Here is a 930,444-nt window from a genome sequence, read left to right as displayed (position 1 = left end):
TAATCAAGGCTCCCACCATAAATAATGATGTGGTGAATGTTTTTAAATCCCTATTCCAAGAAGGGTTTGGGCTGTAACAGAAATTACTAAAGATGAGTTAATTTCAAAATTGAAACCAGAAGAATTCATGAATTTATTCAGTGTTCTTTTCCTGCTGGAAGATTAGCCCCACTCTTTGAGCACATATTTAAAGATTTCCTCACTTTTAAAGGCAGTGTATTTTAAACCCTGAAACCATGCAAGTAAGAAACACGTTGAAAGCCCTGTTCTTGACAAACTGATGCTGAATAAATCATCCATTGGCGCTGGCCCTGGAGCCTGCCTGCCGCCACCCAGGCAGTACGGCCCATCTTCCCCCATAGGGCATGCTCTTCAACACTGCCACACTGAAACTTGACTGCCCAAGAAAGGCCCATGCAGCCCACTTTTCTCTATGCCCAGTGAAGCAAAACCGATACTCAGTTTCATTGACAAATGCCAGCAAATGGTCTAAAAAAATTATTTTGGGGGGGGCAGTAGTGGGTGGACAGGTAATAGAATATAGTGTTCTTTTGGATTATAATCTCTCTTTCTCCTCCTCCAGCAAAGATCTGTCAACATTTGTGGGTAAAAACTCACAAATTGTGTCCCTTAGCAATCTTCCCGACAAAATACATATCTATTCCAAGCTGCTCGTCATTTACAGATAACAGCATAATTCCAATCCAGGAGAAGCTCATCTTCTCAGAAAAAGTTTTTGCAAAGTTTTAGAAGCTGCTTATCCATCCCTAAACAATGCATTCTGCATTGGGGTGGCCCTGCTCGGAACCAGAGATGATGTCATAATATCGGACATACTTGAAGTGCTTGAGGTGCCTTTAGTGCATATAATCAATATTTTCTAGATGCAGTTCCCAATGTCCATGTGTATAGGGCAAGTGCTGAAATCCTGGCACTCACACATCTATTTTATGTAGATGTAGAAATTACCTTCGAAACTAAAAAGGCTCACTGTTTCATTCCCCATACTGCTAACCAACACCCCACATTGTCATATTCAGTTTATGAAGAAGTTATAATTTATTTGTAAACTCAGGATGTTGTTTTGTGGCGCCTCGTGTTTTATAATTTATTTATACACCATGGTTGGAAGTGCTATGCATCAAAGTGTAAGTTTGGTGGATCTGCCTATGGCTGTTTTTTCTCTTCACTCTAGCAAGCTCTGTTAACAGAGACACAGGCAGCTAGGGGGAAAGAGAAAACAGGAGAACAGGGATTAGGATCCAATCCTCAAAGTACAGGGCTTAGTTCAAAATCTAATTTGTTTCTAAAGTAAGTAGCTGAAAAGGAAAAGATCATTTCCTTTTGAATTTGATGATAACGGTCTTGGAAATCAGCCTCCACAGGCCTGAGTGAAAGAGGATCCAGCCTTCTCCTGCTGGTTCAACACTAAATTTCTGAAAAGTGCAGACAGTATTAGGTTCCTACACTTCCCTAAGATGTCCCACCTCCCACCCCCACTGTTACTGAAGGGGTCTGGAAAAGGAAACTGAAGTTCCTTACCTTGGATATATATAGTACCTGTTTTTTCTGGACAAACCAAAGCACTTTAGTGAGTCTTACAACCCATAATACTTAAAGCATCTTGTCCCCTCACTGGATCCCTGAGAGGCCAGGAGGGCCTGGGGTCAGTAGTCTCATTTGAGAGGCAGCTAAACCTAGGAGAAAAAGCCTTGAGCTCAGAGTAAGGAAACCAGGCTCCAGGCCTGCTTTCCTCATGCGCTATGCAACCTTGGGCAAGTCGCTTCACTTTGCTGGGCCTCGGGCTCCCCAATGGAAGGTTGGGGGTCATAATAGCTGCCCTTCTGGGAGAGTGTAAAGAGAAAATGGTATAGTTGATGGGAAGTGCTTTGAAGAAATGAAAGCTCTGTTCAGGAGCTGGGGATAATCATTTTAGATGAAGAAATTGAAGTCAATAGCCAATGATCGGCCCAAGTTCACAGAGTAGTTTTATAGCAGAACTGGGATCTGAGTCCGACATCTTGGACTCTTCCCATGAGGTGCTGTTGCACCAGGTCTGTGTGGATATGTGGACACACACCACACTGATGTACTGACGTGTGTGTGCACGGGGGTGTATACGGATGCATGTGTACAGAAGGTATGTGACATGGTGGAAGAACATAGAACAGAAAACCTGCGTTCTAACTCCAGTTTTGACAATAGTCCTATGGCCTTGGATATATTACCCAAGTTTTCTGGAACACAGTTTCCTAATCTGTAAAAGGAGGACAGTGTGCTAAATGATCTTTGTGGTTCCTTCAGCTCTAGTCATGTATGTATGTGTATATAAATATGCTAATCTGTAGAAATGGGCCATCTTGAAAATTGGAGACAAGACCTGCCCAAGTGCATTTATTGTGTCAGAAACAGCGAATTCATAAACAAGTTCATAAAATCTTACTTTAAATTCAATGGTGGTATTTAATGTCATTGTTTTAAACTCACTATTTGGATAAAAGATTGGTGCCATTTTAAAAATTAAGTTCTTAGCTTACAAGTGTTTGCTCTTAAAAACTTTTAATAAAATTCATTTGTTAAAGTAAGAAATTCAGCTATTCTGTACTTGGGTAGGTCCCAACAGCCTATTTGCAAACAGGCTGGTTTTGTGTATGGGGCTTCGCATAGCGATATAAGTTAGCTGTTGGCTTGATCATGATATATGTGAGCAGGCTACCTGGAGAACAGTCTGGAAAAGAAAGTTATAGTTCTCAAAACCTGGTGACATGACTTCATTAAACTGTGTGCCATTTCCAGTGTGAAGACATTGTTTGCTGGCTATGATCTCTGACTTTTTGTGGCATATGAGGTGAAAAATGTTGTCAAAAAAGAATCTGGTGTCTAAAAAGAATCAAACTATGGTGGCATTAAATGTTCACTTTTCTCCTACTCAGAGTCATGAATTCTTCTATCCAGTGCATCCTTCTGAACCGAGGAGGAAACAATTCAAGGCCCGGGGCGGATCCCTCTCACTAGAGCAACACCTTGGCCGAGGACTTGCTCCCAGGCCCCAGGGCCTTCCTAGGATGAGGCCTGTCTCCTCCCACTGTGGGGCTGGCCCCCAACAAGTTCAGAAGCTTGGGCGGGGGTGGGTGGATGTTGGGCTCAGTCCCAGAGCCCTGGCATTGTCCTGCGTCTCTGAGAGTCACAGGGCTGGTGATCACACATGAAACGTGTCAAGAAGCTAGGTATTGAGGTGGTGATGGCTTTGTTGGACTGATGACTCTCCCTCAGTCCAGTGCCTCTGGGGCTGGCACAGAATAAAGGCCTTCACAGTCACTGCAGATTGCTTGGGCCTGGACACACAGCCCCTTGTTACAACTGTGCTTGTCTCACCTGTAACTGGATACACTCAGGTAAGCAGAAACAGGTCAGAAACTGGAAGAAGGCCTAGGGTTCCCCACCCTCAAGGACAGTCTTTCCCTCCCCTGAAGATACTCCCTTGGGCAGCATGAGGCACTTCCCGAGATGCTGGTGCGTCATCCGTCCAATCAACGAGTGCTCCACAGTCCGAGAGAGAGTGCAGCAGCCAGTCTTAGCAAATCATACTCTTTATTCCTGGCACAGCCCTGCTCTGAATCCGTATCTCCTACTCTGCTCATCTGGCCTGGACACGCACAGCTCCAGCTACCCCTTTCTGTTGTCCCCAAATGCTAGACCAGACCCTCGTGGGCTCCCTTTGGGCCACTGTAGCAGAAGCCATGAGTTCTTAAGAAGCCAGGAGCCATAGGGTTTTCTAGACATAATGCCTTCAACAGAAGAGCTGGTGGAGTGGCCACCTAACTCTGACCATCCCCTGGGAGAGGAGAGACCATAAAGGCAGCACCTAGAACTGCTTCTAACCCCTTGTCCTTCCCCCTTCCTCAGGGGAGGGCTACCAAATACATGACCTTACTTGCATTTGTCTCCTCAACCGTTAAACTCTCCAAATTGTTATTAACATAACTGTTATGCTTTTCATCCTTTCCATCCCTTCCATCCCTGCATCTGCATGGAGAAAATGCCGTCCTGTCTCACTTAGGGCCTGTTGCACTGTCTGACGCTTCTGCACTCTCTTCTAGTTGAAGGCTTTGTTTCCAGAAAACCTTTATAAACATACAGAGCGCTTGAGTGTAAACACATCGGCCTGGCAGCAGCCAATGCGCCCCAGCACCCATGGGTGTCTCTTGTTCTTCTATATCCCCAGCGTCTAGAACAGACTCTGGAACATGGTACTCAAACAATACTAGTTGAATGCATGCATGCATGAATGAATGAATGAAAGGATCACCTTTGGAAGAAGAAGAGGAAACAGAAAAAACCTGGGCAGGAGTCTGCAGAAATGTCAGACTTCTTTAACAAAAGAACCAAAGAACCATTAACAAAGAACCATTTGCATTGCAAATGCCCCATTTGGGATTAAGTCCCTAATTCACAATGGACACCAGGCCCACACCAGGCAAACCCGTGCACTTGCTTTACCATACACACAGACTTGACTTCTCTACTACTGAGCAGCTTTGGTCTTCAGGCCTCCTAGAGATGGAAGACTGGTGTTCCAGCACGCGCATGCCTACTCACCACTTACAAAGTAATCATGGAACAAATCTTTAGCGAGCGCTTGCTTTGTCTCACACACTGCTGGGGCTGATGAACAAAACAGACACCGGCCTCCAAGAGCTCAGTACCTTGACATCACCAGCTGGCAAACTGAAACCCTAGTACAAAGAGGCAAACACAGTCCTCCTCAAAGTAGGGTGCAAGCTTCTTTTGCCAACCTCTGACCCCACCACATGCCCCTTTTCCTCTATTTGGGGCCTTGGGCCAGACCTCACCTCCAGAAGAGTCTTCTTGGGTCCAAGGTTGGGAGGGCAAGGAGAAGGGGAGGAGGGAGAGAGAATAAGTATAGGTCTCCCTGCAAGTCACTTTTTTTCTGCGATGGAAATTCACTCCCCATGGAGCCTCCCACCTGTCTGCTGGGCCTGGCCATCCCTGGTGCCACTCAGCTGGGTCCTACAGCCCTTGCTCGTAAGCCTTCTCCCTGCATTTTCCAAGAGTTTGAGAAGAATCCAGGAGGCCGAGGGGTTTAGGAGTGAGGGGTAGACTGTCCCTCCCAAGCCACCTGACCTCTCCATCAGGGGAAGTGACCTGGAGGCACCCAAGGAAGTTGCTCTGGGTACCTCCCATGTGCTGGGTAAAGAGTGTGTCATCTGTTTATTTTTCATTTGTAATTGTTAAATTGCCCTTCTTCTGCCCGTCCTTTGGGCCCCTTCCCTCCATAGCGGTCCCAGGTCCAGATGTGTACATTGTGCTCAGAAGAAAAACTCAAAATAAAGGCTTTCCACCAGACCACGGAGCTCCACAAACCCCAAGTTCCCTGAAAAGCCAGCAAGAAAAAGGCCTTTATTTTTTTTAAACTGGGCTTTTGAAAAGCTGGAAGTTGAAAATAAAAATTAACTTTAATCTCACTCCAGAGAACCACTGTCATAATAGACACACAAAAACACCTTTACAACTTTTGGATAATCATTGACTTAACCCTTTTTTGGAATCTGCTTTCTTCCCCTTTAATAATTCTACCACACACATATATTTCCCCAGTCAAGAACATGTGCTCTTACAACTGATTTTAATGGCTGCAGAATATTCCATCAGGTGGACTGACCATCATTTCAGTACTATAATTCCCTGCTATTGGACCTTAACATTGTTTCCACTTTTTTGCTATGATAAATTACACTATAATAAACATGTTGAACATATATCTCTTTTTTGCCTCTCTGGCAAGTCTCTTAAGATAAATTCCTAGAAGTGAAATAGCTGTAACAAGAGGAATAAAACATTACAAGTCGTTTTATACACATGGAGAGTGGCCATTTTTATTTGTCCACCCAGAAGAGTACTTAGAGGCCTCCCCTGATGGCCCCATTTACAGTCATCTCTTCCTCTCTAAACTCCTATTTCATTGATTCACTTATTTGTTCACTCCACAAATATATATCAAGGAGTTCCAAAGTGGGACGTGCTCTTGCTGTAAAATACACCAAGTTCTTACTTATTCCTTTGTACCTAAGGTAGGACGGGTGTATCTGTCCCTAAATCTTAAGCTCTGGAGGTGGAGCAGAGGCAAAACTTTACCTCGACCCTCTTACGGTCTACTGCTGGGCCTTAGAATTAAATTGACATAAGACAGATGAACAGGAGAAAAGTAAACACATTTATTTAATATAAGCTTTAAGTGCCACGGGAGCCTTCATAAAAAAATGAAGGCCCAAAGAAGTGGCAAAACCTAAATGCTTTCAAACTCTGCTGAAGAAAGAGGCAGCTGTGGAAACGGAACTAAAACACGTCAGGAGGCTAAAGGAAGATGAGGTATTTTAACAAGTCTGTACAGATTTCTCTCAGCCTTGACTTCCTATCCCTGATGATAAGAACGTTTCTCTTCTCCTGGTACTGGGAGGGCATTGTTCATATGGGAGTTATATCTCCTGTTTTCAGGAAGAAAAGGGAAGATCAGAACATCCTTCTTGCATCTGCTGTTTTTCAAGCACCTTTAGCTCAAAATAATCCTCATGCTGAGCTGGCATGTTTTGGGTGGCAGGTTCTGCAACTCTTCCAAGAGTAGAAGATTTTTCTATGGCCCCGGGTAGTGCTGGGCACAAAATAAGTGTTAGGATACAGAGAGTTTGGGTCATCACTCTCAGAAAGGAACTTTTATATACATTATAAATATACATGTTTTGGGAACACTTCCCTGAGAATTCTGACCTATGTCTTCACTCTTAGCCAAGAAGTCATGAAGCCTGGGTGCTGGTTTGAGAACTGTGTCCCTCGGTCAACTTTGAGGGAGTCACAGAACATCTCTGGGCTCAGGTTCCTTGTCTGTGCAGAAGGGAAGCCTCATCTGTGTGGCCTGGGTCCTTCGGGCTTGTTCTGAGGATGAAAGGAGACACTGCATGTGGAAGGATGTCAGAATCTGCTAAGTGCTCACCAGATGTAAGGTAGTAGAGTGCTAGGCATTTGTTCTAATAATTAGAACAAAGACCCTTCCGACAGCCTTCACGTCTCCCATTGGCCTCATTGAGCACTTGTCCATTCGTTTATAAATGTCAGTGGCCTCCATCTGTTAGGCGCAGACGGGCTGGCTGAACCCCACTCCCTAAACTCTGCTCCCAGGTGGGATGATTGATGAAGGCCCAGGTGGTGGGATTCTGTTACACGTGTAACTTTCTTCCCGTGGCCGCGCCTGCTCTCCGCCCTTGGGCACTCGGAGGAGATCCCGATCGAGCGGTGCAGGCAGCTGGCTCCAAGAGCCGCCAGCCCTTCCCTGAGCGGAGGGCACACAGGACCAAGTGGAGCCCCAGACCCAGGGCCTCGCTCCAAACGGACAGGCCTGGGCTTGTTGGATGCAGATACCCACCTCAGACCATGATGGTCCAGCTTATGTTTTTCAAGTCGACCACATGTCTTCAATCTCTCTTATTTTACTGAGAGAAATAATTTCAAAATGCCTTAGTTATTAATTCACAAGCCTCCTGCTTTGATTCAGATCATGAGATTTAAAGTGCTTATTACGGGGGCTTCTTTGGTGCGCATCAGAGTCCTTCACGTGCTGACTAGCCCTGCTGGATGGTGCCTCCAGACTTTGCTGCAGAAGCGGACTAACTACCCTGGAGGTGTTCACTGAAGCTCCCGCGCACCGCTGTTCACACTGAATGCTTTAAAGTACTGGAGCAGCCCGGGAACAGCACGGTGCGCAGGCGCTGCGCCGGGGTGGCCGGGCCACTGCGCACGCGCCCGCTCTCCCAAGCAGAAAGGACAGGGCCCGGCGGGGCAGGGGGTGGGGGTCGCTTCTGGGTCTGCGCTCTTGACTCTCCTGCGGCCGCCGTGCCACGGCTGACCTGGGTGCAGGTGGTGATGGAGTCTGTCGAATACCAGTGCCCCGAGACTGCACTGTGTACTCTCACGTGCCTGTCAGAGGAGAGGCAACCTCACCCTCAAGGCCTGTGCGGCCGCCGAAGAATCCGACGTCTTGCACAAGTGACGGGCATGTAGCGCCCGGGTCCGGGCTCAGCCCGGCAGAGGGCGGGGCGTCCCAGTCCAGCCCGCCGCCCCGACGCAAGGTGAGGAGGACGGTGTGGGGGTGATGCCTGCCTTGGCGCAAGCGCCAGCGATTGGCAGCCCTCCGTGTCCATGAGGGCGCATAGCTCTTGGAGGCAGGGACTGCGCTGCCCCGAGCCCCGCGCTCTAGCGTCAGCCTCAGCCCACCCCACGTTACCCGGCAACCCACACCCACCCGGGCGGTCCGCTGCCCTTAGCCTGAGCAACTTCAGTGCTGGCTAATCAGACGACACCATCCTCGGGTTGCTGATCTTTCTAGAAAGTTTTAACTGTGGAGGAGAAAGGAAACGTCTTAGCTTTAGAAGCTAGGCCTGCCTTGAGGGAGTGGCAGACAGGTCGAGGGGCCTGGATTTCTAAGAAGTGGAGAGGAGGCCGGAGGTAAGAAAGTTTCCACGGCTGAGAGGAGACCCCGGTATTACCTTCTCCACAGCCTCTCTCAGCCCCCGAGCTCCTGCCCCTGGAGTTTCCTTTTTGGACACCCGAAAAGCTGAACTGACTTTATCTGCCCTCTCGCCCCCACCCCCACCCCGTCCCCCCCATTCCCCGGGAATATTTTCATCCATCCCGGTCCTTGTCCGTTTCACTCAGCATCACGTGCTTTTTAATAGGCAGGGGAAGCTGTGCTATAAAATGGCCGAGTAAGCGCCTTAGACAACGGGCACTGTACCAGCACGGAAAAGGGAGCGACTTGAACCCTCAGGCTTCTCACACCTTTCATGAGGCCACTTAGTTTGTCTGTGTCCCACAGCAGCTGCGATCCTAAGTCATGGCAAAGGATTGGGGACTTTTCCGTTTAGGGGTTCTTAGGACGGAAGTATCTCCTTGTCCCTGGTGGCACGTTTCAAGTCACTCAGGCACAGACAGGCCAAGGGGCTTGCTCCACGGTGCACCTCTCTGCAGCCTCCTGAGCCATCTCAGGCTCCAGGCCAGTGACAGTCCCTCTACCAGCCCCAACTCATGGTTTAAGCATGGTTCAGCCCTTCCATACTCCTGCAGGACCCACGTGGTGAGTCTACATCCTTTTTCCGTATGTACACACAGCCTACTGGTTTCGTTTATCTGGAGAACCCTAATACAGGCTACCTCCCACCATGACTGTGGAACTCATTTTTCTCTAATAAGAGGTCCCTTTGGGAGAGCTCAATAAGAAAAAAGAAAAATCCTCATTAGGGCCGTCCACAGGAGCAGTGACTGCGTGAACCCTAATTACTGCCCTTGAATTATTCTTTTCTAGTTGCAAAAGAAGAAATCTCTAAGGTCCTTATTAAAACGTAGGAAATTTCTAAAGAATGGTAAATTGAGAATGCTTGAGTCTGTTTTTTTTTTTTCCTGCATCGACATGAACATAACAGGTCCTGAGGGCTTCTGAACCCCAACCTGGTCAGCCCAGAACGGCTGCACCCAACACGTCCCTTGGAAGGGAAGAAGTGGTAAGTAGTAACTCATGTGTATAGAGCACTTTATACTATACTAAGTGGTTTCATATTTATTAGTGCCTTTAATCTTCAGCACCACCCTCTTTGAGGTAAGTATTAGCTTGCATCTCTGGACAAGGACAAGTCAGAAAGTGAGAGACAAGGTGGGAAAAGCGTGTGAAAAGAACAGAAAGGAGGACCTGGTTGTTAGTTCATTCATGCACTCATTGCACAAATATTTATTGGTTACCACAATGTGTCACAGCTGTAGAGACATCAGTGAATGAGGTAGTCATGATCCAAATTCTTATGGAGCTTAGAGTCTAGCACACATTTCTTCAACACCTGCCCCTGGCAAGGTACTGTTGGCAAAGTCCAAGTGTGAGGCAACCCAGCTTAATGGAAGGCTTTCCAAGTCTGAAAGGTGCCCTCCTGTGAGCTTCCTTATCAGCTCTAGCTCACCTCTGCCACAGTGTTGCTCACTTTCCCTTCCGTGGCAATTGCCTATTTAATCATCTTTCTCCCGCTATTGGCCTAGAACTCCCCAAGAGCAGGATCATTCTCCACCCAGCCCAGCACAGTATCTGGCCCACAGTTCTTAAGGCATATTTATTCACTGATGACCTATTATAAGCCAAGCACTGTGTCAGTAGCTGAGGCTGCAGAAAAAGAAACCCAGCCCCTTTCCTCTAGAGATTTGGAGTCTAGTGGGGAGAATGACAAATAAAGAAGCAATTACGGGGTTTCCCTGGTGGCGCAGTGGTTGGGATTCTGCCTGCCGATGCAGGGGACACGGGTTCGTGCCCCAGTCCGGGAAGATCCCACATGCCTCGGAGCGGCTGGGCCCGTGAGCCATGGCTGCTGGGCCTGTGCGTCCGGAGCCTGTGCTCAGCAACGGGAGAGGCCACAGCAGTGAGAAGCCTGCATACAGCAAAAAAAAGAAAAGAAAAGAAAAGAAAAAAAAAAGAAGCAATTACGTTGATGTGAAAAGATTTGAGGGGAATGAATAGATGCTCAAGCAGCACAGAGGAGGAAATGCTTGGAAAGATCAGGAAGAATGAGCAGAAAGTTTCCAAGGGCATTGGGGGGAAGGCAAAAGGGCATTTGGCATAAAGTAGCATGAGCACAGGGACATGAAGGAACAGACTGCCAGGTGCTTGGCTTAGCTGCAGGGTAGGAGGCTTCTGGTCAGCTGGAGGAAGATGAGGCTGGAAGCCCTGTCAAAGGCCACAGGCTGGCAAGCACAGGGGCAAATAGTGGGCAAGGGCACTTGGCACTGGTGGACAGGACTGAATCATTTTTGCCTTTTAACCTCATGGTAGGAAAAAAATGCCCCTCAGACATAAAAATCACAAAATGCTTGTGTTGGAAGTGAACTCAGAAATTATTCATTTAGTCCAGTTGTCCCTGGATGCAGAGGTGATTTACCCAAGGTCACAAAGCTTATGGTAGAGATAGGGCACAAGAAGTCTCCTGGTCTTTTTCCCAAACATCCTGTACCCTCAGGCAATGCCTGCACTTTCACATTCTCAGGAAGAGCTTTCAACAATCCCTTGTTTTTCTAAGATGCTAACCTCTCTAGCTCCATCAAAATCTTATCCTCATTTATAGAAAACTCTCAAAAACTGTCTAGTGTTTCAACAACGTATCTCAGATAATTCAGGAATAAAAACCTTTTTGTCCTGTGCTTGCAACTTTTCTGGAATTTTGAGATTGTTTTTTAAAAATCCCAATAGGAGGAGCTTCAAGATGGTGGAAGAGTAAGACACGGAGATCACCTTCCTCCCCACAAATACATCAGAAATACATCTACATGTGGAACAACTCCTACAGAACACCTACTGAACGCTGGCAGAAGACCTCAGAACTCCCAAAAGGCAAGAAACTCCCCATGTACCTGGGTAGGGCAAAAGAAAAAAGAATAAACAGAGACAAAAGAATAAGGATGGGACCTGCACCAGTGGGAGGGAGCTGTGAAGGAGGAAAGGTTTCCACACACTAAGAGTCCCTTCACGGGCGGAGACTGCGGGTGGCGGAGTGGGGGAGCTTCGGAGCCTCGGAGGAGAGCGCAGCCACAGGGGTGTGGAGGGCAGAGCGGAGAGATTCCCGCACAGAGGATCGGTGCTGACCAGCACTCACCAGCCCAAGAGGCTTGTCTGCTCACCTGCTGCGGCGGGCGGGCCTGGGAGCTGAGGCTTGGGCTTCAGAAGTTGGATCCCAGGGAGGGGACTGGGGTTGGCCGCGTGAACACAGCCTGAAGGGGTTAGTGCACCACAGCTAGCCGGGAGGGAGTCCAGGAAAAGGTCTGGAGCTGCCGAAGAGACAAGAGACTCTTTTTTTTTTTTTTTTTTTTTTTGTGGTACGCGGGCCTCTCACTGTTGTGGCTTCTCCCGTTGCAGAGCACAGGCTCTGGACTCAGAGGCTCAGTGGCCATGGCTCACGGGCCCAGCTGCTCCGTGGTATGTGGGATCTTCCCGGACCGGGGCACGAACCCGTGTCCCCTGCATTGGCAGGCGGACTCTCAACCACTGCGCCACCAGGGAAGCCCAAGAGACTCTTTCTTGCCTCTCTGTTTCCTGGTGCGAGAGGAGAGGGGATTAAGAGCACCGCTTAAAGGAGCTCCAGAGATGGGTGTGAGCCGCGGCTATCAGCGCGGACCCCAGAGATGGGCATGAGACGCTAAGGCTGCTGCTGCAGCCACCAAGAAGCCTGTGAACGAGCACAGGTCACTATCCACACCTTCCCTCCCGGAGCCTGTGCAGCCCGCCACTGCCAGAGTCCCGCGATCCAGGGACAGTTTCCCCGGGAGAACACACAGGGCACCTGAGGCTGTCGCAATGTCACACCGGCATCTGCCGCCACAGGCACTCGCCCTGCACTCCGTACCCCTCCCTCCCCCTGGCCTGAATGAGCCAGAGCCCTTGAATCAGCGGCTCCTTTAACCGCGTCCTGCCTGAGCAAAGAACAGAAGCCCTCAGGTGACCTACACTCAGAGGCGGGTCCAAATCCAAAGCTGAGCCCCGGGAGCTGTGCAAAAAAAGAAGAGAAAGGGAAATTTCTCCCAGCAGCCTTAGGAGCAGCAGATTAAATCTCCACAGTCAACTTGATGTAGCCTGCATCTGTGGAATACCTGAATAGACAACTAATCATCTTAACTTGAGGAGGTGGACTTTGGGAGCAATGATATATATATTTTTTTCCCTTTTTCTCTTTTTGTGAATGTGTATGTGTATGCCTCTGTGTGTGATTTTGTCTGTATAGCTTTGCTTTTACCATTTGTCCTAGGGTTCTATCTGTTTTTGTTTTTTTTAATTTTTTTAAATAATTTTTTTCCCTTTTATTTTAATAACTTTATTTTATCTTCTTTCTTTCTTTCTTTCTTTCTTTTTTCTCTCTTTTATTCTGAGTGGTGGGGATGACAGGCTCTTGATGCTCCAGCCAGGTGTCAGAGCTGTGCCTCTGAGGTGGGAGACCCAAGTTCAGAACACTGGTCCACAAGAGAGCTCCCAGCTCCACATAATATCAAATGCTGAAAATCTCCCAGAGATCTCCATCTCAACTCCAAGACCCAGCTCCACTCAATGACCAGCAAGCTACAGTGCTGGACAACCTGTGTCAAACAACTAGCAAGACAGTAACACAACCCCCTCCATTAGCGGACAGGCTGCCTAAAATCAAAGTAAGGCCATAGACACCCCAAAACACACCACCAGACTTTGACCTGCCCACCAGAAAGACAAGATCCAACCTCATCCACTGGAACACAGGCACTAGTCCCCTCCACCAGGAAGCCTACTCAACCCACTGAACCAACCTTAGCCACTGGAGACAGACACTAAAAACAATGGGAACAACGAACCTGCAGCCTGCGAAGAGGAGACCCCAAACACAGTAAGTTAGGCAAAATGAAAAGACAGAGAAACACACAGCAGATGAAGGAGCAAGGCAAAAACCCACCATACCTAACAAAAGAAGAGGAAATAGGCAGTCTACCTGAAAAAGAATTCAGAATAATGATAGTAAAGATGATCCAAAATCTTGGAAACAGAATGGAGAAAATACAAGAAATGTTTAAAAAGGACCTAGAAGAACTGAAGAGCAAACAGTGATGAAGAACACAATGAAATGAAAAATTCTCTAAAAGGAATCAATAGCAGAAAAACTGAGGCAGAAGAATGGATACGTGACCTGGAAGATAAAATAGTGGAAATAACTACTGCAGAGCAGAAAAAAGAAAAAAGAATGAAAAGAATTGAAGACAGTCTCAGAGACCTCTGGGACAACATTAAACACACCAACATTTGAATTATAGGGGTCCCAGAAGAAGAAGAGAAAAAGGGACTGAGAAAATATTTGAAGAGATTATAGTTGAAAACTTCCCTAATATGGGAAAAGAAATAGTTAATCAAGTCCAGAAAGTGCAGAGAGTCCCATAGAGGATAAATCCAAGGAGAAGCATGCCAAGACACAAATTAAACTATCAAAAATTAAATACAAAGAAAACATATTAAAACCAGCAAGGGAAAAACAACAAATAACACACAAAGGAATTCCCATAAGGTTAACAGCTGATCTTTCAGCAGAAACTCTGCAAGCCAGAAGGGACTGGCAGGACATATTTAAAGTGATGAAGGAGAAAAACCTACAACCAAGATTACTCTAACCAGCAAGGATCTCATTCAGATTTGATGGAGAAATTAAAACTTATACAAACAAGCAAACGCTAAGAGAATTCAGCACCACCAAACCAGCTTCACAAAAAATGCTAAAGGAACTTCTCTAGGCAAGAAACACAAGAGAAGAGAAAGACCTACAATAACAACCCCAAAACAATTAAGAAAATGGTAATAGGAACATACATATCAATACTTAACTTAAATGTAAATGGTTTAAATGCTCCCACCAAAAGAAATAGACTGAATGGATACAAAAAGAAGACCCATATATATGCTATCTACAAGAGACCCACTTCAGACCTAGGGACACATACAGACTGAAAGGGAGGGGATGGAAAACGATATTCCATGCAAATGGAAATCAAAAGAAAGCTGGAGTAGCAACTTTCACATCAGACAAAATAGACTTTTTTTTTTTTTTTTTTTTTTTTTTTTGCGGTACACAGGCCTCTCACTGTTGTGGCCTCTCCTGTTGCAGAGCACAGGCTCCGGAGGCGCAGGCTCAGCAGCCATGGCTCACGGGCCCAGCCGCTCCGCAGCATGTGGGATCTTCCCAGACCAGGGCATGAACCCATGTCCCCTGCATTGGCAGGCGGACTCTCAACCACTGTGCCACCAGGGAAGCTGCAAAATAGACTTTAAAACAAAGACTATTACAAAAGACAAAGAAGGACACTACATAATGATCAAGGGATCAATCCAAGAAGAAGATACAACAGTTGTAAATATTTATGCACCCAACATTCGAACACCTCAGTACGTAAGGCAAATACTAACAGCCATAAAAGGGGAAATCGACAGTAACACAATCATAGTAGCGGACTTTAACACCCCACTTTCACCAATGGACAGATCATACAAAATGAAAATAAAAAAGGAAACACAAGCTTTAAATGATAAACAAGATGGACTTAATTGATATTTATAGGACATTCCATTCAAAAACTATAGGACACACATTCTTCTCAAGTGCTCATGGAACATTCTCTAGGATGGATCATATATTGGGTCACAAATCAAGCCTTGGTAAATTTAAGAAAATTGAAATCGTGTCAAGTATCTTTTCTGACCATAATGCTATGAGACTAGATATCAATTACAGGAAAATATCTGTAAAAAATACAAACACATGGATGCTAAACAATACACTACTTAATAACCAAGAGATCACTGAAGAGATCAAAGAAGAAATCAAAAAATACCTAGAAACAAGTGACAATGAAAACATGACGACCCAAAACCTATGGGATGCAGCAAAAGCAGTTCTAAGAGGGAAGCTTATAGCAATACAAAGAAACAAGAAACATCTCAAATGAACAACCTAACCTTACACCTAAAGCAATCAGAGAAAGAAGAACCAAAAAACCCCAAAGTTAGCAGAAGGAAAGAAATCATAAAAATCAGATCAGAAATAAATGAAAAAGAAATGAAGGAAATGATAGCAAAGATGAATAAAACTAAAAGCAGCTTCTTTGATAAGACAAAATTGATAAACCATTAGCCAGACTCATCAAGAAAAAAAGGGAGGAGACTCAAATCAATATATATAGAAATGAAAAAGGAGAAGTAACAACTGACACTGCAGAAATACAAAGGATCGTGAGAGATTAGTACAAGCAACTCTATGCCAATAAAATGGACAACCTGGAAGAAATGGACAAATTCTTAGAAATGCACAACCTTCCGAGACTGAACCAGGAAGAACTTGAAAATATGAACAGACCAATCACAAGCAATGAAATTGAAACTGATTAAAAATCTTCAACAAACAAAAGCCCAGGGCCAGATGGTTTCACAGGCGAATTCTATCAAACATTTAGAGAAGAGCTAACACCTGTCCTTCTCAAACTCTTCCAAAATATAGCAGAGGGAGGAGCACTCCCAAACTCATTCTACGAGGCCACCATCACCCTGATACCAAAAACAGACAAAGATGTCACAAAGAAAGAAATCTACAGGCCAATGTCACTGATGAACAAAGATGCAAAAATCCTTAACAAAATACTAGCAAACAGAATCCAACAGCACATTAAAAGGCTCATACACCATGATCAAGTGGGGTTTATCCCAGGAATGCAAGTATTCTTCAGTATACACAAAGCAATCAATGTGATACACCATATTAACAAATTGAATGAGAAAAACCATATGACCATTTCAATAGCTGCAGAGAAAGCTTTCAACAAAATCCAACACCCATTTATGATAAAAACCCTCCAGAAAGTAGGCATAGAGGGAAGTTTCCTCAACATAATAAAGGCCATATATGACAAACCCACAGGCAACATTGTCCTCCATGGTGAAAAACTGAAACCATTTGCACTAAGATCAGGAAGAAGACAAGGATGCCCACTCTCACCACTATTATTCAACATAGTTTTGGAAGTTTAATGACAGCAATCAGAGAAGAAAAAGAAATAAAAGGAATCCAAATCAGTAAAGAAGAAGTAAAGCTGTCACTGTTTGCAGATGACATGATATAATATATAGAGAATCCTGAAGATGCTACAAGAAAACTGCTAGAGCTAATCAATGAATTTGGTAAAGTAGCAGGATACAAAATTAATGGACAGAAATCTCTTTCATTCCTATTCACTAATGATGAAAAATCTGAAAGTAAATTAAGAAAACACTCCAATTTACCATTGAAACAAAAATAGTAAAATATCTAGGAATAGACCTACCTAAGGAGACAAAAGACCTGTATGCAGAAAATTAGAAGACACTGATGAAAGAAATTAAAGATGATGCAAACAGATGGAGAGATACACTGTTCTTGGATTGGAACTATCAACATTGTGAAAATGACTATACTCCCCAAAGCAATCTACAGATTCAATGAAATCCCTGTCAAACTACCACTGGCATTTTTCACAAAACTAGAACAAAAAATTTCATAATCTGTATGGAAATACAAAAGACCCTGAATAGCTAAAGCAATCTTGAGAACGAAAAATGGAGCTGGAGGAATCAGGCTCCCTGACTTCAGACTATACTACAAAGCTACAGTCATCAAGACAGTATGGTACTGGCACAGAAACAGAAATATAGATCAATGGAACAGGATAGAAAGCCCAGAGATAAACCCACGCACATATGGTCACCTTATCTTTGATAAAGGAGGCAAGAATATACAGTGGAGAAAAGACAGCCTCTTCAATAGTGGTGCTGGGAAAACTGGACAGCTATATTTAAAAGAATGAAATTAGAACACTCCGTAACACCATATACAAAAATAAACTCCAAATGGATTAAAGACCTAAATGTAAGGCCAGACACTATAAAACTCTTAGAGGAAAACATAGGCAGAACACCCTGACATAAATCACAGCAAGATCCTTTTTGACCCACCTCCTAGAGAAATGGAAATAAAAACAAAAATAAACAAATGGGACCTAATGAAACTTAAAAGCTTTTGCACAGCAAAAGACGAAAAGACAACCCTTAGAATGGGAGAAAATTTTGCAAATGAAGGAACTGACAAAGGATTAATCTGAAAAAATTACAAGTAGCTTATGCAGCTCAGTATCAAAAAAACAAACAACCCAATCCAAAAATGGGCAGAACAACTAAATAGACATTTCTCCAAAGAAGACATACAGACTGCCAACAAACACATGAAAGAATGCTCAACATCATTAATCATTAGAAAAATGCAAATCAAAACTACAATGAGATATCATCTCACACCAGTCAGAATGGCCATCATCCAAAAATCTACAAACAATAAATGCTGGAGAGGGTGTGGAGAAAAGGGAACACTCTTGCACTGCTGGTGGGAATGTGAATTGGTACAGCCACTATGGAGAACAGTGTGGAGGTTCCTTAAAAAACTAAAACTAGGGGCTTCCCTGGTGGCACAGTGGTTGAGAGTCCACCTGCCTATGCAGCGGACACAGGTTCGTGTCCCGGCCTGGGAAGATCCCACATGCCACAGAGCGGCTAGGCCCGTGAGCCATGGCTGCTGATCCTGCATGTCCGGAGCCTGTGCTCCGCATCGGGAGAGGCCACAATAGTGAGAGGCCCGCGTACCACAAAAAAAAAAAAAAAAAACAAAAAACAAACAAACTAAAAATAGGACTTAACATACGACCCAGCAATCACACTACTGGGCATATACCGTGAGAAAGCCATAATTCAAAAAGAGTCATGTACCAAAATGTTCATTGCAGCTTTATTTACAATAGCCAGGACATGGAAGCAACCTAAGTGTCCATCAACAGATGAATGGATAAAGAAGGTATGGCACATATATACAATGGAATATTACTCAGCCATAAAAAGAAATGAAATTGAGTTATTTGTAGTGAGGTGGATGGGCCTAGAGTCTGTCATACAGAGTGAAGTAAGAGAAAAACAAATACCGTATGCTAACACATATATATGGAATGTAAAAAAAAAAAAAGGTCAAGAACCTAGGGGCAAGACGAGAATAAAGACAAAGACCTACTAGAGAATAGACTTGAGGATACGGGGAGGGGGAATGATAAGCTGGGACAATGTGAGAGAGTGGCATGGACATATATACATTACCAAACGTAAAATAGATAGCTAGTGGGAAGCAGCCGCATAGCACAGGGAGATCAGCTCGGTGCTTTGTGACCACCTAGAGGGGTGGGATAGGGAGTGTGGAAGGGAGCGAGGGAGACGCAAGAGGAAAGAGATATGGAGACATATGTATATGTATAACTGGTTCACTTTGTTGTAAAGCAGAAACTAACACACCATTGTAAAGCAATTATACTCCAATAAAGATGCTTAAAAATATCCCAATAGAAATAATGGTTAATATATTAGTTTACTAGGGCTGCAATAATAAAATACCACAGGCTTAAACAACAGAAATATATTTTCTTAGTGTTCTGGAGACTGAAGTCCAAGATGAAAGTGCTGGCATGGTTTGTTTCCTCCAAGGGCCTCTCCCCTTGGCTTGCAGATGCCCACCCTTTTGCTGTCTCTTCACATCATCTTTTCGTTGCACACATCCCTCTGGTATTTCCTTGTATGTCCAAATTTCCTCTTCTTTTAAGGACACCAGTCAGATTAGATTAGGGCCCATCCTAATAGCCTCATTTTAACTCAGCCACGTCTGTAAAGGCCCAGTGTCCAAATACAGTCATATTCTGAGGTACTGGGGGTTAGGACTTCAACATATGAATTTGAGGGGCAGACAGAATTCAGCCCATAATAGTTAACTTCTTCATTGTCCTGACTGCTCTCTCTTGAGAGTTAAATACCCTCTATTTTCTGGGGATTGGCAGTGAAGAGTCTCTAGAAGGCTCATTCCATTTCTTCAGCACCCAGGAGATGGGTACTTAGTGACTGAAAATCACACATTGTTTTGCCTGCTCTGTGTCTTCACTACTGGACAGTGAGCTCTGATGGGCTCTGCAGTGTCTGTTTCCCAGTACCCAGCACAGGGCCTTGCACAAAATAGATATATTTTCACTGGGTAAGTGGGTTTAGTAGTCACATAGCAGTTAATCTGAAGTTTTTAAGAAAACCAGAACAGCAAAGAACTAGATAATATTTAAGCTTTTATAGTAGTTAGAAATGCATAGTCTATACATAGGAAGTACAAACCCATAGAGTGAACTCCCAGAGCATGGTTTTCACATGTGCTTGAAATGTGGTGAGTCCGTGTTCCCCCAAAACTCATAAAAATCCAGTAATAACCCACTATTTAATGTATGAAAAAGCTACCTAAATCATAGGGGAATGTTGCACAATCAGTAGGGGCACAATCAATGTTCATATCTAATTCTTGTTTTTGTTTCACATTTGTGACTGTAAATGCATGTGTAGCCATATGAACATCAACATCAATATGTGGTTCCTGTAGGAGATTATCAAAAGGTAGGAAGCCTGTCTGTCTTGCTAGCATTTTGCAAAACTCAGCACATTGCTATGTGCAGGGGCATTCAAATCATGAAATATCTCAGAAATTAGTCTATGGGTGATGCTTGTTATTTTTACAGGTTTTGCTTAGTAATTACCCACTCAGACTTTCTCACATTCTGTTATTCTAGTGGCACTGGTTTATTAAATGTGAGGAGTAAAATGCCTGCAGTAGAACTAAAACAATCAGAGTGGTTGAGGCAACAGAGAGAGAAGAGAAGAAAAGAAAAAGAAGGGTGAGTAATTCCAATTCACTCATAGTGGGTCATGCTTCTTAACTCAGCTACAGGGAAATCCCAATTCATGCAAAAATAATTCTGTCTTTATTATTCCATAATCTAGGGGTGTCTATGGTGATTTGAGCCCTCCTTTTCTGAAAAGAGAAGATCAGCACACATGTCTTAACAGTACATTCCTCTTGTTCCTACTGAAATGTTATATTAGTGACCACATTTGATTGCAGTATAACCTGGCTGCGGCCCCCTGCTGGGATCTTACAGACCATTGTTAATGCGGACCCCTTCAGGGTCTGTAATTTGGGACTCGATTTGCTGTAAAATTGTCCTAAGTGTCACCTTAGTAATCGAAGATCATATGACCCGTGAAACACATTGAACTGAAAGATGGCACCTCTTGGAAATTAATGTGAAATTGTCTCCAACAGTAAAAAGGCCCTAGCCATTCATTGTATGTGAAGTGAATGTTGCTGTATCTGAGATGGTAAGGGATGAAGAGAGTGCTCCACCCACATGCCTTGAGCTGGGCCTGCAGGGTCTCAGAGAAGAGCCTTCCCCAATAAATATCTCAAGGCTCAGCACACAGACTGGTCAGACCAGCAAACCCTGTGGTTGATTTTGATGGCCCTTACATTCTTTTTAAACAAAAATACACATGTGGTTTAGCAAAGGATTTTTATTCTGATTGTACATATAAAGGCTGTTTAAATGTCAAATCTGGCCAAACAAAAGGCAGTTTGGCTAATCACTAGGGAAATGCAAATCAAAAGCACAATGAGATACCACTTCTCACCCATTAGAATGGCTAGTATTAGGAAGGAAGGGAGGAAAGGAAGGAAGAAGGAAGGAAATAACAAGTGTTAGCAAGAATATGAAGAAGTTGGAACCCTTATGCATTGCAGAGAGGAATGTAAAATGGTGCAGCTACTGTGAAAAACAGTAGAGCAGTTCCTCAAAAAATTAAACATAGGATTTTCATATGTAATTCCACGTCTGGGTATGTACACAAAAGAATTGAAAGGAAGTACTTGAAAAGACATCTGTATGCCAATGTTCATAGCAGCATTATTCACAATAGCCAAAAGGTTGAAACAACCCAAATGTCCATTGACTGAAAAACAAAATGTGATATATATGCAACACACACACACACACACACACACACACACGCACACTGGCATGTTTTGTTAGCCTTAAAAAGGAACTAAATTCTGATATATGCTACAACACGGATGAAACTTGAAGATGTGCTAAGTGAAATAAACCAGAAACAAAAGGACAGATATTGTATGATTCTATTTATACCTAGAATGGTCAAATTCATGGAGACAGAAAGTAAAATGGTGTTTTCAGGAGGCTGCAGGGAGAGAGGAATGAAGGGTTATTGTTTAATGGGTATAGAATTTCAGTTTTGCAGATGAAAAGAGTTCTTGAGATTGGTTGCACAATTGGAATGTACTCAGTGTCCTGGAACTTTACATTTAAAAATAGTTAAAATGGTGACTTGCTTGTTATATATATTTTACTATAATTTCTTTTTTAAAGTGGTAATTTGGTTGTCAAAATATTAGAGTTGTTTATGTGGACAAAAAAATAAACGTGTGGAATCTGCTCTGGAAAAACCTAGGCATTCAGATAGCCCCCTTGTAACTGTATTATAGGTAAGACAACTCAAGACCAGGAGACCCTGGGGAGAAGCAGGCAGAACCATAGAGATAGAGAGAAGGAGGGGTGTCTGTCTCTGTCCCTAGCATCGTGTGCAGTGTGACTTGCTCACCTCTACCTGATGGCTCTGGCTCCAGAGAAGGCCAGCCCTAGTGCCTTTGTCTATCCCAGAGGCTCTTTTGGAAACTTCAGCCAAATCAGTCCTTTGCAACCTTATTCTACTGCAGGTACTTTTGTTGTTCCTTCTTTTCATGGTGGCTCTGTTGATTCTGAATTTAGCCAAGCCGAGTGGAATGGCCTGCATAAGGGCCCTTGAATACATTGCCTTCATTCTCACATATGTCTTCACCCCAACTCTCACCCCAGTACAAGGCACAGGCAGCAACATTCCCCCATGTGTTCTACAGCAGAGATCAGAGCCAAACTTACCCTGACAGTATTAGAACTTATAAGCCATAGCATACAGGCACTCTTAAGTGATTCTACTATAAAAAAATTCCAATGAGTTATCTGATCACTTGGAGGGATCAGATACAGTATGATAATGATCTTTTTACAAATGCGAGAGTACTTTTTTTTTTTTTTTTTGCGGTACGCGGGCCTCTCACTGTTGTGGTCTTCCCCGCTGCGGAGCACAGGCTCCAGACGCACAGGCCCAGCGGCCATGGCTCACGGGTCCAACCACTCTGCGGCACGTGGGATCCTCCCGGATCGGGACACGAACCTCTGTCCCCTGCATCGACAGGCGGACTCCCAACCACTGCGCCACCAGGGAAGCCCGAGAGTACTTTTAATGAAGCAAAATTCCCTTGAGCGGAGATCAAGTCAGTATTTTTTAGCCCATTATTCAAGATATTTTATACTTAGGCTTCAACTCTTCCCACTACACTGATATCAGAAGAGACTGTGAGAAGCTGAAAAGCTGAGCAGCACATTGGACAGCTTCATGGGAATATGGGACAAAAACTGGGTCTAGGGCTCAAGAACAGGGACCTGATAATCCCCTCTACTTTGGGTTGTGACCCCAAAGGGCTATACCCTAGGAGTAAGGGTGAACTCGGGTAGACTGAAACTCAGCACAAATCATCTCAATTCTTGAAAATAGCTAAAGTATCTAAGATTGCTATTTGCATAGCCAAGATACCATTTTCCAATGTCTTATTTCTATAACTTTTTATAACAATGTTAACACTCAATTAAAATATAATCAGGCAGGGCTTCCCTGGTGGCGCAGTGGTTGAGAGTCCGCCTGCCGATGCAGGGGACACGGGTTCGTGCCCCGGTCCAGGAAGATCCCACATGACGTGGAGTGGCTAGGCCCATGAGCCATGGCCGCTGAGCCTGTGCGTCTGGAGCCTGTGCTCCGCAACGGGAGAGGCCACAACAGTGAGAGGCCCGCATACCACACACACACACACACACACACACACACACACACACACAAATATATATATATATATATAAAATCAGGCATACAAAGATAAAAACAACTTGAAGGAAAACCAAAAGAAACAACATATACTTCAAACAGACAGTTACCTGGAGGCCCAGACAGTTACTTGGAGGCATGATCAGATACAGACTTTAAAATAAATAAGCTTAATATATTCAAAAAGAAGAAAAACAAAATTAAGAATTTGTACAGAAACTGGCTATTCTAAAACAGAACTTCGGTAACTAAAAATTAAAGTAGCAGAAAGTAAGAACTAGGTAGTTAGGTTTAATAGCAGATTAGACTCAGAGAAAGAAAGAACTAATAAACTGGAAAAAAATTAAATGAAAATATTCAGGATGAAGTGACATAGTCAAAAGAACGGAAAACACAAGAGCAGGTAAGAGACAAGGGGGACACAGAAAGAAGGTCTAACATATATGGAATTGGAGTCTCTGAAGAAGCAGGATAATGAGTCAGAAGCAATAGTTGAACAGATATTTGCTGAGACTATTCTGTAACAGATGAAAGACATCAAACCACCACTGGTTCAAGGAGACCTACAAACTCCAATTAGGGTAAATGAAAAGAAATCCCAATTTGGACACGTCACAGTAACACTGCTAAAAAGGAAAAACAAAGAGCTGTATGGAGAAAGAAAACATTATCAGAGAAGCAACAACAGAACAATATATGACTTCTCAACAGAAGCTATGGAAATTGAAGACAATAGAATAAAATACTCAAGTGCTGAATGAAAGTATCTGCCACCTAGAATTCCAATGAAAATATACTTCAAAACTGAAGGTGAAATGAAGCCATTTTCAGACAAACAAGAACTGAGAGAATTCATTATCAGCAGATCCACCATTAAGAAAATACTAAAGGGAATATTTTGCAGGAAAGTGACCCCAGATGGAAGTTCAGAAATGCAGAGAGAAATGAGCAAGTAATAGGGTAAACATGTGGAAAATCTAAGTGAACATTGATGCTATAAAACAACAATCTCATGGGATTTAAAGTAAATACAAATACACAACATAGCATGCAAATCAGGAGAAATTAAATGAACATAAATTCTAAGATTATTGCATTGTTTGGGAGGCAAGTAAAAGTACTAGGAAATATTAGACATTGGTAAGTCAAGGAGACATTTTGTAATCTTTAAGTAATCACTAAAAAATAGTATGAGGGAGAGGGCAGGCAGCAGAAGCAAGAAAGGTGACAATTCTGCAGCCTGTGGAAAGAAAACCACATTCACAGAAAGACAGACAAAATGAAAAGGCAGAGGACATTGTACCAGATGAAGGAACAAGATAAAACCCCAGACAAACAACTAAATGAAGTGGAAATATGCAACCTTCCAGAAAAAGAATTCAGAATAATGAGAGTGAAGATGATCCAGGACCTCAGAAACAGAATGGAGGCAAAGATCGAGAAGATGCAAGAAATATATAACAAAGACCTAGAAGAATTAAAGAACAAACACCTAGAAGAATTAAAAAACACCTAGAAGAATTAAAGAACAAACACACAGAGATGAACAATACAATATCTGAAATGAAAAATACACTAGAAGGAATCAATAGCAGAATAACTGAGGCAGAAGAAAACATAAGTGACCTGGAAGACAGAATGGTGGAATTCACTGGTGCAGAACAGAATAAAGAAAAAAGAATGAAAAGAAATTAAGACAGCCTAAGGGACCTCTGGGACAACATTAAACACACCAACATTTGCATTATAGGGGTCCCAAAAGGAGAAGAGAGAGAGAAAGGACCAGAGAACATGTTTGAAGAGATTATAGTCGAAAACTTTCCTAACATGGGAAAAGAAATAACCACCCAAGTCCAGGAAACGCAGAGACTCCCAGGCAGGATAACCCCAAGGAGAAACATGCCAAGACACATAGATATCAAACTGACAAATATTAAAGACAAAGAAAAATTACTGAAAGCAACAAGGGAAAAACAACAAATAACATACAAAGGAACTCCCAAAAGGTTAACAGCTGACTTCTCAGCAGAAACTCTACAAGCCAGAAGGGAGTGGCACGGTATTTTTAAAGTGATGAAAGGGAGGAACCTACAACCAAGATTACTGTACCTGGCAAGGATCTCATTCAGATTCAACGGAGAAATCAAAAGCTTTACAGACAAGCAAAAGCTAAGAGAATTCAGCACCACCAAATCAGCTCTACAACAAATGCTAAAGGAACTTCTCTAAGTGGGAAACACAAGAGAAGAAAGGGACCTACAAAAACAAACCAAAAACAGTTAAGAAAATGGTAATAGGAACATATATATCGATAATTACCTTAAACGTGAATGGATTAAATGCTCCAACCAAAAGACACAGGCTTGCTGAATGGATACAAAGACAAGACCCATACATATGCTGTCTACAAGAGACTCACTTCAGACCTAGGGACACATACAGACTGAAAGTGAGGGGATGGAAAAAGATAATCCATGCAAATGGAAATCAAAAGAAAGCTGGAGTAGCAATACTCATATCAGATAAAATAGACTTTAAAATAAAGAATGTTACAAGAGATGAGGAATGACACTACATAGTGATCAAGGGATCAATCCAAGAAGAAGATATAACAATTATAAATATATATGCACCCAACATAGGAGCATCTCAATACATAAGACAACTGCTGACAGCTCTAAAAGAGGAAATCGACAGTAACACAATAATAGTGGGGGACTTTAACCCCTCACTTACACCAATGGACAGATCATCCAGACAGAAAATTAATAAGGAAACACAAGCTTTAAATGACACAATAGTCCAGATAGATTTAATTAATATTTATAGGATATTCCATCCGAAAACAGCAGATTACAGTTTCTTCTCAAGTACACGTGAACCATTCTCCAGGATAGATCACATCTTGGGTCACAAATCAAGCTTTGGTAAATTTAAGAAAACTGAAATCATATCAAGCATCTTTTCTGACCACAACGCTATGAGATTAGAAAGCAATTACAGGGAAAAAAACGTAAAAAACACAAACACATGAGGCTAAACAGTACATTACTAAATAACCAAGAGATCACTGAAGAAATCAAAGAGGAAATAAAAAAATACCTAGGGACGAATGACAATGAGAACATGATGATCCAAACCCTATGGGATGCAGCAAGAGCAGTTCTAAGAGGGAAGTTTATAGCAATACAATCCTACCTCAAGAAACAAGAAAAATCTCAAATAAGCAATCTAACCTTACATCGTAAGGAACTACAGAAAGAAGAACAAACAAAACCCAAAGTTAGTAGAAGGAAAGAAATCATAAAGATCAGAGCAGAAATAAATGAAAAAGAAATGAAACAAAGGCAAAGATCAATAAAACGAAAAGCTGGTTCTCTGAGAAGATAAACAAAATTGAGAAAACTTTAGCCAGACTCATCCAGAAAAAGAGGGAGAGGACTCAAATCAAAAAAATTAGAAATGAAAAGGAGAAGTTACAACGGACACTGCAGAAATACAAAGCATCATGAGAGACTACTACAAGCAACTCTATGCCAATAAAATGGACAACCTGGAAGAAATGGACAAATTCTTAGAAAGTTATAACCTTCCAAGACTGAACCAGGAAGAAATAGAAAATATGAACAGACCAATCACAAGTAATGAAATTGAAACTGTGATTAAAAATCTTCCAACAAACAAAAGTTTGTACTACATTGCTGTACTATTTACAATAGCCAGTTCATGGAAGCAACCTAAATGCCCATCAACAGATGAATGGATATAGAAGGTGTGGTCCATATATACAATGGAATATTACTCAGCCATAAAAAGGATCAAAATTGGGTTATTTGTATAGACGTGGATGGATCTAGAGACTGTCATACAGAGTGAAGTAAGTCAGAAAGAGAAAAAATATATCGTATGTTAACGCATATATGTGGAACCTAGAAAAATGGTACAGATGAGCCAGTTTGCAGGGCAGAAATAGAGACACGGATGTAGGTAACATATGGACACCAAGGGGGGAAAGTGGCGGGTGGGGGTGATGGTGGTGGGATGAATTGGGTGATTGGGATTGACATATGTACACTAATATATATAAGTAGATAACTAATAACAACCTGCTGTATAAAAATTAAAATTCAAAACAAAATAGTATGAGGGTGTTAACTTCTAGCTAATGGAGGGGATAAAAAATATAAAAAATTTAAGTGAAGACAAGAAAGGAATATAGATCAATTGATACAAATGAAAGCACATAGTAAAATGGTAGATTTCAACCCAAATAAATCAGTAGTTATATTAAACTAAATGCTCCAATGAAAAAATTTATGAGAAAGAATTTTTAAGAAAAAACAAAAACCATCTATGCTATGTTGTTTATGAGAGATCTGAATGATTCAAAAAAGTTTGAAATCAAAAGATTGGGAAGAGATAGCTTTAACATTACTGGTTAATTAGAAATTGCTTATCAAAATGCTTATATACATTTTATTCCCTAGTATAGTAGTTTTTGTCATCTATGGCCTGCTCAACACTTGTACTATCAGATTTTTTAAAAACCATCCAGTCTGTTGAATGCATAGTAATGTTTTATTGTGGGTTAAATTTGGATTTCTCTGATTACTAATGTTGTTGAGTGCAAGATCATATGCTTTTTTCAGCCCCTTGGATTTCCTCTTTTGCCTATTTAGATTTTCTGCCATTTGAATTATTTGCCTTTTTTTGTTGGTATATACTAATGAGTTTATTAAACATGCTAGTCTTTTGTAACTTCATGGCTTGAATTTACGTTTTTAATTGTGTTTTTTCATCCAGTCTTCCATAAGAGAATCACATACTGATGACTGATTCAAAGCACAAACCATGGCCTTAGGACAATACCCAACATGCTGGGCTTGTCTCTAAATTGGTGTTTTAACTGAAACTTCATTGGACCATCCACTATTCTGTCAGCTCAGTTACTTCTGGAAGATAAGGGTACATGATAAGACTGGTATATTTCATGGACTTGAGCATGTTACCATATTTCTTTTGCTGTAAAATGAGTTTCTCAGAAGCAGTGTTGTGTGGGATACTGGGAAAGTAAGACATTCTATGAGTTCATGGACAGTGGTTCTGGCAGAGACATTGTGGAGAAGGAAGGCTAATCATACAAGTACACACACATGTATATTTTACACATATGTATATAAATATATATTTACATAAATATAGATTATAGTATATATACTTGTGTGGAATATATACTATTCCAGTAAGAACAAATAATTTTACCTTCATAATGAAAAATATCCAATATAATTAATCTCAGTTTGTCTCCAGATGATGGCTGGTCTCTCTAGGAAATGGTGGACTTTTGGGGTCTCTGATATATTTATATATATGATACACTTATATTCATTTATATAAATATAAATGATATATCATTATAATGATATTTATTATATATTATTATATAATGCATAATATATAATATAATTATTACTATATAATTTTAATGGTTATAATGATATAGTGATTATAATGATTAATAATGATTCTTAAATCTTTTTTTTCTTTTTCTTGCCTTATGACACTGGTTAGGAGCTCCTGTACAATGCTGGGAAAATATGTCTTGATAGAATATTTCTTTTTTTTAACTGAAATATATTTGACATATAACATTGTGTAAGTTTAAGGTGTACAAAATATTGATTTGATATATTTATATATGAATGCCATTGTAGTGCTAGCACCTCTATCACATCAAATAATAATCATTTCTTTTTTTGTGATGGGAACAATTAAGATTTAGTCTCTTAGCAAGTTTGATGATTACAATACAATATTTTTGTCTATATTCACTATACTGTGCATTAGATCTCCAGAACTTATCTACTAATAAAGGCACACTTTCAATGTTCACTGTTAAGTATGATGCTTGTTATATGTTTTTGTAGATATCCTTCACCTTTTAAGAATTTTCCTTCTATTATTAAGTTGCTGAGATCTTAGTTAATCATGAAAAGATGTTGAATTTTATCAAATGCTTTTTCTGCACATCCTAAGATGTTCACATGATAACATCTCTCTAATGTGTTAATGTAGTGGATTTACTGGATGTGTTATCCCTTTTATTTGTGCTCACTTTGGCTTAGCAGTATATTAAGTATTGCTAACTTTGATTTGCTAACATTTGTTTGGGATTCTTACACCTATATTCTTGAGTGAAATTGGTTTGTGCTTTTCCCTTCTATACTGTCAGACTTTGGTACTAAGGCAAAAATGTGTAAATTAGTTGTAAATTAGTGTAAATTAGTTGGGAAGTATTCCTTACTACTCTCTTCCTTGGAACAAAATTGTGAATGGTTGAATTTTTTTCTTCCTTAAATGTTTTGGTGGAATGCACTAGTGAAACCAACTTAGCTTTTCATTATCTTTTTAGAAAGAGTATGAAAGAGTATAAAGTGTTCATTGTTATTCATTAGTGGATATATAATTTTTCAGATTTTTAAACATTTTTTTGAGTTAGCTTTGGTAAGTTGTAGTCTTCTAGGAATTTGTTCATTTTCATATCTTTTCAAGAATTTTGGTATAAAGTTGTTAAAAATTCTCTTATTCAATGCTGAGGCATCTGGATTGCTGTTCCCTTTTCATTTCAAATACTACATATTTGTAGCTCCTCTTTTTTCTTCATTAATTTTGTCAGAGGTTTGTCAGTTTATTAGTCTTTTCAAAAAATAGACTTTTTATTGTTATTGATCCAGTCTGTTTTGTGCTTACTTTGTGTTTTCTCAAATTCTGCTCTGATCTTTATCATTTCCTTCCTTGTACTTTTGTTCGGTATATTTTCTGAGCTTTTTCTAAGCTCTTGAGATAGGTTCTTAGCTCATTTATTATTGGCCTAATTTTCTCTTTGAACAATACAAGGACCTTAGAACATTTCTAATGTATATATTTATGACTATCTATATCTGATTAACTATGACTGATCATACAAGTTTTTGTTTGTTATCATTCACTTAGAATATGTTTGTATTTCGATTGTAATTTTTTCTTTGATCTTTGAGTTAATATATCATTATCATTGTTGATATGTCTATTTCCATTAATAATTCTGTTAATTTCTACTTTATATATACTAATGCTATATTATTATGTGTCTACAAATTTTAGAATTGTTGTATCTTCCTGGTAGATTGAATATTTTACCTTGATTAATATCTCTATGTTTAATAATACCTTTTGCCTTAAAGTCTATTATATTTATTAATTATTAATAGCCACACCAGATTTCTTTTGGTTAGTATGTGCATAACATACCTTTTTCTTTTACCTTAAAATTCTGTACCCCTATGTTTAGATGTCTCTCTTTAAGAGCATATAGTTGGACTTTTGAAATCCAATCTGATATTATTTTAGTGGAAACATTTACTATGTATTTACTCTGTTTACTAAATTACATTTAGTGTAAATACTGATGTATTTAGATTTAAATCTAATATCTTATTTTGTGCTTAAAATTTCCCTCTTATTTTAAAATTTCTGCCTCCCCGCTTCCCCCTCCCCTACTCTTTTGATAAGAGATGTCTGAGTATTTTTAAAAATAATTCCCTTTTCTCTTCTAAGAGTTTGTAAGTTATACGCTCTGACTCTGCCCTGTTGGTGCCTATCCTAGAAATTAAAACATGCATAATTAATTTATCAAGGTATAAAGTTAATCAGAATCTTTACCCTTGTATGGTTTGGACCATACAAGGGCCTTAGAACATTTCAGCATTGTTTACTGCCTCCTTGTATACTTTTATTGTTATTTAGTGTTTATGGCTCATTTTTTAACCCTAGTAGACATTATTATTACTCTTTTGTAAAGGTAAACTTCATTTGTATTTGTCCAAATAGTAGCCATTTTCCTTCTTTTCCGTTTTTTTTGGCAACTCTGACCTTCCATCTGTGATTACTTTCCTTCCACATCATGCACATCTTTTAGGATTTTTTTTCCAGTAAGGGACTTTTAATAAGCTCTCTTGGATTTTGGTTTTAAATGTCTTCATTTCACCTTAGTATTGAAAGATACTTTTGCAGGGTTTCATATTCTAGGGTGACCATTATTTTCTTTCATCAATTCCATTGATCAATTTCATCAATGGAAAACAGCATTCCATTCTTTCTGACTTCTAGTGGTGCTGATGAGAAATCACCTGTGACTCTAACTGGCATTCTTTTGAAGGTAATCTGCCTTTTTACTTTGGTTGCTTTAAGATTTTCTCTTTTTTCATTTTTCTTAAATTCACAATGATGTACCTGTTGTGAATTTCTTGTTATTTATCATGCTTGAAATTCATTGGATCTTTGAATCTGTGGATTAATGCTTTTATCAGTTTTGGAAAATTTTCAACCATTATGTGCTGCATATTCTTACTCTTCTATCCTTATGCGTCTTATTAGATCAAGTGTATGGTAGACCTGATTACTATTTCCTCCTCACCTTTTCACTTATTTACTATATTTCCATGTTTTTCTCTCACTGTGCTGCATTATGAATAATTTCTTCAGACTTATCTGCCAGTCCACAAATTTTTTCTTCTACTCTGACCAAATGGCTACCAAGGGTATCCACTGCAGTTTTCATTTCAGTTCATTTCAGTTATTGTATTTTTTATCTCTAGAATCTGTATGATTCTTTTTCAAATATACTGTTTCACTTCTTATTATTCCTTATTCTCTGTAGTTTAAAAATCTATCACTTATTAATTTAAATAGTGAATGTAATTGTTTCAAAATACGTCTATGATATTTCTGTATTTGGGATGTGAGCGTGTTCTTTGTTGTTTTCCTGGTACATACTCGTGTCACCTTTGTTCTTAAGTTCCTGATACCATTGACTGGTCAGTCACTGACCTTGAAAAATGACTTGAGGGCTTTCCCAGAGGCCAAGGATGAATGTACCCTTCTCCAGTGAGGTTTTTCATTTGTTCCTGCCAGAGATTAGGGGACATTATCAGCTGAGAATCATCGCAAGTCAGTTCACAACCTGAGGCTCCTTGGTCAGCCCAGACTTTGTCTGCTTGGATAGTAAACTCACATAAGGACTAATCTTTAGGCACTAGAGTTACAGAGTCTTCTTTTTGCCTCCCCTTTCCTTTCATTTTAAATTTATTATTCTTTTCAACATTAAGACATTCCTGAGCCTATCTCCCCTTACAATAGGTATTTAGCCTTTTGGGGTCCCAGTTCAGTATAAACAGAATCTCTCTTAAGTCTTACCACTTTAGGGATTTCATGAGACTTAACTTCTGTCCCCTTTTCCCCATACAGCCTCTGAAATCCAAGTATGTGGCACTAACAGATGCCTTTTATGGGCAAGCAGCTTTGGTTCTGATAGCTAATAGTTCACTAACCTCTCTGTTACAGGCTTTCATCCAAAAATTAGCCTCGAGGTTCCTCGGTGTTTCTAACATTATTCTTGTGTTTTCCCCCTGGCATTTTTCATTGTTCTTGATGAGAGAGTTGTGACACAAAACTCAGCATTCCATAATCAGAAGCCATAAAGTGTCCAATCAGTTTTTATGGAATCTTATTCTAAATTATGAATGGATAGCCAGTGGTCACCAGATATTTGAGAAAGAAATATTATATGAATGATAGAGAATAAAACAAACAAAAAGAAAAGGTAATTTGGTAGAAACAAATTATGCAGAGAAAAATAAATTAACCTTGTCCCCACTATCATTATCTTTTTATCCTTAAAGAGATAAGATACTGAATCCGTAAAACAAGAACAAGATGCTATTTTAAAAGAACACTGGAGAATAAAACAAGAGCTCTTGAAAGTTAAAAAAATAATGCTAGCAGAAGTGAAAAAATTGCTATAAAAATTTGAGACTTAAAATGGAGAGAATCTTTCATAAAGTAAAACAAAAATAGAATAGAAAATAGGAAAGAGAGAGAGACAAGATAAGAAAATTAGAGTATTAAAATCATTCAGTAGCTTCCTAAGAAAGTATTCATAGGAAATACAATTTGGGAGACTTACAGTCCTTATTCTACATTTACTTAAAAAAAAAATTAATTTATTTATTTATTTATTTTTGGCTGCGTTGGGTCTTTGTTGCTGCACATGGGCTTTCTCTCGTTGTGGCAAGCGGGGGTTACTCTTCGTTGCGGTGCATGGGCTTCTCATTGTGGTGGCTTCTCTTATTGCAGAGCAGGGCTCTAGGCATGCGGGCTTCAGTAGTCGTGGCACATGGGCTCAGTAGTCGTGGCTCGCAGGTTCTAGAGCGCAGGCTCAGTAGTTGTGGCGCATGGGCTTAGTTGCTCTGCAGCATGTGGGATCTTCCTGGACCAGGACTCGAACCCATGTCCCCTGCATTGGCAGGTGGATTCTTAACCACTGTGCCACCAGGGAAGCCCTGCATTTACTTTTAATATTCTAGGTTGGCATTTATCTTTCAAATTTGGGGTTGTAAATAATTTTCTCTCACAGTTACAGTTAATAATGCATTTGCAGATTTTTGCTTCCTATTCCTGTGACTTTTGGATCTGCTGGCTTAAATGTCTTTCTAAGGGAGGAATGATTCCTCAGGGAATGCAAAAGTGGCTCCATTATTATGGGAACTGAGACTGCCATGTAGTCATTTGGGGCTCTTCATGCCTCTGCGTCAACAGGGGAAGAGCAGATTACTGATCTGGTTGAACTAACTGATCTCAGTATCAAATTGCTGCTATACAATGGGGTGAAGGAGGACCATGTCTGAACCCAGGGGATTCTCTGAAGTGCATCTTAGCAGTTGTATAACTAGTTTAATGAAGATTGACACACCCACAAAGGCAAAACCATTAAGGACTGGGACAGTTCAGGAATGAAAATCTGAATCACTTCACCAGGTCAGTACCTTGACAAGGCAAGGTGCTGACTGAAGACAAGAAGATCATAGAATGGGTAGTAGAAAAATGAATTTTAAAATATCAACTCAACTCATGAATTTTTAAGAGTCAAGAATCATGCAAGGAAGGTGGGTAGTGCTTACTTTTATAACTGGAAGCTGGATTGTCATGGAATAGAGTTCTTATGGAATGTTTTTGAAAATCCTATCCAAAGGAACTCAGGGCAAAAAATTAAAGCAAAGTCAAAAAGCAAATGTCAAGCTGAGAGATTAAATATTATAAAGGGAAAATCTCCCTAATATATAAAGATCAAGAGGAAAAAAACCTTTAAAAATCTGGTAGAAAAATGGACAAAAGACATGTAAGGATAGTTCACAAAAGATAGGCAAAAGGCCTTTAAATATTTGAAGACATCCAACTTCACTAATAAGAAAAATGCATTGAGATACCATTTCTCACCTATCAGCTTAGAAGAATCCACTCTGTTGGCAAGGCTGAGGGGAAACAGGCATTATTATATAACCCCTCTCAAGGTAAATTTGACAGTACCTAATAAAATTACATATACATTTACCCTTTGACTCAGCAATTCCACTTTTAGGAAATTATCCTGAAGGTACATCTCTAGCAATATGAAAAATCATAGGTACAAGGTTTTTCATTATGGCATTATTTGTAATAGCAAAATATAATCTATATTAATATATATTATATTGATATTTATATACCAGCATAAGTTAATAATGGGGCAAACCCTAAAGTTGAATAAAAAAAGAAACAAACCTAATTGGATATCAAATTACATAATCACAGAGAAAATTTTAATTCAATTAATTTTTACACATAGTATTCTGAAAATACAACCTTTTTTTGCCTAAGAACAAAAAGCACTAGAAAAGAATCTTAAATTTCACTTAGTAGGTTTGCTGTTAGTAATGGTTGTAGTCATAATTTCAGAACTATTTTGTGTATATGAGAGAAGTACAAATATGGAAGGAGAAAGAGGAAGAATACCCAGGATGCTGGATTTTAATTGGTGGTATCAGTGTGAGCTCACAATTTTAAAAAGGCATAGAAAGCAGTGACTCCCTAGGAGCAATAAGCAAACACAGTGCCTGGATCAGGGCTTCTAAATACCATTCCTCAGTAAAAGAAACCAGAGCTCCTTAGAGAATGGTTAGTTCCAGGTCTAGAGTGCAAAAGTGTAAGGTGAGCCTGGAATATCTTGCTGCACCCCAAAGCAAAAAAGTGTTTCCCAAATCACAGCAACACAGGACACAGGATCCAGCTTGAAGACGATCCCAGTAGCCAAGGCTGATACAACTTGAGCATCAAAGAAGATGTGGCACATATATACAATGGAATATTACTCAGACATAAAAAGAAACGAAATTGAGATACTTGTAGTGAGCTGGATGGACCTAGAGTCGGTCATACAGAGTGAAGTAAGTCAGAAAGAGAAAAACAAATACCGTATGCTAACACATATATATGGAATCTAAGAAAAAAAAGGTCATGAAGAACCTAGGGGTAAGACGGGAATAAAGACACAGACCTACTAGAGAATGGACTTGAGGATATGGGGAGGGGGAAGGGTAAGCTGGGATGAAGTGAGAGAGTGGCATGGACATATAGACACTACCAAACGTAAAATAGATAGCTAGTGGGAAGCAGCCGCATAGCACAAGGAGATCTGCTCGGTGGTTTGTGAGCACCTAGAGGGGTGGGATAGGGAGGGTGGAGGGAGGGAGACGCAAGAGGGAGGAGATATGGGAGCATATGTATATGTATAACTGATTCACTTTGTTATAAAGCAGAACCTAACACACCATTGTAAAGCAATTATACTCCAATAAAGATGTTAAAAAAAAAAGAAGAATTCTGGTTATAGACTATAAGATATCTGAATGTTTTTTTTAAAAAGAAAAAGGAAGAGGCTTGGGCTAGACCTTTGAGAATGGATTCAATTTAAATAGATGGAGAAGAAAGGTGGTTTAGTCAGTATGAACAAAAGAAGGAAGTGAGGGCATAATTCAGGAGCTCGGAGTTGCGGGGGCAGTTGGTCCAGCTAGGTTGTCAGGGACACATAGGGATCAGTAAGTGTAAGATTTGGTAGTTTAGACCATCCATGCCAATCTGAAGATTAGACTTCGAGTGCGGTGGCAATGGGGAGCCGCTGTAAGTTTTTGAGCAGAGGAGTTGTATGAGGAAATGACGGAATAGGTGTTTTGGGGAGATGACTGGCAGCTAGATGGAGGCAGGGAACAGAGGGATGGCAAGCAAGGAGGTCAGCGAGGAAGTCTTTGCAGAGGTGCTGGGGGCCTGCAAAGAGCCTGGAAATGGATAAGGATAAAAATGGCTGAAATTTAAAAAAGCATTTCAGAGGATAAATAGACAGAACTTATTCCTCTGATAAGGGACAAGGGAAGAGTCAGTGGCTCTGAGTTTCTGTGCTGAAGGGTAGAAGGACGATGATGGAGCTGAGCTAAATATGAAGAGCAGAGAATTGAGTTTTGATATATGTTGCACTGGTTTTGAATATAGTGACTGTGAACCAATAGCATTTTGATGTTTACAAACCTCAAAAAGGTCGAGTGTCCCACTTTGGGGGTGGTATTGCTGGGCTTTCTCTGTCAGCTTGATCTCTTACAGAGCTCAGGTGAAAGCAGGGCTCTGGTGTTTTCCTGAAGCTGCTGCCAGTGATAGGATTTTGTACTGCTTCACAGACAATGCTCAGAACCATGTCCCTGTGGAATCCCAGTGGGCTACTCTGAGTGAGTATAACATCACCTCCTGGTTAGGCCAGAAAAGAATTTTCAAGACATAACTCGAGGCGGGGGGCTCCCACGTATGAAATTGCTCTATCATCCCTGCAGTGACGCTTGAATGAGGGGACTCTGCTTTGTGGCTGTCTGGCTTCATCAGAGGATGGCTGCCCTCTTCACCCACCCAGTGCTCTCGCTTGGCTAGAGGAAGCCTGTCCTGAGCTCTCATAGTGAACAGGCTTCCCAGGCAGCCTTCCTCCCCTGCACTCTTGGCATTCACATGGCATGGCCATAAATTATGCCCAGCGTGTTCATTTTCAGTTTAACTGTGTTCTCATCCCAGAGGAGTAACTAATGGCGTCAAGTTACTGATGTGAAAAAAGCCTGCCGCTACAGTGACTATGGATTAATGAAATAGCAGTCGTGGAGGCTGGGGCAGCAATAAATTGTCAGCCACCGGTGATGTGGATTTTAAATTATATTCTCCATCTCCTTTCCCCTTCTCCAAAATTATTTAGCTGTAGAGTTGTTTGGTAGATGTTTACCGTTGCTTAAATGTTTGCTTTCTATTAGAAGTTGGTGCAGGCTGGGCCCCTTCCTTTAAAGGGGCTTTTCTCAGAAAACTGGAGGTGGGCTGAGAGGGATTTAAAAGCCTATCATGCTTTCTCTAGGAGGCGTGAAGGCAAATCTCTTAATCTAGGATCATCACTGACTGATAACTTTCATTCAGAAAATTGGCAAACATGGGGCTCTATCAGTGAACTCTGCTCATTTGGCACGTAAGTTACTACCTCTACCTTCTGTTATGGCCTTTTTCTTTTCCTAATGAGTTAAAAATTAGGAACCAATACAATTCACAGGGTTTTTGAAAGGCAGCAAGTCTATTTTTCATTAGATGAAGGACCCCAGGGAATCCACTGATGGGCCGTAGGGAGTTCAAGAATCCCTGATCCTACAAGCAAATGTGAACAAGCAACTTGCTCATATGTATATGTTTTTCTAGAAGGAAGGTCTGTGGGTTTCATCAAATTCATTAAATGTTCCATAACACCAAGATAGCTTAAGGGCTGCCATGGGGGACTGCATAAATGTCTACAACGTCTTTCTCTCCCAAGATCTATGTCCTTGTAATAGACTTTGTGGCTCCTCTGACTGAGAGAAGTCTATCCACGCTTGATTCTGGGCTGGCACTGTGATTGGCTTTGGCCCATGGGAGATTAGTAAATGTGATCCAAGCAGATTGGAAAAGTGCTTGCACTTTGGGGCTTGCCTACTTACTGTTCCTGGAACCCTGCTGCAACGTCAACAAGACTGGGCTAGCCCAATGAGCTACATGGCCCCAGTCACCCTTGTTTCCCCAGCTGACCCACCAGCAACTGCAGACAGTGAGTGTGCCCAGCTGAGACCAGCCAAGCCAAGGTCTATGGATTTCATTAAAATCACTAAATGTTCCATAATGCCAAAAGAGTGTAAGGGCTGCTATGGTGGACTGCATACACGGCCACAACTTCTTCCTCTCCACACATCCATGCTCTTGCATTGGGACTTTGCAAGGGCAGGGGTATGTGGAGCCTGGGCCAAACCAGAAGCAATTGTCCAGCCAAATTGCTGACATACAGAATAGTGAACAAAATAAGTGTTATTTGGGGATAATTTATTATGCAGTAAAAACTGATACAAATACTATATCACACAGTGTGCATTTTGAGGATGAGGGGCACACCTTATTCAGTCTTTATATCTCTTTTTCCTAAAAACACAATAACCATTCAATATGTATTTGTTGAATTGGGTAGAACTGGTCTCTCAAAAAGACAGATTCAGCCACTTTCTCAAGGTCATAATAAATCAGGAGAGATCCCAGAGCATCTAACTAACTCCAGGCCTCAGTTTCCTTACTTATAAAATGGGCTTCAAAACACCTACCTTGTTGGGCTGCTGTGGCTATTAGAGGTACTGTGTGCTTTAGAGGTGCCTGATGCTTGATGGACAGTAGCCCGAGCCAAGCAAGCTGATGAAACGGCTGCAGAACTTAGCAGCATGCGGGAGATCAGGCACGTTTCAGTGATCACAGTGACCACCAGGTGCTCACGTGGATTCCAGTTTCTAGGCGTCAGCTTTCTCTGCTGCAAAATGAGGTTGGTTCCTTCTGGCTCGACCAGACGTCCATGTGTCATTTGGACATGGCTGCTGCCGCAGTGCGGCCACGTGGCCGGAGGACGTGCCACTCCTTCTGGGGTGGTGGGGGAAGCTCCTGAGTTGCTGCTCTGGATTCTGCCTTCACTCCCTGTATCTCATTTTCTTGCTTGTAAAAGAAGGTGTGGGTGACAGGAAGTTCTCTGAGAATCCTGTCAGCTGCAGGAATCCAAGGGCTTCAGTAATACTACTGGAGTCTTCTCTAAGCCTGAGGTACTAAACTGCTCACAGGATCCCAGAGCCATGAAAGGAGTTATTATTTGCTAGAGGAAAAGAAAAGGTTTCTGTATTTGTCTAAAGCAGAAAGTAGAAAAGCAGGCCGTAGAATTGGGGGATAATAGTAAGAAAAAAGAAAAGAAAGCAAACCTGATTTGAGCTGGGATGTTAGAACCCTGCTTCCTGCAGGATAATGGAGCCCCATGCTATTAGATCACAGGGTCGAACCTTAGACATAGAGATTTATAGAAGAAAATTCCCCTCCGAAAAGCATGACATACACAAAGCGTTATAAAATGCTCAGAATGAGTTACACAAAGAGCCATGAGACATATGAAAAACAGTTTTTTTTTCCCCATTAAGACCTCCTGTCCTTTTCTAATAAAACCTAACATGACGTCTTTCTAGGATTTAAGAGTAAAACTTCTTGTGTTGGAGATGTATTTGGAAGTGAATAATGGACACACATACCGTTTACCGCAAGCAGTGAAGACATCTGAAAATCGTGCTTCCTGCCAAAGTGGACATTAAGTTTTTGCTTGGAAGCAAATATGAAAACATTGATTTTTATCCAACTATCCCTCCGTTTATCTAAGGAGAAAGTTACAACTTATTCTGTTATGCTTTTAATAGGATTTTCTATCTTTAATGCTGAGATCTTAAACATTACCAACGAGTAAGCAAAGAAAACAATTACCAGATGGCATTTTCAACGAAATTTTTTATATTTATTATAATTGTGCTTGTCTACAACTAAAGATTCATGTGGTGTGCAAACCATATGTCTGACTTTATTTACCAAAGTAAATACAGAACAGCATTTCCAATAGGGGAGGTTCACACAACAAACAAAATATAGAGTGTGTGACCTCAATAAGGCATTCAATAAAGGTATCAATAAAGGTATACGCTGTCTCTCCCTCTATGGGGGTTCCCTTAGGGTGCTCTGATGTTGGCATCACATTCTTCTAAGAGCAGAATCAAATCTTCAATCAGGCTGTGCTCCCTGCCATGTGTCACTCTCATAATATCAAAAGCCTAAAGGGAAAAGAAAGAAGACAGATTAGAACCCCAAATTAGGCAGGTCCCTGCCTGCTCCTCGTCTTTTCCCATGACATCAGGAGCCCGAAGAAACCCAGAGTCTGCAGTGTGAGCAGCACAGTAGTTCTCCACACTAGCAATGAAGTGACAAGGGTGATTTTGTAATGTGGTGCTTGGAAAGCAGACTTAGTACTTGAGTCATGCTGGGCCTGGTGTCCAACAATAATCTTCAGGGATTATTATAGCTTAAGTTTGGTGTAGGTAAAGAGGTTTAAGACGAGTTACTAAAATGATTAAGTAATATTAAAGAACTACTAGGCTGCTATCATCTTAAAATATAATTTTCATTTTTGCATGCTGCATTTAATTCTCATCTATATGCACTGTGATACATATAATGTATACATATAATTTTTGTATTCATGTCATATGACATTATAACATTGGCATGTTGACAGTCCCTGCCTTCACTCCCCATGTTCAATCTTCACTAAATCTTGCCAATTCTACCTCCAAAATATTTCTGAAATCTGGATGGGTTTGTGACCACTTCAGTAATAGAGTGTGATGGAATTAATGCTACTGACTTCCAAAGTTAGGTCAGAAAGGCCATGCAACTTTGCCTTGTTCACTAGTATATCTGCTCCTGGAACCATGAGATTCCGTGCTGTGAGGAAGCCCAAGCCACATGGGGAAGCCAAGTGGAGATGCTCTGGTTGATAGTCCTAGCTGAGTCCATCTTTAAAGTCATCCTAGCCTAGACACCAGAAATGTGCATAAAGAAGTCTCCAGATGATTTCAGCCATCAGCCAGAAGATAGCCAGATTCCAGTCTTCCCAGCTGACACTGTGGAAAAGAGGCATTATGGAAAGGAAGCAAGCCATTCCTCTTGTGATCCGTTTGAATTCCTGACTCAAATCATCTGTGAGCATAATAAAAGGATGGTTATTTTACTCTGCTAAGTTTTGGGATGGTTTGTTATCGAGCAATAAATAGCCAGAATATCCTCAAAAATATTTTTGCAATAAATTAGAGATAAACAGTATCATCCTGCACTGCCCAAACTGAGGGCTCCCCAGCGGGGTGGGGGGGCACCAGACCCATTGTCTTCAATATGAATGTGCCTCGAGAGATAGATAGGTAAAGAGACTTTGGGGGCTGTTAAGCATCCAGAAAAGCACCTGCCTCTCAGTTCCACGCTCTCAGCCTTGGCTGCACAGTAGTATCAACTGGGGGCTTTCAAAGGTACCAGTGCCCAAACCCCACACATGGTCAACTGAAGCCTATTCTCTGAGGGTGAGGCCTGGGCTCAGGAGATTCTAACGTGCCCTCAGGGTTGAGAACAACTGATACAGTAAGCTCTCACCAAATAATAAAAACGATTTATTATTCAGTGGTGACATAGCCAACATAATTACCATTTTACTGGCTGTGTACAATTCTACTCTTAGAAATTTAGATCACTACCAATTTTTTGTTATGATGTAGCTCTTCTAGCATAGGACTTTTTTGCCTTTGCTGAATATTTGCTTAAGATAAATCTCTGGAGGTGGGATTCTTGGGTATGAATCTCTTTAAAGCCATAGAGACTTTAGAGCTGTGGAGCACCTCTTCATTCTACTGGGTGTTCAGGGCTAGGAGTGCTTTTGGGCTGTGTTCCTGGCCTTTTGGCCTCTTTAAAAAATGTTCCCGGGTTTCCCTGGTGGCGCAGTGGTTGAGAGTCCGCCTGCCGATGCAGGGGACACGGGTTCGTGCCCCAGTCCGGGAAGATCCCACATGCCGCGGAGCGGCTGGGCCCGTGAGCCATGGCCACTGAGCCTGTGCGTCTGGAGCCTGTGCTCCACAACGGGAGGGGCCACAACAGTGAGAGGCCCACGTACTGCAAAAAAAAAAAAAAAAAAAAAAAAAAAAAATGTTCCCTTTAGCTGGGATAAAGGAAAACAGGCAGACAGACGGGGTCTAGATTTAGCTGCTGAGAGGGAAAAAAAGGGAAAGGCCCACCACCTCAGGCTCTGGTGTCCCAGCCTGGAAAAGAGCTCTGCCCGTGGAGTTGGCTGTAATCCTGCACTGGCAGGCCCATCACCTGTGACATCCCATCTGGAAAACCAGAAGGGGGCTGTGATGAGTCAGGGCCGTGAGGATTTGGTTCTTAGTAACCTGAGTGGTTCTGCCCTGTGGGTGCAGAGCATCTGCAAGCAAATCCCGAGGTGCAGTGGGGCAGGGTGAGGGGTGTTCGAGACCGAGGGGAGGAGTTGGGAGTAGCCTCCACCTTGGAGGCAGCCAAGCTCGGTGAGATGTCTCTGGGCAGAAGATCAACAACAAATGTTTGATGCCATTCAGGGAACAAATGTCTCCTGTCTCCCTCCCGCCCCATTCCCCCAGGTCCTCTGTTGTTCTAGACATCTCAAGGTCCCAGGCAGGGGCCTGCATGAGAGCGCAATTGTAAAAAGAGACTGGAGAGATACTTCGAGCCCTTCATGGGAAATTCTCTCACTCGAAAGCTGCTTAGATGTTCTCTTCCCTTCCACTCGACAGAGGGCCAGCTGTACTTGTGATCTGACAGAGGAGGGTGAATGGGCCAGAGCATCACCTGAAAAGCTCTTTGCAGAAAGAGAAATAGTGCTCCTCCAAGCCCCACGGACAGGTCGGCTGGAGAAAGGCCTGCCTGACCTGTGAGGGCTCTCGCCCTTCCGGCCCCTCACAGCTCTCTGCTGGGTTAGGGCCTGGCCTCGTTTCTCAGGAGAACTCCCAGACCAGCTTCTCTGTGTCCTCCTGTTTTATTTCTCCAGGTTCCTCATCTGGAGAATGTTCTGTGCTTCTCAGGGACTTGACTCAGAGGCTACATGACAGTCATCTTCATACCACTCTGAAGGGTAAGGTCGATCTGCATGTTTCAGACGTATTATAGCTCCAGCTTCCTTCCTCGCTGCCTTTCTTCCAGTCATACGTTTCACTGTCTCCTCCCTTCCAGCTTTAAGAATAAGGCCTACTCCTCAAGAGACAAAGTTAATTGTGGCTGATCTGGAGTCTTCCTGTTCATTCCTGCTCATCCCACAGCACGGCAGGTGCCTGAGTATCAGAAGGAGGCTTCCGGCCCTGCAACCCTTCACGAACTGCAGAGCCACAGCCAGGAAAGGAAGCCACCTGGCCTTCCCCAGGCCTCACTTCCATACCTCCCAGCCTGCTTCCTTGCGGGAGGGCCATAAAGACCATCTGGTGCAATGTCCTCATACTTGGCCTGAGAGGGAGCCCAGGGTGAACCCAGTGTTCATTCCATGACTGCACTGTGCAGCCTCCACCTGCAAACAGTCTTCAGTGACCAAGGAGAGGGCCTGGAGGGTCTCTGAGGTCTCTGAGGTCTCTGGCTTCTGAGACACCCTGAGGAGCCATGAAGGTCTTCCTAGTCAAGATGCTGCTGGTTGTGACCTACGATCTCTTATTTGGTGGTGAATGCAGCACCGGTAGCAAACATGGGGCGGGGGCAACCCCTGGGTGTGCATGTGTAGGATTTGAGAGACTAAGATTAGAGGATCCTATCCACAGGGGTGGCTAGAAGCAGAGAGGAAATGGGCATAGCTGGGAGCAGAGGACCACACTGAAGAGACTGGAAAAATCCATCCCATTTGTCTAGAAGGGAAAACCAAGTATAAACAGGATTAACAAGTAAACACTGTAATGTTCTCTGAGTGATGGGTGGGGTAGAAGAGAAAAGGAGAGAAAGAAAGAAATAGGATTTAGTAATGTGCAAAATATGGTGATGACTATGTTCTGCATGTGTGTGCGTGCATGCGTGTATGTGAGAGTAATCTGGCAGGTTGAGTATACAGGACGGGAAGCCAAAACTCAGACTTGGTCCGGCGGGACGTCTGGTCCTTGTCTTGGACATCACCTGGGCCTACAGGTGAGCTGGGGCGGCAGTTCTCAGCAATGTAGGAAGGGAAGCCCTATGTAGCTGTCGGCACAGGCTGCCTCTGCCCCTCAGCCCAGCAAGAAGATGAGGAGGTCTTTTTTCCCCCCAAAACAAAGTTGCAGTAAATCTCTGACAAACCAGGACAATTGTTTCCTGTAGCTCTGTGTCTCCCTTCTCTCAGCCCCTCCCAACTGCCACACATGCACATGTCAGAGAGAACAATTTTGATTTAATTTCCTGCAGCAATATGTAAAACAGATTAAGGAAATAGAAAATCAGAGCCAGCCTGTGCTGGGAAACGCTTATCTCTTTCCATTAAATTTTATTTTTTTAATGGTAGCATTTAAAAAGAGCCTGCCTGTAATCTTCCACAGAGGACCTATTTGAAGCCTTCAAGGGGCCGTTGCTGCCCCCCCCACCCCCGCCGCCGTGTACTGACTCTAAATGTCACACGAGAAATGGAAGCACAGATTGTCTGCCACGTGACGGGCATGGCTCACTCAGGAGTAAAGATAGTGTCTTTGAAAGATCGGGTCCCCAGAACTTATTTCAATCTCATCACAGCTTTTTTTTTTTTTAAGTAATTGTAGAATTGTGGGTCATATATTAAATAAAATGAATGAAATTATGATTTAAAGTTGAAAACAATATAGCTTTCTTACTAAATTTTAAGAAAAATATATTAAGCTTATCAAGGATCTCATATACTCTCTACCAAAAGCCTGAGGGAATCCAATAATGACTTCTCCAAGCAGGATTTAAATATGGATATAAATCAGAGGGAAAAGAAATGTATGCATGAGCCAAACCTCTGGAATCAGATCACAAGAGGGGAAAATGCAGGCAAGTTTTCTTCCTCTGCCCACCTCAGGATGAAAGCAGAGCAGAGGGGTGGGAGGTTGTGGGCGTGAGCTGGGGCATCCAAAGCAGGACATGTAAGAAGACAGACCTACGACCCATCAAGCAGCTCCAGAGCCACGACAGCCCTTCACAAGGGGCAGCAGGAAATCCCAAAGGCTTGGATGACCTTCCTGAGCTCACAGCACCCCTGCTGACGCCACTGTGCTCTACACCTTGTACAGAATCCACTGGAAGGACCTGTCCTCCTGGGAGGCAAGATTCCTTAAAGAAAAGATCTATCCATTCATACACTAAATATCGGCTAAGCAGCTGTCATGAATAAGACTTGGTCCTTACCCTGGGAGGAGCTCTGGCACAGCCAGAAATCAGGGTTCTAGCAGGACAGTGTGTGATAAAGGGAGATGTAAGGTGCTGGGGTTCCAGAGGAGAGACCCCAGAAGGGGTTACAGACGTGGTGAGCTCAGGTCTGTGCCTTCCAGTGGGAGTAGCTATTCCAGAAAGAGTTGCTGTTGTGTTGTTATGTTTAACTAATCAATCGATCCAATGCATATTTATTGAGCACCTGAGAGACCCTGAAGACATCATGTCTCCTCCCTGAGCTCTGGTTTCCTCACTTGAATAACGAGAAGATTGGACTAGATAAATTCTATGGACAAACCAAGTCCCAGACACAGAGCTAGGAGGTGCAGGTTTGGTTTCATTTCAAAATGTGTTATTGATTTCTAATTTAACTCCACTGAGGTCAGAGAATTTACTTTGTATGACAGGAATCCTTTTACATTTATTGAGACTTGTTTTATGGCCCAGAATATGGTCCTTCTTGGTATACATTCTGCGGGTACTTGAAAAGAAGTGTATTTTGCTACTGCTGGGTGGAGTTTTATAAATGTCAATTTGATCCTGTTGTTGAATTCTTCTATATCCTTGCTGGTTTTCTGTCTAGTTGTCCTGTCAGTAGTTGACAGGGAGTGTTGATGTCCCCAGTTATACTCGTATCCATAAGTCTATTATCTACTTCTTCTTTTAGTTCTATCAGTTTTTGTTTCCCGCATTTTGCAACTGGGTTGTTTGGTGCATACACATTTAGAATTGCTATGTATTCATGGTAAATTGACCTTTTTTTCCCATTATATGATGTCCTTCTCTGTCTTTAGCAACATTTTCTTTGTTGTAAAATCTACTTTATCTGATATTAATATAGCCACTCCAGCTTTCTTTTGATGAATGGTGTTTTCATGATAACATCTTTTTCCATCGTTTTACTTTCAACGTGTCTATATCACTATATTTAAAGTGAGTTTCCTATAGACAGCATATAGTTGGGTCATTAGAAAAATCCATTCTAATAATCTCTGTTATTTAATTAGTATATTTTAGACATTTATTTTTTTACATAGATCACTTGCATAATTAATGTGGTTATTCATATATTAGGGTTTTAAGTTTGCCACTTAAATTTTTTTCTGTTCTGTTTTTTTCTTTTTTGCTTCTATTTTCTTTTTCTTGCATTTCTGGTGGATTACTACTTTTTTTAGAATTCTGTAATGTTTTTGAGTGTATTTGTTTGTGTGTGTATATATATATATATATATATATATATATATATATATATATATATAGACATAGACATATAATTGTTGAATATAATTGACCTAAATATTTCCACTATACATTTAGAACCACAGGAGACAGTGTTATAAATTTTGTTTCAACATGTCAAAGATTATCTTAAAAACTTAAGAGGAGAATGAAAGTCTACTTTACTTACCCTTACTTTTGCCTACCATGTTCTTTCTTCCTGATGTTCAAAGATTCCTGCCTTTATTATTTACTTTCTGTTTAGAGAATTCCTTTAGCTATCCTTTTAGAATAGGTCTGCTGGTGACAAATTCTCTTACTTTTCCTTCATCTGAGAATGTTTTGATTTTCCCTTAACTCTTGAAGGCTATTTTGCTGAGTATCGGTTTTTGGCTCAACAGTTCTTTTCTTTCAGTGCTTGAAAAATGTGCCACTTTCAACTGGCCTCCATGTTTGTTTGTTTGTTAATATTTATTTATTTGGCTGTACCAGGTCTTAGTTGTAGCATGCGGGATCTTCAATACTGTGTGCGGGATCTTCACTGCAGCACACAGGATCTGTTCTTAGTTGCCGCATGTGGGATCTTTGTTGTGGCATGCGGGATCTAATTCCCTAACCAGGGATCGAACCCAGGCCCCCTGCATTGGGAGCAGAGAGTCTTAACTGCTGGACCACCAGGGAAGTCCCTGGCCTTCATGGTTTTTAATGAAAAAGCCACTGTAACTCAAATTGTTTTTCTCCTATAAGCAAGATGTCATTTTTCTCTTGCTGCTTTTTAAAAAAATTTTTTTAATTTTAAAAATTTTTTGCTGTGTTGGGTCTTTGTTGCTGCGCACGGGCTTTTCTCTGGTTGTGGCGAGTGGGGGCTACTCTTGCAGTGTGCAGGCTTCTCATTGTGGTGGCTTCTCTTGTTGTGGAGCATGGGTTCTAGGCGTGTGGGCTTCAGTAGTTGTGGCACGCGGGCTCAGTAGTTGTGGTGCACAGGCTTAGTTGCTCTGCAGCATTTGGGATCTTCCTGGACCAGCGCTCGAACCCGTGTCCCGTGCATTGGCAGGCAGATTCTTAACCACTGTGCCACCAGGGAAGCCCCTCTCTTGCTGCTTTTAAGATATTTGTGTTGTCTTTAGTTTTCAGAAGTTTGTCTAGGATGAGTCTTGGTGGGCATTTCTTTGGATTTTTCTTATTTGGATTCACTTAGTTTTTTCTTTTTCCTTTAAGTTCTTGTAGGTTTTTAAAAATTTTTATTATTTTTTTATACAGCAGGTTCTTATTAGTCATCAATTTTATACACATCAGTGTATACATGTCAATCCCAATCTCCCAATTCATCCCATCACCACCCTCACTCCCCCGTGGCTTTCCCCCCTTGGTGTCCATACGTTTGTTCTCTACATCTGTGTCCCTATTTCTGCCTTGCAAACCGGTTCATCTGTACCATTTTTCTAGATTCCACATATATGCATTAATATACGATATTTGTTTTTCTGACTTACTTCGCTCTTTATGACAGTCTCTAGGTCCATCCACGTCTCTACAAATGAACCAATTTCGTTCCTTTTTATGGCTGAGTAATATTCCATTGTATATATGTACCACATCTTACTCCATTCATCTGTCGATGGGCATTTGGGTTGTTCCATGACCTGGCTATTGTAAATAGTGCTGCAATGAACACTGGGGTGCATGTGACTTTTTGAATTATGGTTTTCTCTGGGTATATGCCCAGTAGTGGGATTGCTGGGTCATATGGTAATTCTATTTTTAGTTTTTTAAGGAACCTCCATACTGTTCTCCATAGTGGCTGTATCAATTTACATTCCCACCAACAGTGCAAGAGGGTTCCCTTTTCTCCACACCCTCTCCAGCATTTGTTGTTTGTAGATTTTCTGATGATGCCCATTCTAACTGGTGTGAGGTGATACCTCATTGTAGTTTTGATTTGCATTTGTCTAATAATTAGTGATGTTGAGCAGCTTTTCATGTGCCTCTTGGCCATCTGTATATCTTCTTTGGAGAATTGTCTGTTTAGGTCTTCTGAGTATTTTTTGATTGGGTTGTTTGTTTTTTTAATATTGAGCTGCATGAGCTGTTTATATATTTTGGAGATTAATCCTTTGTTGATTCGTTTGCAAATATTTTCTCCCATTCTGAGGGTTGTCTTTTCGTCTTGTTTATAGTTTCCTTTTTGTGCAAAAGCTTTTAAATTTCATTAGTTCCCATTTGTTTATTTTTGTTTTTATTTCCAGTTCTCTAGAAGGTGAGTCAAAAAAGATCTTGCTGTGATTTATGTCAGTGTTCTTCCTATGTTTTCCTCTGAGAGTTTTATAGTGTCTGGTCATACATTTAGGTCTCTAATCCATTTTGAGTTTATTTTTGTGTATGGTGTTAAGGAGTGTTCTAATTTCATTCTTTTACATGCAGCTGTCCGGTTTTCACAGCAACAGTTATTGAAGAGACTGTCTTTTCTCCATTGTATATCCTTGCCTCCTCTGTCATAGATTAGTTGACCATAGGTGTGTGGGTTTATCTCTGGGCTTTGTATCCTGTTCCATTGATCTGTGTTTCTGTTTTTGTGCCAGTACCATAGTGTCTTGACTCCTCCAGCTCTGTTTTTTTCCCTCAAGACTGCTTTGGCTATTCAGGGTCTTTTGTGTCTCCATACAAATTTTAAGATTTTTTGTTCTAGTTCTGTAAAAAATGCCATTGGTAATTTGATAGGGATTGCATTGAATCTGTACATTGCCTTGGGCAGTACAGTCATTTTCACCATCAGTTACCTTCTTGAATCCCCAGGTAGATTTTTTTTATGTTCAGCGGCATTAATTACATTCAGATTGTTGTGCAACCACTACCACTATCCATTTCCAGAACTTCTGTGTTATCCCAAACTGAAACTGTGTACCCACTAAACAATAATTCTCCATTCCCTTCTCTTTCCAGCCCCTGGTTATCACTATTTTACTTTCTGTCTCTATGTTTTTGACTACTCTACATACCTGATATAAATGGAATCATACAATATTTGTCCATTTGTGACTGGCTTATTTCACATGTCTTCAGTTTCATCCATGTAGTTTCATTTTTAAGGCTGAATAATATTTCATTGTCTGTATATTCCACATTTTGTTTATCTATTCATCTGTCCATGGACATTTAGGTTGTTTCCACCTTTTAGCTATTGTTAATAATGCTTGCTATGAACATTGGTGTACAAATACCTGTTCAAATTCCTGCTTTCAATTCTTTTGTGTTTATACCCCGAAGTGGAATTGGTGGATCAACTAGTAATTCTATGTTTCATATTTTTGAGGAACTGCTATACTATTTTTCCACAGTGGCTTCCCCATTTTGCATTCCTGCCAGTAATACATAAGGGTTCCAGTTTCTCCACATCTATACCAATACATGTTGTTTTCTGTTTTTTTTTTTTTTCTTAATAATAGCCATCTTAGCAGGTGAGAAGTAGTATCTCATTGTGGTTGTGGTTTGCATTTCTCTAATGATTGGTGATGTTAAGCATCTTTTTATGTGATTTTTGGCTATTTGTATATCTTCTTTGGAGAAATGTCTATTCAGGTCCTTTGCCAATTTTTGAATTGGGCTGTTTTGGTATTGTTATTGAAGTTTAGGCATTCTCTCTATATTCTGGATATTATTCACTTATCAGATACGTGATTTGCAAATATTTTGTTCCATTCTGTGGGTTGCCTTTTTACTCTGTCGATAGCGTCCTTTGATGCACAAACATTTAAAATTTTGATGAAGTTCAATTTGTCTATTTTTTCTTGTTGCCTGTGCCTTTGGTGGCATATCCAAAAAAATCATTGCCAAATCCAGTCTCATGAAGCTTTTCTTCTGTTTTCTTCTAAGAGTTTTATAGTTTTAGCTCTTATATTAGGTCTTTAATCCATGCATTAATTTTTAAAAATATAATGTTAGGTAAGGGTCCAACTTTATTTTTTGCATATGGATATCCAGTTTTCTCAACACCGTTTATTGAATGGACTGTCCTTTCCGCACTGAGTAGTCTTGGCACCCTTGTCAAAAATTATTTGACATATATCTGAGAGTTTATTTATGGCTCTCTATTCAATTTCATTGGCTTATATGGCTGTCTTTATTCCAGTACCATGTTGTTTCGATTACTATAATTTTGTAGCAAAATTTGAAATCAGAAAGTGTGAGTCCTCCAACTTTTTTTTTTCTTTTTCAATATTGTTATGCTATTGGGGTCTTGAGGTTTCATATGGATTTTAGGATGATTTTTTCCAATTCAAAATAAAAATGTCTGTGGGATTTTGACAGAGATTGTATTGAATCTATAGATTGCTTTAGGTTGTATTGACATCTTAAAATGATATTAAATCTTTCAGTCATGAACATGGAATATTATTTTGTTTATGTCATCTTTAATTTTTTTCAGCAATGTTTTAGTCTTCAGTGTATAAGTCTTTTACCTCCTTGATTAAGTTAATAACTGATTATTTTATTCTGTAAGATGCTATTATAAGTGGAACTGTTTTCTCAATTTCCTTTTGGGATCATTCCCTTTTGGGATCATTCCCTGTCAGTGTATAGAAACACAACTGACTTTTGCATGTTAATTTTACATCCTCCCACTTTGCTGAATTTCTTAGTTGGAACAATTTCTTTTGTGATATCTTTAGGGTTTCCTACATATAAGATCATGTCATCTATGATGAGAGAGAATTTTACTTTTTTTCAATTTGAATGCTTTCAGTATTATTTCTTCAAGTACTTTTTCCACTCTGCCCTCTTTCTCTTCTCTTTCTGGGACTCCACTGTTAGATCTTTTGTTATAGGTACCATGGGTCCCTGAAGCTCTGTTCAATTTTACCTTTTTTAGTCATTTTATCTCTGTTTTTTAGATTGGACAGCTTATATTGTCCTATCTTCAAGTTCATTATTAACTCATTCCTCTATCCTTTCCATTCTGTTGTTAAGCTCCAGTCTGTATATTTTGGTAATTGTAGTTATCAGTTCTTAAATTTCTGTTTGCTTCTTTTTTTTTTTTTTTTGTGGTACGTGGGCCTCTCACTGTTGTGGCCTCTCCTGTTGCGGAGCACAGGCTCCGGATGCGCAGGCTCAGTGGCCATGGCTCACGGGCCCAGTCGCCCTGCGGCATGTGGGATCCTCCCGGACCGGGGCACGAACCTGTGTCCCCTGCATCGGCAGGCAGACTCTCAACCACCACCAGGGAAGCCCTGTTTGCTTCTTCTTTCTATCTTCTATTTCTTTGCTGAGGTGTTCTATTTTTTCATTTGTTTTGAGGATGTTTGTAATTGCTTGTTTGAGCGCATTTATGATTGGCTTTAAAATCTTTGTCAGATAATTCTAATATCTGTTATCTTGGAGTTGCAATCTGTTGATTGACTTTTTTCCATGAAGATTGAGATCTTCCTTGTTCTTGGTATGACGAGTGATTTTCAGTTGAAAGGTGGACATTTTGAGTATTATGTTGAGATTCTGAATTTTATGTAAACTTTCTGTTTTAGCTGGCTCTCTCCAATATTGCTCCAGCAGGAGTATGGCAGATGACACCATGTTATTGCCAGGTGGAAGTACAAGTCCAGGTTCCTCACTTGGTTCCTTGTCACTGCTGGGCTTACACTTTCTGGTAGGTAAAATTCTGCTTGTTTCCTGTAATGTAACTTAATCACTATGCTTTCATTTTATGATTATTCTCTTAGTTATCTTCTCATTTTTTGGTTCAGAAACATACTCTTGAAACTGATATTCTCTATTTTAAGTCAGTAGGGGACAGTCATAAATATCAGAGCCAGGGACTGCCAAACAACTCTTTGAAGGCACTGCTGATGATTATGGCACATCACCTCTGCATGCCCTCTTGTCCTCCCCCTCTCCCTCCCATCTGTCCACACGTTAAGGTGATGTTATGCATTTAGAGGAGAGCTTTTTAACGTTGAGACCGCGGGTCTATAGAAAGTCCATGGAGAGACTTCAGGTGGTCCCTAAACCCCCTTCCCCACCAAATATAAAAAAAAGTGTTGTGCAGTGTGGATACGGGGTGGGGGGCAGGGAGGTGGGATGAATTGGGAGATTGGGATTGACGTATGTGCACTGCCATGTGTAAAACAGATAGCTGGTGGGAACCTGCTGTATAGCACAGGGAGCTCAGCTCAGCGCTCTGTGATGACCTAGATGGGTGGGATGGGGGGCTGGGGTGGGAGGGAGGTCCAAGAGGGTGGGGATATATGTATACATATAGCTGATTCACTTCGTTGTACAGCAGAAACTAACACAACATTGTAAAGCAACTATACCCCAATTTAAAAAAAATGTATGTTCATTTTCTCTGGTGAGTCAGTGGTCCTCACACAATTCCTAAGTAAGAGCATGATCAAAGAGGTTAAAAATCATTGTAGCAGATTAAGAAATGGGAGCAATAGACTTGCAGGCTCTAAATCATCCATTTAGAGGGGCCTGAAATCAGGGGGCAGGCTGGAGTAGAGAGAGACCAGCATGTGCTTGGAGCTTTCCCTAGATGAGCTGGAATAGCTAGTAACCATGTGGGTATGAGAGGAGCTGTGCTGGGGACTGGGCCTGAGCTCCCTATTCAGGTCCAGAAAAAGCTAAAAAGATCCTCAAAGTGTACAATGCTTCAACGTAATGAAATGAGAAGAGAAAAAACATTACAGTGTAATATAAGAAATTTACACCTAAATAAAAAATGGTTATTGAGGGGGAAGAAGTTTGCCTTTTTCCAGCCTGCCTTCAGTTAACAAGGCACTACTAACAAAGCAGCTAGTCTAGCCCAGGGTGAGGGAGCTGGCAGCGTGCAGAGCTCACAGAAAAGAAGCAGGCTCCCTGACAAGACAGGCCAGATGAGAATGGCTGCCCCTGAGGTCCAAGAAGTCAAAGTAGTGGCTAACAAAATTCTTCTAAGAAATAAGTGGAAAGAAATGAAAATAGATTAGAGACAGGAGAAAGCAAGAGGGAGGTACTGTGAAGGGACCCCAGGACTGTCCTGTGGCAGCAATCACAAGAATTTCAGCTGAGCCCAGGGGAGATGGGAGCCTAAACCAAATCAGAGCTGGGCTAAGAGGATTCCTTTCCTGGAGGAGGCTGGGCCTAATTGAATCTGTAACTAATTTTTGTTTCTGAAGCTTTTCTCATTTTTGTTCCAAACTCAGCCTTTGAAACCCTTACTCAAACTCTTTCATCCTGTTATTTCCAGAGTTTCTAAGGAAGAATGTCTGGGGGTGCCAGTCTAAAGAGAACATCAGTTTAAAAAGGCGAGAATATATCTTCCCTTGCCCCTCTCTGTGTTACCTGAACCCCGAGAAAGCTCAGGAGGAGAGGCTGTCTGCAGAACGAAGCTGCCCTGCTTCTAGACTCACAGGTCCTATGAACTTGCAAAAAGATGGAGGTGTGCAGGCTGTCCCTCTGTGTGATACTGTGATATACAATAAGAAGTATATACTTGGTCTTCATCCCTATTTCTGGCACTGGGTTCCTAAAACCCTTGGAATTTCCTAAGTGATGAAAATGATCAAGGTGTCTTTATTATTTTAATAAGGTGACTTTTCGAAGCACCTAAGGATGGGGGCTGGTTGCTAGGATAACCAACCATATGATTAGACGGTTGGAACTTTCAGGGAAGAGGGACTGGAGGTTGAATCAATCACCAATGGCCAGTGATTTAATCAATCATGCCTCTGTAGTGAAGCCTTCCCACAAGCCTTCCCACATAAAAACCCACAAGGACAGAGTTTGAAAGCTTCTAGGTTGGTGAACACATGGAGATTCATGGAAAGTGGTGAACTCGGAGAGATGCCCTATATGCATCTCTTCCATCTGGCTGCTTCTGATTTATAGCCTTTTATAATAAACTGGTGATCTACTAAGTACAATGTTTCTTGGAATCCTGTGAGCTGCTTTAGCAAATTAATCAAAACCATGATGGCATCCTTGGAACCTCTAAGCTATAGCCAGTCAGTCTGAAGCGTATGTGACAACCTGGGCTTGTGACTGGCATCTGGAGTGTGGAAGGCGATCTCGTGGGGCAGTGGGATCTGATGCCATCTCCAGGTAAATGGTGTCAGAGTTGAGTTGAACTGTAGGACACCCAGCTGTGTCTGAGAATTGCTTGTTGAAGTGGGAAAACCCCTGCCACACATTGGAATTGGGTGAGCAGAACCCTACGGTCAGCATATGTCCTGAGATCTGGCCCACTAGCCACATACATAGTACATATACATATTAGCTAAAAGAACAGGGCTAGGGTGGTGCTTTTAAAGACCTCTCCTCTGGGCTTCCCTGGTGGCTCAGTGGTTGAGAGTCCACCTGCCGATGCAGGGGACATGGGTTCGTGCCCCGGTCCGGGAAGATCCCACATGCCGTGGAGCGGCTGGGCCCGTGAGCCATGGCCGCTGAGCCTGCGTGTCCGGAGCCTGTGCTCCGCAACGGGAGAGGCCACAACAGTGAGAGGCCCGTGTACCGCAAAAAAAGAAAAAGAAAAAGAAAAAAAGACCTCTCATTAAAAAATCCATTCATTCAAGTAGGTACTTGATAGAACTTGCTGTGTTCAGGGCATGTGTCTAGGTTTGGTAGCCCCAGGAGATACAAAAGGTATCTTGTGGAATTCCCACTCACCTCCAGGAAATGGAACACACCCATGTGAACTGCTGGGGAGCAGTTCTATAATATAATTGTTCAACAGGGGAAACACTGTATAACCCCAAACTCCAAACGCAAGTGCTAAAGGGACTGGGTAGTGAGGGAGTGATCAGAACAAGGGTTCCTACACAATAATAATCCTTTATACTCTCAAAACACTTGGGACTCAGCCAAACACACCCTTACACACTACCTTATCTACTTCTAAAATAACTCTATGGGGTAGGTATGATCCTCATTTTTAAAATAAGAAAATTATATTCAGGGGGATTGAGACTTGCTTCAAGTCATAAAAGTAGTAAATGACGGGACTGGAACCTGAACTCTGAATCCAAGTGTCTTCCTAATACGTGACACTGCTGGGGTGAACATCTGCTTTCTGGTCAATATCAGAACCCAGGAGATTCCGTGTCTTTTCCAGAGCCAAGCAGGAAGTTTGGGTAAGGCCATGACTGATGCCAGGCCTCATGACAGACATTTTGATGCTGCTCCGAGGTCTTTCATTTGGCAGCTGTCAGGGTCCATATGTGGGCTTATCTTTGGTACCAGGAGAAGAAGATGCTAAAACAATCACCAAGGGAGGCTTCCGGAGGAAACGAGGCAAGCTCACAAGAAGGACGTGAGGAAGACAGAATGGAACAGGGCATGAAGGGTATAAAAGGGCAATAAGAGTGTCAAAAGAAGGGCTGGTGATCCGCCTGGCCCACAAATATCCTGCAAATCTGTATCTAGACATCAGTGGGTTCATTCACGCTTGTCTTTGCAGCTGAGGGTATGAGATGTCTCCATCAAGAGTCCTGCATGCAATGGCAATGATAAAGCCTCACGTGAAGAGCAGAAAAGATCCGAATCCCCTCAGATTTCTCTTTCACATCCTCCTCTGAGTTGGCACCAGGAGCTCAGCGGGATCTGAAGGGATTTCTACACTGAGTCTTACTAGAGAGTCTCAGTTATTTGCTGGGCCAGTCTAGAGCCTTGGATTCCAGTCTGGATCTAATGATTTGTTCGCGTGTCTGTCTCCTCCACTAAACTGTGAGGACAACACTGGGCCTTATTCAGATTAATAGAAGCATTTAATCAACACATGTTAGATAAATCCAACAGACTGGTTCATTGTGACTCCAAGCCTTAGCTCCTTCAGTTTTCAAATGGACACGAAAATGCCTGGCCCACTGGTCTTAGATGGCTGTCATCTGTCATGAGGGCCAGATCATTCATGTACATGTGAGCAGTATTAATACTTTCTAGCCCCATAAAACATCAAGGACTAATTTGATCACTTATAAAATACCTACTTGGAGGTGACCCTGGGTTGGGTCCATCATATACTTGGGAAATTTCCTCCACGTTGTTTTCCTGTCAGAACATTCACATAGTAGACCCTCAGTGAGTCTTTTCTGCCCAACTGATTTGACTGGCTGACAACCACTAGCCAGACCAGAAAAGGAAAGTTCTCCTGAGACTGCAGGAGCCTTCCAGTGTTCTTCCATCAGTCTGGTAAAGATGTCAGACAAGGCAAAGAGAACAGGAAGCGCTGGACACCTTCAGGAATCCTAGTGTTCTCCCTGTTGACCACGGGCTGATTTCAGTTAGAGATCAGGAAAAGGCAACAGGGCTAGCATTCAACAAAAACCAGCATTAGGGCATCTCACTTTTAAGAATCCCTTAGGCATTTGTTATTTTTCTCATCTAAATGTGGATCAGCCAGCCCCTAGACACTCCCTGAGAGATCCTGATTCAGGGCCTGGGTCTCTCCACCCTTCTGCAGACAAGGGCATCGTGGCCCAGAGGACCCGGGAAAGTGCCAGGTGCTGCCCATGAAACCCCACACACCAGCTCTCCATAGCCGCCACCAGTGCCTGGACCAGACAAGCACATGAGCTCTGCCTTTGGAAGCCATGGTTTGGGTGAGGGGGAGCTCTGCCAGGGTGGAAAGGCCAAGACAGCAGACAGCCCCGGGCCCTAGTGGCAGAGGAGACTCATTGAGAGGGTGAGGACAGGCGTCACTTTTTTTTTTTTTTTTTGCGGTACGCGGGCCTCTCACCGCTGTGGCCTCTCCCGTTGCAGAGCACAGGCTCTGGACGCGCAGGCTCAGCGGCCAAGGCCCAGCCGCTCCGCAGCATGTGGGATCTTCCCGGACCGGGGCACGAACCCGTGTCCCCTGCATCGGCAGGCGGACTCCCACCCAACCACTGCGCCACCAGGGAGGCCCCAGGCGTCACTCTTTAACACTGCATTCCAACACAGACCCAGTTCTCCCCCTTGAGTTTCTCCCCACTTATTGCGAGCACTGTATTGACCTCTCGCCCTTGCTCCCTTCCTCCCTTCTTCCAACAGTGAATACTTCCTAAGTCCCAGACCTCACAGCCTCCTGGGGGACGGGGCAGCAGGTATTCCTGCTGCCCTGTGATGAGTGCTCAGCTGGCAGAGTGAGCGGAGTTGTAGGGGGGCAGGGAGGACACAACATTCCAGCTGGGCCTTAAAGGGTCAGTAGAGTTCTGCCAGGCCCAGGGGCTGGGGTCGGGGGAGGGCATAGAAGGCAAAGGAGACAGCTTGGAAAGGACCATGCCTGGGCAATGGTGAGCGGCTCAGTGTACGCCAGCTGTGTGTGTGTGTGTGTGTGTGTGTAGGTGGGTGGGGGGAGGCTGGAGGTGACGAGGCTGTAAAGGTAGTCTGCAGACAGGTGGTCAAGGGGCTGGGCATGTGGATTCTGTTCTGTGGGTGGGGAGGCATGGACAAGGGTGGCCTGTCCACGGTGGAGAAGGGCACAGGCGCAGTGGTGTCTGAGGCCAGTTTGCACCAGTTAGTAGGAGTTGACTGTTAAATTTTACTGATTCTTTTGAACTGGTTGATTTGACATTGGTAGTTTAAAATCAGCAACGGTGGGCATGTTTATACCAAAGAGATCGGCAAACATCACAAATCATTTTTTTTTTGAAGCTGGTTTTTAACATTTATGGGTACGTGTTTGTGTACAAATACGCGTGTGTGTACATATGTGTGCTTGCACCCGTGCATACACACACATGTGTAGAGTTGCTAGAAATCACAAGGAAGAGGCCTAGCAACAACCAGGAAAAGGTATTCCAGGCAGAACTACATGCGATCTTGGCACACTCACCAGCCTCAGATTCTTCATCGCTTGGGGAAACATGCCTTGATGTAACTGCAATTTGCCAACTTTCATTACCTGCACGCCTCTGACGGGATGGTTTCCTGGGAAAAAAATCCTGGAAGAAAACAAATGGCAAACAGTGTCAGTAGCTCTCACTGGTGCATTCAGCATAGTCAGGCAACTATGAAAGAGGGAGAAAATGCTGGCTGTGAATGTCAGTGAGCCACTCAGCTCTGCAGCCGGGAGAACATGATACTGAGGGAAGAAGCACTCTATTGGTCTGTTCCCCAGAATGCCTTTTGCATTGGGGAAAAAAATGACAGGACTGGAATACCTCTCTAATAAACACTAAAAGAAGAGAACCTGGACCTCTGCGTTTATATTTGGCAGGGGGTGTAGGGACCAGGTGCTAATCTTATCCTCCAGCCTCCCCCGTGAAGCTCCAACACCCAGGATAGCCCTGGATCAGAAGCTGGCCTCTCAGTATATAATTGTTAAGTAAATGAATTTTCATTTACTTTCAGGACCCCCCATCTAGAAACGTCCACACGCTCCTTTTAACCGCAAAGCCCCCTGAGTCTCAGTGCAGAGTCCATCATTCCTCACAGTCCACCTTTCTTACAGGCCCCGTGCACTTATTCTGTCATCACTGTACTCTGCTTTTTTGTTTGTTTTTGTTTTTAACATCTTTATTGGAGTATAATTGCTTTACGATGTTGTGTTAGTTTCTGCTGTATAACACATGGAATCGGCTATGCGTATACATATATCCCCACATCTCCTCCCTCTTGGGTCTCCCTCCCACCCTCCCTATCCCACCCCTCTAGGTGGTCACAGAGCACTGAGCTGATCTCCCTGTGCTATGCGGCTGCTTCCCACTAGCTACCTATTTTACGTTTGGTAGTGTATATATGTCAGTTCCACTCTCTCACTTTGTCCCAGCTTACCCTTCCCCCTCCCCATCGTCAAGTCCATTCTCTACGTCTGCGTCTTTATTCCTGTCCTGCCCCTAGGTTCATCAGAACCATTTTTTTTTAGATTCCATATATATATATATATATATATCACCGAACTCTTTGGATTCAGACACCCCATCTGTGTTTGCTATTGTGTTGCATGTAGGAACTCTGTACATACTTGACCTCTTTCATACACAACAGAATAGAACAGGGTGTTGCAGTGGACTGAAGAATGAAAACCCAGGGCTATGTTTCAGACCCAGTGTTATTTCAACTCGATTCAACAAGAATATATTATGTTAGATTCAACAAAATGTGTACAGTTTGGCATCTTCTGCCCCCCACATCCCCTAGCCTGATAGTCTCCTGACCTCCTGCTGTATGTGCAAGATCGATCCTGGGGCTGGGGGACATACTATACTGTATATATATGATCTTTTCCCTCAAGGCCCAATAATCCCATGAGACACAAAGCAGACATTCATACCACAGTTTAAAAATATCACAGAATAGAGCATGATTTAGTGTCCCGATGAAGTCTATGTTAATTAGTAGACGGCAATGCTCAGTTCAAGTGTGTGGAATGAACTGAGAAAATGATACAGGAATTATGAAAAGGAGAGTTATGATGATTGGTTGGACCAGGGAGGGTTTCCTGGAAGAGGGAAAGAGGACTTAACCTGGCTCCCCAGGATCTGAGAAGGTTTGTCTTGGTGGGGAGAACGGAAACGCATCCAAACCATTGGATGGCACGAGCAAGGGTGCATTCCAGATGCTTCCCGTCCAGAGAACATAGGTGATTGCCTGTAGGCCTCCAAAAGATAACCCTGAGTCATGACTTATACGGGGCTTACCATGTTCCAAGCACTGTTCTGCTTTTCATTTATGAACTAGTCATGGAACCCACATTTAGGCTCTACTGTGTAATAGAGATGAGGAAGCTTTATCAGGAGAGACATGTGTGTTCCCTGATTAGTATACTATCTTCAACCATTCCCTCTCCCAAAACCGCAACTCTTCCCCACATGAAATGTGATATAGAAACTTTTTTCATTCAGGCTCTTAAAGAAGTGGAAAGCAGTACCTCAGAGAGAGGTATTTAAATTAATAGAAGGTCGGCCATGCTTCTTTTAAAGAACTGAAAAGGGAGGGGAGGGGGGAGACAAAGGGGACACCTGGGTCCTGGATTTTCCGTCATCCTCTGAGCATGCCAAGAGATCAGTCACATCACCTCTCCCCCTTACAAAATGAACATCATTATCTACTTGTGTGAAAAAGATTTTAAGATCCCCAGACAAAAGGCTTAAATATAGGACACCACTACCCTGTACTTAATTGCCTTGGACACTTTCCTTGAAAAGCACACCTGCATTTGGAACTTTATTTTATTGCTGTGAATGTGGCATAATTAAATTTAAAGGCCAAAATGTAATTTCATACTAATAATCATTCCATTAAGTGAATGTCTGTCACATTAGTTAGCAGAAGGAAAGAAAATCTTTGGTTCTATGGTGGCAGAGAAAGTGGTGCATAATTACTCCATGAAAGGTACTTGCTCTGGTTGCTTAAAGATATTAAAAAATGAAGTGGAGTTTAACCAGGAGAGGATGAGGAAGTGTCTGGGAGGGGGACTTCCACATAAATATTTACGGAGCAGGCTAACAGCTCTGACAGGGGTGCTGAGTGTGTGCCTGGGTTGTTTCTGGAGGCCTCCCAGCTGACATATGGAATAAGCATCATGATTACTTGCTGGAATAGCACCCCAAGGAAAACTGGTGAAGCTCACTCCTGCTGGGAGAAGTTCTCTACCCAGAGCATGGGCTTTCATCAACTTTACCGTGTGTGACAGTGATGAGAGGAGGCCTGCAAGAGGTCTTCAATCACAGGATTGTCAGGAATCAAGGCCAGGCTGAGAGCCTGAACCAGAGAAGGAATCAGGGATGCCTGAGGACTGCGAGGACTAAAACAGAAGTTTGAGTGGGCAGGTGAGGGTAAGGTGTAGTAGCTAGGAGAGGCCAGGTACTGTGCCCAGTGCATAAAGGATGCAAGAAGCCCACGGTGAGTCCCTGCCCTTGCTTAGTATACAGTCTAATTGCAGATATGAAGCAAATTGAGTTATGATACAGAGAGGACTGTGAGAGCTGCCAGACCACGGCACAGACAATGGGTGCTCCAGAAGCAGTGGAGACCACAGTGATCAGGGAGATTCCTTGGAGCAGCAGAGCTTGAGCTGGTTCAGATTGGAAGAGGTGATGGGCTGCTAGGAGAGCATGTGGGGCATGGGAAGGGTGGGTAGCTCTGGCAATGGTGCAGGAGGCTGGAAACAAAGGGCCAGTGAATGCATGATCTGACCGGCAGCGAAGAAGAGCGGGAGAGGAGGTACACCTGAGGCCAGGCTGTGCAGAGGCATCCATGCCAAGCTAGGAGGTTTAGACTTTGCTTGCAGGCAGCTGGGCACTACAGAGGAGCTGAGGGTGCTTCATCAGAATAGGAAACAGGATAAATTGGAAAAGAGACTCTAGAGGCAGAGAGACCTGAGTCAGGATGTGGTAATGGGAACAGAAAAGAAGGATCTGATGCAAAAAATGTTCTACAGCTGATTCAACAGGACCTGGAGACTTGCTGGGGTCTGGCAGTCAGAGCTGACTCCAAGATTCAGAAATTAAAATGCCGCCACAAAAAACACAAGCAAACTATGTAATAACAAAATCATTCAGCAAGGCATTCTACTTGTTTGGGTGTTATAAATTTTCTTTTCATGGGTACAGTGCTAACAATCACGTGGTCCAGGATGCTGGGCCTAGAATGGAAAAAGTGCCCTTAGTGTTTCTGAGGTGAATAAGTGTATAGGAAGAAGGTGTTTAAATAAGCAGAGAAAAGCAGCAGCACACATGCTAGTTTAATTCAGACCCATAAGCACCAAGATCTTGCTGCCATATTCTACAAGGAGGCTGAGGGTCAGGGAACTGGAATGTCTCAAGTTAAAAGGGGGTAGAGAAAAACGTGGCAGGACCTATGTTGTTGGTCTTGCTGAGGTTTTTCCACATGATGCAATTACCAATCACATTGCTTCATTACAGGTAGCAGTTTTGACATTTATATGACAGGAAAAACCATTTATTGTTAGGATTATTTTTTAGAACTGATATAAAATACATCACTGAATTTAAAACAAGAGCTTAACTTGACTGTATAAACTGTACTTTAGAGTAACTGAATAGTTATAATGTATGAATTTTAGCTGATAAATGTGAATTTTAGCTGATTAATGTGAAATCCAATTCTAATGATGGAGTTAGAAAAACCAGCATTTTGCAACTCTTGAAGAATCCACGAAGAAAGTATCACTAGATGAAATCAGTAGATCAAAGAATGATGGAAAAATTTTAAATGGATAAATTAGGTTGTTACCATCTGAACCCACCGATCAGTCTTAGCATCACTAAAGCGGGACAGCCAGACATTACATGCTCTCTGATATGATGCAATAAGAAGGATTTTACACCACCTATAAAGGATCCTTGCCAAAAAACAAAAACAGAAACAAAGAAACTAAATTTAATCAAGCCCATAAAGTTAAATTCCATTTCATAGGAAAAACAAGTGATAGAGGAACAAATAAAAGCAACCAGCTAAATTCGAGGTATGGGAAATTCTACAGGACCTTCACCCAGGATCTTCAACAGGTCAATGGCGTGAAAAGAAAAAGATGGCAGGGGAGGAGAACACTCTAGATTAAAAGGGACTTAAGAGATACAACAGTCAAATGTAATTTGTAGACCTTTTGCATCTTAAAATAACTGTAAAAAGACATTTCTGATTCAATCTAGGAAATATGAACATGAAATGGCATTGTGGGTAAGAAAATGTCCATATTTTTCAGAGATACAAACTGAAGTATGCATGGATAAAATGATGTAATGACTGAGTTTTGATTTAAATTTCTTCAGCATAATTTCTCTTTCCAGCAATGGTGGGTTACCTTGTTTCAGACCAAACTCTGTGCTAAGAACAAGAAACATTAGACAAAATATTTATAAAAATCTGTTTGGGGCTTCTCTGGTGGTGCAGTGGTTGAGAATCTGCCTGCCAATGCAGGGGACATGGGTTCGAGCCCTGGTCTGGGAAGATCCCACATGCCGTGGAGCAACTGGGCCCGTGAGCCACAATTACTGAGCCTGCGCGTCTGGAGCCTGTGCTCCGCAACAAGAGAGGCCGCGATAGTGAGAGGCCCGTGCATCACGATGAAGAGTGGCCCCCGCTTGCCACAACTAGAGAAAGCCCTCGCACAGAAACGAAGACCCAACACAGCCATAAAAAAAAAAAAGAAAAAATCTGTTTGAAGGTGTCAAAGAACTACAGAGGGAAGAAAAAATCTGTTTGAAGGTGTCAAAGAACTACAGAGGGACAGGGGTCTGAATGTGGCAAAATGGCAGAAAGAGCAGAAGCTCAAGTAGGTGATCCTTACATTTGTTGCTGCTTTTCCCTTTGCTGATTTGAAAGTAGAGGCAGATAGGCTAAACAGCTGAGCAGAAGTTTTGGCAGTCTCAAGTATATGGAGACACAGAATTTGGAGTTCAGGGCTTAGCAAAGATGAGAAAGAGCTCTAGCAAACATCCCCGACTTTCATTTGTGAGCCCCACCAAAGGGCTACAATCCAGGAAGAGTGGTAAGCCAGAAACAGACTGGCCCTCCCAAAGACTGAATCATTTCGAACCCTGACTGGAGTAAGGTGATCTGTTTCTACCCTGACTGCCAAAAGCAAAAGTAAATTCTCTCTGAAGGAAGATAACATAATCCTGAATCTCAATTATCTCTCTAATTTTTCTATACAATGTCCTGCATTCAGTAAAATTATAACCAGGCATACAAAAAGACAAGAACTGTCTGAAAACCAAGAGAAAACCATAGACAATGAAACAAACCTACAGGTTTGCAGATATTGAGGCTCTAATAAATCAATTAAGAAACAATTATAAAAAGTATGTTTGCAAACTTAATAATAGAAAAGAACTTTAGCAGAAAATTGAAATTATGGAAAACATAACCAATGAAAATTCTAGAACTGAAAAATAGAAAACTGAAATTAAGATCTCAATAGTTTAACATCAGACTTGTCATAGCCAAGGAAAGAATTAGAGAACTGGAAGGCAGGTCAAAAGAATATATCAGTTGCAAAACAAAGAGAGATGAGGAAATGGAAAATAAAGAGGAACACAGGTCTCGTATAGGTAAACTGGAATCTCAAATGAGAGATGGGAGTGAATGGCAGAAGCAATATCTAAAGCCATAATGGCTGAGAATTTTCAAAAGTAATGAAAGCTAAGAACTGCAAAAAGAATAAAATAATTCAAATAAGGGGAAAAGAGGGGGAAGTAAGTTGAGAGATAAAATAAGTGTTGCAAGATCTTGATAATTATTGAAACGATAATAGATATATGAAGGTGCATTATATTATTCTATTTTTGTGTATGTTTGAAATTTTTCTTAATTAAAAAAGCAGGACACTGGGTTTTACTTTTTCACCTTCAGAAGTTATGGACTCTGGTAGATAACTGCCCCAAGTTTCAGAAGATTTTGGAATTTTACTTAATTCTAAGTCTTATATAGAAATGAAATGATACACACAATGAGTGGCATACAGTGGCCTTCCACACTGTTGAGACATCAGATCAACACTACTTGATAGCTAGAAGAACAGCAGATGTAACAGCAGCTCACACTCAGCATTAAGAAGCTTTGCTCTAGGTCTTAAATCAAGTGTAGAAACTCATTGTCAAACACCATGGGTAACTGAGACAAGGAAGCATTAAAAGGCAGATAGAGTCATAAGATGTTCCTTAGGGTCTGTTTGAGTTAAACCAGCTGCTGTATGGAAGTTATTTATGCCTTTGTGGTAGGGTAGCTTTATTTGTAATATGATACATTTTTGTTGTTGTTAGTTAAAAAAAAAAAAAGATCCTGACGTTGGGAAACAAAACCAAAGAAAAAAAGACAGACTATACTGGGAACTTCAGAACAAGGAGAACTATTTCTTACCATTTCTTAATTAATTCACACAGTTAGTCTGGAGAGGTGCTGCTCTTCAAGTGGGGTGATGAAGCCTTACTTCTCCATTACCTCTACAGCTTGGTTCTGTTGGTGACAGGAGGATCAGGGTCATGAATTCTCACTTGTTTCCAAAAGAAAAAGGTCTTGGCTTCCAGCCTAGATTGAACCCTCACCTCTTGCTCCATCTGTGACATGTGCTGTCAGCCCCACAGCATTGAGAAAGATGGCTCTGCCACACACACACCACCTCCTGCCACCTGAGTATAGGAAAATAAATTCATAGTGCTTCTTATAATCCCACCACACATTACAATGGTATTTTACAGTGTTACATTGAGACTTTGTCTCAATGCAATGAGATTTTTCTTGGGTTTATTTTATGCCATAAAATGAGTAAGAAGGATCATTTCCTTACACAAAGAATGCATTTCTGCTTCTCTTAATTTCCACCAAATAGGTCCTTCACTCACAAGGCAGAGCTTTCTTATGCTCAGAAGTTTGACAATTTATAATTATTTGTATATCATCCATTGTTCGAAAGAATCTCTACATCAGATAATAAGTACAAGAGAGCTTTTTGTTTATTTTAAATGCTCATGTAATTCAGCCTCTGGAGCAGAGGTTTTATGGTAGGTAAATTAGAATGAGGGAGTTAGAGGAGATTTGGATTTAAGACCTGGTTCTTCCAAGCAGTTAGCAGAGTGACCACTTCACATTACAATTAACCTGATGGTAAGAAAAGAGATGGGAGAACATTTGGGACTGTCAACCACATATAAACACAAACTAGTATTATTAAGTTTCCAGGGATAGTGGATGTAAGATAATTAGTTGTGATGCACTTTTACATCCATATTGAGATAAACAATGGGAAAAAAAATCACTCAATTTTGTTGCAAAGTGTAAAAAAGATAGCCTAATAGCACCAAAATAGTTACATTCCAACAGCCAAAAGACCCACCTGGATCACCTGTATGTTTGTCTGTTTCTTTTTAAATGCAAGTTGAATATGTAGCAACACAAAGAGAAGCCTGGTGGGGTCTAGAGAAATTGAGAAGATCCTGGCTGAGTAGCCAGGAGCTGCCTCCTTAAGGAAAGACTTATGATGCAGATAGGGTTGTGTCCAATTTTGAACCTAAAAGTTTGAGTTTTAACTTTCTTTTTAGAAAAATGAACAGAGAAGACATTGCCCATACTTATAACTTTCAACTTAGGTGTGCTTAGTTTCATTTAATGCTGATTTGTGCACAAATTTCCTCATGCTCTTTCCAGACCTGCTCACATGCTGCCTGGCCCACTGGCAGTTTGGCTAACAGCAGGGAGACATCATAGGCCTGTCCATGCAGTTGGCCTTGCATGCAACACAGTGGAAAGAACTGGTCAGAATCTTCCAGGCAGGCAGGATGGTACTCCACTGTATGCAAATAGTCCTTTTTAATACTCATAATGGTGAGAGTACTGTCCTTTGTCTGGCTTTTGCCTGTCTCATATCTTACAGCACTTTTTTTTTATAGGGTGAGGAATATTTAATATTATTTTTGAAACATTTCAAAAAGGCCAGCCAGTATGACTGAATTATACTATAACTATAATTTAGTTATTAAATCCCTGGGGGAAAAATGGCAGTGAGATTTTCATTAGAAAAGTTCCACTTGGGGATTTCCCTGGTGGCCCAGTGGGTAAGACTCTACACTCCCAATGCAGGGGGCCTGGGTTTGATCCCTGGTCAGGGAACTAGATCCCACATGCATGCTGCAACTAAGAGTCTGAATGCTGCAACTAAGAAGTCCGCCTGCCGCCAATAAAAGATCCTGCATGCTGCAACGACGATCCTGCACACAGCAACTAAGACCCGGCACAGACAAAATAAATAAAAATAAATAATAAATAATAAATTTTAAAAAAGTTTCTCCCTTTAAAAAAAGAAAGAAAAGTTCCACTTGTCCTATACAAGGTCTATTTGTCCACTTATATGGGCAATAAAAGACACCTCTGAAGTTCTGGATATATGTACTCTAAATCCCCTAAATATCTGAATACACAGATGGTCATATCACTCTGAGATCACTTCCCAAAAAGAAGCCCTTGAGTAGAAATTTTAAAATTTATTTTCATAAATTATTTATTCACTTGGGCCTGTTCAGATATATGAAAACTGCTTTAATACTGTTTCTGGTAATATGGCAAGCTTAATAGCCATATTGATTATCTCACTGAAAACAATGTAAAATGTTAGATAAAATATTTTTTAAAGTAATAACATGCTGGCAAGATAGTAAAGAACTGTCAGGCCAAAATCTAAATGAAGAGGTACCCTTGAGAAGTAAGTAGGATTGTGAAACCACTGCTATACTGGTGTGCTGAAACCTCTGGCTTCATCTGCTTTTTGGAGCTTGCAGGGCAGAAGAGCAAGCTCAGTGTCTACCCAATGGTGAAGGGTCTAATAGGGAAGCTTCCCCTCTTGCCAATCATGGGAGACAGATTATATTCAAAAGAGTCACAGTAAGGCTGACAGTGAAAGCCAGAAGCCAGTAGAATGATACCTTCAATGTGCCTAGGAAAAATTATTCCTAGTCTAGTATTCTGTATCCTCAAAAATATCTTTCAAGAATCAAGATGGAGAGGTAAAGGTTCAAGGTTACTTTTGGAGGTGATGAAAATGTTCTAGAATTGACTGTGGGGATGGTTGCACATATCTTTGAACATAATAAAAAACCAATGAATTGTACACTTTACATGGGTAAATTGTATGGTAAGTGAATTAATTACATCTCAACAAAACTTTAACAAAAAGAATGAGACATTAGCACCCACAAAATGAAATACTTAGGTATAAACTAGCAAAATATATAGGAGATCTATATAAGGAAAACTATAAAACTCTGATGAACAAAATCAGAATAAATGGAAAGATATTCCATGGTCACTGATAGGAAGGGTCAATATCATCAAATGTCAGTTCTTCCCATCTTGATCTATAGATTCAATGCAATCCCAATCAACATTCTAGCAAGTTATTTTGTGGATGTCAACAAACTGATTCTAAAGTTTTATGCAGAGGCAAAAGACCCAGAATAGCTAGCACAATACTGAAGGAGAAGATTAAAACTGGAGGACTGACACTACCCAACTTCAAGACTTAATGTAAAGCTACAGTAATCAAGACAGTGTGGTACTGTATTTGTGAAAGAAAAGACAAAATGGATCAATGGAACAGAATAGACCCACATAAATACAGTAAACTGATTTTTGACCAAGAAGCAAAGGCAGTACAATGGAACAAAGGCAGTTTTTTTTTTTTTTAAACAAATGTTTCCGGAACAACTGGACATACATATGCCAAAAAAAAAAAAAAAATCTAGACACAGATCTTGACACCCTTCACAAAAAAGAACTCAAAATTGATCTTGGGTATGGTGGTGCCTTTTTAGTTACAACAACAAAGACATGATCCATGAAAGAAATAATTGAGTAGCTGGACTTCATTAAATAAAAAACTTCTGCTCTGTAAAAGACAATGTCAAGAGAATGGGAAGATAAACCACAGACTGGGAGAAAATATTTGCAAAAGACACATCTGATAGAGGGTTGTTATCCTAAATATACAAAGAACTCTTAAAATGCAACAATAGGAAAAAAACCAAAAACCTGAACAGACACCTTACCAAAGAAGATACACAGAGGGCAATTAAGGATATGAAAAGATGCCCCATATTATATGTCATCAGGGAAATGCAAACTAAAATAACAATGACATATCAGTATACATCTATTAGAATAGCCAAAATCCAGAACACTGACAACACTAAATGCTGGCGAGGATGTGGAACAAGTTTTCATTCATTGCTAGTGGGAATGCAAAAGGGTACAGCCACTTTGGAAGAGTTCGGCGGTTTCTTGCAAAACTAAACATGCTAAACAGATTAAACCACAGTACCCAGGAATTGTGCGCCTTGGTATTTACCCAAAGGAGTTGAAAACTTAACATCCACACAAAAACCTACACATAGATATTTATAGCAGCTTTGTTCACAACTGCCCAAACTTGAAAGCAACAAAAATGTCCTTCAGTAGGTGAATGGATAAATAAACTATGGTACATCCAGACAATGGAATATTATCCAGTGCTAAGAAGAAATGACCTATCAAGTTATGAAAAGACATGGAGGAACCTTAAGTGTATAATACTAAGTGAAAGAAGCCAATCTGAAAGGGCTACATTCCAACTCTATGACATTCTGGAAAAGGCAAAACTATGGAGACAATAAAAAGATCAGTGGTTCCCAGGAGTTTAAAGGTGAAGGAGGGATGAAGAGGCAGAGCACAGAGGATTTTTCAGGGCAGTGAAATACTCTATATGATACCATAATGATAGATACATGTCACTATACATTTGTCCAAACCCATAAACACCAAGAGTGAACCCTAATGTAAACTATAGACTTTGGGTGACTGTGATGTGTCACTATAGGTTCATTGATTGTAACAAATGTCCCACTCTGATGGGGAATGTTGATGATGAGCGAGGCTATGCATGTATGGGGTAGGGAGTATATGGGAAATCTCAGTACATTCCACTCAATTTTGCTGTGAATATAAAACTTTTTTAAAAAAACTAAGCCGTAATTTATAAAAAGGAATGAGGTTGAAATAAAGACATTTTTGGACAAAGAAGAACTGTGAATTTGTCACCTCAGATCTTAAACAAAAGGAATTTCTAATCATGTACTTCTGGTAGAAGGAAAGTGAGCCAAGACGGGAAGTCTAAGGTGCAAGAAGGACTGAAGAATAAAGAGAATGCTTACATGGGTGAATCTACGAACACTGACAAACAAAACAATTTTAGGGGGTTAAAAATATGGTAAAAATAAAAAATACAATAAGCACATCATATATGTCAGTAGGGAAGAAAACAGGATTCAAGAATTCTAAAGTCCTTCTAAATCCAGGAAGAACCTACACTGGTTATTACATGCATATTTACTTTATAGATGAACTACTTAAAAAATATAATTTATATACCCTTTGGAAGGTAGGATATATTTAATAATAAAATAGTCTTAAATAACTGATTTAACATTCAGTTTTAATTTCTAGATACAAAGCCACTATGTAAAGAACAATTAAATTAATTATAACCTATGAACTTAATGATCTCAAAAGACTGAGTATTAAATCAATAAGGGAACACTGTGGTTTTTAAATTTTTTAAAAATTTATTTATTTTACTTATTTTTAACTTTGGCTGTGTTGGGTCTTCGTTGCTGTGCACGGGCTTTCTCTAGTTGCAGCGAGTGGGGGCTACTCTTCATTGCGGTGTGTGGGCTCCTCATTGTGGTGGCTTCTCTTGTTGCAGAGCACAGGCTCTAGACGCGCAGGCTTCAACATATGTGGCACGCGGGCTCGGTAGTTGTGGCTTGTGGGTTCTAGAGTGCAGGCTCAGTAGTTGTGGTGCACAACTGTTGTCCGCAGCATGTGGGATCCGCCCAGACCGGGGCTCGAAACTGCGTCCCCTGCATTGGCAGGTGGATTCTTAACCACTGAGCCACCAGGGAAGCCCGACACTGTGGTTTTTAAAATGTACATACTTTTCCTTTGTTTGGAAAGAAAAAATTAGATTTACAAAAAATTAACAACTAGTAAAAAGTTGCACAATCTTGTTTTAAATAGAAGATGAAATATAGTTTGCCATCAATACACTTAACCAAGTTGTATGTCTGTATCTATAATACAGTGTATCTCTAACAAAACCAAGAGTGTTGCTGTTGACATGTATTCCAGAAGTGACAGGTACTTTTATTGAAATTAGCTGATACAGATGCCAAGCACTCAAGAGCCCCTAGCTCTTGAAGAAGTCTTAGGCTCCCAGAGCACAGGTGTTGGGAGGAGCTGGACTGTGTGCTGAGAAGCAGAGATGTTTTCTTTTGCAGTGATTTCCAAAGGAAAATATAGTCTCTTGGGGCAGAGCAGATGGCACTGCTTAGATGTAGAATTGTGAGGCAGTGAGTCTGTGGCAAGGGTTGGCAAACTATGGCCTGGAGGCCAAATCCCACATGCAGCATATTTTCGTAAATAGTTTTATCAGCATACAGCAACACCTATTCATTTACATGTTGTCTATGGCTGCTTTCAGGCTACAGAGCAGAATTGAGTAGGTGAGTGTACAACTTGCAAAGCCTAAATATTTACTACCTACCCCTTTACAGAAAAAGGTTGCAGACAGCTGGTCTACATAGGAGTTTCTAGAAGTAAGAGGCTGGAGAGAAGATCTCATACAAAAAACACTCTACGCAGAGGGCAGACAGCAGAAGCAAAAAGAACTAAAATTCAGCAGGCTGTGGAATGAAAACCACATTCACAGAAGGATAGACAAAATGAAAAGGCAGAGGACTATGTACAAGATGAAGGAACAAGATAAAACTCCCAAAAAACAATTAAATGAAGTGGAGATAGGCAACCTTCCAGAAAAAGAATTCAGAATAATGAGAGTGAAGATGATCCAGGACCTTGGAAAAGGAGTGGAGGCAAAGATCAAGAAGAGGCAAGAAATGATTAACAAAGACCTAGAAGAATTAAAGAACAAACACCTAGAAGAATTAATGAACAATACAATAACTGAAATGAAAAATACTCTAGAAGGAATCAGTAGGAGAATAACTGAGGCAGAAGAATGGATAAGTGACCTGGAAGACAGAATGGTGGAATTCAAGGCCGTGGAACAGAATAAAGAAAAAAGAAAGAAAAGAAAAGAAGACAGTCTAAGAGACCTCTGGGACAAGATTAAACACATCAACATTCGCATTAGAGGGATCCCAGAAGGAGAAGAGAGAAAGGACCCGAGAAAATATTTGAAGAGAGTATAGTTGAAAACTTCCCTAACATGGGGAAGGAAATAGCCACCCATGTCCAGGAAGTGCAGAGAATTCTAGGCAGCATAAACCCAAGGAGAAACACACCGAGGCACATAGTAATCAAATTGACAAAAATTAAAGACAAAGAAAAATTATTAAAAGAAACAAGGGAAAAATGACAAATAACATACAAGGGAACTCCCATAAGGTTAATATCTGACTTCTCAGCAGACACTCTATAAGCCAGAAGGGAGTGGCATGATATATTTAAAGTGATGAAAGGGAAGAACCTACAACCAAGATTACTCTACCTGGCAAGGATCTCATTCAGATACAATGGAGAAATCAAAAGCTTTACAGACAAGCAAAAGCTAAGAGAATTCAGCACCACCACACCAGCTCTATGACAAATGCTAAAGGAACTTCTCTAAGTGGGAAACACAAGAGAAGAAAAGGACCTACAAAAACAAACCCATAACAATTAAGAAAATGGTAATAGGAACATACATATTGATAATTACCTTTAATGTGAATGGATTAAATGCTGCAACCAAAAGACACAGGCTCGCTGAATGGATACAAAAACAAGACCCATATATATGCTGTCTACAAGAGACCCACTTCAGACCAAGGGAAACATACAGACTGAAAGTGAGGGGATGGAAAAAGATATTCCATGCACATGGAAATCAAAACAAAGTTGAAGTAGCAATACTCATATCAGATAAAATAGACTTTAAAATAAAGAATGTTACAAGAGACATGGAAGGCACTATATAATGATAAAGTGATCAATCCAAGAAGAGGATATAACAATTATAAATATATATGCACCCAACATAGGAGCACCAATACATAAGGTAAATTCTAACAGCTATAAAAGAGGAAATCGACAGTAACACAATAATAGTGGGGGACTTTAACACCTCATTTACACCAATGGACAGATCATCCAGACAGAAAATTAATAAGGAAACACAAGCATTAAATGACACAACAGACCAGATTTAATTAATATTTATAGGACATTCCATCCGAAACAGCAGATTACACTTTCTTCTCAAGTACACGTGGACCATTCTCCAGGATAGATCATATCTTGGGTCACAAATCAAGCCTCGGTAACTTTAAGAAAACTGAAATCATATCAAGCATCTTTTCTGACCACAATGCTATGAGATTAGAAATCAATTACAGGGGAAAAAACGTAAAAAACACAAACACATGGAGCCTAAACAATACGTTAGGAAATAACCAAGAGATCACTGACAAAATCAAAGAGGAAATCAAAAAATACCTAGGGACAAATGACAATGAAAACATGATGATCCAAAACCTATGGGATGCAGCAAGAGCAGTTCTAAGAGGGAAGTTTATAGCAATACAATCCTACCTCAAGAAACAAGAAAAATCTCAAATAAGCAATCTAACCTTACATCTAAAGGAACTACAGAAAGAAGAACAAACAAAACCCAATGTTAGTAGAAGGAAAGAAATCATAAAAATCAGAGCAGAAGTAAATGAAATAGAAACAAAGAAAAGAATAGCAAAGGTCAATGAAACTAAAACCTGGTTCTTTGAGAAATAAACAAAATTGAGAAACCTTTAGCCAGACTCATCCAGAAAAAGAGGGAGAGGACTCAAATCAATAAAATTAGAAATGAAAAAGGAGAAGCTACAACAGACACCACAGAAATGCAAAGCATCCTAAGAGACTACTATAAGCAACTCTATGCCAATAAAATGGACAACCTGGAAGAAATGGACAAATTCTTAGAAAGGTATAACCTTCCAAGACTGAACCAGGAAGAAACAGAAAATATGAACAGACCAATCACAAGTAATGAAATTGAAACTGTGATTAAAAGTCTTCCAACAAACAAAAGTCCAGGACCAGAAGGCTTCACAGGTGAATTCTATCAAACATTTAGAGAAGAGCTAACACCCATCCTTCTCAAACTCTTCCAAAAAATTGCAGAGGAAGGAACACTCTCAAACTCATTTTATGAGGCCACCATCACCCTGATACCAAAACCAGAAAAAGATACTACAGGAGAAAAAAAATTACAGACCAATATCACTGATGAACATAGATGCAAAAATCCTCAACAAAATACTAGCAAACAGAATCCAACAACACATTAAAAGGATCATACATCATGATCAAGTGGGATTTATCCCAGGGATGCAAGGATTCTTCAATATATGCCAGTCAATCAATGTGATACACTATATTAACAAACTGAAGAAGAGAAACCATATGATCACCTCAACAGATGGAGAAAGAGCTTTTGACAAAATTCAACACCCATTTATGATGAAAACTCTCCAGGAGGTGGGCATAGAGGGAACCTACCTCAACATAATAAAGGCCATATATGACAAACCCACTGCCAGCATCATTCTCAACCGTGAAAAACTGAAGGCATTTTCTCTAAGATCAGGAAGAAAACAAGGATGCCCACTCTCGCCATTATTATTAAACATAGTTTTGGAAGTCCTAGCCACAGCAATCAGAGAAGAAAAAGAAATAAAAGGAATACAAATTGAAAAAGAAGAAGTAAAACTGTCACTGTTTACAGATGACATGATACTATACATAGAGAATCCTAAAGATGCCACCAGAAAACTACCAGAACTAATCAGTGAATTGGGTAAAGTTGCAGGATACAAAATTAATGCACAGAAATCTCTTGCATTCCGATACACTAGCAACAAAAGATCAGAAAGAGAAATTAAGGAAACAATCACATTCACCATTGCAACAAAAAGAATAAAATACCTGGGAATAAACCTGCCTAAGGAGGACCTGTACTCAGAAAATTACAAGACACGGATGAAAGAAATCAAAGAGGACACAAACAGATGGAGAGATATATCATGTTCTTGAATTGGAAGAATCAACATTGTGAAAATGACTATACTACCCAAAGCAATCTACAGATTCAATGCAATCCCTATCAAATTACCAGTGGCCGTTTTTTTAAATACAAATGCTCTAGTTTATTCATTTGAATTGCCATATAGCATTCCACAGACATTCTCTCCCTTGTGATCATTCAGGTTGTTTATAGGTTTTTCCTACTACATATCATGCTGCAGTGAACATTCTTGCACATGACTCTTCATACACGTGGAGGGTTCACTAGGGAATATATTTAGAAGTGGGATTTCTGGGTTGCAGAGTATACATATCCTCTACTTTACTTTGTGTGTGTGTGTGTGGTAACAACATTTGACATGAGATCTACCCTCTTGACAAATTTTGAAGTGTCCATTTTTGTTGACTATAAGCACAGTGTTGTATATTCACAGCTCTAGAGCTTATTTCTCTTGCTTGACTGAAACTTTTTGCCCATTGATTAATAACTCCCTGTTTACCCCACCCCACCAGCCCCTAGCAACCACTATTCCACTTTTTGATTCTATGAATTTGAGTATTTTAGATACTCATATGAGTAGAACTGTGCAGTATTTGTTTTTCTGTGACTGGCTTACTTCACTTAGAATAATGTTCTCAAAGTTCATACATGTTGTCACATATTTCAGATTTCCCAGTGGCAGTTTTTACAGAACTAGAACAAAAAATCTTAAAATTTGTATGGAGACACAAAAGACCCCAAATAGCCAAAGCAATCCTGAGGGAAAAAAAACAGAGCCGGAGGAATCAGACTCCCAGACTCCCTGACTCCCTGACTTACTACAGTAATCAAGACAATATGGTACTGGTACATAAACAGAAATATAGATCAATGGAACAAGATAGAAAGCCCAGAAAGAAATCCATGCACCTGTAGTCAACTAATCTATGAAAAAGGAGGCAAGGAAATACAATGGAGAAAAGACTGTCTCTTCAATAAGTGGTGTTGGGAAAACTGGACAGCTACATGTAAAAGAATGAAATTAGAACACTCCCTAACACCATACACAAAAATAAACTCAAAATGGATTAAAGACCTAAATGTAAGACTGGACACTATAAAACTCTTAGAGGATAACATAGGAAGAACACTCTTTGACATAAATCACAGCAAGATCTTTTTTGACCCACCTCCTAATGGAAATAAAAACAAAAATAAACAAATGGGACCTAATGAAACATAAAAGCTTTTGCACAGCAAAGGAAACTATAAACAAGATGAAAAGACAACCCTCAGAATGGGAGAAAATATTTGCAAACAAATCAACTGACAGGATTAATCTCCAAAATATATAAACAGCTCATGCAGCTCAATATTAACAAAACAAACAACACAATCAAAAAATGGGCAGAAGACCTAAATAGACATTTCTCCAAAGAAGACATACAGATGGCCAAGAGGCACATGAAAAGCTGCTCAACATCACTAATTATTAGGCAAATGCAAATCAAAACTACAATGAGGTATCACCTCACACCAGTTAGAATGGACATCATCAGAAAATCTACAAACAACAAACACTGGAGAGGGTGTGGAGAAAAGGGAACCCTGTTGCACTATTGGTGGGAATGTAAATTGATACAGCCACTATGGAGAACAGTATGGAGGTTCCTTAAAAAACTAAAAATAGAATTACCATGACTCAGCAATCCCACTACTGGGCATATAACCCAGAGAAAACCATAATTCAAAAAGACACATGCACCCCAGTGTTCATTGCAGCACTGTTTACAATAGCCAGGTCATGGAAGCAACCTTAATGCCCATAGACAGAGTAATGGATAAAGAAGATGTGGTACATATATACAATGGAACATTACTCAGCCATAAAAAGGAACAAAATTGGTTCATTTGTAGAGACGTGGATGGACCTAGAGACTGTCATAAAGAGTGAAGTAAGCCAGAAAGAGATAAACAAATATCGTGTATTAACGCATATATGTGGAATCTAGATAAATGCTGCAGATGAATCAGTTTGCAAGGCAGAAATAGAGACACAGATGTAGAGAACCAACGGATGGACATGAAAGGGGGAAAGTGGGGAGGGGTGGTGGTGGTGGGATGAATTGGGAGATTGGGATTGACATATATACACTAATATGTATAAAATAGATAACTAATAAGAACCTGCTGTATAAAAATAAATAAAATTAAATTTTAAAAGACCCTGTGTATATATGAAAATACATTTAGTTTGTAAAAAAAATACAATGGATAACTATGAATATGTATTAGATATGTGACTATATAGTTGTCTTTGTCAATAAGAAGAATAATGATAATTATACCAAACACTGTTAGAGTCCTTGCTACATACCAGGCACTGTTCTAACGACTTTGTTTGTTTCAGCTAAATTTATTCTAAAATAACCTATGCAAGTAAACTTTGGTAACGATGATGTGATCGGAAAGTCTCCTCTGCAAAAAACAAGTATAAAGCTGGACAAAATTGCCAAAAGCAACCACTTCAGGGATGAGAAATTGACCAAAGTTGAACAACAAATTAAGAAGCTTTTATTCTCCAGGAAACTGCTAGAGCTTAGAGTAAGAAAAGCAGAAGTCTATAGCCTGCTTGCCTGGGGCTGTTTGCATCCACCACCCCGACCTGAATGAGCCACAGAAGGACTGAGATAAGCTCTCCACATCACCTGGGTACCTGGGAAAGTGGATGTACATAAGGGAGACACAAGAAAGCCTGGCGAAAAGTAAAAGCCAAGGGAGACTTGAGAACTGGCTACAGCTTTGAATGCATACACCTTCCCACACACAGCAGCAGGTGGAAGGAAGCCTTACAGGTTCAAGACCTTTGAGCAACACCTCTGCCCACATCACTGGCTGACCATTAAGCTATCCAGTAAATGGAGAAGCTGAGTTCAGAACCCAGAAGTTTCCTTCCAGTCTACCTCACTGCCTCGCCAAACTTCCCCAATCTAAGTTTTGCCTTAGATTAGCTCTGTGCACTTTGTAACTTCTCACAGTGCACCTAAAACATCTCCAATCAATTTCAATAGCCCCTGATACACAACTCTGATTCCACTGAGTACAAACATGCCAGCAGCCTGACATTACATCTCGCCACCAGAAGCCTGCTGGTGAAACCAAATTCATCACTTAACTGAAAAAAAAAAAAAAAAGTGTTGAAAAAATGTGAAACCAATGAATCTGCCAACATGGTTGTTTCGTCTGGAGAACTGGGAATCCAGCATCCAAATAAACAGCAGAATACTGTTGCTACTAGCTGTGTTTCCATTTAAGATGCCATTTGTGGAAAATATTTATCACAGTCTTCCATTTTCTCTGTGCAAAATCAAAGAGAATTGAGAAATGCCAAATTACATTGTCATCACAAATCCTGCCATAGAGTATCTCAGCTCTTTCAAGCTATTCTCCAAAGACATTATTGATGTTCTACCAAGTTGATGGAATGATATAATTTGCTAGCAGGAAGAAAGGCTGGCAAACAGAACTGTGTTCATTAGAGCAATATCTTTACAATGCCTTATTCCATTTTCATTATTTTTCAAGATCACACATCATATCACAGGGCAGAACAGGCACCTTGCTATGCTCTAGATTTTTCAGTATTTTTATAGTTGGAAGTAGATTTTCTACACTTCTGCAAATTACAGCTATTCTTGCTATAAGGGGCTCTTTATGTTGCTAGGGAAAAGAACTCTCTCTAAAAGTCTATGTGGCCTTTGTTTACAGGCAGCTACCATCATTTTAGACTCATAAGTTCCTGTGGGGAGCAACCTCTTCCATAAGCAATTCATCAAGCCCAGTCCTGGTGCTGGACCAGGTCTAGAACTGACATTAAAGTTTTGCAGTAAGCACATTTGTCTTCACTCTTTTCATCTCTCCCACTTCCTAGAAACTTTTCATTTTTACCCATGCACAGAGGGGATGAGGGCCTTCTCAACCAAACGCAGGGCAGGAATGGCACTAGAACCCAATGCAATTTAGCATAGACCTGGTATTATTAGTAGTTTGCAACTTTGCAACCTATGGGCAAGCAAGGATTCCAATTAAAAAAAAAATCTTAGACCAGTGGAAAATCTGTAGTCAACATTCAGTTATTTAATTCAATGGACAGAGAATAAGTGCCTAGGATAACAGGGAATGACCCCAAATCTTTTATTGAAACCCCAAATCTTTTATCGGCTGTAGAATATTATTTTTATTTATATTTGGGTAGAATTGTGTGGTCTGTGTTTTGGAAATTTCCTTCAAACTAATTACTGGTGCCAGACAAGTGAGGTCTAATGTAAAGAGAATTTCATAAGCTTTCCATTGTACCTATTTCCACCATTTTCCAATTCCACTCAACACTAATAGCTGGCTTCTCTTAGCCTTTCTCAGAATGTTGCTGGCACAAAGACTATCAATTGGCTAATGGATTTCCCTGCTCAGGGGTTTGAACTTTCTAGCTGGAAAGCAAAGCTCCTCATATATTCTTAAAGTAAAATCCCCATCATTGATGTGGCATATACCCTGGGGAAGACACACCAGGAGAACCCACTTATCTATTTGTTCATTAGTTCATTCATTCATTCACCATTTACTGAGCACCCATTATATGCCAGGCATTAAACAGATAAAGTGGGAAATAAGGCAGACAATGGTTCCTGTCCTCATCGCTGTGGATGGGCCAGACACTGAGAAGTATTGACAGGTCTAGTGAGTACCAGGTAGGCTTCTATAGGGGTCTACAGCAGGGGATCTCATCTAAACTGGAGGGTCAGGAAAAATTTCTGAGAAGAGGAAACATTTTAGTTGGTGGATGATAGATGAGTCAAAATTAGACTGATGATGAATATTCTGGGCAGAAGGAACAGTAGGTGAGAAGATCTTTGGGCACAAAACAACACTACATATTTCAGGAACTGATAAAAAGTCTAGAGTGTTCTGAGTACAGAATGGAGGTGATATAGATAATATTGATTTGCAGTGAGGAAGAAAGGGTACATTACTCTACCAGCCAGATCAGCTCAGTCAACCCTGGTGGTGAGTGAGGCAGCATAAGACAGAGCCCATCCTCATCCAACTGCTCATGTGTCGGCTCCAAGCAAGGGAGCCTCGCCAGAGTCAGGGTCACAAAGCTCTTAGAGGGCAGGGCCTGGGGCTCAAGGGCGACTGTACCTTTCACACCTAGCTTCAAACCAGGCCGGCACCCAATAAATGTGAAGTCTTCAAAAAAGGGAGAGAGAGGCACAAGCACATAATTACAGGCAGAGCAGCAGCTAAATTTTTGAAGCAGGAATTGCCACAGACAAGCCACAGTGGGAGGTGAGTGTGCTCCGTGATTCTCTGGCACCGCTGCTTGAATCATTTGCATTGACATGGTTAACTTGAAGAAAGACATTTGAGCATCTTTATGGATCAACCAAAATTTGAAACTTAGCAAGAGGGCTAAATTTGAATCCAAGACTCTGGATGGCTCTCTGTTCCATCTTAACCATCTGGCCCCATTGTTTTCCACTATGGAATAATGAATTTTTTGCCTAATTCACTGTATATTCCTGAGTAAATTTTATTTTTCAATTGAAAAAGTACTACACCTACCTCAAAAGCCCAGGGAATATAAACACAGGTGGCACAAAAGAATCCATTCTGTAATTAGGGACATGAATTTGGTCTTTGTCATTAAGAAAAGATGCACGGGAGATGGCAAGAAAGGAGGCGGCTGCAGTGAGCTATTCAGCCAGCCTCTATGTCTTCAGTGAGCTGTGCCATTAAAAAGTGATGTCCCTGTCAGACAAGCAACTCCTCCCCAGCATCTAAGAACTCAGTCATTTCCTCAAACTGGCCTTTTTTTTTTTTTTTGCTCATCTACAAGGGATGTCTTTATGAAACTGTTCTGGGCATTTTGCAGGGAATGAAATCAGCTGGGAAAAAGACAATGTGTTATTTCACCTAGGCAAAGAGGTCTGGCAAGCACAGAAAGAACCTATCCAAATCCCTCTTGGGCACCAAAGTACTACTTGCAACACTTGTTAATGCAATGGATCAGTTTATCCTGCTAACTCCGTGACACGGCAAGACGGCATACGGAACCAGCAGCAGTCCCAGCTCGGGGCACTGTGACACGTGTCTCTGTCAGTAACCAATGTTTATGTGCTTACTGTCTATGTTTTCCTTGAGTAGTGCTGTGGAGCAGGGCTCAGCCAGATGGATTATCATTTTCTATAGTTAATGAGTTTGTCTCTTAGGGAAGAAATGGAGAGAGAGACAGAGACAGAGAGAGAGAGACAGAGAGAGAGAGAGAAAGGCGGGGAGAGGGAGGGAAACAGAGAGAATGTGTCCGTGCTCCCATGAGCATGCTGGTCTTTTTTAGCCTCCAGCCAGATTGCTTCTGATAGCCAGAGGGTCACATGTGTTTGGAAGCCACTGAAGAAGTGACACTGAGCGGCTTCTGCAGGACAGGCAGCCTCCTCCCCTCCCCTCGTTTTTTTCTCCAGAACCACTGCCTGACTCTCTTTTCTCCAAGCCGCTCCCTCCCCCCATCACCAGCTCTCCTCTCATTCTTTCTGATTAGTTCTCATTGTCAGGCCCAATGACAGCTGATTAGATTTTTTAAAACATTCTAATCTTAAACACGTATATGTGTGTGTGTGTGTTAGTGGCATATGAAATTTCTTCCCCAGAAGACTGCTCTAAGGAATTCTGTTTATGTAACTGTTCTTGGCTTTTTCTCAAAATATGGATAAAAGAGTGCTATGTGCCTAGAGGCTTTACATCCCTCCCTCCCCTCGATTCCTTGCCCCCGCTTCCTTCCTTCCTGGAATATTTATTGAGTACCAACCATTAGCCAAGCACTGTTCTAGGTGCTGGGTACTTTTCTAGAAAAGCGTTACCTCAGTTAATCCTTACAATAATGTGTGGTTAACATTATTATTTCCATTTTACATATAAGAAAACTGCAGCTCATAGAGGTTAAATAACTGTCCTAAATCACATAACTAGTACAGTGTAAAACTGGTCTGTCTCTAGCTGGTAATCGTTTTATGGTGCTATAAGGTATTAGCAGACAGGTCTCTCTCTTTGTAATTAGACCTGTTAAATTAACATGCCTAATTCTTCATGCCACAGTAGACTCCAAAAATTGATTTGTTAATGATGACAACCAATGGGCAAGATCCTGATCACTTTGGGAACAAGTCAAGAATGAGTTTCTAAACCTCTTCGCTTCTCAATAAGCATGGAATTTTGACGTTCCATTTGCTTTTCCTTTTGGGGGTACCAAGCTCATGGGGAGCACAGTGAACATGTCAAAATTACCTGCAGGCCACGACTTCAGAGATATCTGAAAATTGTCTATAGTTAACATACAGCTTCTTTACAAACAGTGGCCCTAATAAACAGTTAAGAGTGCAGGAGCAGTCTGCAGGGTAGGGTTAGAGTGGAGGTGGGGTGGGTAAGCGCCGGAAATCAAAGTTCAAAGACAATGAAGTCTTCGCAGGACTCCAGGCAGGCTCAGCTCGTTAATCTCAGCAGCTGCCCAGCGGCTACTGTCATCCAGTGCCATAATGATGACAAAATCGGCTTCCTTACGTTACAAATACTGTGTTAAAAGTAACAGCCTCTGATAAAGGCTTGAGTTTCAGAAGAGTCACCTCATGCCCTTTGCTGCATTTCTTGTCAGAAACCGTCTTCCACCTAGAGTCTCACTGTGCATCTTCTGGGGGTGACAGACACGGTGCAGCACTAATTTGGCCATGATTTCCAGACCAGACTGAGGTGGGAATGAAAAAGGTGGCAGCAATTTCCTTCCTACTGGCGAGGCTTCGGCTTCTTCCAAGCCCTCTCAAACCCCCATGCTGTCACACTGAGTGAATGCCACCCAGAGGTCCACACCTCTGCAGCATGCACTAGCTTACCAGCCCTCTTTCCTCCAAATAGGCTCTCCTGGGATCCATGAGACACACCTCTCAAGCCCTCAGCACTGCTCGACCCCCCACCCCCACCCCACACACCCCACTCTCTCAGCCTCTGCCCTGCCATCCACACAGCTCGTCTGCAGTGACTGCCCACGGAGGTCAGGCTGACATGCAAACTCCTAACCCTGGCCATGGGTCCCAGATGCCCTGGCTCACTCCTACCTCTCTTTTATAACTACACAGAATTTTATCCTTACTAATGCTTTTTTTTTTTTTCTTTTTTTTTTGCCTTAAACCTGCATTGCCTGATGATAGTTACCCTGCTTGTCTTCGGGTTAATGTTGTCATGGTATCTCTCTTTCCATCTTACTACTTTTAGGTGTTGCTTTCTCCTTAAGCAGCACGTAACTTTGTTTTTATTTTTAAACCCATCTGATAATCTCTATGTTTTAATATTTAAATTTAATCACAATCCATTTATATTTACGGTGATACATGTGGATTTATAACCTTCTTGTCATTGTTATCTAGAGTTTTGCTTTCACCTTTTGATAGAAACATGGGAAAAATAGTTACTTTGGTGGTCATTATTAATTATATTTACTGACATTTCAGTAATTTCTATACTCACTATTGTTCCATGCATCCTACAACTTCCCTCTGGGATTACTTTTCTTCTTGTAATATACACCATTTAACAATTCTTTTAGTGAGGTTCTTTGTACTTCCTAAAATATCTTTATTTCATTCTTGCTCTTGAACAATTATCTACAGAGAATTCTTTCTCAACAATTATTTTCTTTAGCATGTTTAAGATATTCTTCCATGTGTTCTGGCATCAATGGCTGTTGTTGAGAAATGGCTGTCAACCTAACTGATATCAGGCTTTAAGATCCTTTATCCTTGATGTTTTCAAGTTTCACTACGATATGTCCAAGTTTGGATTTCTTTTATTGATCCTACTCAGTACTGGGAAGTATGCTTTAACTTTGAGGACTCATGTCTTTTAAAACTTCTGGCAAAATAAAAATTTGCTGCCTCTTTGTTCTGTTCTTTTGTTTAGAACCTCATATTAGAAGTCTATTGGAGAGTCTCCAAAATATACAGACAGCTCATACAACTCAACAACAACAAAAACAAACAACCCATTCGAAAAATTGGCCGAAGACCTTAAGGGACATTTCTCCAAACAAGACATACAGATGGCCAGTAGGCACATGAAAAGATACTCAACATCACTAATTATTAGAGAAATGCAAATCAAACCTACAATGAGGTACTACCTGCCACTGCTGGAGAGGGTATAGAGAAAAGGGAATCCTCCTACACTGTTGGTGGGAATGTAAGGTGGTGCAGCCACTATGGAAAACAGTGGGGACGTTCCTAAAAAAACTAAAAATATAATTACCATATGATTCAGCAATCCCACTGCTGGGCATATACCTGGACAGAACCGTAATTCCACAAAATACATGCGGGCTCATAGTTAAGATGGTGGAGTAGGAGGACGTACAGTTTGCATCTCCTCACAGGGTACAGCAGGGAGGCATCAGATCAGTTCTCAAGGAGCGCCTGCTGGGTGCTGCTGGGGGACCTCAGACACCTGGGGGGACAGGAGGGGCCCCCGTGCAACCGGGTGGGGTGTGGTAGGGAAGGAGGAGGGGAAGAGGGTGGAGGCGGGATGGACCAGCACCCCTGGGGGTGGAGGCTGGGGGAGAGGAGCTGTTCCCACACTCGGGGGCACCCACTCATGGCAGGGGATCAGCAGGGATGGGGGGACCTTCGGGGGCTCAGGGGGATGGAGAGGAGTGCGGTGACTGGTCTGTGGGGACTGGGAAAAAGTGGGGCCTGTGCATGTGGTCCAGGCTGCGGACCTGTGCACTCTGGCCTGGGTTGTGTGCCTCCTGGTGGGGAGGGGAACTGGGTGCCAGACAGTAGGCTTTGGAGGGTGGACCCCGGGAGGGGACAGCTGTTGGCAGTGAGGAGACGGCCTGGAGTAGCAGGGGGAGGGGTTCCACAGCCGGAAGGTTGGCGGGGGCCTGGGCCACCAGGGAAGCGGGGTGCCTGGGTTGAGTGGCGTGCAGAGAGCAGGGTCACCGTTGTGGTGCCCCTTGCTGCCCACCCTCCTTGGGCAGTGGCAGAGGCACACACCTGAGCAGGCTTGCCCACCCCTCAAGCCCTGGCAAGCCTGCTAGGGTCCCTGGCCTGAGCTCCGCCCCCGCCAAGGCCGCCTCTGACCACAAAGTTCCCAGGCATGGGACCTGCCGCCACCAAAGCCTCTGTGGGCCACATGGGTCCCAGTCCTGAGCCCTGCCCCCACCAAGGCCTCCTCTGGCTGCACGGGTCCCTGTGGACCCGAGCAACACCCACCCAAAGGCTCTGTGGGCCATGTGGGTCCTGGTGACCCATTTGCCGCCCCTGACAAAACCTCCTCTGGCTTTGTGGGTCCAGGTGGACCAAGCGCCACCCCCCTCCAAAGCCTCCTCTGGCTGTGCCGGTCCCTGCAGATATGCCCATGGAAGCCTGCACTCCAGCTGGCCCATGTGGGCATGTGTGCTCCGGGCCAGCTTCAGGAACAGACACTGGTGAAAGGAACACATGCAGAGGTAGGGCTGGTACCGCGGGTTGAGAGACCTACCTAGAGGTCTTGGAGGCCCTCCTGGGGAGGCAGGGGTTGGATGTAGCTCATGGGCGGGGCAAGGACACTGATTGCAGAGGCACCAGGGAATTATTTTATTTATTTATTTTTAATTTTAAAATTTTATTTTTCCTGTTGTGTTTTGTGGTGGTTGTTTCAATTTTATTTTTTCTAGTATATTTTTTATTTTTCTAGTTTTATTTAATTTTCTATTTTTTATTATCATTATGCTCTTTTTTGTTTGTTGTTTGTTGTCTGTTTTTTCGTTTTGTTTTGTTTGTTTTTGTTTTTTTTGCCACAGAGTGCAGCTTGCAGGGTCTTGGTTCCCAGGCCAGCGATAGGGCTTGAGCCCTTCTGTGTGGGGCCACTGGGCTAACAGGGAACTTCGGGCTTCAAAGAATATTAATCGATGTGACTCTCCCAGGGGTCCTCATCTCGGCACCAAGACCTGGCTCCAACCAACTGCCTGCAAACTCCAGGGCTGGGTGCCTCAGGCCAAACAACCAGCAAGACAGGAACACAGCCCTACCCATCAAGAAAAATGAGATCACAGAGAACTATGTTATAGATGAAGGAGCAAGGTAAAAACCTACAAGACCAAATAAATGAAGAGGAAATAGGCAATCTACCTGAAAAAGAATTCAGAGTAATGATAGTAAAGATGATGCAAAATCTCAGAAATAGAATGGAGGCATGGATTGAGAAAATACAAGAAATGTTTAACAAGGACCTAGAAGAACTAAAGAACAAAAAACAGTGATGAACAACACAATAACTAAAATGAAAACTACACTAGAAAGAATCAATAGCAGAATAACTGAGGCAGAAGAATGATTAAGTTAGCTGGAAGATAGAATGGTGGAAATAACTGCTGAGGAGCAGAATAAAGAAAAAAGAATGAAAAGAAATGAGGACACTCTCAGAGACCTCTGAGACAACACTAAATGTACCAACAACTGAATGATAGCGGTCCCAGAAGAAGAAGAGAAAGAGAAAGGGTCTGATAAAATATTTGAAGAGATTATAGTCATAAACTTCCCTAACATGGGAAAGGAAATAGCTACCCAAGTCCAGGCGCAGAGTCCCATACAGGATAAACCCAAGGAGAAACACACCGAGACACATATTGATCAAATTAACAAAAATTTAATTCAAAGAAAAAATATTTAAAGCAGCAAGGGAAAAGCAACAAATAACATACAAGAGAATCCACATAAAATTATCAGCTGATTTTTCATCAGAAACTCTGCAGGCCAAAATAGAGTAGCAGGATATATTTAAAGTGAAGAAAGGGAAAAATCTACAACCAAGATTACTCTACTCAGCAAGGAACTTATTCAGATTTGACAGAGAAATCAAAAGCTTTAGAGACAAGCAAAAGCTAAGAGAATTCAGCACCACCAAACCAGCTTTACAGCAAACGCTAAAGGAACTTCTCTAGGTGGGAAACACAAGAGAAGAAAAAGACCTACAAAAACAAACCCAAAACAATTAAGAAAATGGTAATAGAAACATATGCATTGAATGTTGCGTATATACGTATATATGCTGTCTATAAGAGACCCACTTCAGACCTAGGCACACATACAGAATGAAAGTGAGGGGATGGAAAAAGATATTCGATGCAAATGAAAATCAAAACAAAGCTGGAGTAGCAATACTCATATCAGACAAAATAGACTTTAAAATAAAGAATATTACAAGAGACAAGGAAGGACACTACATAATGATCAAGGGATCAATCCAATAAAAAGATGTAACAATTATAAATATATAGGCACCCAATGTAGGAGCACCTCTATACATAAGGTAAATGCCAACAGCCATAAAAGGGGAAATTGACAGTAACACAATAACAGTAGGGGACTTTAACACCTCACTTACACCAATGGACAGATCATCCAGACAGAAAATTAATAAGGAAATACAACCTTTAAATGACACATTAGACCATATGGACTTAATTGATATTTATAGGACATTCCATCTGAGAGCAAATTGATATTTACAGGTCATTCCATCTGAGAGCAGCAGAATATACTTTCTTCTCAAGTGTGCATGGAACATTCTCCAGGATAGATCACATCTGGGCTCACAAATCAAGCCTCGGTAAATTTAAGAAAACTGAAATCATATCAAGCATCTTTTCCAACTACAACGCTATGAGATTACAAATCAATTACAGGAAAAAAAAAACCTGTTAAAAATACAAACACATGGAGGCTAAACAATATGCTACTAAATAACCAAGAGATCACTGAGGAAATCAAAGAGGAAATTAAAAAATACATAGAAACAAATGACAATGAAAACACAACAACCCCAAACCTATGGGAGGCAGCAAAAGCAATTCTAAGAGGGAATTTTATAGCAATAAAAAATCCTACCTCAAGAAACAAGAAAAATCTCAAATAAACAACCTAACCTTACACCTAAAGCAACTAGAGAAAAAAGAACAAAAAAACCCCCAAAGTTAGCGGAAGGAAAGAAATCATAAAGATCAGATCAGAAATAAATGAAAAAGAAATGAAGGAAATGATAGCAAAGATCAAGGAAACTAAAAGCTGGTTCTTTGAGAAGATAAACAAAATTGATAAACCATTAGCCAGACCCATCAAGAAAAAAAGGGAAAAGACTCAAGTCAACAGAATTAGAAATGAAAAAGGAAAAGTAACAACGGACACTGCAGAAATACAACAGATCATGAAAGACTACTACAAGCAACTATATGCCAATAAAATGGACAATCTGGAAGAAATGGACAAATTCGTAGAAAGGTACAACCTTCAAGACTGAACCAGAAAGAAACAGAAAGCACAAACATACCAAACACAACTAATGAAATTACTGTGATTAAAAATCTTCCAACAAACGAAAGTCCAGAACCACCTGGCTTCAGAGGTGAATTCTATCAAACATTTAGAAAAGAGCTAACACCCAACGTTCTCAAACTCTTCCAAAAAAATTGCAGAGGAAGGGAGACTCCCAAGCTATTCTACGAGGCCACAATCATCTTGACACCAAAACCAGACAGATATCACAAAAAAAGAAAATTACAGACCAATACCACTGATGAACACAGACCCAAAAATCCTTAGCAAAATACTAGCAAACGGAATCCAACAACACACTAAAAGGACCACACACCATGATGAAGTGGGATTTCTCCCAGGGATGCAAGGCTTTTTCAATATACTTTGAAATATATTGAAAAAATATATTTTTCAATTATTCAATGCAAATCAACCAGTATGATACATCATATTAACAAATTGAAGAATAAAAAACATAGGATCATCTCAATAGATGCAGAAAGCTTTTGACAAAATTCAACACCCCTTTATGATAACAACTCTCCAGAAAGTGGGCATAGAGGGAACCTACCTCAACATAATAAAGGCCATATATGACAAACCTATAGCAAACATCATTCTCAACAGCGAAAAACTGAAAGCTTTTCCTGTACAATTAGGAAAAAGACAAGGATGTCCACTTTCACCACTGTTATTCAACATAGTTTTGAAAGTCCTAGCCATGGCAATCAGAGAAGAAAAAGAAATAAAGGAATCCAAACTGGAAAAGAAGAAGTAAAACTGTCACTGTTTGCAGATGACATGATAATATACATAGAAAATCCTAAAGATGCTACCAGAAAACTATGGGTGCTAATCAATGAATTTTGCAGGATATAAAATTAATGCACAGAAATCTCTTGCATTCCTATACACTAGCAACAAAAGATCTGAAAGAGAAATTAAGGAAACAATCCCATTTACCACTGCAACAAAAAGAATAAAATACCTAGGAATAAACCTACCTAAGGAGGCAAAAGACCTGTATTCAGAAAACTATAAGAAACTGATGAAAGAAATCAAAGAGGACACAAACAGATGGAGAGATATACCATGTTCTTGGATTGGGAGTATCAATATTGTGAAAATGAATATACTACCCAAGGCAATCTACAGATTCAGTGCAATCCCTATCAAATTACCAATGGCATTTTTCACAGAACTACAACAAAAAATTTTACAATTTGTATGGAAACACAAAGACCCCGAATAGCCAAAGCAATCTTGAGAAAGAATAATGGAGCTGGAGGAACCAGGCTCCCTGACTTCACACTATACTACAAAGCTACAGTAATCTAGACAGTATGGTACTGGCACAAAAACAGAAATAAAGATCAATGGAATAGGATAGAAAGCCCAAAGATAAACCCACACACCTGGTCTCTGACAAAGGAGGCAAGAATAAAATGGAGAAGAGACAGTCTCTTCAATAAGTTGGGCTGGAAAAACTGGACACCTACATGTTAAAGAATGAAATTAGAATACTCCCTAACACCACACACAGAAATAAACTGAAAATGGATTAAAGACCTAAATGTAAGGCCAGACACTATAAAACTCTTAGAGAAAAACATAGGAAGAACACTCTGACAAATCACAGCAAGATCTTTTTTGACCCACCTCCTAGGGTAATGAAAATAAAAACAAAAATAAACAAATGGGACCTAATGAAACTTAAAAGCTTTTGCAAGGCAAAGGAAACCATAAACAAGACGAAAAGATATCCCTCAGAATGGGAGAAAATATTTGCGAATGAAGCAACTGACCAGGGATTAATTTCCAAAATATACAAACAGCTCATGCAGCTCAATATTAAAAAAACAAACAATCCAATCCAAAAATGGGCAGAAGACCTAAATAGACTTTTCTCCAAAGAAGACATACAGGTGGCCAAGAGGCACATGAAAAGCTGCTCAACATCACTAATTATTAGACAAATGCAAATCACAACTACAATGAGGTACCATCTTATAGTGTTCAGAATGGCCATCATCAAAAAATCTACAAACAATAAATGCTGGAGAGGGTGTGGAGGAAAGGGAACCCTCTTGCACTGTTGGTGGGAATGTAAATTGATACAGCCACTATGGAGAACACTATGGAGGTTCTTAAAAAACTAAAAATAGAACTACCATATGACCCAGCAATCCCATTCCTGGGCATGTAACCTGGAGAAAACCATAGTTCCAAAAGATACATGCACCCCAATATTGACTGCAGCACTATTTACAATAGCCAAGACATGGAAGCAACCTAAACGCCTATCACTGAGGAATGGATAAAAAAGATGTGGTACATATATACAATGGAATATTACTCAGCCCTAAAAAGGAACAAAATTGTGCCATTTGCAGAGACGTGGGTGGACCTAGAGACTGTCATTCTGAGTGAAGTAAGTCAGAAAGAGAAAAACAAATATCATATATTAACGCATATATGTGGAATTTAGCAAAATGATACAGAAAACCTATTTGCAAAGCTGAAATACAGACACAGACGTAGAGAACAAATGTATGGACACCAAGGGGGTTGGGGGTGGTGGGATGGATTGGGAGATTGGGATTGACATCTGTACACTACTACGTATGAAGTAGATGACTGATGAGTGCCTACTGTATAGCACAGGGGGGAAAAAACAGGAAGATACAATCTGTTTGCAAGACATATATGAAGTTAACCTTAAAAATGCATTCCAATATACATTAGGTGCAGACAAATACTATTTGATTCCACTTTACGAGGTACCTAGAATAGTAAAATTCATAGGGTCAGAAAGCACGTCGGTAGATGCCAGGGGCCAGGCGGTGGGGGTGGGGAAGGGGGAATGGGGAGTTAGTGTTAAAGCGGACAGAGTTTCAGTTTAGGAAGGTGAAAAATTCGAGAGATGGATGATGGTGAGAGTTGCAGGACAACATGAATGTACTTAGTGCCACTGAAATGTACAGTTAAATATGGTTAAAATAGTATGTTTTATATTATATGACTTTTACCCCCCCCAAAATTAAAAAAAATACATACCCCTATGTTCACAGCAGCACCATTCACAATAGCCAAAACACGGAAACAACCTAAATGTCCATTGACAGACGAATGGATAAAGACGATGTGGCACATATATACAATGGAATATTACTCAGCCATTAAAAAGAACAAAATAATGCCATCTGCAGCAACTTGGATGCAACTAGAGATTATCATACTAAGTGAAGTAAGTCAGAAAGAGAAAGACAAATACCATGTAATATCAGTTATATGTGGAATCTAAAATATGGCAAAAATGAACCTATCTACAAAACAGAAACAGACTCACAGATAGAGAATAGACTTGTGGTTGCCAAGGAGGAGGGGCTTGGGGGAGGGAAGGACTGGGAGTTTTGGATTAGCAGATGCAAACTATTATATACAGGATGGATAAACAACAATGTCCTACTGTATCACACTGGGAGCTATATTGAATATCCTGTGATAAACCATAATGGAAAAGAATATTAGAAAAAGAATGTCTCTATGTGTATAACTGAATCACTTTGCTGTACAACAGAGGTTGATACAACATTGTAAATCAACTCTACTTCAATAAAATAAGTAAATAAATGAATAAATAAGTTTATTGGAGAGTCTCAAAATATCTTTCATGCTCCTTAGCTGCTTTTTCATGTGTTTAAAAAAATTGTTTTTCTCTCTGAGCTGTATTCATTAAAGTTTTTTAAATTAATTAATTTTGAAATATAGTTGATGTATAATGTTATGCTAAGTTTCAGGTGTACAACATGGTGATTTGACATTTAAATACATTACGAAATGACCACTACAATAAGTCTAGTAATGATATGTCCCAATAAAAGTTATAACTGCATTATTGATGATATTCCTTATGCTGTATATTAAATCCCCATGACTTATTCATTCTATAACAGCACTTTGTACTCCTTAATTCCCTCCGATATTGCCCCACCCCACCCTTCCTCTCTGGCAACAAGCCATTTGTTCTCTGTATCTATGAGTCTTATCATTTTGTTTCACTTTGATTTTTTAGATTCCACATGTGAAAAAGATTACACAGTATTTCACTTTCTCTCTCTGATTTGTTCACTTAGGCTGCAGAACCAATACGCTCTAGAAGCATCCATGTCATCACAGGCTGAAAGATTTCCTTCTTTTTTATGGCTGAGAAATATTCCATTGTGTACATACACACACACACACACACACACACACACACACACACCCCTCCCACATCCTCTTTATCCACTGATTTACTGTTGAACACTTAGGGGTGCATATATCTTTTATAATTAGTGGTTTTGTTTTCTTTAAGTAAATACTCAGAAGTGAAATTGCTGGATTCTATAGTAGTTAAATTTTTAATTTTTTGAGGAGTCTCCATACTGTTTTCCACAGCGGCTGCACCAATTTACATTCCCACCAACAGTGTATGAAAGGTTCCTTTTTCTCCCCAACATCACCAAAATTTGTTATTTGTTACCTTTTTGATAATAGCCATTCTAACAGATGTGAGATGGTATCTCCTTGTTTTCACTTGCATTTCCCTGATGATTAGTAATATTGAGCATCTCTTCACATGCTTCACATGCTTGGTCATCTGTATGTGTTCTTTGGAAAAATGTCTATTCTGGTCCTCTGCCCATTTTAAAACTGGGTTTTATGGTTTTTTTGACATTGACTTGTATTAGTTCATTGTATATTTTGGATGTTAACCCTTATCAGATGTATACAGTTTGAAAATATCTTCTCCCACTTGGCATGCTACCCTTTCATTTTGTTGACAGTTTCCTTCACTTGTGCAAAGCTTTTTAATTTGATATAGTCTCATTTGTTTATTTTTGCTTTTGTTGCCCTTGCCTGAGGAGACATATCCAAAAAATATTGCTAAGACCAATGTCAAAGAATGTACTGCCTATGTTTTCTTCAAGAAGTTTTACAGTTCCAGGTCTTACATTTAAGGCTTTGACCCATTCTGAGTTTATTTTTGTATATGGTATGAGGAAATGTTGTAATTTCATTCTCTTACATGTGGCTTCCCAGCACCACTTCTTGAAGAGACTGTCTTTTCTCCATTTTATATTCTTGCCCCCTTTGTCATGGATTAATTTACTATATAAGTGTGAGTTTTATTTCTGGGCTCTCTATTCTGTTCCATTGATCTATGTATCTTTTGTTTTGGCCAGTGCCACACTGATTTGATTACTGTAGCTTTGTAGCATAGTTTGAAATCAGGATGCATGATACCTCCAGCTTTGTTGTTCTTTCAGAAGATTGCTTTGGCTATTTGAGGTATTTTGTCGTTCCATGAAAATTTTAGGGTTATTTGTTTTAGTTCTGTGGAAAATGCCATTGGTATTTTGATACGGATTGCAATGGATCTGTAGATTGCCTTGGGTAGTACAGGCATTTTAACAATATTAACTCTTCCAATCTATGAGCACAGTATATCTTTCCATTTGTTTGTGTTGCCCTCAATTTCTTTCTTCAGTGTCTTACACTTTTCAGTGTACAGGTGCTTTCACCTCTTGGTAGATCCATTCCTAGGTATTTTATTATTTTTGATGCAATTGTAAAGAGGATTTTGCCTTAATTTCTCTTTCATCAGAAAGAGAAATTATTAGTGTATAAAAAAGTTCATTATTAGTGTATAAAAAAGCAACAGATTTCTGTATATTAATCTTGTATCCTACAATTTTACTGAATTAATTAGTTCTAATAGTTTTTCGGTAGTGTCTTTAGAGTTTTCTATATATAGTACCATGTCATCTGCAAAGTGACAGCTTTCCTCCTTCCTTTTCAATTTGTATCCTTTTAATTTCTTTTTCATGTCTGATTGCTCTGGCTAGGACTTCCAAAACTATGTTGAATAAAAGTGGTGAGAGTGGGCATCCTTGTCTTGTTCCTGATCTTAGAGGAAATGCTTTCAGCTTTTCACCATTGAGTATTATGTTGGCTCTGGGTTTGTCATATACAGCCTTGATTATGTTGAGGTATGTTCCCTCTATACCCAGTTTGTTAAGAGTTGTTGTTATTTTTTTTTATCATATATGGATGTTGAATTATGTCCAAAGCTTTTTCAGCATCTATTGAGATAATCACATGATTTTTATCCTTCATTTTGTTAACGTGGCATATCACATTGATTGATTTGCTGATACTGAATCATCCTTGCATCCCTGGGATAAATCCCAGTTGATCATGGTATATGATCCTTTTAATGTACTGTCAGTTGCTAATATTTTGTTGAGAATTTTAACATCGTGTTCATCAATGATATTGGTTTATATTCTTCTTTCTTCTTTTTTTAGTGCCTTTGCGTGGCTTTGGTAACAGGGTGATCCTGGCCTTGTAGAGTGAGCTCAGAAGCATTCCTTCCCCTTCAATTTTTTGGAATGTTTGAGAAGGATAGGTGTTAACTCTTCTGTAAATGTTTGGTAGATGTCACCTGTGAAGCCACTCGGTCCTGGACTTTTGTTTGTTGGGACTTTTTTGATTACTGATTCTATTTCATTAAAGTTATTGGTCTCTTCAGATTTTCTATTTCTTCCTGATTTAATTTTGGAAGATTATATGTTTCTAAGAATTTATCCTTTTCTTCTAGGTTGTCCAATGTGTTGGCATATAATTGTTTGTATTACTCTCTTGTGATCCTTTGTATTACTGTGGTGTCAATTGTAACTTTTTTTCATATATGATTTTATTTATTTGGGCTCTCTTTTCTTGATGAATCTTGCTGGAGGTTTATTAATTTTGTTTATCTTTTCCAAGAACAGCTCTTAGTTTCATTGATCTTTTCTAATGTTTTTCATTTGTCTTGTCTCTATTTCATTTAGTCCTTCTCTAATATTCATTATTTCCTTCCTTCTACTAGCTTTGCATTTTGTTTGTTCTTTTTGAGTTCCTTTAGGTTTAATGTTAGATTCTTTATTTGAGATTTTTCTTATTCCTTGAGGTTGGCCTGTACTGCTATAAACTTCCCTCTTAGAACTGCTTTTGTTGCATCCCATAGATTTTGGAACATTGTGTTTCCATTTTTATTTGTTTCAAGGTATTTTTTGATTTCCTCTTTGATTTCTTCAATGACCTATTGGTTGTTTAGTAGCATATTGTTTAGACTCCATATATTTTATGTTTTTCCTAGTTTTTTTTTCTTGTAGTTAATTTCTAGTCTCAAACTGCTGTGGTTAGAAAAGATGCTTGATATGACTTCAATCTTAAATTTACTGAGATTTGTGTTGTGGATTAGCATACGATCTTTCCTGGAGAATATTTCATGTGCACTTGAAAAGAATGTGCAGTCTGCTGCTTTTGGATGAAATTTTATGTATATATCTATTAAGTCCGTTGGTATAATGTGTTAAGGTCAGTGTTTGTATACTGATTTTCTGTCTGAATGATTTGTCCATTGAGGTTGGGATGTTAAAGTCCTCTACTGTTACAGTATTACTGTCAATTTCTCCTTTTACATCTGTTAACATTTTCTTTATGTATTTAGGTGCTCCTATGTTGGGTGCATATATATTTACAATTGTTATGTCTTCTTCTTGGATTGATTCCTTAATTGTTATGTAATGCTCTTCTTCATCTAATGTTACAGTCTTTATTTTAAAGTCTAGTTTGCTCTATATAAGTATTGCTACCCCAGCTTTCTTTTGTTTCCATTTGCATGAAATATCTATTTCACGCAGTTTGTGTGCGTCTTTAGCTCTGAAGTGAGTCTCTTATAGGCAGCATATATATATGGGTCTTGTTTTTTTAATCCATCAGCCACTCTGTGTCTTTTAATTGGGCATTAAGTCCATTTACATTAAAGTAATTATTGATAGGTATGTAGTTACTGCCATTTTGTTAATTGTTTTCTGGTTGTTTTTGTAGTTCCTTTCTTCTCATGCTCTCTTCCTTTGTGATTTGATGACTGCCTTTAGTCTTATGTTTTGATTCCTTTCTCTTTATTTTTATTTATCTATTATCAATCTTTGGTTTGTGGCTGCCATGAGGCGTGTGTGTGTGTGTATATATAAAATTATTATATGTATGATTATTTTAAGTTGATGATCTCTTAAGCTTGAACACATTCTAACAGCCCTATATTTTTACTCCCTCAGCACATTTTGTTTCTGATATCATATTTCACATCATTTTTTGGTGTATCCCATAACTACTTATTGTAGCTATAGATTATTTTACTACTTTTGTCTTTTAACTTTCCCACTAGCTTTATAAATGGTTGATATACTACTTTTACTGTATGTTTGCCTTTTTTTTTTTTTTTTTTGTGGTACGCAGGCCTCTCACTGTTGTGGCCTCTCCCATTGTGGAGCACAGGCTCCAGACACGCAGGCTCAGCGGCCATGGCTCACGGGCGCAGCTGCTCCGCGGCATGTGGGATCTTCCCGGACCGGGGCATGAACCCGTGTCCCCTGCATCGGCAGGCGGACTCTCAACCACTGCGCCACCAGGGAAGCCCTGTATGTTTGCCTTTACCAGTGAGATTTTCCTTTTCATAATTTTTTTTTATATATAGTTGTGGCCTTTTTCTCCCCACATAGAAAAAATATTTAACATTTCTTTTAAGGCCAATTTACTGGTGATAAACTCTTTTAGTTTTTGCTTGTCTGTAAAACTCTTTTTTATTTCTCTTTCAGTTCTGAATGATAACTTTCTGAGTAGAGTATTCTTTTTTTTTTCCTACTATTTTTTTTAATTTTTTGCTTTATAACAAATTTAATCAGTTATACATATACATATGTTTCCCTATCCCCTCCCTTTTGCATCTCCCTCCCACCCTCCCTATCCCACCCCTCCAGGCGGTCACAAAGCACCGAGCTGATCTCCCTGTGCTATGCGGCTGCTTCCCACTATCTATCTACCTTACGTTTGGTAGTGTATATATGTCCATGCCTCTCTTTCGCTTTGTCACAGCTTACCCTTCCCCCTCCCCATATCCTAAAGTCCATTCTCTAGTAGGTCTGTGTCTTTATCCCTGTCTTACCCCTATGTTCTTCATGACATTTTTTTTTCTTAAATTCCATATATATGTGTTAGCATACAGTATTTGTCTTTCTCTTTCTGACTTACTTCACTCTGTACTGAGTAGAGTATTCTTAATTGTAGCTTTCTTTTTTTCTTTCAGCACTTTGAATATATTGTGCCATTGTCTTCTGGCCTGCAACATTTCTGCTGAAAAGTCAGGTAATCATCTTATGGGAGTTCCCTTGTACATAACTAGTTGCTTTCCTCTTGCTGCTTTTAAAATTCTCTCTTTAATTTTTGCAATTTTAATTATAGTGTGTCTTTGTGTAGGCCTCTTTTGCTTCATATTGTTTGGGACTCTCTTTGCTTCCTGGACCTGGATGTCCATTTCCTTCCCCAGGTTAAGGAAATTTTCAGCTATTATTTCTTCAAAAAAGTTCTCTGCCTCCTTTTCGCTCTCTTCTCCTTTTGGGACCTCTATAATGTGGATGTTTATACACTTTATGTTGTCCCAGAGGTCCCTTAAACTATCTTCTTTTTTCATATTCTTTTTTTCTTTTTTTGTTCAGCTTGATTTCCATTACCCTGCCTTCCAGATTGCTGATCTGTTCTTCTGTATCATCAAATCTATTATTGATTCTCTCTAGTGATTTTTAAATTTGAGTTATTGTACTCTTTAGCTCTGATTGGTTCTTTTTATATTTTATCTTTGTTGAAGTTCTCACTGTGTTCATCCATTCTCCTGAGATCAGTGAGCATCTTTATGATCACTACCCTGAACTCTTTATCAGGGAGATTGCTAATTTGTTTTGATTAATTCTTTTTCTAAAGTTTTGTCTTGTTCCTTTGTTTGGAACATATTCCTCTGTTTCCTCGTTTTGCTTAATTCTCTGTGTTTATTTCTGTGTATTAGGTAGGTCCATTATGTCTCCAAGTCTTGTCTTGGAGAAGTGGCTTTATGTTGGAGATGTCCTATTGGGCCCAGCAGCATGCTCCCCTGGCCACCCAAGCTAGTTGGTTCAGGGGTGTGTGCTACGTGGGTCACATGTACCCTTCTGTTGCAGCAGGGCTGATTACCGTGGGCATACTGGTAGGTGGGGTTGACCCCCAGCCCAGTTGGCTGCCAGGCCCTGCTTTGTGCGGTTGTTGCTAGTCTTCAGGTCATTGTCACAGATAGCAACTCTGTAAGTAGTTGTGATTTTGGCATATCTGTGGGAGAGGCGAGTTCGAGGTCTATCTATTCTGCCATCTTGGTACCCCCCCCCACCTCTGATCTGCATTCTAAACAAATTCCTAAGTACTATTTTTAAATTCAATATATTTCTATGGTTTTCTAATTTTAGGGACTATAGTTTTCATTTCTAGGGTCTAAAATTGGTTCTTTTCCTCTTCTCCTATCCTATTTCCCCAACCCTGGTAGGTATTTTTCTCTTTAAGGATTCAGAATATATTTAAAACTTTTATTCTAGGATTTTATTTCCATATGGATTGAATTTATCTTCTGACTGTGGATTGGTTCACTTTCTTCATGTTATGTTTCCTCACGTGTTTTGGAATTTTGGTGTGTAAATGCATTCTCAATGGGATGTTCCCTCTCATCTGTCTCTGTCCCTGTCTCTATTTGCACCATCTCCCCACAAGTGCCTGGGCCCCCATCTTGAACAGAATCTTAAATGATGGCTCAGGGATCCTACTCTCAGTGACAGAAATATTGCAAATCCAGTCACCAAGCCAGCAGGTAGTTTGGCTCAAGTCCTGGTCAGGATCCTGTGTCTGGGATTCTATATGTCTATAGAGATACAAGCTTCATTTAAGCCATCCTCTTAGGCATTGGTTAGCAGTCACTTTTGTCAGCCTCCTGTCATGTAAGTGAGGATGCCCTCTCTCACTTATAAACAGCCCTGGTTTCAAGCAGTGAGCCTGACTCTGCTTCCCACTTCATAGAGAACATATCTAGTCTTTGATACATTGCAGGAGTCAAATTTAGTCTTTCTGCCTGCTTTATCCCAGAGCTGGGCAGCCAGTGGCTTCAGCTCTGTACCTGCTTTGCATCTCCCTTCTTTTTCTGATCCACAGAACTTGCTTTGACCCTGGCAATAACATTTAAATTTCCCCTTGTTATATTTTGTCTCTTGTGGCTTAAAGCATGATCTAATAATGCCATCTTACCAAGAAATTCCCTGACTACCTTTATAACCTCATTTCATGCCCTTGGCCCATGTGTTCCAGTCACCTACTCCAGCATCTCCTCAGTTATCTGGTCAACCAAGACTTCTCCCACCTTAGGACCAGACACATGCCAGAGAGGAACAGCCAAGCACCAAAACCTCCATGTTCCTTTTCTCCCCAAATGCCATTCTCACCTTTCCCATTTCAGCTTGACTACATCTTCTCAAAGAGTCATTTTCTGACCACTGTATCTTAGACACTCCCCCTGCCCCACCAACATATTTATTATGGTATCCAGTTAATTTTCTTCACAGCAAAGTTGCAAACAGCCATAAGATCTCTAAAACAGTAGCCAAAGGCCACACTTCTGTCTTCTTGGCCAAACTTACCTATACAACTCACACTGACAGTAGTGCTATCTATGAATATGAAGGTCAAGATTATACATAGGAATGTCCTGATGTGAAAGGAAACATACTTCTTGGGTTGGGAAGCCTGATTTTCTTTTTGGGACTTAGATGATGGAATTATCTGGAAGTCAGTATTATGTTTAATAAGCAAAGATTCTGTTGTTTCAACATTTTACAGAAAGAAAATATAATAAAACTTTATTTGTTAGGACTAATTGGGCTGATGAAGCAACTTATTTATTAGAAATTTTAAATTCTGGATTCTTTCAGTAAAATAGAGACTGATTTTTTATAAATCTGTATAATAACAGAGTAGTGGCTAATAGAACACTTCCAAATATAGACTCTGCCAGGACTTACTTTAATAAATAGTGAGGGAGCTGCCTGTGATTAGTAATGTTTATTTGGGATAGCATGCTGTAAAGATAGCATGAATATTTCCCCTATAATTTCCTACATATTCATCACTTGCTTTTTAGGAAACATTTTTTTTCTTCTGTAGATACTGGAAATGTGAACATCAACCCAAGTCCTCTCTAAACAACCATAAATTCAAAACCAGTGAGGTCAGATCACTGGGATTTGATTTGCACAAAACTCTTGCATATTTTGATCTGAATTTGGAAGGGAATATAGTGTAGTCACTGCATGTACAGGGAGCTCTTTTACTACAGCTCAATCATTGCCCCATTCTGCCAATTTCAATCAGGCAGCAAATATCAGTGAAGTGAGGAGACTCAGTGTTTCTTTCTCCTTCTTTCTCTACAGAAGGCATCACTATTCTGATTAGTCAAAAATGAAAGGCCACGATTATAGTGCAAATCCCCTGAGAAATAATGATGAATTTGGAAGGACAGGAGAAGACATATCTACACCAGCTACTGCACTCAGGAGTCAGATGATGGAGGAAATTGCTTCTTTGTTAGTATGAGTGAAAGTTTTCAAAATAGTCACTACAAGGAACTTTCTATTCGAGTACCAAATTGCCGGACACAGAATATGAGGGGATTTGGTGTACTTTTCTTCTGAACAGGGGCTTCCTTCAAATGGCTGCTGATGCCAGTACAGGAAATGGCCAACTCTAAAGAGATTTCAGGTCTGCTGCAAATGTCCACTACTGATAGCTTTTCAAAACTGTGCCAAGATGTGTCTCCTCATTAGCTTCTAGGTTCCAAAAGAGAGCTGGACCAAGAGATTGCCAAGGCTCGCTACTAGTGGTCTGTTTCCTGTGCATTCTAGGGAATTCATTTTCAAAAGCTGTAAGACTTTTCACGATACGGGCTCAAGGATGCTCAGCATTTGAGATTAGTAGCTCGGGGCATAGAAAACAGATAAAGATTAGGCATAAATGTCCAATGTTTCCCTACGTAAATGAATCACATTTCAGAAAGTAGAAATAATCTTAAATTTTTTTTAAAAGAAATTATCTTACCTTTAAATATATATACAACTCTTGGCTGTTACTGGGTAATTCAAATTCCAGGAAACCACATGTGAGGATTCTCACATCAAGTGGTTGCAGGTGAGCATGGCAGCCCCAGCTGCCCCATCCCTGCCCCGCCACCCAGCCCAGGCTGTTACATCCCTGAGTAGAGTTGGTGCCGGGCTTGGCTTCAGTCCCTCAGCCCTGCACAGAGGAGGCAGTTTCCAGCGCAAGCCAGATGGGCCCCAGCCTGCAGGGAGCTGCAGTCTGAGAGCCTTTTGAGTGAGAAGCCTTGACTATTTAGTGTGCACACACATGCACGTGTGCACACCTTGAGCCTTCTCCATGCTGAAGTGTCACCAGCTTCTCAGCCTACCCGCTCCAGAGCAAGCAAGAGAGGGGCAAGTATCAAGGGTCTTGGGCTACCTGTTTTCTCCAGGCTGGGCTTGTCCCATGTGAGGGCTGAACAAGAGCAGGGCAGGCAGGCATCCTTACTCTGCCACTCCTGGACTTGTGGTCACCCCTGTGTTTCCACCTCTGGATTACCACTTCAAGCTTCACTCCTCACTCCTGTGGTTCGAGTCTCTTCAGATCACCATCCTGCCTTTGCTCCCTATTTTCTTACTTCTCCCGCTGCTTTCTTTCACCTCCCCCCAGGAACGCAGTCAGCCCCTGAGTCCCGTCGTTCTCTCCCTCTCGAAGCCTGTGCTGCAGGGTCCCCCTCCCATCACATCCTGCTCCCTCCACTTCCAACTTCTCTCCCTGACGATGTCCTTGTGACTTTCCCACAGCCCACGTGTCCATACATTGAACACCGTGCACCCCGGCCCTTCAGGGTCAGAGGCCCTTCCACTCCTCGAAGAAACAGCAGCATCCAGGAAGCAGGGCTGCGTGTGAAAGCACCCCCTTCAGGTCAGATGCAGAATGCGACGGGAGGGTGAGCATGCTCCGACACAGGTGTGCAAGGAGCACAGCAAGGGGGTCACAGCGCGGGGCCGAGGCAGCTACGGCTCAGCCGGAAGGTCCGTCACGTCCTGCCTCATCCAAAGACTCGGATCTACACATTCTGCTTCTTACACCCGGACCCAACCTCAGCTGTTCAGGACCCCAAAACTAGTTTCTGTGAATGGTCTGCAAGCAGCTCATGCACCAGAACCAGCAGGTAGTGTTGTCCTAGGCTGGAGGCACTATCTTCCACTCTAGAAGTCCCTCTCCTCTCCTTTCCAATGAAATGACAACTTTATGGGCTTGAGTGCACGGAGTCTGGGATAATTAAGACGAGAAGTAGATTTAGTGGCCCTGAAGCAGACTAAATGATGAGTGAGTTTATGCAAATGATTATTTTCATGCTTTGTCAGAACGCGTAAATCACGTTACTCATGGGAGTAAACTGTGCTCCGCACGTTGCTCTGCCTGCATCCTGGCGGCAGCACTGACACGAGGCATCCACCCTGCCCTGGAATAGGTTCTCTGTGATGTCTGCGCGTGGACCAGGGAGCCAGAGAGGATTCCTGTGGCACCTCCAGCCCCGGGCTGCACCTGCCCACCTCGGGCTGCAGCACAGGAATTCACACCAACCACATAAGCAGCTGGCATCAGCTCCAGACACCCCAAGGGGGCATCTGCACTTAATAACAAAAACCTGAGACACCTACCAGGCAGCAGCTGGCCTAAGGCACGTGCCCACTTTACCAGCCTCATTCGGGGCCATTCGTCCGTCCCCATCCTTCATCTCCCTGTTGCCCCCAAGCACACTAGCCTTTGTGCGAGTTCTTGAGTATCCCATATACCTCCTGCCTCAGGACCTGCGAGCTTCTCTCCAAGGCTGGCCCATTGCCTCGGCTAATTCACATCACTTTCTCAGAACAGTATACGTACCCTTCCTAACGCCAACTCTCTCCACCCCAGACCATGTCAGGTCCTTCCATCTTAAGCTCTCATAACAGTGTATCTTCCCTTCATAGCTCTTACACAGTGCCTGACTACATGCTGTATTTTTAGACTCATGTCATTAAGGTATGCCTCTCACACCAGGGTGTGATCTGCCTGGTGGCAGGATTCATATATGCTTTTAAAAAAAATACTATATCTAAGAGTGCTTGGTACATGGGAGATAGATAATAAATAGTTAAATATTTAAGAAGCTGATGAATGAATGGTAGTAAGAATGCACCTTAGGTGAGACAGAGAGCCCTATCATGCCTGTGTAAACAAGCAGTGGACTGTTGTAGGGCATACTGGCTGAGAAGAATTAAATCTATGGATAGCAATGGATGAAAACCTGGTTCTTAAAGACTATATTTTGTATAAAGCATAAGGAAAGACTAGGATTTTTTCTGTAATTAGTGATAAGGATCCTAAAACAAGCAGTAGACAACCCAGCACCACCCATGGGAGAATGAGAGATGCCCAGGGGCAGGTCCCCAGGACCTGGGAGAAGGGTTCAGTCTGGCTGATGAAAGAGGCTCTTTCCTTGGACACTGTGGCTAAACATTAGCACTACCTTCCCGATGGGGAAGAGACAGAAACTAAGAACAGGGCACATTTGTGGTTAGTTGTACATAATTGAATGAATTTTATGTAGTTCTCATTACACAGCATGGGACTTAGTGATTCTTCACAAATTCTTTGTTCATCACATAAAATCCTGTGTTGAAGAAGCCCTCTAGATATTATGATGTAGGGGTGCCAGAACTCACTAGGTCCAATTTGGCTTTTAAAGTCAAGTTTCTGGTGGACAAACCAAATAAACAGCCCCACTTAGAGAATTCGATCTTCAAGAAGTTTATTTTTGTCTGGGTGTGCTACATATTATACCAGAACCAATTACAAATGTTTAAAATAGCTAAACTTTAAAAAATGTGTTTGATGCTTTTATATGTAAAAGCATTTTCAAAAACAATAATAATGTCAATAAACAGAGTATCAGATTTGACAAGGTAGATCACTAAGTGGTTGAAAAACTTCTCCCAGAGGATGTTGATTAACATTTCCCTCCGTCCTGGAGGGCACTGGAAACAGGCCATCCTTGGCCTGGATTTATTCAACGTCTGTAGCCACGATCTGGATAAAGATATTTAAGACATGTTTATCAAACCTGCAGCTGCTACAAAATTCAGAAGTAGGGATAATAGCTCTATAATCTTGGCCATGTTACTTAATCCACTGGACTCTCCATTTCCTCATCTATAAAATGGGGATAATGATTCCTTTCTCAGAGAGTTATTGTGAAGAATTAACGAGCTAAAAGTATGTAAAGTGAGCCAGTAAAGTTAGTTATCCTCCTTCATATGCAGAGTGGTGGCATCAGGATTAAAAAAAAAGTCTCAAGTTGGAAAAATAGGCTGAAACTAACAATTATTATACCAAAATAAAAGGGGACTCCTACGTTTAGTTTTCCAAAAAAATGACTTTAGGGAAGGATCCACACAAAAACAATGGCACATGAAGAAAACAAATGAGTGGCAAACAAACAAAAACAGAATATCAAAAAACAAACTTGGAATAATATCAAATCATGTTCTTCTAAAATATAACAATGTCATTTAGTCTTGATCAAGGCTTTGCTACAGCAGCCAATCAGTCCTACCCGTTAAAGGAAGGTTGTGTGTTGTACAATTCAGTCCAATGATTCCTGGGGAACTGACTTCAGGAATGTATAAACATTGCTGTGAACATATTCCACTGTGTTTTATTTTATAATCATTTGATTTATTTAAAATATTTGAGTTACTTTCAGAGTACACCTGCATATAAGCAAAAACTTACTGAAAACTCACATAATGGGAGAGATCTGACCCAACAGTGTTCCTGGGATGGAGTTCTTCAAGTTTTCAGGGCCACCAGCACAGAAGGCTCCTACAAGGCCACCACAGGCCTCAGCTACATGAGTCCTAGAGTCAGGGTCAAATACTAACCTCCCCTTCTCCCCAAATCATGAGCTGACTCTTTCTTCTTCTTTACTATAAATTGTAAAAATAGCTACTTGATAGTAAGATCAAAACTAAATTTATTTATTTATTTAATTTCTTGCAAAATGATTAGTTGTTTTTAAGATGATTTTTTTTAAACTTCTTATGCCTCCCAAAGCAGAAGGATTGCTATATTAGAGATGGAATTTGATCATGCTTTGGATACCCCAGGTCAGTGGCTACAGACTGTAGTCTAGGGCCTGGCTCTGGGCTCTGCAGGTTTCTGGCTTCTAAGGCGGTTCCAGTTTCTAGTGTTCCCTCATGGGTCTGTCTGTGACCTAAAATTCCATAATTAAACAAAAAAAATAACAAAAGTCAAGCTGCGAAGAGGGCGAGGAATGGGCTTGACTCCCCACTCTGGAAGGCCAGCACTGCTCTCTGAAATGATAGAATAAGAGGAAAAAGACAGGACCAGAAAGCCAGAGCCATGGGCCTTGTCCTAGTTCTGACCCTGGGCAAATTTCTTAACTCACTGAGATATGATACTCTCATCTATAAAGCGAGTGGCTGCAGCTAGATTGTCTTTAGAATCCTCTCCAGCTCTGAAATTCTATGATCTGTTAACGGCCTTAGCACATAGGTAGATTGGCCTTTTGGGGATTTATGGATCCCCCCAAATTCCCACCAAGAGTGGCAGAAATGAGTTAAAAAGCATGAATGTTTAAGACTCACAGGGCTGGCAGTGAAGCTCTACAGTTTCTAAAAATGTCCCCTACCTTTCCTCATTATCTGATTCACAGAACCTAATTTAATGGTGAAATTCCGGAACGGCATGCCAGAACCTCCGACTGTGACATGAAAGATGGTCATCTTGGGCATGGGGCTCAGTTACGAATGACTTGCCATATGCTCAAGCACTCTGTCATTTGCCTCCAGCTGTTTATACATCACATCGAGGCCAGGAGAAGTGCCAGTAACAAACCATCAGCAACAACAAAAATAGCAATTTATGCAAGGTTTTTGAGACACAATTGCTGCTGCTGCTGTAAAACATTTACCACTCCAAACTGGTGTTTTAGCTTGAACTGTATGAATTTGCCAATTTCATAGATAAAAAATGATCAACTAGCAATAGTTTCATATGGTTAAATTTACACAAAGATCCCTGATAGCTGGGGAAAGTAGAGTTCTACAGGCCTCCCTCTGTGTGCAGTACAATAGAAGGAAGATAGATGACAGTCCAAACACAAAGCCAGGACACGTGGAGGCTAAATGGTTCTTATACAACAAAAAGACAATTATGGAGATGGCTTCTGGAAGTAGTGGAATTAGGTGAGGATTCAAGGAAAAGAACAAATTCACTATTTCTAGAGTTAACAAAAATTAATAGAAAAATGACAGAGTCACAAAGTTTCAAAAGTTTTTAAAAATTTGATGTACCTGATTATGAAAGCAACACAGGGGAAACAGAGAGCTGGAGAGAAACAATGTTGTATCCTTTGAGCCCTGGATCCAGCTATGCCTGAAGTTAGATATTCCTGAACTTTTCAGTTACATGAGTCTTCCCATTACAAAACATACTCACACATAACACACAAATAAGAATTATGATATACACAAAAGCTTATGCTAGACCAGACTGTCTTAAAATGGGGAAATGAATCACAGAGAGGCAGGACCCACTTCATATCAAAAATTCAAAAAAGCTTAGGCTTCTAGCCTGATTCACAAATCCACGGGGTCAAGCCCCAGGTAGCTGAAAACTACAGAGATGAATTGTTTATCTAAGATTCTGGGTAAAAAGAAAAAATAATATGTTTCCTGTCAAAACAGGAGAAATGAAAGAGAAGCTTCTCACATCCACAGATTCGGCCAGTGTGTTAGTGTCTAATGCAGAGCTGAGAAGGAAAGAGTCAGGCTATTTCACAGTTAGGTCTTCAGAATATAAGACAGAAGCAAGCTTGTTATGCCCCCATTCATAGGCAAGAAGTTGGAGGTGAGGTGAGCTGTGTAAAATTACACAAGCCAAGAGCTAAGATTTGATTAAAATTATCAAATTATTAGATTAAAACTATTAGAATATTCCCATATTATTCTAATAATAAAAATATTAGATAGTACTCAATGTTCCAAGTCAACTTTGTCTCTTTTCTGAGCTGGTTAAACATTTGCGGATGTGCAATGCAGAAAGTAACAGCCAGCTGCTCATTTGTGTCCTAAGTCCTTCCGCCTACATGCTGCTCTTATAATTTACTGTTTCAGGCAAATGAAGATTGATTTTAATTTACTGCCAAAATTTGTGGCATGGGCAAAGGATAAGTTGGAACCAAAAACATATTTTGCTTTTTACCCTCTATTAGTCACCATTTGAAAATCAGTACTCAGTGTTCACCCCATTCGTGGCTCTAGATCACCAAACGAAAATTGTGTACTCTTCCCAGTTCCGACTGACGATGCGTTGTGCCATTATCCTGTGAGCTAATATGAGACTCAGTAGCTGCTGTCTCACCTGACAAATAGGCCTTCAGAATCCAGGCTCGAGCACATTCCTTGAAGAATCTGCAGCTCGGAGTTTAACATAACTTATACTCCCAAGTCCCTCACTACAGCTTCTGTATGCAGCATATGACTTGAGATAGAAGAGTAAAGAAACCAGAGAGTTTTTTGTTTTTCTTTCTTATCCCATCATCGAATTGGTTTTGGACGTTCCTTCCATCCCTGTGGCCATCTATTACATATTGAGGGTCTCCTATGTGCCTTGGAACAACTTAGCTGCTGGGAAGACGGTGATGAGTAAGACAGTCTTTCCAGTGGTTCAGCTTCTTTGTTATTCATAGGGATGATCAAAGGAAGAGACAGAGAAGAGGAAGAATTCTAGTCTGGAGAGGTGTGAGAAAGTATTCTAAAAGTACTCCAAAGTGGGGATGCAGAATTAAAATGTACCCAAAAAAGAACGCCAATGCTCCACCCCATAGGTCGGTAATTAAAACATTAGCAGCTAATATTTGTTGAGTGCTTATTTTGTACTGTGCATTATGCTAACGTTTAACTCCTTTAATCCTTATTACAACACTGTGAGGCAGGTACTGTCAATATACTCACTTTAGAGACGGGAAGAATGAGGCTCAGGGAAGCTAAGAAACCCACGTCTAAAATAAGGGACCTCAAGGCAATGGAGTAGCAGCACAGCCCTATTTGACTCCTATCTAAACTCTTAGCTGCTACGCTATGATGCACTAATTTACTGGTAAACTTATATCCTGCCAATTTGGGACACGTGGTATTTCTCAAGATGAGTTTTCAAAATGAGTTAAAAAAAAAAAAGCCATGTCTTCTCAAAAGTTAGAAATGAATCTGATTGAGGACAGGGCCTGAAGGTGGGCCTCTGCTACAAATCACAAGTCGGGTGTGGTCCAGCCTCTGCAGCCCACATCAAATCCCCTCCCAGCCAGCACCTGAGCACGTCCTGCTGCCGCAGCCGGGCTGCGGACAGGTGGGAGCTCTGCTCTGGGTGCGCTCAGCTCGGCTTCTGGCCAGGGTCACTCTCCACAGCACAGACACCCGGGAGCTGACCAGGTCTCTGTGGGAATGCTGGCCTCAGATCAGAAGTCAAGAAATTACTTATGAGCACAGCCCTGCAATGCAAAGACATTTTTACCAACAAAGAGAAAAAAATTAGGAGAGCGATGAAGGGAAGGAGAGAGGGAAAAAACACTTGGCCAAGGCCAGACAGGGTCAACCAATTAAGCCTCCCAACTTCTGGCCAAATGTTGATTCCTTGTTCACTGGTGACAAGTCAGGAATGGACTCTAAATTGTGCAAATCTATTTGAGGGAAGCGAGGCTGGCAGTGGCGATATCAGTACTGGCACATGTTAACGAGAGCAGTAACAGCCAATTTGAAAATGGCCTTTCGTTCATGGACTGGTAGTATTTTCTGGTCTCTAAGAAACCAAATAAAATTAAAATGCACCATTAATAACAAAACAATACTATTCCCCTTCCCTTTCAGATGCGACTGCATCTGATCAAAGCTGAATTATTAAATGTCTATAGATTAATCCCATAACTCTCAAGGGCCTGGAGTTTGTAATTTCCCTGAAAAAACAGGCACAATCTATACCGTGAAAAATTTAATTGCACTTTAATTACCAGTTAGGCTGACTAGCATGAGATATGGGTGCCTTCAATTTCTAACAGTCATTATGATTCCAAGAGAATTCTGAAGGGAAATAATTCAATCTCTGGGGAGTATTATTCTCTTCTTCTGCCACTGCCAAAATCAAAATGAGAGAAGGAAAAGATGTAAAGGGTGATTCAGATTCTTCCAGACCATAACCCAGGACGGCCCCCAGCAACAATAAACTGGCCGTTCCCAGGCAGCTGCACTACACGTTTGGTAATAGGCTAAGACAGAAATCGGTTTCCTGCAGCTGAGTTCTGGTACGTTAAACAGATAAAGGCTCTGGGCTGGGGTGTTTCTTTTCGTTTTTAAAATCAGATCCAAGATAGCATACTCTTTTCTTGGTTTCTCGTCGCTGGGCACCCGTGGGGGCATGTGCCCTCCACCTCCACAGCACACGCGCACACACAGGCTCCTCTCCCACCTGTTTCCATGATGTTTCAAAAACATGATTTCTAAAGGAACAAGGGAAGAAAGTAACACTATCACGGAAGTCTCTAGCAAAAATGGAAAAGGGAAGAATTCAAGAGGATACAAGTTTAGCCTTCTTACGCTTTCACTTTATCAGAGAACCGACTGCCTGGGGAGAGGGCAGCCTCCTGAGAGCTGGCGCAGGAGGTGAAGGGAGGTGAAGCCAACCACTCCTCTCCTGTCCTCAAGCCCATGTTGGCCTCCTAGATGCCCCAAGGTTCTTGAGGTGTTTGCCGTGTGTGTGTGTGTGTGTGTTTCCACCTAGATTGCAGAATGCCTCGGCCTCTTCTGGGGGACATTGTCCCACGCCAGCACAGGACTTTTTATAATGGGAAGAAATGCGGCTGTGCTTTTTTAAAGTCAGGCTGGGGTCAAAATATGATTTTTCACAAGGTCTCCAAACAGCTTAGAGCTCTGTACTGACTGCAGCTGCTCTGTGCTGCCGGGTTCATCACCTCGGTGTTAGTGATCATTTGGTAGCTGGATTACAATTTCGTCTGCCAGGTAAATGTTCAGAATCACCTGCCACTTTTCTCTCTTCTCCAACCGTGTATCCGTTTTCCTTCTCCGAGCCTCTGTATCAAACCTGCACCGACATACAGTGCTGCACTGGGCCTGGGCGGGATTTGCATGTACCTCTCTCAGGGACCCAATAGCTGGGTTGAACAGCTCCCATCCCAGCCATGTGGGTCCCAATCTACAGAGGAAGCACAGGCCCTTTCTTACGGAGCCCCATGGTTCAAGAGGAGGAGGGAGCAGAGTGTAACTCTGCCATCAATACTTAGAGGTAGGTACCCCTTCTCGGAGCACCTGCCGTTGAGTTCCTTGGGGTGGCAGCTAGGCCCACAGACACAAGATACTCAGGTTAGGAACAAAGAGGAGGACAACGTCAGAACGCCATGCTACAGATCACCAAGTAAAGACTGCAAGCTTGTAGCATGAGGAAGCGAGACGCAACAGACCTCCTAGCTCGGGCAAAGTGGAGAGAAGGACAGCAGGGACGCCGAAGACCCCTGGGCAGAAGGAGGCTTTCCGCCCTCCATTCGTGCTCTGTGGGTGGAAGCCAGGATAGCACAGCTCCTGAGTTAGAACGTCTCTTTTGAGCCAACACTGCCTCCTTTGCTGGGTACCAAGTGGCCTCTCACCCAACAGGCTAGGAGAGGCTTGTGTTCACAGAACACAGAACCGAGAGTCTAGAACCCCTTCTGGAGCTCCTCAAGTGGGCCCAGCAACCTGGACTGATGACCTGTCCCGGGACAATGACCACCGCAACTGTGGGGCTCTGAGGGGGGGCATCCAGTCCGAGTCTCCCCCAAATGTTCCACACTCCATTTCCAGAACTGTAAAGGTCCTCGTACAGACAGGACTGGAACTGACAAATGAGTATGAGTGGCCAGGAGGTCATTCTGCAGCACCGCCTCCCTGTCACTCACCGACAGTTGTATCTCCACTGGAGCCACTCCTTCCAGGCCCGGTGGGCTGGTTTGAGAACTGATTGACGCTCTGAGCTGCACTCCTGCTTGGTCCACTCTCTTCGGAGCCTCGAGGGGCTGCACGTCCATGGACCTGATCGGCAGCATTAGGTTTGAAGAGGCTGGAAAGGGAAAGCCAGAAGGGCTTCTGTGTCTGGCCCGTATGAGCCCCGGGGTCTGCATCAGAATGCTGCAATTTGAATGACGGAACTGAACTGGGAGCTGTGGAGAGAGGACCAGTTTCCAAAGAAGTCCTCAATGGAAAACTGAAATATGATGGCAGCAGGATGCTACAAATGGATCCAGCTGCTAAAGCCACGTGGCCTGGGAGACTGAGGAAATGCTGTTGCCAGGTGGAGGCAGACTGAAAAAAAAAAATTACCAGGGAAGATTTTTTTAGTAGCTACTGAGATGATCAGATATTCTGGCCAAAGTCCCCAGTGCTCGTTGTCCTTCCGATATTATTTTCTCGCCTCCCTTCAGGCTCACTGGTGCATCTTCCAATTCAACAGGGCCTCCTGTCTCTGAACGGAGAACTAGTCCCTCTCGGAATATAAAAGTGTGAAGGCTGCATTCCAGCTGTCACATTTGGGCAGATCACTGATGCGGACTCCTCCGGCCTTCCCAATATCCTGGTGTGATGTGAATGAACACTGTGCAGGAGGTAAACAGAGCGCTAAAGTGCAAAGCACAACTCTCATTTATAGATCAAACACCTGCCATCAATTTAAACAGTAGTTATCTAACTTGAAAGTTGAGCAAGAGACTGAATGCCCCCTTGAAGCAAGCAATTTTGAAGCAGCAGTTCATGTATGCAGATGTGTTTAAAGCCTACTTCAGAATGCTGTAATTATCATCAAAAAGACAGATTCCATTAGATATCTGTTATGCTTTTAGTATCTGTACTCCCAGACAGATTTGAACAAATGGTGAAAGCCTTAGGTTTCTTAACACTATACTTTTAACATTATTTCTTTAAAGGACCGGGGCTTAGGATCTTCAGAGTTTGGAAAACCATCTGATCAGAGGTTTTTGGAACAGATGATGATACAATTTGGCTGTTCCTGTCATTTTGCCTTTTCAACCACAGTTCTATGTCCAGCCTCTCTCTCTACCAGATACATAACAAACTTAATATTTAGAGCAAGCTATCTTCCTAAACACAAATCAGTGAAGAGCGAAGGCATCTCTAATCACAGCAAATAGTGAGGGGGTGGGGGGTAGTGGTGGTGGGATGAATTGGGGGATTGGGATTGACATATATACACTAATATGTATAAAATAGATAACTAATAAGAACCTGCTGTATAAGAAATAAAAATAAATCACAAGCAAATAATAACCATCATTTCTTGAATGTTAAAAATTAGGCAATATGCGGTACAGGTGCACCATGGATATTATTCCATTAATACTTTTTTTTTTTTTTCTGTGGCATGCGGGCCTCTCACTGTTGTGGCCTCTCCCGTTGCGGAGTACAGGCTCCGGATGCGCAGGCTCAGCGGCCATGGCTCACGGGCCCAGCCGCTCCGTGGCATGTGGGATCTTCCCGGACCGGGGCACGAACCCGTGTCCCCTGCGTCGGCAGGCGGACTCTCAACCACTGCGCCACCAGGGAAGTCCCCATTAATACTTTTGATGAACTCTTGAAGGTTGGTATTATTACCTTCACTTCACAAATAATAAAAACTGAGGTTCTGAGAGGTTAAGTACACTGCCTGAGATCACCTAGCTAGTAAGTGGAAGAATTTGGATTTGACCATGGGTTGGCCTGCCTCCAAAGGCCTTGTTCTTTCCTCTACATCATACTAGCTTAGAAAGAGGCCCTTCTTTTTTGCATAGATTGTCTCAAAATTGATTTTCCATTTACAGGGATATGGAACGTCCTCTGGAAGTAGGTGATGGCTATGCTCAGGGGCTGGGAATTGGTTTGCCCTCTGGGACATGAGTCAGCCCAAGAACGGGATTCGGCTGCAGGCCTCATCAGTCAGGCAGCTCATTTCCCTCAGTGATATTTCTTCTCCCCCAGGAAATCATAAGAATGGATTGGAGACCTTTTACATTCTTTATAATTCTAAAGTTCTCTATGTTTCTGAGTCATGACTGCTTTACCCTCTGCACTGATGAGGACAGGCTTGTGCCCAGAAGGACCTGTACTATTTCAGTTCCCTGAATGTGCCAGCCCTCCTCAAGCAGGAGCTGTTCCCGTGGACCGTAACACCCTCCCCCCTCCACCAGGTACCTCGACAGCTGTGTGATGAATGGACAAGGCAAGGCGTGAATGCAGACAGGTCTTCGTTGTGCTCTGTGGATGGTGTGCCTCCCAGTTTCCTCCTTTATGACCAACATAACACCTACAGCCTGAGTCAACCCTGAGTGAGGGAGGTACATTGTCTGGGAAAACATGCTTGGGGTTAGGTCTAGGGAACCATCCCCTCATCAGGGTAACCTACAGAGAACATTCCCAGTCACCTGCCATGCATGAGAAACTCACCCAGTAGCAGGAATAAAAAAAGAGAGGTAGTCACTCAAAGGGGCGGGGTGATAGAGAAGCACTACCTGGTTTATCAGGATATAATAATTAGCACCTCTTTTTTGGTATAAGCTACTGTGAGTGAATCTGAAAAATAGGCAAGCCGGAGAGTTTGGTTTGAGCAAGGATGGAGAGGCAGCCTGGGTGTGGAGGAAGATGAAGATACAGGGGGGCAGTAATGGTGATGAGACTGCTTCTTTCATTTGCAAACGTCCCTGAGATAAAATTTACAAGGGTCAACACACAGCCTGAGAGGCAAACCTCCCTCCCCCAGGTGCAGGCTCAGCAGCTGCCCTCAGAATAAGATTAAATGAATCCAACCCTTGAAGGAGGGAGGCTGCCCAGGCAGAAGAATCACACCTTATAGATGGCAAGAAAGGAAGCTATTCCCTAGCCTAATGGCATGTGGGAGAAGTACATGAATAGTAATTATCTGAAAAGAGATAACCAAAAAAGATTTTGAAGGCCAAGCTCCAGTCAAACTAATCTACTCAACCTTTACAGCAAGGCTAAAGACGAGGTGGGTAATGGCCTACCCATCAAAGAGCTTATTATGATTTCTAGACGCTCCACAGAAGGGCTGCAAATAAGACCAGAGCTGGAGAAGGCTCTGGAAACCAGAAAGTAGAAGTGGAACTAGGAGTAGCTGTCCTCAGGAGAAAGGCAACATTTAGAGTTTAGATGTCACCAGAATATTAGCACCGAAACTGTTCTTTCATTTGGGTTACCTCATGGGGCCTCATCTAGGCGTAGATGAATCACTGGTATAAAATGAGCTAAAATATTAATTGTAGTTGCTTTTAGATGATGGGGATGTTTGGAGGAGTCCATTGTGGTACCTTTTTAAAAAAATAAGCATAGTATAACTTTTATAATCAGAAGGGAAAAAAGGGAAAATAAACGGAAGTCCAACTGCTGTCCTTAAATCCCGTGAAAGCTGCAAAAAGGAACCTAAGTCCAGGTCAGCACACTTACTGTCTAGCAAAGGCATAAAACATGACTATTACATGAACTATTAAATACAGTTTGAACTGCAGTTCCAAGGGAAAGCACTCAAATTTCTGGGATCCTCTTGCTTTGAACAGAAACAATTTAATCACGTCATTTATAGCCATGTCCGATTGTCCAAACCATTGTCTTCACAGAAATATTAGAAACTTAAGGTGGAAAAATCTGTGGGGCAGCAGCAAGTGTAAGGACAGATACAGCTCAGCAGTTTTTTTTTTTTTTTTTTTTGCCGTACGCGGGCCTCTCACTGCCGTGGCCTCTCCCTTTGTGGAGCACAGGCTCTGGACGCGCAGGCTCAGTGGCCATGGCTCACGGGCCCAGCCGCTCCGCAGCACGTGGGATCTTCCCGGACCGGGGCACGAACCCGTGTCCCCTGCGTTGGCAGGCGGGCTCTCAACCACTGCGCCACCAGGGAAGCCCCAGCTCAGCTTTTTTTTTTTTTTTTTCTTTTTGCGGTATGCGGGCCTCTCACTGTTGCGGCCTCTCCCGTTGCGGAGCACAGGCTCCGGATGCGCAGGCCCAGCGGCCATGGCTCACGGGCCCAGCCGCTCCGCGGCATATGGGATCCTCCCAGATCGGGGCACGAACCCGTATCCCCTGCATCGGCAGGCGGACTCTCAACCACTGCGCCACCAGGGAGGCCCCCAGCTCAGCTTTTTAAAAGAAGATTCCTTCTTTCTTGATCTTCTCATTTAACTGGGGGCAAAAAGAGAACTTCACTGTTACACCACACACTTGTTTCAAAGCCTTGTCCTTCTAGGACTGAACACGTGCAGCCCCAGGGACCTGTGAAATGGATGCTGCTGCAGGATTTTATTTAAACAACATGTTTGATCTCCTGTGCTGTGTAACTGGCATTGCTGAGGAGCTGCTCTTCCCAAAGGATTTGAGGTCACTTAGCTTGTACCGGCTCTGCCAGGAGCTCCAATGAGGAGGACTTCGGGACATTCCACCTGACAGAACTTTAGTATTCGCAGCAGGTATATTTTCCTCAGCTTCCGGATCCTTGGGAATGACCTTATACCATGGATTCCGTCACATGTACACTCTCTCTTCACTGAAGGCTCCCAGGACATCTTCATCACAAAAGGGCCTCGGTTAGTGCTTGAGATGGAGTGTAAACCAAGCTCACAGAGGACCAGCTTGGACAAGGCCAGAGCAGGACAATGGTCTTGATCACTTCTCCACATCTCCAGGTACAGCCTCCAAGGAAAACAACTTTAAGGCAAGCCAGGCAACTGCTGCTACCAAACTGTGGGATCTTCAGGGTAAGAAACAGGAGATAGTCTTATATCCGTGACCCCCCCACTATGCCCCAAGGCTCCTTCCCAGGGGTTGTGGCTCTAGTTTGGGATATGCTCCAGTCTTCCTTCTAAAGTTATAAACAGATTCAAAACTTAACTACGGAAATCTGGGACCCAGTGTTGCTCCTTCTCCACAACTACAAGAAGACAAATATCCCAACCAGAAGAAGACAGGAACACAGAGGAGGCCCTTGTTGACAAATGGAAGGAACATCATGGTGGCAGAACCAGAAGAGCTGCTGGTTAGCTCAGCATGAAGTGTCCCTTCCTCCCACCCAGGGGTGCACGTGGACATCACACCTGTGCTCCCCTTCTTCCCTCGGTCACCCAGTCCCAGCAGCGCACTCTAATTTTTCTTGAAGTGTAGCTTATGGATAACCTGCATCAGAAGAGTTGGGGCCAACCAAGGAGATATTAGAGAGTTGGGGCCTAGGGAATCTGTATGCTTAACCTCCAAGTCATGCTGATGCATACTAACATTTGAGCATCACACGCAAGGAAGTACTCAGATCCTGTTGCCAACAGCAACCTGATGGGTGGTGGCAGAAGCCACTGGGTCCCTGCCGCGCCTCCTCTGTGGGGTTGCTGTCCTGCTCGATGGCATTAGAATACCCTTCATGGATAAGGATGGTGACAAAAGGTAACATCTTTAGCACTTTGTAGCCTACAAAGTTTCTCCATAGCCACTGTCTCATCACATCAACCCCTCTGAGGTATGAATTAGAATCTCTATTTTCACAGACTCAGAAATTATGTGCCCTAAAAATACTGCAGAGCCTGCTGCTAAGTAGCTGAGTTGAGGCTGTGGACCTGGGTTTGGTGATTCTAAAGCCTGTGATCCAGCCATTCATTAGTGCTACCCTTCAAGTGTCCACAGTGGCTGCCCCGCATCGTCTACCTTCTCTGGGTGAATGGGTAAGATGCGGCTCACGGTTCTTTTAAAAGAGCAGTGCACCTCTGTGGAAGAAGATGGGCCAGGGTACCTCAAAGAGATTTGGGGCAAAGCCTTGAGGTGTGGGGAGGGGTCAGCATGTCCAGTGAAGCTTAAAGGGGACAAAACAACAGATCCAGGAGATCCTTCCTACAGTCAGCTACTACCAGATATCTATGCCAAGAAACCAAGATTTTCTCCAAATGGATTACAATTGAGCAGAAGAGAAAATCAAGTCTGTTTCCTCGCAGACCTCAGTGGTAAACGCCCCAGAGAGAGCGTTCCTTGGGGGCACAACACCCTCACTCTATCCAGACAGGCCAGGGGGAGTGGGGCTCACTCCGGCATTGGCTGTAATCACGCTCAGCTAAGCAGGATCCTCAGACACACTTCGGAATGGGAGACTGAAACAATGCGATATTCAGCTGAGCCAGTGCAAGGCCAGATATCACATAATCGAAGGCGACCTCCACTGTGAGAGGTCCCCTTTATCTGCATAGAAAAAGCCATAGCCAGATGCCGCCAGCTGCTGCCCAGGGGGCTCAGGTCTTTCACTGGGACACTATACGGGTGCGGCATCCTTTGCATGGTTCTCACTTCCCCAGCTGAGGTCGAGGACTCAGCAACCGTTCTCCGCGACCCCATTGACCTCCGGTCCACTGCTGCCACTGCTGCTCCACGTGGCTCCTCCACCGGCCCACGTGGCACTTGGTCTCAATACCTCCTCTACTTCTTTTTTTTTTTTTTTTTGCGGTACGCAGGCCTCTCACTGTTGTGGCCTCTCCTGTTGCGGAGCACAGGCTCCGGACGCACAGGCTCAGCGGCCATGGCTCACGGGCCCAGCCGCTCCACGGCATGTGGGATCTTCCCGGACCGGGGCACGAACCCATGTGCCCTGCATCGGCAGGCGGACTCTCAACCACTGCGCCACCAGGGAAGCCCCCTCCTCTACTTCTTCAATCAAAAGACATTTGTACACATGTGGCCCATTTTAAAAAAATCCTTCAGTGAGACTGTCCTCAAATGTACCAGAACAGGGCTGAGCCAAAGTCAGTGTTTAATAAACAGAACTGGAGGATGAGCAAGACATGCCCTGCTCCATCAGCCCAGGGTGGGTGCCTTGAAGCACCCAGATGCTGTGAGAGCAAAGGGGTTTTCATTCTCTGTCTCCCTAATTATTACAGTCTCTGTCTGCCACCCTCAGGCACTAGGCCCTGCAGAGGGAGAGTTCAGCCCTTTGGTGTGAAATACAGAGTGACAGAGGCCTTTGGCTTCAGAAGAAAGGGGCTGGATAAGCAAGTACAAAAGGGAACACAGGAGCTTCCCAGGTGGCACAGTGGCTAAGAATCCGCTTGCCAATGCAGAGGACACAGGTTCGAGCCCTGGTCCGGGAAAATCCCACATGCCACGGAGCAACTAAACCCGTGCACCACAACTACTGAGACTGCGCTCTAGAGCCCAGGTGCTGCAACTACTGAAGCTCGGGCACCTAGAGCCCATGCTCCACAACAAGAGAAGCCACTGCAATGAGAAGCCCGCGCACCGCAAGGAAGAGTAGCTCCCACTCGCCACAACTAGAGAAAGCCCGCATGCAGCAACAAAGACCCAACACGGCCAAAAAAAAAAGGGAACACAGGAATGGAATTTAGAGGACCTGATTCATATCTTCTTTCTTTTCCATCTTCTTTAGGACAATTTTTAAATCCATTTTTTCTCTCTCTTCCTCCCTCTCCACCTCTTCCCGAAGCTTTTCTGTGCTTGAGCTCTCCCTCCCCTCCCGCTTCCCCCAACACACAGAAGTGTGGGTGCGCTCCTGTTTCCAAGGCTGTAGCATCTGTGCTCAGAGAAGCATACATTAGAAAGGCAGGGAAGGAAGAGGGGAAATAAAAGCAAGTATCCTTTAAGCCTCAACCATCTAAATCCTACCACCAGTCTCGGTAGGATTTATCAAATTCAGCCACATGGCCAATTTTCATAGATGCTCATCCAAGAAGCTCTCACCGTGCCCACGTACGCTTTATTGACTCTCTCTCTCTCATCTATTCCCCCCCCCGCCCCGAGTCGTTCACTTAGGTGGTCGGGCGACCTTTCAGAGAAGCGTGGACGCGGGATTTCTGCTCTCCTTTTCCGCTGAAGAGAGGGCGGGCACAGTGGCAAGAATGCCAAACGAGAAAAGAAACTTGGAATGACTTCCCCGATTCAGTCCCAGTCTTGCCCCGGGAGGAAGCCGCACTGGCGCGGAAGCTCTGGCGGAGCCCCAGGCGCCGCGGGCCAGGCGAGGCTCCCTTCCGCTGACTGCGCCTCCGGGAATGGGGGGCGCGCGCCCGAATCAGGGCGAGATGCCAGCCCTTCACACGGAGGCACCCAGAGGCCCGGGGCCACGCTTTCCGTGACGTGGCGGCCTCCGCTCCCACTCATGTCTACAAAGGGGGCTCCTACCCCCCTTGCTTTCAGCGCAGCCAGATGATGAGCTGCGTCTGAAAGCGCCCAGGCCCAGGCCATTCAGCACTGCTCCCGACGTGGGCGAAGACCGGGGGCAGCCTGCACAGCTTTCGCCCTGGGGCGCTGCGCACAGCTGGCCACTGACCAAAGTATCTGTTACCATTTAGGCAAATGGCCTGAAAGAAGAGATGCTTCATAGCAGGGTATCGCCTCCATACTGGACACCACTAAAGGTTTCCTGTATAAATGAACGGGGAGATGAAGGGGTGACAGGGCCAACAAAACGAAGCCATGGTTCTCTCAAACCGCGGGCGGAGCTTCCACTGAGGAACCTCTGACAATGAAGACCCACCAAGTGCTCAGCAGGGATCTGGATAGGTCACCCTAGGGAGGACCCCCGAGAAGCTACCCCAGACATACGAGAGCACAGCTTTGCCATAAGGCAGACATTAAAGGAAGAAGTGCTACCATGACTCCTGGCAATTTGCGCCAGCACTTCCTAGCCGTCACCCTTGGGAAGCCTTTTCTATTTCCCCACCTTTTCCTAGACTTGGAGCTCTCAGGGCAGCTCCCAATGACCTCCTCTAGAAGGCTTTCCACCTGCCTTTCATCTAAGTCCTTCTCCAGTTGTTCCTGTCTGTCCCAGTCCCAGATCTAGAAGGAGATTCTACCACTGGTAGTCACTGGGATGAGATTTCTAAGTGGCTGTATTAGCCTGCTGTGACCGCTACACCAAAATACTATAAACTGGGTGGCTTAAATGACAGACAGTTATTTCTCACAGTTCTAGAAGCTGGGAATGACAAATTCAAGGTGCCAGCTGATTCAGTTCCTGGTGAGAATCCTCTTCCTGGCTTGCAGACAGCCCTCTTCTTACTGTGTCTTCACAGCAGAGAGAAAGAGAGAGCTAGCTTTCTGGTCTCTTCGTATAATCCCATCACGAGGACTCCACTCTCATGACCTCCTCTAAATCTAATACCTCCAAAGGCCCACCTTCCAACACCATCACACTGGGGGTTAGGGCTTCAACATATACAATCTGGGGGGACACAGACATTCAGTCTGTAACAGCTGCCGCTTCATCTAGTCTGCTTCCTGACCTCCAGGCCAGGAAGTGCTAATAACGTGGGATGAGGCCACCCTGGGTCTTCCCTGAACACGTCGCCCCTCCATCCACTTTTCTTACTGCCTTTGTGGCTTCTGTTGTGTGCTCACCTCTCCCATGAGAGTCGAAGCTCCTTTGAGAGAGGAATTGATGATAAAAGCACTTATTGAGCATGTGCCCACTGTTCTAAATACACTGTCACTTAATTTTTATGGCAATCTGTGAGAGAGACATGAATTGTTCCTATTTTACATCCAGAGAAAGCTCAAGTTTGGAAGAAGTAAGTAACTTGCCCAAGGTCATGCCCCAGCAAAGGCTTATCTCAGACGAGAATTGAAGTCTCTCTACAAAACTCTCGGTTACTTTCTCCCCTGAAAGCAGGAACCTCCTTTTAGTTATCTTTGTATCCCTGCTCCTACTTGTAGCACCTAGCACAGTGCTGTATATGTTGTATTTACTTATATACTCGTTAAATAAAAATTAAAGAATGTGCATCCTACATTCACTCCATCAGATTTTTAAAAAGTGTACAGTTGAGTAATCTTCAGTATATTCACATTGTTGTGGATGAGAGCTCCGGAACTTTTTTTCATCTTGCAAAACTGAAACTCTGTACCTATTGAACAACTCCCCATTTCCCCTTCCCCCAACCCCTGGCAGCCACTATTCTACTTTCTGTTTCTATGAGTTTGATTACTTTAGATGCCTCATCTGAGTGGAATCATGCAGTATTTGTCTTTTTGTGACTCTCTTATTTCACTTAGCATAATGTCCTCAAGGTTCATCCATGTGGTCACAAAAGCAAGATTTCCTTCTTTTTTATGGCTGAATATTATTCCGATATATATTCCACTAGGTTTTATAAATGCCTTATCTCATCAAGTTTCTTTCTTTCTTTTTATTTTTTTGCGGTACGCGGGCCTCTCACTGTTGTGGCCTCTCCCGTTGTGGAGCACAGGCTCCGGACGTGCAGGCTCAGCGGCCATGGCTCACGGGCCCAGCCGCTCCGTGGCATGTGGGATCTTCCCGGACCGGGGCACGAACCCGTGTCCCCTGCATCGGCAGGTGGACTCTCAACCACTGTGCCACCAGGGAAGCCCCCAAGTTGCTTTCTTAACACCCCTTCTTAACTTCACTTCACTCCCAGAGGAGCTTTAATAATACAACCACTACCCCCACCAGCTGTTGAGCTCTGGCACTGTGCTAATTGATCCTCTCACTTTGTGCTCACAGTAACCCTTGAAGGTCATTGTTGTGATCTGCAGATGAGGAAACAGAGGCCAAGGAGATGAAATAACATATTCAAGTCACAGGACTTCAAAGTGCAGCAATCTGGATCTCTGATGCTCTTCCAGGCTCCTCTGACTCTACAGTGTGCTGTCCTCCATTGATCTGTACTTCCTCTCAGTGAGTGACATAACAGAAAGAGACACTGAGGACCAGACGCATGAGGTGACACCAAGAATGCTCTGCCCATTAGCTGCAGAGGTGGGGTGGACCCCTCAATTCATGACTCCAGGCCCAGGGCTCTCTTCCCTACTCACCACCAGGCCATTACCAATCTAGGTGACCTGTGGGTGTGACTTCTCACTCAATCCAAATCCCATACCTTCCTCAAGGCCCAGATCAAGACTCACTTCTTCCTGACCAAATGCTCCCACTGACATTCCTCGTAGTTTGATTCCCTTTTGCTTTGCATGGACAAATCCAGTACATTCTCGCAGGTAGTATTATATACTGCTTTATGATCCTCCAGGAAGGCTGCACACTTCCCTTCCCACCATACCACCTAACAGCATCCTGGGGATGTGGCTGGCCCTTGATAGATGCTTTCTGACTGGATGCACCATAGAACTATGCAGTTTAAGAGCCTCATCAGGGAACATCTGGCTTAACACTCTCATTTTCCAGTTGAGAAACTGGGTCCCAGAGACGTGTAGTGACTTGTCTGGTTACAGAGCTAATTAGTGAAGACTCGGGCCCAGAACCCAGTCTTCTGTCTCCTGGTTGGTGCTCTCCTGCTATTCTGGGTGCTGGGCCCCATCTAACCAGGAGACTTCCGCATTTCTCTGCATCAGAATTGTGTCCTAAGGCCCTAAGTGGGCAAACACAAGGAAAGAGAGGTTAAATCCTACATTCAGTCATTTTAAGGGGATATGAAAGTACTACTTTTTAATTTCTAGAGGGGAAGAAAAAATGAAAAGGAATACTGAACAGAGAAAAATAAAGACTAGTGAAAAATTCCCAGTTCTTAGACAGATATTAAACAGCTGAAAGACAAGATAGTCTCTCACGGTCCTTCTTCCTCCGCCCCCTCCCACCCCAATACTGCTTGCTTTTAAGGAAGGCCAAGGAGAACGCAATTCTCTCCAGGGTAAAGTGTGAAAATCTAGAGGGGACATTAACATTTTACGGCCTCAAAATTTTTAATAAATTAACTTTATTAAAGGATCGCTGGTTTTTTAGTACCTTGAAAATGAAAGGTACTACACCTTCTAGAAAATATATATTCACCTCATTTGCAGGTTTGCTGCATTGTTACATCTACCCACATCTCTCTTTCCACTACAAGGAAAGGAAATCATACATTTCTGTAGCATTTTATAGTTTATAAAATAGCTGAATGCATTATTTTATTATTATTATTATTATTATTTGCGGTACACGGGCCTCTCACTGTTGTGGCCTCTCCCGTTGCGGAGCACAGGCTCTGGACGTGCAGGCCCAGCGGCCATGGCTCACGGGCCCAGCTGCTCCGCAGCATGTGGGATCTTCCCGGACCAGGGCACGAACCCGTTTGCCCTGCATCGGCAAGCGGACTCTCAACCACTGCGCCACTAGGGAAGCCCTGCATTATTTTTTTAAATGCTTATTCTTATAATAGACTTGGGGGATTATATAATGGAGGTATTATTTATGTAATCCTCAAATGATTTTTGAGAGCCTACTGTGTGCTGGGCACTATTCTAGGCCCTAGGGATACAGGATTACACAAAGCAGAGGAAGTTCCTGCTCTCCTGGAGACTATATTCCAATTAGCTCCCGTTTCATGGATGAGACAACTGAGTCTTAGCGGTTAAGTGATTTACCCATGGCTTCCTGGTTAATGAGCAAGAGGGCTGGGGCTTGGATCAAGGCTTAAGAGGCCAGCTCTAGCTCTCGCGGTTCCAGAATACTCCTGCTTTATGTGAGCAGGGGTTTGTTTTCTCTGAAGTCAAGAGTGTCTATGTTCTCTATGTTCTTTCCCTCAACTGTGGGATACAGCTGTGCACAGCACTTGGTCCTTAACACAACCAGAGTGACTGCCCAGAAAAGGCTTCTGTTTTTCTCTCTTAAAAGATGATATATAACAACTGGATATCTACATGAGGTAGGCTGGGTCCCTACACCTCATTCCATATAGAAAAATTAACTCAAAATGGATCAAAGACCTAAATATAACAGCTAAAACTATAAACCTACTAGAAGAAAACACAGGCATAAATCTTCATGGCTTTGTATCAGGCAATGGTTTCTTAGATATGACACCGAAAGCACAAGCAACAAAAGAATACATAAATAAATTGAACATCATTAAAATGAAAGCTTCTGTGCCTCAAAAAAAGAAAAGATAACCCATAGAATGGGAGAAGATACATGCAAATCATATATGTGGTAAGGAACTTATCTCTAGAATATATCAAGAACTATCATAATGTAATAATAATGTAATGACAATAATGTAAAGACAATAATGTAAAGACAAACAACCCAGTTAAAATACGGGCAAAGGATATGAATAGACATTTCTCTATAGAAGAAATAATAATAGGCAAATTGAAACCACAGTGACATACCAATGCACACCCACTAGGTTGGCTAGAATCAAAAGACAGATAATAGCAAGTGGTGGCGAGGATATGGAGAAAGTGGAACCCTCATATATTACTGGTGAGAATGTAAAGTTATGTACCCACTTTGGAAAACAGTTTGGCAATTCCTCAAAATGTTAAACACAGAGTTACCACATGATCTAGCAGTATCACTCTTAGGTATATACCTGAGAGAAATTTTAAAACGTCCATATAAAAATCTGTGCACATATGTTCACAGCAGTATTACTCTTGATAGCCAAAAAGTAGAAAGAGCCCAAATGTCCATCAACCAATGAATGGATAAATAAAATTTGGTATATTCATAAAATGGAATATTTCTCAATAAAAAGAAATAGAGTACTAATACATGCTACAATATGGGTGAACCTTGAAAATATGCTAAGCGAAAGAAGCCAGTCACAAAAGGCCACCTACTGTATGATTCCATTTACATAAAATGTCCAGAATAGGCAAATATAGAGAGACAGAAGGCAGATTGCTAGCTGCCTAGGAACTGGGGACTGAGGGGATTGTGGTGTGACTGCTAATGAAAATGTCCTAAAAGTGCATAAAAAAGATAGTTGCATTTTATAATCTGTAAATATACTGAAAGCCATTGAGCTGTACACTTTAAATGGGTGAATTGCATACGACGTGAATTACTCTCAATAAAACTATTTAAAAAAGAAAAGATGATGCATAACCTAGTACGAAGAAATACTGAGAGCTGGTGAAAGATGACCCCAATAGCTAGGTGTATAAGTGAGCAGGCAACTAGCCTGGGCACCACCTTACCTTTTATCTTCTGTAAACCTATAGAGAATGATCCTCTGGGTAACTTTCTGAACCAAAACATTTGTGACAGAGTGTAGTCGGCAAATATTGCCCAGACTACCACAGAAAGTAGAAAGCTTAGAGATGAGTGATTTTCCTGGCAAAACCCAGCCACTGATAAGGTTTACAGCTCACGATGGTGGCACAAGCTGTATGCAGATTCACAAATCTTTCATTTGAGATTGCCAATACCTGTTTTTAAACTAGAAGAGACAGATATTTCTTCTTCCTCTCCAAATGTCACCCCCCAGCCTCACAATGCCTGGACCGAGTTTCAGAATTGTCCCTTAGAGTGAGATGTAGATTCTTGGTGGGTGGCCTCTTAGCCCACTTCCCTGTCCTTCTTTCCCTCTTTACATCACAAGAGTTGGTCTGGTTTCTCTCATCACAAACAGCGGTATCAACAACCCCGTCCAAATTCCACAGCTTCTTAACCAAACTTGAGCCAATCCCAAGTAAACAGTACTTGAACTTCAGAAGTCTGGGTCCATAGGTTTGTGTGAATGACACACTTCTCAGTATTTTAGCCAGGGCCCACCCTCAATGACTGTTTTTCTGTAATGACAGTACTCTACCTTATTAAGGGTAATAAATGCTTGTCCTCAACAGAGCTACACACAGGACCTCAAATGATGAACTGGCTAAAATATAGCTGCTCTGTATAGAGTGACGGAACTCTAGCCATGACATATACAAAGAAACTAAGTGTCTTTCCTCATCTTCACCAGTGGGAAGGAGCTAGCATTGAGCTAAGACATCTATCTGATAAGTACCCTCCATCCATGGCTAGTTTGGGGCAAAGCATGTGCCTCAGCAACTTTCTCTCTCATTTGTTATTCTGCCACAGCAGGGGCCAATGCTGCCCTTACCACCTTGCCCCAGAAAAGCCATTAATTACTTGAGGTTTCCATCAGCTAGAAACATACCTGTCATGCAGCTGCTTTACTGCATCACTCACACAAAGGTTGCCAAGGTCTGGACTGAGTCCAACAGAGTATTTTTCATTTGGTTGAAGTTGTTTTCAATGTTTTCTTGTTTTCCAGTGATTGAAGGTCAAGTCTGGAGCAGGGGACTGGATTAATAAAGCCCTGTGAGGGGAACTGCGGCAGTGACATGTTAACCCTTCATTCACCAGAGAAGAGAAAACTGCCAAGCAAGGCTCTGAGGACAACAACCTTCAAATGGGCCCTCAATAACCTGGTGCTGATTCTGGAGAAGGCCAAGGTCTATGAATGTGTATGTGTCTGTGATGGAGGCTCACAAGTAGGATGTCTTGAATTGAAAACCTTGCCAGACATCACCCAAGCCAGCGTTACGTCAGCAGAGTTTGTTTCTTCCCTCAGTGATAGATGTGAGTTTCCTAGAGCTCACTGCTTTCCTTGAGGGAGGGAGGAAAGGCCTTGTCAACTCTGTGTACCTCCATGTTTTTTAGCCGTATTGTCTAATGAATGGGCAGGTCTGGGGCACCCTTACCACATCCAAAGAAGCTGAAGAGGATCTTTATGTCTCATCTGACTTAATGCTTGGCTCAGTAATCAGTCAAGAGGTTGGGTCTCACTTTTTAGGGGTCATTTACATGCAGAGCCCCTCTGGGTTCAGAAACTCTCAATAAATCAGTGTGTGTAGCACACTCATTCCCAAACTTAACAGCTATAGTTTTGGTAGCCTTCAGGCTGAGGATTCATCCTGTGTCCAATGGATAGGCAGTAAATAGGGTAGAGCACGTTTACCCAAGTACTCTCCATGGAACCCCAGGGTTCCATGGGCAGTTAAGTTTGAAAAAATGTACTCCACCTCTGCTTTATTCTGGGATCCTAAGGCATCACCAATTGTAAGCTCCCCGTTGATTTAACAGCAGTTTTTTGAAGGTATGGGGAGAAACACCTGATTACAAGAACGCAGTTTTGCTTTTAAATTATAAGAGCTTATATTTAGCTATACAGGTACTTATAGACTCCCTTCTTCAATATCTCAGTAACATTTTGTATCTAATCATTTTAGCCTTCAGATTCTAAAGGTTTTCTGAGTCACTTTTGACCTTTGGAAGTTATCTTAAATATCATGGTGATGAATCACTTTTTATAAACTTTTCATGATCTTGATTTCTTTTGTACCTTTAGGATAAACAACATAACTCTGAATCCTATAAAGGAATATTAGATTCACGTGCCTTTTCTTTTTGATAAGTTTATAGCTTCCTCTTTTCCTTAACTGAATAACATGTCACTAGAAGGTATCAACTTCCTTAAGTGTCAGCTGGAAGCTTTTGATAGATGCTTGGAGATGGAATTACGGTTCTTCATAATGAAGGAATCATTGGTTCAAGAATTGTCACAACGTCTTCTCATTTCGAAACTTCTATGACCCATTTCCTGAAATCTGCCAATTTCTATCACCTTTAACTACACTACCTGGGGTTGGGCAGAAAATTTGCCTTTGCAATGCTACTTTATAACAGTCTTTTCTTTCTTTCTTTTTTAAAATTTATTATTTTTGGCTGCGTTGGGTCTTTGTTGCTGCACGTGGGCTTTCTCCAGCTGTGGCGATCGGGGGCAGCTCTTCGTTGCGGTGCGTGGGCTTCTCATTGCGGTGGCTTCTCCTGCTGAGGAGCACTGGCTCTAGGCGCGCGGGCTTCAGTAGTTGTGGCTCGCGGGCTCCAGAGCACAGGCTCAGCAGCTGCGGTGCATGGGCTTAGTTGCTCCACGGCATGTGGGATCTTCCCGGACCAGGGCTCGAACCTGTGTCCCCTGCATTGGCAGGTGGATTCCTAACCATTGCGCCACCAGGGAAGCCCAGTCTTTTCTTTTTAAAAACACATTTTGTTTGGGGATAATTTTAGATTTATAGGAAAGTTGCAAAGATAGTACAGAGTTCCCATAAACCCTTCTCCAGTTTTGCCTGTTGTTAAGATTTTACATTACCAAGGAACATTTGTCATAACTAAGAAAGCTATGTTGGCACACTACTGTTAATTAAGTTCCAGACGTTATTTGGATTTTACTAGTGCTTCCGCCAATGTCCCCTCTCTGTTCTGGAATCCAATTCAGGGACAACACTGCAGTCAGTTGTCTCGTCTCCCCAGTCTCTTGTGGTCTGTAGCAGTTTCTCAATCTTTCTTAGACAGTCTTAAAGAGCATTGGCCAAGTATTCTGTACAATGTACCCGGATCTGGGTTTTTCTCATGACTACATGGGGCTTATGGGTTTTTGTAAACAGTATCAGAGAGGGCATGATAGGCACATGGCATCACTGATGATGCTAATCTACTTGGTTAAGGTGTTGTTTGCTTGGCTTTTTCCACTGCAAGTAATAGTCTTTCTTTCGTTCTTTCTTTTTTATATAACAATCTTTTAAAAGGCATTTTAAGAGTCAGTGAAAGGATCTAAGTTAAAATTTAACCTTGGTGGGCTATTTTAAGAACTCACTCGAGGGGCCATGAGATGAACAGGTCTCTGGGCAGAGTAAGTCTCGACATTTTGTGCAGGCGGGGCAGCCTCAGTACATCTGCACCCCCTGCTGGGTGCCGGTTGCTCTGACCTGGGCTGGGAGGAGGGTGAGGCGAGGGAGGCTCTGGGCACACTCACTCCTGGGTCTTACCTGCAGGACCCTGAGAATGAGCGCCTCCTTAAACCTTGCACCCTACACTGTTCACTTGCCTCACCCTGCTTCTGACACTGATTCTAAGATTTACTCCAAGTTTAGACACTAGAATGTAAAAAGATGTGCTCTTTATTTTATTTATTTTATTATTTTATTTTTTTGCAGTATGCGGACCTCTCACTGTTGTGGCCTCTCCCATTGCACAGCACAGGCTCCGGACGTGCAGGCTCAGCAGCCATGGCTCACGGGCCTAGCCGCTCCGCAGCATGTGGGATCTTCCCGGACCGGGGCATGAACCCGTGTGCCCTGCATTGGCAGGCGGACTCTCAACCACTGCACCACCAGGGAAGCCGGTGCTCTTTATTTTAGGATGAAGTGTACTGTACAGGCTCCGGGATGTCCTGCAGTACCTTGTTTAACCCACTGTTTCTCGAATTAATTTGATCATTGAGTCCTTTTTTTCACTTAAGAGGCATTTCTTCACCTAAACCTACGAATACTCTTGGGGAAATGAGAATAGACTGGAAGGCAGTGGACTGGGTCCAGCCACTTGGGTTCTGGACTGGAATCTGCCTCTAGTCCCACCTGCCTGATGTGACCAAGTTTCCTCATAAAGAAATGCTCTTCAGAGCCTCTGCCATGCTCAGCCACATTTCTGATGCATTTAAATGGATTTCTTTGACCTCTCACTCACCCCAGGAAGGCTGTGCTTGCATTTCTGTGAGCTGTGGATGGTCATGCTGACAGTCCTCTGGGAGTGGCTGACCCCTGTCACCATGTTGGGGAGTAAAAACCATCTAGATGGACAGCCAAGCACTCAAAGGCTGACCCCTGCGAGAATCGTTATCAGAACCACTCACTGCTCCACCGTGAAGGCCGGCGGGTTGCAGCTAAGCCCTGCCCTGCACCCCAGCCCCCCATGAACCTTCCTGTCCTTTAACTGCCAGGACTCATACACAACGTTAATAGAATGCACTCCTGTTCTCTGATACAGGATCTTTAGCATTTTCTGAAGAACACTGTACTGGCAGGCTACTAGGCTGAAAATTCAGGAAGCAAATTACAATAGCCAACCTCATTTCACAGTTTTGAGTAGCCCCCATGGAGCCATCTTCCCTTTCAGAAGATCACAGCAACGTCCTGAGTAATGATGGTTCAGCCCACAAGCGGGAGACCAAAGAGGGAGATCTAATGTCAGGCTCTGTCTCGGCTACCGACAAGGACGTTTAGGACACGGGGTTATATTTTTCCTACTAAATGACAGTAGTATTTAGCAGCATGTGTACATGCAGAAACAGGTGTAGACGGCCATCCATCAAATGAATAACTCATACAGGGAGTCTCTGGGGGAAAATCCCACATTATGGGAATGGGAACATTTTCAGCTATATGACAAGGTGAGCTTAGAGACCAACAAGGGCAGCTCTTCACTTTCTTTTTAAAAATCTGTCACCTTTTGTAAAAAGAAGAACGGTATGGTAGAAAAGGTACGAGACTTGGAGTTGGAGGGTCCATGATTTAAATCCTGTCTCCTGAGGCAAGTTTCTTCACTTCTCTGAGTTTCAGTTTTCTCATCAGTAAAATGGGGATAAGGATAGCCTATTGACGGTGATACTGTAAGGATCGAATGAGGTAACTTGTCTAAACGGTTTTAGCCAGTGCCTGGCACAGAGAAGGTGAGTAGTAAGCACGGAATTTCCTTGCACTGCAAGCTTCCTTTCCCCTGGGGATTAGCTCATGGTTGACATACACGGTATGGCCTCAATTCTGTACAAGCTTGATACTCCAATGCCCCAGCTTTGAGAAGGTCTCAGAGACAATCCAGAGAGGCAGGACGCCATTTAAAGCAGTCTCTGGACTGTGCAGCATGATCAGGACAGACACCAGTGCCCTGAAGCAAGTCCATCAGAACAACCCGGTATTACCCAGAGCTAAGGTGTCTCGCTCTCTCTCGACATTATTCCCTCCTTCTCCTGTTCTCTCTCTGCCCACATTTTGTTAGCATTTATACTGCTCACGGGCAGGGATCAAAAGGGCAGCTAAGACTTGTATTTCCATTGTAATCATATCCAGTCTGCTTTGAGCGAGGCGGATTTTAAGCACAAGTGGGTAGATTGACGTGCATAGATTTCAAGGTCCAAGATGGTCCAGGGATCGTTGCTCTGGATGGTGCCTGGTGACTAGACTGTGATCAACAATTAGCTTAAGGCTTTGATTTCTGCTAAATACAGGTGTCCTTGGGAAAGCCAGCTCACAGCTTGCCAGTCAAGAGACGCCGCTGGGGCTGGGGTAGAAAGATCTGAGAGTGGGTTTAGAAGGAAAGGGCTCTAGGGAGATAGCAGCGAGGCCTTGGCCCCTGAGGGGCTAGAGGAGCCACCAGTGGTGGGGAGAGGGGAAGGGGTACGAGAGGAATGGCATCACATACGAAGGCGGGGATGCCACAGACTAAGTTTGCTGCACAGACGCGCCCAGCGCCAGGATCAACGAAACTAATTCCTGCATTAACCTTCGGGGGAAGTGACAGACCTCGGTTCTTCATCCTTTCTGTTCTGCTCTCTCCAGGACTGCGGATGTAGGTGGCTTCTTGTTAGGCAGGGATGTCTCCCTATTTTCACTGGTTTGGTCCTCTACACGGCATCTAGGAGGTGCCTTTGTAGCACAACACCTGAGCCCATGTGGTCAGGCTGCTTTGGGCCAGACCAGAAGTCCCCGGCTCTTCCCAAAAATTGGCCACCCCACAGGGTGTGACCCTCACAAGTCTCTGAAGCTACTGGGAAAATACCTTTTGTCAAAATCCAATTCTGGCCCATTTGGTTAGTTTCAATACTGCTGTGGCCAGGGGACAAGGAGGATACCATTTGGGTTACATATAAACAGACGCCGGAGACCTAAGAGGTGAGACAGGATAAAGCCAAAGCCATGACTCAGTCCAGGATGGTCTGGCTTACGTGGAGCTGAGGAGTGAGGCTGGATCTGAATCCCTGCTGCTCCCTTACCTCGGCCCCTGGACCTTCCCCCTGTTGCCCGGCCTTGGACGCACACCCTGCAGTGTTCAGGGACCAGCCCCGAGGAGTGATCTTTTCTCGCAGGACATCTTGAGAGAGATGTTTACGTGTTTATGAAGGTTAATTCCAGGCTCATCCAAAGGCCACCTAAGGTGCTAATGCTCTGAGTCGGTGGGCTTTACACATACCATCTGCTGCTGAGCACCCCGCCGCGGTGCACACTTCCAGTCAGTGGACTGGCCTAAATATTTTCAGCTGCTGACAGATGAAAGCTGGCCTTGCTGGCGGCGTACATTCTTCGGTTCACACACATGCTCTTATAAGGAAGTGGAGCTCAGCATACACTCACTCATTCACAGCTGGGGGACCGCTACGGTGCTCGCAAGGAAGCTGCCACTTGGACCCACGGGTGACTCTAGTGCCTCATTTTGTGTTTTTACTGTCACCAGTGTTCATGAAACCTTGACAGAGCAAAGCCAAAAGAAAGGTGTGCCTTAAGAGAAGCCCTGAGAATCAATCTTTAAAGGGGCAACTTTGCTTCTGATTTGCCAGGGAACTGGGGCGTCAAACAGGAGCCTGTTACCCAATTCGACCCCCATCCCAAGGGATCAGACTTTGTCAGGAGCTGCGGTGATTTTTCAAAGTATTTAATAACCTGCAATATGGCGCAGTTCCTAACCAATCGGAGCGATGCCAGCCTTAGCGACGGAGCAGGTCCCAGAAGGAGTGGAGTGCACCCCCCTTTTTGGTTCCTGGATGATGGGAAAGTTTCAGGACAGGAGCCTGTGTAGCTGCACAGAGGGTCTGGGGCAGTGACTGCTTCCCAACTGGGAAGAAATTATTTTAATGCTATTACGAGCACTAGTCAGCACCAAGTCAAGGTGATTCTCAGGCCGATTAAGGGTTGGGGGTGAGGGTGTGGACACAAGGGAAGAAGCACCAAAGAAAGAAAGTCTCTATAACCTTCGCCTTTCTGATCACACCATGGTATTACCCACGGGAGTCTGGTCCCTGTAACTTGCTACTGGATCAATAACTTAAGAATAAGGAAGTTCTAGAGAGAATGAAACTCCCCCCCAGAGCCAAGTTTCACATTATTAGCCTGGGGGCTGGCAGGCCAATGGAGACTCAGACCTGAGACACTGGGAGAGTTCTTCTCTGTCTCCGGGGAATTCAGTTCAATCCTCCAACAGACTGAGAGGCACCGCCATCTTAGATTTCTACTCAGAACACATACACTGGTGTCTGGGGAAAGGCAAGCATGGAGTATATACTTCAGTGAAAAGTTGAAAAGCATGGAGGGTAAGTCAATTTTCAAAGAAGAAAGTCAGAGGCACAACCGATGGAATGCATGATTCATCTCTGCAGAGCAGACATTGATTTCCACCTGGGAGAATCACCGAATTGTTTGGGAGTTGAAAATATGATTTCTGACTTTTCATCAGATCTTACATTTTATTTTAAGACTGTGAAACAACACGGGATTAAAAGTCTTATTCAGGGCTTCCCTGGTGGCGCAGTGGTTGGGAGTCCACCTGCAGATGCAGGGGACGCGGGTTCGTGCCCCGGTCCGGGAGGATCCCACATGCCGCGGAGCGGCTGGGCCCACGAGCCACGGCTGCTGAGCCTGCACGTTGGAGCCTGTGCTCCGCAACGGGAGAGGTCACAGCAGTGAGAGGCCCTGTACCGCAAATAAATAAATAAATAAATAAATAAATAAATAAATAAAAGTCTTATTCAGAAACAGAAGTGAAAAGGAGAATTCGGCGTTTCTCTTTGTTCAGAGTAAATACTTTCAAAGGTACTTCATAACTAAAACTTAAACATGTAGGTGGTGGGGGGAGGATGCATGGCTTTCCTTGCTTGGTTCTTGTTGGATAGAGAGACAGCCTGTGAGCTTGGGGGTAACAGACACCTCCCATTTATAGTCCTCACCAGTTGCCTTGGGCCCAACCCTTGCTGACAGATATTTGCAGAACGCTCAGGTCTGTACGGCTCCCTATGACTGGTGTCTGGGGAACAGGCACCAATCAGAAGCCGTACCTCTTGTGGGGGTGGGATGGGGGGTGAGAAGTAGTGGGAGACATCATTCAAGTATGAAATGTTCTGCTGCTTACCAGATGTGGGACCTTGGGTGAGGTACCCAGCTCTCTCAGCCACAGCTTTTTTTTTTTTTTTTCATTTTTTTTTACAAAAGTTTATTCTTAAATGTACAATAGGTTCCAAGACAACATTTCATGCTAGCTATAGGTGGCAACAGATGTTATGGCAGGGAATCCAGATGTTTAATCCAGATGTTTAAACAGGAAAGGAACTAATGATCATCACTGCCTCAGGCACAAGGAACAGCTTACTTTTTGCCAGATTTCTTAATTCCACCTGTGGCCAGGGGGCCCTTCCCCGCTCCTCATTCTGTTTCTGCTTGAATGCCTTATCTTCCTTGTCCACCTCCTCGGCTTGCTTCTTGGGCTGCTTCGGGGGCTTCTTCTTGCCACCTTCGCGGCCTGACATGGTGCCTGCTGCCCCTTCCCCAGACCCTGCCACTGGATGCCTCAGCCACAGCTTTATAGCTATAAACTGGGGCTAATCACTTCTGCTGTTAGCTAGAGAGGCAGATCTAGGTTCAGGTTTTCTCATGCCTGACACTACAAAATATAATTTTGTAGGCCTACTTTAAGGAAAAGAATGCAAAGTTAACAAATACAGAATTGAGAACAGGGTTTTAGAAGGGGCTCATGCAAGTGGAGGATCCTACAATTTCAGCCTCATTAGCTCCATGGTAAATCCACTTTTGCATACCTGCCTATCTCAATTGAGATAAGAGATGAGGATACAAAAGTGCCTTGAAAATTGTAAGGCATTACATCAACAAATGACACTGAATTCTTCTACAAATAAATAATGTGTATTGTGTGCTAAATAGTATGCCAAGTGTAGGAGACAGAGCTACAAGCAAGACACACATGTTCCCCCCCTCCCCTTATGGAACCCAGAGTCCAGAGGCACTGCATCATCATCTGTGGTAGGATGTCCTCTGAATCCTGAATACAGAAGTGAAGCTCATGAATACAGAAGGTCTGACTGCTTCCCTGCAACACTAGCCCCTCTCAGGGCTCTCCAAGGTCCTGATTCCTACACCCAGCTTTCTGGGACTTGGGTTCTACTCAATCTCAACCTCTGCCTTCTCCTCCTTTCCAACCATTGTCTTCTTACTAACTGCCATTTTGAAACCCCCAGAGCAACAAGCCAACCTTTCTAACCCCATATTTTCAAACGTGAATGGACAGTGGTTGCCAAGGGCAGGGGGGCAGTGGGGGTGAGTGAGATTACGGGATAGAGAACAACTAAGGAGCGTAGGGTTTCCTTAGAGGGAGACACTGAAAATGTTCTAAAATTGATGGTAGTATTAGATGCACAACTCTGTGAATATACTAAAAGCCACTGAATTGTAAACTTTAAATGGGTAAGTTACATGGTATGTGAATTATATCTCAATAAAGTTGTAAAAAACTATGAATGGAGAACCATTCAAGAAAAGTTTAGAACACAGAAAAAGACCAGAAAAAATAAACTGAAGAAAAAAAACTTGAAGAAACTGAGATTATTCAGAAAATGGGAGATAATTTTTTAAAAGACCAATTACCCTTAGATTCAAGAAGATGTTGAGTTCAAAAAAATAAGAATCGGGAGCTGTGAAAAAGAAAATGTTCAAGAATGAGTTCTTATAAATTTATAAACAAAAATTTTGCTGAGATATAAAAAGTCCAATAAAGGTCTGGAAGATTAAGTCAAGGATAATTCTCAGAACATAAAGCAAAAGGCCCAGGACACTGGAAACAGAAGGTTAACATCTGGCTACCAGGACTTTCAGGACAAAAGAACAGAGAGAATAGAGGAAATGGAATCAAAAAGGAAAAAATAAAGAAAAAATTTCCCAGAGATAAAGGAAGACAGGAGTCTTTAAAATGAGAGGATCTAGCATAAATGAAAAAATACCCATGCCTAGATATATCAACGTGAACTTTCAGAACATCAAGGAGAAGAGCGGAGCCTAAAAACTTACAGGAAGATAAAATGGTGATCAACAAAGAAACCCAAATCCAAGTAGAATCAGAAATGATAGATCTTAGAAGACAGGGTAGCAGGCTTTTAAAATAGCCATTGAAAGTGATTTTGAACTGAGAATTTTATATTCTAATTCTCCATCAAGAACAAGAGTACTAAATCTCCATCTAACATAGTGGGAAATCAAGGGACATCGCCTAAAGTTGACAGAATGAGAAATAGAGATTTCAGTATGTTGTCTGAAGTTTCACAGTTAGCCATTAAATGAATTAAATAACGTTTATAATTTTTCAATGGAAAGGAAGAGGAAGGAGAGGGAAAAGAGGATAGTATAAGCTAGAGCTTTATTTTTTCATAGTTAGGAGTAGATAATTTATTTAGTTGATACACAAGAAACATAAATTGAAAAACTATTATTCAGGGGTATAAAAATAACTATCAGAAGCACTGAAAACAGAAATGTTTTTAAAAAGTTGCTCTTAAGCAGCAACCTTGAAAGTGGGGAGGGGTGAGGCAGAAGCCTGTTGCTTTTTATTTTAAAAATGAGATATAAGGGATCAAACCCATGCCCCCTGCAGTGGAAGCTCAGAGTCCTAACCACTGGACCGCTGTGGAATTCCCTAAACTGCTCTTCCTAATAGCCTGGCATGAAATGTGTCTTCCTCTAATTCCAAGTCATATGTCCTAGTTCCTCCCCCTCTGGTCATGAGGAAGAGTCTACCCCCGTCCTACACTACAGCCCTTTAAAGATTTGTAAACTTATAACAGGTCTCCTTTTCCTTCTCAAAGTCTTTGCATCTTGTGGTGAAACATCTCCATTTCTCATCGGCCATTTCTCATATGATGTCACTACAAGATTCTTCTCAATCTGGTCACTCTTAGCTAGGAACTCTCTAAACACAGTGCAATGGATGCGTGTATCCAGTCTCTTACAATTACTTACAATCATGCAGCATAAGGTTGCATTATCTTTCTTGGTGAATGCACTGCACTAGTCTCCTGCAACCCCCCATATATATCAGTTAGGAGTCTTTATGTTGTATGAACCAAGAAATCCAATTCACACAGGTTGATAAAAAATGAAATTTATCAGCCTAAGTGTTGTGTAACTCAATACTACAGGGCTGAATTTGGTTTCAGGCAATTCTTGAACAATGGGACCAGGATCTGTCTCCATTCCTTACCTCTGCTTTCTGAGTTTCATCTCCATTCTCACTCTTTGTGGTCCCAAGAGACCTAACAGACTGCATCTCCTGTGGCCATATGCTTCCTCTATCATGAGCCATAGGAATGGGCAGTTTACTTTCTTAATATTGCGAATAGAAGTCTAAGAATAGACCATCATTGGCTCTAACTGGTTTGGCTTGAGTCTGGTGACCAGGGAAATATGATTCTCTAGCTTAAGCTAATCATGCACTGCCCCTGTGGTCAATCAATCACATACAAACTACATGGCTAGGACATTTGAGGTTCTATTAAGAAAGAGAATGGAGGAATTAATGCTAGAGGGACATCCAAACATAATCCACTACAAAACACTAGACAAATTCTCCAGCCTATTACTGAATTTTTAATCACAAATGCAGACTTTTCCATGTATCCCTGTTTAAGTTCATCTTGTTGATATCGGCCAAATGTTCCTAATTAAGGAGATAATTTTGAAGTTTGGTTTATTCCCCCAAAGTATTAGTTATTCTTCTCAGCTTTGCATCCCTTGCAAATTTGATATACATAATGGCTATGTATTCATCTCATTAAGTCTTTAATAAAAATGTGGACTCAGAACCAAAAAAGTGGAGCTTTGAGGCACGTACCATTACATATTTCCCAAAAGGAGTCTATCAATCTGTAAATGGCTACAGTTCAGAAACAGCTATTTAAAAGGCATAAACAAACCTTACTAGCCCAATTTTTCCATCTATAGGAAATGTACCAGAAGACATTATCAAATACCTTGCTGAAATCAAGGTGCACTCTATCTGTAGCATTTCCAAAACAAATGCAGTCTTCTGGCTATGTTCCTTAGTGCCTACAGCCTGAACTAGGTACTGCACACTGGGACTGAAAAACCTTCACAAGATGTATCACACGCTGCCAACAGGCACACTTTCTTACACAACTTCTTTGCCTCAGGTAGGGCCTCACTGGCCTCCCGATCCATCCTTTCCTCTTACAGCGAACGGACTCCTTCTTAAGCAGCTTAGCTTGTGTCCTGGTCCAAGTGAATACTGCTGCTCCCTTTAAAATTCTAGGAATCTGCTCTTGCAGACCTCCATTCCTCATGCATAACTAATGGTACAATGCTGCTTTTTCTTTCTCTCCCATGTCATAGCTTTTTACTTATCAGCCTTTGGACTCTCTTTACCACCTGTGAATTTTTTTCTTTCCAGAATTTTTACTAGACTATCTGAGTAGACTAGAACAGTGGACAACATTCTTCTGCTTTGTCCATCATCCACCTACCCTCCATCTTTTGAATACCTTCTGTCCATTCCACACCTTGTTACTGGTAGGGCTGCCAGCATGTCATCTCCCTTGGTCCAGGCAGCGGTGGGCATGAGACCCAAAGAGGCCAAAGAAGTCCATCCAAGACACATAGTTTAAAATTTGGAGCTAGAGGAACTTCCCTGGTAGTCCAGTGGTTAAGACTCTACACTTGCACTGCAGGGGCACTCAGGTTTCATCCCTGGTCGGGGAACTAAGTTCGCACGTTTTGCATGGTGTGGTCAAAAAATTAAAAATTAAAAAAATTAAAACAAAAAATTGGAGCTAGAGGAAACAGAACCTTTTCTTTTGTCACAGAACTAGGAGAATGTGAACCGGAGGCTGCTGGAAGCCACCCTGTCTACCACATTGTGGGGAAACTACCTGTGTGGTAAAGAATGAAGACAAGATAGAGGAATGAGCAGAGCAGAGAGAAACAGATCCAGGGAGAGGAGGAGGGTAGGGCTGTGAGGAAGAGAGACTGTATCCCTGAATTCTGTCATAGCAATCTGTCCCTGGCTGTGCAGTTACGTGGGCAGCTGTGCAGTTACGTGGGCAGGGAACCCCCTTTCATGCTCAGGCAGTCTGAGTTGGGTTTCTGTCACCTGTAACAAAAAGAATCTTGATTCATTCATGTAGTAGGAAGGCAGGGGCTAGCTGGAAAGAACACTCAGCCCGCTACAGTGCAGTAACAATCCAGACCTTTATAACTGAGCAAACCTGGGTTCAAGCTGACTCAACTGCTCTTTTGGTAAATTATAACCAAAATAAAATAAACAAGCCTAAGGTTTGAACCCCAGCTCTGCCACATACTTCTCATCCTCAGTCCCCTCCCATGGAGGACAGGACAGGCTAACTTCCTCCTCACTGTGCTGGGAGGATTAGAAGGCCAAGCGAGCTGCCTGGTCCACAGGAGGCTCTTAATAAGTAATAGCAATTACTTTTCAGTTGAGGAAAGTTGAAAGGTAGAGGAGAGCTCTTACAGTCCTTTCACCCATTCTTCTCAAAAAGATGACGCTAACAAATAGCTGACAGATGCTTCTGTAGTGGCTGGACCCGATTTATCTTACTCCGGGAGGATATTACGGTGATCGTTCCCATACAAATGAGAGCAGATTTGTTCCTCTTAAATTCTGAAGGGCAGAGTGATAGTGTGATTGGTGTTCTTTGTGCGGGAAGAGCCATTTCCAGCAGCCTTGCATTCTTTGCAGAGTGAGCGCTGTCTCCGCTCCCCTCGCTGCTCCCAGGGCCCCGCCCTCTGCCCTGTTCAAGGCCACAGCCCACTGCCCTCTTGCACTCCAGTTTCCTAGTCCCTGATGGGGCCACTTCCCTTGAACATATTACCCATTTTTTCCAGCCAGTGTGCTCTCATGAGCTCAAGAGCCTTGTGCTATCTGGGCCGAAGGACATTTTTCGAACTCAAAATAACTTGGCTCTCTCAAAAACTGGGACCTATCATTTTGGGGGCCATTTATTCCACACCTTTCATTTCTTTGAAGGACCTCTTACTGTTCCTTACAAGTGCTATCACCATTCTCTATAAGTGATCAAAAGCATGAGGCTTGATAAATCAGCTTTACTTGTGCAATTTAATTAAAGGTCCATTCATCTATCCTTGGAGAAGTTCTGAAAACTCAGTATGGACTTCACTCAAAATACACAAATAACATGTGACCAAAATACATTTTTTAAATTACAAAACATGTATTTACGTGAAATTGAAGTTGGTTTTAATCAATTCTTTTTGAGCCTTTCAAAGTTATATCCATCATTTCCCATTTCTCGGGCCTGCCTGATTTTCTGTTGGCTCCCTACAGGGGAAAATGGGATATTTTTTTTCTCTACTTTCTCTTCTAAGAGCTGAGAAAAAGGAAAAGAGATAGCAGCTATGTAGCTTCAGGGGCAGCCAAGCAAGAGATTGATTCAACAGGAGAAATTTAATGCATCCCAAAAGATTCCCTAGGATTTGATATCCTGCTGCTTAGGGTACAATCTGTTGTAATAAGAAACTGAAGATGTTCTGTCAGGAAAGTCAAAGTACTCAGTGATGGCTTGTGAAAGTTTAAAAAAAAAAAAAGTGAAACGTAATAGGAAATGTTTTTATTCTGGAGATGCTTTCTTAAATAGGAGGACAGAAGACCATTTCTCAGAGAATATACATGGGTGAACACAGAAGATGAAATGCTTTCCTGTGCAGGTACCTAATCCCAGGGTGGAGCACGGATTTCATCTTGCTCCCCAGGGAGGTTGTTTACCGGGAATCAGGCAAATGCAACGGACAAGAAGTATGTCCTGTGCCCCAACCTAGCCTGGGGTGTCTAGAGTCAAGGTAAGTGTGGGGATGGATGACGCTGGCCCGTGGCTGTGGGATTTTCTTGTCTGAGAGGAGGAATGTGGCTCTGGGCAATGTGCTGATCTAACAATCCTAGCACGGGGGAGTGGGCGGAATAAAGTTCAGCAGAGGGTTTCAACACTAGATCCAGGGTCTCTGAACGATGGTCAGGTGGTGGCCCTCCGGTAGCCAGGAAAGACAAACATACAGAGCTGTGTGACCAGGAGTCAGCGGGAAGCATGGGTTTCACATGTGTCCTGCTGTGCACAGCATGTTGGGGGCAATGTGTGGGTCACCTTCCCCTCCCCAGCAGGGGCTGTACATATACCAGCAGCGCCCAGTCATTTGTGCCACCCTTAAGTCAGGTGGGAATACCCAGGTTGGATTAAGGCTTGGTCTGTGAAGCTGTCACCTAGGCCCGTCTGCTGTCACCGGGAGCTCTGTCACAATCTGCAGCTCTTGTTCAATGGCCAGAGGCCTGGGGTGGTGGCAACGGGCGGAGGAGCTGCAGCATCCAGGAGAATGGGTGGGCTCGTGCCCACCCCTCCCCTCTTCCAGAAGGGCTGGAGGGTCAGAGCCTCATGCCAGTTCCATGCACAGACTACCCTTTATTTCTCTTTCGGAACTAAAACCACAAAGCTGGGTCATTCTCATGCAACTAGTGGGGTCAGGGCTGGAACCACCCAGAACACTGGTCAATAAATATCTTTACCCAAACACACAGGTGGCATCTCCAGCAAGATGGTTAGAGTGAAAGGGAAGTTAGGGTGTTTTTAGAGTGGACCACTGAAGGCAAGATCGTTTCATTCCTCTGCTGCCCCAAGGAGAGTGCAGTCAGAGAAATTACTCATCCTGCTCTTCTTTATTCTCCTACCAAAAGCCTCACACTAGCTCCAGGTTATCTGGACCTGGAAACACGAGTAACTAGGGATGAGCTCAAGTCGGTAGTTTAAGTAAACACACGTGCACCTGAACTGCGGCATCTCGTCATCTGCGCTGTTTTCCCCTCCTTCCTCTTCCTCTTTTCTCTCCTTTGCCTTCTTTTTCCTTTTGTTGTATTTCTAGATTCTGAATTAAAAGAGCCCTTTGGAATTAAACTAAAGGGCTGATATTAAACAGGTTAAATTAAGAGTGCTTGGGCCTCGATGGGCCCCTACCCCAACTGCCAGGCAGGTGGTCACTGCCCCAGTGTCAAGACAAGGGGCCGTGACTAAGAAATCAATCTCACAGAACTGGCAGCAAAGAAAGAGAGGCCCCGATTGGAGGTATCAGGTAACTCAGTATTTTACACAAACATGCACACAGAGCTCAAACTCTCATATAGGGGTTTGGCCACCAAAGATACTTTAATTGAAAATTACAGTGTGGAAAAAAAATGATTAAGTGGCTAAGGGATTATTGTCCACATCAGTAAGCAGAGAATAAAACATTTGTTCATTCATTGGGTGAAATAATTCTGTAAACCTCACCATGGAAGACAGATTGCAAACAAGGTGCGTGAACAGAACGCTGGGTGAAGCTCCGATTCTCACGTCCCCTCCTGGCTGGAGACCCAGCTCTGCTTTACCTCTGGGTCCTCCTCTGTGAGTCTGGCTGAGGAGAAGTCCTACAGCTGATACCGCCAGCCAAGACCCTGCCCTCTAGGAATGAGATTCACTGACAGGTATATGGATACAAGCATCCTCCTGGAGCAGCCTAACAAGGTCTGTGACACGGAGAGATGAGGCAACAATAGAGCAGGCCCAGGTAAATGCCGAGTGAGTGAGTGACTGCGGCCCAGGTAACGTGCACCCACATGCTCTGCTGGCTCTTGGACGAGACAAAAACCCACAGAAGACCAATCGTAAACGTCTTCAGAAGAAAAGCCACCTTGAAAACAGTCGTAGAAGGTACTGCTGTGATGAAACCTTACATTTCATCAACTTATCTGCTAAAGCTTCTGAGGGAAAAGTCAAAAAATGACTGGCAAAATCAAAACAAATGGCTGCTATGTAATTACTGGCAATCTCTGAGTTACAAACACTTACTTGTAACTACATCATGTACACAAACCACCAGCTGCATTTTACTGCCATTCTTCCCACCATTTTTTTTTTTTTTCTGACAACAAAGCACAGAAAACGATGAGATAAAATCTCACTCTTTCACGATTTCTTCCCCTTGAGGAGGACTTCATACCCCTCGCGCACTCTCGTGTAAGACCCTTCGTCATTCCTGTTCTTCTGCCTCTTTCCAGGTAAGTTACAAAATGTCATTCCCAGCACTATTTTTGGATAAGTAGATCAATACAAGCAAACCTCACTCTATAAGAACAGACTTTGATCAGGAAAAGGCCCTTATGTATTATGAAATGAATTTAAATCAGATATAATCAATATCATGCTATCCATTCTTAATTCTTTTGAGAAAAGAGGAACATTTTGGTGGATGGGGGACACAATTTGATAATAGTTATGTACATTGAAAATGTACATAACTTTTTTTTTTTTTGCAGTACGCGGGCCTCTCACTGATGTGGCCTCTCCCATTGCGGAGCACAGGATCCGGATGCGCAGGCTCAGCAGCCATGGCCCACGGGCCCAGCCGCTCCGCGGCATGTGGGATCTTCCCGGACCGGGGCACGAACCCGTGTCCCCTGCATCGGCAGGCGGACTCTCAACCACTGCGCCACCAGGGAAGCCCTGTACATAACTTTTGATGCAGCAAATTAGCATTTAGGAATTTATCATATGGATTCACCCTATGGCTTCAGTCACATCAGAACACAAGGATGCAAGTATGTGGCTGTTAATCATAGTATTGTTTGACATGGTAAACATACACGGAGGCCAGAGGGACTGATGGACAAATTACGGTACATTCATGAGATGATATACTAGGTATCTGTTAAAAAGAATGAGGTAGACATGCAGGAGTCGATCTGCACAGATGTCCACACTTTGTCGTAAAGTGAAAAAAGCAAGTTATGGAACATGAGACAGAGAGCAACCCTAGTTTTTCCTTCTCTCTCCCACTAAGGAGAATTCTTGGCTTCTCCATCTCTTTTCTCCTGTCACCTTTCCTTCCCCACCCACCACACCAGTAGGCATATTTAATAGATCAGGATTGGGACTGAGTCTCTCCCCAAGAAAGACAAGAAGAAGACAGAAAGCGAGGAAAGGAGGGAAAAGTGGGGCTTTGGAATATATTCAGACGAGTGCCTCACACATAGAAAAGTTCAGAAAGAAACTTACCATGGCTATCTTTAGGGAGTGGGACAGGATGTGAAAGATGAGGATGATTTTTACCTTTCCGTCATTTTGAAAATGTCCTTTCCTAGGAGTATGTATTATTCTTACAACAAAAATTAACAGAACGTGTGAATATATTGAAATGGACTTGAGGTCACGGGGAGGGGGAAGGGTAAGCTGGGATGAAGTGAGAGAGTGGCATGGACATATATACACTACCAAACGTAAAATAGACAGCTAGTGGGAAGCAGCTGCATAGCACAGGGAGATCAGCTCAGTGTTTTGTGACCACCTAGAAGGGTGGGATAGGGAGGGTGGAAGGGAGACGCAAGAGGGAGGGGATATGGGGATACATGTCTACATATAGCTGATGCACTTTGTTGTACAGCAGAAACCAATACACCATTGTAAAGCAATTATGCTCCAATAAAGATGTTAAAAAAAATTAACAGAACGTGTGAATATATTGTAAGTCCTCCTCGAAGCCTTGAAGAAGCCTCTGTACCTCCGTATCAGCCTCTGGTTCCTAAAGAAAATCAACTTTAATTTGTATTCAACATAATTTAAATCTTGTTTTTAAAACTATGTTCAGTTTTGTTTTTGTATTTCTTTCTCCTTTTTTAAAAAAAATTTATGGTCTACATTGATGATGCTGAGCAGACTTTCACGGGCTAGTCCAGGGGACCTCAGCATGACCTGTAACACCTTCTTCAATAAGAAAATGCTTCCCAAGTTCTAAACTACCAACTGGCAAACTAACTTTTGAAACCCAATTCGTCTTACAGCTGAGATTTGACTGAATTGTATTTTTAAGTAAAATTTGGGAAATACCTTTAAATTACTTAATGTTGGTAGTGCTAACAGACAGATGACTGCATATATAATCACAGATACACACATAGATACTCTCAGGAGAAGTACTATGAGCTAATACTAAAGATTGCACATCTTGTTGTATGTGAATTAATTCCAAATTGTTTTATGAAACATAAAGAACTTAATATTTTATGTTGCACCATAAAAGGAACTTCTATTGAGTAAAAATAAATGATGGAGTGACAAGAAGGGAGCTGAGGGCAATGCGGTGATTTGGATAAAAATGGAATAATGGACACCTTCTCCTCTAAGGTCAGCAGTTAAGATTTAGCCAAGGTCAGCAGTGACAAAATCATCACAAGAGTCTTGACCTCAATCTAGTTGCTGAAAACAGTATATTAACATTGTAAAACTGTTACGGCAGATGGCAATCCAGTCACCTCTCAGTAACGCATGCCTAACTGCCGGTGTCCTTGGCTACAGGTGGACAAAAAGCCCACCTGGAGCATTTGCCGGGAGACTGTGTAGATGGGGGAGGCCCACAGCGTGAGTTCCCTCGTGCACACCTGCAGGGTGAAAACCACTGCCCACCTCGGGATTCCTACCTCACACTCTAAGATTGTTAAAGGGCTTGCAGGGCATCTGGCCCGTTAGTTCTTTATTTTCACTTTTGCCTGAGCTAAAGGGAAAAAGGGCCAAGTCTGTCGGCATCCACCCCTCTCATTTCTCTTAACTCTGTTGATCTGGATTACTGATAGCCCTTTCCTCTGCTACAACTTTGAAAGCAAATAGTTCAGATCTCACTCGTTTGAAGTGGATCATTGCAGATTCGATTTCTTGAAATACAGAACACCACAGAGCAACTCCTTAATAAGCTCCAGGGAGGAGAAACGGAGGGAAGCTTGGAAATGTGTCACCCAGCGTAAGAACAGAGGGTACATTTACAGAGAGATCGTGACCTGCCCAACACCAGGGAAACATAACCAAAAGTATTCCAAACAACATGGTGTACATTCCGTGGACTTGGCCTCACTTACAAGAAAGGCCTCTTTGTTTGATTCAAGTTTAAGTCAGTGAAACTGCCAGTTAATTAAGGAGGTAAGAAAGTCCTTCAGAGAAGCCTTGGGGGCTATGGAGAAAAGAGGATTCAAAAGTACGTGGAGAACGAGCTCCCTCAAAGGCGCGCGGCTTTCTTAATGAAGCCAGGGGACCAACATATATTCCTGTGCCTGGGCGGCGGGCTCAGCGCACTTCCAGCCCCAGACAGCAGTGGGGCGAGCAGCCGCTGAGGGGATCTGGAGGAAAGAGGATTTTCCGTCTTTGTCTCCTGGCCGGATTCCATCCGCTCACCAGGCAGCCTGTGGTTTGGTATCCTGAGCCCGAGCCCTGAGCCCAGAGGGGTAACGCCAACCGTCCCCAGCCTGCCTCTCATTGCAACACAGAGAACGAACGAAGCCTTATCTCTTTGTATTCAATTCATATTTTCTGAGAACCCACAAGATTCATCATACCTAACAGAAATTTCACGCTCATGGGAAAGTCTACAGTCCCAGCCCTCAAGGCAACCTCTTCTAAGTTTGATTAAAGATGACTCACAGTCTGGATTCCGAAGCTGTTCAACCACAAGGCACTGGGAGAAACCACCTAGAGAAGTTCTGAAAAACACCCTCAGGGTCACCCTGGTGCCGTGGCTGGCCTATGGACTTCTGCCACACACCTGGCTGGTGGGTCTATGCCATCTTTAGGCTCTTCTCTGTCTGCACCGTGCTCCTGGCTTCCTGACCAAATGTGTCATTTCTGGCTTCCTCCCTTTGCCTGGACTGATATCCCAGACTCTGGACTTGCTTCTGTTCTTATCGTGTTGATCCTGGTAACTTCCCAGCTCTGGTGTCTTCTGAGGCTCTTGCTCAAGTGGGGACAGGTGGCGCCCTGTCTGCTCTGCCTCCGTCCCCTCCTTCCCTGAGGACCACTCCCCTGCCTGTTGCCCATGTTGCATAGGTCTAGACCTGGATCTTCCCTCTGCTCAGCCCCTTAGGGCTGACATCATGTCTGCACGGTCTTCAGAGCTAGGAAACTCAGTATCTGCCTGGAATGGCGCCCCTCCTCCGCAGGGGCCTCCCCCAGCCTCCCCAGGTCCCAGATGCTTTCAGGGCACCTTCCCCACAGTGAGTGACCTTGTTCTGTGCTGGAGATGGCTATTCCAACCTGCGATGATGGTATATGCGTCTCTGTGCCCTTTCTTCTGGACTGATCTATCTCATCTTCCAAACTTATGTTCTTAGCCCACTGTAAACCAGGGTCCCACACCCACCAGCACCAAATTCTCAGCACTAGACTTCAACACTGCCCTCCCTCCGAAAGCTCCCCTGGGTAACCAGAACCTCTAGGGGCAAAACACGCACGGGTCTGGAGGAGCTGAGGCTGGTCAAGAAACAACTCATTACCAGTAGTTCCTTCCTCTGACTCAATGACATGTTTGAGCAGGGCTGTCTCCCTGCTCTCCTGCTTGGGTCATAAGGTGATTATGAGGTCAGAAGGTTCAAGTAAAGGCATCCTGGGAACCATAAAGCCCTGAGAAATGGAAGAAACCAGCACTGCTGTCAGCCAGGTGGAGGGTCCCACACTGGCGTCCTCACCTAGATCAGCAGGGCTAAGGCCACAGGCCGCAGCCCCCAGGCTACGTCTGTGCCGAGCCCCTCTCTGCTCCCCCAAACTGTGTCCTTGCCTCTGCCATCGCCAGCATTGCACCTTATTACAAGCACTAGCTCCACGTGCAGACAGCATCTCTTCAGTCCCTGCACACCCACAGTGCCTGACACACAGAAGGAACTTTACACATGAGGAATGAATGCATAAATGAACAAAGGTGTGGTTTTACACACTGACTGAGAAGCAGATGGAACACTCTTACAAAGCAGCAGTGATCAGGATGATGTCAGGCTCTCTCGAGCCTCTGCCCCAAGTAAAGACACTGTAGCCCTTACTTTAGCCCCTTCCTGGGACTCACCTGTACGGCTCCATGGTCCGAATGCCGTAGAACAACGCCTCCTCCAGCAGCCCGAGGTTGATGCAGGCGTCCATGGCACAGTCGAGCACCTTCAGCTGGTAGATGTTGATATCAGGAAGCCGCTCTGCGTTGCTGCTTAGGATCGTCTGGCACATGGCCAGAACCTGTTCCCACTCTGTTATTAACCTTAGTTAAGGATTCATTGTCTTCATCAAGAAAAAACAAAAGTAAAATGAGATTCTCGAAAAGGCTGAAGAGCTCCCAGGCACAGGAGGGAAGGAAGCGCCCATTATTTTGCACAGATGAGCTGCCTGAAAACACACTTGAGAAACAAAAACATGTAAGTGGTGTCTCAGAGAAGGAAATTCTGTTTACATCAACAAACCATCTTCCAACCAAGCCTGTGCTTTGAGGGATTAGATTTCCAGAGAACCATTCTTCCTTCCTATTCCTACATGTATTCTCTTTAAACCTAGCCATGAAATAAATGCAGCTGTTTATTAAATGAGCTGAAGACTAAGTAAGTTAGTTCAGTTTAAAATTATTTACTCTGTTAGTTTCTGTTTCAAAAATGATCTGAAATTAAAGAAGCTTCAGAGAGACTCCTTTTAAAAAAGGAGGAGCTCATTTTTGCTTCTGTGTCATTTGAACCTTGGGCATATAAGAAACCAAAAACACAACCCCAGGCACACACTAGGGGAAACAACTTAAAGAAATCCATTTCCACTGGATCTCAAATTTAATGTTTTTGATTATAAAACAAAAGTGATTCAAGTCTATACTTAACCAAATAAAGGTATTCTTATTTTAAACCCCCAAAGTAAAAGATAAATATTAAGAACATGTAGCTTATGTACATAAATTGCAGGCAGGGGGAAAGGGTGCTTTAAAAAGGGTGGGGAGAAGACCCAGTATTCAGTTCGGAGCCACAATGACTTTCCGATTAACCGTGAGTCCATAACTGACTCTCATGGAGCCCAGTGCGACCTCACTTTTTAAAACTGACAAGGCAGTCAGAGCACTGAGGAGGTGGTGCATGCAGCACGCCTCAAGTCCTTCAGGTGAACTCCCTCAGAAGCACAGCTGCAGGTGAGAGAGAAGGCAGGCCCCAGGGACCTGACAGTTTCTTCCCTTTGATGCTGTGTTAGGCAAGGCTGAGGCAGAGGAGGACGCTGGGCTGGTGCTGCCCGGCCCCCACTCCTCTCTCACCTTCCACCTGTGAAGCTCCGAATTCATCTGCTTCCATAGGCTGGAATTCCACAGGGCGCAAGGTTTGCAGTTTTACAGAAATGGCATAGCATTTGACCGCAGAAAAGGCTGGATTTAAATCTAAGCTAGTTCTGTCACTGGTCAGATTTGAGGTTCTGAGGACGTCACCTGTGCTTTGAAGTAGGCCAGAAATAAAAATGCCAAATGTCGCTGTAAGAATTAAATAAGATACCGTATGTAAAGTTTTTAAAAACGCTTCACGTGTTCTTTCCTGAGCCAGGCAGAATTGTGTACCTGGGACACAGCGGGAGAACATTTAGTGTCTTGCACAAGATCACACTGCACAAATATCTGTGCCTTCCTCCTCCTTTTACTGTCACGACCTACGAGCGTGACCAGCTTAAGGAAGATGGTTCAGTGGAGTAAGGTGGATGGCATTTGCCCGCCACACACCCACACCCTGCCTGACTCTCACACAGCCCAGGGCTCTCCACCGCGCCTCCAACTCAAAGCCTCTTCCTCAGGTCCTAATACAGCATCCCCCGTCCTGGACAGATGGTCCACCTGTCCTTTGCCCTCCCTCCAGCAAAATCTACCTTTTCCACAGTTCAGACTCTCAGGGCACTGCTTTCCAACACATCAGTGAACACTTTTGGTAAACCAATCAAGCCACTTACGTGAGTGGGAGCTCCTATTTTTATGAACCCTCACAGGAAATATATTTTTCTTTCAGTGGGGGCCTCTGGTGGCATAATACCTTACCCCACAGGCCTGACTTCCTGGTTAGTACTTCAGGCCCCCTAACACATGGCTGAGGGCCTTTCTATACATAACACTCTGTAACTTTAGGATGAGTCCTATCTCTGAGGAGTTGCCTCTGGTCTCGGAAGAGGCACATTTATTGAAGAAAAGTGACTTGATGACTTTCTGTTGTATTCACCTGACGCACATGTTTAAAGTTTGCGGCATGTGGCCCCCGGAGGCTGGGGGAAGCAGTATCTTAGGCAACGCACTGGTTTCGTAACAGACTGCCAGGCTAACCTCTGTGGCTTTTCATCCTAGGATTAGATATTTGATGGATTGTCAGGAGGAATGCCTGTCTCTTACACAATGCCAGACATTTCTGTGGCAAGACTTTGACTCTATTTTAACATCATGTTGCATGACCTCCATAATTATTTGCCTGTTCATTTACATATGCTCCAACTCATTTTAAAGAGGTTTGAGGTGACAAGCCTTAGGAGTAAAAACCAGATGCAGCCGCTGACAGGAATACATCTACTTTATCGCCCAGCAAGCTGGGAGGGAGGGACCACGTGACAACTTCCCTTCGAAACACTGGCAACAGTCACCTGGCAAACAAGGCAAACCTTTCCTGTAAAACACATCACTGAGCAAAAAAATGGAATAATTTTAACTAAGAGGCTTTTCTCCCAAGCTAATGCTGACCTGTAATTGCGTTTTCTGGGTGTTGACCACAAGTCACTCTGCTCCAGTGAGGGGAGCAGGGAAGACAGCCCACCCGAAGAGAACAGACTATCGATGACAGAACAGGCACCTTTCTGCAGACTTTTCCATGACCATAAGACGACTGGGGGAAAAGAGAAAGGGGAACACAGTGAATCCACCTGGGAGTTAATCAACTCCTTGAGACTCAAAGACTGACAGACCACGGGCTCTTACAGTCCTCCAGTGCTTACAGTCCTCCCGAGGTCCCCTCACTATTTACGCCAAGAAAGTGTATTGTGAAGCAACTCCCATTGCCATTGCAGTCATGGTTGACTACAGTCATTAAATTATAAGGATTCCAAGTTATGCTTTTTAGAGATGTAGGTTACGGGAGGAAGGGAATCCAGAAATTTGCTACCTTGTACATATAAAGAGAGTACTACTTACTGTCCCACTAATCCTGCCTATAAATTTGGATTATCATCTAATGGTGGAGAGGAATTTATGCTGACCTTACCATATCTTCCTTAGCCATTACTGAAATTGTTGGCTGGGGTCAGGGATGCAACCTGTGACCACGGAACAGAATGAAGCTCTTTGGCTCGTGGAGAGGTCAAACCCTGGACATGGATTCATTAATACTAGGCTCCAACCAGTAAGGAAGCAATCCTACAAAACAACTCAATCCACAGGTAAAAGGATACTCCAATGTGCCTTCAGTTCTTCGATTTTTTTCAGGGATTCTTGAACTTCCTTCCATACTTGTTCATCACCAGTTAGCATATCAGCATCCTGCTCAGGCCAAATTAAAAGAACAGAGGAAGACAAATTCTTCAATTAAAAAATGGGCAAAGGATCTGAATAGATATTTCTCCAGAGAAGATATACAGATGGCCAATAAACACATGAAAAGATGCTCAATATTATTAGCCATTGGGGAAATGCAAATCAAAACCACAAGGAGATACCATTTCTTAACTAGGATGGTTATAATCAAAAAGATAATAACAAATGTTGGGAAGGTTGTGGAAAAATTGGAAGCCTCATGCATTAGTGGTAGGAATGTAAAATGGTGCAGCCACTTTGGAAAACAGTTTGGCAGTTATTCTAAAAGTTAAACAGAGTTACTATACAACAATTCCACTCCATAGATGTATATGCAATAAAAATGAGAATATATGTTCACATAAAAACTTGTGCATAAATGTTCACAGCAGCACTATTCATAATAGCAAATAAAGTAGAAACAACCCAAATGTCCATCAACCAATGAATGGATAAACAAAATGTGGTATAGCCATACAATGGAATATTAGTTGACAATAAAAAGAAATGAAGTACTGGGCTTCCCTGGTGGCACAGTGGTTAAGAATCTGCCTGCCAATGCAGGGGACAAGGGCTCAAGCCCTGGTCCTGGAACTTCCCACATGCCGTGGAGCAACGAAGCCCGTGCACCACAACTACTGAGCCTGCGCTCTAGAGCCCGTGAGCCACAACTACGGAAGCCCACATGCCTAGAGCCCGTGCTATGCAACAAGAGAAGCCAACGCAATGAGAAGCCCACGCACCTCAATGAAGAGTAGCCCCTACTCGCCGCAACTAGAGAAAGCACACACACAGCAAGGAAGACCCAACGCAGCCAAAAATAAATAAATTTAAAAATTAAAAAAAAGAAATGAAGTACTAATACATGCTACAACATGGATGAACCTTAAAAAACATCATGCTTAGTGAAAGAAGCCAGTCACAAAGGACCATATATTGTATGATTCCACCCATATGAAATGCTCAGAATAGATAAATCCATAGAGACAGGAAAGTAGATTAGTAAATGGCTAGGGCAGGGGGTGGTGGGTAGGGAGAACGGGGGAGTGACTACTAATGAGTTTTTTGGGGGTGATGAAAATATTCTAAAATCAATCATGTTGATGGTTCCATAACTCTTTGAATACATGAAAAGCTATTGAATTGTACACTTTAACTGACTGAATCGTACCATATGTGAATTATATCTCAATAAAGCTTACATATATACATATATGTATGTATGTATTTATCAGGAAGGGGAACAGAGGTAAGAGAAAGAATCATTTGTCAGGAGACCCAAGGATAACACTTTAAAAAAAATAAATTTATTTATTTATTTATTTATTTATTTATTTTTGGCGGCATCAGGTCTTCGCTGCTGCATGCGGGCTTTCTCTAGTCGTGGCCAGCGGGGGCTACTCTTCGTTGCGGGGCGTGGGCTTCTCACTGCGGTGGCTTCTCCTGTTGCAGAGCACAGGCTCTAGGTGCACGGGCTTCAGTAGTTGTGGCACGCGGGCTCAGTAGTTGTGGCTCACGGGCTTAGTAACCCTGTGGCATGTGGGATCTTCCTGGACCAGGGCTTGATCCCATGTCCCCTGCATTGGCAGGCGGATTCTTAACCACTGCGCCCTCAGGGAAGTCCCGACACTTCAATCAAATATTGAGTTATCAATCAAAATGAAGTTAGGTAAAAGATGAGCATAACTACACCCATGTGAACCAATGTTGACTTCTGCAAAAACTAAAGAAAAAAAACTTAAAAAGAAAAATGAAGGTAGAAAAACCTTCAAAATGAAGGTAGGAGTTACCATTTATTCATTGTCTGTCTTCCTACTGAGTCCTCTATTTTTCCTGTATGTCCACATTTCAAGAGCTCAGTAGCCACGTGTGGCTGTGGCTACCATATTGGGCAGCACAGACAGAGAACAGTTCTGTCATCACAGAAAGTTCTACTGGATAGCACTGCTTTAAAGAGGCTAACCAAAGGGTAAGAAATTCTCATCAGACTCTACTCAAAACCAGGTGTTCCATATCCACTATATTCTCAGTGGATGTCAGGGAGAAGAGCCATTCTAGAAAGTGATATCAAATCACAGCCACTGTGGGGTGATGGTAAAGGTGAGGGAAGGAAGACTTTTTCAAACTATATGTATCTCCCTGGAGATTCTTACATGCCTACGAGGGGAGGTTTATAGAATGACCCCTGTGAGAACCACTGCCAGAGTAAGCCTATGTTACTGGTGGGAAGATACATGTCACTCAAAGTGTGCCAGGGCAGAAAAAAAGGAGGGCCACCAAGTACCACAGAAAAGAGATATCAAGAACGGGAGAGGCAGTGGGTGTGTGTAGGAGGAAATGTGTGCATTTGTGTGAGTGTGTCTGTGTGACAGGGCTTTATGAGTCTCTGTGTACGTGTGTTGTACATATGTGTAATATAATAGGGTGGTTTTTAAAAAGACACCATAAGTGGACCCTACTTCTTTTAGGAAATTCCAAGTAAGAACCTAGTGTTTTGTGTGTATAAGAGGGAAATAAAAATCAATTGCTTTTGAAAGGTTAAACATCAGTCTCCCTCCAAATACCTGCTATAAGTCCATCTCCATCTCCTGAAGCCACAGTTCCACCATATCACAAAAGCCTTTAATAACTTCCTAGTGCCTCCCAGTTGAGGCCCCCACATTAAAACTTGACAACCATTCGACAGAGAAATTAAAACCTTTACAGACAAGCAAAAGTTAAGAGAATTCAGCACCACCAAACCAGCTTTACAACAAATGCTAAAGGAACTTCTCCAGGCAGGAAAAACAAGAGAAGGAAAAGTCCTACATAAACAAACCCAAAACAATTAAGAAAATGGTAATAGGAACATACATATCGATAATTATCTTCAATGTAAATGGATTAAATGCTCCAACCAAAAGAGATAGACTGGCTGAATGGATACAAAAACAAGACGCATATATATGCTGTCTATAAGAGACTCACTTCAGACCTAGGGACACATACAGACTGAAAGTGAGGAGATGGAAAAAGATATTCCATGCAAATGGAAGCCAAAAGAAAATTGGAGCAGTAATTCTCATATCAAACAAAACAGACTTTAAAATAAAGACTATTACAAGAGACAAAGAAGGACACTACATAATGATCAAGGGATCAATCCAAGAAGAAGATATAACAATTGTAAATAGTTATACACCCAACAGAGGAGCACCTCAAAACATAAGGCAAATGCTAACAGCCATAAAAGGGGAAATCAACAGTAACACAATAACAGCAGGGGACTTTAACACCTCACTTTCACCAATGGAGAGATCATCCAAAATGAAAATAAATAAGGAAACATAAGCTTTAAATGACACATTACACAAGATGGACTTGATTGATATTTATAAGACATTCCATCCAAAAAACAACAGAATACACTTTCTTCTCAAGTGCTCATGGAACATTCTCCAGGATAGATCATATCTTGGGGCACAAACAAAGCCTTGGTAAATTTAAGAAAACTGAAATCATATCAAGTATCTTTTCCAACCACAACACTATGAGACAATGTCAATTACAGGAAAGAAACTGAAAAAAACACAAACACATGGAGGCTAAACAATACATTACTAAATAACCAAGAGATCACTGAAGAAATTAAAGAGGAAATCAAAAAATACCTAGAAACAAAAGACAATGAAAACACGATGACCCAAAACCTATGGGATGCAGCAAAGACAGTTCTAAGAGGGAAGTTTATACCAATACAATCCTACCTCAAGAAACAAGAAAAATCTCAAAAAAACAACCTAACCTTACACCTAAAGCAACTAGGGAAAGAAAAACAAATAACCCCAAAGTTAGCAGAAGGAAAGAAATCATAAAGATCAGATCAGAAATAAATGAAAAAGAAATGAAGGAAACAATAGCAAACATCAATAAAACTAAAAGCTGGTTCTTTGAGAAGATAAACAAAATTGATAAACCATTAGCCAGACCCATCAAGAAAAAAAGGGAAAAGCTCAAGTCAACAGAATTAGAAATGAAAAAGGAGAAGTAACCACTGACACGGCAGAAATACAAAGGACCATGAGAGATTACTACAAGCAACTCTATGCCAATAAAATGGACAACCTGGAAGAAATGGACAAATTCTTAGAAAAGCACAACCTTCCAAGACTGAACCAGGAAGAAATAGAAAATAAAGACAGACCAATCACAAGCAATGAAATTGAAACTGTGATTAAAAATCTTCCGACAAACAAAAGCCCAGGACCAGATGGCTTCACAGGCGAATTCGATCAAACATTTAGAAGAGTTAACACCTATCCTGCTCAAACTCTTCCAAAATATAGCAGAGGAAGGAACACTCCCAAACTCATTCTATGAGGCCACCATCACCCTGATACCAAAACCAGACAGAGATGTCACAAAAGAGAAAACTACAGGCCAATAACACTGATGAACACAGATGCAAAAATCCTCAACAAAATACTACCTAACAGAATCCAACAGCACATTAAAAGGATCATACACCATGATCAAGTGGGGTTTATCCCAGGAATGCAAGGATTCTTCAATATATGCAAATTGGGCTTCCCTGATGGTGCGGTGGTTGAGAGTCCACCTGCCGATGCAGGGGACACGGGTTCGTGCCCCGGTCCGGGAGGATCTCACATGCCGTGGAGTGGCTGGGCCCGTGAGCCATGGCCACTGGGCCTGCGCGTCCGGAGCCTGTGCTCCGCAACGGGAGAGACCACAACAGTGAGAGGCCCGCGTACCGCAAAAAAAAAAAAAAAAAAAAAAAATTTTATATGTATATATATATATGCAAATCAATCGATGTGATACACCATATTAACAAATTGAAGGAGAAAAACCATATGATCATCTCAACAGATGCAGAAAAAGCTTTTGACAAAATTCAACACCCATTTATGATAAAAACTCTCCAGAAGGTAGGCATAGAGGGAACGTACCTCAACATAATAAAGGCCATATATGACAAACCCACAGCCAACACTGTTCTCAATGGTGAAAAACTGAAACCATTTCCTCTAAGATCAGGAAGAAGACAAAGTTCCCCACTCTCGCCACTATTATTCAACATAGTTTTGGAAGTCCTAAGCATGGCAATCAAAGAAGAAAAGTAAATAAAATGAATCCAAATCGGAAAAGAAGAAGTAAAACTGTCACTGCTTGCAGATGACATGATACTATACTTAGAGAATCCTAAAGATGCTACCAGTAAACCACTAGAACTAGTCAATGAATTTGGTAAAGTAGCAGGATACAAAATTAATGCACAGAAATCTGTTGCATTCCTATACACTAACAATGAAAAATCTGAAGGAGAAATTAAGGAAACACTCCCATTTAACAGTGCAACAAAAAGAATAAAATACCTAGGAATAAACCTACCTAAGGAGACAAAAGACCTGTGCACAGAAAACTATAAGACACTGAATAAAGAAATTAAAGATGATACAAACAGATGGACAGATATACCATGTTCTTGGATTTCACAATCAACATTGTGTAAATGACTATACTACCCAAAGCTATCTACAGATTCAATGCAATCCCTGTCAAACTACCAATGGCATTTTTCACAGAACTAGAACAAAAAATTCCACAATTTGTATGGAAACACAAAAGTCCCCGAATAGCCAAAGCAATCTTGAGAAAGAAAAATGGAGTTGGAGGAATTAGGCTCCCTGACTTCGGACTAAACTACAAAGCTACAGTAATGAAAACAGTATGGCACTGGCACAAAAACAGAAATATAGATCAAGGGAACAAGACAGAAAGCCCAGAGATAAACTCACGCACATATGGTCACCTTATCTTTGATAAAGGAGGCAAGAATATACAATGGAGAAAAGACAACCTCTTCAATAAGTGGTGCTGGGAAAACTGGACAGCTACATGTAAAAGAATGAAATTAGAACACTTCCTAACCCCGTGCACAAAAATAAACTCCAAATGGATTAAAGACCTAAATGTAAGGCCAGACACTGTAAAACGCTTAGAGGAAGACATAGGTAGAACACTCTATGACATAAATCACAGCAAGATCCTTTTGGACCCACCTCCTAGAGAAACGAAAATAAAAACAAAAGTAAACAAATGGGACCTAATTAAACTTAAAAGCTTTTGCACAGCAAAGGAAACTATAAAGAAGAAGAAAAGACAATGGGAGAAAATATTTGCAAATGAATCAACGGACAAAGGATTAATCTCCAAAATATACAAGCAGCTCATGCAGCTCAATACCAAAAAAACAAACGACCCAATCCAAAAATGGGCAGAAGACCTAAACAGACATTTCTTCAAAGAAGATATACACAGATTGCTAGCAAACACATGAAAGGATGCTCAACATCACTAATCATCAGAGAAATGCAAATCAAAACTACAATGAGGTATCACCTCACACCAGTCAGAATGGCTCTCATCAAAAAATCTACAAAAATAAATGCTGGAGAGGGTGTGGAGAAAAGGGAACCCTCTTGCACTGTTGGTGGGAATGTAAATTGATACAGCCACCATGGAGAACAGTACGCAGGTTCCTTAAGAAACTAAAAATTGAATTACCATATGACCCAGCAATCCCACTACTGGGCATATACCCTGAGAAAACCATAATTCAAAAAGAGACATGTACCACAATGTTCATTGCAGCACTATTTACAATAGCCAGGACACAGAAGCAACCTAAGTGTCCATCGACAGATGAATGGATAAAGAAGATGTGGCACATATATACAATGGAATATTACTCAGCCGTAAAAAGAAACGAAACTGAGTTATTTGTAGTGAGGTGGATGGACCTAGAGTCTGTCCTACAGAGTGAAGTCAGAAAAAGAAAAACAAATACCGTATGCTAACACATATATGAAATGTAAAAAAAAAAAAAAGTTTCTGATGAACCTAGGGGCAGGACAGGAATAAAGATGCAGAGGTAGAGAATGGATTTGAGGTCACGGGGAGGGGGAAGGGTAAGCTGGGATGAAGTGAGAGAGTGGCACTGATATATACACACTACCAAACGTAAGGTAGATAGCTAGTGGCAAGCAGCCACATAGCACAGGGAGATCAGCTCGGTGCTTTGTGACCGCCTAGAGGGGTGGGATAGGGAGGGTGGGAGAGAGACGCAAGAGGGAGGGGATATGGGGATATATGTATATGTATAGCTGATTCACTTTGTTATAAAGCAGAAACTAACACAACATTGTAAAGCAATTATACTCCAATAAAGATGTAAAAAAAAAAACATCTTGACAACCATGGCAGTTCTTGATTAAATTTTTGTTTTATATTTCACTACCGGCAGCTCAAACCTTAGGCTCTAGGCAAAATATCTCACTTGTTACACTCTATGGTAGGCAGACACATGCATCCCCAAAGATGTCCACGTCCTGATCCCCAGAACCCGTGAATATGTTAGCATACATGGCGAAGGGGAATTAAGTTGCAAGTGGCATTCAGACTGTTGGTCAGCTGACCTTAAAATTAAGAGACTGTCCTGGACTACCTAAGTGGGCCCAGTGGAATCACAAGGTTCCTTAAAAGCGGAAGGAGGCAGAAGAGAAGGTCAGAGCAATGTGATGTGAAGAGGACTTAACCTGCCTTTGCTGGCCTTGAAGACAGAGAAAGGGACCCACAGAGGAAAGAGTACAGGCAGCCTGCAGAAGCTGGAAAAGGCAGGGAAACGGATTCTCTCCTGGAGCCTCCAGAAAGAATGTAGCCCTGGCAAGACTTTGATTTTAGCCCAGTGAGGCCAGTGTGAGGCTTCTGACCTCCAGCACTGTAGATAATAAGTTTGTGTTAAGTCACTAATTTCATGACAATTGTTACAGCTGCCATAGGAAACTGATACAGCCCCTAACATGCTCCTGTTCTTCTGGCCACTGGGACTTGGTACATGACCCTCCTGGTACCTGAAGTTAATTAATTCCATCACTCATCTATTCAATTAAAATTTACTGGGTGCCAACTGGGCTTTGTTCTAGGCACGGAGGATAGAGCAGTGAAGACATCAGACAGTCACAGCGTTCACGCTCAAGAGTGAGAAGGAGCATGGGATGACAGGAAACACACACACACACACACACAAATTATATTTGTCAGAGGGAAAAACAAATAAACAGGGAAGAGCGATGGGGAGTACTAGTCCCAGGGAGTGTAGCATGATCGGGGAAGCCATCGCTGAGAAGATGACTTAGAGGTGAAGAAGAGGTGAAGCAGCAGAGGTGAGAGTTCTAGGAAGAGGGGACGGCAAGTCTTGAGGTGCAGAGGCAGGAACAGGCCTGCATGTTCCAGGAACAGCAAGGAGGCTGGTGTGGATAGAGGTCCTGGGCTGTCGTTTGAGCGCATGTCAGATTGTCCCCATTTCAACAGTAATATAGGTCTTATTCTTCTTTGATCCTACCTCTCCCAAATACCTACCACAGAACCATGTATGTAACAAAAGCTCAGTTAAATGTCTGTAGAATGGATTTGGAAGAAGAAAACTACCATTTATTTGATCATGATCTGGATGACTCTTGTATGTATTTCAATTATTCCTCACAACATCCTTGTAGGGCATCAATGCCTACAATGAACAAATGAGGCACACTACAGTCTTAAAGCTTAAGTAACAGTTACAAATGTCCTTCTGCCCCTAACTGCCAGGGGTAAGATTCAAATTCAAGTCTGTCTGGCTCTGGAGCCCGTGCTCTTTCTACTGTCTTCGTGTTGAATTTGAATTTGTCTTTCTCCTAGGCTTGCTTAAAAGGTGAAACTCATGTTTGTGAGACAGTTAAGTTCAACACATACTCAACTCATGGCCCCTATGATCTTCCTAGTCATAGCACTTGGAAAAGGGCAATAAAATCCTCCAACGTGGAACCCACAGTGGAACTTGCATTCTTCCACCAAGCAGAGTGAGACCATGGCCCAAGGCAGAGCAATTTCATATGGGAATTATATTCACAACGAAATCCCCACCATTATCTAATTAGCTGTTTTTTGGGGTTGAGCCTAAGGCTTTATTTACTTAACAGAAGAGCAGGCAAGCTTTGAAATTGTTTCCAAACATTCAGAAACAATAGCTCTTGGGAGCACTTTATACTGGAGCTAGACAAAGCTACATTCACTCACAGCTAGCCATCCACGCCAGGAGGGTTTCACCAAGGTGATAGTCTCCACTCGCAGGTTCCCAGCGCACCTTACCTTGCTGCCATGTCCTGACCCTCCTGTCCCATTCTGTCACTTCTTCTGTAACTGTCCCTATAATGGGGTCTACCTCCCCTCTTTCCACAGCAACCAGGTAGGAGATCATTCACAGGGGTGTGTGTGTGTGTGTGTATGTGTGTGTGTATGTGTGTGTGTATGTGTGTGTGTGTATGTGTGTAATATATATACACAAACAGAGAAACTACTTAGGGAAGCATAAATTAAATCTTCTAATTTTTCAATTTACAAATATAAGAGTAAATGAGTGTGCTCTTTTTCACAGTCCCTGACGTATGAAATTAGTAAATTTATTTCATTATTTCTTATCCAAACATATCAAAGATGCTTGCTATCATTTAGGGAAAGAATTCCTTTTTGAACTTCAGCTTTACTATGTAAAAGGAGCTTGAATAGGTGAGTCCCGAAATTTGTTTTCAGTAGGGGGAGAACACTATATATATAAAATAAAATGTACTATTGCTGAGTTTTCTACAAACGATCAAAATAATTTGGACTCTAAGCAGAAGGGTTCCTGAGAAGCTCCACTCTGCCGGGAAATGAAGAGAATGAGGAACGTGTTGGTTGCAGCAACAACAGCACCTCTGTCCTGACCCCTGTGTGTCCCTGGCAAGGCCTCCTTTGTCTGCCCTCAGCTTCCTCACTGGTAAAATGAGAAGGTGGTCTCATGACCACTTGAGCCTGGAGCAGTGCACAGCTAGTTCAGCTCTACTTCTGGTGACGGCTCCCTCGCACAGCTCCAGTAACGTCCTTAAAAAGTGTGTCTTCATTTTAAACAACGAACACATGGAAATAGCTCATCTAAGGCAGGATTGTGCCAGCTGTTCTCAGAATCTTGGCAGGAGTAAGTCTCCTGAATTTCTCCCTTCTCCCTTCGACCACTCAAGCTCCTCTACCTGTCCCACCCCCGCCAGTGGCCAGGTACAAACTCCTCACAACTGCAGTCATTGCTCTTGATACTTGATTCCTTCTCATTCGCCCCCTTTCGTTCCTCTCACAGCCCCCCACCCTGCCCGAATCTGACCCATTCCCGGATCCATCTTAATGCCAATACACCTCTTCTTCCAAGTGGAATCCTTTCCCTTTGGATTCTGTCAGGACTAGGATTGCAGTTTCCTACTCTTTTCTTGGATCTCTATTTCCAATCATTTCTCCCGCTTTCTTCCCATTTGTCCCTTTTGGACACAGTGTCAAATGTTCTCGATCAGGAAATGTTGTCTATCCGCCCTCCTGAGCCACCACAGACACTCTGCAAACCTCTCTCTTAGCACCAAGCTGTCATTAATGATCTACTGTTTCCTCAACTAGCTCAGAACTCCCTGAGGGACCATGACCTCATCATAACTATTCCCAGTGCCATCATGGTAAGTTATTCAGTAAATGTTTGGGGACAAAGTAGATGAATGTAGAGAGAGGAGTGATCTTCTACAATCCATAGGTAACAGTACTGCAAGAATAAAATACCTTAATTCCACAACAACAAGGACAATCTCAGCCAAGGAAACAGAAGATTGTTCTCTTCACTCCATACTCCTATCTTGACTTGTTTCTAATATTACTGTATCATGATTATGTTGGAAAATGATGTGTTCTCAATGTAACTGTTGGTATTTACCAAATGCCCAGATACTGGTCTAGAACCTAAAGGTGACCGCTACCCACAGCATAAGAAATCCCACGCAAGCTCAGGACCCGTGCTGTGGGACAGCCACATCAAGGCTGCCTGGGAGGGAGCTCTGTTCACTCCCCTGGCTTCTATCTCCAACATCATCCTGAGCCTCCTGCCACTCACCTGGCAGAGAGGTCCCTGCCCCCAACTACCCGTGGATGGATCAGTGAGGCCATCTAAGTTCCCCCATACATGGCTGCTACATAAATACCCTAACTTTATTCCCTTAAGAGTAAAAAATAGGTACCAGATGATATGAGATACTCCACTACGTCAAAGGGTGTCCGTCCACACAATTACATTCAATTGGCCAAATGCTTCCTCTAGGTTTCAAAGTAGAAGCATCCCTGCCAGGTGTCAGTGGTTTTTGTTAGAATTAGAAATCTGAGTTTCTTCAATAGGGCAAGGTTGGAATCCAGCAAGACTGGTTGACCACATCCTTGGGAAAGTGACCAGTGGCTCTATCAGGCTCAAACATCAGATGCAGCCATCCAGATCTACTTTGCATCTGGAACACTTAAACAGATGTGTTCACTTGGCTCACAAGTGTTTGATGTTGAAACTCTTGCACTGGGTTAATTTCAGATGGTTCACATTAAGACGAAAAGGAGAAAGGCAATCTGCTTTCCAGTACTTCCTGTTACCCAATCCTCATGCAAACTCTAATTAGATTGGATTGGAGAGAGACGAGTACAGGCTAGGAAATAAAATTACTGAACACATAAACTTTTCCAGTAATTCAATAATTCTAGTGTCTTAAAAGAAGAGGAGGTTTTTTTGTGTTTTGTTTTGTTCTGTTTCTAAAGCAAAACGAGGTTCAAATATAGTGTCTGCACTTCAGAGAGAGATTGGGAAGTCCTGAAATTCAAAATTATGAGGGAAACAAAGTACAATTTGCAGTGCTTTTGACCGAGGTACTCTAGTTCATGGATGATATACTGGGAACTAATAGATTAATACACAGCATCATTGAAAAACCTTATGATTCACAGGAAACATCTCTGCTGGAACCAATTTCCACCTCCTCTGGAAAAAACTGAAAACATTTCAGATTTAACTTGAGGGGGAAAGTGGCTCTTTCATAAAGTGGAAAAAACAGTGGTTAAAAATAGAGCATTCACTATTATATCAACCACAAACCAGTCAATGGGCATTATGGACAGGGAAGAAGAATGTTCTCTCAAGGAAGCATGTACAACTTGCAGAATGTTCTACTTAGCAATTAAGCAACGGTACACAATAATTAGAACTTAGTGAAAGGAACACTGGATTTAGTCCTAAAATGAATCTCTGCTCCATAGTTGTGTGATCTTGGCCAGATATTTAACCTCCCTGAAGCTAAGATTTTCAGTAGTAATAATTCTGCATAGATGCACTTTCTAACCCATGACCTTTGCATCCTCTAGAAGCACTAATGTCATGAACGGCATACTGGCCCGAGTTTTCAATAACCATCCTAGAGGGCAAGGGTCTGACTGGAGTCTGCTTTGTTTGGTGGGAGGGAGAAAAACAGGCTCATCCTAATATTGATGAGCACCATTGAACTTTCTGTTCCCGCTGCAGCTGTCAGCATTTGTCAATGCCGATCGAACTTGATTCCTCAGGACTCTACTGCAACTACAGATTGCCACAAGGCCATACACTGGAACCAACTGCGGGGTCAAGGTTAAATATCCAGGAACACAGAATTGCCAGCAGGAAGGGGAATGCCCCTTCAGGGCTTCTAGGAAAGTGACCAAAGCCTTGAGTGTGACTGAGAACCATCAAAGGCCTTTCCCAGCTATGGCCTCAACACCTCCCCTCCCTCTGTGCTGGGTGTTCCCAAAGCAGTGACTAAAACTCCTTCTCAGAGAATTAAGCTCATTTGCTTATATGAAATCAGGTCCATTTAGAGGAAATAAAAAGCAGTTGGCATCCACACACTTGGGGGAGTTTGAAAGCCTACCCATGTCAGTGGTGTTTGCTGGAAATCTGCCTTTAGTGCAACAGTGTGTGGATCAGCATGACTGGCTGATAGGCAAAGGCAGGTGAAGATTAAACGAAGACGCTGAAGCAGCAGACACTTTCTACCACCCTCCTCCACGAGAAAGACATGTTCCTGAGAATATAGAATGGGCTTATACGCAGCAGAAGGCTACTGGCTCTGTTTGCAAAAGCACATTTAAGGAGAATTTGTCGCAACTCCCAGCAGAGTCCTACTGATCTTGTTGTGTAAACACCACAAGGTGGAAGGTCTGAGACTGGGAAAAATGCAAACATTTTACAGGAAAAAATGTTCTAATGGCAACCCTCATTAAGGCAAAGTGTACACCCAAATTTCAGGGCAGGTTTTGTTTTAATGGAGATGCAAACCACAGCCCTCATCTCCTAGTGCCTGTCACGCCTCCAGCTCATCTTTCCTTCTTTGGGAACAGCTGCTTTCACTTTCCTCTGCAAACACAGAAGAAAGCGCTTGGAATCGCAGCAGAACAGTTTCAAGTTAGGTATAAGGGGCAAGTGTTCTGAGTGCGACGGTTAGCATGACCTGGACGTGGGTCCTCCAGAGACATTTATAAATAGGATGAACAACAGCAGGATGTGGGTTCTCTGCTTGTGGCATATGGGAGTGTGTGACAGGCAGCACCGTGAAATGGAAATAAGGAGGCTGGAGCCCCAAGCCCAGCTCTGCTGCTGGCCTGCTGTGCGCCCTGTAGGCTAACAATGCCTCCTGGCTCAGCTACCCCAGGTGAGAACCTGATTAAGGTTACCATGGAGATGGAAACGGATCCTTCCACTCCATCAGTCACCTGTGTATATGGTGTCTGTTGTGCGCGAAGAGAGACCTGAAATTCTGATGGGAGAGACTTTGGAATCTGTGGTTGTGCAACAGACTGCGAACACCTTCATTCTATTTTAAGCTGATTTTTTTTCTCATGTATAAAATACACCAGTCAGAGCAGAGAGAGTATGCAGAGGACTGAACAAAGACTAGACCCAGCCCAGTACTGCACTCTGCCAACCAAAGAACTTGACAGTGATTATTTAATCCACACATCTCCTCGAACGCTTGCATGTATGATGATTAGAGTGGGCAACTTTCCAAACTCACACGAGAATATGGTATTTGCTTATCTGCTAAAGCAAGCACATCAGATTATTTAATCTGTGGTCTCAAATTGAGGGACTACTAGTTTAGTTGGGGTCCACACTAACGATTTCAGATAATAGTCCTGGACAGAAGTCTAGACGTGCTTTTTTAGGAGGTAATCATAAGCGTAACCAAAGGAAATTATTTAATGTGACATCAGAATCTTAACACCAGTGAAGGCCATTTCTGCTAGCTTCCCCTACCTTTTCATAGCTGGCTTGCACCAGCTCCTCACCAGTTCTTACCAATACCCTGTAAGGAAGCACTGAAATCCACAGACCATGTGCCAGACGGGCAAAAAGTTCAAAAGAAGTATGTCCCGGTTTGAGGGAAGAATTATCTTTAATATCTCAGTCATATTTTCAAAAAGAAAGCACTCAGGATTGCATTTGTCTCTCAGAGGAGAAACACCGGTGCTGCTCCAGTTATTCTAAAACAATTCTGTCATCTGTGAATTAATCCACACAGAGCTCTGTTCCTGGAAGCTGGCGGGAGTAGGGGGGAAGGGTCATTCCAGAGGGCATCACTCATAAGCTGAGGGTCTGGCAGGGAGACCACTCCTTCTAAGGTCTGGGAGAGGAGGTGACCAAATTCCATGGTTCAGCTCTTTTTTTGCCCCACCTCGTACCCATGAGAGACCCCACACAAAATCACCAGGACTCAGATGCTCTTCCTGGCAACTGTGCATGCCGTGGAAGTGAAGTACTGGCCGAGGGCTCGGTGAGCGTTCCCTGGCGCCCCACCAACAGAAAGCACACGTCTGCATTTTATATTCCAGGAAACTCCAATCTGGCCCTCAGCCAGGGGACCTTTTTATAACGTCAAAGATAAAAGCACTGGCCATGTTTGGTGCCCTGCCTCCACCTCCATTCTCTTGTAACCATGTCAGAAACCAAGCAGGCATTACTGTTAACAGAGCCTTCCAGACAAAAGTCTGATGGAGCTTCATAAACATTACCAGATGATGATCAGAGATGTCCCCACTTCACAGAAAGACAGAGAGGTACAGGAAGGGGCAAGTGATTTCACGGAGGGCATGTTGGAAATCCTGGAGAGAACTGGAAACACACACTCAAGTATGTACTCAGAATATTCCTGCTCCTAAAGAATACCCACTGAGTCACGGGCATCTTTCGTGAGGACCTGGCATGTTGTCAACATCAAATCTCAAATCTGCCCCCAAATAGTATAGGTATAATCTGTACACTGATGTCTCACACGGTCCCCATGAAATTTCAGGTGTCCAAAATGTCATTTTGGGTGTACAAGATGGCCTAATTCTCTCTTTTCATACCCCTTGCCCAGGGAATGAAATGATGCCAGCCACAGAGGATTTATAAAATCATTACCTCTTAATCAGTTTTTATTTTCTTTGTGAGTCATACTCTGTGGGTCAAAGTATATAGCTCCAGCTGTTTTCCTTTAACATTTCTGTTTTATTATTTGTTTAACTTCCCAGATTACTTGAAAGTAAGATTCTAATATTAGTCAATGCTCATCATCAATTAGAATATGCATGGAATTCTTTTCTGGAAGTAGACAAATATGAAAATCCCTTTTGCTCTGCACAAGCGTAGCCAGAACTTCATTCAGAGAGTTTAACACATGAGAGAACCTGATTTTCATCACCAACGGGAGCTGAACTCTTTGGGATATGCCTATTTGACATCTATCAGAGGCTTTAGCTCACTCTGGGAGGCTACAGAGTGCTGACTTCCTGACACATCCTACCAATAACGCACAAACAGCAGATGCACCAGGAATGTGTTTTAAGGGACACCAAGGTCTCTGACTTTGTTCCAAACTCAGACCTATTGTTCCTCCAGCTTTGGTTCTCTTCCCTGCTGTCCGGGTCTGATGTAGTGGGTATATTTTTAGAATCACCTGAAGAACTTTTTAAAATACAGAGGCCCAGGTCTCCTCTGGGCAAATGATAGCAGAATCCCTCAGGGATGGGCAGGTGTCTGTATTTTTTATAAGTTACCCAGGTTATTCCACCACACAGTCAGGACCAAGGACCACACCTGGTCTTTGCTCCCTCAGTCATTGGCTCTAATCTCTTCGATCCTACTTGTCACTTTTCTTGCAAGACTTGCTGCAAGCGTTTAATGGTTTAGGCTTATTTTCCTGGTCTACTCAATCAACAGTTACATCTCCCATGCTCGCTGCTTCTGCACAGATGAGTTTGTTTGGAATAGACACAGGAAGTGACCAAGTCCAGGGCACTATGATTGTCTTTTTAAAATAAATTTATTTATTTATTTGTTTATTTTTGGCTGCATTGGGTCTTCGTTGCTGCCCGCGGGGCTTTCTCTAGTTGTGGCGAGCGGGGGCTACTCTTTGTTGCAGTCCGCGGGCTTCTCATTGTGGTGGCTTCTCTTATTGCAGAGCACGGGCTCTAGGCACACAGGCTTCAGTAGCTGTGGCAGGCGGGCTTCAGTAGTTGTGGCACGTGGGCTCAGTAGTTGTGGCTTGCGGGCTCTAGAGCGCAGGCTCAGTAGTTGTGGCACATGGGCTTAGTTGCTCCGCAGCATGTGGGATCTTCCCGGACCAGGGCTCGAACCCGTGTCCCCTGCACTGGCAGGCGGACTCTGAACCACTGCACCACCAGGGAAGTCCCACTATGATTGTCTTAAGCTCAACACATGCCAACACTTCCAAATGTACACTAGGGCTAGGCATTGGAACTGCAAAGATGTAGATGAGACGTGGCCTTAGCCTTGACGGGCTTATAGTCTAATGGCTGAAAGAGCCACGTAAACATATTGTTCCTAAACACAGCAAGTGAGAAGAGAGAGAGAAGCCCTGGGGTTATGAGTGCAGAGGCAGGGCCCTGTGCCCAACCAGGGTTAGGGAATGTATCCTAGAGAAGACGAGGCCTGAGCTCGCTCTCGAGGGCTATGCAAGTGTTAGACTGGACCAGGCAAGTGGGAAGGGCAGCGCGAGCAAACAGGGGGCCCCAGGCCGCTCAGCGGGGAGGAGCCCGAGCCGCAGGGCAGGAGTGCTGACGTGGAGGGTGGAAGCACACATTGGGCCTCTCTGGCCCTACTGTGTCTTCGGGCACTTTCAGCTTGGGGGCTGCTTGTTCATAGCTCGAGGCTTTATTTCAGAGGGTGGGGGGTTGGTGAACCTGGGGCCCTACTTCCAGATACATCCACAGACCTGAAAACGTAAGGCTGGATTAAACAGTTAATGGAGGGAAAGGGGAGAAAGTAAAGGTTTAGGGACAAGGATGAAGAGCAGGGCAGGGGCCACACAGAGACGTGGAAGGACCTGAAGTATAACCGCTGTGTTGTTCAAACATTTATGTGGGAAATACACTGACTGAAGGTGGGAAGACCAGCTAGGCAGATATCTAGCAGTTGAGAAGGAGGTGGTGTGAACCCAAATAAGGCAATGGCCCCAGGGACAGAGACAGAGGAGGGGCCAAGCTAAGGGAGCTGAAGAAGGTGATGGCTCGGGGGGAAACGGTCTGTGGAGGAAGATGCCAGGACCGTTGTCAAGCCTCTGCCTTCATGACTGAGTGCAGGATGGGGCTTCAGGTGAGATCGGGGATAGATTACCAAGGCGTTTAGAAAGGCAAATTCCTTCTGGACACGCTGAATACGAAACGCCTGCAGGGAGCCCAGCTAGGGCTGCCCCACAGCGAGTTAGAAATACAAAACTAGACCCAGAAGTCAAGCACGGGTGAGAAGGACAGATCTGGAAGTCACTGCCACATAGGTGGAAGCTGCAGATACGGGAGTGGAGGAAACCAGCTCATCCAGAAGAACCCCAACGTGTAAGGAGGAAAGGAGGGGAAGTGGAGGAGGGTGCAGGAGCGATGGGGGGGAGTATTCCTAGAAGGAGGGAGGGAGGGCTCCACAGCTCGGAATGCAACACAGGGGCCAACGGGGAAGAGACCCGCAGGAGGCCACTCGACTTGGAATCAGGGGCTCACTGATGACACCAGAGAGACAGTTTCAGCGGGTGACGATGGTGAAAGCCTATTTGAGGGAGTTAAGAGAAAACGAAGAGACGGGGTCATTCCTTACGTGTGTAGATGACTCTTTCAAGGGGTTTCACAAACTGAAGAAAAGGAAACGGTGGCTAGAGGCAAAAGACAAGGTGGGGAGAGAGGTCGTTTTTTTAATATTGGCAGGAGGTGCCGGGGGGCAGTGGTGACTTGGCTTTGGCAAGGAGGCTGAAGAGGAAGACAGAGAAGGGTGATGCAGACATAGCTGCATATGGAGAGGGTGGGATGGGACGGGAAGTTGAGGGACATTATGCCTGATGGATTTTATTATGTAGTGAAATCAAGGGAGAGTAGGGACTGGGGGGTGAAGCAGCAGTGAAGGCTGGGGCGCTGTGGAGGAGAAGGAGGAAGGGGCCCGAGCGAGGACACACAGGACCACTCGGCAAGGTGGGAGCCCTGCTGAGGGAAGGCCTGGAGCAGACGCAGTGTCCAGCCGCAGGCTCCCGCACTCTGCGCCAGCAGGCTCTGTACCGCAGCCTCTGGAACTCAGCCGTGGGTGGGGACCACGGGGGCAGGGATGGCAGAAAGAGGGGAGCTGAAGCAGATGTGAAGGTGCACAAGGAGGAGGGGAAGCCAGACATGGTGAGCTTTTCAAATGAGCAGATACATGACCTTTCTTCCCTCCAGCTACAATTCAGCCAAGAAACCAACGCATATTTGTTTAATCTCCAGGAAGACTGGTGACATTTCTGCAATCTAGGTTTCATGATGCTAATAACAGATTTTAGAACTGCTTGCCCATGTGTCCACTCCCATTTTTTTTTTTTTTTTTTTTTTTTTTTTTTTTTTTGCAGTACGCGGGCCTCTCACCACTGTGGCCTCTCCTGTTGTGGAGCACAGGCTCCGGACACACAGGCTCAGCGGCCATGTCTTACGGGCCCAGCCGCTCCACGGCATGTGGGATCTTCCTGGACGGGGGCACGAACCCATGTCCCCTGCAATGGCAGGCGGACTCTCAACCACTGCGCCACCAGGGAAGCCCCACTCCCATTTTTAATGAATTTTTGTTTTGTTTTGTTTTGTAACAAAGCAGCCGTAGTCTTGATAATGCGTCGTCATTAAACTATTGGGAAACCACGAGCTTGTAAAATTCTTGACGGTCATTTAAGTTCACATTTGCTTTATCCAGCTCTACTCACACAATGGCACCAGTTCACCTTCCAGAACAAAATCTGAGAGCATGATGCTAAAATAGGTGTTAAGCATTTCCCAACAGGAAACAGGACTAGAGGACCAACCTCACAGAGTTGGTATCAGGACTAAATGAAATATAACGTGTGTAAAGTGCTCAGCACAGTAACTGCTACACACACACACACACACACACACACACACACACACACAAGCTGTATCATGACAGAAGGTCAGACAAGAGCACACAACCCCCAGACAGTTCCAGAGAGGAGCAGTCACCTATGAGAAGACAGCGAGGAAGGCAGTGCTGAATGACTGTGGCTTTGAGAAAAGGTTCCAGGCTCTGTGAGCAGGAAGCAAGCACGAAGGCGATTCGCTGCTTGGGGCAAGTGGTACAAAGTTAACAGATAACAGAAAGAACAGGGCTACATGATTCTGATTTTTCTCCCTTTCCTTTCTCCCCAGAGAAATTATTCTCAAACAGGACAGAGTAGAACAAGGTATTTTAGGAAAGTTCACATGTTTAATTCCAGACGAACTATATCCCAGGGTAATCAAATAACTTTGCAGAGATAGTCATCAAAGTATTATTATTCCTCTGAGGAATGAGAGAAAGGGAGTGGTAGCGGAAGCCCAAAGTGGTGGCAAATACGGTCCCAAGAAAACATAAAATTAAAAGTTTGCATAATGAAGCCTCCTCCAATCAGATAACTCAGTGTCATTCTCTGGCTAAGGTTTACTGCGACTTAAAAAGATAAAGTGGTCTCCACTAGAGGATACCAGCAGGGGAGCAGTGAGAACAAATCCAGCAGTCTGCACTCATCTCCTCATAGCGACTGTGCAAGTACACAGGGTGAATATTACTAACACCGTATATTTCTACCTCAACAAGTATTTAACAAAGCCTTTCATGATATTCTGTGGGCAAGATAATAAAAATCGGAGACCTACAGCATACTGACCATCACCAACAATACTGTATTGTATACTTAAAAATTTGCTAAGAGGGTAGATCTTACGTTAAGTGTTCTTATCACAAAAAACTAATATTAATAAAGACAGGAGAAGGAAACTTTTGGCGGTGATGGACATGTTTCTAGCATAGATTGTGGTGATAGTTTCATGGCTGTGTACTTATCTCCAAATTCATCAAGTTGTATACGTTAACTATGTACAGCCTTTTGGATGTCAGTCATATTTCAATAAAGTGATTTTTTAAAAAAGGTAATGAAACCTGGTTAGGATGAGAATGCATGTATATCTGCATGCAACCAGATTCCTGTCTCGGTGACCAACCAACCATGTCGTAGGATTAACTGAAGTCAACCTTGAACCACTCCTTGGTACGAATTATTTCCCTTATTTTACAGATCAGGCAGAATTTCAGAGAGCTGGCTAGCTACGGTTCAAAAAATAATAACATTTATTGAGGTTTATTGAACTAGTTACTTGAAGTGCTTTATCTCATTAAATCATTTTGACAAGGTGTAAGGTAAAAACCACTCAATCCCTAATTTATAGATAAGACTGCAGCTGAGAAAGATGAAGTAACATCCTTAAGTTCAAGTAGCTAGAAAAGTGGTGGACATGGAGTTGAGCTCCTGGTTGTATAACTGACGGCCTGAGTGCTCTCTGCTAAGCTACGCCGCCTCCGATACTCAGGCGGGTGATGTAAGGAAGCTATTTACTCTCCCCTGCTCCACGAGGCAGAACTAGGACCCTGATGTGAGTTTAAAGTGGCAGGTTAACGAACGATCATAGGTGCCAGAGAGTGGAAGGATCTACCCAAAGACACTGAATGTGCTGAGATCTCCACCAGAACTGTTCACATCGAGTCGGACACCCACCAGCAGGAATATCGCAGAGGAGGTGCCTGCCCTGCAGCTGCTGCAGGTTTGCAACCAAAGTCCCTCTTAGCTTCTGTATTCCCAACTCTCTTAGTCAACAAACCCTTATCTCATCTGAAAGAGAGCCAGCTCTATAGCTTGGAGTTATTACAATAAGCCAAAAGTGAATTGATGATCTTGGATGACTGCTCTAAACCTACTTTTAACTATAGGTGGAGGAGGGGGAAGGTAGTGATGCAAAAGAGAACAAAGTTTGGGAAATCTGCAACAAGGCCTCTCAGTCAACAATTTAATGACTTAAAGTAAGTAAATAAATAAATGTACTAGAGCACCCTGGGGCCCCAGTTCTTACTCAGATACGCATCTGTTCGGCAACAGAATGAGGAAGTTAATTACTTTTCTATGACATGTATGTATTTTGTGAGACATCGCACTGTACCAGTTAATGATGATCTACCTTGTGTTGACACAAAATGTTTAAATTAATAAAAATCTAAATGCTACATCTCATAGCAAAGCATACTTAAATGAAAGGCTGGATGGCAAGAGTAGTAATTTTCTTGGGTAAAAATTATTGGGATGAGCTTATGGTAGCATGAAAAGCTCCATCAATAGAGGGACTTAGGTAGGCAAACTGTTTTCAAGCAGCTGTACTTTATAGAAAGGGTAGGCTGGGCTTCTCTAATTGCTAACACAGTGGCACTGGGATTGTTACAGTAAGAAACTGAGGCTGATAGTCAGTCATTGCCCATAATGGACACTAGTAGTCATTTTACACTTAAACCTGTCTGTTCAATCTTTAAAGTATGAAATGACAAATGCAGAAAGGGCATAAACAATCCCTTAAAGCTCTGCTATGAATATTGAAAATCCTTCTGCTCTTCACTGAGTACACCCTTGATACTTAGATACTAAACCAACAGCATTAGGAAAACAGTTTATTTTTTCCAGACTATAGAATGGTATTAGGTTAGCTCAGAAAAATCCAGATAGCATCTAAAGCAGGCTCCCAGCGCTAAGACTGAGGGGCATACTCCAAATAAACTTGACAGGGATGTCTTGTTCAAACCCTGAAACCACCCAAAGAAAAGTCTGAAACCCAAGACACTGTAATAATCCTGTTATTTTCCACTTATTTTGGGGTAAGGAACAAAATGGTCTACCACCTTTCTTTCATTTTTAAACTCCCCTTCTCACTTCTCTCTTTGACACTCTATCGTGCTTAAAAAACAGAAAAAACAAACAAACAAACAAATAAAAATATTGGGACTGAAGTCCAGAAGTAAACTCTATTTCCTGTGTACCAATTTGTTTCCTTTTGAGTGCTGATGCTGAAGGACCAGGGAGGAGAATTGCTTCCTTCTGACCACCCAGAATCTCTATCTCCCTGGAAACCAACAGGATATCACGACACACAGATGGGCCCGACATGGTAAGAATATAGGCAAAAACCTAACAGGCTTCACCCTCTTCTCACTCTTGCCTATTTCTGGCCTGCCGCCCGGGAGCTTCAGTTAACAGGGTCTTCTCTTAGCCCTTCGAGTGCATGGCAGTTACTCAGCAAATGCTTGCTGATCACGTGTCATGCGAATCAGCAGATAAAGTTGAAATGGCCCAAACCCAGAGTGTGTGATTTTAAAAAACTCTAATGTTCAGGGTGAAATTCTTTTTTTAGTGGTAGTACGTGTGATTTTTAAAATCCTCCCCCCGCCTCCCCCTATCTAACTTATCCAGGAACCTATTGGAATCAAAGGATTCCGGAACTTGAGGACTGGGAAGCTTCTTGGGAATTCAAGCAACAGACAGATGGGAAAGACTTTGTTCTTAGAAGATGCCCCACAGAGGAAATGCCACCATGTTAAAAAAAAAAAAAAGTTCAGAAGGTCAGTACATCTATTCCAAATACCTGCAGTTTAAGTCTATTTCCCCAGGCTTAGTGGCAACTAAACACTGCAGGTCACCCTGCCTGGATGCAGTCCCCACCCCTTCCCTTGCAGGCCGGACAGTCCTAGACCCCCTCATCTTTCCTTAGAGTCTTAATTTTCTACAGCGCTTCTCTGAGCACATGGGAGGTTCTCCTTGTCCCTTTTTAAGTTACAGGGCTGCTGGACCTGGTGAACTGCAGCTTCAGAAAAAAGCTGCTCTGGGCCTTTTGTTGAGCTGAAAAGCAGTGCTATGGATTCACAGGTCAGTCTGCGCAATTCTTACAATGACATTAATTGACCTTATTTGTAGCAAGAAGCGGTTGTAAACAGTAGATGTTCACTGATACGATGTCAAACGCAGGGAATTTTTTTCATCTTCTGAGGCTGTGTGCTACTCCCACTGAGAAATTCTCCATGTTGAATGCGGCCTAATTGTTTAGAAATAATTAACATGCTTTTATTTCATTTGTAGAAAACATAATTTATTAACTGGCTGCTACTTTATGTGTTTCACTTTAAGAGGCACAATAAATAAAGAAATTAGCATAAGAAGGCACTGAAAAAAATGCCAAGATTGACTAAATTCTGAAAAAAGCAAGATGATTCTAAATTAAGGATACGCAAATTTATCGCATAAAGGGATTTAATGACAAATGTGGAGATGACTGTTTTTATGGGCCCTTAGCTGCAGCTTTCAAATCTTAATTTCACAGACAGGAAAGCATTATCAATGCTTTAATAACTCCAGGGTTCCAATTTACATATCAAAATGAGAGACAGAAAGCCCACATCTTTCTTTACTTTTTAGAGTGCTCAGGGTCTGAAAATGACTTGGCAATGAAGGTTGAAAGAAAACAGCAGACATGCCGATGTCTGCATCTGAAACAACACCATATCCGAATTACCAAGAAGTACAGTTAGTTCAGAGAACCATCACACCTCTCCTTAGCAATTAATACTCAGCACAATTGGTAAATATTCTAGTCTTTAACTGAAGCACCCAGACACAGCCTGTAAGCAGATGAGCATTTGAAACAGGCCAGTTGCTACATCCCCTGGTATTAACTGGACCCAGTAACATCTCATTCATTGGGGTGGTGAGGAGGGGGAACGGCTGCCATTACAAATATGCAAAAGCAGCTCTCAAAAAGCCCTTCTGGATGGAATAGTGTGAGAACCTCACTAATTGTCTCGCCTGTTTTTAGAGTGTATGATTCTCCTTCCTTGTGCAATACTCACTCTGTTTCTACACACACTGTTATATTTTTTTCTGGCTGCTGCTGGTCAAAAGCCAACCCTCACTTTCTTCAATGGCTTCCCACCCCTCCATGATGAAAATGCAAACTCTGCTTGGCATACCTCTCCCCTCGCCCCCAATCACTACCCTTACCAGCCTTTACCCTCCAGGAACACTGAATCATATGCAGCTCCCTGCTACACGATACTCTCCAAACCTCCAAGACATTTCCCAGGGTGTGTCCGCGGTCTGAACTGCCCCCTCGGAACCTACCTCACTGAAAACTCCTATATAATTTTTACATCTCAGGTCAGTGTCTCCTCCTCTGTGAAGTCTTCCCTGACTGTGCAGGGAGATTTTTTTTCTCTCCTCTGTTCCCACTGCACTTAAAACAGGCTTCCATTAAGATAACTGCTGCACTGAACTGAACTGTGTGTCTGGTGTCTGTCTCCACACTAGAATGTAGGCCACTTGTGGGAAGGGGAGATCTTGTCATCTTAGGATTCCCACAGTTGGTATATTACAGGCCTTACTTCATTAAATACTTGAGGAAGGAAGAAAGAAAGGGGAAAAAAAAGGAAGGAGGGAAGGAAGCATTCAAGCAGGTTTGCTGAAAGACTGGAGATAAATGGTGACTGTGGACGAGTGATAGGCAAAAAAGGAGACTTAGGTCCACTCTTAAGTCCTAAGCAATAGCAGAAGCCTGATTTCCTGAGGGTTAATGCTCAGGCTGGGAATAGAAAAGACCTGCTTGGGAATCACAGTCCTATCTGGGGGTGTGAGTCCAGGCTCCTCGGATGCCCCACAGTAGCTAGTGGTTTAATCTCTTCTTATAGGCTTGACCTAGTCTCATCCTCCTGGTTGGGCAGTGAAAGCATTCGTGAATGTTAGTCCACGGTCTTGGACACACATTCTAATTAAAATATGCTAAATTATCCAGACATTTATAATGAAAATATGCTACTATACACATTTTCTGTTTTTATTTCTATAGTTCTATTATCCAAAGGACTTGAGAAATTGGATAAAGACACTATTTTAAGAACTTTAAAATGAGGCGTGAACAAACAGAAACGATCTTTCAAGAAAAACAGTTGAAGGGGAATTTCTAGCCAATTTACTCTTTAATCTTTGCCCCCATGCCCAGGTGCAGTAACCACAGTGCCTCATCAAAAGAGCACTGCCTCAGAATCAGGATACCTGGAAGTTCTGGTCCCGACTCTCCAGTGTCACTCATTGTACAAGTCATTTTTCCTCTCTATACAAGGAAGGTATTGAACCAGATGCCTAATGTTTCTTCCAGCTATTCAAACTGAATTGACTCCTTCTGACATACCACTTAGCCTCTGTGATATTTATGGATCTAAGTAAAAAGTATGCACTCTTGTGTCCACCTTTTAGGCTCTGAAGGTATGCACTCAACAACACGTAGGAAGAGCCCAATGTGACCATCATTTCAGCAGGTTTTGGGGAGAGAGTGTGGAGAAATGCAGGTGCTCGATATAACGTATTTACCTGGAGCTCTACAGCTACTTTTCAGAGCAAGGAGCTAAGAAAGTGCAACGACAGTTGGTAGCCCCCCATCCCCAATTCACAGAACTGCACTATGTATTCTCTTGGAGCTCACCAATGGCACCAATTCCCCCAACTTCATCCCTTCAAGGAGGCAGTGTCACTGCAGGGGCCTGTCTATGACTACGCAAATAGTGAGGCCCAAATAGTTACCATGAAATTCACTATTTAGTTTACTTCTTACCACATTACAACAGTGAGATGTTAGTGGAAGTTTGTGTGACTGAGACCTGCAGGATTCCAAAATTTTGTGAAGTCGAGCATGTCATATTTTAAGGGCTTTGAGCAGGTACCATGGACCAAAAGTCTCAGCCTTCAAGTTTGCTGTTGAGCCCAGCAAATGTACTTTGCAAGTAGAACAAATAAAAGTTATTTTTGAATGGCATCATCTCCTCTTAATTTCTACACAGATTAAGATAATTGAAGGGATTGGAATAACCCGTCTTCCCACTCCTGACTTCTGGGACATCCTTCCTGTTGTCACTGCTAGGTCAGCTACAGGTTTTAGGCACAGCCCTCTGCTGCCCACTCCCACTGCAAAATGAGCTGGTCTCCACCCATCTCGGAGCCCTGAAGCTGTTGCGACCACTAAAGAGGACTGTTCTCAGGCTCAGGGCTGAGGAAGGGTGAGTCACACTCCCCTGCACTGTAGTGACAAATAAATGGCAAGGGAAGCCTTGTCTGATCTCTGCTCCCATGGAGTTACATTATTTCTGTTTCATTGTGGGCATAAGACTCCGTATGGTTACACTCAGAAAGGGAGAACAATTCCCATGTGGTAAACCCTAAAACGAGCATCATCTCCTTTGGGAGGGAACTTGACGAAAGAGAGTCCAGGATGACACCTACTTTGTCCAGGGATCTGGGGGGAAGGGGAGAAATGGCCTGCACATCACTCTGTGCAGTGCCACTCATGTGCTGTCTTCTTACTCATTCTGAAAGCCCCCGCCCTAGTACACTTCCCCCACACACACACATACCTGGACACCCCTACATACAGTCTGCCCACACACCTCTCAGTATGAGCCATGTCAGGAACTGTAGGCGTGAACAGGGCAGCACGTGATGGAGGGCAGTGAGATACCCCAGTCTGGACACAGGTCAGCTCCCCTCTCAGGACGGAGAGCCCAAGCTGGGGAGGTGGCTATGCCAGGGAGAATACAGGAGTGAAAAGCACCAACCTCTGCAACACAGTCATCACTGGAGCCGCAAAGAAGGGACAGAAAAGGGGAAGGAATCAGAGATTACAAAAGGTTAGAGCGGGAAGACTTTAAAAGTTATCAAGAAGATTATGTGAGCAATTTGGAGAACCTGATCAGCAAATGATGGGGACTGAGGATGCTATAATTCCTGGAACTTTCCATATAGACTATTTCCTCAGATCATTCAATAACAATAATGGCTACCATTACTGAGCAACTACCATCTCCCAAGCTAGACTTACGTTATCTAATTGAACCCTCCAAGCAGCTTTGCCAGATATGGATTATTCTCATCTTACAAAAGAAAAAACTAAGGCTAATGTAGGGAAACCTTCCAATATCAAATAGTTAGGAGGCAACAGACTCTACATGCCTCTAAAGCATGTAGAGTTAACTGCCCTGTTACCCACCATTCAGACTTGATCTCTCTGGCTAACGTCACCAGTGTTATTGCTCCAAGACTAGAACCCAACTACTCCTATTATCTAATTCTGCACTTTTTCTATACTATCCAACTGTCTTACATAAGATATTGATTCAACAAATGGTACTGGAATAATGGGACATCCGTGTGCATAAATAAATAAACCTTGTACCATATATAAAAATTAACTCAAAGATGGATCAAACCTAAAACCTAAGACTATAAAATTTCTAATAGAAGACATAGGAGAAAAATCTTTATCCTCTTGGAGTAGGCAAAGATTTCTTAGATGTGCCATCAAAAGACTGATCTGTTAAAAACAGATAATGAAAACTGGACTACAGCAAAATTTAAAACTTCCGTTCTTCAAAATACTCTTTCAAGAGAATGAAAAGCCAATCCACAGACAGGAATAAAAGATTTCTGAAACATGTATGTGATAAAAGACTTGTATACAGAATAAAGAGCTCTCAAAACTCAAGAAGAAGAAAACACCTTTTTAAAATAGGCAAAAGATTTGAACAAATATATCACCAAATAAGATATGCAGATGGTAAATAAGCACACGAAAAAAAAATACATCATTAGTCATTAAGGAAATGCAAATTAAAAGCAGAATGTGATATCACTATAAATCTATTAGGATGATTAAACACAAAAACAAAAGCAAAACTGACAAAATCAAGCGATGGAAAGGATGTGAAGTAACTGGCAGTTTCATTCGTTGCTGGTGGGAATTCAAAATGGTGCAGCTACTTTGGAAAACAGTTTAGCAATTTCTTACAGAGTTTAACATATATTTACCACACAACCCAGGAATCCTACTCCTAGGCATTTACCCAAGTGAAATAAAAATTTATATTCATACAAAAACCTGTATGTGAATGTTTAAAGTGGCTTCACTGATAACCACCAAAAACTGAAAAAGAACCCAAATGTCCTTCAGTTGGTGAACAGATAAACAAACCATGGGATAGCCACATAATAGAATACAACTGGGCAATAAAAGGGAATCAAATACTGAGATTATATATTTACACGCATGTAAAAATAACATGGCTGAATATCAAATGCATTATGCTAAATGTAGGAAGACAAAATCAAATGGTTGTTTAGATCAATTTATACAACATTCTGAAAAAGGTAAAGCTATAGTGACAGAAAGCAGATCGGGGTTAGCAGGGGCTGGAAGCGGTAGTGGAGGCTGAATGTAAAGCGGTATAATAGAATCTGGGGAAGGGTGATGGGGCTGGTCTGTATCTTGTTAGTGGTGGTGATGCAGACTGTATGCATTTGTCAAAACTCACAGAACTGTGCACTAAAAAGAGTGAATTTTGGGCTTCCCTGGTGGCGCAGTGGTTGAGAGTCTGCCTGCCGACGCAGGGGACACGGGTTCGTGCCTTGGTCCGGGGGGATCCCACATGCCACGGAGCGGCTGGGCCCGTGAGCCATGATCGCTGAGCCTGTGCGTCCGGAGCCTGTGCTCTGCAGCGGGAGAGGCCACAACAGTGAGATGCCCGTGTACCGCAAAAAAAAAAAAAAAAAAAAAAAGGAGTGAATTTTACTGAATGCAAATTATACTCCAATATTTAAAAACTAAGATAGGGAAAGTGTGTAAGTTATTCATGAAATTATAAAGACAGTTTAGTGGAGTGGTTAAGAATATAGCTCCTGAAGATACCTCGTTTGCAAAGTGGGAAGAAGAGCAACCACTCCCCTCATAAAATGACGGAGATTAAATGAGACGAGGTACATAATGCCCCAGTTCTCATGCCCAGCACACAGTAAGTGCCCCCGAAGCTCTGGCAGGCATCATGATGATAATATTCTCTGAGGAAGAGCACCTCATTCCACAGCACTCCTTGAACACCGTGTGCCATGTGCTGAGCAAGGTAATGTGCCTGTTACACAGGAATACATACTTCCATGTCACAGTAGCTGCCATCACTGAATCTGCTCCCCGAGCCAGAGCTGCTTCTACACCAAAAGCCAGGAGAAAAGAATTTTTATGCAACAATTGGAAAGGTTTTGAGTGGAATTCATGTCACCACCAATTACGGAGAGACCCTTTTCTTACCCCTGGCGTGGGCTTTTGGACAAACCAGAGTCACATGAAGCAGCCTGGGGGGCAAAGCTGTCTGCTCTCTGGGGAGAAGAGCGTGTTGAAGCGTTGTGTCCTGTGATGTGGGGAACAGCATATCCCAGGGCTAACACGGTAGCTACAGTGTTTATCTCCCAGCTGATTTTACAGCCCAATGTGTCCACTGTGTCATGCCCAGAAGCCTCGCCCAGTCATTCACAGTGACACTGCAGCTGGGATTATGTGGTTATGAAATCAATAAACCCCTCTCCTCACTTTAACGTTAATGACAGCCAGCATTGCACCCACTCCTGGGAAACCCATTCTTCTGGTTGTTTGGAGAAGCAAGATAGGTAACACACAGTAATGTTAGGTTTGACTACTTAAAAACTCACCCCCCCCCACACACACGCTCTCTTTCTCTCTCCTTCAATTCCCTGCCAAATCTTCCTAATCTTCCTGAAGAGAATGTAATTCAGTTATGATGAAAACTTTAGAAACAGGAAACACATTCTGCTTAGATTGTTAAAACTTGAAATATAAAACAATTCAGAGCTGGCTGGACTCATCATCGCACCACGAGGCATTCCTGCTTACCATTAATTTAGCAAAATAGAGGAAGGCAGCAGAAAAAAATCTTGGTTTTCTAATGACCTTTAAGTAATTGCTCATATTTCAAATAGACTCAAGTTACCATAAAAACGTTTCCTTGGGCAGTAAACTCTCATTTCCTTTGAATAGAGCTTTAACCCTATATTCCTTTACTCCTTCTTCAGACAATCGTTGTTCCTTCCTTTGGTTCAGCGCTGCCTCCTTTCCCCAGTCTTCCCGCTTTAACAGTGACAGCCTGGGGAAGGTGCAGCACATACAGGAACCGAGGCCACTCTCGCCAGTACTAGTCATGTCTCTGAGGGATGCTGGGCTACTCTGGGCTCCGTCACCCACAGATGTAGTGAAGGGCCTCATAGGGACCCAAGAAAGGTGACTCCATGTTACAAAAGAGAGTCTCTGAAAAGAAACTGAAATATTTACCAAAGACAATCATTAACATTGCTTTATTTCTACAAAAGAAAATGAGAGTGGGTGGACTTCGAACTGTAGCATCAAGGAATGAGAAGCTTCTTAGGGCGTTTCCTCCTATTAAACTGTTTTTGAAATGGATACATTTTCAGAATGATTCTACTCAACTCTCCCTCCAAAGAAGGCCCAGGGATACAAGACACAGATCTCTGCTCCACAGACAGGCAGGTACTGGGTAAAAGTACACACATGCTTGGAAGCCCTCAGGAGAATTAGATCATTGTTTATCCTCGTATTTTCCTCTGCCGCCAAAGACTTGAATTCTTAGCTATGAAAAGCGAACAGCAGGCTTCCAACAAGATGTTGTAAGTTCAGACTCGGAGGTGCTCTCTTCTACTCCAAACCCATAGTAACGATGAGTAAAATATAAAAAGAAAAACCCAAAGTGGCTTTACTAATTCAAAAACAAGATAAACTTCTCCCTGGACCAGTACCAGAACAGAAACGCGGAGCACTCAGCAAAGCCGAAGCCAGGGCCTCAGGTCTAGAAGCTGGCAGTCATAGGCACGAGTTCAGTTCCAATGGTAGAAAGAGATAAAAATGTTTCACAGAAGAAAGGTGAGTAGAGTCTGCTTTAAAGCTTAAAGGCAGGGGATGAGGTGCGGCTCCCCTGGTTACAAAAAGAGGCTGAAAATATAGGTTGATGACATGTTTCCTTGGGATAAACATTTATAGAAACTATTGGACCTGGAAAGGCTAGAAGGCACAGATAGAGTCTCTCCACATAAGGAGTCAGAGGCCCATTGCCTAAGTAACCAGGTCTGCAATAGCCTCAGCATCGCTGTGGTGCAACACTTCCAAATGCCATTAAGTCTGGATTCTGAACTGGGGCCTGAGGAGCCTGAGGGAGGCACGTGCAAAGCTACCAGACAGAGCAGATGCACAGAGAGGAGAAAAAGGAACAAAATAAAAAAACTTTCCACTAAAAATGGGCCTGCCATACAAAGTTCCAGAACACATAGTGAAATGCAAGGCTAAGGAAGATAACCGACAAAAATCAAAAATCAACAATCAGAACACAATTTCACTCCAGTAAAATAAACTATAGCACTGACTGACCAAGACTTGAAGTATGGTTAGGATGCTCAAATAGATAAATAACAGAGGAGTATGCATTGGAAGTGAATAAGAAATTATGAAACAGAAACAGGTAGAAATAAAACCTAAACTGGAAGATATGGGGAAAAAAAGCAAATTTGAAATCCTGGAAATAAAAAATAATCATTAAACCAACCCAAAAGCAAAAAAAAAAATCCCTAGGATGTGTCTTAAGGGAACTTTAGTTTTAGAAACATGGAATAAATGCCAGAAGCTGAAAGAGGGCACCCTCTGTGGGGGCAGGACTCAGGCAGCAGCAGGAGAGAATGTACTAAAGTTTTCAACTTGGGTCTAGTACTTTGACTTCTCAAACTGTATACATGTATAGCTTTAATAAAAATTTTTTTTTAAATTAAAAGACTACAAGAAATAAGGAAGGATTACCTGAAGGACATACAGTTCTTGCTTTCTTCTGTATAGTCTCAGTTTTATTCTTGGAATGAAGTAAACCATCAGAGAGATGAGAACATAGATTACATAAATTTTCACCTTCCTTACTTCTTTTATTAAGTTATAATGTGAAACTATGTCAATCAACCACACTGAAGAATATTATAAAAATCGGCTCTTCAAGTCATTGTGGACTCTGATAAGGATATTGCTCATTCAGTCTCAGTGGGACCCTTGGTGAGTGCCTGAGGCCTCAGTTCCAGGAGAAACTGCTTCAGCTGAGGAGCACGTATGTGTCCAGTCTTCCAGCTACTGTGCATTTTGAAATTAGTCTTTAGCTTTGGCTGCTGAGAAGTTTAAAGCAAATCTGTGATTTATTTCTTGTCACCGTATAGGATCATATGGCATGCATTCTGGGTTCTAACCTGCTTTTATCTTATTTTTTGTCACTCTTATTTCACAAGTCAATATAAAATTTATTGTTGTTGTATTGCATATACAGGTATATATTGATACATATATGTGTATATATGTGCATGGGTGCCTGTAAGCCACTTCAGAATCTTTTGGGTGGGGAAATGGTATAATTAGATAAAACAATTTAGGTAAAATGAGTTGCAAAAGAGAGGAAAAAGGAAAAGAGAAAAAAAGAAACAAATATAGGCTGGATCTTGGGGTCATGATTTTGCAGGACACTGAACGTCAAGCTAAGAGTCTGAAGTTTATCCTGAAGACTAGGGATAATGCCGAATATTTTAAAAATTCTGAGCAAAGAACAGCATGGAAATAGTGCTATTTCAGGAAACTTACTCAAAAACAGTGTGCAAAAGAGATGAAAGGAAAGAAATTGAGTGCCAGGTGACCAATTAGGGGCTATTTCAATAAACTAGGAATGAGGCAAGAGGGCTGTGAGTAAATTGACTGACATCGTGTTTTAAAAGAAGGATCATATGTAACAGGCTTAGGAGAGAAAGTAAATACAACTTTTTTTTTTTTTGCAATAAAGCATGTGACATTCAAGGAAGCACACTATGTATTATCCACAAACTTATGGAAACAATCAATTCTATTTGGTCTGTTCTGCTTCTATTGCCTTGGATTTTGACCTGCACAAGCCAAATCATCCCAAAACCTCCTCTAGAAGGTAAGTTTTATTTATTCCAGAAATTAAGTTGTTGCTGATTACAAACGACAACTAACTCCACAAATGCAAATTACACCTGTTATTAAAAGGCCTCTTGCCTTCCTGAAACATGATACCATGCAAGTCCACTAACATACAGATGTGGCACGTAATAAATATTGCTTGATGCAGAAACCTGTTGAGATGAATTTTCTAGGTTCCAAGAAAAGCAGAAAAATAAGCTTGAAAACTTAAAATCTAGGAACTGAAGTAAATTTAATTTTTGAACTAATTTTTAATTTATGCTCTTTTGGGGATGGGCTAAGTTGAATTTACCTCTGTAGTATTTTTGCAAATCAAAGCAACAGTATAGAGATTTCAGAAGGAATGTTTATATCACTAAATAGAACAAAATTCTCAGATAAATAGAAACTCAAAAATATAACTGATGAACTAACTGAAATCAAGTTTATATTTTCATCTAAATACATATCCTACTCATTTCCACTAGGAAACATTTCACAGAAATATGGGATAATAGAGCCGGAAGGGGCCTTAAGACCATCTTGTCTAACTCCCTTGTATTACAGATGATGGAGCAAATCAGAGAGGCTGAATGACTTGCCCAAGATCACTCAGTCTGTTAGATACAGAATGGACTGGAATCCAGCAGAGTAACTGAGCACTTTTTTTTTTCATAATTGAGATTTTATTGGTTGTTTTGAGGATCAGTACACAGACATTTCAATTTGTACGTAATTCTTAAAATCTGAAAAATCACATAGTTGTGATTCTTTTCTAAACAGTTATTCCAGTGACTTTCCAGTTTAAAATTTGAAGGCAAATTTTCCTTAATAGGATATCAAGTACCAATATCTTCAAATACTGTTAAGCTGTTACATCATAAATACCACTAATTCACAATTTAATATCGTATACATTACATACTCAAATTTTCAATCTTTTGCAATACATTACCAAAGTTATTAGGAAAACTGCACTACCAAGACCAAAGATGTTATGGAACGCACACAGTTCTGAAAGGGACAGCCAAGGTCAAGGGGTAGTTCTCTTTAGGAAACAATTCTACCAAAAACAACATGGGAATGGAAGTAATTTAAAATGTTCAAGACATAGTAAATGTACAATGTGACTCCAAATTGCCATCTAGTATGCTCTGTATTATAAGACATAAAAACTAATCCCCATGTATCGAATGTTAAGCTGACACCCAAGACAATCAAAGCCTCCTTATTCAATATCCCATTATTTTCTGGTTGTACTAAAAAATAAACAACCAGCAAATGATTTCACCTCTTTAAAAAAAAACCTTTACACATAAAAAATGTGAGGATGTGGGATTCCCTCCTTAAAAATGTTTCTAGAGCTTCTAAAAAATCTTGCATTTACAAAATAGTTGATAAAAATATTCATTTGGATCATGCAAGAAGGGAGACAGGGGCCACTGATAAGACATAGTAGATGATATTAATCAGACTTGGCTTTTTTTTCTCCTGCTTCGCCAGAGGCTAGACTCGCCTCATTTTTAGCTTCTCCATTTTCTCCAGGTAAATCTTCTTTAGTTTCTTGCTTAGCCACTTTGGCCTGTTTTCTCTTTGCTCCCCTTTTTCTCTTTTGTGTGCAATTTTTTGTCTGAAGATATATCCTTTCCTGCTGTCTTTTCTGGCTTCATTCCCACTTTTTCAGGAGCAGGCTTAGCTGACAACCTTGCTGATCTCCTCTTGGGCTCCACATTCACCACCCCCTCTGTGGAGTTGACCTTCCTCTTGAGCATCATGATGGTGGGGCAGGTGTGCACCAGGTGCCTGTGGGCTACTGCACATACCTTCCCAAAGCTGGATGCTGCCACTCCTCCCACCCTCAAGTACTTTTTTGATTATATAGCTTGGCCTACCTCTAACACAATATTTGTGATGGCTAACAGTATGTGTCAGCTTGGCTGGGCTGCAGGGTGCCCAGACATTTGGTCAGACATTATTCTGGGTATATCTGTAAGAGTGTTTTTAGATGAGATCAACATTTGGATAAATTGACTGAATAAAGCAGATTGCTCTCTCCAATGTGGGTGGGCCACACCCAATCAGTTGAAGCCCTGAAAAAACAGAAGGGCTGACTCTACCACTAGTAAGACAGAACTCCTCCTCCCTGACTAGGTGGGACATCAGTTTCTTCCTGCCTTTGGATTCAAACCAAAACACTGGCTTTCTTGGGTCTCCAACCTGCCAGCTTTCAGACTGGAACTTACAATATCAGCAATCCTGGGTCTCCTGCCTGCCAACTGCAGATTTTGGGACTTAGTCCCCACAATCACATGAGCTAAATCCTTACAATCAATCAGTCAATCAATCAATCTCTCTCTCTCTCTCTCCACACACACACACACACACACACACACACCCTGTTGGTTCTGTTTCTCTGGACAATCCTATCTCAAATAAACTTTGAACTCAAAGGAATAAAGAAAATGGTCTTAACGGATATGATAGACACTGTAGATCAGCTACCGAAAAGCTATCCACAGCTTTCTTCTCCCTTGTCTTCTTCTAGTGAAAAGCTAAAATTCTGTTTCCTTGCCTCTTTTACACCTACAGTAGTATGTGACATAGCTCTGACCCATAAGATATAGGTGGAAATCCCTAGGAGGATTTCCCTTTGTTCTTTGCATTTTATTATCCCTTCTTTTTTTTTTTCTGTCTAGAGCTTGGATGCACTGACTAGGGCTTGTGGGCAGCAGTCATCCTGGCACCCTGAAGACAAAAGCTAGGGCTAGCTAAGGAGGAACACAGGAGGACTCTGGGTCTGTGATGAGACCTATGAGTAGCTGCTCTCATGTTGGAATGCTTCTCTAGAATTCTTGAGAAAAACACATCACACCTACTAAAGCCAGTTTTAGTCAGGTTATCTGTTATTTGTAGCCAAACTCTTTCCTAATATACTATTTTAGCCCAGATTTCAACTGTAACAATAAGCCAAAAGTGAACATGACCCCAGCTTTAATAAAACAATCACTTACTCAAAGAAAAAAAAATTGAGGGTCTGCCATATAGATGACATGTAAGAGGCACTAAATACAAAAACCTTCCCATTCCCAACCAAGGATGCTGATGGGAAGTTAGCTTGCATTCCAGGTTGTAATCTGAGGAGGAATCCCAGGGGATCCCCTATGATGCCTGGAACGTTTGTGAACAGCAGAACGGGAACACTAAAGTGGACTGAATCTTGGGGGGCTATTAGCAATGGGTCCAACTTTTCCCGTTCAATTCACTTATTTCTAAAAGCTTTTTTTAATGAAAAACTAATCATGATCACTGACTCCTGCATCTTTAGAATGAGCTCATGGTCCTTTTGCATGCAACTAGTGAAAGTAGTAGTGAAAGCAACTACCTCTCTCCATCGATGTCAGTGCCAGAAGTCACAGGTAGTTGTGGTGCAGGGGAAGGAGCACTAGCTTTATCAAAAGATCTGTTTGAGACTTGGTGCTGCCACTTTTCCTTCATCCTCTCCCACAGGCATATTTCTGAACCTTTCTGAGTTCTGTGTCTTAATTTATGAGTATTAAGTTCAAACGAGATAATGATTACAAAAGAATTCCAACAAATGTAAAACACTCTACAAAAGTTAATCATTTGATAACCTGATCGTGTACAAACTAAGAGTAAATAGGGTCAATGTGAGGAAAGTATAAGATTCACATGAGAAAAGTTTACTCATTATCTTTATGGCATTTATTTTGGCTCTTCTTCATTTCTCAGAGAGTAAAAGTTGCTAGATAAGTGGTCACCCTCTGATAAAGTAGTGCAGCAGAAAGGCTTACAGAAGAAATTTGAAAGAAATAAAAAACTAGATAAAACTTGAGATGTTTACTACTGAGCAATAGCTGTTACCAATCATAACATAATTAACCCTCTTGCCGCAGGCTCTAATAGCACTCTGGCCTTCAGTGTCCTTTTAATTACATGTTTTACACCTACATTCCCTCTAGACTCTAAACTCCATGGATCCTTACCTGAGATTAAACCTCGTACTGCCTGGTGGGTGATAAGAGTTCCAGGAAATAAAACATATGCAGCACAATGTATTATTTTATTTACCTTTGTTTCCTACTATGCACCAAGGGTCATTTACTTCTGGATTAATGAAATAAAAGCAGAGTTCTCTGAAAAACCATGCAGACATTGCCCAGGAGGTGTTCCAAGCTGGTTCCATACAACATACCTTGTCCTGGGTTTGACATCGCAAACAGTCACAGTCAAAGCAGTATTGGTCCCTCAGCTGCTTCCGGCGCTCCTTGCTGGTCATCAGCATATCCAGGTAGCAGATGGTGAGCTGTGGAGGCCAGAGAGGGAGGGGTCACACGGCTGCTGTGATCGTTTTCTTTAACCAATGGCTATTATTGTGAATCATTAAAGTAAAACACGTTTTTACTGCACACCAAAAACTGTAAGTAAGAGAGAAGATACAACTTATGGTCTCTCCACCCAAATAATCACATGTAAAATTGTCAATGCATTACCTTCCAGTCTTCGTTATGTAGTGAGCACATGTGTATCATAGATTTATTTTAAAGAATTGGGCTCATTAACTCTATATACTTCTGCGCCTTATCTTTTATTCACTAAACAGTACAATATCAAGAGCTGTTATATGTTTGATATTACTAAGTTCTGGTAATAAATTTTGTAACCACTAGCAACCAGAGAAGCCAAATTTATCCTGGCAATCAAATGGGTGGCAGATTATGTAGCCAGATTGCTCTTAAATCCTAATCAATTCTATAGCTGCTTCATGGAATTTAGGGTCAACCAGGTTTGGAATCTTGGAACTTAGGAGACAGTTCCCTTACTTGTGAGGCTTTTATTTATTTATTTTTAAAATAAATTTATTTTTGTCTCTAGCTCACGTTAAGCAATAGTCTGTAACAACTGGGCTCCTGCAGCTGAGACCACAGCCATTTTTTTTTTTTTTTTTTTTTTTTTTTTGCGGTACCTGGGCCTCTCACTGTTGTGGCCTCTCCCGTGTGGAGCACAGGCTCCGGACACGCAGGCTCAGCGGCCATGGCTCATGGGCCCAGCCGCTCCACGGCATGTGGGATCTTCCCGGACCGGGACACGAACCCGTGTCCCCTGCATCGGCAGGCGGACTCTCAACCACTGCGCCACCAGGGAAGCCCCACAGCCACTTTTTAACTCCCTCAATCTTTCTTCTGCCTCATGATCTGAAGCCAGAGCTGCCTCTGAGGTACAAAGGGCCACCGTATCAGGCAAGTTCCTCTTAAATTCCAAATAACCGATTTCTAAGCACACTTTTTTAAACAGCCTGTTAGTAAGTTGGGGGCAGCATACACATTCATCTTGAATTATCAGGCTCTCAGGGGCCCAGTTTCCTTATATGAGGTGAGATGGTAAAATGCACTGATCTCTGTGTTCCCTTTTGGGTTATAACTCTAGGACCCTAATTCTCAATCCAGCCCAATGGCTCTTGGTCGTCAGCCCCAGCTATCAGGTCAGATTAATCGGTAGTACTTATCGGGTGATTACAATGGGCCCAGTGTGAAGCCAACAAATCCAGGGCCTGTCACAGCAGAGAAATATGCTTGACAAACCTAAGAGTTTATTACAAGGGCCAAAACTCATGAGTGATCATGCCGGGCAGTGAATGGGAAACAGGAGACAAGTTATTTCATTTAACCCCCAAAAGAGACTCCTATGGCCTCCCTCAGTATTCTGTAACTGCCTGGAACCATTACCTGGACTGTGCAGTGGCTTTCTAACTGGCCTCCCTGCTGCCGTCAGTCTACATTGCATCTTCTAGACTGCTTTAAGAGAGATCTTCCTAAAGCTCATACTTGATCATGTCATTTCTCTATGCAAAGAGTTCTGATGGTTTCCCCCTGCCTATAGGATAAGGATACACAAGGCTTCCCCAGAAGATTTTCTGTCTGCCTTTCTAGACTCCGCATCTCTCCCTACACCCTACCATCTGTCATCATTAGGTACAACGCTACACGCTGAAACAATGCACGCCATGCAACGTGTATGGTGTTAGCTTTCACCAGCCAACGCCCCTTCCTCCACTCTCAGCTTATTCAGAATTCTCTCCTCCTTCAGGCTTGGCTCAAATACGCCTCCTCCAATGAAGACTGTCCAGTTCCTCCCGTGCCTCTTTCATGCCATTGAAGTCTGCAAAAATACACTGTATCAAAGCTGAAGGTCTCAATGGCAAAAACATTTTTATTCATATTATTTTGGAAATAAAAAAGCCGGATTACTAACTAGTAATGACAGCTAAATCATTTTATCAACCAAAGATGAAAACCTTTATTAAAGACTTGTTGACTCACTAGTTTTAATGGAGAATCTGCTCACTAAATGTAGGGCTCATTTAGTGGGAACATATATATGAAACTTTGCCATTGATCAGTGGATGTTTTAATGGCAAAGAACAAAACTGCATTAAAATATTAATGCTACTGATCGTTGCTTTGCCATTTTAGTGCAGCTCTTATGGAAAATGCAGTAAATCAATTCCAACATTAGAGTAATATCATGAAAGGTATTTGCTGGATATCGAATTTGTTGCTTACTTGAAAATTTCAAGGCAAAGTGAACCCCTTTTCCCTGAAGCCCATCTTCTCATTATGTACTTTGGAGTGGATAATAAGATCAAATTAAAATTAGACTTGGTCTTCATTTCTCAAATTACACTGTCACAATTATAAATTTTTCTAATACTGGCTCTCAATTGAAAATAGACTTTGAAAAATCCTCCCTCTCTTTAAAGTCAAACCTGAGTGTTATTCATGTCTCTTCTCTTTGTCACACCTTTAGAGCCAGTCAGTTTTCAAATTCTGCTAACTCTAGCTTATAAATATATTCTTCAGATCCCCCAACACAAGCCACCACCTGAATCTCCCGTCTTCAGGCTGCCACTGTCACCTCTTGCCTGGATTATGCATCATTCTCCCAATTTTGCCTACACACGGAAAAACTCATCGTGCCGTCCCTTTGCTTAAACTCTTCAGTGATGCCCCATTTCCTGTCCCCCTCCCTTCCAACAAATATTTAATGAGTGCATCCTATATACCAGGCACTGTTACAGACCCTTCAAGTGAACTGAGATCCTCAATAAGGCCCCCATGGGTTGCTTGGTCTGGTCCCTACATATTCCCTCATCCACTGGTCACATCTGAATTTGTCAGTCTATTGATGTGAACAGCTTCCTGTTCCTTGAATTCACCATTCTGTCCCTGGCCCCTGTGTCTTTGTCTAGAATGCCTGCCCCTGTCTTAGCCAACTTTTACTCACTGGATCCTTTAAAAGTCTAGGAGTCACTTCTCTGGAAGCCTTCCTTATCCTCTCCCACCACCCCTGATCCTTACCACCACTTGAGTGTCCCTGCTCTGAACTTCTAGAAAGCCCTGTGCCCATTTACACTATTTTAGTTTTCAGATTCTATTATTGTGTTCTGTTCTGTGTCAGCTTCTTCAATTATACCTTGAATTCCTGAAGGCAAGGTAAGGTCTTACTCATCTTTGTATTCCCAACACCCACCCCAGTACATGATACCAGTAAGCATGCAGTGAATTTGTTAAATGACTTAGCAAATAGAGATGGCTAGGAGAAGACAAAGACCGTTATGATCCCAAAACATTTTAGATGAAAACTGATACTTGGGGATACTGATATGCTCAATCTGTGCAAATCACATTTCTGTCAATTGCTGTGGCTCTAGAGAACACTGGCAGCCAACGGCATTATTTGTAACAGCTACAATCTCTTCTAACCAGGAAATCCCATGAGGGTGGCCTGGACTGTCCAGCTTTCTTCCATGATCCACGTTCTTGAAGACTATCAGGTGATAACATGTGTTTCGTAGCTTAACAAAACCCAGAAGAGGCAGCCATCAGCAACCCAGCATGTGAGCCATGACTTAAACTATAATACACACATCTCTTGGTAGGAGGTGCTGGATGAGAGACAAAAACCCAAACAAACAAACAAACAAACAAAACAAAAAACAGCCCCCAACCCCTGCTAGACACAAAACAGTCCCAGAACTCAACATCACAGTGAAAATCCTTAAACAGCAAAGTGTTATAAGTGGTGCTGGTATGAAGGGAAATGGCCCAAAAAGTCCAAAGGATGACTTTATGTGGAGAGAAACAAAGGTAAGAAATTGCTGTTATGGTGGAACCCTGTGTAATTTTCCAGTTCTCCTTGTCTGAGGTTTGAAATGTTGTCATCTCAAACTGGCAATGCGTTGGCTTTCATGTTACTTTCTTTCCGGGGCCCATGGGACACACCTGAGGATTGGTGGTAGTTTCAAAATGGGTCTAAGGTTCTATTCTACCTCTGGTTTTGTGTCCAGCAAACCTCATTCATTCACTCAACAAATACAGACTGAGGAGTTTCTATATTACAGGCGCTATCCAGTCTTCTCTCGTGCAGCCTACATTCTGGTACTTCCATCCCAAATAGCACATTTTAAAACTGGGGGCACCCTATTGAGCAATAAAGCCAAAATGCAAAATTGATGCTATAATACAAAATTTCTACATTTCCTTCTTTATCCAATTTCACAAAAGCCAGTATTTGTACAGTAAAAAGGAATCATCCCTCTTAATTAACCTCAAAATGTCCTTTCTCCCTCTCCACTACCTCTACCACAGGGGGCCGGTTTTAAGTGTGCAGGATGTATTTTCAGTATTGGGGTGGCTACAAGCATGAAATGAGCAGGGACCAGACATGGAAGTTCCTCACTGATGCAACAGTCGTACACAGCGAACAGCTGTCCCATCCGGGATGCCAACAGTGCCCTCAGTGAGAAACACTGCTGGTCTTTACACCATGTATGCTCGAATTAACAGAAAGTCAACCCAATGAAGTGTTACTGAATGGCTCCTGGGGTGTAAGGCAAAGTGCTAGGTGCTAAAGGAGATACAGTAAGACACAACTGCCTGTCTTCATGAAGCTCACAGCTGAGTGGAGAAGTCACCAAAAGAGCCAGAATAAGTGCCAAAGAAATATTAATAACCGCCGTAAGAGAGAGCTCAGAAGAAAAGATCTTTTAATTTGAGAAATCAGGAAAAGCTTTATAGAAGACATGATGTTTGAGAGGGCCTTGAGGGGTGTATAATGTTAAGACAGGTAGAAATGGTGGGCAGACAGCAGGGGAGCAACTGAGCAGAGAAAACGTCATGCACCAAGACATGTATAATGGTAGGGAAAGAAATTTATTTTCTGAACAAGCTGGTATAAAAAGGACTTATGGGGAGAATCCTCTTTGCTGAGAAGCCGCTTTGATAAGTACCATAGGGAAAAATATCTGAGTCTGCAGGGCCTGATGCTGAGCAGAATATTCTGTGTCAGGCAAGAGGAAGGATTTGCTTGTTGCTCCAGAGATGGAAAGAGAAGGACATGAAATAAGCACCAAAAGACAGTGTTTTTTCAACTAAATGAAAAACAGCCAAGGAGAAGAACTGGCAGCCAAGCCTAGAAAACAAGATATAAAGAAATTTCTTTGTTGTTTCTGAAAAGTCCAACTGTTTCCAATAGTTTTTCTGTTTGCTTGTCAAGTTACCTTTTCTTTTTAAATTTAGTAAAACACCACCACCACCATCATTATCAAAAGGCAGCCATCCCTCAGCTCCCAAACTAATGTCAAAATTGGATAGTGGTCCCCCCTTCTTAACTGCCTTAAAGTCACATATGACCCAAGGAAAAAAATCTAAATTCTATATACTGTTGACAGATATCCCAGTGTACCAACTACACTGATCCTAAAAATTGGACATTCAGTAAGTGGCTGTATAAGAGACAGCTTATTCAGTTGAAAATCAGTTTGGACCGAGTCTTATCAAAGCCAAATCCCTGTCTGCATAAAATATGGTACCTCTGAGTTTAGGTTTTATTGGCTGAGTGCTGCATAAATGCAATAAAAGCTTATGAGGTCTGTTTTCCTTGCAATAAATATCCACTTTAGCAAATTGGAAGGTAGAAGGAAACTGGGTTCTAAAAAGCATAAATATCTATAACCCAGAATTCTGGGTAGTCATTGTGTAAACCCTGTCAGGAGCCGGTTCAGCAGTCCTGGAGCAGCCCACCTGCAGCTGCCTTGCGAGACCTCAGACTTCTGAGAAGGCTCCTCATCAAAAGAGGCTGGCTGGGCAGCCTGCAAAACTGGAAGGGTCAAGGCCAGCTGGAGGTCACACTTCCTGTCCCCTATTCCTTTCACATCTTTGCGTGCACAGTTACCCAGAGATGCTGACGTTTATAGGTTTGTAAAGGTTTGTAAAGGTCCAATGACAACCTGAAAGAGTAAAACTCGTTTGCTTTCTTAACATGAAGGTAAAAACGAGTCACCTCTGAAATGCAATTAGGGACCTTGGGAATAAGTAAGCCCTTGGGATCTCATTCACAAGCTGGGCTGCCCTCCTTGTCTACGGAAGGATGGCTACTTGCAGAGATGCGAGGGGCCGCTGAACTGTCATATGCACAAAACACACACTCTGTCACACACACGCCTCTCCCACACACACATACAACAGGAATTGTCATCATCCAGAAAAATGGTGATTAAAAATAAAAAAGTTAGCTCATCTATAACCTGGGAGAGGTGATGGGTAAATGAGTCGCTGGGTAGAGGTGTAATATACATCTTCTTGGCAGAAGGACAATGAAGAGCTACCCCTCAGGCACAACTGGCTTTAGGGCAGGGCCTTGCTGAGAGGGTCTTTGATGGAAAAGGAGGTCAGCCAGTGGGAAACACGGGTTCCTTACCTCCTCTCCGGCCTCAATGTCTCGGACTGCACGCAGTAAGAGGTGGGGTCCGTTGAACACAATTGAACAGTTGGGGTCACAGCTGTGATTGAGCAAAGACATACTGCAGGAAAGAAAAAAAAAAGGAGAGACCATCGTGGCCCAGTAGATGGAGTCAACTATCTAAACTTAACGACTATTGTGGGCAAAAGACACTTTAGCTTAGGGGTAGGGGGACAGGTAAGGTTGACAGTGTACCAGGGATTGAGTGCTCTGGAGCCACTAGCCCACTTCCTGTGAAGTGAAATGCTCCCCAAGACGGAGGCTCATTAGGGAAGTTTGTTAATAAAAGCATTTTCTGAGTCCTTCGGGGGGATGGGTGAGGGGAGGTAGTTGTCTCATTATACCAGCCAGTAAGGCAACCCAATATGAAGATGGGGAAAAAAACTGACTTGCAAAGGAATAATTTCTGAGATAATGGGATACGGCAGTTAAAACCGCAGCCAAGACACCACTGAGCTTCCCACACAGGACCGCATTCGTCAAGCTCCTTTGGAGGAACTGCCACCTTCACGAGAACATGCACAACTACACTGACGAATAATTAGGAGTACTTCCTCTTCAACAGAACGCTAGGTTATCTCGCTAACGAGACCCTCATGCATTCTGGGCCATGGCCAAGTCATTTTATTACCTTGGAGGCACATTTTTTTTTTCCATCTGGGGAGGGAATGGATTTAAGCTGCCACCACATTTACAGTTAGAAATAACTGTAAGTGAGCATCACTATGTAGAAAGCACTTTCTTAGCACTTGAGCATGTTTATCAAATTTAACCATCACCATTAATATTCTGAGGATCATTTACTGATGAGGAAACTGACACATGGAAGTTAAATGACTTCCCTAAGGATACATAACTAGTAAATGGTGACTGAATTTGAACCATTGGTGGTCTGAACTCAGAGCCCATGCTCTGAACTAGTCTATGTTACTGCTTTTTGAGGACCCATACCATAGACATGTAGTTGATAACATGTGAGAAATAAGAAGCTGAATTCTCAGATTCACAGTTAATTATAAGAAATACCCTATTTGTATTAGGACCCTAATAGCATGAAAACAAAATGAAACTAGGAGTGACCCTGGAGTGCTTGTGGAAGGACAGTCTAGTAGCTCAGTGATTCAGATCACCTCAGAGAGAGCTGGAGAGGATGCTTCAGAAGGCCAGAGCCTGAAAGTGTTCTCGCCTCCTGGAGCAGTGGGGCTCAGAGTATGCTAAGCCGAAAGACCAAATGAACCCAACTGGCGCAGTACAGCAAGTCTGGTGAAACAATCACATGCACCAGCCCAGAAGGGCGGGGGAATAACAAAATCTCAGCCTGATGGTTTATTAGCACCCACAATCCCCAACTTTTTACCCCAAAGTTCCTGAGAACAAGAATTTAGGTCTGAGGTATGCCTCTTTGTTAATACCATAGCATATAATGTGGGGATATAAAACTTTTTTTTTTTTTTAAACCTCACATTTTCCATTTTCTTGTAACTTATCATTAAGTTTCAAGCGTGGCTCTTGAAGCAGCTGCTTGTAACAGCCTTTCTAACTACTTTTAAAAGGCTGGGGAGGTGGGTGGGAATTAAAGTTGCTTCTTCCAGTAAATGAAATGCCATCCACCATACCTAGGATATAGGCCAACACCAACTTCCTGCATCTCTGCATTACAGATGGTGAAAGAGTTGCAGATCACCTGTAAAAACAAGGGGGAGACAGGATTACCAGTCACCTAAGAAACTTCATAGGTAAGAGAACAAAAATTTTCAAAATAAAATGTAGGATCCTTGGGACTTCCCTGGTGGCTCAGTGGTTAAGAATCCGCCTGCCAGTGCAGGTGACATGGGTCACCTGCACCACAACTACTGAGCCTGTGCTCTAGAGCCCACAAGCCACAACTACTGAGCCTGTGCTCTAGAGCCCACGAGCCACAACTACTGAAGCCACGCTCCACAACAAGAGAAGCCACCACAAGAGAAGCCAGTGCACTGCAATGAAGAGTAGCCCCCGCTCGCTGCAATTAGAGAAAGCCTGCACACAGCAATGAAGACCCAATGCAGCCAAAAATAAATAAATAAATTTATAAAAATAAATAAATAAAATAACGAAGAGAAGTAAATCTAACACATGGCACATATTCTTTAAAATTTCTCTTTCTCTTTCCTGCTCCATCCCTATTATTTACTTATTTATGGCTGTGTTGGGTCTTCATTGCTGCACGCAGGCTTCCTCTAATTGCAGTGAGTGAGGGCTACTCTTCATTGTGGTGCACGGGCTTCTCATTGCGGTGGCTTCTCTTATTGCGGAGCATGGGATCTAGGGCACGTGGGCTTCAGCAGTTGTGGCTCGTGGGCTCTGGAGCGCAGGCTCAGTAGTTGTGGCTCACAGGCTTATTAGTTGCTCCACGGCATGTGGGATCTTCCTGGACCAGGGCTCGGACCAGTGTCCCCTGCATTGGCAAGCGGTTTCTTAACGATTGCACCAGCAGGGAAGTCCCTGCATTGTGTTATTTGAAATGTGCTTGCACCCAGTCACCCAAAACCTTCTCTCTTACCTTGTCACTTAGAAACAGAACATGAAAATTATAAAATCTAATCTGTTTTTTAAAAAGTAAATGATAGTAATGTTTACATCAGGTCATGAAACCATGATGCTATCTAAGGCCAAACCAAAAACATTCATTTAAAAATCTATGTGTTGATAAATAATGCTTTTTTGGGGGGGGGGTACAAAACTAATTTAAAGCAAATAAGCTATGTATATCACTTGTTAAATGGACAAATTAAAATTCTGTCCTTATGTTATATGAATATTATTGATTTTGCAAATGTATTTTACTATACAAGCTAGGTAATAAATAAAATAATCTTACTCAGGTAAACTACTTTATCACATCCCATATCACAATATACTTGGACATGTGTCCTTCTAGACCCTGGTACATTCAAGTACTGTTTCCACAACTTTAAAAGTGTCTGTCACATTTCAAGCTGTGGTCACAAATAGTGTACACTAGACATATAGAATATTCAGCATTGACTTGCCAAGGCTAAAATCAACATCAAGGCCAATGTCATAACTGAGGGAACAGCAATCATAAAATTGTGCTTCCTATTTTACATGTTTTCCAAGGTCAAACTACCAAATGTGAGCAAATGAGGATTCACAGAATGAAGCCCCTTTAGATAAAATGTTTGCTTTCTAAAATCCACCCATATTTTCATTTTTCTAAGGGCTTTACTCACAGCAGAACTTATTATATCTTCAACAGTTGTCCTTGATAATCGAAAGCAAAACAGGAATGAAATTCACAGATTTGCCCATTGTTCTCTCACTGAGGATATTACCTAGCATTTCACCTCCTTATAAGTCATCTGATGAAACAAGCACTTACTATAGATGTCTGTCAAGTATGTATAAAAATATAAAGCCCTGGAACATGATTTCCATTGTTTAATTTCCCTCCCACATCCTAAGGCTCAGAACTACTATGATATTCTTAAATTATAGAATTTAACTTATTATAGAATATTGTTGTAGGTTTCCATAGCTCTGACATAAGAGTCTTTTCTGTTAAAAATTTCATTTAGTCATGCTCCTATCCAAAAAGTTTATTATCACAATGAATTCAACTTTTTTCCATAGAGCACACTTAAAGATTCTTTTGTTCAACTTGAATCTCTAAAAATGTTCTCTTACATCATAATCTAGTTTCACCATTCTCTTTCCATGTAATTGGAGCAAAAACCTACCTGTGGGCAGTGCCAGTATTCCTCACTGTAATTTTTCTGAGTTTCAGTACTAAATTCCTAAATGAAGTATGCTAGGTGGTGAGTATCACCTGACTGAGGCCGAATTGAATATAGCAGAGTGTGCCTCAAATCAAGTTAATTGATTTTCCATCAAGTTAATGGAGAAAAGAAAACTGCAGAAAAATATTCCATGTGAAAGATAATACTGAACATTAACCAACTGCTTAATGTAATCCCCAAACGAAAGATAAATTCAAGTGTGAGCTGAGGTTATGCTCACTATGTAGAAATTAAGGTGAATATTCTTTCCAGGAGAAAATTTGGCAGGCGAGGGTTTGTCATACTGATCATACTTGACATCTCAGGGACTGAAACCCCAGAAGCATATATTTCACATTAGAGCACGTGAAGTGTGCATGACTCATCTGCAAGCTGCATGGGTCTGCACCAGGGTGTTTTGGGGACTAGTGCCTGGAGCTGTTTCTGGCAAGCAGTGGCCACAGATGAGGGAGCATCTCAGTGGGTCAATCCTTCTGTGGCTTCCCAAGCCCACCCAATCCCTGGACACTGCCCAATGACCCACGTGAGCGGGAGCCAGGAAAGAAAGAACACCAGACTAGAGAGTCACAACTCTAGTTATGTAGTCCAGAGGATGCAAGAAATTAAACTCTGAGGTTAGACAGTCCCTCTTGTGATCTCTCAAGGTGTGCTCCTTTATTTTCAGAAATATAGAAGCAAGTAAAAGAGAAAATAAACCATGGCTTCATTCCCACCCACACCCCAACCCTTTCTCTAAGAGGTAATCAGCCCTTCCCCGCTTCCACCAGCCACTCTTACAGACAGACAGATACACAACAGATGGGTGGGACTTCAATGCAAGTACACGATGTGATTATTTGTCCTTTCTTCTGGTACCATATTAAATTAAACAGCATAATGAATACATAAATGGTACTCTTCCCAGCCTCTCTCCTGACCAGGCGCCTAGTTGGTGATGATAAAACACCGGTACGCACCCTGCACCACTTCAGTAGTGACCTACAGAGATTCGTAAGGGAAGACCCCTTGTCCCATTCAGAGTTCATCAGAATGTGAAGAGGAGGAGATTTGGAAAGGAAGATTAAATACATCTTTTCTTCTATAACGTGTATTGCTGAAAGTAAAGTCTGATAGACTCTTCTTGGCTAGTTAGTGGGACTCCTTAGTAGGAAAGCAATATAGAAGCATGAGCTTTAAAAAGATAGACAAGCCCCGGGCGAGGGAGAGAGGCTGACTGCTGGGCTTGGATCTGGTCCTGACCAAATCTTCCAGTCTCTTCCCGGCCTCTTCTGAAAAGTCTTCTCTCCTGGGAGGCCTCCGGTCTCACCCAGCTGGGGAGGGAGACCCCTCGGCCTTTCCTCCTGCATGCTGTCCACACACTCACTCCCTCACTCGGCACAGGATATTACAGCTATTTCTGTGTACTTGACTTCCAAGAAAGTAGAACTTCTACTTTATTCTTTTTTTCCTCCTGGCTCAGACATGTCTGACACATTGTGTTCAAAAAATGTTTGTTTCATATTAGTGACTTTGTTAGCCTTTGTGACTTCTATATAGAATTGTTAATAAACCAAGGCAGGACTTCCCAGGTGGCTTAGTGGTTAAGAATCTGCCTGCCAATGCAGGGGACATGGGTTTGATCCCCGGTCCGGGAAGATCCCACATGCCATGGAGCAACTACGCCCGTGCGCCACAACTACTGAGCCTGCGCTCTAGAGCCCGTGAGCCACAACTACTGAAGCCCATGTGCCTAAAGCCCGTGCTCGGCAACAAGAGAAGCCACCACAATGAGAAGCCCAGGCACCGCAATGAAGACCCAACGCAGCCAAAAATAAGTAAATAAATAAATTTATTGTGAAAATATAAAGTTATAAAAAAATGTATAAATAAACCAAAGCAATCATCACCATACAGCCAAAAAAAAAGTTCTCTTAATGTCCTCCTCTCCTTCCCACTTTTCTCTCTCTCCCCATCTCCATTCCTTCCTACAACAAAGTCATAGTTGTAAGAAGTCACAGTGACTTACACAGACTAGGTTCTGGAACTATAAGAAGATACAAGGTCAGAACCCTGCCCTCAAGGACTCTGAGACCAGCAAGGGAGACAGCTGTATTAGTCAGTTAACAACATTCGAACTGTACTAGTGCCCAGCAGAGGGGTCACTAGCTCAGCCGGGGCAGGTCAGCGAAGGCTCACTGAAAAGCAGATGCCAAAGGAGGTACCTGGAATCTGGAGTCATGAGTGTAACTCAAACTTCTTATTCCTTATGTGACACATAAGGAATGTGGGAAAATATCAACTTAATTATAAACTCTAAAAATCTGATTCCTTAGATTGAGGAAAACTGGCATAAACCTAATACCTACACAGACCCCTTTGACTTTCAAAAGTTAAAGGTGGGGCTTCCCTGGTGGCACAGTGGTTGAGGGTCCGCCTGCCGATGCAGGGGATGCGGGTTCGTGACCCGGTCTGGGAAGATCCCACATGCCGTGGAGCGGCTGGGCCCGTGAGCCATGGCCGCTGAGCCTGCGCGTCCGGAGCCTGTGCTCCGCAACGGGAGAGGCCACAACAGTGAGAGGCCCGCGTACGGCAAAAAAAAAAAAAAAAAAAAGTTAAAGGTGGTGACATCTGATAATAGTAGCTATTACAAAGTAAACACCAATAAGTAAAAGGAATAGGGGTCTAGGGTTTTGACACAGATTGTAGAAAATACCCACCACATTTCTTTCTTGGTTTAAAAAGACTCACAAACCTCTAAAATGTGTCTTCTTCTCACTCCGTGTTGTGGAGAGGAGAAAAAAAGGCACAGTAGTATTAAAGATAGTAGTACTAAAATGCCATGATTTAATTGTTTTCTCGGAAGAGCCAGGAAGGATATACTTCAATTTAAAAAAAAAAAAGAAAGAAAGAAAGCAAAGAAAAAGAACCAGAAAGGAGATGTAGGAAGGGCTGAACGCAGGCCAGGGTGACTCGGCAGGAGAGCCGCCTGGGTAGGGATGACCTCAACGCTTTCCTCCACCACTTGCTGAGGCTGTGTGAAAATCATACTACTGAACTCACAGTTTTCCAGCACAGAAAAGCCTTTACTAAAGCCAAATGTGTAGCCTGAGAGACATCTGACATTTCTGTGGTGCCCTTTGAAGGACTTCTCATCTTATCTTGTCTACTTCTCCAGCCTCTCACCAACAAGCTATTAGTACTTTAGTTTCATTTTAAGGACGAGGAAAAGCAAGCTAAGAGAAATACATGTGCTATTCTCTGGTACATATTCACCAGCTCTCACAAAGCAGCAGAATTTAGTTTGTCTTAGCAGAAAACTCAGGCCCGAAGGAATTATATACAGGACAGATTGGGAGACAGGGGTAAGTGAAAGGTGAGGTCTGGAACAGTGTTGTAGCCGGGGCCTTCAGAATTAGAGATTTATTCACTCATTTACTAAGGGCCTATTATGCACCAAGGCACCACCAGCAAGGAGCAAAAACTACCCCTTTCACCACTTTGCCTGGTGACCCAAGTGAAATAAGAATGTAAAAAATGTCACATTTCTCTCCAGTTCTGACAAAGTTTGGCCTTCCTCAGCCAAAGATTATTTTGCTGACTATTGGCCATATCTCTTTGCAAGTCACTCTGTCAAAATACAAGTTGCAATGACGCAGGGCAGCACTCTAATCTGTCAGCTCAATTTAGCAACACGTGAGACCGCTGGTCTTCCACGGCCCTGGGTGGCGCACTGGCCCCCCACCCTCTGATCATTCACACGAAGGATTGCTGGGGATTACTGAAGACCAGCTGGGAGACGTAAATTAAAATGGGTGGCCTTTGAAGTTTCCACTCTTCCACTGTCTGACTGCAGCCAGCCGCCCTTACCAAATTAGTGCCACAAAGAAAGGGATACTCGCTCCCCAATATAGGCTGGAAAGAGCAATCAGCTACAAAAGGGCAAGCAGCTAAAGGAAGAAGGAGAAAATGAGGCCTTGATACCTTGTCACGTGACTGTCACGGTATCTGTAGGCATTCACACAGGGAAGGATCTGAGACAGAATACGGAAAAAACTCTTCCTTCCCACATGGCCCTCCTGCCATCTTCCTCCCAAATAAGCATGATCGTGGTCTCTTGTTTCATGGATGCCTTCTGCCTTCCCACCTGATCACATTTAAAAACATAGGGAATCTGTATTTTTTATGTGGGGTGAAACGTGCTAAATTATGTGTCTGCATTTCTACACTACTGACCAATTAGTTTAGATTAGGAAAAGCCAGAAATAAAAGACCAGAATTTATGAGAAAGCTATAAACCTGGGGAATTGTGCAGATTAAGTGAGATGATACATGCAGGCCTCAGAATGGCTCCGGGAAGCTTGGTAAATAGTAGCAAAATCATTATTATTACCCAGTTCATCAACTATAAGACAAACTCAATAAGATGCACCATTCTATTATGCACCACTAAGAAAAACCACTAACAAACTATATTATGCTCTTAGTCGTAAAACAGATTCCAAGTTCAGAGAGGTAAGACTGTGAAAAATATGAACCTTGGGATTAATGAAATACAACATCACTATGTACAGCTCCAGGTTCCGGAAGAATGGAAGTAGAGGTCTATACGGCTGGTACTGGGGGCCATACAGGACGTCTGTGTCAGCACAGACACATCAGGCCCTGAGTTTCTGACCTCTCAGAAGCCCTCCCACTAACAGACTGGGTTGCTCTGGGTTGGGTGACTCTTAGCATCACCCAAAGGCATTCACCACTGTCGGTTCATTGTTTTCGCCATCCTCTGAATCAGTCATCATAAAACAGACTATCATAAGTCACTCAAAACCCAAAGTACAACCCTGGTATAAAGTTACATCGCTTGAGCCAAGTCAATGGTCTTGCCAAATTTGGCTAAGCTCTGGAGGTGACCTAATGCACATATGTTCCCAGTATCTTCTTTCAATACTCAGTTAAGCAGTGCAATTTTCCCTGGAATGGAATTTAAATTAGTTACTTTAAAACCCAAGTTCATATTTTTCCCCACCGACCACATAGCTCTCTCTAAATAACCAAGTGAAACCGTTTATGAGGATACATGGGGTAGAGACACTGCAGACGGATTTCAAAGTCACTCATCATTATCCTGACAAGTCATACAGATAGGTATTGTACACTCCAGAATCTTAGCTGGCTATTTTTCAAGGAGAGTACTGGTCTTCAAGACAACACGTAAGGAACTGAAGAAAGATATACAAAGACGTATACAGAAACTACACAGGACCTGAAGGAAAACAGGGCACGTTGTTTCTGCAACACCCTTGTTACCTAAATGCCAAGGAGTGGGTAATCTTCTATAGCACCAGCCAGAGTCTTTGGTGGCCAAGAGCCCACTGCATTCCTTGGTTATACAAATATCTGAGAGCAAATTGTCCACTCAATGTTCATTTTATCACAATTTTCATATACTCTTCAGATATCTTTTTAAGAATACCTTTTCATGACCATAGACAAATCCTAACTATTAAAAATCAGAATATGCTGCCTGTGGTCTGGCCATTAAAACTCCCCACTTCCTTTTCATTGTCCTTTATAATGATCACTCTCAGAGTTGCCTCCACAAAGAAGAAACATCCGAACTTCCTGATTTGTGAGATTCAACAGTCCACCTTCATGATCACAAAAGAGTCAAGTTTTCCTTTTCTTAAGTTATACAGATTTAATTAGATTTTTTTAAATAAAAAATAAAATTCCAAATGATTCTTTCTTTCCCTCCAGCCTTATTTTGCATATACTCTCTCCTCATTTTCCAGCAACATCTAAGTGCAAAACAGAACATATTCACTAAAGGAAACAGAGTTTGATAATTAAAGCAAATATAAATGAATTTGCATATGTGAGGCTTCCAACTTTGAATTCAGAGACAATGAATAGCATAACAGTCCAAATGAGAATTAATCTGAAGTTTGCAGAAAAAATTTAGTTAAGTTATCAATGGCAGGAAAAGAAATTTGGTTTCAAAGAAAATAACACACAAATATCCCTAAGTGAAGATTATTACTGTAAAGCATATCTGAAAGGGAAAAATAAACCAAAGCATTATCAATAAAAGAGAAGTCCAAAAAAACTGAAATGCAAGGATCATTTTAGGAAATGGAGCAAAAATGAAATAGAAAAGAAAAAGGCATGAAAAGAAGATTAAGGAAACAGTAAGTTGACAATAAACAAGTTACAAAGACTCACAGTAAAGAGAAGTATAAGAATTACTGATTGCCAGTATGTATTTGGCTTGTCATGAAAAAAATAAAAGATTGACAAGGATAGAAAAAAGATAATGATTTTACATGGCTGCCTGATAAAAATTCAGCCCAATAAGTCAGAGAGTTTATTTTCAGAAGCAAATCAATAAAGAGGCAGCTTATAGGTAAACAGGGAGAGTATTGGGTGGTGGGCACCACTGTTACCACTGTTCTACTGAGCAGATTGTGATACAGCCTCCCCAGATGCTCCTGCTAATGACTAAAGAAAGGTGTCTCTCCCTGCTTCCACCATGGTTAGCATTCTGTGCAAAAGAAACATTGAAAGTTGACATGCTCTAATGATATGTTTCGTAGTACAGTGTAGACAGAGCAAGTTTTTACTAAGCTAAAGGCAGATAGAGCATTGGCTACACACAACAGCAGAGGGTTGTAAAAACTCTTCCTAAATGAGCCTCAACTCCCCAAATGCCCTCAACCACATATAGCATGTCATGTCCCAACCAAAGCCTTCTTAATACATCCAACTACCTTTCCTTACGCAGGGGTCAGCACATACCTAGACGCTATATCAAGGTGAAGACTAAATATCTTTAGTTTTAGTAAGGCACTAGGATCAAAACAGAAAGGCAGTTATTAGATAGAGTAGGTAGCAATTAGAGGCTGAGCAGGAGGCTATAAGAATCTAAAACAAAGGAACTTGGTAGGCATGTAATCATGAAATCCCCAAAACATCCCAGAAAGTGATAAAAATAAATACCTTTGGGTAAAGTGTTGTTTCCCCAAAGAGGAATTCAAGATAGTTAGACCTCTTTGGTCATAATATAAACTATTATCAGTGTATTAGGAGAAAGAAACAAAGTAAGGTGAGTTTTTTTTTCTTCCATATTTAAATTTACTACATTGGGAAACTTGTCTACACATTGATATACTAGACTCCAACTATAAGAAATCTTTAAATAAACTAAAAATTTTTTTCAGGATATAAGTCTGAGCAGAGGAGGTAGGAATAGAAAATTTAAGAAAACTAGCTCACATGTAGGGTTCAGTTTTAAAGAACGAACAGCAAAAATAACAAAAACTCTGCTTATAGTTTCTGAATTATATTCTGTGATTAGTTTGTGGCCTGTTCTTCAACCATAGTACTACATATCACAAATGAAGCCTAGAAGCTCAACACCAAGTAAGGTTAAAATGTGTTTAGTAAATTGTACCTACTAAGGCCAATAGAACTTCAGAAACATTTTCAACAATGATTTTTGTTGAAATTTTAAAAAAAGATTTTCTGTTTAACGTTTTTGGAACACGATAATCCTCTTTACCTTGAATAATTAAAAATAAAAGAGCTAATGGATGTAATACTGATCTTGGGTGGCCTCGGCCTGCAGCGGCTTGAAGCAGGGTTTCAGTTCCTGGCCAGAGATTGAGGTCGGGTCGCGGCAGTGAGAGGACCAAATCCTGGTCACTAGACCAGTGGTCAGTGACAAGGCCCTGGCCCTTCGGCTTTGCAGAAAAGAATTCCCACAAAGGTGGAAAGTTGTGAAACAAGTAAAGTGTTTATTAGGAGAAAAAAAGAGTGTAGTACGTGTGGATAGACACACGGGCAGACTCAGAGAGAGAGTCGAGCCCTTGTGGTAGTTTAAATCACTTATATGGGGCATTTCTTCTGGGTTTCCTTTGTCCAATCATTCTGATTTGCCTGGTTCAGAGTCCGTATTTGGTAATATCTCAGGACCCTCCCATGTGTGCGCGTCCATCTCTCAGCCATGATGGATTCTATCAAAGAGGCCTATGGGTAGTTAACATCACTTACTATGGGGTGGCGCCCTCTCCCTTTTTGATCTCCAAGGACCTTTCTAGTTGGGAAGGTCTTCTTGACTTCAAGAATGATAAATATGTGGTCTCTTATCTTCTATCTGGGCAGGGCTCAGCCTCCTCTCTCAATTGTCTTGCTATTCTCATCTTGGAGTATCGGTCCACAGGGAACCAATCTCCAATTGCTTTCCCGGTACGGGGGGGACAATCTACCTTCTGCCTCAATACTTTTAAGTGAAAAGAAACTAACATGTAGCACATTAGGCATAATACCTTTACATGTTAATGCAGGGATGTGATTAAATCAGAGATAAGTAGTCAAATCCTGAAAGATCAACCCTGTAATTAGGAAAAGTATATTTCCCCTTAGTCTTTACACATTTGCCCTGGTATAAATATTTGTAGTGGTCACATACTGCTAATCTTTCCCAGTCAAGTGTTTTAAAGATGCTAGGTAAAATGCAGTTGGTAACTCTCTTCCTGAGTTGCTGTTCAGTGGCAATTAAATAAATCAAAGATGCAGATCAAATGAGACAGATACAGGAGTCAATGTAGAACCAAGGCAAAAAGGTAAGCTAAGGAAAGTGGTAGTTCATTCCAGATTCAATTACCAATCAGGTCATATCTCTGTATCACCTCTCACATTCATCCTTTTCTTTCCATTTCCACTGCTTCTTGGACTTTCAACGATCTTTTGCTTGCAACTTTCCAAGGTAGGTTCTCTGCATCCCCTTCCCCCCATCTTTTTCCAATCCATTCTTTAAACTGCCACCAGATAAAGAGAAATATGAGATCCACCTAGTGGCTGCAGAATAAAGACAAAATTCTTTAGCATGACATTAAAGGTCCTCAATCTATCCTCATCCTTCCTTTCCACCACACCCAGCCCTCACTGTCTGTTTCAGTTACACTGGTCTCTTTGTCATCCCTCAGCTGTGTCCTGTACTCAGGTGGTGTTAGGTTTTTGTTAACAGTGTTTCCTCTTTAAACAAATTCTTCCATCATGATCTAAGTTGCTCATAATTTTATTCATCCTGCAAGATCCAGCTTAAATGGCACCTCCTTCAAGAAGCTTTCTTATAACCTATTTCTATTTCTCTATACTCTCATAGCACTTTATTCATACAGCATTTATCAATTCTACTTTGAATTGAAGCTAATTATGTAAAATCAATGTCTATACTAGACTATAAGCAACTGAATACAACGAGTTACATCTCTTAAGCACTTTGTGGCATTTATTTGCTAATGTCTTTTCTATTTCAATAATCCATAAATTTCTTGAGGTCATGATCCACACCTCCCTTTAAAAATATTTTAAATAAAAAATTAAATACATATTTAAAATATAAATATAATACTTAATATAAATCTATGTCAAGGTTCCATTTACCCACTGAATAAACAGAAATTACCTAGAGCTTCCCATATTGGTAGAACAGTACAATAGCTTTTGTGCTCCCCCCATCTCACTCATTCCCTCTCCATCTTCCAGTGATAATCACAGTCTTTATTTCGTGTTTCTTATTCCCTTGTTTTTATGATAGTTCATCCCATATGCATGTATCCCTAAACAACATATTGTTTATTTTTGCACGCTTTTGGTTTCTTATGAACAGAATCATACTGTGTTTACTGTTGCAACTTGTATGTGTTTGTTTTTGTTTTTTTGGTTCAACATTATGCTCCTAAGATTCGCATACACTGATGCGTGTAGCTGTAGTTCATTCATTTTCACTGTCTAAGAGAACCTCCTGCAAAGGAGCTCTGGGAGGCACATATGTGAAAAATGTCCATAGTAACATCCTTTGTAAATGCAAAAACTGCAAATGACCCAAGTGTTCCTTACCAGGAGGCTATGCAAATAAATCATGATATTTTCTACACTTGCACTTACTAATGTGTCTGGCATACAGTAAGCCTCCATGAGTATTTTCTGAATAGATAATGGACTTGAGGAAAGAAATACAACTGATTCACCATGGCCTCCATCTCCGAGCCCAACACATGCTCAGATTTGAGATATTTATACACAAAACCATGTTAGCCCCTGAGGCTGGCACTGGAAAATACTCATAAACTGACAACTCAGATAATCTGCGCTGAGCAAGTGAGAGAACAAAATGGAAACTGTGACGTGGGAATGCCTACCACAAGCTAGGTGGACAGAGTGTTACCTTTGACAGTGTTAATTCTACCTGCTTACTTTTGAGTTCCTACAAACCACTGTGGTTCACAAGTTTCCCTCTCTCCCTCTGCAACCCTCCTTCTCCCCCACCTCCTCTATCTCCTTTGTTACTCCCTTCCTCTGGATGAATCTGCTCTGGTATACCTGGGAAGGATTTAGGGATGGTGGTAAGAATTGACTTTCGAATTTCCCTTCTCTGCCGACCCATCTCAAGCTCTGACTCAGTCCAATGATAATTACATTCTGTTGGGCAATGATTTGTCTCTCACTATGTCACCATTTGAACATTGTATACCCATTTTAAGGCAGTTGAGTTACCCTGCTTATTTCCTTTTTAACATATTTGATGTCAGCTCTTGAGCAAAACCAACCCCCTAGAAAAATGATCACCATCCCAGCATGCTGTTAGTCTATTTCTCATTTTACTGAAATAGAAACTAATCCTCAGGATAACACTGCTGGTAAAGATGCCAGGGAAAACAAATTACACCAAACCAAATGAGTATGTGTTTACCTGCAGCGCTTAGTCAATTACTTTCAAAGAATTGGTATAGAAAATAATGAAAAGGAATTAAAGCCAAGACTTTAAAGACAGTAAAGACTGTCAACTACAGACAAGTTTTTCCATGAATTTGAGTATTATTAACAGAAGTTCATCTCACTTGGAGTTGCCTTCATCATTTTACCATGGTCATAATTTAGACCTGACTACTTAGCCAAAAAAAAAAAAAAAAGGCAGGGGTGCCTGTGTTAAGAAAGGTCGGGAAAAAGTCATTATCCTGACACACTAGATATACAAATAAATGCTACACATCATCCTTTCCTTTACTTCTGCTTCGTCATTAAATCTCCCTCCTCCCTCTTTCCCATTGCTCCACTAGACTCACTTCCTCTTCCACAATTCCCTTGCCTCTCTCTATTTTTTTTTTTTGGCGGTACGCGGGCCTCTCACTGTGTGGCCTCTCCCGTTGCGGAGCACAGGCTCTGGACGCGCAGGCTCAGCGGCCATGGCTCACGGGCCCAGCCGCTCTGCGGCATGTGGGATCTTCCCGGACCGGGGCACGAACCCGTGTCCCCTGCATCGGCAGGCGGACTCTCAACCACTGCGCCACCAGGGAAGCCTCCTTTGCCTCTCTTGATAAAGATCCTTGGAAGGGGTTAAAGAGTGACCGGTCCTTACTCTTTAACTTCAACTTTCCTTTGGGCAAGGCTTTTCCTTTCTAATATGAGTTATGATTTCACTGCAAATAATTCAACTGTTTCTATTACACTCTGGATCTTTCCTAGGGTTGCTATATTTCTTACATGTGCTTTAGCCAATGCACACCCTCTGCTCCCGATATATTGCTACTATATTTGGGTAGGTTCAAAATCCTTCTTCAAACAAAATATATCTGTCATATAAACATTGTCTCCTTCACATACTTCAGTCAAATCTAGTAGCTTCCCTGACCTTTTTGTCTGACTCTCCCAGAAATCCTCCTCATCTAACTCCCTTAGTTAAGCCTGCTAAATGCACGATATCTGGAAATGTCATAACTTACCTTTCTAATTATTTTCTCTCTCAAAGCCTTAGGAAGTAATAAGGGAAATCTTTACTTTGGATTTAATTTCACTCCAAAATGTAGAATTGTGTCATTAGGTAAAAATGACAGGATTCCTGCCCCCCACCCCCCAAAAAAAAAAGGCCAGTCTAATGACAGAGTTCACAACAGCCAAGGTAGGGGCTTTGGATATAATTATTACAGAGACTTTAGGAAAAGAAGGGAAACTAATATTCTGAATAGCTACAGTGAGTCAGGCATTATGTGAGGTGCTTTCACTCATCCTTTTATCTATACGAAAGTTGGGGAAAGTTAATATCAACCTCACTTTACAGATGAGGAGACTAACGCTTAGAAAGGCCTAATACCGGTGTCAGGATTTGAATACAGAGTTTTCTGGTCCTCATGCTCTGAAGCAGGACAAGTTAAATTTGACGGCCTCTTAAGAGGGGTGAAGGCCTGACAACACAACGGCACACAATGCAGGCGGCTGCACAGTCTGCTCCCACATTCTTCCCCACCTTCCTTCCTAGCACTTGCCATAAATCTCCCTTCCCCCAGCCCTAGAGAACATTGTACTGTTCTCTAAAGTGATGTGCTGATGAATGATTCTGTGCCTTCCTGCAGGTTGTTTCCTCTGTCTGAAATGCCCCTGCTTCTTTCTTCATCTACTTATCTCCTATTCCCAGACCCCAGCTCAAGGGTCACCTCCTTCAGGAAGCTTTTCCTCACCTGGTTCCAGTCTGATTTAGATGTTCTTCCTGCATAGCAAGGTACACACCCCTCCAAAGCACTTATCCCACTGGACCATAATTGCTCATTTATTTGATGGTTTCCCCTAGGAAGCTATAAAGTTACTCCTGGAGGGAAGGAGCCACATCTTATTCCACTTTGTATCACTAGCATATAGTGAATGCCTGATGCATCAAGGAAGAAAACTGGGACAACTGGACAGAAATCAGAGAGTAGTCCAACTGGGATACGCATACAGAAAATCTGTAAGAGCTGGACTGTCCATCTCATGAACCAGCGTTCAAGCAGAAGCTAGATAATAACCCATCGTGGGTGGTAAAGAACTCCTCACACCACGTGCGGAGTGGTGCAGGTGAGCTAGCACAGCCATTCTAGCTCAGATGGTCTGTGGTTCCTGACGACTCCTGACCAAGTTGTCTGATGAAGACGAGCTGATGTCTCAGAAGCTACCGTGGCATAATACCAAGAAGACAGGCACAGGAGTCAGAAAACCTGGGTCCTAGCCCTGACTCCATTGTGTGACTTTAGGGAGATACGTCATTTCATCTCACTTTCCCCATTTATAAAATCAAAGGTGAAAAGAGAGTTGGGTAAAGGTGGCCAACTGGATGGCCTCTCAAATGCCTTCCTACACAAAGAAAGGCTTCCTGTTTGTTTTCCCATTATTTGCTGTGTTCTTATGCGACATATTGATACCAGTGCCCAAAGCCCTCTGCCCATCTATCTTGCACCAAAACTTTTTTCTCTGTCTGATGGCTCTTTTTCTAAACAATAAGGTATGATATGCATAGAAAAAATTGAGTAAAACCTACGTATTTTATTTGAGTGCACTGGACAGGATGACTTCTGGAAAAAAAGTTAGTAAAACAAATGAAGGCAGGTCAAATCCAAGTCCAAGGGGAAATTGGTACTGACTTACAAAATTTAATCAGCTGCACTACAGTAGACACTTAGTATTCATGAATTTTACACTTGCATATGTGATGCTGAAGGTACATGATACATGATCATTTGTAATTTTACTGAGAAAGATATTTGACTCCTTGCTCTAAGGCTGATGTCCACAGGAAAAGGTTCATTACCTAGTGACTGATTCATAGGCTCTGTTATTCTTGGCTTTTGTAATGAAAGCAGAAACTTGGGTAAAATGGAACAAACTTTTTTTCTGTCTGAAAATGATCCTGACATGAAAATTAACTGATAGTGTTGGTGAGAGAAGTGAATCAGTCTAAAGAATAGCCAGAAATTAGCTTTATAAATTACTTTAATCCTGAATTTATGGAATCATTACATATCTGGGTTACTTAACTTTTTCAATTATACTTTACATTTTTCAGGGAGAGAAAGGGAGAATTACATGTTATATGGCATTTTTACATTTGGAGATTTGTAACTGCCCTGGGACATATTCCATATGAATGCCAAAGGTCTCCTCTGTGGTATTTAGCCCCTTAAAATGGCAACAGTAAAAAAAAAAAAATTCCCCCCCCAACAATCAACTCAGTTTAGTAAAATGCTACCAGATGTCTTTGAAAATTATTGAGGGAAGGCAGAGTCAGATAAGGCTTAAGTGTTTGTAGGTATCTGAAAAGAACTGAAGATAATCACAAACTAGGGTTCATTATCTACTCAATTTTCTCTCAGGCACAACAACAAAGAAGTTTCAAATGCTTCTTTGCAGAGCTGCACAGGCTCATTCTAAACTGAGTCAACCCTGATTTCTAAGAATATAATTTTGAACCAAATGATTTTCTTGAGTTTTCCACTTTTCCCCCATCAGCTGGCTAAGAGAAGATATCTGGGTTATAACTTCATTTTTAAAGGGAATGAGTTTTTAGAGAACACTTCATCTTGTCAGCATTTTGGATCTAAATTTCCTTCTCATCCTTTCACCCTACAGTATCAGCTTGCATAAGACACAAAGTAAAACGCACAGCTGTGAACATACAAGATGGCTAAGGAGGGCAAAGCAGACCAGTTGCTAATTAGCTCTCCAGACTGGACACTCAAACATAGGAATCATCCTTCTCTCCTACCTGATATTTCTGGAAGAGTTTATGTCAGTAATGGAAAATTTAAATGCTGTCATATAATTCTACCTTTTTTCCCACTCTATCTCTGAACAATGTTCTGGCTGTTAAGATGCATGACCTATTGCAGTGGTTTTCACACTGTGCCCTCAGGAACCCCTGGAGCCAAGGAGAGAGAGGAGGTAGAAGCAGGAGAGGTCCCATGCCCCCTAAATGCATTTTACTACAATTAATCTTTATTATGAGAATGTAAGCTCCATGAAAGCAAGGATATCTACCTGTTTTGTTCACTGACATATTCAACAAAAACTTTTGAATATACAAGTGAAAGGATGGATGAATTGTATGCTTAAGACACCCGGGCACTGTTCTGGTTGGTCTTCACAGCCACCCTCTGAAGCAGGTACAGTGGTTTTCCTCCTTTTACAGATGAAGCACCCAGGCAATGTGGTTTCAGAGTCTCAATTCAATCAAATACTACACCACACTATACAGCCTCCCACGTGGCCCAGCAGCTTTTTCTCATCTACTTCACATAAGCTATTTCCCAGCACTAGACTAAAGAAAGGGTGGGTGGTAGAGAAAAAAATATGCCTCAAAACCATTGTCTTCGAAGTGAGATCCAAAGGCTGCAAGTAACAAATCTCACTCTTGCTCTGTTTTTACCACTACCTTTGGGACTTTAAGCAAGTGGCTGAATTTCTCACTGCTTCAGGTTCCCTCATCTCTCTTCATCATTTATCTTGCAAGGTTACCATACATGAAGTGATTAGAGAATCCTGATGTTGTCAGAAATACAATTTTGCTAACATTGGTTCCAGAACTGTGAAACAAGGGGAAGGACTAGGTGATCACTACACTCCTTCTAAAGTTCAATGCCTCCATGATGAAAAGACTTTGTGCAGGGCTGTCCACATGGTTATTTTATTCTTGAACATCCTTTCTGACTGCGCAAGCCATATGGCTTTTGGTTCAGTTGCCAGGCAGCCTGGCCAAGTTCCTATCAACATGTCAAGCAGATGAGGTGGAGGGGGGAGGAGAAACAGAACCCTGCATGTTGGCTGTGCTGAACACTAAAGAGAAAACAGAGACACAAAATCTTGGGCCAAGGTTTGACCTCAACAGCTGCAAATCCAATCAGCTCAGTGTTTCACTATGTTTCTAGAAACATCCATGGAGGAAAAATCACAGTAGCCTTTAATATATGATAATGCCTCCCATGGGCTTACTTCTGGTATGATGCTTTAAATACGTGACAAAACCCAAAAAGCTACAGTTTCAGATCTTGCCAGAAATTGGGATTTTACTTGAACTGTAAAAGAGTCATGGGGAGCTTACTGGGTAAGACACGAAGTCCTTCTTTATAAGCTCTTATAAAACTAGAAACTGCAGGATTGCTATACAGTTCCTGCTGCTGGCATTGTGTTCAAGAAAATAAAATGGTCCAAAGCCTGTTTTATTTATTTATTTATTCATTTCAATGCAGAGATACTTTTATTTTTAATTTTTAAAAATACATCTTTAATGGAGTATAGCTGCTTCACAATGCTGTGTTAATTTCTGTTGTACAACAAAGAGAATAAGCCATATACATACATATATCCCCATATCCCCTCCCTCTTGAGCCTCCCTCCTACCCTCCCTATCCCACCCCTCTAGGTGGTCACAAAGCACCAAGCTGATCTCCCTGTGCTATGCGGCTGCTTCCCACTAGCTATCTATTTTACATTCGGTAGTGTGTACACGTCAATGCTACTCCCACTTCATCCCAGCTTCCCCGCCCTCCCCACCCGTATCCTCAAGTCCCTTCTCTCTTTGTCTGCGTCTTTATAACTGCCCTGCCACTAGGTCCAGCAGTACCTTTTTTTTAGATTCCATATATATGCATTAGCATATGGTATTTGTTTTTCTCTTTCTGACTTCACTCTGTATGACAGACTCTAGGTCCATCCACCTCACTACAAATAACTCAATTTTGTTTCTTTTTATGGCTGAGTAATATTCCGTTGTATATACGTGCCTCATCTTCTTTATCCATTCATGTGTCGATGGACATTTAGGTTGCTTCCATGTCCTGGCTACTGCAAATAGTGCTGCAATGAACATTGTGGTACATGTCTCTTTCTAAATTACGGTTTTCTCAGGGTATATGCCCAGTAGTGGGATTGCTGGGTCATATGGTAGTTCTATTTTTAGTTTAAGGAACCTCCATACAGTTCTCCACAGTGGCTGTATCAATTTATATTCCCACCAACAGTGCAGGAGGGTTCCCTTTTCTCCACACCCTCTCCAACATTTATTGTTTCTAGATTTTTTGATAATGGCCATTCTGACTGGTGTGAGGTTATACCTCATTGTAGTTTTGATTTGCATTTCTCTAATAATTAGTGATGTTGAGCATCTTTTCCTGTGTCTCTTGGCCATCTGTATGTCTTCTTTGGTGAAATGTCTATTTAGGTCTCCCATTCATTTTATCATTGGGTTGTTTGTTTTTTGATGTTGAGCTCCATGAGCGGTTTGTATATTTTGGAGATAATCCTTTGTCCATTGTTTCATTTGCAAATATCTTCTCCCATTCTGAGGGCTGTGTTTTCATCTTGTTTATGGTTTCCTTTGCTGTGCAAAAGCTTTTAAGTTTAATTAGGTCCCATTTGTTTACTTTTGTTTTTATTTTCATTACTCTAGGAGGTGGGTCAAAAAAGATCTTGCTGTGGTTTATGTCAAAGAGTGTTTTTCCTATGTTTTCCTCTAAGAGTTTTATAGTGTCTGGTCTTACATTTAGATGTTTAAGCCATTTGGAGTTTATTTTTGTGTATGGTGTTAGGGAGTATTGTAATTTCATTCTTCTACATGTGGCTGTCCAGTTTTCCCAGTACCACTTACTGAAGAGGCTGTCTCTTTTCCATTGTATGCTCTTGCCTCCTTTGTCGTAACTTAGGTGACCATATATGCGCTGGTTTATCCCTGGGCTTTTTATCCTGTACCATTGATCTGTATTTCTCTTTTTGTGCCAGTACCATACTCTCTTGAGTACTGTAGTTTTGTAGTATACTTTGAAGTCAGGGAGCCTGATTCTTCCACCTCCATTTTTCTTTCTCAAGATTGTTTTGGTTATTCAGGGTCTTTTGTTCTTCCATACAAATTGCAAAATTTTTTGTTCTAATTCTGTGAAGAATGCCATTGGCAGTTCAATAGGAATTGCAATGAATCTGTAGATTGCTTTGGGTAGTATAGTCATTTTCACAATATTGATTCTTGCACTCCAAGAACACAGTATATTTCTCCACCTGTTTATGTCATCTTTGATTTCTTTCATCAGTGTTTTATAGTTTTCTGAGTACAAGCCTTTTGCCTCCTTGGGTAGGTTTACTCCTAGGTATTTTATTCTTTTTGCTGTTATGGGAAATGGGATCGTTTCCTTAATTTCTCTTTCTGAGTTTTCATTGTTAGTGTATAGGAATGCCAGAGATTTCTGTGCATTAACTTTGTATCCTGCAACTTTACCAAATTCACTGATTAGTTCTAGTCGTTTTCTGGTGGCATCTTCAGGATTTTCTATGTATAGTATCATGTCATCTGCAAACAGTGACAGTTTTACTTCTTCTTTTCCAATTTGTATTCCTTTTATTTCTTTTCTTCTCTGCTGTGGCTAGGTGTTTCAAAACTATGTTGAATAAGAGTGGCGAGAGTGGATATCCTCATCTTGTTCCTGACCTTAGTGGAAATGCTTTCAGTTTTTCACAAAGCTCTGTTTTAAAAACAGGATGGGATTTCCAGTTTCTGGCCCAGCATGTAAGGAGCTTACAGGTCGCCACTCCATCCTAACAACAAGTAAAATGTTGAACAAATGAAAAATCCATGATTCTTCTCAAAACTGTCAGAGAAGTGAGGTCACAGGGCAGACTGCTGCCCCAAAACTGGAGAGACAGTTGCAGAGAATCACAACCTACAGGAAGCAGAAACCTCCACGGGAACCAGTGCTGGCACAGGAAAACCTAAACGGTAATTGACAAATTGCTGGAGGCTCAGTGTGGACAAATCTGAAACTGAAAAACTCCAGGGGACCCAGTGACAGGGGACCCCATACCTTTGTGAGTTTTACCTCCAAGAGCTCTACCAGGTCCTCACAGTGAATACTGGAGAAAAATCCTTTCATGCTTCTGGCAGAGGAAGGGGAAAAGGAACCATTTTGAAAGACACCATGGAATTCTGTTCTTCACAAGGCCTGGCCTTGGGAGAAGCTATTTACCACAGCCTACCCCTGCTGGAGTTTTATCAGAGCCTAAATGCCCTGGGGAAGGGAAATACCCTACTCCATCTTGGCTGAACAATTTAGCCATATTGTCCTACCTGGGAGGGGGGATAAAACTGAGAAGCACTGTGAAGTCCACAGCCCAGGATACATGCTCACCCAAAGACTGAGACCTAACCACAGGGCTACAGAATGCTTCCCAGTCCCTCACACCTTATGAAAGGCCTATTTACAGCAGTTCCTTTTATCCTCTGCATCATGTCTGCCTTTTAACAAAAAATGACAAGGCATAATAGAAAGCAAAAAACACAGTTTGAACAGACTGAACAAGCATGAGAACCAGAATCAGGTATGGTAGCTATATTGGAATTATCAGACAAGGAATTTAAAAATATTGATTAATATGCTAAGGGCTTTAATGGAAAAAGTAGACAACATGTAAGAATAGATGGATAATGTAAGCAGAGAGATAGAAATTCTAAGAAAGAGTCAAAAAGTAATGCTAGAGATGAAACACAATGTAACAAAAATGAAGAATGCCTTTGATGGACACAGCTAAGGAAAAAAAAAATCTCTGAACTTGAGGATATGACAACAGAAACTTCCAAAATGGAAAAGCAAAGGAAAAAAAAAAAGAACAGAATATCCAAGAATTGTGGGGCAACCATAAAAGGTGTAACAAATGTGTAATGGGAACACCAGAAGGAGAAGAGAGAAAGAAACAGAAGCAATCAATACTTGAAGCAATAATGAATGAGAATTTTCCCCAAATTAATGTCAAACATCAAACCACACCTCCAGAAGCTCAAAGAGCCCCAAGCAGGATAAATGCCCAAAAAACTACTCCTAATCATACCATATCTAAGCTTGAGAAAATCAAAGAGAAAGAAAAAATCTTGAAAGAGCCAGAAGAAAAAAGAACCTTACTTATAGAGGAATAGGAAAAAAAAATCATCTGACTTCTCCTCAGAAACCATGCAAGCAAGACAGTGGAGTTGAAATATTTAAAATATTGAGAGAAAAAAAAAATCACCAACCTAGGCTTTCTCAGACAAAGAAAAATTTAGGGAGTGTGTTTCCAGTAGACCCATCTTGCAAAAAATGTTGAAAGAGTCTTCAGAGAAAAGGAAAATGATGTAGGTCAGAAAATTGGATCTACATAAAAAAAGGGAGAGCAACAAGTGAAGGTAAAACTTTTACACTTCTTATTTTTAATTGATTTAACAAACAAAAGTTTGTTCAAAATAATAACAACAATGTAGTCAATTATTTATGCTTATATATAAGTGATGTGAATGACAGCAATTACACAAAGAACAGGGAGGAGAAATCAGGATTATTTTGTTATTATAAGGTACTCATACTATCCATGAAGTGGTACAGAGTTATTTGAAAGTTGACTTGGATTAGTTGTTAAATATATATTGCAAACTCTAGGGCAACCACTAAAAAAAAAGTTTTAAAAGACATATAATTGATATGCTAAGAAAAGAGAGAAAACAGTATCATATAAAATACAGCTTTTTTTATAACTGCCAAAACCTGGAAGCAACCAAGATGCCTTTCAGTAGGTGAGTAGATAAACAAAACTGTGGTACCTCCAGACAATAAAATATTCAGTGCTCAAAAGAAATGAGCTACCAAGCCATGAAAGACATGGGGGAAAGTTAAATGCGTATTATTTACTAAGCGATGAAGCTGATTTGAAAAGGCAACATGATGATTCCAACTATATGACATTCTGGAAAAGGCAAAACTACGGAGACAGTAAAAAGATCAGTTTTGCCAAGGGTTAATGGGGAGGGAAGGATGAATAGGCAGAACACGTAGGGTTTTTAGGGCAGTGAATCTACTCTGTATGATACTATAAGGGTTGATACATGCCATTAAACATCTGTCCAAACCCATAGAATGCACAACACCAAGACTGAATGCTAAGGATGTGTCAGTACAGGTTCACTGACTGTAACAAATGTACCACTGCAGAGGGGGTGTCAGTAGTGAGGTTGTGCTTGTGTGGGGAACCTTCTGCACTTTCTGTACAATTCTGCCATGAACTGAAAACTGCTCTAAAAAATAGTTTGTTTAAAAAAGATGATTTTCAGGAGCATATTCACTAAGCCTTGACAACCATTTTCCTCCTTCTTTCTTCTTCTTCATCACAATGATTATTTTCCTGCATTATTTAGCTATTCTTAGCAAGAAAACAATATATACATACTAAAATGTGAAAAACAGAGGAAAAAAGAAAAATTACCAAGAGTTTTCCAACTACGACTATAATGATGGATTATTTTCTTCTAAGCTTTTTTCTAGGCATAGATTAAAAAACAATCTGCTTAGCTCTGGCTGCTAAAGATCTGGCCCTTGGGGAGATAGACTTTTAGATAAGCCAACACCCCTATAGCCTCCTCACCCTCAACCTCTGCTGCGCCTGAGGTCTGGGGCTCGCTCCGGAATCCGTAACTGCATATGACGGGGCTCTGCCCCTGGTTACAGGGAGGAGAGGTGGGGGGGGTTTATGCAGTCTCTCAAACACTCCTTCTCCTTCAAGCTCCCACGTCAACCCATCCTCCTCAGTACCTGGCTTCTTTAATTTCTGAGCCTTTCCAGAGTTCTGCAGGAAATCTGCTTGCTTCTCTTTGGCAGCCATTGCCGTAGGCACTTAGATCTCACCGAGCCCTACCCTGTGAGTGCAGCCATCTGCCTTCTGTCTTCATTGTTGGTGGACCAGTGTTGTAGATGACTGCTGGTCTCATCAATTCTACTCACTCTTCCCATCATTGTCGGGGGATGGATGATTTTTGAGAGAAGAAAGAGGCTGAAAGGTCTTTATCCCATCATAATTCTTTTTTTTTTTGCGGTACGTGGGCCTCTCACTGTTGTGGCCTCTCCCGTTGCGGAGCACAGGCTCCGGACGCGCAGGCTCAGCGGCCATGGCTCACGGGCCCAGCAGCTCCGCGGCATGTGGGATCTTCCCGGACCGGGGCACGAACCCGTGTCCCCTGCATCGGCAGGCAGACTCTCAACCACTGCACCACCAGGGAAGCCCCCATTATAATTCTTAATCTTATATGATATTCAAGTACTATATTCTCTATATTATTATAGCTTTTTATATATTTCATTGTCTGTTAGGAAGATACCCATTTCAAATATGACTAAATGTTTCTGAAAGTCTTTTTTTTTAAATTATGAATAAGTTGCCAAATAAATGAACTGGAAAAAAGTTCAAAATTCCAAATACCATTTTCATATGTGGAACTTCCTCCATCAGCTCCTAAGATAATGCCAGGCACATAGCTGGTGATCAATACCTGTTGAGTGATTATGAACAAGCTGTCTGGGAAAAGTCAATAGCATAGCAGCATTTATGGAAACCTGGGCTTGTCCCTGAAAATCTGTTGTACTGTGAATTGTTTCAGTCTGACAAGCAAAACAGGTTGGCCTGTGACCACATCTGGTATGTATATGTACCTACTACGATGGGTGTTGGGCCATAAAAAATGAAGCATCTGTAACACAGACTTAGTTCATCTGGAGGGCTCACCACTGGGCTGCTTACTGTGTGACACAGACTTCCTGGGGCCCTCAGATCAGGGGCAGGCATAATTCAAGAATTTCTTCTTAATTAAAACAACAGAGATCAAAGACCTAAACAGAGCGGTAATGACAGACCACTAAATGCAAAGTAAACGCATCATTCCTTGAATAATTCCATTTGTGACTGATTTACCCAAATAGCCATAAGGAGAAATCAAGTTTCAGTGAAATGGTTGGTGTAAGGCAACAGGCAGGAAGAGTGGCATGAATTAACGTCTTCGTATGTCCACTGCTTGTGCACCACTTTGAGGGAATGTTAAATTTTTAAGTATCTACCTTGTGGCTTAAGGGTGTTTCTTAACTTCCCCCAAACCTTGCATCCTGGACCAGTATAGTGCAGTATTTATTCATACCTCTGGGAAACATCTGTGACAAAGTTAATGTTCCCTGAACTCGATAAATGAAAACCCAGATTTCTCTAGCTCCCTAACAGCTTCTATGGATAATGTCACTTCTCCCTCAGTTTATTTCAACACTACTCCAATCTACACACTGCTGTCAGAACAATCTTAGAACACAGTTCTGAGCACGTTAATCCTCCCTTCAGAAATGGCCTCTTTCTGCTTCCCAGCTCCTGGCCTAAAACCTCACCTACTAATACACTCAGATCTCCTCAAAATGAACTACTCTTTATTCCCTGACTAAGCCTGCAACTTTCTCACCTCCGCGCCTTTGCCCATGCTGTGTCTTCTTCCTGAAATGCCCTTCATCAGACAACTGAAATGGCAATCATCCTTCAAGGCCCCCACTCCTTTTTTAAGAAGGAATGGTTAAAACTTTTCATTTTAACAAAACCATTCAGAATTTGCACTACGTTGAAAAAGGATACTATCTAAAACAGAGGGTGAAAGAAGCTCAAGGCCAAATACATTCTGTTACCGAGACATGTTACACAAACCACTCTGGGGCAAAGCAGAAGGTACTGGATTTTGAGGTCAGATACATGTGGGTTTACATCCTGGCTCTGACATCTTTTAATCTAGTGACCTTGTTTAAGTTATTCAACCTTTCTGAAACTGAGCCTTCTCCACTATAGAACAGACATAATGATATCTATGTCACAAGTGGAGATGGTAGACACAAAACACCCATTTCCCATAATTCCAGTGAGTAATTCTGTGCTGCCCGTGTCCCTCCTATGTTGTTACTTTGGGCCTTTTCAGGTCTCTTTCTCTTGCTAGTCACTAAGGGAGGCTTAGTTCCAAGGACTAGTGGAAGATGTCTCCCTAGACTGTTGAGGAAACATTCCCTCTCCGCATCCCTGATCACGAGGGAAGCTGGTAATATTCTACATTAGAAAACTCTGAGACTTCCAGACTTCAGGGATTGCTACTGTGTCCTGTGAAAGCAACCTCTAAAAGCATGCAATTCTGATTGTTTTCTCAGTTAATAATGTGTTACCCTGGTAGTACTATGAAAACTGATCTATTTCCCCCAAAATATAAGTACTTGTGAATTCTCTTCATTAAGTCAGAAGGGGAGGCAAGATAAAATAAAAATAAATCTGCAGAATTTATTTCAACTAATAAATTGAGAGCCTTGGCTGAATTAAAACTAACACAGGGTCACTGTGAAAATTAATCTCAATAATTAATTAATGACTTCAGTAGACAGAACATAAAACATAGCAACAATGTAACAACTGCAACCACTTCTTCCAACAGTAATGATGGGAATATTCTGCCAGAGCTTACAGTACACACGCTTTCAAGGCCTCAGCCAAGACCTCTCTCTACTATGGTCGGGGAAAAGCACAAGCAAAGCTCTCTCGTCTGAATCAGCTGAGCTTCTTAGCCAGGGTATCTGCCTGACCCTGTTCTCCCTGCTGAATTTACCATCCTGTTGTAAATCGGTCAGCACGAACCCAGAAGCATACTCCGTTCATTTACTTAATAGCATACACCTCTTCACAGGGCAAAGGGTTTTGAGGAAATCCAAGCTAACTGAGGAGGGAAAAAGGCCTGAAGTATGGATTCATCTCTGCTGGAGATAAATGGTACCTATCAAATGCATACACAAATCCCCGAATAAATACCAAGAGCATTCCTCTGTGTTGTTTTAAAATTCAGACTACATTAAGAGCAAGGTGACTTAGTTTTCATCACACCACTAAGTCTTCACTCCGTCAGAACGCTATTAGCATTAATGGGAGATTTTATTACCTCTCAAAGTGTGTGTAAAAACCAAGTGTCTCTGAAAAGTATTATTTTGTTGGCGTTTATCATAAGAACTATCAAAACAACATACAAAAATGTCAATGTTTCATTTGAATACCTAGTTGCACCCCAAACTGGCTATTGCACTATTTTAGTTTATACAATCTATTAACAGAACACACACTCTAGTCTGATTAGAATGCATTATCCTTCCTGAGGGAAAACCTGAAGCTACTTTGTGGTAGGCCCTTGGCGTACACAATCCGTGATACTTAAAACGATGCTGTGGAATAGGTTCCACTAACCTCACTTTTCAGAGGAGAAATCTCAAGCTTGGGAAGATTAAGAAACCTGTCCAAGGTGACGTAGCTGGTAAGTGACTACAAGAGATTCAGACTTCAAAGCCCAGCTGAAGTGAGCCATGCGCTGTCCTCTCTGTGTGGTCACCTCCGATCACTGAACCCCTTGCCCTGATGACTGCTGGTCTCACGGGGCCTCGGGGCACCACTGACCCCTCACTTCAACAGACCCGAGTGAGCAGGGGGCACTGATCTGAATGTATTCTGACCCCAGGCCATGTCCTCGAACATCTTAATAAGTCCTGATGTCAGATCGCTTTCTTGTCCTCACCTCTATCTCCTGAAAGCAGAGGTCAAGGAAATCAGATTTCGATTCATTAGCATTATGCTGTATTTTCATTCCACTACTAGGTCACGGGCACTTCAGCTGCTGGGTAAGTCTGGTTGGAGACATGCTTCTGAAGCCATAAGCGTGTTAATGTACATGAAGCTCTACTGTCAACTCCAAAGGGTTCGAGGACAAGGACGAAGTGTTTGATGGCGATGGGATGGTGAGAAGAGCATGGATTTTGGAATCTAACAGTTAGGATCTGCGCCTTCCACCTTACAACCTGGTGATCTCAGGCAAACAGGTTAGCTAACCTCTCAAAGTTCAGTTTCCTCATCTGCACAATGTACAGAATGATGCTTACACTGCAGGCTGTGTTGTTCACCAATATCTGTTGCCTCCTGTTCCCAGGTTCAGGACCCAACTAAGTTTCCAGGGCCAGGCTTGGTCGCGTGGCTAAGCTTCTCCCCAGTGGAATGTAAGTGAAAGCTTGGGGAGCTACTTCTGGGTCTAAGCCTCGAGACTGTGGGCTGGCCCCTCTGTGCTCTCTTTTCTCCTTCTTGGTGGATAGAACCTACGACAAGCCCCTAAGGGATGGTGGAGAAACACCATGGAAGGAACCCGGAGCAGAGCCCCAGCCATCTACTGGTGAGAAACAAACAAGTGTCTATCTCCTTCGAGCTGCTGAATTATTGTTGCGTCCCTTTGTTACAGGAGCCTGGCCTTATGTTAACCAACAGGGTATTACCACCTATCACAACACCTGGCACGAAGCAGGCACTCAATAGATAAGTGATGACACCACTACTACCTTGACTACCACGCAAAGCACCTCACTGCCCACACAGGTTGCGTGGCTCCACGGCTGCAGACCCCACTGCTGCCCTCAGCTACAGGAAGGAAGAGTTGTGAGATGAGGAAAAACAAAGACAAAACTTCCACCTGCAGAGGAAAGAGCTTTAAGTTGTTTTCAAAGTGCACAGCACTGTGATAAAATAGCTATATTCTTTGCTGCTTTTGCTGGGGTGATCATCATGTTTTGGAGGTTACAGCAGGAAAGTCTGCAGACACAGCACTAGAAGGAATTTCAGGAGGCCATATAACTAGGGGTGTCTGTGCTGTGCACAGAGTATTCACGCAATCTACAAATATCCATTAAACACCAAACGGGGCACCAAGTGTTTGCTAAATGATGGAGGAATAGACATTAGTTCCTCCCTCTACTTTCACAAGAGTTTTATCCAAATAAAACCAGGTGAGGGGCTTCCCTGGTGGCGTAGTGGTTGGGAGTCCGCCTGCCGATGCAGGGGGCATGGGTTCATGCCCCAGTCTGGGAAGATCCCACATGCCACGGAGCGGCTGGGCCTGTGAGCCATGGCCGCTGAGCCCACGTGTCCGGAGCCTGTGCTCCGCAGCGGGAGAGGCCACAACAGTGAGAGCCCCATGTACCGCAAAAAAAAAAAAGATATGGTGAAGCCTCAGCCACCAGGACCTCAGAATGTGGCTTTCTTTGGAAACAGGGTCTCTGTGGGTGGGATTAGTTAAGATGAGGTCACACTGGAGTCAGGGAGCCCCTAATGCAATACGAAAGGTGAGCGTTGTAAGAAGGATATATGAAGAGAGATGCAGGGAGAACTCCACATGCAGATGGGGGCAGAGGTTAGACAGATGCATCCACAAGCCAAGAAGCACTAAGGATGGCCCGCCGTCACCAAGAGAGAGGAGTGGGCCAGCCTCCCCCTCAGAACGCTTAGAAGGGGCGAACTCTGCTGACACCGTGATTTCAGACTTCTGTTCTCCAGAGCTGTGAGAAAATAAGCTTCTGTTGTTTTAAGCCACCCAGTTTGTGGTACTTTGTTTTTGTTTTTGTATTTTGCTTTGCAGCTGCAGGAAACTAATACAGTGTCCAAATTCAGATGTCTAAAAAACCTGTGTCAGCCAAACAACACAACTGTGGGCTAGATCCAAGCCCTAGCAGCCAGACTGCCTCTAATTCAGTGCTCACTATCCAAGGGGTAGTCACATTTCTGCTGAAAAACAAAAACACTATTATAAAACTTTTTTTTTTCCCCCGGCCAAAATATTCAGTCTCCGGATATTACAAATCAGCATATGTACTTGTAAAGAGCAGAATTATCTTTCAGGGTTTGGAGGTTAGAAGCATGGGTTCAGACTGCCTCGGTTCATATGCTAGCCCTGCCGCTCACCAGCTGTGGGGTTTGGGCTCTCTGCGCCTCAGTTTCCTCACCTGTACTAAATGGGGATGATACTATAACGTGCCTCACCAATGAGTACACAGGGCACACTGGGCAGCCTTCTGAATGACACAGAGGAAGGAAAACTCAGCGATCCAAGCAGTGCACTTTCTATCACAGGCGGGATCATTTGACTGCATTTTGCTGTGCATTATTTTCTGTTTGCTTTATTGTGAACTTGTCTAGGACAGGGCCTGTGTCTCAGGCATTTTCACCTTCCTTGCATGTATGTGATAGACAGTCAAACGCAGCTGGGGAAGGGCGGCAGGAATTTACTTCATCTCTTTGACCTCTGTGATTGTGAACTCCTTGAGGGCAAAACCTGAGCTTTGTATCATCCACAGTGTCCGGCATCAGCTAAAAGATTACGCACAGAGTAAATGGAAGTCCTTCTGCAGGAGGGATGTCGGTGGCTGGGTCGCTCCGCTCTCCCAAGCTGGAAAGGGAGCCAGAATTAAATGCTTCCTTCCAAGTTCAGTGCTTGGAGCTGAGTTTGCCTATTTCCTTTCTGCTCACCGCACACACGTAACATGTAGAACAAATCAGGGTGATACTTCCTAACTGAGGACTCTGGGAAAACCTATTAAATCCAAGGCAGAGAAAACAATTTCAAAAACATGACAAATGCAGCAGTCAGTAATTGTGCAATAACCAGCAAATGCTGAGAAATGCACTTACTCTATATGGCTGCCTGATGCTGACTGGAGAGATGCCTTACAGTCTGGAAAACAAAAGCCTAGTCCAGACTGTGTGATATGGATGTTGCCCCACCAGATCGCTGGCATTATCTGGACAAACAGCCCATGATACACCAGCCACCTGTTATAAAGTTTTATTGATACTCAGCCCTGCCCATTCGCTTACATGTTGTCTATGGCTGCTTGTTCTAGGACAGAGTAGAATACTTATAACAAAGACCAGAAAGCCTAGAAAGGCCCAGAAAGCCTAAAATATTTACTGCCTGGCTCTTTACAGAAAAGTCTGCCAACCTCTAATCTGAACCATCTTGCTGTGATTATACTAAAATTTAAGCTCTAATAGGACAGAAACCTTGCCTGTCTCACACAGACCTCTATCTCTGATGCTTTGAATACCTGGTTTATAGCAGGTACTCAATAAACCTTTGAGTACAGAGTGAACACTTAAGCCAAATAAATGTTAAGATTCTATGACAGGTAGTAGCAACAACACACCAAGTACTAGTGGGATGCCTACAGGGCCAGGCCAGTGCCCAGAGGCTCTGTCCCCTTGGAGGGGGCAAACCATGAGTATCTTGGTGCAGCAACTGGATGTCCCTTGGTTAACTAAGTACCTAGGAGCCCTCTAGGAGCCCAGGCTGGACAAACAACCAGGATGTAATGATTACAAGAATTTGATAATGCTGGCCTGTCAGGACAGATTAAACCTAACTATGAAGAACCTTTCAAAATCCTTTTTCTATATATATACATTTACATTAGAAATGTTTTAAGGGAATAAACACTTGCAAAGCAGTTCAAATTTAAGGGTTCCCTTACACAGTTGAACCCAAAACAGCTGTCAGAAGCCAAACATTTATAAACACAAACGCTCAAGGTACTGAGAAAAAAAAAAAAAAAAAGACTCTCAGATTTGAAAGAAAAAGCCCAATTTAACCTGCCATAACAAAAGCAAAGAAAGAAACAGAAAAATCAGACATTTCTGAGCAAGATCCTTTAGCGTTAATATTAAAAGCATGTGCAAGTTCTGGCTCCAATAAAATTGTTCATGGTTAGATTCAAAGTAAGAAAGGGTCCTTTAACTTGGAAAATGATCACATGGAACTTGTTCCATAAGGGAAGATTTTGATATTATTTTCCTCTTTCTATTTTTTTCCTCTCACTCAAAGAACTCTTGTTTCCATGCACATCTTCAAGGCAGGCTTGGGTGGAAGACTCTCTCAGTCCTGCCTCCAGGGATTTGGGGCAAAATTCATGGTCACTGGGACCCTAAGCACTGTGGTGTCTTCTTTTTGGGAGGCCTATAGAGCTGTGACTCTCTCCTAATCCAGGCATATTGTCCCTTAAAAATGTTTGGGTAATACTGAATTACTATCTTTGAAGGCATTGGAAGTTTTAATTACTGTTATGATAGGATCACATTTAGATTTAAATAAAAGTGGCATTTGTGGTCTCAGTTTCTGATGAAATATATAACAATCAAAATATCATTCCGAAGGCTGACCTGACATAACAATTAAAGTATAATTTTAAGTTAAATACTGTATCAAAGAAATCTCAATATAACAAATTTTTATAATTTAACTCCCTCCTAAGCCCACTTATTTCATATTTAATTCATACTCCCTATAACAAAAATCCAGGTACTATGGGAAAATGTGCATGGTCCATATAAGCTGTTCTTACAATGTTAAGAAAATTTACTTATTCCACAGGATGAACACAAAATCAGACAAGGATTGACTCACTGGAGTTGCTTTGGGGAGTGTTGTATTCCATTTAGAAGGAGTACAATTTCTTTTGTAGTCATACCATGAGGGATGTGGTCAAGCGTTTCTTCCAACAATCTCTAAAGCGCTGGCGCTCTGTGTGATGGTAGATGATGCCCCAATATGACCCTGCTCCCCTGCTACCAGCTGAGAACACCCGGTACCGAAGATCTAACAGACGTAACTTGTCCCCTCTTCCTTCCTTATCTTATTTTGCCATGACCTTCAGGACACTGTTTTCAGCGGTAGATTTTCAGACTCTCACCCTTAAGGGATTCTGTGCCTAGATTAGAATTAATATAAATGCATTTTCATCAAATGGAAAGAAAATAGCAAAAGAAAAGTAATGGCTAATTACAGCAGATCATTATTTTATCAGGCATGTCAAAATGGTGCTTCTTTGTCAAAGTCCTTCACAATACTGAAAATGGTAAAATGAAAGGACAACCAACCACCTTTTCATGGCCAGCTAAGAAACATATCTGAGATCAAAACTCCAGCATATATGGGTCACCTGGACCCTTGACCAGATACCCACAGTAGATTTTTAAATTGTTCCACTTCTCTTCTTAAAAGAAAGGTTTAAGGTTTGATCATTTCAAACCTTCTGGGTGGGAGTGTTAATAAAATCTAACATCTGTAAATCTCTCATATTGATATGATGGATCCTTGCTCAAGTTTTCTTCCTTATTCTGATTTTGAGTGATGTGACCTTAGCAATCTCCCAAAGTATCCAATGACTAAGACAATGATGTAAAAGCTCCATTGAAATCACAAACAAACAAAAAGCCCCAAACACCTAAAGACATAGTCTCCAAACATAATGGTGTGATGGGACAGTTTTGGTTAGAAGGAATCAGAAACCAGTAAGTAAAATAGCTTGCTCCTGGTGAGAAACGGCCAGGAGAAGGAATGGAATGACACAAAGAATAAAGAGATATTTTAGCTTCAACTTAATCATAAACTAGTTCAACTAGAAGGCAACACTTCCAAAACTTAAAGGTGTATTACATTAGGATGGACTCAATCAAGCTTACTCTCATCCCAGATTCTTTCAGTAGACAAAGCCACTGCCTATTTCTAGAAGGAAACTTATGCCATCAGAAGCAACTTCACAACCATCCAACATGAATCCATTTGCACCTGAACCCTACAGAGGTGCCTCCCCTCCTGTGCAAGGTGTGTGCACCCACCGGGCTCTGGATCCCACCCCTCCTCTCCCTCTAGGACAGGAGTTCTCAAACTTGAATGTGTATCAGAATCACCCGGAGGCTTGTTAAAACTGGCTGCTGGGGCCCAAACCCAGAGTTTCTGATTCAGTAGATGTGAGGTAGGGGCTGAAAATGTGCTTTTCTAACAAATTTCCAGGTGATGTTGACACCGCTGTTCCCAAACCAGACTTTGAACAACACTATTCCAGAACCTGTTACACTGATTATCCTCTCTTCCCAGATGCTTGAAACTCTCCCTCCATATTGCTTTTTTTCAAATATCAAATTTCTCTCATCTTAAAATACAAACAAAAATCCTCCTTGACCTCATCGGGAATGGGAGTAGTATATTTCTCTCTCCTTTCTTACACATCCAAATTCTTAAGAGAATGTTCTCCACATATGACTTTCTTCCTTCCCACTTCTCCTCACTGCTCTGCAACCTGACAGCTGCCCTCTCAAGTTCACTGGACCCGCACAGCCTATAGTCCTGCATGCACTAGAGTTTCCAGGTCGATGGGTGCTTCTTAGCCCCCATCTTACTCAATCTTTCCACGATGTCTGGCTTGCTCACCTGCTCAAATGGCATTCCCTTCTCCCTTGAATTCTGTAACACCTCTCTATTCTGGGTCTCTTACCACCTCTCTTGCTGTCCCTTTTTGGTCTCCTTTTTTAGGAATGTGTCCTTTTTTTTTTTTTTTTTTGCAGTACGCAGGCCTCTCACCGCTGCGGCCTCTCCCGTTGCGGAGCACAGGCTCCGGACGCGCAGGCCCAGAGGCCATGGCCCACAGGCCCAGCCACTCCGCGGCACGTGGGATCCTCCCGGACCAGGGCACGAACCCGTGTCCCCTGCATCGGCAGGCAGACTCTCAACCACTGCGCCACCAGGGAAGCCCCAGGAATGTGTCCTTTTTACCATCCCCTTAAGAGTTGGTAATCCTTTGGGTCCTCTCCTTGGCCCTCCTCTTCTCGCTCTATACATTTTGCCTGAGAATTCTCATCTATGCTTGTATTTCAACTATCATCTATATCCTGATGACTCTCGAATCTAGACCTCTCTCCTCAACTTCAAATACATCGAATAGTCACCAACTAGACAATTCTTTCTATTTGTCCAACAGGCACCTCAAAGACATCAATGCCTTAAAGTGAACCCATTACCTTCAACTTCATTCCTGCTCCCCTTCCTTTATTTTCTCATAACATCCTCCCGCTCCATTACCTAGTCATGCAAGCCAGTCCTTAAGGACAAGCAGGTCCTTATGTCTCATGACCAATCATATCCTAAGCCTGTCCAATCCACCTCCTATCTCAAAACTGGCCATTTGTTCCCATCCCATCACCTCTGCCCCAACTTAGGTCAACATTATCCAGTCTGGACCAATGTAATGTCTACCATTCAGGTCTCCTTATTTCTAAGCTCTCCCCCTCCAGTCTCTACATTGCAAATACAGTGATCTTTCAACCATATCTGATAATCCTCTATGCAAAATTATTCAATGGATTGCATTACCACTGAAATAAAGTGGTTTTTTTGTTTTTTGGGTTTTTTTTGCGGTTCACGGGTCTCTCACTGCTGCGGCCTCTCCCGTTGCAGAGCACAGGCTCCAGACGCACAGGCTCAGCAGCCATGGCTCACAGGCCCAGCCACTCCGCGGCATGTGGGATCTTCCCGGGCCGGGGCATGAACCTGTGTCCCCTGCATCGGCAGGCGGGCTCTCAACCACTGCACCATCAGGGAAGCCCCCCTTCCTCACATTTTAAGCTCTAGCAATACCAAACTATTTAATTACATCTTTGAACGTGTCACATTCTCGCACATCTAAAAACTTCTATATATCTTATTCCCCCTGCCTGGAAAACCACTTGTCCTTAAAATCCCTGCACCAGTACTCTCTCCTTTCCAAAACCTTCCCCAGGCCTCTTGGATTTAGGTCCCTTTCCTGCTCTCTTTCCACGTGGCACCTGCCCTCCACTAAAGCAATGATCTGTTCTTAAGGCTACCACTGCACCAGCCTGTAGGGTTCTCAGAAGTAAATCTTTCAAGCTCCACTGCTGAGGGTAATACCAGGCTCAAAGTATGATCTTTACTAAAAATAAATTTTAACTAACATATCAATGACCCTGAACAAGGGGACATGTTCCTCTGGCAGAGCCACTGAAATACTAAATTTTAGACCACCAATGTCTTGTATTTATTTCACCTCAATCTCAGTGTGTTGATTTCTTGTTCACTTCATTTCTTCAAGGAACTGGGGAAGGAGACACTGAAACTGGATTTGGGGATGGTTAGGAGTCTGTTGAAAGACTTTTTGAAGAGTTTCTCTCATTACAAGAGTTTTTCTCCTCTAGTCATTAGAAGAATGAGGGGAGCTAAGGGAAGCTGGTACTTGGGAATTTTCCATTTTCTGTAAGTACCTGAGTTTGTTTTCTGACATCTGAATCAAAGACAGCCACCTCAGATTACATTTGGGCTGTATGAAACTGGGCTGTTACTCCTGCAGCTGGGCCAAGTATGACAGACTACCTACACAGCCCCTCAGGAAGCCCAACTGCTTTCACACTATTATGAGACCAGAAATAAAATTACAAGAAATTTTAAGGCCAGTCGTAAATGTCCCAATTAACGGACTGAAACCGGTAGCCTCTGGGCACTTTCATGGTCTTCAGTGAAGGCTTTACTGCCCTGAGGAGCCCAACCGTGCACCATCAAAGAAGAATGGACACTCTGCACTCTCCACGCCCAGCTCTTCAGTGTGAGGCACCATACACACCCACAGCAAGGCTGCAGCAGAGCAGCCCGCAGAGAGGGTGAGCTGGGTGCTACCTCCATCCACTCTCAACAGCTACGGTCTTTTTTTTTTTTTTTTTTTTTTTTAATTTATTTTTGGCTGCCTTGGGTCTTCGTTGCTGTGCACGGGTTTTCTCTAGTTGCGGTGCATGGGCTTCTCATTGAGGTGGCCTCCTGCTGCAAAGCACGGGCTCCAGGTGCAGGCCTAAGCAGTTGCGGCACACGGGCTTCAGTAGTTGTGGCGCATGGGCTCAGTTGCTCCGTGGCATGTGGGATCTTCCCGGACCAGGGATTGAACCTGTGTCCCCTGCCTCGGCAGGTAGATTCTCAACCACTGCGCCACCAGGGAAACCCAACAGTTACGGTCTTGCCTTACGGACATTTTAAAGAAAATCCATTCAGATGGGCACAGCAAGCAAACATGGATTTGAGGATCAAGGAACAAACATAAATAGAACTAAATGAACACACTTGCGTTTTATGTAAATGTCAATGCACACGTTGTGGGGTAAGGTGACTCTGCTGACTCTGCTGGAGAGGACACCTCATTCTCATTTTGAGTTAGTCGTCACTGCAGCTGCAGAGGAAAATGCTGACAGGTCTACACTAGAGAAAGTGGATCACAGCAGCCTTGGAAACAACCTACTTTTATGATGAAACCAACTCTCATATTATGCCTCCAAACACAGCTGAGGCCTGAAAGTAAGCAGAAGAGTATCCAAAAAATCTTGAAGAATCCAGATGTTCCTGTAATCGTCCACTGATAAATTTCCAACAGAAGAGAACTTACACAAGGATGGGAAATTCCCAGATGTTTAAGATCCAGAGGATATTTGCACGGAGAGAAATTTCGCACTCAGACCACAGGAAGTCACAGTCCTACTGTTTGCTGATGTGGTCAGACATCTAGAATTTTGTGCTAGCTTCGACGCCCACGCTGCTACCCACGTTCTAAAGAAAGGGGAAGGGATCATATTTTAAGAGAAAAATTAAAATGCGCCAAAAATTAGGGGTGAAAGATAGGGATCTTGAAAATACATCGTTAAAAAGAGCTGAAGGAAGCAGGGGAGTTTAATAATTATTGATAACTAGTAATATCCGCTGAACCCTTTCTGTGTGCCAGCACTGTGCTAAGAAATGTCATGTGTTTTTTAAACTTATTCCTTGAAACAAATTTTTAAAATATCGGCTGCATTATTATTCCCACTTTACAAATAAGAAAACTAAGCCTTAGGGATAATAAGAAACTTGCCCAAAATATATGACTTAGAAACAATGGAGAGGGGATATGAACTCAGTCTTTCTGATTCCAAAGCCCCAGCTCTGAAGCACCACATGAGAACCTGAAGAAGCAAATGGCCATGGGAGACGGGACAGCAGTCTTAATATTTGAAGACATGTGATATGGAAGAGAGAAGAAATTGGTTGTGTTCCAAAGTAGGGGTTCCCAAACCTGTCTGTGCCAGAGAATCACCTCTGGAACTTAAAAAAAAAAAAAAAAAAATTCTAAGGTCTCACCACCAGACTCTAATTCAGTTGAGCTGGCATAGAGGCCAGGGAACTGTATTTTTATAACGCTGTCCCCAAAGGACTCCAACGCTCTGCTGGGCCTGAGAACTACTGCTCTGGACCTCAGAACTGGAATAAATGCAGAGGGGTTACCAAGAGGCAGGTTTGGCTTTACATTATTACATAGACCATCCAAACCAAATCTCACTCACACACCAGCCTTAAGAACCAGAGCCTCCCCAACATGGTAGCAGCTACCTCCTAGGGGATCATGACATATGGAAAAGAGTTCAATCCCTGCAAACACACACGGCTGGCTCCACTCCTGCTTCAGCTGTTTTCTAGGCGTGCAGTGGTCAAGTTATTTTCTCTCTCTGAGTCTGTTCTCTCAACTGGAAATTACAGAATATGACTTACCTCAAAAAAGTCTTGTTACAAATTAGAGACAATTAGGTACACTTCCAAGCACTGTGGTTGGCCTGAGGTAGGTGCTCAATAATGACACTCTTTATCTCTCATGAGCAAGTGACGCCTCGGCCCACCTGACACGTAGCCACCCCCGCTGGCTGCTGCAGGGGCCTCTGTCAGCATCCATTCCCCTTATCCCCACCACCACCCTTCCCGCGTGGGATGCAACGGAAGGGGCTCCAGCCTCAGTTTACTGTGGGCCCTGGTTGGCCCAATCCAATCAGTCGACACCTGGCCCCCTTGCCACAGCGATAGGCAATAAGAAGCCTAAACCAATCAGCAGATGGTGTTCCTCTGGCCACAGAGGCTGGTTTGGAAGGGAGGCTGCGTATATGCCCTAAATGAGGCCCATCAGAATGAACCCAAAGGCTTTTGTTTGAGAGAAGGAGGAGTACTTCCTCTCCCAGATTGTGGGGTATGCCAACACGAGACCTGACACTCAGCAGCTGTTTTGTTACCAAGAGCCTTTATCAAATGATATCTAAACCTGAGCTAACTTTGTATTTTTTGAGATCTGTGTACCAATAAATTCCCTTTTACAGTTTGAGCTGGTTTGAGGTTCTTTTTCTATTACTAAGACTGCAAACATTATTACTTATCCAGAATCACCTGCAGGGGAGTGGTGAGATAGAACCACTTGGATCATTTCTAACTTTATGATTCCATGACTACTTAGACTATTTACATAATTAGTGCCTGTCGTAAAATTCACAACACTTATGATGACTGGTTTCTGCAGCCTGGAGTGCCCTGCCCCCCTTCTCCTCCTAAAAATTCCTCCCCATCTTTTAGGGCCCAATTTAAGTGTGACCATTGCCCCAAGGCCTTTAAGAGAAACACTCTTCCTGTGTACGCCCACAAGCACTTTACTGTTCCTCTTTTATCCCTAATTTCGCTGTTAATTTTCCTCATGCTGATCTCCCCCTAAATGTAGGTGGCGAGCACCTTGGGGACGTCATCTCCAGGCATTATCTGCTTACAGGCAAACTGTGCAGCAAATAGCACAAATCTAGCTTACTGTGTGTGTTCGATGCCAGTACAGGGCTGGACCTGCAGAAGGCAGGCAATAAATTACTGCTGATTCATTAAATGCCAGATGACTGGTTAGCTGGATACAGGAGAGGGGAAAAAACGGTGAAGGTTTCTGCCCTAGCCTTCTAGACGCCTTGCCTTGTGCCTTGAAGGAATCAAAGAGAAACATTTTCTACCTTGCACTGCCAATTTCCAATTACAAGTGTCCCCCCAACCCAAGCTTACAGGTCAATTTAGGTGTGATAGGGTTGTGCTGATAGATGTGGTTCATAGTCTTTTCCAACCTTATTAAACTTAATCAGAGCTTAACATGTACAATAAAGGCAAAAAACTCAAATCTTACAGGTACCTTGCCTTAAGGTATGAAAATGCAGTTTTCAAAGATAAAATATTATAGATGCCAAATAAAAGACATCTATTCAGTGATGTCTGACAGACGTGACGAAACTATCACCTCTTCTGTAAACTGTAAACATCACAACTCTAAATTCTAATATCATCCTGTATTACCTATGTGGGGAGATGCTTCTCCTACATTCATTGTATTTAAATGAGAGAAGTGTTAAGAGAGAACTCTCTCGTAGTCATAGTCCTGATTCAGTGTGGTCCAGGTCACTGGACCTTACGTGAAATCTGGATCTGACATGGTTTCAAAGGGTTATAATCAGGAAGGAAACATGCAACAGAAAGCGGGAGTAGATCTGTTAATCCAACACTCCATCACATCCTCAGTGACTGGGAGATTTCCTGCAATTCAGATTCTTTATTGGCATGGATCATCTTGGTCTGGAGGAATGCGGCTATAATCTAAGGAACGAGAGTGGTCTTTAGGAGCTGGAAAAGGCAAGGAAGCAGATTCTTCCCTAGAGTCTCCAGAAAGGAACCCAGCCCTGCCTACACCTTGATTTTTAGCCCAGTGTAACTTGTATCAAACTTCTGACCTACAGAACCATAAAATTACAAATGTGTGGTGTTTAAAGCTACTGGGTCAGTGGTAACTTGTTATGACAGTATTAGAACACTAACACTTTGACTTTTCTATACAGGTGATTGCTACCTCTTTGGTATTTATAGCAGCTCCTTTCCAAATTGAGTGCTACTGTTTAAAATAAACTGTTAAGTTTCTCAAACATAGAGCATGGTAGTAAGTCATAATCAGAAGTTGAAGTTAGATTAGGAAAAAGAAAATATTGGTAAAATGTATCAAGGATCCAAACAAGAGGAAAATTCAGATAGGTGCCCAGATCTGAGTATCAAACATTCCTCTCATATTTACAAAACATACTTAAACAAGTAGATACTTTAACTTAAATGCCTTTTTCTCTTTATGTGGACAAAATGTATTAATTCATTAATTCAACACGTCATTTACAGAGTCCCTTGCATGTACCGGGTGCTGTGAATGTCAGAGTCCTGAGGATATTCTACCTTCAAGATTCTTGCAATATATGTGAGCAAGGGCAAGCACAGAAATAAATTCTTCACGTCTTAGCTCATCAACAGTAAAACAGGAAATAGGGGTAGAATCACACTTAAAAGTTATGTCATTACAGACAAGCAAATTGAGAGCACGGCCATGTGTATTTGTGACCTACTGCTACAGCTTAAAGCAACAAACGTTATTCCACAGTTTTGAGGCTCAGGAATCTGGATGTGGCTTAGTTAGCTGCGGCTCAGGGCGTCTCGTGAGGTTGTAGTCAGGCTGTCAGCAGGGACCACAGTCAATTCAAGGATGGACGAAGGCTGGAGGGTCCACTCGCAAGCTCACTCGCGTGGTGGCAGGCAGGCCTCAGGTGCTCCCTGGCTGTTTGCCAGAGGCTTAGTTACTGGTAATGCGGCCTCTCCGTATGGCTGCTACAAGAAGGCAGGAGGCTTCTCCCCAAGCGAGGGACCCAAGAAAGAGAAGGAGCAAAACAGAAGCCAAGGTCTTTAACAACCTAATCTCAGAAATGGCATACCATCTGTCATGCCATATTCTATTGGTCACACAGACCAACTCCAGTCCAAGGTGGGAGGGGATTCTACACAAAGATGTGAACATCTGGAGGCAGGAATCATCGGGGGCCTCGTTGGAGGCTGGTTGTCACACCGTGTTCTTCCAAAACATTTCAACAAAGGAAGCCAAAGAGCATAACAAGCATGGCTCTAGAATGTGGTCACGAGGTCTGGAGCAGTCATGGGTCTGCTACTCTTCAGTATGTGTGACCCACCAAGGCTCAGTCTCCATAACTGTAAAATGTGAATGGAGTCCCAAGTATTAATAACACTGGGTGGTAGTTGGACTGCTGTTCCTGCCACTTTACATTTATTGAGTGTCTATCACGTGCCAGACACAGTTGGAAGCATCACACCCTTATTAACTCATTTTCTCCTCACTACACCCCTATGAGGTGAGCACAGTTTTGACCCCCAAGTGACAGCTGAGGAGACTGAAGCCCAGACAGGTTCATCCACTTGCCCAAAGCTGTATCACTAGGAAGAGGCAGTCAGGATTTGAACCTAGGTGCTTTAGTACCTGAATCCATGTTCTAAGTCACTGTACTCTACTGGTTCTCTAACAGAGAGTATGGAAACAATGCAAGTAAATACACTACTTATAAAACATTAGCAGTGCTAAAACTGAAAAAAAGAAATCACACTTTAAAATTTGGTTCAGAAATAGGCAGTATGATTCCAGTTATATGAGGGACCTAGAGTAGTCAAATTCATAAAGGCAGGAAGTAGGAGAGTGGACGCCAGGGGCTGGGGGACGGAGGGATGGGCAGTTACTGTTTAATGGGTATAGAGTTTCAGTCTGAGAAGCTGAAAAAGTTCTGGAGCTTGATAGTGGTGATAGTTGCACAACACTGTGAATATACCTAATGACACAGAATTGTATACTTTAAAATGGTAAAGCCTACGTTATGTATATTTTACCACAATTAAAAAAACAGACATTAAACTCAGTATCTGATATTCCATTCAGAAACTCACACAAAATGAAGAATCCTACATATTTAAGCACTTTAGATGCTTAGAAAATAGTTTAGTTGTAAAGCATGGAAAAGAAGCCAGAGGATTTGTCTGTTCTGGTTGGTTCAGCATCTTTCTTCCACCCTCTTCTGGCTGCTCTTTCCCTCACACAAAATAAAATGTTAGAATAGTTTCCTTTACGCTTACATCTCCCAAGTTGTATAAGCAGCAACTTTAAAGTGAAAAGTGCAGCTCAATCCTAAACCCAGGAAAAATCTGCCCACACTATTAAGTGCTTCATAGCCTATACTTTAGGAACTACTCTGTGATTATCATTATTTACACTCTTCCCCAGATATCTCCTGTGTGTTTCAAGAGTCAGAGACTGGCCCAACAAACTGAAAGCACCGGAGTCAGGAGAGAGGGAGCTGGGAACTTGGGGGAAAAGATGCACAACAACAAACGGGCATGTGGCAGTCAGGGTTTCTTACTAAACTCCTGTTGCGGATGTGTTGGCTCATCAGAGGGGACACGGGAAGGTTACTTTCTTCCCGGGTTGGCCCCTTGGATTAATGTTCTTCCCTCATCCTCATCCTCTGGCAGAGACACTTTCTCCTGGTGCATCTGGGAGCCCGGGGCTCACAGCCCAGGGCTTTGGCTACTTCCTCACCACCATGGTTGTCCTCCACGTTTGGGCAGGAGTTATACTTCCATGAGGTATCTCAGGTCTCATTTCAGAAACAGGGAAGACCCTAGTCATAAATGAAGTTTTATGCCCTTAGTTAAGAACACAAATTTGTTATTCACCAATCACTTCCCCTTATTATCCATCCATAGGCAGATCACAATATTTGGTGGTATGGAGTGAGATAAAGTAAAAGATATAGAAAATTTAAAAAAAAGAAGAAGATACTGTAAAAAGGACACAGTTTGTGAAACCCAACCTCCAAAAAAAACTAAATTCTTAAAAAATACAAATAAACAAATAAGTAAAACAAAGTATATCATTTACCTGAATGTTTCTGATGCCCACTTACCACACTAACTTTTGTGCTTGTGAACGCTACACATTGAAGGTGGCTTCGTAACCCTCAGGACAGCCTGAGAAGCCCTGAGCTGCAGAAAGGTCACTGCCAACTCCTTTACTGTCCCTGTGATTTCCGCTCGCGTGACAGTGTGTTACCTAAGCCTGTTTACGCACCTGAACAGAGGCGAAAACAGTAACAAACTCAGAGCCACTCTGAGCATTAAATAGATGATTTATGCCAACAAGTTTGGTAAACCTTTACAGGTTAGGCAGATAGGAACTGTGGGGCTGGATGACATTTCGAGGCAGTAATCTATACTCTTTCTTTTTCTCCCAGGGAGCAGACTCTGCCCAGGGCCTCAGTGGAGGCGCTGGGGCTGAGGGGGGCCAGGAGGTCTAAATGAACAGGGGCCTGGGCCCCGATTCTTGGTAGCGCTGACACCCTGGCAGCACAACTTCCCCAGGAGTAGGAAATGGGTAAATAGAGCCACATGCAACTTCACGTGAGCTTCCTGAGTCCTCTGTGCGGCGAGGAAGCAGCAGAGAGCTGCCAGCCCTGCAGCAGAGACGGCCGCGGAAAGACCCAAGCCCCCAATGGCTTGGTCCTGGGGTCACCCCGGGACCTCGGGAGGGAGGCTGTTTTCCACCACACCAGTGGAAAGAGGAATCTGAGCCAGAAATTGGGCAGCTTTAGAGAAAAAGTTTTAAGTGTTATTTCTTGCACGCTGTAGTTTTTGGACTGAGACTATATTCATTACAATGTCTAATTTCCAACACCTAATATTTTTCTGTCAGTTAACAATGCTCAATGTAATGAACTGTTAATAAATTTTCTTGCTTTATATATATATATATATATATATATATATATAAAAGACATCTTGTCTGACTAAAAAGAACATACGCATTATACTGCTTTAATGAAAAGAGCACTAGCAGGGCATATTCTGAAATGATTTTCTACATGCTGCAAGGTACACAGAAGATGCTCAATGAAAACCTGCTGGCTGATTGGTGACGAACCATTCAGAGCCGCTCCTAACTTCTCCAGATACTTGAGATCAATAGCACAAACCTGCCAACCAGGTGGCTGGAATGAGGGATGTGGGGTGTTGTGATGAATGGAACTTTTCTCTATGTAATGCTTATGGGTTTGCATAGAATAGAACTCATGTTATGGACATTACTCTAAACACTGTGATCTAACCACTTGAGAATGGAACAAATAGATAAATCCATGTGGGCAAGACCTTGTCTATCTAGTTACCTAATGCATTCACAGGGTCCAGAAGAGTGCTAGGCACATAGTAGGAATTCAGTAAATACCTGACACATTTTGACAGACAGTCAGAAGACACAAGACCGCTACCTCCAAGTATGAAATATATATATATATATATATATATATATATATATATATATATATATATTTCTAAAATATAAATATATAAGGTAGGGGTAGCTTAAATATAGCCAAACCCAGGATTCAAGAGTCCAACAAAATCATGAATAGCACTCAGAACAAGAGCTGGGTGGTTTTCCAGTATCCCCATCCAAACTGGGGACACCTCCCGAGACACAGAAAGCTCAAAGCCTGTGGTTGGGGGGCAGAGAGGGTAGAGGGAAGAGCTATTTATCAGCCCCAGGTTTCAACTTCCTTCAGCTCTTTCCTATTGTTTAGCAAGATGCCTCTGTGCTTTGGCTGAAGCAGTCTGCCCCAGATACTGAAGCCCTAACATGACCTACATTCCAGAAGAGTTCTGATTTATGAATTGGCACTGAGACTACATCAGTTGGTGCAGACCGCCAGGGCGTCTGTTTTGGGAAGATGTATACACGGAGTGGTTTTTCACGGGTACAGTCAGCTCTGGCTCTCGGGGCTTCTGAACTCAGTTCAGGGCATGGAGTTTAATCAAAGAAATGACAAAACTGGCCCAACACAACGAGACATTTAGTGAATTTACTTAACGGTGCCAAATATGGGGAGCCCCCTTTAAATGGAATAGCACAAGGAACGGGAAGAGAAAGATTGATTTGTTACAAGACATCTCAGAGCAACTGAGTCACCTGAGTGCTAATCAAAGGCAACTGGAAATGTCACTGCTGGGGGGGTGGATCCCTGGAAAACTGACTTCCCTGTGAAATCAGAAGTGTGAGCATCTTTCTTTCGGCTGGAATTTACTGAGCTTATGCTTTGTGCTGTAAGACATAGAAGACTCCATCTCTCCTCAAGAACCTGTTGAGAGATATTAACAACTAACATTTTTGGTAAGCAATGCACTACCATCTCACATGATCTTATTCAATCTTAGCCGTGAATCAGTAGCGACAGGGATTATTTTCCCTGAGAAAAACTGAGACATGGGCTGGGGCAGGGCAGGCAGCGTGGCAAGGAACTCTCTCCAGGTCACTTAGCTATGCAAATGGTGCGTCATAAGCAAGGGCTGCAGGCCACACTCCTGATTCCCAGCCCCTTCCCAGAACCACAGAGCATCCAGCAGCACCAGGAAAACCATACCCAACTCAAGGCAGCTGGGGTATGTGAGGACACAGGAGGAAGCACAAAGGCAACAGGTGAGGATGAGGGCCTTGCAGTCAGGGAGTGAACAGAAGTGCTGCGAGTTGGACTAGCCACTGTGAGGTGCATCTCCAAGCCCTCAGCTGCCCTGAAGAGATAAGAGCTTTCTCTGGCAGGTGCTCAGACAAGAGGTCATGCGTAGGCACCATTCTGGCAACGCCCAGACAAACCAACCTCTCTCTGATCCCAGTGGAAAGGCTGGACAATAACATAGTCTGTAGGCAAGGAAATGCAAAGCGTGGCATTCCTCCAGGGAAAATGCTATGCTGGACCTAGGCCAGGGCTGCCAATACCTGTGAGCGAGTGAATTCCAAAACGTACAGTCACTGGCTGGCTCCTCTGAGGCTCGGCTCACAGTATTTCTTCAAAAGAGAAATGAAGAAGAGAAGGTATCTTTCTGCTAAGAGCCCCACTTAGGTAACATCCACCCTCTCCTAACTGCCTTTTGGGAGGGTATGGGGATCATTAACCCTCGATAAAAAGTACAATGAAACGTTCTTTTCTGAACTCTCACTGTTTTGAGACCTGATAGCTCTTATCAGGACATGATTCTTGTTGAATAAATAATTGTAAGTCAGGGACCTAACCATGGACTCATGTCTGAAATATAGTTTGATGTTTTCAATTTTTATGCTAAATTAGTTTCATTTTATTTAAGAGCTATAATTTTAGTAAGGGACTATATGACAACCACAATGAGATAGCACTTCATACTTATTAGGATGGCTGTAAGAAAGAAAGAGACACAGAGAGAGAGAGACAGAGGGGGGGAAGGAAGGGAGGGAGGAAGGAAGGAAGGAAGGAAGGGAGGAAGGGAGGGAGGGAGGGAGGAAGGAAGGGGAAAAAGAAAAGAAAAAGAAAGAAGAGGAAAGAAAAAGAAATATTGGTGAAAGGATGGCCTGGAGACACCATTTGCACATGTGTATTACTGAATAGTGAAGCCAGCAGCCCCAAGAAGGGCAGGAGAACTGGCTGCCTGGCAGCTGGGTGTGGGGACTAGGCATGCCTCGGAGAGGTTGTGGGTTTGGTTTCAGACCATGGCAACAAAGTGGATATTACAATAAAGAGAGTCACATGAATCTTTTGGTTTCCCAGTGCATGTAAAAGGGTCTTGGTGCTCCAGCAGGGTGTCAGGCCTGAGCCTCTGAGGTGGGAGAGCCGAGTCTAGGACATTGGTCCACCAGAGACCTCCCGGCTCCACGTAATATCAATTGGTGAGAGCTCTCCCATACAGCTCCATCTCAACACTAAGACCGAGCTCCACCCAATGGCCAGCAAGCTCCAGTGGTGGATGCCCCATGCCAAACAACTAGCAAGACAGGAACACAAACCGACCCATTAGTAGAGAGGCTGCCTAAAGTCATACTAAGTTCACAGACACACCAAAACACACCACCGGACGTGGCCCTGACCACCAGAAAGACAAGAACCAGCCCCACCCACCAGAACACAGGAATCAGTCCCCTCCACCAGGAAGCCTACACAAAACACCCAACTAACCTCACCCAAACTGGGGACAGACACCAAAAACAACAGGAACTACGAACCTGCAGCCTGTGAAAAGGAGACCCAAACACAGTAAGTTAAAATGAGAAGACAGAGAAGTATGCAGCAGATGAAGGAGCAAGGTAAAAACCCGCCAGACCAAACAAATGAAGAAGAAATAGGCAGTCTACCTGAAAAAGAATTCAGAGTAATGATAGTAAAGATGATCCAAAATCTTGGAAATAGAATGGAGAAAATAAAAGAAATGTTTAACAAGGACCTAGAAAACTAATGAGTAAACAAACAATAATGAACAACAAAATAAATGAAATTAAAAATTCTCTAGAAGGAATCAATAGCCGAATAACTGAAGCAGAAGAACAGATAAGTGACCTGGAAGGTAAAACAGTGGAAATAACTGCCACAGAGCAGAATAAAGAAAAAAGAATGAAAAGAATTGAAGACAGACTCAGAGATCTCTGGGACAACATTAAACACAATAACATTTGAATAATAGGCATCCCAAAAGAAGAAGAGAGAGAGAAAGGACCCAAGAAATTGTTTGAAGAGATTATAGTTGACAAATTCCCCAACATGGGAAAAGAAATAGTCAGTCAAGTACAGGAAGCACAGAGAGTCCCATACAGGATAAATCCGGGGAACATGACAAGATACATATGAATCAAACTATCAAAAATTAAATACAAAGAAAAAATACTAAAAGTAGCAAAAATATTAAAAACACAAGGGAATCCCCATAAGATTAACAGCTGATCTTTCAGCAGAAATTCTACAAGCCAGAAGAGAGTGGCAGGACATATTTAAAGAGATGAAAGGGAAAAACCTACAACTAAGATTGCCCTGCCCAGCAAGGATCTCATTCAGATTCGACGGAGAAATTAAAATCTTTACAGACAAGCAAAAGTTAAGAGAATTCAGCACCACCAAACCAGCTTTACAACAAATGCTAAAGGAACTTCTCTAGGCAGGAAACACAAGAGAAGGAAAAGACATAAAAGAAAAACCTAAAACAATTAAGAAAATGGTAATAGGAACATACATATAGATAATTACCTTAAATGTAAATGGATTAAATGCTACAACCAAAAGACACAGACAGGCTAAATGGATACAAAAATAAGACCTGTATATATGCTGTCTACAAGAGACGCACTTCAGACCTAGGGACACATTCAGACTGAAAGGGAGGGGATGGAAAAAGATATTCCATGCAAATGGAAATCAAAAGAAAGCTGGAGTAGCAATTCTCATATCAGACAAAATAGACTTTAAAATAAAGACTATTACAAGAGACAAAGAAGGACACTACATAATGATCAAGGGATCAATTCAAGAAGAAGATATAAAAATTGTAAATATTTATGCATCGAACATAGGAGTACCTCAATACATAAGGCAAATGCTAACAGCCATAAAAGGAGAAATCGACAATAACACACTAATAGTAGGGGACTTAAATACCCCACTTTCACCAATGAACAGATCATCCAAAATGAAAATACATACGGAAGGAAAGCTTTAAATGACACATTAGACCAGAAGGACTTAATTGATATTTATAAGACATTCCATCCAAAAACAAGAGAATACACTTTCTTCTCAAATGTTCATGGAACACTCCCCAGGATAGATCATATCTTGGGTCACAAATCAAGCCTCGGTAAAATTAAGAAAATTGAAATCGTATCAAGTATCTTTTCCGACCACAATGCTATGAGACTAGATATCAATTACAGGGAAAAAAACTGTAAAAAATACAAACACATGAGGCTAAACAGTACACTACTAAATAACCAAGAGATCACTGAAGAAATCAAAGAGGAAATCAAAAAATACCTAGAAACAAATAACAATGAAAACACGATGACCCAAAACCTATGGGATGCAACAAAAGCAGTTCTAAGAGGGAAGTTTATAGCAATACAATCCTATCTCAAGAAACAAGAAACATCTCAAATAAACAACCTAACCTTACACCTAAAGCAATTAGAGAAAGAAGAGCAAAAAAACCCCCAAGTTAGCAGAAGGAAAGAAATCATAAAGATCAGATCAGAAATAAATGAAAAAGAAATGAAAGAAACAATAGCAAAGATCAATAAAACTAAAAGCTGGTTCTTTGAGAAGATAAACATAATTGATAAACCATTAGCCAGACTCATCAAGAGAAAAAGGGAGAAGACTCACATCAACAGAATTAGAAATGAAAAAGGAGAAGTAACAACTGACACTGCAGAAGTACAAAGGATCATGAGAGATTACTACAAGCAACAATATGTCAATAAAATGGGACAACCATGAAGAAATGGACAAATTCTTAGAAAAGCACAACCTTCCAAGACTGAACCAGGAAGAAATAGAATATATAAACAGTCCAGTCACAAGAACTGAAATTGAAACCGTGATTAAAAATCTTCCAACAAACAAAAGCCCAGGGCCAGATGGCTTCACAGGCAAATTCAATCAAACACTTAGAGAAGAGCTAACACCCATCCTGCTCAAACTCTTCCAAAATACAGCAGAGGGAGGAACACTCCCAAACTCATTCTACGAGGCCACCATCACCCTGATACCAAAACCAGAGAAAGATGTCACAAAAAAAGAAAACTACAGGCCAATATCTCTGATGAACATAGATGCAAAAATCCTCAACAAAATACTAGCAAACCAAATCCAACAGCACATTAAAAGGATCATACACCATGATCAAGTGAGGTTTATCCCATGAATGCAAGGATTCTTCAATACATGCAAATCAATCAATGTGATACACCATATTAACAAATTGAAGAATAAAAACCATATGATCATCTCAATAGATGCAGAAAAAGCTTTTGACAAAATTCAACACCCATTTATGATAAAAACTCTCCAGAAAGTAGGCATAGAGCAAACCTACCTCAACATAATAAAGGCCATATATGACAAACCCACAGCAAACATCGTTCTCAATGGTGAAAAACTGAAACTATTTCCACTAAGATCAGGAACAAGACAAGGCTGCCAACTCTCACCACTATTATTCAACGTAGTTTTGGAAGTTTTAATGACATCAATTAGAGAAGAAAAAGAAATAAAAGTAATTCAAATCGGAAAAGAAGTAAAACTGTCATTGTTTGTAGATGACATGATACTATACATAGAGAATCCTAAAGATGCTACCAGGAAACTACTAGAGCTAATCAATGAATTTGGTAGAGTAGCAAGGTACAAAATTAATGCACAGAAATCTCTTGAATCCCTATACATTTATGCTGAAAGTCTGAAAGAAAAATTAAGGAAACACTCCCATTTACCACTGAACAAAAAGAATAAAATACCTAGGAATAAACTACCTAAGGAGACAAAAGACCTGTATGCAGAAAACTATAATACACTGATGAAAGAAATTAAAGATGATACAAACAGATGGAGAGATATACCATGTTCTTGGATGGTTAGAATCAACATTGTGAAAATGACTATACTACCCAAAGCAATCTACAGATTCAATGCAATCTCTATCAAACTACCAATGGCGTTTTTCACAGAACTAGAACAAAAAGTTTCACAATTTGTATGGAAACACAAAAGATCCCTAATAGCCAAAACACTCTTGAGAAAGAAAAATGTAGCTGGAGGAATCAGGCTTCCTGACTTCAAACTATACTACAAAGCTACAGTCATCAAGACAGTATGGTACTGGCACAAAAACAGAAATATAGGTCAATGCAACAGGATAGAAAGCCCAAAGATACACCACGCACATATGGTCATCTTATTTTTGAGAAAGGAGGCAAGAATATACAATGGAGAAAAGACAGCCTCTTCAATAAATGGTGCTGGGAAAACTGGACAGGTATATGTAAAAGAATGAAATTAGAACACTCTCTAACACCATACACAAAAATAAACTCAAATTGGATTAAAGACCTAAATGTAAGGCTAGACACTATAAAACTCTTAGGCAGAACACTCTATGACATAAATCACAGCAAGATCCTTTTTGACTCACCTCCTAGAGAAAGGGAAATAAAGACAAAAATAAACACATGGGACCTAATGAAACTTAAAAGCTTTTGCACAGCAAAGGAAACCATAAGTAAGACAAAAAGACAACACTCAAAATGGGAGAAAATATTTGCAAATGAAGCAACAGACAAAGGATTAATCTCCAAAATATACAAGCAGCTCATGCAGCTCAATATCAAAAAACAAACAACTCAATCCAAAAATGGGCAGAAGACCTAAATAGACATTTCTCCAAAGAAGATATACAGATTGCCAACAAACACATGAAAGGATGCTCAACATCACTAATCATTAGTGAAATGCAAATCAAAATTACAATGAGGTATCACCTCACACCAATCAGAATGGCCATCATCAAAAAATCTACAAAGAATAAGTGCTGGAGAGGGTGTGGAGAAAAGGGAACCCTCTTGCACTGTTGGTGGGAATGTAAATTGATACAGCCACCATGGAGAACAGTATGCAGGTTCCTTAAAAAACTAAAAATAGAACTACTATACGACCCAGCCATCCCACTACTGGGCATATACCCTGAGAAAACCATAATTCAAAATGAGTCATGTACCACAATGTTCATTGCAGCACTATTTACAGTAGCCAGGACATGGAAGCAACCTAAGTGTCTACTGACAGATGAATGGATAAAGAAGATGTGGCACATATATACAATGGAATATTACTCAGCCATAAAAGGAAACAAAATTGAGTTATTTGTAGTGAGGTGGATGGACTAGAGTGTGTCATACAGAGTGAAGTAAGTCAGAAAGAGAAAAGCAAATACTGTATGCTAACACATATATATGGAATCTAAAAAAAAATGGCTCTAATGCACCTAGGGGCAGGCCAGAATAAAGACACAGACTTAGAAAATGGACTTGAGGACACGGGGAGGGAGAAGGGTAAGCTGGGATGAAATAAGAGAGTAGCATTGACATATATATACTACCAAATGTAAAATAGATAGCTAGGGGGAAGCAGCTGCATAGCACAGGGAGATCAGCTCGGTGCTTTGTGCCCACCTAGAGGGGTAGGATAGGGAGGGTGGGAGGGAGGTGCAAGAGGGAGGGGATATGGGGATATATGTATATGTATAGCTGATTCATTTTGTTGTACAGCAGAAACTAACACAATATTGTAAAGCAATTATACTCCAATAAAGATGTTAAAAAAAAGAAATATTGGTGAGGATGTGGAGAAACTGGAACCCTTGTGCATTGCTGGTGGGAATGCAAAGCAGTATAGCTGCTGTGAAAATCCGTTTGGCAGCTCCTCAAAGAATTAACATAGAATTACCATATGATCCAGCAGTTCCACTTCTAGGTATATACCTAAAAGAATTAAAAGCAGGAACTCAAACAAATCTGCCAATGTTCACTGCAGCACTAGTTACAGTAGCCAAAGGTGGAAACAACACAAATGTCCATGGACAGATGAATGAATAAAGAAATTGTGGCATATGCATACAATGAACTATTATTCAGACATAAGGAATAAAGTTCTGATAGATGCTACAATAGGGATGAACCTTGATGACATCATGCTACGTGAAAGAAGCCAGCCAATAAAGGATAAATAGAATAGTCAAGTTTATAGAGATGAAAAGTAGATTAGAGGTTACCAAGAGCCAGGGAAAAGGCAATGGGGAATATTGATCAATGGGGTTCAGTTTCTGTTTCAGGTAATGAAAAAGTTTTGGAAATAAATAGTGGTGATGGTTGCACAATGTCGTGAATGTAATTAATGGCACTGAATTGTACATTTAAAGATGGTTAAAATGGCATATTCTACCAGAATGAAAACAACCAACCAAATATGAAACCAAAACATAAGGGAGAATACAATGTGGAGATTAAAAGAAATAACACAGAGAGCTTACTCAAAAAATATTTTTTTAAAAAAGAGAGACTGTGATAATGACACACTCTGTTGTCATGAAGTTTATTTCCAAAGGTAGAAAAAATATAGGATAATGGTAATATTCACAATAGGGTTATATTAACTAATTTACATTATACTTATTCTATACCAGGAACTGCTTTAAGTGCTATACATGTAACAACTCATATAATCCTCACAATAACCCCTTCTGTTATAATCCCTATTTTAAAGTTAGTGATTCTTCTGAGATACCTAATGGTTAAATAACTTGCCCAAGGTCACACAGCTAATAAGTGGCAGATTTAAACTCAGGAAGTCTGGACCCAGAATCTATATTTTTCACAACTGTACCTCTTGCCAGTATAAAAGACATAAGGATGAGGACGCCCCCCCAACCCACAAAAAAGGAGGTTAAGGATAAGGATGTATAAAAAAATTATAGGCTAACTAAAGTAAAAGAGACAGATAAAGGCTGATGAAACTGACATAGTCCTCTTCTTTCAAAATCAAACATTAACTCTTGAATAAATAGCACAGGATACTACTGATCTTTTAGGCTCATCCAAGTCCCTTCCAGGAAGAGGAATAATAACACAGAAAGAGCACTGGACTTGAAGTTATAAAATCTGGTTTTAAATCCTGGCTCTATCACTTTACTTATTCATTTAGCAAATGTTTATCAACTGTCCCCTGGGCATGGGGCACAGGGCTGGCCAGTTCACTCAATGTTTTGAATCCTAGCTTCTCAGCCATAAAATGGGAATAATTATACCTACCTCACAAATTGTTAGGAAAGGTAAATGAAATAAGCTGTGACTGCAATCCCACTACTGGGCATATATCCATAGAAAACCACAATTCAAAAAGACACATGCACCTCAGTGTTCATTGCAGCTCTATTTAGAATATCCAGGTCATGGAAGTTACCTAAATGCCCGTCAACAGACGAATGGATAAAGAAGATGTGGTACATATACACAATGGAATATTACTCAGCCATAAAAAGGAATGAAATTGGGTCATTTGTAGAGATGTGGATGGACCTAGAGACTGTCATACAGAGTGAAGTCAGAAAGAGAAAAGCAAATATCGTATATTAACGCATATATGTGGAATCTAGAAGAATGGTACAGATAAACCGGTTTGCAGGGCAGAAATAAAGACACAGATGTAGAGAACAAACGTATGGACACCAAGGGGGAAAAGCGGTTGGGGGGCGGATGAATTGGCAGATTGGGATTGACATATATACACTAATATGTATAAAATAGATAACTAATAAGAACCTGCTGTGTAAAAATAAATAAATAAAATTCCAAAAAATTTTAAAAAAAAGAAAGAAGCTGTGACTGTTCTTGACTCCCATTTACTCTCCATAATGGATGACTGAAAACATTTTCTCTCGCTTAACTCCTCAGAATAATGATTCTTGATAATGATCAGCTATATAAATCTTGGTGCTTGTTTTTGCAAGGAAGGAATTGTGTCTGCCAGGCTGCAGACAAATAAGCACAAACAGCTACCTTGTTTCTTTTGCCCCTCCCTGTTTCTTACCCTCAAACTAGCCAGATGGTGACACAAGGCAGGGCGCGAATAAAAGTGTCAGTATACACTTTTCTATTCTTCCCAGAAGACATGGGAAGAAAAGCGGACAGGAAGGAGTGGGGAGAAAAAAGAACACTGAAGATAAAAAGGAAACAGGATGTGAAGACAGACATGGGATGGGATATTACCCCCCCACACACCCCCAACCAGCAGGGGAGGAGAGGCTGTGGTCTGTAGGAAGCTCCCACTTCCATTTCTCCCTAGAGTGTCCCATAGCATCAATCATGCCCCAAAACTGAAGATGACAGGAAACTTATCTATACCCTCAAAACCAGGCCTGGGTCCAAAGGACTCCTCCCCATATCCCCCTCCCCCGTACACCACCACATGCACATTCACATTATGATTCTTTAGTTTGCAACAGGCCAAGCAGTCATTAATGAGTTTCATTTTCTAAGATTCACTAATCAAGATAACAGAGAACTCAAATACAAGGTTGATAGGCCTTATGTTGATCACTGGTTATTCACTGAGTTCCTACTCTCTAGTAAACTGTAGGATTCTGGAAGGCAAAGAACATGTCTTACTACAATGTAACAACAGTGAGTATTTCTTAAATTTATCTTTGGTTTGTCCAGTGTTGGAAAACAACAAGATCAAAGATTTCTTTGAAAACAATATTCTACACAGATTGAATGTCTAGATAACTTAAACCGAGACTGCCTTACTTCACCTAAGTAAGATTTTACTTAATTTTTAAAGTCCTGTGGTGGCAAAAGAAAAGCCTCCCAGTAAGCAACAAATTTATTTACACTACTTCAACCAAGCCTTATGAAATGGGGCCACTGTCCTGTTCCTCTGACGGAGAGGGGAGCAAGGTTCATGGAAATGATACTCCTCAGGCCACCAGACAGAACCACATTTGGGGTCATTATAGGCCAGTTGCAAACACTGCCTACCAACCTATTCACCTGAACTTCATTGTAATTTGTTAGTGTGAATTAAATTACATCTGGCAAAATGTACTTCTTTTTTTTTTTTTTTTTTTTTTTTTTTTTGCGGTACATGGGCCTCTCACTGTTGTGGCCTCTCCCATTGCGGAGCACAGGCTCCAGACGCGCAGGCTCAGCGGCCATGGCTCACGGGCCCAGCCGCTCTGCAGCATGTGGGATCTTCCCGGACCAGGGCACGAACCCGTGTCCCCTGCATCGGCAGGCGGACTCTCAACCACTGCGCCACCAGGGAAGCCCTGGCAAAATGTACTTCTGACTAGTGAGGAAGTTTTACTTCAACAGAAGATGAATTGCACCCAAGAGAAAACATGCCAGGCAAGCCCATCCATGTTTGCCCACCTACAAGTCTGATTCCCATAAGCACCTCCTCCTCTTACCAACCCATCTTCAACCTCATAGGCAGTATAGGTGTTTTGAAAGTTTCTCCTTGCTCTAAGTACTCTAAAGAGACAGGTCTAGCTTCATTCTAGAAACCAAAAGAAATGAGGAATTCATCACATTTTGAAGGTGAGGAGATTTTACATTAGCCACCCTTGCCAAAATCTAAATCTGAGAAGCATGCCTGTTTCCCACCAGGTGATCCGTGGCTTTGCAAAGCTGTGGTTTGAAGCAGGAAACAGTAATAATCCCATACAGCAAAGGCCAACACTTTATGGGGATGACTGCAAATAGTTTAAATGTTTTTCATGATCCTCTTTTGAACTACAAATGATAGTCAAACAGAGGTCACTTCTCTGAGTAATCTTCAGAAATGCAGACTCTACAATAAAAAACATTCACAGGTGGTTCCCTTCCTTGCATATCAAGGCTCTTCCTCTTTGGAGCTGGCAGCTACTCAGAATAGAGCACTAAACTGACTGGGAGGGGACAGGATCCTCTGGATTGCCCCTCACTTCAAAATGAGGGGTTTCTCCACACCCTCTCCAGCATTTATTGTTTCTAGATTTCTTGATGATGGCCATTCTGACTGGTGTGAGATGATATCTCATTGTAGTTCTTGCACTGCTGGTGGGAATGTGAATTGGTACAGCCACTATGGAGAACAGTATGGAGGTTCCTTAAAAAACTAAAGATAGAACTACCATATGACCCAGCAATCCCACTACTAGGCATATACCCTGAGAAAACCATAATTCAAAAAGAGACATGTACCAAAATGTTCATAGCAGCTCTATTCACAATAGCCCGGAGATGGAAACAACCTAAGTGTCCATCATCGGATGAATGGATAAAGAAGATGTGGCACATATATACAATGGAATATTACTCGGCCATAAAAAGAAACGAAACTGAGCTATTTGTAATGAGGTGGATAGACCTAGAGTCTGTCATACAGAGTGAAGTAAGTCAGAAAGAGAAAGACAAATACCGTATGCTAACACATATATATGGAATTTAAGGGGAAAAAATGTCATGAAGAACCTAGGGGTAAAACAGGAATAAAGACACAGACCTACTTGAGAATGGACTTGAGGATATGGGGAGGGGGAAGGGTAAGCTGTGACAAAGTGAAAGAGAGGCATGGACACATATACATACCAAACGTAAGGTAGATAGATAGCGGGAAGCAGCCGCATAGCACAAGGAGATCGTCTGGGTGCTTTGTGACCACCTGGAGGGGTGGGATGGGGAGGGTGGGAGGGAGGGAGACGCAGGAGGGAAGGGATGTGGGAACAGATGTATATGTATGACTGATTCACTTTGTTATAAAGCAGAAACTAATAAAAAAATTTTTTAGTTAAAAAAAAAAAATGAGGGGTTTCGACAGAGGCCCTGGCAGCTCCTTTTCAGTCCTGGTTCTGAATGATGCCCTAGAAGATCACGATACTTTGTACGCCTCCCATATTCTACATCCCATGCCAGAGCCTCTATCCTTCTGATTGTATTTGCTAGAACCAAACCCACCATTTCTGAGAAAGCACCAAATTCATTGTAGGGGAAAGCAGCAAGGTGAGCCCACTGAGGAGACCATGCAGATGTGAGGAAAGGCTCCAGTCTGAAGGGCAAGATGACCATCTCCTTGCAAAGTAGCCCCAGTAGTTGGTCCCATTACATGGCTCATAAAAGTCTCAGTCTATCACCACACAATGTAAGTGTGTTGTACACCCTCAAATAGAAAATGTGTATGCATAGCAAGGGAGAGAAGAGTGATGGTTCCAAGAGGATTGGTGGGCAGGACTTAGGAAGAAATGTTAAAGAGTTAGAGGGAAAGATGGTAAAAGGGCAAAGAAATACCAAGTGAAGACATGCAGACCCACAGAAGAACAACTGGAACCATAATAAGAAAAGTGGAAAAATTATATTATGCTATGGGGCTCTAATTCACACTCCATTAGGCTTTGAGGCGTCCCAGCAGAACAAAGTTCTTACTTGCTTTTCAAACCCATGGTGGGGCATTAGGCATATCTATGCTACCACAGCGCCATCTAGTGGAGTGGTGGAACCTGTAATGGACCTAATCAGAATTGTCTAGGACTAAGTCCATACTGAAAATATTCCAGGCAATAAATACAGGTGACTGAACCTATTACTAAGAAATATGTACAACTTAAGTTCAAAATTTTTTATGTCCTGTGGGTTACCTCCTCTCAGAACAAGTGGAACACAACTTGACATTCTACATTCTGAAAGACCCACCCCTCCTTTTAAAATCATCTCAGCTATCAATGAAATTTTTAATGGAAAAAACATTGCTATTTTTTCTAATGATATCTATTTTAAGCCTCTAATAAAATTAGATAAAGATATATGTCATAAAACATGTTTATTATATTTAATACAAATATTTCATATATAGTCATTGAGTATTAATATACAATTTTATTGCTTATCTTCCTCCATAGTTTTCCTATGAAATTTCCTTAAAATTACAACAGTGTAAATCTCAGCGATTGATCGTACAACTGATTACACTAGCGATATTAGGACCCAGGACATGGGGCTCCAGCAGTACTATTGACTTTTCTGTGGCATCAGGTATGAGTTCTGGGAAGCAACTTAGGGTGGTGGTAAAGAATATGCTTTGACTCCGCTCTCAGCCAGAGTTCAGGCACCACCACCTACTGAGTGACCTTGGGCTTATTATTTAATTTCTTGAGTTTGTATCATTCCTACCTGTAAAACAGGAATGCTAACATTTACTTCATTGGATTGTTGTAAGGATTCAATGGAAACAGGTATGTAAAATGGCCAGCACAGTGCTGACATTTAGAAAGTGCTAAGTAATTCTTTTTCAGCTGCCCTTTCCTGAAGAGAGCTAACAGAGAAAGAACAAGTCTCATCTTCAGTCTAGCAACCACAGTAAGTGTCCTCACCTCTGACTTGTCTTATAAAAATACAGAGATAAGAGAGAAGAAAAAGCCTTCCAAGATCCTGATACCCCTCATTCCAGTTTTCAGTTGAGAGTCAACCAATTAATGAGCACTAGAGTGAAGACGGAATTCTGCCAGGCATGGTACCTGGAAGAGTTCATAACACACTTGACTTTAATTCATGTGCACTATAATCCTGTGGGTTAAAGGGCCATAAAAGTTGTTCTGTTTTTTCTTACACTTCAAAGGAAGCAATTTAATGGCCATGAATTACAGTTTCCTGATTACAGTGTAACTATGAAACACAACTGTTCTGGTATGATTTCCAGCCTGGCTCCCTCACCAAAGGAACTTCAAGGAAAGAATTTAAACAAAATAACCTTTCCAGGCTTTCATCCAGCTTCCTCCTGCAGGAGACTCTATCCTTGGGAGCCCAAGAACACACATGCACACAAAGGGTTACGTGAGGTTTGGGACTAGAACAGGGTAGGCCATAAAGTGGAGTTGGGGACAACCCATGAAATCGGGAGCAAGTAAATACTGTTCCCTGGGAAAACCCATGTGATGACAGATGTTATCAGAAATAAACTAATGGGATAACAATGAAAACATTTAAAGGGAGGAGGGTCATATTAGGAATGGAAGGAAAGAAGGGCTTCACAAATGGGGGCTCTTCCTATCTTTCTAACCACTTATTAGCTAGGTTAAGGCAAGCCTAAGAGATTCCCATTGCCCTGAGACCCAGCAGACAAAGTATAAATCTTTTTCACAGCAGCAAAGCAAATGCTTACAGGAGGGAAGCAATCACACACGGTGGAGAGAAGACTACACTTGAAATTGGATTTAAACCCTGGTTTCTCAGCTGTCTGACCTTTGACAACTTCCCTGTACATTGGTTTGGTCATCTAAAATAGGAATAGTCATCTAGTTGTACGAGGGGCTGCCGTGAGGCTAAAATGAGAGGATGTGAGAAAGTCGGACAAACCGCCTGGGAGGGCTCCATTCCTCATCTCCAGTTTTCCACAACTATCAATATGGCCATGGTTTAAGGATGTAAAGAGGCAACCTTAGAATGATACTGCAAAAGTAAAACATACGTATCTGCTTAGTACAGAGTCCTATGAAAACTGCAAAAGGAGTAACGAAAAGGCCAAGTCCCTCAAAGCTCCAGTCAGCCATTCACTATCATTACCTGAGGTCCTCACTGAACCAGCCCTGGCGAGAGGTCAGCACACGTCTCTTGATATTTAAAGTTTATCTCCAGTCTGTCTCTATACAGTGCTGACCTCCATATCAGACGTGGCGTTTGAGAATCTAATTGTCCCCAAGCTCTGTGAGTGGGGTTTACGTACTCTAAAGACAACTGGGCAGCTAGAGGGTAAGGGAAAAGGAGAAACGGTGGGTCTTGACTGTACTTTTGGGAGTCAATTCTACTATAATGTTTTAAGATTAGTTTAAAAAATAAAGATTGTGCATTTGATGTTTGCATTAAAAGCACAAACATGCCCTGATTGTTAGAAGAAATCTAACTATATACAATGGTCCCCCCAAGGTAAATTTTAAAGTTGTTGGAGCACAAATATACTTTGTAGGGAAAGCAAGTCTTGCCATTCTGCGTTATAACTGACTAGAAAGGGAAGGGGAGGGGGAGTTGATGGAGAGGTGCGCGAGAGTGTTGGAGAGGCTGGGGTGGGAGAGAAGCTGGTTTCTATTGTTCTTGGGGGCTGTTCAAGTTTGGTCATTGCCAAAGACAGCAAGGTAAATCAAGGATATTTTAAGGTATCCTGAGGTTTGTTTTCAGGATACCTTAAAAAGGGTCAGAAGTAACCTGAATTCAGCAGTAGCCTTCCCGGTGTGTGGATCAACAGGTAAAGGCAACAGGTTTGGCACACTGACCTGTCTCACATAGCAAAACACCTGTCCTTCCCACCCACAGAACACAGGTGGAGCACAGACAGTGTAGCGAGCTGTCTCTGAAGAAGCCCTCCACGTGGATCCCACTACTACGTCAACTGTAATTAACATCATGAGCACAATGAACACACAGTGGCAGGGTTACTGGTGACCTGACAATGAACAAGACAAAGGATCTGAAACCTCTAGAATATAAGAGCAATTAACACCATGAAATTCAAGAACAGGAACAGCCAGAGATTGAGAAACGCAAGGGAGGGGAAGAGCTGGATTATTCTTTCCTGATCCAGAGCAAGAAAGTGCCACGTCTTTCCCTTCCCTGCTTCTTTCCTGCTATCCCAGTTACATACTTAGAGGGGCTTTCCTACTGGTCCAGAACTGAAGCTAAAGCCCAAAGCTGAGGACAAAATACTAAACTCCCCACAGTCTAAGGAGACTGCTGGAGAAGCTGCCAACAGTTGGTTCCAGACATCCTTCCCTCCAGGGCTTACTAAGCAGAACTCTGCTATCAACTCTCTGTGACCACGCTTGTCTTTCCCAGACTGTAGAATCTGAAAAATGTGAGTTTGTCTTTGGCCTTGTTTTCAAGATGAAAAGTGATTCCATGAGGGATGAGAGAGGGTGCTTTCCCTTCCAGAATGGAATGTTCTGGGGTACCTATAAGAAGTGAGTCTAACAGAGAACAGACTTATGGTTGCCAAGGGTTGGGGGTGGTGGGGAAGGACAGACTGGGAGTCTGGGGTTAATAGGTGCAAATTATTACATACAGAATGGATAAACAACAAGGTCCTATCGTATAGCACAGGGAGCTATATTCAATATCCTGGGATAAACCATAATGGAGAAGAATATAAAAAAGAATGTATATATGTATATTAACTGAGTCACTTTGCTGTACAGCAGAAATTAATACAACATTGTAAATCAACTATACTTCAATAAAAAAAAAAAAAAAAGAAGTGAGCCTAGTGTCACTTCCCTGGTTAGGTGTCTACTTGAGCAGCCAATTTCCTGATCTCACCCCTGCCTACCTGAGCAGGGAATATGAGAAGGGGAGAGCTGATAAGAAGGCAGTGGCATAGCCTGTATGCTATCAATTGTTTTGTCACAAATACATATGCGTCCCATGGGACAGGTGGACACCACAGAATATAGCTGAGTTTAAGCTCTCTTGCTACTGCCTAACCCCAGAAGTGGCCAACGAAGGCTGGACCAAAGCTTCCACATCCAGCACCTCCACCATGGTGGGAGGAAGACAGGGCGACAGGGCCCTCCAACTTACCCACATGCATGTTGCAACAGTCAATGCTTGGATTCTTGCAACAGAGGGTGTTCTAGAACAGCAGCACCTTCTCCATGAAAGAAAACAGCACTTGTCTTGAACCATCCCCTGACTGGCCCACCAGGGCACATGTGCCAAAGCGTATCATCAGAGGGAACATGAAGTAAGGAAAAGAGAGGCTCCATATCCCCTCTACTCTAAGCTCCCTGAGTTTTAAGTCTAATGTGTGATGGGGAGAAAGAGATTTGAATCAGATATAAAACTGGATTTAAACTGGACTGGACTATTTTTAATAACCAAGGGAAAACCAACATAGTTGCCCCAAATCTCACACAGGTTCAAAAAAAAGGGTGGGGGGGCGTTAATCACAGAACAACTGTTAGCAATAAACACCTAAAGAAATAAGTAAATACCGTTAAGATTTGGGGCTCCTTAATAGAACAGATTCGTGCATCTAGCACTTTGGATATTCATTCTACAGAGGGAGAGATGGAAGAGTTAGGGGAAGAAAATGTGATAAGGAAAGAATGGAAGATTCCCCTTCTGGGTATTATCCAACAGAACTGAAATCAGGATCTCTAAGAGATATTAGCCCTGTGTTCACTGTGGCATCATTTACAGTAGCCTAGGTGTGGAGACAATCTAAATGTCCACTGAAGGATAAATGGATTTTTAAAATGTGGTATGTACATACAATGGAATATAATTCAGCCTTTAAAAAGAAGGAAATCCTGCAGTATGCGACAACATAGATAAACCTTGAGGACATTATGCTAAGTAAAATAAGACATTCACAGAAGGCCAACTACTGCATGATTCCACTCATATGAGCTATCTAAAATAGTCAAACACATTGGACTTCCCTGGTGGCACAGTGGTTAAGAACCCCCCTGCCAATGCAGGGGACACAGGTTCAAGCCCTAGTCCGAGAAGATTCCACATGCCGCAGAGCAACTAAGCCCGTGTGCCACAACTACTGAGCCTGCGCTCTAGAGCCCGCGAGCCACAACTACTGAAGCCCGTGCACCTAGAGCCTGCTCACCGCAACTAGAGAAAAGCCCACGCGCAGCAACAAAGACCCAATGCAGCCAAAAATAAATAAATAAATTTATTTTAAAAATAATAGTCAAACACATAAAAGTAAAGAACAGAATGGTGGATGTCAGGGGCTAGGAGGAAGGGGGAATTCCTAATCAATGGATATAAAATTTCAGTTATGGAAGATGAATAAGTTCTAGAGATCTGCTGTGCAACACTGTGCCTCTATATAACAGTACTGTATTGTTCACTTAAAAATCTGTTCAGAGGGTAGATCTCATTGTTAACTGTTCTTACCACAATAAAATTCCTTTCTTTAAGAAAATAATGGAAGAAAAGGCAGAAGGGTAAGACAAGAAATACACTCCAGGGCAATCTGTACTCAGAAGTGAGAAACAGGATTAAATTCATTAGAAAAGAATGAAACTGAAATTTTGAAAAATTTCAGGATTTAGTCAATTAACAAGCTATTACCCTATTACCAATGTCAAGGGGGTGATTTCATACCAAAAAAAAAAAAAAAAAAAACTGTAAGTCATGGCCACTGTCCATACAACAAAGGTGCCAGGAAAAAAAAAGCCAAGCGATGCCACTAAATGAATGCTGTTCCCAGATGCTGGGTGTCTGGAGGGGGATCATTGGTGCTGTGCTTGTGTGACAATAATGAAGTCCCTTCCCTTCTCCTGCCTTTCCTTATCTGTAAATAGCGCAAGAGAGGAGGGTCAAAACACTCAGGGCCTTTAAACTCTGAGGGTAATGAAGAGCCACAGGCTACATTCAGTAGCTGGTCGAAATGACCTTAGAGAGACTGGCAATCAGGCCCTTACCCACACATGCTCAGAGCCCGTGTGGGGAAAACATCAGTCACCACTCCCCTCTGTGATGTCTGAGGGCTCTTTCTGTATTCTACAACTGCACATAAATAAGAAATAAGGGTGGGTCTCAGAGAGGCCAGCGCTCTTCTGAGCTGAGAACTGGCTTAGCCTGAATTTCCAGGAATGAGGCTGCTCTCTCGCCTCCCACTCCCTGGGCCCATGAACATTTCTGTGCTCGGAAGTCCGCTGGGATCCTGGAGGGAGTGAGGGCTGTATGAATGCCACCACTATTTTTCAAACTGTGAACAGCAAATACTAGAAGGTCTGGCAACAGCAGTGCTTTGGGAGTAGTGCACCTCTGAAGTTTAACTTTCCTTTCTCTCCAGCCAACACGGGGAGGGGGCCGTTTAATGAGGAGCGGCAACCCAGGGAAACAAAGCAGCAGTGTCGACACACAAAGCGAGGCACTGGCAATTTTCTAGGCTTCAGTTTTCCATGAATGCCGAAGTCATTTGTTTAGAAAATAAGAGCCCCTCCTTTGCCCTCAGTATCCCTGTGAAAACATTAAACCACAGGATTGACTGTGTTTAGGCCGGCAGATTGTGGGCAAATCCACTGAGACACCATAACACCTTTTCCAGGTGAGATGGCAGAGGACAGGGGCAAAGAGCTTATTAGACCCTGGAGTCAGAGACCCAGGTTCAAGGCCGAGCCAACCCACTTGCTGGCAGTGCGACCTTGGGCAAGTCATTTAGTCTGTTTCTTCTCTTTAGCTGAAAACTAAGGAAATTAGGGTTGCTGTGAAATGCCTGACCCCCACATAGTCCATACATAATAAATGTTAACTACATAAAACAGTGGCAAGGGCTTCCCTGGTGGTGCAGTGGTTGAGAGTCCGCCTGCTGATGCAGGGGACACGGGTTCATGCCCCGGTCCGGGAAGATCCCACATGCCGCGGAGCGGCTGGGCCCGTGAGCCATGGTTGCTGAGCCTGCGCGTCCGGAGCCTGTGCTCCGCAACGGGAGAGGCCACAACAGTGAGAGGCCCGTGTACTGCAAAAAAAAAAAAAAAAAAAAACACACAGTGGCAAGACGAACAAAATATCTACAGAAGTGTGTAACTTTGCATTGCAATGAGATATTATACTCAAAGCCCTTAACGCACATCCGTCACAATGCTCTGGTGCTCCAGACTGTGGTGGTCAAGTCATAAACATTCTATGGATCCTTGTAATGGGGGAAACACCATACCAACATATAGAAAGTTTAGGTGACAGGTCAAGGTTGTTTTTGGTGCAGAACAGCCTGAAGCTAGAGGACTTAATTAACTTCCTTTAGTGTCCTTTCCATTTGTGGGAAGATTCTACAATCCTAACTTCAATGCATTCTCATCGAAGCTAGGAGTTTTCACACTGAAGTCATGGAAATATTTATGGATACACATGTACATGTGTGTACACACACACACATACACACACATTTATACACACGTATACGTGAACAGGTATCAAAGGAGAAAATAACATGGGTTTGTATGTATAACATAGTGGAAAGAATATTAGATTCCAAGTTAGACCACCTACTTCCAATACTGAGGATGGCAGGAATCTTCAGGCAAGTCTCAACCTTTCTGATCAGGTCTCAGTATTCTCATTATTTAAAAAAGGAAAGAAACATCAAACATGTTTTCTTTTTCATTAAAAATGAAAAAAACCTTCAGAATATTGTTGTGGCCCCAAGAAGAATAACTAGAATGAAGAGGAAGAAGCTACTGAGCAGTGGTGTTGCTTCATATAAGACCGTGTGTATCACAACATTTATTATTATCCCCGAAAAGAATAAGAGCTTGAAATAATAATGATAACAATTTAAAAAATAACATTGGAAATGGTATTTGTGGGTGTTACAAGACTCTTCTCTCCTTTTTCTGGATTTCTGATGGGAACCAGAATTCAGAATCATATTGTCTATGTGGAGCAACAATTTGGTTGTAGTCAAAATCATGAAATGAATAAAAATGGACTTTCAAAAATTGACGTCTACTCTTGTATTTTCCTTCCCTTCACCAGTTTACTACCAGGCCTCACACCAGTGAGGAAGCTTCTCCATACAGAAAGTAAGGAGCATGAGGTACTCACCAATGACAGTCGTGCCCAGCTTTTATCCTTGGATAGAAACGTCCACTAAAACAAGCAGCCAGATCAACATGTATCCAGACTAAGCTTAATTTAAGAAACTCCCTCTATGTTTTCTTCCTTTCCTACTATTTTGCTTTGCTCAAAAATGAGTTCTTAGAGGGGAAATCTGAGTACATTTTCGGCAAGTAGTTAACTGAATTACCTTTGCTGACTTGTAGAATTAATAGGTATGACAGAGAAAATCCCAATAGGAAAAAGAACAGGAGGTGGAGAAAACTTAATATCCCCATTTTATATGGGGATATTAAATAGCCATCATAAAATATTTCTTAGATTAAAAAAAAATCTTATCCACGCTTAAGGTCTGGAGGTCTAAAATAACTTCCAAAAATAGCTGTTACAAGGCATCGGATATAAAATGTATGTCATCTATTTACTACGTATTAAAGGCCAAAAATATCAGGCTGAAGAGGGTTAAGGGAAGATGGTGTTTCCCCAAGGAAAGCTGTGTTTATCCTAGTTTATCTGTGAATCTTCTAGGAAAACTCTGGAGAATTTCTGTCCTGGAAAACACGTAACTTTCTCCCAGAATCATGAGGCTAGAAGAGGGCTGGAGAAGTTATCCTGTCACCACATGTAATCCAGGGAAAGTAAAGTCCAATATTGCAACTGGACTAGAAATCTGCATTTTAAATAGTATTATAAATTTATATATCTAATGGCATATTATAAGACAAATTCCAAATACAAACACATAGGTACAAGAAACCTCAGAATCTTCTTATCTTATTGGACTTGAATTTCCCATTTTATAGACAAGGAAATAAAGGCCCTAAGAGCTTAAGAACTTACCCAAGTTTAAGAAGTAGCCCTCAAATATCTACTATCTCCCATCTATTACTGTTTCTACATTTTCTTTTTTTACTACTCTGCCTGAGTTTTGGCTTTCTTGAGCTTAAAAAGCCAATATGAACACCACTGGTTGGTGTCAATCCTCAATAAGACAACTTTAAGTTTACCACTAGTGGTTTAGCAGGGTCAGAAACTGAGCACTACATGTCTGGCCCATATGTCTGAAAAATTTAGAAAAGGAGTATGAGGAAGGGGGAGAATTCAGAAAGCCACTTAGGCCACTGTCTATCCTGTGGGTGGGAATCCCCACTCCCCCAGGCTCCAGTACAAGCCCTCTACAATTTAGAATGTTAAGAAATGGTCTAAAAAACAGCAACAGTGGGCTTCCCTGGTGGCGCAGTGGTTGGGAGTCCGCCTGCCGATGCAGGGGACACGGGTTCGTGCCCCGGTCTGGGAGGATCCCACATGGCGTGGAGCAGCTGGGCCCATGAGCCATGGCTGCTGAGCCTTTGCATCCGGAGCCTGTGCTCCGTGACGGGAGAGGCCACAACAGTGGGAGGCCCGCATACCGCAAAAAAAAAAAAAAACCAACAAAAAACCCCACAAAAAACCAGCAACAGCCTCAGAGACTAGAATCCAATAAGGTTATGTCCTTCACCTGGCCTTGTGCTGCCTTCTGACCTAAGCTGCCTGTTTCTAAACATAGAGTTCTTTCACTCTGTGAAAGCCACTGAATTATATACCATGGTAAATTTGTACGGTGGGCATTGGTCTCTTGCAATTAAAGTGGTCTGAAACCTACATGATCACACACCATCTGCCAGAAACTCCTCCTGCTAAGTTCACTTTGCTCCACTACATACACTTAACACCAACTCTTAATGCCCTCAAGAGCTATATTGTTTTCCCCACAGAAGGATGAACACACAGTAATGGAGCAAGTCATCTGATACCCAAATGAATCCATGTATGGACAACAGTAAAAGCAACCAGTATTGGCCGTCACAAACTGTGGATGAGCTGCTTGCTGGATGACAGGACGCGACAGCAGTCTCAAGCACTTTTCTACTTTTTCATCCCATCCATCATTAGCAGCTGTAAGGAAGAGAAATTCCTCTTTTGTTTCTGTTTTCTTAAGGGAAAAAGCACCAAAAGGAAGAGGCTTAAGCTTCACCATGTGGAAGAAAGTGTTGAAAATTGCACAGTGTAAACCAGGGCCAATGTATGTTTTCAATTTAAATTATCTTCCCATACACTGTGAAAACCCATATTTGATAGCCTACTTTATAAGGAATGTATGAGATTGTAAATGAAGCACTGGAGTTTGCCCATGAGGAGACAAGAGAAAAGCTCCCCCGTGATCATTCCTAGCGTTTGCCCCCATATTTGTGCAACAGAACTTGAAGCTGTTCCCTGATTTAAACAACAGGTGGCACTGCCATTGCTACATCTTCCCTGGCAAGAAACCTTTGCAGTTTGCGATTTCACCTTCCAGGAGGCATCAACAGTTTTTGTAGTCACCTCTATCAACAGTGTGTACATATGTTCCTATGTGGTAAATGCAAACACAAGTAGGGAAACGTTGGAAGTTGTGTAACTGCAGTTTTACCAATTGCCACCCTCCCATACTCATGCCCCTCCCCACACAATCATCTACACACAGGTGTAATGTCCCTCAAGGACACACCACGGCAGGGAAGAAGCAGAAGGGAAATAGATTCCATCACGTTTGCTCTGATCTTCAATTACTATAGACATGTATATCTCCACCCACCCCTGATACGTGCACAAGAGAAGGGCAGTATCATAAGGTGCTGGGGCACATTCTAGGCAAATGACTGAGAAATCTAGGACCTGAGAAGTCTGTTAATTAATTCACATCAAGAAGAAACACTCTACTGTCCATTTTTCATAAGCACTTGTCTTCATTCTTCTGCACCAAAAGAGCATGCTTAATATTTAGAAGGAACAAATAGGTACACAAATTGTATTCCTACAAGGAAAACACAGAATTCAGGACTGTTCTCGAATGTGCCAAGAAGACAGATTACATTTCATAGGCTTTTTGTGTCTGCTTTAAATATGAGAAAATTGTTATGTCAAAGCATCTCAACACCTACGGCTCACTTTTTTATTCACATGCACAATTTTATTATGTAGCAGCAGTTACTATATGATTTCTAGACTATAATGTAACAGTTACTGGTTTGATATATTAAATTTATTTAATTTTGAGTTTGTGGGTTGCTTTTTTTTTTTTTTTTGCGGTACGCGGGCCTCTCACTGTTATGGCCTCTCCCGTCGCGGAGCACAGGCTCCGGACGTGCAGGCTCAGTGGCCATGGCTCACGGGCCCAGCCGCTCGGCAGCATGTGGGATCTTCCCGGACCAGGGCACGAACCCGTGTCCCTTGCATCGGCAGGCGGACTCTCAACCACTGCGCCACCAGGGAAGCCCTGGGTTGCTTTTTTTTATTAGGACAAGTTAACAATGGAAATCTTGCCAATGAAGCAAGGCTGAGATCAAAACAACGGATGGGCAAGTCACAAGCCTAAAGGGACATGCCAGGTATGAGACAGTTTGGCATGTTTAGCTGCAGAAGTACTAAAAAGTTTATTCTGGTAAAAATGGATGAGTGGGTAAGAGGAACTAGAAGGAAAATCGTAGGCTGTTCTGCAAAAACATAATGTGCTTTTGTTGTGCTGCCTCTGTCATATAGTATCAAATGTCCATACTCTTGCTTTCTGAGAACAGAGAACCTGAAAATTCTACCTGAGAAGCCTTCTGGTGTACAGTTTACACTATCTTATTAATATTATCTATAAATACAAAAAAAAAGAGAGAAGAATGCAGAAAAAAGTCCAAATATATCTCCTAGCATTCAAAAGCATTATAGAAATTTGGCTTTCATTAGCAACTTTGTCATAAAGAGAAAGTACATGTCCTAAGTAACAAACTGTAAAGTTTAGCCCATACGATTTCCTGGTGATCAGGTAACATTTCATTTGTGCTTTCTGGAGGAACTGGGGTTCCATGAAACAGCATGAACTTTGAACGAAGAGGTACGGGCTTACTCCTGACTCTACCACTTACTAGCTGGTTAACCAGTCATATATCATTAACCTCTCTACACCCTGCTTTTCCAGTGTTCAATGATAACATAACAAATCCTTTGTAAGGATATTGTGAATATTTTAAAAGGATTATTGTTTATAGCAGATGTTTAATAGAAGTTAATTTGAGGCCTTCTGGACTTCAGTAGGTATCTTCTTTTAATTTCCCATTAAAATACCCCTGAAAATGCATAGACTCTAGCCACAGTACATATCAACTAAAGATGAGAGAAGATTCTTTACTCAACAATCTGAGGGGAGCTCCCTTTGAGGGCAGCACCAGTGAATGAGTGTTCGAACTTCTAACTGGCTGGCATTTTGTAATCTAAGATCCAGAAGCCCAAGCAATTACCCCTGCTCACATGGAAAGCGGGCGTCTTGTGCTGCTCATGGCTGGGCCATCCTGTCTGTCTACTGGCAGATGCAGGTTAGAAAGAGAAAAGCATGAACACGGGTCTATACAGTACAAAGGAAAGAGAATGTAACACCACAGTCACAGAATAAGAGCACGCGTTTGAAAATGTTTCAACGCAGGAAACAGATGAAATGCTGTCCTCAGTGAGATGCAAGAGGGGGGCAGGGATAGGCTGAGATGAAGATGGAGTGGGGATGGGGGGGTGGACAGTAAGCTCGCTAAGGTAAAAGAAAAAAGAATACGAGGAAACGGAACTACCTTAATGGAAATAAAAATATATACTGAAAAAAAAAAAAGTAATGGGAAAACAGCTTAGCCAACGCGTGGCCATTCAGAGCTGCCGCGAGGGGCTAACACTAAGAATAATGGTGAGGGGTCGTTTCCAGTCTTTTAATGATATTTTTGTACACTGTAAAGAACCCACGGTATGTACTGCTTACTAATAGAACTTTTCCACTTAACACTATAATACAAGTATCTTTCCATTTTTTTCCCCTTTCTTTCCATAGTACAGAATACCGGATGTCAGTCAGGATATGAACATTTAAGGCTTTCGATACATATTGTTAATCTGCTATCCAAAGGGTTATATCAGCAAGGTACGAGACTACCAGCACTGCCATTTTTAATTTTGTTATTTAATTTTTTTTATTTCAAAAGAATATCAAACTTAAAGTTGCAAAAACAGGACAATTTATTTGTTCTGAACCCTTTGAGAGGTAGTTGCCTCATCCCCACCAAACTGGGTATTTCCTGTACATGACAACATTGTCCTATAACAGAGCCATGAAAATTAGGAAATTAACCCTGGCACATTACCGCCATCTAATCCTTAGACTCTATTTCAGGTTCGCCAATCATTCCGTAACGACTTCTATGGCAAAAGGATCCAGTTCAAAGCATACATTTCCTTAACTTTCATGACTTTGACCCTTTTGAAGATTAGAGGCCAGATATTTTGTAGAATGTCCCTCAATTTGGGTTTGCTTAATGTTTCCTCATGATTAGATTCAGGTTATGCATCTTTGACTAGACTATCACAGAAATGATGCTGTGTTCTTCTCATTATAGCCTATCAGGTGGTACATAATTTCAATCAGTCCTATTACCGATGCTATTAACTTTGATCACTTGGCTAAGGTGGTGTCTTGCCAGGCTTCTCCACTGTGAAGTCACTCATTTTCCCTTTGTAATTAATTAGTATTTGAGGGTAGGGGAGTTACTTTGAGACTATGCAAATAATCCCATTTCTCATCAAACTCAGACTTTAAGCACTGATTTATTTAGATCAGTAGGGGATCATGAATGCCCATTTTATTCAACGGGTTATAATCTATTACTGTCATTATTTTGATGTTCAAACTGCCCCAGATTTGGCTAGTGGGAGCCCCTTTAAGTTTGCTTCTATGTCCTTTTGATATATTCCCTACTTTTCTTTGAGCACTTCCTTACAAGATATTCCAGGCTCATCTACTTTCTCTGTCTCAGCCCTAGTATCAGCCATTTGTCCAAGGAACACTTTTAAGTGCAGACAGTGTTTAGAAACCAAGGTCTAGGACTAGGTGTGCACTAGGTAGCACTGCTCACATACACCATGATTTACATCCATGTCTATTTCTCCATCTCTCTCTTTCTACTTAATATCATGAGTTCACACCAATACCTTCAATGAACAGAGTTCATTCCAGTTTCCTCCCTCTCCACGCCTCTGCCATGCCTCTGTCGCTCTCCCCAAGTCCTGCTCCGACATGAACTTGTGAATGTTCTCCTCATTTCCCCTGAGTTCTGACACGTGGCTCTGGGCCACTGTAGCTCTCCTCTCTCCCAGGACCCTTTCCTAACCAAGGCCTCTAATTTGCTCTGCTTCATCTAATAACTTTTACACTGAACTACAGAGAAACACTGAGGACAAGAGACATTATGAGTTTTATATATGCGTTTGAACACTTCATGTTTGCCATTATATTTCGGTGTGAAAATCGTTTCATATGCTTTGCCCGTTTCTTGAAATGGATCTTTGTCAATTTCCTGTTGATTAGCTTAGGATCTTTGTATGGTGAAGGTAGTTAATTTTTTGGCTTAACTGTTGCAAATAATTTCCGGATGTCTTCTTTAGTTCTTAATTTCTTTTACTTTTTTTTTTTTTTTTTTTGCGGTACGTGGGCCTCTCACTGTTGTGGCCTCTCCTGTTGCGGAGCACAGGCTCTGGACACGCAGGCCCAGTGGCCATGGCTCACGGGCCCAGCCGCTCCGCGGCATGTGGGATCTTCCCGGACCGGGGCACGAACCCACGTCCCCTGCTTCGGCAGGCGGACTCTCAACCACTGCGCCACCAGGGAAGCCCTCTTTTACTTTTTAACAAGAACTTTTATTTTGTTGACTTAGAAAATCTGAACCCCTTGCTGCTTTTCTACTGCCTCTTGAGTCCCACTTTTTTTCTGAGTTTTTGGCATTTCTGTTATTCTCTATTCCAGTGGTTCTCAATCAGGGGTAATTTTGCCCCATAGAGGACATCTGGTAATGTATGGAGACATTTTTGATTGTTGTTATCTGGGGAGGGGGAGTGTGATTGGCATCTAGTAGGTTGAAGGCAGGGATGTTGCTAATCATCCTACAACGCACAGGACAGCCTACAACCAAGAATTAAACGTCAACAGTGCCAAGGTTGAAAAACCCTGCTCTATACTCTCTCCACTGCTTATAGGTAGTCTTCTGATTTCTTCCAAAACAAGATATTGGAGAAGAAAGACTAAAAAGGGAAGTATCTTTAATGTAGACAATGGCTTTCTCTAAATTTGATTTATAAATATTGGTCATAGAGCCTCCTATAATCCAAAGTCATTGTAAAAAAAAAAAAGCTGCTATTATTATTTCCACAAAGGATTCTCTTAGCTGAGGTCTTGAAATAGACATTCACCTGCTCCATTAAGTCTTGAATCTGTGTTTGCAATATTGTCAAGAATTCATATCGATTATCTGGGTACATTTGCTCTATCATAAATGGCCACAAAAAAGGAGGGAAATGAATAATTTAATTTTTTCAAATCCTATAATGCCAAGGACCTTAGCAAGTACTAAAAAAAATACTAATTAATATATATATTTTAAAATAAAGAGCAGTGTTAAAAATAAAATCCTTGCTTTCTTGGAACTCAGGTCCTTGAAAGAAAATATTTATATAGCAGAATAACAGGAAGAAATAAAACAAGAGTCAATTATACCTCAATAAAGCCAAGGGGGGAAAAAAGAAATTTAACAAGATATATAAGATATATTAGAAAGAAAGGAGATTTCAAAACATTTTTCTCTTCGCATACACAGCATGTATCTTCTTGCTTATAGAATCGTTACTGGCCTGCCAGAACAGTTTACTATCATTTTCACAAGTATGCAGTTCTTAGAAACAAGGGATTTCATGAGCTCCTCTATCCAATCAGAGCAATGTCTTTGTCCCAGATCGATCTGAACATAATCTTAACCTCCTGACAGATTTGACATCTACTTTCTGCCACCACTGCACAGGAATGGAGCAGAGTGCTGAGGCCAATAAGACTTACTGAGAGGCTAACAGCCAAACAAAAATCTATGCTGAATCTCTTTTCTTCAACACAATACCTTTAAAAAAGTACCACGGGTTAAACAGTATTTTCAGAAACTGTGATTTCCAGTGAGAAACTGCTAAACTCAATAGAGAGGCTTCTTGTGGTCTTGATTCCCTAAGGAGCTGTGGGAACTTATACAATGAAGAGAATTCTTCTTAGCCTACTACGTAGGTTAAAAGCCTAGAAATTCTGTAACTTCTGTTTCCTCTCCTACAATCACTACCCCTAGCTTTTGTTCAAATTTTTAACCACTCTATTTTAAATGGGTTGTCCCTTCCCTGACTTGTTACAAGAAAAAAGCCTGTGAAAATGACAAATAATTATTATTTAATAAAAATAATAATCATAATAGTAGCTAACATTTATTGAATTGAGCGTTTTCTATGGTGTGACATACTATTCTAAATGCTTTACATGTGTTAAATCAATCCCATGACAACCTATGAAGTAGATACTATTATTATAATTATTAGTCCCATTTTATAGATAAGGAAACTGAAGCCCAGGGGTTTAAATAACTTTTTGTAGGTCAGAACCAGGATTGAAATCAGAAAGCCTGATTAGAAACCACTATTACCAACCACCATTCTGCCTCTCTGATTTCCACCCTCCTCACAGCATTATGGTTTCTCTTTTAGGTTCATTAAGTTATATGCTAAAAGGAATGTTACTTTGTAATGGGGAAAAAAGAAAACTTTCTTCAACTTTTATTTTTGATTGAATCTGAAACTTCAACATTCATTATAGCATGAAACCCAGAGAGCCCCTTTTTTATAAGGCCTAACTGCATGAGCACGTTTACATAGTTGCCAGTACAGATCTTTATAGGTTTGTCTGAATCAATGGCAAGTTTGATTGCAAAACTAAAAGCTAAAGAGAACATCATTTGCTTTGTTAAGATGACAAGCAACTATTCTCAATGCCTATGGCAGAAACATGTGACTATCACAAAGTAGTCACCAAATTATCTGAGAAAAAGAAAAAACAGAGTGCATCTCTCCAAATGCAGATGAAAGGCCTCTCTATCACCTTCTCTCTCCATCTGGAGCAAAGATTGGGAAGACCCTTCTGCTGCCCTTTCTGCCATCAGCAGAGTTCAGTGAAGACAGAGGAGCTCTGAAGGCTCGTGACATGGGTACAGAATTCCACTATGTCTTTCTACCTCAGTGCAAAATATAACTCCACCATGATGGGAAGTGTCCAGAGTTAATCTTCCTGTGGTGGGATAGCATATTCTGATTTCGGATCTACCCACACTATCCCACAAGCCCTTGCTACAGGGCAGCCTGTGGTCAGACAACAGAGTGTGGACTAAAGCCTATGCTCGGAAGGACTGAGCCTATGGATCTGGAGTCCTACAACCACAAAGACACCTGCCTGGCCAACGAGCCACCCGATCTAGTATAAGGATCTGTTGGGTAGATGTGAGGGAAGAAAGGTACAGGAGATGCTTCTTGGGAGGCAGAAAATTCACTTATCAATCATTATATTATTGATCAGCCTCAACATTCTCTGATGTAGTAATGAATCACTGTATTGATGAAAAGGCATCTCAGCTTTACAATTCTGTTGCTTTCTCAGCCATACAGGCAAAAAATTCACAGGCCAAGTTTTGTTTATTTTTTATTCTTTTTAAGCAAATCTAAACCCATTCAAATGGAAAGTGGAAAAATGAAACTGCACTTTTCAGTGTGGTACTGAAAGACATAAGACATCAGTACCTCACTTTGTAAGTGTTGTATTACTTCAATATTCTGCAGGAGACCTCTTTGAAGATTTGACTCCTGACGGGTAAGTACCCCAAACAGTTAGATAATCAGAGTTTCCTCTCCTAGGCTTTAAATGACACTGATAGTTGAAAACATGGACTCCAGCAGCAACTGAGAGCCATTACCACTGAACACAGACAAAGACTGGTAGGCCTTGTATTAGATAAATAAAAATCTAATAAAGCAACAAAAGAATTGAAATTCATTGTCATTATCAAGACGATACATTGCTATGCTTAAGGCATCAGTCCCTCTGGAGATAGGCTGTAACCTCTTTGCACAAGTCAATATCATTAAAAAAAAAAAAAAAAGAGGTTGGCTCTCAAACATCCAAAGGTACATATCAAAGAGAAGTATCTCACACACATCTATATACAAAGATGTTCACTATAGAAATATTTGTCATAGTGAAAAACGAGAGACCAAAGTCCATTAGCAGGGGATTGGTAACATGAATCACAGTGCACACATGGATTCTGGGGCCACACAGCCTTGGTTTAAATCCTGGTTCCACCACACACTGACTGCGTGACCTTGGGCAAGTTACTAAACCTCTCTGAATCTTGATTTCCTCATCTGTATGTAAAGGGTTTAGTACAATACCGGACACAGAGTAAGAGCTCGACAAATGTTAGCAATCATTATTATACATTACTATTATGCTATGTATGTGACCATTAAAAAAAGGATAGGTCTGTATCTGTTAGCATATAAAGATGATCTTGAGTCATTGTTGCAAGCTGTAGATGCATGTAAGTCGCATACCTCTGTGTGTGTGTGCGCACGTCTCTGCGTGTGTGTGTGTGTGTGTGTGTGCATGCACGCAAGTGCACATGAAAGGTCTGCAGGGATACGTACCAAATTGTAACATGGATCCCCTTGGAAAATGAGGAGTGACAAGGCGATAGAAGGCTTTCACTTTTATACTTTTCATGGTGCCAGGGTGATCCCACATCACAGTAGTAAACAGCACTCATAACAACCACCTCTAGATTTTCTGATGTAAATTTTAGTTCTGTGAAGAATTTTCTGCTTCCTTTTCACATTAGGACAGTAGGATGTAATTTAGGAAGAGTGAGGCCACTTGTTAGCCCGGGAATTTTTACAGCAGCAATAAAGTATACCTCTCTACTTCTCTACCAACCCACTGTCTAAAATTCCCAGCCAGGGTTGCCTCTCCACCTAGGACACAGGCCGATTTTTGCTCCTCTCAAACTCACTGGGTAATTGTCTTAGACTCAGTATAGTGGTGAATGAAAACAGCTAGGACGCACAAGTAATGGGAATTAAAGACGCACCTACTTAAAAAGCAAACTCTTGTTAACCACTGATCAGAGTCTCAAGAAATGATATGCTGAGAGCTCTGATGGAAACCTTTGTTAGAATATGAGTCCAGGAAGAACTGTGGTCCTTTAAAATTAGCAATTAGAAAACAGAAGATCAGACAATATAGCAAGCTCTAACTGATAAATCAAATGTGTTACTAGATTACGGAATTCAGATACAATAAGAGAAAGCTGAATCTGTGAAAATGACCAAGTGAAGCTGCCTGAATCATTTTCCTCTTTTTCCCTGACGGTTTTCACTAGAAAAGGGTCATGCTTTGTCATTTTCCAAAGTCATTACTATTTTAGAATTGTCAAGAAAAAAGGCTACATGTTTTTTCTTTTCAGTGTATAGGATGGTGCTGAGAATGAGCTGCTTCACTTCAGGTCCTGGTCTTGTTTGGAAAATGAAGCTGTGGCTTTCACTTTGAGACAAAGAGAAGCAGATAACATAGAAGAAAAGAGACATGCTCAGGAGTTAAACTGCATGAGTGCAGACCCTGGCTCTCCACTTTTTAGTTATTCATGTTGGGCAAGTTATTTAACCTCTCTGGAGCTAAGTTTCTTCATCATGTAAGTGAGGAAACTACTAGAATCCCCTTCACAGGATTATTCTAAGGATCACATGAATTAATTAGTGTAAAGTGCTTTAAAACAGTGCCTGGTTCTTAGTACAAACCGAGTAGCTGTTAGCTATTATTTCAGAGAGAACTTTGTGGATGGTAAATACTGATCATTTAGCAAAAATAAATAGAGAATAATGACAGATTAACTCCTTCAAATTACTATATGTATGACTACCATTATACTAGGTGGGAGGAGATAAAATGAGAAACTACAGAGTTCATCAAATTGACAGACAGTCAAATGTCTTGGCCAGGTCATCTAGGAGTGAACTTGAGCTAAAATCAGGTCTCATATCACAGCTGAGTAGTTTTTCAACCACATCACACCATATTCTGCCTTCTGTGAAGTGATATGGAAGTGAGAAAATAGGAATCTCGGATACAGTAATAGATACACAATATAGCTTAGTCTTTTTCCAGAAAAAGGAGAACCTCAGTAATAATCTCTGTCTGAACAACCAAATGTTAAAGACTGTATTGATGGGCAGCATCTAGAAAGGAAATTATGACAGATCTGATCCAAGAGGAAAACAAATAAAGAAATAGAACAGATCACCTTGAATGTAAGAGCACCACCAGAAAGGATCTGTCCCCTCCATCCAAATGTTTGCTAAACAGATTCCTAACATACCTCTATAAACCAAAAAGCAGTGCCAGTGACTACACAGGTCAGGTCTCTGGAATTAACTCACTGAATCATGAAGAGAATAATGTTAGGTCTGAGCCTGTAGCTCAGAAAAGGCTGGCTAGGTATCCTGTACACTCTGCTGGCCTAACCCACAGAGAGGACACAGACTCTCAAGACTCAGAGCCTTTGGAGAGAGAGGGACCTGGGCCTGCCTGAAGCTTAGCAATATACCATCTTGATAAAGACAGTGAGTATAATTTCTCCTTTCTGTCACCTGAGTAGGTTTATGATTACATTATAGGTGGGTAGGTAGATGGGTGGATAGAGAGAGAATGAATGGACATGGTGATGTAACGAAGACGGAGCAACAGGAATTTCAATGAACGAAGGAGCTATAAACTTTAAGCCCCAAGTGTTCGAAAGGGAGCCCTGTTCCAGGAATAAGCCTGCCCTTTCCTCAAAAACAGAGTCCTTCTAACCTTCCCTAAGTTCTACAGAAGAGGTAGTAAGGAACTCTTAGATCATGTACTCTCAATTAAATCAGTGCTTTAAAATTAATTATCTGTTTATCTATAGGATATACATAGTTTAACCACAGAACCCCGAAACACACACTTGCCTAACAAAATTGTAGTTTTTCTGTTTATCTTTGGGAGAAGACAGTTTTTTTTTTTTAAGTACATCTAGATTAATCATATAGGTAAAAATCAGAATCTTACAGGACATGCAAAATCAAGCAGACACTTAGAGTACTCTACATCATACTCTAGATGGCCAATCCACTTAAGCAGTCTTTTAAAAAAGCTTATAAGCTTCTTCAAAGTTCCATTGTTGCCAAACTTGTCACACAGGAGATCATAAGGACGTACCCACACACAAATTATGTGTCATTTACTATGTATCATGGATGACAGAGCCCTAAGAAGCCTCATTAAGCACCTTGACTATAATTTTCAAACGTTTTTGCAGTGGAACCCTTACATCAACCAACACATTACATAAACCACCCAAAACACAGAATCTCAAAATAAAAGTGATCTGCTGTGACAGGAGGAAGACGTGTATATGTGTTTGGGATGCGGGGGTTGGTGCATGAACATGTTGGTGTTTGTGGGGGGAGGACAGGGCTGCTTCGCCAGAATGCTGTTTGAAAATCACGGATGCAGTATAAGTTTCTCATTCCCAGACAAAATTAAACAGGTGATCACACTCCAGGTAAGGAAATTCCTTATACATAAAAGTTTGTTTTCTCCTATAGGCTTCTAGCAATAGTATTTTATGACTCTATGATATAGGGTCCTCATAGGAAATCACATAAATAAAGAAACGATCATTGACACGATAATCACTACAATAGATCACAGTAAACAATCCTGGTGGCAAATTACCTATCTGCCAAGAAAAGAGCTCAGACCACCCTGGAATCTCATTTATGTATTTATTATATATTAAATATTGAGATATGAAACTGAGTGAAGAATAAGAAAATCTGTTATTATAATAGAAATAATGTTGACCTCTGGAAATAAACATTATTTCAGGTTACAAAGATGTTAAGTGTGGAAGAAGCTGATTTCAAAAGGCTTTACTGCTATGAACATAAAATCAGGTCATTTTCATTCCAGCTTCATCATAGTCTGCAGGGACTAAACTGAAATCAGCCATTTTAACTCAGAAACATTATTTAGGTGGCAGAAAGCAGTTATAACCATCCGGCCTTGGTTTAAAATCTCTGAAACAAAAGGGATATTTCCTGTAATAGTATAAATTACACAGGCTCTAAAATTATGTGGAAAAGACCCTTTCACTCTTGCAGCAATGTGCAATTTTGTGGCTGCAAGTTTTTGAAACTGCTTAATAAAACTTCCTCCTTTGTATCAGAAAGAAAGAAAGCAAAGTACCAATAGTTCCATAACAGACGCCCAGGTAACATCACTCTACTTATCCAGAGCATGAAGTATTAATAATTCACTGTTGGTCAGGCACACTGAGTAAGCACTCTTCTCCCAAAGGACAGCTTCCTGTCAAGATGTCACCCAGATCATGGACAAGAAAAAAAGACAGTGGAAAACAGGCAATATTCAAATAAAGTGATTAGTTCACAGTACTGTATTAATGCTAATTTTCTGGCTTCAATATATATGTAAGATGTTAACCTTAGGAGAAACAAGGTGAAGAGTATTTAGGAACTCTGTACTATGTCTGCAACTTTGCAAAATAAAAAGTTTTAAAAAAGGCAGTGCCTGACGCCGAAAAAAAAAAAAAAGAAAAAGAAAGATGTCATCCAGAAATAACCCTTTAGATTACAGGAAGGGGCTGCAGTTCCCCACAGTGCATCTAACAACCATAAACACTGTCAGAGTTTCAGTAACCACCACAATCAGATCACTCCGCACCTGGAACTGTCTCACTCCCCTCCCTCCTTCTTCCACTCACATCTTTCCCACAAACACAGCAATAATTGATGGCATCTGCGTTTCTGAGGATCACCAGTCACCAGCTGCCTGCCCCAGCACTGAAGGATGTATAAGCTGAAAGAGAGATGGCAACCAGACAGAAGAGGGATGGAGAGTTTATATCCATCTGAGCCCTGGCTCTGCCCTTAATTCACTGGACAAGTCCTTCAACCCTTCAGCAAAGCAGGGATTGTAAAAGTTGCTGCCTTTGCATTGAAATGCTAGGAGCTTTAATATAATAATGTCTATCATGGACTCTGGTATCTTCTGTACTGATACTTGCTGTCTGCTCTCATGTACAGTAGCATAACCATTAAATCACTTCCTCATATTTAGGGATCCAAGGTCAGGTGGAAACAGCATCCTCAGTCTTCCATTCTAAACACTGTTACATGTAAAGACTACATACTGTATTAGAGTCCTTGACTGGAAAAGGTAGGGATTTGGAGAGTCAGACAGACATGAGTTCAAGTCATAGCTCTGCTACTTACTAGCTATGTAAGCTTGGGCAAGTCAACTAACTACTCTGAGCTTCAGTTTCCTCATCTGTAAATAATTAATACTACTAGTAGTTGTAATAAACAAAGATAATGCATACTTTAGAGGATCACTGCAAGTTTCATACAAAATGTGCAACTACCATACAGCTTGGCAACTGTTCTCCTGAGCATTTATCCCAGAGAAATGAAAACTTATGTTTCCATAAAAACCTGTGCATAAATTTTTATAGCATCCTTGTTTGTAACAGTGAGAAACTGGAAGCAACCCAGATGTCCTTCATTGGGTGAAAGGTTAAACTACTTAGTAATAAATGGAATACTACTTAGTAATAAACAAGGAAGTTAACATACACAACAATCTGGATGAATCTTCAGAGAATTATGCTAAGTGAAAAAAAACAATCCAAAAGGTTACATAATATATGTTCCTATTTATACAATGTTCTTGAAATGATAAAATTATAGAATTGGAGTACAGGTTAGTCGTTGTTTGGGTTAAAGAGGGGCTGTTGTGGAAAGAAAACAGATGAAGCTATAAAAGGGCAACATTCAAGGGATACTTGTGGTGATGAAATGCTGTTTCTTTCTTTTTTTAAAAAATAAATAAATTTATTTATTATTTATTTTTGGCTGCATTGGGTCTTCGTTGCTGCCCGCAGGCTTTCTCTAGTTGTGGCGAGCGGGGGCTACTCTTCGTTGCGGTGTGCGTGCTTCTCATTGCAGTGGCTTCTCTTGTTGTGGAGCACGGGCTCTAGGCGCACGGGCTTCAGTAGCTGTGGAACAAGTGCTCAGTAGTTGTGGCTCACGGGCTCTAAAGCGCAGGCTCAGTAGATGTGGCACATGGGCTTAGTTGCTCCACGGCATGTGGGATCTTCCTGGACCAGGGCTCGAACCCGTGTCCCCTGCATTGACAGGCGGATTCTTAACTACTGCACCACCAGGGAAGTCCTGAAATGCTGTTTCTTGGCTGTAGTAATGCCAATGTTCTGGTTGTGATACTGTACTATAGTTTTGTAAGATGTTATCCCTGGAGGAAACTAGGTAAAAAACACAGAGATCTCTCGTATTATTTATGACTACATGTCAATCTACAGTTATCTCAAAATAAAAGTTTTAATTAAAAGAAAATTTTTAAATAATAATGCATATTTCAGAAGATCACTAAAAGGATTAAGAAATATATAGAATTAAACAATAATTAAATAATTATTAAATATTATTAAATCTCCTAGCATGGCCAGTTCTTGGCAAAAACAGAGACTCACTAAATGTTCATTTCTTTCCACTAGCAAGTTGTTCACAGTTAGAATGTGTTCTGGTGGATTTTTGTTTGCAGATCAAATGAAAATGTAACTCCATGAAAACGGTCTGATGATTATTGTATTATTGTATTATTAATTGTTTGTAACCTTTCTTGGCCTTTATTTCTATAAATCCAGACTTTCAGGAAAATTTGTATTATTTCATACCAAACAGAATCAGTCCAACTCCCATAGCAAAACTGTACAATTCAGAAACCACCAAGTTTTTTTAACAAAAATGTGAACAGTGGGGCAGGCGGCAGAGGATTTTGATTCAGTTGGCCAAGAGCCACTGTCAAAAGAGAAAAACCATGGCCGAAAATCAATGTGTATGTTCTGTTACAGACACTGAAGAAAGAAAATGGAAAGGATAAAACCTGGTTTCAGGGTCTTCCCTGGTGGCGCAGTGGTTGAGAGTCCGCCTGCCGATGCAGGGGACGCGGGTTCGTGCCCCGGTACGGGAAGATCCCACATGCCACGGAGCGGCTGGACCCGTGAGCCATGGCCGCTGAGCCTGCTCATCCGGAGCCTGTGCTCCGCAACGGGAGAGGCCACAACAGTGAGAGGCCCGCGTACCGCAAAAACAAAACAAAACAAAACCTGGTTTCACATGCTCAAGAGTTCACATCTACTTAAGGAAGGAAAAGTCTCACACACGAGGAGTCAGAGAACAAGTAAGTGGGGAAACAGACCATCAGTGCAACACACCTGCCAAGAAGGGAGAGGTGAGCATGGTCTGGGGATCTGGGCATGTGGCTGGGAGGGGGCGGGGCATGTCTAAGCAGGACGCTGCCGATTCCACATAGTGCCACTCCGGGTACTGCTGGCTGTACCAGGTACCATGTACCTGGTACGTGACCTTGGCCTCCTGAAGGACTACAGCCATCCTTAGTACTTTGCTGATGTTGCAAAGTAATCCCACCTTTCCCAGAGATCTCTAGCCCCTTTGCCTGATCCTTGCTATATAAATTAGCTTGTATGAAGCTCCTAATTACAACATAGGCAAAGGAAAACACACACAAACGCATATGCACAGAGGATGAAGCATCATAGTGTTCTAGCCTCAAAAATAAAATGAGGAGCAAAGTCTTTGGCCGTACAAACATTCCCACCTCTTTTCCTCCAGTTCACTGCCTCAGGATATATAATTACCAGGTGCCCTGTTTGAACTCTTCAATTCTAAATTAGGGCCTGAAATGGTCTACGCACTGTCCAAATCTTTTTCATGCCAAAATTAAGGTGGTAAACATACCTGTATTTCAGTGATCAAAACCTGGCAATTTGTTATGTTAAACCCCTACTCCATAGCCATGTATTTGAGGGACATGTTTTCAGAATAGCATTTATTGTATAAATGCCATCTTGTTACAAGCCTTCCAGCTAGGAGAGTTCGCTGTAAGCCGCTGGTCCTGAGTTGAAATAAATGGAAGGGAATGAGGGTCACAGCCTACAGCAAAGTTCCCGGCATGACTCCTGTGCCACTCACTAAATGAGCCTTTTGACTGACTCCGACTTCAGGACAGTACTGTCATTTCATGAGGTGAGCTATCGGACAGATGCCTCCGAATCACATTAATTGGAACCTCTTGTCTCAAGACAGCAGCATTTCAATTTCTCTGTGGATGCTTGTGTGCTACACGGTATCTGGCAGGTGTAAGAATCTCATCTCTGATTGCCTATATTCTCAATCTACTTTCTCTGCCTATTTTCGTACTGCAAAGCAATTACAGTTGAAAATTCGTTTGCAACATGCGCTCATCCATATTCAGTTCTTTCCACTTCAGGCAAATACTGCCCAGAAAAAAATAAATAAATAAAAGGAGACAGATTTGAGAAATCCAGATTTGTTCCTGTATTTTGATCCTCTGATTGTCCAAATGTTTACTTGTTGATAATCCACAATTTTCTCCATGTCAAAATAAATATTCAAAAGATGTAGCTCCAAATAACTAAAGCATACATCTATCTTAAAGAAAGACAACACATGCACAGAAAAATCTCAGTAAATCAGACCAATAGATGGGGGCAGGATGAATCAGTTGAGAGCCCAATGATAGAGAACATTTTTAAAAATAAATAGTGTTATTGATTTCAAGCATGCTGAGGAAAACAAAGATTTAAGAGGCAGTACCGGGGACCAAGCCCAACTGGCCAGCGAAACTGGGCTGAGGAGACAGAGCATCCTCACTGAAGCCTTAAGAGCCAGCACATCACACTGGATCTGCCAATCAGCTTCTCAGATCTTGTTTGTGAAATTATCAGAAGTCACAAGTCGGGGGCTAGAATCTTGAGATTCTCCTAAATTAAATTTTCAGATGAAAGCTATCTAAGACTGCAACTAACTGGTCCACAAGATTATTCTTATTTTATTTTTAAATAGGTAGGGGACACATAGTTTTCGAAGGCAGGAGCCCACTGCGCCCCCCTTTGCCTGGCAAAGCAATAAAGCCACTCTTAAAAAAAATTAGGTACATACACTGACATGAATCAAAATTGAAAAGGTTCAAAAACACATAAAAGGTCTCCCTGCCCCCAGCCCCCCTCTCCAGAGGCATCCAATTTTATCAGTTCATGGGTTTTTAAATTTTGTGCATATGTAACAAAATGTTTATGTATTCTTTTCTTTCCTAATTTTTACACAAATGGGCATATACTACACACCCTATTTTCATTTTCTCTTCATGCTTAACAATAAACTTAGATTTGATTTCATATGAGGACATAAAGAGCTACCTCATTCTTTTTTATGACTTCTTAGTATTCCATTGAACGGATATAGCTTAATTTATATAACCAGTCTATTGGTAGACATTCGGTTATTTCCATTCTTTTCATGTTACAAACAAGGCTGTAGTGAATAGCCTTATACATATATCACTTCATGTATTTGCTAAAGTATCTATTGGAAAAATTCATAGAAGTGTAATTGTTGGGTCAAAGGGTATATGCATTTGTAATCTGAGAGATAATGTGTACACACACACACACACACACACACACACACACACACACAGCTTGTTTCCCTGTACCCTTGCTAACTAACACAGGGTACTAGCAAACACCTTGCTCTTTGCCAACCTGATTGGTAAAAAAGGACATTTCAGGGTCGATTTCCCTTACACTGCTCCTATTATGAATGAGCTGAGGATCTTTTCATCTGTTCCCCAGGAAGCTGACTCCGGAGGACAGCATCACCTGGCCTCCCTTGCCTGGTGGGGTTCAGTAACCAGGAGGCACCAAGAGGGGCCCGGAAGGTGGGAGGACAGAGGAGTCAGCATGTTTCTTTCCCATTTCTGTCTCATTCCAATGCCATGTTTCTTATGGTGGCTATATGCCTCCATACTCCCTTTGGGCAATCCGTCATCCCCTGCTGTGGTCCTCACTGAGTTCCGGTAACACTGTTTTCTTTTTCTTTGTGCCTTCAATCCAAGGGATGGTAATGGCTTCCTGCCTTTGCTGGTCTGTGAGTGTCTCATCCTGCCTTGTGCATTCCCTTAATCTTGCCCCTTAATCTATGTCTCCTCATTTGAAAACTGTTTGCTGTTTTTGTGTTTTTTGGTGAGATATTAACATACAACCCCTTGCCTATTTTTCTATCTAGTCGTTGGTCTTTTTCATATTGAGTTGTAGCTGTAGGAACTCATTATTCATTAGAGGAAGGCGGGGGCAAACATTTTTTGTAAAGGGCCAGACAGTAAATATTTTTGGCTTTGTGTGCCATATGGTCTCTGTTGCAACTGCTCAACTCTGCCACCGTAAGGTCAAAGCAGCCCCAAACAATATGCAAACGGATGGGTGTGTAAATCAAGTCCTAATAAAACTTGATTTACAAAAGCAGGCTGGATTTGGCCTTGGGGCTGTAGTTACAGACCCAGCATTAGGGAAATTATCCCTTCTCTAGGATATGAGCTGCAAATATTTTTTCCCCAGTTTGGTTTTTAACTTTTCTCATAGGGGTTTTGCCCTGCAGAATTTTTTAAATTTTTATTTTAACATGGTGGAATTCATCTGCTATTTATGGCTTCAGATTTTTGTGTTACACTTAGAAAAAGAACAAAGAGTTAGTAAAACCACAAGAAACTCAAGGCCGAAAGCCTGTATCTTAAACTCAATCAGGTAGCTTGTGCTACCATCAATAGTCTTATTAATGAGACCACTCAGCTTTCTAAGACCAGAGTTGTAACATGTCTCAATTAGTGGAACCTAATAAAATCTTCCATGGAAGGAAGGCTGAATCATAAAATAGTGAGCGCCATGGCTGAGGCAAACTATCTACTCCCAAGCACCTGAGGGACCGCCCAGGCCACTAGATTCTAGACCTTAGAAGCCACTTCTCTACATGAATACTAAGGACCTTAGAAATTAGAAGAGTTTTCTACATCATATCCTTGTAACAAGTCCAAGAATTCTCCATTGCATCATGTACAGAGGCAGATGGCATGCCCACCACCTGCTGTGGGTCTCACCATGAAGGCATCTCTCAGTGTTTCCATCTCAGACCCACACAATCCTTCTTGTATAATTTTGCTCCAGGGTATAAGGGTTCTTAGCCTTAGTTTGTAGTGAATTTAGTGTAGTGAATTTCTGCCATCTACAAATTAAAAAACAAATACCTTTAGGGAAATTTTGTAAGAAGAAACAGGGCAATTAAAACATTGCCAATTTAAATACTGATTTGCATAAACTAAGATAGGTTTTTCTTGTAGGAAAAAATATTGGACATTCAAGTCTCTACTGGGATTTAATATTTTAAAGCCACAGTTAGATTTGCTTATTTTCTCCTACCATAAAGAAGCAAACACAGTTACAGGTAAAGGGACAAAACGCAAACTGGAAATTTGGAGGTTTCAACATGGATTTGCATTCTAAATAATAATGCTAGCAATGAGTAATGACAATCTGAAATTTCTCAGTTGAGTTATAAAAATAATCCTTGAAATTGCGATCGGTTGCTCTGTCCATGGCAGAACAAATTTATTCATATTTAGATGCCCCTCTCTCCATATATGTGCATATGCAGATATATATTACATGTTCATCCACATGTAAACATAGATATATGCAGATATATACCCACACCATCTCATTATCTTGCCTACAAAATATATATTAGAAAATATATATTTACAAAGGCCAACATATAAAACCAAAATGGCCAAGGTAGATATAGGCTTTGGGGGACAAGAAAGATACAGCTCAATAATAAGTACAATACCTAGGATAATCCGAGGCAGCCTTTGAAATGTGACCATAATATCACTATATTCCTCAAAGGAATAACTGATGCTTACAAACTGGTTAGAGACCTCATGTCTCCATTCACTAATTGACTCAATAAATTTTACTAAGCGCCTCATGTGCAAGAATACCACGTGGGATTAAAAGGGTAGGAGTAATTGGTGACAGCTGAGTTGAGTCACAAGCTAACAAACATCAGTTATATGGCAGTAAAGAGAGGAGAACCCTCATAAGAAAAGCTGTGGCCAGGAGTTTTCTCAATTGATTAGGTCATGCTGTAGTGGAAGCAAGGTCACAGGTTCAGTCCTCTCTCTTTGCCAATTACCTTTTATTGTGCTTCAAAGACACAGCCCAGGCCTGAGACTTCTCAACATCTTACCACAAGATCAAAAGAGATTTGGGAAGAAAAGAGAGTGGCTAAACCCAAATCCATCCCAAGTACTAGCAAAGTAACTTATACTAATTCAGGGTGAATCAGTACCATTGTCGTCATCTAAATTATAGTTAACGTCCAACATAATATGTGGCTATGTAAAATTAAGTAAAACGTTTCTCCTGGGTAGCGTAAAACTGAATTTATTCAATCACCTAACAAGACGCTATAATGAATCAGAAAAAGCATTCACTTTTCAAATGGATGTATTCTAATGCTTTGGTTTACAATTAATTTTGGGCTGTTCTGGATATTTACTGCATCACAATCTGAATGTTATTAACATGCAAAGATTAAAAAGGAGGAGGATTTATTTAGCTCCAACCTGAGGGGTTAAAGAAATAGGAAAACCACCAGGATTAAAAACTCTTGGCTTTTAATCCATCACAGCTTATTCAAAAATCAACTCCTTGTGTTTTGCCACCACAGAACTAAGAAATGCTGTTGCTTATCTTTTCTCTCACACAAACATGAACTTGGGCTTGGAACGACTCGGACACAATGCTTTGCTTCTCTCAGATGAACTATCCCAATAAAGCTGACAATGCCCTCTGAACACTGCTTTCTGATACGAATTTGCCAAATTAATTCAAAACGCAGCTCCCAAAGACAGAAACACTCAGAGTTTAGCCACATTGGGATAAAGATTTCTGGGTGTCAGGTTTCTCAGCTGGGGCTTATATTAAACCAGTAGTTACAAACTCTGCTTCCAAGAACCTCCCCAGAGTCTAGCAGGCTGGGTAGCGGGCAATCAAGGAAGAGGCGTCAGGCTCCTGGGGACCCCACTACCCTCAGTAAGCATCTATATACTCTTACCAAAATGGCTTGGTGGGCTCCTATATCCTCTTTCATTTGAAGAAAGGGTTTTATGCTAAAATATTTTGACAACTCCTATACCAAGCTGATTCTTAAATTCTTATAGGGCTTTAACATTTTGCGGGCTACATTTCATTGATTCTACTGCATCTTAGTGTCCTGCTGCTTAGAGTTTTATTTGAAAATTGTTAAATATTACACAAATGGCAAATAACTGAAAGACAGATGGTTGTGCCTTTTCCATTTCTGAAATAAAACTGTTGAAGAACTACACACTTGGAGCTATAATACTTCCTAATTAAGATATACCTATCATCCTGAGGGTGGGAATAAAATCTTTAAAGTCCCCACGCAGTGAAAAGATTTGGTGCTCCTTACTTTCTCCCCACAGTGTAGATTTCAAAATAAAAATACTATACATCAAAAGAAAAAATGCTGCCCATGCTGAAATTAACCTACATCTTTATAGAGCTTCTAATAGTATATTTCTGGTTAACTTGTTCACAGTTGACCTTTTTTATGAAAGCAAAGTACACACGTATGTGTGCCTATGCATGCATCTCAATGCTGCTGGGGCATTAAGCATGCACAAAATAGCCTGACTTCTGCTTAGTGGGCAATTCAACAATGGTTATATTCTACAAGAAAGTAATCCTAAAGAGAGAACGAGTAAAACATTCATAGCTAGAGCAATAAAATACACTGGGTACATTAGAAAAATCTGAATTTCTGGTTCTGAAAGCCAGTTAGAGAGGTCATAATCTCTTTTCCAGTAGATTCAGATGGAGTTATATCTAGCTCAATTTAGATGGTATGAAATCCTTATTTTTATAATAAAGATTTGACCAAATACATAGTTTGCATTCCTAGATGAAACTTCCAATAAGGATAGCTACTATTTCTTGGGCCCTTATGAGGTACTTTATAACACTGTCTCTAACAGCCTCTCCTACAAAGTTAGTTTTAGTGTGTTCATTTCATAGTCAAGGAAATTGAGAATCAAAAGATTGAGAAACTTCTCTTAGGTCATGACTGATAAGTGACATTTTGAGGATGTGACACTGGGCCCATCTGATTCCAATGCCCACTTTCTCCCAACTACAACAGGCTGCTGAGGTAGGTTATCTGTGTGATCTATGGAATGCATAGCTAGAAAGACAATGGACAGCCAATTATTTTCCTCTAAAGTCTATCCTTATGCAGAACTTCCTTTGGATTTTTTATATTCTTCAATGCTAATTAATATTTCTAAGATGTTCCTCTGGATTCCAAGATATAGATTACATATTGTAAGAATGGGAAAAATTAAGATGAGAAACAAATTAATATGATAAGAAAAAATTGGGGGGGAAATCTATAGGGAATTTTTGGAAAATAATCATAATTCAAGAACCATATGGTTGTCAGAGGAAGGAGGGTTGGGCAGGGGGCTAACTGGGTAAAAGGGAGCAAGAAGGACAAACTTCCAGTTATAAAATAAATAAGTCATGGGGATGTAATGGACAGCATGCGGAATATAGTCAGTAATATTGTATTAACTTTGTATGGTGACAGATGGTAACTAGACTTATTGTGGTGACCATCTCACAATGTATACAAATGTCAAATCACTATGTTATACACATGAAACTAATATAATAATGTACGTCAATTATACTTCAATTAAAAAAGAACCACATACTCAAACTGTCTATAAATTCCTAGTTGCAAGTTAAATAATAAGAACCACAGAACATTCAGTGGCAACAGTTTTGCTCTTTGTATTGTTAGATTATCTACCCATATGAAAGAATTTAACATTATTAATGAACCAATTCTAAAACAGGCACCTAGTGTGACATCTTAAGTTCAAAATGTTTCTCCCCATCCCCCAAGAAGAAATGAAAGCTGTATTCATCAACCAGTCACGTCTGCTGTTTCCTTTGCATAAAGCCCCGCTTCCTCCCTTCTCTGTCAAGTGACCTCCTTCTTAAACTTCAAGACTAAACCCAAGACTCACTTCTTGAAAGCCTTCTTGAATTCCACTCTAGTATGGAGGCCTTATTTTGTGCCTTGACCTGGGAACCCTGCCTTTACCAAAGCCTTGACCACATATTTCCCTGCTTTCTCTTCCACTAGACTAAGTTCTCTGAGGCTGTCTCCAGGGCTCTGTATAGTTCCTGCTATTAGTAGATGCTTAATAAATGTGTCTTGAGGGAGAAAGGAAAAATCAAATGCCTAAATGGCTTAAAACAATTTCCAGAACACAGTGGGAAATTTTTATCTATTTTTTCAGCAATTCTCACTACTTCTTTATCCTCACTCTTACCTACATACAGATAATACATGCCAACATATGCACATAAGTACACACACAGAGACACACACAAATACACACACACACACATCATCATCATCGTCATCCATTCTACCTTCTCCATGGACTAACACTGTCTCTGCTACCATTATTATCTCCATGGACTAACACTGTCTCTGCCAACATATGCACATAAGTACACACACAGAGACACACACAAATACACACACACACATCATCATCATCATCGTCATCCATTCTACCTTCTCCATGGACTAACACTGTCTCTGCTACCATTATTATCAAAAATAGGCAAAGAGGAATCAAGAAATCTAAGAATTTCTGATAACTCACACAAAATTGTATAATCCGTCAGTCTCACCATGCATTGCTGCCATTCAATCAAACAAATATTCATTGAGCTCATACTGCTATGTAAAGCACTAAAAGCAAGTCAATTAAGACACTCACATATTCTGAACATGAAATGCCTGAACATCACAGATATTCAGAAAAGTCCAGAAAAGCAAAATTAGCTACTGCACATAATTAAAACATATCTTGAGATAGAACCAACACTACCAAAATAAGATTATTTTATTATGGAGGATGGCCTGAAACACAGGGAATAACTCAGTGGGACATGGTGGTAGCTCTCAGCCTTTGGACAGATAGTGGGACAAAAAATAAACACACATTCCCCCGCAGAGCACAGGTTTATGGTGAAAAATCAGTGCTGACTTAGAGTGGATAGTGATTTGATAATTTGATAAACACTGTTTACCTTTAAAATGTGATTAAACAGCATTTATAATGAACATGCTTAGAAACTGATGAATGATGTATCACATGTACAGTAAAAGGATAATAAAGATAAAATAATTGTCTGAGGGGTTAGTTTTTCCCTGGCAACTTCCCAAAGCTATGACAGTCTGTTCTTTTCTCAGAAACACTGGGCTTAGAACTCTTTAAGAGGGAAAAATCCTGAACACAGAGAGTAAATTGAATAATGATTCCCACCAAGGACTTCTGAGAAAGTAAAAGTAAAGGAAAACCTGTCAGAACACTCAATTTAGGAAGATTCCGGGTTTACTATAACTGCTACAGTGTCCTCAGATGGTTCCCAGTGAGAAAGGGTAGACCCTCTAGGTATGTTTTATTTTTCTCCCAGATCTCAATGATGTCCTCTTGCAGCCTCTTTTATCTATGACTTGTATTTAAAAAATGAAATCATTCTGCAAAATAAGATATATTCAAATTTTCTTTTAATTAGAATGGTTTTGTAAATAATTAAACACAGATCTAATTTCAATTGATACACAGTATATTTTTCTAAATTAGGCAGAGTTCATTGTGCAATAAAAATGCATTACTTGGGTTCAGTTCTTAGTGCAAATTATAATGATTCATGGTTCAGTTTATAGGGAATAGCTTAAATAAGTCCACGTCCCTACACACCAAAATAACATGTTCTAGATGAATACACAGCAGGAAAATGAAGATATCACATGATGTTCATTTTACTTTCAGGGAAATGGTCATAAACCTGTTAATGCTTATGCCAGTATAAAGACTCTCATATGAATGGATGGTTTGGGGTAGAAATCATGTAGGTACATAAAGACTGAACTAATTTAAAGATGACACAGGCTGTCTCATATTTGGCAGAGAGGCCAGAGGTCAGGTCACTGAGAAAAAGCTTCATCAAGTAAACTGATTTCCAGCCCTCCTCACCAGGCAAAAAATTTTATGATGAAGAATTCTCTATTTGAATCAAGGCTGCAGAACAGGTAATGAGGCCCCTTATGGAGACCAGCATGTATACAACAAATTAGGTCGATAAATAAGTATATTTAAAATACTTAAATAGGGCTTCCCTGGTGGCGCAGTGGTTAAAAATCTGCCTGCCAATGCAGGGGTCACGGGTTCAAGGCGTGGTCTGGGAAGATCCCACATGCCGCGGAGCAACTAAGCCCATGCGCCACAACTACTGAGCCTGCGCTCTAGAGCCTGCGAGCCACAACTACTGAGCCTGCATGCCACAACTACTGAAGCCCGGGTGCCTAGAGCCCATGCTCCGCAACAAGAGAAGCCATCAAAATGAGAAGCCCACGTGCAGCAACAAAGACCCAATGCAGCCAAATATAAATAAATAAATAAATAAATAAATAAACTTAAATAGGAAAGATGAAAATGACTTAAACATGATAAAGACAATTTAGCAAAATTCAATAGCAAACAATGCTAAATGGTTAAATGTTAGTCATTTTTATTAAAATGAGAAACTCAACACTGCTAAATATTTTCCAATATAAAAATGTAAAAAACAACATGTTGTACACCTTAACTTACACAATGTTATATGTCAATTATAGCTCAGTAAAAATGCTTTAAATAATTATTTAATTAATTTATAAAATAAGTAAAATAAAATGAGAAACTCAACAAGCATTACTGTCATTATCTTTTACTATATTGTTTTGAAGGTGAGGTTGATGTAAGAAAAATTTATATATAAATTTACATTTATATATATATAAATTTTTCTATATGCATACAAATAGTCTCTACTTGCAGATAAGATTACATACTTTGAAAATCCAACTCTAATTGAAAAAATAATTAAACTAATAAGAGGATTTACTAAGATGCATAGACGCAAGATAAATATACCCCAAAATCATTAATTTTTCACTATAGTAGAAATAAACAGCTAGATATTTAATAAAAAATATTCAACAAAAAGTAGCAATACATATATGATATATAGGGTAAATTTAACAAGAAAAAATATAAGGTATATATGAAGAAATATCAATAAGTAATACAAGTTAATTAGGCAGAGGGCAAACAGTGAGTGTGTTAATACAACCAATGGGCAGCCTTTCACAAAATGCATGGAGGTTAGGGCCATAAACTATAAGCCAATGTTCTTTTCACTTCAAAATGAAAGATTAGAGGTTTGGTATAGGCCTTCACTAAACCCATAGTCATGTCTAGAATTTTTATATCGTTCTTCAGAGGATCACCGAAAAGCTCTAGCCCCACAATGGTCTCTAGACAGGTAAGCCTGGTCCACTACACAAAAAAAGTTTCATAGATATAATCTTAGCCAACTATGAATTCAAAGAGCATCAATGTACAATACAGCACTCCCTTGGTATCAGCCACGGATTGGTTCCAGGACCTCCCCAGCCCCCTGAAGATACCAAAATCTGTGGATGCTCAAGTCTTTTATATAAAATGGAATAGTATTTGTATATAATCTATGCACATCCTCCTGTATACTTTGAATCACCTCTAGATTACTGATAATACCTCATACAATATAAATGCTATATAAATAGTTGCCAGCGCACGGCAAACGAGTTTTGCTTTTTGGAACTTTCTGAAATTGATTATTTTTTTCCTGAATATTTTTGATCTGTCGTTGGTTGAATGTGAGGATGCAAAGAAAGCCCATGGATATGGAGGGCATACTGTATATTTGTTAAGAGATAGCTACCAGGAAAACTAAGAGGAGGGCATCCTATATGGGAGGCTGGGCAAAAGATAAGGGTCTCAAGAGCAGGCTAGATTGGGTGTTCTGTTCAAATAACCAAAGGTAGTCTACCTGAAGGAACAATATTAATCACTGTTGAGGAAGGAAACAAAAGCACATACAAGAGGTGGTTCTGAATGTCAGGTCCAATGTACATGATGAGATCATAAAAAGCAAAAGGATTCCAAGGCCAAACGTGAGGAAGATCAGGAGTTAAAGGGTACAGAGAAAGAAAACTGGATCTTTGTAACAGTTCAAAACTAAAATTATGGGGCTTCCCTGGTGGCGCAGTGGTTGAGAGTCCGCCTGCCGATGCAGGGGACACGGGTTCGTGCCCCAGTCCGGGAGGATCCCACATGCTGTGGAGCAGCTGGGCCCATGAGCCATGGCCACTGAGTCTGCGCGTCTGGAGCCTGTGCTCCGCAATGGGAGGAGGCCACAACAGTGAGAGGCCCGCGTACCGCAAAATAAAAAAAAACAAAAAAACCCACTAAAATTATGAATACTGAGAGATGGGTGGAGAGCTTGTTATATTGTGCCAGTTCCATAGTGTGTTTGTGTGATTATGCAAGCCACACATGGATACAAACCAACTGGGAGAAAGCAAGGGAAGTGCAGGTTTCGTGGCTTAAAGGAGGTGGGCAAGACCAAAGTTCCAACAGAACATTAACCATCAAATTATATTGTCTCTTATTGAATATTTTAATATTTAATATAATTTAATATTTAATATAATATTTAATATTTAATCTTACTGAATAACAATTCAGGATTGCTTGGGACCAACCACAGTTAAACTGATAGAATAAATTATCCACGTGGGGAAAAGCTATGCATGTCATTAGGATCCCATGATGAGAGCTAAAAGGATAAGGAAATTCAAGACCACAGACATACCTTGATTTAAAAATATAAAATTATGGAAAGGAACACATCCCAAGAACAATTCTTTAAAAACATGAGATTTCTGTTAAGCACAGCTTAATATTAATTTCCTTTTTAATGTGATAGAGTAGGGAGTCATGCAGAAGTTAGTATCATACCTAAAACAAATGGAGAGTAGAAGTACTCTCAAACCTTTATACAAATTATGTAACTAAGGCTAACATGAGTCACTTTCCCTTTTCAAATCAATTTCTAGCTTACATACTTCTCCCTGACACTGGAAAAATTCAGCAATTACACTGAAGACCAGAAAACTAACTTCTTCTCCAAAACAAAAAAACACAGCAAGCAAAATGTCATTTCTTCTCTTTTTGACTTAGATTATGCCAATTACTTTAGATGTTTTATTTCCCATATGTACCAGGATGTTCAAATGATACATAGCCTTCTAAGAAGACTGTGCATCATTCCCCAATGGTACTCTCTCTGAAACAACAAGCTTCATTTATTAATCATTCTGAAAACTGTATACTCACAAAAGCAAGAGCAAAATTGGAAGCAAGAACCTTTCAAAAATAAATAACCAACTAAATCAGATAGGCAGATTTGAAATTTTTTTCATCAGGCACTGCTGGCATGATCACAAAATTTAAAAGACCCAGATGATTCTGCATAAATCTAACTCATCATCTTTCTTTTCAAAAGTCCAGCTCTAATGAAGTCCATAATGATCTGGATAAAATACATTTAATTAGATTATTAACTGCAACATAAAACAGCTGCACCATGCCTTTCAACATTTTCTTCTCTGAAGATCAGAGGATTGAAAAAGGGTTATAAAACAGTCCATTCATTTTTCTTGTCTTTTAAAAGGAGGAAGAAAGAACCATTAGGAACAACCAAAGTTCCAGAAAACTTCTAACTTGAAATCCAAGTCTGCCATATTCTGAGACTTCACACATAGGGCATGATAATGGTGCCAGGTGACCAACACATCAATGGGGTGGCATGCGATTAGACAACTTTCTAAAATTCTAATGATTTCCTATGTGATACTGATAGTATAAGACTTATTTTCTGCTTCCTGGTGTCTAGATGAGATAGACAAGAGAGAAAAAAAATCCAGGCTAATTAATTAAAATGCATTTCAGAGATAAACCTGACATGACTTTCCGGTGGTATACAAGTCCACCATGAGTTTGAGATGGTAGACTAAAGACTTATCTATCCTTCCATAAATATATCTATCCACTCATATAGCTTATAGATTTACTTTAGGTTGGGAGAAATAGAAGGTGAGAAATAGGCATGCAAAAATTGCTAAGAATATCTTTAAATAAATATCTGTAGTTACCAAATATATTACCTTGACTAAGAGCATGGCCTCTGGAGCAAGCAGACCTCTCTTGAATCCCAGTTCCAATATTCAATAGCCCTGCGACTCTGGGCAAGTGACAACCCCTCTCAGTTGCAGTTGTCCCACTGAACACGGTGAGAACAATACATGCTTTAGGGTAATAACGGGGGATTAATTGTAATCTTTGTACTTTGCCTGGCCTAGTGTAGGTGTTCAATAAATTAAATCACAATCAAAAGAGATAGACACATTTGAGAGAAATTAAAGATGACTACTAGATGAATGAAGAGATTTACCATATTCATCAGGTTGGAAAATTCAATATTAATATGTCAAATCTCCCCCCAAATGATCTATATTCAATACCATTTCAATTAAAATATCAGCAGGCTTAAGTGAAAAAACCTAACAAAACTGATTCTAAAATTTATATGAAAAGGTAAACAACCCGGAACAGCCAAATCAACTTTTATTATTTATTTATTTATTTATTCATTCATTCATTTATTTGTTTGTTTCTGCTTTATAACAAAGTGAATCAGTTATACATATACATCTGTTCCCATATCCCTTTCCTCTTGCATCTCCCTCCCTCCCACCCTCCTTATCCCACCCCTCCAGCCAGTCACAAAGCACCGAGCTGATCTCCCTGTGCTATGCGGCTGCTTCCCACTAGCTATCTACCTTACGTTTGGTACTGTATATATGTCCATGCCTCTCTCTCGCTTTGTCACAGCTTACCCTTCCCCCTCCCCATATCCTCAAGTCCATTCTCAAGTAGGTCTGTGTCTTTATTCCTGTTTTACCGCTAGGTTCTTCATGACATTTTTTTTCCTTAAATTCCATATATATGTGTTAGCATACGGTATTTGTCTTTCTCTTTCTGACTTACTTCACTCTGTATGACAGACTCAAATCAACTTTTATAAAAGAAAGAAAAAGTTAGAGGGTGTAAACTACCTGACTTCAACCTGTACTAAGAAGCTATATGAATCAAGATGGTACAATATTGAAGAAAGGATAGACAGAACAGAGAATCTAGAAACAGAGCCAAATATATATATATGATCAATTATATATGTGATCATCTTCCAACAAAGATGAGAAGGTAATTCAATAGGAAAAGGAAAGTGTCTTCAACAAATGATGTTAGAACAACTAAATAACTGTATAGAAAATAAACATCAATCTTAACTTCACAACATGTGCATAAATTAATTAAAAATAGATTATAAATCTGAATGTAAAAGCTAAATTTTAAAACAGCTATAAGAAAATCTTTGTGAATTTATGTAGTTCAAGATTTTTTAATAAGATGTAAAAAAAAAATAAACTGTAAAAGAAAAAACTGTTACACTGAACTTTACCAAAATTAAAACTTTTGCTCTTCAAAAGATACCATTAAGAAAACAAAAAGGGGGCTTCCCTGGTGGCGCAGTGGTTGAGAGTCCGCCTGCCGATGCAGGGGATATGGGTTCGTGCCCTGGTCCGGGAAGATCCCACATGCCACGTAACGGCTGGGCCCGTGAGCCATGGCTGCTGAGCCTGTGCGTCTGGAGCCTGTGCTCCGCAACGGGAGAGGCTACAACAGTGAGAGGCCCGTGTACCGCAAAAAAAAAAAAAAAAAAAAAAAAAAGAAAACAAAAAGGAAGATCACAAATAGGGAGAAAATGTTTGCAATGCATATGTGACAAAGTATTTGTATCCATACTATATAAAGAACTCTTACAATTCAATAACATGAAGAAAAAAATATATAAAATGGGAAAAAGATATGAACAAATATTTCTCAAAAGAAAAATACAAACAGCAAAAAAGGTCATGAAAAGATAATCAACATCATTAGCTAATCAGAGAAATGCAAATCAAAACCATAATGAGACACCACTACACACCCATTAGAATGGTTACAATTAAAAGATTGGCTGCACCAAGTGTTGGCAATGACGTAGAGCAATTGGAACTCTCATATCATGCTAGCGAGAATATAAAATTGTATAACCACTTTGGAAAGTGGTTTGGAAGTTTTTTAATAAAGTTAATCATAAACACCATGCAACCAAGCCACTATGCCCTAGGTATTTACCTAAAAGAAATGAAAACATAGTCCATACAAAGATTTGTATATGAATGTTCATAGCAGATTTATTCAGAGTAAATGTCCACCAATAGGTGAATAGGAAAACAATATGTGGTATGTCTACACAATGGAACACTACTCATCAATAAGTACGAGTTAATTACTGATAGTGCCAACAAAATGGGTGTATCTCAAGACCATTATGTTAAGTGAAAGAAGTGGGATATAAGGGTATATACCGAATGATTTTGCTTATATAAAATGCAAACTAAAGTACGGAAACAAAAAGGAGATCAGTAGTTGCCTAGGGCTGGGGATGGAGGGAGGGAGGGATGGACTAGAAAAGGGTTCAGCTGCAAAGAAGATAAACAGATGGTCATTATTATGCACATAAAAAGATGTTCAATATCATTAATCATTAGCGAAATGCAAATCAAAACCACAATGAGATACCACTTCATACCCATTAGGATAACTATTATCAAAAACAAAACAAAACAAAACCCAGAAAATAACAAGTGCTGGTAGGACGTAGAGAAACTGGAACCCTTGTGAACTACTGATGAGAATGTAAAATGGTGCAGCTGCTGTGGAAAACATTATTGCAGTTCCTCAAAAAATTAAACACTATGTGAACCAGCAGTTCCACTTCTAGGTAAATTAACTAAAATGACTGAAAACTGAGACTCAAACAGATATTTGTACACCAATGTTCAATGAAGCATTAATGACCACAGCCAAAAGGTGGAAATAACCAAATATCAAACTTATGAGTAGATAAACAAATTGTGGTATATACATACAATGGAATATTACTCAGTAATAAAAAGGAATAAGGTTCTTATAGTTGCTTCAATGTGGAATAATCTTGAAAACATTACGGTACGTGTAAAAAAGCCAGACACAAAAGAAAAAATATTGTATGAATCCACTAACATGAAATATCTAGAATGGGCAAATTCATTGGGAAAGAAAGTAGGTTAGAGGTTATCAGAAGCTGGAGGGAAGGAGACAATGAGGAGTTACAGCTTTAAGGGTACAAAGTTTATATTTGGGGTGATGAAAATTGTTGGAAACAGTTAGTGGTGATAGCTGTACAACATGGTGAATATAACTAATGCCACTGAATTGTATACTTAAAATGGTTAAAACGGCAAATTTCATATTGTGTATATTTTACTGCAATAAAAAATAGTATAAAGAAAAAAGTGGCACAGGAAATCTTTTTAGAGTAATGGAAATGTTTTGTATCTTGAGTGTGATTATGGTTTCATGGGTGTATAAAACTGTCAAAACTCATCCAATTAAATAGATTCATTTAATTGTATAAAATTATTGCTCAGTAAAGTTGATAAGGGAAAAAAAGACACCCACAAATTAGCAAGAATATAATTTATCATGCCTCTCCTCCCTGCCTTCCCTCATTTCATCTTGCCATGCTACTAGCCCCCAACCCCTGCCACTGCCATGACAAGCAGGAGGAAAAGGGAGAAAAATTCACTCGTTCAAAAAATATTTGGGGAGCATCTCTTTCATCTGTTACTCCAGTAACAGGTTTATGGATGAGGAAACTAAGGTTTGGCATGGTAAAGAACTTATCCAGGTCCCACAGAGAGTAAACAGTAGAGCTCAATTTGCAACCACTGTCTGTGATTCAAAGTCTTTGCAGATGTGCACTGCAGAGATTTTCTCCCTATCTGTGATCTCACCAGGCCCACAGACATGAGGGGAAATGATGCACGAGCAGGATCCTACATAAAGGAGTGGAAGTGATAAGATGCAAAGCCATGCAATCTTGTGTTATCAATCAAAATAAAATGTGTGGAAAACAGGTACTTCTGTTCACATTTAAGAACTTCTTGTAAAGAGTTCAAAACTTCTGTCTTTGGCAATTTCTCCTTACTTAAGTCAACACTTGAACATAGAGGTTAGGAGCACAAGCCCCAGCATCACTCTTCCCAGGTCCCAATCCTGGTGCTGTGTATTGATATCATCTCTTCCTGCTTCAGCTTTCTCAAAGGCAAAATGCAGATTATAATAGTATCCACCTCAAAAGGCTTTTGTGATGATTAAATTAAATAATAGATGTGACACATTTAGCATAATGTTGGGGACATGATGGATTCTCAATAAATATTAGCCTTCTTCTTCTTCCATAAACTTCACCTGTAATTTCTAGTACAGAAAGAATAGAGTTACATGCAAAAATGAAGAAGAAAAAGGCAGCTTCTTAGATGGTGGTTTAAATTCACTGGCGTTTTCCTCCCTCCCTCCCTCTCTCCTAACGCACTACCATTCTTCAAATAAAGTTTTTGTATTAAAAATGTATGACGGAAACTATGAATGATAGAAGCAAACCCCAGTCAGTAACCTAAAGTAGGTTCTTATGAAAGAATAAATGATTCATTTCTCTTTGGCAGAACTGGGTCTTTTCCCTGCCTTTCTCTTTCTAGGGAAATAAAAATTTTACCCTCTTCTCAAAAACTTGGGAGATCGCTTTTGAAAAGCCAGTGTGAGTAACCTTGAGGAAGTCTTTTTATAGCCCAGTATAACAGCTGGCAGTCTGAAGGGCCATATAAAAACATTTTGCTGTTCTATAGAACTCAAATCCAAGCCCTCACAAAAGTAAAATCATTTTTATTGATGAAACAATAAAAAATTGTTGGAAAATTTCAAAGTCATGTAGTACAGAAAAGGACTTTTAGTGTAATAAAAATAACGTATAGATAATATTCCCTATAGTTAACAAAGGTAGCCACTTGCCTAGTCAAATCCTACATTTCTAATGGACTCCAAATTCACTAGTGGTAAAAGTAAATGAGAAAGGCAATAGATCCTTGGGGTATGATGTATAGCCAAGTCAGGTGGCATGCTGCTGCTAGGTTTTCCAAAATAGCAGAGTCTGGGATAATAAAAGACAGTCAGTTAGAAAAAGAAAGAAAAAATAAAGAATATTCAGATTAAAATGATTATAAATATTCAATAATAATAGGAAAGATTTTAAATTAGAATTAATTGTGCTTAAAACTAAACAGCTATTTGACCAACTGTAGGTGTTTCATCTGCTGTGACCCTGGAATTAGGATCCTTTTGCTCACATTTTATTAGCAGGTATGTCGAGCTGACCTTTGTCATATCAGAATGTTGCACAGTCTTGAGAACCAAAACTAAAAGCAATATCTCTCAGAAATTATAAGAAGTAATTTTAGACTTGAGGCTGAGGGATAGATGGATTTAAGAAAAACAACTGTTCCTTTCCTTTGAAGAGGTCTTAAACTTTTATAAGAAGCTTCAGGAAAAAGGCAAATAAGATAGTTATTCTGCATCATAGTAATATTTCATTTTCGGAAACTCAATTAGAAGAAGAAATGAAGAAGAAATGTGTTTCTTGCTTGTAGAAGCCAGCTAAAACTGGTAAAAAGCCTAATTACCAGCAATATTTGTTAAGCAAAATCCATTTATGTTGGAAAGGAGGCATATAAGTATTATCATGAAAGTTAAAATAGAGAAGACAGTGCAGAATACTTAAGTTATAATTTCAAATTTGGCAGTGCTAACAAACAGAGCTACTCCAGAGATCACTAAATTTACTGCTTTAAAAAAAAAGTTTCTTTAAACAACATATTTCTGACTTGTAAATTTTAATGAATTTTTAGTTGTTGCTCCCATTTGCAGAATGAGTCATAGATCTGAGCTCTGACATAATCACTTAGTTCTCACCAAGAAAGACACCCAGGACCCATTTTATCTTTTTGTTTCTTTGCTAAGCCAGGCAGTCAGAAGCCTGGGGAGGTGGTCACTTTTACCAGTACTAGGAATAACCATCGGCTTAGTGTACATTACTGGTCACCAACCCGACATCCATTCCTTCTTATTCATTTCTAACATAATCCTGATTTTATTCAGGTACCTACCCTCATTAGAAATAGATGTTTTGAACTTTTAAAAATGCTTACGGGTAAAATAACAGGGAAAGATAGTTGCAACAAGATATATAAGTGGGGAGTTGGGTACCACATGAGTGTTTCAGCAAATAGATAACAACTGGAAAAAATGTGCTGATTCATGCTCTTTTAGGATCAAACGTGCGGCAATCCATGTCAAAGCCACAAAAAGTGTTTTCAAATGTTAAATTTGATGTGTTCCACATCACCGACTTAGTGCTAACAGAAAGACCATCACCATACATTGCTCATAAGTGAAAGAAAACATCTGAAGACTATTTCCCTGAGACAATAAGCAGGTCAGTCACTGATTTAGGGGACCTTTTAGTCCACCATCTGAGTGTGACTTGATCTCTCTTCAAGAAAAAATACCCATCAGGAGTAGCCTGAAAATGTGCTGAATATATAGGGCACTTACCTAAAGTGACTACCACTATACACCTCCTAAACCAGTGAAAAAGGCTCTGAGTCTTAGTTTTAAATATATTGTGACATCAGAAGAGGAGAAATAGGGCTTCCCTGGTGGCGCAGTGGTTGAGAGTCCGCCTGCCAATGCAGGGGACATGGGTTCGTGCCCCGGTTCGGGAAGATCCCACATGCCACGGAGCGGCTGGGCCCGTGAGCCATGGCCACTGAGCCTGCGCGTCCAGAGCCTGTGCTCCGCAACGGGAGAGGCCACAACAGTGAGAGGCCGGTGTACCGCAAAAAAAAAAAAAAAAAGAAGAGGAGAAATATTGCTTGAGTGATGATGAACCTGATATGTGTGGCGTGTCCATTTTGAATCAAGTACAAGTTTCCTAATTTCATATACTAGTGCCTTGGACCACTAACAGAGGAACACTTAAGGTATTGTTTCTCTCAATGACAAAAATATTTACATATTGAGATATATCAGCAATTCATTTCTGAAATGAATGCCATTTTATTTTTCAAAGGCAAGTACCTTATTTTTCCCAGTGCAATAACTTCTTTGAACACTCGACCCATATTCCAAAGCATCAATATGGCCTATAAAACGTCAACCAGTTCCAAACATTCAATACGGCTTTCCACAGATACTTGCTGAATGAATTAATGAATGAAGATATGTTGAAAAAAATTAATTTTTCTAATAAATTAATTTTGAAATAGGCAACCCATAGTCAATAACTAAATGTTAGCTCAAAATAACTCTAATAAAGCAATACAAGAACTAAACTGGAAAACTTAGAGTAGAACTTATCACTGCTCCCACCCCCAAACCTGCTACTCCTTTCACATTCTTTATCTCTGTGAGAGGTACCACTACATCGAGAGATGACTGTGTCAGGAGGAAGCCAAGAACACCCCTGGTTTCGATGATTCACAGGAAGGACCCACAAGACTGCACAGTCATACTCAAAGCTATGACTTATTACAGTGAAAGGACACCAGGCAAAATCAGCAAAACGAAAAGGCACATGGGGTAAAACCAAGCAAGTGTAAGTTTTCAAGGGTCCTCTCCCAGTGGAGTCTAAATTCCTCCAGCAAAGAACTGTGATAACATGTGTGAAATGTTGTCAACCAGGGAAGCTTGCAGATACTCCGCGCCCAGGGTTTGCACTGGGAACTGGTCACATAGGCAGCTCTGTCTATTTCGGACTCCCAAAAAGACACTAGGTGCTCAGCATAAACCACAGTGTTTGTACAGACAGCTTAGCACAATTGATATAGGGAAAACCATCCTGAAATCTAAGTTCCTGGATGTCAGGACCAACCTTGCAAGCAGGCCTTTCCAAGGACAGCAGTTCAGGCCTGCTACGTTAACTCTCTTCTGTGCAGCGACCATGCCCAAAGCAAAAGAGTAATCTCAGTGCCTACTTCTTCCTTGCTGTCCCTCATCTGTTGAAAGCCAAACCCATCAATTCTGCCCCTTAATAACTCTCGCATCCAGCCCCTTCTCTCCATCCTATCACCACTTTGGTCCAGATCACTGTCACTTCTTACTTGAATCCCTACAGGAACTCCCATCTATTTCCTGCCTATGCTCCACTCCATTTGCCACAGGGCTTCCCGTGATGAAGAACCTGCTGTCTTCATCTCACTGCTCTCAATCTCCTGGGCACAGCATCGCAGATCCTTTTCTCTTGTGCCCAAGTTCTCTGTCTCATTTCTCAAGACTTTCTCCCTTTTGTACTCTCTGTTCCAGTCATACTGAATGATTATATACGATTCTCAGAAGGCATCACGCTTTCCTGCCTTTGGCACTTCGTACAGAATACTTGCCCTGTGTCCCTGGAACATTTTCTACTTTTGCCAGGGTTAAGAAGCACATATCCTTTAGCACTTAGCTGAGGCATTAACTCCTCCAGAAACCCTCCCCAGATATGCTTCCTCTCCCAGGCTGTGTCATGATACCTTATGCCTCCCCCCCTCCACAGAACTTATTACACTGTACTGCAATGTCCAAGTCTATTTCACTTATTTATCCCCTCACACTGTGTACTCCTTAAGGGTATGGTCTGTGCATCCTCGGTGGTTGGCATGGTAACCGACAAATTGTTCAGGTTCAAGAAATACTTGTTAATTGGTTGAATGTTACCCTTTTAGCAAGGTTCTCCTTAGGTCAGCTTTATCTCTGAGCCTTTGGGAGAGGACTCAACTTAGTCCTGGCACAGACACTGGGAGTGTTGCATTATTCATGTTATCCTCTTTGTATTGGCTTTGTTCAAAAGCCAGCAGCCAAATGTGTGGTCTACCTCTTGTAACTGTGTAGCTCTTCACAGCATGGAATTTGTATACTAATCCCCAATCTGCTTTCAACTTATCTTCCTTTCCTAACTTCTCAACCTGATTACTTTACTTATACTTCATCTGTTTTGTTTTGTTTTTTTAAACTTAAGTTCTTTCTAGAATAAGGCAGAATATAAATAAATATGCATAAGTCCCAGAGAGAGGAAACACTATCCCATTTTTCTCTCAAGAAAGTGAGCCCTTGATATTTCTCGGCGACCCGTTCCTAGCTGAATCCAAAGCACCTCTTACCAGAGGAAATATTTTCCTTCTGGTTCTCAGCTCAGCTTCATGCAATTATGTCAGTCTAACAAAAGGCGCGCACAGGTGTGCCCCTATTTTCCTCAGAGGATTTAGGAACAAAACTCAAAGAAGTGAGTCCAGATGTGCACCTTGTTTTATTCAGTCAACGCACTGCTGAAAAGCTATGTGTAAAATGAGTTGTGTAAACAGAATCAAAATTTAAATTTATTTGAGATGTTCACTTTCTAAAGGAATGCTATGGCAAATCAATGAAGTAACTCTGGGGTAAAGGGAGTAATTACCCCACAATTATACCTATTTTGTAATCCCAGATTTATATACTGAGGCTATTTAAAAATGTACTATGAGAAAATCCTCCTCAGATTCTACTGTGTATAAATATGCAATCCTTTTAATTTGTTTCATCACCTCTAAATGTAACTCAAGTTCAAAACCAGCCAGAAAAATCAAATTAATATTAAATACTGAAACACTGTTATCACTGAATTCACACCAGAAAATTATTAGCACCTTAAATGTGAGAATGTGCTCAAAGCCCTGTTAATTTCTGCCCCCTTGACAAACATCCTTTAACAAAATCCTAAGTAAAACACTGTGCTAAGTGTCGAATGGGATTCAACGCAATTACGGTACAGTTCTTGCCCTCAAGGAACTTTAATGCCTACTTAATGAGCAAACTCATTCTGTTCCTTCCCACCCTCCTTTTTCCATTATTACAAGAATATCTAACTATTACTGACATCAGACACTTTTTTCCAGGTTTTTTTTTCCCTCCTTTATATCTGCTTTTGTTTTATAAACACTCAGGCAGGAGATAATTTTCATTAATTTGCTTTACAAAATTCCTAACAAATAACTACAAAGAGAAGGGAAAACAGTACATGCAGAGCTGGAAAAAAAAACCCTGAAGAAGATTCAAGGCTTGTCACCATAAAAATATCTAAATTTCATACTAAATCTTACTAGTTTTAATTACTGGATGAAAACTCCTTCTGAATTAATTACAGATTTGAATTTTTAAAGCATTTCAGTTTAATTTGTCTCAAGTACAAAGACAGTAATTCAAACTGGGCTAATCAAAGTGGCTTAGTGGACATCCTAGGAGGTTTGATTTTAATGAATTAATAGATTTGTAATTCACTTCTCATCAACTTGCATATAAACAAGACATTTTAGAAAGCATCTGAAAACTGTTCTTTACTGTTGGTTACGAATCAGTCTTAGTATGGTGACAGATGGAAACTAAATTTTTGGTGGTGAGCACACTGTAGTGTATACAGAAGAACTAAAATGTATACATGAAACTTATATAATGTTATAAACCAATGTTATCTCAACTAAAAAAAAATTAATTAAAAAAAAGATTCAGGGCTTCCCTGGTGGCGCAGTGGTTGAGAGTCCGCCTGCCGATGCAGGGGACACGGGTTCGTGTCCCGGTCCAGGAAGATCCCACATGCCGCGGAGTGGCTGGGCCCGTGAGCCATGGCTGCTGAGCCTGCGCGTCCAGAGCCTGTGCTCCACAACGGGAGAGGCCACAACTCTGAGAGGCCCGCGTACCGCAAAAAAAAAAAAAAAAAAAAAAAAAAAAAAAGATTCAGTCTTTTAATATTTTTTACATTATTTTTTACTTTCTTTTTTTTTTTTTTGCGGTATATGGGCCTCTCACTGTTGTGGCCTCTCCCGTTGCGGAGCACAGGCTCCGGACGCACAGGCCCAACGGCCATGGCTCACGGGCCCAGCCGCTCCGCGGCATGTGGGATTTTCCCAGACCGGGGCACGAACCCGTGTCCCCTGCATCGGCAGGCGGACTCTCAACCACTGCGCCACCAGGGAAGCCCTACATTATTTTTTATAAAATTATTTTTTACAAACAGTGAAAAGGTAAGTTTTAGCCAGTTTGTGTCCAAAATAACAACTTCTAAAGTACAATCAGATGGAAACTATCTTATGAATGAATTTGACAATGAACCATGACTTAGAAAGAAAAAGAAGACACTGTTGTTTAAGCTGCTCAATAAAATCTGAGCTAAATTCTAAATTTATATGCAAACACTTTCTAGAACATCTGATAGATCAGTGTTTTTAAACCCTTGTTAATTGTTTAAAGGTCCCTTATTTTGTTATCTGTCACACTGCGTGTACTTAACCTACTCACAGGTATTTATGCTAATTCAGTAGCTCCCTCAGGGTGGGAAGGGCAGACTTTATCATCTTAAAGCACTGATGCATGGCTTCCCAGGTCAGAGACAAATAAATCTTTTAGTATAATTGCATGTTGCTTTATGTGCTGCTGTCTCCCTGCTGGGAAGAATGTTAAAATATTTAAAGTTTACTCTCTGGTGTGAGAGTGGTTTGATAATTAAAGTGTGGAATGCGAGGAGAGGATGGCAGAATTTACCACTTTATTTTTGTTGGAATAACCTTTCTTGGAATTAGTAAACGTTCAGAGAGAGAGAGTCAATAAAAGTAAAAGTTCTGGTGAATAAGAGCTGGTTAGAGTCATTTTGAGATCACTGTAACAGCCATCTGGAGACAGGACAGTTCAATTAGGGCAGAGTTAGAAGAACTGGGGGACTCTGTATGTCACAAAGATCATGATTATTGTCAATGATAAACTAAACGAAACCCTATCACCGGTGCTAAAACACACAAAGCTCTAATACCACAACTGTTTTTACATATCTCCTCCTCCATACTTGTCCACATACCAGACAGCGAGTGGCGGAGCACAGTTTTGTTCTTAATTCACACGATTTTGAGCTAAACTACCTGATTGCAGGGGTTCTTAAAATTCTTAACGCTGCTCTGCAGACTTGTATAAATAATAGATACTCCTTCACTCACTGATGCCCTCCCAGGGCCCACAGCCTTGGGGGTCTCCAAGGAAAGGAGAGCTCAATACCATAACTAACTGAGGACAACTTACTACTGGATGTGAATCTAACGAGCAAGATTATTTTCATTTGACACATTGATTCAATAAATAACTCGATTTAAATCCACTCTATTATTTTGCTTGAATAAAAAGCATATGCATAACAGCAGCCTGGAAGAGAAACTGGAGCTTTCAGATGCATGTTATTGTATGTGCACCATGCTCAGGAGAGGTGTGGCTCAATCAGCATCATGTGGCAGGAAAACCACAAATAGTTGTAAAGCCACACACTCCAGTGCCCACTAAGCTGGTGCTGCTGGCAGAGGAGCAAATGGTCTTTAGCAAGACCCTATTTGGGGGAACAAGAGACTGTGTGGAGGGTCCATGAGAATGAATTTGTGCTTTGCAACTGGCTAATCAATTCTCAATATAAGTGAATCCAACTTATGTGACTGTTGAGAAAAACAATTAAGGACAGGTCAGTAATTCTTGGTTAATTGATTTTCATCTGGAGGTGTGGTTGGAGGAGGGAGCCTCCTGGAAACTAGGATCAGAAAGAAGTGTTTAGTGTGAAAAAAATCACTTCCAGATGATTTTGCTTATATCCAGACTCTTAAGTCTAGACACTGGAAATTAAACTATAGGTCAGCAAAAAAAGAACACCCAAGAGGTGAAAAGTTGTCATGTCACTTTGCCTTTATTAAAGGGGTGCAGTTTGCTTCCTTCAAATCAATGTGGGTTTTTTTTTTGCGGTACACGGGCCTCTCACTGCTGTGGCCTCTCCCGTTGCGGAGCACAGGCTCCGGACGTGCAGGCTCAGCGGCCATGGCTCACGGGCCCAGCCGCTCCGCGGCATGTGGGATCTTCCCGGACCAGGGCATAAACCCACGTCTCCTACATCGGCAGGCGGACTCTCAACCACTGCGCCAACAGGGAAGCCCCCAAATCAATGTTTTATAATTCTCTTCTTCATAACAAAACTTGTATTCTGGTGATACAAAGAATTGAAAAAGAAAAATCAAAAGTAAATATAAAGCAAAACTAAACGCCTAAGCTTAATATGTCTGTGTTGATCAATGCAATGCTCAGGAGGAGGGTACAATTAGGAAGGAACATGAAAGGCTGCAGAAGAACAAGAGCAGAAGAGACAGTACCCTTCAGCCAGTCACACTTTCCTCATCTCTACCAAGAGTGTAATAATGCACATAAGTATATTGTCAGTAGTAATGAATTTCACAAGCATTTGTTACTTACACTAATAGGAACCACAATAATAAATACCACTCATTAGTAACAAATCAAAGAATCTCCTTCATGTGGAATCAGTGTGAATGGCTCTTGGCAGGGAATCAGTTTTACAGGCATAACAGCCATACAATCTGCAAAGTCATCCATCCAGAATCACCACACATAGCTCCACAGAGAAAGGGCCAACGTCTAACGTTCATGGTTAATGAAAAGGTGATCTCCTTATCAAAAATAAGATGCCAAAACCAACATGGGAAGAATCACTGACTAGGATATGTCTGAACTGGAAACAAAGTACCACCCATCTGAAAATAAAATGGAAATGATCAACTACATACAGTACTATTTTGATTGTTATCTCCATTTTTCAGATACTGCAACAGAGTCACAGAGATGATAACTTGCCCAATGGCAAATTGCTAAGCAAGTGGTCTGGCTCTGGGTCCCCTGTTCTTAATCTTGACATTGTAGCTGCCTCATCTTGTTCTGCCATGAAAAGAAAAATTTTGCAACAAAAATTTAAATCAAAATGTTTTAATATTTAATAAAAGAAAACAAACTAGGAGAATTGGCTAGAGACATGAAAATATTCTTTGGTGTAAGGAAAGCTTCATGTCAGATACCTTCAACTGAACATTAATATCCAACACATTTCACATAAACAAAAGAATACTGTCATGGTAATGATTATGCTCCGAAACTGGATAAAAATCTTGAAAACAAGTCTCTCTACAGAGTGAATCTGCTAACTTACAATAATGCACCGTATTTGTTTTTGCAAATAAACCATGCAAAACATTTAAGGACAAATATGTTGTCAGAAATTAAACATAAGACAAGTTCCTAAATGCATGTATTATTTTCCTAATTGTTTTAATGTTAGTAAGTCAAACAAACAATCTCAAATCAAGAAACAAAGCCAACATAAAGGAGAGGATGGCATTTGTAATCCCAAAAGATATCACCTCACACTTTTCATTGTTATTTCAAACTCATCTCTATCCAACCCCAAAAGTATGTAGAACAGGTTTGTTGCTTCGAAACAAGAATTCAACATTCTCTGCAGGCTCATTCCTGAATCAGATGCAGCAGCATTCTCTCCCTACTTCAGCCACCTGCTAAGGCCAAATTCCACCTGGAGTTAGCATGGGGCAGGCCCTGAACAGGGTACTGCCTCGGACCCCATCATTCTCCCCACATCCTCACGATGTGTAGCCTCAGTTGTGAGAAGTGAATTATAACACCCCTTTTCCATGTCATGCTCGTGGATGTGGTGGTCACTTCTTAGGCCTGAATCTGTGCTCTGAGAGATGTTCACCCTCCCTTTCTTAATCTACTGTAAGGCAATGGGGACTTAAGAGTCACAAAAACCAGAGACAAAGAAAACTAGCAAGGAGTGAACTAGCAATTCCTAAATACATGGCAATAGCATATGTCTCAGGTCCTCCTCCTTTCCTGTCCCCCTCCATCCCTGAGGGCTGCACTGATAGCATCCACCTTACCTCTTTGTGTAAGATGAGAAAACTTGCCACAAGTGAGTTAAATTCTCAAAGAAGGAGAAACAGAAAGCAGTATTTAAAATTGATCAGGTCCAATTATACTTTCTTGATGTTTAGCCAGAAATACAATTGGGTATTTCTGTAGCAATCTGTAAGAGACTTTACAAACGTATCCATTTGAAAACACCCTTTACTCATTCCCATTTTATCTTTTGAAAGTTATATCCAAAACGATTTTTAAAAAAAGTTTTAGGCTATTAGAGCACCAGAAGAGAAAGTCTCTGTCTGTATTCCCTTCCCCTAACTACCCCAGGGATCAGGCCCAAGGGGAGTACCCCTCACCCAGGGATCTGTCAGAACTCTAATCAGAAAGTAACAGAACCAAGCAAGGCAGTGGGATAAAATGGAAAGTTAATGATTGTGTCTAACTTTACAAAGGCAGAGTCCTAATTAGTGACAAATCTGATTGTGGAATTATTTTAATGGCATGTACATTTTATTGCTTTCAAATGCACAGAGTTAGCAGAACAAGCTACTACTTTGTTAGATAATGAAACATAAAAATTTATATGTAATTGGTACATTTTAAACTAGGGTTTAAAAGCAATTTATCTCTTAGTTAGAAAAAAATATTCTTTTAAAGTCATTAATTGGCAACCATAAATTTTAATTCTATTCTTGGCCTAATTATCACAAATTTCAAGTAAGTAGGCTCCAAAACAATGAAGCTTTACTGGTTCAATTAAGAATACTAGTTGAAGGGTTTCCTAAGGAGATTATAATAGGATAAATTAACTCTATCTTACAATAGGATAAATTAACTCTATCTACAGAAACACTGGAGAATAGAATATCAAATGTAGTAGATCTGTATGTAGTAAACATGGAAAGATATCTAAGGCCTGTTAGTGAGTAAAAGTAAGGATGTTACACACACACACACACACACACACACACACACATAATATAATCCTACCTATCAAAACAGCACAGAACAATTCTCTATTTTTCTTATGGGATGTGTGTTGTGTGTGTGTCTATGTGATCTTGAGGATCACATGCCGAAATGTTAGCACCTCTGGGAAGGTGTGCAGGACAGGTAGAAGGAGAGGAAATGGGGACTGAGGACAATGACTAAAGGGGGGTTTTAGCTTTGCATGGATTTTTAAAAATGAAATGATTGTGCTTATATTATTGTTTTTGCAACTAAAAATTAATTTTAAGATTTCAGATTATTTATACTTCACTGTAATTAATCACAAGTCATGACTGCTGGGTATTGTAGAAGCCTAGCACCTAAAGGTACTAGGAAAGCATTATGGTAGATGCTGTAGAAATTCCTAAAGCGTATGACTCCATTAATGTTCCACCTTTTGAGATCCATGTCTCAGACACAATTTCTGAAGAAGAAATCAAATGTAATGACTGGCAAATTGATTGTGGTCTAGGTCTTTAATACCAGAGAAATATCTAGACAGGATCATACTAAATTAAGTAGTCTGTACCTCCAAAGAATTTACTTTGATACTTCTGAGAATCAGAGTAACTCTGAGTAAAACATATTTTGCAAATAAGAACAGGAGAAGAAAAAATTATCTTCCTTCCTTATTGGCTTGCCAAAAAAGCTGTAAACATGTACTAGAAGTAACAGTTATTAAAAGTTATAATAAGGCTTCTGGTAATGATGAAGTAGCTTCTATCATACCAACCCTCCCAGATATAATGGCTATAAACTCTAGATAAGATATAAAAAAACAACTATCTGAAGGCACTGGAGAGTGATGAAAAGTAGGCAGAAACTGTAGGGGAGTTAACATTTGAAATAAATGAACAACACTTGGTGAGTTTCTTGTTTGTAATGCTTTTTTGACTGAAGGAAGATCTGTGCCAGCTAGGCAACGAAAACTTGAAGAAACAGAAGAAAATGAGAAGAAACGTCCCAATAAGCGCCACAGAGAGGAAACCCTAAATTGACTGCATCAACTCCACCTGAATCTCTGGTTAATCCTTGAAATCCACTTGCATCAAGCAGATGACAAGCAGCCCAGCTAAGGGCAAAGGAACTGAAAGGCTGCCCTTCACAGAGTTAACAAACTTCGGAGCATGAGTTGAGCCAAGTTAATAGCTTCCTGAAACAAACAAACAAACAAACAAATTCAGTATTCCTCAGAGGAATATAACAGAATCCAAAATCCTATAGGAGATTCAAGATGATGGAGGAGTAGGAGGACATGGAGTTCATCTCTTTCCATGGATGCACCAGGAATACATCTATAGATGCAACAATTCTCACAGAACACCAGCTGAAAACTAGCAGAAGACTTTGGACACCGGAAAGGACTATAAAGATCCCTGTATAACTGGGTAGGACAGAGAACAGACGGGAAAAGGAGGAGGAGAGGAAGTAGGATGGAACCTGCACCCCGGGGTGGGGGAGCTGAAGCAGAGGAGAGATTCCCGAGTTTGGGGAAACCCCCTCTCCGATGGGGAAATCGATTGGGACAGAAGAGAAGTACTTGAGGCTGTCGGAAGAAGGTGAAGCGGCCAACTGGCGGCAGATGGGAGAGAGTGAGAAATACACAGATGGTCCCAGCCCTACGCGCCCCGGACTGGGATGTGTGTTCACAGGTGTGCAAGGCGGCTGGGAGCTGGAGCGTGAGGACTGGAGAAAAGGCCCAGAACGAGAACTGCTGTTGGGGAGATGGACTGACGGGACGGGAGGGAGGAAATCCACAGCAGAGAATGCCTATGGAGGAGGACCGAACTGCCATGGAAGGGGGGGCGTGACTGCTGAGTCCCACTCAAGGGGAGGAGCCACTATTGTAGCCTCTCTCTCCCCACAAGCCAGCGCCTGCCGTTGACAATAAAAGTAGCCTGCTCGGGGCTGGCTCTCGTGGGCCGGCTGCCAGCAATAAAAAAAAAAAGCCCCCTCAGGGCTGGCCCTCACACGCCTGCTGCCGACTGCCAGAAAAAAGCCTGCCCAGGGCTGGCCCTCACATGCCTTATGACAGGCGCCAGAACAGGCCCTCAATAGGCCTGTTGCACCCATGGCTGACGGCTTGCGCCCATGGCCGACGGCTTGCACCCATGGCCGACAGCTTCCATGGGCATTTGGCGCCACTGAGGCTCCCGCAATCCAAGCAGTCAGACCACCTCTGCGCCCGTTCCACACAGGGGCAGACCCAAGAGCTCCAAGGCAGCCTCAGGACCAGACTCCTGTGGGTGGACCACATGCAGAGGTGGGGATAAAACCAAAGCTGAACCCCAGGGATGGGGCGACTAAGGAAGAAGATCGAAAATCTTTCCATCAGCTGTACAAGTTGCAGATTCAATCCCCGCAATCAGCTAGATAGACCCTGAGTCTATGGAATATCTGAGCAGACAGTGACTGGTCCCACAAATGGAAATGGTCTAGCTCTGGCAGCTGTGGCTTTCGGGGGCAGCACACGCGGGAACTGGGCCACATCAGAGTCAGGGGGGTCCCCACAGGGCCCACAGAAGGTCTAGAGAGCAGCCCAGAGGCACAGGAGAGCCTCTTGGGGAGGCGGAGGTGGAGATGGGCTGTGGCTCATGGCATGTGCAAGGACACTTACAGCGGAGACCCCAGGGAAACACAATTATTACTATTAATTTTATTATGTTTTGGTTCATTCTGTTGTTGGTTCTGGCTTTTTTTTTTTTTGTTTTTTCTTTCTTTCTTTTTGTTTGCTGTTGTTGTTTCAGTATTTTTTAATTTATTTAGTCTTCTGGGATCTTCGTGGTCTATAACATTTTTTAAAAATATATATTTCTGGGCCTCCCTGGTGGCGCAGTGGTTGAGAGTCCGCCTGCCGATGCAGGGGATGCGGGTTCGTGCCCCGGTCTGGGAGGATCCCATATGCCGCGGAGCGGCTGGGCCCGTGAGCCATGGCCGCTGGGCCTGCGCATCCGGAGCCTGTGCTCCGCAGCGGGAGAGGCCACAGCAGTGAGAGGCCCGCATACCGCCAAAAAAAATATATATATATATATATATATATATATATATATATTTCTAATTTTACTTTGTTTTTCTGTTGTTCTTTTCCCTAATTTTTTTCTTCTTCTTTTTCTTTAACATATATATTTTTTATATTTCCATTTCTACTTTGCTTTTCTGTTGTCCTGGGTTTTTTCCCTTTTTATTTTATTATTTTTTGTATCAGTTTTATCAGTTTATTCTGTTTCCTTGCTTTATTCTACAGTTGGCACACTGCTTCAGTTTTGCTTTTAGGTTTGTGTTTCTGTTAGTCTTGATCCTAATTGTTTGATTTCGTTTTTGAGTTCTTCTGTTTGTCTGGTTGTTCTCTTGTTTTTGTTTTATTTGGTTCTGTTTTTGTCTCTTTTGTGTATGTGCATGTTTCCTTGTTTCTGTTTTTGTTTCCTTGATTTTATTTTTTACCATTTGTCTGGGGGTTTGTTAGTCTTTTCTTTTCTTTTTTTTTGAATCCCCTTTATTGCCAGGACAAGTGACTTGCAGAGTGCTGGTTCCTCGACCAGAAGTCGGGCCTAAGGCTCTGGGGTGGGAGCACTGAGTCCAGGATGCTGGACCGCTAGAGAATTCCTGGTGCCAGGAGAGATTAACTGCTGAGAGCCCTCACGGAGGCCACATTCTAAATCCAAGACCTGACTCCATCCAACTGCCAGCAGCTCACAGCACTGGACGCCTCACACCAAAAAACAAGTAAGACAGGAACACAAACCCACCCATCAGCACACAGATGACCTAAAGTCATACTAAACTCACAGACACCCCAAAACACACCACCCAACACAGCCCTGCTCATCAAAGGGAAAAGACTCAGCTCCACCCACCCAGACTCAGTTCTCTACCCAGAACACAGGCACTACTCCCTGCCATCAGGAACCCTATGCAAGCCCCTGGACCAACGTCACCACTGGTGGCAGAGAACAGAAGCAACAGGAACTATGACCCTGCAGCCTAGGGAAAGGAGACCTCAATTACTGTAAATTGGACAAAATGAGAAGACAGATAAATATCTTGCAGGCAAAGGAGCAAGATAAAAACCCATAAGAACAAGTAAATGAAGAGGAAACAGGCAAACTACCTGAAAAAGAATTCAGAGTAATGATAGTAAAGATGATCCAAAATCTCAGAAATAGAATAAACACAAGAAACGTTTAACAAGGACCTAGAAGAACTAAAGAGCAAACAAACAGTAATAAACAACACAATGACTGAAATTAAAAATACTCTAGAAGGAATCAATAGCAGAATAACTGAGGCAGAAGAACGGATAAGTGAGCTGCAAGACACAATGGTGGAAATAACTGCCACAGAGAAGAATAAAGAAAAAAGAAAATAATGGAGAATAGTCTCAGACCTCTCGGAAAACAGTAAGCATACCAACATTACAATTAAATGTGTCCCAAAAGAAGAAGAAAAAAACAAAGGGTCTGAGAAAAGTATTTGAAGAGATTATAGTCAAAAACTTCCCCAACATGGGAAAGGAAATAGTCAATCAAGTCCAGGAAGCAGAGAGAGTCCATACAGGAAAAATCCAAGGAGAAACACGTCAAGGCACATATTAATCAAACTATCAAAAATTAAATACAAAGAAAAAATATTAAAAGCAGCAAGGGAAAAGCAACAACTAACATACAAGGGAATCCCCATAAGGTTAACAGCTGATCTTTCAGCAGAAACTCTATAAGGCAGAAGGGAGTGGCAAGATATATTTAAAGTGATGAAATGGAAAAACCTACAACCAAGATTACTCTGCCCAGCAAGGATCTCATTCAGATTCTATGGAGAAATCAAAACCTTTACAGACAAGCAAAAGCCAAGAGAATTCAGCACCACCAAACCAGCTTTACAACAAATGCTAAAGAAACTTCTCCAGGCAGGAAACACAAGAGAAGGAACAGACCTACAAAAACAAACCCAAAACAATTAAGAAAATGGTAATAGGAACATACATATCAATAATTACCTTAAATGGAAATGGATTAAATGCTCCAACCAAAAGACACAGAATGGCTGAATGGATACACAAATAAGACCCGTATATATGCTGTCTATAAGAAACCCACTTCAGACCTAGGGACACATATAGACTGAAAGTGAGGGGATGGAAAAAGACATTCCATGCAAACGGAAATCAAAAGAAACCTAGAGCAGCAAAACTCATAGCAGACAAAACAGACTTTAAAATAAGGACTATTACAAGAGACAAGGAAGGACACTACATAATGATCAAGGGATCAACCCAAGAAGAAGATATAACAATTGAAAATATATATGCACCCAACATAGGAGCACCTCACTACACAAGGCAAACGCTAGAGCACCTCACTACACAAGGCAAACGCTAACAGCCATAAAAGGGAAAATCGACAGTAACACAATAATAGTAGGGACTTTAATACCCCACTTTCACCAATGGACAGATCATCCAAACAGAAAATAAATGAGGAAACACAAGCTTTAAATGACACATTAGACCAAATGCACTTAATTAATATTTATATGACATTCCATCCCAAAACAACAGAATACATTTTCTTCTCAAGGAAACATGGAACATTTTCCAGGACAGATCACATCTTGTGTCACAAATCAAGCTTTGGTAAATTTAAGAAAATTGAAATCGTATCAAGCACCTTTTCTGACCACAACGCTATGAGACTAGATATCAATTACTGGGAAAAAAACCTGTAAAAATTAGAAACACATGGAGGCTAAACGATACGCTGCTAAACAACCAAGAGATCACTGAAGATATCAAAGAGGAAATAAAAAAATACATAGAAACAAATGACAGTGAAAACACGACAACACAAAACCTATGGGATGCAGCAAAAGCAGTTCTAAGAGGGAAGTTTATAGCATTACAATACTGCCTCAAGAAACAAGAAAAATCTCAAATAAACAACCTAACCTTACACCTAAAGCAATTAGAGAAAGTAGAACAAAAACCCCCCAAAATTAGCAGAAGGAAAAAAATCATAAAAATCAGAGCAGCAATAAAAAAAAAAAGAAATGAAGAAAACAATAGCAAAGATCAATGAAACTAGAAGCTGGTTCTTTGAGAAGATAAACAAAATTGATAAACCATTAGCCAGACTCATCAAGAAAACAAGGGAGAGGACTCAAGTCAATAAAATTGGAAATGAAACAGGAGAAATTACATCTGACACAGCAGAAATACAAAGGATCATGAGAGACTACTACAAATAACTATATGCCAACAAAATGGACGACCATGAAGAAATGAACAAGTTCTTAGAAAGGTATAACCTTCCAAGACTGAACCACGAAGAAACAGAAAATATGAACAGACCAATCACAAGCACAGAAATTGAAACTGTGATAAAAAATCTTCCAACAAACAAAAGCCCAGGGCCAGATGGCTTCACAGGCGAATTCTACCAAACATTTAGAGAAGAGCTAATACCTATCCTTCTCAAACTCTTCCAAAATATAGCAGAGGGAAGAACATTCCCAAATTAATTCTATGAGGTCACCATCACCCTAATACCAAAACCAAACAAAGATGTCAGGACAAAAGAAAATTACAAGCCAGTATCACTGATGAACACAGATGCAAAAATCCTCAACAAAATACTAGCAAACAGAATCCCACAGCACATTAAAAGGATCATATAACATGATCAAGTGAGGTTTATCCCAGGAATGCAAGGATTCTTCAATATACGTAAATCAATCAATGTGATACACCATATTAGCAAACTGAAGGATAAAAACCATATGATCGGCTCAAGAGATGCAGAAAAGGCTTTTGACAAAATTCAACGCTGATTTATGATAAAAACTCCCTAGAAAGCAGGCATAGAGGGAACCTAACTCAACATAATAAAAGCCGTATATGACAAACCCTCAGCCAACATCATTCTCAATGGTGAAAAAATGAAAGCATTTCCTCCAAGATCAGGAACAAGACAAAGATGCCCACTCTCACCACTATTATTCAACAGAGTTTTGGAAGTCCTAGGCATGGCAATCAGAGAAGAAAAAGAAATAAAAAGGATACAAATTGGAAAAGAAGTAAAACTGTCACTGTTTGCAGATGACATGATACTATACATAGAAAATCCTAAAGATGCCACCAGAAAACTACTAGAGCTAATCAATGAATTTGGTAAAGTAGCAGGATACAAAATTAATGCACAGAAATCTCTGGCATTCCTATACACTAACAATGAAAAATCAGAAAGAGAAATTAAGGAAACACTCCCATTTACCACTGCAACAAAAAGAATAAAATACCTAGGAATAAACCTACCTAAGGAGACAAAAGACCTGTATGCAGAAAACTATAAGACACTGATGAAAGAAATCAAAGATGATACAAACAGATGGAGAGATATACAATGTTCTTAGATTGGAAGAATCAATATTGTGAAAATGACTCTACTACCCAAAGTAATCTACAGATTCAATGCAATCCCTATCAAACTACCAATGGCATTTTTCACAGAACTAGAACAAAAATTTTACAATTTGTATGGAAACATAAAAGACCCTGAATAGCCAAAGCAATCTTGAGAAAGAAAAACAGAGCTGGAGGAATCAGGCTCCCTGACTTCAGACTATACTACAAAGCTACAGTAATCAAGACAGTATTGTACTGGCATAAAAACATAAATATAGATCAATGGAACAGGATAGAAAGCCCAGAGATAAACCCACGCACATACGGTCACCTAATCTTTGATAAAGGAGGCAAGAATATACAATGGAGAAAAGACAGCCTCTTCAATAAGTGCTGCTGGGAGAAATGGATAGCTATATGTAAAAGAATGAAATTAAAACACATGCTAACAACATACACAAAAATAAACTCAAAATGTATTAAAGACCTAAATGTAAGGCCAGACCCTATAAAACTCTTAGAGGAAAACACAGGCAGAACACTCTATGACATAAATCACAGCAAGATTTTTTTTGACCCTCCTCCTAGAGAAATGGAAATAATAACAAAAGTAAACAAATGGGACCTAATAAAACTTAAAAGCTTTTGCACAGCAAAGGAAACAATAAACCAGACGAAAACACAACCCTCCAAATGGGAGAAAATATTTGCAAACAAAGCAACAGATAAAGGATTAATCTCCAAAATATACAAACAGCTCATGCAGCTCAATATCAAAAAAACGAATGACCCAATACAAAAATCGGCATAAGACCTAAATAGACATTTCTCCAAAGAAGACATACAGATTGTCGACCAACACATGAAAAGCTGCTCAACATCACTAATTATTGGAGAAATGCAAATCAAAACCACAATGAGGTATCATCTCACACTAGTCAGAATGGCCATCATCAAAAAATCTACAAACAATAAATGCTGGAGAGGGTGTGGAGAAAAGTTAACCCTCCTGCACCGTTGGTGGGAATGTAAATTGATACAGCTACTATGGAGAACAGTATGGAGGTTCCTTAAAAAAACTAAAAATAGAACTACCATATGACCCAGCAATCCCACTACTGGGCATATACCCTGAGAAAACCGTAATTCAAAAAGAATCATGTACCACAATGTTCATTGAAGCACTATTTACAATAGCTGGGACATGGAAGCAACCTAAGTGTCCACTGACAGATGAATGGATAAAGAAGATGATGCACATATATACAATGGAATATTACTCAGCCATAAATAGAAACGAAATGGAGTTATTTGTAGCGAGGTGGATGGGCCTAGAGTCTGTCATACAGAGTGAAGTAAGTCAGGAACAGAGAAACAAATACTGTATGCTAACACATATATATGGAATTTTAAAAAGAAAAAAATGGTTCTGATGAACGCAGGGGCAGGAAAGGGATAAGGACATAGAGAATGGACTTGAGGATATGGGGAGGGGCAAGGGTAAGCTGGGACTAAGTGAGGGAACATTGACATATATACACTACCAAATGTAAAATAGATAGCTAGAGGGAAGCAGCTGCATCGTGCAGGGAGATCAGCTTGGTGTTTTGTGACCACCTAGAGGGGCGGGATAGGGAGGGTGGGAGGGAGACACAAGAGGGAGGGGATATGGGGATATATGTATGCATATGGCTGGTTCACTTTGTTGTACAGAAAAAACTAACACAACATTGTAAACCAATTATACTCCAATAAAGATGAAAAAAACAAAAAACAAAATCCTATAAAATATATAAAATAATCAGGATAAAATTCAAAATTACTCAACATATGAAGACAGAGGAATAGATGTTCCATTCTCCAGGGCAAAATGCAACCAGTGGAGACAAACCGAATATGATACATATGTTGCAATAACTAGATAGGAATATTTTTATAACTATGCCTAAGGAAAGAAAGGATAATATGCTTGTTATAAATGAACAAATAGGAAATATCATCAGAAAGTTAATTTTTTAAAAACCAGAAAGAATCAAATGGAAATTCTAAAACTAAAAACTTCAATATCTCTAATAAAAAATTTATTGGATAGCTTAATAGCGGGTGGCAAATAACAGAAAAAAGTCAGTAAAATCATCCAATCTAAAGAACAGAGAGACTAAGATTGAAAAAAACTTTAAAAAGCCTCAAAGACTTGTGAGGAAATATCAGAAGGCCTAACATGTATAATTGGAGTCCAGAGAAAGAGCAGAAAGAGAGAAAGGGTAATAGGGTGGAAAAAGTTACTTGAAAACGCAATGACCAAAACTTTAGTAAATTTGGCAAAAGAAAAAAAAAACATATTCAAGAAGTTCAGCAAACCACAAGTAGGATAAATACAACCCCCCCACCCCCGCACACACATTTAGGTATCATACTCCATCTGGTGGTAAAAAACAAACAGAACGAGAAAATCTTGAAGTAGCCAGAGAAAATCATATTACATACATATAGGGAAATGCTGATAAAATTATTCTGAGGGACTTCCCTGGTGGTCCAGTGGTAAAGAATCTGCTTTACAATGCAGGGGATGTGGATTCGATCCCTGGTCAGAGAACTAAGATCCCACACGCTGCAGGGCAACTAAGCCCGTGAGCCACAACTACTGAGCTCACACGCTTCAACTACAGAGCCTGTGTGCCACAAAATACAGAGACCACGCGCTCTGGAGCCTGCATGCCATAACTAGAGAAGAGAAAACCCACACGTTACCACTAGAAAGAAGCCCGCACGCCACAACGAAAGATCCCGCATGCCTCAATGAAGATTCCATGTGCCGCAACTAAGACCCGAAGTAGCCAAAAATAAATAAAATAAATATTTTTAAAAAATTATTTTGAGTTCTCTTTAGAAACTGTGGAGGGTAGAAGGCAGTGGAACAATATCTTTAAAGTGCTGTGATAGGCAAACAATTGTCCCCCAAAGATGTTAAAATCCTAATCCCCAGAGCCAGTGACTATGTTATGTGGCAAAGAGAATTAAGGCTGCAGATAGAATTAAGGGTGCTAATCAGCTGACCCTAAAATGGGGAGACTATCCTGGATTATCTAGCTCATCCCAATATTATCACAGGGGTCCTTATAAATGGAAGAAAGAGGCAGACAAGAAAGAAAAAGAAATGGCAATGATAAAGCGTCAGCCTGACATTGCTGGCTTGGATGGTGGGGCCATAAGTCTAGAAATGCAGGCAGTCTCTAGAAGCTGGAGAAGCAAGGAAGCAGAGCTTCCCTTAGAACCTCCGGAAGGAACACAGCCCCTGCTGGCACCTTGATTTTAGTCTGCTGAGATCAATTTTGGACTTTTGACTTCTAGAACTGTAAGATAAAAAAATCTGTGTTGTTCTGCGCCACTAAGTTTGTGGTAATTTGGTACAACAACAATAGAAAACTAAAACATGTGTTGAGAGGGGAAGAAAACCCTGTCACCCGTAATTCTATACCTAGCAAAAATATTATTCAAGAATAGAAATAAAATAAAGACATTTTCATATAAAAGAAAGCTAAGAGAGTTCATTGCCCGTAGACCTACAAACTATGAGAAATGCTAAAGAAAGTCCTTCAGGCTGAAGGAAAATGGTATCAGATGGAAACTTCAAATTTCATGAAAAGTACTAGAAATGGTAGTTATGTGGATAAACATAAAAGACTTTTTCCCCCTCTATATTTCTTCAGAATACATATAACTATTTAAACAAAAAAGTAAAACATCGTATTGTGAGGTTTTTTGAAATATGCAAATACCAACAATTGTGAACATTTAAGCATGTGTATTGTAATTCTTAAAAAATAATTCAGAGGTATAGCCAGAAGGCCAAAGGATAATATTCAATAACTTTTTTATTTTCAATTAACCCAAGGAGGGCAGGAAAGGAGGGACAGGAGAGCAAAAAACAATAGGACAAACAGAAAAATACTGTTGAGATGGTACACCTAAAAGGTATAATAACCACAGTAAAATAAGGCAGCATTTCCCGAAGTAAGTTGGTATGGACTAAATGTTTCCGTGTCTGCTAAGTTCCTATGGTGAAGCCCTAATCACCAATGTGATGGTACTTGGAAGTGGGGCTTTGAGAGGCAACTAGGTCATGAAGGTGGAACCTTCTTAAATGGGATTAGTGCTTTTATAAGAGACACAAGAGAGAGAATCTCTTTCTCTACCATGTCAGGGTATGGCAAGAAGGCAGCCATCTGCAAACCAGGAAGTGGGCCCTCACCAGACACTGAATCCACCAGCTCCTAGATTTTGGACTTCTCAGTCACCAGAACTGTGACAATCACCAGAACTGTGACAAATAAATATTTGTTGTTTTGGCTCCCCAGTGTAGGGTAATTTGTTATAGTAGCCCAAGCTGACTAAGACATAAGTGATAAGTGAAAAAAGTGTTCTACCATTGTACAAGTTTAAGAAACATAGGGATAAACAAAGTTAAACAAGTTTTTTTTTTTTGAGCAGAACTTCTCATCCTTTAATATGCAAATATACACTGGCACTCTCCAGGGGTTATACCACCCAAGCCCTTTACCTTGATACCATCACTTAGGATTAGTTTTTCATGGAAAATACTTTTGGCAATGCCATAATAAAGTCTCAGCCAGCTATGATCTCATTCATCCATTCCTTGCCAATATGGTCATTTGCATAAGAAGTGGTATGAGACACACTGGCAGATTTAAACATGTACACAAACACATACATCCACTAAAATGTCTTAGTTCTCTACTTTTCATTAAATTAAAGAAGAATGAAACCATAGAAAGAGACACCAAAAGGCAAAATAGCAAATCCATCTCTAGTTCCGCTGTGTCCATTCAAAATTCCCACTTTTTCTTTGAAAAGGTGAAGAAAAGAAACTGAGCTGAGACTTCATGTCCTACATATGCAGCCAAGCAGTGTTTGTTTCTTCAGTGTAATCCACCCACTTACCCACACTGAAAACACCCAGGGCAGAGAAACACGAGGTTAGGTTTCAGTGTCTTTCTAATAGATCCCCTTTTATTCAGGGCAGAATCAAATTTGATTCAGTGTAACTCTTCTGGGTTTAAAACAAACTTCAAAATCTTAGACTTTACTGTATGGTTGATTACTATATAAACTAATAATTTAAGACCATAAATGGTATTGACTAAAATACTAAAAAATAAGCCAAGAGTATGTCAGTCACTTGCCCTTTTTGGCTCCTTTATTTGAACTGCTTCCACTACCATCCTATAATTTTTGCCATGGTCAAGGCAGATAAGTGATTTGTCTTCCCTTCCATCAAGGTAAAAACAGAAAAAAAACACTATGCTTCATAGTGAGTCTGCATTTATTAAATGTATTTATTGTAACACTATTTTTTGGCAGGTAAGGACAGATCCACAGATGACTAAGACAGCCCTCATCCTCTAGGACTTAAGTGAAATACCTAAGCTATACACATAAACAGATAAAAAACAAGGCTGACAGTCATATGGAAGCAGATATGAGGAAACATTGTTTCCAGTCAGAGAATCAGGAGGAGCTGGTCCTTGATGAGTATTTCAGAGGTGAGATCAGAGTGGAGAACCTAAGGTAGAAATAAGAGAGCAGAGAAGTGTAGGGCATTTGAGCAAAAGGCAGGGGGGTAACCCAGTATGGCTGGAGTATACAGGGGACACAGGTGAACGCTGTGTGAAAGAGAAAATGCTGGATATGTAATTATGGGTCTTGACGCCGAGCTAAAAAGCTCAGACCTTATTCGACAGGCAGTGGGGTTCACTGAAGATTTTTTTTAAACTATGAATTAGCATGCTTCTTCATTGACAACAAATATTCTTTGAGAGTCTATTGAGTATCCAAAACTGTGCTAACAAGTAAGAGTACAAAACTGAATGCCACAAAGTCCCTCAGGAAGACTACGGTCTAGTGTGGGAGCTAACTGTGTAAAGATAAATAATTTCCAAAGCAGCAGTGTGGAGAACAGACTGTAATATGGCTCTGCCCAGCAACTAAGCCAAGACTGGGATTGCCTTACCCAACTGATGCCCTCTGGGGGACATGTAACACAACATGCAAAACTGAGTAATTTAAAATAATAAAAAATAAAGGAGAGACTAGAGGAATGAATTTTTGCTGTAATCAGAATACCCATCATCTAGTAAAAGGTCATAAAATAGTGCAAAATAACACCACTAGCCTGAGAGAAGAAAGAGTTTTTTTTGTGGCAAAAATTATTGCAGAAACCTCTTTTGCACATGCTCTGGTGTTCCCTTCTTGTTCTGGTGATATTCTCATTTAAAAAAAGGAAATAATGGTTTGTCAAATGAAAACAAAAACTAATGTTTTCCCTTCTTTAAAGTTTCAAAATTAGCTCAAATAAAAATCTATATTGCCAGTGCTCAATAAAAGTATATCTCGGCAGCTTTTTTTAAGTGTCCTCCATAAAACAAGCAGGAGATACACTCACAAACATACACACACACTTTTTTTTTTTACACTCACAAACATACACACACACTTTTTTTTTTACACTCACAAACATACACACACACTTTTTTTTTTTAATTTGAGATAATGTAAGGTGTTTTTTTTGTTTGTTTTTTTTTTTACTGTAAAGCATCTGGGCAACTTTTTTTTTTTTTTTTTTTTTTTTTTTTTTTTGCGGTACACGGGCCTCTCACTGTTGTGGCCTCTCCCGCTGAGGAGCATAGGCTCTGGACGCGCAGGCCCAGCGGCCATGGCTCACGGGCCCAGCTGCTCCGTGGCACGTGGGAGCCTCCCGGACTGGGGCACGGACCCGCGTCCCCTGCATCGGCAGGCAGACTCCCAACCACTGCACCATCAGGGAAGCCCTGGGCAACTTTTATGTGAGCCATTCAAATATTTTTTCCCCCAAACACTCCTTATTGGGCTATTGTTATCCCAATTTCACTCTTAGAAGACAAGGAGAAAAAAAAAAAAAAGGAATGAAATGAAATGACAATGACTCAAATACCACACAGACCCAGATGCCCTCAATTCCCAGTGTTCCCTAAGACAGTCATAGTTCATTTCTAACAACAACAATAAAATGAACTCTTTTTTAGCTGGTTCCTCTCTACCCTACAACTATGATATTCTCTCACCTCTAATACTATTCAGTTCACTTTAGTCTTGAGAGTATATGAAGTCCATCCATCTGTCAAGTGGGACACTCAAGTCCTACTGAATTAGCCTTTCACTCATTCATTTAATGTTTATTGCACACTCTATGTCAGACCTATGTTTGCTTCTAAAGTTATAAAAAATTCATAAGATAGGGTCCCTGGCCTCAGAAAAATAAAAGAATACCAGGGGAGGCAGATAAGTAAACAGGCAATTTCAATACCGTGGGATAAGCACTCTAATTAAAGAGAGAATCAGGACACTATGGGAGCATATAAGTGTAGAAGCTTATTACCCAGACTGGAGAGTACAAGGAAAGCTTCATAGAAAAGGAGCCAATGGGGGACTTCCTTGGTGGCGCAGTGGTTAAGAATCCGCCTGCCAATGCAGGGGACACGGGTTCAAGCCCTGGGCCGGGAAGATCCCACATGCCGCTTAGCAATTAAGCCCGTGCGCCACAACTACTGAGCCTGCGCTCTAGAGCCCACAGGCCACAACGACTAAGCCCACGTGCCACAACTACTGAAGCCCGTGTGCCTAGAGCCCGTGCTCTGCAACAAAGAGAAGCCACCACTGTGAGAAGCCCGCGCACCACAACGAAAAGTAGCCCCCGCACACCGCAACTAGAGAAAGCCCACATGCAGCAACAAAGACCCAACACGGTCAAAAATAAATAAATAAATAAATTAATTAATTAATTTTAAAAAAAGAAAGAAAGAAAAGGAGCCAGTGGCCATTGTGGGTGTGATTTCAGACATGCTCCTGCATCACTGAGAACATGAATTTTCTGAACTGTATCAAACTCAAGGACACCACCAGCTGTTCTCAAAACAGTATCTGCTAGCAGCTGCAACGTTATGGTCTCAAGGTCTCCCCTTCGAACTATGCAACCATTTCGGGCCCCAACCAATCCTTGCTTAACAAGCACCCGTACTTCTTGCCAGCTCCAATCCTAATTCTTGACAATTTATCTAACTTTGCGGTTTCTGCCTTTGTAATTCTCTCCCATTTTGTAATCCCATGGAACACAATTCAAGTGCTTCTTGAATCTGTGTTTTCCAGGGTATGGTCCTCAGTTTGGCTCAAATAAAACTCCTTTCTGTTCCTATTATAGATTGTTTATTGATTATTTCCACTGACAAATGTGATCTCTAATGACTCACCACAGAGCAGTTTAATGCCCAAATAATTACAAAAGAATGAGAGAGGTAGAGTAAGGAAAGAGATGATCAAGTAAGGAAATAGACAGTTTGGGAGAGGGACTTTTCAGACCTTTTGGGGCAATTTGGAATATTAGTGCTGCACAGGAAAACACAACTGCAATAATCCTTAAATTATCTTTTACTTTCTTCATCAACTCTTAAGTCAGTGTCCTAGCAGAACCTTTGTAGGAAAAGTCCTTTAAGAAAGCTGGGGGATCTAGAAGGAAAGAGAACTATTATAAAAAGAAAGATTATCAGGGACTCTTTTCTTCTTGCCACACAAAGGGGGAAATCCTTAAGATACCTTGAACTTAATGTCCAAGTTCAGTGTACTCTTTCGCTACATAGCACACACCTTTATTTTACCACGTTTCTTGTCTATCTCTCAACTAGAATGTGAACTCTGTAAGGACAGGGAGCTACAAAAGAGATAACATTTCTTACAAGCTTTAAGCACAGTTAAATATAGGACTTTTTTTTTTTTTCCCTAGCTTCTGTCTCTTAATTACTAGTCTGCCAGCTGAGAATTGAATACACCTTTCCCTTTGCTAGAAAAAATTTTAAATAGATGTACTTCTCTCAAGTTGGCCTAAGGGCCAAATTGAGCTCCTGGATTTTTGAAGAGCTCCCTTCATACAGAATAAAAGCTCCAAACCAGTAACACAGCTGGTCTTGCTTACATTTCAGATTAAGTCAAAACTATTAGCCCTTTCTTACTGGGCTCCAAGTTCCACTCCTTGATCCAAACAGATAAACAAACAAAAAAACAGACAAAACACAAAGGTCACAATTTGGTATCTGCTTAAGAATCATATAATTCAATATAAATCAAAGCCAAACTAAACAAAAACCTTTGTTAGGAAAAATTATGAAAAACTTGGAAATAAGGATTCCTTTGTGTCCTTTCAATGTCAGACTGGATCACTGTCTCACAGGCCCAATCAAGGATTATTTAGCAGTGTAGGATACTGCACCTTTGTTTGGCTTACTATTTATTATCTATCAGGGTCCAGACTGCTGTTACTTGTTAACTTGTAGATTTTTGTCCAAAGAGATGCAAATGATTGTTCTGTGGTAGAAAGATAACCTCAAAGATTACAGTTTCATTGCCCTATAAAATAATAACCCAATTTACTAATCTTACAAGCTTACTTTGGCATTCTGTAAGTGCTTATGTATACTTAGCCTCTGGATTTGGGGGAAATCAGCTTTACCATGCTGTTTGCCACACTCATTAGGCAAATGAATTTATGACGTGTTCACTTTGTATTTGTATGAGAATCTTATTTTCATGTATTTTTTGAAAAATACAGTTTGACATCTTAAAGTTTTGATATACTTTCTTCTCAGATGACTACAGAATATAGGAAAGGTAAATTGTTACCGCCCTATCAGTGGCAACAAAAGAATGTAAATCAATTGCATTATTCATTCTTCAGCAGGCTGATTATTGATCCTATAGTGCTACTGTTGAATTATTTACTTAAAAAGTCTAGTAAGTAATTACAAATTATCAGTGACTATCTGTATTCTTTAGTGTACACTATTTTACTCCTAATATTAATATTTATTAATATTTTATGATTAGAGTACCCAGAAGAATACATAAAAGAGAGTACATATTGTTGCTAAATGCTGTGTCTACCTGTGTTTTCCTCCCAATGCAGTCTTAAGCTATATTTACGCTGTACTTACTAAAGAATACTGCATTTTCTCTTTTAAAACCACCCAATTTTATCTTCCAGCAAAGGCACTGTTACACTTTCTGTAGTAACTCTTAAGTACTTCAATACAGAAGTATCACAGTGTGATTTATGTTTTAGTGAGTTTCAATTCACACCCAAAAGGAATGAGGAAATTACTCCAGAAGTGGTTAGTTACAATCTGACACGCTCACTATGCCTCAGAGCCAGAAGTAGCTACAAAAAGGTTTCAAATATCTTTGTCTCTGGTCAACCTTAAAAGGTATGTTAATTTGCATCAAAGATGATAGAAATAATTTTTCCTTGGTGGAAACAATGAGTGTTTAAGACATGCGTATGGATAAAAACAGTCTGTAAATAGGTATCTTTGCTTTGCATGAGCAGGGTATGAGAATCTAGCCTGTCCAATGCTAGGATAACCATAGGTTCCAATTTGTGTGGTATAGTCCCGGTTTACAACACTTATCCCAGAATAATTACTAATAGCTCCTCCTTTGGACAATAAATTATATGGACACTGTACAATATAGCATATGCTTCTTAAAGGCCCCCTCTATTTAAAAATACGTTGGGGGCTTCCCTGGTGGCGCAGTGGTTGAGAGTCCGCCTGCCGATGCAGGGGACACGGGTTCGTGCCCCGGTCCGGGAGGATCCCACATGCCACGGGGCGGCTGGGCCCATGGGCCACGGCCGCTGAGCCTGCGCATCCAGAGCCTGTGCTCCGCAACGGGAGAGGCCACAGCAGTGAGGGGCCTGTGTACCGCGAAGGAAAAAAATAAAAAATAAAAAGTAAATAAAAATACGTTGGAACCTGAATGGACTTTTGTCAACCAACTAGGTTGAACAGCTGAGTCTTGAAGCTAAAATACCACTGCATCTGCCTCTGGTGAATGGTCGTTGCAAGGTGCTTGTTACAGTACTAAAAGGACAAACTTCAAGAAGTTTACAGAACAGGCAGTGTGACAATTTTTGTGCCTGCTTGATAATAAATGTTCATATTTGTGCATGATCCCGTCTGAGACCTGTTTTCATTACAACACACTGCCTGGAACTGCCTGCAGGTGACAAGACCTTCAGTTCTCATTTACCTCTAACTGCTGGAGGCTACAGACATATTTCCAAATAATCAATAACAAATAAATTTGCTTAGGTCAGTTTGCAATAGATATATACCTTGAGGACGTCATGACGTTTGTCACTGCGCACATACCTCTGAAGACCCTGGAAAGAAAGCTGAATGGCAAAGGTAGTGACGTGAGAGGACTGTACATTTACAAAAAAGTACAGCGAGGAAGGCAGTAAAATGCTTCAGTCCCTGAAACAACAATACGACAAGGACAAACAAAGGGAATTAAATACTTTAAAAACTCCAGCTCTGGGAATCAAATCAACCTCCGAGTTGGAAACCTTGTGATGAGCTGGATAATAACAGACTCAAATACAGCACAAATGAAACACAGCGGAACTACCGAGAAGGTTTATAAAAGGTCATCTAAGGAAATGGGGTTTTCTTTCATGTAGAGGCTGAAGTGCTTCTCTCCTTCCCTCCTAGGGCTGCATAACACCTCAGAAGCAGTGCCAGCAGCATCATTCACTCACTTCTCTTTACTCTCCTCTTTGCTATTATTACCTATAAACATGACACAGTTTGCGCAGATGTGTTTTAAAGGCAAAGGTACTTCAGTACTTTTACAGCTTTGGAGCACGACACAGAGAACCAAAATGCATCCAAAAATTCCTCAGTTCCATCAACTTTTAATCACATTCTGTTATGGCAAGTGTATTAAAGCTGTGTGCTGACACAAGGCCTAATCTTACATAAATTAATATGAATATGTGTCTGTGTATAAAATCATTAAGGATATTGCCAAATACAAGAAGAGGAATAATATAAATGCAACTTACTTTTAAAAAGCAAAAAACATCAGAGATATAGCCTAAGAGGCGTTATCACTGATTTTCTTTTAAGTAGATTCCAACCTATGGGAACAACTAAACACAACCTAAAATTCCTCTCAATACACTGATCTCTAGAGCTGAACTTTGAGGTAAAAATCTTGTTTACGACTGGCTTAGGCAATAATGACAAGCTCTGACAAGCTTTTTCTGGTCAGGACCCCAAGCAAAGCCTACCAGAGCTGCTTGCCAACTCCCACCCATGAGGCTGGGATCAGCGTCCCCGGGACTGAGGCTGTGGGCACATCCAGACAAAAGTAACCAATCATGTGGAACTAAAACTAAAGGTAAATGGGGTTAGGGAATATATAAAATCCTCAATGGCAAAATATTTCCTATTAATATTTGAAAAGAAAAATTAAGCACTTTTGAGATCTCTCTTAGGAATACCTGCTCAGCACAGAATAGCACAATTTGATGTAATACACTGTATAAAACACCTTTTTTGTCTATTTATATGAAAGGGAAAGAGAGATCAAGAAAAACTAAGTAAGGAAAGAAGGAAAAGTTTATTGAGCATGTACACTTATTAGGCATCTTTAAAATATCTTCTTTAGTTTAATCTCATTTTAAATTAGCTACTTCTGTAACTTATTTCTCAGACAGGCAAATACCATTATCCTCAGCTCCCAAAGAAGGGATCATTAGCCAGAATACCTTAGAAAGATGTCTTTTTCTTAAGAGTTAGTGCTTTCTATAGTGCACACGATGTCAATTTTAACCACTTTGCCAACTTCAAGATCATATAAGCTCTTGAAAATTTCTTATGACTCAAATGTTTTTAAGAAAGGGATAAATCCTCCACATATGTGCTAGAATAAACATAATAACTGAATGAAAATGGAGAGATCCTCAACATCAATACCCTCATATGAATGAAGAGTACGAATTTCTAAGAATATCTGTCTCCCCCTGCCGCGATCCAGACCTTCAGTGGACCTAGGGAAAAGGAAAACCACGTGACTGAGAAGCTCACATCCCCATCCATTCATGGACACCACTCTCAACTAGCCCTAAATTTTGTCTTGCAATTCTAGCCTCTCCATTCTCTCATGACTGTTTCAGGTCTTTCTGACTCTACTCAAACCCAAACTCCCCATTTACCCTGCCTGCAATTCCCAGCAGATGAAAGCTCGTCCTGTATCTCAGAGCAAATAGAGCTTTTGGCCAGAAGCACCCTCAAATTCTTGCCACCAAATCCACAAGTCCATTTGCCTATTTCCAGATGCATTCTTGTTTTAAGGGAATTAGAATCTTTTGCTACTTTTTATCACTTGTCCAATATCTTTTTTCCAACACTAGACTAGAAGCTCCATAAAGTCAGTTGCGTTGCCTTTCTTAATCATCTCTATATCCCTGGATTCTAGCACATTTGGCAGGTACTGATTAGTCAATAAATATTTGTTGAATGAGTAAATAAAAGAAAGATTCCCTGGTTTCTCCTTTGGACTTCGATAGTTGCTTTTCTCCTTTTGAAACAATGGGAAAGCAATGGCAAGGGAAAAAAATCTGAGGATAGAGGGAGGCTCTTAGAAAGGTTGCAAGGGAAAAAAGTTGAGATAGTAGTTGTTTTCTGTGGTACCCATGACACTTTTCTCTAAACAAGCAAAGGGTTTCTGTACAAGCTACTTTTACCCACTGACACAGCAACTCTACCTACAAATATGACATGACTGTACCTGCTTGTGCATCTTGATTTTAATTTTTAACATGTAAAACAAACAAACAAAAACCCTCATTTGGCAAAGCCGAGTTCCAACATTGCTGTGACTGCAAGGTTAAAGTACCAATGATCAGGTCCACTCTGGATTCCACATGGTGATTTAAACTGGAGTCCCTCCAAATGTTAATCAAAACAGACTCCCAACTCTGACTAGACTTACAGCAAGTAAATGTTTAAATTTAAACTTAAAAAATAAAGTATCGTTTCTAATCTGTTTCATACACTGACTTTCTAACTAATGCCATACTCTTGTTCCTCTATGGATCCCTTTGGTATATGAGCTGCCAATTCCTGAAACCTCCAATGCAGACTGTCCCTATCTAAGGGAGGGGCCATGCACATTTTCAGCAGGAAATGCACATCTGACAAAGCCCAGAAATGCCACAGGAATGTAACCCATGTAAAAGCACATAAATATGCATGCACACACATGTATTCGTCAGGAGTTCTCAAAAGTTGAGAGGAATGAGAGAGAAATTTCACAAAGTAATCTAGTTAAAATTTTATTTTACCCAAGAGGTAAGTCTGAGGAGACTGCTCATCTCCCATTTCTGTTTTGAGTACAACATCACAAAATGTTTTTTTTTTTTTTTGTGGTACGCAGGCCTCTCACTGCTGTGGCCTCTCCCGTTGCAGAGCACAGGCTCCAGACGTGCAGGCTCAGCGGCCATGGCTCACGGGCCCAGCCGCTCTGCGGCATGTGGGATCTTCCCGGACTGGGGCATGAACCCGTGTCCCCTGCATCGGCAGGCGGACTCTCAACCACTGCGCCACCAGGGAAGCCCACAAAATGTTTTGAAAAATTAGCTTTGTATAGGCCATAACATACTTCCTACATTGCATCCCATTTTAAAAATTTCAAAAAAGCTTATGATTTCTACAGAAAGGAGTCACATGTTTATTTATTTTATGAATATGATGACAAATTGAAATTCTGAGGCAATCATAGTTCAGGCATACAAAAATGGAGTCGGGTGGCCACTGAGGATCTGTTCTCAGACATGTCCCTGGGCCACTGGGAACCTGAATTTTCTCTGAACTGTATCAAACCAACCATACCTGGAACAACATCCACCAACTGCAACTTTATGGTTTCAAGGTTGCCCCCTTGTAACTATGCAACCATTTCAGACCCCAACCAATCCTTGCTTAACAAGCACCCTTACTTCTTGCCAGCTCCAATTATAATTCTTGACAAACAACTTGTATAACTAACTGTGGCCTTGCAGGTTTTGCCTTTATAAGCTTCTTCCATTTTGTAGTCTGTATTCATGTGCTTCTTAAATCTGAGTCTCTTGGGCTATAGTCCTAGCAAACCCCAAACGTTCCTCTTTATTGCAGTCAGGTCTCTCTTTCTGAAGTTTTGGTTAACAAATCTATATGTCTATATGCATTCATACTACATACATATATGCTATGTCCAGAAGAGCTTTAACCACATTGTTAGTTTCAGAGTTTTTGAATCCTTGGACGACTGTGTGGGTAATTACCTGACCTTATTTGAAATTTCAGTGCATAAAGATTATATTTCCCTAGTACATTCCTTTCTCCTAGAACTAAACATGGGGCACTGGGAGTTACATTCTCCATGTCCATAAATAATATGATACTATATTTCCTGGTATGTATTTTAATTGTAAATATTTGATCCAGAGAATTATTATTTTAGAAAGGATGTATATCCAACTCATCCATATTTCTAGTTGGAATCACTTAAACTGCCCCAAATCACTTAAACTGTTCCTTTAAGGCCTCCAGAAAGGAATATTTCCAATCTTCATAAAACTTTCACAGAAGCTCATTGAAGTTATCAGCTTCCAAAAACATTCCCATTTCACCTGATCATGATGTTCACATCTTTTGTACACCCATGAAAACAGGCTTATGACTATTCAACCAAAGCCTCTGTAGAAAATGCCCCTTCATCTTCAGTAGTAGTAAAGGTGTTGAGGAGTCCAGGAGATGAGTAGACACGATGATAGACTTTTACTGACCACCTGTTCCCACTCCAAATGCCAGTCACTCATACATACATTGTCTCATCCTCCAAATCGCTCAGAGTTTCTATGGTGCTGCTATTGAATACCTAACTCTGGATTAGTAGACTTTTTTTGGGGGGGGGCGATGTTTGTATAGGGAGATTGGGAGAAATGTGGGTAGGGAAAATTTTTTATTTCCAATTCCCAGTGGCTGAGACTAGAAAAAATCTAGTCTGTTTTTTCCCCTTGGTCCTATAGGAGCTGCACTCAGAGAGTCCAGTGTTCCATCTATCACTGGATAAGGAATTATTTTCCCATCAAAGAAAAGGTAAAACTGTTTCAAATCAAGGCTTAAACTGCAGATTGATAAAATATTAAAGTTTAAAAATTTTAGAAAAATGCATACAAACTGCAAAACTGACCAACACACAAGCTTTTGCATGAGCACTGAATGTGTCCTAAAAGAAAGAGAAACCAGTTCTAGAAAAAAAAGTTAATCACATACAAGAGGCTCTTCTTTTCTAGTGCCTCAGCGACAGCTACAAGTTGGTCATTAAATGGGCACTGGGGAAACAAGAGAGGATGCGTGCTCTTTCTGAAGGAAACCCTGACATCAGCCAAGAACTAAAATCAGTTCTGGCTTCACACTGGGAAAATGTGCTTTTAATTTGGCTGTGGTTGTTTTCTCCAATGGTCAAGGAGAGTATGCTAGTGATTTGTGCTTTGGCATTTCCATTGCACACTGACAGGCAGCTCTTTTTGAACACATACTTGAGTGATTTAGACAAAGCTCTGTGTATGACTGTAGCTTCAGTAGAAATCCTAATAGTTCCTGGAAAATGTGCTCACCGAGTGAGATATAGTGGCAGCAGGCACGAGTAATTAGCTTGGTGCTAACTCTGCATCAGGAATATTAATTTTGTGCTTCAAATGCTACTTTCATCTATAATCTCAAGGGATATTTATATAAACATCGATGTTCATAATACCTGTAACCTTTCTATCGGGCATGGAAGACCAAACAGAGAAGAAAACAGGTGTTTTAACCAAGTTATCACTGTTCATCACCCACAAAGCTGGTAATAATCACAGAAACAGAGATACCTGGATACTTCCTCTAATCATTTAATACATTTTTTTCTTTAAAAGCATATACAGGGCTTCCCTGGTGGCGCAGTGGTTGAGAGTCCGCCTGCCGATGCGGGGGACACGGGTTCGTGCCCTGGTCCGGGAAGATCCCAAATGCCGCGGAGCGGCTGGGCCCGTGAGCCATGGCCGCTGAGCCTGCACGTCCGGAGACTGTGGTCCGCAATGGGAGAGGCCACAACGGTGAGAGGCCCGTGTACCACACACACACAAAAAAAGCATATACAGTCATTACTCATCTATGTTATACAAAATTCTGTCCTAATTATGCATGTCATTTATTCAAATCTTACTTTAAGCATAAAAGATCAATTTAGATGAAAGGCCATGTGTGTACTATTATACTTTACTTATGATAAAATGTGATTAATTAAACTGCATAACTGTGGAGTTCATCTTACTTTTTTGGGGTTGCAGTCATTTTAAATGTTTATTTTTTTCCAAAAGAGAAAATGTTGAAATAACTTCAAAATCCTTACATGGCCCAGTGCAAACTTAAGCTGCTGTTTAAAATTATCCAAGACCCATCAGATAAGAGGAAACCACTGGAGAACCAAGAATAAACACATTCCTACTTTTTTGGGAAAAACCCCTGTACATTAAAAATTTGAAGTTTCTAACACTAGAAAACAGTACCTTTGAGCAACAGTTTTCTAGTTTATTTTTAAAATTCCAACAGAAATTATATCAGCATGAGGATAAAGTTCTAAAATGTTATCGGAGGACCCTGTGCCTATTTGGATTCATTTAAAATGTAAATAAATCTCATTTACTGGCATTTTCTCCTCCTCCCCCACCCCAAAATTTTTAAAAAAGAAGAAACACACCATCTATACCAATGTCTGTTTTATGTAAAGTATGTGTGGTGTATGCCCTGTCACCCAACATACGTTCCCCATCAGGACAGGGGCAGGACCGTCAAAACACCAAAACCCACTTGACTACAAGGAAGGGAGCTTCCAACAGGTCGGTTCCCACTGGGGAGGAGCTGTATTCTCACAGCAGAGACTTCTCCAGCCCCCATCACAGGGGCAACTGCCTGGGAGAGAGAGACCCCTAGGAGTACACGGGGGTTTTAATAGTCACGCTCTTTCTGGCCACAGGAAAAATACTACCACGAAGGCTGGTGATAACCTTATAATGCAACCAAGAAAGAAAGAGAAAGGTACCCCGATGTCAGGCTCTGAGCTGGGACTTTCCATATGCCGCATCCTTTAATCCCCAATCTAATCCCCACGCTGACTCCATGCCGGGGTCACAGCCGTTGGTCCTAAGCAGCCTTCAATATGCTACGTAATGTTCCTAAGCTTACGTGGCAAGAAATGGCGCAGTGAAGGCGGGAACATAGGCGTTTCTGCTCACTGCACAACACTGCACCACTTACATCTGCGTTAACTGTGACTTAGAGTATATGTCTGGATACTTGGGCTTCCCCAGGTCGATCCTCTAGAGAGGGTTTGCCCTCCCACAGTCTGTAACTTTCCATACTTTCAGACCTCTGGTTTGTTTGAGTTCAAAGAATCACCCTTCATGGCTCAGGCAGGTACACAAAGGTCCAGAGTAATTGTTTTTTCTTTTCCAAAACAAAACTTACAGAGCTATTTCTGGCTGTCCCTTGGAGCTTTAAAGTCATACACCACATGAACCACACCACATTTCTTCAAGTCTAAGTATCCCCCCAGAAATACCAGAAATTTGTTAACATAGCTCACCGAACACATACCACGGTTCTCATTTTTCACATCTAATCAGCACCAAAATCGACTGAGTATATGTATCCCACCTCCACTCTGGTTCCTCCCTGCCGTACCCCACTCCTTGCCTTGGTTAGACCTTTCTCTTCTTTGGCCTCGGTGTATGCAGGAAGCACCTTATTGGTGAGACCCCTCCCCCATCAACGGCTTCTCCACACTACAGCCAATGATCCTCTTCTACTCAGGCACCACCCTCTCCAAACAGCCTTTTCTGGTCTCTCAGTCCTCCCCTGGCCTTCTAAAGCCCCCTGTACACATTATCCTATCACTGACGCACAGTATTGTAATTTGATTCCTTGTCTGTCTCTCTGTACACCATGGGCTTCCCGGTGGCTAGCACAAACACAGCTTGACATGCCTGTCCTTAACAGGAAGAAAAAAAACTAAAAACATAGGTATGAGAAGAAGGAAGTACCCCACAGTCACTTAGTATCTCTTAATCTTTCTTAGGCTTCAGCTCTTTAATAGTTCATTTAACAAATACTTATTGAACTTATATGTTATGCCAGACGCTCTGCCAGGCACTACAAGTACAGAGATGATTAAGACACAGTGCCCTACAATATGTAAAGGAGTCAGACTGCAAACATAATTGTAAGATGGTAAGGTAAGCACAAGGTTCTCTGAGAACACAGACTGAGAAGACAAATCATGCCTAAAGATTTGGAGAAGACTGCACAGAAACCTAGATGCCTGGGCTAACGACTGTCACACTGGTAGTTCACCAGCAAGAGACACAGGGAAGGGCATACCGTGAGACCAAAATCACTGGTCAAATCAATCAAGCCAATAACAGAGCCTTGGTGAACCAGCTCTGAAGGAGAAATGACCTGAAACATCAACCTCAATCCTATTGTTATTTTCATACATCCGGACCACCATTAAGACTCCTCTTAAATAAGCTAAACATTCAAAGATAGACACCTTCTATCAAACCATGATTATAGTAGTATTTCTCCAAACTTAGTGAAAATTATAAAATATTTTTCTATATGAATACTAGAAAGGCAATGCTGTGAGGATTGACTAAGCAAAACTTGTGGATATCAAACACCACCTTCTCTACAAATGAGAAGTAAGTGGAAGCATCTTCGGTATAAAAAAACACCCCAAAATGTTAAAAAATAATGTAGAATATATATATATATATATATGCACTCATGCTTATTTCTATTGGCTCAAATGTCTAGAGCTGCTTTGTGTCTAGAGCTTGCTTTCTTCAATCAGCAAACTCTGAGCAAACAGAATAGACAATCTGAAACACTAAACCCTTAACTGGCCTTGCCAGAGGACTTAGCAGAAGCTCGATGGAGATGGCCTCTTATTACCCCCGGTCAAGGCCTCTTTGCTGGCAAAATGTGTAACTGAATAAACAGAGAGACAAGGTCTGCTATGCCTCAGCACTCAGAAAATTATGACAGCAGGAAGAATGAAGATCTGAGGTCTCAATACTTTAAACAGGAATAATCTTTGAGGAAATCTGGCAACCTCAGTCACTGCATTTATGGGAGTGCTTTCTAGGTACTCTGATTGATATGAGTACTCTGAAGCAGGCCCACAAAGACCCAACTAGAATACGCTGTAAACCAGAGCCTCAGTCTCCAAATAAGTTAATAAGAGTCTACTGGCCTGAGAAAACAACGTATATGAAAAAGATACCAGAACCAGCTTTTGTTGAACAAAGGATTCATGGCTCTTGCAAGTGTTTATTGTCTAAACTGTACTTCCAATTACATGACAACAAACACAGTTTATGAGAAGAGACACTTATAATAACTGCCACATGACCTGCCCATCTTATCAAAGGCAAGAAAAAGATGGGCTCTCTGTTAGTGCATGAACACTTTTTATCCAAGTCTTTGATTTGTATGTGTTCAATCCATTTTCTCACGCATAATCCAGGAATCTAAGGAGTTTTATAAGTACCAAGCATAGATACACAATTTAAAGTCGCCCTACTGGGCCAGTTAAATGTTCTTGCATTACAAAGTATTCATTTCTTGAGTTCTTACATATGTGGGAAATTTATAAAACATACGAAAAGATAGTTTTTCAAACAAAGAAACATCATTCTGATCTTCTTCTGTTTTCTCCCCAGGAACAGAATTCATTTCAACCCATTTCCTTTAAACCCATTGTTTTCCTAATTTGTGCAAAGCACTGAGCAGAAGTTGGGAGGGGGTGTAAATTATGGTGATTCCCTGTAGTGGGCTGCACTCTGGGTGAGTCCAACCCTCTGAAGGGATAACAAAGGCAGGAAGTGCACAGCAAGCACCAGGCCTACCGAAATGGTTCCAAGCCAGCTCACACTGGGCCCCAGGGGAGCCTCTCCACTTTTCCCAGGCCACAGTTCTCTCCATATAAGAAAGGCCCCCCATGTTGCCAATGTGCCTGTGCAAACTCTACTGGCCTGATCAGAGTCGGCTGGAGAAGCAACAGGTCTTTATAACTCCAGGGTTCTCAAACAGACATGTCTAACTCCCCATCACTCCTTTCTTCCAACCTTCAAATCCAACTCCCCCTGCACCAGTTCCAACCACTACTTCCCACTGGGGGGGGCTGTGCCACTCCACGGGATGCAGTCACACATCCCTCCCACTTGACCATCCACCTCCTGACCTAGCATATTAATATGAAGTGAAGAAATATTTGGAGTCCGAGACCTAGCTCACCTTCTTAGGCACCTGCACTGACCTTCCTTGGAGACAAGCCTAAGTCTAGTTGGCTTTCCTTAAGAACTTATTTCTTTTTCAAGTATGCTTCTGTGATTGCAATTATATGGAATCAGAATTTTAGTTTCTATTACATTTTATAGACACCGATTGGCATTAAGTTATACCTACTTGCTTTTCCACCATCCTTATAATTTTGTTTCTTTTTGTTATAATCTTGTTTTTCCTTCCTGTATCTACTTATTTCTAAATAAGCAGTGTTTGTTTCTTTTTGTTAAAATCTTGTTTTTCCTTCCTGTATCTACTTATTTCTAAATAAGCAGTGTTTGTTTCTTTTTGTTATAATCTTGTTTTTCCTTCCTGTGTCTACTTATTTCTAAATTACCATTAGACTCATTTTAATATTTTATTTGTATCAAAAATATGAATGTTACAAATATATGCCCTCAAAAAATAATAAGCAATTGGGGGAAACTATATCTACACACACATCCAAACAGACAATATAATTCAGTGCCAAGTTGTAAATCAAGAACAAGAAAGAAGGGCTTCCCTGGTGGCGCAGTGGTTGAGAGTCCGCCTGCCGATGCAGGGGACACGGGTTCGTGCCCCGATCCCGGAAGATCCCACATGCCGCGGAGCGGCTGGGCCCGCGAGCCATGGCCGCGGAGCCTGTGTGTCCGGAGCCTGTGCTCCGCAACGGGAGAGGCCACAGCAGTGAGAGGCCCGCGTACAGCAAAAAAAAAAAAAAAAAAAAAAAAAAAAAAAAAAAAAAAAAAAAGAACAAGAAAGAAGACGGGATTAATTCTCAAACTACTGGTGTTCATATTCATTTGCTTGTTGCATGCCAATAAGCATATCTCAAATAATTCGCTCACTGCCAACCTAAGAAAGTCCTAAGTTAAAAGCATTGTATGCATGACTTGAGTTCTTCCAGGTATCCTGCACATTCGAGAACTTACCGTCTTAAGAGAGTTCATGAAGATCCAGAAACACCAACCATAGACTTTAGAAGAAAATACTTTCTATTTGTGAACTTAGAGCCCACTGTTTGAACATTCAAATCTTAAAAGCTAATAAATAAGGAGCTATTATTTTCTTTTTAAAATATCTCTTTTCAAATTGCCCTGGAATATTTTGTATGCCATTTACAAAATAATTATATGCTGAAAACAAAATATTAGAAAAATTTTCATGTTGAGTGACTTATTTTATCGATATTTTTCTGAATTTTACATTAAGAAACAAAAACTATGTTCATCACTTAGAATATAACACTGTATTTCTTTAAACAGGTTCCCTTGTCCTATTAAAATAGTTTTTAAAGTTATAAAAAATTTATTATACCCAACTTTTGAGAAACATTATTACATAAAGACAGGTATGTGTGTGTATACACACACATTTGAACTTGAACCCTCTGATTACAACGTAAACACATACGCATAAGTCTTATACATAAAAACGTTAAAATATTGAAAAAAGTTCCAAAAATAACTAAAATGCCATTTGCCAAACTATTTCCAGGCAGTCTCTGAGCAAAGAAAAGTGGAATTCCAGCCAAAGTTTTCCAACCAGTCTCAGTCTTCAAATAATACTAGAGATCAACAAAAATTTTCAACTAACAGATTTAGCCTGTCTGGTTTTGCGGGACTAGTGTGTTGAGAACAAAAGGCGGTAACCACACAGTTCGCGTGCTGTGATGCTCTGGAGACGGACACTGCCCTCGGACCCTCACTGGCCAACAGTCTCTAAACAAACGAGGTGGCACCAAGCCTTTGCTTATAAAAATGTCTGATAAACTACTTTTCAAGCTCTTCACTGATGTGAAAGAAAATCCATATTCATCATTCACTGCTTGGTAAAGTGTCTCAAAAAAGTATTGACAGGGCCTTAAACTGTGAATCTAGGTCCAAAACAAGTACTTGAAGACTTCAGCAAAAAGTAGTTCTTATTATTAATATCCTTGGATCGAATAGGCAAATTATTTCCTCAGAATAACATTCAATTTGATCTTTATTTTGACACAAACAATTATTCTGTCCCACGGCTGGCTGTGAAATAAACATCTTTCTCTGAGTTATTGGTAAAGGGCTAGCAAAATTCAACCACGTCATTTCCCCATCTGCCTCTCTGTGGCAACAAACTGATCTACGTGCAACACATGACTACAGCAAAGCTGTCTGTTCAAAAGAACAGAACATGCCTCTAAGAAACAATGGAGCAATTACTGAAAACGAGCACTAAAAACTGTCACCAGTATCCACAATAATAAAGCTTTAAACCCAAAAAGATGTAAAGAAAACCTAAAGTGATTCTGGTTTGGTCCCTGTGGGGCTATGAAAAACTATTGTGTATTAAACACTGATTCACCAACAACTGGAGGGAAAAAATATAAAAAATATAAATTCCAACAATTATGATGTTAATAATAATTTCATCTGCAGGAACATTCAGGAAGTTGATTAGATGATCCTAATGGGTGATTTAAAGTGAAAGGAAAAACACCCTTAGCATAATTTAATAAGTTCTTCAGACTTAAGCATCTTCAAGAGTTTCATGAAAGACCTTCTTTAATAGCTCTTTCCAGGTCCAATTAACTTGTTAAATGCCAATTCTCATTACCTCATCAGAAATCTAAAGCCAGCCCTTTCTGATTAAATCATTAAATAACCATTAACAGCACAATGTCTAGTACGTATTTATGGACAGTCCAACACAGATAACCAGCTTGTAATTTTTCATGACAATAGAATAGAAAAACTGGAGTTTTTCTCCAGTTAATTAAAAAAATCATAAATTTGTCTTCAATTTTGGGATGCACTAGGTTACATTTACCTAACATGTCATCCTTCCTAACTGTTTAGATTAGCATAACCTTTTTTGTAGACCCTCAATACACAGTGCAGAAATGTTGATTAACAGTTCATTTACATGAAAACCCAGGTTGGTACTGAAGAAATCAGAAGGCACTTGTCAAGTGTGAGCTGCCATACCTGCCAGTGTGATGAGTAAAGTCACCCCACTTATGAGTCACTCAAATGTCTGCAGACTTCTCTGCTGGGCAAGCACTACACTGACAAGGAATGCCAGCGCCAATCCTATATTAACAGTCACTGTCTCCACAAATCTGCCTGCAACCTTCGCTTCCCCACCTCCCAGGCTGCGTGCTGCCCCTGAGGACTGGACAAGCCTGGCTGAAGGGACCAACAAGCACACCCAGGAGTCTGGTTCAAAGTTCAAGGTTGTGGGACTTCCCTGGTGGTCCAGTGGGTAAGACTCTGTGCTCCCAATGCAGGGGGCCGGGGTTCGATCCCTGATCAGGGAACTAGATCCCACATGCATGCTGCAACTAAGAGTTCACGTGCTGCAATGAAGAGCCCAAACGCCGCAACTAAGACTCAGCACAGCCAAACAAACAAACAAACAAAAAAACTAGTAAAAAAAAAAAACAAAGTTCAAGGTTGTGCCCACCCTCCCAAGACAGAGGACACCTACCCACTGGACTGTGAACAGGTCAGCTCTGCTGCATCCTCTTTCCTTGGACTTTGATTTCTTGTGTTTGTGAGTAACCTCAGACACTGACCCTCTGTGAGGCTGACTCTGAATCCACAGAGGAGGATCCACAGGTACTCAAACCTCCTTTGCTTACAGTGTCATACACAGAACACTTCTAGTCTCTGTGTACCTTTTTTATCCCCATGAAGCCTTACAGATATTATCATTGAGAAAACAAAATAAAACAAGATCAATAAAAAGTACTATTTAACTTACACTGTAGGTCACTATGCTGAATGAAGCAAAGGAATTATTAAGTTTCAGTCTCTTCCAAAAACTAGATAAATTGATAAAACTTATTTCAATGAATATGTTACTAATAACATTTTGATTTTTTTAGTTGAAATAGAGTTGATTTACAATGTCAATTTCTACTGTACAACAAAGTGATTCAGATATACATATATTCTTTTTTTAATATTCTTTTCCATTATGATATGTCACAGAATACTGAATGTAGTTCCCTGTGCTATACAGTAGAAACTTGTTGTTATACATTCCATATACATTTTGATATTTTTTATGGATTAAGAAGCTTGTAACGTGACGTCCTGTCAACTACTTCTTGAGATGCTAGGGTTGGTTCTGCTTAGAATTATACTTCTATTCAGAAGCAGTCAAAGATAAGACTGACTGTGAAAAAAAAAATAATTGCAGGGACTTCTCTGGTGGCACAGTGGATAAGACTCCGTGCTCCCAATGCAGGAGGCCTGGGTTCAATCCCTGGTCAGGGAACTAGATCCTACATGCATGCCACACTAAGAGTTTGCATGCCACAACTAAGAAGCCCGTATGCCGCAACTAAGGAGCTGGTGAGCTGCAACTAAGGAGCCCATCTGCCACAGCTAAGGAGCCCACGTGTTACAACTAAGGAGCCCACGTGCTATAACTAAGGAGCCCATGTGCTGCAACTAAGGAGCTGGTGAGCCGCAACTAAAGAGCCCGCAAGCCACAACTAAGGAGCCTACGTGCTGCAACTAAGGAGCCAGAAAGCTGCAACTAAAGAGCCTGCAAGCCACAACTAAAGAGCCCACAAGCCACAACTTAGGAGCCCTCCTGCTGTGACTAATACCTGGTGCAATCAAATAAATAAATATTTAAAAAATTGCAATGCCAGTATATCTCTATATCTTCCAATTAAGGGCTAACATCAACAAAACAGGAACAAATATAACAGTATCACACTCATATCAATGGTTTAGTGAAGGCAGGGTATTATCCTTTAAAAATTGTTTTAAAAATATTACTGGACTCTGCCTATTTATCCCTACCTCTTCCAACATAGGACCTGAAACAAAGTGGGCTCCTTAAATCTCTGCCAATACCCATCTGCACGTTCTACAAACTAGCAGGGAATTTCCCTGATTAAATGCTACTTGCAGGGGCTTCCCTGGTGGTGCAGTGGTTAAGAGTCTGCCTGCTAATGCAGGGGACACGGGTTCGAGCCCTGGTCTGGGAGGATCCTGCATGCCGCGGAGCGACTGGGCCCGTGAGCCACAACTACTGAGCCTGCGCATCTGGAGCCTGTGCTCCACAACAGGAGAGGCCGCGATGGTGAGAGGCCCGCGCACCGTGATGAAGAGTGGCCCCCACTTGCCACAACTGGAGAAAGCCCTTGCACAGAGGCGAAGACCCAATACAGCAAAAATAATAAATAAATAATTTTTTTTAAAAAATGCTACTTGCAGTATTTTTAACTTACTCTACATCATCATAGTACTTAAATGCTCAGTTTATAGCTGTATCTTTTCATATTTTAAAAATATGGCTTATATAATTTTCATAACGATATTTTATGTGTAAATATGTTAATATATTGTTCCTGTTCTCAAATTATTTCACACTTACTTTTTTTTAAATAAATAAATTTATTTATTTATTTATTTGTTTGTTTGTTTGTTTTGGCTGCATTGGGTCTTCGCTGCTGCACGCGGGTTTCCTCTAGTTGCGGGAGCAGGGGTTACTCTTCATTGTGGTGCGTGGGCTTCTCATTGCGGTGGCTTCTCTTGTTGTGGAGCACGGACTCTAGGCACGCAGGCTTCAGTAGCTGTGGCACGCGAGCTCAGTAGTTGTGGCTCGCGAGCTCTAGAGTGCAGGCTCAGTAGTTGTGGCGCACGGGCATAGTTGTTCTGCAGCATGTGGGATCTTCCCAGACCAGGGATCGAATCCATGTCCCCTGCATTGGCAGGCGGATTCTTGACCACTGCGCCACTAGGGAAGTCCTCATGCTTACATTTAAAAAAATTTCTCTAACTGTACAGTCCAAGGGGGAACTGTACAGTTCCCCCTTTTCTCCTTTAGCAGCTTTGCACTCCTCCTAGTAGATAAGCAAAAGATCAACACCAGCAGTTGCACTTATATTGGCTTCTTTTGTCTTTTGAGGTCAATTCCCTATAAATTTTAATTAAAGGATGGAGCAGTATGATGTTGTTTGACATTCCCTTAGCTCCGCCTGTGAAAACTCCTCCGTTATCTACCTATTCCTACATGTTGGTGACTCCCCCCACTCCCCACCAAACCCTCGCTGACTTCAATTTCTCCACAGTCCTCTCTCTGCACATGTATATCTAGCTTCTTGCAGACAGCTCCAGGTGTCCCACACAGTGTCTAAAGCTGAACTCATTGTCTTTCTCCTCAATATGATTGCCCCAGGCTCTTAGTGGTGGTCCCACCACTTACATAGCTCAAGATCGAACTTGGGTCATCTCATACTCCTTCCCTCTCTCTCACTTTCTGACCTGAATCAACCTCTATGTCCTGTCAATTCTCCTTCTCTTTCTCATATTAACTCCTTATTCTATCCCCGATACTGCCTATCTAGTTCAGATCCTGATCATTTCTCACTTGAGATACTGTAGTGTCTTGCAGCTGGTCTCCCTGATTCGGCCCTTGGAGGGTATAACTTATACCCCGCTCTCCACAGTGGCCAGCATACTCTATCTAAGCCTTAATTTGTTCAGGTAACTCCTCCACGTAAACGTTTCAAAGGTTCTTCCTCACCCGAGCATAAATTCCCACATGTCATACTGGGTCTACAGGAATCTGGGCCCTGCTTACCTCTCCCTCTAACCTCTACATTCCCGTCTTCTTTTTTTTTTTTTTGGTACGTGGGCCTCTCACTGCTGTGGCCTCTCCCATTGTGGAGCACAGGCTCCGGACACGCAGGCTCAGCGGCCATGGCTCACGGGCCCAACCACTCCGCAGCATGTGAGATCCCCCCGGACCGGGGCACGAACCCGTGTCCCCTGCATCGGCAGGCGGACTCTCAACCACTGCGCCACCAGGGAAGCCCTACACTCCTGTCTTCTTGAAAAGTCCCTCTTACTTCTTTTCACCTAACATGAACTCATCTCTTAAGACTATTTTCAAAACTCATCTCTTCCAATGCCTTTCATGGTGCTCAGTCTTATTAGCAAGATTAGCCATCTCTCCTGTAAGCGTACTTGCCCAGACCATATTGCTGTGCCCACGATAATCCTGTGAGCTCCCTAAAGGCAGGGCTTACATCTTACATTTATATGCCCAGCTCATAATCCAATACTTCTCACAAGGTAGCCTTCAATAAATACTGAAGAATGAATGAACATGTGGAACTCAAACTCAAACTCAAACTTGCGGAATAAAAGAATGACTTGCTTTTGGGTCAAACACACAGAATAGGTAAATGAGCTAATGTGAAATATTTGGAAAACATAAATATTTCCAAAATGATTTAAACACTTGTATTATGAAATATTTCTGGCATACAAAGCCTAGAGTGTGCCATTGACTAGGAACACAGTTATGGGTCTACTGTGAGATAAGAACTGAAATAAAGAATAATTGTTTAGAAACTTTTATAGCAACTTCACAAGGTTGACACATCCACATACACCATCCATGGGCTTGTCTTAAGGCACTGGCTGGCTCTCGTTGAACTTATGTGGTAAGTGGCACATACAGCAAGAGCTGAAGGCTAGCCACGGCTCAACAGGTCTGCATATCGGTCCGTGATGGATTGGAAGTGAAAGGAAAAAATGGTCTTTCACTAGAGACAGTTTGAAAAACATCAGCAAAGACAATAATGTAACAATGTCCCGTGCACCACAACCAATTTATATTCACTTTCCATATTCGCTTGAAACCTTTTTCCCCGTGACATAAAATAACACAGACACAGTTGAAGCCTGCTCTATGACCTTCCCCAGTCCTTGCGTTCTCCTTTCCTCTCCAGAGACAGCCTCCAATATGACCTTTTAAATAGACTACTAAATCCTGTTTAGTCATGTGAAATTTTCCTGCTGAGGTTTACAGCAATGTTTCACTAAAAAAAAATACTAATATTTACCAGTGATCGATGTTATTTTGAAGACTTCTGCCTATTTAATATCACTGTATGTGAAAACCTGTGTTGTGTCTCCTTATCTGTGATCCTCCAGCCACTGACAGACCTGAACTCCAAGTAAAGGGACATCTGCCACCTCAACCTTTAGAGAGAGAAAGACCTTCTTAAAACGCCCACAACTTGAAAGATTAAAGAGCACCGGGTAAGAGTATAGAAAGAAAGAAATCAGTGGGAACACTGATTTCCACTAATAAAACAGGCTTTCTGAGAACACTGGGCTGGTGAGACTTAACTATAAAAGATGCATCTTTCAATGTTAGAGGTTAGCCTGGAGAAGACATAAGAGAGAGAAAAGATGCCTGACACGACAGGTGGAAAACACGCGCTTTCCACGGTTAATCAAATGGGCACCGCAAAGCCAATATGCCTCCTGAAATTCAAACCTTTGATTTTAACACGACTGCCAACTCATTTACAAAGCATCCACAGCTAATCAAACTTGTTTGGCTGCCTCCTTATCGAAACTTTACAAAACTTTAATTTTAGCCTCATGAGCCCTGCAGCTGTAAATTAATTGGATAAAATTTACAAACATTATGCAGTGAAATAAAACACTTTCAAAGTCTTTTCCCTGTTCAGGTGACTTAGCTGCCTAGCGCACCAGTTTTGCTTGATGTAAGTTCAGAGCCCCTGGAAACCTTCCCAATCCTGCTCTCTAGGCCTTGTGCCTATTCACGGAACCATGTTAACGCATATCTGGAAAATTAATAAACCTCAGATGGGTTTAAACACTCAGAAATATTCCGGATACTTCTTGCCATTCATTATATTTAGGCATCCTTTGCAATGGGAGAATCCTTCTCAAAAGACCACAGCAGCAGCAGATAAAATCCCTGAGGTTATTAGCATGCAACAAAATATCTCATTTAAGATTTCTGTGGTCTAAAGCCGAGGCCAGGAATTAAATTTACTGAAGGTGAAATCGCTTATGCTTTGCTTTAATACAGATATTCTCAAAACTGTTTTCTGAACTCATCCATCTCACAATGAGAGTGCAAAAATTATCACGAGTTTTCAAACAGCAAAGGGAGTAAAACTGCTCCCATGTCTGCCAACAAGCGAGCAGCTCACCAGTGCTTACATGACCCTACATCACACTGACAGAGAAGATAAAAGACTGTTGATTTCTTAAAATGTGCAGTCCTAATATACCAGGTACCATAATTAATTTATGATCTACACGGTTACCAAGAAAGAGTTGAAATGTCCCCCTCTGGTTGATTTTCACAGGACAACTGCCACCTCTTCCAAGGGAGGTCAAGTCTTTCAGCTTCTCAGAAGCTTCTGAGATAAGCTTCTCCCTCATGGACGAAGACTTGGGTTTGAAACAACCTCTGATAACTAACTGCTAAAGGAGTTTTGTAGATTTCGTAAGCTCTCTGAAACACTGTTCTGAACAGTAAAGTGAGGATAACAATAGTGCTCAAGCAGGGTTGGTGTGAATGTGAAATAAGAGAAAGTAATGCAAGAGCTGAGCACAGAACAGGCTCTCAAAGAGAAAACTTTTGAAATGTAAATATATCTATTTTTCCCTTCTTTAAACAACAAACCAAAAAAGAGCCAATTTATCCAACTGGTGATTGTACTTTAAAAATATGGCCCTTGCCAAGGGGTAGGGGGGTGAGGGGGATGGATCGGGAGTTTGGGATTAGCAGATACAAACTATTATATATAAGATGGATAAACAACAAGGTCGTACTGCATAACACAGGGAACTATATTCAATATCCTGTGATAAACCATAATGGAAAAGAATCTGAAGAAGAATGCCTATATATATAACTGAATCACTCTGCTATAGAGATTAACACATTGTAAATCAACTATAATTCAATAAAATAACTTAAAAAATGCATAGCCTTATACCAGAATCAAGCAAGTACACAAATTCTTAAAATTTAGTCACAGAAAAGATCAAAATATCAGGTGTTTGATCGCCATAAAAGTGATACCCCTGCCTCTGCCCTGCCAAGCAAGAATTGAATAGAGTAATTCCTTGCAATAAATGCTCAAGACTCCCCTCAGAATTCTGGACAGTGGGAAAATTAGCTAACTCAAACAAAGTTCGTTAAATAAATAAAATTCCAACACTTGTCTCTTTAGACAAAAAACAGATGGAAATAATACAAAAGACTGCTAATGCTTTGGCAAACTAATCATTCTTCCAAATGCCATTTACAAAAGCCCACCAGACCTCCAGCTGTGGCCATGCCATGGGAACCCCCTACAGCGATTATAAGTGTATTTAACTCAAGACCATAAACACAAGACTGTTTTTTAAAAAAAACTCCCAAATAAACAAATCTAGAAAAGAATTAGTTTATATCACAGAGTCATAGGTTCAAGTAGCCAACATTAATGATGAAAAAATATATATATGTATATATTCACACATGTATATTTCAGGGAGAAGGAAATCCACCCCCCCATTCCACCTTTCTTGAGCTCTTGTGGCTAGAATAATAAAATTGACACAATACAGATTAACAGAAGAGAAACAAATTTTAATTCATGTGCATGAGGTCTCATGGAAATAGAACCTAAGATGTCGCCAAAGCAGGCAGTTTTTATACTTTTCAGACAAAGAAACATAAATTTATGAGGAATCAACAGGACAAAGAAACCTAGGCTTTGGATGCTTACTTAGTGAAGAATCTAAACAGAGTTTGGGCTTGGGTAGTAAATTAAAGAAGTAATAGGTTTGTTTATACAGGACTCTTGGCCCCAAATTCCCTGTATCTGGCAATAAGGGGTATCCTTCTACCTTCAGATGTCCAGAGTGTACCTTTCACATGACAGATTTATTTCCTGCTTTCAGGGGGACAGAGAGGAGGGTCAGAGTGTCCCTCTTGCATTGGCTGCTTCTTAAGTAACTCTAATTCAAAATAATCAATATGCCATTGAGGCATATTTTGGGGCTGCCTGTCCTGGGCCCCTATATATATATCTCCACTTTATCATGCAATCTCTAAACAATAAGAACTTTAGTGAGTTGTCAACAAGGAAACAGTCAGATCTAAGAAGCCTGGGCAGTTTCTGGAAAATGCAAGTCCAGAGAAACTGGCTCATAAACTGAAAATTATAACTGACTTTCAGAACTAGCTAGCCTTGTTTCTGACAAGAAACAAAAATCTTGGGCAAAGGAAGAATTCAAGAGAGGAATTCCTTACGCAGGCGGCTGATGCATCCATCAAAACATCCAAGTACATACCAAGCACCTACTACACACCAAACACCGTACCAGGTGCTGCAGTAACAACAGCAACAACAAAGTGAAACCGGTCCCTGACCTCAAGCAGTTTATGGTCCAGGGGAACAACTGACGATGACAATACAAACAGCACGAGAGCTATGCCAAGGAGGGTCACAGGTTAGCTATGAATGCAGGAATCCCAGAAAACAACCTTAATTACAACCTCAACAATCACAGAGATTATGCCCTCCCATAATTAATGCCATCAACATTAACCTAGTCTCTAAAGTTCACCACTTCTAAGTTCCTTGCTTTACTGAGTTCCAGATCTCCCTCTAAAACATCATCCAAACTGGTTCTGACATCGCAGCCACTGCCTGCTTCTTAACATATACCCTACACCTTCTGTTATAAATGCTTCTCCACCTGTGCCCTGACTTCCAGCAGACACACCCTTCGTTATTTACTAGTCAGCTACTAAAATATTTTCCACAAACAAGAATCTGATTTCACTCCCTTTCTTAAAAGCCTCCAACAGTTCCTGATGGGTAAAGGCTGAAGTTCAAACTAACTAGTACAGCTCAGCCCAACCAGCAAAGCAAATACTGGCTTTATTTCCCCCAAGCAAGCTGCCACAGAAGCAATCAGACTGAACTCAGTATTGACAGACCACCCCACACCCTATCAAGCAGCCAGTGCTTTGTACATGCTGTTCCCTCTCCTTAGAAGGCCCTTTCCCCTCGGCCTTGCCCAGCTAGTTCTTTCTCTTTCTTCTAATGTGCTGTCTTCTGTGTAGTCTCTTCTGTGTAGTCTTCCTTGGCTCCGGGCAGATTTAACATCTGGCCCTGTGCAGCTATAATACTCTGCATATGCCACAAAACTGTATTCAGTATATTGGCGTAATTTTATTTGTCTTTTCTCTTCCTAGAAAAAGGCCATTTCTTAGTCATCTCCCAGAACCTAGCACGATATGCGATACAAAGAATATATTTGATTAAAATCTGATGAATAAACTAGAAGAATTACTAATCCATCCTAAATACAAGTCTAATAAAGGAAATTACTGTCTATTAGGATGGTACTGTACCATGTTAGAAAGATAAAATTATCCTGGGCCTGATAAATACTGTTATAGTCCTGGAAACAGCCAGAATGGGAGGCTGTTTATAAATGGATTCTTTATGATTCACTGCATCAGCCTCTAGGGCTGGCTCCACAGCAGTCACTTTGCAGTTCGCAATGCATTTGAGGTTTGAAGTTAGCTCAAGGGAAAACAGGACTGGTTTCTGACAAACTTATTTTTAAGCGTAAGGTCAGATTTTATTATAAAAAAATAAATATAATGTGTTCTAAGAAGCAGAATTTTTTTCAATCTCTCTCTTCAGCTGAAATCTCTGTATAGTCAAGAAAACATTGTTTGCTTGCCTCCAGGAAAGTCATTAACCTACACTAAAAAAAATTCAGGTTTCATTGACAGCCTCACACATCCAGCTCTCAACAAAACATGAATAGAGCTCTCTTACCAAGTTCTCACTTACAACCGAACCACTGATTATAGATGCCCTGGTCTCCAAGTTTGTTTTCTTCACTAAAATAAATGTCTCCTGACGCTACAGATGCATACCAGGCTGCTGATCAGGTGGAAAGAGGCCGAGCCTCATGATGAGGATGTCATTTTGCCACCTGGGAGCACGGAAGAGGAAGCAGAGCCTTGGGCGAGGGCACAGGAGTAAGTGCTTTCTTGCAAGGTCCCAGGACTCCCCATTAAATGCCACAGGAAGGCAGGACTCTTAGGATAAGAGTAGGAACAGGACACAAAACAAGGGGTGGTGATGCGTTCATACAGTCAGAGCTCCACCTGCAGCCACAATAGGACACACATCCAAGCTGTTTCTCATTCGGCAATGCACACCTACTCCAGGGTAGACAGACTCTCAGAGGTGGCAGACCTCAGCAACAAGTAAACAGAAACTGCGAATCACACTCCACTGAGGAAGGGTCATGGGTCTAGAAATCAGAAGTCAGGTTCTGTCTTGGCTTAGTCTCTAGACGTGTGGCCTTGGACAAGTCAGTTAACGTTTGGGGGACTCAATCTCTTATCTGTAAAATAAGAGTCCAATCAGAGAATCGCTTAGGTCCCTTCCAGTTCTAAACTACTACAATTCCATGTAAGGATTCTAAACTATGAAAATTAAGATGTTATAATTTTAGATATTTTTCCAATACAAATTTAAGAAAGAACCTTTCATTAGGATGTTTCCTCTTTCATTGCCCAAGAGATAAATCACCATATTCTCCCACAAAGAGAAACAAATATAAAATACAACAGAAATGACAATTAAGTCTCACCAAAGACCCTCACCCAGCATAGCATCTGAGCACAGCATCATATTCGAGCATGGTATTCATATGATAGAGACATGCCTGGAGCTTTCATACCCCCCTATTAGCTCATTAAGAAGTTTTAAACCCAAAAGAAGAGAATCTAGGTGTTTTCACCACTGATGCTCTCTCTAAGTGATCCCAGCCATAATAACGAGTGTTCTACCAGTGTTACACCATCTTAAGGTTTCCTAAGTTGAATGCCCTCCCTCCCTCTTATTTTGACTCAGGAGCAAATGACCTTGAAGGCAATCCACGTGGGCCAGTGCGGCTGGAAAAAGCCACACTGGGCAACCAGAGGTTCCTTCCACACCACACAAACAAGGAATGCCTACGGTGACAGAATTCAGTGCAGCCTGAAGAATCTTTTGCTTTTCCTTAACACTCTTCTGGATAGCTTTGCTCAAGAACAAGTTTACTTGAGCTCCATATCTATCATCCCTCTATATAAGCTCCTCTACATCAGGAGGACTGGTTTCCTTCATGTGGGTAATGTCTCTATACAGCTCATGTGTGACCCTTCTTTCTGGGCTCCTCTTTTCTTTTTTTTTTTTTTTGCGTTACGCGGGCCTCTCACTGTTGTGGCCTCTCCCGTTGCGGAGCACAGGCTCCGGACGCGCAGGCTCAGCGGCCATGGCTCACGGGCCCAGCCGCTCCGCGGCATGTGGGATCTTCCCAGACCGGGGCACGAACCCGTGTCCCCTGCATCGGCAGGCGGACTCTCAACCACTGTGCCACCAGGGAAGCCCTCTGGGCTCCTCTTGACAAGGAGGAGTGCCCAACAGTCACCAAAACAGTGGACTTTCTCTTTGCACCCCCACAGCATTCTGCTTGTTTATGTAATATCACAATCACAGCCATCTATCTGGAGGGGATCAATGACAGTACTTTTTCCCACATTATTTTACTATGTAGGGTGAACAGTATAGTTAGCAACAGGTCTGCTCAGCTTATACAAGATAGGCCAACAAGGGCTGCTTATTAACCAGCTCTTAATTTATACATAATGCACAGAAGTTAGTTTTGGAGGAATATTACTTGTACTATACTATGCTTAGGAAAGGATTCTGTAGTCTTCAATAAGGAATGCTTTACCCTGGATACAGTGGGTGCCTATTCCCTACACACTTAAAATTGCTAATTACTAAGTCATCCTAGGATTAAGGCTGTATTGCATTTATAAACACTGCCAAATTTACCCTTATGAGTTTATTTTTCAAAAGATAAGATAAATTACCAGGCAGAAAGAGGAGCCAACCCTCATTTCCTTGTTGTTGCCAAAATTTGAGCTGTTTTCTCTAGGATTTCCATTGACTATTGTGAAAAAATTCAAAATTGGTCAATTTTGGAAACAATTTAAAAGTGGCCAAATGTTCTAATAAATCTATGTTCAATTTTTGGTTCTACAATGACTGTACCATTGGATTACTTTATTTTGTTTCTCCCAAATCAATTCTTTACTAGAGTCTACGAAATTCGGTTAATAATTAGGTTTCTTTAAGAGACATGATGATATACATAGATTGCTACCAAGAAAAGGATCAGAGCTAAATAGGTCCAGTGTTTCTTCCTTCATGTGCAACGTAAGACAAGGCTACTGAAAAATTTATATTGTGGATTATGTGTGTTTTGAAAACCCAAGCTTTGAGAAGTACTATTTTGTTTGTTTGTTTTGGTATCAAAAGACAAAACAAAGAAAATTAAAAGCTAGGTATACTAATGTACTTTTTCAAATATATCTGGAAAAGAAACTATTTCATTTAATAATATCCTGGAGAATAGCAATGCTTCTGTAATATATTTTTACAGAAATAATTCTCCTTCTTAAAGCACAGGTTAAAATACCAATGAAAACCCAACATCTCACAGTTGTTTTATAGAAAATAGAAGAGATTTAATAAAAAGAGACAGTCCTATTTTTTCCACTAGAATTGCTGCCAAAGGTAATACATATTGAAAGATCAAGGCTTAGAAATGCTCCACATGGTAAACAGAATAAAACTTGTCACCAATCTGAAAAATTATATAAACAAACAGCAAATTCTACACAGATGACTACAAATTAGTAAATTGATAAAAAAGTGTCACCCGGAGACAGTCTTGGTGAGAAGAAATGTTTAAAATATTTTTTTGCTCTTTGATGGTGTGTTGATAAATGATAAAATAGAGAACTTTGTTTTCACCAAGAAATCCAAAGTACATAAAAGCACCAGGATGGTTGGCATTGTTCAGCTTATGTTAAAATAGTGCAAGGAACGACAGAGACTGTTGCCTAGGTCTTTAAATAGAAAAGCCACAGCTTATCACATTTTATTACAATTTCCTATCTGCATATTTGTTTCTCCGATAGACAGAGCTTCCCATGGACTAGGACATCTGCTTCTCACTCACCCTGTATCTTCAGCACCTGTATGGTCAAGACTGGCACACAGAGAGACTTTAAAAGTACGGCAACTTACAATCTCATTCTTGAATGTTTTAAAAAGAGTCTGTGGGGAAAAATAAACATATTTGCTTAGAAATGACCACCTTCTTCTGCTCTTTTTCAGAATGCCCACTCCATGCTGAGTCACCATCAATAGGCAGAGACTTGGCCATCCTCTTGGCACTCCCTGTAAACCTGTTTAGGAATCCACAAAAGGAAGAGAAGTCCACTAGGCAGCATGGGGTTGGGACTTCTTGGGGATCCCATGTAGTTTTCCATGGTGGGACCTATATCTTAAACTTATACCACTACTAACATAACTCCATTATCAAGAGGAGAGAAAAAACACTAAGTTCAGATGGGCTCTGAACAGGGGATGGCATTAAGAATTTAGATACAGAAACTCCACCTACCAGCCCAGATGGAGTAATAAGAATTGGATCTGGGCTTCCCTGGTGGCGCAGTGGTTGAGAGTCCGCCTGCCGATGCAGGGGACACAGGTTCATGCCCCGGTCCGGGAGGATTCCACGTGCCATGGAGCGGCTGGGCCCGTGAGCCACGGCCGCTGAACCTATACGTCCGGTGCTCCGCAACGGGAGAGGCCACAACAGTGAGAGGCCAGCGTACCGCCAAAAAAAAAAACAAAAGAATTGGATCTACCCTTCCACATGAAACAATAAAAAACCTGGACAAAGTATATGAAAAATATGAAAAAAAAAGTTTTCATGACACTGAACATTAGCAGACGAAGACCAGGATTACTGAGAGACGGGAAAAGAACAAAAAGATGGCCCCAGTTTACTGAAGAGAGTTATGGTGCAAGAAGAGGGAAGCCTGTTGGATTCCTTGAGATAAGATGATGAAGCTGAGTGTAGAAGGAGACCAAAAGGGCTAGACCTCCCAGGTCAGAACACCAGAGAGGAAAAAACTGCACAGTGGGAAATCTACAAATCTGCCAGTGCTCACCCTTCAGGACTCAACACGGTACTGATCAGCACAGGCCCATGAGGACACTACCCTAGCCTGGGGACACACCAACTGAAAGGATTGGAGGTAACAGTACCAGGCAGTCAAACAAGGCCAAAAATCTGCTCCCATCAGCCCAAGGAGAAAACCTCAAGATTCATAGGGTACTGGAAAAGAACTCAGAGAGTCTTGCTTCAGTAACTTAACCAAGACCAGACATTGCTCTGGCACCACCCTGTAAATCTTGAAAGCAAGACTCCTCAAAATCAGACTGTTTCTAGGTAACTTAACTATGTTCCAGAGAAACAGCTCAAGAATAATTTGAGGGAATACAAATATATCCAGCACTCCAAAAGGCAAAATAATGGATGTCTAGCCTGCATTCAAACATTATTAGGCATAGATAGAATCAGGAAGATACAATCCATGAGGAAGAAAAAAGCTATCAATTGAAATGGACCCATAACCAACACAGATGTTAGCATGAACAGACAAGGACACTAAGAGATATTATAATTGTATTCCATATGTTCAAGAAATTAGACACAAGGAAGATATTAAAAAAAGACCCAAATCAACCTCCTAGAGATGAAAACCACAACGTCTGAGGTGAAAAATGCACTGGATGAGGGGGCTTCCCTGGGGGCGCAGTGGTTAAGAATCCGCCTGCCAGTGCAGGGGACACGGGTTCGAGCCATGGTCCGGGAAGATCCCACATGCCATGGAGCAACTAAGCCCGTGAGCCACAACTACTGAGCCCACCTGCCACAACTACTGAAGCCTGCGTGCCTAGAGCCCCAGTTCCTCAACAAGAAAAGCCACCGCAATGAGAAGCCCATGCACCGCAACAAAGAGTAGCCCCAGCTCGCTGCAACTAGAGAAAGCTGCGTGCAGCAACGAAGACGCAATGCAGCCAAAAAAATAATAATAAATAAATTTATTTTAAAAAAATGCACTGGATGAGATTCATGGAGGGTAACTTGAAGACACAGCAATAGAAAATATCCAAAATGGAACACAGACAGAAAAAATAATTTTAAAAAAACTAAAAAGGGAAAGAGCTCAGTGAGCTGTGACTTCAAGAGAGCAAATACACCTGAGAGGAAAGAGCAGTCTGGTGTCAGCACATTTGCACTAGACAGCTGTCCCATAATGTGGTCAGGGATGTGGTCTGGGGTCATAGATGACCACAAAGGTAACAACTGTTCCTTGATGAAGTCAGACCCATGACTTCTGAACACTTAGCTCTTACCAAATAACACCTTCCACACAGGGAGAGAATGAGAAGAACTGGGATCAAGAGGAGATGGACTGGGCTTCCCTGATGGCTCAGTGGTTGAGAGTCTGCCTGCTGATGCAGGGTACACGGGTTCATGCCCTGGTCCGGGAGAATCCCACATGCTGCGGAGTGCCTGGGCCAGTGAGCCATGGCTGCTGAGCCTGCGCGTCTGGAGCCTGTGCTCCGCAACGGGAGAGGCCCGCGTACCGCGCAAAAAAAATAAATAAATAAATAAATAAATAAAGAGGAGATGGACCAGATGAGCCACTAAGCACCGTCAGTAAGAATGAACTGTAATCCTACGCCTAAAGCACCTTGAGATTCAGACACACACACACCACAAACACACACACACACACTTTCTGTTTGACACACACACACACTTTCTGTTTGACACTAGGCCATGGTATACATCATAACCTTTAGAGCACAACTAACACTTCTCAACTGAGGCCACTTCCTTCACAGTTTATCTTATAAAATAGGGCTGTAACAACGAAATCAATAGGTTAAATTTACCACAATATAAAAACAGCACACATAATAGATTTAGAACAGAACTGCAGCTTTATCTTCATTGGTTCCCTTGCAGAGGGAGATCCTGTAAAACTTTATGATTCCTCTTTTCACTTATAAACCAGAGAAAAGAAGTACTAGTTACTTGTTAGGCACTAGATGCTGTTCTTTATCTTAAACACAGAATGCATCAAAATACTATAGTGATGGTATTTTGATGGTATATCTCTTCTTTCAGAGAGAAGCCCTTAGCTCTGCTGTTTTACTGTCCTTCATCATAGGGAAAAAATATCAAATATTAATGAGAAACAAGAATAGATTTCATACACAGTAAATAAAACTAGTTAGCCAGGCCCATTGACAGGACTTAAGCCATCCTTTACAGAAAAATAGTATTGCTTCAATTAATTTGGTAACATATTTTCAAAGGTCAAGGGCATGAAAACAATCAGTCAGCTTAGACCTCATTCCTTGCAACAAATAGGAAAAAAAAATTTTATGCCAGCAATATTTTTTAAATAAAACAACAAAAAATTAGACCTCCAACTCTAAAAATCAAAATTTGGTCAAATGGCATTAAGTTCCCCTTTGTTTTAACAAGAAATGAAATGGTTTTCCACAGAAACTCTAACTCCAAAGGATAAACATATTAAAATAAACCACCAAAACCCACTGGAGCATCTGCTTTTCTATAAACACCCAGGATATCTTGTGGGAAACAAGCCTCATCGAAAGCAGGACTGCATTAAATAACACACTCCACATTTGCTTGTCAGATTTTAGAACAACAACAAAACCCACAAATATTATATCTACTTTGCAACATCTGTATAACTAAGCTAAAATTGACAAGTAGAAATCTAAATCATGTTCTTTTAATTTTTCTAATAATTTTTAGGTTTAAATAAATAAAAGGTATTAATTTCAACATTCATTTCCTTTCAGCATATTTATATGGTACAACCACTTCTATTAGAAGGAAGCAAACCAGGCTGTTGACTTTCCAACTGATTTCTCTGCTGCCCCCTTCTGCTTCAACAGGACACAGGAAGCAGGTTCCCCAGATGACAAAAATATCTCGAAGCCAGGTTAATAGAATGCAAAATCCAGACTGGCATTAAGACTTGATTAACTCATTTTTTTTTTAAAGGAGTTCTTCATTTTGCCACAGTCCTCATTTCATGTACATCCTGAAATCTGATCCACGTGTTAGGTTATGCAAACCCAGTGATGACAAGGCACTTATTCTGTTAAGTAGGAAGCAACTTAGGAATCCATTCTGTCATGCATGCAGCTGGCAACTTCACATTTATAGTAAAAAAAATTACTCTTTAAAAATTGGGTTCCTGGGCCTCCCTGGTGGCGCAGTGGTTGAGAGTCCGCCTGCCGATGCAGGGGATACGGGTTCGTGTCCCGGTCTGGGAGGATCCCATATGCCGCGGAGCGGCTGGGCCCGTGAGCCATGGCCGCTGAGCCTGTGCTCCACAACGGGAGAGGCCACAACAGTGAGAGGCCCGCATACCGCAAAAAGAAAAAAAAAAAAAAAAAAAAAAAAAAATTGGGTTCCTTTATTCCTAAAAAACAGTGCAATAATAGTATTTCTCACCACTGGTCAAATGTATGTATTCTATGACAGGGTGTCTTTCTGTTAGGAACTTAGAAGCTAATAATTACGATATCATGATTACTTCAAAGGCATGGGGCATGTGCCCTCGTTCGCTTCTCTGCCTTCTTCAGTGCAGAAACAATGGCTGATGCTCCAACAGCTGCCTTGAAACATGCAGGACCTTCAAGAAGAAAGCCAGGTGCAGCACGGCCAAAAACAGACTCAGCCAGGACCTCTGAGGACTTTTTAAAGCTGTTACTCCAGCCCTGCAATACTTGGCTGGTTGGTTTTTTTTTTTTTTTTTTTTTTTTTGCTGTACGCGGGCCTCTCACTGCTGTGGCCTCTCCCGTTGCGGAGCACAGGCTCCGGACACACAGGCTCCGCGGCCATGGCTCGCGGGCCCAGCCGCTCCGCGGCATGTGGGATCCTCCGGGATCGGGGCACGAACCCGTGTCCCCTGCATCGGCAGGCGGACTCTCAACCACTGCGCCACCAGGGAGGCCCTGGCTGGTTGCTTTTATGTGCCTATATCTATGTCACTGTAGTTGGGTCTCTGTTTCTTGCAGCTAAGTGTTTTAACGAATACACTCCCTCCTGAATGACTCTCCATTACCCATCAGATGTCCCAAATCCTGCTCCACCTTCTGTCACATGCTTTCCAACTTCACCTTCTGTCACATGCTACACCGTTTTTCCTAAGAATTCTATTCCCTATCATGCCCCAAATTTTCATAGATCAGATTCCTCTGCCTGAAACCAGACCCCTATCCACCCACTATTAGCTTACTAAATTCCTAGCCCCCATCCTAAGCTCAAGGGTCACTCCCATGTGGTCTTCGCTGGCCCTTTCTTCCCCAGCCCAAGTGAGGCTCTCCTTTTCTGTGTCTCTCTTCTCCCTCTGCCAGCATCCCACTCACAGCTCTCCTTGTTGAATTTTAATCATCTCTATATGTATCTGTCTTCTATAAATCCCTGTTTCTGAGAGCAGGGAGTATGTCATGTTCATCTCTATATCCTCAGCATCTGGCATAGTGTCTGGCTCATGACCCTGACTAGAGGACCAATATCTTGATTTATAAATAATGGGTGACAGGCCAGCCAAGCTTGAATGTGACTTGTTCTGTGAAATCATTATCCTCAACCCAACCTCTCCATCCTGCGTGCCTCCAGAACACTCTGTACACACTACTGAGTAATGAACTGTGGTTAGCTATTCACACATTTGCCTCTCCTGCCAGACTGGGAGAACCAGAAGGGCAGGGACCACGTATCACACAAGTTGGTACCAACACTGAGCACCGTGCCTGACTTACAACACTTCCTCAATAAATATTTACTCAGCATTGACACAGAATGACTAAAAAAAGAATGGCCTTCTTTAATCTCCAGTTCACAACACTACTACAGTAGGGATACAAAATAATCAGATAGAGTCCCTGCTTTGACTGAGCAGGGATCTCTGAACTGAGATTCCAACCTCACGTTTGTTTCTTTGACTTTACTTTCCAGCATTATCATAAATTTTGAAAGCCCTCCCATTTTGTCAAGGACAACTGCTCTCCTAATTATTGTTCATTTAAATTGTAATCTTTTAAAAATGAAAGAGCACATCTCACTCCCTCTAGCAAGAACACCAGAATAAAAACTAGCTGCTGGAAAATCATCGACAGGAAGACACTGGAACTCACCAAAAGAGATACCCCACATCCAAAGACAAAGGAGAAGCCACAGTGAGATGGTAGGAGGGGAGCAATCACAGTAAAATCAAATCCCATAACTGGTGGGTGTATGACTCACAGACTGGAGAACACTTATACCACAGAAGTACCCTGGAGTTAAGGTTTGGAGCCCCACGTCAGGCTTCCCAACCTGGGGGTCCAGCAATGGAAGGTGGAATTCCTAGAGAATCAGACTTTGAAGCCTAGTGGGAATTGATTGCAGGACTTCAACAGGACTGCGGGAAACAGAAACTCCACTCTGGGAGGGCACACACAAAGTAGTGTGTGCATCGGGACCCAGGGGAAGGAGCAGTGACCCCAGGGGAGACTGAACCAGACCTACCTGCTAGTGTTGGAGGGTCTCCTGCAGAGGCTGGGGGTGGCTGTGGCTCACTGTGGGGACAAGGACACGGGCAGCAGAAGTTCTGGGAAGGACTCCGTGGTGTAAGCCCTCCCACTCTGCCATTAGTCCCACCAAAGAGCCCAGGTAGGCTCCAGTGTTGGGTTGCCTCAGGCCAAACAACAAACAGGGAGGGAAACCAGCCTCACCCATCAGCAGTCAAGAGGATTAGTTTTACTGAGCTCTGCCCACCAGAGCAACAGTCAGCTCTACCCACCACCAGTCCCTCCCATCAAGCCTCTTAGATAGCCTCATCCACCAGAGGGCAGACAGCAGAAGCAAGAAGAACTATAATCCTGCAGCCTGTGGAACAAAAACCACATTCACAGAAAGACAGACAAGATGAAAAGGCAGAGGGCTATGTACCAGATGAAGGAACAAGAGAAAACCCCAGTAAAACAACTAAATGAAGTGGAGAAAGGCAACCTTCCAGAAAAAGAATTCAGAATAATGATAGTGAAGATGATCCAGAACTTTGGAAAAAGAATGGAGGCGAAGATCGAGAAGATACAAGAAATGTTTAACAAAGACCTAGAAGAATTAAAGAACAAACAGAGATGAACAATACAATAACTGAAATGAAAACTACACTAGAAGGAATCAAGAGCAGAATAACTGAGGCAGAAGAACGGATAAGTGACCTGTAAGAGAGAATGGTGGAATTCACTGCTGCAGAAGAGAATAAAGAAAAAAAAAGGAAAAGAAATGAAGACAGCCTAAGAGACCTCTGGGACAACATTAAACGCAACAACATTCACATTATAGGGATCCCAGAAGGAGAAGAGAGAGAGAAAGGACCAGAGAAAATATCTGAAGAGATTATAGTTGAAAACTTCCTTAACATGGGAAAGGAAATAGCCATCCAAGTCCAGGAAACGCAGCAAGTCCCATACAGGATAAACCCAAGGAGAAACACGCCGAGACACATAATAATCAAATTGACAAAATTTAAAGACAAAGAAAAATTACTGAAAGCAGCAAGGGAAAAATGAAAACTAACATACAAGGGAACTCCCATAAGGTTAACAGTTGATTTCTCAGCAGAAATTCTACAAGCCAGAAGGGAGTGACATGGTATACTTAAAGGGATGAAAGAGAAAAACCTACAACCAAGATTAGTCTGCCCAGCAAGGATCTCATTCAGATTTAATGGACAAATCAAAAGCTTTACAGACAAGCAAAGGCTAAGAGAATTCAGCACCACAAAACCAGCTTAACAACAAATGCTAAAGAAACTTCTCTAGGCAGGAAACACAAGAGAAGGAAAAGACCTACAATAACAAATTAAAACAATTAAGAAAATAGTCATAGGAACATACATATCAATAATTACCTTAAACGTGAATGGATTAAATGCTCCAACCAAAAGACACAGGCTTGCTGAATGCATACAAAAACAAGACCCACAAATATGCTGTCTACAAGAGGCCCACTTCAGACCTAGGGACACATACAGACTGAAAGTGAGGGGATGGAAAAAGATATTCCATGCAAATGGAAATCAAAAGAAAGCTGGAGTAGCTATATGCATAGCAGATAAAATAGACTTTAAAATAAAGAATGTTACAAGAGACAAGGAAGGACACTACATAATGATCAAGGGATCAATTAAAGAAGAAGATATAGCAATTATAAATATATATGCACCCAACATAGGAGTATATCAATACACAAGACAACTGCTAACAGCTGTAAAAGAGGAAATCGACAGTAACACAATAATAGTGGGGGACTTTAACAACTCACTTACACCAATGGACAGATCATCCAAAATGAAAATAAATAAGGAAACAGAAGCTTTAAATGACACAATAGACCAGATAGATTTAATTAATATTTATAGGACATTCCATCTGAGAACAGCAGATTACACTTTCTTCTCAAGTGTGCATGGAACATTCTCCAGGATAGACCAATCTTGGGTCATAAATTGAGCCTCAGTAAATTTAAGAAAATTGATATCATATCAAGCATCTTTTCTGACCACAACGCTATGAGATTAGAAATTAATTACAAGGAAAAAAGCATAAAACACACAAACACATGGAGGCTAAATAATACGTTACTAAATAACCAAGAGATCACTGAAGAAATCAAAGGGGAAATCAAAAAATACCTAGAGACGAATGACAATGAAAACACGATGATCCAAAACCTATGGGATGCAGCAAAAGCAGTTCTAAGAGGGAAGTTTATAGCTATACAAGCCTACCTCAAGAAACAAGAACAATCTCAAATAAACAATCGAACCTTACATGTAAAGGAACTAGAGAAAGAAGAACAAACAAAACCCAAAGTTAGTAGAAGGAAAGAAATCATAAAAATCAGAGGAGAAATAAATGAAATACAAACGAAAACAATAGCAAAGATCAATAAAACTAAAAGCTGGTTCTTTGAGAAGATAAACAAAATTAATAAACCATTAGCCAGACTCATCAAGAAAAAGAGGGAGAGGACTCAAATCAATAAAATTAGACATGAAAAAGGAGAAGTTACAACAGACACTGCAGAAATACAAAGCATCCTAAGAGACTACTACAAGCAACTCTATGCCAAAAAAATGGACAACCTGGAAGCAATGGACAAATTCTTAGAAAGGTATAAGCTTCCAAGACTGAACCAGGAAGAAATAGAAAATATGACCAGACCAATCACAAGTAATGAAATTGAAACTGATAAAAAATCTTCCAACAAACAAAAGCCCAGGACCAGATGGCTTCACAGGTGAATTCTATCAAACAATTAGAGAAGAGCTATCACCCATCCTTGTCAAACTCTTCCAAAAAATTGCAGAGGAAGGAACACTCCCAAACTCATTCTATGAGGCCACCATCACCCTGGTACCAAAACCAGACAAAGATACTACAAAAGAAGAATATTACAGACCAATATCACTGATGAATATAGATGCAAAAATCCTCAAAAAAATACTAGCAAACAGAATCCAACAACACATTAAAAGGATCATACACCATGATCAAGTGGGATTTATCCCCGGGATGCAAGGATTCTTCAATATATGCAAATCAGTCAATGGATACACCATATTAAGAAATTGAAGAAGAAAAACCATATGATCATCTCAATAGATGCAGAAGAAGCTTTTGACAAAATTCAACACCCATTTATGATAAAAACTCTCCAGAAAGTGGGCATAGAGGGAAATTACCTCAACATAATAAAGACCATATAAGACAAACCCACAGCAAACATCATTCTCAATGGTGAAAAACTGAAGGCATTTCCTCTAAGATCAGGAATGAGACAAGGATGTCCACTCTTACCACTATTATTCAACATAGTTTTGGAAGTCCTAGACACGGCAATCAGAGTAGAAAAAGAAATAAAATGAGTACAAATTGGAAAAGAAGAAGTAAAATTGTCACTGTCTGCAGATGACATGATACTATACATAGAGAATCCTATAGATGCCACCAGAAAACTACTAGAGCTAATCAATGAATCTGGTAAAGTTGCAGGATACAAAATTAATGCACAGAAATCTCTTGCATTCCTATACACTAATGATGAAAAATCTGAAAGAGAAATTATGGAAACACTCGCATTTACCACTGCAACAAAAAGAATAAAATACCTAGTAATAAACCTACCTAGGGAAACAAAAGACCTGTATGCAGAAAACTATAAGACACTGATGAAAGAAATTAAAGATGATACCAACAGATGGAGAGATATACCATGTTCTTGGATTGGAAGACAATATTGTGAAAATGACTATACTACCCAAAGCAATCTGAAGATTCAAAGCAATCCCTATCAAATTACCAATGGCATTTTTTATGGAACTAGAACAAATAATCTTAAAATTTGTATGGAGACACAAAAGACCCCACACAGCCAAGCAGTCTTGAGGGGAAAAAACGGAGCTGGAGGAATCAGATTCCCTGACTTCAGACTATATTACAAAGCTACAGTAATCAAGAGAATATGGTACTGGCACAAAAACAGAAACACAGATCAATGGAACAAGACAGAAAGCCCAGAGATAAACCCACACACCTATGGTCAACTAATCTATGACAAAGGAGGCAAAGATATACAATGGAGAGAAGACAGCCTCTTTAATAAGTGGTGCTGGGAAAACTGGACAGTTACATGTAAAAGAATGAACTTAGAACACTCCCTAACACCATACACAAAAATAAACTCAAAATGGATTCGAGACCTAAATGTAAGATCGGACACTATAAAACTCTTAGAGGAAAACATAGGAAGAACACTCTTTGACATAAATCACAGCAAGATCTTTTTTGATCCACCTCCTAGAGTAATGGAAATAAAAACAAAAATAAACAAATGGAACCTAATGAAACTTCAAAGCTTTTGTACAGCAAAGGAAACCATAAACAAGATGAAAAGAAAACCCTCAGAATGGGAGAAAATATTTGCAAACGAATCAACGGACAAAGGATTAATCTCCAAAATATATAAACAGCTCATGCAGCTCTATATTAAAGAAACAAACAACCCAATCCAAAAATTCTCAGAAGACCTAATATTTCTCCAAAGAAGACATACAGATGGCCAAAAAGCACATGAAAAGCTGCTCAATATCACTAATTATTAGACAAATGCAAATCAAAACTACAATGAGGTATCACCTCACACCAGTTAGAATGGGCATCATCAGAAAATCTACAAACAACAAATGCTGGAGAGGGTGTGGAGCAAAGGGAACCCTCTTGCACTGTTGGTGGGAATGTAAATTGATACAGCCACTATGGAGAACAGTATGGAGGTTCCTTAAAAAACTAAAAATAGAATTACCATATGATCCAGCAATCCCACTACTGGGCATTTACCCTGAAAAAAACACAATTCAAAAAGACACAGGCACCCCAATGTTCATTGCAGCATTATTTACAATAGCCAGGTCATGGAAGCAACCTAAATGCCCATCGACAGACGAATGGATAAAGAAGTTGTGGTACATATATACTATGGAATATTACTCAGCCATAAAAAGGAATGAAATTGAGTCATTTGTAGAGACGTGGATGGATCTAAAGACTGTCATACAGAGTGAAGTAAGTCTGAAAGAGAAAAACAAATATCGTATATTAATGCATGTATGTGGTACCTAGAAAAATGGTACAGATGAACCGGTTTGCAGGGCAGAAGTTGAGACACAGATGTAGAGAACAAATGTATGGACACCAAGGGCGGATATCCATGGTGGGGTGGGGGTGGTGGTGTGCTGAATTGGGCGATTGGGATTGACATGTATACACTGATGTGTATAAAACTGGTGACTAATAAGAAACTGCAGTATAAAAAAACAAACGAAGAAAACAACTAATACTAAACTTTCTTTGGGTTATTTGTATGGAAATATGTTAATATAAATGTTTCAGACATTACATGAAATTTCTAAAAATCTTGTATGTTCTGGTATAATTTTATAAGTCATAATTCTAGTTATTACTTTAAAGTGTATATCTCAGAAATAACTAAATTTCCTTGTCAATTGCATTATTATGAACTTTCATCAAATCTTTAACTGTAGTCATTTTTAAGTCTTTTGTTCTGGGTGTACTCTGATGCTTTTGCAAAAATGTTTCTATAAAAGGGTGTCATCTTCAAGGAATTCATGAAAAAGACTCCGACAAGTACAGGTTTCTGGTAACTGACTATACTGCTGAACTGAGTGAATAAGCATTTCCAGAACTCTAATGGAAAACTGATGAATTCATAAAAGTGCTAACAAAAGATCAAGATGAATAAAAGATTAATTACATGGGACTGAGTGAACTGATGAGGATGATTATAATTTTTGTGACTTTGTGTTTGAATAAAACAAACCCCCCCCCCGCCAAAAAATGAAAGAGCACAAAATTCATCTAATTATGTCTATTAAAAGAAACAGAGGTTGACTTGAGATACAATGTACTTTTTGGTCTAGATAGTTATTTTTCAGTTTATTCCAAGACAAGTAATATTGTTGATTGTTTTTCTTTCTATCTATCTATCTATTTATTTATTTATTTAGGGGTGTGTTGGGTCTTCGTTGCTGTACATGGTCTTTCTCTAGTTGTGGCGAGCGGGGGCTACTCTTCGTTGCAGTGCATGGGCTTCTCATTGCGGTGGCTCCTCTTTGTTGCTGAGCACAGGCTCTAGGCGTGCAGGCTTCAGTAGCTGTAGCACGAGGCCTCAGTAGTTGTGGCACATGGGCTTAGTTGCTCTGCAGCATGTGGGATCCTCCTGGACCAGGGATTGAACCCGTGTCCCCTGCATTGGCAGGCAGAATCTTAACCACTGTGCCACCAGGGAAGTCCCAATTATTTTTCTTTCACTTCCTAAAATTAACTGCAGCTAACACCAGACTCTTTTAATAGATGGATAAAGACTTGCCCTATAGGGCAGTAACTACAAAATGACTGCTGTGGAAAGGAGGAAGTATGCATTCTGGAACTGGCCCTTAAATGAGTATTCAGTGATGTCACTCTGGGATAAAGAAGATAGTGTTAATGGCATCTGGGAACATTACCCATGACAGGAGCATCACAGCATAACAAAGAGATTTACTAAAAGATTTCTAATCAAACAAAATATCATAAGCAAACTAAAAATGTCTATGCTCAGAATAAGATACCAGTTAATACAATACCTATATCCTCTTTTACAGTAACGTATATCACCTCCAGTGAGCTACCGTGATACTTGAAAATACTGAATATTTCCATTTCCAAGGGAAAATCCCCCTTTATCCTCTCAAATTTTAAAAAGAAACATATTTTTATAGAATGTTTGGGAAGGAAAAACTGATACCACAGAAAGGAAGAAAAGAAAAAAAGAATTTCCAGTATTTTATGGAGCCAAGGAGACACAATATAGAGAATGTACAAGTTCATCTCAATCACACACATCTACATCCTTGTGAAAATGTATTCATATAAGATGTTCCTAAGAATTCTGAAAACTACTCCTTACTGCCAAATGATAAACTGCTAAAGCCCCAAACATCTGTCATGTATTTCAAAAATGACTCACTAAATCCTATTACATGTTAATGAAATATCCCCAGTTGCCAAGTAATTTTCAAAAATGAACCAACTCATTACAGAAAAAAATCACATACTTGACTAAAGGGCATATTTCATTTAACTCTTACTGAACCTTGTCAATGAACTCTAGGTGGTCATTCTGATAAATCCAGCTTTATGACAGAGCTGGAACGCAACAACCAAATGCAAGATGGCAGCGTGTGCTGTGACAGACCAAACTCAGCTGATGTCCTAACCAAGGAAATCAAGCAAACATTCTTCCTGCTATCCAGGACTATTTTCATATCTGTACTAAAAAAACACAGTGTGGAATATAGCAACTACTAACTTCAGGCAAATCCTATGGTTCCCAAAGGAGGCATAATTTTAAATCTATGGTTCATGGAATTTATTCACAGGAAGTTTCTGTCAAGAGAAAACACACTTTGAGTTTTTTGGTTTTTACTGTGATTTCCAGGGAACATCATAATACTCAGTGAAATGAAGTTAAAGAGAAAGATTAAAGGGGAGATACGAGACTATCCTCCACAATGAATTCTCCTCCTTTTTTATACTGCTCTCCCACCAAAAACTGAATAACTTTAGTCAACTATGGAGTTCAGAACCACAGAAATCCAAAACTCTGAAGTACCAGAACACCCGCCAGATGATAACTGGAGCTGAATATGTTCAAAGCAATTCAAAACTAAGGAGAACTTCATGCTGCAGGCATTTGAGAGCCCAAACAGAAGAAGAGCCATAGATGCCAGTCTGGGCTGTAAAATAATACTTTTCCTAATGGTGGTAGTCCTTGGTTTGCATCTTTATATTTTGTTCTAATAAAACTAAAGCTATTAAAATTGTATTACATGCTTTTATTGTTTTACATAAGGTAGTATATATACTAAGTCCAAAAGACCTAATAAAACCATCACACAGAACTGTGTGCTGTCAAAGGTTCCAAGTTTTTTTTCTTCTGAGAAATGTGTGATTTCAGACAGGAACCATCAAGGTAATAGCAGCCCCAGCACCAAAGGGTGGGCCTAGTTCTCCATCTGCCTTCATCAGCCGTTCTTCCCATCAATGACTCATGCAGGTCATCTCAGCCACCCCTCTCACTACCCACTCTGTCACTGTCCATCTATAAATGCATTATGTTTTCTTTATTTTTAAATCTCTCCATTTAAGATCCTTCTTAGAATACAATTTTTGTCTCTGTATATACCTCACTGCTAAAGCCTAATACCATATTTTGTTCATAAAAATGGTCAATACATATTTGTTGAATTAATGATGAACTAGCCTACAACTGTCACTGTGAAAGCAGCAGTCAGTTTTAATAAGTGAAAAATAATGTCTTTCTGAAGAACTTTAACCTATATTCTTGACTTAGTCCTGTTACTAACTGGCTAATGATTTAGGGCAAGTCACTAACCTCCTTAGTTTTCTGTTTCCCCATCTGTTAAACATGAAGTTGGCCAAGGTAATTTCTTTAAGAAATTCTTTCCAGCAATAAAAGTCTACAATTCTGTAATTTTTTTAAAGGCTACATTAACTGAACCAATGTCTAAAAGTCTTTGAAAGTGATTAAAGAAACAGTGTAAAATTCAAAGATGCTGTGCTCTAATAAGAAGACGAAGTGGGAGCAGAGGCGATTTCCTAACGTGTACTGATCACTGATTAAGTGTAACACACTGTGCTAGACGATATGAGTGCACAACACTGCATAAGACGATCCCTAGGGCTTCCTATCTAAAGGGGGGATGAATAAGTAAAAGACTAACTGTAATATAAGGCAGATGTCCTAAGGCTAAAGAGACATACAAATAGCATAATTTTAAAAAGAAAACAACTGGCTATGATGTCTCAAGCTAGAACACATCTCATGGTCACACACAGAGACCTGGATAGGTCTCATCCCAGGCCACCCATGACACTGCAGTGGAGTGTGATCTTCTACTTAAAACAAAATCTGATCCTATTTCCTTTAATGGATTTCTGATGTGTCAACAATTATGAAAATTTACTCTAGTTGGTAAAGATGATGATAACAGCATATGTAAAACCTTGAATGATTTTCCTTAGTGTTCCATATATTGAAGTAGAATCAACATCCAATTTTTCTCAAAAAAAAAATCCACAAAAAACCCCCTGCAGAATGAATACAATTTAAGTCATTAGAATATACTTTCATCATTTCACTCATCTCAGGAACATGTACTGACTCTATTGTCTGTCATATCAAATGAAAGACAAGGTCCTGCTGTGCCCATGTGGTAAATGTGATAACTATTACATACTAGAGGTTTCTATGACAAAGAAACTAGGGCTTGCTAGATCAACTCTTTTAGGTATTTCTTATTCTGGTATAGATAGAATAAAAGGGGAGAAAACAAAAAACAAAATGAATTTTAAAAAACTAATATTAGGGTTTCCCTGGTGGCACAGTGGTTGAGAATCTGCCTGCCAATGCAGGGGACACGGGTTCGAGCCCTGGTCTGGGAAGATCCCACATGCTGCAGAGCAACTAGGCCCATGAGCCACAAGTACTGAGCCTGCACGTCTGGAGCCTGTGCTCCACAACAAGAGAGGCCGCAATAGTGAGAGGCCCGCGCATCGCGATGAAGAGTGGCCCCCACCTGCCGCAACTAGAGAAAGCCCTCACACAGAAATGAAGAGCCAACACAGCCAAAAATAAATAATAAATAAATTAAATAAAAATACTATGATCAGACAGAAAATATTTTAAAAAGTAACAAAAACTAATATTAAAGAAGCGACCCCCAAGTTTACAGCAATGTAAAGAGTACGGCTGAGGACCATGATATTGATGAGTTGTAAGAAAAGAAATACTCTGATGGAGTGGAAACATTATCATAAAAGATGCTTTAGTAAAGTTAAGAGGAACGAAAGAAAGAGAACAGCAACAGTGACGACAATCATGATCAGAAGTGGTGACAGGGATACTGAGCAACAGACAAATGTCAGTACATGGCTGTGAAACTGAGATGACAATGGAAAGAAAAACAGCCAATCGGTCAATAAATCCTCAACAACAACCACCACCAGTTCTGTAATCAGAAAGGTGGTGAAAAGGAGTGAAAATTGCCTTTCCGTTCTATTCCTTTTATACACAATAACTTTTGAAGAATCTGTAAAATGTATCTGAAGAAAGGGGCTGGGGAATCAGGAGAATTAGAAGCCACCTGAACAGATTTCAGCATGCCCAGAAGCTATCAGCCAGCCATCTGGAAAGTGCTTCAAGCAGAACAGTTCCAGAGCACGAAGGGGCACTCACACATGGTGCAGCAGGGTGCCAAGCTAAGTCATGAAGAAAAGAGCACTGTAGCTTGGGTAGGACCCCACGTAGCACAAGAAGTGCAGAACAGCTTTAGACCAGTAGTTCTCACTGGGAGTGGTACCACACCAGGGGCCATTTTGGGTGTTTTCAATTATCACAGTGGCATTTGGTCAACTGGAGCCAGGCACGCTAGACAGGACAGTCTTCAATAACAGAGAATTACCCTGAATCCTGCAAGTCTTTCAAATGTCCCACTGGACTTTCTCGTAGAAGAAAAAGTCCTGTTTATAATTATCTAAATTTAGAGCCCAACCCCAATTTACTTATAGACACAAAGTTTCTTGCACATTTTAATATCTACTAAATTTTCAAAGACTACAATTTCCTTGAATCTAAATTGAGGAAGGATGGTACTTTGTTTTGTTTGAGGGACGTGTGTCAAGTGACTCACTAGAGGTTACATGAAGGGGCTGCCAGGAGAGGACTCATCTGTTCACACAAGAGGAATAATTTCTCCATCAGGGTTGAGGAAGTTCTGAACACATTTCTTTCTCTCTTTTTTGGACTGAAAATAGAGATAATTCCACAGTACCTGTTAGCTGGTAAGGCAAAGACTGTACTAAACTCCTGACATATAAATATTCATGACCCCATAACAGTAAATTCTTCTTTGGTATGCCCTTCACTGAATTATCTCAAGTATTTCTAAAACTTAAAGTTCTGATGAACCACGTATGTGACTGTAGCTATGTCTACTCCTATTTAAAGGCACAGAGACTAGGAAACTAAGAACATTAAGTGATGCCACAATTCGAAGACAAGTTAAAAAAGCAAAAAAAAAAAAAAAAAAAAAAAAAAAAGAAAGAGTAGCCCCAAGAAGATAGGTTCTCCAGAAGCAGGTGACCACAGCAAGTTACCTGCAGAATGACTCATGTGTTATTCGGTTTTTCTAGTACCAGAGAATTCATCACATCACTTTGGGATCTTCAGCCACTGTGCCACCAGGGAAGTCTAATGCACTGATTCTCATAGAGTGGTTGCCCTTTCAAAATCAAAACTGCATCACTCAAAGAAAATTACAACCTATATTTATTATTTATAAAGCAGCTAGAAATTTTAAGTAAAAACGATGCATTTTTGTTTTCAAAAATCCAATTTTTACTCTCCTTATAGAACAGACAACTTGAATCTCCTCCTAATCACAAGGAGAAAATGTTGTTTGGATTAAACAGCAATTACGTGCCACTCACTGCACTTCAGATGGTTCTGAACTTTTTGAAAGAGACCAGTTTTGCATTTCCATTTCTCCTGCCTAAACCATTGCAAGGGCTTAATAGCTGGGCTCCTTCCCTCCAGCCCCTTGACTTTCTAATCTATCTTTGACACTACTACCAGAATTATCTTACTAAATCATCATAATCATGTTATTCTCCTGCTTAGAAACTTTAAATAGCTCCCTATTTACTAAAGAATAAAGTCCAAACTTCATAAAAGAGCATTCAAGAACCCCACAATCAAAGCTGGTTTCACCTTTCCAGTCCCCTGTATCACAACAAAGCTCAACAGCCCCAGGGCTCCAAGGGCTGGGTGCACACCGAGTCCTTTCATGGGTCCCTCCACTGGTCTGCCGCTGAAATTTAACATCAACCTTACTCCACACATATTCTACTTCTTTCATGAAGATGTTCCTGACCCTCATAGTCAAAATTACTTGTTTCTTCCTTTGCATTCCTACCACACACAGGGTTCATCTCTAGAATGATGCTTAGTTTATCATGATCAGCATTATAGGTGGCTGCCTGCATTGCCCTCTTTCTTGCTACTGTATGAGATCAAAGATCCTGTCTAGTTTAACTGCAGATCATCAGAGGTATCTAACAAAGAACCATGTACATGGTGGTTGCCGTGCAGTGAATGCTTACTGAATGAAAGAATGAATGAATCATGCAATCACCCAATCAATCAGTAAGAAGGGGAAAAGATGAAGCTTTGAGTCAAAGACAGGGCTTTGAACACCTGAACTTACACATGTCATTACCACAGGTTTTTCAGGATGCAAGGTAAACTTACCAAAATCAAGTAAGAGTGTGTGTGTGTGTGTGTGTGTGTGTGTTTGTGCGCATGCATGTACGCAAGAACACATGGACATACAAAATTTTAAAATCAATACCATTTATAATTGCTCAAAAATGAAATACTTAGTTATAAATCTAGCAAGACATATGTAGAAGTTGTAGGATGAAAACTACAAATTGATAAAGGACATCATAGAAAATCTAAATAAATGGAGGGACATATCATATATCATGTTCACGGATTGGAAAACTCAACACAGTAAAAAATATAAATTCTCCCCAAACTGCTACACAGGTGTAATGTAATTAGCATCAAAATCCCAGCAAGAAATTTTGTAGATATACACAAGATTATTCTAAAATGTATTTGGGGGATTTCCCTGGAGGTCCAGTGGTTAAGACTCTGCGCTTCTACTGCAGGGGGCGCGGGTTCAATCCCTGATCAGGGAACTAGGATCCTACATGCCGCGTGGCACGGCCAAAAAAAAAGAAAAAAATTTATTTGGAAAGGCAAATGAGCTAGAATAGCTAAAACAATAATGAAAAAGAATAAAGGGAGAAGTATCAGTCTACATGATTTCAAGACACTACACAGCTTACAGTGACCGAGACTGTGTGGTATTGGTAAAGGGATAGACACACAGATCAACGAAACAGAACTGAGAGTCCAGAAATAATGATAAAGTCTTTTGGATCTATGACTAGGCAAAGAGCTCTTAGACTCAACACCAAAAGCACTATTCAAAAAAATAAAATACTACCGATAAACTAGACTTCAACAAAATAAAAAGATGAGTTACATACTAGGAGAAACTACTTGCAAACCATGTATCTGATAAAGAACTAGAATCTAGAATATATAAAGAACACTCAAATCTCAACAGTTTGAAAAATTGAACATTTGATTTAATGCAGAAAAGGTAACTTTCCCAAAACATGTCAATTAAGTCAACTTATGTAACCTGACTGAGGGAAAAGCAGCATGAGCATTCTGCTCCCAGGCTCTGCAGTTACTGAAAATGTCAGTTGGTCCAATTCCTACAAAATCAGGAAAAGATGAGAGTGTTTTCCATAGCATATCTCCATACTTTACTAAATGGAGAAGCTAGAAAGCTTTAAAAAAATAAAGAAAAGAAAAGAAATACCTTCAAAAGGCCTGAATGTTATTAAACTTGCTATCTGATGATAACAGCTCATTGCCCTTCAATAGTTTTCAATTTTGTTTCCCTTAGTTCGGAATTTCTACAAAAAGAAGGGCCTAAGGGGCCCATCTGTTATAACCACTTACCTGGTCTAAAACCTGATACTTGACTCATGTCATCGTTATTGGCAGCTACCAATAGAGGAGTGTACTATACTGGAAGCAGCATGAGGAAACATCTGCTTAAAGAAATTAAAACTTTCTCTCTTTCATGAATATATTTTTTAAGAAAACAGCAGAGAGAGCGAGAGCGAGAGCGAAATAAACTCAACTGCTATCAAAATAATACTTGAAAACATTTCATTATTTTAAAAACAGCCAAAGCTAAGTTAGCAGTTGACACCGCTATGGCTATTGTTATTATAATTAAAATTATACCCTAAGTTTTCATTTTAAACTCCATAAACCATTGCCATCTATAGGCTAAAAGTACTTCAAAAGGAACATATTATTGTTATGATCAACTATTTAAAAATGCATGCTATTTGCACCAGAAGAACACATTTCCATACACATGCAAAGATAGCCCTGGGGAAATGACTAGTGAACCTTCAGATAGAATGACATTTTAATCTTCCTTTATAAACCACATTTCCTACCTGGCTTCATAAGCATGTCAGCTCACTTTGTCACCTGCTGTATTACATTAAGAAAAATGTTTTTATTTTCTCACCTTTCCTTCTAAAAGTGGCATATGACTGACATTTCAAGAGGAACAGCCTTTACTTGGAAATATTTTCCTTTAGAAATAGTACTCCAAAAGTACACTCCAACCTAAACTCCATTAAGACATAATTTAAATTGGGGCTTTTCATAAAAGCGTTTAATAAACATGTATATATTCAGCTCAGCTAGATCATTTATATAATTTATAAATAATCTAGATAATTTATAAATGTAGGCAAATTTTAAATTATATATTTATAACATAATTTTCATAAGATAAATTAATACATACTATTTATATGCTCCTAGCAGGTCCACTAACGTGCTTCAGGATCCATGAACTCCTTGAAATTATATGCAAATTTTGTATGTGTGCTTAGTTTTCAACAGTTTCTCAAAAGAATCTGTGAATCACTGGTTTATTCCCAAATGACCATTATATTATTTAACTATAAGTAGCATCTCTGAACAGGAGACATAACACCCTCTGACTTTTAGAGGACTTAAATCATGTAGCTTTCCATTTACTTCTACACTTACATGCAATTGAAATGAGTTTGGATTTACCAAACTTTCTTTTTTTTCACTCCTTTTTAATGACTCATTTTTAATTTCCACTCAAGCACTAAATAATAGCTACTTTTAAAAGATGCTTGTTTGTAAATTAAGCCGACCTAAAAATTGTGTCCCCTAGAAAACGTTCATAGTCAAATCACAAAGAAAACCGGGCACATATACTGGAGGGGTTATTTGGTCCCTGGGTAAGTGCTGAAGTAGGCAGTAAGAACTAGAAACGAGGAAGAGCTTCTCTGACTTAAAACTACATCAGTATTTGAGTGCAAAAACTTACTATCATTTAAAACTCTAATACGCTCATTAAAATCAAAAAGTACATCTTTCTTCTGCCGTGATATATTGAAGAGCTACAACAGTTCGGTAGTCTAACTGAAAGTTTCTCAATTCAAACCTTTTAAAATAGGTCTGTCGGGGCTTCCCTGGTGGTGCAGTGGTTGAGAGTCCGCCTGCCAATGCAGGACACACGGGTCTGAGCCCTGGTCTGGGAGGATCCCACATGCCACGGAGCAGCTGGCCCCGTGAGCCACAATTACTGAGCCTGCGCGTCTGAAGCCTGTGCTCCGCAACAAGAGAGGCCGCAATAGTGAGAGGCCCGCGAACCGCGATGAGGAGTGGCCCCCACTTGCCGCAACTGGAAAAAGCCCTCGCACAGAAACGAAGACCCAACACAGCCATAAATAAATAAAGAAAGTTAAAAAAAATAGGTCTGTCTACGCTACTCCTCTATGTGCTGCTTAGAGTAGGACCTTTGTCTCATTCATCTTTCTATATCTAGTGTCAGACATAGGGGCTGGCTAACACAGGCAATTAAAATAGTTTTGTTTGTTTGTTTGTTTTCTTGCGGTACGTGGGCCTCTCACTGTTGTGGCCTCTCCCATTGCGGAGCACAGGCTCCGGACGCGCAGGCTCAGCGGCCATGGCTCACGGGCCCACCGCTCCACGGCATGTGGGATCTTCCCGGACCGGGGCACGAACCCGTGTCCCCTGCATCGGCAGGCAGACCCTCAACCACTGCACCACCAGGTAAGCCCTGTTCAATAGACTTTTATTTTCACAAAGGGTGCTTCTTTGCCTGGCATATGATAAGAATGTTACAAGTGTTTGTCAATTAGCACATTAACAGACCATCAATTCATCAATTGTTTAATTAATAACTTAATGAAAGTTATTAATTTTTATTTATTTATTTTTTTGCGGTACACGGGCCTCTCACTGTTGTGGCCTCTCCCGTTGTGGAGCACAGGCTCCGGACGCGCAGGCTCAGCGGCCATGGCCCATGGGCCCAGCCGCTCCGCGGCATGTGGGATCTTCCCGGACCGGGGCACGAACCTGTGTCCCCTGCATCAGCAGGCCAACTCTCAACCACTGTGCCACCAGGGAAGCCTAAAATAGTTTTTGGTTAACTATAATACTGCATGACCTGATTAAATCTTATAATTTGAACTTTTGAAAGCTATCCAAATTTAGACAGCTTCAGTATGCTCTAAAATAATGGGAGGGTCATACATAAAATAAGTCATACTAGGGACATGTGTCAATTTCTTCCATAGAACTATCACTTCTGGTAGCATTCCTTGAGTCATTTCATAACAAGTCAGTGGTGGTAAACATAGAAGTAATTGGGCAAAGAACATAAACTTGCTTAAAATACAGAGACAATAAGTGATTCCAATATCAATCACCCTAAAGCTTCTTAGTTAAATGAATGTGGGAATTTTCACCAAAATAATATATGTAAAAACAGAGTAGAAATACACAGTTGAAATTCTTTTCATGTTCAAGCCAAAGTGAAATCCTAAATAAAAGAGACACATATGAGATCACACAAGTAGAAGGAATTGCTAGGAGTTATCTCACTCAAAAGGTGTAAAGCTTTCCAAAATCATCCTTTGTTCACTTATGCAACCAGGGAAGAAAACTGGATGAGAAAAGCAGAGGGTTCTCAAATCTGGCAGTGCCCACTGATAATAGTACTTGGGATTGTTAGATCAGTCACTGGTACTGGTTCCTCTATCATTCATATCCTTAAATCCTCTCAAATATGTCAGGAGTTACACATGTTCCCAAACTATCATTTCAACATAGTTCCGACAGATTTGAGTTAAGCATATACAGAACACTGCAGAGTTGAAAGCTTAGGCCAACTCTGATAAATATGCAGATCTTCCTTGATTTGTAGTTACTATCCAGCAATAGCAAAAAACCCAGGTGAAGAGTAGCTCTTCATTTTTTAGCTTGATGTCTGTTATCGATTCTAAAAGCATAGGTTCGTCATGCTCAGATCTGAAAGTTGAAAGAAAGGCAAATATTTGAGATCCCTCATGGAGGAGTCTAGAGACAGCTGTGAAGAATGAATCTCCTGCTGTCTTCATTCCTACTTTGAGATAGAATCTTCTTTTGTTATTTATTGGACACTTTACACAGAAGAAACACTGGCTCTACAGTGGTAAAGAAAAGTAGCAGAGAAGTGGTGGGATGTAAGGAGGGCCTTGAGAATGCCTAGGAGTGAAGAAAAAATTTGGGAAGAGGGCTGGGATGAAGAAAAGAATGGGCTCTGCATCTCAGGCAGAGTGAATATACCAACTAGCAGGCAATTTTAAGATAAGGAATATAGTTTATTGAATGAATGAGTGAGTGAATGAATGAATGAACCAACCAACAAAGCAACCAATGAACTAATAAAATAAATAAGTGAATAAGTGAACCCATAAGTGAATGAGGTTGATGAATGGTAGGCTGGAACTAAGATACAGCTAGTCCTAAAGCAATGAGTTTGAGTCTACCCTAAAAAGCAGGTAAGAAAGGCACTCCTTAGAGCTGTACAGTACACAGTCTGCCCAACTGTATGCAGACTTGCCAAAACCAAAGAGGGTTCACTGAAAGATTTTATCACTATGAAATAAGTGATTGAGGAAGATTAATTAGGAAGCAGTAGGTAAAATATAAGAAACAGAACACTTACTACAGGTATAATAACTACAAGCTAAGCCACTACTTTGACTACACAAAACCAACATATGACATGCACATGATAACTAGAAATTTAGCATTAATGATCTCTTTAAAAATTGAGATATAATTCATATAGTATATCTGCAAAGTTATGCAACCTTACCACTATCTAATTCGAGAAAATTTCATCACTGTACCTATTAGCAGTCACTCCCCATTCTCCCTCCCTCCAGCCCATGGAATTAACATGGTGTAATCTCGATATGAATTTCTATTTTTTTATATCTCCTCAAAGTGCATATATGGAGATTTGTACTTAAGAGTCTCAGTAGAAGATAAATGATTATTTACTAAAGAAATACTGTCACAACTGAGGAGGTATCAAAGAAGAAAATTTTCTTTTCTATCTACCTGATGTGGCATTTTTACTTTCACTTGGTAAATAACAATTTTCAAGGTTCATTAAGGTTTTTAAAGTATCATTTGGTTTCCCAATTGCAAAAATTTAAGGGTTTTTTCTCCCCTTTGGATATCATAACAATTTAAATATAGTGGCCAGATCAAAAGATGGTTAAAGTAGATGGTGTACAACTAATCACCCACTTCAGCAACCACAGCCTTAGATCATAATTGATTTTTCCTCCAAGCCCCAGAATGAAACTGAAGTTCATCCAAGAATGCACCCATATTTCTCTGCAAGTCCCTAGATGGAATCAGTGGGTTATAATGTAACCGAGCAGGACCCTATGGGGCCTTCCCGGGACAGGCCTTTCCCCATATCCTCTGCTTTAGCTCCTTTCTGAAGTACCTAGATAACAGTATTTGATGCATGTCTCCTGAGTTGTTTTACAGATGTGAAAAACCCCCACCAAATGGAAGATGTTAACTACTTGATGACCAGGAGCATGCAGCCCCCAGGCCTCCTGGAGCCTAAGGGCTGATAACATTAACCCCATTGATACCGCCCTGTTACCTCACCATCAGCCAATCAGAGAACTGTGCACGAGCTGATCACATACCCTGAGACCCGCCCCCTCCCCCCACCACCCCCGACCCCGCCCTTTTTAAAGGCGACCTGGCTTTTAAAAACCCTTGGCCGAAACCCTTCGGGGAGCTCGGGGCTTTTTAGGGCCTGAGCCACCCGTCTCCTTGCGTGGCCCTAAAATAAATCTTTCTCTGCTCCAAACTCCAGCGTTTTGGTGTTTATGGCCTCACTGTGCATCGGGCACACGAACTTGCGCTAACAGTAAGTTTAGCTGAATTCTTTTTTTCCATTTTAAGGTCAACTAAGAATGAACCTCCATTAAATTTTGTACTTATAATTCTACTATTGGGTTTTGGGATTGTTCTTTAGTAGCACATTTTAAAATAAGCAAATCTCCGAATTTCTCTCAGAGATTATTACCATAAATTTTAGAAGAAACCTCATTTGCCTTTATATGCCCCCGACACACATTCTTTTAAAAATGCAAAATATTTTCATTTAAAAAAATATTCCTGGGGCTTCCCTGGTGGCGCAGTGGTTGAGAGTCCGCCTGCCGATGCAGGGGACACGGGTTCGTGCCCCGGTCTGGGATGCCGCGGAGCGGCTGGGCCTGTGAGCCATGGCCGCTGGGCCTGTGCGTCCGGAGCCTGTGCTTCGCAACGGGAGAGGCCACAACAGTGAGAGGCCCACATAACGCAAAAATATATATATATATATATTCCTCAAGTTAATGAAATCAGGCTGAACAAAAATAATATGGGGTTTTACTTATTTTCCTCATTCTATGAATATGGCCCAAGAGACTGAATTTACAAACAAGACAGGAGTTGTACACAGTTCTCATCTGCCCCATTACCACCCTGCCTCCAGCTGCTGCCCTCTGAGGACCCACACCCCCTTTACACATGTGCACACACCAGTTGTAAAAGACATTAATATTAAAACAACGGTTTTAATGATATTTGCTTCTGGGACTGAAAAAATTAAACCCAAGCCAAAAAAATATAAAGAATGTGTTTTGGTCAGTTCACCTTTTCCTATCAACTATTAGAAAAAAACTGTTTTCTTTTTTCTAAAGTTTAGATACTTCCTACAATGCCTACATTTCTTTGAACAGCTCTCTATAAACGAGCATACGTGAAACATTTTTTCAAAAGTGGTCAGGTCCATTATGTTTGCTGGGCACAGTCTAACCCTTTATGTCTCTTCCTGGCAACTCCAGATTTTGTAGGCTGCAGGGTGGCTGAGAAAGCAGGGAGTCAGGGGAGGTGGCCTCCACAGGCACTGCGACCACCAAGCCCTCGTCTGAGCATTCAAGGCATGAGATTTTATTTTCTCCCTTCACAGTGCCTGAATACCCTGAGGGGATATTCCATCAATAATTCATGAGCAGCAAAAAGAACATGCTCTAATCAATAAGGAGTAATGGTGAAACTCACAGCAGGTTCCACAGGACTGATGGGGTGTTATATTAATATCTGATTAAACTTCCCAGGAAGTTTAATTTTTCATAAACCAAAGACCTAAAATTAACCTTTTGACCTTATGTTTATAAAGGATCTTCCCCAAGAGCACAAAAAAATGTTTTAAAAACATATCTTAATGAAAGCAGGAGGCTAAAAAGAGTATTTCAATACCTAGGAGATTTGCTCAGGATCACACAGAAGAAGAGAATTAGAACTTAGTTTACCTCATACTTACCTAAAACATGCTTAATTGGAGTATTTTTACACACCTTTAATGATTATTTTCAAATGCATGCTATAGGGGCTTTAAAATCCACTCGAATTTTTCAATCACCAATTCCCTACATGCAAGAAAAGGGCTTTGGAGCACTCTGCACCTTATTCCTCCTTTTCTAATAACTTCCCTGTCCGTTCATGGCAAAACAATCAAATCACATGCCTATGTGAACTGTCATGAAGTCAAATTAGTAAAAGTCTAACTATGTATAAAATGAATAAACTACAAGGATCTATTGTACAGCACAGCGAATATAGCTGGTATTTTATAATAACTATAAATGGAGTATAACCTTTAAAAACTGTAAATCACCATGTTGTACACCTGAAACTTATATAATATTTTAAATCAACTGTACTTCAAAAAAATTAGTTAAAGTCTAAATTCTCCAGATTTTGCTTATTTATGTTTGGGACCCCATAAGAAACCTCTCCCTGGGCACAATACTTCTCAAAGTTGCCCTGGATCCCCCCATGAGGTAAGTCAATATCATTTATCTGCTCATCTGGAGGAACACACCACTACATAACCCCACAGAAGGCACTGGATGAAGATAATGAAATTTGATTTATTGCAGAAAAGGTAACCTTCCCAAAGCTTTCGCAGTGGGCAGTCAGATGTTTTCATCCTCACAGAGCAGCAGCATGGTGAATAAATTGCTTCTAGAAGCTCCTGTAAAGATTTATAACTTTAGCTGGAAGAAAAGCTGGAGATTTCTTTTCCATTCCCTGACTGTACTTATAAACTACTTACTGCAGCCCAGCAAAGCTCTCCTTGTCCAGATCGACAGCATCCTTGTAGAGCTGACAAGTGGTGATGGATATACCCACCGGAGTATTACTGAGGATTTGAGAGGCTGTTACTGCCATGTGTAACAGAGGCTGTTACTCTTTGATGCAGTCCTGTGGACTACAATGTTTCCCCTCAGATACTCAAAATTCTGAGATGAAACCAGCCTTAAAATTCTAACCCAGCCCCATCTCAATTCAATTTCTTCTCTGGGTAACACTGAAGAAGCAATGTGTTTTTAGTATCTGAAGCTCATTTTTATGTTTGCAATAGTGTCAGTTTGGCTGACCCATTATTATTAAACTACAGTTTTTAATGAAACTCCATTTCACCATAGCATCTAAAATACTACAACTGAAATTAATTATACCCTAGAAGAGAGTAGTAACAGACTTCCCTATTTGAAATGCATAATGGAAAGCTGCTGTTTTATTTATTCTTCTAATTATATAAGAATGGACAAAGTAATACACCCTCCCTATCAACAAATTTCAAGAATCTGCTTTTAACTTTTTCTTTTTTGTCTCCAGTCAGAATTGCTGTTAATGACAGGAGCATATCATAATTTAATTAGCTGACACTGACTGGCAATCTATCCATTTCTTTTTAATTGGAACCATTTCACAGAACTATCCATAAAGGCAGATTCTGCATAACTAATAACCTTCATAAGTAAGACCTTTAGAAATCTCATAGAAAGATATAAAATATTTGGACATAGTCACTATGTTCCCACATCACTGAAGACTAGGGGCACAGAATTTCCCCACAGCATACCTACATGGCTAGTTGTGAAAGCAAGAAACAGGTGCCCTGGGTAGCACAAAACTGCCAAAAAGTCAACTTGGCCACCACCTTACATAAGCATCACTTAACAATATACAGTGACTCAGAGGTGTGGCTGTTTGTGAGTGCCATGGAACGCATTTCAGGAGACTGAGTCTCACTAACCTGTCAAATCGAATTAAAGGGGGAGTAGCTGCATCTTAAAAACATGATGGGAAATGTGGTTACAGCCAAATGTCATTTTCACGGCCTTAAGATAAAATATACACTTAATCTGCCTGAAAATAGTTTGGAGACAATCTCTAGAACACATTATTCTGGGTAACTGGTGTTAGGAAAGCATGGGTGTGTGGTGTGTGTGGATACGTGACTCCTGACAATTGTACAAGTATTTTCTTTTAGGAAACAAAGCCTGTGGAACTGAAAAATGATAAAATAATTTTTAGGTTTAGGCTCACTCCTTTTATAAAATGTCAGGCTCCTTGGAAGTAGATTTTTTTAAACACAAATATCAATAAAATAATTGTTTAAAACATGATTCCATTCTCAATTCACAACATTTTCATCCATCCACAACTTTGTAGGAATTGGACTAAGTCAAACTGGAGTCACCCTAGGCAATAGGGTTTTTCCCTTTATAGGATTCTGGTAGTTTCACTGAGAAAGCTCCACACGCGGTCAAATAGGCTGGCTCTCCAGTAACAGTCCTAATTAATTAGGTGTGTGTAGTGGAAAGACCATGAACTTGGGAATCAGATCTGTGTTTCAACCTGCGCTGTGCCACTGTAGCTACAATGTGACCTTGATCACTTTTGTTGACTTCTCTGAGCTTCAGGTTCTTATTTGTAAAATGAGTCATGCTATGAACACCTAACGCACCAGGTTGTCATGAAAATTAGTTAAGTATGGGGCCTCCCTGGTGGCGCAAGTGGTTGAGAGTCCGCCTGCCGATGCAGGGGATACGGGTTCGTGCCCCGGTCTGGGAGGATCCCATATGCCGCGGAGCGGCTGGGCCCGTGAGCCGTGGCCGCTGAGCCTGCGCGTCCGGAGCCTGCGCGTCCGGAGCCTGTGCTCCGCAACGGGGGAGGCCACAACAGTGAGAGGCCCGCATACCGCAAAAAATAAATAAATAAATAAATAAAAATAAAAAAATTAGTTAAGTATGTAAGTGCTCTGCAGTGAGTAGCTGCTCAATAAATAGCAACTTTTATTCTCACAATGATAATACATCAATTTTGGCTAATAATACTGAGTTGTTTAGGATCACAGTAAATAATTTTGTGTAAGTGCTTAGACAATTAAAGATACTGTAGGTATCTCAGCTTCACTGGATCAAGGACAATTTTTAAAGTGTAGTTCCTGCCCTTCATTTGTTTTGATTAGCAAAGTGTGGTTACTAAGTAACTGCTATATTCTTACCAAACATTCCTACCTCTAAGGAACCTGCAAGCTAAGGAGCACAGGCTCTGGAGTCAGATGACCGAGTATTAGCTTCAAGCTTGGCCACCTCCTAGCTGTGTAACCTTGAGTGAGTAACTTAAACTTCTTAAAGCCTTGTCTTTCTCGTCTAAAAATAGCAGGTAAAAGGAAAACAGTATGGAGGTTTCTCAAAAAACTAAACATAGAGCTACCATACGACCCAGCAAGTCCACTCCTGGGTATATATCCAAAAAATAAAAAACACTAATTAGAAAAGATATATGCACCCCAATGTTCATAGCCACACTATTTACAATTCTCAAGGTATGGAAGCAACCTAAATGTCCATCAACCTAAGATGAACGGGTAAAGAAGAAGTGTGTGTGTGTGTGTGTGTGTACACACACACAATAGAATAATACTCAGCCATAAAAAAGAACAAAATTTTGCTCTGAAGCAACATGGATGGACTTGGAGGACATTATGCTAAGTGAAATAAGTCAGATGGAGAAAGACAAATACTATATGATATCACTTATATGTGGAATCTAAAAAATACAACAAACTAGTGAATAAAACAAAAAAGAAACAGAGTCGCAGATATAGAGAACAAACTATTGCTTACCAGTGAGGGGAGGAAGGGGAGGGGCAATATAGAAGTGGGGGAGAAAAAAGGGTTATTATTGGATTATATGAAATCATGTGTATGAAACTTCTGAAAACTGTAAAGCACTATAGAATTTAAAGAATCATTCAGTTAAAAAAATAAAAAATAAAGTGCTGAACTTATGACTATACAGACGCATCTATTATAAAATGGGCATACTGCACATAGATAAATGCTAGCAATTCTCTTATTCTTTTCATCATTGTAATAAACATATCTTTCCCACAAGCAGACAAAAACAAAAACAAAAACAGCAGGTAATAATAACCGTACTCACCTCACAGACATTGTGAGGGTTGAATGAAACAATCCCTGTAGATTCCTAAGTACAAGGCCTGGCACGTAGTAAGTACCCCATATATGTCAGCCGTTACTATCCAATTAGTGACAATTTGGTATTATATCTGCTATAGAGGCTTAGAAAGGTCCAAGAGTCTTGCTGCTGCTAAGGAGTAGAGGTGGGAATTTTATCGCAGGTCTGTCTGACTTATTATGATAATGAACAAGATGAAGGGTATACCTGGCCTCAAGGAGCTTACGTATCCAGGAGAGACAGATAAGAGATTGGACGTTACAAGATAGGGTGCCCTGCGATCTGACAGGAAAAATACACAGGGGTCAGGGAGCACCACAGGGGAGAGACAGGGAAGTGAATAAACACAGGACTTTTTAGGAGACATGAATACAGGTAATAAAAATGCTTACATGAACTCACACTTGACCTTTTCTTTTCTTTTCTTTTTTTCCTTTTTTTTTTGCGGTCCGCGGGCCTCTCACTGCTGTGGCCTCTCCCGTTGCGGAGCACAGGCTCCGGACACGCAGGCTCAGCGGCCATGGCTCATGGGCCCATCTGCTTTGCGGCATGTGGGATCTTCCCGGACCGGGGCACGAACCCGTGTCCCCTGCATCGGCAGGCGGACTCTCAACCACTGCGCCACCAGGGAAGCCCTTGACCTTTTCTTAAAACCAAAATTTCCAGAGATGTCCAGCAGCTCAGGATGTTTGAGTATCAAGGATTCAAGCTGCAGGTGTGCAAAGGCACCAAAAAGAAGGAAAATGGTTACGGATTGAACTCAGTAGGGCAAATATATGCAGGGTAACATCAGGGTTTGAGAAAGAGTCCCCTGCCAACCTTTTCAAACAAGGGGCAAAACAACTTCTACAACTAAGGCAAGATGTAACAGCACACAGACCTGAGGCGTGGTGAGGCATGAATGACTGACAGGAGACCTTTCCGAAAGGTGAGTTTTGAGGACAGAATCAAAGGGCCTGGAAGGGAAGCCATGTAAAGAGGACTGGAGTGGGAAACAGGATTAACAGAAAGGAGGTAAACTAGCTGAGGAATCTAAACAATGCAGCCTCTACAGCAGAGCCCCAGACCTATAATTAACCTATAATTAACAAGACAGGAAAATGCATTCTGAGAGGAGGAGAAAGGATTGAGAACAGGAGAGGAAAGCGAAAGAGGCAGCTTAACATTTCAAGCTCCAAACTGTTCCTAATCTAGTGAAGATTCATGGTGTTGTCCATCTATTCACTGAGGTAAACACACAGAGAACCCACAGATGGCCCTGTGTGGTTTTCAAGTTAGATTCGGGCCACTTTCTTGTTAATCTGCACACAAGGATGACAGTGCTTGGCGTAGGACAATCTGTTCAAGAATAATTAGATTCCCCCTCACTTCTTGCCTTGGTGGCAGAAGCACCTGGTATATTTACAATATCCCATTTTGCTTCCATCTGAATCCATATGTTCACTGGTGAGGTTAAAGCTGGAGCTGCATGGCACATTTTTCACTGTAAACAAACTTTGCTTCAGCAAACCCTAAGGGAAAGTAGGGGATCCTGCTCTATTAATTTCCCAGGCCTAGGAAAGGCTCACCTCCAGGAATAGGGGCAGCTCTGCTGATTTATTGCTGGAAAAAGGCCATGCCTCAGAGGATTCATGTCATGAGCTGCAGGTACAGCCAGGGGAGCAGCCCTCATTTACGGTGAGACAGGAGAGAAAAGCAGGGAAACAGCCCCTATGAAGAATATGCCTTTATCGCATGTTGAAAGCAATGTGAATCAGCAATGTGCTCCGTGGTTATAATTCCACGCTATGATTTCGAGGCCAAGACTAAAGGGTGGAGAAAAGATGGAAGGAGGAAAAAAAGATGGAGAAAAGTCTTACAGGTATAGAGTGCCTGCTGTTCAACTGCACAGTTCTAGGCACGCTACACAGGTGATCTCAAAGAACAGGTTACTTCGTGACATCTAAAGTTAAAAGCACAGTTCCCATTCTGGTCTCCAACAACCTCCTGGGATCAGCCTTTTACTTGTGCAGTAAGTGAAAACTTATCTGTCACAACTCTGCCATCAGGATGACGCTATGGCAGAGACCCACACCACCTAAGCAGCCAAGGGCACTTGAAGGCTTAGTCTGCTGTTCTCAGGTGGGTGCGTAGCAAGGAAACCCTACATCCCATGGCCGGTCCTAGGACAAATGAGTTGGGTTTAGCAACGTGGTGAGCTTGACAGGAAGTCTCAGTAGAGTGGTAGGGACCAAAGCGTGATGAAGTGAGTTTAAGAAAAAATGGGAGGACAAGAAGTAGACCAAGGAGTAGAGACATCTCCGTTGAGACGTGTTTCTGTAAAGGAAACTAGGGGCAGTAGCTGGTCAAAGGTGTAGGGTCAGAAGAGTTATGAAAATTAAACAAGGTGGAATTGAACAAAATACCTCCTGTTGCATTTGGATTAAATTATAAAAACAATTAGCACTAAAAAGAACCTCAGAGATCTAAATCAAAGCCCTTCTTTCTATATGAAGAAACCAAGACTCAGAGAGTGTAAATGACTTTTTGCTCAGAACACAGCCCTGATGAACATTCAGAATTTGGGAGTCCATCAGCATCACTTAGTCTCTGCTCCATCCACCACTAGGCCATGCAATGCTAAGTCCCTCCCTCCGCTGTGATTTTAGTTTTGGTTTTGTTTTCACTAAGATGTTTCAAAAGAGCTTGAACACAAAGATGTCAGATTAACTAAAAGAAGTGAATGTTTTTCCTTTCAGAAGGGAAATTTTAACTCCCTTCACCAATAAAGGGATTAAGTCTGCTCTATGACAGAACTGCATTAAAAATAATGAGGCAGATAAAGAAAAGCTTTTATTATTTTAATGAATTCAAAAGCTGGAAGCATTATTGAGATGAGCAATGTGTTCATTGCCCTAATCCAATGTAATCATATTTTTAAAATTATTCTGCTTAGGAATTTTTCTGCTACATCAGACAAAATCCAAAATGTGCCAAGTAGACAGAATATCAGAATTAACTTTAGATCCTGAGTGCCTTCAAAACAGAGATCAGTATTTTAAGGGCCATCTTTGAAAGTACCACATAGAAGACATGAAGCTCCTTGATATTCCAAGATGGTCCTACTGTCCACAATTTAACCCAAAGATTTCCCTACCATTTAACTCATGTCCTGAGAAATGTATGATTCTATACATTTTTAAAATCTGAATCAACCATTTACTTGTGTATAAGGGAGCCCACGTAACCTCTCTGTTCTTTTGCATCCACAGCTATCGAAAAAGAAATTCAGTTTTCTGACTCACCTTATCACTGGGATTGATTCTAAAGGAGAAAACACCATAGTAACTTTTAGCATAAACATAAATTTGCTACACAAATGTTTTAATCTTTTAAGTCGCAGAAGAAAACATCAAAATCTTTTCTTTCCCAAACAACTTGAATGCCCAAAGAAATGTTACCCAAAGAAAGTATAACATATAGGATAACTATAATAACACTCCCTTCTTTCTCAAAATACATCACATTTCTTGGCTATTAGGTTCTGCTACAATCCTGACACACTGAGCTTAGATATTAGTACTCAGGTAACTGGGGCAAAAATGACTTTGATGAAGCAAAGTTAATTGCATTTCACTTATTTTGAGGTTTTGTATTTTTTACTATAGCTTACTCATGCTGAACGTATCATTTCAACAAAAAAAGTGAGTCACTAATCTCAGGTTCAGCTTTGATTTCAGCAAGAGCACAGCAGTAGTTATAATTAAACTTGGAAGAAGAGTTCAATTCATCTTCCTACAGATTTGTGATTAAAACCACTTATTGCAAGTTATTCTGTCCCAGCTATCATAAAAGGATTATGCCATGTTCAACAACCCCCAAAACCTCACTAGAAATCCAATCTAGAATACAGCACATCAATCAGGCAAAATTCTCTGTACCCAAAATTTGTAACAGAATATAATATAAACTTCAAAATTAATATAAATATTAAATGAATGCGTGAATTTGTAATTCAGATTTTGTAATTAGGGGTCAACTACCTGGTTTATCATTTCCTAGAATCTCCCATTAACATCTTAACTGCCTACAGTCTGCTAATGCTGTTGGTCTGAGTTTCCGCAGGAATAAGGGAAACAGACTATCCCCACCCTCTAAGTAGCCTAGTAGGGCTAGTAGGAAGGTCTGATGAAACATGTTTTACATCTATTGGTTAAAATAATGTAATACTATATTGCTAATTCTAGACATACTAATGTTTCTATCTGCATAAAGCATACGAATAACCTATGTGGATAGACTGGGACCCAAACCAAGGATTTCTCCTCTGCAGCCCTGGAGGGGACAGACTGAGACTGCTTGTCCAAGAAAGGAAAGGCCTGACCCAACCATGAAAGACAGCAGAGGTGGGGACACAGGGAAGAGGCCACAGGGAGACAGAACCAATAAAATCCTGTCCATGTTACCATGGTTATACCCCAATGGCTTATTTTCCTATCTAGAACCCTGCCAAAAAACCTAAAGAGTTGGAAAATAATGTCCCCAGTTTACCAACCTGAAGGATATTGGAGAAAAAAGGCTGGTTTAGAAGCTTGGCTCAGGCTGAAATGAAATTCCACAAAAGTTACAATTTAAAATATTCTTTAAGGGAAAATCATAGCCCTATAACTCCCTATTTTCCATGTCATTATGTCCTTCTCCATGCAGGATGGAGTTTCTATTTGCCGGTGAGTCTTTCTGAGACAGCAGGAAAAACACAGGGTTTGAGGCCAAACTGTTTAAAATCCTGGCTCTGCTACTTACTAAATACAGTGCAACGAACAAGTAACTTTAATCTCTGATCTTCAGTTTCCCAATTTGTGAAATGGAGATAATAAACCTGCTTTGAAAGACGACTGAAAGAATGAAAAAGTAAAATGAAAAGGACCTAGTCTAAGGCCTACATTCAACAGACACTCAATAAATAATTATTTATTCATCTTTTTTCCACAATCTCCATTCTACCAAGAGATAGGTTCAAACATCACTTGATTAGATAAGCAAATATATGGCTAGTTAAGAAAAATTATCTTTAAGGTCCATTTTAGCCCTGGGAGTATATTCAATACTATACAAAGATATTTTAAGAGCCTACACTGTGTATACCCAAGGATTGAGATACACCTAGGCAGGTTTCACATTCTAGTAGACTTCCTCTCCAACAATCTGCCAGTGAGAAGAACCTAGAATCTTCTGAAAAAAAGTAGTCATCCTAAGGGGAAAAGCAGATGCTTATAAATTTGGTCAGAGAAGAGTGGAGGAGTAAAGAGAGGAAGAAGAAGAAAATTCTCAGACTTCCAGGTCTGAGGTCAATGCCCTCAGATGTTGGGGGGAAACAACAATAAATGAAGAACTGTTTTACTGAAGTGGCTGTTTCTGGGTGCACAATACAGCATGACTTCCTTCTGAGCCTACAAAGCAGAATATAATCACCTGAGGTGAAGGGTTAAGCCTAATGGCTGCTGGAGCAGGACACGAAGATAAGAGAGCGTGGGTGATGGAGAGAAGAGGCTCCCAGCAGGTGGCCCACATCTTGACTAGAGAAAAGATAGCTGAGGATGCCTTGCACCTAGAAGCAAGGATGATGAAGCTAGAGAAGTGGAGGGAAGAGAGTGTCTATGAGCACATCCCGCAGGCACGGTGCACTTGACAGCCACAGGACTTGCAGAACTGATGTGGAGGGAGGAACCTGCAGTTGGGTATGTGGAGACAGAGCATCGCATTTTGTTGCTATTTTCATCCTTAACTAGTATAACCTGGTAAACCCAGAGTTACATGCCTTTAATGTCATCTCAAACTAGGTGCTTATTAAGAGGGGAGTGGGGAGCAGAGGAAGGGAACCAATATTTTCTACGCACTTACTGCGTTTAAGCAGAGTGAGGCTTTTTCTCATTTAATTCCATGTAATTTCATTCTAAAGAACTGAATGTCAATTTTATTTGCTTAGATATACTTCTACCATAAAGGGTTTTGAAAGAAAGCAGGTTTAATTTTGATGCTCAGGCTATATTCTTTGAATGCTATTACCAAAAAGATGACTTACCCTGGAACTCACATCAAGGATTTTTATTGATTTATTTGGAAAACATACCTACTATGTACACCAGTGGTTCTCAAAGCAGCTCTCAAAGACCCTTTCAGAGAATCCGAGAGGTCAAAACTATTTTCATAATAATACTAAGATACTATTTGCCTTCTTCACACTTATTATCTCGTGAGTGGACAGAGGAGTTTCCCAGAGGGCACATGTTATGGGAGATCACAGGGACTGAATGTGTAAGTAGATGTAAGAACTCAACTGTTGTCTATTCAGCCAGACATTAAAGAGATTTGCAAAACCATAAAACAATGTCAATTTTCTTACTCATTTTTTGTTTTTGAAAAGTTATTTTCCATAAAAATATTTTTATTAACATTTAATGGATTTATTATTTTAAATGAATTAATAAATGCTTTAAATTTCTCAGTTTTAAATTCTAACATGGTAAAAATTGATAGATACAACCCATATAAAAATGTATCTTGGGCCTCCCTGGTGGCGCAGTGGTTAAGAGTCCGCCTGCCGATGCAGGGGATACGGGTTCGTGCCCCGGTCTGGGAGGATCCCATATGCCGCGGAGCGGCTGGGCCCGTGAGCCATGGCCGCTGGGCCTGCGCATCCGGAGCCTGTGCTCCGCAACGGGAGAGGCCACAACAGTGAGAGGCCCACATACCGCAAAAAGAAAAAAAAAAAAAAAAAAAAAATGTATCTTAGGGCTCCTCAATAATTTTGAAGAGTATAAAGGGATCCTGAGATCGAAAGTTTGACAATCACTAGTGTATATCATAGTTCATCTTTTTTTTTTTTTGCCAATGGTAATGGATATGTAAGGATACTGACAACAACACTGGAATAGCAGAGGAATTGAAAATGCTATACATTGATCAATGGGGAACTAGCTAAATTAATTATATTGCATATACACAATAAAATACCATGAAGAAAGCAAACACATATATAGTCTTTGGTTGAACCATACACCATTCTAAGTGCTCTACATTACATATACTATCTCACATAATTTCCCAACAACACTACTACTATCCCATTTTACATATGAGACAAGAAGTTAAGTAACATGCCCAAGATGACACATATATATATATATATATATTTTTTTTTATGTCATAATATTGACATTCAGTCCAGTAATCCTCCACTGTAACAACTCCTTTACTTTGCAGTGAAAATTGATTTGTATATTTTTTGCCTCTGAGTCCTTGTGGGATTTTTTTCTTTTTAATTCAAACAGAAAGTCACAAAAATTATAATCATCCTCATCAGTTCACTCAGTCCCATGTAATTAATTTTTTTTCATCTTGATCTTTTGTTAGCACTTTTATGAATTCATCAGTTTTCCATAAGAGTTCTGAAAATGCTTATTCATTCAGTTCAGCAGTATAGTCAGTTACCAGAAACCTGCACTTGTCAGAGTCTCTTCCATGAATTCCTTGAAGATGAAACCCTTTTACAGGAACATTTTTGCAAAAGCATCAGAGTACACCCAGAACTGTCTGTAAATGACAAAAGACTTAAAAATGACCACGGTTAAAGATTTGATGAAAGTTCATAAAAATGCAATTGACAAGGAAATTTAGTTATTTCTGAGATATACATTTTAAATTAATAACTAGAATGATGACTTATAACATTATACCAGAACATATAAGATTTTTAGAAATTCATGTAATGTCTAAAACATTTATATTAACATATTTCCATACAAATAACCCAAAGAAAGTTTAGTATTAGTTATTTCTTGTTTGTCTTTTTTTATACTGCAGGTTCTTATTAGTCATCAAGTTTGACAATCACTAGTGTATATCATAGTTCATCTTTCTCCGCCCTATCCTAACTACAGGAAATCAAGAAATGGTATGATTCTACCTCAAATCATGCTGACCTTGCCTGGGATGATTTGAAATCCAATTGTCTACAAAGAACAAGGAACACATGTCCTTTCTTCTTCTGCTCTTCCCAACCAAGCTGTATTTCTTTCTGAGTTATGTAGAAAGCATTTTTTAAATGAACAAGCTGTTAGATTTTGAGGGGGCTATATTTTTGCTATGAACTTCTGGGGTTTTTGTGCTATAGTTATTGAGATTTTCTTTGGCCTAATGCATAATCAAATTTTGTAATTAGTTTTATGATCATGTAAAAGAACAAATGAACTCCTAAATGTTCCTTACTCGAAGCTGTTTTCTCTTTCTCTATAGATGCAATGTACTCTTGAATCTCACGGAGAAACAGTTTTAAAGTTTTCTCCTGTTTCTTCAGTTGCTTTGGAGTGAGTCTGAGGGCTGCCAAGTCTCTTCATATGTAAAAAGACTTTTAAAAAATGTTGGCCTGTATTGTTTGGTATCAATATGCCCTTACAACCCATGTAAGTCACCGTTCAGTGTTCATACACTGTCCCCAGTAGGGATTCCCTGTCTATAACGGGTGGGTGAAGAAGTCAGCCAGTGCATTTCACTCTGGGGGATCTAAAGGCCAAAAGTTTTAATAAACTCATCACACAGTCCATTGTGCAACAGACCACATGAAGCAATGTTATTGCTTACAGTTTGTATTTCCCAACAGAGTGGTATTAGTGCCAGTACATTTCCTCCCTGTAATGCTGATACTCAGTTCCAAGTCTTTCGGATGGAACTTGAAATATCTCAAGTACTAAGCGCTACTTTATGGTAGCAAATTGTGTAGTGACTGATTAGTCAAAAATAGTGCCCACAAGAACACCTAACATGGCCAAAACTTTTTAAAGAAAACAGAATACTTCAGGAAAAGTAAACTTCCAAATGTATTTTTTGGATGAAAACCTTACTCCACCCTCCAGACCCACTGTGACCCCCCTCCTATTATGTCACCACTCTCCTTGACTCTGGTCCCTTGGGTACTCTGTTCTCCAAAGACACTAAACTCCTAAACCCACTCCAGCTCTACCCTCTTTCCCACCCTCCCAGACCCCAAGGGGCATCATTTAATTCCACATAACTTCAACCCTTCTATCACCAGCATCATCAGCTCCTTTGCTTTTTGCATTTGTGTCTCATCTACCCAGCAGAATGCAACACGGAGTAGTCCACTGTGCACTTTTCTGCTCTAAGCCAGGAAAGCCCAAGCGAGTGCAGGCTCCGGAACAGCACTGCCTGCACTTGGACATCAGCCCTGATACTTATTAACTGTAGAACATTGAGCAATGTAGTTAACTTTCCAGTCCCATCTGCAAAATGCAGATGGTAAAAACAGGAGCTTATTTTATAGCATCATTGTGAGGACTGAGTGAGTTACTACAATAAGGTGCCTGGCACAAAGTAAGCACTCAATAAATGTTTGCTATTTTTATTTGCTATAACACCTGGTTACTAAGCTGTGATGGAGAGACTCGTGGAACTCTGTGGATTGGTGCTTCGACACATGGATGGTGCCTGGTTTACCCTCATAACTTGCATGTGACCCCGGAATCCTATCACAGGGTCCAGATGCATTCCCTCAGAAGTTCTCTCAAATCTTCAACCCTCTGCTCAAGCCCCAATCCTCCGTGTCTGCTCTTCCTCAAATGACAATCTTGCTCCCAATTTTACAACCTGCTATCAACGTCCTACCCAGCCCCCATGAACAGCATGTGTGCCCATCCTTTAAATTCTCCCCCTTTGAGTGAAACAGTCCTCCTCCTACTCAGACAACCCATTCTCCCGTGTTCTACACTTCATCCTTCCTGCCTCCTTCCTGCTCCAGCAGTTATAACTTCTACTTCCTACCCTTTAGTTTCTTTCTCTCTCCACTGACTACTTCTCCTAAGCCTAGAAACCTACTCAGAGCCTTCCATCTTAAAACAAAGTAAAATAAGGCCCTCCTCAACTCCATTCACCTCTAGTTACACTTTATTTCTCCCTTGATAGCCAATTTGCTAGAAAAAATCTCTACACTTGTTATCTCCATTACCCAAATTTTCAATATTTTATAATATGTACCGTGATATCATTAAGCCCTCACTCTAATCTTGGTTTGGTTTCCAATGACCTCTTATATGCAAAGTCAGAGGATTTTAAAATTTGTACTTTTTGCTTACTCTCCCACCCTTGAATCATTCTTGTATATTTTGGGGGCTTCGCTACACTGTAAGTTCACTTGGCAAAGTGAACAATGGCAAAACAACGGCATGGTTTTGTCTCTATATCCAAGCATATAATACAGTCCCCAGACAGTACTGAATGAATCAGTGAAAATAATCAGAGTCTTGGTGGCTCCAAAGCCTTCAGTGTGCTATCTCTGCTGATTCCATCTCCAGTTAAAACTTAAAAAGTGATTCAGTAAATGACTTTGTCAGCAAAGTGAGATATCAAGGAACCAAGGTTCTGCCTGATGCTACTCTGTTCAGCTCTTGGTTTTTTCCTGTTGGGAAATATGTTTACTGGTATAGTGAGTGAGCCAGGGCTTAAGTCTTCAAAGCCTTATGCTGGCTCACCGCACAGCAGGATGCCCAATACAAACTTCAAGGCCATATAGCTTTATCAGTAGTGTTACAATGATCTTGGAAGCTGAAGCCAGTACCCCTCCTAGTTAATCTTTCTTTTAATACAGTCTCAGACCTAATGTTTTCTCCTCTCCTGTCTTTTAAAAACAGTAGGATGGTACCTAACAAAATTTTGCAAGAAGCACTACAACACAGAAAGAGCTCTTCCTTTATTTTTTTTTTTAACGTTTTTAGACTTTATATTTTTAGAGCAGTTGTAGGTTAACAGCAAAATTGAGGAGAAGGTACAGAAATTTCCCATATATCCCCCCCCCCACACACACAGGCACAGCCTCCACCATTATCAACATCCCCCATCAGAGTGGTACATTTGTTACAATTGATGAACCCACATTGGCATCATAATCACCCAAAGTCTGTAGTTTCCATTACTCTTGGTGTGGTACATTCTATGGGTTTGGATAAATGTACAATGACATGTATCCATCATTACAGTATCATACAGAGTATTTTCACTGCCCTAAAAACCCTCTGTGCTTTCTCCATTCACCTCTCCTCAATCCCTCTAACCTCTGACATCCTACTTAATTTATGACAATGACAGTGTATTAAAGAAATGAAGTTACTACAAAATGAACATTACACTAGCCAATGAAATGAATGAATGAATTAGTATTCTTGATTCCCAAACTCCTTTACCCTAAACAAACCATGCATCTGATGAAGAGAGTGAAAAGAACTAAGAAATTTATTTTATTATTATTATTGCAAATAGTCTGGCATTACTTTAAAAAGGAAAAGATTATTGCTTGATATTCAGCTTTTTCTCCGTGGCAAATTCCAGTTCTTTGAAGATAATAAAAAACACAAAGCAGATAATCTCCATCCCTTTCATTCTATAATTTTCTTGATTCAAAACAGCAACCCAGTAGGAATAATCCACTGTTTCTATATGTTTTGATTAAATAAAAATATAAAGCTTTGAGCCCATCCATCAGCTCTTCTCTATAGTAATCAAAACCTACCTTCACTATAAAGAAAAAAGTTATCAAACCAAATAGCTTGATCAAATAATCTCTCATCAAAGCTGAGAAGGAAATATAATCATTCATTTACTGATTCATCTCTCACTAAACATTCATTATGCTAGATGCTGGCAATATAATGAATAAGATCCACTTCCTGCCCTCAAGATTGTCAAGAGTCAGCGGGAGAAGTAGAACCCAAACTACAACATGGCAAGAATCTTACCTATCCTCAGCTATGACAGTTCTGAGGACAGAATTTTTTTAAATTAATATTAAGTTCTGGGAGGTTTGCCTTGGCACTTAACTTCAAATACTTAATTTGACTATTTTGTGTTTACTATGTGCAAAAAGACTTCCTTAGGTGTGCTCATGATTTCAAGTAAATTTAGCTAAGACCCTTTCCTCAGACAGTCCTTACCCTTGGTCCCAGAAATCCAAGAACTGGTGACAAAAAAGTGAAAGGAAATAAAACAACAACATGAAAAGGACTGTGAAAATCCTGCCACTGGGATGTCGTTGATGAGGGCGACTGGCAATTCACCAGCACACAGAATCAAAATTTTTAAACAGTTTAGATGCTAAACTTAACAAAGGAACTTTTAGAATGCCATCTGCTAATACTGTAAAGCTTGTAACCCTAAGTTATTTTATTTTCCCATGAAGGTAAGCTCTACATCATGGTTGGGATCCTAGGTTAACTCACAAAGACCTATTTCTCTGATTCCTTCAATAAACATTAAATGCCTATGAGGTACTGTGTCAAGAATTAGGAATATAAAGTCAAATAAGGCCCAATCTCTGCCCCAACGAACTTAGAGTCCAGCAGAGGAAATAAATGCTTCCGGAAGAATGCTCAAAGTGTGTTCTAGAATATTCACAAGGCGTTTTGAAGAAAAGGGCCACCGAAATCAGACTGAAGAGGGAGAGTCCCAGAACACTTCCCTATCAGAGGTCACGTTTGAGCTGAATTTGAAGGTTGAAAAGGAATTAGCTAGTAGGTAAAGACAGAGAACACACCAGACTGGTGGCTGATTGCATGATGGAGGTGGGTGACACAAAGGAGCCTGGAATGACCCAGGTGTCTGGTATGGGTAACTGATTCATGGTGGGCACCCTTCATGGAGAAAGGAGTCACAGGAAAGATGAGGGCAAGGATGAAAAGTTCACATGCAGACCATGCAAAGTTTAAACCTCTACCTTACATCTGTTTGGAACAGCAGGGAGTTTCTATTTAGGGCTTATATCAGCAAAGCTGAGGAGTCACATGGTATGAAACAAAGGACAAGAGCTGCCCCAGGCACCCCTGCAGTGACAGTACACAGGTGTTACCTGCCCTCTCCCCCAACGTGGCATTACAGACTCCACTTTTTTTGCCTGTTTGCGGCTTGTATTTTGGCCTTGGCAGTAAAGCATGCCCTGGGAAGCTCTGGCTAGCCACAGTGCACAGATGAGAAAACTGAGGCACAGAGATAGTCAGTAACTTGCTCAAGAGCAGGCATGTGGCCCTCTAGCCTCAGGGCCCAAGGTCCTCCCTAGGACAATACTGCCTGGTTTAAGAAATAGCAGCAATTCCTTCTCTTACGAACTCATGTTTTCCGAAGATGGGCTCTCAGCCACTAAGACACCATGTGTCGTCATCAAGGAAAGAGATGCTCAGAGGCATTCCCTTTCAAATGGTTGCTTTTGATCTCGTTCTTTGCTGCATGCGAAAGGCCTGCGTGAAGACCAGGACTCCTCTTTAGCCTTACAGGGTCATCTGGGTCACCCATCCCAAAGGGCGGCGGTCTCTAGTGCCACAACAATAAGCTTGTCTTCTTTTCACAGGTCCTGCTTCCTTTTTTTGTGTTCCCCTACGATCTGCTGTCGTGCTTAATCACACAAGAGATCAGCAACTATATCAATCCCTACTGAAACTGCTTTGAGAATCTGCAAATCAGGCCATCTATTACAGGGCTTCTAACTTCTCGGTTGCCACAGAACCACATGCTTCCAATCACTGCGTTAAGGATCTGGACCCACGGTTCATATAAAAGATGAGCTTTTTAAAGAGACATGTTGCCAGTGAGATCCCAGTAGTTGAACACTGCAGGAAACTGAGATGCTTAAATTATCCTGGTTAATGGGCTTATTCTCCACTGGTTATGCACGGAAGATTGAACAGACAGTTGCAGGTGCCAACCAAGAGGTAAACAGACTTCTAAATAAGTAAAAAGCCAGGGAGTACTGGCCCAGGAAGCGCAGGTTTCAGAATGAATTATTAATACTTGCACTGATTGACAGTCAAGGGTACGACTGATTTCTAAGTGAGGACATCTTCCCCTGAATGCTGCGACTTTAAGGTAAAAATAGACTCATAATTCCCTTCGCTCCCTCTCTCTGTCATTGGTGAAAAATGAAATAGCTCCGTTGGTTTCTAATTGATGCGTCTGACACTAAAATTTCATTCTCTATACTGCCATCCTTTGAAACGCACAGTAAGGGGAGAAGAGTGTCTTGACGTGCAAAATAGCACGTTTGTGACACAAAGCCATTGAGATATATGTGAAAGAGCATTTTCTACTGGGACAGAAATGCAGTTCTATTTCAAAGTTCACCACACATCTCAAACTTCACTTTAAGCAAACACTTTAGAATAAACAAATATACAATGGTAAAAAGAGGAAACTGGCTTTACTTTTGCTTTTTAGAAATACCCAGGAAAGGCAGAGTAAGGTGTAAATTTTTATATTTTCTTTTTTTATACAAACTATTTATTGAAAAATATGAAAAGCTAGAAGGCACTTTAGATTCCCAACCACATAATAAATGCCCAATTTATTGATCTGAATTACATAAAGATACGCACAAGCACAGACCATATAAATATATAGATATATAATCAGTCCAATGCCATTCATTCTACCTCAATTTATTTTTCCTCTTCCCAACAAACTGACTAAATCAAAAAAGTTGCTCTTTAATCCACATAATACATTTTATATTCATTTAAGAAATATTTACTAGCATCTACTTTGTATCAGACACAGTTCTTCATGCAGACAGAGCAGTGAATAAGATACACTAGGTCTTTATTCTAATGCAGCTTAATTCTACACAAAATGAGGTATACAGTACCAAGAAGTAAAGAAACAAGATAATGCCACGTAATGTTAACAATGTGATGATAATAAAACAGTGATGTAACAGGAATGTGAAAGGAAGAGCTATTGATGGGAGGACCAGGGAAGGCCTCTTTGTGGAGGTCATTTTTAACTGAATCCCAAATGACGGGAAGGAGCTGGCCATACAAATTAAAAAAAAAAAAAAAAAGTGGTGGGGGAAGAACACATGTAACAGTCGATTAAATGCAGCTGCTTACAACAGTAAAACAAATAAAATAGTTTACCCAAAGAGGCAGTTCTTTTTCTCATAGCTTGGGCCTGCCATTGGAGACCCAAGCTCCCTTTAATGTTTCCTTTGCCACCCCCTGGTGTACATCTTTCCACCTTATGCTCACCCAGAGGGCCATTCTACCACTTCGCAGGAAATCAGCATCCTGCTAGGGAAGAAAGGAGAAGGGTGAAGGGTGAAAGGCCCAGCCAGCCTAGTCAGTCCCTTCATATGGGAAAATAATAGCTTTCTCAGAAGCCCTGCCCATAAGCCTCAACTTACATCTGCTCTGAACACTGTACCACAGCTACTGCAAAGCAGCTTGGAAAGCTGCATGCCTTTAACTGGCCTGGGCCTTTTGTAGCTCCCAAACCTAGAACTTTGTTAGTAAGAAGAAAGCATGAATGGGTACTGGCCTGCGAAGAGCTGTGTCTGCTGCGCCTTGCTAGACAGGGCAGTGGCAGGTGCAAAGCCCCTGATATGACAACAGGCTTGGATTGTGACATAGAAGACCAGTGTAGGGAACACCAGAGTGCAGCCCAGGAACACGGTTAGTGAGATGACAGCCACTGGTACTGAGGGCCCTTAGGTCTTAGATGTGGTGAACTAGAGAAATGTTTTTCATACACCATGTCATTTAAGTCTCCCCACAATCCCATGGGATGGGTATCACCTTTGTTTTACAAATAAGGAAGCAAACTCTAAGGTTAAGTGACTCACTTCAATTCACAAAGTTACGAAGGAGAGGAGACACAACTGTAACTCCTAAATTCACGCTCATAACCCCTGTCCTCTTCCTCCGCCTTCATTTCCCTGCTTTAACTATGCCTCTGAATACACTGAACTGACAGAATTCATTCTTCCAAATCCATTCTGGTTATTACCACTGTTCTATTCACTCACATTTATGAGAAGTGCTTCTTTATTTGTTCTAATATTTTCATTTATTTGGAATTCTAGATAGATTTCCATGTGATTCTTTACCTATCTAATATGTATGGGAAGAAAAAAAATTCTTAAAAATCAAAATTGATTGGATCTCTTTCTGACATTGAGGTTTACGGGTATGAAACTCATATTAGTGGGAAAGTAAATCTCTATACTGCTCCTTTTAACTCTGAGATACACGGGGAGGCAAAAAGAAAAGAGTGAAATTTCAAAGCTCTTGCCAGCTCTTCAGCGCTGTGAAACATTAATGAGCTTCTAGATTTGCAAAGGTGGGCCCAGAGCCTAAGGATGTTTGAGAGTTAAATTGCTCTGCATAATGAAATAAAGGTAATTGAGTTTCCCGAGGAAATGGAGAATGAAGAGTTCTAGGAAAATGGAGAGAGCAGGGAGCTAGGGAGGCACCTGTTGTCCAACCTCACATTACACCTTGCAGGATTCCAGCACGACCCGAGTTTCCACAGGAGGGAAGTGGCAGCAGAAAGTGAGGATTCTGCAGGTGAATCCTGTGGGCAGGCACTGGGCAAATGCACAGAGATCACATCACACCTAGGACAAGCCATTATTCAAAAATTTGGGAAGATTAAAAGGAGATGGTGAGTCTTAAAGAAGGGCACGAGGCTGGCAGAGCTCCTCTGGTTTCTCCAGGGCAGAGACACATGGAAGGGGGGCTGTTTGCTTACACCTCTCGCCCAGAATGTTACTGCCCTGAACCCTGAGACCAAAAGATAATAACATCAGACAAGCCCCGTGTTCGTGTTCTAGCAATCGCTTTAGGTGAACCTCATTCCTTCCCCACCCCCCACCCCCCGCCGCCGGCACCGTACCTCCATCCAGCGCCTCCAAGCACAGTCCTCTGCAAATGCAAATGCATCTGGCAGGGCACCTGGTGTAGTTGAACCCTGGCGGCCAAGCATGACAGACTGTTTTCACTGTAGTGCTTAAAAAGGTCTGTTTTCCTCCAGAGACTGCTTCTTCTCTGGGCCCAATGGCTTTCATTGTAAACCTCAAATTTATGTAACTGTGTATTAAAATGCTTCTGAGCGGCCCTGCCTATGCTCCGGCCTCACCTTTTGCTGCTCCCCACCCATCCCTGAGCATCAGGGAGACTGAGCTCCTTCTGTCTCCTCTGTGTCAGGTTACATGCTCTCCCACCCTCACACACACAGGCTGTTCCCGCTCTTCCACGCTGCACCTGCTTTCATAAAACTATCTTCTATGGGCACGTCAAAACCCAATTCAGGCATCACGGCCTCCAGCAAGCCTCCCCCAGCCTCCAGATCTGACTCAGGTGGCCTCCTTCACCTCCCCTCCCCAACGTCCCCCACCACCCTTAGGTTACTCTATCCCAGCACATCACGCTCTCCTAAAGTCATTAATTTACTTCCATGCCTCCCCAATAGCGGTATCCAGAGCCTAGTACTGTGCCTACAACATAGCAATTGTTCAATAAATTCTTGATGAAAAATGTATGACCTAAAAGCTTTCATTCCAAAGCCTAAAAAGATAATCAGATACAGATCTGCCCTAGAAGAGTACATTTCACATGGCTGTCAGGCAGGAATATGTCTTCCCAAATCCTGATTTTTCCTTCAACACATAGCTACGACTCTTTTGGCCTCTCTCCAGACCCTTGTATTACTGTTCCCTAGTTAAACCAATAGCAGTCTTCACACCAAAAGTATGAATGCTATTTATGAAATGGTAATATTCTTTCATTCAACAAGTGTGTATCATGTGCTTCACACAGGAAGCTCTGGGAATACATTAGCAAACAAAACCGACATTAATCCCACCTCAATGGAATTAAAGCAATGAATAAATGTCTACAATATTACAATTGTGATAAATGCTTTATGATGAAAACAACAAGGTTATTATGAAGAGTGTTAACAGCTTAGTAGGGGAAGCTAATCTAGTCTGCGTCAAGAGGTGAGAGGTTTGCCAGTTATATGGATTAGGGTAGGCTTCCTTTCGAAGTAGGAGTTTGCCATCAACAGTGTGTGTGTGTGTGTGTGTGTGTGTGTGTGTGCATCTGTGAAAAGATGGTTATTACAGAGGTAAAAGCCTGTGTGCAGCCTGGAGGAGCTTAGAAAGTTTCGGGAATGGAGAAGAGGACAATGTGGCTGGAGCCGTGAGCTCCTGGTATAAGTGAGTGAGGTTGAAACAAGCTGCAGCGTATCCAGCTGGCTAAGCTAAATTAGTTTTTCCTTGCTGAATCTGTCAGAGAAAGACTAACTGTTCAGGCTACATCTGTAGGAGCAATGTATCTAAAGCGAAAAACAAGCATAATAGTCAAGTAACGCCAGACTGAAAAGATCATCAATTGAAGAGGCAGAATCTCCAAATTGCCTAAATGAAGGGAGAGTCTTACCTCAATTACTCCAAGAGAACCCTCCAGAACTAGGTTAAGCTAATGAGAATAAGTATATGGGGTTGGGGGTGTTTCTGGGAAAAGGAGTCTGTCAGACCCTGGCACAAGTAACGCTCAAGTTGCCTCAGACACAGCGTGGGCTAAAGCCCTATACAGACAGAAGTATTTCTGAAGATTGTAGCCAACTGATCGGAATGCTACTGCCGCTCCAGGCACATGAATTCTTTTTAAACTAATAGAATGGTGTGAATGCTGTTGGATCATTTAAAATTCTTATCTTCTACTTATAAGGATCTGGAATTTTGTTTGTGTTACCTCTGTATTCAAATTATACAAGGCTGAGGAGTCCATGATTTTCAGGCATAATTACAAAATAAACAGCACTTCCTAACAGCTGGTGGCAGCAAAAATCTGAATCTTGAGATCAGATTTCTTAGTTATGATGCCTAGCTGTGAATCACTTCAAACGCTCAAGCACAATAACATGTGAGGATTATTGCAGATGTAGAGATTACTGGTATGTCAGGATTCCCTAAAAGGATATGAACTATACCATATACCTACATAACGAACGAGTTCAACTTCCTATTTAAGTGTTATAATTGCAACTCATGTTGAAGATCTTATGTTACTAGTATTTGCTTTATGCAAGGAAAATTATTTTCAGCTAAAGTGGTAGGGTGCCAGCAGCTTACTTAATATTATATATATCCTAAATGGCTTAGGGGCTAAGTACATAATCCTTTCAGCTGGATGCCTCAATTACATTTATCTTATTGTAGTGACCTATTGCACAGTTAATCACCTTCATCTGTATTGTTAACCTGATGCTTTAAATATTCATACTCTCAAAACACATCAATTATTTTTTTGCCATTCTTTCATTTGAAAAGATGCTTGGAACATTAATGGTTGGTGAGATAATAGATGCCATGTTCCTGATATTATAAATTATTGTGACTTTTATACTCAGTGACTGGTTGTAAGTTAGAAATTCAAAACCACAACTATATATGACTATAAAATGAAAATGGAAATGAAAATAGGAGTTCATTCTATACTTATAGGCTGCTTGACATTTTCCAGCTTGCCCTGATTTTATAAAAAGAAATGACCTTGAAAATAATTAAGCATATCAAGTGGTAAGGCTGCAGCTCACTGAAATATGACAATATGTTCATGTCTTTATAATGCTGCTAAGCATTCATGAAATAGAAAAAAATTTTATTGCTCTTTAACCAATTTATGCTTGTATTTTATAGGCTTATGCATATTCACCACAAGGCCATTCTAATCTTTGTTTACCTATATCCCTCTGAGCTTGGAAATAAAGGCAATCAGGTCTCAGCCTACTAGACTGGGAAAAAGATCAGAGTTTCCAAGAGGCATAAGGGTCTGGCTGATGTTTTATAAGCCTGTGTTTAATTAGAGTGCTCTCAGTAAAAACACAAAATCAGATTAGCTGCCTTTGCTCAATGTTTATTAATTTAGACACCCTTTAAAAGGGAACACGTAAGCATCTCGATAAATAAATTCAGCTGCTGTCACTTTATAAAAGGAACAAGTGCAACAATAACAACAAGAAAAAATGACAGTGAGATGGAAAGAAAAGACCTATGAGACCTGGATGTTATCAGGCCCGCTGTGTCCAACTGAGAGTGCCCCCTGCAGTGCCGGGACGGGCTCAGGGAAGTCACCTTCAGCCACATGTCAGGACCTCAGGGTAGAGGGTACTGACAGAAGGTCCTAGGAAAGTCAGAATCTCCAAGAATGGAAGACCAAATACTCAGAGATCTAAAGAAGAGATCCTCCAAATAAAAGGAAGACTCAGGAGAGAAGGTACTTTCCCTAATTTAGTTCAAGTTCTCTTCGGGGGCCTCCTCTTCTACTTCCACCTAGCAGAGTCAATTCAGAGCACAAAGTTTAAATGTGCACATAGTGTTGAGCTCGTTTTTCCCAACGGGTCCCTTTGAAAAGGGCTTGAAGGAGGATGGTGTAAAAATAAGGCTGTTCTCTTGAGGTGAGGGGCTATTTTAGAGATTTTGTGAACAGATATGGTAGGAGGTCCCCAGAGAAAGAGAATCAGGCATGGCTCTCTTGACAGAAGAGAAGCCATTTTTGGCCTAAGCCATTCTGTGATCTAAGCCTGGCCACCATGCTTGCCCTTGAACAGGTCTCAGTAATTAATGGTCTTAAGGGAAGTGAGGGAATGCAGGAACAAAGGAAAAGCAGCCAAGAAACAATAGTTCAGCAATAAAAGATAAAACAGAGTCCTAGTTCCTCCTCAAGGGGTATACATAACAATCTGCTACATATCTTGAGCTCTGCAGGATCTAAGGCCCCCATCCAGGTGGAGGATGGTAACTACATGCTGAGACCCCAGACTGGTCAGAACCCAAGGAATGATGATTGTTTCTAACCTTCAATGACTTTAATCAAGCAAAGCTTGGACTCTGGCAACCTTCGCCTCAATTCAATGCTGAATTCTCCTCTGCTCAGCCCCTTCATGACTATGCATACACCCTTAGCTTAAAGCTTCCCCAATCTTGCTGTTTCGGGAGACGTTGCTTTGGGAAAGATCTCTGGTGCTCTCCTTATTGCTGCAAGTAGTAAATCCTTCCTTCTCCTGATCTTTGGTTTGGTTCTGTCTTTTGGCTTGACACCCACCAAGAGGGGAACCCAGTTTTCAGGTAACAATCTGACATTTTCAAGTGCTATGATGTCCAGGCCCAGTAAGCCAAACCCTTTATGCTTAATCCTTTCCTCTTTCCATGTGAAAAAAGTCAGGAGGGTGGGGTGGGGAGGGGGCGGGAGAAAGAGAAGGAAAGTTTCTTAGAGAACATTCTGACTTTCTACTTAACATAGGCGGGAGCAGCACTAATGGGACTGGGATGAAAAAAAGAGTTCAGGGCTTCCCTGGTGGCGCAGTAGTTGAGAGTCCACCTGCCGATGCAGGGGACGCGGGTTCATGCCCCGGTCCGGGAAAATCCCACATGCCGCAGAGCGGCTGAGCCCGTGAGTCATGGCCGCTGAGCCTGCGCTCCGCAACGGGAGAGGCCACAACAGTGAGAGGCCCGCGTACCACAAAAACAAAAAAGAGTTCAGTAACCACAGTTCTCAGTGATGTCCATGAGGAATGCACATGGATGGAGAAAAAGTAACTGAGGAAGCCAGGCCCACAAAGGAGTTGTTCCCAGAACCACGATCTTCCTGGGGGACCCACTCATTCACTTGCTTATACTGAATGAGTATCTACCATGTGCCAAGCATACCATTCTTGCAGTGAACAAGACTGCCAATGTCTCTGCTCATATGAGGTTTATATTGTTATTAAATGGTGACTAGCAATAATAATAATAACAACAACAACAACAAATATCTTCGGGAGAGTAATCAGTGCGATTAGGAAAACATCTCTCCATAAGTCTATTCATTCACTCAGAAAAGACTGACTGCCTGCTGTGCTGCCTGCTGGGAGTATACAAAGGGAATTAAAACACAGGCGAACTTTGGGGATCAGTCACACTTAGACAGTAAATGCGAATTAATGAGGTCGCCCAGAAAGAGTGTGTAGAGAACAAGGGAAGAGTGGAAAGGAGCCCACAAACGTGGAAGGTGGTGATGTAGGAAGTAAACTGGGAGAGTATGGTGTCTCTTAAACCAGGAAAAAGCATTTCGAGAAGAAGCCATCCATAGTACACACACAGTCACAAAGTTAAATACAAAGAGGACCCAGTACTCACTGGATTGAGCAACATGAAGACTGTTGGTGACATCAACTAGAGCGGTTTCAATGGAGTTAACGGACCTGAACATCAGACTGCACTGGGCAGGTGGGCCAGTGAGAAGTGAAGGCTAAGAGTGCAGACAATTTCAGTTTTGATTGTGAAAGAAGAGACTGATTCAAAGATACGTAGAGAAAGAGGTGGGGCAGAGGAGTTTTTCTTTTTCCCTCCCTTCCTTCCTCTCTCTCTTCCTCCCTTCCTAAAATAACCACACGTAAAGGCTGAAAAGAGAAAATAATGGAGAATAACTTGGTGGAGTGAGGTCTTTGAAAGAATAAAAAAGAGTAGAATCTGGAAAGCAGGAGGAGACATCCTTTCCCCTGGGAATTGAGGGACAGGAGGAGGAAAGATGCTGATGGGAGCAACGGTGGGATGCGGAGCAGCAGTAGACAATTAAAAGTTGCAAGAATCTCCTACCTAATGCCTAAGGCCAGGTAAATCTCAGGCAAGATTCACTGCAAAGATAAGAGGCCTCCAGAGATAGGAACATGTACTTTAGGTTAGGTTACTTAACAATTGGTAACAGTGAATGGGAACTTCGAGAGAGGAGAAGGTGGGTTATAGTTTGATTAATAAATTTACTTAACAGAGGGACATATAAAATTTGTCCAACTAGGCAGAAATACTTGGGTAACACAATGATTGGCACATTTTTAAATAAACATTTCCATTTATAACTCCAAGTATGGGGTAAAAAACCTGGAAATGTAGATACTGCCAAATCAACAAGTTCAGTAACCAAAGAGGACATCCACACACGTACATCTGAACTGAAGAGGTGAGGAATTCAGCGAGACCAGGTTCCTGCACTGCAAGGCGCAGCCCAGTGACCTAACCTCAGGCAAGCGGTTTCCCCTTGCTGTGTCCCAAGTTGTCCTTCTTTTTTTTTTTTTTTTTTTTTAAGAAAAGTACTATCTATTTTCTTTCAACTCCTCAGGGATACTGTGGAGATGAATACAGCGTATATTTAAAGCTTCTGGGCAACTTAGCAAAGCACCTGAGAACATCAAAGGCCTGCACTGAACAGGAAGGATCTCTGGGCACAAGCTACCCCGGGCCACACACCGGTAGGCTCCCTTCACACTCAGGAAGATAAAGGTACAGATGTGCATAGGGTCATTTCAGGAGCATTTCTCTCACCTGAATCATTTGTCCCAGTATGCATGACTGAAACCTACCCTAATTAGAAGAAAGATAACATCACGCTGTCTGAACATGCTTGAAGCCCCGTGACTCCCTTCTTACTTCTCACTGTGCGAAAAGGCACATTAATTCTTTGCTTACCCAAAATGTAAGCCCTTTATTGACCGAGCGTCAGCTCAATAAACGCAGAGTCTTCCTATTTGTCTGCCCCTCTGTTAATTCTTGGAGATGGTAGGATCCTAGAGCCTGGGAACCATGTCAATCACTGTGCCCTGCACATGTTAAGTACTCAACACAATGTTTGCTGCTGACAGTGCTTGCCTGCCTTGCTCTGCCACAGAACATGTGAGCATGTGCTCCATAAAAGCAGCAATAACTGCAGGCCAGGAGATGCAGGACAGCTTAGTCATTTTCATTTAATTTCTTATTAAGGTGAAATCCACATTACAAAAAATTAACATTTTTAAATGAACAAATCAGTAGCATTTAGTGCATTCACAATGTTGTACAAGCACCACCTCTACCTAGTTCTAAAACATTTTCATCACCCCAGAAAGACACCCTGTACCCATTAAGCAGTTGCTCCTGATTCCTCCTTCCCACAACTCCTGGCAACCACTAATCTGAGTTCTATCTCTGTAGATTTATCTATTTTGAACATTTCATATAAATGGAATCATACAATATGTGGGCTTTTGTGTCTGGCTTCTTTTATTTAGCATAATGTTTTTGAGATTCATCCATGTTATAGCATGCATCAGCACTTCTTCCTTTTCATGGCTGAAAAATATTCCATTTTATGGATATAACACAACTGATTTACCCATTCATCCATTAATGAACACCTGGGATATTTCTATCTTTTGGGAATAGTGCTGCTACGAACATATGTGTAAATATATTTGTTAAGTATTGTTTTTCAGTTCTTTTGGGTATATACCTAGGAGTGGAATCACTTAGTCACATGATAATTCTATGTTTAATTTTTTTAGAGGAACTGTTTTCCACAGTGGCTTCACCAGTTTGCATTCCTACCAGGAAATGTACAAGGGTTCTAATTTCTCCATATCCTCACCAACACTTGTGATTTTCCATTGTTTTGATTATAGCCATCCTAGCGAATGTTAAGTGGTACCCCACCATGGTTTTGATTTGCATTTCCCTAATGACTAGTGATGTTGAGCATCTTTTCATGTGTTCATTGGCCATCTGTATAACTTCCCTGTAGAAATGTCTATTCAAGCCCTTGGCCCATTTTTTTTTTTTTTTTTTTTTTTTTTGCGGTACGCGGGCCTCTCACGCTGCGGCCTCTCCCGTTGCGGAGCACAGGCTTCGGACGCGCAGGCTCAGCGGCCATGGCTTATGGGCCCAGCCGCTCCGCCGCATGTGGGATCTTCCCAGACCGGGGCACGAACCCGCGTCCCCTGCATCGGCAGGTGGACTCTCAACCACTGCGCTACCAGGGAAGCCCTGCACATTTTTTAATTGGATTGTTTGTCTTTTAGTCATTTTTACGCAAGGCACTCCAATACTTGTCTCTAAACATACTGCTTTAAGCAGACAAGACGCAAAATGAGACATTAGCAGTGTAGTAGTTAAGAGGTTATGTTCTGAAATTGGATTGCTTGGGTTCACTCTGCAACTTCCTACCTATGTGACCTTGATAAAGCTACCTCTCTGAGCCACAGATTCTCATCTGTAAAATGGAGACAGTAATATTAAACATCATGGATGTGTGGTGAGCAGTAAATAATGGAATCAATGTAATATGCTTAACAATAGTGTCCAACACAAAGTAAGAACAAAATGTGTCAATAATCAATATAGTTTGTAGGGATAGCACCTCCATGTAATTACATATGTATTCCCATAGAGTTGGGGGAAATGCATGAACCTCTTCCACATTCAGCCATGCGAGGGGAAGATGAACTCCAGGGAGGAAGTCGCAGTATTTTCCCTCCATGTTAAGTATAAAATAGTCTCAAAATAATGAAAAGTGTTAGACAAAATATTGTTCTTTACACCTTTTTAACAACATAGGAAAAGCATTCTTACACTGTGGCACAGAAGGCAGAACCCACATCTGTGAAGACAGTTTAGTGACACAAACAGTAAACAAGGACCAAACCTTCTGTCCCATCATACATTCCTTAGAACAGAAAAAAGATGGAGAAAGTTTGCAGGCTGCTGTATTTTACAACTCTGATTTCTTTGAAATGTCTATCCATCACTGTGAGCGAGAACAATAAACCATCATATACGGTTGAGAAGCATCAAGACTCTCTCCTTTCCATACAAAGAAAAACGTCATCGCACCCAGAGGAATCATGTCAAGCAATGCACCTGCTCACATCCAAAAGTCGTATGCGTCTTTCTGCCAAGTCTATGTTACTGCTATTATGCTTTGCACATCTTTAGAAAGGAGCATTCAGTATAACATGTGACACCAATCCAAAGTCAATGTACAGGGCTTCCCTGGTGGCACAGTGGATAAGAATCTGCCTGCCAATGCGGGGGACATGGGTTCGAGCCCTGGTCGGGGAAGATCCCACATGCTGTGGAGCAACTAAGCCCGTGCGCCCCAACTACTGAGCCTGCGCTCTAGAGCCTGCAAACCATAACTACTGAAGCCCGCGTGCCTAAAGCCCGTGCTCCACAAGAGAAGCCACTGCAATGAGAAGCCCACACACCGCAACCAAGAGTAGCCTCCACTCGCCGCAATTAGAGAAAGCCCACGCACAGCAACGAAGACCCAACACAGCCAAAAAAAAAAAAAAAAAAATTCAAAGTCAATGTACAAAGGCCTCTATGCTCCAATTGTATCCTAGATTTGATAAATAACGGTTCTTCCAGGATAGGGGTTCAATATCACCTACTACATACTCTGGTCCAATTTCAACTTGTAATATACAATTTCTTTGTTTTTATTTTTGAAATTTATTTATTTATTTTTATATCTTTATTGGAGTATAATTGCTTTACAGTGGTGTGTTAGTTTCTGCTTTATAACAAAGTGAATCAGTTATACATATACATATGTTCCCATATCTCTTCCCTCTTGCGTCTCCCTCCCTCCCACCCTCCCTATCCCACCCCTCTAGGTGGTCACAAAGCACCGAGCTGATCTCCCTGTGCTATGCAATTTCATACCTGTAATTTTTCCTATCATTTTACATTGCTTTAGTACGGAATGGAGTCCTGACTTCACCTGAATTCTTTAGGGAGCCCAGGTTTTCTAAAAGCTTATGTATGTCCTTCCCCACATCCCCTGCACCAGCAAATTAAAACCTTGACCTACTAATTAACTTGGATTTCAATCCATGAACCCTGCAAAGGACAGATGCCAAGGAATTAGAGTCATGGGAAAGTTCATATTTATTCACAATACTAGACAAATGAATAGGAAGGAAAGAGTGGTCAGAAATTAGTAACTCAAGAGGAAAAATGCCAAAATTAATTTACCAAGTAGAGAGAAGAGAAATTAGTGAAAGTCTGCAAAAAACTTTCTTTCTTTGAAAAACCTCTAGCAATATGACATATGAAATGGGCAAGCTTAATAAGTGAAACTACTCTAAAAAATTATGTTCCAGGAAAAGCAAATAAATAACAATAAGTCCTGGATTAGACAACAAAATATTCTTGCCTGTCCCAGATCACAGTTTAAAAAAAACAGAATAGTACAATGCACAGTACTGGGAGTCCCAGGTTTGAGCTCCAGCTCTAAAGATATGACAGGTTACTTAAGGTCTAAAATGTACCTAGTAAGCTCATTTTTCACAGATTATTGAAATGATTTTGATTTTCAAGTTTGATGACAACCAGAATTTGTTGCAGCTTGATTCTGGGTACTGCATTTTGTTTGTTTTCTAACCATTATAGAAGATATAGAAATCACAGAATAATATAAAGAAGAAAAAAGAGAATCTATATATACTACATATTATAATATATAGTATATATACTTTATCTTTTCCCTCTAATGCTATTTTTAATTGAGTTATAATCCACAAACAGTAACATGTATAGATTTAGATATAATTTGACTAGATTTGAATACTGATAGGTATTCATGTAAGCTACACTCCCATCAGTACATAAAGTATTTTCATGACCACAGAAAGTGTTATAATATTTTAATTTATAATACTATAATATGCCTAATTTTAAAATTAGCGGAGAACCATGGTGTAGCAATCAGAGAAAACCACATTTCAGTTTATTAGGTATTTACAACTTAAGAAAAGGAATATTTTGGGTATATTTCCTAATTATCAAAGGCGATGATTAATTATTTTGTGCCATCCTAAATTAAGAATTTAGGGGGGCTTCCCTGGTGGCGCAGTGGTTGAGAGTCCACCTGCCGATGCAGGGGATACGGGTTCGTGCCCCGGGCCGGGAAGATCCCATATGCCGCGGAGCGGCTGGGCCTGTGAGCCATGGCCGCTGAGCCTGCACGTCCGGAGCCTGTGCTCCGCAACGGGAGAGGCCACAACAGTGAGAGGCCCGCGTACCGCAAAAAAAAATAAAAAATAAAAAAGAATTTAGGGCTTCCCTGGTGGCTCAGTGGTTGAGAGTCTGCCTGCTAATGCAGGGGACACGGGTTTGAGCCCTGGTATGGGAAGGTCCCACATGCTGCGGAGCAACCGGGCCCGTGAGCCACAACTACTGAGCCTGCGCGTCTGGAGCCTGTGCTCCGCAACAAGAGAGGCCGCGATAGTGAGAGGCCCGCGCACCGCGATGAAGAGTGGCCTCCGTTTGCCACAACTAGAGAAAGCCCTCACACAGAAATGAAGACCCAACACAGACAAGAATAAATAAATAAATTTAAAGGAAAATTTCAAAAAAAAAAAAAAAAGAATTTACATACTATGATTTCCTCCCTCTCAGAAATACCTCTGATAACAAAATATCAGAATGATGTTATATATATATATGTCATTCAACTAATATTGCACCATGGTTAGTTTCCCATGTTATTAACTAAGCTTAATGGTTTAAGTAACTTCTTTTTAGTTTTATTTATAATTCATTTAATCACTTCCACATTGCTGGACTTTTTCTTGTTTTGCCATTAAAAAAAAAAAGTACAATTACTAGTTGCATCAAATAGGATCATTATGAATTAATAATTTTAGACTCAATAAATATTTCTAAATTTGCTTTCTACCAATTATAAACCAATGTACAGAATAATAGTAGTAATATGGAAGCGACTGCCTTACTAAGCTCTTGCTAACATTTCAGCATTAACATTTCTTGTTAATTTCTGCCAAATGGTATCTCGCTGTTTGCCTTTCTTTGACTATTAATAAGATTAATTTTTTTCACATCTTCATAGGCTAATTTTTTTGTGGATTCTCTGTACAGTACAGTATCTTGTCTATTCATTCTTCCACGTGAACACTAAATAATCATCTGGAAAAATGTCTCAAAAACGTTTAGTTTGGAAAGACTACCAACTTTATAATGCTTCGGCCTTCATTTACGAACATGTTATGTTTCTCTAATTAATCTCCTTCTATCATTTCTTAAAGTTTGCAGATTTCTTTATATTTTCCTTGTGGTACTTGTGGCCTCTAACGAGCTTATTGAACGACTTCTCAGAGTTTTTTTGTAAGCAAAGTATATAGTATTTTCCATATCACCCTCCAATCTTGTTTCTTTAAACCAGAAAATTTTTATGGTTGTGACATGAGAATGACTATTTTTAAATTATGAATTTCTGAGTACAATTTTGCCTGTTTTCTATAAGGGTTATGATTCTCTATTCTTATTTTCCAAAAACTTTTGATTTCCACTTTGGTCCAATAGTTACATTTTCTTAGTTCCCAAGCAATGGGTGTGGTTGAACTAACGTTTAATGTTACCTTTGTTGAAAGAACAATCAATTTTAATAAATGTTTCAAGGATAACTGAATAAACAGTATATTTCCTTTTTTTGGGAATATAGTTGACAAACAATATTATGTTAGTTTCAGGTGTACTAAGTAATGATTTGACATTTGCATACCTTAATGTGACATTGCATAAATCTAGTAGCCATCTGTCCCCATACAAAGTTATTACCATATTACTGACCATATTCCTTATGCTGGATATTACAACCCCGTGGCTTATTTACTATATAACTGGGGGGGTGTGCCTCTTAAATCCTTTCAAGGATTTCACCCAACCCCCCAACTCCCTCCCTCCTGGCAGCCACCCAGATTTATTTCCTTTATGAAAGATATAAAGTTTATTTCATTTAATTCTTTTTATCTTGAATTCTATTTATATGACATTGATATTGTACTCCCTTTCTTTTAGTTTAATGTACCTGATTCACCTTGCCTATCATTTTACTTTAATCACAAATTTTGGGGGGGAGGGGGGGTGTAGGCACCTGTAAATATCTTAAACTTTAGAGTATTTTTTAATTAATAGCAGATCTATTCTAGGAGCTAAAAGAACACCTGCAAAGAACAGAGCCTCAACAACTATTAAGTTATTAATTTTAATACATCTATTTTTTCCCATCATGCTTTCCTCTGGTAAGTACCTAATAAACTGAAATGAGGTTTTCTCTGATCACTACTCCAGGGTTCTCTGCTAATTTTAAAATAGGAATACTATAATTTTACAAATTAAAATATTATAATACTTTCTATGCTCAAGGAAATGCTTTATGTACTGATGGGAGTGTGAGTTATATGAATACCTACACATCAATATTCAAATCTCATCAAATTATATCTAAATCTATATACCTTATTGTTTGTGAATTATAACTCAATTTAAAAAAAAGAGTATGGGAAAAAATATGAGTATGATTCAAGGAGTCATATAACCAGTGTAGAAGAGACACTGGTGATACAGACATAAACATCAATTTTATTTATAAAATCGTATTTGAGTAAAAAATACCATGTCATGGTATTTTGTGACAGGAAAACTATCCCTTTGTTGCACCAAAACTTGAAGTTAGGTTTCAAGATGAATTATGATAATAAAATTAGTATTTTTGACTGACACATGACAGTATCACAAACAAAATTAAAAGCATCCATTAGAGAAGTTTATGAATCAAGCAAAATAATTGCTTTGGTCTTTGAGATTTAGAAGAACAATTATTCATGTATTAAAAAAAAAAGGTTAGTTTTTTTTTAAGTAACCTTTACACTGTAGACTTACCCTAAACTCTAAAATTCCTTCACTACCTAAAGATTAATACGCTATAAATATTCACAACTACCTACTTAAGTTGAACCACACTTTCCATCACAGATCCAGAAGTACTTCATAAACCATCCAGGAAGACAGGGCATTACAGCATGAGCATTCATTCAATTTGTGGAAATAAAGTATCCTTCAGTCCCTTACAATTTTGCTGAATAACAATTGCTAAGGGAAGTTTCAAATATTTGTTGGAGATACTCCTGGAAAATAGAGGGCAATTTACTGGTGTGTGTGATTGTCAAGTGGGAGAATATGTCAATCACATAATTACCAACTATTCATTGAGGAAGGCTTTTAAATACATTGCAAATGAAACGTGTAAATTAGCCACAAATTCCAAATGTATTATACTGTATAAAACACAGAATAGAAACCTTTTTCAAATATGTAATTTATTCAAAGGAGTTTCCATCTTAAATACATTCTCCGTGAAAAGCAGTCTACATTGACCCAAGTTACTACATCTTCCATGATCCTTTTAGAATAGATATTTATTCAAAAGCAGCACGATAATGGGAAACAAGTCTTCCAGTCTAAGCTAATGTTAGGCAAAGACACTAAGGAGATCATTTTTTATTCCACTCCAGTACCCTTTCCTTTCAATTGCCTCCTCCAGGACCCTGCACAACCTCCATTACCAGTAACCACAAAATAATTCTTATCTTTTACATGACCCTTAGTCTCAGAAACAAAGTGCAGAGTTGCAAAATTGGAGATCAGTAAACAAAATGAGCCTCCCTCAACCACACTGATGAGTGCCAGTGTATAAAAGTCATTCCTAATTCCTCCCACTGCTATCCAGATCCAAAAAGGGAATCAAAATTTGGGGCCATATTTGGCTTTTCAGAGCCCTTGGCAGAAAGAGAAAACATTATTAAAAAAAAAGAAAAAGCAGCATTTAAAACTGAACTGGGGACTTCCCTGGTGGCGCAGTGGTTAAGAATCCGTCTGCCAATGCAGGGGACATGGGTTCGAGCCCTGGTCCAGGAAGATGCCACATGCTGCGGAGCAACTAAGCCCATGCACCACAACTACTGAGCCTGCACTCTGGAGCCCACACGTCACAACTACTGAGCCCGCACGCCTACAGCCTGTGCTCCGCAACAAGAGAACCACCGCAATGAGAAGCCTGCGCACCACAACAAAGAGTAGCCCCAGCTTGCCGCAACTAGAGAAAGCCCACACACAGCAATGAAGACCCAATGCAGCCAAAAAATAAATAAATTTATAAAAAAACAGAACAAACAAAAAAAACTGAACTGATACTGTAACCAAAAAGTAATTTTTTGTTATTTAAAGCAGAAATTACATACATGGTCCAAAATCAGCAACAGGAAAACATTTTCAAAGCAATGAGAATAACATTTATATTGGGCTTTTGTCAATGATGCTGGTAAATGCTGGCTCTTCCCCTTAAGTGGTGAGGTTAGCCACTCTTGAGCTAAAAGAACACACAACATGGACTTGCCATATCGCACAGGGAACAACTATATTCAGTATCTTGTAATAACCTATAATGGAAAAGAATCTGAAAAAAAATGTGTATGTGTGCATATACATGTGTGTGTGCATACATATATATAACTGAATCACTTTGCTGTACACCTGAAACTAACACAACATTATAAATTAACTATACTTCAAGCTAAAAACAGAAAAAAAAGAACACACACATAACAGACGAACATAAGGTATGAATCCCCAAATTACATATTTTAACCAAAATTGGTGGAAATACATAATATTTCTATTTAAATATAAAGTAAAAGGAAGAGAAGTTTTGAAATTTTTGTCAGGCTTATGCTTCGCATATTGTAGGAACCGCTGTGATTCATATTTGGCCTGAGGGTACAAAGATCTCTGCTTATATCCATGACTTAGTCAAATCTTTCATAACATCAGATATACCTATTTATGATATTAAGATATTAAGATCAGTGCTTTCTTAAATTAGATCCCATTGCTTACAATCCTTATATCATTTAAGAGTCTGTAAACTTCAAAAAGAACAAGAACAAAAATGATAACAATTCATTATTATCATTATTATCAAAGGCAGAGTTGTGCCCAGAGGCATGGTGTCAGTTTTCTAAATAAATTCTAGACTTATTAGTAGTCTATTGAATAAATAAAAGCAATTCATAATCCCAACTACTAACGACAGACTAAAATGATCTTCCCAAACCTTGCTGAGTTTTAACTGCCCACACACTACTCACCAAATGAGGTTAAAAGCAGCTAAAAAAGATAGCTAGTGGGAAGCAGCCACATAGCACAGGGAGATCAGCTGAGTGCTTTGTGACCACCTAGAAGGGTGGGATAGGAGGGTGGGAGGGAGATGCAAGAGGGAGGGGATATGGGGATATATGTATACGTATAGCTGATTCACTGTGTTATACAGCAGAAACTAACACACCATTGTAAAGCATTTATACTCCAATAAATATGTGAAAAAAAAAGCAGCTACAGACCATCTAGTACTAGCTCTGTTCGCCATTACTACTCTTTGAATTTACAACTTCAGTACTGCCATTAAGAATTTCTAAATACTAGACATGATAATGCCAGGCTAGACGCTATATTGAGCAAGAAAAGTATGTTCACTCTTTAGTGGAGCTCAAAGGCACAACGTAAAATCAAGAGACCACTCAGGAGAAGAATAAACATTTTCATGGCAGAAGCGCATTGAATAATAGGTAAGGAGTGCACATGGAATTGCCGAAAATTAGATTCTGAAAAGGCTGTGAGTTGCATTCCAAGCAAAGTCTAGCACACAAAATGTCTTGTGACCAGACTGGTGTCCAGTCCTACTTGAAATATGGGGGGACAAAAAAGAGATAAGAAAAATATGTAGGGCCATGAGGAGAAAGTAGATGATGATAAATGCGGAGGAAAGTTGCTATTTCTAAGGATTTAGATTAAAATGGGGCAATTCAGAAATCAATCTCTCCAATTACATCCATCTCATCCAGACAAATTTTCTACACTTTCAACCTAGCAAGTCTCCCAGACCTGACACCAGGCTTCAGGGAGGGAGCACCCTCTTGTTTCCTGCTTTCAAAAGGGGTGTTACCTCCACTTGGTGATGTTTATAAAAATGGCAGCAGTTTCCTATTTGAATGTTAATTACTGTTATGACACACAAGATAATTTAACTTGCTTCAGTAATTTATTCTTCCTTGTAATTAGATGTAGTAATTGGAAAATCTTCCAGAGTGTAACAACAGTTCCAAAGGTGAAATGGCAGGGGGAGGGAGCTTTCCCATAGGATCTCAACTATAAATCTGAAGCTGGCTGTTCAATGAGCAGTCACTGGATGAACCAGGCCAGGAATCAGAGAGGGTCCTTCTGCAATCAAGCAGGAGGCACCCACAACCTTTAGGAACTGGATGATGCAAGAGGAAGGCAAAGCCCCAGCAGATGGTTAGAGCTACCCTGTGAAGAATATTAACGACTAAACTTGAACGAGTCCAGGCATGATACCACGCAGTGCCTTTTTAAACCCTCTGGTCTGGGAGCTATTCACATTCAGCTCAGAGATTCTGTAGAATGAGTACAGGCCAAAAATACCACTGGGGTGTGATGGGCTCTATTCGTTTTACTTGATTTACAGAAGTATTTTAGCGCTTACCACATCATACATGCTCAATAAATATTTACTGAAATAAGCAACAGATTGGATAAATGAATGGGTACATGCATGGCTTAGAAATAATTATAGCCAATACTTATTCAATACATAGAACATACCAGGTAACATGTTAAGCACTTTATGTCTCTTTTCCTCCTCTCCCAATTTCCTTCTCATTGTACCCAAAGCTTTACTACATATCTTGACCTAAAATTCTTTTTTTTGTTTGTTTGGTTTTTGTCTTGTCTTGTTTTGTTTTGTTTGGCTGTGCTGCGCTGCGTGGGCATGCGGAATCTTAGTTCCCCGACCAGGGATTGAACCCGTACCCCCTGCAGTGGAAGCACGGAGTCTTAACCACTGGACCGCCAGGGAAGTCCCTGACCTCAAATTCTTTTTTAACAATATTCTATGACAGATTACTTCAAACATATACATAATTAGAGAGAATAACCCATGTACTCATCTTCCAGCTTTAATAATATTGACCAATCTTTCTTCATTTATACCCTGTATTATTAGCCTTCCTGTATTATTTTGAAGCAAATCCCAAATATCATATCATCTGTCAATAGTTATAGGGTTCATTTTTTTTTTTACTTTTTTTTATTAGTTTCTGCTTTATAACAAAGTGAATCAGTCATACATATACATCTGTTCCCACATCCCTTCCCTCATGCATCTCCCTCCCTCCCACCCTCCCCATCCCACCCCTCCAGGCGGTCACAAAGCACCGAGCTGATCTCCCTGTGCTATGCGGCTGCTTCCCATTATCTACCTACCTTACGTTTGGTACTGTATATATGTCCATGCCTCTCTTTTGCTTTGTCACAGCTTACCCTTCCCCCTCCCCATATCCTCAAGTCCATTCTCAAGTAGGTCTGTGTCTTTATTCCCGTTTTACCCCTAGGTTCTTCATGACATTTTTTTTTAATTCCATATATATGTGTTAGCATACAGTATTTGTCTTTCTCTTTCTGACTTACTTCACTCTGTATGACAGATTCTAGGTCTATCCACCTCATTACAAATAGCTCAGTTTCGTTTCTTTTTATGGCTGAGTAATATTCCATTGTATGCTTGCCACAACTAGAGAAAGCCTGCGTGCAGCAATGAAGACCCAATGCAGGGTTCATTTTTTAAAACTTTGATGTAATAATTCCTTAAGTATATTAACAAGAATTCCTTAATACCAGTTAGGCATTGTACCTTTTCCCCAACTGTATTATAATCTTTTACAGTTTGTATAAAATGACATCCAAGAAAGATCTAGACATTAGGATTAGTTGACATTCCCATAAATCCTTTTAATCTATAGATTTCCTCTCCATCTCTTTTTTAATTCTGTTGCATTTTTGCTGTTGTTGTTGTTAATGAAACAAAGTCATTTGTCCTGGAGAGCTGCCCAGTCTAGATTTTTTAAATCGTATTTCCATGTTATTTAATTCACTCTGTTCCCCTGCCCTCTGTATTTCCTGTTAATTGGTAGTCAGAGAAAGAGGTCAGATCCGATTACAGTTTGAAATTTTGGCAAGAACACTTTATAAGCTGTGTACTTCATTAGCTGAGATATAATCTTGGGTTGCCTTTCTTTGTGATGTCTATAGCAAGGGGTGCTCACCACTTGGATTCATCAACTCACTGGGGTTTGCAAAATAATGAATTCCAACTTTCTGAATCCTTCCTCTGTTGAGTGGGACTAAGCCTCTCTAAAGAGAGACTGTCTCATCAACTATTCGGTTAATACGAGGTACAATTTGTTAAGGAAAGCAAGTTACATACTTGATTCTTTCCGTTTATTTGTCAGTTTTCAAAATAAGGATCTGACTCCCTAATATCACTACAAAAAAAAAAAAAACCAATAAGGGTTTTATTTTTAACCCTGAAATTTCCTTGAGGGGAACATTCCCTGTAGCTGTGTCAGAAATCTAAAACTGTCCATTACCTAAGTATTTCTAGTGGTTGGAGTAGATAAAGATATAACCTGCTTTAGAACGGTCTGTTTCATTAGATCCTCTACAGCAAGCAGATCTTTTTTCTTAATTTGAACACCTCCAAGTAAGAAAGTTAAAAAATTCTGCGCCTTTATTTACGAATATTAAATATCTAACACCTTCCTCTCAAAGTCACGATGCAGACGCTTGCCACCTGATTATAGAACCCCAAAGGGCAGAAGAGAATAGGGAGCAATCGATATACAGTTGTCCCTGGTATCTGCGAGAGACTGCTTTCGGGACCCCCGTAGATACTAAAATCTGGGGATGCTTAAGAGTCCCTTATATAAAATGGTGTAGTATTTGCATAGAACTTACACACATCCTCCAGTATACTTTAAATCATCTCTAGATTACTTATAATACCTAAGACAATGTAAATGCTATGCAAATAGTTGCTGGCATGCGGAAAATTACACTTTTACTTTTTGGAACTTTCTGGAATTAAAAAAAAATTTTTTTTGATCCTCAGTTGAATTTGTGGACATGGAATCTGCAGATATGGAACCCATGGATAGGGAAGGCTGACTGCAGCTAGTTTCCAGCAAGAGATGCCTCCCTTTGCAAACATTCCTCAGAAGTGATATAAACAGAGTCTGTGATGTAAGGAGCCATAAAGAGACGTGATAAAAGCAACCAAATGCCACGCAAGGAACATATTCTACTATGGTATGTACATCACATGGGTTCTATTTTTTCCCTAGAGATAAAGTGATCACTTAAACTATGACAATTACTATCGTCTCTCTCCCCACAAGCATTTCCACACTTGAGAAGTGGTAGGAACTATGGGCCTACATGGTGTGCAAACAAATGCTCCTGTGAACAGAGGAGAACTCGTTCCTAGAGGTTCCATTCCACGCAGAGGAATAACTATGCAAAACAGAGCCTCAAGAGAGCAAGGCCGATGGAGGTTCACCGAGAGTACACTATAAACAATTAAAATACAGCTGACTGCAATGGAGGAAAATGTTTTTCCTGTATTCTTCTTACATCCCACCTTCAAACAGACAGCCTCCACTTCAGTGGAAAGGAGAGGTGTCCTTGAAATTATATGCCGATGTGATGTAAGCAGTCTCTCTACTTATAAAATTAATGAAAAGCATTTCAGACTATCAACTGACATTCTCTCCACCCCTCAAAGCTGATACTGCTCAGGAAAAGCAGTACATCTGACATCTTATTTGCCACACACAGGACTCAGTAAATTCAAGAAAATGTTCTGAATTATATCAATTCATGAATGGCACTATGGGCAACCAAAGATCCTCTCTACACACAAACACAGGAAATCTCAGTATTTCTGTTCCCAGGGGTTGAGATATTTTCTTAATTTGTATAATTTTATTTATAAGAGACAGAATTCAAGTTACAGTAAGTCCCCTACATACGAACAAGTTCCATTTTGAGAGTGCGTTTCGTAAGTCCAATTTGTTCATAAGTCCAACATAGTTAGCCTACGTACCCAACTAACATAATCAGCTATATAGTACTGTACTGTAACAGGTTTATAATACTTTTCACACAAATAATACATAAAAAACAAACGCAAAAAATAAAGAAAACATTTTAAATCTTACAGTACAATACCTTGAAAAGTACAGTAGTACAGTACAACAGCTGGTATACAGGGGCTGGCATCGAGTGAACAGGCAAGAAGAGTTACTGACTGGAGGAGGGAAGGGAGGTGAGAGATGGCAGAGATGAAGATCGTCAGCAATAGGAGACGGAGGGCAAGCTGCGATTTCACTCACACCTGACGTTGATGGCACAGGTTCTGGTTCCTTGCTGGATTCAATTCTATCTACGCTCTTGAAAAAATGATCCAGTGATGTCTGGGTAGGAGAGCGTTCACATCTTGGAAAGTTGGCAACTTGAAGGTTCGTATATAGGGGACTTACTGTACTGGATTATGAAACAAGGACATAGACTAAGGTGGTCTGGTTTGGGATCCATTCCCAACTATGAGTTTAAGAGGATGAAGGGCTATCTTTTTTTTTTTTTTTTTGCAGTACGCGGGCCTCTCACTGTTGTGGCCTCTCCCGTTGCGGAGCACAGGCTCCGGACGCGCAGGCTCAGCGGCCATGGCTCACGGGCCCAGCCGCTCCGCGGCATGTGGGATCCTCCCGTACTGGGGCATGAACCTGTGTCCCCTGCATCAGCAGGCGGACTCTCAATCACTGCGCCACCAGGGAAGCCCCAGGGCTCCTATCTTTGAGGTATAGTATTACTTCTGCTACCTGTGTGCCAAGCACCGGTTGTCTAAATAATATATCCTCCAGATACCCACACACAGCTGAAAGCAGAGAAGCCTCATAGAGAGAGCTGAAAAATTGGATTCTAGCACTAGCATATTATTTCCTAAATAAGTCACTTAGCCACCTTACACCTTCATTTCTCCACTTTACGGAGATAACTACTGATACGTTTGCTTATTTTGCAGGGGTATTTTTGAATAACAACAACAAAGAAAGGGCACAACTTTAACCTAATTATGAAGGAAACAGAAAGAAAACCTTGAACAAACAGTCTCAAATCCTGCCCTATTAATCCAATTAAAGAGAGAGAGAGATCAACTTCTAAGACTAGGAAGAACCCATTATCGGTGGCCATGGCCATAAACTGTCTTCTTATCAATTCCTTACTGAAATTAAAACCTCCTCACCATGGCTTTGCATCTCCTTCCTTCCTCCTTCTCCTACCACCACAGCCTTTCCCCAGGTACTCCTGCTATCTCTGGGACCCCATATCATTTCCATCTCCCCTATTTTAGCCCCTCAGCAATTATAACCTCCCTCCCACTGTCACCCATCAGAGTGAGCTGAAAAGAATCTGAACATTCTAATCAAGCTCACGCACAGTAAAAATGGAAAGGTAAAGCCTGAAGTGATGAAGGCACAGGCTCAGTGTCAGGTAGCTGATCATTTGCAAAGCTGGGTCCTCATCCAGAGATCTGCCTCCTGGTATAAGTGCTCTTTCCACTGCACCACACTACCTTCTACCTGGCACTATTGACTCTTACCCAAGAAAGGGATTTGAGGAATCAGTTGATGCATCCCATTGTTTTCTACCATAAGAAGGGCTTCAGTCACAATTAGAAAAGTAAGATAAAACTGATCACATCAATCAGATTAGAATCCTCTATCTAGAAGAATCCTCCAAAGTTCGGATTTCTTCACCCTTAATCCACCTCATCCAGGGAGTAAGATTTGAGGGCCGATTCCACAGTGACTCTCTCCCAATGGTTTTTTCCACTGTTCAACATGGCTGGAAGGATATCTACTACGGGTCAAACCTAAATCCTTCCTGAATGAAGAAACAGCCCTTCGAACTATATTCAATATCCTGTGATAAACAATAATGGAAAAGAATATTAAAAAAAGAATGTCTATATGTGTATAAGTGAGTCACTTTGCTGTACAGCAGAGATTGACACAACATTGTAAATCAACTATACTTCAATTAAAAAAGAAATTTTTTAAAAAAGAAGAAAGAAACAGCCCTTGATTCTTAAATGTGATATTGAAGCACAGTCACCATGAAAGGTTGAAAAGGCACTCAACGCAAGCCCCGAAGTGCAAGTGGGCATGATTAACAGAGAGAATACAAGGAACTTTTGTAACAACAATAGCTAAACTTCTCCACAGCCTTACCTTTAGCAGGTTAAATAATCTTAGTCCCTTTAACTTTATCAATCTTTTAGTGATATATTTGGCTTTCGTCTAAGGTCGCTTCAAATTGAATATGTTGCTTTTTGGAAGCTAGACTCTTGAACCAAGAACAGGTTAATATAAGGACCAAGGACATCCTTAATATCAGAGAAAAGCCATCAACAAAAGTATTAGAAAATTCGTATAAGTCCAGGGCAACTGATGGCACCTCCACGCAAAAGAGGCAGAATTCAAGACAACAGCACTTTTGGGATAGACTAACTTGTGAACTTAAGGAACAACCAGAAACTAAGGAGAAAACATTACATGAGCCTTAAAAATATTTCCAAGCACAAACTCAAATACAGTCATTCCATTCGATATTATTTAATCTGACAGCTCTAACCATGTAGCTAAATATGAGGTTAGCCTAAGAGATGAAAGCCAAAAATGTCCTAGCTAAATCCCTTAAATAGTTACAGAACAAAGTTAGGAAGCAGCAAGGTGAAGAAACTAGGGAAAATGCAAATAGAAATTCCATTTCCTACAAGGAAATAAACAAACAAACAAATAAATATATAAAATTCCTGATTGAGCTAGGGGAGTGTGTTCAGAAAAAAATAAAATAGTATGTATACTCCTGGTCTTGAGAATAATAAGTGTGCTAAATTGCAAGCATCAGGGAAGTGAAGTACTAGCTCAAAAGACTGTGAAAATTTAGCTTTCCAAACTGAATTTGAAAAGGAAACGGGTAAAAAAGGGTCAGTGCATCATAGGCAGGAAGGAATTTCTATTATTTAGCTGGCTGTTTCAAATTAATATCCTGGAACATTAGCAGGCTAAACAGCCCTATAAAAACAACAGAAAGAGAGAAGCAAATGGTGTAGAAACAACAGCATTTACACCTTAGTAATAGAAAGGTATTACTAGAAGGATTTACAAGATACGAACATGACATATATCAAAGTCCAAAAGGCGAGCTTTAATAAATGATGAGAAAAGGCATTAGGCATGGAAGTAAAGCCAGAGGACTTGAAATAACTCTATCTACACACATACTAGATTATTTTAAACCAAGTAAGCCACCCCCAGATCCATGAAAGATCATACTTTATTATTCTCTAAGAGGCAGTATTCCCACTGCATCAAACCAGTAAAGGCAGTTAGGTGGAAAAACTAAGAATGAGAAGAATATAAAACACTTGTCCTTGCCCAGATCCTGTTAAAAATGCTGAAAGAATCTGAAGAAATACCTTGACCCAAAGAGGTCCCAGCTTTTAAATTAAAAATGAAAGAAAAACAACTGCATTGCCGTTTTTTTTCTATTGGGAAATACTTGGAAGATAACAGTTGAAAAAACAGATGAGTAGTAATAGGTCAGAATGACTAACAGTTTTCAAGTCAGCACACACACTGGCAGCACCAAACTCATCAAGGCTTGGCTGATGTCCTCAACACTAACCTGGTCACCACTGAGGACAGTACTTCCTGTCATCTCCCAATCTGTACCTTAGATGTGTGATTTCTGCTTCTAAAAGTATCACACCTTGTGATGTTTGTTGCCTTGCAAAAGTCATATGTGGAAGCCTTGACTCCCAGTGTGGCTATATTTAGAGAAGGTGCCTCTAAGGAAGTAATTAAGGTTAAATGAGGTCATATGGATAGGGCCCTGATCCAATAAAATTAGTGTCCTTTTAAGAAGAGACAGCAGAGAGCCTGTCCTCTCTCACCACAAGTACACACAAAGGAAAGGCCATGTGAGGACACAGCAAGAAGGCAGCCATTTGCAAGCCACAAAGAGAGTCCTCAGCAAAAATCAAATCAGCCAGAACCTTGATCTTGGACATCTAGGCTCCAGAACATGAGAAAATTAATCTCTATTGTTTAAGCCACCCAGTCTGTGGTATTTTGTTGTAGCAACCTGAGTTAAGACACACCTATTCTATCGATGTTACTTAGTGACTTCCTAGAAAGCAGGAATGAAATCTTAAATTTATTTCTTATATTTCATTATGCAATGCTCTGTGAGGCTGAGTGCTTCAGAAATGCTTTTTTGAATATAATAATGGTTAAAAAATGCCACTGACTACAATAACACCCACAATTTTCCATAAGCACTGACAGTAATATAAGCCAAGATATCATTTTCACAAGCAAACAAATGTTTCTCCTACTAAAAACATTGTGGAACACTCACCCTTTATTCACTCACTACTGAAAACTGTCAATAGCAATTCAAGTACTATAATTCCTTGACAAGGAATATAAACAGCAAAATAAAGTATCTTCTGTAATGCTAATTTATATGCATGTGTGCTAAAAATAAAACAAAGAATTTCTGTTGCAGTTTTTACATAAGTAAGATACTTAAGTTCCTTGATTTTTATGCCAATTCACCTAGACATTATCAAACTTAGGACAGTGCACTTTGGGCTTACAGAACATGAAATCATAAAATCACAAAATCAGAGAATCATAGACTAGAGATCATATAGGTCAGCTTCATTTTTTTTTTAAATGAGAAAACCATACCTCAGTGACATGAGTGCCTTATTCAAGGTGACATAAATAGATCCTTTAATTCCCAGAATTGTGTTCTTCTACTATATTGTTAAGGAGTAATTTTTTAAAAGTTAAAATCATGAATCTTAAAAAAAAGTGTGAAAGATTTTATTTAATTCTTTAATTGGGGAACCAGTAAGATGTTATAACCTGTTCAAAAGAATCCAAAGAGCAAACAAATATATAAGCATCAGTAGTGCTAGAAAAAAAGGCAAGGAAAAACTGATCACTATACATAAGGGCAATAATCTATTGCATTTACTGATCACAATTAGCTTGTCATGGACAAGATCATTTGCTTTACTATCTGAATTCTACAATATGCAGAGTTATAAAACAGCCCAAAGACAATGAAAGGCAGAGAGAACTAGGTGAGCTAGACAGAACACACACTAAATTTTTTATAATTTCAAAGTCTTTCACAATTTTTCCTCACAGTCTCTTACCATCTATAAATATTATAAAACTAGAGAACAGCATGGTGGTTATGCCAAGAGACAGAATTCTTGTTCAGCTGTTTAGTCAAAAAAAGGTCCACGTTCATTTCACGTCAGCACAAAGACTTAGAGACAACAACATCTCTACCAGGTTGGCCCAGCATTGTCCACGCTCAGAACTCCTCCCCACAATGATCCCTGTTAATACAGGCAATAATTCCATGAGGGCAACAGATTCAGAACAGAAGTTCCTTACCCAAGTAATGGTAAGGCCTGTATGTAAACTCAGGTCTTCTGCTTCCGAGTCCCACTCTCTTTCCACAACATCACAGGTCTCCAAAGCCCCTTAAAGTCTATGAAAAGGAGGTCTAGGAGAACAAATTTTTATTGTTCTTCAGATAAAATATAAAATGAGAAAAGACATGAGAAGAAATAATCTGCTACACAAACATACAAAGAATGTATAATAGGATAAATAAACAAGTGACATGCTGATCAAGTTTAACTGTGACCCCAATTCCACAGCTCTGGTCAGAAAATCTACATTTAAGAAAGGGGAAATAAATGGGGATGAAGAGTAGAAAAAGTATAACATGAGGACTCAAAAGTGCAGTGAGGAACAATGAGAAACAATAGGTATTGTCCTTGTGTGTTGTATCTAGGCAAAGAATCACAGGACATGGACAGGAGAAGAATGGGAATCAAGGGATAATTTCTTTTTTTAATTTGGCACAATTTTTTTTTCAAAGTACTCAAGAGGATCACTGCAGAAAACATTCAGAAGACCAACAATAACATAAGTAACTGAAGAGATTTTTCAATAGCTCCACTGTGAAAAAATCAAACACATCTTAAAATTGCTAGCTTTGAAATCTTTAAATATCTTAATTAAAAGGTTTCTGGATTCAGTTCATTCTTAAGCAGTACTGATGCTCTAAAGGCACTACCAAATTTCTATCTATTTTTCTTGAAACAAACATGCTTACATTCATTGTTTGAATAGCAAACTATGAATTAAAAGAAAAAAAAGCAAGCAAGCAAACAAACAAAACACCATAATGGAACCCATTCCCTGGAGATAATAATAGTGCAAAGTCAAAGGGGAAAAAATGAAAGAATATTCAATTAAGTATTAATCTCACTGAAGACCTATTGATAGAAATATTGCTGGTAAGTCTTCTTAAAAAGTCTTTCGCACACATTCCTCACATGCACTAAGGATGGACATGGTAAAAATCATCTAGTAGACCTCAGAGTTCAGTCGTAAACCTTTAACTCATTTCAATATTTTTAAGAATGTTTAATAAATAATAATTTATTCATTTACAATGAAAAGATAATGAGTGAAAGGTTCAGATAGTCATCTTCTGACCAGCTTGTTCTCTCCCTGCGTTAGAAGCCAAATTACAATCGGAATATTGTTTTGTCTGACACTATAGCGAGAGCAGTAAGTTGCATACATAAAACGTTGAATAAGAGGCTATTCATTCATTCAGCAGGTGCCTGCCTAGCAGTGAACAAGAGAGCAGAGTCCTGGCCTTGTGGAGCTTACAATCTCTGGACTGAACTGCACAAAGAGGGTCTACTTTGCACTGGATCTGTGCAGCATGATACTAATTCCAGCTTTCCTTGGACTGGATTACACCCAAAGGAACACTGTGAATATTCACCTCACTGACTTTTTTAAATAACAAAATTTGTCATTTTAACCATTCCTAAGTGTTTAATTCAGTGGCATTACCACTATTTCCAAGACTTTTTTATCACCCCAGATGGAAACTCTGCAATAATTCTGCTTTTTTAAAGGGCCACAGGTTACTAACATTTCTGGTTGACATATTTCTTGTAAAGATATCTATCTTATTAGTTAGATTATAGGACTGCCTAAAATCTGTCCCTTTAGCCTATGTGATACTTCAGCCATTGTGCTTTGATTTTATAATCATTCTCCAGAAGCAAACATAAATTTCTGGGGAAGAGAGGCATCTCATTGCCATGCCGTTTCCCCACCCAGACACTGCAGAGATGCACTTTCTTGTGTGGTGTACACTATCTTACCCAAGTCTTACCAATATCTACAGAGACATTATTATCACATTTTCACGGATAAGGAAGCTGAGGCTCAAAGGAATGAAAAAATTTTCTCAAGGCTACTCAGCTAGTAAGGGAAAAATTCAAGAATCAATACCAGTTATTCTATATTGGAGCAATGATGAAAGAAAGCAAAGCGGAGCAGAAAGAGAAGGAAGAAGGGAGGAAGCGATGGAGAGACGAAAAAAGGAGGGAGGGAAGACATATGGTTGGTTTGGGTATAGAGTTACCATTAATAATAAATATTCGCTAAACCCTGATTCTAAATCTGAATGCTGTATTATATCTGTTATTAAAATACATATTCATACAAGAAGAGACACATAAGAAAAAACAGGAAAGATGAAAATGATTTTTCCAAAGATACAGGAGAGGCTAAGGAAGGATTTTAAATGGATATGCTTTGGGAGATATTCCCAACTACCTCCTTATAAATGGGTCACCTCAATCACTTAGGGTGGCTGTCTTTTTCTAACAGCTGCCAAATATTTCAAGGGCAAAATAAAGAAAAAGAGCCTGATGTACCCTCACAGTTTACTGTTGTTTGTATCATGGTAGCACTCTGGTTTTAAGACAAATTGCAAACTCCATCACACACTGCTTTAAAGACCAAATGACTAGAATAAAAACTCTCAGGAACAGCAAAGGCAAGATACTGCCAACTTTGTGTGCTTAAGGGAGAGGCAAATATCGCTGAAATAATTTAGAAAAAAAAAAAGAACTGAGAAATAAGAGGAAACATGGAGACAAATTTAAAGTCAGGATGTTGTTTTTTGTGGAGCCTAATTTATTTCAAGAAATCTAGATTATTAAATTCAACTATCTCATCTGAGTAATGGTCTCAAATGGGAAGTAACACAAATTAGTCCTTAAATGCATAAGCTCTGGAGTCCAAAAGACCTGATTTCAAGACTCAGCTCTACCACATACTAAGTGTGACATCTTGGCCAACTTACATAACCTCTATGACTCTATTTCCTCAAAATTATACCTCATAAGGTCGATGTGAGGATTAAGTATCAATAAAATGGTGCATATAAAGCACCACACAGAGCCTGCCACACGTTAAGGCTTAATATAAGTTTTAAGAAGAGTGGAAAGAGGGGAGGAGCAGCTGAAGAACAGAATGAGTTTCAGGTCTGAAAGCACAGTGATTTAAATTAATAGTCAATAAGACTAAGTAAAATATATCAAATCTTCCTCTGTCCTACAGGAAAAAAAAAAAGACAACAGCAAAATAATAATAATAGAAGACAGTCAGGGTCATGATTTTCAATTTGTTCTCCTTCCATTATTTTTCTCTACTCTTTTTTTTTTTTTTTTGGTTTACAAGGGTCCAAGGTCAAAGTAGAACAAAAGGAGGAAAGCAAGAGAACACAGAAGGTAGGAACTAGAAAAAACAGTATCAGAAAAGTGCACCAACATTTGCCTCATAATATTAGAAAAGATCACTAGGCAACATTCAAAAGGCAAGCTCCAAATACTGGGTGACACTAGGTTTGAGTCATCATTCTACAAACATATGCTGAATACCCTGAACCAGTTCAGACAGAAATTGTGAGGAAGGGGGAGAAAGCACATGCCATAGTTCATTCTGGATGCCACTGTTTTGCACACAAGAGTTGTGATTTTAAGATCTCTTGTTCTGGATCATTCATGATCCATCCTCATTTGCTACACCCACAAATAGTGGTTCTGCCTAGAACCATCACCGCAAATTAGAGTGAAAAAATGCCAGAGCACTAGGCTAGTGGATAAAAAATTCAACATCTTTCCTTATGATTAAGGGAAGGCCTTAACAAGTTATATCAGTTTGGGTGGCCTTAACAAGTTACATAAGCTTTTTGTTTCTACAGAAGGACTAGCATTTTTAGAACATCTTGAGGCACAAAAATCAGTTATATCTTTAAAGGGGAAGACTATTTTAAACACATATTTATTAAACGTGAATACCAGGGGAGGACATATCTACATAGAAAAATGGGTCTGTATAGAATGCAACAAAAATATCAAACATCTGAAATCAAGAGAGATTTTGGGGGGGAACTGAACTCTTGTCCTGAGCAGGAGGACAACTGAAAGGTCCTCATGGGTTCTCATCTTTAGTCAACCACTAATTCATTATGTGCCACTGGGAAAATCATGAATTTCTACAAGCCTCAGGTCCCTCATCTATATCTGCCCAACACCACACTGGGTTCTTGTAAGGATCAAATATACTAACATAGTCATTCTTGAATCGTGGTCCCTGTTACCAGCAGCATCAGGAACCTGGGAACTTCTTCAAATTGCAAAATCTCAAGCCCTACCCTAGACCTACTAGATCAGAAACTCCAATAATCTGCAATTCTAATGCACTAAAAAGTTTGAGAATCACCACAAAAATATATATGAAAACAATCATGAAATCTTAAAACATTAAAGTTACAGTGGAAAAATGAAGAATGTTACATTTGTTCAAAGTTTTAAGGACTTTCATTTACATGTAGTTGGATATAGATAAGGTGTGTGTGTGTTACACCCAGATTCACATTCCAACAGCTTCTTTAGTAAATGTCACTATAAAATGAAATCTGAAATTATGAAACACCTATCAATGTTAAAATGTATATTATTTAGTCCTAACATTAAAAGGACTGGGGGAAAAGAAATCAAATTAATAATCACGTTTTCTTTAAAAGAGTAACCATTAGGCTAAATTGACTTAAATCCAGTTATTAATAAATTAAAGAATGAATTTGAAATTAGATCTCTCTTGGGGAAGGAAAAAAAAATCTTACTGAGATCTTTACATTTTCTTGGTAACAGTAATGCATTCATTATTTTTTAAAAAGGTAAAATGTGAAGTCAAAATAAAAAGAATGTGGTTGCAAAGGATGCATTTCAAAGACAATGTAGTCTTTTCATGTAATAATTATAGGAAGTCTTTGAGGAATTCTAATAAGTAGAACCAAATTAAGAACAAAATATGCTAAGAAAACTGAGAGGTGGTATGAAGATTATTTTTTCATTCTACATTCTAGTTAAGCCCAATAAAACATGTTAAACAAAAATATTCCATATTAGAAATATTCTTAGCTTATTTTCATCTTCATATCCCATTTATTACTTCTAGTTAAGGGAATCCAGAACTGCAGGCCCTGACATATTGGAGACAACTTGACAGTCACATTGCTTACAATATACGTTTCTGAAGTAAATGAGATGGAAAAGTAAGGAAGGAGAGGGGTGAAGAATAAATTAACATTTAAAATACAATAAGAAATAGGACTAACTAATGAAAAGCTTTGTCTGAAAAGGTGAAATTACCAACTATTTGGAGCTTAGAACCGAACTATACTGATCTATGTACCTTTAGAACATGTTTATTTGTAAGACATTTTTTAATGTGCCCACAGATAAAAATCTAGGTTATGCAACGTACTGGGTGAGGTGCCTGGACAAGAAAAAAAGCACAGGCCCAGCAGTGGCCTTGTGGTTTGACCCACTATACAGAGACAGCAAAGCTCCCCAGGCACCCTGCCCACCACTATCACATTTGTCCTTTCCACACTTCTCGCCAGCCCTCTTTCGCACAGTATAGAGCAGATCCAAGTCAACTGCTAATCACGGTCCACCAAAAAAAGCAAGGAGGACCTCCATTTACACTAGATATATCCCTCGTCACCTCCAGAAGAGAGCCTCCACAATCAGGCTGTTGGTACCCTTAGCTCCGCAGATACTTCCCTTTCTTTTTCTCTTTAATTCTAGGCCTGTTTTCTTTCCTTCCTACCTCTGTACCCCCTTTCAAACTTCTCCTTTTATTCAAGGAGGGGAAATATATGGCAAAACTAGCAAAGCATCCTACATCATGCTCACCCAGTCCCAAGCTGGGGAACAAAATGGATACAAATTTATCATCTATGTTCTCTTTCATTCTGGGACACACATGATTAAGAGAGAATACACCTCTTCTTTTCAGGTATATTTCTCTATAGTTCCAAAGTTCTAAGGGTTCCTGATTCTGTCTTGAAATATATGAGATATATGTGCAATGGTGCTGTATTTGGAAAGTTAAAATAAGAGATTTATTCTCTTCTAGGATGTCATTTAAAAGAAGTATCATATGGGTCTACACACTTCCTAAAGGGAAATTTAACATTTTTTGTGTTCTCTACTGTGCCACAGTTTTTGGACATTATCTGATGAAAAGACGTGACAAACATAACCCTATAGAGCTGTGCTATTTAAATTAAAAATTAAATTAAATTAAAAATTCAGTTCCTCAGGCATGTTCGCCACATTTCAAGAGCACAAAAGATGCATGTGGCTAGTGACCACCATATTGTCCTGATACAGGTCATTTACATCATCGCAGAAAGTTTTATTGGACAGCATTGTTGTCCTTTCTCCTTACTGAAGATTTTCCACAAAAATATCTGTAGAATTACACTTGGTCCCTCCGGCACAATGAAGATGAATTCTCTCACTCCAAAGCTCTTACTAGAACCCTTCAGGCTTCTGCATGAGCTCTCTTAGAACTGCCTCGTTTTTCACCACTGCAATTTTCTACACTCTACCTGGCCCGTAGAGAGCGTGAGTCTTCCAATTCTGACTATATTCTAACCTCTCCTGAATGTCTAGCAAAGGTTTGGGCCAAAAAAGACATCAAACTGTTGCACATATTATTGCATATATGTTCCCAGGGTAGTGGCAGAAGTCAACTTTATGCTGCTGAAGTTTTGCTTCAGCCCAGGAGATCGAAAGGACTTGTGCTGCTGTGAAGTAAGTAACAGTAAATAACTTAATGGGCTTTTAAATGAACGTAAAAAAATTTTTAATGGGTATAATGTCACTTTCAAATAACAAAAGCTATATTTGAAATAGACCTCAATTTTAGTTAGATTTCCTTTAAAGTCTGAGAGCAACACTGTAGTGCAGGCCCACATAATGTAATGTGACATTGGGCCTCTGTGACAATACGTAAATTTTCACAAACACTTAAGCGCATCTGGACTCTATTCCAGTGACCTACAAAGTAATACATCATTCTGTCAGTTGTACAGTGTATTCATAAACCCAAAAGGATCCAGGAATTCTTAGACCATATCTCACACACACACACACACACACACACACACACACACACACACACACTGAAACAGCATTATAATAGTTCACCTTTCTTCTAAATTTTACCTTCTGTGATTCAGTCTTTCCCTATTCTGATAAAGAACACCTCTCACTAAGTTATTACTTTGCAGGTTACTAGAATATATATCATCACATGCTTGGATTATTAAAATGGGTGGATAGTTCTTCCATGTAGCTCTGCAGCAGGCTGGGAAACTCTATAAAAACTCGGATTTTGCTAAATTTTTAACCAAAGGATTCAGAGACTTTGTCGATATCAGTTGTTGCAGTGGTTGGCTGCCTGTGATAATAGGCTACTTTTTACCTTGAAAGAATGAAGATTTTCTCAGAATAATATATTACCATACAGAGGACAGCAATGTCTTAAAAGCTAGCAAAAATAACTTTTACTGTCATTTCTGGATCTAAAAACAAAAACAACATACTTTTAGAAATATCACTGAAATTTAAAAGATTGTTACTTCGTAACATTTAAAAGCCACAAGATCTCAGACCTTTGGCAGTTCTTTAGGCTTGGGCAGGGGTGAAATCTGCCCAGAATACACCTGACGTGATCTCCTTGTTTCTGGCTATCCTGTTCTCACCGATCAATCAGTGCTAGCTATTAAATACTCGGAAAATTACTCTGGGGCACAGATACTGAAGTTTGTCTTTTTTTTCCCATTATGTAACTAAGATAGTAAATCTCCAGCTTCCAAGTGCTAAATTCAATTGCTGACCTATTTGCATTTCTAATTCTAATCCAAATTAAATAAATGGAAATTCCACTGTAAAAGAAAAGCACAGATGGTACTCTTCACAGTCACTATCCAGGGAACCATTGTTTTAAAAAAATATCTTAAAAACTATAAAGGCAAATTTAAGGAGACAGTTACACAATTCTAAGACAAGAGTGCAAGTTCTTATAAAGTATGTTTTCTTTTTTAATTTTATTTTTGGCAATTTTTGACTGTAGCTATAATAGAACATTCTTTCTACAAGGAACAACAAATTAAAACATTTAACATTTTTGGTAACCAACGTTTAAAAGTACTGCTCAGTATAGAAGCTCAGGCAGCTTAAAAAGCTAGAGTTAAAAACTTTTTATAGGCCCTAGCAGCAAAGACATCCCAGTAGCAATAAACACGACTAGCATCCAGCTCTTGGTTTCTAACACCATTCCACGACAAAAGAAACCAGGGCTCATTGAAGAAATGGTGGATTCAGGGAGTAGAGTGGGAAATATACAAGATAAGCGTGGAGCATTTTGTGATGCCAGAAAGTAAGGAAATGCTAAAAAGAAACAAACAGAATTCCACAAAGGTGGGGATATGTCAAAGGGACACGGGAGGACTCAACTGAAAGAGCTCCCAATGACCAAAGATGGAACAATTTGAGCAACAGCATAAATGAAGCAGTACTGAATTATGACCCAAAGTGTAAAATAAATACCCATGAGTCCATGAATGAATAAATAAATAAATTAAATAAGGGAGAAGAGACAACATTCCTTTGCAGAAGAATCCCAAGCAATTTATGTAAATACTCCCCCTTCAAGGAGATGGCCCATAACTCTCCATTCAAGTGTGAACTGCACATAGTGACTTCCTTTCAAAGAGGACAAAGTGGAAGGGGGAAATGTAAATTTGCAGTGGAGAAACTTCACAAACACTACACTCAGCCAAGTGATCAAGGTCGACATCAACAGTAAGTCATTTCATTTTTCTAAAGAAGACATACAGATGGCCAACAGGCACATGAAAAGATGTTTAACATCACTCATTATCAGGGAAATGCAAATCAAAACCACAAGGAAATACCACCTCATACCCGCTGGAATGACTAATATCAAAAAAACAAGAAATAATAAGTGTTGGCTAGGATGCACTTGATGGGAATATAAATTGGTGCAGCCAATGTGGAGTAGGGAGAATCTTCAAAGAATTAAGAAATTGAACTACATATAATCCAGCTATTGCACTTCTGGGTATTTACCCAAAGAGTACAAAACACTAATTCAAAGAGATATATGCACCCTAAAGTTAACAGCAGCATTACTTACAATAGCCAAGATATGGAACAACCTAAGTGCCCATCAACAGGTGAAGGGATAAAGATGATGTTGTACATATATACAATGGAATACTCTTCAGCCACTTAAAAAAAAAAAAAAGATGAAATCTTGGTGTTTGCAACAACATGGATGGACCTTGAGGGTATCATGCTAAGTAAAATAAGTCAGATGGAGAATGGCAAATACTAGATGATTTCAATCATAGGTGGAAGATAGATAGATAGATAGATAGGCAAGCAAACCAAAACACACACACAGATACAGAGAAAAGAGTAGTGAGCACACTGTACTGTATATAGAAGTCAAAATATAATGTCATACACATGAAATTTATATAATGTTATAATCAAATGTTACCACAATAAATTAAAAAACAAAAACACAATGTCATGTTAAAAGTACATACCCCAATACAATGTGATGAAAGCACTTTACCTCTGTAGTCTTCCTCTCCAAAACCCAAAACTCCACGCTACTCATGAGAAAACTTCAGACAAATCTTACTTTCTTTCCATTTAAGCACCATTCTATAAAAACCTGACCGGTACTTCTCAAAACTGTCAAGATCATCAAAAACAAAGTCTGAGAAACCATCGCAGAGGAGCCTAAGGCAACATGACGATGAAGGGTAATGTGGTAATGCGTGTGGGATCCTGGTACAGAAAAGGGACATTAGGTACAAACAAAGGAAATCTGCATAAAGTATGGAAGATAGTTAATAACAGCGTATCAGTATTGGTCCACTGACTGTAACGAATGTACCATACTAATGTAAAGTGTTAACAACAGGGAAAACAGTGCAGGAGATAGTGGAATTGTGTACGATCTTCACAATTTTGCTGTAAATCCAAACTGCTCTAAAATTAAAAGTTTGGGACTTCCCTGGCAGTCTGGTGGTTAGGACTCCATGCTTCCACTGCAGAGGGCCTGGGTTCAATCCCTGGTAGGGGAATTAAGATACCACAAAAAATTTAAAAATTAAAATTTAAAAAGATTTTTAATAAAAAAATTTAAATTAAAAGTTTATTTTGAAATTTATACTATCTTTTCAACACTAAATCGTATTACATACCATTTTTGGTTTGTTTTTACAGTATTTATTTGACATTGTAATTGTGGTGAAGAGTATCAAACTGCTAGTATTTGAATATAGCTCAACTGTCTAGATTGATTTTTACTAGCTATGTGCTTGCCTTGAACACAGTAATATATAGCTAACTACAGGGCCCAGCCTGACTTCAGTTATATTCAGCACAATCTCTGCTTTCCCAATGAGAGAAAATAAGATAACTAAAGCCCAATCAGCCATGACCTTCTTACCACGGGGTAACCATGTCTAGCAATGACCCAGGCCAATGTGTTGCTCTGAATAACACTGGGAATAAGCAGATGGCAACCTCATCCCCATTCACAGTCAAGGCAGGTTCTCTTTCCCAAGAACAGATGTAACCAGCAAAGTGATTAATGCCTCTGAGCAAAGTGCAGAACTGATTTTAAGATCAGCAATTTCACATGATATGAACACTACCTGCGTATTACTTCTAATATTCAGATGAGGCTAATGAAATCCTATTTTCTTTCCACAAGCAAAGCTTATTCTAAGAAAAAGGAGCAAAATGAATTTGCTGAAAATATCTGAAAATACTTTGAATAAAAAATGGCCAGGGTTCATAGTGCTGTTTATAAAAAAGTTTACATGTTATTAAGATTTACAACTTTCCTACAAATGAATGCTTCTCAAATGAATATTCATGCAGCAATTATACTGGCTTTTGCCAGTTAAGACAGTCATTAAAGGCTTGTCTTCTTGGTCCAACAATGCCTCTGGTGCTTCCAAATTATTAGATCTTAGTCTACTGCTTTGAATGTTATAATAGCAACATAAAACAGAAATGAATTACCAGTGTGAATAATCAAAGGTCACAATTTTCAGCAAAAGCTCAGAATTTTCTAGTGTCACCTACTTTTTAATATAAAACTATTAAGACACTTTTTCTTCATCAGATTAAATAAGTAAAAAGATGAAATTAAGTGAAACTAATGAAAAGGCTGAGTAATAGCTATTCTGTAAAAAGACTATAATTAATGGGAATTAGAGGTTTTTTTTTTTTTTTTTTTTTTTTTTTTTTTTTTTTTTTTTTTGCGGTACGCGGGGCTCTCACTGTTGTGGCCTCTCCCGTTGCGGAGCACAGGCTCCGGACGCACAGGCTCATCGGCCATGGCTCACGGGCCCAGCCGCTCCGCGGCATGTGGGATCTTCCCGGACCGGGGCACGAACCCGTGTCCCCTGCATCGGCAGGCAGACTCTCAACCACTGCGCCACCAGGGAAGCCCCTAGAGGGTTTTTTTTAAACTTAAAACTTCTTAATTAACTTTATTAGACTTAGATTAACTGTCACTATTCCTAATACTAAATTTAATTTGGGGTTATGCCTCAGACTGTGCGCCACATGAGCTACTGTGCTAGAACCAAATGCCCTCTGTGAAACCACTGAATTAAGAGCACCGAGGGAGCAGAAACCCAATCTTTGAATACACTCCAGCACCTAGCACCAGACGGATAAAGAGGAAGGTAATCAGTACACAAATGAATGTACCTGCTTGGGAAATTATTCACAGTCAAATGTACCCGTCAGGGGACTTTGGGTATAAGCAATACAAACAAAACAACCCAGGTAATTTATGTTTAAAAAAAAAAAAAAAGTATTTACTCTAAGGGATCAGAGCAGTTGCGGGGCTCTAAACAGTAGAAACTACTGGTCAGTCACTCCCTTCAGGACACTATTCTACACATTTGCAGAATCATGCCACATAGCTCAAGAATCCCAAGAGCACAACTGATTGGCTGGCTTGGGTTGTATGTTCACCAGGGATTTTGACTGACAGCTGTATCAAGGCTTTATGCAAAGGTGGAGGAGAAGTTATCCAAAGCAAATGTAGGGGTGCTGTTCCCAGAAGAGGGAGATACGGATGCTAGGCAGGCATGAACTCGGACATCCCCTGTGATAGAGAAGGAGCAGGGTACGGGAATAACCAGCTAACCTCTAGGAACTGTAGGAGGCATTCTGCTTTCACACATCTAATTTAATTCTCCAAATAACCTTGTAAGGTGGGTATTATCAGCCTCATTTTACTAGAGTTGAAGTTCACAGAGTTTTAAGTTACTTAGCTGAATTTCCCAAGTTTTATATGCTGGTGACAAAAACAAACAAAAAAACTCTAGGTGGGCCAAATAAAGTAGGCCCCAAATCTTTTTTCCCTTATTTTTTCCTTTAATCTCTTACCTTCCCCATTTCCTACCTGTCATTCATTTCTTCCATTTCTGAAATCAGGTTTCTTTGCACCAAGTCCTTTCCACAAATTCCACTCTGAAGTCCCCACAGCTTTCCTGTCATCCTCCCCATCTCGAATGTGAGCTCCTTGAAGGCAGACTGTGTATATTTTATCTCCATATTTCAAATGCTTAACACTGAGTCCTCAGTAAATGATTACCGAGTAAAGGACTGGCTTATCCCTTTGGAACAACCAAAATGCATGGAGGAACTGTAAATCAAAGAATTCCACCTTGAATAATTTTGTAAAGGTTCGCCATTTATTTTATTTACCTATTCGCTTCATTGTTTTAGCAAGATTCCTGCTTATCATGTCATGTATCTACTCCTATATGGCACGAGAGCTTAAATGCCCACTTTTCTTCCAAATGGCAAATTTTAGCTTCTTGAGAGGAAAATTCTGATATAATTCTATCTCATTTATTCACAAGGTCGATAATCTATGTGCTTAACATTTTAGAACATAGTCAAGCATCAGGAGATAAGGAGAAATTCTATGAGTTGTCAGAATAGATGGTTAATGTTCATTAATTTCACTCATATGGGAACGATTCAGGCCTTCATTTGGAACCTACTGGCTTTTAGTTTTTAAACATAACTTTATTTGGAGGGGAAATATATCTGGCCAGAAGTATGTTCTATTACATTAGCCTGAAATTCAGACTTAATTCCTGAGGTACTGGTTTACTGTTCTGTAGAGGTGTCTTTCGAGCCCACTCAGGACTAGACTGAATTTACTCCCTCTCGTCTGCCTCTCTGACAAATGATCTAAGTGCTCCAGAAGGGTGGGCTCTATGAAGATTACAATAAAGAGGTTTTTTTATTTAAAAGAAGGTGGTGACTTTGGTGGACATCCAGTCCACTAATGCTCAACCTAACCATATCTCTCTGTAGGAAAAGGGGAATGTGAGTGAACCTACACACTCTCATACAGCTCTGCTTTTGTTCAATTCCTGCATAACAGGAATCAGACAAAAATGGATTAAAATACCAGCTCCAGTACTATGTTAAGCAAAGTCACTTAACTTTTCTACATCTTAGCCTCCTCCACTGCAAAACGGGGATCTTAATGTTAAAACCTAGAAAGGTTGAGAAAATATTCAATTTAAGTGATGTGATGAAATACATAACATCCTATCTTCACTTTAATTTCAAAAGGAGAACTAAGGCTCCACATATTAGAATTACCATTTCAGCTGAGGTTTTCATATCAGACTTGGAAAACTGCCTTCATTTATCCCTGATGTGGCTTCCAGGTTAAGAGTCAGATTTTCTATTGAAAATTTTGCATGAAATAATATTCTTTATTCTTAGGACAATTTCAATCACATATGGAAGTAATAGGAAAAAAATACAACACTCTGAAAATACATTTTGTTGAAAACTAGAAACCATTTAAACATAAAATGAATAAAAAGAAAAAGCTATAAAATGGCAAAAAAAAACCAATAGCAGGGCCTCCCTGGTGGCGCGGTGGTTGAGAGTCCGCCTGCCGATGCAGGGGATACGGGTTCGTGCCCCGATCTGGGAGGATCCCATATGCCGCGGAGCGGCTGGGCCCGTGAGCCATGGCCGCTGGGCCTGCGCGTCCGGAGCCTGTGCTCCGCAACGGGAGAGGCCACGACAGTGAGAGGCCCGCATACCGCAAAAAGAAAAAAAAAAAAAAAAAAAAAAAAAAAAAAAAAAAAACCAATAGCAAAAAACAAACAAAAAAACCAGCTAATTTTATTGGTATTTCTTTCTTTCTTTCTTTTTTTAAATGTTAGGCCTTCCTGGAAATCTGAATTATGTGTCCTGTAATGTTTACATACTCTCAAAAAAATCAGAAAACTATCTTGGACCCAACTTATCATAAAACAACTATCATAAATTAAAAACCAAAAAATTGGTCTAGATGATAGATGAATAAAGATCAAAATAGGGGGTGAAATCTATACTGAAGTCAATATTCCACCATAAAACAACATGAAATCTTCTTATAAGAAGATAAAAGGAATTTTGAACTTCTCTTGGGTAAAAGCAATATGAATTCTGTGGGTAAATGAAGCAGCTGAATATATTAAACAGGCATTTGAGCATGCTGAATGTCAAATACAAGAGAGAAACTGAGTTAGTATCACACAGAAAGTTTCAGTGATACCAAAAAACCCCACACAAAACCAACAGAGGAAAACTGTGCACAGAACTGGAATGCTTGAATGAAAGATTGCAAGTATTATTTTTCTCTTACTACAAATGCAAAACAAGCAAAATCAATAACCAATTTTATTTCTAGATTTGTATCCATTGTAGTGCATAAAGGCAATTTGGGCATGCCTAAACAGAACTCCTAACTCAGCATCTTCTCAGACAAGTAAATTTGTCACTCTGACCAATACATAACTAATCATATAGTGGCAAAGAGAGCACTTTGTATTGTATTTAATGTTTTAATAAAACTCAGAAAAGGTTGGGGGAACCTTAAAACAGTGGCTACTTTAGAATAAGTATATTACATTTTAATATAGTTTTAGAAACTATATAATTTCAGCTGATTTAACAACTCTAAAAAGCCAAATTCATAGTATATAATCTATATTAACTTTTTCAATTCAATCACAGAAATAGTGATTTGCCAAAAGTGCTGAAAGACTCAGAAGATTTCTAAAAAAAAAAAAAAAAAAAAAAAATTGATTTTCCCAAACATTTCATTGCTGGGCATTAGCAGGGAATGCCATTCTATGCCACAGCATATAAGGCAGAAATGAGGACTTCCGATTACCTAAAATGAACATCATAAGAGCTCATTTCTGTACAGATAATGGATATTGGACATAAAAATTAGATTGGAATCGTCATACCCAAGCTATATAAAATAAATACTTCACATGAAACATCACAAAATCTGAATTCCTGGGTATGAATCATTCCTACATCTACTCTTCCCTTTTAAATTATTCTTCATCACCATCATATTCTCATACCTATTACCTGGATGTATGTTTCTCTTACTTATTTACATTGCATCTTCTTCCATGTTTTCATGTTTACCCTTGGCCCATGCTATTATGTTAATCTTATTCTATAAGCCTTAAGATCTCCCAGAGCTCCAAGATGGAACATTGTGTCTTCTTGTTTCCATCTAAAATACAGAATAAGGAATAGAAAAGGACAATGGTGTGGGTGCTACTAAGCAAAGATCATGGGAAAACAAACCATGTCACAAGGAATGTAACCCACAGGAAAGTGCCATTTATGGTAATATTTATCAGGGACACTTGTATGAAGAGTAAAAAGCTGAAAAAGCAATCCAAAGAAAGGTTGAAGAATATAACAAGACAATAAGATAACCCTCAGAACCGGAGAAAATATTTGCAAATGAAACAACAGACAAAGGATTAATCTCCAAAATATACAAACAGCTCATTGAGCTCAATATCAAACAAACAAACAACCCAATTAAAAAATGGGAGGAAGACCTAAATAGACATGTCACCAAAGAAGACATACAGACAGCCAACAAACACATGAAACGATGCTCAACATCACTAATTATGAGAGAAATGTAAATCAAAACTACAATGAGGCATCACCTCATGACAGTCAGAATGGCCATTATCAAAAAATCTAGAAACAATAAATGTTGCAGAGAGTGTGGAGAAAAAGGAGCCCTCCTGCACTGTTGGTGGGAATGTAAATTGATACAGCCACCATGGAGAACAGTACGGAGGTTCCTTAAAAAACTGAAAATAGAATTACCATATGACCCAGCAATCCCACTACTGGGCAAATACCCTGAGAAAATCATAATTCAAAAAGAGACATGCACCACAATGTTCACTGCAGCTCTATTTACAATAGCCAGGACATGGAAGCAACCTAAGTATCCATCAACAGATGAATGGATAAAGAAGATGTGGCAATATATACAATGGAATATTACTCAGCCATAAAAAGAAACGAAATTGAGTTATTTGTAGTGAGGTGGATGGACCTAGAGTCTGTCATACAGAGTGAAGTAAGTCAGAAAGAGAAAAACAAATACCGTATGCTAACACATATATATGGAATCTAAAAAAAAAAATGGTACTGATGAACCTAGTGGCAGGGCAGGAATAAAGACGCAGACATAGAGAATGGACTTGAGGACACGGTGCAGGGGAGGGGAAAGCTGGGTGAAGTTAGAGTAGCATCGAAATATATACACTACCGAATGTAAAATAGATAGCTAGTGGGAAGCAGCTGTATAGCACAGGGAGATCAGCTCGGTGCTTCGTGACCACCTAGAGGGGTGGGATAGCAAGGGTGGGAGGGAGACGCAAGAGGGAGGGGGTATGGGGATATATGTATATGTATAACTGATTCACTTTGTTATACAGCAGAAACTAACAGCATTGTGAAGGAATTATACTCCAATAAAGATGTATAAAAAAATAAAAAGAAATAAGTAGCAGTTCAGCTGCTCCTGACTTACCATGTGAGTGTTAAGAAAAAAAAAAAGAAGAAGCTTTAAAGTCTACAAATTTATAACTATGGGCTATGAAGCACATTTTTCATTTCTAACTAGAAGAAAGAAAAATAAATGACATGTACCTGGTAGGGGAGGATTTGCTTAAGAAAGGTTTTAATTTTAAATTTGCTTTTTTTGGGTTGACAGGCACTTTTAACCATACCTATTATTGAATCTCAGTTTTTCACAGGAACCACATTAATACAACTGAGGCAAGGATAGGACACCGAAGAGCCTGGGAAGCAGCATACTTTGGGTTGTATAGTTAAATAAGATATGCAAATTACCTCTGATGATACAGATGTAAACTTGCATTCTCAAAATTGCGTCAAACGAAGAGTGATGGGAAAGAATATTCCTCATTCTAACAAAGTCACACTAGGAGAAAGAGTTGAGAAAATGAGTGTGAAGCTAGGTGAAACAACACACTCTTGGCTTAAAATATGAGAAGGATACATAAATAGTGAGAGAACAAAGGGCAAGCCACCTATCTGTTTGTTTAGATTTTGAGATAGACTGTGCTTAAATATTTCCTTATGAAAAAACAAATATAAAGTAGGAAGCATAGCATGGGCGTAAGAAAATTGCAAGCTTTAGGATAAGGTTCACATTCCTTTGGAGGTACATAGGAAATCATCTTGAAAATGAATTAGTGTGACTTCTGTTTTGTATTCCCAAGGAAACACAAAAACCATGGCTTCAAAAAGAACAACAAACAGAGATGAATATGATACGAAAGGGCCTCCCTGGTGGCGCAGTGGTTAAGAATCCGCCTGCCAGTGCAGGGGACACGAGTTCAAGCCCTGGTCCGGGAAGATCCCACATGCTGTGGAGCAACTAAGCCTGTGCACCACAGCTACTGAGCCTGTGCTCTAGAGCCCGTGAGCCACAACTACTGAAGCCTGCATACCTAGAGCCCGTGCTCCGCAACAAGAGAGGCCACGACAATGAGAAACACACGCACCACAACGAAGAGTAGCCCCCGCTCGCTGCAACTAGAGAAAGCCCAGGAGCAGCAACAAAGACCTACCACAGCCAAAAATAAAATAATAAATAAATAAATAAATAAATTTTAAAAATATGATATGAAAAGTCAACAGGTTGAGATGTAAAAGGGAAGGTAAGGAAATGGCTAAGATTTTAGAAGAACAAATGGAAACTTAAAATATGCATCCAAGGCAATAAAAAGCTAAACTAACAATACAGAAAATCAATTCTGAAGAACAGAAGACAAGTCTGAGAAATTCTCCAAGACATTAGAACAGAGGTCAGTAAACTACAGCCTGAAAGCTAAATCTGGCTTGCACTCTGTTTTTTTTAAGTCCTGTGAGCTAACAATTGTTTTGACATATGAACCTTTGCAATCAATTAATGATAAGAACTTTGAACCCCAATTAACCAAAAGGTTATCTATCCCAAAAAGAATGATATTCTTCTCATTAAATCTATATTATAAGAAAACAAAATGAAATAAACTCTACTCAATTATTATTATATTCATCAATAAAAAATTTATACAAATTTGTTTTCTCTCTTGTTATAGTAGCTACATAATATCCTCAATTTTGTCTCTTTGTCCACAAAGTGTAAAATATTTACTATCTGGCTCTTTACAGAAAAAGTTTTCCAACTTCTGCTTTAGGGGAAAGAGAGAAAGAGATCTACATGCTGGGAAAAAGATAATGCCTATGGGGTGAGGGACACGAAAGCCAACCAATGAATAACGTGTATCTCCAAAGAAGAACCAAAGCAAATGAAAGTAATAAACAACGATATAATTCAAGAACGTTTCCTGATCTAAAGAAATATCTCAACTTGACATCAAAATTCAGAATTTTAGGCAAAATTAACTCAAAGTGATTCAGCCCTGGACAAACCTTAGTAGAATTTTGGAATTTTAAAGTTAAAGAAAAGAATTCTAAGAACATACAGGCAGCTTTGGGGCAGGGAGGAGAGTACAGTTTGCCTATGAAGAAACAAAACTCAGGGTGGCCACACACTTTCCCTCTGCAACAGGAAAATGATGACATGATGGAGACAGTTGTACTTTTGTCTTGAAGAAAAAAGGTTGTGACTCAAGAATTTCATATTGAACTAAACTGATGTTTTATGTCTAAAGGTTGTAGACACACTCACATGCAAAGGTTCAGAAAATTTATCACCCACCCCAAAGATTCTTAAAAATGTATGTGTGTATATTTTTCTGGGCAACAGAGGTGAGGCAGCAGGAGTGCAATGTTTCAGAGCATGGACTCTGGAAAGAGACAGAGACAGAGAGAGGAATTTATCTGGAGTCCTGGCTCCAGAAGATTTGTGACCATGGACAAATTATTTCACCTTTCAGTGTCTCGACTTCTTCATGTGTACGGTGGAGATATTAATGGATCTACCTCAGAAAAATGTGCAGAAGATTAAATATGAGTTAGCTCACTGATACAAAGGGCTGAGCACAGTGCCTGTGGCACTTTGTAAACACTTAATAAACTTTGGCTGTTGTTGGCTGCTGTTATTATCCTGCTGACTACCAGATGAAAAGAAATTAAGAACCAGAAAAATTGGGAATTTAAAATATTATAGCACTGATGAACAACATGACAGTTAAACAGTCAAGTCTAGATAATGTAAATGTGTTAAAGTAAAAACCAATTATTGAAGGAGAAAATATATTAAAAAAATTAAAATCCACTAATGATAAGTTTTAGAAGACTAGTTTTAGAAACTGGGGGCAGAAAAGTCATAAGAAAATACATTGGTTTTGAAATATAAATTGAAAAAGTAAATTTAATTCTTAGATTTTGTAATTAGATTTAACTTCCAATCATAGTAGAACATAAAAGCAAACAAAACAAAGTTCAGGTTGCAAAATAAGCAAGGAAGCATGGAGTACAGAAAACATACAACACCTGTCAGTTGGCAAAAGATATGTAAATAATTTTAACTCTCCTTAACCAGGACAAAGAACTTAAAAAAGGGTCAAGAAACAAAATGAAACAAAGATTAAAACTTAGAGAGTAGGCAAAGATATGTCAATCATAATCGAATGCAGAGTTAACAAATTAAAATCAGATTACAATGGAAATGAATCTAAAAAAGCATATATATGTATAACTGAATCACTTTGCTATACACCTGAAATACTGTAAATCAACTATACATTAATGAAATAAAATAAGATAAAATAAAATAAATCAGATTACAAAAAATTCAGGGCAAAACCCAAGCCTGTAAGTCAATTTATACTGATATCAATCCTATAATGAAACAATTGTGAACCTTTTTTCACTCAGACATGTAATATCAAAATATGAAAATCAAAAGCCATTAAAAATGAATAAGAACAAAAGCAAAATTATAGGGGAAGACTGAAACACAATGACCAATCCACAAATACTGTTGTGGAAGATTTTACCTACAAGACTGGATTATTAACTACACCAACTCTGTATCTCCAAATAATATTGTACTTTTTGAAAAATGTCCATGAAAGAGTCTGAACAACTAATCATCTATAAAACAAAACAGTAATAAATACATTGAACAAATTCTGAAAACTAGAAATTACTGAATGTAAATACAAAATTCCATTCATCTGAAAACTCAAAAAGCAGATGTACAATAACATATTTCTTAGAAAGTAAAAAAAGAAAGTGTGGAGAAAAGAGAACCCTCTTGCACTGTTGATGGGAATGTAAATTGATACAGCCACTATGGAGAACAGCATGGAGGTTCCTTAAAGAACTAAAAATAGAATTACCATATGACCCAGCAATCCCACTACTGGCATATATCCAGAAAAAATGACAATTCAAAAAGACACATGCACCCCAATGTTCACTGCAGCACTATTTACAATAGCCAGGTCATGGAAGCAACCTAAATGCCCATCAACAGATGAATGGATAAAGAAGATGTGGTACATATATACAATGGAATATTACTCAGCCATAAAAAGGAACGAAATTGGGTCATTTGTAGAGACGTGGATGGATCTAGAGACTGTCATACAGAGTGAAGTAAGTCAGAAATAGAAAAACAAATATCGTATATTAACGCATATATGTGGAACCTAGAAAAATGGTACAGATGAACTTGGTTTGCAGGGCAGAAATTCAAACACAGATGTGGAGAACAAACGTATGGACACCAAGGGGGGAAAGTGGCAGGGGTGGTGGTGGTGGGATGAATTGGGAGATTGGTATTGACATATATACACTAATATGTATAAAATAGAAAACTAATAAGAGCCTGCTGTATAAAAAAAAATAATTAAATAAAATTCAGAAATAAAATAGAAAGTAACAATAAAGAACTCATGGTACAGGTTGCAGCCAACACTGTGCTTATAATTAAATTCATACCCTTAAAGACTTTCATTATTAATTTACAAAGAAAAGAGGGGCTTCCCTGGTGGCACAGTGGTTAAGAATCCTCCTGCCAATGCAGGAGACACGGGTTCGAGCCCTGGTCCGGGAAGATCCCACATGCTGCGGAGCAACAAAGCCCGTGCGCCACAACTACTGAGCCTGCACTCTAGAGACCGCAAACCACAACTACTGAAGCCCACTTGCCTGGAGCCTGTGCTCTGCAACAAGGGAAGCCACCATGATGAGAAGCCCACGCACCGCAATGAAGAGTAGCCCCTGCTCACCACAACTAGAGAAAAAGCCCACACACAGCAGGGAAGACCCAAAGCAGCCAAAAATAAGTAAATAAATAATAAAGGAAAAGAAAAGAAAAGCAAATATACCAAAAACATTGAAGTTAGCAAGAGGAGGGTGTCTTAAGGAAATCTTTTTGTTCTTTTGGCTGTGCAGCATGTGGGATCTTTGCTCCCTGACCAGGTCTCAAACTGGTGCCCCCTGCATTGGCAGCGTGGAGTCTTAGCCACTGGACTGCCAGGGAAGTCCCAAGGAAATCTTGAGTAAAGAGAAAAGAAAATGTACACTAAATAATGGAACAGGCAGCAAAAAAAAAAAAAAAAAAAATCATAACTTTATTGCAATGGTACTTCTCTTGGCAAAAATTTAGATATAACCTAAACAATAGAGAACTATATTAATTTTAGCATATCTTTTCTTTTTTTGTTTTACTTGGGGTATAACTGCTTTACAATGTTGTGTTAGTTTCTGCTGTACAACGAAGTGAATCAGCTATCTATATACACATACTCCCTCCCTCTTGGACCTCCCTCACCCCCATGGCACCTAGGTCACCACAGAGCACCAAGCTGAACTCCCTGTGGTATATACAACAGGTTCCCACTGGTGATCTGTTCTACACATGGTAGTGTATATATGTAAATCCCAATCTCCCAGTTCATCCCACCCCCTCCTTCCCCCTCACCCCGTGTCCACACATCCATTCTCTTACGTCTGCATCTCTGTTCCTGCCCCGCAAGTAGGTTCATCTGTACCATTTTTCTAGATTCCACACATTTGCATTAATATACAATATAGCATATCTTTTCACTAGGACTTCTTTTGCTTTCTAAAAACCATATCTACAAAGAATTTAATGAAATGCAACGTCTTTAATATAATAATAAACAAAAATGCAGCATATAAAATTTCATATACAATGTAATACCAACTGTGTAATAACAAAAAGAAAAAACACATAAACATAGAAAAACAACTGCAGTTACCTCTACAGGCTAAAACATGGGTAACATTTAAAAATAGGTTTTGGTATCCTTGGAAGGTCCTGGAACAAAATCCCCCGTGGATTTTCCATTGCACCAGGGTGGGCACCCCTAACCATCACATGGTTCAACCTTCAACTGCACCATGAAACGATTACCATGAGAAGTCTAGTTAACATCAATCATCGTACATAGTTAGCAACATTTTTTTTTCTTGTGATGAGGACTTTTAAGATCTATTCTGTTAGCAACTTTCAAATGTGCAATACAATATTAGTAACTATAATCAGCAAGCTGTACATAACATTCCCAGGACTTATTTTTTCAATAACTGGAAGTTTATACCTTTGACCCTTCACCCATTTCAGCCACCCCAACCCCTACCTGTGGCAGCCACCTTATATATCTGTTCTCTATGTCCATGCAGTTCACACCCTTCATATGAACTCTATTCAAGTTCAAATTTCTGTTTTGAGTACTATTAATTATACTTGTACATTTAGGAAAATTGTGAGATTTTTATAAGCACTGAATTAGACAGAAAATTGAACTTGAATAATTTACAGAGCAAGAAACATGTAACTTTCAAGTTTTCTGACTTGAGTGATCAATAATTGCCCTGTACCTATTTGTTAAGTCAATGCTACATTTTAAACCACTGTCTCATGTAAACCAGTTAAACCTGTACATTGCTGCATGACATGGGCTCTCAACTGTGTATGAGACTTCCCAGGTGCCTCTCCAAAACAGCTCACGGACTCATTTTTCCTTCAGGACACCAAATGTAAAAATAAGCACAGCTATTTGGGAGCTGTCATATTTTATTAGAAAAATTATTATTTCCCTATAAATCTGTAATTTCTAAAGTCTTAAGAGACTTGAAACCTTCTTAAATTGCCTATATCTTGATGCAATGTCTTTTTGCCTAGATGAATATCTATCTATATAAAGAAAATATAAAGGAATATTTATAGAAAAATATTTATACAAAATATTTATAGAAAATATTTATACAAAAATTCAGGTGACAGGGAACTTTTTAGATGCATCTATTCTATAAAGTAAGATTATATATTTTTGCTTCGTGCCTATATGACATAAAATAAACCTAGAATGATAGTCATCCTTACCTCATAGGTTAATTGAAAGCACAGCTAATTCTCTGTGTGCACCTTTTGTTTCTGCAACAGAGCTGCTGCAAGAGCCATTATAATGGCTGCAGATTCAACAAGGGGAGTTGAGAGACCACGGCTTTGTGAACAAGGCTGAGACTATTCCACTGACTTCGTGTGGTGAAGTGCATTACCAGGGAGCTGATATGACTGCAAAATGTACATATATACTATTAGGCCGAAATGAATCTAAAGATGTGGATAGTTCCCTTCTCCTAACACTTCATTGATAATAGAGTTAAATATTCTGAATAGTTCATTTCTAAGGGATTACCACACTTCCCCAGTACTCAAAGTCATTTATATCTTTCAACTTATTTGGAAGGTTAAGTAATAACTCCCCAAATATTCATTGCTTGTCATATTCTAAAAACTGAATTTCTGGAGGCAAACACACAGGTCCTATTAGTGATAATAGAAGTTATATAGTTGTACCTAGGAAAGAACATACATCTAGAAACCTGTTCTCTGCTGCTTAGAGGCAATTGCGCTACATTTTCTCTTGTGGACAAAATGAAAAGGCATCGCTATTTATGTGGAATCATTCAGGTGTTACAGGCACTTCTATAACATCCAAGAATGCATTAGCCAGGGCCTCCCTGGTGGCGCAAGTGGTTGAGAGTCCGCCTGCCGATGCAGGGGATACGGGTTCGTGCCCCGGTCTGGGAGGATCCCATATGCCGCGGAGCGGCTGGGCCCGTGAGCCATGGCCGCTGAGCCTGCGCGTCCGGAGCCTGCGCGTCCGGAGCCTGTGCTCCGCAACGGGGGAGGCCACAACAGTGAGAGGCCCGCATACCGCAAAAAAAAAAAAAAAAAAAAAAAAAGAATGCATTAGCCAAAAACAACTAGAGTCATTTTTTTGTCTCATCATCACTCAAGCTGAATTAATAATATTAAACAGCATGTGGGATGAGGAAAAATGCATTGCAGAGCAACATTAAAATCCCTTTCCACTCAAGCATAATTCATTTTGATCTTTACTACTTGATTCAGCTAAAGGTCAAACCATATACAATGGTTTAAATGCAGAAAATATATTATTTCACTGTTGAGTATGGTCCAAGATGAAGGCAACTAATTTTAAAATGGAAGCAATTTAGAAAATATAAGTGTAATGAAAAATGTCTCTATTACAAAGCATACAGTAATCTATTTGATTACTGCCAACATTTTAAACCTCCCCACACATATTGGTGATGCCTTTAGTGAAACTTAATTTTCTTCCTATTGTGTTGTATACATTCAATGAACATCATTTTGGTAAGGGATCAAGAATAAGGTCAGAAATGTTAGTGATGATAAATTACAGACCTTAATAACTTTTGAACAGATTTAAATGTCCAAGTCATCTGTAAATCATTTACCTTGATAGATGAATGGTTAACAAACTACATAAACTAATAAGAACCACGTGTTACTAGTCTATACTACTACATGGCATGAAGCCAAGATCGCAAACATGGTCTAATTAAGGCCCAAACTGTGTTTCGGAGCATACATAACTGAAGAAAGAAAAAAAAAAGAATTATTCTATTAAAAGACTGTATAAACAATAATTACTCATTAGTTTATGGAAATATAAGCACACAAGATTTTATTAAAAGACTGGCCAGATTCACAATTGACAGACCCTGTAATGTTATCAGCTTTGGGGTTAAAAAAAACAATAGGTGACCAGTCAGTTCAGGTGTTTGCTTGTTCATTTGTTTTTTGCTTTCAATGAAAGGCAGTTTGAAAATTTAGTCTTTGGGGTCTGTATTGCAGATTTATACAAAGCACTGCTTGTGCATGTTCTATATATATATATATATATACACACACACACACACACTCCCATTTCTTGCTCAGGTGTGAGTCATAAGCAGTCTAACTCTACTGAATCAAAAGCAGTTCTAATATGGAGAGACTTAAGAACCGAGTTGGAAGAGGCACAGACTGACCAAGTAAAACCACAACAGATAGTTTCCATTATTGAATTAAAACTGACAGATGACATCTTGCCCCGTAACAGTGATAAAATCTTCACTAATCCATCTACTTTGTTATTTCTTAAGAGTGGGACCCCTAGCACCAGTATCGGAATCACTCACAGAGCTTGTTTAAAATGCCTAGTGGAAGCAAGAAGAACTACAATCCTGCAGCCTGTGGAACAAAAACCACATTCACAGAAAGACGGACAAGATGAAAAGGCAGAGGGCTATGTACTAGATGAAGGAACAAGAGAAAACCCCAGAAAAACAACTAAATGAAGCGGAGATAGGCAAGCTTCCAGAAAAAGAACTCAGAATAATGAGAGTGAAGATGATCCAGGACCTCGGAAAAAGAATGGAGGCAAAGATCGAGAAGATGCAAGAAATGTTTAACAAAGATGTAGAAGAATTAAAGAACAAACACCTAGAAGAATTAAAGAACAAACAAACAGAGATGAACAGTACAATAACTGAAATGGAAAAAAAACTAGAAGGAATCAATAGCAGAATAACAGATAAGTGACCTGGAAGACAATGGTGGAACTCACTGCTGCAGAACAGAATAAAGAAAAAAAAAGAATGAAAAGAAATGAAGACAGCCTAAGAGACCTCTGGGACAACATTAAATGCAACAACATTTGCATTATAGGGGTCCCAGAAGGAGAAGACAGAGAGAAAGGACCCAAGAAAATATTTGAAGAGATTATAGTCGAAACTTCCCTAACATGGGAAAGGAAATAGCCACCCAAGTCCAGGAAGCGCAGACAGTCCCAGGCAGGATAAACCCAAGGAGTAACACGCTGAGACACATAGTAACCAAATCGACAAAAATTAAAGACAAAGAAAAATCATTGAAAGCAACAAGGGAAAAACGACAAATAACATACAAGGGAACTCCCATAAGGTTAACAGCTAATTTCTCAGCAGAAACTCTACAACCCAGAAGGGAGTGGCACATATATTTAAAGTGATGAAAGGGAAGAACCTACAACTAAGATTACTCTACCGGCAAGGACCTTATTCAGATTCGATGGAGAAGTCAAAAGCTTTACCAACAAACAAAAGCTAAGAGAATTCAGCACCACCAAACCAGCTCTACAACAAATGCTAAAGGAACTTCTCTAAGTGGGAAACACAAGAGAACAAAAGGACTTACAAAAACAAACCCATAACAATTAAGAAAATGGTAATAGGAACATACATGTCGATAATTACCTCAAACGTGAATGGATTAAATGCTCCAACCAAAAGACACAGGCTCCCTGAATGGATACAAAAACAAGACCCATATATATGCTGTCTACAAGACATAATTCAACCATAATTCAAAAAGAAACATGCGGGGGCTTCCCTGGTGGCGCAGTGGTTGAGAGTCCACCTGCCGATGCAGGGGACACGGGTTCATGCCCCAGTCTGGGAAGATCCCACATGCCGCGGAGCGGCTGGGCCCGTGAGCCATGGCCGCTGGGACTGCGTGTCCGGAGCCTGTGCTCTGCAACGGGAGAGGCCACAACAGTGAGAGGTCTGCGTACCGCAAAAAAAAAAAAAAAAAAGAAACATACACCCCAATAGTGCTCATTGCAGCCTTATTTACAATAGCCAGGACATGGTAGCAACCTAAATGCCCATCAACAGACAAATGGATAAAGAAGATGTGGTACATATATATGATGGAATATTACTCAGCCATAAAAAGGAATGAAACTGGGTCATTTGTCGAGATGTGGATGGATCAAGAGACTGTCATACGGAGTGAATTAAGTCAGAAAGAGAAAAACAAATGTATATTAACGCATATATATGGAACCTAGTTAAATGGTACAGATGAACCTGTTTGCAGGGCAGAAATAGAGACACAGATGTAGAGAACAAACGTATGGACACCAAGTGGAGAAAGTGATAGCGGGCAGGTGGTGGTGGTGTGATGAATTGGGAGATTGGGATTGACATATATACATTAATATGTATAAAATGGATAACTAATAAGAACTTGCTGTATAAAAAAATAAAATAAAATTCAAAAAAATAAAAATAAAATGCATATTCCTAAATTACCTTCCAGACCTCTGGTAATAGGATCACCAGGAACAGGGCTGAGAAATCTTTTAACAAGCTGCCCAGGAGATTTTCACGTGCCCTAAAGCTTGAGCGGTACAGTCCTATGAAGAAGGCCCAAGAGGCTCTTCATTATACCACATCTGCACTGCTGCAATGCCACCTCTAATTTCCTACCATCATAACTACTGTGTTATCTGTCAGCAATACAAGACATACCAGACTCTTAAGAGTAGGATAGTGCCTTGAATATCAAGCTAAATGAATGTGTGAACATATGCATGGATGAATGGATAAATGCATGAATGGGAAAACTGACAGTATTTCTGAAATAAAATAGGAATTCTGATTCCTTTGTAGTTGGCTCGAACAAATCTATTCACAGCTAGCTCTCTAAAAATTCCAAAAGTGTTCCAAATTTTTCAGTCTATGTATTTGACAATATGATCTTAATGTCTCAAATACTGATCACGGAAAATTGTGCAGAAAGAGGAAATGCAGGGCCCTGATTCTGATTCCTCAGAAACGTCACAGTGCTGCACTGCTTTCTAGCCTGCATAGTGTGCTGGCAGACACCACCACTGTCCCCAGCACATCTGCAGTGAAAGCTGTTGCTTAGCAACAGCAATCAATGCTGTATTTCCCCTTCACAAATTTTCTGAAGATTGAGACAGTGCTCCAAGGTATTATTTTCAAATACCTTCTGTTTCACTGACCAAACATGTTTGTTAATTTTTCTATTATGAAAAGAAAAAAAAAAAAAGAAAAAGCCATGAATCAAATCAACATAAGGATCCAAGAAAGAAGAGTGAAGGAAGGTCAGTATAACACACTGTGCTTTGGGGCTTGTTTGATGAAGAAAAATTCTTTGACAGCTCATTGATTTTATTTGCTATATCCTTTCATTCTGCCATTTTAGAATTGATTTCTGCTACCTCATGGGAGATGAAAGACATTAGCATGAATTATCATTCTAAAAGCAGATCGACAAGGTACTGCCATAAAATACAAAAAGCAGGGCCTCCCTGGTGGCGCAGTGGTTAAGAGTCCGCCTGCCGATGCAGGGGATACGGGTCCGTGCCCCGGTCTGGGAGGATCCCATATGCCGCAGAGCGGCTGGGCCCGTGAGCCATGGCCGCTGGGCCTGCGCATCCGGAGCCTGTGCTCCGCAACGGGAGAGGCCACAACAGTGAGAGGCCCGCATACCGCAAAAAGAAAAAAAAAAAAAAAAACAAAAAGCAAATGATTTCCAGAAACTGGTTTAATACACATCTCACATCTCTGTTAAAGCTCACATCTTGGTTACATTCTTACTAACCACTAGCTACACTTTCCAGTGTCTCTCCACTGACAGTACAACATAAGATTCTTTCAGATGGGCACTACTTACAAGCTAAATTACTTGGCGCTTATGATGCAATATACAAGTTAATTACAAATACTCAATACTAACACTGACTTTGGGAGGAGGCGATAAGAATTCTTATTTTAAATATATCATTATAGGCTACCAATGAATGGATTCTTCATACAAAAACAAGAATGACACCCAGAAACTTTATGTGATGTTTTCCAATAAAAAGAGTTGATATTTGCTGAAAGCGTATTCACAGATATGTTAGTAGGTGGTGGAATCCATCGAGGTGGGTATTATGTGATAATTATTTTCCATGTTTATTGAGCACCTAATATATGCTCACATCTTTATGGGCAGCATAAAGATAAGTAAAATCTGATCCCTGTACAATCTCATGGTAGAAAAAGTCACATCAGTAAGTAATGCAGGAGCTTCCCTGGTGGCGCAGTGGTTAAGAATCCGCCTGCCAATGCAGGCGACATGGGTTCGAGCCCTGGTCCGGGAAGATCCCACATGCCACAGAGCAACTAAGCCTGTGCACCACAACTACTGAGCCTGCGATCTACAGCCCGCGCTCTAGAGCCCACGAGCCATAACTACTGAAGCCCGTGAGCCTAGAGCCTGTGCTCCGCAACAAGAGAAACCACCACAATGAGAAGCCCGCGCACCACAACGAAGAGTAGCCTCAGCTCACCACAACTAGAGAAGGCCCGCATGCAGCAACGAAGACCGAATGCAGCCAAAAATAAATAAATAAAAAGTTTTTAAAAAAAGTAATGCAGAAGTAATACAGAAGAATAGAGGTATTACCTCTATTCTCTATTCTCGCTGAGCCTGCGCGTCTGGAGCCTGTGCTCCGCAATGGGAGAGGCCACAACTGTGAGAGGCCCGCATACCACACACACACAAAAAATTTAATTAATTAATTAAGAAACAGAACCTTCTGATTACTGAGGAATGCTAATTTAAAAACACAAACAAAGAAGGATGAAGAAAAGTCATTTTGCAGCTAAACTAACTGAATCCCCAAAATTATATGCTCATGTTTATGTTAGCAGTATTATAAAAGTATATATATTATCTAAGTCATTTTTCCACTATCTAGTAAGTTAAAATTCATGGATATACCTTATTTTCTTTTTCTCTCTCTTTTTTTAAAGATTTTTTTGACCTCTCTAATGAATGCTTCTGCTGAGCTTTCTATTTTTTATTCATTCAAATTAAAATGCAATGATTCATCAGTTATTACCAGAATAGCCATACACATGTTGAGGAGAAGCTCATGATTATAATCAGCACAATTACTGACTGCTAGACGGCATGCCTAAACAGTGTTTGAAAAAGCAGCTTCATTTCCGATTGAGATCAGGACAGTAATAAAACAGTTTCACAATCTCTTCACTAAATACATCTTTGTTTGCATGGTCTATGTATATTGTCATGGGGCAGGTGTTGGAAAATATAAAATATAAATATTTAAAATCCTACTGAGCTGCTGTGAAGTCAGTGGCAAAGAAAAATACAAACACGGGGGCTTCATGTATGTAGCTAAATACATAAATAACTATGAAATCATCAAAAAGAAGCAGCACAGCCATATTTCTTACTTGATGCTTATTATTATTCAACTGAGATACATATTTTTTAATCCTGAGCCATTTAAAAAATATGTCAGGCAACACTAAATTCATCAAGTCTTAAGCCCTAAAGAAAGCTACCAGTAATGAGCAGCAACATTAGGTTAGATTTATATTTAAGAAGAAATCTTTATCCATCTGTCTTCTCCCCATAAAGTAACTTGGATCACTCTTCATCTTCATCACTCTCTGGCCATCTTCATGCAGCTGGGTTGACCAGCAGCAGGACACAATAGGGTTCAGCAGAATTCAGTTGCCCAAAGAAAAGTCCAATGACAAACTGGTTTTGTTGTATAAAGCCAAATGTCTTTTTTTAAAGCACACCCAGGGATGAAATCCTGGGTGAGGTCAGTCCACTACCTGACAAAACTTAAACCTTATAACTATTTGCATGAAAAGTCAGTGAGCTAACCACCTCTGTATCTTCGACTTGAAAGGCGAAGCTCTTTAAAAAGGACATAAAAATATTTTTTTCAACTAAGTTATAGTTCTTTAACTGCATGTCCAAATAATCAGCAACTCAAAGGAAAGTGAATAGAGAGCAAAAGATGTAGCACTTCTGGCTACTTGAAAAACAAAAGTCAAGAGCAAACTTCAGAAGAGGGCAAACAATAAAACGTATTTCCACATCTGAAAACACAGTGAACCAAATAACCCAAACAGCCCTACTGAAAAATAAATGCATCACTACATTATTTGTATTCTCATTTTAGAGGAAAAAATATACTAAACATATTTAGGGACAACTGGGGAATTTGAACACGGACTAGGTATTAGATAAAATATTAGAGACTTCTTATTCATTTTCTAAGGTGTGATATGGTACTGGGACTATAAAGGAGAATGTCCTTATTTTCAGAAGATGCACAGCAAAACATCCAGGGTCAAGTGTCATGATATCTGCAACTGACTTCCAAATGGTTCATCATACACACACACACACACACACACACAGCAAATATGACAAAATACTAACAATTAATGAATCTAGGTAATACACTTCCTACTTTATCCCTTCATCTTTTCTGCATGATTGAAAGTTTTTATAATTAAAAAAATAAAGAAAAATTAAGGCATATAAGAAGTTCCATTAAAAAAGAGAAAATTGAAAAATAAAATTCATCACTCAGATGACAAGAAAGAAAAATATCATTAGATGACTGCAGTGAAGCCAAAGCAGCAAACCAGAGAGGTAAGTAAACTCTGAGGCTGGCTCTCTCACTGGGGACATTTGACTAACACAGGGACTCTGAACTTCCATTTTGACAGCAGCCAGGGTTACAAAGCACTAGGAACTGTGCCTGGGCCAAACTCCTGAATAGACCTGGGTTCCCAAGGGTCACACCCTTAGAGTGAATTCGAATAAGCCTATCCCAAAGAAGGGACAGCAAGGAAGTTGCCAATCTAGATGTTAGCACTGGATAGAGTGGGATAATTTTTTTCTGGAGAACTCATAGCCATAACTTGACAACTGGCCAAGTATGAAGCCTAAATTAACATTATAATTCTGGCCCAAGAAGCCTCAAACACAGAAATTAACCTTAGAGGGATCCAGGGCTGTTATTGCCCTAGTGAGCGACCAGAATAAAAGCAAATTCACTCTGGATAAAAACACCTTCAACACAGACCTCAAAGAATTTCAAAAGCACATGAGCTTACTGTTAAAAAAAAAAATCACAAAACAAAGAAACAAAAACTAGTGAGGAAGACTCGGCAGAAATATCATACAGCTGAATTAAACTCACAAAGATCTCATAATTGGGGTTGTCAGAATTTAAAGTAAATGTTTAACATGTTTTAAAAATAAAAGATTACAAAAAAAATTTAATTTAAATTTTAAAAAACATTACAAATATGAGGAAAGATAAAAGCATTCTTTAATGTCTAAACCAAAAAATGTCTAGAACTGCAAATTATAATTAAAATGATAATTAAAAATTGGCAGCAATCCTTAAATACTACAATGGTTAATGTTAGCAAAGATTTGAAACAACACGAACTCTGATACACAGATGGTTAAGTATAAATGTATACAGTCCCCTTGGAAAATAATTTGACAGTATCTAGTGAAGCTGAGATAAGCATACTCATGGCCCAACAATTCCATTACAAGTTATATACCCTAGAAAAACTCCTGTATACGTTCAACAAGAGATAAGTTTATAAATGTTCATGGCAATGGAGTGTGTAATTGTTAAAAACAGAAAGCAAATAAACTATGATAAACTCACATAATAGAAAACTATACAGTGAAATTGAATGAGCTACATCTACATTCATCATCATGGATAAATCTCAGAATACCGGGCCAAAAAAGAAAGTAGAAAAAAAATTAAATAAGGTTAAAAACATATAAAACTAAACTAAAATATCAATTGTAATACATATGCAAAAAACTATAAAGAGAAGCCAGTGAATGATACATAAGCTCTGAGGTAGTGGTTACATCATAGGACAGAGAGGGCGTTAAGATAAAGGAAGTACAGGGAACTTCAAAGGTAGTGGGAACATTCTATCTCTTAGGCTGATTGATTGCTATACAAGTTTTTGTTTACTATTATTTGTGCCTTATACTTATGTTATAAACATTTTTGCTATGTGTTTAGTAATAAAAATTACTTAACAAAACAAAAAAAGCAATAATATGCACGGGCATCCTGGCCAAAAGCACAAAGTTATACTAGTACTGCATGCGAGAAACATGCCTTAGAAAAGAGGAAAATAATAACGTTCTTCAAGATGATCATGGCAAACATCCGTGTGCTTCAAGAATATATTGGATACTGAGGTGAGTATATGACCAATCTACTCAAGTAGACCTCCATCCTATGGAGTACCAACAGCCTTCCTTGAGTGCCTAGGAGATGTCAAGTCTATCTGTAATAGAGGCTTGGCTTAAGCTAACTAATTTAGTCTTTTGTTTTCCCCTCTATTTCTGTTCATTCAGTTTCAACTCTAATGCTATCTGTAGGTGTAATTTTTGGCATTTGCTATGTTCTTCTAAACCTAGCCTTACCCTTATATGATGGGTATCCTAAAATACCATCTTTCATCTTATATGATGAAAATCTTAAAATTTCCTAGGTGGACACTACCTCTTTCCACATTTGTTGATGAGGATATGACTTATATTCTGTGTGACAATGTCTCATCATAATTCATGTTAGAGCTGAATCTGCTATTTTGACTGTGATGTTTTGGCTAGCAGCTGAACAGATGGATAGTTTTTCCCCAGTATGAATATTTGCCAACAATTGGAAGGGTGTAAAACTCATTCTCAAAGAAACCCAAACATAACCATGAGGAGTCTAACAAATAATTAAAATATCCACTGTTGCAGACAGAAGTCTTCAAAGAATCACGATGTGTACTCAGAAATGGTGGTATAAAATGAGTTAATTAAAAGACCACTTTGGTATTGTTAAATTAATGCTACTAATAGTCATAATAGACCTTGGAATTTGTATGGGTACTACATTCATATTCATCTGGTTCTCATGGTTTTACAAAATAGATATGGAGGTATTATTAGCCTGACTTTATGCAGACAAGGAATAAAGCATAGGGAGACACCCATGTTATCACAGAAAATGGGCTGACTTCAGAAATTAGACCTGGGATTTGAGCTCATCTGTGCCTCATTAGCTGCATAACTTTGAGCAAGAACTTAATTTCTCAGAGCCTCCATCTCCTTGTTTGTAAAATAGGTGCAATAATAGCTAATTCACAAGGTTCCTATGAGAATTACATAAAATTTATAAAAGTCCCAAACAAGAGTACCTGTCATTGAGTAGGTTCTTAATAAATATATCCTTCCATTTAATAATGAAGTCCCAGTTGACAAGAAAAAGGCCAAATTTTCATCTTTACTCCCTTCAAAAGAAGTCTGAGGTACCTGATATTTAGGACAAGACAAAGTTTACACCTAAAACATCAATATAAACTGAAGGTTGCAAGGAACTCTAAACTTTCTATAATCATACTTCAGTGGCTTCTCACAGACATCCTGAAGGAATAGACAGAATCTAATAAGTGGGTCATTAAGTAGTTTCCAAGGGACACAATTGCCCTATTAGTAATAATCATGATTCATCTGATACTAAATCATACATGCTCTAATATTGTTATTTGACATTAATATATGCATATCTTTTCTATACAGTTAAATAGTATACTCCATATCACATACAGACAGCCCTTGACATTCATTCATAGACTCCCTGTTTCTGATATTGGGGATTTGTAATTTGTAGAATCCTCCCTGAGCTTCGAGCAAACACCCCTCTGCCCAACTCCTCTGGTTCCCAGCAGAGGATGGCAGGCAGCAAGGGTTCAGAAAAGAGAGTCCCCTGTAGCCAGGGATGAGGAGAGAGGTAGGCACAGGGAAGCAAGAGTCTTCAGATGCATATCCACCCACAAATGTCTCACCAGGCAAAGAAGAAAGAAGTGTAGCCAGGGAGTGAGACTGGGGGTGTTCTCAGATCAACCATGCAGCCTGAGTTTCCTGTAAATAGCTCAGAAACCTTCCAATCTCCAAGATTTTAATTTCTTGTTCCTATATTTTCCTGCTTCAGGGTGACATACAACACTTATTTATTTGCTCATTCTGACATTTTGAAGAAATACTGAAAAGGGAGTCACAGTTATTAGAGAGGATGTCCAGCACCCTCTTGCTTCTCTTATTGACCTAAACCTATGCTGGAGCTACTGAAGGCACTCAAAGATCTCACCTAACCTTGATATCACTTTAGCAGGCCTGCCCCGTCTATGTCCCCCTTCTCCTCCGTGCAGCATACCATTTCCTCTTACCTGAGAGGCACACTTGATTGGAACTGTGCATTCTGATTGGTCCTTTTAGTATATGGAAAACTTCAGTAATTATAATATGCTGGAATTGCTAAATTCTATAATTTCATTAGATGAACTTAATCAAATCATAGCATTCAGTTTGACTTGTTTCCAAAATCACTTTTGATTATAACCTGAAAAGAACTGAAAAATTCTTTTAGTTGTAAAGACCTCTCATTTGTAAGAGGATTTTAATCCTTTTATTTCTAGAGCGTTTATTCAAGCATCTTTCACTGAATACACAGGGTTTCTTTTTGTACACTGCTACTAGAGTACTAGTAGCTAGAGTGAACCAGGCCAGCAAGGGCCCTGTCCTCATGCAGCAGAAAGACAATAAACAAATAAATAAGTGGACAACACTTTAGACAATGCTATTGCTCCAAAGAGAATAAGATACAGTAGATTTAATGGGGAGCTCCTTTAGATGGAGTGGTCAAGGAGGCTTTTCTGAGGGGGTGACATCTATACTGAGACCCATAGACTTAAAACCATCCCAACCAGAGAACTAGCAGTTACAAGGTCCTTGAGTCAAAAATAGCTTGGTATGTTAGAAGGACAGAAAGAAGGCCAGTGTGACTGAGGTCAGTGATTTAGGAAGGGTGTGGAGCAGTATGTCAGAGAGGTAAGCTGGGGTTATATATGTTAGTACTGACTGGCATGAGGAATTCAAGTTGTATTCTAAGTGTAATGAGGATTAATGAAAGGTTTGGGGAGGAAGGAGCAAGTACAGCCTAATTTACTTTTTAAAAGATCACTCTGGTTGCTGTGTGGAAAGGTTATAAAGGAGCAGGAAAGGAAGAAAGAAGAGCAGTGAAATCTGGAAAATAACAGATTTTAGTTGTATTCTGAAGGAAGTGCTAACAGGACTCACTGATGGATTAGACCGGGGGTGGATAGTGATAGAATTAATCAAAAGTGATGACGACATATTTGTCCTGAGCAACTGAATGGAGGGTAATATTAATTACTGAGGTGAGAAAGAGACAAAGAGAGGTAGGCGGGAGAGGAGGCGGGGGGAATAAAGAGTTCTGCTCTGGTTCTTTCAGATATCCAAGTGGAGCTTTCCAGTAAGAAGCTGGATACGCAAATCCGAAGTTCAGTGTAGAGGTCAGGGCTGGAGATACAAATTTTGGAGTATATTCACTAAAAGACGGCATTTAAAGCCATGGAACTAAATGAGAACCCTTAAAGGAGACAGTTTAGTTAGAAAGAAAGGGAGAAGAATGCCCAGAACCAAGCCTTTGGAAATTCCAATATTTAAAGGTTGATAACAGCAGAAAAACCATCGGAAGTTGTTGAAAAGAAATGGCTATCCAGTGACAGAAAACGAGGAGAGTGTGGGATGCTGGGAGCCAAGATGTGAGAGTCTATTAAAGAAAATGGAGTAGTCAGTTATGTGGAAGGCTGCTGAAAAGTCAAGAGGGCAGAGATAAGACACTAGATTTGGCAAGGTTAAAGTCTCTGGTAACCTTATTATTAGTAGAGTTTCAATGAAGTATGAGGAATGAAAGGTCCCCTTAGAATGAGCTGATAAGAGCATGGAAGGTGAGGAAAAATTTCACTACATTGGCCCAAACATTCATATTCCCTTTGAGTAAGTTGCTGAATTATCTGAATTTATTCACCCAAACTTTATCCAAAAGAGTTACCTAAAAACAAAAGGTTCTAGGGCTCCACGTATCTACACTTCATGCTTTTGACAAAGGAAGGTAGAGAGAGAAAGAAGAGAGGCAGATGCTCTGAAAGCCAGGAAAGAATCAGAAATGATAAAATAAAGGCATTTGTGTCTCTTTGCAAAAGCAAGATCTGTTGCAGCAAAACATATCTTTCTTTGGGATGGGAAGGCTGCTCTCATCTTCATATACACAGTTCTTTGTTACCTTATTAAGAGCAATAGGGATTAATGTGATGTTTAAGAATGGGGACACTCTCCACTGAAAACATTGGCCCAAAATAGGGCCAAAGCAGAGAATTCCAACCAGACACAATAAAATTTTAGTCCCCTTTCAAAAATTAAATAGTCTGAATTATTTATTTTTGCTTGGGATATGTTTCCTCACTGTGTCTAAAGCCACCCAGATATAAAGATGTGCCTGGAAAACCAAGAGAACCAGTAGCAGGTCCTAGAAAAGAGAGGCCAATGCAGACCACCCTGTAAATTGTAACCATATCAGGAAAAAAAGTTTCCCTGTGCTTAGAAACATAGCAGTAACTGCAAAGAATGTAAGTCAGAAGAAGTGTGTATATGTGAATGTGCACATGCACTCAAAATAGGTAACAACAAAAGTCATTGTAAAAAATGGAACATATTTAAAATCCCCTTCCTCTGCTTCCCATTTAAATCAACCTACTGAAGTCTAACTGTAAAAAACCTCTTACTGAATAAATGATGTAGACTCACAACACATATACCTCTTTTATTCAACCTCTCTATCCATAATTTTCTTCCAAATCTAATCAGGAGTTTTGAGGATGGGTTAGGATCAACTACAGTCTTCATTGTTATAAACATGTGCAAATTAGCAGCATTTTGTAAGTATTAAAAGATTGCAAGGGGGCTTCCCTGGTGGCGCAGTGGTTGAGAGTCCGCCTGCCGATGCAGGGGACACGGGTTCATGCCCCGATCCCGGAAGATCCCACATGCTGCGGAGCGGCTGGGCCCGCGAGCCATGGCCGCGGAGCCTGTGTGTCCGGAGCCTGTGCTCCGCAACGGGAGAGGCCACAGCAGTGAGAGGCCCGCGTACAGAAAAAAAAAAAAAAAAAAAAAAAAAGATTGCAAGGATCGACGTACCTCATAGGACACACAAAAAAAGTTTTAAGATTCTCTTCTACCTGGAAATGGGAAAACTCTCTAAAGAAAGTTTGAATCTGATTTTCTACTATTTCCAATAATGAAAGCCAATCTATGTTCCAGTCACCTTTCACAAGGTAAGTCTCCATAACGTATTTATTTGCTCTTTTTTACACTCTCTGGCCCCCATTTTGTTCTGGAGAGTTTCCCCTTACCTAATATAAACTTCTATCCATCTGCTCTACTAAACTGAACTGAAAGTGTAGCATTTTGATCTCCATAAACAGTTTGGACTCTGTCCTCACAGAGCAAGTACTAAGGGACTAATAACTATGAAAGCCCTGGTACTTGCCTTTTGTGGACAGTGGACTCCTAAGTGTATTGCAAATGCAATGTCATAGCCTTTCCATTAACTTGTAGGAGCATCTTTTCTACTAGGCACACTGTATAAGTTAAGAAAAAAATTTTAATTTACATAAAGACCAGTTAATGATGATGCCACCTACTGCAGATTTGTTTAGTCTACATGGGATGTACGGTATATTTTCGTCAATGACTATTGCAATGATAATGACAAATTGTATAAAAATTATATTAAAAGTATACAAAAATTATATAAAAATCAAACATTCCATAAGTAGTATAGTTTGCTTGGAGTCCATCTTTGAATGCTGATAATACATATCACTAACTGATAAAAGGTTTCCACTCAAGTCATGGAGTGACTTGTAGCACCATCACCATTTGTGCTACCATTCATACCTGCACAGTACAAATTTTGATGTGTCCAATTTCTGTCAACTTTCATTGGAACACATCACAATACATGATTAGATGCACTTTCCATTTTTTCTACTATTGGAGAACAATGTTTCTATTTTAGGAAATGTTGATTATATATTCTACCCTTCTATGCTTCCTTACCATCTAATGTACGCAAGAGCCCTCAGAAGGACTAAATAAAGCAACTCCATCCTAAGATGGAAAACTGGGCTGGAGAACTGTGTTCCTTTGTCACTTGATTAACATTTTGAACTTAAGCAGATGACCTCTCCGTCCCCTTTAGCTTTATACATAAAATGTAAATAATACTAGTTTATACATAATCATTCAAATAACTTTCCAAGGTCCCACCTACCTCCAAAAATCTATGACAAATGTATTTATAAACTAGATTTGACATCACATGCTGTTATTTACACTTACATAAAAATATTTCCCTTATTTCGAAGTTTACTTCAGAAGACCCTAAAGCAGGGCAATTCAATTGGCTTCCATGTTTAACAAGAATGAAATAGTTTCGCTTACAGGACTCTTTTAAGTTTATATCATTTTTAAAGGAAGGCAAAGTTCATAGAATATTGAACTGGGTGGTACTGTTTCTATCCTAACTTAGACTATTTTGAGGCAGAAGAAAATCAAATACGTGGTTCTGAGTCCCACACATCCTTTCTTTCATTTTCAGTATTAGCTGGTGATTCTCGACCTGCCTCCATTCCCATCTCAGGGCCTCCCTGTATTTCCAGCTGAATGGCAGTAAAAAATCCCAAAAGCTCATAAGTCTTAATATCTAGATCACATCTTTTACAGCAGCTGAAGTAGCAATTTAGGTTTCAATGGTTAAGAAGTTCAAAAACCTGTATTCTACTGATATTCCTTTATATATGAGTTTCTCAGAGAGAGAAAAACAAGATGTGTGTTGTCTGACAGCACTCACCTATCTGATTTTATGAAAACAATTAAAACTCTACCATCCAGATAAAATATTTCTTCAATAAGAAGTAAGGCCTCTTTTTAACTATGGATATTGTTTCAGATTCCTCCATTGCTTTTAGAAGTTCCCATTATCCTTGGAAATAACCATAATAAAACCAAAAATGAATGAATTAATGAAGTGGGATTTTTGAGCCAGATTTTAAATTTTCAGATAAATTTAGAAACTATATTAACATCATTTAGATTAAGAAGAACAATTTAGTGGCCTGAAATAATTTCCACAAGTAAAGCACCAATATTCTTTTTTATATTCATTAATAATGACAATTATTCTAAGTCTGCAATTAGTTCATTAATTTAAAAGTAAAAGTCATTATAGGAATAATGTTAGAACATTTCCTAATAAATTATCTTTGCTTATACCCCAAAATTCTACACTATTTTTTTACTGAGAAACTCTATACCTGGTTTTTGTTCATCTTATCATCCTGCCAAAATTCTTTTAAATACATTTCTCTCACTAATTAAAAATAAAAGGGATTAGTGTCAATTTAAATGAAATAACTAGCAATAACCTGCTGAGTAATTAGCTTAGGTTAATAATAGGTGTTACATTGCTTCAGTCTATCTGCCACAGAACAAAATAATACCAATAATGTATTTAATCCTAAAAATTTTTTAATGTTAAATCTATAGAAAAATGATTAAATTGCCCCTTATCCATTTCATAGAGATGGTGCAAAGTTACATAACACACCTTTCAATTATTGTGAGCTTCTGAGAAATTTCCATAATATTGAAACTATCTCAATGTCTATGAACACCTACAACAAACTTATATATATTTTTAGTCCTAAAAATCTGGGTCTGGGTTTTTCCAGGTGTTCAAACAGATGAACCCCCCAAAATGAGGCATTCACATCAAAGTCACTGTCTAGACACATAAAATAATTGCAATATCATAGAATTTAAACACTAATTTGAGAAATTGCTTAGGATTTTTAAATTTGAAAATGCACCAAGCCTTTAAGAACCATTGCTTTTCCTACACGGTGTTTTCCAAATATCCATGCCTCTCTGCGTATAATGTTTTGCATTTTTCCAATTGTTCCCAATGATCAATTCGTTAATTCTCACACTATTATGATCTGTGGGTTAGTAATATCAATTCTTTTTTAACAAGTAGAAAAACCAAGCTTGAAAGAGAAAGAAAGGGTCATTTATTTCTAATTCGTACCCCCCAGAAAGATTTAAAGTGCTTTGCATAAACACAATTAATACAATAAGTGAACAATTTTTTTAAAGGTACACAAAGAAATCATAACCTGGAGGGAGGTCCAGATCAACATGGTGAGTAAGAAGATTCTGAGCTCACCTCTTCCCACAGACATGTCAAAGCTACAACTACATATGGGACAACTATCTCTGAGAACAACCTGAAGACTAGCAGAAGATTCTCTACAACTAAGGACATAAAGAAAAGGCCACATTGAGACAGATGGGAGGAGTCTCCCGCCTACAATATGACACAGTCTAGTCAGAACCCACAACCCTGGTGTGGCAACACAAAAGCAGGAGGGGTACCACAACCACAGAGGTCCCCCCTGGGAAGTGAGGGGTCTAAGCCCCAGACTGGTCTCTTTGACATCAGTCTTGGCTATATTTTTTGGATCTGTCTCCTCAAGCAAGGGCAACAAAAGCAAAATTAAACAAATGGAACTACATCAAACTAAAAAGCTTTTGCTGAGAGAAGGAAATCATTAACAAAAAGAAAAGGCAACCTACTGAATTAGAAAAGATATTTTAAAATCCTATATGCAATAAGGGGTTAATATCAAAAAATATAAAGAATTCTTACAACTCATATAAAAAAATCTAATTAAAAAATGCGCAGAGAACCTGAATAGACATTTTTCCAAGGAAGACATACAGATGGCCAAGATAACATGAAAAGATATTCAACACCACAAATCATTAGGGAAATGCAAATAAAAATTTATTACCTCACACCTGTCAGAATGGCTATTCCCCCCCCAAAAAACAAGAAATAACAAGTGATGGAAAGGATGTGGAAAAAAAGGGGACCCTTCTGCACTGTTGGTGGGAATGTAAATTGGTGAAGCCACTATAGAAAACAATACGGAAGTTTTTAAAAATTAAAAATAGAACTACCATATGATCCAGTCATTCCACTTCCAGGTATTTATCCAAAGAAAACAAAACACTAATTTGGAAAGATATCTGCACCCTTATGTTCACTGCAGCATCATTCACAATAGTGAAGATATGGAAGCAACTTAAGTGTCCACTGATAGATGAATGGATAAAAATTATGCAAATTATATATATATATATATATATATATATATATATATATATATATATAATGGAATATTACTCAGCCATATAAAAGAATGAAATCTTGCCATTTGAGACAACATGATGCACCTAGAGGATATTATGCTAAGGGAAGTAAGTCAGAGAAAGACAAATATTGTATGATTTCACTTCTATGTGGAATCTAAAAAACAAAACACAAGAACAAACAAAATGAAACAGAAACACAGACTCATAGAAAGAACAAACTGGTGGTTGTCAGAAGATAGGCAAGTAAGGAGTTGGCTGAAATAGCCTGAAGGAATTATGAGGCATAGCTTCCAGTTATAAAATAAATAAGTCATGGGGATATAATGCCCAGCACAGGGAATACAGTCAATAATACTGCAATAACTTTGCATGGTCACAGATGGTTACTAGACTCACTGTGGTGATCAATTTGTAATGTATATAAATGTTGAATTACTACACGGTACACCTGAAACTAATACAACATTGCATGTCAACTATACTTCAACTTAAAAAAAGAAAGAGAAAAAAAAGAAATCATAAGCTAAAGAAAATGAGAGAGGGAACAGCAAACCAGGAGTTAGGCTGGAATACAAAACACATGAAAGGCAGGTCCAAGTTTGCAAAGATAAAATAATAGGTCCAAGATACCACAGAGAAGTTTTAGAGCAGAGCTGGGGATAGTTTCATTGTTTATGATTCTCAGGTTACCATTACGTCCCCAGGCAAAGTCAGCTGCAAAATATATCCTCACTCTTATACCGTTTGGCTTATTTTTATCATTAAAGAACAGTATCATGATCCTTGAACCTTTCTTGATTAAGAAGAAATTCTTCTAGAGCAGCATTATCCTAGATAACTTTCTGCAATAACAGCAATGTTCTATGCATGCGCCATTAAATATGGTAGCCGGTAGCCACATGTGGCTGTTTAACACTTGAAATATGGGTAGTGCAATGGAAAAACCTGATTTTAAATCTGATTTTATTTTAATTAATTTAAACTTACGTAGCCAAATGTAGCTAGTGGCTGTTGTATTTGACAGTTTAGTTCTAACGCTTATATGCATGGGTATAAATTTCTTTGTCATGGTAGTATCTTTCTCAGTTACTTAGCTTCCTAACTCAGAAGTATTTTTCATATGAGGTATATTTTCACCTAAATAATTTAATTACTTGTCTAACTAATGCATTTTATTCAAGAGAATTTTTCAAATTATGAACTCAGTATTCTCTTGCCTCATGAGTTCCCTGGGTTATTGCTAAGCACGATTTTGAAGCACTCAGATTCTGGTCCTCATTCATTCCTGAGCGCAGTCTTTCATTCTCTTAAACTATCAATCATTCGTACCCTTCTCTCACTCCAGCTGACATTCCACTTTCAAAGAGGTGTGCTTTCTCTCCTGTTTCTTGCTTTTTTGATATGGCTTGTGGACACTTGCAGAGTGTAATAAAGATGCTGTCCAGAAAGCAGCTTCTGTGGTCACTGGGCAGTTGACAGCAGCAGCAATACATGGACCTATTTTAAAAAGCAAACACATATCCCTACTACAGGGAACAATATAGTATACAAAATGCAGCTGTAGTATTTTTACAGTGCTCAGACAAGCATCAACATCATAATTCTAAACTCCACATTAAAATTTGATTTTGGGGGGTTTTACTAAAATGCACATCCACACACATTGATATACAGAAAAAAGAAAGCACGCTTTAAATGGCAAGGGAAAAAATCAAAATAAAATCTTAACATATTTCATAAATATCCTGGAGATAATATCCGCTACATTTCAAAACTGCCTTAGTCATCTAGGGCACCAGTTGTTCATCAGATACAGCACTTGACACATAAAGGCATGGCATGAATGACAATTACTGTTTCGGGTACAAATCTGTACAGATCACACACGTGATCCAACACCAGTCAACTTTCCATAGTAAATCAATGTTTTCAAAATAAAGGGTACATTCAATGTTTATTTTGTGTTAAGGATGGGAAATTAAATGAAAGGGGAACAAGTGACATTAAAATCCTTACGCCCTAGTTTAGATTTTCCATGGGAGCAATGAACAGATTTTATTAAATTTAACCTAATTTTGCTATGGCAACAGTTGTATCATATGAGATCATAGTCCAGGAGAAACACAGTATTTACTCTCTTATTCTAGCAATTTGATCTTTCATAGTTTGACTTAAAAGCCATAGTTTTTAATGTCAATGAGAAAAATATAGGAAGAGAGAGAGAGACATTTAGGACGATTAGAACATTTACATTTATAATAAATGTAATTTATGCATCTTCCTTTGGAAGCCCTTTTGTGACACAAAACTTACTCAGTGGTTAGGGGGTTAATGAACGAAATGGATCACTGGATTAAAAATAAAAATCACTATTAAAAAAATGCAACACCAAGAGAATTAGACACTACATAATACTGTAACCACTGAGAATTCTCAACAGTAAAATAAACCCTTGTAGTCCCAGCATTTTCATTAGTTTTCCAGTAGCGCTGGATGCAGTGTGAATTACAATGAGGAAGAAAGCAATGGCTGCTGCCTTTAAAGAACATACACTGTACAGAGGGAAAGCACTCCTTCAAGACACACTGCGATGGTTATTGGCCTCTCTTACCATATGTGTCTTAAGTTTTAACACCTTAAATTATCTTATGTGAGGGAATATTGCATTTATTCTGCAAGATGATAAATGCTAAATAGCTAACATAGTGAACCATGCTGCAATGTACATTTTAACTTAAGAATATCGAATTCTATATACCAGTTAAAACTTGTGCACAATTTGGAAACAGAATTATGTTTAAATTATGTGTCTACTTAAGCAGATGCAAAAGTAACATAAAGAGTGATTGAAACCCATATAAAGGAAAAAAAATCAGGTTATATTACCTATGAGACCATTTCAGTTCAAAAGGAGAAAGGTAGGGGGTGCAGGGATGCACCGACTACTGAAAAATGAAACGTGACATTAAATCAGATTTTACAGAACAGATTTATATTTTACCCTGCATAGGTTTCTATTCTCCCAGTACTAAAAATAGGACTACTTTTGAACTACTAACTTGGAAAAAAATTAAAGGTCAAATATCTCATTAACAGATCTGTTCTTAAGTATTAAGGCTCAGACAGGAAGATCACAGAAGAAAAAAAACAAGAGTTAACACTTTAATCCACTGTAATTAGAAAGTGTGGATCCCATAACCGCACTCCCAGTTTGTGAGTCACCCACAAAACCAGTTTGTGGGTGACTCACAAACTGGAGAACAATTATACCACAGAAGTCTACCCACTGGAGTGAAGGTTCTGAGCCCCATATCAGGCTTCCCAAGCTGGGGGTCCAGCAATGGGAGGAGGAATTCCCAAAGAGTCAGACTTTGAAGGCTAGCGGGATTTGATTGCAGTACTTCGACAGGACTGCGGGAAACAGAGACTCCACTCTTGGAGGGCACACACAAAGTAGTGTGCACATCAGGACCCAGGGGGAAGGAGCAGTGGCCGCAAAGGAAACTGAACCAGAACAACCTGCTAGTGCTGGAGGGTCTCCTGCAGAGACAGGGGGTGGCTGTGGCTCACTGCAGGGACAAGGACACTAGCAGCAGAAGTTCTGGGAAGGACTCCTTAGAATGAGCCCTCCCAGACTCTGCCATTAGCACCACCAAAGAGCCTGTAGCCTCCAGTACTGGGTCGCCTCAGGGCAAACAACCTACAGGGAAGGAACTCTGTCCCACCCAGCAGCAGACAAGTGGATTAAAGTTTTACTGAGCTCTACTTACCAGAGCAACATGCAGCTCTACCCACCACCAGTCCCTCCCTTAAGGAAGTTTGCATGAGCCTCTTAGATAGCCTCATCCACCAGAGGGCTGACAGCAGAAGCAAGAAAACTACAATGCTGCAGCCTGTACAATGAAAACCACATTCACAGAAAGACAGACAAATTGAAAAGGCAGAGGACTATGTACCAGATGAAGGAACAAGATAAAACCCCAGAAAAACAACTAAATGAAGTGGAGATAGGCAACCTTCCAGAAAAAGAATTCAGAATAATGAGAGTGAAGATGATCCAGGACCTTGGAAAAAGAGTGGAGGCAAAGATTGAGAAGATACAAGAAATGTTTAACACTGACCTAGAAGAATTAAAGAACAAACAACCAGAGATGAACAATACAATAACTGAAATGAAAAATACACTAGAAGGAATCAATAGAAGAAGAACTGAGGCAGAAGAACGGTTAAGTGGCCTGGAAGACAGAATGGTAGAAATCACTGCTACGGAACAGAATAAAGCAAAAAGAATGAAAAGAAATGAGGAAAACCTAAGAGACCTCTGGGACAACATTAAATGCATCAGAATTCACATTATGGGGATCCCAGAAGGAGAAGAGAAAGACAAAGGACTCGAGAAAATATTTGAAGAGATTATAGTCGACACCTTTCCTAACATGGGAAAGGAAACAGCCACCCAAGTCCAGGAAGTACAGAGAGTCCCAGGCAGGATAAACCCAAGGAGAAACACGCCACACACATACTAATCAAATTGACAAAAAATAAAGACAAAGAAAAATTATTAAAAGCAACAAGGGAAAAATGACAAATAACATACAAAGGAACTCCCATAAGGTTAACAGGTGATTTCTCAGCAGAAACTCTACAAGCCAGAAGGGATTGGCATGATATATTTAAAATAATGAAAGGGAAGAACCTACAACAAAGATTACTCTACCTGGCAAGGGTCTCATTCAGATTCGACGGAGATATCAAAAGCTTTACAGACAAGCAAAAGCAAGACAATTCAGTGCCACCAAACCAGCTCTACAACAAATGCTAAAGGAACTTCTCTAAGTGGGAAACAAAAGAGAAGAAAAGGACCTACAAAAAGATACCCCCCAAAATTAAGGAAATGGAACATACATATTGATAACTACCTTAAATGTGAATGGATTAAATGATCCAACCAAAAGACACAGGCTCGCTGAATGGATACAAAAACAAGACCCATATATATGCAGTCTATAAGAGACCCACTTCAGACCTAGGGACACATACAGACTGAAAGTGAGGGGATGGAAAAAGATATTCCATGCAAATGGAAGTCAGAAGAAAGGTGGAGCAGCAATACTCATATCAGATAAAATAGACTTTAAAATAAAGAATGTTACAAGAGACAAGGAAGGACACTACGTAACGATCAGGGGATCAATCCAAGAAGAAGATATAATAATTATATATATACACACCCAACATAGGAGCACCTCAGTACATAAGGGAAATGCTAAGAGCTATAAAAGAGGAAATTAACAGTTAACACAATAATGGTGGGGGAATTTAACAACTCACTTACACCAATGGACAGATTATCCAGACAGAAAATGAATAAGGAAACACAAGCTTTAAATGACACAACAGACCAGATAGACTTAATTGTTATTTATAGGACATTCTATCCAAAAACAGCAGATTACACTTTCTTCTCAAGTGCACAGAGAACATTTTCCAGGATAGATCACATCTTGGGTCACAAATCAAGCCTCAGTAAATTTAAGAAAACTGAAATCATATCAAGCATCTTTTCTGACCACAATGCAATGAGATTATAAATAAATTACAGGGGAAAAAACGTAAAAAAACACAAACACATGGAGGCTAAACAATACGTTACTAAATAACCAAGAGATCACTGAAGAAATCAAAGAGGAAATCAAAAAATACCTAGAGACAAATGACAACAAAAACACAACAATCCAAAACCTGTGGTATGCAGCAAAAGCAGTTCTAAGAGGGGAATTTATAGCAATACAATCTTACCTCAAGAAACAAGAAAATTCTTAAATACACAACCTAACCTTACACCTAAGGGAACTACAGAATGAAGAACAAACAAAACCCAAAGTTAGTAGAAGGAAAGAAATCATAAAGATCAGAGCAGAAATAAATGAAATAGAAACAAAGAAAACAAGAGCAAAGATCAATAAAACTAAAAGCTGGTTCTTCGAGAAGATAAACAAAATTGATAAACCATTAGCCAGACTCATTAAGAAAAAGAGGGAGAGTACTCAAATCAATAAAATCAGAAATGAAAACGGAGAAGTTGCAATGGACATGGCAAATACAAAGCATCATAAAAGACTACTACAAGCAACTCTATGCCAATAAAATGGACAACCTGGAAGAAATGGAGAAATGCTTAGAAAGGTATAACCTTCCAAGAATGAACCAGGAAGAAATAGAAAATATGAACAGACCAATCACAAGTACTGAAATTGAAACTGTGATTTAAAATCTTCCAACAAACAAAAGTCCAGGAACATATGGTTTCAGAGGTGAATTCTATCAAACATTTAGAGAACAGCTATCACCCATACTTCTCAAACTCTTCCAAAAAATAACAGAAGAAGGAACACTCCCAAACTCCTTCTATGAGGCCACCATCACACTGACAACGAAACCAGACAAAGACTACAAAAAGAAAATTATAGAACAATATCACTGATTAAGATAGATTCAAAAATCCTGAACAAAATACTAGCAAAGAGAATCCAACAACACATTAAAAGGATCATACACCATGATCAAGTAGGATTTATCCCAGGAATGCAAGGATTTTTCAATATATGCAAATCATTCAGTGTGATACACCATATTAGCAAACTGAAGAATAAAAGATATATGATCAGCTCCATAGATGCAGAAAAAGCTTTTGACAAAATTCAAAATCCATTTATGACAAAAACTCTCCAGAAAGTGGGCATAAAGTGAACCTACCTCAACATAATAAAGGCCATATACAACAAACTCACAGCCAACATCGTTCTCAATGGTGAAAAACTGAAAGCATTTCCTCTAAGATCAGGAACAAGATGAGGATGTCCACTTTCACCACCATTATTCAACATAGTTTTGGAAGTCACAGCCATGGCAATCAGAGAAGAAAAAGAAATAAAAGGAATACAAATTGGAAAAGAAGAAGTAAAACTGTCACTGTTTGCAGATGACATGATACTATACATGGAAAATCCTAAAGATGCCACCAGAAAACTACTAGAGCTAATCAATGAATTTGGTAAAGTTGCAGGATATAAAATTAGTGCACAGAAATCTCTTGCATTCCTATACACTAACAATGAAAGGTCAGAAAGAGAAACCAAGGAAACAATCCCATTCACCATTGCAACAAAAAGAATAAAATACCTAGAAATAAACCTACATAAGGAAGTAAAAGACCTGTACTCAGGAAACTATAAGACACTGTTGAAAGAAATTAAAGATGACACAAATGGATGGAGAGATATACCATGTTCTTGGATTGGAAGAATCAATATTGTGCAAATGACTATACTACTGAAAGCAATCTACAGATTCAGTGCAATCCCTATCAAACTACCAATGGTATTTTTTACAGAACTAGAACAAAAAATCTTAAAATTTGTATGGAGACACAAAAGACCCTGAATACCCAAAGCAATCTTGAGGGAAAAAAACGGAGCTGGAGGAATCAGACTTCTTGACTTAAGACTATACTACAAAGCTATAGTAATCAAGACAATATGGTACTGGCACAAAAACAGAAATATAGATCAATGGAACAGGATAGATAGCCCAGAGATAAACCCCCACACCTATGGTCAACTAATCTATGACAAAGGAGACAAGGATATACAATGGAGAAAAGACAGTCTCTTCAATAAGTGGTGCTGGGAAAACTGGACAACTACATGTAAAAGAATGAAATTAGAACACTCCCTAACACCATACACAAAAATAAACTCAAAATGGATGAAAGACCTAAATGTAAGACCAGACACTATAAAACTCTTAGAGGATAACATAGGAAGAACACTCTGACATAAATCACAGCAACATCTTTTTTGATCCAACTCCTAGAGTAATGGAAATAAAAACAAAAATAAGCAATTGGGACGTAATGAAACTTAAAAGCTTTTGCACAGCAAAGGAAACTATAAAAGGATGAAAAGACAACCCTCAGAACGGGAGAAAGTATTTGCAAATGAATCAACGGACAAAGGATTAATCTCCAAAATATATAAACAACCCATGCAGCTCAATATTAAAGAAACAAACAACCCAATCGAAAAATGGGCAGAAGTCCTAAATAGACATTTCACCAAAGAAGACATACAGATGGCCAACAAACACATGAAAAGATGTTCAACATCACTAATTATTAGAGAAATGCAAATCAAAACTACAATGAGGTATCACCTCACACTGGTTAGAATAGGCATCATCAGAAAATCTACAAACAACAAATGCTGAAGAGGGTGTGGAGAAAAGGGATCCCTCTTGCACTGTTGGTGGGAATGTAAATTGATACAGCCACTATGGAGAACAGTATGGAGGTTCCTTAAAAAGTAAAAATAGAATTACCATATGACCCATCAATCCCACTACTGGGCATATACCCAGAGGAAACCATAATTCAAGAAGAAAACATGCACCCTAATGTTCATTGCAGCACTATTTACAATAGCCAGGTCATGGAAGCAACCTAACTGCCCATCGACAGACGAATGGATAAAGAAGATGTGGTACATATTTGCAATGGAATATTACTCAGCCATAAAAAGAAACGAAATTGAGCTATTTGTAATGAGGTGGATGGACCTAGAGTCTGTCATACAGAGTGAAGTAAGTCAGAAAGAGAAAGACAAATACCATATGCTAACACATATATATGGAATTTAAGAAAAAAAAATGTCATGAAGAACCTAGGGGTAAGACAGGAATAAAGACACAGACCTACTAGAGAATGGACTTGGGGATATGGGGAGGGGGAAGGGTAAGCTGTGACAAAGCGAGAGAGTGGCATGGACATATATACACTACCAAGCATAAAACAGATAGCTAGTGGGAAGCAGACGCATAGCACAGGGAGATCAGCTTAGTGCTTTGTGACCACCTAGAGGGGTGGGATAGGAAGGGTGGGAGGGAGGGAGATGCAAGAGGGGAGAGATATGGGAACATATGTATATGTATAACTGATTCACTTTGTTATAAAGCAGAAACTAACACACCATTGTAAAGCAATTATCCTGCAATAAAGATGTGGTACATATTTGCAATGGAATATTACTCAGCCATAAAAAGGAACAAAACTAGGTCATTTGTAGAGACATGGATGGACCTAGGGTCTGTCATATAGACTGAACTAAGTCAGAAAGAGAAAAACAAATATCGTATATTAACGCATATATGTGGAATCTAGAAAAACAGTATAGATGAACCAGTTTGCAAGGCAGAAACAGAGACATAGATGTAGAGAAGAAACATATGGACACCAAGGTGGGAAAGCAAGGGGGGGGTGTGAATTGGGAGATTGGGATTGACATATATACACTAATATGTATAAAATAGATAACTAATAAGAAACTGCTGTATAAAAAAATGAAATAAGATAAACTGCTACAAAAAAATTTTTTTAGGAAAAAATAAAGTGTCATAAGCCCTACACTAGTTTCTGTCCTAATCATCCTATATTTAACACCTTCCAGTTCACTGAAATTGAAGAATCATTATCAATTTCTGCTGGAATATGAATACACATTGTCTTCAAGCCAGATTACAATGCCCTACCTATATACTTACTAATGTGTTATTCACTGAGGAAGATGCAGAATTATAAAATATAATCCCTGCTCTCAAGTTACTTATAGTCTGCTTAGGGATACATAACCATACATGTCTATGTAGGTAAATTAAATACAATTGTGGTCCTCAGATGGGCAACAGCAAGGCTCTGGGGGAAATATACATATAGAGGGAGCCATCTCCACCCATCAGGTTCATGGCAGTGCCACATCCTATCAGAGCTCCCCACCAAGGAAGGAAGTGAAATCACTGTTTGGTTGTAGTCAACATCGAAGTTTATCAGAAGAACAAAATATTTGCTTAACTTAAGGTCCTGAGTCTTTGTGTCTTGGGGTTTGTTCTGGTCTTGGTTTCCTATTTAAATTTTGTTTTCCTGTCCTGGATATTTTTAATGTACCATATGCACTTTTACTGTAGGCTTTCTCAAACCCTCTATGGAACAAACTGGAGCACAAATATGATTAAACAACCAAATGAAAAACAAATAAATGAGTACATTTAAAAAATTTTCTTATTACCATCACCAAAAACAAATGAATATCTGGGCAGGAAAACATGGTTAAATTAGTAATTGACTGAGACCTTGGCCTTCTATGTTATCTATGATTACATGGTTGAACTTGCACTTACAGAGTTGGAAAAACTGTAGCTGTAACTTTTCATACAGCATTCAGAGTAAAGTCTGACCATGAAAGAATCACCTTTGCAATACTGAGAAATAAGGTTCTCAGTGGGGATGAGTACCACCACTCAAGGGTGGTGTAGAAATGTCATAAGGCTTACTCAGAATCACATTTTTCAAACATTTTCTACTTTAAATCTCAAGTTTTTACCTCTTAGATACAAGTTGCTATTATTTTGATGAGATGTTTCATTTATAAAATGTTTCACTTCTCTCCCCCTTTGGGGGCTGGGGATTATCCCGAGGGTGTTGAGTGTCTGCTCTTTTCTTAATATAGTAGAAAGTATATACTTTAGCATGTTCCAAAGTATTTTTGTTCCCAATCTTTATTCTAATTTTTAAGTTTCACTTTATTTGGAGATGAAACCATAAGGAAAAAATAAAAGCTAGTAGCTGTTTAATTCCTTCAGCAACTTTATACATTCCAGGTTCTTGGTCTGTTTGGCCATAGCAGAATTTATGAAAATCTAAAACATTAATGATGCCTGAAAGGCAGGCTGCCACACAGAGATGAACACATTGCCTGGTCTGATAGCAGAATTATAGAACCCTGAAACCTCAGCATTTTGAAGATCATTAAGCTATCATTTTTGTATGCGTTCAGAATATTTCACGAATAATGTTTAGATGGAGTTCATATAAACCCAATTCATATTAGAACTGAAATATTTTTTCTGTACAGAAAACTGTTGTAACTAGACAGTAAAAATAGATGTTTAAATGTTTATAGTAGGCAACAGAAAACACTGTGGAAAAATTCAGTAAAAGCAGTGTTAGTAGTGCTTCCTGTCCCTTTTTATAGTACGGAAAAATATGAAACACAAAGAATGTGATTATATATGCAGAAGATCAGCTCTTATGGTGTATATTTTATATCTGCCTTTACGGACCAACATAGCATCTTTCACTGTCAAATTGAGTTAGCTGTGGAGCATATCACGGATGGCTTTCCATTAATAATAAGGCATTTAAAAATATGAAAATAAATTATTACCACTGGTGCTTTCAGTGTGCTGTTTAGCGTGAATTAAATCCTATTTATAAGGTAGCATTATTGAAAGTGAATGGAGGAAAATGATCCAGAAAATCAGGACTTCTTTCAGATTCACAAATTGGAAGTCTCATTCTCTCCAATGAAGTGAGTCAGCACTTCAGAATTAAAAATTCTACTCTGCAGCTAGTCTCAAGGTGCATTTTAAATGGGGTCACTCAAGAAAGTGAAAAGTGCAATGCAATTGCATTTAAGTTCCTTGCACTCTTTCAGGTGTGGGAGTTGAGTGATGAGTAGCTGATTCGTGAACTGTAGCTAACCCCTTTTATAGCGTATTTTAGAGTTCAATAAAATAAAGGAGGGAGGTGTTTTGTGTTAATGTTTCCTGTGTATAAGAGATGATAAGAAAATATTTTTTACATGGAAACTAATTTAGCAGAGATTCTCTTAATATATATTTTCCTTTTTATCTATTATTATCCTTCTCCTAAACCACAAGGCTAGACAAAATCTGTAACAGTGGTCGATTGAATCTGCGGTTGCCTGGACATACGTTTTAAATTTGACCCAAATTACGCATACGACCCAAAAGTATGCATGGACAGTATAAAGTTTTTATTGACGATAGGCTACATTTCAGGTTGTATTTCACATTAGATTGAGAGGTGAGTTGGCTTTTACCCTTAAAATAATCACCTTTTACCTCCAAATAAGAGGGAAAAAAATTTTTAAACCTTGAAAATGTTTCTTTCTGACTTAACACTCAATCTGTTGTGTTCTCTGTCCATGAATTAAGAATTCTTTCTGCACCAAATTTTCAAGGTAGGAATCAAAACAATATTGAAATAGTTAAACTTTTTCCTTGGAATTGCCCCATGATTTAAAAAAGAAAAAGTTCAATATATGGACAAACTAATAGAATAAATATAGCCAAAGACTGACTTTGAAAGTAAGGTTCAGAAAAACTCCCAGAATATGTATGAAAAAAGACTAAGTAATGGATAATTTTGGAAATAAGACTTTGAGGTTAACATCTAGGAAGATCAAGATCTTTTTATTAGGATTTTCAGAAGCAGATAATAGTCAAAACAAAGGGGAGAAGATAATAAATGAAATCATAGAAGAATCCTACACAAAGCTGATAAAAGCTATACCAGTCTTCAGATTGAAAAAAACTCACTATGTGTTGGGTCAGATTAAAAAAAAAATCTAATAGTCAGATATTACTATTCTCAGTTATAATTCCATGGATTAAAAAATGTGTGTGTGTGTGTGTGTGTGTATCCCTACATGCTCCCAGAGAGAAAAGAGTAAGTTGCAAAAGATACAAGAACTACACTAAAATTACATTTCTCACGAGCCACACTGGATTCTGGAAGATAATGGAGCAATATTTTCAAAGTTCTCAGGGAAAAAAACTTTAGCCCAAAATCTTTTGTCGTCAAAACTATCTATTAATTAAGGCAACAATAAAAAAATATTCAAATATGCATGGATATAAGCCATTTAATACTATCCACGATTCCTATATGAAAAATAAATATTTGGAGAGTTACTTAAATGACATGACAAAGAATCTAAGAAAAAAGATAACTTGAGATGCCAGAAACAACAGCAGCAGATTGAATCCACTTGACCTTGATTCTTGGAATATTTTCCTTTAAAGAAGACAGGATTAATGGCATTTCCTCTTCTGTGGGTCTGTTCACCTTGCCACCATACTTAGTTCTATGCTTAATAATATTTATATAATTAGAATATTGTAAATGATGTCTATTGGTTTTTTAGCCTCCTAAACTCAACTAATGAGAAAGTACAGAGGACTGAGTTCTAGTTATGGAAAAGAATTTAATAGTTTATGGCAATTTAAAATAATACTATAAGAAAAATCAAGAAATGTAGGAACGTATTATTTAAAACTATGATGGTAGCCATCAGAAGAACAAAAATAATACATTTTAGAAGTGTTTGTTTTTTTTTTTTTTCAGAGAGAGTGATGTTGGAAGAAGGAAATTTTTCATTTTATACTTTAAAAAAACTATGTGCATATATTACTTTCCTAGTTTTAAGAAAAGCTTAAAATTAAAGGGCACTTTCATCAATAGGGGATTGTTAGACTATAGTTCTTCTTTATAATGCAGCAGATAAAACAAATGATAGATACTAATGTATTTCTGAAATCAATATTTTTAAGGGAATAAAATAAATTAAGTTTCCATATGGTATGGACGGCATGACATAATCTAGGTTAAAATGCTTTGATGTTTACATATATTCATGTGAAAAAAAGTCTAGGAGGCTACAGAGCTGCTCTCACTTCTTCTTCTAGTTCTACAGATATTTAAAGGTTTACAGGGGCTTTTAATAATCACCTTTGCAGTTGTATCACTCAATAAAGACATTTTGAAAAATGAAATTATTTGAAGCCCAGAGAAGGGGAATTACTTGACCCTGACCAGATCAGCCAGGAAGCAAGTGGCAGAATCAAAACTAAAATCCAGTCAGTACTGGGGTTGCCAAGGCTTGGGAAATTTTAGCCCGCCTCTCCAAATTTCCATCAGCCTTCCTAAGCCACCCCTAATAAAAATGTTAACAAAAACACCAACAATAATAATGACAAATATATGTGTTAAGTTTTATGTAAAGTGTGAATAAAAGTATCGTCAGGGGAAAAATAAGTCTATATGTCTGCCATCTGGTGTGGGATCGGGATGATAAGGAAAGGCTTAATAAAGGAGGTGACAGCTGGGTAAAGCCTTGGACAATGGGCATAGTTTGTGACAGACCAAGGTGAGAGCAGAGCTGTGGTCAGAGTTATTCCAGGTACTGCGAGGGCGCCAAAAAAGAACTTGTGACAAATGCAGTCTTTTCTGTTACTATTCATGTTCCTTGTGAAATAAAACCGCAGGTACCATAAGATCAAGGATCCCACCACAAGGACAAAGACAAAAGCCAGGTGGTAAAGGGGAAGAGAAGAGAAAGATCATATTAAAAATTTTTTTTGACTAAAGAAAGCCATAGTAATTGTGTGTAAACCTTAGCCCTGGCTTTCCTAGCAGCTGGAAAGAAAGTGAAATCATTGTCTGGTAGCAGTCAACATCTCAGTTTATCAGAAGAACAAAATAATGGTGTGTGCTAAATCAAAGACATTAGTAATATGCTGTGGGAAAGCAGGAGAATGCTGTAATTCTGACTAGATGGTCAGAAAAGGCATCACAAAGGAGGCAGACCGTGAACTGCATTGAGAAGATTTTGCCTGGCAGAGGGGACAAGTAGAAAGAACATCATAAATACAGAGATGAAGACTGGACAGCAGCTGGATTATGGAGCAGTCATGTCATGGGATAACTTAGTTTAACAATCTCCCCTTTTCTAGAAACGTTTACCAAATGCTCATTTCTGAGCTATATGGCCCTGCTGACTGATGCCTAACCCAAACCAGTCCAAGGAGTTTCCCATTCTAGGGTACAAAGGTTTGAAACAGAGACACTCAGAGACAGGACACTGCTGGAGTGGTCGTTATCTAAGGGAGCATTCCAGAGGATGTGCAGGTCCACAAGTTCTGACTTGGCTACCAAGGAATTTGTTTGATCTCATGAAATAATCCAAGATTCTGTCAACTAATTCCCCTTTGACCTAAGCTAGCCAGAGTTGGTTTCTGTTACACTCAATACCAAGTCTCTTAATTAACATACTATCTTGGGGAAATGGTTGTGGCTGCACAGGAAGGAGAGTGAAGTCATGTGGTAGGAACTGCTCGAGGCCTTGAATGCTGGATCAAGGTGAGCCGTTAGTCCAAAGGGCAGAACTTAGGTCTGGTTTATGAGCCAAGTTTTAATGTAATATGGATCCAGGAACACAGGGTCTTTTGGTTCCACTAAGCCTACAGCATGTATCTTGACTGCAAAGAAAAATATCTTGCATCGCTTTTTTTTTTTTTATAGTGAAAACTTTTATATTTAGAATTAGTCAGCTGGACTCAGTTTAGATGATCCCAATTTTGTTGGCAGCATCCAAAGCATCATAGTCAGGAGCCAGTAGAACATATGCCTTCTTCTCTCCATCAGGCCTGATCAGGGTGTTGACCTTAGCCATGTCAATGTCATAGAGCTTCTTCACAGCCTGTTTAATTTGGTGCTTGTTGGCCTTGACATCCACAATGAACACCAGTGTGTTGCTGTCTTCTATTTTCTTTATGGCTGACTCAGTGGTGTGGGGGAACTTGATGATGGCATAGTGGTCAAGCTTGTTTCTCCTAGGGGCGCTCTTCCGAGGATATTTGGGCTGCCTCCTGAGCCGCAGTGTTTGGGGCCGTTGGAAGGTGGGTGACGTCCGGATCTTCTTCTTTTTTTTTTTTGTGGCTGTGTACGCCTTTCAACACTGCTTTCTTGGCCTTCAAAGCCTTTGCTTTGGCTTCGGCTTTGGGAGGCGGAGGGACTTCCTTCTTCGCCTTCGGCGCCATCTTCCTGCATCACTTCTTAACCAAAATTCAAGTGTGCCAGATTAGAGCTGTGCAGCTCTGGGATGATCCCAGTTATACCATACTGTACGGTAGATCTGCTCACACTTCCCTTTCCTTTACCCTTTCCTTTTCTCCCCCTCCTTTCCCTTCTCTTCATTGACTGAAACATCTAAGTTTCAGTAAGGTTTCTGATTTAAAGGAACACTGTGGTGCATCCTCCTGTATCACAAATAATTACACCTTAATTTATTTTGTAAGTCAAGGACATTTGTGAATGAGAATTTTCTCTAGCCAGACATACATATGGAAATTTATACATACTGAAGTCCTACATCTAATGAACTCATTACTGGGACTGTACTGTGAAGAAAAGAGAAATAATGGCCATCTCTCCCTCTGATTATGTGTGGTTATCACAAGATCTATAATTTGTAACAAAGGTTTACTCCAGGGAAGTCAGTGGCCATGAGCCTGGCTGACCCAGTTCACATGGGAACCAACCACTGATATGGCATGTAAAAAAGGACAAGCAATTCAAGAGATGACAAAGCCTGAGAGGTTACCAGAAAATGAAATTGGAGAGTGGGAGGTGACAGCCAAGTTACTATGCTGCCCTTATCAATTTAGTATACAAATGAGAAAAGAGTCAAACATACAGCTTCATCCATGACAAAACTGGGTAATGAGCTTTTCATCAAATGTAAGGGACCAGACTGAATTAAAGAGCAATCTTTTTCACTATGCAGGCAACAAATGGCTAAATAATTAGGGGATGGGAGGGTTTCTACTTAATAACCTAAGGGATTTAGGGCCTTCACCTTCTTAAGATCATGTCACCACCTGTGCAGAGTATGAATTACACACTAGTACAGCATTCTCATTTGAGTTGGAGCATTAATGTTGACGAGATGTTCTGACCCAAGAGAGAAATATGACATGAAATCAAAGGAATTTATTTTCCAACAGCTTAAAAAATAAAAATAAAAAAAGACAATAAATCAGGGTGTGATGCTCACTTGAGATGGAGTTTGGGTGGGGACTACAGAGGGTAAATAGGCACTTTTATTTCTTCCTGATAAAATTACCTTCTTGATGTTAGCACCCAGGGTAGTACCAGGCTGACAGCAGTATACCCAAAATGAACATGCCAAGAACCAGGCAGCTGCCAACAAAGGAGAAGAGGCCAAGACCAAGACTCCAGTTAGCTAGGAGATGTGGAACGTGAAGAAGTCCCATTGATTTAGTGAAAAAAAGGTGATTTCCTTGATAACAATGGCACTTCCAAAACGGTACATCTCCAATTCATAAGCTCCAGCCTACAATTATGATTACCAATGCTGTTTGTTCAAAAAAAACATTTAAATTATAAAGATATTCAAGTATACTTATTACATATAATGTACAAATAAAGGAAAATAGAGAATTTTAAGTATAGTCTATAAAATTTATTGTTCAAAGGTATTCTTTACATTGAATAAATATAAATGTGCTTATTATATTGAATTGGACATTGCTCTAGTTATTCAAATGAGATCCTACCTGGAATACAAATATACATTTTTCTACTGGACAGTCCAACTGAGTCTATTTGAGTAGCTACGGTTCCTGTCATAGTGGAAAGAGCACCAAGTAATGAGGTTTCCAAGTGGAGTCACTATCATAAGTGGAGAAATTCAATCCATGCTCCATATTACTTCAGAGCCAGTATAACTTATGAAGAGTGAATTATTCATGTTATATATTATATATTTGTTATGATCAAAAAAGCTTCATATTCATAAATGAATTCTATCAAATGAAATAAATGGCACTTACTAGGCACTTTATAACAGGCATTAATAGTATAACTATAATTTTTATTTAATCCCCACAAGAGCCCTATGAAGTTGCTATTTTTAGCATCCTCATTTTACAGATGTGGAAACTAAGGCATAGAGAAGCCATCCAAATGACACAGTGTTTCTGCCAAAATTCAAGCCCAACTTGCCTGATTCCAACATTTTTGAATATTCAACACTGTTGAATATGATTATAGTATCTGAAGTAGGGATGAAGACATCTGAATTCCAATTATTCAGATAAGTAAACGCTTTTATGGAGAAAATAACATTCAGCATATGTCTTGGTTAGTTACAGATGTCAAATACCCAGATTGCACATCCAACCACTAAATGTACTAATAGGCCAAATGCTAAAACAACTTCCTTATTAGGCTTGAAGGTTATAGAGCTGTAAATACACTTGGCTCCTGATCTGAATTCAGGCTGCTACTCCGCTATGTCAGTTGTGTTGTATGACTTTGCACTGAGCCCCCAGAGGAACCGCAATGAAAAATTAGCTGCTCAGTATAATAAATTGCCAGATGCTGGACTCCAGCAGGTTATGGCATTTCAAAGTACTTGTGCAACTTGGGAGAAAATATCTCGAGCCCCAGATCTCGAACTTCATGTGTTACAAGCACAATGCTAAAAACTCAAGTTTCATTTCTTGTGATTAAATACACGACCTTAAAAGGCTTTTTAAAGAAAACAAAAACTACTGTAACACTTTTTATTTTCTAGCTAAGTGTCACCTATTTTCTTCACAGGGATAAATTCAAGTGGGTTACAATGTCTGCTTTGAAAATTTTTAGTAGTCTTTTGTCTTTTCCTCCTAAAAGAATCCAGGGGGACTTCCCTGGCAGTCCAGTAGTTAAGACTCTGTGCTTCCAATGCAGGGAGTGCGGGTTCAATCCCTGGTCAGGGAACTAAGATCCCACATGCTGCGTGGCATGGCCAAAAAGTAAAATAAAAATAAGATGTTTAAAAAAAAACGAATCCAGGTATTCTAGAATCTGGATGATTATTACCTAGGTTAGGTAGCTGCTATGGATAAATGCTACCTCAGAACTATACTGTTTTCATGAGCAAAGGGAACACACCCTTTCCTGCTTTTACTCTGCCTAATCGCCAAAATCCCTCCTGCCAATTTGCTGAAACCCAAAATTGCAAGAAGATTCATTCTCTTGACATAAGGTTTGGGTCTCAATTTAAATAGTTATCAGGGAGTGAGGGTACCTCTTTTGATAACAAATTCTGAAGTAAAAGATTAGGACATTGAGTCACTGAGAAAGTGTTTGGGAGTAAACTGTTTCATAAAACTGAAAAATAACCACAAGAAAGCCACGCTGGGGCCAGTAAGACAAAGACTGATGATTTAACGATTCTGCCCAGACTGTTCCCTGACCACATAATCAAATCATGCCCTCTAACCAATGTAATATACACAGAAAAAGTCTGGTCACAAAACAGAAGCTGGGCTCTGACACATTGATTTTGGATTTTGAAAAGATTTCACAAGATTTAAAATCTTCCTGTCTCATCCAAAAGTTGCTCTTCTTTCCAACTCAAAACTTCTACAGAGACAATATTTTATTGGAAAGTAATTTTGACGAAATCAGGCCAATTAGTACACACAAACTAATTTCTCTAAGTCTGGAAACTTAACTTCAATTCAGATCTAAGTGCCTGCTTTCACTAGTTCACAAAGGCTGCTTCTTCTGCACGGTTTTCCTGATAAAGCTTAGTCTGAGTCATTTGTTCCACCATCAACTACTGATCAGTATTTAAATACTTCTTTTCCTAAACCAAAGCTGCTCCTGGGCTTCTGGTGCTTATGTTCTAATCCTCACGTGATAGCTCTGCATTCAAGCTCCGAAAGCCTGGATTGTAGACCCACATCTCTGGGCAAATCATGTAACCAATCTGGCCTCACCTTCCTCATCTAAAGAATGAGGAAACCATCTATCTGCTTCACAGTGTTCTTCTGAGGATCAACTGAGATCATGAACAAGATGTGAAAATTGTAAGGGCAACAAAACATAGGATGATATCACTATTATTGTTATGCAACATTCCACACAAGATGTAGAAAAGACATAAAATTTACATGAATTTTTCCCCAGGTTTTAATTCATGAAAAAGTGCCCAGAATGGACCCTTATGCAGTGTTGTTGTTGTTGTTGTTTTAATTTCCTCAATGCACTTGAAAAAAATGATAGGTTCTGTAAAAGTCTTCATTTAAAGTCATATTTGAGAATCATGGTGCAGCATGATTAAACAGTTTTTATCTAAAGCAACATCAAAATACAGCTTCTCTTTCCCCTTTAAAAAAAAGTCTGTCTGTGTGTGTGTGTGTGTGTTGTGTGTCATGTGCATGTGTGTTTATGTACTTTGAAAACTTGTTTTCCTTATCAGTTAATAATATAAGGTCACATTAAATCTATTGCCCTTACCTTTCACTGCAATATATATGCTTTGGCAACTGTTTCTTAAATAGGATATTCTATGAACTTGCAAGTTACTTCCCCCTCAGATCAGTGATTTTGTCCTTTTTATGTTAAACTTTGTCTCTTTTCTGCTGATAGTAGTTCCCCCAGGTAGTCAAATCTGGTCCATGTTAACTTGCCTCCAAACTGAGTTGCTTGTGGCAATGTGCCATTATGGAGTCCACTAGTAATTTTAAGTGCTTGCAGGGTAAATTCAAACGCATTCCTTTCCATCCTCCTTTTTTTCTTCATTCTCCCACCAACTCTACTTTCCCCTTTCTCTTTCTCTTGAAACACAGCTGCAAAATTGTCTCAAAAACTCTTGCTATGAAATCTACATTTAAAAAACGGACTTCTCTATATTCACATGGTATACTGAGTCTACTGATTCTCCAGTCTAACACTTCTCTACAAATTTGGCAATACTATCTAATCTATCCTCACCTTGTGTCTACTGTGACTCCTTTGAAATTTCATTTTCATAGTCCAATACTCACATCTTCAACTATTTCTTGAGAAATCTGGTTGTCATGGAATGTCTATTTAAAGAAAAGCAACTAAGTTCAGAACACTACTTTCAGTGACTGCAAAACTACAGCACGCAATGCAGATAATTTTTCTCATAAGCTAGGTGTAAAGACATATAATGTTCAAATTTCATAAGAGAATATTTTATTTTGAAAAATAAATCTTCACCAGACCAAACACATAAGTTTACAGAAAACCAGTAAGACATCATTACACTTATATAACACCTTGAATAATCCAAAAGGAGCCCGCTGGTAACATCAGAAATAGTCAATAGGGTTGTAACACTGACAAAATGGTAGCATGTGTCTAATGGAATCAGAAATTAAATTACAATTGAAGTTCCATTTCTTAAGGCTATTTTCATGCATTTATAATTTTACCAAGCAAAATAAGAAAAAAGTAACTTTGACAGATACTTTTAAAGATGACTATGAAACTTTAGACTGTAAATACAACTGTCCTAAATCAAACTTTAAAAAGGCAGCCAGCCATCTGGCACCAAAAGCAAAGGCAACAAAAGCAAAAATAAACAACTGGACCACATCAAGCTAAAAAGCTACTTCACAGCAAAGAAAATCATGAACAAAATGAAAAGGCAACCTACCATATGGGAGACAATATTTGCAAATCATGTATCAGATAAGGGGTTAATATTCAAAATATATAAAGACTCCAACAACTTAACAGTAAAACAACAAACAACCTAATTAAAAAATGGGCAGAGGATACAAATATACATTTTTCCAAAGAAGATGTAAACAGACAGAGATGGCCAACAGACACATGAAAAGGTACTCAACACCACAAATTATGAGAGAAATACAAATCAAAGCCACAGAAAGATATCTCACACCTGTCAGAATGACTATTATCAAAAAGACAAGGAATAGGGCTTCCCTGGTGGCGCAGTGGTTGAAAGTCTGCCTGCCGATGCAGGGGACACAGGTTCGTGCCCTGGTCCAGGAAGATCCCACATGCCATGGAGCGGCTGGGCCCGTGAGCCATGGCCGCTGAACCTGTGCGTCTGGAGTCTGTGCTCCGCAACGGGAGAGGCCACAACAGTGAGAGGTCCGTGTACCACAAAAAAAAAAAAAAGAAGAAGAAGAAATAACAAGTGTTGGTGAGAATAAATAATTACACATACATATATTGGAATGTTATTCAGCCATGAAAAAGAAAGAAATCTTACCATTTGAGACAACAGGGATGGACCTTGAGAGCATTATGCTAAGTGAAATAAATCAGACAGAAAAAGATAAATATTTTATGATCTCACTTATATGTGGAATCTTAAAAGAAAAAAACAACTGAGCTCATACATACGGAGAACACATTGGTGGTTGCCAGAGGTGGAGGGTTGGGGGACGACAAAATGGGTTAAGGGGGCCAAAAGGTACAAACTTCCAGTTATAATATAAATAAGTCAAGGGGATGTAATGAACAGCCTGGTGACTACAATTAGTAATGCTGTATTGTGTATTTGCAAGTTGCTAAGAGAGAAAATCTTGAAAGTTCTCATAAAGAAAAAGTCTGTAAGGATGTACAGTGACAGATGTTAACTAGACTTATTGTGGTGATAATCTGCAATACCCACAAATACTGAATCATTATGTTGTACACCTGAAGCGAATATAGTGTTGCATGTCATTTATACCTCAATAAAAACCAAAAAAGGTAGCCATCTTTGAATAATAGTTAATAGCTTTAAGAGATCAATAAACTAAAATGAAAACCTGAATGCCAACTACTTTAAGCTCTTCTAAAAATTAAAGACACCCTACATGTAGTTCTGGAAGTTTGTTTCAGATGTGATTTCTTAATTCAAAGAAAATCAATAGGTAGAACCAACACAGATTTGAGTTGGGAGTGGGTAGTCTATTTGAGTTGGGAGTGGGTAGTCTATTTGAGTTGGAGGTGAGGATTGTGTTGCTGGATTTGAGGTTTGGGGGTGAGGGAAAGGAACTTCACAGAGAAACAATTTTTTTCTCATAATAGAAAGTAACCTGAGCTGACTGCAAATAGTAGTGCCTTCCTTGAGATATTTATAGGTAGGTTGTAGATATAAGACACATCCATAGAATGTTATCACTTTGTGATTGGAGCTCATCTCAAGTGCAACAAGAGCCAGCCTGCATCCCTAAAAGGGCCCTTGACACTGTACTATTTCAGTTGACTTTGAAGGGTTTCATCCTTTATTCCCATTTCCTTACCCTACTCTACATATCACACAATAACAAAAGATAACACTTACACAGTGTTTGCTAAGTGCCAGGCACAATTCCAGGTATACTATATCAGGCAGGAACTATTATTATACCCATTTTTCATGTAAAGAAACTGAAGCACAGAGAAATCAGTAACTTGCCCAAGGTCATACATTCAGTGGTAGGAACAAATCATATGTATAATTACATTGACTCCAAAATATAATGAAATAAATTTGTTCTATGTTAAAGATTTCTGTTTAATTCTGCTCTAAGTAGTACATTCTATTGTTTTAGATTCATTTCCTTTACTGAAAGCAGATTTCTTTTCAGATTCATTTAGTCAGATTTTACTACCTACATTAAACCTATCACTGGGTACAAAGCAACTGGTTTTAATGAGGACTCGGTTACTGTAAGCAATGTAGTGTATAAGGCAGAGGCATCTTTTCATAAATACTCCTTTCACAGAAGAAACAAAGGCATATTTCAAAAAAGAGAATTTGTGGATTTCAGTTATAGAGTGTGTCTGAAATAAGTATATTCATACATGACTTATAAATCATATTTAAGTATGTACTAGCAGAACAAAGCCTATTAATCCATAGTAAATAAACACTCAGTTCTATTACAAGACATGGAAGTCATCAAGCAGACAATACTTTTTTCATTAAACCCTGAATCATTGTGTCCTGCCAGCAGCATGAAATAAATTAATGTTTAATATTTAATACTATATGATAGTAATAATGAACCAAATATGTATTTTAAATTTTATGTTATTTGACATTTCAATTTTAACTCAAAAGTATTTCTAAAAGGGTTGAAAATCTGTGCCTGAAAGTAACAGTTTAAATTTAATAAGTGTTTCTGGCTTCTTAATGCCACCTTACAGTCACAGCATTCTATCCTTTCATGATGATTCAAATCCAATTTCAGAAAACGTGAGGCATTTTTAGCATTAAAGATATGATAATCTTCAAACAAAGACATCCATAAAATCAAAAAACATCATCAAATGACCTATGGGATTTAAAAAATTATGTATAAAATGATCAGTTTAGCAATCAAAATTTTTAAATGGTTAAATCTAAAGATAGACAAAGCACAAAACACATTATTAAAATATGAATTGAACTTAAGTGAAAACACAGCTTTGCATTTAGTATATTTCACACTAGCAATTCTTCTTAAAAACAGCAATAGGGACCAAAACAAATCCGTTTACTGTTGTCTAAAAGGAAAAACAGATCATTTTCTCTTCCTATTAAGAAAGAGAGGAAAAAGTTCTTTAAAATATGTGGCATTCTGTGCAGATGGGCACAAACAGCAGCCTGTGTCACACATACATCACATCCCTTTGGCATCACTAGGCTTTACTTCTGTCGATTTTCAATCACGAGGAAAAAATGCAATAAATCTGTTCATAAGAACCATAAAATGTGTAGAAGTGAGGAAAAAATAAGCTGTTGAATTTTCAATGCCTACACATCTCTTTCTGTATCCAAATTTTAATCTAATAATGCAATTCTGCTGCTTCTGCTCATTTCCCATGTTTTTTTGTTATTATAGAGGACATCTAAATGTAAAAGTATTTCATGGGTTTAAGCAATAAATTTGTGAACAAGAGAAGGAGAATTAAGTATGAGGGAAGAAGTGGGGGAGCGTGTGGGTGTGTTTGCATGTGTTTTCTTCTTAGAGTCCAAAATCCCTTTGGATTATTAGTGAAGCTCAGACAGAACTTTAAAGCAAATACAGGGAAATGACAACTAAAGTCCAACTTCATAATGTATAAGAATCCCCTGTCCTAAACCTTGACACACCTCGAGAAGAGGGAAAGGTGTTCTTTATTTTTCACTATTTTACTAACAATTATTAACCATCTGATATGTGTCAGACACACTCCTGGACACAGTTCCATATCTTACCTCATTTAATCTTTTTAAAAAAATTTTTTTTAACATTTTATTTAATTGATTTATTTATTTAATTTTTAAAGTTTACTTTCCATTTACAGTTATTACAAAATATTGGCTATGTTCCCTGTGCTGTACAGTAAATCCTTGAGCAATTTTACACCCAATAGTTTGTATTAGGTTGGCCCAAAAGTTCGTTCGGGTTCTTCCAAAAGACTGTATGGAAAAACCTGAACGAGCTCTTTGGCCAAACCAATACCTCCCACTCCACCACCCCTACACTGAGCCCCCCAACACTGGTAACCACTAGTTTGTTCTTTATTTGTGAATCTGCTTCTTTTTTGTTACATTTACTAGTTTGTTATATTTTTTTAGATTCCAAATATAAGTGATATCATACAGTATTTGTCGTTCTCTGTCCGACTTAATACTTAGCATAATGTCTTCCAAAGTTCATCCATGCTGCTACAAATGGCAAAATTAGGGGTTTTTTTTATGGCTGAGTAGTATTCTATTGTGTACATTAACCACATCTTCTTTATCCATTCATCTGTGGATGGCCACTTAGGATTGCTTCTGTACCTTGGAAAATGTAAATAATTCTGCTATGAACTTTGGTATGCATATATCTTTTCGAATTAGTGTTTTTGTTTTGAATATATACTCAGAAGTAGAACTGCTGGGTCATATGGTAGTTTTATTTTTAGATTTTTGAGGAACCTCCATACTGTTTTCCACAGTGGCTGTACCAATTTACATTGCACCAAGAATGACAAGGGTTCCCTTTTCTCCACATCCTTGCCAGCATTTGTTATTTGGGTTCTTTTTAATTATAACCATTTTGACAAGTGTGAGGTGATTTCTCATTGTGGTTTTGACTTGCATTTCCCTCATGATTAGCGATGTTGAGCATCTTCTCACGTGCCTGTTGGCCATCTCCATTTCCTCTTTGGAAAAATGTCTATTCACTTCTCCTGCTCATTTTTTAATCAAGTTGTTTGTTTTTTTGATGTTGAGTTGTATGAGCTATTGTATATCTTGAATATTATTCCCTTATCGGTCATATAATTTGCAAATATTTTCTTCCATTCAGTAGGCTGTCTTTTCATTTTGTTGATTAACTCATTTAATCTTGACAACAATCCTTCTGATGTGGATTTTATTACCCTTTATTTCTGATGAAGAAACAAACTAAGAACACTAACTAATTTGCCCATTTTAGATAGACCACAATTTCAACTCTGGCCTTCCTTTCAGTTAATAAACATTTCTTAGTACTTTCTGTACGTACAAGGCCCTATGCTTAGCTCAGTAACTATCCTACAAATCCATCTCTCTTTTACTGCCCCACATAGCCAGTCCCTGACATCCAGCATGGTACCTAGCCCATATTAGGTTCTTAGTGAAGGTTCACTGAATTATTTGGTTAAGTAAGTTACTTGTCTCTACAACACAGCATTTAAATAGACATCTGGATCCAGGGTGATTTTACCTTAAAATAGCTTGTTATTCAACACTAAAATACATATTTTAAAAATAATTTTTAAGAAGAGGAATTATTTCACTGATTATGAGCATCCAGACAACCCACATCAGATGGCAAATACTTGTACTTCAAACTTAGACGGAGAAGGAAGTGTGGTGCAGTGTGATACGTACAGCATGATACACATGACCTCAAACTAGTGTATAAATAAACCATCACACAGTCATCATCTAATTATTTCAAGAGTGTGTGATTTGCATACTCAATTCAGTTACAAACATTACATGGGCATAGTCTTCTAATGCATTTTCATAGACTCAAGGCATAATGCATAGTGTTGGCCAGAAAAGCAACATCAGGAAACCACACAATGTGAAGATTACTTTGTAGTCGGACATCAAGGAGTTTGAATGCTACCTCTGCCATTTACAAACTACCTCATCTTGGGCAAGTTACTTTACTTCTAAGCCTCAGTTTCTACATTGTAAAATGCAGATGATTACAACCGCACCTAGCTTACCCTTCAGATATTATTGAGGACTAAATGACATGACATACATAAAATATTTAGCACATGCCCAGGTCACAGTTACAGTTCATTAAATGTTAGCTTTATATTAGAATAAGAATTAAGCTGGGATGAAGTGAGAGAGTGGCATGGACATATATACAATACCAAATGTAAAATGGATAGCTAGTGGGAAGCAGCTGCATAGCACAGGGAGATCAGCTTGGTGCTTTGTGACCACCTAGAGGGACGGGATAGGGAGGGTGGGAGGGAGGCACAAGAGGGAAGAGATATGGGGATATATGTATATGTATAGCTGATTCACTTTGTTATACAGCAGAAACTAACACACCATTGTAAAGCAATTATACTCCAAAAAGGATGTTTAAAAAAAAAAAAAAGAATTAAGGAAGCTGGGAAATAAATTTTCTGGTAGGTCTGGGGTTGAACAGACTAGACACCTTTCTACTCTCTGACCTTTAAAGCTTCGTAGTAGGTAGGAAAATGCCTGTTCCTGAATCAGCTGATCTCCATAATGTAGGATTCCAGAAAAATCACTTCATTTATTTTTCTTAACAGCATCCTGCTTAAAACACAAACACACACCTTTTCATACTACCATTCAAAATAACTGCTTATAACTTAATAGTAAAAATGGGAAAAATTACTGATTTCTTTCTAAATTATCTTATACTGTCTCAACAAATTTTACCTTTTAATTCTATAAAGAAAACACTAATTCCTTCCAAAGGCATGATCAAACCCAAAGATTAGTGATAAATCTGAACATTTAAAAAATATGTCTCAGAAAAAGAAATTATATTAGCCACTTATTCATGTATTAAATGAAAAATGTGTAAGATTGTAACTGGCTTAGATAATTATATTCCTCCTTATTAGGTGGTACACAATTAATCTTTTATCTCCAAATTACTAATTACTTTGATGTAAGATATCTATACAACCAAGAGAGAGATATATTAAGCTTTTAATTTCTAAGTCTTAGCCAAAAGACCATATTGCCCCAGTAGAATAAAAATAAATGTTTTGTTTTGTTTTTTTAATTTTATAACCTACATATAGGTATGAGGAAACTCAGGTTTAGAATACAGTCCTCTGAGGGAAGCCAGATAGATGGAAACTTTTCCTGCTAGAAGCAAAACCCATTGTACCTTAACTAATCACTCATTTTATTCTATCACTTGGGTATTCATCTCCTTTTGAATTAGTATATAATTATTCTGGATACAATAATTCAATACAATCATCTTCCAAGGGCCCATTTTAACTATGTTTTTGAACAAGCAGTAGAAGACAGGAACAAAGCACAAGCTATAGCAGGGCTAAAAACTAATATTATTGCCTACAAAAAAACACAAAAACCTTCCCAAACGTGGCACAGGTACACTAAATAAGCAGAAGTGATAGGTCTTGACAGCCTGGGAAAGATTTAGTTAGTAAAGTCAGACATCTAGGCATTCAGCTCAGTCACCAGTGTGAAGATTAGTAAAACCGAGACAACAGCTCTGCAAGAAGTTGAGAGAGCACACAGTAGGAAAACTGTTCAACAGGGTAATCCTTGAAGACTGGCAGTTATTCTGAGGTAGTACAGAAAGAAAATGAAGCAATTAAAAAGGAAATCAAACACCTCCTCTCCAATCTATCTTTCACATTGCTACCAGATGTGAAGCGTAATTCCCATCATGTCATTCTCCTGCACAAGAAGGTACCAACCTAATCTGTAAGACACTGATTTTCAAACCTTGCTTCATGAAACTCCAACTGTTCTGCTGAGGAGCAAACATGATGTTAATGGGGGAGAGGATTCGCAGGGAGGGTGGGAAGCCAGTGTCTCTATCAACCAAAGCAACTCCATTTTTCTCTTTCGTATACACTGGGGTTTTGTTGTAAAAATGTGAGAAGAAAATTCTGCTGGTAAATAACAATTGAAAATGGTTGTCTTGATACAGTTCCATCTTCTCTGGCTGGTGTTGGGGACATCCATAAACAGATGCTACTCTACCTTTCAAAACTTCTTTCTCACAACTTTCCCAAACACTCCAGCCATTCCAGTCAACACGACTGGGTTCTACAAGTTCCATGTACATTACCTCTTCAGCCATTAACCCCGTTGTCAAGAATGCCTTTGTGCTTGCCTTCATGTACCTTGTTCAATTCAACATATTCTACACAATTTCTGTTAAATTAGACATGTCCCTACCTTTCAGTAGCTTTCATTCTAGTGGACAAGAAAACAGACAAAACAATTAATACAATATAAATAAAAAGAGGGCTTCCCTGGTGGCGCAGGGGACACGGGTTCGAGCCCTGGTCCGGGAAGATCCCACATCCCGCGGAGCAACTAAGCCTGTGGCCACAACTACTAAGCCTGCACTCTAGAGCCCACGAGCCACAACTACGGAGCCCGTGTGCCACAGCTACTGAAGCCCATACACCTAGAGCCCGTGCTCCACAACAAGAGAAGCCACCGCAATGAGAAGCCCGTGCACTGCAACGAAGAGTAGCTCCTGCTCACTGCAACTAGAGAAGGCCTACGTGCAGCAACAAAGACCCAACACAGCCAAAAATAAATGAAAAAAAAATTTTTTTAATATATAAATCAGAATAAAATCAACATTAAAAAGAAGGCCAAACTCCTACAGCTTCTGAGGGAAAATGGGAAAAAGCAAATTTTTTTCTAGTAGAATCAGAAAAGGTAAGGATATTTGAACTGGACGTTACTGGATGTGGATACAGAATATAGTGAAGAGTAAAATTCCTATAGCATAAACATACAGAACAAAGTTTGTCAAAGTACCTGGCGTATTCTGGGGATGTACAGGAAGGTATGTGACTGGAATAGACTGGAGTACACTGAACTGGAAAGAAACCCTGGAATGAGTTCCTTAAAGGCCTAGAATGCTTTGGTAAAAATGATCCCTAATTTGACAATGCATTTTATAGTTTATAAAATAGTAATTTAAAGCTTAAAAATGTAATAATTTTAAGCATAAAAATAATTTATGCTTTCATGTAAATTATTTCCATCAATCATCAGAGCAATCCGACCAAGTTAGCAGGGAAAAAATTATCAACCCTAATTTGCAGATGAGGAAACTGAGTTAAGCAAGAACACTAATATTTACTAAACACCTACTATGTACCAAGCCCTTTGCAAGGTAAATAGCAAACATTATGATCTTCTGAGATAAAGAATTGTTATCACCCCAATCTTATAATTAGGAAAACCAGTTCAGAGAGGCTGACAACCTTGCCCAGGGACATGTGACTAGTATGTGACAGATTCAGGACTGCGACCAGGTCATGCTTCCAACTTGTGCTGTGCCATCACGGGAGGCCAATTTTTAGAGGCTGTTGAAGACAGTGGTATCAAGACCTGACTGTTTTTAAAAGGACTCTTAGAGCATTTCAAAGGGTAGGTTAGAGAAGAAGGACAGAGGGAGATTATCAAATTGATCCAGATGAGAAACCTGGACCTGAAATAACACAGAAGCAGTTAGGATGGCACAGCAGATGAATGTAAACATTAGCCGCAAAGTGGCAGTGAAGCCAGAGGGTTTGACTGACCCCAGTCAGATACACGGATTACACCCAAGTCCCACGACTGCCTCCTAAGGTCTGGTCTTGCCTGTTCTTTTTCTAGATTCTTACTACCCTTCTCGTGAGTACCACATGGTTAAGCATTTGTAAGATGTCATCAAATCTAAAATGCCAATGATTTTAAGATGCATTATTATCTATGTTAAAAGAAAAAATGCTGTCGAAGTATAACATGACATTGACTTTAAAATGCACACTGATTTCAGGCAAAACAAAATGCGAAAAAAGATCTGAATCTTAGAATTAATGAAACATGGTAACTTTTCTATATTTTTTCAGTATGACTTTATTCTCACACCTCAACAAGACCACACCTTTCAAGGAATAGTTTCTTAATGCCAAGGCCTTAAATGCAATGCAGTGTTTTGTAATCATTCTGTGGGGACTGCAGGCACTGTCTTCACAGACAAAGAGCATGCAGTCTAGACCAAATCCTTCTTGATCCACAACGTTTATGGGCTTCCTGAATTCCTGAGATCTGAGACCTAACTGGCTATTCCTCATTATCTGTCAGTGACTCTGCAGTTAACAGACAACATGAGAGTAAGCATTTACCAAGAATGATGAAGATGGTGGGGGTGGTGGAGGTCCTGGTAGTAGTGACCACAAGAATGATAACTGCTATTTATTCAGTGCTTGCTCTGTGCCAAACATTCTACATGGACTCTGTTGCTTAATTCTTGCAATTCTATGATGCATATAGTACCAGCAATCTTATTATAATTATAAGAAGAAAGTCAGTTTCCAACTGGTAATCTTGAAGAAATAAAAACCTAGCGGAGAGTGATTTTTAAATCAAAGGTACATATGAAGAGAAATATGCCTAAGAAAGAATCCTGCTAGCTTTTGTTTATCCTGATTTTGTGAAACATTAACTCAACTCTTTAATTGTTCTTGCATGGTACTTTATTGACGATGGATCAGACTGACATTACTGGTCAGCATATATTTCTTTCTTCTTTTTTTTTTAAAGAATAAACCCTCATTTCATGAATATGAGCCAGCAGAAAGAGACAAGGTAGACTCCAGAGAACCTGCAGTCCTCATTCTTAAAGAACACATATTTCAGGGATGATAGCTCTTAGGATATTCACATGTTCAGCAGACCTCAATATAAACATGAAACAACAATGAAAAGTCAGCAAATCAGCAGGAGGAATAAACATGTCAGAAACATGATGGCATTCAGTGACCATCACATATCTTAATAAATGAGCTCATCGTCCAGCTTGTGTAAGTCTTCTCCTGTGGGGCATCTTGATAAACCAAAGACTCAACAGAAAATACTCCCACAGTGCTTGCTTTTTTTTTTTTTTTTTTTTTTGTGGTATGTGGGCCTCTCACTGTTGTGGCCTCTCCCGTTGTGGAGCACAGGCTCCGGACACACAGGCTCAGCGGCCATGGCTCACAGGCCCAGCCGCTCCGCGGCATGTGGGACCTTCCCGGACCGGGGCACAAACCTGTGTCCCCTGCATTGGCAGGCGGACTCTCAACCACTGCACCACCAGGGAAGCCCAGTGCTTGCTTTTTAAAGTAGAATTATGTGAAAGTAACTGAGAATTACTGCCATCCCTTTACATTGACAATCTTCCAATTAATGAGAAAATGGATTTTTTCCTCAAAGTATTGGGTTTGAGAATCTTCTGTTCTCCATTAACTAATTTTTCGCAAATGTTTTTAATGCTTAAGGTACACGTATTTGCTATTTATAAAAACGCAGATGCAGTTGACTCACCTCCTTACAATTTTGAGTTTGTTCCTCAAGACACCACTAACTTTTCAGTTCTCCTGTGTGCTGAAAACCTGATTTCAAAAGGGAATCATGCAGATCCCCCCGAACAACTCTTCCATTTTAGTCATCCTTAACAGTCATCTCATAAACTTTTTTTGCTCACCATATATCAACGCTTAAGATTCCTAAAAAGTTCACATTTTTTTTAAAGGACAAGGAGACAATTCTACTGGGAATGCCATGCCTTTCCCTCCCCACCCCTTCTTCTTTTCAACATCAGGCAAGTTTATATTCATCCTATCAGGACGAGCTCAAATATCATTTCCAAACTGCTCTAACAGAATTAACAGTTCTTCCCTCTGTATTTCCCAACTATTTGTTCATACTACTATTAGAGTACTAATAAATTTATTATAGTAAGTTGTTTATATCCCAGATAATGAAGTCTATGAAGACACAAAACATCACTTATTCATCTCTGTATGTCCAAAACATACCTGAGCCAGGGATAGTTATTCAATAAATTTTTGTTGAATAATTTTATTAATGTGACTCAAAGTCCTCAGAAATAATTTTATTTTATTTAAGGAAAATATTGTATTATTAGTCTTTGAAACGGCAATGAGAAAGAGAAAATATCTTTTTAAGTAGTAGAAACACAAAATGGAGTATAATCCCAAGTAAAAAATATAAATTGCAGAAAATAGGATTTTTCTTTTCTCATTTATTTTCTATGGTTTCTTAATTCTCTTCCATTAAACATCACTTGGGGAGATTTTTATTTATGAATGCTTATATCTCCTTTTATGAACCTGACAACTGTCTTGTCCCAGAGATATGAAATATGTATTTAGTACTGAATAATGCAAAATTCACTTTGCAACTTTTTGTGAGAATATGTCTGCCTTTTAGAGATGAAATAAAGCAATATTAAAATGTATATGCATAGCATGAATATAAATCAGCATAGAGATAGTTGAATATATGCTTGGTCAAAGGGAAAAGATGGACCACAATTATAAATATAGCCTAGATCATCTAAAAAGCTAATAATCATATGTTGACATACGAACTGAAATTTTATCAATTGATAAAACACCTATGAATCTATATTCTGAGTTCCATTCTAAAAATAGAAAAAATATGGTTTGTGTTATTTGATTATTCCCAGTCCATAGCAAATCTCTAAAATCTGACATGAATAATGCTTTGGGGAAACATTTTCAAATTTTCATCTGAACATACCTGACATCATACTTCTCAAATCCCAGCAAACTGCTCTTGGCATATTACTCATTCTGCCACTATACTTAGTAGATACACTTAATGACGTAACTATAACCTACATTAATAACTCAATAAATACTGAATTGAATGACTTCTATGTTATCAGTATAAGAATTAGTTTAATATTGTGATGCTGATATTATATTCTTATTCTCTAGATCAGGAAACTGAGGCTCCTAAGTTAAATAACTGGTGGCAAGTGATGGAGCTAGAATTAGAATCCAGATCTAATTTATACATTCATATTCTTTCTCCCATACTACAGTATGATTCTTGCGTTTATTCTGCCAAGTATTATTCTTGAATGAGCCTAACAGTGTTGGCTTAACATTTCTAGTACCTTACTTGTAAAACTGAATTCCTACATAGCAGAGGGCAGGGGAACAAGGCTGAGATGGCAGCTACCGGCTCTCTGTACTGTCAGAGATGCTTCAGGCTGTGTTCCCATGGGATGTGATTGACTCTCAGGCTGCCTGTATCTGTGATGAGGCATTTTATTTCACAGGGTTTATGGGCGGGCTAGTCAATAAAATTTGGATGAATCTGGACTGGATGGAAGGACTCTCAACCTGAATCAGTGAAAATCCAGAGTTGTAGAAAAAAATTTTAAGTCATTATATTGCTTTCATTAATATGCAGTAATTTAGCTATTTAAAAAGAAAAAATAATCATGTGCATTTGGAAAACGGAGTATACGACATTGAGCAGTAGTGGCTTGAAGCAGGAGCCCCAGAATAAAACACTGGGTTGAATGTCAATGTGCTCACATCAGTGTTTTTGCTATACGACTATGTGCTTTCTAGAAAAGTCAGGCATTATAACACGCCCAGGCGTGAATCTTAGAATAGTAAAACTAAAGGAAGAATACATCAGAGGTTTGTGAAATTTAGATATTATAGAATTAATTAACTATTGGAATCACAGAAACTGTAAAAAACAAGTATGCAACGTTTTAAGCCACTAAGTTTGTGGCAATTTGTCACTCACAACAGAAAACTAATAAAGATAGAGAGGGAGATACTTAAATCGTTAAAAAGGAAAACCTTAATGCCTCCAATAAAGCAGGCTTTTTCAGAACACAACACAGAACACAGGGCTAGGCAGAGGTACCTGTCCAGACCACAGAGCCACTTCCTTATTCAATGAGTAATGCTGCCCTGTGTTCCTTCCTGACACCACACTAGTCCAGCATGTCCAGACCCTAAAGCATTACCATGTATGGAGCACAGACCTCACAACAGTCCCTATGAGCACCGCAGGGAGCCTGGTACCTATTGCGCTCTCAAACAGTACCCTATTCTCTTCTGGGAAGACCCATACTCTCGTGGATCTAAGGGGCCCCAGTGGACATGGTTCACAACAATCCTTTAGGAGCCATTAAAGCCAGGATGGGAGAGTGCTGGGACCAGTCCTTATGAGCGTGGGGTTCTAGTCTACAACTGAAAAAGAAGGGTATAAGACAGAGACAGGCTCTTAATTTCTGTAATATATTTAGCATTAAACTCAAAAATGCAGAATAGTGAACAAGCAAACACACAGTATGGAGAGAAAAAAGACAGTGTGGTATCATGGAAAAAGAACACTATAAGAAGTCTGAAGTGCCCTGACAGCAGCAGCCCTGCCCATGGGCTACAAAATGGGAGGCTTAGGACGCCTTCAGGTGTCTTCCAGGTCTAACAGTCCTACATTCTTCAGTCTTAACATAAGAATATTTAGTTCAACAATTATAGTAACAAGCAGCTACTACCTTAAAAAAAATAGTGTACTAAGACATCAAGAAAACAACTATTCTATCTGCTAAGAGTACTTATTCTCAGTAACTAAGATTAGCAGGCAGGGCTCTGAATTTTAGCACACATTGTATTCTTAGCATTTGAGAGTCTAGTTTTATAAATGTCAACCCATACATCTTGGCTGCAAAGAAAAGGCCATTCAAATCCTCTAAGATAACCTCCAGCTAATTTATATATGTATATATTCCTTTGTTATTCTACTTTAAGTTTAGTGTTCAGAAGTCATTATTTAACGTACAGTTTCTTACTATAAATATAACTGTGAAATACTGACATTTCATATGCAAGCTATGAGTAGTGCTGGTTTATTGTTATAGCCAGCTAGTAAAAAAATAGGCATAAATTAAAGTATTATGTTATAAAGCCTACCAAGTAACTAAGATCAAAAGAATGCACATGATATTTCCAGGCTTTTTCCGGCATATGTCAACAAAGAACAGTCAGCGAGGAAAATAGCTTTGGTTGAAAGTCCGATGTTGCCATGTCAGAAAAAAGAGAGCTAAACCATCTACTTTCCATCGTTCATCTTGTGTCACTAGTAGTCTTTATCATTCATTAAAAATGGTTAAGTAGGGCTTCCCTGGTGGCGCAGTGGTTGAGAGTCTGCCTGCCGATGCAGGGGACACGGGTTCGTGCCCCGGTCCAGGAAGATCCCACATGCTGCGGAGTGGCTGGGCCCGTGAGCCAGGGCCACTGAGCCTGCGCGTCCAGAGCCTGTGCTCCACAACGGGAGTGGCCACAACTCTGAGAGGCCCACATACCGCAAAAAAAAAAAAAAAAAAAAAAAAGGTTAAGTATTCCTACCTAATTTTTTAGCAATTCTCTACTATAGCTTGGTATTAAAAAGCTTACATTTGGACTCTACATTTCAGTTTCTATTCTCATTCCAGTTTACAGAGAAGTAAAAAAGTACTGTATTTGCAACTTAGGCTGGTATTAAACTGACCCCTGCTGGCCTCATCTTTTCTGCATTTGTCAGATACGACAACACCCAACTGCATCCTACTGTTGAAACTGCATTTGATCAGATTCCCATATCAAAAACATGACAAAGGAAAAGGATGGCTACTCCCACAACTGCAAGTGGAAAGATGCCTGCTTCATTCTGGCTATTTTATTTGCAAAGACCTAGCAATTAAAATCACCCTAGTGTTCCATAGAAGTGTTTCCTAGAACCTACTGATTTATTCTACAAATTCATTCAACAAACACTTACAGATTTCTGGAAGAACACAGAAAAGCAGAGATACTTAGAAGTACAGCACCTGCCCTCCAGGTACTCACAGGCACTTACCAGTCATTAAAAAGATACATTTGAGAATTAAATTCTAGCATATGATTGGATACTACAAAAGTAAGAAGGAAGTAGGGCTACCATAGAGCTGGTGGTATAGCCTGCCTCATGGGCTTGAGTTCACTTAAGATTCTTTACTGAACAAGCCCAGGAAAATTTTATCTCCTTCTTCTTTAGGAACCAATTGTACTTCATAAATAATAATGGCTGCCATTTACTAACGATCTCCTATGTGCCAGGGACTGAGGCTAGGTGTTTTCCAGACACAATCATACTCACCTCACTTGATAACTCTAAGAAACAGTTATTTTTATGCTTATGCTTAGTTCATAGATGAGGAAAGCTATATATTACACTACAATGTTTCTGTTTTAAACAGATGTTTCTCCTCTACAAGAAAATGAGCATCTTAAGCATAGGGGATTATGTCATTGTCATTTTTGTTTCCCCAGAATGTAGCACATCTCCAGTACCTGGTATATAGTATGTACTCAAAAAATGTCTGCATGATATATGAATGGAGATAATATTGAACAAATGTGGCTTCTAAATGCATACTATGAGCATGACCTGTGCTTAAGCTCACAGTATGAGAAAGTAGTGGAAGAAAAAAGAGGAGAAAAAAAGTTTTGATTCCTGAACATAGACACCCATACTCAACTGTGGCAAGAAAAGGAGAAAATCCCAAGACATGAGTTAAACAGAACATTATGGAAACAGAGCTTAACACTATCCAGTTAAAAACCAAATAGAAAAAGGACTCCAGCATCAGAAGATGATGACATACACAGGTGCTGGACTTTAACAGAACCTGAAACCTATTAAGAGGAGGGAAAAGAAGAAAAGAAAAAAGAAGAAAACCATGAAAAGAAGAGAATCATGAAAACAAACACAATGTAGAGATTCAAAAATTCTACTATGTTCCCAAGAAGTTAATGTATTTTTTCTTTTCCTACCTCCTCTTATTTTTCAACATCTCTTTTCTTGTCACTTAGAGACAGATGAAGATAAATGAAGTACAGTGGTTAAACTTCTTTGTTTGGATACAAATGATCTTGTGCATCAACATTATTGTTATGTAAGCACTTTTAATACTGCTTCTAGCAGATAAGACTTCTGTTTCAACATATGCTATGGGGAAAAATGGTAAAAATGTATTCATGACTAAAATAACTGAACAGTCAAAAACCACATAGAAAATATTATACATGAATCTGGTTTGTTGTGCTTGTTAACGATCTAAGGTAAAACCGAGGATGCAATCTCTCTCCCCAAACAGGAATGAATAACCCCAGATTCTCAGTATTGTCAATACTTTCTATGTTGTCCTACCTTACACCAAACCACTGCTGCAAAATCATTCCTTAAGAGGGACTGGAATTTAACCCCCTCTTCCTGCACCTTCCCTGGTACAGTAAAACATGAGACAGAGGAAGTAGGGTTCTTCTCAGCAACGGCCACTGTAAAAATCTAAAGTTTACTGTGGGAACATTAGCTCCCAGAGAATACAAAGCAATGGTCAAGCTAATGGGCCCGGGTTCAGATCGAAGTTCCACAACTGTAATTGTGGGCAAATCCCCTACTTTTCTAAATCAAATATAGTAAGATTACCTTTGTAAAACCAAGTTATCACATGCAAAGAGCTTAGCATACTACATGGTACATAAGTGTTCAACAAGCATAAGCTATAACCATTATTACAACCCCTATATGACTTCCCTCCTAAAGTCTTGCCTTCGACTCTCGATCTTAACAAAGAGATAGGACCTCTGAATCCTCACTCTGGCTAAGCTGGGCTCTGAATGTATTAAATGAGTCCATTTTACCCTTCTTCCGTCCTTTCCCTTTCTTGCCAATAATCAGCACCTCAGGAAATGTTCCTCTGCTCATACATAAATGAAGCTCCTGTTCATATATAATATTTATAATTATGTCTTATTTTGGTAACTAGAGGTCTCAAATTAAGCAATGTGGTCCAAATTGCAATATTCTGCCCCATTGGTCCCTAAATGACACCATCTTCTGTGACACCAGAAAAAAATATAATGGTCACACCTATAAGATCAAAAGCACAAGATCATTTGTACATAAAGCTTACAGCACTCACAGAAATCTACAAGGGTGTCTGCTTGCCGTATCTTTAGAATTTATATCTCCCACTCTTCACACTATCCAGTCATAAACAAAGACCAGAGCACATTCCAGATTTCAGACCCCATGACAACTGTAACTATACACAACCTTCAGATACACCATTCACAACAGTCCATTTTCCAATAAGTGATTAAAAAATAACAAAAGGAGGTGTTTATATCAGATTAATGTCAAGCATTTAAATTCAGCAATCAATATTTAAATAAAATAGCAAACCAACCAGTAGAAAAATTGTTTTAAACATAAATTACTCTTGAAGAAGACTACATGTACTTCTTAGAAATGAAATTTTGCTAGAGAGGTGCATTCTGTGTCATGTGCAGCCTTAAGCATTTCCTCAGAGCCAGTATCAAGAGTGTTGGTGAACATGCTGCACACAGGCATATAAGGCTGTCAGATGCTGCATATCAGCAATATTTCAGCTGTTAGATTAAGATTTCCCAATAAGGAAATGTTGCAGTACTTCTGCATCTAGCATCTGGTATTGTGTTGTAAATGCAGAACAAAGAGAGCAGCAGACTCAGAAGTCTTTCGGCTTCCTTTTGGCCATCTGCAGCATATTCCAAGAGTCACCTGGTCTACAAGGTGAATTCTCCCAATTTCATGAAATGCGAGCAAATCTTCCATCATCTGGGGTTTCTGACTCTAAAGTAAAGTCTCTCCCCCACAAAAAGCTTAATGAAGAATAGGAATAAAACCTTGCCTTCTAACACTTGAAAGCACTTTTTTTGTTGTTTAACCTGACCATCATAAATCACCAACAATGCCTCTTACAAGCAAGTATTTTCCACCATCTTGGGAAGTCCAAATTGATTGAAATTTTGCCATACAAATTAATTCCCCAAGTTTTCACTCAGTGTAAATTTGAGTATAACACAAGACCGATACAAGTTCTATACTCATATTCTGAGACTATTGGTGCTTGTTTTCTAACAACTCCTTATACAGAGAGTTGAATAGAAAAAATAGGAATTTGTATGTAGTAATAATGTACCAATATAACTATGAATATGGAGACACTGTTTCTGTTCATCTCAGTACATTCAGCACCTAGCAGATGGCCTGGCACATACCAGACACTCAATATTTGTTGACTAAAGAATTGATCTGTTGCCTCTCAAATGTTTGGTAGTCAGACTTTTTTTTTTTTTTTTTGCTGTATGCGGGCCCCTCACTGCTGTGGCCTCTCCCGTTGCGGAGCACAGGCTCCGGATGCGCAGTCTCAGCGGCCATGGCTCACGGGCCCAGCCTCTCCGCGGCATGTGGGATCTTCCCAGACCGGGGCACGAACCCGTGTCCTCTGCATCGGCAGGCAGACTCTCAACCACTGCGCCACCAGGGAAGCCCGGTAGTCAGACTTTTTGAATTACAAATTCAAATGGGAAAATTTGTTACCACTGGCCATCATTATAAAAGGGGAATGGTACATCTTTGGAAAATACTTGATCCCAAGATATAATATAATAAAATCACATTTTAAAAAGCAACAATCATTTTAGAGCTCCATGAATATTAATTAAAAAGAAAATATTAATAAAGACAAACCCCAAAAGTCTGATATTTACAGTCCAAAGCTATTCTAACTTAGAAATGTTTTTCTCAGATAAATGCTATTTTGAGTAATGATTAGGTCAGATGAGCTAAAGATTTCAATTTATAGTTTCATTACAAGCTTATGATCTAATCACTAATCTAATAGTTTATAATAGTTTATATTTTCCACAAATGTATTTGGCATCCTATCTGTTGAGTCAGGACACCGGAAGAACTTACTTCCCTGTCCAAACACGGCTGGAAGATGTGGTTCAAATTCCAGTTCCATCCCTTGCTAAGTGACTTCGAGCAAGTTATATTAAATCTATCTTTGCTTCAATTACCACTTTCTTTGCTTCACTTAGCTTTGCTTTTTTGTGTTTCCTTGGACCTGACCTTGCCTGCATTTTGGAATATTTAAGTTCATTGAATATTAAGGGCATATTAAGGGATATTCAAGTTTGTTGAAACCCAAATACAAAGAGAAAGCCTCAGTGATCAGTTCTGAAACCCAGAAACCATGATTTTAAATCAACCACAAGACAACGTTCCTGAAAGCCAAGTCTTGTCAGAAGAGACTGTGTTTTCTAAATTCTTTAAACTTCAGTTTTAACAATTAGGGATGAAGAAGGCACAAGAACCTCAGCACTGGTGGTGACCTGATTCCCTGAGCATTGCTGCACATTAGAACCACCTGGGTTGCCTTCGGAACTTTTTTTTTTAACATCTTTATTGGAGTACAATTGCTTTACAATGGTGTGTTGGTTTCTGCTGTATAACAAAGTGAATCAGCCACACGTATACACATGTCCCCATATCCCCTCCCTCCTGCATCTCCCTCCCGCCCTCCCTACCCCACCCCTCTAGGTGGGCACAAAGCACCTAGCTGATCTCCCTGTGCTCTGTGGCTGCTTCCCACTAGCTGGCTATTTTCCATTTGGTAGTGTGTACACGTCCGTGTCACGCTCTCACCTCGCCCCAGCTTCCCCTCCCCACCCCTCACCCCGTGACCTCATATGCCTGACCGCACCCCCACCCATGTTGATTGGTCTGGAGCGAGGCACTCAGGTATTGATAATATATTTAAAGCACTGTCAGGTGACTCTGGTATGTAGCCTGGCTTTGGAATGACAGCTCTAAGAGAAACCTCCCATTTGATTCAAAACTGTGACCAACACAGAACAGGAAGGAAAACCCGGCAGTGCCCTCCTGGCCCCCTAGCGCCATGTGTGTAGACTGTGCAGGGGATCTTGTGACCCTGTGGAGGAATGTGGAGACTGGGACAGGATAGCTGCAAGTAGGAGACTGGGGCCAGAGTGGAGAGATCATGAGAACAGGGGCCAAGGCCAGTCAGGGACCAGACTATGCAAAGCACCGGGAGCAGAAACAAATCAGTCCAAAGGACAGCCACGTTCCCACAGTCACGGAGAGCATACAAAGGAAAAGATGCCAAGGGTTGAGCAGTGACCTGAAAGAAGCTGGGCTACCCAAGAGAAATGAAACTAGAAGAAACAGAAGTACCATGACTTGCCAAGTTTGTCCTAGTTGTGTGCATGCCTCCACCCTACCCCTACCCCATCCAGGCTGAGGTAGAGGCAAGTGAGGAATTATAGAATATAAAGAAGCCATTGTTATTAAAATTACCCAAAAACTGAAAAAAAAGGAAAAGGTGAGAGAGCCACACGTTCTTTCAGTGTCATATTGGGGTACCATTTAATAGGCTGACTCAGGGTTTATTTAATTCTCTAGAAGAATGTCCCTGCATTTGACTTTGTCACGTACTCTTCCATTAGAGTGCAGACACTGTGGAACTGAAAGTTACTTGTAGGTTTGGGTCCAAGAGAAATAATAACCCTAAAAGTTATAGTTTTACTGACTGTAGAACATTACCAGTTTTGTCTCCAACCTAGAAATAGTATTATATATATATATATAAATATATATATAAATGTTTGTATATATGTAGATATAATAAGTATATGTAGATATAATAAGTATATGTAGATACAATATGTATATGTAGATACAATATGTATACATAGACATGATATGTGCGTGAGTGTGTGTGTATATATATATTTTAATGTTGGAACCAGCAGTAACCTTTACGGGTTCCCTTGTTAATAAGTTAATAAATCACTGACATATTTCTTTCTGTATTTCTATGAGTCAAGTTCTAACTTTGAAAACTGTACTTTGATACTACATTTTCTTTACATATCTAACAGTGTTTGTGAATCTACCACCCAATGACCCCGATCTCAAATGGATATTTTACAAGATAATTCAAGTAAAGTGCTTAGCACAGTGCATAGCACATAGTAAATGCTCAGTAAATGTGCTATTATTCATAGCTGCTAGTAGTTGGAAGGGATTTTATGTGGCCTCTAGCAGTGGCCACAGACTCACCAACAGGATTTCAAAGCAATAATCGAGGGTGACCCAGGTCAGTAGTTACATGGAAGCCTCCCTCAGTTGGGGCCACTTGCAAATATTATGAATATAGGGAGCCACTCTGCTCAAAATAATTCCCAAACTATCAATGCAGATGATGAGAATCACTTGTATATTTATCACAATAGGTGTGTGGGCCTATGGGGAGAAAACAATGATAACTTAGCAAAATCAAGTACACTGATCTAAAAGAAGCCAGCTCCTTGGTGACCAAAAGTGCGTTCTTCCATAATTTAAGGGGATGTTTGAATGATATTCAAAACTTATGTGATTGATCCAGTTACAGAAGAAAAAGCAGTACAGTAAAGTTAACTATATTGGTATGTGAGCAGAGAGGAAACTGGTTAAGGGAGGGAGCAAAAGCTCCCAGAATGAGAATATATGGTTAATTTCTTAAATTATAAACTCCAAAGGTATGATTTTTCTACAGGAATTTTCTTCACAAATGAAGTGCACCTGTAAAAACAAAAGCTTGTCTAATGTTAAAACCGGGCTTATAAGAAACCTCAGGACTTAACTTTGACTTTAACTTAGAGGGTGAGAGTTTCAGATACATCAATACACTGTCAAGGCCATGGCCATTTGGTGATTCTTCATTCCACTGCTTTTCTTTCAAGTGTCAGGAGTTCAGTTTTCCTAATATTAATAAGCAATACCACAACTACCAAGACAGAAGGAACAAAAGCACACACACCTCACAAAATAAGGAAAACTCTATAGTATTCTCTTTTTTTTCCCACTCCATCTTTTCCCTTGCCCAGATTGGGGGGGGGGGGGGGTAAACACACATAAGTAGACACAAAATCTTCATAATTTACCACCCTGATATCTTCATCCTCAACTACCCTATCACCAAATACAGAGCAGTTGAAAGAAAAGTAATAATAAATCTCTGAGGTTATATACTTCTTTTTAAACAGGCAATTTTCCACTTTATAAAATAACTAATTTCCCGTTTAAAAAATAAGACTATTTGTTGCCTTATGTTACAATTAAGCAAGCTTTTAAGCACAACAGAAAATACATAGGTTAATAAAGTGATTTTAATAAAAAGAAAAGAAAGATTTGAGAATTATTGGTGTTTCCATATACTATAGAATATTGACTGTATGGTCAAGATGAGCATCGGTTACAAATTATGTGTACAGCTTGCTAACAAATTAGGAAAATGTTCACCTTTGGTTTCTTTTCTGACTACTTGTAAAGTAATATTCACACACAAATTTATAATTCAAATTTGATGCCTTATGAGTACAATTTGCAGATCATGCTCTGAGAAGTGAGAGAGTGAACTTAGTTGCACAGAAAGTATAATTTGCTGCTGGCTTTTAGCCAGAAACACTAGACCAAATGTTTAGAGACTGTAAGGCATCTAACAAGCCCAGTGCACGTGTACTTCTCAGTACTAGTTGTTGCTGTTTACATGTGGACCTCCAAATAAAGGGCAAAATAAATTTGAAATTCATGCATTTTAAATTTTATTTATTTTATTTACAGGGGACAGAAAAGGAAGCAACTTGAAGGCCCTTTGGGAGCATTTGTAACAGTGTTGACAAGAAGTCCCAATGATTTAAGCAACACTAATAACCATATGTCTGTACCTATGTTCAGCTGTAATTTACACATTATGTTTAAGTTTTTATTTTCATACTTGAGAAAACATGCCAAGTATTCAGTATTTATTATCAGAGTTAACTTGCAGAAAGAGAAAGCTAATTACAATAGAAAGAAGAAAATATTGGTCTTGGGAAAAAAATGAATTTGATTATCATACAGGTAGGTAGTAAAGGAGTCATTACTACCTCCCACAACTAATCAATATGTCTGTACCTTAAACTTAACCATAACTGTCACGTACTAAAAAGATATGATCACTATATGGGTAAATACATTGCTAATAAAAATCTACTCCAACATACTAGTCACTCCATCACAGTACAATATAATTTTTGCAGGTATGTGCTATAATAAACCATGTGACACAGTAAAAGGTATGACGTATTACAAGTCTCCCTTACACAAAGTACTGCGAGCAGGTATGGTCAACCTATTACTTGAGATCGCTCAGGGGTAAGAAGGTCAGGCCCAAACAGCAGTCTGCAACCTTATAAGGGGCTGAGCAAAGACAGAGGGAGATCAGGCAGGGAGAGTGGGGGTGAGGGGAAATGAAAAAACAGAAGGAAAGAAGTCAATGGATAACCATTTTCAAGAAAATAATTTTAGTTGATGTTAGGTATTAAGATTGAAAACTGAAGCCTGAGTTGAGAAAACCTGAAGGCGAAATCGAGGAGGACTACAAAGAACAACATTCAGCTGCCACACTTGGTGAGTAACTGCCTTTCTTACCGCACCTGTACTAGGAAAGCACTGCAGACAAACTAGAACACGTTTGATACTATTCTACACGTGGTGGTAATCACGAGGCCAATTTGCAGCTCCTCACCAGGAAGGGATGGTGAACCCCTAAACTATATCCTATCACCCCCTGAAGACAGTCGTGGGCCCACGACCTCGTAGGCAACCTCATCAAGAGGCCCAGCACTGGCAGGCCCCTTCTGAGCTGTGCTGGTTGCCAGTTTGCACAACAAATCATTCACGCCTCTCTCCTCTACACTTACCATGTACTTTTAATGGTTCGCTGGCACCTTACAGCACCTGGTGCTTCTAGAAGGCTACTTTAATATAAGTGTGGTCAAGGTATACTTTTTATTAAACTGTGATTTATTTTAAGCTATTATCAGAAGATGAATTAAAAACTTAGGGGACTGTGACCTCAAAGTAGTATAACATAGCCATATGCACATGTGTTTCCACTTTTGAGGACATGGGGCATTTTAAGGCTCTCCAACTGGCGAGGTCACTCCAGTAAGTTTTCTAGCCTGCATAGTGACAACCCACAACAGTCTCAGAGGGAAAGTGCCTATCCCAAGACTCAAGGTTAATTCCTTTGTTCTCACCTTCTCAGAAATCTCACTTCATCACTAATAACCAACTCCTCAACTTACCTTAAAATATGCATCCTTACTAGCCCCCAAGTTCAAAACTCTTTAAAACAACCAACCAATCAAAAAACTATTATTACCTTTCTAACCCCCATCCTGTTCTTTATTTCTTATTCATAGCCCAATTTCTTAAGATCCAGCACTCATGACTCTGAGGTGCTCTAGCAAAGCTCACTAAAGGATTCTTTACTGTTGAAATCAATTAACACTTTTCAGTCTTCATCTTAATTGACTTCTCTACAGCATGAAACTGTTGACTTCAATCTTGAGATGTTTTTTCTCCCTTGGTTTCTATGACATCTTTCTCTCTAGGTTTTCCTCTGACTCTTCGTCTCAATCAATCACCTTTGCTGGCTTCTCTTTTTTTTCAATTAGCCTCTTAAATATTCCTGTTCCACATGGTTCCATCCATACTGTTACTGTCTTCATTGTTTTCACCCTCTTCCTGTATTATTTCTACCTCCACAGAATAAGCGATCATCTTTATATTTTTTGAGAATATATACTATATTCTCAAGTCTTAATTTCCTACCCAAATCACTCTTGAGATTCAGTCGCACATATCCAGATCCCTTAAGAATACATCCACCTGGATGTCCCACAAGCATCTCATACTGAACACATCCAAAATGAAATTCATGATCTACACATGCAACTCCGTCTCCTCTTTCTCTCTTCCCCTACTGTCAACTCCTCTGGCTGTATTCACTGTCTTTCTGAGGTACCACCACTCACGCCTCAAGTCTGCCGACTTAGAAACATGAGCATCCTCTCTGACTCCCTTCTTTCTTTCTAATACGTCCACAGCGGGCAGTCCCCAAGTGCTAGCAACTCTACCTTCTTCAAATGTTCTCATTACTTCCCTCTTCCCTTCGCACAGCCACGGCTACTACTGCCAGAGTACAGGACCACTTCATTTTTTTTTACCTTTTTTTATTTAAACAATTGTTTTTAATTTTTTAATTTTATTTTTTATATAGAAGGTTCTTATTAGTTATCCATTTTATACATATTAGTGTATACATGTCAATCTCAATCTCCCAATTCATCACACCACCACCAACCCCCCGACACCTTCCCCCCTTGGTGTCCATACGTTTGTTCTCTACATCTGTGTCTCTATTTCTTCCCTGCAAACGGGTTCATCTGTACCATTTTTCTAGGTTCCACATATATGCATTAATATAGGATATTTGTTTTTCTCTTTCTGACCAGAGTGACCCTTTTAAAGTGACCCTTTTAAAAGAGACATTAGATCAAATTATTTCTCTGCTCAAAATCCTGCTTTTTTTTTTTTTTTAACTTAGATAGCTTCATTAATTCAGAAGCTTGGACTGACTGATTTCCCCATTGTTTAGAACAGTGCTTCGCACAAAGTAGTGTGAAATAAATAGTTGTCAAATGAATGAATAGAAGTACAGCAAAAGAGGTATGTATATGACAGAGGGGGAGCCCAAAGGTAGAAACATGAGTTCCTCTTGGGTAAACTGGGAAAGGCTTCACAAAGCAGTGGATGCTTGAATAGATTTGTGGAATAAACAGAAATCGGTCAGGTTAAAGTTCTGAGAGGAAGGCACCGAAAACCAATAGCATAACACCTGTAAAGGCAGAGAGAAACAAAGAATCATGGTGTACTCTGGAACTGCATGGGATCCAGGAGAGCAGAGATGGAAAGTGTAAGTGAGCAGAGAAGACTGAGCTGAAGAGGGAGGCAGGTGCTCCACTGCTTGCTGGCTCTCCTTGCCTCTTGCAACTGTGCAGACCTTTAGGACCACATCATTTCTTGACCTGATGACTGCAGCAGTCTCCTGGTCTCAGTTTTACTCTCTTCCAAACATCCTCCAAACTGAGACAGAAAGAGCTTTCTGAAGTGCACATCTCACACACCAAATCCCATGTCCCTTGTCAAGAATGTGTAAATGGGTCTCCCTCAAGATAAGGCCCAACTCCTTGGTACCAGCCTATCATTAGCCTCATTTCTAACCAAGTTCCTGCCTCCTGTGCATACCAAATTGCTTGGCAGCTTCCCCAAAGCAACATCTTATATATCTGTGCCTTGGTATAGGCTGCTTCTCTGCCTGATAACTTTTGTCCCCAATTTATCTAGCTGCAAAGACTCTCCCAGAGCCTTCCCAGGTACCTACAGCCTGAGTGTAATGCCCTTCCCATGTGCTCTAAGGGCAAGAGCCCCCTATGAATAGTAGACAGTACTGTGACTTCATATTTGAAGAAATGAACCAATAGTTTATCGGCTAGCATAGGAGGCACTCAATAAACGGCTTTCAAAGAATGTACGATGATACCCAGTGATGAAGAAGAAGTTGCTTTTCCTTAGTATTTAATTCTTCATCTTGATTTTTAGGGCCTAGAGCTGATATTCACAACTGTTAAGTAGCAATAGTGGAATTAAAACATGGGCATCTTTTTTATACTTCTTGTAGATACAAGCTACGATGCTCACCTGTAAAATATGTCATCGCTTAATTCTTATAGTTCCTTTTAATACAGGAAGTTTAAAAAAAAAGAATGTAAGATGAATAAATAATAATTTGGCTTGAACTCCACAGCTGGCATAATGGCTGTAACACCTAAGAAGTCTATGTCAAACTGTATTTATTCAGAACTTCAGAGTCATATATTTCTTGTTATCTTTATACTAATACTAATAACAGGTCAAAGAAGGGACCAGTCTTTAGGACTTAATAACAAAGTTGTCTCGATGGAAGTATCATATACACTTGAAGGAGTTCATGTGCCCTCCAAAGGGTCTGACTACCCAAATTATCAACCAGACCAGTGGCTACAGAGGCTGTCTTACTCATCTCTGCATACCTAAGTCCCTGACACATAGTACCACTCACAAGGTCTGATGAAGGCCTAATGAATGAGAGATTATAAAGAAACACATAGAAGCAAATAGGGCCTGCCCTGTTGAAGAATTACTAATTTCTAATTTCCTTCAAGAAATTACCTACAAGTGGTCAGTCTTACTGAGTCTTACATTTCCAAGAAGTCTTCATCTCAGTATTCACTTATTCAACAAATATCCAGTGTCAACTATATGCCAGCTACCATGGTAGGCACATGAATTAGCAGGGAAAGCAATGCAACTAGAAAGAGTACTCTTTCTTTCTTCCAAATCCACCTAGATATTTAATAGTTGTGAGATCTATGTGCCAACCAATTAAGCTCTCTGCTTATAAATGTCTTCGTATATAAATTGAGAGTAATATATCTATTTCACAGGGTTATTGTGGGAGTTAAATGAGATAATACATAAACCCAATATGGTGTAAACATATTAGTTATCCCTATATTCACTATAAATCAGCGGTCCCCAACCTTTTTGGCACCAGGGACCAGTTTCGTGGAAGATAATTTTCCCACAGATGGCGGGTGGGTGTGTGTGTTGGGGGGAAGGGGATGGTTCAGGCGGTAATGTGAGCAATGGGGAGCGATGGGGAGTGATGGGGAGTGGCAGATGAAGCTTCACTCGCTCACCTGCTGCTCCCCTCCTGCTGTGCGGTCCAGTTCCTAACACGCCACAGACCAGTACCCCTCGGCAGCCTGGGGGTTGGGGACCCCTGCTATAAATAAAAGGCAGTAATATTTTATGTATTACTTCACATAAGACAAATAAGACAGGGATTAATATTCCCACGTATAATTTTTAAAACCAGCACCAGGAAATCTAAGCCATTTTCCCAAGACCACTCATGCAGTTGGTCAGTGGCAAAGTTCTTTGGTATCAAGTATGAAACTGTGATTCTCTTTACTTATTGTCTGTTACAAATCTCACTGGCACCTAATTATGAAAGACCCTACATCAAAGAGTGGGACTACAGCTGAGAAAGCATAGGTCTTCCTAACATAGTAGCTGAGGGGTTAATGAGCAAAGAAGTGTTTAAATTAACTGTTTTCTTGTTAAAGAATAACAGTTTTCTTAGCCGACACAGGGTAATGCCAACTATAAGAGAGACCGTAAAGTTTTTATAGTCAGGGAAAGGTCCCCAATGTCATAAGTTTTGCTTTAACAAGAAAATTCTAATATTAAAAACTGTTGGGTTGCCATGGTAACAATCTATTTGCAATCATGATGCTGGTATTATTCCGTTATATTTCTCTCAAGGAAAAGTAAACTAGATGTAGCAAAGGAATTTAATGAAACTATCTGCTGGACCAAAAGCCAAGATATGACCATTTTTAGGCAATACGACATGATTTAAATATACAGCAAGAGATCCTCAGTTTACAATAACAGTTCCATCAATAAAATTAAAAGATTTTGACCTTGACACCAATACAAGGTATAGCTATATTATCTGGAGAACTCAATTCTATGAGTAAGAAAAATAAATCATTAAACAACTGAGAGGACAGCCATGGAACAAGAAAGTCAGAATTCATCAAAAGGAGAACAAAATCAATCCTCAAATGAAGTATGAATTATCAAGACTAAATTTCTCACAGAAAGCTCGAAGGTTTCATTTTGGTGTTTTGTTTTGTGTGTATGTGTGCGTGTATATGTTGGGGGAAGGGGTATATTTTGAACTCTAGGACATCCTTGGATGATTTAACCTTCTAGTTTTATTTAGAAAATGTCAGAAGGACATATTCAAAATAAATTGATTCTAAATAAAAAAAAAGGAAGGAAGTTATCATTTTTGAATGGTCTTCAAAATTAGACCATTTTGAAGTCTGGACACACAGACTGTTTATGCAGACAGGACCATTTCCACACAATCAGCAAAGCCTCAGCCTTGACTATGAAAATCATATAGATTTTCTCTTCTGTAAAAGCTTTTCTAATACTTGTTTCTACAACAATCCAAGAAACGATAACATTTTCCCCACAACTTTAGCTGTGAACACATCATTTCTTGTCTATTTGTAACGATTTTACAGAACAGCATATGCATGCTCAATGTCCTCAAAGACAACCAGAATTAAAATTGCACTCCCTCTGCTTCAACAATAAACTGGTTTCGTAAGAAAATATCAGCACGCAGAATTAAAGAAATATTTTTCTTCATTGGCCAGCTCTTTCCTTAACTTCAATAGTCAGTGCAGATTTGGTAATATATATTTACATTATATATACTATTATAACATATATAATAGCATCTATTTTTACAAATATAAATATTCATATATAAAATAACTAGTTTGTTTTCTGAAATACAATCCTGAAAACTATGTGTAATCAAATTTTCTATATAAGCCATGTTTTCTCTCTACTTTCAATATAAAATTATAGAACGTGTCTCCAGCCTCCCTGAAAAGAACTGGCTAAAGACACCTTTTTAAAAATAACAGTTAGGGAATTCCCTGGCGGTCTAGTGGTTAAGAATCCGCCTTCCAATGAAGGGGATGTGAGTTCTATCCCTGGTCAGGGAACTAGGATCCCACATGCCACGGGGCAAATAAGCCCTCGTGCAGCAAAAAAAGATCCCACATGCCGCAACTAAGACCGAGGTGGTCAAATAAATAAGTAAATAAATAAATATTTTTAAAAATTAAAAAAATAAAATCAGTTAAGATTTCAGAAAACTTCATAAAATCTAATATCTTAAATTTTATTAAATTCATACAAAATATTAACAACTTAAATAACAACTATAGCTAGCACAGATTACATACTTTTGCTTATTGTTCTTAAAGATTATAGAGATTAAGGTTAAGACCAAAGGTTTCTAGGTTGAGGAACTTAGATGGAGGATAATAACATTAAATGGTAAAAGAAATATACGAGTGAGCACAAATTTGAGGGAAAGTGCTAGATAATCATCCATGCTCTAGAAAGACTGAATAATGAGGTGGGGATATGTGATAAACAGTTGGAAGTTGTTAACAGACGGCTGGAACTCAGGAGGGCTGTCTGCAATACTGAGGAAGATTCACTCACTGGTGAATGAGCAATAACTGGATGTACAAAAGAGGATGATACCCGTTAGGGAACCACTGTGAAAAAGAGACTAATAAAGAGAAACAAGGATAAACCTTGAGGTAGACTAAATATTTAAAGGTCAGTGTAATTTTTAAAAAACAAGGTGACAAAAGTGTCTTGAAAGTCATGAGAGGAGGGTTTCAAGAAGAGAGCAGTCAACAACATACGCCTCAAAGAGCTCAACAGAACACAGCAACAGAAAAGGCATATTGGGATCTGCATTTCAGATGTAACTAGGTGTATTAGTGAAGTCATTTTCAGTACAGTAGCTGAGGCAGAAACTAGCTAGCCTCAAAAGGGTAGAGTGAGAAAATGGGAACAATGCATCAAACATTGCTATGTTCTACATGCTTAATACTAAAATCAGAATCCTCAACAAGTAAAGCTTAGTGTTTCTGGATTATATAATAACCATTCTTATGTGAAAGAAACAATAGCAGATTTGTTTTTGTTTATGTAAATTTATTTATTTAATTTATTTTTTACTTTTGTCTGTGTTGGGTCTTCGTTGCTGCATGCGGGCTTTCTCTAGTTGCAGCGAGCAGGGGCTACTCTTCATTGCAGTATGTGGGCTTCTCATTACGGTGGCTTCTCTTGTTGCGGAGCGCGGGCTCTAGGCGCCACGGGCTGCAGTAGTTGTGGCGCACGGGCTCTAGAGCGCAGTGGCACACGGGCTTAGTTGCTCCGCGGCATGTGGGATCTTCCCCGACCAGGGCTCGAACCCATGTCCCCTGCATTGGCAGGTGGATTCTTAACCACTGCGCCACCAGGGAAGCCTGCAGATTTGTTTTTAAAGGCAAAAACTTGAAATTAGTGACTTGTACTAGGAGGCAGCAATCCATCCTTTTTTTTTTTTTTTTTAAATCCCGGCAGTATAAATAAATTTCTTGGCAAAAAAAAGAGAATATTTTCTCATGCATCAAATGTCAAAATTTAGTTTATTTTTTCTGATGTGTAAATGCCATAGATACACTGCAACTATTAAAGGATGCTCTGAATCTATCTAAGATTAGTAATGCTTTTAATTAAGAGATTTTTCCTTCCAAGACGTCCATTTCAGTCCTAAATATGTGTTTTCTCCATTCATCCTTGTCTCATAGGACAATGATCTTCATATTTTAGAGGGAGACAGATTTACTTTTTGGTTCCTGTTAACAGAACATCTTGGATTTAATTGCCAATATTATTTATGAATTACAAGTGTAGGAGTGTTTTTCAATATGATGAATATTCCGTCATCTGAAATTTTTAAGAGATGCCAAATATGAAGAGGAATAGGATAGTACAGTTGCTCTTTTCCTCTCTTGCTACACCCTCTTCTGGAAAGACAATAAACAACATAGGCTTTTTCCTTTGTCTACTTAAACCTGCAGGTTCAGAGACAGTTTTGTCAAAAGTCAAAGAGAAATAGGAAGGAACTTCTAAGAGAAGTATTCCTAAAAGACAAGAACATGCTTACAGAGGTAAAATATAATAATTAGCACCTATTACTGCAGGCAAAAAGTAGGGGGAGGGATAAAATATAACTGCATAGTAATATCAAGCACTACAAAAGGTAGTAAATTGAAAAAAATTTTAAATATTGAATATTAATTTTCTCCTATAACCAGAAAGCATAGTAAAGCTTACAAACTCAACTAATGCCTAATGGGCTGATTTAAATTCAAAGTACTTGAATGTAAAGAAGAAAGCTGAGCATACTATAGGGGTTCTCCTGTGTTTACAGTACAATTTCAGATATCACATAGGGGCGGCCACATTTAGTTCCAGGTATTCTTTCACAAAATATCAGAAATGAAATGGAAGTTTTGCTCTAAAAGTAAAAGATATACCCCACCAGGTTAAAACATTCTACACCTAATGGCTTTTAAAATAAGGCTGTTCAAAAAGCTATCATAATGTTGTGACAATGACTGGACCATCAAGAATATACAATATTACCTGTATATTAGACTCTACCATGTAAAGAAGGAAGAAACATTTCTACTTTTAAAAGCCAGAGAAAATGTCTAGGTCTGCTTAGAATTGTCATGGCCTCAATTTCACAGAGAAAAAGTCAGTCTCAAGGTTTTATCATGCAAAATTTCAAGATTTAAAATGCAACAGAACTAAATAACATAAGAAATTAAAATTACAAAGAGATATTATTTACAGCATTTATAAGATGGACAAGGATTAAAAAGAATGATAATATCTCATGCTAGCAAGGCTGTAAAAAAACAGTGCACTCATACAGTGTTGATGGGGTATAAGTTAATGAAATATATACTGGAATACAATTTGACAACATATATAAAAATGCAAAATATGCCTCAGGAAATTCATTGCTATTCACTTATCCTGTGCAAAAAAAAAAAACAAAAAAACTTTATTTTATAAAGATATATGCATACTGATGTTCCATGCAATGGAAAAAAATGGACGTAACTCTAAAGGGTACTGCTTAATTACATTTTGACATGTTTCATACCATAGAATAGTATATAACTGTTAAAGGAAAATTATATATGGTATGCATTCAGGAGTGTATATATTGGATATAGATACAGACGTAGACCCAACAGCAGTCTACTGAATGATGGAAGTGGTGGTCTCTAAGAAGCAGGGTTTCTGAGGCACTTGAATTTCTGATCTGCACTTTTATTATTTTAATTTTTTTATAATGCACATAAAATTTTTTTAAACATTTGAATAAATGGTTGAAATAAGTGACGAAATTTATTACCACAGTTGAAAAATACATATTTGCATATATTATAGACAATGGCTTTTGTTTGTGTCAAAGGATTAAAGATACTTAGAGATATGAAAGGTAATGTGTTGACTATATTCTACCACTGTTATTACACAAGAGATGAAAAGAAGTACACAAAATTGTCATCTTGGGAATACTGGTGAGAAAATTAGTCCAGCAAATATTTAATATATTACCAGCATGAAGATGCTATCAACCTTCAGGGTGGTGGGAGGGGGAAATGAGTGGCAAGGTATGAATTTGGGTTTTAAATGCCTCTGTGCTTTTCAGCTGTTAACACCATGGGCTCTGCAATGAGAGATACATGGTTTAGGGGCCCAATTCTGTCAGTGACCCTGGGCAGGTTCCTTCACCTTTCCAAGCCTCAGTTTATCTCCTACAATACAGGGATAATAATAGTATTACCCCCATAAAATTGTTGGGAAGATTTAAAAGATAATATATGCAAGGAACAGTGCCTGGCACATGGCCAATATTCGATCTGGGCTCTTATCCTTCTTAAATCACACCAAGTTTTTTTCATTAGCAATTACAAAGACCTCAGGAAATCGCAGCCTAAATTTTATTGCAGAAAAAATAGAAACAAGGGATGTTAACTTCAGATTGGATAACAGAAAACACCCAGCCAGTCAGTGGAATTCATTTTAACTCTATAATGCTACCCATCCTAAAGATAGTTGTAGCTTTCCAGAGATAAAAGTCCTCTCTGATTATTAATACCAACCCTGACTTCGTGACAGGTATTAAAATAATACCAGTTCAAAATGTACACATAAAAAACTGAATGAAGAACAAAACCCACTCTGCCTGTTAAACATAAATGAGAACTTGAGGGAAAATCTTGACAAAGTCTTATGAACAAATAACTATAAAGAGAGAGCGAAAAAAGAACTGCAACTGTTTCCCACGATCAAAGCACATACATTTCCATCACTCAACAGAATGAAATCAACAAACAGGTATTAAGCAATTCACTGCCCTCAGGAATATCCAGTTCTATTACAGGAGCCAAGATAAACCAACAAGTAACTGTGATACAAGAATTACCAATCTCCACAGGAGCCTGTCAAAGAGATGGCATGCTTCTTGCCAGGCCAAGGGAGAAGCATACAGGTACAGTGGGAATGCTTTTCAGGTATGAGTACAAACAAGATGGTCACAAATTAAGATTCATTCATCTAGCAAGTTTGAAGTAATGAAACTATGTTTTAATAAGCTGCATGCACAAATTTTATACTATCTATCGAGAGTCTACTTTGTGGAAAATATTGTAACATGCTGTAAGGGAACACAATAATATTTCTGATATACCCTGAGCTTTACAATCCAGTTGGGAAACAAATGATACATATTGTACTGTGAATTCCTCAAGGGCAACTGATGTGTCTTTTTTTTTTTTTTTTTTTTTTTTTTTTTTGCAGTACGCAGGCCTCTCACTGCTGTGGCCTCTTCTGCTGCGGAGCACAGGCTCCGGACGTGCAGGCTCAGTGGCCATGGCTCACGGGCCCAGCCGCTCCGCGGCACGTGGGATCTTCCCAGACCAGGGCACGAACCCGTGTCCCCTGCATTGGCAGGCGGACTCTCAACCACTGTGCCACCAGGGAAGCCCTGATGTGTCTTTTTTATCTTTGTATTCCCATCCCCTTGCACAATGCTTGCAAAATCACTGGCACTAAATAAATGTCTGGCAAATAACTGAATAAACAAATGACTATAATACGAAGCAGAATATTATACGTTCGGCTGATCATCAGTATCAGAGAAGTTTAGCAGAGGGACACAGAATTTGCAATAGGGCAAGCAAGGAAGGTGAAGGTAAGTACCATTTTTGTCATCCAGCATTCATCCCCATATTCCTCTGGTAATCATCTCTTCCCCTTTATCTGTCTCCCTGCTCCCTTGGAGCTAACTGCAGGTGTGGGCATGTGACCTAGGCTGAGCAAGTCGAAAATACTACATCCTCCTGGTTACAGAAAATGGTTCAAAAATGCATTCCTGGGCTTCCCTGGTGGCGCAGTGGTTGAGAGTCCGCCTGCCGATGCAGGGGACACGGGTTTGTGCCCCGGTCCGGGAAGACCCCACGGGCCGCGGAGCGGCTGGGCCCATGAGCCATGGCCTCTGAGCCTGCGCATCCGGAGCCTGTGCTCCGCAATGGGAGAGGCCACAACAGTGAGAGGCCCGCGTACCGCCAAAAACAAAAAAAAAGCATTCCTGACCCAAGCCATGCTAATTAGATACAATCATTACTAATCTTGGGAATTTTGCTTAAGCAACCAAAAACACAAGTTCTTTTTCATGCTGGATTTGCAGCTGAGAGGATGAAAACTTAGAGCTTACGACCACTGTCTTGCCACCACAAGGGGAGAGCCTATCTGAGAATGGAGGCATTGCATGGAAAGAGAGTCTAGCAATGGAGAGATACCAGATCCTAATGACAGCTCTTCAGCCTCTGGATTTAGTTTAGCAGTGCTTGAGGAGGCATTTTTCAGTTCATAGCAAACAAATCCCTTTTTTGCTCCATTCAATATCAAGCCAGATTTTCAATCATATGAAACTGTAAGAGTTTTCGTGCAAAGATGGAATTGGAATTGATCACTGAAGAATGTTTTCAATAGGGAAAGAGGTTCCAAATGGAAAGAACTACATACACAATAAGGAAGAGAAAAGAAACAAGAAGACTACTTCAGTTACAATGATTTAAAAAAATCTATAGCTCAAGTTTAAGTTTAGATTAAGTCTGAATGGGTCAGGGTTAGCTGAGTGGGCTGAGTATAGCAAACTGGAGTGCTCACACTTCGCTAAAAGTAGTAGCTGCTACCCGGCTCAAGCAAATCGTTGTCACGTGGGAAATGACCCAGTACAGCCACATCCATCTCCCTCCCTCTCTCTCTCTCCCCTCTGCCCCCTCTCCCCTTCAAATACACACACACACACACACACACGCATACATATAGTTGGTTGTTTCTCTGAAGAATTTCAAAGATGTAAGGAACTAGGGCAAACAATTTATAAAAATACTTTTATTAATATATGTATTGAGAGTGATTTTAAAGTGATTTTGTAGGAGGAAAGTAATTGTTTGGTTCATATACTGTAGACTGGAATCCAGTTGGAAATATCAAGTTCAGGATATGCAATGACAGTCTACTAACCTAAAAATAAAATATAGCACCACAAAGTTATTTTTTAAGTATTTTAGATCAACAGATACTTGGCATGGAAAAAAGCATAATAATCTTACTGGTAAATAAAATCCCATATCACACATACAATATTAAATAATGGTACTATATTTCAGATGAAACTAGCAACTAACAAAACAGGACCTAATATAAAATACATTTGAATGAATTCCTATAGGCCACATATACAAAAGAAATGCAGTAGTAACAATCTGTACAAAGCAAAATAAATTGAAAAAATTCCTATGGAAGTAACCATAGTACATGTAGAAATATATTTCAGTTAAAAAAAGAAAATAGCTCAAAGCATACAGAAAAATAAGGAATTTGAAAAAATACCCCTGTAATGTGCATACATGCCATAAAATCACACATTGCTCTGAATATTAGTAAATGACAAGCAACAGAAAACTGAAAATGTGATTTTAAAAAAAGACTTCAATGAACACATAAGCAGAAAAAAATAGTGAGGAAAAAAGTATCATGAAGATTTTTTCCTTCACCCTCAAAATGCAGTGAATCACAGCCCAAAGCCTAAAGGCCACCCACCCACCCACCCACTGATGCTGCTAGAAGTGGGAATATTCTCTTCATCTCCAGCATTCATAGTTAGTCACAGTCATAATTATCTTGAAAATACTACTATTTTACAGCAAGATCACTGTAGAGACCTGTGACATCAAGATGAAACTTAATGTTCTGTCAATGCCTCTGTTGCTTTTGAGCCCTTGGGTACAAATTAATAAATTTATATCTGAAATAATATAGGAAGAGTCCACTGATAAATCTCTGTGGGTTGTGACTTAATTGTTTACTTAATGAGACATAAACTTTCATCTTGGTTGAAAATTATTATGTTCCTGAGCTCCACCTCTGAGCACAGCCTTGCTGCAGCTCACCCCAGAACCACTGAATCTCTACAATACGCACATAAGATGTGGTGTGGAATAAACTCTGATACAATTATTTGGAGTAAGAAACAAGGATAACTTTACAAATGTATATCTATTCCTAACATTATAATTCACTTTTCCTGAGGTTGCTTCAGGCTTTTATGAGAAGTGTCCTAAATCACTCACAAAAATTGCTGAGTCCCAAAGGGTTCAGAGCTCACATTTTGAGGAGCACAGACTTCATTTACTGAAACAATGATTAAAGATTCCGTTCACATTCGTTTCTAAAATCTTATAAGATACAAAATTGCCTAAAGAAAAAAGTTAAACTCAAACAACAATTCCACAGAATTATAGAAAACCTCATTTCAGCACAAGCCTCAGCATAAGAACTTCCTTGTTATCTCCAATATAACATAAATCACCCTTTTAACATAAAATACTAAGGGTCATGGTAATTTCACAGCTTTATTACATTTGAAAAAAATTTTAATGGTTGAGTCAGACTGCCTCCATTTAATAATATGCATATAAAGGCTACTTTCTCATACAGACGTTAAGAAATGAATATTAAAGAAAGATGACAAAGGAAATAAAACCATTAAAAAATAGTTTGAAATTAACATATAAGCTTCCATAGTCATATGTATTGAAGAAAAATTCTAACTGAAGTTTGACTTTTATTAATTAACACAGAATTTTTAATTAGAAAATCTACAAACTTCCCTGGCAGTCCGGTGGTTAAGACTTCGACTCCCAATGCAGGGGTGCAGGTTATATCCCTGCTTGGGGAGCTAAGGTCCCATATGCCTTGCGGCCAAAAGACCAAAACATAAAACAGAAGCAATATTGTAACAAATTCAATAAAGACTTTAAAAATGGTCCACATCCAAAAAAAAAAAAAAAGAAGAAGAAGAAGAAGAAAGAAAATCTAATATGAAGGAACCAAAAATACTTTAAGGCCCCTTTCTTTAATAAGTATACAAGGTTAGTTTGTCCTATGATTTTTCAACTATTATCTTGTCTTAACAAGTGAGTACGATATTTAACAGCCCAACCCTCCTCTTTAATATGCTCCTGGTACCTAATGGCAGCATTCAACCATGACAAACCATGTTACTAAAGTTCTCATTCCCTTCAAGCTTGTAAAGAGCTAGACTTGGTAAGTAAGCCAGGTATTCACACCACTGATTTTGGGAACCCTCTTAATGGCACCACAAAATGTATTTCTGCGTTGCATTGAAAACATGCAAGAGGATATACCTTCAAGCTTTACTTTACCTATGCCATTATTTTCCTTCAAAATATTTTTTTCAAAAACTTTATTGTCTTAACGCTCATGAAAAAAAACTATATTTTCTATATACAAATATGAACATTTACGGCCATTCAAGCAGCTCCCTATTCAAAATAGAATAATTTGGTTTACATCTCCAACACACCTGCCAGTGAGTGACTACTTTAACAGCATGATGGAGCCGTTATCATCATGGCTTTTCAATGGACATGGCTTTTTAATGGATAATCCCTTTAGTTAGTGCCTTAGTACAATAAGAGATCACACATACACATAAATATAAACCTACACTTACAATTTAGTAAGGTATAAGTAATCTCCAAATTAAATTTGTGCACCACCTTTAGGGTTAATACTGTAAAACAATGCTTTACAAAGGACTGACTAAAGCAAATGACTGCTCAGATAAGACCATTCTGACTTCCTTCTTCATCCTGGATACTTTCATTATAGAACATAACACGGTCACCAAAGTTTGTAAAATCCTAAATCACCATGACTCTTGTAGCTCTTCATGAAATACTTTAAAACATACTGGCTGATTTTCAGGCCAATGAACTAACATACCAATTTAGCTAGAAGTAATTCTGAGTTCAAATATAGGGGAGGCGAGGGATTTTCTTCTAAGAATGAGAAAGAATAACTCAGTTTTTCATTAGGAGCAATATATCCTGAGAAACAACTTATCATTTTGGTAAAAATACCAAAAGCCTAGTCACTCAACTACTATTTCGAAGTAAAAAAAAAAAAAAAAGCCTTCACACTTTGAGTCCACATAAAATATAAAAATAGCACCACTGAATTTCTTTTTTTTTTAAAGATCCATTCAAATCTAAGACAGACCAATGGATTTTTTTTTTTTTACTCTTTTTTATTTTCTTATTTAATTTTTTTTGGCTGTGTTGGGTCTTTGTTGCTGCGTGTGGGCTTTCTCCAGTTGTGGCGAGCGGGGGCTACTCTTTGTTGCGATGGCTTCTCTTGTTGCAGAGCACGGGCTCTAGGCACGCAGGCTTCAGTAGCTGCAGCATGCAGGCTCAGTAATTGCGGCACACAGGCCCTAGGACACGCGGGCTTCAGTAGTTGCAGCGCGTGGGCTCAGTAGTCATGGCTCGTGGGCTCAGTAGTCATGGCTCGCGGGCGCTAGGGCACACAGGCTTCAGTAGTTGTGGCATGCGGGCTCTAGAGCGCAGGCTCAGTAGTTGTGGTGCAGGGGCTTAGGTGCTCCCCGGCATGTGGGATCTTCCTGGACCAGGGCTCGCACCCGTGTCCCCTGCATTGGCAGGCGGATTCTTAATCACTGCGCCACCAGGGAAATCCCACCAGTGAATTTCTAATTGCTAAACTGAATGCTGAATTTATCCCCCCTTGACATCTCTGCACTTCCATATACATTGGCCATCTCCTTTTGGAAACTGTTTTCTTTCATGGATACCAAACAACCTGAGATCACCAAGGCTCCTGAGACACCTAGGTTACTCTTTCTCTTCACGTCTTTTAAAAGATGCTTCTCAGTTTATTTTGAAAAACAAAAAGCAAAATAAACCAAAGTCTACAGCCAAATTTCCCACTTGAGAACATGCCTGTCATGAATTAGGGGATTCCATCAGGGCCAGGAAGAGCAAGTACACATGGAGGGCTCACATAGGGGAAGTGAGACTCACTGGAACAGCCTCAGGTATATGTTTCAAGGAAAATCTTAAAGCTCCTAACCAAAAATAGTCAGATTCGTTAAACTTAAACCACAAGCAAAAATCTCCTTGGATTGCTTCCTCCTCTGGCATCCAGAGCCACAGCAGTCTAGTTCACAGTTCTGGGGTCTGCACTGACCTATGCGGAACAGTGGCTGCTAAATTCTAGGAAGTCAGCACTGACTCTTCCACCTGCAACACCTTTCATTACAGGCCTGAATCAAATGATCCCCCCGCACCTGATCTCCATCTCAGGACCTACTACCGTTAGTTTAGTCTGCAGAATATTCTGAGCAACTGCAATGTATGGAGTCTGGCATGTAAAATGTTTTAAAAAGAAGATTAAGGCATAGTCCTGCTTTCAAGGAACTTTCAATATAATTATATTTAAGTTATTTATATATTTCTTTTATGTCTCATACCAGACAAGTCAGAAACGAAGTGTTAATTACCCTTCTTTTTCCACAGAGACAGTACACATTTGTGGAGCTGAAATTTACTAAGCTGGCTCTTTCTGACCCAAAATATCCAAGTCAGAATCCCACGGCTTTGTTTTGACCCTACTTCTCCTCTTCTCCAAGATTTTCTAGAAATAAAAGGAGCTTAGGAATGACAAGTCAAACCAATTGTTCCCCACTTTGTTACTGTCAGTACATAACACTAAATACCATAGTGACATACAAAGCTGGGGAAAGGGTTTAGTCTCAGAAGAAGGCCCTCCTAACCAACTACAATAGCAGTCTCTAGCAAAACAGCCTACCAAACTGACAAATCAAAACAACAATAGCATATGATACTTCAGAGGAAGAATGGTTCACATTTAAAATTTATGATTGCACAAAGGCACTCCAGAATTTTATGTTCAATGTACTGAATAAAAAGCAGCTGTTAGGCAAAGAACGATTAAATGACTTCAATGTGAAAGAATTAATCACATTTTCTTATACTTGGGATTCTGCTGACACTGAAATAAAGGTGGAAAGGACTGCAAAGTCAACATTCTAAAAACAACATCAAAAAAGCACCCAAACTGGTATTCATCTACAAAAATGTAAAATTACTTCCTTGCCTAACATTTTAAAAGCATAATTACACTAAAAAAATTTTAAGCATTCATTCTATATTAATATAATAGAACATCGAAGTTATTTCTAAAATCAATAAGTATTTTTAATTGTTTAAAATTATTTAAGGTTCGGAATTCCCTGGCAGTCCAGTGGTTAGGACTCAGTACTTTCACTGCCATGGCCTGGGTTTGATCCCTGGTGGGGGAACTAAGATCCCACAAGCTGCACAGCATGGCCAAAAAATATATATACCTATATATATTTTTTAATCCCTCCTGGCTGGAGGGATAAAATGATAGACATGACTACTCTTATTTTTTTAATCCACTTATATTTTATACTTCAACTTTCTCATACCTGTTATAATGGGCCATGTCCAAGGAAGTTGAGAAAGACTTCCTAGAAAAGGGGGCATTTGAAGTGAATCTTGAAGAATGAAAAGGAATTTGCCAGGAAGAATGGAAAGAGTTGTACATGCAAAGGTTGGAATTACGAAAGGAATCTTGACTGTTAGGGGAAATGATAAATGGCAAGAGTTTAGAGTACTCTGAATCCTACTCAACTAACGCTGATAACTATTGCTATATATGTGAATTATCACACTCTCTGAGCCACTATATTATTTTGTAATTGAAAACATGAAGTTGTTTTCAAAAGAACTTTTAAATACCAAGATCATCTAAGTCTAAACACTCCTTGCCATGTAGAAAATACCCTTCTACTCTAATAAGCTGAAAGAGCTCTAACTATAACCATAGAGCATAATGCCTTGCTTCCACAAAATGCAAAGGAATTTGCAAGCTTCTCTTTAGTGACTTTGAGGACGTAAGAAGTGACAAAGATCATCCAAACATCACTGATATGAGGAAAATATTTTCAGCATAGAAAACTTATGTTTAGCAATTGCTCTAAAGAAAAGCTAGAAGCCTGCCTCACAACCATTAGCAAACACATAGATATCTTCCAGGAATGGAATTCCAAAATCTGATCACATCCCTGCAATTCTCTAATTATCAAACCCAGCAGGGCCTCCCTGGTGGCGCAGTGGTTGAGAGTCCGCCTGCCGATGCAGGGGACGTGGGTTCGTGCCCCGATCCCGGAGGATCCCACGTGCCGCGGAGCGGCTGGGCCCGCGAGCCATGGCCGCGGAGCCTGTGTGTCCGGAGCCTGTGCTCCGCAACGGGAGAGGCCACAGCAGTGAGAGGCCCGCGTACAGCAAAAAAAAAAAAAAAAAACAGCAGTGTTGACAAAGCAGAAGCCCACTCAACTACTGCTGATAATTTGTATTCAAAGCTACATTTCCTCTATCAAATCAGAATGACTTTGAGATGGAAGCACACTACCTTAGGATCCAAAGGAACACAATGATTTCCACCTCCTTGCTTACACATTTACACACACACACACACACACACACACAGCACCAGCAGCCATAACCAGGCTTTGCTGATTTGTCACACTGGTTTTGACAACCTCTCCTTGTGTATTCTCATATACACGGGCAGCTTTACAAACTGGCTCAAAAATACCTTAGCCTGTCAAAACTAATTCCGTATCCAGAGGACTTACTTGTCCTGCCTACCTTTGTTTGCTACTGTCATAGCAACAATGCTTCAGATATCATCAAGCTTTGGAAGTGTGAAGAAACACACTAACGATGCAGTAATGTGAAGGCAGAAAAGCAAAATGCAGGTGACAATGCAACAATGTAAAAGAGCGAAAGCATGCATTGACTGAATCCCTGCAACTTGCTGGTTACTATGCAAGGTGCTAAGAAAATGGTTAAACCCCTCAAGTTACAGCCTATCCAAGCAGTCATCCAGTTCCAGGAAAGCAGCATGGGAAGAGGCCTGCAGAGTCCTCAAATGCTATATTTTAAAACCCCGATTTTATACAACAGGCAGTAGGAAATCAACATTTAAAGGGGATACAAATGATCAGATTGGTATTTTAAAAATATATTTCTACGGCTTCCCTGGTGGCGCAGTGGTTAAGAATCCACCTGCCAATACAGGGGACATGGGTTCGAGCCCTGGTCTGGGAAGATCCCACATGCCGTGGAGCAACTAAGCCCGAGCGCCACAACTACTGAGCCTGCGCTCTAGAGCCTGTGAGCGACAACTACTGAGCCCGCGTGCCTAGAGCCCATGCTCTGCAACAAGAGAAGCCACCACAATGAGAAGCCCGCTCACCACAATAAAGAGTAGCTCCCACTCACTGCAACTAGAGAAAGCCACGCACAGCAACGAAGAACCAAAGCAGCCAAAATAAATAATTAATTTTTTAAAAAATTATACATATATACATATATATATATATATATATATATATATATATATTTCTGAAGGCAGTATTAAAAATGGGTTGAGATCCAGGGAAAGAGAGGCAAAAAGATTAGTTAGAGCCAAGTAGGCAAGATAAAATGACTTAACTAGGCCAGAGGCAAAAAATATATAAAACGAAAAGAACAGAGTTAAGAGATATTTCAAAAGCAGCATAATCAGGGTATACAGAAGGCAAGAGAGAGGGAATATTCAAAGGCATCCCTGACGCTTCTGGTGTGGCTGACTCAGGAGACTGCCATGCTAAGAAAAAAGATGGAAAAGATGGAGAAGCAGCACATCCTAATGAGGATAAGACAAGAGTTTAAGTATTGGATGAATCTGAAGTTAAAACAGATCATGCAAATGAAGATTTTTATTAAGTAGAAAATATGGGATTCGATCTCAGAGGAAACGGCAAGGCTCAGCAAGTCAGGCCATGGCAGTGGAATGCCTGTCATTCAACAGGTAAAAAGAGAACTAGTGAAAGATAATTTTTTTTAAAAAATGGTATGAGACGTAGAAGGAGAATCAGTGGCAGGTCATGCCACAGAAGGCAATTAAAAGATTTCTAAAATTTGGACAATATCACACCTTAAGATCTGCATACTTGAGGTTTAAGTGAGTACTGTTCTATGGACTCTTGGACAAATGGAAAACAAGAAAACCCACAGTCATCTGCTATTACAAAAGACTTCTGAGACACCAAAACAACATACCTTACCAACTTTCGCTCTAAACTTGAAACACCAAGAGCCCATGAACGGCTGTGAAGGATGAAACAGGGGGACTTCCCTGGTGGTCCAGTGGCTAAAACTCCGTGCTCCCAACGCAGGGGGCCCGGGTTCGATCCATGGTCAGGGAACTAGACTCCACATGCTACAACTAAAAGACCACGCATGCCACAACTAAAAGATCACACATGCCGCAACAAAGACCCAGTGCAGCAAAATAAATATTAGGGGAAAAAAAAGGATGAAACAGGGCCCAGGACATCAACCAGCAAGTCACATGGGCCTCTTCAGATGCTGAGTTTGCCCTGTATTTCAATAAAACACTGCCATCCATGATGGGGGAGGACGGTAGGAAAGAAAGTGCTGTAAAGTGTATTTTTAATCCTGTTCCTAATTCAACTGATCCTGATGAAAGAGCTTTGCAAAAATAGTGCCTTGATAAATCTTTTCCTATAGCATCAAAACAAAAACAAGGGGCTTCCCTGGTGGCGCAGTGGTGGAGAGTCCACCTGCCGATGCAGGGGACGCGGGTTCATGCCCCAGTACGGGAAGATCCCACAAGCCGCGGAGCGGCTGGGCCCGTGAGCCATGGCCGCTGAGCCTGCGCGTCCAGAGCCTGTGCTCCGCAACGGGAGAGGCCACAACAGAGAGAGGCCTGCATAACGCAAAAAACAAAAAAAAAATGTTAATTAAAACTTGAAATAGCTCCCACAATTGCCAAATTTGGTCACACATAGTTTCAATGCTTTTACTTGATACGTATTTGTTCAAAAACAGTATTTCTAAATTATTTGTCTATGTTATTAATGTCAGGTATAAATCTTAAGGGCAAATAAATACCAGTCACAGAAAAAATAGGTGCCAAAGAAGCCAAAGAGGATTTTATTCTATACTGCATATATATTCTTTTGCATTATAAAATGGTTTCATCCATAAATGCAAACATTTATAGAATTACAGGGAAAAAAACACATCCAATAACGACTTGAAAACAAGATAGAACCAAGCTGAAGGCTCTTGAATAATTAATGTTTTAATATTCAGTACTTCAAGGTTGTGGAATCTAGATTGCAAAAGTTGGCTTAACTCCATGCAAATTCCATTTCAATCATCTTTATTTTCACATAGAGTTGTGGCAGCATCAGCTCACAAATATTTGATATGAAAAACCCACCCTCCCCCGACCCTCCCTGCCAGCCCTTTTTAGATTTGAATATATGAAGCAGAGACATGTAAGACATGATGCACCACCTGTATGAGAACAGAAGGAATCCTAATTAAATCACTTAAAGCTTTGCCTATAGTAGTGCTTTAGTATTAGTGATAGAAATCTTATCATACATATTCTCATTTCTTTCACTCTGGTTTTGCTCCTAAGGTTTACAATAGTTCATAATTAGAGCTTTAACATAAAACTAACATAACACAGAATGCAGTATGGTGGGATGGAGAAAATCTAAAATCATGATAGTCAAGTTAAAGCTCTGGTTCCTTTATTTAAAAATAATGTGACCTTAAGCATTCCATCATCTGCAAAAGGAATAATAACAATAACTCAGAAGGTTGTTGTAAGTAATAAATGTGATTATATTTGTTAAAGTACTTTGTAGAGTAAAAACAATAAAATAAAAAATAAAATTGGGTGAGTGCAGCACTAGGCAACTTGTGATAAATCCTCAATTATCCCTTGATCTGTTAATGTAAGACAAAGACCAGTGTCTAAATACCCACTGGCTTCCTGGTAAATATGGGACAAAAAAATGAGGAATACAAAACAAATCCACATACTGTCAAGTACGTAATAAAGCAGTTCCGTTTATAACAGAGTTATCTGAAGGGAATGTATCCAGATGGCTGGAAAGTCACCATCATTTAAACATAGCCATACAGAGTCCCTGAGACTGAAACTCATCATTATAAAGACAATCTAATCTAGTTTCCAATGCTGTTAAGAGTAATCCTATGGTGTAACTTAGTCTTAATTTTCTGGCTGTATACTGATAACCTTCAATATAAGGAATAGAGAGGGGTGGTGCCAGGAAATGGGGAGATGGACAAAGTGTACATACTTCCAGCTATAAGATGAATAAATTCTGGGAATCTACTGGATAGCACAGTGATTATAGCTGATAATACTGTATCATATTTAAAAACTGCTACATGAGTAGATCTTAAATGTTCTCACCACACACAAAAAAAAATTTGGTAATTATGTGACGTGATGGAGGTGTTACCTAACCCTACAGTCAGAATCATTCTGCAATATGTAAGTGTATCAAATCAACACACTGCACATATTAAACTTATACAATGTTATATGTCAATTACATCTCAATAAAGCTAGAAAAAATATATAAAGAATAGATATTGTTGATAAGTTGTTTATAACGTTAAGTTCTGTTTGCTCTATCACATTTTTACTTCAACTTAGAAAATAATTCTTAAGCACTTAGGCATCAACTAGGAGAAAGAGCATTTGAGCTCAAAAGACCTAAATTTTAGCATCCATCCTGTAATTGGGTGACTATTTTATTAACCTTCTCTGAGCCACAACTGATGCATCATGGAAAGAGGGAGAGGGAAGGCAGTGGGGAGACTACGGAACTGGATAGTTTCTGTGATCTTTTCAGGCCTAAAATTGTATGGTTGTACTATGCTTAAGGAAGGAATTGGGTAACATGACTCCTATTCTCACGAAGTTTACAATCTAACTGGGAATGTAGGAAATGAAGACATATAGCTAATTAAAAGAGAGAATATTCACCACTGCCAAATGATTGGCGTAGAAAATACCAGTGGCTACTGATTTTACAACAGGGAAGGATCAACCCTAGTCAGGTGGATTTCATCAAAGAAATAAGCTGGGGCTTCCCTGGTGGCACAGTGGTTGAGAGTCCGCCTGCCGATGCAGGGAATGCGGGTTCGTGCCCCAGTCCGGGAAGATCCCACATGCCGCGGAGCGGCTGGGCCCATGAGCCATGGCCGCTGAGCCTGTGCGTCCGGAGCCTGTGCTCTGCAATGGGAGAGGCCACAACAGTGAGAGGCCCGCGTACCGGTAAAAAAAAAAAAAAAAGAAAAAAAAAAAAAGAAATAAGCTGGACTTGGATAGAGAAGATGGGGAAAGGGGAAAGATATACTACATTCTTCCATTATGCACCATGAATACGACAAACACAGAGCACTTTACATATCATCAAGCCTTACCTTATTCATGGAGATAACTCATCCTGACATGTGCTTCTAATCTGGAATGAAACACTTCCAGGGACAGGAAGCTCCAAGCTATGCCAGGGCAGCCTGATACATCCTTGGACCACTCTAATGACAAAGCTCTTCCAGATACTGAGCTATAGTCAGCTTGCCCAATATGACAGGGCTTTCTGTCCTTCCTTCGTCATACTTTACGAAGAACATTTATCTAAATATGTCTCCTTAAATACGTAACACTAGGTACTAAAGCAAAATTTAATGAAAATTGACCCTTTCAGATAGTAGTTGGGCTATTTTCTCTCTTGATCAGGCCACATTGTTTTCATCTGACTTAGAGAAGCCATCCCGAAACTTACCTGCTTACCTTTATAATATACCACCTTGTTTTCTTCATTATATAGCAATGTCTGATTTCTGCCATCAAAACTATCACTCTGTTTCGAAAAATGTTAACAGAGCAGTTATCACAATTTTTCATTACTATTAGTGTTATACCCCCTAAAACCTTTTTTTTCCTCCCATGAGAGGTCCTTCTCATTCATAACAGAAATAGTCAAATCACAAAGTAAAATCTGAAGGCAATATCCATTATCTAAGAAAAAGATCTGAAGACTCAAACAAAAAATTTCTGAACCCGAGTTACACAGCCAAAATAATTCTACTAGGAAAATGTGTCTTGGGGCTTCCCTGGTGATGCAGGGGTTAAGAAACCACCTGTCAATGCAGGGGACACGGGTTCGATCCCTGGTCCAGGAAGATCCCACATGCTGTGGAGCAACTAAGCCTGTGCTCCATAGCTACTGAGCCGGCGCTCTAGAGCCCGCGAGCCACAACTACTGAGCCTGCGTGCCACAACTACTGAAGTCCACACGCCTAGAGCCCGTGCTCCACAACAAGAGAAGCCACCACAATGACAAGCCCACGCACCACAACGAAGAGTAGCCCTCGCTCGCCGCAACCAGAGAAAGCCTGCGCGCAGCAACAAAGACCCAACACAGCCAAAAATAAATAAACAAATAATTTTTTAAAAAAAAGAAAAATGTGTATTTACATTTCTCTTCAAGGCAAAGTAACAAACTATAACATCTGTAGTTAAAGAAAACAAAAACAAAAGACCAAGAATGATAGTTTAAGTATGTAAGACATTAGTAAAGTACACAATTTTTCTATTTAAGAATTTTATTTCTTCCTAATCCTTAGTGAAATACTACATCTCTTCTACTATATTACTGAATTGAAACATTTTAAATTCATTGAATCAAATGTTTTGAGGATAAAAAATAATAAATTCAAAAAACAATTATTGTATACGTACTATGCTTACAAATGTCATTGGAGAACCAGTGGCTTGTTAGAAGGTAACAAATAAAATATTTCCTATCTTTTTCTTTTAATTAGAGAAGTTCTTGATAACACGTGCTGTCTCCTACTGTGTACAAAAAAATCTTTTGGCTTACAAAAAATAATTTAAGGGTTGGCAAGCAATGGCCCATGGACCAAATCTGATCCACCACCTGTTTCTGCACAGCCTGCAAGCTCAGAATGTTTCCTTACATTTTTAAAAGGTGGGGGGAAAATAAAAAGAGGAATATTTGGGTACAAGTAAAAATTATATGAAAATCAATGTTCTGTGTCTGTAAACAAAGTTTTATTGGAAGACACCCATGCCCGTTCATTTATATATTATCCATGGATGCTTTCAACTATAACGGAAGAGTTAAGGAGTTGCCGTGGAGACCATAAGTAACCCTCTCAGCGTGCATTACAAATCGCCAGTAATAATTCATTTTTGCTTCTTGGCTTACAAAGTGTAAAATATGTGGGCTTTTACAGAAAAGGTTTGCTGAACTCTGGAATAATTAATATAATGATTCATTATTCCCTGAAGAATTTATGATAATAACAGCTTCTGTGATTCTGAGCTATCAACTGAACTTCTTGAATTTTACCATAATAAAGATTCCTTTTTACCTAGTGTTGTATATTTACAGTAATGTAATAATTTAAAAAAATATTTAACAAAGAATACGCCATAAAACAGAAAAGGTACAGTTTTCATACATTATTTAACTCAGTCAACAATTAAACACCTACTATATACAATGAAGATTTCTAGGGATTCAAAATAAATAAAATCTAATTCCTAGCTCTAAGAAAGTCATACTCTAGTAGGGAGACATAGTACTCTAATAAAGGTTTTTGTCACTAAAGGGAAGGCCAAAGCAATGAAAGTAACCTCTACCATTTCATAATGACATACTGTCATTTTTAAAATATTACCTCTATATGAATTAATGGCAAGTTATACACTCAAATAAATAAGGCAACAAGGCTTGGCCAACACGTTTATCCATTAATAGTTTTAATCAAAGCATTAGCCTTATGTACATAATCAACCTTGACCAACACACATGTAAGTAAAAATGCTGATTAAGAATTTACTAATTATCCTTCTGAACTTCAGATGTTAGTTGGCATCTGGTCCTTAACTATGATAAACAGACACCAATTCATCATAGGTTATTTGTACATAAAGGAACAGAAATAGTAACTGAATGCTTAATAATGAAGAACATAATAGATAAATATCATCATTAAAAATACATGAATTGTTTTGTTTTGAAATCTCAAGTGTCCTACAAATGTCACTTTACTTGGAAGAACATTTCTGAGAATAACTGTCTCTTGAATCTCCTCAGAGATTCAATCTATTGTAAAAAAAATAAATAAATAAATCATAAATGCATCAGCTTTTCATAATTAGAATGCCAGGATGTGCATGCAGCTAAGAATGCTGGCTGTTTGCCTGCTTTACTTAAAACCAGAAGAAAAGTATAATCCCAATAATGAAGCCTTCTAGCAACTGTTGTGAGCAGACGAGAGAGATGTCTCAACTAGCAACTACCTCCAAATGTAGAGATACATGCACCCTGGTGACTGGAGGTTAGCAATCCTGGTATGTCTCCTTGCTTTTAGTATTAAATATTTAATGGCATATTTTTCCTTAATGGAATCCAGACACATCTGATCAGTCACAGGGATCATTTAGTAATGCAGTCAAAGTTATCATACTGCCATTTCATATAAGCTTTGTAATTAGACAATTTGTCACTTTACTAATTCAGAAGATTGCTTTCTTTACTACTTTATAGCATGCTACGGTAGTGAAATTCAACTAAGCTGATCAACAAAAAGGCTCTAAAATTTGGTCCTATATGAACTTGAAACCTCCAAGTGGCAAACACACACACTCCCAACCTTTCAAAACAATAGTGGTAATATCTGTCCCACAAATTAGCCTAACAGCAACATTGAAGAAATAAAGCACCAGTACATCCAGAATGAGAGGGCTAACTAAATGAAAAATTAAAGATTAAAAAAATGAATATATCGTAAACAAATCTGTTCTTGCCTTTTACTGAGGTACACCATTCTTTGGCAAGTAAAAAGACCCAATAAGGGTTTATTTAGTAATTGTTTCCTCCATGATGACTTATATACTTACTAAAATTATGAAGCTATGGCAGAATATCACATAAGACTATTTATTAACACTCTAATGGCACATACCAGGCAAATGCAAGTACAATCTTAAATATACTATCATTTGTGTCTTATTTCTAACATATCTCAATCAAAAATATTAAATTACTATTTATTTTCATCCTATGAATTAGCAGATTCTCATTTTAACCCATTCTCCACTGTTTCTCCAATAAACAAAAATTCTCCCCCAGTGAAAAAGAATTTACTCAGAATGAAACTGAATGTAAACTTTAAGTATCATAGTACAAAAAGCACCTAAAATTCTCACTTTCAAATCTATACAACCACAGTGTATACTGCAAAACCAGCTCCCCCCTAATAGCATTAAAAATTAGAGTTCAGAAGGCAAGCTCTGGAGGTCACAGATGTGCCCTAAAGAGTAAAAATAACATTCTACCAGGAAAATTATTATTTTGTTTAAAAGAAAAAAAGAGGGAACATCTTCTCAAACAGATGTGAAATTTCTAATCAAAAAATTCTGTTGCAGTTATATCATATTATCGAGTTAAAAAGTACTTTGCAGAGGTCTGGCAGCACTAACAATGACATCTGTTTTGTGGTCAGGAAGTTCACTTTTATTCTTGTTGCTTCCGATTTAGTGTCTGGTTTTGAAACATTTTATGCAACTAGTCCATTTTCTATTATTTTGTTCAGAGCTTATCACATTCTAATCAGTCTACCAAATGCATTTTTAGAAAAGGAAGTTTTAAGTCCAGAAAAAAAATAAGTATATTGTTCTAGAACTCTGCACAGTGATCGCTAAAAAATATACTCTATGCATAGAAAATAAGCTCAGAACTAAATCTACTGACATTAGATTTAGAATAACCGTTACCAATAATTACCAGTGTATGTTTGGGGGGATGGAATAGAGACATTCCATGTCATTTCAGTGGACTATGACATGACAACAAAACCCTTATAATTTAATTTCATCCTTTTAAGCTTCATGTGTGAGAAACATTTCATTCATCATAGTAAGCTTGCTTTTATATTTCCTACATGAAATCCCAAGGAACTACTCCGAAATCACGGAGTTGCGATGAATGTAGGACATAGTAAACAATTTCTGTCCACAATAGCTATGGGCTGAAACCAAGCCACTTACTAGGGGAAAGGTACTGTTTTCTGCCTGCAAAATTTTTTTCTCAACAAGATAGGTAATTCTCGGCATGGGCATGGGATACCAGCACTGGGCACAAGTGTAAGCAACCATCTGAGACTCTGGTTTACAATCAGTTGCAGATTACACTCTTGGCTACATGACAACACAGGGAGACATACAACAATGAAGTTTTATACTAGAATACAAATAAATATGGGAAGTAGGCACAGCAGTAGTAGAAATTAATAACGTGTCAGACACTCTAAGTACTTTAGAGTTACTCCTCACTTTAATCTGTAAATATTATTATTATTATTCCCATTTACAGATGAGGAAATTGAGGTTGAGAGAATTTCACTTACTTGTCTGAAAAAGCAACTTAGCCATCATACTACTGTTCAACCTCCCATTTAAATTTGCCCTCTAACTGTAATTTTCTCACCTTTTAAAGTTTACAGTCATCATTATCTGTACATACATTCTCTATATTTGTAGCAAATGTTTCAAACTCTATCAACAGATTGAACCATAGGAGTTGTCTTGCCAAGATAAATCCATTTTGAAATCTAACCAGAAATCTTATTTCAAAATAGAAGTGGAAGGAAAAAAAGTTGGGGAGTGGGAAGGAGGAGGGGCCTGTGGAGATGGAAACATACATCTTCCCTTCTCGAAACAATCTGAATCCCTTCTCAAAACAATCTGAAAAAGAGCCAGCAGAGATGAGTCTGGCCTCTATTTTTGATGAATATACAAATAGTCACGGACCTCCACTGTGCTCACTAACAAGTATCCCCAGTACATCTCCCACCCTTTGGCCACCTTCATTACCGTCAGTGGCGAACCACCACTTTCCTCATACCTTACGCTTTTATTTCCATTCAGCCACACCCCCAAGTAAGATACAATCTAAGTTAAAAAAAAAAAAGTATGCAAATAAAGCTTCAAGCAAATCACTCCCACGTTTCCATCCAACCAGATCATCACTCTGAAGCTCCCCAGCTGTAGAAATTCTAGAGGTACTACTACCCTCGCTAATTTTCTCTTACTACCTAAAGCAAAACAAACATTCTAAGCATCACGCTTTCATTCAAACTCTTTTTGTAATCACTAAATATAACTGAAACATGTATTCCACTGGTAACAACTGCCTTTTCAAATCTTCTCCATAGGAAGTCAATATATTTTTCTTACCCAGGGGTTAGAGGAGTCAGTACCCGCCCTGCTCCCCACAAGTATTTCTAGACCATTCTCTATAATTGTTTCCCAATAGCATCTTCTCTTCTGAAATTCATGCCATTAATTTCTGCTTCCTATGTGAAGTCCTCCTTGATATCCTCCCCTAGAAAAATTTCTCCTTCCTACTTAATTTTTACAACCAGGCAATAAGTTCAGAAACCAACAGGATATTTCATACAGCAAAGTACTATCTCTAAATCCCAACTGCCAGTTGCTGTGTGTGTGTGTGTGAATGTGGGGATGGGGAGTGGGAGGCTAATACTGGTAACCAGGAAGTGGAGAAAAAAGGAACACTTGGAAATATAGCTGGAAAAAAGACTACACAATAATGTGTTCGGAGTAGTGAAGGGGGACGGGGGGACATTTTCCAAGCAAAACCAAGTCCTGAGCAACAGAAGCACAAGAGGCACTAAGAACCTAGTCCAACAGGAAATATACACTATTTTTCAACAGAAAACCCCAGAGTGTTCAAAATATAAATTGCTAACTTTTGAGGAATTCGTCACGGTCTTCTACGAGAAAAAGCTATCAGCTCAGCAGAGAAGAAATTTGCTCTCAGGATTAAGAACTTTCTCATCCTCCACCAACCCCTTTCCTTTCCAGGCAGTACAAGTTTGATAAATATATGCATATCCCCAAGTAAAACTTTTGATTTGCTGAGGTTCTTTGCCTTGGTAGATAATTTTCAGAGTTAGAATTAACCATATATTTTGATAACCCTGGACAAGAGTGCGGCAAACAAAAAGAAAAACAAAACAAAACAAAATTTGCATAATTTGATCAGGGAATTCACTAACAGACACCTCTCTCAGGAGGCCAAGAGGCCTGACAGCAAAAGAGCAATTGTAAGGAATGTTTGGAAATCCAAATAAAGGAAAAGAACATCTGTGCGACATCTATCAGATATAAAACAAGTCTGAAAATTATTGAAACCAAGTGATGGAAACATGAGGGTTCATTAGAATTGTCTCTCTACTTTTGTGTGTGTTTGGAGAAGTCCATAATCAAAGATTCAAAAAACTTAAGATAGAAACAAATCTGGAAAAGCTCTCAGAATTCCTCTTGTCTTAAATGACAATTAGAGGAGCCAAAACACAAGCTTCGCGTGTCTAATACCTGCACAGAACCTGCATGAACATAAGTGAGTGGGAGGAAAAGCAAAACATAAAACAGGCTTTTCTTTTGGAGGCCAGGTGAAGCCAGCTTTCTTTGAAGCGTAAATTAAAAAGTTAGTTCCTTAAGGTGAGAAAGGCAGGTCAGCATAGAACCACTCCTGACAGACTACACATGTAGGAGCAGCAAAAGAAAGCAGCACTCTCTGAAGTGCCCATTTCTTCTCTTTGATTAATTCCATGCCAGTAAGATGGGGTGGGGGCAGTAGGTAGGGATAAAATTCCCTGTCCAGCATTCTCCACCCACTTCCAATGCATTTGTCATGATTGGCGTCATCACACACTTGCAAAGTTATAAGCTCATCCCTAAGCTTTGCAGGACACTGATTAGCTTAATTTAAGACTATTCTAGTCTTTAAAAAAATGAAGGACAAGGAGGGGGAGGGGAGGAGGAGGGGAGAAGAAGGAGAGTTTTCTCTTTTAAGGACAAATGTATAAGCAGAAAAATAACTACAGTCTATAAAATATAAACAAAACTTTTACAAGGAAGTACAGGAGCCATAGGTTAATGCTGCTTTCCTCTGATTATTAACCTATATTTTAAGGCAGAAATCACAGCTCTGAGTCCAATTCCCCCATACACTACAAAAATGTATACATTTTACTTTTGTAGCAATAACAAATATAAGTATGTGGGGAGAAGGAAAGCACATTATGAAAACTTTGTCTGCTTAATCATAATGACAGAATTTCCCCCTACACAGCACAGAGAAAAGTTCATTGTAAGATACATGAGATTAAAATTATCTTAAAAGAAACAAGAGAAAGAAGATAGTAAGTTACAATTTACGTTAAGCAATGAAAGTATTTTTAAATAGTTATTATGAACACTAATAACTCCAGTAATTAGCACTTGAACATTTTTCAACAATAGGAAACACTAGAAATGAAGTTACAGTCATCATAAGGTATATTTTTTATCTTTCAGTAGGTGTTACGTTGTATAGCATGTAACATCAAAAGAGCTTGTGTGCACTGTATACGCAGCATTACTATAGGCTGTAATTTTCAGAAGCGTATGAAATAAACATGAGAAACTTCTCAGATCCATTATAAACAACACTTACATTTTGATATCAATTTTAATTAATAGACAAACCAGAATGTAATGCTAAGATGATATTATCAGAAAATCGTAAGAGCATACCCTAAAGAATAAAACTACATTTGGGAAAAACAAGAATAAATCTGTAGCAATCACACTAATCACATTTAAATTCTTAGAAAATAAGCAGATTATAAAACATACTTTAAAAATATTCACAAGATAAATATATCATTGGATGTGTGCATATAAATTGTAAAATTGACAAAATCACCCTCAAATGTAAAATTTTACTTATTATTAAAAATATGATCAATACTTAAACAACGCCAAACACACAATATGAGAAAGTAAGGACGGCAAACACATGATAATAACAAAGGATATACTGGTTCCTTTGTCCCTATCCCAGGGTAGATATTAAGAATCAATCAGGGACTTCCCTGGTGGCGCACTGGTTAAGAATCTGCCTGCCAGTGCAGGGGACACGGGTCCGAGCCCTGGTCCGGGAAGATCCCACATGCTGTGGAGCAACTAAGCCCGTGCGCCACAACTACTGAGCCAGCGATCTAGAGCCCGTAAGCCACAACTACTGAAGCCCACACACCTAGAGCCCGTGCTCCGCAACGAGAAGCCACTGCAGTGAGAAGCCCACATACCACAACAAAGAGTAGCCCCCGCTTGCTGCAACTAGAGAAAGCCGCGCACAGCAACGAAGACCCAACATAGCCAAAAATAAATAAATGAACATATAAATTAAAAAAGAAAAAGAATTAATCAGTGCATTCTTTCTCTCTGGACTCAAACAAACCCTCAGAATCACTTCCAAAAAGAGCACTCAGGTACCCATTACCAAGAGACCACAATGAAATATTAAATTATACCCATTTTCTATCCCTAATCTAAGATTTTCATGACTTAAAACATTTAAAACAAATGTTTTGGCAATTTGGGCAATTATTTTAAAATCAGAAATGATTATATTTTCATATTATTTAAAATTCACTCAATCAAGAAATGGATTCCAATGATCTCTTTCACTTCAAGGAAGGTTCCATTGCTGAAACAACCACCAAAAAAACTAAATGGACTCAATAGCAAACTTAAGTCCACTCATAAAAAATAATGGAATATGTTACTTTCTTTTGAGAAAAGAAAGCACACTCTTTTGAGGGTGTGCTTTGAGAGCTGACAATGAACATACTTGGGCCATTAGTAAGAATACTGATAAAGCAGAAAAAATAATACCTTTTCAATATAAGCAATACATTCTCCCATTCTCTACTCAGTAAAGCAGGGGACTGATAAAGGCATGAAGGGTCCTGGATTTTCACAGATCAACAACGAAATAAGGAGTAAAGGGTTGACTTATGGCATTAGCAAAGATACCAAAGTTAACACTTACTTTTGCAAAGGCTTCAAAAATGTCAAAGGAAGGTGGCAGCTGAGAAGCATCCTGTATTTCTTCTCTCATGAAATGTTGAAATGTCAATGCAAGTTGCCTGAGGCCCTCTTTCTTATCTTCAGTCAGTTTGTTAATATCTTTTTTAAAGATAAAATAAATAGTACAGTCACACAGTGAACTTGCAATGGATAATTTTCAGGTATTCAATGGTAGCTGTTAAGGCAGGTATTTCCTTCCCTAGATTCCATTCTGACAGAGATCAAACGCATCTTTTTATTTTTTGACAACTACAAATCACTATCATATATTATCAAATTCTTCCAAACATTATCTACAAAACAAGATCAAACACCTAGCAAAACAAAATAAATACACACACAGATGAAAAAACATTAAAACCAAAATCAGTAATGATGTGTGTTAGCAGATTTTCTACATCCTCCTGCACACATGTTCAAACCACCATAAATGCTTATTTAGTTAGTGAATTTAAGTAGACTTTTCCATGAAACAATTTACAACCAGGTCATAACTAGCTGATAAACAGTATCATCTCAAAGACAAAAAAAACAGAAAGCAAGAACTGAAAAGTTCAGTTAAATTAAGTTCAAATTGGTGAAATTGGTCAAGTAGAAAGTACATCGAGAAAAAAACATGAATCAACCAAAGAAATCTCATTTTCAAGTTCTTTTCAGGTTGAATAAACAAGATATGATACTGCTTCAACCCAAACAGAAGGAGGAAGTTCCAAAGCCAATATCACCCCTTTAAAAACTCAGTTCCATTTATACCACAAAGGGGTGTGAAGACTAGGAGTGCACAGTTCAATTAATAACGTTTGAGAGCACTTCACTTAAGGCAGCGTGTATGACACTGCTACTGAGCAGGGCTAATGTTCATAGTAAAACTCACTGCAAGAGATGTTATTTACCTACCAGTATTATAAGAAGAAAAAAATGGGGCTTCTCTGGTGGCGCAGTTGTAGAGAGTCCGCCTGCAGATGCAGGGGACGCGGGTTCGTGCCCCGGTCCGGGAAGATCCCACATGCCGCGGAGCGGCTGGACCCATGAGCCATGGCCACTGAGCCTGCGCATATGGAGCCTGTGCTCCGCAACAGGAGAGGCCAAAACAGTGAGAGGCCCGCGTACCGCAAAAAGAAGAAAAAAATGACTAGTTCTCTATTAAAACTTGAAAAAATAGATCAAGATGAAACTACAGCATAACTCTGTTGCTCATGTCCGGTCTACATATTTTATTTAAATTACTTGTTCAACAGAACAAATTAACCCAATGATTCCTTAAATAATAATTTATTATCATTGGCTCTTAGGATTCCATAACCATAAATCTGTACTAGATGATTTTATTTGCCTCCATCTAGAAATATTAAACTGTGTAGCACATTTACTCCATGAGCTCTTGCTACTTTTGACTTAAAAGTCATTTACAGCTTCAATGAAGAGGATCTGTGATCTGTGCCAATAGAAAGAAACATAAACCCTACGTTCACTTCACACTCAGATTTGCAAAGCCTCTCAGTGTTAAGGAGGTTGGCCACCACCATGGTAGTTCAGGAGAAGAACAACGCTCAGTGCCGTCAGAGAGCCTAAGTCATCGGTACTTTCTACTTTCCTTATTATCTAAATGTTCCCTGGAGGCCCCATTCACATTACTGTTTCCTAACATCAAAAAGAAACCAAGAGTGGGAAGAAGGGAAAGAGGAGGGAAAAACAGAAGTAAAATTTATTCTGTCAGCTGGACAAAGGGTTATACTCTCCTCACTGCCTAACTTGGACACCTCTATGGCACCTCACAAACTCCTCTAGGGCCAAAGCTACCCTAGAATAAATTAAGTAAGCTAATGTGTCTATATAAAAGCATGAAAAGGTTTGCTGCCTCACATAATAAAGAGACAGAAAAACAAAGTTTAAAAAAAAAAGGCAACTCATCAGTTCAGCAAATAAATGATAGAACTTTTAAGATGCTGATAGAGAATCACTTACTTGACTCCAGATCATAAAATGAGTAAAGTTTCTCCGATTCAGAGGGTGTTTCTTCCATCTATGAAGAAGGGGGGAAAACACCAAAAACAATTTCAAGTGTTCCAATATATAAATGAATATGTTTGCATATCTTTAAATATTCAAATGCAAGTCTGTTAAAAAGATAATTTTCTATATTATCCTTCTCATCATTCTTAGAGTTAAATTATTCAATCAGTCACAACTTTAAAATCTGTGTTGCAAATTGACCCACCAATTTAATTTCCAAACACAAAATTCTTTTACAAGAAGTTTCCATTCTTTTCTTTTTTTCCCCAATTCTACCACAGACTTGTATCACTGTAAGGATTTTACTACTAATTATTATAGAAAAGCAAAGATGGATGAATAAAAATAAGAGTTTATTACAAACTGTGCAACCTTGGGCACGTTACTTAAACTTGAGGTGTCAATTTCCTTATGTGAAACACAGGAGTAATATCAGCACTGAGTTGTTGTAGAATGAAATAAGGTATATCATGTAAAGCAATTAGCACAGGGCCTAGAAGTAGTAAGTGCTCAACAGAAAGTAGCTATCATTACAGTTACTTTCTATTAGATTCTGATTCTGTAGGTCGGGGTGAAGACTGAGAACTAGAGCCCTGGGTGATTCTGAAGCAACCCATTTCTGCTCTAACAGTGGTTCTCCATCTTTTCAATACTAATAAAGCAAAAAAAAAGTTCAGACTCAAATATAATATTATTATAATTTTAATATCCAGTGATTAAAGAAACGCATAATGACAAAGTTGCTCTGAATTTATTAAAGCTTTGAAATAAATTTGTGTATTTTAGTTCAACACAATATGTACATTTAAAAATAGTAGTACGTATATGTGACAGGTGTTGTATATTCAGTCCAAAGACAATGCCAATTTGGTATTCTAAATCCATTTTTTTTAGTAAAGGTGTAGTTGATATATAACATTGCATCAGTTTTAGGTATATACTTTTACATTCCTAAATTCCTCTATGAAATTTTATTGCCAAAAGAAGTTAACAGACAACAGGACACAAGAGAGCTGAAGCCTGCAATAAAGAGATATTCATTCTAAAGCCTGCCAAAAAAAAAAAAAACTGGAAGGTGTCACCGGAGGGGGATTTCAGGGAATCCACTAGCTGCTTTGGCAGAGTAGGGAAAGGGACTGGAGAAACAATTTCAGTGAATGTTGGCTTAAAAAAAAAAGAAAAGAAAAAAAGATAAGTACCCTTCCTTGTAAGATTAATTATCATCTAATTAAAATCTCACTTGAAGAGGCAACCAAAAAAATTATATACTTGCCCTGTGCATTAGTTCTCAGTAGAAAATAAAGGCAATGTAACAGGCATCACTAACATCTCATGCCCCAAACATAGGACTTTATGTTTCTATTCACAGGAGATCACACACAGGGTCTTCAAAGAGGAGCGGTGCACTTCATCACTGCTGTGATTAATAGGAAAACAACAAGTCTTGTCTTAAGACACTCCCTGGAATAATCCACCTTCTACCTTAACATGGATTTAAATTCTGTCTTAAATATGAATAATACATGCAATTGCAAGTGCTTATGTTAAATTAAAACCCAAGCATATTTCACAAGTTTTATACTCACAAGTTTGAAAACAACTCTGCCAAGAAGTCGGACAGAGTCGGGAGGATATCTGTGTTTGCAGCTTTTAAGGCATTTGCATTCTCGCTTGTGGTCCTGCCAAGCTTTTTTCTGTTAAGACAAGAGTGAGGAGGGCATATAAGACATAAAAATTTAACTTTCATTTACACTGGTTTTGAATGTTGTGAGTCATCAACACTAATTTCAACAGCCTAAATATACCTGCAAATAGAAAATGAAAGCAATATTCTAATACTATTAATGATCCAGGATTCAGTATGCAATTACCAGGCATGGACATCAAGAACTTCCATTTCACCTCTGTCCTTCAATTTGTCCCTTGGTTATTACCCAACTGGTAGAGTCCAAAGAAAGAATCATTATGTCTTTCTTAATAATTTATAAGATAGCCTTTTAGGTGATTAAATAGGATTCAATAATAGACAGTGATTTTGACTACAAAAAGAAAATATCATTCCAAATTAGAAAATAAAACACATGGTTCAAAAAAATCAAAACAGGGCTGATAGCTTTCTGAATTTCTGCACTATTATAGTAAGTATAAAAATTTCAGGAGGGCTAACATAAAAAACAGAAAACCTTTTTGTTTTTTTAAGACAAGATAGAAAGGGGTTATTAGCTAAAATGACCAAATGTCATTTTCACCCAGGACCATCTTGGTTTACTTATGTTGTACTGGCCTGATTATTAATAGTGTCCCTTTCCATTCTGAAAAGTGTGGTTTGGATGATAAATTATACAGTCACTTTTCCCAGGATCCTAGCTATGTGCTAGTGGGGCTGAAGAGACCACAGAGCCAGTCACCAATCTCGCAACACTAGGAATAAGAGGACTAAGTGGATGGACATTATCCTTGAGTCCAACGTCAGAAATGCCATGACTCCCTTTACATGGGATTACTTCTATATGGAAATAAAGTCCAGAGTATCCAATATTTAACCCTGGCAAGTGGAAGACAGCTAAACCAAATATCTAGTATGTTCTTTTCCAAATGAGAGTTGGAAGTTCAATCACTCCAAAATTCTGGGCCTATAAAATCCCCATAGAAGAGGTTTCTCTTTTCCACTTACAGCACAACATGCAGCACAACCAAAACAGTAGCAGCAGCTACTTTGAAACTGTGACTCAGATTCAAGTTCAAGACAGCATTTTGCGCAGAAAGACTGCCTGTGTCAGGTTGCTGGGTGAAGGTGTAGTCTGCCTGCTGCTATTTCCTTGTAAACCAAATCTTGGAGACATTGTTTACAAGGGGTACTTCTTTTATCAACTCTATTCACAGTTGCCGCATTTGATTCCTTCAAATCCACTATGGCAATGCTCTTAATGTGATTTTTTTCTTTTTAGTATTTATACTTTACTCATTTCTAAATAAAACTGAGTTGCTTTCAAAGTAAAGATGTGTATGAAATAAGGTTGTAAAATTAGAAACAGAAAATGTAAAAATTATGAAAAAAAAGTCCTCTAGCATTTACTTAGCATTCTACAGTTAGACACATGACTAAGCAATTAAAAAATATTTCATTTGATTTTCACAATAATCCAAATGGTAGATATTGTCATCCTTATATTAAAGATGAAAAAAGTAAGGCTCAAGAGCTGGGATCTAACTACCAAGCTACATAAATATAAAGGAGGGGAGTATAAATTCTTAGTAAGCTAAACAGGAGAGCTAAGTAATTATCATGCTTGTGTGCAACAATTATTTGAGCTGCCTCACAGGCAAGGCAAAAAGAAAGCATAATGGCTTAAGTAATTCTCATCTGACATAAGAGAAAAACACATAGCTTTACCAAGTATTAAATCACAGGAGGAATTTATTCCAAGAATGCTAATCAGCAAACTGGACAATGTCTTTGACAATAGTTCACAATGCAATGGCCTTTCATAGAGCTACTTTAATGTCAGTAGAATATAACTCAGTGAAAAGAAAAGGTTTCTATTTTTCAGGGGGCCAGTCTTGGATTAACAATCAGCAAGTACCAATGTGTTGTAAGATCCCTAAAATAAATACAGTTACATTGCCAAATAAGTTTGAAAAATACTTCATATTGTAGATCCTGCTTAGAGATTCGAAATATATTTAGCTTACTAGAAGTTCTAAAATGCTGTATTTAAGAAACTTGTAAAAATAAATTAACACAGTTTTCCATGACTGTTATTGCCATCCTTTGGGAAGTTAGGTTGGTATATACTGACTCAAATATACCTATACATTTTCTTTCCTTCAGCTCATCTTTGAATGAGGGTGAGTTAAACAGACAAATTCACGATCATTCTCACTGATAGGAAACTAGAGCGTGGATATTTTTGATTACTGATTAAAGGGCGAACCATAGTTATGGTGGAAGAATTTTCATTTGGTATTGAAAGTAAGTGTCTAGCTGAAAACGAATTGTACCTAGTAGAATAAGGCTGAGATAATGGATCAAATGATCTTAAGAGCAGATTTTAATTGATACTTAACTATACGGGATCATCTATAACTCTCTTGTTAAAACCTCTAGTTTTGAGCAGCTCAGCCTCCTGGAAGCTTACCAGGGAAAAGGAACTACAACATGTACCCAAGTTAATGAATCAATTGATCTGTTACATGACATTATTTAGAATGAAACTTCCAAATTTTAGAAAACTCTTGTCAAAAATGACTTTATTTCTTTAACATAATTAAAATTGAGCTCTTATTTCTCAACAGTAATTAGAAAGCAGAAGTATGTTTCTTTAGGCTATTCCTCGATCACTGCATGAAAACATCAGACATACTTACCTTCCCACTTGCTTCAGCAAAAAAAGATGTTCATTCTTCATCTAAAAGCCAAATCAGATCTATATAAATATGGAAAGTAATCATACCACTTGAAACTGGCCTGTAATAGTGTCAACTTTACAGCCTACTTCATTTCTTACCATGATATTAAAAACCATGTTTTTAAAACTTTAATTGTTAGGGTCACATCTTACCATAAGGCTTACTAATAGAAGCATACCACAGAAAAGGCTTACAAAGATATTTTTTAAGCAACTGCATTTGACTTTGAAGCAAAGCTTCACAATCATACAAAAACATTAGGCATTATCTTCACTCTACAAACTTTAACCTTGGTCAAGACCTCAAGGGACACATTATATATCTACCACTTTCTCAAAGGTAACCCCTTGACTTACTTTTTCCTATTTTCTTCTATTACTGCAAATACAGGATGTAATTAAGATTTTGTTCACAATACTGACTGTAATGTTTTCTGTTCTCACAGTTGAAAATTAACCATGATGTACAATAAGCACAAATTAGTGTGAAAGACAAAGGAAATTAAAATATTGCATTAAGAAACAAAGACAATGGGAGACAAGCGTTTTAGATGGGGAAATAAAAAGAAATTAAGATGTCTTTGATTCAATTCCATGTATAAGTACATGTATGACTCAAAAACAACTTCAGATTCTATACATTTTAGTATGTTTTACAGTATTTATAGTGATTTGGAACATAAACTGATTAACTAAACACAGTGGTTTCCAATGGGAGTAATCCTAATCTTGGGAGTTGTTTGGGAATTTTATGGGGGTATTTCTGTTTGTCACAATGTTTGGGGAGCACCATGTGCACTCACTGGCCAGGAATCAGAGATGCTAGACATCCTGTGTAGGACAGTTCCATAGAATAAAGAATTGCTCCAAATCCAGTAGGACATTTAAATGTCCAATCAGACGTTCTATAAAGGTGACAAACTTGTTTGTAATTACCTGAGCCTAGAACTAAACCTCCTTTCACATATAAAAACAAAGACTTTGTTTTTACATAGTCTTAATAGCACAGAATTCTCTATGTAAATCAAGGGAAAACTGCATTTTAAGGACTTTAGCTAAAATTACTCAGTATTTCATAAGGGAATATCACGGAAGCCAACACCAGTTGTAGTATTTCTGTTAACCAATAAAACACATATTCTGATCTGCATTTTGTACTTCCCTTTTCACAGTACTCTGTATAGGTACAAGTATGTGACTCCTTAATTATGTCTTCTGGTCTAGTCACGCCTGAGCATTTACACACTAAAGTACATATTATTTTAAGTTGCCTAATGATTTTTCTCCTTTATGTTCCAGTTATGGCATTTATATTGATATTGAATTTTGAAATATGTAACTAGGTAGATTGTATTACCTAAAAAATTTCATTTCAAGATAGTAGAGAGGACAATAAAAGTAACTGTCATAGAAAGATGGAGTTGGGTCTGAGAGAGCTGAAAACCCCAGATCTAGAATAATGCTACAGTTACACACCACACACATACATAACAAAAAATATTTTTAAATAGACAGCCTAGGACACAACCCAGAGAGTCTCACAGTACCGATGACATAGAATCAGGTGTCTAAATTGTTTTTAATCACTGCAGGGAATTCCATGTGTAGCTAAGGCTGAAAAACCACTAAGCTAGACAAAATTAAAAAAGGAGGTCACTATATGTATACTAAATAGATTAAACAACAAAATACTATTCTACACTTATGATTAAACTGTTGCCCTATAGGAATTAACATTTTATAATATTCAGGTGTGAAAAGAGTCTCTAAAGCAGGACATAAAACCCAGAAACCATAAATGAAAAGATGTACACATTAAACTACATAAAAATAAATAACTTGTATATCAGAAGGAAGAAAACCTAATACCACAAATATGGTTGAAAGATAAAGGACAAACTAGGAAAACAAATTTTAAATATGTATGTAGATAGTATTAACTGTCACCAAAATACAAAGAGGTCTTACAAAATAACTAAGAAAAGGGTGAATATTTCCATAAAAATAGTAAAAAAAAGTGAAGGACATGAAGAGAAAATTCATGCCTAAAAAAGAAATGCCAATAAACAAAAACTAAAAACCAAACAAGTGATCAAAGAAATGTTAATACAAACAAGATAACATAGGTGACCCATTAGTATAGCAAAGATAAATGAAAATATTAATTCAGAAGTCTCTAGGGTGTAGGGAAGTGGGGACTTTCTAACTTTGTCCTTGGAATTATAAGTTTCCCTAATCTTTCTGATGGGTGTTTGGTAGTAAATATCAGGATTTTCAATGTGCATTTTGCTGGCACAGAAATAATATTTATAATGCAATTAATCCTAATTTAAATGATGTACATAAATAAGCTTAAGAATGCTCATTGTAGATTTGCTAAAATACTGGAAATTGGCAATAATTTTCCAGCTTTTCCTATAAGAAAAACCTACTTTTGTTTTTCTCTTTATACTTTCCCAATACTGTTATCTTCGACTAATATCATGTATTATATTTATAAATAAAAGCAAAACATAATTATCTTTCTTATATCTAATAACTGTGATTCGGGGAGAAGCATTTTTATATGAAAAAGAAAGCAAAATCACGGTTAATAAACAACTTTTTTTTTTTTTTTTTTTTTTTTGCGGTACACAGGCCTCTCACCGCTGTGGCCTCTCCCATTGCGGAGCACAGGCTCCAGACGCGCAGGCCCAGCGGCCATGGCTCATGGGCCCAGCCGCTCCGCGGCATGTGGGATTCTCCTGGACCGGGGCACGAACCCGCATACCCTGCATCGGCAGGCGGACCCTCAACCACTGCGCCACCAGGGAAGCCCTAATAAACAACTTTTTAACGTTTGTTTAACAGTTAACCAGAAGTCTGTATACCACAGGGTCCCAAAACACCTTCTTACTATTGGCACGATTTTGAGTAAGCAGTGGAGTGTTAAAATGGAGACTCTAGTTGAATGTAACGCTAAGAATATCACTGATCTAGACCATTTCTTTAGCCTTCTGTTTGGTCTTCCTTCCCCAATGCTTACCATCTTATAATGGTTCCCTCAAACATCAGTCTCATTCTTTGAGTGGCTGAAAGGTTGTGATCACTTTATCACAGAGGAAGAAATAAGATCTATGCATACTTAATGGTTCTGCAGTGAGCAATATTTTTGAAAGAATGTATTGAGATATAAAGTACATTACAATAAAATGGACCCATTTTAAGAGTATAGTTTTATGTAACCAACACCAAAATTAAGATATAGATTGTCAGGGCTTCCCTGGTGGCGCAGTGGTTGAGAGTCCGCCTGTCAATGCAGGGGACACAGGTTCGAGCCCTAGTCTGGGAAGATCCCACATGCCGCAGAGCAACTGGGCCCGTGAGCCATGGCCGCTGGGCCTGTGCATCCAGAGCCTGTACTCCGCAATAAAAGAGGCCACGACAGTGAGAGGCCCACACACCACAATGAGGAGTGGCCCCCCGCTCGCTGCAACTAGAGAAAGCCCTCGCACAGATACGAAGACCCAACACAGCCAAAAATAAAAATAAATAAATTAAAAAAAAAAAAAGATATAGATTGTCATTACTCCCACAAGTTCCTTTGTGGGGCTTTACTTTCAACCCCTCAATCCCTGGCAACCAGTAATCTGGTCTCCATCATTACAGACTAGTTGTGCCTGTCCCAGAACAGTACTACTTCTTTCTATCTGGCTTTATTTCCTCCGTATAATGTTTCTGAGATTCACTCATGTTGCTGTATATATCAATAGTTCTCTTTTATGGCTGAGTAACAGTAAATTGTGGGTGTATCTATGTGTGTATACACACACACACACACACACACACACTACCTAGGAGTAGAATTGCTGGGTTAGTTGGTAAGTGCACATTTAACACTTTTAGAAACTACCAACCTTTTCCAAAGCAGTTGTAACATATCACATTCCCACCAGCACAGTATGAGGTTCCAGTTGTTCTTCCTTGCATGCACTTGGTATAGTCAGTCTTTCTCATTTTAGCCTTTCTAGTGGGTATGTAATGGTATCTCATTGTGGTTCATTTCTCTGATGACTAATGATGTTAAGCATCTTCTACTGTATATCTTACTGAGGGGTCTATTCAAATCTTTTGTCCATTTTACTGGGTAATCTTACTACTGAATTGTAAGCACTGTTTAAAAATTATGGATACAACTCTTTGGTTGGATATATATGCATTACAAATATTTTCCCCAGCCTGTGGCTTGTCTTTTCATTTTCTTAGTGATGTCTTCAAAGAGCAGAAGGGTTCACTTTGCTAAAGTTCACTTTATCGATATGTCTTGTATAGTGAGTGCTTTCTGTGTCCAGCCTGAGAAACTTGACCTACCCCAGGTCCAAAGATTTTCTCTTAAGTTTTCTTCTAAAAGTTTTAGAGCTTTAGCTTTTAAGTCTGTAATCTATTATGAGACTTTGGTGGGGAAAAACTGTATTTATATCATTTCTTTTCCATGTGCATATCTATCACAATTTGTTGAAAAGACGATCCTTTCAACATTGAATTACCTTGGCACCTCTGCAGAAAATCAACTGGCTATACATGTGTGGGGTTGCATTTATATTTTTAAATTTTTCTGTATATTATGATATTCTGACATCTTAAAAACCTTTCTGGCTGGAAAGAGAGACTGCCCATCCCAGAGCTAGGCAATTCTTAGAGACAGCAAAAGGCTCAGCAGGGAGCATGCCTTTGATATGCAAACTAACCAATCCAGAGCCCAATCCTCTGCTTTAAAATTCATAGAGCCAGGTACCAGGAATGGAGAGGCCACTCCTATAGCTCAAAGCCCTCTTGAATTATTCAAATTGGCCAATCCTAAACTGTTTACCTTACCGTGCCTTGCCTTTCCTGATGAAACCTTTTTTTTTTAAGTTTTATTGGAGTATAGTTGCTTTACAATGTTGTGTTAGTTTCTACTGTACAGCAAAGTGAATCAGCTATAGGTATACATATATCCCCTATTTTTTGGATTTCCTTCCCATTTAGGTCACCACAGAGCATTGCGTAGAGTTCCCTGTGCTATACAGTAGGTTCTCATTAGTTATCTATTTTATACATAGTATCACTAGTGTATATATGTCAATCCCAATCTCCCAATTCATCCCACCACCACCCCTTTGTTCTCTACGTCTGTGTCTCTATTTCTGTTTTGTAAATAAGATCGTCTATTCCAAGTTTTTCAGATTCCACATGTATGCGTTAATATACGATGTTGGTTTTTCTCTTTCTGACTTACTTCACTCTGTATGACAGTCTCTAGGTCCATCCACGTCTCTACAAATGACCCAATTTCGTTCCTTTTTATGGCTGAGTAATCCTGTGGAAACCTTAATAAAGGCTCTAGCCTCAGTTTTCCCCTTTCTTCTCCTTTCTGCCTCTGGACCACCCTGAGGCTTCCCGCACATGATGCTGTGCGGCAATCCATCCCTCCTGTTTCTAGGATCTATGAGTATAATAAACTTTTTCCTGAGTCTCTCTGAGTCCTCTCTTGTGGCCATAGCTAACTATCACACAAAAGAACACAGAACGGGGCCAATTTCTAGACTCTCTATTCCAGGGGTCCCCAGTCCCCGGGCCACAGACCGGTACCAGTCCACAGCCTGTTAAGAACCGAGACGCACAGCAGGAGGCAAGCGAGTGAAGCTTCATCTGCCGCTCCCCATCGCTCACATTACCGCCTGCACCATCCCCCAACCCCATCCATGGAAAAACTGTCTTCCAGGAAACCAGTCCCTGGTGCCAAAAAGGTTGGGGACCGTCGCTCTATTCTATTCATTGCTCTAGAAGTCTATCCTAACACCACTGTCTTCGTTACTGTAGCTTTAGAGTAAGTGTTTAAATCAAGTGGTCTAAGTCCTCCAACTTTGCTCTTCTTCTACATAAGGGACTCAGTTTAAGTCTTTTGCATTTCCACATAAATTTCAGTCAGCTTATCAATCTGTGGGACTTTGAATGGGACTGCATTGAATCTGAATCTAGAAAGTGATATTTTAAAAATCACTTATGACTTTTTACTGATTTTGACTTTTTAAAATCATTACGTGGGACTTAATTTTGTGTCCTAGAACAGCATGTAAATATCATTAACCTTGACAATATAAAAGTAAAGGTACAGCTGGCAAATTATGGAAAATAGAGTGATAAGAGAGGGAAGAGTGGGAATACTAATATCTTCACCTTAAAGGTAGGGAATCAAAAGATACGATCTACAATTGATAAACACAGATGGAGGCTTGCACATATTGTTTAAAGTTACAGACATGAGAAAAGGAAACTGAACCTAATAGACATATAATAACAGTTATTGCAAATCTAACACAGCCAAAGCAGATTTTTCCCACCTAAAACTGGGTCTATTACGCTATTACATGGGAGTCTTGTCTTCCCCATGTCAGTAAATGGAATCATCATCTACCCAATTGCTAAAGCCAAAAACCAAGGAGTCATTCTTTTTTTTTTTTCTTTTTTTGGCCATACTGCGCAGCTTGTGGGATCTTAGTTCCCCAACCAGGGATCAAACCCACGCCCCTTGCATTGGAAGCGCAGAGTCTTAACCACTGGACAGCCAGGAAAGTGCCCAAGGAGTCATTCTTGCTTCTTTTCTTTCCCTCTCCATCCCCATATTCATTCTTCTTACATTTTTTCATGAAGTCCCAGCCCCCATTCTGAGCAAGTATATCCAGTTGCCTATTCAACATCTCCATGTATATGTTTAATAGGCACAAACTAAAAATTTGTAAATTAGAATTCTCTTCTCAGAACCTACTCTTCAATAAGATTTCTTTAAGTCACTAAATAGCACCACCATTCACCCAAAGTTGCTGAGGGCAGAAACTTAAAAGTTCTATCTCTGGGACTTCCCTGGTAGTCCAGTGGGTAAGACTCCGCGCTCCCAATGCGGGGGCCCGGGTTCGATCGCTGGTCAGGGACCTAGATCCTGCATGAATGCTGCAACTAAAGAGCTCGCATGCTGTGACTAAGAGTCCGCATGCCGCAACTAAGTCCACATGCCGAAGCTAAAAAAAGAGCCCAGGGCCTCCCTGGTGGCGCAAGTGGTTAAGAGTCCGCCTGCCGATGCAGGGGATACGGGTTCGTGCCCCGGTCTGGGAGGATCCCATATGCCGCGGAGCGGCTGGGCCCGTGAGCCATGGCCGCTGGGCCTGCGCATCCGGAGCCTGTGCTCCGCAACGGGAGAGGCCACAACAGTGAGAGGCCCACATACCGCAAAAAGAAAAAAAAAAAAAAGAGCCCTCATGCCGCAGCTAAGACCCGGCGCAGCCTAAATAAATAAATAAATAAATAAATAAATAAATATTAAATGGAACTCCATTTAAAAAAAAAGTTCTATCTCTGACTGTTCTTGTCTCACCTCTTACATCTAATCTATTAGCAAACTCTTTCAGTTACACCTGCAAAATACATCTCAAATCCAATCATTTCTTACCACCTCTACTGCTACCGCTCTAATCCAAGCCATCAGAGCTCTTGACTAGATCAGTGCTTGCATATGTTGAGTTCTCAACTTGAATGGATGAATGCAACCATGAGCAAATTCAGTCAGTTCTTCCTTCAAAAGATACCCCAAATCTAACCAATTCTTTCTGCTGTTGCTACTCTAGTCCTAGCCACCATTATATGGCAACCAGACTAGTGTAACTGGTTTCTCAGCCTCTATCCTTGCCCTCCTATAACCTATCCCCACAGCACTCAGGAAAATTCCTTTAAAATCTCAGACCATAATACTGATCCCCACTCCCCTTCCCGGAACCCTACGGTAGCAGCCCATCACACATGGAACAAAATGTTTATTTTTAGCCATAGTACACAATGGCCTCATAACCTGGTCCCTCCTATCTCTCTAATCTATCTCCTACAACTCTCTTTGTTGCTTACTCTGGTCCACCATACTGGCCTTCTTGTCCTTCAGTGAGCACACCATATTCATTCCTGCTTTTACATGTGATGTACATCAAACCTGAAACTCCCTTCTCCAATCTTCACATGTCTTACTTCTTTCAGATCGCCACTCAAATGCCACCTCCTGAGAGGTCTTAGGTAGACAGATAGACAAATATAGAAATAGTTATCTCACTATAGATATAGATATGTATATGGATATACATACATATATCTCTTTCTCAATATCTATATATATTAGATATAAAGAAGTTAAATATATATGTATATGTACATACGTGTGTATATGTATTCACACACACACACACATATGTAAAAATAGCCTCCCAATCCCTATCATTTTCTCTTACTCCCTTTATTTTAGGCATAAAAATAAGACAATATTATATATCTGTCTCACAAGGAAAATGAAAGCTCCATAAAAGCAAGGGTTTTCTGTGTCTTGTTCAGTAATATTGTGCCAGAGCCAAGAAAAGTCCTGGCATCAGCACTAATACTTGCTGAGTAAATTAATGGATGGATGAATCCATTATCAAGTCCTTCAAGTCTTAACTCATTGGCCTCACCTCCAACTGCTTTTTTTCCCTATGATTTATTTTTTAAGACATTAATTTTTAGAGCAGTTTTAAGTTCACAGCATTGAGAGGAAAGTACATAAAGTTCCCAGATACCTACCCTCTGCCCCCCACACATGTACAGCCTCCTCTGTTATCAACATCCTCATGTATGTTACAACTGATGGACTTAGGAGGACACATCATTATCACCCAAGTCCATAGTGTACATTAGGGTTCACTCTTGGTGTCAAACATTCTATGGGTTTGAACAAATGACATGTATCCACCATTATCCAACTCCTTTTTTTCCTCAAAGAAGTATAATTTAAATTTATTAATAATTAGTTTTTTTAAATTCTGAGAACCAGGTGTGTAATGAACTAGAAAAAATGTTTTTGACAAAGTCTCAGTTTTGACCACTAAATTTCTCTATTTTCCAGCTAACCAGAAGCAACTATAACTCAAAAACATGCAGAACACATAATTTCACAATACTCTGTAAAAAGCAGGGCAAGAAAGTTATTTTAGCATTATTTAATTGTAAGTCATTCAGTCATTTTTGTTTGTGGTGATATTTGGTAAAATAATAAGGATACACACTCTGGTAAAAGATTTTTTTCATATGAATTTGTGAAGCTGTTTACCTCAAACTCCTCTTCATTCCTCTAACATGACAAGCTATTTTCCTCTTCAGTGCCTTTACATTCGCTGTTCCTTTTACATTAAAAAAAAAAAAAAAAAAAAAAAAACTGTTCTGAGATCTTTCCGTGGCTGGGTATTTTTAGACTCCAGCCAAATGTCACCTATATAGGAAGCCCTTCTGTAACCATCTGTGCAATGGCAAGCTCACACTCATCCAAATCACACTCACTCATATAATCATGGCATTTGTTACTGTCTGTCTCCTCACTACTATAAACTTTACGAAAGCCAGGACCTTGTTTACTTGTTCATTGCTAACTGCCCACCACCAACTTAGAACACTGACTAGCTACTAGGTACTCAATAAATATCTATTGGATAGACTTTGGATGAATGGAGAATCCTGATATAGCTATATAAAAAGACAGAGAGGAAGTAGATGCTGACATAAGTGAGCTAAATTCTGTTGTCTCTCAGAGCAGGAAGTTAATAGATAATGCCTACACTGATGAATTAAGACATATTAAAACCTTAAAAATGCATTCCAACATACATTAGGTACAGACAAATACTGTTTGATTCCACTTGTACGAGGTACCTAGAACAGTCAAATTCATAGTCAGAAAGTACGTCGGTAGATGCCCGGGGCCGGGGGGTGGTGGAGGGGAAGGGGGAATGGGGAGTTACGTGTTAAAGAGGACACCGTTTCAGTTTAGGAAGGTGAAAAATTCGGGAGATGGATGATGGTGAGAGTTGCACAACAACGTGAATGTACTTAGTGCCACTGAACTGTACAGTTAAATATGGTTAAAATAGTATGTTTTATATTATGTGACTTTTACCACAATAAAAAATTTTTTTAATTATCTCTCCCTATAGAATTTATATTATACACAGGCAAGGACATTTGTCTGCTTTTTTTTTCCCCTGGATGCATCCCTGAGTGCCAATAATAGTCACTGGCTCCATAATTTTTGAGTGAGAGAAGAGGATTAAGAAAGTGTCACAATCTAGAAATGCAGCAGACCCAGCTTGATGGCTGTAAATAAACATTTGTTGAATAAAAGAAAAAAAAGACATATTATTATATCTCACTTATATGCGGAATCTAAAAAAAAAACTATTGGGACTTTCCTGGTGGCGCAGTAGTTAAGAATCTGCGCTCCCAATGCAGGGGGCCTGGGTTCGATCCCTGGTCAGGGAACTAGATCCCACATGCATGCCGCAACTAAGAGTTCACATGCCACAACTAAGTAGCCCGTGAGCCGCAACTAAGGAGTCTGCCTGCCACAACTAAGACCTGGCGCAACCAAATAAATTAATAAAATAAATAAAAATAAATTTAAAAAAATTTTAGATACAGAGAACAGACAGGTGTTTGCCAGAAGCAGGAGATGGGGGTAAGTGGGGGAGGGGAGAAATGGGTGAAGATGATCAAATGGTTTATAAGAATTAAATAATTCCTGGGGAGGGCTTCCTTGGCGGTGCAGGGGTTAAGACTCCGTGCTTCCAATGCAGGGGGCGCAGGTTCAATTCCTCGTTAGGGAACTAAGATCCTACATGCCATGCAGCGTGGTCAAAACAAAAAACAAACAAACAAAAAATTCCTGGGGCTGTAACGTACAGGTTGGCGACTATAGTTAACAATACTGTATTGTATATTTGAAAGTCACTAAGAGAGTAGATCTTAAATGTTCTCATCACAAGAAAAAATATTATATAATTACATGTGGCAATGGATGTTAACTAAACTTATTGTCGTGATCATTTTGCCATATATACACCTATCAAATCATTATGTTGTATATCTAAAACTAATACAATGTTATATCCCACTTATATTTCCATCTAAAAAAGAAATATTACTACAGACAGGTTATTTAGAGATGATGTAATTTTAAAAATCAAATTCAACAATTATCACTGATGAATGTATTCATTCATTCATTCACTCAACAAATTATGCTACATCGGCAGCAGTGACCCATGCACAGAGCATACCTTCAAGGAGCCTGACATCTAACTACAGAAACAGGCAATTAACTCCAAAATTAACACAATTAAATTTCTGTATGATAAAGGAGGGATACAAACTAGTCTCAGGGGGTTAGGAAAAAGGGAGTGACATTTAATCTGAGTTCTAAAGGATAAACAGAAGTTCAGTAGCTAGGGGGAGAGGTCTGCTCCAGACCCAGGGAGTTACATAGCCAAAGGCCCAGAAGTAAAAACGTGGCAAAGTCTGCCAGTTTGAATTTCACCCTGAGGAAAGAGAGGGCCAGGGTTTCAAGCTGGTGAGTGACAGATCATGCTTACATTCTAGAATAAAATAATCACTCTGGTTCCTGTGTAGAGAAGAGAATAGAAGCTTGTAACAGTTTAAAGACTGCAGCTAACCTAGGAAAGAGATCATGGTAACATGCACAAGAGTAGTGGTAGAGAAGCTAGAGAGAAGTGAACCAATTCAGATCTTCAGGTGGTAGAATCAGCAGGAAGTGGTGATTAAGAGGATGTGGAGCCAAGAAAGAACGTAAATCAGAGCTGATGACACCCTGGCAGCTAGGACTGCTGAGTGGCTGGTGAGATTATTCACTGAGGTTGAAAAATGAGAAGGAAAGCAGGTCTGGGGTAAGATAATGCGCTCAGGTATAAATATATGGCATTTCAGATACCGGTGCAACACCCAAATAGAGGTGCCCCGTAAGATATGGGTCTGGTGCTCAGGAGAAAGGAGGAGGCTGGAGATGGAGAACTGAGAATAATTAATACACAGATGTCAACTGAAGCCATGGGAGTAGATGGGATCACTCTGCAGGCAAATATAAAGCGAGAAAAGAAAAGCTCAGGCCTGCAGACATTTGCAGAAGTCAAAAAGTTAAATATGATCAAATAATTTTAACCTTTATACAATATTCCCTTTTTGTTTACAGTTAGATACAAAGCCAACTTTTCTACAGAGCATCCAGTACATATTCTATCAGCCTGAAGCCTGGCACAGAGCTATTTATAAAAACCAAGGGCTTGGCTTTCTTCATTATCATCACTTTGGGTATGATACTACAGAAACCAACTTATTAAATCACGCTGTTAAGTGCTTACTAATGTGGAATTCATCAAAAATGAATCAAATCATTCTACAACTAAACATAAAATGCACACTCAAAAATATGATTCACATTTTTAAAGAGGCCTATAATTATCAACATAAAATAGAGCCTCTTTCTGCTAATATAGTACTTTTTAAAAGTATGTAAACTGCAATTTGATGTGGTACCCAGCTGCTTGTTTTGCTCCGCAATTAATTCAATTAGAAATGTACATATTATGAATCAAAGTAAATCCAGCAGAGATGAAATAGTAATTGGTGAATTTGCTTAAAACTGGTTTACTTGCTATCTATATTATAAATTTTGAGAATGTTTTTTCATAAGAAAACTTAGCCTGTTCCTCCTCTTTGATCTCATAATCATCTGTGATATGCTGATTATGCCAATATACAAATTAGACTGGATCCAATATATAACCCCTCTATTACATTATATGACACCTCATAACAAGGTATATACAGAGGAATACAAACAGTTCTGTACATAGCAGTAAATATATACATGTATGTGTATACTATGTATGACACATAGACTAACAGTTTGGTGTGTATCCTCCACTCACAAAACAAACACAGAGACACTACCTCTGGAAAACAGAAGTAGGAATGGGGGAAGAATGCTTGAGGAAGACTTTTACTTTTTACTCTGTATTAGTCTATACTGTGCTAATTTTTATAATGCAAATGTATCCTTGTATCACTTATGTTTAAAAATGAAGTGTGAAAACTGCTGCCACTGATACCTTCCTGATGAGCACAGGGGACATTATACCCTATAACACCTCAGCTTCTTGTGGACAGCTCATTGATGCTATGGCCCCATACATCAAACGCTAAGCTACTGACAAAAGTTATGTCCCCCTAGGGTAAACGTATTTTGGATTTTATGTTATGAATTCGCATCCTCTATATCAATTTCCATTCCAAGTGCTTCTGTTCATTACTGTTCATAGTTCAGTCTGTCAGTTTAATTTTGTGCTGCTTTGTAGGTATCCACAATAATTACAATGTTTAATGCTGTACCTTAAGGGTGAGCTTAACAGAGCAGTTTAAATGCATATGTTCTGGCCATTCTTTGACTCCCATCCCATCTCCTCTACACACACCCCCTATCCCCCGCACACATACAAGCATGTCCACTAGCTGTGTTATGTATGATATCTTTCATCTTACTAGCTATTTTCCCACTACCTTCTACAGTATATCTGACGATGACATTATTATTGATGCTACAGTAAACAGCTAATATATGTGGTAAAAATACATGCACTATAATGAATCAAAATGACATACCTACCCACCAGACTCCCTCTACTCATTCTAATCAGATAATGGGTTTTGTTGTTTTTTTTCCTTGAGTGTACTACAAAAGGAGGAAGTAGGCCTGGGGAAAAACAGTCATAAAAACAAGGGAAAATAAACGTAAATGTTTAGCTCATTGAGAACAGAAAGGAAGCTCAACTAGAAAATCTGTATCAAATAATATAATTCATTTGGTTCTATATGTAGTCTTCTTAACTTGAAGTTCCCTGAAACATGGGTGGCAAGTGACACAGACACCAACCCTCCAATTAGACTTTTTATTATGACCTAATTCATTAGAGCATAATTAAATTTCTTATTAAATGATTAACCATAAGGTTAGAAGAAAAGGTCATGTTGAATGTTAATTATACATCCTTTAAAGAATTTCAAAGATGTTAACAGCAGTACTCTCATAGACTGTCAGTTGTTGTTAATTAACTCAAACTCTTAGAAGGCAATTGAGCATTCTCTTTAAAAATTCAAAACGCATATATCCTTTTACTAATCAATACAACGGGGAAGAATTTATCCTACAATCAATTTGCACAAGTGTGCAAAAATGTGCACGAAAGGATGCCTGGTGCAGTACTGGCAATACCAAATATTGGGAAAAAATTATGCATTCATTAGTGGGGAAATTATGATTGTGGTGCATTCATATGATAGGATGAACATGAGGATACAAAAAGTTCTTCTAGATAGATTATTAAATGAAAAAGAAAATCAAGGTATAAAAGAATGTGTGCCAGAATAACCTGTATCTGTTTTTAAAAACAAAAGATAAAGATACATGAATGTGTTTGCACCAAAAAAATGCTGCAAAGATACATAAGAAACTTAACAGTGGTTAGCTCTGGGAAATGGGACTGAAGTCAAGAGGACAAGAAGATGGAGAGGTGTAAACATTTAACTTTTCTTCAGTGATACACACACACACACACACACACACATACACACACACTATATGGATAGAGTTTATGTATATATTATGTATATATAATTATTACCATCTACATATATGATTTTTAAGTTGAAGAAAAAAACAAGTTAAAATAAATAAAAGATTATGAAGAAACAGAAATAGTTCAACAGGCATAATGGAGAACAAATTTAAGAGTAGAGAATTTACATACAGCAGAACCTTCTTACCTGACACTTAGCACTACAGTATTTGGCAACTCGGCATTGAGAGCATCGCATCAGCTTTTCCTTCCTGTTAAAAAAAAAAGTTCACATTAGGAAATGAATGAGAATCATATATGGCTGAAGAAAGAAAACATAAGTCAAGGTACTGACACCAATATGTTCTGCTCACTCTATCTGTATGGTCCATGAGATTTAGATTTTCACAGTGATGAACATCTTCTTTCACCTTCAATGTGAGGCATATACATAATAACTAGTGTTCTTTTTTAAAAAATTGTGGTAAGATATATATAACATAAAATTTATCACTTTAACCATCTTTAAGTGTATAGCTTCAGTGGCCTTAAGTACATTCACATTGTTGTGCAACAGTCACCACCACTAATGTTCTTTTTAACATAAATTTAATGAAAACACAGAGATTCCCACTTAGGCAAAAAATTTCACTTCATAGAGTTCTTTTTTTCATAGAGTTTTTAATGTCTCCATATGAAATTAAGAATCTAGCCTATCAACTAACTGAAAGTACCCGACACCATTCAAATAGAAAAATTCTACAAGTTTAAATTTACCATGTAGTTTAATTGCAATATACTCCTTCTGGGAAATGATTTTCAATTTCCATTAAATTCAATTACTACTTTCAACTTGCTAAATTGAGATGCACCAAAGTTATGTCCTCCCCAAATCGCCTGAGGAAGAAAAAAGCCAAAACAAAGAAAAACTTGGATTATAAAATAAAAACAATAAATCTGATGATGAAATTCATAGTAACAAATATCAGACAGGACTGTAGATACTTTCAAGGCAGCCAAGAGCATTAAAAGTCAAACTATAATATTAACATCAGTGACAAAATGGGAACAAATCTTTCTAAGCACTTCTGATGTGCCAGGTACTGTTCAAAGTTCTTTACATCTATTGACTCACACTTAACTTCAGATAGTCCTATAACTAAGCAGTTTTATTATGCCCATTTTAGAGATACTTCAATACATTTTCAAGAGATAAGAAGCAGATGACTAAGGAAACACACCATAAAGTTCAAGTGGCAGGTGACATTGAAAGGGTAACAACTGAACCCTGTAGAGAATCAGAACTTGAATATACCAGGTACCTCACCCATAGGAGAGCAGCAGTGAGATATGGAGCATATAACATGGGGAGAGGTTAAAAGTCTAAATAAAGCAAAGTCCAAACACCTCCTACCCCCAAGTGTAGAATTACAGGTGTCAGATATCAACATCCCAGACAACAACCCAAACCCAAGCAACCTGGCCCTAAAGTTCTTGCTTTTAACCATCACATTATACTACCACTCTTAGACAAAACTGGATAAAAACAAAATCCACCCATAGACTATTTTTCTTTAATTAATTTATTTATATATTTTTTAATTTTTATAATTTCTTTTATTTTTGGCTGTGCTGGGTCTTCGTTGCTGCACGCGGGCTTTCTCTAGTTGCGGCGAGCGGGGGCTACTCTTCGTTGCAGTACGTGGGCTTCTCATTGTGGTGGCTTCTCTTGCTGCAGAGCACGGGCTCTAGGTGTGTGGGCTTCAGTAGTTGTGGCACGCGGGCTCAGCATGTGTGTCTTGGAGACTCTAGAGCGCAGGCTCAGTAGTTGTGGCGCACGGGCTTAGTTCCTCCGTGGCATGTGGGATCCTCCCGGACCAGGGAATGAATCGGTGTCCCTTGCATTGGCAGGTGGATTCCTAACCACTGTGCCACCAGAGAAGTCCTGTCATAGACTATTCATGAGACACACTCCAAATAAAAGGACATACAAAGGTGGAATGAGAAGGATATGCTAGGCAATATTAACATTAATATTAAAATTCATTAAACACTAATAGAAAAAAGCCTGTGTAACTATATCAATATCAGAAAAAGAGACATTAAGGTTAAAAATATTACTAGAGATGAATAAGGTCAATACACAAAGATAAAAGACTCCAATCACTAGGTATTAAGTACCTAGTAACAAATGTACGCAGTCTAAAAATACATAAAGTAAAAGTAACCTCTAAAAAAAAAATCAATACACAATAAATTAATACAAGTAAGGCCTTTAAAATAGTGCCTGGAATATATTAAGTACCATACAAGTATTAGTTATCAAGTCTTTTTCAGGAATTCATAGATCAAGAAGAAAAAGAATAAGGAGCTCTATAATTTACTTGATCTCATGCAATACACACACCCTTGTACCTTTTATATTAATGTGTATTCACATACTCTTTTCAAGCACCCACTGGCCATTTACAAAATACGCCCACACATTAGGCCACAGAGCAAATCTAAAAATCCCAAAGAATCAATATTATGCAGATAATTTTCTCCAACCATAAAAGAATTAGATTAGAAATCAGTAAAAAAAAAATAAACCCAGCAAAATCTCATATTTATAGAAATTTAAAAGCTTATATAATTCAAGGATCAAAGAATTGTCATGAAAATTAGAAAATGTATTAGATTAAATAATGAAAAAAAATGTGAGATACAACTAAAGTAATACTTGAAGGAACATTTATAGCTTTAAATTGTTTATGTTGACCGCAGTGGTATAATTTTTTAATCTTCTTAACTTTCCCCATAAAAAAATGACAGAGCAAGTAGGAAACAGGAAAACCTAACCATCACTCCCCACCCTGGAAAATATCTACAACAAACCCAAAAATATTAGCAGGAAAAAGAAAACACACACACACACACACACACTACTAGCTTCAAGACTTGAATTAAATCAGTATATTTGTGGGAGAAAACAAAGAAGGCAACTTCCAATAGACCTGAAAACAAAAGAAGCCCCAAACTGCTAAAAGATCCCTGGCAGGAAGTCTGTCAAGCCAAACTGAGAACTGCACCCAAGATTGGGATAGTATGCTTTCTGCAGGAACACTCCTGAGGATGAGGTCCCTGGGGCTCCCCTGAATCCTGCTCTCCTTAGACCTGGCTCCTCAGATTTCCCCTCATTTCCTTTTTTCTTGTCTAAGTTATTCAGAGGCTATTTCTATTGCTTGCAAATAAAGATCCCCAACTATACAAAGTGTTTCATCTCAACTTTTAAAAATAATAAGCATAATCAAAATACCCAGGAAAAACAGTGATGAACCTGGTAGCAAATATTAAAACTTCATCTTCTCCCTCCCATAGCTCTTAACCACAGGCTTTAATGAATTTTAACACAGAATTTCAGCAAAATAAATAGCAAGATGATTCAAAGTACTGGGATAATTCAGCTGCCATTTGATGTGTGGAAAAAAATTCCTTAACATGAGTTATTTAAATGTTTGGGGTTACTTTTACATATCAAATAACCAAACAAATAAATTTAAGTTCTCAAGTTTCAAAAAAAAAAGGTCAACTGAATCCAAGAGAAAAGTAGTGTGTCTGATTAGAGGAACCACTGAGGCATTGAAGAGTTACTGCTTTTCTCTGTTGAGTAAGGTTCAGAGTAATAGCCTCCTGGTAAGGTCTCCTTGCAGAGAAAAAAACTTGGGCAGCAGTGGGAGAGGAAAATAAGTATTAGAAACATAGCCACCCAGACAGTTCATGAAAACATTCTTTCTCTCTTAAAAAAAAAAAATCAACACATCATTTCCAACTGAAAGACAAACCCACATTTTTCTTTAAAAAAATCAGAAATGTACATGTCAAATAAAAAAACAGAATTAATTAGAAGCCCTAAATAAAAAGGATCACTTATTCTAGGTGGTAGCTCCAGAGGCTAAAACAAGAAATGCTGAATGGAAGTGAAAGAGGGACAGATTCTGTCTAAAGGTAAAGAAGATCGTTGTGGCAACAGCAACTGTTCAAAAATCAAAAGAAATGCCCTGAGAAAGTGGAGTTCCAGGTCATTTGACATGTTCAAGGAGAATCTGATAGGTACATTTACAGACATATGTACAGGAAATTCCAGCACTGCAAAGGAGCATGAATTAAATAAGTTTCCTTCTAATTCCAAAATTATTTGGTTCTGCTTCTCCTGTGTAACAAAAAATATAAACAAAATTTGAAGATAACAAAATTTGTGCCTATTATAAGGCCAAGCATGATAATCTCACAGGAGTAGAGAAGTGAGCAATATACAATTTTCACAGACTCCACAAACATCCTGTTTGCAAAGCAATTATTTCAAGAGTCCATCCAGAACTGGAATTTCTGAATAAAAAGGAATCTAAAGAAACAGGTTAGGGGGCTTCCCTGGTGGCGCAGTGGTTGAGAGTCCGCCTGCCGATGCAGGGGACACGGGTTCGTGCCCCGATCCCGGAAGATCCCACATGCCGCGGAGCGGCTGGGCCCGCGAGCCATGGCCGCGGAGCTTGTGTGTCCGGAGCCTGTGCTCCGCAACGGGAGAGGCCACAGCAGTGAGAGGCCCGCGTACAGCAAAAAAAAAAAAAAAAAAAAAAAAAAAAAAAAGAAACAGGTTAGGAATGTATCAGTAACAGAAAGGTGATTTAGTTTTACCTCTTTTTTCCCCTCCACTTAAGAAACAAATAGTAGTAGTCTACCTCTAAATTAAAGAATATATTAAAATTATTGTATACTAAAATAAATGGAAGTTTTAGGCCCTCGTCCCAAAAAAGCAAAAAGGGTTCCCTTATCACTTGTTCATATAAACTCAGATATGTTACTGATCACAATGTCAAATCAGAGAAAATTCTCAGCTTGCTCAGTGCTCCAGATACAGTGATTCACGGAGCATAAGTTAAGTCCTCTCTTCCAAGTAAAAGTTGGGTCGTAATTAGTTTCTCCAATAGCCTAAGCAACTGAAGTGTGGAAAGGAAATTAAAATAAACCTAAATTAATTGTTCTGCTGCTATACAAATTAAAAAGTCATACAGTTGACCCTTGAACAACATGGGGCTTAGGGGTGCCAACCCTCCGTGCAGTTGAAAATCTATGTATAACTTTACAGTTTGGCCCTACATATCTGAGGGTCTGCATCCACGGATTCAACCAAACTCGGATGGTGTTGTACTGTAGTGTGTATTTAGTGAAAAAAACTGCGTTTTTTTCACTAAAACATAGTGAAAACTAAAACATAGTGGACCCACGCAGTTCAGACCCGTGTTATTCAAGGGTCAATCGTATATGGATATAGGGGAAACCACTGTCTCTAAGAAATCAAAGAGGAAAGGGGATTAATTGGCTCCCTCAGATCCCAACAACTGGAGTACTGTTTAAGGGAACATCTCTCTGTCCTTTTTGGTTATCAGAGGGCAAAAGTATCCTACTGTTTAGAAACTCTGCCCTAAAATAACACGGCCAGTTGCCAGGTAAAGAGAAAGAAGTTTCCTGGAAAGGATATAGAAAATGAACAAATTCTATACCAAATTTCCCCCAGCCCTGGCACGTACAGAATCCATTTAAAACTTCCTACAGAGGAAAAAAAAATGCATCTACAACACATTCATAGATAATATACTTATCATATGGGGTTCTTTCCTAGTAACATGCCTCGATCTCCTAGAAGTCTCCCAGTGTGTCTAGTGGTTGAATCTCTCCTTCAACAGCCATCCTCACAATGGAAGGAAACTGGCTCACTGTCGACCAGTCAGACGCAGGCGAAGGCTCAGACAACACAGGGAAGCCAGTCGACCCTCCCGCTCGCTGAAGCACACTCATCTGGATGGAGCACAGCCCAGCACAATCAGAAGCAACCCCAGAGCCCAGGGTGTGCCTTTGCAGCCTCCTCATTCAAGGTGAAGATCCCTGCCCAGTGATCTTTTGCACCCTGAATATCTCAAGGACCAAATTTTAATTTGTGGCTGATCACTGAGGAAATTTATTTTGTGGCTGATTTCTTTGGGAAGAAATTTGAGCTGAGAAAAAGACCAGAGCACACTGAGTAAAGCCTGTACCACTTATAGGTGCTAAGGAAAGAGTGTTGACTTATGGGATGTCTGATTTAGTACCCCAGGACTTTATACAAGTTTTAAGAAAATTCCCTGAGTAGAATTCCTATGAAAGTATTTTTTCACATAATTAAGACCCAAGATGCTCTATGGAGTATGAGAAATACTGAATGTTATGATGGGCAAGCTCTTAAAAACAAAGAATAAAAACTCTCCATTTGTTTTTGAATGGAGAAAGCCAAAATACCTAAGTGAAAGAAGTCTAAATACAATTTTTTAAACAAAAATACCACAGAAATATTTATTTACAGAATTTTATGTTTGTTAATATCTTTGAAACCTCAGAATCCTGATTCATTAGAAATGTTAATGTCATGTAACCAAGTACTTGGCTATATTTCCCCCTGGAAATTTCTGAAGCAAAAGAAATTCTACATTATGAAAAAGAGATTATCCCATTAGCATTTAGAGAAAAGCACAGCAAAGTATTTGAGCCAAGTTAGTCAAGAGAGGCAGACCCTCTTACTCGGGGACTTCCTTTTTTCACTGTCCTTGGTCTCTTAAAGCTCCTGTACTGGCAGAGACTATGCTACCTGATGAACACAAACTCCAGTAGTTAAATCAACAAGTGTTCAGTGACTGGCCACCGTGTAAGGTGTAAGGTCCTGGGTGGGTAGGTGTGAGGAGGGTATTACAGTCGCTGTTTCTAGGAGCTCGTGGTAAAGGAGGACAGATCAACACATACCACTTTCAGAATGAGCTACAATACAAAACCGTGTTTTGAAAAGTGGCACAGTCTACAGGGCCCTAGTTCAGAAGAAGGAAAAGTCACTTTCTGACAGGTAAAGACTGAATTGGAGAGGATGTTATAAGGGAAAAAGAAGACACCATACCTAAGAGGGAAAATATTTTACCAGTTTAGAGTTCAAAATCTGTAGTCCAAGTGCTATAGTCTGAATGTTTGTGTCCCCCTGCCCTAAATTCATGAGTTGAAATCCTAAGCCCCAAAGATATTAGGAGGTGGGACCTTTGGGGGGTGCTCAGGTCTTGACAGTTGAACCTTCATTAATGAGATTAGTGTTTTTATAAGAGACCCCACAGAGATCGCTTACCCCTTCTACCATGTGAGGACAAAGTGAGAAGGTGCCAGCTATAAATTAGGAAGAGGGCCCTTATCAGAATGTGACCAGGCTAGCTGCTCAATCTTGGGCTTTCCAGCTTCCAGAAGTATGAGAAATAAACTTAGATTGTTTATAAGCTACACAGTCTGCGACATTTTATTACAGCAGCCTGAAAGGACTGAGACACCAAGTCCACTCCCTACTAGCAGTGTAACCTTGTTACCTCTCTTAGCCTCAATTTCCTCCTCTGTAAAGTGAGAATAAGTGACTACTCATAAAACTGTTGGGTAGACTATATGAGGTAATCTACATAAAGTGGCTGCTAATAGAGCGTCTAAGCATAGAGTTGAAACTGAGGATGCAAAGTATATTTTCAAAGTGCTCAAGATAATGTTGCCTATTTCTATGCCACAACTGAAAATCCCACACCTCTTCCATGGTTGCTAAAAAAGCAAAATCCACATGTGCCACAAATCTGGTCATCTCCTTGCAAGCACACAGAAAATTCACCTTTTTTTTTTTGAAATCCACATGTTCCCATAATACTTGGCTCTAATTTCAAAATTTGACTAGCATCGTGTTTCACTGCTCAATCACGTTCACTGAAGTTTGTATTACTACTATTTTTAATTTGATCAGAATGATTAACTTCAAAGTGGTCTGATTCAAGAAGCTAAAAATGTTTTATGAAAGTTTCATTTGTGGAAATTAAAATCAGAGAAGGCTGTTACATCTTCAGTAATATTAAAAGGTAATTAGAACTCCTAATATTCTGTTTGCTTTATGTAAAATAATGTCTATTACAAGTTGAGAAAATTAACATTTTTACAAGAGTACAGATTTAAACTCTCCTCATTATATGATATTTCTCTACAAAATTGGATATTGTGTGCTGTGGGTCACTCTAACAGTTAAGAATTGAAAACTGGTGACTTAAAGGTGTTTCTTAGGCAGAGCACGCATAAGTAGATTGAAGAAAGCTGTGACCAAAATGAATTGCTGAAGAGGGATTTTTTTTCTAGTGACAACATCTTTGTTTCTAAATAGGGAACCTCTTTAGCCTAGTCGAGTAATACAACTCTGATAAGTCTAAGAGATATATTCGATTTCCCTAAGTCTTCTTGATATCTAAAATTTTTTTAAGTGAGGAAGAAAAAAACCTGACTTTGCCTAAAGACTGAAATCAGATACCCTTTAAATACGTTAAGTATTGCTATTATAAATATCACACAGCATACACATAAAAATAAAAGTACCATGGGTAAAATATCAAAGAAGGTACAAGAAAATCTGGTCAACATTTTCATTAATATACTAAAACCTAAGCCTTCAAAATGGCAAAAGATGCTCACCTTGGTTTCAAATGCAGGGTATACTTTATCACTATGAATGAATTATCTATCCTGCTACCTCTAATTAGAAAATGAAGCTTATCAGCAGCATGTTTCCATTTTAACTTGAACAATGAGAAATCCAAAAGTCAAAATCACTATCTAACTATATTTATCTGTTCATTTCAGAGGCCTGGAAGCCATTTTCTCCTTCTGGCTGCTTAAAAATTTGCTCTTCTATTTTATAATTAAGTATATTACTTCATTTAACTTTTAACTATAAATTTCCTCAAGTCCTCCTGGAAGTAAACATTAATGAAATCTCAAATAACTCATTCTCAACTTTGGAGAATAAAATAGCACTTTAAGTTTATAAAGAAACACTGTGCTGACCTAATCCCAAAATAAAGAAACCTTAAAAGATGAGTCCTTAGGAGACACAGAATTAAGTGTTTCACCTGCCAATGCATTATAATTAATTATAAATTCTTAATGATTATTTTTAAGGAGAATGATCATCAGCTGATAGCCATTGAATGAGAGTTAACAGGGGTCGTGCAAGGGTTTTCATGCCTGTGTTGTCCTCCTACAGCGATCAGGTACTATGGCCGATATAAAGTTCTCCCACGGCCCCCCCAATGTTACCCTCACATACTCTACTTATCAAACACCCTTATGAGTTTGATAATATCTTGTGATGAAATGCAGACATCACCCCAAAAACCTTATGACTACAAGTCATTTGCAACTTAGTATGAATTACCTTAATCAGATAATCGTATTATTTTTCTCTAGACCCTTAGCTGTGATTTCTGGGAATAGACATTTTGCTTAGAGCAGATATAGAAAGGGAAGAGAACTACCAGAGTGTTCAACATCTAAAAGACCTAGGGAGAAAAGATATCAGAAACCGTGACAATGCACCAAAATGGAAATTAGAAATGTACAAGAAGACAATTTCATTTGCCCTGAAATTTGTACTCCAGCTCAGTATGCAGACAGGTATGGAATAGAGAAGGTAAGCTGAGCAGAAAAAGTTCTAGGAGAACCATACTTTAATCCTGGCTGCTTCATTTATTGCTCTGCAACTGATAGTAATAAATATACTTCTCTGTCCCTAAAGTTGTAAGTTATTCTAGTCTATAATAATAATAACAATAATAATAAAGGCTACACCTAGAATGTTGAATGGATTTTTCATATTACATATACTTTGTGAACTTAAGTTCTTGTAATGTGAGAAAAAAAAGAGTGAAAAGAAATAGACCAAATTGTTAAAACTTTTCTTTGAGTGATATGAATTGGGGTGATTTTCCCTCTTTTTTCTCTTTTCCAATTTTATATAATAATATTATGTTACTTCCATAATCAAATAAACATCAACTTTAATGAAAAGGCAATATGTACTATTTAATGGCTTTAAATTGCTCTTGGTCTAAGGCAGGACACAGAGAGACAGAAAGATCAACAATTTATTCCAATGTTTGGAATAGTAAGCGCAAATGTATGCTTTGTTTACACAAAATTAAATGAAATTATACTTTATTAATTGAATTTATCTATTTATTTTATTTATTTATTTATTTTGTGGCCTCTCCCGTGGCAGAGCACAGGCTCCGGACGCGCAGGCTCAGTGGCCATGGCTCACAGGCCCAGCCGCTCCACGGCATGTGGGATCTTCCCGGACCGGGGCACGAACCTGTGTCCCCTGCATCGGCAGGCAGACTCTCAACCACTGTGCCACCAGGGAAGCCCTGAATTTATTTTTAACTGGAATTTGCTACAAATGTAGTGTTAAAAAGTAAAATTTTTTTACTCTTTGATAATATATGAGAACCTGATAATTTAAAATAATGATATCTATCATCATACTATATTTAAAAACTAATATTTCTAGATTTAACATCTTCCAAAATATAAAAAGCAATCATTTCAGAAAAAGAACAATATGAAAAGAAAGAAAAAGTTTTACCACATGAAACTTGAGCTACTCAGCCTCTTTCTGAATACAAGTTTCAACTTCAACTGATGCTTCATTTTTTATTATTCTCTCTGACTTATTTAACTTGAAGTTAATCCATATAAAGTAAAATTTCTTTATTCTCTTACATTAACTTTCACTTTGATTTGGAGTTGGCCAGTCAAAACACCACGTTTTTTAAAAAATTCAGATGCAAGTGGAAAATCTTTGAGATACGAGAGAAATCAAAGGCTGTTTCCAAAAATGACCCCGTCATTCATTCACCAATTCATTCTTGAACAAAGAAGTGCCAAGTCCCTTCCAATTGCCCAGCACCTGATTAGGCACATGGCAGGCACTGTCCACTGCTTACCCAACAACCACTTCACTCTTCCCTGCCAAGGGTACTGTGATTTGTTGAAATAGCAGAGATGTCTGGATTTCAGCAAGTGTAGGTTGCCGACTCCAGGGGGATAAATCATCACTGGTCTAAACTAGTAAAAATCTCATGCCCCATGGCCACTGGTTGTTCTAATAACAGACCCTGTTACCCAGTTCTGGCAAATGACTTGTAAAGGGATACAGCTGACCCTCATTATTTATGGGTTATTTGAAAATCTGCCTACTCACTAAAATTTATTTGTAACTCCAAATCAATACTTGCACCATTTTTGCAGTCATTCATGGATATGTGTGGAGAGGCAAAAAATTTGAGTTACCCAATGCACATGTTCCCAGCTGAGGTCAAATGAAGTGACATTCTGCTTTCTTATTTCAGCTCTCATACTGTAAACGAGAACACTTTTCAAGGTCTATCTAGTGCCACACTTCACTCATTTTTGTGCTTTTCATTGGTGATTTCGCTATTTTAAATGGCCAGCTAGTACAGTGCTGCAGTGCTATCTAGTGCCCTAAGCACAAGAAAGCTGTGATATGCGTTACCCAGGAAATATGTGTTAGATAAGCTTCATTCAGGCGTGAGTTATAGTGCTGTTGGCCATGAGTTCAATGTTAATGAATCAACAATATGTATTAAATAAGGTGTCTATAAACAGAAACACACACAAAACAAGGTTATGTATTGACTGGTTGATTAAAATGTGCCCAGAGACTTATAGGAACCTAACTTTGTATATCCCCTAGGAGTGATGGTTCCGTTTTGGCTAATTCAGTGTTTGTGGTGAATAACAAGAATCAACTATATTTCTAATGAGAGACATTTTGTCCATTTCAACTTTCTTTGCACAAGAGGCAACAAGAGAACAAATACCATCAGACAGAAAGACCCCGACAACATCCAATAGCCAGCAGCTACCAACCTCCAGCTTTTGGATGGGAAAAATCAGTTCCTATTTGTTTAAGCCATTACAGTGGAAATGTATATATAAAGATACAATAAAATGATGCTTCCTTTTCAATAAACACACAGTATACTACTCCTGAAATAAAACAATAAACATGTTCTACATTCCGTAAAACCAAGTCCTATAAATGCTGCTTACTGTGCATTCTAGTCAAATGGAGAAGCTTATGTTTGGCACCACTTTTATTTCTACCTTTTGAGGTTAAGGTCAACAAACCTGCAATATTATGAACTAATATTTAATTCTTAATAAACTTTGCACTTATTTTTCTCATGTACTTATAAACAGAAAAATACATTCTCAAAAATCATTTTATTTGACATATAAGGTAAGGAACATCTGACAAATATATACTGTCTGATTAATATATAATTATGTATGAATGTGTGTATGTATGTGTATATATAAAGATATAAAGATATATCACAATTTATTTTGCCATTCCACATTGATAGAATTGGCATCATGTCCATATTGATGGACATTTGGTTGATTATTTTACTCTCATAAACAATGTTACCTGCATTGTACACATATACAATGATTTTCAAAACTATTTGGTCTCAATCTGGACTTAACGTATACATACTACTATATATAAAACAGATAATCAACAAGGACTTACTGTATAGCACAGGGAACTCTACTTGACAATCTGTAATAACCTACATGGGAAAAGAATCTAAAAAGAATGGATATATGCATATGTATAACTGAATCACTTTGCTGTACACCTGAAACTAACACAAAATTGTAAGTCAACTACACTCCAATAGAAAATAAAAATTAAATTTAAAAAAATTATTGATGGACTCCAAAGAGGTTTTATTTATGTGGGTTATATTTCTATTCATATTTACTATATTAAATACTAAAATTAAGAAAATTTTAATATATTTATTCATTCATTTAAAATAATTCCATTACATGTTGATATAAATAATACATTTTTATGAAAATAACTATATTTTCCAAAATAAAAATAAGTTAGTGAGCAGAGTGGCACTATTTTACTTTTATGCAAATCTCTTAAATATATGGCTTAATAGAATGCAGCTGGATTCTCATTTATGTTTCTAAATTCAATCCTTGAATAATCGGTTATCATGGAGCTTCTGGAAAACCCCACTGTACACTCATGAGGGAATGAGAGCGAAAAAGGCAAATACTGTCTTAATATTACTATAAAAATAGTTTTCAACTTAGAGGTCCTCTGAAAGTACCTTGGGGACCCCCCAGACATTTCAGGACCCCACTTTGACTTCTGCTGCTTCAGAGTACATATTCGTAGAAGTAGAATTGCTGAGTTGTAAGAATGCACATCTTGAAATATTTCACATATTGACAAATGGCTCTCCAAAGTGGTTGTAGGAATTTACACTCCTGCAGCAGCCTAGTGAGAGCTCTCTTAAATCCATATCTTGTCAGCCCTGTTGACAGTCATTTTACTTTCTGCTAGCCTGATGGGTGTGAAATATTATCTCACTGTGCTTTTACTGGGCATTTTCTTGATAAATAGTCACAGTTTGAGCATCTTTTCAAGTTCATTCACCATTCATGGTTTCTTTTGTGTGAACTGCCTATTCATATCATTTGCCCATTTTCTGCTGGGTTGTCTTTTAAAGAGATTAAACCTACTGAGTTTGATCTCTTGTTGGATGCATGATTTATAAATTAATTTCTCACAGACTATGTCTGTATTTATTCCTCAATTAGGCACTATAAGAGAATACAATATAGTAGTTAAATCATTGACAATTAAGCCATATGGCCTGGAACTGAATTCCAGTTTATCATTCAGTAGTTGTGTGATACTAAGCCATTTAATCTCTCTAAACCACTTAACAAAAGTGGGAATAATAACAATACCAAAATTACTTGGTTGTAATGAGAATTAAATAAAACACGTGGAAAACTTATTGTGCTTAGTTTATAGGAAATACTCCTTATTATCATCACATTATTATTATTACTTTAAGAGATTTTTTAATGGTAAACTCTCAAAAGATGTTTCTAGATATTATTTGAAATACCTCAAGTGCTGGGTAGAAATATATTAAAAAGTTTAACCTTCTAGACATTCAGAATTTTATAAACCCTTGAATGTCTATAAACACTTGGAATATTTTTCTCAGTTATTTTCAAGTCCTTCATATAACTATGAAAAATTATTGAAAAAGTATAATAGCAGTATAAGTAGAAGTCATTTACTGAAATATTCATGGATATAATGAAATGGTAGTTACTTCTTAGCTTAAAAGCAACCACACATGAATACAATAATAATGAAACTAGTGTTTTTAGAAAAACTGTTGGTCAACATGAGTTTTAAATGTTCTAGAAAGTCAACATCTGACCCAAATAAGTAGAAAACTTTTACATATTTTTCTCTTATCGCAAAAAAATCAGAAATAATACAGTGGCAACTTATACTTTTATTTTTCTAGAGATCATAAGAAAGGCTGAGAAAATCTTAACACATCAACTTCCCTCTCCTCTCTACTCATTAGGTTAGTAGTAAAAAGTCTTTCAACACAGAAGAGAAAAGATTAACTCTTTTCAGGTAAGCTGACTCATTTTACTAAAAAGCAATCTCCCTGTTTATAGCTCATTTACAATAATCCTTAGACAATGGAAATTTATAATTGATCAACCTTGACTATACCAAAAGAATCCCAATGGCAACAAATTGTAACATCTATTTTCCCCCAGAGGAAATGAGAAAGAAAACAATTTTTGAAATGTCATTACTCAAATGTTTTTTTAAAACTATGTGATATTTAAATGGTAAAATTTAATTATCTTTTTTTTCTGATATAAAGATCTTTTGAAAGCCAAATTCTTCCTGTTGTTACTGCTCTTTACTGGGCCCATAAATATCACTAAGGACCATTTTGTACAATGAACTATGGGAGGTTCTGGAGAAACAGGGGTCATAATAAGATACAGTTCTTGTTTTCAAGGACTGCTGATGCTACAAAAGAAGCAGAATAGCAGGAACGGCAATAATGCTTACTATACACCTATTATGTGGTGTCAGGGACTGTGCTAGACATCTGTAAGATAGTGGTTGGAGAGTGGGAACCCTGGAATTGAAGTGACAGAAGTAATAGTTATTGGTTACCACCGGTTCTAGGGTATGGCCACAGGAAGAGGTAGCTAAACTGTGATAAAGGCAAAGATAATTAGAAATGGGGATGAAGAGGCCAGGTGCTGGGTGGATATTCACTTCAGCAAAAATGACACTAAGAGTAATGATGAGGAAAGAAAAAGTGAGCCATGCATGGAAAGGAATAACCGGAAGGTGAGGTGATGGGGATATAATGGCAAATGCTTCAAAGGACCTGGCAATTTCGAGGGAGAAGAGAAATGGTCTAAGAGCAGCATGGTCTTAGTACCTCTCTAGATGCTGAGGTACTTAGGATATGAGAAAAAATAGCCACTACTTAGGAGGATAGGAAGCACTGTCCTTAAGAGGCAGTCAGATTTCAGTTAGAGCAACAAGAAGAGAATATTCAGAGAAGACCTTCAGGATACAGAGGTTTTGCTGATGATAAAGCACACTCCAGGTGATAGAGAAGAAAGGATGGGGCCCAGTGTTAAGAAAGGGTGAGGAATGGAGTGAGATTAAGGTAGACACGGAGCCATATGGAGTTAAAAGTCTGGTACTAACAGATAACGTTGGATGTCACCTGATTTCAAAGGTCATGCTCATTCTACCTACATTCTACTCTTAAAATATCCTTGATGCAAAATGACAAATGTGAGCTTCCCTGGTGGTGCAGTGGTTGAGAGTCCGCCTGCCGATGCAGCAGACACGGGTTCGTGCCCCGGTCCGAGAGGATCTCACATGCCGCTGAGCGGCTAGGCCCGTGAGCCATGGCCGCTGAGCCTGCTCGTCCGGAGCCTGCTCGTCCGGAGCCTGTGCTCCGCAACGGGAGAGGCCACAACAGTGAGAGGCCCGCGTATCACAAAAAAAGAAAAAAAAAGAAAAATGTTTTAGTCAAAATATATAACAAAAATCCAGGAAAACTCAAGATTAGAAACAAAGAGCTGTCAGAGGCAGCTCATTAAAAATGATCAACGAAATCAGAACTATAGAATCGATGAGAATTTCTGAGTGAATAAGGTTAAAAGGGGATGGTGGCACTCCAGACTATGGGAACAGCATTTAAGATGTACAGATGGACAAATCAGAGTTGATAGGAGACGCCACAACAGAATTTGGCTTATTGATAGCAATGGAGATGATGGGGCTCATGCAATTAAGGCCAAGTGAGAGTACTTAACCACCAGAAGCCAGGGTTGAAATCAACATAACAAACGGCAAGGCCAAATGGCTATATATGAACTTTTCAACAAATGGTGTTGAAACAATTCAGTAACCATATGCAAAATAAAGAATATCAACTCTTACACTATAAACAAAAGCTGAGGGGCAAGGCTTGCTCCCCAATTCCCATGGGGCTAGCGGAGACTCTGTCAGATATACCAAACATTCCGAGAGTTCCCATTGCCCAATCCTATTTTTGCTCCTCTTCTTTCACAGGTATAAACACATCTTTTGCTCTCCTAACTTCATCTCAGTATCCACTTCCAATTTTTTTGATTTTTTTTAAAAGCAAATGCCTATCTTTCAAAAAGTGCTACAAATGTTCCCAGCTCTGCATGTAAGGACTTTGGAAACCCTCCATCCTAACAACAAGTAAGAAGCTAAACAGACTGAAAAATCAACTCTTCTTGGATTCATAAAACAGAGGAAGACACAGAGCAAACCAACTGGCCCCAGTATTGGAGAGACAAGCAAATACGGGGAGTCACAACTTACCAGAGCAGAAATTCGTGAGCAGAAACTTCCACAGGAACAAAAATCCGACATGTAATTCACGAATTGCTGGAGGCTCCGTGTGGACAACCCTGAGAGTTAAGAACTTCAGGGAGACCCAGTCATAGGAAGGCAGCCATGATACTGTGAGAATCACCTCCAGACCGACCGCTTCCCCACCGAGAAAAATCCCCTTGTGCTTCCAGCAGAAGAGAGAAAGACACTTCTGAGATGCGTAAGAGCACTCTGTTCTTCTAAATAAGGCCTGCACACAGGGGAAACCAGTTAACCAGAGCCAGAATTAACCACAGCTGGGGTATATCAGAGCCTAAACGACCTAAGAGAAGGGAAACACCTGACTCCAGCTTCCACTAGCCTTCTAAGTGGGAGAAGAAAAACGCCCACCACCACCCATTCCGCCATCCTGTCTCACCCAAGGGAGGAGAAAAAAACTGAGAATGGCTTGTAAATTTCACATTTCAGAGACATAGGCTCACTAAAAGACTGAGACCTAATCATAGGGCTCTAGAACACTTGCCCTCCTCTCAAACTCACTATCACATTACTGAAGGCCTATTTACAGCAGTTCCTTTTACCTGACATATCCTGTCTGACTGTCAAGAAAAATCACAAAGCATAGCGAAAGGCAAAATCACAACCTGAAGAGAGAGAGCAAGCGTCAGAACCAGACATAGCAGGGATGTTGGAATTTTATATTGCAAACAAGGGCAACAATTAAAGTTTAAAAAAGAAAAAAAAAGGTATAACTGATATGTAAGAAAGGAGAGAAAATGGAATCATATGAAATGTTCAATTAAAACCACAAAAGACAAAAAGAATGCAAGGCAAAAATAGAACAAGGGGAACAAATAGAAAGTAATAACAAATCTGGTAAATATTAATCCAACTATATCAATAATCATCTTACAGATCAATGGTCTAAATGCACCTGCTGAAAGACAGAGATTGTCAGAGTGGATAAAAAAACATGATTCCAACTATATGACATTCTGAAAAAGGCAAAACCATGGAAACAGTAAAAAGATCAGTGGTTTCTAGGGGTTGTAGGGGACAGATGAATAGGTAGAGCATAGAGGATTTTTAGAGCAGTGAAAAGTACTCTATATGGTACCATAATGATGGATACATATCATTATACATTTTTCCAAACCCATACAGTATACAACCATATGTAAACCATAATGTAACCGTAATGTAAGCTATGGACTTTGGGTGTTTATAATGTGTCAGTGCAGGTTCATCAACTGTAACAAACATACCACTCTGGTGGGGGAGGTTGATAATGGGAAACTCTGTGTATTTTTTGGGAACAGGGAGTATATGAGAAATCTCTGTATCTTCCTCTCAATTTTGCTGTGAGCATAAAACTGGTCTTAAAAAAATTGCCTTAATAAAAACAAATGCTAGAAACTCTGCATTTTGCATCCTATTCTTAAAATTACAAGATAAATTAACATATAAAAGTTGCTAAGAATTCTTCCAAAAAGAAATCTGATCAAATTTGTTTACTCCAGAGTTTCCTAAAATAATCTGACCATAATTTTCCTCCTAACATATATAATATCTCACAGAAATAATATTCTATAGAACACACTTCGGGAAATACTAACCAAGTGGCAGCTTACCTAATTCCAGATATGGCCTTTAAGAAAAAAATAAACAATCTCTTAAAACTTGTCCTGAAGTTAAAAGCCTATAAAATAAAAGTATAACATGAAAATGAATTAGAAACTTATATAGTTAACTAATTCTAATTTATTGCATCCTTGAAAATGATGGGAAAAGTGTTGAGATCAAAATTTTCCAATTTTTTACAAGTATTTGCATCAGGAATTTTCAAAACTAGAACAGCTAACTATCTTAAACTCCTTCATGCTTTTGAATGAATTTACTTCTGGGTTATTCAAACAAATACCCTGAGGGGAGAAAGTTTGGTTTAAGTGAGAAAATGAAGATCTTCTTGCTTATAGTTTAGTGAAGAAAAGAATGAGTGTCTAGAGCAGACAGGGGAAGTCGGAAGTCCTGCATTCCTTCTCTAGAATTCTCAGATAAAAGAATAGCTGTCTGCCAATGCACACAGCTCAGCTGTGTAAGGAAGTGTTTACTCTTCTGCCCCTTCTTAGCATAAGCTCACCCAAAGAGGTAAATTAAGTCAAAGATATAAAAAGGATACTGAAATTTAGGGAAAAAACAACTAAGCTCATTTCCTCCTCTATCACCATGGCAAAATGAGGAAGGTGGAAAAGGAGTGGGCATACTCTTCACAGCAGCAGAACAGGTATAGAACCATCCTCACCACACCAGCTTCCTCAATGGGTGTCACAACACTTATCTCTGTAAAATGGGAGCCTGATGTCTCTTTACTCTGCATCTTCAAAAGTCTTTCTAGTTTGTGCCTTTTCCAAGTGACTACAGCATGGGTGAAAATTCTAAACAACTTACATAGTAATTTTAAGTTTGAATAAGATGTAAAATTAAGATTACACAATTATAAGACGTGGATGGACCTAGAGACTGTCATACAGAGTGAAGTCAGAAAAACATATATCATATATTAACACATATAGGTGGAACCTAGAAAAATGGTACAGATGAACCGGCTTGCAAGGCAGAAATAGACACACAGATGTAGAGAACAAATGTATGGACACCAAGGGGGAAAACGTTGGGGGTGGTGGGATGAATTGGAAGATTGGGATTGACATATATACACTAATATGCATAAAATAGATAAGAACCTGCTGTATAAAAAATAAAATAAAATTCATTAAAAAAAGGAGGGAGAGAGAGAAAGTATCTGTGGCAGCATACAACACTGTATTTACATAAATGATGTATGGATATTAATTGCACTGTTCGTTCAGCTTTTGTGTACGTTTGGAAATTTTTAAAATAAAAATATGGAAAAAAGTGAAGAGCCATAAAGTAATAATAATAAAAAAAAGATTACACAATTATTGACAGGAAAGCAAAATGCATTTTTTCTATGGAAAGTCTGATGACACATGAACATAAAGTTGGATGCATACTTAAGTGTCAGGGCTTTTATCAAGAACAAAAGAAAGCACAAATCCAGAGAAGTAATTAGAGGTCAAAGTAAAGCCATTTTCAATTTTTGAAAAATAAGCTGTATTAAGCCTAAACATGAATTAATTTTAAAAGAAAAGAGACTCCAGCATAATTTGGGGGTCCAGGAAAACACTGAGCTTTATCCTAGTGTTTTGGGTTCAGCAAAATACATTTTGCCAAACATTTCCCCCCTTAATTCGGAAAAGGCACGCATATTTCAAAGGAAATTTAATCCATATGTTTCTGATTCATTTACACTTAATTCATCAAAATGCTGTTTTGTAAGAGTTATTTGGCGTACAAGAAAAAAAAAAGACGTACAGATGTCAGCTAGAGGACATTCCTTGTGAGGATTTAGAGCCATAAAAAGAAATAAATATTGATACATGCTACAGCATGGATGAACCTTGAAAATATTATGCTAAGTGAAAGGAGTCAGTCACAAAAGATCACATATTATATGATTCCACTGATATGAAATACCCAGAATAGTCAAATCCATAGAGGAAGAAAAATTTGGTTGCCTGGGGCTGGGTCGGGGCAGCGGAGGATTGGGGAAGTGAGAAGTGCCTCTAATAGGCTCAGAATTTCTTTTGGAGTGATTAAATTAGAACATTTAAATTGATTATGGTGATGGTTTCACAACTTTATGGATATACTAAAAATCACTCAACTGTATACTTTAAATGAGTAAATGGTACAGTATGTGAATTATACCTCAGTAAAGCTGTTACAGAAAAAAAAGACAACCAAGAGTGATTCCTCTGATTAGTTCAGCTCTGTTCTGAAGTCTGAGAAGGAGAGAGATTGTTGGGGCAAAGAAAACTCTTTACTTCTAAAGTGAACGTAGCCCTTTGCTTCCTTTAGAAAGGGAAAGAAATAGAACGTCCACACAATGGCTAAATCCCACCTGGGCAGATTCTAACCTCCCCACACCCAGACCTCACCTCCTGCTGTAGAAATGGGTCAAGCCTGTTCTACCCTTCACCTGAAACATCTTTCTCACCTTCTCTCTCCCTCCACAGCTACTAGAGAACAGAGCAGACTTTTTACCTGACATAAAGAATACATGCAAGATAGATATGAGTTTAGGAAGTCCCAAGAAAGGCTCTCAAAATAAAGGGTCTAAATGCAATCTGAATAAGCAGATTTCTTAATTTTGTTAGAGATGAAAGCACTGAAAGAGTTAGTGAACCCAGGATATGCTTATATGCAAAAGAGGAGATTAAGTAATTCATTTAAATTATTTAAATATAACATAACAGATACAGGTAATAAAACAAACATAGGATAACACTGATGAGATTAAAGACACTGCCTGGTAAAAGAATGGGGAAGAGAGACAAAGTATATCAATGCCTTTCTGTAAAATACCATAGACAAACTGCAATCAAGTCAAAATCAGAAGACTTGAAGATATTCTTATACCAGGAAGGAAGACCAGTGAACACAGATTGATTGATAAATGCACTGAAGGCTGTGGATTTCCTTAAAAGATGAACTGCATCTGGTACCTCTTTATAATCCCATCAATGTCCCAATCCCATCAATGTCCCTCACAGTACCTTGCACATTTTACACAGTGAATAAATATTTGCTAAAAGAATAAGTGCACTTACATATAAAAGTACTTTCAACTAGACCACCAACACCAATAATGGTTGAAATCTTTAAAAGAAAATCGGCAAATTTTTCTAAAACGATTTTCCTGGAGGTCAAGAGGCAAGTTTCAGATAGAATAGTCTAATTTTAGCCCTTTGTGCTTCTCAAACCTTGTTCTGTTTCAAAGATAAAAGCAAAATGGTCTCTATTTCATTCAGATAAACATCCCAACAAACACAATACGGTTTTCAAAATTTTGTTAAATGCTTAGTTTAAGGGCAAACTCAAAATTCTCACCTGGTAATCATGCAAACTACTTACAGATAAAGTGTTCTAGGGGAAGAAGTACACACCACCATGTTTTTCCCATCTATTACTTATACAGCAAGTTTGAAATTTTATAAAATAAGTTCAAAAGTGAAAATATGTGCACATATAGAATAACACTTCTTTTTGAAAAGCCAATAACAGAAACACTAACAAAAATGAAAATTAGGGAATAATTATCATTTTTAAAAAGGAACTCCTTATATTCACTTTTCAAAAAGATTTACTGGAGTATTCTATTAAATGGGACTGTTTCTACTACACTTAACATTATTAGATTCATTTAATTTTATTTGCACTTGTCATGCCAAGACTATATGTCTCCAAGCTAAAATGTGTCTGCCTCTACATATATCATAAACACAAGTGCTGGCATTCTTAGGCCAGAGGTCAGCTAAATAAGCAACTCACAGAATGGGTCCAACCTCTCTCCAAGTGAGGTGCCCCTCCTCCCCTCGGGGGTGGGGTCAACAGAGGGAAGGCAAAATGACCTTACAGGCATGAAAGATGCTTAAGGAATCACTAACCTGGCCTCTGTCTTCACGGCAAGATCTACCAGCTGGGAAGACAACTGAATGAGATAGGTGATCTCAGCAATCACTGAAAGAAGACTTCCTGATAATAACCTCCCAAAATGACAGAAGGTGACAACTGCCGGTACCAGCAGCCTGGTTTCATTTGACAGCTTAACAAATTCCCCACAACTACCGAATCAGAATCTGCATCTATATGCAGATTCTATATCATATCTATATGATATCTATATGAATCAACTTGAGGTGATTCATATTGCATTAAAAGTAGAAAAACACTGGTCTTACCTACAAAGAATAGCCATATCTGAAATGCAATTGTAAGCAATTATTTTGGATATGAAGCCTCTTTGGTTTCAAAATATATTACCTTTGAAATGGTAGGCAGCAAAGTCTAACATATCACATGAAATAAAAGCTGTCATGATGCTTTTTAGAAGATGGTCAAAATATCAAGATGATTTATCCCTGGTCTATAAAATTTAGTACAGGATACACACACACACACACACACACACACACACACACTACATACAATATTATGTTATACCAAATTAAGTCAAAAAGAAACTGATCAGGAGAAATACAGAATTATAATCAATCCAATTACTTAACCAATTATCTAACCATTTGAAAATCTAAAATTGGTATCCATCATTTTACATAAATTTGTTTGAAAAAACACTGATAAAGGAAGGTCTAATTTACTTCACCAACATGAAGCTTCAAATTTAAAACATACACTGTTTCAGTGACACATGCAATGCAGGACAATTACTGGTAAAGGTGATAGTACAGCCTTTTAGTAGACCTAAAAAGTACCCAGACTAAAAGAAAAGAGGTACAAAAATGCTACCAGGGATAGAAGGAAAATTCATGATCAGGGGAAAGGCAAGGAGGAATAAAAGTAAAAGTGAGTTATAAAGTGCAATAGTGTTCCCAGGACTATAGACAGCATGTGAAACAATTACTATTTTCTTAATAACATGTTATTCTAAAAACTTTAAATTGATTTTCAAGGCCAATGGAGCAATTTTGAAATGAAAGTGATAAGTAAAAAGAGAAGATGCTTTTAAAATATGCCTCACAGTGAATTTCCAAAGTACATCTGTCTTTCCCAAGACACAGCTGCCATGAAGTCTGACATCTCTAAATATTAAACTTATAAACTAAAGTAAGTCACAATGGAGTCCTCCACTCACTGGGGGACTATTTCACTGAGTTATATTTAGTGGCTTACTCATGTGTTCTTTACCTCATCCCCCTCCATGTCTTTATTTCATTGGCATCTGGTACAGGGCCAAGCATATAGCAGGGGCTCATTAAATATTTAGTGAATGGGGCCTCCCTGGTGGCGCAAGTGGTTGAGAGTCCGCCTGCCGATGCAGGGGATACGGGTTCGTGCCCCGGTCTGGGAGGATCCCATATGCCGCGGAGCGGCTGGGCCCGTGAGCCATGGCCGCTGAGCCTGCGCGTCCGGAGCCTGCGCGTCCGGAGCATGTGCTCCGCAACGGGGGAGGCCACAACAGTGAGAGGCCCGCATACCGCAAAAAAAAAAAAAAAAAAAAAAAAAATTTAGTGAATGGATGAATGATTCAGATAGCTTAATCTAATGATAAAATTTATAAGAAATATATATAGGTTTGTATACACACACACACACACACACACACACATATATGGGTTTGTACATAGAAAAAAACTGCCAACCCAACAGTCAACCCTCATTCCACACTGAGTATACTGCAAACATATATCACAAGTTATGGGGAAATGACTATAAGAAAAAGTAGCAAAACTGGAAGCTTAGTATTATCATCTTAGTATACCAAACATCACTATCAAATGCATTCTGTCCTCCTCAAAGGACAAATCTTTCAAGTGAAAGTGTATGTGAAAGATCACCGTCAAGTTCAGTCCAAGAAGGACCCCCTAGACAGGCACGCCAGCTGCTGCTGGTTCATACCCATCAAGGATAAGCATCTCATTCCACTCATCTTTCTTCCCACTCCTCTGCCCAAGTGTCCCTATTTGGTTAATCTACCAGAATTAACAAATAACTCCTTTCAGTAAAACTCACTCCTCTTCTTAGACCACAATAAATCCCAACACCTTTGTTCCTACTGACCTGTCATACACATTCCAAAGTGTGCTAGCGTTTATTCTTTTCTTGTTATCTACAATACACAAAAAGAATGCGAAAGATATGGCAGGAAAAAAACTATGGTTAAGGAAAAGATAAAGACATTTTTAAAAAATTAAATGATCTGCAACAGTGGGTGTAATTAGTGTCTGAAAGTAAACATCTGGGGGTTCCTGCAGGTATTTAATAGACGAACCTGACATGGAGTCAAAAGGAGAGAAGGAGGGTGGAAAACATGTGGCTTGCTTTCACTATACATGTATCTCATATAAAATATTTTCTTCTGGGTAAATTGGAAAATAAAATGTGTCTATTTTAAAGCAATATCATGACATGGAAATATTCAAGAAAATTATCCTGAGAGATAAATCAACTTTCAGATATTTCTTCTCCCATGCTATATGTACTCTTTTTGATTTTCATGTTTTTTTTAAATAGCTTTAATTTTTGAGCACTTTTAGGATCACAGCAAAGTTGAGAGGAAGGTACAGAGATGGCCCATATACTCCCTGCCTCTCCCACATTCATAGCTACTCCCATTACCAACATGCCCTCAGCACTACATTTGTTACAAACTTTACATTTGTTACAAGATGCATTATAATCACCCAAAGTCCATAGTTTACATAAGGATTCACTTTTGGTGTTGTACATTCTCTGAGTTTTGACAAATATATAATAACATATGTCATTAAAGTGTCATACAGAATATTTTTACTGCCCTAAAAATCCTAGGCTCCACCTATTCACCCCTCCCCTCAACTCAACCCATGGTAACCACTGATCTTTTTCTGTCTCCATAGTTTTGCCTTTTCCAGAATGTGATATAGTTGGCATTGTACAGTACAGAGCCTTTTCAGATTGTCTTCTTTCACTTAGCAATACGCATTTAAGTACCTCCATGTCTTTCATGGCTTCACAGATCATTCCATTTTAGCAGTGAGTAATAGTCTATTGTCTGGAGGCACCACAGTTTATCCATTCACCTACTGAAGGACATCTTGGTTGCTTCCAAGTCTTGGAAATTATGAATAAAGCTGCTATAAACATCCACATGCACGTTTTTGTGTGGACATAAGTTTCCAGTTCCATTGGGTAAATACCAAGGGGCAGGAATGCTGGATGATGGTAAAAGTATGTTTAATTTTGTAAGAAATTGCCAAACTGCCTTCCAAAGTGATTGTACTATTTTGCATTCCCACTAGCAGTGAATAAGACTTCACATTGCTATACATCCTCACCACCATTTGGTGTTGTCAGTGTTCTGGATCTTGGCCATTTTATATGTGTGTAGTGGTATCTCATTGTTGTTTTAATTTGCATTTCCCTGACGACATATGATGTGGGATAGCTTTTAATATGCTTACTTGCCATCAGTGTATCTTCTGTGGTGAGATGCCTGTTAAGATCTTTAGACCATTTTTTTTTAGGTGTTACTTCCATTTATTTATTTATTTATTTATTGGCTGCACTGGGGCTTCGCTGCTGTGCATGGGCTTTCTCTAGTTGCGGCAAGCAGGGGCTACTCTTCGTTGTGGTGTGCGGGCTTCTCATTACGGTGGCTTCTCGTTGCAAAGCACGGGCTCTAGAAGCACAGGCTTCAGTAGTTGTGGCAAGCAGGCTTACGTGCTCCACAGCATGTGGGATCTTCCCGGACCAGGGCTCGAACCCGTGTGCCCTGCATTGGCAGGTGGATTCTTAACCACTGCACCACCAGGGAAGTCCCTAGACCATTTTTAAATCAGATTGTTTTCTTATTGTTGAGTTTTAAGAGTTCTTTGTATATTTTGGATAACAGTCCTTTATAATATATGTCTTTTGCAAATATTTTCTTCCAGTCCGTGGCTTATCTTGTCATTCTCTTAACATTGTCTTTTGCAGAGCAGAAGTTTTTAAATTTAATGAAGTCTAGCTTACCAAGTATTTCTTTCACGGATTGTGCCTTTGGTGTTACAAGTTTACTGCTATCCTATCTTCCAGGAGTTTTAAAATTTTCCATTTTACATCTAGATCTATTATCTATTTTGAGCTGATTTTTGTGAAGACTGTAAGTTCTGTGTGAGATTGATTTTTTTTTTTGCCTGCAGATGTTCAGTTTTTCCAGCACCATTTGTTGAAAAGATTATCTTTGCTCTATCATATTGCCTTTGCTCCTTTGTCAAAGATCAGTTGACTATATTTATGTGAGTCCATTTCTGTGCTGTCTACTCTGTTCCACTGATCCATTTGTCTTTTATTTTGCAATAGCATACTGACTTGATTACTGTGGCTTTATAGAAATTCTTGAAGTTGGGTAGTGTCATTTCTCCAACTTTGTTCTTCTTCAATATTGTGTTGGTTATTCTGAGCCTTTTGCCTCTCTATATAACTTTAGAATCAGTTTGTCCATATCCACAAAATATCTTGCTGGGATTATAACTGGAATTGCATAAAATCTACAGGTCAAGTTGGGAAGAACTGACATCTTGACAATATTGAGTCTTCCTATCTACAGACATGGAATGTCTTTCCATTTATTAAGTTCTTTTTTAGTTTTGCAGTTTTCCTATATCATTGAGGATTTTTGCATCTATCTTCATAAGAGATACCTGTCTGAAGTTTTCTTCTCTTATAAGGGCTTTACCTGGTTTTGGTATTAGGGTAATGCTGGCCTCACAAAATGAGTCAAGAAGTATTCTCTCTGCTTCTATCCTCTGAAAGAGATTGTAGAGAATGGATATAATTTATTTTTTAAAATTTAGTAGAATTCATCAGTGAACCAAAATGGGCCTGGTATTTTCTGTTTGGGAAGGTTATTAATTATTAATTCAATTTCTTTAACAGGTATAGGCCTATTCATTGTGTATTTCTTGTGTGCATTTTGGCAGACTGTGCCCTTCAAGGAACTGGTCCATTTCATCTAGGTTATCAAATATGTGGGCATAAAGTTGTTCATCGTATTCCTTTAACATCCTTTAATGTCCATGGGATCTGTAGTGATGTCCCCTTTTTCATTTCTGATATTAGTAACTTGTGTATTCTCTTATTTTTCTCTTAGTTGGCCTGGCTAGAGGCTTATTGATTTTATTGATCTTTTCAAAGAACTAGCTCTTGGTTTCATTTGTTTCCTCTATTGATTTCTTGTTTTCAATTTGATTGATTTCTTCTCTACATCTTATTATTGCTTTCCTTTTGGTTACTTAGGATTTAATTTGCTTTTCTTTCTCTAGTTCCCTAAGGTGAAAATTTATATGACGGATTGTAGATCTTTCTTCTTTTCTTATATATTCAATGCTATAAATTTCCCTCTAAGCAGTACCTTCTTTGTATCCCAAAAATTTTAATAAGTTGTCTTCTCATTTTTGTTTAGTTCAAAATATTTTTAAATTTCCCTTGAGATTTCTTCTTTGACCCATGTGTTATTTAGAAGTGTGTTGTTTAATCTCCACATATTTTAGGGTTTTCCAATTATCTTTCTGTTACTGATTTTTAGTTTAATTCTACTGTGGTCTCAGAGCAGACACTGCTATGACTTCTACTCTTAAATTCGTTAAGGAGTGTTTGATGGCCCAGAATATGACCTATCTTGGTGAATGTTCCATGTCAGCTTGAGATAAATGTGTATCCTACTATTGTTGGATGAAGTTGTCTATAAATGTCAATTATATTCAGTTGATTGATACTGTTCAATTATGATTGATGAGTTCAATTATGTCCTGATTTTCTGCCTCTTAGATCTGTCCATTTTTGATAGAGGGGTGTTGAAGTATCCAAATGTGATAGTGGATTCATCTGTTTCTCCTTGCAGTAGTATCAGTTTTTGCTTCACATAGTTTGAAGCTCTGTTGTACATACATGTTAAGAACTGCTATATCTTATTGGAGAAATGACTGCTTCATCATTATGTAATGCACTTCTTTACTCCTGTGGAATTTTCTTGCTTTGAAGTCTTCTTTGTCTGACATTAATATAACTATTCTTGCTTTCTTTTCATTAGTGTTACCATGGTATAGTTTTCTCCATCCATTTCCTTTTTTTTTTTTTTGTCTACATTGGGTCTTCATTGCTGCGTGCAGGCCTTCTCTAGTTGCAGCGAGCGGGGGCCACTCCTCCCTGCAGTGCACGGGCTTCTCACTGCTGTGGCCTCTCCTGTCGCGGAGCGCAAGCTCCAGGTGCACAGGTCTCAGTAGTTGTGGCATGCGGGCTTAGTTGCTCCACAGCACGTGGGTTCTTCCCAGATCAGGGCTCGAACCCATGACTCCTGCATTGGCAGGCAGATTCTTAACCACTGCGCAACCAGGGAAGTCCCATCCATTTACTTTTAATCTACATGTGTCTTTATATTTAAAGTGGGCTTCTTGTAGACAACATATACTTGGGCCTTGTTTTTTTGATCCACTCTGACAATCTCTGTCCTTTTAATTGATGCATATTAGATGATTAACATTCAAACTGATTGTTGACAGAGTTGGATTAATATCTACGGTAACTGTTACTATTTTCTATTTGGTGCCCTTGTTCTTTATGCCTTTTTTATCTCCTACTCTTTTTTTTTTTTAACTTTTTATAGTGGTTGCCATAGACTTTGCAATGTACATTTACAACTAATCCAAGTCCACTTTCAAATAATATTATACTGCTTCATGGGTACTGAGAGTACCTTATAATAAGAAAATAATTCTAATTCCTCCAATCCCTTGTATCACTGCTATGATTCATTTCACTTATGTGTAAATAAATACATATATATGATATATACGTAAGCATATATTTTGAACAATCAGTTATCTGTTAGATCAACGAAGGAGAAGAAAAACAGAACTTTTTATTTTACCTTCACTTATTCCTTCTTCAATGCTTTTTCTCTCTTTATTAGATGCAACAATACTATATTATTTACATATAATTTTTCTTCTCTCTGAAGAACTTCTTTTAACTTCTTCTAAAGAACTTCTTGCAAGGCAGGTCTACTGGCAAAAAATTCCTGCAATTTTTGTTTGTATGAGAAAGTCTATTTCTCCTTCACTTTTGTTTGTTTGTTTTTTCTTTTCTGGGGGCGCTGCATTGGGTTTTTGTTGCTGCACACGGGCTTTCTCTATTTGTGGCGAGCGGGGGCTACTCTTCATTGCGGTGCACGGGCTTCTCATTGTGGTGGCTTCTCTTGTTGCAGAGCATGGGCTCCAGGCATGCGGGCTTCAGTAGTTGCAGCACGCGGGATCTGCAGTTGTGGCATGCAGGCTCTAGGGCACACAGACTTCAGTAGTTGTAGCACGCAGGCTCAGTAGTTGTGGCTTGCAGACTCTAGAGCACAGGCTCAGTAGTTGTGGTGCATGGGCTTAGTTGCTCCGCAGCATGTGGGATCTTCCTGGACCAGGGATCAAATCTGTGTCCCCTGTGTTGGCAGGTGGATTCTTAACCACTGTGCCACCAGGGAAGTCTTCTCCTTCACTTCTGAATGATAATTTCACAGGGTATAGAATTCTAGGTTGATAGAGTTTTTTTCTCCCAACACTTTAAATATTTCACTACACTCTCTCCTTGCTTGCATAGTTTCTGAGAAGTTGGATATAAATTCTTATCTTTGTTCCTCTATACGTGTGTTTTTCCTCTGGCTTCTTTAGGATTTTTTTCCTTTGATTTTCTGTAGTTTAAAAATGATATGCCTAGGTATAGTGTTTTGGTATTTATCCTGTAGGGTGTTCTCCAAGATTACCGGATCTAAGGTTCACTGTGTAACATTACTTGGGGAAATGCTTATTTTTGTTTCAAGTATTTTTTCTGTTCCTTTCTCTCTTTCTTCTCCTTCTAGTATTCACATTTCAGTTATGTTACACTCTTTGTAGTCCTATAGTCTTTGTATTTCCTGTTCTATTTTTTCTCATGGCTTTTCAGTTTGGAAACTTTCTATTCAGATATCCTCAAGCTCAGAGATTCTTTCCTCAACCATGTCCAGTCTACTAATGTTAAAGAAATTCATCATTTCTGTTACAGCATTTTTTATTTCTAGCATTTCTTTTTGTTTCTTTCTTAGGAGTTCCATCTCTCTGCTTGCATTGTCCATCTGTTTTTATATGTTGTCTCCTTTATCCATTAGAGCCCTTAGCATATAGCTGTTTTAAATTCCCAGTCTGATAATTCCAACATCTCTGTTATATCTGGTTCTGAAGTTTTCTCTTTATCTTCAAATTGAGTTTGTCCCCTTTTGTTATGCCTTGTGATTTTTTTTCTTGATAGCTGGATATGACATACTGGGTAAAAGGAACTGCTGTAAATAGACCTTTAGCAATGAGGTGGTGAGTTGTGGGGAGAAAGGAAGTGTTCTACAGTCTTATGATTAGGCTTCAGCCTTCTAGTGAGCCAGTGCTTCTGGACTGTGAACATCACAAGTGTTAATCAGTTTTTTTTTTCTGTTTCTTTAGGTGAGACAATGGCTAGAGTGGACTGGAGTTGGGTATTTCCTTCTTCCCACATGGAAGGCAGAAAGGACTGGAGGTGAGCATTTCCCTTCTGTCAGGTGCAATGCTAGAGCTGACTGGAGTGGGTACTACCCTTTCTCCAGGTCAGTTAGGCTCCAGTAATACCCCAGCAGATTAAGATATGATAAACGAATTTCTCCTAAGGGCAGGCCTTGTTAGGAAGTACAAAGAGCTCTGGTGTTTTTCAAAATGGTTCCTCTTCTCCTTCCCCTACCAGAAGCATGAGGGAATTTTTCTCCAATATTTACTGTGAGAATCTGGTCAAGCTCCCTGAGATAAAACTCACAAAAGTATGGGCTCCCTCCCATGATTAGGTTCCCCTGGTGTTTTTAACCCTCAGATTTGTCTACACTGAGCCCCCATCAATTCATCTGTTACAGTTCGGGTTTTCCTACTCCAGGATTGGTTTCTGCTCACGAATTTCTGCTCTGGAAAGCTGTGACTCCGTGGATTAACTTGTCTGTCTCTTCGATTTTGGAGACAGTAGGTTGCCCTGTCTCCTTACCTCTCTTACAGATCTAAGAAGAGTAGCTGATTTTTCAGTGTCTTTAGCTTTTAACTTTTTGTTAAAATGGAGTGATAATTTCTATGCTCTTTACATGCAGAACTAGAAATGGGAAGTATAATGTGTTTTTTCACCTTCCTCTTAAGGTCAGACCTCATAGACCTTCCAGTTCCAGTTCTATTTATAGTTGAGACTAAATTTAGAAATGAATTCCCATAATGTTCTAAGCAGAGATGAATACAAAGGGAAGAAAATGTAACTGATGAACAAGATAAGACTATAGTTGATAGAAATTTTACATGTAACGTATGTGTGTGTGTCTACAAAAGTATCACCACTAGGGCCTCCCTGGTGGCGCAAGTGGTTGGGAGTCCGCCTGCCGATGCAGGGGATGCGGGTTCGTGCCCCGGTCTGGGAGGGTCCCATATGCCGCGGAGCGGCTGGGCCCGTGAGCCATGGCCGCTGAGCCTGCGCGTCCGGAGCCTGCGCGTCCGGAGCCTGTGCTCCGCGGCGGGGGAGGCCACAACGGTGAGAGGCCCGCATACCGCAAAAAAAAAAAAAAAAAAAAAAAAAGTATCACCACTAACTGTCCTTAAAAAGCCTTAGTTTAGAAAATAAATTATAATGAAAACCATACTTCAACAACTCAGTAATAAAAGACAAAGGTACTTAATTGATTCTTCTATTTATTAGCTGTTAAAAGACATTATTTGTAGTAGCTGAACTGGGCTGATTTTCTTTTCACCTTAGAAATATTTCACCCATGAGACATATATAATATTGCCCAAGACTTGCAGCGTGATAAAAACCTGACCAAATTTCTAATAAAGAAACTTTTCATTCACACATTTAAAAAATAATAAGAAGAAAATAAATTGTTTAAGATTCTGAAGGGCAAAGCATTGATATTTTCTGTCTGGACATTTTACTGAACAAAATCTTACAAGACTAGGTTTTCCTATGGGCTCGAATATTGAAAATTTATTGTTTGTTTCCGGAATGTCTTTTACACTGAATTTAATAGCTAAATTATTTAAACTCTATGTGCATAACACAATACCAAAGATTTGAAAATTGATCTGCGTAAATGATGAGCATAAAACATGTGAGACACAGAAACAAAATATGCAAATTTCCTAAATATTTCAATATCTCCTCAGTGCTTAAAACTCACATGGCTCTATAAACTTTAAAATTTTTATAAATATTAAGAGGAAGTGCCTTACTGCATTTCTGCTTCTACCTCAAATCCTCACATAATAAATTAAGTCATGTTCCTTGGAGAAGAAGGAGCTAGCCTCTGTTACTTAGAATAAACATTAGAAATGTTTCCCCTAAAAGAAAGAAAAGTTAAAGAATAACCTAAGTGAAGTGATTCAATGAAGAACACTGTACAAATAGCATTCCCCCACCAAATTGTGTATAATATTCTCCATGAACAAGAAAGAAAATAGACATGGACCAGCAGAAATAGGAATCCAGCAGAATAGTCTTTTTCAGAGAAACCACCTGGGAACCTTGTTTAAAATGCAGATTCTAATTCACTAGGTCTGGAGGGTGCTTCTCTGCGTTTCTGACAAGGTTCCAGATGATACTGATGCCGCCTGTCCATGGACCATACTGTGAGCAGCAAGAGAGTAATAACATCCACACCTTATTTGTGGGTGTAAAGTTGTGCCCAAAGACTGCCAGTTAGCTCTATCGGCTTCTCCACAAGGAAGGGTGCACGTCTTGGGAAACCAGGCATCTCTACACGGGAGTTAGAATGAGCTTAGGGGGGCTCACAGAATGGGCTCTGGGTTTGTGCTGGGTGATTTGGGACAACTGGCTAAGGAAGTGGAAGGCTGTTCTGGAGTTGAGGTTGTCAAGAACCAGAGATAATTTATTGTCTGGATAGCTTAATAATTTTTATCTAGGAAGCAGGAGGAACAAAGAGGGCTAGAGTAGATAAAGAAGCAATAGTAAGTCACTGGTGTTACAGAGGACATAGAATATGCTCAGCTAGAGAAATAACGGGAAGAACTGTCCACGTTATTACATAATTCCCGATCCCCTTATGGGAATCCTTGTACTGGTATCAGAAAGATCAACTCTTTCTGGGCAGAACATGGAAGCAGAACCACACAATAAGCAAGAGTCTTGGAGGTACTGACTAGCAAATTAATATCCTTTGGGGTTTGGTGAGCAGGGGACTACCCACATCACATGACTTTCAGGAAGGACCCATAAGGAAGGCAGGTGCAGAGTACAGCAAGCAGATTGGCTGGCACAATACCAAGGACAAGTGCTCAGAAATTACCATCAGCATTTAGAGGCTGCCTTTAAATAAAAAGAAACCACTGAATAAATACCTCTTGTAAACACTGTGTGAGGCAATGTATTGCAGCACTTAGTATATAGTAAGGGCATCAGACTCTTGATTAGAATCTGGCTCCACACTTAATACTTATAGGATTTAGGATAATTTAGCTTTTTCAACTTCCTACTCCTTGTCTATAACACGGAGACAATACTGTTAACTTTATTTTAAGAAGTAAAATTAATAATATATGCAAAACATTTAATGTAGTAAGTAGCCTCATACTTGGCCTCTCATAAAGGGCAGTTCTTACTACCTTCCAAGGTATCCTCAACAAAATTTAAGTTAACATATTAAGTTAACATAGGAAAACATAAATTCATTCAATAAATTCTGTTACTAAGTGCCAGACACTGTGTATTCAAGAGAAATACAATATTTAAAAAGGTACCTGCCTCCTGGAGTTTACAATCTAGCACAAAGCAACGATTAATCTGACAATAAAAAGAAGTACTGGATGTTACCAGAACACACAGCAGAGAGATCTAAAGCAGAGAAGTAGTATGAGACAGGGAAGTCTCCTCAGAAAAAGAAAAACCTGAAGGAAAAGTATCAATCCTGGAGAAACTCTAGTTATGGCTACATGAGGAAGTCAGTAATTCAACGCTACACAGAACAAGCATAAAATCGGACAAAATTATACTAAAAATTACAACATTTCTGAGTACTGAAAACAGACCAAAAGCAGATAACAAGTTGGAAAGCATTTATTTTTCAAAATCTGCTAGAGGCTTATTTATATAATCAATATAAAAATTATCAATGAGATATTTTACTTTCTGCATTTCATACTACGTTGCTGAAATCCAGTTTGTATTTCACCTTAACATATATCAATTCAGACTTGCCACATTTCCAGTGCACACCAGCCGCAGGTGGCTAGTGGCTATGGCATTGGACAAAGCAGCCCTAGAGCCATCACCAGAAGAAATAACTCAAAAAAGATGACTTTTAAAAATTAGCAAATTAAAATGGTACACTCAAAATACATTTACTTAAAAAAAAAGAAGACAGTAACAAAGGACAGAGGAATAAAAATGATATGAGACTCACAGAAAACAAAGACCATAATGACAGACATAAACTCAACTATATCAAAAATTACATTAATGTGAATGAACTAATAAACATTTAAATCTACAGGGAACTACTGTCAGACTGCATGAAAAAAAGCAAGATCAAACTGTATGCTATCTAGAGAAGATACACTATACATTCAGATACAAACAGGCTAAAAACAAAACAAATCAGTAACCACAAGAGTGCAGTGGCAACTATATTAAATAGTCTTTAAGACAGAACATTACTAGAGACAAAGAAAGATATTTCATAATGAAAAGAAAGACATTTCATAATGAAAAACTGGACATGTTAAGAAGGGGAAAAACAAGAATGTTCTGAGCATAAAAGGTTCAGAAGTAAGAAAGGTGTTTCACTTTACTGCTGATACTACACTTCCACTCCCTCTCAGCATTACATAGAGGAGCAGCCCTATAATTCTCATCTTACTATGCATTTAAACATACTCCTGCACCACCCAGAAGAGTGACCCCAACATTGTGCATGACCCAACTCATCCTTAAAATTTCAGGTTGGCTATAAAGCGTTCGCTGAATCCTAGGCTCTCACCACAGCTTGCACACCAATATTAAAGCACTCATTATTCTACAATTATCATTTTGGTATCTCTCTCTCCAGACTTTCTGAAAATAAGAACCATCATATATTTTCTTTGCATTTTCTAATTCTTTCAAATATTATGACCCATAATAGGTGTTCAATAAATGCTTGCTAAACAAATGAAAAACTGAACATATGTAGCAAAGACCAGTGTTGGTAGAATTAGGAGTTGAAGATCAAGGTTATTTTTCACAATTCCCTCAGATAAGTCAAAAAAGAGTCACTAGGAAGCATACAGCACATGAAGAAATTGTTATACGTAATAACAATAATAATAACCAACATGAAAGGAACATTTAGTATGTGTTAAGCACTGTCTAAGCAGTTAGCATATATTAATTATTTTACCTCAAAATAACTCCATTAGGAAGGTACTAGTTTTACCACCATTTTAGAGAAGGGTCAACAACAAAAAACTCAATTAAAATAAATGGACATTTCTCCAAAGAAGATATACAAATAGCCAATAAGCATATGAAGAGATGCTCAACATCATTAATCATCAGGGAGAGAAATATTAATCAAAACCACAATGCTATACCACTTCAAACACCAGGATGGATATAATCAAAAAGCAGACAATAAACAAGTGTTGTTGACCAGAGGGCAGACAGCAGAAGCAAGAAGAACTACAATCCTGCAGCCTGTGGAATGAAAACCACATTCACAGAAAGACAGACAAAATGAAAAGGCAGGGGACTATGTACCAGATGAAGGAACAAGATAAAACCCCAGAAAAATAACTAAACAATGTGGAGATAGGTAACCTTCCAGAAAAAGAATTCAGAATAATGACAGTGAAGATGATCCAGGACCTTGGAAAAAGAATGGAGGCAAAGATTGAGAAGATGCAAGAAATGTTTAACAAACATCTAGAAAAATTAAAGAACAAACACCTAGAAGAATTAAAGAACAAACAAACAGAGATGAACAATACAATAATGGAAATGAAAAACACACTAGAAGGAATCAGTAGCAGAATAACTGAGGCAGAAGAACAGATAAGTGACCTGGAAGACAGAATGGTGGAATTCACAGCCACGGAACAGATTGAGAAAAAAAAATGAAAAGAAATGAAGACAGCCTAAGAGACCTCTGGAACAACATTAAACGCACCAACAATCACATTACAGGGGTCCCAGAAAGAGAAGAGAGAGAGAAAGGATCCAAGAAAATATATGAAGAGATTGTGGTTGAAAACTTCCCTAACACGGGAAAAGAAATAACCACCCAAGTTAGAAAGTGCAGAGAAAGTGCAGAGAGTCCCATACAGGATAAACCCAAGGAGAAACATGCCAAGACACATACTAATCAAATTGACAAAAATTAAAGATGAAGAAATATCGTACATTAACGCATATATGTGGAACCTAGAAAAATAGTACAGATGAACCGGTTTGCAGGACAGAAGTTGAGACACAGATGTAGAGAACAAACGTATGGACACCAAGGGGGGAAAACTGCGGTGGGGTGGGGACGGTGGTGTGCTGAATTGGGTGATTGGGATTGACGTGTATACACTGATGTGTATAAAACTGATGACTAATAACAACCTTCACTATAAAAAACAAACAAAAAAACAACTAACACTAAACTTTCTTTGGGTTATTTGTATGGAAATATGTTAATATAAATGTTTCAGACATTACATGAAATTTCTAAAAATCTTGTATGTTCTGGTATAATGTTAGGTCATAATTCTAGTTATTACTTTAAAATGTATATCTCACATCACTAACTTTCCTTGTCAATTGTATTATTATGAACTTTCATCAAATCTTTAACCGTGGTCATTTTTAAGTCTTTTGTCATTTACAGACAGTTCTGGGTGTACTCTGATGCTTTTGCAAAAATGTTCCTATAAAAGGGTTTCATCTTCAAGGAATTCATGGAAAACACTCTGACAACTACAGGTTTCTGGTAACTGACTATACTGCTGAACAGAATGAATTAGTATTTTCAGAACTATAACAGAAAACTGATGAATTCATAAAAGTGCTAACAAAAGATCAAGATGAAAAAAAATTAATTACATGGGACTGAGTGAACTGATGAGAATGATTATAATTTTTGTGACTTTCTGTTTGAATAATAAAAAAAAATTTCCCACAAGAACTCAGAGGCAAAAAATATATAAATCAATTTTCACTGCAAAGTAAAGGAGCTGTTACAGTGGAGGATTACTGGACTAATGTCAATATTATGACATAGTATGAGTGTGTTTCATGTTTGGTAATTGCAATTATTGTTGCTTTTGTTGTGGTCATCCATTTACAATGCTTGGTGTCACTGTATTTATCTCTTGTAAAAATAAAATACAGTGAGTGTGTGAAAAAAAAAAAGACGAAAATTATTAAAAGCAACAAGGGAAAAACGACAAGTAACATACAAGGGAACTCCCATAAGGTTAATAGCTGATTTCTCAGCAGAAACTCTACAAGCCAGAAGGGAGTGGCACAATATATTAAAAGTGATGAAAGGGAAAAACCTACAATCAAGATTACTCTACCCAGCAAGGATCTCATTCAGATTTGATGTAAAGATCAAAAGCTAAGAGATTTCAGCACCACCAAACCAGCTCTACAACAAATGCTAAAGGAACTTCTCTAAGTGGGAAACAAAAGAGAAGAAAAGGACGTACAAACACATACCCCCCAAAATTAAGAAAATGGTAACAGGAACATACATGTCAATAACTACCTTAAATGTGAATGCATGAAATACTCCAACCAAAAGACACAGGCTTGCTGAATGGATACAAAAACAAGATCCATATATATGCTGTCTACAAAAGACCCACTTCAGACCTAGGGACACATACAGACTGAAAGTGAGGGGATGGAAAAAGATATTCCATGCAAATGGAAATCAAAACAAAGCTGGAGTAGCAATACTCATATCAGATAAAATAGACTTTAAAATAAAGAATGTTACAAGAGACAAGGAAGGACACTACATAACGATCAGGGGATCAATTCAAGAAGAAGATATAAAAATTATAAATATATATGCACCCAACATAGGAGCACCACAATACATAAGGCAAATGCTAACAGCTATAAAAGGGGAAATCGACAGGAACACAATAATAGTGGGGGACTTTTTAACACCTCACTTACACCAATGGACAGATCATCCAGACAGAAAATTAATAAGGAAACACAAGCTTTAAATGACACAACAGACCAGAAAGATTTAACTGATATTTATAGGCCATTCCATCAGAAAAAAGCAGTTCACACTTTCTTCTTTGTGGACACAAAACATTCTCAAGGATAGATCACACCTTGGGTCAAAAATCAAGCCTCAACCCTACAGAAAGTAAGCATAGAGGGAACTTTCCTCGACATAATAAAGGCCATATATGACAAACCCACAGCCAACATCATCCTCAATGGTGAAAAACTGAAAACATTTCCACTAAGATCAGGAACAAGACAAGGTTGCCCACTCTCACCATTCTTATTCAACATAGTTTTGGAAGTTTTAGCCACAGCAATCAGAGAAGAAAAGGAAATAAAAGGAATCCAAATGGGAAAAGAAGAAGTAAAGCTGTCACTGTTTGCAGATGACATGATACTATACATAGAGAATCCTAAAGATGCTACCAGAAAACTACTAGAGCTAATCAATGAATATGGTAGAGTAGCAGGATACAAAATTAATGCACAGAAATCTCTGGCATTCCTATATACTAATGATGAAAAATCTGAAAATGAAATCAAGAAAACACTCCCATTTACCACTGTAACAAAAAGAATAAATTATCTAGGAATAAAACTACCTAAGGAGACAAAAGACCTGTATGCAGAAAATTATAAGACACTGATGAAAGAAATTAAAGATGATACAAATAGATGGAGAGATATGCCATGTTCTTGGATTGGAAGAATCAACATTGTGAAAATGACTCTACTACTCAAAGCAATCTACAGATTCAATGCAATCCCTATCAAACTACCACTGGCATTTTTCACAGAACTAGAACAAAAAATTTCACAATTTGTATGGAAACACAAAAGACCCCGAGTAGCCATAGCAAACTTGAGAACGAAAAACAGAGCTGGAGGAATCAGGCTCCCTGACTTCAGACTATACTGCAAAGCTACAGTAATCAAGACAGTATGGTACTGGCACAAAAACAGAAAGATAGATCAATGGAACAGGATAGAAAGCCCAGAGATAAACCCACGCACATATGGTCACCTTATCTTTGATAAAGGAGGCAGGAATGTACAGTGGAGAAAGGGCAGCCTCTTCAATAAGTGGTGCTGGGAAAACTGGACAGGGACATGTAAAAGTATGAGATTAGATCACTCCCTAACACCATACACAAAAATAAGCTCAAAATGGATTAATGACCTAAATGTAAGGCCAGAAACTATCAAACTCTTAGAGGAAAACATAGGCAGAACACTCTATGACATAAATCACAGCAAGATCCTTTTGGACCCACCTCCTAGAGAAATGGAAATAAAAACAAAAATAAACAAATGGGACCTAATGCAACTTAAAAGCTTTTGCACAGCAAAGGAAACCATAAACAAGACCAAAAGACAACCCTCAGAATGGGAGAAAATATTTGCAAATGAAGCAACTGACAAAGGATTAATCTCCAAAATTTATAAGCAGCTCATGCAGCTCAATAACAAGAAAACAAACAACCCAATCCAAAAATGGGCAGAAGACCTAAATAGACATTTCTCCAAAAAAGATATACAGACTGCCAACAAACACATGAAAGAATGCTCAACATCATTAACCATTAGAGAAATGCAAATCAAAACTACAATGAGATATCATCTTACACCAGTCAGAATAGCCATCATCAAAAAATCTAGAAACAATAAATGCTGGAGAGGGTGTGGAGAAAAGGGAACACTCTTGCACTGCTGGTGGGAATGTGAATTGGTACAGCCACTATGGAGAACAGTATGGAGGTTCCTTAAAAAACTAAAAATAGAACTACCATATGACCCAGGAATCCCACTACTGGGCATATTCCCAGAGAAAACCATAATTCAAAAAGACACACACACCTCAATGTTCATTGCAGCACTATTTACAATAACCAGGACATGGAAGCAACCTAAATGCCCACGGACAGACGAATGGATAAAGAAGATGTGGTACATATATACAATGGAATATTACTCAGCCATAAAAAGGAACAACATTGGGTCATTTGTAGAGACATGGATGGACCTAGAGACTGTCATACAGAGTGCAGTAAGTCAGAAAGAGAAAAATAAGTATAATATATTAATGCATATATGTGGAATCTAGAAAAATGGTACAAATGAACCAGTTTGCAAGGCAGAAACAGAGACACAGATGTAAAGAACAAATGTATGGACACAAAGGGGGGAAAACCCCAGGGGTTGGGGTGGTTGTGTGATGAATTGGGAGATTGGGATTGACATGTATACACTAATAGTTATCAAATAGATAAATAAGAAAAATCTGCTGTAATGCGCTTCCCTGGTGGCGCAGTGGTTGAAAGTCAGCCTGCTGATGCAGAGGACACGGGTTCGTGCCCCAGTCCGGGAAGATCCCACATGCCGCGGAGCGGCTGGGCCCATGAGCCATGGCCGCTGAGCCTGCCCGTCCGGAGCCTGTGCTCCACAACGGGAGAGGCCACAACAGTGAGAGGCCCGCTTACAGCAAAAAAAAAAAAAAAAAAAAAAAAAAAAACTGCTGTATTAAAAAAAAAAGTGTTGTCAAGGATGGGGAAAAATTAGAACCGTCACACATTACAGGTGGGAATGTAAAATGGTGCATCGCTTTGGAAACAATTTGGTAATTCCTCAAAATATTAAACATAGAGTTACCGTATGATACACCAGATTATGGAGTGACAGCTAATGGTTACAGATTTTCTTTTGGGGGGACAAAACTGTTCTAAAATTGGTGATGGCTGCACAACTCTGAGAATATATTGAAAAAGACTGAATTGTACAATTTAAATGGGCAAATTGTATAGCATGTGAATTGCATATTTTAAAAGCACTAACTTAAAAAAAATTAACTCACCCATTATTATATAGTTATTAACTGGCAGAGCCAGAATTTGAACCCAGGCAGCCTGATTCTGTGCTCTGGATACCTGCATACTTCACAAAGTTAAAAACAGACGCATTATACTTAGCTCATCTTCAAAAAAGGACTGCATCTAAATATCTAAACCAAAGCAGTAAATTTTATTATAAGCACTTTTCTATTAATGTAATGTTTTTTTAAAAAGCTAAGTAGCATAAGAACAAAATGTATGATATAAAAAAATCTAAAGGAAAATTATTTCTAATTCCTTTCTGTACTTTGGTGACATCCTACGGTCAAAAATGAAAGCTAGCTTTAGCTGTTGAAAGAAGATGATTTTTCCATATGGATTCTGTTTTACTTAGTTTTAGTTATACTTATTTCATATAAACAGAAAACAAGGAAAATCTAAACAGTTATATTATTCCTTCCTAGTGTCATATCCTAAAAATGTTATCCTGTGTTCTTCAGGGAGGGGGTTAGACTAGTTGGCAAATGATGTTTGTATTTTGATTGCTCTTTTTAGCATTTACCTAAAATATTAGACAAACTAACTCATATAACACAAGTGTGTAAGTGATGAAACCAATGATCTCTAACACATCTGAAAACTGAGGAAGTACTGATTTCCTTGAAGAATGGAATCCAAACGGCTAGTACTGACCAATACACACTGTGAGATCCCTCCCGTGCACCTCCTCTCCATAATGAAAGGAAGTTTAAACCACTGTACACAAACCTGACCACACAGACAAGACCTGATGTGAGAACACCAAAGAGAGGGCCTTGCAGTATGAACATACAGCACCAGAATAACTGCTATTTGGCAGATGCAGAGCCTCAATCATTGCTACCAACCTTTAGAATCCTGCTTTGAACTTCACTGCATCACAGTCTTTTGATGTAGAGATTAGAATATTTCCAAACAAGAAACCACCAGTATCAAGTACTCAAGCCTAAATCCTATTTCTGTAAAGAGACTGAACAATAAACAGCAGTAATCAACTCATTAATTTAGCTATTCTTTATCATGTAAGAGTGACAATTTGGCCACCTGTTGGATAGAACCACCTGGGAAAAGAGCCTTAACATGAAGGAAAGGGTTCAAGCTCCCTCCATTTTAAAACAAAAGATTGAATTTCTACCATTATCCCCAAGCAAACAATCTATAACCAAATAACATGGATTTTAAAATATAAATGTTTGAGATGAAACCAACTAAATATATTACCATACAAATCCATACATATATGCAAGTACATGTATAGAAATAAGTCATTCTTCTCCATCCCTGAAATGTTCAACATTGGCCAGATAAGCAACCTCAATACCAACATCACTCATACATTCCTAAGGGGAAAGATTTTTTCTATTTCCTTTCAGCCTGAGACAAATTTACTCCTTTCAGAGTCATCTGAATTGCCCTGAGGGTTTCTCTAAAAGTAGACAGAGCCAAAGCACTGGCTGTCAGTGTACCTTTGAAAAGTTCCCCCATTTTCACAAATGGACCACGTGCATCACCCCTTCAATGAGGACCACCGCCGTGAGGCAGGGAAGGGGGCCGCAATCACTGGCTCTGTGTTCTGCCACTGCCTGAATAATATGAGCAAGGACATCACAGGCCCAGAGCCTGCAGATGTCAAGACACCTACGTCAAGTACATGAGAGGGTAGAGGAGCTTTTAAACCTGATTTTAAAAGTACAAAGTAAGTAAAATGTATGAGGTAGTCTATCACCACGGTCCCCAACCTTTTTGGCACTAGGGACCGGTTTCGTGGAAGACAATTTTTCCACTGGTTGCAGGGGGGATGGTGCAGGCAGTAATGTGAGCGATGGGGAGAGATGGGGAGCAGCAGATGAAGCTTTGCTCGCTCGCCCACCACTCACCTCCTGCTGTGGGGCCCGGTTCCTAACAGGCCGCGGATCAGTACTGGTCCATGGCCCGGGGGTTGGGGACCCCGATCTATCAGGAAAAAGGAAGATGTCTGGTGCAAATAAGAGCTTGGTGAAGAGTCTGGGTGGGAGTGAGGGTTACTGTATCTCACCATGGAGGAAACCTTAGGAACACACCCCAAAATACTGGGGAGCCTTAGGAAAATACCATTTACTTTAAGATTGAGATAAAAGTAGGAGTTGCTTTTAATGCATCTATTTCATAGAGACATACTGTCTTCTGCAAATCAGGCGTTATAGGCATTTTTCTATCTGTATCTCACTGATACAGAATGTCTCCATTTTTCTCAATCCTATACTCTTTACAAATTTTAGTTTTACCTTCTCAGCTAGTTAATTATTTATTATTCAAAAGTGATTGTTCGCACAGGCTCACTTACTAATTACGCCTCGAACTATAAAGCCCTCTGAGCTTCTGCTCCTCTTTATCACCCTACATGGAGCATCAGGAAGCTTCTGAATTAGAACTGGATTAATGTCATCATCATATATGAATATTTTGTGCATATTGGACTAATTCAGGATAGCTTTCATAAAACCAAAGAATAAACTATTATGCAATCTCAGTTTATTTTGCTATTTATAAGATAACCAAAGCTTTCATATAGTCAGCAAGTATAAAAACTGTACTTAGCCAAGTGAATAAATAGATAGTAATAATATTTCTTTGCAAAGTGTGGCTTAAGACAAAGTAAAAAGTGTGTCACTGTGACCTCAATTTTCCAGAGATTGCTGGGAATCCTTAGAATTTGTGCTGTCTTGGGAAAACTGTTCAATTTCTTAGCTGCCTGTTGCACCATGAATTTTTAGGACATAGTCTAATCATATACTAGCTCTGTCATCTTCCTGGCTACGTGAGACGGTTGATTCCTTTGCTGTCTGTGCTAGAAAACTGTCTCAGAAGATAGGAGCTATTCTAGCACAAGCCCTAAATCCCTCACTTACCCATTATCAAAAATAATAAATGTTTATTATTGCCAAGCCCCTAAGAAGCTCATGATCTAGGAGGGAAAAATATATATAAACAACTGTTAAAGGTAGGATAAAAGTTATAACAGAGGTATGTACAAGGTGCAGTGGCGATGAACTCTGCTTAAGAAAAGCTTTACAGGGCCTCCCTGGTGGCGCAGTGGTTAACAATCCACCTGCCAATGCAGGGGACGTAGGTTCGAGCCCTGGTCCGGGAAGATCCCACATGCCGTGGAGCAACTAAGCCTGTGTGCCACAACTACTGAGCCTGCACTCTAGAGCCTACGAGTCACAACTACTCAGCCCATGTGCCACAATTACTGAAGCCCATGTGCCTACAGCGCATGCTCTACAACAAGAGAAGCCACCGCAATGAGAAGCCTGCGCACCACAACAAAGAGTAGTCCCCACTCACCACAACTAGAGAAAGCCCGCACGCAGCAACGAAGACCCAACACAGCCAAAAATAAATAAAAATAAAAATAAATAAATGTATTTAAAAAAAGAAAAGAAAAGCTTTATAAATGAAATACTTGGCATGGTTCCTAAAGGATTGGTAAGGTTCTCCAGCAGGCTGACAAGAAAAAGGAGGATATTCCAGGCATCAGGAAAAGCACGTGCAAAAGTACAGTGGCATGAAAGAGCACAGTCCATTCAGAGAACCATAAGTAGCCTAGAATGACTGCCGCACAGAACATAAACAGGGGAACACTGGGGGCTGAGGTTAATTAGATAAGCAGAAGCCAAAAGGAGCAGGAGAACAGAAAACAAAAATTGAGAATGAGATATGCACAAGGGAGGAAGAAAAACAGGTGAGATCACTCTCAGAAGCCAAGGAAATGGAGAATTCAGTCTGGACACAGCTGTATAAAATAGATGGAATCAAACTAGATCTAATACCCAGCCCTCTTGCTACTATTCCTAAAAGACTGATTCACACATGGTCAACTGCCTAGCATACCCAGTCATACCATAAAGGAGTAATCTTGAGATGGCTGTAGATTTTCTCTTGTGATTTCAATTATACACATACACATATTTAAATAAACTACCATTGAAAATGGTACTGTGAAAGAGAAAAAAATATGAGAAAGACACATACCTACCCCTAAGATCTTATATCCTATCAGGCTATAAAGTCATTTATGCATTTATAGCAATATGTCATCCTGTAAACTTTATTACAGAGACTAGATATGAGACATTTCATGTCCATAAATAAGATGTATTAACATCAACTGTAAAATTATTTGTGTTTACGGATTAAAGACCTAAATGTAAGGCCGGATACTATAAAACTCTTAGAGAAAAACATAGGCAGAACACTCTCTAACATAAATCACAGCAAGATCTTTTTCGATCCATCTCCTAGAGTAATGAAAATAAAAACAAAAATAAACAAATGGGACCTAATTAGACTTAAAAGCTTTTGCACAGCAAAGAAAACCATAAACAAAACGAAACAATGACCCTCAACAGGAGAAAATATTTGCAAACGAAGCAACCGATAAGGGATTTATCTCTAAAATATACAAACAGCTCATGCAGCTCAATATCAAAAAAACTAACAACCCAATTAAGAAATGGGCAGAAGATCTAACTAGATATTTCTCCAAAGAAAACATACAGATGGTTAAAAAGCACATGAAGAGATGCTCAACATCACTAATTATTAGAGAAATGCAAACCAAAACTACAATGAGGTATCACCTCACACCAGTCAGAATGGCTGTCATCAAAAAATCTACAAACAATAAAATGCTGGAGAGGGTGTGGAGAAAAGGGAACCTTCCTACACTGTTGGTTGTAATGTAAACTGGTAGAGCCAGTATGGAGAACAGTATGGAGGTTCCTTAAAAAACTAAAAATAGAGCTACCACATCATCCAGCAATCCCACTCCTGGGCATATACCTGGAGAAAACCATAATTCAAAAAGATACATGCACCCCACTGTTCACTGCAGCACTATTTGCAATAGCCAGGATATGGAAGCAGCCTAAATGTCCATCAACAGAGGAAATGATAAAGAAGACACGGTACATATATACAACAGAATATTACTTAGCCATAAAAGGACAAAATAATGCCATTTGTAGCAACAGGGATAGACCTAGAGATTGTCATACTGAGTGAAGTAAGTCAGACAGAGAAAGACAAAAATCATATGATATTGCTTATATGTGGAATCTAAAAAAAGGCTACAAATGAACTTATATACAAAACCAAAATAGAGCCACAGATGTAGAAAATAAACTTATGGTTACCAGAGGGTAAGGGGGAGAGGGATAAATTGGAAGATTGGGGTTGACACATACACACTACTATATATCTATATAAAATATAGATATTTTATATCTATATAAAAATAGATATTTTATATCAATATAAAATATAGATATTTTATATCTATATAAAATATAGATAACTATTATCTATTTAGATAACTATTATCTATTTTATATAGATATATACAAATATTTATCTATATAAAATAGATAACTAATAAGGACCTACTGTATAGCACAGGGAACTCTACTCAATACTCTGTAATGGCCTATATGGGAAAAGAATCTAAAAAAGAGTAGATATATGTATATGTATAACATTCACTTTGCTGTACACCTAAAACTATCACAACATTGTAAATCAACTATACCCCAATAAAATTTTTTAAAAAGAGAAAAAATTATTTGTGTTTAGAAACACAAAATTCAAGGATAGAAATGAAACATTCTGATCTACAAATCAGTACATTTTAATTGTGAATTTATATAATGCTCTCATGGCATCCAAGTATTAAAAACTCTGACATTAATAAGCCATTCAACAAAACTAATATAGTATTGTTAAGTCAACTATACATCAATAAAAAATAATTTTTAAAAGCCATTCAACAAGATCACTGAAATTACAGTCATATTTTTAATTGACAATTTTCATCTTTGCCTTTTATCCCCTTAGATTGCTTTTTTAAAAGAAATAAAAGGCAAAGAAACTCCTCTAAGATCAAAAGTTATATATTTAAGATACATAATCCTAAAAAAAAATGTTCAATTGCTAAGTGACTAATTTTAAGATATGTCATAAGTTTAAGAAGTCATTCATTCATTCATTCATCTAACAATTATTTATTAAGCCATTTAGATACCATTTAGGCAGTGAGGAATAAGCACAGAACAAAGCAGAAATAGTACTTGCCTTCACAAAGCTTCATTTTAAGCTGGAAAATAATTTAACAAGGAACTAAAACACAGTATGTTGAGTGCTTTTTATAAATAAGTTTTGCAGCTACACTAGCAATGACCTGCACTTCAACTTTTCATTTCAAATCCATTTCCTAAAAGTCCTTGAAGTATTTAGGTAACTTTAAGAAACAATAACATGGTTGACATTAGTCATTTATTGTGCTATTTTATGACTTCTAATATTGATACAGTATAGATTCCTAGCCACTTCCAAATTCTTGCCCCATTCAAGCTACTGCAGGTGAGATGGAAAACTTAAGACTTTTTTTTTTTTAAAACAAAGCAAAACAAACGATACTAGCCATGTAGTAAAAGACCTAATACACTAACTTTATTCATTTAGTTATCCTGGGCAGGAAAAAAAAAAAAAAAAAGGACTACGAATTACATGGCATCTGTGCAGGTATTCTTTGGAAAGTACTGAAAAATAAAAACATTCACATGGAAAGAAATGACTTTATTCCCACCATTGTCCTTTTTCAGAAACACTTGAAATTCATAAATTTCACAAAATCTGAAATTTGTAAATTAAAAGAAACTGGAAACAGCGAATATGATACTATCTTTTTAAAAAGTGTTTGGGAAAGCTGAATGTCACAGTATCTTCAGACTTACATTTTCTTAGATTAATTCAATGATCACTTTCAAAGCTAAAAAAAACATTTCTAGGTAAACAAGAAGAGCCATTAAAATGGAAAACACTGATAATATTAAAATCTAAAAATAAGGTATGTAATAACCATATAAAGTTTTAAAACATCCCAGTAATACTATTTTTAAAGCCCAGAAATGTATTATATTATATTATTATTATAATGCATTCTAGTCTAGGATAAAATAACCTCTCTAAGCAGTACATACTACTTTCATCCATCCTTTCTTTTTCCGACAGAATGGCAAAAACAGAATTCCAATACTTTTATTGTAATCATAGGAACATTAATTCAATATATATGGAGTTAACATATCAAAATACAGATGTTTATTCATCCTATTGAGTAAATTTAAGATTACATTTGCTGATTACCCATTTTCCAAATTTATGAAATACCATAATGAAATGTGAAGCAAAACTGTTCAAAACCACTTAAACTGAGTCCTGATGTGCTAAAATGATTAACAATACCATCTTAAAGATGATCCCACATCTGAGCACGTGATACCTCTGTGATTTCAGGGCACAAATCCCTCTATTCATCAAACTAAATGGAAGGTTGGAAAGGTTAACAGAGACAGAGTATCTGTAATAGACTTCCACATTTCATTCTCTACTCAATATACTCCAACGATCATTGAGCTATTTGTAATGTTCTTATGAATCAATGCTCCCTTCACATTCTAGATAGAGACTAGAAGCCGCGGTGTGAAGCGATAAAGCTCACCTTTGCAAATCCTCATCAAGCTGTTCTGATGATTAAATCTATGTGAGGCTTCATAAACAATTGAAGTACAGGCACAACTTTAATTAAAAACTCAAAAGGCACTGCTAAATACCTAAATAAAACATGAACAAGAACAACAGTCACCTACAAAGAGCAATGCCAATTTCCAGCCTCTGTTTACCAAAAGAGATTTTTCTCTATTCACACAGTCACCCAGGCTGTATGATCCCTGGGCTAGCAGTAGCAGTCAATAACTTAAAATTATGGAAATAAATTTTGAATGTATACTTACATTTTATTATGAATTGCACAGCAGCCGTAGAAAATTGTTACAGACAGAAAAAAAAATGAAGTTCTCTCATTTGCTAAGCTGGCACCCAATTCTATCCTATTTTTTCATAAAGATTCGCCATTGAAAAAAACACCCCAAATCTTCACATGGCAGACTGCTGATAAATCAAGGTCAATTTACCCTACTTGTAGCTGATTAAGGGTAGTCCTGGGACTACACAACTTTTTTTTTACTTCATCCCTGACAGAAGGAAAATTTCTAGAAGAGTGAGACTACAGAGCTAGCTGGATAAGTCACAGTCCAAGTCAGAAGGTTGTAGGGTCAGAAAGATTTGTGCTGGAGAGCAATACACAGGGCCTGGAACATAAAGTTCCTTTTGTTTTCCTGTATTTGCCTACCTTGAATTCAAATTTCCCTGGTGCTATATTGACTTTGTTGGTTTAAGTGACAGAGCCAAATTGTAACCTTTTCCATTTATACTTTGTCTCCCCTCAGGGTCATATAATCCTGACTGTTCTAGTCAGCTCCATGTATAGAGAACATAAACGATTTGGGTCAGAGACACCAAGGTTGAACATTTAGCTCCATCTCTTACTAGCTGTGTGATCTTGGAAAAGTTAGTTTTTCTCTGTGTGGGTCCATTTCTTCACTTATTAAATGAAGATAATAAAATTTCTCACATGACTGCTATGAGAAAAAATAAGATGACATGTGTGACAGTTCCAGGTACCCAGAAAATAATATATGTTAGTTCCCATCTCTTCTCCCTATTTTAAATATAGCCTATATTCCAGGTCCCTCTTCCTACTGCTCTCTCCTTCTGAGAGGTGGATAATCTATGCCCTATCCTTGCTACCTTCAAACAATAATGCAACAGAAAGTGTAATCAACTGAAAGAACATTTAACTAGGAAACAACCCATAAGCCCACTGACAGGAGAATGAATAAAGTGTGATATATTCTATACAGTGGACTATCATATAGCATTGAAAATGAATGAACTATAGCTACATGCAATAACAGATGAATCTTGAAAATGTAGAGTACCAAAAAAATTCCATAAGACTACATTCAGCAATGATACCACTTTATAGAGCTCAAGAAATAAGAATATCTATGTTTAAGCATGCCTACATTTGTGATAAAACTAAGCATAGAAACATCTCAGATGCCCTGATTCAAAGTCAACGTTTTCACAGAAATTTATTCATGTTTGAATACACACTTAAATTGGAATGTATACTGCACTATTCATGGACGCACCAAACACAAACAACCTACTTCTGTTCTAATATTGTTGATTGTTTTTAAATAAAGCCAGCAACTTACGCTACCTTTCATTTACCTACCTTGAATTCAAATCACGATGATGGCTCTCTAAATGGAATTTTTTTGATTTTTGTTATAAAAGCTTTCCACATACTGTGGCAACCACAGCTGTTGATGTCAGCAGCATCATGGCAACTGTGAAGGGTCAGCAATTTAGTTCTTTCGTATTGAGGTCTCGGCTGTAGATCCAGTCTGTGCTGACTTCAGGCTGAAGGGAATAAATTTCCTCCAGCCTGAAAACTGAAACATAATGCTGCAATAATTAAAGGTTTCTGGAGCCAGTTCAGCAGTGCTAGGGATGCTGAAGCCGATGATCTGTGAGCACACCAGAGGACTTTACACGGGGCACTCACCTGCTAAACAAAGGACACCTTTGAAGGCATGGCACTAAGGCCTCCGTATCCAAAAAGGCAGAAAGAAGTCAGTCCCACTCCCTATTTTCTATACCTTATAGCAGACTCGCTCCTACTGAAACACAGCGTGGTGGTTTTGCAAGTCCAGCATTTTCTCTTTGAGTCCCCTTTACTTACCTAGACCTGCACTAATACTAGCCACATGTGGCTATTTATATTTAGACTAATTAAAATTCAATAAAATTTTTAAATTCCTCAGTCACACTAGCCACGTTTCAAGTGCTCAAGAGCAACATACGACTACTGGCTGGTTACCATACTGAACATTACAGAAAGTACTTGTGGACAGTCCTGATCTAGACACTAATGCATGTTTAAAACAAACCAAACCTCCACCAGATTGCTGAACATAAAAATCCTAGAGTCAACCAGAAAATGTCAAGGATTAGTGACCCCGCACAATTATCTGAGATTGTTCACAGGCTTGGACACTTGAGGCTTCTCTTGGGTACTGTCTGTAATCTGCCCATTTCATTGTTTAGTGTTGCCCAGTGATTAAAAGAACGGACCCTGGAGTTGGATGATTGAGTCTGACTCTAAACTGTGACTCTCAGAGTTAATTACTCAACCTGTCTCATTTTTCTATATGTACAAATGAAGATAACAACAGTAACAACTTCATAGGTTTGTTTAAATACTAAATGATACAATACTTATAAACCTATTAGTACCACGCCTGGTACATGTTAAGAGCTCTATAATTGTTAGCTATTAACCATTATTATCCCGCCGAAAGGGAGGAAAAGGAAAGAATATGATGAATTTTATCCATTAAAATCTATTTAGAACTCTGGTAAACATTCTCTATGAGAGAAAATCAAAATACATGATCTTTGTAATTTTCTGCACTGTATATTTACAATTTAATGATTTCCTTTCTCACCTTTTAAAGCCTGTTCACTATTCTCACAAGTCTCTTTCACACACTGTGTGCATGGTGCTATGTGCCAAGAACTACTCAAAGCACATATGTGTAGCAGCTCACAACAGTCCCACAAGGCAAGTAACTCAATGGACCTATCCCTTTTCAGATGAGAAAACAGAGACACTGAGAGGTTAAGTAACTCATGCAAGATCCTACAGCTAGTAAGTGGCAGTGACTGGATTGGAATGCAGGCAATCTGGATCCAGAGTTCCTGCTCGCAGCCATTATGCAATATTGTCTCTATATGCTGAAAGCTCCCTTCCCAAACAAACAAAGCATTTCCAAACTAGTTATAGGTAATATTGTCAGAAACAGACACCTTATGTAATGGGTTTGGCAATGAGAGGCAAGGGGAGAATCTCCTGAGATTTGGATGTGACCATAGCAGTAATCACTGTCCTGTCTTCTAAACCCCTTGGCAAATGTGAATGGAATCAACCTCTTCTCAGAAGGGCTGGCACTGATCCCTGGGAGGTGTGGTAGAAAGCTGTGAGGGTCGTTTGGTTTTCAGTATGACTGGGGGGCACCATAGGCATGCACTCTGCAGGAGACAAGGGTGCTTACATCCTGCAATATATATCACAATCCCACACAGCTTTCAAATGTCCAACTAGCAAATTTCGGTCTAGAACCAAATTCCTTTTTACATATGGGCAGAAGCAATTCTTGTATTGTTTAGTATACTTAACATGCAGAATTTTCCAGGATTGCTATTACTAGGTACACTGAAGAAAATTAGTACTTTTTTGTCCAAAACTTTACCAAGGGGTTTTCATCATTTCAGATGATAATGTCACGCTATTTGAATCATCAACTCAGTACATTTCTATCACTCTCAATTAGAGTTGCACATTTACAGTAATTCTTCTATGAATTCTATTAGTACCTAAACATTCATATATGGTAACATACACTATTTTATGATAACTTTCCATTTATTGCTCCTTTATATATCATTAGGGCATTATGCTGGCATTTTGAAATTCTGTGCAGAAGTAGCTATGTTAGCTAATATTTTTTTTCCTTCAGGATAGTAAGTGTGTGTGTGTGTTTCAAAACACATGTTTATAAAAAGGGGACATTGTTCTGTGAAACAAGCTGGTGGTACACAGAATGAAGTCATGTGATACCCACCTTGCTGTTTCCTATCAATATTTTACTATCCTCAGAGCTCCATAACCCCAACACCAGCTTTCTGACTGCCCAGGATAAACAAAGGAAAAACAAAACTTGTAAGTTCTCCAGAGTCCCGGCCCCTCCCTATGCTAATCCCTACCCTGAAGCAAGTCTGAAGAATAGAAACTACTATCCCTCCTTTCTTTTATCACTGCCCTCCTGGCTGAGTCAACTTGGTTTGAATTTACCATTCTCAGCACATCCCCAAGAAGCTAAAGAAAGGCCCATGATGATCTCAGATTGATCACCATCAGATCATCACAAACTATCAGCATCTTTAGCCACCCAGTGAATAAGAATGACTTTCACAATCCCTTGGGTAGTTCCTACAGCACTCTCCCAGCCTGAATATAGTTTACTAATGTTGCTGATATTTCCATCACCAAATCAAAGACAGAACACAGGGCTCCGATTTCACTTCCCTGACCTACCAGGAATCTCTTTAGTTTCTTACCTCACAGCTTCTAATGAAAACAAAACAACTGCATTGCCCATTCTTTTATTTTCTATTTATTCTTTAGATATAAAACCTTAAAGCTCTCTAATACTTGATCTCTTCTCAATGTCTTCTACTTGTTTCCTATAATTCAGCCAAAAAATAGGGCAGGCATTAAAAAAAGATCCCAATAAAACTAAATAAAACATACTGAATGACAACTACTTACCATGTATTATAAAAGAAAACTTGCTGGGTTTTTTGGAAAAGGGGTGGAGAATTAAAAGGTTTTCTGAATTTGCAGCATTCCTAAAGAGAACTAGAAAGGAAGAAGAGAATGACATAGTGTGCAGTTTTACAGTTTTGCTATGTACCAGACCTTCCCAATTATTTGATAAGGAAGGTTACTGAAAATTTTTTTTTTTTTGCGGTATGCGGGCCTCTCACTGTTGTGGCCTCTCCCGTTGCGGAGCACAGGCTCCGGACGCACAGGCTCAGCGGCCATGGCTCACGGGCCCAGCCACTCCGCGGCACGCGGGATCCTCCCAGACTGAGGCTCGAACCGGTGTCCCCTACATCGGCAGGCGGGCTCCCAACCACTGCGCCACCAGGGAAGCCCCCGAAAATTTTTAGGTTGAAGAAATTAACACAGAGAGGTTAAACAGTTTGCTCAAGGTCAAGGTCGTGTATAAAAACACCTCCACGCCGACCCCCACCTCAGTGCTATGATTATAAACCCTGTTTGTCTAATTCCATTATACCTTGCTGCCTCTTCACAATAATCTTTAAACTAGTGCTAACAACATACCAGGAACTGTGCTATATTTTTTGTTTAATCTTTATAATAATCCTAAGAGAGAGGTATCAAATTTAGCCCCATTTTGCAAATGAGAAAACTGAGGCTAGAGAAAATAAGTTACATTGCCCAAAATCACATAGTAAATAGTGCAGCTTATATTCAAACCCAGGCAGTCAGACTCCAGAACCCATGCCCTTAATCATTAGACTATACTCGCTGCCAAGACTAAAATTCACTAAGCAAAAACTGAGTAAAGAGCTAATTTTCACCAGTAAAGATTACTAATGGAATTACAACAATTCTATTCCCAACAGGTTGGTTTATTTAACAGGAGCTACATTTATGAGGATGGATTAGCAAATCAAAATTGGATTTTTTAAAGTGCACAAATGATGAAAACTCTTAAAAATCATAACTGTTAACCTTAAGGATGAAATATCCTCTTTTGATGTGCTAATGTAAATACTGAACATAAAGTGATTAAAGAATAATTCCCTATAATTGCTGTTTATGGGTGGAAAGGGTTTGATGTTTAATGGTGCAGCACAGAAATGTCTCCCTATATCTACCCCACTGGAAATCCATTTTTCTCCTTGGACTCTAGGCCCCTCCTATCCCTGGAGCAGTCAGAAAGAAGTGGCTACAAAAAGCAAAACAGAATAGGCAGTCTCTTGAGAGAGAACACAAGGGCTAAGGTATCACACACTGTTATTTATAAGTAAGACCAACAGTGAGAAATGTGAAGGATATACTAATATATTAGAGGAAAGCAAAAGATTCTAAATAAATCATTTTAGTGGCACTTAAAGATTGTTCTTAGAAAATATGTAAGGAAAAACTAAAAACATTATCTAATAAATTAACAAAGGCCTGAAGCAAGTATCAGATATCCCAAAGAGAACCATTCTCTTCTTCATACAGGTTAAGGTTCAGCACAAGTTTTCGAGAAGAACTGAGAGATTTATAATGTGTTGTATCATGTAAATAGTTCTCACTGTCATCATTCTGAAGGTTTTTATGTATATATTTTATCTGTATAATATACATGTAGACAGGATACATACATATATTTTTTCACATATATTCATACATATATGTTCACAGATATATACACATATGTAAATGGAAATATATGTCTGAATCAGGTAAGCCTAAATATTGGAGTCAGATTTCTGAATCTACATTGGGCAAATCCTGGTGAGCAGCACAGCATTCGCAACAAAATGCTGTCTTAATTTACGGCTGACTACTTAGGTTTAAGTATATTTCATATGACTAATGAGGATAATATCCAAAAGAGGATAATAAAACAAATAAACACTTGGAACTGTTAACACAGATATAGTCTCAGTAATTTTTAGCCAAAACCCCCCAGGCTAATTTGCGATCTTTTCTTCTCTAAACTCAGATAGGATTTATTGCCCCTAGGCTTAGGATTCCAAAGCTGGGAGAAGTGAGACCTGTCTTATAAAAATAGGGATATTTCAGAACCTGGAGAAAGAAAATCGGAAAGTTTATCAAATTCCCACCAAGTATGGCTGACTGTCTTCCCAATTAACCGTTTTTGCTCTTCTCCATGACTGCTTCTCCCCCCTAAACTATGCTAAAATTTTAGTGGGCACTACCTTTCCTGTTAATATTTTCATTTTAATATGCTTTCTGAAGACTTATTATCTTGAAAGCTTTCTGTTGGTGGGAATTTGATATATCAGAGCAAACCAATGTATCAGATATCTAGGGGCAGCTGAATCTTTTAGCTCCTTGGGAAATCATGCCAAGTATGTGAGTATCTTCTCTGCCCATTCATAAGACCAGGTCTGGACAGGATCACAGATTCTTGGAAATAAAACTATAGTTCTGGACTTCCCTGGTGGCGCAGTGGTTAAGAATCCGCCTGCCAATGCAGCGGACACGGGATGAAGCCCTGGTCCGGGAAGATCCTACGTGTTGCAGAGCAACTAAGCCCATGCGCCACAACTACTGAGCCCACGTGCCACAACTACTGAAGCCCGTGCACCTAGAGCCTGTGCTGCACAAGAGAAGCCACACCGTAATGAGAAGCCCGCACACGAAGAATAGCCCCCGCTCGCTGCAACTAGAGAAAGCCCGCACACAGTAAAGAAGACCAGTGCAGCCAAAAGTAATTAATTAAAAAAAAAGATTATTATTATAATAATTTTTTTAAAACTATAGTTCTTCATGCATCCTTTCCAACCTGTTAAAGTGAATTATTTATGAATGAACCTTAGATGATGGTGATTCCAAATTGACTACAGTCTGAATTATCACTGACTGCAGTGCACTGTAGGAAGTAGGTGCTCAATACATGTTTACTGCATGGCTATGAGGTCACTGTGCCTCTACTGGTTCTCTTTACTTCTAGCCCCAAACTGTAGGAGCAGTCTCATGCATTCTAGAATCAACTTATGTTTGTTGTACTCTCTGAGAAACTTCTTCAACTTTATCTTCTAACCTTTTTATTTAGCTGCTCATATTAGTTTCTTATTGCTCTTAAAACAAATACCATAACTGTATTCTTACAGCACTGTATATTTATTATTTTACAGTTTGGGAGGTCAGAAGTAGCTCTCATTGGGGTAAAATCAGTTGTCAGTAGGCAGCGTTCATTCTGGAAGCACTAGAGGAGAATCTACTTCCTTGCCCTTTAAGCTTTTTTGGCTTGTAGCCCCTTCCTCAATCTTGAAAGGTAACAGTGTAGTATTATCTTCAAATCTCTGACCTTGATCTTCTGCCTCCCTATTCTATCCTTAAAGGACTCTTGTCATAAAACTGGGCACACCAGGATGATAGAGGAATAATCTCCTTATTTTAAGGTCAGATGATTAGCAATCTTAATTCCCTCCACATTCTTCATTACCTTTTGCCATGTAAGGTAACATATTCATAGGTTCCAGAATTAGGACACAGACGTCTTTAGGAGGCTATTATTTTGCCCACTACAGTTCATTTCTGCACTTGTGATTTAATTTCCAGGAATATTTGTTTGCTGAGTTTTTTTAAAAAACAGGGTTATGGTAAATTTTCCCTAAGGATAACACAACAGGTTTTTGTTGCTTCATTTTGTTTTCTTCCTCTTGCATTGTTTCTTTTCCAGAAGGCTCCTTTTTTTTTTTTTAAGTTTGTTTTCTCTCTGTCTTTCATATTAACATGTTTCTCAAAAGCCTCATGATCTTTGACTATCTCCTCTATGGTAGAGTTTTTTTTTTTTTTTTTTCTTTTTCTTTTGGGCTCAGTTGGGCCTTCGTTGCTGGGCACGGGCTTTCTCTAGTTGTGGCGAGCAGGGGCTCTAGGTGCGAAGGCTTCAGTAGTTGTGGCGCATGGGCTCAGTAGTTGTGGCACACGGGCTTAGTTGCTCCACGGCATGTGGGATCTTCCCAGACCAGGGCTCAAACCCGTGTCCCCTGCATTGGCAGTCGGATTCTTGGCCACTGTGCCACCAGGGAAGTCCCTATGGTAGAGTATTAAAAGCTATTTTGAAGCTGAGTGAGCAAGAGCAGACTGTTGAGTAGAAGGCTCCATTACAGAGCAGTGCTGTCCAGTAGAAATTCATAATTTTAAGCTTTCTGGTAGCAACACATTAAAAAGAAATAGCTTAAATTAATTTTAATAGGATGTTTTATTTAACCTAGTATATCAAGAATATTATTTCAACATGTAATCAGTATAACAATTATTGAGATGTTTTACATTTTTTTCTTATTAAGCTTTTAAAATATAGAGTACATTTTACTATCTCAATTCAGACCATCTACATTTCAATGCTCTGTAGCCACATGTTGCCCAGTGGCTACCATATTGCATAACAGAGGCCTTGAATGATTTGGGGCAAAGCCTGATTATTGGATCTAGGGCTGGTCAAAATTCCCCAGAAAAATAGAAAAGTGTCCTCCCATATCCTGCTGTGGGAGTATAAGCCTACCTGCCATTGCTCTGGGATTCAAGTGTGCAAAGGATGGGAACCCAGTACCGACTTTCACTTACCCACCCTGTGTTCAGCATGGCACCTCACCCTCAGCTATGCCTGATGTACCCCCCACCAGAGGCAGTTCCCAGGCTACACAACATGAGGAAGAGCTTGGGGGGGTCCAATTTATTCTTTGTTATTCTTTCAACAGATCTTTAGCGTATTTCAAGATTATTTCATAGGTTCAGGATGCTAGCAAACACTCACTTTCTGTAGTCTGTTTACACTTCAACATTTGTTTTCCATCTAAGTGAGCCTCTGGCTTCTTAAGTCAGCTTCTAATATTGTTGGGGTTTTTTTCTCCTATTTTTTACATTGTAGTCTGTTTATGCCAATTCTCCACCCCTCCCCCTTAAATATCTTTTCTTTGTTATTTTAGTTGGATTTTAAGAGGAAGCTAAAGTAAATGCCGGTATTCACTTAGCCATTTTTAACTGTTCCACCCCCTTTTCACTGCAGTGTCCAATGTCTCTCTTGGTGGCCGTCTGGCCTGCTGATTCTGACTGTGGCCACCAGAACTCTGTGATTAACCTTCCCTCAGCCCGGGTACTCGACCCTTATTGACTCACTCACTGAGTCCCTTTCCTGTTCCGAGCACTGAGAATACAGGGATGGACATGCCCCCTGGCCTCTCAGTCCAGCAGAGGAAGATTTACAAAGGGATGAGCAGTTGTGTGTGCTTGCAGAGCACAGAGGAAACAGCTGTCCAGCTTCCCAAGGCAAGCTGCCTTTCTCCACTGCACATCTGGTCTTGTTTTCTTAGCACCACTCGTCTCATTTTCTTTGTATTCCCTCTTTTCATTCTTTGAAGACTTTAAATTTGCAAACTTTTATTTCAGTCTCCTACTCCAGGTCAGCCAGCTCCTTTCCAAACCCCCAGTGTCTCACAAGCTGATCACTTTTAGATTCCTCTGTCTGCCTGAGCCACTTCACAGGTCTCTGACATCATGCACAGCCTGGAGGCATGCCAGGCAAGGCTTACTCACAGGCAGAGAGTAAGCCCTGAGCCAGTGGTGTGACCTGCTTCACTGTGAAATCAGTTACTTTCTTCATTCAAAGACTGCAGAAAAGGTTTAAATGTCCATCCTAATAATTTATATGCTTTTTAAAATTTAAAGTATCTAACATAAAATTTTCCATTTCAACCATTTTAAGTACAATTCAATGGCCTTAATTACATTCACAATGTTGTGCAATCACCAACATTATTTCCAATTTTTTTAAATCAACCCCCCCACAAAAAAAATTCTGTAACCATTAAGCAATGAGTCTCATTTCCTCCTCCCAACCAGGCCCTGGTAACCTCTAATCTACTTTCTGTCTCATTGAATTTGCCTGTTCTACATGTTTCATATAACTGGAATCATACCATATTTGTCCTTTTGTGTCTGGCTTATTTCACTTAGTCTGATGTTTTCAAGGTTCATGCATGTAGTAAAATATAACAGAACTTCATCTATTGGTTTTTGATCTAGGCATACTAATATGGATAGTCATACTAATTTTCTCTTGAAACATTTTTATGGTTTTCAATGCAAAAATGAATTTTTTCTCCTTTTTCTTTCATAGTATATGACCTCACTAACAGCTTTTTTTTTTTTTTTTTTTTACTTTTCCCAGTGGATTCTGTTATACTTGTAAGCTTATTGATTCATGCTGATGAACAGTAATTTCTTGCAAGGTATCCTGGCATGTAGGGTTCATTTTTCATGTGATCTGCATAAAAATAGTGGTGGTGAATATTAATCAAGTAAGAATACAGATTTGAATGCTAAGCTTCAAAAAAAGCTTAATTAGAATGTACAAGACACATTAGCCATCCCTCTGCAGGAAAAGTATGTTCCATAGTTTTGTAGCTTGTTCCAACCTCCAAATTCATAGGTGTCACTGTACGAATAAGAAATTGGGGGTGGGCTTCCCTGGTGGCGCAGTGGTTGAGAGTCCGCCTGCCGATGCAGGGGACACGGGTTCGTGCCCCGGTCCGGGAAGATCCCACATGCCGCAGAGCGGCTGGGCCTGTGAGCCGTGGCCGCTGAGCCTGCGTGTCCGGAGCCTGTGCTCTGCCACGGGAGAGGCCACAGCAGTGAGAGGCCCGCGTACCGCCAAAAAAAAAAAAAAAAAAGAAATTGGGGGTGGGTGGGACAGAACTACTGTTCTCATGTGACATTCTCAAGATTGTTAACTATAACAGGTAGCATATTTTACACCAAATTAGAATTGTTTTCCCAAGGACAAAAATATGGGTTTATTCAACCAGTTAAACCAAGTTTACTTGTTGAAAACTGTATATGTCAAGGTACTGCGCTGGGTGCCACATAGGAGATATAAAGAGATCTAAGTTTTCCAGGAACATCCAGTCTAATGAACTTATCTGTGGGAAGTTTATACCCAAACACATGCAGTTCAAGACATAAATATATTTCTCACAAACATCAGAAAGTTAAACAGCAACACAGAATTAAAGAATGCATGAAGAGTGCAGTAAAAGTGACATCAAAGGATAAGTAATAATAACTAAATGAACTTTGTAGACTAGTGGTATTTAATATCTTTATTTTAAATAGTAAAACCCTTTTGTTCTCCAAATGAAATCTTAAACTTAAACCTGTTATGTTAAAAAAAAAAAGTGAGAAAAAGGCTTTTTTATTACTAGAAGCCAGACTTCCAGACCCAGCTCTGCCAACTAACTATATGACCTTAGACTATTTACCTAAATTCTAGGTCAATTCACTTATTAACAAACGGAATTAATAATGGGATTGTTGTAAGGATTAAAAATAATGGAGTATGTAAAGCATTTAAAAGCATCTGGAAGTACTAAATACATTTTTACTATTAATACAGGCATAACTCATTTTATTAAGTTTTGCTTTACTGCACTTCACAGATACTGCATTTTTTACAAGGTGAAGGTTTATGGCAACCCTGTGTTGAGCACCATTTTTCCACTCACTTCATGTTTCTTGCGTCACATTTTTGTAATTCTCACAATATTTCAAACGTTTTCATTATTATGATATTCGTTATATTGATCTGTGATCAGTGATCTTTGATGTCACTATTATAATTGGGGGTACCATGTACCTTGCCCAGATAAGAGAGTGAACTTGATAGACGCTGTACATGTTCTGACTGCTCTATCGACCAGCTGTTCCCTATCTCCCTCCCTTTCCTCAGGCCTCCCTATTCCCTGAAACACAACAATCTTGAAATTAGGCCAATTAATAACCCTACCGAGGCCTCTAAATGTTCAAGTGAAAGGAAGAGTTGAACATCTCTCACTTTAAATCAAAAGCAAGAAACGATTAAGCTTTGTGAGGAAGGCACATTGAAAGCTGACATAGGCCCAAAGCTAGGCCTCTTGTACCAAACGGTTAGCCAAGTTGTGAATGTAAAGGAAAAGTTCTGGAAGGAAATTAAAAGTGCTACTTCAGTGAACACATGAACGATAAGAAAGAGAAACAGCGTTATTCCTGATACGGAGAACGTTTTAGTGGTCTGGATAGAAGGTCAAACCACCACAACATTCCCTTAAACCTAAGTCTCATCCAGAGCAAGGCCTGAAATTTCTTCAATTCTATGAACACTAAGAAAAGTGAGAAAGCTGCAGAAGAAAAGTCTGAAGCTGGCAGAGGTTGGTTCCTGAGGTTTAAGGAAAGAAGCCGTCTCCATAACGTACAAGGTGAAGCCATAAGTGCTGTCGTAGAAGCTGCAGCAAGTTATCCAGAAAATGCAGCTAACATAATTAATGAAGTTGGCTACACTAAACAACAGATTTTCAATGTAGGTGAAACAACCCTCTATTGGAAGAAGATGCCATCTAGGTCTTTGTTAGCTAGAGAGGAGAAGTCAGTGCCTGTCTTCAAAGGACAGGATGACTCTCTTGTTAGGGGCTAATGCAGCTGGTGACTTGAAGTTGAAGCCAATGCTCATTTACCATCCCAGGGCCCTTAAGAATTATGCTAAGTCTACTCTGCCTGTGCTCTATAAATGGAACAATAAAGCCCGGATGACAGCACATCTGTTTACAACATGGTTTACTGAATATTTAAAGCACACTGTTGAGACCAACTGCTCAGAAAAAAAGATTCCTTTCAAAATATCACTGCTCACTGACAATGCATCTGGCTACCTAAGAGCTCTGATGGAGATGTACAAGGAGATTCATGCTGTTCTCATGCCTACCAACACAACATTATTTGTAGCCCATGGATCAAGGAGTAATTTCAATTTTCAAGTCTCATTATTGAAGAAATACATTTTGTTAAGGTTAGAGCTAGTGATTCCTCTGATGGATCCGGGTAAAGTAAACTGAAAACTTTCTGGAAAGGATTCACCATTCCAGATGCCATTAAGAACATTCGAAATTCATGGGAAGAGGTCAAAATATGAACACTAACAGGAGTTTGGAAGAAGTTAATTCTTCCAACACTCACAGATGACTTTGAGGGGTTCAAGACTTCAGTGGAGGATTGGTGGAAATAGCAAGAGAACTAAAATTTGTTCTGAACTGCTAACTGAATTGCTGCCATCTCATGATAAAACTTTAATGAATGAGGAGTTGTCTTACTGATGAGCAAAGAAAGTGCTTTTGTGAGATGCAATCCACTCCTGGAGAAGACTGCTGAAATAACAACAAATGATTTAGAATATTACATAAACTTAGATGATGAAGCAGCAGCAGGGTTTGAGAGGACTGACTCTAATTCGGGGAGAAGTTCTACTGTGAGTAAAATGCTATGAAGCAATACTGCATTCTATAGAGAAATCGCTCATGAAAGGAAGAGTCAATCGATGCCGCCAACTCCAATGTTGTCTCATTTTAAGAAACTGACCCAGCCACCCCAGCCTTCAGTGACCACCACCCTGATCCATCAGTAGCCATCAATATCCAGGCAAGACCCTCCACCAGCAAAGGACTCAGATGATAGTTGGCATTTTTTAGCAACAAAGTATTTTTTAATTAAGGTATGCACATTGTTTTTTTTAGATATAATGCTATTATTGCACACTTCATAGATTGCAGTATAGTGTAAACACAACTTTTACATGCACTGGGAAACCAAAAAAATTGTGACTCACTTTACTGTGATGTATTTATTTTACTGCAGTCACCTGGAATCTAACCCACAATATCTCTGAGGTATACCTGTACACGTCAAGACATGGTCTTGCAAAAGTATGATATTCCACTCTGAAATAAACTCTAAACTCCTCAAATATCCAATCTTCTTCCATTTTTACATTGTTATGTCTAATTGGCAAGGGTCAACTCTGCATCATTGACTGACAAGGAGTAATCTAAATTACTAACTATAGGAAGAAGTTTAATTTACATCAAGATTATATTCAGGGGCCTCCCTGGTGGCGCAAGTGGTTGAGAGTCCGCCTGCCGATGCAGGGGATACGGGTTCGTGCCCCGGTCTGGGAGGATCCCATATGCCGCGGAGCGGCTGGGCCCGTGAGCCATGGCCGCTGAGCCTGCGCGTCCGGAGCCTGCGCGTCCGGAGCCTGTGCTCCGCAACGGGGGAGGCCACAACAGTGAGAGGCCCGCATACCGCAAAAAAAAAAAAAAAAAAAAGATTATATTCAATATTTCACTGTGATCAAATAAACAAAACTACCAATAAGGCTAAAACAGATGTACATTTTGGTGTATCTTACGATAAAGAACAGTAAATGGCTTGACAAATCCCTTTCCTTTTTTAAAGATTCCTTTATGTATATGTGAAGACCAGTAAAAGTTATCAAAAGAATTTGAATCAAAGGATATCAAGAGATGCCCTTTATCTAAAAACACTAAACCAATAAAATGTAATAAAATGATAAAATCAAAAAGGCAACCTGCAAATCCATGAGAGAAATGGGGAAAACTACGACCTTAAAACTAAAGCTTAAAGTGATTTTATTTTACTGAAAGTCAGAGAGCCCCAGGGTCTGTATTAAAGGCAATCTTATAGGACTTAAAATACTAAATAAAAAGTACTAAAAACAACTCTAAAGAATTTAGACGTACCTGAAAATAACAGAGGATAAATAAAGGCAGTAATATAAAAAAGAGATTTTTAACTCTAAAACGGAGCTAGAGGAGGCTGCTGCTCAGGAGAGGAAAGCTGGCGCGCAAAGCCCCAATTATCAAGCGCAAAGTGAGAAAGACAACTTAACACTGCAAGAGAGGTCAATGCTCCTCCAAAGGAAAACCGGGGTGGGGTTAAAAAAAACTTCACTGGCTGCACGATTTTTCCTAGAGTCAATGTTATTGCACTACACCAATGTACTTACCTATATCAAGAAACAATGCGATTATTTAATGTTTTAAATTCAGTTAGAAGCTTTTGAGGCCCTATTATCTGTTAAGCATATTCAAATATAATATTTCATTTCAACAGAGTACAAAAGAAGTTCAGAGTAAGAAACAATCATTTAATTCTGAGCACTGGGAAAGATGTCACAAAGAAGATGGCATTTGATAGTAGATATGAAAGACAGAAAGGATTTTGACAAATAGGAATGGGTGGCAGGAAATCCTAACGGAAGGAACAAAAAGCAGCATCTAAAAAAGAAAATGGAGAATACGTATGGGATATAGAGTAGGAATGGTGATATGGAAAACTGGAGACAGGAATGAATGACATGGTGGAAGGCCTTTGATGATGGATCAAAGAATTTTAGGGCAATCAAAAACTAACAAGGGGCCTCCCTGGTGGCGCAGTGGTTGAGAGTCCGCCTGCCGATGCAGGGGACACGGGTTCGTGCCCCGATCCCGGAGGATCCCACATGCCGCGGAGCGGCTGGGCCCGCGAGCCATGGCCGCGGGGCCTGTGTGTCCGGAGCCTGTGCTCCGCAACGGGAGAGGCCACAGCAGTGAGAGGCCCGCGTACAGCAAAAAAAAAAAAAAAAAAAAAAAAAACTAACAAAAGGGATTTCCCTAGTGGTGCAGTGGTTAAGAATCTGCCTGCCAATGCAGGGGACACGGGTTCGATACCTTGTTGGGGAAGATCCCACATGCCGTGGAGCAACTAAGCCCATGCGCCACAACTACTGAGCCCGCATGCCACAACCACTGAAGCCTGTGAGCCTAGAGCCTGTGCTCCGCAACAAGAGAAGCCACTGCAATGAGAAGCCCCCGCACCACAACGAAGAGTAACCCCTGCTCGCCGCAACTCGAGAAAGCTCACGCACAGCAACGAAGACCCAATGCAGCCATAAATAAATAAATAAATAATAAATAAATTTTAAAAATAATAATAATAAAGAGGGAGTCTTATTTAAAAAAAACAAAGGTTTTCTGCAAAGGAAAATGATATAATTAATCTCCCTACTGTATATTTAACCTGATTACAATGGATTTTGGCAGGGAAAACTAGGAAGGAGACCTCATTATGAAGCTGTTTATAATGAATGAATAAATAGTCAGAAGGGACTTCAGACATTGCCTGTCCCCATTCCATCATTTATCAGGCTCTGAGAGTATAACATACTTGTGGTCAGCTACAGAATTATTAACAGAGGCTATAAGGTTTCCACACAGGAAATGATAAACACCCTCATATTTAATATTATTTTAAGGACAAAGATAGCTATTTTAATCCCCAAAATTTATATCATCACTTCCTTAATGAACTGAAGCCTGCTGTCTGTCTTTTCTTTCTTTCTTTCCACCTATATTTATTGAACCCCTATTAAGTGTCAGGTGCTATTCTAGAAGATAAAGAAAATATTTATTCCTTCCCCAGTTGGATTTAAAATTCGACAGAAGAAACAAGACAAAAAACAAATCAAGACAAAATATGTCACACAGTGATAAGCATTATGGATAAAAATAAAGTATGGTCAGAGGGAAAATAAGCGCAGAGTGGAAGGTATTACTATTATATAGAGAGTAACAAAAGAATGCTTTTCTCATAAGGTGACCTGCATGAGGTGAAAGTCTGAGTCATAAGAATATCTGAGAGAAGAGTGGACCACAAAAATGGAACAACAAATACAAAAACCCACAGCAGGTAAACACTTAGCCTGCTTGAATGAGGGAGGGAGGAAGGAGGAGGAAATGAAGTCAAAGAGTCAGAAAGTTTGAGATCATGTAGATTTTACAGGTCACTGAGAAGGTTTTACACTGAAATCACCTCAGAAACAAGGCAAACCAGAAGACAATGGAACAGCTATAAAGTAATGAAAGGCAAGAAAGGAAGGAAGGAAGGAAGGAAGGAAGGAAGGAAGGAAGCCAAGCCAGAATTCTATACCAAGCAAAAACATCATTTAAAATGAAGGCAAAATAAAAATTTCAGACAAACGCAAAGATAATTTGGTACCAGCAGACCTGAAACTTAAAAATTCTTAAGGGAGCTGAAGAAAAAGAATATCAGATGGAAATTCATATAAACACAAAGATATATTAGAAATGTTATATATGTGGCTAAAGAATAACAAACTTTTTTTCACATTTTAAAATTTTACTTGAAAGATTATTTACTGTTTAAAGCAAAAATGACAATATACTGTGGGGTTCATAATACATACAAGTAAAATTTATGATAAAATGGGAGGGGGAAATGGAAGCATACTATTGTAAGGTCCTTACATTATACGTGAAGGGTGTAATATTATTTAATAGTTGACTATGATAAGTTAGAGATAAATATTTTAAATCCCACAGCAACAACAACAAGAAGTAAAGTACAGCTAATAAACCAAAAGAAGAGATAAAATGGAATATTTAAAAATACTCAATTCAAAGGAAGGCAGAAAAAGAAAGGAAAGGAACAACAACAAAAATAGAAAATAAGTATACTTAATGAAACTTGGCAATAAAAATGACTACCAAGCAACATATTTAAGCTAGTCTGGCTTAGTGTATCTATTGGGAATAAAGGTGAAAACCAACATCTTGACTAATGGATATCAACGTCTACCGGTGGGTTTCAGAGACGATATACTGTAATATGCTCATTTTACATATTCCCTTTCAATCTGTCACATTGTGCATGGTTTTCAAAATCAAGAGATATTTTTAATTAGCCAACTAGTTTACTGATAAACATTCTCATTCAAACAAGCTTTTGGAAATACTAGGCATCATCTAATAAAATTAGCAGTTGAGGGGACTTCCCTGGTAGCGCAGTGGTTAAGAATCCGCCTGCCAATTCAGGGGACTCAGGTTCGATCCCTGGTCTGGAAGACCCCACATGCTGGGGAGCAACTAAGCCCGTGCGCCACAACTACTGAGCCTGCGCTCTAGAGCCCGTGAACCACAACTACTGAGCCCACGTGCCACAACTACTGAAGCCCATGTGCCTAGAGCCCGCACGCCTAGAACCTGTACTCCGCAACAAGAGAAGCCACCGCAATGAGAAGCCCGCACACCACAAGGAAGAGTAGCCCCCGCTCGCCCCAACTAGAGAAAGCCTGCGTGCAGCAACGGAGACCCAACGCAGCCATAAATAAATAAATAAACAAACAAACAAACAGCTAGCAGTTGAGGATTTATAAGAAGAAAAACAAGTAAAATACTGAATTAAAATAGTTATCTGCAAAATCCTGAATCTTTGATTCATAGAACCATTATGGATCTCATGCACCATATAGTTCCTTGATCAACATTCAAAGATCACATGAACATATCTTTTTGCAAAATTATGCTTTCTTTATTTCATACTGTGATAATAAGGATCAAGGAACAAATATATTACAATTCATATTGGCAGAGGCAAATTGAACCAAAAAAATTGCTTTTTAAAAATAAACAATTGTCTTGTCGATGTTAATTTATCCTATTTCATTAAATTTCATTAGCAAAAACCACAGGCACAGTGTAAAACTGGTCACAGCAAGAACAGCTCTTTCCAAGAGCCAGGCCAGACTCTCAGCAGGTCTGGACAGAGCACAGGGGAAGAGAGGCCCGGTGGTAGAGAAGCCCACCAACTCTTTGCAACAGAAAAAACGCATAACTGCTCCCTGACTCATTTATGGTCCCACTCAAGGAAGACTACAGCTCTCCAGGTACTGGAGGTATGACACTACATAGACAACAAAGCCCACAGAGTACCTCCACCTCCACAGTTTGGCTTGAAACTGTAATATCTTCTACATCTCAACAGCACAGATCTGGAATGCCACTGCAACATAAGCTGCTGGTCTACTCAGCACTCACCACTCGCTACATTCTTACAGCTTTCTACTGCTGCCACAGCTACTCTCTGCCTGAGAGTGTTCGAGGAAGATTGTCAAGGGCAGGCCAGAGTATCAGGGAGAAGCCAGCCACCAAAGCTGGGTAGGAGGTGGTGAATAAATACTCCAGCTTCTTTGCCCTCAGGTGAGAGAACTCTGAGATGAGTTTTATGCAGCTTCACAAAAGCCCCCAGTAGGACTGAGATCCAGCTGCTAACAGTGGGAGCCCATTCATATGAACACACCCTAACATTGGCTTCATTCCATTTCATCTCATTCCCCACTCCCACTCCCCCACAGGTGCTTCCTGGGATCATCTCTCAAATTAACTCCCTGCACTCAAGTCCTTGATTACAGCTGTACAGTGCTGTCATCCTGTCCTACAACAAGGCATGACCTTAGTTTTGTTCAGTTCTACCTTTAAGCCTTTCAGGAGTGCTTTGAAGTTTGCTTCATATCAGTTTTGCACCTTTTTAAAGTTTCATTCCTGAGTATTTTATCTTTTCTGTTGCTATTACAAATGGGTCTTCTCTTGCATTATATCTTCTAACTAGCTATTGTTTATGTATATGAAGGCTTTTGATTTTTTGTATGTTAATTTATATCCTACTATCCAATTGAAGTATTTTACCTTATGAGTTAGATTTTTAAAAACACTTATTAAGAAATAATTCACATATAAGTCACTCCTTTTAAATATATGATTCAATACATCTTTGTACACTTATAGAGTTGTACAGCCAAAACCACGAGCTAATTTTAGAAAGTTCCATCACCTCAAAAAGAAACCTTGTGCCCATATAGAGTCGCTCCCCATCCCCACCTCCCAGACCTAGGCAACCACTAACCTACTTTCTGTCTCTATAGATTTGCCTACTGTGAACAATTCATACAAATGGAATCATACAGTATGTGGTCTTTTGTGCCTGGTTTCTTTCACTTAACATAATGCTCTTTAGGTTCATTGTCTGAGTCAGTTTTACCATTGAGTCACTAGGGATTTCCAAATAAAATACAATATAAGGGCTAAGATGCCTCTAACTGTTTTCTCTTGTCAACTACATTGAGTTTGTTTCTGACCTTAGTGGGAATACTGCTAGTGTTTCCTGTTAAAGTAAAATGCTGATTATTTAATAGTTTAACTCTGACAGGACAAGTATATTCCTATATAGGTCACTGTCCACATGTGTGTTAACTAGAAGCCACTGTTTCTTTGCCTACAATAGGATAATATGTGTGCCCTATCTACGTCTCAGAAATCCTAAAAAGAAGATAGATACGAAATGTTTTGTAAACAACTGAACTTTCTATACATCTAAAAACCTGTGTTAGATTAGCCATTAAAAATAATTAGAGGGCTTCCCTGGTGGCGCAGTGGTTAAGAATCCATCTGCCAATGCAGGGGACATGGGTTCGAGCCCTGGTCCGGGAAGATCCCACATGCCGCAGAACAACTAAGCCCGTGCGCCCCAATTACTGAGGCTGCGTTTTAGAGCCCACGAGCCACAACTACTGAAGACCGTGCGCCTAGAGCCCAAGCTTGGCAACAACAGAAGCCACCACAATGAGAAGCCCGCGCACCACAACGAAGAGTAGCCCTCACTCTCCGCAACTAGAGAAAAACCCGGGCGCAGCAACAAAGACCCAATGCAGCCAAAAATAAATAAAATAAAATAAATAAATTTATTAAGAAAATAAAATAAATTTAGAAATTACTGAGCTCCTTTGAAAGCGTATGTTTTTAGCAACTGACCAAGGAGACGGAGAAAGAGGTTAGTAGAAAAGAAACAAGGAAACCAGATCCTTCAGCCTTGCAACTGTGTATAAGAAGGAGGGAAGCTAATGTCACATTGAGATACTTCGGGTTTTCTGTCTGCCTCACAATGGTACAGTCTCTTTTCCTTGTATTCTTCTGTAAACCAAAGAACAAAGTAATAGATAACTTGTAATCATGATAGGTATTTTCCCCAAAACACACCTTTAGGTCAAATTTTTCTAAAACGAATTTATTTTCCCCCCCGCTATGTGGGCCTCTCACTGTTCTGGCCTCTCCCGTTGCGGAGCACAGGCTCCGGACGCGCAGGCTCAGCGGCCATGGCTCACGGGCCCAGCCGCTCCGCGGCATGTGGGATCTTCCCGGACCGGGGCACACAAACCCATGTCCCCTGCATTGGCAGGCGGACTCTCAACCACTCCACCACCAGGGAAGCCCGAAATATTTTTTTTAAATAAATTTATTTATTTTATTTATTTTTGGCTGTGTTGGGTCTTTGTTGCTGCGCACAGGCTTTCTCTTGTTGTGGAGAGCGGGGGCTACTCTTCGTTGTGGTGCGTGGGCTTCTCATTGCAGTGGCTTCTCTTGTTGTGGAACATGGGCTCTAGGCGCGCGGGCTTCAGTAGTTGCAGCATGCAGGCTCAGTAGTTGTGGCTCACGGGCTCTAGAGCACAGGTTCAGCAGTTGTGACACACAGGCTCAGTAGCTGTGGCACACAGGCTTAGTTGCTCCGCGCCATGTGGGCTCCTCCTGGACCAGGGCTCGAACCCGTGTTCCCTGCACTGGCAGGCAGATTCTCAACCATTGCACCACCAGGGAAGCCCTAAAATGAATTTTTTTAATGCCATAGGGAAGCTTGCTTTTTAAAGGAATGTTTTCAAAAGTAAGTCAATCATGTTGTACAGCTAAAAGTAATATGTTATATGTCAATTATATCTCAATAACACTTGGGGGAAAAAGTCAGTCAATACCCATGTCATTAGACAGTGTGACATATGAGATGTAAGTGAATGTTTACCAAGGGTTACATTTAGTCCCTATGATGGGTTGGACATTATTACAACCAAATGTAGTTTTAAAAGGGGGAAAAAAAAAGTAAAGGAGTCTGCATTTTCAAGAAGTTAGACTTTAGAGATGTATCTGAAAGGTTAAAAGATTCTTAAATCTTTAACTTATTATATGGGGATTCCAAGAACAAACATGGAGATGGGTATATCAACATGACACAGGAAGTAACTGAAAATATTTGCTTTTCTCTTCAAGGGAACTTTCAAATAAATTTAAAAAATTTTATAAGTAGGTGCTAAAGGCCGATATCATTATTAATGCTTATTTGTTAGAGAGGGAGGGAGAGCCAGTTCAGTTAGCTCTCCTAAAAATGCTAGGACTGATTTTTTTTTAGTCCTAGACAAAAGCAGTCTATAAAATCATAATTCTCACATTTTTTAAGAATACCTTTAACCTATTATGTAAAGTATGTAGTGGTCAGGAAGTCAAACTACTTATTAAATATTTACCTTTAAGCTAAATTCAAATTACTCTCAGAATTCTGAACTTCACCAGTATACAGTAGGGTGTTTTTCAGTGGAAAATAACCAAAAGCATCAATCAAACTGCATGAACAAAAAAAGACAGCCCAGAGAGAGGGTAAGTTTCAGAGTTGATTAGCAATAATAACAATAATAGTAACAAAGCAAACACAATGTGCCAGGTACCCCCCTCTCCATTTTCCATGTATCATTAATCCTCTCCACAACTTTCTGAGAGTTATTATCCCCATTTTACAGATGAGGAAGTTGAGATGGAGTGAGATTGTGTTACTTTGCTTGCCCAGAGGGACACAGCTAGTAAGCGGCAGAGCTGGCCTTCAAGCCCACGCATTATAGTCCAGAGCTACACTCCTAACCGCTAATGCTCTACTGCTCTTCACACTTTCTCAGGCTGCAGCTCCTTTCTCTTCAATTCTCTTGGCTCTGCCCTTTTCCACAGATAGCCTGAAGCTCAGACTGGCTCCCCTGAGAGGTATTATGGCTGCCAGGAGCTCCTATCGCTACAGACTACCTTGTTCTCAGGCAAAAGGGGAGTCAGCAAGTATTTCTTCTCACCAAACAAAAGCTCGGAGTCTTACTTTAATTGGACACATCTAGTTGTTGTTCCCACCACAGAACCAACTACTGGAGATAAGGGGTGAGGTTGCCCTGAGTTATCTATACCAGTAGGAACCCACCATGGGCAGGAAGGTGAGGGGAGTCCCCCCTACCCAACCTGAACAACTACTGTGTAATGTGTCTGGGTTGGAAAGAAGGTTGAATAGAAACTACAATGTTCACTGCAATCAATAACACCCTTGGGTGACACAATCCCATGAATGGAAATCACTGTGTAACCACACACTATAATTTACTAAAATTCATCAAACCTAAGGGACTATGGATTGTGTGACATGCCATTATTAAATATACTACTAAAACTGGTATAACATTGCCAATTATTATTGCAAGAGGCTATAAAATTCATGAAGTGTAAAATCCATCCTAATTTCAGAGATAGTAAAATGTGGGAAAAAATGTTCATCTTAAGAGTCAAATAATATGATAAATGAAAACAGCCAGGGTTCAAAAAATCTACAGCTGCTTCCCCACATATATCTAACATGAGTCTAGTCTGACTCCACACACAGGCTGAGAAATGGAACAGGAATCACTCCTGCTGTGGCCAGAACTTATCGTGAATGGTAACTAAGAGCTGTCAAAAGTTATCACTCCTCAACCCCTCTATCAGACACCCCAACAGGCCAGGACATGCCCACCATATGCCAGGCCCAGTGTGTGGGTCCTGTGAGGGAACACGTCTTAACTCCAGCCTGATGGATATGATAGGCTGGTAGGGGAGATAAGGCAAGTACTAAATAATTATACAGAATAATTAGCAGAATGAGGTTATGTCATTAAATGGGTTTCAATAAAATACAGGAGTTCACAAAAAAGGAGAAAGAGTAACTGGATCAGGGAAAGTTTCAGGATCAAGCTGGCATCAGAACTGTCTGAGCACCTGTAAGAGACGAGGATCTGCTTAAGAGAGGGAGGTATGAAACAAGAGAAAATAACAAGGATATGGGCAGGTTCAGGACATACTGGTAGAAAAGCAAGTATTTTATTTCACTAAAGCAAAGGCACAATGGAAACTGAAGCTCGAAATATAGCTTGAAGCCAGAGCATGGTAGGCACTGAATGTTTTTAAGGATGACACGTAAGTAAGTAAGTAAGTAAGTAAGTAGGTAAGTAGGTAAGTAGGTAAGTAGGTAAGTAAGTAAGTAAGTAAGTAAGTAAGTAAGTAAGTAAATAAGTAAATAAGTAAGTAAATAAATAAATAAATAAATAAATAAATAAATAAATAAATAAATAAATAAATAAATAAAAGTGGAAAGAAAATCAGGAGAACAGGAAACCAGCACGTAAGAAAAAGAGATGTCAATACGGACAAATTTCACAGCAAGATGGAATAAGAAACACATCCCCAGGGATTTAGGCTGTTCATGACCTGGCTGAAAGCAGTTTAAGTGGAGTAGCAGGAATGGGGGTGGAGTGCACATTGGGATGTCAGAAAAGACTGCCCTTGAGCTGAGCTGAAGTTACCCAGATGAACAGGGAAAGTCATCAGGTGGAAGGAAAGGAAAATAGCATCTGCTAAGGATGAGGTGGATCCAATTCCAAGATGTTCATCCTAAACAAAAAAAAAGCTGTAAGCACACATAAAAATATTTTCAAATTTAGCAAGAATAACAACTTGTTATTTTGAGCAAAATAATCTTTTAATTACAACAGTAATTTTTTGAGAAAAAGAAACCAATCAAAAATCTGGAAAGGGAGGAACCAAGATGGCGGAGTAGAAGGACGTGCTCTCACTCCCTCTTGAGAGAACACCAGAATCACAACTAGCTGCTGGACAATCATTGACAGGAAGACACTGGAACTCACCAAAAAAGATACCCCACATCCAAAGACAAAGGAGAAGCGACAGTGAGACGGTAGGAGGGGCGCAATCACAGTAAAACCAAATTCCATAACTGGTGGGTGGGTGGGTGACTCACAGACTGGCGAACACTTACACCTTATAACACAGAAGTCCACCCACTGAAGTGAAGATTCTGAGCCCCACGTCAGGCTTCCCAACCTGGGGGTCTGGCAACGGGAGGAGGAATTCCTAGAGAATCAGCCTTTGAAGCCTAGTGGGAATTGATTGCAGGAACTGGACAGGAATGGGGAAAACAGAGACTCCACTCTGGGAGGGCACACACAAAGTAGTGTGTGCATCGGGACCCAGGGGAAGGAGCAGTGACCCCAGGGGAGACTGAACCAGACCTACCTGCTAGTGTTGGAGGGTCTTCTGCAGAGGCAGGGGGTGGCTCTGTTTCACCGTAGGGACAAGGACACGGGCAGCAGAAGTTCTGGGAAGGACTCCATGGTGTAAGCCCTCCCACTCTGCCATTAGTCCCACCAAAGAGCCCAGGTAGGCTCCAGTGTTGGGTTGCCTCAGGCCAAACAACAAACAGGGAGGGAAACCAGCCTCACCCATCAGCAGTCAAGAGGATTAGTTTTACTGAGCTCTGCCCACCAGAGCAACAGTCAGCTCTACCCACCACCAGTCCCTCCCATCAAGCCTCTTAGATAGCCTCATCCACCAGAGGGCAGACAGCAGAAGCAAGAAGAACTATAATCCTGCAGCCTGTGGAACAAAAACCACATTCACAGAAAGACAGACAAGATGAAAAGGCAGAGGGCTATGTACCAGATGAAGGAACAAGAGAAAACCCCAGTAAAACAACTAAATGAAGTGGAGATAGGCAACCTTCCAGAAAAAGAATTCAGAATAATGATAGTGAAGATGATCCAGAACCTTGGAAAAAGAATGGAGGCGAAGATCGAGAAGATACAAGAAATGTTTAACAAAGACCTAGAAGAATTAAAGAACAAACAGAGATGAACAATACAATAACTGAAATGAAAACTACACTAGAAGGAATCAAGAGCAGAATAACTGAGGCAGAAGAACGGATAAGTGACCTGTAAGAGAGAATGGTGGAATTCACTGCTGCAGAAGAGAATAAAGAAAAAAAAAATGAAAAGAAATGAAGACAGCCTAAGAGACCTCTGGGACAACATTAAACGCAACAACATTCACATTATAGGGATCCCAGAAGAAGAGAGAGAGAAAGGACCAGAGAAAATATCTGAAGAGATTATTGAAAACCTCCTTAACATGGGAAAGGAAATAGCCATCCAAGTCCAGGAAACGCAGCAAGTCCCATACAGGATAAACCCAAGGAGAAACACGCCGAGACACATAATAATCAAATTGACAAAATTTAAAGACAAAGAAAAATTACTGAAAGCAGCAAGGGAAAAATGAAAAATAACATACAAGGGAACTCCCATAAGGTTAACAGTTGATTTCTCAGCAGAAACTCTACAAGCCAGAAGGGAGTGACATGGTATACTTAAAGGGATGAAAGAGAAAAACCTACAACCAAGATTAGTCTGCCCAGCAAGGATCTCATTCAGATTTAATGGACAAATCAAAAGCTTTACAGACAAGCAAAGGCTAAGAGAATTCAGCACCACAAAACCAGCTTAACAACAAATGCTAAAGAAACTTCTCTAGGCAGGAAACACAAGAGAAGGAAAAGACCTACAATAACAAATTAAAACAATTAAGAAAATAGTCATAGGAACATACATATCAATAATTACCTTAAACGTGAATGGATTAAATGCTCCAACCAAAAGACACAGGCTTGCTGAATGCATACAAAAACAAGACCCACAAATATTCTGTCTACAAGAGGCCCACTTCAGACCTAGGGACACATACAGACTGAAAGTGAGGGGATGGAAAAAGATATTCCATGCAAATGGAAATCAAAAGAAAGCTGGAGTAGCTATATGCATAGCAGATAAAATAGACTTTAAAATAAAGAATGTTACAAGAGACAAGGAAGGACACTACATAATGATCAAGGGATCAATTAAAGAAGAAGATATAGCAATTATAAATATATATGCACCCAACATAGGAGCATATCAATACACAAGACAACTGCTAACAGCTGTAAAAGAGGAAATCGACAGTAACACAATAATAGTGGGGGATTTTAACAACTCACTTACACCAATGGACAGATCATCCAAAATTAAAATAAATAAGGAAACAGAAGCTTTAAATGACACAATAGACCAGATAGATTTAATTAATATTTATAGGACATTCCATCCGAAAACAGCAGATTACACTTTCTTCTCAAGTGTGCATGGAACATTCTCCAGGATAGACCAATCTTGGGTCATAAATTGAGCCTCAGTAAATTTAAGAAAATTGATATCATATCAAGCATCTTTTCTGACCACAACGCTATGAGATTAGAAATTAATTACAAGGAAAAAAGCATAAAACACACAAACACACGGAGGCTAAATAATACGTTACTAAATAACCAAGAGATCACTGAAGAAATCAAAGGGGAAATCAAAAAATACCTAGAGACAAGTGACAATGAAAACACAATGATCCAAAACCTATGGGATGCAGCAAGAGCAGTTCTAAGAGGGAAGTTTATAGCTATACAAGCCTACCTCAAGAAACAAGAACAATCTCAAATAAACAATCGAACCTTACATGTAAAGGAACTAGAGAAAGAAGAACAAACAAAACCCAAAGTTAGTAGAAGGAAAGAAATCATAAAAATCAGAGGAGAAATAAATGAAATACAAACGAAAACAATAGCAAAGATCAATAAAACTAAAAGCTGGTTCTTTGAGAAGATAAACAAAATTAATAAACCATTAGCCAGACTCATCAAGAAAAAGAGGGAGAGGACTCAAATCAATAAAATTAGAAATGAAAAAGGAGAAGTTACAACAGACACTGCAGAAATACAAAGCATCCTAAGAGACTACTACAAGCAACTCTATGCCAAAAAAATGGACAACCTGGAAGCAATGGACAAATTCTTAGAAAGGTATAAGCTTCCAAGACTGAACCAGGAAGAAATAGAAAATATGACCAGACCAATCACAAGTAATGAAATTGAAACTGATAAAAAATCTTCCAACAAACAAAAGCCCAGGACCAGATGGCTTCACAGGTGAATTCTATCAAATAATTAGAGAAGAGCTATCACCCATCCTTGTCAAACTCTTCCAAAAAATTGCAGAGGAAGGAACACTCCCAAACTCATTCTATGAGGCCACCATCACCCTGGTACCAAAACCAGACAAAGATACTACAAAAGAAGAATATTACAGACCAATATCACTGATGAATATAGATGCAAAAATCCTCAAAAAAATACTAGCAAACAGAATCCAACAACACATTAAAAGGATCATACACCATGATCAAGTGGGATTTATCCCCGGGATGCAAGGATTCTTCAATATATGCAAATCAATCAATGGATACACCATATTAAGAAATTGAAGAAGAAAAACCATATGATCATCTCCATAGATGCAGAAGAAGCTTTTGACAAAATTCAACACCCATTTATGATAAAAACTCTCCAGAAAGTGGGCATAGAGGGAAATTACCTCAACATAATAAAGACCATATAAGACAAACCCACAGCAAACATCATTCTCAATGGTGAAAAACTGAAGGCATTTCCTCTAAGATCGGGAACAGGACAAGGATGTCCACTCCTACCACTATTATTCAACATAGTTTTGGAAGTCCCAGCCACGGCAATCAGAGAAGAAAAAGAAATAAAAGGAATACAAATTGGAAAAGAAGAAGTAAAACTGTCACTGTTTGCAGATGACATGATACTATACATAGAGAATCCTAAAGATGCCACCAGAAAACTACTAGAGCTAATCAATGAATTTGGTAAAGTAGCAGGAAACAAAATTAATGCACAGAAATCTCTTGCATTCCTAAACACTAATGATGAAAAATCTGAACGAGAAATTATGGAAACACTCCCATTTACCATTGCAACAAAAAGAATAAAATACCTAAGAATAAACCTACCTAGGGAGACAAAAGACCTGTATGCAGAAAACTGTAAGACACTGATGAAAGAAATTAAAGATGATACCAACAGATGGAGAGATTTACCATGTCCTTGGATTGGAAGAATCAATATTGTGAAAATGACTATACTACCCAAAGCAATCTACCGATTCAATGCAATCCCTATCAAATTACCAATGGGCATTTTTTCAGAACTAGAACAAATCATCTTAAAATTTGTATGGAGACACAAAAGACCCCACATAACCAAAGCAGTCTTGAGGGGTAAAAACGGAGCTGGAGGAATCAGACTCCCTGACTTCAGACTATACTATAAAGCTACAGTAATCAAGACAATATGGCACTGGCACAAAAACAGAAACATAGATCAATGGAACAAGAGAGAAAGCCCAGAGGTAAACCCACGCACTTATGGTCAACTAATCTATGACAAAGGAGGCCAAGATATACTATGGAGAAAAGACAGTCTCTTCAATAAGTGGTGCTGGGAAAACTGGACAGCTACAAGTAAAAGAATGAAATTAGAACAACTCCCTAACACCATACACAAAAATAAACTCAAAATGGATTCAAGACCTAAAGGTAAGAACGAACACTATAAAACTCTTAGAGGAAAACACAGGAAGAACACTCTTTCACATAATTTACATCAAGATCTTTTTTGATCCACCTCCTAGAGTAATGGAAATAAAAACAAAAATAAACAAATGGGACCTAATGAAACTTAAAAGCTTTTGCACAGCAAAGTAAACCATAAACAAGACAAAAAGACAACCCTCAGAATGGGAGAAAATATTTGCAAACGAATCAACAGACAAAGGATTAATCTCCAAAATATATAAACAGCGCATGCAGCTCAATGTTAAAGAAACAAACAACCCAATCAAAAAATGGGCAGAAGACCTAAATAGACATTTCTGCAAAGAAGACATACAGATGACCAGAAAGCACATGAAAAGCTGCTCAACATCACTAATTATTAGAGAAATGCAAATCAAAACTACAATGAGCAGAACACTCTATGACATAAATCACAGCAAGATCCTTTTGGACCCACCTCCTAGAGAAATGGAAATAAAAACAAGAATAAACAAATGGAACCTAATGTAACTTCAGAGCTTTTGCACAGCAAAGGAAACCATAAACAAGAACAAAAGACAACCCTCAGAATGGGAGAAAATATTTGCAAATGAAGCAACTGACAAAGGATTAATCTCCAAAATGTATAAGCAGCTCATGCAGCTCAATAACAAAAAAAAACAAACAACCCAATCCAAAAATGGGCAGAAGACCTAAATAGACATTTCTGCAAAGAAGACATACAGATTGACAACAAACACATGAAAGAATGCTCAACATCATTAATCATTAGAGAAATGCAAATCAAAACTACAATGAGATATCATCTCACACCAGTCAGAATGGCCATCATCAAAAAATCTAGAAACAATAAATGCTGGAGAGGGTGTGGAGAAAAGGGAACACTCTTGCACTGTTCGTGAGAATGTGAATTGGTACAACCTCTATGGAGAACAGTATGAAGGTTCCTTAAAAAACTACAAATAGAACTACCATATGACCCAACAATCCCACTACTGGGCATATACCCTGAGAAAACCATAATTCAAAAAGAGACATGTACCAAAATGTTCATTGCAGCTCTATTCACAATAGCCCCGAGATGGAAACAACCTAAGTGTCCATCATCGGATGAATGGATAAAGAAGATGTGGCACATATATACAATGGAATATTACTCAGCCATAAAAAGAAACGAAACTGAGCTATTTGTAATGAGGTGGATAGACCTAGAGTCTGTCATACAGAGTGAAGTAAGTCAGAAAGAGAAAGAGAAATACTGTATGCTGACACATATACATGGAATTTAAGAAAAAAAATGTCATGAAGAACATAGGGGCAAGACAGGAATAAAGACACAGACCTACTAGAGAATGGACTTGAGGATATGGGGAGGGGGAAGGGTAAGCTGTGACAAAGTGAAAGAGAGGCATGGACATATATACAGTACCAAACGTAAAATAGATAGCTAGTGGGAAGCAGCCGCATAGCACAGGGAGATGAGCTCGGTGCTTTGTGACCACCTGGAGGGGTGGGATAGGGAGTGTGGGAGGGAGGGAGTCACAAGAGGGAAGGGATATGGGAACAGATGTATATGTATGACTGATTCACTTTGTTATAAAGCAGAAACTAATTTAAAAAAAAAAACTACAATGAGGTATCACCTCACACCAGTTAGCATACGCATCATCAGAAAATCTACAAACAACAAATGCTGGAGAGGGTGTGGAGAAAAGGGAACCCTCTTGCACTGTTGGTGGGAATGTAAATTGATACAGCCACTATGGAGAACAGTATGGAGGTTCCTTAAAAAACTAAAAATAGAACTACCATATAACCCAGCAATCCCACTATTGGGCATATACCCAGAGAAAACCATAATTCAAAAAGACACATGCATCCCAATGTTCACTGCAGCACTATTTACAATAGCAGGTCATGGAAACAACCTAAATGCCCATCAATAGACAATGGATAAAGAAGTTGTGGTACATATATACAATGGAATATTACTCAGCCATAAAAAGGAACAAAATTGAGTCATTTGTTGAGATATCGATGTATCCAGAGACTGTCATACAGTGTGAAGTCAGAAAGAGAAAAACAAATATCATATATTAACGCATGTATGTGGAACCTAGAAAAATGGTACAGATGAACCGGTTTGCAGGGCAGAAGTTGAGACACAGATGTAGAGAACAAACATATGGACACCAAGGGGGGAAAACCGTGGTGGGGTGGGGGGGGTGGTGTGCTGAATTGGGCGCTTGGGATTGACATGTATACACTGATGTGTATAAAATTGATGACTAATAAGAACCTGCAGTATAGAAAAACAAACAAACAAAACAAACAACTAATACTAAACTTTCTTTGGGTTATTTGTATGGAAATATGTTAATATAAATGTTTCAGGCATTACATGAAATTTCTAAAAATCTTATATGTTCTGGTATAATGTTATAAGTCATAACTCTAGTTATTACTTTAAAATGTATATCTCAGAAATAACTAAAAAAATAAAATAAAAAAATCTGGCAAATACACTGCTCAGCAAAATTTGATGAAAAGGTATGTAAATGAGGAAGTCACACTTTTTGTATGACCAATTTCTAAAAGTAGCAAATTTATGTATATCTGCTGTATAAAATACTTTCCAATTCTGCCACAATCTGTTCAAGCTCAATCTAGGCAACGAAACTTCAATCTTAATCTTCATTTTTACTCAATTCTTCTTTTCTTAAGAAGGAGCCATTAAAAAAAAACTCAATTTTACCTTTACCTTTTTGAAATTTAGAAAAATCAGTCAGTTCCTAAAACGCCATATTTCTGGCTACACTGCAGGAGAAGAAAATGTAGATAGCACAATATATATGTAGGTTTTTGACCTCACTGTGTGACTACAGATGCAATACAAGAGTAGTAATGAAAAATTTACGTCAAACTCAGACTGGACTGTAAGTGTGAAAGTACTATATCCACTAGCATTTGCTCCAAGGAAACTATCAGAGCCATTTATTATCAACTGCATGTACATAGCAGAACTATCAGTTATGTGATGTCCTATAAAAAGATAGACACAATTATTAATTACATCCATTCCTTCAATTACTCTGGAGAGTGACTACATATTTAACTTGGCTATCTTTAAAAAATAAGTTGCTTTAATGAAAGTATTTCAGATAGCTATGCCACCATACATCAATTAGAAAGTTAATCATTCTCCTTGTTCTCACAAAGAGATTTTAAAGGTGGGGAGGTGGTAGTATTCAGTGCTTTTTAAAAAGTTAATTAGAGGGCACCCAGTAAGAGAGAGATCATCCAGGAAATAAAGTTTATCAAAAACTCAAAATCTGCAATCTGCATAGCGTCAAGAAATAGCAAGAGATTCTCTTTAATGCATTTACTCATGTTCACTTCAGAAGAAAACTTTCACTTCACTGTGTCAGGTTTAGTTTTCAATATGCTGTGAGACTTCACTATGTAGTAAGTGACTACTCTAGCATTTTTCTTAGAACATTTCTAAGAGACAAAAGGTAAACAAAGTCATAATCTATGACTAACAAAGCTCAAAATTAGCTCAAATACATTACAAATTAAACTATAAATACGAACATTTTCATATAATAGAATCTAAGATATTACCAATCAGCAAGTAAATCATGTGGTACAACTGCAGCACACATTTCCCTCATCCTAGATTCATTAATAATAAAGTAACTTACTTCTATAGATGAGTACTCCATCTTAAAATGTAAACTCATTTTGATTTTTTGTAGGCAAATGTGTCATCACTAGCATTTAGTGTTAGAGATGACTTTCAAAACATACACACAACCTTATCTTCCACAGATGTATCGGCCTTCCTGTACATTACTTTATACATATTTTATGCCATTCCTCCACTACCTTCCATAATCCCGTTAGTAATCCCACACACTTCTCTCAGGACAATTCAGCCCACACAATAAAATGGTATTGTGCCCCAGCTATATTTCACAATCTCATTCAACTAAATAAGATCAAATAAATTAAGGCATATGAAAGTGGATTTTGCACAGTCTACGACATAGAAGACGTTTAATAAACACATGTAATCTGAATTCAGCACAATCCCTCTGACACCAAATCATTAAGAAATAGAAGGTTCACAATTAACATCAAATAGACTAACGTCACAGTGACAATATAAGGGCAAATGGAACACATCACGAATGGAAAGTGGAAAGAAGTAAAAGAATTTGACGTAACCGCAGATGAGACACAGGAATAATGTATAAGATTCCCAGATCTATCATCCTTCAGCTATATTCCGTGCTCATTCCACTGAAGGAAAAAGAAAAGAGCACTCATTTGCTTGGTCTTGGCTACTTAATTGACAGCAGACTATTTCCTAAATCATATTCCTACCCTGAAGGCAGCCTTCTATTTTACAATGATCCTGCTGTATGCCTTCACAGTCATCATTACAAAACATTCCACAGTCCTTTTTCTTTTTTGACAACTTTTCACCATTTGAGTTATCATAATCACTCCCCCCAATCATTTACTCATATGATAAGAAATAAATCAAGTATCAAGATAAATTGATACTTCATTTTTGACCCAAAACATGATTCTTTATCTGGGGTCAACAAATAAGCTTTGGTGAGATCAGCTTATCGGAAATTACTGCAAAACATGTATGCATACTTTTTTTTTTTTTTTTTTTTTTTGGCCCCGCCACGCAGCTCGCGGGATCTCAGTTCCCGGAGCAGGGACTGACCCTGAACCACAGCAGTGAAAGTTCAGAATGTTAACCACTAGGCCACTAGGGAATTCCCTATACATACCTTTTTCTACAAAGAGGTTTCATAAGTTATTTTCTTATTGCATGAATAACACCACAGAATAAACAAAACAAAGCAGCAGACTTTTAAGTGAAGGTATTTTATTTATACTCCGAAGTTTCTTTGGTAAGCGTAGTCTGTTAAGCAAAAGGCATTCTAAGAAACTGCAGTACTAGACAACGTACAACCAGCACAAGACCTACCACTCTTCTCTGAGTTAGGAAAGCCATTAGTGGGTGTAAGAAAAGTAACAGTGTTGAGGTGTTGCGATTCTAAACAGGAGAAGAATTCCAAACAGAAGGCATGAAGAGACTGGAGAAATAAAACCACATTGAATAGGATGTCCCACATGACAGTGCAATTTCCTCTACTACAGCGTTTCCTACATTCTCCAAATAACTGCAAGTTATCAAGGGGACAGACCTACCTTAAAAGTCTTTGTACCATGGGTACCAGCTCAGCACCTGTCACACAGCTGCTACTCAACATTTCACGAGTCAACAATGCAAATAAGAGTTGGAAGTAAATGCCAAGTTGTAAAAAATGTTTAGGCCTGAAGCTTTTAGTAATAGTTACACGTTCAAATTTCCTGCACACCAACTTAAGAAATAAAACGTACAGAACCTAAAATAATTGAGAGGGAAACTTACTTATGAAAACTTGTTTTAATAAAACTATATAAAAATAGTAGAGGATTGCAAAAGAATCTAATCTTCCTAAAGTGAATGGAAATTTACAAATTTAAATCTCTTAATTGGGGATGGGAGCTTTCTTTTTAGAATATCTCAGTCATCAGGCAGCATTTAAATAAAAACCTACATTTTTTCCCTTTAACTTTTTATTTTAAAATCATCTTAAACTTACAGAAAAGGTGAATAGTACAAAGAATTCCCAAATACTCTTCACCAAACTTCCCCTAATATTAACATCTTACTTAATCATACCATAACTACCAAAACTAAGAAACAAATATTGATGCAATACTATCAAGTGAACTACAAGCTTTACTCAGACTTCGCCCAAATACATTTTTCCACTAACATCCTTGTTCTGTCCAGGATTCTACAATGCATTTAGGATGTAACCTCTGTCTTTAGTCTCCTCCAATCTGTGGCAACCCCTAAATCTTTCCTTGTCTTTGACATTTGATAGCTTTGAAGAGTAATGATCAAGTATTTAGGGTCCATCTGATGTTTTCTCACAATTAAATTGAGGCTATGCATTTTGGCAAGAACACCACAAAGGTGAGGTGCGCTTCTCTTGGTTAAGGCGGTATTTGCCAGGTTTATCCACAGTAAAGTTACTCTCTTTCCCTTCTAATTAATATCTTGGAAGAGACACACTAAGATTCTCCAAATATCCTGTTTCTTATCAAACTCTGATCCACTAATTTTAGCGTCCATCACTGGATCCTGCCTGTGACAATTACTACTGTGGTATTCTAACAATGATTTTCTACTTACCTTATCCCTTCTACATTTAGAATTCAAATTCTTCTATATGCTACCTCCCCACTTATTTATTCATTTATTTTATTTTTTATATCAGTGTGGGTTCATAAATATTATTTTATTGTGAGTTATAGTCCAAAACTATTGTGACATTTTGTGGTTCAAATTGTTCCAGCTTTGGCCATTGAGAGCTCTTTCAGGTTGGCTCCTGTGCCTCTCAGCATGCCCGCATGCTTCTTTTAAGAACTTCCTTAGTTCTGGTACCACAAGATGCTCCAGGCTCATCTTGTATTTTCTCTAACCCACTCCTCCTAGGATCAACCACTTCTTGAAGGAACCCTAGTTTCTTTAATTGGAGAACGGTATTTAGAAAACAAGATATGGGAACCATGTGTACTCACTGCCACTGGGCTATCTCTGTTCTAGACCCTTTCGGTGGACAGTGATAAGAAATATTGTTGACCTTTGAACAACATGGAGGTTAATCCTCATATAGCTATAGTCAGCCCTCCGTAACCTCAGACCCTCTGCATCCTCAGATTCAACAACCCTGGACCATGTAGTACTGTAGCATTTACTATTGTTTTTTATAAATTTATTTATTTGTTTGTTTGTTTTATTTTTGGCTGAGTTGGGTCTTCGTTGCTGTGCATGGGCTTTCTCTAGTTGCGGTGAGCAGGGGTTACTCTTCCTTGCAGTGCACAGGTTTCTCATTGCGGTGGCTTCTCTTGTTTTGGAGCATAGGCTCTAAGCACGCAGGCTTCACTAGCTGTGGCACGTAGGCTCAGCAGTTGTGGCTTGCGGGCTCTAGACCACAGGCTCAGTAGTTGTGGTGCACGGGCTTAGCTGCTCTGCGGCATGTGGGATCTTCCCGGGCCAGGGCTCGAACCCGTGTCCCTTGCATTGGCAGGCAGATTCTTAACCACTGTGCCACCAGGGAAGCCCTGTTTACTATTGAAAAATATCTGCATGTAAATAGACCCATGCAGTTCAAACCCATGTTGTTCAAGGGTCAACCGTCTATGTATGTATAATACCCCCCCACACACATACATCTATATTTATTTCTATATCTATTTACATATATACCTAAAATATTCAGAATGAATTCTTAATATTTCTGATTATACTCCAACACCACAGGGTTCATTCTAATCTATCACTTTCCTTATCTGTAATTTCTCTGACAGTCAGAAAACTGAATCTCCTTACCTACTGTACCTATTTTTCAACCCTAGTAAACATATATAGTTTCAGAATTGCTAATCCATACTTCTGTGAGAAACAAATATGCTAACAACAGTACAGTGCTTGTGTGCAGCTCTTTTTTGTCTTTAGCCTTTCAATATCCAGTCAAAAGACTATTTTCCAACATTAATTAGGATAGTTCTTTTCCTTCCCTCTCTCTTTGGTGAAGTTATGTTATTCATTTGTTAGGTTCATTAGTAATAGTTTGTATTCCATTTTGGTTTCCCCTCACATCCTGGTTGTTTTTAATTTACATAGAGTAAAATATACTCATTGAGGTATACGGTTCTATTTTGGTAAATGGATAGAGTCATGTATCCAACACCACAGTCATAATACAGAATACCCCAAAATTCCCTCATATTGCCCCTTGGAATCAACCCCTTCCCCATCTCCAACCCTGACAACTCCTGATCTGTTTTCCCTCCCTATAGTTTTATCTTTTCCAGTTTAATTTTTTAGTGGTTTACAGTGTATCAATTGTGCTTACGTTTGATCTGTTGATACCATTCCACAGCTTTTAGAGGCTCTGTTCTGTGTTTTTTCTACTCTTTTTTCTCTTTTTTGATTTTCTTCTCTTTTTTAGTAATTTCTATTGGCCTATTCACAAGCTCACTGATTCTTCCCTTGGCTGTCAGAACTACTGATAAGCCCACCAAAGGATTTCTTCATTTCTGCCTTTTCTCACTTCTAGTGCTTCTAGTTAATGCTTTCTTGCAGTTTCTATCCTTCTGCTAAAACTACCCAACTAATTTATCATATTGCTTAATGTTTTTCATTAGAGCTTTCAATACAGTAATTATAGTTATTTTCAGTCAGATAGCCCCAAAATCATATCTAAATCTGATTTGGTTGATTGCTCTGTCTCTTGGCAGTATGTTGGGGTTTTTTGTTGCCTTTTTGTACACCACCTAATTTTTTTGTTGAAAGTTGAACTTATGAAGGAGATCAGGAACCAAGACAGTAGTTTTTATGCATAAAAAGCGGCATACCCTTTTCTTCTGCTATGCCTTTCGGGTGGCGGGTTAAGTTAATCGAGTCAGAAATCAGGCTAGGTTTGAGATGTATTATGGATATGGTTACCCTCAGGGCACCACAGTCTTCAAATTCCTCTCCCGGTAACTTGTTTTTAAAGTGTTCAGAGTGGGGACTCGTTCTCAATGTCTGCCGTACTCTCAGCTTTAGGTCTTCCCTCTGTGCTGCGCCTCAGAGAAGTCTGCATGGTCTGGCCACTCTCCCAGCAGTATTCCACTGTTACTTGTTACTTGATGCTTACCACTCTGGTGACAGGAGACAGAAATAGGGATTTCCTGTTGTTCCGATTATGCATAAATCTTAGACAGTCACTGTGTCCCTGGGTCTCAGGAATGTGGCCTTCTCAGTGCCCCTGCCCCTTACGCAACTGTGGTTCTCAACCCATCATGCCACCCAACGGTAGCTTTGATTCTATTTCCTACCCTCAAGGGCAATGGGTTTTTACCAGTACCCTAAAGGCAACAGTGATTTTTCTGCCCTTCCCCTGTTTTTATTCAGTAGAGGAGAAAGGAAAGGTAGGGAAGAAGGGTACTGGCGTAATTTCTTGCTTCATCTACAGCAGCTGCTCTTCTCCACAATCCCTGCACCACCAGAGGATGCTTTTTCAGGAATCTCACCTGTCTTTTGGGGGAACACCTGGTAGAGTTCATAGAGAAAAAAGGCTGAAAGTGGATATAAACTCTACCTATATGTGCAGCCTGCAGAGTCTCCACATTCAGCATCCATCAATTTCTTTACTCTAGCTAAATTCTTACCAGTGCCCTGCAGTGGCTGCCCCAGGTAAGCAAGTGCTACGTCTCTCTCTGTGGGCACCCGTTTCTCCTTAGACCTCAAGCCAGTTGGCGGCCCTGTAACCTAAGCTCTCTGATGTATTCCAAAAAAATCATAAGCTTGCAGCTGTCTGGCCTGTTTTGGGGGGGGTGGGGGTGGGTCATGATTTAAGGGTGGAAGAAATGCTCTTTCTGCACAATTTTGTTTTTATTAATGCATGAACTTATTTGCTAAAAGATAAGACTATGAAACCAAATTTAAAGCGCATTGAAACGTCAACTTAAAAGCAACATTCCAAATTCCAAATTAAAATACTCTAATATAATATTTAGTCTTAAAACCTAATTAGAGAGTTTTGGCTGTTCACTGATGTGATTTTTTTCCAGCTGTTTGCTGATATATCAAGAAAACTCTATTTCCCTAACAATAAAATAAATTCAAAACTAAATTACAATAATGCATTTAGACATAAACTATACTAAGGATTCAGCCTAATAAAAAACACATAACAGCTGATAATGATTTCTTAAAAGCATTTACTTTACATTTGACAGAATGCTTTGAGAACACCAATCATGTATTCATAGTCCCTATAATTTTGTTTTACAAAATATTTCCTCAAATCTCTTGGGAGATTACTACAGGGTTAAAAGCTGCCTTAAGATCAAAGATCAAATAGAGGAAAAAACCCTGTAATTCTCCATAGCAGCTCATTGATCTTTCCCATCTGCTATTCAAAAAGAAGGTGTACGTTAAGTTTGAAAAAAGAAAACCTTTTTAACTAGAAGTGACAGTAAACTGATTCTGGCAAACGTTCAGAGAGAATTTTTTCTTTATGAGCTCCAACTCCCTTTTGCCAAAATATAAACGATGTCAACAATAGGAAAATAAAGTCTAGTCAGTAAAGTACTGTCTCTTATTTATATCTTTCTTCCTGCAAATATATCACATGATCAGATTTCTATTATAAAACCACACATAGTAAATGAATTTTCAACCAAGAAGAGGACTTTATAAGCACAAGCTTATGGGTGAATGATGAGATACAGCTGGAGCAAGACAGTGAAAAATGTAGTTAACTCAGGCCCAGAGAAATTACTTTGCTGGTATAGGCCAACAATTCGTGAGCTTCCCTAGACTTTCCTTTATGTTAAAACCTAGAAGCTCTGTCCTATATCTTCATCTTGGAAACAATCAAGAAATTATCAGAAGACAAACGACATGGCACATTTTTTTAGAACAGAAGAAGCACTTTTTGTCTCATAGGCTGTATCTACAATTATAGCCTTTGGTACCCACCAAAGTATTCTAGAAGGGGGTCTGGTTCTTTCCTAATGTGCCTTTACCTTCTCTCTCCTCTCACAATCATTGAATTGTACATTTAAAGTGGGTGAACCTCATGGTATTTAAATGATACTTTAATAAAGTTATTTAAGAAAAAAAAAGAGAAATATTACTGGATCCATGTTACTGAACCAATGAGTGAATCTACAAACAATCCCCATTTTACCTCCTACATACAGAGGTGTAAATAAAAGACACCTCAAAAAAAGACAGAGGGAGAAAAAAAATAGTCTTTCAACAAATAATACTGGCACAACTGGATAGCCACATGCAAAACAATGAACCCTTACCTCAACCCATGTATGAAAATTAACTCAAAATAGATGAAAGAACTAAATGGAAGAGCTACAACTCTTACAAGGAAATGCAGATATAAATCTTAGTGACCAATGCATTAGACAACACTTTCTTAAATATGACACTAAATGCACAAATAACAAAAGAAAAAATAGGTAAGTTGGACTTCATCAAAATTAAAAAACTCTGTGCATCAAAGGCCACTATCAAGAAAATGAAAAGACAACTCACAAAATAGGAGAAAATATATGAAAAATCACATATCTGATAAAGGTCTTCTATGCAGAATAATGAACTCTTACAATTCAACGATAAAGAGACAAATAACCCAATTTAAAAATGGGCAAAGGATTTGAACATTTCTCCAAAGAAGATATAAAATGACTGATAAGCATACGAAAAAATGCTCACATCATTTATCATTAGGGAAATGCAAATCAAACCACAATGAGATACCACTTTATACCCACTAGGATGGCTATAATAACTTTTTTTAATGGAAGTAACAAGTGTTTTTGAGGATGTGGACAAATTGAGACCCTCATACATTGCTGGTGTAAAATGGTGCAGCCACTGTGGGGAAGTTTGGCAGCTTCTCAAAAAGACAGAGTTACTATATGACCCAGCAATTCCACTCCTAGGTATATACTCAAGAGAAATAAAAAGATATGGCCACACTAAACTTGTTCACAAATGTTCACAGCAACATTATTCATAATACAAAGTGGAAATAAAACCCCAAATGTCCATCAACTGATTAAAGTATAAACAAAATGTGGTGGTATATGCAGGCAATGAAATATTATTCAGCCATAATAAGGAATGAAATCACAATATATACAAATATCAAATCATTATGTTGTATACCTAAAACTAGTTTAATGTTATATGTCAATTATCCCTCAATTTTTAAAAAGGAATGAATGAACCTTGAAAGAAGTCAGTCACAAAAGACCACATATTGTGTGATTCCATTTAAATGAGTTGCCCAGAAGAGGCAAATTCATAAAGTCAGAAAATAGACTAGACCAGGGGGTAGGGAAGAGGAAAATTGGGAGCTATAGAGTTTCTCTTTGGAGTGATAGAAATTTTCTAGAATTAGATAGTGGTGATGTTTGCACAATGCTAAATATGCTAAAAACCCAATTGTACACTTTTAAAATGGTTAAAGTGGTGAATTTTACGTTGTGTGAGTTTTATCTTAATTAAAAAAAAAAAAAAATGGAGGAAGGGGTGATGGTAGCCAGACTGCAGACTCTCGGAGCAGAAATGCCTTCACCATGGCTCTTTCCTGGGACCAAAATGAACACCCAGTCCCAGGAGAGTGGGCACACCTTAAACCACTGTCAAAGCTTTAAGTAGACATGAGTTAATTAAGAATAGGAAGTGATAGCCACAGGATCTAACAGGTGGTAGGAGTTCACATTTACTAATAGAGGGAGACCTGAATTTGGATAACCAATAGTATCTATGAAGGGGAGCACCTATACCATCAGTCCCACAGGTAGAGGGAGGAAGGCAGGGTCCCTCAGTTAGCAACTGCTGAACTATTCTGTAGGAGATTAGAACAGAATTTTCACATAGCCAGCTGCAACCCATTAGTGGGTTGTAAAATTAATTTAGTAGGGCACTTTTTAAGTGAGCTAAACAAGAGCCTAAAGATGAATGGAATAAAATATATCCCAGATCACAGGTAGTAAGGTGTTATTTACTAGTTTCAGTTATAAATATATATGTTTGTACTAACTCAAGATATAAAATAAATTTTTGTGAATTCTAATTCCAAAAAATATCTGAAAAAAACTAGTCTACAATAGCTAGTGAAAGTCTTTGTTGCAGACCATTAACAATACGTAGGTATAAAACAATCAATATTTATAAACGTGCTTTGGTTTTCACCATCATCAGGGCCCCAAACTTTGCTTTACAACTGGAAAAAATACTAATAGTTTTATTGTCCCTTTTGGGAAGAGTTTAATCACTCCAACTTGTTATATTCATTTGTTAAATATTTATTGTAATGCTAAATCTGAAGATAATTCTGTAGGTTTTTCTTCTTCAGTATACATGAAATAGATGGTCTGATGATCTAGAGAACTGGTAATCTCCAGGTTTCTCAAACAGAAGTCTACTAGTGAACAGAGGTAGTAAATACTCAAGAAAGTTTCTCTCAAATATTCACAAATAGTGCTTTTTGTTGCTTCTTATAGTCGTGTCTAATAAAAGATAATTCAAAAACCTAAGAGGCTGTATTTTATTATTCTATTATGTGTACTTCAACTAAAATTTTTACTTTTTAAAAGTGTTTGTTTCACAAATTGAAGAGAGTATTCACTACAGAGGACTGGAGATGCAACCTCAATTCGATTTTATTTCAGAGTTCAATTTTTTTGCTTGTTTGTTTTGGTTTTTTTTTTGTTTTGCAGTATGCGGGCCTCTCACTGCTGTGGCCCCTCAGGCTCCCGACACGCAGGCTCAGCGGCCATGGCTCACAGGCCCAGCCACTCCACGGCACGTGGGATCCTCCCGGACCGGGGCACGAACCCACATCCCCTGCATGGGCAGGCGGACTCCCAACCACTGCGCCACCAGGGAAGCCCCAGAGTTCAATTTTTATTTCATAAATTGAAGAAGAATGTTCCTGTGATACGGTATCTCACATTCAGTTAATATTTGGAAGCAAAAATACATTAGTTAGTAAATAAACAAGCTCTGCAATTCTTACAACGCAAAAGGAAGAAGGCATATGGGGTGCTGGTGACACTATGGTGTTCAGTTTGTAAAAATTCATCAATCTGTATGCTGTGTGTGTGTGCGTGCATGTGTGTGTGTACATATATATAATTTATATATAATTTATATAAACATTGCTTTTATATATTGTGTATATATATTAAACATATTGTATATGTATAAAAATAGTTCAATAAAAATTTTTAAAGAATTGATGGGTTTATAAACAAATCCTTTCTGTGGGTGTTTGAGTTTTTTGAAGAGTATATTGTTGCTGTTGTTTTGTTTTTTGGATGGGTTTATTTTCTAATTCTAAATTTTTATCTTCAGATATAAAGAAAACGCTTCTGGCTCCACAGTTCTATTCAGTAAATCATCTCCATAAATGACACATGGCAGTTTTGACATACTTCATGTAGGTCAAACAATAAAACATAATCAGGTTTAAGACCCTCTAGATGGGCACTGCCTAATAGAACTTTCTGCAAAGGTGGAAATGCTCTATATCTACAGGAGCCACTAGCCATTACACTTTAAATGTAGGCATGTGGTTAAAGTACTAAATTTTTAAACTTAAATCAATTTAAATTTAAATAACCACAAGTGGTTAGTAGCTATTATACTAGACTCTGGGGCTCTAGATAACACCCAGCACTTTCTGCTTTGCAGACATCAAGCTGAGCTTCACTTTTATTAGCCATAGAACATACTGAAGTATCAGACTCACTCTGACTACTACAGGCACAAGAAGTAAGAAGCTCTAGACATTTCTCCCTCACATGTGAAAAACATCCTTCTCTTTCATTAGTATCAAAAGACTACAATGAATAAGTCTATAAATTTAAGACTAATATAATTAAAACCTAAGAAACCACTAAAAAATACCCAGCTCCCACTAATTATAAGCAGAAGGCTATGGTAGGCACATAGAAAACAAAGGACCTCTTTCACACAGGGAATTAATTGATAGTTATGGCTTGAATATGTTAAGTAAGGTTATAAATTACTAAGTCTAATAAGACCTTTGAGCTGTAAAATTTTCAGAATGGTAAAATTTTCCCAGGGAATGAGAGTTAAGAAACATTAGTCCAAATCAGTATTTACCAAAGTATGTTTTGAGGAATAATAGCCTAGAATAAGAAGCTAAATCTGCTGCCAAAAGACTGATCATGGTTAAGCTGGGAAATGCTGGACTGAACTAAGATAAAATAGCTTTTGGGGGACTTCCCGGGTGGCACAGGGGCTGGGAGTCCGCCTGTCAATGCAGAAGACACTGGTTTGATCCCTGGTCTGGGAAGATCCCACATGCCACAGAGCAACTAAGCCCGTGCACCACAACTACTGCGCCTGCACCCTAGAGCTCGCAAGCCACAGCTACTGAAGCCCATGTGCCACAACTACTGAAGCCCGCACGCCTAGAGCCCGTGCTCTGCAACAAGAGATGCCACTGCAATGAGAAGCCCAGGCTCCTAAAGGAAGAGTAGCCCCCGCTCACCACAACTAGAGAAAGCCTGCAGGCAGCAAGGAAGACCCAACACAGCCAAAAAAAAAAAGGCTTTTGGGAAGACATTTTTACATATCCTTTAATAAGATAATGTCTCCAAGAGGTAGATTATTGAAGATTTATGAACTTATCTGATCAATAATCATGGAAAATAAAGTTCTAGTCATTATTTCTCAAATTTGCCTGGTTATAAGAATCACCTGGGGTCAAATACATAGATTTCCAGGCCTGGAGATTCTGATTCAACAGGTCTGGAGCAAGGAATCTTACTCCAGGTAAATCTTGAGGTCCAGAAAGTTTGTGTATCCAAGAAAAATCTGAAACAACATATACACATACAAACTTGCACTGACTGTCACAAACACATGCAACCAGAGTGCATGCAAAAAAACAGAAAATAACAAGTGTTTGCAAGGGTGTGGGGAAACTGGAACCCTTATGCACTGATAGTTGGAATGTAAAATGGTACAGCCACTTTGGAAAACAGTATGGCAGTTCCTCAAAAAATTAAAAATAGAACTACCATATGATACAGCAATTACATTTTTGGATATTTACCAAAGAATTTAAAGAAGGTTCTTGAACACCCATGTTCAGAGCTGTACTACACACAATAGCCAAAATGCGGAAGTAATCCAGGTGTCCATCTACAGATGAATGAATAAACAAAATGGTGTGTGTATATATACGATGGAATATTATTCAGCCTTAAAAAGGAAGGAAGTTAGGACACCAGCTATAACAGGGATGAACCTTGAAGAAATTAAGCTAAGTGAAATAAGCCAGTCACAGAAGGACAAATTCCATATAATTTCACTTATATGAGGTACCTAGAGTAGTCAAATTCAGAGACAGAAGGGGAGAGGGGAAGTTACTGTTAATGGGTACAAAGTTTCGGATTTACAGAATGAAAAGAATTCTGGTAATGGATGGTGGTGATGCCTGCAAAACCATATGAATGGACTTAATGCCGCTGAAGCATATGCTTAAAAATTATTAAGATGGGGGGCTTCCTTGGTGGCGCAGTGGTTGAGAGTCCGCCTGCCGATGCAGGGGACACAGGTTCATACCCCGGTCCGGGAAGATCCCACATGCCGCGGAGCAGCTGGGCCCGTGAGCCATGGCCGCTGAGCCTGCGCGTCCGGAGCCTGTGCTCCACAACGGGAGAGGCCACAACAGTGAGAGGCCCATGTACTGCAAAAAAAAAAAAAAAAAAAAATTATTAAGATGATACATTTGATGTTATATATGCTTTACCACAAATTAAAGAGAAAAAAAAAGACAATCAGGATTGTTTGGTTACACAGCTAAAGGTTACTGCTAGAAGCAGCCTAGAGCCTCCTGACTGCCAGGCCACTGTTCTTATCATCACATCCCGTCAGTAAGAATAGATAGCCAGGTATGGGTCAGAATAGAAAGTCATAGGTCCAGCATATCCTGGGTCTGACAAGATTTCATTTTCTCCAGTTCTGCTAATTTAGAATTTGTAATAACTCAAGAAAAAACTTCAGTCCACCCAAATTATCTAACTATAAAATGTTTACTGACACAGAGAGGATACATGTAACCTACCTGAGAAATCAAACTTCAGTACTTCCGGTGCATCCGTTATGCTTCTAGTCTCAGAGTCTACAGCTACCATTTCTTGAATTATATTATGGGAGTAAAAACAAAAGGTTGACTGTTACCTAAAATTAAATCTCTCCACACGCTTTTTAAGTTATTCCAGCAATAATGCATAATTTCCCACTGTTACTGGTTTGCATTTTATTAAAGATACACTAACAACTGTTAAAAATGAAGCGGCTATATTATATATTCTAAAATTTTTAATATCTTCACATGAAGACAGTCATTACTACTTCGTGCTTTTTATGTGAAATTCTGATAGAAATTTTATTACCACAGGATCAGTCAGGATTTTATCTTCTTTTAACCCAAATGTAACACATGAGAAATAAAAATTTGATTGGCAGATCATCTAATTTTACCTCAGACAGATAAAAACCTACTTTAGAAATTTTTCAAAAAGTCAAAATAGAGTTTGGGAGAGGTTTATAATGATCAGCCACCCATAATTCTGCATTCTTTTCCACCAATACCCTTAGTGCCCCAAACACCAAATGTCATCCATATATCCTATGAAGTAAACATCCTATTCCAAACAGGGTGGAGGTATTCTCAATTTACCCTCTGGCTAAAAAAAAGTTAAACATTATTTCTGCAGGCTGTCACAGCAGTTTTCAACAGCATTCTGGAAGGAAGGGAGGAAGGGAGGAAGGGAAGAAAAAAGTTTTCACTCTGGCAAATAGTCATGTTTGTGGGGAGTTTTTTAAATTGTAAAAGAATGTGGGACTTTTCTGCAGTGGTTAAGAATCCGCCTGCTAATGGAGGGGACACGAGTTCGAGCCCTGGTACGGGAAGATCCCAAATGCCACGGAGCAACTAAGCCCGTGCACCACAACTATTGAGCCTGTGCTCTAGAGCACGCGAGCCACAACTACTGAGCCCACGCACCACAACTACTGAAGCCGGCGTACCTAGAGCTCATGCTCCGCAACAAGAGAAGCCACCGCCATGAGAAGCCGGCGCACTGCAATGAAAAGTAGCCCCCACTCACCGCAACTAGAGAAAGCCAGCGTGCAACAACGAAGACCCAACGCAGCCAAAAATAAATAAATAAATTTATTTTTTTAAAGGCAAAATAGATTTTTTTTAATTGTAAAATAATGAGAAAAACCAACATAAGATAATAATGCAATTACCCAGAAAGGCAACCACTGATAATCAATACACACACAAAATATATGTCCGGTTTTATTTTTTAAGACTCAGGATACAGTTTTGTAATTTACTTTTATAACTCAATATGGTTCTTTGCCCCATGTCATTAAATATCATTAAAAATGAATACTAATAAAAGGTACCTACCTAACACATATTAAGTCCTTATCATCTGCCAAGCACTAGACTTAGCACTCTCCATGACACCCTGGGCTCATTATACTGATGAACAAACTGGGTGTTAAATATTTAGTGATATTTAGGGTCACAGGACAAATAATCACAGTAGTACTTTTTTTTTTTTATTGCAAAGTCAAATCTATAGAAGTCTTTTCAGGCAGAACCTAGTGAGGTGGGAACTCTCCTCAAATCAACAAGTGCATGTCTATGAAAAAAAAGTTTAAAGTGCAAAAACTAAATTAAAATAAGAATGCAAACATATTTAAGATGAAGTTGAAAATCTTGACTTTGATGTGACTAAAATGGAAAGCCTCACATTTGACTACTATATACTATAAGTAGAGAGGGGTCATTCAAACAACCTGCAGCAGCATCATGAGCTTTCACAGAACAAGTTCACAAAATCCCTTTCATAATTACAGGGTTGGACCCTTCTCATCTGTGACCATCTTTCTGAATGCCCTGGTATACCCCTTCCTTTGTATTTTCCTAAGAGAGGAAGAAATCCTTTCATGAATGGAACAATACCCTTGGTGCCATGTGTTGTAAGGCTATCCATGCCTGCTGCTTGGTTTCAGGTCATTCGGAATTGTGCACACCTGTTAGTGGGAGAAACGTGGCCTTTCAATCTGGTCATATTATGCAGAAGCAAATTATAGGTAACCCTTGATCTCTGTTTTGTGCCTCTCCCCTTGGCCTGCCATTCATACGCATACACATATTACAGACCTATGAGGAAAAAACTTTTCCCCAAGACTTTGAAAGAGCTCACTAGGAAGCTCACAGAAAAATCTCTAAAAAGAATCATTGTAGGTAAAATTCATTCTAAGGTGGTTCTTTCTTAGCTCTCATTCATGGACGTTTACTAATTAAAGTACCAAAATACCTTTGCTTCAAGGTCACTTCACCTACAGGGCAAAGTCATGGTTTGTAACAACACTGCAGTTTGTGATCACAGCACTCCATGTCATTTCATTTCACCCTCACAAGAACCCTGTGAGTAAAAGTACCACCGGTCACTCCTTTTCTGACATCATTGAAACTTCAAAATCTTCAAGAAATTGGAAAGCAATCTAGTGGCTCAGTAGAAACACCGAAACAAGGACAAAGAACAGCTTCTTATTTTCCCTAAATAAACAAGACAAATCTTAGCATCTAAGTAACTTTTAAATCCTACGGAGAATATACTCCGTATTCTCTATTGCTGAGCCTTCTCCTCTGAAAAAGCCAAGAAGACAGCCACAAGTCTGACGTTCAAGACATTTAACTGTATAAGTAAAAGTGTCAATTAAGTGTCAAGACATTTAATTGTATAAGTGTCAATACATTTAATTCTATAAGTAAAAGTGTCATTTATGAAATAAAAATACTTAACATTTAGTGGCTGTTTCCTTTTAATAGGCACCGCCTAAGCGTGTTGCACACGTTAACTTATTCAGTACTCACAATAATCACATAAGGCACATTTTATTGTCATCCTCTTTTTGCAAATGAGCAAATCAAGGCACACTTGCCAAATAACCTGCACAGCTAATTAAAGTCAGAGCCAGGATTTGAACCCAAGTAGCCTGGCTCTAGAGCCCATAGTCTTAACCTCGAGGCTATAATGCCACCTAGAGTGGATCAAAATAGACTATAAAAGCTTACTTTGTATTTTCAATTAAGAATGAACCAAAGCTGAGTTTCCAAGCCACTCTCGCTTGTCTTTAATCTGTGAAATAAAATTTGAGAAGTAATTCATGGAGTAGTTGTTAGGATTCCATGAGTTAGTGCACACAAACATTTCTGAAGTGGGTATTAAACTAGACCAGAGGTTTACAGCTTCCAAATGAATGTATGCTTTAGCTCACTGGTGAAGCAGAATCATTAAAGCAAACACTGGTTTTGGTTTTGGGAGATGAAGCAGGGCAAAAAGGGAATGGATGGAAGATCATGGGAGATCAACTCAGGCAGGAATCTAACGCCTTGGGAAGGAAGGTTAGTTTTCCCACTGGGCACCTAACCACTGTGTCCACCTAACCTCAGGCTACCTTCTCTACCCTCTAGGATTCTTGCCTACCAGCTTCTGTGAGTTTGACTTTTTGAGATTTCACATATAAATGATATCATACAGTATTTGTCTTTCTGGGTCTGGCTTATTTGACTTAGCATAATGTTCTCCAGGCTCATCCATGCTGTCTCAAAAGGCAAGATTTCCTTCTTTTTTATGGCAGAATAATATACCCACAGCATATATGTATTTTAAATATATTTTTGTTGTAACCCTGAAACTGTAGATTTCACTCATTAACTTAATGAAATACGTCTACCAAACAATCTAATTGCTAAGCATGTCCTCATTGTCAAATCAATAAACCAAATCTAACTTACTGTCTGTCAGAAAAGCCTGACTTCATTTTTAAATTCAGGTAAATATGCTAATCTGCCTTCTCATTAAACCCTGCTACCCCCTGCCCCCCCCCCCCCACATGCAGCAATCAAGCCCAACTCTAAAAGAAATAAATAAGGCATGGAAACCTGTCATGAGTTTCTTACCAAAATAAAATAAGTCTCTGCCCCATCTATGATTCTGGCCAAAGCTATCTTTGCTTTGCTATTTACAAATTCTCACTCAGGAGCCAAGAACTGTTAAATGGTCCCTTCACTGGGAGAACCAGAGGTTTTTACTTCCTAAAGCAATCAACTACTGAAAGATTCATGCTAGGTGAGAAGCATGAGTGACTGTCTTTGTCAAGCGGGAGAAAAGCAATCTGTGAAGGGGAAGGTAGGAAAGGAGAATCAGCCAACCACAAGTGCTCTCCGGCAACCAATTTCAGGAAAGTAAATATGTGCATTGATCAACTAAACACCATCTAAGCTCTTTTTGCATGCAAAATCCCTGGAAAGTTCCCATGAAAGGCCAGGTGTATATATACTCCCATTTGAAGACCAGAAATCTAAGAACAGCTCCAGAGTGGAACTCAAAATTGAAAGCCAGACACACAAACTAAAATTCATCAGTCATGGAATTCCCTGGTGGCGTAGTGGTTAAGAATCCGCCTGCCAATGCAGAGGACACGGGTTCCAGCCCTGGTCCCGGAAGATCCCACATGCCACAGAGCAACTAAGCCCATGCACAACTACTGAGCCTGTGCTCTGGAGCCCGCGAGCCACAACTACTGAGTCTGCACGCCACAACTACTGAAGCCTGTGCACCTAGAGCCCATGCTCCACAACAAGAGAAGCCACTGCGATGAGAAGCCCGTGCACCGCAACGAAGAGTAGCCCCCACTCGTCACAACTAGAGAAAGCCCACATGCAACAATGAAGACCCAACACAGCCATAAATAAATAAATAAATAAATAAATAAATAAATAAATAAAATCTATTAAAAAGAAAACTATAAGTCATTATGTCCTAAGCAAAGAAGCAGAATCAAGATACAGGGCAGCATGGTGAAAGCACTAGGATATGTAGGTTCAACATAAGGGTACAGAGATAGGACTCTGGACTCACAATGCTCAGGGTTTGGATTCCAGCTCTACCACTTAAGAGCCCTGTGACTTTAATTTATTTATTTATTTTTGCTGTGTTGGGTCTTCGTTTCTGTGCGAGGGCTTTCTCTAGTTGTGGCAAGCAGGGGCCACTCTTCATCACGGTGCGCAGGCCTCTCACTATCGCGGCCTCTCTTGTTGCGGAGCACAGGCTCCAGACGCGCAGGCTCAGTAGTTGTGGCTCACGGGCCTAGTTGCTCCACGGCATGTGGGATCCTCCCAGACCAGGGCTCGAACCCGTGTCCCTTGCATTAGCAGGCAGATTCTCAACCACTGCACCACCAGGGAAGCCCAAGCCCTGTGACTTTAAATAAATTCCTTCACCTCCTTTTTTTGTTGACCTTTATTGGGATATAACTGACATATAACATTGTATAAGTTTAAGGTGTACAACATAATGATCGAATATATGTACATATTACAAAATGATCTCCACAATAAGGTGAGTTAACACATCCATCACCTCACACAGTTACAATTTTTTGTGTGTGTGATGAGAGCTTTTAAGATCTACTCTCTTAGCAACTTTCAAATATACAATACGGCATTGTTAACTATAGTCACCATGCTGTACATCAGATTAGATTTTGTATCCTGCAACTCTATTGAATTCGTTTATTAGTCCTAACAGTTTTTCAGTAGTGTCTTTAGGGTTTTCTATTTAGAAGATCATGCCATCAACAAACAGAGACAATTTTACTTCTTCCTTTCCAATTCAGATGGCTTTTATTTCTTTTCTTGCCTAATTGCTCTGGCTAGGACTTGCAGTACTATATTGTATAGGAATGATGAGAGTGGGCACCCTTGTCTTGTTGCTGATCTTAGAGGAATAGCTTTCAACCCTTCACCATTGAGTATGATGTTTTACATATGCCTATCAATAAATGTGGTACATCACATTCATAGAAGGAAAGATAAAAATGATCATCTCAATACATGAAAAAAAAAGCATCTGACAAAACTCAACATCCACTCATGATAAAAATTCTCAACAGGGACTTCCTTGGAGGTCCAGTGGTTAAGACTCCAGGCTTCCACTTCAGGGGGCACGGGTTCAACCCCTGGTCAGGGAACTAAGATCCCATATGCTTCTCAGCACCGGGGGGGGGGGGGGGGGGGGGGTAACTATCAACACACTGGATAAAAAAGGAATGTATTTCAATATAAATAGGCCATACATGACAAGCCCTTTATCTCCTTAAGGCTCAGTTTCCTTACCTATAAAACAGAAGTGATGGTCATCATGTCATGATGATGATGATGATATGATAACTACGTTACAAGTAACCATGCTTCACTGAATTGTTATCAAGGTTAGATAAGATAACATGAGGCACTTAGCACAAAACCTAGCATGTAGTAGACACTCTATAAATGCTAACATACAGTTATTTAGTTTATGAGTAAGAGGGCTATTAACAGCATCAAGTCAACTCAGATAAAATGGAGGCATTATTTTCAACTATAAGCCTGTCCTATGTCTCTAGAATTGACTTTCATGAATCTAAACCCAATCAGAGCACAGTTTAAGGAGAACCTAAGAATTTTCCCTTCTTTCTATTGACCTGAGGGATAAACAGCACTAATAAGATTCTGCTATTTTTTAAGCCATTCTCAAATGTTTATCTGAATTTCAAATTCTGTTTAAGGTGCCCAGAGTCCAACAGTATATGACACAGTTAACAAAGAAAATGAACTCAAGAGAGCTAAGTTAGAAAACCCCTACAGGTGTGAAGAGACAGTCTTTTGCAAACCAAGAGATTAGGAATTTAATTTGTGCAAGTATGGAGGAGACTTCCAGTCATCTGTCTGGGAGAGCTTAGTGCAGATAAGAACTTAATTTGACTGAATGACCTAGACTTAATTCCACAAACATTCTCACTTCTGAAATGAGCCTGGAGCTTTACCTTTAAGTGGACATCCAAAAAAAAAAATCCTAGAAATAAAAGAATTGACTCAGTGACTCATAAAAAGTAAGGCATTACTAGACATCTGTTAGGATTGAACATATGAACATATAACCAATGAAATGCCCCACAGAACAAGTTCATTCACAATCACAAGCAGTTAATCCATTTCATACTTTTAAAACCTTTCTAGAACTGGTTTGCTTTTTAATCTTTACCTCCCCATTTACTAAGGTAAATCAGAGACCCAGGATGTAATTATATCAATTGCCTCTAAAAACAAAGACCAATACTGAAAGAACAAAGAGGATACTGCATAGTCTCTCAACACTTTTGTGGAAGCAGAGCCCAAAATCATGGCTTATGTTATTAGCAGACAAACTATGAAACAGAGTATATCATTGCATGTAGCAAATAGCAAGTAGGCAGAGAATCAAGGCATAACAGTGCTACATGCATAAGATAATGTGTTACCTCATTTGTCCTAAAGACAACTCTAGAAATAATTCTGTTTATCTAATAAGAAAAGGCATGACAATTTATTATATATAAACAACATAATCCTTCAAAGAATGTCAAAAATTAAAAGGCTATATTATCCAATAAGCTCTGTGATCTGGGAGAGAAAATGTACTAATCTTTAGTAAATGATACTTTCACATTAGAGATATTATCAAGAGGTGCTGTTTATCTAAACCCATTCAAGCTAGCTCTTTGATCTCTGCCTATGAGAAGTTTCACTTCTAGAAATTCAATTAAAACTTATCTATGATGTAGATTGGTATCATATGGAGATAAGTTTTATGAACCTCTGTAAGCTGAGGCATCTGATGTCACTGCATTATTAAAAGGAATTTTCTATTACTGCAGTAACACATAAATTTAGAAATGGCATCCTAGGTAATTTTATCACACCATAACACAGAGAAAGTTCTATATTTTAAGATATACAGCTTTCAAAACCAAATCCTATAAATGAATATTCTATTGAAGTGTTAAATGCATTATTATCATTATAGGGTTTCCTTTGGAAACTAGATTTAATTGTAAGGTAATCTGTGATGTTTTGTCTTTTTCTGAGAAATTGGGCGGGTGATTAAATAAGTGAATTAGAGTGTGCAGTATACTTTTTTGGTTCCATAAACTTTATTAATGTTAAGTAACAAAATGCAGTATGAAAAAAAGAACACTTGTAAAATCAATACCGTGATACAAATTGCTTCAAGATAGAAAAATTGATTATTAGCTACAAAAGCCAGAGGGAAATTTCAGGCTTAAAACAAGATGAAAATAGTAAAAAAAAAAAAAAAAAATTATATTTGAAAACAAATCTAATCCCCATAGTTTCTCTCTCAAAAACATCAGAGAGAGAGACCGACTCACTCACTCACAGCCCACATACCTGAAGTTGTTGTACCTGTCTTTTAAGATTGATTCTCTCAATACAAGGATGACTGTCTTTCCAATATTTCTTTCTCAACCTTATAGTCTACAGAAATACCCACGTAAGGAGAAGGAGAAGGACATGCACACATCATAAGTCACAGGGGACAGGTCAGCTTCAGGCTTAGTCAATTCTTCATTCAACATCCTTTCCCAGTTCAAGGCAGCCTCATCTCCCATGGGGAATTAATTGTCACGTAATCATCACGTGGATTACTGAGCTCTACTCTTTTACACCCAGCTTTGTAAGAGAACTGTTTTCCTTGTTTTCTTCCCACTTTTTTCAAATAGAAAAGTTAAGGGGAAAAAATACAATGATTACTAATATATCCTTCCCCCAGATTCAACATTTGTTAACAATTTGCCATGTCTACTTCATCTCTCTACACATACATAAACGTGTACGTTCTTTTGCTCATCCATTTGAAAGTTGCAGAAATCATAACTCAACCCTAAAATCTCCAGCACGTGATTCTTAAGATTAACATCTCTTATATGATCACAAATTATTACCCCACACAAGAAAATAAACAATAATTACATAATATTATCTAGTATTCAGTCTGTGTTCAAATTCAACCAATTGGTGAAAAGAACATTTGTTTTAACTTCCCCCTTCAACCTAGACCCTGGATCCAATCTAAGTTCATACATCACAACTGGTAATTATGTCTCGTTAGCTTCCTTTAGGCTAGATAATTCTCTCTCTCTCTCTCTCTCTCTCTCTCTCGCTCTCTCTCGCTCTCTCTCTCTTTCTCTCTCTCTCTCTCTCTCTCACACACACACACACACACACACACACACACACACACACACAGAGTCTGCTTTTTATGACAATGGCATTTTGAAAAGTTCCAGAAAATTGTCTTATTAAATGTCATGCATTTTGAACGTATGTGACTGTTTTCGTCTTGGGGCATTTACCTTGTTTCTCTATCCCCTGTGTTTCCTAAAACCTTGAATTTGGTACAGGCTTGATTATAGTCAAGTTAAACACTTTTGCAAGAACACTTCACGGTGGTGATGTTCTATCATCCATCTATACCTGTTGGGGGAATTCTTCTGTTTCTAAGGTAGAGCTTTGCTTTTTATTTTTCTCTCTCCTCCCCCGTAACCCCACCACCTTTTTGGACTACCTCTATGGATTAATGGATTGTTATCTATTCAAAATGTTAAAATCAATTAGAGTTATTATTCTTTCTTAAATACTCAAATTGCCCCAAATTTGACAATTAGGAGCTTCTTTAAACTGATGTTTTTAAAAACCTGAGTCTTAATACAGTACGATTAAAGTCATGTCTTTCTTTTTTTTTTTTTTTGCGGTACGTGGGCCTCTCACTGTTGTGGCCTCTCCCGTTGCAGAGCACAGGCTCCGGACGCGCAGGCTCAGCGGCCATGGCTCACGGGCCCAGCTGCTCTGCGGCATGTGGGATCTTCCCAGACCGGGGCACGAACCCGCGTCCCCTGCATTGGCAGGCGGACTCTCAACCACTGCGCCACCAGGGAAGCCCTCATGTCTTTTTTTTTAAAGGCTTTTTCTCTACTGAAGAAAATCGTCTACTCATTTATTCAAATTAATTCAAAAATATCTCTTAAGTATTTACCATGTGCCAGATGCTTTTTTAGGTGTTGGGGATATATTAATGAACAACAGAGTCCCTACTACCATGAGGCTTACATTATTATTATTTACGAAGACAAACAATAGAAGGAAAAATAATTATGTAATACATCAGATGGGGGTAAGTGCTTAGGAGAAAAATAAAGCGGTGTAGGGGATGAAGAATGATAGAGAGTTGATATTTTAGAGTAGAGAGAGCCCCTCCAATGAGATAACATTAGGCACAGACCCATATGAAGTTGAGAAAGTAGCTTGTAAGCATCTGGAAGATGAGAAACCCAGGCCATGCGAACAGAGCAAAGGCCCTGCTTGGAGTGTTTGAGGATCAGCAAGAAGGCTGTGTTGGCTGGAGTCCAGTGAGCTGGGGGTAGTTGCAGGATATAAGATCAGAAAAGAATGGATCCTGACATCCGCCATATACTAAGCTTATAAACATGATTTGTTTTGTTTTGTATTTTACCTTAAAGTAACAATTTTTCAAGCAAGCGACTGAGCAAGGTTCTTGTAGTAGGTTGAAAGGTAGCCTTAAAAAAATATGAACATGGCCTAACTCCAGGAACTTATGAATGTGACCTTATTTGGAAAAAGGATATTTGCAGATATAATTAAGTTAAGGATCTTGAGATGAGCTCCATCCTGAATTATCTGGGTAGGCCCTAAATCTAATGACAACTGTCCTTACAAGACACAGAAGATGAGAAGACAGAGAGAAGAGAAAGCCATGTGAAGATGGAGACAGAGACTGAAGTTATGCAACCACAAGCCATGGAACACCTCCCAGCAAGCTCCGTTACAGAAACTGACAAACTGATTCTAAAATTTATATTGGAAAACAAAGGACCTGAATGATTTTTACAATGAACAAAGTTGGAGAACTCACACTATCTGATGCCAAGATTTACTGTAAAGTTAGAGTAATCAAGATAGTACATTACTGGGCTTCCCTGGTGGCGTAGTGGTTAAGAATCCGCCTGCCCATGCAGGGGACACGGGTTCGAGCCCTGGTCCAGGAAGATCCCACATGCTGCGGAGCAACTAAGCCAGTGCACCACAACTACTGAGCCTGCGCTCTAGAGCCCGTGAGCCACAACTACTGAGGCCCGCGCACCTAGAGCCCGTGTTCTGCAGCAAGAGAAGCCACCGCAATGAGAAGCCCATGCACCGCAACAAAGAGTAGCCCCTGCTCGCCACAACTAGAGAAAACCTGCGCGCAGCAACAAAGACCCAACGCAGCCAAAAAATTTTTAAAAAGACAGTACATTATTGACATAAAGACAGATATATACATCAAAGGAACAGAAATAGTATCCAGAAACAGACTCCCATATATTGTCAAGTGGTTTTCTACAAAGGTGTGGTAGTGGATTGAATAGCGTGCCCCCAAAATTCATGTCCACCCAGAACCTCAGAATGTGACCTTATTTGGAAATAGGGTCTTTGCAGATGTCATTAGTTAGGATGAAGTCATACTGGATTAGATGGGCCCTAAACCCAGTGATTGGTATCCTTATAAGAGCACACAAAGAGGACACACACAGACACAGAGGAAGAAAGCCATGTGACAACAGAGGCAGAGAGTGGAATCATGCAACTATCAATACAAACCAAAAATGCCATGAATTGCTGGGAAGCCACCAGAAGCTTGGAAGATTCAAGGAAGGATTCTCCCCTATAATGTTTGGAGAAAGCCCTGCCAACCCTTGATTTCAGACTTCTAGCCTCCAAAACTGTGAGAAAATGCATTTTTCTTTTAAGTCATCGAATTTGTGTTAATTTGTTAAGGCAGCCCTAGGAAACTAATACAGTTTTAGTTTGTTGTTGTTGTTTGGTTGGTTGGTTTTTATTGAGGTAAAATGAACAAAACATAAAGTTCACATGAGCATGAGATTTATAGTCAGACTGGCCTGGGTTCCACTGCCTCCTCTCTCACTTCCTATACCTTCCAGAGCAAACTGCCAATCTGAAACTCATTTTCTTCCCTGTGAAATGGGAATAGTCTAACTGGCCTCGTGGCTATTAGGATTCCTTGATATAAAGCAGTGGTTCTCTACTTTAGCATGCATCAGAGTCACGCTCGTAGAGCTTGTGAAAACATCAATTGCTGGGTCCCATTCACAGAGTTTCTGATTCAGTGGGTCTGGGGTGAGGCCTAACACATGACATTGCTAACAAGCTCTATACGATGCTGAAGCTGCTGCTCCTGAGACCCCACTTTGAGGACCAATGCACATAGCCTGGGATAAAACAGATGCTCAATAAATGCTCCTCTCTTCTTCCTCTACTCTTTCCTTCCCAGAAGTCAAACAGTCATTACCCTATGAAAAGAAAATATATTTGAATACATATTATACAATCAATCCTTTAGCAAGAAATGTCCATCCCTAACACACCTACTGTGAGAGACTAGATATACAAAAGAACAATAGGCAAACCATATATAAAAACAGAACTCTGACCTACAACCTGCAGCAACAAGCCCAGGAAGCCAACCCATTATCCACAGTAACCAGTGCAGGAACTCAGAATGCAATCTCTAACAACCAGTCCAAGGAAACCAAACAATAACTTCTGCAACAATCAGCCCCAAATGGCCAGGAGTTGATTAATAACTGACAGCTTCCCTCATTTTTGCCCCTACTTCAACTTAGGACCAACACAGAAAACCAAAAATGTACCCCTAACCAATCGCATAGGATGTCCTGCTTCTAATTAGCCTTCCTACAGCTTCCCCATACAAATAGTCTCCAATCCAGGCATACCTGAAGCCTCCCTTCTTTCCACTATCAACTCTATCAACTCTATCCCACTCTATTACCTGCCTTTGAATCTCTGACAATTCCAAGTGATGGTGGCTGATTCCCTTGCTACAGCAAGCTCTAAATGAATAGCCATTGGCTGTCCTAATTTGGATGGCCTCCATTTACTTCCACAACTAGGATAAAAGAAGTTAAGATCCTCATTGTATTTTTGCAGTGTTTTTGCTCTGTAACTTAGAACTGTATGGAGAAAATTATAAGACACTGATGAAAGAAATTAAAGATGATACAAATAGATGGAGAGATATACCATGTTCTTGGATTGGAAGAATCAACATTGTGAAAATGACTCTACTACCCAAAGCAATCTACAGATTCAATGCAATCCCTATCAAACTACCACTGGCATTTTTCACAGAACTAGAACAAAAAATTTCACAGTTTGTATGGAAACACAAAAGACCCCGAATAGCCAAAGCAATCTTGAGAACAAAAAATGGAGCTGGAGGAATCAGGGTCCCTGACTTCAGACTATACGACAAAGCTACAGTAATCAAGACAGTATGGTACTGACACTAAACAGAAAGACAGATCAATGGAACAAGATAGAAAGCCTAGAGATAAACCCATGCACATATGGTCACCTATCTTTGATAAAGGAGGCAGGAATGTACAGTGGAGAAAGGACAGCCTCTTCGATAAGTGGTGCTGGGAAAACTGGACAGGGACATGTAAAAGTATGAGATTAGATCATTCCCTAACACCATACACAAAAATAAGCTCAAAATGGATTAAAGACCTAAATATAAGGCCAGAAACTATCAAACTCTTAGAGGAAAACATAGGCAGAACACTCTATGACATAAATCATAGCAAGATCCTTTTTGACCCACCTCCTAGAGAAATGGAAATAAAGACAAATATAAACACATGGGACCTAATGAAACTTAAAAGCTTTTGCACAGCAAAGGAAACCATAAACAAGACCAAAAGACAACCCTCAGAATGGGAGAAAATATTTGCAAATGAAGCAACTGACAAAGGATTAATCTCCAAAATGTATAAGCAGCTCATGCAGCTCAATAACAAAAAAACAAACAACCCAATCCAAAAATGGGCAGAAGACCTAAAAAGACATTTCTCCACAGAAGATATACAGACAGCCAACAAACACATGAAAGGATGTTCAACATCTTTACTCATTAGAGAAATGCAAATCAAAACTACAATGAGATATCATCTCACACCAGTCAGAATGGCCATCATCAAAAAATCTAGAAACAATAAATGCTGGAGAGGGTGTGGAGAAAAGGGAACACTCTTGCACTGCTGGTGGGAATGTGAATTGGTACAGCCGCTATGGAGAACAGTATGAAGGTTCCTTAAAAAACTAAAAATAGAACTACCATATGATCCAGCAATCCCACTACTAGGCATATACCCTGAGAAAACCATAATTCAAAAAGAGTCATGTACCAAAATGTTCATTGCAGTCCTATTTACAATAGCTCGGAGATGGAAACAACCTAAGTGTCCATCATCGGATGAATGGATAAAGAAGATGTGGCACATACATACAATGGAATATTACTCAGCCATAAAAAGAAACGAAACTGAGCTATTTGTAATGAGGTGAATAGACCTAGAGTCTGTCATACAGAGTGAAGTAAGTCAGAAAGAGAAAGACAAATACCATATGCTAATACATATAATGGAATTTAAGAAGAAAAAAAAAATGTCATGAAGAACCTAGGGGTAAGACAGGAATAAAGACACAGACCTACTAGAGAATGGACTTGAGGATATGGGGAGGGGGAAGGGTAAGCTGGGACAAAGCAAAAGAGAGGCATGGACATATATACACTACCAAACGTAAGGTAGATAGCTAGTGGGAAGCAGCCGCATAGCACAGGGAGATCAGCTCGGTGCTTTGTGACCACCTGGAGGGGTGGGATAGGGAGGGTGGGAGGGAGACACAAGAGGGAGGGGATATGGGAACATATGTACATGTATAACTGATTCAATTTGTTTTAAAGCAGAAACTAACACACCATTGTTAAGCAATTATACTCCAATAAAGATGTTAAAAAAGTATATTATCACATAAATATAGAACTATCATAAAAGAAATGTTAAAAATAAACTTTTCCAATTTCTTTGTAAAAAAAAAATTCCTTCTTCTAAGACAGTATGATATAATGGGGGGGAGGGGTGCTGCTTTGGAACCAGAGAGACGTGGGTTTCAAGATCTGACTCCTCTAGCTATGATCTTATAGAAATTCTATAATTTCTCTGAACATCAGTTTCCTCACTGATGTTCCTAACCAAGGAAACAATAACCACCTGCTGCTTATCGCCCTAAAAAGAACACAAAGAGGAACAGTGCCTGGCACAGAATAAGTCTTCAATGAAGTCAGATGCTTTGATTAGGCTACAGTTTTCAGCACAGAAACATTTAATCCTGTGATTCAATAAAACTGCTGCTATTAGGGTTGTGAGTTATTTTTTGTTTTGTTTTTAAGCTATATCATTAGCAATACAGTGCCAAGTCCCTCATCTCAGAAAGTAAAGGACAGCATGGATGTGGTGTTCTGACTACAAATGACAGAAAACCACCAAAACCAGTTAATGTAAAATCTCACAGACAGATCCAAAGTACATCTAGGACTGAAAAGGACTGAATGTGAACTAATAAATAACAACTCAAGAAACCAGGTTACTCTCTCAGGAAATGCTTTGTTTGATCATCCCTGTTTTTGTTTGTTTGTTTGTTAATTTATTTATTTATTTTTGGCTGTGTTGGGTCTTCGTTGCTATGCGCAGGCTTTCTCTAGTTGTGGCGAGCGGGGGCTACTCTTCATTGTGGTACGTGGGCTTCTCATTGCGGTGGCTTCTCGTGTTGCAGAGCACGGGCTCTAGGCGTGCGGGCTTCAGTAGTTGTGGCACGTGGGCTCAGTAGCTGTGGCTCGCGAGCTCTAGAGCGCAGGCTCAGTAGTTGTGGCTCACAGGCTCTAGAGCACAGGCTCAGTAGTTGTGGCGCACAGGCTTAGCTGCTCCACAGCATGTGGGATCTTCCCGGACCAGGGATCGAACCCGTGTCCCCTGCACTGGCAGGCGGATTCTTAACGACGGCGCCACCAGGGAAGCCCCGTTTTTCTTCTAACTGGCTTCCTCTGCTAACTCAGCCCACACATGGCCCATAAAAATAGCCACCCCAAGATGGTAATGATCTATAACTTGATAGGGATTTGGTTTAAACACATGTATGCATTTGTTAAAACTCATCTAATGGTACACCTAAGACATACACATTTCACTGTATATTTTAATCTCTTTTCATATCTGTCTCTCTCTCATCAAAAAGAAAATCATATTCAATTCTGAATCCCCAACACTAGTACAATGCCTAGCATGTAGCCAAATCTCAATAAACGTTTCATTATTAAACAAAGGAAGACAAACTTAAGAAATTGAGAAATTTTACTTATTGGAATTCATTCTGATATATATTAAAAGTTCTCATTTTAATTAGTGATTACATCCTAATCAATTAATATAAACAGATTTAAATTTTACTTATTGTAAAGAGAATTATATTTATAAGCAAACAATTAGTGACAATTACGGTGCAAACTGTTCTGGGTACATGACACTACCACCACCTAGTGGAAATAAATGCACATTACCATGATTGGAAACTCCTTAAGGAAGAAACAGAATTTCCAAATGGGTTGAGGGGCCGTGAGCAAACACATTTCAACCACACTCACCATGCACCTGCTAGGTTCTGGAAATTATGCCAGGTTCCATGAGGACAGGCATAGCTCATGTCTGTTTTGATCAATGCTGTATTACCAGAGCCAAGAAGAGTGACAAAGTACTTTGTTACCTTTTGGTAAGTATTTGTACTAGATTCTAAGATTAAAAGGAGACTGAGATATGATCTTCAGGAAAGGCATCTGAAGTTAATGACAATCTCAGTCCATGCCAAAAATGCTTATGAAAAATTGTAAAGCCACTCCTGATTTTTAACCCATAGCAAAATAGCAGATGATTTTTTTCCTTAATATAATTGAAAAATACAAAATGCTCTACAGTCCATAACTTTCTGATGTTTCATTTGAAACATTATTGAAACGCTAAACCAATGAAACATTAGAAACATTTCTGTTGAAGTCTAGAAGGAAGAAAGCTCATCATATTGATCTAGAAGTACTAGCCAATGCAAGGAAAAAAATGGTAAGTTTTTAATTTATCAAACATTTTTATGGTGATTGTGTCAGACACTGTTCTAAGCACTTTATAAATATTAAATTATTTAATTCATATACTCCTCATAACAATCCTATGAGATAGTACTATTATTATCCCATTCTACAGATGGGGAGATCGAGGCACAGAGAACACAAGTAACTTGCCCAAAGCCACGCAGCTAGCAAGTTAGGGGAGATGAGATTACAATCCAAGCAGTAGTCGTTCCATGCTCTTCAACACTATGCTATATGAAATGATATTGCAAAGGAGAAAGCAAAAGCATCCATAAATACAGATGATACAACTGAAGCTAGAAAACCAAAAGGGAAAAAAGGTGAACTGCTGTTAGAAATGAGAATTTACTAGAGTAGTTGATTACAAAATCACATAAAATATCAATAGTATTTCTATATGTTAACAGTAAAAACTTAGAAAATACATTTTTTAACAAAGATGCCATTTACACTACAGACCAAAAAAACACTAACTGAAAATAGGAACTATACAGTACCTATTTGAATAAAAAGTTACAACTTTGCTAGCTTATCCATGAGTATGAACTCCACATTTATAGGAAGTGAGGTATTCAAACGGCATGGACTGGCTCAGAGGGCTCCTCCAGCACTAGTTGTCAGCGTAGGAAGCAAACCAACACCCCTCCCCCACCTACCTGGGTCAGGTGATCACATGTTCACACGGGAAAGCACATGAGCCTTGTCAAGTAATTTACTTGTGCCCAGTCTCTCAGACCAACCCGTAAGAAATTTAATCCTTTGCTTTACCAGTCAAAGAGCATGGATGGGATATGGAGTACTCTTTCCACAAAGTATCAGTAAACCTCAACTGTGTTCACACACAGTCCACATTTTTATTACCTAAATAAGCACCAAATCTCGGAACAAGGAGAGGGAGAGGGAATCTGATGGAACCAGTAGATCTTCCATTGGCTCCTATCCCATGAAAGACCTTGACTACAGTTGCGCAGTTAATGCCTAGAAGAAGGCAGTGGCTTCCGACCAGCTGACTCACATTAGGTTCTAAGTGAGGAAACTGTTCACGGGACAAAAATACAAATCCTGAATAAATATACAGAAACATGCTCCCCGAAAAGTAAGGATCATTCAAATATGAAATGAGTTGAGAGAAATTGGGGTTCTCTCTAGGAAATATTTTTTATAGGACAGATATGCAATCATAAAGAAACTGTCATGCACTGAGATGGGGAAAATGCTTTCTCTGTCAAGGATAGCCCCATAACTAATCAGTCAGCTAAGCAACCAATCAATAATTTATTGAATTCCAACTATGTGCACAACTCTGCAGCAGTTATAATATTAAGTAAAATGTAAGATACGGTTCCATCAAGAGAAGTATTTATTAAAGGGGTGGGGAGACAGAATAAACACATGAAGAGAACAAAAGCAATACATGAAATGGATACGGCAAACTAGTAATGGAAGAATTTCTCTCTCTGCTTTCCCACATATGTATTAGGAATAAAAATACAAGAAGCAGTCAATCAGAACAGAATTTTATCTCCTCCAACTTTTAGAAGCTGAAAGGATTTGAAGCTTTTTAAACACACACAGGTAAATAATCCATAGCAACGGTAATAACTGATCAGAGATTATTGAAAACACACTAAAACCTCAAAGAAATCTCAGCAATGTTTTTTCTCCTACCTCAACAAAGCATATTCACTATTTTAATTAATCACTACAATATACACAAGCCACTAGGCTAGGCTCCTACTGAATGAGCCAAAATGAAACAGATGAAAATACTCGAAGAGTTCTTATATAAAGCAACAGGACTGGAAGCAAGCTCGGAGGGCAGCTCTTTAACAATGAAAGAACTGGGACTGAAATTCTTGAGTCTGTAACTGAAAATAGCACATTTGGCTGTCTGGTCACCTCTATTTATACTGCTAGGATAAAAACTGATGATGAGATTAAATCAATGTCCTCCCACCCTTAAGATAACCTACTTTACAATACCACAAACTTATAATTGAGGAAGTGCAGGTGATAGTTCACATTAATTCAATTCAACAAATTATGTACTGAGTCCTAATACTATGCTCAGTGCCTGAAATGTGAAGTTGAATAAGACATGGACCCAGTTTACTGTGTTTTTAAATAAAGATACAGTCAAGTCCAAGTCCTTAATCTAAAAGAGCTCATGTTACACTAAGCAAAGGATTAACCTCCAAAATATACAAACAGCTCATGCAGCTCAATATCAAAAAGCCAAACAACCCAATCAAAAAATGGGCAGAAGACCTAAATAGACATTTCTCGAAAGAAGACATACAGATGGCCAACAAACACATGAAAAGATGCTCAACATCACTAATTATTAGAGAAATGCAAATCAAAACTATAATGAGGTATCACCTCACACCGGTCAGAATGGCCATCATCAAAAAATCTACAAACAATAAATGCTGGAGAGGGTGTGGAGAAAAGGGAACCCTTATGCATTGTTGGTGGGAATGTAAATTGATAGAGCCACTATGGAGAACAGAATGGAGGTTCCTTAAAAAACTAAAAATAGAACTACCATATGACCCAGCAAACCCACTACTGGGCATATACCCAGAGAAAACCATAATTCAAAAAGACACATGCATCCCAGTGTTCACTGCAGCACTATTTACAATAGCCAGGACATGGAAGCAACCTAAATGTCCATCAACAGAGGAATGGATAAAGAAGATGTGGTACATATATACAATGGAATTACTCAGCCATAAAAAGGAATGAAATTGGGTCATGTGGAGACATGGATGGACCCAGAGACTGTCATACTGAGTGAAGTAAGAAAGAGAAAAACAAATATTGTATATTAACACATATATGTGGAATCTGAAAAAATTAATATAGACGATCTTATTTACAAAGCAGAAACAGAGACACAGAGATAGAGAACAAACGTATGGATACCAGGGTGGGTGTGGTGGGATGAACTGGGAGATTGGGATTGACATGTATACTCTATTGATACTATGTATAAAATAGATAATTAATGAGAACCTACTCTAGCACAGGGAATTCTACGCAATGCTCTGTGGTGACCCAAATGAGAAGGAAATCCAAAAAAGAGGGGATATATGTATATGTATAGTTGATTCACTTTACTGTACAGTATAAACTAACACAACATTGTCAAGCAACTATACTCCAAATTTAAAAAAACGATTAAAAAAAACACAAAAAAACACAAATGACTTAGAAGATACAAAGCAATATGTAAGAATAAAAAAAAAAGAACTCATGTTACAGAGTTCTTTCTCTTCGCTGGGGAAAAAATGGCATGCCTTTAAAAAGTAAGGTTCCTTGAAACAGTCGTGTTTTTCCAATCATTAAGTGCCTAACCAAGAGGCTACAAAGCTGGAAAACCACTACACCTGACTTGTAATAAATGAATGGAATATGAATTGGAAATAAAATTAAATATCTCTAAAACCATAATTCTGTACTGGTTCAATGTAAAACCATGACATCCTACATCAAGAAATTTTATTTACACAAAATCTATTACACAAAGCAATATATAAACAGCTAATATTTCACTGCGCTATTTCCAAGTGTAAATTGGTTTCCAAGTAAGAAATGCACACTACTAAAAGCTTTGGGAACACTAAGCCTCCAAATCCTGTAGAAAAGGCAGATACAGCCTTGAGGCAAAAATGCTAGGAAGTGATAGAATACCTTCTTTACAATTTGCAGCTAGGTTATTACCCATGATAAATTGATAACCATTCATTAACTTTGAGAGCAATAGACAACTGGCAGGCTATTTCATGCCTCAAAGAATTTATGGCAAAAATGGCAGGTGACTTTGAATTCAGAAAATAAAATGGATTCTTGGAAATTGTTACTTCTTTAAAATAAACTTGGAGGCAGATACAGGTATTTGCTACTGATAAGAATTAAAGGTCATGATTTTCTACATCAATGACAAAAAGATTAATGTTTATCATTTGTATCAGTCTGTCAATCAACAATATATACATGAATCAGGTATTTTAGGTATCAGGAGATAGACAATTCACTCTGGGTCATAAAAGGGAAGAATTACGCAAAATACACATTAATAACAATTTAAAAAGGGTACAAAAAAGATTTAGGAATTATGTTTGCAGATTCTCCTTGGCTGGCACATCCTTGCCACCTACCACAATGTTGGTGTTCCCTAATTAGGGTTTTTGTCTGGTTCTATTTTCTTCTAATTCTCCCCGTTCCCAAACTGATCTATACCCAAGGCATCAGCTATCACTTATATGCCACTATCTCCAGGATTAAAGTGACTGTCAACCCTGGCTGCACATTAGCATCACCCTAGCAGCTTTTAAAACATACCTCCCACTACTGGGCATATACCCTGAGAAAACCATAATTCAAAAAGAGTCATGACATTGATGTATCCAGTCCTCTTCACCTTTTCCTCAGTCTTTTTCTATGAGAAATAATTTTGCCATGAAATCTTTTTGAAATTTTCTAAATGTGAGTTCCTAGAAGTAGAATCGTTTAGTCAATTGGCATATGTATTTGAAGTGCTGATGTTTATAGTTATTGCGAAAATGCCATTCATGACTTGACCAAACTTACTACTTCCCTCACTTTGGAAAATACCTTTTTGACTACATTCCAAAACAACAGTGCTTGGCAAACATTTATGTTATATGAAAATCTGATTAAAGAAACTGTTCTATTTGTATACTTTAATTACAAATAAATAAGTTGAATTTGGGCACCTAAAAACAACAACAACAACAACAAAAAAGAATCATGTGCCACAATGTTCACTGCAGCACTATTTACAGTAGGCAGGACATGGAAGCAACCTAAATGTCCATCGATAGATGAATGGATAAAGAAGATGTGGCACATATATACAATGGAATATTACTCAGCCATAAAAAGAAACGAAATTGAGTGATTTGTAGTGAGGTGGATGGACCTAGAGTCTGTCATTCAGAATGAAGTAAGTCAGAAGAGAAAAGCAAATACCGTATGCTAATACATATATGGAATCTAAAAAAAATAAATTGTTTCTGAAGAACCTAGGGGGAGGACAGGAATAAAGACGCAGACATAGAGAATGGACTTGAGGACACGGGGAGGGGGAAGGGTAAGCTGAGAAGAAGTGAGAGAGTGGCATGGACATATATACACTACCAAATGTAAAATAGATAGCTAGTGGGAAGCAGCCACATAGCACAGGGAGATCAGCTCGGTGCTCTGTGACCACCTAGAGGGGTGGGATAGGGAGGGTGGGAAGGAGACACAAGAGGGAGGGGATATGGGGATATATGTATATGCATAGCTGATTCAATTTGTTATACAGCAGAAACTAACACAACAATGTAAAGCAATTACACTACAATAAAGATGTTTTTTAAATAAATAAATAAATGAATAAATAAATAAGACATACCTAGCTGGGTCTCTATCCCACATTAATTAAATTGGAATCTCTGTGAGGAGCACCAGGTCATGGTTTTGTTGTTGTTTAGTTTCCCTAGCAGGCAGTCAAGGTCCAGACCTGCTGCTCTTCTAGATCTATCACACCACCCCTCCTGATGACCCTCACCTGAACATCCCACAGGCAACTCAAACTTGTCTCCTGTCTAACATATTCTTCCACCAGCACTAAGCTAGAGCATTTTCTTCTCTTCTTCCTTAACCGACCCCAGGAGCATTCAGCAGTCCTTCCTCCAAGCTTCCACAGAATTCTGTCCATGCCGCCATTAAAGCATTTATCACCACTTATTGTAACTGACTGTCTATCATCTCCGTAAGACTGGATTTTTTTTCATTTTAGTATCCAACGCATCCACAAATGGGTGGCACCAGAGGATGAGCGATAGCCAAAAAGACTAACCCAGTATTTATAGTCTAAGAAGTAACTGCAAGACTGGAAAACAAGAGAAATGGCTAAGGGATGATTAACCAGGTAAAACGCAGGGTGAGAGTCATGAAGGAGGACACAGAGGGAAGGGGATGGTACACCTGAGGCTCAGCTTTATTAGCCTCCACCCCATACACTGAATGGACCAGACTGATTAAATCTGACCCTGTGCTGGAGTAAACAGTCTGAAAAGTCTAGCTCCCCAAAGTAGATAAGTTCTTTTCACCCTCATTGCTATAGCCTTTAGGTGGAGCCTTCACTGTCTTTTGCCCAGACTTTTAAAACAGCATCTTAATCCATGCCCATACTGCCCATCCCTTGCCACCCCAGGCTAAGACTGACCACAGAGTTACCTTTTAAAAAAGAAATCTCCTCCCATTACTCCTTCATTGGAAATTCTCATGTAGCTCTCAGAGAATGAAGTCCAAATTCTCTACCATCACCTTTGTAAGGCCTTTCTCAACCTGGCTGTAACTAATCTCTTCAGCTATTCTCCAACCATAATCAATGCTACATTCACACTCGATCAGCTCACAACTTAGTTCCTATACACAAGCTGTTCTTACAGTAAAAAATGTCAACCCATTACCCACCCATCTTCCAAATTTTACAGATCCTGCAAAAGTCAGCTCAAATGCTACCTCTTCAGTGAGGCTATAGCAGATGAACACATTCATTCTGATTTTTTCCAAAAGTTCTTCTGGAGGCCCTACTATCTGACAGCCACTGGTATAAACCAGTGGTACCGTGTTCAAACTTGAGTTATGACAGTTATAATGATGTGTTAATAACACTAGTGATTTTATCTTCTCTGTCAGTCTATGCATCTCTTGAAGATAAGAACCATATTTTCTGGTCCAGCTCTTTTGTTTTCCTTACTTCGATCCAAGAGAAGCCGAGCATGCTAGGTTACGTATGCCTAGTAAAGACACCCTTGAGGTCAGTTCATAACTGTGAGGGGCCCTGGATCAGGCTACAAGGACTGACACTGGTCTGAGCCCACATGTAGAATACAAATAGTGAAAATGAAGAAGGGTTAAAGATCTTCATCCCAGATGAAAAGAATAGAGGTAAAAGTGACAAACCGGGCAGGCAAAGATGAAACTGAGGTATGGAAAAATCGAAGACTAATTTTGAACTAACATCATGAATACGGCTCATCAATGCATCACTTCGCTGGAACAGGGCCATAACCTTCAAGGGGCAAAACCATTCTAAATACATTATATTAATCTCTGTAATCATCCTACAGCCTAACCTAGTAACTAGGAATGGATGCTGCAAAAATATGCTGAATTAATTAATACTTTTGCAAGCAATAATTACATACACATGTATACAGTGTGTCTTCATATGACCCAGCAGGTAAAACCAAAGACATTAGAAACACTAATTTTAGAGCAGGATGCCAGAAGAGATCTAATCTAAAACCAGTGACTTGAGATTACTAACATTCATCATACAGTACATATCAGAAGACTAATTTATTCTACCATATACAAGTCATATGCAATACAAAGGCTGGACTGAAATATAAAATCAGGAGCTTTGAACATAAACTGTCATGTGGACGGAGCATCAGAGCAAACCATTTTGCAGTAAAACAAACAAAAACCAAAGCAGTCAAGCAGAGAGAAGCAGAGGTGAAAAAATGCAGGATAACATGCCTGGGATCTTGAAGCCTTTCCAGGCCCTAGTTTCAATCCCTCCCCAGTCCCTAATTTCATGCCTCCCTGAAGGCAGAGATGCACCCCTGCCCTTCAGTTCTGTGAGACACCCTGAAACCTTTTAATATATTTGTCTTTGCTTAAGCTAGCTCGAACTGGTTCGTGTTACCTGAAAACAAGAAATCTTACACCAAACATTAAAACCACAAGTGCTTTGCCACTGCTGCCCTGATTACATCCAAAAACTTCATTGCCAAAAACATCTACTCCTTTTATAACTCCTATTTCATTTCTTACTCATCTTTCCAACCACCAATGCATTCAAATAGCATCTAATGAGCACCTACTTCATGCCAGGCACTGCTAGGACCTGGCAACAGAAAGATGAGGACGCCATGGTCCCTGCACTCAAATTCATAATCTAGTGTAGTACTTCTGTCAAAATGTGAGTCCTGATCAATTTGTAAAATCAATTTAGTTGGTCCCAGGAAGCACTTTTTAAAATTTTGACATATATGAAGATAAAAATAGAGATAAGTGGTAAGGTTAAATATTGTTTTCTATAACTTTTCTTTCAGCTACATGTGTGTTTATAAGGGATAGCTATATAATATGTATTTCTTACTGAGTCATGAACAAAGAGTTTGAAAAATACCAGTGAATCTGTATTTCCTAATAACCTCAACAAATACCAGATAAAAGTTGTGCCCTAGAGAATCCACTAGTGCTTAAATTAATAAAAAATAATTTGAATTGGCATAGCCTTAGTTTGTGTTGATTTTACATGCTTGAAAACAGTTATTGGTTTGCCTGAAGTACATTAAACATTCCTCCTTGTTTAGTTTTAATTAGCTAAGCAAATCCTTTTCTCTTTCCCTTAAACAGTACAAAGAAAGTTCAAATCAGCATGTCAGAATATTATAAACTCTTAATTAGCTAAGTATAAATTTAGCAAGTTTCTGCCATACTTACAATGAATGCTGACTGGGCGAAACCCCAATCATCATCAGGGCAACTACTGAGCTACAAGAGATGACAAGTTAACCTGGAAAAAGAAGACCATGAGGCAGAAGATAACGGAGTTCAAATATTATTAAAGGCCTACGATGACTCTAAATTGTCTAAGGTAACTTCTGAAAAACATTAATTGAAGAGAATGTAAGAAGAATACATCAAATAAGACTTGGGCATATTCTGGTATTCCATGTATCTTCCAAGTGACTTGAGGCTAAGAATTTGATTTCAGTTCAAGGAAAATGAATTCAAACATTAGAATTAGTAGTCTTTAGTTTATTCTCTAATTTAAAGACTAACAATCTTTATCAGATAGCAGAAGTTATGATACCCTTGATAAGTTAACAAAAATCTTTCCTAAACACACAGTACATGCTGCTCCAGGAATTATAGAGAACACCATAAATATTGTGGGATGTCATGAAATATTGATATGTTAAAATTCATCACAGTCAGTCTCCCAAGGCAATAGAAATAAAAGCAAAAATAAACAAATGGGACCTAATCAAACTTATAAGCTTTTACACAGCAAAGGAAACTATAAACAAAATTAAAAGACAACCTACGAATGAGAGGAAATATATGCAAATGATACAACCAACAAGGGCTTAATTTCTAAAATATACAAACAACTCATACAATTCAATAACAAAAAAACAAACAGCCTAATCAAAAAATGGACAGAAGATCTAAATAGACAATTCTCCAAAGAAGACACACAGATGGCCAATAGGCACATAAAAAGATGCTCATCGGGCCTCCCTGGTGGCGCAAGTGGTTGAGAGTCCGCCTGCCGATGCAGGGGATACGGGTTCGTGCCCCGGTCTGGGAGGATCCCATATGCCACGGAGCGGCTGGGCCCGTGAGCCATGGCCGCTGAGCCTGCGCGTCCAGAGCCTGCGCGTCCGGAGCCTGTGCTCCACAATGGGGGAGGCCACAACAGTGAGAGGCCCGCATACCGCAAAAAAAAAAAAAAAAAAAAAAAAAGATGCTTATCATCACTAATTATTAGAGAAATGCAAATCAAAACTACAATAAGGTACCACCTCACACCAGTCAGAATGGCCATCATTGAAAAGTCTACAAATAACAAATGCTGGAGGGGGTGTGGAGAAAGGGAACATTCCTACACTGTTGGTGAGAATGTAAATTGGTGCAGCCACTATGGAGAACAGTATGGAGGTTCCTTAAAAAACTAAAAATAGAGTTGCCATATGATCCAGCAATCCCACTCCTGGGCATATACCCAGACAAAACAATAATTCGAAAATATACATATGTGTACATATATATATATATATATATATATATATATATATATATATACACACACACACAATGGAATATTACCCATTAAAAGAATGAAATAATGTCACTTGCAGCAACATGGATGGACCCAGAGATTATCATACTAAGCGAAGTCAGAAAGAGAAAGACAAATACCATACAATATCACGTAAATGTGGAATCTAAAATATGACACAAATGAACATATCTACAAAACAGAAACAGACTCACATAGAGAACAGACTTATGGTTGCCAAGGGGGAAGAGGGGTAGAGGAGGAAAGGACTGGGAGTTGGGGATTATCAGATGCAAAATATTTTATATATCTATATATAGGATGGATAAGTCACAAGGTCCTACTGTATACCACAGTGAACTATGTTCAATATCCTGTGATAAATCATAATGGAAAAGAATATGAAAAAATATACCTATATGTATAACTGAGTCACTTTCCTGTACAGCAGAAATTAACACAACATTGTAAATCAATTATACTTCAAAAAAATTTTTTTAATTCGTCATAAAAACTAAGGACAATTTTAATGGCAGAAAGTGATCATGTCACAAGCATGTATCTGTAGAAAAAAAAAACCTACCATACAAAGCAAAGCAGTCTATTTCCATGTTTTTTCAAAAACATACTTGCTATTTATTCATTCATTTTGTTAGGGAGAAATATGTAACTGAAAGTTACAAGGGACAAAGAAGGACACTACATAATGATCAAGGGATCGATACAAGAAGAAGATATAACAACTGTAAATATTTATGCACCCAATATAGGAGCACCTCAATACATAAGGTAAATACTAACAGCCATAAAAGGGGAAATCGACAGTAACACATCCATAGTAGGGGACTTTAACACCCCACTTTCACCAATGGACAGATCATCCAAAATGAAAATAAATAAGGAAACACAAGCTTTAAATGATACATTAAACAAGATGGACTTAATTGATATATATAGGACATTCCATCCAAAAACAACAGAATACGCATTTTTCTCAAGTGCTCATGGAACATTCTCCAGAATAGATCATATCTTGGGTCACAAATCAAGCCTTGGTAAATTTAAGAAAATTGAAATTGTATCAAGTATCTTTTCTGACCACAATGCTATGAGACGAGATATCAATTACAGGAAAAGATCTGTTAAAAATACAAACACATGGAGGCTAAACAATACACTACTTAATAATGAAGTGATCACTGAAGAAATCAAAGAGAAAATCAAAAAATACCTAGAAACAAATGAAAATGGAGACACAACGACCCAAAACCTAAGGGATGCAGCAAAAGCAGTTCTAAGAGGGAAGTTTATAGCAATACAATCCTACCTTAAGAAACAGGAAACATCTCGAATAAACAACCTAAACTTGCACCTAAAGCAGTCAGAGAAAGAAGAACAAAAAAAACCCCAAAGTTAGCAGAAGGAAAGAAATCATAAAGATCAGATCAGAAATAAATGAAAAAGAAATGAAGGAAATGATAGCAAACATCAGTAAAACTAAAAGGTGGTTCTTTGAGAAGATAAACAAAATTGAAAAAACCATTAGCCAGACTCATCAAGAAAAAAAGGGAGAAGACTCAAATCAATAGAATTAGAAATGAAAAAGCAGAAGTAACAAATGACACTGTAGAAATACAAAAAATCATGAGAGATTACTACAAGCAACTCTATGCCAATAAAATGGACAACCTGGAAGAAATGGACAAATTCTTAGAAATGCACAACCTGCCAAGACTGAATCAGGAAGAAATAGAAAATATGAACAGACCAATCACAAGCAATGAAATTGAAACTGTGATTAAAAATCTTCCAACAAACAAAAGCCCAGGACCAGATGGCTTCACAGGTGAATTCTATCAAACATTTAGAGAAGAGCTAACACCTAACCTTCTCAAACTCTTCCAAAATATAGCAGAGGGAGGAACACTCCAAAACTCATTCTACGAGGCCACCATCACCCTGATACCAAAACCAGACAAGGATGTCAAAAAGAAAGAAAACTACAGGCCAATATCACTGATGAACATAGATGCAAAAATCCTCAACAAGGGCTTCCCTGGTGGCGCAGTGGTTGAGAGTCCGCCTGCCGATGCAGGGGACACGGGTTCGTGCCCCGGTCCGGGAGGATCCCACATGCCGCGGAGTGGCTGGGCCCGTGAGCCATGGCCGCTGAGCCTGCGCGTCCGGAGCCTGTGCTCCGCAACGGGAGAGGCCACAGCAGTGAGAGGCCCACGTACTGCCAAAAAAAAAAAAAAAAATCCTCAACAAAATACTAGCAAACAGAATCCAACAGCACACTAAAAGGATCATACACCATGATCAAGTGCGGTTTATTCCAGGAATGCAAGGATTCTTCAATATACGCAAATCAATCAATGTGATACACCATATTAACAAACTGAAGGAGAAAAACCATATGATCATCTCAATAGATGCAGAGAAAGCTTTCGACAAAATTCAACACCCATTTATGATAAAAAACCCTGCAGAAAGCAGGCATAGAGGGAACTTACCTCAACATAATAAAGGCCATATATGAAAACCCACAGGCAACATCATCCTCAATGGTGAAAAACTGAAACCATTTCCACTAAGATCAGGAACAAGACAAGGTTGCCCATTCTCACCACTCTTATTCAACATAGTTTTGGAAGTTATAGCCACAGCAATCAGAGAAGAAAAGGAAATAAAAGGAATCCAAATTGGAAAAGAAGTAAAGCTGTCACTGTTTGCAGATGACATGATACTATACATAGAGAATCCTAAAGATGCTACCAGAAAACTATTAGAACTAATCAATTAATTTGGTAAAGTAGCAGGATACAAAATTAATGCACAGAAATCTCTGGCATTCCTATACACTAATGATGAAAAATCTGAGTGTGAAATTAAGAAAACACTCCCATTTACCATTGCAATAAAAAGAATAAAATATCTAGGAATAAACCTACCTAAGGAGACAAAAGGCCTGTATGTAGAAAATTATAAGACACTGATGAAAGAAATTAAAGATGATACAAATAGATGGAGAGATATACCATGTTCTTGGATTGGAAGAAACAACAATGTGAAAATGACTCTACTACCCAAAGCAATCTACAGATTCAATGCAATCCCTATCAAACTACCACTGGCATTTTTCACAGAACTAGACCAAAAAATTTCACAATTTATAAGGAAACACAAAAGACCCTGAATAGCCAAAGCAATCTTGAGAACGAAAAACGGAGCTGGAGGAATCAGGCTCCCTGACTTCAGACTATACTACAAAGCTACAGTAATCAAGACAGTATGGTACTGGCACAAAAACAGAAAGATAGATCAATGGAACAGGATAGAAAGCCCAGAGATAAACCCACACACATATGGTCATCTTATCTTTGATAAAGGAGGCAGGAATGTACAGTGGAGAAAGGACAGCCTCTTCAATAAGTGATGCTGGGAAAACTGGACAGCTACATGTAAAAGTATGAGATTAGATCACTCCCTAACACCACACACAAAAATAAACTCAAAATGGATTAAAGACCTAAATGTAAGGCCAGAAACTATCACACTCTTAGACTAAAACATAGGCAGAACACTCTATGACATGAATCACAGCAAGATCCTTTCTGAGCCACCTCCTAGAGAAATGGAAATAAAAACAAAAATAAACACATGGGACCTAATGAAATTTAAAAGCTTTTGCACAGCAAAGGAAACCATAAACAAGACCAAAAGACAACCCTCAGAATGGGAGAAAATATTTGCAAATGAACCAACTGACAAAGGATTAATCTCCAAAATGTATAAGCAGCTCATGCAGCTCAATAACCAAAAAACAAACAACCCAATCCAAAAATGGGCAGAAGACCTAAATAGACATCTCTCCAAAGAAGATATACAGACTGCCAACAAACACATGAAAGAATGCTCAACATACATCATTAATCATCAGAGAAATGCAAGTCAAAACTACAATGAGATATCATCTCACACCAGTCAGAATGGCCATCATCAAAAAATCTAGAAACAATAAATGCTGGAGAGGGTGTGGAGAAAAGGGAACACTCTTGCACTGCTGGTGGGAATGTGAATTGGTACAGCCACTATGGAGAACAGTATGGAGGTTCCTTAAAAAACTACAAATAGAACTACCATATGACCCAGCAATCCTACTATTGGGCATATACCCTGAGAAAACCATAATTCAACAAGAGTCATGTACCAAAATGTTCATTGCAGTTCTATTTACAGTAGCCAGGAGATGGAAGCAACCTAAGTGTCCAACATCGGATGAATGGATAAAGAAGATGTGGCACGTATATACAATGGAATATTACTCAGCCATAAAAAGGAACGAAATTGAGTTATTTGTAGTGATGTGGATGGACCTAGAATCTGTCATACAGAGTGAAGTAAGTCAGAAAGAGAAAGACAAGTACCATATGCTAACACATATATATGGAATCTAAGAAAAAAAATGTCATGAAGAACCTAGGGGCAAAACGGGAATAAAGACATAGACCTACTAGAGAATGGACTTGAGGATATGGGGAGGGGGAAGGGTAAGCTGTGACAAAGTGAGAGAGTGGCATGGACATATATACACTACCAAACGTAAGGTAGATAGCTAGTGGGAAGCAGCTGCATAGCACAGGGAGATCAGCTCGGTGCTTTGTGACCACCTAGAGGGGTGGGACAGGGAGGGTGGGAGGGAGGGAGACGCAAGAGGGAAGAGATATGGGAACATATGTATATGTATAACTGATTCACTTTGTTATAAAGCAGAAACTAACACACCACTGTAAAGCAATTATACTCCAATAAAGAGGTAAAAAAAAATTCGTCATAAAAACTTAGGACAATTTTAATGGCAGAAAGTGATCATGTCACAAGCATGTTTCTGTAGAAAAACAAAAACCTATCATACAAAGCATAGCAGTCTATTTCCATGTTTTTTCAAAGACATACTTGCTATTTATTCATTTTGTTAGCGAGAAGTATGTAACTGAAAGTTAAGAAAAATGAGTGTAAAATAACTACAATTGATAAAATGTCCACACAAACATATTTTTTTCTGACACGGAGAAAAGTACTTCCATTATTTGATTTTTGCTGTGGCACATACTTCTTAGCTCACAGAACACCCATGTTCATGCATTCATTTTTATTTATTCTAAAGTAATTGCATGTCTGCCTAATTCTAGGGACATAAAGATGAAGGTACTCACTGTTTAGAAAAGGAGCAAACACATAAACCTAACTGTAATTTAATTTGCAAAGTGCAACAGAGGAGGGTACCTAATGCAGTGTGAGGTGGCAGAGAGAGCAAGGAAGGCTTCCATGCAGGAGGTGAATCTAAAACAAAGGGTAGAAGGTACCCAGGTAAGGGGTGTGTGTGTGTGTGTGTGTGTGTGTGTGTGTGTGTGTGTGTGTGTGTGTGTGTGTGTGTGTGTGTGTGTGTGTGTGTGTGTGTGTGTGTGTGTGTGTGTGTGTGTGTGTGTGTGTGTGTGTGTGTGTGTGTGTGTGTGTGTGTGTGTGTGTGTGTGTGTGTGTGTGTGTACATGTGGGAAGCCTGGTATTTTGAGTACAGCCCTAGAGAGAAGGATCAGCCTGCTGGGTGTGGAGGCCCACAGGAGAATCACCTTCAGGCAACCCGGTCTAGCTGAAACAAGTTCAGGACGGAGAGAATCAGATGAGCCCAGAGTTGAGGGAAGGATCAGAACTGCAGGGCTATAGCAACACACTAAGGAGCTTGGACTTGATGTTACAAGAAATCAGGATCCAAAGAAACTTCAGATAGCTTATCCTGGTGGCTAACAGAGGATGGACTGGTGAATAAGAAATCAGGAGGCAGCAAAACCACCTTTAAGAGGCTGTGGCATGATGGTAGTCAAGTGAAATAAGGGAGGCGTGAAGTATGACAGTGGCAGTAGGCATGGAGAGGAGAATTCAAGAGCAACTCAGTAATATGGACAGTAAAAATAGCTGGACTTGATTGACTGGAATGAGAAGAAAGAAAAGGAAAAGGTTAAGAAGTGGTTCAAGATGAGGCAGGGAGGGGCATGCAGGCACATCAGGATTTTAAACCCTAAATTAAGAACAATAGCTAGAGGGGGAATAAGAATGGGTACAAGGTGACAAATTAGGAACGATCAGAGCAGTTTACGTGAGGGGTTATGGCATGATGGTATGATGGTTTTGACTAGGGTGAGGATAATGGAGATACTGAGATAAACATGTATTTAAGAAATATTTCCAAAAAATTTTAAAGTTAACAAAAGAAATATTTCATTGCTAAAAATCAATAGGATTCACTGGTTATCAGACTTATGGGGCAGAGAGAGGGAGAGAAAATGTCAGAGATGTCTCCCAAGGCATCACAAGGGCAAAATGGTGGTAACAATCACTGAAATAAAGAAAGTGGGAGAAGATTTAAGAAGGAACACTGAGAATACAGTATTTTAAACATGTTCAATTCCAAGCACCTCTGAGATAGCCAAGAAGAAGTATCAAGCAGACAGCTGAATATAAAGATCTCTCAAAAGAGAGGACTCTTTACACTGAAATTATAATTTGGGGATAACCACTAGTATATAATTAATTGCAACAATACTTGAGATTACCAGAGGAAATGGAAGAATGTGGACTGAAAAGATGGCCTAGGAACAGGCACTGAAAAGGTCTAAAATCTAAACTTTAGATGCTAGTGGAAGGGAGAACCTACATAGGAAACTGAAGTGGAGTCTTTGATTGTAAATAAAGTTTTGGAGACATTTGCTCGTAGAAAAGAGAAGATAATACAGTAAGTAGCCTTAAGAGACAAGAGGCTAAGGTAGAGGGGTGCCATTTTATTTTTTAATGGAAGACAATGTAACATGTTTAAGTGCTGATAGGAATGAGTCTGTACACAGAGAAAGGTTAACAACATGAGAGAGAAATGACACTCAATAGTATAAATTCCAAGAAGGCTGGAAAATGGGCTCTAGCACCCACATGGGGGGATTAGCCCCTCCTCTCCCAGATGATGTCTGGCTAAACAAAAGTTTGTGTGGCTTTAGGATGGTGGTTGAGGAAGTAGTCCAGCAGATTCTCAGTTTTTCCAGCCCATTGGTTATGGTTAATCTGGACTTACCACTAAATTGGTGACCACTGAGGTACAAATGGTCCTGTGTGGCCCTTTTTTTTTTTTTTCAGGGATCTGTGAATGTTTATTGTAAGTAAGGTCTTATTTGGTTCTGTATGTTACAGCAAAGAAAGATGATGGTTTTGTTATATAATCTTTTTTAGCTTGATTTGAGGGATTTGAGATTGTCATTTGGTATATCTTCTTCCTTTAGGAAACAAATTCTTCGAAAGTGAGAAGCACAAAATGCAGGAATAAATTAAATGAAATGACAGGCTCTCAGCTAAACCTCTTATTTTTGCTTTCCAGATGCTACCATCCTTCACGATGGTAATAAGGAGAAGATGGAAAACTACCTTCAACAACAACCAAAAAATGGTAATTATGTGAGGTGAAGGATATGTTAAGTAACCTTACTGTGGTATACATTTTGTAATATATACATGTGCCATAACATTGTACACCTTAAACTTTCACAATTTGTCAATTATATATCAAAACAGCTAGGGGAGGGGAAATGCCCAAACACCAACTGATGGATTTTTGTCAAAATCTGTCTCATCAAACCCAATGGATATGGCAGGAGATGGTATTCTACCAAATCGTTTGGATCCTCTATCTAACAATGTGAATTGTTTCAGGAAAAATGGACTAATTCACAAACCTGGTAAGTAATGCATTTGTAGGAACTCTACACTGCCCTCGCTCTGTAGATGGATGAAATACGATAGCATCTACTTCTGGAACTGTGCCAAATACACTACTAAAAACTCCTCCTATGGCACAGAGATTCAGTGCTGATAATAAAACATAAATTAATGGAAGAAGTTCAGGAGTTTGGACGAAATACTGAAAGGACATCTAGCACTAAAACACTGGGAAGTTGGTAGCATTCCATTATTTAGGCCAAGAAATACACAGCATTTGACAAACTAGAGCTTTCATATACTGTAGGATGGCTCCTCTTTACCTTAACAAAAAAACACCCAATATTCCTTTTTAAAAATTTTACATACTGTTAAATTCACTTTTTTGACATACAATTCTCTAATTTTTCGTAAATGCATAGATACAGAGAACAGTCCCATCATCCCCCAAATTACCTTGTGGTACTTCTTTGTACTTATTTAATCCCTCTCTCCATCCCTTATACCTGCCAGATGGCTTTTTTGGGACTATCACACATTACCAAGGTCCACAAGCACAGTCATCTGCCTTTGTTCCTTAAGTCACGACACATGGCAGCCTTCTCATCCTAAACCCAGGTCACTGCCTACCCAATAGCCCATTCAGTCCCTCCACAGTCCATCACTAGAGCAAAGGGGAACTTCTGGAATCCCAGCATGACAAGTCCATACCATGGAGAACCAGGAGTATTGCCATATTTAGCCAATCTCTTTGGCCACCCACTGGAGGGGCCTCTGATACTGGCCATCTGCTCTCCACCATCACCACCACCACCTATCAAACACACTTCCCCAACAGGTGCAGTCTTACCAACTACTTCTTTAATCCAGGTCTTTTTCCTCTTCCCATAATTTCCCTTGGTTGGAAAAAGCCCTAAAATATTGTTAAATTTCACTATCTCTAGTCTAAGCTTGGTTGTTAGTATATCAAAAGAAGCTAAAGGACAGATGCAAACTATTATATATAGAATGGATAAACAACAAAGTCCTACTGTATAGCACAGGGAACTATATTCAGTATCCTGTGATCAACCACAATGGAAAAGAATATGAAAAAGAATATATATATAAGTGTAACTGAATCACTTTGCTGTACAGCAGAAATTAACACATTGTAAATCAACTATACTTCAATAAAATTTAAATAATTTTTTTAAGAAAGAAGCTAAAGGAATTCATAAAAACAGCTGATTCCAGACTGGGGAGGGAAGATACTAGACAAACCTAAAACATTTTGTTGTTGCAGAGTAAGTGTTCCAAAAAATATGGAGGAAGATCAAAAATACAGGAGCCAGCTTGAAGGGGCCCCATAGTTAAATCTATGATAATTTCAGCATCAAAACAAACAGAACAGAGCTTCCCTGGTGGCGCAGTGGTTAAGAATCCGCCTGCCAATGAAGGGGACATGGGTTCGAGCCCTGGTCTGGGAAGATCCCACATGCTGGGGAGCAACTAAGCCCGTGCGCCACAACTACTGAGCTGGCGCTCTAGAGCCCGTGAGCCACAACTACTGAGCCCACGTGCCACAACTGCTGAAGCCCACACACCTAGAGCCCATGCTCTGCAACAAGAGAAGTCCCCGCTCGCCACAACTAGAGAAAGCCCGCGCACAGCAACGAAGACCCAACACAGCCAAAAATAATAAATAAATTTATTTAAAAAACAAACAGAACAATAATCAATCATACATAACCCATTGAATAAAATAGGTTTTTTACTTTTTTAAATGATCAGTAAGAGTCCACACTGATATAAACATATAAATAACTGAGAAGGGGGCACTCTTCTTTGAAGAGAATAAACACTTATAAATGTGGAGAGAGTGAAGGAATTAGAAAATCATTATTTTACAACCATCACTGTAAATTTTCGTTCAGGCAAGAACCAATCACAAAGAGATACTAAATATATGGAGAAAAGAAAGTGATGAGGAATAGATGTTTGCATGGTCTCAAAGTGTCTTCCCCACAGACTGGTTTACTAGTTACAAGATGAAAAACAGTAACTGCTCAACCCAGGCAGTACCTTGACCAGCTGATGTAAATTTCACCAATGAGCAGCAGCACATGCACATTGTGTGCCTCCTGATGTGACACCCTGAGAAGGACACACCGTACTTTATGTAGTGCTCTGGCTGGGCATGAAAAAGCCAAGTTTTATGAGGAAACACCAGATAAACCCTATTTTAGGAACACCCCTATAAAACAGCCATCTTGCATTATTCAAAAATATTAGCATCATAAAAATATTAATGTCATGGAAGACTCAGAAAGGCTGAGGAACTATTCCAGATTAAAGAAGACTAAAGAGTCATAACAACCACATGTAACATGTGATTCTAGACTGGATCTTGGATCGGAAGGAAAAAATGCAACGAAGAGATTATTGGAACAACTGACAAAACTGGAAATACGGACTACAGATACAAGTATTCTATGAATGTCCAATTTCCTTGATTTTACTAAGTGTATAGTGGTGATATAAGAGAATATCCTTGTTCTTAGGAAACACACACTAAAGTATTAAGTAAAGGGACATTATGTATGCAGTCTTCTCTCAAATGGTTTAGAAAAAATAAATTGTGTGTGTGTGTGTAGATAGAGTAAAAAAGAGACATGATAAAACTAATGTAGCAAAACGTTAAAATTTGCTGAATTTAGGTGGGTAAAGGACATGTGTGAGTTCTCTGTACTATTCTTTCACTTTTCTGTAATTTTAAAATTATTCCAAAATAAAGCTTTTTAAGTGGTTTAGCCAATTTAAAAACATACTTAAAAAATAAGAATGCATTTACTTTGTCTTTGATTTCACCATAATTAGCAAAATAATAAAATATACCTCCCAATGGAAAAGATCTAAAAATCAATGTGATATAAAGCATAGATAAATACTTTATGAGAGGATTAAAGCTTCAGCTAGCACAGCAATTATGCACTGGTGCTCAGCTTATTGTTTCACTTGGATTTCATTTGGGGCTCATCAGGGATCCCCTGAGTAAGATTAAAACACTTTATCTCTTATCTATAAATAGATCATCACATTTGGATAAAAAAGAAGTTCTATAAAAGTGTAGGAAGACAGCTCATAAAGTCAACTAGGTTAAGAACTGCACAGGCACCAAATCTGGCTCTTAATCTCATTAGCCTTTAAAAGCTAACTAGCAGGAAGCCCAATTCAAATATAGAAAGTGGAGGACATTCAGACCACTCTTGGGAAATAAAAACTTAAACAAGTTGTTACTTATGAAGTCTTATGTTACGGATGATTCTATAAAAACTATGTAAGCACTGAACCAAAATACCTGATTTTAGTTTTCCAATGATTCCTGATGCTCTTTAAGTAATAAAAATATGGGAAGAATATAAACTAAAGGTTAATTACCCAGCACAAGCCACAAGAGCGTCAGAAAAACACACACACCATGTTTCTACAAACCCACTCACGTAGCACTCATAGAGAAGTGCCATATGTAATTACAAGAATCAGAGGCCTTCAACTGTATGAAAAAGAACCCAGAACAGTGACAGGCAGCCCTTTCTGCAATTTAATGAGTGGATTTTTAATCACAGTAATATACAGCATATGGTTAAAAAATCAAAGAGTACAAAGGGCTCCCTTCTCCTGTTCCCAAAAAGCAATCATATTTAACCATTTCATTTTAGGGGTTTTCTTGCAGTTACTCTCACTTTTCTAAATAATTCACTTTTACCACTATTTCTTCCTTTCTCACCTATAGTTATCCATGAGATACATCTGTTAGGATATGACGCTTTAGTCAACTTACACTTCTCATAAACACCCCCTCTCTCTTCCTCTCAATGTATATCACTAATTTTAATTCTTTTGTTGGTTACTTTTAAGATATACTTCCAATCTCATTTTTTGTTCTATCAAATGCAAAATATTCTGACTCCTCCTTCAAAACAAGACTATCAGAACCTATATCCATGCTTCTACATTTCTTCCCACCTTCTCTCAGCTCTTTTTTTTTCACATTGTTAAGATTTAAAACTCACATTCCATTATATAGCCATAATTAAATGAGTCTTCCATGCATTGACTGTAGCAGTGGTTCTTAAACTGCCAAGTGAATCACAGTCACCTGGAGAACTTGTTAAAACACAAGGCTGATGGACTTCACCTGGTGAGTTTCTGATTCTACAGGTCTGGGGTATGGCCTGAGTCTTTGCATTTCTAACAAGTTCCCAGGGGGTGCTGATGCTGCTGGTCCAGGGACCCAACTTTGAAGACCACTGGTCTAAAGGATGATTCTAAAGGTGAAAACCAATAAAGAACGTTGCTCAACAAAGGGCCAAATAATACATTAAGATTACATTTTGTTCTCTATGGTTGTAATGTCATGACCCTATTGCTACTAGAAAAAGAATGTTCCTAGTGTCACAATTAAATACAATATCCTTTCTGCCTACTACCAGTTGCTCCAAAGCACACCAGGTTTTAATTTGACTCATATTTAGATCGCAATTTATTGCACTATTTCCCCCTTTGGAATTTGTTTTCCTTTATGTTTTGTGTGCATGTGTGTGCACTTTTTACTCATTCCATTTATAGCTTAGATTTAAAAACTAATGGCCTTCTCTTCTAATTTGAACCAAATGCATGCTATAAGCAGTCATTCTTGGATTTCATTGCACTGTAGGGTAGTCTCCTGGAGATCAGGGTAAAGGTTGGGACTGGAAAAATACATTTGAGAGTCACCAATTTACAGGCAATGTTTTAAGAGACAGTCAACGGTTATCACCAGGGTATAAACTTGGTAACAGATCTGTCTCAGATTCTTTACCTTTGGTATCACAGAATGACAAGGAACACTTGCAGATTAAATATACAATCTTACTTATTATTGACTCCCACCTGTCCTTGTCCCAAAAGGAGAAGAAAGTGAGGTCCCTGGTTAGAAAGAATGCTCCACAATCTCACTAACCAGTAAAGGCCACACAAAAGGGAGGAAAGTAGGTCACCATCTCTGCAACCTGTCAGTCACCTATGACACTGACTCCTTGAGCCTCTTTTGGTCAGATGAGAAACAGCTCTTCTGTACAGTGAGGAGGTCTTAGCAGGTGAGCAAATTCCCAGGTGCTCCAGAAAAATGCTCAGAATTTCCAGTGGCCAACAAATGTGTCCAAAAGCTTCCCTCTCTATCCCCCTACACCATATACACACTCATCTAAAGTTCAAACTAACCCTTAGAATACCATGAGCAAATTTTACCATGCTCACAATTTTAGAACCACAGATTCTAATCTGGTCAGTCACTTTGTGACCATCTTAAGGGAGTCTCATTATATCATACCTAAAAGCCAAGGAAAATGAAGGCCTAGAAGGATCGCCTCTGCTATAGAAGGTATTTAAATGCATGAAACTGGATGAAATTACTTAAGAGTGCAGAAAGACAAGAAGACCCAAGATTGTACCTGAGGTACGCCATATTTCATGGGCAGGCAGAAGAGGTAGAATCAACAAAAGAGACTAAGAAGTAGATAGTGAGATAAGAGGGAAACCAAGAAAGTGTGGTATTATGTGCAAGTCAAGAGAATTAGGTATTTCAAGAATAAGGGAAACATTAGCCATCAGGGAAGTGCAAAATCAAAACCACAAGGAAATACACTTCTAACCCACTATGATGGCTACAATCAAACACAGATTACAAATGCTGGCAAGGATGTGGAGAAATCAGAATCCTCACATATGCTGGTAAGAATGTAAAATGGCAAAGCCACTTTGGAATACAATCTGGCAATTCTTCAAATGATTAAACATACATGATTCAAAAATTCCAGTCCTACACATATACCCAAGAAAAATGAAAATGTCCACACAAAAACTTGTATTATGAATGTTCACAGCAGCATTATTTACAAGAGCCAACAGGTAGGAACAATGCAAGTGTCCATCAACAGATGAATGGATAACCAAAATGAAATCTATACATACAATAAATATTATTCAGCTATAAAAAGGAATGAAGTTGATATATGCTACCACATGGATGAAGCTTGAAAACATTATGCTAAGTGAAAGAAGCCAGTCATAAAAGACCACATATTATATGATTCCACTTACATGAAATATCTAGAAGAGGCAAATCCATAGAGACAGAAATTAGATTAGAGGTTTTCCAGGGGCTGGGGAAGGGGGAGTGGAGAGTTACTACTTAGTGGTTACAGAGCTTCAGTCCAATATGATTAAAACAGTATTGGAAATAAATAATGGTGATGGTTACACAATATTGTGAATGTAATTAATGCCACGGAATTATACACAAAAATGGTTAAAATGACAAATTTTATGTTATTTCAACATAAAAAAAAAAAGCTGGATAGCTACAGAAAAGTGGTCAAGAAAAGGCAAGAGGGCTTCCCTGGTGGCGCAGTGGTTGAGAGTCCGCCTGCCGATGCAGGGGACACGGGCTCGTGCCCTGGCCCGGGAGGATCCCACATGCCGTGGAGTGGCTGGGCCCGTGAGCCACGGCCACTGAGCCTGCGCATCCGGAGCCTGTGCTCCGCAACAGGAGAGGCCACAGCAGTGAGGGGCCCACGTACTGCAAAAACAAAACAAACAAACAAAAAAGAAAAAAAGAAAGAAAAGGCAAGAACGTAAGCAGAGAACCAGGAAGCTATTAGAGTTATTTGGCAAGACATACTGTGACTTGAATGAGGGTAACCAGTGAAGATAGAGAAAAGTATGTGGATTCAATATCTTTGAGAGGTAAAACCATCAGATTATGCTAGTGGACTGAATATAATGGAGCATGAGAAAGAGAAAGATGGATGGGGATTGTACACTAGGGGCTACTCCCAGTAGTACGGGCATAAGACCTGGGAGGCAGCTCCCTAGGGTAGCACTGGGTTTAGCCTTGGCAGATGCAAGATGGGGAGTGGTACAATTCTCCAAAAGTGATGCCTTTTCAACTACAAGGCAATATCAAGACTTATCAGATGTTCAGACTATAATGAAGATAACAGATGAAGCCCACTCTAAGATATCTATACAGAAAAGCCTGTCCAAAGTTTCCCCTTTTCACAGACATTATGTGGCGCCTGTCAGAACACAAAACCTCCTCTGAAATATTCTTGCAAAACAGTGATCAAGTCTTGATCCCACTATCACTTTATAATTTACAGGGAAAGAAGAACATATTAAATGACAGTTTGGGTATACAATCAGAAACAAAACAGATTTGGGGAAACCCTAGAGGCAAAAAAAAAAAAAAATTTCCTCGAAGAATAAACTGCAAGGAAAAGAAAAAGATACAGAATGAATCAATAGAATTAAGAACCAATATCAAGAGGGGATGGTTGCACAACACCGTTAATGTACTAAATGCCACTGAATCGTTCACTTTAAAATGGTTAATTTTATGTTCTGTAAATTTCACCTAAATTTTTTTAAACATCTTTATTGGAGTATAATTACTTTACAACGTTGTGTTAGTTTCTGCTGTATAACAAAGTGAATCAGCTATACATATACATATATCCCCATATCCCCTCCCTCTTGGGTCTCCCTCCCACCCTCCCAATCCCGCCCCTCTAGGTGGTCACAAAGCACCCAGCTGATCTCCCTGTGCTATGCGGCTGCTTCCCACTAGTCACCTAAATTTTAAAAGTTTTAAAAATCCATTATCAATCCATTACAATGTTTTCCTTATTTGGATCCTGATTTAAACAAACAAAAAATGAGACAATTGGAGAAGTTTAAACACTGAAAGAGTGTTTAGCAATATTAAAGAATTACTGTTAATTATTTATTATGACAAGATTTTGAGTACTCTTTAAAAGAGTCATATAGGGCTTCCCTGGTGGCGCAGTGGTTGAGAATCCGCCTGCTGATGCAGGGGACACGGGTTTGTGCCCCGGTCCGGGAAGATCCCACATGCCGCAGAGCAGCTAGGCTCGTGAGCCATGGCCGCTGAGCCTGTGCGTCCGGAGCCTGTGCTCCGCAACGGGAGAAGCCACAACAGTGAGAGGCCCGCGTACCGCAAAAAAAAAAAAAAAAAAAAAAAAAAAAAAAGAGTCATATAGCTTAGGGTTATATATTAAAATGTTTATAGGTCAAATGATTGACACTTGAGACTTACTTCCCAAACTGAAGGGAAGCAGGAAGAGAGTGATCCAATCACACGCTAAAACTACTCATGAATAACAGCCTAATGAATGGTGGCTTATTTGCACTGCAACCTCTCCAGTATCACTTCCACAGAAGCAAGGCACTCTTATTTGGTAAACTTTTCCACCCCTTAAATTGTGCGGCTCTAATCCTACCTGCTTGCCTCCTGACGCCAAGAAAGGAAGGCAGCACGAATTCCCAAAATATCTCCCCTCTGCCTCCAGACATCCCCTGTATCTGTACCAAACTTGACTCCCACCCAATCTAATGTGCCCCCAGAAATAAGTCTTTTATTCTCTTGTTACTTGACTTACCTCAAGGATTTACACACTGTGAACCATTCCCCCTCCTTGAAACTCTACCTTCTCCTGGCATCTATGACCATCTCCTTATTATCTTTCTGTCTCTTGCTGGCTCTCTTCTTCTGCTACTCTTTAACCATATAATGTTCCCTTAGGGTCAGTCACCACTCCTACCTAATCTCTTCTCACCCTGAGTCTCCCCAGAGTAATTCATCCATCCCTATAACCCCACAAGTATCCATATTGAGCACACGACTGTAACAATGCTCAGCAAAATTTGTTGAAATAAATACACCTACACAAGCAATGTAGAGTTGGCAAAAGAAGGCAGTGACCAAAACACAGAAGTAGTAGCAGAATGCAGACCTAGTTAACGTAAATGACCAACTCTAATAAAAATACATAAAGGAACATAATGGGGAAAGAGGCATCAAAATCTAAAGAACTTAGTTCTTTAAGTGCAGAGAACTTCGTTATATGCTCGTCTTCACAGGAAATGAATGTACACAAAGGATAATTTCAAGTAACAAGCATATCCTTTCATTATAGCATGTTTTTTTTCCCCATGAGATAAGTGAGTTCAGATGCTTTATTATGCACCAGGGACACTGCTCAGCTTAAAGACAACTGCATATCTGTCTTTGTTTCTCAATTCCTGTGCCCTGCATGCTTTAAACATCCCAGAACCTTTTTTAGCTGAAAATGATTTAAATATAAGGATCATTAAGTCCTTGCCAAAATCATAGGAGGGTTATTAAGTTGACTAAGTCATGTTTTTATTACAATCACCAACTCTAACCACTTCATTAAATAACACTTTAGCTTCCTGATAATCATGAGGACTTATCATAAAAAAAGATGAAATTAGTTAAATTTCATACATTTTCTACTTCAATCAACCTATAAGTATTTATCAAGGAACTACCTTGTGAAAAGCATTGTTTCTAGGGTTAATTAGTACTTCCATATAACTCCAATTGTAATGAAGGTATTAGGAGTCATTTTAAACTAATCAATGATTATTTCTCACTAATTTGGTTATTATTCTTCCCCAGTTGGATTAGGGCCTCCTTCTCTAACATACACATCTATGACTACTCCAATATCCAGTAATCACCCAGATTCCTGAACTGTACTTATCATCTATACCACAAAAATTAACATTAATTTGTTTTCTAGTCATTTCATTTGTTTTTACAACTGCAACATAAGCTCACTGATGAGGTCTGGCACTTGATTTTCCCTTTTCTTATATCCTGCCTAATATCTCACATAGTTCTTAGCATATAGGGGCATTTACTAAAAATTTATTGATTAAATTTAATTGATTAAATTAAATTATTGTAGATTATTATTGTAGATAATAATCTATACCCCTGTCAATATTTTACTCATTTCTTTATTCAAATATTTACTGAGTAGGTACTATGCCAGTCGCTGCACTAACAGCTAAGAACTCTTCTAGAGAGAGATCAAGATGGCAGAATAGAAGGACATGGAGCTCATGTCTTCCCACAAACACATCAAAAATACATCTAGGGACTTCCCTGGGGGCACAGTGGTTAAGAATCTGCCTGCCAGTGCAGGGGACACGGGTTCAAGCCCTGGTCTGGGAAGATCCCACATGCCACGGAGCAACTAAGCCCATGTGCCACAACTACTGAGCCTGTGCTCTAGAGCCCACGAGCCACAACTACTGAAGCCCACGCACCTAGAGTCCATGCTCCACAACAAGAGAAGCCACCGCAATGAGAAGCCTGCACACTGCAATGAAGAGTAGCTCCCGCTCGCCGCAACTAGAGAAAGCCCGCGCGCAGCAATGGAGACCCAACACAGCCAAAAATAAAGTAAAAAAAAAAAAAAAAACATCTAATGTGGAACAATTCTCACAGAATACCTACTGAATGCTGGCAGAAGATCTCATACAACCAAAGCAGCAAGAAAGATCACCACATAACCAGGTAGGACGAGAAAAAAAAAAAAAGGAATCAGGACAGGACCTATATCCCATGAGGGAGCCGTGAAAGAGGAAAGGCTACCTCACCTTGGGAACACCCTTCACCAGCTGGAAGATCAGCCAGGACAGACAGGGAGCTTTGGAGGCTCAGAGGAGAGTGCAGCAGCCAGTGTGCAGCAGGCAGAACACAGAGAGACCAGCACCGACAGTCCATGCCACCACCCTGCACTCTCCAGCCAGAGAAGCACAGCTGCTTGTGCACTCAGGGACTGGGTGCTGAAACTTGGGCTTCAGCAAACAGACCCAGGGAGAGGTCTGGGGTTGGCTTCATGGAGACAGCCTAAAAGGTCTGGAGTGAGGTCCAGGGCCGCAACTCCAGGTGTGCGAAGGACAGAGGTCAATTCTGCCAACAGACCCACAAAAGCCAAAAAGAAGAGAACTTAAGAATAATACAAAAGAAAACTATCAAACCTCAAAAGGAAAAAGAAAAAGAAAGGAACAAAGATGAAATACAAAGTCAACTGGAAAACAAGGTTTAAAATGGCAATAAATACATACCAATCAATAATTACCTTAAATGTCAATGGACTAAATGCTCCAATCAAAGGACAGAGAGTGACAGATTGGGTAATAAAAACAAGAGCCTACAATATGCTGCCTACAAGAAACTCACTTTAGGGCAAAGGACACACACAGATTGAAAGTAAGGGGGGACTTCCCTGTTGGCGCAGTGGATAAGACTCCGCACTCCCAATGCAGGGGGCCCAGGTTTGAACCCTGGTCAGGGAACTAGATACTACAAGCATGCCACAACAAAGTGTTCACATGCCACAACTAAGGAGACTGCATGCCACAACTAAGGAGGCCATGCACCGCAACTAAGGAGTTAGCGAGCCATAACTAAGGAGGCCACAAGCCGCAACTAAGGAGCTCAACTGCCACAACTAAGGACCCCGTGTGCCACAACTAAGGAGCCAATGAGCTGCAATTAAGGAGCCCTGGAGTCGCAACTAAGGAGCTGCCAGCCACAACTAAGACCGGTGCAACCAAATAAATAAATAAATATTTTTTTTTAAAAAGAAAAGGGGATGGAAAAAGATATTTCATGCAAATGGAAATAACAAGAAAGCCAGGGTAGCAATACTCATAGCATTCAAAATAGACTTTAAAACAAAGCCCATAAAGAAAGATAATAAAGGACACTATATAGTGAAAAAAGCATCAATACAAAGAAGGGGCTATTACACTCAGTAACGTATATGCACCCAATACAGGAGCACCTAAATACATAAAACAAATACTAACATACATAAAGGGAGAAACTGACAGGAATACAATAATTATGGGAGACTTTAACACTCCACTGACAACAATGGACAGATCTTCCAGAGAGAAAATCAACGAGGCAACAGAGATCCTAAATGACACAAAGAACATTTAGTTAATTGATATTTTCAGGACATTACATCCCCCCCCCAAAAAAACCAAAGAAACCCAGAATACACATTTCTTTTCAAGTGCACATGGAACATTCTCTAGGATAGACCACATACTAGGACACAAAACAAGACTCAATAAATTTAAGAGGATAAAAATTATTTCAAGCATCTTTTCTAACCACAACAGCACGAAACTAGAAATCAGCTGCAGAAAAAGAAACAAGAAAGAAACAATTACGTGGAGACTAAACAACATGCTGCTAAAAAACCAATATGTTAATGATGAACTCAAAGTGGAAATTAAAAAATACCTTGAAACAAATGACAATGAAAACACAACCATACAAAACCTATGGGATGCAGCAAAAGCAGTCCTAAGAGGGAAGATCATAGCAATACAGGCCTTCCTCAAAAAATAAGAAAAATCTCAAATAAACAACCTAACTTACCACCTAAAAGAATTTGAAAAAGAAGAACAAACAAAACCTAAATTCAGCAGAAGGAAGGAAATAATAAAGATCACAGAGGAAATAAATAAAAGATTTTTTAAAAAACAATAGAAAAAAAATCAATAAAACCAAGAGCTGGTTTTTTGAAAGCGTAAATAAAATCAACAAACCTCTGGCCAGGCTCACCAAGAAGACAAGAGGGGACCCAAATAAACAAAATAAGAAATGAAAGAGGAGAAATAAAAAACAATACCACAGAAATACAAAAAAACCATAAGAGAATACTAAGAACAATTATATGCCAAAACATTAGACAACCTAGAAGAAATGAACAAGTTTCTAAAAGCATACAGCCCACCAAAACTGAATCAAGAAATATATAATTTGAACAGATCAGTCACTAGAAATGACATAGAATTGTAATTAAAAACAAAAACAAAAAACTCCCTACAAACAAAAGTCCAGGACCAGATGGCTTCACTAGGGAATTCTACCAAAGACAGAAAGAAAAACTTACACCAATCCTTCTCAAATTCTTCCAAAAGACTGAAGAAGAGGAAACACTCCCAAAGTCATTCTATGAAGCCACCATCACCCTGATACCAAAACCAGACAAAGAAACTACCAAAAAAGAAATTACAGGCCAATAACTTTGATGAATACAGATACAAAAATTCTCAACAAAATATTAGCAAACCAAATCCAATAACAAAAAAGATCATACACCACGATCAAGTTGGATTCATCCCAGGGTCACAAGGATAATTCAACATATGCAAATCAATCAATGCGATACACCACATCACCAAAAGAGTGGTCAAAAACCACATGATCATCTCAATAGATGCAGAAAAAGCATTTGATAAAATTCAACATCCATTCATGATAAAAATTCTTACCGAAGTCAGTATAGAGGGAACATATCTCAATATAATAAAAGCTATTTATGACAAACCCACAGCCAAAATAATACTCAGAGGTGAAAAGCTGACAGCCTTCCCACTAAAATCTGGAACAAGACAAAGATGCCCACTCTCACCATTTCTATACAACACAGTATTGGAAGTCCTAGCCACAGCAAATGAACAAGAAAAAGAAATAAAATGTATCCAAATTGGAAGGGAAGAGATAAAATTGTCACTATAAGCAGATGACACGATACTATATATAGAAAACCCTAATGACTCCACAGAAAAACTACTAGAACTGATAAACGAATTCAGCAAGGTAGCAAGATACAAGATTAGCATACAGAAATCTGTTGCATTTCTCTACACTAATAATTAACTATCAGAAAGGGAAAGGTAAAAAAAAATCCCTTTTAAAATCACAACAAAAATAAAATAAAATACTTAGAAATAAACCTGACTAAGTAGGTGAAAGACATATGCTGAGAACTATAAAACACTGATAAAGGAAATTAAAGATGATTCAAAGAAATGGAAAGATATCCCATACTCTTGTATTGGAAGAATACAGTGAAAATGGCCATAATACCCAAAGCAATCTACAGATTTAAAGTGATCCCTATCAAATTACCCATGATACTTTTCACAGAACTAGAACAAATAATCCTAAAATTTATATGGAATCATAAAAGACCCAGAATTGCCAAAGCAATCCTGAGGAAAAAGAACAAAGCTGGAGGCATAACCCTCCCAGACTTCAGACAACACTACAAAGCACAGTAATCAAAACAGCATGGTATTGGCACAAAAACAGATATATGGATCAATGCAATAGAATATAGAGCCCAGAAATAAACCCACACCTATGGTCAATTAATCTTTGACAAAGAAGGTGGTGTTGGGAAAGCTGGACAGCCGCATGTAAATCAATGAAGTTAGAACACACCCTCGCAACATACACAAAAATAAACTCAAAATGGCTTAAAGACTTAAAATATATGACAGGATACCATAAAACTCCTAGAAGAGAACATAGGCAGAACATTCTCTGACATAAATCGTAGCAGTGTTTTCTTAGGTCAGTCTCCCAAGGCAATAAAAGCAAAAATAAACAAATGGGACCTAATCAAACTTATAAGCTTTTGCACAGCAAAGGAAACAGCAAACAAAAGAAAAAGACAATCTACGGACTGGGACAAAATATGTGCAAATGATGTGACCAACAAGGGCTTAACTTCCAAATCATACAAACAGCTCATACAACCCAATATCAAAAAAACACACAACTAAATCAAAAAATGGACAGAAGACCTAAACAGACATTACTCCAAAGAAGACACACAGATGACCAACACATGAAAAGATGCTCAACTTTGCTAACTATTAGAGAAATGCAAATCAAAACTACAAATGAGGTATCATCTCACACTGGTCAGAATGGCCATCATTAAAAAGTCTAAAATAATAAATGCAGGAGAGAGTGTGCGGAAAAGGCAACCCTCCTACACTGTTGGTGGGAATCTAAATTGGTGCAGCCAACTTACATTTACTATGGAAAACAGTGTGGAGGTTCCTTAGAAAACTAAAAATAGAGTTACCATACGATGTAGTAATCCCACTCCTGGGCATATATCAAGAGAAAACTCTAATTCAAAAAAGATACATGCACCCCAATGCTCAGAGCAGCACTATTTACAAGCACCAAGACATGGAAGCAACCTAAATATCTCTGGACAGATGAACGGATAAAGAAGCTGTGGCATGCATACACACACACACACACACACACACACACACACACACACACACACACATAATGGAATACTACTCAGCCATAAAAAAGAAAGAAACAATGCCATTTGCAGCAACATGGATGGACCTAGAGATTATCATACTAACTGAAGTAAGTCCGGGGCTTCCCTGGTGGCCCAGTGGTTAAGAATCCGCCTGCCAATGCAGGGGACATGGGTTCAAGCCCTGGTCCAGGAAGATCCCACATGCTGTAGAGCAACTAAGCCCGTGCACAACTACTGAGCCTGTGCTCTACAGCCCACAAGCCAGAACTACTGAGCCCACACTCTGCAACTACTGAAGCCCACGCACTTACGGCCCATGCTCTGCAACTGCAACAAAAGAAGCCACCGCAATGAGAAGCCTGCTCACCGCAATGAAGAGTAGCCCCGGCTTGCCTCAACTAGAGAAAGCCCGCACACAGCAACAAAGACCCTATGCAGCCAAAAGAATAAAATAAATTTAAAATATATATATATATTACGTGAAGTCAGACAGAGAAAGACAAATATATGATATCACTTAATGTGGATTCTAAAATATGATACAAATGAACTTATTTACAAAACAGAAACAGACTCACAGACATAGAAAAAAAACTTATGGTTACCAAAGGGGAAAGGGGGGAGGGACAGATAAGGATTTGGGGATTAGCAAATACAAACTACTATATATAAAATAGATAAACAACAAGGTGCTACTGTTTGGCACAGGGAACTATATTCAGTATCTTGTAATAACCTATATTGGAAAAGAATATGAAAAAGAAAAAAAAATATATATATATATATACACACATCTGAATCACTTTGCTTTACACCAGAAACTAATACAACACCGTAAATCAACTATACTTCAATTTTTAAAAAATGTTTTTTAACTAAAAAAAAAGAACTCCTCCAGTAGTAAAACATAGTTCCTCATAAAGTTCACAGTATGGTAGAAGACATGGATAAAGGAATGGAAAATACCAATATAATGCAAAGTGTGCTATGACAGGAAAAATACAGGAAGCACCTAAGAGGAACACTTAACCCATGTAAGGAGGTACAGGAAGGCTGCTGGAAGAAGAGACCTGTAAGGTGAAACAAGAAGGATATGTAAGATAGCAATTAGCCAGGCAGAGGGTATAAGGTAGGGGAGGAGATAGACCAAAAGAACAATACAGGCAAAAGCCAGAGGCAAGGAAAAGCATGGACCATTTATGGACCTGAAAGTAATTCAATTTGGCTGGATTACAAAGGTGGAGGGGAAAGAGGGTCAATAGATACAGCTGGAAAGGTAAAGAGAAGTCAGCTAATTTGCCTTACAAATTAACCCAAGGGCAATGGAAAACCATAGAAGAAGTTGAAAACAAGGGAGTGACATGATCAGACTTTTATTTTTAGAAATATCATTCTAGATGTAGGAAAAAGGAACTGTAGAGAGCAATATTGGAGGGAGGAAGACCAGTTGGCTGTGCACTGATAAAGGAAGAGATGATCATGAGAGCTGAACTAAGGAAGTAACAGCAGGGGTGGAGCAAAGTGGAGAATTTTAGAGTTATTTATGAAATGGAATAATGAGAATCTGGTAGTGACTGGATATTGTGGGTGAGAGAGAGAGGGAAGAATAAGAGATGATACACAGGGTTATAGCTTGATCAGTTGAGATAAGAATAGAGGAGGAGGTTACTGGTTTGAGTTAGAGATAAGGAGTTTGAATCCAAGAAGAGATGAACAATAGTTTACTTGAGATGCGGGTATGGAATTCAGGGAAGGCACATGGAATACAGATAAAGATTTAAAAGTCATGGGTTCCCAAGAGTTGAAACAATAAGTCCACACAAACGCTTGTACATGAATGTTCTTAGTAGCATTATTCGTAACAGGTGGAACAACCCAAATGCCCAACAACTGATGAATGGTTAAACAAAATGTAGTATATTTATGCAATAGAAATTATTCAAGTATAAAAAGGAATGAGGTAATAACACATGATACAACATGGAGACACCTTGAAAACATTACACTAAGTGAAAGAAGTGAGACACAAAAAGCTACATATTATAAAATTCCATTTATATGGAATGTCTTAGAATTGGCAAATCTGTAGAGATAGGCTCCTGGTGGCCAGGTACTGAGGAGGTTAGGGAGTAAATGCTAAAGGGTACAGGATTTCTTTTAGGGGTGATTAAAATATTCTGGAATTAGATAGTGGTGATGGTTGCACAATTTTGTAAATATACTAAAAACCACATAATTGTACTTTTAAAAGGGTGAATTTTATGGTATTTTAGTTGCATCTCAATTTTTAAAAAAAAGAAAGAACAAAAAATGTCATGGGTAACTGCTCCTTTATGGGGCAGTCCTCCTGCACATAACAACTATAAACTCTGGGCAAAATATAAAAAACAACTACCAAAGGCACTGGAGAGCAACCAAAAGCAGAGAGAAAATCACAGGAGAAGGCAGGAGTGTGGGGAGGTGGGGAATGGGGGTTATACTTGGAAGAAGGGAATGGTCGTGGGTGAATTTCCAGGTCGGCTGGTTGGTTGGTTGGTTTGAATGACTTACTCTGAAGGCAGGCCCCAGTTTGTGCTATGCAGGACAGCTGAAACTATGATAAAAATTCAGTCTTAACTTACTGGCTTGAAACACCAGAGTTTGGGGCAACTATAACAGCTTGAAGATGAAGGGGGGAAACCAAAAAAAGAGAGACTCAGAGAGAGAGTGTGTGCCCCAAATTCTAAGCATAAACTCTACCGAAGTTTTTGGCTGACCCTCAGACAACATAGGGATAGGGCAAGCTGCAAGCAGCCCAACTGAAGCTAACAGAACTGAACAGAGATTTCAGCTGCTGCCCACTGCAGAGGAAAGAGTCTAGAGCTTGAGTCCAGCTATTGTAACTATGATCAAAGATGTGAAGACTTCATAGTCACAAACATAGTGATGGTATGCAAAGCCTTAGGAGATGAGTCTGCCCAGGGGCCCCACTTATATAAATAAATAGTAAAGGGTTTCATATTATAATCTATAATCAGTTGATAATGGCCTGCTAGGAGGAGAAAAGTATTAAGAAAGATTGTGAGGCCAATTCCAAAATACCATAGGAGGTTAGTCACGTCTGCTCAGAGAAAAAGGAATGCTAGCATGCATGACATGTCTCTGACATTTCTGATCTAAGAGATCAAAATCATGATTACTGTACACCCGATAAAGCTAATACAGAGGCCTGTACACCGTGGTCTTGCTCTTCTTTGAAGACCTAACCACCCCTATGTGTGTTAATGCTTCCTGCTTTCTGCTCTTTGATAAATAGCAAAGTCTGGGACGGGACAGAAAACATTGTTTCAGGGTTACTTCTCCAAAACCCAAATGTAGTGCACGTAGTTTTGTCAGACCATTTCTTCTCTTAAAATACACACATACACACACATATGTGTTTGTGTGTGTGCAGTTAAGTAGATGTAGCTATATAGATATATGCATGCTTGTGTTTGTGTGTGTGCATGTGTGTCTGCTTAATGTTGGCTACAGTGAAAATAAAGAGAAACGTACAAATTCAAGTTACAGTTTGAAGGAACAGCTGACAACACAATGTTTAATTGAATGTAGAAAATGAGACAATTCTCTTTAAAGATTTTCCATACTTTCTACAGCTTGATTATTATTAAAGAGTCATACAAGAGTTTCTGATCAATCTGGTCTTCTCTGATGAATCTTTTCCATTCCCTTATTTAGTATGTATCTTAACATTTTAGTTAATCTTTTTACACTGCTTAGGTTCTGGTAATAAAGAAAACCAGTAAACAAGATTGTTTCACATCTTGGAGACTACTTTAACATTCTGAGTCCAGAATATATTTAGAGTAAATCTGATTCATTATGGTATTACTTATTTTATTATATACTTTTTTTTTTTTTTTTTTTTTTTGCAGTACACGGGCCTCTCACTGTTGTGGCCTCTCCCGTTGCGGAGCACAGGCTCCGGACGTGCAGGCTCAGCAGCCATGGCTCATGGGCCCAGCCGCTCCCCGGCACGTGGGATCCTCCCGTACCGGGGCACGAACCTATGTCCCCTGCATCGGCAGGCGGACTCTCAACCACTGCGCAACCAGGGAAGCCCTATATACATATTTTTTAAACTGGGAAAAGTACCCTGTCTCCTTATTATTTTTGTTGATGAGTATTCTGTTCATCTCAGAGAAGAAAACTCTCTTATGACTAGCTCTATAAATTACCACTCTAGGCTTATTTCAGAACCATTCTTCTAAAAACATTTGCTTTGGGCTCAGAATACTACCAACTTTCTAATAGGTCTTGTAAGGTTCAAAAAACATTTTTCTGTACTAAAATTGCCCCCCTTCCATAGCAGATAGACACTCTACACTGACTATCCAAAACCCATTTATGCCTTATATGATTGGTGAGTTTGGGAAGCTGGACACACAGGGCTCAGTCCCTTTAGAGTCCCTTTCTGGGACAACTCCTCCATGTCATAAGTTGCAGAGAGGCAGGTTCTGCCCCTCAGGAGAAAGCCTATGGTTGTTCATCGTTGCCAAGAGACTAAGTTTGCCTCTGTTGCCTAATCCTGTGGAGGCCAACTGTTGCCATATACCAAAGCCATGTCTTCCAAATGCTCTATCACTAATAAGGCTGAGATTTTGATCTTCAAAACAAAACAAATCTGTAGGGCCATCAAACTCACTATACCTTAAGCCTAACAAAAGCTCCCAAAACTTATTTTTAACCTAATCCTATATATAATCATAACTAATACCTAAATAAAAGGAATAGAATACAAAATATTCTAATTCTACATTAGGATGCTTTCAGCTTTTCCTTAAACTTTACAATCTGTATCTTTTCCCCATAGATAAGACAGACATTCGTTTTACACAGTTCTTATAGAAATTCAGGAGTAGTGAGGCTTGATTATTCTTTTTAAAAATTGATGCTAAACAATTATTAAGAGCAAAACTTAATTCTACATATAGAATTATAAAATGTAGGCACTGGGTTCTTCTTCTTTTAATCTCTAATATGTATAGAGGATTCCAACATTTAAAGCACAGGTCAACAACTCTTCGAGGTTAATGGAGAGAAAAGGGTAGACAGGGAGAGGTGGGGGGAGGGAGGGAGGATGCTGTCTGCAGGTCATTCTCCCCCTTCCTTTCCACTATCTCCCTTTTTCCTTTCCTCCACCCCCTTTTCCAAGAAAGTGCTGTTTTATGAGGCAATTCAGTCAAGTGTCGGGAAGAGGAAGGAGCTGAGCCTTGGACCTAGGATTAGTAAGAAAGAAGTAAGAAAACGGCCTTATCTGTGCTATCAGAATTTAAGGTGCTGCCTTTGGTACTTTTGGCAGAGATGGTCAAATCCTCAACTACAACATTATGGTGATTTATGGGGTGTGATTATGATTATTATTTATAGGATGATTTAAAAGTTTTTACTGTGAATTTGTACTTAAATTGATTTTATTCATGCTCAAAAGTCATAAGTTATCTAGATTTCACTTTGTTATTCTATGACAAGTAATACTGATACAGAAAGATAATACTAGTATATGATCCGAAAGCTATTTTTAATAACCTTACCAATAAATTAATAGTGGGGTTCATGGTAAAGAACCTGGGCATTTTATTCTGTAATTACTCATGTACCCTACATCTTAAAAATATCTTGCTAATTTTTTAAAAGATTTTTTTGATGTGAACAATTTTTAAAGTCTTTATTAAATATGTAACAGTACTGCTTCTGTTTTATGTTTTGGTTTTTTTGGCTGTGAGGTATGTGGGATCTTAGCTCCCCGATCATGGATCGAACCCACACCCCCTGCATTGGAAGGTAAAGTCTTAACCACTGGACCGCCAGGGAAGTCCCCTATCTTGCTAATTCTAATGAAGCACTCACTTCCTGTGAACTCCATTCCTCTAAGCATTGCACATATACCATTATTTTATCCCTGTTCTACAAACAAGGAAACTGAGATATGGGAGGCTAAATAACTTGCCCAATGTCACAACATTAGAAAGTGTCAGATTCAGGATTTAAACTCTGTCCATAGCTGATGTTCAACTGGTGCTTCTCAGACTCTAAAATGCACACAAATCACCTGGAAATCTTGTTAAAATGTATAATCTGATTAAGCTGGTCTAGGGCTGGGCCTGACATTTTACACTTCCAAAAAGCACCAATGCTGCTGGTCCACAGACCACACTTTTAGTAATAAGATTCTAAATCACTTCACTCTGCTGCCCAACTACACACTAGAATAGGATGATATTTAGCTTAGGATCTAGTGACCTAAGCAAAAAGGCATTTATATCCTAAATTCAAGTACTGAACCAAGGTGCTGTTTTCAATCTATGTGAAGAGTTTCAGTTTACAATGAAGTTCTAGAACCAACTAAAGTACACTTGATTTGCGCAATGTCTTTTTTTCTACTCTTAGGACAAAGACCTATTTCTCCATATTCCCATGCAAATATACAGAAGAAAAACAACTCTTTCTTTGTTGTGGGGAGTGAGGGGGGAGCAGACAAACTCTTTCAACTTGGCATTTGACTGAACATTACACGTGAAAGCAGACATAATTAAGACACAAAACTCTTGACTACTCAATTCTCAAATATGCCACAAAAAGCTGCAAAGACAGCTTGTCTCTGGATTCCTCAAGCTCAGCAACTTTTTAAAGGAAGGATTACAAAAAGATTTTGTTCCAACTAGTCATGCTTGTCTACTAAAAACAACATGCTTTAAGCCCTTACATTTAAAGACATCTCTGACATGAACTGAAATAGATTTGCTTGTCTGAATCTACACCAACATTAAAATATGGTTAATTACTAATATACTTAAACCTCATTTCTCTTTCTCAAAATCAGTTTCTAAAAATTATCTTGTACAGTCTTTTAAGGACTACTCAGAGTTTTCTTTGTTCATGCATTTTATTTTGCCTCCTTATGTGATATTTGAATAAATGTAATTAAGGAATTTATTCGATTTTGAAATTAAAATCTGGTCTTATTAACCAAGTTAACTATAATAACTTTCTCTAACAGGTCACCTTTTTTTAAAAAGGGTACTTAAAAAAAAATCCCTGCAGGGCTTCCCTGGTGGCACAGTGGTTGAGAGTCTGCCTGCCAATGCAGGGGACACGGGTTCGTGTCCCAGTCCGGGAAGAGCCCACATGCCGCGGAGCGGCTGGGCCCGTGGGCCATGGCTGCTGAGCCTGCGCGTCTGGAGCCTGTGCTCTGCAACGGGAGAGGCTGCAACAGTGGGAAGCCCACGTACCACAAAAAAAAAAAAAAAATCCCTGCATTCTAAAATCACCTTTCAACATGAATATATTCTCATGCTCTTTTTGAAACCTAGAGAAACTACTTGAAGAAAAGTGTAGAAGGGACTATCTTTTATGGCATTCCTACAAGCAAGTAGGCACAAGCTTGGCAATTAGGCAGACCCAGATCTATATTCTGGGTTTATACTCACTCTTAGTGACTGTGTGACCTATGGGCAGGTTTATCTAAACTTGCTATGTCATAATTCTTTATTTTATGTATAGTAAATACTCAATTACATAGTTATTTTTGCAACAGATATTAGAGAACCCTTTATAAAAGAGAAAGTTAAAGCTCATGGAATTTCTGCAACTTGTTGAAGGTCACATAATAACTGAAAAAGCTGGAATAAGTCCAGCTCTGACTCCAAAGCCCAGGATTTCTCCTGACCCAGATATTGCATTTCTAATGCAGAGTTATTGATTGCTTAACTGAGATAACAAGTATTTCTCATGCACTGAGTGGATCTTTAATTTTAAAAAGGCTACACCTATACTGTATCACAAAATCCACCTACATCTACAGTATTGGTACTAAGACAACCAATTATTAAATATCAACTAACTGGATGGAAAAAACATAAAAGTGAATCTCAAGTAAACTAATGCATACGTATGTTGCTGAGGACAAAGATGACTGAGAAAATTAGCTATTAGGCCCTCCCAGTTTTTTATTCTAACAAACATCTGTTGAAGACCTACTATGAGAACATAGTGCTAGGGAGTTTTATTTTACCAAACATTATGAGAGGAATTTAGACTAAAGATAAAGACAATTTAAAACAAGAAAAATAAACTAACCTAAACCACACTAAGAGTATATAATAACTAATGTTTTAAATGATAGGTGATTTAATTTAATTGCATCTCAGGACACTCACCTAAAAGTACAGCTAAATACTAAAGCTCTTCTGTATAAAAGTGTTAGTGGGTGAGAAAGTGTCTATGGACAGGCAAGTGCTCAGGTGTACACACTTGTCCTCTATCTTGGAGGCAGTACAGGGTCACAGTTCACAGCATGGACCTGCAGTGGTCACAAAGACCTGAGTTTAATACCCAGCTCTATCACTAACAGCTGTGTGACTTTGGTCAAGTAACCTCTTTAAGCCTCAGTGACCTCAACTGTCAAATGGGGATAAAAATTGCACTTACTCAAAAAAGTTATTCATTTAACACACTTTCACTGAAGGTATACCTTGCCATCATCTGGCACTGCACTAGGCACTGTGGATAAGGCGTGAAAATACATGTAATGTGCTTGGCATGTGTCAAGAACAAAATGGGGATTTTAATCTGTTTTGTTCCCTGCTGAATCCTCAGTACCTAGAATAATGACTGACAAGTAGAAGGCTTGAAATAAATACTGCAATAAATATTGAATAAACTGCTTAGTGTCAGGTGCGTCAGAAACTATTCCCACCGCCATGACCTTTGTTTAGATTCAGCCTTCTTGAGCATATATATTTGTAAGCATCGCTGAAAGTTCAGGTCTCTTCATTTGGGTTTAATAAGATTTAGAAGTCTAGCTCCTAAGACTCCATGTGAGATTTTCTATCACATGCTTAAAGTATTTTTAATTGCACATTTTGTACAATAAGACATTAAAACCATACAAAGAAGTATAAGGCACCTTCGTGTATTCATCAATCAGCTTCAACAATAAGCAACCCATTTTTCACTGTATTAAGATGTTTCTGAAATCTTAGCAAGGTAAGACTAATAAACTACTTATTCAGACATAACTATTAGTTCCTAGTCTAACAGAAAGCAGGAGGTGTGTGTTTATGTTCTCTCACAACTGTGGCTTTCACATCAGCTCTCTTATAAAATGGCACTGCACAGCAAAAAAAAATTTTACTAGCCAATGAGCACTCACAGAAAACACAGCGATCAATCCTCCCCTGCACCTCTCCATTCTGCTATTTTGGGCCTTTCTGATAAAATGAAAGCAAATCTCAATGTAATCCAATTAAGGTTTTTTTGGTTTTGTTTTTGAAAGATCCCTTTAAATCTCAATTTTAAAAATAGCCAACAGGGAAGCAGTGTTACACATAAGATTATGCATGTAATAAATCTGCTCCAAATACTTTCAGGTCAGTATGTCATTTTCTTTCTGAGGAGCTCAAAAAACTTCCATAACTTCTCTCATTAAAGTGATTCTCAGTTTGCCATGAGAGGTGACATAACTTCCTGGGTCCGGCCAGGACATATAATCTTTACACGGATGGTCTCACTCAAGGATGTTATATGTAAAGCCATGGCAGTCCTCCTCACCAACCCAATCCTCAATGTTACAGATGCACACTAGGCACTTTCTATCACTTTAGAAGTTGATTCATCATGTATCTAGATCCATCACATACACGAGCATCCATATGATAGAAGCTCCCTCAGATTTTTTTCACAGCTACAATCGCTGCTGGAACCTACCTCATCCCTGTTCCTGGCCTAGATCAGGGCCAAGTGTAAGCAGAAGCAACCAAGGTGGGCTCTCCACAGCCCTCCCTCAGAGGCACAAGCACCCACCCTCTCACATGTCCTGGGATAAATAGCTACTCAATCTCAGCACAGCACCTTCTTTTAAAGAAGTGGCCATCCCCTGAAGTAACAGACAGAGAACTTCAGCCAGTAAAATTAGAGTAACGAGCTACATATGTTTTATAAACACAGTAACCTAGGAGACAGTGAGAAACAGGTCTTACCCCAATTTCAAGTGCAGGGAAATGAAAGCCATATACTCTCAATAGCAGAAATGTCCAATAAAATCCTGGAAAAACACCAGCCAGGAACAAAGACAAGAAAACATTGCACCACAAGCAAGGGTGGACCAGGGAACCTCTAAGATTCCCAAGAGTCTATGATTATAAGAAGATTTTCCAAAGAGATAAAACTAGTTACCCCAAATTTTGGGTTACTGCTGACTTAGACCATACATTCTTATATAACCAGATTGATCTCACAGCCCCTCTCTTTTTTTTTTTTTCTTTTTTTTGCAGTACGCTGGCCTCTCACTGTTGTGGCCTCTCCTGTTGCGGAGCACAGGCTCTGGACGCGCAGGCTCAGTGGCCATGGCTCACGGGCCCAGCCGCTCCGCAGCACGTGGGATCTTCCCGGACCGGGGCACGAACCCATGTCCCCTGCATTGGCAGGTGGACTCTCAACCACTGCGCCACCAGGGAAACCCTCACTGCCCCTTTCTTGAACCTAAACAAAACCCAGTTGTACACCTAGAAAAGATTTACTGTTCACAGCAACAAAACTGATTTTCTACTGCACCCAGATGACTTCTTTTTTAACGTTCCTTTTTAAGGTAATGAAAGGAGGAGTTTCCCCTTGATGATATGTATACCTCAGTTGATGTGCTTTAACGTTAAACTAAGAATTAACCTGTTGATAAGTCCTTGAAATCTGGTATTCTCATAAAACATTCACATTAATTCAAGCAAAACATTAAAGAGCATTATATAATGAGTCATATTAAACTGGTGATGAAAAGAACAACCATTAAGACACCCAGAGCATCAGTTTAGCACAAGTTATCATTCACAGCACGAAAATGTTTTAAGACTAACATCAAAATACTTACTAAGCCCCCAAAGGTACCCTATTCTTCCCTTAAATACACAACATTTACCAAGGCATTGTTGTATGCAAACACAAAGGCTGCTTTCTCTAAAAATGAAACTAAAGAACTTCTTTGTTCTTTGGAAGAACAGTCACTAAGTTATCTCTATTGCTGACCTAAAGGCTTAAGGGACCATTTATGGGAAGGAGGGTTGTGTAATTATGTAATTATGTTCTCTCATACACCTGCGACTCTCACATCAGCTTTCTTACAAGAGCATGGAGCAAATAAGATGTCACAACACAGAAAAATATATATATATACCAGCAATGAGCATTCACAGAAAACCTAATAACCAGTACCTCTCTCTTCCTTTCTCTCTCTCTCTCTCCCCCTTTCATCTATTCTGCAATTTGGGGTCTTTCTAATAAAAACAAAGAAAATCTCAATGCAGTCTAAGTAGTTTTGTGGTTAACTGCAAATAATATTTCATATTTTAATAAGTGTACCATTGTTTTTTCACTATTTTAACAGACACCATTCACCAAAAAAAAGTTTAAGATAATGAAGAGCACAAAAATACATAACTTTCAACCTAAATTTCTAAACTATTAGACTAGCTACACATTACGAGAAAGGGTTTTATATATTCAACCTTGTCTGTACACTTTTTCCTAATCTCTAAGAGAGAGATTATTTTATTTTCAATTTTATTGAGTCACAGAATGTATAATTACTGTTGACATCTGACAAGTTTCAAACAGAAATGAAAAGCTTAATTAGTAATAAAGATCATGGGCTCTGACTTCAGGTAGAATTAGCTGCATGACTTGAGCAAGTTAAAACCCATCTAAACTTTAATTCCCTTATCTAAAAAATGGGAATAATAAGAATACCTACAGAGATTTCATGAGATTTTGCAAGATTATATAAGATAATGCACATTAAAACCCCTGGCATTGTTCCTAACACAGCAAGTGTTCCAGAAGTGTTAACTATCATCATCCTCTATACTTACTACCATCATTACTACTTAATTATCAGTCACAAACAATATCTGAGGCATTGCACTGGATGCTGGGCATTTTATAATATGTTTTCTCTTTTATCCCTTTCAGCAACCTTGTAAGGTAGTGGTGTTGCTGTTGTTGTTATACTATTATTATTGACCCCATTTCATCAATGAGGAAACTAGGTTTAGCTAGTAATTTTCCAGGTTCACACAATTAGTAAATAGCATAACCAGAACCTAAACCAGAATCTATCTAACAACAAAGCTACTTAACAGATATATGACATAAGTATTAAAACGTTCAAATTCCTCGAGAATGGGTAATAGCAGAGTCATTACCCACAAGACATTATAGGTGACATTCATCTACAAGTAACTACACTAACTTCTGAATGTTCCAGCCAAAAACAGAAAAACCCAATTCCAACTGTAGATTTATTCACTGACCTTTCATTTCTAAAAGCTATTTCAGAGATGAGAGTGATTATTATGATAATATATCACATTTATACAATTCTTTGGTATATTAACTAATTTGATCTCCACTACAATCCCATGGATATAGGTAGGAACTATTATCTCCATTTTGTAGATGATGAAAATGAAAGGTCACAAAGCTGACAAATAATGGAAGAAGGACTCAAACCTAAGTCTTCTTGCTCCAAGTACAGAGCTATTTTTTTTACTATACCATGTAGATAGAGAGATGAATAAATATTAATTAAAAACTATAGACAGATGAATAAATATTAATTAAAAACTGATCTCAAAAAAGAGTAACTGCTCCCCCCAAAAAAGGAGTCCACACATCATACTCATTCTTAGCAATGATCAAAGCCTTAAAGACAAAACAATGTTGCAGTTCTCCAAATGACAACATTTAAAGAAAGGGGAAGGAGCATAATACTCTTCAAAAATGACGACCTATAAGGAAGGCAGAGGAGCAGGAAGGCAGAGGATCAGTCTCCAGGAAAAGAAAATAAATAAAATTATCTATCTGTAGCTTAGAACTACACTGAGGAATTTCATTTACATAAGGAAGAACCGTCAGAATTGGTATATATTGGTAGTACTACAAGACATCGTTCTTGCATCAGAGCTTCCAGAGGAGACAGAAAATTATATAATAAATATTGGTTCAAATAATCAACTAAAATACAATGTAGTATGTGGGATAAAAAATATATGCTATGAGTACATGGACGAGACAGCGCCACTTTAAACAAACAGGGTACTTGAATAATCTGCTGATGTACAGAAAAAAAGGAAAAAAATAAGAGATGCCCCAAAATACAAGAAAAATAGTGTCAGGAGGTGTCAGTCTGCTGTAGAAAACCAGGCTCAGTTTCTAACTTAGCCTCCACTTAACAGTCTTTTACCATTTCCTATGCCTAACAGCTACATGAATCATTTGACCTGTCAATAAATCGATCTTCCACAAGTGCACTGCTCACTAAATCCTACTCATTAAGGGGTGGGCTCCAAATTATAATTAAATCAAGTTATTTGCTCTGTGACCGATAAATTAATAATTAAAGATAGTTATTACATGGGCATTTTAGGTTTTTTTTTTAATAAGTTTATTTGGTTTTTTGGGGCTGTGTTGGGTCTTCGTTGCTGCGCGCGGGCTTTCTCTAGTTGCGGTGAGCAGGGGCTACTCTATGTTGCAGTGTACGGGCTTCTCATTGTGGTGGCTTCTCTTGTTGTGGAGCACAGGCTGTAGGCGCATGGGCTTCAGTAGTTGTGGCACACGGGCTTAACTGGTCCGTGGCATGTGGGATCTTCCCGGACCAGGGTTCGAACCCGTGTCCCCTGCATTGGCAGGCAGATTCTTAACCACTGCACCATCAGGGAAACCCTACATGGCCATTTTAAAATAGACTTCTAGAATCATCTGCCAACTTGAGTTGTGTTTGTTTATTTACCTATTTATCTATTTATTTATTTATGGTTGTGCTGGGTCTTCGTTGCTGTGCACAGGCTTTCTCTAGTTGCAGCGAGAGGGGCTGCAACTATTCTTCGTTGCAGTGTGCAGTCTTCTCATTGCAGTGGCTTCTGTTGTTGCAGAGCACGGGCTCTAGGCGCATGGGCTTCAGTAGTTGTGGGTCGCGGGCTATAGAGCGCAGGCTCAGTAGTTGTGGCGCACGGGCTTAGTTGCTCCGTGGCATGTGGGATCTTCCCAGACCAGGGCTCGAACCCATGTCGCCTGCATTGGCAGGTGAATTCTTAACCACTGCGCCACCAGGGAAGTCCCCTGAGTTGTATATCTTGACTGAAGACAACAGAAGATCTGATATTACCATAGATCTCCAATATAAGAAGGTCAAATTCAGGAAATTCAATCAAAAAGCAAAGTTAAGACAGATGAAAGTGAAGTTTGCTAAGAAAAAAGTCTGAGTAAGCTCAGAACACACAGTAAAAATTTTAATCAGGCTGTTACTGAGATTTGCTGCAGAAATGCACATTCAAATAATATTTATTTGGCCCTAATATTCTCAAACTTCAGTGCCAATAAGACAAAGTACGCAAAGGACAGATTCCAAAAGGAATGTGTCCTTATCCTGCAGGTAAGCAGGGCTTAAAATTTGGTGGGTACCAACATCACCCAGGTAGTCTGAGAAGAATGTAGATTACTGTGCCTAAAATAGTAGGTATTTTGAGAAGCAAAGAAAAACGGATTTTAAGATAAGACCCATTTCCAGCTAACTCTGATGGTTGTGGGTCATGCTTTGAGAAACTGCAATATTTCAGGCACTGTACTAGGTACTCTTGAGTGTATTCTTTCATTTAACCCTCATAAAGATCACACGACATAGCTATTATCCTTACTTTATGAACGAGGAAACAAAAGTCCAGGGGTTAAGATTAAACAACTAAAGAGAAAGGAAAAGGACAAGAGAAATTTGTTTGATTAGACAGCAACTTGAGAGTAACCTAAAGAAGCTAAAAATCAAAAATTCTAAAAATCATTAAAAAGTAAAAATAATACTAGATCAGAGAGCTTCATTATCTTATGTCACTCAAAGATACAGAGAAGTGAAAGGTCAATATTAAAAATTATAAATAACCATTAAATAATTATTTAAAATTACCTCTGAAGTTGGCTGTGTGTAGGTTGAGGTGGAGAGTAAAAGTACACTGGTATGAAGTTATCTATGTTTAAAATCTACTTTCTTTGAGCTTTAAGTCATCTTTTATAGGTGAATTAAATACTCATCTATGAACATCTATTTTGATATAAACTTTTTGGAGACTACATACTAGCTGTCTTAACCAGTAATACCAACTGACAGAGTGGTAATTAATTAAGGGAAGAAGAAAGTTTCAAAGGATCACGAAAATGTCTCAGGTGTTACCTGTAGACACAGTGCTCTGATAACCCTGCAAATCTCAGAAACTGAGACGTTTATGGAGCATCCCTGTGTGCTCAGCACTGTGCTAGTCCCTGGAAATTCACAGAAACATAAGACTAGGTCCCTGTCCTCAAGGAGGCTAAAACCAAATGGAAAATGAAATCTAATAATAGCCAGATTAAGAACAAAATTATGTAATATTACCTAATGCCACAGATCAATGAAGGAAATCAATGAGAAGCACAGCAAGAACATTCATTAAGTATGAACGCCTATTATAGACTAAATACTTTTACAAGTGTTATCGCTTTTAATTCTAAGAATACCCCCTGAGAGGCAGGGTTCAGGATGAAGAAAACAAAGTTCAGAGCAGTTAAGGAGCTTCCCCCAACTCAGTAACTAGCAAAGACAACACAAGGGAAAGCACCTAAGGGAAGGTAAGTATGACTGGTTCACAAGGCAATGAGGAAACCAGTCCGATTACAACAGAAGGTACGATGGGTAATAAAGCTGGCCAGAGCTGGGCCAGATTAGAAAGGTCCACTATTTATGTTTGATGAGATAAGAACCAGTCATTCATTAAAGGGACATTTAAGGGAAACTGTTACGTTAGTACTTCAGAATAGAACAAACTTTATTAGGGAAGATCTATAAAAAGATATAATTAGCTAAGACAGGGGTCCCCAACCCCCGGGCTGCACAGCAAGAGGTGAACGGCAGGCAAGTGAGCGAAGCTTCATCTACCGCTCCCCACCGCTCACATTACCGCCTGAACCTTCATATCTCCACCACCACTCCGGTCCGTGGAAAAATGTCTTCCACGAAACCGGTCCCTGGTGCCAAAACGGTTGGGGACCACAGAGCTAAGACACGGCTCTAAAAAGGAGGTGCCCCTCACTGCCAGAGCAGGCTTGGCAGCATCAGCTATGCTATGGTGTTGCCAGGAGCTTGCTGACACAGCGAGGCAGTGGTGTTCTCCTGTTGAACATAAACAATTCCACAAGCATCAACGTCAGACAAAGCTACTCTGTGGCCAGGATGGATCAAGACAAAAAACAAGACCTCTCTGTAATCATGTCTGAACATGGACGAAACGTGAACAATGTCCAAGCCACAAAAATGATCAAACATTCCCTATCCTGGCTAACACAGGTGATTGCTGCTTCTTTACCAATCACAGCTTTAGCCTCATTTCATTCCTCCAGCACAATGTCCAAGCCACAAAAATGATCAAACATTCCCTATCCTGGCTAACACAGGTGATTGCTGCTTCTTTACCAATCACAGCTTTAGCCTCATTTCATTCCTCCAGCACAATGTCCAAGCCACAAAAATGATCAAACATTCCCTATCCTGGCTAACACAGGTGATTGTTGCTTCTTTACCAATCACAGCTTTAGCCTCATTTCATTCCTCCAGCACAATGTCCAAGCCACAAAAATGATCAAACATTCCCTATCCTGGCTAACACAGGTGATTGTTGCTTCTTTACCAATCACAGCTTTAGCCTCATTTCATTCCTCCAGCACAATGTCCAAGCCACAAAAATGATCAAACATTCCCTATCCTGGCTAACACAGGTGATTGTTGCTTCTTTACCAATCACAGCTTTAGCCTCATTTCATTCCTCCAGCCTTCTAGTAAGATTTCAATCATGGAACTGCCCCCACTTCTTCACAGCCTCCAACTCAAAGCAAAGCCCTACTTCCTTGAACCCTCTCCAAATCACCTAACACAAGCCAAATCCTATAATAAATCCTTTCTAACATCCTCTGAGACACCCCACAATTCCCCCATGACCTGTAAGTTTTCTCTTTGCAACAAGTTAATAAACCCCACTTTGTTCAACTACTATTGTGTTGGTGGCAGTGGGAATGGAGGAAAGAAAAAGACATTTCCAGGTAAGAATGAAAAGAACTAGTAACAGACAATTAAAGAAGAAAAAAAAAATCAAGACTCATACACCACTTGGAATACTGAAATATTATGAACTTAGAGTGGATCTAGTTAAATTAGCTCATTTTTTATGGACTGCATAAAAGATAAAGGAAGACAGAAAAATATTTAGTAAGCAATTTAGAGATTAAACAATAATGATGTCTGGGTCCCACCTCCAAAGACTCTGATTTAATAGATCTTGAGTGTAGCCTGAGCATCAGGATGTTTTAAAGCTCCCCAGGTGGTTCCAATGAGCAGACAAAGTCAAGAATCACTATCATGAGGATGCTCATGGCTGGGAGGAAAAAGGAAAAGCAATGGGAAGGTGAAAGAGACCCAAGGAATTACTGGGGCAAATAGCTAAAATGAAAAAACTGGCTTGAAGACTGAACAGAATTCCAAGGTACAGAGTAATGAAAATGATAAAGGAGACACTGCACTTAACAAATGATACACAGAAACCAGATAGGAATGTGAAGACAGGTTTAGATGACTGGGAAACATGGTCGACTAGTAAAGACAATTTTCCGCATTAGAAAAATCTTCGAGTGGGAGACTTTCAGTCCTCTGAGGCTGCCTGCACAACAACTACACCTACTACTACAAACAGATGTAACCAGGTACAGCCTGTTGTAGCTGTGCACAAATAAAGGTGGATTCCTCCAGCTATTTTTCCTACCTGGTGTTCCCACACTGCCATCTAGTGGGTCAGAATGGCAAGGAGCTGATTTGAGCTGGAAGTGATTTCTAGGTGGCTGTGAACTCATCCGGTTACAAGGCAGGTGGAAAAGAGCCTGAATTCAAGGGTTTAATCTTAATGTTTCCCTCTGTTTATTTAGAGTAGAAGACAGGCTTAAGGTACAGGGTTTCTTTTGGAGATGACGAAAATATTCTAAAATTGCCTGTGGTGATGACTGTGTAACATTTTGATGTACTTAATGCCACTGAATTATACAGTTAAAAATGGATAAGATGGTCTTTTATGTTATGGCACTTTAAATGGATATGGCATATGAATTATATCTCAATAAAATTGTTACAAAAAAAGGAGGAAGAGGCTGCAAATACAGAAATGATCTCAAGAACTGTAGAAAACTTTTTTTTTTTTTGCGGTATGTGGGCCTCCCACCGCTGCGGCCTCACCAGTTGCAGAGCACAGGCTCCGGACGCACAGGCCCAGCAGCCATGGCCCACGGGCCCAGCCGCTCCGCGGCACGCGGGATCCTCCCGGACTGGGGCACGAACCCGCGTCCCCTGCATCAGCAGGTGGACTCTCAACCACTGCGCCACCAGGGAAGCCCTGTAGAAAACTTTTAAAAGGATGTCAGAAATCATTCAATCTCTTCATTTCAAGCCCCCTTCATTTCAAAAAATATAAAATTGAGGCCCAGAGGATTAAATTACTTACCTTACATAGACAGTAAAACCTAAACCCAAAAAAAGGGGGATCTATTACCTTATTTAATAGCCCTCTCTTGTCTCCCAGCCCTGAGAACTGATTTCTCTGAAGCTTGGTCCTCAGCAGGGCTATCTTTTGCTGCATAACTTATTACCTGAAAGTCTTACCCACACCAAAGTCTTCAAATAGCAGTAGTATCACTACTACTAGTATTATTATTCCAACAATTGAAGCTCAAAACCCTGCACTCATCCTTCACTTCTCCCTCGCCTGACAATCAGAGAATTGGGTCAACTCTTCTCTCAAAAGGACTCATTTTATTGCCAGGCTCTCTACCACCCTCTTAACTCAGGCCTTCACTACTTCACACCCAAAGTAAAGCAAATTTTCTCTTGTCTAGAATCCCCATCTTCAGTCTTTCCACATCTCTCCCCAATCCCACTCACCAAATCAGTACTCCAGCACAAATCTAAAGTTTTGTACATTTCACATTGCTACTCAAAATCTTTATGAGCTCCTCAATACCTACAAAACAAAGTGCAGGACTTCCCTGGTGGCGCAGTGGTTGAGAGTCCACCTGCCGATGCAGGGGACACGGGTTGGTGCCCCGGTCCGGGAAGATCCCACATGCCTCAGAGCGGCTGGGCCCGTGAGCCATGGCCGCTGAGCCTGCGCGTCTGGAGCCTGTGCTCCGCAACAGGAGAGGCCACAACAGTGAGAGGCCCGCGTACCGCAATCAATCAATCAATCAATCAATCAATCAATCAATCAATCAATAAAGTGCAAATTCTTTAGCGTGACCATCAAGGCCTTCTGTATTCCAGAATCAATTCCAATCTCATCCCCTGTAACCTTCTACACAAACCACTCCAATGCAGTCAAATTGGTCTACTACAGAATCCATATGCATCCCTCCATTAGTTATACCCCCATAGTTACTATCTATGCCACTTATGTTAACTATTAACCTGTTTGTCTTTTTTTTCCCCTTTCCTAAAGGTTCTTAGTTCAGGCTATGCAACAGTCTTACCTGTAGGGCTTTAAAGATGTGGCCCAAACATCTGGATATTTTTCAAAATTCTCCAGGTAAATTTTTACAAGGAGTGAAAATCAATGATTCACAGACTATAAGAAGGTCTTCTGTAAAATGGTTAAGATTTCAGCACCTAAACTGAGTGCTAATATTATACAGTTATTACATTATTAGTTATAATATCTAATATAATACAGTTATTATTTAGGTAATAGTTTCTCTGAGCAATTTAACTTTTATTACCTAAATATCCAAGTATTCTTTTCTTGATCACCTGTACAACATAAATCTTTCTAATTAACATCTGTTTCCTAACAAGAGGTAAACACAGTAGCTGAAAGATGCTAACAAGAATTAAATTTTGATATACTCATCAAATTAATTTGTGAGAAACATCACAACCATTCAAATTAAAATGCAACTTAAAACATGCTCGTCCTACATATGACAATCATTTGAATGTGAACAGAACATGCTAATGTAAATATCCAGTTTGAAATTAAACAGCATAGTTATGGATATAGTAAGTAGCTTGACTGAACCCAGCTGTGCCAATTTCACCCTAGTCCTTGAATTTAAAGATGCAGGAAGGGAGTCAGTTAAGATGAAAAAGAAAGAGAGTAGTAGTCAACCCTGACTGCACATTACAGCAACCTGGAGAGTTTTATAAGTTTCTATGTTCAAGCCATACTCTCAACCAATTAAAACAGAATCTCTGGGTGGGACCCATGCATCAGTATTTTTAAAGTTCCTCAGCTGCTTCCAATGTGTAGCCAATGTTGAGAGCCTATGAATCTGAAAATCTCTCACAGAAAAATTTGAAGATCAGAACTGTTCAGAGATTGAGACAAAGGGGGGGAAAATCCCAGAAATCAAGTATTACTTTATAAGTAAGTTGCTTTGTCTTATTAATTTATGAATGATTTTTATATATTAAGAATATATGCCTTTTTATGTTGCAAATACTTTCCTGTTTCTTGGCTTTCCTATTATAAGACATACACGTGTTTTTAACTTTTATGAAGTCAAATCTGTTGATCTATCAATCTATCTTTACTCCTTGTGGGGTTTCTCTTATTTCTGCCTCAATGGTTATTAATAACAACAAAACAAACCAGAGAACTTCATAACATTATAATTCTCAACCAAAGTAACGAATAAAAAAAATCAATATTAACCTAGGACTATAAATGCCCTTAAATGTTTAAAACTGAGCATGAATAGGCCACGTGTAAAACAGTAAAACAGAAACAAGCTAACTTTATTATTATTATTATTTTGGCTGCATTGGGTCTTTGTTGTGGTGCGCAGGCTTCTCATTGTGGTGGTTTCTCTTGTTACGGAGCACAGGCTCTAGGCGCACGGGGCTCAGTAGCTGTGCCTCGCAGGCTCTAGAGTGCAGGCTCAGTAGTTGTGGCGCACGGGCTTAATTGCTCTGTGGCATGTGGGATCTTCCTGGACCAGGGCTTGAACCTGTGTCCCCTGCACTGGCAGGCGGATTCTTAACCACTGCACCACCAGGGAAGCCCAACAAGCTAACTTTAAAAAGGATACTTTCTTGATTTTTACCATATTCAAACAAGTAAAATAATGGCTTTATTTGACAATTTCTACTTTTAAAATAAAATGTCTAAGGCGTTTGTCACATCGGTTATCTGCCTTTTCAGGAACTATTCAGATATATACCTATGCTCCTGGGAAAGCAACCATTCGAGTTCTAAGATTAGAACGAGATATAAAAGACAAGGTTATTGCACACAGTCACATTTGTTATTTTCATCCTAACAAGTAATTATTATAGCAAAAACTGGGGGGAAATCATTTGCACAAAATATTTCATAGTAATAAATATAAGTAGATCAAGAGGCACAATTTTTCTCCCAGGTCATCACAAATTCAAGTTCAACTACCAGTTTCAGACATGATTTTTTGACTGTTAATGTGAATAACATGATCATTATTAATACAGCACTGTTGAGAATTCCCTGGAGTTCCAGTGGTTAGGACTCCGTGGTTTCACTGCCGAGGGCCCAGGTTCAATCCCTGGTCAGGGAACTAAGGTCTCACAAGCCACGCAGCACGGCCCCTGCCCCCCACCAAAAAAAAGGCACTGTTACTATATCAGTTTGTCCAATGCTCTTTCATCATGGTGAGTTTTATAGATATATTCATGACAAAATTTGATTTGAGTGGGTTTTTTTGGTTCAAATTCAAAACAAAAGTTATGGTAAATGTCATAGGTTGAGAACAGTTTGGAAAGGAGAGTCATGAAGGTGATCACTCAGGGATATTAAGTTTTAGTAGCAGAAAACCAAGTCCCTTACTATTCTGAAAAAATGTTTGTGTGCTTTTCATGCCATTGTCCACCAGAGGGAGCATCACATCTAATTAAGACTGCTTGCAGAACTCTCAGAGGGAAAGGGGAAATCATCTAAAACATTAACCTGCAAAAATTTTAGTAGTGTATATAGATTTAAAAGTAAAATACAGAACCCCTCAAAATAATCACAAATGTAATATTTATCCAACAACTGGGCTGCTGAGAAGTTAAAGTTTAAAAGTACTTACAGGACTTCCCTGGTGGTGCAGTGGTTAAGAATCTGCCTGCCAGTGCAGGGGACACAGGTTCAAGCCCTTGTCCAGGAAGATTCCACATGCCGCAGAGCAACTAAGCAGCACAACTACTGAGCCTGCGCTCTAGAGCCCGCGAGCCACAACTACTGAGCCCATATGCCACAGCTACTGAAGCCCGCACGCCTAGAGCCCGTGCTCTGCAACGAGAAGCCACTGCAATGAGAAGCCCGTGCACCACAACGAAGAGTAGCCCCCGCTCGACACAACTAGAGAAAAGCCCGCATGCAGCAACAAACCCCAATGCAGCCAAAAATTAAAAAATAAAAGTACTTACAGAAATCAGTTTGTCTCAGCTTAGTGTAAATACAAGTTACATAGATATCTTGAAATTATGTACAGAAAATGTATATTCTGATTCAGTAAGTCTGTGGTGCAGCATGAAACTGCACTGCTAACAAGCTCCCAGTTGGTAACTGTGCTGCTCATCCACAGACCACATCTGGAGTAGCAAGAACTGAAAGACAACATCAACTGAATTTCCAAACTCAAATGTTTAACTCTTACATAAAGTTAGGGAACTGATTGTAAGGAGTGGGGCCCCAAATATGAGATACAAACATTTGGGCAGATACTCATGAAACTTGGTACCCTGAACTCCCAAATTGTATTGAATTCCTTTTACCAGTAAAAGCACTCTGAAGGTGTTGGTTTCCCTTTGCCTGAAGAAACCTGCAAAGGCCTGCCCTATGCCTTATGAAGGACTACTGATCCTCCTCAGGAACTACTTTCACCACCTCTGAGAGTGTCTAGATCTACAGCCAGACTCGAGTCCTAGTAGGGCCCCAAGGATAAAGCTAAAAATTGCGATCCATTTGGAGGTGCAGAACATATCAAAAGAACTGCAAGATTTTGCCAATTTATATCAACAAAAACTTGGGGAACACATATGGGAAAGGATGCTAAGAGTGTTGGAGTGTTGGATTCAGGTGGAAAATAATGCTGGATGAAGATGAATTTATTGATATGAGTGGATTTATTGATATGGAGCAGAGACTGCAGATTCAACAGGTTGGCTCAAGCAGCTGGAAATGGTTCTAACAGTCTGCTTGGTTGGTTGACTGAAAGCTGAATCTAGAGGTGACCTACACTAAACGAAGTTGAAATGTCAGAACTTTGGTACACTGAGAAGGAAGTTACCTGATGGCTTAGGGAGATGAGAATGCTGAGTGGATTTAATATCCAAGACCTGCTTACCCACCCCTTAACCATGTCCCTGGGAGGACCCAGAAAACATTCCATTCACCAAGCTAAGAGAAATACCTTCATGAGAGGAGCCCTGGCCTCCCATAAGAGCTCCGTGGTGGCTGTTCTCCATAGGCCAGGAATAAAAGTGGTAACTCCTGCCATCAAACTGGGCTCCCTGAATTGAGGGGGGGATGGTGGGGGTCCCATGGCAGCAGAGATGACAGTACTTAGGCACCAAAGATAAGGTGGGAGTGGATACAATAAAGGCAGCCAAGACAGTAACCAGAAAGATCTGAACCGCAGAGATCTTTGACCTAGGCTAATTAATCACGGTGTCCCTAGAAATGAAACAGAACGGCAATCTACTGAAGTTTCACTTGATTAGTATAAGTGGAAAAGCTCTGGGTCTGGCAAACAGAAGTATGACTTCAGTAACCAAAAAAATAAAGTGCTGTAGTCCCTCCACCAATTCCCAGATTTGAGCCATTTCACAGACCCAGAGTCCCTTGAATGAAGGGAAGGGTCAGGTCCTTGAAGAACTCTACTACAGAGTCAAATATGGATAGTATATATTTTCCTCCTAGGCTTTCCAAAAGCAAGCTACAGCCATTTACAAGGATGATGTTGCACTATGAAGAGGACATAATCCAGACTTTGGTGGGGGGGTGGGGGCAGGGATTACTGGACATTGGCTCTGAACTAAAGTTAATTCCTGAAAATACTAAAATACTACTGTGGTCCTATCTCTCAGGAACAGGAGCTTATGGAAGTCAGAGGATCAATGGGATTTGGGCTCGGATTCATCTCACAGTGGGCTTTGTAAGCCCCCAAATCCATCTTGCGGTTATATTCTGCAGTTCCAGAATGCATAGTTGGAAAAGAAATCCTCAACAACTGTCATAGTCCCCTCTCTTGTTCCCTAACCCATAGAGTAATGGCTATTAAGGTATAAAAGTCCAATTGGAAGTCAAACTGCCTTTACCTACCTAAACAGTGAACCAAAACCAATACTGCATTTCTGGAGGGTGTAATGCTACCATCAATGATTTGTGAGATGCAAAGGTGGTGATTCCGCCCACATCCTCATTTGACTTGCCTACATGGCCAATGTAGAAGACAGATGGGTCTTGGAGAATGACACTGATTACAGGATATCAAAGTTATAGAATATCAAAGGGAGAATGGGATTCAGCTGTAAGAAGAACGAAATCACCCAAAGATGGGTAAAGGGATTTTGTATACTCTTTTTGGAAGAGGGCTAGTGTTTTTAGTTGTGCAAAGAATAGTTAGGTGGGAGAGTGAGCATGCATTTGTCTCTTAAGTACCTTAAGTACGGTTATATAAGGTATATATAGTTGACAAGGGACTGTGGTGGCTTCTGCAGTTTATCAACATAGCAAACTGAAACTACATTTCCCAAAATTCTCTCTCTGTATGATTCTAGGTGAAGCTTGGCCACAAAAGACATGGGTGAGATTTGGAAGACAGAAGTGCAGCCACCTTCATTATAGTCTGACAGTTTGTGTAGGGTACTGCTGCAGCTTGTGTGCACTGTCGCTGATCTAATGGCTCGCCTTGTTGGCCTGGGGCAGCAGCCAGGCCCTCTCTTCCAACAGCTCCCACTGTATCTCTTCCTGAACCTTCTCCAAGGCATGGGGCCCAGCACATGAACAGTTCTGTGGCAAAGGGCATTAGCAATTTCTGTAGGCCATCAGTGTCACTGAGGGGCAAGGCAGTGACAGACAGACACAGGTTCCAATTGTCCTATTAGTTCCAGTTGGATTCCAATTTGTTCTTGCTTTCTCCCACTTGATATCAGCTTACCTTCCTGCCAGCTCTGCTGACTTATAGTGTCTTCAGGCCTACCCCACAATGCAGAGGCAACAGCATCTCTATCAACTTATGTAAAGTCTAGTCTCTATTATCCTTATGCTTTGTCATTCAAGAGTTCTCCTTCCCTGATCAAACCCTAACTGATACAATCCCTTCCCACAAAAACTGACCAGCCCCAGAGAACAGCCTTAACAGTTGGGAGACACCAGATAACCATATATATAGTCACCTACTGGGAAAATGCCCAGAATTTTTTTAACCTAAGACTTTTTGGTGCCTTGCTTTTAAATATGATTGGCCAAGAACGAGCAGACACTTAAGGACAGCTCTTTTTCCTTTCCTTTTATTTTACTTTTTATCATAGAAAATTTCAAACATTCTCCAAAGTAGAGAGAATAGTATAATATACCCCCCCAACCACCTTCAGAAATTATCAACACATGACCAATCTTGTATAACTTAAACCCCACCAACACCTCCCAACTACATCATTTTAAAGCAAACACCAGGGAATTCCCTGGCGGTCCAGTAGTTAGGACTATGGGCTTTCACTGCCAAGGGCCCAGGTTCAACCCCTGGTTGGGGAACTAAGATCCCACAAGCCACATGGAACAGGCAAAAAAAAAAAAAAATAGCAAACACCAGACAACCTGTCACTTCATCCGTTATGCATCTCAAAAAGATAAAGCATTCATTGTTTTTATTTTTATCTTTTCATTTTGAAATAATTTCAGACTGATAAAAAAAAGTTGCAAGAAATAGTAAAGAATTTCCATATGTCCTTCATAAGGATTCCTCCAATGTTAATATCTTACATAACTAAAGAACAATTATCAAAATCAAAAAATTAACATTGATTCAATATTATTATCAAATCTATGGGGTTTATTCAAATTTCATCAGTTGTCCCACTAATGTCCAATTTTTGATCCAGGATCACACTTTGCACTCAGTTGCCACGCTTCCTTGATCTCCTTTAATCTTGGAGTTCTTCAGTCTCTCCTTGTCATTCACATCCTTGATACTTTTGCAGGGTACTGCCTAGTTATTTTGTAGACTGTTCCTCAATTTGGTTTTCCTTGAAGTTTCCTCATGATTAAATTCAGGTTACGCGTTCTGGCATCTATACATCACAGAAGTGATGCTGTGTCCTGTTCAATGTATATCAGGAAGCACATGATGTCAGTCTGTCCTGTTACTGGTGATACTAACTTTGATCACCTGTTTTACCTTGTAAAGTTACTGTATTTTTCCCTTGTACTTAATAAGTATCTAGTAAGAAGACTCTTTGAAATTGTGTAAATATCTATTTCTGATCATACCCTTGCCCACTTATTTTAGCATTCATTGATGATTTTTGCCCAAGGGACTGGATTAGATTCCTTCTGAGATCTCACCCAACTCAAACATTCTATCCCATGATTTTATTAACATCTTAAATTAAGAATTTCACGTTTATTTGGTGAAACTTGGGAACTTTAGACAGCAAGACTGCAGTGGGGGAGGTAATTTGCATAAACACCACACTGATTAAAATTTCACAACACTGAAACACAGATTTATTTTACTGATGCTCTTTACCTAAGCAAGCAAGCCGGAAATATAAAGAGACTTACATACAAATTGTTTCTATAGTCTCTCTTAAGTAAATGTATGGTGGGATATTCATAACTCTAGAGGAAAAAATCATATGAGTCTCCACAGATGAAGGAAATGCCTTTGGCAGAACTCAACACCTCTTCTTAATTAAAAACTCATGAGAGAGACTGGGAGTCAAGATGGCATACTAGGAAGATGCAGAATTCATGTCTCCTCACAACTAGGGCACCCACCAGCCACCAGTGGGGGACCACGTACACCTAAGGGGATGGGAGGAACCCCCAGGGACAGGCTTGCGGGATCTCGGTTCTCAGGCCAGAGGTTGGGCCTGAGCTCCTGTAGTGGGAGCTCCAAGTCCAAACCACTGGACTAACAGAGAACCTCAGACCCCAGGGCATATCAATCGGAGTGAGGTCTCCCGGAGGTCCTCATCTCAGCACCAAGACCCAGCTCTATCCAACTGCCTGCAAACTCCAGTGCTAGACATCTCAGGCCAAACGACCAGTAACAGGAATATAGCACCACCCATCAAAAAAAAAAAAAAAAATGAAATGACAAAAATTTGTTACAGACAAAGAAGCAAGGTAAAAACCTACAAGACCAAATAAATGAAGATGAAATAGGCAACTTACCTGAAAAAGAATTCCGAATAATGATAGTAAAGATGATCCAAAATCTTGGAAACAGAATGGAGAAAATACAAGAAACATTTAACAAGGTTCTAGAAGAACTAAAGAACAAACAAACAGTGATGAACACAATTACTTAAATTAAAAATACTCTAGAAGGAATCAATAACAGAATAACTGAGGCAGAAGAATGGATAAGTGACCTGGAAGATAAAATGGTGGAAATAACTGCCAGGGAGCAGAATAAAAAAAAAGAATGAAAAGAATTGAGGACAGTCTCAGAGATCTCTGGGACAACATTAAATGTACCAAAATTCAAATTCAAATAATAGGGGTCCCAGAATAAGAAGAGAAAAAGAAAGGGTCTGAAAAACATTTGAAGACATTATAGTCAAAAACTTCCCTAATATGGGAAAGGAAATAGTCAATCAAGTCAAGAAGCACAGAGAGTACCATACAGGATAAACCCAAGGAGAAACACGCCAAGAGACATATTAATCAAACTATCTAAAATTAAATACAAAGAAAAAATACTGAACGCAGCAAGGGAAAAGCAACAAATAACATACAAGGGAATCCCGATAAGATTAACAGCTGATTGTTCAGCAGAAACTCTGCAAGCCAGAAGGGAGTGGCAGGACATATTTAAAGTGATGAAAGGGAAAAACCTACAACCAAGATTACTCTACCCAGCAAGGACCTCATTCAGATTCAACAGAGAAGTTAAACCTTTACAGATAAGCAAAAGTTAAGAGAATTCACCACCACCAAACCGGCTTTACAACAAATGCTAAAGGAACTTCTCTAGGCAGGCAACAGAGAGAAGGAAAAGACCTACAATAACAAACCCAAAGCAATTAAGAAAATGGGAATAGGAACATATATATCAGTAATTACCTTAAATGTAAATGGATTAAATTTTCTGACCAAAAGGGTTAGACTGGCTGAATGGATTAAAAAAACAAGACCTTTACATATGCTGTCTACAAGAGACCCACTTCAGACCTAGGGACACACAGAGACTGAAAGTGAGGGGATGGTAAAATATATTCCATGCAAATGGAAATCAAAAGAAAGCTGGAGTAGCAGTTCTCATATAAAACAAAACAGACTTAAAAATGAAGACTATTACAAGAGACAAAGAAGGACACTACATAATGATCAAAGGATCGATCCAAAAAGAAGATATAACAATTGTAAATATTTATGCACCCAACATAGGAGCACCTCAATACATAAGGTGAATGCTAACAGCCATAAAAGGGGAAATCGGGCCTCCCTGGTGGCGCAGTGGTTGAGAGTCCGCCTGCCGATGCAGGGGATACGGGTTCGTGCCCCGGTCTGGGAGGATCCCATATGCCGCGGAGCAGCTGGGCCCGTGAGCCATGGCCGCTGAGCCTGCGCGTCCGGAGCCTGTGCTCCGCAACGGGAGAGGCCACAACAGTGAGAGGCCCGCATACCGAAAAAAAAAAAAAAAAAAAGGGGAAATTGACAGTAACACAATAATAGTAAGGGACTTTAACACCCCACTTTCACCAATGGACAGATCATCCAAAATGAAAATAAATAAGGAAACACAAGCTTTAAAAGACACATTAAACAAGATGGACTTAATTTATATTTTTAGGATATTCCACCCAAAAACAACAGAATACACTTTCTTCTCACGTCCTCAGGGAACATTCTACAGGATGGACCATATCTGGGGTCACAAATCAAGCCAGGGTAAATTTAAGAAAACTGAAATCATATTAAGTATCTTTTCCAACCACAGTGCTATGAGACTAGGTATCAATTACAGGAAAAAATCTGTAAAAAATACAACACATGGAGGTTAAACAATATGCTACTAAATAACCAAGACATCACTGAAGAAATCAAAGAGGAAATCAAAAAATACCTTGAAACAAATGACAATGAAAACACGACGGCCCAAAACCTATAGCATGCAGCAAAAGCAGTTCTAAGAGGGAAGTTTATAGCAATACAAGAAACAAGAAACATTTCAAATAAACAACCTAACCTTACACCTAAAGCAATTAGAGAAAGAAGAACAACAACAAAAAAAAAACCCAGTTAGCAGAAGGAAAGAAATCATAAAGACCAGATCAGACATAAATGAAAAAGCAAAGAAGGAAACAGTAGCAAAGATCAATAAAAATAAAAGCTTGTTCTTTGAGAAGATAAACAAAATTGACAAACCATTAGCCAGACTCATCAAGAAAAAAAGGGAGAAGACTCACATCAACAGAATTTGAAATGAAAAAGGAGAAGTAACAACTGAAACGGCATAGATACAAAGGATCATGAGAGATTACTACAAGCAACTATATGCCAAAAAAATGGACAACCTGGAAGAAACAGACAAATTCTTAGAAAAGCACAACCTTCTGAGACTGAACCAGGAAGAAACAGAAAATATAAACAGACCAATCACAAGCACTGAAATTGAAACTGTGATTAAAAATCTTCCAACAAACAAAATCCCAAAAGGACCAGATGGATTCAAAGGTGAATTCTATCAAACATTTACAGAAGAACTAACACCTATCCTTCTCAAACTCTTTCAAAATATAGCAGAGGGAGGAACACTCCCAAACTCATTCTACAAGGCCACCATCACCCCGATACCAAAACCAGACAAAGATGTCACAAAAAAAGAAAACTACAGGCCAACATCACTGATGAACATAGATGCAAAAATCCTCAGCAAAATACTAGCAAACAAAAAATCCAACCGCACATTAAAATCATCATACACCATGATCAAGTGGGGTTTATCCCAGGAATGCAAGGATTCTTCAATGTATGCAAATCAATCAATGTGATAAACCACATTAACAAATTGAAGGAGAAAAACCATATGATCATCTCAATAGATGCAGGAAAAGCTTTCGACAAAATTCAACACCGATTTATGATAAAAACCCTCCAGAAAGTAGGCATAGAGGGAACTTACCTCAACATAATAAAGGCCATATATGACAAACCCACAGCCAACATCGTTCTCAATGGTGAAAAACTGAAACCATTTCCACTGAGATCAGGAACAAGAAGACAAGGTTGCCCACTCTCACCACTATTATTTAACATAGTTTTGGAAGTTCCAGCCACAGCAATCAGAGAAGAAAAAGAAATAAAAGGAATCCAAATTGGAAAAGAAGAAGTAAAACTGTCACTGTTTGTAGATGACATGATACTGTACATAGAGAATCCTAAAGATGCTACCAGAAAACTACTAGAGCTAAAGACCTGTGTGCAGAAAACGGTAAGACAGTGATGAAAGAAATTAAAGATGATACAAACAGATGGAGAGATATACCATGTTCTTGGATTGGAAGAATCAACATTGTGAAAATGACTATACTACCTAAAGCAATCTGCAGATTCAATGCAATCCCTATCAAACTACCAATGGCGCTTTTCACAGAACTAGAACAAAAAATTTCCCAATTTGTATGGAAACACAAAAGACCCCAAATAGCCAAAGCAATCTTGAGAAAGAAAAACAGAGCTGGAGGAATCAAGCTCTCAGACTTCAAACTATACTACAATGCTACAGTAATCAAGACAGTATGGTACTGGCACAAAAACAGAAATATAGCTCAATGGAACTGGACAGAAAGCCCACAGATAAACACACACACCTATGGTCACCTTATCTCTAGGCAAGAGTATACAATGGAGAAAAGACAGCCTCTTCAATAAGTGGTGCTGGGAAAACTGGACAGCTACATGTAAAAGAATGAAATTAGAATGCTTCCTAACACCATACACAAAAATAAACTCAAAATGTATTAAAGACCTAAATTTAAGGCCAGACACTATAAAACTCTTAGAGGAAAACATAGGTAGAACACTCTATGACATAAATCACAGCAAGATCCTTTTTGACCCACCTCTTAGAGAAAGGGAAATAAAAACAAAAATAAACAAATGGGACCTAATAAAACTTAAAAGCTTTTTGCACAGTAAAGGAAACCATAAAAAAGATGAAAAGACAACCCTAAGAATGGGAGAAAATATTTGCAAACAAAGCAACTGACAAAGGATTAATCTCCAAAATCTACAAGCAGCTCATGCAGTTCAACATCAGAAAAAAAAACAAAACAACCCAATCCAAAAATGGGCAGAAGACCTAAATAGACATTTCTCCAAAGAAGATATACAGATTGCCTTCAAACACATGAAAGGATGCTCAACATCACTAATCATTAGAGAAATGCAAGTCAAAACTACAGTGAGGTATATCACCTCAAACCAGTCAGAATGGCCGTCATCAAAAAATCAACAAACAATTAATGCTGGAGAGGGTGTGGAGAAAAGGGAACCCTCTTGCACTGTTGGTGAGAATGTAAATTGATACAACCACTATGGAGAACAGTATGGAGGTTCCTTAAAAAACTAAAAATAGGGCTTCCCTGGTGGTGCAGTGGTTGAGAGTCCGCCTGCCAATGCAGGGGACACGGGTTCGTGCCCTGGTTCAAGAAGATCCCACATGCCGCGGAGCAGCTGGGCCCGTGAGCCATGGCTGCTGAGCCTGCACGTCCGGAGCCTGTGCTCCGCAACGGGAGAGGCCACAACAGTGAGAGGCCCGCGTACCGCAAAAAAAAAAAAAAAAAAAAAAAAAAAAACTAAAAATTGAACTACCATATGACGCAGCAATCCCACCACTGGGCATATACCCAGAGAAAACCATAATTCAAAAAGAGTCATGTACCACAATGTTCATTACAGCACTATTTACAATAGCCAGGACATGGAAGCAACCTAAGTGCCCATCAACAGATGAATGGATAAAGAAGATGTGGCACATATATACAATGGAATATTACTCAGCTATAAAAAGATGAAACTGAGTTATTTGTAGTGAGGTGGATGGACCTAGAGTCTGTCATACAGAGTGAAGTCAGAAAGAGTAAAACAAATACTATATGCTAACACATATATATGGAATCTAAAAAAAAAAAGCTTCTAATGAAGCTAGGGGAAAGATATGAATAAAGACACAGACATAGAGAATGGACTTGAGGACACGGGGAGGGGGAAGGGTAAGCTGGGAGGAAGTAAGAGAGTAGCATTGACATATATACTCTACCAGATGTAAAATAGATAGCTACTGGGAAGCAGCTGCATGGCACAGGGAGATGAGCTCAGTGCTTTGCAACCACCTAGAGGGGTGGGATAAGGAGGGTGGGAGGGAGACGGAAGAGGGAGGGGATATGGGTATATATGTATGCATTTGGCTGATTCACTCTGTTATACAGCAGAAACTAACACAGCAATGTAAAGCAATTATATTCCAATAAAGATGTTAATAAATAAACTCATGAGAAAATGTAAATGAATGAATGCCGCCTTAACATGATAAAATATATGTACCTGAGTCATAAACCAGCACCTTAATTAATAAGGAAGCCCTAATGGCCAGTAACAACACAAGAATGCCAACTATCCTCACGACTATTAAACATTGTTCTGGAAGCATTACTCAAAGTAATTAGCCTAGAAAGAACACTTAGAGGCATAAAAATTGAAAAAGAAGAAACTACACGTTTGAAGATGACATAAGAGTACTCCTAGAAATTAAATTATCTGTAATTAAAAACAGTGTGGTACCTATGCATAAATAGATAAACCAATGGAAAAGAGTAGAAAGTCAAGTGTTAGACCCAATTAGTATATGATCTAGAATATGATTACTGGAGCCAATCATTGGGACAAAAATAATCTTCCTAATAAATGGAACAACTGGATATCCATTTGGAAAAAGATAAAATTAGATCCATTCCTTACACCATACATAAGAATAAACTCAAATGAATCAGAGATCTAAATGTAAAGATTTAAAGTATACAAATTCTAGAAGAAAACATGTGAATTACTCTATCACAAGAAAAGTTAAAACACAAATGACAACCAGAAAGAAAATATTTGCAATATTTCTCAAACATAAGACTAATATCTCTAATATACAAAAAAGTTTTAAATTTGAAGGAAAGAACAAAAGTCTTACAGAAAAACAGGCAAAAGATATATAGACAATTCACAAAGAGATATTGATATAATCATGGCCTTTAAACATATGAAATGATGTTTAACTTTACTGATAATACAATTTAAATGCAAACCAAAAACTATACTGAGGTACCACTGCTCACCCATCAGACTGGTAAAAATTCAAAAGGTTGACAGTACACTGAGTCTGCAAAGCTGAGGAAAACCAGCACTCTCATACTGATATGTTGCTAGTGGAGATGTGAAATGGTGCTGCCCCACACATAGGCATTTACATGTTCACCTAACAATCCCACTCCTAGGAATTTACCCTGAGTGTATACCAGCAACAATATAAAAACACCTATGCGCAAGGTTATTGATTACAGCACTATTCACAATTGCAAAACACTGGAAATTACCTAAATGTCCAAGCATAGGGAATTAGAAACTATGGTACACACATAAAATGGAGTACTTTGGAGCTATAAAAAAGAATAAGAAAGATCTCTGTAAATACGATATGGAGTAGATTTTTTAAGTGAAGAAAGCAAATGCAAAAGAGCAAATACAGTATGCTACCTTTTGTGTAAGAATGGAAAATAATAAACACATATATTTGCTTCTCTTTACCAAAGAGAGAGAGACAGAGAGAAGATAAACCAGAAAACAATGAACTTGCTTACCTACAAGGGGTGGCAGGGAGGAACAGTATGAATATGGGAGGGGGGCTAACACTTCTCTTTTTCATAGTTTGAGTTTTAGAAGCATGTGGATGTTCCATATATTCAAAATACAAAATTAAATCAAAAAGGATGAGGGGGAAAAACTAAAACTGAAAGCAAACTGAAACAAATGAACTCAATTGTATTTCTTTTTTTTTTAATTATTTTTTTGGCAGTGTTGGGTCTTCGTTGGTGTGCACAGGCTTTCTCTAGTTGCAGCAAGCACAGGCTTCTCATTGCAGTGGCTTCTCTTGTTGCAGATCACGGGCTCTAGGTGCATGGGCTTCAGCAGCTGCAGCGCGTGGGCTCAGTAGTTGTGGCACGGGCTCTAGGGTGCGCAGGCTTCAGTAGTTGTGGCATGCAGGCTCAGTAGTTGTGGCACATGGGCTTAGCTGCTCCGCAGCATGTGGGATCTTCCCAGACTAGGGATCAAACCCGTGTCCCCTGCATTGGCAGGCGGATTCATAACCACTGGGCTACCAGGGAAGTCCCTCAATTGTATTTCTAATAAATACCAATAAATATAATGAAGGGGAAAAAAAGAAAGAATGTAAAATGAACACAGTATTTAACTGTATATTCTCAATCTTTGGCAGAGTAGAGGGGAAAGGGAAATTGTTAACAAATTCTGCACTGTTTCAAATAGGGTCTTTTTGGTAATGATGTGGGCAAAGCAATTCTGAAACAATTTTAGGTATTATATAGAGTTGAACAAATGAGTAAATACATTGAGGCTTTTGAGGGCCAGAGTTCTCACTGAGCCAGAAAGGATATACAATTACAGAACAGCGAAAGGCAAGAAAGAACCCTGAGGAGACAAGTCAGAATTGAAAGTACTGATGTGAACTCATGATTTCTAAAATATGTGTATGTATGTGTGTATGTATGCATATTTGCATGAACCTGCATACTTCCTCTGTCCTCTGAAAGAGTCAAAGAGCAAAAACATCCCAGGGCCAGTGAGCATATCTAGCACTCAGATCTTGGTCTCTAATATTATTCCTCACTAAAAGAAACCAGGAATCCTCAGAGAAATACTGATTCCAGAGTTTTGGCAGGATGGGTACAGGATGAGTCTAGAACATCTGTTATGCCAGAAAGCAAGGAAGTGTTAAAGAAAAAAAAAAGAGAGAGAGAAGAGAGGAAAGAAAAGGAAGGGTAGGTAGAAAGAGAGAGGGAGGGAGAAAGAAAGAAAAGAAAGAAGGAAGGAAGAAAGGAAGGGAGGGAGGGAGGAAGGAGGGAGGAAGAAAGAAAACTTGGGGGCGTATCACAAGGACACAGGATCTACCTTGAAAGGTTTCATACTAAAAAAAGATCTGGGACAATTTGAGTACCAAAACAATTAGGTACCTAATTAATTCTAAACCACTGAAAAAATGGAAATACGTGAGTCCATACTGATAATAACAAGATAACTAATAAGGAAGGAGGACAGGCTCTTATGGTAGAATGCTGAACTGAAGGTCAACTGGCAAGTGTGGAGGAGTGCTATAGGTGAAAAATTAGCATTTTTCAACTATTATACCAAAGATTCAATCAATAATCATCCACGGATGCATAAATCTCAGGGGAAATTTTAATGAACAGGATATTTCCATGATCTTACAACGTCTCCCCACAAACTGGCTGTGGGGAAAAATACTACACAGTGGCAAAAATAGGACAACAGCTTGACTGAGTGATCAGTTTCACACTATCAATGAAAGGACCTTGTTAACCTCCAGATGTGATACCTAAAATAAGGAATGTTCTGTTAAAAAGAAAAACATGTCTGCTGCAACTACTGAAGCTCGTGCCTAGAGCCTACACTCTGCAACAGGAGAAGCCACCGCCATGAGAAGCCCGCGCAACGCAACGAAGAGTAGCCCCAGCTCGCTGCAACTAGAGAAAGCCCGTGTGCAGCAATGAAGACCCAATGCAGCCAAAAATAAATAAATAAATAAATAAAAATTTAAAAATAAGTAAATGTTCAAAATGATCTTTAAGATAATTCCAGGTTCTCATTTCATATTTTCTGCACACATAATACTAAAACTAAATTCCAGTCCATGATACATAAAAGAGATATGCACTTAGGAATCATTTAAACATTTGATTATGTATGTATAGTGTCTAATTCCTTTTCATCTTATTCAGGAAGCTTAAATATCCACTGGATAAGTGTTTACTGAGTACTTACGGTAGGCTATAAGTCATTTCATTTACCCTTTTAAATCTCTGCTATGCGTGTGTGATCAGCAGACCAGCAGCTTTAGCATCACCTAGGAGTTTGTTAGAAACGCAGAATCTTACACGCAACCCAGACCTTATTGAATCAGAATCTGCCCTTTAACAAGATCTTCAGGTGATTCTTATGCACATTAAAGTTAAATAAGGGCTCCTCTACGTGACTTAACAGATTTATTTCTAGCTCCTACTAAATCTGGTGCATGCAGAGTGATTCCCCAGAGCAGCTCTCTTCCATGCCATGACTCATACTTCTTGTTTTCTCCATCTCAACTCACTGCCTCCACAGTCATCAAGACAAGGTAAGAGAGAGCAGAGAACATGGCACAGGATATTTTGTGGGAGACCTGGAAGTGGCTTGTGCAACCTCTAGCCCAAACTCCATTGGCCAAAACTGAGTCACAAGCCCCAGTCTAAATGCAAGGAGGCTCAGAAATGTAGTCATCTTAGGTATCCACCCAAGGAAAATGAATAAAGTTTACTAATGGATACTGTGATATCTCAGAAACACCATGGAAAGCTGCATAACCAGGCCTGAGCAAAGTCAGAGCAAGGAGAATTATGATGAGGACCATGAACAGAAGTTCTACTTCTCTCAGTTCAAATTCTAATGCCAATGGCCAGCCAGTAAACTGGCTCACCTGGCTCATGTTTTATCAAGAGGTTCACTCTTGATCTAATCAGCTGGCAACTCAAAGAAAAAAAAAAGCAGACATAAACTTGCAAAATTTTCAAAGTCATCTTCATCCCAAGCAGCACCACCCTTTTATACAATTCCAAATGAAACAAAGACTTTCTCAAAGTTTATTCAAATCTTTAATTACAAAAAGCGATACAAACTTTGAAAAATACAAAATATATAAAGTACAAAAGGATATCTTCCCCCCTCCAAGTCCCATCCTCCAAAAGTAACCATATTAGAATTCTGGGGTGTTCTTCCAGACTTCTACACACATACTGGATGTTTCCACATCCACTGTTTCCACATCTACTGTAGAAACAGATCCACTTCAATCTTAACAGCTACATGGATTCTACAATATGGCTGCACCATAACTTAACCAGTCCCTATTAATGCACATTAAAATTCTCTCTCCTTTTTTCTTAATTACCAAAATGCTATACTAAGTATCCTTGTGCAACCATTGTTATTTTCATTTGTCAGAATCCCAAAAATAGAGTCAAGAAAACATAATGCTCAATTTTGCTAGGTACTACCAAATTGCCCTCCAAAGGGGCATACCAATTTACACTCCTACAAATGTCTGAATGCTCTCTAGTTCATAGCTGTGCTTACAAGGAACATAATAGACACTTTATTTTAGAGTCATTATGAGAATTAAGTGAAGTACTATTTAAGGTAAAGCGCTTAAAATCATGCCTGTCGGGCTTCCCTGGTGGCGCAGTGGTTGAGAGTCCGCCTGCCGATGCAGGGGACACGGGTTCGTGCCCCGGTCTGGGAAGATCCCACATGCCGCGGAGTGGCTAGGCCCGTGAGCCATGGCTGCTGGGCCTGCATGTCCAGAGCCTGTGCTCCGCAACGGGAGAGGCCACAGCAGTGAGAAGCCCACTTAATGCAAAAAAAAAAAAAAAAAAAAAAAAAAAATCATGCCTGTCATTGCTTAGTAAGTGATAATCAATATTAGCTATTGAATAATAATTTTCAGTCATCACATACTGTGGTAACAAGTAAATGGAAAATGGCTCTCTTACTTTCCCTTAATAATCAAGGTTAATGACCATCACAAGTCCCTTGACTCTTAAACGACCAGAACCTGCCAGAGTTAGAAGATGGGAAGCAAACGTTGAACAAGTCATCCTAACAGAGAGGCACTAACTCCATACTTTGGTTCCTGATCCCAGTATATCCTGGCAGGTTACAAGAAAACCAGAACAAATATTGTTCATGGTTCACAACATACACTAGAGAACAAATCTGAGCCTCTCCAAATGTCACAAAAGACATGTATAGTGTTTTATAACGGTGGTTCTCAAAGTATGGTCCCGGGACTCCAAAGCCCTTTCAGGAGGCCCACGAGGTCAAAACTATTTTTATAATAATACTAAGACATTTTTTGTCTTTTTTATTCTCTTTCTCTCACAATGTACAGTGGAGTTTTCTAGAGGCTAAATGACTTGTTATTTTACAATACACTAAATGCAGGAGCAGTTGTGAGAATCTGAGGGTGTTTTATTAAGCCAGACATTAAAGAGACATACAAAAATGAAAGCAAGCGAATTTTCTCAGCAAATTTTCTTTTGTTTTGCAAATACAGTCTGTGTCATTAAAATCCTTGTCAAAATGCAATGATTCATTATGTTTAAATCCAATTGTCCCTTGGTATCTGCAGTGGATTGGTTCCAGGACCGTCACAATACTAAAATCCTCAGACGCTCAAGTCCCTTATGTAAAATGGCATACTATTTACATACAACCTACACACATCCTTTAATATACTTTAAATCATCTCTAGATTATTTATAATACCTAATGCAATGTAAATGTATGTAAATAGTTGTAAATAAAAGGTAAATGCTATGTAAATAGTTGCCTTTGCACTGCAAATTCAAGTTTTGCTTTTTGGAACTTTCTGGACTTCTTCTGTCCCCTGAATATCTTTGATCCATGGAGGGCCGACTGTATATAATTTCAAAACTTATCAGTTTTAATATTTTAAGCAGTAAAATCAATAAATATAACCACACTGCTTGCATGGTTATGTTTTGTTTAAACCCCTGCAGGGCCCTAAATAACTTTTTTTTTGAACCCTCCTATGAAATCTTTTTCTATAATTTTTAAGAGGGTAAAGTGGTCCTGAGACTGAAGTTTGAGAACCACTGGTGTATGAAATCAGCTGCCTCAAATGACAGCGTAAGTCAAGAGCAGTCAAACCATAGGTATTAGCCCGCTGCTTCAATTCTCTTTCTGTGAAGGTCAGAGCCAATCTTGTAAGGAATAGCACGGCTTCACAGAAGATTTCAGTGGGTCTCAGAGATGGCAGCACAAGTAGAAAAGGCAAATCCAAGGGCAGGAAAAAATGAGTGTTCCAATGAGAACAAATCAATGATTCCTCCATGACAAAAGGGTCTAAAATAGGGGCTCCCCTGGTGGCGCAGTGGTTGGGAGTCCGCCGGCTGATGCAGGGAGCGCGGGTTCGTGCCCCGGGCCGGGAGGATCCCACGTGCCGCAGAGCGGCTGGGTCCGTGAGCCGTGGCCGCTGGGCCTGCGCGTCCGGAGCCTGCGCTCCGCAGTGGTGGGGGCCACAACAGTGAGAGGCCCGTGTACCGCCAAAAAAAAAAAAAAAAAAAAGGGTCTAAAATAAAAACCTGACACCAGCTGGCCAGGTTCCCAAACATGTGCTGCCATTTGGGGAACTCAGGATCCCTAACAAACTGGGCACTCTGTACCAGTAGAAGCCACAATAGCCATGGTGAGAGGAAGCCTGCACTGTTGAGTTCTAGGCACCAGCCTCCATCCCTGTCCCCATGGTTGCTCTGTTCTTGAGCCCTTGAACAAGCACCAGGCTGCCTGAAGAAGGAGAACTTATTGCTATCAACAAAGCAGGTCCTCCTGTCTGATTAAGAACGTCCTCTGCTGTGGCATTCACATGGACCAAATGTTTTCAGGCTCAGGGCTCTGCCATACAGCCCTTCACCAAACTTCCATGCAGAAGAAAAGGACGAAGCAAAAGAAACAGGAATTATAACTCCCACTTAAAAAGAAAAATGGAAGTCATATCCAAAGAGTCCTTTCCCAACCGACCTCATTATCAATCCTTCTACTTTATTTTACTCTAAGTCCTTGACCCTCCAGTAAGCCCATTAGCCATTGTCCAGGAATGTGCAAACCCTGATTTCAATGCATCTCTCAAGGTTCTTCCCTTGAGAAGATTTTGCTAGTCTTTCCACCTTCCAAGCCCATCCTCCCAGGAAGAGTTTGCAACACTACAGCAGCTCACTTGCACCTGGTGCTGGGATACTTCACAAAACCAGCTGTAAACCCATAGAATGTCTTTTATACACTATTTGAACAGAAGTGAGCGCCTCCCTGTCTCCACTTGGCTCTTTCTGGTCAGCCCTTAAACCCCGGGTCAGGAAGCCAAAATGAGAATTCTGCCTTTGTTGAAACTATTCCTTCCAATGCCTAGCATTCTTGGTAACTTCACTTATTTAGAAGATTCATCTAACACCTCAGCCTCTCAGTCTCCTGATCATTCCAACATTTTTCTTATTCCCTACCTCAGCCACTTTCTGCATACCCTAAACCCTGTGGTACCAAATCACACACTACTTCTAAAGCATATATATGTCAAGTCATCCCATCCTCTGACCACTCCACCATCGCTTTGAGCACATCAGGTCCTCTAATCCATTGCTTCCACCACATTTCACTGTCCATCACCTTCCTCGTGACCTCAGTCCCTAGCTTAGAAATATGGTCCATGATTACACTCTTCCTTGCCCACGACTTCAGCTTCCTGCTTCCTCTCTCCACCCATCATGGTAACCAGGCAGTCCTGGGTGAGCCCAGTTCTCACAGTCAAACTGCCGAGCACTGGGAGAAAAGAGCACTAGTCTGCTAACTGCTCTCACGGTAAATAAATGAACAAAAGTTCTAAGTGCACTTCCCAGCAACACCGCTCTATTTTCCTAAGCAATTCACTTTCCTCTCCTAGAAGAATATTTCACACCTTCTCCTCTCTGAGACTCTGTCACTCAGCAGCCGCCTCCCTAGTTGTCCTCAAGCCTTGCAGTCACTGCTGTTACCTTCTCAGGCACCTCTTCTTCTTATCCCAGTATAAGACGGTATTCCCTCCTGCTTCCAACCCAGGTTCAGCCCTTGGCCAAGACGGATTACATCATCTCACCAGTGTTCTTTTTTTTTTGCCCTTTACTGCCTGATCATATTTACCCACACTGTAGCTCAAATGTAGTTGCTTTATTTCCTATAACTGATCTACTCTGTCTCATGAACATGGGGCTGTTTTTTCTATAATTAATCCAAGCTTCCTCAAGAACACTCACCCTAGTAAATAGCCAGAAATGTAATATTTGCCAAATAATATCTCAGTCTCTTCCAGTTAATATTCAGACATTTAAGTGTAACTCCTTACCAGAGCTGGTTTCAATAGTCACTTCCAAGTAAATATTTCTCCAAGTGAGGCTTATGGGACACCCTTATGGTGGCAAGACCTCAGATCTTGACGTCTCTATGGATCCTCACCGGTCTCTGCTGCTAGGCAGTGATCAGGTCCTATGGCTGGACTGGTGCCATCTCACCTTTTGGGATGTCATGCTGCCTCCCATCTCTGGTCTCCATGTTCCTGACTGACCTAGAGTCACACAGTCCTTCGTCATGATGTCTGCTGTTCCACCAGGCCCCTAAGCTTGTCCACATCCCTGAAGTGACATGAGAGCACTTCAGAATCCCCTGCTACCACAGACTCATGCAGCCGGCCACTTTCTCTTACCACTGCTATGCCCTAGCCCCCAATGTTGGCACAGCAACAGCCTACACAGCTCTCAAGATTTCAAATAAAGAGCAGAGCCAAAGGTCTTCTACTTTTTTCTTCTTCTTTTTTTTTAAGGCCTTCTACTTTTGACTGCCCCGCCAACCGATTTAATACCCTCACCCCAACCCCAGAACTTTGGCCAGACAAGGAAGGTCAGAACATATGTTTCTCACAATCTATTTTCCCCACCTCTATCCCCTGCTTCCCATAAGCCACCAGGGCTGAAAAAAGATGGGCTTTCCACTTCCAATTCATTCTCCTTCCTCCTGGGAGGCACTAAGCCTCATACTCAGCTTTAGTGAGGAAGAAATACCCTCTTTACCCTACAGAAGAAACTATTATTAGAGTTTGCCATGCAAGCTCTTGATATGGAAACTGCAGGTAATTTGGAACTTTAGAAAACCAAAAACAGACATAGAATGACTTTAAATTCCCCAAAATAGTATCCCTTCACAACTCCAACAGTTAGCATCTCTTGTGTACTAGGTCCCAGATATATAAAGATGAGACTTAGGTCACTTAAGTGGGGCAACCTACAAACAAAATAATTACAATGGAAGTTTATGTGCTACATATACCAAAACAAACAGAAGACACAAATAACCCTTGTCAATCTTCTCCAGCTCCATCAAATTAAAAATGTGTGCAGGGCTTCCGTGGTGGCGCAGTGGTTGGGAGTCCGCCTGTCGACACAGGGGACGCGGGTTCGTGCCCCGGTCTGGGAGGATCCCACGTGCCGCGGAGCGGCTGGGCCCGTGGGCCGTGGCCGCTGGGCCTGCGCGACCAGGGCCTGTGTTCCGCAACAGGAGAGGCCACAACAGTGAGAGGCCCGCGTACCACAAAAAAAAAAAAAAAAAAAAAAAAAAAATGTGTGCAACAGCAGAAAAAGGATAATATAAATTATTTCAGGTCACAATTTCATTGTCATTTAATCTTTCTCCAATTTATATACCTCATTCTTTCCCACTCACAACACAAAAAAACAGAAGCCAATCCTTCATGAAAGGAAAAAAGCAAGAGAAGTCATGAAGCAGGTTTAAGTTTCTCTATTAATAAAAATAAATATGCAAGAACTAAAGCACTAATCAAAACAGCCCAAGGCCAAAGGAAATCAGGTAGAATCTTATAACAATAAATGATCTGGACAGTAATGAAGTAATTACAATAAATACCCGTTCTTTCATTCTATTTTGGTCCCCCCCCACTTCCCATGGAACTGTTGTTATTCGTTACAATCTAATATTTTCATTCCATTTCTTAATTCAAATGGAAGGCAGCAAAAGGACAAAAACAACTAGAGGAGAATTCTGCGAGATGTTCATACTACAAATTAAAAGCTTACTACATGCCAGGCACTGGGGTTTATAAAAATTGAAAGACATCTACTCTTAAGGACTTCACAGTTAATAAGTAAAGAAACAAATTTTACTTACAAGGTTATCACCTTGTAACACAGAATTGTATCCCCCCAATGATGAGCATTCAATATTGGTAGAAAACTGCATAAGACAACGCACCAAAGTTTGATTTCTCTAACACTACCCTCAGGCTGCGGTGATTCCCAACTAAGCACTTCAGAAATACAACAACCACTGAAGCAGAAGTGTTCAACAGAGCTCCTACTACTAGCAGCACTAGTTCAGCACTTGTGAACTATGTCCTAGCAATCCAAAATTAAGTGCAAATACTTTTGTGTGTGTAAAGTACTAATAAACAAGTGTTTGTTAGTCCAGTATAAAAAAATCCATTTGTTTGTTTTAGTTTGTTTTGTTTGGATCCTTAGCATTTACTGATATTACCTTTCCTATGTTTATGTTTGCTGATTTCCCCATTATAATATGCATATGGTGGGAAGTAGAACCTGCCTCCTTTCTTAAAAGCCATGAAGGCCGACTACTCACCTTCTCAACTTCCCTTGTAGCTAGGATGCAGGCAGTGACCCAAGCTCAACCAATCCAAGACCCCCCTCTGAGAACTGTGAATCAGAAGCTAATATCCAGAGTTCCCTGGTTGCCTAGTGGTTAGGATTCTGGGCTTTTACTGCCACGGTCTAGGTTCAGTCCCTGGTCCGGGAACTGAGATCCAGCAAGCCTTGCGGACAGCCAAAAAATTAAATAGAAAAAAAAAAAAAGAAAGAAAGCTAATATCACAAAGAAGCATGGCTGAGCGGGCAACTTTCCAGCAATAACCAGTTTCCCAAGCAGCAGTGGCGGCGGCAGTGGTGGCAAGAATAGCAATAGCAGTAGGGTCCAGTGTCATAGTGCTGGCGATACATGCTGCAGAACCCAGTATTACCAGGCAGCGTCAGAAGGAACATACTCTCCAGGTCCCAACCCCACCTACTTCTGAAGTGCAATTCTGACTGTGGAACTCCCCTGGTTCCTGCCCATTTTCAGAGCTGGGTTTCCTCTAGACTTTAAAAGGATGCCGAGAACTCCCCCAAACTCTTTCATGAAATTCCTTTTTTCATTTAAATCGTTACAGTTCTTGTCAATAAGAAAAATAAGTGATAGCAGTAATGGAATTGTAATGGTAAATCAAGAAGTATGCCACATACAAAGGGCTGGGTTTGTGCAGTCTATTTGGAAAATGAACAATTCCATATTCCATATGAACTCAAGTTCAGCTCCGATAATTCAATTAATAATCTGTCATCGTGTATTCATTCCAAAACTTTTCTATTCCAACTACTAAATAACTTGGCAGTCTGGTTTTGTCTGCAAAATGATCCATGTCTTCATCAATTAATGTTATAAGACTTAAGAAAAAGCAAGTTCTCTGTTCTGGACTACATTCAAACTCTAGAAACACCTCCAAAGGATTTAACAGGAGGAATATCCCAGCTTTCTCTCTAATTTGCTTGAATGAGAATCAAAGGTCTATAACTTTCAATGTTGAAGCCTTCAGCATTTCATTCCTTGAAAGGAATGAATTGTTGTCAACCACACAGTTTACAAAAGCTTCAAATTGTTCTCTCCTCAAAGAATTTTTGTTGTTGTTGCTGTTATCATTACTTCAGGAAGCAACAAATACAATGAAGTAACTTTAAAATACAAAATTAAATAAATTTCTCAATTATGAACCAAATAAGGACACAGTAATACTAATGGTCAAGCTACTGATTTGAGCTTTGCACTTACCCCCTCACCTCCACCCACTGCAATCCCAGACTAATAGGTCTGGAAGAGCAGTCATGGAAAAAAATCATCCCGGCCATCTCAAACAGAGGTCTTCTCCTTGACATGTAATAGGAGCTCAAGAACAATTGTTGCTTGAATACAATTCCTATGACTGTGCATACATATTACACATTTCCATAAATTGCTCTCCCATAGCACTTTACATTGATCCAGTGCTTACAGGCTTATAAAACACTTTCACATGAATTCTTGCATCTAGATAGGTGGTTAAGAGTTAGACCTGCCTGCACAGTCATTAAATGCAAAGCACACCATGGAAGCTCAGTAACTTATACTCCTACAGCACAGTACTGCATCTCTATTTCAGCCCTTCTGATACACTGTAATTAATTATCTCGCTCACTTATCTGCTCCTTAAGGATTCTTAAGGACGTCCCGTTCATCTTTGTATCCCAGGCCAAACAGAACCTGGACCACAGGAAGTGCTCCGTGAACACCAAGATTCTTCCGCGTCCTGCGAGCCCCGCACTTTCTTGGCGAGGCCTCGGCTGTCAGCCTGACTTACACCATCCGTGCTCCCACTCACCCCCACCTCCGCCAACTGTGATTTCCACAACGGCACCAATGAAGCTCATCGCCCGAGACACAGACTTTTTTGTTCCCCAGCAAAACTACCCACGGCCCAACGTTTCCCCTTAAGTCTGCCCACCGGCTCTCTCCAGTTACTACTACGGCGGGGTGGGGTGGTAGCGGGTCCAGCTCTGCCCTGCAGAGATGCAGGGGCTGCGCTTGGGGTCCCTCCAATCCCCGCCGAGGCAGCCCAGGGGACGGACGGCCAAGCGGAGTCTGTCAGCTGCGAGGGGCCCCCGGGAGCCGCGCATCTGGGGAAGTGCGGGGCTGGGCATCTGGGCAGCACCGCCGAGACCTTGTGCAGCCACGGCCAGGGGGAGTCCCGGGGAGGGCTGCCAGCCCCCCGCCACGCCCTCAGCACCCCGGACCCCGCACTGCTCTGGACTCAGGTGGGCGAGGGAGGTACGTACCCGAGGAGGCAGCAGTCGCAGACGACACCACGACTCCCCTTGCACACCGTGTACGCCAAAGGATCCGAGCGGAAAAGCAGCTCTCCGGGGCGCAGCGGCGCCAACGCGCGCAGCCCGTTTCCCCTGTCGGCGGTGCTGAACTTTTCCACCTTCGACGGCTCCATCCTCGCAGACACCCCTCAGCTCAAGCGTCCGCCGCGTTTCGCAGCTGGCGTCTCGCGGGCTGCCGGGAGCCGGGCGCCTGCGCCTTGCGCTCACGTACCCCGAGGGGCGGGGCGAGCGCGGCGGAGCCTCTGAGCATGCCCAGATGGAGTCTCGAGGTTGGTCCCGCTGGTCGGGGTGAGGGCGTTGCTGGCTTTCCCACCTGCTCCCCCGGCCTCTCGGACCCGAGGCGGCTCCGCGAGGAGAGGCCGTGTTTTTCCCCTCCAACATTTTATTAGGATAATTTTAATGCAGACGGGAAGTTGAGAGCACAGTTCAGTGAACACCTGTATACCCTCCACCTAGATCAAACAATTATTACCATTTTGCGGTTTCTGCTCATTTTCTCCCAGTATGTATGTACGTATATGTGTATGTACGTGTGTGTTTATAAAAGTTGTTGAACCACTTGAAAGTTGCAGACATCATAACGTTTCATAACTAATACTTTACATCATGATATGTCATAATTAAATACTGTAGCATGCATTTCCACAGAATAAGAACAATATGCTATGAAACTACAACGGACAGGGACTGGACGCCGGAGCGGCGGCTCCATGAAGTCCCTCCCCCGCCTGCTGCTGCTTCTCCTGCTGCTGTTCCCTGCCAGCCTCTTGCTCCGAGGAGATCCTGGAGGCTCATTGGCAGCGGCTCGAGATTTTACAGAAGATGAAGAAACAGTGGAAGATTCTATAAATGACGATGAAGCAGAGGTGGAAGATGATGAACCCTCATATTTGGCCGAAGATAAAGAGGAAGAAGATGTATCGGGTGAACCTGAAGCTTCACCGAGTGCAGATACAACCATCCTGTTGGTGAAAGGAGAGTTTCCAGCAGATAACATTGTGAAGTTCCTGGTAGGCTTTAACAGACCAGATTTTATTGTTGAATCTCTAGACACCTCATTCCATTATCTTCAGGACTACCAGTTTTACATCCAGAATTTCACAGCTCTTCCTCTGAACACTGTAGTGCCGCCCCAGAGGCAGGCAGTTTTTGAGTACTTCTTCATTCTTGCAGAGCCCATGGGTGGAAGGCCCTTTGGTCTGGTCATCAATCTGAACTACAAAGATTTGAACAGCAACATTTTCCAAGATGCTGTCTTCTATCAACAGTTACAATTATTGAGACAGAAGATGGGTTAGATGGAGAAACAATCTTTGTGTATATGTTTCTTACTCGTCTTGGGCTCTTTGTTGTTGTTGGCCTTCATCAGCTCCTGGAATCTAGAAAGCACAAGAGACCCATACAGAGGTAGAGGTGGGTAGGTCAAGTCAGAATGATGTTGACATGAGCTGAATTCCTCAGGAAACTTTGAATCAAATCAGTAAAGCTTCACCAAGAAAGTTGCCCAGGAAACAGGCACATCAGTGGGATCTGATGAGTAAATCTTCCTTTGTGCAACAGTTCGGTCTTTACTTAACCTGCCCTAGTGTTTTTCAACATGATGGGAATTAGTGCAGAGAAGCCCTATCACCATAGAAAGCAACTACTACTTACGTGTGGACTGAGCAATCAGAGTCAATAATATTGCTGAAAATCCACTGCATTTATTTTTCTAAAGTAACAAATCTAGGGACTTCCCTGGTGATCCAGTGGTTAAGACTCCGCACTTCCACTGCAGGGGACACAGGTTCCATCCTTCCTCGGGGAACTAAGATCCTGTATGTCATGTGGTGCATCAAAAAAATAAATAAATAAATAAAGTAACAAATTTGAGGGTTTTTTAACCATTAAAATCTATGTGTGTGCGTGTGAGCAGTTGGTCCTACCAGAATCATAGTTAACTACCTGAAGCATGCCTTTAGAACACTAAATATAATGCTATTGTCTTCCTTTTGGATGTTTTCTGACATTTTCCCCCAAAACTCAATATTTGCCCAATATGAGTATAGACATCCTGCCTTGGACTGTTTTTAAAGAAAACAATGTTTTTTCCTTAGAATACCTCAAATCCCAATTGATGGCACAACTTTGCATGTTGTTGCTGTTTTACAACTAGTATTCTAAAAGCACAAGCAGGAGTAGCTGCTTTTTAGCAATAGAAGTGGTTTGGTATTTTGCTACTGTTTACTATAATGCGCACCTTCAGAAACCTTCCCAAATGAGTTCAAGGAATTCGGGGATCTCTAGCACCAAAACTGGGAAACATGAAAATTCTGGGTTTGATATATAAAACCAACTTCTCTCTTTTAAAAAGAAAGGGGCTTCCCTGGTGGTGCAGTGGTTAAGAATCCGCCTGCCAACGCAGGGAACACAGGTTCGAGCGCTGGTCTGGGAAGATCCCACATGCCGCGGAGCAACTAAGCCCATGCACCACCACTACCGAGCCCACGCGCCACAGCTACTGAAGCCCACACACCTAGAGCCCATGCTCCCCAACAAGAGAAGCCACTGCAATGAGAAGCCCGCTCACTGCAACGAGGATTCAACACAGCCAAAAATAAATAAATTTTTCAAATAAATAAAACAAAGGGAGGGAGGAGGGAGGATGTAGGGAGGGACAGAGGAAAGCAAGGGAAAATGGTACGTTTGTGGAAAGTGAGTTGTCCATTGTCCTATTTCTGACCCAAGAAATAGCTCTAGAATGATTTTTAGACCACTCATTTCTTTAAAATAGATCTTTATTGGAGTATAATTGCTTCACAATACTGTGTTACTTTCTGCTGTACACCAAAGTGAATCAGCCATATGCATACATATGTCCCCATATCCCCTCCCTCTTGAGCCTCCCTCCCACCCTCCCTATCCCACCCCTCTAGGTGGTCACAAAGCACTGAGCTGATCTCCCTGTGCTATGCTGCTGCTTCCCACTAGCTATTTTACATTTGGTACTGTATATATGTTGATGCTACTCTCACTTCGCCCCAGCTTCCCCCTCCCACCCCGTGTCCTCAGGTCCATTCTCTATGTCTAAGGTACATTTCTCTTATAATTAGTGATGTTGAGCATTGAGCATCTTTTCACGTGCCTCGTGGCCATCTGTATGTCTTCCTTGGTGAAATGTCTATTTAGGTCTTCTGCCTATTTTTTAACTGGACTGTTTGTTTTTTTGATATTGAGCTCCATGAGCTGTTTGTATATTTTGGAGATTAATCCTTTGCCTGTTTTTTCATTTGCAGATATTTTCTCCCATTCTGAGGGGTGTCTTTTGGCCTTGTTTATGGTTTCCTTTGCTGTGCAAAACATTTTAAGTCCCATTTCTTTATTTTTGTTTTTATTTCCATTACTCTAGTGTTTTGTTTTTAAGAGATCATTTTTCTCTCCTTAATAGAAGCATCTTGCTTAAGAAGAGTTGCCTTGGTCTACAGACTATTAGCCTACTAACTAATCCTAATCTGTTAAAGAGTTGGATAATTGTTAATGGCTAACCAATTGCTTTTTATCTAATCTTTGGGGTATTTTGGTTGTTGATTTTTTTTTAGTTAATCTGAAGAACTCCAAAAATTTAAGCATTTAAGATCTCAGAACCAAAATTAATTGGACTTCATAAAATTCCTCTTAGTTACCCTTGCCCTAGGTAGTAAGTAAATTTGGTGTTATTCTCAGACTGGATAAGTAGTACAGTAAAGTAGTATGAACAAATAAGAGGCTTTTCCCATCTGTCTTTAAGCCGTATTCTCCATCATATATTTTGTAAGGAAATGGTAAATGAAAAAAATTTAAATAAAATTTTAAAATATTTATTATTTACTTGGTTGCATTGGGTCTTAGTTGTGACGTGCCAGCCCTCTAGTTGTGGCACTCAGGCTCCAGAGCACACAGGCTCAGTAGTTGCAGCGCATGGGCTTGGTTGCCCTGTGGCATGTGAGATCTTAGTTCCCTGACCAAGGATCAAACCCCTGTCCCCTGCATTGGAAGGCAGATTCTTAACCACTGGACCACCAGGGAAGTCCCAGTAAATGAAATTTTAGTAGCTGTTTAGTTCCTGATCTGTCTTCATTATATTGAACTGACCCCTCTTTATTATAATCCCCACCTGCACCCATGCCCACACACAAAACAAGAAAACAGAACACAAATGAAAAATCTTTCCAAGTTGCTTAAGAATTTAAACATCTGAGCCAAAGCTGATGACAATAAAACAAGTTACTGTATAGCCATTAATCACCTTGCAAGTAGGGCTAAGGACTAAGGTGTCAAATTAACTATATTGGCAATGCTGAGCTATAAACTTTCTATACCTGTAAAAAAACCCCAAAAACTACAATATCATCACATCTAAGAAAATTACTCTATAATAACAAGCAAAAAACATATTCACTTTAAGAATGGCTTTGGTAACTTTTTCTTTAAAAACCGGGATTGCATTTTCTTTTTCATGACATTGACTCTTTCAAGATTCCAACCTAACAGCCACTATGGAGAACAGTATGGAGGTTCCTTAAAAAACTAAAAATAGAATTACCGTATGACCCAGCAATCCCACTACTGGGCATATACCCTGAGAAAACCATAATTCAAAAAGACAAAGGCACCCCAATGTTCACTGCAGCACTATTTACAATAGCCAGGTCATAGAAGCAACCTAAATGCCCATCGACAGAAGAATGGATAAAGAAGATGTGGTACATATATACAATGGACTATTACTCAGCCATAAAAAGGAAGGAAATTGGGTCATTTGTAGAGATGTGGATGAATCTAGAGACTGTCATACAGAGTGAAGTAAGTCAGAAAGAGAAAAACAAATATCACATATTAACGCATATATGTGGAACCTAGAAAAATGGTACAGATGAACCGGTTTTCAGGGCAGAAATTGAGATGCAGAAGTAGAGAACAAACGTATGGACACCAAGTGGGGGGAAGCAGCGGTGGGTGGGAGTGGTGGTGGGATGAATTGGGAGATGATTTGGGTTGACATGTATACACTGATGTGTATAAAATGGATGACTAATAAGAACCTGGTGCATAAAAATATAAAATAAAATAAAATTCAAAAATTCAAAAAAAGAAAGATTCCAAGATAGGATTCTTGTTAAAATGTTCAACATTCTGTATTTGCCTATTGTTTTCTCCTAGTGCCATTTCACTTGTTCCACTATTCCCTGTATTTCCTGTAAACTTCAGACTAGATCTAGATGTTAGAAATTAGAGGTTTGATTCGATTCAAGTTAAGTGTTTTTTAGTAAAAACACACTACAAATTATATATTGTTCACTTCTTATTGCATCACATCATATCAGAGTGTGCATAATATCGGGTTGTCCACTATTAATAAAACTAAGTTTGATCACTTGGTAAAAGTGGTGGCTGCTAAAACTCTAAATTGTAAAGGTACATTTTAACTTTGCAGTTGGTAAGTAATCCATGTGGTGATATTCCTGCACTGTAAGAATAGCCTGACTTTCACAACCTGGAGAGGCAAACTTCTGGCACTTCCTGAAATAATCTAGAAGTGGCTGTGCTGTAGTGGAAAGAGCAGTGAGTGAGGATTTCAAAGACATGGATTTGAGTCCTAGTTCTGCTGTGTGACCTTCAGCAAATTTTCCAAGCCTGTTTATTAATTTTATAATGAAGATAATACCTTACAAAGTGATGAGAATAAATCCTATGAAAGTATTCTGAAATATCTTTAATTCACCTTACAAATGTAAGGAATCATTATTCTGAGTTAAAGCTTTTATGTCTGTAAGTATAGGAAAATGCCTAAGCACTCACCAGCACTACTAGTATAATCATCTCATACCACTGCTTAGCATTAAGCATGGTACATCGAAGGAGCTCAGAAACCGTTTTCTGAACAAAATAACACGTCCTAAGGAGTTCCAGAGAACCAGGGGCTAATTCTACCATAGAATATTCCCAATTACTAGAGCATGTGAAAAGAATTCTCCAGGGGAACATGAGGCTGGGATCCATACTCAGAGACGGGATGACCTAGTCTTTCCTATTCTGGGATGTGGTTCCAGCTACCCAGACATGATCCCATTTCCCCTAATGTACGTCTTGTTCCCAAGACCCAGAAAGTCAACTGCCCCAGATCTTAGAGGAATGTCCCATTCCTTCAGTCTAACTTTCTCCTAGTCTGTGCATATATATGTTTCTCATTTCCCACTGGTTGGAACTTGGATGCAGGGCTAGTGGTGAGCCATTACCCACCATAAACAAAAAGGCAGTATCCCAGAAAATGATGGAATGAGAAAGGAAGAGCCCTACACCCCTGACTGTTCACCTGGTTGGACATTTCCATGGTGAGACAGCTTGGTTAAATAACCCTTATTTTGGTCTGTGTTAAAGAAACAAAACCAATGTCATCATCTTTAGCCTCTTTTATAGCTAAAGTGCAATACCTGGGCTCTGCCCATCTGGCCTTCCCACTGCAGAGTTATGGAGGCCTTGGGGAGCTCTGGCTGCTAGCAACTACTTTGAAGTGCACCAAAAATAAGGTGGATTAATGGATAAATAAAGAAATGAGTAAATATATAGATATGTAGAAAAGCCAGTATAATACAATAAGTCCCCCACACATGAACGAGTTCTGTTCCGAGAGCACGTTCGTAAGTCCAATTTGTTCGTTAAGTCCAATAAAGCTAGCCTAGGTACCCAACTAACACAATCAGCTATATAGTACTGTACTGTAATAGGTTTATAAAACTCTTCACACAAATAGTACATAAAAAACAAACACAAAAAATAAAGGAAACATTTTTAATCTTACAGTACAGTACCTTGAAAAGTACAGTAGTACAGTACAACAGCTGGCATACGGGGGCTGGCATCGAGTTAACAGGCAAGGAGAGTTACTGACTGGAGGAGGGAGAGGAGGTGGGAGATGGTAGAGCTGAAGGATCATCAGTAATAGGAGACGGAGGGCAAGCTGCAATTTCACTCACGCCTGACGTTGATGGCAAAGGTTCTGGTTCCTTGCTGGATTCAATTCTATCTACCCTCTTGAATAAATGATCCAGTCATGTCTGGGTAGTAGCTCTTTTTTCTCATCATAGATGACATGGTAGAACTGGATTGCATTCTGAACTGCTGCAAACTTCTTGTACCTTTCTACGTTTGGGTCCTGTGCATCAAAAACTAACAGTGCCTCCTCAGATAAAGAAGATCCCCTTGCCATTTCCTGCATCCTGAATCTCATCAGTTCTTCAGTTACTTCTTCCTCTTGTCTCTCCTCGTCCTTTCTCTGGGCCTCCAATTCCACCAGGTCTTCATTAGTAAGCTCCTCGTGTTGCACAGCAAGGAGTTCAATGAAGTCATCCTCTTGCAGATCTAGCTCCAGCTTCTCGCTGAGGGTCACTAAGTTGCTGAAGACCTCTTTGGACTCCTCATTCACCTCCTCAAATCCATAAAAATTGTGAACAAACTTTGAGCAAAGGTTCTTCCAAACCCCATTTATGGTGACAGCCGTAACCTCTCTTCAAACAATGTCCATGTTTTTTATGGCCTCGTAGATGTTACAGTCCTTCCAAAGTTGTCACAGGGTTGTTCCTGATTTGTCACTCACCTTTACTGCCTGACAAAAAGTGTGACTTTTAAATAATATTTCCTTGGACTTGAGGACATGAGGAGGGGGAAGGGTAAGCTGGGACGAAGTGAGAGAGTAGCATGGACATATATACACTATCAATTGTAGAATGGATGGCTGGTGGGGGGCAGCCGCATGGCACGGGGAGATCAGCTCGGTGCTTTGTGACCACCTAGAGGGGTGGGATAGGGAGGATGGGAGGGAGATGCAAGAGGGAGGAGATATGGGGATATACGTATATGTATAGCTGCCTCACTGTTATAAAGCAGAAACTAACACACCACTGTGGGGCAGTTGTACTCCAATAAAGATGTGGAAAAAAAAACACCCAAGGTCATCAGAAAAAAATTTTCTATAATAAATAAATACTTCTTTTTTCTTTAACAGATCTTTATTGGAGTATAATTGCTTCACAATACTGTGTTAGTTTCTGTTGCACAACAAAGCGAATCAGCCATGTGCATACACTATAACTCCCTGGCCCATAGGTTGGAGGAGCAACATAGTATTTGGTGGCAGGTGCACTACTTTGATATTGGGATTTAAGTTGTCCGTGAATGCAGCGTGGCCCGGAGCACTGTCCAGCAGCAAAAGAATGTTGAATGGGACATCCTACTCCAAGCAATATTTCTCTACCTCCAGGATAAAGTGGCGGAAAAAACAGTCCTGGAATATAGCCTTTGTAACCCAGGCTTTGGGGTAACTCTTCCACACAACAGGAAGAGAGCCCTTGGCTATGTTTTTAAGGGCTCTTGGGTCCTCTGAATGATAAACTAAGAGAGGCTTCAGCTTCATATCTCCAAAAGCATTGCCACCAAACAACAGAGTTAGTCTAACCTTTGCTGCTTTATAGCCTGATATCAACTTTTCCTCCTTACTTATGTAACTTCGGTCTGGCATCCTCTTCCAGTATGGTCCTGTCTCATACACATTAAAAACCTGTTCGGGTAAATACGTGCCTTCATCAACAGTTTCTCGAAGTGTTTCAGGAAATTCCTGGGCAGCTACCATATCCGCACTTGCTGCCTCACCACTTACTTTTACACTGTGAAGGTTGGCTCTAGCCTTGAAACAGTGAAATCACCCATGGCTGGCATTAAAAGATGCGCCCTCTGATTCTTTGCTGTGTTTCTTCTTTAAGTCTTCATAAAGGCTTTTAGCTTTCTCTTGAATTGGCATTAAGCTGAGCAGGACTCAGCACTGATGCTGATCCTGAATCCACACGCTGAGAAGTTTCTCCATCTCCTCCATCACTTTTCCATGCTTCTCTGATATTATTGTCGACATCATCGGCACACCAGACTTCCATGTTCCGTGATCTTGTCCTTGTTCTTTAGATTCGTGCTGATGGTGGAATGATTCATGTTATAAGAATGAGTGGGGCTTCCCTGGTGGCGCAGTGGTTGAGAGTCCACCTGCCGATGCAGGGGAAACGGGTTCGTGCCCCGGTCCGGGAAGATCCCACATGCCGCGGAGCGGCTGGGCCCGTGAGCCATGGCCGCTGAGCCTGCGCATACGGAGCCTGTGCTCTGCAACGGGAGGGGCCACAACAGTGAGAGGCCCGCGTATAGCAAAAACAAAAGAATGAGTGATGGCTACCATCTGTCCACCTCACTCCACTCTCTCAATTATTTTCACTTTCATTTCCATCGTTATCTCTTGGCATTTCTTAGCAGTACCAGCTATATCACTGCTGCGTTTAGGCTTGCTTCCGGACATCCTGGGCTTGAAATAAAGACACTGTACCACTGTACTACTGTACTCTATACAGTACTATAAAGTACACAAAAGCACAACCACTTGTAGAGGATGCACGCACCTGACAATCTACACCAGACATGTGAACTAACTTACGTGATTGGACATGGGGACGCACGTTCGCATCTTTGAAAGTTTGCAACTTGAAGGTTCATATGTAGGGGACTTACTGTAAAATGTTAAAGACAGAATCTAGGTGGTTATATACAGTGTTCACTATAAATTCTTTCAATTTTACTGTATGTTTGAAAATATTCATAATAAAATGTTAAGGGGAAAATACCATCATCTCACCTTAAAAAAGTATTCTAATAGTCTCATAAATGTTTTTGTTGTTGTTTGGTTGTTTGCTTTTAGAGTAGATTTGTTTAATTCAGAATCCAAATGCAGTCTACATGTGACATTTGGTTAATACATATCTTCGTTATTTTTCTTTGTTTCCTGTTCATTGTCATTGTTGGGGTTCAACAGGAGCCAAGGCAGGCAAGATATGCCTGGAAAAAGTGTAAATTATTTCACCAGAGCCAAGGGAATTTAGGAACTCTCATCAAGCTGCTTATACTAGAAGAGGTCATCTATGCTTCCAGAAAAACTCAGTGTCCAAGGGGCTGTGCACAAGAGGTCTCTATTTGAGCCCATATATGGCAACAGGGACTCAAAACTTTTGATCTCAGGAGCAGACATCGGGCATCAGGAAGGTATCTAACAGACATGGGGGACCGTTTGAGGGATACACACTCCCATCTTCCTGTACTCTTAAATGATGCATTGCTCATAATTAGCATGCAAAGATTTGACAGATGAATGAATGGCAGGGTCTCAGTCCCTGTTCTCCTGGGTTGTTTCTCTCATGAATCTGAGTGTGCTGCTGTGTGCCTGTAAGCAGTGCACCTACAAGAGAAGGCATGAGTTCCCCAACTGAAGGTTTAAGACACACAAAGAATGTAGGATTTCAGTTATTGAGATGGTATGTGAAGCCAGGGTAACTCGATGTTGAGTCACAGAATGTTGGAATGACTTAAACGTTTCCTGATTTGAGTTTTGTGTACTGAGCCTGGTGTTGAGGATATTTGGGCCTCAACTATGAAGAAGAAGAAGAGGGCTTCAAGAATCGGAAATAGCCTACTCCATGCATAGCATTTTCTTACTAAGCAGGTCACCCACTGTCCCTTGCTTGGCCAGTGCACAGAGGCTAAGGAAACTTCATAAGCAGAGTCCCTCACTTGAAAAGCTCCTTTCCAAGGCCCTCAGTTTTCCTCAATGAAAAACGAAAGCAAGCAGTAGTCTCAGGCAGGTGGAAGCCATGGACCACTGGGGGTCATCCTCTATTCCTTGGTGGCAGTCTCAAGATGGTCAGCAGTCCCTCCACATCCACATATTTGACCCCAAGGAGAAAAAGCTAAATGAGTCACTGCTTGGGACCACTATGATCCTGGTTTCACTCACCAACCCAAGACCATCCTGGCAGAGGTAGGTTTCAGGAAGTGGGGAGGACCAGGTACTTCAAGGAGCTGGACTTGGGACAGTGTGGAGGGAGATCAAAGGGCTGAAGCCCCAAGGGGCTCACTCTTAGGTGAGAAGCACCACCAGTGCAAGACAATGCAGAGAAAGTTAGAGACATGGAATCACACATTAGTTAAGAGGCTGAAAGAAAAAATTTTAAACTATTAATAATCAAAAAAAATTTCAATCAACCAAGGTAGAGGGAAGATTGAATTATCTTCTCACTCTCTCTATAGATACTGATACTATAAAACTGTTTTGCTCTCTGGGCTCAGAATTAGTTTGTGGTAATGTGGCTAAATGCACTAAAAAGGTCAGAACTGTTAGTAAATATGGGACTGTAATGGTGCCTCCCTCAGGAAAATTGTGAAGAAAATTGAAATCAGCCAGCACACCAAGTACACTTGCTCCTTCTGTGGTGAAACCAAGATGAAGAGACAAGCTGTGGGGATCTGGCACTGTGGTTCCTTCATGAATGGTAGCTGGTGGTGCCTGGACCTACAATACCACCCCTGCCCTCACAGTAAAATCAGCCATCAGAAGACTGAAGGAATTGAAATTCCAGTAGAGACTCCACCATTTGAAACATTGCTAGCTTATAATAAATGGGTAAATTTATTACAACAACAACAAAAAATTGTTGTCTTGTGAAGAAATGATAAAGAGTATGCAGCCAAAAATGCAGGGGAAAAAATGTATCACAGGGCTCTATCACAGCTAATAACAACATGTTACTTTTTCTGGATTTTTTTGTTGTTTGTATTTATCAGCTTTTAAAAACTTATATTTTTGTTAATTTTTTTCTTATTCCAAATATTCCCTTTTGTACTTATATTTGTTTTTTTTAATTTTTAATTTTATTTTTATTTATTTTTGGTTGCATTGGGTCTTCATCGCTGCACACGGGCTTTCTCCAGTTGCAGCAAGCGGGGGCTACTCTTAGTTGTGATGCGCAGGCTTCTCACTGCAGTGGCTGCTCTTGTTGTGGAGCACAGGCTCTAGGCGCGTGGGCTTCAGTAGTTGTGGCACGTGGACTCAGTAGTTGTGGCTCGCAGGCTCTAGAGCACAGGCACAGTAGTTGTGGCGCATGGGCTTAGTTGCTCCGTGGCATGTGGGATCTTCCTGGAGCAGGGCTCGAACCCATGTCCCCTGCATTGGCAGGTGGATTCTTAACCACTGCGCCACCAGGGAAGTCCCCCGGTATTTGTTGTTTTGTTTTAATATTTATTTATTTATTTATCTGCACCGGGTCTTAGTCGTGCCTCGCGGGATCTCCGTTGCTGCGTGTGGGATCTTCGTTGCGGCATGTGGGATCTTTTATATAGTTGCGGCATGAGAACTCATAGTTGTGGTATGCGAACTCATAGTTGTGGCATGTGGGATCTAGTTCCCTGAGCAGGGATTGAACTCGGGCCCCCTGCATTGGGAGTGTGGAGTCTTAGCCACTGGATCATCAGGGAAGTCCCTCCTTTTGTACTTACATTTGTATTCATTGTTTTGTATCTTTTTTCTTAAAAGAGATCCCATTATCCAAAAGAACTGAAAGCAGAGACTCCAAGAGATACTTGCACACCAATGTTCACAGCATTACTCACAATAATAGTCAAAAGGTAGAAACAACCCAAGTGTCTATCTACAGATGAATGGATAAATAAAATGTAGTATATACATACAATGGAATATTATTCAACCTTTAAAAGGAATGAAATTTGATTATGTTACAATGTGAATGAACCTTGAAAACATTATGCTAAGTGAAATAAGCCAGACACAAAACAACAAGTACTGTATGATTCCACTTATATAGGGTCCCTGGAATAGATATGTTCATAGAGACAAAAGTTATGGGCCAGGGGAGAGGGGGGAATGGAAAATTAGTTTAATGGGTTACAGAGTTTCTATTTGGGATGATGAAAAAGTTCTGAAAATATATAATGGTGATGGTAGCATAACAATGTGAATGTACTTAATGCCACAGAATTGAACACTTAAAATTGTTAAAATGGGGGGTTTCCCTGGCGGTGCAGTGGTTGGGGGTCCTGCCGATGCAGGGGACACGGGTTCGTGCCCCGGTCCGGGAGGATCCCACATGCTGCACAGCAGCTGGGCCCGTGGGCCATGGCCACTGGGCCTGCGCGTCCGGAGCCTGTGCTTCGCAGCGGGAGAGGCCACGGCAGTGAGAGGCCCGCGTACCGCAAAAAAAAAAAAAAAAAAAGGTTAAAATGGCATATATATATTCTTACCATTTTCTTTATTCCACAGTTTTAAAAGGGGGCTCCCTAAAGTTGTTTAAGCCTTAGGCCCACAAACTTGGATCTGTTCCTACCAATGGAATAAACAATTCCATAATAACACAAACATAACATTTTAAAATGAGAATCACATATTCAGTAACAGAAGGGTTAAGGGGTTTTTTTTCCTCTTAATAAACGAGATTCATCAAACTATTGGAAAATGGGAAGTTCTGCTTTTCAGAAATCCTAAATGATAAATCACAAACATCAGATTCCAGATTTTCTATACAAAGACCACTCAAACTAAAGATGGCTTGACTCATACTATTCATTAAAATTGCCTAGGAGGGGGCTTCCCTAGTGGCACAGTGGTTAAGAATCCACCTGCCAATGCAGAGGACATGGGTTCAAGCCCTGGTCTGGGAAGATCCCACATGCCGAGGAGCAACTACGCCTATGTGCCACAACTACTGAGCCTGCGCTCTAGAGCCTGTGAGCCACAACTATTGAAGCCTGCGCACCTACAGCCCGTGCTCCACAACAAGAGAAGCCACCACAATGAGAAGCCCGTGCACCACAGTGAAGAGTAGACCCCGCTCACCGCAACTAGAGAAAGCCTGCGCACAGCAACAGAGACCCAATGCAGCCAAAAAAACCCCAATAAATAAATTTTTAAAAATGCTGGTAGATATATATTTTAAAAAAAAGTTACCTAGGAGGGACCACATTATGGTTTAGACATATTATAGAAACAGAAGTCCAGAATCCCTAGGCACTCATTCCTATCCTGCACTCAACAAATTCTTGTGGAAGTTTCTTTTGTATGAAAACAGTAAAAGAAAAAGTTTATTTTAAAGAGAACTGGAGGATGTTATGAGAGTTTCATGGTATGTAGTAGAGATTTCTATACCGTAAATAATGAGGAAATCCTGGAGCTGACCTTTTTTCTCAAAGTTTTGGAGAAATCTTCTTTGGAGATTTGATGTTTCCAATAAAAATCCTTACTAATATGCTTTACAATTAGCTTTCACCAGGAATCTAAGTTGAAATTTAAAAATATATTGTTCCATTACTTTCATATCCTCACTTTAAATGAGCAGATAAAAACCAAGAAGAGCATAGAATGTTGTGCCTTATTCCCCATAAACCCAAACTGAAAGTTTAACACACTACTTTATTAGCAAGAGGTAAATTAAGTAGTAGTTATAAATTTTTTTTTTCTTTTGGCTGTGCAGCAAGGCATGTGGGATCTTAGTTCCCGGACCAGGGATCAGGATCGTACATGCGCCCACTGCAGTGGAAGCACAGAGTCTTAACAACTGGACCACCAGGGAAGTCCCTTATAAATGTTTAATACAGAATTACTCAGCAGTTTTAATAATAAACCGAATGAACATTTAACCAAGAATTACTGGATTATTTTTAAAGTCTATTACATATCTCATCAGGTAACTAGAATTCTTCTTTCAAGCCTTAGAATGGTGCAAATAATATACTCACAGGTCATGGAATTAAAGAAACCCTTCCTTTTATACAAATCCGAAGGTCCACACTTGTGGGTTGGAGGTCACCAGCCACAGTCATCACTTTAGGAGCATGCTAATTTTTAGTAGTTAAACTCAGAAGAGTCCCTGTATTAATGTAGAAATGGGATGTTATTGATGAGTGTTATTAAGATACTATTTATATTAGGACTCTGGATTAAAAGTGATAGAACTCCATCCCAAACTATTTAAAAATTTTAATTTTATTTATTTGGTTGCGCCACATCTTAGTTGCAGCTCACCAGCTCCTTAGTTGAGGCACACGGGCTCCTTAGTTGTGGCATGAGAACTCTTAGTTGTGGCATGCACTTGGGATCTAGTTCCCTGACCAGGGATTGAACCTGGGCCCCCTGCACTGGGAGCACAGGGTCTCATCCACTGCGCCACCAGGGAAGTCCCTCCCAAACTATTTTAAACAAAAAAGGAAATTGATTGGCTTCAGGCATTTGCTTGGCTTTGGACACGTGTATGGCTTCAGGTATGGCTGGAGTCAGGGGTTCAAATGTTATCAGAATGTTGTCTCCCTATTTCCATGCTTTCTCTATGTTGACTTCATTCTCTAGAAGATTTTCCTTATGTGGTGGGCAAAGGAGAAATTTTCTTCCCTATAGGATACACTTTGTTTTTTTTTTTTTTTCCTTTTTTTTTCTTTTTGCGGTATGCGGGCCTCTCACTGTTGTGGCCTCTCCCGTTGCGGAGCACAGGCTCCGGATGCGCAGGCCCAGCGGCCATGGCTCACGGGCCCAGCCGCTCCGCGGCATATGGGATCCTCCCAGACCGGGGCACGAACCCGTATCCCCTGCATCGGCAGGCGGACTCTTAACCACTGCGCCACCAGGGAAGTCCCTCCCAAACTATTTTAAACAAAAAAGGAAATTGATTGGCTTCAGGCATTTGCTTGGCTTTGGACACGTGTATGGCTTCAGGTATGGCTGGAGTCAGGGGTTCAAATGTTATCAGAATGTTGTCTCCCTATTTCCATGCTTTCTCTATGTTGACTTCATTCTCTAGAAGATTTTCCTTATGTGGTGGGCAAAGGAGAAATTTTCTTCCCTATAGGATACACTTTGGACAACATATTGTCAGATAATTACATAGAATATCACAGAGAAGAAGGCCACATAGTTAAATCCTTCTGTTTTGCATGTGCAAAATCAAGACCCAGGTAAATAACCTGCTAAATGCTATTCTACAATTTAGTGATACAAGAACAAATGGTATTACTCCACAAAGAACTTTTTTTTTTACCCTACTAATGTAGAGCATGCATATTTTGGTCCCAATCACTTTCTGAATTTATGCTGACTGCGTTCTTATATATTCTAGAGAAAAACTTCTATTTTCTTTTTTTTCTTTATAAATTTATTCATTTTATTTATTTATTTTTGGCTGCATTGGGTCTTTGCTGCTGCACGGGCTTTCTCCAGTTGCGGTGGGCGGGGGCCACCCTTCCGTTGTGGTGTGCAGGCTTCTCATTGCAGTGGCCCCTCTTGTTGTGGAGCACGGGCCCCAGGCACGCAGGCCTTAGTAGTTGTGGCACATGGGCTTCAGTAGTTGGGGTGTGTGGGCTCTAAAGCAGAGCGCAGGCTCAGTAGTTGTGGCGTGTGGGCCCAGCTGCTCCATGGCACGTGGGATCCTCCTGGACCAGGGCTTGAAACCGTGTCCCCTGCATTGACAGGCGGACTCCCAACCACTGCGCCACCAGGGAAGCCCCAAAACATCTATTTTCTTATCAATATTTCTTACCTACCAATATTCCAAAAACGGACATACAAAAACTTCCTAAATACCACTGAAAGGGTTTCCTGTTGTAATAACTCAAGTTCTTAGCTCTCCTAGCAATCTTTGAAACATGATCTTACCTGCACACTCTGGAGCCGGTGTGCCGCAACTAGAGAACCTGTGAGCCACAACAAAAGATCCCCACACGCTGCAAAAAAGATCTCATGTGCTGCAACAAAGATCCTGCGTGCCACAACTAAGAACCAATGCAGCCAAATAAATGTTTTTTTAAAACGAGTTGAGGACTTCCCTGGTGGCACAGTGGTTGAGAATCCGCCTGCCAGTGCAGGGGACATGGGTTCGATCCCTGGTGCGGGAAGATCACTGCAATGAGAAGCCTGCACACAACGGAGGGGTGGCCTCCACCTGCCACAACTGGAGAAAGCCCGTGCAGCAGTGAAGACCCAACGCAGGCTGAGTAGTTGCAGCCTAAAGGCTTAGTTGCCCTGCGGCATGTGGGACCTTGGTTCCCCGACCAGGGATCAAACCCACATCCCCTGCATTGGAAGCGGATTCTTAAGCACTGGACCACCAGGGAAGTCCCCATACTCGACCCTTTATCTAGGCTAAGAGCAAAATGTGCTTCTCTCGTATTTTGATCCCATTCCTTTTCTTAAGAACATCAGTTAATCCTTCTGAGCTATATCCTTCTGAGCTATGTCTTTCTCAGCTGACTTCATTCTTGTAACCTAGTAACAAGTTTAAATGTCTCATCTTAAAAAAAATAAACTAACAAATGTAGGAACCCATCTCCCAACTCTGAATTCTCTTTTTTCTTGCCCTACAGAGCTAAGGTTATTACAAATCATACACTCTCAACATCAGGGTTCTGCCCCCACCCCCTGAAAGTGGCCTGACCTACTGATTGCTAATGATATTGGCTGTAAAGTTTTAATTAACTTAATTGGCCTTTCCAGAGGCTTCAGTTCCTATTGACGCCTCTGGGTTTTTACTGTGTAACAAGACTACCTTTAATTCGAAATTCTTGGGGCACCTGAATGCTACCATGAGCAACTACCCCCACATATTAAGCTTCATTAATTACTCATATCTTTCAGTGAATACACAACTGTAAATTTTTTTAAACTCTAGTTTTTTGAATGCAGAATGAAGAGCACAGAGGTCTCTGGCTACCTATATATGAGGGAGTGGGGGAAGATAATGCATTACACCAATACTTATAACTACCACTGTCAGCTTCTACACTAAGCCCTTTTTTGTAAATGATTTACTCCTGACAAGAACCCTAATATATGCCACTATTACCCATTAGGAAATCAAGGCCTCAGAAGAATCTATGGTGAAATAAATGTTTTAGAAAGTTAATATAGCAGTAATAAACAAGATGTATTGGAAGATGAGAGAGGTAGTTAAGAAGTTCCAGGAGAAATTTAGGCCTAAGGCATACGATTGAGAAGACAGAATGACATTATAAAGATTAGGCAGATTATGTAATGGCAGGATAGGAATTACAAGAGAAAAAAGGATTCAGGGCTTCCCTGGTGGTGCAGTGGTTAAGAATCCACCTGCCAATGCAGGGGATGTGGGTTTGATCCCTGGTCAGGGAACCAAGATCCCACGTGCCGCGGGGCAACTAAGCCTTCATGCTGCAACCACTGAGCCTGTGCTCTAGAGCCCACGAGCCACAACTACTGAAGCCCACGGGCCTGGAGCCCGTGCTCCACAACAAGAGAAGCCACTGCAGTGAGAAGCCAGCAGGCCGGAACAAAGAGCAGCCCCCACTTGACGCAACTAGAGAAAGCCCGCACGCAGGAACGAAGACCCAACACAGCCAAAAAAAATAAAAAACAAACAAACAAGGATTCAGAGTTTCTACCTGGACTGAATTGTGAACCAAGGACAATAGTAGGGACGTTGGGAAGGACTGGTTTGGCTAAGTGTTATTAAAAACACAAGCCTTACAAAGAGTTACTTAGTAATAATATGCCTTAGGTATCATGAAGTGTTATAACAGCAAAGAAATCTAACAGAGGAGATTAGATGTCTCAGGTAAAATCTAGTAGCTCCTCCAAAGAGCTAAGAAAATAAATATTCTTAATTCCATTTAGGTTCATGTAAAGGTCTAACTTCAGATGAACTTTCTTGATGGAACGAAAATGCATGAGAGTTTTGAATAACACAGACTGAATTACTCACTGAAAGTACATTGACTATAACTGATGGAATTTAAAGTGAATAAGTTAGGGTCAATTTTATGTTTGAACAGATAGGCACAAAATCTTATTACTTAAAATATTTTAATTTCTAAAAAAATTTAAACCATATTAAAATTTAAATAATTTCATTGTACAGTACTTGATAATACATTTCAACAAACTGAAAAGTAAAAAAACCCACTAAATCAGTTTACTTTCTGAGTTTAATTACATACAAACTCTTCTGCTCCCCCAGGAGGATATAAAAATCGACAGTGAAAATGGAATATTTAAGTATAATGTAAGATATTTGGCCAAAAGAATTTCTAAAACTAAATTTCATCTGCTAATACCCTATAGCTACCAGTATGCTTATAGTAGATAGGAATTTAAAACAAAACAAATCCAATTTGATCAAATCCACAATTAACTGAAGTTTTCCTTTTATTCAGTTTGAATAGAATAGCAGCCATTATTTTATCCAATACAGTAATGGTATCAACGGCACAAGAAATGATCTGCCTAGCTGTGCAAAACAAGAACAGTTATCTTCTGTTGAAAGGATGTGAGCTTTTCAAACTCAGTTCTTTTTCATTTGTGCCATAATTTCCAAATAAATAAACGGCTCCAGTTAATGTCTTATCCGTCCACTTCTCTATATGATTACATCTTCCATGAAGTCATCATATAGCCACTTATAGTTATCATCTTGGGAACACTCTATGGTTTCAAAAAGGTGCTGAAAGTCTTCAGGGTACATATCTATTACTTTCACATCTTTATTTTTTTTAATTTGCTTCAATATATGCATTGCATCAATTGGACTCAATGAACTGCAAAATAAATACAAAGTAAATGTGCTTAATTCTTTATCATAACAACTGTCAGTTAATATTGATAGAGGCGGCTTCTAAGCCCAATTTGAAATGCCTAACTTATTATATATAATTAATCTTATTCAGTTTAATAGCCTGCCTATTATATATAGCTTTAACTATGTCTTTTCCTAAAGTTTCATGGCTTGCCTGTAATGAAAAGAGCTGATTTAGGCTTTAACGTGTTCTAATCAATTCTTAGGCAAAATTCTAGTTTAACATTGCCCTTAAAAATTCTTCTGCTTACCTTTCATCTTTTAATTCTCTTCGCAAAAATATTCTTAACTCCATTTAGGTTCATGTAAAAGTTTTTTTTTTTTTTTTTTTTTTTGCGATACGCGGGCCTCTCACTGTTGTGGACCCTCCCGTTGCGGAGCACAGGCTCCTGTCGCGCAGGCCCAGCAGCCATGGCTCACGGGCCCAGCCGCTCTGCGGCATGTGGGATCCTCCCGGACCGGGGCATGAACCCGTGTCCCCTGCATTGGCAGGCGGACTCTCAACCACTGCGCCACCAGGGAAGCCCCATGTAAAAGTTTAATAAGTACAAACAGCAGGAACTACTGTTTGTTTTCAGAAGAGGAAATAATTTTCACATTTTTATGTAACAATTACTGTGAATAAATTATAAAGCAGAAAACTGCCTTATTCTATTAGCCTAGCAAGGAACCACCAGTGAGCCTCTGACAATAACAAGTAAACAACTGTACTAAAATATTTTGGTAAAAATATTTCCAGTACTTTTTGACTGTGAATGGAATCTTGGGCACAGCTGTAAACATCCTTTCAAACCACAGGCTCTCCAAGGCAATTCTTAACACTTTAAACCACAGTTTATCATATGTATTCCTTAATTTCCTACACTCTTGATATTTTCATTCAAAATAGCCACTATCACAAGGTGACAAGATGAAAAACAGATGATTTTTACTGGTCTACTGCCACTTTTAACATTTATTTTTACATAAATATTCTTTAATCATCAGCTCATTCAGAGTTATACATTAAATGATGATCAAATTAATTAAAATGATTATTTATTTTGCCCATCCTCTGATAGTACTTTGAATGACTATGAGCTGATGAGTACATGGTAAAATGCGTAACTTCCAGAACTGTACACCTCAGCCTTATGTAAAAATTATATAGATACAAAGCAGGCAGTAACAGTATAATTTTTATAAGGCTTTAGGTAGAAACATAGAATTTGATTCAGAGCAGGAGGACTAGGGTGGTATAATGATCTGTGCCTACTGTGGCTAGGCAACAGAACCACTAACTACAGGCAATGATAAGAGGTGGATGGTGGGTATGCTTCCACTAATGCCGGGGCAAGCAGCCAGTTCTTCATGTAGTTAAATTAATCCTGACAAAGATAAGACAAATTGTAGGCATCCCTGGTTGTTTTCTCAAAGAAGGAAAAAAAAAATTAAGCTCAGGAGATTATGTGGAAAATATATTTTCCTCAAAGTGTGTACTGGCGAGAATGAAGTATTTTGTAGAGACAAATAGATGAGTGAAAACATGGTACCTCACTGTTAATGAAGATATAAAAAATATTTTTAAAAAAGCTCTAACATGAAAGTACAATTTGCACATTAAGTTGCTACTTTTATATTTGCTTTTATTTTTCTTACTTACTGTAAATGGTCTATTAGCTTGGCACTGCGTTTCATAAAACACTGCCTTAACATGTGAAAAAACACATCATAGTTAAAAGGTGTTAAGGTTCCTGTAAATAAATTTCTATGAGGAGTCAGTTGAATAAAACACAGGTTTTGTTCTAATGATTCCTGCAGAGAAAGGAAAATAAAATGTGTTAGTCATAAAATATTGCCAGTGCAAGACACTGTTCACTTATGCATTCAAGCTACCTTTTGGAAGAGGCAATCACAATACACCCTGCGTGTCCCTATAGGTTCTTTTTGGATGTGACAAGAATGCAAGGCCCCAACTGCTCTTAACCTGGGCCATTCCTCAGGGTTCTTTGCAGTGAGTCACCTTGGGGGATGAGATAATGTCTCTCTATAGACTGACATTAATGTTTGCTAAAGAGAGGTGGATTCCTCCGGCTCTATGTTCCTCAGCTGCAGTGCAAACCCACTGCATGCACACCACCCAACTGTGCAATATCACATTATTCCGCAGGACACAGGAGTCTGTGTCTTTGCCCAGCACCCATGAAACAGTAACAGCTTATTAACCTGTAGCAGGGAAAAATGAAATCCTAAACATGACACTAACATATGCTGAGTCTCTTCTGTATTTGAGGCATAACACCAAATCCTAAGCATAAAAAAAATTATTGCGGGGCTTCCCTGGTGGCGCAGTGGTTGAGAGTCCGCCTGCCGATGCAGAGGACATGGGTTTAAGCCCCGGCCCGGGAAGATCCCACATGCCGCGGAGTGGCTAGGCCCGTGAGCCATGGCTGCTGAGCCTGCACGTCCGGAGCCTGTGCTCCGCAACGGGAGAGGCCACAGCAGTGAGAGGCCCACGTACCGCAAAAAAAAATTATTGCCTTATAAATTTTAATTGGATTTTAAAAAATATAGGGTTAGCAAACTATGATACATGGCCTGCCTGTTTCTGTATAATATGGAGCTCAGAAGAGTTTTTACATTTATAAAGGATTCTTAAAAAAACAAACAACAACAAACCCACAAAAAATATGGGACCTGCAAAGCATAAAATATTTACTCTCTGGCCCTTTACACAAAAAGTTTGCCAACCTGCTTTAGTATATAGCATTATACAGATTAAAATAAAAACTGTATGTGACTTGATGTAACAGTAAGATGTTTTTTCCTCTAAAATTATTCCTCAGAACAGAGGGAGCCTTATGTTTGAGTTCTTAGGAAATCTCACATATTAGCTAGTAACCCCTTATTTACTTTATAATAAATACCTATGTATATACATATTTAAACATAAATACTGTTTGTGGAAGACATGTTGGCCAAAAAAAATTTCAATCAATTCTGGTTTCTAGTTTTGAATTCCTGTAGCTGAAGAAATTAGTAAAAAAGGAAGGCAATAAAATTTTAACATATTTAGCAATTATCAATTAGGGAGGGGAATAACCTCACAATTGATAGCATTATATGTTGTTGTTAACAAGTCTTTTGAAGGTGACTTTATTTTTTATTTATTTTTTAAAATATATTTATTTACAATAGTTGTGGCTCACGGGCTCTAGAGCGCAGGCTCAGTAGTTGTGGCACACAGGCTTAGTTGCTCTGTAGCATGTGGGATCTTCCTGAACCAGGGCTCGAACCCCTGTCCCCTGAACTGGCAGGCAGATTCTTATCCACTGTGCCACCAGGGAAGTCCCTTGAAGGTGACTTCAAACAGCATTTTGTAAATAGATTTGGAGTTACAGATATAGGTTTACTTGATAAGTACGGAAAAAACAACTTTCCTGATGTTCAATAAATGGTTATATGTAGCTTAGGAAAAAAGTTCCAGTGACAGCACAAAAACATGGCTTCAAAAAAGTATAAGCCTCAAACCACTTGGATGGAAATGAACATCATGTGCTTTAAAAAACTGTTAAATATCTAAAAGCGCTTTTGTAACAATTATGAACACACCGACAACAGACATGAAATATCTGAAAAAATTTTCTCATAAAACGTAACATTTGGTTATTTCATTTTCATCCCTAAAAGTTTATGCATTTATGTCGGCCAAAAAAATGTTTTACCTTTTGACACTGTCATTGAGAAAATGGGAAAGTGTCCTATATGCAGGGTTATTAATTTCAGGGTCATTTGGATAAATTCCTACTGGTATCAAGCCAAAATGTATTACCCCTATTCTGTTTTGTAAGGCTACATAAATTACGTTTATGGATAGTGAAACACAACTAAAATCACAATGATCACTGATTATTCTAAAATCAGAATATTTCTAAATTGATAATTTTCCTTTTTTCCTTTAGCGGCAAGAGTGAGAAAAAAACCAAAGTAGTAAGCAATGGGAAAGTCAGACTGAACTAATATGCTGAGATTAGGGAATCATTAGTATTTAATTCTGAAGTGGAACTTCTGAATTGAGTCCGAAAATTGTTTTTAAAACTTCAGCTACTTTATTACAACTTCACTATAAGTAGCCCTATATAATCTAAATGGAGGATCACTCTATAACATAATCACTTTGGTTCTTTATGAAGGGAAAAAATAAACAAAAATTAAAGCCCAACCCCTAGGGTAAGAAACAAGATGTACCTGTTAGTGAAATAAACCACTATAAGTAGTAATATTACATATCTGATTAATAAGGTATAAAATCTTATTTTCAGTTTATCAAATTAGATGAATAATCATTTTAATATTCATGTCTTTTCCAAATTTGAGAGGTATCTTCATTTCAAAAGTTAAAAATAGAAGTCAGGGGCTTCCCTGGTGGTGCAGTGGTTAAGAATACACCTGCCAATACAGGGGACATGGGTTCGAGCCCTGGTCCAGGAAGATCCCACATGCCACAACTAAGCCCGTGCACCACAACTGCTGAAGCCTGTGTGCCTAGAGCCTGTGCTCCGCAACAAGAGAAGCCACCGCAACGAGAAGCCCGCGCACGGCAACAAAGAGTAGCCCCCGCTTACCACAACTAGAGAAAGCCCGCATGCAGCAATGAAGACCCAACGCAGCCAAAAATAAATAAATAAATTTATATATATAAAAGAAGTCAGAATCTGTGTTTAAGCCTATTACTCTGCTAGCATTCATTGTATAAACAGCTGAAAAATTTAACTCCCTTCCAAAATAATTTGAATATATTAAAATCAATAAGGTACGTTTAAAAATTTTTCTAGATATTCTAAAATTAAAAATTTAAATACAGAATACTAGATAATGTAAAAGAAAACAAAGACTGTTACATTAGAGGAAAAAGGGGAAAGGTATTCATTCATTCTTACCCTATGCTTTTGCTTTGCCAGCTGCCCATTTGTGGTATATGTGCCAAATGATAAGCAAGACTCCTTGAGTGAAGATAAAAAGAAAACATTTCTTTCAGTTCTCTTTGTGCAAAGTGCCCCACATTATTACTACCTTTAAAATTGTCTTGCCTAAACAACATAATGAATTAAAGCCAAGTCTCCAGTCTAACTGAATGTAAGAAAAACAACGTGTGACAGTTAAATCATATACATTTCTCTTCTCTCTCATTTTTTTTAGATAAAGAAAAGGGGAGTCAAAGGTCTAGCCAAATACTGCTAACTCTATTACTTGCTTAGATAAAAGAGAGTTGCCCTTAATATAATTATGCAAATACATTCTAAAGTTATTTTTAGTAGCCAGCATATTACAGTCACAATCAGTTTAGGGGCTATCAGATCAATTATGGGGATGTTTTTGCCCTACCTTAGTGGAAAAACCACTGATATGAATATGCTGGGACATGTAGGGAGACAGACAAAGAAACTTGTGTCAATTTTTAAAAGGATCATTACTTCCTTGTAGCTAACTTTTGTACATACAATTTTGTACGTGAAGCAATTTTAAAAGATGACCCAACTGAAAAATTATTGTGTGTGTGTGTATATATATATATATATATATACACACACACACACACATTAAATTCCAAAATAACAGCATTTGACACAGACTGAAAAGACTAAAACTTATAATATTGGATGTAAGGTCAGAAACGATAATTTGTACTAATTGCAGTGGCAACTGACGTAGAGTGAAAAATGCAATTGTTGCTCATCTGTGAAACTCCCAGCAGTTCCAGGAATGTCACTAGGTGGAGGAAGGCAAAGCAGCAGCAACAGCGGGCACTGCAGCTTCCCCCCACACTTGGTCTATCCACAGCAGTTTAGGGCACTGCAGTGGGCACAGAGAAGACCTCACTCCCATCTACCAAACCCACAGGAGAGGAAGACCTGTAAGACCTTGGGAATTGAATTCAACAACGGACCATCCAGTAGTAGATATGTAATGGACAAATGTTAAAAATGCTGGGCCCAGAAAGACCTCTCCTTTCTGGAGGTTAATAAATGGCAAAACTCAACATAGGGCTTTTGAAAACAAACACTGCAGAAAAAGAAAACTATCCTGAAAGCTGAAGTCCTCAGAGGGCCTTCTATAAAGAAACTAGCCAAAAGCCAGGAAGAAAGAAGCCTGTGCTCCACAATGGGAGCGGCCACAACAGTGAGAGACCCGCGTACCACAAAAAAAAAGAAAGGATTTTAGGGAAACCAAGAACTACAGTACCAAGATTACAATATGTAGTACAGGCAGAAAGCAGGGTCAGTGCCATGAAGGATAAATGTGAAAAAGATTTCTGGGAATACAGAAAAAGGATGAGAGTAAGACAGATCTGAAAGACAAGGAACAGAGAGAGCCAACCTAAGAACCTGATACGTTCTGGAGGAAAAAAACCAGAATCGGAACAAAAGCTAAAATCAAATGAGATAACGTTCTAACAACTAAGTATGCACTGAAGGTCTTAATGTGTTCCTGGACAAAAGCAAAAAAGAGACTACATAGAGAAACACTCTTTTAAAATTAAACCAATACATCCTTGGAAGAACAAGTGCTCATAAAATATACAAACATAGGGCTTCCCTGGTGGCACAGTGGTTGAGAGTCCGCCTGCCGATGCAGGGGACACGGGTTCGTGCCCCAGTCTGGGAAGATCCCACATGCCGCGGAGCGGCTGGGCCCGTAAGCCATGGCCGCTGGGCCTGCGTGTCCGGAGCCTGTGCTCCGCAGCGGGAGAGGCCACAACAGTGAGAGGCCCACGTACAGCAAAAAACAAACAAACAAACATATTCCTTATAAAAACAATTATATATATACTCTAGTCTACTAAAATAAAAAAAAAGAGAATGGGTAAATTATGGTATGAAAGAAATGGTATTTATTTTTTTTTTCTTATGCTTTTAGGCCTCTATTAAAAATGGCAGCCACACACACACACACAAAATGGTAGACACCAGTCACGTGTGGCTACTGAACATGTGAAATGTGTCCAGTCTGAATTGGTTTTAAGTGTAAAATATATGATGGATTTTTAGTACACAAAAAAGAATGTAAATTATGTAGTAACTAATTTAAAAATATTACACACTGAAATAACGTTTTGAATTGAGAAGATTCAATAAAACATAACATTAAAATTAATTTCACCTGTTTCTTTTTTACTTTTCATAACCTGGCTACTAAAAAAAATGTAGAACTACATATGTGGCTTGTATTGTCTTCCTATTAGACAACTCTGATCTTGCCTAAGGAAATAAACTAAAAAGGGGAATGCTCTATAATGAGGTATTAAATAGTCATTAAAATTTAAGAAAAATGTTTAGATAGAAGGGAAAAAAATCTTATAATTAACTATTAGCTACTAAATGAAAAAATAATATAATCTCCTCTACACAAAAAAGAAAAAAAAAACAGGAAATGTAAGACTAAAATTATGCCACAAATATCAATAGTGACCTCTGGGTGGTGGAACTGTAGTGATGATTTTTTAAATTCTTTTCTTTCTTTAACATGTCTCACATTTTTATAATGAGAATATATTAGTTTTATAATGAGAGAAGTATATAAATATTTGTGACAGAAAAACATCAGTACAGTGCTCTATTATCTTAAACACTTGGGAAAAATAATAAAATTAATCTGGTCACAGAAATACAGCCTCTTTGAAAAACCATGAAGTTCTTTGTTGAAATTTAGAAGGATTTTACTCACTGTATGCAGGAGCTTAATCCCACAAGCTATTTGACAGAGCACACTTAATGCTTGATACAAGCCTGGATTTTGGGGATTTGCCATTATTTTCTAGTAAAAGGAAAATAGAAGTTACATGTTATACATAGCTATAGCTAATCAGTCAAAATCATATGTCAGATCTTAATACCTTAATGATATCTAGAAATGAAAGAAAATTAGAATTAAATGCAGAATCTTAACCATTTCAAAGAAGAGAAAGTCTTCTTAAACTTTCATATTGAAATATATCATCATGTACACTTCAAATATAATGTATTTGAGACTGATTTCCTTTAACCATATCACCTATCAGGGCAAATTCTCATTAAACAAAAAATGACACCGAAGTGTATCATTACTGTGGTAAAGGGTAAGTGTGATAGAAACGTGCATTAGCTGGGCTATTAAATTTTGAGTTAAGAATTACTTAGGCTGACACTTGAGGATCAGAGGTACCTCACTGAATGAAAGGGCACTACAGAGAGAGAAAACCAAATGTGAAAAGGTCCATGGTAAAAAAAACATTAGAAGATTCTACTAGTAGCAAGATGAAACCTGACGAAGCATTTCCTATTTCTCTTCCTTTCACTCCTTCATGTATGCACACAGCCTCAAGGTTCTGAGTCCCCTACTCTCTTCCAGGGACAGTCACTATTTACTTACTATTTGGATCTTAGTAGGTAAGCAAATCATCCTTTCATCTCTTGCTTTCATCTCCCACTGCCCCCCCATCTCAGCCCATAGTTCTCTTATATACAAATAAGCATATCCAGTTATCTTGGATTATAAGATTAATAACATGAAGCATTCTGGGCAGCAAAGAAACATAACTCTTAAGGACTTCAGGAAGCCCTTTGATTTCAAAGAATAAAAAGTCTAAAACCCTATGTTCACTACAGCATTGTTCACAACAGCCGAGAAAGGTATATAACCTCAGTGTCCACTGGTAGATGAATGGATAAAGAAGATGTATATGTTTTACATATACATATATACACACACATATAACTCAGCCATGAAAATGAATGAAACCTTGCCATTTTTGCAACATGGATAGATCTAGAGAGTATTATGCTATGTGAAATAAGCCAGACAAAGGAAGATAAATACTATATGATTTCACTTATATGTGGAATCTAAAAAATAAAACAAATGAACAAACATAAAAACAGAAAAAGAGTCACAGATAGAGACGACAGAAGGCTGCTAGAGATGAGGGGGTGGGGGAATAAGTGAAACAGATGACAGAGATTATGAGGCACACTCTTCCAGTTACAAAATAAATGAATCAGGGGGATGAAATGTACAGTGTGGGAAATATAGTCAATAATAATATAATATCTTTGTATGATGATAGATGGTAATATATAGACATCTGCCATCATTTTGTAATATATAGACATATCAAATCACCATGTTGTATAGCAGGAACTAACACAATGTTTAGGTCAATTATATTTCAAAAAACAAACTCATAGAAAAAAATCACATTTGTGGTTACCAGAGGCAGGGGTGGAGGGGAGAGGGAATAGAATGAATGTGGTCAAAAGGTACAAACATCCAGTTATGTAGTGTACAACTACATAATTAACACTGTGGTATGTTACATATGAAAGTCGTTAGAGAGTAAATCCTAAGAGTTCTCATCACAAGGAGAAATATTTTTTAATTTTGTATCTATGAGATGATGGATGTTCACCACACTTATTATGGCAATCATTTCATGATGTACATAAGTCAAAACATTGTACTATATAACTTAAACTTATACAGTGCAACATGTCAATTATATCCACTGCCGGAAATGGATAAACAAAAGGTGGTGGGGTGGTGTCTAATTATATAATGGAATATTATTCAGCCTTAACAAGGAATGACATTCTGACACATGCTACAACTTGGATGAACCCTAAAGACAGTATGCTAAGTGAAATAAGCCAGACACAAAGTGGAATACTGTATGATTCCATTTACATGAGGTACATAAAATAGTCAAATTCATAGAAACAGAAAATAAAACAGTGGTTACCAGGGGCACAGGGCAGGGGGGGAGATGGGGAATTAATGTTTAATGGGTACAGAGTTTCAGTATGGAATGATGAAAAAGTTCTGAGAAGAGATGGATGGTAATAATAGTTGTACCACAATGTGAATGTACTTAATGCCACTGAACTGTACACTTGAAATAGTTAAAATGATAAAATTTATGTTATATACATTTTATCACACAAAAAACCTTTTAAAAAATAATACCTAAAGAATGTTCTATAGAAATTTAAAAACAACCTTAGTACTCTCAAATGTCATGAGCCCAAATTAAAATCACACAGATTAAGACTACTTTGAGAAAAATCGCAGAACATTTAAAACAAAAAATTAGGTACTTGTTAATAACCTACCCGGCATTCCTTTTCAGTAATAAACAAATTTAGTTCTACTCGTCCATATTTATATACAGAAGTACAGGAATATAGGTCATGTAAAAGTTTCCAAAGTGCACTTCTCTCATTTTTAGGTGGTAAGATCCCAATTGCTTTTAAAGGGGTACCTGTTAAGAATACAAGCAAAAATATTTAAATAAATTCTTAACACTTTTTTCCTATGACCATATTTTACTGAGTCAAATTAGGTTAACAAACTATATTACTTTAAGGTTATTTCGATCAAAACTAAGCCTTAGCATCTTTCCTTGATCTGGAACTTGGCTTCCACAAAACTGCTGATTGTATCTAGGTGAGGGAAAAGCCATATTCAACTTAAGAGCAACCACCCATAAACTGTGTAATATAAACATTTACACAAATCTCAACAAACCTGGTGTACTGCTAGAGAAAGCTGACAAATTGTAAGGTACTTGCTTTACTGAATGACAAAAATCACCTTTTGACCAAGGCTGTGCTTCTATTCCCAAATACTGAAAAAGCATATCTGAAGTCATAATGGGAGGTGTTGGTATTCCACGACTTCTAGGATCCAGTTTAAAGAAGTCACAGTAGACCACTTCTAGTCTTCCATTCACCTTTTTTCCTAAAGACTAAAGAGAGACAGAGAGAACATGTTTAGAAATTTCAGTGTTAGGCAGACCTTGTAACAATTCCAAGATCTACTTCAAAAAGTAGTTCTTATAAAAAATATTGCTATCTCAATAAAGAGGCAAAGAAAACATTACTAACATACCCTAAAATGTAACAGTTAATAAAAATCAATTAACGTCTGAAAAGTGAATACAATATTACCAAGAAAAAGCCCCCAAAATAGAAACCTTCAACAAATTATTACATATTCTTTTACTTTCTTTACTTTATCTAAATGGCTTCTGTTATTCAGAGCTGTGATTCATCTGCTAGTCATGGGAAGATGTTTTAACAGAAAATAACAAAAAAAATATTAAAGTGAAAGGCAGATAGATTCAAGAGAGCATTCCTTTTTTCCAGAACAGTTTAGTTAGTCCTTCACCAAATGAACTTAGCTCACTCTGTAGTTAGTTTAGTTAGTCCTTCACCAAATGAACTTGTAGCTCACTGTGTAGGTCACTCTCCATTTCCCTCTTAATTGTTCATTTACTTTTCTTAAAGACAGAGCCAACTATAGAACGAAAGCTCCCTGCACACTAGAAGATGTCCAATATACCTCAATCTTTTTACTGCCCTGATGTGCTCACCTGGCAGTAGTGCTGGAGAACTTACTAGTGAGAGGAAGTGTTAGCTATAGACCCTACAAACTTAATTTGAAGTTACAAAAAATCAAATAGAAAAGAGCAATGTTTTGATGTGCACACTGAGGTTTTCATGCACAGAAAATTCTACTGGTATTTATCAAGGCTTCAGTGAATTTGCAATTTAAAGTTATGAGTTAAAAAACCTAAGTTTTCTTAACCGTTTGAATTCAACCTATAAATATGGTTCTATTCCTAAATTTACTAAATTTTAATGATTACTTTCAAGGGGACCCTTGAAAAAAACTAGTGAAAGGAACAGACTGGAGGTAGAAACCATATATTTTTGGTTATGCTAATTTTGAGATGCCTATTAGGTTATTAAAGTGGAGATGCAAGTAGGAAGTTATAGACCTGAATACTGAAGTCCAGGGTGAAGACATAAATGTGCTGAAATAAGACACAGTTTACCACAAAAGCTGATGTCTCTTCATCTGAACACATACAGATATTTCTGCAGCAACAGTCTTCACAATTCAAATGAGATATATCACGATTTATTATTATTTTGTTTTTTTTAAAGATATTTTATCTTTTTTTAAAAATTGAAGTACAGTTGATTACAATATTGTGATGATTCATTATTACAGAACACAATTGGCAACATGTGTATCTCTAGCACATCCAGATAGGAAAACAAACTGTTCCTGCTTGAAACACTGTTAATGTGAAGTCCCAGGAATTTTATCAGGGAAATGGAGTAGGGGAGAGAGGGATTTTTTAAAAATAATTAACTAATTAATTAATTAATTTTTGGCTGTGTTGGGTCTTCATTGCTACGCGCGGGCTTTCCCTAGTTGCAGCGAGCAGGGGCTACTCTTCGTTGTGGTGTGCAGGCTTCTCATTGCGGTGGCTTCTCTTGTTGCAGAGCATGGGCTCTAGGCACGTGGGCTCAGTAGTTGTGGCTCACAGGCTCTAGAGTGCAGGCTCATCCATTGTGGCGCATGGGCTTAGTTGCTCCACGGCGTAGGGATCTTCCTGGACTAGGGATCGAATGTGTGTCCCCTGCACTGGCAGGTGGATTCTCATCCACTGCACCACCAAGGAAGTCCATGAGATTTTAAATTTAGATAAAAATCCAGAGTCAAGCATTATCCTTGAAAATAATTTTAGTTCTTAGGAGCAAAATTGTGAGCCTTTGGGTGGCTAGAAGCACTGTCTGCTGAGAGCACCACTTCAAGGTCCTGATTCTGGGCTGCAAAGGTTCTATATAAATGAATACTTCTCTTTTATTCTTGCAAATATACATGAATTCACACAAAACTTCCAATGGCTTTTCACTTTACAATGAGTGAAAGAACGTGTACTAATGGCTGAGCTCAAGTTAGTGTTTGGGGGGGAGGGGGGAATAGGGAGTTAGACGCTTAAATTTTGTGCTTACATTAACAGCTTCAGAAACATTTTATGACTGATATTCCTGTAAGAAATACTGTGAGGAATTCTCTAGTCCCTACTCACTCTATTTCATTGATTCAACTGTTTTTAAATTGAGACTACTGTTATCTTGATCTTATAGAAAAGCAACCATTGTGTTACAGGATAACAAACTGTAAACAGAAGGACATTTTAATACCACCTTAATTATTTTGTGAACATGTAGATTAATCTTCAAAAGTACCCCCCCTTTAAAGACCAAGATAAGAGCTATCTTGTTTTTAATTTCAGGGTTGAAATTACAGATGGCTATGTTTACTAAATCACATTTCATGATCTTGAATCTTTGAATAATTTTATGGGTTCTTTTTCTCTTCATGTTTTTGGAATTCCAGCAGATTTAACATCAATTAAATAATCTGAATTCAAAAACCTTGAATTTTTTCAGTTGTAGAAAAACAACAATCTAATGTGACAGTTATATTTTAAAAAGCAGGATTTTGTATACATTTTCATCATTTTTTGTTGTCATCTTGCACTTCCAGATAACACTATTTTACATGGTTTCAGGAAGTTGGCACAGAGAAATATAAGTTTCCTGAATTGAATCAAAAGATTTATAAAGGAGGGAAGGAGAGAAAGAGAACAAAAAAGAGGCTGGCAATGATGCAAGGAGTTTCCACTTTACTGTTATGTGAACTTGTCAGCTATACATTAAGCCAAACTCACTAAAAAATCCATTTGGATAATGCCTTTACTCCATGCAATTTATTCTGAATACACCAAACTTTTCTTGCCTCTGAAACTCTAAGTCCAGAGTTAACACAGTCCCATTAACCTAATCTTAGCATTCCAATTAGATTCTAAGCTCACTTATCCCCTTCTAAGAAAGAAGAGGCACAGCATAGCCTGTTAGTATGAGGAAACAAGCCTAGAGATACCAGTTATACATTTTGTTCAGTCACCCATCTGTAGCAGAGCTAGAACCAGAAAAAAAGTCTCTGAATCCATCTTTCAGTCATTCAACAATCACTGATACTTACTGTGTTCTAGTCACTGGGCTAACAAGATACGGCATAGCCCCTAAAAGTGATTGTTTAAAAATAAACTGTGTGCTTAATTTTACTTCCCTAAACCACTCAAAGGTAGCTGATTGAAAATAAATTATTTTTAGTAACAAAAATATACCTTCAATTGTGGAATAAAAGTCTTGTCACTTTCAAGGGCAATCACTTTGGCACCACTTTCAAGCAATGCTCGCGTCAGGATTCCAGGACCTAGTGTATTAACAGAACGAAAAGTTTATTTGCAAAAGAAACAACATAATCTTTTTCAATATTAAAGAAATTAGATGTTTTACCTGTATGATATAATTTTAATTCTCACAACATTCCCAAAGTGGATATTACACTCCTGATTTACATATAAGGAAACTGTGGATTAGATACAGTCTTGACGCCACCATCACAACTGGAACGTGGTGCTGCCTGGCTTTGAATCCATTCCGTCAAAGACTGCAAAACCTGCGCTCTTTACAATGTTTCACTACCTCTCAAGAAAAAACAAACAAACAAACAAAAAAGTTGCCTCTAGCTTACCACTTACTCATAGACTCTCTGGATACTTTTATCATCAAAGATATTGCCAAACCTGAACAGAACTGACTCCCCATGATAGGAAATGGTGCTTAAAAAATTATTTTTCAAGAAGTCTATAAATCTTGTGTTCCCGGCATCCTGCTGCTGTCTATAGAAGATGCACGAAAGGTTAGGATAAAAGTTCTTTTGGGAAGATGGTGAAATCTAAGAGCATGTTTTATCAAAGTATTTTGTAAAGTGCAAACTGCTACAGTAATACCTTGTGGAGTGATGATTAACACAGGCCATATAAGGTGCTTAAAGGAAGAGGCCATGTTTTACACAGTCTGCAGAAGTGAACATTCAAGAAAATGAAGTCCACGAGGGTCTCACCTGGATTGCACTCCAGGAATAGCTGGCAAGATTTTCGTTTTCCCCGTAGGATCCGCACCAAGGTCTCAGCCACTCTCGGGCTGGTTATGTACCGCTTGGTCTCTGAGCGGCATCTGTGAACACGCGAGGACGATTTTCCGAATCCCACACTGGGCATCAGGTGCGGGTAGTAGTCAGACAAGCCACGGCGGTTCCCCGCCGGGACGTCCATCAGCCTCACCGCTCCCGACTTCAAAATGCAAAAGCGCCCAGTGCGGGTGAAGGCTGACAGCGTCAGCCGCGAGGGAAGTCCCACCCCTGGGACCCACATTCTCACCCTCTAAGGCTTGTCCCAGTGGTCGTCACATCGTCGACGAACTCCATACAGGGAAGCCCACGTGCTACATCTCCCTGCCCCGGGTCTAGGCCGGCGGAAGTAAACACTCCAAACCTTGCGTGCGAACGACCTCTCCAGCTTGCCTTTGCCGTCACTTCCGTTTCCGTACCGGCGCAGACGCCCGAGGACTGTGAGTGGACGGCCGAGGAGAGAGACGGACCATCCAGGCGGTGTCTGAACTCGAACTCTATGGTCATCAGTCCTCTGCGCGTCCTCTCTAGCCATCCGCACTCTATGCTCCGCGGTGGCGGGCCGCCGGCCACCAGCCAGCCAGCCTGCCGGGAGGGGTACGCAGAGGGAGGCGGGGCGGGAAGGCGGGAGGAGTCTCCACCACTCGAGCGGCGGGAGACCCGAGCAAGCTCTGTGACAGCTGGTCGGCCGCCATGTCAGCAAGCGGGGCTGGAAGCGGATCCGGCGCCCGGCGGTAGCCCTCCTTTCGTCTCCGGTTCCCAGGTGAGGAGAGGAAGAGCGGGTTGCAGCTGGCTGGCCGGCTCGCGTCTAGGGTAAATCCTCTGCGAACCCCCTCGCTGCTCCCCCGGCGCTGTCTTCCTCTGGCAGCGCCGCCTCTGCCCTCTCGGTGTGGTGGAGCCCTGTTCCCTCACCTCCTCCCTTTCTGCGCTCTCCTGTTTCCCTCTCTTCTGTCGCCGCCGTGGCCTCTTCCTGCGCAGCGCGCCCATTTCTCCCTCCCTAGGGCACTCGCGCCAGGAGTCGTCCCTCGCCCGGCTCCCCGCGAAGCCTGCGGCTTCCACGGCGCCTCTGATCCTTTTTGTCCTGTTGCCCACAGCCGTGTCTGTCCACCCCTGTGGGTGGTTTTATTTTCCTTCATACCAGTTTTCTTCCCCTCACCACTTAGGTTGTCAGGAAGCACCTAATGTCTCCCTTCCGTTCCTGCCTCTGGGCCAATATTTATCTGAGTTTTTATTTTTATTTGCGCGTTTATAAGATTTAAAGTTAAGATTAAAAAAATAAGATTGAAAAGTTTAAAATTCCTTCCTGAGCTTGAAAACATTAAGGTCTTAGGATGCTTATTTTGTTGCCTTTGTAAACTTAGTCAAACACATTGTACTGTGGAATACAATTTAAAAGACCGATTCCAAAGACTCTAAAAATAGGATGCTCTAATGGAAATTTTGGCAGTCTTTTTACCTATTGGACAGTGACAGAAGAATCAATTCTTTGAGAGCGATTTCAGTATTTAAGGATTATACTCAGAAAGAGCTTTACCCATCACCCTTTCCACCAAGGCAGGAAACTGCAGCCATTCAACTTCCTATTTTAAAATATGTACAGTCCTTTCAGCGTACCTTACTGGGAGCGTAATTGAGCTTGGCATTTTAAAAGCGCAAGGAAAAGGTTCCTAAGGAATGTATCGCCTAGCAAATAGAAGTCTGAAGATTTATTCGGCTGGTGAATATCAAATGGATAAAGAATTGATGGCCAAGTATGGCCTTTTTCGGGTTGTAAATTTGTTAGGACACCGTAGAAAGTGTCTTTTCAACTGTTGTGGAAGCCCTGGGAGCCCTTTGGTCTTAATTTTTTTTAATTCTTTTTTTAATAGTTTCCCCATTGACAACTCTAGAAGTTATTCTTGCATCCTCTGAACGCCTGAGAGAGCTCCACACCCCCGATCCTTTTACTGAGCTGTCTCCCCATCTCTCCTTATAAAAATATTTCTGTACATTCAGAAATACACTGGATTTTTTTCCCCAAGAGCCCTTGAGGCCTAAATATTTTAAAAATCAAAGCAGAAAGATCTATTACGGTAGAGGAAGAAATGGTTCACTCATAGAACTGTGTTGCTGAATTTCTCACGTTTAAAATATACTTTAAAAAATTGTGGTAAAAAATACCTACCTTAAAATATGCTTTCTTATTTTATATTTGCGGACCAAAGATAACCTACTCAACCCTAGAGAAATTAATGTCGTTTTTAATTTTGCTTTTGAGTGGTGTTATATTCTTTTGATTTTGGAAAAAAGAATTAGGTTATGGTAATTATTTCCCTTTTTATAGTGTTAATGGTTTGTTTGTGGTTGACGATGCTTAAATAATAAAAGAGACAGAATCTTACACATTTTATTTTTCTGAGGTCCCAGGTGCTAGAAATGACAGAAATATCCATTTCCCTTAAAAATGAACTTTATAATCAGCATTTAGACCTACTTTATTAGAAAAACCTTGTTTGTATATTTCCCATCTTATTTTCTTAAGAGGTGTAGTTTTTGCATCCTGTGCTATTTTTGCCTTTTTGAAGTAATGTAATATCTGTTTAGTGGTGTCAGGCAAAGTGATTCTACTATTTTTACACTATTCTTAAGTTATTTTTTTTATTATCCCAGTTTAATGGACAGAGAAGTCAAAATACTGATTTTTCTTTTGACTTTTATATGGCAGTTGTAATTGGGAAATGCCAAGTGATAGTTTGCTATCAGAATTTAGGCTGTGGGTCTACAGTAGTGCTGTCCAATAGAAATATAATACAAGCTATATGAGCAATTTAAAGTTTTCTAGTCACATTAACAAAGTAAAAAAGAAGTAGGTGGAATTAATTTTAACATATTTTATTTGATTTCTATATATATCATTTCAACATGTGATCAGTTTTAAAGGTTAATGATGAGATGTTTTACATTCTTTCATACTGAATCTGCAAAATCTCATGTATTTTACATTTATAGTACATCTGAATTCCAACCAGCTACATGTCTTAGCTGGTGGCTAAGACCTTATTGGGCAGCACATATCTATAGGATTACTGTGTGATTCTTAAGATATCTTCTTACCCTGAGAATCTGGGGTAAATTCTGTGGAATAAATTTAAAAATCTTTTTCCTAAAGTGCTGAGATATTCAAACTGAGAAGATTCTAGCAGGATGAAAGTCCCAAAAAGTCTCTTCCTTTTTGTGTTGACTGTGTTAATACTGAGGAGGATTAACAGGTGCCCTGTGCTTGTTTAGTGAGTGTCATAAGATGTATAGAGCGCTCAGTCATTTCCTGGTGTGTCATTGTTACAGTTAATTACATCTGCGTGTCAGCAGTGTGTCAAGACACTGTATGAGTCTTTGTCTACTATATCTGTTGGTATTAAGTAGGGAGAACTTGAAAACATACGAGAAGTTTGAACTTTATGGTAAACAGGTAGAGTACCTACTGTTGGAGGCTTATTTTCTGAATCGGTTTCAGGTATGGCTAAGAGTTCTGTAAATGCGCTTCTATATATGATGGTGTTATTAAAGGAAAGATAAAATCTTTTTAGTAAAAACTAGGAAGGAAGAGCGTATGTTTTTTGGCTCTAAAACACTGGGAGCCTGAGTAATAGCAAAACACACACACACGTGTGGTGGTTTGGTTAAACTGTAAAGGGAATATGGCAGTTTTTTAGATAGCGCTACTGACATATTGACTAGGAATGTGTTTTAAGTTGTTTTTGCAACAGATGTGGTGATTTGCACCCTCTCTTGTTCAGAGCTGTTATAAGTTAAAGATAACCCTCTTTGAAAGGTAACTGCAGCTCACTGACGTCAGTGGGGATCAATAGGACCCATTGTTGTTCTTATCTTGATGTCTGTATTCTGATAAACTTACCTAAATACTATTTTAGCTGTACTTTTACATTTACATTTAATATCAGAATTTACTTGAAGGCCTAATTAATATTCAGTATAATTTAATATGAGAAACATGCCTCCTCCACAACTTTTATGGTATAAAGAAATCTTAAATTACCTGATCAGTAAACAAACTCCCTCTGTAAAACCTAGTCAGTATAAACCTAGCACAGTGTTGGCAGTGTGTGGAGTGTTAAAGGATCAAAGACAGATTTGGGGAAGGGGATAGTTATTGGATGTTGCTTGTTTCGTGAGAGGTACATTACACATTATGTAGGAAAATAGAGCATTTTCATTTGTCTTTAAATATAGATGGCTATCCATTGACACTGTTTTAGTTGGATAAGAGAGGGAATACGTTGTTTTGTTGCTACAAATTAGTCTTAGCAAATTTTTCTTTAGTTATTTAAGGAAGAATAGTTGATAATCTGGAAATTTTCAGTTTTTAAAAAGGCTCGATTTAAGTGGTCTCTACAAGGATTATATTTTTATTGAGATGTTCTGCACTCAATATGTCCATCTGTCTTGATACAGTTATGAGTGTGTTCTGTGTAGGGCCTTGAAGATTCACATGAATATAGGCTTTTCCTTATTTGTGTGTCATTCCTTTGGGGGAAATTATATTTCCTTTTAACCAAGGAATACTTTTTTTTTTAATGCATTTGAAGTAACTATTTTATAATATCCTTTAATAAAAAGTAAAAAAAATCATATCTAAACAATCTTCAAAAAACAGAAATACATCATTAAAAAGTTCTGAATCTTATGATAGGCTGAGATTTCTTAAATTGTATTAGTCACAGTTTTCAGATTCTGCTCTTTAACATATTTGGAGATGAAAACTTGCCTTTATATCACCTCCTCCCTTCCATCTCTTAGGACTTCCCCCTTTTTCATCATCATTAGCCACGTGGGAAGGAAGAATAGTGTGTGTTTGTCAAAATACTGAGAAATCAAGATTATTTTTCCCTTTGACTGTAGGAAGAATTCTGAAGGAGTAAGTGACACATTTAGTCAACTTTACTGACATTTGGGCATTTGATATTTTAATTGACAGTACCTAAGAGATTTTAGTAATTAACAATATTTTGTAATTGTTGTACCTATTAAGTTCTCTTATGAGAATACTAACCTGATTTTCTTGGAAAGCTACTACCTGAATAAATACATTTTTTCTGTGTTTGCTGCATTTTGAAAACCCAGTGAATTAGGTGGCTGTAGATTTGTAATTTGAACGAAGGCAAACTAATATTTTGAAGCACCTTTTGTATTATAGGTTTTTAAATAAATAATTTCCTTAAAATATGTGAACTTTATAATAAGATAAAGAATGCTGTTGTTCCTGGATATTGGAGAGCATACCACTTGTATTTTTATTTTATGCCTGCATTGTTTTTCTTGTTCACTATTTCTCTCTTCTGCAGGTATTACCGCTGTACAACAAAATCTTAAAAAGAATTATTAAATGAACTGAAAAACATTGCTTAAGATTTTTCAACAAGGACTTATTTTTGTGAACATGTGTTTTATTTATTGAAGCCTAGTGGAGTTTTTTTTTTTTTTTTTTTTCTTTCTCCCTATTAACCACCAAAGATTAGTTTAGATTTTTCTTTTTTCTACTGTGGACATGAAAAAGTTTACTTAAATCAAGTCTCAGAAGGATTCATACCAAGTAACAGACTTTGAGTTCCTCCCTCATGTTCAACTCAAAAGAGGAGTGGAATTTTGTAGAAACTATACTGATTAGAAAATTATGAAGTTTAGTTTCCTGAAAAAAGGCTTTATATCCATTTGTGATTTCTTAATCAAAATTCAGTCATTAGACTTTATTTTTTTCAACAATTTACAAAATAATCACTAGGTTTATTTTGCTCCAGTAGTTTAAGAAAACAAAATTGTTGTGGAGTTCTTTGTCACACCAATTAGAGTTTTTAACTATAGCATTGCATAAGCACTGTAAAGAGCCAAAATTAGAAGCACTGTTATGTGACTTCCTTATTTTAATCACATAATTAAATGTTTTATAAGACGAAATGGTTTGTTGTCTTAGTCTTACAGTTGAACTCTAGTTTAAAATTGACCTAATAGGTCTTATGTCCACCAAAGTTCATATTTTTGCTAGCCAGAGAAAGTTCTATTTCAAATTAACCTAAAGTGTCTAATTCAGGTGGTAATTTTTTGTTATATCAGGTACCCTCTTGGTTAATTATAATTTTGTGCATTTTGATGCCTATAGGCTTTTTGTCCTCTTTCAGCTGTATGCCTGGGGAAAACCTAGGGAATTCCCTAGTAAACCATGACAGGGCTTTGACCTTTGACCTTTGACATGGCTTACCTTCCCTGACAGCCTCAAAGAGTATACCTATGTGTGCAGAAAACTTATGAGCAAAAATTCTCCTCCGGGAACACTTATCTATGCTGATGAAACAGATATTCTAAGAATGTCTGTCTTAAAACTACAGTTTCCATGTACTTGTATAATACTTTGTATAAAACTATGTATTTTGTATAGCCTTTGCTGGAGAGTTACCGTTTTGTTACAGTGCTTCAGAGTACGTAAAAAGATATCCAGAATAATATCTCCTATAGATTATTCTTCCTTACCTCACCTTTTGTTTTTTTCCTAACCTGTCTTCCGTGAAAAGTTCAAAAGTCAGAACAGGTCATGGTTTATTATAACCTTGGGGTGGGGGTAGGGTAGGAGTACAGCACATTTTATGCCTTTCTTTTTTCCTTTCCTTCCTCTCTATTACAAAAGTAATAGTGCTCCAGAGAGAAAAAATGGTGGATAAATTTTATTTTTATAAATTTATTTATTTTTTGTTTATTTATTTTTGGCTGCATTGGGTCTTCGTTGCTGTGCGCGGGCTTTCTCTAGTTGTGGCGAGCGGAGGCTACACTTCGTTGCGGTGTGCGGGCTTCTCATTGTGGTGGATTCTCTTGTTGCAGAGCATGGGCTCTAGGCACGCGGGCTCAGTAGTTGTGCCTCGCAGGCTCTAGAACACAAGCTCAGTACTTGAGGCACACGGACTTAGTTGCTCTGCAGCATGTAGGATCTTCCTGGACCAGGGCTCGAATCCGTGTCCCCTGTATTGGCAGGCGGATTCTTAACCAGTGTGCCACCAGGGAAGCCTGATATATTTTAACTTAAGGAAAACATGGTTATTCAAAAATTAGAGTTTTTTCCTATAATGAAAGTTGAACAGAAGCTTTAATTTAGCAGTTAGAATCCATTGATCACTCTCATCATACTTTTGATGTCTGGTGGATCTGCCAGGAAGAAACTTTGAGTACAAGTGTCACCTATACTGCTCACTGCACAACAGGCCAGTAAATCAGGAGACAAGTTCATGGGGCAAGGAATAGTGAGTGACTTTATTTAGAAAGCCAGCAGACTGAAAAGGTGGTGGACTAGTGTCCCAAAGAACCATCTTCCCCCAGTTAGAATTCAGGCTTCTTTATACTAAAAGGGGTGGGGGAGTGGTTGGTTGCTGCAAACTTCTTGGTGCCAGAATCCTTCGTTCTTCCAGCTTTCCAGGTAGGTCCAATCACAGTGTTTCTATAAACCTCCAACAAGACAAATGTTATTTTCTGTTCTGCAACTTTTTATCTCTACGTGAATGGAAAAGTGTTTTACCTTTAAAGGTCAGAGTCTTGAGAATGGGCTATCCCGTATATTTTAGGCTGTAGGCAACATTCTTAACTTGTGGCAAAACCAATAGAATACAAAGGTTAAAGTAGAAGAAGCAGATCCAGTATGGTGTCAGACTTGTTCTTCCCTATTACACAAGGAAACTTTGAGTACACCAATACTAAACTGTGCTAGAATATATATATGTGTGTGTGTGTGTGTGTATGTGTGTGTGTAAATACATATATATATTTGTTTATTTACTTGGTTGCACCACGTGGCTTGTGGGATCTTAGTTCCCCAACCAGGGATTGAACCCAGGCCCTCAGTAGTGAAAGTGTGAAGTCCTAACAGCTGGACCACCAGGGAATTCCCACTAGAATATATTTAATAGTGTCTCTTTCATCATATGTGTTTTCTTTAGGGAATATTCTCCACTGAAATAAAATATCTTCGGGGGAAAATCGTATTCTGTCAACAGTCTTTCAAAGTATTGGAAGGTATCTTCTTCTGGGACAAATTTTTTCTCTTGGTTTTTTTATTCTTTTCTTAGAATTTCTTACCTAGGATAAACTACCTTACTCTGGAATTTTTTTCTTTTCCCAAACCCCCATCAAAATACTTTCTCTTGAATGACTAATTATAAGAAAGCATATTCACTTTTACACCTGTCTCCCTTCCTGCCTTTCTATTAACTTTTGTTATGCTGGAGCTATAAATTAGTATGTCACTGTTGTGTCAAACATCACAGTAAGAATTAATATCATAAATATTTATTTAGATATTTTGTTATAGGAATAGAAAACAGTATCTACCTATTTGACATGGATAAGATATAATTTCTTGGGGACAATCAGAGTTTTGTTTTTTTTAATTTTATTAATTTTTGGCTGCGTTGGGTCTTTGTTGCTGTGCGCGGGCTTTCTCTAGTTGTGGCTAGCGGGGGCTACTCTTTGTTGTGGTGCACGGGCTTCTCATTGCGGTGGCTTCTCTTGTTGCGGAGCACGGGCTCTAGGTGCATGGGCTTCAGTAGTTGTGGCATGCGGGCTCAGTAGTTGTGGCTTGTGGGATCTAGAGCACAGGCTCAGTAGTTGTGGCGCACAGGCGTAGTTGCTCTGTGGCATGTGGGATCTTCCTGGACCAGGGCTCGAACGCTTGTCCCCTGCATTGGCAGGCGGATTCTTTTTTTTTTTTTTTTTTTTTGCGGTACGCGGGCCTCTCACTGTTGTGGCCTCTCCCGTTGTGGAGCACAGGCTCCGGACACACAGGCTCAGCGGCCATGGCTCACGGGCCCAGCCGCTCCACGGCATGTGGGATCTTCCCGGATCAGGGCATGAACCCATGTCCCCTGCATCGGCAGGTGGACTCTCAACCACTGTGCCACCAGGGAAGCCCTGGCAGGCGGATTCTTAACCACTGCACCACCAGGGAAGCCCAACAATCAGAGTTTTTAACATCAGGTCCAAGAATAGACTTCAAGGGGTCTGTGAGCCCCCTGAAATAACATTCATAACTTAGTGGTAGTATATGTGTATTTTTCTGAGGAGGGAATTCTTAGCTTTCATCAGATTTTTCAAAGGTCCATTACCCAGAAAAAGATAAGAACCACAGAATTAATTTGAGCTTGGTTATAAATCTCTAATCCTTCTCATCAGTGATAGTTTTGTAAGGATCTCTCTATATAAACTTCATTTTTTAGTAATATTTTATTTATGACAAAAATAATTTAATAGATTATCTTATAGGAAAAGGCATACTGATTCTTTTAAAAAACAAATCTTCCTCAAGTATCTAACCTATTGTTTTGTATACCTTTAGACATTTCTCAAGTATCCTGCAGGTTACTTTGTTTTTTTGTTCTTTTTTTTTTTGCGGTACGCGGGCCTCTCACGGTTGCGGCCTCTCCCGTTGCGGAGCACAGGCTCCGGACGCGCAGGCTCAGCGGCCATGGCTCACAGGACTAGCCGCTCCGTGGCATGTGGGATCTTCCCGGACCGGGGAACGAACCCGTGTCCCCTGCATCGGCAGGCGGACTGTCAACCACTGCACCACCAGGGAAACCCAAATATCACCTTTTTGACTTAGTGTTTGGTAAACATATAGGGAAAAGTTATGTAACAATTCAGATGAGTTCATTTTAAGATCTGTAGAGTTCCACCATAGAGGTTTCTACTTTGTGCCCTTGAGAACTGGCTTTGTAGGAACTCCTGTTTCTGTAGGTTATTGGCAAATATATCCAGTGACTCTCTGATGCTCTAGAATAGTTAGGGTCTTAAGGCAATGGGAGTCCTCTGAAATGGTGGATAAACACACCTTCCAAAAGAAAAAAAAAAACCCACACATTTATTGCATGAGATAATACATGTTAAAGTGACGGCCTTCCACAGTGTTAAGCACATAGAGCAGTTAGTAAATTGGTTGTTTTGTTTTTAATTTGCTAACTTTGTGATAACTTTGTATATATTTGGATTATTTTCTTTGTAAGGAGGTGAACAATATAATATATAGATTAACTGTGTAGCATTCTTTGGAGTTTTTAAAAATATTGTGTCCTTGGTTCAATGCTTTAAAAATTTTTTGAATACAAAAATATTTTATGTTTAAATATATGCAAAATGCAGAAAAGTACAAAAAAAATTAACTTGTACTCCCATCAGCCAAGAGCAAGAATTGTGAACATTTCTGTATATTTACTTTCAGTGTCTCTGGAGTGTGTGCAAACATAGTTGAGATCATATTTATGATTTGTTTTAGATTCTATTTCCCTCATTTTATTATAGATTCATAATGTACATATTTTGTGGTGTTGTAATATCTAGGGTATGAGCTAATTTACTTAATCATTCCCCTATTATTGAACATTTAGATTGTATCCAACTTTTCACTCATTGCCACAATGACCTTGGACAAACTATCTGGCTGCTTAGTTTTCCCATTTGTAAATGGGGGAAACAATACTTCTTCGTAGGAATTGAAAGGATTAACTGAGGTAATGTGTACAAACTATACAGAACCAGTACCTGGAACAGAATAAACTTTTAAAATAATGCATTGCTGTTCATGTTTGTGCATAGAGAATCCTCCCCCTCTCCCTTTTTTCTTTTTTTACTTGCTATTCAGAATATTTCTTTAGCATAAACCTTCAGACAGAAACCTAGTAGATCTTAATTATTTTAATAGTCTTACTACATATTATGAAATTGTTTTCTGATAAATTGTGCCAATTTATATTTAAATTGAACAGCATGTGACAAGGCATATCTTAGTAGAAGATTAGTAAGGAATAAAGTTAGATGGATTGTTGAGAGATTGTATTAAGATTTAGGAGTTAAGACTTGAACTGGATTAAGGGCAATGTGAGTTGAAGAGGCAACTTCAGTAGACCTCTAGCTACTTCTTATACTTTTTCCCATCCAACCAAGCTGTCACACTCATTTTCCTCTAAAAACTCCTTGTCTTTTATCTGTACTGAAGTCTCTATCCTATCCCAGCTCTCCTTATTTTCCATCTCTCTAATTTTTCCTTCTTAATCTTCTTCTCAATCTTTTCTGCTCTGTCTTTTCCTGTCCGGAGGCCTGCCCAGCTAAACAATAGAGCAGAGCAGAGCAGGGTCTGTTTTCTGCTGACAGGCTCACTCAAGAAAGAAAGGTGGCTGAGACAGTTAAGATTCAGGTATTCCCAAATTTACCAAACAGATAAATCAGTCTACCTCCCCAGAGGTGGGTAAAGGAGTACATCAGGAATGAGGGAGGTTTCTTCATAACCTCAATATTTATGGTAACCTTGCCACATTCTTAGTGATTATATATATTAGCATTTATTCAAATGCCTTTTTAAAAGTTTTTTCTGAGTATAAAAATAATGCAACTTACAACTCAATAAATAATAACCCAATTAAAAATTGGGCAAAGGATCTGAATAGACATTTCTCCAAAGAGACAAATGGCCAATAAATACATGCCCCTACCCCCATCTTCCCCCAACATATGCTGCACTGAGCCTGGTGGTATATATTTAGTAGGCTCTCCGTAAATGTTAATAAAGGGTGTTACCTTTGCCTTCTGGGAGCCATGGAAACTTGGCCTTCAAAATTCAGGCACCGGCCAGAGTGCAAACATTTGGAAGTCTTGTTCTAACCTGAAACAAGTAAAGTAACAGTTTACGTTAAAAACTTTAAAATATTGGTTTTTGGTTCTTGGGTTTTTTTGGCAGCTTGTAGGATTTTAGTTCCCCAACCAGGGATTGAACCCGGGCCTTTGGCAATGGGAGCATGGAGTCCTAACCCCTGGACTGCCAGGGAATTCCCTTGATTTTGGTTCTTACCTTTTTAGAAACTATCCAGCCCTCTGTTTTTGATGGGTCATTGCCAAGTTATAGCTTTTTTTGAAGATTGCTAAGGTGGACATCTTCCTTTTAGTAAAGAAAAGAGCATGTACTAAAATGATTCAGGTGCAAATGTTTTTGTGGTTAAAACATCTTCAGAATTGACAATTCTTATGAAATAAAGATTTAAGCAGTACCAACAAATCCTGTTGTACTATTATTATGACTTTGCTGTTCATCCCTCTCCCTTTATAGCCTCTTCCCTCTCCTACTTTTACCTCCTTATTCAAATTCTCTTTCTAGACCTTCTGACCATTCTCTGGGTCTGTTTTTTGTTTGTTTGTTTTGGGTTTTTTTAGTAAATTTTATTCATTTATTTATTTTTGGCTGCATTGGGTCTGTGCGTGGGCTTTCTCTAGTTGCAGCGAGCGGGGGCTACTCATTGTTGCAGTGCGCGGGCTTCTCATTGCGGTGGCTTCTCTTGTTACAGACAGAGCATGGGCTCTAGGCGAGCACGCTTCAGTAACTGGGTCACGTGGGCTCAGTAGTTGTGGCTCTCAGGCTCTAGAGTGCAGGCTCAGTAGTTGTGGCGCACAGGCTTAGTTGCTCCATGGCATGTGGCATCTTCCTGGACCAGGGCTCGAACCCATGTCCCCTGCATTGGCAGGCTTATTCTTAACCACTGCACCACCAGGGAAGTCCCTGGGTCTGTTTTTGAACTAACTTTGGGCCAAGCTTACTCTGAAACTCAGTAGTCTGGGTGATATCCTGTAATCCATCCACTATTTTATACCCATCATCCAAATTTTTAAAGTATATCTCCACTTTCACTTGGACCTCTGAGGTTACTCTCTTATTATTTTAGTCTTTTACTTTGAAAATTTCAGGAGAGTCCTATTAGTAAAATAATATATTTTCTTAATTTCAGTAAGAGTGGTCATAATTCTTATTGGAACCAGTTTTATTACATTTATTTCATAGATTGCATTTTTGTCTTGTAAATGGGCCTGGAAATATCTTTTATGTTTTTCTATAGTAGAGAAATCCAGTCTAGAATATGAGAAGGTGAAGCTTTCAGGTAAAATTGTAGTTGAAAAAAAAAAAGGAAAGTCTAGGTTAAAATAAATTTGACCTTGGTCTAGTTCCATTTGTCTCATCTCTATTTTTGAAAGTAACATAAAACAGTTCTTCTGTATGTTCTTTGCATATTTAAATCTTATCCTTTAATTTGCATAGCTTGAGCAGTAAGGATTTATAATTACAGCTTCAAAATTTTCTGGATCAGAAAGTAGAGTGGGCGCATTTAATTTAATCTTTGCTTTTTGTACTAATTCATGGTTCTTTTTTCGAATTTGCTGACTTGCCGTTATATTTAATCTTTCAATGACAAAAGTACTCTCTGTTTTGGTGTTTCCCCTCTATTTCTGTTTCCTACCAGATAATATTTGTGGGGTTTTTGTTGTTAAATATATTTTAAACATTATCTTAAGTGATGTAATCATTTTTTCTAAATCTATTTCCTTAGGTAAGAGGTAGTGAAAAAGAGACGTTAGTGTTTTAGTTCAATTGAACAAGCATTATTTAGCGCCAGTTATGTGCCTAGGACCGTGCTGTGGTAAGGGCTGCAAAAGAAGTAACACATACATTCTCTTGCTTCAAGCACTTGAATTCTACTTGGGAAATAATATACATGTATGGAATAGCTTGTGAAAAAGCCTAAAGCAATAAATAAGCAAACTTGAAACAGTATCCACTAGATACTTTAAAAAATACAGTGCTTATTTCATTAAAAAAAAAAAGTCTTTGTGAATGTTTTAGCATAGATTCTGTGTAAGCTATTGTCTCCATCTATGATTGGACTTTTCTAAGGTCAAATAATAAATTTGTATTAAATGCATTGTAAATTGTATTGTTACAGTTTCCTTTCCTCCTCCTCCTCCTCCTCCTAATTTGTCCAAACTCTTAATCTTCAACACCTAGCTCAAATTCTACCTTGTATATGGCCGTCAGAGGCAGCATGGACTCTGGAGCCAGTCAACCTAGGTTTGAGTCCCAGTTTCGACAGCTGTTTCACGTGATGAGTGCTTAACCTGTCAGTGCCTCAGTTTGCTTACCCATAAAATGGAGATGCTAATAATATCAAAGCTACCTAAGAGGATTATTGTGAGGCTAAATGAGTCAATGTGTACAGGACACAGAGTAAGCACCATGTAAATATTTGCTTTTATTCTCATACTTTGTTTTTAATGGTTATTCCTAACAAAAAGTGTAATCATTCTATGAAGACGTCTATTTGAACCTAAAGACTTTTTGGAATTTTATGTATATATATATTTTTTAATGAACTTATTTTTATTTATTTTTTGGCTGCGTTGGGTCTTTATTGCTGTGCACGGGCTTTCTCTAGTTGCGGTGAGTGGGGGCTCCTCTTTATTGAGGTGCGTGGGCTCTAGGCATGCAGGCTTCAGTAGTTGCAGCACACAGGCTCAGTAGTTGTGGCATGTGGGCTCAGTAGTTGCAATGCCTGGGCTCTAGGGCATGCAGGCTTCAGTAGTTGTGGCTCGTGGGCTCTAGAGTGCAGGCCCAGTAGTTGTGGCACACAGGCTTAGTTGCTCCACGGCATGTGGGATCTTCCCGGACCAGGGATCGAACCCATGTCCCCTGCATTGGCAGGAGGATTCTTAACCACTGTCCCACCAGAGAAGTCCCAGGAATTTTATATATTTTTAAATTCTGCTCTGTAACATCTGTTTTAACATACAAATAGTTAAATAGTTCCCAGCTCAATTTTTGGAGTGAATTCATGTTACCAGAAAATGTTCATTTATCATCCTGTGACTTTGCAGATCCCTGGTCAGCTTTTGCTCTTCCTTTTTTTCTCTCTTTACTTTTTCTGTTAAATATTTATTCATTATACCTGGCTGTCTAGGTTATACATGTGTGCTCTCCACTAGCTTATAAATTCTTCTCAAGGAGGCATTCTGTTTTGATAATGATGACAAATGACAAATGTAACAATTATTGAACACTTAATGTGCATCTTGCTATCACTAGAAAATTCATGATTTCATGATTAGTCAATAAAACAAACATTTTAATATTGTGATTCAAGCATAAAACATGGCTAGAAGTGCCATCCAACATTATTTCTACTCAGTAGTTTGGGTGGTATCCTATAATCCATCCACTATTTTATACCCATAGTTTCTACTCTTAAAAATCTGCCAAATACTTAATTGTTCTCAGGGTTTCCAATAACAGACTTATATACCGAAGGAGAATGTTCATTCAGCAGACAGTCCTTGAGTGACTACTTTACATCTAGCACTAGCGTAGGAACTAGGAAGAAGTTTTTAAAAGTGGCAGTGTATGGTAATTAACAATGCATTCTCAGGCTCACATAGATCTAGGTCAAATCTCAATTCTGCTTCTTACTTGCTGCATAAGCTTTGAGCAAGTTGCTTGTCTTGCTTTCTGTTTCCTCATCTGTAAGGTGGGAAAAATAGAAGGGTTTCCATGAGAACAAAATGAAGTAAGATATGTAAAGTGTTAACATAGTACCTGGCATTCATTAAATGTTCGATAAATAATCACATATAATCAACAATTGTTTTAGGAGAACGGGATGGGGTTAGTTATCCAGTGGGCTTGAATTTTAACCACTACATTGGGACAGAAAAGGAGGCCTTAAGACTGAACCAAGGAACCTGAACAGGGCATTGGTATTGAGAGCTGCACATAGAGCCAGTACCCTGAAGATCTCAGTTCTCCAGTGATGGATTTGGGGGAGAGGGGGTGTCTGCCTAGGAGCAAAGAGATAACGAGTTTTTCTGTCTCTGCCTTGATATTCTGTTGAAGAGAGAGACTTCTCTCTGTTTATATTTGTGTTTGTAACCATGAGTCTGTTAACCCTGAGGTTTGGGGTTCATATTAATGCTTTCCTCAGTTGAGAATTAATATAAAAACTGGCCCTAGTTGGTAACATAACCAGGGATACCTGGCAGAAGCAAAAGCACTCTGGAAGAAGCGATCCTTAAATCAGCCTGTGCAAGATCCCCACAGATAAAAAAAGCCCTTCACTGCAGAGGAGCTCATTATCCAAAATTACAAAATAATCCACCGTGATCCGGAGTCGACAGAAAGAAACAATAGATTTAGACTGCTAAGAATGAGCATTTTCTTTATCCTTATAATATAATTATATACTTATAATATTTATCTTTAATAAAATAAATATTAAAGTGGGATAAAAATGGAAAAGGAAAAAGGTACTATTAAAAATTAAAGCTATTTTAAATAGTACTATATGACTTCTAAAAATAAAAATCACAGAAATAAACTGAGCAGACAAATTAAGCAACAAACTGTATACAGTTGAAGAAATAAGTAGTTATTGGATGATATCTGTGAAGTTTGATTTGGAACTCAAGCCCCCAATCTCAATACAAAAATATAAAGAGAAGTTATAAAAGAGAAATTAAGTGACGTAGGTCAGATAGTAAGGAAAACTAAAGTACATCTAATAGGAGTTATAGAAGGAAAGAGGAACATGAGTGGGGGAGAGAAAATATGTAAAGATAAACTGATTGTTTACCAGAATTGATGAAACATGAATACTTAGATTTGTAAATCACACAGAGTCCTAAGCAGAACAAATTAAATTTCTACTTAGAATACATGGCAAGAAATATTTCTGATGAGACAGTTGACTTTTTTTTAACTGGAGCATAGGATTTCATGACTGTCTTGACTGATGTCCAGGGACTGTTTACAAGAGTGTTCTTAATTTGACTTATGGATGGCCTTAGAAGTTTCCCATAAATTAGATTTCATTTCATTCTTACAAGAAAGAAAATAAGTCACATAGAGTTGAACTAATTTGACTAAAATTACACAGGTGGTAAGTATAGGAGCCCGTTTTTGAGCTGAGGAGGGAATGACTCCAGGATCAGAGCTTCCCTTTGTCCTGTCTCTGGCCTTCATTCATGTTTTGAAATGGAATGTCTCATACTTAGGAATGATGGGGAATTATATTCTTTTTTAAAAATTTTATTTATTTATTTTTAAATTTTTGGCTGTGTTGGGTCTTTGTTGCTGCGCGCGGGCTTTCTCTAGTTGCGGTGCACGGGCTTGTTGCCAAGCAACAATTGGCTTCTCTTGTTGCGGAGCATGAGCTCTAGGTGCACAGACTTCAGTAGTTGTGGCACGCAGGCTCAGTAGTTGTGGCTCACGGGCTTCAGAGCTCAGGCTCAGTAGTTGTGGCACATGGGCTTAGTTGCCCCGCGCATGTGGGATCTTCCTGGACCAGGGCTCAAACCCATGTCCTCTGCATTGGCAGGTGGATTCTTAACCACTGTGCCACCAGGGAAGTCCTGGGAATTGTATTCTTGAAAATAGTTATAAACTAGTGAATTTCTAAATTTTTTTATTATGATGTAACATTATTAGTTGCCTGTTTTATTGATGCTTTCCTTATATTTTAAAGAAATAACCTGCCATCTTTTGAGGACTGTTTGTGGATTTCATTCTTGATGTGTAAGTATGAAGGCTTTGTAGCATTTAGAAGCATATTCAGTCAGAAAAGAAATGAATGCATAAAAATACTGAAATTTTCTTGTTTTTGAGTAAACTAAAAATAACACCTAAACATGTTACCATAATCAGCTGGACATTATTTTGCCATTTACAAGCATAATTTTTTACTTACATTAGTTTAAAGGTCAGAGAAAAAGGTAAGAACAGTTGTAAAGTTTTTCTCTGATTTCAAAGGCTAATTCATTGGAGCCCAAAGTACAATTTCTAGATATATTTATTTATCTTTCTAAATGGATTCTATTAACTTTTTATAATACTTTGCATATAGTAGACCTTCAAATACTTGATTGACTCCATGACAAAAGGAGCTTTTTTGATTAGTCACTTTATAAGTATTCCTAATTGAAGTTTTATTTTCTAAAGATTGAACATATTTTATATGGATTTAATTTTGAGAATGTTGGTGTCCTTCTGTAGGTTTCTTTATAGCATAAAACAGTTAGTTCATAAAACATCCACTTACATTATGATGCTTTCTTGAGTAATCTGCCCTCAGGTGGTATTTCTATCCAGTTTTTTCTTTGTAACTATGCTTTTCTTCCTCAACCAATCCCATCCAGGGATACAATAACAGCTACATAGCTATAGCCAAATAAGTCTAATTTTATTTTATTTTTATTTTATTTTTTTTCTCCTTTGCGGTATGCGGGCCTCTCACCGCTGTGGCCTCCCCCGTTGCGGAGCACAGGCTCCGGACGCGCAGGCTCCGGACGCGCAGGCTCAGCGGCCATGGCTCACGGGCCCAGCCGCTCCGCGGCACATGGGATCCTCCCAGACCGGGGCACGAACCCGCATCCCCTGCATCGGCAGGCGGACTCTCAACCACTTGCGCCACCAGGGAGGCCCTTAATAAGTCTAATTTTAAAGAATTTTAATCTTCCTACAACACCTTTACAAATAAATTCCTCTCAGAAAATTCTGTTTCCAGAAAAAGATTTCAGAAAAAATATTAACACAGTATAACAACTCACACTGTGTAAACTCTTCCTTGAATTATTTTCATATTAAAAAATCTTCACTGGGTCTGGTAGAAATCTGGCAAAGAAAATTAAGCTTTACACAAGTGTTGTGGAGTTTGGTGGGGAATGTATCATTAGAAAAAAAGGCACAAAGGGAGACACATAAAATGTATAAGGAAAATTGGCAGTATGATGGGGGATATTTTCTGTCTTCTGATTCTGTAGTTTGATGCTGCCTTTCTCACTGTCAAAAAGTTTGCAGCTGTAATAGAATACATTTAAACAACCAAGTAATTTTCAAAGACTCAGAATATATTTCCTGAAAGATTGTGATAGGTGCAGATATAATATGCAGGTACTGACAACATTTATGCAGTGTGGTTTTTACCATTTCCATGGATCAGATTGGTTGAGGAAGAAAAGCATACATTTGTGTTCTACCACTCTGTGTATAAATATTTATATGTATGTGCATATGTGTGTGTTACATATATATGTAACACATATATATACACATACACATACACTGACTTGCTGAACCATTTCAGAGTACATTGCGGACATACCTTTTACTTCTAAATATATCAGGTGAATATGCTAAGAACAGGATATTCTCTTACATAACCACAGCGCAGTTATCAAAATCAAGGAATTTAATATTGATATAATAGTGTTACCTATTCTGTAGTTCATATTCGAATTTTGACAGTTGTCCTAAGAATACCCTTTATAGTTATCTTTTTTATCCCAGTCCAAGGTCCAACACAAGATCATATACTGCATTTAGTTGTCATGTTTTCTTAGCCTTCTTTAATTTGGAACATTCCTGTCTTTTTTCTTTATTGATGTGATATTTTTGAAGATAGGGCAGTTATTTTGAAGAATGTCCCCCAATGATTAGATTTAGGTTATGCTTCTTTGGCATTAAACACCAAAGAAAGTGTAATCATGCCCTTCTTATTGAATCACATCAGGAGGCACATGTCAGTTTGTCCCATTTTTGATGATCTTAACTTTAATCACTTGCTTAAGGTGGAGCCTCTCAGATTAAACTTGACCCCATTAGTTTTGACATCCCTTAATGATTCTTGCTTGAATTCGTTAATTCTATGATGGTTGCAAAGTGGTGATTTTTTTCCATAGTGATTATACTTTCTATGTTTATTAGGTGGTATTCTACTGAAGAAAGATTTTTCTCTTCTCACCTATTTATTTATTAATTTATGAGACAATGAACTGATGGCTTCTTTATAAAGTTTTTTATTTTAATTTGTATTTTTATTTTTTTCTGTGTTGGGTCTTCATTGCTGCGTGCGGGCTTTTCTCTGGTTGCGGCGAGCAGGGGCTACCCTTCGTTGCGACGCGTGGGCTTCTCATTGTGGTGGCTTCTCTTGTTGTGGAGCATGGGCTCTAGGCACGCAGGCTTCAGTAGTTGTGGCATACAGGCTCAGTAGTTGTGGCACACAGGCTTAGTTGCTCTGCGGCATGTGGGATCTTCCCGGACCAGGGCTCGAATCCACGTCTCCTGCATTGGCAGGCGAATTCTTAACCACTGCGCCACCAGGGAAGCCTGAACTGATGGATTCTTATTTAATCAGCAGGTTATGATCTATTTATCTTGATGCTCAAATTGTTCTCTATTTTTTCATTGGGAGCCCCGTCAGGCTATTTCCTTTTTTGTCTTTTTGACATTTCCCCATCTTTATGGCTTTCACTTTCTGGCACCACAAAGTATTCCAGATTCATCTTGTGCTTCACTTTCCCCCAAGTCTTGGAATCAGCCATTTCTCAAAGGATCAATGGTTCCTTTCAGTGAATGATGGTCTTTCAAAAACAAGGTCTCAGTTGAAATTATTGAAGGCCACACATAAAGATAGCTTTTGAATAATTACTGTTACTGACATATACTTAAATTTTTTGGTATCTTAATAGTTGATGATCTTTCGAAGCAAATTGAAACTTATAAAATATAAAATCTATCCACTGAACTTGTCAAGTGAGTAATGTGCACAGATGGTATAAGGACATAGTTGAAAATTATTTCTAACTTTTTGTTCTATCCTTAGATATAAATCGAGGCTATCCTTAAATACAAATCAGAGCCAAAAAAGGCAAGGTAATTCTGTGACTTACCAGTAGTAATAATTAAGGAATTTCTTTACCACTTTGCTTAATTTATAAGGTAAAGAATTTTTAAGTTAACTAGAACATACCACCCTCTTAAACACTATCTCTGCGCAATTTCTCCTATTTGAAAGATGTAGGGTACGGATTTAAAACATGAGTTTTAAAACCTGGGTTTGAATCCTGACTTAGTCTCTTGCTAGCTGTGACCTTGATCAAATTACTTAAACTTCTTTGCCTCTTTTTCTGCATCTGAAAAATGGGAATATTTTTATGCTCTTCACAGAGGAGTTCTGAGCATTAAATGAGCTAATATAAGGTACAGTGCTTAGCATATAAAAGGCAGTGTTAAGTGGCAAGCAACTAAAGGTACTAAGTGAGAGATTTTTGTAGGACACTCTTTTCTTTCCTTTTTGTTGAATGCTTTCCTTTTGTTTTGTTTTTTTTTTTTTTTTTTGCGGTATGCGGGCCTCTCACTGTTGTGGCCTCCCCCGTTGCGGAGCACAGGCTCCGGACGCGCAGGCTCTGGACGCGCAGGCTCAGCGGCCATGGCTCACGGGCCCAGCCGCTCCGCGGCACATGGGATCCTCCCAGACCGGGGCACGAACCCGTATCCCCTGCATCGGCAGGCGGACTCTCAACCACTTGCGCCACCAGGGAGGCCCTCCTTTTGTTTTCATATCAAAGTATCTTTCTACTTCATAGTTCATAATACATATATAAATTTATACCCCTTAGAGGTTAGTTGTAGATCTCAACTAACCTGTCAGTTATAAATACCATTTCATACAAGACTGGGGATTTGGGTCTTAGGTGTAAATTACAGTTTAACCTCTTATGTGTTTTTCTCTAACCTTTTGGAAGTTAGAAAATTCTAAACTTACCAACTAATAGAATAATAAAGATTATGATGAGAAAAAACATAATAGCGAAATAGGATAGAGAAAAGGATAATAGAAATAATCAAGAATCATGATGATTTTGTCTTGTTAGAAACTTATTTTTAAACGAGGCAGTATGAGTAACATGAATAGATCCAGTTTAGATTTTGTTGGGGCGGATCATGGAACAAATTATAAATACTATTTTTGTATTTTGGTAGAACTGTAAAATACCTGTCAGGAGAAAGAGGAGAGAAAAAAGGATATAAAGTGCGAAGGGGCCTTCAGGCAGAAGTACTGGGAGGACTAAATTAAAAGCAGCAATGCAAGAAAACTGACTTTACTAGGATTTTCCACGGAAAGCCCTTGTAAAAATAGCATTTCACCTCTTAGCAATTCCTTCAGTTTTCAAGAACTGTTTTTCTCTTGCAGTCCCAAGAGGATATTGTATTTTACGGCTTTACATTTCTCAGAACCTTTCACAAGATGATATTAATAAATTTGGCCTTTGGTTCTGTTAGATAATAAACTGTTCTTTAATAAACATTTGAAGAAACATTATCTTTACTTAGTTATTAGCTGATTCCCTTTAAAACTTTATGCAGCCCACTTTATGTTATTTTCCTTCACTTGTGTGAACCAGATAATTTAGGGAGAAAGGAGAAATGTTTTGCAGGCAAAAAGCTATGAGATATCTGTTAATATCATAGGCAAAAGTATATTTACCTATGATTAAGTATTACTCCAAAGAGGAACACACCAAGACACATTGTAACCAAAATGACAAAAATTAAAGATAAAGAGAGAATACTAAAAGCAGCAAGGGAAAAGCAACAAGTAACATACAAGGGAACTCCCATAAGGCTATCACCTGAGTTTTCAGTAGAAACTGCAGGCCAGTGGGAGTGGGATGATATATTTAAAGTGATGAAAGGGAAAAACCTACAACCAAGAATATTCTACCCAATAAGGCTCTCATTCTGATTGGATGGAGAAATCAAAAGCTTTACAGACAAGCAAAAGCTAAAAGAATTCATCACCACCAAACCAGCTTTATAAGAAATGTTAAAGGAACTTCTCTAGGCAAAAAAAGAAAAGGCCACAACTAGAAACAAGAAAGTTACAGAATGAAAAAGGTCATCAGTAAAGGCAAACATACAGTAAAGGTAGGAAATCATCAACACACAAAGCTAGTAGGGAGGTTAAAAGACAAAAATAGTAAAATCATCTGTATCCATAATAAGCAGTTAAGGGGTACACAAAACAATTAGATGTAAAATACAATATCAAAAACATTAATTGTGAATGGAGGAGAGTACAAATGCAGGGTATTCAAAATGCATTTGAAATCAAGAGATCAGCAACTTAAAACAATCACGTATGTATATAGACTGCTATACAAAAACCTCATGGTAACTGCAAATGAAAGATCTATAATAGATACACATACAGAAAAGAAAAAGGAATCCAAACATAACACTGCAGGTAATCATTACATCACAAGAGAAGAGAACAAAAGAAGAAAGGGGAAAAAATAACCTATGAAAACAAATCCAAACAATTAACAGAATGGCAATAAGAACATACATATTGATAATTACCTTAAATGTAAAAAGACTAAATGCTTGAAACAAAAGACACAGACTGGCCAAATAAATACAAAAACAAGGCCCATATATATGCTGCCTACAAGAGACTCATTTAGATCTAGAGACACATACAGACTGAAAGTGAGGGGATGGTAAAAGATATTCCACACGAATGGAAGTCAAAAGAAAGCCAGAGTAGCAATACCTAATATCAGACAATATAGACTTTAAAAGAAAGTTACAAGAGACAAGGAAGGACACTATATAATGATCAAGGGATCACTCCAAGAAGATGTAACAACTGTAAATATATATGCACCCAATGTAGGAGCACCTCAATATATAAGTCAAATAATAACAGACGTAAGAGAAGAAATCAACAGTAACAAAATAATAGGGGACTTTAACACCCCCACTTACATGAATGGACAGATCATCCAGACAGAAAATCAATAAGGAAACACAGGCCTTAAATAACACATTAAAACAAATGGACTTGATTGATATTTCTAGAGCATTACGCCCAAAAGAACAGAATAAACATTCCTTTCACAAACGCATGAAACATTCTCCAGGATAGATCACATGCTGGGCCACAGAACAAGCCTTGGTAAATTTAAGAAAATTGAAATCATATCAAGCCTCTTTTCCAACTACAACACTATGAGACTAGAAATCAACTATGAGAAAAAAACTGCAAAAAACACAAACGCATGGAGGCTAAACAATATGCTACTAAACAACCAATGGATCACTGAAGAAATCCAAGAGGAAATAAAAAAAATACCTGGAGACAAATGAAAATGAAAGCATGATGATCCAAAACCCATTAGACACAGACAAAGCACTTCTAGGAGGGAAGTTTATAGTGATACAAGCTTACCTCTGGAAACAAGAAAAATCTCAAATAACCTAACCATACACCTAAAGGAACTAAACAGAGAAGAACAAAACCCAAGGTTAAACGTAGAAGGAAAGAAGTCATAAAGATCAGAAAAGAAATAAATGAAAGAGAGTAAAAACACAATAGAAAAGATCAGTGAAACTAAAAGCTGGTTCTTTGAAAGATAAACAATACAACATCCCAAGACTGAACCAGGAAGAAGTAGAAAATATGAATGGACCGATTACCAGTATGGAAATTGACTCAGTAATTTTAAAACTCCCAGCAAACAAAAGTCCAGGTGAACTCCTTCACAGGAGAACGCTACCAAACATTTAGAGAAGAGTTAGTGCCTATCCTTCTGAAACTTCCAAAAATTTGCAGAGGAACACTTCTGAACTCATTTTATGAGGGCTGTATCACCCTGATATCAAAACCAGACAAAGATATCACAAAAAAAGAAAATCACAGGCCAATATCACTGATGAACATAGATGCAAAAATCCTCAACAAAATACTAGCAAACTGAATCCAACAATACATTAAAAGGATCATACACCATGATCAAGTGGGATTTATCCCAGGGATGCAAGGATATTTCAGTATCCACAAATCAATGTGATACATCACATTAACAAATTAAAGAATAAAAGCCATTTGGTCATCTTAGTAGATACAAAAGAAACTTTTGATGAAATTCAACATCCATTTATAATAAAAACTCTCCAGAAGGTGGGTACAGAGGGAACATACCTCAACATAATAAAGAACATGTATGACAAACCCACAGCTAACATCATACTCAATGATGAAAAGCTGAAAGCTTTCCCTCTAAGACCAGGAAAAAGACAATGATGCCCACTCTTGCCACTTTTATTCAATATAGTTTTGGAAGTCTGAGCCACAGTAATCAGAGGAGAAAAAGAAATAAAAAGAATCCAAATTGGAAAGGAAGAAGTAAAACTATCACTGTTTGCAGATGACATGATACAGTACATAGAAAATCTTAAAGATGCTACCAGAAAAGTACTAGAGCTCATCAATGAATTTGGTAAAGTTTCAGGATACAAAGTTAATATACAAAAGTTGGTTGTGTTTCTGTACACTAACAATGAAATATCAGAAAGAGAAAGTTAAAAAAAATCTGGTTTAAAATCACATCCACCCCCCACCCCAAATACCCAGGTATAACTTTAACCAAGGAGGTGAAACCTATATACTGAGAACTATAAAACATTGATGAAGGAAATTGAAGATGATTCAAAGAAAGGGAAAGATAACACATCCCCATGGATTGGAAGAATTAATTTTGTTAAAATAGCCATACTACCCAAAGCAATCTACAGATGTAATGTGATCCCTATCAGAATACTCATGATATTTTTCACAGAACTAGAATAATACTAAAATTCATATGGCATCACAAAAGGCCCCGCAGAGTTGCCAAAGCAATCCTTAGGGGAAAGAATAAAGCTGGGGGCATAACCCTACCAGACTTCAGACAAAGCTATAGTGAAGTGTGGTACTGGCACAAACACAGACATACAGATCAGTGCAACAGAACAGAGAGCCCAGAAATAAACACACACACCTATGGTCAGTTAATCTACGACAAAGAGAGAAAAGACAATGGAGAAAAGGCGGTCTCTTCAGCAAGTGGTGTTGGGAAAGCTGAATGGCTACACGTATACCAATGAAATTAAAACACTCCCTCACAGCATATGCAAAAATAATCTCAAAATGGTTGAAAGACCTAAATATAAAACATGACACCATAAAACTCCTCGAAGAAAACATAGGCCAAACATTCTCGGATGTAAATTGTAGCAGTATTTTCTTAGACCAGTCTCCTAAGGCAAAAGAAATAAAAGCAAAAGCAAACAAATGTGACCTAATCAAACTTAAAAGCTTTTGCACAGCGAAGGACACCATCAACAAAATGAAAAGATAACCTACAGACGGGGAAAAAATATTTGTAAACAAGTGACCAAAAAGGGGTTAATATCCAAACAAACACCTTATACAACTCAATGTCAAAAAAAAATCCAATCAAAAAATGGGCAGAAAACTTAAATAAACATTTCTTTAAAGAACACATACAGATGGCCAACAGGTACATGAAAAGATGCTCAACATCACTAGTTATTAGAGAAATGAAAATTGAAACTACAAGATATCACCTCACACCAGTCAGAGTGGCCATCACCAAAAAGTCTGCAAATAATAAATGCTGGAATGGGTGTGGAGAAAATATACTGTTGGTGGGAATGTAAATTGGTACAGCCACTATGGAGAATAGTATGGAGGTTCCTTACAAAACTAAAAATAGCATTACCATATGATCCAGCAATCCCACTCCAGGACATACATACGGAAAAGACAAAAACTAATTCAAAAAGATATATGCACCCCATTGTTCATAGTAGCACTATTTATAATAGCCAAGACATGGAAGCAATCTAAATGTCCATCAACAGATGAATGGAATGGATAAAGAGAGGTGGTATATATATATATATATATATACACACACATATATATATATATACACACACACACATACACACACATATACATACACACAATGGAAGTTTACTCAGCCATAACAAAGAATGAAATTAGGCCACTTGCAGCAACATGGATGGACCTAGAGATTATTATACTAAGTGAAGTAAATCAGACAGAATGACAAAGATCATATGATATCTCTTACATTTGGAACCTAAAAATGATACAGATGAACTTATTTACAAAACAGTCTCAGACACATTCCAAATTTATGGTTACCAAAGGGGAAAGGGGGGGAGGGATAAATTAGAAATTTGGGATTAACAGATATGCATTACTGTATATAAAAAGATAAACAAGGACCTACTGTATAGCACAGGGGAAACTATAGTCAATATTTTGTAATAAGCTATAATGGAAAAGAATCTTGAAAAGAATATATATATATTTATATACATACTAGATCACTTTGCTGTACAGCTGATACATTGCAAATCAACTATAGTTCAAGTAAAAAAAGTATTTTTCAGTGACTGTTGTTTTTCATAATATTAATGGTATGCAATATAGTTTAATACCTTTTGAATTTATAGACATATTTTTGGTTAAAGTTTAAAAGATAATTGTAAACTTTTATATCAGTCAGATATGCAGTTGTTAATCTTATAAGTACTCCATTACTGACAACTTGAGGAAAGAGGGACCTATATCTGGAGGTGATGGATAGGCAGCTATGACAGGGAAGAAGGTGCCCGGTAAAATAGAACAATCCCTCCTCCTGTGTTCTCTCTTTCAATACACTGCTGTTTCCCATATCTCTGGAATCAAAGTCTGAGAGGTATCCTGGATTCCTTACTGTCTCTTACCTTCCACATCTAGTCAGTCCAAACTGTTAGTTCTATCTCCGTAACCTGTCTTGTTCATATTTCCACCACTGTCATTCTAAGTGTGGATCAAACTGCTTATCTCTTTCCTCATCTCTAACCCAGTTTCTCCTCTGATCCATCATGTGTATCACCATCAGATTAGTCTGTACAAAGCACAATTCTGATACCTTCTTATTCAGAATCCTTTTCTGACTTGTTAATCCCATCCATACAAAGTCTCAATCAGTAGTGCTCCGATTATGGTCCTTGGTCTGGTGACAGTCCACCAGATAGTTACCTCTCTGCATGAAATCCTTACAGGAATTGAGAGTGTTCAGAAACTTCCCTGATATTTCAACAGAGTAAATTTCATCTGAATATAATAATTTTTAAATTGGGTTTGTGTTTTATGTCTTTCCCCTCTCCTTTTTTCTAGTAAATGATTCATGGCCTACTTGGAGGAAAAAAGTTGGTCTTTCACAGCTGGTAGTATGAGAAACACTGGTTTAAATTCCTTTGTCATCACAATATAGCCTCGCCTTAATTTATCAGTCTCACCATTCACTGCTTTCCTAGAGTACGCCTATTCCAAAGTACAGTGTTTAGTGTTCTTAGAACACACCCTGTGTTTGCTCACCTTTTAATTTTGCTCATGCTTGTTTCTTCTCTTGAGGTTGTCTCTCCATGTACTTAGGATAAGGTGCAAGTAGAGTGGAAGGACCACAGAACTTGGGAGCTGGATTACAGGTTATTCATGTCATGTCCTCTCCCTGCTATATCACCCTTCTAGGCTGATGGTATGGACTAGAGTTGAGGATGAGGAAGGCAGCTCAACAAACTGAAGGTGCCTGGAGCCAACATTCGCCCTAGTGGAGAAATGCAGGGACAAGTACACCTGACCAGTGCTGTTGTCCGCCAGTTAGTGTGCCTGACAGCTGTGCATTCCATCTGTTTCTTGGGCAAAAAACATGTAGGTCTTGGAATGGGTGTCACCATTGGATGGCTGATTTACAGTCCACCAACAATGTACAAGGGGTCCCTTTTCTCCACATCCTCACCAGCATTTGTTATTTCTTTTCTCTTTTTTTTGAATTTTATTTTATTTATATTTTTATAAGCAGGTTCTTACTAGTTACCTATTTTATACACATCAGTGTATACATGTCAGTCCCAATCTCCCATTTCATTCCCCCACCCCCACCCCCACTTTCCCCGCTTGGTGTCCATACCTTTGTTCTCTACATCTGTGTCTCTATTTCTGCCCTGCAAACTGGTTCATCTGTACCATGTTTCTAGGTTCCACGTATATGCGTTAATATACGATATTTGTTTTTCTCTTTCTGACTTACTTCACTCTGTATGACAGTCTCTAGATCCATCCATGTCTCTGCAAATGACCCAATTTCTTTCCTTTGTATGGCTGAGTAATATTCCATTGTATATATGTACCACATCTTCTTTATCCATTCGTCTCTCGATGGGCATTTAGGTTGCTTCCATGACCTGGCTACTGTAAATAGTGCTACAATGAACATTGGGGTGCATGTGTCTTTTTGAATTATAGTTTTCTCTGGGTATGTGCCCAGTAGTGGGATCTCTGGGTATATACCCAGTAGTGGGATTGCTGGGTCATATGGTAATTCTATTTTTAGTTTTTTAAGGAACCTCCATACTGTTCTCCATAGTGGCTGTATCAATTTACATTCCCACCAACAGTGCAAGAGGGTTCCCTTTTCTCAACACCCTCTCCAGCATTTGCTGTTTGTAGATTTTCTGATGATGCCCATTCTAACTGGTGTGAGGTGATACCTCATTGTAGTTTTGATTTGCATTTCTCTAATAATTAGTGATGTTGAGCAGCTTTTCATGTGCTTCTTGATCATCTGTACGTCTTCTTTGGAGAAATATCTATTTAGGTCTTCTGCCCATTTTTTGATTGGGTTGTTTTTTTTTTTTTGATGTTGAACTGCATGAGCTGCTTGTATATTTTGGAGATTAATCCTTTGTCAGTTGCTTCATTTGAAAATATTTTCTCCCATGCTTAGGGTTGTTTTTTCATCTTTTTTATGGTTTCCTTTGCTGTGCAAAAGCTTTTAAGTTTAATTAGGTCTCATTTGTTTATTTTTGTTTTTATTTCCATTACTCTAGGAGGTGGATCAAAAAAGATGTTGCTGTGATTTATGTCACAGAGTGTTCTTCCTATGTTTTCCTCTAAGAGTTTTATAGTGTCCGGTCTTACATTTAGGTCTCTAATCCATTTTGAGTTTATTTTTGTGTATGCTGTTAGGGAGTCTAATTTCATTCTTTTACGTGTAGCTGTCCAGTATTCCCAGCACCACTTATCGAAGAAACTGTCTTTTCTCCATTGTATATCTTTGCCTCCTTTGTCATAGATTAGTTGACCATAGGTGCGTGGGTTTCTCTCTGGGCTTTCTATCCTGTTCCATTGATCTATATTTCTGTTTTTGTGCCAGTACCATACTGTCTTGATTACTGTAGCTTTGTAGTATAGTCTGAAGTCAGGGAGTCTGATTCCTCCAGCTCTGTTTTTTTCCCTCAAGACTGCTTTGGCTATTCGGGGTCTTTTGTGTCTCCATACACATTTTCAGATTTTTTGTTCTAGTTCTGTAAAAAATACCACTGGTAATTTGATAGGGATTGCATTGAATCTGTAGATTGCTTTGGGTAGTATAGTCATTTTCACAGTATTGATTCTTCCAATCCAAGAACATGGTATATCTCTCCATCTGTTTGTGTCATCTTTAATTTCTTTCATCAGTGCCTTATAGTTTTCTGAGTACAGGTCTTTTACCTCCTTAGGTAGGTTTATTCCTAGGTATTTTATTCTTTTTGTTGCAGTGGTGAATGGGATTGTTTCCTTAATTTTTCTTTCTGTGTTATCTCTTTTCTTTTTGATGATGGACATTCTAGCAAACGTATGGTCATATCTCATTGTGGTTTTGATTTTGCATTTCCTTAATGACACTGGGCACTGGACATATTTTCATGTACCTGTTGGCCTTTTGTAAATGTTCATTGGTGAAGTATCTTTTCAGGTCTTTTGCCCATTTTTTAATTGGATTATTTGGATTTTGCTATTGAGTTGTATGAGTTCTTTATATATTTTGAATATTAACCTCTTAGAGTAAACACTTAACGACAGATTGTGTCTTGTCTGTCTCCCTCTTCCGCCACTGTACTTAATAAGTATAGCTTCTTCATAGTAGACCAGATTGATTACGTTAACCTGAGGCTAGCTCAGTTAAAGCACTTTACTTCTGTGGTCAAAGTTCAGTCTTCTTGTAGTGATTCATTGGTGTTGTTTTGTGTCCTGATACTAAACCTTTAATGCTGACCAAATGTTTGCTTTTGATCAGGGGTCCCCAGCCCCTGGGCTGTGGACCGGTGTTGGTCCGTGGCCTGTTAGGAACTGTGCCACACAGCAGGAGGTGAGCAGTGGGTGAGGCAGTGAAGCTTCATCTGCTGCTCCCCATCGCTCGCGTTACCACCTGAACCATCGCTCGCATTACTGCCTGAACCATTGCTCGCATTACCACCTGAACCATACCCCCCAACACCCTGTCCGTGGAAAAATTTTCTTCCTCGAAACTGGTCCCTGGTGCCAAAAAGGGTGGGGACCGCTGCTTTTCATTACAAAGAGCACTGGGTGAAAAACAATGAATTAGCACATGAATTGTATAAACAGTTCAAAGCTAATATTCTCTTGGATGTGGGACAGGAGCTTCATATTTCCATTCAAAGGGCAACCTTATATCATTGTTTTTCAAGATAAGGAAAGGCAGAAGAAAATGTGTGTTTGCCAGTAGCTGTACTTTTTAAGTAGATTACAAGTAACTGCAGCTCACAAAATAATACCCTAGAAAATAGATATTTGTTTTAGACTTAATGCAGTAAAAGACAAATAATGAAGAATTTGGGAACTAATAACTAGAATCATCTCATGTTAATGTTTGGTGGAATTTTATATCCCAGGAAATGAGATAATATCAGAACTCTAGTTTTCTGATTCACTAAATCAGTATGTTGATTTTCTTATACAGGCACAAGAATTTAGTCTTGTAACTACATTCGAAAAATCTCAAATTGCTAAGAGGAAATAAGATGAAATTCGAAACTGACTTTAACCAAAAAAGTGGCATTTCAAAGATAAGGTGTGGGACTTCTCTGGTGGTGCAGTGGTTAACAATCCACTTGCCAATGCAGGGGAGACGGGTTCGATCCTTGGTCTGGGAAGATCCCACATGCTGTGGAGCAACTGAGCTTGTGTGCCACAACTACTGAGCCTTCTCTCTAGAGCCCGTGAGCCACAAGTACTGAGCCCATGTGCCGCAACTACTGAAGCCTGCACGCCTATAGCCCACGCTCTGCAACAAGAGAAGCCACCGCACTGCAATGAAGACTAGTCCCTGCTCACTGCAACTAGAGAAAGCCCACATAGCAACGAAGACCCAACGCAGCCCCCCCAAAAAACCCAAAGATATGTTGTTCCTAAATTATGCAGAACATAAAAGCTTAGTGAATAGCATTTGCAGCAGGTTAAAATGAGGTGCTATTACTTAAAAAAATTTTTTTGGTGTACTTTTGAGTACAATTACAGTATAGGTCAGGATTTTAAGAATTCATTTTCGTTAAATGAAATAAACCTGAGGCAAGTATTTTACCAACTGCATTCAGTTGTCTGCATACAGAGGTAGGAAGAAGAATGGTGAGCTGTGCAGAGGAATACAAATGAAGATAGGTATTGAGATGGACTGAAGAAATCTCTCTCCTAGTACCCTGAGAAAATGCCAGCATTTCTTTTGATACTTTGAACTCATGTAGAAGGTTAGGTAAAAGAGTCTCCTTTTAGCTGCTTTTTTGTGGTTTGTTTGTGCCATGAGATTGATTTGAAGGCAGTGTATATAACCAAGTAGAATGGAGACTACGAATTTGTAGTGAACTAATTTCAGTGGGCCCTCAGCAGCAGCCCTACAAACTTCCACTGGCTATTTTAAACCTTCTGTATGTTTCCCAGGTCCCTGTTCCCAATACCCCTTCCCCCCATTCAGCAGATATCCTACTCACTGTTTACCTGAGAAAGGTATATTACTAAATGGAAATGCCTCTAACTTAACTCCATTGTAAACACTATACCCCACCCCGCTTCTGTCACAAGCCTCTGTCGCACTGGAAAATGTGCCCCTTCTCCTGTGTAAGGGTAGTCCCTCTGCCTGTGTCCTGGATGCCTTCCCACTCCTCAGTCTTTGCACCATTATTTGTTCAGCACTCTCTCTCCTGTTATCCTTAACTTCTCTCTCTCAACTGGCCCTTTCGTTTCATGTTATTAAAGATCCACACAAGTGATTTTTCTGATATGTAAACCAGATCATGCAACTACGCTGATTAAAAATCTTTCAGAGGATCCCTTCTGATACAGTATGATTAATGATTTGGAGCTATGATTTTATTATAGCTGTTATCTAACTTTTTTGTTTGTTTTTGTTTGTTTTTTGGTCTGCTGCCTCTCCCTCCAAACTACAGCACAGCATTAATTCATTTGTTAGAAGTTAAAAGCAGTGAAAATTTTTTTTCAGAAATTTTGAATGCAATTTCATGATATCCATTGCTGTCATTGAATTCAGTGTCAGTTCTGTTTCTTGTCTTAGTAGCTGCAAAATAAACCATGGGACTCAGAGATAGCAGTTATTTATTAAACACTGAAGAGATTTGAGGTAAACAAACAAACAAGACAGATGGACCTTTTAGCAATGTATCAGGTCTTAAGTTACCCAGGACTGTTGATGTTGGCACAAATATATAGGTTTGTGTGCATATGTAAAAGACAGTATATGATTATTATTTTAACACTTACACTAATTTAGTTATGACTTAGTTGTTTGGGGATATAAATTTTCATTCAATCTAGTATTTATTCTGAAACTACCAAAGAGAAAATATTCATAAATCAGTGTTATGTAGTATGTAGATATTATAGGTAAAGATTTGTTCATCATAGTAAATTATGCTTAGATAGCCCTAGTGATTGGATTTAAAAAACAAAATAGATTTTAGGAAAGTTACTCTTTGCTTTCCCACTTAGCAACTCATTTAAATGAAATTTTCTTGAATTGGTTAAAAAGTTATTAGACACCTTTTGTAAAGTTTAGCTTTTATTAATTTTTTTAAATTTAAATTTTCTATTTTTTGAGGTATAATTGACATACAACATTCTAGTTTCAAGTGTACAACTCAATGGTTCAATATTTGTATATAGTGTGAAATGATCACCACATAAGTCTAGTTAACATCTGTCACCATACATAGTTATAGAATTTTTTTCTTATGATGAAACTTTTAAGGTTTACTGTTTTAGCAACTTTCAGGTATACAATGCAGTATTAGCTATAGTTGCCACACTGCATTACTTCCCCATGACTTATTTTATAACCAGAAGTTTGTGTCTTTTGACTTCCTTCACCCATTTTGCCTACTTATCACCCTCCATCTCTGGCAACCACCAATCTCTTCACTGTATCTATGAGCTTGTTTTTGTTTGTTTGTTTTTAATATTCCACATACATATGAGATCATATGGTATTTGTCTTTGTCTCTCTGGCTTATTTTACTTAACATAATGCTCTCAAGGTTCATCCATGTTTTCGCAAATGGCAGAATTTCATTCTTTTTAAAAATGGTTGAATAATATTTCATTGTTTGTGTCTGTGTGTGTACACACATTTTCTTTATCTGTTCATCTGTTGATGAGCACTTACGTTGTTTCCAAGTCTTGACTAATGTAAATAATGCTGCAGTGAACATGGGGTTGCGGTTATCTTCTGACGGTCGTGATTTTGTTTTCTTTGGATAAATACCTGGAAGTGGGATTGCTGGATCACATGGTAACTCTATTTTTTACTTTTTGAGCAACCTCCTTACTGTTTTCCATAGTGACTGTACCAATTTACACTCCCACCAACAGTGCACAAGGGTTCACTTATCTCCATATCCTTACCAACACATTTTGTTTCTTATCTTTTTGCTAATAGCCATTCTGACAGGTGTGAGGTGGTATCTCGTGATTTTGATTTGCATTTCTCTGATGATTAGTGATATTGAGCATCTTTTCACGTTCCTGTTGGCCATCTGTATGTCTTTAGAAAAAATGTCTATCCAGATCCTTTGCTCATTTTTAAATTGGATTATTTTGCTATTAAGTTGTGTGAATTCTTTATGTATTTTGGAAATTAACCTCTCATCAGAGATATATGATTTGCATATTTTTTTCTGTCATTCAGTAGGTTGCCTTTTCATTTTGTTGATGGTTTCCTTTGCTGTGTAGAAGCTTTTAAGTTTGATGTAGTCCCAATTGTCCGAAAAATCATTACCACGACTGATGTCAGGGAGCTTATTGCCTATGTTTTCTTGTAGGAATTTTATGGTTTCAGGTCTTACATTCAAGACTTAATCCATTTTGAGTTAATTTTTGTGTATGATGTAAGATAGTGGTCTAGTTTTTTTCTTTTGCATGTGGCTGTCCAGTTTTCCCAAAACATTAATTGAAGAGACTGTCCTTTCCCCATTGTGTATTCTTGGCTACTTTGTCATAAATAAGTGTGTGCATGGGTTTATTTCTGGGTTCTCTATTTTGTTCTATAGATTTCTGTGTCTGTGTTTATGCTAATACCATACTACTTTGATTACTGTAGCTTTCTAATATAGCTTGAAATCAGGGAGCATGGTGCCCCCAGCTTTGTTGTTCTTTCTCAAGATTACTTTGGCTATTTGGAGTCTTTTGTGGTTCCATACAAATTTTAGAATCGTTTTTTCTATTTCTGTGAAAAATGAAATTGGAATTTTGATAAGGATTGCATTGAATCTGTAGACAGCCTTGAGTAGTATGGCCATTTTAGCGATATTAATTCTTCTAGTCCATGAGCACAGAATGTCTTTATTTGTGTCTTCTTCAATTTCTTTCTTCTGTGTCTTACAATTTTCAGTGTACAGGTCTTTCACCTCCTTGGTTAAATTTATTTTGAGGTGTTTTATTCTTTTTGATGCCATTGTAAATGGAATTTTCTTAATTTCTCTTTCTGATAGTTCATGATTAGTGTATAGAAACAGATTTTTGCCTATTAATTTTGTATCCTGCAACTGTATTCATTTATTAGTTCTAACAATTTTTGTGGTGGAGTCTTAAGGATTTTCTATATATGGTATCATGTAATCTGCAAAGAGTGTCAGTTTTATTTCTTCCTTTCCAAGTTGGATGCCTTTTATTTTTTTTTTCTTGCTCTAGGTAGGAATTCCAATACTATGCTCAGTGAAAGTGGGGAGAGTGGGCATCCTTGTTTTGTTCCTAGTCTTCAAAGGAAAGCTTTCAGCTTTTCATTGAGTATGATGTTACCTGTGGCCTTTATACAGTCTTTATTATGTTGAGGTATGTTCCCTTCATACCCAATTTGTGGAGAGTTTTTATCATAAAATGATGTTGAATTTTGTCAAATGCATCTTCTGCATCCATTGAGATGGTCATATGATTTTTAGTCTTCATTTTGTTAATGTGGTGTATCACGTAATTGATTTGTGGATGTGAACCATCCTTGAATTCCTGGGATAAAGCCCACTTGATTATGCATGGTGTGAGATCCTCTTAATGTATAGTTGAGTCCAGTTTGCTAATATTTAGTTGAGTATTTTTCATCTATGTTCGTCAGGGATATTGGCCTGTGATTTACTTTTCTTGTGTTATCCTTGTCTGGTTTTGGTATCAGGGTAATGCTGGCCTCATAAAATGAGTTTGGAACTGTTCCCTCCCCTTGTAGTTTTTGGAAGAATTTGAGGATTGGTAATGATTCTTTAAATGTTACGTAGAATTCACTAGTAAAGCTGTGTGCTTTTGGATTTCTGTTTGTTGGGAGGTTTTAAGTTACTGATTCAGTAAATCTCCTTATTAGTAATTGATTTTCAGTTTTTCGTGATTTGGTCTTGGAAGGTTGTATGTTTCTAGGAATGTATTCATTTCTTCTAGGTCGTCCAGTTTGTTGGTTTACAGCTGTTTGTAGTAGTCTCTTATGATCCTTTGTATTTTCGTGGCGTCAGTCATAATGTTTCCTGTTTCATTTCTGATTTTATTTGAGTCCTCTTTTTTTTGTTGGTGAGGCAAGCTAAAGGTTTCTCAGTTTAGTTTATCTTTTCAAAGAACCAGCTCTTGGTTTCATTGATCTTTTCTATTATTTTTCTAGTCTCTATTTCATTTATTTCTGCTCTGATCTTTGTTATTTCCTTTCTTCTACTAATATTGGACTTCATTTGTCCTTTTTTTTCCCTTCAGATGTAAAGTTAGGTTGTTTGTTTGATATGTTTCTAGTTTCTTGAGGTGGCATTTATCATTATGAACTTCCCTCTTAGAACTGCTTTTGCTGTGTCTTATAAGTTTTAATATGTTGTATTGCCATTTTTGTTTGTCTCAAGGTATTTTTTAATTTCACTCTTGATTTCTTTGTGGATCCATTGGCTTTTCGGTAGCATGTTGTTTCCTCTCCACATATTTGTGAATTTCCTTCTCATAATTGATTTCTAGTTTCATACCACTGTAGTTGGACAAGGTGTTTGAGATGATTTCAGTCTTTTTTAATTTGTTAAGACTTTTTGTGGCCTACCATATGATCTGTCCTGGAGAATGTTCTATGTGTACTCAAGAAGAATGTGAGTCTGTTGCTTTTGTTTTTGTTTTTGTTTTTAATTAATTAATTAATTTTTGGCTGTATTGGGTCTTCATTGCTGCACATGGGCTTTATCTAGTTGCAGTGAGCAGGGGCTACTCTTTGTTGCAGTGCACAGGCTTCTCATTGCGGTGGCTTCTCTTGTTGCGGAGCATGGGCTCTAGGTGCGTGGGCTCAGTAGTTGTGGTGCACGGGCTTAGTTGCTCCACTGCATGTGGGATCTTCCCGGACCAGGGTTCGAACCCGTGTCCCCTGCATTGGCAGGCAAATTCTTAACCACTGAGCCACCAGGGAAGCCCTGTCTGTTGCTTTTGGATGAAATGTTCTTTATGTATCTGTTAAGTCTATCTGACCTAACATCTTATTTAAAGATGATGTTTTTGGATTATCTATCCATTGATGTAATTGGGTTATTAAATTTCTCTACTGTTATTATTGTATTGCTATATATTTCTCCTTTTAGGTCTGTTAGTATTTGCTTTAAATGTTTAGGTGCTCCTATGCTGGATGCGTAAACATTTACAAATTCTTTATATTCTTGTTGTATTACTCCTTTATCAATGTATAATGCCCTTCTTTTAATACAGTCTTTGTTTTAAAGTCTGTTTTGTCTGATATAAGTATAGCTATCTCAACTTTCTTTTGATTTCCATTTGCAGTGAATATCTTTTCCTATTCTTTCATTTTCAGTTTGTTTAGGACCTATGTCTGAAGTGAGTCTCTTGTAGACAGCATATAGATGAGTTTTGCTTTTTTTATCCACTCAGCCATTCTCTGTCTTTTGATTGGAGAATTTATTCTATTCACATTTAAAGTAGTTATTGATAGGTATGTATTTACTGCCAGTTTGTTCATTGTTTTTTGACCATTTTGTAGTTCCTCTGATTTTTTTCTTCTTCTCTTGCTTTCTCCCTTTGTGGTTTGATAGCTTTCTTTAGTGGATATGCTTAGATTCCTTTCTCATTATCTTTTGTGTATCATAGGATTTTGCTTGGTGGTTATCATGTGGCTTCCATATAACAGCTTCTACTTATGATAATCTATTTTAAGTTGACAAAAACTTAAGTTTGAACACATTCTAAAACTCTCCGTTTGTAATCCCCTCCATGTTTTTCATGTCACATTTTTCAACTTTTTTCTTGTTATTAGACACCATTTTGCATGAGTTCAAAAGTTATACTCATTTCTTCATTCTAAAATCTTTTAGAAATTAATAATTTTACCCTTGAGTTCCAGTTCTAGAGTAATTTCAGTTATTGTATTTTTTAGATCTAGAATACCCATTTGGATTTTTAAAAATTCAAATATAGTGATTTGATTAAAAAGCAAAATAAACTATTTGCTTTTGTTGCTATATTGTCAATTCTTTTGAAATTTTCTCACCTATTCATTTAAGTCCTTGAACATTTTAATAATAGTTGTTTTAAAGTTTCTTTAAGTTAACTCCAATATATGAATTTCTTGTGAACCTGCTTCTGTTAGCTGCTTTTCCTCCCAGTTTTTTGTCACATTTTGACCTCTTGTATGCCTGGTTATTTTGGATTATATTACAGGCTTTATAGATGAAAATTTGTGGAGGTAATTTGAGCCTTTTTTGGATCTCTTCTTCCAGAGGAGATTTATTCATGTTGCTGGCAGGCAACCAAGTTAGGGCAGATCATCTTAATTCAACCAGAAATGAAGATCATTCTACTGGGCTTTAGTCCCTGTGAAGGCTGGTCTATCTCAGACTCACTGTTTCTTCTGGGGAGTCGCCGTTTTAGGTCCCACTTGAAAGCCTAAGGCTCCCTTCTTCTTGGCAAGTCCTAAACCCCATTGTTTGTGCCAGCTCTGTAAGTCTGCTAAAGGCTCTGCTCAGCTTTTTTGGCTTCCAAATTGAAGCTCTCTGCCAGCTTCTCTAACTGCTATCAACAGGAGGGTTTGTCTGAAATGAGCTAGTCTGCACTTCCCAGAAGTAGAACTAATTCATCTTTTCTTTTCAAAAAATATTTATTTTTTATTTTATTTTATTTTATTTTATTTTGGCTGCATGGGGTCTTAGTTGCGGCACGCGGGATCTTCGTTGCGGCACATGGGATCTTCATTGCGGCATTCAGGTTGTTTACTTGCGGCATGCAGGCAGTTGCGGCATGTGGGTTTCTTAGTCATGGCATGCAGGCTTCTTAGTTGCAGCATGCAGGCTTCTTAGTTGCAGCATGCAGACTCTTAGTTGTGGTGTTCAGACTCTTAGTTGTGGCATTCAGGCTTCTTAGTCGTAGCACGCAGACTTCTTAGTTGCAGCATGAGAACTCTTAGTTGTGGCATGCATGCGGGATCTAGTTCCCCAACCAGGGCTCAAACCTGGGCCCCCTGTATTGGGGGCACAGAGTCTTACCCACTTGACCACGAGGGAAGTCCCTTTCATCTTTTCTTAATATGTTTTTGCACATGTTCAAAAATGAGTGTGTGTGTGTGTATATATATGTATATATATATATGTATATATATCCAGTATATGTTCATATAGGTTATGAACAAATATGCATATAGTGGGTATGTGTGCAATTTCTTTGCTCCTTAGGGGTATACTATCAAAGTGTGAAGACTCTTGTACTTTATTCCCTTTAGCTGTGATGTTGCTTCAGTAAATACTTGTGATCAGCCTAGTAGAAATTATTCTGTGGGTACAAGGGAACATGTCAATTTTTTTTTTTTTTTTTTTTTTTTTTTTTTTTTTGCGGTACGCGGGCCTCTCACTATTGTGGCCTCTCCCGCTGTGGAGCACAGGCTCCGGACGCACAGGCTCAGCGGCCATGGCTCACGGGCCCAGCCACTCCCGGACTGGGACACCAACCCATGTCCCCTGCATCGGCAGGCGGACTCTCAACCACTGCACCACCAGGGAAACCCACATGTTAAATTCTTGATGATGGTCTCTAATGGGGATATGATATAGATTAATGCATAAACCTAAAGAAATGAGTCCATCACATTTAGAAATTACAGCAAGTAAATAGTCTTATTGGTGGGTTTTATTTTATTTTGCCTCAACCTATTTTCTAAGCTCTATGTATTTGAAAAACATTCCAAGACACTAGAAATTTTTCATGATGCTATCTCCTTGAAGCTAGCAATTTGGTGTTTACAAAATATACATATGAATATAGTTGATTTTTTAAATTAATGTAATGTAAAAATGATTATAGTGGTCAAGGGTATAGGCTGTGGAGTCAGGTTCTTTGAGTTTGAATCCTGACTTTGTCATGTACTAGATCTGTCACCTTGGCCTATTTATTGAATCTTTTTGTTGCTGTTTCCTTCTCTATAATATGGATGTAATTATAGAACTACTTTGTAGGACCTGTGTGAATATTAAATTATATATATTAAATTTATAAATGTTTAAATTTATAAATTTAAATTATTTTAAATTCATAAATTCACATATATATTATATATGACTGAAATACTGCCTGATACTTAGTAAATATTCAATAACTTGACTACTGTTAATAATTAGCATTTTATTCAGATAATGCTAACTATTTGGTCAGGCCTCTTAAGGGAAGGTTCTAATGAGCAGTTTGCTCTTGCCACTATATTAACAAGAATTATCATTTTAAAACAAAATATATAGATTTTTATGTGTATTTAATTATTAAAGTGTAGATAGATTGCCTTATGTTACTAGTTGTATAGCAAAGTGATCAAAGTTTAAAAATTATTAAGACAGTTTCCATGAAGATATATAGTATATATGTAATAGTAAACATAATTTTTGTTTTAAAAGTATTTTAAAAGTTATGGTCTGAACTAAGAAGTATTTTCAAGTTCTTAGATTCTGTTGGTTGTGGCTTCAAAGTATGGTTGCAATAAGTTTTACAACAAAGAAGTATTTAAAACCAAAAAAACACAGCTTATGTATGACCCTAGTGAAATGACTCCTTCCCCTAAACTGTGGTTCTCTCAATGCATGTGGTGTTAACTCTGTGGAACTAAGTGAAAAAAATGCTTGTGTTGCTACTGTAATTTCGTATGCTGTGATTTGCCCACCCTTTATCTTCAAGTGATATAGAAGTTGTTATTTTCTAGGAGCATTTGAATCATAAAGTCAGTCACCCTGAAGTAGACAAAATTTATAATTAATGATTGTTAAATGAAAAAATTGTTAGAAATTATTGCTAAAAATACATGTGTCTGGATGCCTGAAGATGTCCTTGCATTCACACTATTTTAGAGATTTACTTTTCTGTTGTTTCTTTAAGTAAAATTTATATATGTCTGTATATAAGAGAGAGGAAAGAGAGGAGAGAGATGACTCTATCTTTGCACTGCTTGGATATACCCCCACTGAGGCTTTTGACGTGTCATTTCCATTTATGTACTGGATTTTGAACTCAAAGTCTTTGTTGATGTGTAAGCTATCTTGAACTGAGTCCCATTATGAAAGGGAGGATTGGAGAAAATGAAACAAATTATGCTTCCTTTTATTCAACTTACCTGCCCCAAGGTTGTTTTGGGTTTATGAGTCACATGGTTTGTGAGTTCCTTTATATTTTAAGAGTACTTTCTCTGCATAAATAAAATCCATGTTTGTTGTATTCTCCCTTAGAATCATTACCTTCACATTACAGTAATTGATTATTTTTCATGTTTTTCTTTTTTGTATTCTTGTAGTTGTGTTGTATACTTTGTTGCATTTTTATTATTTAACAAATTTTTTATTGAAGTATAGTTGGTTTACAATGTTGTGTTAATTTCTGCTATATAGCAAAGTGACTCAGTTATACATATATATACATTCTTTTTTATATTCTATTTTATTTTTATACAATTTTTTCATTTAACTATCATTAATTATAAATTTTGCTTACTGACTTTATGACTCAGATGCTCCTAGAAATGAACAACTTCTGTATCACTTGAAGATAAAGGGTGGGCAAATCACAGCATACAAAATTATAGTAGCCACACAAGCATTTTTTTCAGTTAGTTCCACAGAGTTAATATTATATTCTTTTTATATTCTTTTCCATTATGGTTTATCTCAGGATATTGAATATGTTCCCTGTAGTATATATTAGTATAGTTCCCTATACAGTAGGACCTTGTTGTTTATCCATTCTATATGTAATAGTTTGCATCTATATACTTTGTTATATTTTTATCCTCCTTCTTAACACATGTTTTCTATGACTGTTTTTTTTTTAATTAAGAGTAAATTCCTTATTGTGAAATTGTATTTTTTATTCCTATTAAAGAAATACTAAAACAATCTGGCTTACTTTTGTACATACTATTATATAGAAATTAAACTATTTAGAAAGATTTCTATAAGGCCATTTTACTAGTTATAATTACCATTCAACATTTCTGAAGTACCAGGAATAATTTGAATATGGCAAAGTACCTAAAGAGGGGGACGACATGATCCTGAAAATAGGATATAAACAAGTACTTACAAATTAATTTTTAAAACTTTTAGTATCTATTTCTTTCATTAGGTATTTACCTTATTTAATTATAGTAATAATAATGTCTATACCCGGGAAATGTCGACAGCCTAACTAGTATTAGCAAGGTAGAATCCTGAATGGAGTGATTCACTGTGAGCCAGGACTTTGGCTACAGTGGCACTATCAAAGCAGTATAATGGAGAGCAACATTGTTTAATAGAAATAGAATGTGAGCCATATACAGAATTTTGTTTTCTAGTAACCACATTAAAAAAGGGTTTTAAAAGGTGAAATTAATTTTAATAATACGGTTTGTTTAATCCGTTAGATCAAAATATTATTTTAACTTGTAATCAATATTTAAAATTATTAAAGGCCTATTATTTTTACATTCTTTCTATCCCTAATAAGTCTTTGACATATGGTGTTTATTTTACAAATATAGCATATCTCAATTTGGACACATTTTTTGTTGGAAATGCTTGATCTATATTTAAATTTCCTAAAATTTAGGTGAAAAGGCAGGTTCACATACCCAATTTGTTTCAAACATGCATAAGTTTTTCAATAACTGAATCAATATGTTTTAGAATTTAAATTAATTAAAATTAAATAAAAGTAAAAATTCAGTTCCTTAGTCTCACTGTTTATATTCCAAGTACTCAGGAGCCATATGTGGTTAGTGGCTACCATATTGGTTAGCATAGATATAGAATATAGCTGACAACCAAAGATATCAACTAAGGGACCCTGAATCAAGCATAGTATTTTAGCTAAATTTTAATGTGAGGTGAATGATATAAATTAGCAAAAATTATTTTATTGAGATTTTGGGGATAACATGTTAAGTGAAGTTTATGTCTGAGTTTCATATGATCTGCATCATTTTCAGAAAAAAATTTGGAGATAATTATAAACTTCTCTAGTGCTCAGTTGGTGGTCCTTAGGATGAGGCTGTTAATTCCTAGAAACTGCCTTATTGCTGTGGTCAGTGCTCATTAGTGAGGTATGAAATCTACCTAGTAGACCTTGATCAGCATTTAAAGAAAATAAATAGTATTGAATAGAATGGAGAATGTATCAGAGTGCTTCATGTGTGTTTAGTTTTGAGAAATCTTTGTTTCAGTTATGTATACGTATTTTGTATGTACATGATTTCAATGAAAAATGAATTGTTTATTTTGGGCTGCAAAATTTTTGAGAATCATTCTTCTGGGGCATGCTTTTTATTGCTGGTATACTGAATATTGCCTACAGGTACATATGTCTAAACAAAGCATTAATCACAGAAAGCTATAGATTTAGCAATGAGATATAAGTAGTATTGGAACACGTCAAGTGAGTAAGATGACAAAATGTAAAGTGATATGTAGTTACCATCATAAACACAACATATGAATGTGGTGACTTTCTTCCTCAATTCTGAGTTAACTGTGAATAGCCAGATTTGAATTTAGGGTTAATAGAATACGTTATTTGGTAACTGTCTTCTTCTAAATTTTGGTTTGACTGTAAGTCATCAAATTTAAACTTGGGTTGCATCTTAATTCTTAAGAAGAATCTTGGCTTCTTTCGAAGGTAAAAGTATAGTATTTAGGCCTAATTTACTTGGATTACAGAAAAATGGCACTCAGAATCTTCTTAAAGCATTTTAATAAAATAATTGAGTAATATTATATATTTAACCATTCCTATAAATTAATTTTTTAATTTCAGTAACACCTGATGTTTAATCTCACCAGATAATGCATTAAGATGTATCAAAAATGAAGTCAAATCATACCTGGGAGTGAGATTATTTTTTTGACAAAATGTAGATTTCTCTTTGTTAGTCTGTTACTTTATTATATTTGAATGTTCTTCCTCAAAGTTTTGTTTTTCAACTTTTGTATGAGCCTTACTTAAATAGTTTGCTTGAAATTCTTCAGCTTGAATAGTTTGCTTGAAATTTTTCAGCGTACTGAGTCAACATGTCAAATAACTTTTATACAATGTACATATTTGGTATGCTGTTTTGCCACAAGAGACTGGAAACTTGGGCGGCACTTACTGTCATGCTTTTGAAAGGCAAAATATGCCCGAGTCAGTGCTGTGCAGTGATTGTACTGTGTTGCTATTCTTTTTCTTTCTTTTTTGAAAAAAATTATTTTATTTTTTGGCTGTGTTGGGTCTTCATTGCTGCGTGCGGGCTTTCTCTAGTGGCGGCGAGCAGGGGCTACTCTTCCTTGAGGTGTGCAGGCTTCTCATCACGGTGGCTTCTCTTGTTGCGGAGCATGGGCTCTAGGCATGCAGGCTTCAGTAGCTGTGGCACGTGGGTTCAGTAGTTGTGGCTCACGGGCTCTAGAGCGCAGGCTCAGTAGTTGAGGCACACGGGCTTAGTTGCTCCTCGGCATGTGGGATATTCCCAGACCAGGGCTCGAACCTGTGTCCCCTGCATTGGCAGGCAGATTCTTAACCACTGCGGCACCAGGAAAGCCCTCGCTGTTTCTTTTGTGAGAATTGGTACAGCCATAGGGACTCTTATAGAATATACATACAGTTTAGATATAGCAAATAACTTAGAATGCCTTTTCTACTGTACTTCTAACCTCCAGGTCCCATATAATGTTAGGGCATATTTAAAAATACTGTGTATCAACTGGGGCTTCTTTCTCCCTGTGATTTTTCTCTTGCCTAGGTGCTTTCATATAGCGAGATACAGGTGTACATGAAGATGAACCTTTTTAAATGCTGTTGTTATAGCACTGAAGGAAAGGAAAGAGGAGGAAGAAGAGACAAAAATAGTATTTGTTTATAACTGTTTCCAAAAATAGTATTTGCTTATAACTGTTTCCAAAAGCAGTAGGCCTGTACTGATTTGAAATCCCATTAAGAATATTATCCTTTACCTCTCAGAGTAGGGGCAGAGGCGTGTATAGAAATCCATGTGCCTTTCTCCTTTGAAGACAGAAACTGTAGAAAATAAGCCCTCTACTCCTTCATATATATAATAAGTATAAGGCCCAGAGCTAGACATTGTGAAGAATAAAAATTATCTGTGGCTGGGGTTATGGGTATTCAAATGGCTTAAATCTGGTAGGACACATATGCAAATATATACAGTGCAGAGAGTTGTATTTGGGAAGGACTCTATGTGTGGTACAGAGTGCCGTAGAGGAATGCATCATGTCTTTTGGAATGGAGAAGTCAGGGAAGACAAATTGGAGTGACTTTTGAGCCAAGCCATGAAGAATTGGTCAGTGTCTATTAAGAATAATTACAGGAGATTCACACCTATAAGTATTAGTATTAGAAAGTAGTTTACAAAGTAGCCTTTTGAGAATTAAACTAATTACGTCATCACAAAATAATAGGAGGCAAAATGTCTTGAGGCCCAAAGAAAGGAAGACCTACTTTACTGGTAATAGATATTTAACATAAATAGTATATTAATATGTCTTTTTTTTTAAAAGTTCTCAACAGAAGAAGGTGGACTACTTAAGAAATTGTATATTGTTTTGATCTAGCAATTCCCAGGGAAAGAGAGAACTTCCAGGAACTTGAACTTCATGTTTATTAGAGATGTGTCCTCTGTTGTAGGATAGAGATTCTTCACTGAGGTATACCACAGCTGGAGTGAAATATTCTTTAAGTTATTGATACTTTTACCCCATTGTCCATAAAGCATAATGGTCGAGAGTACGGCCTCAAGATCACAACTGATCCATGTTCTATTTCTGAACTTACTAGCTGACCCTTGATGAGATATGAGACTTGGTTTCTTCATTAGTATAATAGGACTAAAAATTACCTATCTGACAGAGTAATTGTGAGAATTGAATAAGAGTATTGGTCTGAAGAGTTTAACTGGTACATGACACTCATTAAAGTTGCGAAGTGTGATCTGTAATTTTATAGTCACCAAGGAGACTTAATCACTAATTTCTTTTTTTTTCTTAAATATTTATTTATTTATTTGGCTGGGCCGGGTCTTAGTTGCAACACATGGGATCTTTGTTGTGACATGTTTAGTTGTGGCATGCGGGCTTCTTCATTGCAGCATTCGGACTCTTAGTTGCAGCATGCATGTGAGATCTGGTTCCCCGACCAGGGATGGAACCTGGGCCCCCTGCATTGGGAGCGTGGAGTCTTACCCACTGGACCACCAGGGAATCCCTTAATCACTAATTTCTAGACATCCTCATCATCTGAAATGGTGCACAGAACAAACCATTAAATATTCCAGGAACTTGCTGAGATATCCCTATCATAAATTAATACTTCAGCATTCTCAAATGATGCTGGTTAACATTAGTCTATCATCAGGAACCTAATTATTTCCAGGAGGTCTAGAAAAGCTCTGTTTCTGAACCTTCAGTAAGGCTACAGACCTGCTTGAATAAACCTACTGGTGTTTAAGGCCAATCTGTAAGATTTCTTGGGCAATAATAATGGCTAACTTTTCTTGAGCATTTACTGTGGGCCAAATACTCGCTAACTGCTTTACCTGCCATATTGTCTAAGCCTCACAAATGACTCTTCGAGGTAGGCATTACAGTTCTCCATTTTCACAAAGAGAAAATTAAAGCTTGGAGATGCTAGGTAACTTGCCTAAGGTCACCACACAGTTTGTTAAATGGCAGAGCCAGAATTTGACCCTTGGTCTGCCTGTGTTCTCAGCTATTATGCTGAACTGCACAGGATTCAAATCAGGAAGACCTGGTTTCAGATCCAGTTCCACTTCTTTCCAAGAATATGATTTTAAACAAGTTATTTTTGCCTCTCCAAGCCTCAGAGTCTTCATCTAAAACACAGTATGAACACCTCCCATGTAGGCTTGTTTGGAGGATTAGAAATAAGGTATGTGAAGTGCCTGGCATGGCTTCTAATACATGATAGAGACTCAACAAGAGGCGACTCTTATTGTTTGGGGCTCTGTAGATTGCTTTCTTCCTTCCCCCTTGGCATGAGATCTCTGTGTCTCTTTAAGATAAAAGTAAAACCATTATATTTTCACCTGCAAATACATGCTAGAAAATAATTTGGTTATTTAAATTAGAAAACAACTGAGGCTGTTGCCAGTTTTAAGGACTGACATTTTTCCTACATAGCCACATAAAATTTTCACTGTTTTTATTGTGATAAAAAATATGTGACAGAAAATATGCCATTTTAACCATTTTTAAGTATACAATTCAGTGGCATTGATTACATTGACACTGTTGTGTAACTGTCACCCCTGTCTCTTTCCAGATCTTTTCCATCACCCTAAGCAAAATCTCTGTAACCATTAAGCTGTAACTCCCTCCCCTGCCCTCAGCCCCTCTAATCTAGTTTCTGTTTCTATGAATCTGCCTATTATAAAATTACACATAAGTGGAATCATACAGTATTTATCCATTTGTGTCTGGCTTAATGTTTTCAAGGGTCATCTATGTTGTGGCGTGTATCAGAACTTCATTCCTTTTTATGGCAGAATAATATTCCATTGCGTGAATATATCACATTTTGCTTCTCTCTTCATCCGTCAGTGAACATTTGGGGTGTTTCCACCATATTAGCCACATGCACATTTAAAATCTCATTTGAATTTGGATTCTCTCATGATAGAGATCTTGAATACACTTTATTAAAATAATAATTCCTGGGACTTCCCTGGTGGCACAGTGGTTAAGAATCCTCCTGTCAATGCAGGGGACATGGGTTCGAGCCCTGGTCTGGGAAGATCTCACATGCCATGGAGCAACTAAGCCCGTGTGCCGCAACTACTGAGCCAGCACTCTAGAGCCCACGAGCCACAACTACTGAGCCTGTGTGCCACAACTACTGAAGCCAGTGCGCCTAGAGCCTGTGCTCTGCAACAAGAGAGACCACCGCAATGAGAAGCCCACGCACCGCAACAAAGAGTAGCCCCTGCTCGCCGCAACTAGAGAAAGCCTGCGCGCAGCAATGAAGACCCAATGCAGCCAAAAATAAATTAAATAAATAAATACATTTATAAAAAAATAATAATTACTTTTCAGTTAAAAATTATACTGTAGTTAGAATTCATTTAGGTCTAAACTAAGTTATTCTAGTCAAGTTAAATCATTTTACTTTTCATATTACATACCTCTTAGTGGAGTTATATAGTATATATTTTAAGGAAAATGATACTGGCCAGATTTAGATATTTTTATATTTGACAAGCAGTATTTTTATGTCTGAATCAAATAAAATATTCCAGTTGCAAAATAGTTGAAATCATGTGATACAATCAGTGTAGAGCTCATGTTTTGTTTTATACTTTGTTTTCCTGGTTTTTAAAAAATTTTACTTTACTTAAATATATATTTATTTACTATATATATTTACTGACTTTCTAAAGAGCAAATAAACATTTCTTTTTATTAGTTTGAAGAATTTACCAAATTCTTTATCACTGAGTTTTTCTCAAAATTGCTGAAATATTATATTTCATTCAAATCCAAAGTAATACTTGGCAAGCATAAAAATATCTAAATCTGGCTGGTGTGATTTTTCTTAAAATGTAATATACTTTTGGGTGAGAAGAGGGGGTAAAACATGACTGATACAAGGCTTAAAATCTATTTTGTATATCTTTAAAATGTTAGAAGGATTCTTGGAGTAGACTGAGATTTTTTTCCAAGTCAAACTAAATAGCCTAGAGTTAATCATGGCCCTTTTTTTTCTTTAATTGTATAAAAGGAATCTGTTGACAATTCTAGGGTACTTTTCAGGGCTTATTTTTAGGAAGGATGTAATGAGAATATAGTATAAATATATGCTACCTGAATTTTCCCCCGTATACTTTTTTTTTTTTTTTTTTTTTTGCGGTATGCGGGCCTCTCACTGTTGTGGCCTCTCCCGTTGCGGAGCACAGGCTCCGGATGCGCAGGCCCAGCGGCCATGGCTCACGGGCCCAGCCACTCCGCGGCATATGGGATCCTCCCAGACCGGGGCACGAACCCGTATCCCCTGCATCGGCAGGCGGACTCTTAACCACTGCGCCACCAGGGAGGCCCCCCCGTATACTTTTTTAAAAAATTTATTTTAAAACTATTTTTAAATGTTTTCATTTGTAAATATTGCTGCTGTTTGGCCATATAATGACTTACACAAGTAACTTTCACTTGTTTGTTAAGTGTCCAGGGATAACATGACTGATTGGTTTTAGCAGACAACCTTATTTAACCATTAATTTCTTTCTTCAAGGCAGTGGTCCCAACGTGATGCACATTAGAATAATCTAGAGAACTTCAAAAAATATATCAGTGTTTGGGCTCGATCCCCAGAGATTTAGATTTCAGAGGTCTGTGATAGAAATTTGACAAGCTCCATAGGCAGTAAACATGCAGCCAGGGTTTAGAACCATTGTATTCAAGCAAGAACTAGGTGAGGTGGTGTAGGGTTGTAAGTGGGATAGAAGTAGTAGGAATGAGCCTTAGTCATTTCTCTCTTCCCTACTTACAGTAAAACAACCCAGGAGAAGAGGAAGATCAAAAATCACCGAAAATCCAGAGTTTAAAAAATGAATGTTTTTTCTTTTTGTCATTGTAGACATTGAAGGACTTTAATGAAACTTAAACGGTTCAACAAAAGATGCTCTAATGGATGACAGCGAAACTCCTACATATAATCTGCAGATAGAACCACAAGTTGGATGTCATCCTGGTGATGGCGTGGAAAGTACTGTAACATGCTTGCCCTCTGCATCAGATGAAAATGAAAATCAACTTGATGGTGATGGGCATGAGCTTCTGACCAGCAGTGACAGTGCAATGGGCAAACCTGAAGTGTTTGAGCCGGACAGTCTCAACAATAATGAAAGCTGCACATCAAGCTGTGAGGTGGCTGCAGGTGAGAACTTGGAAAACACTGCTTGTGAAGGCCCCAAAGAGGGACAGGCCTTCTTGAGAAAGGACCAAAAAATACCTGGAAAAAGTTCAAGAAGCAAAAAAGGCACTGTTAAGAAGATAACACAAGGTATTTTTAAAAAATTATTTATACTATTGTTTAAGAATAAAGTCTTCCCATCCCATACTGTGTGTATTGTCCTGCTTCTTGCTTTTCTTCTCTTAATATATTCCAGAGCTAGTTCTGTGATAGCACATACAGATACATCTGTGTGGTATGCCATGCGTGTGATGTATGTCTCTATAGTGTTCCATTATATGGGTGTACCGTAAAGTATCTAACCACTTCTTTATGGCTGTTCTCAGCATTCTGATGTAATAAATGTGCTGAAATTGACATTCTTTGTACCTGTCTTCTCACTAGGTGCTATATATATATATATATATATATATATATATATATATAGCCTCCTTCCTTTATATATTAGACCATTTTCTACCAATATCAACCTTAAAATTTCCTTCTTTCATCACTTTGGCTTTGATTTCTACCCTGTGAGTTTATGGGCTAGTACAATCTTACTCAGCCTCTTTATAGGATCTTTCCATCTCACTTAGGTGAGTGGTAAACATTAGCATGTATTAATATACATCATCTAACAATGTTGAATAAGACATCTAGCTTTATATTACTTTGGTTACAAAGTAAATCAGAGTATTTCTCATCTGGCTTATAATTTGGCAGTTAAAATTTGGAGCTGTGGACTTTCTTGCCTGAGTCACAGGGCACCCTTGGGAAAAGGCAGCCTCTGGTTATTTTTGATCAAAACCATTTGGCTCTAGAGAGTTCTCGACACCCTGGACTGGGACTCTTTAGTGTAGCACCACTTTACCCACACAAGCAGCTGCTCTAGTGAACAAAATGGAGTGTCTCCTCTCTTCTGTTTCTTTGGCTGATTAGAAACATAGCCAGTCTGTCCATATCCTATTTTTTATTTGTATTTGTTTATTTGGAGTAAAATATGAAACTTCCCGGTTTCTACAAATCAATCCTTGTTTATTCAATCAGGCAATTTGATAACTTTTTAATGTAACTCATTAAACTCATTTGGCTTTCCAATTAACGGATCCCTTTTTCTTTGCTTTTCCTTAGTAGACTTAAAGCAAATTTAAAAAATTTTTGACGAGAAATGAAAGCATTTTCTTAAAAGAACTAAGTGTAAACAGATGATATATACAGTGCTATCTGTATATAAATTAATTTATTCAGTAACCATAATTCAAGTGCTATTTGACTCTTCCTTTCTAATCTTATCTAGTGATGTTTTTAAGAACTGACACCTAGTTACATATATATAAGGGTCAGTCATAGCTTCAAGATTCATGGCTCCTTTTATTTCTTCTTTCCATGACCTATTCCAGTTACCCTAGGTGTGATTATATAATTTCAAGTTATTTAGTGATTATCAGTGAGCAGATATGTGTAAAATTACTGTCCCCTTATGCATTTGAAATATATGATTTATAAAAGTTAGGGACAGCCTTTATACAGATTATTTAAAAAATTACTTTATATATCTTTAATAAAATGAGTTTAAGAGTGTAAGAAAACTGAATTAGGAGTTGTACAACCTAAGTTCAAATCTTACTTCTGGTTCTGGGTCACTTGGTGAGACTTAACCATTCTGTACTTCAGTTTCCTCATCTGTGTAATGATGATGTTCATCTATATATATCTATAAAACTCCTTTCTGAGCTATGAATTTCTCAGACTTCTGAATAAAGATGGTATAGTCTAAACTCAATTAAAATTTGGTGATTCACCTCCAGTGTATCTATAGAGTTTTTCATGTGTAAGCGGTACGTTGGTACATTTTTGTTTTTAATCATCATCTTTAGCTGGAGTACTGCAAAAACCCCCTAAAGATGTCTCCCATCTTGTTTCTCACTAATCCATTCTTCATGTCAAAACTAAAAATGCACAGTTTATGGTTAGAGATCTATGGGCATATTTACTCTTTAGTATTTAATTCTAAGATACTAAGTAAATAAAGTTTCACAAAATGAGCAGATAAGTACTTTTCTAATAATAAAGTAGCTTCTCAAATGTGAAATGAAATGACATATAAAACATGATATTCAATTCCAAACCAGAAATAAGTTTTTTGTAGGTGGGTGCCCTCTCAACAGTTTTTTGGAAACATACATTAAGGTGAATTTATTCACTATTATGCTTACCTAGTTTAATTTGTAGTAATTTTTCATGTATCCAAAAGCTAGTACTAGGGGAAAAAAATTGGAGCAATAGTATTAGGAGACATCATTATTTACTGGTTTTCTGGAAGCAGCATTTCTGTAAACCTGCTAAAACCTGGAACTTGTCCCCAGGAAAAGTCCAGTTGTCATTATGTTACAATAATTTTTTTTTTCTTAAGAGAGTGGAGCAGGGTTTCAAGCTGCATTACATCAAGTTTTCACTGTGGTTAAATCTGGTGTAGTTTTAGGTAAATGTCCTAAAAACGAATGAAAATGAATCAATAATATTTTTTAAATTTTTATTGAAGTATAGTTGAAACCAATAAATTTTTAACAGCTTGATTAAGATATAATTCACATACTATATAATTCACTCATACATTTAAAGTATACAGCAATTCAGTGATTTTTAGTATATTCACAAAGCCGTGCAATCATTACCACAGTCAGTTTTAGAACATTTTCATCACCACAAAAAGAAATCCCTTACCTATTAGCAGTCACTTCCCATTTCTCAGATTCTGCCCTTAAAAAGCCTTATGGGAGCTCTCATGGGCATGCGTTTGTTAAATTCCCTTGGAGTTTCGTGAAGTTCATTTCTTGAAATGCTTTTGCAGATCTGCTGTATATAAAATCTAAATATTGAGTTTAGGATACTCTGACAAATGTGTATCCTAACTAAGTGAGCCTTTTATATGGAAGGAGAAAATAAATAATGGTTTTTGAGTTCAGGACAGTCTGGCTGGAGGCAGAGGTGCTTAAATAATCAGGTAAGCTTGTAGAGCTAGACATTGGCTTAGTGTGGCTCATGAAGTTTCCTAACGAATAATTAGAACTCTGCTTCTTTAAGGGCTCAGCAAAGCAAACAAGCTGTAAGAAGTGCTGTTCTTTCCACTCAAGAAAAGTGCCCTTTGTGGCATATGAGAAGAAAATAAGGATAATCTTTTGAACGTTTATATGTCAGAGGCTGTTATGATGGCACATTCCTACTAAAACACTTAAAACATGAGTGATTTAGCTAGTGAAAGTAGTGGTCTTTCATCCTTGTTTGAGTCCCATCCCCCAAAACAGTCCTGAGGTATTAATAGTGATTTTCAAGATGCTGCCTAAAATAAAGTTGTGGCTATTTTGATGTCTTTCCTTCTTTATATTGACATTGAAAAAAATGCCTTCATTGCTGTAATTTCATATTATGATTCTTTGAGCCATTGCATAACTAAATTCCTCAAATCACCTGCATATGCTCATGTATATCTTGGCCATAAGTTTGGAAAATAGATCAGAAATAAATTTTAATACATGGTTATGTAGTTCCTATGCTAGACTCTATGTGCCTTGTTCCTTTTATTTTCCTTCCAAAATTTCGTCTCTCAAAGGTTCAAGTTAGTGCCATGAAAATAGAGAGAAGAGTGCTCAACATTTAAATATCTTCAGTTGTTGGCTAAACACATTTAAGCAGTTAAAAGGAAATACTCCTTCCTTTTCCTCAACACTACGTACTAGTATTATGAGAGATAAAGTTGAAAATGAGCCAGCTTCCTTCTGACCTGACCTGGAGTCAAAGGGACATCTTCTGTAATTATAGCATAATTACCATTTGCTTTGCATGGCACATTCTCCTCCTGTGCCCTCAGGTGGCAGCCTCTGCCTTTAGAGGGAGCAGCACAGGGGTGTGTGCTTAGGAGCTCAGGCAACAGTCAAGCTGCCCTGTGACCTAAGGCAAGCGACCTGACTCTCTCAACCTGGCTCCTTATAAATTAATGGCTAAGGATAAAATGAAGCACTTAGTAGACATTCCAAGTGGTAGCACTGTTTTCTAGATTGGGCGTTATTGTCTGATAGGATAATTATCTTTGTCAACTGAAAAAAAAATAAAAAGCACAACCTAAAAGTTGAGAATTAAGTTTTATTTGGCGACAAAACTGAGAACTTAAGCCTGGGAGACAGTCTCTCAGATAGCTCTAAGGAAGTGCTCTGAAGAGGTAAGGGAGGAGCCAGGATACGTAGGAGTTTTTGCAACAAAGGCCAGGTAGTCTGAACATCAAAAGATCACTGTTAACTAGAGAAAACCAGACATCTCAAGTTAAGGAGTTTAGCGCTTTTCTATGAATGGGAAGATGCAAGAGTCTGGGCTCATTGAAATCATTCCTTTGATATACACCTCAGCTTTCTGGGACCAGTATCCTGTGCTTTCTTATCCTGAGTCTCCTCTGGGTGCATCATTGGGGTGGCTGCAGAGGCTGACTGTTAAGAGGGTGGGCATCCTCTTTCTATCCTCAGTTCCCTCAGGGTTCACCTTCTGGGCAGCTGTACTGTGATGGCTTGATGGCTGCAACATCCTTTGTTTACTGATATGGCAGGCAACATTTTTTCTTTAACATCTTAACTAAGTTCACTGATTCTTTTTCCTGCTTGCTCAAGTCTGCTGTTGACTCCCCTTAGTGAAGTTTTCATTTCAATCACTGTATTTTTAAGTTCCAGAGTTTTTGTTTCACTTCTGTTGATAATTACTATCTCTTTAATTGATATTCTTATTTTGTTCATAGCATTGTTTTCCTGATTTCCTTTAGTTCTTTGTCCATGGTTTCCATTAGCTCTTCGGGCATATTTAAGACAGGTGATTTAAAGTGGTTTTCTAATCCAACATTTGGGCTTCCTCAAGGATGCTTCTGTCAGTTTATTTCCTCTGAATGGGCCATACTTTAGTGTTTCTTTGTATGCTGTGTGACTTTTTGTTGTTGAAAACTGGACACTTGAATATTATAATGTGGTAACTCTGGAAATTATATTCTCCCTCTTTCTCAAGGTTGGCTGTTCTTGATTGAAGTCATGGTTTGTATTCCTTTTCCATTCTTTATGGCTCTATGCTTAGGTCCTTCCTTAACACTTAGCCAGGCCATTTACAATTCTGCCTCAGCCTTCACTTCCTGCTGCCACTGAGCTTATTCATCCAGTGGGAAAAGCTTAAGGTGTTCTCCCATCCCTTCTAAGCATGCTTCCTGGCCTGAGCATATGTGTAACTTTCTAAATTCCCTAGTATATGCCAGCGCTTTTGAATGCTCTGATTTCCCAAAGAAACTCTATCCCTGGCCTTTGCTTCCTGGTTTTAAGCAGTCTATTGTATGCCTCAGTTGTGAATTTTTTGCCCCAGGTGGCTGCAGATTTTTTGATCGCCTGATAATGTAACAAAGCAAGGGCTTCTGTGCCCCCAGGAGAAACTCCGGCACAAACTCCGAGAGCTGCTGTTTGCAGCAAAATAAGGGTTTTTTGCAAGGCACCAAGTGAGGGAGTGGGAACCAAGTCTTAGATCCAATTCAACTTGGTCTTTAAGTTATGGGGTTTTTTTGTTTTTGTTTTTTGTTTTTAGGGGAAGAAAGAGAGGCTGGGATTGTCGTTTTGTGACATTTCTTAGTGTTTCAGGAGTCAGTATGTCTCTGGTTTACAATTTTCAGGCCAGGTGGTCCACAGCTTGGGGAAATCTATTAGCTTATCTTGCCTTAGAGAAACAACTTGAGCTTGTATGTTAATGATGATATCTATAATAGTAATTTTAGTACATTAATGATAATGTTATCGACAACAGCAATTTTAGTCATCTGACTGGTATGTTTGTGTTCGGTTAGCACAGGATTGAGGTCAGAGAGGACAAGAAAGGGAATGAAGTTTTGCATAGAGAGATTGATCATAAACTCAGCAAGAGAACTTGGTTTTAGGGGCACTTGGTATAAGTAATGCTTGCCAGGAAAGCCTGCTGCTTTTCTGCTCTGAGGGGGTTCTGAGTTAGGTGAAACAGAGGTGAACACCTTGCATCAGTCCTTCAGGTAGTCCCAGACAGGTTCGAATAGAAAAACAATAATTTTCAAGTAAGGTCTGCCCTGCTTCCTTTGGAACCAGAGACCAGCGTCCCATATAGGGAGGGTGCTGCTGTCTTCAAGACCGTTGCTGAGCTGGAGAGGGCAAGGGTTTTAGTATGCCACAAATCTTGCCTACCAGTTTTACAATGCCTTTTTCTTGATTCAGTTTGTTGCTGTATACCTGTGACTGTTTTTCCAGAGTTCTGACAAAGTTGATTTCGGTAGTTCTAGTTTTTTTTTGTTTGTTTTTTTAAAATATGTCTATGAAGGGATGGGAGTTTAGAGCTGCCTACTCCATGATTTTACTTATATCACTCAACATCTTTTAATTTTAGGGTTTCCAATAGCAAGAGCTATGCCCAGATGCATGGATTGAAAATGTTCTGAAGAATCCTACTGTTTCATATTTTTGTTTGATAGCACCTTTTTAGATAGGGATGCTGTTGATTAAGAAACGTCACCTCAATCTTTGGGAAGTGATATTATCTTTGTTTTAGAGATGGAGGGGGCAAAAAGCTTAGATATTGAAGCCTCATAAGGATACAGTGGTTGAGAAGGAGTTTAAATGCAGTAGAGCTCCAGGAAAACAGTTTGGTAGTTCCTCAAAAAGTTAAACATAGAATTGCCATTAATTCAGCAATTCTACTTCTAGACATATACCCAAGGTAATTGAAAGTAAGGACTCAGATACCTGTGCACCAGTGTTCATGGCAGCATTATTTACAGAAACCAAAAGGTGTTAACAACCCAAATGTCCACTGACAAAATGTATGAAACAAACAAAATGTATGAAAAAAAACATATATATGGATACATTATTCAGCCTTAAAAGGAGTGATAATCTGATATATGCTACAATATGGATGAACCTTGAAGACATTATGCTGAGTGAAACAAGCCAGACACAAAAGGACAAATATTGTTTGATTTCACTTACATGAGATACTTAGACTAGGCAAATTCTTGGAGGCAGAAAGTAGAGTAGAGGTGTCGACTGAGAAAAAAGAAAGCAGAACCTAGAAGTTGAGAATGTTTAATTTGGCAGCCTTCCTGAAGACCTAAACCCAGGAGGCAGCCTCTCAGATAGCTCAGAGTGGCTGTTCCCAAGAGGTAAAGTAAAAGCCAGGAGATACAACAGTTTTTGCAACAAAAAACAGCTAGTCAAAACATGGAAAGATGACTGTTAATTAAAGAAAACCAGACATCTCAAGTGAATGAATTCAGTGCTTTTCTATGTACAGGAAGATGTGAGAGTCTGGGCTTATTGAAATCATTCCTTTGATATGCATCATAATTATCTAGGGCTAGTATCCTGCTTTTTTCCATCCTGAATCCCATCAGGGTGCACCATTGGGGGGCAGCTGCAGTGGCTGATGATGGTAGCAGGCAGGCTGTTTGTCTCCATCCTGAGTTCCCTCAGGGCTCACCGTCTGGGCAGCTGCAGTGGCTAATGGCTTGATGGCCGCAACCTCCTTTGTTTACTGATGTGGCAGAGGATTCCAGATATGAAGCAGGAGGGGAATGGGGAGTTAGTGTTGAATGGGTACAGAGTTTTGGGGGTGATGAGAAAGTTCTGGAAATGGTTAGTGGTGATGGCTGTACATCGTGAATGTAATTAATGTCACTGAATTGTACAGTTCAAAGTGGTTAAAATGGTTTTATGTTACCTATAAAAAAAATCACCAAAAAAAATTCATAGAGCTCCGAACTCACTGGTATGGACATATAGAGTTAATTTGATTACAGCTTGCTGAGTTTTAAACAAAAGTTCTTGAGTATTTATTGAGCACTTACTGTATGACTGCCACCATGATGCATGCTTTGTATGAAATAGCTCATTTAATCATCTTCAAAGCCTTACTAAGTACCACAATTAGCCTCAATCTACAGATGAGGAATCTGAAAGCACAGAGGTAAGTAAATTGCCCAATACCATATTGCTCACAAGTGACACTCTCAGGATTTGATCCCAGGCAGTCTGACTTCAGACTGAGCCTGATTGTTAAACCAAGCTATTTGACTTTTTCTGAATTTTAATGTGTGTTTAAAGGAAAGTTCTGTTTCATGTTTGACTCACCATACTTTGCCTTTTCTCTGAGTATGTTGCCAGGCGTGCTTCTTCAGAACAATTCCTGCTTGCCAGCCTCAGCAAGATGAAACATAATCAGAGAAAGGGGTGATGGTTCACTCTGAAGGAAGTGGTGGAGTTTGGTTTGTTTCAGTAATTGTCTCTGAATCCTGGTATAACTTTTCCTCAGATTTCATTATTAGATCTAGTCTCAGTGTAGTGAAAGGGACCTTCGACAACTGGGTCAAGGAAAGTATTTTTATGAAAGCAGCGAATGTACTTTTTTTCCCTAATACTTTTCTTCAAAAAGCTCAGTGTTCTTAGTTGAAAGAAGAGAGGTCATGGAATTGTGGATAAATAGCAGTGTCTCTTACTTTATTTCTTATCTAAATGTAATTTCTGAGGAGAGTCTGTACAGGGCAGTATCCCCATTTAACAGGTAGGAAAATTAAGAGGTTGACTTGCCTAGAGTTGCAGAACTAGAAAGCAGTCGATTTGGGATTCAAACCCAGGCACCTGACTTCAGAGCCAAGGCTCTCATTTAATCTCTGATGAATTTCAATTGCTTTATCTGTAGTTTCTAATACCCACTTTATACTGTTGTGAGAGTCCAGTGGCATAGTGAATATGGGCTCGTAGTATACTCCATGGTACATACTCACATTTAACCAACTTTTTTCCCAAGAAGTATTTTAAGTACCTGCTCTGTGTCAGGCACTGTGCTCAATAATGTCACAATGGTTAATCATACCCCTGCCCTTTAAAAGCTGACAGACCAGGCAGAGGGAACAGCATGAACAAAAAGCAGATGGTTTTCTACAGCCCCACAAACCTGCATATAAGATAGCCTCCTTATACTCTTGAGTAGTAGTACACAGTATATGAAATGCATTAAGCCTTAATTTTTTAAAATTGAAGTATAGTTGTTTTACAATGTGTTAATTTCTGCTGTACAGCAAAGTGATTCAGTTATACATATATATACATTCTTTTTTTAATATTCTTTCCCATTATGGTTTATCCCAGGATATTGAATATAGTTCCCTGTACTATATAGTAGGACCTTGTTGTTTATCCATTCTGTATATAATAGCCTACATCTGCTCACCCCAACCTCCCACTCCATCCCTCCCCAACTCCCTCCCGCTTGGCAACCACAAGTCTGTTCTCTGTGAGTCTGTTTCTGTTTCGTAGATAGGTTCATTTGTGTCATATTTTAGATTCCACATCTAAGTGATAGCACGTGGTATTTGTCTTTCTCTTTCTGACATACTTAGTATGATAATCTCTAGTTGCATCCGTGTCACTGCAAATGGCATTATTTCATTCTTTTTCATGGCTGAGTGTGTGTGTGTGTATACATACATCATATCTTTATCCATTCATCTGTCGATGGACATTTAGGCTGTTTCCATGTCTTGGCTATTGTGAATAGTGCAGCTATGAACATAGGGGTGAAATGCATTAATCCTTTAAATAACCCTTCTCCCATCCCCAAACATCCCCATCAGCTTAGTTTACATTATTACTTTCACTGTTTTATCCTAAGTATAGTCGTTGCTGCTGTCTTTACCTAGGCCTTGATGTCTTCTATGTAGCATCTTTTCAACCCACATTTTGCCTGTGATAATTTTTCATTATCTTGATTAATTACTACCTAAGGTATGAGATTTTTTACCTTTAAATTATCTAGTCACATCATTCTCCCTGTCACGCAGAGAAACAGTTAATATCCCTTCGGTATATTAACAAATGGCAGATTTTAGATTATTAAAGAAGAATACTATGAGTAATTATGTCAGGGTACATTCCTAATGTTTTAGGGTAAAGGATACTAGTACTGTTCTCCCACAGGTGTGTCTCTTGACCACTATCAGAGACAGATTCTAAATTGAATAAAATAACTCTGTGTCAAAACTGACACAAAATTCAGGTGGTATGATGAATTGAATACAATCTCTCACTTAAGGTAATTCCTCTAATCTCTGGCCCAAGGCAGTTACAAGTAATTTTTTTTTAAATGTAAAACCTCAATAGGTACATGTAAACTATGATGTCTATTTTAGAGCTTGATGAAGTTGACAGATATTAAATTAAATGAAGGCCTATGATTGACTGCCACCACCTACATATACTTATAAGTAGAATCACCAAATTGCTTAATGGGGTGTTTTAACTATAGCCCATTTGACTTTCACAGGTGAAGATAAATAGAATTTTTTGCTCCTATGTGGATGTTAGATTCATATCTAGTAAAAGAAAGCTTCTTTTGTATTGAATGACAATTTGTAATTAAGGTGAAATTATATGTGCTGATACATGTTTTGATTTGGCTTTTCTCAGTAACTATAAATATATTTTTACCAGAAAACTTTTAATATATTTAGAAGAAATTTTTGTATTAATTGATGATATATTCTTAATTTTTTCAAGCAAAACTTTTGTAAGACCACGTGACATGAGAAGTAATGACATAAAAATTATTTTGAAATCTCCATGGAAAAATACTGAAACTTCCATGTTATGTCATAAATGCTTGATTACTATTACTTTAAAATATTTTAGTACATTATAAAGGTATCAATTCACAATATGCTAATCCTTCTGAGTATTCATGGTTATGCTAGTGTTTATTTTCTTTATTGTCTTTATTAAAAATAAGTTTAATCATGTTCAAACTTATAATATTGGTGACTAATAAATAAGCAATTTAATACTCCAATGGCGTTTTTATAATTCCTATTATTCACCATGACATTAGCGATATGAGCTTCATTAACTTTATTTACACTTTGCTCTGAATGTTTTCTTCAAAATGAAAAAAAAAATGTAAAAGCACACTGTCTCAGAAGTGCTTTATGATTCCTGTGACCTTTTAAATTCAAGTGACAGTAAAACCTCTTTTTAGGATAAGCTTTGGGAGCACACCTACCTTTTACATTCACTATCTCATTTAATTCTCACAATAATTTTATAAGTTGGTAGAGTGTCCAGATTACAGATCAGGAAACTGGGGGGTGAAGAGATTGATGGATGTGCCACAGGTGTAGCTAATACGTAGTGGAAGTAGGATGGGTACTTAGGGCTGCCCTGATTTCTGTCATTCTTCTTCCAACTCTTTGGGAATACATAGTTTTCTCAGTATAAGTTCTTTATCCTAGTAATGTGAAATTAACAAGGACATATTTTAAGTAGTTTAAAAATCCATTATCCAGAATATGGCTAAATACTGTTTTCCTATTGAATATTTTGTGTGCCTAAGGCAAAGTATATCCTTGTCATTTAATAACATGTATAATAACAATTTATATGTTTCTTTAAACCATGATAAAATTGTCTTTAAAGCTTGGCAGCACTGGAAACAGAAACCTGCTTTTTAGTATGGAATGTGGCAGAATTCTTCTTGCAAGGCCATGCACCTATTTTCTTGCATGAAACTCTGATATGCCACTGTTTATGCAATCTACATTTTATGCAAAGTTAGTCACAGTGGTTAAAAAAATACAGTGTGTGTGTGGGAGGGCAGCTAGAAGATACTTATATTAGACAGGTACCCTTACCTTCAATTTTCTTAAATAATTGACAACCTTGTTTACAGTGATATTTTACATTTCATTTATTTATTTATTTAAATTGTACATATTTAAGGTGTACAACATGATGGTTTGATATACATAGTGAAGTGATTACTGCAGTCAATCTAGTTAACATATCTCCTCACATAGTTACCATTTATTGTGTGATGACTGCAACTGAAATCTCTCAGTATATTTTCAGTGTTCAATACAGTATTATTAAGTATAGTCATTATGCCTGTACATTAGATTTCTAGATTTATGCATCCTGCATAACTACAGCTCTGTCCTTTTGATCAACATCTCCCTGTCTGCCCCCACCAGTCCCTGGGAACCATCATTATACTACTTTACTTCTATGAGTTTCATTTACAAAAAAAAAAATTTTTTTTTTAGATTGCACATTTAAGGTGAAATCATGCAGTGTTTGTCTTTCTCTGTCTAGCTGATTTCACTTAGCATAATGTCCTCCAAGTTCATCCAACTTGTCACAACAGGCAGGATTTCCTTCTTTCTCATGGCTGAGTAATATTCCATTTTATATGTGTACCACCTCTTCTTCGGCTGTTCATCCATTGACAGACACTTGTATTATTTCCATATCTGGGCTATTATAAGTAATGCTGTAATGAACCTGGGGGAGCAGATATCTCTTTGAGTCTTGATTTCATTCCCTTTGGGTATACACCCAGAAGTAGGTTACCTGGATAATATGGTAGTTCTAGTCTTACGTTTTTGAGGAATGTTTGTCCTGTTTTCCACAATAGTTGTACCAATTTGCATTTCCACCAACAGGGTACAATCAAATTGTTTTCTTGCTATTCATTTGTTTGAATTCCTTATATATTTCAGATGTTAACCCCTTTTCAGATGGGATGGTTTGCAAATATTTTCTCCCATTTCATAGGTTGTCTCTTCACTTTGTTGATTGTTTCCTTTACTGTGCAGAAGCTTTTTAGTTTGATGAAATCCCATCTTCTACTTTTGCTTTTGTTGTCTGTGCTTTTGGTGTCATGTCTGAAACATTATTACCTAGACCAATGTCAAGAAAATTTTCCCCCATGTTTTGTTCTAATTGTTGTATGGTTTCAGGTCTTACATTTAAATCTTCAATTCATACTGAGTTGATTTTTGTATATGTAGTGAAATAAGGGTCCAATTTCATTCTTCCACATGTGGAAAACCAGTTTTGTCAGTACCATTTATTGAAGAAACTATCCTTTCTCCAATTGTTTGTTTCTTGCATCTTTGATCAAGTTCATAATTGTGTGGATTTATTTCTGAGCTCTCTGTTGTGTTCCATTGGTCTGTATGTCTGTTATTATTGCCAACCATCTTATTTTGAATACTAAAACTTTGTAGTATTTTTTGAAATCAGGTACTGTGATGCCTCCAACTTTGTTCTTTTTGCTCAAGACTGCTGTGGCTATATGTGGTCTTTTGTGGTTCCATATAAATTTTAGGACTTTTTTCTATTTCTTTGAAAACTGCCATTGAAATTTTGATAGGGATTCCATTGAATCTGTAGATTTCTATGAGTAGTATAGATATTTTAAAATTCTTCCAACCCATAAACATAGTATATCTTTCTATTTATTTGTCTCTTCTTAGTTCCTTTCATCAATATTTATTGTTTTCAGTGTACAGAGCTTTCCCCTAATTGGTTAAATTTATTCCTAAGTACTTGATCATTTTAAAGCTATTGTAAATAGGATTTTTTTTCTTTATTTCTTTTCCAGATGGCTCATTGTTAGTGTATAGCAACGCAACTGATTTTTGTTTGTTGACTGTGTATTCTGCAACTTTACTGAAATCATTTATTAGCTCTAACAGTTTTTTAGTGGCATTTTGAGGGTTTTCTGTTTTATAAGATCATATCATCTGCAAACGGAGACAGTTTTACTTCTTCCTTTTTGAGTTTGATGCCTTATATTTCTTTTTCTTGCCTAATTGCTCTGGCTAGGACTTCCAGTACTGTGTTGAATAGGAGTGGTGAGAGTTGGGCACCTTTGCCTTGTTCATGACCTTAGAGGAAACTATTTTAACCTTTCACTGTTGAGTGTGATGTTACCTGTGGGTTTGTCATGTATGACTTTTATCATGTTGAGGTTTCTGTCTATACCTTCTATGTCAAGAGTTTTATCAGGAAAGGATATTAAATTTTGTTAAGTAACTTTTTGCACATCTACTGAGATGATCATATGATATTTATCCTTCATTCAGTTAATGTGTTGTATCACATCGATTGATTTCTGTATGTTGAACCATCCTTGCATTCCAGAAGTAAATCCTGCTTGATCATGGTGTCTGATCCCTTAAATGTGCTGTTGAATTCAATTTCCTAGTATTTTGTTGAGAATTTTTACATCTGTATTCATCAGACATACTGGTCTATAGTTTACTTTTCTTGTAGTATCTTTATTTGGCTTTAGTTTTGGGGTAATGCTGGCTTTGTAAAAATGGGATTGGGACTGTTCGCTCTTTGACTTTTGGAAGAAGTTGAGAAGGATTGACATTAATTTTTCATTAAATATTTGGTAGAATTCACCAATGAAACTATATGGGCTTGGGCTTTTCTTTGCTGGGAGGTTTTTGATTACTGATTCAATCTCCTTACTCATTACTGGTCTGTTCATATCTTCTATTCATGATTCAGTCTTGGTAGGGTGTATGTTTCTAGGAACTTACCCATTTCTTCTTGGTCATCCAATTTGTTGACATATAAATTGTTCATAATAGTCTTTTATGATCCTTTTTATTTCTGTGGTATTAGTTGTAATGTCTTCTTTTTTCATTTCTGATTTTATTTAATTGAGACCTCCCTTTTTTTCTTAGTGTAGCTAAAGATTTGTCAATTTTGTTTATCTTTTCAAAAAACCAACTCATTGTTTCATTGGTCTTTTCTATTGTTTTTCTAGTCTCTATTTCATTTGTTTCTACTCTAATCTTTATTGTTTCTTTCCTTTTGCTAACTTTGGGCTTAGTTTGTTCTTTTTCTAGTTCCTTGAGGTATAAGGTTAGTTTAAACGTTTATTTGAGATCTTTTTTTGTAATGTGGGCATTGATCACTATATAGTTTCTTCTTACTGAGGCTTTTTCTGCATCACATAAGTTTTGACAAGTTGTGCTTTCATTTTCATTTTTCTCAAGATACTTTTTACTTCCCTTTTGATTTCTTTTTTGACCCATTGGTTGTTCTGGAGTGTGTTGTTTAATTTTCACTTACTTACAAATTTCCCAAATTTCCTCCTGCTATTGATTTCTAGTTTTATAACATTGTGGTCAGAAAAGACACTGGATATGATTTCAGACTTTTAAAATTTGTTAAGACTTGTTTTGTAGCCTAATATATGATCTATCCCAGAGAATAACTTGATAAGATCCTGTACTCTATTGCTGTTAGATACAATGTTTTATATAGTTCTGTTAGGGCCTTTTGATCTGTAGTGTTGTTCAGGTCCACTGTTTCCTTTTCATTATCAGTCTGTATGATCTATTCATAGCTGAAAGTGGGGTATTGAAGTCCTCTATTATTATTATATTGCTGTCAATTTCTCTCTCCAGTTTAGTTAATATGTGCTTATATATATTTATATATGTGCTTGATTACCTATCTGTTTACAATTATTATATCCTCTTGATAAACTGACCCCTTTATGTGACCTTTGTCTCTTTTGACAGTTTTTGACTTAATTTTGTCTGATATAAGTACAGCCACTCCTCCTCTCTTTATCATTTGCATATAATACTTTTTTCATCCCTCACTTTCAGCCTATGTGTGCCTTAAAGCTAAAGTGAGTCTCTTGAAACAATTGTTGGATCTTGTTTTTTAGTTTTTTAAATCATTCAGGCACCCTATGTTTTTTGATTAGAGAATTTAATCCAGTTACACTTGAAGTAATTATCAGTATGTGAGGATTTACTATTGTCATTTTATAAATTGTTTTCTGACTGTTTTGTAGTTCCTCTCTTCCTTTCTTTCTGTCTTCATTATTTGATAATTTTTATAGTGGTATGCTTTGATATCTTTATCTTTTGTGTGTCTACTGCAGGTTTGGGTTTTTTTTTGGTTACCATGAGGCTTATATAAAACATATATATATATATTTATATATATGTATTTTTAGCTGATAACAGCTTAACTTTTACAATAATCAAAAAATACAGTTTAGGAAATTACCTGGAGGTCCACTGATTAGGACTCTGCACTTTCACTGCTGAGGCGGTTCAATCCCTCGTCAGGGAACTAAGATCCCACAAGCCTCAGAGCATGGCAAAAAAAAAAAAAAAAAAAAAAAAAGTTTAACTTCTCCTCCCCTGACATTTTATGCTTTTGATGTCACAATTTACATCTTAAATATATGATTTATCCATTAACACTTTATTGTAGCTATAGTAACTCATAATACTTCTGTCTTTTAACTTTTATACCAGAGTTAATAGTGTTCACATCAATCACGTGATACATTACATTAACAAAATGAAGAATAAAAATCATATGATCATCTCAATGGATGCAGAAAAAGCTTTTGACAAAATCTGACACCAATTCATGATAAAACACTCTCCACAAATTGGGTATAAAGGGAATATACCTCAGCATAATAAAGGCCATACATGACAAGCCCACAGCTAATGTTATACTCAACTGTGAAAAGCTGAAAGCAGTCCCTCTGAGATCAAGAACAAGACAAGGATGCTCACCTTTGTCACATTTATTCAACATAGTATTCAAAGTCTTCCATCAGACAAAAAAAAAAAAGAAAAGGAATCCAAATGGGAAAGGAAGAAATAAAACTGTCACTGTTTCCAGATGACATGATAACTATGCACACAAAATCCTAATGATGCCACCAAAAAACCATTAGAACTCATCAATGGATTTGGCAAAGTTGCAGGATAAAAAATTAGTACATAAAATCTGTTGTGTTTCTATATACTAACAACAAACTATCAGAAAGCGAAATTAAGAAAACAGCCCCATTTACAATTGTATCAAAAAGAATAGAATACGTAAATCTAACTAAGGAGGTAAAAGGCCTGCACTAAGAAAGCTACAACACTGATGAAAAAAACTAAAGATAACACAGATTGAAAGATATACCATGTTCATGGATTGGAAAAATATTGTTAAAATGACTAGTACCCAAAGCAATCTACAGATTCAGTGCAATCCCTATCAAAATACCAATGGCATTTTTCATAGAAATAGAGCAAATAAATCTAAAATTTGTATGGAAGCACAAAAGACTGAATAGCCAAAACAATCTTATGAAAGAAGAAGCAAGGTGGAGGTATCATGCTCACTCATTTCAAGCTATTCTACAAATCTACAGTAATCAAAACAATATGCTACTGGCACAAAAATAGAAGCATATACCAGTGGAACAGAATAGCCCAGAAATGAGCCCACAATTATATGGCCAATTAAAGACAAAGGAGGCAAGAATATACAATGGGGAAAATTTAACCTCTTAAATAAATAGTGTTTGGAAAACGGGACAGCTACGTGAAAGAATCAAACTGACCCACTTCCTCACACCACAAAAATAAACTCAAAATGGATTAAAGACCTAAATGAAAGATCTGAAACCATAAAACCATAGTTCTTTGAATATGTTTCTGCAGGGAAGGGAAACAAAAGCAAAAATAAGTAAATCAAACTAAAAACCTGTTGCACAGTGAAGGAAATTATCAACAAAACAAAAAAGCTGACTACTGAATGGGAGAAAATATTTCCAAATGATATATTTGAGAAGGGGTTAATATCCAAAATATACAAAGAACTCATACAACGTGATATCAAAGAACCAGACAACACAGTTAAAAAATGGGCAGAGGACCTGAATAGACATTTTTCCAAAGAAGATGTACAGATGGCCAACAGTCACATGAAAAGATGCTCAAGACTGAGCTCTGCCCACCAGAGCAACACCCAGATCTACCCACTACCAGTCCCTCCCATCAGGAAACTTTCACAAGCCTCTTAGTTAGCCTAATCCACAGGAGGGCAGACAGGAGAAGCAAGAAGAAGTACAATCCTTCAGCCTGTGGAACAAAAACCACATTCACAGAAAGATAGAAAACATGAAAAGGCAGAGGGCTATGTACCAGATGAAGGAACAAGATAAAACCCCAGAAAAACAACTAAATTAAGTGGAGATAGGCAACCTTCCAGAAAAAGAATTCAGAATAATGATAATGAAGATGATCCAGGACCTCAGAAAAACAATGGAGGCAAAGATCGAGAAGATGCAGGAAATGTTTAACAAAGACCTACAAGAATTAAAGAACAAACACCTAGAAGAATTAAAGAAAAAACAAACAGATGAACAATACAATAACTGAAGTGAAAACCACACTAGAAGGAATCAAGAGCAGCATAACTGAGGCAGCGGAACGGATAAGTGACCTGGAAGACAGAATGGTGGAATTCGCTACCGCAGAACAGAATGAAGAAGAAAGAATGAAAAGAAATAAAGACAGCCTAAAGGACCTCTAAGACAACATGTAATGCAACAACATTTGCAATATAGGGGTCCCAGGAGGAGAAGAGAGAAAGGACCCGAGAAACTATTTGAGGAGATTATAGTTGAAATTTTCCCTAAGATGGGAAAGGAAATAGCCACCCAAGTCCAGGAAGCGCAGAGAGTCCCAGGCAGGATAAACCCAAGGAGAAACACGCCAAGACACATAGTAATCAAATTGACAAAAATTAAAGACAAAGAAAAATCATTGAAAGCAACGAGAGAAAAATGACAAATAACATCCAAGGGAACTTCCATAAGATTAACGGCAGATTTCTCAGCAGAAACGCTACAGGCCAGAGGGGAGTGGCATGATATACTTAAAGTGATGAAAGGGAAGAACCTACAACCAAGATTACTGTACCTGACGAGGATCTCATTCAGATTTGACGGAGAAATCAAAAGCTTTACAGACAAGGAAAAGCTAAAAGAATTCATTACCACCAAACCATCTCTACAACAAATGCTAAAGGAACTTCTCTAAGTGGGAAACACAAGAGAAGAAAAGGACCTACAAAAACAAACCCAAAACAATTAAGAAAATGGTAATAGGAACATACATATCAATAATTACCTTAAACGTGAATGGATTAAATGCTCCAACCAGAAGACACAGGCTTGCTGAATGGATACAAAAACAAGACCCATATATATGCTGTCTACAAGAGACCCACTTCAGACCTAGGTACACAAACAGACTGAAAGTGAGGGGATGGAAAAAGATATTCCATGCAAATGGAAATCAAAAGAAAGCTGGAGTAGCAATACTCATATCAGATAAAATAGACTTTAAAATAAAGAATGTTACAAGAGACAAGGAAGGACACTACATAATGATCTAGGGACCAATCCAAAAAGAAGATATGACCATTATAAATATATATGCACCCAACATAGGAGCACCTCAATACATAAGGCAACTGCCAACAGCTATAAAAGAGGAAATCAACAGTAAGACAATAATAGTGGGGGACTTTAACACCTCACACCAATGGACAGATCATCCAAAATGAAAATAAATAAGGGAACAGAAGCTTTAAATGACACAATAGACCAGATAGATTTAATTGATATTTATAGGACATTCCATCCAAAAACCACAGATTACACTTTCTTCTCAACTGTTCACAGGACATTCTCCAGGATACATCATGTCCTGGGTCACAAATCAATCCTCAGTAAATTTGAGAAAATTGAAATCATCTCAAGCATCTTTTACTGCCACAACGTTGTGAGATTAGAAATCAATTACAGGAAAAAGTTAAAAAACATAAACACATGGAGGCTAAACAAGACATTACTAACCAAGAGATCACTGAAGAAATCAAAGAGGAAATCAAAAAATACCTAGAGACAAATGACAATGAAAACACAACAATCCAAAACCTGTGGTATGCAGCAAAAGCAATTCTAAGAGGGGAATTTATAGCAATACAATCTTACCTCAAGAAACAAGAAAATTCTTAAATACACAACCTAACCTTACACCTTAAGAAACTAGAGAATGAAGAACAAAGAAAACCCAAAGTTAGTAGAAGGAAAGAAATCATAAAGATCAGAGCAGAAATAAATAAAATAGAAACAAAACAATAGCAAAGATCAATAAAACTAAAAGCTGGTTCTTTGAGAAAATAAACAAAATTGATAAATTTTAGCCAGACTCATCATGAAAAAGAGGGACAGGACTCAAATCAATAAAATTAGAAATGAAGTTACAACAGACACCGCAGGAATACAAAGCATCCTAAGAGACTACTACAAGCAACTCTATGCCAATAAAATGGACAACCTGGAAGAAATGGACAAATTCTTAGAAAGGTATAACCTTCCAAGGTTGGGCCTGGAAGAAAGAGAAAATATGAACAGACCAACCAAAAGTAATGAAATTGAAACTGTGATTAAAAATCTTCCAACAAACAAAAGTCCAGGACCACATGGCTTCACAGGTGAAATCTGTCAAACATTTAGAGAAGAGCTAACACCCATCCTTGTCAAACTCTTCCAAAAAATTGCAGAGGAAGGAACACTGCCAAACTCATTCTATGAGGCCACCATCATCCTGATAGCAAAACCAGACAAAGATACTACAGAAAAAGAAAATTACAGACCAATATCACTGATGAACATAGATGCAGAAATCCTCAACAAAATACTAGCAAACAGAATCCAACAACACATTAAAAGGATCATACACCATGATCAAGTGAGATTTATCCCAGGGATGGAAGGATTCTTCAATATATGCAAATTAATCAATGTGATACACCATATTAATAAATTGAATAATTAAAACCATATGATCATCTAAATAGATACAGAAAAAGCTTTCGACAAAATTCAACACTCATTTATGATAAAAACTCTCCAGAAAGTGGGCATGGAGGGCACCTACCTCAACGTAATAAAGGCCATATACGACAACGCCACAGCCAACACCATTCTCAATGGTGAAAAACTGAAAGCATTTCCTCTAAGATCAGGAACAAAACAAGGATGTCCTCTCTCACCACTATTATTCAACATAGTTTTGGAAGTCCTAGCCATGGCAATCAGAGAAGAAAAAGAAATAAAAGGAATACAAATTGGAAAAGAAGAGCTAAAACTGTCACTGTTTGCAGATGACATGATACTATACATAGAGAATCCTAAAGATGCCACCAGAAAACTACTAGAGATAATCAATGAATTTGGTAAAGTTGCAGGATACAAAATTAATGCACAGAAATCTGTTGCATTCCTATACTCTAATGATGAAAAATCTGAAGGAGAAATTAAGGAAACACTCCCATTTACCATTGCAACAAAAAGAATAAAATACCTAGGAATAAACCTACCTAAGGAGACAAAAGACCTGTATGCAGAAAACTATAAGACACTGATGAAAGAAATTAAAAATGATACCAACAGATGGAGAGATATACCACGTTCTTGGATTGGAAGAATCAATATTGCAAAAATGACTGTACGACCCAAAGCAATCTACAGATTCAATGCAATCCCTATCAAATTTCCAATGGCATTTTTTACAGAACTAAAACAAAAAATCTGAAAATTGTATAGAGACACAACAGACCCCGAATAGCCAAAGCAGTCTTGAGGGAAAAAAACAGAGCTGGAGGAATCAGACTCCCCAACTTCAGACTATACTACAATGCTACAGTCATCAAGACAATATGGTACTGGCACAGAAACAGAAATATAGATCAATGGAACAGGATAGAAAGCCCAGAGAGAAACCCACACACCTATGGTCAACTAATCTATGACAAAGGAGGCAAGAATATACAATGGAGAAAAGACAGTTTCTTCAATAAGTGGTGCTGGGAAAACTGGACAGCTACATGTAAAAGAATGAAATTAGAACACCCCCTAACACCATACCCAGAAATAAACTCAAAATGGATTAGAGACCTAAATGTAAGACCGGACACTATAAAACTCTTGGAGGAAAACATAAGGAGAACACTCTTTGACATAAGTCACAGCAAGATCTGTTTTGATCCACCTTCTAGAGTAATGGAAATAAAAACAAAAATAAACAAATGGGACCTAATGAAACTTAAAAGCTTTTTCAAAGCAAAGGAATCTACAAACAAGACGAAAAGACAACCCTCAGAATGGGAGAAAATACTTGCCAACGAATCAGCGGACAAAGGGTTAATCTCCAAAATATATAAGCCGCTCATGCAGCTCAATATTCAAAAACAAAACAACCCAATCTAAAAATAGGCAGAAGACCTAAATAGACATTTCTCCGTATTAGACATACAAATGGCCAAGAAGCACATGAAAAGCTGCTCAACATCACTAATTATTAGAGACATGCAAATCAAAACTAAAATGAGGTATCATTACCTCACACCGTTAGAATGGGCATCATCAGAAAATCTACAAACAGCAAATGCTAGAGAGGGTGTGGAGAAAAGGGAACCCTCTTGCACTGTTAGTGAGAATGTAAATTGATACAGCCACTATGGAGAACAGTATGGAGGTTCCTTAAAAAACTAAAAATAGAATTACCATATGACCCAGCAATCCCACTACTAGGCATATACCCAGAGGAAACCATAATTCAAAAAGATACATGCACCTGAATGTTCATTGCAGCACTATTTACAGTAGCCAGGTCATGGAAGCAAGCTAAATGCCTATCTACAGATGAATGGGTAAAGAAGATGTTATATATATATAAAATGGAATATTACTCAGCCATCGAATGGAGTGAAATTAGGTCATTTGTAGAGACGTGGATGTATCTAGAGACTGTCATACAGAGTGAAGTAAGTCAGAAGGAGAAAAACAAGTATATTAACGCATATATGTGGAACCTAGAAAAATGGTACCGATGAACTGGTTTGCAGGGCAGAAATAGAGACACAGATGTGGAGAACAAATGTATGGACACCAAGGGAGGAAAGTAGTCATGGGGTGGTGGTGGTGGGATGAACTGGGAGATTGGGATTGACATGTATACACTAATATGTATAAAATGGATAATAAGAACCTGCTGTATAAAAAAATAAAATCAAAGAAAAAAACAACAACTGAAATGTAAGTCTTCCTCCCTGACCAGAATCTTGATTCCTCAGTTCCCTTCTCTATAGGGGAATTTCTTGGGTATCTTTCCAGAAATATTTAAAACTTATGGCACCGAGCACTAGCTCAGATCTTAGCGTATGATCTCCTTGCATTCTTTTTTCCCATACACAAATGAGGAGTATACAGCACCATTCTGCTTTTTTAAAAAAGAAAGAAAGAAAAGATGCTGAACATCACTAATGGTCAGGGAAATGCAAATGAAGACCACAACGAGATATCACTTCATACCCGTTTGAATGGCTTGTATCAAAAAGATAACAAATAGCAAGTGTTGGTGAGGACGTGGAGAAAAGGGAACCCTTCTGCTCTGTTGGTGGAAATGTAAATAGGAGCAGTCACTATGTGAAAATAGTATGGAGATTCCTCAAAAAAGCAAAAGTAGAACTACCATATGATCCAGCAATTCCACTCCTGGGTATTTATCTGAAGAAAAGGAAAATAGTAATTCAAAATGATACATGCACCCCTGTGTCTATTGCAGCATTATTTATAATAGCCACGATATGGAAGCAAGCTAAGTGCCCATCAGTAGATGAATGGATAAAGATGATGTGTTCTATACACACACACTCGTGCGCACGCAGATACATGCATATACAGTGGAATATTACTGAGCCATAAAACGATTGGAATCTTGCCATTTGTGATAACGTGGATGGACCTGGAGAGTGTTATGCTTAGTGAAATAAGTCAGAGAAAGAAAAATACTGTATGATTTCAGTTACATGTGGCATCTAAAAAACTAAATAAGTGAACAAACATAACTAAAGAGAAACAGAGTCATAGATAGAACAAACAGGTGGTTGACAGAGGGGAATGGGATGGGAGGAGGAGAGAAATAGGTGAGGGAGATTAAAAGGTACAAATTTTCAGTTACAAAATAAATGAGTCACAGGTATGAAATGTACAGTGTGAGAAATATAGTCAATAACTACGTGATATCTTTGTAATGATGACAGATGACAATGAGATGTATCATGGTGATCACTTTGAAATATATAGAAATATCGAATCACTAGGTTGTATACCAGGAACTAACAGTATTGCAGGTCAATTATACTTCATAAACAAACAAACTCATAGAGAAAGATCAGATTTGTGGTTACCAGAGTTGTGGGGTGGTGGGAAGGGGAATTGGGTGAAGATGGTCAAAATGTACAAACTTCCAATTATAGGATAAGCAATTACTAGGGATGTAGTGTATAACATGATAAATATAATTAACAGCTATATGTTATATGTGAAAGTTGTTAAGAGAGTAAATCCTAAGAGTTCTCATCACAAGGAAGACATTTTTTTCTATTTCTTTAATGTTTAATCTATATGAAATAAATTTATTGTGGGATTCATTTCGTGCTTTATGTAAGTCAAATTGTTAGGCTGTACACCTGAAAGTTATACAGTGCTGTATGTCAATTACATCTCAATAAAACTGGAAGAAAAAAATTTTAATAAGTAAATAATATAACTTAGAAAGTGGATCTAGCAGGAACCGTGACCATTATGCATCTATACTGTCTAAATAACTGAGGTAATCACATGGCGTGTTTTCATTTCCATTATTTAACAGGACCCTTTTTAGACCTCCTTTAGATAATGGAGTCATAAATTCTGTCCTTTTTCCTTACTTTGGAAAATCCTGCCCTTCTTTGGCCATATCCTTCAAGGGTTTTATTTAAATTCCCTCTACAGAAAATGAGCATTATAAAATTCAATTTTTCAAAGAGGAAGTATAGAGTAATATTTGATAATTATGTGGGAAGAATTTAATGAAGTATAGAATTTGAGAGGTTAGCCATATCACAGTTTATATGAAATTAAATAACTTGATTGGACACAGTATTGTGGCTGGAGAAAAAGGAAAGAAAACAGTATTTCTCTTAGTCTCTTTGTAGTTCTCTATACAAAGCTTATGTTCCTACATTGGCAGTACTACCATTGTGGTTAGAAAATTAGAAGGCAGAAGAATCATCCATGTTTTCACAAATACTGTTCCTGCAAAATAAAATGGCAGGCCATCTCTAGGCCTCGTACTTCCAGAGTCCAAACGACATAAAATGTATAGAAGAGAATTTTCTAAAATATAAGGAATCACTGTAGGTGATTATTTGTAGAAAGCACAACACTTGGAATTTTAATGCTGAATACGCTACTGGACATAACGGCAATACTATAGTAAGTAAATTAATCCCTGTGCTGTAGGAGTTATGATCTAATAAAGATACGACCCTTCACCAGTCACTATAATGCAACCCCGTCTAACTATGGTTTAATGCAAGACCATAGACCATATATAGGATTTAGAGGAAAGTAAGTTTACTTCAGGCTCATGTTGTAGAGAAATATATGAATTTTTTTTAGGGTAGAACTTAACTAGACAGATGGGAGGAAATTTTTTTCTTTTTTAATTTTCTTGGCTGCACTGTGCAGTATGTGGGATCTTAGTTCCCCAACCAGGGATCGAAGCTGAGCCCCTTGCACTGGAAGTGCGGAGTCTCAACCACTGGACAGCCAGGGACGTCCGGGGAGGAAAATTTTATATCTGTTAGAATTTGTAATTGCTCAGAAAGGCGCAGAGTATTAATACTAGGGAGATACAGAATTGGCCAGCTTGGCTAGAGCAGTGGATTTATTTAGAAGGCAGTAGAAGACAGGGTTCTGGGCAAACTCCCCAACCTTTTTGGAACCAGGGACCGGTTTCGTGGAAGACAATTTTTCCAGGATCCGGGGTGTGGTGTTTCAGGCAGTAGCGTGAGCGATGGGGAGCGATGGGGAGCAGCAGATGAAGCTTCGCTTGCTTGCCCATCACTCACCTCCTGCTGTGCAGCCCGGTTCCTAACAGGCCGCGGACCGCTATAGGTCTGCAGCTCGCGGGTTGGGGACCCCTGCTGTAGAGGGGTGGCAGGAGGCAACTTCAGTCATGGTATGCACAAGCTAAATTACTGAGAAAGATCCTTTCCAAGCTGGACTAGCTGAAGGTATGTACAGATGCAAACAGTCTATTCAATTTTAATATGAAAATTAGAACTGATGCTGAGATTTCAGTGAAGGGTGAAGTTATAATGTGTAACATTTAAAGTTTTAAACTTTGGTGTGTCATTTCAGGAGCTGTGGGCCAAGGATTTATTCACTGATTTTTTTCCCCCAAGTTTGTGTTACTTCTTTTTATTAGGAAAAAAGCTTCTGTGGCCATTAGTTCTGGACATCTGAATTCCTTCTGCTCTGCTGGGATCCAGAAGTAGTTCTAAAGTTATCAGACCAAGAATTTAGAGAGGAAGGCTTAATTTCTTTAGCCTTTCATATGATAAACACATTTACCTTCCCATTTAGTTCTTTCATTTTGCATAAGACATGACTTCAGATTATAGTTAATTCGTTTGTCCTTTGGGAGAATCAAGTTTTTGGTCAGATTTTAACCTACATACTTTTCTTTAGATCTCTCTTTTTTTATATTCTTAATTAAGAATATAAATTATATTCTTAATTTATAATATAAATTAAAAAGTTATATAGATCTAATAGAATTGCTTCTATTAACTAATTGCTAATAGAAACAATCAGATGTCAGCACAATCTTAATTTATTTAGGAGAATAACTTGTGGTTTCTGTGGGCCTTTTTTAATGTAATTAGCTTTATTTGAAAATTTTATGATTAACAGACATAATTGTTTTAAGGTGTTCTACCATGATGGAAATTTATCCTAACATAGGCATTTTATTTACCTCTCAAAGGACTTTCTTCAGGAGATACCACACCCTTTATGCAAGAAAATATATTACATGCAGCCATACATGCTGTTAGTGATGAAGAGTCTGCAGAAGTAAATGCTAATGATCAACTAGAAGCCCCGAAGCTGGTTCTGCAATCTCTGTTCTCACTTATACGGGGTGAAGTTGAGCAGTTGGATTCAAGAGCACTTCCCCTTTGCCTTCATCAGGTATCATGTTAAACCCTTCACTTTCAGCCTCACTGAAATTCTGGAACCAATATTTGTAATAATCTAAAATCCTATTCTCTGTAATTGATTCTACCCCACCTGTCATTGGTGAGTCTGAGAGGAGGTGACCCTGGATCAGTGGCTGGTAGGAAATTTGGCATATCACTGACTCGTGGCCACACATTGGCTTGGATCATCAATCTATAGTTCATACTGTTGCTAACTTCTTTTGCTTAGTGAATAAGCCGTGTACAAATAAGAGTGAATGTAGTGAGTGCTTAATAAGTACCAACAAGGTACCAAAAACTAAGCTAGACGCTAAGGAAACAGATTATGTAACAGAGCATGTCCTTAAGAGAGGCACTGTGGAATAGGAGAAACAGTTTGTAGATAACTAATTGTAGAAGTCTGTACAAAGCATTAGAGTAGATATGTGTTTAAGGTTCAGCAAAAGCACAAAATGCATGATTAACTTCGTCCTTTGGACATTAGGGCAAAAAAAGGTGATTCTTGAGCTGGGTTTTGCAGGATGTGTAGGCTCTCACTAGATGAACAAAGTGAGCTGGTACAGAAAGAGAGAACAGTCCCTGCAAAGACATGACTGGGTTGTTGTTGAAGATTAAGATGTAAAAGAGACAGGAATTAAGACTGGGTAGCTTGTGCCATTAAGGGCTTACTTTTAGGGGCTGAGAGCCTTTTTTTAAAAAATTTATTTTATTTATTTATTTTTGGCTGCGTTGGGTCTTTGTTGCTGTGTGGGGGCTTTCTCTAGTTGTGGCGAGCCGGGGCTACTCTTCGTTGTGGTGCACGGGCTTCTCATTGAGGTGGCTTCTCTTTGTTGGGGAGCATGGGCTCTAGGCGCACAGGCTTCAGTAGTTGTGTCACGTGGGCTCAGTAGTTCTGGCGCACATGCCTAGTTGCTCCGCGGCATGTGGGATCTTCCTGGACCAGGGCTTGAACCCGTGTTCCCTGCATTGGCAGGCGGATTCTTAACCACTGTGCCACCAGGGAAGCCCGAGGCTGAGAGCTTTTAATTATGCAGGTGCCAGAATTTGAATTTTAGAAAAATAACTCTTTTGATGATTGGGAGGGTAAGCTAGAAGGTGGAGAGCCTGGAGACTGGGAGTTCTTTAGGACAGTGATGAGGCAGATACACAAGAGATAATTCGGAAAAGATTAAGATATTTATGAACTGTGTTTTATTTTCTTTTAAAATGAAAATAATTTGTATGTGGGTGTGGAAAAAGCTTCACTTTTTATTTCACTCCTGTTTCATTTAACTTTTGCAGTGAGCAGTGAATAATTTTTAAGAAGTAAAACAGCTTTTGTCCTAAGGCAGGAAAACATATTCTTACAAATTTATGTTACCTCCTTGGTGGACTTGAAGAATGCCTTTGAGAAAATGTGTACTACTTTTTGACCTCTAATGTGTTACTGACATATATGGTATATGTTTACCATAGTTGAGAACTGTAGTTGAGAACCACCAATATTAAGGCAGCTTTCTAATCTTTCAGCCTTCCTTGAATTTGTACAGTGGATTGAGTTTGTAAAGGGTATTTGCATTAACTGTTATTTCATTCTCCAAACAATCTAGAGAGGTAATTATTATCACCATCTTTACAAGTAGGGAGGCTGAGACTCCCTCAAAAAGCAAGTTCCTTATAATTCTAGGGCTACAATTTGTTAGTTCCATTCAATGAATCTGTTTTGGGGACAACTTGGGAGAAATTTGAGTATGGACTGTATATTAAATAATACTGTTGCATCAGTGTCAGATTTCTTGAGATTGATAATGGACTTGAAGATCATGTAGGAGAGTATCTTTATTCTTGGGAGATACATGTGCAGGTAGTACTTAGGAGTGAAGTGACATAATTCCTGCAGCTTAAGATATTTCAGTGGGAAAAAATATGTAAGGCAGGGAAAGACAGAGAGAGAAAGCAAATTTGGTGAAATGTCAATAATTGATGAATCTAAATAAAAGGTATATGGCTGTTGATTTTACTGTTCTTTGAACTCTTCTGTAGAATTTCGATAAAAAGTTGGGGAAAAGGACATTTGGAGTAAATGGAAATAGCAAGTGTAGTAAAATCTTTTCAAGCAGTTTATGTCACTGGGCTATTACATTAAAGGTAAGAAGAATGCTCTCTTCTACAGGCAGGTGATCCTACAGCTGAAGCAGATCTAGTAGAAAATCACATTTTTAGGCAGGAAGACAATAACAGTCTTGATCAGATGAAGATTTTTTTTTTATGTCTCAAAGTAAAATTCTACCTTCATCCCCCAGGAACATGTCAGTTTGCTGGGTCCCATATGTTATGCTTCTTATATATCTCAGCAATCTGTCCTCTACTGGCAAAGGAGCTTAGAAAGTATAGTGAGTTATTTTTTTTAATGCCATTTTTTAAAATTTATTTAATTAAAAATATATATTTATTTATTTACTTAAGCTGCACTGGGTCTTAGTTGTGGCACGCGGGATCTTCGTTGCAGCATGTATGTGGGATCTAGTTCCCCAACCAGGGATTGAACTGGGGCCCACTGCATTGGGAGTGCAGAGCCCTACCCACTGGACCACCGGGGAAGTCCCTAGAGTGATGGTTTTAAAGTATGAGCTTTGACTCTACCACTAACAAGCAAAGTAGCTTTTAATTTCTTTTCCTGTAAAGTTGTAGAGGACTCAGTGAAATAATGAAATAAAAGTACTTAACATAGTACTTGGTACACTTAACATAAAAGCTAAATAAATATTAAGCATTATAACTATATTTCTTTGTCACTAATTCAAACATTGCTTGTTGGAAAGAGATGCTGAAGCCTGCAGTAAGCTGAGACATCAGGGCAACAGGAGTCAACTGATGGCTGCCTTCCTCAGCCCAAGAATACAAAATATCCTGTCACCTCCCAAGGGAGACACAAATCAGGGAGAAGTGGAGTGACTTTTTCTTTTTTTCATTATTTAGTAATTCCCAATATCTCATACTGTGCCTTTCACTGGGATTGAAAGTTGTTGACATTTTGCCAGATTTTCGTTTTCCTCCTACCCTCCAACCCCTCTCCACGCACATATTTTCCACTGACACATTTTAAAGTAATTTTCAGGTATTATATCACTTCACCCTTAAATATCAATACTTGTGCATAAATTTCCCAAGAACAATGATACTCTCCTACATAACCTACAATGCCATTATCGACCCTAAGAAATGAGACATTGGTTTAATATTATTTAACATACAGCCTATACTTGTTTCCCTCAAGTTATTCCACAAATATTCTTTATAACTAGTTTTCCCCAGATCCAGTGAAGGAGCACACATTGGGAAGATTCTTTAGTCTTTGGTAATCCAGAACAACTCCCTGCCTTTTGTTTTGTTTTGTTTATTTGCTTGTTTGTTTATACTTTTATAACATTGACACTTCTGAAGACTCAAGAATTCTTGTAAAATTTCCCATAATTAGGATCTGCCTGATTATTTCTTCATGATTTGATTCAGGTTAAAATATATTGGCCAAGAATTCTACCTAGGTAACATTCCATACTCAGTTCTCTTTTGAACTCACTCCAATCTGGCCTTTGTGCCAACTACTCCATCAAAATTGCATTGTAAAGGCCAGGCCTTACCTCCATGTTGCGTGCCCATGTGAATCTAGTGGTCAGTCCTCAGTTTTCATCTTACTGGAAGTATCAGAATCTCTGAGAAGTTGACCACATACTCTATTTTACAGCATTTTCTTTTTTTTGCCTTTTAGGACCCCTCACTTTTGGCTTTTACATCTTACCTCACTGGACGTACCTTCTCTGGCTCATTTGTTGAGTCCTCCAAGTTTTACTAATTCTTAAACATTGAAGTGCTTCAGGATTCACTTCTGAACTACAGACTTAAACATCCAGCTTCCTGAGGCAGCTAATGGGCATTTCAAACTTAAGATGCCCAAAATCAAACTTTGATTTTTTTCTCCAAAATCTTTTGCTTTCCTAGTCTTCCCCCTTTTGTTAAATGGCAACTCCATCCCTCCAGTTGCTGAAACCAAGTACTTTGAAGTCATCCTTCACTTTTCCCCACGTCCAAATCCAATCAGCAAGTCCTGCCACTCTATTTCAAAATATATCCAGATTCTGACCTCTTCTTACCTCCTTCATTGCCACCATCTCAGTGCAAGACATTATTAAATCTCACTTGGATTCTTGCAGTAAACTAATTGTAGAAACCTCCTTGCTTTACCTTTACTTCCATTTAAGTTTTTTTCTCTCTACACAGCAGTCATTGTGATTCAGATAAAACGTTACGTCAGATCATGTTACTTCTCTGCTCAAAGCCATCCACTGACTTCTCTTCACATTCAGAGTAAAAGCCAAAATCCTTACTATGGCCTACGAGATCCTACATGATTTGGCCCTGTTACCTCTTAGACCTTAATTCCTAAAACTCTCCTTGTTCACTCCTTTCCAGGTACACTGGCCTCCTAGCAGTTTGTCAGATATACCAAGAATGTTCCTACATCAGGGTCTGTGGTACTTCCTTTCCATCCTTTCTCAGGAACTGCTAGATGATGTACTCCATCAAAACAAGGGAGTAAACCAAGGAACAGGAAGATTGAGATATAGGAAACTGGGGATGCTACCAGGAGAGAGGTGAAGGGAATCTCTAGGTAAAGGGAGATTCTAAGATGACAGCTTTGTACCAAGAAGGAGAGAGTAACACTTCTTTTTGAGCAGATCAGAAGGGTCTGGGGAGGAACTTTTATATCATTTTCCTATTTCTGAATATTTGCGGTATCTGAATGTATTGAGGGAAGATTTAGACTCTTGGTGGACTGTTTAGAGTTGTATAAGTGATAAGTGCATGGAAAACCATTTTGTTTTAAAAAGGGGGAAAAAAAAACTCCAGGGGAAACAAAAAGTTTTCAGGAAAGGAAAAATAATGAGTCTACTACTTGGCTTAACTCATAATAAGGTAAACATTAAATGTTTATCTACCTATTACTACAACATAATAACGTGGGATAGGTGAATAGGTGAGAGAAAGTGTGTGTTGTATATGTTTGTAGGGTTTGGATGGGGAGGAGCAAAAGACCCAATCCTCATTTTCTAAAACTGAAAAAATCAAGAAATAGCAAATACAAGCATAATGTTTAGAGATACAGCAAAAAAAATATTTTTAAACAGATAAGAGAAATCTAAGTGCTTGCTCCTGAAGAAAGGAGAATAGGGCAAGAAGGGTAGGTCCTTTTTTAACACACCTCATAGAACTATTTGGCTCCTTAAACCATATACATGAGTAATCTTGATAAAAATAAGAGCTAAAAGAAGAAATTTATAATTCAGGCATAAGGTGAGAATAGCATCTAGGTTAAGGTGGTGACAGTGTAAATCCAGAGGGGTGAATTTGAAATCTTTTTTTTTTTTTTTTTTTTTGCGGTACGCGGGCCTCTCACTGTTGTGGCCTCTCCCGTTGCAGAGCACAGGCTCCGGACGCGCAGGCTCAGTGGCCGTGGCTCACGGGCCCAGCCACTCCGCAGCATGTGGGAGGGATCCTCCCAGACCGGGGCACGAACCCGTGTCCCCTGCATTGGCAGGCGGACTCTCAACCACTGCACCACAAGGGAAGCCCGAATTTGAAATCTTGATGGAAGGACTTGGTGTAGATAGTAAAAAAAAAAGGGATGAAGAGGAAATCAGAGATAAATAATGCTAAGATATCCAGTTGAAAGGAATGGTGGTACCACTAACAAATAAGGAAGTATGGATCGGAAGAGTTAATTAGGGGACAATTACATTATTTTTAACATGATATTATATGGATGAATATATGCTAAAGGCCATTTGATATAATGACTACGATTACTTTAGATATACACTTATACTTTTAACTCTTGGAACTCTTGAAGATTCCATTTAAAAATTATTTTTCTTGGGTTTGAGTAATCTTCCTACACTGACTTAGTTAATATGACTGCAGGTTAGCTTTAAATATGTAACTGAAGCCATAAACTTAGAAGTTTCTCATATAGAAGTAAGAAGAAAAAGATCAAGTGCTGTACTCTGTGCTCAGTGAGCTTATACTGAAACTCATCGCAGACTCAGGCCCGATATCGCTCCGCTAGGCTCCTTGAAGCCACTCTGTAAGACTATGGCCGAAAAACCACACCTTCCTAATTCCCTTTCTTTTTGTTTCTGCTAGGTAAAAGAAGCCTGAAACCAAGAGAACCTTAAAATTATTAACATCCCAAAGTGATTTTCAACTTACTTCTTCACATAATTCTATTCTGCCTCTCTCACTTCTGGTCCAGAGTCAGACTCGAAAACCATTTTAAGCACTTACTGCTATGTGCTGGGCACTGTGCTAGATGCAAATTCCCTCTCTTAGTCCTTACAGCAGCCCTGTCTCAGAGTCGTAGGTATTATTGTCCCTATTTTACAGGTAAGGAAGCTGAGTTTGAGACATGAAATGACATGTCCAGGGTCACACAGCTGGTAGTGGCAAAGCTTGGACTAGAACTCAGTCAGGTTATTCACTTTCAAACCTCACGTTTTTCTGTTCTACCAGGCTACCTCCCAGATCTAGACATATGGGGCATCAAAGAAAATCACATTTTCTTTTGCCCTGCTAGACTTGCCAGGGGTAGGTTTTTATAGGAGAAATGATCAGTATATTTATTTTTCAAGCTGCCCTTTCATCTTGGAAATGCCTTTTGTTTTTGAGACCTTGGGTTTCATGACCCTGTCTTTTTTTATATATATATAAATTTATTTATTTATTTTTGGCTGTGTTGGGTCTTCGTTGCTGCGTGCGGGGTCTATTCTTCATTGCGGTGTGCAGGCTTCTCATTGCGGTGGCTTCTCTTGTGGTGGAGCACGGGCTCTAGGCGTGCAGGCTTCAGTAGCTGTGGCTTGCAGGCTCAGTAGTTGTGGCTCGCTGGGTCTAGAGCACAGGCTCCGTAGTTGTGGTGCACGGGCTTAGTTGCTCCGTGGCATGTGGGATCTTCCCGGACCAGGGCTCAAACTTGTGTCCCCTGCATTGGCAGGCAGATTCTTAACCACTGCGCCACCAGGGAAGTCCCATGACCCTGTCTTTTTGGTTGCACTTATGGTACTAGACTGTCACGGAAATCTGAAAGCTAACTGATTAACAGTTTACAAAGAGGTGATTAAGTCCATCTGTATTGCTATGTTGCTCCTGGAAGAATGTTAGATATATAAAATAATTTTTAAGCTAGGCAAATATTTCCTTTAAAACTATCCTTTTTCCACTGTGGGATTTGGGAAAGACCATTCCTTTTTATTGCTAGCTTGTAGGTTTGACAAGTGCTTTATTGCTCTTTGCCTTGGCAGCTACCTGGAAAATGGAGATAGTGATCTATAAATGGAATACCTTTTTCACTAGAGACTTACTAAAAATCAGTGGAAACTGTTTGAAAGTGTAAAGTACTTAATGAAATAGTTTAAATATGACAGTAGTCAATTTATGCAAATATTTCTCAGTGAATACTTTCGGTTTTACTATTCTATTTATAAATGCTATACCTAAATAAAGATCTAAATAAAAGATCCCAAAGTTTTTAGAATCAAAGAATTTTTAAATTTAAAGGTGCCCTAGAATGAATCTGCTAAGTGATAAGCCTCAACTGGGTCCAGATCATGAGTCTCTGGACCCCACCCTCCCATCCAGTGCCCTTTATACTGTGCAGCGCTTTGTATATATTCCAAACATCATTGCTCAACTATTAGCACTTGGTCTGTCCTTTTCTGAAATATCAAAAGAGAATGAAAAATCAGTGTCCCATGAGGTAGTTTGTAAAACAGAAATGAAATGAATAGGTTTTAAGATTTCATGTGACATGACATATTTCAACTTTTTAATTTATGATAAAGTCATCCTTTCACTCATATTACACTTTTATAAGCCTCAGTAGCATTTCCCTCATTGTTTAGAGTTCTTACTTCTAAACTCTAATGAATCAGTGATGTTTGATTTGACTTGAAATAGAGCAGGAAGAATGAGATTGTATATGGACCAAAGAATGTCTATGTTTGCTTTTCTTGAGATAAATGACTTCAGAAATGTGTCCTGTGCCTACAGTCTGATTTTTTCTGAACTGGCGAATGTAGTTAAATAAGAGTTTTCTTAGTTCAATATCAAAGACTTTGAGAATTTCAAGGTCTTGGTTTCTTCTAAATTTGTCTTTTCATCCAAATGTTAATTAATTATTTCCTCTGTTTTTTATTTGTTTTTAACAGATAGCAGAGTCTTATTTCCAGGAGGAGGACTGTATCCTTTTCTTAATTACAAGAAGAAATTCACAGATTTCTTAGAGAACTGCCCATTTTTAAAAACTGAGATTTACATACAATGAAATGTATAATCTGTTGTTTTCACTGGGTTTTGATTGTTGTATGCACCAATGTAACCATCTCAGAAAACAAGATGTAGGGAATTTGTCACTCCAGAAAATTCTCTAGAACCACCCAAATTTGACCTCCCATGAACAAGCCCTAATTTTACCAAAATCTAAATATTTGTATGTTGGGGGGAGGGGGGAAAGCATGTTGCCAAAAAAAAAAAAAAACCATTGAATTTTTTTTCTTTTGAATTAAACAGAAGTACAAGTCAAGTAATATTCGTATCTTAGAGTCTGTCAAGCGTATTATACATAGTAAATCTCATAACTGTCTTATTGTAGCTATATATCAGTAAAGGGAAGATTGAGTTCTTCACTAGTAATAAACAGAAATGTTCTCAAAGGGGACTGCATGTTAACTTTTGTATAGGAAAGATTTATTCCCTTAGCTTTTAAATTTTCCTCATTTGAAATTGTTTTTGAAAGATGGCCCAATATATACTCTAGAAAGAATGTATCCTAAGTATCTCTATTTCCCCATTTGTGTGGTTTCTTTTTCCTCCTAACCTTATTGACTTTCACCACAGATTGAGGGATAAGCAGTTATCATCCTGAACCCTATCAAGTAAACTACTAAACGAAACTTCAGACAGTGGCAGTTCATTTCTAAGTCTGTATGAAATCAAATTCTTATAGAAAGGAAGCTAGAACTACCCAAATAATGAGTATGATGTAGTGCAGAGCAGATCAGCATCGCATCCCTGGGAGCTTCTTAGAAATGAAAATTCATGGGCCTTAGAATCAGAGCTTCTGGGGATCAGACCCATGAATCTCTATTTTAGCAAGATTTTCAAATAATTTTTATGTTCAGTAAAGTTTGAGAAACATTGGTATACTTTTAAGCCATGGACAGAGGAAAATGGAATTGTCTCTGCTTCTCCCTGGCCTATTTTATGATTCCTGGCATATCTTTAAGACTACAAATGAGAGAGAGAATTAAACTTCTGAGTGATCATGGGAAGGACAAAAAGGTATAACAGTGAGTTTTTTCTCTTCCTTCTTTCTGGGTCAACATTTAGAACATGGCCCAAAGGAAGGTAGACAGTTGCACAATTTATTATGACCTCATATGATGCTAAATGTGTGATACAGATGGAGAAGGCAGCAGTTTATAAGAAAATCTACCAAAAAAGTAGAAGCACATAATTATGAAAATCACTGTGGCAAGTTAATTTTTTTTAAGTGTTCAGTGAGAAACAAGTAAAGGATCACAGGCAGTTGAAATCAGAAACAAACATTTGACTAGAGGGTAACATAGTTGCTTGACAGAAGGTAATTTAAGAAGAGAAAAAAAGGGGGGGGGGAACACTTAGATTACAGGATTCCACATGGGTCCTATTTCTAATTAAATTATATTTAATTGACTCTCCTAGAGATATTATTAGCAAGCAGGCATTCCTTGAACGTTAAAACCTTCTTTTTGTTTCTACTGTTTGCTGATAGAATGGAACCCAGGTAGCTACTGCATGATATGCTACATTAAAATTTACCTACTTCAAAACCAAGAAACCTTACTTAAGTTTTGTTTAAATTTAAAAGTATTTAGAGTCCTCTGATTTTTTGGTAAGCTTCAAATTTATCAACCGATATAGGACATTATTCTTTAGGCTGGATTTCTATTTTCCTCAAATTTTCTATTCAGATGAGAAAGCAATGAAATTCATTCAGCTCGAACGACTGTATCATGAGCAGTTGCTCGCAAATCTTTCTGCCATTCAAGAACAGTGGGGTGAGTACAGACTAACAGAATGTGGAATTATCAATAATCTAACAAGTTGCTCTCTAGAAAGTTAACATATTTGACCTAGTTTTAGGAAATAGACGTTTCTAGTCAAGTTAATGTTGCAAAGAAAGTAGCATTTTTACCACACATTTATGTCAATGTAAGAAAATTTTTCTCTTTGTATTTTGTTCTTCATATCAGTGCCAAGAAAAGAACACTTGCAACTGTTTGCATTTCTTCTGATCCCTTTGTATGCCCTATTGGCTAATTTAGTCTCTGGGATAATATCTATTTAGAATGAGAAATAATCACTTAGCTATTTCTGTGTTAACTTTGGGGTTGAGAAGATACTTTTGCATGATGATCTTTATCAGTGGTGCCAGTTATCTATTTTTTCCCTCCTAAACATATTTTGTAACAGCCAGTGACTAACAAATATTTTAAATTTAGAAACAAAATGGAAAACTGTACAACCACATACAGTTACATCTTTGAGGAATTCAGAAAAAGGATTTAATGGTGAGGATTTTGAGCGGCTTGCTAAATTTTGTACAACACATCAAGAGTAAGTACTTCAGTATTTGTTTACAATGAGTTGGAATAGAATATTGAAGAAGCACTGTAGCATTGAATATTTGAAATACAAGATTCATTTCTTTGTTTTGTTAATGCTTTCAACTGGAGAAATTAAAGTTGATAAAATGATTAGGTTCCTTTCTCAGTTTTTATCTGTTTCTTACACTAAACTCAGCAAAAGGTCTACTTTACAAAATTCAAAGCACCCTCTAATTAGAAATTTTTAAATGTAACTTCTAATTTCGATTACTTTTTGGTTAAGAGATTAGGCGATTCAGATGGAAAAATTTGTGTTAGGATTTTTTATTATAATTGTTTTTCAATGTTTGTATGTTTGTCAATGTTTCTATGTTTTTACTATACTGTGTTATAGTAAAAACACATTTTTAAGAGTAGTCTAATACTGGAAAGCAAATGCACTATGGTATTTAACCAAAATACTGTAGAAGGAAAACTCCATTTACCAGATAATTTTAAATTGTTTGATTTGTATCAAAGAGTTGGATTTTTAAAACTGAATATAGTAATAATAAAGCACTTAAATATATTTTTTAATTCATTATATGAAGACTCAGAATTTTAAAAGTGAGGGGACATGATAGTGATTAAACTAGTGCAGATTTCTGGGATGTACAATTTTCTTGTGTTAGTCAATTTGAACCTTTGAAACAGTATTTTAATGGATTTTGCATTATAACCTAATTTCTTAGTGAGTTAAATAGGTTAACTTTTGACTTTGTAGAAGTTTTAAACAATGGAATCTTTTAAAATAGATAAAGGAGATTGTTTTCTTACTTTCAAAATTCAATATAGACACTTTTTCTGCCCTTCCCATGGAACTAATAATTTTTTAATGTGTTACAAATGTTTTAATTATTTAAAAACAAATATTTATTGAACCTAATGTGAGCATGACTTTTTTTTCTTTTTTTATTTCTCTTTTTAAATATAAGGTAACTTGCCAACACATAATTTAAAAGCTAGTCACATTGCTTCAGATCACTAGAGAATTTCTAGCTAATGAACAGTGGATAGTATAATAAACAAAACCCCAAATTTTTATGCTTTAAATTTGATAATTTCCCAAAATTATACTCCTAAAATTTTTAATATAAAAATATTTTTGAATTATACATACATTAAAGTACCCAGCTTAATGAATTTGTACATGTACAGATACATAGTGTAACTACCAGTCTGACCAAGATACAGGGCAGTCCAGCCCCTCAGAAATCTCCCTAATTTGTGTACGAAGTTAGTACCCATCCCCCAAAGTAACTACTGTCTGAGTTCTATAACAGTGTATTTGCCTGTTCTGTAATCTAATATAAATGTAATCACACAGAGTAGATTTTTGTATCTAGCTTCTTTTGCCCATGGTTATGTTGGTGTTACACATAGTTACATGTTATGGTAACTTGCTCTGCTTTACTGCTGTGTGGATTCAATATATGACTGTGCAGCAATTTATTTATCCATTATATTGTTAATAGACATTTGATTTGTTTCCAGTTTTTGAATTGTATGAATAAAATGGCTGTGAACATTTTTGTGTATGCTTTTTGGTGAATATATGCATTCTTTTATCTCGGGTATTTCCTAAAGTATAATTTTTTTTTTTTTTTTTTTTTTTTTTTGTGGTACGCGCTCCTCTCACTGTTGTGGCCTCTTCCGTTGCGGAGCACAGGCTCCGGACGCGCAGGCTCAGCGGCCATGGCCCACGGGCCCAGCCGCTCCGCGGCATGTGGGATCCTCCCGGACCGGGGCATGAACCCGCGTCCCATGCATCGGCAGGGGGACTCTCAACCACTGTGCCACCAGGGAAGCCCCTGAAGTATAATATTTAAAGATTACTTTTGTTATCCTTTTCTATGGATAATGCATATAAAATTATCTTCCACCATAATTTTAGACTATAATGACATAAACTAAAATTTTAATAATATCTGTGAAATGCTCTTGAAATACATTATTAGCAAAAGGTTGACATTTCCCCCCCGAATCTCAGTATTTATAGCTTCTATGGAGGTTTTCATTAGTTATTGGCCATCTAAGGAGATTAACACATGAGATAGCTGCACTTTGAACTGTGTGAACCAGTGGTAATGTTTCAGCAGTGGAAATGTTCTGTGCTAATATTAGAATCCAGAGAAGCTCTATTTTTTTTTTTTTTACAGCCCTTTCAGTGACATTTGTTTGGAAGCATATTGCTGCTGTAGTTTTTTTTAATTCTTTTTTTTTCTCTTTTTTTCTACAGTCCTCTTTTATCCAAACATAAGGTAAGAGATTTTCTTTGAAAATGTCTATAGGAAAAATGTGTCATGTTTGTTGTATGGACAGTTTTAGAAAATAATGAAACCTTCCTCAAATTATTTTCAGCTTTCTAATTTAATGTAATAGTTTCCTCCAAAGTTTTTTTTTTCTTCTTCTTCTTTTTAAAAAACTTTTTAGATAGCAGCTGTACAGAAGTCCCTGGGAAGGAAATGCTTTACGCAGTTAATAGTATCTGAAGATCCAAAGGAAAGAGGAGCTACAGCCAAAGAGCCGGGTATGTTTTTAAATTACAGGGGGATATAAGAGATATGCCTGCCTCTTATAATAAATATTCTACAAGTGTTAATCTGAGTTGCTGTGAAGGAGTTTTTTTGCGTATACCTCTCCTACACAAATAGGAAAGCAAGATTTTTTTACATTGTGTAATTCTATTTTTAGATATCTAGTAGTAGGAATGATAAAATCTGAATTCTTATAAAAACATAAAATTATTTCATGTTTTCAGTAGGTGGTTATATGTGTCTAACAGAATATGACAAGACGGTACGAATAAGCTCTGAAACAGAATTGGTTTTAGTGTATTCAGACATCCCTTTCTGTTAAAAAAAATTGGTTTTTGTACAAACTTTATCAGAAATTTTTTCTGTAAATCTAGATATTATCAAGATAAGCTCTGTATCCTTATAGTTTATCTATAGTAATTTATTCTCTTCCCTTTTTTGTTGACTAACATATGGTATACTTTAATTTGTATTTAAGAATATATATATACTTATATATATATATATAATATATATTTCTATAGCATTCATAGTATATTTTATAGCACTGTGTCTTATGTCAAAAGTTAAAGATTTCTAGAAATTTTTTTTCTTACAGTAGTAATGTATGTTCATTATAAAAACTTTAGAAAATAAAGATAAATAAATGTGTTTTAGGGCATTTATTTTTCCTTGTTTATGATTTTAGTACTAATTTATATTACTGGGCTTTATGTTCCTGGGCCTGAGGGCCCTGATAGTAAACAGGCAGCATCAGGTCTTTTGACTTGAGTTGCCTGAAGAGGTAAGATGACGACGATGATGCCTGCAATTTCACTTGCTTTTTTCTCTTTACGTTTTTTCCCCCCAAATCTTACTTTATCCCCTCTTCTCTTATGAGGCAAATTTGGGTTGCCTTAGGTCAATCCTACTATACTCTGTTTTTCCTGTCTCTTTTTTCCAGTCATTTTTATTTTGGAAATCAGAATACAATGAGCTTCCTAAAAATCTTAGGGGAAAAAGTCACAAAATAGTCACCTAGTTTGGGTGTGAATGTGTCTCTTTTCTGTGCACATTGGGAAGAAGGCTGTTATTACATGCTGATTGTTTGAGTCTGATGCTGCCCAGCACTAGCTTGGCACTACTTCTAGCTTGGCCTTTACTGCAAGATAGGTGGCACAGACAGGAAACTGAGATACCATGTTTAAGCCACTTGCTTGGTGCTTTGATTCACAACTAGAACCTGGGTCTTCTAGTTTCTAATTAAATTGCAGCATACTTCTGCTATAAGTAAGTTGTGTGGATTTTCAAAGACTTTCACAATGCAGACATTTCATTAATAGCCATTTTACGGGGAGGGTGTGGACTAAATTCTGGAGAAAGAAATCTTGCCAAGTCTGATAAAATAATATCTTTTAAAGAAAAATGTCAAAAGTCTCATAATGAGCCTACTCAGATTGGTTATTCTATGAATAAATACATAGAAATGTAAGAAAGAATATGAGAGAAAGAGAAATATGAGGATATTACTTTAAATGATTTGTATTTAATATATTGTCCTTGTTTTTCCCCATATTCCTTATTTCTAATGTCTTACATGTTCTACAGTGTAGACTTTCCCTTTTCTTTCTCTCTACGTATCTTGGTCTTAAGCTCCTTATATAATAAGTAACTTGCTTTTTTGTGTGTGTGGTGGTTAAAGACATTGTTTCTGGCACCAAACTTGTCTGGTTTGAATCCTCTCTCCACCACTTAAAGTTGTGTGACCCTAAGAGACTTCCCCGGTGGTCCAGTGGTTAAGACTCCACGCTCCCAATGCAGGGCACTTGGGTTCCATCCCTGGTTGGGGAACTAAGATCCTGCATGCCACATGGTGCGGCCAAAAACAAAAAAAGTTGTGTGACCATAAGCAAGTTGCCTAATTTCTCTGTCCCTCCCTTTCCTCAGCTCCAAAAGGTGGACATTAATAGTTCTTACCTCATAGGATTCTTATGAGGATTAAATTAGTAATTTCATTAAAGTTTAGAACAGTACCTGGCACAAGGTAAGAAAAATATGTGCTCACTGCTCTCATTACTCTTCCTCCACCACTTCCTCCTCATGTTATCACTACCCCCTACTACTAGTATTCCATTAATGTTCTCTATGTGTTATTCATTGCTACTTTTCTAATTAATCTACCATTATTAAAGTCTTCAAGTAATTTATGTAGTATTTTATATTTTCAAAATACTTTTATGTATATTATCTCATCTTTTCCTCCTAACAACCAATTTAAGGTAGGCTAAATCATTGTAAGAAACTCAAGGGAGGTAAGTGACTTATTCCAGAACAGAACTAATTAGAACACAAAGCTAAACCCTATTTTTCTGACCCTGAAGCCCATGCGTTTTTATTAATTTATATTTTAATTCATTTTTATTAAGTAATATTTTATGTGTAAAAATAATATGAAACGTACATACATTTTAACAATTGATAGATAAATGAAGACCTGTGAACCTTGTACCCAACGAGGGACTAAATTGTCAGTTCTGTTACAGCTACCTTTGTGTTCCTCTCTATCCCATCACCTGCTTCACTCCATTCCTGAGGCAACCATTATCCTGAGTTTTCTATTTATCATTCCCTTCCCATTTTTTAATCAACTTTATTGAAGTACAATTTCCATACAATAAAATGTACCCATTTTAAGTGTATGATTTGATGAGCTTTGACAACTGTATACACTCATGTAACTATTACCCCAGTCAAGATATGGAACATATTCATCACTCCAAAATCTTTTTCCCAGCCCTCTTACACTCAGTCCCTCCCACCTCCAGTCCCAGGCAACCCAGTGCTTTCTCTTATTATCAGTGGGTTTTCCCTGTTTTAGAATGTAATATAAGTAGAATTGCTCAGCATCCTTTTTTTTTTTTGAGAGTTGCCCATATTGTTGTATGTATTATTAATTCATTTCCTTTCATTGCTGAGTAGTATTCCACTTTTTGACTGTACCACAATTTGTTTATCCATACACCTGTTGATAGATATTTGGGTTGTTTCCAAGTTGGAGATATCATGAATAAAATGGTACAAGTTTTTTTTGTAGATACATGTTTTTATTTCTCTTGGGTAAAGAACTGAGGGTGGAGTCATTGGGTCATAGGGAAGGTACATGTTCAGCTTTCTAAGAAACTGTTAAATAGTTCTCCAATGCTGTTGTCCTATTTTATACCCCACCAGCAATATATGAGAATTCCAGTTGTTCCACATCCTTGGTGACATTTAATGTTGTCAGGTTTTTTTTTTAAGTCATTTTAGTGGATATGAATGTCATTGTGGTTTTAACTTGCTTTTCCCTGATGACTGAGTGTATACATTTTTAGTTTTGAATTAGCCTCTGTAGAAGTTGTACTAATTTATACTATTACCAACAGTTCAGACTTAATTTAGGCACATTTCTTTCCATCTGCTAGAATAGATATTAACATTGAAAATTTCTTTTTCAAGCCTGATATCACTCAGATGTTTTTACCTGATGATAATTAATGAGATACTCAGAAAATATAAGAAATGTGTTAATTCATGAATGCTTTAGTCTCACATCATGTATTGTATAGGGGATTTTTCCCTAAAGAGAATTCATGGGGGAATGGGAGATGAGAGAGTAACGCAAAGGTATGTGCATTTGTAGAGCATGTGTTAGAACTTAGGTTTAAGTCTAACTTCTCATTTTAGAACTACCTCTTTAATTTGGTATTATTAAGCATCTGTCATACACTCAGCTTTTATTCCATTTTTGTTTCATCAGAGTAGATTTTTTTTTTAGTACATCTTAAGTCAATGCAATAGGGATTAGTAAACTTACCTCACTAGATCTTTGGGGTCAGGAGAGCCAATTAACAGAAATTCATGTTAATATTAACAGAAACATTAACAATAAGTTTTATACTATGATACATACTTGTAGAAAATTCAGAAAATATTTTTGGTTAAACATAGTGGATCAAACATTTACTTCCACTTTTTTTTTGGAACACTATTAAAATATCTGAAGGGGATCCTTAAAGGCAGAAAGCCAGAAGGACAGACCTGGCAAGGAACCAGCAGCAGATATGACATCCAGAAAATTTTGGAAGCTGGAAAGCAGATAGATGGGTGACACCTGGCTTAACATACCAGAGAAAGCCAAAAACTAAGTGTCTACAGGGAAAAGGTTGATTTCTGCTTGGGAAGGTTTGGGAATTGGAAGCACAGAGGATACCTCTAAATTTAAGGGTTTAAGGTTGCGCTAAAAGACTGTACAAGAAGCGTTTAGACCTTTATATTCCCCTTCTACCAAATCGGAGGCCTGTTGGAAGCTAGACACAATACAGCAGTGCCTTCAAAATTGCGAGAGAGAATGATTTCTAACATAGAAAACTTTACCCAACCAAAGTTTTAGTCAGAGGTGAAGAAGTAAAGACTTTCAGATGTGAATAACCTTAGAAAGTTTACCTTCCATGTACCTTTTCTTAGGAAATGTTCTACTAAGAGAGAATAAACAAAGAGGAAGACCTGGGATTCAGAGAAAACAAGATTTCCAAAATAGAGCCAAAATGAATTCCTAGGATCACTGGGAAAGGAAATTCCAGGATGATACCTGTGTAGCAGCCCTGGAGAGGAGTTCCAGGTCAGGGACTCAAGAAGGATATGTTTTAAAACTGATGGATTACCTGTTAGTACATATGCCGTAGTTGTACATCTGTCAGAGTTTGAATACACATAGGTAAAGGTTTTTTTTTAATGAAGTAATGAGGCAGTTATCAACACCAAGGAAAACAAAGCACAAATGAGAAAGGAAGATGTATCAGAGTACATAGTGTGGGTCAGTTGTGAATAATATTTACAAAGCCATAGTAACATAAACATTTGAATATTGATTTGCCCCAGAATTGTGTTGAATTGTAATGGGAGCTAGAGGAGGAGAAAGAAAACATCATTGTTGGGGAAAGGAACCATGAGAGCTAACTCTCTTCCATAGTAGGTAGGAAGTCAGTAGGTGTCCTCTACAACTGAAAAGTCAATAAATAACAATGTAAGTCTTAACTAGAAATGGTGAGTAAATATGAGAGGAAGCAGCTAAAGGAATTGAAAATTGGCTGCCCCTAGAGAGCAGGAATCAGACAGATGGGAGGGTAAGGCAGCAGACTGTTTTTCATTACCTGTAAGGACAGGTTTTAAGTTTTTCCCCAAAAACATGATTTGATACAACAAATTATAAAATAGCATATATTATGTCTGATTTGGAGACTGAATATGTATTAAAAGTATCACTTAGATTTTATATGGCATCAAACAAACTATAGCTACTCTCCTGATCTAGTCTGAAATTCTTGCCCTTTGCATCTTAAATTACTACTTTTTTTCATATTTTATATTTCTAATAGTGGAATGAAGCAACTGTTTTCAGGCCAGTATTTATAAGTATTACATTGTACCTATGCGTAGTCTTTATTACGCACCACTTAAGTGGTATCTTGCTTCATTAGAAACAGTACTTAAAATGACTATTTTGTCTAAGTAACTATAGTCAGCCACGTCACTTTCTACTCATGTAATGGCATCTCAGACTGATTCTCTAACTTTTCAGTCACTTATAGCTATTAAATAGTCTCATTTTGATTCTTTATGACTTAGTCCTTTTCTGTTCCAAACTTTACCATAACACTTAAATCTCATTTTGTTCAAAGCTCTTCTCTGTCCACCAGCTCTGCAGGGGCTGGGAGCATGGTCCGCTCTCTGGTGAAGCTAGCTAGATTAGTGCATAGGACGGAATCCAGGCTATGGGGACGTGTGGTGGCTCTGGCAGGACCAACTGAGGAGGCGCTTACTTCCAAGTTGCTCTCCTCGACATCTGTGGTCCTTTAGGTAACTGGCCCTCAGCTAGAGACAGCACACCCCGTTCCTCTGATGTGGGGCCCTCTCCGCCCTGTGTTTATGCTATTTACTCTCTGAATTCTATGGATATGTTTTGAGGGCCGTCTTCTGAACCTTTGGGTACTGGGAACTTGTGGAGGAGAGCTTGGCCCCCTTTCCATCTGGCAGGGGCCCTCTTTGCTCTGACGTCCCGCATCTTAACAGAGAGGCAGACCAGCAAGCTCAGGGGTGAAGCAGACAACCTAATGGGAATTAAAATGTCCATGTGTTTTTGGTTTTTTTTTTTTTTTTTGCAGTCTTCCAAACTTTGAATGATTCCTTGGGGTGGGACAAGACAAAGAATGCTGTACTCTCCCCAAAAGAGACCTATTTTTCCTTGTCCTCTCCTCATCTGATGTTCAAGTTAAGGCATTGGGGGAGGTAATACGAACTCTAATAAGCTCAGCAGTGCAGAGTTGAGGTGGCCAGACTCCATCCCTGATTCTCTGAAACCAGAAGATGGCATTTAAGTTCTGTCTTTTCTTTGGTATGGTACGTGCTGCCATTGCCAACTGGTAATTATTAAAGTACCAATAAATGAAAAACCAGGTAGAATATAATCATCACTATATTTCATCCTTGATTTTAACCTTTGGCCCATGATTTGTATAAATTAAACAATATATGACAAAAGAAAAAGTTAAAACTCCTGTGGTAGTTAGGAATGCTTAATCGACCAAAAACTCCATCATGAGCAAGCTTCTCTCTTATCTACTAGTTTATGCATTCAGTATATATTTTGTGAAAGTTTTTAATGGTTTAGTTTTAAAGTGAAAGAAAAGTATTTTAAATTGTTTTATTTAAAATAGAAATTGAAAGAAATATTAAAATTCCAAACCCATTTCTGCCTGGGACCAAGGCTTATGCTTTATACCACTACCTTTGACTGCCTCCCTTTAAGAAGTTAAAGTGGGCTTCCCTGGTGGCGCAGTGGTTGAGAGTCCGCCTGCCGATGCAGGGGACACGGGTTCGTGCCCCGATCCCGGAAGATCCCACATGCCGCGGAGCGGCTGGGCCCGCGAGCCATGGCCGCGGAGCCTGTGTGTCCGGAGCCTGTGCTCCGCAACGGGAGAGGCCACAGCAGTGAGAGGCCCGCGTACAGCAAAAAAAAAAAAAAAAAAAAAAAAAAAAAGAAGTTAAAGTAATTTTCCAACACATTAATTAAGGATGTTATTATTAAGGATATTATGCTTAAATAAATTTGAACAGAACAGACTTATGTTCCTTAGTTTAGTCTTAATAGATCAGAACCAGTATTGGTTTTCTTACACTTTAAATTATGTATTACTATGGTTCATCATGTAAAAATATTTATTTAATATACCATGTCTTAAATACACTGAAAATAATTTTTCTACACTTTAAAGTATTCGTTTAAATATACACAGCCAATAAAGCTCAGAAGAATATCTTCTAAACCTTTGAAAAAATGACTTTTTCAATTATAATGAAGACTAAATTATATATTCATATTTTAACATGTTTTTGAATAATCTCTGTTAGTTTTCATATCTAAAGGATTACTTACTAAATGTTTAGGATGTTTCCTCTACCTAAAGACACTATCATCCATCAGGTAGAATTTCCATTTCAGAGGTTTAGAATATCGTTGTGTCCCACATATTCATGTCCTTTCTCTTCCCTCCTGTACAAAGTTCTGTTTTGAATCTTAAAACAACTTGCTTTCCTTCATTTTCAGAGAGTGAAACTTGTGTTGGCATGGAATCAGGAAAAGAAAGCCAACATAAAAGAGAGACCTGCGAGAGCACTCCCTGCTGTAATCAGATGGACAGGCAGGCAGATCCCCTGAGCCTTCCGGTAACTGCAGGGAAGGGCCACACGGAGGAGCCGCTGTGCAGCACTGAAGCCACACTGGAGCTCCACGCCCTGCCCTTGGAGTCGGCAGGGAGCAGGTCTGGGCTACTCTCTTCAGGGAATGCTTGTGAGGATGACAGCCGCTTGCAGCTGACTCAGTCAGAGGCCAGCCAAGATGTGGCCGAAATAGAGGGCATTGCTAAGGACCCTAAGGTTTCCAGCGAGTCAGTGATAGAGCCATTGATTTTACCAGGCTCTGACCATATACCTCCTGCGTTGATTTCTGAGGGTAAATACTCACAGACGCAAAGAAAGGAACTCCAGTTGCTACTTCAGGATTCTTCTGAGGCGTTGCCCACAGACCAACTTGAGAACAATGAATTAAATGAGCTGCAGCAACCTGATCTTACAGACAGTGATGGAAAATCACCACAGGGGCAGACTGACTCAGAGGGCTCTGAGAGTGTACTTTGTGAAAATAATCAAGTATCTGATTTAAGTACAGTGCTTCCAGAAGAGTATATGGCCCCAGAGGAACAGGGAGATAAACACGAACAAGTCAGTAAGGAAACAGAAGACTATTTGAACAGCCTTTTAGAAGAATGCTTAAAAGATACTGAAGATTCCCTTTCATATGAAGATAACCAAGAGGAAGACCCTGATCTCCTTCAAGATCTTTCTCCTGAAGAAGAATCCTATAGTCTACAGGAGAACCTGCCTTCTGATGAAAGCTGTCTTTCTCTCGATGATCTTGCAAAAAGGATAGAGATTGCAGAGGTAAATTTGAGATTTAATATAAATATGATTTAATATAAAATACGATTAAGAAGATGAAATTTGAAAGCACATATATGCTAAATATTGCCTTGTTTTTGTAAATTTTCTCTGGCCTCAAACATGAGGGGGAAGTTTAGTTAACATAAATTTTTAATCATTATGTATAATCATGATGTTTATACCTCAAACATTATATTGCATGCCTCCAGTATATAGTAAGCATTATGTACCTCATGTTTCATATTCTTATGATTTTTATTTGGCAGTCCCGGGAATCATTAACAAGATAAGATTAGTTACATTCTTGTAAGGGAATCTTATTTTTCTTCTCATACATCTAGAAGATAAAATATATATTCACTGTTTCTTATTATTATTAATGTATTTTAAAATTCTTTAGAACAGTATAACAGAATGAAGGAAACATTTTAAAATACAATAAGAGTAGGAGATACTGAATGGATTTATAAGCTCTAGGTTTGAACAAACTTAATACTACTTGACTAAGTCAAATATTACAAATAATTCAAAGTTTTAAAGTTTCTCTAAACAGTAATTAAGCTAGTCAAAAACCAGAAAAGGGGGCAGGAGAGAATATCAAGATGACCATCCTCCTTTGTTTGATAATACAGTTTTTTAAAGTTCAGGGGGGAAAAAAAAGCCATACCAAAACTATAGCACCTCAGGAAGGCAGCCTGACATAGTGGAAAGAGCTGAGTCTGGAGAACCTTAGTTCAAATACTGTTATCAGCCTTATGGAGTTACTATCTAACTCTCTAATTCTGTTTACTACTCTGAGAATTAGGATGCTAACTACTTTTCTTCTTCTTCATCTTAGATTTTTTTCCAAATAAGCTTTTAATTTAATTTATATCCATTGTTTTCTAATTCTGCATTATCACTGGAAAAAAAAACCCATCAAGCAGAAAATGGAAACGTAACAAAGACAAAATAGACAACAGAATACATATGAAAATGGAACCCTGTGAAAGCTTTCTAAGATGATTACTGTTACATGACTATCTTCCTTTATTGCTATTTATAGTCAATTCTCCATCAACTCTGATTTTTATTCTTAATTTTTTTCTTGACAAAATTAGATAAAATAGTCATTCTTTTGTTTATTTTAACTAGGTCTTTTTATTGCCATTTATAGTCAATCCTCCATAAACTGACTTTTCTTCTTAATTTTTTCTTAAAATTCCTTAGTAGTGCTTAATGAGTACAGAGTTTCTGTTTGGGGTGATGAAACTTTTAGAAATAGTTTTGGTGGTGATTATACAACATTATGAATGTAATTAACGCCACTGAATAGTACACCAAAAAATGGTTTAAATGACAATTTTATGTTATATATATATATACACATATTTTTAAACCATAATTTTTAAGAATAGTAAAAAAAAAATTTAATAGAGCTAATAGTATAACACTGGACCTTCTCTTGTTTATTTTCATCAGACCTCTGGTACAGGGAATTATCAAAGCAGAAGTCACAACCATATTCAAATCTAGCTGTAATACCAAAAAGTCACTATTATCTGACTGCTTATTTTCAAGTTGAATCAAGCTGACCTTATGTATGGTCTAATTTTACTTTTTAAAGTATAAACTGTGAAGAAGGACCAGAGTACTCCTGTTGAGTCTCCCTGCCTTAAAGGACATTTGTGGTGGGGAATTACTGTTAAATTAACATTGTACTACAACTAAATGGAATAGTCCTTCCTCAAACTCGTAATGTCGGTTTTTCCTGTAGATAACACCTAGCTAGAGGTGGAAATTATATGTATGTACATTTTAAAGTTGTCTTTCCCGTGAAGTTACTTTTTATACATGATGGTCCCCTTTCCTAAAAATCTATTGGTCTCTTAAGTTATACTGTTTTAAAAACCCCAAAAGCTACATATGACTAACAAAACTAGTTTACTTTCCTATGATAATGCTAAACAGATTGTTTCTGAATACTTCCTTCTCCGTTCTGAAAAATATACCTTTAATAAAATCTGCCTGTGTCAGGAAAAGTTTTTAAAATTTCAAAACTGGAAATCACTATTCACTACTTCCTTAGTATCCTAAGAATGAAGTTTTGAGCTAAGTAAAATGTCCAGGTAATAGTGGGTTTGCTTATAAGTACAAAGTTCTTTATAATCAAAACACTGTTTATTTCATGCTTTCAATATAATTGTATTAGGGATATCTTCATATGTCAGGTGCTGAGGATAAGTGAGGAATCAGATGAAGTTCTTGGCATTTGGGGACTCTGCTGCCACATTTGTCCATACTTTTGTGAATGTAGGATACAGAACATAATTTCTTAGTAACTAAATAATGTTCACGAATAATATTTTTCCTGCCCTCAGGAACCACGGAGGCTTGTGAGCCTGCTTTTCTCCACATCACTGTGTTATCCTGTGAGTCCTTCTCTCCCAAATCTATCATTTCTTCCTGTCAGTGACTCTGCCTCTTACAGGTTTCCTTACTGCTTGTCACTCTTTCTACCACTGTGTTTATGGTAGAATATAATAGTACGTTCTCTCATTGCCAGTTTTCCCCTTTTTTCTTGTATCTCTGCTTTCATTTTCTTGTCACTTCTGCATTGCTCAGCTCTGGCTTCTGTGGAACTTGGCCTTGATAACCATTACCAGCACAGTGCAAGTGTCTGTTGTGTTTTTTTTTTAAACAATTAGTTTCATCACATAAAATGAAATATTTATATAAAATCTCATAGAGAACTGGAAATATGTACACTAATTTAATTCATTAATATAGAGACATGTGGGGGACATCCCTGGCAGTCCAGTGGTTAAAACTCTGGGCTTCCACTTTAGGGGGCACGGATTTGACCCCTAGTTGGGGAACTAAGATCTTACATGCTGCATGGCACGGCCAAAAAAAGAAAAAAAAGATGTATAAATGAAACTTTTCTAGGTTTGGGAAGCTTTTCCAAAACCAGAGTAATTGTGCTAAGTAAAACGATGTCTTAATATCTGAAGCACTGGTGTTCTTTCTTATGTAAAAAAGGTGACATACTGTCATCAGAAGTATAATCTCTACTGTTTTAAAAAAGCATCAAAAAAATTTATGCTCATTTCATAGATTTTTGTTTTTTTAATATTTTATTTATTTATTTGTTTATGGCTGGGTTGGGTCTTTGTTGCTGCTTACAGGCTTCTCTAGTTTCAGTGTGTGGGCTTCTCACTGCAGTGGCTTCTCTTGTTGCAGAGTGCGGGCTCTAGGAGCACGGGCTTCAGTAGTTGCAGCACACAGGCTCAGTAGTTGTGGCACACGAGCTTAGTTGCTCCGCAGCAGGTGGGATCTTCCCGGACCAGGGCTCGAACCTGTGTCCCCTGCATTGGCAGGCGGATTCTTAACCACTGTGCCACCAGGGAAGTCCCCATTTCATAGATTTTTTTTAAGAAAAAAAGTTTATCACATGTGGAGTGTCAGCAAGTTAGAGAGATTCACTTATTTATCCCCTCATTAAGTAATTTTTATATGAGTAACTCCTGTGTGAGTGCCATGATATTACAGTTGCAGTGATTAAAAATTCAGAGAAGGATGCTGTATGTATGAAGCTTCATTCTAACAGTTGTCTGGTGGCAAGTGTTACCTGTTTGCTGAATTTGAGTATCCCAGTTTTTAGAAAAAGATGAAATTTTATCCCAATACCCATAATATACTGACATTATTTATTTATTTATTTACTTACTTACTTACTTACTTATTTATTTTTGCGGTACGCGGGTGTTTCACTGTTGTGGCCTCTCCCGTTGTGGAGCACAGGCTCCGGACGCGCAGGCTCAGCGGCCATGGCTCACGGGCCCAGCCACTCCATGGCACCTGGGATCCTTCCGGACTGGGGCACGAACCCGTGTCCCCTGCATCGGCAGGCGGACTCTCAACCACTGCACCACCAGGGAAGCCCCTGACATTATTTTAATGTCAGAATCCAAACCCCTTTTACCCAGGAACCTAGTAATGCTAATAAATCATTGACTTGCTGTGTTCTGGAACCTGGGAGGGTTACATTATCTTCTCTTTAAACTCTTTAGCTGTTCCTAGCATCAAAACCTTAGAGAGGAAATAAGCTATACAAGTTCAAGTTGGCATTAGGATCCAACCTCATATTGCTAATAAAAGTCCACTCAGTGTACAGTAGGCTGTTTGTTACATGTGTCGGGGTGAAGGAGTTGTTTTGTTTTCTAAATAAGTAACATGTCAAGTATTGGGTAAATTTTACAAAAAGTAATCTATTCACATTGAAAATAGTCATAGTATGTAATTCAGAGGTCCCTTTGTGAGCAGATTTTAGCAACATGATATGCTATATGGAAATAAACCATTCATTTTTCTTCATTTAACATATGTGTGTGTGATCTGTTTGCAGAGATGTCATATGTTCAGAAAACTATTTTAAATGCTTCAGATTCAAGTGATTTTTGTTTTTAGAAATAATATCCTAATGTGATAGCTGGAGAAGAAGCCACTTTACTACTGCTTGGGTCTTTAAAAAGCTTTCAATCTGAAAGAGGGCAAAATATGTTCCCTGCCCCTCTGTCTTTATTGGCAACATTCATTTAGATATCTTCAGGTCTACCTGTCTCACAAGAAACAAAATAGGGGAGGACATAACCTAGAACTTTCTGATGGGGAGAAAGATGACAGCCCAAAATTGGTTTTGAGTTTGTCTTCAGAGAAGCTGTCTAATCTAAGTGACTTCTGTGCAATATTCATCTCTGTCTCTTGGCCAAGATCAGGAAAGTTAAGTTACATTAAGACTAGCCACTGTGGGATTCTCTTACCAAGTTAAGATGGGAGGCTGGGACTAAGCAGTAGGATTTTATGAAATCATATAGTTAGCTGTTCTTTGGGTCTTGGACAAAGGAGGGTCTTAGAAACAGCAATCATGGTGTCCTTGAATGGCTCTTTTAAGGGGAGCAGGGGAAGTCCAGCTTCCTCACAAAAGAGGAAATATAGTCTTCCAATAACATGAGTGTTCATGGAAAATGTTTGACCCAGGACTTATGTGTCTAAATGAACCCCAAAGGATTATCCAGGGATTACCTATCTTTTCTTTGTGCCAGATGGTCTCATCTTTGCCTTTCTTTTTCATCCTGCCCTCTAAAATTTCTAATTAATTAATGCTTCTCTTATTTGTCTTGTCTCTTGCACCCTGCTCCTTTTCTTTTCCATTTAAATCATCCTTTCAATTTACATCTTTACTGCCTCTTCCTGGACTTTTGCAATAGCTACTTAATAAGTTTCCCCATTCCTTCTTTCCCTCTCCAAATGGTCTTACATTAGCACTGTATAAACTTAGGGTCTCAAACTGATACCCAAAGGGGCCAGTCAGACAATAGTAGTAGATGAAATGACTTAGTTGTAGGTGATAGGGCGAATAGAATGTTCCCATGCCTCATCTAGAAGGCTGAATAGCTTTTTGAAATACTGTAGATGAAACCAAACACACCTGAGCGTCTGGGTATAACACATAGACTGTTAATTTAAACCTCTGCTATAAAATAATTTTTGCTTGTCAGTCTCTTCCCACGACTCCATTTGGCTCCAGGATAAAGGCTGTACTAAGTGGCTTGTTATTCAGGACAGTTGGTAATCTGGCCCACTTTACCTTTCCAACACCATCTCCTACCGTTCCTTTGTTCTTAACCTATACTGTGGTCAGCCTGGTCTCCCTGCTGCCTTCCAGATACACCTCACATATTGTCACCTCTGATCTTTACCTTCAAGTGATTAACTCTTTTCCACATATTATTTCTTCTCAACCCTCAAGATCTAGTTCGTGACTTTTTAGCACATAGAGTGCCAGGCACAGTGCCTGCCATGGTCAGTACTCAATAAATGCTAGCTGCTGCCATTATTTCTTGATCACTGAAGTCCATAACGGGGGGGGGGGGGGGGGCTTGAACACCATTCCTCCTAAAGTCCTGTCTACCTGTAATATTCCCTTGTTATTATAGGACACACGCATGCGTGGGCACATTGCATTGGACACTAAATTGCAGACTCCTTAAGGGTAGGGATCTTGTTGAATACCTTCTTGTATCCTCTACAGAGCCAACACAGCCACCTATACACAGTAAGCCTTCCTCCCCGCCTCCCCCTTTTTTCTTTTCTTTTTTTTTTTTTTTTTTTTGACCTAATTCACTTAGAAAAATAAATTACCTTTAAGGACAGATTTGATTATTTTAAGGGAAATAGCTATGTTATTCAACTAAGTATAGGCTAGGTGCTGTCTTTATATAAATTGCTCATCTATATATATTCATTTGCTCTTTGGCACATTTCTTGAGCACCTACTGTACTGTAGAAACTAAGGAGGTACCAGTGAACACAGATCAAGTACCTGCTCTCATCACACTCTTCAGAGGGAGAGAGACATAATAAATGAGTTCACATAAAAACAAACAGTACAGTTTCATATCTTGGTAGTGGCTCTGAAGAAATCTCAGCAGGGTGGAGGGGTGTAGAGAGACTGAAGTGGTGGGTAGGATGGAGGAACAGGCTCTATTAACCAGGGTGTAGGGGAAGGCAATGGGAGGACCAGCAGGAGGGCCAACACATCTGGAGCACAGTGAACAGGAGAAGGACAGTAGGAAGTTCAGGTGGAGAAGGCAAGCTGGAGCTGGTTCCTGTAGGGCCTCATAGACCAGGGTAAGGAACTGGAATTAAATTTAAATGGTGGTAGAAGTTTGAAATGGATTTTGAACAGAAGATGTGACTTGACTTGTTTCCTGCCTGCTCTATGGAGACTAGCAGAATGCAGTTAGGGGCCAAAGAAAGGCACCAATCCAGTTATTGCAATTATTCAGATGAGATATAATGAAGGACTCAGTAGTGATGGAAGTGGTGAAGATATATTTTTGAAGGAAGAACTAAAAGGATTTGCTAATGGATTAGATATGAGGTATGGTGGTGAGGAGCAGTTTTGAGAGGAAGAGAATCAGGAGTTCTGTTTTAGAATCTACCTATCTAAATGATATACTGGGGCTTAAAAAGTGGGATGGTATCTTGATATTCTAACCATTTCTTTTCCTATTTCATACTTATTAAATTGTCCCTTTAAGCAAATAAAAGCTAGTTACAAAAACATGAGATAGTATCTAATCTAGAAACTTAGGTACATTATAAAACTCATATTTTTATTTCAGAAAATGTTTTTCCTTTTTATTTATTTTTAACACCTTTATTAGAGTATAATTCCTTTACAATGGTGTGTTTGTTTCTGCTTTATAACAAGTGAATCAGCTATACATGTACATATATCCCCATATCCCCTCCCTCTTGCGTCTCCTTCCCACCCTCCCTATCCCAACCCTCTAGGTGGTCACAAAGCACCGAGCTGATCTCCCTGTTTTAAGCGGCTGCTTCCCACTAGCTATCTATTTTACATTCGGTAGTGTATATATGTCAGTACTACTCTCACTTTGTCGCAGCTTACCCTTCCCCCTCCTCATGTCCTCAAGTCCATTCTCTACGTCTGCGTCCTTATTCCTGTCCTGCCCCTAGTTTCTTCAGAACCATTTTTTTTCTTTAGATTCCATATATATGTGTTAACATACGGTATTTGTTTTTATCTTTCTGACTTACTTCACTCTGAATGACAGTCTCTAGGTCCATCCACCTCACTACAAATAACTCAATTTCGTTCCTTCTTATGCCTGAGTAATATTCCATTGTATATATGTGCCAAATCTTCTTTATCCATTCATCTGTCAGTAGACACTTAGGTTGCTTCCATGTCTAAGCTATTGTAAATAGAGATGCAGTGCACATTGTGGTACATGACTCTTTTTGAATTATGGTTTTCTCAGGGTCTCTGCCCAGTAGTGGGATTGCTGGGTCATATGGTAGTTCTATTTTTAGTTTTCTAAGGAACCTCCATTCTGTTCTCCATAGTGGTGTATCAGTTTACTTCCCACCAACAATGCATAAGGGTTCCCTTTTCTCTACACCCTCTCCAGCATTTACTGTTTGTAGATTTTTTGATGATGGCCATTCTGACCGGTGTGAGGTGATACCTCATTATAGTTTTGATTTGCATTTCTCTAATAATTAGTGATGTTGAGCAGCTTTTCATGTGCTCCTTGGCCATCTGAATGTCTTCTTTGGAGAAATGTCTATTTAGGTCTTCTGCCCATTTTTTGATTGGGTTATTTGTTTTTTTAATATTGAGTTGCATGAGATGTTTATATATTTTGGAGATTAATCCTTTGTCCATTGATTCATTTGCAAATATTTTCTCCTATTCTGAGGGTTGTCTTTTCATCTTGTTTATGGTGTCCTTTGCTTTGCAAAAGCTTTTAAGTTTCATTAGGTCCCATTTGGACCACCAGAGGTGGATCAAAAAAGATCTTGCTGTGATTTATGTCAAAGAGTGTTCTTCCTATGTTTTCCTCTAACAGTTTTATAGTGTCCAGTCTTACATTTAGTTCTAATGCATTTTGAGTTTATTTTTGTATATGGTGTTAGGGAATGTTCTAATTTTATTCTGTTACATGTAGCTGTCCATTTTTCCCAGCACCACTTATTGAAGAGACAGTCTTTTCTCCATTGTATTTCTTTGCCTCCTTTGTCATAGATTAGTTGACCATAGGTGCGTGGGTTTATCTCTGTGCTTTCTATCTTGTTCCATTGATCTATATTTCTGTTTTTGTGCCAGTACCATATTCTCTTGATTACAGTAGCTTTGTAGTATAGTCTGAAGTCAGGGAGTCTGATTCCTCCTGCTCCGTTTTTTTCCCTCAAGACTGCTTTGGCTGTTCGGGGTCTTTTGTGTCTCCATACAAATTTTCAGATTTTTTGTTCTAGTTCTGTAAAAAATGCCATTGGTAATTTGATAGGGATTGCATTGAATCTGTAGATTGCTATGGGTAGTATACTCATTTTCACAATGTTGATTCTTCCAATCCAAGAACATGGTGTATCTCTCCATCTGTTGGTATCATCTTTAATTTCTTTCATCAGTGTCTTATACTATTCTGCATACAGGTCTTTTGTCTCCCTAAGTATGTTTATTCCTAGGTATTTTATTCTTTTGTTGTTATTAATTTCTTAATTAATAATTAATAATTTCTTCATCGTTATTAATTTCTCTTTCAGATTTTTCATCATTAGTGTATAAGAATGCAAGAGATTTCTGTGCATTAATTTTGTATCCTGCAACTTTACCAAATTCATTGATTAGCTCTAGTAGTTTTCTGGTGGCATCTTTAGGATTCTCTATGTACAGTATCATGTCATCTGCAAACAGTGACAGTTTTACTTCTTCTTTTCCAGTTTGTATTCCTTTTATTTCTTTTTCTTCTCTCATTGCTGTGGCTAGGACTTCCAAAACTATGTTGAATAAGAGTGGTGAGAGTGGACATCCTTGTCTTGTTCCTGATCTTAGAGGAAATACTTTCAGTTTTTCACCATTGAGAATGATGTTGGCTGTGGGGTTGTCGTATATAGCCTTTATTACATTGAGATAGGTTCCCTCTATGCCCACTTCTGGAGAGGTTTTTTGTTTGTTTGTTTGTTTTTTGCAGTACGCAGACCTCTCACTGTTGTGGCCTCTCCCGTTGTGGAGCGCAGGCTCAGCAGCCGTGGCTCACGGGTCCAGCTGCTCTGTGGCATGTGGGATCTTCCTGGACCGGGGCACGAACCCGCATCCCCCGCATCGGTAGGCAGACTCTCAACCACTGCGCCACTAGGGAAGCCCACTGTTGAATTTTGTCAAAAGCTTTTTCTGCATCTGTTGAGATGATCATATGGCTTTTATTCTTCAATTTGTTAATATGGTATATCACACTGATTGATTTGCTTATATTGAAGAATCTTGCATCCCTGGGATAAATCCCACTTGATCATGGTGTATGATCCTTTTAATGTGTTGTTGAATTCTGTTTGCTAGTATTTGGTTGAGGATTTTTGCATCTATATTCATCAGTGATATTGGTCTGTAATTATCTTTTTCCGTAGTATCTTTGTCTGGTTTTGCTATCAGGGTGATGGTGGCCTCATAGAATAAGTTTGGGAGTTTTCCTTCCTCTGCAGTTTTTTGGAAGATTTTGAGAAGGATGGGTGTAAGCTCTTCTCTAAATGTTTAATAGAATTCACCTGTGAAGCCATCTGGTCCTGGACTTTTGTTTGTTGGAAGATTTTTAATCAGAGTTTCAATTTCCTTACTTGTGATTGGTCTGTTCATATTTTCTATTTCCTCCTGGTTCAGTCTTGGAAGGTTATACCTCTCTAAGAGTTTGTCCATTTCTTCCAGGTTGTCCATTTTATTGGCATAGAGTTGCTTGTCATGCTCTCTTAGGATGCTTTGTATTTCTGCGGTGTCTGTTGTAACTTCTTTTTCATTTCTAATTTTATTGCTTTGAGTCCTCTCCCTGTTTTTCTTGATGAGTCTGGCTAATGGGTTATCAATTTTGTTTATCTTCTTGAAGAACCAGCTGTTAGTTTTATTGATCTCTGCTATTGTTTTCTTTGTTTCTATTTCATTTATTTCTGCTCTGATCTTTATGATTTCTTTCCTTCTGCTGACTTTGGGTTTTGTTTCTTCTTCTTTCTCTAGTTCATTTAGGTGTAAGTTTAGATTGTTTATTTGAGATGTTTCTTGTTTCTTGAGGTAGGCTTGTGTAGCTATAAACTTCCCTCTTACAACTGCTTTTTCTGCATCCCATAGGTTTTGGATTGTCATGTTTCATTGTTCTTTGTCTTAGGTATTTTTTTATTTCCTCTTTGATTTCTTCAGTGATCTCTTGGTTATTTAGTAACGTATTGTTTAGCCTCCATGTGTTTCTTTTTTTACGATTTTTCCCCTGTAATTGGTTTCAAATCTCATAGCATTGTGGTCAGAAAATATGCTTGATATGATTTCTTGAGAAGAAAGTGTAATCTGCTGTTTTTGGATGGAATGTCATATAAATATCAATTAAATCTCTCTGGTCTATTGTGTCATTTAAAGGTTGTGTTTCCTTGTTAGTTTTTTGTTTGGATGATCTGTCCATTGGTGTAAGTGAGGTGTCAAAGTCCCCCACTATTATTGTGTTACTGTTGATTTCCTCTTTTATAGCTGTTTGCAGTTGCCTTATGTATTGAGGTGCTCCTATTTTGGGTGCATATATATTCATAATTGTTATATCTTCTTCTTGGATTGATCCCTTCATCATTATGTAGTGTCCTTCCTTGTCTCTTATAACACTGTTTATTTTAAAGTCTATTTTATCTGATATGAATATTGCTGCTCTAGCTTTCTTTTCATTTCCATTTGCATGGAATATCTTTTTCCATCCCTCACTTTCAGTCTGTATGTGTCCTTAGGTCTGAAGTGGGTCTCTTGTAGACAGCATATATATGGATCTTTTTTTTTTTTTTTTTTTTTTTCTTTTTGCGGTATGCGGGCCTCTCACTGTTGTGGCCTCTCCCGTTGCGGAGCACAGGCTCCGGATGCGCAGGCCCAGCGGCCATGGCTCACGGGCCCAGCCGCTCCGCGGCATATGGGATCCTCCCAGACCGGGGCACGAACCCGTATCCCCTGCATCGGCAGGCGGACTCTCAACCACTGCGCCACCAGGGAGGCCCTGGATCTTTTTTTTTATCCATTCATTAAGCCTGTGTCTTTTGGTTGGAGCATTTAATCCATTCACGTTTAAGGTAATTATTGATATGTATGTTCCTATTACCATTTTCTTAATTGTTTTGGGTTTGTTTTTGTAGGTCCTTTTCTTCTCTTGTGTTTCCCACTTAGAGAAGTTCCTTTAGCATTTGTTGTAGAGCTGGCTTGGTGATGCTGAATCTCTTAGCTTTTGCTTGTCTGTAAAGCTTTTGATTTCTCAGTTGAATCTGAATGAGATCCTTGCCAGGTAGAGTAATATTGGTTTTAGGTTCTTCCCTTAAATCACTTTAAATATATCATGCCACTCTCTTCTGGCTTGTAGAGTTTCTGCTGAGAAATCAGCTGTTAATCTTATGGGAGGTCCCTTGTATGTTATTTGTCATTTTTCCCTTGTTGCTTTCAAATTTTTCTTTGTCTTTAATTTTTGTCAGTTTGATTCCTATTTGTCTCGGCGTGTTTTTGCTTGGGTTTATCCTGCCTGGGACTCTGCGCTTCCTGGATTTGGGTAGCTATTTCCTTTTCCACGTTAGGGAAGTTTTCATCTATAATCTCTTCAAGTATTTTCTCGAGTCCTTTCTCTCTCTCTTCTCCTTCTAAGAACCCTATAATGTGAATGTTGTTGCATTTCATGTTGTCTCAGATGTCCCTTAGGCTGTCTTTATTTCTTTTCATTCTTTTTTCTTTATTCTGTTCCGTGGCAGTGAATTCCACCATTCTGTCTTCCAGGTCACTTATCCGTTCTTCTGCCTCAGTTTTTCTGCTCTTGATTCCTTGTAATGTAGTTTTCATTTCAGTTATTGTATTGTTCATCTCTGTTTGTTTGTTCTTTAATTCTTCTAGGTCTTTGTTAAACATTTCTTGCATCTTCTCGATCTTTGACTCCATTCTTTTTCCGAGGTCCTGGATCATCTTCAATATCATTACTCTGAATTCTTTTTCTGGAAGGTTGCATATCTCCACTTCAGTTAGTTGTTTTTCTCAGGTTTTATCTTGTTCCTTCATTTGGTACATAGTCCTCTGCCTTGTCATCTTGTCTATCTTTCTGTGAATATCTGATCCTTTTAATGTGCTGTTGGATTCTGTTTGCTAGTATTTTGTTGAGGATTTTTGCATGTATGTTCATCAGTGATATTGGCCTGTAGTTTTCTTTCTTTGTGACATCTTTGTCTGGTTTTGGTATCAGGGTGATGGTGGCCTCATAGAATGAGTTGGGGGGTGTTCCTCCCTCTGCTATATTTTGGAAGATTTTGAGAAGGAAAGGTGTTAGCTCTTCTCTAAATGTTTGATAGAATTCGCTGGAGAAGCCATGTGGTCCTGGACTGTTGTGTGTTGGAAGATTTTTAATCACAGTCTCAATTTCAGTGCTTGTGATTGTTCTGTTTATTTTGTCCATTTCTTCCAGGTTGTCCATTTTATTGGCATAAAGTTGCTTGTAGTAATCCCTCATGATCGTTTGTATTTCTGCAGTGTCTGTTGTTACTTTCCTTTTTCATTTCTAATTCTATTGGTTTGAGTCTTCTCCCTCTTTTTCTTGATCAGTCTGGCTAATGGTTTATCAATTTTGTTTATCTTCTCAAAGAACCAGTTTTTAGTTTTATTGATCTTTGCTATTGTTTCCTTCATTTCTTTTTCATTTTTTTCTGATCTGACCTTCATGATTTCTTTCCTTCTGCTAACTTTGGGTTTTTTTGTTCTTCTTTCTCTAATGGCTTTAGGTGTAAGGTTAGGTTGTTTATTTGAGATGTTTCTTGTTTCTTAATGTAGGATTGTATTGCCGTAAACTTCCCTCTTAGAACTGCTTTTGCTGCATGCCATAGGTCATCCCATAGGTCGTCATGTTTTCACTGTCATTTGTTTCTAGGTATTTTTTTATTTCCTCTTTGATTTCTTCAGTGATCTCTTGGTTATTTAGTAGTGTATTATTTAGCCTCCATGTGTTTGTATGTTTTACAGAATTTTTCCTGTAATTGATATCTAGTCTCATAGCATCGTGGTTGGAAAAGATACTTGATACGATTTCAATTTTCTTAAATTTACCAAGGCTTTATTTGTGACCCAAGATATGGTCTATCCTGAGGAATGTTCCATGAGCACTTGAGAAGAAAGTGTATTCTGCTGGTTTTGGATGGAACGTCCTATACATATCAATTAAGTCCATTTTATTTAATGTATCATTCGTAGCTTGTGTTTCCTTATTTATTTTCATTTTGAATGATCTGTCCATTGGTGAAAATGGGGTGTTAAAATTCCCTACTATGATTGTGTTACTGTCGATTTACCCTTTTATAGCTGTTAAGTGTTTGCCTTATATATTGAGTTGCTCCTATGTTGGGTGCATAAATATTTACAATTGTTATATGTTCTTCTTGGATTGATCCCTTGATCATATGTAGTGTCCTTCTTTGTCTCTTGTAATAGTCTTTATTTTAAAGTCTATTTTGCCTGATATGAGAATTGCTACTCCAGCTTTCTTTTGATTTCCATTTGCATGGAATATCTTTTTCCATCCCCTTACTTTCAGTCTGTGTGTGTCCCTAGGTCTGAAGTGGGTCTCTTGTAGACAGCATATATATGGGTCTTGTTTTTGTATTCATTCAGCCAGTGTATGTCTTTTGGTTGGAGCATTTAATCCATTTACATTTAAGGTAATTATCGATATGTTTGTTCCTACTATCATTTTCTTAATTTGGGTTTGTTATTATAGGTCTTTTCCTTCTCTTGTGTTTACTGCCTAGAGAAGTTCCTTTAGCATTTGTTGTAAAGCTGGTTTTTGTGGTGCTGAATTCTCTTAGGTTTTGCTTGTCTTTAAAGGTTTTAATTTCTCCATCAAATCTGAATGAGATCCTTGCTGGGTGGAGTAATCTTGGTTGTAGGTTTTTCCCCTTCATCACTTTAAATATGTCCTGCCACTCCCTTCTGGCTTGCACAGTTTCTGCTGAAAGATCAGCTGTTAACCTTATGGGGATTCCCTTGTGTGTTATTTGTTGTTTTCCCCTTGCTTCTTTTAATATTTTTTTCTTTGTATTTATTTCTTGATAGTTTGATTAATATGTGTCTTGGCATGTTTCTCCTTGGACTTATCCTTTATGGGACTCTCTGCACTTCCTGGACTTGACTAATTATTTCCTTTCCCATATTAAGGAAGTTTTCAACTATAATCTCTTCAAATATTTTCTCAGTCCCTCTCATTCTCTCTTCTTCTTCTGGGACCCCTATAATTCGAATATTGGTGTGTTTAATGTTGTCCCAGAGGTCTCTAAGACTGTCCTCAGTTCTTTTCATTCTTTTTTCTTTATTCTGCTCTGCAGTAGTTCTTTCCACTGTTTTATCTTCCACGTTACTTTATCCGTTCTTCTGCTTCAGTTATTCTGCTATTGAGTCCTTCTAGAGAATTTTTAATTTTAGTTATTGTGTTGTTCATCGTTGTTTGTTTGCCCTTTACTTCTTTTAGGTCCTTGTTAAACGTTTCTTGTATTTTCTCCATTCTATTTCTGAGATTTTGGATCATCTTTACTATCATTACTTTGAATTCTCTTTCAGGTAGACTGCCTATTTCCTCTTCATTTATTTGGTCTGGTGGGTTTTTGTCTTGCTCCTTTATCTGCTGTGTGTTTCTCTGTCTTCTCATTTTGCTTAACTTACTGTGTTTGGGGTCTCCTTTTCTCAGGCTGCAGGTTCGTCATTCCCGTTGTTTTTGATGTCTGCCCCAGTGGCTAAGGTTTGTTAAGTGGGTCGCGTAGGCTTCCTGGTGGAGGGGACTGGTGCCTGTGTTCTGCTGGATGAGGCTGAATCTTGTCTTTCTGGTGGGCAGGACTGCATCCATTGGTGTGTTTTGGGGTGCCTGTGACCTTATTATGATTTTAGGTAGCCTCTCTGCTAATGGGTGGAGTTGTGTTCCTATCTTGCTAGTTTTTTGGCATAGGGTGTCCAGCACTGTAGCTTGCTGTCATTGGGTGCATCTGGGTCTTCGCGTTGAGGTGGAGCTCTCTGGGAGAGCTTTTGCTGTTTTATATTACATGGAGCCAGGAGGTCTCTGGTGGACAAATATCCTGAACTCGGCTCTCCCACCTCAGAGGGTCAGGCCTGACACCCGGACGGAGCACCAAGACCCTATCAGCCACACGGTATCTAGAAAACATCTGGGAGAGACTGCAGCAAGACCGGCTCCTTAGCAGTTGCAACCGTAACAGGAAGCTTATTCCTCCCTCTGGATGGGGCAACAAGTCTTCCTGCAGGTGCGAGGTTGCCTCCTTGGTCCTAAGGAAACTAACTTCTTGTCACCCTCACTATGGACTAGGCGCCGACATTGTGGTAGGACCACGCATGCGCCCTTTTTTCCTTTTTAAATTAATCTTTGAAAAATTCAATATCAATGTACTTTATCATCATTTGTTTTTTACTCTCCATATTGTCGTGTTTTAATATGCAGCATTGTAGTGCCAGAGAGCACCGTTGTGTTATTTCTAGAAGATGGCTTTTCCTCCATTTAGCTGCCTCCTCTTGCTGCTGCTGTGACTTGTTATATTATTTTGCTGTAGTAGTAGCCATGACATTAATCTACTTTCAACTTATTGAATGACACAAAGGATCTTTCATCTAACCTTCTCCTCCCCAGTGTCTCTAGACTGACGGTTTTAGCCATTAGTTTAAGTATCTCTTAATTCAGGTGATGTATAAGATAAGGATTTGTTGCTGTAAAGTGTTTTGGAAAGACAAAAGAAACTTATTAGGTTTATTTGAAAGTTCTGTTCATCTAATTTGAATTGTAATATGTATTATCACAAATGACACTAAGCAAAACTTTAATAATCATAGAAAATAAGATCTTTTCACATTAGGGAAATGGCAAGAGGTTTAACCTTGAGTTAGTATTCAACTCTGCCCGTAACTGGTGCTACAAATGTAAGCAAGTTATTTAAGCTCTCTCAGCTTGGCCTCTTCATCTGTAAAATAGGACTGGTAATGCCTGTATAATAGAGTTGTAAAGATTAAGTATGAAATATTATATAAATGTCTTTACATAAAGTGCAGATTCACTAAATCATAGTTCTTATTCTGGAACCCAAATCTAAAGGACCAGGCAGAGACCCATGACTTGTTCCTTCAGTGAAGAATAGTACTGGAAAATTTGACATTGAATGACTGGAATTTCATTCTCTACAGTGAAACTGCTGGCATTTACACTGTTTATAATATACTAATATGATTTATGAATGTTATTTCTCAAGTTATCTGGAAACCAAGCAAAATTTACCAACCTTGAGTTTCTGGGTTGAGTAAAGCCTTGATCAGTAAAAGAATATTATTTGCTATCTATTTTCTCCTTTAATTTGAGGAGGCAGATCTAACAGCAAGGCCTCTCTGAATGTTTCCCTTGTCATATTATGATTTCCTGTGCCAGCAGTGTTGCAGAATAATTTTGTTTTTTACAAACAGTTCATTATTAAAATGCTATTTAAGATAATCATTGCTGTTGAGGGGGAAGTGCAGAAGAGCTATTTATTTACAAATATACAGGGCTAGGTCGGATGGATGTTTCATTATTTGTTTTAATTCTGCACTTTTTCACAGAGTACCACCAGTAACAATTACACTATTTACAGCTTAAACATTCTTTTTGTTCTCAGTGTAAAGGCTTGGTATACTTTGTTTTGGTAGGAAAGGAATTTGGTAATTGAAGTGGGAAACTAAATTTAGTTTAGGTTTTTTTTTTTAACTTTTTTTTTTTTGGCCGCACTATGCAGCTTGTGGGATTTTAGTTCCCTGAACGGGATTTGAACCCAGGCCCTCAGCAGTGAGAGCGTGGAATCCTAACCATTTGACTGCCAGGGAATTCCCTAAATTTAGTTTTTAAAGCTTTATTTTTTGAGATTTAAAGTTTCTTAACCTTTTAATATTGACATTATGTTAAAAAATTAAAAGGCATAGAAATGTTTTTTAAGAGTAGTTTGGAGAAGACACATTTCTATGTGCCCTAACTCAACTTCCCAACCTACTTAGAAACACTTAGCAGACTTCTGAATGAGACTCTAGACTAAGACCATGACTTTGTTTTAACTTACTTGCCTTCTACCATAAAATTAAGGTAAACTCTACCAAAGTCATTTCTTTTTGTTTGACTGTCTTGGTATGATAAGTAGGAATTTCTGCACTAGGGGTAGGTTCTAAGACCTTTGCCCAAAACTCTTGTCAGCACAAAAAGGACCGCACCCACCTGTCTTCTAAGAGTTTCCCCCTTGGCTTGCATCTCCTATGCCTAAACTTGGTCCCACCATCCCTATAAACTATAGGATAAGAGGGCAGTTAAAAAAGAAAGATCCCTGGAAAAGATCCCTGAATAAGACTGAAAGGAAATAATGGAAAAGAACACATTCCTTCACTTCAGACGCTGGAGCAGCCCTGCTTAAACAAAAGATTCTTGGTGGGAGAGAAAAAGGAAAAGCATGTAAAGGCTGTGGATAGATTTTTTGCCAGGAATTAATGGTTGAGTGGGGAGGGTGTCAAGATAAAATGTTGGCTCATCCCACACAACTGTGATGTCTCATACTCTTACTTCTTCCCTTTTTCAAAAATTTGCCAAAGTTCATTGCCATCCATAGTAAATAAGATGGGGCCACTTGGGAAGTCTTGTATCCCTTAACTATATGACTTCTGGATCCCAACACACCAGATTAGGGCAAGCAGGCGCTAAGGTAGGGGCCTAACAGCTGCTGCACTAGGACTAGCTTCTAGGTCTTGGAAGCACATTCTGTGTCTTTCCAGATGATTTTGAGAGTTTCTCTTGGTCTTTCAACATCCATTTATTCATATTTGCAGTGTCTTTTGATTTATTATTGGGTCTGTCTCTTGAATTTACAGATTCAAAACTCAGACCATAAAGACATACAGTTAACAGTAATGCAACTCTGGAGCTTGTCTTTGTAACTATTCTTAATAGGACTGTTTTTTCTAAGTAGTTAAAGCAACTTGAAAACACCTATGGTAGGTGAATTCACTCTTGGTAAATGTACTATTTTATGGAATGAAATAGATAGTGAATGAATCTATGAAAACTCCCTTTTTTTTACATTTACTAAAAATTTAAAAAGTCAATGATATATCTTTAGTAGTAATATACTCATTAAAATTCATTTCCATTTTCCATGTCTTGCTCTTTAGAAACTTATTAGGATTTCTTTCCCTTCCTCAAGTACCCAGTTTCAGCAAGGTACTTGTAAAATCATTTTTCTTTGTTGTATGAAGATGGTCTTTAATATTGTTGCTTTCTAATGAAAGATTTGAAAAACTATTCCTTTGCATAATTTATACTTATCATTTTAATGTCACTAAAGTATTTTAGCTTTCTCAGAAGAAATACATCATCTGAAATACATATTTTCTATAAAAAGAATAAATTGCTAACTTTTTTTTTTTTTGAGATAATGGTTTCTATAGGCCCATGTTCAGGGAAGCCCAGTAGAAGACTATATTGAGTTATTTGGCCCTAAAAGCATTGAGTTATAAAAAGAACTAATAGAATCTGTAATGTTTATGTATAGCTCATTATCAGAGATGGCTGGCTGGAACTGCAAGTCATATTAAGTATTTTATACCATTGATCAGATAAATGACATTACAGGAAGTTCTCAGCTTACAGTGATCAGATACCAGCAAGTCACTGACATCAACAGTGTTAGGGCCACAATGCCCACCTATGTCATCACCTACAGCTTGTTCAAGCAGGCAACTCACAAGTCAACTTCTGTGAATCAACCTACTGCCTAGGGGGGCCTATGGTAAGGCCTCCAGCTACCCAGTTGGCTATACCAACTGATTCTGTTCTCTTTCTCCCTATGCCTCAGAGTCTTTTAACTCCTAAATGGCAAGGTTTCTGTTTTGTCTTTGTTCCTAAATAAAGGGTGGGGTGGAAGCAGAAGAGGGGTGTCCCAAGTGAAAACCAGAAAGACAGCATAGAAAGGGGTAAAGGGGGGACTAAAGAAATAATAGACAGAAGTCTTTTTCTATTTCTTTTCTTTTTCTAAGGGCCAAATATTGAATATTTTAGACTTTATGGTCTGTACTCAATTCTGCCGTTGTAGCAGCCATACACAATATGTGGATGAGTAACCTTGGCTGTGCTCCAATTAAATTCTATTTGCAAAACTAGGCAGCAGGCCTTTGGCCTAGTGGCCATAGTTTGCCACCCTCTGCATACTACAGGGTAATATGTCCCTAGTAAACTGGGTCTAAGAGATATTCTAGAAGAGAAGTCCTTAAGATATTTAGAGCACTAGAACATTATTTAGTAAATGTGTAGTTTCTCAGAGGAACTGAGAACAACACTCATTTTGATGTTAAAACTTGGTATCGAATATATTTTAAGTCTCACATGCTCATTTCTTAAAAATTGCTGATGAATATAAAAAGCAGCCTCTGTTATAAAGCAAAACCCAGGACTAATGATTAAGCAAAGAGAGGCCGTAAGGAATCATTTTATAGATGACTTAACAGGGAAGTGGAGCTATAAATGAGGATAAAGTAAGCCTGATTTCCAGTCCATGCTGTGTCACACTGCCTGGCCCTGGAATCAATTCAGGGCTTTAGAAGAGCAATCAGAGTTTTAGATATGTGTATTTGGCAATATCTGAAGACAAGAGAAAGTATTATTCTGTTAGATTTTGATGACTGTGATTTTTTTCTATAGGAATTGGTTAAACCTCTAATAGGACTTCAGATACCCCTTGAACTGAATTAGCCTTCTTACCATTACATGTAAAACATCACTGATATGTCCCTCCATAATATAACAAACAGTGCTTATAATCTCTGACAGGTTGTTCATGCTGAAGGCTTGGTCTCTATATTAAAGAAGAGGAATGATACTGTAGGAGATCATCCTGCCCAGATGCAACAGAAACCATCTAAGCGAAGAGTGAGATTCCAAGAAATAGATGACAACTTAGATCAAGGTAAAGTGCTCAGACTGTGTCTAGCACAGATTTGATCAATGTTTGCTGAAAGAATGAATTAATGTACAATAAGGTGTTTGGTAACAGGATTTGTAAAGAATATGTGGACTTAGTTGCTTTATCTTCTGTAAAGAAACACAGAGGATCAAACTATCATCAGTTCTTAAATAATTCCTAAGCAATTTGTTTTGCTCAAATAAGTGACCAAGTTGCAAAATTCATCTCATTGCCTTCCTGTCCCACAGGTAGTCCTCAATTTTCAGAGCTTATTTCAGTTTCTTTGTTTCGTGTTTTATTTTCTAGTTTTTGTTTTTTGTTTTTTAGTGAGCCTGCTATTTTTGTCTTCTTTTCAGTGGCAGTTCATACTCCTTCTTGACTGATGTGGAAAATATTTATGGATTACAAATATTTTCTCTTCGGTGATTTCTTCTTGACTCTATAGAAAGAGGTGTCTCTCAAGAGTACAGTTGAACACTGTTGCTATTGTTTGATTTTTTTTTTTCCTCCTGGGCTTATATTTAAGGTGGTGGTTAAATTTATCTAAGGCCTAGGTAAATCAGAGTGAGTAGAAATATAGCCAAGAACCTATCAGTATGCTTTTCATGTTTATAAAACAACTGCATTGTTAAAATAACAGTGTCAACATGTAGATACGCTTTCTAAGTATGACATAAAGTGATAGCAGTAGAGGTTTCTAAATTTTTACAATTATAAAGCTGGTAGGAACCTTGGAAGTAATCTGTTCTCACCCCTCATTTTACCTCTGCACCTTGCTTGTAACTATCACAGTCCTCTCCAGATAAAGTGCTCAATTCTTTGTTTGTACCAATTGGTATTGAATCATTGCATACATAGTAGGGGGAACCCACGATTTAGAACTGACAGTCCCTAGTTCCCTTAGTAGCCATCTCGTCTTACACTAAGTTACATAACTTGTGCTCAGTAGCCGCCTGTGCCTCTTGGCTTCCATGTTGGACAGCACAGCTCTAAATACTATCAATGCATATAGATAAAACAAAATAGATGTTTTAAAATAAATTGTATCTAAATGTTTGTATATAAATATATGAGAATGAAGAAATACCCAGAAAAATACATAAACTAGATTGTTAACAAAGATAAGAGGGTGGGTGAGAATCATGCCAAAAAGAGAAAAGATGGTAAAAATACTGAACTGACCAAAAACCAAAAAAACCCCAAGAAACACAACATGAATGATATGATCCTTTTTATTTGTGTGTATAAAAGTTAGGCTAAGTATAAATTATTAAATCTATTAATGTCTATTAACTATTAAAATCTATTAAACTGTAAATGTGTAAATCACAGGACAATACAATTACATAATCCTGTTTCTATAAAAATCCTGAAACCACATGTGTTTGATCAGGATATACACCATATTTAACAGTGTTTACCTCTTGGTTGAGAGGGGAATATGATTGGGTAGGAGTAAAAGGGAGAGTCCCTTAGACTCTTAGATACTTTCATGTTTAAATTTTTATGGGGAGAATATATTCACATATTACTGTAAAATCTTCCAAATAAATTCTATTTGGTTTATATTGGGTTCTGTAAAATTTGTTTTTTTAATCATAAAAGTAATATACACTAATCATGAAAAAACTTAGACAGTAATGAAGTAAAAAGTTTAAGGCTCTCAACCCTCCCTCCCTTGGGGGTTTCCCCCAGGTATTGATTGAAGTTCTTACCATCCTTTCAAAACACATTCTGTATATATGCATGTATATGTGTGTACATACACATGTGCCCTTTTTTTTTTGATATGAATGGTTCATTATATACCGTTATGTGACGGCTTTTTAATTTAACCATCAATCTTGGACATCTTTCTTTGAACAATGTATTAAATTTACTTCATTCTGTAAAACAGTTGCATAGTATTCCATGATATGAATCTCCCATAATTATTTAACTCTTCCATTGTAACTAGAATAACTAAGTTATTCTCAACTTTATGTGATAACAAAATTTGCTGCAGTGAACATGCTTGTAAATATGATATTGTGTTTTGTGCAGATCTGTAGGCTTAATTCCTGAAAGTGGATTTGCTAGGCTCGGTGATCAGGACCATATGGACCAGTTGGCCTCAGGCAGTCCTTCCTTGTTTATACCTATTGTCCCAGCACTGCATTCACTTAACACTCTTTCACTCTCAAAAGTGCCCCAGGCTGGATGATAAATTAATTTAAAATGTTAATAGATACTGCCAGATTACCTTCCAAGAAGGTTTTGGTACACCCTCATCATGCTGATCATAAAACTTCTTAGTCTTTTCCAAATATTTTTAATTTTTCTTTAATTATGAGTGATCATTAAGACTTTCAACAAGAGAGTAGTTACTTTCTTCAATATAGAAAGACTTATGTGGACATTTTTATTAAAAACAAGCCTGCCAAAGTTGTTTAAGAAATGAAATTACTAGCTAGAACTTCACTATTCCACTGAAAGATAAAATTGAGTATTACTAAGATGCAAGATCCCACTCAGACATTTTTGCTTGTTTGTTTAATATCAAATTGACTTTGCTTTAAGGTAGTCCCATGATGTGAACTCCAAAGATACTGTAATAGTGAGGTTATATATAATTTGTACTCTAAAATAATGCTATGAGCACATCAGAGAAGTATTGCCATTTTTTTCTTCTTTTTTATGGAAATGGTTATATTCATTGTATAAATGAGCTACTTTTAATTTTAGCATTCACAAGCTCCACAGGTATATATCTTTAAGGTAACTAATAGGTCCTTGTATAGTCACTGGTGTCCTAGCTTCCTGTCAGTGACTATCCATAGAAGACTAATATTAGAAACATCTAGTTATCTTAATCAGTGAGCAGACAGCAGATACTAGGCATTAATTTTGTGTAAGTTTAACCTTACTCTGTCTTCCTGTTTGCAGATGAAGTTGGAGGTGGTTCCTGTATTTTACTGGTCTTGCTGTGCATAGCGACGGTTTTCCTTAGTGTGGGAGGAACTGCATTATACTGCACTTTTGGTGACACGGAGTCACCTGTTTGTACAGACTTTGCAGACAACATGGACTTCTATTACACTAAGTTACTGCAGGGAATGGCAGGACTTAAACACTGGATCTACCTCTCCTAGCAGCATTCAAGAGGGACAGGCATGCTGGCCGTGAGAATCAAAGAGTGAAACTTTCTAAATAGCTTTCATTTCAAGAGTTCTGTAACATGCGCCTCCCTTCCCCAGTGAGGAACCACAAACATCAGAAACAGCAACTTTAACTGGCAATACAGAGGAACTCAGAATAATCCACATAATGATACAGATATTGATCTGAGCACTGTGGATGGAAGGAATGGTCTTTGGAGAGCATGTTCACCTCCTCCTCGCTGCTTCCTAGTGTAATGAGCTACAGAATTAAACAGGGCAGTGTTGGAGCCAAACCATTTTGGGCTACCTTGTCAGGCTAATGGCTAAGGACACTTGTGGTTTATAACCGTTTGTCCAAAGACGTTGCTTCCAGCCATCACGCAATAAGTTTGTGTGTAATGAAAAAGAGTTACCTTACAGTTTCAATGTCTTTTTTTAGTTCACCTTGGGAGCTATGTAATTTAGGCTTTGTGCACTCTCCAGATTTCCATTTGTGAAATGATTATGTTTGTGTGTGTGTGTATGTGTATTTCAGACAGTTATCATAAGCAAAAACCCAACGTAGAATAACAAAGATTATTCTTTCAACATAACTATAAATGTGCAGCCACAAAACTTTCAAGAAGGCTTAACTGTGGAACAGATGAATGGTACAAATCTTGGCCCTGAATTAAGAAACTGAGACAGATCTGTGACAGTTAACTTCATTAACTAGCCAGAAATTAATCACAGGCCTAGAGGTAAAATTAAAGAGCTCCCTCTGAGTGTCAGGCAACCAGTTTCATCGTGGATTCAGTGCTTCCTGATATAATAAATGCTGGATTCATCTCAATTCAATAAATACTTATTGAGCACCTATTATGTTCTGAGAATCTAAGAACCCTTCTATAAAGATAAATAAGGTATTAGTTCCTGCTCTAGATGTTTTAATTCTGGCCTTATGTAAAATAAACTAATACTTTGGCAAATGAAGTTAAATCATCATATATAATTCAGAATTAACAGATCATACATTCAGATGCTTGAATGTGCATTCATATCATGGGCTTGATTTAGACCTAATGTGAGGTCATTAGGCGAAAATTCAATCATATCTTAAATAGGCAAATGTCTGATTTTTATTTAAATCTGTCAATTTCCTTTTCTAAGGTACAGTGTTCTAACAATTAGGAAGCCTTGCTTTGGCTTTTTATATCATTGGCAGCATTCTAAAAGAAACAAAACACATGAACTATAGTTTTCTGGCAATGATTATTATTTCATGTTTTTCTGTTAGGATCATTTGAAAGAAAAAGAGTTTTCTTTCTAGTTGTTACTGGCTGGTACAGTACCTCCCTTTGTGTTTCTGCTTATTTATTTAGACTTATGATTTTTAAAGGGCTTTTTATAGAAGTTGAAATTGTGTCATTTAGCATGCATCTGGTTATCCCAATGCTAGATATTTAATTACTGTATACTTAGTGTTTTGATTTTCTATAATTTCAGCTCAATGTGGTTTTAGGCTTGTTTATTTTTAAATTGATGTTTTATTTTTACTTATAATACTGTTTGACTTGTCTGTATCATGTCATCATAAACTATAATATTTTCAAGGATTATAGATCAAAGATATTTATTTAGAAGTGTACAAGATACTGAAATCTAGATTCCTTATACTTAAGGCTGATTTTATTAGAAGATTATTTTAATGTTCTATTATAAATTTTAAGAATTTGTATTCAAATTGTATGTAAATATGTAAAATGTTGATGGTACTATATTATGTGGTTCTGTAAAAGACATTCACAAAGTCTACTGTGAGGAGCATCTCCATCGGAGACAAACCTCTTCTGTTTTACCCTCATGATTTCTAGTTACAGAAATTTGGTGATGCTGATTTCTGCCGGTTTTATGTGAAGATAAGTCAGTTTCCCTCCTGTTCACCTTTTTAGGTCACTACTGAAGTCCTAAAAAATCTATATGTCATATTTTCCTATTGGCCACCAGGACCATTACTTCTGAAACTGAAGGTTTCCTGGGAACCTTCACACTGAGGTGAAAGAACTGAGATAATACTTTGGTACTCTGTGGAGTCCAGTTGAGTCTCAGAAAAACCACGTGTGTCCTCACTACTTCCCAGGGAGGGTGAGGTGAGCTCAGGAGCTTATTGATGTCTTGATTTAAAATAGGCATGAAATCTCAACTAGAAAAATTAGGGCAACTTTTAAAAATGTAATTGTCATTTATTGCATGAATTGGAGTAATTCTATCTGGTGATGAGAGAAATTGTTATCTCTCGCATAAAAAAATCATCGAGTTTTACTATAATGTAACTTTTTCTGTCATTTGAAAGCACTGACAACTATTTGTAACTAATCTTCCTTAAGAACTGTATTTGAGGGTAACAGATCAAGCTTGTAATTTAAAAGCTATACCAAAAAAATGTCTCAGAGAGTTTATTTGAACCCCTTGGGTACTGAGAAAAACCACTTTAAAGTGAAAGTAAAATAATTTCAGAAGTTGATCTGGCACCATGAGTAGATTAATTTGGGTAGTCTAATAGGTCCCTATGTAAACGCTCCTGTGCTTCTAAAACACCTCCCCATCTGCCTGAAACAACAACCGAAATTCACTCTAAAAATTCATTCCTTTAGATTTAAAAATCAAATCCCTCTGAGAGGTTTCCTATATTGAGATGTGAATTTGTGTATTATGCTAAGAGGATTTAAAATTTGAAAGTAGGCCTTATTTTGAAAGGACAGATGTGAATTGGATCTTGCTGGAATGGCAAGGTGGAGAAAAGGGTAGGAATTGAGAAATAAAAGAGGGAAGGTGGGAAAAGAACAAAGAAATCTTTTACCTATTACCTGTTTTGCTGAAGCTGACTTTGTGACATTTAATCCCAATCCAGAGAGAGACTGAATATTTGTGTTCCCACTAACGTGACCTTTATAACTCTGTTCATTTCTATGGGCTCAGTTAATATTAACTCACCCTTGTATACTTAATTATGAAGTGTAAATAGTGTTTTCACATTTATTCATTTGATGCTTACTTAGATCAGTAAATACACATCCCTTAAGTCAGGTCTTGTGACTCCCGAAGCCATTATACTTTCTCTTCTATCATGTTGCCTCCATCCTCAAAAAGAATAAGAGTGATCTAGGGTTTATGGCACAAGTTCTAGTGCCATCTGCTATTTTAATAACCTCAAAGATAAACATTTGGTGAGCCTCATGTACTAAGGAATTTTCTTTAAGGAATTCTAGTAGCTTTTAAATCTCTCTTGGTGTAGGCTACTGGGCATCTCTTCTTCCTGGTCCTGAGAAGAGTAAGTCCTGAAATCAACCTCTTGTCTCTTGCCCCGAGAACAGTGCAGAACCATGAGCAACAGTGTTTATTACTCTCTGTACCTTGACAAACATTGGAATGTCTGCAGTGTGCCAAGCACTGAGCTGGGTGCTGGGGCTCTCAAAACAAGAAATGGTACCAGCTTAAAGAAGTTAGTGTCTGGTAAGGTAAATATATTTGTGAAAGGGGGGAAAAAATGAAGAAATATAGGATACTACTACTCATGGGGATAGAAACTTGAGCTCATTCCTCCCTACCATGTGTCATGCTTTATTAGGAGGAAAAGTAAAATTCTCTCTAGGCCACCTGCATAGCAACTTGATAGACAGGAATCTTTTCTCCCAGCCAAAATTCTAGTGAGTATTACTTTTTGCCTCTAGTTAGCATCTGTGGCATTAATAGCAGGTGGGCTTTCCAGGAGTAGAAAACTGCTTGGCTAGAGCCTTCTTCAAAATTGAAAGTCTGAATAGCACTAAACAGCACAATTGAAAACTTTCTCACAGACTGCAGGTCCAGATGCTTCTCCAGTAAATTCAAGCAATCATTTCAGTAAGAAATAATACCCATCCAACAAAACACTCTTCAAAAAGGAGAAAATACTTGCTAATTCATTTTATGAAAACAATATTGATCCATAGATCTGACACAATCCCTATCAGAATTGCAGCAATTTTTACAAGTGGACAGGCTGATTTTAAAATGTTTGGAGATGCATGTGCCCTAGAAGACAGTCAGTGAACTTGTTAGAACAAAACTGGAGGACTTGTACTTCCAGATTTCAAAACCAAATGCTGCAATAATCAAACCATGGTATGGCAAAAGGAAATCCACGCGTATGTGTTCAATGATCTACAAAGGTGCCAAGGCAATTCAAAGGGGGAAAGGAAGTCTTCAACAAATAATTGCTGGAACAACTGTATATCCCACTGGGGAATATAATTAACTTAGACTTTTGCCTCACACAACACAAAACTTAACTTGAAATAAATGGATCTAAGTGTAAAAGCTATAAAACTTCTAAAACAAAACAGGAGAAAATCCTTTCAGCCTTTGAGTAAGCAAAGATTTCTTAGAACACAAAATACACAAACCATAAAAAAAAAAAAAAGGATTAGCTGGACTTTTAAAGCACATGTTCTTTGAACATGGTTAGGAAAATGAAAAAGCAAGCTGAAGATTGGGGGAAAATTCACAATACGTTTATCTAGTAAAGGCCTTGTATTCAAAATATGTAAAGATCTCATGCAACTCAATATTATGACAACCTATTTAAAAACTTTGAATACCCCTTTCAAAAAAAAAGTATATATATATATATATATATATATATATATATATATATATATATATATATATATATATATATACAAATGGCTAATGAGCACATGAAAAGATGCTGAATATCATTAGTCATCAAGATGTAAATTAGAACTGGGATACCACCACACACCTGGTAGAATAAAGTTTAAAAGACTACACAACCCCAAGAATGAAAGGGTGGTTCACCCTACGAAAGTTAATGTAATACCTCACATTAATAGAATAAAGGGGGGGGATGTATGATTTTTCCAACTGCTGCAGAAAAAAATTTGACAAAATCCAACATTCCTTAATGGTAAAAAAAATCTCAATAAACTAGAGGGGAAATTCCTCAACACGATAAAGGGCATTGGTGAAAAACCCACAGCTAATAATATATATCTCCCAAAGAATCCACAAGAAAGATGCCAGAGCTAATAAATAAAATCAGCCAAGTTGCGCATTACAAGATCAACCCACAAAAATCAGTTGTGTTTCTCTATAACAGCAATTAACATTACAGAAAGGAAATTAAGACAGCAATTTCATTTGCAACAGAATCTGATAGAATAAAATACCTAGGAATAAACTTAACCAAGGAGGAGAAGACTTGTACACTGAAAACTACAAATCATTGATTAAAAAATTAAAGAATATCTAAATAAATGGAAAGGTATCTTGTGTTTATGGATGGGGAGACAATATTGTTAAGATGTCAATAATACCTAAAGTGATCTACAGATTTAATGCAATCCCTAACAAAATTCTAAGAGCCTTTTTTGCAAAAATGGAAAAGCCAATTATCAAATTTATATGGCATTGCAGGGGGACCCAAATAACCAAACAAGTCATGAAAAGAGAAAGACAAAATTGGAGGACTCACATTTCCCAATTTCAAAACTTACTACAAAGCTTCAGTAATCAAAACAGTGTGATGCTGGTATAAGGACAGACCTATAGACCAATGGAATAGAAATGAGAATCCAGAAATAAGCACACACCTCTTTGGCCAGTTTATTTTCAATGAGGGTGTCAGGTCTATTCAATGAGAAAGAATTCTCTGTTCAACAAATAGTTCCAGGACAACTGGATTTCCACATGCAAAAGAATGAATTTGGACCCCTGCCTCACACCATATACAAAGATTAATGCAAAATGGATTGATGATCTAAATATGAGCTAAATCCACAAAACTCTTATAAGGGGTACATACAACATTTGGGTACATCTTCATGACTATGGATTTAGCAATGGATTCTTAGATACGACAACAAAGGTACACAGCAAAAGGAAAAACATAGGACTAAACATTTTTTTAGGACTTCCTAAAAAATTTTTTTTAATTTGTGCATCAAAGGAAATTATGAAGAGAATGAAAAGACAACCCACAGAAAGGGAGAACATTTTTTGCGAGTCAGATACCTGGTAAGGGTTTAATATCCAGAAAATGTAAAGATCACCTACAATTCAACAAAAAGACAACCCAATTTTAAAATGGGCAAGAGACTTGACTACACATTTCTCCAAAGAAGATACACAAATGACCAATAAATACATGAAAAAATGCTCAACATCACTGATCATCAGGGAAATGAAAATCAAAACCACGATAAAATGAATGAAATGATACATACTACAACATGGGTGAACCCTGAAAACATGCTCTGTGAAATAGCCAGACTCAAAAGAACAAATAGTGTGATTTGACTTGAATGAAATATCTATAATTGGCAAATTCGAAGAGACAGGAATTAGAACAATGGTTACCAGGGGCTGAGGGAAGGGGGAAAGGGAAGTTATAGCTTAACTGTTACTGTTTTCTGTTTGGGGGATGAAAAAATTTTGTAAATAGTTAGTGGTGGCAATGGTTGCACAACATTGTAAATGTACTAATGCCACTGAATTGTACAGTTAAAAATAGTTAAAATGGCAAATTTTATGTTAAACATATTTTACCACACATGCATGTGCACACACACAAAAAGACACTACCAAGTGTCTTTGTTGGTGAGGATGTGGACCAACCAAATTCTCACACACAACTAGTGGGAATATGAAATGGTACCAACTGCTTTAGAAAGCAGTTTGGCAGTTTCTTATAAAGTTAAGTACACATCTCTGCATGACCCAGCAATTCCACACCTAGGTTCTTACCTAAGAAAGATAAAAATGTGTCCACACAAAAACTTTACACAAATGTTCATAGCAGCTCTATCCGTAATAGCCAAAAACTGGAAACACCCCAAGGTTCATCACTAATAGAACAGAATACTATTTAGAAATAAAAAAGAACAAACTATGGATACACAAACAAACATGGATGAATCTCAAAATAACTGAGTGAAAAGAAGCCAGGAACAAAAGAGTACATATCGTATGTTTCCATTTATATAGAATTTTAGAAAATAAAAACTAATCCATAGTGACAGAAATAGATCAGTGTTTCCTTGAGGGGCAAAAGATGGTGGGAGGATGGATTGTAAAGGTCACAGGGCAACTTCTGAAATTGATAGAAATGTTATGTATCTTGATTGTGGTCATAATTTCATGGGTTTATACATCTTTCAAAATACATTGTACACTTTACATAGATGCAATTATGTATATAAATTATACCTCAATAAAATTGTTATTAAAAAAGATGTTCAGGGCTTCCCTGGTGGCGCAGTGGTTAAGAATCCGCCTGCCGATGCGGGGCACACGGGTTCGAGCCCTGGTCAAGGAAGATCCCACATACCGCGGAGCAACAAAGCCCGTACGCCACAACCGCTGAGCCTGTGCTCTAGAGCCCATGAGCCACAACTACTGAGCCCGTGTGCCACAACTACTGAAGCCCGTGTGCCTAGAGCCTGTGCTCCACAGCGAAGCTACCGCAATGAGAAGCCCACACACTACAACGAAGAGTAGCCCCCGCTGGCCGCAACTAGAGAAAGCCCACGTACAGCAACAAAGACCCAACACAGCCAAAAATAAATAAGAAAATAAAAATAATTTTTAAAAAACGTTCAGTTTGTAGCTACATGGCATCTCAAGGTATCATGAGGGGCAAGAATATTCCCTTTCACTGTTGTTGTTTAATTGGGCTAAACAAAAATGTTTGGTGACTTCCAAGTACTACCCCTCATTTGTACAAGACCTAACTACTCAACCAGCTCCTTATAAAGTGTCACCTTATAAAGTGTCGCAATGAGGTCACTAGTTCAAAATGCCTTGATTTCAGTCCTAATTCTGTTCACAGCTTTTGGATCTCTCTAGTTCCTTCAGAAACGCTGAGATGGTGATTTAAATCTATGCTCTTTTTCTACTTGATGCAGCAGTCCAAATTTCAAACCAATCTAATTATAGGTATTCTGTAAGGACAACCTGATCTCCTCTGGCCGGAATGCAGTGATCAGAAGTGAGGTTCTGTGATTTTATTGCTTTTCTTAATTGCCTTGGATCAAGGGTCAGGTAGGAGACATGCACTTAGGGAGCAGAGAAGTTTCACATCATTCATCAGAATGACAACAGCCCATAAATGGCTGGTTCTTATTTTCTAAGTACAAGATTGGGGGTTGACAAACTAAACAAATAAAGAAGAAAGTAATCCTTGCCTAAGCTTCTGGTCTGGACAGGAACTTGGTCCAAAAGTGATTGTAAATATAGGCAGTCTTTTTTTTTTTCATTTCATTTTCTGTTGATTGGAAAAACTAAATTATTAAGATAGGAAGAGTAGTAGTTTGGCCATTGCTGGAGGGGAGACTAGGATATAAGATAGTCTGGTGGTAAATAAAAGGCAAAGAAGGGAGGCAGTCCCCAGAGTTGGAATCTGGATGATGAATGAGATCACATCAACTAGCTGTTTAGCCTCCTTTCTGTACTTCAGTTTCCGCTTCTACACACGCGCGCACACACACACACACACACACACACACACAGATATATGGCTGCGTTGTGGCGCACGGGCTTAGTTGCTCCACGGCATGTGGGATCTTCACAGACCAGGGATCGAACCCGTGTCCCCTGCACTGGCAGGTGGATTCTTAATCACTGCGCCAACAGGGAAATCCCCTCTTCTATACATTTTTTAATGTAACTTCAAACTTTAAAATCCTCTGATTCTCTGAATAACCAAAAGCTTTCCACTTTCCCTCACTGAGAAAGGACAACTTGGATGTCTGTATTTGGTGGATAAATGCAATAGTTGCATTAGGGTGGATAGGGGTCCTTTGAAGCTGTGCATGGGAGGAAGACATGGAGTATACTAATCCATTCATAGACTTTGAAGTACCCACTGTGCCCAAAGCCCCTTCGGAGGAAGAGACTGGGCCAGGTGGTTCCTTCTCAACAAGGTGCTAAGCTATGTGTTACATCATCCTGAACCTCTGGCCACGGTTGTTTAGATCTGGGGCTTGGTGCCCTAGCCTGATGCATTTCTTGAAGCCTGAACATGAGGAAGGATAGTGATCTGGACAAATTTCTAGTCTCCAAAACAACATAGAATCGGGAGTTTCCGTAAATAGTATCTGCCTCAGCAGGTCCTCTCTCAGCTCTTTTGAATTTGGGGTCCAGAGTTTGCATCCAGCCCTGGCAAATAGGAAGGAGGAGAAGTCGAGCAGACATCAGGGAGACCGCATAGGCTGGAGTCCCACAAACAACAGAGCCCATAGAGCAGAGAGCTGGGACGTCCATCTGGCTCTTGAGAGTCACCAAGACCCATCGCCCAAACAACACTCCGTTTCCAGAAGGCTTGGCGCTTAGAAAGCATTCTTTTTTTTTTTTTTTTCCCCGTTGCGGAGCACAGGCTCCAGACGCGCAGGCTCAGCGGCCATGGCTCACGGGCCCAGCCGCTCCGCGGCATGTGGGATCTCCCGGACTGGGGCACGAACCCGTGTCCCCTGCATCGGCAGGAGGACTCTCAACCACTGTGCCACCAGGGAAGCCCAGAAAACATTCTTTATTATAAGTGCTCCTTATACTTGGTGACCTGGGAAAAGGTCTCTTCCCTGCAAATGAAGAGAAACCAGCTATGCAACAGACCTTGTGTGTAAGCATTGCCTGGCTGTTTAAAACCATATTCTTTTAGAGTTATTAGTCAGTGTAGGCACTGTTGTGTCAGAAATGAAGCTGGGATCCAAGGAGTTAGAGTGACTTCCTTAAGGTCAAGATCAAGAGAGTTACAAAAGATTCTCCACCTGTGAACATGAAGTTGGAAATATCTATAGAGCATTTCTCCTGGGGTTGCCACTGGATCCTCCTCCTACTGTTTTTTTTTTTTACCTACAACTTTGTACCCTAGATCACTGTCACTCTGGGTCTTACATGTGGAAGAGACAGTTACTGCATACTGCAGGCCACAGGCATGGAGCAGTTGGTGTGTGGCCATCCTGTGCTTGTATAAGGGACTCTGGCGGATCCCATGACAAGGCAGACCACCTATACATAGCCTAGGGATGCCAGAAAAAATACAGGATGCCGGTTATTGCACGAGGCAAACTTATACTACAAAATTTTGTTGTTTACCTGAAATTCAGATTTAACTGGGCATCCTATATTTTTGTTTGCTAAATCTGGAAGCCCTATCAGTGCCACAGCATAGTACAGACCCTGGGGCCAAGAGGGAGCAGCTCATCAGCGTGAGAGAAGCAGGGGGGCTTAGACACGAGGAGCTCCGGGAAGCAGCCTCCAGTCCCCCCTTTCTGGATTCCCTAAGCATCTGCAATGTCTTGGTGTAAAACAGAAGACAGAGCATCAGCACAGCTATGAGATCCATGCGTCTATAAAGGGACAGAATGCGGCCAGAATTTGTCGGCATTTATGTCTGTAGAACTTAACGTGTTTTCGATCCAAGACAAAAATGAGAATTTAATCAGAGCTTAGAATGTAATTTTAAAAATTGATTTAGTACTTTACCTGAAGTGAAAAACCTTCCAAATGTGGTTCTGTGTGACGGTTGTCTTATGGTGCCCATGTCAGTCAACCATCCAAACTCACAGAACTGTGTTTTACTCCTGGTTTTCAGATGTCACCAGCTAATAACACAAATATAAGATATGGTCTCTACTACTCATTTTGTTTTAGCTCCCAGGTCATCTTGTTTTTATTCACCCCTTGTTCCAGATATATGATTGCTGGCTGTTTCTAGCTGAAACTGAATTATTCATTTCCTCCTCTCATGAAAAAAGATGGCTTTTCTGTTTGGTGTATTCATAGGCTTAGCTTTCGATTGCCACTGCTTTTCACCAACAACTTTTCACTCCTCTGCCTTTTTGTTTTCAATCAGTGAAACCAGCATCTGATGATGAGAGCTTTGGTCTTCTCTGTCTGATCTTCTCTTCAGGACAGCAAACTCCATTTTCTGTTTAAAATGATTACTCATAAATGGAAGTTCATTAGCATTAGCTGCGGCCAAAATCCATCTGGACGCTTCCCTTCTGCACAGAGTGATGAATTGGCAAAAGGACAGGAAGGGGAGGGTGCAGGGGCAGACGAGGCTGGTCCCTGCAGAGCCACAGCCTGTGGACAGATGCCAGGCTCCTTGTGCGGGGTGAGTGTCTCTGTGTCTCACCCTCCCCAGAGCTCCCTGGCCACTGCAGATCTAATATAGGACACAGTAAATGCCATGTTTACCTACACATCTGCAAAACAGCCTGGATTTGTCAGAGGAAAAAGTAAGAATAGAGGGGAAGGGCTTCCTTGGTGGCGCAGTAGTTAAGAATCCGCCTGCCAATGCAGGAGGCACGGGTTCAAGCCCTGGTCCGGGAAGATCCCACATGCCGTGGAGCAACTAAGCCCATGCGCCACAACTCCTGAGCCTGCGCTCTAGAACCCTCGAGCCACAACTACTGAAGCCCACACACCTAGAGTCTGCGCTCCACAATAAGAGAAGCCACTGCAATGAGAAGCCCACGCACCACAACGAAGAGTAACCCCTGCTCGCTGCAACTGGAGAAAGCCCGCATGCAGCAATGAAGACCCAATGCAGCCAAAAATAAATCAATTAAATAAATACATAAAAAACAAACAGCACCAGCTTTAAAAAAAAAAAAGAATAGAGGGGAAAACAATGAAAGATAACAGAAGTTTAGAAATCATGCATTTTGAGTGTGTGTATATATGTTTTTTCCCCCATATGGTTAGTTACTATTCAGTCTAGCAAGGTATAAGCACTTAAGGGATCAATCATTTAAATAAT

General features: G+C 39.2%; 3 protein-coding genes and 4 pseudogenes across 12 annotated transcripts; 3 read left to right on the top strand and 4 right to left on the bottom strand.

Moving 5' to 3' along the window:
* Positions 1 to 40,233: 40,233 nt before the first annotated feature.
* Positions 40,234 to 761,925, bottom strand: SMYD3 (SET and MYND domain containing 3). Its single transcript, XM_060088378.1, has 12 exons — positions 761,691 to 761,925; positions 570,537 to 570,600; positions 553,020 to 553,127; positions 551,386 to 551,443; positions 549,383 to 549,519; positions 197,445 to 197,512; positions 195,787 to 195,889; positions 189,224 to 189,334; positions 151,734 to 151,821; positions 148,372 to 148,546; positions 58,662 to 58,770; positions 40,234 to 40,527 (listed from the first exon to the last, which is right to left on the bottom strand). Exons 1-12 carry the CDS (start codon positions 761,852 to 761,854, stop codon positions 40,426 to 40,428), a joined length of 1,287 nt encoding a protein of 428 aa, XP_059944361.1. The 5' UTR covers positions 761,855 to 761,925; the 3' UTR covers positions 40,234 to 40,425.
* Positions 186,476 to 186,782, bottom strand: LOC132483120 (non-histone chromosomal protein HMG-14-like; annotated as a pseudogene).
* On the bottom strand, positions 486,481 to 486,958 carry LOC132483119 (large ribosomal subunit protein uL23-like; annotated as a pseudogene).
* Positions 761,926 to 762,451: 526 nt separating the features above from the next.
* LOC132476048 (translocon-associated protein subunit alpha-like) lies at positions 762,452 to 763,352 on the top strand (annotated as a pseudogene).
* Positions 763,353 to 771,709: 8,357 nt separating this feature from the next.
* On the top strand, positions 771,710 to 773,203 carry LOC132476045 (large ribosomal subunit protein eL43-like; annotated as a pseudogene).
* Positions 773,204 to 780,777: 7,574 nt separating this feature from the next.
* On the bottom strand, positions 780,778 to 796,452 carry TFB2M (transcription factor B2, mitochondrial). 5 transcript variants are annotated; one of them, XM_060088374.1, is made up of 9 exons: positions 796,323 to 796,452; positions 796,007 to 796,119; positions 795,225 to 795,313; positions 791,828 to 791,981; positions 791,347 to 791,495; positions 788,927 to 789,016; positions 786,142 to 786,204; positions 782,865 to 783,016; positions 780,778 to 781,184 (listed from the first exon to the last, which is right to left on the bottom strand). In XM_060088374.1, exons 1-9 carry the CDS (start codon positions 796,367 to 796,369, stop codon positions 781,007 to 781,009), a joined length of 1,035 nt encoding a protein of 344 aa, XP_059944357.1. In that variant the 5' UTR covers positions 796,370 to 796,452; the 3' UTR covers positions 780,778 to 781,006. The 5 variants fall into 5 exon arrangements, with proteins under 5 accessions (XP_059944357.1, XP_059944355.1, XP_059944356.1 ...); XM_060088372.1 differs by having other exon boundaries at positions 796,007 to 796,443; XM_060088373.1 differs by lacking the exon at positions 788,927 to 789,016 and having other exon boundaries at positions 796,007 to 796,444.
* Positions 796,453 to 796,745: 293 nt separating this feature from the next.
* On the top strand, positions 796,746 to 920,137 carry CNST (consortin, connexin sorting protein). Of its 6 annotated transcripts, none has more exons than XM_060090872.1 (11): positions 796,746 to 796,835; positions 846,046 to 846,471; positions 872,954 to 873,159; positions 881,405 to 881,435; positions 883,208 to 883,294; positions 883,739 to 883,853; positions 886,122 to 886,143; positions 886,316 to 886,412; positions 894,041 to 894,933; positions 915,369 to 915,504; positions 918,427 to 920,137. In XM_060090872.1, the coding sequence occupies exons 2-11, from the start codon at positions 846,096 to 846,098 to the stop codon at positions 918,630 to 918,632; spliced, it is 2,169 nt and encodes a 722-aa protein (XP_059946855.1). In that variant the 5' UTR covers positions 796,746 to 796,835; positions 846,046 to 846,095; the 3' UTR covers positions 918,633 to 920,137. The 6 variants fall into 6 exon arrangements, with proteins under 6 accessions (XP_059946855.1, XP_059946857.1, XP_059946854.1 ...); XM_060090871.1 differs by having other exon boundaries at positions 796,798 to 796,885; XM_060090873.1 differs by lacking the exon at positions 796,746 to 796,835 and adding an exon at positions 851,404 to 851,429 and having other exon boundaries at positions 846,430 to 846,471.
* Positions 920,138 to 930,444: the final 10,307 nt, after the last annotated feature.

Source organism: Mesoplodon densirostris, chromosome 2 (genome assembly GCF_025265405.1).
Source record: "Mesoplodon densirostris isolate mMesDen1 chromosome 2, mMesDen1 primary haplotype, whole genome shotgun sequence".
Lineage (NCBI taxonomy): Eukaryota > Metazoa > Chordata > Mammalia > Artiodactyla > Ziphiidae > Mesoplodon > Mesoplodon densirostris.
This window is presented reverse-complemented; position numbering and strand designations above follow the sequence as displayed.

Coding starts and splice junctions, on each gene's coding strand:
- SMYD3 (XM_060088378.1), bottom strand. CDS start 761,854: ATGGAGCCGTCGAAGGTGGAAAAGTTCAGCACCGCCGACAGGGGAAAC. Junction 553,128..570,536: donor ACTGTAGTGCTAAGTGTCAG/GTAAGAAGGTTC, acceptor TTGTCTTAACAG/AAAAAAGCTTGGCAGGACCA. Junction 549,520..551,385: donor ATTTTATGATCTGGAGTCAA/GTAAGTGATTCT, acceptor TCTTTAAAAAAG/ATATTAACAAACTGACTGAA.
- TFB2M (XM_060088372.1), bottom strand. CDS start 796,316: ATGTGGGTCCCAGGGGTGGGACTTCCCTCGCGGCTGACGCTGTCAGCC. Junction 795,314..796,006: donor ATTCCTGGAGTGCAATCCAG/GTGAGACCCTCG, acceptor TTAATACACTAG/GTCCTGGAATCCTGACGCGA. Junction 789,017..791,346: donor TTACTGAAAAGGAATGCCGG/GTAGGTTATTAA, acceptor TCCTTTTACTAG/AAAATAATGGCAAATCCCCA.
- CNST (XM_060090872.1), top strand. CDS start 846,096: ATGGATGACAGCGAAACTCCTACATATAATCTGCAGATAGAACCACAA. Junction 883,854..886,121: donor TTTTGTACAACACATCAAGA/GTAAGTACTTCA, acceptor TTTTTTCTACAG/TCCTCTTTTATCCAAACATA. Junction 915,505..918,426: donor AGATGACAACTTAGATCAAG/GTAAAGTGCTCA, acceptor TCCTGTTTGCAG/ATGAAGTTGGAGGTGGTTCC.